General features: G+C 44.9%; 1 protein-coding gene and 1 long non-coding RNA gene across 5 annotated transcripts; one reads left to right on the forward strand and one right to left on the reverse strand.

The window, feature by feature from the left end:
* The first annotated feature begins 409,724 nt into the window (after nucleotides 1–409,724).
* Nucleotides 409,725–974,659, forward strand: PPP2R2B (protein phosphatase 2 regulatory subunit Bbeta). 4 transcript variants are annotated; one of them, XM_073575251.1, is made up of 10 exons: nucleotides 409,725–409,749; nucleotides 409,832–409,909; nucleotides 862,442–862,539; nucleotides 869,192–869,357; nucleotides 883,617–883,729; nucleotides 919,733–919,910; nucleotides 920,248–920,412; nucleotides 960,105–960,274; nucleotides 971,115–971,206; nucleotides 973,973–974,659. In XM_073575251.1, the coding sequence occupies exons 1-10, from the start codon at nucleotides 409,740–409,742 to the stop codon at nucleotides 974,250–974,252; spliced, it is 1,350 nt and encodes a 449-aa protein (XP_073431352.1). In that variant the 5' UTR covers nucleotides 409,725–409,739; the 3' UTR covers nucleotides 974,253–974,659. The 4 variants fall into 4 exon arrangements, with proteins under 4 accessions (XP_073431352.1, XP_073431353.1, XP_073431351.1 ...); XM_073575252.1 differs by lacking the exons at nucleotides 409,725–409,749; nucleotides 409,832–409,909 and adding an exon at nucleotides 521,386–521,646; XM_073575250.1 differs by lacking the exons at nucleotides 409,725–409,749; nucleotides 409,832–409,909 and adding an exon at nucleotides 567,563–567,937.
* Nucleotides 974,660–1,036,475: 61,816 nt separating this feature from the next.
* LOC141089031 (uncharacterized) lies at nucleotides 1,036,476–1,036,977 on the reverse strand. The gene is made up of 3 exons (XR_012232151.1): nucleotides 1,036,753–1,036,977; nucleotides 1,036,620–1,036,678; nucleotides 1,036,476–1,036,536 (listed from the first exon to the last, which is right to left on the reverse strand). It is a non-coding gene; the product is annotated as an uncharacterized lncRNA (long non-coding RNA).
* Nucleotides 1,036,978–1,061,119: the final 24,142 nt, after the last annotated feature.

The following is a 1,061,119-nucleotide window of genomic DNA, read 5'->3' on the forward strand; positions in this document are numbered from 1 at the left end:
ACCCATGTTAAATATAGGGGAAAAATCGCATGCGCACGTATGCGTTTTTTTCCAGCGCTAAAAAACGCAAATGTGAAACCAGCCTAAGATCGCTGTTGTGCTACAAAGTGAAATTCCTCTTCATTTTCAACTAACAGGTTTTGATGAAAAATTGACTGATATTTAGAGCTCTCCATAATTCTCTCCAACTCCAGCTGCAAGAAAATAGTCACAAATGCTGCCTCCACCATGCTTCAATGCTGCCTCCACCATGCTTCCCTGTGGGTATAGTGTTCTTTTGGTGATACACATTGTTAACGATATGGTTGGTGCAAAGTTACATCTTGGTCTCATCACACAACACATTTTCCCTCATGATTTTGGCAGACTTGATGTAGGTTTTGGCAATAGATTGCCACGTTTGTGTTTTTTCTTTGTAAGAAAAGGCTTGCGACTTGCCAACCTACCCCACAGGCCATACTTATGAAGAATACATGAGATTGTTGTCACTTGCAGTACACAACCAGTACTTGCCAGAAATTTTTGTAGCTCCTTAAATGCTGCTGTAGACCTCTGGTAGTATAGCTCAAAAAACAAAATGCGCATAATATGGCATTACCCAGGCAATTAACATTGTAGATTGTATAGTATTGCTCACCTGGCTACAGGATTACCTGTGGGCACATGGTACAAATTTTTATAGTCTGCTGTTATATCTATATGTTTTGTATTACATCATATATCCATGGTATATATGATTATCATTTTTTCGTTAGTCTGATGGATTTTAATTATTTCCTAATAAAGGTTTATTTTGAAAGGGTTACAGTTTCTTGTAAGCTGCTAGTCTCTTCTCTTTGATACTATTGTGAGCACTCAGCTCACATACAGTTGAAACCAGAAGTTTACATACAGTTGTGCTCAAAAGTTTTTATATCCTGGCAGAATTTTTACTTTCTTGGCCTTTTTTCAGAGAATATGAATGATAACACCAAAACTTTTTCTTCACTCATGGTTAGTGGTTGTGTGAAGCCATTTATTGTCAAACCAATGTGTTTTCACGTTTTAAATCATAATGACAACCCAAAACATTCAAATGACCCTGATCAAAAGTTTACATACCCCATTTCTTAATACCGTATGATGAGGGAGCTATTGAGGGAGGGCTAAATTAACCCCTCACGGTTGACCAAGTGATTTCCAAATTAATCCACAGGGCGTTGCTAGCAACTGGGAATGACCAGACGGAGACGAATGCCTCTGTATGGAAGGATCAAGGCAGATCACTAACCCCGTTTATTATGTCACCTTTTTATAGTATTTTGCTTAAATATGCAAAGTACTCAGCTACCAATAGCATCGTCATGACACATTTACTTTATAAGCCAATAGTATTGCAAGAAAATCGGAATATGTTCCTAGCTACATGACGCAGAGAATAGAACAATAGCACATTCATCAGGGTCTCATATATCATATCTTGTTCAGACTGGGACAGTCTGGTTTCTTAACAACCGCAAACTTTCACCTAACTACAAAATTTAACTCGTAAGCAACAAAATGGCGTCACAAGCACTAAAATGGAGGTCTGGAGAACAAGATGTCCCGTACAACTGAATACTGTACTTCACAATCCCCCCTAGATAAATTTAGTTATCTAATATGCAGCATCAGAGGTGCTATCCCAAGCCATAAGCTCAAGGGGTACTGGTCTTCACATGGCTGATGCCATGTTATCAGTCATGGCTGTTGCAGCGCACCCATCTCCCCGTATGCTACAATTTACAAATAACAATTTTTGATGATGGTGGTGGAGATCTTTTGAAGGTAGCCATGCGCTTGGCTTCAACATCTTCATCAAGTAGCCTTTTGAGATCGGTATAGAGAAGAGCAGGGGCAACGATGACTTTGGTATCATCGCTAGCTATCCTAGTGCAGAATTTCCTAATACATACAGAAATACACCAAAGAACAAGTTTTAGTATCACATATACAACAAGGATACAGGCAGCAATATACATCAAGCTTTGTAAAATCCCAGTTATCCAGCCCCCAATTCCCTTAAATCAATTGGCTGGATTGAGAAAGGAGAAGGTGTCAGACCACCAACTGTCCTTATTATGATCATTGTCTTTATCATATTGATCTCTGAGCCTTTGAATATCTTCTAACTTTAACTTTAATTTCTACCAATAATAATACAGAAAATGTGGAAAACCAAAATATTTTGCCCCCTTTATTTGCTATTGGCTTGTTGGGTGATGAGGAGGACTTGATAGGGACCGTCATACAAGGGTTCTTGTCCATGCTTTCTGACATGCCTTTTCACAACTACCAAATCACCAGGCTTCAGATTATGACAGGTGTCGGTTTCTGATGAATCTGGAAGAGAAAAAGAAACTAGAGCATGGGTGTTAGCAAGATTTTTACTAAGCTGAAAAACATACAGTTGTGGCCAAAAGTATTGACACCCCTGCAATTCTGTCAGATAATACTCAGTTTCTTCCTGAAAATGATTGCAAACACAAATTCTTTGGTATTATTATCTTCATTTAATTTGTCTTAAATGAAAAAACACATAAGAGAGTGAAGCAAAAAGTAAAACATTGATCATTTCACACGAAACTCCAAAAATGGGCCAGATAAAAGTATTGGCACCCTCAGCCTAATACTTGGTTGCACAACCTTTAGCCAAAATAACTGCGACCAACCGCTTCCGGTAACCATCAATGAGTTTCTTACAATGCTCTGCTGGAATTTTAGACCATTCTTCTTTGGCAAATTGCTCCAGGTCCCTGATATTTGAAGGGTGTCTTCTCCAAACTGCCATTTTTAGATCTCTCCACAGGTATTCTATGGGATTCAGGTCTGGACTCATTGCTGGCCACCTTAGAAGTCTCCAGTGCTTTCTCTCAAACCATTTTCTAGTGCTTTTTGAAGTGTTTTGGGTCATTGTCCTGCTGGAAGACCCACGACCTCTGAGGGAGACCCAGCTTTCTCACACTGGGCCCTACATTATGCTGCAAAATTTGTTGGTAGTCTTCTGACTTCATAATGCCATGCACCCGGTCAAGCAGTCCAGTGCCAGAGGCAGCAAAGCAACCCCAAAACATCAGGGAACCTCCGCCATGTGTGACTGTAGGGACCATGTTCTTTTCTTTGAATGCCTCTTTTTTTCTCCTGTAAACTCTATGTTGATGCCTTTGCCCAAAAAGCTCTACTTTTTTTCTCATCTGACCAGAGAACATTCTTCCAAAACGTTTTAGGCTTTTCAGGTAAGTTTTGGCAAATTCCAGCATGACTTTTTTTATGTCTCGGGGTAAGAAGTGGGATCTTCCTGGGTCTCCTACCATACAGTCCCTTTTCATTCAGACGCCGACGGATAGTACGGGTTGACACTGTTGTACCCTCGGACTGCAGGGCAGCTTGAACTTGTTTGGATGTTAGTCGAGGTTTTTTATCCAACATCCGCACAATCTTGCGTTGAAATCTCTTGTCAATTTTTCTTTTCCCTCCACATCTAGGGAGGTTAGCCACAGTGCCATGGGCTTTAAACTTCTTGATGACACTGCGCACGGTAGACACAGGAACATTCAGGTCTTTGGAGATGGACTTGTAGCCTTGAGATTGCTCATGCTTCCTCACAATTTGGTTTCTCAAGTCCTCAGACAGTTCTTTGGTCTTCTTTCTTTTCTCCATGCTCAATGTGGTACACACAAGGACACAGGACAGAGGTTGAGTCAACTTTAATCCATGTCAACTGGCTGCAAGTGTGATTTAGTTATTGCCAACACCTGTTAGGTGCCACAGGTAAGTTACAGATGCTGTTAATTACACAAATTAGAGAAGCATCACATGATTTTTCAGACAGTGCCAATACTTTTGTCCACCCTCTTTTTTTATGTTTGGTGTGGAATTATATCCAATTTGGCTTTAGGACAATTCTTTTTGTGTTTTTTCATTTAAGACATTAGGCTGAGGGTGCCAATACTTTTGTCTGGCCCATTGTTGGAGTTTCGTGTGAAATGATCAATGTTTTACTTTTTGCTTCATTCTCTTATGTGTTTTTTCATTTAAGACAAATTAAATGAAGATAATAATACCAAAGAATTTGTGTTTGCAATCATTTTCAGGAAGAAACTGAGTATTATCTGACAAAATTGCAAGGGTGTCAATACTTTTGGCCACAACTGTATAATACTGCAAAAATAAGATTTTTCCGATTTAAAGTTACAGTGCAATGCGTGCTTCAATCTATTGTTGTCACTCTTGCACCCAGGCCCGGATTGGCAATAGAATCAACCGGGCATTTTCCCGCTGGGCCGCTGTCATGTGGGCCGCGGGCGGCAGCGCCCAATCATCTGGCCGCTTGCCAGCTGCTGCGGCCACTGTTGCTCCTGACGCTGGCCTTCTGCGGGCACGGTGGTGATAGTTTCAAGTCCCTCCTGCACTGCAGGGAGATAAGCCGCCACGCCCCCCCCCCACGCACCCCATCCTCGCCTTAGCATGAGACCCCCTCCCCCCGCAGCCACTCACAGCATTGCACTCGCTTGCCTGCTCGCTCTGTTCGCAGGACCTGTTATGAGGTCAAAGGAGGGGAGGAGTCAGGGGGTCACATGATCAGGAGCCTTTGTCCAGACCCCCGATCATGTCACCCCTGACTCCGCCCCTCCTGTGACCTCATCACATGTCCTGTGCGCTCAGCCTTGCCTCTACCGTCTGCAAGACTCTGCTTTGCTGTTGTCATGGTGCTGGTTGAGGTAAGTATGTGTGGGGTCAGGATTTACAGTGTGGATGTAGCAGAGCTGTGTGTGTATGAGGTGTACGGAGCGGAGCCGTGTGTGTACGAGGTGTACGGAGCGGAGCCGTGTGTGTACGAGGTGTACGGAGCGGAGCCGTGTGTGTACGAGGTGTACGGAGCGGAGCCGTGTGTGTACGAGGTGTACGGAGCGGAGCCGTGTGTGTACGAGGTGTACGGAGCGGAGCCGCGGGTGTACGAGGTGTACGGAGCGGAGCCGCGGGTGTACGAGGTGTACGGAGCCGAGCCGTGTGTACGAGGTGTACGGAGCGGAGCCGTGTGTACGAGGTGTACGGAGCGGAGCCGTGTGTACGAGGTGTACGGAGAGGAGCCGTGTGTACGAGGTGTACGGAGAGGAGCCGCGCGTGTACGAGGTGTACGGAGAGGAGCCGCGTGTGTACGAGGTGTACGGAGCGGAGCCGTGTGTACGAGGTGTACGGAGCGGAGCAGTGTGTACGAGGTGTACGGAGAGGAGCCGCGCATGTACGAGGTGTACGGAGAGGAGCCGCGCGTGTACGAGGTGTACGGAGAGGAGCCGCGCGTGTATGGAGTGGAGCCATATGTGTACAGAGTGGAGCCAAGTGTGTACAAAGCATACAAAGCGGGCTTTTCCCACGGACACAGGAGTACACGGCGGAGCCCCGAGGAGCATTTTAAAACACACATAACGTTCCACCTGAAGTGATGTGCTGGAAGCTGACCGGAAATGAGATAATTTCTTGAGGAGATTGTGACGGAACCAGGAATGCTTCAGATCCATCACCGTGTCCTCCTCCGACAGCGCAGACAGCAGGATCGCCTTGGAATCGGGGATGTCGGCCATGTGAGCGGATCATGATAGGTCCTGCACCGGGAGGCTCAGGTGGGTACTACAATGGGAGCCGGGCTGCTATAGTATCTTTGTAGAATCTTTCTTTATTTCTTTCTCTCTTTTTCTTTCTTTCTCTGTTCTTTCATTCTCTGTTCTGTCTATCCCTCATTTTCTTTCTCTCTCTGTTCTTTCTTTCTCTCTCTGTTCTTTCTTTCTCTCTCTAATCTTTCTTTCTTTCTCTCTCTGTTCTTTCTTCCCTCTCTTTCTCTCTGTTCTTTCTTTCTTTTCTTTACTTCTTTCTTTCTCTCTCTGTTCTTTCTCTGTCTCTCTCTGTTCTTTCTTTCCCCTTTCTTTCTCGCTCTCTCTGTTTTCTTTTTTTTCTCTCTCTCTCTGTTTTCTCTCTTCCTTTGTGCCAGTCAGTGTGCCCATAATGCCAGCCACTGTGCCCTCAATACCAGTCAGTGTGAGCAGCAGTGCTAAATGGGTGCGATTAGGTGTGGACATGGGTGTGACTAGTTGTGAAATGGGTGTGGCTGGGCGTGGCCAAAAATTTGCAGTCTTTGTCCATCTTTCCCTTCTTCAAAAGTTGGGAGGTATGATAGGGGCGGCTATGACCAGGGGGTCTGGTTGCCCAATAAAGAGCAGTTCTGCCAGGAATTCTGTAATCATGCATACAAAAGGGGACAGAGATTTGGGAGGAGTACTGTACCTAAAAGCAATAAATAGGACTGAGCTGAAATACTGGGCACAGCTGTGACTACATGTTATATAGTTGTGTTAATCTCCTCTCACTTCTTGTAAACTACAAGTGTACAAAGATATTATATAGTCACCATGTGACTAGTGGGCCTGTGTAACTTCAAATGCCAGGGCTGAATTTTAGTCCCAGTCCGGCCCTGCTTGCACCGTCTATTTGCACATTTATGTCTATCTGTGTGTTACTGGAACCTAGTATGATCTGAAGTCACCTTAAATCCCCTGTGCACAATGTACAGACATTAAATTTTCTTGACTTTGAGACAAACATTGTACATGTAGGCAGGTTCACAATGCCACCCAAATGTTGTAAGTACTTTAAATTGGTAGAAGAACAAGATTCCGTTACATATTTGTATGCCAGCTTTTTATAAGTATTCTTCCATTCCTAAATAACGGCGCATTGAATTTAATATTACATGTATAGATATGACTGTTAATATCTTTTATAAAATATACATAAAATGGTCATACATTAGCAGTTTATAGCAGAAGATGTTGTGAATTCTCTTGATCGGAGTTCTGAGCCGAAGCTCCCTCTGCTCCCTCTGGTGGTTACTGAGATTAGTGGAGCTGGCAAGGTGGACGGAAGATCCCCACCTGACGACGATAATTGGAAACCTGGGATTACTAGCTGGGTGCATATAATTGAGCTGGCTGCTCTTTGAGGTTGCTGGTGATTTCCTCCCTGTGCATTTGGAGTTCTTTTGTCCCCTGCCTGATCTGCATTGTTCAGCTAAGTGATTCTTTTGCTAATCCTTTGCATCTAATCTGGTTTTGCCTTTTTTTTGCTTTCTGCTTTGTTGCTAGGATTCAGCGTGCTCCCTGCTGAGGGCAGCGCTGGGCCCTGCTTCATATGTTGCAGCTTGTTCAGTCCCCTGTCATGTTAGTATCTTTTTGCTTTGCTTCCAGTTCATACCAGAGTGCTGATCTAGCGGGGGTGAGGTCATGTGACCTCAGGTTTTTTGTATATCAGAAGTGTTGGACTTTTTTAGGGTTTTGTGTGTGATTGCAGACAGTATCTTTTCTGTCCTGTCCTGTCTAGACAGCTTGCCCCCCCCGTTTGCTCAGTCTGTTCTCTGCCTGTGTTTGTGTCTCATCTTGTCTCACCGACAACATATGTTTGGGGGCTGTCTATTCCTTTGGGGATCTGCTCCAGGGCAGTTTAGATTTCACCTTTCTGTCTTTAGGCTTAGATAGTTCTCCGGCTGTGACGAAGCGTCTAGGGCATCGTAGGAACGCTCCATGGCTACTGCTAGTTATGTGGATAGGATCACGGGCCTGCAATCCGCTTAGTTACCAACCTCTCTGGTCCTCTGGTGGTTTAGCCTGTTCCTGCCATCCTCCTCCGTGACCCATTCATAACAGAATCACCAGCCTAACCGCAGACTCTAGGGTACTCAAAAGAAGGAAAGAATTGTAAAAAAAAATTTTAATATAGAGATGAGCGACTTTGCCTTTTTTAGGGTCAAGTCGGGTTTCATGAAACCCGACTTTCGCAAAAGTCGGGTTGAACGAAAATGGCCGACTATAGGGAAAAGTCAGAGGTCCAACTGAAACACGAAACTGTCATGATCTCAGTGCGGGTTTGACTCGCACACGTGGGGTTAATGTTTGGAACCAGTGCTGATGACTGGCATTTCTGGGGTTAAAGGTTGTGATCCCGATGCAGGCTTACCTGCACACCTGGGGCTATGATTGCGGCCTCTCCCTGGTTCTGGGGGAGGCTTCTTATAGCCTCAGGACGCTCCCATCCCTGTCAGTTATACTCTTGCCCTTGGCATTGTGTGGTGACCCCTGAGTGTGTTAGTGCTGTGTTCTGGTTACTTGATTCTCTGTATATGACTCGGTCTGTTCCCTGGATATCGCTTTGGATTCTGCCTGGTACCTCCTATGTCTGTTTGGTCTTGATCTCTGCTTGACCCTGATTATCCGCTCTGTCTCATCCCTGGTACTGTACTGTGATCCTGTGTATGACCTTTGGCTTTGTCTGACCTCCCGTCTGTTTGTCCCTCCTGTACTTCATTTGCCCATACTGTTGTGACCTCCATTTTGCCTGACTCTGAGTTGTTGTATGGTGTACTGTCATATCTGAAAGCAGGATGCTAAGCCACGCCCCCTTGCAGTCACATGACCATAGGTCCCGTTCAAGCTGGTTCATTTTCAGTGTCCGCAGGTCCCGTGCCTCTTTACTTTCCAGCGCTGACTGGACCCTGACACTAATAGTTGAAGCACGCCCGGTCACCTCTGCTGCCCTGCTCCCCAGGTAACTCTTAGCACTGCTTCTGTACTCAGGACACGCGCACTGGCTCTATGAGCAAGTGTAGTGCGGTGTCTCTGACAGAAACCCAATGCAAGTCAATGGGGAAGCAAAGTCGGCAGGGAGTGGGAGTGGCTTTAGGACAATTCTTTTTGTGTTTATTCATTTAAGACAAAATAAATGAAGATAATAATACCAAAGAATTTGTGTTTGTAATCATTTTCAGGAAGAAGCTGAGTATTATCTGACAGAATTGCAGGGGTGTCAATACTTTTGGCCACAACTGTGTATATATGGGGGAACTGGGTCAACCATACCATATATATCGGAGAACTGGGCCTATCATATTATATGTATATGGGGTATACTGAGGCCATCATACTATATGTATGGGGTGAACTGGGGCCATCATTCTATATGTGTGGGGGGAACTGGGGCCATCATACTATATATATGGGGAACTGGGGCCATCATACTTTATATATGGGGGAATTGGGGCCATCTTACTATATTTAGGGGAACTGGGGCATCATACTATATATGGGGGGAACTGGGGCCATCATACTATATATATGGGGGAATTGGGGCCATCTTACTATATATACGGTAACTGGGGCCATCCTACTATATATATGGGGGGGAACTGTGACCAACATACTAAGCCACAAAAGGTCATTGCTAAAGAAGGTGGCTTTTCACAGGGTGCTGTATCCAAGCATATTAATGGAAAGTTGAATGGAAGGAAAAAAGTGTGGTAGAAAAAAGGTGCACAAGCAACTGAGATAACCACAGCCTTGAAAGGATTGTTAAGAAAAGGCCATTTAAAAGTTTGGGGGGAGATTCACAAGGAGTGGACTGCTGTGGACACACAGACGTATCCAGGATATGGGCTACAAGTGTCTCATTCCTTGTGTCAAGCCACTCATGAACAATAGACAAGACGAGAAGTGCCTTCCCTGGGCCAAGGAGAAAAAGAACTGGACTGTTGCTCAGTGGTCCAAGGTGTTGATTTCACATGAAAGTAAATTTTGCATTTCATTTGAAAATCAAGGTCCCAGAGTCTGGAGGAAGAGTGGAGAGGCACACAATCCAAACTGCTTGAGGTCCAGTGTGAAGTTTCCACAATCAGTGATGCTTTGGGGAGCCATGCCGCCAGCTGGTGTAGGTCCACTTCATGCATCCCTGTGCCGACAAGGTTTTGGAGATGGAAATTTCATTCTCCAGCATAACTTGGCACCTGTCTACACTGCCAAAAGTACCAATACCTGGTTTAAAAACAACAGTATCACTGTGCTTGAATGGCCAGCAAACTCGCCTGACCTTAAACCCATAGAGAATCTAAAGGGTATTGTCAAGTGAAAGATGAGAGACACCAGACCCAACAATTCAGATGCAAAAGGAGCCCTGACCAAGTATTGAGTGCATTTAGTGAACATACATTTTAGTAGGCCAACATTTTGGATTTTAAGATAATTTTTCAAGCTGGTGTTATAAAGTATTCTAATTTACTGAGATAATGACTTTTGGGTTTTAATTGGCTGTAAGCCATAATCATCAACATTAACAGAAACAAACACTTGAAATAGATTGCTCTGTTTGTAATGACTCTATATAATATGTGTTTCACTGAAATTAATTAACCTTTTGATGATATTCTAATTTTGTGAGAAGCAACTATATATAGGGGTGTCGCGACTAGCGACCGCGTTCGCGGCCGAGCCGGCACCTCCACGTCGACCGACCACGCCGACGTGGGGCGAGCATCCCAGGTGGGAACGGAATGTGGACCCACTGGACCACAGGGGGGACCCTGGCATACCCAGACGAGGGAAGAGTAGAGACCGGGGTCTGTGGCAGCTGAGCATGTGGACGAGGAGGCAGAACGACACCGCACAACTTCAGGTATAGACAAAGTTTACTTGAACAAGACATGGTACAGAAACAAAATAGTTATGCAAGGCTCTCGGTTCTGCACATCAGGGAAGGGTACACGTCTCAGGATAACAGACGAAGGCAGGAGGACATCACGGGTTGATGCAGTCCAGGGTTGTCTGGCACGGGCATACTAGGGCGGCCTCTTCCTCAGGCCCCAGGCATAGCACAGGCTCAGCAGGAGAACATCAGACACCAACCTCAGACTGACTTCAGACAATGGCAGGGGTCATCATGGGTTGATGCAGTCCAGGGTCATCTGGCACGGGCATATCAGGACGGCCTCTTTCTCAGGCCTCAGGCATAGCACTGGCTCAGCAGGAGAACATCAGACACATACAGTGGGGAAAAAAAGTATTTAGTCAGTCAGCAATAGTGCAAGTTCCACCACTTAAAAAGATGAGAGGCGTCTGTAATTTACATCATAGGTAGACCTCAACTATGGGAGACAAACTGAGAAAAAAAAATCCAGAAAATCACATTGTCTGTTTTTTTTTATTTTATTTGCATATTATGGTGGAAAATAAGTATTTGGTCAGAAACAAGCAATCAAGATTTCTTGTTCTCACAGACCTGTAACTTCTTCTTTAAGAGTCTCCTCTTTCCTCCACTCATTACCTGTAGTAATGGCACCTGTTTAAACTTGTTATCAGTATAAAAAGACACCTGTGCACACCCTCAAACAGTCTGACTCCAAACTCCACTATGGTGAAGACCAAAGAGCTGTCAAAGGACACCAGAAACAAAATTGTAGCCCTGCACCAGGCTGGGAAGACTGAATCTGCAATAGCCAACCAGCTTGGAGTGAAGAAATCAACTGTGGGAGCAATAATTAGAAAATGGAAGACATACAAGACCACTGATAATCTCCCTCGATCTGGTGCTCCATGCAAAATCCCACCCCGTGGGGTCAGAATGATCACAAGAACGGTGAGCAAAAATCCCAGAACCACGCGGGGGGACCTAGTGAATGAACTGCAGAGAGCTGGGACCAATGTAACAAGGCCTACCATAAGTAACACACTACGCCACCATGGACTCAGATCCTGCAGTGCCAGACGTGTCCCACTGCTTAAGCCTGTACATGTCCGGGCCCGTCTGAAGTTTGCTAGAGAGCATTTGGATGATCCAGAGGAGTTTTGGGAGAATGTCCTATGGTCTGATGAAACCAAACTGGAACTGTTTGGTAGAAACACAACTTGTCGTGTTTGGAGGAAAAAGAATACTGAGTTGCATCCATCAAACACCATACCTACTGTAAAGCATGGTGGTGGAAACATCATGCTTTGGGGCTGTTTCTCTGCAAAGGGGCAAGGACGACTGATCCGGGTACATGAAAGAATGAATGGGGCCATGTATCGTGAGATTTTGAGTGCAAACCTCCTTCCATCAGCAAGGGCATTGAAGATGAAACGTGGCTGGGTCTTTCAACATGACAATGATCCAAAGCACACCGCCAGGGCAACGAAGGAGTGGCTTCGTAAGAAGCATTTCAAGGTCCTGGAGTGGCCTAGCCAGTCTCCAGATCTCAACCCTATAGAAAACCTTTGGAGGGAGTTGAAAGTCCGTATTGCCAAGCGAAAAGCCAAAAACATCACTGCTCTAGAGGAGATCTGCATGGAGGAATGGGCCAACATACCAACAACAGTGTGTGGCAACCTTGTGAAGACTTACAGAAAACGTTTGACCTCTGTCATTGCCAACAAAGGATATATCACAAAGTATTGAGATGAAATTTTGTTTCTGGCCAAATACTTATTTTCCACCATAATATGCAAATAAAATGAAAAAAAAACAGACAATGTGATTTTCTGGATTTTTTTTTCCTCAGTTTGTCTCCCATAGTTGAGGTCTATCTATGATGTAAATTACAGACGCCTCTCATCTTTTTAAGTGGTGGAACTTGCACTATTGCTGACTGACTAAATACTTTTTTTCCCCACTGTACCCAGGACAGATGTCAGACGATGGCAGGAGTCATCATGGGTTGATGCAGTCCAGGATCCTCTGGCACGGGCATACTAAGACGGCCTCTCTCTCAGGCCTCAGGCGTAGCACAGGCTCAGCAGGAGAACATCAAACACCGATCCGAGAAGGACGTCATCACTGGGTGGACCTCAGATAATTGGCGGAACATCGGGACACGGGCAGAACATCAGGAACACGGACTGGACATCAGGAACACGGACATCAGGCCACCAGGAACACGGACATCAGGCCACCAGGAACACGGACATCAGGCCACCAGGAACACGGACATCAGGCCACCAGGAACACGGACATCAGGACACAAGGAACACGGACATCAGGACACGAGGAACACGGACATCAGGACACCAGGAACATGGACTGGACATCAGGATACAGGCAGGGCATCAGGACTCGGATCTTAGATAGAGCATCAGCACACTGGCATCGGACTCCGGACATCTGGCAGCGACCGACAGGATCCGGACATCAGGCTGCGGGCATCATTTACGGACATCAGGCCGCAGTCATCAGGCTCCGGACCACTGGCAGCGATCGGAAGGCTCCGGACATCGGGCAGAGAAGCATAGGATCCGGCCATCTGGCAGAGGACATCAGGCACAGCACATCTGGAAGGGGTCGTCAGACACCGGACATCAGGCCGTGGTCATCAGGCTCCGGTCATCTGGCAGCGACCTAGAAAGGAACCCCAGCGGTCTGGTGCAATCCCTGCCGGGTTGGACTGGAACTGGCAGGGAATTGCACTGAATCCCCAGCTGAGCACAGAGTGGCAGAAACCCAGCGGACACACCGGACTCCTACTTCCTAGATGAACCCAGGTTAAATCACAGCAAGTCAGGTAGCAAAGAGTCACAGTCACTGGGCACAGGGTTCAAGACATGAAGGGACCTCAGGAACATCCCACAGAGGACACAGTTCAGACAGGGTCAGGTAAAGGAGCAGGTCCAGAATTCAGGGAACAAGACACAACATAGACAGGCCTGGATATGCAGCCTTCAGGAAGGGCGATCTTGGTATTACTGCCCCCAGAGCAGGCAAAGAAACAAGACACAATTCAGACAGAGTCAGGTGCAGGAACAAATTCAGGATCCAGGATTCAGGGAACAAGACACAGGTGCAAGGCAAGACTCCACACAAACACAGGGACCAGGATATTCTGCCTTCTGGGAGGGCGGACAAGGGCCAGGATATTCTGCCTCCTGGGAAGGCGGACAGGGCCGAGGGCCAGGATATTCTGCCTCCTGGCAGGTGGCAAAACACAGTTCACATGGGGACAAAGAGCACCAGCTCCCCCAGAACTGATCACAATCAGAGCAGGAGCTGAACACACATACTCACATCGCTAGGTTCAGGAACTCAATGCAAAGCTCTGGCGATGCCCCAAAGGGGGAGGGAACTTTATATACCAGCTGCCTCACAGTCATAGGCTGGAGCAGCAATTGTAGCACACACCCATTCCTCATAAAAGCAGGGGAGGTGTGGCCGCGCGCACCCTAAGCAAGGCCAAACAAATCAGCATTGCAGAGGACACCTGGCGAGAGCTGCAAGCCTGAACATACGTGGTAAGCCATACACAATGTAGAGGACCTATTAACCCACCGATAGCTTTCCACAGCAGCAGCCAGGGACTGCACCAGCGGGTGGTCTTGCAAAGCAGCGGAGCCACGCACGCATGTACGGCTACGCAGCGGGGCAGGGACCTGAGCAGCATCCATAACGGTAACAGGCAACAGTATCCCTGCTAGTTAGGAGGAGAGGAGCAAAGGGTTAATGCAGACATGCAGAGTAACGCCGGGGAAGCAAAGTACAAACACACTGGCGTTACAAGGAGGAACTGGGGCGATCATAATTTATATATGGGAAGAACTGGGGCCATCCTACTAGATATACGGAGGAACTAGGGCTATCCTACTATATATATGGGGAACTGGGGCCATCCTACTATATATATGGGGAACTGGGGCCATTCTACTATATATATGGGGGAACTGGGGCCATCATACTATACATATGGTGGGAACAGGGACTCTATCAATGTAGTAATCTAGATTCTGAAACCATATCTATGCTGTAAACTTGGTTCTGTTCCCGTATCTATATACCAGACCTAGTTGGTTCTGGTCTGATATCTCTGTAGCAAGTGTGATAAAACACTCCGGGATCGGCTTTGCTGGGGTCAAAGGTCACGAGCGTTCAGCATGAAACTCAGGCGCAGAGACGGGGTCTGGGTATAACTGACACTGGGTCAGGTTTATGAACGGTGAAAGCAATGCATAAAGAAAAAAAACATAAAACAAATCCTTGCCTGTCCGGCACTAACTAAACAATGGACAACCTAACTACCAACTGGCGGGCTTCTCCCGTCCAGCCAAACCACAGTTGCAGTAGGCACTGCTTTCACTCACGTGTGTCTCTCACACAGACAGGCTCTCTGTGTTCCCAGGCTGAGACACTCACACAACCACCTGGCATCCTTTTATATCCACCTCCCATTATTCATTAGCAAGCAGGTGCGATACTAACCAGACTAGGCCACATAGGAAAGGAATCTGGGCGAGATATACCTGCCCTCATCCACTATTCCCACATGATTATCACATAAGCTTGATTCTGCTCCCTTATCTCTGTAGTAAGCTCAGTTCTTCCACCATAGCTCTAGTAAGCTCAGTTCTGCTCCCATATCTCTCTAGTAAGCTTGGTTCTGCTCCCATTATCTCTCTAGTAAGCTTGGTTCTCGTACTCTATCGATGTAGTAATCTAGATTCAGGCACCATATATATGCTGTATGCTTGGTTCTGTTCCCGTATCTATGTAGTAGACCTAGTAAGCTCCGTTCTGCTCCCTTATCTCTGTAGTAAGCTTGGCTCTGCTCCCTTATCTCTGTTGTAAGTGTGGCACCACAGGAGTCTGGTAGCCACAAGGGCATTGCCTTCCTCACAGGGGATAATGTCAGGCCTGAAGCAAGGAGGGATCCCCTGGCCAGGTATACACAGCATGCAACACAGATCCTGCTCTAGGCCAGCAGGGGGAACTCTGAACCTGACTTGAGGGGAGCTGCTCTATCTGGTCAGGAGGAGGAAGTTAGTTAGAGTTTCAGTCAGTCAGTGCTGGGAACTGGACGAGTGAGAAGCTTGTCCCCAGACTAGAGTGCATTCTGAGTCAGAGAGGAAGATAAAAGTATAGGGAAGCTTGGGAAGAGGAGTTGTGACCACTAGAGTTGAGCGACTTTTGGTTTTTTAGGGTCGCGTTTCGTTTCGTGAAACCCGACTTTTCCAAAAGTCGGGTCGAGCAAGATCGTCCGATTATAGGGAAAAGTCGGGGTCGTCCCGAAACACGAAACCCAATGTAAGTCAATGGGGAATAAAAGTCGACAGGAAAGACACCAACAGTGCCCATTTGAATGCGAAAAGCATCAATTCTTCTTACTTAAGCTTGTCAACCTTAATTAACTTCATAATATAAGTTACGCACTGAAAAATGGGTGTTATTTGGCTTAAGTTGTGGGGGGGGAGGGCTGGCTGCAGGTTTTCAGGTGCCCTGGGCGAAAGAGCGCCCCTTTAACACATACCACAACTCATCATGCTCCGATACGGCAGATAAATAGCGGTATAGTACAATGAAAAATACCTCACTTTTTACATCTCATGACGAGGCCCATCTATTTCTCCATACAGAATCATTGGTCCCATATAATGTTTGAAACAGTATATGATGAGCTCCACATAATGCTACAGTATATGTTGGTCCCCATGGATGAAGCTCCACTGTCTTATGGGCCCAAATAATGCTCCAAACATAATGGGCCCCATTTCTAATGCTCTAGTGAATAATGGGCCCTGTAAATGCTGCTCCAGTGTCTGATGTCCACCTTTGGAATGTTCCAGTGTATGGTGGGCCCCATCTATCATTCTCCAGAGTATAGTGCTCCCCAAAAATTGCTGTCCCAACATTGAAAACAATCAAATAAGTCTCCTCGCTAGGGAATCCCTGTACTTGTCTGGACAGGTGCTGTAGCTTGCTTAACAGCTCGCCAGCCGTTCTCACGCCCAGTATGGATTGCACGTGATTGCACAAAGGTTAGAAAGGGTACCGTATCCCTGGATAACATGTATGGATAGCGTACACATTCAAAATATATGTCTATACAGCATGAGGCAGGCTCAGACGGTGTTAGGCCCAGTATGGATTGCACGTGATTGCACAAAGGTTAGAAAGGGTACCGTATCCCCGGATAACATGTATGGATAGCGTACACATTCAAAATATATGTCTATACAGCATGAGGCAGGCTCAGACGGTGTTAGGCCCAGTATGGATTGCACGTGATTGCACAAAGGTTAGAAAGGGTACCGTATCTCCGGATAACATGTATGGATAGCATACACATTCAAAATATATGTCTATACAGCATGAGGCAGGCTCAGACGGTGTTAGGCCCAGTATGGATTGCACGTCATTGCACAAAGGTTAGAAAGGGTACCGTATCCCCGGATAACATGTATGGATAGCGTACACATTCAAAATATATGTCTATAAAGCATGAGGCAGGCTCAGACGGTGTTAGGCCCAGTATGGATTGCAAGTCATTGCACAAAGGTTAGAAAGGGTACCGTATCCCTGGATAATATGTATGGATAGCGTACACATTCAAAATATATGTCTCAGGAGGCAGGCTCAGACGGTGTTAGGCCCAGTATGGATTGCACGTGATTGCACAAAGGTTAGAAAGGGTACCTTATCCCCGGATAACATGTATGGATAGCGTACACATTCAAAATATATGTCTATACAGCATGAGGCAGGCTCAGACGGTGTTAGGCCCAGTATGGATTGCACGTCATTGCACAAAGGTTAGAAAGGGTACCGTATCCCCGGATAACATGTATGGATAGCGTACACATTCAAAATATATGTCTATACAGCATGAGGCAGGCTCAGACGGTGTTAGGCCCAGTATGGATTGCACGTCATTGCACAAAGGTTAGAAAGGGTACCGTATCCCCGGATAACATGTATGGATAGCGTACACATTCAAAATATATGTCTATACAGCATGAGGCAGGCTCAGACGGTGTTAGGCCCAGTATGGATTGCACGTCATTGCACAAAGGTTAGAAAGGGTACGGTATCCCCGGATAACATGTATGGATAGCATACACATTCAAAATATATGTCTATACAGCATGAGGCAGGCTCAGACGGTGTTAGGCCCAGTATGGATTGCACGTCATTGCACAAAGGTTAGAAAGGGTACCGTATCCCCGGATAACATGTATGGATAGCGTACACATTCAAAATATATGTCTATACAGCATGAGGCAGGCTCAGACGGTGTTAGGCCCAGTATGGATTGCACGTCATTGCACAAAGGTTAGAAAGGGTACCGTATCCCCGGATAACATGTATGGATAGCGTACACATTCAAAATATATGTCTATACAGCATGAGGCAGGCTCAGACGGTGTTAGGCCCAGTATGGATTGCACGTCATTGCACAAAGGTTAGAAAGGGTACCGTATCCCCGGATAACATGTATGGATAGCGTACACATTCAAAATATATGTCTATACAGCATGAGGCAGGCTCAGACGGTGTTAGGCCCAGTATGGATTGCACGTCATTGCACAAAGGTTAGAAAGGGTACCGTATCCCCGGATAACATGTATGGATAGCGTACACATTCAAAACATATGTCTATACAGCATGAGGCAGGCTCAGACGGTGTTAGGCCCAGTATGGATTGCACGTCATTGCACAAAGGTTAGAAAGGGTACCGTATCCCCGGATAACATGTATGGATAGCGTACACATTCAAAATATATGTCTCAGGAGGCAGGCTCAGACGGTGTCAGGCACAATATGGATTTGACGGCCCAGATTACACAGCGGAGGAGCAGGGAGAGGTAAAGATTGCAAATGCTGGGGCCCTGCCCAAGCAAGGGGGGCCCACTCGTGGGCGTCGGTACTGGCACTGGGCCCCTCATAGTACAGCGGTGTGTCTGACGGCGGGTGTGCACCACCGCCGTCAGAGACACTTGATTGCACTATGAGGGACCCTGTGCCAGTGCCCGCGCCCAAGAGTCGGCCTACCCACCTGTCCAGGGCAACGGCACTCGCACGGTGTCGTGCGGTAGGTGGTGACCCCGGCCATGGGGGGTGAGGCAGCACAGTTAGGGAGTTTTAGAAAGTGGCATATGTTGATGTTGGACATTCAGCTGATGCAAAAGGCGAAATAGGTGAAGTACCAGGAAGAGGTGGACCAAAGCAAGCCATTTTTCTGTCACCCTATGTGTCATCAGGGGAAGGTGGGACAAAATCCTTGGAAACCCATGCGTGGTTCATTTTAATGAAGGTTAGATCATCCACATTTTGGGTTGACAGACGGGTCCTTTTTTCTGTAAGGATTGATCCAGCTGCACTGAAGACTCTTTCCGATAGCACACTTGCAGCTGGGCAAGCGAGCTCCTGTAAGGCATATTGGGCCAATTCAGGCCAGGTGTCCAGTTTAGCGGCCCAATAGTCAAAGGGGAATGACCTGTGTGGGAGAACATCGATATGGGAGGAAAAGTAGTTTGTAACCATAGTTGACAACTGCTGTCTCCTGTCACTTTCCATCGATGCAGTATTACCAGTTGTGTGAGCGGTATTTGAAAAATCAGTCCACAACATTGTCATGAAACCCCTGTCTCCAACGCCACTTCTGCTGTGTGCAACACGAACACCTCTGCCAAGCTGCCCCCGGCCCGTACGGCTCGTGTGAGAACCATCACCGCTGCTGTGTGCTGGGAATGCCTCAAGCAACCGATTTACCAAAGTTGCTTGTTTATTAGCCAATATTAGGTCAAGGTTCTCCTGTGGCATGATGTTTTGTAATTTGCCTTTATAGCGTGGATCCAGGATGCTGGCCAACCAGTAGTCGTCATCGTTCATCATTTTGGCAATGCGGGGGTCCCTTTTTAGGATCCGCAAGGCATAATCTGACATGTGGGCCAATGTTCCCGGTGTCAATGTTGCACTGTGAGTGCTGGGTGGAGGAGCACTTTCTGGCAAATCCTCATCCCTCAAGTCACGCACAAACCCTGTACCAGACCTTGCCACGCCAACATTTTCACTTGCCCCACGAGATGCATCCTCCTCCCCTTAGTAATCATCCCCATCATCCTCCTCCTCCTCCTCCTCCTCTTCTTCCTCCACTTCGTCCAGGAGAGGTCCCTGAGCAGACAATGGCTGAATGTCATCAAGGATTCCCTCCTCCTCTTCCTCCTCATCAACATTGGCTGCAGACGCCTGCTCCTTAAGGTGCGTCAAAGTTTGCATGAGCAGACGCATAAGTGGGATGCTCATGCTTAGGATGGCGTCGTCTACGCTTACCAGCCGTGTGCATTCCTCAAAACACTGAAGGACTTTACAAAGGTCTTTCAGCTTCGACCACGGCACGCCTGTCAACTCCATGTCTGCTCTCAAAGTGCCTGGCCGTGTATCATCCCACAAATGCATTATGGCCTGCCTCTGCTCGCACAGCCGCTCCACCATGTGCAGGGTGGAGTTCCACCTTGTTGCAATGTCGATAATGAGGCGGTGGTTGGGAAGGTGGAGCAATCGCTGCAGCTTCTGCATACGAACGGAGTGTACAGGCGACCGGCGGATGTGCGCGCACAGTCTTCGCACCTTCTGGAGCAGGGCTGTTAACTCCGGATAATTTTTGAGGAAGCACTGCACCACCAGGTTCAATGTGTGAGCCAAGCAAGGTATGTGGCTGAGTTTTGAAAGGGCTATGGCTGCCACAAAATTACGGCTGTTATCACTAACTACCTTGCCTGCCTCAAGATGTACACTGCCCAGCCATGACTCAGTTTGTCGCTTCAAGTACTCGGCCAGCACCTCGGCGGTGTGTCTGTCGCCCAAACACATCATCTGCAACACAGCTGCTCGATAGGGGGACACATCGTGTGCAACAGTGGCAGCTGCAGATGGAGTGCTCATACGACTGCGCTCTGTGGACGAGCTTTCGCTTCTGGAGGAGGAGGAGGAGGAGGAGGAGGGTCAAACGCCTACAGCCAACTGTTTCCTATACCGTGGGCTAGGCAGCACTGTCCCACCACCGCTGTCCCCTGTGGACCCTGCATCCACCACATTAACCCAGTGCGCAGTGATGGACACGTAACGGCCCTGGCCATGCCGACTGGACCATGCATCAGTTGTGAGGTGCACCTTTCCGCTCACTGACTGCTTGAGTGCATGGACAATGCGGTCTTTCACATGATGGTGGAGGGCTGGGATGGCTTTGCGAGAGAAGAAGTGGCGACTGGGTAGGTCATAGCGTGGTACTGCATAGGCCATGAGTTCTTCTATGTCATGTGCACCTTTCTCTGTGTCACCGTGTATGGTGGTATAGTGTGCGGGAAGGGGCACCTGAGTCTCATCAGGGTCAAAATCTGGCTCTGTACACTGCGAGGACAATGTAGTGCTCTGAGTGAATGTACCAGCAGAATCATCCATCAGCGGCTGTGCATCAGTGCACTCCATGTCAGATTCATCTTGGCCTGGGTAATTCACCATTTGACTTGATAATCCAGGCATGGTATGTGAAAACAGCTCCATGGAGTAATCAGTAGTATGGCCTGCGTCATCCTTCAATCTTGGTTGGGGTGAAGGACACAAGGAAAGGTGTGGTTCATGAACATGAGCCTCCAATGACGACTCAGTGCTTTTACTTTTTACAACTGAAGAAGAGGAGGCGATAGAGCTGGAGGCTGAGTCAGCAATGTAAGACAAAACTTTTTCCTGATGCTCTGCCTTTAAAAGCGGTTTGCCAACTCCTAGAAAACTAAGCGTTCGAGGCCTTATGTAGCCAGACGATGACGCAGGGTCAGCACCTCCTGCATTCGGTCCTATTTTGCTCTTGCCACTACCATCAGATCCACCACCAACACCATCATTACCAGCTGCCAACCCCCGCCCAATTCCACGGCCTCTTCCACCAGCCTTCCTCATTTTTGGTAGAAATGTAGACAAAATCCAACAAACTATATAGTAATGTAAAACAAGGTACAAGGTGTCTATAGGACAGGGGAGATTTAGAATTTCTGCACACACTTGTGGACAGTGGACACTTTTGGATTGTGTGAGGCCCACTGATATCTGAGCGCTATGTGACACGCTCGATGGCACAGCTGCCTGTGACCAAAGTGACGAGAGGATAATGGAGATTTTGAATCTCTGCGTACACTTTTGGACACTGGACACTTGTGGATTGTGTGAGGCCCACTGATATCTGAGCGCTATGTGACACGCTCGATGGCACAGCTGCCTGTGACCAAAGTGACGAGAGGATAATGGAGATTTTGAATCTCTGCGTACACTTTTGGACACTGGACACTTGTAGATTGTGTGAGGCCCACTGATATCTGAGCGCTATGTGACACGCTCGATGGCACAGCTGCCTGTGACCAAAGTGACGAGAGGATAATGGAGATTTTGAATCTCTGCGTACACTTTTGGACACTGGACACTTGTAGATTGTGTGAGGCCCACTGATATCTGAGCGCTATGTGACACGCTCGATGGCACAGCTGCCTGTGACCAAAGTGACGAGAGGATAATGGAGATTTTGAATCTCTGCGTACACTTTTGGACACTGGACACTTGTAGATTGTGTGAGGCCCACTGATATCTGAGCGCTATGTGACACGCTCGATGGCACAGCTGCCTGTGACCAAAGTGACGAGAGGATAATGGAGATTTTGAATCTCTGCGTACACTTTTGGACACTGGACACTTGTGGATTGTGTGAAGCCCACTGATATCTGAGCGCTATGTGACACGCTCGATGGCACAGCTGCCTGTGACCAAAGTGACGAGAGGATAATGGAGATTTTGAATCTCTGCGTACACTTTTGGACACTGGACACTTGTAGATTGTGTGAGGCCCACTGATATCTGAGCGCTATGTGACACGCTCGATGGCACAGCTGCCTGTGACCAAAGTGACGAGAGGATAATGGAGATTTTGAATCTCTGCGTACACTTTTGGACACTGGACACTTGTGGATTGTGTGAGGCCCACTGATATCTGAGCGCTATGTGACACGCTCGATGGCACAGCTGCCTGTGACCAAAGTGACGAGAGGATAATGGAGATTTTGAATCTCTGCGTACACTTTTGGACACTGGACACTTGTGGATTGTGTGAGGCCCACTGATATCTGAGCGCTATGTGACACGCTCGATGGCACAGCTGTGACAAAAGTGACTAGAGGATAAGGGAGATTGGATTGCTTTTAAAAAAGCAGTTTGCGGAGCAGTGGGTAAACAGCAATGCCAGCGTGTCAGGAAGCCTTAGAAGGCAGCCCAACAACCAACACCACTGATACACCACAATATAGCCTCCCCTTGCACTGCACACACAGTGACTTGTGTGTTGTGCAGGCCAAATCGCTAGCAGCAGAAGCAGTTCTTTTGTCTTCTTCCCTGCCTAACGCTCTCCCTACAGAATCAGCAGCAACCTCTCCCTATACTAAGATCGGCAGAAGTAAGATGGCGGTCGGCGTGCACGCCCGTTTATACCCCCTGTGACGCCCACCAAAGCAAGCCAATCACTTGCATGCCCTTCTGAAAGATGGTGGTGACCCGTGCATAGGTCATCACGTTGCCCACAGTGTCCGTGGATCCTGATTGGCTGAAAAAGAGCGCAAAACAAACTTTTTAAACGCGACTTTGGCGCGTAAGTCGCCGACCTCGTGGCCGACCTCATCCTAGGGGCGGGTTTCGTTTCATGAAACCCGACTTTGCCAAAAGTCGGCGACTTTTGAATTTTTTCGACCCTTTTCGCTCAACTCTAGTGACCACGCTCATCCCAGAGCTCAGTGCTAGAACTGGACACCAGAGTCTGTGGCTGCAGAGCACTACAGTCTCATCAGCTAAATCCGGAGGACAGATTGCAGGTCTTCTGGCCCCTATCACACACCTGAAGGCACAGCAGCAGGATAGAGCCCGGAGATGCCACGAGGAGCGACTCCTGTGAAAAGCTCAAGCTGCCTGTCACGCGAGTAACGTTTTCTAAAAGACAGTGAGAGGAACAGAGGACTGAGCTGAGCTTTAGGCAGCAAGGACCTCAAATAGAGCAGCGCAGTAAGGAGGCCTCCAAGCCACCTGGCTGAGTGGATCCTAAGTTGCTTCGGGCTGCCTGGACCTTCATTGACACCTGTAACCAGTGCTCCCATCGGCACCTCTATAAATTTAGTAAAGGTAAAGGAAATACAACCCTGATGTGTCCTCAGATTTGTTTGCTATACCATCTGCCCTGCACTACAACCACCATCATCTCATCACTTACACATACAATTACCCTGGGGCCTAGCTCTACCTGTGGAGAGCTGTAACAACTCTACTGCATCACCATCAGCCCCATCGGACTCTGAAGCTGGGTCGGCTAACACCTTATTTGCCGAATACCACAGGTAGCATCATGAACTAATTTCCTTTTAAATCATCCACTATAAACTTTATTGAACATTTTCATTGGATGCCCAGGGCCACGGACCAGGTCACCGCTATCGTGACACTTCCCCTTTAAGAACTGCCTGGTACCGAGTTCCCCACGGCCCTGGTGGGCGCTCCATAAGCTCAGTTCTGGACTGATATCTCTGTAGTAAGCTGGGTTCTGGTCTGATATCACTGTAGCAAGCTCGGTTCTGCTCCCTTATCTCTGTAGTAAGCTCGGTTCTTCCCCCATATCTCTATAGTAAGCTTGGTTCTGCTCCCATATCTCGGTAATAAGCTCGGGTCTGCTTCCATATGTCTGTAGTAAGCTCGGTTCTGCTCCCATATCTCTGCAGTAAGTCGGTTCTGCTCCCATAGCTCTGTAGTAAGCTCGGCTCTGCTCCCATAGCTCTGTAGTAAGCTTGTTTCTGCTCCCACAGATCCTTAGTAAGGTTTGTTATGTTCCCATATCACTCTAGTAAGCTTGGTTCTGCTCCCATATCTCTCTAGTAAGCTCGGTTCTGCTTCCATATCTCTGTAGTAAGCTCAGTTCTGCTTCCATAGCTCTTTTGTAAACTTGGTTCTGTTCTCATAGCTCTGTAGTAATCTCGGTTCTGCTTCCATAGCTCTGTTGCAAGCTTGGTTCTGCACCCTTATTTTTGTAGTAAGCTTGATTCTGCTCCCATAGAGCTGTAGTAAGCTTGGTGCTGTTCCCATATCACTCTAGTAAGCTCGGTTCTGCTCCCATATCTCTCTAGTAAGCTCTGTTCTGCGCCCATAGCTCTGTAGTAAGCTCAGTCCCACTCCTATATCTCTGTAGTAAGCTCGGTTCTGCTCCCATAGCTCTGTAGTAAGTTCGGTACTGCTCAAATAGCTCTGTAGTAAGCTCGGTTCTGCTCCCATATCCCTCTATTAAGCTTGATCCTGCTCCCATAGCTCTGTAATAAGCTCAGTTCTGCTCCTGTGGCGCCCCTGAGGCTCAGTCGCCACAGAGGTACTGCACCTTCTCCTTAGGTGTGGTGCCCCACCATCCAGGTAAGTTGGAGGCTCTTGACCACGCTCCAACACTCGCACCCCACACAATAGAGTAGTTCACCACAACCACATTGTGGCTCTTTGCTTAGAGAGAGGCAGAGCACCTTTGGTGGTTCCCTGCTTGGAACACTAGACGTGCTGGGAGGTGGGTGGAGTTCAGAATATATATATGAGTGGGATGGTTTAGAATGACAAATCAGTCTGACAGGAGGTCAGTGAGGAAGGAAGCCACTCGAGAGGAGTGGGGATCCCTGGAAGAAGGGATGGAAGAAGAAGTGCTGCAGCTGCCTCAGTGACCTGAGCCAGCTGGCACAGGAAAGGAAAGGAAAGGAAAGAAGGAGAAGGATGTTGACCTGAAGCCTGAGCTTCCATAGAAGGGAAAGGACAAGCACGGAATGTAGGAGTAAAAGGGAACACAGAGGACGTGGGTTAGAGGAAGAATCCTACCTAGAAGTTCTAAGTGCAAGGCCGGGGCCAAGTCCCCGAGGTTGTACGAACGCTAATGGTTCTGCAGCAGACACTGGTGGAGTAGTGGGCTGTAAATGCACTACTCCCATCTACGACTTGAGGGCACAACAGCAATAAGGATAGAGAGCCGGGACTTAGGAGTAGAGAGTCCCCGAAGCAGGCTACAGCTGTGTGCCATGCAAGTAGAGTTCTTGGGAACATCTGTCAGGAGGAACTCCAGTGTAACAGGGTAGTGGAGATCTTCACAATTAAAGGTGCTATAGAGGAGACGTTCAGGAAAGGCACATAAGTTGGCAGAGTGTGGAAGGGAGCTTTCCATCTTGCCTGGAGGTTGACTGAGTCCCTGACCCGGAGAACACGGCACAGAAGCGGGCACTACAGACTGTGAGTAAAGCTTTGGAACTACATGCCCTGGTGTCCTCTATTCCTTCCTGCGTCCATCTGCCTTACACTGCTACATCCCCTGCGCCAGACACTACATCACCTAAGTGTCTCCACATCTATACTGCTCTGGGACAACAGCGCTGCCTGTGGAGGGCTATACCATCATTGCTGCACCACACCATCTGTCCTGGAGGATCTGCATGCAGCGTCGGCTTAACGCCTCCCTTGCCGAACACCACAGGTGGCGTCACAAACTATTCATCTAACTACATTTCATTATTCACAACTTCTAATTTCTTGGGCGCCCAGGGCCACGGTCCGGGTTACCGTGCTGTGACACGTCCCACTGACACCGGCCCGGTACCGAGTACCCCGCAGCCCTGGGAGGGCAACCCAACTTGGCGTCACCAACAGGATGACGAGACCCGATGACATCGGGTTCTGTGCGGCCGGGATTTGTTGAACTTAAATCTTGTGACAATGTGCAGAAGACCCAGTTTGATAGACTGTGAAATGAACATTAAAAATGGCCGTTGGCGTGGAGAAGAAGGGAGTGAAGAGATGGGAGGTCCTAGGAAAAGACCGCGAAGAGTCTTGGGCCTTCCCTGCCTGAATTACTATGTAACAGCAACATGGCCCCCCCCTGAGGGGTTCGTATACTGGCTTGGTATGGAGGAGCTGGAAGAAGACACTGCACCCAGAAGGAGGGGCAGAAGCCAGTGGCAAGAAAGGGGCCGAGAGAGGAGGGAGAAGAACGCCAGAACGCCATGATGAAAAGAGAAGAGAAGACAGAAAAACGGGGGGAGGAGAAGTCACTCACCCCCAGGCCGCCCCTGCGAAGGCTGCGACCGCTGATACATCCTCTGCAGCGGCTGCCACCACCTTACAACCGATATTGCCATTCAGTGAGTCCCGTCCAGAGGAGATATATGAGGGCTCTGGAGCAGAACGGAGGGCATTGACCGCGTTTCCGTCTGGGCCGGGCGCTGTTGCACCAGCCTCCACCGATGACCCCGGCCGAGGCCGACCTTGCCCCTGCCCGGATTCAACTGCGGCCCATCCCATCATCAACTCTGAGAGTTGCGGCTGCCACCGTCCACTACCCGGTGCCGGGACCGGTACCTCGCCTGGAGGCACAAGGTACGATCACCGCCCCCGACCTGACCTTAGTCTTGGGAACGGAACCCACAGATAGGAATGGCCCAATTGACCTCCGCCAGCAGCCTCAGGCTGCAGTGCTGCCAGCCGAGGTCCCGATGGACACCAAAGAGTCTGACCCCGAGGAACCAGTGACAACGCCGGCTGAGTCTCCAACGGCAGCAGAAGAGCCATCGGAGGTGGCGGATATGCCGTCCCCGCAGGCAGTAGACATTTCAATGGCCCTTTCAATTACCCCGACCAGTCCCTATCTCTCCCTGTAGGAGGCAGAGTATATGCGACTATCAAGTAACCAGAAGGATGAAGACACCCAAAGTATTTCATCTGGTAGCAGTACCCAAGCAACAGCTTCCAGAACCCCAGGAGGGGACCAGCACTAAAATTTGCACTAACTCTCGTGACCCAGGAGGGTTTATTTGCACCGTTGTGCCTCTTGTTTTATTTTTGACCATCATGGTTAGCTTTTGCTTTCCCAGTGTTGCCCTGTGTTGTTGGCAGCCTTCATATTGAACTAGCGATCATGAACTTGGAGTGATCCAAAAACTTTTATTTGTAAATAGTTGCACCTCTTTAGGTGCCCTCTCTTGGTTTTACATATGGACACATTGCGAAGATTAAGTCTACCTCATTGGAGCATGACTCCAATCAAAGGGCACTGCAAGAGATCCCGGCTGGGAGCGGTGTCCAGCACTTACAAGAATTATTGTTGAAAGTTTTAACGTGAAGTATTTCATAATGTGTCTTATGATAGATTTTATATAGAATTAGGAATGTTTTGATACAGAGATGAGAGATTTGAATAAAGAATTGAAAAAGTATATGATGAACCAGGCATCACGGTTGTCACTTGAGAGAAGGTAGAAAATGTGCACTAGAGAGAGAAAAGAAATGTGTACTAGAGATGGAAAGATGAAGAATACGGAAGTGATAGTGAGTAACAGATAATAGCACTTTGAATTAAGTATGGTATGGAAAAATTGCACTTTTTGACTTAGAATTTTAGGTAGTTAATCAATAACTGTTTGCAACGTTCAAGAGCGAGTGCCTCTCATATTGGAAAGCTTAGTATAAGAAAAGTTTATTCAGCATTGCAAAAATTTGCATGTTCCTGTGCTGTCAACTTTGCTTACCTTGAAGCCCGCGGATGTGCTGTGTTTAACGGGGGGGTATGTGGTGCCCCTGAAGCTCAGTCGCCACAGAGGTACTGCACCTTCTACTAAAGACCATCCAGGTAAGTTGGAGGCTCCTGACCACACTCCAACACTCGCACCCCACACAATAGAGTAGTTCAGCACAACCACATTGCGGCTCTTTGCTTAGAGAGAGGCAGAGCACCTTTGGTGGTTTCCTGCTTGGAACACTAGACGTGCTGGGAGGTGGGTGTAGTTCAGAATATATATATGAGTGGGATGGTTTAGGATGACAAGTCAGTCTGACAGGAGGTCAGTGAGGAAGGAAGCCACTCGGGAGGAGTGGGGATCCCTGGAAGAAGGGATGGAAGAAGTGCTGCAGCTGCCTCAGTGACCTGAGCCAGATGGCACGGGAAAGGAAAGAAAAGAAGGAGAAGGACGTTGACCTGAAGCCTGAGCTTCCATAGAAGGGAAAGGACAAGCACGGAACGTAGGAGTAAAAGGGAACACAGAGGACGTGGGTTAGAGGAAGAACCCTGCCTAGAAGTTCTAAGCGAAAGGCCGGCTCCCGGTCCCCGAGGTTGTACGAACGCTAATGGTTCTGCAGCAGACACCAGTGGAGTAGTGGGCTGTAAATGCACTACTCCCATCTAAGACTTGAGGGTGTGGTGCCCCTGAGGCTTCAGTCGCCATAGAGGTACTGCACCTTCTCCTAAGGTGTAGTGCCCCACCATCCAGGTAAGGTGGGAACGCCTGACCACGCTCCACACCTGCATTCCACACACAGGATAGTTCAGTGGGGCCACCTAACAGCTTCAGGCTGGGGGTTAGCAGAGCACCTCTCGTGGAACCCTGCTTCGTAACACGATATAAAAGAGTGGGAAGAGTGAGAGTTATGGAGGAGTTGGTTGGTTAGTTGGAGAGAGAAGAGAGAAGATGGGTGTCTGAAGGACATGCTGCAGCAGGTCCCAGTGATCTGGGCTGCTGGCACGAGAAAGACAGAAAAAGAGATTGATAAGATTGATAACCTAACCTTCCATAAGAGAGATAGAACAGATCGGAATGAAGGAGAATAGAAGGACGGTGGGAAGCAGGTTGAAGAAAGATAGAGAACCCTTCCAGTCCAGAGAGCACAAAGGCCGGGGCCGGTCCCCAAGGTTGATTGGATCTTTATGTCCGGCAACAGACACTGGAGGAGTAGTGATCCGCTAACGCCTTGCTCCCATCATAGACTTGGGACACAACAGCAACTGAATAGAGAGCCGGGACGCAGTGAGGAGTCCCCGAAGCAGGCTACAGCTGTCTGTCATACAAGTAAAGACTAGGAACACCTAGAGAGAGGCATTCCAGGGTAACCAAGTGCTGGAGTGCTTCGCACCTAAAGGCGCATTGGACGAGTCGTTCAGTAAGGTACATGTTGGCGGAGTGTGGAAGGGAGAATCCTATCCTGCCTGTAGGTTGGCTGGAGCCCTGACCTGGAGAACACAGTACGGAGGCAGGCAGTGGAGTGAACTGCAAACAGTGAGTAAAGCTTTGGAACCACATACTCGGGTGTCCTCCAATTATTCCCGCACCACTACACCTGGGTACCAGCCTCCATACCATTCTGCGCCTCTCCTCATCCATTGCACCTACACTGCCCTGGGACTACAGCTCCACCTGTGGGGAGCTACACCATCTTTGCTGCACCACACCATCAGTCCCGGCGGATCTGCATGCAGCGTTGGCTCAACATCTTACTTGCCAAACACCACGGGTGGCGTCACGAACTATTCTAATAAACTTTAACACCATTAACATCACCGCCATTGATATTGGGCGCCCAGGGCCACGGACAGGGTCACCGCTGCTGTGACACATTCCCACCTTGACACCGGCCCGGTACCGAGTACCCCGCTGCCCTGGGTGTGCGAGGGCGACCCAATTTTGGCGTCACGAACAGGATGACGAGACCCGATGCCATCGGGTTCTGTGTGCCTTGGATTTACAACTTTTGAAAATGTGCAGAAGACCAAATTAAATAGACTGTAAAATGGACATTAGAAATGGCCACTGGTGCGGAGAAGAAGGGCGTGAAGAGATGGGAGGTCCTAAGAAAAGACCGCAAAGAGTCTTGGGCCATCCCTGCCTGAATTACTATGTGACCGATGCATGGCCCACCCCCCCGAGGGGTTCGTATACTGGCTTGGTATGGAGGCGCTGGAAGAAGACGCCGCCCCCAGAAGGAGGGGCAGATGAAGCCTCTGGCAAGCAGAAGGGCGGAGCAAGGAGAACGCCAGAATGCCATCATGAAAGCAGATGAGAAGACAGAAGAACAGGGAGGGGAGAAGTCACTCACCCCTAGGCCGCCTACGCGGAGGTTGCGACCGCTGATTCATCCTCAGCTGCGTCTGCCACCGCCTCACAACAGATATTGTCATTGGGGGAGCCCCGTCCGGAGGAGATACATGAAGGCTCTGGAACAGAATGGAGGACCGGGACCGTGTCTCTGCCTGGATCGGGCGCGGTGGCACCGGCCTCCACCGTCAACCCCAGCTGAGACCGGCCTGGTCCCGGCACGGATCCAACTGCGGCCTACTCCACCAGTCACTCCGGGAGTTGTGGCTGCTGCCATCTACCACCAGGAACCGGAGCCGGAACCGCGGCTGGAAACGCCAGGTATGATTGCTACCCCCGGTCTGACCCTGGTTTTGGGAGCGGAACCCACAGATAGGAACGGGCCCACTGACCTTCGCCGACGATCCCCGGCTGCAGTGCCTATAGGGGAGATGATCAAGTTGTTCCTGGCTGGCGGCCTCGGGCTGCGGCACCATCTCCTGAACTTCCTATGGAACTGGAGGGACCCATATCCCCGCAGACAGTAGAAATATCCATGGCCCTTTCCCTGGGCCCCACCAGTCCCTATCCCTCTGTATGGGAGATTGAGTATATGCGGCTAGCAAGTAGCCAACGGGACGAAGATACCACCTCTGAGAACAGTTCCAGTTCAGCTACCAGAACCCCAGGAGGGGACCACAATTGAAATAATTTACTAAATCTTGTTACCCAGGAGGGTTTGTTGCACCAGTTGTGCCTTTGCCTTTTTGTTCATCATGTTGCCCAGTTTTGATTGGCAGCGTTGTTTTTGAAATGGAACTGTGGAGATCATAGACACTGATTAATCCAAAAACTTTTATTGTAAATAGTTGCACCTCTTTAGGTGCCCTTTCTTGGTTTTACATATAAAGACACTTTGCGAAGATAATGTTTTTGCATGGACACTTTTCGAGGAATGATGTCTACCTCAAGGGACACAGCAAGAAAGCCCGGCTGGGAGCAATGTTCAGCACCTTTGTGTCACGCTGCTGCCACCGCAGCCTCCGCCAATACCTTCTCTTCTGCCGCAGTCTGCCCACTCTCTGGCGGCCTCCACACCGCGGTCCTGGCTGCCTCGGCCTTCTCCGCGCTCCTCCTTTCCCCGTCTCTTGTTCCCGGCGCCCGCTCCTGCCCGGTCTCCTGTGTCCCGTCAGGCGCGCGCCCCGGTCCAGCTTCCTGTTCCTCGGCGGGCGCGCGCGCACACTGTGGTCCGCAGCACGCACGCTCTCTACCCCTCCTGAGGCCACACGCTCTCCTCACCTTGCGCTGGGAGGGGTCATGACCCGGAAGTCCCTGCCACGACTCCCTATATCAGGCCGCCTCTTCCTGCTGGCGGTGCCTGATTATCACTTGTGCCCTGCTAAGTGATTCTGGCCCTTGTCTCTGTGTGCACCCCCGTTGCCTCCCTGCCTGTAGCTTACCTGTCTTCTCCACTGTCCTCTCTCCTAGGATCTGGAAGTCTGAGCTCGTGCTCCGGTCTGTCCTGGTCCCCTGGCTGAGTTCTCCAGTTCGAGCCTGCTTCCCTCCGTCTCGCCTGTGTTCCTGACCTGTCCGCCATCTGTATTCCTGTTTCTGGGGAGGTCCACCGCCAGCATCTCTGGCCCCTTGCCAGCTCTCCTGTATTCTCTCTGGGTACCAGCTGCCATGGTGATAGTTACCCGCGGGGCCTGCCCCAAACACTCCCTGTATAGGGGGTGGTCCACCTGGCCAGCTCGCCCGTGGGAGGTTCGTTGCCACGGTCCAGCGGGTCCACTCCAGGAGATCTACCTAAGTCTCAAATCACAGAATAATCAGGCCATGGATCCCGCTGGTACCCCGACCCAGAAGGAACTTTTGTTCCTCCGAGAAAATCAGGCGAGGATCATGTCATTCCTCAAATCTATGGAGTCCCGTCTTTCCTCTTTGCAAGCCTCCGATCCAGGGACTGCCTCTCAGATCTCCAGCCTCCAGCAGGAGCTTGCCCAGCAGCGCGACACCCAGGCCCACATTCTGAATTACATGGCCTCGGTGGATAAACCCCTACTAGCTCTCCAGACCGCTGCTGCTGCCCCTGTTCAGGCGGCAGTTCATTAGCTAATGCCAGCTGCATTTTGAGTTGACGCCCCTGCAGTATCCTACCGACCGGGCCAAGGTGGCCTTTGTGGTATCCCATTTGGAGGGTGAGACGCTGGCTTGGGTAAATCCCTTGTGGGAACGTGACGACCCGTTAGTCTCCCAGCTTGCGACCTTCTTAGAGACCTTTCGTAGAGTCTTCGATGAGCCCGGTCGCCTGGTCTCAGCCACCGAGTCCTTATTTAACCTCCGCCAGGGTGCTCTCTCTGTGGGGCAGTATGCCATCCAGTTCCGTACAGTGTCCTCCGAGCTTGGATGGAACAACGAGGCCCTAGTGGGGGCTTTTTGGCGCGGCTTGTCGGCTCGAATCAAAGACGAGTTGGCTGGGAGAGACACACCCACGTCTTTGGAGGACCTCATCTCTCTGGCAACGCGAATTGATCTGCGTTTCCAGGAGCGCTCCCGCGAAGCCGCCAGGGAGAGAAGGCCTTCTCGTTTTTCCCCTTCTCCACGCAGTCCTCCTCGCCCACGACCTACCACCGTGGCGTCAGCTTTGGAGCCCATGCAAGTGGACTGACTCAGACCAGCGGAGCTGCGTTGCCAGGAGAGACTTACACATGGTCTTTGTCTCTATTGTGGCAGCGCCTCCCATCTTCTGCGTTCCTGTCCAGTGAGGCCGGGAAACGCCTCAGCCTAGGACAGGTAAGAGAGGCCTCCCTAGGTGTCTGTGATACCTCTCTACCCTTGACCCTCTCTGTTTTGTTTGTCCTGGGATCCAAACGTTTTTCTGAGGTGGCCTATATTGACTCAGGGGCTGCAGGGAACTTCATCCAACTCGAGGTGGTAAAAAGATTGCAGATACCTGTCAGGTCCTTGGAGGTTCCCCAGCAGTTAGCTTCAGTCGACCGTGTTCCCCTGCGCGAGACCGTCACTTTGGTCACCGAAGCGGTGGAGTTACAGATCGGGGTCCTGCACTGTGAGAAGATAGCCTTCTTCGTGCTGCCGTCACTGTCCCACACCTTGCTTCTGGGTCTTCCATGGTTGAGGATACACAAAGCCGTCTTGGATTGGCGCTCTGGAGACATTCTTCGTTGGGGTCGTTTCTGCCAGACTAAATGTCTTCTTCCGGTACAACCTCTCATGACTTCGCTACCTGCCTTGGGTCCAGCGGATCTGCCCCCGGCCTACTGGGCCTTTGCTGACGTCTTTGACAAAAAGGAGGCAGAGACTCTTCCACCGCACTGGCCATATGATTGCCCGATCGAGTTTGTTCCAGGTTCAACTCTGCCCCAGGGGCGAATCTATCCTTTGAGTCCGCTCGAATCCCAAGCCATGACTGAGTACGTTCAGGAGAATTTGGCCAGGGGCTTTATCCGGAAGTCATCTTCACCTGCCGGAGCAGGTTTCTTTTTTGTCAAGAAGAAGGATGGGTCCCTTTGCCCGTGTATCGACTATCGGGGTCTTAATGAAATCACTATCAAGAACAAATAACCCCCTACCTCTCATCCCCGAGTTATTCGACCGGCTGCGAGGGGCGCGAATCTTTACCAAACTGGATCTCCGTGGAGCCTACAATCTCATCCGTATTCGCTCTGGAGATGAATGGAATACTGCTTTTAACACCAGGGATGGGCACTACGAGTATCTCGTCATGCCATTCGGTTTGTGCAACGCCCCCGCAGTCTTTCAGGAATTTGTAAATGACATTTTCCGAGACCTTCTGTACTCCTGTGTGGTCGTATATCTGGATGATATCCTCGTCTTCTCTCCCGATCTGCCCGCCCACAGGAGAGATGTCCGTCGAGTACTGTTACGCCTAAGGGAGAATCGCCTATATGCTAAGCTGGAGAAATGCGCCTTTGAACAGTCCACCCTTCCATTCCTAGGATACGTCATCTCCGACTCAGGCTTATGCATGGACCCGGAGAAAGTATCTGCCGTGCTTAACTGGCCGCGTCCCCATGGGGTAAAAGCCATTCAGCGATTTCTTGGCTTCGCAAATTACTACCGGCAGTTCATTCCTCATTTTTCCTCTTTGACTGGTCCTATCTCCTCTTTGATCCGTAAGGTAGCTAACCCGCACGCCTGGTCCCCTGAAGCCGAGAACGCCTTCTTGTCTCTGAAACACGCATTCGCCACGGCACCCGTGCTCCATCGCCCAGAAGCCAATAAACCTTTCATCCTCGAGGTGGATGCTTCCACAACTGGGGCCGGAGCAGTTCTGTCTCAAAAATCTCCCTCTGGTAGACTTGTTACGTGCGGTTTCTTTTCCAAGTCCTTCTCCACTTCGGAGCGAAACTATTCCATCGGAGACCGGGAACTGCTTGCCATCAAATTAGCTCTGGAGGAATGGAGGTACTTATTAGAGGGAGCCCTACATCCGTTTACAATCTACACGGACCATAAAAATCTGGCTTACCTTCAATCGGCACAGACTCAATCCTCGGCAGGCCAGGTGGTCTCTGTTCTTCGGCCGGTTCGATTTTGATCTGCACTTTCGTCCCGGCAACAAGAACCTCAAGGCTGACGCTTTGTCCAGGTCCTTCCTTTCTGCAGATTTGGAGGAGGAACCCACACATATCTCGATCCCTCCAGGCTCATCACGGTGGCACCTCTCTCTCTCGTCTCGCCGCCACGTGGTAAGACTTTCGTGGCAGAGAAGGACCGAAGACAGATCCTACACTGGGGGCATGCTTCCAAACTTGCTGGTCATGTCGGCCTTAAAAAAAACACTTGTCCTTGTCTCCCGCTACTACTGGTGGCCGACTCTTCCCCTGGATGTCCGAGATTTTGTCGCTTCCTGTCCGTCCTGTGCTAAAACCATGGTGCCTAGGCAGTTGCCTTCCGGTCTTCTGCATCCGCTTCCAGTTCCATTGTCCCCTTGGCAACACATTGCCATGGATTTCATTACCGATCTACCCAGGTCTGCAGATTGTACCGTCGTCCTTGTGGTGGTAGACAGATTCTCTAAGATGGCACATTTCATCTCTCTCCCCGGGTTACCTTCAGCACGAGACTTGGCAAAAGTTTTCGTTCACCACATCTTCCGTCTCCATGGACTACCCCAACATATTGTTTTTGACAGAGGAGTCCAATTTACCTCTCGATTTTGGAGAGCCCTATGCAAGTCGATGGATGTCACACTTGACTTCTCCTTATCTTACCATCCACAGTCCAATGGTCAAGCGGAGCCAACTAACCAGAATTTGGTGAACTATCTCCGGCACTTTTCTAATGCCCACCAGGACGACTGGTCAGACTTACTCCCGTGGGCAGAGTTCACCTATAATAACCACGTCAGCGAGTCTTCTGGCAAATCTCCTTTTTTTGTTGTCTACGGGCAGCATCCGGGTGTACCTCTACCGGTTCCCTCTGCCTCGGGTGTACTGGCGGCTGATCTGTCCGGGGATTTCTCCAGGATCTGGCAGGAGACAAAGGCCGCTCTCGAGTTAGCACGCGACAAGGTAAAGAGACACGCAGACAAAAGGCGCCTGGATTCCCTGCCATATCACCCTGGTGATAAAGTTTGGCTGTCCTCCAAGTTCATTCGTCTCAAGATCCCTTCACATAAACTGGGTCCCTGCTATATTGGACTCTTTGAGGTATTGGCTCGTATTAACGACGTCTCCTACAAACTGCGACTTCCCGCCTCACTCCGCATCCCCAGTGCTTTTCATGTCTCCCTTCTAAAACCGGTCATCCTCAATCGCTTCCAAACCTCTGCCACTCAGTCGCCGCCGCCTGTCTCCGCTGACAATGAGTTTGAGGTTAAAGACATTTTGACCATGAAGAAGCGAAGGGGGAGGACCTTTTTTCTGGTCGATTGGAAGGGCTTTGGTCCTGAGGAGAGGTCCTGGGAGCCTCGGGAGAATATTCAGGCTCCTCGAATTTTGGCTAAGTTTTTTCCACTCTGCGGAGGGGGGCGCGTAGGGAGGGGGGGTACTGTCACGCTGCTGCCGCCGCAGCCCCCACCGATACCTTCTCTTCTGCCGGCAGTCTGCCCACTATCTGGCGGCCTCCACGCCGCGGTCCCGGCTGCCTCGGCCTTCTCCGCGCTCCTCCTTTCCCCATCTCTTGTTCCCGGCACTCGCTCCTGCCTCGTCTCCTGTGTCCCGTCGGGCGCGCGCCCCGGTTCAGCTTCCTGTTCCTCGGCGGGCGTGCGCGCAAACACTGTGGTCAGGAGCACGCGTGCTCTCTACCCCTCCTGAGGCCACGCGCTCTCCTCACCTTGCGCTGGGAGGGGTCATGACCCGGAAGTCCCTGCCATGACTCCCTATATCAGGCGGCCTCTTCCTGCTGGCGGTGATTCTGGCCCTTGTCTCTGTATGCACCCCCGTTGCCTCCCTGCCTGTAGCTTACCCGTCTTCTCCACTGTCCTCTCTCCTAGGATCTGGAAGTCTGAGCTCGTGCTCCGGTCTGTCCTGGTCCCCTGGCTGAGTTCTCCAGTTCGTGCCTGCTTCCCTCCGTATCGCCTGTGTTCCTGACCTGTCCGCCATCCGTATTCTTGTTTCTGGGGAGGTCCTCCGCCAGCATCTCTGGCCCCTTGCCAGCTCTCCTGTATTCTCTCTGGGTACCAGCTGCCGTGGTGATAGTTACCCGCGGGCCTGCCCCAAACACTCCCTGTATAGGGGGTGGTCCACCTGGCCAGCTCGCCCGTGGGAGATTCGTTGCCATCGTCCAGCGGGTCCACTCCAGGAGATCTACCTAAGTCTCACATCACACTTTGCAAGAATCTTTGATTGTTTTATGATAACCTATTTGATAATGTTGTGTCTTGTGGAAAGTAAATGTCTTTTATAGAATATTTGATACAGGGAATTAGAAAAGTTTTGAGATAGAATGTGAGAATTGAATAAAGACTGAAGAATTGAAAGTGACAGGTGACAGGCCAAGTACAGATAGTCAGTGTCTTGCATCCAGTAGAAAGAGAGAGAAAGAATAATTGCACTTTGAACTATGAATTGCACTTAAGTAAATTTTTGATACTAAGATAGGAAGTTAAGCTGTTTGTAATGTTTAAGAAATGTGCCTCCTACATTAGGAAGATTAGATAAGTATTGTTGAATAGCATTTAAAAATTTTTGTGTGTTCCTGTATTGTACCTTTTGTTGTCTTACAACCCGCGGACGTGCTGTGTTAAACGGGGGGGGATGTGGCGCCCCTGAGGCTTCAGTCGCCACAGAGGTACTGCACCTTCTCTAAGGTGTAGTGCCCCACCATCCAGGTAAGGTGGGAACTCCTGACCTCCACACCTGCATTCCACACACAGGATAGTTCAATGGGGCCACCTAACAGCTTCAGGCTGGGGGTTAGCAGAGCACCCCTCGTGGAACCCTGCTTCATAACACGAGATGTGTTGGGAGGCAGGTGGAGTGAGATGATATAAAAGAGTGGGAAGAGTGAGAGTTAGGGAGGAGTTGGTTGGTTAGTTGGAGAGAGAAGAGAGAAGATGGGTGTCTGAAGGACGTGCTGCAGCAGGTCCCAGTGATCTGGGCTGCTGGCACGAGAAAAACAGAGAAAGAGATTGATAACCTAACCTTCCATAAGACAGATAGAACAGATCGGAACGAAGGAGAATAGAAGGACAGTGGGAAGCTGGTTGAAGAAAGATAGAGAACCCTTCCAGTCCAGAGAGCGCAAAGGCCGGGGCCTGGTCCCCGAGGTTGATTGGATCTTTATGTCCGGCAACAGACACCGGAGGAGTAGTGATCCGCTAACACCTTGCTTCCATCATAGACTTGGGACACTGTTATGAATGAGTCACCGTAGGAGGCAAAAATAGAAATGCTAGCTAAGTCCAGAAAACCAGAGAAGTTGGCAGCTATCGGATTGCAGACCCCTGAACCTATCAACACAACTAGCAGTAGCCGTGGGGGGTTCCTACAATGCCCTAGACCCCACGATCACAGCCGGAGGACTATAAAGCCTAAAGACAGAAAGGGAAATCTAAACTGCCCCAGAGCAGACCCCAAAGCATAAGGCAGCCCCCAACATATAATGACGGTGAAGCAAGAAGAAAGAACACTAAGGCTGTGTGCACACGATGCATTTTTTTAAGCGTTTCTGCAGCGTTTGAGCCGGCTCAGATGCTGCAGAAACGCTTAAAAGATGCATCAAATTAATTAGCATGCATTTTTGGCTTTTTGTGCCAATGCATGCGTTTTTAACCGCTCAGGAATCGCTTAGCGGCTAAAAACGCAGCATGCTCATTAATTTCCGCATTGCTGAGTGTTTTTAGCCATCCCCAATGATCCCAGAAATTGCGTGTCAAAAAAAGCGTCAAAAACGCGTCAAAATCGCGTCAAAAATCGCGCAAAAAACGCGCGATTTCTGGGAAGGGGATCCTTTTCCTGAGCGTTTAAAAATGCTAGCGTGGGCACATAGACTGACACAGACAGAAAGATAGACTGAGCAAAGACGGGGCCCAAGCTAACTAGATAGGAAAGGACAGGAAGGCTGCTGTCTGCAATCCGTGAAAAACCCTATGAAAATAAGAGCCAACAAACTGACAGTGAAAAAGGCCCTGAAGACGCTAGGCTTCAAAAAGCTATGTCAGTACTCAGGAATATTCTGAAGACAGAGCAACCGGCAAAAGGAGATTCAGCTCACCCCAGCAGGGAATGGCAGAATCCAGAAAAGCAAGGCAAACAAAAACAAACACAAATGCTAACAGGCAAAGCAGAAAACTTAGCTTTAGAGGAGCAGGAATCAGACTGGTCTCCTAGAAGTCCACAGAGAAATCACCCGCAGGGCAGAAGGGCATCGGCAGCCTTATATCCAGTCCGTGACTCCACTCAGCCAGTCATCATCATCAGGCTCAGGTGCCTGATAATCAGACTCATTACCTTCCTTTACCAGAATAGGGAGTTCACCAGACCTCAGTGACGAAGGGGAAAATGAACTCACAACAGCAACTGAATAGAGAGCCGGGACGCAGTGAGGAGTCCCCGAAGCAGGCTACAGCTGTCTGTCATACAAGCAAAGACTAGGAACACCTAGAGAGAGGCATTCCAGGGTAACTAAGTACTGGAGTGCTTCGCACCTAAAGGCGCATTGGAGGAGTCATTCAGTAAGGTACGTGTTGGCGGAGTGTGGAAGGGAGAATCCTATCCTGCCTGGAGGTTGGCTGGAGCCCTGACCTGGAGAACACAGTACGGAGGCAGGCAGTGGAGTGAACTGCAAACAGTGAGTAAAGCTTTGGAACCACATACTCGGGTGTCCTCCAGTTATTCCCGCACCACTACACCTGGGTACCAGCCTCCATACCATTCTGCGCCTCTCCTCATCCATTGCACCTACACTGCCCTGGGACTACAGCTCCACCTGTGGGGAGCTACACCATCTTTGCTGCACCACACCATCAGTCCCAGCGGATCTGCATGCAGCGTTGGCTCAACATCTTACTTGCCAAACACCACGGGTGGCATCACGAACTATTCTAATAAACTTTAACACCATTAACATTACCGCCATTGATATTGGGCACCCAGGGCCACGGTCCGGGTCACCGCTGATGTGACACATTCCCACCTTGACACTGGCCCGGTACCGAGTACCCCGCTGCCCTTGGTGTGCGAGGGTGACCAAAGGGCACAACAGCAATACAGATAGAGAGCCGGGACTTAGGAGTAGAGAGTCCACGAAGCAGGCTACAGCTGTCTGCCGTGCAAGTAGAGTTCTTGGGAACATCTGTCAGGAGGAACTCCAGTGTAACACGGTACTGGAGATCTTCACACTTAAAGGCGCTTTAGAGGAGACCTTCAGGAAAGGCATATAAGTTGGCGGAGTGTAGAAGGGAGCTTTCCATCTTGCCTGGAGGTTGACTGAGTCCCTGACCCGAAGGACACGGCACAGAAGCGGGCACTACAGACTGGGAGTAAAGCTTTGGAAGTACATGCCCTGGTGTCCTCCATTCCTTCCTGCGTCCGTCTGCCTGACACTGCTACATCCCCTGCGCCAGACAATACATCACCTAAGTGTCTCCACATCTACACCGCCCTGGGACAACAGCCCTGCCTGTGGAGGGCTATATCATCATTGCTGCACCACGCCATCTGTCCTGGAGGATCTGCATGCAGTGTTGGCTTAACACCTCCCTTGCCGAACACCACAGGTGGCGTCACGAACTATTCATCTAACTACATTTCACTATTCACATCTTCCTATTACTTGGGCGACCAGGGCCACGGTCTGGGTCACCACTGCTGTGACACGTCCCACTGACACCGGCCCGGTATCGAGTACCCCACGGCCCTGGGAGGGCGACCCACTCCCATATCTCTCTAGTAAGCTTGATTCTGCTCCCATAGCTCTGTAGTAGTCTCGGTTCTGCTCCTATAGCTTTGTATTAAGCTTGGTTCTGCTCCCTTATCTTTGTAGTAAGATCGGTTTTGCTCCCATATCTCAGTTCCCTTATCTACGTAGTAATAACATAGTGACATAGTTTTGAAGGCTGAAGGAAGAACTTATGTCCATCTAGTTCAGCCTATTTTTAGTGCAGCTGTTCTGCATTGTTGATCCTGGGGAAGGCAAAAAACCCACAGAGTAGAAGCCAATTTTCTCCATAGGGAAAAAATTCCTTCCCCTAAGCTGGGTCAATCATCTACCTATAATATTATGTTATTCATAACCTTGTATACTGTTACTCACAAGAAAAGCATCCATTCCTTTCTTAAATTCATTCAATGAGTTGGCCATCACCACTTCCTCAGGAAGAGAATTCCAGAGCCTCACTGCTCTTACCGTGAAGAACCCTCTTCTATGCTGGTGCAGAAATTGTCTTTCCTCCAAACGAAGAGAATGCCCCCTTGTTCTTGTCACAGTCCTTAGTACAAACAGTTCATTGGAGAGATCTCTGTATTGCCCTCTGATATACTTGTACATATATATTAGGTCTTCCCTAAGTCTTCTCTTTTCTAGAGTAAATAGACCTAATTTTGATAACCTTTCTGGGTATTGTAGTGAACCAACTCCATTTATCATTTTAGTAGCCCGCCTTTGAACACTTTCTAGTTCAGTAATGTCTTTCTTGAGCACCGACGTCCAAAATAGCACACAATACTCCAAGTGTGGTCTGACGAGAGATTTGTACAGAGGGAGAATTATGTTTTCATCTCTTGTCCCCAGACCTCTTCTAATGCATCCCATGACCCTATTTGCTTTGCTGGCAGCTGCCTGACACTGGGCACTCCAATTTAGCTTCTTATTGACTAAGATGCCTAAGTCTTTTTCCATGTCTTATTTCCCCAGCAGTTTTCCATTTAGTAAGTAATTATAGCATCTGTTTCTCCTTCCCATGTGCATAACCTTACACTTATCTGTGTTAAACCTCATTTGCCATTTTTCAGCTCAATTCTCCAATTTACTCAAATCTGTCTGTAGTTGCAAACTGTCCTCCTTTGTGTTAACTACCTTACATAGTTTTGTATCATCTGCAAATACTGATATTTTACTGTGTAAGCCATCCACTAGATCATTAATAAATATATTAAATAGTAGGGGGCCCAATACAGAACCCTGTGGTACCCCACTAGTAACCCTGGCCCAATCTGAGTATGCCCCATTAATAACCACTCTTTGTTTTCTATCACTAAGCCAGCCAGCTTAATCTTGGTTCCATTGTGTCTGTGTAGTCAGCTTTCTTATAATAATATTGCTTATTATAATATGTATTCGCTGTGTAGTGGTGATGGAAGTGGACATTGTGTAGCCATATTTTAAAGTAGCATGTTGATAATATTGGTCTTTGCATTGTGTATTTTTGGTTAGCAACATTGGTATACTGTAATTATGTATGTATAGATGATATTTTAAATGGCTTAGGGGAGTTATATGGGGAAATATGCACTTTGGGGCTTGGGCCCCTGATCTTATAGGACTCTAGCAATGCTCCTGGATTATAGTATGAGGTGTGTATGTGGTGTGTATATAGTATGGTGTGTGTTTGTGTATATAATATGCTATGCATTATTTTTCAACTGGCTAAAATGGTACCGAACCCCTTTTTTCTTTTATATAATACTAGCTGAAGAGCCCGGCGCTGCCCGGGCATAGTAACTAACTGTGGTTAGTTATAGCAAATTATAATTATCCTCCATCCCATAGTCTTGTGCCCATACACCCATCATACATATCCACGATCCCATAGGCCCGTGCCCATATACCCATCATACATATCCTCCATCCCACAGTCGAGTGCCCATATACCCATCACACATCCTCCATCCCATAGTCCCATGCCCATATACCCATCACACAACCTCCATCCCATAGTCCCATGCCCATATACCCATCACACAACCTCCATCCCATAGTCCCATGCCCATATGCCCATCATACATATTCACCATCCCATAGTAGAGTGCCCATAAACCCATCACACATCCTTCATATCATAGTCCCATGCCCATATACCCATCATACATATCCTCCATCCCATAGTCCCGTGCCCATATACCCATCATACATATCCGCCATCCCATAGTCCCGTGCCCATATACCCGTCATACATATCCGCCATCCCATAGTCCAGTGCCCATATACCAATCACACATCCTCCATCCCATAGTCCCTTGCCCATATACCCGTCATACATATCCTCCATCCCATAGTTCAGTGCCCATATACCCATCACACATCCTCCATCTCATACTCAACCATTATGACATCATAATGAGGGGCGGGGCTTAATACACACACACTTTTTCCCCATTATGTAGATAGGGGCAAAATTGTTTGGTGAATTGGAACGCGTGGGGCTGAAATTTCACCTCACAACATAGCCTAGGACACTCTCGGGGTCCAGACGTGTGACTGTGCCAAATTTTGTGGCTGTAGCTGCGACGGTGCGGATGCCAATCCTGGACATACACACATGCATACACACATACACACACTTGAGCTTTATATATTAGATGTGGCTTGTGTATATATTGTATGTGGAGTATATATAGCATGTGGTGTGTATACATAGTATGTGGCTTGTGTATGTGTTGTATGAGGTGGGTATGTGGCATGTATATAGTATGTGGCTTGTGTATATACAGTAATATGTGGTGTGTATACAGTATGTGGTGTGTGTATATAAAATGTGGCTTGTGTATATTGTATGTGGTGTGTGTATGTTATATGTGACTTGTTTGTGTATATAGTATGTGGTGTGTGTATAATATGTGGTGTGTATATAGTATATGGCTTGTGTGTATATAGTATGTGGTGTGTGTATATGGTATGGTGTGAGTATATAATGTGTGGCTTGTGTGTATATATGGTATGTTGTGTGTATATAGTATGTTATGTGTATATAGTATGTTGTGTGTATGTTATATGTGGCTTGTATGTGTATATAGTATGTGGTGTGTGTATAGTATGTGGTGTGTATATAGTATGGTGAGAGTATATAATGTGTGGATTGTGTGTGTATATATGGTATGTTGTGTGTATATAGTATGTTGTGTGTATGTTATATGTGGCTTGTATGTGTGTATATAGTATGTGGTGTGTGTATAGTATGTGGCTTGTGTGTAAATAGTATGTGGTGTGTGTATATAGTATGGTGAGAGTATATAATGTGTGGCGTGTGTGTATATATGGTATGTTGTGTGTATATAGTATGTTGTATGTATGTTATATGTGGCTTGTATGTGTGTATATAGTATGTGGTGTGTGTATAATATGTGGTGTGTATATAGTATATGGCGTGTGTATAGTATGTGGCTTGTTTGTATATAGTATGTGTATATAGTATGGTGTGAATATATAATGTGTGGCTTGTGTGTGTATATATGGTATGTTGTGTGTATATAGTATGTTGTGTGTATGTTATATGTGGCTTGTATGTGTGTATATAGTATATGATGTGTATATAGTATATGATGTGTGTGTATAGTATGTGGCTTGTATGTGTGTATATAGTATGTGGTGTGTGTATCTAGTATATGGTGTGTGTATATTGTATGTGGCTTGTTTGTGTGCAAATAGTATGTGGTGTGCTATAACATATGACGCTGCACAGTGTCCTGACAGGAGCACCTGTATAACCGTGGCTCTGGAATACCCTGTGACATATTTGAGAAAGATTCATTGAATCAATACATGAATACATGACTGATACCTATGGAAATAAATACAAATCATCTATTTTGCTTGAACTGAATTGAGTGTGCAGTGAATATTTCCAGGATAGAGGAGCAGCACCATGCAAAGGAGCAGTGAGGGACCTGCAGCCGCTAAGGCCGGACAGAGCCCTGACTTCAACCCCATCCAACACATTTGGGATGAACAAGAATGGAGATTGCTAGCCAGGACCACCCATCCAGCATCAATGTCTACTGTCACAAATGCGATCCTGATTGAAGGGGCAAAAATCCCCACAGACACCTCCAAAATCTTGGAGAAAAAGACAAACTCCACATTAATGCCTATGAATTTAGAGTAACATGTTATAAAATTCCGTATCCCTACACTTATGTGCATATGTATAATAACAATATAAGAAAAAAATTGGACTATACTCTTCTTTATACATGTGTTCATGTGTGTGCAGAGTGGGGGGGCGCAGGGGTGCTGTTTTCTATAATTTGCTGTATCACATTATTTACATATATCTATAAATCCTCCAATACTTTATTATATAGGATTATACTGGATCTGATTGTCTCCTGCAGACATTCTAGAATGTTGTGACATCACAGGATCGGCGCTATTGTCAGCCGCTCTACTGGAACTCCTTTGAGAGTTGCAGTTGTGGATGAGAGTGAGTATGCGCGTCTTATGCTCCTGCCCTGCCCTCATTATTCCCCATTTCCTAGCTATACAAATTTCTGATTTCTTGTGATAAGCTTCCCCTATTTCCCAATTCTCATGTCCCATACATTTTTAGAAAGAAAACCTTATATTTGTTAATTAGTTACAGTAATATTTACTGTTGATAAAGTTAGCATTTGAGATTAGGCTATTTATATGGAAACCTCTCTATTTGTCCTATTCAGGATTGTGCGATTGGTTCTAGGAGAAGAATGTGGAGCACAAACGAGAGACCGATCTATGTAAGTTCCAAATAAGAAAAGCCGTGGAATTCAGAATAGTGATAGTAATGCTGTCTCTATACGTGTATGTAATAATGAATTTCTGTTGTCTGATGTCCGTTCTTTATACACTTTCTTTTTTTGCATGGTATCCTGATGTATTAATAATATTTTGAGGTAGTTATGATTATGTGATTGCTGTTATGTATTTTTTTGTGGAGTTGTAGCAACCAAAAACCTGCAACGTTGGCATTTTGATTCTTTTTTATGCTTTACAGTTTCTACAGATTAACTGACCTAATTTTATATTTTCATAGGTCAGACTTTTCTGAACAGATTGATACCAAATATGTGTTTTCCTTTTATTATTCCCTTTCTTTAATATTAACTGGAGGAAAGGGGGTTGATTTGAATTTTTATCTTTTTACATTTTTAAAAACTTTTTTCTTTCATGGGTAGAGATGAGTGGACCCCTGGTTGTTTGGGTCCAGCAGGTTCGGCCGAACTGTTAAAAAACCCGGACCCCATTCACTTGAATGGGGAGCCCGAATATCCAGTGTCTGCCATGCACTACCACTACAAATGACAGCGTGAACCCACCGCTGAGATCGGCGGTACAAAGTTTACCTCCAGTCACTGGTGTCGGCTGATGAGACATCTGCTCCCATCAACCGATGCCAGCTGCTGCTAATAACATTGAGAGCAGGTGATGACTCATGCTCTCTAAATAAATAATTAAAAAAACAATGTGTGGCTTCCCCTGTATTTTTGATAACCTGCCAGGCAAAACTGACAGCTTGGGGCCCCAATGCTCAGCTGTCAGCTTCAGCAAGGCTGGGTATCAAGTATAGAGGGGTTCTCAGGGCTGGAAGGAAGACTGAGATCAGCTGCAGCCCGGACTTCCTCTTCATGTTCAATCTGTACGAAGGTGGGGACAATGATGCCAGCGCTGATTGGGCGCCGAGCACCACGTGTCACAACACGGCACCAGAGCTCTGGGGACCGCAAGTGCTGACACTGCTGGAACAGCACCAGCATGGGAGGGGAGTCTAAGCTTTATTATTTTATTGGGACCAAACATTTAGTTCAAGAAGGAATTGTCCAAGTAGTGGACAACTCTTTTAAAGAGTTAAATCTTTGTAGCATAATAACGTTTACTTATATATAGCGCTAGCATATTGTGCAGTGCTTTGCATACATTATCATCGCTGTCCCCAATGGAGCACACAATCTACTTTCCCTATCAGTATGGGGAGAACATACAAACTCCTTGCAGATATTGTCCTTGGTGGGATTTGAACCCCAGCGCTGCAAGGCTGCAGTGCCATGAAACACACACAACTCTTTGTTACATTACGGCAGATGTAGTAACGCAGCGATGCCAGTTTACCCCCATTTTTAAACCCAATAAATATGTACAGAATGGACGCAGCTCCAGAGATTCCTAATACACAACTAATGTATAAATATATTCCACATATCTTATAGTTGTCAGCCGATGCCGGGTCACATAGCAGGCGTGCTGTTTATGGACTGTATGAATGCTGCATGGGGCACGGACTGGCGCTCTGCTCATAGATTTATTAATACTAGCGCAGTCTATCTTGTGTGATAATGTCACATTCATTGTCTAGTGTAATGGAAGCCTATGAGTATGTGATGTACAGGACAATGTAAGAAGATGAAAGATTTCATAGACTTTTTACACTTCTCTGTTTTACTTTTACAGCCTGCAGTGATTGACATCCCATGTAAGTATCACATTCTTCTCACATGCATTTATAGCATTTATGCCTGGCCGTGTCCCCCAGCGCCCTGCTCCGGTCTGTGCAGTGTGGGGCTGAGGTTTTCTACAGCAGGCGCGATCTATTGCTGCCTGCCTATCGCGCCTGCTGAGCCGAGTGTCAGGCTGAATGGTGGAACAAGAAGCTGACGGTAAAATTATGATGATGGGGAAACAAAGCCAACACTCCCCAGGACTCACGGGTCGTGTGGCCCCCCGCTATTGATGTGACGCCCCTGCACTCCAGTAGGGACTGTATAGCCGAAACCTGGATGCTAGATCAGATATTGTGTAAGGAAGTCTCTGTACAATCACGTTGTAAAGGAAGGGCTCAGTCACATGTGTGTCTATGTACCAGGGGTGCTGCCAGTATTTTTCACTGGCCCTTATATTCTATGGAGCTGGTAACATGTCAGCTGTGGGGCGAATTGTGGATCACACTCACCCACTGACTGACTACTAGGAGAAACTTGGGAAACTTCCATCAGGTTTTGGTTTTCTTTTTGCATACAATAGAAAAGGATGAGATACTGATGGTAAAAAAATGGACACATGGACTAAAACTAGATGAAAATTGGAAGCAGCGCACTGATGAAAATTAGTTTGGGTTTGTGCAGATGAGAAAGACAACGACGTGTGAATACGACCCAAAAATAAGTCGTCCGCTGCAACTGTTATTAAATACTTCAATAAATCTAATTGTAAACTGTTGTTTCTTTTTCAGCTGAAGGTGTAAATCGCAGGTAAGAGTCTTTCTCATCATTGTACAGTGTGTGGGGCGCATGCGCCACCTCGGCTCCATCCTACAGGGGCATCTCAGGGCTGGAGGGTCCGGGGAACGCAGCCCCAGCAAACAGCAGCTTATTCCCTATACTGTGGATTGGGGATAAATAAGTGGGAACATCTATTTTAACAGCTCCCATCAATTACTAGTGTTACCATACCTTCTAGTTAACCCTTACCTAATCTATGCATGGATGTATTTCCTTGTACTATAGGATGGACTTGACAGGATTCCGTAAATTTACAACACTGAAGATAAAATATTTATGATATTTGTGATATACTGTAGGTCCTGAGGATAGCATATCAATATCTTGTAGCTTGAATGCGCTTTAAAATTGTTTGTTATATCCCAACTCTATAAAGGAAAACCGAGATATACTGCCAGCCGCAGCCCGAGATATACTGCCAGCCGCAGCCCGAGATATACTGCCAGCCGCAGCCCGAGATATACTGCCAGCCGCAGCCCGAGATATACTGCCAGCCGCAGCCCGAGATATACTGCCAGCCGCAGCCCGAGATATACTGCCAGCCGCAGCCCGAGATATACTGCCAGCCGCAGCCCGAGATATACTGCCAGCCGCAGCCCGAGATATACTGCCAGCCGCAGCCCGAGATATACTGCCAGCCGCAGCCCGAGATATACTGCCAGCCGCAGCCCGAGATATACTGCCAGCCGCAGCCCGAGATATACTGCCAGCCGCAGCCCGAGATATACTGCCAGCCGCAGCCCGAGATATACTGCCAGCCGCAGCCCGAGATATACTGCCAGCCGCAGCCCGAGATATACTGCCAGCCGCAGCCCGAGATATACTGCCAGCCGCAGCCCGAGATATACTGCCAGCCGCAGCCCGAGATATACTGCCAGCCGCAGCCCGAGATATACTGCCAGCCGCAGCCCGAGATATACTGCCAGCCGCAGCCCGAGATATACTGCCAGCCGCAGCCCGAGATATACTGCCAGCCGCAGCCCGAGATATACTGCCAGCCGCAGCCCGAGATATACTGCCAGCCGCAGCCCGAGATATACTGCCAGCCGCAGCCCGAGATATACTGCCAGCCGCAGCCCGAGATATACTGCCAGCCGCAGCCCGAGATATACTGCCAGCCGCAGCCCGAGATATACTGCCAGCCGCAGCCCGAGATATACTGCCAGCCGCAGCCCGAGATATACTGCCAGCCGCAGCCCGAGATATACTGCCAGCCGCAGCCCGAGATATACTGCCAGCCGCAGCCCGAGATATACTGCCAGCCGCAGCCCGAGATATACTGCCAGCCGCAGCCCGAGATATACTGCCAGCCGCAGCCCGAGATATACTGCCAGCCGCAGCCCGAGATATACTGCCAGCCGCAGCCCGAGATATACTGCCAGCCGCAGCCCGAGATATACTGCCAGCCGCAGCCCGAGATATACTGCCAGCCGCAGCCCGAGATATACTGCCAGCCGCAGCCCGAGATATACTGCCAGCCGCAGCCCGAGATATACTGCCAGCCGCAGCCCGAGATATACTGCCAGCCGCAGCCCGAGATATACTGCCAGCCGCAGCCCGAGATATACTGCCAGCCGCAGCCCGAGATATACTGCCAGCCGCAGCCCGAGATATACTGCCAGCCGCAGCCCGAGATATACTGCCAGCCGCAGCCCGAGATATACTGCCAGCCGCAGCCCGAGATATACTGCCAGCCGCAGCCCGAGATATACTGCCAGCCTGAAAAAATAACATTCTAATTTATTAATAAAGCTAGTTTCACCTCTATTGAATTTATGACACCCTGAATTTCACTTTATTGCCTGCACGGAGTTTGATTACATGCTGCTCCCCACACTAGGCAAATTGCTCTGCTTTTTTTCCCTAAACTCTCATCCAGCGCTGCCCTCTTCCCACGCACTACACAATCATTGGCTTTTAAGATTAGTGCTGGGGCAGATACTATCATTCATTCCAGCACTGAAACTGACTGAGTAGTGATCCTGTGCTTCCATCTGTGGCAGTTCAGCACCGATCACTACACCTCACACCACAATGGTGATAGCACTGTCACATGTCCTCTGTTACTCATGGGTGTAATGATTGCAATTACAGAGGGTGCAACCGGGTCCATACTGGAGGGGGACCCCCACGTCAGGTGTATGTGCATCCAAGTGTGTTGCAGCGTGGAGATAGCAACTGACATTGACGTGCATGGCAGGAACGTTATCCCATAAACATATGCTGAAGCAAAATGATGTTTAGTTACAACATAGATCAAGCTGCCAAACTTCTCTTCATGCCTCTGATACAGGTGAGGAGGGTCACATTGCGACCCCTGCAGTGGTGGGACAAGTTCTGATTTTTTTTTTTCAATCTGCTTGTCGTGGTACCCAGGGCATGTATTGTGACCCTAATCACTTTATTTCTGCTGCTATGTCATGTAGCAGCAGCTTACAATGATTTTATGCTGCACAACCTGTGCCATGGCCAAAATCATTGTGTAACCCAGAATCAGTATATAATGCAGTGTACTGTAAAGCCGAATAAAAAGATTTACAGGACTCCATGGGAATCCAGTTAGGGTCATGGAAAGTTACACATTTGGTCAAGATATAGTACACACCTGTATTACATGCCACATTCAGCCAGGATGCTTGTGTCAGAATAATCAAGTCTGTGTATTATACACTGATATATATATATGGACACATGTATGCAGCTGTTTTTCATATAGAAATGTAACCATATGAATATAGATTGATGTAGATACATGGCAAAAAAATATAAAAATATAGCAGCACTCCAGGCATGAGATCGTGAAATAAACTGTGGTCTTTATTCACCCAGATATGCTCGACATTTCAACTTTTCAAAACTGTGAACCTTTCTCAAGCCATCAACATTCACAGAGTATAAGCACAGTACATATAGGTTACACTCTATAATCAGTGATCAATCAATATACATCAGGAAAGAATAGTTGATATGTACAGGGCCGGCTCCAGGTTTTCATGGGCCCTGGGGAAATGGTCTCAGTGGGTCCCTTTAAGACATACCACGATACATCATGCACAGATACGGCAGAGAAATATAGGTATAGAACAATGCAAAAGATTTCACTTACTTCTTACATTACATGAGTTATAACTATTTAGCTCAGAAACCGGACAGTTTAGTCCTCTATACAGTATTATTATTTATTTATATAGCACCATTGATTCCATGGTGCTGTACATGAGAAGGGGTTACATACAAATTACAGATATCACTTACAGTAAACTAACAATGACAGACTGATACAGAGGGGAGAGGACCCTGCCCTATCGGGCTTACATGCTACAGGATGGTGGGGAAGGAGACAGTAGGTTGGTGGGTTGCAGCAGTTCCGGTGTTGGGCTCCAGTATTATGGGTTCCACATAGCTCTCCATACAGGATCGTGGGCCCCATATAATGCTCCAGTATATGATGGGCCCCATACAATGCTCCAGTATATATGAGTCCAATATATTGCGCCAAGCGTAAAAAAAATGAAATGCTCACCTCTCCTCGCTGGCCGCTGCTCTGCTCCAGACTCCTCAGCATTGCAGTCGTCCGGCTTTTTGCACTGTGACTGTTCAGAGAAGAGGTAGCACACTAGTCACATCATCGCACCATCTGACCTGAAACATCCCAGAGTGAGAAGATGTGGAAGACACTGCAGCGGAAGAACAGGGAGAGGCAAGTATTGCTAGTACTTGGGCCCTAAGCAAGCGGGGGGGCCAACTTGTGGGTGCTGGCACCGGTCCCCATAGCGTGCTGGTGTCCCCAATGGTGAGTGGGCCCCCCAGCCTGCTCAGGGCCCTGACACTTACCCAAGAGCTGACGCTGGCCCTGCATATGTATACAGTGCAATAATATCAATCTCCTCATGAGTCATTAAGCATATAACAATAATTGGATTTTCATCCTGTGCCAGTTCACAGGTATTGTGCATATAATATTAAAACCTTAATTGCTTGATAGAGATAATGTGATAACACAAGTGTTATAATTAATGATTGCTCATATAACTGCTGACGGTAGTAATATACATAGAATGTGCTCTAGGCTCAAATGTGATGTCAGTGATCCCAGCTACTCACTACACCAGGGGCCTAGAGGTGGAGGGGGCACGCCAACACCAACGACTATATCAGCTGGATGCAAGTCCTTGGAGCCACATTCTGCTGAAATGTTTTGTGGTGCAGGGGACCCGCTGGCTCCCTGAGCTGCAATACATGCCAGTGGCCTATCAGAGACTGGTAGCTGACGTCGGCGTGCCCGTGACTGGTGACACATGGCATCGACATCATGCACCATGGCGAGGATGCTGAAGTCAACTGCAGCGGCTGTAGAAGCGAACACCAGGCAGCATAGGGGGAAGACGAGTAGTATTTTTTTATGCATTGGAGAACAGAACACATTATCCCAGGAAGGGGCACACTATCCCAGGAATGGTCCCAGTATGGGGGACATTATCCCAGGAAGGGGCACACTATCCCAGGAATGGTCCCAGTATGGGGGACATTATCCCAGGAAGGGGCATCCCTGATTACGTACCATCCTCTTTAGTTATGTATGGGACAGTCCCCTATTATGTTGCGTCCTCTGTTTTTATGTACATTATTACAAAGTATTATGTCATCTTATATATAGCACCGTTCTTTACATATTGCTTTCTTGTTATTTTTGTTACTCACAGCGCTCTCTCTTTACTACAGTGTCCTCTCTTGTTAGATATAACATGACTGCTGATGGTGCAGCATCTCACCAGTTAATCATACTTTGCTATCAGAAAAGTAGCTTTACCAACTTCCATCAGCAATCACTTCAGTTTTTATATAACAAGAGTGGATACTATAATAAAACAGGATGCTCTAAATAACGAGATTACGATATGTAAGGGATGGTGCTGTACATAAGAGGGCATCATGTAATAGGGGACAGTAATATTCATATTGAGAGGAGACAAATATCTGTAGCTTGGTTGCCATAAACATAGAGGGGCCCAAACATTTTTTTTGCACAGGGGCCCCAAGCTATCAGTGTACACCCCGGCACTGACTGATTTGCACAAGCTCTCTTCTCTCCATCAAGTTGTGTGGCGCCATATTAGATCAGGGAGCTGCCCTCAATCTGTGCATGTCTACTGCACTCAGTTATATGTACCTGCCATATTGGAGTGGGGAATGCTCACACTCCGGCACAGGCTGTATAAGCTTGTAGATAATTTGAAGATTGCTCTGGTTTCTCAATAGTAAAATATAGGCAAAATAAGCAGAATTACAGATATATCTAGTATATAAAAAAGATGGTATGGGAGTAATAAATAATAGTATAGGAAGAAGAGCCACCTTGTTTGAACAGGGACCTATGTGAACAAAGGGCAATGGCCACATAGCAGATGGAAACTGCAAATACATTGAATCTATCCAGTCTGTTTCTGGTATAAGAAGAAATGGGTGCCATTCGTGGCAGACTGCTAGTTAGTATCCAGATGGTTGTCTGTATCTCTCACCCATTATATGTATTATAATTTAGTGCCGTCTACCAAATTGACAGACACCCATCTATGGGTCTCATCCCTCCAGTGTGACAAAGGATGGGCCATGTATATATGGAGGATACTGGGTCGATACTCTGAAGCTTGCTCTCGTTTGCAGTGTCAGTTTTGTATAGTGCTGCTTTCTTTAGAGGATACTTTAAGCGATATAGATCTATATTTCTATGAGTGCATAAATACTATTATATAAACCCACACAATGAAGGATTTCTTACTATCAGACATTAGGTAGCATTCACACAGGCAGGGCTGTCACCAGGAATTTTGGAGCCCCATATTCTACAGTCCCCTGCCCAGTCTTGGAAAAACTCCACTTCTGCATCACGTCCTCACCAATCACACATTAGTAGTTCCCATCGAACACCAGATCACATACAGCCATCGATTTTTTAAGCCCCACCACAAGGAAGACTCTTTTGATCGGGCCCTACTCTATTAAACATTTCTTAAAATATTCAATGCTCTTTAGGTACATTTTTAAAAATGACTAATACCACATACAAGGAACAAATTCTGTCATACCATGGCTGGACCACATATTACCACAATATAATGACCAAATAATATTACATACAAGGGATAAATACCACCACACCATGACCAGACCACATAGTGACCAGATACTACAATACCGATCATTAATTTAAAAAAACACAATACTAATATTACCATAAGGGCCATTATACCAAAGAGCTCTGTATATACAGTAGTGTTAGTATACAGGTAATACAGTGATCACCAGTGACATTATACACAGTCCCACTGTCTCGTCTTGGAAAAACTCCACTTCTGCATCATGTCCTCACCATTCACACTTTTAGGGTATGTTTCCATGGTCCGGAAACATTCACTATTTGCTGTGGATTGGACGCTGCGTACAGCTGCAGCATCCAAATGTTACAGCATATTGGAGGGGATTTTATGAAATCCCGTCTCCACTATGCGTGCAGGGCTGCATCCGGCGGCCCTGTGTATCTGGACATGCAGTGCGTCTTTCCTGACCGCAGCATGTCTATTTATCTTGTGGCGACACTCCGTCTCCGCAAGATACAGTCATGTGTTAAAGTTTGGGCACCCCTATTAATGTTAACCTTTTTTCTTTATAACAATTTTGGTTTTTGCAACAGCTATTTCAGTTTCATATATCTAATAACTGATGGACTCAGTTATATTTCTGGATTCAAATGAGGTTTATTGTTCTAACAGAAAATGTGCAATCTGCATTTAAACAAAATTTGACCTGTGCAAAGTATGGGCACCCTTATCATTTTCTTGATTTGAACACTCCTAACTACTTTTTGCTGACTTCCGGAAGCACTAAATTGGTTTTGCAACCTCATTGAGCTTTGAACTTTATAGCCAGGTGTATCAAATCATGAGAAAAGGTATTTAAGGTGGCCACTTGCAAGTAGTTCTCCCATTTGATTCTCCTATGAAGAGTGGCATCATGGGCTCCTCAAAACAACTGTCAAATGATCTGAAAACAAAGATTATTCAACATAGCTTTTCAGGGGAAGGATACAAAAAGTTGTCTCAGAGATTTAACCTGTCAGTTTCCACTGTGAGGAACATAGTAAGGAAGTGGAAGAACACAGGTACAGTTCTTGTTAAGCCCAGAAGTGGCAGGCCAAGAAAAATATCAGAAAGGCAGAGAAGAAGAATGGTGAGAACAGTCAAGGACAATCCACAGACCACCTCCAAAGACCTGCAGCATCATCTTGCTGCAGATGGTGTCACTGTGCATCGGTCAACAATACAGCCACTTTGCACAAGGAGAAGCTGTATGGGAGAGTGATGCAAAAGAAGCCGTTTCTGCAAGCACGCCACAAACACAGTCGCCTGAGGTATGCAGAAGCACATTTGGACAAGCCAGTTACATTTTGGAAGAAGGTCCTGTGGACTGATGAAACAAAGATTGAGTTGTTTGGTCATACAAAAAGGCGTTATGCATGGAGGCTAAAAAACACAGCATTCCAAGAAAACACTTGCTACCCACAGTAAAATTTGGTGGAGGTTCCATCATGCTTTGGGGCTGTGTGGGCAATGCTGACACTGGGAATCTTGTTAAAGTTGAGGGTCGCATGGATTCAACTCAGTATCAGCAGATTCTTGACAATAATGTGCAAGAATCAGTGACAAAGTTGAAGTTACGCAGGGGATGGATATTTCAGCAAGACAATGATCCAAAACACCTCTCCAAATCTACTCAGGCATTCATGCAGAGGAACAATTACAATGTTCTGGAATGGCCATCCCAGTCCCCAGACCTGAATATCATTGAACATCTGTGGGATGATTTGAAGCGGGCTGTCCATGCTCGGCGACCATCAAACTTAACTGGAATTGTTTTGTAAACAGGAATGGTCACAAATACCTTCATCCAGGAACTCATTAATAGCTACAGGAAGCGACTAGAGGCTGTTATTTTTGCAAAAGGAGGATCTACGAAATATTAATGTCACTTTTATGTTGAGGTGCCCATACTTTTGCACCGGTCAAATTTTGTTAAAATGCAGATTGCACATTTTCTGTACAATAAACCTCATTTGAATCCAGAAATATAACTGAGTCCATCAGTTATTAGATATATGAAACTGAATTAGCTGTTGCAAAAACCAAAATTGTTATAAAGAAAAAAGGTTAACATTAATAGGGGTGCCCAAACTTTAACATATGACTGTAAATAACCCTGTCTATGGATACGATGCGGTGATTCTGCATATGTTCAATGAACACATGCGGTATCAAGTCGCATACAAAGGGGGCGGCACTTTCTGCAGAGCATGTTTCCGCTTTGCCCAAAGTGCTGCCAGCATGCCCCGTGGAGACATACCTTATAACAGTTACCATCTAACACCATATCACATTCATAGCCAGCAGCTTTTGTTTTGGCCAAAAGATTTTTTTAAGCCGCCACCACAAACAGCAAGGTAAACTGTTTTGGCCGGACCCTACTCTAAACTATTAAACATTTCTTAAAATACCTAATAATCTTTTTAGGTATGTTTTATTTATTTTTCTGTAAGTATGTGACAAACATTTTTTAAAATTACTAATAATACCACATTCAAAGGACAAATACCATCACACTATGACTAAACCACGTAGTGACCGAATAATACCACATAAAAGGAACAAATACTGCATTACAATAGCCGAACCACATACAGTGCCTTGCGAAAGTATTCGGCCCCCTGGAACTTTTCAACCTTTTCCCACATATCATGCTTCAAAACATAAAGATACCAAATGTAAATTTTTGGTGAAGAATCAACAACAAGTGGGACACAATTGTGAAGTTGAACGAAAGTTATTGGTTATTTTTATTTTTTGTTAAGATTCAGAAACTGAAAAGTGGGGCGTGCAATATTATTCGGCCCCTTTAACTTAATACATTGTTGCGCCACCTTTTGCTGCGATTACAGCTGCAAGTTGCTTGGGGTATCAACCCCTGAAGAAGCGTTATGCTTCGAAACGCGTAGGGATTAAAGGGTTAACTTTTTTAACCTTGTGTGGTTATTGAATCTGTCTGGCAGCGCACTTAAAGTCCAAGAATTTATTCCTTATTGAGTTTTGGTACATCGAGAGACTGAAATTCTTGCCCATTCTTCCTTGGCAAACAGCTTGCGCTCAGTGAGCTTTGATGGAGATCGTTTGTGAACAGTAGTTTTCAGCTCTTTCCATAGATTCTCGATTGTTTTCAGGTCTCGATTTTGACATTCTAACACCTGGATACGTTTATTTGTAAACCTTTCCATTGTAGATTTTGCTTCATGTTTGGGATCATTGTCTTGTTGGAAGACAAATCTCCGTCACAGTCTCAGGTCTTTTCAGACTCCCAACAGGTTTTCTTCAAGAACGGTCCTGTATTTGGCTCCATCCATCTTCCCATCAAATTTAACCATCTTCCCTGTCCCTGCTGAAGAAAAGCAGGCCCAAACCATGATGCTACCACCACAAGCCATGATGCTGCCACCACCATGTTTGACGGTTAGGATGGTGTGTTCATGGTGATGAGCTGTGTTGCCTTTATGCCAAAATGTTCAATTTTGGTTTCATCTGACCAGAGCACCTTCTTCCACATGTTTGGTGTGTCTCCCAGGTGGCTTGTTGCCAACTTTAAATGACACTTTTTATGGATATCTTTGAGAAATGGCTCTCTTCTTGCCACTCCATAAAGGCTAGATTTGTGCAGTGTACGACTGATTGTTGTCCTATGGACAGACTGTCCCACCTCCGCTGTAGATCTCTGCAGTTCATCCAGAGTGATCATGGGACTCTTGGCTGCATCTCTGATCAGTCTTCTCCTTGTTTGAGATGAAAGTTTAGAGGGATAGCCAGGTCTTGGTAGATTTGCAGTGGTATGATACTCCTTCCATTTCAATATGATCGCTTGCACAGTGCTCCTTGGGATGTTTAACGTTTTGGAAATCATTTTGTATCCAAATCCAGGTTTAAACTCCTCCACAATAGTATCACAGACCTGCCTGTTGTGTTTCTTGGTCTTCATGATGCTCTCTGTGCTTCAAACAGAACCCAGAGATTATCACAGAGCAGGTGCAATTATACGGAGACTTGTTTACACACAGGTGGATTATATTTATCATCATTAATCATTTTAGGAGAACATTGGATCATTCAGGGATCCACAATGAACTTCTGGAGTGAGTTTGCTGCACTGAAAGTAAAGGGGCCTAATAATATTGCACACCCCACTTTTCAGTTTTTGAATTTCCCCAAAAATTTAAAATAACCAATAAATTTCATTCAATTTCACCATTGTGTCCCACTTGTTGTTGATTCTTCACCAAAAATGTATATTTGGTATCTTTATGTTTTAAGCATGATATGTGGGAAAAGTTCCAGGGGGCTGAATACTTTCACAAGGCACTGTAATGTCTGAATAATATTACATACAAGGGATAAATATCGCCACACCATGACCAGACCACAGTGACCGAATACTACAAAACTCATCATTAATTAAAAAAAAAAAAAAAACACAATACTAATATTACCATTATACACAGGAACTCTATACATAGTATGCAGTGTATAGTGTAAGTGTACAGTTAATACAGGGATCACTAGTGACATTATGCACAGGGGCTCTGAATATAGTATACAGTGTACAAGTAATACACTGATCACCAGTGACATTATACACAGGAGCTCTGTATATAGTGTTGGTGTGCAGGTAATGGTGATCAGCAGTGACATTATAAACAGGAGCTCTGTATGTTGTATGCAATACACTGACTCAGTGAAATTTGTTTTTGAAGTCCTTCAACTTCTCTTTTTCTTCTTCATCCAGTGCAGACTGACATCACTTCTTCCAGCCAGGACTCGTCTCTGCAGAAAATAAGCACACAGTGCTCAATAGCTGATCACTTCCATAGCACATTCCCCAACTTCTACACTACGCCAGATGAAAAAAGTAAAATCAACAGTGTCGCACTGCACAGTAACATAACATCCCACACTGAAAACAGGATCCTCAAAGATAAAATACATCACAGCATTAATAATATCCCTTAATTAACCCCTACAGTAATACTCTCCCACATCCTGGGCCCCACATGCTCTACTATCCCAGCCCCCATATGGCAGCTTTCAGTAGAATAAAAGATTCTTTTTACCTGGCCGCGGTCCAGCAGCATCCTCTTCCTCATTCATTTGAGGTGCCAGTGCATGGCAATGACATAACATGCTGACATCAGCTGCCGGCCTCTGATTGACTGGCAGCTTTAAACTATTGCCGTGCAGAAAGCTATAGCTGTGCATAGATTTTAACTTATTGTGTGTCCTCGGACATGCGTTCCATTACTGACCTGGCCGAATCCTGCCCCTGGAGCCCAGTAAGAAGTACACCGCCCCCCTCTTTGCTTCTGCTCACCATGCCCCATACACTAGTAAGGGCAGTAATGCTCTTATGGTGGCTCTGCACACAGGCACAGGTTTCTTGTGGAATAATGTGACATTTTTTCCACAGGTTGTACAGGACCAAAAAAACAAAACCATAAGCATAAATCCCTAGCCTTATCCAGGGGCTGACTACACAATATATACCCTGGCTACTCAGGCACAGCTGAGCTAGTCTCAGTTCGGTCAAACAAAACAGCTATTGTCCACAGTAACCAATGATACTTGCAGTTTGGTGCACACAGCCTGTGCAGTCTCTCTTCAGCTCCACTATCACCCACTCTGGTCAGCTTTTCCCAAGCAGATTGACTAATGTGAGTACCTAGCCCGATTATATGCAGACCAGCCAGGTGCTAATAATCAGAGCCTGCAGAGTTTGGGTTTAACCCTGTCCTATCTGGCTGTGATACAATACTCACTGTAAGTGAATACGGATCTATATCAGTCTTTATTCATATGGTTACATTATTCTTAGCTGCCTGTAAAACCTCACAATGCACTAAGCTGATACAGAAAAGCATAATATACACCTTAGCTGTAAAGCCGAAAAAACTGGTCAATGTAGGATATGGTGATAATAATGTAAACATTATTGATCAAGCAGTTGGAGTGCGGTAATCAAGAACAAGATGCAAAGCAGGTTCACATCCAGATTAAACAATAGTGTTACTATATGTATTTCTATGCAGCAGCTGCTCCGCTCCTGTGTGCCGGCGGCAGCGCCTGGTGTTGATGCGAGAGACTCGTGCGAGTTTCTCGCATCACACACGGTAGTGTTACCCCAGCCTAATAGTTATAGTTTATACTCAGCACATCCTTATTATAGGGGTTTTCCACCCAGTGAAAATGTTTAGTCACCAGTGCTGATTACTAAAAGAATGCAATCTTCAGATTGGACTTTATTAGGTGGTTCAAGCACTTGTCACACTTCAGTCTTTTGACGTCAGTCGAAATCCGCCCTTTTTTGAAAAAAACGGATCTTTTTTTAGCGGAATCCGTTTTTTTTCTCATAAACTTGCATTAAGGACGGATTGCAATGGATGGCCATCCATTGCATCCGTCATTTGACGGTTCCTTCGAAATTTCAGCATCCGTCGTCTGGATACAACGGACATAGTAACGTTTTTTGTCTGCGTTGAAAAGACGGATGGTGACGGATCCGTCGCAGTCCGTTGTCTGCTATAATGGATGACTATGGGCGGCAGATCCGTCGCCGTCCGTCACATGACGGAATCAAGTGATGGATTCCGTTTTTTAAACTGAGCATGCCCACAAGATTTTTCATTCATTTAATTTAACTCAAAAAGCCGTTCTGGCACAGCAAAATTGTCTCTCTCTCTCCTCCTTTAAATTCCAAAATCTGCAACTTCGACGGATCCGTCAAAAAAACAGATGCGGTGCTTCAGTTTTTAGCCAATCTTCACTGGATCCGTTTTTTCACACTTTGAAGGATTTTGACTGACGCCAAAAGACTGAAGTGTGAAAGAGGCCTTAAAGGGGTTGTCTAAATCCCCAAGTCTGCATTTACTCTTTGTCACTCTATATGACCGCAGACTTGTGAATCCTCACACTGTACACACTGCACACTTTGTGGATTCTTTGGTGTCAGAGCTAGGAATGACGGTCAGTTGGTCTCGTGACTGCGAGTAGTTAATATGCATACACCCGGCCCAGGTACAGACTGGGACTGAAATTCAGCCCTGGCATTTGAAATCATACAGGCCCATGCTGTTCATATCCCCAAGCACTAGATGGAATATATTACTAATATTCCCCTGGATGGAGCAAAGCAAGAATTACAACATGACCAATATTTCTAATGATACCCGTGGCCTGCTGGGATAAGCGATGGAGTCGGCGACTTTGTGCTCCGTCACAACTCTTAACAGTATGGGTGTCTTGAGAACACCAATTCTGTTTACAACGTAGCAGGCAATGTGGCCCATGACCAGACAGGCCATTCTGCTATTTGCTAGAATTGCCAGATGGCCAGTCCAGCTCTGACCCGGCCACATTCACACTTGCAATATACTTACTAGTGACATATAGCGTGAATGCAGACTCGTGGATTTAGACTAGATAACCCCTTTGAGAAAAATGGATGAGAATCTGGTTGGTAAAAGCATACTTACAGTCATGTGTCAACTGCTTGAGCTCCCAGTAAAGCTGAATCCAAACATTACTCTACTCAAGTCTCAGAATGATTATTTATCCTGCAGAGGGGTGATCAGTATTCCCTGACTAGACAACACGTCTAACTTGGGCTCTGTTACATGGACTAGATGGATGACTGTGATTATTCGTCCTTAAGGATGATCCCCAAGATCAGACAATAGAGCAGGTGGAGGCGTTGGTCTGCTCCTATCATCAAAATGTACCTTTCAGGTTATCCCTCAAGTACCCTCACTTGTCTTTCCTTCTTTTGAGGTCCATGCCGTCAGACTCTTCACCCCCTTCTCCATGCGAGTGGTGGTGGTATATCGTCCTCCCGGCCCCTCCCTTCAGTTCCTGGATCATTTTGCCACTTGGCTTCCACATTTTCTCTCCTGTGACATCCCTACCCTCATAATGGGAGATTTCAACATCCCCATTGCTCTTCCACTCTCCCCGTCTGCTACTCACCTTTTATCTCTAACCTCCTCATTTGGCCTTTTGCAGCTTACTAATTCTCCAACGCATGAAGATGGAAACTCCCTCGACTTGGTCTTCTCTCGGCTTTGTGCAGTGGATGATTTTGCAAACTCCCCTCTCCCGCTCTCTGACCACAACCTTCTTTCATTCTCTATTAAGAACCGCCAGGCTGCTCAGGTCACCCCCACTGTCCATATTTATAGAAACATACAGGCCATTAACACCCAGAAACTTATGAAGAACTTGCAGTCTTCATTGGCCCCTATCTCCTCCCTCTCATGTCCTGATTCTGCATTGAAGCATTACAATGAAACACTTCAAAGTGCCCTGGATGAATTTTCTCCTCCTATACCTAGAACACCACAACACAGATGGCGACAACCCTGGCACACCCTGCAAACACGTTTCCTGCAGCGGTGCTCCAGGTGCGCCGAAAGTCTGTGGAGAAAATCCAACCTACCCGAAGATTTCATCCATCATAAGTTTATGCTTCGAACATACAACACTGCCCTTCACCTCTCAAAACAAACCTACTTCAACACCCTCATCACTTCACTGTCCAATAACCCTAAAGGTCTCTTTGACACTTTTCATTCTCTACTCAACCCAAGAGTACAGGCCCCAACCACGGAGCTTCGAGCTGACGATCTGGCCAATTACTTCAATGAAGAAATTGACCAGATCCAATAGGAAATTATCTCCCAATCACCTCATACCATGCACTGTCCTCCCTCCCCCACTGCATCTAGCTCACTCTCTGATTTTGAACCAGTCACAGAAGAAGAAGTAAGCAGGCTCCTTGCATCTTCTCACCCAACCACTTGCACCAGTGACCCATTTCCGTCACATCTACTCCAGCCCCTTTCCCCTGCTGTCACCCCTCACCTAACTAAAATATTTAACCTCTCTCTCTCTTCTCTTATCTATCCCTCCTCATTTAAGCATGCCATCATACATCCACTAGTTAAAAAAACATCCCTTGACCAAAACTGTGCCGCTAACTATAGACCTGTTTCTAATCTTCCCTTCATCTCTAAACTCCTGGAACGCCTGGTCCACTCCCGTCTTATCCGCTATCTCTCAGAAAACTCTCTTCTCGACCCTCTCCAATCCGGTTTCCGCTCTTTACACTCTACTGAAACTTCCCTCACTAAAGTCTCTAATGATCTACTAACAGCTAAATCAAAGGGTCATTACTCCATGCTAATTCTCTTGGATTTCTCTGCAGCATTCAACACTGTGGATCATCTGCTTCTCCTCACTATGCTCCATTCCATTGGCCTCAAGGACACGTTCTCTCCTGGTTCTCCTCCTATCTCTCTGACCACTCCTTTACTGTATCTTTTGCTGGCTCCTCCTCCTCTCATCTTCCCCTTACTGTTGGGGTTCCTCAAGGATCAGTCCTAGGCCCCCTCCTCTTCTCTTTGTATACTGCCCCTAATGGTCAAACAATCAGTAGATTTGGTTTCCAGTACCATCTCTATGCTGACGACACCCAATTATACGCTTCTTCTCCTGACATCACGCCAGCCTTTCTAGAAAACACCAGCAATTTTCTAAATGCTGTGTATAACATCATGTCCTCACTATATCTGAAACTGAACCTGTCAAAGACTGAACTCCTTGTGTTTCCTCCCGCTACTAATGTACCTATACCCGACATTGCCATTTCCGTGTGTGGTTCTACTATTACTCCCCAGCAACATGCCCGCTGTCTTGGGGTCATACTTGACTCTGAGTTTTCCTTTGTCCCCCACATCCGATCACTGGCTCGCTCTTGTTATCTGCACCTCAAAAACATTTCAAGAATTCGACCCTTTCTTACTTTTGACTCTGCAAAAACTCTGACTGTTTCTCTTATTCATTCTCGTCTCGACTATTGTAACTCCCTTCTAATCGGTCTCCCTCTTACCAAACTCTCCCCCCCTCCAATCTGTCTTGAATGCTGCTGCCAGGATCATATTTCTCGCCAATCGTTACACCGATGCCTCTACCTTGTGCCAGTCATTACACTGGCTACCCATTCACTCCAGAATCCAGTACAAACTTATAACCCTCACCCACAAAGCTCTTCATGGCTCAGCATCACCCTACATCTCCTTCCTTGTTTCAGTATACCATCCTACCCGCGCCCTCCATTCTGCTCATGACCTGAGGTTAGCATCCTCAATAATCAGAACCTCCTACTCCCGTCTTCAAGACTATACACGTGCTGCGCCAATTCTTTGGAATGCACTTCCCTGGTCAATACGATTAGTCCCCAATCCCCACAATTTTAAGCGTGCCCTGAAAACTCATTTATTCAGACTGGCCTACCGCCTCAACACATTAACCTAATCTATCCCTATGTGGCACAGCCAAAAGTTTTTTTACCATAACCAGGTTCCCCGCATCATGTTCCCACATGCTTTATGCTTCCATTAGCCCTCTGCATCTGAACTGTTACACACTTATCATTATGGCTGGTCCATATGTGTCGCCCCTGAGGCTTCAGTCGCCACAGAGGTACTGCACCTTCTCCTAAGGTGTGGTACCCCACCATCCAGGTAGGGTGGGAACTCCCTTCCACATTCCCACACCTGCACCCCACACACAGGAGAGTTCAGCAGGGACCCATCCATGCTTTATGCTGGAAAGGTCATAGGGTGCCTTTTCTTGTTCCTGGCTTCGTAACACGAAAGGTGCTGGGGAGGCGGGTGGAGTTAGATATAAAAGAGAGGGAAGGTGTAGGATTTCAGGTCAGTCCGCAGAAGAAGGCAGGCAGAGTAGGAGAGAACAGCCACTCAGTGAAGAGTGGGGATCCCTGGAAGAAGGGATGGAGGAAGGAGTGCTGCAGCTGCCCCAGTGAACTGGGGCAGTGAAGGAAGAGAAGGAGAAAGAGATGTAGACTGGAGACTACAGATTCCATAAGAGAGATAGAACAGATCGGAACGAAGGAGAATAGAAGGATGGTGGGAAGCAGGTTGAGAAAGCGAGAGAACCCTTCCAGTCCAGAGCGCAAAGGCAGGGGCCCGGTCCCCGAGGTTGATTGGATCTTTATGTCCGGCAACAGACACCGGAGGAGTAGTGAGCCACCAATGCCTTACTCCCATCGCAGACTTGGGACACAACAGCACTTGGATAGTGAGCCGGGACGCAGAGCGGAGCCCCCCAAGCAGGCTACAGCTGTCTGTCATACAAGTAGAGACTAGGAACACCTAGAGAGAGGCATTCCAGGGTAACTAAGTACTGGAGTGCTTCGAACCTAAAGGCGCATTGGAGGAGTCGTTCAGTAAGGTACATATTGGCGGAGTGTGGAGAGGAGAATACTATCCTGCCTGGAGGTTGACTGGGGCCCTGACCTGAAGAACACAGTGCGGAGTCAGGCAGTTGTGTGAACTGCAAACAGTGAGTAAAGCTTTGGAACCGCATACTCTGGTGTCCTCCAGTTATTCCAGCACCGCTACACCTGGGTACCAGCATCTATACTATTCTGCGCCTCTCCTTATCCATTGCACCTACACTGCCCTGGGACTACAGCTCCACCTGTGGAGAGCTACACCATCTTTGCTGCACCACACCATCAGTCCCAGTGGATCTGCACGCAGCGTTGGCTTAACATCTTGCTTGCCAAACACCACAGGTGGCGTCACAAACTATTCCAATAAACTTTAACATCATTAACATCACCGCCATTGATATTGGTCGCCCAGGGCCACGGACCGGGTCACCGCTGCTGTGACACATTCCCCCTGACACCAGCCCGGTACCGAGTACCCCGCTGCCCTGGGTGTGAGGGGCGACCCACATACAATCAGGGTAACTGTTACCACCCACCTTTCGTGTCTCCCCTTTTTTCCTCATAGATTGTAAGCTTGCGAGCAGGGCCCTCATTCCCCTTGGTATCTGTTATGATCTATGTGATTATTGTTATGCTGTAATGTATATTGTCTGTACAAGTCCCCTCTGAAATGTAAAATGCTGCGGAATATGTCGACGCTATAGAAATAAAATTTATTATTATTATTATTATTATCTTTTTTCACCTTTGATCAGAAGCCTGTCTAACTGAAATATTATTGTGAAACCAGCATTCTTAAAAGGGGTTGTCAACATTTATCACAGTGTGTCACTCTATATGACTGCAGATTTGGGAATCCTCCCAGCAGGTGCAGCTGTCAGGATTTTACGGTGCTGAGACCAAGCGGCCATATGCGATACGCATATATCAGGCCACATTGTGAGACACATCTGGCCTCGTTCAATACAAGTACTGTATATTGAGTGAGGTTATGCAGACTGGTCAGAATATGGCTGTCCGCATGCATACCGCATATTAATAGTCAAGTGAACGCCTGTTCCCGCCGGCGATGGAGAATCCTCACAGCTTGTCTAGTCATTACATATATGATAATGCCCAGTATCAGAGAACGAGACAAGGCGGTGACCATGGTCCAAAAACGCCTTGTGCAAGGATTACCACTCCATATACTAATCTTAAAAAGGAGAAAACGGAGTAACGGATCCAAAATATATGCAAAAGTATAAATTTTATTAGTACTCACTAGAGTTGAGCGAAACGGGTCGAAAAAATTCAAAAGTCGCCGACTTTTGGCAAAGTCGGGTTTCATGAAACGAAACCCGACCCTAGGATGAGGTCGGCCACGAGGTCGGCGACTTACGCGCCAAAGTCGCGTTTCAAAAGTTTGTTTTGCGCTCTTTTTCAGCCAATCAGGATCCACGGACACTGTGGGCAACGTGATGACATAGGCACGGGTCACCACCATCTTTCAGAAGGGCATGCAAGTGATTGGCTTGCTTTGGTGGGCGTCACAGGGGGTATAAAAGGGCGTGCACGCCGACCGCCATCTTACTTCTGCCGATCTTAGTATAGGGAGAGGTTGCTGCTGATTCTGTAGGGAGAGCGTTAGGCAGGGAAGAAGACAAAAAAACTGCTTCTGCTGCTAGCGATTTGGCCTGCACAACACACCAGTCACTGTGTGTGCAGTGCAAGGGGAGGCTATATAGTGGTGGATCAGTGGTGTTGGTTGTTGGGCTGCCTTCTAAGGCTTCCTGACATTCCTGCATTGCTGTTTACCCACTGCTCCGCAAACTGCTTTTTTAAAAGCAATCCCAATTTTTTTTTTTGTCCTGCTGAGAAGAAAAAAAAACTGCTTCTGCTGCTAGCAATTTGGCCTGCACAACACACCAGTCACTGTGTGTGCAGTGCAAGGGGAGGCTATATAGTGGTGTATCAGTGGTGTTGGTTGTTGGGCTGCCTTCTAAGGCTTCCTGACATTCCTGCATTGCTGTTTACCCACTGTTCCGCAAACTGCTTTTTTAAAAGCAATCCAATCTCCCTTATCCTCTAGTCACTTTTGTCACAGCTGTGCCATCGAGCCTGTCACATAGCGCTCAGATATTCATTGGGCCTCACACAATCCAAAAGTGTCCAGTGTCCAAAAGTGTGTGCAGAGATTCAAAATCTCCCTTATCCTCTAGTCACTTTGGTCACAGCTGTGCCATCGAGCCTGTCACATAGCGCTCAGATATCAGTGGGCCTCACACAATCCAAAAGTGTCCAGTGTCCAAAAGTGTGTGCAGAGATTCAAAATCTCCCTTATCCTCTAGTCACTTTGGTCACAGCTGTGCCATCGAGCCTGTCACATAGCGCTCAGATATCAGTGGGCCTCACACAATCCAAAAGTGTCCAGTGTCCAAAAGTGTGTGCAGAGATTCAAAATCTCCCTTATCCTCTAGTCACTTTGGTCACAGCTGTGCCATCGAGCCTGTCACATAGCACTCAGATATTCATTGGTCCTCACACAATCCAAAAGTGTCCAGTGTCCAAAAGTGTGTGCAGAGATTCAAAATCTCCCTTATCCTCTAGTCACTTTGGTCACAGCTGTGCCATCGAGCCTGTCACATAGCGCTCAGATATTCATTGGGCCTCACACAATCCAAAAGTGTCCAAAAGTGTGTGCAGAGATTCAAAATCTCCCTTATCCTCTAGTCACTTTGGTCACAGCTGTGCCATCGAGCCTGTCACATAGCGCTCAGATATCAGTGGGCCTCACACAATCCAAAAGTGTCCAGTGTCCAAAAGTGTGTGCAGAGATTCAAAATCTCCCTTATCCTCTAGTCACTTTGGTCACAGCTGTGCCATCGAGCCTGTCACATAGCGCTCAGATATCAGTGGGCCTCACACAATCCAAAAGTGTCCAGTGTCCAAAAGTGTGTGCAGAGATTCAAAATCTCCCTTATCCTCTAGTCACTTTGGTCACAGCTGTGCCATCGAGCCTGTCACATAGCGCTCAGATATTCATTGGGCCTCACACAATCCAAAAGTGTCCAGTGTCCAAAAGTGTGTGCAGAGATTCAAAATCTCCCTTATCCTCTAGTCACTTTGGTCACAGCTGTGCCATCGAGCCTGTCACATAGCGCTCAGATATCAGTGGGCCTCACACAATCCAAAAGTGTCCAGTGTCCAAAAGTGTGTGCAGAGATTCAAAATCTCCCTTATCCTCTAGTAACTTTGGTCACAGCTGTGCCATCGAGCCTGTCACATAGCGTTCAGATATTCATTGGGCCTCACACAATCCAAAAGTGTCCAGTGTCCAAAAGTGTGTGCAGAGATTCAAAATCTCCCTTATCCTCTAGTCACTTTGGTCACAGCTGTGCCATCGAGCCTGTCACATAGCGCTCAGATATCAGTGGGCCTCACACAATCCAAAAGTGTCCAGTGTCCAAAAGTGTGTGCAGAGATTCAAAATCTCCCTTATCCTCTAGTCACTTTGGTCACAGCTGTGCCATCGAGCCTGTCACATAGCGCTCAGATATCAGTGGGCCTCACACAATCCAAAAGTGTCCAGTGTCCAAAAGTGTCTGCAGAAATTCAAAATCTCCCCTGTCCTATAGACACCTTGTACCTTGTTTTACATTACTATATAGTTTGTTGGATTTTGTCTACATTTCTACCAAAAATGAGGAAGGCTGGTGGAAGAGGCCGTGGAATTGGGCGGGGGTTGGCAGCTGGTAATGATGGTGTTGGTGGTGGATCTGATGGTAGTGGCAAGAGCAAAATAGGACCGAATTCAGGAGGTGCTGACCCTGCGTCATCGTCTGGCTACATAAGGCCTCGAACGCTTAGTTTTCTAGGAGTTGGCAAACCGCTTTTAAAGCCAGAGCATCAGGAAAAAGTTTTGTCTTACATTGCTGACTCAGCCTCCAGCTCTATCGCCTCCTCTTCTTCAGTAAAAGCACTGAGTCGTCATTGGAGGCTCATGTTCATGAACCACACCTTTCCTTGTGTCCTTCACCCCAACCAAGATTGAAGGATGACGCAGGCCATACTACTGATTACTCCATGGAGCTGTTTTCACATACCATGCCTGGATTATCAAGTGAAATGGTGAATTACCCAGGCCAAGATGAATCTGACATGGAGTGCACTGATGCACAGCCGCTGATGGATGATTCTGCTGGTACATTCACTCAGAGCACTACATTGTCCTCGCAGTGTACAGAGCCAGATTCTGACCCTGATGAGACTCAGGTGCCCCTTCCCGCACACTATACCACCATACACGGTGACACAGAGGAAGGTGCACATGACATAGAAGAGGAGGTGATGGATGACCCAGTTGTTGACCCAGATTGGCATCCATTGGGGGAAGAGGGTGCTGCTTCCAATAGCTCAGAGGAGGAGCATCCACAGCAGACATCGACATCGCAACAGCTGTTATCTGGCAGGCCCGGAGCACTCCAAATACAGGTTCCAAACATCAAAAGAGTTGCTGGACAGCTTGTCCAGAGGGTCAAAAGATCACAGCGTGCTAGGCCGCAAAATGTCTGCCAAAGTAGGAAGAGTGCAGTGTGGCACTTTTTTGATCAAAATCCTCATGATCAGGCCAAGGTTATCTATAAGAAGTGCGCAAAGACCTTTAGCCGAGGGAAAAATCTGAAAAATTTGAATACCAGTTGCATGCTTAGACATTTAACCAGCATGCACTTGCAAGCGTGGACACAACACCAAACCTCAAGTGCCACATGTGCAACTGATCACAACGAAGGTAGTCAGCAACGCTACATTGTTTCCCCCACTGTAAGCCCACCGGTTAGCACAGCAGCAAATGTTGAGGTGTCGTTGCAAGACCACAGCAGTCAGGGAATCCCACTGTTATATCAACGAAAGACTGATTCTAGGCCATCAGAAAGAACACCAACTCCATCACCATCATCAACCCTCTCTCAGTCCGCCCTGTCCACCGCTACTTCCACCATATGCAGCTCTCAAGTCCAGCTCACCCTCCCAGACACTATGAGTAGGTCAAGAAAGTACTCAGTCTCTCATCCGCGTACACTGGGTTTGAACGCCCACATTGCCAAACTAATCTCGTTTGAGATGATGCCCTTTCGGTTGGTGGAAAGCACAGCTTTCCGCGAACTCATGGCCTATGCAGTACCACGCTATGACCTACCCAGTCGCCACTTCTTCTCTCGCAAAGCCATCCCAGCCCTCCACCATCATGTGAAAGACCGCATTGTCCATGCACTCAAGCAGTCAGTGAGCGGAAAGGTGCACCTCACAACTGATGCATGGTCCAGTCGGCATGGCCAGGGCCATTACGTGTCCATCACGGCGCACTGGGTTAATGTGGTGGATGCAGGGTCCACAGGGGACAGCGGTGGTGGGACAGTGCTGCCTAGCCCACGGTATAGGAAACAGTTGGCTGTAGGCGTTCGACCCTCCTCCTCCTCCTCCTCCTCCAGAAGCGAAAGCTCGTCCACAGAGCGCAGTCGTACGAGCACTCCATCTGCAGCTGCCACTGTTGCACACGATGTGTCCCCCTATCGAGCAGCTAGTGGAAAGCGTCAGCAGGCTGTGTTGCAGATGATGTGTTTGGGCGACAGACACACCGCCAAGGTGCTGGCCGAGTACTTGAAGCGACAAACTGAGTCATGGCTGGGCAGTGTACATCTTGAGGCAGGCAAGGTAGTTAGTGATAACGGCCGTAATTTTGTGGCAGCCATAGCCCTTTCAAAACTCAGCCACATACCTTGCTTGGCTCACACCTTGAACCTGGTGGTGCAGTGCTTCCTCAAAAATTATCCGGAGTTAACAGCCCTGCTCCAAAAGGTGCAAAGACTGTGCGCGCACATCCGCCGGTCGCCTGTACACTCCGTTCGCATGCAGAAGCTGCAGCGATTGCTCCACCTTCCCAACCACCGCCTCATTATCGACATTGCAACAAGGTGGAACTCCACCCTGCACATGGTGGAGCGGCTGTGCGAGCAGAGGCAGGCCATAATGCATTTGTGGGAGGATACACGGCCAGGCACTTTGAGAGCAGACATGGAGTTGACAGGTGTGCAGTGGTCGAAGCTGAAAGACCTTTGTAAAGTCCTTCAGTGTTTTGAGGAATGCACACGGCTGGTAAGCGCAGACGACGCCATCCTAAGCATGAGCATCCCACTTATGCGTCTGCTCATGCAAACTTTGACGCACCTTAAGGAGCAGGCGTCTGCAGCCAATGTTGATGAGGAGGAAGAGGAGGAGGGAATCCTTGATGACATTCAGCCATTGTTTGCTCAGGGACCTCTCCTGGACGAGGTGGAGGAAGAAGAGGAGGAGGAGGATGATGATGGGGATGATTACTTAGGGGAGGAGGATGCATCTCGTGGGGCAAGCGAAAATGTTGGCGTGGCAAGGTCTGGTACAGGGTTTGTGCGTGACTGGAGGGATGTGGATTTGCCAGAAAGTGCTCCTCCACCCAGCACTCGCAGTGCATCATTGACACCGGGAACATTGGCCCACATGTCAGATTATGCCTTGCGGATCCTAAAAAGGGACCCCCGCATTGCCAAAATGATGAACGATGACGACTACTGGTTGGCCAGCATCCTGGATCCACGCTATAAAGGCAAATTACAAAACATCATGCCACAGGAGAACCTTGACCTAATATTGGCTAATAAACAAGCAACTCTGGTAAATCGGTGGCTTGAGGCATTCCCAGCACACAGCAGCGGTGATGGTTCTCACACGAGCCGTACGGGCCGGGGGCAGCTTGGCAGAGGTGTTCGTGGTGCACACAGCAGAAGTGGCGTTGGAGACAGGGGTTTCATGACAATGTTGTGGACTGATTTTTCAAATACCGCTCACACAACTGGTAATACTGCATCGATGGAAAGTGACAGGAGACAGCAGTTGTCAACTATGGTTACAAACTACTTTTCCTCCCATATCGATGTTCTCCCACACAGGTCATTCCCCTTTGACTATTGGGCCGCTAAACTGGACACCTGGCCTGAATTGGCCCAATATGCCTTACAGGAGCTCGCTTGCCCAGCTGCAAGTGTGCTATCGGAAAGAGTCTTCAGTGCAGCTGGATCAATCCTGACAGAAAAAAGGACCCGTCTGTCAACCCAAAATGTGGATGATCTAACCTTCATTAAAATGAAACACGCATGGGTTTCCAAGGATTTTGTCCCACCTTCCCCTGATGACACATAGGGTGACAGAAAAATGGCTTGCTTTGGTCGACCTCTTCCTGGTACTTCACCTATTTCGCCTTTTGCATCAGCTGAATGTCCAACATCAACATATGCCACTTTCTAAAACTCCCTAACTGTGCTGCCTCCCCCCCCATGGCCGGGGTCACCACCTACCGCACGACACCGTGCGAGTGCCGTTGCCCTGGACAGGTGGGTAGGCCGACTCTTGGGCGCGGGCACTGGCACAGGGTCCTTCATAGTGCAATCAAGTGTCTCTGACGGTGGTGGTGCACACCCGCCGTCAGACACACCGCTGTACTATGAGGGGCCCAGTGCCAGTACCGACGCCCACGAGTGGGCCCCCCTTACTTGGGCAGGGCCCCAGCATTTGCAATCTTTACCTCTCCCTGCTCCTCCGCTGTGTAATCTGGGCCGTCAAATCCATACTGTGCCTGACACCGTCTGAGCCTGCCTCCTGAGACATATATTTTGAATGTGTACACTATCCATACATGTTATCCGGGGATATGGCACCCTTTCTAACCTTTGTGCAATCACGTGCAATCCATACTGGGCCTAACACCGTCTGAGCCTGCCTCCTGAGACATATATTTTGAATGTGTACGCTATCCATACATGTTATCCGGGGATACGGTACCCTTTCTAACCTTTGTGCAATCACGTGCAATCCATACTGGGCCTAACACCGTCTGAGCCTGCCTCCTGAGACATATATTTTGAATGTGTACGCTATCCATACATGTTATCCGGGGATACGGTACCCTTTCTAACCTTTGTGCAATCACGTGCAATCCATACTGGGCCTAACACCGTCTGAGCCTGCCTCCTGAGACATATATTTTGAATGTGTACGCTATCCATACATGTTATCCGGGGATACGGTACCCTTTCTAACCTTTGTGCAATCACGTGCAATCGCAATCCATACTGGGCCTAACACCGTCTGAGCCTGCCTCCTGAGACATATATTTTGAATGTGTACGCTATCCATACATGTTTTCCGGGGATACGGTACCCTTTCTAACCTTTGTGCAATCACGTGCAATCCATACTGGGCCTAACACCGTCTGAGCCTGCCTCCTGAGACATATATTTTGAATGTGTACGCTATCCATACATGTTATCCGGGGATACGGTACCCTTTCTAACCTTTGTGCAATCACGTGCAATCCATACTGGGCCTAACACCGTCTGAGCCTGCCTCCTGAGACATATATTTTGAATGTGTACGCTATCCATACATGTTTTCCGGGGATACGGTACCCTTTCTAACCTTTGTGCAATCACGTGCAATCCATACTGGGCCTAACACCGTCTGAGCCTGCCTCCTGAGACATATATTTTGAATGTGTACGCTATCCATACATGTTATCCGGGGATACGGTACCCTTTCTAACCTTTGTGCAATCACGTGCAATCCATACTGGGCCTAACACCGTCTGAGCCTGCCTCCTGAGACATATATTTTGAATGTGTACGCTATCCATACATGTTATCCGGGGATACGGTACCCTTTCTAACCTTTGTGCAATCACGTGCAATCCATACTGGGCCTAACACCGTCTGAGCCTGCCTCCTGAGACATATATTTTGAATGTGTACGCTATCCATACATGTTATCCGGGGATACGGTACCCTTTCTAACCTTTGTGCAATCACGTGCAATCCATACTGGGCCTAACACCGTCTGAGCCTGCCTCCTGAGACATATATTTTGAATGTGTACGCTATCCATACATGTTATCCGGGGATACGGTACCCTTTCTAACCTTTGTGCAATCACGTGCAATCCATACTGGGCCTAACACCGTCTGAGCCTGCCTCCTGAGACATATATTTTGAATGTGTACGCTATCCATACATGTTATCCGGGGATACGGTACCCTTTCTAACCTTTGTGCAATCACGTGCAATCCATACTGGGCCTAACACCGTCTGAGCCTGCCTCCTGAGACATATATTTAGAATGTGTACGCTATCCATACATGTTATCCGGGGATACGGTACCCTTTCTAACCTTTGTGCAATCACGTGCAATCCATACTGGGCCTAACACCATCTGAGCCTGCCTCCTGAGATATATATTTTGAATGTGTACGCTATCCATACATGTTATCCGGGGATACGGTACCCTTTCTAACCTTTGTGCAATCACGTGCAATCCATACTGGGCCTAACACCGTCTTAGCCTGCCTCCTGAGACATATATTTTGAATGTGTACGCTATCCATACATGTTATCCGGGGATACGGTACCTTTTCTAACCTTTGTGCAATCACGTGCAATCCATACTGGGCCTAACACCGTCTGAGCCTGCCTCCTGAGACATATATTTTGAATGTGTACGCTATCCATACATGTTATCTGGGGATACGGTACCCTTTCTAACCTTTGTGCAATCACGTGCAATCCATACTGGGCCTAACACCGTCTGAGCCTGCCTCCTGAGACATATATTTTGAATGTGTACGCTATCCATACATGTTATCCGGGGATACGGTACCCTTTCTAACCTTTGTGCAATCACGTGCAATCCATACTGGGCCTAACACCGTCTGAGCCTGCCTCCTGAGACATATATTTTGAATGTGTACGCTATCCATACATGTTATCCGGGGATACGGTACCCTTTCTAACCTTTGTGCAATCACGTGCAATCCATACTGAGCCTAACACCGTCTGAGCCTGCCTCCTGAGACATATATTTTGAATGTGTACGCTATCCATACATGTTATCCGGGGATACGGTACCCTTTCTAACCTTTGTGCAATCACGTGCAATCCATACTGGGCCTAACACCGTCTGAGCCTGCCTCCTGAGACATATATTTTGAATGTGTACGCTATCCATACATGTTATCCGGGGATACGGTACCCTTTCTAACCTTTGTGCAATCACGTGCAATCCATACTGGGCCTAACACCGTCTGAGCCTGCCTCCTGAGACATATATTTTGAATGTGTACGCTATCCATACATGTTATCCGGGGATACGGTACCCTTTCTAACCTTTGAGCAATCACGTGCAATCCATACTGGGCCTAACACCGTCTGAGCCTGCCTCCTGAGACATATATTTTGAATGTGTACGCTATCCATACATGTTATCTGGGGATACGGTACCCTTTCTCACCTTTGTGCAATCACGTGTAATCCATACTGGGCGTGAGAACGGCTGGCGAGCTGTTAAGCAAGCTACAGCACCTGTGGTTTGCACACGTAAGTTTTTCATTTTTTCAGGAATGACGGTTAGGCCTAATTCCGGAACTGCGGTTGACCTGCACTTACTGGGAAATCATTGTTTGCGGGTAATAATTGTAATCAGTGATCCCCATCACTAACGTTGTTCAGCGGGTTATCTGCACCTGTAAGCGACAAACGCTGGCCTTTTCAGTGTAGCGCACATGCAGCCACGGACATGTAAGGGCATGACACACCAGTTATTGGCCAATCTCATGTGCCAGAGCCTCACGTGTCCCTCTAGTAAGCCGGACTCGGACCGCGGGGCATGACGGAGTCTCGTTCGTTAACGGAATTAAGCTTGCAATGTGTGCATCTGTTCTGTAGCTGGCATGGTTGAGGTTTCCCAGGTGGAGTCGAATTTAACCGTAGGCTCCACTCCTGGTGGTGCCCTTCTGGACATTCCTTTAAGGTTCAGCTTTGCAACCATACTGCCCACGTAAAACAAACACTTTTGCCTTCATGAACGCTGTTTGGAGGGTCATGACTCGTGGGAATAACGCCGCCCAATCAGTTAACCTGCTAGAGAGATCCTTCTTTGCTCCCAAGCATGACATCACACTCCCTAGGAAGAAGGTAATGCCACTGTGGCGACCGTACTCCTGGGGGCGACACAAGTGCACTGATGCCCAGCCACTGCTCGATGAATCTGCTGGTACATTGACCCAGACCACTACATTCCCCTCGCACGCTACACGACCTGAATCTGACCCTGATGAAACTCAGGTTACCCTTCCCATATACAGTTCCATCTTACACGGTGACAAAGAGGAAGCTGCAGATGAAAGTGCAGGTTCGGCCCACCCGCCATCAGACACACCACCGTACTATCAGGGGCCCTGTGCCAGTGCTGTCGCCAACGAGTGGGCCCCCCCTGCTTGCCCAGGATCACAGCACTTGCAAAGTTGAAATACTGTGCAGTGAGATGGAAGATGGGGACGACGAGGAATCCAGACAAGTACAGGGATTCCTTATCGAGGAGACTTATTTGATTGTTTTCAATGTTGGGACAGCAATTTTTGGGGAGCACTATACTCTGGAGAATGATAGATGGGGCCCACCATACACTGGAACATTCCAAAGGTGGACATCAGACACTGGAGCAGCATTTACAGGGCCCATTATACACTAGAGCATTAGAAATGGGGCCCATTATGTTTGGAGCATTATTTGGGCCCATAAGACAGTGGAGCTTCATCCATGGGGACCAACATATACTGTAGCATTATGTGGAGCTCATCATATACTGTTTCAAACATTATATGGGACCAATGATTCTGTATGGAGAAATAGATGGGCCTCGTCATGAGATGTAAAAAGTGAGGTATTTTTCATTGTACTATATCGCTATTTCTCTGCCGTATCGGAGCATGATGAGTTGTGGTATGTGTTAAAGGGGCGCTCTTTCGCCCAGGGCACATGAAAACCTGCAGCCAGCCCTCCCCCCCACAACTTTAGCCAAATAACCCCCATTTTTCAGTGCGTAACTTGTATTATGAAGTTAATTAAGGTTGACAAGCTTAAGTAAGAAGAATTGATGCTTTTGGCATTCAAATGGGCACTGTAGGTGTGTTTCCTGTCCTCCTCTCACTGCCGACTTTTATTCCCCATTGACTTACATTGGGTTTCGTGTTTCGGGATGACCCCGACTTTTCCCTATAATCGGACGACCTTGCTCGACCCGACTTTTGGAAAAGTCGGGTTTCACGAAACGAAACGCGACCATAAAAAACCAAAAGTCGCTCAACTCTATACACAACCCATCTGCCTAGAGAGATTCCTAAGTTGCTTCCAGGCTAGCCAGCTGCTGTGCCATCTGTAATCTGGACCCTGGACAGCATTTGCCAAGCAAAGTAAAGGTAAAGAAACTGCACCCTGTTGTGTCCTTGCCTTCTTCCTGCAAACTCTCCAGCACTGCTACATCTCTGTGCCAAACACTACACCCTCTTCCTCAACACCTACCCTCTTCATCTTCTCTGGCATGGCACTACAGCCCTGCCTGTAGAGGGCCACCCCATCTTTGCTGCACCCCACCATCTGTCCCAAAGGATCTGTCTGCAGCGTCGGCTTAACACCTTCATTGCCGAACACCACAAGTGGCGTCACAAATCATTCACTCATAAACTTTATTCCATCACTTCATCCCTTTTACATGGGTGCCCAGGGCCACGAACCGGTTCACCGCTGCTGTGACATTCCCCTCTGAGAGACCAGCCCGGTACCGAGTACCCAACAGCCCTGGGAGGGCGACCCACATGGCTGTTCCGCCATGCGCTAGTATAGGCTATACTTGCTATGTGTGAATGGTGATGGATGTATGATTCTGGTGACTGACTCATTTGAAACTCCTTCCCTCTGATATTACGCATGGTGATATGGTATTAGTTTAGCAGTCAGCGCCAATCAGAGGCAAGCCTTAAGCCACTGTGCACACCGCACCGCTACGCTAGCGTCCGACATCGTGCTTGCTATCTGGCTTTGTCGTCGAGCAGCAGTGTCCTACGTCGCGCTGCAGTTGCAGCCCTTCTTCGCGTTCGCAGCAGCGACGCCACACACACGGTAGGTCTAGAGGGACGCAGCTTCTCTGTCTTGGGTCCTGCTCCTGTGACCAGATACCGAGTGTGCATTTACCTGAAGCCTGTGTCACTAACAGGTTCAGCATTTTGTATGCTATCTGAAGCCTGTGTCAATAACAGGTTCAGTGTTTTGTATGTTTTTGTTGCGGCACCTCTGTGTGTGAACAGAGCCCGCTCTGCGCACTTCGGGTGACGTTGAACCCATGTGCATCATACCGCCATATTGCTCCTCTGTCATCACTCAGGTTGTTACACCTACTGCGCGGTGGACCCTGAGCAGCGAACGCACTTTATTATTTATTTTTATTTAGTGTGTTCCACCGTTCCTAACATTATACTAGCGCCAGGGTCTGGCTAGTGATGGCAGAACAGCAGCAACTCTTACAGTGTATTCGGCAGCTTGAGGGCCGGCTGGCCACACTTGAGAGGGCTCTCTCAGCTGCACAATCCACCGAAGCTGCTGTAAAGGCAATCACAGACGCAATTTCCCGTATGTCCACGTCCTCCCCCGCGCTGACAGTTACCCGCCTCCCGTTGCCCGATAAATTTTATGGCGATGGCGCCTCCTGTAGGGGTTTCATCAGCCAGTGCTCCATTCAGCTGGAATTACTGGCTGCGCGATTCCCTACGCAACGGGCCAAGGTGGGGTTTATTGTTTCCCTGCTGCCGGGCAAAGCGTTGGAGTGGGCTACGCCACTATGGAAGCGTGGTGACCCAGAAGTCCGGACCGCTGCTCACTTTCTAACAGCTATTAAGCAGGTCTTCCTCGGTCCACAGGTCACGCACGATACCTCTCTTCAGCTTCTTGCTTTGACTCAGGGTGCTCTCTCGGTTAGTCAGTATGCCGTCCGTTTTCGGACACTTGCTTCCGAGTTGGAGTGGTCCGATAAAGCCCTCATCTCTGTGTTTTGGAGAGGTTTGGTGGAGCACATTAAAGATGCTCTTTCCACTAGAGACATTCCTGCCAGTTTGGAAGAACTGATTGCCATTTCCACCCGCATTGACCTCTGTTTTTCGGAGCGCGGTATGGAGCGTGCTCAATCCAAACGGAAAGTTACTCCGGCTCCCAATTTTTTTGAGCCTCTGGAACTACCCGAGCCAGAGGTTCCACCCCCAGAGCCCATGGAGGTGTCTCGCACCGTTCTCCAGGCGTGTCTGGCACAAGACTCCAGTCGTGGTCTTATTTGTCAACACGCGGTGTCTCAGAACAACAGTGCCCCGCAAAGGCCAAATTCTGTACCGCCGGGTAAGGCCCTTGTTCCTCCCCACCTTCGGCCAAAGGTTCTTGCCTGGGCACACACATCCTGGAGAGGTGGTCACTGTGGCTATATGCAGACCACAAAACTCCTGGCAGGGTCTTACTGGTGGCCGCACAGGGCTCAGGATGTTAAAAAATATATTCTGGCCTGCGCCTTTTGTGCTCGGAATAGCTTCCTTAAGCGAAGATCGGAGACGCCTGCCGACACACGGTGGTGTTCCACTTTAACTTCCGCTCCCGCTGTCTCCCACGGGCCCCTTTTCAGACCTGGCGATCTTGCCACCCCTGAGGCCTTCCACATGTCCCGGGCCTCTCTGTCATCTACCGGGACATCAGACTTGCCTGCGGACAAGTCTGAGGCCTTATACCTCTTACGGGCACAAGTAGGTGGATCGTAAGGCTCAGGGAGGGGGTGCCCTAGGAGGGGGGTAATGTTAGGAGTCGGATTTCTGCGTTTACTCAGCATGGATACAGATCCTCACATTCTGCACTCTCCTCCTATTTTTCCACTGCAGAGGAGATTGCCTTGCAGCAAATCTCTCCTGAGGCTAAGTCCTTCTGTCCTCTTACTGGGCATGCTCATGGAACACATGGCTGTTCCGCCATGCGCTAGTATAGGCTATACTTGCTATGTGTGAATGGTGATGGATGTATGATTCTGGTGACTGACTCATTTGAAACCCCTTCCCTCTGATATTACGCATGGTGATAGGGTATTAGTTTAGCAGTCTGCGCCAGTCAGTGGCAAGCCTTAAGCTACTGTGCACACCGCACCGCTATGCTAGCTTCCGACATTGCGCTTGCTATCTGGCTTTGTCGTCGAGCGGCAGTGTCCTACGCTGTGCTGCAGTTGCAGCCCTTCTTGGCGGTCGCAGCAGCGACGCCACACACATGGTAGGTCTAGAAGGACGCAGCTTCTCTGTCTTGGGTCCTGCTCCTGTGACCAGATACCGTGTGTGCATTTTCCTGAAACCTGTGTCACTAACAGGTTCAGCGTTTTGTATGCTTTCTGAAGCCCGCTCTGCGCCCTCCAGGTGAAGTTGAACCCGTGTGCATCATACCGCCATATTGCTCCTCTGTCATCACTCAGCAGAGGTTGTTACACCTACTGCACGGACCCCGAGCGGCGAACACACTTTATTATTTATTTTTATTTAGTGCGCTCCGCCGTTCCTAACAGTGTCTGACCCGTGGTCCCAGAAAGACCTGCTTCAGAGAGGCTAGGAACTGCGAGGCTCCCCGAACCACGGGGTCAGCACGCTCCCACAGTGGGGTGGCCCACTCCAGAGCCCTGCCAGCCAGAAGGGACACGATGAATCCGACATTAGTCCGCTCAGAGGGAAATCACGCGGCCAGCAGCTCAAGCTGAATAGTATACTGGCTCACGAATCCCCTGCAGGAGGCACTATCGCCTGAGAACTTCTCGGGCAGCGGGAGGTGGGATAACATCGGTGCAGGGATGGACGTAGGAACATGGGAGACAGCCTCAGCGGCTGCCTGAACAGCAGCCGCAGTAACATCAGCAGGTGAGGTTGAACGCTCGAGAGCCGCCAACCTGCATACCCAATGTGCTGCAGGAGCTGCTGCTTATCCGCCATTACTAGCCAGACCCTGGCGCTAGTATAATGTTATTATAAAATAATAGTAGGCGCGTTCGCCGCCCGGGGTCCACTGTGCAGAGTTGGTATGCTGCTGCTAAGTAATGGCGGATGCTCAATATGGCAGTATAACACACGCGGGTTAAACATCACCCGGTGGGCGCTGGGCGAACTCTGTTACCTCACATAGCTGCACTAACGCTAATACACAAATGCCGAGCCTGTTCACACTCACAGCGTTCGGGTAGAAGACCGCTTGGTATATTGTTATGAATGAGTCACCGAAGGAGGAAAAAACAAAAATACAAGCTAAGTCCAGAAAACCGGAGAGGTTGGTAGCTATCGGATTGCAGACCCCTGATCCTATCCACAACAACTAACAGTAGCCATGGGGGGTTCCTACGATGCCCTAGACCCCTCGATCACAACCGGAGAACTAAATAGGCCTAAAGAAAGAAAGGGGAAATCTAAACTGCCCCAGAGCAGACCCCAAAGCAATAGGCAGCCCCCAACATATAATGACAGTGAAGCAAGATGAAAAGACTAACACAGATAGAAAGATAGCTGAGCAAATGATGGGGTCCAAGCTAACTAAAAAGGACAGGATAGAAAAGCTGCTGTCTGCAATCCGCAAAGAACCCTACCAAAAAATGTCCCAACCGTCTGATAGGAAAAACAGGCCCTGAAGTCGCTAGGACTTCAAAAAGACTATATCAGCACTCAGGTAAATTCTGAAGACAGAGCAAAGAGACAAACTGATCAGAGACAAAAATGGAACGCAGGACACCCCCGACCGGGGATGGCTGAACTCCAAAAAACAAGGTAAACAAAACAAAACTAATAAGTTCAATAGCAGAGCAAAAACTTATCTTTGGGAAGCAAGAATCAGACTGGTCTCCAAGATTCCAGCAGAGAAATCATCAGCGACTCAGAAGGGCGTTGGCTGCCTTATATCCAGTCAGAATTTTCTGTTACCCAGTCATCATCTACCAGATCAGGTGTTTGGTAATCAGCCTCACTACCTTCCTTCACCAGAAGAGGGAGTTCATCAGACATCGACGGTGAAGGGGAAAATGAACTCACAACAGTACCTCCCCCTTGAGGAGGGGTCAGCGAACCCTCATCCACGCCACCAGGGCGATCAGGATGGGCCCGCTGAAAGGCACGAACCAATCTTTCGGCATGAATATCGGATGCATGGACCCAAGAATTATCCACCTGGCCATAACCCTCCCATTTAACCAAATACTGGAGTCTCCGTCTAGCCAGGCGAGAATCCAGTATCTTCTCAACCTCATATTCCACATTACCTTCAACCAATACCGGGTCAGGAGGTGCCACCACAGGAACTACTGGCTCAACAAACCTCTTTAACAGAGACTTATGAAACACGTCATGGATCTTAAATGTAACAGGAAGAGCCAATCGAAAAGAGACTGGATTAAGAATCTCCAAAATCTTGTAAGGTCCAATAAATCTAGGTTTAAACTTTGGAGAAGCCACCTTCATAGCGATATTCTTTGATGACAACCAAAGCATATCACCCACCTTAAACTGGGGACCAATGGTCCTATGCCGGTTGGAAAACCGCTGGGCCTTTTCCTGGGAGAGAGACAACTTATCCACCACTTGGTCAAGATCTGGTGCATTCTCTCCACCACAGTGTCAACACCTGGGCAGGCAGAAGGCTCCACCTTCCCTGAAGAGAATCGAGGATGAAACCCAAAGTTACAAAAAAGGTGACATCAAAGTGGCAGAACTAGCTCTATTATTTAAAGCAAATTCGGCCAAGGGCAAAAATGAAACCCAATCATCCTGATCGGCAGAAATAAAACATCTCAAATACGACTCCAAAGTCTGGTTTGTTCTCTCCGTCTGCCCATTGGTCTGAGGGTGAAACGCAGTGGAGAAGGACAACTGAATTCCCAGCTTGGAACAGAAAGTCCTTCAAAATCTAGACACAAACTGAACTCCTCTGTCAGATACAATGTTCTCAGGAATCCCGTGCAAGCGAACCACCTGTTGCAAAAACAAGGGCACCAACTCTGAGGAAGATGGCAACTTAGGGAGTGGTACAAGATGGACCATCTTAGAGAATCTATCACAAATCACCCAAATAACAGTCATTCTCTGAGAGACAGGCATATCAGAGATAAAATCCATTGAAATATGGGTCCATGGCCTCCTGGGCACCAGCAAAGGCATCAACAACCCACTAGAGCGAGAACAAGGTTTAGACCGAGAGCAAGTCCCACAGGACTGCACAAAATTCCTGACATCACGAGACAAGGCGGGCCACCAAAAAGACCGACTCACCAAAACTCTAGTACCAAAAATACCTGGATGACCAACCAATGCAGAGCAATGAACTTCAGAGGAAAAAACAAAAATACAAGGTAAGTCCAGATAACCGGAGAGGTTGGTAGCTATCGGATTGCAGACCCCTGATCCTATCCACAACAACTAACAGTAGCCATGGGGGGTTCCTACGATGCCCTAGACCCCTCGATAACAGCCGGAGAATTAAATAGGCCTAAAGAAAGAAAGGGGAAATCTAAACTGCCCCAGAGCAGACCCCAAAGCAATAGGCAGCCCCCAACATATAATGACGGTGAAGCAAGATGAAAACACTAACACAGATAGAAAGATAGGCTGAGCAAACGATGGGGCCCAAGCTAACTAAAAAGGACAGGATAGAAAAGCTGCTGTCTGCAATCCGCAAAAAACCCTACCAAAAAATGTCCCAACCGTCTGATAGGAAAAACAGGCCCTGAAGTCACTAGGACTTCAAAAAGACTGTATCAGCACTCAGGTAAATTCTGAAGACAGAGCAAAGAGACAAAGTGATCAGAGACAAAAATGGAACTCAGGACACCCCCGACCGGGGATGGCTGAACTCCAAAAAACAAAGTAAGCAAAACAAAACTAATAAGTTCAATAGCAGAGCAAAAACTTATCTTTGGGAAGCAAGAATCAGACTGGTCTCCAAGAATCCAGCAGAGAAATCACCAGCGACTCAGAAGGGTGTCGGCTGCCATATATCTAGTCAGAATTTCCTGTTACCCAGTCATCATCTACCAGATCAGGTGTTTGGTAATCAGCCTCACTTCCTTCCTTCACCAGAAGAGTGAGTTCATCAGACATCGACGGTGAAGGGGAAAATGAACTCACAACAGTGTATGGTCACAGGATTCTGGCCCCAGGACATAGGACCATCATCCCTCTAGACCTACCGAGCATGTGGCGTTGCAGCTGTGAACGCCGCTAACAGAAACCGACTGCCGCGAAGCGACAATGCCTGCCGTGGTACGATGTGCCCTATGGCAGGCGACACCATCGCACGCTAGTGCTGGGAAGTGACGAGCACTTGTGTCCTATGGCTAGCCACTGGCTGACACTGACTCTGCAACTAATTCCCTAACCACATAAGTAATATCAAAGGGAGGGGAATTTTAATGAGTCATTCACCAGGTGCATGCATCCGTCATCATCCACACATATAGCAACTAGAGTCTATACTAGCGCATGGCTGAGCGGCCATGTGGACCTTTTATAGCCGTTCGCTTCTGGGACCTTCCTGATGCTCAAGATGGACCAATCGGAACAGGAAAAGGACCTGAGCATGTGACTCCCGATCCCCAATGGGAGATCGTCTCATGAGCATGCTCAGTGGGCCGAAGGAGGAACTTAGCCTCTGGAGGCTTTTGCTGCTGGCCAGGCTGCATTGCCATAACAGAACCAGAGGTGGCAGTAGCAACTGAACCCACAATGTTGGTGTGGGCTGAACGCCGGGATTGTGAAGTCTGCTGAGCAGACTCCACTGCGGCCGGAGAGGAATAGGAGACCAAAGGTGGCAAGGCTTGGGATTCCTGCTGTGCAGTGTTCGGAACCCGACGCCTAACAGTCAGTGACACCACAGCAGTGTTTAGATCTAGTTTTGCGTGTTGTAGATTTTTACTAGTAGCATCTGTTCTTTGCAGGATATCATTCCAGAAGGTGGTGTTACTACCAATTTCAAGCTGATGCATTTGTCTTAACAGTCCTTCTGCTTAACACCGTACACAGGTTTTTCTTCAAAGTCATCAGCAATCTGTTTAAGTACATCTTTAATCTGCTGATAGTCATGTTTAAGGGCCTTAAGGCCCCGTCACACACAGCGATCTCGCCAGCGACGCCACAGCTATCTTGCCAGCGAGATTGCGTGTACGCCAGTTTCCAATGTAAACAGCGGGTATCCAGGAGCCACGGGATTAGAAACCAGCATCCAGCATCGCTGGTCCTGGTCGCTGGAGGGGCTGTCTTGTGACAGCTCACCAGCGATCAGCCTAACGATGTCGCAGCGATCCCATCATGTCGGATCGGATCATTGGTGGGATCGCTGGGACATTGTTATGTGTAACGGGGCCATTAGTAGTGTCAGCTCTGCAGGAACAACGCTTTGTTGTGACACGTTTGAGAGTCAATGGTGTCGCTGAGTCAATATTTTTCAAAGCCTTAGTCAGGAGCTGATGCCGATGCGTTGAAACTGTGAAGAAGAGGAACAGCTTTTCAAGAAAGTAAAAATAATGTACAGTACTTGAGCAGCTTTCTACAGCATTTTTAACAACAAGATTTAAAGAGTGTGCCATACAAGGATGCAAGATTGTTCTTCTCTCTTACTTTGGCTTGCAGGCCGTTGTATTTGCCACTCATTGCAGATGCATTGTCATAACTTTGACTGTGGCAATTTCCCAGGTCTAGGTCATGTGTCTTCAAAAATTCCAACAAGGCATTGAACATGTCTTGAGCACCATAGCCTTTGCTTGCCATGAATGTTACAAAGCATTCCACAGGGCCATCTTTCTCCATATACCTCAATACAAGGGTTAGTTGGTCAACATGAGCTGCATCGGGTGTGGAATCCAAAGAAATGGAGTAGTATTTTGATTGGTTAACTCGAGAAATAATTTCTCTGAGGACTTGTTCACCCATTACATTGATAATTTCTTCCATAATTGTAGATGACAGGTAGTTTGTATGACCCTTGCCGCGATTGGCTTGAGTTTTGATATGCTGTGGAAGAAAGTCATCGTACTGGGCGATGAGCTCAAGAATGCCCAGAAAATTTCCATTTCTAGGTGATCCCACCTAAACTGATAAACTGAATAACATTTACTACTCGTTTCAACACTGACCTCCAATAATGCTCCCAAGACTCGACCTGTTGTGTTAGCTCCGTATCAATTCGCCCAATCGCTTTTAACCTCATATTGAAAGCAATTGTAGAGTTCAGATGTTCCGCTGACTGCTCATGACTTTTTATACGTTCTTGGGAATGTTTCCACATTAGACGAAAGCTGAGAAGACTCAGATGCTGTAATAAAGCACATCATCAATCTGCATGTGAAGCAATAAATGCGTCCTTTAGAGGGGGAGAAGCATAACCAATTCCTCATTATGACTTCTCCGTTATGATTTTGACAACGGAAAAGCCCAAGTGTGCACATTCTTGAAATATTGAGGTCCTTTCTAGGTTGCTGAACCGAGTGTGCAATGAACAAACTTTCATCACAGTGCTGGATTGTTGATACACCCCTTTTCAGCCAGTAATCTCCCATCTGTTCCGAAATAATGGATGGTCAAAGTCTAATGTCATCGCCCCCTGGTGGTCCCTCAACTTCACCTTCTTCATAAGATGTGCCACTATCAATCTCCTTTTCTTTGTGTTCTTCAGTTGTACACGTTACTACTTCAGCCTTTTCTTTGCCAGGATCAACAACCATTTCCACTGATGCATTGTCAGGTTGATCAGATTCTACTAAGTCATTACTCCTTTCCGACACTTGCCTTGAACAGTGAAGAACTTGTACAATTTTCTTGTCTTCGCTATCTCTTCTGTTGATTTCCTTGTTGCTTCTTTTGCCTTACGTCTTTTAGAAGCCCCAGACTCTCAAATTCTTGTGTGATGTCTGTGCCTATCTCCTTCACGATTGTCCATCATGATAATCCAAAAGTAACAAAATGACCTTGTCAACCCTTGAAGTCCTGAAAGGGAATTAAAGATGAAAATATGCACATATGTATGTATGCATATTGTAGTCTAACGGGTAAGGTTCCTCCTTGTGGAGAGTGACATAAAGAAGCAATTTGCATATGTATATTGTAGAAATTTGGGCTGTCTATATCAAACACTGCTGCTGGGCTCTATATGTCAGAGGCTGCTGCTGGGCTGTATATGTATGAAAGGCTTCTGGACCTGTATATACAGTATGGTACTGTGTAGGACAGGAGCTGCAAGAAAGATACACAGACAGACACACAGACAGACAGACACACACACACAGACATACAGAAATCATACTCATCCACTGCGACACTGTGAAGACTGAACCACTTCACCTCTGGATCTTCAGTGACTGAAGTTCCATTCCAGAGTGATGTCCTGCCACACTCCGCGGTGGAGAATCCTCTTCTCGTGCCGACATTGTGGCTCCGCCTCCTTCCTCGAAGGTAGCTGAACAAACTCTCATCTGATCTAATCCAAGGGAGCGATCATATAGCTGAATAGGTAGCACCTGGAAACTTGTGTTGGGATCGGAGAAGGCTGCGACATGCCATAAGCTAAGCACTAGGTACAGAGTACTAATGAAGTATGGTTAGCCAAGTCAGTGGATGCTGACGCAGGTCAGGTGCCATGACTCTGCCGCTCTGTGCCAGCCACTGAGATGTAGGACCGTAGCCAGGTCCCTACACTTTCAATAGTTTCTCTTTTGTTAACTGTTCCTTATCATTAGAAATGGTTCACAGCAAAGAGACGTGTATTTTACATGTTTTGGGATATTTATCCCTATATTGGTGGGAGGCCTCCACTTGGTGGGTGGCCCAGGGCCTGGGCCCATCGGGCCCCCCCAAAATCCGGGCCTGGGACAGGCACAACTTAGCGACATGACGGTGGAAACAATACCAGAATGTATGACTGGAAAGTATGACCAGAAAGTAGAAGGGGGGCATCTCCAGGAGAGGGGTCCAACACCTGTTTAAGTGGGGACTGCTGGTTCCAGGATGAAAGATTGAGTAGGGGTGACTCCCATTCAGACGGTGACGCAAGGGGAAAAGAGTGCAATAAAGTTGACCCGGGTACAAATGGCAAGTCTTCCTCCTGTCGCCAGAGACGTAAAGGGCGCAAAGAGACTGAAAAAGTTGCACACTTTGAGGATATAAATAAAGGAAAAGTAGGGACTTGTGCTTTTACTCAAAATGTGAGTACTCTTCCAGACACTGAAAAGGAAGATGACGTCTCATTGCCAGTAGTAACCGCTAGGGCTGAGTATGATGTTGTGCTGTAAGAAGCACTGACACAGTGGAATGACAGTGCTCCACAAGGTGAAGTCAGGACGAAGGAGCCAGCCAAGAAGATAGTATGGCTGACCTCTTCGGTGTCGGGACAATCAGCTAATGGTCGGTCAGTTGGTGGCACTGAAGGAGAAGAGAACCTGGAGAGTGCTGGTTAAGCGAGAATCTACGAAGGTCACGGAGACCTGTAGTAGACCCACATCTGTGGTGACAAAGGGGTGAGATGGCTGAGTATGGTGAAGCCTCCAGAGAACCTGATGCTGAAGAGCTGGAGAGTGTGGAGTTCTCTTAAGTTCTAGAGAGTAGAAAGGTACCTAAGGGTGACTGGGCAGAGCCTCAAGAGAGGTTGAAGGTGTCGAGTATGAAAGCTGCCAACTCCACGCAGCTGGATCAGGTGCGTCACCTGGAGTCCGAGCTCTCGGTAGTCAAGGCTCAGCTCAGAGAGAAGGATGCGCAGGAGCAGAAGCTGCTCCATACCCTCCACTCCACCGAGGAGAAGCTGTGCTCTGCTTGGCAGGAGAATGCAGAAAACGTGTCTCAGCTGGAAATGACCTACTGGAACAAAATGCAGGAGTTCCAGGACCTCGCCAAAGAGTTGTCTCGGGAGTAGGAAAAAGTGACAGATTTACAAGCCGAAGTAAAGCATTTGAAGGAACAAAAATCTGACAAAAACTCAGCTTTGGAGTCTGGGAGCAAGAACAGTGATTCTTCAGAGAGCCCAGCAGAGACCCTAGAGGCAGTCGAAGGTAATGGATGGAAGACCCAAGAGAAAGCTAAACCTGGTGATGAAGGAACAGATAGAACTCTCAAGCAGCAGAGTTTGGGTGGGCAAGCTGGCCCATCTGAAAATATAATTAAAGAAGTTATGGTGCGACACATGCTGGCCAAAAGAGAACAGGATCATGAAATAAAGATGCTTAAAGAGATGGTAAAAGAGCATGTCGAACGATAAAGGGTCCTGGGCACAGAGTGGATGAGCTGGAGAAGGAAGTCTCTGAGCTCAGAGGTCACCTGTCAAAGTGTCAAACCGTGAACAAGGCCACATTGGAAGATATGGAGGTGCTCAGAGAAGCATTAGGAGGACTTCTACAAGAGAAGGAGTTGGTGGTCGCAGACTTACAGCGGCAGTGCCAGAGTGGTAATGAGGCAAAGCTGTAAAGGCCCATCTTGGCAAAGGGTCTTGAAGAGGGTAAAGCTCAGGGAGAGTTTGCGCTAAGAGCTGGACAAGACAATCAGCCAGTCATGGCAGATGTCTTGATGGAAATGTCCTAGGCAAAACAGGAGCCGTCCGTCCGTGAAGAGAATAGCACTTTGAAATTCAAGTGAGTTGTTGAGGTACCCGAGGACCTGAGAGAGGCATGTGCCAGGCAGTCTGTGCTTGAAGAATTCAAGAAGGCTGTGGGGGCGTGTAAGGTGTACTGGCCCCCAGAAGCTAAACAGTTAGTGGTACTGTCCACAAATGATGTCACAGCGAGGAGAGTAGCTATCCTGAGTGGAGATGTGTGCGTGCAACGTGGATATTTCGATTGAGGAATGAAGACGCTGCTAGGCAGCTGGAGCATATGAGGAAAGCTCAGAGTCTTCTGCCTATTCCTATGGTGGAAAAAGTCATTGGAAGAAATGGTCGACCCATGCAAGAGATGGTGGATAAGTCTGGAGTGGTGAGATTAAGAATTCCAGGTGACCATGAAGACCAGAAACACAGAGAAAAGGGTATGATTCGATTCTTCGTCTTGGGTACGATGGAGAGTCTCGGAGCTATACTCTATTGGAGTATCGAATGGTGTATCTAAAGGAGATAGAGCAGTTAAGGCTCGAAAGATTGCTTCTTACAGGACAGCTTTGCCACATTGGTGGATGATGGCTGCCGCCTTCAACCCAAGGTAATGGGAACTGAAGGGGCCCTCCAAATAATGGAATTGCTGACAGCCAAAGACATCTAGAAAGAAGAAACCTTGGAAGTTCAGGAAGGAAAACAAGGATGCCAAGAATCTGAAAATGGCAGATCTACTCTCAGGGCAAAGCTGAAGGACCTGGACAATAGCCCCTGTAACATACTAGATGGGTCAGACTCAGACAGTAGGTTCGACTGTAAGTGAGTCTCGTGACTGCACCAACCGTTGGAAGCGGTCATGGAGAGAAAGGTCGGGTGAAGGTTATACTTGAGAAATGTGGTGACTAAAAAGGGTCTGGTGACACAGACAGACTGTGACTCAAGGGCTCAAGGGCTGAAGCTCAAAGCCTACATACGGACCTCTGGGGGCAGGGGAGGCCTAACAAATTGATGACTATGAAACGTAAGGCGACAAAGAATTTAGTGACTGATGGACTATGTTTTCGGGACTGAGAAGGCCCTCTCGACAGGTAGGGCATGGTGACATGCGTGACATGTCTCGAGGCCCCTGGTTTATGTCAAGTGTTCAACCCCACAAGTTTGAACAGAGGGGGGTATGTGAGACAGTGACTGGTGTTGTGGTGAATGGACGGTATGTGTTGCAGTGGAGAAGGTCCTCTGGGCTCTTAGCCTGTTGCTCTGGGACCTGTACTTCCATGAGACTTATTTAGCTTATAAGGCGTTGTGCTTACAGGGTTAGCCAGAGAGCTGGGCGGATCTGGCTAGTCACAGACCTCCAATCAAGGGGTGGGTCTCATACGTTATAATGAGACTGTGGTTTAGTCACATGGTCTCTGTGTTGGAAGGTCCTGCAAGAGGACTGGATTCCTGAATAGCACATGGTGAGGCTATGTACCTGCAGTCTGTGATGGCTAACTGCATTGGGGAAGCTACCGACCTTCGCCCTTCTGAGGGTCTGGAACTGTCGGGTTTGACCTGTTGAGCCAGTCATTGCCCGGGACAGGGATTCCAGTTAGGCAGCTTCCCTGGAAGCCAGGACTGACAAAAAGACAGCATGTGGAGCTGAGCTCCTGGAAGCTAACCTCAGACAAGGGGGTTGTAAGAATGGCAGGGAGGTATATCTGCTACATGAGCAGACTGGTGTCTTGTTATGTTCATGAATGTAACTAAACGGTCTGTAGTCTATCCGGTTTATGCCGTGTCTAAATAAACCGGATGGTCTGTTTAAGTGAGAAACCGTTCCTGTGTGCCTTAATCCTGTTGCCAAGTGAGTGACCCCAAACCATACAGTGAGCATTATCTTATGCCTCCACACAAAATATCCCCCCACACATAGTAACACCCACCCACACTAAATACTCCCCACTCACACTGTAATACCACCCCCCCACACACAGTAAATACCACACACACACAAACACAGTAATCTCACCTACTCCTCCAATTATTATTTATTTATATAGCACCATTGATTCCATGGTGCTGTTCATGAGAAGGAGTTACGTCAAAACACAAATATCACTTAGGCTGTGTTCACACGTAGCGGAACTCTCGCGGAAATTACCGTGAGAATTCCGGAATTCCATTCCGCTGGAAAATCGCATTTTAAATTCCCGCGATTTTCCCACAGAAAAACTAGCATTTTGCAAGCGTATTTAGCTTGCAGAATTGCTAGCGTTTTCCAAGCGATCTGTAGCATCGCTTGGAGAACTGATTGACAGGTTGGCCACACTCGTCAAACATAGTGTTTGATGAGTGTGACCAACTTTTTACTATTGAGGCTGCCTATGCGGCATCAATAGTAAAAGACAGAATGTAAAAAATAATAATAAAAAAAAAATATTGTTATTCTCACCTTCCGATGTCCCGCGCAGCCTTCCCGCCTCTCTCCACGCTCCTGGTCCCAGTAATCATTTGCGACAATTACCGCGATGACGTCCGTTCTCACGCGATCGTGACGTCTCGCGGTCATTCGCGATGATGTTGTGCGAATGACTGCGAGAACGGACGTCATCGCTCGCAAAGGCTTACTGGGACCGGGAGCGTGGAGAGAGGCGGGAAGGCTGCGCGGGATGTCGGAAGGTGAGAATAACAATATTTTTTATTTTAAATTCTATTTTTTACAGGGATATGGTACCCAAAGCCCGGAGGACAGTATCCTCTCCTCCGGACCGTGGTTGCCATCCGCTTATGTTCTGCTTACTTTTCGCATGGTGTGCACAGCCACATGCGGAAAGTAAGCAGAACAATGCATTCCTATGGGTGTGGGATCGCCGCGATTCCGCAAAATTAATGAGCATGCTGCGTTTTTTACCACGAAGCGATTCTGCAGCGGTAAAAACCGCAGCATTAGCACAGCATTGCGGAATCCCATAGGAATGCATGGGATGCTTATTTTTCACGTTTTCGCGGCAAAAACGCTTGGAAAATACCGCCGCGGAAACGCGAAAAAACGGTACGTGTGAACGAGGCCTCACAGAAGACAAAGAAACAATGACAGACTAGTACAGAGGGAAGAGGTCCCTGCCTCTTGCCTGATTACATTCTACAGGATTATGGGGAAGGAGACAGAAGGTTGGGGGTTGCAGTAGCTCCGATGGTGTTGATGTGGCAGCGTGGTCATTACAGGTTGTACGCTTTCTTGAAGAGATGGGTTTTCAAGTTCCACTTGAATGATCCAATTGTGGTGGCTAATCAGATGTGTTGGGGCACACAGTTCCAGAAGATGGGGGATATTCAGGAGAAGTCTTGGAAGCGATTGGGTGAGGAGTGAGTAAGCATGAAGGAGAGAAGGAGGTCTTGGGAGGACCAGAGATTACGTGAGGGAAGATATTGGGAGATTAGTTCGGAACAATACAGAGGAGAAAGGTTATGGATGGCTTTGTAGGTCAGTGTTAGTAGTTTGAACAGGATGTGCTCGGAAATTGGGTGCCAGTGAAGGGATTTGCAAAGGGGGGAAGCAGGGAAGTAGAGAGGACAGAGATGAATTAGTCTGGCAGCACTTTTAAGGACAGAATGGAGAGGTGCAAGAGGGTTGGAATGTAGGCCACAGAGAAGAATGTTGCAGTAGTCAAGGTGGGAGATGATTAGGGCATGCACAAGCATTTTAGTAGATTGAGGGTTGAGGAAAGAATGGAGTCTGGAAATATTTTTTAGCTAGAGGTGACAGGAGGTGGCGAGAGCATGGATGTGCAGTTTGAAGGACAGGGCGGAGTCAGGGGTTACTCCGAGGCAGCAGACTCCTGGTACAGGGGAAAGTGTGATATCACTTATTGTGATAGATAGATCCAATCTTAGGTGTCTTCAGCTCCACTAGCATGAAGCACTTACCACCATTGTGCCTCAGGGAGTGACATCATCAGCGTGATCACATGACCTGATCACGCAGCTAGAGTCGCTCTGAAAGATGCGAGTGCAATTGAATACTGGGAGCCGGCAAGCTGCAGCCTCTCTGTGCCGTCTGTCAACTTGAGGTGCAGGGGCAGAGCTTCACGGAGGAAGCCAGCAGCCCTCCGCACTTCAGCCATACACTAGTGTGAAACTAGCCTTAAACAAATACTTTTTTATGTACCCTTTGAATTTATGACAGCATTAAGTGTTGTTGGGTAGGAGTATTTCAGAATGACAAACCTAGAATTTGCAATCTTTGTTCACTCTGCCTTGCATAGCGCTCCAAATTTGTCAGATTGCAAGGGAATCACTTGTGTACAGCTCTCTTTAGGTCAACCCACAAATTTTCAATTCTATACAGGTCTGGGCTCTAACTGGGCTATTTTCAAAACTTTGGTCTTCTTAAGATCGCTGTTGTGCTACAAAGTGAAATTCCTCTTCATTTTCAACTAACAGGTTTTGATGAAAAATTGACTGATATTTAGAGCTCTCCATAATTCTCTCCAACTCCAGCTGCAAGAAAATAGTCACAAATGCTGCCTCCACCATGCTTCAATGCTGCCTCCACCATGCTTCCCTGTGGGTATAGTGTTCTTTTGGTGATACACATTGTTAACGATATGGTTGGTGCAAAGTTACATCTTGGTCTCATCACACAACACATTTTCCCTCATGATTTTGGCAGACTTGATGTAGGTTTTGGCAATAGATTGCCACGTTTGTGTTTTTTCTTTGTAAGAAAAGGCTTGCGACTTGCCAACCTACCCCACAGGCCATACTTATGAAGAATACATGAGATTGTTGTCACTTGCAGTACACAACCAGTACTTGCCAGAAATTTTTGTAGCTCCTTAAATGCTGCTGTAGACCTTTGGTAGTATAGCTCAAAAAACAAAATGCGCATAATATGGCATTACCCAGGCAATTAACATTGTAGATTGTATAGTATTGCTCACCTGGCTACAGGATTACCTGTGGGCACATGGTACAAATTTTTATAGTCTGCTGTTATATCTATATGTTTTGTATTACATCATATATCCATGGTATATATGATTATCATTTTTTCGTTAGTCTGATGGATTTTAATTATTTCCTAATAAAGGTTTATTTTGAAAGGGTTACAGTTTCTTGTAAGCTGCTAGTCTCTTCTCTTTGATACTATTGTGAGCACTCAGCTCACATACAGTTGAAACCAGAAGTTTACATACAGTTGTGCTCAAAAGTTTTTATATCCTGGCAGAATTTTTACTTTCTTGGCCTTTTTTCAGAGAATATGAATGATAACACCAAAACTTTTTCTTCACTCATGGTTAGTGGTTGTGTGAAGCCATTTATTGTCAAACCAATGTGTTTTCACGTTTTAAATCATAATGACAACCCAAAACATTCAAATGACCCTGATCAAAAGTTTACATACCCCATTTCTTAATACTGTATGATGAGGGAGCTATTGAGGGAGGGCTAAATTAACCCCTCACGGTTGACCAAGTGATTTCCAAATTAATCCACAGGGCGTTGCTAGCAACTGGGAATGACCAGACAGAGACGTATGCCTCTGTATGGGAGGATCAAGGCAGATCACTAACCCCGTTTATTATGTCACCTTTTTATAGTATTTTGCTTAAATATGCAAAGTACTCAGCTACCAATAGCATCGTCGTGACACATTTACTTTATAAGCCAATAGTATTGCAAGAAAATCGGAATATGTCCCTAGCTACGTGACGCAGAGAATAGAACAATAGCACATTCATCAGGGTCTCATATATCATATCTTGTTCAGACTGGGACAGTCTGGTTTCTTAACAACCGCAAACTTTCACCTAACTACAAAATTTAATTCGTAAGCAACAAAATGGCGTCGCAAGCACTAAAATGGAGGTCTGGAGAACAAGATGTCCCGTACAACTGAATACTGTACTTCACAATCCCCCCTAGATAAATTTAGTTAACTAATATGCAGCATCAGAGGTGCTATCCCAAGCCATAAGCTCAAGGGGTACTGGTCTTCACATGGCTGATGCCATGTTATCAGTCATGGCTGTTGCAGCGCACCCATCTCCCCGTATGCTACAATTTACAAATAACAATTTTTGATGATGGTGGTGGAGATCTTTTGAAGGTAGCCATGCGCTTGGCTTCAACATCTTCATCAAGTAGCCTTTTGAGATCGGTATAGAGAAGAGCAGGGGCAACGATGACTTTGGTATCATCGCTAGCTATCCTAGTGCAGAATTTCCTAATACATACAGAAATACACCAAAGAACAAGTTTTAGTATCACATATACAACAAGGATACAGGCAGCAATATACATCAAGCTTTGTAAAATCCCAGTTATCCAGCCCCCAATTCCCTTAAATCAATTGGCTGGATTGAGAAAGGAGAAGGTGTCAGACCACCAACTGTCCTTATTATGATCATTGTCTTTATCATATTGATCTCTGAGCCTTTGAATATCTTCTAACTTTAACTTTAATTTCTACCAATAATAATACAGAAAATGTGGAAAACCAAAACATTTTGCCCCCTTTATTTGCTATTGGCTTGTTGGGTGATGAGGAGGACTTGATAGGGACCGTCATACAAGGGTTCTTGTCCATGCTTTCTGACATGCCTTTTCACAACTACCAAATCACCAGGCTTCAGATTATGACAGGTGTCGGTTTCTGATGAATCTGGAAGAGAAAAAGAAACTAGAGCATGGGTGTTAGCAAGATTTTTACTAAGCTGAAAAACATACAGTTGTGGCCAAAAGTATTGACACCCCTGCAATTCTGTCAGATAATACTCAGTTTCTTCCTGAAAATGATTGCAAACACAAATTCTTTGGTATTATTATCTTCATTTAATTTGTCTTAAATGAAAAAACACATAAGAGAATGAAGCAAAAAGTAAAACATTGATCATTTCACACGAAACTCCAAAAATGGGCCAGACAAAAGTATTGGCACCCTCAGCCAAGAAACTGAGTATTATCTGACAAAATTGCAAGGGTGTCAATACTTTTGGCCACAACTGTATAATACTGCAAAAATAAGATTTTTCCAATTTAAAGTTACAGTGCAATGCATGCTTCAATCTATTGTTGTCACTCTTGCACCCAGGCCCGGATTGGCAATAGAATCAACCGGGCATTTTCCCGCTGGGCCGCTGTCACGTGGGCCGCGGGCGGCAGCGCCCGATCATCTGGCCGCTTGCCAGCTGCTGCGGCCACTGTTGCTCCTGACGCTGGCCCTCTGCGGGCACGGCGGTGATAGTTTCAAGTCCCTCCTGCACTGCAGGGAGATAAGCCGCCACGCCCCCCCCACGCACCCCATCCTCGCCTTAGCATGAGACCCCCTCCCCCGCAGCCACTCACAGCGTTGCACTCGCTTGCCTGCTCGCTCTGTTCGCAGGACCTGTGATGAGGTCACAGGAGGGGAGGAGTCAGGGGGTCACATGATCAGGAGCCTTTGTCCAGACCCCCGATCATGTCACCCCTGACTCCGCCCCTCCTGTGACCTCATCACATGTCCTGTGCGCTCAGCCTTGCCTCTACCGTCTGCAAGACTCTGCTTTGCTGTTGTCATGGTGCTGGTTGAGGTAAGTATGTGTGGGGTCAGGATTTACAGTGTGGATGTAGCAGAGCTGTGTGTGTATGAGGTGTACGGAGCGGAGCCGTGTGTGTACGAGGTGTACGGAGCGGAGCCGTGTGTGTACGAGGTGTACGGAGCGGAGCCGTGTGTGTACGAGGTGTACGGAGCGGAGCCGTGTGTGTACGAGGTGTACGGAGCGGAGCCGCGGGTGTACGAGGTGTACGGAGCGGAGCCGCGGGTGTACGAGGTGTACGGAGCGGAGCCGTGTGTACGAGGTGTACGGAGCGGAGCCGTGTGTAAGAGGTGTACGGAGAGGAGCCGTGTGTACGAGGTGTACGGAGAGGAGCCGTGTGTACGAGGTGTACGGAGAGGAGCCGCGCGTGTACGAGGTGTACGGAGCGGAGCCGTGTGTACGAGGTGTACGGAGCGGAGCCGTGTGTACGAGGTGTACGGAGAGGAGCCGCGCATGTACGAGGTGTACGGAGAGCGGAGCCAAGTGTGTACAAAGCATACAAAGCGGGCTTTTCCCACGGACACAGGAGTACACGGCGGAGCCCCAAGGAGCATTTTAAAACACACATATGACGTTCCACCTGAAGTGATGTGCTGGAAGCTGACCGGAAATGAGATAATTTCTTGAGGAGATTGTGACGGAACCAGGAATGCTTCAGATCCATCACCGTGTCCTCCTCCGACAGCGCAGACAGCAGGATCGCCTTGGAATCGGGGATGTCGGCCATGTGAGCAGATCATGATAGGTCCTGCACCGGGAGGCTCAGGTGGGTACTACAATGGGAGCCGGGCTGCTATAGTATCTTTGTAGAATCTTTCTTTATTTCTTTCTCTCTTTTTCTTTCTTTCTCTGTTCTTTCATTCTCTGTTCTGTCTATCCCTCATTTTCTTTCTCTCTGTTCTTTCTTTCTCTCTCTGTTCTTTCTTTCTCTCTCTAATCTTTCTTTCTTTCTCTCTCTGTTCTTTCTTCCCTCTCTTTCTCTCTGTTCTTTCTTTCTTTTCTTTACTTCTTTCTTTCTCTCTCTGTTCTTTCTCTGTCTCTCTCTGTTCTTTCTTTCCCCTTTCTTTCTCGCTCTCTCTGTTTTCTTTTTTCTCTCTCTCTCTGTTTTCTCTCTTCCTTTGTGCCAGTCAGTGTGCCCATAATGCCAGCCACTGTGCCCTCAGTACCAGTCAGTGTGATCAGCAGTGCTAAATGGGTGCGATTAGGTGTGGACATGGGTGTGACTAGTTGTGAAATGGGTGTGGCTGGGCGTGGCCAAAAATTTGCAGCCTTTGTCCATCTTTCCCTTCTTCAAAAGTTGGGAGGTATGATAGGGGCGGCTATGACCAGGGGGTCTGGTTGCCCAATAAAGAGCAGTTCTGCCAGGAATTCTGTAATCATGCATACAAAAGGGGACAGAGATTTGGGAGGAGTACTGTACCTAAAAGCAATAAATAGGACTGAGCTGAAATACTGGGCACAGCTGTGACTACATGTTATATAGTTGTGTTAATCTCCTCTCACTTCTTGTAAGCTACAAGTGTACAAAGATATTATATAGTCACCATGTGACTAGTGGGCCTGTGTAACTTCAAATGCCAGGGCTGAATTTTAGTCCCAGTCCGGCCCTGCTTGCACCGTCTATTTGCACATTTATGTCTATCTGTGTGTTACTGGAACCTAGTATGATCTGAAGTCACCTTAAATCCCCTGTGCACAATGTACAGACATTAAATTTTCTTGACTTTGAGACAAACATTGTGCATGTAGGCAGGTTCACAATGCCACCCAAATGTTGTAAGTACTTTAAATTGGTAGAAGAACAAGATTCCGTTACATATTTGTATGCCAGCTTTTTATAAGTATTCTTCCATTCCTAAATAACGGCGCATTGAATTTAATATTACATGTATAGATATGACTGTTAATATCTTTTATAAAATATACATAAAATGGTCATACATTAGCAGTTTATAGCAGAAGATGTTGTGAATTCTCTTGATCGGAGTTCTGAGCCGAAGCTCCCTCTGCTCCCTCTGGTGGTTACTGAGATTAGTGGAGCTGGCAAGGTGGACGGAAGATCCCCACCTGACGACGATAATTGGAAACCTGGGATTACTAGCTGGGTGCATATAATTGAGCTGGCTGCTCTTTGAGGTTGCTGGTGATTTCCTCCCTGTGCATTTGGAGTTCTTTTGTCCCCTGCCTGATCTGCATTGTTCAGCTAAGTGATTCTTTTGCTAATCCTTTGCATCTAATCTGGTTTTGCCTTTTTTTTGCTTTCTGCTTTGTTGCTAGGATTCAGCGTGCTCCCTGCTGAGGGCAGCGCTGGGCCCTGCTTCATATGTTGCAGCTTGTTCAGTCCCCTGTCATGTTAGTATCTTTTTGCTTTGCTTCCAGTTCATACCAGAGTGCTGATCTTGCGGGGGTGAGGTCATGTGACCTCAGGTTTTTTGTATATCAGAAGTGTTGGACTTTTTTAGGGTTTTGTGTGTGATTGCAGACAGTATCTTTTCTGTCCTGTCCTGTCTAGACAGCTTGCCCCCCCGTTTGCTCAGTCTGTTCTCTGCCTGTGTTTGTGTCTCATCTTGTCTCACCGACAACATATGTTTGGGGGCTGTCTATTCCTTTGGGGATCTGCTCCAGGGCAGTTTAGATTTCACCTTTCTGTCTTTAGGCTTAGATAGTTCTCCGGCTGTGACGAAGCGTCTAGGGCATCGTAGGAACGCTCCATGGCTACTGCTAGTTATGTGGATAGGATCACGGGCCTGCAATCCACTTAGTTACCAACCTCTCTGGTCCTCTTGTGGTTTAGCCTGTTCCTGCCATCCTCCTCAGTGACCCACTCATAACAGAATCACCAGCCTAACCGCAGACTCTAGGGTACTCAAAAGAAGGAAAGAATTGTAAAAAAAAATTTTAATATAGAGATGAGCGACTTTGCCTTTTTTAGGGTCAAGTCGGGTTTCATGAAACCCGACTTTCGCAAAAGTCGGGTTGAACGAAAACGGCCGACTATAGGGAAAAGTCAGAGGTCCAACTGAAACACGAAACTGTCATGATCTCAGTGCGGGTTTGACTCGCACACGTGGGGTTAATGTTTGGAACCAGTGCTGATGACTGGCATTTCTGGGGTTAAAGGTTGTGATCCCGATGCAGGCTTACCTGCACACCTGGGGCTATGATTGCGGCCTCTCCCTGGTTCTGGGGGAGGCTTCTTATAGCCTCAGGACGCTCCCATCACTGTCAGTTATACTCTTGCCCTTGGCATTGTGTGGTGACCCCTGAGTGTGTTAGTGCTGTGTTCTGGTTACTTGATTCTCTGTATATGACTCGGTCTGTTCCCTGGATATCGCTTTGGATTCTGCCTGGTACCTCCTATGTCTGTTTGGTCTTGATCTCTGCTTGACCCTGATTATCCGCTCTGTCTCATCCCTGGTACTGTACTGTGATCCTGTGTATGACCTTTGGCTTTGTCTGACCTCCCGTCTGTTTGTCCCTCCTGTACTTCATTTGCCCATACTGTTGTGACCTCCATTTTGCCTGACTCTGAGTTGTTGTATGGTGTACTGTCATATCTGAAAGCAGGACGCTAAGCCACGCCCCCTTGCAGTCACATGACCATAGGTCCCGTTCAAGCTTGTTCATTTTCAGTGTCCGCAGGTCCCGTGCCTCTTTACTTTCCAGCGCTGACTGGACCCTGACACTAATAGTTGAAGCACGCCCGGTCACCTCTGCTGCCCTGCTCCCCAGGTAACTCTTAGCACTGCTTCTGTACTCAGGACACGCGCACTGGCTCTATGAGCAAGTGTAGTGCGGTGTCTCTGACAGAAACCCAATGCAAGTCAATGGGGAAGCAAAGTCGGCAGGGAGTGGGAGTGGCTTTAGGACAATTCTTTTTGTGTTTATTCATTTAAGATAAAATAAATGAAGATAATAATACCAAAGAATTTGTGTTTGTAATCATTTTCAGGAAGAAGCTGAGTATTATCTGACAGAATTGCAGGGGTGTCAATACTTTTGGCCACAACTGTGTATATATGGGGGAACTGGGTCAACCATACCATATATATCGGAGAACTGGGCCTATCATATTATATGTATATGGGGTATACTGAGGCCATCATACTATATGTATGGGGTGAACTGGGGCCATCATTCTATATGTGTGGGGGGAACTGGGGCCATCATACTATATATATGGGGAACTGGGGCCATCATACTTTATATATGGGGGAATTGGGGCCATCTTACTATATTTAGGGGAACTGGGGCATCATACTATATATGGGGGGAACTGGGGCCATCATACTATATATATGGGGGAATTGGGGCCATCTTACTATATATACGGTAACTGGGGCCATCCTACTATATATATGGGGGGGAACTGTGACCAACATACTAAGCCACAAAAGGTCATTGCTAAAGAAGGTGGCTTTTCACAGGGTGCTGTATCCAAGCATATTAATGGAAAGTTGAATGGAAGGAAAAAGTGTGGTAGAAAAAAGGTGCACAAGCAACTGAGATAACCACAGCCTTGAAAGGATTGTTAAGAAAAGGCCATTTAAAAGTTTGGGGGGAGATTCACAAGGAGTGGACTGCTGTGGACACACAGACGTATCCAGGATATGGGCTCCAAGTGTCTCATTCCTTGTGTCAAGCCACTCATGAACAATAGACAAGACGAGAAGTGCCTTCCCTGGGCCAAGGAGAAAAAGAACTGGACTGTTGCTCAGTGGTCCAAGGTGTTGATTTCACATGAAAGTAAATTTTGCATTTCATTTGAAAATCAAGGTCCCAGAGTCTGGAGGAAGAGTGGAGAGGCACACAATCCAATCTGCTTGAGGTCCAGTGTGAAGTTTCCACAATCAGTGATGTTTTGGGGAGCCATGCCGCCAGCTGGTGTAGGTCCACTTCATGCATCCCTGTGCCGACAAGGTTTTGGAGATGGAAATTTCATTCTCCAGCATAACTTGGCACCTGTCTACACTGCCAAAAGTACCAATACCTGGTTTAAAAACAACAGTATCACTGTGCTTGAATGGCCAGCAAACTCGCCTGACCTTAAACCCATAGAGAATCTAAAGGGTATTGTCAAGTGAAAGATGAGAGACACCAGACCCAACAATTCAGATGCAAAAGGAGCCCTGACCAAGTATTGAGTGCATTTAGTGAACATACATTTTAGTAGGCCAACATTTTGGATTTTAAGATAATTTTTCAAGCTGGTGTTATAAAGTATTCTAATTTACTGAGATAATGACTTTTGGGTTTTAATTGGCTGTAAGCCATAATCATCAACATTAACAGAAACAAACACTTGAAATAGATTACTCTGTTTGTAATGACTCTATATAATATGTGTTTCACTGAAATTAATTAACCTTTTGATGATATTCTAATTTTGTGAGAAGCAACTATATATAGAAGGTGTCGCGACTAGCGACCGCGTTCGCGGCCGAGCCGGCACCTCCACGTCGACCGACCACGCCGACGTGGGGCGAGCATCCCAGGTGGGAACGGAATGTGGACCCACTGGACCACAGGGGGGACCCTGGCATACCCAGACGAGGGAAGAGTAGAGACCGGGGTCTGTGGCAGCTGAGCATGTGGACGAGGAGGCAGAACGACACCGCACAACTTCAGGTATAGACAAAGTTTACTTGAACAAGACATGGTACAGAAACAAAATAGTTATGCAAGGCTCTCGGTTCTGCACATCAGTGAAGGGTACACGTCTCAGGATAACAGACGAAGGCAGGAGGACATCACGGGTTGATGCAGTCCAGGGTTGTCTGGCACGGGCATACTAGGGCGGCCTCTTCCTCAGGCCCCAGGCATAGCACAGGCTCAGCAGGAGAACATCAGACACCAACCTCAGACTGACTTCAGACAATGGCAGGGGTCATCATGGGTTGATGCAGACCAGGGTCATCTGGCACGGGCATATCAGGACGGCCTCTTTCTCAGGCCTCAGGCATAGCACTGGCTCAGCAGGAGAACATCAGACACATACCCAGGACAGATGTCAGACGATGGCAGGAGTCATCATGGGTTGATGCAGTCCAGGATCCTCTGGCACGGGCATACTAGGACGGCCTCTCTCTCAGGCCTCAGGCATAGCACAGGCTCAGCAGGAGAACATCAAACACCGATCCGAGAAGGACGTCATCACTGGGTGGACCTCAGATAATTGGCGGAACATCGGGACACGGGCAGAACATCAAGAACACGGACTGGACATCAGGAACACGGACATCAGGCCACCAGGAACACGGACATCAGGCCACCAGGAACACGGACATCAGGCCACCAGGAACACGGACATCAGGACACAAGGAACACGGACATCAGGACACCAGGAACACGGACATCAGGACACCAGGAACATGGACTGGACATCAGGATACAGGCAGGGCATCAGGACTCGGATCTTAGATAGAGCATCAGCACACTGGCATCGGACTCCGGACATCTGGCAGCGACCGACAGGATCCGGACATCAGGCTGCGGGCATCATTTACGGACATCAGGCCGCAGTCATCAGGCTCCGGACCACTGGCAGCGATCGGAAGGCTCCGGACATCGGGCAGAGAAGCATAGGATCCGGCCATCTGGCAGAGGACATCAGGCACAGCACATCTGGAAGGGGTCGTCAGACACCGGACATCAGGCCGTGGTCATCAGGCTCCGGTCATCTGGCAGCGACCTAGAAAGGAACCCCAGCGGTCTGGTGCAATCCCTGCCGGGTTGGACTGGAACTGGCAGGGAATTGCACTGAATCCCCAGCTGAGCACAGAGTGGCAGAAACCCAGCGGACACACCGGACTCCTACTTCCTAGATGAACCCAGGTTAAATCACAGCAAGTCAGGTAGCAAAGAGTCACAGTCACTGGGCACAGGGTTCAAGACATGAAGGGACCTCAGGAACATCCCACAGAGGACACAGTTCAGACAGGGTCAGGTAAAGGAGCAGGTCCAGAATTCAGGGAACAAGACACAACATAGACAGGCCTGGATATGCAGCCTCCAGGAAGGGCGATCTTGGTATTACTGCCCCCAGAGCAGGCAAAGAAACAAGACACAATTCAGACAGAGTCAGGTGCAGGAACAAATTCAGGATCCAGGATTCAGGGAACAAGACACAGGTGCAAGGCAAGACTCCACACAAACACAGGGACCAGGATATTCTGCCTTCTGGGAGGGCGGACAAGGGCCAGGATATTCTGCCTCCTGGGAAGGCGGACAGGGCCGAGGGCCAGGATATTCTGCCTCCTGGCAGGTGGCAAAACACAGTTCACATGGGGACAAAGAGCACCAGCTCCCCCAGAACTGATCACAATCAGAGCAGGAGCTGAACACACATACTCACATCGCTAGGTTCAGGAACTCAATGCGAAGCTCTGGCGATGCCCCAAAGGGGGAGGGAACTTTATATACCAGCTGCCTCACAGTCATAGGCTGGAGCAGCAATTGTAGCACACACCCATTCCTCATAAAAGCAGGGGAGGTGTGGCCGCGCGCACCCTAAGCAAGGCCAAACAAATCAGCATTGCAGAGGACACCTGGCGAGAGCTGCAAGCCTGAACATACGTGGTAAGCCATACACAATGTAGAGGACCTATTAACCCACCGATAGCTTTCCACAGCAGCAGCCAGGGACTGCACCAGCGGGTGGTCTTGCAAAGCAGCGGAGCCACGCACGCATGTACGGCTACGCAGCGGGGCAGGGACCTGAGCAGCATCCATAACGGTAACAGGCAACAGGCAACAGTATCCCTGCTAGTTAGGAGGAGAGGAGCAAAGGGTTAATGCAGACATGCAGAGTAACGCCGGGGAAGCAAAGTACAAACACACTGGCGTTACAAGGAGGAACTGGGGCGATCATAATTTATATATGGGAAGAACTGGGGCCATCCTACTAGATATACGGAGGAACTAGGGCTATCCTACTATATATATGGGGAACTGGGGCCATCCTACTATATATATGGGGAACTGGGGCCATCCTACTATATATATGGGGGAACTGGGGCCATCCTACTATATATATGGGGGAACTGGGGCCATCATACTATACATATGGTGGGAACAGGGACTCTATCAATGTAGTAATCTAGATTCTGAAACCATATCTATGCTGTAAACTTGGTTCTGTTCCCGTATCTATATACCAGACCTAGTTGGTTCTGGTCTGATATCTCTGTAGCAAGTGTGATAAAACACTCCGGGATCGGCTTTGCTGGGGTCAAAGGTCACGTGCATTCAGCATGAAACTCAGGCGCAGAGACGGGGTCCGGGTATAACTGACACTGGGTCAGGTTTATTAACGGTGAAAGCAATGCATAAAGAAAAAAAACATAAAACAAATCCTTGCCTGTCCGGCACTAACTAAACAATGGACAACCTAACTACCAACTGGCGGGCTTCTCCCGTCCAGCCAAACCACAGTTGCAGTGGGCACTGCTTTCACTCACAGAGTGTCTCTCACACAGACAGGCTCTCTGTGTTCCCAGGCTGAGACACTCACACAACCACCTGGCATCCTTTTATATCCACCTCCCATTATTCATTAGCAAGCAGGTGCGATACTAACCAGACTAGGCCACATAGGAAAGGAATCTGGGCGAGATATACCTGCCCTCATCCACTATTCCCACATGATTATCACATAAGCTTGATTCTGCTCCCTTATCTCTGTAGTAAGCTCAGTTCTTCCACCATAGCTCTAGTAAGCTCAGTTCTGCTCCCATATCTCTCTAGTAAGCTTGGTTCTGCTCCCATTATCTCTCTAGTAAGCTTGGTTCTCGTACTCTATCGATGTAGTAATCTAGATTCAGGCACCATATATATGCTGTATGCTTGGTTCTGTTCCCGTATCTATGTAGTAGACCTAGTAAGCTCCGTTCTGCTCCCTTATCTCTGTAGTAAGCTTGGCTCAGCTCCCTTATCTCTGTTGTAAGTGTGGCACCACAGGAGTCCGGTAGCCACAAGGGCATTGCCTTCCTCACAGGGGATAATGTCAGGCCTGAAGCAAGGAGGGATCCCCTGGCCAGGTATACACAGCATGCAACACAGATCCTGCTCTAGGCCAGCAGGGGGAACTCTGAACCTGACTTGAGGGGAGCTGCTCTATCTGGTCAGGAGGAGGAAGTTAGAGTTTCAGTCAGTCAGTGCTGGGAACTGGACGAGTGAGAAGCTTGTCCCCAGACTAGAGTGCATTCTGAGTCAGAGAGGAAGATAAAAGTATAGGGAAGCTTGGGAAGAGGAGTTGTGACCACTAGAGTTGAGCGACTTTTGGTTTTTTAGGGTCGCGTTTCGTTTCGTGAAACCCGACTTTTCCAAAAGTCGGGTCGAGCAAGATCGTCCGATTATAGGGAAAAGTCGGGGTCGTCCCGAAACACGAAACCCAATGTAAGTCAATGGGGAATAAAAGTCGGCAGTGAGAGGAGGACAGGAAACACACCAACAGTGCCCATTTGAATGCCAAAAGCATCAATTCTTCTTACTTAAGCTTGTCAACCTTAATTAACTTCATAATATAAGTTACGCACTGAAAAATGGGTGTTATTTGGCTAAAGTTGTGGGGGGGGAGGGCTGGCTGCAGGTTTTCAGGTGCCCTGGGCGAAAGAGCGCCCCTTTAACACATACCACAACTCATCATGCTCCGATACGGCAGATAAATAGCGGTATAGTACAATGAAAAATACCTCACTTTTTACATCTCATGACGAGGCCCATCTATTTCTCCATACAGAATCATTGGTCCCATATAATGTTTGAAACAGTATATGATGAGCTCCACATAATGCTACAGTATATGTTGGTCCCCATGGATGAAGCTCCACTGTCTTATGGGCCCAAATAATGCTCCAAACATAATGGGCCCCATTTCTAATGCTCTAGTGTATAATGGGCCCTGTAAATGCTGCTCCAGTGTCTGATGTCCACCTTTGGAATGTTCCAGTGTATGGTGGGCCCCATCTATCATTCTCCAGAGTATAGTGCTCCCCAAAAATTGCTGTCCCAACATTGAAAACAATCAAATAAGTCTCCTCGCTAGGGAATCCCTGTACTTGTCTGGACAGGTGCTGTAGCTTGCTTAACAGCTCGCCAGCCGTTCTCACGCCCAGTATGGATTGCACGTCATTGCACAAAGGTTAGAAAGGGTACCGTATCCCCGGATAACATGTATGGATAGCGTACACATTCAAAATATATGTCTATACAGCATGAGGCAGGCTCAGACGGTGTTAGGCCCAGTATGGATTGCACGTCATTGCACAAAGGTTAGAAAGGGTACCGTATCCCTGGATAACATGTATGGATAGCGTACACATTCAAAATATATGTCTCAGGAGGCAGGCTCAGACGGTGTTAGGCCCAGTATGGATTGCACGTGATTGCACAAAGGTTAGAAAGGGTACCGTATCCCCGGATAACATGTATGGATAGCGTACACATTCAAAATATATGTCTATACAGCATGAGGCAGGCTCAGACGGTGTTAGGCCCAGTATGGATTGCACGTCATTGCACAAAGGTTAGAAAGGGTACGGTATCCCCGGATAACATGTATGGATAGCGTACACATTCAAAATATATGTCTATACAGCATGAGGCAGGCTCAGACGGTGTTAAGCCCAGTATGGATTGCACGTCATTGCACAAAGGTTAGAAAGAGTACCGTATCCCCGGATAACATGTATGGATAGCGTACACATTCAAAATATATGTCTATACAGCATGAGGCAGGCTCAGACGGTGTTAGGCCCAGTATGGATTGCACGTCATTGCACAAAGGTTAGAAAGGGTACCGTATCCCTGGATAACATGTATGGATAGCGTACACATTCAAAATATATGTCTATACAGCATGAGGCAGGCTCAGACGGTGTTAGGCCCAGTATGGATTGCACGTCATTGCACAAAGGTTAGAAAGGGTACCGTATCCCCGGATAACATGTATGGATAGCGTACACATTCAAAATATATGTCTCAGGAGGCAGGCTCAGACGGTGTCAGGCACAGTATGGATTTGATGGCCCAGATTACACAGCGGAGGAGCAGGGAGAGGTAAAGATTGCAAATGCTGGGGCCCTGCCCAAGCAAGGGGGGCCCACTCGTGGGCGTCGGTACTGGCACTGGGCCCCTCATAGTACAGCGGTGTGTCTGACGGCGGGTGTGCACCACCGCCGTAAGAAACACTTGATTGCACTATGAGGGACCCTGTGCCAGTGCCCGCGCCCAAGAGTCGGCCTACCCACCTGTCCAGGGCAACGGCACTCGCACGGTGTCGTGCGGTAGGTGGTGACCCCGGCCATGGGGGGGAGGCAGCACAGTTAGGGAGTTTTAGAAAGTGGCATATGTTGATGTTGGACATTCAGCTGATGCAAAAGGCGAAATAGGTGAAGTACCAGGAAGAGGTGGACCAAAGCAAGCCATTTTTCTGTCACCCTATGTGTCATCAGGGGAAGGTGGGACAAAATCCTTGGAAACCCATGCGTGGTTCATTTTAATGAAGGTTAGATCATCCACATTTTGGGTTGACAGACGGGTCCTTTTTTCTGTAAGGATTGATCCAGCTGCACTGAAGACTCTTTCCGATAGCACACTTGCAGCTGGGCAAGCGAGCTCCTGTAAGGCATATTGGGCCAATTCAGGCCAGGTGTCCAGTTTAGCGGCCCAATAGTCAAAGGGGAATGACCTGTGTGGGAGAACATCGATATGGGAGGAAAAGTAGTTTGTAACCATAGTTGACAACTGCTGTCTCCTGTCACTTTCCATCGATGCAGTATTACCAGTTGTGTGAGCGGTATTTGAAAAATCAGTCCACAACATTGTCATGAAACCCCTGTCTCCAACGCCACTTCTGCTGTGTGCACCACGAACACCTCTGCCAAGCTGCCCCCGGCCCGTACGGCTCGTGTGAGAACCATCACCGCTGCTGTGTGCTGGGAATGCCTCAAGCAACCGATTTACCAGAGTTGCTTGTTTATTAGCCAATATTAGGTCAAGGTTCTCCTGTGGCATGATGTTTTGTAATTTGCCTTTATAGCGTGGATCCAGGATGCTGGCCAACCAGTAGTCGTCATCGTTCATCATTTTGGCAATGCGGGGGTCCCTTTTTAGGATCCGCAAGGCATAATCTGACATGTGGGCCAATGTTCCCGGTGTCAATGATGCACTGCGAGTGCTGGGTGGAGGAGCACTTTCTGGCAAATCCACATCCCTCAAGTCACGCACAAACCCTGTACCAGACCTTGCCACGCCAACATTTTCACTTGCCCCACGAGATGCATCCTCCTCCCCTAAGTAATCATCCCCATCATCCTCCTCCTCCTCTTCTTCCTCCACTTCGTCCAGGAGAGGTCCCTGAGCAGACAATGGCTGAATGTCATCAAGGATTCCCTCCTCCTCTTCCTCCTCATCAACATTGGCTGCAGACGCCTGCTCCTTAAGGTGCGTCAAAGTTTGCATGAGCAGACGCATAAGTGGGATGCTCATGCTTAGGATGGCGTCGTCTGCGCTTACCAGCCGTGTGCATTCCTCAAAACACTGAAGGACTTTACAAAGGTCTTTCAGCTTCGACCACTGCACGCCTGTCAACTCCATGTCTGCTCTCAAAGTGCCTGGCCGTGTATCCTCCCACAAATGCATTATGGCCTGCCTCTGCTCGCACAGCCGCTCCACCATGTGCAGGGTGGAGTTCCACCTTGTTGCAATGTCGATAATGAGGCGGTGGTTGGGAAGGTGGAGCAATCGCTGCAGCTTCTGCATACGAACGGAGTGTACAGGCGACCGGCGTACACCTTCTGGAGCAGGGCTGTTAACTCCGGATGATTTTTGAGGAAGCACTGCACCACCAGGTTCAATGTGTGAGCCAAGCAAGGTATGTGGCTGAGTTTTGAAAGGGCTATGGCTGCCACAAAATTACGGCCGTTATCACTAACTACCTTGCCTGCCTCAAGATGTACACTGCCCAGCCATGACTCAGTTTGTCGCTTCAAGTACTCGGCCAGCACCTCGGCGGTGTGTCTGTCGCCCAAACACATCATCTGCAACACAGCCTGCTGACGCTTTCCACTAGCTGCTCGATAGGGGGACACATCGTGTGCAACAGTGGCAGCTGCAGATGGAGTGCTCGTACGACTGCGCTCTGTGGACGAGCTTTCGCTTCTGGAGGAGGAGGAGGAGGGTCGAACGCCTACAGCCAACTGTTTCCTATACCGTGGGCTAGGCAGCACTGTCCCACCACCGCTGTCCCCTGTGGACCCTGCATCCACCACATTAACCCAGTGCGCAGTGATGGACACGTAACGGCCCTGGCCATGCCGACTGGACCATGCATCAGTTGTGAGGTGCACCTTTCCGCTCACTGACTGCTTGAGTGCATGGACAATGCGGTCTTTCACATGATGGTGGAGGGCTGGGATGGCTTTGCGAGAGAAGAAGTGGCAACTGGGTAGGTCATAGCGTGGTACTGCATAGGCCATGAGTTCGCGGAAAGCTGTGCTTTCCACCAACCGAAAGGGCATCATCTCAAACGAGATTAGTTTGGCAATGTGGGCGTTCAAACCCAGTGTACGCGGATGAGAGACTGAGTACTTTCTTGACCTACTCATAGTGTCTGGGAGGGTGAGCTGGACTTGAGAGCTGCATATGGTGGAAGTAGCGGTGGACAGGGCGGACTGAGAGAGGGTTGATGATGGTGATGGAGTTGGTGTTCTTTCTGATGGCCTAGAATCAGTCTTTCGTTGATATAACAGTGGGATTCCCTGACTGCTGTGGCCTTGCAACGACACCTCAACATTTACTGCTGTGCTAACCGGTGGGCTTACAGTGGGGGAAACAATGTAGCGTTGCTGACTACCTTCATTGTGATCAGTTGCACATGTGGCACTTGAGGTTTGGTGTTGTGTCCACGCTTGCAAGTGCATGCTGGTTAAATGTCTAAGCATGCAACTGGTATTCAAATTTTTCAGATTTTTCCCTCGGCTAAAGGTCTTTGCGCACTTCTTACAGATAACCTTGGCCTGATCATGAGGATTTTGTTCAAAAAAGTGCCACACTGCACTCTTCCTACTTTGGCAGACATTTTGCGGCCTAGCACGCTGTGATCTTTTGACCCTCTGGACAAGCTATCCAGCAACTCTTTTGATGTTTGGAACCTGTCTTTGGAGTGCTCCGGGCCTGCCAGATAACAGCTGTTGCGATGTCGATGTCTGCTGTGGATGCTCCTCATCTGAGCTATTGGAAGCAGCACCCTCTTCCCCCAATGGATGCCAATCTGGGTCAACAACTGGGTCATCCATCACCTCCTCTTCTATGTCATGTGCACCTTTCTCTGTGTCACCGTGTATGGTGGTATAGTGTGCGGGAAGGGGCACCTGAGTCTCATCAGGGTCAAAATCTGGCTCTGTACACTGCGAGGACAATGTAGTGCTCTGAGTGAATGTACCAGCAGAATCATCCATCAGCGGCTGTGCATCAGTGCACTCCATGTCAGATTCATCTTGGCCTGGGTAATTCACCATTTGACTTGATAATCCAGGCATGGTATGTGAAAACAGCTCCATGGAGTAATCAGTAGTATGGCCTGCGTCATCCTTCAATCTTGGTTGGGGTGAAGGACACAAGGAAAGGTGTGGTTCATGAACATGAGCCTCCAATGACGACTCAGTGCTTTTACTTTTTACAACTGAAGAAGAGGAGGCGATAGAGCTGGAGGCTGAGTCAGCAATGTAAGACAAAACTTTTTCCTGATGCTCTGCCTTTAAAAGCGGTTTGCCAACTCCTAGAAAACTAAGCGTTCGAGGCCTTATGTAGCCAGACGATGACGCAGGGTCAGCACCTCCTGCATTCGGTCCTATTTTGCTCTTGCCACTACCATCAGATCCACCACCAACACCATCATTACCAGCTGCCAACCCCCGCCCAATTCCACGGCCTCTTCCACCAGCCTTCCTCATTTTTGGTAGAAATGTAGACAAAATCCAACAAACTATATAGTAATGTAAAACAAGGTACAAGGTGTCTATAGGACAGGGGAGATTTAGAATTTCTGCACACACTTGTGGACAGTGGACACTTTTGGATTGTGTGAGGCCCACTGATATCTGAGCGCTATGTGACACGCTCGATGGCACAGCTGCCTGTGACCAAAGTGACGAGAGGATAATGGAGATTTTGAATCTCTGCGTACACTTTTGGACACTGGACACTTGTAGATTGTGTGAGGCCCACTGATATCTGAGCGCTATGTGACACGCTCGATGGCACAGCTGCCTGTGACCAAAGTGACGAGAGGATAATGGAGATTTTGAATCTCTGCGTACACTTTTGGACACTGGACACTTGTAGATTGTGTGAGGCCCACTGATATCTGAGCGCTATGTGACACGCTCGATGGCACAGCTGCCTGTGACCAAAGTGACGAGAGGATAATGGAGATTTTGAATCTCTGCGTACACTTTTGGACACTGGACACTTGTGGATTGTGTGAGGCCCACTGATATCTGAGCACTATGTGACACGCTCGATGGCACAGCTGCCTGTGACCAAAGTGACGAGAGGATAATGGAGATTTTGAATCTCTGCGTACACTTTTGGACACTGGACACTTGTGGATTGTGTGAGGCCCACTGATATCTGAGCGCTATGTGACACGCTCGATGGCACAGCTGTGACAAAAGTGACTAGAGGATAAGGGAGATTGGATTGCTTTTAAAAAAGCAGTTTGCGGAGCAGTGGGTAAACAGCAATGCCAGCATGTCAGGAAGCCTTAGAAGGCAGCCCAACAACCAACACCACTGATACACCACAATATAGCCTCCCCTTGCACTGCACACACAGTGACTTGTGTGTTGTGCAGGCCAAATCGCTAGCAGTAGAAGCAGTTCTTTTGTCTTCTTCCCTGCCTAACGCTCTCCCTACAGAATCAGCAGCAACCTCTCCCTATACTAAGATCGGCAGAATTAATATGGCGGTCGGCGTGCACGCCCTTTTATACCCCCTGTGACGCCCACCAAAGCAAGCCAATCACTTGCATGCCCTTCTGAAAGATGGTGGTGACCCGTGCCTAGGTCATCACGTTGCCCACAGTGTCCGTGGATCCTGATTGGCTGAAAAAGAGCGCAAAACAAACTTTTGAAACGCGACTTTGGCGCATAAGTCGCCAACCTCGTGGCCGACCTCATCCTAGGGGCGGGTTTCGTTTCATGAAACCCGACTTTGCCAAAAGTCGGCGACTTTTGAATTTTTTCAACCCGTTTCGCTCAACTCTAGTGACCACGCTCATCCCAGAGCTCAGTGCTAGAACTGGACACCAGAGTCTGTGGCTGCAGAGCACTACAGTCTCATCAGCTAAATCCGGAGGACAGATTGCAGGTCTTCTGGCCCCTATCACACACCTGAAGGCACAGCAGCAGGATAGAGCCCGGAGATGCCACGAGGAGCGACTCCTGTGAAAAGCTCAAGCTGCCTGTCACGCGAGTAACGTTTTCTAAAAGACAGTGAGAGGAACAGAGGATTGAGCTGAGCTTTAGGCAGCAAGGACCTCAAATAGAGCAGCGCAGTAAGGAGGCCTCCAAGCCACCTGGCTGAGAGGATCCTAAGTTGCTTCGGGCTGCCTGGACCTTCATTGACACCTGTAACCAGTGCTCCCATCGGCACCTCTATAAATTTAGTAAAGGTAAAGGAAATACAACCCTGATGTGTCCTCAGATTTGTTTGCTATACCATCTGCCCTGCACTACAACCACCATCATCTCATCACTTACACATACAATTTCCCTGGGGCCTAGCTCTACCTGTGGAGAGCTGTAACAACTCTCCTGCATCACCATCAGCCCCATCGGACTCTGAAGCCGGGTCGGCTAACACCTTATTTGCCGAATACCACAGGTAGCATCATGAACTAATTTCCTTTTAAATCATCCACTATAAACTTTATTGAACATTTTCATTGGATGCCCAGGGCCACGGACCAGGTCACCGCTATCGTGACACTTCCCCTTTAAGAACTGCCTGGTACCGAGTTCCCCACGGCCCTGGTGGGCGCTCCATAAGCTCAGTTCTGGACTGATATCTCTGTAGTAAGCTGGGTTCTGGTCTGATATCACTGTAGCAAGCTCGGTTCTGCTCCCTTATCTCTGTAGTAAGCTCGGTTCTTCCCCCATATCTCTATAGTAAGCTTGGTTCTGCTCCCATATCTCGGTAATAAGCTCGGGTCTGCTTCCATATGTCTGTAGTAAGCTCGTTTCTGCTCCCATATCTCTGCAGTAAGTCGGTTCTGCTCCCATAGCTCTGTAGTAAGCTCGGCTCTGCTCCCATAGCTCTGTAGTAAGCTTGTTTCTGCTCCCACAGATCCTTAGTAAGGTTTGTTATGTTCCCATATCACTCTAGTAAGCTTGGTTCTGCTCCCATATCTCTCTAGTAAGCTCGGTTCTGCTTCCATATCTCTGTAGTAAGCTCAGTTCTGCTTCCATAGCTCTTTTGTAAACTTGGTTCTGTTCTCATAGCTCTGTAGTAATCTCGGTTCTGCTTCCATAGCTCTGTTGCAAGCTTGGTTCTGCACCCTTATTTTTGTAGTAAGCTTGATTCTGCTCCCATAGAGCTGTAGTAAGCTTGGTGCTGTTCCCATATCACTCTAGTAAGCTCGGTTCTGCTCCCATATCTCTCTAGTAAGCTCTGTTCTGCGCCCATAGCTCTGTAGTAAGCTCAGTCCCACTCCTATATCTCTGTAGTAAGCTCGGTTCTGCTCCCATAGCTCTGTAGTAAGTTCGGTACTGCTCCCATAGCTCTGTAGTAAGCTCGGTTCTGCTCCCATATCCCTCTATTAAGCTTGATCCTGCTCCCATAGCTCTGTAATAAGCTCAGTTCTGCTCCTGTGGCGCCCCTGAGGCTCAGTCGCCAAAGAGGTACTGCACCTTCTCCTTAGGTGTGGTGCCCCACCATCCAGGTAAGTTGGAGGCTCTTGACCACGCTCCAACACTCGCACCCCACACAATAGAGTAGTTCACCACAACCACATTGCGGCTCTTTGCTTAGAGAGAGGCAGAGCACCTTTGGTGGTTCCCTGCTTGGAACACTAGACGTGCTGGGAAGTGGGTGGAGTTCAGAATATATATATGAGTGGGATGGTTTAGAATGACAAATCAGTCTGACAGGAGGTCAGTGAGGAAGGAAGCCACTCGAGAGGAGTGGGGATCCCTGGAAGAAGGGATGGAAGAAGAAGTGCTGCAGCTTCCTCAGTGACCTGAGCCAGCTGGCACGGGAAAGGAAAGGAAAGGAAAGAAGGAGAAGGACGTTGACCTGAAGCCTGAGCTTCCATAGAAGGGAAAGGACAAGCACGGAATGTAGGAGTAAAAGGGAACACAGAGGACGTGGGTTAGAGGAAGAATCCTGCCTAGAAGTTCTAAGTGCAAGGCCGGGGCCAGGTCCCCGAGGTTGTACGAACGCTAATGGTTCTGCAGCAGACACTGGTGGAGTAGTGGGCTGTAAATGCACTACTCCCATCTACGACTTGAGGGCACAACAGCAATAAGGATAGAGAGCCGGGACTTAGGAGTAGAGAGTCCCCGAAGCAGGCTACAGCTGTGTGCCATGCAAGTAGAGTTCTTGGGAACATCTGTCAGGAGGAACTCCAGTGTAACAGGGTAGTGGAGATCTTCACAATTAAAGGTGCTATAGAGGAGACGTTCAGGAAAGGCACATAAGTTGGCAGAGTGTGGAAGGGAGCTTTCCATCTTGCCTGGAGGTTGACCGAGTCCCTGACCCGGAGAACACGGCACAGAAGCGGGCACTACAGACTGTGAGTAAAGCTTTGGAACTACATGCCCTGGTGTCCTCTATTCCTTCCTGCGTCCATCTGCCTGACACTGCTACATCCCCTGCGCCAGACACTACATCACCTAAGTGTCTCCACATCTATACTGCTCTGGGACAACAGCGCTGCCTGTGGAGGGCTATACCATCATTGCTGCACCACACCATCTGTCCTGGAGGATCTGCATGTAGCGTCGGCTTAACGCCTCCCTTGCCGAACACCACAGGTGGCGTCACAAACTATTCATCTAACTACATTTCATTATTCACAACTTCTAATTTCTTGGGCGCCCAGGGCCACGGTCCGGGTTACCGCTGCTGTGACACGTCCCACTGACACCGGCCCGGTACTGAGTACCCCACAGCCCTGGGAGGGCAACCCAACTTGGCGTCACCAACAGGATGACGAGACCCGATGCCATCGGATTCTGTGCGGCCGGGATTTGCTGGACTTAAATCTTGTGACAATGTGCAGAAGACCCAGTTTGATAGACTGTGAAATGAACATTAAAAATGGCCGTTGGCGTGGAGAAGAAGGGGGTGAAGAGATGGGAGGTCCTAGGAAAAGACCGCAAAGAGTCTTGGGCCTCCCCTGCCTGAATTACTATGTAACAGCAACATGGCCCCCCCCTGAGGGGTTCGTATACTGGCTTGGTATGGAGGAGCTGGAAGAAGACACTGCACCCAGAAGGAGGGGCAGAAGCCAGTGGCAAGAAAGGGGCCGAGAGATGAGGGAGAAGAACGCCAGAACGCCATGATGAAAAGAGAAGAGAAGACAGAAAAACGGGGGGAGGAGAAGTCACTCACCCCCAGGCAGCCCCTGCGAAGGCTGCAACCGCTGATACATCCTCTGCAGCAGCTGCCACCACCTTACAACCGATATTGCCATTCAGTGAGTCCCGTCCAGAGGAGATATATGAGGGCTCTGGAGCAGAACGGAGGGCATTGACCGCGTCTCCGTCTGGGCCGGGCGCTGTTGCACCAGCCTCCACTGATGACCCCGGCTGAGGCCGACCTTGCCCCTGCCCGGATTCAACTGCGGCCCATCCCATCATCAACTCTGAGAGTTGCGGCTGCCACTGTCCACTACCCGGTGCCGGGACCGGAACCTCGCCTGGAGGCACAAGGTACGATCACCGCCCCCGACCTGACCTTAGTCTTGGGAACGGAACCCACAGATAGGAATGGCCCAATAGACCTCCGCAGGCAGCCTCAGGCTGCAGTGCTGCCAGCCGAGGTCCCGATGGACACCAAAGAGTCTGACCCCGAGGAACCAGTGACAACGCCGGCTGAGTCTCCAACGGCAGCAGAAGAGCCATCGGAGGTGGCGGATATGCCGTCCCCGCAGGCAGTAGACATTTCTATGGCCCTTTGTCATGTCGGACGCTGTTCACACCACAGCATCCGGCAGGCAGAGGTAGTTCCACCTCCAGCCACTATAGCCTCAGTGGCGCCGGCCTGATCTTCAGGCTCTCGGGGGTTAATACTGCTGGAGACCAGGTTGGATGGTTAGTCACGCCCACGGTCTTTAAATAGTCATACTGGCATATGGGCGTCGCCGATTATAGCTTGTGTTTCATACCAAGTGGTTCCGGTCTGGAGTGGAGGTGTTCAAGAGAGAGAGATTCATATCTGGTGTCGTATGATCCGTCGTTATCCTTTCTCCTTCCCATATTTGTGTTTAGTTGTGCCCTGTTCACATTACTGTTTATTCCTGTGTGTGTGCGGCGCAGTGCAGTTTAAGTTCTCCCTGTCTGTCATTATTTGTGTGGGAGCTTTGGTGGTGACTTCTCACTGGGTGGAGGGTGGAGGGTTAAGTGCAGGGCTGAGCAGGAGATAAGGAAAGGTCGGAGGCTCAGGCATTTGCACCTTCAGCAAAAACCCTGGGTTGAGGGTCAGACAGGGTTTCCCCTAGTAAAGGGACACCACAGGGGCCCCGGGTATTTCAGCCTTAGTTGAACTAAGCCCCCGTGACATTATAATCGGCCCACATTTTTTCAGGAGTCCATGGATCCATTAGATTCCATAACCCGCCAGTTGGCGGCGCTGTCCATACAGGTCTCCGAGTTGAATGGGGCAGTTCAGCAGCAGGGCCTGGTAGTAGCAAAGGTGCAAACGACATCTGCAGGTATCGGTGCAGAGCCGAAGTTTCCGCTGCCAGAACGATTTTCAGGCGTTCGCAGCAAATTTGTCATATTTCGGGAGGCCTGCAAATTATACTTCCGCATGCGGCCAATATCCTCAGGTAATGAGGCCCAGCGAGTAGGGCTGGTGTTGTCATTACTGAGTGGTGACCCCCAAGCATGGGCATTTTCCTTACCACCTGACTCTGCTACATTTCATTCGGTCGATAATGTTTTTTCTGCCCTCGGGCTCATTTACGATGACCCTGACCGACTGGCTCTAGCGGAATCTAAAATCCGCGCCCTCCGCCAGGGGGAGCGCTTGGCAGAAGACTATTGTTCGGAATTTCGCCGCTGGGCTGTAGACACACAGTGGAATGACCCAGCACTGCGGAGCCAGTTTATTCATGGGGTATCAGGGAGGGTGAAACAAGCCCTCCTGATGTATGAGACTCCGGCATCATTGGAGTCTGCCATGAGTTTGGTGATACGTATTGATCGCCGTTTTCGTCAGGGGGCACAGGAGACGCTACCTCTGGGGGAAAACAGAGGTGCAGGTGTGGTTGAAGTAGATGAGTCCCATGAACCTATGCAGATTGCTGGCGTGGCACAGGTTCAGCCTCGCGCTCCGGGAGTCCGGAAGTCCGGAGCATGTTTCTACTGTGGTAAAGGAGGTCATTATGTTAACGTTTGCCCGGTACTACCTAAGAGGGTCACACCGGCGGAAAACTGTTAAGCTCAGAGGGTATGGAGGAGACTCAACTGAGCGTATGCATATCCTCCATGATGGTATCTCAATGTATGCTCCCTGCCAAGGTTATTGTCGCCGGCAGAGAGCTACCTATATCAGTGTTTGTGGATAGCGGTTCCGCCACCAATCTCATAGATGAGGAGTTTGCACACACCGCCGGGTTTAAGATTGAAAGACTTCCTCACCCCATACAGGTGGTGACCATTAATGCTGTTCCCCTCCCTCAAGGGGAGATTACTGAGTTTGTGGCAGAGGTGAAACTCCACATTGGGGTCCTACATTCTGAGTCGGTTACATGTAGGGTCCTCCGTAATCTCCCAGCTCAAATGGTCCTGGGTTTTCCATGGCTGTCCAGGCACAACCCGGTAATTGATTGGAAAACTCAGGACATAGTACAATGGAGTGGTTTCTGCCAAGACAATTGCTTGGCCACATGTGTGTCCGCCGTGACGCCCAGCCTGCCGGAGGCATTGCAGGATTTCGCGGATGTTTTCTCTGAGAAGGGTTGCTCAGAACTGCCTCCACATAGAGCCTATGACTGTGCTATTAGGTTAAAACCCGGGGCCAAATTACCTAAGGCCAGGATGTTTAATATTTCTGGTCCTGAGAGACAAGCTCTGAAAGACTACATCGCGGAGAGTCTGAGCAAAGGTCACATCCGGCCTTCATCCTCGCCTGTAGCCGCGGGGTTTTTCTTCATTAAGAAGAAAGATGGGGGGTTACGCCCGTGTCTGGATTTCCGAGAGTTAAACCAGATTACTATCCGTGATCCCTACCCAATGCCGTTGATCCCGGATTTGTTCAACCAGGTAGCGGGGGCAAAATGGTTTTCCAAGCTGGACCTCAGGGGGGCGTATAACCTCATAAGGGTCCGTCAGGGGGATGAGTGGAAGACGGCGTTTAACACTCCTGAGGGTCATTTTGAGAGTCTGGTTATGCCGTTTGGGTTGACCACCGCGCCTGCCGTTTTCCAACATTTTATTAATGATGTCTTTGCTCATGTCCTGGGGAGATTTGTGATTGTATACCTGGATGATATCCTCATTTATTCTAGCGATCGGGACACTCATTTAGAGCATGTCAGGCAGGTGTTACAGCTGCTCCGTGAGAATAAGCTCTATGCTAAGCTGGAAAAATGTTTATTTTTTGTCCAGGAGTTGCCCTTTTTGGGATATATTGTGTCCGCAGCTGGTTTTAAAATGGACACCGCTAAGGTGCAAGCGGTGTTGCAATGGGAGAGGCCGGAGAGTCTGAAAGCACTCCAGCGGTTCCTTGGGTTTGCGAATTATTATAGGAAATTTATAAAACACTTTTCGACTGTCGCCAAACCGCTCACGGACATGACAAAAAAGGGTGCCGATCTGGCGAACTGGCCTGAGGTGGCTATACGTGCATTTGAGCGTCTGAAGAATAGTTTTGCTTCAGCCCCCATTCTGGTGCAACCAGACGTGTCTAAACCTTTTGTGGTAGAGGTTGATGCGTCGGAGGTGGGAGTGGGGGCAGTACTGTCTCAAGGCTCGTCCTTGAGCGAGATGCATCCATGCGCCTACTTCTCCAAGAAGTTGTCGCCGGCCGAACGGAATTATGATATCGGCAACAGGGAGTTGTTGGCCATCAAACTGGCTTTTGAGGAATGGCGACACTTCTTGGAGGGGGCGGCTCACCAGGTCACAGTTATCACCGACCATAAGAATCTGCTCTACCTAGAGTCGGCCAAGCGTCTGTCTCCTAGGCAGGCTCGCTGGGCATTGTTTTTTACTCGTTTCAATTTTCTTGTGACGTACCGTCCCGGGGCTAAAAACACCAAGGCGGATGCTTTGTCTAGGTGTTTTCCGGGGGGAGAACCTCGGGAAGAGCCGGTACCCATCCTCCAGAAAGGGGTAGTGGTCTCGGCTCTCACGACTGAGGTAGAGGCGGAGATTGCCGAGGCCCAAGAGGAGGTACCACCAGCACTTCCCGCCAACAAATCATTTGTACCCCTGCATCTTCGGCCTAAGGTGTTGAAGGAACACCACGATTCGGTACTGGCTGGTCACCCAGGGGTGAAGGGCACCTTAGAGCTGGTATCGCGTCGGTTCTGGTGGCCCAAAATCCGGCAGGACGTGGTCTCGTACGTGGCAGCTTGCATCACGTGCGCTAGGGCTAAGTCACCCCGAACCCGTCCTGCTGGCACGCTACAGCCTCTGGGGGTACCCAATAGGCCATGGACAGAAATCTCCATGGATTTTATCACTGACTTGCCAGCCTCGGCAGGGAACACGGTCATCCTGGTGGTGGTTGACCGTTTTTCTAAGATGGCGCATTTTGTGGCGTTGTCCTCTTTGCCCAATGCTAAGACGTTGGCTCAGGTATTTGTGAAGGAGGTGGTCAGACTCCACGGAGTACCGTCTGACATAGTATCTGATAGGGGTACGCAATTTGTGGCGAGGTTTTGGAAAGCTTTTTGCTCAAGGTTGGGGATCAAGTTGTCACATTCATCGGCGTTTCATCCACAGTCTAATGGACAAACTGAGCGCATGAACCAAAATCTAGAACAGTATTTACGATGCTTTGTGTCCGACAACCAGGAGGAGTGGTCTACTTTCCTTCCTCTGGCCGAATTCGCATTAAATAATCACCGCCAAGAGTCATCAGGAGAGTCTCCATTCTTTTGTGTGTACGGTCAACATCCTCAGTTTTGTACCTTACGTCAGGGTGACTCCGGGGGTGTCCCGGAGGAGGATCAGCTAGGAGCCCAATTGTCATCAGTCTGGAGGCGGGTGAAACAGCGTTTGTTGAGCATGAGTGCCAGGTACAAACGGGTGGCTGACAGTAGACGCATGCCAGGTCCGGACCTGTGTGTGGGTGAATGGGTGTGGTTAGCTACTAAGAACATAAAACTCAAAATCCCTTCTTTAAAACTGGGTCCAAGGTTTATTGGGCCTTTTAGGATTTCTGCCATCATTAACCCAGTAGCTTATCGGTTGGAACTTCCCGCGGTGTACAAGATACACAACGTGTTTCACAGGGCTTTATTGAAAAAGGTGGTAGGCTTGGTGGACACGACGCCGATGCTACCTCCAGTCATGGTGGATGGCGAGTTAGAGTTCGAGGTCGCCAAGGTAGTGGACTCTCGAGTAGTACGCCGTACTCTTCAGTATTTGGTGCACTGGCGGGGGTATGGTCCAGAGGAGAGGTCTTGGGTTCCAGCCTCAGACATACATGCGGATCGGCTGGTCAGTTCTTTTCACCGTCGTCATCCGGACAAGCCGGGTCCTATGAGTCTTGAGGGCCCTGGGGTCCCTCGTAGAAGACGGGGTACTGTCATGTCGGACGCTGTTCACACCACAGCATCCGGCAGGCAGAGGTAGTTCCACCTCCAGCCACTATAGCCTCAGTGGCGCCGGCCTGATCTTCAGGCTCTCGGGGGTTAATACTGCTGGAGACCAGGTTGGATGGTTAGTCACGCCCACGGTCTTTAAATAGTCATACTGGCATATGGGCGTCGCCGATTATAGCTTGTGTTTCATACCAAGTGGTTCCGGTCTGGAGTGGAGGTGTTCAAGAGAGAGAGATTCATATCTGGTGTCGTATGATCCGTCGTTATCCTTTCTCCTTCCCATATTTGTGTTTAGTTGTGCCCTGTTCACATTACTGTTTATTCCTGTGTGTGTGCGGCGCAGTGCAGTTTAAGTTCTCCCTGTCTGTCATTATTTGTGTGGGAGCTTTGGTGGTGACTTCTCACTGGGTGGAGGGTGGAGGGTTAAGTGCAGGGCTGAGCAGGAGATAAGGAAAGGTCGGAGGCTCAGGCATTTGCACCTTCAGCAAAAACCCTGGGTTGAGGGTCAGACAGGGTTTCCCCTAGTAAAGGGACACCACAGGGGCCCCGGGTATTTCAGCCTTAGTTGAACTAAGCCCCCGTGACACCCTTTCAATTACCCCGACCAGTCCCTATCTCTCCCTGTAGGAGGCAGAGTATATGCGACTATCAAGTAACCAGCAGGATGAAGACACCCAAAGTATTTCATCTGGTAGCAGTACCCCAGCAACAGCTTCCAGAACCCCAGGAGGGGACCAGCACTAAAATTTGCACTAACTCTCGTGACCCAGGAGGGTTTATTTGCACCGTTGTGCCTCTTGTTTTATTTTTGACCATCATGGTTAGCTTTTGCTTTCCCAGTGTTGCCCTGTGTTGTTGGCAGCCTTCATATTGAACTAGCGATCATGAACTTGGAGTGATCCAAAAACTTTTATTTGTAAATAGTTGCACCTCTTTAGGTGCCCTCTCTTGGTTTTACATATGGACACATTGCGAAGATTAAGTCTACCTCATTGGAGCATGACTCCAATCAAAGGGCACTGCAAGAGATCCCGGCTGGGAGCGGTGTCCAGCACTTACAAGAATTATTGTTGAAAGTTTTAACGTGAAGTATTTCATAATGTGTCTTATGATAGCTTTTATATAGAATTAGGAATGTTTTGATACAGAGATGAGAGATTTGAATAAAGAATTGAAAAAGTATATGATGAACCAGGCATCACGGTTGTCACTTGAGAGAAGGTAGAAAATGTGCACTAGAGAGAGAAAAGAAATGTGTACTAGAGATGGAAAGATGAAGAATACTGAAGTGATAGTGAGTAACAGATAATAGCACTTTGAATTAAGTATGGTATGGAAAAATTGCACTTTTTGACTTAGAATTTTAGGTAGTTAATCAATAACTGTTTGCAACGTTCAAGAGCGAGTGCCTCTCATATTGGAAAGTTTAGTATAAGAAAAGTTTATAAAGCATTGCAAAAATTTGTATGTTCCTGTGCTGTCAACTTTGCTTACCTTGAAGCCCGCGGATGTGCTGTGTTTAACGGGGGGTATGTGGTGCCCCTGAAGCTCAGTCGCCACAGAGGTACTGCACCTTCTACTAAGGACCATCCAGGTAAGTTGGAGGCTCCTGACCACACTCCAACACTCGCACCCCACACAATAGAGTAGTTCAGCACAACCACATTGCGGCTCTTTGCTTAGAGAGAGGCAGAGCACCTTTGGTGGTTTCCTGCTTGGAACACTAGACATGCTGGGAGGTGGGTGTAGTTCAGAATATATATATGAGTGGGATGGTTTAGGATAAGTCAGTCTGACAGGAGGTCAGTGAGGAAGGAAGCCACTCGGGAGGAGTGGGGATCCCTGGAAGAAGGGATGGAAGAAGTGCTGCAGCTGCCTCAGTGACCTGAGCCAGCTGGCACGGGAAAGGAAAGAAAAGAAGGAGAAGGACGTTGACCTGAAGCCTGAGCTTCCATAGAAGGGAAAGGACAAGCACGGAACGTAGGAGTAAAAGGGAACACAGAGGACGTGGGTTAGAGGAAGAACCCTGCCTAGAAGTTCTAAGCGAAAGGCCGGCTCCCGGTCCCCGAGGTTGTACGAACGCTAATGGTTCTGCAGCAGACACCAGTGGAGTAGTGGGCTGTAAATGCACTACTCCCATCTAAGACTTGAGGGTGTGGCGCCCCTGAGGCTTCAGTCGCCATAGAGGTACTGCACCTTCTCCTAAGGTGTAGTGCCCCACCATCCAGGTAAGGTGGGAACGCCTGACCACGCTCCACACCTGCATTCCACACACAGGATAGTTCAGTGGGGCCACCTAACAGCTTCAGGCTGGGGGTTAGCAGAGCACCCCTCGTGGAACCCTGCTTCGTAACACGAGATGTGCTGGGAGGCGGGTGGAGTGAGATGATATAAAAGAGTGGGAAGAGTGAGAGTTATGGAGGAGTTTGTTGGTTAGTTGGAGAGAGAAGAGAGAAGATGGGTGTCTGAAGGACATGCTGCAGCAGGTCCCAGTGATCTGGGCTGCTGGCACGAGAAAGACAGAAAAAGAGATTGATAAGATTGATAACCTAACCTTCCATAAGAGAGATAGAACAGATCGGAATGAAGGAGAATAGAAGGACGGTGGGAAGCAGGTTTAAGAAAGATAGAGAACCCTTCCAGTCCAAAGAGCACAAAGGCCGGGTTCGGTCCCCAAGGTTGATTGGATCTTTATGTCTGGCAACAGACACCGGAGGAGTAGTAATCCGCTAACGCCTTGCTCCCATCATAGACTTGGGACACAACAGCAACTGAATAGAGAGCCGGGACGCAGTGAGGAGTCCCCGAAGCAGGCTACAGCTGTCTGTCATACAAGTAAAGACTAGGAACACCTAGAGAGAGGCATTCCAGGGTAACCAAGTGCTGGAGTGCTTCGCACCTAAAGGCGCATTGGACGAGTCGTTCAGTAAGGTACATGTTGGCGGAGTGTGGAAGGGAGAATCCTATCCTGCCTGGAGGTTGGCTGGAGCCCTGACCTGGAGAACACAGTACGGAGGCAGGCAGTGGAGTGAACTGCAAACAGTGAGTAAAGCTTTGGAACCGCATACTCGGGTGTCCTCCAATTATTCCCGCACCACTACACCTGGGTACCAGCCTCCATACCATTCTGCGCCTCTCCTCATCCATTGCACCTACACTGCCCTGGGACTACAGCTCCACCTGTGAGGAGCTACACCATCTTTGCTGCACCACACCATCAGTCCCGGCGGATCTGCATGCAGCGTTGGCTCAACATCTTACTTGCCAAACACCACGGGTGGCGTCACGAACTATTCTAATAAACTTTAACACCATTAACATCACCGCCATTGATATTGGGCGCCCAGGGCCACGGACCGGGTCACCGCTGCTGTGACACATTCCCACCTTGACACCGGCCCGGTACCGAGTACCCCGCTGCCCTGGGTGTGCGAGGGCGACCCAATTTTGGCGTCACGAACAGGATGACGAGACCCGATGCCATCGGGTTCTGTGTGCCTTGGATTTACAACTTTTGAAAATGTGCAGAAGACCAAATTAAATAGACTGTAAAATGGACATTAGAAATGGCCACTGGTGCGGAGAAGAAGGGCGTGAAGAGATGGGAAGTCCTAAGAAAAGACCGCAAAGAGTCTTGGGCCATCCCTGCCTGAATTACTATGTGACCGATGCATGGCCCACCCCCCCGAGGGGTTCGTATACTGGCTTGGTATGGAGGCGCTGGAAGAAGATGCCGCCCCCAGAAGGAGGGGCAGATGAAGCCTCTGGCGAGCAGAAGGGCGGAGCAAGGAGAATGCCAGAATGCCATCATGAAAGCAGATGAGAAGACAGAAGAACAGGGAGGGGAGAAGTCACTCGCCCCTAGGCCGCCTACGCGGAGGTTGCGACCGCTGATTCATCCTCAGCTGCGTCTGCCACCGCCTCACAACAGATATTGTCATTGGGGGAGCCCCGTCCGGAGGAGATACATGAAGGCTCTGGAACAGAATGGAGGACCGGGACCGTGTCTCTGCCTGGATCGGGCGCGGTGGCACCGGCCTCCACCGTCAACCCCAGCTGAGACCGGCCTGGTCCCGGCACGGATCCAACTGCGGCCTACTCCACCAGTCACTCCGGGAGTTGCGGCTGCTGCCATCTACCACCAGGAACCGGAGCCGGAACCGCGGCTGGAAACGCCAGGTATGATCGCTACCCCCGGTCTGACCCTGGTTTTGGGAGCGGAACCCACAGATAGGAACGGGCCCACTGACCTTCGCCGACGATCCCCGGCTGCAGTGCCTATAGGGGAGATGATCAAGTTGTTCCTGGCTGGCGGCCTCGGGCTGCGGCACCATCTCCTGAACTTCCTATGGAACTGGAGGGACCCATATCCCCGCAGACAGTAGAAATATCCATGGCCCTTTCCCTGGGCCCCACCAGTCCCTATCCCTCTGTATGGGAGATTGAGTATATGCGGCTAGCAAGTAGCCAACGGGACGAAGATACCACCTCTGAGAACAGTTCCAGTTCAGCTACCAGAACCCCAGGAGGGGACCACAATTGAAATAATTTACTAAATCTTGTTACCCAGGAGGGTTTGTTGCACCAGTTGTGCCTTTGCCTTTTTGTTCATCATGTTGCCCAGTTTTGATTGGCAGCGTTGTTTTTGAAATGGAACTGTGGAGATCATAGACACTGATTAATCCAAAAACTTTTATTGTAAATAGTTGCACCTCTTTAGGTGCCCTTTCTTGGTTTTACATATAAAGACACTTTGCGAAGATAAATGTTTTTGCATGGACACTTTTCGAGGAATGATGTCTACCTCAAGGGACACAGCAAGAAAGCCCGGCTGGGAGCAATGTTCAGCACCTTTGTGTCACGCTGCTGCCACCGCAGCCTCCGCCAATACCTTCTCTTCTGCCGCAGTCTGCCCACTCTCTGGCGGCCTCCACACCGCGGTCCCGGCTGCCTCGGCCTTCTCCGCGCTCCTCCTTTCCCCGTCTCTCGTTCCCGGCGCCCGCTCCTGCCCGGTCTCCTGTGTCCCGTCAGGCGCGCGCCCCGGTCCAGCTTCCTGTTCCTCGGCGGGCGCGCGCGCACACTGTGGTCCGCAGCACGCACGCTCTCTACCCCTCCTGAGGCCACACGCTCTCCTCACCTTGCGCTGGGAGGGGTCATGACCCGGAAGTCCCTGCCATGACTCCCTATATCAGGCCGCCTCTTCCTGCTGGCGGTGCCTGATTATCACTTGTGCCCTGCTAAGTGATTCTGGCCCTTGTCTCTGTGTGCACCCCCGTTGCCTCCCTGCCTGTAGCTTACCTGTCTTCTCCACTGTCCTCTCTCCTAGGATCTGGAAGTCTGAGCTCGTGCTCCGGTCTGTCCTGGTCCCCTGGCTGAGTTCTCCAGTTCGAGCCTGCTTCCCTCCGTCTCGCCTGTGTTCCTGACCTGTCCGCCATCTGTATTCCTGTTTCTGGGGAGGTCCACCGCCAGCATCTCTGGCCCCTTGCCAGCTCTCCTGTATTCTCTCTGGGTACCAGCTGCCGTGGTGATAGTTACCCGCGGGGCCTGCCCCAAACACTCCCTGTATAGGGGGTGGTCCACCTGGCCAGCTCGCCCGTGGGAGGTTCGTTGCCACGGTCCAGCGGGTCCACTCCAGGAGATCTACCTAAGTCTCAAATCACAGAATAATCAGGCCATGGATCCCGCTGGTACCCCGACCCAGAAGGAACTTTTGTTCCTCCGAGAAAATCAGGCGAGGATCATGTCATTCCTCAAATCTATGGAGTCCCGTCTTTCCTCTTTGCAAGCCTCCGATCCAGGGACTGCCTCTCAGATCTCCAGCCTCCAGCAGGAGCTTGCCCAGCAGCGCGACACCCAGGCCCACATTCTGAATTACATGGCCTCGGTGGATAAACCCCTACTAGCTCTCCAGACCGCTGCTGCTGCCCCTGTTCAGGCGGCAGTTCATTAGCCAATGCCAGCTGCATTTTGAGTTGACGCCCCTGCAGTATCCTACCGACCGGGCCAAGGTGGCCTTTGTGGTATCCCATTTGGAGGGTGAGACGCTGGCTTGGGTAAATCCCTTGTGGGAACGTGACGACCCGTTAGTCTCTCAGCTTGCGACCTTCTTAGAGACCTTTCGTAGAGTCTTCGATGAGCCCGGTCGCCTGGTCTCAGCCACCGAGTCCTTATTTAACCTCCGCCAGGGTGCTCTCTCTGTGGGGCAGTATGCCATCCAGTTCCGTACAGTGTCCTCCGAGCTTGGATGGAACAACGAGGCCCTAGTGGGGGCTTTTTGGCGCGGCTTGTCGGCTCGAATCAAAGACGAGTTGGCTGGGAGAGACACACCCACGTCTTTGGAGGACCTCATCTCTCTGGCAACGCGAATTGATCTGCGTTTCCAGGAGCGCTCCCGCGAAGCCGCCAGGGAGAGAAGGCCTTCTCGTTTTTCCCCTTCTCCACGCAGTCCTCCTCGCCCACGACCTACCACCGTGGCGTCAGCTTTGGAGCCCATGCAAGTGGACTGACTCAGACCAGCGGAGCTGCGTTGCCAGGAGAGACTTACACATGGTCTTTGTCTCTATTGTGGCAGCGCCTCCCATCTTCTGCGTTCCTGTCCAGTGAGGCCGGGAAACGCCTCAGCCTAGGACAGGTAAGAGAGGCCTCCCTAGGTGTCTGTGATACCTCTCTACCCTTGACCCTCTCTGTTTTGTTTGTCCTGGGATCCAAACATTTTTCTGAGGTGGCCTATATTGACTCAGGGGCTGCAGGGAACTTCATCCAACTCGAGGCGGTAAAAAGATTGCAGATACCTGTCAGGTCCTTGGAGGTTCCCCAGCAGTTAGCTTCAGTCGACCGTGTTCCCCTGCGCGAGACCGTCACTTTGGTCACCGAAGAGGTGGAGTTACAGATCGGGGTCCTGCACCGTGAGAAGATAGCCTTCTTCGTGCTGCCGTCACTGTCCCACACCTTGCTTCTGGGTTTTCCATGGTTGAGGATACACAAACCCGTCTTGGATTGGCGCTCTGGAGACATTCTTCGTTGGGGTCGTTTCTGCCAGACTAAATGTCTTCTTCCGGTACAACCTCTCATGACTTCGCTACCTGCCTTGGGTCCAGCGGATCTGCCCCCGGCCTACTGGGCCTTTGCTGACGTCTTTGACAAAAAGGAGGCAGAGACTCTTCCACCGCACTGGCCATATGATTGCCCGATCGAGTTTGTTCCAGGTTCAACTCCGCCCCAGGGGCGAATCTATCCTTTGAGTCCGCTCGAATCCCAAGCCATGACTGAGTACGTTCAGGAGAATTTGGCCAGGGGCTTTATCCGGAAGTCATCTTCACCTGCCGGAGCAGGTTTCTTTTTTGTCAAGAAGAAGGATGGGTCCCTTTGCCCGTGTATCGACTATCGGGGTCTTAATGAAATCACTATCAAGAACAAATAACCCCCTACCTCTCATCCCCGAGTTATTCGACCGGCTGCGAGGGGCGCGAATCTTTACCAAACTGGATCTCCGTGGAGCCTACAATCTCATCCGTATTCGCTCTGGAGATGAATGGAATACTGCTTTTAACACCAGGGATGGGCACTACGAGTATCTCGTCATGCCATTCGGTTTGTGCAACGCCCCCGCAGTCTTTCAGGAATTTGTAAATGACATTTTCCGAGACCTTCTGTACTCCTGTGTGGTCGTATATCTGGATGATATCCTCGTCTTCTCTCCCGATCTGCCCGCCCACAGGAGAGATGTCCGTCGAGTACTGTTACGCCTAAGGGAGAATCGCCTATATGCTAAGCTGGAGAAATGCGCCTTTGAACAGTCCACCCTTCCATTCCTAGGATACGTCATCTCCGACTCAGGCTTATGCATGGACCCGGAGAAAGTATCTGCCGTGCTTAACTGGCCGCGTCCCCATGGGGTAAAAGCCATTCAGCGATTTCTTGGCTTCGCAAATTACTACCGGCAGTTCATTCCTCATTTTTCCTCTTTGACTGGTCCTATCTCCTCTTTGATCCGTAAGGGAGCTAACCCGCACGCCTGGTCCCCTGAAGCCGAGAACGCCTTCTTGTCTCTGAAACACGCATTCGCCACGGCACCCGTGCTCCATCGCCCAGAAGCCAATAAACCTTTCATCCTCGAGGTGGATGCTTCCACAACTGGGGCCGGAGCAGTTCTGTCTCAAAAATCTCCCTCTGGTAGACTTGTTACGTGCGGTTTCTTTTCCAAGTCCTTCTCCACTTCGGAGCGAAACTATTCCATCGGAGACCGGGAACTGCTTGCCATCAAATTAGCTCTGGAGGAATGGAGGTACTTATTAGAGGGAGCCCTACATCCATTTACAATCTACACGGACCATAAAAATCTGGCTTACCTTCAATCGGCACAGACTCAAACCTCGGCAGGCCAGGTGGTCTCTGTTCTTCGGCCGATTCTATTTTGATCTGCACTTTCGTCCCGGCAACAAGAACCTCAAGGCTGACGCTTTGTCCAGGTCCTTCCTTTCTGCAGATTTGGAGGAGGAACCCACACATATCTCGATCCCTCCAGGCTCATCACGGTGGCACCTCTCTCTCTCGTCTCGCCGCCACGTGGTAAGACTTTCGTGGCAGAGAAGGACCGAAGACAGATCCTACACTGGGGGCATGCTTCCAAACTTGCTGGTCATGTCGGCCTTAAAAAAACACTTGTCCTTGTCTCCCGCTACTACTGGTGGCCGACTCTTCCCCTGGATGTCCGAGATTTTGTCGCTTCCTGTCCGTCCTGTGCTAAAACCATGGTGCCTAGGCAGTTGCCTTCCGGTCTTCTGCATCCGCTTCCAGTTCCATTGTCCCCTTGGCAACACATTGCCATGGATTTCATTATCGATCTACCCAGGTCTGCAGATTGTACCGTCGTACTTGTGGTGGTAGGCAGATTCTCTAAGATGGCACATTTCATCTCTCTCCCCGGGTTACCTTCAGCACGAGACTTGGCAAAAGTTTTCGTTCACCACATCTTCCGTCTCCATGGACTACCCCAACATATTGTTTTTGACAGAGGAGTCCAATTTACCTCTCGATTTTGGAGAGCCCTATGCAAGTTGATGGATGTCACACTTGACTTCTCCTCATCTTACCATCCACAGTCCAATGGTCAAGCGGAGCCGACTAACCAGAATTTGGTGAACTATCTCCGGCACTTTTCTAATGCCCACCAGGACGACTGGTCAGACTTACTCCCGTGGGCAGAGTTCACCTATAATAACCACGTCAGCGAGTCTTCTGGCAAATCTCCTTTTTTTGTTGTCTACGGGCAGCATCCGGGTGTACCTCTACTGGTTCCCTCTGCCTCGGGTGTACTGGCGACTGATCTGTCCGGGGATTTCTCCAGGATCTGGCAGGAGACAAAGGCCGCTCTCGAGTTAGCACGCGACAAGGTAAAGAGACACACAGACAAAAGGCGCCTGGATTCCCTGCCATATCACCCTGGTGATAAAGTTTGGCTGTCCTCCAAGTTCATTCGTCTCAAGATCCCTTCACATAAACTGGGTCCCTGCTATATTGGACCCTTTGAGGTATTGGCTCGTATTAACGACGTCTCCTACAAACTGCGACTTCCCGCCTCACTCCGCATCCCCAGTGCTTTTCATGTCTCCCTTCTAAAACCGGTCATCCTCAATCGCTTCCAAACCTCTGCCACTCAGTCGCCGCCGCCTGTCTCCGCTGACAATGAGTTTGAGGTTAAAGACATTTTGACCATGAAGAAGCGAAGGGGGAGGACCTTTTTTCTGGTCGATTGGAAGGGCTTTGGTCCTGAGGAGAGGTCCTGGGAGCCTCGGGAGAATATTCGGGCTCCTCGAATTTTGGCTAAGTTTTTTCCACTCTGCGGAGGGGGGCGCGTAGGGAGGGGGGGTACTGTCACGCTGCTGCCGCCGCAGCCCCCACCGATACCTTCTCTTCTGCCGGCAGTCTGCCCACTATCTGGCGGCCTCCACGCCGCGGTCCCGGCTGCCTCGGCCTTCTCCGCGCTCCTCCTTTCCCCGTCTCTTGTTCCCGGCACTCGCTCCTGCCTCGTCTCCTGTGTCCCGTCGGGCGCGCGCCCCGGTTCAGCTTCCTGTTCCTCGGCGGGCGTGCGCGCACACACTGTGGTCAGGAGCACGCGTGCTCTCTACCCCTCCTGAGGCTACGCGCTCTCCTCACCTTGCGCTGGGAGGGGTCATGACCCGAAAGTCCCTGCCATGACTCCCTATATCAGGCGGCCTCTTCCTGCTGGCGGTGATTCTGGCCCTTGTCTCTGTATGCACCCCCGTTGCCTCCCTGCCTGTAGCTTACCCGTCTTCTCCACTGTCCTCTCTCCTAGGATCTGGAAGTCTGAGCTCGTGCTCCGGTCTGTCCTGGTCCCCTGGCTGAGTTCTCCAGTTCGTGCCTGCTTCCCTCCGTATCGCCTGTGTTCCTGACCTGTCCGCCATCCGTATTCTTGTTTCTGGGGAGGTCCTCCGCCAGCATCTCTGGCCCCTTGCCAGCTCTCCTGTATTCTCTCTGGGTACCAGCTGCCGTGGTGATAGTTACCCGCGGGCCTGCCCCAAACACTCCCTGTATAGGGGGTGGTCCACCTGGCCAGCTCGCCCGTGGGAGATTCGTTGCCATCGTCCAGCGGGTCCACTCCAGGAGATCTACCTAAGTCTCACATCACACTTTGCAAGAATCTTTGATTGTTTTATGATAACCTATTTGATAATGTTGTGTCTTGTGGAAAGTAAATGTCTTTTATAGAATATTTGATACAGGGAATTAGAAAAGTTTTGAGATAGAATGTGAGAATTGAATAAAGACTGAAGAATTGAAAGTGACAGGTGACAGGCCAAGTACAGATAGTCAGTGTCTTGCATCCAGTAGAAAGAGAGAGAAAGAATAATTGCACTTTGAACTATGAATTGCACTTAAGTAAATTTTTGATACTAAGATAGGAAGTTAAGCTGTTTGTAATGTTTAAGAAATGTGCCTCCTACATTAGGAAGATTAGATAAGTATTGTTGAATAGCATTTAAAAATTTTTGTGTGTTCCTGTATTGTACCTTTTGTTGTCTTACAACCCGCGGACGTGCTGTGTTAAACGGGGGGGATGTGGCGCCCCTGAGGCTTCAGTCGCCACAGAGGTACTGCACCTTCTCTAAGGTGTAGTGCCCCACCATCCAGGTAAGGTGGGAACTCCTGACCTCCACACCTGCATTCCACACACAGGATAGTTCAATGGGGCCACCTAACAGCTTCAGGCTGGGGGTTAGCAGAGCACCCCTCGTGGAACCCTGCTTCATAACACGAGATGTGTTGGGAGGCGGGTGGAGTGAGATGATATAAAAGAGTGGGAAGAGTGAGAGTTAGGGAGGAGTTGGTTGGTTAGTTGGAGAGAGAAGAGAGAAGATGGGTGTCTGAAGGACGTGCTGCAGCAGGTCCCAGTGATCTGGGCTGCTGGCACGAGAAAAACAGAGAAAGAGATTGATAACCTAACCTTCCATAAGACAGATAGAACAGATCGGAACGAAGGAGAATAGAAGGACAGTGGGAAGCTGGTTGAAGAAAGATAGAGAACCCTTCCAGTCCAGAGAGCGCAAAGGCCGGGGCCCGGTCCCCGAGGTTGATTGGATCTTTATGTCCGGCAACAGACACCGGAGGAGTAGTGATCCGCTAACACCTTGCTTCCATCATAGACTTGGGACACTGTTATGAATGAGTCACCGTAGGAGGCAAAAATAGAAATGCTAGCTAAGTCCAGAAAACCAGAGAAGTTGGCAGCTATCGGATTGCAGACCCCTGAACCTATCAACACAACTAGCAGTAGCCGTGGGGGGTTCCTACAATGCCCTAGACCCCACGATCACAGCCGGAGGACTATAAAGCCTAAAGACAGAAAGGGAAATCTAAACTGCCCCAGAGCAGACCCCAAAGCATAAGGCAGCCCCCAACATATAATGACGGTGAAGCAAGAAGAAAGAACACTAAGGCTGTGTGCACACGATGCATTTTTTTAAGCGTTTCTGCAGCGTTTGAGCCGGCTCAGATGCTGCAGAAACGCTTAAAAGATGCATCAAATTAATTAGCATGCATTTTTTGGCTTTTTGTGCCAATGCATGCGTTTTTAACCGCTCAGGAATCGCTTAGCGGCTAAAAACGCAGCATGCTCATTAATTTCCGCATTGCTGAGCGTTTTTAGCCATCCCCAATGATCCCAGAAATTGCGTGTCAAAAAAAGCGTCAAAAACGCGTCAAAATCGCGTCAAAAATCGCGCAAAAAACGCGCGATTTCTGGGAAGGGGATCCTTTTCCTGAGCGTTTAAAAATGCTAGCGTGGGCACATAGCCTAAGGCCGGTTTCACATTAGCGCATTTTCAGCGCGCGCACGGCCGGGGGTAGCTCCGCCCCCGAGCCGGCTCTCTGCCCGGCGTGCCCGCCCCTTCCTTGTAGCGCCGCCTCCTAGCGGACAGCGGCGCCTGCGATCGGCGCACCCTATCTTTAGCATAGGGTGCGCCGATCGTGCGCAGGCCGTGCGCTAGTTGCGCTTTGACCTGCGCTGCGCACTTTTGACGGTGCGCCGTGCGCGCCAAAATCAAACTTTTCGGATTTTGGCGCGCACGGCGCACCGTCAAAAGTGCGCAGCGCAGGTCAAAGCGCAACTAGCGCACGGCCTGCGCACGATCGGCGCACCCTATACTAAAGATAGGGTGCGCCGATCGCAGGCGCCGCTGTCCGCTAGGAGGCGGCGCTACAAGGAAGGGGCGGGCACGCCGGGCAGAGAGCCGGCTCAGGGGCGGAGCTACCCCCGGCCGTGCGCGCGCTGAAAATGCGCTAATGTGAAACCGGCCTAACACAGACAGAAAGATAGACTGAGCAAAGACGGGGCCCAAGCTAACTAGATAGGAAAGGACAGGAAGGCTGCTGTCTGCAATCCGTGAAAAACCCTATGAAAATAAGAGCCAACAAACTGACAGTGAAAAAGGCCCTGAAGACGCTAGGCTTCAAAAAGCTATGTCAGTACTCAGGAATATTCTGAAGACAGAGCAACCGGCAAAAGGAGATTCAGCTCACCCCAGCAGGGAATGGCAGAATCCAGAAAAGCAAGGCAAACAAAAACAAACACAAATGCTAACAGGCAAAGCAGAAAACTTAGCTTTAGAGGAGCAGGAATCAGACTGGTCTCCTAGAAGTCCACAGAGAAATCACCCGCAGGGCAGAAGGGCGTCGGCAGCCTTATATCCAGTCCGTGACTCCACTCAGCCAGTCATCATCATCAGGCTCAGGTGCCTGATAATCAGACTCATTACCTTCCTTTACCAGAATAGGGAGTTCACCAGACCTCAGTGACGAAGGGGAAAATGAACTCACAACAGGACACAACAGCAACTGAATAGAGAGCCGGGACGCAGTGAGGAGTCCCCGAAGCAGGCTACAGCTGTCTGTCATACAAGCAAAGACTAGGAACACCTAGAGAGAGGCATTCCAGGGTAACTAAGTACTGGAGTGCTTCGCACCTAAAGGCGCATTGGAGGAGTCATTCAGTAAGGTACGTGTTGGCGGAGTGTGGAAGGGAGAATCCTATCCTGCCTGGAGGTTGGCTGGAGCCCTGACCTGGAGAACACAGTACGGAGGCAGGCAGTGGAGTGAACTGCAAACAGTGAGTAAAGCTTTGGAACCACATACTCGGGTGTCCTCCAGTTATTCCCGCACCACTACACCTGGGTACCAGCCTCCATACCATTCTGCGCCTCTCCTCATCCATTGCACCTACACTGCCCTGGGACTACAGCTCCACCTGTGGGGAGCTACACCATCTTTGCTGCACCACACCATCAGTCCCAGCGGATCTGCATGCAGCATTGGCTCAACATCTTACTTGCCAAACACCATGGGTGGCATCACGAACTATTCTAATAAACTTTAACACCATTAACATTAGCGCCATTGATATTGGGCACCCAGGGCCACGGACCGGGTCACCGCTGATGTGACACATTCCCACCTTGACACTGGCCCGGTACCGAGTACCCCGCTGCCCTTGGTGTGCGAGGGCGACCAAAGGGCACAACAGCAATACAGATAGAGAGCCGGGACTTAGGAGTAGAGAGTCCACGAAGCAGGCTACAGCTGTCTGCCGTGCAAGTAGAGTTCTTGGGAACATCTGTCAGGAGGAACTCCAGTGTAACACGGTACTGGAGATCTTCACACTTAAAGGCGCTTTAGAGGAGACCTTCAGGAAAGGCATATAAGTTGGCGGAGTGTAGAAGGGAGCTTTCCATCTTGCCTGGAGGTTGACTGAGTCCCTGACCCGAAGGACACGGCACAGAAGCGGGCACTACAGACTGTGAGTAAAGCTTTGGAAGTACATGCCCTGGTGTCCTCCATTCCTTCCTGCGTCCGTCTGCCTGACACTGCTACATCCCCTGCGCCAGACAATACATCACCTAAGTGTCTCCACATCTACACCGCCCTGGGACAACAGCCCTGCCTGTGGAGGGCTATATCATCATTGCTGCACCACGCCATCTGTCCTGGAGGATCTGCATGCAGTGTTGGCTTAACACCTCCCTTGCCGAACACCACAGGTGGCGTCACGAACTATTCATCTAACTACATTTCACTATTCACATCTTCCTATTACTTGGGCGACCAGGGCCACGGTCTGGGTCACCACTGCTGTGACACGTCCCACTGACACCGGCCCGGTACCGAGTACCCCACGGCCCTGGGAGGGCGACCCACTCCCATATCTCTCTAGTAAGCTTGATTCTGCTCCCATAGCTCTGTAGTAGTCTCGGTTCTGCTCCTATAGCTTTGTATTAAGCTTGGTTCTGCTCCCTTATCTTTGTAGTAAGATCGGTTTTGCTCCCATATCTCAGTTCCCTTATCTACGTAGTAATAACATAGTGACATAGTTTTGAAGGCTGAAGGAAGAACTTATGTCCATCTAGTTCAGCCTATTTTTAGTGCAGCTGTTCTGCATTGTTGATCCTGGGGAAGGCAAAAAACCCACAGAGTAGAAGCCAATTTTCTCCATAGGGAAAAAATTCCTTCCCCTAAGCTGGGTCAATCATCTACCTATAATATTATGTTATTCATAACCTTGTATACTGTTACTCACAAGAAAAGCATCCATTCCTTTCTTAAATTCATTCAATGAGTTTGCCATCACCACTTCCTCAGGAAGAGAATTCCAGAGCCTCACTGCTCTTACCGTGAAGAACCCTCTTCTACGCTGGTGCAGAAATTGTCTTTCCTCCAAACGAAGAGAATGCCCCCTTGTTCTTGTCACAGTCCTTAGTACAAACAGTTCATTGGAGAGATCTCTGTATTGCCCTCTGATATACTTGTACATATATATTAGGTCTTCCCTAAGTCTTCTCTTTTCTAGAGTAAATAGACCTAATTTTGATAACCTTTCTGGGTATTGTAGTGAACCAACTCCATTTATCATTTTAGTAGCCCGCCTTTGAACACTTTCTAGTTCAGTAATGTCTTTCTTGAGCACCGACGTCAAAAATAGCACACAATACTCCAAGTGTGGTCTGATGAGAGATTTGTACAGAGGGAGAATTATGTTTTCATTTCGTGTCCCCAGACCTCTTCTAATGCATCCCATGACCCTATTTGCTTTGCTGGCAGCTGCCTGACACTGGGCACTCCAATTTAGCTTCTTATTGACTAAGATGCCTAAGTCTTTTTCCATGTCTTATTTCCCCAGCAGTTTTCCATTTAGTAAGTAATTATAGCATCTGTTTCTCCTTCCCATGTGCATAACCTTACACTTATCTGTGTTAAACCTCATTTGCCATTTTTCAGCTCAATTCTCCAATTTACTCAAATCTGTCTGTAGTTGCAAACTGTCCTCCTTTGTGTTAACTACCTTACATAGTTTTGTATCATCTGCAAATACTGATATTTTACTGTGTAAGCCATCCACTAGATCATTAATAAATATATTAAATAGTAGGGGGCCCAATACAGAACCCTGTGGTACCCCACTAGTAACCCTGGCCCAATCTGAGTATGCCCCATTAATAACCACTCTTTGTTTTCTATCACTAAGCCAGCCAGCTTAATCTTGGTTCCATTGTGTCTGTGTAGTCAGCTTTCTTATAATAATATTGCTTATTATAATATGTATTCGCTGTGTAGTGGTGATGGTAGTGGACATTGTGTAGCCATATTTTAAAGTAGCATGTTGATAATATTGGTCTTTGCATTGTGTATTTTTGGTTAGCAACATTGGTATACTGTAATTATGTATGTATAGATGATATTTTAAATGGCTTAGGGGAGTTATATGGGGAAATATGCACTTTGGGGCTTGGGCCCCTGATCTTATAGGACTCTAGCAATGCTCCTGGTTTATAGTATGAGGTGTGTATGTGGTGTGTATATAGTATGGTGTGTGTGTGTGTATATAATATGCTATGCATTATTTTTCAACTGGCTAAAATGGTACCGAACCCCTTTTTTCTTTTATATAATACTAGCTGAAGAGCCCGGCGCTGCCCGGGCATAGTAACTAACTGTGGTTAGTTATAGCAAATTATAATTATCCTCCATCCCATAGTCTTGTGCCCATACACCCATCATACATATCCACGATCCCATAGGCCCGTGCCCATATACCCATCATACATATCCTCCATCCCACAGTCGAGTGCCCATATACCCATCACACATCCTCCATCCCATAGTCCCATGCCCATATACCCATCACACAACCTCCATCCCATAGTCCCATGCCCATATACCCATCACACAACCTCCATCCCATAGTCCCATGCCCATATGCTCATCATACATATTCACCATCCCATAGTAGAGTGCCCATAAACCCATCACACATCCTTCATATCATAGTCCCATGCCCATATACCCATCATACATATCCTCCATCCCATAGTCCCGTGCCCATATACCCATCATACATATCCGCCATCCCATAGTCCCGTGCCCATATACCCGTCATACATATCCGCCATCCCATAGTCCAGTGCCCATATACCAATCACACATCCTCCATCCCATAGTCCCTTGCCCATATACCCGTCATACATATCCTCCATCCCATAGTTCAGTGCCCATATACCCATCACACATCCTCCATCTCATACTCAACCATTATGACATCATAATGAGGGGCGGGGCTTAATACACACACACTTTTTCCCCATTATGTAGATAGGGGCAAAATTGTTTGGTGAATTGGAACGCGTGGGGCTGAAATTTCACCTCACAACATAGCCTAGGACACTCTCGGGGTCCAGACGTGTGACTGTGCTAAATTTTGTGGCTGTAGCTGCGACGGTGCGGATGCCAATCCTGTACATACACACATGCATACATACATACATACACACACTTGAGCTTTATATATTAGATGTGGCTTGTGTATATATTGTATGTGGAGTATATATAGCATGTGGTGTGTATACATAGTATGTGGCTTGTGTATGTGTTGTATGAGGTGGGTATGTGGCATGTATATAGTATGTGGCTTGTGTATATACAGTAATATGTGGTGTGTATACAGTATGTGGTGTGTGTATATAAAATGTGGCTTGTGTATATTGTATGTGGTGTGTGTATGTTATATGTGACTTGTTTGTGTATATAGTATGTGGTGTGTGTATAATATGTGGTGTGTATATAGTATATGGCTTGTGTGTATATAGTATGTGGTGTGTGTATATGGTATGTGGTGTGTGTATATGGTATGGTGTGAGTATATAATTGTTAAATATTAATAATTCGTTAAATATTTCTTATTACACCCAGTTCTGTAGAATGCTTTAGCTTACACGACATAGGCTATTTTTAAGCTTGGCTCATGGTAGAAAGACAGCTCCATATATGTAGAGACCACGTGCTTTAGGAGACGTATATAATTCATGGCTAACTGTAGAGGTCGCTCTTCTTCCCTCACCATCATGAGACACAGACGCAAGATGACAAGACATAACAGCTGGTATGTTACTTTACTACGAAGAAGCCGAACTGAGAGACAGACGCCATTTGCCATGTGAGATCCCGGAGAGAAAGAAGAATACACGTTGCTTTGCTATGAACTCTCACTTATTTTTATTCACCTGTTTTTCTGTAATAACCTTTCTTTGATGGAAGAATCCAAATAAACCACTATATTTTTATCTGGTAATTAGTCCTGAGTATTTTACAGGATAAGCATTATTTTACATTGGAGAGCCAGCCAGATCTGAATTTTTGTACTTTTTTTGCGGATTTCCCTCAACTTGCACACAAGGGGGATTGGACTTTGCTAACGTCAAATCATATGTGCAAGTTATCGGGAATTCCACTACTTACAAGAATCACACAGAACCTAGAAGTAAGAATTGCCAGATAGATTGAGAAGTACTACAAGTGCCAAAGTGCCAGACGTGCTGAAACCAAGACAAGAGCCCAGCGTTGTCTATCAAAGGAACAAGCTGAGAAATTTCAAGGTAAGAGAAATGGATGTAATTAATTCTTATGCTAAGCAGAGTAGATTGAAATTTAAGTCTGTAGACAATTCTAATTCAGAAGTTTTATGGTTAAGTTTATATGCCGAGTGTGAACTCGAGAATCAAAGGTTAGATTCTAAGTTTTTCAATAGAGAAAGAGAGAGATTAAAAAATATTCTACAGATGGTAGATATATTTCATAGATCTGTGTCAGAGAAATCTAAAAATGATTGTGTAGAGGATAGTGATATTCCCGAGATTCACTGTAATGTGGAGAAACAGTTACAAGTAGCAGCAGCCATGGAAGGTGACCTTGCAGACGTGGAACAAGATGGAGAAGTAGGAGGAGACTTCAGAACTGACGTAGAGGACGTACAAGGGAAAGACGTACCACTAAAAATAGACGACTCACAGGCCCAAATCCGAAGGCAAGTAAGAAAAACTTTGCTAACGATATGCGAAATAATTCCTGCATATGACAATACAATCCATGTTTGTAGAAACTCTGAGGTTTTTGAAAGTTGTGTTGATAAATTTGATTTATCTAACGAAGAGAAGAATCAGTTGTTCAAAATGTGGATCCCTGTAAATTTTGCTAGGAGATTGTCTTTAAAGTTATCTGGTGAAACATATGAGAATTTAACTGATAAAGACAGATTAAAAATTCTCATTTTTTGTTCATCAAATGAAAATCATCCAGATATTGATATTCTTCAAAAATTAAGGATTGGTCGGAAGGAATGTACCTACACATTCATGTCTATATATCACCGCTTGTATAGAACGGTCATGGAGAATGTCAAAACACAGTCCCTCATAAGGAGTTTTGTGAGCAAATTTTGGTTTTTAAATCCTGCATCTCGTGTTATTGCGTCACAAAAAGATTCATTGTTTGAATGTGCGCAATCCCTTGATTTTGCCAGAAAACATGAGAATCGTGAGAGGAAAGTAAATTGTGCTAATTTTGTAAAGACAGGCAGAGTAAAATCTTATCAGAAGCCGGTATTAGCAAAACCTTCTAAAATGAGTTTTCCCCAAATATATGAAGAACAAAGGAGATCACATGTTTGTTATAAGCCATATGGAATGATGCAAAAGAACACTGAAAAGACACAAATTGAATTAAGAAAAATGATGAGTTCTGATTTTCTTTCTGTAACCAAGATGGCCGAATTTAACAGACAGAAACAGGTGGTGAGTGACATCATGGCCTGTAAACTGAATACTCTGCTCCAAGAATCTATCAGCTTTAAAATGGCAAGAACCTTTCAGGATATTTTTTGCAGAGAAATAGGTATGGGTTTAGGAATTGGCTAGAAAAAGTAATTATATATATATATATATTTTGTGTAACAGTGTTATACAATTAGTGAGTTATATGTAATTATTTTATAGAGTATAATCCTGTAGTTTTATGGTTTGTGGATATATACATATTCATACAGTATATATAGAGTGTTTGTAGAAGTAGAAATAGTAGAACTGTATTTTTTAATGAAAATTAAAATCTACATCAGTAATAATACTTAGAATTATGAATATGATATTAACCTTATCTTTTATGTTTCCTTAGAATTTTCATTTCAAAGCAGGACTTAATCGGGAAAAATTCTCTTATAAGGATTTATGCCTTTATTTACACAGGAAGTTGCAATAATTGCATGATTTTATATATCTAACCCTTAAAAGGAAATAACTAATTGCATTTTTAAATATATGTTCTGGGTGTGTGCTTTACTGCATGGTTCGAATGACTACCACAGCATGTGGAATTTGTACCTTGTTCTAATAATAAGTATACCAGACCAGTATACTATGTCCCTGTTCCTTAGGGAAAGAATTTTTAAGGGGGTCTCAACTTTTGCAAACCAATGGAATTTTTTTTCCAGGCCTAAATGTCAAGTATAGCTATACACATATTTATGTCATGTGTATTTGGGGAATATTCAAAGAAATATTAAGAGACTAAATTGGAATAGTTTACAATGCATTGATAATTAGGATAATTTGGGTTAAAATACGTGTATTCATCACACCTTCGTATGTGAGGTATTTGGTTTAAACTTAAATATGTGACACAGTCTGAGTGACAGTGACTGAGTGTATGAGCAGCTGCTGAGCGAGTGATGTGATATGTTTGTGAGGCCTCAGGATTCTGAATGAGGGGAAAAAAAAAAAAAACCCCAAAGCTTTTATCTTTAGGAGAAATATGCAGATCAGTTAAATTATTAGAATATTAGGATATATAATGAAATATTATCTATACAACATATATTTCTATAGTAATTATTATTTCTTGATTTAGTTAATTGTGGATAAGTGCAATCGCACATCAAAATGGTTTATGAAGAAAATCTACATTTAAATTAATTTTTCCAAATGATAATTTTATGATATTCAAATTAATTTTGATGGTTACACATCTTCAGACAAATAATGGTATAAGCAAGTATAAATTCACATAATTTATACATGAATTATTTTTAATTTTGGTTTTGATAAATGAATTATTTCATGAAACAATATTTTTTGGTATTAAGGGGGAAAATATGTTTTTGATCCTGACTACATCATCACATTTGATTAATACCCTCTTCTTCACACATTTTAATAGGAAAAAATAGTAATAAGGTACAATGGTATAAGTATTGGGTATAATAACAAGTATTATGAAGAGTCATTTCTTTACACTAAGAGGAATATTATATGCAAAGTTGCATAATTTGAATATTTTGGTAACACAAGTTTATGACAATTATGAAATAATCCAGATCATGGAAATATTAAGGGTATATGTTACTGAAGACATAACTACTCTGCATCAACATAAAGGCCTTATTCTTATTTTTATTTTTATTCTTATTTTTCATTATTTTTAATTCTTTCACCAATATTTAGTAAAGTAATATCTACTGAGAATATTGCTTCATTAAATATAGCAATTATATGGTTCTATTACTAAGGAAAATGTTTCACTTCTGAGTTATATGCAACAATTCTTTTATTCATTCATTCGCTCACTCATATATTCTTATTTTGGTTCATGGCTTTACATTCCTACATATTATTAGTATAATAAATATATTCCTTATTAATAAAGATGAAAACACTGGTTACATAAAACACAGTGACACCTATGGGTTGAAAAAGGTAATTACACCTATGACATAAAAAAATGTTCTATCACATGAAAAAAATGGATAATAATGTATTATCACTTATTATTGGTTTATTATTTCAAATATTGAAATCCATATATGGTACAAATTCTGATAATAATTATATGGATATTACTGATTGCTATGGTACGCTTTGATATTATAGGATAGGATAATTACCAGATTTGGTATAGAATAGGGAATGAAGACTTCAAGCAAGATACTGAAATTACGTTAATAAAGACTTTTTATATTAAAATTGATTCTTATCAGTTGCAAGAAGAAGAATGCCGCGATCCAGAAGTCCCAGAAGGTAACAAAACTATGATTTCTGAGTATATACTGTGTTAATTACAAATGCAGTATTCACCACTGTCAATCACAAGTGCAGTATCCACCACTGACAGTCACAAGTGCAGTATCCACCACTGACAGTCACAAGTGCAGTATCCACCACTGACAGTCACAATTAAAGTGTCTAACCTGACAACCAGAGGACGATGATCCTATGATGCTGAGATGAACTGTGTTATCACATTCTTATCAAGTTCCAGAGGTTTTCAATCACCTGTAAAGCTTCGATGTAAGGCTGGTGAACAATAAGGTAATTGTCGGGAGGCTACAACCCTGACATATGTCCTGTGCATTAGGACAAGGACTGGTTATGGTGCTATGTTTAGCAAGGAAGAGTCATTTTAACCCTTGCTTTGCTGACCAAAGACGTCACACCTGTTCAAAGACCAGTGCCGATGGAGGATTCCAGAATATCCTAGGCGAGCCAATGTAAGCCCAGGTTTTTAAAGGTGACACTGCACAGATATTAAAGCTGCATTTCATCTATAGACTTTGTTTCTTATTAACATTTGAATTTATGGACTTTGATTTGATACACGACACGATTTCTACAACATCTATATGCTATAAGAAAACTGTATTTTTAAAAGAACCAAGAAGAAGACAGAAGACATCAAAATGAAGACCAGATGACATCAGATGATGATGACTGGACCTGAGATGCTTCAATTTAGACTTAGGGAAGTATAATTATACATATTTTATATGAATATTGTTTACGACTTACCATAACATGAATTCACATCAATTATGTCATTGAGTACTTATAACGGTAATCTGATATTATTATTATTATTATTATTATTGTTATTGATATTAAATTATTTTGTCAAAGAAGAAGAAAAGAAGAAAAAAGATCTTGTTATATTTGAGGGTTCCAATTAATATCTGTCTCCCTCAAAAGGGGGAATTGTTAAATATTAATAATTCGTTAAATATTTCTTATTACACCCAGTTCTGTAGAATGCTTTAGCTTACACGACATAGGCTATTTTTAAGCTTGGCTCATGGTAGAAAGACAGCTCCATATATGTAGAGACCACGTGCTTTAGGAGACGTATATAATTCATGGCTAACTGTAGAGGTCGCTCTTCTTCCCTCACCATCATGAGACACAGACGCAAGATGACAAGACATAACAGCTGGTATGTTACTTTACTACGAAGAAGCCGAACTGAGAGACAGACGCCATTTGCCATGTGAGATCCCGGAGAGAAAGAAGAATACACGTTGCTTTGCTATGAACTCTCACTTATTTTTATTCACCTGTTTTTCTGTAATAACCTTTCTTTGATGGAAGAATCCAAATAAACCACTATATTTTTATCTGGTAATTAGTCCTGAGTATTTTACAGGATAAGCATTATTTTACAATAATGTGTGGCTTGTGTGTGTATATATGGTATGTTGTGTGTATATAGTATGTTATGTGTATGTTATATGTGGCTTGTATGTGTATATAGTATGTGGTGTGTGTATAGTATGTGGCTTGTGTGTATATAGTATGTGGTGTGTATATAGTATGGTGAGAGTATATAATGTGTGGATTGTGTGTGTATATATGGTATGTTGTGTGTATATAGTATGTTGTGTGTATGTTATATGTGGCTTGTATGTGTGTATATAGTATGTGGTGTGTGTATAGTATGTGGCTTGTGTGTAAATAGTATGTGGTGTGTGTATATAGTATGGTGAGAGTATATAATGTGTGGCGTGTGTGTATATATGGTATGTTGTGTGTATGTTATATGTGGCTTGTATGTGTGTATATAGTATGTGGTGTGTGTATAATATGTGGTGTGTATATAGTATATGGCGTGTGTATAGTATGTGGCTTGTTTGTATATAGTATGTGTATATAGTATGGTGTGAATATATAATGTGTGGCTTGTGTGTGTATATATGGTATGTTGTGTGTATATAGTATGTTGTGTGTATGTTATATGTGGCTTGTATGTGTGTATATAGTATGTGGTGTGTATATAGTATATGATGTGTGTGTATAGTATGTGGCTTGTGTGTATATAGTATGTGGTGTGTGTATATAATGTGTGGCTTGTGTGTGTATATATGGTATATTGTGTGTATATAGTATGTTGTGCGTATGTTATATGTGGCTTGTATGTGTGTATATAGTATGTGGTGTGTGTATATAGTATATGGTGTGTGTATATTGTATGTGGCTTGTGTGTATATATGGTATGTTGTGTGTATATAGTATGTTGTGTGTATGTTATATGTGGCTTGTATGTGTGTATATAGTATGTGGTGTGTGTATAGTATGTGGCTTGTGTGTAAATAGTATGTGGTGTGTGTATATAGTATGGTGAGAGTATATAATGTGTGGCGTGTGTGTATATATGGTATGTTGTGTGTATATAGTATGTTGTGTGTATGTTATATGTGGCTTGTATGTGTGTATATAGTATGTGGTGTGTGTATAATATGTGGTGTGTATATAGTATATGGCGTGTGTATAGTATGTGGCTTGTTTGTATATAGTATGTGTATATAGTATGGTGTGAATATATAATGTGTGGCTTGTGTGTGTATATATGGTATGTTGTGTGTATGTTATATGTGGCTTGTATGTGTGTATATAGTATGTGGTGTGTATATAGTATATGATGTGTGTGTATAGTATGTGGCTTGTGTGTATATAGTATGTGGTGTGTGTATATAGTATGGTGTGAGTATATAATGTGTGGCTTGTGTGTGTATATATGGTATGTTGTGTGTATATAGTATGTTGTGCGTATGTTATATGTGGCTTGTATGTGTGTATATAGTATGTGGTGTGTGTATATAGTATATGGTGTGTGTATATTGTATGTGGCTTGTGTGTGTGCAAATAGTATGTGGTGTGCTATAACATATGACGCTGCACAGTGTCCTGACAGGAGCACCTGTATAACCGTGGCTCTGGAATACCCTGTGACATATTTGAGAAAGATTCATTGAATCAATACATGAATACATGACTGATACCTATGGAAATAAATACAAATCATCTATTTTGCTTGAACTGAATTGAGTGTGCAGTGAATATTTCCAGGATAGAGGAGCAGCACCATGCAAAGGAGCAGTGAAGGACCTGCAGCCGCTAAGGCCGGACAGAGCCCTGACTTCAACCCCATCCAACACATTTGGGATGAACAAGAATGGAGATTGCTAGCCAGGACCACCCATCCAGCATCAATGTCTGTCACAAATGCGATCCTGATTGAAGGGGCAAAAATCCCCACAGACACCTCCAAAATCTTGGAGAAAAAGACAAACTCCACATTAATGCCTATGAATTTAGAGTAACATGTTATAAAATTCCGTATCCCTACACTTATGTGCATATGTATAATAACAATATAAGAAAAAAATTGGACTATACTCTTCTTTATACATGTGTTCATGTGTGTGCAGAGTGGGGGGGCGCAGGGGTGCTGTTTTCTATAATTTGCTGTATCACATTATTTACATATATCTATAAATCCTCCAATACTTTATTATACAGGATTATACTGGATCTGATTGTCTCCTGCAGACATTCTAGAATGTTGTGACATCACAGGATCGGCGCTATTGTCAGCCGCTCTACTGGAACTCCTTTGAGAGTTGCAGTTGTGGATGAGAGTGAGTATGCGCGTCTTATGCTCCTGCCCTGCCCTCATTATTCCCCATTTCCTAGCTATACAAATTTCTGATTTCTTGTGATAAGCTTCCCCTATTTCCCAATTCTCATGTCCCATACATTTTTAGAAAGAAAACCTTATATTTGTTAATTAGTTACAGTAATATTTACTGTTGATAAAGTTAGCATTTGAGATTAGGCTATTTATATGGAAACCTCTCTATTTGTCCTATTCAGGATTGTGCGATTGGTTCTAGGAGAAGAATGTGGAGCACAAACGAGAGACCGATCTATGTAAGTTCCAAATAAGAAAAGCCGTGGAATTCAGAATAGTGATAGTAATGCTGTCTCTATACGTGTATGTAATAATGAATTTCTGTTGTCTGATGTCCGTTCTTTATACACTTTCTTTTTTTGCATGGTATCCTGATGTATTAATAATATTTTGAGGTAGTTATGATTATGTGATTGCTGTTATGTATTTTTTTGTGGAGTTGTAGCAACCAAAAACCTGCAACGTTGGCATTTTGATTCTTTTTTATGCTTTACAGTTTCTACAGATTAGGTCAGTTAATTTTATATTTTCATAGGTCAGACTTTTCTGAACAGATTGATACCAAATATGTGTTTTCCTTTTATTATTCCCTTTCTTTAATATTAACTGGAGGAAAGGGGGTTGATTTGAATTTTTATCTTTTTACATTTTTAAAAACTTTTTTCTTTCATGGGTAGAGATGAGTGGACCCCTGGTTGTTTGGGTCCAGCAGGTTCGGCCGAACTGTTAAAAAACCCGGACCCCATTCACTTGAATGGGGAGCCCGAATATCCAGTGTCTGCCATGCACTACCACTACAAATGACAGCGTGAACCCACCGCTGAGATCGGCGGTACAAAGTTTACCTCCAGTCACTGGTGTCGGCTGATGAGACATCTGCTCCCATCAACCGACGCCAGCTGCTGCTAATAACATTGAGAGCAGGTGATGACTCATGCTCTCTAAATAAATAATTAAAAAAACAATGTGTGGCTTCCCCTGTATTTTTGATAACCTGCCAGGCAAAACTGACAGCTTGGGGCCCCAATGCTCAACTGTCAGCTTCAGCAAGGCTGGGTATCAAGTATAGAGGGGTTCTCAGGGCTGGAAGGAAGACTGAGATCAGCTGCAGCCCGGACTTCCTCTTCATGTTCAATCTGTACGAAGGTGGGGACAATGATGCCAGCGCTGATTGGGCGCCGAGCACCACGTGTCACAACACGGCACCAGAGCTCTGGGGACCGCAAGTGCTGACACTGCTGGAACAGCACCAGCATGGGAGGGGAGTCTAAGCTTTATTATTTTATTGGGACCAAACATTTAGTTCAAGAAGGAATTGTCCAAGTAGTGGACAACTCTTTTAAAGAGTTAAATCTTTGTAGCATAATAACGTTTACTTATATATAGCGCTAGCATATTGTGCAGTGCTTTGCATACATTATCATCGCTGTCCCCAATGGAGCACACAATCTACTTTCCCTATCAGTATGGGGAGAACATACAAACTCCTTGCAGATATTGTCCTTGGTGGGATTTGAACCCCAGCGCTGCAAGGCTGCAGTGCCATGAAACACAGACAACTCTTTGTTACATTACGGCAGATGTAGTAACGCAGCGATGCCAGTTTACCCCCATTTTTAAACCCAATAAATATGTACAGAATGGACGCAGCTCCAGAGATTCCTAATACACAACTAATGTATAAATATATTCCACATATCTTATAGTTGTCAGCCGATGCCGGGTCACATAGCAGGCGTGCTGTTTATGGACTGTATGAATGCTGCATGGGGCACGGACTGGCGCTCTGCTCATAGATTTATTAATACTAGCGCAGTTTATCTTGTGTGATAATGTCACATTCATTGTCTAGTGTAATGGGTGTAATGGAAGCCTATGAGTATGTGATGTACAGGACAATGTAAGAAGATGAAAGATTTCATAGACTTTTTACACTTCTCTGTTTTACTTTTACAGCCTGCAGTGATTGACATCCCATGTAAGTATCACATTCTTCTCACATGCATTTATAGCATTTATGCCTGGCCGTGTCCCCCAGCGCCCTGCTCCGGTCTGTGCAGTGTGGGGCTGAGGTTTTCTACAGCAGGCGCGATCTATTGCTGCCTGCCTATCGCGCCTGCTGAGCCGAGTGTCAGGCTGAATGGTGGAACAAGAAGCTGATGGTAAAATTATGATGATGGGGAAACAAAGCCAACACTCCCCAGGACTCACGGGTCGTGTGGCCCCCCGCTATTGATGTGACGCCCCTGCACTCCAGTAGGGACTGTATAGCCGAAACCTGGATGCTAGATCAGATATTGTGTAAGGAAGTCTCTGTACAATCACGTTGTAAAGGAAGGGCTCAGTCACATGTGTGTCTATGTACCAGGGGTGCTGCCAGTATTTTTCACTGGCCCTTATAGTCTATGGAGCTGGTAACATGTCAGCTGTGGGGCGAATTGTGGATCACACTCACCCACTGACTGACTACTAGGAGAAACTTGGGAAACTTCCATCAGGTTTTGGTTTTCTTTTTGCATACAATAGAAAAGGATGAGATACTGATGGTAAAAAAAATGGACACATGGACTAAAACTAGATGAAAATTGGAAGCAGCGCACTGATGAAAATTAGTTTGGGTTTGTGCAGATGAGAAAAACAAAGACGTGTGAATGCGACCCAAAAATAAGTCGTCCGCTGCAACTGTTATTAAATACTTCAATAAATCTAATTGTAAACTGTTGTTTCTTTTTCAGCTGAAGGTGTAAATCGCAGGTAAGAGTCTTTCTCATCATTGTACAGTGTGTGGGGCGCATGCGCCACCTCGGCTCCATCCTACAGGGGCATCTCAGGGCTGGAGGGTCCGGGGAACGCAGCCCCAGCAAACAGCAGCTTATTCCCTATACTGTGGATTGGGGATAAATAAGTGGGAACATCTATTTTAACAGCTCCCATCAATTACTAGTGTTACCATACCTTCTAGTTAACCCTTACCTAATCTATGCATGGATGTATTTCCTTGTACTATAGGATGGACTTGACAGGATTCCGTAAATTTACAACACTGAAGATAAAATATTTATGATATTTGTGATATACTGTAGGTCCTGAGGATAGCATATCAATATCTTGTAGCTTGAATGCGCTTTAAAATTGTTTGTTATATCCCAACTCTATAAAGGAAAACCGAGACATACTGCCAGCCGCAGCCCGAGACATACTGCCAGCCGCAGCCCGAGACATACTGCCAGCCGCAGCCCGAGACATACTGCCAGCCGCAGCCCGAGACATACTGCCAGCCGCAGCCCGAGACATACTGCCAGCCGCAGCCCGAGACATACTGCCAGCCGCAGCCCGAGACATACTGCCAGCCGCAGCCCGAGACATACTGCCAGCCGCAGCCCGAGACATACTGCCAGCCGCAGCCCGAGACATACTGCCAGCCGCAGCCCGAGACATACTGCCAGCCGCAGCCCGAGACATACTGCCAGCCGCAGCCCGAGACATACTGCCAGCCGCAGCCCGAGACATACTGCCAGCCGCAGCCCGAGACATACTGCCAGCCGCAGCCCGAGACATACTGCCAGCCGCAGCCCGAGACATACTGCCAGCCGCAGCCCGAGACATACTGCCAGCCGCAGCCCGAGACATACTGCCAGCCGCAGCCCGAGACATACTGCCAGCCGCAGCCCGAGACATACTGCCAGCCGCAGCCCGAGACATACTGCCAGCCGCAGCCCGAGACATACTGCCAGCCGCAGCCCGAGACATACTGCCAGCCGCAGCCCGAGATATACTGCCAGCCGCAGCCCGAGATATACTGCCAGCCGCAGCCCGAGATATACTGCCAGCCGCAGCCCGAGATATACTGCCAGCCGCAGCCCGAGATATACTGCCAGCCGCAGCCCGAGATATACTGCCAGCCGCAGCCCGAGATATACTGCCAGCCGCAGCCCGAGATATACTGCCAGCCGCAGCCCGAGATATACTGCCAGCCGCAGCCCGAGATATACTGCCAGCCGCAGCCCGAGATATACTGCCAGCCGCAGCCCGAGATATACTGCCAGCCGCAGCCCGAGATATACTGCCAGCCGCAGCCCGAGATATACTGCCAGCCGCAGCCCGAGATATACTGCCAGCCGCAGCCCGAGATATACTGCCAGCCGCAGCCCGAGATATACTGCCAGCCGCAGCCCGAGATATACTGCCAGCCGCAGCCCGAGATATACTGCCAGCCGCAGCCCGAGATATACTGCCAGCCGCAGCCCGAGATATACTGCCAGCCGCAGCCCGAGATATACTGCCAGCCGCAGCCCGAGATATACTGCCAGCCGCAGCCCGAGATATACTGCCAGCCGCAGCCCGAGATATACTGCCAGCCGCAGCCCGAGATATACTGCCAGCCGCAGCCCGAGATATACTGCCAGCCTGAAAAAATAACATTCTAATTTATTAATAAAGCTAGTTTCACCTCTATTGAATTTATGACACCCTGAATTTCACTTTATTGCCTGCACGGAGTTTGATTACATGCTGCTCCCCACACTAGGCAAATTGCTCTGCTTTTTTTCCCTAAACTCTCATCCAGCGCTGCCCTCTTCCCACGCACTACACAATCATTGGCTTTTAAGATTAGTGCTGGGGCAGATACTATCATTCATTCCAGCACTGAAACTGACTGAGTAGTGATCCTGTGCTTCCATCTGTGGCAGTTCAGCACCGATCACTACACCTCACACCACAATGGTGATAGCACTGTCACATGTCCTCTGTTACTCATGGGTGTAATGATTGCAATTACAGAGGGTGCAACCGGGTCCATACTGAAGGGGGACCCCCACGTCAGGTGTATGTGCATCCAAGTGTGTTGCAGCGTGGAGATAGCAACTGACATTGACGTGCATGGCAGGAACGTTATCCCATAAACATATGCTGAAGCAAAATGATGTTTAGTTACAACATAGATCAAGCTGCCAAACTTCTCTTCATGCCTCTGATACAGGTGAGGAGGGTCACATTGCGACCCCTGCAGTGGTGGGACAAGTTCTGATTTTTTTTTTCAATCTGCTTGTCGTGGTACCCAGGGCATGTATTGTGACCCTAATCACTTTATTTCTGCTGCTATGTCATGTAGCAGCAGCTTACAATGATTTTATGCTGCACAACCTGTGCCATGGCCAAAATCATTGTGTAACCCAGAATCAGTATATAATGCAGTGTACTGTAAAGCCGAATAAAAAGATTTACAGGACTCCATGGGAATCCAGTTAGGGTCATGGAAAGTTACACATTTGGTCAAGATATAGTACACACCTGTATTACATGCCACATTCAGCCAGGATGCTTGTGTCAGAATAATCAAGTCTGTGTAGTATACACTGATATATATATATATGGACACATGTATGCAGCTGTTTTTCATATAGAAATGTAACCATATGAATATAGATTGATGTAGATACATGGCAAAAAAATATAAAAATATAGCAGCACTCCAGGCATGAGATCGTGAAATAAACTGTGGTCTTTATTCACCCAGATATGCGCGACATTTCAACTTTTCAAAACTGTGAACCTTTCTCAAGCCATCAACATTCACAGAGTATAAACACAGTACATATAGGTTACACTCTATAATCAGTGATCAATCAATATACATCAGGAAAGAATAGTTGATATGTACAGGGCCGGCTCCAGGTTTTCATGGGCCCTGGGGAAATGGTCTCAGTGGGTCCCTTTAAGACATACCACGATACATGATGCACAGATTCGGCAGAGAAATATAGGTATAGAACAATGCCAAAGATTTCACTTACTTCTTACATTACATGAGTAATAACTATTTAGCTCAGAAACCGGACAGTTTAGTCCTCTATACAGTATTATTATTTATTTATATAGCACCATTGATTCCATGGTGCTGTACATGAGAAGGGGTTACATACAAATTACAGATATCACTTACAGTAAACTAACAATGACAGACTGATACAGAGGGGAGAGGACCCTGCCCTTTCGGGCTTACATGCTACAGGATGGTGGGGAAGGAGACAGTAGGTTGGTGGGTTGCAGCAGTTCCGGTGTTGGGCTCCAGTATTATGGGTTCCACATAGCTCTCCATACAGGATCGTGGGCCCCATATAATGCTCCAGTATATGATGGGCCCCATACAATGCTCCAGTATATATGAGTCCAATATATTGCGCCAAGCGTAAAAAAAATGAAATGCTCACCTCTCCTCGCTGGCCGCTGCTCTGCTCCAGACTCCTCAGCATTGCAGTCGTCCGGCTTTTTGCACTGTGACTGTTCAGAGAAGAGGTAGCACACTAGTCACATCATCGCACCATCTGACCTGAAACATCCCAGAGTGAGAAGATGTGGAAGACACTGCAGCGGAAGAACAGGGAGAGGCAAGTATTGCTAGTACTTGGGCCCTAAGCAAGCGGGGGGGCCAACTTGTGGGTGCTGGCACCGGTCCCCATAGCGTGCTGGTGTCCCCAATGGTGAGTGGGCCCCCCAGCCTGCTCAGGGCCCTGACACTTACCCAAGAGCTGACGCTGGCCCTGCATATGTATACAGTGCAATAATATCAATCTCCTCATGAGTCATTAAGCATATAACAATAATTGGATTTTCATCCTGTGCCAGTTCACAGGTATTGTGCATATAATATTAAAACCTTAATTGCTTGATAGAGATAATGTGATAACACAAGTGTTATAATTAATGATTGCTCATATAACTGCTGACGGTAGTAATATACATAGAATGTGCTCTAGGCTCAAATGTGATGTCAGTGATCCCAGCTACTCACTACACCAGGGGCCTAGAGGTGGAGGGGGCACGCCAACACCAACGACTATATCAGCTGGATGCAAGTCCTTGGAGCCACATTCTGCTGAAATGTTTTGTGGTGCAGGGGACCCGCTGGCTCCCTGAGCTGCAATACATGCCAGTGGCCTATCAGAGACTGGTAGCTGACGTCGGCGTGCCCGTGACTGGTGACACATGGCATCGACATCATGCACCATGGCGAGGATGCTGAAGTCAACTGCAGCGGCTGTAGAAGCGAACACCAGGCAGCATAGGGGGAAGACGAGTAGTATTTTTTTATGCATTGGAGAACAGAACACATTATCCCAGGAAGGGGCACACTATCCCAGGAATGGTCCCAGTATGGGGGACATTATCCCAGGAAGGGGCACACTATCCCAGGAATGATCCCAGTATGGGGGACATTATCCCAGGAAGGGGCATCCCTGATTACGTACCATCCTCTTTAGTTATGTATGGGACAGTCCCCTATTATGTTGCGTCCTCTGTTTTTATGTACATTATTGTCCCATTATTACAAAGTATTATGTCATCTTATATATAGCACCGTTCTTTACATATTGCTTTCTTGTTATTTTTGTTACTCACAGCGCTCTCTCTTTACTACAGTGTCCTCTCTTGTTAGATATAACATGACTGCTGATGGTGCAGCATCTCACCAGTTAATCATACTTTGCTATCAGAAAAGTAGCTTTACCAACTTCCATCAGCAATCACTTCAGTTTTTATATAACAAGAGTGGATACTATAATAAAACAGGATGCTCTAAATAACAAGATTCCGATATGTAAGGGATGGTGCTGTACATAAGAGGGCATCATGTAATAGGGGACAGTAATATTCATATTGAGAGGAGACTAATATCTGTAGCTTGGTTGCCATAAACAGAGGGGCCCAAACATTTTTTTTGCACAGGGGCCCCAAGCTGTCAGTGTACACCCCGGCATTGACTGATTTGCACAAGCTCTCTTCTCTCCATCAAGTTGTGTGGCGCAATATTAGATCAGGGAGCTGCCCTCAATCTGTGCATGTCTACTGCACTCAGTTATATGTACCTGCCATATTGGAGTGGGGAATGCCCACACTCCCGCACAGGCTGTATAAGCTTGTAGATAATTTGAAGATTGCTCTGGTTTCTCAATAGTAAAATATAGACAGAATAAGCGGAATTACAGATATATCTAGTATATAAAAAAGATGGTATGGGAGTAATAAATAATAGTATAGGAAGAAGAGCCACCTTGTTTGAACAGGGACCTATGTGAACAAAGGGCAATGGCCACATAGCAGATGGAAACTGCAAATACATTGAATCTATCCAGTCTGTTTCTGGTATAAGAAGAAATGGGTGCCATTCGTGGCAGACTGCTAGTTAGTATCCAGATGGTTGTCTGTATCTCTCACCCATTATATGTATTATAATTTAGTGCCGTCTACCAAATTGACAGACACCCATCTATGGGTCTCATCCCTCCAGTGTGACAAAGGATGGGCCATGTATATATGGAGGATACTGGGTCGATACTCTGAAGCTTGCTCTCGTTTGCAGTGTCAGTTTTGTATAGTGCTGCTTTCTTTAGAGGATACTTTAAGCGATATAGATCTATATTTCTATGAGTGCATAAATACTATTATATAAACCCACACAATGAAGGATTTCTTACTATCAGACATTAGGTAGCATTCACACAGGCAGGGCTGTCACCAGGAATTTTGGAGCCCCATATTCTACAGTCCCCTGCCCAGTCTTGGAAAAACTCCACTTCTGCATCACGTCTTCACCAATCACACATTAGTAGTACCCATCGAACACCAGATCACATACAGCCATCGATTTTTTAAGCCCCACCACAAGGAAGACTCTTTTGATCGGGCCCTACTCTATTAAACATTTCTTAAAATATTCAATGCTCTTTAGGTACATTTTTAAAAATGACTAATACCACATACAAGGAACAAATTCTGTCATACCATGGCTGGACCACATATTACCACAATATAATGACCAAATAATATTACATACAAGGGATAAATACCACCACACCATGACCAGACCACATAGTGACCAGATACTACAATACTGATCATTAATTTAAAAAAACACAATACTAATATTACCATAAGGGCCATTATACCAAAGAGCTCTGTATATACAGTAGTGTTAGTATACAGGTAATACAGGGATCACCAGTGACATTATACACAGTCCCACTGTCTAGTCTTGGAAAAACTCCACTTCTGCATCATGTCCTCACCATTCACACTTTTAGGGTATGTTTCCATGGTCCGGAAACATTCACTATTTGCTGTGTATTGGACGCTGCGTACAGCTGCAGCATCCAAATGTTACAGCATATTGGAGGGGATTTTATGAAATCCTGTCTCCACTATGCGTGCAGGGCTGCATCCGGCGGCCCTGTGTATCTGGACATGCAGTGCGTCTTTCCTGACCGCAGCATGTCTATTTATCTTGTGGCGACACTCCGTCTCCGCAAGATACAGTCATGTGTTAAAGTTTGGGCACCCCTATTAATGTTAACCTTTTTTCTTTATAACAATTTTGGTTTTTGCAACAGCTATTTCAGTTTCATATATCTAATAACTGATGGACTCAGTTATATTTCTGGATTCAAATGAGGTTTATTGTTCTAACAGAAAATGTGCAATCTGCATTTAAACAAAATTTGACTGGTGCAAAAGTATGGGCACCCTTATTTTCTTGATTTGAACACTCCTAACTACTTTTTACTGACTTCCTGAAGCACTAAATTGGTTTTGTAACCTCATTGAGCTTTGAACTTCATAGCCAGGTGTATCAAATCATGAGAAAAGGTATTTAAGGTGGCCACTTGCAAGTAGTTCTCCTATGAAGAGTGGCATCATGGGCTCCTCAAAACAACTCTCAAATGATCTGAAAACAAAGATTATTCAACATAGCTTTTCAGGGGAAGGATACAAAAAGTTGTCTCAGAGATTTAACCTGTCAGTTTCCACTGTGAGGAACATAGTAAGGAAATGGAAGAACACAGGTACAGTTCTTGTTAAGCCCAGAAGTGGCAGGCCAAGAAAAATATCAGAAAGGCAGAGAAGAAGAATGGTGAGAACAGTCAAGGACAATCCACAGACCACCTCCAAAGACCTGCAGCATCATCTTGCTGCAGATGGTGTCACTGTGCATCGGTCAACAATACAGCCACTTTGCACAAGGAGAAGCTGTATGGGAGAGTGATGCAAAAGAAGCCGTTTCTGCAAGCACGCCACAAAGACAGTCGCCTGAGGTATGCAAAAGCACATTTGGACAAGCCAGTTACATTTTGGAAGAAGGTCCTGTGGACTGATGAAACAAAGATTGAGTTGTTTGGTCATACAAAAAGGCGTTATGCATGGAGGCTAAAAAACACAGCATTCCAAGAAAACACTTGCTACCCACAGTAAAATTTGGTGGAGGTTCCATCATGCTTTGGGGCTGTGTGGCCAATGCTGACACTGGGAATCTTGTTAAAGTTGAGGGTCGCATGGATTCAACTCAGTATCAGCAGATTCTTGACAATAATGTGCAAGAATCAGTGACAAAGTTGAAGTTACGCAGGGGATGGATATTTCAGCAAGACAATGATCCAAAACACCTCTCCAAATCTACTCAGGCATTCATGCAGAGGAACAATTACAATGTTCTGGAATGGCCATCCCAGTCCCCAGACCTGAATATCATTGAACATCTGTGGGATGATTTGAAGCGGGCTGTCCATGCTCGGCGACCATCAAACTTAACTGGAATTGTTTTGTAAACAGGAATGGTCACAAATACCTTCATCCAGAAACTCATTAATAGCTACAGGAAGCGACTAGAGGCTGTTATTTTTGCAAAAGGAGGATCTACGAAATATTAATGTCACTTTTATGTTGAGGTGCCCATACTTTTGCACCGGTCAAATTTTGTTAAAATGCAGATTGCACATTTTCTGTACAATAAACCTCATTTGAATCCAGAAATATAACTGAGTCCATCAGTTATTAGATATATGAAACTGAAATAGCTGTTGCAAAAACCAAAATTGTTATAAAGAAAAAAGGTTAACATTAATAGGGGTGCCCAAACTTTAACATATGACTGTAAATAACCCTGTCTATGGATACGATGCGGTGATTCTGCATATGTTCAATGAACACATGCGGTATCAAGTCGCATACAAAGGGGGGCGGCACTTTCTGCAGAGCATGTTTCCGCTTTGCCCAAAGTGCTGCCAGCATGCCCCGTGGAGACATACCTTATAACAGTTACCATCTAACACCATATCACATTCATAGCCAGCAGCTTATGTTTTGGCCAAAAGATTTTTTTAAGCCGCCACCACAAACAGCAAGGTAAACTGTTTTGGCCGGACCCTACTCTAAACTATTAAACATTTCTTAAAATACCTAATAATCTTTAGGTACGTTTTATTTATTTTTCTGTAAGTATGTGTCAAACATTTTTTAAAATTACTAATAATACCACATTCAAAGGACAAATACCATCACACTATGACTAAACCACGTAGTGACCGAATAATACCACATAAAAGGAACAAATACTGTATTACAATAGCCGAACCACATACAGTGCCTTGCGAAAGTATTCGGCCCCCTGGAACTTTTCAACCTTTTCCCACATATCATGCTTCAAAACATAAAGATACCAAATGTAAATTTTTGGTGAAGAATCAACAACAAGTGGGACACAATTGTGAAGTTGAACGAAAGTTATTGGTTATTTTTATTTTTTGTTAAGATTCAGAAACTGAAAAGTGGGGCGTGCAATATTATTCGGCCCCTTTAACTTAATACATTGTTGCGCCACCTTTTGCTGCGATTACAGCTGCAAGTTGCTTGGGGTATGTCTGTATCAGTATTGGTACATCGAGAGACTGAAATTCTTGCCCATTCTTCCTTGGCAAACAGCTTGCGCTCAGTGAGCTTTGATGGAGATCGTTTGTGAACAGTAGTTTTCAGCTCTTTCCATAGATTCTCGATTGTTTTCAGGTCTCGATTTTGACATTCTAACACCTGGATACGTTTATTTGAAAACCTTTCCATTGTAGATTTTGCTTCATGTTTGGGATCATTGTCTTGTTGGAAGACAAATCTCCGTCACAGTCTCAGGTCTTTTCAGACTCCCAACAGGTTTTCTTCAAGAATGGTCCTGTATTTGGCTCCATCCATCTTCCCATCAAATTTAACCATCTTCCCTGTCCCTGCTGAAGAAAAGCAGGCCCAAACCATGATGCTACCACCACAAGCCATGATGCTGCCACCACCATGTTTGACGGTTAGGATGGTGTGTTCATGGTGATGAGCTGTGTTGCCTTTATGCCAAAATGTTCAATTTTGGTTTCATCTGACCAGAGCACCTTCTTCCACATGTTTGGTGTGTCTCCCAGGTGGCTTGTTGCCAACTTTAAATGACACTTTTTATGGATATCTTTGAGAAATGGCTCTCTTCTTGCCACTCCATAAAGGCTAGATTTGTGCAGTGTACGACTGATTGTTGTCCTATGGACAGACTGTCCCACCTCCACTGTAGATCTCTGCAGTTCATCCAGAGTGATCATGGGACTCTTGGCTGCATCTCTGATCAGTCTTCTCCTTGTTTGAGATGAAAGTTTAGAGGGATAGCCGGGTCTTGGTAGATTTGCAGTGGTATGATACTCCTTCCATTTCAATATGATCGCTTGCACAGTGCTCCTTGGGATGTTTAACGTTTTGGAAATCATTTTGTATCCAAATCCAGCTTTAAACTTCTCCACAATAGTATCACGGACCTGCCTGTTGTGTTTCTTGGTCTTCATGATGCTCTCTGTGCTTCAAACAGAACCCTGAGATTATAACAGAGCAGGTGCATTTATACGGAGACTTGTTTACACACAGGTGGATTATATTTATCATCATTAATCATTTTAGGAGAACATTGGATCATTCAGGGATCCGCAATGAACTTCTGGAGTGAGTTTGCTGCACTGAAAGTAAAGGGGCCTAATAATATTGCACGCCCCACTTTTCAGTTTTTGAATTTCCCCAAAAATTTAAAATAACCAATAAATTTCATTCAATTTCACCATTGTGTCCCACTTGTTGTTGATTCTTCACCAAAAATGTATATTTGGTATCTTTGTTTTAAGCATGATATGTGGGAAAAGTTCCAGGGGGCTGAATACTTTCACAAGGCACTGTAATGTCCGAATAATATTATATACAAGGGATAAATATCGCCACACCATGACCAGACCACAGTGACCGAATACTACAAAACTCATCATTAATTAAAAAAAAAAAAAACACAATACTAATATTACCATTATACACAGGAACTCTATACATAGTATGCAGTGTATAGTGTAAGTGTACAGTTAATACAGGGATCACTAGTGACATTATGCACAGGGGCTCTGAACATAGTATACAGTGTACAAGTAATACACTGATCACCAGTGACATTATACACAGGAGCTCTGTATATAGTGTTGGTGTGCAGGTAATGGTGATCAGCAGTGACATTATAAACAGGAGCTCTGTATGTTGTATGCAATACACTGACTCAGTGAAATTTGTTTTTGAAGTCCTTCAACTTCTCTTTTTCTTCTTCATCCAGTGCAGACTGACATCACTTCTTTCAGCCAGGACTCGTCTCTGCAGAAAATAAGCACACAGTGCTCAATAGCTGATCACTTCCATAGCACATTCCCCAACTTCTACACTACGCCAGATGAAAAAAGTAAAATCAACAGTGTCACACTGCACAGTAACATAACATCCCACACTGAAAACAGGATCCTCAAAAATAAAATACATCACAGCATTAATAATATCCCTTAATTAACCCCTACAGTAATACTCTCCCACATCCTGGGCCCCACATGCTCTACTATCCCAGCCCCCATATGGCAGCTTTCAGTAGAATAAAAGATTCTTTTTACCTGGCCGCGGTCCAGCAGCATCCTCTTCCTCATTCATTTGATGCGCCAGTGCATGGCAATGACATAACATGCTGACATCAGCTGCCGGCCTCTGATTGACTGGCAGCTTTAAACTATTGCCGTGCAGAAAGCTATAGCTGTGCATAGATTTTAACTTATTGTGTGTCCTCGGACATGCGTTCCGTTACTGACCTGGCCGAATCCTGCCCCTGGAGCCCAGTAAGAAGAAGTACACCGCCCCCCTCTTTGCTTCTGCTCACTATGCCCCATACACTAGTAAGGGCAGTAATGCTCTTATGGTGGCTCTGCACACAGGCACAGGTTTCTTGTGGAATAATGTAACATTTTTTCCACAGGTTGTACAGGACCAAAAAAACAAAACCATAAGCATAAATCCCTAGCCTTATCCAGGGGCTGACTACACAATATATACCCTGGCTACTCAGGCACAGCTGAGCTAGTCTCAGTTCGGTCAAACAAAACAGCTATTGTCCACAGTAACCAGTGATACTTGCAGTTTGGTGCACACAGCCTGTGCAGTCTCTCTTCAGCTCCACTATCACCCACTCTGGTCAGCTTTTCCCAAGCAGATTGACTAATGTGAGTACCTAGCCCGATTATATGCAGACCAGCCAGGTGCTAATAATCAGAGCCTGCAGAGTTTGGGTTTAACCCTGTCCTATCTGGCTGTGCTACAATACTCACTGTAAGTGAATACGGATCTATATCAGTCTTTATTCATATGGTTACATTATTCTTAGCTGCCTGTAAAACCTCACAATGCACTAAGCTGATACAGAAAAGCATAATATACACCTTAGCTGTAAAGCCGAAAAAACTGGTCAATGTAGGATATGGTGATAATAATGTAAACATTATTGATCAAGCAGTTGGAGTGCGGTAATCAAGAACAAGATGCAAAGCAGGTTCACATCCAGATTAAACAATAGTGTTACTATATGTATTTCTATGCAGCAGCTGCTCCGCTCCTGTGTGCCGGCGGCAGCGCCTGGTGTTGATGCGAGAGACTCGTGCGAGTTTCTCGCATCACATACGGTAGTGTTATCCTGGCCTAATAGTTATAGTTTATACTCAGCACATTCTTATTATAGGGGTTTTCCACCCAGTGAAAATGTTTAGTCACCAGTGCTGATTACTAAAAGAATGCAATCTTCAGATTGGACTTTATTAGGTGGTTCAAGCACTTGTCACACTTCAGTCTTTTGACGTCAGTCGAAATCCGCCCTTTTTTGAAAAAAATGGATTTTTTTTAGCGGAATCCGTTTTTTTTCTCATAGACTTGCATTAAGGACGGATTGCATTGGATGGCCATCCATTGCATCCGTCATTTGACGGTTCCTTCGAAATTTCAGCATCCGTTGTCTGGATACAACGGACATAGTAACGTTTTTTGTCTGCGTTGAAAAGACGGATGTGACGGATCCGTCGCAGTCCGTTGTCTGCTATAATGGATGACTATGGGCGGCAGATCCGTCGCCGTCCGTCACATGACGGAATCAAGTGATGGATTCCGTTTTTTAAACTGAGCATGCCCACAAGATTTTTCATTCATTTAATTTAACTCAAAAAGCCGTTCTGGCACAGGAAAATTGTCTCTCTCTCTCCTCCTTTAAATTCCAAAATCTGCAACTTCGACGGATCCGTCAAAAAACAGATGCGGTGCTTCAGTTTTTAGCCAATCTTCACTGGATCCGTTTTTTCACACTTTGAAGGATTTTGACTGACGCCAAAAGACTGAAGTGTGAAAGAGGCCTTAAAGGGGTTGTCTAAATCCCCAAGTCTGCATTTACTCTTTGTCACTCTATATGACCGCAGACTTGTGAATCCTCACACTGTACACACTGCACACTTTGTGGATTCTTTGGTGTCAGAGCTAGGAATGACGGTCAGTTGGTCTCGTGACTGCGAGTAGTTAATATGCATACACCCGGCCCAGGTACAGACTGGGACTGAAATTCAGCCCTGGCATTTGAAATCATACAGGCCCATGCTGTTCATATCCCCAAGCACCAGATGGAATATATTACTAATATTCCCCTGGATGGAGCAAAGCAAGAATTACAACATGACCAATATTTCTAATGATACCCGTGGCCTGCTGGGATAAGCGATGGAGTCGGCGACTTTGTGCTCCGTCACAACTCTTAACAGTATGGGTGTCTTGAGAACACCAATTCTGTTTACAACGTAGCAGGCAATGTGGCCCATGACCAGACAGGCCATTCTGCTATTTGCTAGAATTGCCAGATGGCCAGTCCAGCTCTGACCCGGCCACATTCACACTTGCAATATACTTACTAGTGACATATAGCGTGAATGCAGACTCGTGGATTTAGACTAGATAACCCCTTTGAGAAAAATGGATGAGAATCTGGTTGGTAAAAGCATACTTACAGTCATGTGTCAACTGCTTGAGCTCCCAGTAAAGCTGAATCCAAACATTACTCTACTCAAGTCTCAGAATGATTATTTATCCTGCAGAGGGGTGATCAGTATTCCCTGACTAGACAACACGTCTAACTTGGGCTCTGTTACATGGACTAGATGGATGACTGTGATTATTCGTCCTTAAGGATGATCCCCAAGATCAGACAATAGAGCAGGTGGAGGCGTTGGTCTGCTCCTATCATCAAAATGTACCTTTCAGGTTATCCCTCAAGTACCCTCACTTGTCTTTCCTTCTTTTGAGGTCCATGCCGTCAGACTCTTCACCCCCTTCTCCATGTGAGTGGTGGTGGTATATCGTCCTCCCGGCCCCTCCCTTCAGTTCCTGGATCATTTTGCCACTTGGCTTCCACATTTTCTCTCCTGTGACATCCCTACCCTCATAATGGGAGATTTCAACATCCCCATTGCTCTTCCACTCTCCCCGTCTGCTACTCACCTTTTATCTCTAACCTCCTCATTTGGCCTTTTGCAGCTTACTAATTCTCCAACGCATGAAGACGGAAACTCCCTCGACTTGGTCTTCTCTCGGCTTTGTGCAGTGGATGATTTTGCAAACTCCCCTCTCCCGCTCTCTGACCACAACCTTCTTTCATTCTCTATCAAGAACCGCCAGGCTGCTCAGGTCACCCCCACTGTCCATATTTATAGAAACATACAGGCTATTAACACCCAGAAACTTATGAAGAACTTGCAGTCTTCATTGGCCCCTATCTCATCCCTCTCATGTCCTGATTCTGCATTGAAGCATTACAATGAAACACTTCAAAGTGCCCTGGATGAATTTTCTCCTCCTATACCTAGAACACCACAACACAGACGGCGACAACCCTGGCACACCCTGCAAACACGTTTCCTGCAGCGGTGCTCCAGGTGCGCCGAAAGTCTGTGGAGAAAATCCAACCTACCCGAAGATTTCATCCATCATAAGTTTATGCTTCGAACATACAACACTGCCCTTCACCTCTCAAAACAAACCTACTTCAACACCCAAATCACTTCACTGTCCAATAACCCTAAATGTCTCTTTGACACTTTTCATTCTCTACTCAACCCAAGAGTACAGGCCCCAACCACGGAGCTTCGAGCTGACGATCTGGCCAATTACTTCAATGAAGAAATTGACCAGATCCAACAGGAAATTATCTCCCAATCACCTCATACCATGCACTGTCCTCCCTCCCCCACTGCATCTAGCTCACTCTCTGATTTTGAACCAGTCACAGAAGAAGAAGTAAGCAGGCTCCTTGCATCTTCTCGCCCAACCACTTGCACCAGTGACCCATTTCCGTCACATCTACTCCAGCCCCTTTCCCCTGCTGTCACCCCTCACCTAACTAAAATATTTAACCTCTCTCTCTCTTCTCTTATCTTTCCCTCCTCATTTAAGCATGCCATCATACATCCACTAGTTAAAAAAACATCCCTTGACCAAAACTGTGCCGCTAACTATAGACCTGTTTCTAATCTTCCCTTCATCTCTAAACTCCTGGAACGCCTGGTCCACTCCCGTCTTATCCGCTATCTCTCAGAAAACTCTCTTCTCGACCCTCTCCAATCCGGTTTCCGCTCTTTACACTCTACTGAAACTTCCCTCACTAAAGTCTCTAATGATCTACTAACAGCTAAATCAAAGGGTCATTACTCCATGCTAATTCTCTTGGATCTCTCTGCAGCATTCAACACTGTGGATCATCAGCTTCTCCTCACTATGCTCCATTCCATTGGCCTCAAGGACACCGTTCTCTCCTGGTTCTCCTCCTATCTCTCTGACCACTCCTTTACTGTATCTTTTGCTGGCTCCTCCTCCTCTCATCTTCCCCTTACTGTTGGGGTTCCTCAAGGATCAGTCCTAGGCCCCCTCCTCTTCTCTTTGTATACTGCCCCTAATGGTCAAACAATCAGTAGATTTGGTTTCCAGTACCATCTCTATGCTGACGACACCCAATTATACGCTTCTTCTCCTGACATCACGCCAGCCTTTCTAGAAAACACCGGCAATTTTCTAAATGCTGTGTATAACATCATGTCCTCACTATATCTGAAACTGAACCTGTCAAAGACTGAACTCCTTGTGTTTCCTCCCGCTACTAATGTACCTATACCCGACATTGCCATTTCCGTGTGTGGTTCTACTATTACTCCCCAGCAACATGCCCGCTGTCTTGGGGTCATACTTGACTCTGAGTTTTCCTTTGTCCCCCACATCCGATCACTGGCTCGCTCTTGTTATCTGCACCTCAAAAACATTTCAAGAATTCGACCCTTTCTTACTTTTGACTCTGCAAAAACTCTGACTGTTTCTCTTATTCATTCTCGTCTCGACTATTGTAACTCCCTTCTAATCGGTCTCCCTCTTACCAAACTCTCCCCCCCTCCAATCTGTCTTGAATGCTGCTGCCAGGATCATATTTCTCGCCAATCGTTACACTGATGCCTCTACCTTGTGACAGTCATTACACTGGCTACCCATTCACTCCAGAATCCAGTACAAACTTATTACCCTCACCCACAAAGCTCTTCATGGCTCAGCATCACCCTACATCTCCTTCCTTGTTTCAGTATACCATCCTACCCGCGCCCTCCATTCTGCTCATGACCTGAGGTTAGCATCTTCAATAATCAGAACCTCCTACTCCCTTCTTCAAGACTATACACGTGCTGCGCCAATTCTTTGGAATGCACTTCCCTGGTCAATACGATTAGTCCCCAATCCCCACAATTTTAAGAGTGCCCTGAAAACTCATTTATTCAGACTGGCCTACCGCCTCAACACATTAACCTAATCTATCCCTATGTGGCACAGCCAAAAGTTTTTTACCATAACCAGGTTCCCCGCATCATGTTCCCACATGCTTTATGCTTCCATTAGCCCTCTGCATCTGAACTGTTACACACTTAACATTATGGCTGGTCCATATGTGGCGCCCCTGAGGCTTCAGTCGCCACAGAGGTACTGCACCTTCTCCTAAGGTGTGGTACCCCACAATCCAGGTAGGGTGGGAACTCCCTTCCACATTCCCACACCTGCACCCCACACACAGGATAGTTCAGCAGGGACCCATCCATGCTTTATGCTGGAAAGGTCATAGGGTGCCTTTTGTTGTTCCTGGCTTCGTAACACGAAAGGTGCTGGGGAGGCGAGTGGAGTTAGATATAAAAGAGAGGGAAGGTGTAGGATTTCAGGTCAGTCCGCAGAAGAAGGCAGGCAGAGTAGGAGAGAACAGCCACTCGGTGAAGAGTGGGGATCCCTGGAAGAAGGGATGGAGGAAGGAGTGCTGCAGCTGCCCCAGTGAACTGGGGCAGTGAAGGAAGAGAAGGAGAAAGAGATGTAGACTGGAGACTACAGATTCCATAAGAGAGATAGAACAGATCGGAACGAAGGAGAATAGAAGGATGGTGGGAAGCAGGTTGAGAAAGAGATAGAACCCTTCCAGTCCAGAGCGCAAAGGCAGGGGCCCGGTCCCCGAGGTTGATTGGATCTTTATGTCCGGCAACAGACACCGGAGGAGTAGTGAGCCATCAACGCCTTCCTCCCATCGCAGACTTGGGACACAAAAGCACTTGGATAGTGAGCCGGGACGCAGAGCGGAGCCCCCCAAGCAGGCTACAGCTGTCTGTCATACAAGTAGAGACTAGGAACACCTAGAGAGAGGCATTCCAGGGTAACTAAGTACTGGAGTGCTTCGAACCTAAAGGCGCATTGGAGGAGTCGTTCAGTAAGGTACATATTGGCGGAGTGTGGAGAGGAGAATACTATCCTGCCTGGAGGTTGATTGGGGCCCTGACCTGAAGAACACAGTGCGGAGGCAGGCAGTTGTGTGAACTGCAAACAGTGAGTAAAGCTTTGGAACCGCATACTCTGGTGTCCTCCAGTTATTCCAGCACCGCTACACCTGGGTACCAGCATCTATACTATTCTGCGCCTCTCCTTATCCATTGCACCTACACTGCCCTGGGACTACAGCTCCACCTGTGGAGAGCTACACCATCTTTGCTGCACCACACCATCAGTCCCAGTGGATCTGCATGCAGCGTTGGCTTAACATCTTGCTTGCCAGACACCACAGGTGGCGTCATGAACTATTCCAATAAACTTTAACATCATTAACATCACCGCCATTGATATTGGTCGCCCAGGGCCACGGACCGGGTCACCGCTGCTGTGATACATTCCCCCTGACACCAGCCCGGTACCGAGTACCCCGCTGCCCTGGGTGTGAGGGGTGACCCACATACAATCAGGGTAACTGTTACCACCCACCTTTCGTGTCTCCCCTTTTTTCCTCATAGATTGTAAGCTTGCGAGCAGGGCCCTCATTCCCCTTGGTATCTGTTATGATCTATGTGATTATTGTTATGCTGTAATGTATATTGTCTGTACAAGTCCCCTCTGAAATGTAAAATGCTGCGGAATATGTCGACGCTATAGAAATAAAATTTATTATTATTATTATTATTATCTTTTTTCACCTTTGATCAGAAGCCTGTCAAACTGAAATATTATTGTGAAACCAGCATTCTTAAAAGGGGTTGTCAACATTTATCACAGTGTGTCACTCTATATGACTGCAGATTTGGGAATCCTCCCAGCAGGTGCAGCTGTCAGGATTTTATGGTGCTGAGACCAAGCGGCCATATGCGATACGCATATATCAGGCCACATTGTGAGACACATCTGGCCTCGTTCAATACAAGTACTGTATATTGAGTGAGGTTATGCAGACTGGTCAGAATATGGCTGTCCGCATGCATACCGCATATTAATAGTCACGTGAACCCCTGTTCCCGCCGGCGATGGAGAATCCTCACAGCTTGTCTAGTCATATAGAGTGCAGACTTTGCCATAAGCCTGGACAACCCCGTTATGGGTATGTGCACATGGTCAGTAATTAGCAGCACTTTGGACACAGCAGATGTCCGCTGCATCCAAAGCGCCGCCGGCTATTGAACGCAGGTGATTCCGCCTGTGTCCAATACGTTGTACTGGTGAAATTTATCTTGCGGAGACTCGTGTCTACGCAAGATAAATAGACATGCTGCGGTCTGGAGAGACATGTGCATCTCTGCAGCCGTCTACGGACATATAGTGAACATGGGATTTCTTGAAATCCCATCCACTATGCTTTAACATCTGGATGCTGCGGCTGTACACAGCGTCCAAGCCGCAGTGTTTACTGATAGTGTGCACATACCCTAAAAAATAATTGTTCATAACTACCCTTCAGTATACAAGCAGTATTACTGTTTCACACTGTCCTCACGCGGCTCCATCACATACAGCATCCAAAAAAAGAATGGTGATCTTTGCAGGGGCTTATTGTGATATGACCTCTGGAAAATCAGTCTCTGTAGAAATCATAGCATCTCTTTGACAAATAAGCTCCTGGTGCAAAACTTGCTGGAGGACTGGCCACTTTAAGAAGGGGAAAATCTAATTATGATAACTCATATCCCCAGTCCCAGTAGGCAGCCTGCAGCCAGTTCTGGACCAGGGAAGGGAAAAGGCAAGGGAATCAGAACATATTTTCATGTAGGCCGGGGTCACACTTGCGAGAAACTCACACGAGACTCGCACCTCAATACCCGGCACTGCTCTGGACTGGAGTGTGCAGCTGCATGTTTTTCTATGCAGCTGAACGCTCTGGTCTGAAGCTCCGGTGGCAGTGCCTAGTATTGAGGTGCCAGTCTCGTGCGAGTTTCTCAGACTGTGTCGACCTAAAAGGAGGGGAAGGTAACCCCTTAACGCATTTCCTCAGCCCCTCTTAACCACTATTAATCAAACACTGAGATCGAATGATGGGTGAAATTTTTTCACAGCTTTATTAAACTTCTTTTATAAAATTTAACAACCTTTTGTAAACAGGCACTTAGCTTTCTTAAAACGCGCTAGCCGCTCAATGCCCTGCTCCATAGATGTAGGCAAGTCAGCCGGCAAGCCGTAGCTTCGTGCCATAACTTCTCCACCGCCGTGACTTGTAATAACTACGAATAAAAGAACGAAATAACATAACATCAGCAAATTTGTAACAAAAAGGGGAGGGAGGGTGGGAAAAGCACTTCCAGGACCGCAGTGAACGGAGGAAGAGGAAGGGCTGCTAACGTCCAAGGACTTTATATATGTAGGAAGGGGCTGTGCTAATCCCTTCTTCATCCCAATTGGCCCCCCCATACTTAAACCCCACCTCACTAAATCATCGAAGGGCAGCTGTCATGCCCGAACCAATCAGGGGTAAGGGGAGGGTAGGAAAGGCACACCCAGTCAGTGGCACTTTCCTTAATCAGATCAGTGCCCACCACAAGTATGACCCCGGCTGTATACTTGTTTCAGGGCTGGGAACACTCACCCAGACCCGAACTTAAATGGAAGCAGGCAGCAGCCGAGATCAGGCATCCAGGTAGGAGCTCCAGCTGTCCCTGATACGTCCTGGTGCTGCACTGCAGGGCTCGACTAACAGCAGGGTTGTAGTTAGAAAGTATGGGCTCCTTCCAGATCCTGACTACAACCATACATTCTAGCTGTCTCAGTATGGAATGCACTAGAGCAGGGGTGGGTAACCCGTTTCTTGGTGGGGGAAATTTGTACCATCATTCAGGGGCCACACAAAAATGACCACCTTGAAAATTACCCCGGTATATTTAGTCAAACAATCAATTGCGGTAACTCACCCTTAATGTGACGGCTGGAGCTGCTTCTCTTTGGTGCATTTGTAATGTTAGGTGGTATTGATCATGTTGCTTCTCACAGCTGCTTTTCCAGGTTTGTGACGGCCAGGAGCGTAGTCGACTTTTTGTCATAATAAGTTTTGTAAATCATGGGAGACGCCGAGACTACTGTATATACATCACATAGGTAACACTGAGACAACTGTATATACATCACATAGGAAACACTGTGACAGCTGTCTATACATCACATAGGAGATGCTGGGGCTGCTGTATATATCACATAGGAGACGCTGAGACAGCTGTACATGCATCACATAGGAGACGATGGGACTGCTGTATATACGTCACATAGGAGACGCTGGGACTGCTGTACATACATAACATTGAGACTGCTGCATCACAGGAACCTCTGGGGTCATAAAAATTACAGGAGGGACTGGGGGCATAGATGTCACAGGAGAGGCTGGGACATATTCATCACTGGGGAGGCTGGGAGGAATAGACATCACTGAGGGGCTATATACATCACTAGGAAGCATCGTCAGCCCTGGGGGTATATATGTCCCTGGGGAGAATATACATCACTGGTGGGGGCTACATACATCACAGATGGGGGGATATACAGCACTGGGGGGATATACAGCACTTCTGGGGTAAATGCAGCACTGGTGAATATACATATCAGTTGGGGGCACATAAAGCCCTGGGGAGGATTTACAGCACTGGGGGAGGGGGGATATACAGCACTGGGGGGTACAGGTATTGCCAGGCAGGCACATAAATTACCGGGTAGGGCTCATAGATCACCGGGGGGACAGAGATCACCTGGGGGGCACGAAGATCACAGGGGGCACAGAAATCACAGGGGGGTACAAAGATCACAGGAGGGCACATAGCTGGGGGGCACATAGCTGGGGGGGACAAAGATCACAGGGGGCACAGAGATCACATGGTAGCACAAATATCACAGGGGGTACATAGCAGGGGGGCACAGCGATCACAGGGGTCACAAAGCTGGGAGCCACTAAGATCACAGGGGTGTACATAGCTGGGGGGCACAGATCACAGGGGGCATATAGCTGGGGGAGCAGAGAGATCACATGGGGAACAGATCACAAGGGGGCACATAGCTGGGGGCACAGGGATCACAGGAGGACATTTAGCTATGGGACACAGAAATCACAGGGGGCACATAGCTGGGGCAACAGAGATCACAGGGGGCACATAGCTAGGGCCACAGACATCAGAGTGGGGCACATAGCTGGGGGCACAGAGATCACAGGTGTACATAGCTGGGAGGCACAGAGATCACAGGAGGACATATAGCTATGGGGGACAGAAATCACAGGGGGGCACATAGCTGGTGCCACAGAGATCAAGGGGGCACATAGCTGGGGCAACAGAGATTACAGGGTGGCATATAGCTAGGGCCACAGAGATCACAGGGGCTCATAGCTGGGAGCACAGAGATCACAGGGGGGCATATAGTTGGGGGACAGAGATCACATGGGTGCACAGAGATCATATTGGGGAACATAGCTGGGGGGCACATAGCTGGGGCCAGAGATCACAGAGGGGTGCATAGCTGGTGCCACAGAGATCACAGCGGCCATATAGCTGGGGGAGCAGAGAGATCACATGGGGAACAGATCACAGGGGGCACATAACTAGGGCCACAGAGATCACAGGGGGACAGAGATCACATGGGTGCACAGAGATCATATTGGGGAACATAGCTGAGGGGCACATAGCTGCACAGAAATCACAGGGGGAGCAGAGATCACAGGGGACACATAGCTGGGGGGCACAGGGATCACAGGGGTCCATATAGCTATGTGCACAGATCACAGGGGGGCACATAGCTGGGACCACAGAGATCATGGGGGGCACATTGCTGGGAGGCACAGATCACATGGGGGCATATAGTTGGAAGGGAACACAGATATCACATGGGGCACAAATCTGGGGGGCACATAGCTGGGGCTACAGAAATCGCAGGGTGGGCACATAGCTGGAGCCACAGAGATCACAGGGGGGACACATAGATCACTGGGCGGCACATAGCTGAGGGGCACAGATCACCAGCAGACAGGCACAGAGCTGCAAGCACAGATATCTCTCTGGCAGCAGCAGCTCCTCTTCCGGCACAGTAGCGACTAGAACGATTTTTTGAGGTAATGATGTCACCAGAAGGGGCGGGGACTAGAGCCATATTGATTAGAGTGGCTAAAATGAGGATCACAAAAATCAACTCTGGTCTAAACAGCTCTAGGCCCCGCCCCTTCCGGTGGCATAATTACCTCAAAAAATCAACTCCATTCTTGTTGCAACCCTTCTAGAACCACCGTGCCAGCAGATTTAAAGGGCCAGTGGCCGGAAAAACGGGTCGGTGGCCAGATTAGCGGCCAGTCGGTCGGCAAGATCAGTGGGCATTACCGGCCCGCACCCACTATGGATGGAAAACATCGTGGCCCAGAGGGAAAATGCCCGGTTGGGCAGATTATCAATCCTGGCCTGCGATTAATCTATTCACTATAATGAGGCAGCAGAGTTACTCTGGACTCCGTCTGGCCTCTGTTCAGTGGTATTCTTTTCAGAAGTGCACAAAACTGTGGCTGAGAGCACGTTTATGCAATCCTAAAAAGATGGACACCACTGGATCACAGGTCCTTCTATAGCACCCACAGTGCCTCCATCTGCCTCATTATAGGGAATCTTCCACCTGGGGTTCAATCCAGGGGCGGACACTGACAGCTTGGGGCCCCTGTGCAAGAAATGTGTCTGGGCCCTCTTCCTTTTTATGGTGACAAAGCTATATATATATATATATATATATACTGTATATATATATATATATATATATATTGCGCCACACACATACATGTATATATTACATAGTCTCCTTTATTATATATATTGCTGTCCCTTATTATGCAGTGCCCTCTCTTGTTATGTACAGCACCGTTCCCTGCATATTGTATTATATAGATCCCTGTTTTTTATTACATACCGTCTTGTTAGCTGTATAATGCAATGATGGCTAGGAAAGCTTCCTTTCTAATGGAGGAGATGGTGGACTAGTCGTCTGGTCACCGGCTCCTCCATCAACAGTCATTTTATATCTAAATGAGTGGGGACTATGTAATAAAAGAGGGCAATGTTAATTACAAAATTAACAAGAATACACTATGTAAGAGACAGCACTGTACATAACAGCAGAGGAAGCTATATAATAAGGGACGGCACCATATATAACTAGATAGGATGGTACGTAATAAGGGACGGTGTTATACATAATAAAAGAGGAAACTATATAACTAAGGATGGTGTTATACAGAATTAGTGAGTGCACTATATGCCAAGGGACTGTGTTATACATAATAAGTACATTTACTATATACTAAGGGACTGTGTTAGACATAATAAGCGATAATAATGTCGTACTCCACCTCCCCCTGTTCCTAAGGCCATTATAGGTCCCCCTTCCTCCCATCCCAATCCCCTACACCCCTCATTGTCCTCCTCTCCCCACATCCCATTATTGTCCTCTCTCCCACCCCATCATTGCCCTCTTTCCCACCTCCATCATTGCCTTCTCCCCCACCACTATTATTGCTTTCTCCCCTGCCACCCCATCATTTCCTTTTTCCACCTCCTCCATCATTGCCTTCTCCTCCACCACCCCCATCATTGCCTCCTTCCTCATCACTCCCATCATTGTCTTTTCCACTACCACCATCATTGCCTTCTCCCCCACCCCATCATTGCCCTTTCCACCACTTCCATCATTTTCTCATTCCCCACCATCCCCATCATTCCCCTCTCCATCACCCCCATCATGGCCTTATCACCATCACCTCCATCATGGCCTTTTTCCCATCACCTCCATCATGGCCTTCTCCCCATCACCTCCATCATGGCCTTTTCCCCATCTCCTCCATCATGGCCTTTTCTCCATCACCTCCATCATGGCCTTCTCCCCCTCACCTCCATCATGGCCTTCTCCCCATCAGCTCCATCATGGCCTTCTCCCCATCACCTCCATCATGGCCTTCTCTCCATCACCCCATCAAGGCCTTCTCCGCCTACACATACACATCGATCCACACACACACATACACACGACACATACATACATACACACACACATCCACTTCACACACATACTACATATTACATCATTGCCTTCTCCATCACTCCCCATCACTCCCATCATCACACTACATACATACACACACATACACAGTCACTCGCACACACACACAGCAGCAGTGACAGGCAGCACAGTACCTCACATGTCCGGTCTGCAGCATCACCGTCTTCTCCCTCCGGCTGCTTCCTGTGTCTCTAGCACAGCAGCCGCGCCGCACAATGATGACGTCATTCAGCCGTGCTGCTATCTGTGTCAGAGAGACACAGGAAGCTCTAGCGCCGGGCAGGAAGGATCTTTGCAGCTCCGCTCCTGCTGTTTTCTCAGGGGAATAAAACAGCAGGAAGCTTACACCGAGTCACAGCAGAGGAAGGATAACTCACATTCTCCAGAGCAGACTGTAACCTGGTGAGAGTTGTGATATCTCCTCTGAACTGCACCTGAACTTCAGTAAATGATAGACTTTTCTTGTATCCTGCCTTATTACTCTGTGCCCTTTACTTCCATCACAATCTCTGGGGGTCTGCCCTGGTTGGAGAGGGTTAAATATCTGCACTGCCATCACCGTCTACTCCCCCAGTAGTATTCTACAGTCGAACACTCCAACTGTTGTAACAAATCACTACATAAATTTTATTCCCATTCAATTCTACCTCTTTTACATGACCACCTGGGGCCACAGACCGGGTCACTGCCACTGTGACATATCCCTTTAAGATGACCGACCCAGCACCGAGTATCCCACGGCTCCTTGGGCACGTCATTTTGGCGTCACGAACAGGATTCGAACAGGATACCGTATGTGCCTAAAGTACTACAGGAGCAACGACCTGCATCAACCGAAGCGGTGAGTCGCACCCCTGCAAGGGTTAACTAGGGGGGAAGATGTCTAATCCCAGTGACACCCAGGGTGCAGCAGCTGCAGCTCCCATATTGCCTCTCACCATGCCTTTTTTAATGGGTGCGACATGGCTGCCACAGTACAATGGAGAATTGCACACCTTAAGTGACTTCAAGGGGAAGCTGCGCAGCATGTGTGAAATTTATCCTATGTCAGAGGAGCAGAAAGTCAGTATACTTACAAGTCAGCTCAGTGGCGTTGCTCAGAGAGAAGTTGAATCTTGGCCAGCTACTGATAAAAAGACTGTAAAAGACATTTTTGCTAAATTAAAGGATACTTTTGACACCCGTACTGCTTCAGAAATAAAGATGCGATTTTTCAGCTGCAGACAGAAACCACAGGACACTGTTGGAGACTATTCCTTAAACCTGCAGGAGTCGCTGCAGGCCATTAAACAAAGTGATCCAGACAGTGTAAGAGATGAGAACAAAATGCTGAAAGAACAGTTCATTGAAGGTCTTTTGTCTGATTCCAGTAAGGCACAACTGCGCTTGATGTCATTACAGAACCCTTTGTTCAGTTTAAAGACAGATCCATACATATCTTAAGACTTTCTACTTATGTCTGCACTGAGCCAGTTAAAGATCCAGCAGTTACGTACCTCCAGGGGGCAGTATCCTCACCCAAGGTGCCTGCAGTACGGCATGTGCAGACTCCAGCTGAAGATTCTATTGTAGATTTACGACTGCAAGTACAGGAACTGACTAAAAATATGTCTGTTCTATGTAAAACTGTTCAGACTCTCCAGACTTATCCCCCCACAGAGAGGATCCAGCTAGCATCAAGCCCGGTTGATCTCCCATGGCGATTGCCAAAGAGGATGCCGCAACATCAGTGGCAACTGACTTGCACCGGCAGGAGAACAGACCGATTTGACTCTTCTGGGAGCGTGGTAGTGGATGGTATCCCCTTCACCACCCTCGTGGACACTGGATCACAGGTTGATAGGGAGAGAGTTAAATTAACCCTTCATAGTTGAGCCAGTGATGTCCAAATTATTCCACAGAGTGTTGCTAGCAACTCAATTGACCAAACGGAGACGTGTCTCTGTATGGGACGATCCAAAGAGATCGGTAACCCGTTTATTGTAGTCACTTCTTTTATAATATTTTGCTTAATTATGCAAAGTTCTCAAATACCAATAACATCATTTCACTTTATAAGCCAATAATATTGCAAGAAGACCAGAAACTACATATATGTCCGCCATTGAAAGTAGTATAGTGGCATATTCTTCAGAGTAGTACACCCCCGGTTCCCTTATATTGCACCTGATAGGAACAGTCAGGTTTCATGACAGCCCATGCCAATTACAAAAAATTATCTTACAGCAAAAAAAATGGAGAAATGAAACCTTCAGAGAATGGATAAAACGAAACTTCAGCTTTGACTTTAGTTTTAACCCTTCACAATCCCCCTAGATACATTTTTTTTAACACATATGCAGCATCAGAGGTGCTATCCCAAGCTAACAGCTTGAGGGGTACTGGTCTTCACATGACTGATGCCGTGTTACCAGTCATGGCTGTCGCGGCGCACCCATGCCCCCTGTATGCTGCAATTCACGAATAACAATTTTTGATGACGGTGGTGGAGATCTTTTGTAGGTAGCCATGTGCTTGGCTTCAACATCTTCATCAAGTAGCCTTTTGAGATCGGTGCAGAGAAGAGCAGGGACAACGTCACCTTTGGTATCATCATTAGCTGTCTTGGTGCAGAATTTCCTAATACATACAGAAGTACACCAAAAAACAAGTTTTAGTATCACATATACAAAAAGGATACAGGCAGCAATGTGTAACAAGCTTTGTAAGATCCCAGCTATCCAGCCCCCATTTCCCTTAAACCAATTGGCTGGATTGAGAAAGGAGAAGGTGTCTGACCACCAACTGTCCTTAGTACGATCATTGTCTTTATTGTATTGATCTCTGCGTCTTCGAATGTCTTCTAACTTTAACTTTAACTTCATAGTACTGTTAGGATCTATATAATGACAGCAAGCGGGTCCAATGACCTGACACATACCACCTTGTGCTGCTGTTAAGTAGTCCAGCACTATAGTAAGTTGATTAGTGACTATAATAATTTGATTTTGGACAGCAACAGTAGTATTAAGTATGTCCAGTATATTCCAAATTTGATCATCTAGATAGTCTGTGGCCCTAACCAATTTATCTCGCATTTGTGTAATCATAGGGTAAATGAAAATGGAACTGACAATTTTATTGGCCACACTCATCTGCACTATATGTGGTCTCCCTGAAGGGCAGAGTGAATTGTCTGCAGCTCTTTTGTATAATGTATGTTTGGGTATAGCCTGTGTATCCAACTGTTTGTTTGGAATAACAAAGGTGGCCAGGGTCAAGCGACCCAGAGAACAAGTACCTCATACCCCTACTGGCAACCATTAATAAGCATTGTCTCCACATACCTAGAACATATCATCAGGTAAATCCCATAGGGCTTAATGTTGCAGCACCAATCTATGAACTAAGTCTATGAATGCAGATACATTCTGAAGCATACACCAAGCTGGAGATTGTCCTAAAGGACTACAATAGCCTACATCGGGATTTCCACAAGTGGGGGTTCCTAGTATATATTCAGAGGACTCATTACAAGATATATTGCCAGGAATACTGGCACAGGTTTCATTAGAACCCTGGGGAAACAAATTAGAAAATTTCCATGACGTATTATGCAACCTTCTTTCAACATTGGTTTGAAGGCATCAGTAGAGTGTGAAGTTACATTGAAGCTGACTTGTAAACCATATGTTGGAATTTGCCCTAGATTTGTTAGACTAGTCTTATTCTTAGGGACCCAAGCCCCTCCTTTGTAGGCCAAATATTGAAGTTGGGTATTGCTTCCTGAAAGGTTACCTTGTCACCAGGGGTATCCTACCCATCCCACAATAGGTATACCAACAGTTAAATTCCATAATTTAGCATTATCTGTGGCATTATTAGCGAGTGTGTCAGAACAGTTAGTCCAAGCAAATAACTCCTCAGGTGGAACAGGGATAGCCAAAAAGGGGATGCTCGTGGCTGACATTGGTGAATACATGCAGATCCAACAGTCTGCCAGAGACTGGGAATTGCCCAACAAATCTCTCAGTAATTTTTCATGATGTTGTATAAACTTATTCAAGGACATTGGGGAATTTAGGCTGTCCCATGCGGTTACCAATAATAATATTGAAAATGCGAAAGACCAGAACATTATGCCCCCTTATTTGCTATTGGCTTGTTTAACCAGCTTGCAGTGCGATGCGTGAATCCAAGTCGGTCTTCCTTCTAGTTTCACTGATGTAGGGGTGATGAGGAGGACTTGATATGGACCGTCATACAAGGGTTCTAGTCCATGCTTCCTGACATGTCTTTTCACGACTAACAAATCACCAGGCTTCAGGTTATGACAGGTGTCGGTTTCTGCTGAATCTGGAAGAGAAGAAGAAACTAGAGCATGGGTGTTAGCAAGATTTTTACTAAGCTGAATAACATATTGAACAGCACGGTCAGTCTCTTCTGATAACTGCTGAGGTTGGAAATTTGCAACTGGGGGCCTAGTACCAAATAATATCTCATATGGGGACAGGCCATGTTTTGCAATAGGGGTAGTACGAATATGGTATAGTACAATGGGTAGGAGCTCTGGCCATGGAGCCGTAGTCTCCTGCATCATTTTGGTCAATTGTCCCTTCAGTGTGCCATTCAACCTCTCAACTTTCCCACTGGATTGTGGGTGGTATGGAGTATGGAGGGCTACAGTGGATCCAAGCATTGTCAGAACTTCTTGGTACACATGAGAAGAAAAGGCTGGGCCTTGGTCACTTTCAACAACTTCTGGAACCCCATATCTGCATATGACTTCCATCACCGGTTTCTTTGCTGTGGTTTTTGCAGTCATGTTGGTAACAGGGAATGCTTACGGCCAACTGGAGAACATGTCAACAACAACCAAACAGTATTCATACCTTCCAGACTTAGGTAACGTGATATGGTCCACCTGGAGCCTTTGGAAAGGATAGTCAGGCTTAGCAAGATGCTTCGGGGGTACACGTTGAAGTTGACCGGGATTACAAGTTTGACAGATATTACAGGCACGGTTGAGCGCTGTCAAAACTGTGGAAATTCCCAGGGCCCAGTAGAATTTTCGCACCAGTGTGAGGGCCTGATTCTTTCCTCGATGTGTAGGTCCATGTGCCCATGTGGCAATAGCAGGGTACATCCGCTTAGGGAGACACACAAGTTGGTCCTTTTTCCAGAGACCATTATCCATTCGTGCCCCATCAGTCTTCCATTGCTTCACCTCTTCCTTTGGAGACATTCTCTGCATCGTCATTAAGCGGTCTCGCAGGGTCCGACAGAAAACTTCAGTCTGTTGTAGATCATCAGGTTCTCGTAGGGTCACTGCTTCTTGTAACTGTTTACGCTGAGAGCGTGTGGTCACCATAGTTGGTATGGTTGGTTCAACGGGTAAAAGAGCGTCGGCTTTTGCTTGCATATCTGCAAATGCGTTGCCAACAGTCTGTGGATGTTCCTAGGACCATGCGCCTTAACTTTGATAATAGCCACCTGAGTAGGTAATTTAATCGAGTCCATGAGGTTTTTAACAGCTTCAGCAGCATTTTTAACTTGGGTTCCGGCAGTAGTACTAAACCCTCGATTGGCCTATAAAGCCCCAAAATCGCGAGCAATACCAAATGCATACTGTGAGTCCGTATATATATTAGCCCGTCTGTTCTTGGCCAAAGTACATGCAGTAGACAGAGCCTGGAGTTCTGCTTCTTGTGCTGACTGTGAAGGTGGGAGTGCAGCTGCGTGCACTACAGTGTCCTCTGTGGTAACAGCGTATCCCGTGTGGAATCGATCAAACTCGTCAGCATATCTTGGTGATGCTCTGACCACTGGGTCGAGGCGGGCCGAATAATAGCCCACTGGTCGTTGCCTGCTGCCATGTGATTGTGTAAGTACCCCTGCTGCGTGTCCTTCATTCTCAGACACATACAAATGGAACGGTCGAGTATAGTCCGGGATACCCAAGGCAGGGGCGGAAGCAATAAGCCGCTTCAACTCAGAGAAGGCATGATGAAGGCTTTCCATGCAAACCGGTGATCTTTCCTTGTAGTTCATTATGCCGTCTTTCAAGGCATTTAAAGGGGGTGCATTATGTGGGATGCATCCGGTATCCACTGACGACAATAAGTGCACAGTCCAAGAAAGCGCTGGAGTTCAGTTTCATCTTTTGGGAAAGGAAGGGAGTTGACAGCTATTTTTCTTTCTTCTGTGCGGTGTCTGACACCCTGAAGGAGACAGTGACCCAAGAATATCACTTGACCAAGGCAGAACTGAAGTTTCGAGGCTGAAACCCGACAGTTCAGTGCTGCCAGATGCTTGAGGAGGCTAACAGTGGCAGCAATGGCTTCCTGCTCCGTCCGTGCACACAACAAAAGATCATCCACATACTGAAGCAGCATAACTTGAGGGTGACCTAACTGCCAGGGCAAGAGACACTCGCTCATGTTTTTTGCAAACTGGTTGGAACTGTTTTGGGCCCCTTGTGGCATAACTGTCCATGTTAACTGTCGTCCCTGAAAACTGAATGCAAACAGAAACTAGCAATCTGGGTTTAACGGAATGCTAAAGAAGGCATTGGCAAGGTCAATGACTGTAAACCAAGCAGCATCCTGGGGTATTTGGGACAAAAGAGTATGTGGATTAGGCACCACTGGAGTTTCCAGAATAGTAGCTGCATTAACTGCCCGTAGATCTTGCATCAGCCGGTACACAGGGGGCTGGCCAGGTGGGGTCTTTTTCTTAACGGGAAACAAGGGCGTATTACATGGAGAAAAACAGGGTACCAGAGCACCATTATCAAGTAACGTTTGTATTTGTTCCTGAAGGCCCCGCTCCTGATCTTGTTTCAAAGGATATTGATGGACTTTGGGAAAAGGGGCACCAGGTTTGAGAAATACTTTTACTGGTTCTACGGGCATTTTCCCTATATCATTTGGACCTTTTGACCAAAGTTTAGATGGTATCTCTGAGAGGTATGGGGTGAGTTGTTGATCCTCAGGCAATATTGGGGGTGGATCTGGGCCTATCAGGGCCATCATAACTGTGGTAAGGGCATGCAAAATACAGATTTCCTCACTGCCTTCATCTGCATAGGGGTTATGTAACCTAAGAACCATCTGACCATCATCTTGGAATTGTATTCTGGAGCGGAACTGTGATAATAAATCTACCCCCAGTAAATTTACTGGACATGTGGGAGAGATCATGAACTGAGCAGTAACCTTGGGGAAGGGTCCCACAGGGATGGATTTTGTAAGAGTATGTTTATTGGGTCTGCCATCTACTCCAATTAAAACAAGCTCTTGATCTGAGAATTGAATAGGGATATCCGTAGGTACATCTGATGATTTGATTATAGAATTGGCCGCCCTAGTGTCTACCATGAACTTAACAAGGGTGTCCCCTACAGGGAGCGTGACGGATGAGCATGCCCCAGGTTTGGTGGAGGACATTGTGATGGAAGACCCTGGTTGGCCAACCCTTCAGTATGGACAATTATCAGGATTTTGGGGCTGTACATAACCGGGGTATCCTCTAGGGTTCCCAGTATTTAGATTACGATTGGAAGAGAGAACTTGAGGGTAGCATCTATCAGCGGGAGTGTGACAGTCCCTCTGAAAGTGACCAAGTCGGCTGCATCGCCAGCATTGTATACGAGAATTGGCACAGCGGATCTGGGGAGGAAGGTTCCTATTCATAGGATTAGCAGAGATATTGGAGTAGGGAGCTGAAGTCTGAGGGGGGGCCAGAGTTTGCTGTGTGCTCCAGTGATAAGGAACCAGCTGTGTACTCGCAGCCGCGCTGGGCACAATGGTGGGGGCTGCTGTTATTGGAGGAACTGGAGCTGCTGCAGCTGCAGCTGCAGGCTTATTTTTGTTTCCCTGCCGCTGCAGAATGGGTTAAATTCTTCTGAAAACTTTTTACTACTTTCAAAGCATCATCCGGAGTGGAATTCTCAACATCAGGTCTAACTGACATTATCGCCTCTTGCAATTCGGGTTTAAGGCCGGACATCAAAGCTGCCACAAAAAGATGTGTATGGGCTTTATTATACAGTGAGAATCCCAGATCTCTAAATACTACCATAAGACGCCCATAGAACTTCTCGGCAGTCTCCCCCTTGTCCTGTGTGACATCTGTGAGAGAGGTAGCTTGGTCCGCCAATCTATCTTGTGCCCAGACCTTTAAAGCATTGCAGAAATCAACACCATTCTCATAGGTTCCCCCATCCAGATCCACATTATACATTATGCCACCCTCAATAATTGGAAAATACCCCTCCCCAGCTTTTACTCAAAGTATGTGCAATAGATCTCTTCGGGGAGTAGAATAAATCTCTCGATTTGATGCCATTTGCCTGTAGAAAGCCATGGGGGAAGTCTCTGGAACGGGTAATTGATTGCAAAGAGTGTCTATTTGTGATGGGGTGAAGGGAGTATACTTTGACCTGTCAGGAGTCGTTTCCACATTTTCTTCTTTAAATTCATATATTACTGACAACTCGGAGGGAGGAGGTAGCGGCAGTACGGGCACAAGAGGCATCTGCTGTGGGAGCGGGGCAGGAGGCTCTGTTACAGTTAGAGATTGTATTGCCTGATGGGCCGTTAGGCGGCTGTCGAGGACAAATCGGACCTCCTCCAATTTTATGGGGTTTCCCTGTATGCACCGTTCTATTGCTGATACTATGACCATGGCAGCATCCTTCCTGGGATATTGAAAAATACCGGCAGAGATTAATGGTATAGCCACTGTACGTTGAGGCATCGTATCGGGGGGAGAGAGGAGGCATACAGGATTGCGTTCTGGACAGCCTCAGTAAGCAATTGTTGGGACCTAGGAATATTGATAGGGTCATATCAATGTCCCACTGCATTTATTACATATTGACACGGCAGCTGTCCTGCTCTGGTTGCTGTGCCCTGTCCTGTTTCTACCTGGCCATACACTTGTATATACGAATCAGATTCTTCCTGTATCATGGGTCCGCCTTTCTGTGAATTTTTTGCGGCCAGTCCTCCAGCATGGCGGAGTTGATTGAGGAACGGAGTCTGACCAGTGGAATCAGCCACTGCATTATTCAGGGCAAATTCTGCCCACCGTAGTAAGGATGCCCAGTCATCCTGCCTGGCCGAGACAAAATGTCGCAGGTATGTGACCAGAGTTTGGTTAGCTTTCTCAACCAACCCGTTCATCTTGGGATGATAAGCGGAGGACAAATTTAGCTCAATACTGAGTAGACTGCAGAGCTCCCTCCGAAACTGAGACGCAAATTGGGGACCTCGGTCACTAACTATCTTGTCCGGCATACCGTGCAAACGAAATACGTGCTTAATGAACAGCGCAGTGAGACCACGGGCAGAAGGCAGCTGCACGAGTGGCACCAGATGCACCATTTTAGAAAAATGATCGGTGACCACCCAGATGACCGTGCTGCCACTGGATTTGGGGAGGCCGACCACAAAATCCATGCCAACCATCTCCCAGGGTCTGTCTGCCACCGGCAAAGGGTAACAATAACCCAGCCAGCCTCTGCCTAGAGGACCTGTTCCGAGCACAAAAGACTCATGCCTGAATGTATTCTCTCATGTCCCGAGCCATATGCGGCCACCAATAAGTCCTTGCCAGAAGTTCCGTGGTCCGCTTATCACCAAAGTGACCACCCACCCTGGACGTGTTTGCCCACGCGAGAATCTCTGGCTGCAGGCGGGGAGGAACAAAGGTCTTGCCCGGTGGCACTGACTCGAGGGCAACCCGAGCCACGGTCCTCAGACTCTCAGAGGGGACGATTAGCCGAAGCTCAGCCTCCTCCACTGACACTACCGAGCGAGAGAGAGAGCATCAGCCAGGACGTTCTTCTCACCGGACAGATAGTGCAAGGTAAAATGGAAGTGGGAGAAGAAGAGCGACCACCTAGCTTGTCGAGAGTTCAAGCGCTGGGCTGTTTGTAAATAGACCAGGAGATGTCTCCACTCGGAAAAGGCCAACTTCATTGCCAGCAGCTCCCTGTCCCCAATGGAGTAGTTTCTCTCCGCCGGTGAGAAGGTCTTTGAGAAGAAGCAGAGATGCTTCCGACCTTGAAAAGGACTGCTCCTGCACCGACAGACGAGGCATCCACCTCTAGGATAAAGGGTTTATCCACATCGGGACAGGGGAGGATAGGAGCGCCAGCAAAATGGGTCTTAAAAGACGAGAAGCCCGCGGAGACCTGTTCTGACCAAACCTTGGGATTGGCTCCCTTTTTGGTGAGGGTGACCAAAGGAGCTACCAGTGTGGAGAAGTGGGGAATGAACTGACGGTAGTAATTAACGAACCTCAAAAAGCACTGCACCGCTTTAAGGGAATGGGGTTCCTGCCATTCCATTACCGCCTGCAATTTGGCAGGATCCATAGCCAACCCCTGGGCCGAGATGATATAGCCCAGGAAAGGTAAAGACTCCTGCTCAAACTGACACTTCTCCAACTTGGCGAAGAGAGAATTCGCCCGCAAGCGGTCGAAGACCTTTCAGACGTCTCTCCGGTGAGAAGCCAAATCTGGAGAGAAGATGAGGATGTCATCCAGATAGAGCACCACCGAGGTGGAGAGCATATTGCAAAAGACATCATTTACGAAGTCCTGGAAGACAGCTGGGGCGTTACAGAGGCTGAAGGGCATGACCAGATACTCATAATGGCCATCCCTGGTATTAAAGGCTGTCTTCTGCTCGTCCCCTTCGCGTATGCGGATCAGGTTGTAAGCCCCTCGTAGGTCTAGCTTAGTGAAGACCCGGGCCCCACGCAACCTGTCGAACAACTCAGAGATCAGGGGAAGAGGATATTTGTTTTTGACGGTTATGGCATTGAGACCTCTGTAATCAACGCACAGGCGCAGCTCTCCACTCTTCTGTACGAAGAAGAATCCCACCCCCGCTGGTGACACCGACTTCCTAATAAACCCCCTTGCCAGGTTCTCACTGATGTACTGGGACATGGCCTCCATCTCCAGAAGGGACAGAGGATATACGCGACCTCGAGGGGTTCTGCGCCTGGCAAGAGGTCTATAGGACAGTCGTAGGGGCGATGGGGCGGAAGGGTCTCAGCGGACTTTTTCAAGAACATGTCCGCGCATTGCTGGTAGTGACTTGGGAGTGCGGAGAGATCCATGAGGGCATCGGTGGAGGCTATCTGAATGCGGTCCTTCACACACCTATCCTCACAGGACTTGCTCCAACCCAGTATTCTCCCCAAGGACCACTCTATATGGGGAGAGTGGCAACGCAACCAGGGAACTCCTAGGAGGACCTGGTTAATGCCCTCGGCGATAATAAGGAGCGACACGGTCTCGTGTAGGGACAGAGGCAGTGAGAGTTTTAATGGAGTAATTGATGGGTAATTTGCAAGGGTAATGTCGAAACGTTCACCACCCTGATGGTGACCAGCTGAGGTAGCATAACCAATGGGACTGCGTGCTCCAGAATCTACGCAAACCTCCACCGCCAGAGGAGAGGAGCCGAACTCCAACACCCCCTTAAAGGTTAGCTTGGAGGAAAACAGTGTGGTGTCTCGTAACCCTCTTACTGTTGCCACTAGACGCGGACATCTCTGAACGCTGTGGGCACCTATTGGCAAGGTGACCAGACTGTCGGCAGTGAGCGTGGGCTATGGAGGTTCGATCTGGGCAGAACTTAGAGCCCGTGTGAGGCACCTCCCTAACTGCCGACAACTCGAACGCTCGATCGGGAGGCTCCAGAGGTTTGGAGAAAGTTGGAGCCAACCTAAACCTCTGTCTGGACTGGGAGCGCTCCAACCCTCGCTCGAAGAAGCGGAGATTAATATGGTTGGAGATGGTAATGAGCTCCTCCAGAGTGCCGGGAACCTCCCGAGTGGCCACAGCATCCTTAACGTGGTCAGCCAAACCCCTCCAAAAAATTGGGGTATTGTCTGACCATTCCAGCTCGGAAGCCAGTGTCCGAAACCAAATGGCATACTTATTGACCAGGAATGAACCCTGTGTCAAGGCCAACAGTTGGAGCGCGGTATCGCGTGTGTTAGGAGTCGGATTTCTGTGTTTACTCAGCAGAGATCCAAATCCTCACATTCTGCACTCTCCTGTTTTTCCACTGCAGAAGAGATTGCAGAGGAGATTGCCTTGCAGCAAATCCCTCCTGAGGCTGTCCTTCTGTCCTCTTACTGGGCATGCTCATGGGATGATCTCCTATTGGAGAGCGGGAGTCATGTGCTCAGGTCCCGCTCCAGTTCTCATTGGTCCATCTCAGAGATCTGGAAGCGTGCAGAAGGTCCCGCTTGCTATAAAAGGCGCGCATGTGTGGCGCCCCCAGGAGTATGGTCGCCACAGTGGCATTACCTTCCTCCTAGGGAGGGTGATGTCATGCATGGAAGCCATAAAGGATCTCTCTTGCAGTTAATCACAACACACAACACAGTTCTCATTCCAGGCCAGCAGAGGGAGCTCTGAACCCAAAACTGGGGGAAGAGCTGCTCTCTGAGGGCCAGGAAGGGGAAATTAGGAGTTCGTGTGAGGAGAGCAACGTGTGTGGACGTGAGGAGAAGAGCTGGGGGATTGAGCAGAGAGTTCAGGCTCATTCCCAGCTGTAGTGCATGATTTGGAGCCCGGTATCCATGGCTGTACGGACACTGGTGGTCCTGCAACAGAAATCGGAGGAATAGGAAGCTGTAAATGCTCCATTCGCACATAAGACTCAGAGGCACAACAGCGATGTGTGAGCCAGAAGAGAAAGGCTACAGCTGTCTGCCATACGAGGGCGTTCTAAAGAGAAATAAGCAAGTGGAACTTCAGTGTAACACAGTACTGCAAGTACCTTAAAACTAAGCGCTAGGAAGGAGACTACACAACCCATCTGCCTAGAGAGATTCCTAAGTTGCTTCCAGGCTAGCCAGCTCCTGTGCCATCTGTAATCTGGACCCTGGACTGCATTTGCCAAGCAAAGTAAAGGTAAAGAAACTGCACCCTGTTGTGTCCTTGATTTCTTCCTTCAAACTCTCCAGCACTGCTACATCTCTGTACCAAACACTACACCCTCTTCCTCAACATCTACCCTCTTCATCTACTCTGCCCTGGGACTACAGCACTGCCTGTGGAGGGCCACCCCATCATTGCTGCACCCCACCATCTGTCCCAAAGGATCTGTCTGCAGCGTCGGCTTAACACCTTCATTGCCGAACACCACAGGTGGCATCACAAATCATTCACTCATAAACTTTATTCCATCACTTCATCCCTTTTACATGGGTGCCCAGGGCCATGGACCAGGTCACCGCTGCTGTGAAATTCCCCTCTGAGAGACCGGCCCGGTACCGAGTACCCCACAGCCCTGGGAGGGCGACCCATTTTGGCATCATGAACAGGATTTATGGAGCCCGGTGTCTCCGGGTCCTGTGTGCCAGAGACTGTGTTTTGTGCCATAGACTATTTGTGCAATTGCCGCCATTACCCCGCTGCTTGGCGTGCACAGGAAGCAAAAGGGGCGGGCCATCGTGGGCAGAGCCAGCCGAAAAGCGCAAAACAGTGAAGTGCGGCGCGGGAAGAGGCCAGCGCGCGAGAAGTGAGAAGCCGAGGCCTGCAGTCCCGGCGTCCCCCGATCCTCCAGCCTGCAGAATGGCAGCCAGTAAGCAAGCAAAACTCAGGGCCTGGCAAACATTAACTAGGGGGGAAGAGAATGTCTGAAGCGAGAGCAGACGCAGCGGCGGACGCCACTGCAAACCCCACAGTGCCACAAGCTGCAGGGCCCAGCGCAGCTGCGACTCCCATAGCGCCGCTGCATCCAGCAGCCAGCACTGCCTCCACAGCGCCACAAGAACCAGCGCCCACTGCAGAGGTCTCCATAATGCCACTGTCCATGCCGTATATACCGGGAGCAGCCTGGCTACTGCAGTACTCAGGGGAGTCACATACCCTGATTGAATTTAAAGAGAGACTGTGCAGTTTGTATGAAAGCCAGAAATTGAACATCCTTATTGGGCAGCTGACTGGTGCAGCGCAAAGGGAAGTAAAAGCCTGGCAGGACACTGATAAAGAGACTGTTAAAAAGATCCTTGCTAAGCTAAGAAGCACCTTTGACACCCGCCCTGCAGCTGAAATAAAGATGAGATTCTTTGGGTGTAAGCAGAGAGCGCAGGACAGTATACGGGACTATGCCCTTAACCTGCAGGAGGCACTGCGAGCCATCAAGCAGATTGATCCAGACAGTGTGAAAGATGGAGACAGACTGCTAAAGAAGCAATTTATTGAGGGCCTCCTATCCAGTACCCACAGAGCACAGCTGCGCATTATAGCCCTACAAAACCCTGACCTAGACTTTGCAGACTTCAAGGACAAGGCTATCCGGGTGCTGCATGAACCAATTGTCAGCCGTACAGTGCCCCCTAGGTGCCCAGCGATCACATACCACTAAGAAGCTGCATCTTTACCTCCCAGCCCTGTGGAGGCTGATGCACAGACTGTGGACAAAGACCCATCTGCCGAACTGCGTCTTCAGGTCCAGGAGCTGACCAAAAGTATGGCTGCATTTGTCAAAACTGTGCAGTCCCTGCAGGTGTCATCCAAGGAGAAGATCCAGCTGGCCTCCAGTCCAGAGGATGTCCCGTGGCTACGGAAGAAGAGGATCCCACCACGCCGAGGGAGAGACAATGATCGCTATGACCTGGATGGATATCCCAACTGTCGTCGCTGCTACAAGGCAGACCACATCGCAAGATTCTGCTACCCTGGGGCAGAGGGCCAACCCACAGGAGTAGGACCACAAGGCCCAAAGAACTGGCGAGCCAAGTATGTCGGAGGGCGACCGGTCCTCCCAGTGGTGATTGGCGGCATCCCCATGAAGGCTTTGCTGGACACTGGCTCTCAGGTGACAACTATGCCATATATCCTTTACAAGCGATATTGGGCTGACTCTGAACTTACTCGCGACCCAAGTGATGAACTGACAGTAGTTGCCAGCAATGGTAAGTCTTTGCCGCAAGTAGGATGTAAAGAGATTACCATTAAAGTAGGGTGAGTAGAGTTAAAATCTCAAGGTCTGATAGTTGTAGACATTGATCGACGAGAATGTAACCTAATGAGGACCTTAGGTACTAATGTGATTGAAAATTGTCTTGCCGAGGTTATTGTTTTGTTGCAACAGGTGGCTGAGACTGCTGGTTCCAGTGAACAACGAGTCCTGCAGAAGGAGATCAAGGCCCTGATGCAAAGACAGCAGGTAGAACTCTCTGGCGGAGAAATTGGCAGCGTCAGAGTGAGTGATTCTTTCGCCATTGCGATACCCCCCAGATGTGAAATGTTAATTTGGTGTCGAGCAGCCATAGGCCTCAGAGGAAAAGATTACCAAGCATTGGTAGAGCCAGTGTACTTTGATAGCCGGCCCACTGTCCTGACAGGCAGAGGTGTAGTTGATGTCCGCAAAGGGAGAGTACCTGTACGCCTCTTGAATTGTGGGGAGGAGGAGGCCACAATACCTCGGTATGCCAGTTGCTAAGCTGCTTACTGTCTGTAACAACGCAATACAGGCAGCAGAGCCCTTGGTCTCATCTGACCAGCCCTTGGTCTCATCCGACCAGGTGGAGGACAATGGCTCTGTAAAGTAGCTAGAGGAGTGGTGTCAACAGCTGCATGTGGGAACTGACTCCATCCCTTCATACCAAAAGTGTGGGGTTTACCGAGTGACTCAGGAGTATGAGCGGGTATTCAGTAAACACCCACTAGATTTTGGGCAGGCAAAAGGGGTTCAACATCATATCCCCACTGGAGATCATCCACCCATTAAAGAAAGGTACCGGCCTATACCCCTAACACAATATCAATGTGCCAAAAGTATGTTGCGGGAAATGAAGGAGGCTGGGGTGCTCAGAGACAGTTGTAGCCCCTGGGCAGCCCCAATAGTCTTTGTGAAAAAGAAAGATGGTACCATGAGAATGTGTGTTGATTACTGAAAAATTAACAGCATTACACATAAGGATGCCTACCCATTACCCAGAATTGAGGAGTCACTGCACTTAAAACTGCTAACTATTTTTCCACCATAGATCTCACTAGTGGGTATTGGCAGGTTCCCGTGGCAGAGGCAGACAAGGAGATGTCATTTATGAGCTATTTTAGGTGGGCTGGTTTAAGGGCATAAAGATTAAAAATGTTAAAAAACGTTCAAAAGTTTCGGTAAATTTCCGATATTTTCAGAAATAAATGCAAGTTATATCGAACAAATGTTACCACTATCATAAAGTACAATATGTCAGGAAAAACAAATCTCAATAGCTGAGATACATTGAAGCATTCCTGAGTTATTACCTCGAAGTGACACTGGTTAGAATTGTAAAAATTGGCCCAGTCACAAAGGCAAATAAAGGCTCTTGCACGAAAGGGTTAATGTATCCTTCTCCTGAAGGTGGGATGTCACTTTATTTTTCTGAAGATACAAGGGGATATTTCTAAAGGAAAGAGCCCTGGATTGAAAGTATCTGACCTCTTCATGTATTGATACTGCTGCCCCGAGGAATTTTTAGTACTGTAAATGCATCGGTACTTGATATTAGGCATCCTTGAAATCTTTGACTGCCATGTAACACCTCGGATAGAGGACTTAGTATGCTGTTCTTACTGATGACATCTTGAAAGTTGAGATTTTCAGTTATTTATTTAATGCTTTTAAATGTATTATTGTCCTGAATGAATTGTTTGTTTGTTTTTATCATGAATGAAGAGGAGTAGAACCCCTTCTTTCTTTCTTCTGGTAGAATTTTTATCAATACCTGATTGTTTACCTATGACCTCTGTCTCTAGTGCTAGTTGTTCCTGCAGGGATGCTTGTGGAGATGTCCTGACTGCATTTCTCTCCTGCAGATGAGTATGAAAATTCAGTTTTAAACCTGACTATTAGGGCTCATACTCACTTGCGAGAGACTCACATGATTCTGGTGCGAGTCTCTCGCCTGAAAACCTGGCACCATAGCGATATCGCTATGTAAAACCCCTTTTACACTCTTACTTTGACGCAAAAGATCTATCCGATAACAGGGGGATCTTCTGGCTTTCTTTTTTCCCCTAAACTTCCTATCTTCTCAGTGGGATAGCGATTTTAGGGTATTCTGTACCTCTGTCCTGATTAGGGCTCTTAATCTTGTTGCAAATTTGGGGGATTCCTTAGAGTCTGTTCTATGTAAGATTAACATAACCTTTTCGGCCATGTTCTGGCCAATCCCTGTCCCCAGAGGGCACACTCTCTGAGGTTGGAATTAGCCATACACTTTCTAGGGATCTCCTATCTCCCCGCTCCAAGAAAGAGAAAAGACAGAAGAAACAAAAGAGCTCCCATTAACATGATGGACTTTCCCGAGGATCACTCACCACTCAGAAGATATTTAGAATTGAGAGTCCTCAGTGGTTGATACCTTTTAATGGCTAACTGAAAAGATGTAATATACAGCAATTAGTGAAATTTAAAACTTAACTTTTACTAATATAATAAAAGATTAGAACAACATGTGTGTCACCAAGATTCATATAAATGGTCGATTAAGTGAGGATACCTGATAATACAACAAAGAATCAGGTCCCAAAACGACCCATACAAGGATATTTGTTACCGAAGTGCAACTAGACAACAAATCATAGGATATGGCCTTAATAGTTCATTGTACACGCCATAACCAAAAAACCTTCACATATATATAAATGCAGTTATTGAAAGCCCATAATAATGGCTATACATATATACAATATGAATGAGATCATTGAAGCAATGAAAAAATTAGAACAATCTCACCCAAGAGTTGAAAGAAAGACGGGAGTCTTCAGGGGTCACACCGTGACCGAGTTCCCTGGAAGGAGAAATAGGGAGGACAATACCCTGTCAGTCCCTATGGGGCTAGCAGTCATCTAATCCCCAGAACTCCCGCCCTGACAAGGGCAGTCCACAACTAACCCTATTGCACATGCCCTGCACTTTCCGTAAAACGGGGGGTGTCTTAGTCCCAGCGCGTTTCGTCCAAGCGAACTCCTCAGAGGACTAGCTTGTCATAAAGTGCCATAGTGCTAAAGCTGAAGAGACAGTTGTAACCTTCTACTCTCAATGCTATCTGCAGAGAGTGAAGGGAAAAGGGCATATTTATAAGAATACACTTCATGTGTAATCACCAAAATGATTAAAATATGTCACTATAATCATTTCAGCTGTGGTTCATGATAATATCAAAGGAATCTCCCAGTATCATACCTGTTTGCTGCCAGTTTCAAAAAAACGCGCCATTAACATGGTGGTCTGCGATGCATGTCATAGGTGTGCGCCACTCACTAGAATGCACGGCATTTCCAGCAGCGTACACGCTAAAAGATGCCGACCTGCGCATCAACGTTGTCAACACGCCATACACGTAAATATGCCCTTTTCCCTTCACTCTGTGCAGATAGCATTGAGAGTAGAAGGTTACAACTGTCTCTTCAGCTTTAGCACTATGGCACTTTATGACAAGCTAGTCCCCTGAGGAGATCGCTTGGACAAAACGCGTTGTGACTAAGACACCCCCCTTTTTAGGGAAAGTGCAGGGCATGTGCAATAGGGTTAGCTGTGGACTGCCCTTGTCAGGGCGGGAGTTCTGGGGATTAGATGACTGCTAGCCCCATAGGGACTGACAGGGTATTGTCCTCTGTTGTGAGTTCATTTTCCCCTTCGTCACTGAGGTCTGGTGAACTCCCTATTCTTGTGAGGGAAGGTAGTGAGCCTGATTATCAGGCACCTGAGCCTAAAGATGATGATTGGCTGAGTGGAGTCACTGACTGGATATAAGGCTGCCGACGCCCTTCTGCCCTGCGGGTGATTTCTCTGTGGACTTCTAGGACACCAGTCTGATTCCTGCTCCTCTAAAGCTAAGTTTGCTGCCTTGCCTTTTTGCATTTGTGTTTTGCTTTTTGCCTTGCTTTGCTGATTCTGCCATTCCCGGCTGGGGTGAGCTGAATCTCCTTTTGCCTGTTGCTCTGTCTTCAGAATATTCCTGAGTACTGACATAGTCTTTTTGAAGCCTAGCGTCTTCAGGGCCTTTTTCACTGTCAGTCGGTTGGCTCTTATTTTCATAGGGTTTTTCACAGATTGCAGACAGCAGCCTTCCTGTCCTTTCCTATCTAGTTAGCTTGGGCCCCGTCTTTGCTCAATCTATCTTTCTGTCTGTGTTGTGTTCTTTCTACTTGCTTCACCGTCATTATTTGTGGGGGGCTGCCTTTTGCTTTGGGGTCTGCTCTGTGGCAGTTTAGATTTCCCTTTCTGTCTTTAGGCTATCTAGTTCTCCGGCTGTGATCGAGGGGTCTAGGGCATCGTAGGAACCCCCCACGGCTACTGCTAGTTGTATTGATAGGTTCAGGGGTCTGCAATCCGATAGCTGCCAACCTCTCTGGTTTTCTGGACTTAGCTTGCATTTCTGTTTTTGCCTCCTGCGGTGACTCAATCATAACAGAATCACCCGCCATACCGCAGATCCTAGGGTACTCAATTGCAGGAAAGAATTGTGTTTAAAAAAAAAAAAAAAAAAAAAAAAGGTGTGTATATTCTTTCCTCTATATCTCTGAGGCCGCAGGGGGAATTTTTTTTTTCTCTCAATGGAGATAAAGCAATTATCTGATCATGTGGAGCAGCTCGCTGCGGAAGTGCGGGGAATTTCCGCCTACCTTGCTCGTTCGCATGCTGTTGAACCAAAGATCCCTATACCTGATTTATTTTTTGGGGATCGATCTAAATTTTTGAGTTTCAAAAATAATTGTAAATTATTTTTTGCCTTGAAGCCTAACTCGTCAGGGAGCTCTGCGCAGCAGGTTAAAATTGTCATCTCTTTGCTGCGTGGCGATCCCCAGGATTGGACGTTTTCTTTGAAACCAGATGATCCTATTCTGACTAATGTGAACGCATTCTTTCAAGCCTTGGGGTTGTTATATGACGAACCTAATGCTATTGATCAGGGTGAAAAGACCCTGTTGGCATTGAACCAGGGTCGAGATTCTGCAGAGTTGTACTGTCAAAAGTTCCGAAAGTGGGCGGTCCTTACTACCTGGAATGATAATGCCTTGGCTGCTCTCTTTCGGAAGGGTTTGTCAGAAGCTGTAAAAGATACTATGGTGGGATTTCCTGTTCCCTCTGGTCTGGACGATTCTATGGCATTAACCATCCAGGTTGATCGGCGTTTATGTGAATGCAGGATTGCACGAGAGGTGTTGCCACCGGTTGAACAGATGTCTGAACCTATGCAATGTGATAGAGTTTTGTCTAAGGCGCAACGTCAGGAGTTCAGAAGGCGTAATAAGCTGTGTTTTTTCTGTGGAGATGCCTCGCATATTATTTCTGTTTGTCCTAAACGAGAGAAACGCTTTGCATACACGTTTTCTGTTGGTGGTGTTCAACCTAAGTTTCTTCTGGCAATTACTCTGATCTGCTCCCTCTCCACATTTTCCGCCAAGGCTTTTGTGGATTCGGGAGCAGCGCTAAACCTAATGGACTTGGATTTTGCTAAACGTTGTGGATTTCCGATGACACCTCTGCAGACGCCTATCCCTTTGAGGGGGATTGATGCTACTCCTTTGGCGAAAAATAAACCTCAGTTTTGGACCCAGGTGGTCATGCGGGTCGCCCCAGACCATCAAGAAAATTGCAGATTTTTGGTGTTGCATGGTCTGCATGATGCCATTGTTCTGGGGTTTCCCTGGTTGAAAATTCATAATCCAGTTTTGGATTGGAAATCTGTGTCTGTGGTGAGTTGGGGTTGTCGGTGTGCCTTTAGTGAGGCTCCGGATTTTTCCACCTCTCCTCAGTCGCATGATGTTCCTGACTATTTGGCGGACTTTTATGATGTATTTAGTGAGAATGAGTCTGCGTCCTAGCCTCCTCATAGGAGTTATGACTGTGCAATTGAACTGAGCCCGGGGTGTAAATTTCCCAAGGGTCGGCTCTTCAATTTATCTGTACCCGAGCATGAGGCTATGCGGTCCTATATTAAGGAGGCGTTGGAGAAGGGTCATATTAGACCATCCTCTTCACCCTTAGGTGCCGGGTTTTTTTTTTGTGGCCAAAAAGGATGGTTCTTTAAGGCCTTGTATTGATTATCGTGCCCTCAACAAAATTACTATTAAATATCAGTATCCGTTACCCCTGATTTCGGATCTATTCTCTAGAGTTAGAGGTGCTTGCTGGTTTACCAAGCTTGACCTCAGGGGGGCATATAATCTTATTCGCATTAAGCAGGGGGATGAATGGAAGACGGCGTTTAATACCCCGGAGGGACATTTTGAGTACCTGGTGATGCCTTTTGGGCTCACTAATGCCCCTTCGGTCTTCCAGTGCTTCATGAACGATATTTTCCGAGACTTTGTCGATAAATTTTTGATTATCTATCTGGATGATATTTTGATCTTCTCCAAGGATTGGGATTCTCATGTGGAACATATTCGGACTGTGTTCCGAATCTTGAGGGAGAATTCCCTGTATGTCAAAGGATCGAAATGCCTTTTTGGAGTACAGAGGATTTCATTTTTGGGATTTATTTTGTCTCCGTCAACTATTGAAATGGATCCAGCCAAGGTACAGGCCATTTATGATTGGGTTCAGCCCACTTCTTTGAAGGCCCTCCAGAAGTTTTTGGGTTTTGCTAATTTTTATCGGAAATTTATAGCAAAATTTTCTAGTATTGCCAAGCCATTGACTGATCTGACTAAGAAGGGTGCTGATGTGTTGAATTTGTCTCCGGAGGCTGTTGCTTCCTTTCAGGAGCTGAAGCGGAGATTTACCTCCGTCCCGGTTTTGCGGCAACCTGATGTCTCACTCCCATTCCAGGTAGAGGTGGATGCTTCTGAGATTGGTGCAGGAGCTGTTTTGTCCCAAAAGGATCCTGTAACATCTAAAATGAATCCCTGTGCTTTCTTTTCCCGAAAGTTCTCTCCATCTGAACGTAACTATGATGTGGGGAATCGGGAACTGTTGGCCATGAAATGGGCATTTGAGGAGTGGAGACATTGTTTGGAGGGAGCTAAACATCAAGTTGTGGTCCTCACTGACCAAAAGAATTTGATTTACCTAGAGTCGGCTAAACGCTTGAACCCTAGACAGGCTAGGTGGGCCTTGTTTTTTTACACGTTTTGATTTTGTGGTCTCTTTTCTTCCTGGAACTAAGAATGTCAAGGCAGATGCCCTCTCTAGGAGCTTCTTTGCTGATTCTCCTGTGGTGACCAAGCCTGCTACCATCTTAGGTGAAGGGGTAGTTCTTTCTGCCATCTCGCCCGATTTGAGACTTGCTCTGCAAGAGTTCCAGGAGGACAAACCTGAGCGTTGTCCCAGTGGAAAGTTGTATGTTCCTGACCAGTGGAAGAAGAGAGTGATGTCTGAAGTTCATTGCTCTGCATTGGCTGGTCATCCAGGTATTTTTGGTACTAGAGATCTGGTGAGTCGCTCTTTTTGGTGGCCCACCTTGTCTCATGATGTCAGGAATTTTGTGCAGTCCTGTGGGACTTGCTCCCGGTCTAAATCTTGTTCTCGCTCTAGTGGGTTGTTGATGCCTTTGCCGGTCCCCAGGAGGCCATGGACCCATATTTCAATGGATTTCATCTCTGATATGCCGGTCTCTCAAAGAATGACTGTTATTTGGGTGATTTGTGATAGGTTCTCTAAGGTGGTTCATCTTGTACCACTCCCTAAGTTGCCGTCTTCCTCTGAGTTGGTGCCCCTGTTTTTGCAACAGGTGGTTCGCTTGCATGGGATTCCTGAGAACATTGTATCTGACAGAGGAGTTCAGTTTGTGTCTAGATTTTGGAGGACTTTCTGTTCCAAGCTGGGAATTCAGTTGTCCTTCTCCTCTGCTTTTCACCCTCAGACCAATGGGCAGACAGAGAGAACAAACCAGACCTTGGAGTCGTATTTGAGATGTTTTATTTCCACTGATCAGGATGATTGGGTTTCATTTTTGCCCTTGGCCGAATTTGCTTTAAATAATAGAGCTAGTTCTGCCACTTTGATGTCACCTTTTTTTTGTAACTTTGGGTTTCATCCTCGATTTTCTTCAGGGCAGGTGGAGCCTTCTGCCTGCCCAAGTGTTGACACTGTGGTGGAGAGAATGCACCAGATCTGGGACCAAGTGGTGGATAAGTTATCTCTCTCCCAGGAAAAGGCCCAGCGGTTTTCCAATTGACATAGGACCATTGGTCCCCACTTTAAGATTGGTGATATGGTGTGGTTATCATCAAAAAATATTGCTATGAAGGTGGCTTCTCCTAAGTTTAAGCCTAGATTTATTGGACCTTACAAGATTTTGGAGATTATTAATCCGGTCTCTTTTCGTTTGGCTCTTCCTGTCACATTTAAAATCCATAATGTGTTCCAAAAGTCCTTGTTGAAGAGGTTTGTTGAACCAGTTGTTCCTGGGGTGGCACCTCCGGACCCTGTATTGGTTGAAGCTAACATGGAATATGAGGTAGAGAAAATACTGGATTCCCGTCTGGCTAGACGGAGACTCCAGTATTTGGTTAAGTGGAAGGGTTATGGTCAGGAGGACAATTCCTGGGTCTCTGCCTCTGATATTCATGCCAAAAGATTGGTGCGTGCCTTTCATCGGGCTCACCCTGATCGCCCTGGTGGCGTGGTTGAGGGTTCGGTGACCCCTCCTCAAGGGGGAGGTACTGTTGTGAGTTCATTTTCCCCTTCATCACTGAGGTCTGGTGAACTCCCTATTCTTGTGAGGGAAGGTAGTGAGCCTGATTATCAGGCACCTGAGCCTAAAGATGATGATTGGCTGAGTGGAGTCACTGACTGGATATAAGGCTGCCGACGCCCTTCTGCCCTGCGGGTGATTTCTCTGTGGACTTCTAGGACACCAGTCTGATTCCTGCTCCTCTAAAGCTAAGTTTGCTGCCTTGCCTTTTTGCATTTGTGTTTTGCTTTTTGCCTTGCTTTGCTGATTCTGCCATTCCCGGCTGGGGTGAGCTGAATCTCCTTTTGCCTGTTGCTCTGTCTTCAGAATATTCCTGAGTACTGACATAGTCTTTTTGAAGCCTATACGTCTTCAGGGCCTTTTTCACTGTCAGTCGGTTGGCTCTTATTTTCATAGGGTTTTTCACGGATTGCAGACAGCAGCCTTCCTGTCCTTTCCTATCTAGTTAGCTTGGGCCCCGTCTTTGCTCAGTCTATCTTTCTGTCTGTGTTGTGTTCTTTCTTCTTGCTTCACCGTCATTATTTGTGGGGGGCTGCCTTTTGCTTTGGGGTCTGCTCTGGGGCAGTTTAGATTTCCCTTTCTGTCTTTAGGCTATCTAGTTCTCCGGCTGTGATCGAGGGGTCTAGGGCATCGTAGGACCCCCCACGGCTACTGCTAGTTGTGTTGATAGGTTCAGGGGTCTGCAATCCGATAGCTGCCAACCTCTCTGGTTTTCTGGACTTAGCTTGCATTTCTGTTTTTGCCTCCTGCGGTGACTCAATCATAACAGTCCTCCCTATTTCTCCATCCAGGGAACTCGGTCACGGTGTGACCCCTGAAGACTCCCATCTTTCTTTCAACTCTTGGGTGAGATTGTTCTAATTTTTGCGTTGCTGCAATTATCTCATTCATATTGTATATATGTATAGCCATTATTATGGGCTTTCAATAACTGCATTTATATATATGTGAAGGTTTTTTGGTTATGGCGTGTATAATGAACTATTAAGGCCATATCCTATGATTTGTTGACTAGTTGCACTTAGGTAACAAATATCCTTGTATGGGTCGTTTTGGGACCTGATTCTTTGTTGTATTATCAGGTATCCTCACTTAATCGACCATTTTTATGAATCTTGGTGACACACATGTTGTTCTAATCTTTTATTATATTAGTAAAAGTTAAGTTTTAAATTTCTCTTATTGCTGTATATTACATTATGTTTATTTTTCTTTGGTGAATTCAGCACATGTCAATCACCGACAGAGTGCTTATTGCTTTATATTCTAACTGAAAAGATGGTAATACATTGCAAGCTTTCGGGACTACTCAGGTCTCTTCATCAGGCTAGAGTAATACAACGTTAGTCCAGCCTGATGAAGAGACCTGAGTAGTCTCGAAAGCTTGCAATGTGTTACCATCTTTTCAGTTAGCCATTAAAAGGTATCAACCACTGAGGACTCTCAATTCTAAATATTTTTCTATCTACTGGCTAACACGGTACAAAGATATATATCTTTCCACTCAAAAGATATTAAGGGTACCAGATCAAGGAAGCAGGAACACATCCAAAAAAATCTCCTCTGTAGACTGCGGATTCCTCCACTGTACTAGAGCTATGTTGACTCAATCTGGAGTTCTCGACATCTCGCAAACCACCTGGGTGACCACCAATGCTGTTGCCCCGTCAACCTGCATGTGGCTGCTGGAGTGCCCGCTTCTTCCTGTGAGGTTGACTCAGATGTCGTGGTCGCTGCCTCCTGTACTATTCCGGCTGCGGCAGCAGCATTGGATGCTGCTCCTGTGGCCGCTGTGCCTCCATGGTGACATGAGTCCAGCCTGACCGTCAGTCAACCTTTACATAGGTCTTGGGACCACTGGCCAGCATGTACTTCCCAGCTTCCGGTGCCCACGCCCAAAAGTAGGGGTCATGTGTCACCAGTGCCTTCCATTGGGGTGCGACTTCTGGGGTCGTGCTTCGGACATGTGCATAACCAGGATGTGCGGCCACTGGGCACCAGTCATGAACAAAATGCAGGTTCTGCCGCTCATGCTCGCTCGTTGAAGAGACCCACGTGGGCCCACTGCAGTGCTTCCAGCTACCCTGATGTCGGCCACAGTAGAAACACTCTCCTGCCAGGAACTGACTGGCCCAGGCCTGGGAATAGGTAATTTTCCACCTTCTGTCTTCTTTCCGCCGTTTTTTCAGCAAGGTTTCCCGTCAAGGACAGGAAGCCAACTGATTTGACGAGAGGTATTCCCCTTTTTTATCATGAAAGGTTTCCTGTTATGAATGGGTCACCAAGGAGAAAAAAGCAAAACAAGCTAAGTCACAGAAACCAGAGAGGTTGGTAACTATGCAGATTGCAGATCCCTGATCCTACCACACAACTAGCAGCAGCCGTGGAGTGTACCTACGATGTTCCTAGACGCTTCGTCACAGCCGGAGGACTAAATAAGCCTGAAGCATGAAAAGGGGAAAACTAACTGCCCCAGAGCAGACCCCAAAGGAATAGATAGCCCCCACACATGTATTGATGGTGAAACAAGATGAAGGCACAAACACAGGCAGGAAAATAGGCTGAGCAAACGATGGGGCCCAAACTAACTAGAGAGGAAAGGAAAGGAAAGACACTGTCTGCAACCTGCAAAAAAACCCTACAAAAATAATGTCCAACACTTCTGATAGCAAAATTAACCCTGAAGTCACTAGACTTCTCCCATTATAACAGCACTCTGAAATATTCTGAGACAGAGCAAAAAGAGACCAAACTAGTAAGGGACAAAAAGCAAATTGGCAAAATACTGATAAATAAGAGTGGAAATTCAGCACAGCCCCCAGCAGGGGCTGGCTGACACACCAAAAAACTGAATAGACCAACAAAATCAAGTGTGAACATTAGCAGAAAAACTTAGCTTTAGATGACTGGAACAGAGCTGAAAACCAAGAGCTGACAAGCCAGAAGGAATCACCAGCAACTGAATAGGGTGTCGGCTGTCTTAAATCCAATCTCAGACTCCTTTGATCTAATCGTCATCCTCATTCTCAGGTGGCAGATCTCCACCGATCAAATCAGCCTCTCTACCTCCTGTTACCACCAGAGGGAGTCTGGAAGGAGAACTCACAACTGGTGAACCAGAGAATGAACTCACAACAGTTTCCTGTCCTTGAAGGGTGGATCCATTTTGTTGTTTGTACTGTCATGGGTGACAGAAAAATAGAACATTTTGGTATCAACTCCACTCAACGTGTTTGAAGGAAGAAGAAGGATGAGTACATCTCCAAGAACACCATGCCAACCATGAAACATGGTGGGGGAAACATCATACTTTTGGGGTGCTTTTCTGCAAAAGGTACATAATGAGTGCACCGTATTGAAGGGAGGATGAATGGGGTCATTCATTGTGAGATTTTGGCCAACAACCTCCTTCCCTCAGTAAGAGCATTGAAGATGAGCTGTGGCTGGGTCTTCAAGCATGACAATGACCTGAAGCACACAGCCAGGGCAACTAAGGAGTGGCTCCAAAAGAAGCATTTCAAGGTCTTGGATTAGCCTAGCCAGTTTCCACACCTGAACCCAATAGAAAATCTTTGGAGGATGCTGAAACTCAATGTTGCCCAGAGACAGCCCCGAAACCTGAAAGATCTAGAGATGATCTCTATGGTGGTGTGGGCCAAATTCCTGCTGCAGTGTGTGCAAACTAGGTCAAGAACTACAATAAACTTCTGACCTCTGCAATTGCAGACAATGGTTTCTGTACCAAATATGAAGTTATTTTTCTCCATTGTATCAAATACTTATTTCATGCAATAAAATGCAAATTAATTATATTCAAATCATACAATGTGATTTTCTAGATTTTTTTAGATTCTGTCTCTCACAGTTGAAGTGTACCTATGCTAAAAATTAGAGGCCTCTCCATTCTTGGTAGGTGTTAAAACTTGCAAAATCGGCAGTGTATCAAATACCGTATACACTCGTGTATAAGCCGAGATTTTCAGCCCATTTTTTGGGCTGAAATTACCCCTCTCAGCTTATATGCGAGTCATATACCGGGGGTCAGATCATAATTTCCCCCCTGGCGCATCTCTGCAGCCCCCCTGCTTGTCCCACGGTCTCCCTTCCTTCCTTCAGCGGTCACATGGTACCACTCATTAAAGTCATGAATATGCACATATTTATGACTTTAATGAGTGGTACCACGTGACAGCTGAAGGAAGGAAGGGAGACTGTGGGAGAAGCGAGGCTGCAGAGATGCACCAGGAGGGGTAAGTATATGCGATATTCACCTGTCCCTGGTCCATCGCTGCTCGCCGCTGTCCTCCGCGTCCTCTGTCAGTGACATTCAGGCAGCAGAGGGTGCGATGACGTGGCTAGTGCGTGCCGCGCCCTCTGCTGCCTGAACTTCACTGACAACGATGGACCGGGGACCGGTGAATATCTCAGGTGCTGGGTCTTGAGCCAGCGGCGACACCAGCACCTGGCCCCCAGCGATAAGAGGGGAGTATGTCTTTTTTTTAATTTGCAGCAGCAGCATATGGGGGCATAATATATGGAGCATCTTATGAGGCAGCATAAGGGGCATAACCTATGGAGCATCTTATGGGGGCAGCATATGGGGGCATAATATATGGAGCATCATATGGGGGCAGCATATGGGGGAATAATATATGGATCATCTTATGGGGGAAGCATATGGGGCATAATATATGGAGCATTTTACGGAGCATCTTATGGAGCATCTTATGGGGGCATAATCTATGGAGCATCTTATGGGGAAGCATATGGGGCATAATCTATGGAGCATCTTATGGGGCCATAACCTTTATGGAGCAGCATATGGGACATATTCTATGTATTTTAATATGGAGTATCTTATGGGGCCATTATTAACCTTTGTGCAGCATTATATGGGGCTCCTGATTCAATATGGATTTTCAAAAACATTTAACCTACTGATGTCTTAATTAATTTTACATTTACTGGTATCTATTTTTATTTTTTAAATTTACCAGTAGCTGCTGCATTTTCCACCCTAGGCTTATTCGTGAGTCAATAAGTTTTCCCAGTTTTTTATTGCAAAATTAGGGGGTCTGCTTATACACGAATATATACGTTATCTATCTATCTATCTATCTATCTATCTATCTATCTATCTATCTATCTATCTGTGTGTGTGTTTTGAGGAATATTTCCTTTGAAAATGATGTGTAAATGACAGAGAATTGCTGTATGTAAAAGCTCTTGTTAAAATCACATTTCAATTGGATAGCAATTGCACTGCATTTGGATTTTCCCAGTTTTTTGTAGCAAAATTAGGGGGGTAGCCTTATACTCGGGTCGGCTTATACTTGAGTAAATACGGTACTTATTTTCCCCACTGTAGCTTACTGGAGCTATGAAGAGATAAACCTTATAAAAAAAGAGATACTTAAATGTATGTATTCCCTATTAATGGCAGTAGATGGAGCTGTTGGATTTAGCTGAATATTTTTTGTGCCTTTATGATTTTTTAACAATTAATGCATATTCTTACAGGAAAGATATATATATCTAAATAGAAAAATATTTCGAACTGACAGTCCTCAGTGGTTGATACCTTTTCAGTTAGCCAATAAAACATATCAACCCCTGACGACTCTCAATTCTAAATATTTTGCATATTCTTACATATTGGTACTGAAGAATAGGTTTGTTATATGCCATTTTGAATCCTGGATATTATAAGCAGATTTTAAATAACTGGCATACTGACAAAGTTGCAGTTTCTCTAAAGTATCCTCTGTTGGAATTTGAAATGCCATTCAACAAATCTCCGTAAAGGTTACATATACTTTAACCCCTTAAGTCCCAAGGGTGGTTTGCACGTCCATGACCGGGCCAATTTTTACAATTCTGACCACTGTCCCTTTATGAGGTTATAACTCTGAAACGCTTCCATGGATCCCGGTGATTCTGACATTGTTTTCTCGTGACATATTGTACTTCATGTTAGTGGTAAAATTTCATTGATATAACTTGCGTTTATTTGTGAAAACAACGGAAATTTGGCAAAAATTTCGCAATTTTCCAAATTTGAATTTTTATGCCCTTAAATCACAGAGATACGGCACACAAAAAACTTAATAAATAACATTTCCCACATGTTTACTTTACATCAGCACAATTTTGGAGCCAAAATTTTTTTTTGTTAGGAAGTTATAAGGGTTAAAAATTGACCAGCGATTTCTCATTTTTGCAACACCATTTTATTTTTATGGACCACATCACATTTGAAGCCACTTTGAGGGGTCTATATGATAGAAAATACCCAAAAGTGACACCATTCTAAAATCTGCACCCCTTAAGGTGCTCAAAACCACATTCAAGAAGTTTATTAACCCTTTCGGTGCGTCACAGGAATATTTTGAATATTTGAAAAAAATTAACATTTAACTTTTTTTCACAAAAAAAATACTTCAGGTTCAGTTTTTTTTATTTTTACCAAGGGTAACAGGAGAAATTGGACTGCAAAAGTTATTGTGCAATTTGTCCTGAGTACGCTGATACCTGATATGTGGGGGGGAACCACTGTTTTGGCGCATGGAAGACCTCAGAAGGGAAGGAGCGCCGTTTGACTTTTTCAATGCAAAATAGGCTGGAATTCGGGTTGGACGCCATGGAGAGCCCCAGATGTACCTAAACAGTGGAAACCCCCCACAAGTGACCCCATTTTGGAAACTAGACCCCCCAAGGAACTTATCTAGATATGTGGTGAGAATTTTGAATCCACAAGGGCTTCACAGAAGTTTATAACGTACAGCAGTACAATTAAAAAATCATATTTTTTTCCACAAAAATGATCTTTTCACCCCAATTTTTATTTTTCCAAGGGTAACAGGACCCTAAAAGTTATTGTGCAATTTGTCCTGAGTACGCTGATACCCCATATGTGGGTGTAAATGACTACTTGGGCGCATGGCAGAGCTCGGAAGGGAAGCAGCGCCATTTGACGTTTTTGGCTGGAATTGAGATCGAACATCATGTCGCGTTTGGAAAGCTCCTGATATACCAAAACAGTAGAAACCTCCCACAAATGACCCCATTTGGAAACTAGACTCCCCAAGGAACTTATCTAGATGTGTGGTGAGCACTTTGAACCCCCAAGGGCTTCACAGAAGTTTATAACGCCCGGGCGTGAAAATAAAAAACATGATCTTTTAGTTACCAATTTTTTTATTTTCCCAAGGGTACAAGGAGAATTTGGACCCGAAAAGTTGTTGTCCAATTTGTCCTGAGTACGCTGATACCCCATATGTGGGAGAAAACTACTGTATGGGCACACGTCGGGGCTCAGAAGGGAAGTAGTGACGTTTTGGAATGCAGCCTTTGATGGAATGGTCTGCGGGTGTCATGTTGCTTTTGGGGAGCCCCTGATGTACCTAAACAGTGGAAACCCCCCACAAGTGACCCCATTTTGGAAACTAGACCCCCCTTTGAACCCCCCAGTGCTTCACAGAAGTTTATAACGACCGGGTGTGAAAATAAAAATATCGTATTTTTTCAACAAGCATCATCTTTTAGTACCCATTTTTTTTATTTTCCCAAGGGTAACAGGAGAAATTGGACCCCAAAAGTTGTTGTCCAATTTGTCCTGAGTACGCTGACACCCCATATGTGGGAGAAAACTACTGTATGGGCACACGTCGGGGCTCAGAAGGGAAGTAGTGACGTTTTGGAATGCAGACTTTGATGGAATGGTCTGCAGGTGTCATGTTGCTTTTGAAGAGCCCCTAATGTACCTAAACAGTGGAAACCCCCCACAAATGACCCGATTTTGGAAACTAGACCCCCTAAGGAACTTATCTAGATGTGTGGTGAGCACTTTGAACCCCCAAGGGCTTCACAGAAGTTTATAATGCCCAGGCATGAAAATAAAAAAATTGTATTTTTTCCACAAACATGATCAATTAGTCTCCATTTTTTTTATTTTCCCAAGGGTAACAGGAGAAATTGGACCCCAAAAGTTGTTGTCCAATTTGTCCTGAGTACGCTGATACCTCATATGTGGGAGAAAACTACTGTATGGGCACATGTCGGGGCTCGGAAGGGAAGTAGTGACGTTTTGGAATGCAGACTTTGATGGATTGGTCTGCGGGTGTCATGTGCGTTTGGAGAGCCCCTGATGTACCTAAACTATTAAAACTCCCCACAAGTGACCCCATTTTGGAAACTAGACCCCCCACGGAACTTATCTAGATGTGTGGTGAGCACTTTGAACCCCCAAGTGCTTCACAGAAGTTTATAACGCCTTGGCGTGAAAATAAAAAAATCATTTTTTTCCACAAAAATTATATTTTTGCCCCCAATTTTTTGTTTTCCTAAGGGTAACAGGAGAAATTGGACCCCAAAAGTTGTTTTGCAATTTGTCATGAGTATGCTGATACCCTATATGTGGAGGTAAAACACTGTTTGGGTGCATGGCAGAGCTTGGAAGGGAAGGAGCACCATTTGACTTTTTCAATGCAGAATTGGCTGGAATTGAGATCAGACGCCATGTTGCATTTGGAGAGCACCTGATGTGCCCAAACAGTGGAAACCCCCCAATTATAAATCCAACCCTAACCCCAACACACCCCTAACGCTAATCTCAGCCCTAACCCTAACCCTAGCCCTAACCCTAACCCTAACCCTAACCCTAGCCCTAACCCTAACGGGAAAATGGAAATAAATACATTTTTTTTATTTTATTATTTTTCCCTAACTAAGGGGGTGATAACGGGGGGTTTGATTTACTATTTATGGTGGGTTTTTATGTTTGGCAGCTGTCGCACGCTAAAAGACGTTTTTTATTGTAAAAATAGTTTTTGCATCACCACATATTGAGAGCTATAATTTTTCTGTATTTTGACCCACCGAGTCATGTGAGGTCTTATTTTTTGCGGGACGAGTTGACGTTTTTATTGGTACCATTTTCGGGCACGTGACATTTTTTGATCGCTTTTTATGCTGATTTTTGGGACGCAGAATGAACTAAAACCAGCGTTTCATGAATTTCTTTTGGGGGGGTGCGTTTACACCGTTCCGCGTGCGGTAAAATTGATAAAGCGGTTTTATTCTTTGGGTCAGTACGGTTACGGATACCTCATTTAGGTCTTTTTTTATGTTTTGTCAGTCTTATGCACTGAAAACTATTTTATATAAAAAATAATTATTTTTGCATCGCTTTATTCTGCGAGCTATAACTTTTTTATTTTTTTGCGGATGATGCTGTATGGTGGCTCGTTTTTTGCGGGACAAGCTGACATTTTCAGCGGAACCATGGATATTTATGTGAGTCTTTTTGATCGCGCGGTATTGCACTTTTTGTTCGGTGGTATGATAATAAATCATTATTTTTTGCTTCGTTTTTTATTTTTATTTTTTAAGGGGTTTGTTAAAGGGGTTAACTAATGGGACAGTTTTATAGGGCGGGTCGTTACGGACGCAGCGATACCAAATATGTGTACTTCTATTGTTTTTTTGTTTTTTTTTCTAAAAAAGGATTTATTGGGGAATATTTTTTTTTTACTAATTTATTTAGCGATTTTTTTAAAATTATTTTTACACTTTTTTTTTTTTTAAACTTTATTACATTGTCCCAGGTGGGACATCACTCTCCTGTGACAGATCGCTGATCAGCGATCTGTCACAGGCACTGCTGCAGACTTCCTCATGCCTACGCTTTGCAGGCAGTGAGGAAGTCAGCTCCCTACAGGCCCCCGAAGGTCCCCGTCGCCATCTTGGATCCGGGGGCCTGTAGGGAAAGAGCCCCCTGCAGCAGCACTGCACATTGCGCTGCCGTGGGGGGCTCAGGGAAGCACGGAGGGAGCCCCCTCCCTGCCGATGTTTCCCTTTAACCCCCGATACACCACGATCGTGTTTGATCGCGGTGTACAAGGGGTTAACGTGTCGGGGCGGTCCGTGACCGCCCCTGACACATTGTGCCGGGTGTCAGCTGTGATAATCAGCTGACACCCGGTCGCGATCAGCGGCGCTCACCACGTGGGCGCCGCTGATCGCTATGACGTACTATCCCGTCCCTGGGAATTAAGTCCCAGGGCACATGGACGGGATAGTACGTCTGCTGGCAGAAAGGGGGATAAAGGGGGTTATCTAGCAGGAGTGTAACGTTCGTGGTTTCAGAGGGTGCGACCTCAATCAGGCCCATGCGGGAAAAGGGCCCGGGGATGCCTAGTTCATCTGGATGTGTGTTCGAGGATGCACATTCAGTTGAAATGCATTAAAGGTGCAGAGACCCTCCGGGTACCTGTGCTTCAATACAAGCAGCCAGCCAACCAGAGGCTAACAGCTGATGTCAGCGTTCCAGTAGCTGGTGCCGTATGGAAGTGACGACAGCCGCCGGCTACAGAAGAGGATACCGTGCTGCACTGGAGCAGGAGAAGGTGAGTAGAACTGTTTTTTTATGCTTTAAAGAACAGTGGAAGAATGGAGGACATATACCAGGATGGGGCACATATATATCAGGATGTGGCCAGGATGAAGGACATATTACCAGGATTGCTTACATATAAACAAGGATTGGGAATATATATACCACGGAGGCCCAGGATGGGGGGGGGAAATATACCAGGATGGACCCAGGTTAGGGAACATAGAGTATATACCAATATACAGTGCCTGGATAGGTCCCCAGGATGGGGAACATATTTACCTGGCTTGAGAACATATATATCAGGATGGGGTCATGAAGCGGGGACATGTATACCACAATGGGGACATTACTGCATAATGCTGAAGGGGGGACACATATTTCCTTATTGGATTTAGAATGTTATAAGGGCCAATACATCTGACCAACATGCTGGGAGGCCCAGGTCCAAATTTTGCCCCAGGATCCATTGCGCTCTATGCCACTGTTATTTAGTCTATTTTATTTTTCCCTAATAGGCCTAAGAACTAACAGCCGGATAGTTGCTATCTACCTGTGTGCTGTGCCCGGTGACAATCTATACCGGCCCTGGGCAGTCACATACCACTCCTGTAATCGATTCTGCTGCTTCCAGTGACATCAAGTAGACAGAGCAGCTGCTTTTCTTCTGCTCTGCTGATGGACCATGGCGTGACTGCTGATGTCATACTAATGGACAGTCAGCACCCCCGCTGTCTAACTAAGGGGAGCTGGATGTCAAGTAGCATGTTATCAGCAGTCACGCCTAGTTGTCAGAGCAGGTCTAAACAGAAGCAGCTACTACTGTATGTTGATGTGAAGCAGCAGAATCGCCAGGAGTGGTCTGTGATCTCTGAGCTGGCGTTAGTCAGATCTTAGCCACGTGAGAAAATAAAATAGTCTCGGATAAGACCTTTATGGTAATGCTCAGCTATTACAGATTTGTTGCAGGCTCTAGGTGTGGACTTCACACAAAGTATCAGGGAAAATTTATACAACTGACTTGGACCAAACTCAAACATGTCTCCTAGATTTGGTGTGGACCACTCTGTCCTGAAAAATGCATAGCCATGAGAATAGTCATTAGGCCGGAGTCACACTGCCGTATGTTCTCTCATGCGAGATAATCGGGAATATTATGCAAATGTCACGTTGATCAAAGTCTGTCAGAGTTTGATCCAAGGGTCATTTTAGTGTGATTCTCACGGATTCAAGAATCGCAGAAAAGGTGCAGAGAAGATGGAGAACTTTATTCCACCATCCTCTCTGTGCCCGTTCACCAGACTGCACTCTGATGACATCTGAGTACAGTTCGATGTTTTTACATGCACCCATAGACTTGTATTTATGCACGTGATCCACTTATCGGATGCACTCACAGCATGCTGCCATTGTTTTCTCACGCAAAAACGGCATGAGAATACAATCACAGATAGCACTGCCCCATAGAATAACATTGGCCGAGAGCTGTGTGATAAAACATCGGATGGTGGGTCGCCCTCCCAGGGCTGTGGGGTACTCGGTACCGGACCGGTCTCTCAGATGGGAATGTCACAGCAGCGGTGACCTGGTCCGTGGCCCTGGACACCCAAGTAAAAAGGAGATTGAATGGTGAAATGTAGTGGAAATGAATAGTTCGTGACGCCACCTGTGGTGTTCGGCAAGGGAGGTGTTAAGCCGACGCTGCATGCAGATCCTCTGGGACTGATGGTATGGCGCAGCAAAGATGTTATAGCTCCCCACAGGTAGAGCTGTAGTCCCAGGGCAGTGTAGATGTAGAGGCCAAGGGAAGGCATAGGTGAGGCAATGTCGAGCACCAAGATGTAGCAGTGCCGGGTGTGTTGGCGCAGGAATAAGTGGAGGACACCAGAGCATGTAGTTCCAAAGCTTTACTCACAGTCTGTTGTGCAAACAGGTGCCTGCCTCCGTGCCGTGTCCTCCGGGTCAGGGACTCAGTCAACCTCCAGGCCAGATGGAATACTCCTTTCCAACACTCCGCCAACATGTGCCTTTCTGAACGTCTCCTCTATAGTGCCTTTAGATGAAGTACTCCTAGTACTGAGTTACACTGGAGTTCCTCCTGTCCGATGTTCCTATGAACCCACCTTTCATGTCACTCATAATCCGTTCAAATCTATTGAGAAACAATCTGAAATCATTTTGAGGCTGTGTGCACATGATGCATTTTTTTAAGCGTTTCCGCAGCGTTTGAGCCGGCTCAGACGCTGCAGAAACGCTTAAAAGATGCATCAAATTAATTAGCATGCGTTTTTGGCTTTCTGTGCCAATGCATGCGTTTTTAACCACTCAGGAATCGCTTAGCGGCTAAAAACGCAGCATGCTCGTTAATTTCCGCATTGCTGAGCGTTTTTAGCCATCCCCAATGATCCCAGAAATCGCGTGTCAAAAAAACGCGTCAAAATCGCGCAAAAAACGCGCGGAAAAAGACGCGCAATTTCTGGGAAGGGGATCCTTTTCCAGAGCGTTTAAAAACGCTAGCGTGTGCACATAGCCTGAGGGTTCTGCCCAGGAGTTCACATACCGCATACCTGACCGCTGTTCTAGGACAATGGTGGATCCTCGCAGCGCACAGTGCGTGACCTGGGAGGATTCACAAGTCTGCAGTCACACATACCGGACAACCCCAGGTCCAGCACTGGGTACACATCTTTATTTAGGTGTTTATTATACTTTCTATTAGGATCTGTTCATTATTTTGACATATAAGGCAGACTCAGGCTCTATTAGTGTTTGTCAGGTTATCACCACACCAGTTATGGCCTTTTGGCTTTTTAAAATATTTTTAGTGCATGCCTTGGATTATATGTAAATAAACATTGAGTTTCTATTGGTGATCCCCCTTATTGCATACTTTTTTCCCCTTATTGTCGTTAGCATTCCATACAGTCTAACAGCCATTACACGCCTCCACATGTTATGATGGCCCCTACACAACCCTCCACACGGTATGACGACTGTGTGGCGCCCCTGAGGGTTCAGTCACCACGGAGGTACTGCACCCAGAGGTGTGATATCCCACGACCAGGTAAGATGGAGACACCTGACCATATTCCACACCTTCATCCCACACACATGTAGAACAGCAGAGCACCCTCTATGGCCCATGCTTGGAACACAAAGGATGCTGGGAGGTGAGCGGAATGTAGGAATAGAGAGGGAGAATTGCAGGATGTGAGGAGAGTTCTCTCAGAGGTGTAGGGAGGAGGACCCCACAGAGTGTCCGGGCCGGAACCAAGGGGACCGCCATCTGAGTTCCTAAGGAAACAGTACCCGGCGAACAGAGGAGGAGAGTGGACTGTTGAAATTGACAGGACAGCAAGGGGAGAGGAGAGTATAAAAGGGACACGGAGCGCAGAGGAGTCAGTTGGTGATACGTCAGACACGGAGCAGGAGACGGAGGGAGAGTGAGAGAACGGGAAGGACACTGACAGTTCAGAGAAGAGACCAGCAGCAGAGGGTAGATATGCAGTGGCCCTCAGGAAGGAGGCGCCGAGCTTACCGACAGGGGACTGCCTCTTCACCCCAATCCCGGGTTACGATCTGCCCCCGATCATCCTCGGCCATTACCGCTGAGCTCGAGCCCTCCGCGACCTGTCCACTCCCTCTCCCGGCTGCTGCCATTCCCATTCAGCCCGTGGTTGCGGCCTGCCCGCTGCCACACACGGACGCTGCCGTTTCACTTCAGCCCGTGGTTGCAGCCTGTCTATCACCGCTCACAGCAACCTTCACCCCGCTGCAGTCGTCAGTTGGGGCCTGTTCCTCGTCAACAGAGACACTCTGCACACATCCCCAGGCTGTGCACGTGGCCAGTAAACTGCCACTCTTGAGCACTGCGACAAAACCCTGCTTGGGGACAGGAGTCCCATTGAACTCGCTAACAAGCGCAACCCCGCTGTTACAACAGGGGGTTACTTCATCTCAGGACTCCATCAGGGCCTGCTGTGCCTCAACTCCTCCTGGGCGCTGGAAGGCCCGAAGACTACTCCAAATCTTCAGCAGCTGGGCCCAGCGGCTGTGACGCCAAGGCAGCCTCATCAAAGATGCCACAGCAGCCTCATCATAGACGCCAAAGCAGCTTCACCAGCAATGCAGCTTCCACAGAGACGCCGAGGGACATCAGGACTGTTAAGTGACATTAAAGAGTATAAGGACCCGTAGACGGTCATACCGTGGTCCCATAGTAACCGGCCTCGGCCGGGTTAGTCGTGTTCTTTTCAAATAGCATTTGATTGTACTGAGTCCCTGCGAGGACAACTGTTGTTATCCCTTTTTGGTTGCTTAGTATAGCCCTAGCGGCTTTAAATGATAAAAGTTTGCTTTTCAAAGTTCAACCAGTCTCGCGTCTCGTCACTGCATCATGAGAACCTGCTGTTACCTACAGAGGGAGGGAAGGAGACAGGACGTGTCTGGAGCAGCTCTTGTCAATAGGAGCTTCTGGACAGATTGGCTTGCAGGAAAGCTCCCTGAATGGGAAAGGGGTTCTTCCAGAGGCACGGGTGAAGCGTGCTCCCTGTGGGTCTCATTCCACGCTGATGGACGTCAGGTGGAGGAAGAAACCAGTTCACAAAAGGGTCTCAGCCCCTAGCCTAGTGGAGTGTACATCAAACTCAACTAGCAAGCTGACAGTTGTGGTCACTTTATGGGCCACAGCAAATCTACCACAGTTACTCTCAACAGAAAGGCAGCTGTGTATGATCAAAGAAGCGGATTGTAACCGTTGTCTGACTAGATTCGCAGCTGCTGGCCTGGAGCACTAACTGTGAAGTGCTGGAAAGGAGGGAAAGTGGAAAGCAGCATTGTGGAGATGGCCAGGGAAGGTACATACTGACAGGGAGTGCTGGAAGGGTGTACTTCATTTTACCTGGAAGTTGACTGGGCCCCTCACCTGAAGAACACAGCACTGAGGCAGGCATCTGTGCACACCAGACTTGTGAGTAAAATATTGGAACTGCATGCAACTGTATCATCTACCTTCTTTCTGCGTCACCAACCCAGCACTGCAACATCCTTTATTCCATACTACATCATCATCTCTAAATTCCTCTCAACTGCCCTGGGACTACAACTCTGCCTGTGGAGAGCTTTACCAACTCTGCTGCATCTTACCATCTCTCCCAGAGGATCTGCACTGCAGCACTGGTCACCTCTGACCAGATACCACAGGTGGCGTCACGAACTTATACACACAAACTTTATTCCTATTCAATCCCCTTAATTTTACATGAACGCTTGGGGCCACGGACCAGGTCACTGCCATAAGTGACACATCCCTTTAAGACACCAGCCCAGTACCGAGTAACCCACGGCCCCTGGGACGCCTCATTTTGGCATCATGAACAGGATGACGAAGCCCGGTGTCACCGGATCATGTGTGCTGAAGATTTGATCGATTTGAGAACTGAAAAGCCTAAAATGTGCAAAAGAACGGATTTAATAGACTGTGAATTGAACTGTGAAAATGTCCGCCAGAGCGATGCAGTGAGGCGTGTCACCGTGGGTGACACTCAGGAAAAGGCACGAAACATCATGAATCTCCCTTGCCTGTATTTCTATGCAACGGCGTCATGGCCGACGCCCAGAGGGGTCCGGATCTTATCCTGGTATGGTGGCAAAGGCAAAAGACACCACCCCCAAGGGGAGGAGAGAAGCTCCGCAGCAGGAAAAAGAGCAAGGAAGAAGCCACAACACCAGGCAGCCATCATGGAGAGTGTAAGGAAGCCTGAAGAGCGTGATGAAGAAAAACACCCTTCGCCCGGCTCCATGGTATCAGGCTCCGGCCCCTTGGAGGAATTAGACCTGGCACAGCTGGATCAGGAGATTGCCCAGCTGAACCAGTGCTTGCGGAAGAGGCAGGCTCTGCTAGAGCAAAAGAAACAGCAAGCCCAGGAGGAGTCCGCCATCGGGGTACCATCACCACCGGTACTTGCTGCCACTGTCCAGGTATCACCGCTGGAATCCGCCGCTGTTGCCCAGGCATCGCCACCGCCGGCCTCTGAGAGCTGTACCCCGATATCTCCTGTACTGGACCCTGCGGTCACACCAGTGTCCCTGCCGCCAGAGTCCGTGGAGGAATATCGCGGTCCTGAAAAAACAGGTACATCTGTCGTCACAGGAACATGGGAGGTCCTGTTAGGCCCCATCGGGTTACCACCTACCCTGAAGTCCAGCCAGGAGGTGATGGATGTCGCCTGGGACTGGAAGATAACACCCGGGGGAACATTAGAACCTGTCCCCATACCGCAGTCACCTCCCGCAGACAGCAACAAGTGGGAAATCCCCGCTGGGAATACACCGGAGGCAGGTGCAATGGGATTTCCATTATCTGCAGGCGAGATCTGTCGCAGACAGATTCTACAATTTGCTAAAGACCAACTCACAGGCCCCATAGTAGCCACATGGTCTGGTCTGGTACCCACTGCTTTGGGACTGTTTTTCAGCAACTGTAACTGTGTCTATAGTCAAAGAAGGGGGAATTATGAAAAGATCCAAATATCAGTTGATTTGGCAACAAAACCTAAAATTCTTGTGCTAAAAAGCTGAATAGAAAGATGAATTTCACCTTTCAGCATGATAGTGTCCATAAGCATACCTCCAAGTTAACAAAAAATGGCTTCGCCAGAACAAGATCAGAGTTGTGGAATGGCCCAGCCAAACCCAGATCTGAATCCGATTAATAGTCTGTGGGTGACCTGAAGAGGGCGCTGTACTCAGGAGATGCCTTCACAATATCACAGATTTGGAGCACTAATGCATAGAATTGTGGAGGAAGATTGCCAATTCTAGATGTGCCATGCTGATAGACAGCTACCCAAAAAGAGTTAACGCAATCATATATTCAAAGTGTATTTCAGTGAAGTGTTAGTTTAAGGGTTTGTATATTTCTTCACATATATTATTTTAATTTCTTCCTTTTCCATCTGAAAAGATTTCAGCTTCTTTTGCAGTGGATTTAAAAGTAAAAAAAAAAGTTCTAAAATGATTCTTCTTGCTATGATTTTTTTTAGCATGATAAAAACCTGGCATTTTATCAGGGGTGTGTAGACTTTTTATATCCACTATAAGTCCTGTTTTACCTTATTTAATCTAAGTAAATTTAATTCTATAAAACTCAGAGAAAAGACACTGTCATCTGCTCATGGTAGTTTATTTCATGCCGGTGCCCAGCTGGTGAGTTGGTGACAGGTTATGAAGTTCTGAATTTCTTGTGTGTAACTTGATCAGGAGAAAAGTGGTCATCGGTGACAGCAGTAACGGGTTGTTCTTGATTCTGCTACATCCGTCTTCTGTAATAATAACGGTGTCTACGTTTATGACCTAGGAGAAGCCAATGTATAAATATAAAGTTGCCCATTGCCACAAATTTCATGTTGAGCATTATAATGGAGGTTATACTGTTTAGTAGAGTTGAGCGAAACGGGTCGAAAAAATTCAAAAGTCGCCGACTTTTGGCAAAGTCGGGTTTCATGAAACGAAACCCGACCCTAGGATGAGGTCGGCCACGAGGTCGGCGACTTACGCGCCAAAGTCGCGTTTCAAAAGTTTGTTTTGCGCTCTTTTTCAGCCAATCAGGATCCACGGACACTGTGGGCAACGTGATGACCTAGGCACGGGTCACCACCATCTTTCAGAAGTGCATGCAAGTGATTGGCTTGCTTTGGTGGGCGTCACAGGGGGTATAAAAGGGCGTGCACGCCGACCGCCATCTTACTTCTGCCGATCTTAGTATAGGGAGAGGTTGCTGCTGATTCTGTAGGGAGAGTGTTAGGCAGGGAAGAAGACAAAAAAACTGCTTCTGCTGCTAGCGATTTGGCCTGCACAACACACAAGTCACTGTGTGTGCAGTGCAAGGGGAGGCTATATTGTGGTGTATCAGTGGTGTTGGTTGTTGGGCTGCCTTTTAAGGCTTCCTGACACGCTGGCATTGCTGTTTACCCACTGCTCCGCAAACTGCTTTTTTAAAAGCAATCCAATCTCCCTTATCCTCTAGTCACTTTTGTCACAGCTGTGCCATCGAGCCTGTCACATAGCGCTCAGATATCAGTGGGCCTCACACAATCCACAAGTGTCCAGTGTCCAAAAGTGTGCGCAGAGATTCAAAATCTCCATTATCCTCTCGTCACTTTGGTCACAGGCAGCTGTGCCATCGGGCGTGTCACATAGCGCTCAGATATCAGTGGGCCTCACACAATCCACAAGTGTCCAGTGTCCAAAAGTGTGCGCAGAGATTCAAAATCTCCATTATCCTCTCGTCACTTTGGTCACAGGCAGCTGTGCCATCGAGCGTGTCACATAGCGCTCAGATATCAGTGGGCCTCACACAATCCACAAGTGTCCAGTGTCCAAAAGTGTGCGCAGAGATTCAAAATCTCCATTATCCTCTCGTCACTTTGGTCACAGGCAGCTGTGCCATCGAGCGTGTCACATAGCGCTCAGATATCAGTGGGCCTCACACAATCCACAAGTGTCCAGTGTCCAAAAGTGTGCGCAGAGATTCAAAATCTCCATTATCCTCTCGTCACTTTGGTCACAGGCAGCTGTGCCATCGAGCCTGTCACATAGCGCTCAGATATCAGTGGGCCTCACACAATCCAGAAGTGTCCACTGTCCACAAGTGTGTGCAGAAATTCTAAATCTCCCCTGTCCTATAGACACCTTGTACCTTGTTTTACATTACTATATAGTTTGTTGGATTTTGTCTACATTTCTACCAAAAATGAGGAAGGCTGGTGGAAGAGGCCGTGGAATTGGGCGGGGGTTGGCAGCTGGTAATGATGGTGTTGGTGATGGATCTGATGGTAGTGGCAAGAGCAAAATAGGACCGAATGCAGGAGGTGCTGACCCTGCGTCATCGTCTGGCTACATAAGGCCTCGAACGCTTAGTTTTCTAGGAGTTGGCAAACCGCTTTTAAAGGCAGAGCATCAGGAAAAAGTTTTGTCTTACATTGCTGACTCAGCCTCCAGCTCTATCTCCTCCTCTTCTTCAGTTGTAAAAAGTAAAAGCACTGAGTCGTCATTGGAGGCTCATGTTCATGAACCACACCTTTCCTTGTGTCCTTCACCCCAACCAAGATTGAAGGATGACGCAGGCCATACTACTGATTACTCCATGGAGCTGTTTTCACATACCATGCCTGGATTATCAAGTGAAATGGTGAATTACCCAGGCCAAGATGAATCTGACATGGAGTGCACTGATGCACAGCCGCTGATGGATGATTCTGCTGGTACATTCACTCAGAGCACTACATTGTCCTCGCAGTGTACAGAGCCAGATTTTGACCCTGATGAGACTCAGGTGCCCCTTCCCGCACACTATACCACCATACACGGTGACACAGAGAAAGGTGCACATGACATAGAAGAGGAGGTGATGGATGACCCAGTTGTTGACCCAGATTGGCATCCATTGGGGGAAGAGGGTGCTGCTTCCAATAGCTCAAATGAGGAGCATCCACAGCAGACATCGACATCGCACCAGCTGTTATCTGGCAGGCCCGGAGCACTCCAAAGACAGGTTCCAAACATCAAAAGAGTTGCTGGACAGCTTGTCCAGAGGGTCAAAAGATCACAGCGTGCTAGGCCGCAAAATGTCTGCCAAAGTAGGAAGAGTGCAGTGTGGCACTTTTTTGAACAAAATCCTCATGATCAGGCCAAGGTTATCTGTAAGAAGTGCGCAAAGACCTTTAGCCGAGGGAAAAATCTGAAAAATTTGAATACCAGTTGCATGCTTAGACATTTAACCAGCATGCACTTGCAAGCGTGGACACAACACCAAACCTCAAGTGCCACATGTGCAACTGATCACAACGAAGGTAGTCAGCAACGCTACATTGTTTCCCCCACTGTAAGCCCACCGGTTAGCACAGCAGCAAATGTTGAGGTGTCGTTGCAAGACCACAGCAGTCAGGGAATCCCACTGTTATATCAACGAAAGACTGATTCTAGGCCATCAGAAAGAACACAAACTCCATCACCATCATCAACCCTCTCTCAGTCCGCCCTGTCCACCGCTACTTCCACCATATGCAGCTCTCAAGTCCAGCTCACCCTCCCAGACACCATGAGTAGGTCAAGAAAGTACTCAGTCTCTCATCCGCGTACACTGGGTTTGAACGCCCACATTGCCAAACTAATCTCGTTTGAGATGATGCCCTTTCGGTTGGTGGAAAGAACAGCTTTCCGCGAACTCATGGCCTATGCAGTACCACGCTATGACCTACCCAGTCGCCACTTCTTCTCTCGCAAAGCCATCCCAGCCCTCCACCATCATGTGAAAGCCCGCATTGTCCATGCACTCAAGCAGTCAGTGAGCGGAAAGGTGCACCTCACAACTGATGCATGGTCCAGTCGGCATGGCCAGGGCCGTTACGTGTCCATCACTGCGCACTGGGTTAATGTGGTGGATGCAGGGTCCACAGGGGACAGCGGTGGTGGGACAGTGCTGCCTAGCCCACGGTATAGGAAACAGTTGGCTGTAGGAGTTCCACCCTCCTCCTCCTCCTCCTCCAGAAGCGAAAGCTCGTCCACAGAGCGCAGTCGTACGAGCACTCCATCTGCAGCTGCCACTGTTGCACACGATGTGTCCCCATATCGAGCAGCTAGTGGAAAGCGTCAGCAGGCTGTGTTGCAGATGATGTGTTTGGGCGACAGACACACCGCCAAGGTGCTGGCCGAGTACTTGAAGCGACAAACTGAGTCATGGCTGGGCAGTGTACATCTTGAGGCAGGCAAGGTAGTTAGTGATAACGGCCGTAATTTTGTGGCAGCCATAGCCCTTTCAAAACTCAGCCACATACCTTGCTTGGCTCACACCTTGAACCTGGTGGTGCAGTGCTTCCTCAAAAATTATCCGGAGTTAACAGCCCTGCTCCAGAAGGTGCGAAGACTGTGCGCGCACATCCGCCGGTCGCCTGTACACTCCGTTCGTATGCAGAAGCTGCAGCGATTGCTCCACCTTCCCAACCACCGCCTCATTATCGACATTGCAACAAGGTGGAACTCCACCCTGCACATGGTGGAGCGGCTGTGCGAGCAGAGGCAGGTCATAATGCATTTGTGGGAGGATACAAGGCCAGGCACTTTGAGAGCAGACATGGAGTTGACAGGCGTGCAGTGGTCGAAGCTGAAAGACCTTTGTAAAGTCCTTCAGTGTTTTGAGGAATGCACACGGCTGGTAAGCGCAGACGACGCCATCCTAAGCATGAGCATCCCACTTATGCGTCTGCTCATGCAAACTTTGACGCACCTTAAGGAGCAGGCGTCTGCAGCCAATGTTAATGAGGAGGAAGAGGAGGAGGGAATCCTTGATGACATTCAGCCATTGTCTGCTCAGGGACCTCTCCTGGACGAGGTGGAGGAAGAAGAGGAGGAGGAGGAGGATGATGGGGATGATTACTTAGGGGAGGAGGATGCATCTCGTGGGGCAAGTGAAAATGTTGGCGTGGCAAGGTCTGGTACAGGGTTTGTGCGTGACTGGAGGGATGTGGATTTGCCAGAAAGTGCTCCTCCACCCAGCACTCGCAGTGCATCATTGACACCGGGAACATTGGCCCACATGTCAGATTATGCCTTGCGGATCCTAAAAAGGGACCCCCGCATTGCCAAAATGATGAACGATGACGACTACTGGTTGGCCAGCATCCTGGATCCACGCTATAAAGGCAAATTACAAAACATCATGCCACAGGAGAACCTTGACCTAATATTGGCTAATAAACAAGCAACTCTGGTAAATCGGTTGCTTGAGGCATTCCCAGCACACAGCAGCGGTGATGGTTCTCACACGAGCTGTACGGGCCGGGGCAGCTTGGCAGAGGTGTTCGTGGTGCACACAGCAGAAGTGGCGTTGGAGACAGGGGTTTCATGACAATGTTGTGGACTGATTTTTCAAATACCGCTCACACAACTGGTAATACTGCATCGATGGAAAGTGACAGGAGACAGCAGTTGTCAGCTATGGTTACAAACTACTTTTCCTCCCATATCGATTTTCTCCCACACAGGTCATTCCCCTTTGACTATTGGGCCACTAAACTGGACACCTGGCCTGAATTGGCCCAATATGCCTTACAGGAGCTCGCTTGCCCAGCTGCAAGTGTGCTATCGGAAAGAGTCTTCCGTGCAGCTGGATCAATCCTGACAGAAAAAAGGACCCATCTGTCAACCCAAAATGTGGATGATCTAACCTTCATTAAAATGAACCACGCATGGGTTTCCAAGGATTTTGTCCCACCTTCCCCTGATGACACATAGGGTGACAGAAAAATGGCTTGCTTTGGTCCACCTCTTCCTGGTACTTCACTTATTTCGCCTTTTGCATCAGCTGAATGTCCAACATCAACATATGCCACTTTCTAAAACTCCCTAACTGTGCTGCCTCCCCCCCCATGGCCGGGGTCACCACCTACCGCACGACACCGTGCGAGTGCCGTTGCCCTGGACAGGTGGGTAGGCCGACTCTTGGGCGCGGGCACTGGCACAGGGTCCCTCATAGTGCAATCAAGTGTCTCTGACGGCGGTGGTGCACACCCGCCGTCAGACACACCGCTGTACTATGAGGGGCCCAGTGCCAGTACCGACGCCCACGAATGGGCCCCCCTTGCTTGGGCAGGGCCCCAGCATTTGCAATCTTTACCTCTCCCTGCTCCTCCGCTGTGTAATCTGGGCCGTCAAATCCATACTGTGCCTGACACCGTCTGAGCCTGCCTCCTGAGACATATATTTTGAATGTGTACGCTATCCATACATGTTATCCAGGGATACGGTACCCTTTCTAACCTTTGTGCAATCACGTGCAATCCATACTGGGCCTGACACCGTCTGAGCCTGCCTCCTGAGACATATATTTTGAATGTGTACGCTATCCATACATGTTATCCGGGGATACGGTACCCTTTCTAACCTTTGTGCAATCACGTGCAATCCATACTGGGCCTAACACCGTCTGAGCCTGCCTCCTGAGACATATTTTGAATGTGTACGCTATCCATACATGTTATCCGGGGATACGGTACCCTTTCTAACCTTTGTGCAATCACGTGCAATCCATACTGGGCCTGACACCATCTGAGCCTGCCTCCTGAGACATATATTTTGAATGTGTACGCTATCCATACATGTTATCCGGGGATACGGTACCCTTTCTAACCTTTGTGCAATCACGTGCAATCCATACTGGGCCTGACACCGTCTGAGCCTGCCTCCTGAGACATATATTTTGAATGTGTACGCTATCCATACATGTTATCCAGGGATACGGTACCCTTTCTAACCTTTGTGCAATCACGTGCAATCCATACTGGGCCTAACACCGTCTGAGCCTGCCTCCTGAGACATATATTTTGAATGTGTACGCTATCCATACATGTTATCCAGGGATACGGTACCCTTTCTAACCTTTGTGCAATCACGTGCAATCCATACTGGGCGTGAGAATGGCTGGCGAGCTGTTAAGCAAGCTACAGCACCTGTCCAGACAAGTACAGGGATTCCCTAGCGAGGAGACTTATTTGATTGTTTTCAATGTTGGGACAGCAATTTTTGGGGAGCACTATACTCTGGAGAATGATAGATGGGGCCCACCATACACTGGAACATTCCAAAGGTGGACATCAGACACTGGAGCAGCATTTACAGGGCCCATTATACACTAGAGCATTAGAAATGGGGCCCATTATGTTTGGAGCATTATTTGGGCCCATAAGACAGTGGAGCTTCATCCATGGGGACCAACATATACTGTAGCATTATGTGGAGCTCATCATATACTGTTTCAAACATTATATGGGACCAATGATTCTGTATGGAGAAATAGATGGGCCTCGTCATGAGATGTAAAAAGTGAGGTATTTTTCATTGTACTATACCGCTATTTATCTGCCGTATCGGAGCATGATGAGTTGTGGTATGTGTTAAAGGGGCGCTCTTTCGCCCAGGGCACATGAAAACCTGCAGCCAGCCCTCCCCCCCCACAACTTTAGCCAAATAACCCCCATTTTTCAGTGCGTAACTTGTATTATGAAGTTAATTAAGGTTGACAAGCTTAAGTAAGAAGAATTGATGCTTTTGGCATTCAAATGGGCACTGTAGGTGTGTTTTCTGTCCTCCTCTCACTGCCGACTTTTATTCCCCATTGACTTACATTGGGTTTCGTGTTTCGGGACGACCCCGACTTTTCCCTATAATCGGACGATCTTGCTCGACCCGACTTTTGGAAAAGTCGGGTTTCACGAAACGAAACGCGACCCTAAAAAACCAAAAGTCGCTCAACTCTACTGTTTAGTGTAGGCTCAATAACATTTACCCATTTTATGGGATCTGTAAGTCCTTCTTCTGGGTTTGGAGGACTTTCTGCCTTTCTTGTGAGAAGCCATGATGTCTTGATGGTACAAGGCGGGTTGCTAATAACTTGTGAGCTCCAGTAGAATGTTCTACACTCTGAGGCTATTATTACACACAGAACGCTCTCTCAATGTCTAGTAGCTGTGAGGTCACACGATGCAACAATGATGGCCTGGCTGGGAATATGGTGGTGGGTATGGTTCATTAACAGAATAGCTCAAGTAGAAAGAATGATTTTATATATATACATATATATAAAAAAATAGGCAGCACACCAAATTAAATGTGAAAAAAGTGGATACTTTACTGATCCTCAGGTGGCAACGTTTCAACGGTGACCCGTCTTTATCAAGCTTGATAAAGGCGGGTCACCGTTGAAACGTTGCCACCTGAGAATCAGTAAAGTATCCACTTTTTTCACATTTAACCCCTTACCTACAAATGACGTAATATTCCGTCCATGTGACCATGGACCTAATTACCATGGACGGAATATTACGTCATCGCGATCAGCAGCGCCCACGTGGTGAGCGCCGCTGATCGCGGCCGACTGTCAGCTAATTATCATAGCTGACACCCGGCACAATGTGTCAGGGGCGGTCACGGACCGCCCCCGACATGTTAACCCCTTGCACACCGCGATCAAACACGATCGTGGTGTACCGGGGGTTAGAGGGAAGCATCGGCAGGGAGGGGGCTCCCTCCGTGCTTCCCTGAGCCCCCCACGGCAGCGCAATGTGCAGCGCTGCTGCGGGGGACTCCTTTCCTGCAGGTCCCCGGATACAATATGGCGACGGGGACCTCCGGGGGCCTGCAGGAAGCTGGCTTCCTCAGTGCCTGCAAAGCGCAGGCATGAGGAAGCCTGTGCGGTGCCTGTGACAGATCGCTGATCTGTCACAGTGATCTGTGATGTGACAGATCAGCGATCTGTCACAGGACAGTGATGTCCCCCCTGGGACATTGTAATAAAGTTAAAAAAAAATTTTAAAAAAGTGTAAAAATAATTAAAAAAAAATCGCCAAATAAATTAAAAAAAAAAAAAAAAAATATTCCCCAATAAATTCATTTTTTGGAAATAAAAAAAAAAAAAACAATAAAAGTACACATATTTGGTATCGCTGCGTCCGTAACGACCCGCCCTATAAAACTGTCCCAATAGTTAACCCCTTAAGCGAACCCCTTAACAAAATAAAAATAAAAAACGAAGCAAAAAATGATTTATTATCATACCGCCGAACAAAAAGTGCAATAACGCGCGATCAAAAAGACGCATATAAATATCCATGGTACCACTGAAAACATCATCTTGTCCCGCAAAAAACGAGCTGCCATACAGCATCATCAGCGAAAATATATAAAAGTTATAGCTCGCAGAATAAAGTGATGCAAAAATAATTATTTTTTATATAAAATTGTTTTCATTGCATAAAAGCGCCAAAACATAAAAAAAGACCTATATGAGGTGTCACTGTAACCGTACTGACGCGAAGAATAAAACTGCCTTATAAATTTTACCGCACCCGGAACGGCGTAAACGCACCACCCAAAAGAAATTCATTAAACGCTGGTTTTTGTAAATTCTGTGTCCCAAAAAACGAAATAAAAAGCGATCAAAAAATGTCACATGCCCGAACATGATACCAATAAAAGCGTCAACTCGTCCCGCAAAAAATAAGACCTCACATGACTCGGTGGGTCAAAATATGGAAAAATTACAGCTCTCAATATGTGGTGATGCAAAAACTATTTTTACAATAAAAAGCGTCTTTTAGCGTGCGACAGCTGTCAAACATAAAAACCGCCATAAATAGTAAATCAAACCCCCCGTTATCACCCCCTTAGTTAGGGAAAAATAATAAAATTAAAAAAATGTATTTATTTCCATTTTCCCATTAGGGTTAGGGCTAGGGTTAGGGTTAGGGCTAGGGTTAGGGCTAGGGTTAGGGCTAGGGTTAGGGTTAGGGCTAGGGTTAGGGTTAGGGCTAGGGTTAGGGTTAGGGTTAGGGTTAGGGCTAGGGTTAGGGTTAGGGCTAGGGCTAGGGTTAGGGTTAGAATTGGGGTTTTCCACTATTTGCGCACATCAGGTGCTCTCCAAACGCAACATGGCATCTGATCTCAATTCCAGCCAATTCTGCGTTGAAAAAGTCAAATGGTGCTCCTTCCCTTCCAAGCTCTGCCATGCACCCAAACAGTGTTTTACCCCCTCATATGGGGTATCAGCCTACTCAGGACAATTTGCAAAACAACTTTTGGGGTCCTATTTCTCCTGTTGCCCTTAGGAAAATAAAAATTTTGGGGCAAAAATATCATTTTTGTGGAAAAAAATTTTTTGGTTATTTTCATGCCTGGGCGTTATAAACTTCTGTGAAGCACTTGGGGGTTCAAAGTTCTCACCACACATCTAGATAAGTTCCTTGGGGGGTCTAGTTTCCAAAATGGGGTCATTTGTGGGGGGTTTCCACTGTTTTGGTACATCAGGGGCTTTCCAAACGTGACATGGTGTCTGATCTCAATTCCAGCCAAAAAAGTCAAATGGCGCTGCTTGCCTTCCGAGCTCTGCCATCTGCCCAAATAGTCATTTACACCCACATATGGGGTATCAGCGTACTCAGGACAAATTGCACAATAACTTTTAGGTCCTGTTATCCTTGGGAAAATAAAAATTGGGGGTGAAAAGATCATTTTGTGGAAAAAATATGATTTTTTAATTGTACCGCTGTACATTATAAACTTCTGTGAAGCCCTTGTGGGTTCAAAGTTCTCACCACATATCTAGATAAGTTCCTTAGGGGGTCTAGTTTCAAAAATGGGGTCACTTGTGGGGGGTTTCCACTGTTTAGGTACATCAGGGGCTCTCCAAACGCGACATGGCGTCCGATCAGAATTCCAGCCAATTTTGCATTGAAAAAGTCAAACGGCGCTCCTTCCCTTCTGAGCTCTGCCATGCGCCGAAACAGTGGTTCCCCCCCACATATCAGGTATCAGCGTGCTCAGGACAAATTGCACAATAATTTTTGCAGTCCAATTTCTCCTGTTGCACTTGGCAAAATAAAAAAAATTGAACCTGAAGTAATTTTTTTTGTGAAAAAAAGTTAAATGTTAATTTTTTTAAATATTCAAAAAATTCCTGTGACGCACCTGAAGGGTTAATAAACTCCTTGAATGTGGTTTTAAGCACCTTAAGGGGTGCAGTTTTTAGAATGGTGTCACTTTTGGGTATTTTCTATCATATAGACCCCTCAAAGTGGCTTCAAATGTGATGTGGTCCGTAAAAATAAAATGGTGTTGCAAAAATGAGAGATCGCTGGTCAACTTTTAACCCTTATAACTTCCTAACAAAAAAAAACTTGGTTCCAAAATTGTGCTGATGTAAAGTAAACATGTGGCAAATGTTACTTATTAACTTTTTTGTGTGCCATATCTCTGTGATTTAAGGGCATAAAAATTCAAAGTTGGAAAATTGCGGAATTTTCAAAATTTTCGCCAAATTTCCGTTTTTCTCATAAATAAACGCAAGTTATATGAATGAAATTTTACCACTAGCATGAAGTACAATATGTCACGAGAAAACAATGTCAGAATCACCGGGATCCACGGAAGCGTTTCAGAGTTATGACCTCATAAAGGGACAGTGGTCAGAATTGTAAAAATTGGCCCGGTAGTTAACGTGCAAACCACCCTTGGTAGTGAAGGGGTTAATTTGGAGTGCTGCCTAATTTTTTATTTTTATTAACTCGGCTGTTTTGACACTGCTGAATAGGTTTTGCACCAATTGGATAATTTTGGTAGTGCTGCCCTTTTTATTATATATATAAATATATATATATATAGTATAAACATATGTGTGTGTGTAGACACACACACATATACAGGTGCTTCAATACAAAATGTGAAACTCATATATTATAGAGTCATTACAAACAGTGATCTATTTCAAGTGATTATTTCTGTTAATATTGATGATTTTGGCTTACAGCCAAAGAAAACCCAAAAGTCATTATCTCAGTAAATTAGAATATTTTATAACACCAGCTTGAAAAATTATTTTAAAATCTGAAATGTTGGTCTACTGAAATGTATGTTCAGTAAATGCACTCAATGCTTGGTCGGGGCTCCTTTGGCATCAATTACTGCATCAATGCAGCGTGGCATGGAGGCGATCAGCCTGTGGCACTGCTGAGGTGTTATGGAAGCCCAGGTTGCTCTGATAGCAGCCTTCAGCTCGTCTGCATTGTTGGGTCTGGTGTCTCTCATCTTCCTCTTGAGCCCATACATTCTCTATGGGGTTAAGGTCAGGTGAGTTTGCTGGCCTATCAAGCACAGTGATACTGTTGTTTTCAAACCAGGTATTGGTACTTTTGGCAGTGTGGACATGTGCCAATTCCTGCTGGAGAATGAAATTTCCATCTCCAAAAAGCTTGTCAGCAGAGAGAAGCATGAAGTGATCTAAAATTTCCTGGTAGACGGCTGGTCTTGGAAAAACACAGTGGATCTACACCAGCAGATGACATGGCTCCCCAAACCATCACTGATTGTGGAAATTTCACACTAGACCACAAGCAGCTTGGATTGTGTGTCTCTCCAATTTTCCTCCAGACTATGGGACCTTGATTTCCACATAAAATGCAAAATTTACTTTCATGTGAAAAGAACACCTTGGACCATTGAGAAACAGTCCAGTTCTTTTTCTCCTTGTCCCAGGTAAGACGCTTCTGGCATTGCCTATTGGTCATGAGTGGCTTGAAACAAGGAATGCGACACTTGTAGCCCATGTCCTGAATATGTCTGTGTGTGGTGGCTCTTGAAGCAATGACTCCAGCAGCATTTCACTCCTTGTGAATCTCCCCCAAATTTTTGAATGGCCCTTTCTTAACAATCCTTTCAAGGCTGCGGTTATCCCAATTGCTTGTGCACCTTTTTCTACCACACTTTTTCCTTCCACTGAACTTTCCATTAATATGCTTGGATACAGCACTCTGTGAACAGCCAGCTACTTTAGCAGTGAATTCGTGCGGCTTACCCTCCTTGTGGAGTGTGTTAATGACTGCCTTCTGGACATCTGTCAAGTCAGCAGTCTTCCCCATGATTGTGGAGCCTACTGGAACAGACGAAGGGACCTTTCTACACGACTAGGAAGCCTTTGCAGGTGTTTTTTTGTTAATTGTTTTAATTTTCTGAGATAATGACGTTTGGATTTTCATTGGCTGTAAGCCATAATCATTAACATAAACAGAAATAAACAGTTGAAATAGAGGACCCTGTAATGACTCTATAATACATGAGATTCACTTTTTGTATTGAAGAAATGAAATAAATTAACTTTTTGATGATGTTCTAATTTTGTGAGAAGCACCTGTATTTATTTATTTATATATATATATATATATATATATATATATATATATACACACATAAATATACACAAGTATATATATATATATTACATACAGTATATGTGAGGATTATCAACTCCACTCAACGTGTTTAAAGGAATAAGAAGGATGAGTACATTTCCAAGAACACCATGCCAACCATGGAGGGGGAAACATCATTTTTTTGGGTGTTTTTCTGCAAAAGGTACAGAATGAGTGCACCGTATTGAAGGGAGGATGAATGGGGTTATTTATATGCTGCATGTATACAAACTCAAACTAAGCTCAATTTTTGAGTTTTTTTTCTTTGTGTTTTTGCATTCTGTGCAAGCTGGGGTGTGGCCTCCCTCTTCTGAGCAGGAAATTGTATTTAAAGGTTTCCCCTGACTGGTGACCATTGTTTGGGACCCGGTCCTTTTGTCTCCCATTATTCACACTCTCAGGTCAACTTTGACACATGATAAGGTTTTCAATATTAGATAGTGTAGGACCACTCTGACCACAGAGTCACCTTGTCGATGGTGGGACGACTTTTATGCTATATTTGATCAAATGCAGTATTACTAAGAACACTGTATTACTTAAATGCACTTTTGCTTTTTAATTATTTAATTACAGCAGGGTTTTTCTCATTTTGTCTTTTGTAGGCTTTGTATTGCTTTATGGCCAATGTGAACATGCGTTTACATGCTGCATGTATACCAACTCAAACCAAGCTCAATTTTTCTGTTTTTGTCTATGCAAAATAAAAGTGTCTGATATGCTGTCTGATTTTTTTTTTAGTGGCTATGCCGTTTAGCGATCAGGTTAATTATTTTTTTTATTGACTGGGCGATTCTGAACGCGGCGATATCAAAACATATGTAGGTTTGTTTTTTCTATTGTTTTATTTTAATTGGGGCGAAAGGGGTGTGATTTGAAATTTTGTTTTTTTGTATTTTTGCAATATCTTCAAACACTTTTTTTTACTTTTGGCATGCTTCAATAGCCTCCATAGGAGGCTAGAATCTGCCATAGCGCGATCGCCTCTGCTACATAGAGGTGAAGCTCAGATCACCTCTACAGTATGCAGCAAAATTACAGGCTTGCTATGTGCACCGACCACAGTGTGGAGCTCATAGAAATCTGCTATCAACAACCATAGAGGTCTCGAGGAGACCTCTGGTTGTGATGGCAATGCAGTGATGACCCCCGATCACGTGTCGGGGGTCATCACTGCGCATATTTCCAGACCGACATCCGAAAGTGCATTTAAATTCCCGCTGTCAGAGTTTGACAGCAGCATTTAACTACTTAATTGGCGCAGGCGGATCGCGATTCCGCTAGTGCCTATTGCATATGTCAGCTATTAAAAACAGCTGACATGTCGTGGCTTTGAGGAGCCCGTCTCAAAGCGGGGGATACTGCCAGCTGATATACTATTTTGTCAGCTGGCAGTAAGGGGATAAGAAACAACAGTTTATAGTCTACATTATGATGTCCGAGACACAGTGGCGTAGCTACAAAGTTATGGCCTCCGGTGCGAACTTTCAAATGGGGCCCCCCAAGCCAAAATACACACACATCTCCGCTCCGCACACCTCGTACACATGCGGCTCTGCTCTGTCCACCTTGTACACATACAGCTCCGCTCCGTACACTTCGTACACACGAGGCTCCGCTCTGTCCACCTTGTACAAACATGGCTCCGCTCACCTCGTACACGCGCAGCTCTGCTCCGTACACCCCATACACACACGGCTCTGCTCCGTACACCTCGTATACACGTGGCTCCGCTTCATACACACATGGCTCTGCTTACCTCATACACCTCGTACACATGGCTCCGCTCTGTACAGCTCGTACACACGCAGCTCTACTCTGTCCATCTTGTACACACACGGCTCCGCTTACCTCGTACACACACGGCTCCACTCACCTCGTACACACACGGCTCCGCTCACCTCGTACACACACGGCTCCGCTCAACTCGTACACACGGCTCCACTCACCTCGTACACACACGGCTCCGCTCACCTCGTACACACACGGCTCTGCTCACCTCGTACACACACGGCTCTGCTCACCTCGTACACACACGGCTCCACTTACCTCGCACACACATGGCTCTGCTACATCCACCCTGTAAACCCCTCCTGACCCCACACAGAAACTTACCCTCATCCAGCCAGCACCATGACAACCAGCACAACAGAGTCCTGCATACATCGAGGCCCCTGATCATGTGACCCCTGACTCCTCCCCTCCTGTCACCTCATCACAGGTCCTGTGCCGCAGAACAGTCATGTCATCAGGCCAATTGCAGCCTGGCTGACAATCAAATAATGGAGCTGCACAGCCAATGAGCGGCTGCAGCTCTGCGATCAGGCCCCTAAGGACTCCGGGTCCTGTCGCAGCTGCGACCTCTGCGACTGGTGTAGTCCTGCCCCTGCTGAGACAATATATACATGTGCATCCATATCCGTAGCGAAAGCAATTGTTCTAAAGTGTTTTGCAGACGACTTTTGTTTATAATCCATGTCAGATGTGTTTCGAATAAGATTCCAGCAATAGTCATCCAGCATTGACGTACTCCACTTTCCCTGGTACCTTTTCTCCATCAGCACAATATCTTGGTGAAATCTTTCACCGTGTTCATCGCTAATGGCACCAAGATTGGGTGGAAAAAAGTCCAAGTGAGAATGTAGAAAATGCATTTTTAGTGACAATGCATTTCATCAAATGATATGCTGTAAGCATGTTGTCCACGAGTTGTTCAAAATTTGGTGCCTTACTGTTGCCAAGGAAGTTGAAGGTCACATCTCCTGGGTTCTACCCCTGGCCTGGAGAGGGAAACAGAGGTGGCACCCCTTGCATTCGAGGGGCTGAGGAAACAGGGGCAGGATGAGTCTTACCCCTCTTCAGGTGCTGTGGGCGGCCTGCATGCTTTCAGAGGCCCGGTTATTGGCATAGTCATTTGCCAGCTGTAGCAGCTGCTCCTTTTGGTTTCCGGTCACGGAGGTACTGTTGGAGGTCCTCTGGTCAGTTTCACAAGAATTGCTACTTGACAAACACTTATGGTGAGCTCCGGACCCTTGGTCCAGTGCTCTGCAGCTCTCATAAGGGCCCGAATGTGGTTGGCTCACGTGTGCTTGTGGCCTTTCTGCAGGCTCCTGACCTTCCTGCGGTAAGACTTCTGGGTGAGGTTGAGCTGCTGGATCAGGGTACGTTTGATGCTCTCATAGTCCTGTTCCACCCCAGCAGGTAAGTCCCCAAAAACTCCCAGAGACTTGCCCCTCAAACGGGGGGTCAGGTACTTGGCCCGTTGATCCGAGGCCAGATGGTGCTGTCGGCAGGACCGCTCAAAGGCTCGCAGAAAGGAGTCCGGGTCTCCATCCTTCTCCAGCAAGGGGAAGACCTCGGCTCGGACCTTGGCTGTCTTGGGTTCTGGAGGTGCTGTGGTGGGCGGTAGGAGACCCTGCCGAGCCAACTCCACTTGATGATGTTGCTCTGCAGCTTGATGGCGTTCCACCGCCTCGTGCTCCCGCTCTGCTTGGCGTTATGCCGCTTTCAGAAGGGCTGCAGAAGCTTCCTCATGCCCCGCCTTGAGACCCGTTAGGGCAGTTTGAAATAGGGCATCTGACCTGAGCTGTCCAGGGAGAAGGGCAGTAGGAGGGTATTCTCCTGCAGGATAGTGCACTAGCAGCGAGACACTTGGGGAGCCCAGGTGGGACTCCCTTGTTCACCCCTTCTTTGGAACCAGTACAATCATTCTCCGCATTACGGGCTAACTCCGTTGCCACCATTCTTGTCTGGCTTTGAGTGCTTGCAGCAACTCGTTTCAGCCCTCTGTCCCCGACACAGCAGCAACCCGAGCACCCACACACCTAGAGTACTTTGCACTCGGACTGTCTAGTGCTGAGCTGATCTTAAGACCCCAGCAGCAAAAGCTCCTGTTGGTAGTCCTTAGTGTCTGGGAGTAGGGATCCCACGCACACTATTATCTCGATCTCATCGCGCTGCCACCAATCTGTCAGGGATCTCACAGGGGAGAGGGGCATCAACTTCGCTCTCCAAGGGGGAGGGGAGAGAAGGACCCGCAGGGATCAGCTGTCTGGTACCACCACTTGCTCCAAGTCAGTCAGGGAACTGCACTGAGGGCAAATATTCACTGGAAAGGCTTCCCTTTTAGGTTTGAATTAGAGTGGCGCTCCCAGTAAAGGGGGATATGTATCATGAGTCCTCACTAAAACAATACTGTATTCTGCCACTGGTTCCTCGTTCGACATAAGCCCCATCCGACAACAAGCTTATATCGGGTCAGAAACTAACACGGGTAGCGTACAATTGACCAACCGATCATGCGGACGAGGGGATTCGTGAATTGAGATAAAAGAACAACCCAAGATTAATTTTATATTTAATCATCGAAATGGCACACTAGAGTTATACAGATATACAGTTGTGGCCAAAAGTATTGACACCCCTGCAATTTTGTCAGATAATAATCAGTTTCTTCCTGAAAATGATTGCAAACACAAATTCTTTGTTATTATTATCTTCATTTAATTTGTCTTAAACGAAAAAAACACAAAAAGAATTGTCCTAAAGCCAAATTGAATATAATTCTACACCAAATATAAAAAAGAGGGTGGACAAAAGTATTGGCACTGTTCGAAAAATCATGTGATGCTTCTCTAATTTGTGTAATTAACAGCACCTGTAACTTACCTGTGGCACCTAACAGGTGTTGGCAATAACTAAATCACACTTGCAACCAGTTGACATGGATTAAAGTTGACTCAACCTCTGTCCTGTGTCCTTGTGTGTATCACATTGAGCATGGAGAAAAGAAGACCAAAGAACGGTCTGAGGACTTGAGAAACCAAATTGTGAGGAAGCATGAGCAATTTCAAGGCTACAAGTCCATCTCCAAAGACCTGAATGTTCCTGTGTCTACCGTGCGCAGTGTCATCAAGAAGTTTAAAGCCCATGGCACTGTGGCTAACCTCCCTAGATGTGGACGGAAAAGAATAGTTGACAAGAGATTTCAGCGCAAGATTGTGCGGATGTTGGATAAAGAACCTCAACTAACATCCAAACAAGTTCAAGCTGCCCTGCAGTCCGAGGGTACAACAGTGTCAACCCATACTATCCGTCGGCGTCTGAATGAATAGGAACTGTATGGTAGGAGACCCAGGAAGACCCCACTTCTTACCCCGAGACATAAAAAAGCCAGGCTGGAGTTTGCCAAAACTTACCTGAAAAAGCCTAAAATGTTTTGGAAGAATGTTCTCTGGTCAGATGAGACAAAAATAGAGCTTTTTGGGCAAAGGCATCAACATAGAGTTTACAGGAGAAAAAAAGAGGCCTTCAAAGAAAAAAACACGGTCGCTACAGTCAAACATGGCGGAGGTTCCCTGGTGTTTTGGGGTTGCTTTGCTGCCTCTGGCACTGGACTGCTTTACCGTGTGCATGGCATTATGAAGTCTGAAGACTACCAACAAATTTTGCTGCATAATGTAGGCCCCAGTGTGAGAAAGCTGGGTCTCCCTCAGAGGTCATGGGTCTTCCAGCAGGACAATGACCCAAAACACACTTCAAAAAGCACTAGAAAATGGTTTGAGAGAAAGCACTGGAGACTTCTAAGGTGGCCAGCAATGAGTCCAGACCTGAATCCCATAGAACACCTGTGGAGAGATCTAAAAATGGCAGTTTGGAGAAGGCACCCTTCTAATATCAGGGACCTGGAGCAGTTTGCCAAAGAAGAATGGTCTAAAATTCCAGCAGAGCATTGTAAGAAACTCATTGATGGTTACCGGAAGCGGTTGGTCGCAGTTATTTTGGCTAAAGGTTGTGCAACCAAGTATTAGGCTGAGGTGCCAATACTTTTGTCTGGCCCATTTTTGGAGTTTTGTGTGATATGATCAATGTTTTGCTTTTTGCTTCCTTCTCTTTTGTGTTTTTTCATCTAAGACAAATTAAATGAAGATAATAATACCAAAGAATTTGTGATTGCAATCATTTTTTCAGGAAGAAACTGAGTATTATCTGACAAAATTGCAGGGGTGTCAATACTTTTGGCCACAACTGTATATTTACAAGAACAATATACAGGTATACAGTCACAAGTGTAGTACAAGGATAGGGTATAATTAGGCTGCAATTACTGTACTATGTAGCATGTGACCACAGGGAGGTACTGATGGATCACAGGTCCAAATCTTAGTTACGTGGTTCCCTTAGCCGCGTCTGATATTGGGTCATCTGCCAGTTAAAAAACTAAATCCAAAATGAGGGACTGCCTTATATCTCCTAGTTTGTTCCCTCCCACACTCTTCTGCCACCCCTGGGCTGGGCTGCCTCCCTCCACCCATGTCTGAGAATAAGATTTTCTGTGCAGAATCATGGATGACCCATAACTTTGTGACCAAAAGTCTGAATGGGTTGGTTGTGCGCCACTGGGTTCCACTGGATTTTATCTCCACATAGAGTTCAAATATGCCTACCGTATGTAATTTCTCTTAGCTATGCTTTATATCTCCATAATGCAGGGTTCTGAAGGTGGCTAAATAATATGGACGCGTGGGGAAAGGAATGCCGATTCCGATAATGTGCTCGTCTAAGCTCAGAGATATTGCATTCTGTTATTATAGGTCATTTTCCAGATTCAATACCTCAGAGCCTGCTGTGACTTGTTGCACCACAGGTTTTTCATTTGCTTCAGTCAGATAAAAGAGCCAGCTGGCTGCAAAAAAAGTTTGCACTCTTATGTTAAGAGCTTCAAAGAGTTTCTTCCTAGCTCTTTTAATTAAAGCAAAACATTGCATTGCCTTTTATGGCCTGGGGGGACGCAAGGGTGGGGGCACATTCCAGGAGTGGAGGAAATGTCCTATAATCCAAAAATGGATTGCCCCTCATCAGTGTGGAGTAGGAAACTGGCCAGTAGGAGCAATGCCTAGTAGAAGACTGTGAAAAATGAGGATGAATGAACTCATGGAGATCAACATCCAACACTGCGCATATTGCCCCTCATCAGTGTGGAGTAGGAAACTGGCCAGTTGAGGGTCAATACCCTGAAGCAGCTGTCTGTGGATGGATACCATGTTTTGGCATAGGTGGTTTCCTTCATTGGAGACTGCCCTTCCCGTGGTTGTTCCTTCCCGGGGAAAGACATGGCTAGTCATTGCTTGCGTTGAGAAACATGTGATGGTGTCTGCGCGGCTTGTGTTTTGCATGTTTTTACTTATTTCCCATAAGGGATGGGGGCATTGCTCTAGAATCACTGCGTTGAGAAACATGTGATGGTGTCTCCGCAGTGTTGGATTTTGATCTCCATGAGTTCATTCATCCTCATTTTTCACAGTCTTCTACTAGGCATTGCTCCTTCCGGCCAGTTTCCTACTCCACACTGATGAGGGGCAATACCCCTAAACAGCTGTCTGTGGATAGATGCCATGTTTTGGCATAGGTGGTTTCCTTCATTGGAGACTGCCCTTCCCGTGGTTGTTCCTTCCCGGGGAAAGACCTGGATAGTCATTGCTTGTGTTGAGAAACATGTGATGGTGTCTCCGCGGCTTGTGTTTTGCATGTTTTTTAAAATGTGTGGCCCAAAACTGGACACAGTATTCCAGATGAGGTCTGATCAAAGAGGAGTAGAGGGCAATAATGACGTCACGTGATCTAGGCTGTATGCTTCTGTTAATACATCCTAGAATTGCATTTGCCTTTTTTGCTGCTGCATCACACTGTTGACTCTTATTAAGACTGTGATCTATTAGTATACCCAAGTATTTTTCACATGTGCTGTTGCTTAGCCCTATTCCTCCCATTCTGTAAATGTTTTTTTCATTTTTATTGCTCAGATGTAGTACTTTGCATTTGTCCCTGTTAAAAACCATTCTGTTAGTTGCTGCCCACTGCTCCAGATTATTTATATCTTTTTGAATCCTCTCTCTTCTCTAGTATTAGCTATCCCTCCTAGCTTTGTGTCATCAGCAAATTTAATCAGTTTACCCTCAATTCCTTCATCTATATAATTGATAAAGATGTTGAACAATACAGGGTCCAGGACAGAGCCCTGTGGTACCCCACTTGAGACATTCTTCCAACTGGATGTGCAGCCATTTATGACCACTCTTTGGGTCCAATCACTAAGCCAGTTATGAATCCACCTAACAGTTGCCTTGTCCATTAAATACTTAGTCATTTTTTCAATAAGGATTGTGTGAGATACTTTGTCAAATGCTTTGCTGAAGTCAAGATATATTATATCTACAGCATTTCCCTGATCCACCCAGTCAGTAATTCTGTCATAGAAGGAAATTAAGTTAGTCTGACATGACTTATTAGTTACTAACCCATGCTGACTGTTTAATCGCTTCATTCTTATCTAAGTACTTACATACATGTCATTTAATAATTTGTTCAAATATCTTTCCTGGTATAGAAGTCAGACTCACCGGCCTAAAGTTGCCTGGGTCCACTTTCTTCCCCTTTTTGAAGATAGGAGCACCATTTGCTCTTCTCCAGTCTTCTGGGACTTTTGTTCTCCAAGAATTTTCAAAGATTAAGGAGAATGGTTCAAAAATTTATTCTGCTATCTCCTTCAGTACTCTGGGGTGTAATTCATCTGGACCTGGAGACTTGAATTCATTTAGGTTAGCTAAGTGTTTCCTCACTATCTTTCTGTTTATAGATATCCTGGATTCTTCTATTATCTTAATAGGACAGTGAAGAACAGTTGATGTAACATTTCCTTTCTGAGAGAAAACAGATGCAAAATAGGAATTTAAAAGTTCGGCCTTCTCAATATCCTGTCTTGCCATTTCATCATTTTCATCCTGTAAAAATCCTATAGCATCTGTGACTTTTCTTTTACTTTTGACATATCCCCAAAATCCTTTTTTATTGCTTTTGACTTCTTTTGCAAGCCTCAATTCATTGTCAGCTTTAGATAATCTGATTCGTGCTCTGCAGGTTTTGCAGACAACATTATATTCTTCTTTAGATATGCCTCCCTCTTTCCATTTTATAAACATTTCTTTCTTCCTTTTTAGCATGTGCTTAAGTTCTGTGTTTATCCATCCTGGTTTCCTTAAATGCTTTCTATTCTTTCCTCTTTTAGGAATTGTTAACAAATGTGCTTTGAGAATTTCATTTTTCAAGATTTCTCATCCTTCCTGGACATTTTTGTCCTTAAGGATATCCAGCATTTGGATCCCTCCAATTCTCTTTCTGAATCCCTTAAAATCTGCCTTTCTGAAATCTAATCTTGATGTCTGAGTCTTCACAGGTCTTCCTCCTCTAGTTATCCAAAATTCTAAAATAGCATAGTTGTTACCTCTTAGGGTTCCATCCACTTTTACCTCCTTAACCATTTCCTCCCTGTTTATAAGGATTAGATCCAAGGTAGCAGATCCCCTTGTTTTCGCCCCTACCTTTTGGAAGATAAAGTTGTCAGCAAGAGAGGATAAGAATTTCCTTGACCTGTTAGTTTTTCCTGAGACAGATTCCCAACAAATGTCTAGATAGTTGAAATCTCCCATGAGAACTATGTCATATTTTTTGGAGAACTTGGCCATTTGATGCATAAAGAGTTCATCCATATCTTCAGCTTGGACAGGCGGCCTGTAGTAAATGCCTACAATGGTGTCCTTTCCATTGTTCTGTCCTTGTATTCTTACCCAAACAGTTTACACAGAACTCCCAGTCTCTGAAGCTTGGATCTCTGTGCAGACATATGCATTTCTAGCATACAATGTGACACCTCCTCCTCTTTAATCAAGTCTGTTTCTTGCAAATAAGTTGCATACTTCTAGCCTTGTATTCGAATCATGTGTACTGTCCCACCAAGTTTCAGTGATTCCAATGACATCATATTCCTTTTCCTGTATTAGTAGTTCCAATTCTCCTTGTTTGTTGCCCATGCTTTGTGCATTAGTATAGAAACATTTTAGTTTGTGATTGGTTTCTCTTTCTCCAATATTTTTATTTAGATTTTTTTGTCTTTGTTCTTTCCTCCCACTTCTGATAGCAGAATACCCAATAGCATTTGTCAGGTGTAAGGCTATTTCTGGCCTTTTGCTTCCCTTCCCACATTGTTCTAATTTAAAGCTCTCCTGATGAGTGTAGCAAGGCAACTTCCAAATACATGTTTTCCAGTCTTCGTAAGGTGCACCCCATCTCTAGCAAGTAGTCCATCGTATAGGTAATTCACTCCGTGATCCAGAAATCCAAATCTTTGCTGACGGCACCATCAACATAGCCAGTTGTTCACCTGCAGAATCTTATTCCACCTCCTTGTTCCATGGCCATCCACTTGGAGGATGGAAGAGAAGACCACCTGCGTTCCCCGGTCTTTCATTTTCTTACCTAAGTTTTCAAAGTCACTGCAGTTGGTTTCCAGGTTGTTTCTTGCTGTGTCATTTGTCCGCACATGTATTAGCAGGAATGGGTAGTCATCTGTAGGTCTGAAGAATCCTGATATCCTGTCAGACACATCTTTAATTTATGCACCTGGAATACAGCACATTTCTCTTGAGGTTATATCCAGTCTGCAGATAGCGGCCTCTGTTCCTCTCAACAGGGAATCCCCCATGACCACCACTCTCCGCTTCTTCACAACATTTTTCTTTCTTCATCCAGGAGGACTCTGAAGGCGTACAAGGTTGTTATTTGTGGGCAAAGTCTTATCCTGATGTGTTTCTTCATCGTTCTCCTGCGTAAGAGCCTGGTACTGGTTCCTGAGCAGTATGGGTGCTGACTGCCTCCTTATCCTCCTGCTTCTCTGGGTCACATGTTTCCATTCCTCTGGTTCTTCAGGTGCACTTCGAATTTCTTCTCTTTCTGTAACATGAAGAGATAATTCTGCTCTGTCTAAGAACTCCACCTTCCTTAATGATCTTCAATGTAGCTAACCTCTCTTCAAGATTTTGCAACTTTTCCTCCAACAGGGACACAAGCTTGCATTTGTGGCATGTGAAGTTTGGCTTTTCCACTGGTAAGTCTGTGAACATGTAGCAAGAAATGCAGCTCATCAAATGGCTCCTGGCCTCTTCCATATTGTTATTGTTAAAGAGATTTCAAAGTGATGAAAAATGTGCCACAATTTGGCGCGCGGTTTTCCGATTTCCTCCTTTCAGCTGCAATGGCCAAAATCCAGTGATCTTTGAGCTCGCGGAGACTCTTCACTTATCCCAGAAGGCACTGGGAATATGCAAATTCTCTCCTCAGTGACTGATGAATTTGTGTCTGGGGCGAAACAGGCTGAAGGAAATGTCATTATGGCAAGGTCAGGCCAGGAAGGAACTGGGGAGCAGTCTAAGACAGTCCCATCCGGGCGTGTAATGCACAGAAGCGGCACCCAGAAAGGGAAAGACAAGGAAGCAAGCAAATGTCATGATGTACCAACTGTGGATGTAATGTGTGAAGTACTAAGTAAAGAAAATGTTAAAGTTAACTCGTACTGTGTCTCCATTGCTGGGGGTTGCCTAGTAGAGGGACCGCTATGGCCTGGGAAGTGCCCGGATGAAGCTGACTCTGGAGATGCAGGTATGCAGAAGAGTACTGTTTTCTGTAGTGGAAGGACTGGACACAGATGTTACAGTAATACAGGTCATGACTACAGTCCTGTCCCTCCCTACATCAGGACGGGAAGAGAGGAATGAAGAGACACGGGCACAGGCAGCAAAACACATCAGGACAAATCAGGGTATAACCAGAGTAAGCTACTCACACCGTAGGCAGAAAATATAACTGACAATGCCTGCAGAATGCAGTGCAGAGAAATAGCTGACCTGACATCAGAATGAGGCAGAGGAAAGTTAACTCCTGAAGTGACCAGACCAGGAAAAACCCGGTCTGGATCATGACAGCTGGTGACCACATTCACTAAGAAAACCACTGGTAACACATCACGCCATATAGCCTTAAAATTCTGCAGTGCCCGCAAGGTCCCCCTGCTAAAGAAGGCACATGTGCAGGTCCATCTGAAGTTTTCCAATGAACACCTGGATGATTCTATAAGTGATTGGGAGAAGGTGCTGTGTTCAGATGAGATAATCACTTAGATCTTTGGCATTAACTCAACAAGACGTGTTTGGAGGAAGACAAATGCTGCCTATGACACAAAGAACACCATCCCCACTGTCAAGCATGGAGGTGGAAACATTATGTTTTGGGGGTGTATCTCTGCTAAGAGCACAGGACTACTTCACAGCATCAATGGGAGAAGGGATGGAGCCATGTGCCATAAAATCCTGAGTGACAACCTCCTTCCCTTTGCCAGAACATTAAAAATGGGTCGTGACTGTGTCTTCCAGCAAGATGATGACACAAAGCATACAGCCAAGGCAATAAAGGAGTGGCTCAAAAAGAAGCACATTAAAGTTATGGAGTGGCCTAGCCAGTCTCCAGACCTTAATCCCATAGAAAACTTATGGAGGGAGTTGAAGCTCTGAGATACCAAGTGACAGCCTCAAAATCTTTAAGATTTAGAGATGATCTGAATAGAGGAGTGGACCAAAATTCCTCCTAACATGTGCACAAACCTCATCATCAACTGCAAAAAAAGTCTGACTGCTGTGCTTGCCAACAAGGGTTTTGCCACCATTATGTCTTGTTTGCCAAAGTATCAAATACTTATTTCTTACTGCAAAATGCAAATAAATTTATATCATTTAAACAATGTGATTTTCTGGATTTTATTTTTGATCTTCTATCTCTCAATGTTAAAATTAACCTACCCTTAAAATTATAGACTGTTCATGTCTTTGTCAGTGGGCAAACTTACAAAATCGGCAAGTGATCAAATACTTATTTCCCCCACTGTATGTATGTATGTGTGTGTTTTGACGAATATCTCCTTTGAAAACGATGTGTAAATGACATAGAGAATTGCTGAATGTAAAAGCTCATGTAAAATTCGCATTACAATCGGATAGCAATTGCAATGCACTCGGATGTAAATCGAATGCCAGATGTGGAAATCACATTGTACTCGCATGTCACTCGTCCGTTTTTTAGGTCCAGATATCAAAACTTTTTTTTCTCGCATATGGGTATGAGCCCTAATAATACTGACCAAGGTTCCCAGGTCATTTTCACAAAACAATGAATGCTGTAAAAACAAAACCCAAAAAACAAGGTCAGAATATCATGTTTTTCACCATTTTATCACACTTGAATTATTTCCTTTGTATTTCAGTAGATGATATGGTAAAATGAACGGCGTCATTCAATAGTACATATCTCAAATGGCTTTGTTGATGGAAAAATAGTTATGACTTTTGTTAAAAGAGGAGGAAAAAAAAACAAAAGTGTTATATGTGTTTTTTTCATAAATGGATTGGGAATAGTAACAGTGATTTGGATTAGCAGCTTTTTTTTATTTATTTTTGTCCTGGTTTTTATTTATTCTTTGTGTATGTTTTTATTTTCAATTTATTTCACATAGTATGTGGATCATAAAGTCATAAAAGACATTTGGGGGCATTTCAACATCTAAATATTTTTTTAACCTGATTTTCCCTGTATCTGTGGTTTGTGTATTAGACACAGTAACCAGAGAAAATCGCCCTCCTGACGGCACAGCAGAGGTGACTGGGTCTCTAAAGACCACTTAGCTCCCGCTTCTTCCCTACACCCAGCGATCACATGGCTATTGGGTCCGGAAGTAAAAGTGATTGGTGCACGGTGCTTGTTTAGCCCTGTGTATGAAGCGATTGGACAGAAGAAGCAGTAATAACCTGTGTCTGTGTTCTCTGTGAGGAGTCTGACTGTGTCCCTACAATTAACCAAAACAAACAGCAAATGTCATTGCAGAGAAGAACGCCAACCGCCCAGATATTTGTCATCAACAGATGGTCTGGAACTGGTAAAACCTTTTCCACCTTTCTAAAAAAAACATTTAAGGAAAAAAAACAGATTTGGAAAGTCTGATTTATCAAAATATAAAATTATTTATCCTATATAGTATATGCTGTAGAACTAAAAAGTCACACTGTACCCCTAAATGGTACCAATAAAAACTACAGTGTGACTGTCAACAAAAACAGCCCTCAGGGTCCCTGAGAATGGCGACACCAATCAGACAGGTTTTTTATATTCAATTGATTTGAAATCCCAGTTAAAGAAAAACTATATAAAAGAATGTTTTCTCTGTCTGGTTACTGATTATCCAGAAATTGTGAGAAATGGTTTGAAAGCAACAGAGGAGGTAACTAAACTATACCAAAAATGAGGAGAATTCAATATTTCATACATATACTGTCTAATATATATATATAGTTAATCTTTTTACTTGAGCAATTCTGTTAATGAACCACACCCACCACCATATTCCCAACCAGTCCCCTAGCCAACATCATACGTGTGACCTCACAGCTACTAGACAATGAGAGAGCGTTCTATGTGTAATAATAGCCTCAGAGTGTAGAACATTCTACTGGAGCTCACAAGTTATAAGCAACCCGCCTTGTACCATCAAGACATCATGGCTTCTCACAAGAAAGGCAGAAGGTCCTCCTATCCCAGACGGAGAAGGACTCACAGACCCCATAAAATGGGTAAATGTTATTGAGCCTACACTAAACAGTATAACCTCCATTATAATGCTCAACATGTAATTTGTGGCAATGGGCAACTTTGTATTTATACATTGGCTTCTCCTAGGTCATAAACGTAGACACCATTATTATTACAGAAGATGGATGTAGCAGAATCAAGAACAACCCGTTACTGCTGTCACCGATGACCACTTTTCTCCTGATCAAGTTACACACAAGAAATTCAGAACTTCATAACCTGTCACCAACTGGGCACTGGCATGAAAGAAACTATCATGAGCAGATGGCAGTGTCTTTTCTCTTAGTCTTATAGAACTAAAATTATTTAGATTAAATAAGGTAAAATAGGACTTATAGTGGATATATAAAGTCTACACATCCCTGATAAAATGCCAGGTTTTTATTATGTTTTGATCCAATCTTATTTATTGGTGTTTAAACATAACAAGCAAAAACTGACATAAAAAATATCAGTGCTACAACATTAGCACATAACATGACAGAAGAAGACATAAGCATTAACATACAGTAAATGTCTTGCATTAAAACAGGAAAGAAAAAAACAAAAAAAACTCAGGCTTATCTCCCGGAATGATAGTGTAATAAGTCTCTTGCCATCAGATGTATTTCAAAGGTAGGACACAAACCCCACACACTAAAACAGTAGAACCAGTTTTCAAACGTATGTTATACATCACATGACCTCGACACATTTGAATACCGGCTTTGCAGCCAGGGATCCCATATGCGCTGAGTCTTCTTTTTTGCAGAGGCTGTTTGTGTAAGGGCTAATTCATGCTCACAGTGAAAGTTAATTTTTCAACTACTTCTGTAATGGTCGGAACTGCATCACATTTCCATTTAGCCGCCACTAGCAATCTAACTGCTATCAGTAGGTGAGATAAGGCCCCCCTAATCATATGCGGAAATTCCTCTGTTCCAAAATGTAAGACTACCAGGCTAGGAGACAGCGTCTGGCCTACCCTAAGGACTTCTAGTATTAATCTGGCAATGTCCTTCCATATATTATTCAGAGCTGGACAGTCCCACCACATGTGTTCTAGTGTCCCCTGAAGCCCACATATCCTCCAACATAATGGGGATTGGTCCGGGCTAAAGTGAGCGACTTGTACCAGAAACTTATACCAACGAAGGTGAATTTTTTTCAATTGTTCAAGATGGTTAAGACATGATGAGACCCGTAACACCTCTCCCAGACCATCTCTCCAAGCCCCGGTCTCCAGGGATATACCCAGAGAGACATATAAGGAAGTTGTAGATCCACATCAGGATCATTCAGAGCCTTGTATAGGATGGACACTCCTTTTGGACCAGATTCTGGTATTAAGAAATATCCATTAGCTCTGCGATCTATTTTGGAGTTAAAAAAGGGTGATTCTGGTGAAGTGGACAAAAGATGGCGTATCTGTAAGTATTGATAGAAATATCTGCTTATACATGGGTGTTTGGATGCTAAGTGATCAAAGCACAGAATCCCTGAGCTCCCCATCAAGTCCTGAAGGTTCCTAATCCCCACCATTATCCAGACATGTAAGTCTATATATGGAATATGTACCTCAAGAGCTCTCAGAGACACAATACTTAGGGGGATTTTAATTAGGGACGGGCTAATTTCCTCCAATACTGTAATGCGGCTACCATTGTTGGCAAACCTGGTGTATACTGGCTAATCTTAATAGCTTCAGCTTCCAAAACTAGGCGAGGAGAGTTCCTTTTAGCATAGAATATTTCAATTTGAAGCCATCTGTGGTCCCTGTCCATATGCCTGCAGTCTCTGAGTCCAGATATAACAGATGCTCTGTGATATGCCAAGAGGTTCGGCATGCCCATCCCTCCAAGATCATTTGGATAATATAATAGTTTATTCGCTATCCTTGGCTGTTTATGTGCCCAGATATAATGATTGGCCATTCGTTAAAGCATCAGGATAATCCTATTAGGGATTTTAAAAGGGATGCACCTAAGAAATAGATAATTTTGGGAAGTATTATCATTTTAAAGATATTGATTCTCGCTACCCATGAGGTCATAATATTATGAAGTTTATCTAACTCTGATTTAACAGTTTTAGCTAGATTAGAGAAGCTATTATCCACTACATTTTGGGAGCTTGTTAGTGTAATTCCTAAGTATGGGATACCGTCTAGCATCCACTTAAAGGGGAATCTATTCTCAAAAGATCTTCGCAGTGCATCTGGGACTGGAACTGGATATATCAAGGATTTCGTAGGGTTTAGTTTGTAATATGATATTTTACCAAATTCCTCCAGCACAGACATGACAGCTGAGAACGATGGCCCAATATTCACACACGAGATTACGACATCGTCCGCATAAAGTCCCACTTTATGTGTTACCGGACCCACTTTGATCCCTGAGATATTGGAATCTAATCTTATGCGCTCAGCCAACGGTTCCATACATAGTGCAAATATAATGGGGGATAGGGGGCAGCCTTGTTGTGTTCCGTTTGTTATTCGGAAAATTCCAGACAAGAAACCCGACGACAGTACCCTAGCACAGGGAGTCAAATACATTGAACTAATTGCTGAAAAGATGGGACCCACAAAGCCAAATTTAATCAAGACAGCCCGTAAATATCCCCAGTGCACCCTGTCAAACTCTTTTTCAGCATCCAATGACAGGAATGCACTGGGGACACCAGAAAGCTCCGCCACCCTTATCAAATCCAGCATTCTCCTTGTACCATCTTTTGCTTCGCGTCCAGCCACAAACCCTACCTGGTCCGGAGAGATCAGTGATGGAATAATCGATTTCAAACATGACGCCAGAATCTTTGTGAATAGCTTGACATCACAGTTCAAAAGTGCTATAGGTCTAAAAATGCCTGGGACCGTGGGGGACTTCCCCTGGTTTAGGGAGGGTAGTGATCGTAGCCTCCAACCCGGGCGTAGACACTTTGCCTGTTTCTCTCCACGCTGTAAATAGACATAATAGAAAAGGAATCAAATCTTGTTGAAAACATTGGTAATAGACATTTGAGAATCCATCCGGACCAGGGGCCCCATATCTTTTAGTATTGTTTATAGTGAATTAAACTTCTTCCTCAGTGAAAGGAGCATTCAAAAGCGTTAATTGATCTGGGGAAATATGGGGCAGATTGATTGATTGAAGATATTGTCTATCTTTTGTTGATCAGGTTGCGGAGTTGATGTATCGTCTTTTAAATTATAAAGATGGGTATAGTATTTGGAAAATCCTTCTACAATTTCAATCGGATTTCTAACAAGCCGTCCCTCAGAATCCACTAAATATTTCACTCTAGATTTCACTTCCCTATGGCGAACTCTACGAGCTAGCAGGGCACCCGCCCTATCACCTGTGGCATATAATTTAGTTCTAAATTTCTTTAGATTATGGGCATATATAGACAGGAAAGTTTCACGTAATTTAAATCTAATCTGGAAAATTTCTTTTGAAACAGCAAGAGAAGGATTAGACTTATTTGTGGACTCTAAATGGTGTAAGCGGGATATAAGGTCATATCTGCTTTTTTCCCTTTTACGTTTTAAAAAGGACGCCTGTTGTAGTAAAATTCCCCTAATCACCGCTTTGTGAGCGGCCCATAGAGTCTCATCAGTGATCTCTTTGGAGTCGTTTGTCTGGAAATGGTGCTTCAGTTCAGATTTAACCTTTGCAACTATCCCATCATTCAGTAATAACAACTCATTCAATCGCCACTGGAGGCTGAGCTAACCTGATGAGAGAGTGCTAGTTGTAGAGAAATAGGCGCGTGGTCAGACCTTGTGATTTGGCGTATGTCTGCAGATATACACCTCGGGAGGACAGCACTGTCTATCAAGAAATGATCTATCCTGCTGTATGTACGATGTCGGAAGGAATAGAATGTATAGTCCCTTTCACTCGCATGGGAGTATCTCCAGAAATCATGATAGTGATATTCATGTGCTAGCAATCTTATCTCCCTCCGACTTCGCTTTTTTCCTTGTGAACAATCCAAATTTCTATCCATAGGGAGATTAAAATCCCCACATACTATTTTCCCCCCTTGTTCCATTTCGGAAATTTTTTTGAAAACTTTCCTCAGAAAAGAATATTGTCCCTTATTAGGAGCATAAACAGCCGTTATAGTGTGAGGTTCACCATTAAGGGTGCATACAAGAATCAGAAATCTACCCGCCGGGTCTGCATATCTCTGCATGCATTTAAAGGCCACTGTATGCTTCACCATAATACACCCCCCGCCTTCTTATTAGAGTTATTGGAGAAAAACATGTGGGAAATGAGGATGTGAACCCTACAATTATCTTTCTCTAGCAAATGTGTCTCCTGCAGACAAACGATGTCAACCCGAGATTTCCTTACTTCCCTCCACAGCATGGATCGTTTACCAGGGTGTTTAGCCCTTTAACATTTAACGATAAGCGCTGCACACTCAAGATTGTAAACGTGGGTGAAATACTTTTTCATAAATGTATATATTGATTTTGCCTTAGAGGGGTATATACCGGCTGTCACAAAATTTTATCCTATAGGTATATATTCCATCACACTTAGGCTACCAAAGTAGACGCGCCTGAAAAACAAAAAAAACATAGACAAATAAAAAGAGAAAAAAGGAAAAAATTGTAACACATAACCATGAACCGGAATCCTGGTGGACACCAGGTAATGACCGACATAGGTCGGATGTGGCGCAGAATCAAAATCTGCAAAGGGCAAGGTCAAACAGTCACAGTCCAGGAGTCCAAACAGGGAAAGGACCCGTCAGCGAGCTCCGGTCATCCCGACCACGACCCTTCCCTCATTTCAAGCCAGAGTCCAGTCTGGAACAATTCTTTTCTCCCCTGCAGACGGCTGTCTAGGTGGCAGTGGAATCTTCCAACTTGTCAGCTTATCTTCTGCTTGTTTAGGAGATGAACATGTCACCGTGTGACCTCCATACATGATGATCAATTTTACAGGATTAAATCCCCATTTATACTTAATGTTGCCATCTCTGAGGGTCTTGCATATATGAGCGTATTCCCGTCTTTTAGCCAAGGTTGCTGCTGATAGATCTGGGAATACCTGCAGATTGTTTAGTTCAGTAGGTAATTCAGGAGGTTTCCTCACCTGCTGTATAAAAGTGTGGGGAGGAGGACTCCCAGACAGTGAAGGGGCAGGTGCCCAGGGGACCGCCATCAGGGTTCCTGAGGGAACGATGCTGGGAGGACAGTAAAAGAAAAGACTTGACTTAAGTTGTCAGGGAAACAGGGGGCGTGTCAAGCTTAACAGGAGCAGGGGGCGCGCTGAAGTGGCAGTTGAGAGAGAGCCAGACAACAGACAAGAAGTTGGGTGAGACAGAGAGGACCGAGGGAGCGGACGGTGTGTTGTGGAGAGACCGACAGGGCCCTGTGAAAGGAAAGCTGTGGACTTAACGACTAGTGACATGTGAGAGCCTTGCACCGGCGGCCGCTCCCGCTGTTTCCCTCCCTGCTGTGACAAGTCCACGACCTCCACTGACCGCCGCAACTAGAGACCATTCCTTTATAGCGGTCAGGACACTGCCCCCCGCCTTCTCCCACAGCTGCGGCCCTGTCATCACCGGCCCCAGGGGGCGCCACCTCACTACAGGTGGCAGTAGGGGCCCCCGTCTGGTTTGCTAAGGAACCCTGAGCAGAGGTTGGGGAATGGTTATATTTAGAGACTGCGTCATGACTCTTCCGTGAGACGAGAGTCGCAAGGGGACGCCTGTTGCGCGCATTGGCACAGTTTCTTCAGGGCCTGTTGCACCCCACTGTCATCGTTTCTTCAGGGCCTGTTGCGCCCCACTGTCATCGTTTTCTTCAGAGCCTGTTGCGCCCCACCATCATCATTTTCTTCAGGGCCTGTTGCGCCCCACCGTCATCGTTTCTTCAGGGCCTGTTGCGCCCCACCATCATCGTTTCCTTCAGGGCCTGTTGCGCCCCACCGTCATCGTTTCTTCAGGGCCTGTTGCACCCCACCATCATCGTTTTCTTCAGGGCCTGTTGCGCCCCACCTTCATCATTTTCTTCAGGGCCTGTTGTGCCCCACCGTCATCGTTTCTTCAGGGCCTGTTGTGCCCCACCGTCATCGTTTTCTTCAGGGCCTGCTGCGCCCCACCATCTTCGTTTTCTTCAGGGCCCGTTGCGCCCCACCGTCATCATTTTCTTCAGGGCCTGTTGCGCCCCACCATCATCGTTTCTTCAGGGCCTGTTGCAACCCACCGGCATTGCTTTTTCAAGGGTCTGTCGAGCCTAGTTTCACCCCGGAATATCGAGGCGTCAAGGCAGCCACATCAGCGATCTCTAAGTGGCCACGCCTGTGATCCGGACAGACCCCCGGAAAGATAAGTGTACTATATGAGATAAGGACCCCCCAGTTTGGTCATACTTGGCCTATAGCAACCGGGCAAACCGGGTTAATCGCATGCACCATAAGAAAAGTGTTGTTAGGGTTGTTGAGTCCCTGCGTGGACTGATTGTTGTTTACATTTGTTGTTAGCTCAATATAGCCCCGCGGCTACAGTTTTATAAAAGTTTATTCCACAAACCACACTGTCTCGTGTCTCGTCACTGCATCCTGTGAGCCTGCTAGGACCCTACAAATGAATCCTTAGTAGAGAAGAAATGGATATAAGGTGTCTCTAGGCAGAGCATGATCTATGTGCCTTGGTTTTGGAATTCTGTGAATCCTGTCAATCAGGAGATCCCTTGGAGACAGTGTGGGAAGTACAGCTTGCATAAAATAATGCATGAAGGGGGCTAGGTCTTTATCAGCTACCTCTTCTGGTATACATCGCATACAAATGTTATTTCTCCTGGATCTGTCTTCCAGGTCGTGCAATTTGTCAAGCACATGAACTAGTTCCCCCTTAAGTGCCTCATTTTCATCCACCAGGGCATTAATGGAAGTAGCATATTCCATCATTTTGTTTTCAACAAGTGAAGTACGATCTCCCAGGGAGCGTATGTCCCCTCTTATTTCTTTTAACATGGAGTGTATGTCCTCTTTTAGGGAGGAACGGATGGAGGCAAAGCATTCCCTCATATCCCCTTTAGTCATTGGGGTAGAGCTGCTATGCCTGTCCCCCTCTGCGTTCATACCGCTTCCAGAGCCTTGTGAGGACACTGTGGACCCGGAGGGGGATGTAGCCGCCATCTTCCCTGAAGCATGTGCAGTCTGTCCCTTAGGAAAGAAATCTGGCAGCCGCGGCGGGGAGCTTCTTTTCTGCGTCCTACCGTGTGTCATCATGAACCCCGATATGTGAGGCAGCCGGCAGTTACTTTTTTGAAGGTCGGGTGCACCGTGGAGAGCTGATATGTGCTGCTTTCGGTCGGTAGATGCTGGAGCTCTGGCTCTAAGCAGCCATCACAGTCTGCATGCAGGCCACGACCCCGGCTTTTATCATGTTAAAAAAAATCATAGCAAGAAGAATCATTTTAGAACTTTTTTTTACTTTTAAGGTTGTCTGTAATTTGTACAAATCCACTGCAAAAGAAGCTGAAATCTTTTCAGATGGAAGAAGAAAAAATTAAAATAATATGGGTGAAGAAATATACAAATCCTTAAACTAACACTTCACTGAAATACACTTTGAATATATGATTGTGTTGAGTCTTTTTGGGTAGTTGTCTATCAGCATGGCACATCTAGAATTGGCAATCTTCCTCCACAATTCTATGCAGTAGTGCTCCAAATCTGTGATATTGTGAAGGCATCTCCTGAGTACAGCGCCCTCTTCAGGTCACCCACAGATTATTAAGCGGATTCAGATCTGGGTTTGGGTGGGCCATTCCACAACTCTGATCTTGTTCTGGCGAAGCCATTTTTTGTTAATTTGGAGGTATGCTTATGGACACTATCATGCTGAAAGGTGAAATTCATCTAATTATGGCAGAGGAGCCATCAGCTCCATCTTCCATCATTCTCCCTGTGCATTTGAGCTCTGACATTAAGAGCAGACCTTCAGAATACGCGCTGCAGAGACCGGAGCAGTGGGGAACGAGGAGACCTAAGTACTTTTAGTTTATTATATTTTAAATCTCTGGAGGCCGTTATACTGTTTGGAGATCTCTGTATGGGCCCTAACTGATTGTAGGGCTATGTGGGGGCCATTATACAGTTTGCAGGGCTATGTGGAGTCCATTATACAGTTTGCAGGGCTATGTGGAGGCGATTATACAGTTTTCAGGGCTATATGTGGGCCATTATACAGTTTGCAGGGCTATGTGAGGGCCATTATACAGTTTGCAGGGCTATATGTGGGCCATTATACAGTTTGCAGGGCTATATGTGGGCCATTATACAGTTTGCAGGGCTATGTGAGGGCCATTATACAGTTTGCAGGGCTATATGTGGGCCATTATACAGTTTGCAGGGCTATATGTGGGCCATTATACAGTTTGCAGTACTCTGTGGGGACCATTATACAGTTTGCAGGGCTATGTGGGGGGCACTATACTATTTGGGGGGCTAAAGGGGCCATTATACTGTGTGCGAGCCATTAGACAATGTAAAGGGTTCTGTTGCAGTCGTCATACTGTGTGGAGGGTTGTGTAGGGTCATCATAAAGTGTGGAGGTGTGTAATTGCTGTTAAACTGTATGGAAAGCTAAAGACAATAAGGGGTAAAAAAGTATGAAAAGAGCAGGATCACCAATAGAAACTCAATGTATATATACATATAAGACAAGGCACACTCTAAAAATATTTAACAAAGCCAAAAGGCTATAACTAGTGATAACCAGACAAACCCTAATAGAGCCTGAGTCTGCCTTATATGTCAAAATAATGAACAGATGCTAATAACAAGTATAATAAGCACCTAAATAAAGATGTGTACCCAGTGCTGGACCTGGGGTTGTCCGGTATGTGTGACTGCAGACTTGTGAATCCTCCCAGGTCATGCACTGTGAGGATCCACCATTGTCCTAGAACAGCGGTCAGGTATGCGGTATGTGAACTCCTGGGCAGAACCCTCAAAATGATTTCATATTGTTTCTCAATAGATTTGTACAGATTATGAGTGACATGAAAGGTGGAAAAAGTTCTGAAATTATTCTTTTTAGTATGATTTTTTACAGGACAAAAACCTGGCATTTTACTAAGGGTGTGTAGACTTTTTATATCCACCCGAAATCCAACACATTTTTTTCTTCAAACCTCAGTTCTTTTGCCAATATTGTATACTATTCACTAAACATACTGTATGTTTATATTAACTATTGGAAACTATAAGCTTTGGTGGAGACATCCAGGGAAATAATAATTCTTCTGTTTTGAAGATGAGAACCATTCATCTATATTTAGAAAAAAGGAACCTGAGAAAATCTACAATATAAATGTAAAATAAATTTCTAATAAAATCTATCAAAGAATCTCTGCAGTATATTTGACCTCATGTTTCACATTTGATTTTTTATTATCTTTTTAAATCAGTGATGTAAAATACGACAGCGGTGCAAAAATGAAATGTGTGTGCCAAAGTGAAGTTTGTACCAGAAAGAGGCCAAGTGAAGGATAAACTCTCCGTGGCTCGTCTACGGCTAGTACTAGGAAGAGCAGAGGCTAGCACAAGATCCACTCCGTTGTATTGAGCTTCCAGTGTGAGCCCACTATCTGGCATTCATTCATTAGTCATTGTCACAGCTGATGTATAGTTTAGTCGCTCGCTTGTGCTTCACAGCAGTGTATTATAAATAGTGTTCTTACCTTCAGTACTTTTCTGCAGAACCCAGTCACGGATAAAAAATTATTTAATTCCACCATGGAAATCTACAGTTAATCCTTCGCCTTAGGCCTGTTTCACACATCAGTTTTTCACCATCAGTCAAAATCCGCCAAAATTTGAAAATGGCGATCCGCTGTTCGCTTCAAGAGGGACTTCAACAAGGAGATGCAGGCCCCGAGTGGATCGAGAGGATGCAGGAGCACCCAGTATAAACAATACCGAGCCCTGTCGTTCCTCCGGTCGACGATGGTGAGCAGAAGGTAAATATTCCACACACCATTTCTGTAGTACAAATGTTTATATGTTTAACCAATTTTTTTTTTCAGCAATGTTAAATGAAATCAATATATTAATATATTTTTTTTCTCTTTTTTAGCACCGTCTGCAGCAATCGGGAGCCTGCTTCTGAGTTGCATCCCTCTGGAGAGATCCCTTCGGAGACCGCCACCGGTGACCACATCGAGGTATCCGACCCCTCTGTACCTACCCTCTTGTCTCGTCCCTCTATCCCCTCCACCAGCACTGGAGCAGCAGGGCAGACTTCATCACATGAAGCTGCAGGTGACGATTTATAGTACCCTTTACCCCACCCCTCTGACACTGCCGCAACATCTCGACCAACTTTTGGTTCTGGACGGCAGCGTCTGAGAGGTCTGGAAAGGATGACCTTGTCTGACTGTTTGAGTCTGAACTCAACCGTCCAGAATGCTTTCCACGTTTTTGGGCAACAGTTAGCTTCTGGGTTGAACATGATAAATCAAAGTATCATGGAACTCAGAAGCTACATGGAACGGATGAATGCAGAGTCAAACCAGATGCCGAGACATATTTTTTTCATTCAGTTGTCCGGCAAATGGAAGGTTTAAATACTCACCAGCAGATGCATGTGATGCAAGCCTGTCACAATGCTCTAGTGGCTGCAGTGTCCGAAGCATCCCATTCTACCCATGCACCTATTCCATCACCTCATTCCACCGTCCATCCTCCCTCTGTCCATCCTCCCTCTGTCCATCCTTCCACCGTCCATCCTTCCACCACCATCCATCCTCCTACCACATCCATCCTCCTACCACTCCTTCTCCTTTCGCTAGTTCCCCATTCCATTCTTCCCAGTACCTTCCTTCCCCATTGTATTATACCCCAATGCCCTCACCATACCCACCCCCACACATACCTTCAATGTTCCCACAAACCTCCTCTGTCCATCAACTCCCGTCCCAACCTCATGTTTTCAACCCCCCTTCCACTTCTGATCCTCACCAACTCCGTTCCCAGTCCTCCACCCCCACCTCGATGTGGTCAACCCTGTTAACCCCTCGGATGATATCTCCACCCAACAATACAGGCATCTGCAATTTGCTAAATATTAAAACAGTTTCTAAAACATTAAAATAAGTTTTGCAAAAAATAAAAAAAGTATATAATTTTGAAAAACAAAAATAAACATGTGCTTGTTTCAAAACAATTTTATTGTGTAGTTTACTTTTTCTCTTTAGTTCTTGGTAAAGGTTGAAAGTACACCGGTGGTGTAAAATAACACAACACTTGGCAACATTTCAAAGTACACCGGTGATGTACAGGTAAAAAACACAACACTTGGTAACATTTCAAAGTACACCGGTGGTGTACAGGTAAAAAAAACACAACACTGTTATTACCCACTATGAAAGAAAAAAGGAAAAATTACAAAAGTTTTTAACCAAAAAAGGAACCTTGTTAAAAAAAAAATTATACCTTGCCATCTTGCCAGTCAACTCTTCCTTCTGGTGACAGAAAATAATCCGCAAATGTGTCCCTCATTCTTGACACTGACAGAGTACTCCAAACACTTGTCTGCTGATAATCCCACAAGGTGGTTTCACAAACATTTTCTTCCATGGAAACAGGTTCCTTTGAAAGTACAAAATTCTGCAGGATTACACATGCTTTCACCACCTCATCCACAGTATCCGTTTTCATTTTTATGGCCATTAACAGCACTCTCCATTTGGCAGTTAAAATCCCAAAAGCGCACTCCACCACTCTTCGTTCTCTTGTCAAGCGATAGTTAAAGATTTTTTTGATGTGTGTCAATCCATGACTTCCATAGGGCTTGAGAAGATGTTTGGAGAGTTGAAATGCGTCGTCACCAACACACACAAATGGCATTGGTGGGCCTGTTGTTCCAGGGAGTGGTCTTGGAGGTGGGAATTCAAAATTGTCTCCATACAAATGACGGCCCATTGCGGACATCTTGAACACCTGCGAATCGTTGGATCGACCATACGCACCAATGTCGACCGCAATAAATTTGCATTTTGAGTCTGCAATGGCCATCAATACAATGGAGAAGAATTTCTTGTAGTTGAAAAATTCTGATCCAGATCCAATGGGTTTCACAATCCGTATATGCTTCCCATCAACTGCACCAACACAATTTGGAAACTAGCAAATTTCTTGAAAGTTGGCCGCAATCTCCAGCCACCTTTCCTGTGTTGGCTCTGGGATGTACTCCTCGTGTAGACAATCCCACAATGCCCGGCAGGTCTGTTGGACAATTCCAGATATTTTCGTATCCCAAGCCGTAACTGGCAATGGAGGGAGGTGAAGGATTCTCCAGTTGCCAGGAATCTGTTAAAAAAAGAGGAAAAAGTAAAATTAATACAAACTACAAGCAATAACATGACAATAAAAGTCTGCAGAATCAGAAAACTTAAAAAAAATACATAACTTACCGAAGGGTCACCATCAAACGCTCCGCTGGTGATATAGAAAACCGCATGTAGGGTGTCCCTTCTCCGGATTTGCGCTACGACACGCTCCACCAACATCTCAAACAAGTCCTGTCTCATGTGCACATAATTAAAGAACTTGTCTAGATTATCCCTCAATTCCAGATACAGTGTAGAAAACACGCCACGGGTAAATCTCTGTGCATTAATCGGATGAATCTACTGCCGTCGTCTCCTCAGACGCAGGATTCGCAGTCTTCTTTTCTCCCTCTGTAGAGCAATAATTGCCAGCCGATTGCAGTGAAGATCAAAGTCCACACAGAAGCTGTCAATACTCGCACTAACTCCTTCCATCGCTGCCACTAGTTCTAAAACCTTTCAAAGATATTGTTTTACAACATCATAGATATAGTTTTCCCTAGTCTCCAGTATCCAATCACATTTGGGAGCATTTTCCAAGAGCCAATCATATTTGGGAGCATCCCATTTGGAGGCTGTGTAAAAACGGATCCGTCAGAAAACGGACCCAATGGATAGCAAAAACGGATGCCAGCGGATGGAATGGATCCTGTTTTTGACGGATCCATATAGAAATCCGTTTAGCGGATCCGTCAAAAAACGGATCCGTACCATCCGCTTGCATCCGTTTTTGCACAATTTTAGCGGATCCGCCATTTTCACTTTTTCACGGATTTTGACTGATGGTGAAAAACTGATGTGTGAAACAGGCCTTAGGCCTCTTTCACACTTCCATTTTTTACAATCAGTCAAAATCCGCCAGGTTTTGAAAAAAACGGATCCGCAATTTTTTTTTGCGGATCCGTTTTTTTCCCCATTGACTTTCATTATAGGCGGATCTTGATGGATTGCCGTCCGTTGCATCCGTTTTTGTGCGGATCCACCATAATGTTGCTGTCCGTCAACATCCTCAAAGATTTCCAAAGGGAGCTTGCAACGTTTCTCTCTCTCTCTCTCTCTCTCTCTCCCAGCGGTTCCTTTAAATTTCCTCATTTTGCGAATCCGTCATAAAACGGATCCTGTGGCATCCGTTCACATCAGTTAAGAACGGATCCGCTTGTCCGCCTTTTTGGCGGATTTTAACTGACACAAAAAACTGAAGTGTGAAAGAGGCCTTAGACGTAAGCTTTTCACATACGTGTTCTGTGTTTTTAACAGATATAACTTGCACCTATTATGACTATCAGGGCTCGCTCACACTGGCGTATAACATGGCTGAGTGCTATCTGATGTTTTATCACACAGCCCTCGGCCAATGTTATTCTATGGGGCAGTGCTATGGGGCAGCGATTGTTTTCTCATGCCTTTTCCACATGAGAACACAATAGCAGCATGCAGTGATTGCATCCGATAAGTGGATCATGCGCATAAATACAAGTCTATAGGTGCATGTAAAAACCTCGGACTGCGCTCAGATGTCATCAGGGTGCAGTTCGTTGAAGCATAGCATTCTAAATCCTATAAGGAAATACGTGTTGCCCTCCTTCAGCATTATGCAGTAATGTCACCATTGTGGTATACATGTCCCTCTTCCTGGCCCCATCCTGATATACAGTATATGTTCCCAATCCAGGTAAATATGTTCCCCATCCTGGACCTATCCAGGTATATACTATATGTTCCCTAACCTGGGTCCATCCTGGTATATTTCCCCCCATCCTGGTATATATGTTCCCAATCCTCGTATAAATGCAACCAATCCTGGTATACACTCACTGGCCACTTTATTAGGTACACCATGCTAGTAACGGGTTGGACCCCCTTTTGCCTTCAGAACTGCCTCAATTCTTCGTGGCAGAGATTCAACAAGGTGCTGGAAGCATTCCTCAGAGATTTTGGACCATATTGACATGATGGCATCACACAGTTGGCGCAGATTTGTCGGCTGCACATCCCTGATGCGAATCTCCCGTTCCACCACATCCCAAAGATGCTCTATTGGATTGAGATCTGGTGACTGAGGAGGCCATTTGAGTACAGTGAACTCATTGTCATGTTCAAGAAACCAATCTGAGATGATTCGAGCTTTATGACATGGCGCATTATCCTGCTGAAAGTAGCCATCAGATGTTGGGTACATTGTAGTCATAAAGGGATGGACATGGTCAGCAACAATACTCAGGTAGGCTGTGGCGTTGCAACGATGCTCAATTGGTACCAAGGGGCCCAAAGAGTGCCAAGAAAAAATTCCCCACACCATGACACCACCACCACCAGCCTGAACCGTTGATACAAGGCAGGATGGATCCATGCTTTCATGTTGTTTACGCCAAATTCTGACCCTACCATCCGAATGTCGCAGCAGAAATCGAGACTCATCAGACCAGGCAACGTTTTTCCAATCTTCTACTGTCCAATTTCGATGAGCTTGTGCAAATTGTAGCCTCAGTTTCCTGTTCTTAGCTGAGAGGAGTGGTACCCAGTGTGGTCTTCTGCTGCTGTAGCCCATCTGCCTCAAAGTTCGACGCACTGTGCGTTCAGAGATGCTCTTCTGCCTACCTTGGTTGTAACGGGTGGCAATTTGAGTCACTGTTGCCTTTCTATCAGCTCGAACCAGTCTGCCCATTCTCCTCTGACCTCTGGCATCAACAAGGCATTTCCGGCCACAGAACTGCCGCTCACTGGATTTTTTTTCTTTTTCGGACCATTCTCTGTAAACCCTAGAGATGGTTGTGCGTGAAAATCCCAGTAGATCAGCAGTTTCTGAAATACTCAGACCAGCCCTTCTGGCACCAACAATCATGCCACGTTCAAAGGCACTCAAATCACCTTTCTTCCCCATACTGATGCTCGGTTTGAACTGCAGGAGATTGTCTTGACCATGTCTACATGCCTAAATGCACTGAGTTGCCGCCATGTGATTGGCTGATTAGAAATTAAGTCTTAACACACAGTTGGACAGGTGTACCTAATAAAGTGGCCAGTGAGTGTATGTCCCTCATCCTGGTATATACAGTGCCTTGCGAAATTATTCTGCCCCCTGGAACTTTTCAACCTTTTCCCACATATCATGCTTCAAACATAAAGATACCAAATGTAAATTTTTGGTGAAGAATCAACAACAAGTGGGGCACAATTGTGAAGTTGAACGAAATTTATTGGTTATTTTAAATTTTTGTGGAAATTCAAAAACTGAAAAGTGGGACGTGCAACATTATTCGGCCCCTTTAACTTAATACTTTGTTGCGCCACCTTTTGCTGCGATTACAGATACAAGTCACTTGAGGTATGTCTCTATCAGTTTTGTACATCGAGAGATTGAAATTCTTGCCCAGTCTTCCTTGGCAAACAGTTCAAGCTCAGTGGGGTTGGATGGAGATCGTTTGTGAACAGTAGTTTTCAGCTCTTTCCATGGATTATTGATTGGATTCAGGTCTGGACTTTAACTTGGCCATTCTAACACCTGGATACGTTTTTTTGTGAACCATTCCATTGTAGATTTTGCTTTAAGTTTGGGATCATTGTCAAGTTGGAAGACAAATCTCCGTCCCTGTCTCAGGTCTTTTGCAGACTCCAACAGGTTTTCTTCAAGAATGGTCCTGTATTTGGCTCCATCCATTTCATCCATTTTCCCATCAATTTTAACCATCTTCCCTGTCCCTGCTTTAGAAAAGCAGGCCCAAACCATGATGATGCCACCACCATGTTTGATAGTAGGGATGGTGTGTTCAGGGTGATGAGCTGTGTTGCCTTTAAGCCAAACATATTGTTTGGCATTGTTGCCAAAAAGTTCGATTTTGGTTTCATCTGACCAGCACACCTTCTTCCACATGTTTGGTGTGTCTCCCAGGTGGCTTGTTGCAAAATTTAAACAACACTTTTTATGGATATCTTTGCGAAATGGCTTTCTTCTTGCCAATCTTCCATAAAGGCCAGATTTGTGCAGTGTACCACTGATTGTTGTCCTATGGACAGACTATCCCACCTCAGCTGTAGATCTCTTCAGTTCATCCAGAGTGATCATGGGCCTCTTGGCTACATCTCTGATCAGTCTTCTTGTTTGAGATGAAAGTTTAGAGGGATGGCCGGGTCTTGGTAGATTTGCAGTGGTATGATACTCCTTCCATTTCAATATGATCGCTTGCACAGTGCTCCTTGGGATGTTTAAAGTTTTGGAAATCATTTTGTATCCAAATCCGGCTTTAAACTTCTCCACAACAGTATCACGGACCTGCTTGTTGTGTTCCTTGGTGTTCATGATGCTCTCCGTGCTTCAAACAGAACCCTGAGACTATCGCAGAGCAGGTGCATTTATACGGAGACTTGATTACACACAGGTGGATTATATTTATCATCATTAGTCATTTAGGACAACATTGGATCATTCAGAGATCCACAATGAACTTCTGGAGTGAGTTTGCTGCACTGAAAGTAAAGGGGCCGAATAATATTGCACGCCCCACTTTTCAGTTTTTGACTTTCCACAAAAATTAAAAATAACCAAGTTTCATTCAACTTCACGATTGTGTTCCACTTGTTGATTCTTCACCAAAAATTTACATTTGGTATCTTTATGTTTGAAGCATGATATGTGGGAAAAGGTTGAAAAGTTCCAGGGGGCCGAATACTTTCGCAAGGCACTGTATGTCCTCCATTCTTCCACTGTTCTACTCACCTTCTCCTGCTCCAACGCAGCATGGTATCCTCTTCTGTAGCCGGCGGCTGACGTCACTTCCATACGGCCCCAAACACGATTGCGGTGTAACGGGGGTTAAAGGGAAGCATCAGCAGGGCGGGGGCTCCCTCCGTGCATCCCTGAGCCCCCACAGCAGTGCAATGTGCAGCGCTGCTGCGGGGGGCTCCTTCCCTGCAGGTCCGTGGATCCAATATGGCGACGGGGACCTTCGGGGGGCCTGCAGGGAGCTGGCTTCCTCATGCCTGCAAAGCGCAGGCAAGGAGGAAGCCTGCAGCACTGCCTGTGACAGATCGCTGATCTGTCACAGCGATCTGTGATGTGACAGATCAGCGATCTGTCACAGGACAGTGATGACTCACCTGGGACAATGTAATAAAGCTAAAAAAAAGTGTAAAAATTTTTTTTTTTTAAATCGCTAAATAAATTTAAAAAAAAAATATTCCCTAATAAATTCATTTTTTGGAAATAAAAAAAAAAACAATAAAAGTACACATATTTGGTATCGCCGCGTCCGTAACGACCCGCCCTATAAAACTGTCCCATTAGTTAACCCCTTTAGCGAACCCCTTAAAAAATAAAAATTAAAAACGAAGCAAAAAATAATAATTTATTATCATACCGCCGAACAAAAAGTGCAATAACGCACGATCAAAATGACGCATATAAATATCCATGGTACCACTGAAAACGTCATCTGGTCCCGCAAAAAAACAGCTGCCACACAGCATCATCAGTAAAAAAAATAAAAAAGTTATAGCTTACAGAATAAAGCGATGCAAAAATAATTATTTTTTTTATATAAAATTGTTTTCATTGCATAAAAGCGCCAAAACATTAAAAAATGAAATAAATGAGGTATCGCTGTAACCGTACTGACCCGAAGAATAAAACCGCTTTATCAATTTTACTGCACGCGGAACGGTGTAAACGCACCCCCCCAAAAGAAATTCATGAAATGCTGTTTTTTGTTCATTCTGCTTCCCAAAAATCAGAATAAAAAGTGATCAAAAGATGTCATGTGCCCGAAAATGGTACCAATAAAAGCGTCAACTCGTCCCGCAAAAAATAAGACCTCACATGACTCAGTGGGTCAAAATACAGAAAAATTATAGCTCTCAATATGTGGTGATGCAAAAACCATTTTTACAACAAAAAGCGTCTTTTAGCATGTGACAGCTGCCAAATATTAAAACCGCCATAAATAGTAAATCAAACCCCCCATTATCACCCCCTTAGTTAGGGAAAAATAATAAAATTAAAAAAATGTATTTATTTCCATTTTCCCATTAGGGTTAGGGTTAGGGCTAGGGCTAGGGTTAGGGCTAGGGTTAGGGTTAGGGTTAGGGTTAGGGCTAGGGTTAGGGTTAGGGCTAGAGCTGAGATTAGGGTTAGGGGTGTGTTGGGGTTAGGGTTGGAGTTAGAATTGGGGGGTTTCCACTGTTTGGGCACATCAGGTGCTCTCCAAATGCAACATGGCATCTGATCTCAATTCCAGCCAATTCTGAGTTGAAAAAGTCAAATGGTGCTCCTTCCCTTCCAAGCTCTGCCATGCACCCAAACAGTGTTTTACCCCCACATATGGGGTATCAGCCTACTCAGGACAAATTGCAAAACAACTTTTGGGGTCCAATTTCTCCTGTTACCCTTAGGAAAATAAAAAATTGGGGGCAAAAATATCATTTTTGTGGAAAAAAATATAATTTTTTTATTTTCACGCCTGGGCGTTATAAACTTCTGTGAAACACTGGGGGGTTCAAAGTTCTCACCACATATCTAGATAAGTTCCTTGTAGAGTTGAGCGATACCGTCCGATACTTCAAAGTATCGGATCGGAATGGATCGGCCGATCTTTAAAAAAAGTATCGGTATCGCCGATTCCGATACCGGAAGTCCCATTCAAGTCTATGGGACTTCCGGTATCGGAATAAGAAAAACCCTGTTTTTGCCTTGTACAGCCTCTCTGGGGTCTGTACGGGCCTTTCGGGGGGCTGTGCCGGCCTGCCAGGGGGTCTGTGCAGGCTCCGGTGGTCTGTACCGGCCTGCTGGGGGGCTGTGCCGGCCTGCCGGTGGTCTGTGCAGGCTCCGGTGGGCTGTGCCGGCCTGCCGGGGGGCTGTGCCGGCCTGCCGGTGGTCTGTGCAGGCTCCGGGGGGCTGTGCCGGCCTGCCGGGGGGCTGTGCCGGCCTGCCGGTGGTCTGTGCAGGCTCCGGGGGGCTGTGCCGGCCTGCTGGGGGGCTGTGCCGGCCTGCCGGTGGTCTGTGCAGGCTTCGGGGGTCTGTGCAGGCATCGTCCGATGGGACTACAAGTCCCATCGGGCGATGCCTGCTACCATGACAGTGATTGACACATTAGCCAATGATGGGACAGTAGTAGTCCCATCATCCGGCTAATGTGTTGAATGTAAAAAAAAAAAAAAATTACATGCTACATACATGCTACATACATGCAACATGCATACTACATACATGCTACATTCATACTACATACTACATACATGCTACATTCATACTACATAAATACTACATACATACTACATATATACTACATGCATGCTACATACATACAACATGCATACTACATACATGCTACATTCATACTACATAAATACTACATGCAACATACATACTACATATATACTACATACATACTACATATATACTACATGCATGCTACATACATACTGCATGCTACATACATACTACATGCTACATACATACCACATATACTACATACATACTACATGCATGCTACATACATACCACATACATACTACATACATACTACATACATACTACATGCATGCTACATGCATGCTACATGCTACATACATAACACATACATACTACATGCATGCTACATACATACTACATGCTACATACATACCACATACATACTACATATATACTACATGCATGCTACATACATACTGCATGCTACATGCATGCTACATACATACTACATACATACTACATGCTACATACATACTACATGCATGCTACATACATACTACATACATACTACATGCTACATACATACTACATGCATGCTACATACATACTACATGCTACATACATACTACATGCATGCTACATACATACTACATACATACTACATGCTACATACATACTACATATATACTACATGCATGCTACATACATACTGCATGCTACATGCATGCTACATACATACTACATACATACTACATGCTACATACATACCACATATATACTACATACATACTACATACAATACATTCATACAATACATACATAGACATACAGTACATATAACATAGAGTAACATACTTACCAATACTTGTCACATTGTTCCCGAAGCCATTGTCTTTTCCGGAATAAATATTAACATAACAAACCACAAAAATACTCACCCATGATCCGAAGCAGTCCACGTGGGAATTTCCCACGCAGCAATGGCATAAAGTGAGACTAGGGACTTTTTTTTTTTTAAGTGGCGGAGGAATGCAGTGCGGAAGGATACCTACCTTCCGTCATTGGATTCCTGCAGCCTGTAGAGAACGGCAGCAACAGCTGATGCTGCAGTTCTCTACCCAAGATCGTCGTGGGACACACTCGTGGACTGCTTCGGATCGTGGGTGAGTATTTTTGTGGTTTGTTATGTTAATATTTATTCCGGAAAAGACAATGGCTTCGGGGAACAATGTGACAAGTATTGGTAAGTATGTTACTCTATGTTATATGTACTGTATGTCTATGTATGTATTGTATGAATGTATTGTATGTATGTAGTATATATGTGGTATGTATGTAGCATGTAGTATGTATGTAGTATGTATGTAGCATGCATGTAGCATGCAGTATGTATGTAGCATGCATGTAGTATATATGTAGTATGTATGTAGCATGCATGTAGTATATATGTAGTATGTATGTAGCATGTAGCATGTATGTAGTATGTATGTAGTATGTATGTGGTATGTATGTGGCATGTAGTATGTATGTAGCATGCATGTAGTATATATGTAGTATGTATGTAACATGTAGTATGTATGTAGTATGTATGTAGTATGTATGTGGTATGTATGTGGCATGTAGTATGTATGTAGCATGCATGTAGCATGCATGTAGTATGTATGTAGTATGTATGTAGCATGCATGTAGTATGTATGTCGTATGTATGTAGTATGTATGTAGTATATATGTAGTATGTATGTAGCATGTATGTAGTATGTATGTGGTATGTATGTAGCATGTAGTATGTATGTAGCATGCATGTAGTATATATGTAGTATGTATGTAGTATGTAGTATGTATGTAGTATGTATGTGGTATGTATGTAGCATGCAGTATGTATGTAGCATGTATGTAGTATATATGTAGTATGTATGTAGTATATATGTAGTATGTATGTAGCATGTAGTATGTATGTAGCATGCATGTAGCATGCATGTAGTATGTATGTAGCATGCAGTATGTATGTAGCATGTATGTAGTATATATGTAGTATGTATGTAGTATATATGTAGTATGTACACTCACTGGCCACTTTATTAGGTACACCTGTCCAACTGTGTGTTAAGACTTAATTTCTAATCAGCCAATCACATGGCGGCAACTCAGTGCATTTAGGCATGTAGACATGGTCAAGACAATCTCCTGCAGTTCAAACCGAGCATCAGTATGGGGAAGAAAGGTGATTTGAGTGCCTTTGAACGTGGCATGATTGTTGGTGCCAGAAGGGCTGGTCTGAGTATTTCAGAAACTGCTGATCTACTGGGATTTTCACGCACAACCATCTCTAGGGTTTACAGAGAATGGTCCGAAAAAGAAAAAAAATCCAGTGAGCGGCAGTTCTGTGGCCGGAAATGCCTTGTTGATGCCAGAGGTCAGAGGAGAATGGGCAGACTGGTTCGAGCTGATAGAAAGGCAACAGTGACTCAAATTGCCACCCGTTACAACCAAGGTAGGCAGAAGAGCATCTCTGAACGCACAGTGCGTCGAACTTTGAGGCAGATGGGCTACAGCAGCAGAAGACCACACTGGGTACCACTCCTCTCAGCTAAGAACAGGAAACTGAGGCTACAATTTGCACAAGCTCATCGAAATTGGACAGTAGAAGATTGGAAAAACGTTGCCTGGTCTGATGAGTCTCGATTTCTGCTGCGACATTCGGATGGTAGGGTCAGAATTTGGCGTAAACAACATGAAAGCATGGATCCATCCTGCCTTGTATCAACGGTTCAGGCTGGTGGTGGTGGTGTCATGGTGTGGGGAATTTTTTCTTGGCACTCTTTGGGCCCCTTGGTACCAATTGAGCATCGTTGCAACGCCACAGCCTACCTGAGTATTGTTGCTGACCATGTCCATCCCTTTATGACCACAATGTACCCAACATCTGATGGCTACTTTCAGCAGGATAATGCGCCATGTCATAAAGCTCGAATCATCTCAGATTGGTTTCTTGAACATGACAATGAGTTCACTGTACTCAAATGGCCTCCTCAGTCACCAGATCTCAATCCAATAGAGCATCTTTGGGATGTGGTGGAACGGGAGATTCGCATCAGGGATGTGCAGCCGACAAATCTGCGCCAACTGTGTGATGCCATCATGTCAATATGGTCCAAAATCTCTGAGGAATGCTTCCAGCACCTTGTTGAATCTCTGCCACGAAGAATTGAGGCAGTTCTGAAGGCAAAAGGGGGTCCAACCCGTTACTAGCATGGTGTACCTAATAAAGTGGCCAGTGAGTGTATGTAGCATGTAGTATGTATGTAGTATGTATGTAGCATGCATGTAGTATATATGTAGTATGTATGTAGCATGTAGTATGTATGTAGCATGCATGTAGTATATATGTAGTATGTATGTAGCATGTAGTATGTATGTAGCATGTAGTATGTATGTAGCATGCATGTAGTATATATGTAGTATGTATGTAGCATGTAGTATGTATGTAGCATGCATGTAGTATATATGTAGCATGTATGTAGCATGTAGTATGTATGTAGCATGTAGTATGTATGTAGCATGCATGTAGTATGTATGTAGTATTTTTTTTTTTTTTTAACATTTAACACATTAGCCGGATGATGGGACTACTACTGTCCCATCATTGGCTAATGTGTCAATCACTGTCATGGTAGCAGGCATCGCCAGATGGGACTTGTAGTCCCATCGGACGATGCTTGCACAGACCCCCGGACATCAGCACAGCCCCCCGGCAGGCCGGCACAACCCCCCGGCAGGCCGGTACAGACCCCCACAAGGTGCACAGACCACCGGCAGGCCGGCACAGCCCCCCGGCAGGCCGGTACAGACCCCCACAGGGTGCACAGACCACCGGCAGGCCGGCACAGCCCCCCGGCAGGCCGGTACAGACCCCGGGCAGTCCACACAGCCCCCCGGCAGGCCGGCAGAGACCCCCGGAAGGCCCGAAATGACGGCGCATCATGATGCGCACACACCGCGCATCATGATGACGTCAGGCTGTCAATCAACTTTGAACTTCCGATTCCGATGCCGAATTCCGATATTGAAAAAATATCGGAAGTCGGTATCGGAATTCCGATACAGCAAGTATCGGCCGATACCCGATACTTGCGGTATCGGAATGCTCAACACTAGTTCCTTGGGGGGTCTAGTTTCCAAAATGGGGTCACTTATGGGGGGTTTCCACTGTTTAGGTACATCAGGGACTCTCCAAACGTGACACGGCATCCAATCTGAATTCCAGCCAATTTTGCATTGAAAAAGTCAAACGGTGCTCCCTCCCTTCTGAGCTCTGCCATGCACCGAAACAGTGGTTCCCCCCATATGTCAGGTATCAGCGTACTCAAGACAAATTGCACAATAACTTTTGCAGTCCAATTTCTCCTGTTACCCTTGGTAAAATGAAAAAAATTGAACCTGAAGTATTTTTTTTGTGAAAAAAGTTAAATGTTCATTTTTTTTAAATATTCAAAAAATTCCTATGAAGCACCTGAAGGGTTAATAAACTTCTTGATTGTGGTTTTGAGCACCTTAAGGGGTACAGTTTTTAGAATGGTGTCAATTTTGGGTATTTGCTATCATATAGACCCCTCAAAGTGGCTTCAAATGTGATGTGGTCCGTAAAAATAAAATGGCGTTGCAAAAATGAGAAATCGCTGGTCAACTTTTAACCCTTATAATTTCCTAACAAAAAAAATTTTGGTTCCAAAATTGTGCTGATGTAAAGTAAACATGTGGGAAATGTTACTTATTTAGTTTTTTGTGTGCCATATCTCTGTGATTTAAGGGCATAAAAATTCAAAGTTGGAAAATTGCGAAATTTTCAACATTTTCGCCAAATTTCTGTTTTTTTCACAAATAAACACAAGTTATTTGAATGAAATTTTACCACTAACATGAAGTACAATATGTCATGAGAAAACTGAGATCCATGGAAGCGTTTCAGAGTTACTCCTCATAAAAGGACAGTGGTCAGAATTGTAAAAATTGGCCCGGGAGTTAACGTGCAAACCACCCTTGGTAGTGAAGGGGTTAATGCATTTCAACTGAATGTGCATTCACAAACACACATCCAGATGAACTAGGCATCGGCGTTCCCTTTTCCCGCACGGGTCCGATTGCGGTCGCACCCTCTGCAACCGCGATCGTCACACCCCTGCTAGATAACCCCCTTTAAAGTATATATAACCTTTACGGAGATTTGTTGAGTGGCATTTCAAATTCCAACAGATGATACTTTAGAAAAACTGCAAAATTGTCAGTATATCAGTTATTTAAAATCTGCTTATAGTATTCAGGATTCAAAATGGCATATAACAAACCTATTCTTCAGTACCAATATGTAAGAATATGTAAAATATTTAGAATTGAGAGTCGTCAGGGGTTGATACCTTTTATTGGCTAACTGAAAAGGTATCAACCACAGAGGAGTCTCAATTCTTAATATTTTTCTATCTACTGGCTATCCCAGTACAAAGATATATATCCGTCCTGTAAGAATATGCATTAATTGTTAAGAGGCACAAAAATTATTTATCTAAATCCAACAGCTCCATCTACTGCCATTAATAAGGAATGCATACATTTATATATCTCTTTTCTTATAAGGTTTTCTTATAAGATTTATCAAGAATGAAGAGGCCTGTAACTTTTAGCGTAGGTACACTTCAGCTGAGAGAGACAGAATCTAGAAAAATCTAGAAAATCACATTGTATGATTTGAACATAATTAATTTGCATTATATTGCATGAAATAAGTATTTGATACAATAGAAAAACATAACTTAATAGTTGGTACAGAAAGCATTGTTTGCAATTGCAGAGGTAAGACGTTTATTGTAGTTCTTGACCAAGTTTGCACATACTGCAGCAGGGATTTTGGCCCACTCCGCCACAGAGATCTTCTCTAGATCTTTCAGGCTTCGGGGCTGTCTCTGGGCAACATTGAGTTTCAGCTCCCTCCAAAGATTTTCTATTGGGTTCAGGTCTGTAAACTGGAGCCACTACTTAATTACCCTGGCTGTGTGTTTCAGGTCATTGTCATGCTTGAACATGAAAGACACCAGCCCTAGATCATGACAAAATTCATGTATATTGACTCAAAAACATATAACCAAAAATACGGAGAAAAATGAGTTATCATACACTATGAAAATGGGTATATTTTTGTACAAAAGTTCATTACACCAATGGTAAAACAAACAATAAAATATTATTTAATCTATTAATGGGTATGGATATAAATGATTCACAAGAATGGTGGCCGCAGACTATGAGCAAAACAAAATAGCAGGACAGAGCATAGGGTAAATATAACGAGACAATGGTATCAAAAAAGGAGTAACCGGTAAAAAATACCAAACAGCTGATCTTATCAGAGGGAAACAGCTCGGGTTACCAACCCTATAATAATGAGCTGAGTGGATTTACTCAGATAACAGACACCACTGTGATATCAGTAATAAGCATATGTGCAAAGTCTGCTACATAGATAAATAGAAATAAAGGGGTTAATTACCCATAGGTACTGTAGTTGCTGCCCGTGCTATGGCCACGTTGCCCAACGCACGTTTCGCGAGCTGTGTTGTCACTTCTTTGGGGGGCGTGCGAGGAAGAGGCCTGCGAGGGCCCCACCCTGGAATGGGAGGAGCCCAGAAACAGAGTGCCTGGCGGAGAAAAATCTCTCACCTGTGTCGAAGGAACCTAGGAGGCCACCGAGATTTGGGCCTCAATGTCAGGAGCCAGAGCGTCTCTCCTCTTCACAGGCATCAGTGAACATGCCAGTGGGGCCTTGACCAAGAAGACGTGCCGTGCTGGAGTCACAAGAGGAAGAACAGTTCCAGCTACATCAGGAATCCGTGCACGAACTTTGGCGGGAGGTGGAACCTTTGTCTCCGGAGCTAGTTCCACGACAGCGGGGACCGGAAGTGGTTGCCACCTCCGAGTAGATGAGGCTGGAAGAACAGGCCGTGCCGGAACCAACGCGTCTGGAAGCTGTTCCTGTCGGACCGCCGGAGATGGAACACAAGTGCACCCCGGCAACAAGAACCAGCAGTGACCACGAGTTGACAGTGCCCACCCGACTGGAGGAGGACATCGCTGCCATGTCCGAGAGTGCTGCTGACATCCGTGAAAATGACGAAGAAGAGTCGGAAGAAACCCCGGCCTCCCACATGAGGCAGTACCTGCAGGAGATGGGGGCCAGCCTGAGCAGGACACCGAGGGCAAATAGTCACCGGAAAGGATTCCTTATACAGTGGGGCAAAAAAGTATTTAGTCAGTCAGCAATAGTGCAAGTTCCACCACTTAAAAAGATGAGAGGCGTCTGTAATTTACATCATAGGTAGACCTCAACTATGGGAGACAAGCTGAGAAAAAAAAATCCAGAAAATCACATTGTCTGGTTTTTTTTCATTTTATTTGCATATTATGGTGGAAAATAAGTATTTGGTCAGAAACAAGCAATCAAGATTTCTGGCTCTCACAGACCTGTAACTTCTTCTTTAAGAGTCTCCTCTTTCCTCCACTCATTACCTGTAGTAATGGCACCTGTTTAAACTTGTTATCAGTATAAAAAGACACCTGAGCACACCCTCAACAGTCTGACTCCAAACTCCACTATGGTGAAGACCAAAGAGCTGTCAAAGGACACCAGAAACAAAATTGTAGCCCTGCACCAGGCTGGGAAGACTGAATCTGCAATAGCCAACCAGCTTGGAGTGAAGAAATCAATTGTGGGAGCAATAATTAGAAAATGGAAGACATACAAGACCACTGATAATCTCCCTCGATCTGGTGCTCCACGCAAAATCCCACCCCGTGGGGTCAGAATGATCACAAGAACGGTGAGCAAAAATCCCAGAACCACGTGGGGGGACCTAGTGAATGAACTGCAGAGAGCTTCGACCAATGTAACAAGGCCTACCATAAGTAACACACTACGCCACCATGGACTCAGATTCTGCAGTGCCAGACGTGTCCCACTGCTTAAGCCTGTACATGTCCGGGCCTGTCTGAAGTTTGCTAGAGAGCATTTGGATGATCCAGAGGAGTTTTGGGAGAATGTCCTATGGTCTGATGAAACCAAACTGGAACTGTTTGGTAGAAACACAACTTGTCGTGTTTGGAGGAAAAAGAATACTGAGTTGCATCCATCAAACACCATACCTACTGTAAAGCATGGTGGTGGAAACATCATGCTTTGGGGCTGTTTCTCTGCAAAGGGGCCAGGACGACTGATCCGGGTACATGAAAGAATGAATGGGGCCATGTATCGTGAGATTTTGAGTGCAAACCTCCTTCCATCAGCAAGGGCATTGATGATGAAACGTGGCTGGGTCTTTCAACATGACAATGATCCAAAGCACACCGCCAGGGCAACGAAGGAGTGGCTTCGTAAGAAGCATTTCAAGGTCCTGGAGTGGCCTAGCCAGTCTCCAGATCTCAACCCTATAGAAAACCTTTGGAGGGAGTTGAAAGTCCGTGTTGCCAAGCGAAAAGCCAAAAACATCACTGCTCTAGAGGAGATCTGCATGGAGGAATGGGCCAACATACCAACAACAGTGTGTGGCAACCTTGTGAAGACTTACAGAAAACGTTTGACCTCTGTCATTGCCAACAAAGGATATATCACAAAGTATTGAGATGAAATTTTGTTTCTGACCAAATACTTATTTTCCACCAAAATATGCAAATAAAATGAAAAAAAAACAGACAATGTGATTTTCTGGATTTTTTTTTCTCAGTTTGTCTCCCATAGTTGAGGTCTACCTATGATGTAAATTACAGACGCCTCTCATCTTTTTAAGTGGTGGAACTTGCACTATTGCTGACTGACTAAATACTTTTTTGCCCCACTGTAGGTTTGAGTTAGTGAAGAGGGATATGTTTCACGAGTCCAGGCTGGGGATATGTTTTTAAACATCCCGGCCGTCACTGCCTGAATTCCTTAATCAAACAATACGGTATTCTGCCACCAGTTCTTCATTTGACATAAGCCCCATCCGACAACAGGCTTATATCGGTCCGAAATTAACCCGGGTAGCGTACAATTGACCAACCGAGCGTGCAGACATGGGGATTTGTGAATCAAGATAAAAGATTAACCCAAGATTAATTTTATATTTAATCATAGAATTATACAGATATATATTTACAAGAACAATATACAGGTATACAGTCACAAGTGTAGTACAAGGATAGGGTATAGTTAGGTTGCAATTACCATGTTATGTAGCATGTGACCACAGGAAGGCGCTGATGGATCACAGGTCCAAATCTTAGCTATGTGGTTCCCTTAGCCGCGTCTGATATTGGGTTCTCCTGCCAGTAAAAAAACTAAGTCCAAAATGAGGGACTGCCTTATATCTCCTAGGCTGTTCCCTTCCATAATCTTCTGCCACCCCTGGGCTGGGCTGCCTCCCTCCTCCCATGTCTGAGAATAAGATTTTCTGTCCAGAATCGGGGATAGCCCATAACTTTGCGACCGAAGCTCTGAATGGGTTGGTTGTGCCGCCTTTGGGTTCTGCTGGATTTTATCTGCGCATAGAGCCCAAATATGCCTACTGAGTGCAGAGCAAAGAAATGCAGTGCGCAGGGCCTCTCTGACCTTTACTGACACCTGCGCACTGCAGTACTTTCCTCTGCCCTTAACAGCGAAGATAAGTAAGCCTGCGCAGGAGAGCAATGTCGGGGAGCCATGAAGCAAGCAGGAGGGCGGCGATCATAAGAAAATGGGAGGTTCCGAACCAGGACCTACAACACCCATTGAACCAGACCGCCCCCTGAGTGAGTATAATAAAACTTATTTTTCTTCTCTTGCAGGTCAGATAGGAAACTTACCTACAGCATTATAGAATGCTGTAGATAAGCCCTGAAAGGCAGTGGCCGTAACTCAGATCGGCCAAGCCTGATGACAGGTTTGCTTTAAATGCTATGATTTAAAAAAAAAAAAAAAACCTGGCCTCCTCCACCCCTTAATAGTCAGCCATCACATACCTCATTTCCCCATCACCCACAACATCTCTATGAGTTGTTATGGAGGAGGGGGAAAAGTGTAACTATAGTCACTGGTAGTCACCGGTAAATATAACTATTTTACATAGCTAAGCAATATAGCTTTAAATGCTATGATTTAAAAAAAAAAAATGGCCTCCTCCACCACTAAATAGCCAGCCATCACACACCTCATTTCCCTGTCACCCAAAACATCTCTATGAGTTGTTATGGAGGAGGGGGAAGAATGTAACTAGAGTCACCGGTAAATATAATTATTTTACATAGCAAAGTAATATAGCTTTAAATGCTACAATTTAAAAAAAAAACTAGGCTCCTCCACCCCTAAATAGCCAGCCATCACACACCTCATCTCTCCATCACTCACAACATCTCTATGAGTTGTTAAGGAGGAGGGGGAAAAGTGTAACTATAGTCACCGATAGTCACCGGTAAATATATTTATTTTACATAGCAAAGCAATATAGCTTTAAATGCTATGATTTAAAAAAAAATGGCCTCCTCCACCCCTAAATAGCCAGCCAACACACGCCTTATTTCCCCGTCACCCACAACTAGTGATGAGCGAACGTGCTCGCCACTACTCGTTGCTCGCCCGAGTATCATGGTATTCGGTGTATTCGGCGAGCACCGAGCATTTCCAGGATTACTCGGCAGGAACTTGGGTCTCCACCCAACTTTTTTGGCAGTCTTTAGAGAAGTGACACCTGATTGCTCATATGCTCTTAGCATACTTGTGGTCATATGCCGACTAACTTCTCTTCTTCCCGCAAAGTTTTACCATTAGTATTCAGAGAAGCAGGAAGACTAGGTAGTTGTAGATGTGATCACAAATATGAAAATCATATGTGATTTATCATGTGATGATCAAGCAGCCTGTTCTCCCCGGCACCGGTTGAAAGTGGTTCCAGACTGCTCCTACCGGCTACACACGAACAGGCAGCTCTTCCTCTTCCAGGCTGCTCTGCCAACTACTCACCAATGACTGACATGGTAATCCGCCCATTTAGGGTCCCTACAGGTGTAGGGAAAGTGACCTGATGGACGGACTTGTCTGTAGGGAGGAGGGACGCTTGGTGCACTATAGATGGACATTTGTCATAATAGAAGGGAAACAGCTGGGGAAAATGGAATATGAGTGCAGCACCTAAGTTTGAACAAAGATGGCAGGGGGGAGCGTGAGAACAGGACTTTACAGCAGCTTAGGGCTACGAAAATGCTTAGTCATGGGGGGCAGGGAGATAGGAACCCAGGAGGGGATTTCCCGAGAAGGGAGATAAATAGGACAGGAGAGGATTCCAGAGGGTTCCAGTCCCAGGAGGAGCTCAGGAGGAGAAGAGACAGTGAAGGAGAGTGAACAGCAGTGGAGAGCTCGACCAGGGGACTGAGGAGAAAAGAAGTCAGGGGGGTGGTCCTGACACCAAGAACCGCAGAACAGACGAGGTCCCGGGGGTACCAAATTGACAACGACCTCGGACTGGTGAAGCGCTGGCTGTAGATAGGCCTAGGGCAGCCCCAGTGAAAGAGCCACGAGGAACATCACTACGATAGAAGGAAGGTGCAGGTATCCGGACCTGAATACGGAGAGCTATAAAGGTGCTGCGGTGTATTGCTACAGTCGTCAGGAGGACGGCCAATAAACTCGGACCTGTTGTACCCGAAAATCTGCCTCCTTCTCGTCTCTGTGTCGTCTGCTCATGGTAAGCAGTGAACCACCCCCCAATCTGGGCCCCTACCACATTTGGAGTAGTAGGCAGGATCGCCGCCGCCAATACGCCAACTTCAGCGGCCAGCCTGCGTCAGAAGAAACCAAAAGGACTCGAGTTGCTTTACTTGTGTATTACAAATTTGATACTTTGTTCCGGATCATTGGCTGTCATCAGAGGATCCAGGGCGGTACAAAAACTGGACTGTGGATTGCTGATTTTCCTCAGGCGGATCCGGAACGGAAAAAGAAGAAAAACATTTTTTTGCAAGATGGTGCCCGAGTGGAATACAAATTGGGACTGTGTTTAGAGCCAGCAAAAGAAAACCCAAAAGAGACTCTGTGCCCCTGCAATGCTGGTGACCTGCGAGCAGGAAGGGGTTGGCGCTGAAGTGGATTACCCGGGGCGGCCGCTGGAGGAACTGTTGTCGGCCGTCCCTGCAGAACTATCCGGCCTGGAGGCTGGTCCTGCCGAAGGGCGGGATAAAGAGCAGCGGCGGACGCCAGATTACGGGAGCGGGAGCTGAGGAGGAACAGTGGAGGCCAGCGACACCCCAGACCGACCTCTGGGAGAGTGGAAGAACAGCCTGCAGAAAGCTGCGGCGCCGGGAAAGGTGAGAGTACCTCCGGCACAGTCGGTGGGGCTGCAGGCAGGTCCCGCCCCTACGTCCCGAGCACGAGACCGGTCCCAGGATCCCAACACCAGCCCTCGGCCTCCCCGCTCGGCTTCCCGCTCTCCAGTGTCCCCGGCTCCGGATGACTCTGCGGCCCTCGCCGGGCCGACCGACGCCTCGGCCAACGATCCCAAGCCGCCCCGCTCGGCAGCGCCATGTCCCGCGTCACCGGCGCAGAACCCACCTATAGCCACTCCTGCAGCGCTCCATCCTCCAGCGGCGGTCTATCCATCGAGACCTGCCGCCACTTCAATCCTGTCCCGTAACGCCGTGGCGGCCGGGCCGCCAGGCTCCGCGGCCTACCCTTTGACCTCCGTGGCAGCCGCTACTTCATCCCCGGCTGCGGCCGCCTCTAGTCCGCTTGCGGCGTCGGCCGTGGCCTACCCAGCAGCACCCGCGGCCGCCACTGCCTCGCTCATGGTTCCAGTGGTGGTCTGCTCACCGTACCCGTGGCCGCCTCTGCTGCACTCCATACCGTGGCTGCGGCCTGCCCATCAAGGTCCGCAGCCACGCCGGCCCCACTCCAGATCGTGGCTTCTGCCGGGTCGCCGGGCTCCGCTGCCTCTGCGGAGCCGTCTGCCGTCTCCACTAGCAGGCCCCAGCTTCTCCGCTCCGCTTCTCGCAGGTCCACAACCCCGGCCCCCTGCCTGCGGTTGGATCTGCAGGAGCTTGGGGCCGGATGGAGAGAAGCCAACGCATCACCGGAGATGAGAGCGTCTATGCCACCACCGATGGTGGACTGCTGGGCCCCTGTGCTGTCCCCCAGCGGGGACATGGGACCTAAGGCTGCTGTCACTGAACATCCGTGCTGGGCACCCCCAGGGGTCACTGGGACCTGTGGAGAAGGTGCCAATCCCTGTGCAGGGGCGACTGAGGCCGGCTCTGCCCCTTAGACTTTTGTGCTATTTAACGATGCTGTGGTGGCGGAGTTCCCATTGGCACGTGCCAGGGCCTGGTCCCCAAGCAGAGAAATGGCGCGGAATGTGTGCCACGGAACCACCTTCGGCCCCTTCTACCCCTTTTGATGCATCTCTCAGGAGGGAGATGACTCCTGAAAAAAAGAACAGTCGGGGCCCAGGAGCAGTCGAGACATCCCCGGAGCGCCACGGCTGTGGAGTTCCTTGCTATTGGCGGAACATCGGCCGTCAGGAGATGGCCCGGTCTACCGGGATTTCGGTGCACCTCTGTGCAGCCTACAGGACAGTTTCACGTCCAAGATAAGGAAAAATGTTTTTGTTTGTTGTTTTCTCCTGATACAGGGGGGAAGCATACGGGAAAGTGCTCATGTTAATGGAAGGGGGAGTACTCACGTTTTGTTTTTGAAAAGTTGTGTTTAAAGAAAAAGTTTAAAAAAAGAAAAAAGGGGTTACTTATGCTAGTATTAAAATATGGTTAACCGTATATACGGTATACAAAAGTTGGTTTGATATGTAACATATATGAAAACATGCAACAGGTCCCAGGTACGAGGTGTGTTGAAGACGCCGACCATAACTTTTTTAAATTAAAGGACAAAGAGACGAAGGGTATTGAACCAGACAGTGGTCCTTCAGTCAGGTCCCCATTACCATGGACACCCGAGAAATATAGGCAAGCGCTGACTATGACCAGGTAGGCGTAAGGCCCCGGTCATGGCGTTCCGGACAGTTGAGGGTGACAGAAGGGGAGAGTAGTGGGAGGTACACACCGTAGGGTAGTCCGGGTGGACCTAGCCAACCTGAAAGAAGTTGTCATGTGGCGTGCGAGCCGTCGGGTAGCTGTAGGCTGCTCAGAGCATGGTGATCCCGGTTTGGTTCGGCCCCCCGCATAGGGCGGGTTTGGCCCAACAACCGGTCCGACAACAGACAGTAGACAAGCTTCAGGTTGACGAAGGTAGGGATTACGATTGGCGAGGACGAAAATAGACAAAGGAAGGATGAGTGTAGGGAAGGTGACCTGACGGACGGACTGGTCTGTAGGGAGGAGGGACGGTTGGTGCACTATAGATGGACGCTTGTCATAATAAAAGGGAAACAGCTGGGGAAAATGGAATAGGAGTGCAGTACCTAAAGATGGCAGGGGGGAGCGTGAGAACAGGACTTTACAGCAGCTTAGGGCTACAAAAACGCTTAGTCATGGGGGCGGGGAGATAGGAACCCAGGAGGGGATTTCCCGAGGAGGGAGATAAATAGGACAGGAGAGGATTCCAGAGGGTTCCAGTCCCAGGAGGAGCTCAGAAGGAGAAGAGACAGTGAAGGAGAGCGAACAGCAGTGGAGAGCTTAGGGCAGCCCCAGTGAAAGAGCCGTGAGGAACGTCACTACGACAGAAGGAAGGTGCAGGTACCCGAGCCTGAAAATGGAGAGCTGTAAAGGTGCTGTGGTGTATTGCTACGGTCGTCAAGAGGACGGCCAATAAACTCGGACCTGTTGTATCCGAAAATCTGCCTCCGTCTTGTCTCTGTGTCGTCTGTTCACAGTACGCAGTGGACCACCCCACACTCTGGGCCCCTACCACACAGGAAACAAGAAAAACAGTTAAATCTGTATAAAAGAAGACTATCATCTCTCTTTGGCATAGGCCTAGGAAACAAACTCGATATTTAGGAACCAGATGATGTAAAATAGGTTGGAGAAGAACATAAGATACAGCAGTCACCATCCATACACGTACAACAAAAAAGAAAGCAAAGCTGGCAATCACCTAACAGAATAAAGCAAATTAACTTGTGTATTACTGCCTTGACTGGAGTGGAAAAAAAACACAAAGTTACTGCAGCACACCAAGACTCGTGTAAGGTAATAATCTGTAATGATTTCAGTAGCAAAACTTATCATTTTGAGGCTCTTAGCAGTTTGCACACATTTAGATTAAACTATTTGCTTCCCCTAAACTCAATATAATCAGCATTAAAAATGCAACAAAAAATAAAAATACAGATTAATATATGCTCTAAACCATGTTTATGTAAACCATTCATTATCTGTAACAATGCAGAGAGCAAAATGCAGTTTCTGAAATGATTACATTATATGACCAAGCTGAATATGACTGCAAAGTACCGTACGGTATATGCGAATTATTGGGTGAACACCATGATTGACTGGACTATGCATTATGCATGTACTACCTTGCTCATACTTCAGACTAAGATAACTCAGTTTGGCTTGAGATGCCAAATTTGATCCAGTATTGTCTTATCTGTATCTGTGAACAGTGAAGAAGATGCTTCTTTAAGCAGCCCAAATCATTTAACTGTGCAAACTATGCGAAATTTGAGAAAATTGTATTGCAGTAATGTGTCAAGATTGTGTTAGAGGTTTGGAGAAGTTTGACCTTCAGAATTATTTGTCACATAATAGATAGAATAATGTGGGGCACACATACAAAGAAAATGATGAGTGATTACAGTGATTTTTAGGTGGGAGGTTAATGTTATAACATATACATAAATGCTGCAATACTGTACATAATAAATAAAAGCTCTATACTATATTGTACATTTTAAAGTATTTCAACTGATGGGGTCTAAGCTGCAAAATTGCTAGTGAATGAGACAATTCTGCTGTAATTCTTAAATATTTTGTACAACGGAGGCCAAACATGCAGGTTAGTAAAGCGTTACGGCCAACTGCTGAAAGTTGTACTTCCTAATCCAAGCTGCTTATCATTGGATATTTATGTAAAAATGTTATCTAACAATGACACAATCTCTAAAAATTGTTCTTTCTGAAGCCAAGATGTGAACAGAGCATTTATTCTGCTTGGGCAGCACGGTGGCTCAGTGGTTAGCCCTGCAGCGCTGGAGTCCTGGGTTCAAATCCCACCAAGGACAACATCTGCAAGGAGTTTGTATGTTCTCCCCGTGTTTGCGTGGGTTTCCTCCCACACTCCAAAGACATACTGAAAGGGAATTTAGATTGTGAGCCCCATCGGGGACAGTGACGAAAATGTGTGCAAACTGTAAAGTGCTGCGGAATATGTTAGCGCTATATAAAAAAATAAAGATTATTAAAAAAATAAAGATTCTGCTTCTAAATTCCAACCCTTTTCAGAAAACTTTTTTTTTGCAATAAATTTCACAACCTTTTCTAACTTTGTCCTTGGTCCAGCATTGTGGTAGAGGGATTAAGGTTTTGGATTTGTTCAGCAATTACAGGAGCAGGAAAATTGCAGTTGTCATGATCCAGCCTGGATCTGACAGGTTAAATGTACAAAATGAGTTTTTTTTCCTTTGGCAAGGTGCCAAAGTGGGTTGATTGCCCCCGGTGGCCATTAGAATTATTACACGTGGTGTCGTTCATTCTAAGTTGCCCCTGTGTTGGTGAGTGGTATCGCACTTTAGTTCTTTGGTTAAGTGCACGTAATTATAAATCAGGTGTGAGGCTCTATAAAAGAGTGTCAGGTGTGTTCAATCACTGTTGGTGATATTGTGAGTTCGTCGTTTGGGAAGCCAGCCTGGGTGATGAGGGAGCTGAGCAAGAGTCCTGGGCAGCCCAGCCAGAGGGGTTGAGTCAGCTATGGAGTCTGCATGGAGTGCTGGCAGGGATTGGTGGAGTCCAATGATGGGGTCTGCAGGAAGGGCTGGCATGGCGTAGTGGAGTGGCAACTATGGTGAGAGTTGCACTCAGCATGCTGGACTTGGTTGCTGAAAACTGGACTCAAGCATGCTGGACTTATTGGCAGAAATGTTGGACTCAAGCATGCTGGACTTTTTGGCAGAAGTTGGACTCATCTTTGGGACTCTGTTTACTGGGCAGCTGCAACTGGTGGTGGACTCTGCTCAAAGGCTGCACTGTGGTGATGGATCCGGTTATGGTGATGGATCCGGGTGGAGGAGAAGATGCACGCAGGTGGTGGGCTCTGTTGCTAGGAGCGTACGCAACAGAGCAAAGCTAAGTGGTGTTTCCCCTGTTTTGTCATATTTCCTCATGTGTGTTTAGTGCAGTGGTGGGATTAGTTTCCGCACCGACCAATTCCCTAGGGAGGGTTTAGGTGCAGGGCGAGCTAGGGTTTTTAGGTTCCTGTACGTCGCCCGGTGAGGAACCGGCATAGGGAACGTTAGGAGTGCAAGGACACTGGCTCAGGGGAGTACAGGAGGTCTCCACGTCTCTATTCCCTATCGCAGGGCCCACCATTGTTATTGTTCACCAGGTTTCCCCTTTATTATTTAAATTTGCCTTACTGGAGGCGGAGTTTCCAGACTTTTGTATATATACGTGTATTAACTAAATTCGCCAGTTGGAGGCGGCGTATCCAGCTGCACGTTTTATTATTTAAATTCGCCCTACTGGAGGCGGTGTATCCAGGGACACACGTGACCGTGACAGCAGTGAAGAGTGACAGCCATTTACTTTTTTTAATAAATTGACAGTATGCGTTAGAATAAGACACTTTGTAATACAGTGGGGCAAAAAAGTATTTAGTCAGTCAGCAATAGTGCAAGTTCCACCACTTAAAAAGATGAGAGGCGTCTGTAATTTACATCATAGGTAGACCTCAACTATGGGAGACAAACTGAGAAAAAAAAATCCAGAAAATCACATTGTCTGTTTTTTTTTCATTTTATTTGCATATTATGGTGGAAAATAAGTATTTGGTCAGAAACAAAATTTCATCTCAATACTTTGTGATATATCCTTTGTTGGCAATGACAGAGGTCAAACATTTTCTGTAAGTCTTCACAAGGTTGCCACACACTGTTGTTGGTATGTTGGCCCATTCCTCCATGCAGATCTCCTCTAGAGCAGTGATGTTTTTGGCTTTTCGCTTGGCAACACGGACTTTCAACTCCCTCCAAAGGTTTTCTATAGGGTTGAGATCTGGAGACTGGCTAGGCCACTCCAGGACCTTGAAATGCTTCTTACGAAGCCACTCCTTCGTTGCCCTGGCGGTGTGCTTTGGATCATTGTCATGTTGAAAGACCCAGCCACGTTTCATCATCAATGCCCTTGCTGATGGAAGGAGGTTTGCACTCAAAATCTCACGATACATGGCCCCATTCATTCTTTCATGTACCCGGATCAGTCGTCCTGGCCCCTTTGCAGAGAAACAGACCCGAAGCATGATGTTTCTACCACCATGCTTTACAGTAGGTATGGTGTTTGATGGATGCAACTCAGTATTCTTTTTCCTCCAAACACGACAAGTTGTGTTTCTACCAAACAGTTCCAGTTTGGTTTCATCAGACCATAGGACATTCTCCCAAAACTCCTCTGGATCATCCAAATGCTCTCTAGCAAACTTCAGATGGGCCCGGACATGTACAGGCTTAAGCAGTGGGACACGTCTGGCACTGCAGGATCTGAGTCCATGGTGGCGTAGTGTGTTACTTATGGTAGGCCTTGTTACATTGGTCCCAGCTCTCTGCAGTTCATTCACTAGGTCCCCCCACGTGGTTCTGGGATTTTTGCTCACCGTTCTTGTGATCATTCTGACCCCACGGGGTGGGATTTTGCGTGGAGCACCAGATCGAGGGAGATTATCAGTGGTCTTGTATGTCTTCCATTTTCTAATTATTGCTCCCACAGTTGATTTCTTCACTCCAAGCTGGTTGGCTATTGCAGATTCAGTCTTCCCAGCCTGGTGCAGGGCTACAATTTTGTTTCTGGTGTCCTTTGACAGCTCTTTGGTCTTCACCATAGTGGAGTTTGGAGTCAGACTGTTTGAGGGTGTGCACAGGTGTCTTTTTATACTGATAACAAGTTTAAATAGGTGCCATTACTACAGGTAATGAGTGGAGGAAAGAGGAGACTCTTAAAGAAGAAGTTACAGGTCTGTGAGAGCCAGAAATCTTGATTGCTTGTTTCTGACCAAATACTTATTTTCCACCATAATATACAAATAAAATGAAAAAAAAAACAGACAATGTGATTTTCTGGATTTTTTGTTTTCAGTTTGTCTCCCATAGTTGAGGTCTACCTATGATGTAAATTACAGACGCCTCTCATCTTTTTAAGTGGAGGAACTTGCACTATTGCTGACTGACTAAATACTTTTTTGCCCCACTGTATATTATTAAAGAAATCTGCTTCCTTCTCCAAATAACAGATCATTTATTCTCAAAATTCTCAATCCACAGTTAAAATCTGTCTTCAGATAAAATAGATTTTCCCAATAATGAAATAGAAGATGGCAATTATGCACATAGGCCCTTATTAATCAAAGCAATTTTTCCAGAATTCTGGCATAAATTGCGTTGAAAAGTTGCAAAATTTTTAAGCAACTTTTGGTGTTTTAAACTCTGCCAAACAAAAGACAGGAGCTGGGCTAGCAACAGCGATTTAGATTGACAGTGGCATTTTTAGCTATTATATTTATCTTTTAATTGCTATTTTTATTTATTTCATTTTTCATTTTATATATTGTCCCTCCACCCCCATAAAACTGTAAAAAGGCCAATATTTAAATATTTGTATTCTGCCTCTTGGCTGCATAGTAGATCTGTCTAGTTTTCCTATGGTGTAACAGTCTGACATCTGAACCCCATTCCCGCAGCTACACAAAGCGATACATTACTCGAAACATGCGTTGAAATCAATGAGTCCCCATTCCCCTACCTGCTAGTGGTGGACTCAATTTATTCATTGTGTGACTTATACAGGAAATTGGTAACTCAGGATCTCATTTAGCGGTATCAGACTACTGGGGTCTAAATACAACCAGGCTAACCAGGGATTGAAGCTTGAAGAGGACAGTTTGCATATTCCAGATGCCTTCTGGGAAAAGCGAAGAGTCCCACTCAGCAAGAAGATTGTTGGGTACTGTTGGGACCAGCTGCTTGGAAAGCATCGCCAAACCAAGCGCCTTACGGCGCACTAATTTTTGCCTCTAGGACATTATTGCAAGAAAACTTGGCTGATTGAGTAGATTACACAAGAAGGAAAACACACAGCAGATTACACAAGAAGGTTACACACAATAGATTGCACAAGAAGGAAGACACACAGCAAGTCAGCAGGATCTAGGAACAACATGGCAGATGTGACAACCTACATGGTGAGCTGCAACATGGGCTACATGTTCACAGATCGACCAGAAGAAGAATCTAACTTCACCTGCCAGAACTGTAGACTACTGGCCCTTTTAGAAGAAAAGGTGCTGGGTCTGGAAGAAAGATTTTCAACTTTGAAACTCATGAAAGAAAATGAAGACTTCCTAGACAGAACAGAAGCCTCTCTACAGGTCACAGAAGGTGAACAAAGTGCCAGAGAACCTCCAAAAGCAGATGAGTGGAAGCATGTGACCAAAAGAAGAAAGAAGACCATGGAGACATCACCAACCCCACAACTTAGAAACCGATACCAAGGCCTTGTGGAGGACGGAGATGGCACACCTAAGGATGAGGCACTACTACCAAGCAAAGAAGAAAAGGGCACACAGCAACACCCAGAAGAGACAACAAAAAGTACAGCCAAGAAGCGAAGAAAAGTGGTAGTGGAGGGAGACTCACTACTGAGAGGCACAGAAGCAGTCATCTGCACACCAGACATAACCGCAAGAGACGTATGTTGCCTTCCAGGTGCGAAGGTCAAGGGTGTGACTGATAGGATACCAGAGCTCATCAGTTCCAAGGACATCCACCCATTTCTTCTAACACATGTTGGCACCAATGACACAGCAAGCAAGGACAATCTGCAAGGACTTTGAAGAGTTGGGGAAGAAAGTAAAGGAACTGGATGCAGAGGTAGTTTTTTTATTCAATCCTTCCAGTAGACGGGCATGGCACCAGGAAATGGAAAAGGATACTTGATGCAAACATCTGGCTAAGATGTTGATACAGTCAACAAGGATTTGGATTCCTGGGCTACAGTGTGAATTACCTGTACGACGGACTCCTCGCCAGAGACGGACTACACCTTAACAAATCTGGGAAACACACATTCGCCAGAAGACTCGCTACACTCATCAGGAAGGTGTTAAACTAGAAGAAGAGGGGACGGGAAGAAAAACATTAGACTTGAACATGAAGCCAGAAAACATACTGAAGAAGGATATGAGGTGCGGCAAAGAAGATCCAAGATAAAATACTCAGAAGGGAGGTAAGAAAATTTCTAAAATAAACCACAGGGAGGAGATTGGAACAAAGCAAAATCCTCTAAACTGCATGCTGGCAAGCGCCAGAAGCCTGACAACCAAGATGGAAGAACTAGAAGCAGAAATATCTTCAGGAAACTATGACATAGTCAGAATAACCGAGACATGGTTAGATGAAAGCTATGACTGGGCAGTTATCTTACAGGGTTACAGTCTGTTAGAAAGAATCGTAAAAATTGGAAAGGAGGAGGGGTTTGTCTGTATGTAAAGTCTTGTCTAAAATCCACTATAAGGGAGGATATTAGCGAAGGGAATGAGGATGTCGAGTCCATATGGGTCGAAATACATGGAGGGAAAAATAGTAACAAAATTCTTATTGGGGTCTGTTACAAAACCCCTAAATATAACAGAAATCATGCAAAGTCTACTACTAAGGCAGATAGATAGATGAAGCTGCAACCCATAATGAGGTCCTTGTTATGCAGGACTTTACCAGGATATTAACTGGGAAATAAAGACCTGCGAAACCCATAAAGGCAACAGGTTTCTGCTAATAACCAAGAAAAATTATCTTTCACAATTGGTGCAGAATCTAACGAGAGGAGCAGCACTTTTAGACCTAATACTATCTGACAGACCTGACAGAATTACAAATCTGCAGGTCGTCGGACATCTAGGAAATAGTGACCACAATATTGTACAGTTTCACTTGTCTTTCGCTAGGGGGACTTGTCAGGGAGTCACAAAAACACTAAACTTTAGGAAGGCAAAGTTTGATCAGCTTAGAGATGCCCTTAATCTGGTTGACTGGTACAATGTCCTCAGAAATAAGAATACAGATAATAAATGGGAAATGTTTAAGAACATCCTAAATAGGCACTGTAAGCGGTTTTTACCTTGTAGGAAAAAAAGGACAAAAAATAGGAAAAAAACAAAGGTAAACAAATTAGTAAAAGTGGCAATTAACAGTAAAAAGAAAGCATTTAAACTACTAAAGCAGGATGGCACCGTTGAAGCTCTAAAAAACTATAGGGAGAAAAATTCTTTATCTAAAAAAATAATTAAAGATGCCAAAAAGGAAACAGAGAAGCATATTGCAAAGGAGAATAAAACTAATCCCAAACTGTTATTCAACTATATCAATAGTAAAAGAATCATGTGAAAGTGTAGGCTTCTTAAAAAATTGTGAGGATAGAATAGTTGTAGATGACGAGGAAAAAGCTGACATATTAAACACCTTCTTCTCCACGGTATTCACGGTGGAAATTGAAATACTAGGTGAAATACTGAGAGACAAAGAAAACACTATATTAAGGGTCACCAATCTAACCCAAGAAGAGGTGCGAAACCGGCTAAATAAGATTAAAGGAGATAAATCTCTGGGTCCAGATGGCATACACCCACGAGTACTAAGAGAACTAAGTAATGTAATAGACAAACCACTATTTCTTATATTTAGGGACTCCATAGTGACAGGGTCTGTTCCACAGGACTGGCGCATAGCAAATGTGGTACCAATATTCACAAAGGACTCTAAAAGTGAACCTGGAAATTATAGGCCAGTAAATCTATCCTCTATTGTTGGTAAAATATTTGAAGGGTTTCTGAGGGATGTTATTCTGGATTATCTCAATGAGAATAAATGTTTAACTCCATATCAGCATGGGTTTATGAGGATTCGCTCCTGTCAAACCAATCTAATCAGTTTTTATGAAGAGGTAAGCTATAGACTGGACCAAGGTGAGTCATTGGAAGTGGTATATCTTGATTTTTCCAAAGCGTTTTATACCGTGCCACACAAGAGGTTGGTACACAAAATGAGAATGCTGAGTCTGGGGGAAAATGTGTAAATGGGTAAGCAACTGGCTTAGTGATAGAAAGCAAAAAAGATGGTATATAGCAGCATTCTATAAGTCAAGAGTCAATAAAGCCTATAAATTCAAATCATGTTTGATGTCTATCAGGACACTTACGTGGATCAGTCGCTCATGAATTAAATGCAATGGGGGTGTGGAAACTACATATACGACCAAAAGATCAAAAAGATATAGCAAAAAATTCTTTATTGAATAATCAGCACAGAAAACCGGGTTCATGGGGAATGTGTGCAAAACAGGCAAAAAGTGCAACCGTGCAAAAAAACCAAGACACGACCAAAGTTAGTATTATGTATAACTAGATTGTAAAATATAATAGTCACCGTATTGATAATTGGATATATATGAGGGAAAAATACCTTACCTATCTAGGTAAAAATATTGTATAGATAATGGGCTACCAGGATATTGTAATGTTTCACTAAACAGAATTGCACAAAAATATGCCAAAATATAGTATAACTGTTGCTTAAAATTAGGCCCCACAGAAAACCTTACATTAATATTTGAATCACTTTATCTCCTAGTTATGTGTCCACAATAGCCCACATCCACTGCAATGTGCCCCTATGATAATATTAAAACAGACATGTGACTGACAAATAAGCTTACATCATACAGAGAGCACCATATTAGGCACTACCTCAGAGCCGGTGGCACTGCGTGTGGGGGTCCAGGTCAGCACCAAATGCATAGAGATGCACCACGAACTCAGCGAACAATGGATCACAGGAATGACAATAATTCAAATTCTCATTGAGTGTATGTGGATGAACTGTATTAAGGGTCCATATCCAACGCGTTTCTAATTGCGCCAAATGTTGCGAAATCTTACTTCCTTGGATCCCTACATCAATCATATCAATTCCTTTGAAACTTAAGCCATTACTATCACAATTGTGATGTAGTTTAACGTGCCTAGGTAAAGTTTTGAGAGAGGATGCATTGTCCTCTTTAGCCACTGCCTGTATTCCTAGCATGTGTTCTCTGACCCTGACCTTCAATTGACGGGTGGTCAGCCCTACATATATTAGTGAACAGGGGCAGGAGGCATAATAAATGATGTACATGTAATAGATTTGAGTATTTTAAATAGTTTTGTCCCTGATAAGTCTACAAATGTATCATCTTTCACGATATTAGTACATACCACACAGTGGCCACAGGCCATGCATCCACCTCTCTTTTTATACATTATATTGTCCAAAAACGTTTTAGGGGGGTCCCCCACGTAGTGGCTCCGCACCAGATAGTCACGCAAATTTTTAGCCCTCCGATAGGTAATTAATGGTTTGTCCGGTATTAATTTCGCAATCATTGGATCAGTGTTTAGAATTGGCCAAGAATTGTCCAATGCATGTCGTACCTGCTTAGATCTAGAATTAAAGTTAGTCACAAACCTAACCTCGTCTGATTTTTCAACATTACTACCCATTCTGTAGAGAAGGGAATTCCTATTACTGTGTTTGCCTTGAGGTAGGCTTTTTTGATCATACAGTGACTATATCCCCGTTCACTGAAGCGGCTCTTGAGTGTAAGGTTCAATGTATCGGCTGTACTATACACAAAATTAAAAAAAGAATAGCCGAACATTCAAAAAATATTGAACTAAAAACGCAGCTTACTCTGGAGCAGCAAAATATTTTGAAAGAAATCTTCAAGGTAATACCAAGTCTTGCTTTTTATGGTTTGGAGAAGGTGAATGCTCCCATTCAAGGTGGAGCTAGACATAAATTGTTGAATATACATGAAGCTTTTTGATCTTAAAATTAGACACAAAATTTCCTAGCGGTATGAATTTCAGAAATGATCTGTATTACATTTATTGAATTATTGAATTTAGTGATTCATGTTGTATGTTACTCTCTCTCTTGTGTTGCCACTTTTTGTAATCAATTGTTTGTGCATTTTGATTGGTCTAATGTTATTATATTACCCATGTGCATCTGTTTTTAATATACCTATTACTAAGGGTGCTTTCAGCGCACCAGAAACGGGTCAGGTTGCTTTCACATTTTAATATGGCTCAATAGCCGGATAAAGTTTTTTGCACTTTTATACACATGTTGGTGTGCCGATTTTTCTTCTTTTTCTGGATTCTGGCTGTGCTCACCAGCGAAATATGCACCCACCTGTGCTGTATTGGACCCAGCCCATTGTGGTTTTCATGTGGATACATCGAAAGCTCCCAGCCTCTTTCTCCTGGTTCTTATAAATGGTATATTCTCTAACTGGGTCACTGTGACCAGTGGGGTACCGCAGGGGTTGGTGTTGGGACCTATTCTCTTCAACATATTTATTATCGATTTGGTAGAAGGTTTACACAGTAAAATATTGATATTTGCAAATGATACAAAACTATGTAAAGCAGTCAGTACAGGAGAAGATAGTATTCTGCTACAGATGGATCTGGATAAGTTGGAAACTTGGGCCGAAAGGTGGCAGATGCGGTTTAACAATGATAAATGTAAGGTTATACACATGGGAAGTAGGAATCAATATCACCATTACACTCTGAATGGGAATCCACTGGGTAAATCTGACATGGAGAAGGACTTGAGGATCCTAGTTAATGATAAACTTACCTGGAGCAGCCACTGCCAGGCAACAGTTGCCAAGGCAAACAGGATCATGGGGTGCATTAATAGAGGTCTGGGTACACATGATGAGAGCATTATACTGCCTCTGTACAAATCCTGGTTAGACCACACATGGAGTACTGTGTACAGTTTTGGCCACCGGTGCTCAGGAACTAAAGCAAGTACAAAGGAGGGCAAGTTAATAAAGGGGATGGGGGAGCTATAATACCCAGAGAGATTAGCAAAATTAGGATTACTTAGTCTAGAAAAAAGGCGACTTTAGGGGAGATCTCATAACCATGTATAAGTATATAAGGGGACAATACAAATATCTCTTAGAGGATCTGTTTATACCAAGGAAGGTGACAGTCACAAGGGGGCATTCTCTGCATCTGGAGGACTGAAGGTTTTTCCACCAACACAGAAGAGGATTCTTTACTGTTAGGGCAGTAGGAATCTAGAATTCCTTGCCTGAGGAGGTGGTGATGGCAAACTCAGTCGAGGAGTTCAAGAGAGGCCTGGATGTCTTCCTGGAGTGTAACAATATTGTATCTTACAGTTATTAGGTTCTTTAGAAGGACGTAGATCTGGGGATTTATTCTGACGGAATATAGGCTGAACTGGATGGACAAATGTCTTTTTTCGGCCTTGCTAACTATGTTACTATGTTACAAATGCGCATCACAATTTTCAGATTTATATTTTTTAAATAATTAGAAAATCATGTATCATTTCCTTTACACTTAAATACTTTCTACTCTGTGTTCACTTCAGCGCTTATTTTTTTACCGCTGGAGCTGTGCTTTAAAGGTAAGTCCCCTGCTCAAAGTCATATACTCATTCTCCAGCATCTTCACAGTTTTTATGTGCTGCTCCTGTCCTGCAGCGCCATTTTGGGAGCGCAGCTTCCGACTAGCCGGCACAAGCTTTCAATGCAAGTCTATGACAGCCAGAAAGAGGCTTTCATAGATTTATTGATTGGTGACCTCCAGCTTGCATCACAAAACAATGGAGCAGCCAGCAAGTCACAAGCTGCAGGAGAAGGATGGCAGCGGCCACGAAAACAGATAAAGATGCCGGAAGGTGCGTATCAGAGAGGAGGCAAGGGACTTGCATTTTCAGCACCACTCCAGTGGTTAAATAAATGAAAAGCTGTAGTGGTTCTTTAGCCTTGTAAGTATAACGTAAAAAATTTGGAAAAGTATATGGGGTGTGAATACTTTTACAAAGCACTGTACCCCCTGGCTCAGCAATATTTGAGAAATGCTTTCTCTCCCAGGGTCAAGAGAAAATGTGTTGTCATGTGACTGCTGCAGCACATCAATGGTCACTGATCAGCTGCAATCCTTCAGTATTCCATCAAGAAGAATAGTGAAGGCTGCATCCAATCAGTGATCACATAACAATGTTCTGTGATGACTGGGAGACACAGTATTGACATTGCCGGAATAGCGCCATTTCAAGAAATGAGTATATGTATCTTTATTTTATCTGGGTTGTCCAATAATGGAAAGCCCTTTTAAGGGGAACTTGTCATCAGAAAAAATGCTATTAACCTGCAGATATTGAGTTATCCTGTGCCTGCACATAATTACTCAGCGGGTAAAAAATTAACTTTATTCTTCTAGACAGCGTTTCGGTTTCAGTCGCGGGGAAGGCGCCAGCACAGGTTCACTCATCACTCTGAGAATACAGAGCGACAGCTGCAACCGCTCCCCCGGCCCTGACTGACTGCCAGCCCTAATGCAGAGGGAGTGTCAGTGATGGTCGGAGGAGTGGTTACAGCAGTTGCTCTGTATACTCCGGTTGGCGAACTAACCAGAGCCAAAACATACGTAATACAACTATATTCCACTAAGAATCCAAAATTATCAATTCTAGATAATGAACTATCCTTTATGGTCTTTAGCCTGTGCCTTAAGATTGTCGTCCCGAAACCAAGAAACACTCTGGTGAATGAAATACGTAAAACTCATAATGTGAACAATACTGATGTAGCATTCCCACCATAGTGCTTAAGTCTAACGCATTCTTCTCCGACATTGTTAGACGAAACCTATGGTACATATTTTAAGGGAGGATGATATTATTCATTCCATCTTAAAGAAGGTCATTAGAATTTTCACCTGTAAGGCACCCACCATAGGCAGACGCTTATCACCTAGCCCGTACAATCCCTATCTGAATGCCAGCCATCCTGGCAATTGATTATCTGTTAATGGTTTCCACAAATGTGGACATGTCCACATGTTATGAGAACATACACATTCATCAACAATGACAATAGTAAAACCTTTAATATAAACAGTTTTTCAGATACTTACTCTGACCACGAAATTTACATAATTGAATTCAAACTAAAATACATTGATTCTACTATCAGAAAACAAATCCAGAATAAGAGAAGATTTAAATGACATCCTTCATCCATCTAATACAGGTGCTTCAACAAAAATTAAGTTTATCATCTAAAAGTTAATTTCAGTTCTTCAATACGAAAAATTGAAAATCATTATTTACAGAGTGATGTATTTCAAGTGTTTATTTCTGTTAATGTTGATGATTATGGCTTACAGCCAATGATAACCCAAAAGTCATTATCTCAGTAAATTAGAATAATTAACAAAGCCTTCCTAAGCATTTAAAAAGATCCCTTAGTCTGTTTCAGTAGGCTCCACAATCATGGGGAAGACTGCTGACTTCACAGATGTCTGGAAGGCAGTCATTGACACACTCCACAAGGAGGGTAAGCCGCAAGAAGCCATTGCTAAAGAAGATGGCTGTTCAGAGTGCTGAATCCAAGCATATTAATGGAAAGTTGAGTGGAACGAAAAAGTGTGGTAGAAAAAGCAACCAAAAAAATGCAGCCTTTTAAGAATTGCTGAAAAAAGGCCATTCAAAAATTTGGGGGATATTCACAAGGAGTGGACTGCTGCTGGAGTCATTGCTTCAAGAGCCACCACACACAGACGTATCCAGGACATGGGTTACAAGTGTTGCATTCCTTGTGTCAAGCCACTCATGACCAATACACAATGCCAGAAGCGTCTTACCTGGGCCAAGTAGAAAAAGAACTTTACTGTTGCTCAGTAGTTCAAGGTGTTGTTTTCAGATGAAAGTAAATTTTGCATTTCATTTGGAAATCAAGGACCCAGAGTCTGGAGGAAGCGAGTAGAGGCCACAATCCAAGCTGCTTGAGGTCTAGTGTGAAGTTTCCACAATCGGTGATGGTTTGGGGAGCCATGTCATCTGCTGATATAGAACCACTGTGCTTTATCAAGACCAAGGTCAACACAGCCGTCTACCAGGAAACTTTAGAGCACTTCATGCTTCCCTCTGCCAACAAGCTTTTTGAAGATGGAAATTTAATTTTCCAGCAGGAATTGGCACCTGTCCACACTGCCAAAGGTACCAATATCTGGTTTTAAAACAACAGTATCACTATGCTTGATTGGCCATCAATCTCGCCTGACGTTGTCAAGAGGATGATGAGAGATATCAGACCCAACAATGCAGATGCTATTAAAGCAACCTGGACTTTTATAACAGCTCAGCAGTGCCACAGGCTGATCGCCTCCTAGCCACGCCGCACTGATGCAGCAATTAATGCAAAAGGAGCCCCGGCCAAGTATTGAGTGCATTTACTTAACATACTGTCACGAGTGCTTCGGAGGTGACAGGCTATCATCCTACATCAGGCCTCAGAAGGTCTGAGCACCTGTCCATACAGACTGCTCCCTGAACCATCTGCCTCTAGGACCCAGCATTGACCTCCTTCTGCCCTGAGAAGTTTGAATCTATTTAGTTAGTGGCTCAGCTCTGACCCACTGCGGGTAATAGCTTCATTTCCACTTCTGCTTGCTAGAGTGTTGGACCTTTTCAGAGTGCTCCAGTTTGGTGTCTGGAATCCCTCTTCTGGTATCGTATCTGGCGATTCAGCTAAGTGTTCCACTGTTTGTCTCACCTTACCGTCTTTAGTTTAGCAGAGACTGCCTAGCGCGCATCTCCCCTCGTTCCCTATTCAGGACTAGGCCCCAGGGAGATTTAGGGTTCCAGGTTCCGGCTCGGCGATTGGTGAGGAACCAATATAGGGACTCAGTAGGAGTTCTAGGGAGAGATTAGATTTAGCCTAGGGGTCTCCAAATCCCTTCCTTAGTGTCTGGGCCCCCTTCCCCATTTTCCTTTATGTTATACTTGGCTTTCCCTCACCATGTGTGACATTTACAGTACATCCCAGTAGGCCAACATTTTGGATTTAAAAATCATTCTAATTTACTGAGATAATGACTTTTGGGTTTTCATTGGCTGTAAGCCATAATCATCAACATTACCAGAAATAAACATTTGAAATAGATCACTCTGTTTGTAATGACTCTATATAATATATGAATTTCTATTTTTGTATTGAAGAACTGAAATAAATTAACTTTTTGATGATATTCTAATTTTGTGAGAAGCACCTGTTTTTGTGAATAAGTCCTGGTTTCACAAACGTGCAGCTTAACTAATTAATCACATTTAAGTCTCCGGCATTTTTTCAGTAGTCATTCAAACCAAGTCTAATAGCGCACGTAGCACTCAAAACCCATGTGATTTTTGCCATGATAACCACACCCCCCCTTCCACCTCGAGATTGTCATTGTGTTTTCTTCCTTGTGTTCGATTTTAAGCTTTTTAAAATGAAACTCATTTCATACGTACCTTGGATTGGAAGCTGGAATTTTTTTAATTTTTTTCCTGGATTCATCGCACACTGGGCAGTAGTGTTGATCGCCGCCTTCCATGCCGATTGAACTGACTGAAGGGTGAGCTGGCATTTTCTCTTTTTCACTTATTCTCAGAGCGGTGACTGAACCACCACCGGCACCGCCCTATGACTGAAACCAAATGCTGCCAGGGGCAGGCATTTCTCCCCACAGCGTTTGCTGCATGCAGATGAGTAATGCTATTGAACTGTAGATTAACCCCATACAGTCATGCTCAATGTTATTGGCACCCATGACGTTTAAGTACATAACCTGGAATATCTCCTGAAAAAAAATAATCAAGTGGAATAGCTTTTTTGTATAGAGCACTCATGTTAAAGAAAAAAGAGCAAATGATAAACAATAACTTAAAACAAAAAACAATGGGAGGGAAAAATAGAAAATGAATGGTGGAGAGGAGCTGCTGATCTGTCGTCCACCATGTAACGTTTCCAATGTACACAGATGCCTTCTTTCTGACATTATTGTATGTGTACAGTACGATCGGCGTCTTCTTTGATTCAGCAATGGCCTGTACAGGGGAGGTCGGCTCATTAGGTTTCCCATTGTGTTGAGATGAGCCAAGAGATGCAACTGCCAAGACATTATCATACAAATCTACCTGCTCAGCAGCAAAATCAGTTTCATCTCTCTTGGCGGTGGCGGCCTGGGTCTCTCCCACCTGCATGAACTCTTCATTGGAACCGGTGAGCTCGGGATTGTGGGAACTGTGGAGTTCCATTCTCAGTGCGGAGAGACGTGCTGTGCTTCCTGGTCTGGTCACATGGGCCCAAGATCCAGTCACGTGATGCCACTTCACAGGATGTGACGTCACATCAGGTCCTGTCCTGTTCCCATACACATTCATGTCACCAAGTCAAACTTTTCTCATTGTATTCAGCTCAGTGAACATTTTCATGTGAATTATTCAAAATGAGATCAGAAGTTTTGTTTTTTAAAATAAAAAATAATCACCCTGTACCCAGATATAAAGCCTATAAATTATAACTGCATTGGAAGCTATATTAAAGGGACATTACATGTGAAAAAAAATGTTTAGATGCGCTATAAGTCTAAATATTAATTAAACACTTGTGTTGTGAGTTCATTTTCTGGTCTACCAGTTGTGAGTTCTCCTTCCAGGCTCCCTCTGGTGGTAACAGGAGGTAGTGAGGCTGATTTAATCAGTGGAGATCTGCCACCTGATAAGGAGGATGACGATTGGACCTCAGGAATCTCAGACTGGATTTAAGACAGCCGACGCCCTATTCTGGTGCTGGTGATTCCTTCTAGCTTGTCAGGTCTTGGTTCTCAGCTCTGTTCCAGTCAGCTCAAGCTAAGTTTTTCTGCTAATGTTCACACTTGATTTTGTTGGTCTATTCAGTTTTTTGTGTGGTCAGCCAGCCCCGGCTGGGGCCGTGCTGAATTTCCACTCTTATTTATCTGTATTTGCCAGTTTGCTTTTTGTCCCTTATTGGATTGGCCTCTTTTTGCTCTGTCTCAGAATATTTCAGAGTGCTGATATAGTGGGAGAAGTCTAGTGACTTCAGGGTTAATTTTGTTATCAGAAGTGTCGGACAATATTTTTGTAGGGTTTTTGGCAGATTGCAGACAGTGTCTTTCCTTTCCTATCCTTTCTAATTAGTTTGGGCCCCGTCTTTTGCTCAGCCTAGTTTCCTACCTGTGTTTGTGTTTTCATCTTGTTTCACCGTCAATACATGTGTGGGGGCTGTCTTTCCTTTGGGGTCTGCTCTGGGGCAGTTAGTTTTCCCCTTTTCTTGCTTTAGGCTTATTTAGTCCTCCGGCTGTGACGAAGCGTCTAGGTTCATCGTAGGAACGCTCCACGGCTGCTGCTAGTGGTGTGGTTAGGATCAGGGATCTGCAATCTGCATAGTTACCAACCTCTCTGGTTTTCTGTGACTTAACTTGTTTTGTTTTTTCCTCCTCAGTAACCCATTCATAACACACTTGTCTTTATACTTGAATTACCAAAGATGCCTCGATCTTTAGATATCACCAGCTGCCCTGAGTCTTGCTATCTCCACCTCTGTCTTCAGGATAGCAGATATTCCTGTGTTGGCATACCATCAGAGCTGTGCGTTACGGGGCTGGCTGATTCACTAATTCCAGCAGTCAGGCGAGTACTCTTCTTTGTAATGACCGGTGCCTGCTCCATAAGAGTCACATCACCTGGCATGGCAAAAAAATGAACTTTTCCTTTTTTCTTGTTTTAGTAAAGAGTTAAAACCAGTTAGGTGTTAATGAAAGCAAAAAGTTTGAAATTTAAGCCATATGCTTGAGTGAGTAACTCAACAAACTGAAACGTAAGCTTTCACAAAATGCATTCGTTCCTTAGTCAGATATAATAAAGGTCATTATGCCTAAGGAAGAAATCTATTCTATTTAAAAATTTTAATTTCAATGTGTTAAAGAAGTAAATTAGTTCTAAAACTTTTTTCAATTTCTTTTACACCTTCCACAGACAGCAGTGCCCTGGTTTGGACTGGCCCACTGGGGAGCTGGTGAATCTCTAGGTGGGTCCCTGAACTAAAGCTTCTGGCATACTTTGCCAGTAAACTCTAGCCTAACGAAAAGGACAAAACCTGTTGATAATATCTTGATTTCTGGTTTAAAGTCACCACAAAGGGCTGCTCTACTTCCTTCATAGGTCCTACTTTCTATGAAGTCCCCTTCACACGTCCACTTTTATTGTCCGATTTTTAAGTACTGTTAAAACGCATGCATGTGTGAGGGAGGGCCAGGGCCGTAGTCATGGCCGAGGACACCGGTGCATTTGTGCCCTGGCCTCCTATCACATGGAAATAGTGTCCATCACTCTGCATACATGTGGCTCCATCTTGTGCGCTGTCAGGGTCCTCTCTGTTTTGCTGAAGGCTCCCTATAGACGGTTCCGCATAAATAGAGACACAGTCCATTTCAACTTTCAAATGAACAACTTTACTGGTTTCTTTACGCAGCACATCCATATTCTTCCCAGCATTAACAACAGGTTTCACATTACATATTTCTTCCTCTTTCCCTGCACTTCTCTTTCTGTCACACAGCACATACCCCGGTCAGACTGTATTGTACGGTTCCTCAGCATCCTCCCTCTGCTACGGTTAGATGCTTCCTAGTCACATGGTGAGCGACCAGCCCTTCTGTATTCTCTCCTGCGGTGATGCAGCGTCCTCCCAGTCCAAACTCACTGCATCTGGGGGTTCTCTCAGCCATTTTGCCCCGGATCTGAGGGCATCAGCCCATGCGATAAGTTGCCACATTATGGAGCCACCTGTGTCCCCATACTGCCACTGTTTCTGTCTTAAGCTTCTGTTATAGGATTGCTGTGGTCCGCTGCTGTTCTGGCCTGGAGCTGCGGATGGCTGGGCTTCTCCCTTAACAAACATTTTATGGTCACTGCTATCATTCTGGGCTCTATAGCAGGCGGATTGTGCACCCTGGCCCAACTGACTACTTTGAGGAAGTCCTCCCTCTCTTAGCTGCAGCTGACCCCTACTATGTTTAACTGCTTTCTAACTGGTTTCACTATACTATATTACATCTACTATACTGCCCCATCTAGTGGCCAGAAATGGGTTCTACGGGTACTACACTTTCCCTATTAACAGGTACACAAAATAGCAAATACTGTATATACATTACATTATGTACATAGCAGCATTGTTATAACACTAAGGAAGGGAGTGAGGTATTACACAGTCCCGGTACACCCGTTACACATGCACAGCCAGTCTTTCCATAGTTGTGCACATGTTTTTTCACACAGACCATGTGTCCATGTGAAAAACCTGCAGGCATGTCCTTTTTTTCTGGCAGCACATAGGAATTGCTTGCCTCACAATTGCACACTGATGACATCTGTGTGACACGTACCCGAATGAAATGCTCCGGCGGCTGGGAAAAGCAGTACAGTTAGTGCTATTCCCAGGCGCCGGGTGCTGACTACAACTGTCATAATCCTCGCCTGCTTTCCCTGCAATCAGCGAGATCAGGTGACGCTGATGACAGTAATTGTGAGCACCCGCCACCTGGGAATAGTGACACTCTCCAAATGTTACAAAAGAAATTATTTTATTTTTCATTTCATACAGTGAATCCAAATGCATCTTCATAAGGGAGAGTTTCAGGCTGTGTAAGAGTAGTTATACACCCCAATGGTTGCCCAACTCCTATACTACGCCAGATGAAGAAAAGTGACAGTGTCACCCTGCACAGTAACACGACTCCCCCCCACACTTAAAACAGTATCCTCAAAAATAAAATACATCATAGAAGTAATAATATCTCTTAATTAGCCCCCAGAGTAAAAATGTTTTACATCCTGCTCCCATACGTACTACATTCTGTACCCGACGTGTCTCATTCCTGGCCCCATGTCTCTCCACACTGCCCCCATGTCTTTCCATAATGCTACCATACTGCGGCTTTACAAAAAAAGAGTTTCTCCTTACCTGGCCGAGGTCAAGCGGTGTCTCGATTCATCTGAGGTGTGGATGTGCCACCAGATGGCACTCTGACGTCAGCTGCTGGCCTGTAACTGGCTGATGGCGTTTAACTGTTGCCGGGAAAGAAGCCTTCTCATATGGCAATATAGATTTTAACTGAACGTGAGTCAGAGGAGGCATGTTCAGTCAATGAACCAGCAGAATCCTACTGCTGGGGCCCAGTGAGCAGAAGAGGGTCCCGGCCCCCTCTGCTCACCGGACCCCAACCCAATACGCAAGTAAGGGAAGTAATGCTCTGATGATGGCCCTGCTCATCAATAAGATCCATAGAATCCCTTTCTCTTGATCAGGCATATATATGTGTACTTGAAACAGACACTAATCACCTATAATGTGGACTGATGATACGATTTACTTGTTGAAACCAAACATTTAATATTAATTTAGAGTACATCTATGTATTTATCAGGTTCAAGGTGAACCTATGCTTTATTTGTGCTATGCAGCTTACTAATAATGTGTTAGTCCTTTCCTTGTGATAAAAGTGGTGAAAAAAGCTTCAGGTCTGCAATCATAACACAAATCATGGACTATGTAGTAAGGTAATGCTACTATTAGATGCTCTGGGTGTGTTATATTTGCAAGATTTCATGAAAAGCAGATTTGATTTATGGCTTTAAATGTTGCCTAACTCCAATAAAGTATCAGGAATAAACAAGGATGAACAATAGATAAATCCAAGGAGCTCTGAAGTCTTGCAAATTATCAGACATCATGGTCAGTTTAAGGATGGGTCACTGTGACCAAGAACCAGAAGAAAGTCTATCTGAACATAGCAAATCTTATTCCTTGACAGACTTCTAATTCTAAACTTATTTTGAAAAAAAAAGGTAAAATTCATTAATAACCAAGTGCAGGAAGCCCCGAATGCCTGTGTTTTTCCACTGATATGCAACATATATTCTGTATGTGCCTGGGAAGATAATGTGGAGTAAATGGTCAACAGTATAAATATTTAGGGTTCTGGATAATGTTTCTGTCAGTAGCATTGATTCAGCAGTTCAGTGTGGGGTTAATGCCATTAATAGACTCCAGATCTTCTGCATAGAATGAAAATTAAATGGAATATTCAACATTTTTTAAAAAAACGTTTGGTCTTTGTTTACATGTCTTAAGAATGTGTCTGCAGCCAATCCATGGCCTCAACAATCACATGCCGTACTACTGATATCTCTGTGGCTCAGTGGTCTGTACTGTCGCATGGTAGTACTGGGGTCCGGTTTCAGATCCCACCAAGGACAACATCCGCAAGGAGTTTGTATGTTCTCCGTATGTTTGTGGGGAGTTTTCACCCACTCTCCAATGTCATACTGATAGGGAATTTAGATTGCGAGCCTTATATAAGAATAATGCCAATAACACGTAACTGATAAGCCCACTCATTAGCTGTAGTGCAGTCACATGCTGACCAACAGACACCAGGTTAACCTCAGGATTGATAGGTGAAGGGGTGCCACTTATTGCTTTTCATGATAGGTTGGATAGTTGGTAACTTGCTGATCACTGTGAGGCAGACCAACAAGATGTCCCATGAATATCAGACCAGAAATGCATCATCCATTGTCTATGGGACTGCTAAAGATAACTAGGCACCATACTTTGCTATCTCCACCAGACCTACAGAAAAAGATGGAGCAATGGAGGGCTTACGAATATTGAATCTGCTGTATGATAGTGGTTTAAGGAGTAAAAAATTGTTGAGTCACCATTTCTTTGTTGTCAGGACACTTACAGAAGACCATCCTGTTTTGCAGGGATGTACTAGACAAGGCAGTTCTCCAGGTAGGACATCCACAAGAATATTCTGAATCAATAATAGGGAGAATTTCAGGGCAATAATTAAAAAGAACTTGTCACCAGTTTTTTTTTGCCTTTTAAACCATACCCATCACCTTGAAAGTCATGTTAATGAGGTTCCTATAAACTCTTTTTTTGGCGAACGGACAGTATATGGATTAATCCATTGCCAAAAGGTTATGGGCCCAGAGACACAAAGACCCAGAAACCCAAATAGCCAGAGAAAAACCCAGCGTACTAAGAAGAAGAAGAAAAGATGGCCACCACCAGCAACTCTGAACTTCAAAGATAACAGATTGCTTTCAAGACTAGGGACACAGAACATGTGCTTTACTGGGATCTTTCTGCCTTGCACTGGGGATACTTGACAATTAATGTAACTATCTCATATTCCCTCTGAGTTTCTTTACTGATCATTAGTCAAGAACACTTTCTCTGACTTACTTTGGTCTATGTTAGAGAAAAAGCTTCTGTATCTCGTGATTCACATGACTTGTTGCCCCAGAGACTAAACATCATGTATGCTTTGTTGTACCTGCATTACCAGTAAAGCAGCTTCAGTTCTTGAAGTGTCATTTTTCAGTAATGGCACTTTTAACCCTTTACTTTTTCAGCTGATTCATTCTAGCTTTCCAGACTCTGTAGTCAGCCTTTAGGTAACCTGATTTCTTGTAGACCAAACACTCATGTGCATCCTTCAAATGACTTATTTTTGGGTAGATCTTTGGTTTTTAAAGCGGATTCTGCTTTGGATACCACACTGCTGCTTACACTTTCTACCTTTCACTTATACTTTCTTACAAGCTTTATCTGACATACTCCAATGTAAGCTCATAATCTGGGCGTGCATCTAGTACGGTTACAAGTGTGTCATAGCTTTCTGGTAGATTACTTCGTAGTAGTGCAGAAACATGGAAATCCTCTAGATCGTCCCCAAAGTTCTGCAGGTGCTCCACAATTTCTAATGTACTTCTTATGTAATCCTGCATATTTTCGATCTTATTTAGCTTAGACTGATACAGCTTCTTCATTAACCCCTTAGTGACAGTGCCAATTTGGTACTTAATGACCAAGCCAATTTTTAAAATTTTGACCACTGTCAGTTTATGAGGTTATAACTCCGGAACCCTTCAACAAATCCTGCTGATTCTGAGAATTTTTTTTTTCGTTAGGACGTTATAAGTTTTAAGCTGACCAGCGATTTCTTATTTTTCCAGCAAAATTTACAAAACCATTTTTTTAGGGACCACCTCACATTTGAAGTGAGTTTGGGGGGTCAATATAAGAGAAAATACCCAAAAGTGACACAATTCTAAAAACTGCACCCCTCAGCATGCACAAAACCACATTCAAGAAGTGCTTCATGAGAACTAGAGCAATGTGGAATGTAAGGTAGCACTGTCATTCGGGTAGGGGATACTCGCTTGGCAGCCAAATAATCAGATCCAGCACGGGTTTTCCATAAAACAATCACAGTCCATGTGGTTTATTCATGCCTCATAAACCATCAAAGCAATAGAAAACAGCATAGCGTCCATGACAGAGTTTCACTCTGTTAGCCCTGTGATCACACAGGTTATGCAATGTTCCATACGCAGGCTCTTCGGCATCACAGTTATATCCCCTGTCAGGGTTACCGTCTCATGGCTGCTTCAGCTCACCGCAGACGTCCATTCCCTCCAGAGAACTCTCAGGCACGTGCAGCCATTAAACACAGCGTTCACTTGCTGTCAGGAAGACAGCCCCATCTCTCTCAGACAGGACCTTCCAAAACGGCCCAACCAGGTCCAAGCATTCACTTCATGTGACCTACCCTGGCCACCTTATATGGTCCGTAGCCACGCCCACCGGGTCACATGGCTATGACCTCATCACAGGTCCTTCAACCACTCATACACGTTCTTAAACCCACCCCTGGGTGGGTTTGTAGGTAACTGGTTCCGCCCATCTCAGCAGCTACCTAGAGACTTCCCAAACACATTGAAACAGCACCTCAGCAGTATCACTGCTGATCAACACACACACAAGTTTCCATCCCAAGGCCACCCCCCTTGCAATATATAACGGTCATTCAGTATTCTGCCACTCATCCTTTCTTCCTTGGACATCCACACAGTGCCCCCTAGCGGACACAGTGGTCACTACACCACATACCTCCCCCTCTGTTCAAACTTGTGGGGTTGAACACAACATAACCCCAGGATCTTGAGACCGGGCACTCACTACACCTTTCCCCACAGGTCGAGAGAACCGTCTCCATCTGTCATACGGCCTCATCCCTACATTAGGCCTCCCCCGGCAGCGGTCAGAATATCGGTCGTTGTCTTTGACCCTCCAGTCACGGTCTGTCTGCGTCGCCAGACACTGTTTAGTCACCATACTCTCTCTATCTAAGCGTCTTGTAACAAATGGTACCCCACCACGTCTAAGTTTGCTTTTCAGTGCATTAACCTCACGGTTCATTGCACCTGCTGTCTCTGTAGCATCCTCCAGTTCACACTGTAATCTACAGTGCAACGTATTGGCACGTTGAGCCTCTTTCTCTGCTTCTTCCACCTGGCGTTTCAGCAGTTTCAGACGCATATTATTTCCCTTCGCCAGGTCTTTGTACTGCTCAGAACTACGCCTTTCATCATCCATTTGCCTTAGTACAACCTTCAGTTTTTCTCCATACGATGGTCTTGTTTGCTTGCAGACTGTCGCACTTTTGTTTCCGCATCAAGCTGTTCCTCGAGTTGTGCAACCTTTGCTTCTAACTCCTTATTCTGGCAAACTAATTGCTGACAGGCACTCTCATTCTTCTGAGCATTACTACATTCTGTATTCAGATCAGCATTCATCTGGTCAACCTGAAGTGTGGCCTTTCTCAGCCTGTCATTGGCTAATTCAACGTTGCCTTGTTCTTCCTCAACTTTTTCTTCAAGCTGAGCAATGCGAGACTCTAAATGCCTCTTTTCTTCCACAGCCAGAGCATCTTTATCACTGTTATTGGCAATTACATCAACCAGTTCATCTCTTTCCTGCTGTGCTTGCCTTTTAGTACACTTTGCAGCAGCAAGCTCCTTCTGCATATGGATCATCTAGGCTTCCATACTCTCCAGTTTCTTCTTGTCTTCATACTGTTCCTCATTCGGGCATGGCCGCTGTGAGTTTTTGTCCCACTTCTTCTCCCGTAGAAGACCCCTTACAGTTCCTGTGAGTACTCCTACCTCTTCTCTGAGGGACTCATTCAGACCTTCCCACGATGCCAGGTGATCTTTGAGCTCGAAGACTTCTTTCTCTAGCTCTTCTAGTCTGTGCTCCCTTTCTCTCTCAGAGCCACAGTCACCCCTAGAGTCTGAGTCACGCCAATCATCCAAGAGAACCCTCCAGTTACCCTCTGACCATGTGTCCACTCCAGTCATCTCATCTCCCAGCCCACCATCTGTCATGTCAGGAGACGTCAGGTCCGTAAGTTGGGCAGATGTACCCCTTCTTCCGATCACTTCTACAACTGACCTGTCCACTTTAGCAGGCATCACCGTCACAATGTCTGCTAACTCAACAGTAGGAACGTCTCCAACCTCCTGCCATATATCATCAAACACGACAAAGTCCTGGCACCTCTCAAAGGTATGCACTAAGTTTGGTGGCATACTACCACCTTGGCACTCCCCCTTTGTCATCTCAATTATGACTCTGTCCACCGTATAATTCACAACGACCCCATGGTCGCAGCGAAACTTGACGTTTTTCTCGGTCAGAGATAAAACGAGAGGAGTTTCTGTCAGAGTCACCTGACTCTTTGAGTCCAGCCTACCAGAGACTCCTTCCCAGTGCAGCATCATGGTACACAACTGTGTCCCATCGTTATCTGGAAAATACATGCCGCACTCCTCAAAAGACATACACACACACTGCGGTTCCCCAGACATGTCCAATGAGGTACCCAGTGCTGCCCCTTTTGATAATTCGGCCCCTTTCTGGACCACCATCCCGATTTGGGCAACCGCCTCTCTCTGGGACTCCACCCCTTTTGGGTTACCACCCCGATTTGGGTCACTGCCCCCTTTTGGGATTTTCCCATGTCCTTTCTACAGGTCTTCTTAGACCACAGTTCACAAAACACAGTTTATGTCTCCTTTACGATACCAAACAAGTCCTTGTTGGCACCACCACAGCTCCTGCTGTCACCGATCTCCGACACAACCGGCTATCGTTCACACACAGCTGCTGCTGTCACCTTCGTAACCCCGCCGAGTTACAGGAAGCCGCTTGTCCCCTTCGTAACCCCGCCGAGTTACAGCAAGCCGCTTGTCATTTTCGTAACCACGCCGAGTTACAGCAAGCCGCTTGTCACCTTCTTAACTCTCCTGAGCCACCACAAGCTGAGTTGAGAAGCGAGAAAAAAAAACACCACACAAAACTCACGTGTCCTGTCTGTGTGCTATTCAGGACATTCTGTCTCTGCCTCAGACCGTCCAACACACAGGGCGCATCGGGTGCTATTCAGGGAGCCGACCCTCCTCCCAGGGTTTCCCAACACACCAGCCTCACCAGGTCCAGGGGCTCAGCGGGTGCTCTTCAGGACATCCATCTCCTCCTGAGACTGCCCAACATTTACGCCTCACCAGGTCCAAGGTCATACCACGTGCTCCAGGGATCCGATTCTTCTCCCAGAACCTCCCTCCAGGTACGCAGTCTTTCCCTCTGACCCAGGTCAGTACAACACAAACACCTGTCCGTTACCTGTGTCGGCCACACAGGTCCTTGGGTACCTCATATCTGCAGAGGCACCCTAGCAATCACCAGTCTCTTTCTCTGACCCCAGTCAGTACAACACGGCTTTCACGACCGTCACCTGCTGGCTGTGCAGGTTCTCGGACCCCTCTACCGCAGAGGTGTGCTATAAGTCTCTACCACTGACCTGCTGTCAGTATATCACACGGCTTTCACAACCGTCAGTCCTCCTGGCTCAGCATTGCCAGCACTGCACCATGTGCTTTTGGAAACTGTTGCCCTTAGCAACCGAACTTTGCAGTCCTCTTCCGTTGCTCCTAGCAACAAGGCTACAACACTGCCCATAGCATTCTCCACCAATTGTAAGGTAGTGCTGTCATTCGGGTAGGAGATACTCGCTTGGCAGCCAAATAATCAGATCCAGCACGGGTTTTCCATAAAACAATCACAGTCCATGCGGTTTATTCATGCCTCATAAACCATCAAAGCAATAGAAAACAGCATAGCGTCCATGACAGAGTTTCACTCTGTTAGCCCTGTGATCACACAGGTTATGCAATGTTCCATACACAGGCTTTTTGGCCTCACAGTTATATCCCCTGTCATGGCTGCTTCAGCTCACCGCAGACGTCCATTCCCTCCAGGGAACTCTCAGGCACATGCAGCCATTAAACACAGCGTTCACTTGCTGTCAGGAAGACAGCCCCATCTCTCTCAGACGGGACCATCCAAAACGAACCAACCAGGTCCAAGCATTCACTTCATGTGGCCTACCCTGGCCACCTTATATGGTCTGTAGCCACGCCTACCCGGTCACATGGCTATGACCTCATCACAGGTCCTTCAACCACTCATACACATTTTACAATAGCGTTCTTAAACACACCCCTGGGCGGGTTTGTAGGTAACTGGTTCCGCCCATCTCACCAGCTACCTAGAGACTTCCCAAACACATTGAAACAGCACCTCAGCAGTATCACTGCTGACCAACACACACACAAGCCTCCATCCCAAGGCCACCCCCCTTGACATACATATTGGTCATTTGGTATTCTGCCACTCATCCTCTCTCCTGGGACATCCACACAGCGAACACAGTGGCCACTACACCACAGGAAGGAAAAAATGAACATTTTACTTTTTTCACAAAAAAATTTACTTTGGAACCGATTTTTTTTATTTTCCCAAGGGTATCAGGAGAAAATGGACAACAAAATTTGTTGTGCAATTTCTCCTGAGTACACTGATACTGCATATGTGGGGAAAAGCCACTGTTTGAGTGCATGGCTGGGCTCAGCAAGGAGGGAGCACCATTTGACTTTTTGAATGCAAAATTGTCTGGAATCAAGAGTGGCACCATGTCGCGTTGGGTGACCTCTGATGTACCTATACAGTGAAAACCCCCCAATTCTAACTCCAGCCCTTACCCCAACACACCCCTAACTCTAAACACAAATCTAAAACTAAATACCCCTAACGCTAATCCCAAGCATAACCACAACTCTAATCCTAGACCAACCCTAACTTTAGCCCCAACTCTAACTTTAGCCCAACCCTAGATTTAGCCCAACCCAAACATTAGCCCAACCCTCTTTAGCCCAACTCTAACACTAAAGTAAAAATGAAAATAAATACTAAAATTTATATTATATTATTTTTAGCTAACTAAGGGGGTAATAAACTGGGGGTTTGATCAAAATGAACCAATAGGAAAAATTTTCTATTGTTGCCAGGTGCCGGCCGGCAGATCTCGGCAGGCGCACCGCGCATGCGCCCACCATGTTCTCCTGGAAGAAGATGCTGGTGGCCCGGGGGCTTTCACGGGGGGGTTGCAGGGAAAAAAAACATCGGGTGACCCTTTTTCACTCTCTACTCTGATGTGCGATCACATCAAAAGAGAGAAATTAAACGGGAAATCTGACTTTTTTTTTACGGTTGCCTTATAGTGTTAATAACCAACCCGAATCATGTTCTCTGGGGTCTCAGCTACCCCCAGTAGCTGAGACCCGGAGAAATTCCGACTCTGGGGGCGCTATACCCTTTTTCCTCAGCGCCGTTAAAAAGCAGCGCTGTGGTTTAAATACCTTAACTGCCGCCGTTAAAAGGCGTATTGGCTGTCATTAAGGGGTTAAATAGAGCTTATTGCAGAGATTTATACTTTCATGCACTTTCTGTAGCTGTTCCTACATTTATTTTGCAGTTTCAAAATTACTTACAAGCACAATCTCATTTTCTGTGCTGAAGGAGACTGTGCTTTGTTTTCTTTGATACTTCACTACTCAGTCTTCTGTTAGTGGGTCAGGTCTAGACTCCTGTATGTATTTCCACATAACTTCTCTCATCATAAGCATCTTTACCTGAAATTTCCAGAAATCGGCACTGTGAACGGCTGGACAGTGCAGAGATTAATCCGCTGCCAACACCTTTATGTTCTAATAGGTGCCACTACATACCCCAGAAAAAGTGCTTTGTATATGACCCGCACTGCATATAAATTAAGTGATCTGGTCTGATGGCCGTATGCAGATTGTGATCAGCACCACCCGATCCCTTCAAATGTCATCTCTTCTATTTGAATGAAAGTCATCCACAAATATCTCAAGGTCTCGCACCTGTTCAGTGGAATGAGAGACTGGTAGTGCGAAGTCATGCAATGCTAAAGGACTGGCTTGCTTGTACGTCACCAGCTCCTTGGCTGCTCAATAGGACAGAAGCGCGCTTGTGCAGATTTCTGATGCCACGTCGCAGGCACAAGACTTTGAGAACCGTGTAGATGAGAGATGTTATCCGTTTCCAGTGGCTCAGTGGTTAGCACTGCAGCCCTGGGGTCCTGGGTTTGAATCCCACCAAGGACAACATCTGCAAGGAGTTTGTATGTTCTCCCCGTGTTTGCGTGGGTTTCCTCCAGTTTCCTCCCACATTCCAAAGACATACTGATAGGGAGTTTAGATTGTGAGCCATATCAGGGACATTGATGATAATGTGTGCAAACTGTAAAGCACTGTGGAATGTGTTAGTGCTATATAAAAATAAAGATTATTATTATTATTATTTCCATCCAAATAGAAGAGGCGGCAATTGAAGGTTAAAATATATAAACAGAAACAGATGAAATTTGTTGTTAGGTTCTATATGCTTCTAGATATGTTGTGTATAATATTGGATGCAGTTCAAAGAAAAATGCAGGAGAGATTGACAAAACAATGGACTTCTGCAGAATTCATTGCTACAAATCTTTTGAAAATTTTGATCAATGAAAGCAATGAGTTCATGTATTTCATTGGGAACAGTATTATGTAAACTGATTCATTCTCTACAAACAGCAGATGCAGGAAGGAATGATACAGTACATACTTTACTCCCCATGCTTTAGGCTGGGAGCCAGATTGTTGTCATGAATACTTAATTTCAAATATTTTAAGTACTTTCTAATCAAAGATCATTAAACAAAGTCCCTTCAGGCTCTGGTGAGGGAGTTTTACGAAGGTACTGAAATCTAGCCAGTATTATTTTATAACTTATGAATAATAGATATGCAGATGCCTATATTCAGTTAATAGGATATTAAGAATCAGATGAGGAAAGGATATCCAAGAACGGTTATGAAAATACAGGGATATTTTTAACTGGGGGCCACCATTCTGACTTACTTTACTCTAGTGTCTGGTTGTGATCCAACAAATACTAGCACTCACTAATGAACCTGTTCTACACTTGGGTGGCGACCATTTTTATTTCCTACATTTCCAGAGCCTTTTTTCTTTAAGACAGTGTGAATTCCCATATACAGTGTCTTCAATAAAATGCCACCGGAAATCGCAGTATGCACACGTGCTGGCGATTATGGCAGCTAAATAGGAAAGGGTTCTTTACAGTTAGAGCAGTCAGAATGTGGAAAGCCCTACCATAAGAGGTAGTAATGGCAGATACTAACAGCTTTTAAAAATGAGCTGGATGATTTTCTCAGTACACATAACATTGTGGGTTATAGTTAATTTAGTGGCAAAATGTACCATTGATAGAGAAAGGTTGAACTTGATGAATCTAGGTCTTTTTTTCAACCTATGTAACTATACTATGTAACTATGTATTGGTCCACATATCGGTGGTTATGTGGACATTGCCACTGATGATATTGCACGTGCACACCTGATTTGGTCTGAAACATGGTTGTGCATGACACTGATGGCCCGCCTGGAAAAGTAGCGGTGGCTGGGAACAACATACTCCGGGCCAGCCACCGCCATCAGTTTTTTTTTGTTTTTTTATTAAACTGTCCATTTCCACCAGCTAGAATGACAGCATTTCAAAGAGCAGTAATTTGGAAATACTGTCATTCAGGACCATGGAATCTTCAGGATTTGGGGGATGGAAAGCTTAACACTTCCATGGGATGTTGTGGAGATGCTTGGTGACATTGGTGGTGGTGGTCAGGGCTGCCACTAGGAATTTGGGGGCCCCATACTGGCAAAATTTTGGGGCCCCTGTGAGACTCCACCCCAGCCCACATCCACCCTTCAAACTGTCCACAGCCCCACTGCGCTCTCTTGAAAAAACTCCACTTCTCACCAATCACACATTAACAGTTCCCATCACCAGATCACACATATAACCTTTGTTTCGGCCAAAAGATTTTTAAAGCCGCCACCACGACACGGTAGACTCTTTTGGCCGGGCCCTACTCTACTCTAACCTATTAAAAATTTGTTAAAATATGCAATACAATTTAGGTATATTTTTAAATTATTAACGTGACCAATAATATCACATACAAGGGACAAATACCACCGTACCATGAACAGACATCATATTAACACCATATAGTGACCTATAATACCACATACAAAGAACAAATACCGCCACACCATGTGCAGACCACATATTAAAACCAAAGTGACTGAATAATATCACTTACAAGGGACAAATACCGCCACACCATGACCAGACCACATATTACCACCACATGGTGACCAATAATACCACATACAAGGAACAATTACTACCACACCATGGCCAGACAACATATTACCACCATTTTGTGACTGAATATTACAATACTGATCAGTAATAAAAAAAAGCACAATACTAATATCACCATATGTGCCATTATACACAGGAGATCTGTACTTAGTATGCAGTGTCAGTATAAAGGTAATACAGTGATCACTGGTGACGTTGTACATAGGACCGCTGTATATAGTATACAGTTTATAGTATCAGTGTATAGGTAACACATTGACTCACCAGTGACCCCTCCAGGTGAAGTCTTTCATCTTCATCCAGCACAGGTCAATGTCACTTCTTCCAGCCAGGACTCGTCTCTGCAGGAAATAACACAGTTATCTAGAGCACCGCTTGCAGAACACATTACTTATTTTTTTCCCAACTTCTACACTACACCAAATGAAGAAAAAAAGGCAACATAGTATCACTCTGCACAGTAACAGGATTGCCTCCCAATTTAAAACAGTATACTCAAAAAATAAAATAAATACATCACTGCAGTAATAATATCCCTTAGTTAGCCCCTATGGTAATAATATCCCCCATCCTGGCCCTCGTGTGTCTCATTCCTGGCTCCAGCCATATGTTCTCTCATCCTGCCCTCATGAGTATCCATTCTGCCCCATAAGATCTCCCCATCATGCCCCATCTGTCCAATGATCCTGCCACAACTGTCCCATTATCCTGCCCCATCTGTCCCATGATCCTGCCCCATGAACCTGCACCTTCTGTCTCCATCCTGCCCCATGATCCTGTCCGATCTGTCTCCATCCTGCCCTCATGAGTATCCATTCTGCCCCATTATCTCCCCATCATGCCCCATCTGTCCCATGATCCTGCCACAAGAGTCCTATTATCCTGCCACATCTGTCCCATGATCCTGCCCCATGAACCTGCACCATCTGTCTCCATGCTGCCCCATGACCCTGTCCGATCTGTCTCCATCCTGCCCGATCTGTCTCCATCCTGCCCCATATGTCTCCATCCCGCACCATGTCTCCAATCATGCCCCATGTGTCTCCGTTCTGTCCCGTTTCTCTCCAATCATGCCTCCTGTGTCTCTAATCCTGCCCCCTGTGCCTCCAATAATGCCCTCTGTGTCTCCAATCATGCCCCCTGTGTCTCCAGTCATGCCCCCTGTGTCTCCAATCCTGCCCCTTGTGTCTCCATTCTGCCATCTGTGTCTCCAATTATGCCCCCTATGTCTCCATTCTGCCTCCTGTGTCTTCAGTCATGCCCCCTGTGTCTCCATTCTGCCCCCTGTGTCTCCAATCCTGCCCCCTGTTTCCAATCATGCCCCGTGTCTCCATTCTGCCCCCTGTGTCTCCAATCATGCCCCCTGTGTCTTCAATCCTGCCTCCTGTGTCTCCAATCATGCCCCCTGTGTCCCCATTCTGCCCCCTGTGTCTCCAATCATGCCCCCTGTGTCTCCAATCCTGCCCCCTGTGTCTCCAATCATGCCTCCATATCTTTCATCCTGCCTCCTGTGTCCATTCTGACCATCTCTATTCTGCCCTTGGCAGGATGGACACTTGTCTCCATCCTGCCGGCTTACCGCTTTCAATTTTAAAAAAAACCTTTCTCCTTACCTTGCCGCGCTCCTGCAGCGAGCGATCTTCCCTCCAGGCTGACGTCAGCTGCCAGCCTCCTATTGGCTGGTGGCTTTAACTATTGCCACGCGAGCCCAGATGGCAATAGAGTGTAACTGAACTCTGCGTTTTGGATGCAGGGTTCAGTTACCGCACAGGCAAAATCCTGCCGCTGGGGCAGGATGAGCAGAAGAGACGAAGCCCGATGCGGGCCCCCTCTGCTGACTGGGTCCCATTTGCCAGTCAGGGCAGTAATGCCCTGATGGTGGCCCTGCTCACAGTCTAGCAGTTTGTCCTATCTTCCATACTCCACACTCCCTCAGCACAGCAGCCAGCCCTCAGTCCCCCAGTTGTGGTAACATAAAAAAAGTTTCCTCTGACACATGCCAAAGTTAAGAGCTTGAATCTGGTGGCTGTGGGGGCAGGCGGTCACGGGGCTGCTCCACAAGTCTTTGAATTCTCAAGGCTTTCAGGACAAACCTCTGTATTTAACACTTCCTCCACTACTCTCTAGGGTCTCCACCTGTGCCCTCAAGCTCTCCCTTAATCTGACATGCATTCCAACAGTGCAGATAGGATCCCCCTCACCTCTGTACTGCCAGCCAAATGACTGAGAAATGGCTGTGTCCACTGAACCTGGAGTCAGGGAAGGCCATGTGCGATAAGTGTGCAAACCTGGTAGTGGCCCTACGCCAGGGCATCCTCATACACGTGCCTTGCATGGCTCACATTGTCAACCTGGTGGTACGTCAATTTCTCCACCACTCCCCGGCCTGGATGCACAGCAGCAGAAAGCATGGTCGCTGTGTGCTCACTTCCAACGATTGCACCCTGTAGGTCATTAAATTGCATCAGTACAGAGGACTTTTTGGCCTACCGGTTAACCGTTTAACACAGTATGGACATGGTGTAAATCACACTTGGTGAGTGGGCACAGATTAAAGACCTTTGCACCCTTTTGCACAGTTTTGAAATGGCTACTAAGATGGTTAGTGCTGATGATGAAGTCATCAGCATCACTATTCTGGTCATCTACACACAGGAGCACACTTTGAATAGTCTGCATGAGGAAGTGGTGGACACAGAGGAAGAGGTGAAAGCAGAGGAGGATCCAGAAAGTATAACAATCTCAAATTTGCGTAATGTCGTTGCACAGGCGAATGCCATGGGAGGGTAAATTACAGCGATTCAGGGAGGCTCACAGTACCAAATAAACTGTTAGTGAAAGTGCAGGAGCCGATGAACAAATAGTGGAGGATGATGTGACGGATGCACAACAGCCAGGAGATGAAGAGGATAATGATCCACTCTCTGTTGTCCGTGGTTGGCAGAAGGGGATGTAGAAAGCAACCTTGAGTGTTACCCTGCCACCAACACAGCATGGACCTGGACCTCATGGAAGTGCCCGACACATAAGCGCCTTCTTGCTGCACTATCTTCAACATGATGCCTGTATTATTAGGGTTAGAAATAGTGTTGACTACTGGGTTGCCACTCTGTTAAATCCACGGTATAAAAGTGAATTTAGTCAGATGCTTCCCCTGTAAAGTGATGGACGCATGCTGGAGAATTGAAACAACAAAAACATCATCAACAGCAGTGTAAGTGGCTTAAGCAATTTCTGAGAGTCATTTCACACATTTTTTAGACCAGCTCGTGCACCAGCAGAACAGAGTACAAGTCTGACATGATGTGAACCACTGGAGAGGATGGTGCAGGAGTATTTGGAGCTCAATATCATTGCCATTGGGGGGGTTGGAATCTTTTGCATTTTGATCTTAAAAAATGAAAGAGTGTCCTGAGCTCGCCTGTCACGCCTTGGAGGTTTTGTCATGTCATGCAGCCAGCATTCTCTCAGAACGTGTCTTTAGCGCTGTTGGTGGTGTCCTGATGGATAAGCGCATCAATCGGTCCCCTCAAAGTGTAGACTGTCTAACTTTCATCAAAATTTCTCCAATGACTTTTACATCCCAGTCGCAAACTGGGCAGACTAGGTGATGGTGTCATTTTTAGTGTCATGCATTGGTCTCACGTTATTGCTGTCTGTGCCATCTTTGTGTTGTCTTCTGTGCCTGCTGTTGCTACTGCTGCTGATGTTACAAACAATTTTTTGAAATATGGAGACTCCAAAGTAGGGTCTCCATCTGGTGGGTTGCCTGTGTAAGTATGGCTCCCACACAGGCAGACCTGTACTTAAATTCAGTCAACTACCTGTGCTACTTTCCTTACATTTTTCCACCAATATTACTGTATCAAACGGATGTTTTTCCCATCTGAAAGTGGCTGAAATAAAAAAATTGGAGATGTTGCATGATGTATCAAGTCACCCAGCTAAGGCAGCTTGCACTGCTCCCTTAACCACCAGATCCTCATTGAAACTTTAATTCCAAGCTTTAAATGCTGGACCAGACCCTGATACCTCATGCATGACTAATGGCTGACTGATGCTGTGCAATTTGCAAATTTCTACTGTGGGTCAATTTATGCCACTTTACATGATGTCTGCCCTAAATTTAGCAGTTTGAGAAGCTTTTTGTCATCCCTTAAGGTGTTGTGAATACATTTGATTTGGCCTCCCATTGAAACTAATGGGGTTCATGTACGTTCGTCGAATAGTCTAAACGTTCGGCAAATCAGACCTAACCGAACCCTGAAAGGTTCGCTCATCTCTTGTAATAGTGAAAAAGCATGCAGCTTGTGCCACAACACAAATTGTGGCCCGACTGCTGTTTTTGAATAACCCCTTAGCAATTCTTTCAGAACCAAATTACCCTGCACAGTACTAACTACAGTACATTACTACATGATTGCCTGTAGGTATTTTTAATGGGTCTCTGGTAATTTATAAAACTTGACATCATTTACAGAATGCATCGTTCATTGTGCAGATAATTATTGTGTACTTGGAACTACTCTCATTTTTCTCACCTCTGCTGAAGCCTGGTAAAATGCCAAGTGTTGTGGAGAGTTAAAGTTTCTCCATTCCAGTGACAGGAAACTGATCGTGTTTGCTACACGAATCTATCTGAAGGAAATTAATGAACAGAGAAAAGCCACATTTCACAGCTATGAATCTGAACTTTCTGGCACCGAGCTATTAATCACCGTACAGTACAATTACATCATGGCATTAGCTGCTATCTGAGAAAAACAGATGCAAATGAAAGAGGCGATATGTGTATTAATCTGATACTAAAGCATTTCAGGTACCATGAACTATGAAAATAACACTCCATTTCATATTATCTTCTGTAACTGCTGTGGTAATGATACACAAAGCGCTGCTGTAAGAAGAAGGACATACTGCCCATATTCTCCACTCTAAGATGCATGTATTGTCACCATGTTTCAATATGTAATGTGAATGGACACATTAAATCAGTTAATTTTGCCTGCTTTGATGAATTTCTGAGTACTAAACACTGTAAAATATATGAATTAGTCCATGGAAAAAAGCAACAGCAAGGTTTAGAATTTACAAGTCAATAATCCCTGACTATATGCCTGTCATATCTTATTCATACTGCAGCACCTCACTGTAGATGAATTGCAGATAAGAGCAGTATTATTGTAGAATATAGAAGGGATTTGAACCAGCCCTGAAAAGATTTTTTCATGTACGTGGCAGCAACAAACTTTGGAGGAACGCAAGTAACACTGCCAGCTTTGTTGAATGTCTGAGAACAGAACACTGTAAAAAAAACATGAATAGGTCAATGCGTCCATGGATGGATAAAACAGCAAGGTTCAGAATTTATAAGGAAATAATCCCTGACTAGATGCATGTCATACGCTATACCTACTGCCACACCTCACCGTAGACGAAGTGCAGATAAGAGCGGTATTATTATAACAGAATAGAATGTATTTGAATTAGCCAGGAAAAAATTATTAGTTTAATGTAGCATCATCAAGGACTGTTATTTTACCAACCCTGCTGAAGAATATATTGGAACGTCTCGCATCTACTCAGCCTGATAGGGAAGAGGTCAGGATTTTCTGTGCTTACTGTACAAACTCTCCTGTCTCAGCTGTGAAATCTTGTATGCACTGTGACAACTCCCTATGTGATGACCACCTGACAGCACACAACAATGCACTGAATCATACACTATACTAATAGAACACACAAGCTCTTTTGGTTTAAAAAAAATGTTTCCTCAACTAGAGGTTGAATCCTCAGAAAAGCATTTTTTCTCCATTATTAAGGAGAGCGTATCCTAGACTGGTAATGGGCTGAAAAACATTGCGTGGTGACATCGCACACCAAATGGTGAGCTGGAACTTGCAAGCGCTACTGCAGCACTGCCGGGGCGGCAGCCACTGTAGTTGACTTGCATAAATGGGCACACGCACAGAGTACTTTCACAAGTGGGTGTCTTTTCAGAAACCGCTGAACCACTTAGTTGAGAGCGTGGGCCAGGTATGGTACATGTGCGAAGTTGCCAAGCTTCAAAGCTGCCACCAAGTTATGACTATTGTCACATATGACCATGCCTGGTTGTTGGTTCAGGGGCAAGAGCCACAGATCAGTCTGGTCCATTAGACCATTCAATAACTCTGCAGAAGTGTGTGGTTTGTCACCTAAGCAGATTAGCTTCAGCCAAGGCAGTGTTGCAGTGTTTCCAGCTTGTGAATGATGTTGACGGTTCTGAGATGGAGAGTGAGGAGGAGGAGGTGCGGGAAATGCTGTAGAAGGTTGGGGCCACCCTGATTGAAGCAAGGCACGCAAACCTCTGTGTAAATAGCATGTGTTCCATCACAGGGTCAAGCTTTATCCCGGCTTCCACAATTTTCACCCAGTGGGCAGTCAGGGAAATGTAGCATTCCCGACCACAAGCACTTGTCCATGTGTCTGTGGTTAAATGGACCTTGCCAATCATAGCATTTGTCAGGGCATGGCTGATGTTATGGGACAGGTGCTTGCTTGAAGCGGGGATAGCACATCGGGAAAAATAGTGGCGGCTGGGGACCAAGTACAGAGGGAAGGTCGCTGTCATGAGGTTATCTAAAGGTTCCATCTCCACATGCCTAAAAAGCAACATTCCCAGGGCAAATAGTATGAAAAAGTGGCTATTTAGTATAGTAGACTGTGGGCGGCTGCGTATTTACGATTGTGCTCCAAGCACTGGGGTAGGTACAATAACGTGGTTTGCTGACAGTGACTGCAAGTGTGCAACGACAAGTGCAGGGTGGGAGGTATGTTCACCTAAATCATGGACAGGGGATTAGCATGCACGTTGAACAGGGGAATAGGCAGTGGTGTAACCTAATAACACAGTAATAAATATACACTCACTGTACCAATGTTTATAAAAATAAGAATTAAAAAAGTGAAATAAATCTATTAAAAAAATGAATGGCAGACCATTCGGTGATTTTGAGCAAAAAAAGAGGAAGTACTGGATCAATGGTCAATCAATGAAAAAAATATTGGGACAAATGGAGAGGTAATCAGATTTGAAATTTCTTTATTATCAATAATTCAAAATTATATATTTACACTGCAAGCATAAAAAGAGCTGCACAAAAAACACAGAAAAGAATTTTTCTGTGTAAGAGATAACACATGTAATCTAAAAAACCCACAGATAAAATGACATGATAACCAAGTAGAATAAATCACAGCAAATAATTTCTGAACATATGAGTCCCACGCCAAAAAATACATATGTCCACAAAATGAAAGTGCTCAGTACCAACCTTACAACAGATGTAAAAATATTATCATAATAATCATAAGTTACAAAATATATATATATATATATATATACTGTATATGTGCTTCCAACAAAGTATAAATCAATCTTTTTATAAATGACTGCACAATAAAGTGCAGAATGCCACGTGCAAAAAAAGCAAAAAGAAATTACTATGATTAATTAATTACAACCACATAAAGTGCACTTTGCATAAATATTGTAATATAAAAACATGAAGTGCAAGATAAATATGAATATGTGCTAAATAAAAGTACAAGCAAAAAAAATTTTTTATCTCAAGGCTTACATATATATCAACTGCATAGCAAATGCTATATACAGTGCCTACAAGTAGTATTCAACCCCCTGCAGATTTAGCAGGTTTGATAAGATGCAAATAAGTTAGAGCCTTCAAACTTCACACAAGAGCAGGATTTATTAACAGATGCATAAATCTTACAAACCAAAAAGTTATGTTGCTCAGTTAAATTTTAATAAATTTTAAACATAAAAGTGTGGGTCAATTATTATTCAACCCCTAGGTTTAATATTTTGTGGAATAACCCTTGTTTGCAATTACAGCTAATAATCGTCTTTTATAAGACCTGATCAGGCCGGCACAGGTCTCTGGAGTTATCTTGGCCCACTCCTCCATGCAGATCTTCTCCAAGTTATCTAGGTTCTTTGGGTGTCTCATGTGGACTTTAATCTTGAGCTCCTTCCACAAGTTTTCAATTGGGTTAAGGTCAGGAGACTGACTAGGCCACTCCAACACCTTGATTTTTTGCCTCTTGAACCAGGCCTTGGTTTTGTTGGCTGTGTGCTTTGGGTCGTTGTCTTGTTGGAAGATGAAATGACGACCCATCTTAAGATCCTTGATGGAGGAGCGGAGGTTCTTGACCAAAATCTCCAGGTAGGCCGTGCTATCCATCTTCCCATGGATGCGGACCAGATGGCCAGGCCCCTTGGCTGAGAAACAGCCCCACAGCATGATGCTGCCACCACCATGCTTGACTGTAGGGATGGTATTCTTGGGGTCGTATGCAGTGCCATCCAGTCTCCAAACGTCACGTGTGTGGTTGGCACCAAAGATCTCGATCTTGGTCTCATCAGACCAGAGAACCTTGAACCAGTCTGTCTCAGAGTCCTCCAAGTGATCATGAGCAAACTGTAGACGAGCCTTGACATGACGCTTTGAAAGTAAAGGTACCTTACGGGCTCGTCTGGAATGGAGACCATTGCGGTGGAGTACGTTACTTATGGTATTGACTGAAACCAATGTCCCCACTGCCATGAGATCTTCCCGGAGCTCCTTCCTTGTTGTCCTTGGGTTAGCCTTGACTCTTCGGACAAGCCTGGCCTCGGCACGGGAGGAAACTTTCAAAGGCTGTCCAGGCCGTGGAAGGCTAACAGTAGTTCCATAAGCCTTCCACTTCCGGATGATGCTTCCAACAGTGGAGACAGGTAGGCCCAACTCCTTGGAAAGGGTTTTGTACCCCTTGCCAGCCTTGTGACCCTCCACGATCTTGTCTCTGATGGCCTTGGAATGCTCCTTTGTCTTTCCTATGTTGACCATGTATGAGTGCTGTTCACAAGTTTGGGGAGGGTCTTAAATAGTCAGAAAAGGCTGGAAAAAGAGATAATTAATCCAATCATGTGAAGCTCATTGTTCTTTGTGCCTGAAATACTTCTTAATACTTTAGGGAACCAAACAGAATTTTGGTGGTTTGAGGGGTTGAATAATAAATGACCCTCTGAATAAACTTTTCACAATTTAAAAAAAAATTAAACAAAGAAATAACATTCTTTTTTGCTGCAGTGCATTTCACACTTCCAGGCTGATCTACAGTCCAAATGTCACAATGCCAAGTTAATGCCGAATGTGTAAACCTGCTAAATCTGCAGGGGGTTGAATACTACTTGTAGGCACTGTATAAAAAACACTTAATAAGTTATTTATAGAAGCACTTTATATATGTTTGCCTTATAAAAACGTACCGTGCAAAGAAATACCTAATTAAAGTGCTAATTAAAAAAAGTGCAAAGTTGTTCTGTACATATAAAAAGAGGGGGGGGGGGTTGGGACTTAAATAAATCAAAATGTAACCACCGTGATGGAAAGTATCAAGGCTTCCATAAATTAGAAGGATATCATATCTCTTAATAGGGCCCAGATCCAAAGAGAGTCACTCAATTCTAAATCAGCATTACCTGGTTACAGGGCCAGAAAATAAATGGTGCAGCACGCAACCCGATGCGCGTTTCAGAAGTTCTCCTTCGTCAGGGGGCAAGGCCCACAAACCTCGGTGTAAATAGCATGTGTTCCGTCACAGGGTCAGACTGTATCCCGGCTTCCACAATTTTCACCCAGTGAGCAGTCAGGGAAATGTAGCATTCCCAACCACAAGCACTTGTCCATGTGTCTGTGGTTAAATTGACCTTGCCAATCATAGCATTTGTCAGGGCATGGCTGATTTTATGGGACAGGTGTTTTCTTAAAGCGGGGATAGCACATTGGGAAAAATAGTGGGGACCAAGTACAGAGGGAAGGCCACTGTCATGAGGTTGCCTAAAGGTTCCGTCTCCACAAGCCTAAAAAGCAACATTCCCAGGGCAAGTAGTAAGGAAAAATGGCTGTTTAGTATTGTAGACTATGGGCGGCTGTGTATTTATGCTGTGGTAGGGACAATGACGTGGTTTGCTGACAGTGACTGCAAGTGTGCAACGACAAGTGCAGGGTGGGAGGTATGTTCGCCTAAATCATGGACAGGAGATTGGCATGCATGTTGAATAGAGGAATAGGCAGTGGTGTAACCTGCAGACACTGTTTCTGAACCATGGCGTTCAGCCCAAGTGGTTGGTTGCTTTGTTTGCATGTGCATGAGAATGCTGGTGATGGTGAGGCTGAGAGTTTCGCTGCCCTGCTGATGCTGGCATTGCAGATGTTGCAAATGTCCTTTTTTGGATTAACTGCACCATCTTTAAAAGAGCACCAGACTTTGGAAAAACCTGACCCCTGGATTGGCAATGTCACCCGTGTTGCTGCTCTGGGGAACAGTTACCCGCTTTGTGTCTCTGGCCACCTCACTGCCTCTTCCTGCCTGTTGCGCTGCTGCAGATTCCGCTGCCTGTGTTCAGCTGGCCTCACTCTGCATGTTACCTTCTCAGGTTGGGTCAGTGACTTCAAGGTCCAAAACCTCGACTTTCTCACTTTGGTCCTCCACCTGACATGCTGACGTAGCAACACCACTTGTTGCCAATTGTGTCTCATCATTCAGTTCTTGTGACAGTAATTGCATATTCCCATTGTCTCTTCCTGTGAGTGTGACTGCTGAAATATTAGGTTATCGCTACATGTCCTGCTTGAAACTGGCAGGGCAAGAGGCCAGAATCTATAAGTGGAAATGTGAACAGCTCTTCAGAGTGCTCAAGTGCAGGATCTCTGGTCTCCAGGCACTCAGCAGGTGGGAAGAAGGAAGATCAGGGTGAGGATTATGTGGTCCAGGATCAGAGCTACTGAGAATGGACCTGTGTGGAAGACAGAGTGGTGCTGGCAAAGTGACTGGAAGCATTATCTGTAATGATGAGTGAGCACTAAAATGCTCAGGTGCTCGTTGCTCGGGTCGAGTAAATTGGAATGATCGGGTGCTCGATTTGAGCAACGAGCCCAATGTAAGTCTATGGGAAACTCGAGTATTTTTCCGGTGGCCCCCCCGGCGGTCTGCAGAGGGACTTGAAATTGATGGAAACAGTGCTCAAATGATACAGGAACAGCATGGGGAAGACCCCTGGAAGCATTTCTGACTCCCAGGTCACTGCTGTGAACCATGTTGTCAGAGTCTTACGCCACTTTTACAGACTCACAATAAAACATACAAAAACAAGACCAAAATGGATTTTCCTGGGAAATATGTTAAGGAACATCCTTTCCAGGGTAATGACTTGTATATAACGCAAAATAAATAACCAAAAACAAAAATGTTCCTCCACACCTTGGGCTATGTTAACACTTTGTGTTTTTGATGCTTTTTTGAACTTTAGGATCGCTTTCAATCAAGACATTTACTGGGAAATGTCATTTTAACATTTTATAACCTTATCTGGCCATGTGGTGTGTGACACATCAACAGACACATCCTGTTTCATTTATGAAGGAGGATCTCTGAAAGATACAAAGCCTATTTTTATAGGGCCATCAGGTGGCCTTTACTATTCTTAAGGGTCTAGCAATCGACCCTCACTATTCTTAGAGAGCCATCAGATGGCCATGATTTGTTGTTCCCATTATTAAACAGTGGGTCTCCTATACTGTTATTGCTTATGCAGTCAGTGGCAGGGCTGCACAAAACTTGGACGCACCCTTATACCTCTTAGAAGAGACGTACAGGAGGGCCACCTGAAAACAAGTTTCCCATTATTAGGAAGTGGGTCTCCCATACTGTTTGCCTATGCAGTAAATACAAGGGCTGCTAAAAATTTGGAGGCACTCCAATGCCCCTTTGAAGAGACAGAGAGGAGGGCCTCATGAAAAAATGTTCCCATTATTAGGAAGTGGGTCTCCCATAGTGTTTGCCAATGGAGTGAATGCAAGGGCTGACAAAAATTTGGGGTCACTCCAATGCCCCTTGGAAGAAACATGGAGGAGGGCCTCATAAAAAAATGTTCCCATTAGAAAGGAGTGGGTCTCCTATACTTGTAATGCCCATGTACTAAGTGTATGGGCAGACAAACATTTACCGCTGGGGGGTATACATGAACATACTGTATAACAAATTGTTTTTACAAGCATCATAAACACTCTTTAAAAAAATTATGTGGGTGTTGCATCACGGACCACGGTCACCCTGATGATATGGTGGTGGAGGATGAGTCGAAGGAGGAGGACAACAACAAATAGCCAAAATCAGCAAGTGTACACCCATGTGTGGGTGTGAAGAGGTGCATGGGAATAGACATCCCAAAGGATTTGAGTTTATGTTAAATGGCTATCAATCAGTGGTGTTGAGAAGTCTGGCCCAATCCAGCCCTTGTTCATTTTTATAAGAGTCAGCCTGTCAGCATTTTCAGTTGATAGGCAGATGCGCTTATCAGTTATAATTCCACCAGCGGCACTAAAAGCCCGCTCTGACAAAATCCTAGCAGCAGCGCAGGCCAGGACCTCCAAGGCGTAGAGAGCCAGTTCATGCCACGCGTCCAGTTTGGATACTCAATAATTATAAGGCACAGAGAAATCATGGAGGACATTGGTACGGTCAGCAAGGTACTCCATCAGCATCTTCCCAAACTTTGCTCTCCATGTGAGAGAACCCCGCGCCTCAGGGTCAGTGCGATGGGAGATGTCTCAGAAAACGCTCCCAGAATTTGCCAGTGTTCCCCTGCCTCTGCTGGATTGGAAATGTGTCTCTCTCACCTGTACTCCTTGGTTGTCCAATGAACTGTGAGCTCTGCTGCCAGCATTTACAGATGGGAATTTTTTTAATAATTCCGCAACAAAGGCCTTTTGGCACTGCACTATTTTAGTAGACCTGTCCGCCTCGGGAATAAGAGATAGAAAGTTCTCCTTGTAGCGTAGGTCTGGAAGTGTCATCAACAAGTAATGACTGTCACCCAAAATTTTGTGAATGCGAGGGTCAGGCAGTGTAACATAAACTGAGTTATGCGTCCAAGACTGCTAACAGGCAAGACTTCTGTGTCCTCACCAAGGGGACGACTAACCATGCTCTCCTCCTCCTCCCTGTCCTCAGGCCATCCACGCTGAACAGACGGTATGACAGTTGTGCAGGTAGTACTGTCTATAGCGCACGAAACTATCTCCTGTTCTTCCTCCTCCTCCTCTTCCTCATTGTCACGCAATCCACATTGGGATGAGATGGGCTGTGTGTAATCACCCTGTATAGTTCCTTGCTCCATCTCATCATGCTCTGCCTGCAATGCATCCTCTTTGATTGTGAGCAGAGAGCCTTTCAGAACACAGAGAAGCGGGATGGTAACGCTAATTATGGCATCATCGCCGATCAGCATCTTGGTGGAGTCCTCAAAGTTTTGGAGAATGGTAAATATGTCTGACATCCATGTCAACTCCTGAGGTCTTATTTGTGGAGTATGAACTGAATACTGATGGTCTTATTGATGCGGGTAGTCAACAACTGGCCTTTCCTGCTAACAAATCCTTCACATCTGCATTGTAGATGTCACGCCGCCTGTCACGCCGCTCTCACCTGGGGGCGGGACCTCGGTCCCGACGTCACCTCTTCCAGAGCCGCGGCCACTCCGGGAGGTCCCGTCGGGTGCACACGCGCACCTTTCGTACTTAGGTTCTTGTTTGCACCATGTTCTTTGTGCGCACGTGTGCGCTTCTCAACTCTGTCTCCAGGCCTGTCCTCCCTATGGTATTGGAGGACTTGACCCAGAAGTCCTAGTGATCATGTGCTATATCAGGCTACCTCTTCCTATGGGAGGTGCATGATTATTGTTGTGCTTGTACTTTGTCTTTGATCCTGTACTCTGCCTTGTGCTGAGTTGTGTCTCCTGGCACATGCTCTGATCCTGTACTCTGCCTTGTGCTCAGTTGTACCTCCTGGCACACACTCTGATCCTGTACTCTGTTCCTGTACTCTGTTGCACCTCCTGGCACACCTGCTGCCTAACTCTGTACTCTGACGTGCTCCTTTGCACACGTCCTGCTTTACTTGCATCCGGGCGTGATAGTCGGTGCACGCCATATGTGCTCTTGTGCTTGCACTATCCTGTATCTAGCGCACACCCGTGTACACGCCTTGTGTTCTCCAGCATTCTCTGTGTCTCCGCACACTCGCCCTGTACAGTCCTGCACCCGGCGTGTCCCTGTGTCCACGCTTTGCACGTTCCTGCAGACACACTCACTCGTGTCTCCTGTGAGCCAGCCACCTGGTGCCAGCAGTCATGGTACTTTACCCCCTTGGGCTTGCCCCTGATACTCCCTGTATAGGGGGTGGTCCTCACTAGGTCAGCTCGCCCTGGGAGGGTTGGTGCCATGACCCAGAAGGTCCACTCCAGGAGTCGTCACAGTAGAGATCCAATGCTTGGGGACATCACACACCAGTCGGTGAGCTGAATGCTGCAAACGCTGCTGAAGCACGGCAAGGGTGGTGGAAGCTGTAGCTGACTTTCTAAAATGGGCACACAGGCAGTGTACTTTGACAAGCAGATCTGACAGTTCCGGGTAGGTTTTGAGAAACCGCTGAACCACAAGGTTAAGCACATGGGCTAGACATGGTACGTGTGTGAGCTCACCTTGCCTCAGAGCCGCCACCAGGTTCCAGCCATTGTCACGCACGACCATGCCTGGCTGTAGGTTCAGCGGTGTCAGACATAGATCTGTCTGCTCTTTCAGAGCTGTCCACATCTCTTCAGCATTGTGCGGTTTGTCACCTAAGCATATTAGCTTCAGCACGGCCTGTTGCCGCTTGGCTGAGGCAGTGCTGCCGCGCTTCCAGCTTGTGACTCATGTGGTCATTTCGGAAATGGAGGCTGAAGAGGTGGAGGTGCAGGAGCTGTAGACTGTGGGGGCAACCCTGATTGACCTAGGGCCTGCAATCCTCGGTGTCGGGAGAATGTGTTCCATCTCAAGGTCCGACTGTGTCCTGACTTCCACTATGTTAACCCAGTGTGCCGTCAGCGAGATGTAGTGTCCCTGCCCATAAGAACTTGTCCACGTGTCCAGAGTTAGGTGGACTTTCCCAGTAACTGCATTGTTGAGGGCATGGCTAATGTTGTGGGACATGTGTTTGTATAATGCGGGGACAGCACAGCGGGAAAAACAGTGACGGCTGGGGACCGAGTACCATGGGGTGGCTGCCTCCATCAGGTAGCGGAAAGGTTCCATCTCCATGAGCCTAAAAGGCAACATTTCGAGTGCAAGCAGTGGCGAAATGTGGGAACTTAGTAGTGTGGCCTGTGGGGCGTTGGCTGCGTATTTGCGCTTACATTCCAAGGACTTTGGTATGGCAAACCACACTTTTAAATAGCTGGCCTGTAGGTTAGCTTTTTTAACAGCAAACTGGTGTCAGTAACTTCGCTAACACATTGCAATAAAATTTAAATGGAGGTCAGAAATGGCAGAATTTTGAGCGCACTTATATGTGATCTGTGTGATGGACAACAAACCACAATTGTAAATAGCTGGCCTGTAGGCAGTAGCGTAGCTACGGGTGGGTCCCCTCAGAGTGCGGGGCCCGGGGCCACCGCCCCATCTGACCCCCCGGTAGCTACGCTACTGCCTACAGGTCAGCTATTTAAAATTGTGGTTTGTTGTCCATCATACAGATCACATATAAGTGCGCTCAAAATTCTGCCATTTCTGGCCTCCATTTAAATTTTGTTGCAGTGTGTTAGCGAAGTTACTGACACGCCGATACAGTTACATTGTGTGGAGAAGCATTTATAATCGATCTCCCTGCATTGCCGCCCGGCCGCTATGGGCCCCTGGGCAGGCGGGGGGGCCCGGTGCCAGTAGTGGGCCCCCACCTGTCATTAATCGCCGGTTCAGCTGTATCGGCATCCAGCCGATACAGCTGACCGCAGTGATGAGAGAAGGAGCGATCGCTCCTTCTCCCATCATCCCCCTCTCACTGACAGCTGGAGCGATTATGTCACTGCCCGGCGCCCGCTGTCAGGAGATGAGCGGGAGCAGTGAGCAGCGCAGGAGCCAGGAGCAAGAGAGGTGAGTATTGGATTTATTTTTTTTATGGGGGTGTATTATACTACAGTCTGCCTATAGGGGGGGCTGCATTATACTACAGTCTGCCTATAGTGGATGGGGGGGCTGCCTTATTCTACATTCTGCCTATAGGGGGGCTGCATTCTAGTATGTATAGAGTGAGAGGGCTTTTTACTGTGTATAGGGGAGCTGTACAGATGGGGAGACTCAGTACATTATTAAATGTAAGGTGGGCACTTATTGTTATAGGGGAACTTAGGCAACTGTGACTGTGAAACGGGGCACACAGAGGGGATTATTACATTCTAGGGTAATGTGGGCACTGTTTTCTAGGGCACTTGCACCCGGCATTGCTATATTATAGAGGGATGCTTTAGAATTTAGAGGGTACATAGACCCACACAATAGGTGAAGTAATAGGGAAGTAATAGGGACACATACAGCAGCAGTGGCTCAGGATTGGGGTATCAGCAGGATGAGGGGTTTGTGCAGGTTGGGGATACATGGTGATGGGGCTGGAATATGAGAAGTGAAACGTGTCTTTGTTGTTTTCTCTGTTGCCGAGTCCTGGCTGGAGAAGTTGTCATTGTCAGTCTGGGACAGATGGTAAAGACGTGAAAAGTGAACGATTCTATCAGAAAGAACGATCAGCGGTAAGTCAGCAACTATAACTGTGCAGAAATCACTTATATGTTTTGTAGGACTGGTATTTACCACTGACCATATGGCGGTAATATCCATGTTGGTCTTTATATAGTGATTATTTTCAGTAACAGCGCAAATGTGGCGCCCCCAGGAGTATGGCCGCCACAGTGACTTTGCCTTCCTCCAGGAAGGGTAATGCCCGGCTTGGAAGCAGTGAAGGGTCTCTCTCGCAGTTAACCTATACATGCAACACAGTTCCACTCCTGGCCAGCAGGGGGGACTCTGAACCGGAATTGAGGGGAGGAGTGCTCTCTGAGGTCCAAGAGGAAGGAGTAGTCAGTTAGTGTGAGGAGGTCCACATGTGCAGACATGTGGAGAGAAGCTGGAGGTTGAGCTGAGGAAAGAGAGCTCCCTCACAGTGTGAGCGCATGAGCTGGAGCCTGGTCTCCATGGTTGTATGGATACTAACGGTCCTGCAACAGATACCAGAGGAGTAGGAGGCTGTAAATGCCCTAATCCCATCTAAGACTTGGAGGCACAACATAAGAAGGAGACTGCACAGCCCATCTGCTGAGAGAGAATCCCTGAGCTGCTTCCAGGCTAGCCTGCTCCAGTACCATCTGTAATCAGGACCCTGGACTGCATTTATCAAGTAAAGGTACAGAAATTGCACCCCGCTGTGTCTTTGTCTGCTTCCTACCCTTCCGGCACTGCTACATCCCCATGCCAACCACATCTACACTGCCCTGGGACTACAGCTTCACCTGTGGGAAGCTTTCACATCTTGGCTGCACCATACCATCAGTCCCAGTGGATCTGCATGCAGCGTCTGCTTAACATCTCACTTGCCGAACACCACGGGTGGCGTCATGAACTATTCCATTAACTACATTCCACTCTTTCAATTCCCCCATTACTTGGGCGCCCAGGGCCACGTACCGGGTCACCGCTGCTGTGACACATCCCGCTGACACCGGCCCGGTACCGAGTACCCCACAGTCCTGTGTGCCATGGACTGTGTTTGTGTAAAAGACTGTGTGTGAAATTGGTGCCAATTGCCGCCATTGCCGCGCTGCTTGGCGCGCGCTGGAACCAAAAGAGGCGGGCCTTCGTGGGCGGAGCCTGCCACAGAGCGCAAAGAAGTGAAGTGCCGCGCGGGAAGAGAGGACAGCGCGCGAGAAGGGGAGGAGCTGAGGCCTACAGCCTAGAGCGTCGGGCCGCGGCCGCCGATGAGCTCACACAACCCCCATCGTTAACTAAGGGGCAAGAGAATGTCTGTGCCGAGCAACAATGCAGCGGCGAACGCCGTCGCCAACCCTGCAGCGCCGCAAGGAGTAGCGCCCGCCGCAGCGGTCCCCATAATGCCGCTGTCTATGCCCTACCTCCCGGGAGCGGCCTGGCTACTGCAGTACTCGGGTGAGTCACATACCCTGAGTGAATTTAAAGAGAGACTGTGCAGTTTGTTTAAAGTATACCCTGTGTCTGAAAGCCAGAAAGTGAACATCCTTATTGGACAGCTAACGAGTGCAGCACAGAGAGAGGTGAAAGCCTGGCAGGACACTGACAAAGAGACTGTTAAAAAGATTCTAGCTAAGCTGAGAAGCACCTTTGACACCCGCACTGCAGCTGAAATCAAGATGTAACCAGAGAATGCAGGACAGTATCAGAGATTATGCTCTTAACCTGCAAGAGGCGCTGCGAGCAGTTAAGCAAGTTGATCCTGACAGTGTGAAGGAGTAAGATAAACTGTTAAAGGAGCAGTTCATTGAAGGACTCCTATCCAGTACCCACAGAGGACAGTTGCTGATTTTAAGGACAGGGCTATTCGGGTACTGCAGGAATCAACTGACAGCCGTCCAGCTCCCCCTAGGCACTCAGCGATCACCTACCATCAGGAAGCAACATCTTTTCCTTCCATCCCTATGGAGGCTGACGAACAGACTCTGGATAAAGATCCTACAGAAGTGCTGCGTCTTCAGATCCAGGAGTTGACCAAAGGGATGGCTGCACTTGCCAAAACCATGCAGTCCCTGCAGCTGTCCTCCAAAGAAAACATCCAGCTTGCTTCCAGTCCAGAGGATGTCCCGTGGCTCCGGAGGAGGAGAACCCCGCCACTCCGAGGAAGGAACAACGGTCGCTATGACCAGGATGGACGTCCCATCTGTCGTCGCTGCTACAAGACAGGTCATCTTGCAAGATTTTGTCCTTTAAACGAGCAACCCCTGGGGCAGAGGGCCAACCCCCAGGAGTAGGACCACAAGGCCAAAAGGAACTGGCAAGCCAAGTATGTGGGAGACTGATCCTTCCAGTGGTGATTGACGGCATCCCCATTAACGCTTTGCTGGACACTGGCTCCCATGTGACCACTATACCCTATATCCTCTACAGTACAAGCGGTATTGGGCTGATTCCGAACTCACCCGTGGCCCCACTGATGAACTAACAGTAGTTGCCAGTAATGGCCAGTCTTTGCCGCAGATAGGATGTAAAGAAATTACTGTTAAAGTGGGGAGGGTGGAGTTAAAATCTCAAGGTCTGATAGTTGTGGATATTGATCGACGAGAATGTAATCCCATGATGACTCTTGGTACAAATGTAATTGAAAATTGTCTTTCCGAGGTTATTGTCTTGTTGCAACAGATGGCTGAGACTGCTGGTTCCAGTGAACAACGAGTCCTGCAGAAGGAGATCAAGGCCCTGATGCAAAGACAACAGGTAGAACTCTCTGGCGGAGAAATTGGTAGTGTCAGAGTGAGTGATGCTTTCCCCATTGCAATACCCCCCAGATGTGAAATGTTGATTTGGTGTCTGGCAGCCATAGGCCTCAGAGGGAAGGATTACCAGGCATTGGTAGAACCAGTATATTCTGATAGCAGGCCCACTGTCCTGACAGCCAGAGGGGTGGTTGATGTACATAAAGGGAGAGTACCTGTACGCCTTTTGAATTGTGGGGAGGAGGAGGTCACAATACCTCGGTACGCCACAGTTGCTAAGCTGCTCACTGTTAATAACAACTCTTTGCAGGCAGCAGAGCCCTTGGTCTCATCTGATCAGGTGGAGGACAATGGCTCTGTGAAACAGATGGAGGAGTGGTGCCAGCAACTGCAGGTGGGGACTGACCCTACACCTTCATACCAGAAAAATGGGGTTTACAGAGTGACACAAGAATATGAGCGGGTATTCAGTAAACACCCACTAGATTTTGGGCAGGCAAAAGGGGTTCAACATCTTATCCCCACTGGAGATCATCCACCCACTAAAGAAAGGTACCAGCCTATACCCTCAACACAATACCAATGTGCTAAAGGTATGTTGAGAGAGATGAAGGAAGCTGGGGTTATCAGAGACAGTTGTAGCCCCCTGGGCAGCTCCAATAGTTTTTGTAAAGAAAAAGGATGGTACCATGAGAATGTGTGTTGATTACAGGAAAATTAACAGCATTACACATAAAGATGCCTACCCATTACCCAGAATTGAAGAGTCATTAGCTGCACTTAAAACTGCTAACTACTTTTCCACCTTAGATCTCACCAGTGGGTATTGGCAGGTTCCCGTGGCAGAGGCAGACAAGGAGAAAACAGCATTTACCACTCCAATGGGACTCTGTGAGTTCAATTATATGCCATTTGGGCTCTGCAATGCCCCAGGAACATTTCAACGGCTGATGGAGTGCTGCCTGGGACACATGAACTTTGAGACAGTCCTGTTGTACCTTGATGATGTCAAACCATTTGTGTTGTATGCGGATGCCAGCAACGTGGGACTGGGAGCAGTACTGTCGCAGGTACAGAATGGCAAAGAAAGAGTGATCTCCTACGCCAGCAGGAAGCTTCGTCCCACTGAAAGGAACCCAGACAACTACAGTTCCTTCAAGCTGGAGTTCCTCGCCATAGTCTGGGCTGTGACTGAAAGGTTCAAGCATTACCTAGCTTCAGCCAGGTTTACCATCTTCACGGACAACAACCTGTTGACTCACTTGGACACTGCAAAACTAGGTGAACTGGAACAGCGATGGATGGCTCGGCTGTCTAACTATGAGTTTACCATCAAGTACCGGGCAGGGCACAAGAATGCCAATGCTGATGCGCTGTCCAGAATGCCTAATCTGCCAGATGCAGGAGAAGACCCTGAGGCTCTTGAAGAAATAGAGTTGCCTCCCTTCCACCGGCCACTTGCGGCCCAACGTGCTCAAGGAGTGAGAAACAGACAGTCTGGCTTGAAAGAGGTCACCCTAAACCCATTGCCCCATCATGACTGGGCAGATAAAGGGAACACTTAAACAACAGAATATAACTCCAAGTAAATCAAACTTCTGTGAAATCAAACTGTCCACTTATGAAGCAACACTGATTGACAATCAATTTCACATGCTGTTGTGCAAATGGAATAGACAACAGATGGAAATTATTGGCAATTATCAAGACACACTCAATAAAGGAGTGGTTCTGCAGGTGGGGAACACAGACCACATCTCAGTACCAATGCTTTCTGGCTGTTGTTTTGGTCACTTTTGAATGTTGGTTGTGCTTTCACACTCGTGGTAGCATGAGACGCACTCTACAACCCACACAAGTGGCTCAGGTAGTACAGCTCATCCAGGATGGCACATCAATGCGAGCTGTGGCAAGAAGGTTTGCTGTGTCTGTCAGCGTAGTGTCCAGAGGCTGGAGGCGCTACCAGGAGACAGGCCAGTACACTAGGAGATGTGGAGGGGGCCGTGGGAGGGAAACAACCTAGCAGCAGGACCGCTACCTCAGACTTTGTGCAAGGAGGAACAGGAGGAGCACTGCCAGAGCCCTGAAAAATGACATCCAGCATGTCACAAATGTGCATTTGTCTGCACAAGCGGTTAGAAACTGACTCCATGAAGATGGTCTGAGTGCCCAACGTCCATAGATGAGGGTTGTGCTCACAGCCCAACACCATGCAGGATGCTTGGCATTTGCCACAGAACACCAGGAATGGCAAATTTGCCACTGGCGCCCTGTGCTCTTCACAGATGAAAGCAGGTTCACACTGAACACATGTGACAGATATGACAGAGTCTAGATACGCCGTGGAGAGCAATCTGCTGCCTGAAACACCCTTCAGCATGACTGGTTTGGTAGAGGGTCAGTAATGGTGTGCGGTGGCATTTCTTTGGAGGGCCGCACAGCCCTCCATGTGCTCGCCAGTGGTAGCCTGACTGCCATTAGGTATCGAGTTGAGATCCTCAGACCCCTTGTGAGACCATATGCTGGTGCAGTTGGCCCTGGGTTCCTCTTAATGCAGGACAATGCCAGACCTCATGTGGCTGGAGTGTGTCAGCAGTTCCTGCAAGATGAAGGCATTGAAGCTATGGACTGGCCCGTCCATTCCCCAGACCTGAATCTGATTGAGCACATCTGGGACAACATGTCTCGCTCCATCCACCAACGTCACCTTGCACCACAGACTGTCCAGGAGTTGGCGGATGCTTTAGTCCAGGTCTGCGAGGAGATCCCTCATGACAACATCCGCCGACTCATCAGGAGCATGCCCAGGTGTCATAGGCAGGTCAAACAGGCACGTGGAGGCCACACACACTACTGAGCATCATTTTCTTGTCTTGAGGCATTTCCACTGAAGTTGGCTCAGCCTGTAATTTGATTTTCCACTTTGATTTTGAGTATCCTTCCAAATCCAGACCTCCATGGGATATTAATTTTGATTTACATTGATCATTTTTATGTTTTCTTGTTCTCACTGCATGCCGCTATGTAATGAATAAAGATTTGCAGCTGCGATATTTCATTCAGTGATCTCTACGATTTGGTATCTTAGTGTTCCCTACTGCCTGATTCCGGAGTAGCCTGTGACAAACATGGCGGTCCCAGGTTTGATATAGAACTGATGATGCTGTGCGGTCAGCCAATTACTGTAATGCAACAACCAACATGGCTGCGGTATTACAGTGTGTAGCAGACAATCCCTTCATGTTTATTGGCTCTCTTAAGAGCGCCAAACATGCAGGGTGGGGACCTGAGCTCCCGCCGAGCAACCCTGGAAATGCTCGGCAAGCTTCGAGCATCTCGAGCAGTGAGATGCTCGGGCGAGGACTGATTAGTGGTGAGCATGCTCGCTCATCACTAATTATCTGCTATCCAAAATGACAATCTTTTCAACCCTATAAATTTAGTAGCATTCTAAGGGTACCGTTACACCTAGCGATGCACCAGCGATCCCGACCAGCGATATGACGCGGTCAGGATCACTGGTGCATCGCTAGGTGGTCGCTAGTGAGCTGCCACACAGGCAGATCTCACCAGCAACATCGCAGGGGTCGGGGATCGCTACTTACCTGTCAGACGCGGCGATCCTGCGTCCTCCCGCCCGGCTCCATGCTCGTCACTCGTCTCTCCGCAGGAAGCCCAGCAGGAAGTGGCCGAAGAGAAGTGGTCCAGGAGCTTCTCGCGCGATCAGCGATAACCAGCGGGGGACCCGGTCGGAGGTAAGTATCACATGCAGCGATATCGCTAGCAATATCGCTATAACGTCACGAAATCGGTGACTTTACTGCGATATTGCTAGCGATATCGCAGTGTGTAACGGGGGCTTTAGGGGTGCTCTCGTGTGGGGGAAAGCACACGTCCTACAGCAAAGTATAACTGCAGCTAAGTATCCAGAAGCTGCAGTTAATTCAATGGCCGGGAATTAACATCCATCTCCTCTCCTCTCGTCACACAGGTATAACACTGCTCATTGTCTACCATCTGCTGCATTATCATCCTGCAACATTTTTTAATGGTATAACACTGCTCGCCGTCTATCATCTGCTGCATTATTATCCTGCAACATTTTTAATGGTATAACACTGCTCGCTGTGTATCATCTGCTGCATTATCATCCTGCAACATTTTTAATGGCATATAACAGTGCCTGCTGAATCTTTGCTATAATTCATTTTTTGCATTGTACTCAACACTCACTGCTGTATATCCATGGTTGGGGTCATTATGGATATTATCTGCTGAAAGCAGGGCCTTCATATAGATGTAACCAGGCCCAGTGTCTTTGATGATCTATCCACCCCTGGTGTGTTGGTCAGCTCCTAATTTATCCCAAACCTGCTCCCGTGATCCTTCTCACCTGATCCTCTACTCAGTCCTATAAATTTAGTAGCATTCTAAAGGGTGCACGAGTGTGGGGGCAAGCACGCGTCCTTCAGTAAAGTATAACTGCACCTAAGTATCCAGAAGCTGCAGTTAATTCAATGGCAGTAAGTCACAGCAGGAGTCAGGACCCCACACTATGTATCTATCTCTTTTGGGTATGTCTGCCAAGTAAGCACTTCTTATTACTTGGACCTAGCTTTTTTTTAACCCATCTTACTCCTTCACCATGTTTCCATATGTCCTTACAGTGTTTGCTCCACTAATCGTCACTCTCCTTCGCTACCCCCAAACCCCAACCCCCTCTAACCAAATAATCATCTCCCCTTCACTCTTGCCTCCCCACCTAAACTCCTCTGCTGACCTGCTCCTCAAACTCAGATCTCTCCTAATAAAACATAAAACAAGCCAGCCTCTCTCCATCTCCCACCTGCTCTCCCTCTCTCTCTGCTTCTCCTCACTGTTGGCAACATATCTCCCAATCCTGGACCCCCACAGATCACACCTCCCATTAATTCCCCCTCCTACCACTCCCTGTCTAATATGAACTACTGCAATCTGTCCAACTTAAAACCCATGCCCCGACACCCACCTTCCTGCTCCCTCTCTCTGGAGCACTCTGGAATTCCCGCTCCATGTGCAATAAGCTTCATGTGATTCATGACCTCTTTCTCTCTTGCAATCTTGCCTTCCTTCTCCTCGCAGAAACATGGCTGATAGCCTCCGACACCACCTCCCCTGCTGCGCTGTGTTACTGTGGCCTCCACTTCACCCATTCTCCTCACCCCGGAAACAGGCATGGTGGAGGAATGGGTTTTCACCTTTATACTAATTGCATCTTTAACCTAATCCCACCTCTACCCTCCCTTATCGTCCTCTTTTTTGAAGTCCACTCTGTCTGCATCTAAACTCCCTGCAACCTCCACGACACAGACAGTGCCACTGCTTTCTAAAATGCCACTCTCACATCAGCTATTGACACGGTCGCCCCTCTGATTCTTGGCAGCGTGCAACGTATCAATAGACAACCCTGGCATGGTAACATCATTAAAAAGCACCAGCAAGTGTCCAGAGATGCAGAGCGATATTGGAAGAAAGCAAATTTGCAAGATGATTTCACTGCACTCAAACAAGCAACACTCGCTTTCAAATCTGTCCTCACCTCTGCTAAACAGGCCTACTTTACAACCCTCATATCTTCCCTATCCTACAACTCCAAACAGTTATTCAAAACTTTTAACTCCCTCCTCTGCCCTCCACTGCCCCATCCAACCTCCCTCCTCTCTGTTGAGGACTTTGCCACACACTTCAAAAATAAGATCGACCAAACAAGGCAAGTCTTTATTGTTCAACCAGCACAACCCCTTTGTATTCCAGACCAAGGCCTCCCCCATAACCTCCCAGTGAGATATGGGAAAATGATATAATTTTGATTTCTGATGGAATTCCCCATCAAGATAAAGTTTGGACCAAAAATACTTGCTTCAGACCACTCAGCCCCCCTCCCTTGGCATGCATTCCCCAAGATCATAAAAATCAATGCAATGTTTTTCTGCTCTTTGAAGCTTGGTGACCACCAATTAGCACCAGGGTGTGAACTCATGTGCAAATTGATTCTTTTGTCTGACTCGAGCACATGGAAACATTGTGGCACAACAAGTCACAGCAAGGCTCTGAGGTATTGAATCTGGAAAATGACCTATAATAACAGAATGCAATGTCTCTGAACCTAGCCGATCACATTCTCGGAAGCGGCATAACTTTCTCCCACACATCTGTGTCTGGCACCCACCTGTAGCACTCTGCTTTATGGAGTTATGAAGCACACTACCAGGGATTACATACGGTAGGCATATTTAGTCTCTATGCACAGATAAAATCCAGTGGCATTGCTGCCATTCCATTCAGAGCGTCAGACGGAAAGCTATGAGCCTCCATGGTTCTGGACAGAAAATCATACTTTCAGATATGGGAGGAGAGAGGCCGAACAAGCCCGGGGCTGGGCACAAAGTGTGGGAGAGGACAGTCTAGGAGATAAGAGACAGCTGCTCATTTTGAACTTAGTTTTTCTACTGGCAGGAGATTCCGTTACCAGACGCAGCCAGGAAAATCATGTAACTAAGATTTGGACCTTTGATCCATCAGCGCCTCTCTGTGGTCACATGCTACATAACATGGTGGCTGCAACCTATCTATACCCTATCCTTGTACTACATCCTTGACTGCATACTTGTATATTGTTCTGTATGTATATATATATATATATATATATATTTCTAGTGTGCCTTTTTTCGGCAATTAAATATAAAATTAATCTTGGGCTGCTCTTTTAGCTCGATACACGAATCCTCACGTCCGCATGCTTGGTTGGTTATATTACATGCTACCCATAGTAGTAGCATTTGTTAGAAGGCCTGGGCAGGTAAACATCTCTGACTTTTTGTTCTGCTTTTGAATTTTTGGAGGATTCTCAAGTCCTCTTTTTGTGCTATTTCTGTATATTATACGGTACCCGGGTTGATTTCTGACAGACGGAGCTGTTGTAGGACGGGGCTTATGTCGAACGAGCAACTGGCGGCAGTGTACTGTGCTAGTGAGGAGCCCTGACATTGATGGCCATGAGGTTTACATATATATCCCCAGCCTGGACTGGTGATGTATATCTCCCCTCACTGGGAGCGCCTCAATAGCTCGTACATATAAGGGAAGCCTTTCTGGCGACTATTTGCCCTTGGTGTAGTTCCCTGACTGACCTGGGGCAAGTGGTGGCTCCAGAGAGCCGATTTGGGTCCTTCTCTCCCCTCTCCTGAGGTGTGCAATCCATCACACTCCCTCTCCAACATCACTGAAGGGGAGCTTAATTGTGTCTTCTCCAAATCACACCTCACTACTTGTGCACTAGACCCCATCCCATCCCACCTAATCTCCAACCTCACCATCACACTTATTCCATCCCTAACCCATCTCTTCAACCTATCACTAACTTCTGGTACCTTCCCTTCTGCTTTCAAATATGTCACAATCACGCCTATCCTTAAAAAACAGCCCTTGACCCAACCGCTATGTCCAGCTATCTCCCAATATCGCTGCTCCCATTCGCTTCCAAACTCCTGGAGCAGCACGTCTACGTTGAACTTTCCTCCCACCTATCATCTAACTTGCTCTTTGACAATCTACAATATGGCTTCCGTGCCCATCATTCCACTAAGACTGCCCTGACAAAAATTACTAACGACCTACCTACAGCCAAAACTAACCGACAATACTCTATACTCCTCCTTCTAGACCTGTTGTCTGCTTACGACACAGTTGACCACTGCCTCCTACTACAGATCCTCTCTTCCTTTGGCATCAAAGACATCGCCCTATCCTGGATCTCCTCATACCTTTCCAAACGCACATTCAGCATCTCCTACTCCCACACTACCTCCTCATCTCACCCTCTCTCTGTTGGAGTCCGCCAGGGCTCTGTTCTAGGACCTCTACTCTTCTCAATCAATACACTTGGCCTGGGACAACTCGTAAAGTCCCATGGATTCCAGTACTACCCTTAGGCTGATGACACTCAGATCTACCTCTCTGGGCCAGACGTCACCTCCCTGCTGTCCAGAATCCCAGAGTGTCTATCAGCCACATCCTCCTTCTCCTCTCGCTTCTCAAACTCCATGTGGATAAATCTGAACTCATCATCTTTCCTCCATCTCACAGATCTTCCTTACCTGATCTATCTATCACAATAAATAATATCACGCTTTCCCCCATACCAAAAGTCCGCTGCCTCGGAGTAACCCTTGACTCTGCCCTGTCCTTCAAGCCACATATCCAAGTTCTTTCCACCTCCTGCTGCATCCAACTCAAAAATATTTCCAGAATCTGTCCTTTCCTCAACCCTCAATCTACTAAAATGTTTGTGCATGCCCACATCATCACCCTCCTCGACTACTGCAACATCCTCCTCTGTAGCCTCCCTGCTAACACTCTCGCACCTCTCCAGTCCATCCTTAACTCTGCTGCCCGACGAATTTATCTCTCTCTTCGTTACTCCTCCGCTTCTCCCCTCTGCAAATCTCTTCACTGGCTCCCATTCCCGCAGCGTATCCAGTTCAAATTACTAATACTGACCTACAAGGCCATCCATAACCTGTCTCCTCCATATATCTCTGAACTAATCTCCTGATATCTCTCCTCACATAATCTCCAGTTCTCCCAAGACCTCCTTCTCTCCTCCACACTTATTCGATCCTCACTTAATCGCCTCCAAGACTTCTTCTGAATATCCCCCATCCTCTGAAATTCTGTGCCCCAACACGTCCGACTATCAACCACATTCGGATCCTTCAGGCTGAACCTGAAAACCCACCTCTTCAAGAAAGCTTATTAACTGCAATGACCCCGCTGCCTCCTCACCACTACCGGAGCTAACGCCTCACCAACACTGGAGCTACTGCAATCCCCCAACCTACTGTCTCCTTCCCCACCATCCTGTAGAATGTAAGCCCACAAGGGCAGGGTCCTCTCCCATCTCTATCAGTCTGTCATTGTTAGTTTGTTTACTGTAAATGATATCTTTAACTTGTATGTAACCCCTTCTCATCAACAGCACCATGGAATAAATGGTGCTGTCTAAATAAATAATAATAGCCTATGCAAAAGAAAATCAAGATAAAGACATCCAGCCCATAAACGGCAGCACTTCCCAGGACTCACATCCAAAGATGATATTCCATATTTTTTTATTTCATAGGTTAAAAAAGAGATAGTATCTCTTTTTTAACCTATGAAATAAAAAAATATAGAATATCAACTTTGGATGTGAGTCCTGGGAAGCGCTCCCGTTTATGGGCTGGATGTCTTTATCTTGATTTACTCATCCTGTGTGAGCCTGAACCTAGCTCTTTCACTTGGATCCACCCGAGGCAAGCTGCAAGCCCTGTCTTCTGAGATGTATCCCAAAAGGAAGGATTTTTGAGGATACATAATCCAAAGCTATATTAGTCTTCTATCAGGTGAGTGCATAAAATTGTGCACCCTTTAAAGACTACAATATTGTGTTTACGCACTTAGGGCGCCGCGAATTGTCTGTTCTTCTCTCCCAAACAGGGGTTTTTTTGCACTATGCAAAAGAAAGGAGACAGGGAGCGCACATGAAAAGGACCTGGTTGTCCAGAAGGCTATGTATCTGTTTGGACCAAAGGGACACTCACCTCTTGGGGTTGTGCACCCCTGCATAACCCTAGTTTGAGCGTGGACGTGGAGGCTGATGCCAAGACCCTGGATAAAGATCCAACAGAGAAGCTGCGTCTTCAGGTCCAGGAGCTGACCAAAGGAATAGCTGCACTCATCAGAACTGTGCAGTCCCTGCAGGATTCCTCCAAAGAAAAGGTCCAGCTTGCTTCCAGTCCAGAGGATGTCCCATGGCTCCGGAGGAGGAGAGGAGAACCCCGCCACTTCGAGGAAGGAACAACGATCGCTATGACCAGGACGGACGTCCCATTTGTCGGCGCTGCTACAAGGCAGGTCATCTGGCCAGGTACTGTCCTTTAAACGGGCAACCCCTGGAGCAAAGGACCAACCCCCAGGAGTAGGTTCAGCAGGCCCAAAGAACTGGAGAGCCAAGTATGTGGGAGGGAGACCAATCCTTCCTGTGGTGATTGACAGCATCCCCATGAACGCTTTGCTGGACACTGGCTCCCAGGTGACCACTAAGCCGTATATTTTGTACAAGAGATACTGGGCTGATTCTGAACTCACCCATGGCCCAACTGATGAACTAACAGTAGTTGCTAGTAATGGTCATACCTTGCCACTAGAGTTGAGTGACTTTTGGTTTTTTAGGGTCGCGTTTCGTTTCGTGAAACCCGACTTTTCCAAAAGTCGGGTCGAGCAAGATCGTCCGATTATAGGGAAAAGTCGGGGTCGTCCCGAAACACGAAACCCAATGTAAGTCAATGGGGAAAAAAAGTCGGCAGTGAGAGGAGGACAGGAAACACACCTACAGTGCCCATTTGAATGCCAAAAGCATCAATTCTTCTTACTTAAGCTTGTCAACCTTAATTAACTTCATAATACAAGTTACGCACTGAAAAATGGGGGTTATTTGGCTAAATTTGTGGGGGGGGAGGGCTGGCTGCAGGTTTTCATGTGCCCTGGGCGAAAGAGCGCCCCTTTAACACATACCACAACTCATCATGCTCCGATACGGCAGAGAAATAGTGGTATAGTACAATGAAAAATACCTCACTTTTTACATCTCATGACGAGGCCCATCTATTTCTCCATACAAAATCATTGGTCCCATATAATGTTTGAAACAGTATATGATGAGCTCCACATAATGCTACAGTATAAGTTGGTCCCCATGGATGAAGCTCCACTGTCTTATGGGCCCAAATAATGCTCCAAACATAATGGGCCCCATTTCTAATGCTCTAGTGTATAATGGGCCCTGTAAATGCTGCTCCAGTGTCTGATGTCCACCTTTGGAATGTTCCAGTGTATGGTGGGCCCCATCTATCATTCTCCAGAGTATAGTGCTCCCCAAAAATTGCTGTCCCAACATAGAAAACAATCAAATAAGTCTCCTCGCTAGGGAATCCCTGTACTTGTCTGGACAGGTGCTGTAGCTTGCTTAACAGCTCGCCAGCCGTTCTCACGCCCAGTATGGATTGCACGTGATTGCACAAAGGTTAGAAAGGGTACCGTATCCATGGATAACATGTATGGATAGCGTACACATTCAAAATATATGTCTATACAGCATGAGGCAGGCTCAGACGGTGTTAGGCCCAGTATGGATTGCACGTCATTGCACAAAGGTTAGAAGGGGTACCGTATCCCCGGATAACATGTATGGATAGCGTACACATTCAAAATATATGTCTATACAGCATGAGGCAGGCTCAGACGGTGTTAGGCCCAGTATGGATTGCACGTCATTGCACAAAGGTTAGAAAGGGTACCGTATCCCCGGATAACATGTATGGATAGCGTACACATTCAAAATATATGTCTATACAGCATGAGGCAGGCTCAGACGGTGTTAGGCCCAGTATGGATTGCACGTCATTGCACAAAGGTTAGAAGGGGTACCGTATCCCCGGATAACATGTATGGATAGCGTACACATTCAAAATATATGTCTATACAGCATGAGGCAGGCACAGACGGTGTTAGGCCCAGTATGGATTGCACGTCATTGCACAAAGGTTAGAAGGGGTACCGTATCCCCGGATAACATGTATGGATAGCGTACACATTCAAAATATATGTCTATACAGCATGAGGCAGGCTCAGACGGTGTTAGGCCCAGTATGGATTGCACGTCATTGCACAAAGGTTAGAAGGGGTACCGTATCCCCGGATAACATGTATGGATAGCGTACACATTCAAAATATATGTCTATACAGCATGAGGCAGGCTCAGACGGTGTTAGGCCCAGTATGGATTGCACGTGATTGCACAAAGGTTAGAAAGGGTACCGTATCCCTGGATAACATGTATGGATAGCGTACACATTCAAAATATATGTCTATACAGCATGAGGCAGGCTCAGACGGTGTTAGGCCCAGTATGGATTGCACATCATTGCACAAAGGTTAGAAGGGGTACCGTATCCCCGGATAACATGTATGGATAGCGTACACATTCAAAATATATGTCTATACAGCATGAGGCAGGCTCAGACGGTGTTAGGCCCAGTATGGATTGCACATCATTGCACAAAGGTTAGAAAGGGTACCGTATCCCCGGATAACATGTATGGATAGCGTACACATTCAAAATATATGTCTATACAGCATGAGGCAGGCTCAGACGGTGTTATGCCCAGTATGGATTGCACGTCATTGCACAAAGGTTAGAAGGGGTACCGTATCCCCGGATAACATGTATGGATAGCGTACACATTCAAAATATATGTCTATACAGCATGAGGCATGCTCAGACGGTGTTAGGCCCAGTATGGATTGCACGTCATTGCACAAAGGTTAGAAGGGGTACCGTATCCCCGGATAACATGTATGGATAGCGTACACATTCAAAATATATGTCTATACAGCATGAGGCAGGCTCAGACGGTGTTAGGCCCAGTATGGATTGCACGTCATTGCACAAAGGTTAGAAGGGGTACCGTATCCCCGGATAACATGTATGGATAGCGTACACATTCAAAATATATGTCTATACAGCATGAGGCAGGCTCAGATGGTGTTAGGCCCAGTATGGATTGCACGTCATTGCACAAAGGTTAGAAAGGGTACCGTATCCCCGGATAACATGTATGGATAGCGTACACATTCAAAATATACAGTATGTCTATACAGCATGAGGCAGGCTCAGACGGTGTTAGGCCCAGTATGGATTGCACGTCATTGCACAAAGGTTAGAAGGGGTACCGTATCCCCGGATAACATGTATGGATAGCGTACACATTCAAAATATATGTCTATACAGCATGAGGCAGGCACAGACGGTGTTAGGCCCAGTATGGATTGCACGTCATTGCACAAAGGTTAGAAGGGGTACCGTATCCCCGGATAACATGTATGGATAGCGTACACATTCAAAATATATGTCTATACAGCATGAGGCAGGCTCAGACGGTGTTAGGCCCAGTATGGATTGCACGTCATTGCACAAAGGTTAGAAGGGGTACCGTATCCCCGGATAACATGTATGGATAGCGTACACATTCAAAATATATGTCTATACAGCATGAGGCAGGCTCAGACGGTGTTAGGCCCAGTATGGATTGCACGTGATTGCACAAAGGTTAGAAAGGGTACCGTATCCCTGAATAACATGTATGGATAGCGTACACATTCAAAATATATGTCTATACAGCATGAGGCAGGCTCAGACGGTGTTAGGCCCAGTATGGATTGCACATCATTGCACAAAGGTTAGAAGGGGTACCGTATCCCCGGATAACATGTATGGATAGCGTACACATTCAAAATATATGTCTATACAGCATGAGGCAGGCTCAGACGGTGTTAGGCCCAGTATGGATTGCACGTCATTGCACAAAGGTTAGAAGGGGTACCGTATCCCCGGATAACATGTATGGATAGGGTACACATTCAAAATATATGTCTATACAGCATGAGGCAGGCTCAGACGGTGTTAGGCCCAGTATGGATTGCACGTCATTGCACAAAGGTTAGAAAGGGTACCGTATCCCCGGATAACATGTATGGATAGCGTACACATTCAAAATATATGTCTATACAGCATGAGGCAGGCTCAGACGGTGTTAGGCCCAGTATGGATTGCACGTCATTGCACAAAGGTTAGAAGGGGTACCGTATCCCCGGATAACATGTATGGATAGCGTACACATTCAAAATATATGTCTATACAGCATGAGGCAGGCTCAGACGGTGTTAGGCCCAGTATGGATTGCACGTCATTGCACAAAGGTTAGAAGGGGTACCGTATCACCGGATAACATGTATGGATAGCGTACACATTCAAAATATATGTCTATACAGCATGAGGCAGGCTCAGACGGTGTTAGGCCCAGTATGGATAGCAAGTCATTGCACAAAGGTTAGAAGGGGTACCGTATCCCCGGATAACATGTATGGCTAGCGTACACATTCAAAATATATGTCTATACAGCATGAGGCAGGCTCAGACGGTGTTAGGCCCAGTATGGATTGCACGTCATTGCACAAAGGTTAGAAGGGGTACCGTATCCCCGGATAACATGTATGGATAGCGTACACATTCAAAATATATGTCTATACAGCATGAGGCAGGCTCAGACGGTGTTAGGCCCAGTATGGATTGCAAGTCATTGCACAAAGGTTAGAAAGGGTACCGTATCCCCGGATAACATGTATGGATAGCGTACACATTCAAAATATATGTCTATACAGCATGAGGCAGGCTCAGATGGTGTTAGGCCCAGTATGGATTGCACGTCATTGCACAAAGGTTAGAAGGGGTACCGTATCCCCGGATAACATGTATGGATAGCGTACACATTCAAAATATATGTCTATACAGCATGAGGCAGGCTCAGACGGTGTTAGGCCCAGTATGGATTGCACGTCATTGCACAAAGGTTAGAAGGGGTACCGTATCCCCGGATAACATGTATGGATAGCGTACACATTCAAAATATATGTCTATACAGCATGAGGCAGGCTCAGACGGTGTTAGGCCCAGTATGGATTGCACGTCATTGCACAAAGGTTAGAAGGGGTACCGTATCCCCGGATAACATGTATGGATAGCGTACACATTCAAAATATATGTCTATACAGCATGAGGCAGGCTCAGACGGTGTTAGGCCCAGTATGGATTGCACGTGATTGCACAAAGGTTAGAAAGGGTACCGTATCCCTGGATAACATGTATGGATAGCGTACACATTCAAAATATATGTCTATACAGCATGAGGCAGGCTCAGACGGTGTTAGGCCCAGTATGGATTGCACATCATTGCACAAAGGTTAGAAGGGGTACCGTATCCCCGGATAACATGTATGGATAGCGTACACATTCAAAATATATGTCTATACAGCATGAGGCAGGCTCAGACGGTGTTAGGCCCAGTATGGATTGCACATCATTGCACAAAGGTTAGAAAGGGTACCGTATCCCCGGATAACATGTATGGATAGCGTACACATTCAAAATATATGTCTATACAGCATGAGGCAGGCTCAGACGGTGTTATGCCCAGTATGGATTGCACGTCATTGCACAAAGGTTAGAAGGGGTACCGTATCCCCGGATAACATGTATGGATAGCGTACACATTCAAAATATATGTCTATACAGCATGAGGCATGCTCAGACGGTGTTAGGCCCAGTATGGATTGCACGTCATTGCACAAAGGTTAGAAGGGGTACCGTATCCCCGGATAACATGTATGGATAGCGTACACATTCAAAATATATGTCTATACAGCATGAGGCAGGCTCAGACGGTGTTAGGCCCAGTATGGATTGCACGTCATTGCACAAAGGTTAGAAGGGGTACCGTATCCCCGGATAACATGTATGGATAGCGTACACATTCAAAATATATGTCTATACAGCATGAGGCAGGCTCAGATGGTGTTAGGCCCAGTATGGATTGCACGTCATTGCACAAAGGTTAGAAAGGGTACCGTATCCCCGGATAACATGTATGGATAGCGTACACATTCAAAATATACACTCACTGGCCACTTTATTAGGTACACCATGCTAGTAAGGGGTTGGACCCCCTTTTGCCTTCAGAACTGCCTCAATTCTTCGTGGCAGAGATTCAACAAGGTGCTGGAAGCATTCCTCAGAGATTTTGGACCATATTGACATGATGGCATCACACAGTTGGCGCAGATTTGTCGGCTGCACATCCCTGATGCGAATCTCCCGTTCCACCACATCCCAAAGATGCTCTATTGGATTGAGATCTGGTGACTGAGGAGGCCATTTGAGTACAGTAAACTCATTGTCATGTTCACGAAACCAATCTGAGATGATTCGAGCTTTATGACATGGCGCATTATCCTGCTGAAAGTAGCCATCAGATGTTGGGTACATTGTGGTCATAAAGGGATGGACATGGTCAGCAACAATACTCAGGTAGGCTGTGGCGTTGCAACGATGCTCAATTGGTACCAAGGGGCCCAAAGAGTGCCCAGAAAAAATTCCCCACACCATGACACCACCACCACCAGCCTGAACCGTTGATACAAGGCAGGATGGATCCATGCTTTCATGTTGTTTACGCCAAATTCTGACCCTACCATCCGAATGTCGCAGCAGAAATCGAGACTCATCAGACCAGGCAACGTTTTTCCAATCTTCTACTGTCCAATTTCGATGAGCTTGTGCAAATTTTAGCCTCAGTTTCCTGTTCTTAGCTGAGAGGAGTGGTACCCAGTGTGGTCTTCTGCTGCTGTAGCCCATCTGCCTCAAAGTTCGACGCACTGTGCGTTCAGAGATGCTCTTCTGCCTACCTTGGTTGTAACGGGTGGCAATTTGAGTCACTGTTGCCTTTCTATCAGCTCGAACCAGTCTGCCCATTCTCCTCTGACCTCTGGCATCAACATGGCATTTCCGGCCACAGAACTGCCGCTCACTGGATTTTTTTTCTTTTTCGGACCATTCTCTGTAAACCCTAGAGATGGTTGTGCGTGAAAATCCCAGTAGATCAGCAGTTTCTGAAATTCTCAGACCAGCCCTTCTGGCACCAACAATCATGCCACGTTCAAAGGCACTCAAATCACCTTTCTTCCCCATACTGATGCTCGGTTTGAACTGCAGGAGATTGTCTTGACCATGTCTACATGCCTAAATGCACTGAGTTGCCGCCATGTGATTGGCTGATTAGAAATTAAGTCTTAACACACAGTTGGACAGGTGTACCTAATAAAGTGGCCAGTGAGTGTATGTCTATACAGCATGAGGCAGGCTCAGACGGTGTTAGGCCCAGTATGGATTGCACAACATTGCACAAAGGTTAGAAGGGGTACCGTATCCCCGGATAACATGTATGGATAGCGTACACATTCAAAATATATGTCTATACAGCATGAGGCAGGCACAGACGGTGTTAGGCCCAGTATGGATTGCACGTCATTGCACAAAGGTTAGAAGGGGTACCGTATCCCCGGATAACATGTATGGATAGCGTACACATTCAAAATATATGTCTATACAGCATGAGGCAGGCTCAGACGGTGTTAGGCCCAGTATGGATTGCACGTCATTGCACAAAGGTTAGAAGGGGTACCGTATCCCCGGATAACATGTATGGATAGCGTACACATTCAAAATATATGTCTATACAGCATGAGGCAGGCTCAGACGGTGTTAGGCCCAGTATGGATTGCACGTGATTGCACAAAGGTTAGAAAGGGTACCGTATCCCTGAATAACATGTATGGATAGCGTACACATTCAAAATATATGTCTATACAGCATGAGGCAGGCTCAGACGGTGTTAGGCCCAGTATGGATTGCACATCATTGCACAAAGGTTAGAAGGGGTACCGTATCCCCGGATAACATGTATGGATAGCGTACACATTCAAAATATATGTCTATATAGCATGAGGCAGGCTCAGACGGTGTTAGGCCCAGTATGGATTGCACGTCATTGCACAAAGGTTAGAAAGGGTACCGTATCCCCGGATAACATGTATGGATAGCGTACACATTCAAAATATATGTCTATACAGCATGAGGCAGGCTCAGACGGTGTTATGCCCAGTATGGATTGCACGTCATTGCACAAAGGTTAGAAGGGGTACCGTATCCCCGGATAACATGTATGGATAGCGTACACATTCAAAATATATGTCTATACAGCATGAGGCATGCTCAGACGGTGTTAGGCCCAGTATGGATTGCACGTCATTGCACAAAGGTTAGAAGGGGTACCGTATCCCCGGATAACATGTATGGATAGCGTACACATTCAAAATATATGTCTATACAGCATGAGGCAGGCTCAGACGGTGTTAGGCCCAGTATGGATTGCACGTCATTGCACAAAGGTTAGAAGGGGTACCGTATCCCCGGATAACATGTATGGATAGGGTACACATTCAAAATATATGTCTATACAGCATGAGGCAGGCTCAGACGGTGTTAGGCCCAGTATGGATTGCACGTCATTGCACAAAGGTTAGAAAGGGTACCGTATCCCCGGATAACATGTATGGATAGCGTACACATTCAAAATATATGTCTATACAGCATGAGGCAGGCTCAGACGGTGTTAGGCCCAGTATGGATTGCACGTCATTGCACAAAGGTTAGAAGGGGTACCGTATCCCCGGATAACATGTATGGATAGCGTACACATTCAAAATATATGTCTATACAGCATGAGGCAGGCTCAGACGGTGTTAGGCCCAGTATGGATTGCACGTCATTGCACAAAGGTTAGAAGGGGTACCGTATCACCGGATAACATGTATGGATAGCGTACACATTCAAAATATATGTCTATACAGCATGAGGCAGGCTCAGACGGTGTTAGGCCCAGTATGGATAGCAAGTCATTGCACAAAGGTTAGAAGGGGTACCGTATCCCCGGATAACATGTATGGCTAGCGTACACATTCAAAATATATGTCTATACAGCATGAGGCAGGCTCAGACGGTGTTAGGCCCAGTATGGATTGCACGTCATTGCACAAAGGTTAGAAGGGGTACCGTATCCCCGGATAACATGTATGGATAGCGTACACATTCAAAATATATGTCTATACAGCATGAGGCAGGCTCAGACGGTGTTAGGCCCAGTATGGATTGCACGTCATTGCACAAAGGTTAGAAAGGGTACCGTATCCCCGGATAACATGTATGGATAGCGTACACATTCAAAATATATGTCTATACAGCATGAGGCAGGCTCAGATGGTGTTAGGCCCAGTATGGATTGCACGTCATTGCACAAAGGTTAGAAGGGGTACCGTATCCCCGGATAACATGTATGGATAGCGTACACATTCAAAATATATGTCTATACAGCATGAGGCAGGCTCAGACGGTGTTAGGCCCAGTATGGATTGCACGTCATTGCACAAAGGTTAGAAGGGGTACCGTATCCCCGGATAACATGTATGGATAGCGTACACATTCAAAATATATGTCTATACAGCATGAGGCAGGCTCAGACGGTGTTAGGCCCAGTATGGATTGCACGTGATTGCACAAAGGTTAGAAAGGGTACCGTATCCCTGGATAACATGTATGGATAGCTTACACATTCAAAATATATGTCTATACAGCATGAGGCAGGCTCAGACGGTGTTAGGCCCAGTATGGATTGCACGTCATTGCACAAAGGTTAGAAAGGGAACCGTATCCCCGGATAACATGTATGGATAGCGTACACATTCAAAATATATGTCTATACAGCATGAGGCAGGCTCAGACGGTGTTAGGCCCAGTATGGATTGCACGTCATTGCACAAAGGTTAGAAGGGGTACCGTATCCCCGGATAACATGTATGGATAGCGTACACATTCAAAATATATGTCTATACAGCATGAGGCAGGCTCAGACGGTGTTAGGCCCAGTATGGATTGCACGTCATTGCACAAAGGTTAGAAGGGGTACCGTATCCCCGGATAACATGTATGGATAGCGTACACATTCAAAATATATGTCTATACAGCATGAGGCAGGCTCAGACGGTGTTAGGCCCAGTATGGATTGCACGTCATTGCACAAAGGTTAGAAGGGGTACCGTATCCCCGGATAACATGTATGGATAGCGTACACATTCAAAATATATGTCTATACAGCATGAGGCAGGCTCAGACGGTGTTAGGCCCAGTATGGATTGCACGTCATTGCACAAAGGTTAGAAGGGGTACCGTATCCCCGGATAACATGTATGGATAGCGTACACATTCAAAATATATGTCTATACAGCATGAGGCAGGCTCAGACGGTGTTAGGCACAGTATGGATTGCACGTCATTGCACAAAGGTTAGAAGGGGTACCGTATCCCCGGATAACATGTATGGATAGCGTACACATTCAAAATATATGTCTATACAGCATGAGGCAGGCTCAGACGGTGTTAGGCCCAGTATGGATTGCACGTCATTGCACAAAGGTTAGAAAGGGTACCGTATCCCCGGATAACATGTATGGATAGCGTACACATTCAAAATATATGTCTATACAGCATGAGGCAGGCTCACACGGTGTTAGGCCCAGTATGGATTGCACGTCATTGCACAAAGGTTAGAAGGGGTACCGTATCCCCGGATAACATGTATGGATAGCGTACACATTCAAAATATATGTCTATACAGCATGAGGCAGGCTCAGACGGTGTTAGGCCCAGTATGGATTGCACGTGATTGCACAAAGGTTAGAAAGGGTACCGTATCCCTGGATAACATGTATGGATACCGTACACATTCAAAATATATGTCTATACAGCATGAGGCAGGCTCAGACGGTGTTAGGCCCAGTATGGATTGCACGTCATTGCACAAAGGTTAGAAGGGATACCGTATCCCTGGATAACATGTATGGATAGCGTACACATTCAAAATATATGTCTATACAGCATGAGGAAGGCTCAGACGGTGTTAGGCCCAGTATGGATTGCACGTCATTGCACAAAGGTGAGAAAGGGTACCGTATCCCCGGATAACATGTATGGATAGCGTACACATTCAAAATATATGTCTATACAGCATGAGGCAGGCTCAGACGTTGTTAGGCCCAGTATGGATTGCACGTCATTGCACAAAGGTTAGAAGGGGTACCGTATCCCCGGATAACATGTATGGATAGCGTACACATTCAAAATATATGTCTATACAGCATGAGGCAGGCTCAGACGGTGTTAGGCCCAGTATGGATTGCACGTGATTGCACAAAGGTTAGAAAGGGTACCGTATCCATGGATAACATGTATGGATAGCGTACACATTCAAAATATATGTCTATACAGCATGAGGCAGGCTCAGACGGTGTTATGCGCAGTATGGATTGCACGTCATTGCACAAAGGTTAGAAGGGGTACCGTATCCCTGGATAACATGTATGGATAGCGTACACATTCAAAATATATGTCTATACAGCATGAGGCAGGCTCAGACGGTGTTAGGCCCAGTATGGATTGCACGTCATTGCACAAAGGTTAGAAGGGGTACCGTATCCCCGGATAACATGTATGGATAGCGTACACATTCAAAATATATGTCTATACAGCATGAGGCAGGCTCAGACGGTGTTAGGCCCAGTATGGATTGCACGTCATTGCACAAAGGTTAGAAGGGATACCGTATCCCCGGATAACATGTATGGATAGCGTACACATTCAAAATATATGTCTATACAGCATGAGGCAGGCTCAGACGGTGTTAGGCCCAGTATGGATTGCACGTCATTGCACAAAGGTTAGAAAGGGTACCGTATCCCTGGATAACATGTATGGATAGCGTACACATTCAAAATATATGTCTCAGGAGGCAGGCTCAGACGGTGTCAGGCACAGTATGGATTTGACGGCCCAGATTACACAGCGGAGGAGCAGGGAGAGGTAAAGATTGCAAATGCTGGGGCCCTGGCCAAGCAAGGGGGGCCCACTCGTGGGCGTCAGTACTGGCACTGGGCCCCTCATAGTACAGCGGTGTGTCTGACCGCGGGTGTGCACCACCACCGTCAGAGACACTTGATTGCACTATGAGGGACCCTGTGCCAGTGCCCGCGCCCAAGAGTCGGCCTACCCACCTGTCCAGGGCAACGGCACTCGCACGGTGTCGTGCGGTAGGTGGTGACCCCGGCCATGGGGGGGGAGGCAGCACAGTTAGGGAGTTTTAGAAAGTGGCATATGTTGATGTTGGACATTCAGCTGATGCAAAAGGCGAAATAGGTGAAGTACCAGGAAGAGGTGGACCAAAGCAAGCCATTTTTCTGTCACCCTATGTGTCATCAGGGGAAGGTGGGACAAAATCCTTGGAAACCCATGCGTGGTTCATTTTAATGAAGGTTAGATCATCCACATTTTGGGTTGACAGACGGGTCCTTTTTTCTGTCAGGATTGATCCAGCTGCACTGAAGACTCTTTCCGATAGCACACTTGCAGCTGGGCAAGCGAGCTCCTGTAAGGCATATTGTGCCAATTCAGGCCAGGTGTCCAGTTTAGCGACCCAATAGTCAAAGGGGAATGACCTGTGTGGGAGAACATCGATATGGGAGGAAAAGTAGTTTGTAACCATAGTTGACAACTGCTGTCTCCTGTCACTTTCCATCGATGCAGTATTACCAGTTGTGTGAGCGGTATTTGAAAAATCAGTCCACAACATTGTCATGAAACCCCTGTCTCCAACGCCACTTCTGCTGTGTGCACCACGAACACCTCTGCCAAGCTGCCCCCGGCCCGTACGGCTCGTGTGAGAACCATCACCGCTGCTGTGTGCTGGGAATGCCTCATGCAACCGATTTACCAGAGTTGCTTGTTTATTAGCCAATATTAGGTCAAGGTTCTCCTGTGGCATGATGTTTTGTAATTTGCCTTTATAGCGTGGATCCAGGATGCTGGCCAACCAGTAGTCATCATCGTTCATCATTTTGGCAATGCGGGGGTCCCTTTTTAGGATCCGCAAGGCATAATCTGACATGTGGGCCAATGTTCCCGGTGTCAATAATGCACTGCGAGTGCTGGGTGGAGGAGCACTTTCTGGCAAATCCACATCCCTCCAGTCACGCACAAACCCTGTACCAGACCTTGCCACGCCAACATTTTCACTTGCCCCACGAGATGCATCCTCCTCCCCTAAGTAATCATCCCCATCATCCTCCTCCTCCTCCTCCTCTTCTTCATCCACCTCGTCCAGGAGAGGTCCCTGAGCAGACAATGGCTGAATGTCATCAAGGATTCCCTCCTCCTCTTCCTCCTCATCAACATTGGCTGCAGACGCCTGCTCCTTAAGGTGCGTCAAAGTTTGCATGAGCAGACGCATAAGTGGGATGCTCATGCTTAGGATGGCGTCGTCTGCGCTTACCAGCCGTGTGCATTCCTCAAAACACTGAAGGACTTTACAAAGGTCTTTCAGCTTCGACCACTGCACGCCTGTCAACTCCATGTCTGCTCTCAAAGTGCCTGGCCGTGTATCCTCCCACAAATGCATTATGGCCTGCCTCTGCTCGCACAGCCGCTCCACCATGTGCAGGGTGGAGTTCCACCTTGTTGCAATGTCGATAATGAGGCGGTGGTTGGGTTGGTGGAGCAATCGCTGCAGCTTCTGCATACGAACGGAGTGTACAGGCGACCGGCGGATGTGCGCGCACAGTCTTCGCACCTTCTGGAGCAGGGCTGTTAACTCCGGATAATTTTTGAGGAAGCACTGCACCACCAGGTTCAAGGTGTGAGCCAAGCAAGGTATGTGGCTGAGTTTTGAAAGGGCTATGGCTGCCACAAAATTACGGCCGTTATCACTAACTACCTTGCCTGCCTCAAGATGTACACTGCCCAGCCATGACTCAGTTTGTCGCTTCAAGTACTCGGCCAGCACCTCGGCGGTGTGTCTGTCGCCCAAACACATCATCTGCAACACAGCCTGCTGACGCTTTCCACTAGCTGCTCGATAGGGGGACACATCGTGTGCAACAGTGGCAGCTGCAGATGGAGTGCTCGTACGACTGCGCTCTGTGGACGAGCTGTCGCTTCTGGAGGAGGAGGAGGAGGAGGAGGGTCGAACGCCTACAGCCAACTGTTTCCTATACCGTGGGCTAGGCAGCACTGTCCCACCACCGCTGTCCCCTGTGGACCCTGCATCCACCACATTAACCCAGTGCGCAGTGATGGACACGTAACGGCCCTGGCCATGCCGACTGGACCATGCATCAGTTGTGAGGTGCACCTTTCCGCTCACTGACTGCTTGAGTGCATGGACAATGCGGTCTTTCACATGATGGTGGAGGGCTGGGATGGCTTTGTGAGAGAAGAAGTGGCGACTGGGTAGGTCATAGCGTGGTACTGCATAGGCCATGAGTTCGCGGAAAGCTGTGCTTTCCACCAACCGAAAGGGCATCATCTCAAACGAGATTAGTTTGGCAATGTGGGCGTTCAAACCCAGTGTACGCGGATGAGAGACTGAGTACTTTCTTGACCTACTCATAGTGTCTGGGAGGGTGAGCTGGACTTGAGAGCTGCATATGGTGGAAGTAGCGGTGGACAGGGCGGACTGAGAGAGGGTTGATGATGGTGATGGAGTTGTTGTTCTTTCTGATGGCCTAGAATCAGTCTTTCGTTGATATAACAGTGGGATTCCCTGACTGCTGTGGCCTTGCAACGACACCTCAACATTTGCTGCTGTGCTAACCGGTGGGCTTACAGTGGGGGAAACAATGTAGCGTTGCTGACTACCTTCGTTGTGATCAGTTGCACATGTGGCACTTGAGGTTTGGTGTTGTGTCCACGCTTGCAAGTGCATGCTGGTTAAATGTCTAAGCATGCAACTGGTATTCAAATTTTTCAGATTTTTCCCTCGGCTAAAGGTCTTTGCGCACTTCTTACAGATAACCTTGGCCTGATCATGAGGATTTTGTTCAAAAAACTGCCACACTGCACTCTTCCTACTTTGGCAGACATTTTGCGGCCTAGCACGCTGTGATCTTTTGACCCTCTGGACAAGCTGTCCAGCAACTCTTTTGATGTTTGGAACCTGTCTTTGGAGTGCTCCGGGCCTGCCAGATAACAGCTGTTGCGATGTCGATGTCTGCTGTGGATGCTCCTCATCTGAGCTATTGGAAGCAGCACCCTCTTCCCCCAATGGATGCCAATCTGGGTCAACAACTGGGTCATCCATCACCTCCTCTTCTATGTCATGTGCACCTTTCTCTGTGTCACCGTGTATGGTGGTATAGTGTGCGGGAAGGGGCACCTGAGTCTCATCAGGGTCAAAATCTGGCTCTGTACACTGCGAGGACAATGTAGTGCTCTGAGTGAATGTACCAGCAGAATCATCCATCAGCGGCTGTGCATCAGTGCACTCCATGTCAGATTCATCTTGGCCTGGGTAATTCACCATTTCACTTGATAATCCAGGCATGGTATGTGAAAACAGCTCCATGGAGTAATCAGTAGTATGGCCTGCGTCATCCTTCAATCTTGGTTGGGGTGAAGGACACAAGGAAAGGTGTGGTTCATGAACATGAGCCTCCAATGACGACTCAGTGCTTTTACTTTTTACAACTGAAGAAGAGGAGGCGATAGAGCTGGAGGCTGAGTCAGCAATGTAAGACAAAACTTTTTCCTGATGCTCTGCCTTTAAAAGCGGTTTGCCAACTCCTAGAAAACTAAGCGTTCGAGTCCTTATGTAGCCAGACGATGACGCAGGGTCAGCACCTCCTGCATTCGGTCCTATTTTGCTCTTGCCACTACCATCAGATCCACCACCAACACCATCATTACCAGCTGCCAACCCCCGCCCAATTCCACGGCCTCTTCCACCAGCCTTCCTCATTTTTGGTAGAAATGTAGACAAAATCCAACAAACTATATAGTAATGTAAAACAAGGTACAAGGTGTCTATAGGACAGGGGAGTTTTAGAATTTCTGCACACACTTGTGGACAGTGGACACTTGTGGATTGTGTGCGGCCCACTGATATCTGAGCGCTATGTGACACGCTCGATGGCACAGGTGACTGTGAGCAAAGTGACGAGAGGATAATGGAGATTTTGAATCTCTGCGTACACTTGTGGACAGTGGACACTTGTGAATTGTGTGCGGCCCACTGATATCTGAGCGCTATGTGACACGCTCGATGGCACAGCTGCCTGTGACCAAAGTGACGAGAGGATAATGGAGATTTTGAATCTCTGCGTACACTTTTAGACACTGGACACTTGTGGATTGTGTGCGGCCCACTGATATCTGAGCGCTATGTGACACGCTCGATGGCACAGCTGCCTGTGACCAAAGTGACGAGAGGATAATGGAGATTTTGAATCTCTGCGCACACTTGTGGACAGTGGACACTTGTGGATTGTGTGCGGCCCACTGATATCTGAGCGCTATGTGACACGCTCGATGGCACAGCTGCCTGTGACCAAAGTGACGAGAGGATAATGGAGATTTTGAATCTCTGCGTACACTTTTGGACACTGGACACTTGTGTATTGTGTGCGGCCCACTGATATCTGAGCGCTATGTGACACGCTCGATGGCACAGCTGCCTGTGACCAAAGTGACGAGAGGATAATGGAGATTTTGAATCTCTGCGTACACTTTTGGACAGTGGACACTTGTGGATTGTGTGCGGCCCACTGATATCTGAGCGCTATGTGACACGCTCGATGGCACAGCTGCCTGTGACCAAAGTGACGAGAGGATAATGGAGATTTTGAATCTCTGCATACACTTTTGGACAGTGGACACTTGTGGATTGTGTGCGGCCCACTGATATCTGAGCGCTATGTGACACGCTCGATGGCACAGCTGCCTGTGACCAAAGTGACGAGAGGATAATGGAGATTTTGAATCTCTGCGTACACTTGTGGACAGTGGACACTTGTGGATTGTGTGCGGCCCACTGATATCTGAGCGCTATGTGTCACGCTCGATGGCACAGCTGCCTGTGACCAAAGTGACGAGAGGATAATGGAGATTTTGAATCTCTGCGTACACTTGTGGACAGTGGACACTTGTGGATTGTGTGCGGCCCACTGATATCTGAGCGCTATGTGACACGCTCGATGGCACAGCTGCCTGTGACCAAAGTGACGAGAGGATAATGGAGATTTTGAATCTCTGCGTACACTTTTGGACACTGGACACTTGTGGATTGTGTGCGGCCCACTGATATCTGAGCGCTATGTGACACGCTCGATGGCACAGCTGCCTGTGACCAAAGTGACGAGAGGATAATGGAGATTTTGAATCTCTGCGTACACTTGTGGACAGTGGACACTTGTGGATTGTGTGCGGCCCACTGATATCTGAGCGCTATGTGACACGCTCGATGGCACAGCTGCCTGTGACCAAAGTGACGAGAGGATAATGGAGATTTTGAATCTCTGCGTACACTTTTGGACAGTGGACACTTGTGGATTGTGTGCGGCCCACTGATATCTGAGCGCTATGTGACACGCTCGATGGCACAGCTGCCTGTGACCAAAGTGACGAGAGGATAATGGAGATTTTGAATCTCTGCGTACACTTGTGGACAGTGGACACTTGTGGATTGTGTGCGGCCCACTGATATCTGAGCGCTATGTGACACGCTCGATGGCACAGCTGCCTGTGACCAAAGTGACGAGAGGATAATGGAGATTTTGAATCTCTGCGTACACTTTTGGACACTGGACACTTGTGGATTGTGTGCGGCCCACTGATATCTGAGCGCTATGTGACACGCTCGATGGCACAGCTGCCTGTGACCAAAGTGACGAGAGGATAATGGAGATTTTGAATCTCTGCGTACACTTTTGGACACTGGACACTTGTGGATTGTGTGCGGCCCACTGATATCTGAGCGCTATGTGACACGCTCGATGGCACAGCTGCCTGTGACCAAAGTGACGAGAGGATAATGGAGATTTTGAATCTCTGCGTACACTTGTGGACAGTGGACACTTGTGGATTGTGTGCGGCCCACTGATATCTGTGCGCTATGTGACACGCTCGATGGCACAGCTGCCTGTGACCAAAGTGACGAGGGGATAATGGAGATTTTGAATCTCTGCGTACACTTTTGGACAGTGGACACTTGTGGATTGTGTGCGGCCCACTGATATCTGAGCGCTATGTGACACGCTCGATGGCACAGCTGCCTGTGACCAAAGTGACGAGAGGATAATGGAGATTTTGAATCTCTGCGTACACTTGTGGACAGTGGACACTTGTGGATTGTGTGCGGCCCACTGATATCTGAGCGCTATGTGTCACGCTCGATGGCACAGCTGCCTGTGACCAAAGTGATAATGGAGATTTTGAATCTCTGCGTACACTTTTGGACACTGGACACTTGTGGATTGTGTGCGGCCCACTGATATCTGAGCGCTATGTGACACGCTCGATGGCACAGCTGCCTGTGACCAAAGTGACGAGAGGATAATGGAGATTTTGAATCTCTGCGTACACTTGTGGACACTTTTGGATTGTGTGCGGCCCACTGATATCTGAGCGCTATGTGACACGCTCGATGGCACAGCTGCCTGTGACCAAAGTGACGAGAGGATAATGGAGATTTTGAATCTCTGCGTACACTTTTGGACACTGGACACTTGTGGATTGTGTGAGGCCCACTGATATCTGAGCGCTATGTGACACGCTCGATGGCACAGCTGCCTGTGACCAAAGTGACGAGAGGATAATGGAGATTTTGAATCTCTGCGTACACTTGTGGACAGTGGACACTTGTGGATTGTGTGCGGCCCACTGATATCTGAGCGCTATGTGACACGCTCGATGGCACAGCTGCCTGTGACCAAAGTGACGAGAGGATAATGGAGATTTTGAATCTCTGCGTACACTTTTGGACACTGGACACTTGTGGATTGTGTGCGGCCCACTGATATCTGAGCGCTATGTGACACGCTCGATGGCACAGCTGCCTGTGACCAAAGTGACGAGAGGATAATGGAGATTTTGAATCTCTGCGTACACTTGTGGACAGTGGACACTTGTGGATTGTGTGCGGCCCACTGATATCTGAGTGCTATGTGACACGCTCGATGGCACAGCTGCCTGTGACCAAAGTGACGAGAGGATAATGGAGATTTTGAATCTCTGCGTACACTTTTGGACACTGGACACTTGTGGATTGTGTGCGGCCCACTGATATCTGAGCGCTATGTGACACGCTCGATGGCACAGCTGCCTGTGACCAAAGTGACGAGAGGATAATGGAGATTTTGAATCTCTGCGTACACTTTTGGACACTGGACACTTGTGGATTGTGTGCGGCCCACTGATATCTGAGCGCTATGTGACACTCTCGATGGCACAGCTGCCTGTGACCAAAGTGACGAGAGGATAAGGGAGATTGGATTGCTTTTAAAAAAGCAGTTTGCGGAGCAGTGGGTAAACAGCAATGCCAGCGTGTCAGGAAGCCTTAAAAGGCAGCCCAACAACCAACACCACTGATACACCACAATATAGCCTCCCCTTGCACTGCACACACAGTGACTTGTGTGTTGTGCAGGCCAAATCGCTAGCAGCAGAAGCAGTTTTTTTGTCTTCTTCCCTGCCTAACGCTCTCCCTACAGAATCAGCAGCAACCTCTCCCTATACTAAGATCGGCAGAAGTAAGATGGCGGTCGGCGTGCACGCCCTTTTATACCCCCTGTGACGCCCACCAAAGCAAGCCAATCACTTGCATGCCCTTCTGAAAGATGGTGGTGACCCGTGCCTATGTCATCACGTTGCCCACAGTGTCCGTGGATCCTGATTGGCTGAAAAAGAGCGCAAAACAAACTTTTGAAACGCGACTTTGGCGCGTAAGTCGCCGACCTCGTGGCCGACCTCATCCTAGGGTCGGGTTTCGTTTAATGAAACCCGACTTTGCCAAAAGTCGGCGACTTTTGAATTTTTTCGACCCGTTTCGCTCAACTCTACTTGCCACAGATTGGATGCAAGGAAATTACTGTTAAAGTGGGGCAGGTAGAGTTAAAATCACAAGGACTGATAATTGTTGATATTGATCGACGTGAATGTAATCCCATGATGACTCTTGGTACAAATGTAATTGAAAACTGTCTGTCCAAGGTTATTGTCTTGTTGCAACAGGTGGCTGAGACTGCTGGTTCCGGTGAACAAAGGGTCCTACAGAAGGAGATCCGAGCCCTGATGCAAAGGCAACAGGTAGAACTCTCTGGTGGAGAGTTTGTCAGCATCAGAGTGAGTGATGCTTTTCCCATTGTAATACCCCCCAGATGTGAAATGTTGGTTTGGTGTCAGGCAGCCATAGGGCTCAGATGGCGGGATTACCAGGCATTGGTAGAGCCAGTATATTCAGAGAGCAGGCCCACTGTCCTGACAGCCAGAGGGGTGGTTGATGTACGAAAGGGGAGAGTACCTGTACGCCTTTTGAATTGTGGGGAGGAGGAAGCCACAATACCTCGGTACGCCACAGTTGCTAAGCTGCTCACTGTTAATAACAACTCATTGCAGGCAGCAGAGCCTTTGGTCTCATCCGATCCGGTGGAGGACAATGGCCCTGTGAAGCAGCTAGAAGAGTGGTGCCAGCAACTGCAGGTGGGAACTGACTCTACACCTTCATACCAGAGAAATGGGGTCTGCAGAGTGACACAAGAGTATGAGCGGGTATTCAGCAAACACCCACTAGATTTTGGACAGGCAAAAGGGGTTCAACATCATATCCCCATGGGAGACCATCCACCCATAAAAGAGGTCCGGCCCCCAACACAGTACCAATGTGCTAAGAGTATGCTGAAAGAGATGAAGGAAGCTGGGGTTATCAGGGACAGTTGTAGCCCATGGGCAGCTCCCATAGTTTTTATAAAGAAAAAGGATGGTACTATGAGAATGTGTGTTGATTACAGGAAAATTAACAGTATCACACATAAAGATGCCTACCCATTGCCTAGAATTGAAGAGTCATTAGCTGCACTTAAAACTGCTAACTACTTTTCCACCTTGGATCTCACCAGTGGGTATTGGCGGGATCCCGTGGCAGAGGCAGACAAGGAGAAAACCGCATTTACCACTCCAATGGGTCTCTGTGAGTTCAATTATATGCCATTTGGACTCTGCACTGCTCCAGGAACATTTCAACGGCTGATGGAGTGTTGCCTGGGAAACATGAACTTTGAGACAGTCCTGTTGTACCTGGATGATGTCATTGTTTTCTCCAAGACCTATGAAGAACATCTGGAACACCTGGCTGAAGTATTTGAAGCTTTGTCCAATTTTGGCCTGAAGGTGAAGCCTTCCAAATGCCACCTCCTGGAGCCTAAGGTACAGTACCTTGGTCATGTGGTCAGTGCAGAAGGTGTGGCACCAGATCCTGACAAGGTCACGGTCATCCAGGACTGGACGAAGCCCAGCAACCTCCATGAGGTACACCAATTCCTTGGACTGGTAGGCTACTACCGGAGATTGATCAAAGGCTTTACTGAAATAGCCACCCCGATGCAAAACCTTCTCATGGGGCAGTCCAAGAAAGGCAAGCAGAAGAATTCCACATTTGAATGGACTGAAGAGTTGGAGAGGTCTTTCACCAGATTGAAGATGGCTCTCACAGGTGACGAAGTTCTGGCCAACCCAGATTATGACAAACCCTTTGTGCTGTACATGGATGCCAGCAACGTGGGATTAGGAGCAGTACTGTCGCAGGTACAGAATTGAGAAGAGAGAGTGATCTCCTACGCCAGCAGGAAGCTGCGTCCCACTGAGGAGAACCCTGATAATTACAGTTCTTTCAAGCTAGCGTTCCTTGCCATAGTCTGGGCTGTCACCGAAAGGTTCAAGCATTACCTAGCTTCGGCCAAATTTACAATCTTCACGGACAACAATCCGTTGACCCACTTGGATATTGCCAAGCTAGGAGCACTGGAGCAGCGATGGATGGCTCGGTTATCCAATTATGAGTTTACCATCAAGTACCGGGCAGGGCACAAGAATGCCAATGCTGATGCGCTATCCAGGATGCCTAATCTGCCAGATGCAGGAGAAGACCCTGAGGCTCTCGAAGAGGTAGAATTGCCTCCCTTCCACCGGCCACTGGCAGCCCAACGTGCTCAAGGAGTGAGAAACAGGCGGCCTGGCTTGAAGGAAGTCACTCTGAATCCGTTGCCCCATCATGATTGGGCAGAAGCGCAAGATAATGACCCTGCAGTCTGCCTGGTGAAAGAGCTGCTGACACAAGGTGACTCACGCCCAGAGTTGAATGCTCCTGAAGAAACTCATCAGTTGTGGAAGGAAAGAGGTCAGCTGTTCATTTATGAAGGGAAGCTGTGTCGGAGGAGTATCAATGCCCGCACACATGAGCTGGTCTGGCAGGTGGTGGTCCCAAAGAGAGATGCATCAATGGTCCTAGGAGCATACCACAATGGAGCTGGACACTTTGGATGGAAGAAGTTGGAAACATTGCTCCGATAGAGGTTCTACTGGACTGGCATGTGGAAGGCCATTGAGAGGTGGTGCTGGGAGTGTGGACAGTGTAACCTGCGCAGAAAGGATCGAGACAGCCAGAGAGCTCCCTTACAGCCAATCCTCACCAAACAGCCACTGGAGTTGGTAGCCCTGGACCAAGTGAAGCTGGTTCCAAGCCGGTCAGGCTACCTCTATGCCCTTACCATTGTGGACCACTATTCAAGATTCCTGGTGGTTGTGCCCGTCAAAGATCTAACGGCCAGGACAGCGGCCAGAGCATTCCAACAGCACGTCTGTAGACCACATTGTTATCCTGAGAGGGTGCAGACAGACCAAGGTCCAGCTTTCGAGACAGAAGTGTTCCATGAATTTTGCAACTTATATGGGTGTAAGAAGATCCGGACAACACCTTATCACCCACAGACCAACGGCATGTGCGAGAAGATGAACCAGGTAGTGATTGATTTACTGAAGACATTGCCCTTGGAGGAGAGAAATCTGTGGCCAGAAAAGTTGCCCGATCTGGTGGACCTCTACAACTATATCCCAGTGAACTCTACCAACTGTACTCCAGCGTACCTGATGAGAGCAAGGCCTGGTAAGCTGCCTATTGACTTGGACATGGGAGTCCTGACGCCTGAAGTAACGTCATCAGATTCTGACTGGGACAAGGAGAGGCAGCAGCAGTACAGAAGGGTACAGGAGTGTGTGGAGAAGAGTCTGGCTCAGGCAAGGCAGAAGCAGGAGAGACTTTATAACCAAAATGCACCTGTTGTTCCTTTTTCGCTGGGAGAACAAGTTCTCAAGAGAAAAAGAAGACTGCATAAGCTGGATGATCAATGGGAAGAGGAACCTTACACCATTCTGCCCTCGAATTTTGATAATGCCAAAGTATGCCTTGTTAGCAAAGATGGAGGAGAGACCTCAGCAGCGGTATCCAGGGATCACTTGAAGTTATGCCCTGACCAGTTGAAAGAAAAAGCGGGAGGATCAGATAACGTCCCACCTACAGAGGAAGAAAAGACAGTCAGTACCGTGCTGGGAGAGTTCCCTGCGAATTGGACTAGAGTTAATGATGCAATCGTGGTGCCAGTGTTCTTATTCCCCCAAGTGGTAGCACCGGAAGACGGGACTCAAGAAAATCCTGAGAATTAGGAAAATCAGGCAGCAGTTGCCACACCAGCAGTGAGCCAGAGAACCCTCGCCCTGCCAGTGGTGAACCTGTTATGCTCCTGGTGAATCTAAGCGTCGGTAGGAGAATGCTACCTAGTTTGCCTACACTAGGGTTACGCAGATCCACTCGCACCACACAAGGCATACTACCAGTTAGATATCGCATATAGCAAAATAAATGTGGAAATTATTGAAATTTTGTAAATATGTAACTGTTTTTCAAGTTTTGTGCCTACAAGTAACCTGTAAGAGTTCCCTTTGAGTTACCAGTTAGTTGAATGGACACTGAGCCACAGGACTTGTGTGTGGTCAAAAACTTTTACCATTTGCCCACGAATGGACCATGGACATTGATGCTGGACTTATCATCATAGGACCATTTTTGAGCTCTTGGTTTTTGTACATTTTTCTCTTTTTCAAATCTTGTACAATTATTGTTGTTTAAATGTTTATATGTTGTTTTTCATGTTTTTGTTCAGTCCAGGAGTGCTGGCTTGCACTAGGGGGGAATGTGGCGCCCCCAGGGGTATGGTCGCCACACTGGCATTGCCTTCCTCCAGGGGAGGGTAATGCCAGGCTTGAAAGCAGTGATGGGTCTCTCCATCAGTTAACCTAATGCATGCAACACAGTCCCACTCCGGGCCAGCAGGGGGAACTCTGAACCAGGATTCTGGAAAGGAGTGTCCTCTGAGGGCCAGGAGGAAGAAGGGTCAGATAGTCTGCGGAGGGTGAAGTGTGCAGACGGGAGGTGCGAAGCTGAGAGGTTGAGCTGCAGAAGGCGAGCTCCCTCAGCTTGAGAGCGCACAGAACTGGAGCCTGGTCTCCACAGTGGTACGGATACTAATGGTCCTATCACAGATACCAAAGGAGTAGGAGGCTGTAAATGCCCTGCTCTCACCAAAGACTTGGGGCACAACAGCAATTGAATAGAGAGCCAGGACTCAGGAGAGGAGTCCCCGAGAGAGGCTACAGCTGTCTGTCATACAAGTAAAGTTCTAGGAACATCTGAAGAGAGGCATTTCAGAGTAACTAAGTACTGGAGTGCTTCACACTACAAAGCGCTAGGAAGGAGACTGCACAGCCCTTCTACTGAGAGAGAATCCTGATCTGCTTCCAGGCTAACCTGCTCCAATACCATCTGTAATCAGGACTCTGGACTGCATATACTCAGTAAAGGTACAGAAACTACAACCGCTGTGTCTTGCCTGTTCCCTACAGTTTCGGCACTGCTACATCCTGTGCCAGCTACATCTACACTTCCCTGGGACTACAGCTCCACCTGTGGGGAGCTTTACCATCTAAGCTGCACATACCATCAGTCCCAGCGGATCTGTATGCAGCGTTGGCCTAACACCATATTTGCCAAACACCACGGGTGGCGTCACGAACTATTATACCATTAACTACATCTCCCCATTGCTTGGGCGCCCAGGGCCACGGACCGGGTCACCGCTGCTGTGACACATCCCCCTGACACCGGCCCGGTACCGAGTACCCCACAGCCCTGGGAGGGCGACCCATTAATGTGGTTGAATCCCTGGCTAATATGCAGCTACAACTCTGTCCCTCTTTCACCAGCACCTCTTCCTTCTCTGCCTGTTTCCTGGGTACAGTGTGACAAGCATAGCATCACTGGTCTAATATATACCTGATAACACTATGCGGCCAACCAATCACAGTAATGCCACAACCAAGATGGCTACAGCATTATGGTGACTGGCAGGTAATCCCCACATGTTCAGTGGCTGTCTAAAAAGTGCCAAACATGTGGGGCAGGGACTCAAGCTCCTGCTCGAACATTAAAAATAATACTCGTCGAGTAACGAGCATCCCATGGACACTGTTGCTGAGCAGTGATGAGTGAGTGTATTCGTCACTACTCGATACTCACTCGGGCATCAGTTTCTGGAAAACACCCATGGAGTGAAAACAGTCACTACACCTGTAGATAAATAGCAAATGGGTAAAATTTCCAAAATAGGTTCACTTGAGGGGGGATTCTGCTCTTCTATCACTTAGGGCTCTATATATGGAGTCCGCAAACTATTCTAGGAAAATCTGCGCTCGAGGAGGCAAATAGCACTCTGGCCCCCACGGAGGTACTGAGCACTATTTCACTGCCCATTGGCATAAAATTCTGTGACACACCTGTGGTGTCAATATGATCACTGCACGCCTAGATGAATTTATTGAGAGGTTTAATGTGCAAACTGGGGCCACTTTTGGACGAGTTCTGCTTTTTTGGCACCTCAGGGACTCTACTAATGTGACCAGGCACCCTGAAACAATTCCAGCAAAATCTGAACTCCAATACGACTCTTCTCTTCTGAGCTTTGGCCTGTGCCTCAAAAGTAGTTTTCGATTACATATCTGTGTACTCAGGAGAAAACAAACAAATTTTGTGATCCATTTAATTCCCCTAGCCTTGTGAAAATGAAAAATTGGGGCTAAAACATTGTTGTAGTAAAAATATATTTTTTTCATTTTCATAAATCAACATTTTACAATCCTGTTTAGGACCTTGTGGTTCAAGGTGCTCAACATACATCTAGCTAAATTCCTTGAAGAGTCTAGTTTAAAAAATGGGGTCACTTGTGGGGGCTTTCCACTTTTTAGGCACATCGGGGGGCTCACCAAACGTGACATGACACCCACGGAATCTGCGCTCTTTTCTGAGCCCTGCCATTTCCCTAAACAGTAGTACACATATTGGGTACAAACGTGCTCAGAATATATTCCACAACAAATTGTGAGGTCCATTTTTCCTTTTACCCTTTTTAAAAAAAAAGGTTTAAATTAGAATTTTTGTAAAATGTTAATTCTTTTCCTTCCACATTGCTTCAGCTCCAATGAAGCACCTAAAGGTATAATAAACTTCTTGAATGTGGTTTTGATCGGCTTGAGGGGTGCAGTTTTTAGAATGGTGTCACTTTTGTTCTTTTTTCTGTCATATAGAACCCTCAAATGTGACGTGGTTTGTGAATGGTTTTGTGAATTTTGATGAAAAAGGAGAAATCGCTGGTCAAATTTTAACCCTTCTAACTTCCTACCAAAAAAAATTAAGTTCCAAAAATTGTGCTGATGTAAAGTAGACATGTGGGAAATGTTATTTATTAACAATTTTGTGTGACATAACTGATTTAAAGGGATAAAAATTAAGTTGGAAAATTGCAACATTTTCGTCAAGATTAATTTTTCTTTTCACAAATAAAACACAAATTATATCAAAGAAATGCTACCACTTTTACAGTATGTCAGGAAAAAAAAAATATCAGAATCACTGGGATCTGTTGAAGCGTTCCAGAGTTATTACCTCATAATGTGACAATGGTCAGAATAGTAAAATTTGGTCTGGTCATGAAGGTGAAAAATGGCTTGGGGTGAAGGGGTTAAATAATGTTCAGGTGTACAGGGTGGGCCATTTATATGGATACACCTAAATAAAATGGGAATTGTTATTGTCCCAGATTGGCATGCTGAATTTGCATAATGGGCAAAACAAAAATTGGAACAGGACCCTCAGTTTACACAGAACATTATGTTCAGTGATGAGGCAAATTTTTTGGGTGGGCCATTTATATGGATACACCTAAATAAAATGGGAATGGTGACAGTTTTCTTGCGTAGGGTGTCTTACATTGAAATCTGCTGCAATGACCCGGTTACTGCGTTCACCAGACATCATCACAATTTCTATCCGCTCCTCACATGTTAACCTCTGTGACATGTCAATGGCTGCAAACAAGGAGAAACTTGTAAATAACTCATGAAAGAAAAAAGATATGTTAAAACTAAGGACACCATTGTTTTTCTTGTGAAATTCTCAATAAGTTTGATGTGTCACATGACCCTCTTCTCATTGAAAAAAATAAAGTTGGATCCAAAATGGCCGATTTCAAAAGGGCCACCATGGTCAACACCCATCTTGAAAAGTTTCCCCCCTCCCATATACTAATGTGCCACAAACAGGAAGTTGATATCACCAACCATTCCCATTTTATTTAGGTGTATCCATATAAATGGCCCACCTTGTAGCTTGCAGGCAGCTATGAATGGAGAATATGACCCCACCCTGTCTCTGGCAGACAACCCACTCTGTACTGATGCACTGCTGAGCTGGCTGTCAGTGCAGTGTGTGGTTACATTATTAATATTCCCCATTGTGGCTCATACATTATTAATTTATGGAGCCACAAATGGGACGCTTAATTGTATCTACATAGAAAAGGTGGTCATGGTGTCGCTGTATTTTTCTACGAATTGTTATTTAGTATTTATATATTAATTGTGGTATAATTTACTTTTTCGGTAACAATATGGTGATATAGCTGCATGACTACTATTTAGAAGTATCTAGAAAATTATCTTACTGCCATGATTTCTAGGAGTTTCATATATTTTATCTGTAGGCTTTTTTTTAAATGGGACAGAAAACTAGTATGTTTTTAGAGGATCTACAGGAGCCTGTGCATCTGACCAACATGCTTGTGGAAGCCCAGGTTCAAGTTTTGAAACTGGGTCCATCAAACTGTAGTTATTGTGGACCACAATCCATATATGGAAGGGGTCCTGGACTGGGGATAGGTTGGCCCTCTCCCTGCCTGGGATTTTCCCTCCTTCCCCCTTGTTCATCTCTAGGTCCCCAGTGTGTGTTACTGTGTTTGGCATGTGCAGGGTTAATCCAGCTTGTATCTTCAGGGTGTTTGGTAGGAGTGTTTGTTATTTGCAGAGGCTGCTTCAGGGCTCCTGCATTTACTCCTACTTCTCCTACCTCTCTTCTCTTTTTGTATGGTAATTCGGCCCAGCAGCAATAAAAACCCCACTCCATGCTTTTCTTCTTCGGTACCCGCTGTATAGGAGCTTGTATAGCATCACACCAGCGGTAAAAAATGGCCGACCCAAATATTCCGAGAACAATAAGAGAGGGCATGCAGTCTAAAGGGGACAGCTTTCTTACCCTGCTGTTGTCGGGTCTTGCCTCTCCGTTGGTGCTGCCTGCTCCTTCCCTTAAAGAGGCACAGGATTGTTCGAGTAGCCGGCGGTCGGCGCAGTGCTTTCACCCACTGAGGAAGCCGCCCCAGTCCCCCTGAGCAAGATAGACAGAGTGCCTGCCATTTGGCAATGCCTAAGCCAAGTAAGGCCCCCAACCTTATATCCCCCGTGCTCGGCAGTGCACGCGTTTTAGCCCCACCCACTTTTTCCTCTGCGCCATTTTCAAATCTTGCAGCCTTGGGAAGCAGCAGCAGCATTAGTGACACCAAACAGCTGCTATGGAAAACAAAAATAGCTCCTCCTCAGCTGGGGAACCATTAACCCCTCCAGCTACGCAGGAGGGTTTGATTGTCCCTGTTCAGCCCTCGACTAATATAAACAGCTTATCTTTCTTTGATGCTAGAGCATCCCACTCACCCTCCTAATACCAAGTTACCTCAAACAATCACAACCAATCTCTTGCCACTTAGCAGTCAAAGGGACAATGCCAGATCCCTGTCCCGGTCTCATTCCCAGGGCTCTGCTGTGCGTGAGGGAATCAGAGCCTCTAGTTGCAAATGGCATAGTTCCAGGCATTCTAGAGCTTTAAGTTTCAGTAGGATGTCTCGCCGCTCCAGATCCTCGTGGTGGCATGCTCCCTTGGTGAGCACCGGTAGTTCATCAGGTTCAAGCTTGTCAGATCACAGTTATAAGAGATGGGAGCCTTCAATATCGTCCAGTCAGCAGTGCCTTGGGGAAGACCAGTCCTGCGTGGTCCAAGAAACATTATCAGGTTCCACACCTTTTCCATCTGCAAACAGTGAGTTCAACTTTGCATGGGCTTGGGGAACAAGCTATCAGGTACTGATTTGTTAGGGGCCATAAATAGATTTGTAAATCAATTACAGCAAAAGATCCCCATCCCAGGTCAGGAAAAATAGTCAACCTGAGAAGCCTGGTGCTGGCTTTCATAAACAAGCTAATTTTAGTGGCATCAGCCCTTTAGGGACTCACCTTGAAGAGGACACCAAGAAGAAAATCTGGGATAACCATTACATGGATATCTGGTCCCTAATCTCTGAAGATCAGCACACGGTTGATAAAGAGCGCAAGTTTTCTGCAGAAGCATCTTTTGACAGGCCTTCCAAGGTGTCAAAAACTATGAGCAATTGGCTCCAAGCCTTCACAGTGCTCAGATGCGTTATGGGCCAACAGAACCCTGAACGCTGGTCAGAATTATTTATATATACAGTATATGTACTATTTGCAATGCTTTTAAATCTCATGGCAGCAGTGCCTGTTTCAGATACGATGAAGAACTTAGGAGGCACCTGTCATTACAACTTGATGTCAGGTCTGAGGCCTAGGCCACAGATATTTGGCTTAGATTGATGATGTCACAAATGAACCCCCCCTTTCAAATCACCAGCCACTGCCTCCTCTTCCATCTCTCAGGGGGCGATGGCCATACACCGTCCAATAGCATGCTTTTAATGAAGGCCACTTAAACTTCTACAGCCTCTGAAAATATAGACACAAATGTTCAGTTTGCGAAGCCAGAACCTGGCAGTTCTTTGCTCCAAAGCAGGTAAGCCACTCAAGAAGCCAACAAGTTCAAACGAAGGTAAGGACACCGGTGAGCGTGGTCGTGAAATTGCTGTGGCAAGACCAGTACCGTATTAGAGACGTTTTTTTCATACCCTTTTTCTTTACCTGTGAGCAGTATCTAGTGAAACATCTGAAATCTGTTAGGGAAAATCTGGAGGTTGCTAGAGAATAAAATTTTGAAAGAAGTCGAATTGGGTAGAATTATTCAGCTTTCCCCTTCTTCAAATTTGAGAGTATCTCCCCTATGGATTATTCCGAAAACGGAATCGAATAAATATTGTTTATTTCATCACCTTTACTATCCTAAGGGTACATCAGTGATTAATGGCATTTCTAAGGATGATGCATCTGTATCCTATGTATCTTTTGATAGCTCTGTGGACTTGATCAGGAAAGCAGACCAAGGAGCCCTTATGGCAAAATCAGACAGAGTCGGTCGGCATTTCGCCTGCTTCCTGTGAACCCTAATTGTAATCACCTGTTAGGCTGTTTAGATGGACTTTTCTATTATGACACATGTCTGCCTGTGATCAGTTTGTGGGATGCAGTAACGGACAGTAGGCAGAGCAAGGGTTAATGTTACTTTTACTTGAACAGGGGAATACTCCACACAGGGAGAAGTTAGAGATAGGGATATGGCAGATGATATAAACACAATAGGCTTGCAGGGTGAGGTAACAATTTGTAATAAGTATAGCAACTGTTCATGAAGGGTTAATTTATCAGTCCGACGGCTTCCTGACTGCCGAGTCCTAGATTCAAACTGTGGCGCCAACGCAGTTAGCGGGTGATGAGTCCCTTGTCATCCTGAAGGTGTTGATGATCCGGTTCCCGGCGGTGACGGTGAGTCCTAGAAGTCTTTTTTGGGGTCCTTGGACCAGGATTTGTTGTGAGAAGTGCAGTGCAGTCTCTAATACTGCCAGAGCTTAACGTAGCTCGACAGAGCCAACGGACACATGTCAGGTCTCTGGTCACAGTCTCTATACCTGGCCGTGTATGGGAGGGCCAGGACCATAGTCGTGACCTGTATTCTGGTGGCAGCTGCGCCCAACCCTTCCCCTATGTCACGCGGCGGCTGCCGCGCGCTCCTCTCTCTGCCTCCTCCCGGCCGCAGCTTACCCTTCCTCCGGCATCCTGCTTCCCTCTGCGCCGGCGTCCGCGGTCTTCTCCACGGTCCTCCCCGGCTCCTCTTCTCCGTCCGGCGGTCCCCTTCGTCCGGTCTTCCGGACCGCGCCGGGTGCACGCCCCTGCCCCTCCTGCTCGGCGGGCGCGCGCACATACTGTGCCTGGGCACGTGCGCGCCTCCCCCTCCTCCTCCTACTGAGGACGCGCGCCTGCTCTCCCTCCTTTAGGTCACGACCCGGAAGTCCTCCTACCAGTCCCTATATCTGGCCGCCTCTTCCTGCCAGCGGTGCCTGAGTATCACTGTTCTTTCCTAGTGATTCTGGCCGTCCTCTTTGCACGCCTTCTCGCCCTGTCCCCTGTCCATCCGTTGCTCGTTCACCTCTCCATTTTCCTCTCTCCTAGGTCCTGTGTCTCCCAGCCGTGCCCGCCTATCCTGTGTCTCCCAGCCGTGCCCGCCTATCCTGTGTCTTCCAGCCGTGCCCGCCTATCCTGTGTCTCCCAGCCGTGCCCGCCTATCCTGTGTCTCCCAGCCGTGCCCGCCTATCCTGTGTCTCCTAGCCGTGCCGCCAGTTCTGTGTCTCCCAGGCCGTATCCACCTGTCTCGTGTCTCTAAGCCGTGGCTGTCTGTCCTGTGGTTCCCAGCCGGTACCGTCAGTCCTGTATCCCCAACGCGGCTCTAGCAGTCTGTCTGTCGTTACCTCCCAGGGTACCAGCTGCCGTGGTAATAGTTACCCGCGGGCTTGCCCCAAACGCTCCCTGTATAGGGGGTGGTCCACCTGGTCAGCTCGCCCCCGGGAGGTTCGTTGCCACGGTCTAGCGGGTCCACCCCAGGTGTACCTTACACCCTACATGAAACAATACTATGCTCCTTGGCATACCTGCATCTTTAAATACATCTTCACCTGGGCACTTCCCAGGCCATAACGGTCCCTTTTCTAGGTGACTCACATCAAGGGAGACACAGTCCGAGACAACTTTAACACTTTCTTTACTTAAGATTTCGCACGTTACATCCACAGTTGGTACATCATCACATTTACTTGTTTCCTGATCTTTCCCTTGCTTACCGTCACTTCTGTGCAGTACATGCCCGGACAGGACCATACTAGACTGTTTCCCAGTTCCTTCCAAGTCTGACCTCACTACAATGACATTTCCTTCAGCCTGTTTCACTCCAGACATGAATTCATCAATCATCTACGGTTAAGCATCCGGCCCATCTGTACCGATCTCGTCACAGTGCAAATTCCCTTCATCTCCTTAGTCCAGCCAACTTCTGCCTTAAAAGCATTGGCCCAGGCGGTAAGACACCACATCTTCCTTTTCCTGTTCTGACCCACTGCTAAGACCTGCAGTGGCTGTGGGTAACGTGGGCAATAAGACTTAACGTTACGTGACTGCCAAGCTGTCCGGGCCTATAGCCCATGTGCACTCTTGGGCACCCTGGCCCCGTCTGACTAAACCGTTCTTCAGCACTAACCTTAACTCTGAGCAGCCCCTCCTACAATTAACCCTCTTTGAACCTCCCATCAGTTCCCACTAGTATGCCCCCCACCTAGTGGCCCACAATATAATTACAACTACCCAACCTATGGGCAACTATATACTAAAAGTGCCCTCCTCTAATGTCCCTAGAAAGGTGCACTAACTTTCCCTGACTATACATATGCAAAAGACACATAATATACATGCAATATTATCATACAGGAACATGAGGCAATATATACAGTTCTCAATATAATGGCAACACATTTAAGTGGCAATACCATGAGTAATGAGCAGTAATACATAATTATCAGTTTAGCAGTACTGCAGGCAATAATCAAAAAAACACATCTGTAAACATTAAGAACTGACATAGGGAAGGGAGGCATGAGGGGCATAATACCTTACCATCCTACAGCTGCAGGGACTCTAAGCTTTCCCCCGGACAACAAAGGTGACAGCCCTGACAGTTCCAAAGCAGATGGAAGAGAGGTACCCCCAGTCCGGTCCTTCTTCTCACATGCCCATGGGGTACTCCATTTCCTGTCACTATTTTGAGGTGTTTAGCAGCTCTATAGAATGGGTGGTTTGTAAGGGGACGAGCTCTATGGACATCATCCATTACTTAGACTATTTTTATTTGTTACCTCGAATGTGGAGAACTGTTGCAGTTTTCCCCTCAACTCCTTACATTTTAGTATGCAATCCTTTGGGGTCCCCCTTCACTCTGAAAAAGCCGTGTGTCCCACCACCGAATTGTCCTTCTTAGTTATCGTATTAGACTGACGAGATGGTTTTCAGATTACCGAAAGAAAAGCTAGATAAGCTGTTGCATATGATTTTAGGTTTTTGAGCCGTCAAGGATGTGACGCTTAAACAAATTAAATCTCTGCTCGGGCTTTTAGTTTTTGCCTGTCAGGTCATGCCCATGGGCAGAGTTTTTGCCCAGTGATTGTCTTTGGCGACCGGGGCATTTCTAAGCCTGAGCATTGTTTTGGGCAGAGAAAATTCATTCAGGAGGATTTGAATGTTTGGAAAATTGTTTCTTCTTAGCTACAATGGTCATACTGTTGTCAAGCTAACGAAGAGTCTAATGTCGAACTGGAGTTATTTAATTGACTGCGCTGTCTCGCTAATTTTGGAGGATTTTTTTGATCGAGTGGTGTGCAGATTCTTGGCCGGAGCCTTAATAATAATAATAATAATAATAATAATAACAATTTTTATATAGCACTAACATATTCCACAGCGCTTTACAGTTTGCACACATTATCATCACTGTCCCCGATGGGGCTCACAATCTAAATTCTCTATCAGTATGTCTTTGGAATGTGAGAGGAAACCGGAGTACCCTGAGGAAACCCACGCAAACACGGGGAGAACATTCAAACTCCTTGCAGATGTTGTCCTTGGTGGGATTCGAACCCAGGACTCCAGCGCTGCAATGCTATCCACTGAGCCAACGTGCTGCCCATTAGCTCCGGTTTGTACAGCAACATCTCCCTCCTTGAACTATTTCCCATTGTGGTGGCTGTAGAGCTCTGGGGCCCCAGGCTCGCAAACCTGAAGGTGTGTTTCTACACAGACAATTATGGTGTAGTAAGCTGTAGAAACAATCTCACATCATGCCAATTTTATCACTGCTCAGGTATTTGGTTCTTTGTTGCCTTCAATTTAACATTTGGTTTAGATCACGACATGTTCCAGGAGTTAAGAATGTCTGTGCTGATGCTGTGTCACATTTTCGTTGGACGGATTTCTGGGAGCTCATGCTGTAAGTAGTCAGGGAAGGCATCCTGTGCCCCCCTGGGGCTGTGGGAGGTATAGACGAGCAGATGATGTCCTTGATTAGGTCCTCTTTGGCCCCTGCAACATAGAACAACTATGGTAAGGCATGGGATGAATTGTGCCTTTTCATTGGTGACAATTTGTGAAAGAGTTTTCTTCCCTTCTAGGCAAGATGGTTCAATATTTTTAACACTTTAGGGACAAAGGTGTTTCTGCTACGGTAGTGCAGAAAAAATTAGTGAGTTTAAGTTTTCATTTTCATCTGTGGGGCATTGTAGACCTCACTAAGACTTTCCTCATTCACCAAGAGCTGAAAGGATGGAAAAAGGAGTTAGTCAGAAGGGAATATCGGCGTCTCATTATTCATTCATTGTTGGGCCACTTTATCTCTGCGACCCATATTGTATGCAAGGACAAAATACAAGGCAGCTTTATACGACGCAGACTTTTCATTTCGCTTGTTGCGCTCGCAAAAGAAAAGTTGGGGGTGAGATGACGTTATCAGTAATGAGTCCAACAGGTTACGATCTCATCATTCTAAAAAGTCGTTGGTTTTTTGATCCGATTAAAACAGGTTGAAGGGTTTGTATGCCCCATCCGTATGGTTCTTTATTATTTGTTCTTCTGTCCGGTGCATAAGAATTTTTTTAAATCATTCCAACAGCAGTCCCCTGACCCATTTTCATTTTAGTCCACTCTTAAGTGCTGCCTAGCTTCGATGGGTGTTTCCCCAATGAGTTTGGCACTCATTCATTTAGAATTGGCGCGGCTACAGAAGCGTCTAGGGCAGGCCTATAAAATGAGAATATTCACAGGATCGGACGTTGGAAATCTGACTGTTTTGCAAGTTATATTCACCCTGAACTAACATTTATCTTTTAGGTTCTCAGAGGCCACCGGTTTGTTTTTGGGGCCATTCCTATGTCTTTTGGGCAGCACAGAGGGCCAAATGTAGACCCAGTGAAAAAAATCTAGGATTCCGGAATATCAAAGTAATGTGAAGAGGAATACGTGGCTTGACATGGTTCCAGGTTTTACCTGAGGCTCTGGAGCTCAGTAAGATATCTGGTTCTCCAGTAGTATTGATTATACATGCCAGGGGCAACGACTTCTGTTTTCTAAAAATGGCTGAACTCATGAGATTGATGTTGCCAGATCTGGATCATATAGCTGGTTTCTGCCCTGAAAATTTTAGGCTGTTCTAAAATCATTCCACGGATCACTTGACAAGGAGCCAGGTATGCTCTAACAGTAGAGAGGGCATGCAGAACAGTCAATTGATGTGTTTCAGGCTTTGTTAGGTCTAGGGTGGGTGTTGTCATTCGGCACAAACAGCTGGAAGGGTACAATCGGTGCCTGATGAAGTTCACCTAAATGACATAGGCCTGGATATATTTCTTTCCAGCCTTCAGGACAGAGTCGAGCAAGTTCTATTTTTTGTTAAGTGCGAGTCAAGGATCAGTGTAGGTTTAATCAAGCCCCTGCATGACTGTAAAATTACATGGTTTTGAGCTTTATATGAACTGAAGACGGAATTGCCCACCAGGAGCTCACTGGTGTATACCATTTCAGCTCGATGATGGTTTAAGAAAATAAACATGGTTTCGTTAATATCATCTTAAACCTGTGGCCGACTCCGTCCATCAAAAATTATTTCATTGCCAGTGTATTTTTCTATAGGGGGGAGTGTATGTTTATGGGGTTTATGTTTCTATATCAACAGTCCGGCACTGCTGGAGATAATGCTACATGATCTCTGCTGAAGGAGGTCCACAGTGGAGATGCTATGTTGGAATGTAGTCTAAGGGTCCCGTTACATTTAGCGATGCACCAGCGATCCTGACAACGATACGACCCGGTCGGCGGTCGCGACTTACCTGTCAGACGCGGCGATGAAGACGTCCTCCCGCCCGCGTCCACGCGTCACTCGTCAGCGCTAGCAGGAAGCCCAGCAGGAAGCGGCCGACGAGAAACGGCCCAGGACGTTCTCGCACGATCAACGATAGCCAGCGGGGGAGCCAGTCGGAGGTAAGTGTCACATATAGCGATATCGCTAGCAATATCGCTGCTGCGTCATAAAATCGGTGACGCTTTAGCAATATTGCTAGTGATATCGCTATGTGTGAAGCCCCCTTAAGAGTAGAAATGTTAGAAACTTTTAGCGAACTCATTTTTTCTCACAAGAACACTAAAATGTGTATTTTTTCATGGATTTTATCACTAAAATATTCTCTAGTTTCCTATATATTCACTGCTCATTTAATTTGAAGTGTTTTTACTCTTTACATGTTTATTACATCCTTTACTTGTTTTGATTGTTGTTACTATGAAGAATTGTGAAGCATATTGGCTATAATATATATATTTATATATATGTATATACAGTATATATGTATACATGTATACACATATATATATACATACATGCATACACAGTGGGTATGGAAAGTATTCAGACCCATTTAAATTTTAAATTCAAAAGGGTGCTTCTACTCAATACTGAGCAAAGGGTCTGAATACTTATGACCATGTGATATTTCAGTTTTTCTTTTTAATAAATTTGCAAAAATTTCTACATTTTAGCTTTTTTTCAGTAAAGATAGGGTGCAGAGTGTACATTAATTAGAAAAAAATGAACTTTTTTCAACTTACAAAATGGCTACAATGAAGCAAAGAGTGAAAAATTTTAAGGGGTCTGAAAACTTTCCGTACCCACTGTGTATATATATATATATATATATATATATATATACAGTGGGGCAAAAAAGTATTTAGTCAGTCAGCAATAGTGCAAGTTCCACCACTTAAAAAGATGAGAGGCGTCTGTAATTTACATCATAGGTAGACCTCAACTATGGGAGACAAACTGAGAAAAAAAAATCCAGAAAATCACATTGTCTGTTTTTTTTTCATTTTATTTGCATATTATGGTGGAAAATAAGTATTTGGTCAGAAACAAAATTTCATCTCAATACTTTGTGATATATCCTTTGTTGGCAATGACAGAGGTCAAACGTTTTCTGTAAGTCTTCACAAGGTTGCCACACACTGTTGTTGGTATGTTGGCCCATTCCTCCATGCAGATCTCCTCTAGAGCAGTGTTGTTTTTGGCTTTTCGCTTGGCAACACGGACTTTCAACTCCCTCCAAAGGTTTTCTATAGGGTTGAGATCTGGAGACTGGCTAGGCCACTCCAGGACCTTGAAATGCTTCTTACGAAGCCACTCCTTCGTTGCCCTGGCAGTGTGCTTTGGATCATTGTCATGTTGAAAGACCCAGCCACGTTTCATCTTCAATGCCCTTGCTGATGGAAGGAGGTTTGCACTCAAAATCTCACGATACATGGCCCCATTCATTCTTTCATGTACCCGGATCAGTCGTCCTGGCCCCTTTGCAGAGAAACAGCCCCAAAGCATGATGTTTCCACCACCATGCTTTACAGTAGGTATGGTGTTTGATGGATGCAACTCAGTATTCTTTTTCCTCCAAACACGACAAGTTGTGTTTCTACCAAACAGTTCCAGTTTGGTTTCATCAGACCATAGGACATTCTCCCAAAACTCCTCTGGATCATCCAAATGCTCTCTAGCAAACTTCAGACGGGCCCGGACATGTACAGGCGTAAGCAGTGGGACACGTCTGGCACTGCAGGATCTGAGTCCATGGTGGCGTAGTGTGTTACTTATGGTAGGCCTTGTTACATTGGTCCCAGCTCTCTGCAGTTCATTCACTAGGTCCCCCCGCGTGGTTCTGGGATTTTTGCTCACCGTTCTTGTGATCATTCTGACCCCACGGGGTGGGATTTTGCGTGGAGCACCAGATCGAGGGAGATTATCAGTGGTCTTATATGTCTTCCATTTTCTAATTATTGCTCCCACAGTTGATTTCTTCACTCCAAGCTGGTTGGCTATTGCAGATTCAGTCTTCCCAGCCTGGTGCAGGGCTACAATTTTGTTTCTGGTGTCCTTTGACAGCTCTTTGGTCTTCACCATAGTGGAGTTTGGAGTCAGACTGTTTGAGGGTGTGCACAGGTGTCTTTTTATACTGATAACAAGTTTAAACAGGTGCCATTACTACAGGTAATGCGTGGAGGAAAGAGGAGACTCTTAAAGAAGAAGTTACAGGTCTGTGAGAGCCAGAAATCTTGATTGCTTGTTTCTGACCAAATACTTATTTTCCACCATAATATGCAAATAAAATGAAAAAAAAACAGACAATGTGATTTTCTGGATTTTTTTTTCTCAGTTTGTCTCCCATAGTTGAGGTCTACCTATGATGTAAATTACAGACGCCTCTCATCTTTTTAAGTGGTGGAACTTGCACTATTGCTGACTGACTAAATACTTTTTTGCCCCACTGTATATATATATATATATAGTGCCTTGCGAAAGTATTCGGCCCCCTGGAACTTTTCAGCCTTTTCCTACAAATCATGCTTCAAACATAAAGATACCAAATGTACATTTTTGGTGAAGAATCAACAACAAGTGGAACACAATTGTGAAGTTGAACCAAATTTATTGGTTATTTTACATTTTTGTGGAAAGTCAAAAACTGAAAAGTGGGGCGTACAATATTATTCAGCCCCTTTACTTTCAGTACAGCAAACTCACTCCAGAAGTTCATTGTGGATCTCTGAATGATCCAATGTTGTCCTAAATGACTAATGATGATAAATATAATCCACCTGTGTGTAATCAAGTCTCCGTATAAATGCACCTGCTCTGTGATAGTCTCAGGGTTCTGTTTGATGCACAGAGAGCATCATGAAGACCAAGGAACACAACAGGCAGGTCCGTGATACTGTTGTGGAGAAATTTAAAGCTGGATTTGGATACAAAATGATTTCCAAAACTTTAAACATCCCAAGGAGCACTGTGCAAGTGATCATATTGAAATGGAAGGAGTGTCGTACCACTGCAAATCTACCAAGACCCGACCATCCCTCTAAACATTCATCTCAAACAAGGAAAAGACTGATCAGAGATGCAGCCAAGAGGCCCATGATTACTCTGGATGAACTGCAGAGATCTACAGCTGAGGTGGGACAGTCTGTCCACAGGACAATAATCAGTCGTACACTGCACAAATCTAGCCTTTATGGAAGAGTGGCAAGAAGAAAGCCATTTCTCAAAGATATCCATAAAAAGTGTTGTTTAAAGTTTGCAAAAAGCCACCTGAGAGACACACCAAAACATGTGGAAGAAGGTGCTCTAGTCAGGTGAAACCAAAATCTAACTTTTATGTCAACAATGCCAAATGATATGCTTGGCATAAAGGCAACACAGCTCATCACCGTGAACACACCATCCCCACTGTCAAACATGGTGGTGGCAGCATCATGGATTGGGCCTGCTTTTCTTCCGCAGGGACAGGGGAGATGGTTAAAATTGATGGGAAAATGGATGGAGCCAAATACAGGACCTGTTGGCGTCTGCAAAAGACCTGAGACTGGGATGGAGATTTGTCTTCCAAACATAAAGCAAAATCTACAATGAAATGGTTCACAAATAAACGTATCCAGGTGTTAGAATGTCCAAGTCAAAGTCCAGACCTGAATCCAATCGAGAATCTGTGGAAAGAGCTGATAACTGCTGTTCACAAACGATCTCCATCAAACCACACTGAGCTCGAGCTGTTTGCCAAGGAAGAATGGGCAAAAATTTCAGTCTCTCGATGTACAAAACTGATAGAGATACCCCAAGTGGCTTGCAGCTGTAATCACAGCAAAAAGTGGCACAACAAAGTATTAAGTTAAAGGGGCCGAATAATATTGCACGCCCCACTTTTCAGTTTTTGAATTTCCACAAAAATTTAAAATAACCAATAAATTTCTTTCAACTTCACAATTGTGTCCCACTTGTTGTTGATTCTTCCCCAAAAATTTACAGTTGGTATCTTTATGTTTGAAGAATGATATGTGGGAAAAGGTTAAAAAGTTCCAGGGTGCCGAATACTTTCGCAAGGCACTGTACATATATATATATTGTGATAAAACACTCCGGGATCGGCTTTGCTGGGGTCAAAGGTCACGTGCGTTCCGCATGAAACTCAGGCGCAGAGCTGGGATTCGGGTGTAACTGACCCTGGGTCAGGTTTATTAATAGTGAAAGCAATGCAAAAGGAAATAAAACATAAAACAAATCCTTGCCTGTCCGGCACTAACTAAACAATGGACAACCTGACTACCAACTGGCGGGCTTCTCCCGTCCAGCCAAACCATAGTTGCAGTGGGCACTGCTTTCACTCACATGTGTGTCTCTCACACAGACAAGCTCTCTGTGTTCCCAGGCTGAGACACTCACACAACCACCTTGCATCCTTTTATATCCACCTCCCATTATCCATTAGTAAGCAGGTGCGATACTGACCAGACTAGGCCACATAGGAAAGGAATCTGGGCGAGATATACCTGCCCTCATCCACTATTCCCACATGATTCTCACATATCCCCCCCCTCTGCTCAGACCACTCCGGTCGAGCAATGACACCCGCCAAACAGTGCACTCGGGACAGGGCATCTGCATTCCCCATCTGTACCCCTGGGCGGTGCTCCACCGTAAAAGTGTAGGCCTGCAGGGCAAGGAACCACCGGGTCACCCGGCTATTCCGTTCCTTGTTCAAGTGCATCCACTTGAGAGGGGCATGGTCAGTGATCAGCCTGAACTTTCGGCCCACCAGGTAATATTTGAGGGCCTCTAGAGCCCACTTAATGGCTAGGCACTCTTTTTCCACGACTGCATACCTTTGCTCGTGTTTATTCAGCTTCCTGCTGAGATAGAGGACTGGGTGTTCCACTCCGTCCCTCACTTGTGAGAGTACGGCCCCGATACCGTATCAGAGGCATCCGTGTGTACCACAAACTCGCTGCGGAAGTCCGGAGTCACCAGTACGGGCTGAGAGCAAAGTGCCCGTTTTAGGCCATGGAAGGCTTCTTCAGCCGCTAAACTCCATTTAATCATGACGGAGTCTTTCCCTTTTGTAAGATCCGTCAGGGGGGTAGCGATGGCTGCAAAATTGGGTATGAACCGGCGATAATAGCCGGCGATCCCCAGGATCAACACCCTATCTCCGGGTGCAAACGTACGGATCTTGGCGCCCCTATCATAGATTCTTTTTTGGGCTCCTTGGGCCTGTATCATGTGTTCTTTTACGATAGGCATAACAGCCGCAATACGCTCCTGCATTTGTGTGACGTGATCTATCACTGTTTTAAACGGAGTGACCTGACCCTCCCAGGTTTCTTTTGCAACGTCTAATAGTCCGCGAGGACGTCGGGCGTACAATAACTCGAAAGGCGAGAATCCCGTGGAAGACTGGGGTACTTCCCTGATGGCAAAAAGCCTATACGGAAGTAAATAGTCCCAGTTCTTCCCATCCTTGTCTATCACCTTTCTCAGCATCTGCTTCAGAGTTTTATTGAACCGTTCGACCAACCCGTCTGTTTGAGGGTGATACACGGATGTGCGTAACGGTTCGATTTGTAACAACCGGCAGAGCTCCTTCATTACCCTGGACATAAAGGGGGTCCCCTGGTCAGTGAGTATCTGTTTCGGTATACCGACCCGACTAAACACATGCACCAGTTCCTTGGCAATCGTCTTGGTGGCCGTGTTACGCAAAGGGATGGCCTCTGGGTAATGAGTGGCATAATCCAAGATGACCAGGATATGTTGGTGTCCACGTGCAGACCGTGGAAGGGGCCCAACTAAATCCATCCCAATCCTCTCAAACGGGACTTCAATAATAGGTAGGGGTACCAAAGGGCTACAGAATCGGGGCTTAGGTGCAGAGGCTTGGCAGTCAGGACAAGACTCACAATATACACGAATATCGTGATGCATGCCTGGCCAAACAAAACAGTGTAATATGTAATATGTGTAATATCCTTTTGGTGGTTTTCTGGTGACCTCCCATCACATGTCCGTGGGCCAGGTCCAGCACCTGCCGCCGGTAGGGTTTTGGCACGACTAATAGTTGCACCGTATCTTCCCCCTTTTTCTCTATCTGATAGAGTAAATCATTCTCCAGAACCATGTAAGGATATGCCAGCCTAGAGCCAGGTTCTACGGGTACCCCATTTATCACTTTTACATTTGTTCTAGCCTGAGAAAGGGTAGGATCCTTTATTTGCTCGCTTTGGAAGTCATCTTTCTGAACTTCTAAATCCGGCAAACGGGGAGGTGGACGGCTGTCGGCCTCCTCCTCTTCCCCGGTCTCCTCCGTATCACCCGCCATGACTGAAAACGGGAACTGTAGGTCATTTCCAGCAGACTCTTCCCCCGAGTCTTCCGGGGAGACCTCTTCCAGGGGTTCGGGACCCACACGCGCCCTGGGAGAAGAATCATGTACACTATTACCCGAGGGCATCAACTGATTCTCCCACAATTGCCAGAAGTGGGGAAAATCCCGGCCCAGGATAACATCATGCAATAACGCCGGGACGAGTCCCACTTTATGTTGCACAGACCCATAGGAAGTAGTAATGCATATGACCGCGGTGAGGTACGAACAGGTGTCTCCATGCACACACGTTACAGAAAATTTGTCTGATGGTCCAGTCGGGGCTGACACCAGACTGGCCTTCACCAGAGTCACCACACTTCCCGAGTCTAACAATGCCACCACATTTTTGCCATCAACAGTTAAATCACACAAATGTTTTTCCACATCTTTTTGACCGGCATTCACACTCACTACCCGTGCAACCATAGACATGCGGTTTTTAGAGTCTGTGACATCGCACTGCATGGGTTCAGTAGTGAACGGACAGTTCGCAGCAATATGTCCCATCTCTTGGCAGCGGAAACACCTAACAGGCCCCTTGCTTAGACCATAGTTCGTTACTCTCGGCCTCGCAGTGCGGGCAGTCCCGTTTTCCTCCCCCACTGTCTTAGGGATTTTTCCATCTCCCCTATTCCCTGGAACAGTCTTACCGGTTCCCCATGGAGATGATGAAGAACGAGGTGGGGTAGCGTCGTCTCGGAGTCCTTCCGCCACGGAGTAACGTTCAACCAGATCCACCAGTTGATCTGCCGTCGTAGGATTTCCATGGCTTACCCACTTCCTCAGGGCTGGCGGTAGAGCTCTCAGGTACTTGTCCATGAGGACTCTCTGGATTATCTCTGGCGCTGTCAGCACCTCGGGTTGTAGCCACTTCTTCGTCACGTGGATCAGGTCGAACATCTGTGACCGCGGTGGTTTATCCGGCTGATAAGTCCATTGATGCACTCTCTGTGCACGGACAGCGGTCGTCACTACCAGCCGGGCCAAGATCTCGGATTTCAATTTGTCAAAGTCCTGCGCAGCTTCAGGTTCCAAGTCATAATACGCCTTTTGGGCCTCACCGGAAAGAAACGGGGCAATCAGGCCGGCCCATCGTGCCTTCGGCCATTCTTCTCGCACCGCCGTCCGTTCAAACGTGGTCAGGTATGCCTCGACGTCATCTTCGGTCGTCATCTTCTGCCAGTACCGACTCACATGAATCACTCTCGACTTGGCTTCCAGGTTAACCTCCTGTAGGCTTGCCAGGCGCTGCGCCACCTGCTGGAGAAGCGAACGATCGGTAGCTGTCATGTCCACCAACTCCTTCAGCTGGGCCATCATCACCCGATTTGCTTCTTGCTGGACGGCGGTGGACTGTACCAGCGCTTTCACCACGTCCTCCATGCTCATGCTTGCAACGTGATGCCCGCGTTCTCCACCACAATGTGATAAAACACTCCGGGATCGGCTTTGCTGGGGTCAAAGGTCACGTGCGTTCCGCATGAAACTCAGGCGCAGAGCTGGGATTCGGGTGTAACTGACCCTGGGTCAGGTTTATTAATAGTGAAAGCAATGCAAAAGGAAATAAAACATAAAACAAATCCTTGCCTGTCCGGCACTAACTAAACAATGGACAACCTGACTACCAACTGGCGGGCTTCTCCCGTCCAGCCAAACCACAGTTGCAGTGGGCACTGCTTTCACTCACGTGTGTGTCTCTCACACAGACAAGCTCTCTGTGTTCCCAGGCTGAGACACTCACACAACCACCTTGCATCCTTTTATATCCACCTCCCATTATCCATTAGTAAGCAGGTGCGATACTGACCAGACTAGGCCACATAGGAAAGGAATCTGGGCGAGATATACCTGCCCTCATCCACTATTCCCACATGATTCTCACTATATATATATATATATACACACTGCTCAAAAAAATTAAGGGAGCACTTGAACAACAGAATATAAATCCAAGTAAATCAGACTTCTGTGAAATCAAACTGTCCACTTAGTAAGCAACTCTGATTGGCAATCAATTTCACATGCTGTTGTGCAAGTGGAATAGACAACAGATGGAAATTATTGGCAATTATCAAGACACACTCAATAAAGGAGTGGTTCTGTAGGTGGGGACCACAGGCCACATTTCAGTACCAATGCTTTCTGACTGATGTTTTGGTCACTTTTGAATGTTGGTTGTGCTTTCACACTCATGGTAGCATGAGACGGACTCTACAACCCACACAAGTGGCTCAGGTAGTGCAGCTCATCCAGGATGGCACATCAATGCGAGCTGTGGCCAGAAGGTTTGCTGTGTCTGTCAGCGTAGTGTCCAGAGGCTGGAGGCGCTACCAGGAGACAGGCCAGTACACCAGGAGACATGAAGGGGGCCATAGGAGGGAAACAACACAGCAGCAGGACCACTACCTCTCCTTTGTGCAAGGATTAGCAGGAGGAGCACTGCCAGAGCCCTGCCAAATGACCTCCAGCATGTCACAAATGTGCATGTGTCTGAACAAACGGTTATCCATGAGGATTGTCTGAGGGCCCGACGTCCACAGATGGGGGTTGTGCTCACAGCCCAACACCGTTAAGGACGCTTGGCATTTGCCACAGAACACCAGGATTGGCAAATTCGCTACTGGTGCCCTGTGCTCTTCACAGATGAAAGCAGGTTCACACTGAGCACATGTGACAGATGTGACAGAGTCTGGAGACGCCATGGAGAGCGATCTGCTGCCTACAACATCCTTCAGCATGACCGGTTTGGCAGTGGGTCAGTAAAGGTGTTGGGTGGCATTTCTTTGGAGGGCCGCACAGCCCTCCATATGCTCGCCAGAAGTAGCCTGACTGCCATTAGATACCGAGATGAGTTCCTCAGACCAGGGCCGGTGTTAGGGGCACGCAGACCAGGCAGCTATCTAGGGCCCCCGCTCCCCCAGGGGCCCCCAGCTAGCAGCACATCACGCTGCCGCTATGGGGCCCTTGTGAGGCAGGGGGGCCCACCTGACCCCAGCACCGACTGCCCCCGCTGCCGCCAGCCCCCAGCACCGACTCCCCCAGCCACTGCAATGATGGAGGAGAGAGCGTCAGCTGACGCTCCCTCTCCCATCATTCCCCACTCTGCCTCTGACATAGTGGGTACGCGATGACGTCATCGCACTCTCACTGTGTGCCAGGCAGAGCAGGAGACAGAAGTCAGGAGCAGCCAGAAGCCGGAAGCAGCCAAAAGCCGGGAGAAGCCAGAAGCCGAGAGCAGCCAGCAGTGCGGGCACGAGGAGAAGGTGAGGAGTGTGTTTTTTTTTGTTTGTTTGTTTTTAAATATATCAGTGTGAGTACTGGACTGTGGGGTAATTCTCGGGGGGTGCTATATACCATGGTGGGGCTGTGCTGCTATATACCATGGTGGGATGTGCTGCTATATACCATGGTCGGCTGTGCTGCTATATACCATGGTGGGCTGTGTTGCTATATACCATGGTGGGCTGTGTTGCTATATACCATGGTGGGCTGTGTTGCTATATACCATGGTGGGCTGTGCTGCTATATACCATGGTGGGCTGTGCTGCTCTATACCAGGGGGGGTACATTTTACATTATATTCTATGGGGGAGACTGTTATATAATATGGGGGCTACATTATATTCTATGGGGAGGTGGGCTGTTTTATATTCTATTTGGGGCTACATTATATTCTATTGGGGGGGCTGTATTATATTATATTATATATTATATTCTATGTGGGGTGATTGCATCATACCATATGAGCAGGCTACATTATACTATATGAGGAGGCTACATTGTATTCTATGTGGGGCTGCATTATATTTTATGGGGGCTTCATTATATTTTATGAGGGGGCTACATTATATTCTGTGGGGGCTGCATTCTACTATATGAGGAGGGCTACATTGTATTCTATGGAGGGGCTACATTATACTATATGAGGGGGGCTGCATTATATTCTATGGGGGGTTACATTATATTCTGTGGAGTGGCTGCATTATACTTTGTGGGGTAGCTGCATTATTCTCTAAGGGGTGGCTGCATTATACTATAAAGGGGGCTGCATTATAGTCTATGGGGGGTTACATTATACTCTGTGGAGTGGCTGCATTATACTCTGTGGGGTGGCTGCATTATGCTCTATGGGGTGGCTGCATTATACTGTATCGAGGACTATGGGGAATACATTATATGAAGAACTATGGGATGCATTATACTATGGGAAGTGAATTGTACTACATGGATGACTATGGCGGTGCATTATACTATGGAGCACTATGAGGAGTGTATTATACTATTTGGAGGACTGTGAGGAGTGTATTATACAATTTGGAGGACTATGGGCCACATTATATGGAGGACTATTGGGTTTAAACTGTAGATGTGCTTTTGATAACATGATACTGTATGGTGATCCATTAGTGATTGTTCTGTCTCTATCAGTCTTCCTCAGATGGTGGATCGAGGCCGGGAAACAAGTGTTGAACAATTTCAATATTGTCGATCACACTCATTTAGTGACCTGAACTCAGCGCATGTAAATACAACCGAAATGCTTCTGTATGATGTGCAATATGTTAGCATTTGGGGCCCCATTTTAAACTTTGCCTAGGGCCCCACTTTGCCTAAAACCGGCCCTGCCTCAGACCCCTTGTGAGACCATATGCTGGTGCGGTTGGCCCTGGGTTCCTCCTAATGCAGGACAATGCCTGACCTCTTGTGGCTGGAGTGTGTCAGCAGTTCCTGCAAGATGAAGGCATTGAAGCTATGGAGTGGCCCGCCTGTTCCCCAGACCTGAATCCAATTGAGCACATCTGGGACATCATATCTCGCTCCTTCCACCAACGTCACATTGCACCACAGACTGTCCAGGAGTTGGCACCTGCTCCCCCCTCCCTGGCTTCCTCTACACAAGAAGAAATGCAAAACCAAAGGAAAAAAACAATGTATGCATATACCCTAATAAAAATAAATAAGTAAAAAAGCAAGTGCATTAAATAACATAGGGTACTTAGTAAACACTATTTTGATCAAAAAAGTATAAAGCTGTCCCACCACGACAAGGTGTACCCATTTGAGACAGTAACTACACTAACGGTTAAAACCTACCTAGTGTGAATAGTAGCAGAGTCTCTGGGTCCCAAACGGACACCCAGCTTCAGAGGGACTAAATAAACTACACAGCTCAGTAGAATGGAGGCCACACCCTATTTGTACTGAATACAAAAATGCTGAAGAAAAAACAAAAAAACTGAACTGAAGTAGAATTGAATGACATGCATGATGTAAAAGCATGTTCACATTGGCCATAAAAGCAAGCAAAACCAAAGGAAAAAAACAATGTATGCATATACCCTAATAAAAATAAATAAGTAAAAAAGCAAGTGCATTAAATAACATAGGGTACTTAGTAAACACTATTTTGATCAAAAAAGTATAAAGCTGTCCCACCACGACAAGGTGTACCCATTTGAGACAGTAACTACACTAACGGTTAAAACCTACCTAGTGTGAATAGTAGCAGAGTCTCTGGGTCCCAAACGGACACCCAGCTTCAGAGGGACTAAATAAACTACACAGCTCAGTAGAATGGAGGCCACACCCTATTTGTACTGAATACAAAAATGCTGAAGAAAAAACAAAAAAACTGAACTGAAGTAGAATTGAATGACATGCATGATGTAAAAGCATGTTCACATTGGCCATAAAAGCAAGCAAAACCAAAGGAAAAAAACAATGTATGCATATACCCTAATAAAAATAAATAAGTAAAAAAGCAAGTGCATTAAATAACATAGGGTACTTAGTAAACACTATTTTGATCAAAAAAGTATAAAGCTGTCCCACCACGACAAGGTGTACCCATTTGAGACAGTAACTACACTAACGGTTAAAACCTACCTAGTGTGAATAGTAGTAGAGTCTCTGGGTCCCAAACGGACACCCAGCTTCAGAGGGACTAAATAAACTACACAGCTCAGTAGAATGGAGGCCACACCCTATTTGTACTGAATACAAAAATGCTGAAGAAAAAACAAAAAAACTGAACTGAAGTAGAATTGAATGACATGCATGATGTAAAAGCATGTTCACATTGGCCATAAAAGCAAGCAAAACCAAAGGAAAAAAACAATGTATGCATATACCCTAATAAAAATAAATAAGTAAAAAAGCAAGTGCATTAAATAACATAGGGTACTTAGTAAACACTATTTTGATCAAAAAAGTATAAAGCTGTCCCACCACGACAAGGTGTACCCATTTGAGACAGTAACTACACTAACGGTTAAAACCTACCTAGTGTGAATAGTAGCAGAGTCTCTGGGTCCCAAACGGACACCCAGCTTCAGAGGGACTAAATAAACTACACAGCTCAGTAGAATGGAGGCCACACCCTATTTGTACTGAATACAAAAATGCTGAAGAAAAAACAAAAAAACTGAACTGAAGTAGAATTGAATGACATGCATGATGTAAAAGCATGTTCACATTGGCCATAAAAGCAAGCAAAACCAAAGGAAAAAAACAATGTATGCAGACTGTCCAGGAGTTGGCACCTGCTTCCCCCTCCCTGGCTTCCTCTACACAAGAAGAAATGCGTAGAGCAAGACAGGGAGGGGGGAGCAGTTGAATAAGCCCCGCCCAGCGGACCGGACAGCGGCAGTTTACATACATCTGAACCGATATAAAAAAGGTATTTATGCATGAAAGGTGCGGGGTCAGGGGGAAGCAAAAGTACTAAGAGAATCCTTATGTGACACACAATTGAATGATATCATTATATGATATCTCAAAAAAGGGGTGACAGATTCCCTTTAAAGAATTTTAATTGGTACAATTTCATATTACTGAAAGTATATTAACTGCTAGAATTTTCCTGATTAATTTACTCATGCTGCAAGATGATTCTACAATTGAGACTAATGAGTCTGACATTTTAGAAGCAAAATAAGCTAAAATATTCTCTATAAAATGTGTGCTTCGAGCTACAGATATAAGAACTCTTAAAATGCGTCCAATACTAGACAAAAGATATGGATTCTTTTTGATCTTTTGTACTGGACCCTCTGTAGCATCGAGACGGTCAGCGTTTCTATAGACTGCTACGCAAGATACTCTCCAGACACTGGATATAAATGCAAGGAACCAAATTACACAGTTAAATGTAACTTTGCCTTTAGAACCATAGGTGAAAGATCTATTTACCCCTTCCCACAGGGATCAACGTTAGATTTTGTCCCCTTCTTTTTCACATTTTTTTCCGTTGACTTGGCCAGGGGAGGGCTTGTTTTTTGTATAATAATTTGTAGGTTTTAAATTACATTATTAATTTTACCATATACAGTCATGGCCGAAAGTGTTGGCACTCTTGATATTGTTCCAGAAAATAAAGTATTTCTCCCAGAAAACTATTGCAATTACACATGTTTATTACCTTTGTGTGTATTGGAACAACACAAAAGAAAGAAAAAAAAGGCAAATTGGACAATTTCACACAAAACCCCAAAATTGGGCAGGACAAAACTGATGGCACCCTCAAATTAATATTTGGTTGAATACCCTTTGGAATAAAAACCTGCAATTGCCTCCTATAACCATCAAAAAGCTTCTTACACCTCTTAACTGGAATTTTGGATCACGTTTGAAAACTTTTCTGGGTCTCATATTTGAAGGGTGACTTCTCCCAACAGCAGTTTTAAGATCTCTTCAATGATGTTTAATGGGATTTAGATCCAGACTTATCACTGGCAACTAGAAATGAGCGAACTTGTTCGGAAAACGTTCGCCAATCTCAAATTCATCACGAACATAGAACATTCAGATTTTTGTTCGGTTTCATAAGTAATTGTTCTCAAAGTTGGAAAAATTCAGGTGTAGGGGGATAGGCTTGGTGTCTGATGTGTACTTGGGTTAGGTGTTAATGTGAATGAAACCTCAACTGAACAAACACTGTCTTGTCCTATCCAACGACCACTGACAACATCTGTTATTGGACGGGCTACTCTACTCCCTTTCTCTGGCAGCCGTACACCTTGTAGATGAGGCTCAGAAAGAACAAGTACTCCAATGGATGGCAAGCACTGTATCTACCAGGCGGAAAGGCAGCATTTCCGTAGCCAACAGATTGGAGATGTTGGAATTCAACCAATTCAACCTCTTAGCTTTGTCATGAGTATGAGGAAACAATCTTTTACTTGACCACAACTGTGGAACTGTGGGTTGGCTGCAGTTCTGAGAGAGGGTGGAGTATGGTGAACCAGAAAAACTGCTGGACCGTGAGAGGAGTGCAGGCGGAGATGATTGATAAAGTTGTGGTGTGCTCGTTCTCTGAGATCGGTCAAAGATAGCAGGCATGTCCGCTTCCGTTAAATCTGACAACAGGCTCTCAGTCAATATGACTGGAGGGGGCAAAGAACCCAAGGTTCTGCGGTCGAAGACAAGCATCTCAATAGCTGGCACGGTAACAGAGGAGGAAGAAGCAGCATATGTGATTGATGGGGGGGCTGATGGTTGTTGAGGTCCGCTGGTCTGCTTTTTTGTGCAGTGAGATTCCCACAGTAATGCATGTTTCTTGATCATGTGAAGGTTCATACATGTAGTAGTCAAATTATTGCACTTTTTACCTTCGACTCAGTTTTTTTTGCAAAGTTGGCAGATTACGCGAGTTGGCTCATCCTTTGCAGTGTCAATAAAAAGCCCAGGCTAGGCAACCCTTGCCACCCCTGCGAGCTGCAGATCCACGGACACTGCTGGTCACAGCCACAGCTGTGGCTGAGGATGCATTGCTCGTTGTGGCTGCATCACTACGTGTCTGCAACATACAGCGCAACGTAACCTTCTCGTCTTACCCCTTAGATGATCTACTTAGCTGTGTGGCTCTATGTTCACGCCAAACTGGGATCTAAACACCTCCTCATCTTCATCCTATGTGTTATCACATTCCTTTCCCTTGGAGTCACCCTCCTCCTCTTCCTGCCCTGACAGCACAGTACAGTCCGCGTGAGCCTCAGATATCTGAGTCTCATCATGATCACCTCCCCCTCATGGGTTAACGTCTGATGACGAAGGTCAGGATTAGAGTTAAGCTAATTTGTTCGAATTCGGTTCCGAATGCAATTAGCATTGAATATCATTTTTGCAATGTTCATCAAACACAGCCAAAAGTCATTAGATTCAATGGGAGTAGACATTACCGAATATGTTTGGAATCAATCATCAAACATACATTTGGCATGAATAGGGAACCACTATGGCATGAATATAGCAAATTCAGATTCGGGGACCAAATCCGATCAAATTCGCTCAACTCTAGTCAGGATGCTTGCAGCGCCAGTGCCCGGTCCCGCTTCCCCGCAGGTGTCCCGCCAGAATCCTCACTCCCGGTCTGCTCCCCGCTTACTGGCCTCCATCCCTGGGTCCACGGGCTTCCCTCCTGCTGCTGTTTCCTGGCACGTGGTTGGCAGGTCTCCGGGCATGGCTCTGAGAGCGCGCGTGCACTCCCGGTCTCTTAAAGAGACAGCGCTCCTTTTTCAAAATATGGTCAGAACCAATGACTGAATAGTTTATACTATTTCTGGCTCCTCTGTCCAAGAGGAGGTGCCTGAGCAACAAGTGTTTCCTGTTGCTGTCTCAGGTTCCTCGTGCTGTCTTGCCAGCGCTCGAAAGTGTACCGCCAGTATCCTGTCAGTATCCTGCTAATCCTGTTTGTCTCCTCAGAGTGCTTGCCGTGTTTCTCTACATCACCTAGGATGATGCCATATATCCCTGCACCAGCTCCTACCCGCTCCTGCTCATTACCTGTTTCTGCTGCTTGCCATCTGCCGAGTTCACACCGCTACTTGCAATACCTGTCCGTCCACCTGTGCCGCTGGATCAGCTTCCACGTGTCCGGGGTCTAACTGGAGGTAGCACCTGCATCCTTTGGGTATTCCAATCTGACCCTGTTCAAGGGGTCCTACTATGGGTGTCTGGGGTTTGCATAGTCATGACCCCTTCTGAGCCCCATGGTCCGTGGTTCCGCAAAATTGCAATTAACAAATGTACAATATCTGTGCCTCCATTTCCATTCGTTACAATGCTGTTTGGACCCTAGTTTGTCCTGCCCTGGATTCAAGCTAAAAAAAATTTGGTCATCGATGCAGATTTCCTCCTTTTGACTCTGTGAAGCTTTTGAGTACACATCTGATGAATATAGCATAGCATGTGTGAACAGCTCTGTGGTTCTGTACAGTCAGTTGCATGGTTGGATGGTTGGGATGCGGGGGGAAGCAAGGGGAATTTGGGGGCCACCTCTGTGAACTGTACTGGGTGTGATGTTGAGGTGGAGGAATAGGAGAGACCACTTGAAGCTGTGCTTGCCATCCACTCAAGCACATGCTCTTTCTGGGCCTCATCAACAAGGCGTACCACTGTGTGTCTGTCAAAGAAAGGTAGTGGAGTAGCCCGTCCAGTAACAGAAGTTGTCAGTTGTCTTTGCATAGTACGTGACGTTGGTTCACTAGTGCTTTTGCAGACATTACCACCTACCCCACGTACATCTTGGACACCAAGGCTAATTCCCCTTCCACCACGGCCTCACTTTTTCCTAGTCATGTTTCTCAGATAGAGTGGTAGGAGCACAGTATTTGAAACAAATTAGATTTTAAACTCTGCACCACCTCTGCAAACAGCTGAATTTCAGTGATAGTAATTTCCAAGGTGAAATATGGCATGCTGTATTGTGTTAGTCACAGAAGAAAGAATTATTTCATAGAATCATAGAGTTGGAAGGGACCTCCTGGGCCATCTAGTCCAACCCCCTGCTCAAAGCAGGATTCGCTAAATCATCCCAGACAGATGTCTGTCCAGCCTCTGTTTGAAGACTTCTATTGAAGGAGAACTCACCACTTCTCGTGGCAGCCTGTTCCACTCATTGATCACTCTAACTGTCAAAAAGTTTTTTCTAATATCTAATCTGTGTCTCCTCCCATTCAGTTTCATTCCATTGCTTCTAGTCTTTCCTTGTGCAAATGAGAGTAAAGATGATCCTTCTACAATGTGACAGCCCTTGAGGTATTTGTAGACAGCTATTAAGTCTCCTCTCAGTTTTCTCTTTTGCAAGCTAAACATTCCCAAATCCTGCAACCTTTCCTCATAAGACAGGGTTTGCAGACCGGTCACCATTCTGGTCGCTATTTTCTGAACTTGCTCCAGTTTGTTGATGTCTTTTTTAAAATGTGGTGCCCAAAACTGGAAACAGTATTCCAGATGAGGTCTGACCAAAGAGGAGTATTTGAGTGTGGATGAGACCTGTATGACAAAGAAGATATGCTACAAACAATTTGAAAGTCATATGTCCCATACTGTATGACATTAGGAACAGAAGGTTTTTTTGGTGGCCTCTGGATCAGGCCTCTACAGCTTAATTTTAGCCCAACAAAATGACAGTGTGATATGGAGAGTTATCTAACAATTTACAACTGACAAATTATGCTTTTTTTAAGGTGCCTTAGGTCTGCAAACAGTTTCATATCATCCCAGCACAAAATGACAAGGTTGGATAAAGCTGTCTGTTTCACATTTCGCTAATGAAAAAATATTATTTAGAACACTATACTCGTGCATGGAGCACAATAGAAGCAATGCATAACACACTTGTAGGACATGTGCCCTGCTGGCTTTGTCTGTGGACCTCAGTAAGGGCAAAAAAAAAATTCTGGAAGGTAAATTTAACAGCCACACTGGACACTAGCTAGCTACACTATCTGACTGATATACAACTGCCTAGATAACTAGCTAAAATCTTGCTGCTAACAGTGCCAGTGTCGGGAGTAGCCTTCTCTGCGCTTAGTGTCCGCTATTTATATGGAGATGGACATGTGATTTCAGCAACCAATGACACAAGTCGTTGTGCCAGGACATTGTGGGTGTTTCCTGCGCCTTAATTGACTAGGCACAATGTGCACACAAAGTTAGGAGGAAAAAATGACTGTTTACAAGAACGCCACGCCTTTGAGTTCTGCAAACCCTTCCCCTCATCAAACACGTGCCAAACGCTCATGATACACCACCATTATCATTGCTAAAGTGCTGGAAATACTTTTATGGCAACGCAAATATTTTCCTGCACTTTTACCGATTTTTACCAATTTTATATCACGAATCCAAATGTGCCGAATTTGTTCGGCGATAGTTTTCTGAACAAACTCGATCATCACTATTGTTAACATCTTCTCCCAGAATGGCTGAACATAAACCCAAGGAGATCGGTTGGTTCAGACTAGAGATGAGCGACTTTACCTTTTTTAGGGTCGAGTCAGGTTTCATGAAACCCGAGTTTCTCAAAAGTCGAGTCGAACGAAATCGGCCGACTATAGTGAAAAGTCGGGGGTCCGACTGAAACACGAAACCCAATACAAGTCAATGGGGAAGCCAAGTCGGCAGGGAGTGGAGGACAGTAAACACACCTACAGTGCCCATTTGAATGCCAAAAACATCAATTCTTATTACTGAAGCTTGTCAACCTTAATTTACTTTATAATAATAGTTACGCATTGAAAACTGGGGGTTATTTGGCTAAAGTTGTGGGGGGGGTAGGGCTGGCTCCAGGTTTTTGTGTGCCCCGGGCCAAAGAGTGTCAGAGCGCCCCTTTAACAAATACCACAATTCATGATGCTCCGATACGGCACAGAAATATAGGTATAGTACAATGAGAAATACTTCACTTCTTACATGACATGACTGAAATCTATTTTAAATTCTACAATAGCTCCAAAAACGGACAGTATATTACTCCATACAGTATTATGGCCGCCACATGGTGCGCCATACAGAATAGTAAGCCCCATATATTTCTCCATACAGAATAATTGGTCCCATATAATGTTCCATACAGTATATGATGAGCTCCACATAATGCTACAGTATATGTTGGTCCCCATGGATGATGTTCCACTGTCTTATGGGCCCAAATAATGCTCCATACATAATGGGCCCCATTTCTAATGCTCCAGTGTATAATGGGCCCCATAGATGCTGCTCCTGTGTCTGATGTCCCCATTTGGATTGCTCCAGTATATGTTGGTCTCCATGGATGATGCTCCAGTGTGTTATGGGCCCAAATAATGCTCCATATATAATGGGCCCCAATTCTAATGCTCCAGTGTATAATGGGCCCCATAGATGCTGCTCCTGTGTCTGATGTCCCCCATTTGGAATGCTCCAGTATATGATGGTATGATGGGCCTCATGGATGATGCTCCAGTGTCTTATGGGCCAAAATAATGCTCCATATATAATGTGCCCCATTTAGAATGAACCCAGGCATGGTATGTGAAAAGAGCTCTATGGAGTAATCTGAAGTGTGGGCTGCCGCATCCTTCTCTTTTGGTGGGGGTGAAGGACACAAGGAAAGGTGTTTTTCCTGACCAGAACCCTGTACTGATGACTCAGTGCTTGCAGGTTTTGAAAGTTCAGAAGAGGAGGCAATAGAGCTGGTGGCTGTTTCGGTAATGTAAGCCAAAACCTGTTCCTGATGCTCCGGCTTTGAAAGCGGTTTTCCTACTCCCAGAAAAGGGAACCTTACAGGCCTTCTTGTGCCAGACGATGAAGCAGGCTCAACACCTCCTGCCTTAGCTGCTATTGTGCTTTTGGCATAACCAGCAGATGCACCACCCCCACCATCAGTACCAGCAGCCCCCCCGCCCACGTTCGCGGCCTCTTCCACCATACTTCCTCATGTTTGTGGAAATGTAACAAAAATACCAGCAGATATATGGTACTGTATGAGGAGCATACAGCTGTATAAGATGTAGGTAAAAATTCAAATCTCCGTATATATTTCCTTAGTCACAGATGCTCTCCCAGTATGTATTTGACCGTAATCCAACCAGCAGATATACGGTACTGTATCAGAAGCGGACAGCTCTATACGGTGTATGTATGGAAAAATGAAAATCTCTGTCTATTTTTTTATGGAGTCACACCCAGATAGCATGTATTTGTCCGTGATACCAGCCGGTACACGGTAGTGTGTGAGGAGTGTACAGCTCTATACGGTGTATGTATGGAAAATTTTAAATCTCCATCTATTTTTTATGGAGTCACACACACGCTGTCTCTGTATAGATTTGACCATAAGACAAACGCCAGATATACGATACTGTTTGACAAGCGGACAGCTCTATACGATGTATGTATGGAAAATTTTAAATCTCCGTCTATTTTTTGATGGAGTCAACAGCAGATATACAATACTGTTAGAGAAGTGGACAGCTCTATACGGTGTATGGAAAAATGGAAATGTCCGTCTATGTATTTACGCACTCACACACACACGCGCTGTCTCTGTATAGATTGGACCATAATCCAAACAGTAGATATACGATACTGTTTGAGAAGCGGACAGCTGTATATGGTGTATGTATGGAAAATTTTAAATCTCCATCTGTTTTTTTACGGAGTCAAACACAGATAGCATGTATTTGTCCGTGATACTAGCTGGTACACGGTAGTGTGTGAGGAGCGTACAGCTCTATACGATGTATGTATGGAAATTTTTAAATCTCCGTCTATTTTTTTACGGAGTCACACACACACGCTGTCTCTGTATAGATTTGACCGTATTCAAACAGCAGATATACGATACTGTTTGACAAGCGGACAGCTCTATATGGTGTATGTATGGAAAATTTTAAATCTCCATCTAATTTTTAAGGAGTCACACACACGCTGTCTCTGTATAGATTTGACCGTGATCAAACAGCAGATATACGATACTGTTTGACAAGCGGACAGCTCTATACTGTGTATGTATGGAAAATTTTAAATCTCCATCTATTTTTTTACGGAGTCACACACACACGCTGTCTCTGTATAGATTTGACCATCATCAAACAGCAGATATACAATACTGTTTGACAAGCGGACAGCTCTATACTGGATATGGAAAAATTGAAATGTCTGTATATGTATTTACAGAGTCTCAAACACGCTGTCTCTGTATAGATTTGACTGCAATACAAACAGTAGATATATGAAACTGTTGGAGAAGAGGACAGCTCTATACGGTGTATGTATGGAAAATTTTAAATCTCCGTCTATTTTTTTATGGAGTCACACACAGATAGCATGTATATGTCCGTGATACCAGCCAGTACACGGTAGTGTGTGAGGAGTGTACACCTCTATACGGTTTGTGAATAAATGAACGCTCTGTAACTGCAGAAAATCAGAATAAATGTTTTTTTGCTTTTCAAAAAGCAGACTGCACAGCAGTGTGCACACAGCAATGCAGCTATCTGGTAGCCTAATAAGGCAGCCTAATAACCACAAGCGCTGCTGCACACACAAAAATCCTCCTCTGTCACTGCACACTAACTGTACAGTTGAAATCGCTATCAGAAGAAGCACAGTTTTTTTTTCTTTGTTGCCTAATGCTCTCCCTATTGAGAATCAGCACCATTAACCTCTCCCTATGCTAAGATCGGCAGAAGTAAAATGGCGGTCGGTGGTCAGTGCTTTTATAGCCACTGTGACGCCACACAAAGCAAGCCAATCACATGAATGCCCTTCTCCAAGATGGTGGTGGCCGCTGCCGATGTCATCGCGTTGCCCACAGTGTGCGTCCTTGATGATTGACTGAGAAAAGGCGCTGGAAGCATCATGGGAAACGCGACTTTGGTGCGCGGGTTGGCGACCTCATAGTCGACCTCACGCTATGGTCGGGTTTCGATCGGCGAAACCCGACTTTAGCGAAAGTCGGCGACTTATCAATTTGACCGACCCGTTTCGCTCAACTCTAGATCAGACTATCTCCAGCTGAAAAGTCTCATAGCCTTACTGGCAGATTCTGTATTGTGGTGAACAGGTTAATTATCGCACAAATTGTTCCAAACTGAAGGCTATGAGGAAAAAACGAGAAAGGAGGTATCACCATAGGATTAACTTTTTACTCCACTAAAGATAAATTAAAGATAACTTTTTACCGAACGTTATCGAATTTTTCCAATTTTATAAAATTTTACTCATGTTTCCGATTACAAATACAAATGAGCAATATTCGTGCTGAATTTATGTTTTGCGATTGTTTTCTGAACAAATTCACTCATCACTCGTTAGGAGGTGGTGGTCCCAGAGAGGTGGAACGAGAGGAGAATGAGAAAGGGATAACAATATCTCAAATTTCCAGACTGTCGCTTACAGTGATCAGAGGGGACTGATGGTACCAGACACACTATTAGTGAAAATGCAGGAGCTGAGGAACAAATGGGGGATGGGGTGATGAACGCGCAACTGTCAGGAGATTTAGAGTATAATGATCCCCTCTCCGTTGTCCGTGGTTGGCGGGAGGGGAGTAAATTTAGCCAGATGTTTCCCCCCTGGAAAGGGATATGTGCATGTTGGAGTATCAAAACATGCTTGTAGACAATCTTAAGAATGGGTTTCCCCAAGACAATAGTGAGGCATACAGTGTGCATCCCAGTTCTAGATGTCCAACCCAGAGATCAACAAGGCGTCATCGCAAAAACAGCAGCAGCAGCATAAGTGGCATAAGCAATTTTTGTGAGTCATTTCATAAATGTTTTAGACCAGCCAGTGCACCAGCAGAACAGAGTACAAGTCTGACACATTGGGAATGACTGGAGAGGATGGTGCAGGAGTATCTGGAGCTCAATTTCAATGTCATAAGGCGGGGTAGGACCTTTTTGCATGCATTTTAATCTTCAAACATGGAAGACTGGCCTGAGATCACCTGTCACGCCTTGGAGATTTTGTCATGCCCGGCAGCCAGCGTTATCTCAGCATGTGTCTTCAGCCCTGCTAGTGGTGTCCTGACGGATCAGCACATCCAGCTGTCACCTGAAAGTGTAGACCACCTAACTTTCATCAAAATTAACAAATCATGGATTTCTAATGACTTTTGTACCCCAGTCGCAGACTAGGCAGACTAGGCAATGGTGTCATTTTTAGTGTCATGCATTGATCTCAGGTTATTGCAGTCTGTCCCATCTTTGTGGTGTCTTCTACACCTGCTGTTGCTACTGCTGCTGATGTTACAAACAATTTTATGAACTGTGGAGACTCCCAAGTTGGGTATTCATCTGGTGGGTAGCCTGTGTAAGTAGGGCTCCCAGACAGGCTACCCTGTACTTACCTTCAGTCAACTCCCTGTGTTACTTTCCTTATATTTTTCTAGCAATATTACTGTAGAAAACTGATGTTTATGCCATCTGAGTGCGGCTGGAAAAATACAAATTGGAGGTGTTGCATGAGGGATCAGGTCTGCCAGCTAAGAAGGCTTACTATGCTCCCTTAACAACAAGGTCCTCATTGAAACTTTAATTCCATGCTGTAAATGCTTGGCCAGACTCTGATACCTCATGCATGGCCCATGGCTGAATACTGCTGTGCAATTTGCAAATTTCTACTATGGGTTAATTGATGCCAATCTTCATGGTGTATGTCCCTAATTATAGCTGTTTGAGAAGCTTTTTATCACACCTTAAGGTGTTGTGTTTACGTTTGGTTTGGCCTCCAATTGAATTTAATAGGGTTCGGGTACATTCGACGACCGTCTAAACATTCGGCAAATCAAAATCGATGCTAGAAAGGTTTGCTCATCTCTACTGGCAACTTCAGAACTCTCCATCCATTTCTGAGTGCTTATTGAAGTATGTTTGAGGTCATTGTCATGCTGAAAGACTCATGACCTAGCGATGCAAATAAAGCTTTCTGACACTGGGCACTACATTGCAACTCAAAATCCTTCAGTAATCTTCAGATTTCTTGATGCCATATACACAGTCAAGGCAGAAAAACAACCCCAAGACATCTTTGAAACTCCACCATATTTGAATGAATGTACTTTGTTTGTAGGCCTCATTCCACTTTTGGTAAACAGTACAATGATATGCTTTACCAAAAAGCTCCATTTGGTCTCATCTGTCCACAAGACATTTTTCTAAAAGGATTTTTTTGCAGTATGTACATATATTCATTACTAGCTGAAGAGCCCGGCATTGCCTGGGCATAGTAACCAACTGTGGTTAGTTAAAACAAATTATAATGATTATATTGCACATAAAAACATTTCACATCATATATTCAACACTTCAGATTTGCAACACAAATTAACTAAACGATTGCCCAAGCATTGATAGTATTTTATTTTCAACTCCTTCAAGATTTTTGGTTTTTCCCTTCAGTGCAAAGGTGAACAGATTTTTGGCAGTTCCAACTCTTGAACAGACCACGTAAAGTTGACCATGAGAAAAGCATGGAGACTGCAAATCAATCCCTACTACGTTCAAGGACTGTCCCTGAGCAATGTTAATGGACATTGCAAATACCAGTTGAACTGGAAACTGGAGGCGTTTAAAATAAAAAAACAAATCAGATGGAATGAGTGGAATTCTTGAAACGAAAATGTCCTCTCCTTTGGCACATACTGTTTCTGAGCTGTGTATCTAATCCTGTCCTGTGTGATAATGTCTGCTGAGCTGTGTGCCTAATCCTCTTCTTTGTGATACTTTCTGCTGAGCTGTGTATTTAATCCTATCGTGTGTTACTGACTGCTGAGCCATGTGTCTAATCCTCTTCTGTGTGATACTGTCTGCTGAGCCATGTGTCTAATCCTCTCCTGTGTGATACTGTCTGCTGAGCCATGTGTCTAATCCTCTCCTGTGTGATACTGACTGCTGAGCCATGTGTCTAATCCTCTCCTGTGTGATACTGACTGCTGAGCAGTGTATCTAATCCTATCCTGTGTGATACCATCTGCTGAGCCGTGTATCTAACCCTATCCTGTGTGATACTGACTGCTGAGCCGTGTACCTAATCCTATCATGTGTGTTACTGACTGCTCAGCCGTGTATCTAATCCTATCCTGTGTAATACTGACTGCTGAGCCGTGTATCTAATCCTATCCTGTGTGATGCTGACTGCTAAGCCGTGTATCTAATAATATTCTGTGTGATACTGTGTGCTGAGCTGTGTATCTAATCCTATCCTGTGTGATACTGTCTGCTGAGCCATGTATCTCTTCCTATCCTGTGTGATATTGACTGCTGGGCTGTGTATCTAATCCTATCCTGTGTGATACTGACTGCTGAGCCATGTGTCTAATCCTCTCCTGTGTGATACTGACTGCTGAGCTGTGTATCTAATCCTATCCTGTGTGATACTGACTGCTGAGCAGTGTATCTAATCCTATCCTGTGTGATACCGTCTGTTGAGCCGTGTATCTAATCCTATCCTATGTGATACTGACTGCTGAGCAGTTTATCTAATCCTCTCCTGTGTGATACTTTCTGCTGAGCTGTGTATTTAATGCTATCCTGTGTGATACTGACTGTTGAGCAGTGTATCTAATCTTATACTGTGTGATACCATCTGCTGAGCCATGTATCTAACCCTATCCTGTGTGATACTGACTGCTGAGCCGTGTATCTAATACTATTCTGTGTGATACTGTGTGCTGAGCTGTGTATCCAATCCTATCCTGTGTGATACTGATTGCTGAGCTGTGTATCTAATCCTATCCTGTGTGATACCGTCTGTTGAGCCGTGTATCTAATCCTATCCTGTGTGATACTGACTGCTGAGCCAAGTACCTAATCCCATCATGTGTGTTACTGACTGCTCAGTCGTGTATCTAATCCTCTCCTGTGTGATACTGACTGCTGAGCCGTGTATCTAATCCTATCCTGTGTGATACTGACTGCTGAGCAGTGTATCTAATCCTATCCTGTGTGATACTGACTTCTGAGCTGTGTATCTAATCCTATCCTGTGTGATACTGACTGCTGAGCTGTGTATCTAATCCTATCCTGTGTGAAACTGGGCTCCCCCTGCAGTCTGTGTCAGAGGGTGGCCTATGTTGGCTCGGTAATAAATTGTGTTATTTCCAGCTTTACAGAAGGACGATAACACCATAGAAATGATAAGAATAATAGGCCAAATTGTTTGGTGAATTAGAACGCGCTGGGTGCAGATGCCAATTCCGGACATACACACATACATACATACATACACTTTTTCCTCATTAGGTACCTAGGGGTAAAATTGTTTGGTGAATTGGAATGCACGGGGTGAAAATTTCACCTCACAACATAGCCTATGATGCTCTCGGGGTCCAGACGTGTGACTGTGCAAAATTTTGTGGCTGTAGCTGCGACGGTGCAGATGCCAATCCCAGATATACACACATACATACTGTACATACAAAAATACACACGCACACATTGAGCTTTATATATTAGACTAGCTGAAGAGCACGGCGTTGCCTGGGCATAGTAACCAACTGTGGTAAGTTATAACAAATTATAATGATTATGTGGCACATAAAAACATTTCACATCATATATTCAACACTACAGATTTGCAACACAAATTAACTAAACAATTGCCCAAGTATTGATAGTATTTTATTTTCAACTCATTCAAGATTTTTGGTTTTTCCTTTTGGTGCAAAGGTGAACAGATTTTTGGCAGTTCCAACTCTTGAACAGACCACGTAAAGGTGACCATGATAAAAGCATGGAGATTGCAAATCAATCCCTACTACATTCAAGGACTGTCCCTGAGCAATGTTAATGGACATTGCAAATAGCAGTTGAACTGGAAACTGGTGGCGTTTAAAATCAAATAAACAAATCAGATGGAATGAGTGGAATTCTTGGAATGAAAATGTCCTCTCATTTGGCACATCCTGTTTCTGAGCTGTGTATCTAACCCTGTCCTGTGTGATAATGTCTGCTGAGCTGTGTACCTAATCCTCTCCTGTGTGATACTTTCTGCTGAGCTGTGTATTTAATGCTATCCTGTGTGATACTGACTGTTGAGCAGTGTATCTAATCTTATACTGTGTGATACCATCTGCTGAGCCATGTATCTAACCCTATCCTGTGTGATACTGACTGCTGAGCCGTGTATCTAATACTATTCTGTGTGATACTGTGTGCTGAGCTGTGTATCCAATCCTATCCTGTGTGATACTGATTGCTGAGCTGTGTATCTAATCCTATCCTGTGTGATACCGTCTGTTGAGCCGTGTATCTAATCCTATCCTGTGTGATACTGACTGCTGAGCCAAGTACCTAATCCCATCATGTGTGTTACTGACTGCTCAGTCGTGTATCTAATCCTCTCCTGTGTGATACTGACTGCTGAGCCGTGTATCTAATCCTATCCTGTGTGATACTGACTGCTGAGCAGTGTATCTAATCCTATCCTGTGTGATACTGACTTCTGAGCTGTGTATCTAATCCTATCCTGTGTGATACTGACTGCTGAGCTGTGTATCTAATCCTATCCTGTGTGAAACTGGGCTCCCCCTGCAGTCTGTGTCAGAGGGTGGCCTGTGTTGGCTCGGTAATAAATTGTGTTATTTCCAGCTTTACAGAAGGACGATAACACCATAGAAATGATAAGAATAATAGGCCAAATTGTTTGGTGAATTAGAACGCGCTGGGTGCAGATGCCAATTCCGGACATACACACATACATACATACATACACTTTTTCCTCATTAGGTACCTAGGGGTAAAATTGTTTGGTGAATTGGAATGCACGGGGTGAAAATTTCACCTCACAACATAGCCTATGACGCTCTCGGGGTCCAGACGTGTGACTGTGCAAAATTTTGTGGCTGTAGCTGCGACGGTGCAGATGCCAATCCCAGACATACACACATACATACTGTACATACAAAAATACACACGCACACATTGAGCTTTATATATTAGACTAGCTGAAGAGCACGGCGTTGCCTGGGCATAGTAACCAACTGTGGTAAGTTATAACAAATTATAATGATTATGTGGCACATAAAAACATTTCACATCATATATTCAACACTACAGATTTGCAACACAAATTAACTAAACAATTGCCCAAGTATTGATAGTATTTTATTTTCAACTCATTCAAGATTTTTGGTTTTTCCTTTTGGTGCAAAGGTGAACAGATTTTTGGCAGTTCCAACTCTTGAACAGACCACGTAAAGGTGACCATGATAAAAGCATGGAGATTGCAAATCAATCCCTACTACATTCAAGGACTGTCCCTGAGCAATGTTAATGGACATTGCAAATAGCAGTTGAACTGGAAACTGGTGGCGTTTAAAATCAAATAAACAAATCAGATGGAATGAGTGGAATTCTTGGAATGAAAATGTCCTCTCCTTTGGCACATCCTGTTTCTGAGCTGTGTATCTAACCCTGTCCTGTGTGATAATGTCTGCTGAGCTGTGTACCTAATCCTCTCCTGTGTGATACTTTCTGCTGAGCTGTGTATTTAATGCTATCCTGTGTGATACTGACTGTTGAGCAGTGTATCTAATCTTATACTGTGTGATACCATCTGCTGAGCCATGTATCTAACCCTATCCTGTGTGATACTGACTGCTGAGCCGTGTATCTAATACTATTCTGTGTGATACTGTGTGCTGAGCTGTGTATCCAATCCTATCCTGTGTGATACTGATTGCTGAGCTGTGTATCTAATCCTATCCTGTGTGATACTGACTGCTGAGCCGTATATCTAGTCCTATCCTGTGTGATACTGACTGCTGAGCAGTGTATCTAATCCTATCCTGTGTGATACCGTCTGCTGAGCCGTGTATCTAACCCTATCCTGTGTGATACTGACTGCTGAGCCGTGTACCTAATCCTATCATGTGTGTTACTGACTGCTCAGCCGTGTATCTAATCCTATCCTGTGTGATACTGGGCTCCCCCTGCAGTCTGTGTCAGAGGGTGGTCTGTGTTGGCACGGTAATAAATTGTGCTATTTCCAGCTTTACAGAAGGATGATAACACCATAGAAATGATAAGAATAATAGGCAAAATTGTTTGTTGAATTGGAACGCGCGGTGTTAAAATTTCACCTCACAATATAGCCTATGACGCTCTCGGGGTCCTGACGTGTGACTGTGCAAAATTTTGTGGCTGTAGCTGCGACGGTGCAGATGCCAATCCCGGACATACACACATACATTCATACATACACACACACACACACACACACACACATTGAACTTTATATATTAGATGTAAATAAGTGTGCGGGTCATTGAGGGATCAGTGACCTGTCAGCATTCTGCATTATGAATAACTAATCAGAGAACCACATTAAGACCCCCCACAGGCTACCCTGGGGCACGAGAATCTCATAAATTCTAAACTGAAAATAAAGATTAAACAACAACTACAAGACAGATTTCATCAACCAAGGTATCATTTTAATCAGTATAACGGATCCGACCTGACACTATCTGTAGGTTACTATGCACAATCCTGCTGACAGGTTAACTTTAAGTGTTTTTGCCAGAAATCTAGCATTAAACAGTTTGAAATTACTCTAACTTTTTGTGCAACTTTATGCCAGCTTCAAACTTGATAAAACTTCCCGTGATGAAGCCATCACTTTGAGTGGCGATACGCATCGTGTTGGAGTCGCGCTATTGTCATCTACCTATTGTGACAAAGTCACCGGTAAAGTACTGGAGGGGAGATGTGTCACTTCGTTTAATGGCACCAGTGATATAAAACCAGAGTATTTTCCTCCAGCACACTAAAGTGTTGTGAGGCTTAAGCTAAAGATCTATAAATGGGCTGGTTTTATATGGACATTCATAGAGCGGATGGGAGAATGTCCACCTTATCTCCATCCACATAGTCAGCAACACTGTACTGACAGGACCTGTGTGATGTGACAGTCATGTGAGGAGTCACATTTTCTGGGCTTAAATAACTGGGCTCCATAGGCAGTCTTGGTGCTGAGTACCTGGATGGGAGGGACTCCAGTGTTTGTTTATGTGGTGTTTGCTAAAGGACATTGTTAACCCTGAGTGGGATGAGCCCAACTAATGCAAGGACTGTATGTAGTACTAACGTATTGTTTTGCTGTTTTGCCCAGAAGGCCGTGTTTATTTTGTGCTTAAAACTTGATTTATGTTGTATCTGATAAATAAGTACATCTTTGAGGCCGTGACTACCTCCGTGTGCAGCCAAGTGAGCCGATCTACTACACTATTGATACAAGTCTCCAACAGACTTAATATTTTTTTCCATTCACTCCTTTTATCTGTGCCAGCAGCGTTTATCATGACTATATGAACTTTGAAATTTGGATGTATTATTCCTGTGTGAATTTCTTTTGCAGGTTGCCACTTACACTCCCTGACAGAAGTTATGTCGCTTATCCATGTTATGTAAATAAAAGCTTATAACCTCACGTTAAATTCATCCATTGGTTGTGTAAATTATTCTTTTGAAAGCTGAAACCCTCCGAAATGTTGCTTAGGTTAAGAAAATAAATTGGCATCAATGCAGAATTATTGATCATTAATGGACACAGAATGGTCAGATTTTGGCAAGACAAAAGTTTTGTTGCCTGGTCATATAATGCACCCAATCCTAGTTTACATCCTCACCTGTGCTCAGTAAATGATCGGTTAATTAGTGGGTGTGTATAAAAGAAACCCAGCACCCTAGACCTTCACTTGAGCTGCAACTTGAGCTCTGACAACATGCCAAAAATCCACCCTGCGACCAAAGCCTGGATTATCAAGAGGCTGAAGACCAGATCCACTGCAGAGGTGGCTGGCATCTTTAATGTGTCTCAGTGTCAAGTACAAAGAATTAAAAAAATTCGAAGAGACTGGAGATGTGTTTGACAAGCTCCGGTCCAGCAGACGCTGCAAGACAACTGCTCAGGAGGAACGTTTGTTGGTTAGAAAATCCAAAGCAAGCCCCTCTTCCACTGCAGCAGAGCTCCAACAGGCCTGGTCACCTCAAGTCCCTGTGTCAACTAGAACAATTTGTAAGATTCTGTATCGAAATGGCCTCCATGGTCGAATGTATGCCCAGAAACCAGCACTAAACAAAAGGCAAATAAAAAACCGTGTGGCATTTGCAAAGTCCCACAGCCTGCTAAAACAGATGGACGCTGGAAAAGTGGCAGAAGGTGGATTTCTCTGATGAATCTTCAGTAGAATTACACCACAGCCACCGCAAATACTGCAGGAGACCTACTGGAACCCGTATGGATCCAAAATACACCCAGAAAACAGTTAAATTTGGTGGTGGAAAAATCATGGTCTGGGGTTACATTCAGTATGGGGGGGTGTGAAACATTTGCAAGGTGGAAGGCAATATCAATAACTAAAATATCAAGAAGTATTAGCTACCTCTTATATTCCAAATCATAAAAGGGGTCAAATTCTGCAGCAGGATGGTGCTCCATCTCATATATCCATCTTTACAACAAAGTTCCTCCAGGCAAAAAAGATCATGGTGCTCAAGGACTGGCCAGCCCAGTCACCAGACATGAACATCATTGAGCATGTTTGAGGTAGGATGAAAGAGGAAGCTTGGAATACAAAACCAAAGGATCTAGCTGAACTCTGGGGGGTGTGTAAGACTGCATTCTTTGCTATTCCTGAAGACTTCATTAATAAATTGTATGAATCATTGTTGAACTGCATGGATGCAGTCCTTCAAGCTCATGGAAGTCACACAAAATATTAAATATGACTCTAATGGCACCATAACTTCATTCACCAATGTTATGCAACATATATTTATATTTTAAGTTAATTATTTGTTTGAATATCACATTACTTTCTGTTGGCGACAAAACTTTTGTCTTGCCAAAATCTGACCATTCTGTGTCCATTAAATTATCAATATTTCTGCATTGATGCCAATTTATTTTCTTAACCTAAATCACATTTCAGAGGGTTTCAGCTTTCAAAAGAATAATTTATACAACCAATGGATGAATTTAACATCAGGTTATAAGCTTTTACTTACATAACATGGATAAGCGACATAACTTCTGTCAGGGAGCGTAGGATCTCTCATACCACATGTATTTAGTTCATTGTACATGTATTTTATTGTCTTATTGTGGCTGCACTTAACACATATTAAAGTAACATGGTTGTGAGTTTTTTGATAGCATATGCTCCCAAAGTGCAGATATTATATGCCCCCTTGATATTGCATTAATACTTGATCCAGATTACATGTCACTTCTAATTATTTACTGTACCTATAGGTTTTTGTACTATAAATATGCAATTTCAGTAGATGAATTGGTTTGTAACCTTTTTAATATCTAGCAGATTTAGGATTGGACCAGTAACATTACAATATTGTGGTCCGGTTGATTTGTTTAGCTACTTATGGGTTTTTTTCGTTGTTTTTAATGTCTTGTTTGGCATGTGCTGTAATAAATAATTTATTTTTAGCTGGTGATCCCAGATCGCACACATAGTATGAATGTTTTCTGTGAGAGGAGGAACCCTGCTTATTGTGAGGTGGTGCTCTCTTTCTTTCTGTAGTTTAAGCTAGCTGCAACACCATTTTAAACATTTGGCAGAGCTAAATGGAGTGGGAGTTTGATAGACAACGACAACCAGACAACAGAGTTTAGTCAATGGACTCAAGTCCGAGGGGTTTCCTCATATGTAGTTTGTAGCTCTATGATGCAGGTTTGATAATCTTTGCTTATCCTGAAGCTTCCATACTTTGGTCCTGATTCATCAAAGCAATGTTGCCATATTTCTGGTGTAAATTGCTTTGAAAAATAGCAAAATTTTGAATTGTGCAAACATTTTGCAACTTTTGACATTTTCATGCCAACTTCTCCCAGCTATGACAAAATGGGCTGAGCTAGAAGGAACTGGAGCATCATTGAGGGGGGCACAGTGGAGACGTGATGCTATGGCATTACTTATGCCAGAAATCTTACTTTCAGGGACTGGCGTAATATTGCTGGCGCGTCATACAGAGGCTTTCACAGCTCTTCAGACTCTCCGGATTCACTAATAGATGTGCACCTCTTCATAAATCGGAAGTGTCTGACTCCTCCTCCTTATCAAGACCAACAAGAAAATTTGAAATCTTTATGAATTGAGGTTTTAATCACAGTAATCTCTAGATGTGTGGTTTCCAACCAGTGGCTCTTCAGGTGCTGCAATTGTTACCAGGGAATCAGCAATTTGCAAATGACAATTGCTCTAGGTATTAGTCCAAACATAATGTTAGTGTGCTCATGAAATTTCTCATCCAATTTTATCTCTACTTCATACTCTCTATTTTAGGACTTCTATTTCTCTCCCTCCTCTATAATCCCTACAGTCCATCTGATGCTCTACATATATCAGCAGCCTAAAACCCATCTTGGTAGGCATAATTTATCACAACTTTCATTTTACACTGTAGCCCATTTATCATGTCCGCATGCATACACCTGCAGACCATTACCCATCCTCCATGTGGAGAAGTCTCTCGCATGCCTTTTATACTTACAGAATATTATGGTAAGTGCTTTGTCTAATATTTTCATTTCAGTTATTCTCCCTCCCTCTCCCTGCCTTGTAAATGCTGTGATCGATATCAATAGTAGCATTTCAGGGGCGTAACTGCTGGTAACGGCGCAAGCACTTCTTCTTGCAGTGAGAGCCGGGTGTAATCTGTCACACCCGGCGGCAATCATGCACTCAACACCTGTGCGTGCAAAATTCACACCCGACGGCGATCGTGCACTCAACTCCTGTGTGTGTAAAGTCGACTCGACGTATCCATACGTCCTTCCCAACAAGGACATGTGGCTACATCTAAGGTCAGGAAGGGGTTAAAGGTTAGAATAGTTTTTTTGTTTTGCCTGATAGCCATTTGATTAATTATATAGAATGGATTTCATACTTTGGCTATTGTGTTTAATGCTGGATGCCCATCTGTTTTGAGTATTTCACAATGCAAATGTATACCTAATCTGTATTAATTCATCACTTCTGTATTAGGTTTGCTTAGATAAATGCTAATAAAGAAAACTTAGGCCTTCGGCTGTTTTGAGTTTATTTTTAGTGTACTGTGCATTTTCTCTACCGCATTAGATTAGTATTCTATGACATATTTTCAGAAGCGCACTGTGACTACAGGCCTTCATACTTCTCTGTGATGCTTTCACTGATGTGCAGGGGACTGACTCCAATTGAACCAGACCTAAATGAAGCTAACATTGTGCTCAGGCAGCATACAAAAAAAAGCCAACAGATAGGGAATAGATACACTCAGATCCTAGCAGGAAAGCTACTCTCCAGAGAACTGGCAAATCGTACATGAAGCATGCTAACCGGTAAGTATTGGATGGTTTGCTGTATATATTCTGCTACATACTTTACGCTACCTTTTTAGATCATGGTGTTTTTTTTTACTAGGATTTGAGAACTTTACTCAGGAGACGTTGTGGTGCTTCTCACAGGTTAAAGGGACGTGGGACCTTGGGGATGCAGAAGGTAAATTAATTCATTACTAGACGTAAAATGAAAACTAATAAGAATTTAAAATGCCCATCTTATGTTACTGTAATTTATATTTTGTTCTGTAGGTACAATGTCAGAAATGACTATTTTACAAAGAGTGATCTTAAATTGGATATTAGGTGCTTTAGAAACGTTTTAGGAACTCAGAAATTAAGGGGCTAGTTCTAAGCTTTATAGATAGCTGGTGGTGCTAGATAAGCATTGCTGTATCAATATTGGGGCATTTTTATCAAGACTGTTAAGCTATGTTTACCCGTGACTTTTTGCAGCATTCTTTTCTGCATTCTGGCAGGAAAAAATGCTGTCTGAAATACACATGCACTTGACACATTTAATGTGCATATGTGATACTTACATGTGTTTTGATGCATTCTTATGCTTTTCATTCATTCATTTTAATGAGCCAAATGCACTGCAAAGTTTCTGCAAGAATTAACATGCTGCGTCTTGGCAGAAACATAGCAGGTCTCAAAACTCGCAATGTGAAAATTAGATGTCATAAATCTCATTGATCACACTGCGACTGTAAAACCAGTGTTTTACGCACCAAATACACTGCAGAAAAAGCGCCATGTGTGAACATACCCTTAGGCAGCAGTATAATATGCACCAGTTTATCACAGAGGTACATGCGGTTTGATCAATTACGGCAGTTTTAAATTGACGTCTAATTTATACCACCTATAGGCCTACTTTGTCGCACAAATTTGCACACTTTCTGCACATAGCTTTGTTTCTTAAATTACGGTATGCCTCTTTCTGCTAAACCCGACTCCTTTTCAAAGAGATTTCATCTTGTTGAGTAAGGCTCAGAATATGGCTAAATTACATAATAAATATGGTGTAAGTCATTTAATAGTTTTTTTTGTGCTTTTTAAATCCCCCATTGTATTTTTTCAATATTTTACATGTAATGTATATTTTTAGTTTCTGAGCCTTTATTTTCCTTTTTTTTCTGTAATATACTCAGTACTCAATACTGCATACTCCGTATTCTTATCCAACTACTAACCCTGAGGCATGGAATTCTTTTAATTTAGTTAAACAAGCATTTGGACAAGCATTTTTGTCCAAACATTTTTGTAGTGTGTCACTTACCTCTTTCAGACCTTTAAGTAGTAAATATTCTAAATAATATTATAAATTGTTTATGAATATGTGAGAGTAGTATCACACTGTACTACTCCAAAAATATACAGATTTGCAGTTGCATTACTTAAAGCTAATGGGTGCAAATGTAACATTTTCAATAGGGCTTTAACCCCTTCACGACCTTGGGCTTTTCAGTTTCCGTTTTTTTTTGCTCCACGTCTTCCCAGAGCCATAAATATTTTTATTTTTTCATCACTATGACCATATAAGGCCTTGCTTTTTGCAGGACGAGTTGTACGTTTGAACCACATTATTGGTTTTATTATATCATGTACTGGAAAACAGTAAAAAATAAAATTCAAAGTGCCGTGAAATTGCAAAATAAGTGTAATTCCACACTTGCGTTTTGGGCTATATTTAACCATGTTCACTAAATGCTAAACCTGACCTGCCATTATGATTTCATATGTGCCAAACATGTCCAGGTTGTTTTTTGTTTCAGTGGTAAAAAAAAAAAAAAAAAAGTTTACAAAAAAAAGGCGCCATTTTCTGAGACCCGTAACGTCTTAATTTCTTGGGATCTGGGGTTGGGTGAGAGCTTATTTTTTGTTTGCCGAGTTGACATTTTTATTGATACCATTTTGGGGTAGATGCGATGTTTTGATCGTCTGTTCTTGCATTTTATTGCAATGTTGCCACAAGCATTTTTGCTCAAACTCTGCAAAAATCGGTCACAGTTCGGTAAATCATCGCATTTCCACTAATGCATTTGCTGTTACTTTGGCTAGGATATCAGTGCTATATGATGAATGGGAGGGATGTGTTTGATGAAGTGAGGGGTGTGTAGAAATTAGAGGAGTGTGTGAAGAGATTAGAAGAGCGGCACACTCTTTTTTTTTCCTTGAACTTTATGTTCAATCAGAGCGCATCCACAACTTCATGACACAAGGTCTTCTGTGATTGGCTGCTGAAGTCACATGTCCTTGGCCATATATAAAAAGTGGATATCTTGGTTTGCTGGTGTCATTGTCTCAGTGTCACAGTGTAGAGAGGTCGTTCATGCGCTAGAGATGGTGCTGAAAAGAGCTTGTCAGTTAAATAGATAGGATCTTGTCCTGTGTGAAATCGATGTTCCAGCCTCCAACTAGATTGCACAAAAACTGTGTGGTAGTCTCCGGAGGCCCCATTTGCTACTCCCAAATCATTTGTGATAAAACTGTTTCAATGACAAATCAGAAGGCCATATTTCTACTTAAAAATCTTTAGTCCTAATATTGGGGTGCAGCCACGAGGCCCAATTAGCTACATCTGTCATTGGATGGGCTACTCTACACACTTTCTTTGGCAACCGCACTGTGGCACACCTTGTAGATGAGGCTCAGAAAGTGCATGTGCTCCAGTGGATGGCAAGCTCTGCATCAAGTGTCCTCTCCTCTGTTTCCTCCACCTCAACATCAAACAGTACAATCCTCAGAGGTGGCACCCCAATTACCTTTGTTTCCTCCATGTCACAAATTTCCAAATGCCCAACTGAGTGTGGGCAACCACAGATGGGTCATTATGCAGAGCTGTTCACACATTCTATTCCATGGGCATCATAGGTCTGCTCTGAGGAATCACAGAATCCAGAGGAGGATAGCATCTGCACCATTGCCTAAAATTTTTTCATGTTGGATCTGAGGCCGGACGAAGCAGGGTTCGAGCGCAATCCAGACAATTGTCATCAGACGTTAACCACTGAGGGTAAAGGTGATTTTGATGAGACTCAGATACCATAAGGTTGTAGATCCCACATGGTGTGAACACAGAGGTACACAACTGAGTAGCTCAGCAGAGGACAAGAAGGAAGACAAGGAGATTACGTTGCAGTTTCCCATGCAAACCCTAAGTGATGTTACAATGACAAGCACTGTATCCTCAGCCCCAACTCTGGCAGCGGCCAACACTAGTCGTGAATGTGCAATTTGCAGGGGTCGCAAGGGTTGCCAAGCCTGGGCCTTTTTTGAAACTGCAAAGGATGACCCAACACACATTATCTGTCAAGTTTGCAGCAAAAAGCTAAGATCAAAGAATTGCAATAATTTAACAATTACATGCATGAACCAGCACATGCGCGACCAACATGCCTTAGTGTGGGAATCTCACTGTGCTAAAATGAGGACTAACGGGCCTCGCCAAACACTGGCGTTTGTATCAACCCCATATGCTGCTTCTTCCTCCTACATCACCATGCCTCCTCACAGGTCTCCGGCCAAATAAACTTCACTTGTTTACCCCCTACAGTCGGGGTGAGTGAGAGCCCGTCAACTGTTTCCGAAGTGGCCATGATTGCTGCTTTTGTGTAAAGTAGTACAACACATCTTTCTCAATCCACCATAACATCTCTGCCTGCACCCCACTCACAGTCCAGCAGTTTGTCCTGTTCTCATTACTCCACCCTCTCTCAGCACAGCAGATAGCCATAGGTCCCGCAGCTGTGGTCACGTACATCAATGTTTCCTCCTATACATGCCAAAGCTAAGAGCTTGAATTCCACCAACTTCAATCTGTTGGCCACAGAAATGCTGCCTTTCCAATTAGTGGATACAGACGGTTTCAGAAAGTTGATGGCCATTGCAGACCCCAGTACCAGTTTCTCAATCTCCATTACTTCTCTAAGAAAGCTGTGTCTGCGCTACACCAGCAAGTCACTGACAACATCACTGTGGTGTAATGACCACTTTGTCCGCTAGGGGGCACTGTGTGGATGTCCCGAGAGGATGAGTGGCAGAATCCTGAAGGACCGTTATGTATCTCAAGGTGGGTGGCCTTGAGATGGAGACTGATGTGTGTGTTGATCAGCAGTGATACTGCTGACGTGTTGTGTCAATGTGTCAGGGAGAAGTCTCCAGGTAGCTGGGGAGACAGGAGGGCTGACGGTTGTGAAAGCCGTGTGATGTGCTGCTGACCGGAGTCAGAGAAAGAGACTGGTGATTGCTAGGGTGCATCTGCAGATAAGAGGCACCTGAGGACCTGTGTGACCGACACAGGTAATGGACAGGTGTTCGTGTGGTACTGACCTGGGTCGGTGAGTAAGACGGTGTACCTGGAGGGTTCAGTGAGGAAAGGTCCTGGAGGGTCAGTGTTGGGAGATTCTAGGAGAAAGAATCGGATCCCGGGAGCACGTGGTGTGACCTTGGACCTGGTGAGGCGCGAGTGTTGGGCAGTCTCAGGCGGAGACAGATGTCCTGAAGAGCATCCGCCGAGCCCCTGGACCTGGTCAGGCCGGTGTGTGGGGAGGAGGGTCGCTCCCTGAATCGCACCGGGTGCACCCTGTGTGTTGGACGGTCTCAGGCGGAGACGGAACGTCCTGAATAGCACACAGCCAGGACACGTGAGTTTTTGTGTGGTGTGTTTTTTTTTCTTTTCTCAACTCAGCCTGCGGTTTCTCAGTGGGAGTCAAGAAGGTGACAAGCGGCTTCCTGTAACTCAGCGGGGTTACGAAGGGGACAAGCGGCTTCTGGTAACTCGGCGGGGTTACGAAGGTGACACCAGCAGCTGTGTGTGAACGGCAGCTGGTGGTGTCAAAGATCGGTGACAGCAGGAGCTGTGGTGGTGCTAATAAGGACTTGTGTGGTATCGTAAGAGATTTAAGCTGTGTGGTGTGAACTGTGGTCTGACCAGTATAGCAGACATGGTGAAATCCCAAAAGGGGGCGGTGGCCCAAATCGGGGTGGTAGCCCAAAAGGGGGTGTAGTCCCAAAATGGGGTGGTAACCCAAAAAGAGGTGGAGTCCCAGAGGGGGGCGGTGACCCAGATTGGGGTGGTAGCCCAAAAGGTGGTGGAGTCCCAGAGGGGGCAGTGACCCAAATCGAGGTGGTCCCGAAAGGGGCCGGTGTGTCAAAAGAGGAACAGCAGTGCTCGTGTAGTGTTTTCAGAATGTGGGTTATACTTTCCGGAGCATGACGAACTGCAAGTGTGTACTGTGATACTGCACCGGGGAGGAATCTCGGGACGGTTGGACTCAGAGTCAGGTGACTCTGTTAGGAACTCCTCTCACTTTCTGTCTGACTGAGAAAATGGCCCAGGTTCGCTGTAAACATGGGGTCACTGTGAGCTATGCGCTAGACAGAGTGCTGTTTGAGGGGCCCGGAGGCAGTGAGTGCCAAGGTGGCGGGATACCCCCTGACTTAGTCTATGCCTTGGAGAAGGACCGGGACTTTGTTGTGTTTGATGACCTATGGTACGAGGGTGGAGACGTTTCTACTGTTGGGCTAACAGATATTAAGACGGTGACGGCTCCTGATGTGGAGAGGTCAGAGGTAGAAGTGACCGGAAAAATGGGTATGTCTGCCCAACGGACGGACCTGGCGTCTCGTGACAGGACTGATGTTGACCTGGTTGATAAGATGGCTGAAGTATTCACACGGTTAGAGGGTAACTGGAGGGATTGCTCGGCAGGTCGGGGTGGCTCAGACTCTGGGGGTGACTGTGGCTCTGAGAGGGAAAGAGAGCACAGACTAGAGGAGCTAGAGAAAGAAGTCTCTGAGCTCAAAGGTCACATGGTAACATGGCAAGGACTGAATAAGGCCCTCAGAGAAGAGGTGGAAGAACATGTCAAACGAGAAGGCGTCCTGAGACAAAGGGCCGAGCACAGGGTCGAGGAGCTCGAGAAAGAAGTCTTGGAGCTCAGAGGTCACCTGTCCACCTGGCAAAGTGTGAACAAGACCCTCAGGGAAGAGATGGAAGAACTCAAAGAAACTGTAAGAGATCTTCAGCAGGAGAGGAAGTTGGACGAAGACTTACCGCGGGTGAGCTTGAGTGACAACAAGACGGAACTGCCAGTACCAATCGAGGCAAAGGGTCATGAAGAGGTAAACTCTTGTGAAGTTGGTGAGCTAAGGACTGAAGAAGACAGTCACCCGGTCGGGTCAACTGTACTGAGGGAAGTGTACGTGGTAAAGCCAGAGTCTTCTGGCCTGGAAGACAGCCAGACCACTACCTTCAAATCTGTAATCGAGGTACCCGAAGACATGCAAGAAGCCTGTGCGGAGGAAGGTGTGCATGAGGCTTTCAAAGAAGCGGTCAAGGCGTGTAAGGTGCACTGGGCACCTGAGACTCGGCAGTTGGTGATGATATCAGCCAGGGAAGATACAGCAAACCGGGTAGCTGTCCTGAAAGAGATGCATTTACAATGTCTCCACGCCAAACAGCTGGTCAGGTGGAGTAATATGAAGGCTGCTCGATGCCTAGAGTTAGCGAAGGAGGCTATGGATCGGCTGGGTTTGCAGAAAGATGTGGTTCCGGTACCCGAAGCTCTGATTGGGAGAATCATTGGAAGATCCGGGAAGGTAATGCAAGACTTTGTGAATATCTCCGGTATGGTGAGGGTGAGGATGCCTCCTGATGATGAATACCAGGTATCCAGTGAAGTGGGTAGGATTCCCATCATGGTGGTTGGCTCAGTGGAAAGCCTGAGAAATTTTCGGATGCTCTTGGAGTATCGAGTGGGGTACCTGCAAGAGATTAAGCAGTTGAGGCTGGACCATCGGCGAATCAATAAAGAGGTACTGAACACTAGGTGGCGGCCGCCTTCAACCCAAGATGTAAGGACCCGAACGGTTCCTCCAAGAAGTGACATGGCAGATGGCCGAAGAATGTCAGCAAGTGGTAGTTCGACTGGCAGGATGACGTTGAGAGACCGAAGTTCCTGTGAGACGCTGAATGAGTCATACTCAAGTCAGACAGTAGGCTTGACTAAGACTTATGATGGCACCAACCGAGGGAGCTGGTCGCGGAATGGAACAGACAGGGAGAGGACTGTGGTGACTAAACACTGTCTGATGACGCAGACAGACTGTGATTGGAGGGCCAAAGATCAGGGCCAATATTCTAACCGCTGGGGGAGGGGGAGGCCTAATGTAGGAATGAGGCAGTATGACAGATGGAGACGGTTCTCTCAACCTGGGGGGCAAGGTGTAGTGCGTGGGGTTATGCTGTGTGTTCAACCCCACAGGTTTGAACAGAGGGGGGAGGTATGTGGTGTAATGACCACTGTGTCCGCTAGGGGGCGCTATGTGGATGTCCCAAGAGAGAGGATGAGTGGCAGAATCCTGAAGGACCGTTATGTATCTCAAGGTGGGTGGCCTTGAGATGGAGACTGATGTGTGTGTTGATCAGCAGTGATACTGCTGACGTGTTGTGTCAATGTGTCAGGGAGAAGTCTCCAGGTAGCTGGGGAGACGGGCGGAACCAGTTACCTACAAACCCACCCAGGGGGTGTGTTTGAGAACATTGTGGCAAAGTGTGTGTTAATGGTTCAAGGACCTGTGATGAGGTCATAGCCATGTGACCCGGTGGGCGTGGCTACGGACCATATAAGGTGGCCAGGGTAGGTCACATGTGGCGAATGCAGGGACCTGGTTGGTCCGTTTTGGAAGGTCCCGTGAGAGAGATGGGGCTGCCTGCGAACAGCATGTGAAGTGGCTGTGTGTAATGGCTGCCAGCATCTGAGAGTTCCCAGGAGAGGGAATGAATGTCTGCAGTCTGGAGAATCCTGAGGAGTTATTACTGTGAGGCTAAGAGAGCCTGTGTGCTGGACACTGCACACCCTGTGTGACCACAGGGTTTACAGAGGGAAACTCTGTCATGGACGCTATGCTGTTAAGTGAATTTTATGCTGCTTGCTTTGGTTTATGCTGCTGAATAAACCGCATGGAGTTATGGTTTTATGGAAAACCTGTGCCGGATCTGTTTTTTTGTGGCTGCAAGTGAGTATCCCCTACCCGAATGACAGCGCTACATCACATCATCTGTTCCCTAAAAAAATCTGTCTGCCAGAGTGCATTTCACCACTGACATCTGGATAAGCAAACATGGGCAGAGGCGTTTCATTTCATTGATGGGCACTGGTGGCTGGGCTCCATAAGTCTTTGGACCCCAAGGCTTCCGGGACAAAGCTTTGTATCTAACACTTCCTCCACTGCTTCTGCCTCCTCCACCTCCTCTAGGACCTCCACATGTGCCCTCCACCTTTCCCTTAATCTGACATGCATTCCAATGGTGCAGATAGAATTCCCCCATCTCCGTATTGCATATGCATGGCTCACCACAATCAGACAGTGTTAAAATTAATATGCCTTGGAGATTGCAGTCACACAGCTCAAGACTTGAGGACAGCTATCCAGGGTGAATTAGAGCAATAGCTTTCTCCACTGAATCTGGAGCCAGGGAAGGCCATGTGTAATCCTGATAGTAGTCCTATGCCAGGGCAACCACCTCACTCATGAGCTTTGTATGACTTATGTCCTCAACCTGGTGGTACAGTAATTTCTCCGCCACTATCCCGGCCTGAATGGACTGCTGCAGAAAGCACAACCACTGTGTGCTCAATTTCACCAATCGCACCCTGCAGGTCATCCACTTGTTTTGCTACAGAGGTCTTTCAGCCTAACAGTTAACCATTTGATTAGCGATGTTCCGATAGGGTGGAATTCCACTCTGCACATGTTGCAGCTACTGTGGCAGCAGCGATGAGCCCTGGTGCAGTATATCCTTTTGCATAGCCTGGACCAACGCAGTAGGGCAGTGGTGCAAATCACGCTTGCAGACTGGACACAGATGAAGGACCTCTACACCCTTTTGCACAGTTTTGAAATGGCTACTAAGATTGCTAGCGCTGACGATGCCATCATCAGCATCACTATTCCGGTCATCTACATGTTGGAGCACACCTTGAATAGTCTGCGTGAAGAGCTGGTGGTCCAAGAGGAAGAGGTGGAAGCAGAGGAGGATTCGGAAGGTATAACAATATCTTAAGTTTCTGGACTGTCGTCGCAAAGGTGGGTGCCATGGGAGGGTGGCTTACAGCGATCAAGGGGGGGTTCATGGTACCAGACAAACTGTTTGTGAAGATGCAGGAGCCAAGGATCAAATGAAGGAGGATGAGGTGATGGACATGCAACAGACAGGAGATTAAGAGGATATAGATCCCTCTGTGTTGTCCGTGGTTAACGGGAGGGGACTTTGAGTGTTACCCCACCATCAACACACCATGGACTTGGACCTCATGGAAGTGCCCAACACATGAGCTCCTTCTTGCTGCCCTATCTTCAACATATTGCTCATATTCTTAGGGTTAGAAATAGTGCTGACTACTGGGTTGCCACTCTCTTAGATCCACATTACAAAAGTAAATTTAGCCAGATTCTTCCCCCCTGGAAAGGGATGCATGCATGATGGAGTATCAAAACACACTTGTAGACAAGAATGGTTTTCCCCCAAGACAGCGGTGAGGCACACAGTGCATCAAAGCATCATCACAAAAAATTTGCAGCAGTGTAAGTGGCATAAGCAATTTCTGTGAGTCGTTTCACATTTTTTAGACCAGCCTGTGCACCAGAAGAGAAGAGTACAAGTCTGACACAATGTGAATGACTGGAGGATTGTGCAGGAGTATTTGGAGCTCAATATCAATGCCATCAGGGGGATTGGACTCTTTTGCATTTTGGTCTTCAAAAATGGAAGAGTGGCCTGAGCTCACTTGTCACACCTTGGAGGTTTTGTCATGCGTGGTAGTGTCATGATCCAGGTTGGATGATGACAGTTAAAAGCACATGTAACCTTTTTTTCCTTAAGCTGTGTGCTTAAGTTTGGTTTTGCCCCCGGTGGCCATTAGGATTATTACACAGTGGTGTCTTTTGTTCTAGTTTGCCCCCGGTGGTGGTTAGCGTTATTATTAGCGTAGACAGCCTATCTTTCATCAAAATGAATAAATTATGGATCTCCAATGACTTTTGCACCTCAGTCGCAAAACTGGGCAGACTACGCGATGGTGTAATTTTTGCTGCCATGCATTGATCTTGTGTTATTGCAGTCTGTGCCATCTTTGTGGTGTCTCCAGTGCCTGCTGTTGCTACTGCTGATGTTCCAAATTTTCTGAAATGGGGAGACTCTAAGTTAGGTCTTCATCTGGTGGGTTGTAAGTAGTGCTGCCAGACAGGTAGGCCTACACTTACAGTACTTTCAGTCAACTACCTGTGGCTGGAATAAAATAATAAAATTGGAGGTTTTACATGAGGTATCAGGTCTCCAGCTGAGAATGCTTAAACTGCTCCCTGTTGTGAACTCATATTCTGGTCTACCAGTTGTGAGTTCTCCTTCCGGGCTCCCTCTGGTGGTAACAGGAGGTAGTGAGGTTGATTTAATTAGTAGAGATCTGCCACCTGATGATGAGGATAACAATTGGATCTCTGGAATCTCAGACTGGATTTAAGACAGCCGACGCCCTATTCTGGTGCTGGTGATTCCTTCTGGCTTTTCAGGTCTTTGTTTTAAGCTCTGTTCCAGTCATCTCAGGCTAAGTGTTTCTGCTAATGTTCACACTTGGTTTTGTTGGTCTATTCAGTTTTTTTGTGTGGTCAGCCAGCCCCGGCTGGGGCTATGCTGAATTTCCACTCTTATTTATCTGTATTTGCCAATTTGCCTTTTGTCCCTTATTAGATTGGCCTCTTTTTTGCTCTGTCTCAGAATATTTCAGAGTGCTGATATAGTGGGAGAAGTCTAGTGACTTCAGGGTTAATTTTGTTATCAGAAATGTTGGACATTATTTTTGTAGGGTTTTTGGCAGATTGCGGACAGTGTCTTTCCTTTCCTATCCTTTCTAGTTAGTTTGGGCCCCATCATTTGCTCAGCCTATTTTCTTGCCTGTGTTTGTGTTTTCATCTTGTTTCACCGTCAATACATGTGTGGGGGCTGTCTATTCCTTTGGGGTCTGCTCTGGGGCAGTTAGTTTTCCCCTTTTCTTGCTTTAGGTTTATTTAGTCCTCCGGCTGTGACGAGGCATCTAGATTTATCGTAGGAACGCTCCACAGCTGCTGCTAGTTGTGTGGTTAGGATCAGGGGTCTGCAATCTGCATAGTTACCAACCTCTCTGGTTTTCTGTGACTTAGCTTGCTTAGTTTTCCTCCTCGGTGACCCATTCATAACAGCTCCCTTAACCACCAGGTCCTCATTGACACTTCAATTCCAAGCTGTAAATGCTGGCTCAAACTTTGCTTCATGCATGGCCCATGCCTGACATTATAAATGTCTACTGTGGGTCAATTGATGCCACTTTTCATGGTGACTGCCTCTAATTTGAGCTTTTTAGGCAGATTTTTGCCCCTCCTGAAGGTATCGTCTATGCATTTGGTTATGCCTTTTTTATTAAATTTAATGAGGTTTGGATATGTTTGATGAACCGTTCGGTGAACTGTTTGGCTAACATCAGTCCGTTAACTGAATTCAAGTGAAAGGTTCACTTATCTCTAGATATGACGGCATGTTTGAAGGAGGAAAAGATACCGAATTAAAAAGAAATGTGTCTGGGTCCCCTCCTTTTATGGCAACAAAGCTGCATATATTATACAGTTGTGGCCAAAAGTATTGACACCCCTGCAATTTTGTCAGATAATACTCAGTTTCTTCCTGAAAATGATTGCAAACACAAATTCTTTGGTATTATTATCTTCATTTAATTTGTCTTAAATGAAAAAACACAAAAAGAATTGTCCTAAAGCAAAACTGGATATAATTCCACACCAAACATAAAAAAGAGGGTGGACAAAAGTATTGGCACTGTTCGAAAAATTATGTGATGCTTCTCTAATTTGTGTAATTAACAGCACCTGTAACTTACCTGTGGCACCTAACAGGTGTTGGCAATAACTAAATCACACTTGCAGCCAGTTGCCATGGATTAAAGTTGACTCAACCTCTGTCCTGTGTCCTTGTGTGTACCACATTGAGCATGGAGAAAAGAAAGAAGGCCAAATAACTGTCTGAGGACTTGAGAAACCAAATTGTGAGGAAGCATGAGCAATCTCAAGGCTACAAGTCCATCTCCAAAGCCCTGAATGTTCCTGTGTCTACCGTGCGCAGTGTCATCAAGAAGTTTAAAGCCCATGGCACTGTGGCTAACCTCCCTAGATGTGGACGCAAAAGAAAAATTGACAAGAGATTTCAACGCAAGATTGTGCGGATGTTGGATAAAGAACCTCGACTAACATCCAAACAAGTTCAAGCTGCCCTGCAGTCCAACGGTACAGCAGTGTCAACCCGTACTATCCGTCGGCGTCTGAATGAAAAGGGACTATATGGTAGGAGACCCAGGAAGACCCCACTTCTTACCCCGAGACATAAAAAAGCCAGGCTGGAGTTTGGCAAAACTTACCTGAAAAAGCCTAAAACGTTTTGGAAGAATGTTCTCTGGTCAGATGAGACAAAAGTAGAGCTTTTTGGGCAAAGGCATCAACATAGAGTTTACAGGAGAAAAAAAGAGGCATTCAAAGAAAAAAACACGGTCCCTACAGTCAAACATGGCAGAGGTTCCCTGGTGTTTTGGGGTTGCTTTGCTGCCTCTGGCACTGGACTGCTTGACCGTTTGCATGGCATTATGAAGTCTGAAGACTACCAACAAATTTTGCAGCATAATGTAGGGCCCAGTGTGAGAAAGCTGGGTCTCCTTCAGAGGTCATGGGTCTTCTAGCAGGGCAATGACCCAAAACACACTTCAAAAAACACTAGAAAATGGTTTGAGAGAAAGCACTGGAGACTTCTAAGGTGGCCAGCAATGAGTCCAGACCTGAATCCCATAGAACACCTGTGGAGAGATCTAAAAATGGCAGTTTGGAGAAGGCACCCTTCTAATATCAGGGACCTGGAGCAGTTTGCCAAAGAAGAATGGTCTAAAATTCCAGCAGAGCATTGTAAGAAACTCATTGATGGTTACCGGAAGCGGTTGGTCGCAGTTATTTTGGCTAAAGGTTGTGCAACCAAGTATTAGGCTGAGGGTGCCAATACTTTTGTCTGACCCATTTTTGGAGTTTTGTGTGAAATGATCAATGTTTTGCTTTTTGCTTCATTCTCTTTTGTGTTTTTTCATTTAACCCTCCGTCAGGAACAATATTCGCACTAACTCGTAATGGAACAATGTGCCTGTCAAGCGCAGGCTAGAAAAATGCCTAGAATATCTAATTTTCTCAATTTCAGTGATCTAAAAGTGATCAGAGACCTTCATAGGGATGTAATAAAAGAGACTACACATTATCAGGTGCAAAACAAACCCATTTACTCAACATAAAAGCAATAACTTTGATATACACAAATTTCAAAACTCCTGAGAAGTACACTTTCATTTGTAAGAAAATCTGCCTTATTTATATGAAATATCCACAAAACCTTTCTCTATCCATTCATAAAACAAGCTAAATAAACAATAGTAATGACTAAAAACATTACATACCAACCTTATAAAGTGTGATGTGTTCGGGACCAATGAGCCTGAGAAGCCAGCACAGCTATATCTTCCTTCCTGAAGCTCTGCAGACCAACTGTGGTATCAGGTTTCACACAGCAGCTAGAGCCAGGAAACTATCTAGAGGGAGGGGGTTTCCTGAAAATCTGGTGAGAAGGGAGAAATGAAAGTAGAAGAGCTGCACCTGTCAGATCCATTGTTCCTGACGGAGGGTTAAGACAAATTAAATGAAGATAATAATACCAAAGAATTTGTGTTTGCAATCATTTTCAGGAAGAAACTGAGTATTATCTGACAAAATAACAGGGGTGTCAATACTTTTGGCCACAACTGTAGGTGAATGATACGTGACGCCACCTGTGGTTTCTGATCAGATTGACCAGCGCTGCAGTGTCGCTTCTCTGGGACAGATGTTGTGGTGCAGCTAAGATGTAGAAGCCCTGCACAGGTAGGGCCGTAGTCGCAGGGCAGATGAAAGAGTTGGTAGATGGTGTGCAGTGCAGGATGTAGCAGAGCCGTGCGCCAGGTGCAGGAGAAAGATGACAGACACAGTCTAGCAGTTCCTTTACCTGTACTTGGTAAGTGCCATCCAGGACCCAGAGTACAGATGGAGAAGGAGTTGGTCAGCCTGGAAGCAAATTAGGAATTCTCTCTCTGCAGATAGGTAGTGTGGCCTCCGTTCTAGCGCTTATCTGAAGTACTCGCAGTACTGAGTTCACTGAAGTTCCCCCTGTTGACTCTCTTTTGGAACTTTCTCGTATGGCAGGCAGCCATAGCCTTTTCCTTCTGGCTCACACATGTCGCTGCTGGGGCCTCCAAGCCTTAGTTGGGAACAGAGCATTTACAGCTGCCACTTCCTCCGGTTTCTGCTGCAGGACCGTCAGTGTGCCTACAAACTCAGAGACTGGAATCCGGACCATGCGCTCCAGCTAGAAGTGAGCCTTAACTCTGCTCATCCTCCAGCTCCCCTTCTCACAGTCCACACACTTCCCCTTCCCTTCACAGACTGCCCTAACTTCCCTACTCCCGACCACAGAGAGCAGCTCCTCAGCAGTCAGGTTCCGAGCTCTCCCTGCTGGCCTGGAGTGGGAACTGTGTTGTGTGTTGGTTTAACTGCTAGAGAGATCCTTCGTTGCTCCCAAGCATGACATCACACTCCCTAGGAGGAAGGTAATGCCACTGTGGCGACCGTACTCCTGGGGGCGCCATAAGTGCACTGATGCCCAGCCACTGCTAGATGATTCTGCTGGTACATTGACCCAGACCACTACATTCCACTCGCACTCTACACAGCCAGAATCTGACCCTGATGAAACTCAGGTTCCCCTTCCCGCATACTATACCACCTTACACGGTGACAAAGAGGAAGGTGCAGATGAAAGTGTAGGTTCCTTGAGCAGGTGGGGGGGCATACTCATGGGTGATGGCACTGGCACAGGGCCCCTCATAGTACGCAAAAGTGTCTCTGCGGGAGAGCCCACCCGCCGTCAGACACACCGCCGTACTATGAGGGGCCCTGTGCCAGTGCCGTCGCCAACGAGTGGGCCCCCCGCTTGATCAGGATCACAGCACTTGCAAAGTTGAAATACTTACCTCTCCTTGCTCCACCGCCGTGACGTCTTCCGCGTTTCCTGACAGTGACATTCTGGTCAGAGAGCGCGATGACATCACGTCTGTACGCCCTCTGCCTAAACAGTCCAAGTGCAGAGAGATAGAAGATGGGGACGATGAGGAGTCCAGAGTACAGGGATTCCCTAGTGAGGAGACTTATTTAAAGGTTGGGAGCAATTTTTGGGGAGCACTATACTCTGGAGAATGATCTATGGGGCCCACCATACACTGGAGCATTCCAAATGGGGGACATCAGACACTGGAGCAGCATTTACTGGGCCCATTATACACTGGAGCACTAGAAATGGGGCCCATTATATATGGAGCATTATTTGGGCCCATAAGACAGTGGAGCTTCATCCATGGGGAACAACATATACTGTATCATTGTGTAGAGCTCATCATTTACTGTATCGAACATTATATGGGACCAATGATTCTGTATGGAGAAATATATGGGCCTCATTACTCTGTATGGTGCACTATGCGGTGGCCATAATACTATATGGAGTAATATACTGTCCGTTTTTGGAGCTATTGGAGAATTTAAAATGGATATCAGTCATGAGATGTAAGAAGTGAAGTATTTTTCATTGTACTGTACCGCTATTTCTCTACCGTATCAGAGGATCATGAATTGTGGCATGTGTTAAAGGAGCCCAGTGACACTCTTTGGCCCTGGACCCATGAAAATCTGGAGCCAGCCCTACCTCCTCCACAACTTTAGCCAAATAACCCCCAATTTTCAATGCCTAACTATTATTATAAAGTAAATTAAGGTTGACAAGCTTAAGGCCTCTTTCACACTTCAGTTTTTTGTGTCAGTTACAATCCTCCAAAAAGGTGGAGAAGCGGATCCATTCTTAACTGATGTGAACGGATGCCACAGGATCCGTCGGATCCGCAAAATGAGGAAATTTAACGGAACCGCTGGCGAGAGAGAGAGAGAGAATTGTTTTTTTGTCCGGCACCCAGACAGAATTACGGGTTAAATCTGTGTCTGGAGGATCCGCCGGCCAAAAAAACGTTGCAAGCTCCGTTTGGAAATCTTTGAGGATGTTAACGGACAGCAACATTATGGCGGATCCTCACAAAAATGGATGCAACGGACGGCAATCCGTCAAAATCCGCCGATAATGAAAGTCAATGGGGAAAAAAACAGATCCGCAAAAAAAAATTGCGGATCCGTTTTTTTCAAAACCTGGCGGATTTTGACTGATTGTAAAAAATGGAAGTGTGAAAGAGGCCTAAGTAATAAGAATTTATGTTTTTGGCATTAAAATAGGCACTGTAGGTGTGTTTCCTGTCCTCCACTCACTTCCGACCTTGGTTCCCCTTTGACTTGCATTGGGTTTCGTGTTTCAGTCGGCCTTCGACTTTTCACGATAATCGGTCGATTGCGTTCGACCCGACTTTTGCAAAAGTCGGGTTTCATGAAACCCGACTCGACCCGAAAAAAGGCAAAGTCACTGTAGTATGTACCTGGTTTTCATGGGTCGCTTTAAATAAGGTTGTTTATGAAATTCTAATAAAAGGTTTTCACGGTTTTATTTATTTTCAGGCTCTATTCACACATCAGTATTTTTATCAGTATTTGAATGCCAAAACCAATAATGTCTCCAAAACACAGAATCAGTGTTTCGGTTATAGTTTTTCTCTGTAAATTCCACTCCGTGTTTTAGCTTGCATACACTGATGCAAGATACTAACCAAATACTAACGTGTGAATAATATAGGAGTTTACAACCTGCTCCTAGTTTTTGCAACTTTTGTTTCAGTAAGGCTTCCTTCTCCCAACGAGCCTTTTGTTCGTTTTTGATGTTGCATATTTTCTGCACCATTTCTACATCCACTAAGATAGGTTACTTGAATTTTTAATAAAACACGCAGTATAAATACTCATCAAAAACTCATTGTAGGAACGTAGGAAGACATGCATCAAGTATGAGTTCTGTATCTTCAGGGTGCAGTTGTCTTCACTACCTCTCATGTATTAGCATAGTTTCTTTCATAGACTGCTTTCCCACTCTACAGCCATGTGAGAGCTTCTACCTTACGGGCCTGTAGTCAATAATGCTGACGATTTCTGGCATTGATTTTATGGGACAGTGCACGAGATAAGCAGCAAATTTGCATGAGGATAGACCACATTGTCATGTAATAGGGTGAATCCTAGGCAATATCTATGGAAATAAGTAGGAACTCACTTACTTTGAATAAAGAGGGTTTTTTTCTGCTGTTCAGCCACAAATCAGCACAGAAATCAGATAGGTCATACACCGAGAGCAGCAACAGAGTCAAATTACATTTAGCGATGCACCAGCGATCCCGACCACGATATGACCCGGTCAGGATCGCTGGTGCATCGCTAAATAGTCGCTAGTGAGCTGCCAAACAGGCAGATCTCACTAGCGATGCAGCAGTGGTCGGTGGTCGTACTCACCTGTCAGACGTGGCGAGTGTGACCGTCTTCCTCCTGCTTCCATGGCTCGCTCGTCGGCGCCAACAGGAAGCCGACAACGAGAAATGGACCAGGCCGATCTCGCGCGATCAGCGACAGCCAGCGGGGGGAGCCGGTCGGAGGTAAGTATCACATGTAGCGATATCGCTGCTGCCCTTAAGTGCAGTTTATTTTTGATATAACATACTGCGAATAGGAACAAAGTCTTTCATTCTCTACTAACACTAAGTTACGCAATATTCAAACTAATGCTAAGTGGAGAAATAAAAATGTTTTTGTAATGGTATTGCTTCTTTAATACGTAGAATATTTTTGCAGAATATTGCTGGCTCGCAGCATGGATATTATTATATAATAAAACATTTCTCACACTAATGATGCATGAGTGATGAGACATTTGGGAAAACATAAAAGCCCTTTTGTGATCCCAGGAACTTGCAAATTTGCATTGATGAAAGAGAATAGAATAAAATGCTACAAAGGGCTAAAAGGTTTTAGAATATTTCATCATCTGACTAGCTGAAAATGCTGCTGCTTAAACAAAATATTCATTCTGTCACACAATGCAAACCTTGATGTAACAAATATTTTAAGAAAATAGATTTACATTTTCTATATTTTTAAGACATTTCTTCATAATTCCAGTAGTTAGTAACATTGTCTGCAGTGTAAGATATACATATAAGGTACTAATAGGAACAAAGTACCAGGAAACATAGGCTTAACATTGTTGTCCACCACTAAGAGATGCAGACCACATGGCTGTTGTGGGACCTTTAAGTAGTGGGGTACAAGTGTTGAATGGCACTGCCCCTGCCCAGCATCTCAATTTCAACAGTATGAGTATGCATCCTCAGGATGCAGATGATTTTGAAAATAATGGTGGAACAAGGAGCAACCGGCTCCCTGCCCCACCATTCAGCCTGTACATCTCAGCCCAGAAGGAACGAGGGCATGCCAAGATCATTTCTACTTCACAGAGCAGAACATCACATTGGCGGACAGAGGCTTATTGAGCAGTTTTCTTCTTTTGTCTTTAATTGTGGGGAGAAACGCTGGCTCAAATTGAGTGGGATGCTGGGAGAGCCATCATAGTCTGTGGAAAATACTGTGCGGGCCATCATACGGTGTGAGGTGCTATGGAAACCATGATATTCTGTGGGGTTTTTTGGGGGCCATCATTCTGTGTGGGGCGATGTGGAGAACAACATACTGTGTTAAAGACTGTTGAGGGATATCATACTGGATAAGTGACTATGGAGTCAATCATACTGCGTGGGTGAGTTGTGGGGTAATCATACTATATGGCAGGGCTGTAGATGCCATCATACTGTGTGGGGACTGAAGGGGTCATCCTAATAATTGTCTGGAGCATCTTTGGGGGCCATCATACTGTGTGGAGGGATGTTGGGGCATTATAGTGTGGGGAACTGTGGAGGTATCAGACTTTGTTGGGGTCACGACACCATGTGCTCTGGGGGCCATCGTACTATATGGGAGCAATGGGGTCCATTATACAATGTGGAACACTATGAAGACCATTATATTGTGTGTGTGGAGGAGATCTGGAGGCCATCAGGATGTGTTGTGAGCTGTATTGGGTCATCATAATGTGTGGGGAGCAGTCATACTGTTTGGAGAGCTATGAAGCCATCATACTGTATGGACGCTCTGTGAAACATCATAATGTGTGTGGGTGCCTATATGGGCCATCCTACTTTGTGTGGGTTGTAAAGGCATTGTACTTGTCTATGGTGTGGATGTGAATGAATCATTTATTGTGGGGGTATACCATACTGTGTGTTGAGGACAGTGAAGGCATCATACTCTGTCAAGGGCCATGGAGGCCATGATATTCTGCGTGGGGAATGTGGGTGCCATCTGTCAGGGTGTATGGTCATTGAAAGGCTGGAAGTACTTAAAATGACTGGCTTTCCCGTACAGGCTTTGTGCTAGCCATCCATGTAGCAGATTTCAGGAGAACTATGACTATGATCTTTTATACTCCTTATACAGGAATCTGGACTTAAGCAGGGACTTCTGTGTGAGTTCATGACTGGGGGTTAGTGTGATGGACAAAACTGTGGGAGAGAGCATTGGCTTTAAAACTTTTAGTACCAGGTCTAAATGTAACCACTAACCACAAATCAAACCTAGAGAAGAATAAAGACATTCTAGGTTCCTTACAGTTTAGTCTTTTGGCTGATTCAAGATGTGTATGTTTTGTTGTCTATATTAACAATGACTGTTTAGCACCTTCTAGAAAGTGGCACCATTCCTCCAAGGCCCTTTGATTGCCAACAATTCACAATTACCATAATAACATACCACCCGTCTTGATTAATCAGACCCAAAGCTTTCACTAAAGAACAATGCAAAAAAAAAAATCAATAAAAGGTATAATATTGCATATAAAAGATTTTTGTAACATTCAGGCTCGTAATTGCCACTAGGCACCAGTGGTCCAGATCCTAGGGTGGCGGGTTGCCAGGGGCAGCACCAGGATCAAAATAAAAAAAAAATAAAATTTAAGACACAGTTTCTCCTCCAATCTAACAAAAATGGAGTCTTTCTGGAGGAGGGAGCGGGTATGATGCACTCATTTGTATTCGTGTCTTAAGACATGAATAGAAATGACCCCATGTGAGCCAACACTTCTGGGGTCAGTGGAGCCTCAATCAGCTCCCTGACCCCATGTACTGTGGCACGCACTCCCTGCTGATGTCAAGGCTGTGCAATGAGGAGACCTCATCACACTGCGAACATCAGTGCAGAGTGCCGCACAGGAAGACAAGTTAGAGCCTGGAGCATATAAGATCCAGCAGGGTATTTTGTGCTGCATGTTGAACATGGGGGTGTCAGGAGAGGACTTCATATTGAGCACAAGGGGAAGAGGAATTGTGCTATATGGAGAACATGGAGATGTCAGGGGAAGACTTCATATTGAGAAATGGGGAGAGGGGTAGCACGGTGGCTGAGTGGTGTTAGGAACGACGGAAAGCACTAAATAAAAATAAATAATAAAGTGCGTTCGCCGCTCGGGGTCCACCATGCAGTAGGTGTTACACCGCTGCTAGGTAATGGCAGAGGAGCAATATAGCGGTATGATGCGCACAGGTTCAACTTCACCCGGAGTGTGCAGAGCGGGCTCTGTTCACACACAGAGGTGCCGCAACAAAAACATACAAAATGATGAACCTGTTAGAGACAAAGGCCTCAGGTAAATGCACAAACGGTATCTGGTCAAAGGAGCAGGACCCAAGACAGAGGAGCTGCGTCCCTCTAGACCTACCGTGTGTGCGGCGTCCCTTCTGCAATCGCCAAGAAGGGCTGCAACTGCAGCGCGGCGTAGGATACTGCCACTCGACGACAAAGCCAGAAAGCAAGCACAATGTCGGACGCTAGCGTAGCGGTGTGCACAGTGGCTTAAGGCTTGCCACTGACTGGCGCTGACTGCTAAACTAATTCCCTATCCACATGCGTAAGATCAGAGGGAAGGGGTTTTATAATGACTCAGTCACCAGAACCATACATCCATCACCATTCACACATAGCAAGTATAGTCTATACTAGCGCATGGCCAAACGGTCATGCGCACTTTTTATAGCCGTGCGGGACCTTCCAGATCTCCGAGATGGACCAATGAGATCTGGAGCATGACCTGGGCACATGACTCCCAATCTCCAATGGGAGATCGTCTCGTGAGCATGCCCAGTAGGAGCACAGAGGAACTTCGTCTCTGGAGCGGTCTGGTGCAAAGTAATCTTCTCTGCAGTAGATAGACAGCAGGAGACCGCGGAATGTGAGGCTCTGGATTCCTGCAGAGCAGACGCAGAAACCTGTCGCCTAACATTACCCCCCTCCTAGGGCCCCCTCCTCTCTGAGCCTTCCAATCCACCACCCTGTGCCCATCAGAGGCATAGGCCTCAGACTCGTCCGGAGGCAAGTTTGATGTCCCGGTAGGTGACACGGAAAACCGGGACACGTGGAAGGTATCAGAGGTGACAAGATCGCCAGGTTTAAGAAGGGACACGTGGGAGACAACAGGCGCGGCAAAACCGCCCAGAGCATAAGTTGAAATGGAATGCCGCGGTGTGACGGCGGATGTCTCCACTCTCTGCTTTAGGAGGCTAACCTAAGCACATGAGGCGCATGCCTGAATATATTTTTTAATGTCCCGAGCCATGTGCGGCCATCAATACGACCCCGCCAGGAGTTTTGTGGTCTGCATGTAGCCACAGTGACCACCCACCCTGGACGCGTGTGCCCACGCGAGGACCTTCGGCCGAAGGTGGGGAGAGACAAAGGTCTTGCCCGGCAACACAGAGTTTGGCCATTGCGGGACACGGTTGTCCTGAGAAACAGCGCGTTGACAATGGTAACCGCAAATGGAGTTTTGCGCCGGACACGCCTCGAGAACGGTGCGAGACACCTCCATGGGCTCTGGGAGTGGAGTCTCTGGCTCGGGTGGTTCCAGAGGCTCAAAAAAGTTGGGAGCCGAGGTAACCTTCCGTTTGGATTGCGCACGCTCCAGATCAATGAGGGTGGAAATGGCAATCAGCTCTTCCAAACTTGCAGGAACCTCTCTGGTAGAGAGAGCATCCTTAACATGCTCCGCCAAACCTCTCCAAAACACAGGGATGAGGGCTTTATCAGACCACTCCAGCTCGGAAGCCAGTGTCCGAAAACGAACGGCATTCTGACTAACCGAGAGGGATCCCCGAGTCAAAGCGAGTAGCTGAAGAGAGGTGGTGTGCGTGACCCGTGGTCCCAGGAAGACCTGCTTAATAGCTGTTAGAAACTGAGCAGCGGTCCGAACCTCTGGGTCACCACGCTCCCATAGTGGCGTAGCCCACTCCAACGCCTTGCCCGACAGAAGGGAAACAATAAACCTCACCTTGGCCCATTCCGTAGGGAATCACGCAGCCAGTAACTCCAGCTGGATAGAGTACTGGCTGACGAAACCCCTACAGGAGGAGCCATCGCCAGAAAATTTATCGGGCAACGGGAGGCGGGTAACTGTCGGCGCGTGGGAGGACGTTGACATACGTGAAACTGCCTCTGCGATTGCCTGTACAGCAGCCTCCGAAGACTTCGCCGCTGCGATAACACTCTCAAGAGTAGCCAACCGGCCCTCTAGCTGGTGAATGCACTGAAGGAGTTGCTGCTGATCTGCCATTACTAGCCAGACCCTGACGCTAGTATAATGTTAGGAACGGCGGAACGCACTAAATAAAAATAAATAATAAAGTGCGTTCGCCGCTCGGGGTTCACCATGCAGTAGGTGTTACACCGCTGCAAGGTAATGACAGAGGAGCAATATGGGGGTATGATGCGCACGGGTTCAACTTCACCTGGAGTGCGCAGAGCTGGCTCTGTTCACACACAGAGTTGCCGCAACAAAAACATACAAAATGCTGAATCTGTTAGAGACACAGGCCTCAGGTAAATGCACACATGGTATCTGGTCAAAGGAGCAGGACCCAAGACAGAGGAGCTGCGTCCCTCTAGACCTACCGTGTGTGCGGCGTCGCTTCTGCGAACGCCAAGAAGGGCTGCAACTGCAGCGCGGTGTAGGACACTGCCACTCGGCGACAAAGCCAGAAAGCAATCGCAATGTCGGACACTAGTGTAGCGGTGCGGTGTGCACAGTGGCTTAAGGCTTGCCACTGACCGGCGCTGACTGCTAAACTAATTCCCTATCCACATGCGTAATATCAGAGGGAGAGGGTTTTATAATGAGTCAGTCACCAGAACCATATATCCGTCACCATTCACACATAGCAAGTATAGTCTATACTAGCGCATGGCCGAACGGTCATGCGCGCTTTTTATAGCCGTGCAGGACCTTCCAGATCTCCGAGATGGACCAATGAAAACTGGAGCAGGACCTGGGCACATGACTCCCGATCTCCAATGGGAGATCGTCTCGTGAGCATGCCCAGTAGAAGCACAGAGGAACTTACTCTCTGGAACAGTCTGCTGCAAAGTAATCTTCTCTGCAATAGATAGACAGCAGGAGACCGCGGAATGTGAGGCTCTGGATTCCTGCAGAGCAGATGCAGAAACCTGACGCCTAACAAGTGGTTAGCACTGCAGCCTTGCAGCGCTAGGGTCCTGGGTTCAAATCCACCAAGGACAACATCTGTAAGGAGTTTGTATGTTCTCCCAGTGTTTGCGTGGGTTTCCTCTGGGTACTCCGGTTTCCTCCCAAATTCCAAATACATACTGATAGAGAATTTAGATTGTGAGCCCCATTGGGGACAGTGATGATAATGTCTGTAAAACGCTGCGGAATAAGATAGCGCTATATAAACAAAGCACAATACTCATAATAATAATGAGAGGGGTTGATTGTGCTGTATGAAGAACATGGGAATGTCATTGAAGGACTCCATATTGAGAACATGGGGGTATTGTGTTGTATGGGGGATGGGGACTTGGATTCTTCCTTAAAATGCCAATTATTCTGCATACACATTTATATAGGGAACCTTTCTATTTGCATATTAAAACCATTCCCAAGTTATAATAGATAGAGGTCCTTTGGTGAGTGTAACTTTGCCTTTCTGTGCTTGTGCCCTGACACTAGAGGAGCACAGTAGCACTACAAGTGTCAGTGTGAAGGGACACAATATGAGTCTGCAGCGGGTTCTGATGGCTGGTTGCTGCATGATTTTGGCTGCGGACTCAATGAGGTGGAAGTGCATTGAAGTGAGCAGACAGCACATCACAACGCCTTGTTCCCCTCCTCACTGAAGCCACTCGCTCACTACTTCCAAGTGCACAGAGTAGCAGCTTCAAACAGGCAGGATCACAATGCACCCACAGCCACGTAATGTGAACACCCAAACTAAAACTTGGATCGTGCTGCTGTGCTCCTTTAGTGTGGGAGCGCAAATACAGACAGGTGAACTGATGTTAGACTGTGCTAGCTCTTAACAACAAATCACTATCAAGACAAGGGACTGGCTTTAAAGGGAACCTGTCACCAGGTCTTCCCCTATAAAGTACAGCCAGCACCAATAAGCCCTCTGTTACATTATGCTAGTATGCTGTTTGTATGTCCTTAATCCCCTTTGAAAGCACAAAAAAACAGGGATTAGACCTACTGGTAATGTTTCCAGGAGTCCATCCTTACAGCAAGAAGGAAGGCTTATCCTTCTTATTCTTTCAGGGACAGAAAACATACAAAAGGTTAAAAGGTTCCCACACCCACCTCTCTAAGTGCATTTTCCAAGTACAACACCAGAATTGATGCAACTTATGCTTTACTAACTTCCCATACAACGTTAAATCACATTCATAATTGAAAATCATAAGGAAGAGAACTAACCATGCTGTCAGGAAGGACTCCTGGAAACACTACCAGTAGGTTTAATCCCCGTTTTCCAGGACATCCCTCCTGATAGCACCATGGAGAATATTAATGTACTACATTCTAGGGTGGGATTACTGCCTGGAGAACCTTCCTTCCAAAAGCAGTTTGTTAGCCTGACAATACGTCCAATTTATAATGTTTCCAAAAGATATTCATGCTTGCCCAAGTCGCTGCCCTTCAAATTTCTTCTACTGAGGTTCCTGCTCTTTAAGCCCAGAAGATGGAGACTGCTCTAGTCTAGTGGGTTTTAAGTCCCTCGGAGGGTGGAATCTTCTCTGACTTTTTAGGCTAGAGTTATTTTTGACTTGATCCACCTTGCTGTAGTGGGCTTGGAAGCTTTTTTACCCTTATTCCTGCCCCCATATTGAACAAATAGGTTTGTATTCTGTCTCCAATCCCGTGTGGCCTCTATGTAACTAATGACAGCCTGACTTACATCTAAGGAATGGAGGAGGTGCTCTTGTTGGTTCCTAGGGTGTTGACAAAAGTAGGGCAAGACTACTTCCTGATTTATGTTCTGGGTAGAGACTACTTTGGGCAAAAAAGCTGGATCAAATCTAAGGTTTATTCAGTCCTCCAAGAAATAAAGATACAAATCCTGGACCGACAGGGCTCGTATCACACCCACTCATTTGGCGGAGGTGATGGCTACTAAAAATGCTGTTTTAAACTTTAGTTATGAAATGCTTATATCCTTTGCGGGCACATAGGGGAGTTTACATAGGGCATTAAGGACTAAATTTAAGTCCCTAGGGGGTATTGATCGTCTTATAGTGGGCCTTAGCCACTGTATTGCTCTAGTAAACCAGGCCACCCACAGCTGATATTTGCACTTTTAGTGTCTTTCCTTTTATTAATAAAGGATACAGCCTGCCTTGAAAATCCTTTTAATAGGGTATCCCATTCTTTGAGAGTTGATTCGTCTCCTATATCACCATACAAAGGTTTTTGAATAAGTAAACCTTTTGGGATACAGTCAAAGGCCAAATATCTCTCTAGAGTGACTACCTCCCATAGATTCCTCATCTCTTTTAGTAATAATTGTTCTAATCGTTTTAACGATTCTTTAACCATGTGTATATTTCTTTCACTGATATTACTGGGTGTCCTTTGCTGTCCCATATTCAAAAATGTTTGGATGTAATTGATACGGTCCTTTCTATCTTCCCATAGGTCACACATGGTGAGAGTTTTTATTTGTTAATAGTAATCAATCAGTATTGAGACTACACAGCTGCCAGCTAATAGGTGTGGTAGGTCAGAGAAATCAAAAAGGTATAGTATAGTGGCACTATTGCATATACAGTGAATTAACTGCAAGTAGAATCCCAAACCACATAGGAATAAATATAAATTAAAAGAATAAATACAGTATACTTGCGCTATAGTGATGGTTGTGCATTTATTTAAAGGGGTATTCACATATTTTATAGCGCATTCTTTTTATATATACTTTATGTGGTTTTTACTCTAGTTTTGTCTACTAGACCTTATATCTACTTTTGCCTACCCACACCATGCTTATGAAAGCCACCTACTCTCTAACAGGCATTTAATATCAATCAGTGTTGTACTTATACATCCTTGAGTCATAGCGCAAGTATACTGTATTTATTTATTCTTTACCTTTTAAAACAAGTAATTTAATGTCCATGATGCTATGGCCGGGGATACAAAAATGTTTTGCCACAGGTAGATTCCATTCTTTTTTCTCTTATTGTGTGGCGATGAGATTTCATCCTTGTTCTCAGTTTTTGCCCGGTCTCCCCCACATAACCTACTATAGGCACATAGTTTTAAGGAATAACCACCACTTTTAATTGTGCATTTATTTAAAGGGGTATTCACATATTTTAGAGCGCATTCTTTTTATATATACTTTATGTGGTTTTTACTCTAGTTTTGTCTACTAGACCTTATATCTACTTTTGCCTACCCACACCACGCTTATGAAAGCCACCTACTCTCTAACAGGTATTTAATATCAATCAGTGTTGTACTTATACATCCTTGAGTCATAGCGCAAGTTTTCTGTATTTATTTATTCTTTACCTTTTAAAACAAGTAATTTAATGTCCATGATGCTATGGCCGGGGATACAAAAATGTTTTGCCACAGGTAGATTCCATTCTTTTTTCTCTTATTGTGTGGCGATGAGATTTCATCCTTGTTCTCAGTTTTTGCCCGGTCTCCCCCACATACAGACCCCCAGTTGGACATTTAGTAGAAATAATTAAGTACACCACATTAGAATCCAGGAATCTGACAAGGACATTCTCCTCATCCATGAGAACCATGGTCTCTTGGGCCAAAACGGAGCAGTGAGGATGACTTCTGATCTTTCCTCCCAAATCTTCCTCAGAACTGCCGGGATCAACATCAACGGGGGAAATGCGTAAGTCAGTCGGAAAGCATTAGGAATCTGTAGTGCATCCACTGCGTACGGCTTTTTTCTTGGGTTTATTGAGCAGATTTTTGTCTTCCTGTTCTTTCTGTTGGCAAACAAGTCTATTTATGGCTGCCCCCAAAGATTCACAATCTACTGAAAAATTAACGGATTCAGTTCCCATTCCCCCTGTTTCATGGTTGTTCGGCTGAGGAAATCTGCTTTTTCATTTTCCTTTCCTTTTATGAGTAGGGCAGATAGCTGTAGATGATGTTCCTCCATGACCTGGAAAATTGTACGAGCTAGCTGCATTAAGGGCAGGCATTTTGTGCCCCCCCCCGTTGGTTGATATAGGCAACTGAAGCTTAATTGTCTGACATTATGCGAACATAATAATAATAATAATAATAATCTTTATTTTTTTATATAGCGCTAACATATTCCGCAGCGCTTTACAGTTTGCACACATTATCATCACTATCCCCGATGGGGCTCACAATCTAAATTCCCTATTAGTATGTCTTTAGAAAATGTTTTTCTTCTACTGTAAATGGGGAAGAATCTCTATTACTGCTTCTTTATTGCCAGCAGCTCCTTGTAGTTTGAAGAATGACAACCTTCTGCCTCTGACCAGACCCCCTGGACTATGCAGTCCCTGAGATGCATGCCCCATCCTTCTGCGCTTGCATCCATCACGATCACGTTAGCCGGTAGAACCATGGAATTCCCCATGACAGATTCCTTCGATCCTGCCACCAGGTCTTGGAGTCTATCACTTCCTAGGAGAGCATAATTGTGAAGGACGACAGAGATGTTGCTCCAGGAATGTGCCCCCACCTTGACATTTCCCCTGGGCCATAAAAAGCCATGCAATGTTTATCTAAATTAAAAACCAAGACCAAACCCTTTGAAGCTCGGTGACCACCAATTAGCATCAGGATGTGACCTCTCCTGCAGCTACAGGCAAACTGATTCAAGCACATAGAAACACTGTCGTACAACAAGTCACAGCAGGCTCTGAGGTATTGAATCTGGAAAAAGGCCTATAATAACAAAATGCAATATCTCTGAGCCTAGCCAAGCACATTATCTGAATTGGCATTCCTTTCCCCACAGGCCCATATTATTTAGCCACCTCCAGAACCCTTCATTAGGGAGTCCTAAAGCTTAACTACCAGGAATTACATATGGTAGGCATTTTTTATCTCTATGCGCAGATAAAATCTAGCAGAATCCAGTGGCATCGCTGCCATTTCATTCAGAGCTTCGGGCGGAAAGCTATGAGCCTCCACAATTCTGGACAGAAAATCATACTTTCAGATATGGGAGGAGAGAGGCTGCACAAGCCCAGGGGTGGGCACAAGGTGTGGGAGGGAACAGCCTAGGAGATAAGAGACAGCTGTTCATTTTGAGCTTAGTTTTATAATGGCCAGAGGATACGTTAGCTGACGCAGCCAGGAAAACCTGTAACTAAGATTTGGACCTGTTATCCATCAGCGCCTCCCTGCAGTCGCATGCTACATAACATGGTAATTGCAACCCATCTATACCCTATCCTTGTACTACACTTGTGACTGTATGCCTGTATATTGTTATTGTAAATATATACCTGTATATTTCTAGTGCACCTTTTCGGCGATTAAATATAAAATTAATTTTGTGCTGCTCTTTTATCTTGATTCATGAATCCCCACATCCGCACGCTCAGTTGGTCAACTGTACGCTACCCAGGTTGGTTTCTGACCCAATATAAGCCTGTTGTTGGACAGGGCTTATGTCGAACGAGGAACTGGTGGCAGAATACCATATTGTTTCAGTGATGGCCGGGAGGTTTAAATATATATCCCCAGTCTGGACTGGTGATATATATCCCACCTCACTGGATGGGCCTCACTAAGTCGTACCTTTAAGGGAAGCCTTTCCGGTGACTATTTGCCCTCGGTGCAGTTCCCTGACTGACCTGGAGCAAGTGGTGGTGCAAGAGGGCCGATCCCTACAGGTCCTTCTCTCACCTCCCCCCGAGGTGAGCGATGTGGACGGCCCCCTTCCTCTGTGAGATCTCTCACAATATTCTTCCCCTCTCGGTGCCCAGCAAGCTTCCCTTCTTCCCTCTGGGACATCCTGCTGTAAGGCCTTGGAATGACTCTGGGCCCACTGTACTGCTGGAATGCACAACGTCATTGATCCTAGTAGGTACGTACAGTAGCTTTCCTCAGGGACATGATCGGACTAGTCAATGCTGCTGATACCAGGGCTATAATTCTGTCTTTCTTCTCCTCTGGCAGGAGACAGACCTGCCGAACACCAAGGTAGCAACAGAAAAAAAAGATCCCTAAAACTTCACTTTTAATCAATATATAAAAACTGGACAATCCCAGTTCATATGGACTAGGGTAATAAACAACACCAGACACAGAATAATAAATACTCCGGGCCACTAAACTCACCCTAATAGGCACTGGTAGTCCCTGCCTGGCCGCGGAGGTTGGCACCCTAATTGTAGACGATAGTGGCGCCCCCGCTCAACGTCGGTGACCCTAATACACCCTAAAAAACACTAGTCCACGGCGAGGATACACAGAAAAACACAACCACACAATAAACACCCGAAAAAAAACCCTGGTAAAAAATACTGATATATAGCAGCTTTTGTTAACTTATCTCGTAATGAAAAAGGCTTATGCTGCAAAAAGGGATAGACCAGATATACCCCCCAAAAAAAGGGGAAAAAAAGAAAAAACGTTTATACAGTAAAAAAGTGCAGCCACAATAATGCACAAAGCACTTCAGGTTAAATAACCACAAAAAATTGTATCCACCAGATGGAAATTAGTGGCAGAAAAATAATATATATAGAACGCTTAGTGGACATAATAGTCCTACATATAGACAATAGCGTTGTAAGATTGATACTTATCAGCCATCCAAAAATATGAGGCCCAGCCAAACAATAGGTCTATCAGCGTTATAAGATTATTAATACTTATCAGCCATCAGGAGATATGAGGCCCAGCCCGACGCGTTTCCCCCTCCTAGATACCGAGGGTTCATCAGGGGCCAAGAAGAAAAGGGGATTCCATCACCCCGGCCGAAAGATCAGTGCAATGTGCGGCGTAGTATTAATAATCTTATAACGCTGATAGACCTATTGTTTGGCTGGGCCTCATATTTTTGGATGGCTGATAAGTATCAATCTTACAACGCTATTGTCTATATGTAGGACTATTATGTCCACTAAGCGTTCTATATATATTATTTTTATGCCACTAATTTCCATCTGGTGGATACAATTTTTTGTGGTTATTTAACCTGAAGTGCTTTGTGCATTATTGTGGCTGCACTTTTTTACTGTATAAACGTTTTTTTCCCCTTTTTTTGGGGGGTATATCTGGTCTATCCCTTTTTGCAGCATAAGCCTTTTTCATTACGAGATAAGTTAACAAAAGCTGCTATATATCAGTATTTTTTACCAGGGTTTTTTTTCGGGTGTTTATTGTGTGGTTGTGTTTTTCTGTATATCCTCGCCGTGGACTAGGGTTTTTTAGGGTGTATTAGGGTCACCGACGTTGAGCGGGGGCGCCACTATCGTCTACAATTAGGGTGCCAACCTCTGCGGCCAGGCAGGGACTACCAGGGCCTATTAGGGCGAGTTTAGTGGCCCGGAGTATTTATTATTCTGTGTCTGGTGTTGTTTATTACCCTAGTCCATATGAACTGGGATTGTCCAGTTTTTATATATTGATTAAAAGTGAAGTTTTAGGGATCTTTTTTTTCTGTTGCTACCTTGGTGTTCGGTTTGTCTTTTGATCCCCAAAAAATTTTTTGGAGGTTTTTTTTTTTAGGAGACAGACCTGCCTCTCTGACTCCAAAATAAGCCCTATGAAGGATTGAACCTTCAGGGGCTGCAGCCTCGACTCCTCCATATTTATCATCCAACCGAGTCTTGACATAGTGGCTTGGATGTGCCTTAGGCTGGTTTCACATTAGCGCTTTTTAAGCGCAAGCACGGCCGGGGGTAGCTCCGCCCCCGAGCCGGCTCTCTGCCCGGCATGCCCGCCCCTTGCTTGTAGCGCCGCCTCCTAGCGCACAGCGGCGCCTGCGATCGGCGCACCCTATCTTTAGCATAGGGTGCGCAGATCGTGCGCAGGCCGTGCGCTAGTTGCGCTTTGACCTGCGCTGCGCACTTTTGACGGTGCGCCGTGCGCGCCAAAATCCGAAAAGTTTGATTTTGGCGCGCACGGCGCACCGTCAAAAGTGCGCAGCGCAGGTCAAAGCGCAACTAGCGCACGGCCTGCGCACGATCTGCGCACCCTATGCTAAAGATAGGGTGCGCCGATCGCAGGCGCCGCTGTGCGCTAGGAGGCGGCGCTACAAGCAAGGGGCGGGCACGCCGGGCAGAGAGCCGGCTCGGGGGCGGAGCTACCCCCGGCCGTGCGTGCGCTTAAAAAGCGCTAATGTGAAACCAGCCTTAGTTGAAAACTGCAGTCGTATTCTGTTCTGACAATCACTAAAAAATCGTCCAGATATGGCACTATTAACACATTCCTTTCCTGCAAATGTGCAGTCACCTCCAGAATTATTTTGGTGACGACTCTTGGGGCCACCGACAGACCAAAGGGCAGAGCCCTGTACTGGAAATGTCTGAGTTATCTTTCTATATACAATGTTATTCTCAGGTACTGCTGGTCGTCCTGATGGATGGGGACATGGAAGTATGCATCCTTCAAGTCAAAGACGCTCATGTAGCAGCCTGGGAACAATATCTTTATTGCCAATTTTATTGACTCCATCTTGAATGGTCTGTAGACCAGGAAATTGTTGAGACCTCTTAGGTTGATAATTGTCCTGAATGACTGGTCAGGCTTCCTTATCAGAAACAGGGGAGAATAAAAACCCCTCCCCTGCTCCTGAACAGGCACCTCTACCAGTACTCTCTTTTGAAGTACAAGTTACACTTCTGCCTCTAAGGCCTGTTATTCCTTCTAGAATCTGGGGGACAAGATCCTGAAGCTGTGCCTGGGAGTAGATGTGAACTCTAGTCTCAGCCCTGATCTTATTATACTGAGTACCTAAGCATTGGCTGAGATTTCCCCCCAGGAAGGTTGGAAGTGAGACAACCTTCCTCCTACCCGGGACAGCCCATCACTGGGAGGATTTTCTGCTCCTTGCCAAGGAACCCTCAAACCTGAAATCCTTGCTCCTTGGTTTCTTGTCCTTCCAGTCGCCCTGTTCCTTGGAGGGTCTATTCCTGCTATACCTTCTCCTACGAAAGAAGCTTTTGAATTGAGGATGGGAGACACTGGGAAAGCCGTTTTTCTTATCTGCTGCCTTGTTTAGCATATTAGCCAGGGTTTGACCGAAAATATATTTCCCTTCACATGGGATAGAGCATAGCCTAGTCTTGGACTGGGCATCTCCCGGCCAGCTTTTGAGCCTTAAGGCTCTGCGGGCAGCACTGGACAGGTTTGCCGATCTGGCTGCTAATCTAACAGAATCGGCCGAGGCGTCAGCCAAAAAGGAAGCTGCTCCCTGCAACAGCGGAAGGTCCTCCAGGATCTTTTCTCTTGGGGCGTTGTCTCGAAGATGATCATCAAGCTGCTGTAGCCACACCATCATTGACCTGGCCGTGCAGGTTGCCGCTGTTGCCGGTTTTAATGAGCCTGCCGATGATTCCCAGGCTTGTTTTAGGAAGAATTCTGTTTTCTTATCCAAGGGATCCCTGATAGTCACTAGGTCCTCAAAGGGCAACATAGATCTTTTGACTGACTTTGCGACTGCGACGTCGATCCTTGGGGTCTTCTCCCATATGTCCGCCTCTTCGTCATCAAAAGGATATTTCCTTTTTGAAGAAGATGGTAGTGGACCTTTCCTTTCCGGTCTCTTCCACTCTCTAGTAATGAGCATTTTGATTTTCTTGTTAACTGGAAAGGAACGCCTCTTCCTCTGCTCCAGGTCACTGAACATAATGTCCTGGACCGTTCTGGTAGTCTTGGGATCAGAAATGCTCATAGTGGACCTTATTGCCCTAACCAGCCTGTCAGTATCCTCAGCTGGGAAGCAGGGTCTACCCCCCGGTGTCCTCATCAGAGGAGGAAGAGGAGGATGAATACATCAGGTCTGAATCCTCCCCCTTAAATGCTACTGATCTTTCAGACTGACTCTAATAATAGTACTTCTGGCTTCCCCTCTGCTCTTTGCCCCATCAGGTGTTTTACGAACTCCTGGACCTCCGATCTAATGATGGCCTTCGAGAACCATAGCGAACCCGGGGATTTCTTCCAAGACAGTCTGTTGCATGCAACCTGGGAAGAGCCTCTTACTATAAGTGCACAGTAAATCCCCCTTGCACAGGGCACATGCCCAATGGTTCTGCTTTGAACTACATTTCAGGGGCCTTTCCTAGTAAAGGAATATAGAGAAAGGGGACCTGTTTTAATACAGAGCACTTTCACGTAGATCACTCACTATTCAGCTCATCCATCTACGGTACCAGAGATGGAGACTGAGCTGGTTCCGGAGAATGTCTCACCCTGGAGGTGGGCTTGTGACCTGCCTTGCTTTTCAGGCTGGTCCTGCTGCTTGTATGACTGGCATCACTGCGTCCTTGCTGATGCTGCTGGTGGCACTGAAATGGCTCCTGTGTTGACTGCAAGATGGTGGTGGTGGTGGTAGCTGCTGCTTCTGTGGTGGCGTCGACTAACTCTGCTGTTTTGCTGCTGCAGTTCATCCATGATCCAGATTGCTGCAGGAAATGCCACCATCTTTCTGGACACCTCCTCTTACATACCGGATAACCCAGCCCTCCTCTGGTTCCGTCTACCGAAGTTCAAATTCAGTGAGCTGTGTGCAAGGATCTCCGTAGCCCTGTGCATGTGCAGTCCCGGATGGCCGATGTAGTTCCCGGTGAGCTACGTCATCGGAACTCGCCGGATATCATCCTGCATCTCGCGTGTGCGCAGACCCGTGTGTCCTCACTTTCTGGTGCACTCAGCCCCAGGACATGCCAGCTCCATCCAATGTCCCCCGCCACGTGCTCAGACACGGAAGCGAGTCCCGACGCACATTGCTGGGATGCTCCTCTATCCCCCAGCACACGCAGACCCAGGACCTCACGTCGGCTAGAGACATTAAACCAAGAGGTCCAAGCCTGTACGACGCTGTACCAACCACCCAGTTGGTGTTACCTCATCTGTGGACGGCATCCCTCGCACCTGGACAGCCTCCCAGGTAAGTTAAGCACTGCTTCCTTCTGCAGGTTCCCACGAGGACAGCAACCGAAATTGATGCGGAGGAGAGGTACCGCCTTTTTATTCAGTAGGTTTCCTGTCCTGGTGGGCGGATACCCTCTCTCAGATGGTGCTGTCATGGGAGAAGGGTAAAATCATGTCATGGAAGGAGGAGCTTTAGACGCTGTAAATGCAAGTAAAATTAATTTACCTCATTTCAGGTCCACTCGCACTGGGAGTGACACAGAGCGACGGGCTGAGTTTCACATGGACGTCTCTGCTGTCTCTCAAAAAGAATCGTAGTCTCAGTGATTGGAAAAGTCCATGTTTTTGGGAAATTCCAACAAACAGAAAGGACTCAGTCGCAAACGCTCACACTGACACAGACAGAGGCAGATCCCCGAGCACATAGTGACACAGAGACTGTTACTAGGGCCAGACTAAAGGAGCCTTCATATATAAGAAGGCTCCTAAAGCGGCACCTAAATAAATGTATATCTCTCATTATACATGAAGATCCCATTATGAGAAACAAAAGAAAGTCTGGTTAGTGATGACAGTGATGTTAAAGGGGCAGCAGCATTTTTTCAGCTTGACTCAGATGAGGACTACTTACCTAACTTAACCCTTCATAGACACCGCAGACTGGACAATATGATTCCTCCCTTACAGACACCAAATTTAATGGATAAGGACATATCTCATGCTAATTCAATTTGACAAAAAAGGAAATCTGACAGCATCTGAAAAATATTTATCTGAATTATTCACCTCTTCAATCCAACAACTGAACATTAATATTAATAAAAGGTTTGATAACCTGCAAATTTACTTTGAAGAAATGAATCAAAAAATAATTGCTACTGATAAGTGGATGCTGTTTCCTTAAAACAGAACTCTCTGGAAAAAGACTATACAACTCTTAAAGAAAAAATAAAATTTCTAAGAGCTAAATTTAATGATTAAGAAGATTGCAATAGGCGCAATAACTTAAAATTCAGAAGAATATCAGAAAGTGTCTCCCCTTCGGATCTTGTCCTGTATATTAAGGATCTACTCCACAAAACCCTCCCGTTTTCTAATAATTTGGACTTGAAAATTGACAGAGCCCACAGGCTCCAGAAACCCCAGTTCCTACCCAAAAACATCCAGAGAGAAGTCATCATATGACTCCACTTTTTCCATACTAAAGATTGTTTACTTGATTATCTCAGGAAATACAAGAATCTGCCTTCTCCACGTGAAACATGTATGCAGACTTTTCAAGGGAGACATTAAGAGCTAGGAAATCCTTTGTGGAACTCACTACAATTCTCAGACATAAGAACATCCAATATAAATGTGGTTTTCCTACAAAATTAATCGTTTTCATCAATAAAAAATCGCATGTGATTCAAGATCCAACAGAAGCCCAGAAATTTCTAAAGGAACATAACATTTCAGAGAAAGAAAAGAAACCTACAGCGGATGAAGATGAAGAGATGCAACCCTGGATTACAGAATTTAATGGGCTTCTAAGAAGATTATTATAGTATCTTTTGTTCATTATTGATGTCTTCTGACTTATCTTATAGGTTATTTTACAGGACTAATAACAACCAAGAGCATTTTTTGTATTTGGTGCCAATCTTTATTATTTCCAATTTATTTAGGTATGTGATGATTTTCTCCCAGAACTATGCACTTTAATATCCTCACATATAAATTTGGTTATCTTCTGTATGCACTGATCTGGTAACATGGGGTTTTCATGTACCCTTTATTGGTGGTATTAGGTTAACTGCTGCCCTTGGATGTGAGGCTATGCGCACACGCTGCAGTTATGGCTGCGGATCCGCTGCGGTTTTGGCCGCTGTGGATCTGCAGCAGTTCTGCAGACAGTGTACAGTAGCATGTAAATCTATGGGGTTTACAATCTGCTGTGCACATGCTGTGGATTTTTAACTGCGGAAAAGCTGCGGTTTTGAGTCCGCAGAAAGAAATGACATGTCAATTCTTTTCTGCGGATTCTGCTGCGGTTTACCATCTCCTCCATTGTAGAGGTGATAAACCGCAGGGGAAAACCGAAGGCCAATCCGCAGGTAAAACCGCAGGTCATTTTACCTGCGGTTCCGCAGATACATATCCACAGAACAATCCGCAGCGTGTGCACATAGCCTAAGGGTTACCTTTTCATAACCATTTGTGTATTTTAAATGTGTTTAAAACCTTTCTTTTTTGTGGTTTTGTGTGTACCCATGAAATAAAATCTGATATTTTGTATGGTGATCCCTGCATTTTTGTATGCCTCTTTGCTCTTGGTTGTTATTGGTTTAATTATAGGCATACTGCAGGTGGATCCCTGCATAATATTTATGATGGTGCCCTCTGTTTTTCCAATTTAAACTTATTTTATAGGACTCAAATGCACAGTTGGCTGAACTTTTTGCCCCTTTTTCTAAGATGATTTACATGGGAATTTTGTCTTGTTTGTTCCCAGACCGTGTTACCAGATCATCTGGGAAGAATTTGTGTATGGTTGTGTTTTGGTTATGTTTTTGTTGCATTATAGTGTTTTTATCCTTGTATTTGTTATTTAATGATACTTGTGGATCACCCTCGCACCCAGGGCAGCGGGGTACTCGGTACCGGGCCCGTTGGTTTCAATGGGAGATGTCACGGCAGCTGTGACCCGGTCCGTGGCCCTGGGCGTCCATTGTAAAAGGGGAAGATGTTGAATGTGTGGATGATGATTAAAGTTTATTAGTGAATGATTCGTGACGCCACCTGTGGTGTTCGGCAATGAAGATGTTAAGCCGACGCTGCATACAGATCCTCTGGGACTCCTCTCTATACAATGTAAAGGATGACTCTTCTACTCCACATCCTAACTGTAATGAAATCAACCAATTCCTCACTAATATTAGTCTTTCCCAACTCAATTTAGAAAAATTTAATCAGCTAAACTCTCCATTTACCACAGATTAAAAAAATTTAACAATCCATAAGTTAAAGGAAAAAAAGTCACCGGGCCCAGATGGGTTACCTCATTAATATTATAAAATATTTACAAAAAAAGAAAAACGGATGGCACTCACCGGTTGAAAACTTCTTTATTCCAATACTTTAAAACATCGGCATAGGGAGGATGGGAGCAGGAGTGGAAAGGACAACAGCTGTTTCGCGCTGCAGTAACGCTTCTACTGGTCACACAGGTGTTGTTCACACTCCTTGAAGTATGCTGCCACATCCTCCCTGCCCGCTCGTAAGCCATTTGTATCTGGAGCAACTTCTGACTCCATCAGCAAAGATATTTTGTCCACACAGTGCTGCAAAATGCAAAGTTTCAGGTACACCACACACGTGCTGGATATATAAAACAGTCCAAAATAGCTCCAACAAAGTGTTAATCCGCACAGCGGGGAAGCCCATTCATTGCACAAGTAATTGTGTAAGCTGGTACTGCAAACATGCGTACCACGGGAAGTGCTCCATAAACCGGGGTGCCACTCCAAAGGAATTAGCCACAATGGATACAAAAAAGAAAAACGGATGGCACTCACAGGTTAAAAACTTCTTTATTCCAATACTTTAAAACATCGGCATAGGGAGGATGGGAGCAGGAGTGGAAAGGACGACTGTCGTTTCGCACTGCAGTAGCGCTTATACTGGTCACACAGGTGAGTGGGACTAACCTCACCTCTTAACAGAGGGAGGTAGCTAAACCCCACCCCCGGTGCTTAAACACATGTGCAGCAGCTATCCATAACAATTAAAATGGATTTGAAAAACAAATAAAAACAAAACACAAATACAATAAAACAGGCTTATTACAAAAAAATAGACATGTCCAATCTTTCATTCAAACCTGCGGATTCTTGCGCTCGAGTGCGCATAATCCATATGGCCTCTCTTTTTAATAGAAGCTTATGCAGATCTCCTCCTTGTGCTGGAAGAGACACCCTTTCTAGGCCAGCAAAAGAAAGCACCTCTGGGTTTCCTCCATGAAATTCCCTAACACGTTTAATCAAACGTGGAACACCCTTACCTGTACCAATCGAGTTGTAATGCTCTCTAAACCTCACGTACAGGGGGCGAATGGTCTTGCCGATATAAAAAGACTTACAACGACATATAACCACATAAACCACATGGGTCATTTTACACGTGAGGTTTAGAGAGCATTACAACTTCTATTAAAAAGAGAGGCCATATGGATTATGCGCACTCGAGCACAAGAATCCGCTGGTTTGAATGAAAGATTGGACATGTCTATTTTTTTGTAATAAGCCGGTTTTATTGTATTTGTGTATTGTTTTCATTTGTTTTTCAAATCCATTTTAATTGTTATGGATAGCTGCTGCACATGTGTTTAAGCACCGGGGATGGGGTTTAGCTACGTCCCTCTGTTTAGAGGTGAGGTTAGTCCCACTCACCTGTGTGACCAGTAGAAGCGCTACTGCAGCGCGAAATGGCTGTCGTCCTTTCCACTCCTGCTCCCATCCTCCCTATGCCGATGTTTTAAAGTATTGGAATAAAGAAGTTTTTAACCGGTGAGTGCCATCCGTTTTCCTTTTTTTGTATCCATTGTGGCTAATTTCTTTGGAGTGGCACCTCGGTTTATGGAGCACTTCCTGCGGTACGCATGTTTGCAGTACCAGCTCACACAATTACTTGTGCAATGAATGGGCTTCCCCGCTGTGCGGATTAACACTGTGGGAGCGATTATAAAATATTTAGTCAACATCTCTCATCTCCATTAACTTCCATGTTCAACCATGCAGTCAAGAAGACTTATTTTCCCGAAGAATCTCTACAAGCCACTAGAGTGATTCAAAAACAATGCAGCAATCCCTCATCAGTTGAGCTATAGGCCTATCTCATTGCTAAATTCAGATATAAAAATCTATGCTAAAGCAATTGCCCAGAGACTGCTAAAAGTTCTCCAGGGACTTACACATTCAGACCAGGTTGACTTTGTTAAGGAAAGGCAGGCTTCAGATAGCAAATTCAAATTTCTTCTTGTTCTATCACCCATAGAGGAGTGAAGAGCCCCCTCAATTCTATTATAACTGGATGCCGAAAAGGCGTTTGAACGTATAAACTGGAACTACAAATTTGCCACCCTTGAAAAATTTGGGTTTAAAGGGCAAATTCTAAGAGCCATCTCTGCTTTATACTCCTTCTCATTGGCAAAAGTATCTGTTAACACTAATTTCTCTAATTACTTCTCCATAAGTAAGGGTACTCGGCAAGCGTGCCCATTATCCTCATTACGCTTTACCTTGAAAATGAAGCCTTTTGCTGAATCTATTAGGTCTAATCATTTAATAAGAGGTATTGTTGCAAATTCTAGACAGCATAAAATAGGACTCTTTGTGGATGATACACTAATTACACTTTCAGATCCTATAAATTCATTACAAGCAGTTTCCTCAGTGATTAAGTCCTTTTCCTTGGTTTCTTCTTAAATAAATATAAAGAAATCAAAAATACTGGGTTTTTCATAGATTCCAGCCTAAGGAAATTGCTGAAAAAGGAATTTTCTTACTCATGGGAGAAATTTTGCATTCCTTAATTGGGGATAAAAATTACTAATCAAATATTAGATGAAAATCTACGTAATATTCAGAAATCCATACAAGATGACCTTGACAGCTTTGATAAATCCAATATATCTTGGTTAGGCAGGATTATTCTTTTTAAGATGATGATCCTTCCTAAGCTCCAATATTAAGATCCAAGATTAATAAACTGCATAAACAATTATCCAATTTTATATGGCAATTTAAACCCATGAGGATCTCAAAACTTTCGCTGTTTAAACTTAAGAAAAATCGTGAAATCGGCCTACCTAATATTTATACCTACCATACTTCTAATATCATTCTTCAAAGTAGATACTGGTTCCTTGAATCCAGCAAACCTGGCTGGACAGAACTTGAGAAAGCGTCTAATAATAATTCCTGTTTATCATCATTGCTAATATACTATTTATTGGATCCATCTCTTCCTTTACCTAATCACTCTTTGATTAACTCTACTATCTCAGTATGGAAAACGCTATATAGTATCTTAAAAACTAATAAATGTAACATTAATCCCAACAAACTTCCTATCTCAATTTTTCATACAACACTACCAAATTTGCCATGTAAAAAATGGGAAAATGTGGAATTATAGACTGCTCTTCACTTATAACGGGGCCTAAATTAGACTTGATTATAAACTTTCAGTCATTAAAAACCTTTACAATCTTCCTGACGAAGAACTCTATAATTTTCTAGAGTTAAGGAAATATATTAGAAATAAATTCTCTTTACCTTTGACCCTTTCAAGAGAAATTGTTACTCTTTTAGAGTTTCCTATGAATGACTCAATTTTGAATATGAATAATATCTATTCAATTTTTAACTCTGATGTCTCATTTGAAAAACTGAATTATATGTGGAGATGGGAAAAAGATCTAAATAATAATTTCCTCCTAGATAAATGGGAAAAGTGGTGGAACAAGCATACAAATCTTCTATTAGCGCAAACCTACCTGAAAATTATTTAAAAATTTTGACTAGGTGGTTCTACACTCCCCCAAGACCTAAAAACGCATTTTCTGATCAATCCAATTTATCCTGGAGGAATAGTGTTCAAAGAGGTATTCTTCTTCACATATTCTGGGAATGCCCCAAACTTTCGATACTTAGGAAAGATGCGTCTTTACTATTAAATAAAATAAATGAGTCTCCAGTCAAAATTTCTCCCCAATTGGCTCTCCTTTTTCTGGAAGCTGAGGACCTCCCTCAAAAAATTAGACAAGATTCTTTACATATTTTTTCTGTCATAAAAGCTTGTATTGCATTAAAGTGGAAATTGATTGATATTCGCTCTATTTCTGACAATTGATATTATGTTCTCTCATAATTCTTTTGAAATGTCCTTAGCTTTAAGGAATAACTCTCAACCTAAATATAATTCCAAATGGTCTTAATTTTTTCTCCAAGCAAGAAAAACCTCTTTATGTGATGTCTTATTACTTTGCCAGAATACTTTTAATCTATACATTATTTTTGGTTGGTTTTGCACTTGGTATGTTAATTGTTGTGGTGCAACTATGTTAAGATGATCTTCATTTCCCTTCATTTTCCTTCTCTCTGCTTTCTCCCTAACCCCTTTCCTCTTTTCCTTTGTTTGGTTGTCTTCCTTTCCCTTCATTGCTTTCCTGACCCATAATCCCCTATACCAAGGGTCCCCAACCTGTAGCTTGGGAGCCACATGTGGCTTGCATTCCCATAAATTGTGGATTGGGGCTGTCTTCCAGCTTGGTGCATTAGCTCCAGGTCTAGCAAACAGGTATGAAGAGTACATCTCAAAATGGTGAATTTTTTGAGTAGCCCTGCACAGAAGAGCAGATCTGGATGCACATATACTGGTCTTAGGGGTTTAGAGATGTTTTAGGTATGGTACACTGGAGGATGGTACTACCTGTTCTTGAAGCTGGATGTGACAGTGTATTGGGAGTCCTTGATGGGAGAATACTGAATGGGGATATTGTGGGAACCTCTGGATCTCAGTGTACTGCTTTGGAGTGATTTCTGTGGAAAAGCTTTGGTTATCATTATACCTGTAATGGGGGCTTTGGTTGACACTACTTTGAAGGGGGTGGGAGCTGGATGTGGCTCGCGCCCCTCTCTCAGTGATGAATGTTGCTCACGACCCTCTCTCTAAGCTGAATGTGGCTCTCAAGGTCAGAAACGTTGGGGACCATTGCCCTATACTGTAAAAATCCCCTAATAAAAAGAATTTTGAGAAAGACATTTGAAAGCAGGAGAATGAGGTGAATATTCCTAAGAGAAAGAAATTATTGACTGAGAATGTGATGTCACATACCACTGTTGTGCAAGTTGAAAGAATAAAACTGTAACAACATCTAGAAAGAGACATTTGAAAGAGTACGATGAGGTGAATATCCCTAAGAGAAATAAATAAAAGTCGTGTTTTCTGCAAATATTAAGCTAAACTGTATAAGCCTGGTATTATTTTAGTAGTGGCTACGTCCTTTATTTAATGCAGTCTAATTGTCACTTTGGGGTGACAGACACCCTTTCAGTAAGTTTAAAATTCATTTTACCCAACAAATTAACATTTTTCTCGTGCATCAGGTGATTGACTGCCTGTTTTGATATATTGATAACCAGTTTCCCACTATCAGCTGAAGTGACTGGGGTTGTCTTGTCTAAAACTACAAAACTGCAGTCACTAACTGAAAGTGTAAGTGACTGCTGACTTGTGAAACATCACATCACACACTGCTTGCTGTGAGGATTCTCCAGTGTTAGCATTGGGAACGGCAGTCATGTGACTGCAAGTAAGTGATTTCTATACTTCCAGCCACAATACGACTATGCAAGTAAATTGAGTGATGCTGTACCCATCTAGTTGGATTGTGGCCGGGAGTATGTATATTGCATAAATGCTGTTCCCAATGCTGACACCGGAGAATCCTCACAGCAAGCAGTGCGTACGCTGGGAGGATTAACAGCTCTGTTACTGCAGATTTGTGGTTTTAGCCCAACAACCCCTTTAATGCTCCTTAAAGGATTTTTTCAAGCTGAAAAGTTACCCCCTATCTAAAGGTGGTTGGACCCCCAACGTTTCTGAAAACTGAAGCAGAGGTCAATAATCACTATTGCTCCATTCATTCTCAATGGTAGTGCCGTAGATTACTGAGCACAGCCCTCTGCTGAGCTTTGACGTTCCCATTAGAATGAATGGAGGAGTAGTGCGGATGCCCCTGCTCCATTCAGCTGAGGCTCTTCAGATCCCAGTTCACGGGATCGATAGGAAACACAGCGCTTGGAAACTCAGTGATTGGAAAATAATTCCCTATCCTGTGGATAGGGAATACCTTTCAAATTTAGGAGATCTGCTTTAAAGAGTATCTAAACTATTTGAATATTTTTTATGTTTTACACCCATTCTGAACAGATCGGTGGGTCACCCAGTTCAGAGGCCCCCACCAGTCGCTAAACAAAGACCTCCTAGAAAACCACAGCTCAGGAGACAGGAGAGCATGCGCACAGCATAGAATGGATCAAGTAAGTAGATATTCATAGTCCTGTTTCCTGAGCTGTGCACTTCTAAGAGGTTTTGGAGCAATAGGTGGGGGTCTCAGGTTCTAATTCATGATGCCTCTTCTCCACACTGAGACAACTTCGGACACACCAATCTGCTGAGAATTAATGGAGCAAAAACTTAAGATAGCTTATAAAAATTTAATTTTGCTTTTAATTGTCAAAAAAAGCTCCTGCCAAGCAGTACTGTGGTTCCTGTACGGTGCACAGTCTGATGATGTCTGGTAAGAAAAACTTCATGTATCTCCTTATCATTGTTAAGGGCATACTGGAAGTTGTAGGTTAATGCGATATAATTGTATTTGGGGCTGACATAACTCTACAATTGATTGCTGTACTAAACGTGGCAATGTATTCATGTAGTGATGGAAGTTCTGATGATGTATTACTATACTGTTGGTGGTTGTGGTGATGTATTACTGCAGTGGTTCTGGTGGTGTATTACTGTATTGATGATGGTTCTGGTGATTTACTTCATTGATGGCTGTTCTGGTGATGTATTACCATATTGACTTTGGTTCTGTGCGCACATACCCTATGGGTATGTTCAGATGGTCAGTAAACTTTGCAGGTTAGACGCTGCATACTTCTGCACAGTCCAACCAGCAGCATCCAGATATTACAGTATAGTGGATGGGATTTCAAGAAATCCCATGCACACAATGCATCCTGTTATGATTGAGTCACCGTAGGAGGCAAAAATAGAAATGCTAGCTAAGTCCAGAAAACCAGAGAAGTTGGCAGCTATCGGATTGCAGACCCCTGAACCTATCAACACAACTAGCAGTCGCCGTGGGGGGCTCCTACGAAGCCCTAGGCCCCTCGATCACAGCCGGAGGACTACATGTCATGATCTGACAGTTTTAAACTTGACAAAGTGAATTTTTTTTACTTTGTCAAGTGCAAAGTGTGACGTGATTGCCCCCGGTGGCCATTAGAATTATCACACGTGGTGTCTTTCATTCTAAGTTGCCCGGTGGTGGGGAGTGGAATCGCACCTTAGTGTTAGGTTTAATTGGTAATTATAAATCAGGTGTTAGGCTCTATAAATGAGTCTCAGGGTATGCAATCATTGTTGGTGATAGTTGTTCATTTGCAACCAACCTTGGTGGTGGAAGGAGCTGGAGAGATTGCTCAGCTCAATCTGAGTCCTGGTGTGGAAGGAGTCACAGAAGGGAGTTCTTTGCAGCGCTGACTGAACTTGGTGGCAGCTATTCAGGAGGAAGGCTGCAGTCGGTTGCTGGACTCTGTGCTGGAGCATTTGCACAGAGAGAGCTAAGTTTTCTATTTCCCCTGTTTGTGACTTTCCTTATGTGTGATCTAGTGCAGTGGTGGGATTAGTCTCCGCACTGACCCATTCCCTAGTGAGGGTTTAGGGTCAGGGTGAGCAAGGGCGTTAAGGTACGCGTGCGGCGACAGGTTCGGAGCCTGTATAGGGATTGTAAGGAGTGCAGGGACGCTGCCTCAGGGGAGCTCAGGAGGTCTCCATGTCCCTATTCCCTATTACAGGGCCCACCACTGTAATTGTTCCTGTGTTTCCCCTTATTGTTTAAATTCGCCAGCTGAAGGCAGGGTATCCAGTTTTACGTGTACTTTAAATTCGCCAGCTGGAGGCGGTGTATCCGGCTGCACGTCCCGGTATTATTTAAATTCGCCCTGCTGGAGGCGCTGTATCCAGGGTCACGTGTGTCCTAAATTTGCCCTGCTGGAGGCGCTGTGTCCAGTCACACGTTGACCGTTACACTACATAGCCTAAAGACAGAAAGAGAAACGTAAACTGCCCCAGAGCAGACCCCAAAGTAAAAGGCAGCCCCCCACATATAATGACGGTGAAGCAAGAAGAAAGAACAAAACACAGACAGAAAGATAGACTGAGCAAAGATGGGGCCCACGCTAGCTTAGATAGGAAAGGACAGGAAGGCTGCTGTCTGCAATCCGTGAAAAACCCTATGAAAATAAGAGCCAACCAACTGACAGTAAAAAAGGCCCTGAAGACGCTAGGCTTCAAAAAAGCTATGTCAGTACTCAGGAATATTCTGAAGACAGAGCAACAGGCAAAAGGAGATTCAGCTCACCCCAGCAGGGAATGGCAGAATCCAGAAAAGCAAGGAAAACAAAACACTAATGCAAAAAGGCAAAGCAGAAATCTTAGCTTTAGATGAGCAGGAATCAGACTGGTTTCCTAGAAGTCCACAGAGAAATCACCCGCAGGCCAGAAGGGCGTCGGCAGCCTTATATCCAGTCATTAACTCCACTCAGACAATCATCATCATCAGCCCCAGGTGTTTGACAATCAGGCTCACTACCTTTCTTCACCAGAAGAGGGAGTTCCTCGGGCCTCGGTAGTGAAGGGGAAAATGAACTCACAACAGTACCTCCCCCTTGAGGAGGGGTCACCGAACCCTCAACCACGCCACTAGGGCGATCACGGTGAGCCCGATGAAAGGCACGCACCAATCTTTTGGCATGAATATCAGAGGCAGAGACCCAGGAATTATCCTCCTGACCATAACCCTTCCACTTAACCAAATACTGGAGTCTCCGTCTAGCCAGACGGGAATCCAGCACTTTCTCTACCTCATATTCCATGTTACCTTCAACCAATACAGGGTCTGGAGGTGCAACCCCCGGAACAACAGGTTCAACAAACCTCTTCAACAAAGATTTATGGAACACATTATGGATTTTAAATGTGACAGGAAGAGCCAAACGAAAAGAGACCGGAATAATAATCTCAAAAATCTTGTAAGGTCCAATAAATCTAGGCTTAAACTTAGGAGAAGCCACCTTCATAGCAATATTTTTTGATGATAACCACACCATATCACCAACCTTAAATTGGGGACTGTTCCCCAATTTAAGGTTGGTGATATGGTCCTATGTCGGTTATGGTCCTATGTCGGTTGGAAAACCGCTGGGCCTTTTCCTGGGAGAGAGATAACTTATCCACCACTTGGTCCCAGATCTGGTGCATTCTCTCCACCATAGTGTCAACCCCTGGGCAGGCAGAGGGCTCCACCTGCCCTGAAGAAAATCGAGGATGAAACCCAAAGTTACAAAAAAAAGGTGACATCAAAGTGGCAGAACTAGCTCTATTATTTAAAGCAAATTCGGCCAAGGGCAAAAATGAAACCCAATCATCCTGATCAGCAGAAATAAAACATCTCAAATATGACTCCAAGGTCTGGTTTGTTCTCTCTGTCTGCCCATTGGTCTGAGGGTGAAAAGCAGAGGAGAAGGACAACTGAATTCCCAGCTTGGAACAGAAAGTTCTCCAAAATCTAGACACAAACTGGACTCCTCTGTCAGATACAATGTTCTCAGGAATCCCGTGCAAGCGAACCACCTGTTGTAAAAACAGGGGCACCAATTCAGAGGAAGACGGCAACTTAGGGAGTGGTACAATTTGAACCATCTTAGAGAACCTATCACAAATCACCCAAATAACAGTCATCCTTTGAGAGACAGGCATATCAGAGATGAAATCCATTGAAATATGGGTCCATGGCCTCTTGGGGACAGGCAAAGGCATCAACAACCCACTAGAGCGAGAACACGATTTAGACCGGGAGCACGTCCCACAGGACTGCACAAAATTCCTGACATCACGAGACAAGGAGGGCCACCAAAAAGACCGACTCACAAGATCTCTAGTACCAAAAATACCTGGATGACCAGCCAAAGCAGAGCAATGAACTTCAGACATCACTCTCTTCTTCCACTGGTCAGGAACATACAACCTTCCACTGGGACAACGCTCAGGTTTGTCCTCCTGGAACTCTTCCAGAGCACGTCTCAAATCGGGCGAGATGGCAGAAAGAACTACCCCTTCACCTAAGATGGTAGCAGGCTTGGTCACCACAGGAGAATCAGCAAAGAAGCTCCTAGAGAGGGCGTCAGCCTTGACATTCTTAGTTCCAGGAAGAAAAGAAACCACAAAATCAAAACGTGTAAAAAACAAGGCCCACCTAGCCTGTCTAGGGTTCAAGTGCTTAGCCGACTCTAGGTAAATCAAATTCTTGTGGTCAGTGAGGACCACGACTTGATGCTTAGCTCCCTCCAACCAATGTCTCCACTCCTCAAATGCCCATTTCATGGCTAACAGTTCCCGATTCCCCACATCATAGTTACGTTCAGATGGAGAGAACTTTCGGGAAAAGAAAGCACAGGGATTCATTTTAGATGTTACAGGATCCTTTCGGGACAAAACAGCTCCTGCACCAATCTCAGATGCATCCACCTCTACCTGGAACGGAAGCGAGACATCAGGTTGCCGCAAAACCGGGGCGGAGGTGAATCTTCGCTTCAGCTCCTGAAAGGAAGAAACAGCCTCCGGAGACCAATTTAACACATCAGCACCCTTCTTAGTCAAATCAGTCAATGGCTTGGCAATACTAGAAAATTTTGCTATAAATTTCCGATAAAAATTAGCAAAACCCAAAAACTTCTGGAGGGCCTTCAAAGAAGTGGGCTGAACCCAATCGTAAATGGCCTGTACCTTGGCCGGGTCCATTTCAATAGTTGACGGGGACAAAATAAATCCCAAAAAAGAAATCCTCTGTACTCCAAAAAGGCATTTAGATCCTTTGACATACAGGGAATTCTCCCTCAAGATCCGGAACACAGTCCGAATATGTTCCACATGAGAATCCCAATCCTTGGAGAAGATCAAAATATCATCCAGATAGATAATCAAAAATTTATCGACAAAATCTCGGAAAATATCGTTCATGAAGCACTGGAAGACAGAAGGGGCATTAGTGAGCCCAAAAGGCATCACCAGGTACTCAAAATGTCCCTCCGGAGTATTAAACGCCGTCTTCCATTCATCCCCATGCTTAATGCGAATAAGATTATACGCCCCCCTGAGGTCAAGCTTGGTAAACCAGCAAGCACCTTTAACTCTGGAGAATAGATCAGAAATCAGGGGTAACGGATACTGATATTTAACAGTAATTTTGTTGAGAGCACGATAATCAATACAAGGTCTTAATGATCCATCCTTTTTGGCTACAAAAAAAAAACGGCACCTAAGGGTGACGAGGATGGTCTAATATGACCCTTCTCCAACGCCTCCTTAATATAGGATCGCATAGCCTCGTGCTCGGGTACAGATAAATTGAAGAGCCGACCCTTGGGAAATTTACACGCCGGGCTCAGTTCAATAGCACAGTCATAACTCCTATGAGGAGGCAGAGACGCAGACTCATTCTCACTAAATACATCATAAAAGTCCGCCAAATAATCAGGAACATCGTGCGACTGAGGAGAGGTGGAAAACACCGGAGCCTCACTAAAGGCACACTGACAACCCCAACTCACCACAGACACAGATTTCCAATCCAAAACTGGATTACGAATTTGTAACCAGGGAAACCCCAGAACAATAGTATCATGCAGATTATGTAACACCAAAAACCTGCAATTTTCTTGATGGTCTGGGGCGACCCGCATTACCACCTGGGTCCAAAACTGAGGTTTATTTTTAGCCAAAGGAGTAGCATCAATCCCCCTCAAAGGGATAGGCGTCTGCAGAGGTGTCATCGGAAATCCACAACGTTTAGCAAAATCCAAGTCCATTAGGTTTAGAGCTGCTCCCGAATCCACAAAAGCCTTGGCGGAAAATGTGGACAGGGAGCAGATCAGAGTAATAGCCAGAAGAAACTTAGGTTGAACACCACCAACAGAAAACGTGTGTGCAAAGCGTTTCTCGCGTTTAGGACAGACAGAAATAATATGCGAGGCATCTCCACAGAAAAACCACAACTTATTACGCCTTCTGAACTCCTGACGCTGCTCTCTGGAAAAAACTCTATCACATTGCATAGGTTCAGACATCTGTTCAACAGGTGGCAACACCTCTCGTGCAGCTCTGCGTTCGCGTAAACGCCGATCAAACTGAATGGCTAAAGACATAGAATCGTCAAGACCAGAGGGAACAGGAGATCCCACCATAGTATCTTTTACGGCTTCTGACAACCCCTTCCGAAAGAGAGCAGCCAAGGCATTATCATTCCAGGTAGTAAGTACTGCCCACTTTCGGAATTTTTGACAGTACAATTCTGCAGAATCACGACCCTGGTTCAATGCCAGCAGGGTCTTTTCAGCCTGATCAATGGCATTAGGATCGTCATACAACAACCCCAAGGCCTGAAAAAATGCGTTCACATTAGTCAGAATAGGATCATCTGGTTTCAAAGAAAACGCCCAATCCTGGGGATCGCCACGCAGCAAAGAGATGACAATTTTAACCTGCTGCGCGGAGCTCCCTGACGAGTTAGGCATCAAGGCAAAAAATAATTTACAATTATTTTTGAAATTCAAAAATTTAGACCGATCCCCAAAAAATACATCAGGTGTAGGAATCTTTGGTTCAGCAGCATGTGAATGAGCAAGGTAGGCGGAAATTCCCCGCACTTCCGCAGCGAGCTGCTCCACACGATCAGACAATTGCTTTATCTCCATTGAGAGAAAAAAAAATTCCCCCTACGGCCTCAGAGATATAGAGGAAAAAATATACACTTTTTTTTTTTTTTTTTAACAATTCTTTCCTGCTATTGAGTACCCTAGAATCTGCGGTATGGCGGGTGATTCTGTTATGATTGAGTCACCGTAGGAGGCAAAAATAGAAATGCTAGCTAAGTCCAGAAAACCAGAGAAGTTGGCAGCTATCAGATTGCAGACCCCTGAACCTATCAACACAACTAGCAGTCGCCGTGGGGGGCTCCTACGAAGCCCTAGGCCCCTCGATCACAGCCGGAGGACTACATAGCCTAAAGACAGAAAGGGAAACCTAAACTGCCCCAGAGCAGACCCCAAAGTAAAAGGCAGCCCCCCACATATAATGACGGTGAAGCAAGAAGAAAGAACAAAACACAGACAGAAAGATAGACTGAGCAAAGATGGGGCCCACGCTAGCTTAGATAGGAAAGGACAGGAAGGCTGCTGTCTGCAATCTGTGAAAAACCCTATGAAAATAAGAGCCAACAAACTGACAGTAAAAAAGGCCCTGAAGACGCTAGGCTTCAAAAAAGCTATGTCAGTACTCAGGAATATTCTGAAGACAGAGCAACAGGCAAAAGGAGATTCAGCTCACCCCAGCAGGGAATGGCAGAATCCAGAAAAGCAAGAAAAACAAAACACTAATGCAAAAAGGCAAAGCAGAAATCTTAGCTATAGATGAGCAGGAATCAGACTGGTTTCCTAGAAGTCCACAGAGAAATCACCCGCAGGCCAGAAGGGCGTCAGCAGCCTTATATCCAGTCATTAACTCCACTCAGACAATCATCATCATCAGCCCCAGGTGTTTGACAATCAGGCTCACTACCTTTCTTCACCAGAAGAGGGAGTTCCTCGGGCCTCGGTAGTGAAGGGGAAAATGAACTCACAACAGCATCCAGAGATGCCCGAGGAGATGGACATGCGAAGACTGCAGCATGTCCGTCTCCAAAATTTTCACCTATGCAATGTATCGGACGGGGTGAATCTGCACAGGTCAGTCAACACATGTGGATTAACCTGCATTCAATTGCCAGCAGCGCTTTGGATGCAGGGAACATGCGCTGCATCAAAAAGAGCTACCAGTTCCGGATTGTCTGCACATACCCTAAAGGGCCTGTTACACATAGCGATATTGCTAGCAATATCGCTGTAACGTCACTGGTTTTGTGACGTAGCAGCGATATTGCTAGCGATATCGCTATGTGTGATACTTACCTCCGACCAGCTCCCCCGCTGATTATCGCTGATCGCGCGAGAACGTCCTGAACCATTTCTCACCGGGCGCTTCCTGTGGCGCCGACGAGCGACGCGTGGACGCGGGAGGGAGGACGTCAGGATCGCCTCGTCTGACAGGTAAGTAGCGACCCCCGACCGCTGCTATGTCGCTGGTGAGATCTGCCTGTTTGGCAGCTTACTAGCGACCACTTAGCAATGCACCAGCGATCCATATCGTTGTTGGGATCGCTGGTACCCTTAGTCTGACTGATCAGTAGGGGGCGTGACCACTTAAAGTGCATAGGGCAGCATGAATGCCAAATACGGCCATGATCATAGTAGGAGGGCTTCTTTGAAAAAACTAAAAGTTCTGTGAAAGCCAGAATTCTTGATGGTTGGTAGGTGATAAAATACTGATTTCATGCAATAAAATGCAATCTATTTAAAAATCATACAATGTGATTTTCTGGTTTTTATTTTTAGATTCTGTCCTCTCACAGATGAAGTGTACCTACGATAAAAATTACAAACCACATTATTCTTTGTAGGTGGGAAAACTTGCAAAATCGGTAGTGCATCAATTACTTATTTTCCTCACTGGAGAGCCAGTGCTACTGGAAATTATTTAGCACAGCATTCAACAGTACAAAAGTTCTTGTCATGATGACAGCTGTCTGAAAAATATATCCACGCATCTTGGCTCAGTCAAATTGTACATCATAGGGAACCATTTTTATATATACTTGTAAAATAAGACACTAATCGTAAAATTGTTATAATTAGATTAGACTACTATTTTAAATTACTTGACCTCCTATTAATGGCTAGCTAATGATGTCAGTTCTGTGCTATGTATTTTAAGAGGTTAAGTCAGTTCTCCTGACTTTCTTGTTTTAGCAAATGAATGTATTCCTCATGGCATAGCAATTCTGGGGTACCTCTTCTTAGAACTCTGTGTTGTGCCAGTTCTCTGTAATGGTGGTTTTACAAGGGCAGACTTCATAACATAACAAGTAACAGCGCTCTTTTAAGGCCCTTTCACATGGACCAATGCAGTTTTGTCAAAGGAGTGTGACTCTACACAGTCAGAAAATATAAGCACCGATCGGACACTGTTAGAGCATGTAGGTACACATCCTCGAAATGGTAACACCCAGCTGTCAATTTATTCAGAATATTCTCATAGGAATTGCACAGAAACGGCACAGCACAGAGTTCTAAGATAAGATGCTTCTGACATTTTGTTTCAAGGGGAATATATTTACTAAAACTGGCATCAAGAGTCTCAGCACCATGAGTGGTTGTGTTCCTCAATTAAAACACATTTAGAATTATCTTGCACTCAAACCAACCTATCACAACATCCATCTATTAACACTTCATTCTTCAGTGACCTAACCCTTCCAGTAGCTAAAACTACGTGCTCAAGTGTGATATTAGTAAGAATTAGAATTTATTATTTATTGATCTTGAAATGCAAAGTTTAAATAAACTTTCAGTTTTCATCTGTACTGTTCAAAATGTCTCAATTTGGAATCTAGTTGTTAGCTTCTTCACAAAAAAAAATTCCCTTTAACCAGAGAAATATCTAGGCATTCCTTCCTTAAGTGCTAATGTGTAGTTTCGTACCATTCTTTGCGATCAAAAACTTAATTGGTAAATTTAATTTCAACACTCTTTTCATCAATTAATCATAGTCAAATAGAAGAAACTTTGTAATATATCTTATCATGGAAACATCCTTTTTCCTTCATTTGTAAGGCATTTCTCTGAACTTATCATTCACTTTGAAAAATAGCTAAATTCTGTGCTGCTGAAAACAAGACTGAGTGCCTATTCAGTGAGGCATCACATTACAGCTGCCTATCAAAGCTTGCAAATATCCTTTTCACAGAGAAAGAGAGTTGGGACTGAAGTTCCACCTGTTAGAAGCAGCAATCCTAAGTCAATATCAACTCATAGTAACATAGTATCATAGTTAGGCCGAAAAAAGACATTAGTCCATCCAGTTCAGCCTATAAAATTCTGTCAGAATAAATCCCCAGATCTACGTCCTTCTAAAGAATCTAACAATAACTGTAAGATACAATATTGTTACACTCCAGGAAGACATCCATGCCTTTCTTGAACCCTTCGACTGAGTTCGCCATCACCACCTCCTCAAGCAGGGAATTCCAGATTCTCACTGCCCTAACAGTAAAGAATCCTCTTCTATGTTTGTGGAAAAACCTTTTCTCCTCCCGACGCAGAGAATGCCCCCTTGTGACCGTCACTTTCCTTGGTATAAACAGATCCTCGAAGAGATATTTGTATTGTCCCCTTATATACTTATACATGGTTATCAGATCGCCCCTCATTCGTCTTTTTTCTAGACTAAATAATCCTAGTTTTGTTAATCTCTCTGGGTATTGTAGTTCCCCCATCCCCTTTATTAATTTTGTTGCACTCCTTTGTACCCGCTCTAGTTCCATTATATCCTTCCTGAGCACCGGTGCCCAAAACTGTACACAGTACTCCATGTGCGGTCTAACCAGAGATTTGTACAGAGGCAGTATAATGCTCTCATCATGTGTATCCAGACCTCTTTTAATGCACCCCATGATCCTGTTTGCCTTGGCAGCTGCTGCCTGGCACTGGCTGCTCCAGGTAAGTTTATCATTAACTAGGATCCCCAAGTCCTTCTCCATGTCAGATTTACCCAGTGGTTTTCAGTGGGTATTTTCAGTATGTAATGGTGATATTGAGTCCTTCTTCCCATGCTATAACTTTACATTTATCATTGTTAAACTGCATCTGCCACCTTTCAGCCCAAGTTCCCAACTTATCCAGATCCATCTGTAGCAGAATACTATCTTCTCTTGTATTGACTGCTTTACATAGTTTTGTATCATCTTCAAATATCGATATTTTACTGTGCAAACCTTCCACCAGATCGTTAATAAATATGTTGAAGAGAATAGGTCCCAACACCGACCCCTGCGGGGCCCCACTGGTCACAGCGACCCAGTTACAGAATATATCATTTATAACCACCCTCTGCTTTCTATCACTAAGCCAGTTACTTACCCATTTACACACATTTTCCCCCAGACCCAGCATTCTCATTTTGTGTACCAACCTCTTGTGTGGCACGGTATCAAACGTTTTGGAAAAATCAAGATATACCACATCCAATGACTCACCTTGGCCCTGTCTATAGCTTACCTTTTCATAAAAACTGATTAGATTGGTTTGACAGGAGCGATTCCTCATAAACCCATGCTGATATAGCGTTAAAAAGTTATTCTCATTGAGATAATCCAGAATAACATCCCTCAGAAACCCTTCAAATATTTTACCAACAATAGAGGTTAGACTTACTGGCCTATAATTTCCAGGTCCACTTTTAGAGCCCTTTTTGAATATTGGTGCCATATTTGCTATGCGCCAGTCCTGTGGAACAGACCCCGTCGCTATAGAGTCTCTAAATATAAGAAATAATGGTTTGTCTATTACATTACTTAGTTCTCTTAGTACTCGTGGGTGTATACCATCCGGACCCGGTGATTTATCTATTTTAATCTTATTTAGCTGGTTTTGCACCTCTTCTTGGGTTAGATTGGTGACCCTTAATATAGGGGTTTTTTTGTCTCTCGGCATTTCACCTAGCATTTCATTTTCCACCGTGAATACCGTGGAGAAGAAGGTGTTTAATATATTAGCTTTTTCCTCATCTACAACCATACTTTCCTCACAATTTTTTAATGGGCCTACACTTTCACTTTTGATTCTTTTACTATTGATATAGTTGAAGAACAGCTTGGGATTAGTTTTACTCTCCTTAGCAATGTGCTTCTCTGTTTCCTTTTTGGCAGCTTTAATTATTTTTTTAGATAAAGAATTTTTCTCCTTATAGTTTTTTAGAGCTTCAACGGTGTCATCCCGCTTTAAATGTTTTCTTTTTACTGTTAATTGCCCCTCTTACTTTTTTGATTAGCCATATTGGGTTTTTCCTATTTCTTGTCCTTTTATTTCCACAAGGTATAAACCGCTTACAGTGCCTATTAAGGATGTTCTTAAACATTTCCCATTTATTTTCTGGGAAATTGTCCCAGTCAACCAGATTAAAGGCATCTCTAAGCTGGTCAAACTTTGCCTTCATAAAGTTCAGTGTTTTTGTGACTACCTGACATGTCCCCCTAGCGAAAGACAAGTGAAACTGTACAATATTGTGGTCGCTATTTCCTAGATGCCCAACAACCTGCAGATATGTTATTCTGTCAGGTCTGTTAGATAGTATTAGGTCTAAAAGTGCTGCTCCTCTGGTTGGATTCTGCACCAATTGTGAAAGATAATTATTCTTGGCTATTGTAACGAATGGAAGCGGAGGCAGAGATGGTGAAGTTCACATTCGTTTTTATTTTTTAAGTGGAACCTCGGGACCACGGTCCGGGGGGCTTCGAAGGGGGCGTGACTAGTGAGCCCCAGCCACCCGTAGTAAAGCCCCTCAGGCAGGGCCAGAATGGTATACCCGGAGGACACAGGTGCTACCTCCAGTTAGACCCCGAACACGTGGCAGCTGTCCCAGCGGGACCAAAAGGGATAACAAAAGTTACAGCAGAGTCCGTAATGCGCTGGGTCCTGGATCCGCTTAGTTGGTAAGGAGTCGGTTCCAGTGACCTTCACACAGTCCTTGGACTCGGATGGCTGTAGGCGGAACAGGATGGCTTAGGCCCAGATGGTTGCTGATATAACCAGGTAACACAGGATACTGTTATGCTGTGGAAACAGAGAGCATTAGTCAATGCACAGAGACTGCAGATGCAGCACAGACAGGTTAGCATGAGAACCGGATGTAGCAATGATAGATACTCATTGCTCCGGTGCTCTCCCTATGGAGGAGAGACCAGAAATAGCAGCCAGTGCGCTGCCATTGGTTGATTGCATTTTTTTAATAATGCACGCCGCCCCTTTAAGAAGGCAAGAGAGTGGGTGGGCGTGCCCTAATAGCCTTAGCTACAGATCTCCTCACAGGACGCCAGGGGGAGGAGGCAGGAGGGAAGACAGAACGCTGAGCAGCAGCATGAGAGGCTCGAGGTGAGTGCCCAGAACGGAGAGCAGCACCAGGCCTGGAAGCAGAGCCAGGATGGGGGCCAGGTGTATCAGCGGCAGACCTGGGCGCAGCGCCAGGACGGGGACAGTATCCCCCTCTTTACACCCCCTCTTCTTCAAGCCTGTGTAGAACCATTTAAGGAGAAGAGGAGCCTGGATGTCCTCCCTAGGCTCCCAAGATCTCTCCTCAGGACCAAAAACCTTCCAGTCCACCAGGTAGTAGGTCTTACCCCTTACTTTTTTTATGGCCAGGATATGTTTTACCTCAAAAACATCATCCTCCGAGACAGGGTCAGGAGTGGTACCCGGATCCTTAAAGAAGGGACTCAAAACTACTGGTTTGAGGAGAGAAACATGAAAGGAGTTAGGCACACGTAGGAAAGTGGGCAACTTCAGCTTGTACGAGACTGGATTGATCTGTCTCAAGATCTCAAATCGTCCGATGAACCGGGGACCCAATTTGTAGGATGGCATCTTTAACCGGATGCACTTAGAAGAGAGCCATACCTTGTCTCCGGGATGAAAGATTGGCGCATCCAAACGTCTCTTGTCCACATGCCTTTTCATACGCTGGGAGGCTTTCTCCAGAGCAGTTTTGGTATCCCTCCAGACCTTAGAAAAATCTTCGGAGAAAGTATCGGCAGCTGGAACGCCAGATGATCCGGAGATGAGAAGAGATATTCCGGGTTGCAATCCGAAGACAATCTGAAAGGGAGACTTTCCAGAAGATTCACTTACTTGATTGTTGTAAGAAAATTCGGCCCAGGACAGTAAGTCTACCCAGTCGTCATGATGGGCGTTGACAAAGTGACGCAGGAATCCAGCCAGGATTTGATTTGTCCTCTCTACTTGTCCATTGGACTGGGGATGGTATGCTGAGGAAAAATCCAGTTCAATTCTTACCAGTTTACAAACTGCTCTCCAGAATCTTGAGGTGAACTGGACTCTTCTGTCGAACACGATGTGGAGAGGGAAACCATGAAGACGGAAGATGTGCCGGATGAACAGGTCCGCCAACTCAGGAGCAGTCGGAAGACCGGGTAGTGGAATGAAGTGAGCCATTTTAGAGAAGCGATCCACCACTACCCACACCACAGAACAGCCAGATGAGATCGGGAGATCTGTGATGAAGTCCATTGCGATATGTTGCCAGGGAGCAGACGGAATTGGAAGAGGCTGAAGCCTACCTGCGGGTAGATGCTTGGCCATCTTGTTACGAGCACAGGAAGGACAGGCTGTGACGTACTCCAGAATGTCCTTAGCCATGGCAGGCCACCAGTAGTACAAGGAGATGAGTTGCAGAGTCTTTCTCTGGCCGGCATGACCAGCCAACTTGGACGAGTGACCCCACCGAAGGACACGAGTACGCTCAGAAGCTGACACGAAAGTCTTCCCGGGAGGCAGCCGGGCAAGATCAGTAGAAGCGACTGCGACTAACCTTGAGGGTTCAATGATGTGCTGCGGTTCTTCTTCTTGATCAGTAGGTAGAAAGGCTCTGGAAAGTGCATCTGCTTTGACATTTTTGTCAGCTGGGCGAAAATGAAGAACAAAGTTAAAACGAGCAAAAAACATCAAGCCCAGCGGGCTTGACGAGGATTCAGCCTTTGGGCAGTTTGGAGGTAAGCAAGGTTTTTGTGATTGGTGTATACGACTACCTGATGAAGAGCTCCTTCTAGAAGATGCATCCACTCCTGCAGAGCCAATTTGATAGCCAACAATTCCCGATCTCCAACAGAATAATTCCTCTCTGCGGAAGAAAAAACCTTGGAAAAAAAACCACAGGAATGCATTCGCCTGGAGGACGATTTCTGGGTTAGTATGGCTCCCGCACCTACTGAAGAGGCATCGGCCTCAAGAAAAAGTTGTTCATTGTAGTTAGGACGATGAAGGACAGGTGCGTCAGCAAAGGCCTTTTTGAGAGAAACAAAGGCCTCCTCAGCCTCAGGAGGCCAATCCTTCGGATTTGTACCTTTCCGGGTTAGAGCTGAGATGGGCGCCACTCGGGTGAAGTTGGGAATGAATTGCCTGTAGTAGTTGGCGAAGCACAGGAATCGCTGTATGGCCTTCAACCCAGACGGATGAGGCCACTTGAGTACAGCCGATAACTTCTCTGGATCCATTTTTAATCCTGTGGAGGAAACAATGTAACCGAGGAAAGGCAAAGAGGATTGTTCAAAGAGGTACTTTTCAAACTTGGCGTACAGTCTGTTCTCCCTGAGCCTCTGTAAGACCAGGCGCACTTGTCTGTGATGCGAGACCAAGTCAGTAGAAAAAATCAGAATGTCGTCTAGGTAGACAACAACACAGGTGTAAAGCAGATCCCTGAAAATGTCATTGACGAACTCTTGGAAAACAGCGGGAGCATTGCTTAGACCAAACGGCATTACCAGGTACTCGTAGTGGCAATCACGGGTGTTGAAGGCTGTTTTCCATTCGTCTCCATCTCTGATTCGGATCAAATTGTAAGCCCCTCTGAGATACAGCTTGGTGAAGATCCTGACCCCTCAGAGACGGTCAAACAGTTCTGAAATTAGAGGTAAAGGGTACTTGCTTTTTACCGTGATCTGGTTCAGTCCTCGGTAGTCGATACAGGGCCGCAGGGATCTGTCCTTTTTCTTCACGAAGAAGAAGCCTGCTCCTGCTGGTGACGATGATTTTCGGACAAACCCTCTGGCCAAGTTCTCCTGTATGTAGTCTGACATAGCCTGAGTTTCTGCCTGGAAAAGAGGGTAAACCCTCCCACGGGGAGGAGATGTTCCAGGAAGAAGGTCTATTGGACAGTCATACGACCTGTGGTGGGGAAGTTTTTCAGCCTCCTTTTTCCCGAAGACATCTGAGAAGGACCAGTAAGCGGATGGTAATCCAGGCAGGGTAGCAGGTTGGACCAGGGGTGAAGCTGGTTCAATCCAGGTTAAACAAAGGTCCGAGCAGGAATCTCCCCAATGTAGAATTTCGCCTGTTCTCCAATTAAGGACTGGTTCATGTTTCTGAAACCAAGGCAAACCTAGAAGCAAGGGGTGAGACAAACCAGGGTACACATAAAAATGGATTCTTTCAGAATGCATAAGACCTACCCAGAGTTCCACTGGCTCAGTCTGGAACTGGACGGGTTCGGTCAGAGGCTGGCCATCGACAGCGGTTACCCGCAACGGGTTGGGAAGAGCCTGAACTGGTAAGTGGTAGCGATCCACAAGCGTCTGCTGGATAAAGCTTCTGGTTGCTCCGGAGTCCAACAGACAGAGTCCAGAAAATTTTATTGCTCCGCAGGTCAGAGACTGAGATTTGCAACGAAGGAAAGGAACGTTCTCTACCTAGGGTGGCCTCTCCTACCGAGCCTAGGCACAGGAGTTTTCCGACTTCTTTGGACAGGAGCGGATCAGGTGTTCGGAACTACCACAGTACAGACAGCTTCCGTTTTTGCGACGTGCATCCTGGCGGCGGCTGGCCAGACTTACTCGATCTACCTCCATAGCTTCTGGAGAAGAGGATGAGGTAGATGTCTTGGAAGAATTAGAGTCCAGGTGGTAGGACCTCCTGTCACGTTTAATCTCCATGGAACGCTCCTGAAAACGCAGGTCAATCCGGGTCGCCAAGGAAATCAGGTCATCCAAGATGGTAGGCCTGTCCCGTCCCACCAGCTCATCCTTAATTTTTCCAGATAGGCCCTTCCAGAAGGTAGCCAACAAGGCCTCATTGTTCCAGGATAACTCAGATGAGAGGGTGCGGAACTGAACAGCATACTGAGCCACCATGAGGGTTCCTTGGCGTAAGCGAAGCAGGGCAGAAGCAGTCGACGTGACCCGGCCAGGTTCATCAAAGTTCCTGCGAAAAGTTTCTAGGAAAGATTGAAGATCATTAACCAGCGGGTCTCCTCTATCCCATAACGGATTCAGCCAGGCGAGAGCCTCTCCTGCTAGATGTGACATAATGAAGCCCACTGGGCACGGTCAGAAGCAAACATATGCCAAGATTTCAAAGTGTAGGGTACACTGAGAAAACCCCGACACTGAGTGGGATCACCATGGAAGCAGGTAGGAGCCGCCAGGCGGGGGCCCTAACTGGTCATGACAGCAGGTACCTGGGTATTCCTAGGTGAATCAGAAGCAGCCGGGTTCTGCAGAGAATCCATGCGGTTGGACAGGTTACGTAGATACATCGTGATCTTATCCTGTTGATCTCTTAAACGGGTCACCTCTTGGCACAACTCCATCGGAGGCCTCTGGGGTCCAGCGGATTCCATGGCCGGAGCAATCTGTAACGAATGGAAGCGGAGGCAGAGATGGTGAAGTTCACATTTGTTTTTATTTTTTAAGTGGAACCTTGGGACCACGGTCCGGGGGGCTCCGAAGGGGCGTGACTAGTGAGCCCCAGGCACCCATAATAAAACCCCTCAGGCAGGGCCAGAATGGAATACCCAGAGGACACGGGTGCTACCTCCAGTTAGACCACGAACACGTGGCAGCTGTCCCAGCGGGACCAAAAGGGATAACAAAAGTTACAGCAGAGTCTGTAATGCGCTGGGTCCTGGATCCGGTTAGTTGGTAAGGAGTCGGTTCCAGTGACCTTCACACAGTCCTTTTACTCAGATGGCTGTAGGCGGAACGGGATGGCTTAGGCCCAGATGGTTGCTGATATAACCAGGTAACACAGGATACTGATATGCTGTAGAAACAGAGAGCATTAGACAATGCACAGAGACTGCAGATGCAGCACAGACAGGTTAGCATGAGAACCGGATGTAGCAATGATAGATACTCGTTGCTCCGGTGCTCTCCCTATGGAGGAGAGACCAGAAATAGCAGCCAGTGCGCTGCCATTGGTTGATTGCATTTTTTTAATAATGCACGCCACCCCTTTAAGAAGGCAAGAGAGTGGGCGGGCAGGCCCTAATAGCCTTAGCTACAGATCTCCTCACAGGACGCCAGGGGGAGGAGGTAGGAGGGAGGACAGAGCGCTGAGCAGCAGCATGAGAGGCTCGAGGTGAGTGCTCAGAACGGAGAGCAGCGGCAGGCCTGGACGCAGCGCCAGGACGGGGGCCAGGTGTATCTGCGGCAGACCTGAGCGCAGCGCCAGGATGGGGACCGGGTGTAACAGCTATTAGCAGAAACCTGTTGCCTTTATGGGTTTCGCAGGTCTCTGTTTCCCAGTCTATATCCGGGTAGTTAAAGTCCTCCATAACAAAGACCTCATTATGGGTTGCAGCTTCATCTATCTGCCTTGGTAGTAAACTTTCCATGATTTCGGTTATATTTGGGGGTTTGTAACAGACCCCAAAGAGAATTTTGTTACTATTTTTCCCTCCATGTATTTCGACCCATATGGACTCGAAATCCTCATTCCCTTCGCTAATATCTTCTCTTAAAGTGGACTTTAGACAAGACTTTAAATAAAGACAAACCCCTCCTCCACTCCAATTTTTACAATCCTTTCTAAACAGACTGTAACCCTGTAAGTTAACTGCCCAGTCATAGCTTTCATCTAACCATGTCTCGGTTATTCCCACTATGCCATAGTTACCTGTAGATATTTCTGCTTCTAGTTCTTCCATCTTGTTTGTCAGGCTTCTGGCATTTGCGAGCATGCATTTTAGAGAATATTGCTTTGTTCCAATCTCCTCCCTGTTGATTGTTTTATAAATTTTCTTACCTCCCTTCTGAGTATGTTGTCTTGGATCTTCTTTGCCACACCTCATATCATTCATCAGTATAATATCTGGTTTCATGTTCGTGTCTAACGTTTTTCTTCCCATCCCCTCTTCTTCTAGTTTAACGCTCTCCTGATGAGTGTAGCGAGTCTTCTGGCGAATGCGTGTTTTCCAGGTTTGTTGAGGTGCAGTCCGTCTTTGGCGAGGAGTCCATCGTACAGGTAATTCACACCGTGGTCCACGAATCCGAATCCTTGTTGTCTGCACCATCGTCTTAGCCAATTGTTCGCATCAAGGATCCTGTTCCATCTCCTGGTGCCATGCCCATCTACTGGAAGGATAGAAGAAAAAACTACCTGTGCATCCAGTTCCTTTACTTTCTTCCCCAACTCTTCAAAGTCCTTGCAGATTGTTGGTAGGTCCTTCCTTGCCGAGTCATTGGTGCCAACATGTATCAGAAGAAATGGGTGGACGTCCTTGGAACTGATGAGCTTTGGTATCCTATCGGTCATATCCTTGATCTTCGCACCTAGGAAGCAGCATACTTCTCTTGCAGTTATGTCCAGTCTGCAGATGGCTGCTTCTGTGCATCTCAGTAGAGAGTCTCCCACCACTACCACTCTTCTTCGCTTCTTGGCGGTACTTTTTGTTGTCACTTCTGGGTGTTGCTGTGTGCCCTTTTCTTCTTTGCTTGCTGGTTGTGCCTCATCCTTAGGTGTACCATTGTCATCCTCCGCAAAGCCTTGGTATCGGTTTGTCAGTTGTGTGGTTGGTGATGTCTCTATGGTCTTCTTGCTTCTTTTGGTCACATGCTTCCACTCGTCTGCTTTTGGAGGTTCTCTGACACTTTCTTCACCTTCTGTGACCAGTAGAGATGCTTCTGTTCTGTCTAGGAAGTCTTCATTTTCTTTGAGTTTCAAAGTTGCTATTCTTTTTTCCAGACCACGCACCTTTTCTTCTAAAAGGGCCACTAATCTACACTTCTGGCAGGTGAAGTTGGATTCTTCTTATGGTCGATCTGTGAACATGTAGCACATGCTGCAGCTCACTATGTAGGTTCTCACATCTGCCATGTTGCTCCTAGATCCTGCTGACTTGCTGCATGTCTTACTTCTTGTGTAATCTACTCAATCAGGCAAGCTTTCTTGCAATAATGTCCTAGAGGTCCTAGAGGTTACGGCGCGCGGTTCGACGATGCTTTCCAAGCAGCTAGTCCAGGCTGTATCCAACGATCCTCTTGCTTAGGGAGACTCTTCGCTTTTCCCAGAAGGCACCTGCAATATGCAAATTATCTTCCTCGAGCTTCAATCCCTGGTTCGGCGATGTTTTCCAAGCAGCTGGTCCCGGCTGTATCCAACGATCCTCTTGCTTAGGGAGACTCTTCGCTTTTCCCAGAAGGCACCAGGAATATGCAAATTATCTTCCTCAAGCTTCAATCCCTGGTTCCAACCAACTCTTGTTACATAATTTCATTTATACAGTGGCATGTTATTGTGGACAGTTAAGTAAGTTGAAGATGAAATTATCCCTAAAAGGATTAAAGTTAAATAAGACACATTTCCTTTGTATTTTAGGGAAATAAAATATATTGCAATTTTTTTTTTCATTTTAAAAATTACTAAAGGAAAATGGGACGATGCAAAATGTGTCATCTTTAACTTTAGGCCTTTTATAGATCATTTTCATCAACTTGCGTAACTGTCCACAATAACAGTAAGTTTTGACCAAGGGTACCCAAACTGCGATGAGGTCATAGTCATGTGATCTCACCAGTGGGCGTGGCTAGGGACCATATAAGGTGACCAGGGTAGGTCACATGGGAGTGGGTGCCTGGATCAGATTGGTTCGTGTGGAAGGTCCTGGAAGGCCGACGTGCTGGAAGGTGTGCTGCCTTCCTGAAGTGCACACGCAGAGGCTGCTGACCGGGTGAGGCCTGTGTATTTTGGCCTGTGTGTGTGGAACAGTCCCCAGGAGGGAATGGACACCCTGAATAAGAAGCAACTAAGAGGTAACCCCAGACAGGGGAAAATAACTGGAAGGCTATAGAGCCTGATTGCTGGACAAAGCACAGCCTGTGTGACCACAGGGCTAAGAGAGCGGAGCTCTACATGAACATTCTTATGTTTTGGTATAAAACTGTTACTGTTTCTTTCATGCTTCCATGGTTTATGCCACCTAACAATAAACCGTATGGACGTTGTTGTGGAAAACCCGATGCCGGACCCTGTTAATCTGCTACCAAGTGAGTGTATCCCAATACACTCAGTGAGCGCTACCTTACACACTGTACAGCCAAATAAGATCCTCTATTTGCTGACATATCTTTTTAGGTTTATACCCCTTATCAGTGTAAAGCAGGATAATTGGTTGGCCAGTTGAGAAGCCTTTGACAGAGAGACCAAGATAAAGTTTCTCCTTGTTGAAAGTACCAAAAAAATATTTGAAAGGTTAACCTTTCAAATGTTTTTTTGAATTTTTGGGAATTTTTTCCTTATGTGCGCTGTTCCTTGTTGAAAGTACCAAGATTAGATATGTAGACTAAAGGTCCCATTACATTTAGCGATGCATCAGCGATCCCGACAACGATACGACCCGGTCAGGATCGCTGGTGCATCGCTAACTGGTCGCAAGTGAGCTGCCAAACAGGCAGATCTCACCAGCGACGCAGCTATGCTCGGCGGTCGTTACTTACCTGTCAGACGGCAGCGATGATGACGTCTTCTGCCTGCATCCATGCGTCGCTCGTTGGCGCCAGCGGGACTCCAGCGAGAAGAAAACGGCCCAGGACGTTCTCGCGCGATCAGCGATATCCAGCGGGGGGGGGGGGGGGCGGTCGGAGGTAAGTGTCACATATAGCGATATCGCTGTTGCATCACAAGGCACTTTATAGGTCATGCAATGCAGGAATTAGCAACACTAAAAGTCAACATCGAGCCAATGAAGGGGTTGCCCTCACTTGACAACAACTTAGTAACTGACCAAATGCCACATGTAAAAGAAACAAAAATACATGTTCACATTCCAAATCAGTAAGGTTCCAACACTGCTGGCAGTGTCTCCTAGTGGTTATGTGACACTATTATGTCATGTGACTGGTGTAGCCAATCAGTAGCCACTGATCAGCTTCAGTTTTCAACATTTTGTCAAAGCGGACATCTGCATTGATGGAATATTGAAAGGCTGCTGTGATATACAGCACTGATATAACTCAAAAAACGTGAGTTCAGGAGGTATTAGAATATTTTTCTTTTATTTGGGTCACTTTGGTAGGTCAGAAGGGATGGTCCAGTAGTGGATAACTGCTTTTAAAAGATCTTGCCATATGACTTAGGATATCCAACCAACTCATGACTAGAGTTGAGAGAAACGGGTCGAAAAAATTCAAAAGTCGCCGACTTTTGGCAAAGTCGGGTTTCATGAAACGAAACCCGACCCTAGGATGAGGTCGGCCACGAGGTCGGCGACTTACGCGCCAAAGTCGCGTTTCAAAAGTTTGTTTTGCGCTCTTTTTCAGCCAATCAGGATCCACGGACACTGTGGGCAACGTGATGACATAGGCAGGGGTCACCACCATCTTTCAGAAGGGCATGCAAGTGATTGGCTTGCTTTGGTGGGCGTCACAGGGGGTATAAAAGGGCGTGCACGCCGACCGCCATCTTACTTCTGCCGATCTCAGTATAGGGAGAGGTTGCTGCTGATTCTGTAGGGAGAGCGTTAGGCAGGGAAGAAGACAAAAAAACTGCTTCTGCTGCTAGCGATTTGGCCTGCACAACACACCAGTCACTGTGTGTGCAGTGCAAGGGGAGGCTATATAGTGGTGTATCAGTGGTGTTGGTTGTTGGGCTGCCTTCTAAGGCTTCCTGACATTTCTGCATTGCTGTTTACCCACTGCTCCGCAAACTGCTTTTTTAAAAGCAATCCCAATTTTTTTTTTTTATCCTGCTGAGAACAAAAAAAAACTGCTTCTGCTGCTAGCAATTTGGCCTGCACAACACACCAGTCACTGTGTGTGCAGTGCAAGGGGAGGCTATATTGTGGTGTATCAGTGGTGTTGGTTGTTGGGCTGCCTTTTAAGGCTTCCTGACAGGCTGGCATTGCTGTTTACCCACTGCTCCATAAACTGCTTTTTTAAAAGCAATCCAATCTCCCTTATCCTCTAGTCACTTTTGTCACAGCTGTGCCATCGAGCCTGTCACATAGCGCTCAGATATTCATTGTGCCTCACACAATCCAAAAGTGTCCAGTGTCCAAAAGTGTGTGCAGAGATTCAAAATCTCCCTTATCTTCTAGTCACTTTGGTCACAGCTGTACCATCGAGCCTGTCACATAGCGCTCAGATATCAGTGGGCCTCATACAATCCAAAAGTGTCCAGTGTCCAAAAGTGTGTGCAGAGATTCAAAATCTCCCTTATCCTCTAGTCACTTTGGTCACAGCTGTGCCATCGAGCCTGTCACATAGCGCTCAGATATTCATTGGGCCTCACACAATCCAAAAGTGTCCAGAGTCTAAAAGTGTGTGCAGAGATTCAAAATCTCCCTTATCCTCTAGTCACTTTGGTCACAGCTGTGCCATCGAGCCTTTGAAATAGCGCTCAGATATCAGTGGGCCTCACACAATCCAAAAGTGTCCAGTGTCCAAAAGTGTGTGCAGAGATTCAAAATCTCCCTTATCCTCTAGTCACTTTGGTCACAGCTGTGCCATCATGCCTGTCACATAGCGCTCAGATATTCATTGGGCCTCACACAATCCAAAAGTGTCCAGTGTCTAAAAGTGTGTGCAGAGATTCAAAATCTCCCTTATCCTCTAGTCACTTTGGTCACAGCTGTGCCATCGAGCCTGTCACATAGCGCTCAGATATCAGTGGGCCTCACACAATCCAAAAGTGTCCAGTGTCCAAAAGTGTGTGCAGAGATTCAAAATCTCCCTTATCCTCTAGTCACTTTGGTCACAGCTGTGCCATCGAGCCTGTCACATAGCGCTCAGATATTCATTGGGCCTCACACAATCCAAAAGTGTCCAGTGTCCAAAAGTGTGTGCAGAGATTCAAAATCTCCCTTATCCTCTAGTCACTTTGGTCACAGCTGTGCCATCGAGCCTGTCACATAGCGCTCAGATATTCATTGGGCCTCACACAATCCAAAAGTGTCCAGTGTCTAAAAGTGTGTGCAGAGATTCAAAATCTCCCTTATCCTCTAGTCACTTTGGTCACAGCTGTGCCATCGAGCCTGTCACATAGCGCTCAGATATTCATTGGGCCTCACACAATCCAAAAGTGTCCAGTGTCTAAAAGTGTGTGCAGAGATTCAAAATCTCCCTTATCCTCTAGTCACTTTGGTCACAGCTGTGCCATCGAGCCTGTCACATAGCGCTCAGATATCAGTGGGCCTCACACAATCCAAAAGTGTCCAGTGTCCAAAAGTGTGTGCAGAGATTCAAAATCTCCCTTATCCTCTAGTCACTTTGGTCACAGCTGTGCCATCGAGCCTGTCACATAGCGCTCAGATATTCATTGGGCCTCACACAATCCAAAAGTGTCCAGTGTCCAAAAGTGTGTGCAGAGATACAAAATCTCCCTTATCCTCTAGTCACTTTGGTCACAGCTGTGCCATCGAGCCTGTCACATAGCGCTCAGATATTCATTGGGCCTCACACAATCCAAAAGTGTCCAGTGTCCAAAAGTGTGTGCAGAGATTCAAAATCTCCCTTATCCTCTAGTCACTTTGGTCACAGCTGTGCCATCGAGCCTGTCACATAGCGCTCAGATATTCATTGGGCCTCACACAATCCAAAAATGTCCAGTGTCCAAAAGTGTGTGCAGAGATTCAAAATCTCCCTTATCCTCTAGTCACTTTGGTCACAGCTGTGCCATCGAGCCTGTCACATAGCGCTCAGCTATTCATTGGGCCTCACACAATCCAAAAGTGTCCAGTGTCCAAAAGTGTGTGCAGAGATTCAAAATCTCCCTTATCCTCTAGTCACTTTGGTCACAGCTGTGCCATCGAGCCTGTCACATAGCGCTCAGATATTCATTGGGCCTCACACAATCCAAAAGTGTCCAGTGTCCAAAAGTGTGTGCAGAGATTCAAAATCTCCCTTATCCTCTAGTCACTTTGGTCACAGCTGTGCCATCGAGCCTGTCACATAGCGCTCAGATATTCATTGGGCCTCACACAATCCAAAAGTGTCCAGTGTCCAAAAGTGTGTGCAGAGATTCAAAATCTCCCTTATCCTCTAGTCACTTTGGTCACAGCTGTGCCATCGAGCCTGTGACATAGCGCTCAGATATCAGTGGGCCTCACACAATCCAAAAGTGTCCAGTGTCCACAAGTGTTTGCAGAAATTCAAAATCTCCCCTGTCCTATAGACACCTTGTACCTTGTTTTACATTACTATATAGTTTGTTGGATTTTGTCTACATTTCTACCAAAAATGAGGAAGGCTGGTGGAAGAGGCCGTGGAATTGGGCGGGGGTTGGCAGCTGGTAATGATGGTGTTGGTGGTGGATCTGATGGTAGTGGCAAGAGCAAAATAGGACCGAATGCAGGAGGTGCTGAGCCTGCGTCATCGTCTGGCTACATAAGGCCTCGAACGCTTAGTTTTCTAGGAGTTGGCAAACCGCTTTTAAAGCCAGAGCATCAGGAAAAAGTTTTGTCTTACATTGCTGACTCAGCCTCCAGCTCTATCGCCTCCTCTTCTTCAGTTGTAAAAAGTAAAAGCACTGAGTCATCATTGGAGGCTCATGTTCATGAACCACACCTTTCCTTGTGTCCTTCACCCCAACCAAGATTGAAGGATGACGCAGGCCATACTACTGATTACTCCATGGAGCTGTTTTCACATACCATGCCTGGATTATCAAGTGAAATGGTGAATTACCCAGGCCAAGATGAATCTGACATGGAGTGCACTGATGCACAGCCGCTGATGGATGATTCTGCTGGTACATTCACTCAGAGCACTACATTGTCCTCGCAGTGTACAGAGCCAGATTCTGACCCTGATGAGACTCAGGTGCCCCTTCCCGCACACTATACCACCATACACGGTGACACAGAGGAAGGTGCACATGACATAGAAGAGGAGGTGATGGATGACCCAGTTGTTGACCCAGATTGGCATCCATTGGGGGAAGAGGGTGCTGCTTCCAATAGCTCAGATGAGGAGCATCCACAGCAGACATCGACATCGCAACAGCTGTTATCTGGCAGGCCCGGAGCACTCCAAAGACAGGTTCCAAACATCAAAAGAGTTGCTGGACAGCTTGTCCAGAGGGTCAAAAGATCACAGCGTGCTAGGCCGCAAAATGTCTGCCAAAGTAGGAAGAGTGCAGTGTGGCACTTTTTTGAACAAAATCCTCATGATCAGGCCAAGGTTATCTGTAAGAAGTGCGCAAAGACCTTTAGCCGAGGGAAAAATCTGAAAAATTTGAATACCAGTTGCATGCTTAGACATTTAACCAGCATGCACTTGCAAGCGTGGACACAACACCAAACCTCAAGTGCCACATGTGTAACTGATCACAACGAAGGTAGTCAGCAACGCTACATTGTTTCCCCCACTGTAAGCCCACCGGTTAGCACAGCAGCAAATGTTGAGGTGTCGTTGCAAGGCCACAGCAGTCAGGGAATCCCACTGTTATATCAACGAAAGACTGATTCTAGGCCATCAGAAAGAACACCAACTCCATCACCATCATCAACCCTCTCTCAGTCCGCCCTGTCCACCGCTACTTCCACCATATGCAGCTCTCAAGTCCAGCTCACCCTCCCAGACACTATGAGTAGGTCAAGAAAGTACTCAGTCTCTCATCCGCGTACACTGGGTTTGAACGCCCACATTGCCAAACTAATCTCGTTTGAGATGATGCCCTTTCGGTTGGTGGAAAGCACAGCTTTCCGCGAACTCATGGCCTATGCAGTACCACGCTATGACCTACCCAGTCGCCACTTCTTCTCTCGCAAAGCCATCCCAGCCCTCCACCATCATGTGAAAGACCGCATTGTCCATGCACTCAAGCAGTCAGTGAGCGGAAAGGTGCACCTCACAACTGATGCATGGTCCAGTCGGCATGGCCAGGGCCGTTACGTGTCCATCAGTGCGCACTGGGTTAATGTGGTGGATGCAGGGTCCACAGGGGACAGCGGTGGTGGGACAGTGCTGCCTAGCCCACGGTATAGGAAACAGTTGGCTGTAGGCGTTCGACCCTCCTCCTCCTCCTCCTCCAGAAGCGAAAGCTCGTCCACAGAGCACAGTCGTACGAGCACTCCATCTGCAGCTGCCACTGTTGCACACGATGTGTCCCCCTATCGAGCAGCTAGTGGAAAGCGTCAGCAGGCTGTGTTGCAGATGATGTGTTTGGGCAACAGACACACCGCCGAGGTGCTGGCCGAGTACTTGAAGCGACAAACTGAGTCATGGCTGGGCAGTGTACATCTTGAGGCAGGCAAGGTAGTTAGTGATAACGGCCGTAATTTTGTGGCAGCCATAGCCCTTTCAAAACTCAGCCACATACCTTGCTTAGCTCACGCCTTGAACCTGGTGGTGCAGTGCTTCCTCAAAAATTATCCGGAGTTAACAGCCCTGCTCCAGAAGGTGCGAAGACTGTGCGCGCACATCCGCCGGTCGCCTGTACACTCCGTTCGTATGCAGAAGCTGCAGCGATTGCTCCACCTTCCCAACCACCGCCTCATTATCGACATTGCAACAAGGTGGAACTCCACCCTGCACATGGTGGAGCAGCTGTGCGAGCAGAGGCAGGCCATAATGCATTTGTGGGAGGATACACGGCCAGGCACTTTGAGAGCAGACATGGAGTTGACAGGTGTGCAGTGGTCGAAGCTGAAAGACCTCTGTAAAGTCCTTCAGTGTTTTGAGGAATGCACACGGCTGGTAAGCGCAGACGACGCCATCCTAAGCATGAGCATCCCACTTATGCGTCTGCTCATGCAAACTTTGACGCACCTTAGGGAGCAGGCGTCTGCAGCCAATGTTGATGAGGAGGAAGAGGAGGAGGGAATCCTTGATGACATTCAGCCATTGTCTGCTCAGGGACCTCTCCTGGACGAGGTGGAGGAAGAAGAGGAGGAGGAGGATGATGATGGGGATGATTACTTAGGGGAGGAGGATGCATCTCGTGGGGCAAGTGAAAATGTTGGCGTGGCAAGGTCTGGTACAGGGTTTGTGCGTGACTGGAGGGATGTGGATTTGCCAGAAAGTGCTCCTCCACCCAGCACTCGCAGTGCATCATTGACACCAGGAACATTGGCCCACATGTCAGATTATGCCTTGCAGATCCTAAAAAGGGACCCCCGCATTGCCAAAATGATGAACGATGACGACTACTGGTTGGCCAGCATCCTGGATCCACGCTATAAAGGCAAATTACAAAACATCATGCCACAGGAGAACCTTGACCTAATATTGGCTAATAAACAAGCAACTCTGGTAAATCGGTTGCTTGAGGCATTCCCAGCACACAGCAGCGGTGATGGTTCTCACACGAGCCGTACGGGCCGGGGGCAGATTGGCAGAGGTGTTCGTGGTGCACACAGCAGAAGTGGCGTTGGAGACAGGGGTTTCATGACAATGTTGTGGACTGATTTTTAAAGTACCGCTCACACAACTGGTAATACTGCATCGATGGAAAGTGACAGGAGACAGTTGTTGTCAACTATGGTTACAAACTACTTTTCCTCCCATATCGATGTTCTCCCACACAGGTCATTCCCCTTTGACTATTGGGCCGCTAAACTGGACACCTGGCCTGAATTGGCCCAATATGCCTTACAGGAGCTCGCTTGCCCAGCTGCAAGTGTGCTATCGGAAAGAGTCTTCAGTGCAGCTGGATCAATCCTGACAGAAAAAAGGACCTGTCTGTCAACCCAAAATGTGGATGATCTAACCTTCATTAAAATGAACCATGCATGGGTTTCCAAGGATTTTGTCCCACCTTCCCCTGATGACACATAGGGTGACAGAAAAATGGCTTGCTTTGGTCCACCTCTTCCTGGGACTTCACCTATTTCGCCTTTTGCATCAGCTGAATGTCCAACATCAATATATGCCACTTTCTAAAACTCCCTAACTGTGCTGCCTCCCCCCCATGGCCGGGGTCACCACCTAGCGCACGACACCGTGTGAGTGCCGTTGCCCTGGACAGGTGGGTAGGCCGACTCTTGGGCGCGGGCACTGAGACAGGGTCCCTCATAGTGCAATCAAGTGTCTCTGACGGTGGTGGTGCACACCCGCCGTCAGACACACCGCTGTACTATGAGGGGCCCAGTGCCAGTACCGACGCCCACGAGTGGACCCCCTTGCTTGGGCAGGGCCCCAGCATTTGCAATCTTTACCTCTCCCTGCTCCTCCGCTGTGTAATCTGGGCCATCAAATCCATACTGTGCCTGACACCGTCTGAGCCTGCCTCCTGATGTATAGACATATATTTTGAATGTGTACGCTATCCATACATGTTATCTGGGGAAACGGTACCCTTTCTAACCTTTGTGCAATCACGTGCAATCCATACTGGGCCTAACACCGTCTGAGCCTGCCTCCTGAGACATATATTTTGAATGTGTACGCTATCCATACATGTTATCTGGGGATACGGTACCCTTTCTAACCTTTGTGCAATCACGTGCAATCCATACTGGGCCTGACACCGTCTGAGCCTGCCTCCTGATGTATAGACATATATTTTGAATGTGTACGCTATCCATACATGTTATCCGGGGATACGGTACCCTTTCTAACCTTTGTGCAATCACGTGCAATCCATACTGGGCCTGACACCGTCTGAGCCTGCCTCCTGAGACATATATTTTGAATGTGTATGCTATCCATACATGTTATCCAGGGATACGGTACCCTTTCTAACCTTTGTGCAATCACGTGCAATCCATACTGGGCCTAACACCGTCTGAGCCTGCCTCCTGATGTATAGACATATATTTTGAATGTGTACGCTATCCATACATGTTATCCGGGGATACGGTACCCTTTCTAACCTTTGTGCAATCACGTGCAATCCATACTGGGCCTGACACCGTCTGAGCCTGCCTCCTGAGACATATATTTTGAATGTGTACGCTATCCATACATGTTATCTGGGGATACGGTACCCTTTCTAACCTTTGTGCAATCACGTGCAATCCATACTGGGCCTGACACCGTCTGAGCCTGCCTCCTGATGTATAGACATATATTTTGAATGTGTACGCTATCCATACATGTTATCCGGGGATACGGTACCCTTTCTAACCTTTGTGCAATCACGTGCAATCCATACTGGGCCTGACACCGTCTGAGCCTGCCTCCTGAGACATATAATTTGAATGTGTACGCTATCCATACATGTTATCCAGGGATACGGTACCCTTTCTAACCTTTGTGCAATCACGTGCAATCCATACTGGGCCTAACACCATCTGAGCCTGCCTCCTGATGTATAGACATATATTTTGAATGTGTACGCTATCCATACATGTTATCCGGGGATACGGTACCCTTTCTAACCTTTGTGCAATCACGTGCAATCCATACTGGGCCTGACAGCGTCTGAGCCTGCCTCCTGATGTATAGACATATATTTTGAATGTGTACGCTATCCATACATGTTATCCGGGGATACGGTACCCTTTCTAACCTTTGTGCAATCACGTGCAATCCATACTGGGCCTGACACCGTCTGAGCCTGCCTCCTGAGACATATATTTTGAATGTGTACGCTATCCATACATGTTATCTGGGGATACGGTACCCTTTCTCACCTTTGTGCAATCACGTGTAATCCATACTGGGCGTGAGAACGGCTGGCGAGCTGTTAAGCAAGCTACAGCACCTGTGGTTTGCACACGTAAGTTTTTCATTTTTTCAGGAATGACGGTTAGGCCTAATTCCGGAACTGCGGTTGACCTGCACTTACTGGGAAATCATTGTTCGCGGGTAATAATTGTAATCAGTGATCCCCATCACTAACGTTGTTCAGCGGGTTATCTGCACATGTAAGCGACAAACGCTGGCCTTTTCAGTGTAGCGCACATGCAGCCACGGACATGTAAGGGCATGACACACCAGTTATTGGCCAATCTCATGTGCCAGAGCCTCACGTGTCCCTCTAGTAAGCCGGACTCGGACCTCGGGGCATGACGGAGTCTTGTTCGTTAACGGAATTAAGCTTGCAATGTGTGCATCTGTTCTGTAGCTGGCATGGTTGAGGTTTCCCAGGTGGAGTCGAATTTAACCGTAGGCTCCACTCCTGGTGGTGCCCTTCTGGACATTCCTTTAAGGTTCAGCTTTGCAACCATACTGCCCACGTAAAACAAACACTTTGCCTTCATGAACGCTGTTTGGAGGGTCATGACTCGTGGGAATAACGCCGCCCAATCAGTTAACCTGCTAGAGAGATCCTTCGTTGCTCCCAAGCATGACATCACACTCCCTAGGAAGAAGGTAATGCCACTGTGGCGACCGTACTCCTGGGGGCGACACAAGTGCACTGATGCCCAGCCACTGCTCGATGAATCTGCTGGTACATTGACCCAGACCACTACATTCCCCTCGCACGCTACCCGGCCTGAATCTGACCCTTATGAAACTCAGGTTACCCTTCCCATATACAGTTCCATCTTACACGGTGACAAAGAGGAAGCTGCAGATGAAAGTGCAGGTTCGGCCCACCCGCCATCAGACACACCACCGTACTATCAGGGGCCCTGTGCCAGTGCCGTCGCCAACGAGTGGGCCCCCCCTGCTTGCCCAGGATCACAGCACTTGCAAAGTTGAAATACTGTGCAGTGAGATGGAAGATGGGGACGACGAGGAGTCTAGACTAGTACAGGGATTCCCTAGCGAGGAGACTTATTTGATTGTTTTCAATGTTGGGACAGCAATTTTTGGGGAGCACTATACTCTGGAGAATGATAGATGGGGCCCACCATACACTGGAACATTCCAAAGGTGGACATCAGACACTGGAGAAGCATTTACAGGGCCCATTATAAACTAGAGCATTAGAAATGGGGCCCATTATGTTTGGAGCATTATTTGGGCCCATAAGACAGTGGAGCTTCATCCATGGGGACCAACATATACTGTAGCATTATGTGGAGCTCATCATATACTGTTTCAAACATTATATGGGACCAATGATTCTGTATGGAGAAATAGATGGGCCTCATCATGAGATGTAAAAAGTGAGGTATTTTTCATTGTACTATACCGCTATTTCTCTGCCGTATCGGAGCATGATGAGTTGTGGTATGTGTTAAAGGGGCGCTCTTTCGCTCAGGGCACATGAAACCTGGAGCCAGCCCTCCCCCCCCCCACCACTTTAGCCAAATAACCCCCATTTTTCAGTGCGTAACTTGTATTATGAAGTTAATTAAGGTTGACAAGCTTAAGTAAGAAGAATTGATGCTTTTGGCATTCAAATGGGCACTGTAGGTGTGTTTCCTGTCCTCCTCTCACTGCCGACTTTTATTCCCCATTGACTTACATTGGGTTTCGTGTTTCGGGACGACCCCGACTTTTCCCTATAATCGGACGATCTTGCTCGACCCGACTTTTAGAAAAGTCGGGTTTCACGAAACGAAACTCGACCCTAAAAAACCAAAAGTCGCTCAACTCTAGTCATGACCTTAATTTGCAGATGTATGCTTTGGATGTTTCTTCCCCTCATCAGTGCAAAGCAGTATAACTGGTTGATTGGGTGAGACTTATTTGACAGGGAGGCCAAAGGATGTTTTTCTTTGTGGAAATCCCCAACTTGGCATAGAGAGAGTATAATCCATGTAATTATCACCTAATAAGGTGATCTGGCAAGGCGATTTAATGGTCAATATTGAATTTTAAGATTGCTACTTCCGACAGGTGACATTACTCTCCTCTTCTGTGAAAAGACTTAATCTCCCAGGGGATCATTTCATGGCCGATATCTCTCTATACAACATTTAACCAAAAATTAGGAGTGCAAACAACCTAATATATAATCAATGATGTGGACAAAAAAACCACTATACAACCAAAAAGAGCCACATATCCAAAAAATACTGACACTATTGCAAGGTAATATAATCAATATATATATTTTATTTTGTTAAGGACACCATATAGGACACATTAAAACCACAATACAAGACAAGACATAATAAAAAAGCTAAAAAGGGGAGCAGGCCAGCACATATATTTTATATAAAGATATAGTAATAATCAAATCTAATATAGTATATCTAGAAATATATCCCAACTCTATTGATCATTAAATACATAAGAATAAAGTGCAGTGCATATATAAAATAGTTATTAACCAATAAAGTGCCTGAAGTAAATGATTAAATCCATAATTTGAATAGAAATAAATGGAAAATTCCAAGTACTAACCAGGATTCATCATGTATGTGCCGTCACTGCCATCCCACACTCCAACGCGCGTTTCACACGTTGCTTCCTCAGGGAGTGAAAATATACAACATGCCTCACTAGCTATCACTACCTACATTTAGTTTACCATCCTCGCAAAAGCTCAGAATCTACTTTTCTCTGTATTCAATTGTCAAGCTTTATGTTGTTCTCCCCTCCTTTCCGAAGATAATAACGTTATTTTTCATCAATATAACTATATTCAGGCTTTTTTTTTCTTTGCCAGAATAGTTTTATTTTTAATGGCACAATTAAATTTACAATATAATATGCTGGAAAAAACTAAAAGGTAAATACTTTGGGGTTTCGAATAGAGACATAGCCATATTTAAATAATAACTTAAAAAGTTTTCCCAGAAGCCTAAAGGTATTTCCATGAAATACATATGCAAATTGCATCTTCAGAGAAAAAGAGGACTTGAACTCTCTTTCAATGGTTCCATATTATATACAAGTGTCTGTGGGGTACAACCAGTGCAATGCTTTCATTAAAGTAGTTGTGCCAAATCGTAACTTATGAACTTTTTGCAAGATAGGTAAGAAGTTACTGTGAGGTACTGAGAGACTGGGAACCTCCGGAAGTGAACCCTCAGGACCGAGACGACGAACCTCCCACGGGCAAGCTGGCCAGGTGTACCACCCCCTTTACAGGGAGCGTTAGGGGCAGACCCAAGGGAGACTATCGCCGCGGGAGCTGATACCTGGGAACAGCCGGGAGCAAATGCAGGCAGGAACGTGCAGGCGACCAGATGGGAGATGGCGACAGCTGCAGGGATGGCTGCTGAAACCGTGGAGACAGAAGGGGATGGCAATGGCGGACGGCAGGAACAGGTACAGGACGAGACACAGGAGCAGGAAGACGGAGGCAGGAACGGACTGGATCTGGAAGGGAACACAGGAAGGTCACAAACAGGGAAGCTTAGCGGAGGACCAGGAGAGGTACTCTGCGCAGAGACAGGAGGAACACAGGAGAGCGTGGACCCGATACCACAAATGAAAGTCAGGCAGAGGGCATAGGGTGAGGCTGCCTGATATAGGGTACGCTGTGGGACTTCCGGGTCAGGTGTAGCAGTGCCGTGGGACCAGGGGATAGGGCGCCAGGTCTAGGGGGTGTACCTAGCAACGCGCCTGCGTACCTGTGAGGGAGCAGCAGCAGGTCGCAGGACAGATGATTGACAGGTGCCAGCAGAGGGGGCGGGCCGAGAGGACCAGAAGCGCCGGAGAGTACCGGGCGGTGTAGAGGCACGGGTGGCCGCGGGGGCCAATGGCGCCGCAAGAAGAGGAGCCTTGGCCGAGGTGGAGGGAGTGGCGGTGACATAGACCGGCCCGGGAGAGCGGCGGTCAGGGCAGCGGCCACAGAAGCCGCAGAGCTTTCGAGAGCCGGGGAGGTGAGCGTGCCAGCCGGGGAGGTGAGCGTGACAGTTACTAATTGTTGGATGTTTCACTTCTGGAACCCCTCAATCATAACAATAGGGTTCTCTTGATTAACTAGAGCAATGTTGAATCCTGAGCACTTCTGTTCCATTATAAACCTATGGGATCTAGCTGTAGTAGCAATTAGAGTTGAGCGAAACGGGTCGAAAAAATTCAAAAGTCGCCGACTTTTGGCAAAGTCGGGTTTCATGAAACGAAACCCGACCCTAGGATGAGGTCGGCCACGAGGTCGGCGACTTACACGCCAAAGTCGCGTTTCAAAAGTTTGTTTTGCGCTCTTTTTCAGCCAATCAGGATCCACGGACACTGTGGGCAACGTGATGACATAGGCAGGGGTCACCACCATCTTTCAGAAGGGCATGCAAGTGATTGGCTTGCTTTGGTGGGCGTCACAGGGGGTATAAAAGGGCGTGCACGCCGACCGCCATCTTACTTCTGCCGATCTCAGTATAGGGAGAGGTTGCTGCTGATTCTGTAGGGAGAGCGTTAGGCAGGGAAGAAGACAAAAAAACTGCTTCTGCTGCTAGCGATTTGGCCTGCACAACACACCAGTCACTGTGTGTGCAGTGCAAGGGGAGGCTATATAGTGGTGTATCAGTGGTGTTGGTTGTTGGGCTGCCTTCTAAGGCTTCCTGACATTCCTGCATTGCTGTTTACCCACTGCTCCGCAAACTGCTTTTTTAAAAGCAATCCCAATTTTTTTTTTTGTCCTGCTGAGAAGAAAAAAAAACTGCTTCTGCTGCTAGCAATTTGGCCTGCACAACACACCAGTCACTGTGTGCGCAGTGCAAGGGGAGGCTATATTGTGGTGTATCAGTGATGTTGGTTGTTGGGCTGCCTTTTAAGGCTTCCTGACAGGCTGGCATTGCTGTTTACCCACTGCTCCGCAAACTGCTTTTTTAAAAGCAATCCAATCTCCCTTATCCTCTAGTCACATTTGTCACAGCTGTGCCATCGAGCCTGTCACATAGCGCTCAGATATTCATTGGGCCTCACACAATCCAAAAGTGTCCAGTGTCCAAAAGTGTGTGCAGAGATTCAAAATCTCCCTTATCCTCTAGTCACTTTGGTCACAGCTGTGCCATCGAGCCTGTCACATAGCACTCAGATATTCATTGGGCCTCACACAATCCAAAAGTGTCCAGTGTCCAAAAGTGTGTGCAGAGATTCAAAATCTCCCTTATCCTCTAGTCACTTTGGTCACAGCTGTGCCATCGAGCCTGTCACATAGCGCTCAGATATTCATTGGGCCTCACACAATCCAAAAGTGTCCAGTGTCTAAAAGTGTGTGCAGAGATTCAAAATCTCCCTTATCCTCTAGTCACTTTGGTCACAGCTGTGCCATCGAGCCTTTGACATAGCGCTCAGATATCAGTGGGCCTCACACAATCCAAAAGTGTCCAGTGTCCAAAAGTGTGTGCAGAGATTCAAAATCTCCCTTATCCTCTAGTCACTTTGGTCACAGCTGTGCCATCAAGCCTGTCACATAGCGCTCAGATATTCATTGGGCCTCACACAATCCAAAAGTGTCCAGAGTCTAAAAGTGTGTGCAGAGATTCAAAATCTCCCTTATCCTCTAGTCACTTTGGTCACAGCTGTGCCATCGAGCCTGTCACATAGCGCTCAGATATCAGTGGGCCTCACACAATCCAAAAGTGTCCAGTGTCCAAAAGTGTGTGCAGAGATTCAAAATCTCCCTTATCCTCTAGTCACTTTGGTCACAGCTGTGCCATCGAGCCTGTCACATAGCGCTCAGATATTCATTGGGCCTCACACAATCCAAAAGTGTCCAGTGTCCAAAAGTGTGTGCAGAGATTCAAAATCTCCCTTATCCTCTAGTCACTTTGGTCACAGCTGTGCCATCGAGCCTGTCACATAGCGCTCAGATATTCATTGGGCCTCACACAATCCAAAAGTGTCCAGTGTCTAAAAGTGTGTGCAGAGATTCAAAATCTCCCTTATCCTCTAGTCACTTTGGTCACAGCTGTGCCATCGAGCCTGTGACATAGCGCTCAGATATCAGTGGGCCTCACACAATCCAAAAGTGTCCAGTGTCCAAAAGTGTGTGCAGAGATTCAAAATCTCCCTTATCCTCTAGTCACTTTGGTCACAGCTGTGCCATCGAGCCTGTCACATAGCGCTCAGATATTCATTGGGCCTCACACAATCCAAAAGTGTCCAGTGTCCAAAAGTGTGTGCAGAGATTCAAAATCTCCCTTATCCTCTAGTCACTTTGGTCATAGCTGTGCCATCAAGCCTGTCACATAGCGCTCAGATATTCATTGGGCCTCACACAATCCAAAAGTGTCCAGTGTCCAAAAGTGTGTGCAGAGATTCAAAATCTCCCTTATCCTCTAGTCACTTTGGTCACAGCTGTGCCATCGAGCCTGTCACATAGCGCTCAGATATTCATTGGGCCTCACACAATCCAAAAGTGTCCATTGTCCAAAAGTGTGTGCAGAGATTCAAAATCTCCCTTATCCTCTAGTCACTTTGGTCACAGCTGTGCCATCGAGCCTGTCACATAGCGCTCAGATATTCATTGGGCCTCACACAATCCAAAAGTGTCCAGTGTCCAAAAGTGTGTGCAGAGATTCAAAATCTCCCTTATCCTCTAGTCACTTTGGTCACAGCTGTGCCATCGAGCCTGTCACATAGCGCTCAGATATTCATTGGGCCTCACACAATCCAAAAGTAACTCTGGTAAATCGGTTGCTTGAGGCATTCCCAGCACACAGCAGAGGTGATGGTTCTCAGACGAGCCGTACGGGCCGGGGGCAGCTTGGCAGAGGTGTTCGTGGTGCACACAGCAGAAGTGGCGTTGGAGACAGGGGTTTCATGACAATGTTGTGGACTGATTTTTCAAGTACCGCTCACACAACTGGTAATACTGCATCGATAGAAAGTGACAGGAGACAGCAGTTGTCAACTATGGTTACAAACTACTTTTCCTCCCATATCGATGTTCTCCCACACAGGTCATTCCCCTTTGACTATTGGGCCGCTAAACTGGACACCTGGCCTGAATTGGCCCAATATGCCTTACAGGAGCTCGCTTGCCCAGCTGCAAATGTGCTATCGGAAAGAGTCTTCAGTGCAGCTGGATCAATCCTGACAGAAAAAAGGACCCGTCAGTCAACCCAAAATGTGGATGATCTAACCTTCATTAAAATGAACCATGCATGGGTTTCCAAGGATTTTGTCCCACCTTCCCCTGATGACACATAGGGTGACAGAAAAATGGCTTGCTTTGGTCCACATCTTCCTGGGACTTCACCTATTTCGCCTTTTGCATCAGCTGAATGTCCAACATCAACATATGCCACTTTCTAAAACTCCCTAACTGTGCTGCCTCCCCCCCCATGGCCGGGGTCACCACCTAGCGCACGACACCGTGCGAGTGCCGTTGCCCTGGACAGGTGGGTAGGCCGACTCTTGGGCGCGGGCACTGGCACAGGGTCCCTCATAGTGCAATCAAGTGTCTCTGACGGTGGTGGTGCACACCCGCCGTCAGACACACCGCTGTACTATGAGGGGCCCAGTGCCAGTACCGACGCCCACGAGTGGGCCCCCCTTGCTTGGGCAGGGCCCCAGCATTTGCAATCTTTACCTCTCCCTGCTCCTCCGCTGTGTAATCTGGGCCATCAAATCCATACTGTGCCTGACACCGTCTGAGCCTGCCTCCTGATGTATAGACATATATTTTGAATGTGTACGCTATCCATACATGTTATCCGGGGATACGGTACCCTTTCTAACCTTTGTGCAATCACGTGCAATCCATACTGGGCCTGACACCATCTGAGCCTGCCTCCTGAGACATATATTTTGAATGTGTACGCTATCCATACATGTTATCCAGGGATACGGTACCCTTTCTAACCTTTGTGCAATCACGTGCAATCCATACTGGGCCTAACACCGTCTGAGCCTGCCTCCTGATGTATAGACATATATTTTGAATGTGTACGCTATCCATACATGTTATCCGGGGATACGGTACCCTTTCTAACCTTTGTGCAATCACGTGCAATCCATACTGGGCCTGACAGCGTCTGAGCCTGCCTCCTGATGTATAGACATATATTTTGAATGTGTACGCTATCCATACATGTTATCCGGGGATACGGTACTCTTTCTAACCTTTGTGCAATCACGTGCAATCCATACTGGGCCTGACAGCGTCTGAGCCTGCCTCCTGAGACATATATTTTGAATGTGTACGCTATCCATACATGTTATCTGGGGATACGGTACCCTTTCTCACCTTTGTGCAATCACGTGTAATCCATACTGGGCGTGAGAATGGTTGGCGAGCTGTTAAGCAAGCTACAGCACCTGTGGTTTGCACACTTAAGTTTTTCATTTTTTCAGGAATGACGGTTAGGCCTAATTCCGGAACTGCGGTTGACCTGCGCTTACTGGGAAATCATTCGCGGGTAATAATTGTAATCAGTGATCCCCATCACTAACGTTGTTCAGCGGGTTATCTGCACATGTAAGCGACAAACGCTGGCCTTTTCAGTGTAGCGCACATGCAGCCACGGACATGTAAGGGCATGACACACCAGTTATTGGCCAATCTCATGTGCCAGAGCCTCACGTGTCCCTCTAGTAAGCCGGACTCGGACCGCGGGGCATGACGGAGTCTCGTTCGTTAACGGAATTAAGCTTGCAATGTGTGCATCTGTTCTGTAGCTGGCATGGTTGAGGTTTCCCAGGTGGAGTCGAATTTAACCGTAGGCTCCACTCCTGGTGGTGCCCTTCTGGACATTCCTTTAAGGTTCAGCTTTGCAACCATACTGCCCACGTAAAACAAACACTTTGCCTTCATGAACGCTGTCTGGAGGGTCATGACTCGTGGGAATAACGCCGCCCAATCAGTTAACCTGCTAGAGAGATCCTTCGTTGCTCCCAAGCATGACATCACACTCCCTAGGAAGAAGGTAATGCCACTGTGGCGACCGTACTCCTGGGGGCGAGACAAGTGCACTGATGCCCAGCCACTGCTCGATGAATCTGCTGGTACATTGACCCAGACCACTACATTCCCCTCGCACGCTACCCTACCTGAATCTGACCCTGATGAAACTCAGGTTACCCTTCCCATATACAGTTCCATCTTACACGGTGACAAAGAGGAAGCTGCAGATGAAAGTGCAGGTTCGGCCCACCCGCCATCAGACACACCACCGTACTATCAGGGGCCCTGTGCCAGTGCCGTCGCCAACGAGTGGGCCCCCCCTGCTTGCCCAGGATCACAGCACTTTCAAAGTTGAAATACTGTGCAGTGAGATGGAAGATGGGGACGACGAGGAGTCTAGACTAGTACAGGGATTCCCTAGCGATGAGACTTATTTGATTGTTTTCAATGTTGGGACAGCAATTTTTGGGGAGCACTATACTCTGGAGAATGATAGATGGGGCCCACCATACACTGGAACATTCCAAAGGTGGACATCAGACACTGGAGCAGCATTTACAGGGCCCATTATAAACTAGAGCATTAGAAATGGGGCCCATTATGTTTGGAGCATTATTTGGGCCCATAAGACAGTGGAGCTTCATCCATGGGGACCAACATATACTGTAGCATTATGTGGAGCTCATCATATACTGTTTCAAACATTATATGGGACCAATGATTCTGTATGGAGAAATAGATGGGCCTCATCATGAGATGTAAAAAGTGAGGTATTTTTCATTGTACTATACCGCTATTTCTCTGCCGTATCGGAGCATGATGAGTTGTGGTATGTGTTAAAGGGGCGCTCTTTCGCTCAGGGCACATGAAAACCTGGAGCCAGCCCTCCCCCCCCCCACAACTTTAGCCAAATAACCCCCATTTTTCAGTGCGTAACTTGTATTATGAAGTTAATTAAGGTTGACAAGCTTAAGTAAGAAGAATTGATGCTTTTGGCATTCAAATGGGCACTGTAGGTGTGTTTCCTGTCCTCCTCTCACTGCCGACTTTTATTCCCCATTGACTTACATTGGGTTTTGTGTTTCGGGACGACCCCGACTTTTCCCTATAATCGGACGATCTTGCTCGACCCGACTTTTAGAAAAGTCGGGTTTCACGAAACGAAACTCGACCCTAAAAAACCAAAAGTCGCTCAACTCTAGTCATGACCTTAATTTGCAGATGTATGCTTTGGATGTTTTTTCCCCTCATCAGTGCAAAGCAGTATAACTGGTTGATTGGGTGAGACTTATTTGACAGGGAGGCCAAAGGATGTTTTTCTTTGTGGAAATCCCCAACTTGGCATAGAGAGAGTATAATCCATGTAATTATCACCTAATAAGGTGATCTGGCAAGGCGATTTAATGGTCAATATTGAATTTTAAGATTGCTACTTCCGACAGGTGACATTACTCTCCTCTTCTGTGAAAAGACTTAATCTCCCAGGGGATCATTTCATGGCCGATATCTCTCTATACAACATTTAACCAAAAATTAGGAGTACAAACAACCTAATATATAATCAATGATGTGGACAAAAAAACCACTATACAACCAAAAAGAGCCACATATCCAAAAAATACTGACACTATTGCAAGGTAATATAATGAATATATATATTTTATTTTGTTAAGGACACCATATAGGACACATTAAAACCACAATACAAGACAAGACATAATAAAAAAGCAAAAAAGGGGAGCAGGCCAGCACATATATTTTATATAAAGATATAGTAATAATCAAATCTAATATAGTATATCTAGAAATATATCCCAACTCTATTGATCATTAAATACATAAGAATAAAGTGCAGTGCATATATAAAATAGTTATTAACCAATAAAGTGCCTGAAGTAAATGATTAAATCCATAATTTGAATAGAAATAAATGGAAAATTCCAAGTACTAACCAGGATTCATCATGTATCTGCCGTCACTGCCATCCCACACTCCAACGCGAGTTTCACACGTTGCTTCCTCAGGGAGTGAAAATATACAACATGCCTCACTAGCTATCACTACCTACATTTAGTTTACCATCCTCGCAAAAGCTCAGAATCTACTTTTCTCTGTATTCAATTGTCAAGCTTTATGTTGTTCTCCCCTCCTTTCCGAAGATAATAACGTTATTTTTCATCAATATAACTATATTCAGGCTTTTTTTTTCTTTGCAAGAAAAGTTTTATTTTTAATGGCACAATTAAATTTACAATATAATATGCTAGAAAAAACTAAAAGGTAAATACTTTGGGGTTTCGAATAGAGACATAGCCATATTTAAATAATAACTTAAAAAGTTTTCCCAGAAGCCTAAAGGTATTTCCATGAAATACATATGCAAATTGCATCTTCAGAGAAAAAGAGGACTTGAACTCTCTTTCAATGGTTCCATATTATATACAAGTGTCTGTGGGGTACAACCAGTGCAATGCTTTCATTAAAGTAGTTGTGCCAAATCGTACCTTATGAACTTTTTGCAAGATAGGTAAGAAGTTACTGTGAGGTACTGAGAGACTGGGAACCTCCGGAAGTGAACCCTCAGGACCGCGACGACGAACCTCCCACGGGCAAGCTGGCCAGGTGTACCACCCCCTTTACAGGGAGCGTTAGGGGCAGACCCAAGGGAGACTATCGCCGCGGGAGCTGATACCTGGGAACAGCCGGGAGCAAATGCAGGCAGGAACGTGCAGGCGACCAGATGGGAGATGGCGACAGCTGCAGGGATGGCTGCTGAAACCGTGGAGACAGAAGGGGATGGCAATGGCGGACGGCAGGAACAGGTACAGGACGAGACACAGGAGCAGGAAGACGGAGGCAGGAACGGACTGGATCTGGAAGGGAACACAGGAAGGTCACAAACAGGGAAGCTTAGCGGAGGACCAGGAGAGGTACTCTGCGCAGAGACAGGAGGAACACAGGAGAGCGTGGACCCGATACCACAAATGAAAGTCAGGCAGAGGGCATAGGGTGAGGCTGCCTGATATAGGGTACGCTGTGGGACTTCCGGGTCAGGTGCAGCAGTGCCGTGGGACCAGGGGATAGGGCGCCAGGTCTAGGGGGCGTACCAGCAAAGCGCCTGTGTACCTGTGAGGGAGCAGCAGCAGGTCGCAGGACAGATGATTGACAGGTGCCAGCAGAGGGGGCGGGCCGAGAGGACCAGAAGCGCCGGAGAGTACCGGGCGGTGTAGAGGCACGGGTGGCCGCGGGGGCCAATGGCGCCGCAAGAAGAGGAGCCTTGGCCGAGGTGGAGGGAGTGGCGGTGACAAAGACCGACCCGGGAGAGCGGCGGTCAGGGCAGCGGCCACAGAAGCCGCAGAGCGGTTGAGAGCCGGGGAGGTGAGCGTGCCAGCCGGGGAGGTGAGCGTGACAGTTACTAATTGTTGGATGTTTCACTTCTGGAACCCCTCAATCATAACAATAGGGTTCTCTTGTTTAACTAGAGCAATGTTGAATCCTGAGCACTTCTGTTCCATTATAAACCTATGGGATCTAGCTGTAGTAGCAATTAGAGTTGAGCGAAACGGGTCGAAAAAATTCAAAAGTCGCTGACTTTTGGCAAAGTCGGGTTTCATGAAACGAAACCCGACCCTAGGATGAGGTCGGCCACGAGGTCGGCGACTTACGCGCCAAAGTCGCGCTTCAAAAGTTTGTTTTGCGCTCTTTTTCAGCCAATCAGGATCCACGGACACTGTGGGCAACGTGATGACATAGGCAGGGGTCACCACCATCTTTCAGAAGGGCATGTAAGTGATTGGCTTGCTTTGGTGGGCGTCACAGGGGGTATAAAAGGGCGTGCACGCCGACCGCCATCTTACTTCTGCCGATCTCAGTATAGGGAGAGGTTGCTGCTGATTCTGTAGGGAGAGCGTTAGGCAGGGAAGAAGACAAAAAAACTGCTTCTGCTGCTAGCGATTTGGCCTGCACAACACACCAGTCACTGTGTGTGCAGTGCAAGGGGAGGCTATATAGTGGTGTATCAGTGGTGTTGGTTGTTGGGCTGCCTTCTACGGCTTCCTGACATTCCTGCATTGCTGTTTACCCACTGCTCCGCAAACTGCTTTTTTAAAAGCAATCCCAATTTTTTTTTTTTGTCCTGCTGAGAAGAAAAAAAAACTGCTTCTGCAGCTAGCAATTTGGCCTGCACAACACACCAGTCACTGTGTGTGCAGTGCAAGGGGAGGCTATATTGTGGTGTATCAGTGGTGTTGGTTGTTGGGCTGCCTTTTAAGGCTTCCTGACAGGCTGGCATTGCTGTTTACCCACTGCTCCGCAAACTGCTTTTTTAAAAGCAATCCAATCTCCCTTATCCTCTAGTCACTTTTGTCACAGCTGTGCCATCGAGCCTGTCACATAGCGCTCAGATATTCATTGGGCCTCACACAATCCAAAAGTGTCCAGTGTCCAAAAGTGTGTGCAGAGATTCAAAATCTCCCTTATCCTCTAGTCACTTTGGTCACAGCTGTGCCATCGAGCCTGTCACATAGCGCTCAGATATTCATTGGGCCTCACACAATCCAAAAGTGTCCAGTGTCCAAAAGTGTGTGCAGAGATTCAAAATCTCCCTTATCCTCTAGTCACTTTGGTCACAGCTGTGCCATCGAGCCTGTCACATAGCGCTCAGATATTCATTGGGCCTCACACAATCCAAAAGTGTCCAGTGTCTAAAAGTGTGTGCAGAGATTCAAAATCTCCCTTATCCTCTAGTCAATTTGGTCACAGCTGTGCCATCGAGCCTTTGACATAGCGCTCAGATATCAGTGGGCCTCACACAATCCAAAAGTGTCCAGTGTCCAAAAGTGTGTGCAGAGATTCAAAATCTCCCTTATCCTCTAGTCACTTTGGTCACAGCTGTGCCATCGAGCCTGTCACATAGCGCTCAGATATTCATTGGGCCTCACACAATCCAAAAGTGTCCAGTGTCCAAAAGTGTGTGCAGAGATTCAAAATCTCCCTTATCCTCTAGTCACTTTGGTCACAGCTGTGCCATCGAGCCTGTCACATAGCGCTCAGATATTCATTGGGCCTCACACAATCCAAAAGTGTCCAGTGTCTAAAAGTGTGTGCAGAGATTCAAAATCTCCCTTATCCTCTAGTCACTTTGGTCACAGCTGTGCCATCGAGCCTGTGACATAGCGCTCAGATATCAGTGGGCCTCACACAATCCAAAAGTGTCCAGTGTCCAAAAGTGTGTGCAGAGATTCAAAATCTCCCTTATCCTCTAGTCACTTTGGTCACAGCTGTGCCATCGAGCCTGTCACATAGCGCTCAGATATTCATTGGGCCTCACACAATCCAAAAGTGTCCAGTGTCCAAAAGTGTGTGCAGAGATTCAAAATCTCCCTTATCCTCTAGTCACTTTGGTCACAGCTGTGCCATCGAGCCTGTCACATAGCGCTCAGATATTCATTGGGCCTCACACAATCCAAAAGTGTCCAGTGTCCAAAAGTGTGTGCAGAGATTCAAAATCTCCCTTATCCTCTAGTCACTTTGGTCACAGCTGTGCCATCGAGCCTGTCACATAGCGCTCAGATATTCATTGGGCCTCACACAATCCAAAAGTGTCCAGTGTCCAAAAGTGTGTGCAGAGATTCAAAATCTCCCTTATCCTCTAGTCACTTTGGTCACAGCTGTGCCATCGAGCCTGTGACATAGCGCTCAGATATCAGTGGGCCTCACACAATCCAAAAGTGTCCAGTGTCCACAAGTGTCTGCAGAAATTCAAAATCTCCCCTGTCCTATAGACACCTTGTACCTTGTTTTACATTACTATATAGTTTGTTGGATTTTGTCTACATTTCTACCAAAAATGAGGAAGGCTGGTGGAAGAGGCCGTGGAATTGGGCGGGGGTTGGCAGCTGGTAATGATGGTGTTGGTGGTGGATCTGATGGTAGTGGCAAGAGCAAAATAGGACCGAATGCAGGAGGTGCTGAGCCTGCGTCATCGTCTGGCTACATAAGGCCTCGAACGCTTAGTTTTCTAGGAGTTGGCAAACCGCTTTTAAAGCCAGAGCATCAGGAAAAAGTTTTGTCTTACATTGCTGACTCAGCCTCCAGCTCTATCGCCTCCTCTTCTTCAGTTGTAAAAAGTAAAAGCACTGAGTCGTCATTGGAGGCTCATGTTCATGAACCACACCTTTCCTTGTGTCCTTCACCCCAACCAAGATTGAAGGATGACGCAGGCCATACTACTGATTCCTCCATGGAGCTGTTTTCACATACCATGCCTGGATTATCAAGTGATATGGTGAATTACCCAGGCCAAGACATTTAACCAGCATGCACTTGCAAGCGTGGACACAACACCAAACCTCAAGTGCCACATGTGCAACTGATCACAACGAAGGTAGTCAGCAACGCTACATTGTTTCCCCCACTGTAAGCCCACCGGTTAGCACAGCAGCAAATGTTGAGGTGTCGTTGCAAGGCCACAGCAGTCAGGGAATCCCACTGTTATATCAACGAAAGACTGATTCTAGGCCATCAGAAAGAACACCAACTCCATCACCATCATCAACCCTCTCTCAGTCCGCCCTGTCCACCGCTACTTCCACCATATGCAGCTCTCAAGTCCAGCTCACCCTCCCAGACACTATGAGTAGGTCAAGAAAGTACTCAGTCTCTCATCCGCGTACACTGGGTTTGAACGCCCACATTGCCAAACTAATCTCGTTTGAGATGATGCCCTTTCGGTTGGTGGAAAGCACAGCTTTCCGCGAACTCATGGCCTATGCAGTACCACGCTATGACCTACCCAGTCGCCACTTCTTCTCTCGCAAAGCCATCCCAGCCCTCCACCATCATGTGAAAGACCGCATTGTCCATGCACTCAAGCAGTCAGTGAGCGGAAAGGTGCACCTCACAACAGATGCATGGTCCAGTCGGCATGGCCAGGGCCGTTACGTGTCCATCACTGCGCACTGGGTTAATGTGGTGGATGCAGGGTCCACAGGGGACAGCGGTGGTGGGACAGTGCTGCCTAGCCCACGGAATAGGAAACAGTTGGCTGTAGGCGTTCGACCCTCCTCCTCCTCCTCCTCCTCCAGAAGCGAAAGCTCGTCCACAGAGCGCAGTCGTACGAGCACTCCATCTGCAGCTGCCACTGTTGCACACGATGAGTCCCCCTATCGAGCAGCTAGTGGAAAGTGTCAGCAGGCTGTGTTGCAGATGATGTGTTTGGGCAACAGACACACCGCCGAGGTGCTGGCCGAGTACTTGAAGCGACAAACTGAGTCATGGCTGGGCAGTGTACATCTTGAGGCAGGCAAGGTAGTTAGTGATAACGGCCGTAATTTTGTGGCAGCCATAGCCCTTTCAAAACTCAGCCACATACCTTGCTTGGCTCACGCCTTGAACCTGGTGGTGCAGTGCTTCCTCAAAAATTATCCGGAGTTAACAGCCCTGCTCCAGAAGGTGCGAAGACTGTGCGCGCACATCCGCCGGTCGCCTGTACACTCCGTTCGTATGCAGAAGCTGCAGCGATTGCTCCACCTTCCCAACCACCGCCTCATTATCGACATTGCAACAAGGTGGAACTCCACCCTGCACATGGTGGAGCGGCTGTGCGAGCAGAGGCAGGCCATAATGCATTTGTGGGAGGATACACGGCCAGGCACTTTGAGAGCAGACATGGAGTTGACAGGTGTGCAGTGGTCGAAGCTGAAAGACCTCTGTAAAGTCCTTCAGTGTTTTGAGGAATGCACACGGCTGGTAAGCGCAGACGACGCCATCCTAAGCATGAGCATCCCACTTATGCGTCTGCTCATGCAAACTTTGACGCACCTTAAGGAGCAGGCGTCTGCAGCCAATGTTGATGAGGAGGAAGAGGAGGAGGGAATCCTTGATGACATTCAGCCATTGTCTGCTCAGGGACCTCTCCTGGACGAGGTGGAGGAAGAAGAGGAGGAGGAGGATGATGATGCGGATGATTACTTAGGGGAGGAGGATGCATCTCGTGGGGCAAGTGAAAATGTTGGCGTGGCAAGGTCTGGTACAGGGTTTGTGCGTGACTGGAGGGATGTGGATTTGCCAGAAAGTGCTCCTCCACCCAGCACTCGCAGTGCATCATTGACACCGGGAACATTGGCCCACATGTCAGATTATGCCTTGCAGATCCTAAAAAGGGACCCCCGCATTGCCAAAATGATGAACGATGATGACTACTGGTTGGCCAGCATCCTGGATCCACGCTGCAAAGGCAACTTACAAAACATCATGCCACAGGAGAACCTTGACCTAATATTGGCTAATAAACAAGCAACTCTGGTAAATCGGTTGCTTGAGGCATTCCCAGCACACAGCAGCGGTGATGGTTCTCACACGAGCCGTACGGGCCGGGGGCAGCTTGGCAGAGGTGTTTGTGGTGCACACAGCAGAAGTGGCGTTGGAGACAGGGGTTTCATGACAATGTTGTGGACTGATTTTTCAAGTACCGCTCACACAACTGGTAATACTGCATCGATGGAAAGTGACAGGAGACAGCAGTTGTCAACTATGGTTACAAACTACTTTTCCTCCCATATCGATGTTCTCCCACACAGGTCATTCCCCTTTGACTATTGGGCCGCTAAACTGGACACCTGGCCTGAATTGGCCCAATATGCCTTACAGGAGCTCGCTTGCCCAGCTGCAAGTGTGCTATCGGAAAGAGTCTTCAGTGCAGCTGGATCAATCCTGACAGAAAAAAGGACCCATCTGTCAACCCAAAATGTGGATGATCTAACCTTCATTAAAATGAACCATGCATGGGTTTCCAAGGATTTTGTCTCACCTTCCCCTGATGACACATAGGGTGACAGAAAAATGGCTTGCTTTGGTCCACCTCTTCCCGGGACTTCACCTATTTCGCCTTTTGCATCAGCTGAAAGTCCAACATCAACATATGCCACTTTCTAAAACTCCCTAACTGTGCTGCCTCCCCCCCCATGGCCGGGGTCACCACCTAGTGCACGACACCGTGCGAGTGCCGTTGCCCTGGACAGGTGGGTAGGCCGACTCTTGGGCGCGGGCACTGGCACAGGGTCCCTCATAGTGCAATCAAGTGTCTCTGATGGTGGTGGTGCACACCCGCCGTCAGACACACCGCTGTACTATGAGGGGCCCAGTGCCAGTACCGACGCCCACGAGTGGGCCCCCCTTTCTTGGGCAGGGCCCCAGCATTTGCAATCTTTACCTCTCCCTGCTCCTCCACTGTGTAATCTGGGCCGTCAAATCCATACTGTGCCTGACACCGTCTGAGCCTGCCTCCTGATGTATAGACATATATTTTGAATGTGTACGCTATCCATAGATGTTATCCGGGGAAACGGTACCCTTTCTAACCTTTGTGCAATCACATGCAATCCATACTGGGCCTAACACCGTCTGAGCCTGCCTCCTGAGACATATATTTTGAATGTGTACGCTATCCATACATGTTATCTGGGGATACGGTACCCTTTCTAACCTTTGTGCAATCACGTGCAATCCATACTGGGCCTGACACCGTCTGAGCCTGCCTCCTGATGTATAGACATATATTTTGAATGTGTACGCTATCCATACATGTTATCCGGGGATACGGTACCCTTTCTAACCTTTGTGCAATCACGTGCAATCCATACTGGGCCTGACACCGTCTGAGCCTGCCTCCTGAGACATATATTTTGAATGTGTACGCTATCCATACATGTTATCCATGGATACGGTACCCTTTCTAACCTTTGTGCAATCACGTGCAATCCATACTGGGCCTAACACCGTCTGAGCCTGCCTCCTGATGTATAGACATATATTTTGAATGTGTACGCTATCCATACATGTTATCCGGGGATACGGTACCCTTTCTAACCTTTGTGCAATCACGTGCAATCCATACTGGGCCTGACACCGTCTGAGCCTGCCTCCTGATGTATAGACATATATTTTGAATGTGTACGCTATCCATACATGTTATCCGGGGATACGGTACCCTTTCTAACCTTTGTGCAATCACGTGCAATCCATACTGGGCCTGACACTGTCTGAGCCTGCCTCCTGAGACATATATTTTGAATGTGTACGCTATCCATACATGTTATCTGGGGATACGGTACCCTTTCTCACCTTTGTGCAATCACGTGTAATCCATACTGGGCGTGAGAACGGCTGGCGAGCTGTTAAGCAAGCTACAGCACCTGTGGTTTGCACACGTAAGTTTTTCATTTTTTCAGGAATGACGGTTAGGCCTAATTCCGGAACTGCGGTTGACCTGCACTTACTGGGAAATCATTGTTCGCGGGTAATAATTGTAATCAGTGATCCCCATCACTAACGTTGTTCAGCGGGTTATCTGCACCTGTAAGCGACAAACGCTGGCCTTTTTAGTGTAGCGCACATGCAGCCACGGACATGTAAGGGCATGACACACCAGTTATTGGCCAATCTCATGTGCCAGAGCCTCACGTGTCCCTCTAGTAAGCCGGACTTGGACCGCGGGGCATGACGGAGTCTCGTTCGTTAACGGAATTAAGCTTGCAATGTGTGCATCTGTTCTGTAGCTGGCATGGTTGAGGTTTCCCAGGTGGAGTCGAATTTAACCGTAGGCTCCACTCCTGGTGGTGCCCTTCTGGACATTCCTTTAAGGTTCAGCTTTGCAACCATACTGCCCACGTAAAACAAACACTTTGCCTTCATGAACGCTGTTTGGAGGGTCATGACTCGTGGGAATAACGCCGCCCAATCAGTTAACCTGCTAGAGAGATCCTTCGTTGCTCCCAAGCATGACATCACACTCCCTAGGAAGAAGGTAATGCCACTGTGGCGACCGTACTCCTGGGGGCGACACAAGTGCACTGATGCCCAGCCACTGCTCGATGAATCTGCTGGTACATTGACCCAGACCACTACATTCCCCTCGCACGTTACCCGGCCTGAATCTGACCCTGATGAAACTCAGGTTACCCTTCCCATATACAGTTCCATCTTACACGGTGACAAAGAGGAAGCTGCAGATGAAAGTGCAGGTTCGGCCCACCCGCCATCAGACACACCACCGTACTATCAGGGGCCCTGTGCCAGTGCCGTCGCCAACGAGTGGGCCCCCCCTGCTTGCCCAGGATCACAGCACTTGCAAAGTTGAAATACTGTGCAGTGAGATGGAAGATGGGGACGACGAGGAGTCTAGACTAGTACAGGGATTCCCTAGCGAGGAGACTTATTTGATTGTTTTCAATGTTGGGACAGCAATTTTTGGGGAGCACTATACTCTGGAGAATGATAGATGGGGCCCACCATACACTGGAACATTCCAAAGGGGGACATCAGACACTGGAGCAGCATTTACAGGGCCCATTATACACTAGAGCATTAGAAATGGGGCCCATTATGTTTGGAGCATTATTTGGGCCCATAAGACAGTGGAGCTTCATCCATGGGGACCAACATATACTGTAGCATTATGTGGAGCTCATCATATACTGTTTCAAACATTATATGGGACCAATGATTCTGTATGGAGAAATAGATGGGCCTCGTCATGAGATGTAAAAAGTGAGGTATTTTTCATTGTACTATACCGCTATTTCTCTGCCGTATCGGAGCATGATGAGTTGTGGTATTATGTGTTAAAGAGGCGCTCTTTCGCTCAGGGCACATGAAAACCTGGAGCCAGCCCTCCCCCCCCACAACTTTAGCCAAATAACCCCCATTTTTCAGTGCGTAACTTGTATTATGAAGTTAATTAAGGTTGACAAGCTTAAGAAGAATTGATGCTTTTGGCATTCAAATGGGCACTGTAGGTGTGTTTCCTGTCCTCCTCTCACTGCCAACTTTTATTCCCCATTGACTTACATTGGGTTTCGTGTTTCGGGACGACCCCGACTTTTCCCTATAATCGGACGATCTTGCTCGACCCGACTTTTGGAAAAGTCGGGTTTCACGAAACGAAACTCGACCCTAAAAAACCAAAAGTCGCTCAACTCTAGTAGCAATAACTTAAAATTTTCAACCCAAATTCTCTAAAATTACATTGAAAGTCCAAAGGTCATTCAAGTAATATACACATGAAATATATATTCTCGATGTCTAGTGGAAATAATTTTTTTCACATTAGGACAGTATCTCAGATAAAACCCATTTGGCAGTAGACAAGAGCTATGGATGGAAGATAAGTGAAGAGACAAGGTCTGTTGTGGACAGAGCAGAGTAGTGTATATGACTATTTTGGTGCTGCTTATACAGTAAACTAAATTGCTCAGTGCTCACGGGCCTTAGGTGCCAATATTCAGCCATTCTTTGTTCACACACTTAAAACAGTAACAGTTATTAGATGTAGGAGATCCCACGTAAATACTATCAGCCTGTTATCTTTCAATAGATATTCCAGTCACTTGTCTGTGCACAGGTCGCACCTTGTCAGAGATATCATAAGTTAATGCTTTCTGCATGGTGGTCCATAGGAGGGCATTGTAAGTTAATTTTATGATATGTATAAATCTGTAAAAGTGGCCTCTTCTATCTCTATCTTCTAGTTATAGAAAAGGATTAATAGAGAACAATTGGTATGACAATAAAGCCTCACTCAGACATCAGTTTTTTGAGTACGAGTTTCGTCCATGTTTTTCATAAGTCAATGGGTCCGTCAAGGGCAGAGGTTTAAAGGATTAAAGCCTAGTTTATACCATATCTTTTATCATATCTTTTATCACAAACTATTACATCAATTTACTCCGCCCCTGCTCTATACCATGATGCCTGCAGATTGGCCTGTATTTTCATGGTGATAGGTTCCCTTTAACCCCATTACCCCAAGGGTGGTTTCCATGTTAATGACCAGGCCTATTTTTACAATTCTGACCACTGTCCCTTTATGAGGTAATAACTCTGGAATGCTTTAACAGATCCCGGTGATTCTGACATTGTTTTCTCATGACATATTATACTGTACTTCAGGATAGTGGTACATTTTCTTTGATATGACTTGTATTTATTTGTGAAAAAAACAGAAATTTGGCAAAAAATTTTGAAAATTTCACAATTTTCCAATTTGAATTTTCATGACCTTAAATCACAGAGATATGTCACATAAAATACTTAATAATTAACATTTCCCACATGTCTACTTTACATCTGCACAATTTTGGAACCAATTTTTTTTTGTTAGAAAGTTAGAAGGGTTAAAAGATAAACAGCAATTTCTCATTTTTACAACATTTTTTTTTTATGGACCACATCACATTTGAAGTCGCTTTGAGGGGTCTATATGATAGAAAATACCCAAAAGTGACACCATTCTAAACACTGTACCCCTCAAGGTGCTCAAAACCACATTCAAGAAGTTTATTAACCCTTCAGGTGCTTCACAGGAATTTTCAGAATGTTTTAAAAAAATGAACATTTAACTTTTTGGCTGGAATTGAGACCGGACGCCATGTCGCATTTGGAGAGCCCCTGATGTGCCTTAACAGTGGAAACCCCCCACAAGTGACACCATTTTGGAAAGCAGACCTCCTAAGGAACTTATCTAGATGTGTGGTGAGCACTTTGAACCCACAAGTGCTTCACAGAAGTTTATAATGTAGAGCAGCAAAAATAAAAAATCATATTTTTGTCACAAAAATGATCTTTTGCCCCCAATTTTTTATTTTCCCAAGGGTAACAGGATAAATTGGACCCCAAATTGTTGTGCAATTTGTCCTGAGTATGCTGATACCCCATATGTGGGGAAAAACCACTGTTTGGGTGCATGGCAGAGCTCGGAAGGGAAGGAGAACCGTTTGACTTTTTCAACACAGAATTGGCTGGAATTGAGATCAGATGCATGTCTTGTTTGGAGAGCCTCTGATGTGCCTAAACAGTGTAAACCCCCAATTTTAACTCCAACTCTAACCCCAACGCACCCCTACCCCTAATCCCAACCCTAACCATAACCCTAACCACAAACCTAACCCTAACACACCCCTAACCCTAATCCCAACCCTAATTCTAATCCCAACCCTAAACCTAATCCTAACTTTAGCCCCAACTCTAACCCTAACTTTAGTCCCAACCCTAACCCTATGTTGTGAATTCACTTTCTTGCCTACCTCTGGCTACTGGGGAAGGTAGTGGAGATGGTTATATTAACAGAGGGGTCGCGAGTTCTCTTTCCGGGCTCCCTCTGGTGGTTACACGAGGTAGTGGAGCTGATCTAATTAACAGAGGCCTGCCACCTGATAATGAGGAGGACGATTGGACATTGGGAGTTTCTGACTGGATTTAAGACAGCCGACTCCCTCTGTCCCTGCTGGTGATTTTTTCCTGCCTCCTGACGTCTTAGTTTCCAGCTCAGTCTCTGCATGCTCCAGCTAAGTGTTCTTTTGCTATTGTTCACATTTGATTTGGTTTTGTCTGTTTCAGTTTTGTGTGGTCAGCCAGCCCCGGCTGGGGCTGTGCTGAGTTTCCATCCTTATGTTACTGTTTGTGCCAGTTTGTTTTTGTCCCTTATTAGATTGGCCTCTCTTTGCTCTGCTTTCAGAATATACCAGAGTGCTTATATAGTGGGCGAAGTCTAGTGACTTCAGTATTTTGTCTATCAGACGTGTTGGGCATTTTTTGCAGGGTTTTTTGCATGATTGCAGACAGTGTCTTTCCTTTCCTGTCCTGTCTGGTTAGTTTAGCCCCCATCGTTTGCTCAGCCAATTTTTCTACCTGCGTTTGTGTTTTCATCTTGTCTCACCAACAATATATGTTTGTGGGCTATCTATTCCTTTGGGGTCTGCTCTGGGGCAGTTTAGATTTCCCCTTTCTTGCTTTAGGCTTATTTAGTTCTCCGGCTGTGTCAAGGCGTCTAGAATCATCGTAGGTACGCTCCACGGCTAATGCTAGTTGTGTGGATAGGATCAGGGGTCTGCAATCCGCTTGGTTACCAACCTCTCTGGTTTTCTGTGGCTTAGCTTGGTCTTGCTTTCCTCCTCGGTGACCCAATCAAAACACCCTAACTTTAGCCCCAACCCTAACCCCAACCTCAACCCTAACCCTGATGGGAAAATGAAAATAAATAAAAAAAATTAATTTATTATTTTTCCCTAACTAAGGGGGTGATAAAGAGAGGTTTGATTTACTATTTATAGCGGGTTTTTATGTTTAGCATCTGTCACACACTAAAAGATGCTTTTTATTGCAAAAAATAGTTTTTGCATGACCACATTTTAAGAGCTATAATTTTTCTATATTTTGTCCCACAGTGTCATGTGATGTCTTGTTTTTTACGGGAAGAGTTAACATTTTTATTGGTACCATTTTTGGACACATGACATTTTTTGATCACTTTTTATTCCGATTTTTGTGAGGCAGAATGAACAAAGACCAGCAATTCATGAATTTCTTTTGGGGGGACGTTTATACTGTTCCACGTGTGGTAAAATTGATAAAGCAGTTTTATTCTTGGGGTTAGCACGATTATAGCGATACCTCATTTATATTTTTATGTTTTGGTGCTTTTATACAATAAAAACTATTTTATATAAAAAATAATTACTTTTGCATCACTTTATTCTGAGAGCTATAACTTTTTTTATTTTTCCGGTGATGGAGCTATGTGTGGCTTGATTTTTTGCAGGACAAGATGACATTTTGGTACCATGTTTATTTATATCCATCTTTTTGATCACGTGTTATTCCACTTTTTGTTCGGTGGTATGATCATTAACCCCTTCACCCCCAAGGGTGGTTTGCACGTTCATGACCGGGCCAATTTTTACAATTCTGACAACTGTACCTTTATGAGGTCATAACTCTGGAATACTTCCATGGATCCCGGTGATTCTGACATTGTTTTCTCGTGACACATTGTACTTCATGTTAGTGTTAAAATTTCATTCAAATAACTTGCGTTTATTTGTGAGAAAAACGGAAATTTGGCGAAAATTTTGAAAATTTTGCAATTTTCCAAATTTGAATTTTTATGCCCTTAAATCACAGAGATATGGCACCCAAAAAACTTGATAACTAACATTTCCCACATGTTTACTTTACATCAGCACAATTTTGGAACCAAAATTTTTTTTTGTTAGGAAGTTATAAGGGTTAAAAGTTGACCAGCGATTTCTCATTTTTACAACACCATTTTATTTTTCCGGACCACATCACATTTGAAGCCACTTTGAGGGGTCTATATGATAGAAAATACCCAAAAGTGACACCATTCTAAAAACTGCTCCCCTTAAGGTGCTCAAAACCACATTCAAGAAGTTTATTAACCCTTTAGGTGCGTCACAGGAATTTTTTGAATATTTAAAAAAAAATGAACATCTAACTTTTTTTCACAAAAAAAATACTTCAGGTTCAATTTTTTTTATTTTACCAAGGGTAACAGGAGAAATTGGACTGCAAAAGTTATTGTGCAATTTGTCCTGAGTACGCTGATACCTGATATGTGGGGGGGAACGACTGTTTCGGCGCATGGCAGAGCTCAGAATGGAAGGAGCGCCGTTTGACTTTTTCAATGCAAAATTGTCTGGAATTCAGATCGGACGCCATGTCACGTTTGGAGAGTCCCTGATGTACCTAAACAGTGGAAACCCCCTACAAGTGACCCCATTTTGGAAACTAGACCCCCCCAAGGAACTTATCTAGATATGTGCTGAGAACTTTGAACCCACAAGGGCTTTACAGAAGTTTATAACGTACAGCGGTACAATTAAAAAAATCATATTTTTTCCACAAAAATGATCTTTTCACCCCAATTTTTATTTTCCCAAGGGTAACAGGACCCTAAAAGTTATTGTGCAATTTGTCCTGAGTACGCTGATACCCCACATGTGGGGGTAAACCACTATTTGGGCGCATGGCAGAGCTCGGAAGGGAAGCAGCGCCATTTGACGTTTTTGGCTGGAATTGAGATCGGACACGATGTCGCGATTGGAAAACCCCTGATGTACCTAAACAGTGGAAACTCCCCCAAATGACACCATTTTGTAAACTAGACCCCCCAAGGAACTTATCTAGATGTGTGGTGAGCAATTTGAACCCCCCCAGTGCTTCACAGAAGTTTATAACGCCCGGGCGTGAAAATAAAAAATTCGTATTTTTTCCACAAACATGATCTTTTAGTCACCATTTTTTTATTTTCCCAAGGGTACCAGGAGAAATTGGACCCCAAAAGTTGTTGTCCAATTTGTCCTGAGTATGCTGATACCCCATATGTGGGAGAAAACTACTGTATGGGCACACGTCGGGGCTCGGAAGGGAAGTAGTGACGTTTTGGAATGCAGACTTTGATGGAATGGTCTGCGGGTGTCATGTGCGTTTGGAGAGCCCCTGATGTACCTAAACTATTGAAACTCCCCACAAGTGACCCCATTTTGGACACTAGACCCCCCACGGAACTTATCTAGATGTGTGGTGAGCACTTTGAACCCCCAAGTGCTTCACAGAAGTTTATAACGCTCGGACGTGAAAATAAAAAAATCATCTTTTTCCACAAAAATGATATTTTTGCCCCCAATTTTTTATTTTCCTAAGGGTAACAGGAGAAATTGGACCCCAAAAATTGTTTTGCAATTTGTCCTGAGTAGGCTCATACCCTACATGTGGGGGTAAAACACTGTTTGGGCGCATGTCAGAGCTTGGAAGGGAAGGAGCACCATTTGACTTTTTCAACTCAGAATTGGCTGGAATTGAAATCAGACGCCATGTTGCATTTGGAGAGCCCCTGATGTGCCCAAACAGTGGAAACCCCCAATTCTAACTCCAACCCGAACCCCAACACACCCCTAACCCTAATCTCAGCCCTAACCCTAACCCTAGCCCTAACCCTAGCCCTAACCCTAGCCCTAGCCCTAACCCTAACCCTAACCCTACCGTAACCCTAACCCTAACCCTAACCGTAATGGAAAAATGGAAATAAATACATTTTTTTTATTTTATTATTTTTCCCTAACTAAGGGGGTGATAACGGGGGGTTTGATTTACTATTTATGGTGGTTTTTATGTTTGGCGGCTGTCGCATGCTAAAAGACGCTTTTTATTGTAAAAATAGTTTTTGCATCACCACATATTGAGAGCTATAATTATTCCGTATTTTGACCCACTGAGTCATGTGAGGTTTTAATTTTTGCGGGACGAGTTGACGTTTTCATTGGTACCATTTTCGGGCACGTGACATTTTTTGATAGCTTTTTATTCCGATTTTTGGGACGCAGAATGAACAAAAACCAGCGTTTCATGAATTTCTTTTGGGGGGAGGTGCGTTTACACCGTTCCGCGTGCGGTAAAATTGATAAAGCAGTTTTATTCTTTGGGTCAGTATGGTTACAGCGATACCTCATTTAGGTCGTTTTTTTATGTTTTGTCGGTTTTATGCAATGAAAACTATTTTATATAAAAAATAATTATTTTTGCATCGCTTTATTCTGCGAGCTATAACTTTTTTATTTTTTCGCTGATGATGCTGTGTGGCGGCTCGTTTTTTGCGGGACAAGATGACGTTTTCAGCGATACCATGGATATTTATATGCGTCTTTTTGATCGCGCGTTATTACACTTTATGTTTGGCGGTATGATAATAAATCATTATTTTTTGCTTCGTTTTTTATTTTTATTTTTTAAGGGGTTCGCTAAAGGGGTTAACTAATGGGACAGTTTTATAGGGCGGGTCGTTACGGATGCGGCGATACCTAATATGTGTACTTTTATTGTTTTTTTTATTTTCAAAAAATGGATTTATTTGGGGGAATATTTTTTTTTTTGTAATTTATTTGGCGATTTTTTTAAAATTATTTTAACACTTTTTTTTAATTTTTTTTTACTTTATTAAATGGTCCCAGGTGGGACATCACTGTTCTGTGACAGATCGCTGATCTGTCACATCACAGATCACTGTGACAGATCAGCGATCTGTCACAGGCAGTGCACAAGGCTTCCTCATGCCTGCGCTTTGCAGGCACTGAGGAAGCCAGCTTCCTGCAGGCCCCCGAAGGCCCCCGTCGCCATCTTGGATTCGGGGGCCTGCAGGAAAGGAGCCCCCGGCAGCAGCGCTGCACATTGCGCTGCCGTGGGGGGCTCAGGGAAGCACGGAGGGAGCCCCCTCCCTGCCGATGCTTCCCTTTAACCCCCGGTACACCGCGATCATGTTTGATCGCGGCGTGCAAGGGGTTAACGTGTCGGGGCGGTCCGTGACCGCCCCTGACACATTGTGCCGGGTGTCAGCTGTGATAATCAGCTGACACCCGGCCGCGATCAGCGGCGCTCACCATGTGGGCGCCGCTGATTGCGGTAGACGTACTATCCCGTCCATGGGCATAGGGGCCCGGGTCCCATGGACGGGATAGTACGTCTGATGTTAGGAAGAGGTTAAGCATTGTTTTTTGCCTTGTCTATTTTTTAATGGTGTTCACTAAAGGAGTTAACTAGTGGGATAGTTTTATAGGTCGGGTCGTTACGGACGTTGCGATACTAAATATGTGTACTTTTATTGTTCAGATTTTTTTTATTAAAATATTTATTGATGGAATAAATATTGATTTTTATTATTATTTTTTAAAAATATTTTTACAATTGTTTTTAAAAAAATTTCTTTAATTCTTACTTTTACACTTTGTCCCACTATGGGACAATTTTTTGCAGGCTGATCACTTATATTGTATGCAGATCTCCATGCAATATAAGTTGTCAGCGTTGCACTCTGTGCACACTGACCTCAGAGACTTCCTGGCATGTACTGCACATGACAGGAAGTCTCTCAGCTCTGGTAACCCGGATGTCATCATGACAACATCAGGTTACCATGGGAGCGATCGTGACCCCGCGTCATGCCGTGGGGCCTCCAATCGCTGCGTTCCTGTTTGATCGCAGTGTTTTGGGTGTTAAAGTGTCGGGAGCGGTCCATGACCGCTCCTGGCACTTAGTGCAGGGTGTCAGTTGTGAGAATCAGCTGACACCCGGCCGTGATCAGCGGCGCTCCCCCCATGAGCGAAGCTGATCACCTATGACGTACTATTCCGTCCATGGGAATTAAGTCCCATGGACGGAATAATATGTCTGAGGTCAGAGAGGGGTTAAAGGGAAGCTTTCAGCTGAAAATGGCCTATTTTTAAATCAAGCATTTGTGCTACATGTATTCTTTTAAAAATGTTGGCAGTGTTTTATGGGGGGGTGTTTACATATCACAGCCTTTTTTAAAAAAGCCACTTGGGCTTTTTTAGACTCTAACTTCCCAATGTTTCAGGAAACAATACATGTACACAGATCCTGACCCTATCTTTGATATTGATGTGTCTAATGAGACTGTATAAAGATCATTGTGAAGGGAGGGGGAGCAGGGTCAGCTGTGACATTGCCTATTATCATTGGCGGACCCTGTGATATCAGCTGTATAGAGGTGTTACCAGTCACTGTAATACTGCCTCTAGTAGTATGGAACCGTGCTAAAAACTTTTACTGAAAAAATTGCAAGATTACAAATTTATTTTTATAATAAAGATCATAGTATAAAAAATGACCTTTTTTTAAAGTGCATGTAACACAATAAAACTGATTTAAACAATAGGTAATTTTCTGATGATACATTCCCTTTAATCAGGTTTAGCTTTCTGACAGATTATTTCAGTATTTCCCAATATAGAAGACATTTCCTGAACTTCTGACAAAACAAGCACAGCTCCTGCTGGCAGCCACCACTACCAAGAGCGTGCTGCGTATGTGTTTATATTTCTTTTGTAGACTTTAGTGAAATCTTAGAGAGATATGCAATAAGCTCCTGTTGTTGTCCCTCAGCCAGAGACGTGAAAAAGTGGCCCCTATTCTTGTAAAACTAGCACAACTAAGTATTTAATATTTACCCATTTCTTTGAATAGCCACCTTGTCTATCTATATTTTCCCTGCAGTGGCTACAACTTCCCTGATTATTAAAATCTTATCATTGAATATTTCAATAACTAGACTGCTTTATATATAAAGAAGGCACTATATTGACGCTGATTATGTAGGGGACTCAAATTGCATTTTTTATGTGGGACATTCTACTTGAAGTATTGTTTATATGGGGGCACCCTACGAGGGCAAAATGTGGGACGTTCTGCTGGCAGTATTTTTTAGGGGGAACTGTAATGGGAGCAATCTACTATGACTCCATATTTGGGATACTGCTGGCAGTATTATTTACCAGGGGGCACTCTACTAGGGCTGTATATATAAGGGTATGTGCCCACGATCAGTAACTGCTGCTGGTTTGACGCTGCATACTTATGCAGCGTCAAACCAACAGCGAACAGATGTTACAGCATCGTGAATGGGATTTCAGGAAATCTCATGTCCACTATGCGTACACAGTCACCTGTGGATCACCCGTGGACAAAGACATGTGACACTTTTCAGACCACAGCACATCAATTTCTCTTTCGGAGACACCAGTCTCCACAATAGAAATTACATCAATAAAATGTATTGGATGTGGTAACTCCGCGGATTCACCTGTGTTCAATAAACGGCAGTGCTGCTAGTTCTGGATCGTGTGTGCACTTCTTGCAGTATTATTTACCAGGGGGCAGTTTGCTGGCACTATTCATGGGGTCTGATGGCACTGCTATTTGTCATGAAGAAACGTGGTCTTAAACTGGAAACAGTACAAAGATTTACATACAAAAAACATTCCTGTAGCTTTCCAAGCCTCATCTGAACCTGAATAAAATTCTTTAAAAAAAATCAAGTAAATTTAAAGGGGTCATCTAATCTTATAGAAGAAAAATTGCAAAGTGCTGGAAAAAACATCTCTGCAATTTACCTTTTATTAAAAATAATCTATGTTCTCAAGAAAGGAAGCATTTTTAATTCTATACTTTTTTTGTAGGTTACCGGTCACCTCTGCAGTCAGAGGTGACCAGTCTTCAAGGCAAGCGCAGAACTTCAAAGCTCTTTTATATAGCTCTTGCAAATGTTGCTTTGAAGCTGACCAGATCTGGAGTACACTGTCCCTTGGCAATATCACCAGAAAACCCATTTATTAATAGTATTATAAAATCAACACCTTGAAAGAATGCATCTTCCCTTGACTATGAAAATCAAAGGAAATCTGTCACCTATTTTTTGGACTATCAGCTGCCGACACCGCCATCAGGGATTTATCTACAGTATTCTGTAATGCTGTAGATAAGCCCCCGATGTAACCTGAAAGATAAGAAAAATGAGTTATATTATATTCACCCAGGGGCAGTCCGGGTCCAGTTTTGCTCCGATGGGTGTCGGGGTCCTGTCCGACTCCTCCCATCTTTCCCGGCGCCTGCGCACTGCAGGGCTCTGCTCTGCCCTCAACAGGACAGAGCAGTGCGCCTGCGCAGGAGCCACGATGGGAAGCAAAGAAGAGGACATCACCAATAGAAGATGGGAGGCGCCGGACCGGACCGCGACACCCATTGGACCAAGACTGGACCAGGAACGCCCATGGGTGAGTATAATATAACTCATTTTTCTTATCTTTCAGATTACAGAATGCTGTAGATAACCCCTGATGGCGGTGCCGGCAGCTGATAGTCCAAAAAATAGGTGACAGATTCCCTTTAAGTAAATTTGGGCCAAATATGGATGGACTTTTAGCATTGTCTAGAAATAATTTGATTTGATGCATCCTTTTTCCTTTCTCATATTTGCACAATATGTTATGTGGTACTTGATCCATGTTTGTAACGCATATATGGTAAAAACAATAATGTCTTGATAAGTGCTGCATTACATTACAATGAGGAACACTAGTCCTAATGTCTTTTACTTATAATAGTACAACTGTAAATACCATTCACAAATGTATGTATATGTCCCCCGAGGCATTCTTTTGAAATTGGAGATACACTATCTGAGATAAATTATGTACCAAGGGAGCATATTTCTTTCTGTGATCCTTTTAAATAGCTAAACAGACAGCTTTTCCTTAGAGTGAACCGTGTTCAAGCCGCATCCTTCAAATAATAACATTATAGACATTCAGCAGTTGTTGCACTGGATTATTGGACTTCAATAATGAGCAGAAGACTTTCTTTTGGTAATTTTGTTGTTGGTGTATATGGTCCTGAATATGACAAATGCCGAGCTAACCAACTTCACTCATGTTGACCAGTTCACTATGTTTATTCGTACTGAAAAGGAGTTATAATAACAAGCAACGACACATGTCAGATAACATAATTTTGATTAGTGAACTAGATCTTGTTTTGAAGCCCATAGAGAAACCTGGTTATGGATGTTCATTAGATGAAGTCATTTGAATTACTCAGTAAAACTAAATAAGTTTTTCTTTGTAATAAAACAATTTACACCTTAGCAAATTTACAGAAATAGCGAATTGCCAATGAATTTTGGAATCACTGCCTTAATTAATGTGATTGGATTGGAAAATAAGAATTTATTTCTGAGTGAAAATACAGGTAATCAGCATTTATTTGGCAATTGTTTTAATATCATTAAAGAAGACCTTTCATGATGTATTGTGAAAAGCAAAGTAGAATAATAGGTTTTTTTTTACTTTTTATTTTATTTCGCCTCTCCTTTGCAGAGATATTAGCAAACAAAATACCTGGCATTTAAACAGTTTGTTTTTTTAAGTGCAAGTAGGCATTACCAGAGGAATTTCACTGGGGGCATGTACTTGTGACTCTTTCGGAGACTGACCAATCATCACCAGGAAGTAACACACTCGAGAAAGAAGAACACGCTCTACAATAGCATTGACAAACAGTCTGGAGTATGATGAAACATGCTGGAGCACAGCTGACCTAAGTGTGCTTAACTGACAGCTTCCAGAAGTGTTGGTAATGAGACTCAACTTGCCTCACTGCCCTCCCAAACTGACTGTCATAGATGAGAGCTGAAACATGCCAGTTATGCACACTCAGGAGGGTTGTGCTCCAGCACAACTCATTACTCTGTAGTGAAGAGAGCAGGCTGTTTGGTATAGAATTCTTCTTTTCCCAGTATGCAAATTGCCTTTTCAGAGAGGAAAGGGAATAGAACTCTAGTGCCACCAATTGGAAGTAGCAATCCTTTAACGAGCCTTGCCATATGACTTAGGATAAAAGTCAAACCATAATTTCAATTTACAGACAATGTGTTTCGGCGTGCTGCCACGCATCAGTGCAAAGTGTGAGATCTGGTTTGGATAGGTGAGAGGCATCCAACAGGGATCCAGTAAAATCTCTCTGGTAATGCCCACTTAGCTTTAAAAAAATTAGCTGTTCGGGTGCAAAAATTTTGATTGAAAGTATCTCCACAACAGAGAGGCTAAAATGAAAACAAACACAGACATTTTATTCTGCTCTGCAGTGCATGTTACTTCAGTTCAACATGAAAATCATCTATAAACAAATTCACTAAACTTACAGTATATTTTAGTGTTAGATGCTGAAATCATTGGTCCACTATTAATGTATAACCTGATTTTACTAGAACAGAATCTGTTAACTGGGATAGAGGAGACTGAGCATTCAGCAAAGCCTACAACTCTTTGCAGAGGTACTAGAAAACTAACTCTTCTACCTCAACTATTTGATCAACGTTGTATGGCTTGCTGGCCAAACGCGAGCTCTGTTGTTTTCAATGTCTTAAGCAGGTACAGAAGAAGCTGAAGACTCACAGTGTTTCATGTACTGCAGTAAATGTAAGGACATGGAATGCAAAAAAATGCATTCTCTTTAGTAAAGACTGTTATTGCACTGGGTGGTTCATTAGTAACATAGTAACATAGTTAGCAAGGCCGAAAAAGGACATTTGTCCATCCAGTTCAGCCTATATTCCATCAGAATAAATCCCCAGATCTACGTCCTTCTAAAGAACCTAATAACTGTAAGATACAAGATTGTTACGCTCCAGGAAGACATTTGTGGCGCCCCTGAGGCTCAGTCGCCACAGAGGTACTGCACCTCCTCCTGACGTGTGGTACCCCACCATCCAGGTAAGATGGAGAAACCTGACCACACTCCAACACCTGCACCCCACACCACAAAGTAGTGTAGCAAAGGACCTTCGGCGGCTCCCTGCTTGGAGTATAGCAAAGCACCCATTGGTGGCTCCCTGCTTGGAACACGAAACGTGCTGGGAGGTGGGTGGAGTTAGTTTATATTACAGAGAGCGGGAAGAGTTGAGGATTGAGAAGTCAGTTGGTTAGAGAGTTGGAGAGAGGAAGATCCCCGGAGAGAGGGATAGATGGACGGAAGTGCTGCAGCAGATCCCAGTGACCTGGGTCTGCTGGCAAAGGAAAGGAAGAGAGAGCAACATAGAATGAAAGCCTGATTCTCCATAGAAAGAAAGGATTAGTACGGAACGTGAGGAGTAAAAGAGAACAGAGGACGTGGTTTAGAGGAGAACCCTTCCTAGAAGTTCTAAGTGCAAGGCCGGGGCCCGGTCCCCAAGGTTGTATGGATACTAATGATCCTGCAGCAGACACCAGAGGAGTAGAAGTTAACAATAATTTATTTCCCACACAAGACTTGGGGGCACAACAGCAACTGGATAGTGAGCCGGGACTAGGAAGCAAGGAGTCCCTGAAGCAGGCTACAGCTGTCTGCCGTACAAGTAGATTTCATAGGAACATCTGACAGGAGGAACTCCAGTGTAACTCAGTACTAGGAGTACTTCATTCAAAGGCGCTATAAGAGGAGACGTTCAGAAAGGCACATGTTGGCGGAGTGTTGGAAAGGAGTATTCCATCTGGCCTGGAGGTTGACTGAGTCCCTGATCCGGAGGACACGGCACGGAGGCAGGCACCTGGGACTACAGCTCCACCTGTGGGGAGCTATAACATCTTTGCTGCGCCATACCACCAGTCCCAGAGGATCTGCATGCAGCGTCGGCTTAACACCTCCCTTGCCGAACACCACAGGTGGCGTCACGAACTATTCATCTAATCACCTATATTCCACCATTCAATCTCCCTTTTACTTGGGCGCCCAGGGCCACGGACCGGGTCACCGCTGCTGTGACATTCCCATCTGAGAGACCGGCCCGGTACCGAGTACCCCACAGCCCTGGCAGGGCGACCCACATTCAGGCCTCTCTTGAACCCCTCGACTGAGTTTGCCATTGCCACCTCCTCAGGCAAGGAATTTCAGATTCTCACTGCCTTAACAGTAAAGAATCTTCTTCTATGCTGGTGGAAAAACCTTCTCACCTCCAGACGCAGAGTATGCCTCCTTGTGACCGTCACCTTCCTTGTTATAAACAGATCCTCAGAGAGATATTTGTATTGTCCCCTTATATACTTATACATGGTTATTAGATCACCCTTCAGTCATCTTTTTGATAGACTAAATAATCCTAATTTTGTTAATTTCTCTGGGTATTGTAGTTCCCCCATCCCCTTTATTAATTTTGCTGCCCTCCTTTATACTCGCTCTAGTTTCATTATATCCTTCCTGAGCACCGGTGCCCAAAACTGTACACTGTACTCCATGTGTGGTCTAACCAGGGATTTGTACAGAGGCAGTATAATGCTCTCATCATGTGTATCCAGACCTCTTTTAATGCACCCCATGATCCTGTTTGCCTTGGCAGCCACTGCCTGGCACTGGCTGCTCCAGGTAAGTTTATCATTAATTAGGATCCCCAAGTCCTTCTCCATGTCAGATTTACCCAGTGGTTTCCCGATCAGTGTGTAATGGTGATCTTGATTCCTTCTTCCCATGTGTATATCAATGTTAAACCGCATCTGCCACCTTTCGGCCCAAGTTTCCAACTTATCCAGATCCATCCATTCTACCACTGCTATTAAAGGGGTGTCTTTCCAAAAAACATTTGTGTCTTATCAAACAAGTGATAACTGCTAAATTGGATAGGGTCCAACTGCTGGGACAAGCGATAATTGCTGAAACAGAAAACCTGGGTCCCCTATATTTGACAACCACATGCCAATGGTTAGGAGTTTAATAGAATGGCAGTGGAGCATGCAACTTGCAGCTCCATTTAAAGCTTATGGCATGAATGGAAACAGGTGAATGCAGATGACTTGCTCACATGCTCTACAGACAATCCATTCAAATTACTTCTAGGCTTGAACATGCATCTAGGGAGAAAAGGCGACAATTTACACCAAAAAGAGAGTACTTTTACTATCAATTTATTGAAAAACACCTCAGTTAAAATACAAAATACATCACAATAATGTTATAAAGGTAAAAATGGCAACTAAAATTCAATACAATGCTGTGCAAAGAATTAATGTAAAAAAATCACAGTACGAATAAGAAGTAAGCATTCATTGAACATAGTGCACCATGACCAATCATGTTTTTAGGCTAGGCCTGCACAGAGGCTATGATATGAAGATCTCAAAATCGGATTGCAGTATTGCAATTAATGCTTGTGAATGTTGCTATTTTTTCAACTTGAGAAAGCATGGAGTACTGAACAAGCGAAATACAGGTTGGGGTTGTTAAATTTCTGTGTGAGTTTCCCATCTGCCTATTTACTTGGGTAACATGCCTTTTCATATATTGCCTTTGCAGTATCTCTCAATTTGGGTTGCAATTCAAGCCTGACTCCAGAAGCCAATTTTGAGTGTGCCTCTCCTTATACCTTTAATCCACATATACTATAGACTTATTAGTATGGGACGTGGTCACTATGCAATTAGAGGCACTCCTCTGAACTGATTATATCTACATGTCATATCTTACCCTTCTATCTAAGTATTTATTCTAACATTTTATAACCACAAGTTTATATACTATTGGGTATCACTACTGCATTTCCTTAATTACACTTTTTATATGTCCTGTTACTGTTTATTTTTTCATTATAAAGTATGCATGCACCTTTTAAACATAGACTGCCTTTCTTCTTTTTTTTGCTATTTTACTGTGTGTACCGTGATGTGAAAAATATAGGTAGCAGATTTCAAGTCATGAGCAGTTTTTTTCAATTTTAGTTACTTTGAGTGCCTATTGTGTGTCAGAGATCCTAATGACTCACAACTAAGTCACAACCTACTTTGCTACTTCAATTCTACAGTCTTTTCAAACATATCCAGCCATCAGATTTTTTTCCCTTTAGTGTGGCAGTGAAACATTGGAGGGAAAATGCTGCGAGACTGGATCCCATAGTTTGCTCAGGTATCATTGACAGAGGTTGCGCTGCGCCACACCCTTCAAGGAGTGTTTTCCGACAGGCTCATCGGTTTTTCCAACACAAATACTCGTGATGAAACTCCTGATGCTGTTTTGACATCAACTGAAAAACAAAAAACTGATGTAGCTGGATGACATAGGATTATTAGAAAACCAAATAAATTAGCAAGGCTTCCCCTCTAAGTCATCGTAAATTTTGCTGTTCTATAGTCAATTTATTGTTTTGTCGCTTTCAATTAATCTCTTTTCATACCATTGTGTAAGCCACTTTACACATATTAAGTTATTTATTCTACGGTTTCATTAGAAAACAAACAGATGCAGATTAGTAACACTAGTATGAGACAATACTATATTTCTAGTGCTCGCTTCTCGATAACATGGGGTTTCCTGTAAGGAAGAAGGGATTCTTAGCAATCCCATGACCTGCACTTGATGTGGGAAGCAGCAGGCTTGTTCCCTGTGTGTGGATGTGAGTGTTTACAAGCAGGACTGACTTAGTCAGCAAATACTGCTCTACAGAGCTTCAGCCAATGAAGAGCCTCCCCAGGCTGCTTGAGAGCTTCAGAGTTGGAGCAGTAATGGGAGGCTGAGCTGCTGCTGCTGCTGCTGCTGCTGCTGCTTCTGCTGCTGCTGATGGCACAAGGATGGAGTCTGGCTCCAGAAGATCTTTGGGCTCTCCTGCCATGCAGGAGACATGACTGGACACTGGATCTGCAGCCCCTGAATGAGAGCAGGGTCCTCATGGATTGAGCTGCTTGTGCTTGCCCCTTCATGTGAAGATGAAATGCTTTTCTCGATACCTGCCTTACATCTTCAGACCTCCTAACACCATCCTGTCCTCCAGCTGCCATACAGAAGGTACAGGTCATGAAAGGGTGCCTATGTGGGTGGGTGGCTGTGAGGAAAAGTGGGATGGGAGGAAGCTTGACTTCCCAAACATCTTTGCTGACATTGCTGTTCTGCTGTCAGATGACAGCCATTGCTGCCAGCATCCTATCTGAGGAGTAGTCCTTGCAGCTATTAGGCATATGTGCTTGTCTTTGGAAATAATAGCAATTGACTGTTTGAACCTGAACTTGTGTCCCAAGACATTGTGTTATGTGTGCAGGATATAGTCACAGAGTCTGCAGATGCTTTGTCCTCCTCCAGGCTCATCACACCGCAATCAAGTTTACTTTAGAGGTTTCTGTATGGGGGGCTGCTCTGGTGTCTGCTTCATGGGGTCACATTGGGTCGCTGTTTTATATTTCCAGAAGTCCATGTGGAAATAGATTTGTGCTTTATAAATGCAAAATATATTCTAGGGAACTTTAAAAGGTACTCCAGGCAGAAATTAATATATGAATATTTGGTTGGACTAAGGATAAGTTGTATAATGATGTGAAGATCCTGAAATTGTCTCCAAGATACAGTGAGCTTCCACGTGAATCAGTGTCATCACTAAATATACCTGCATTATGTATAACGGGGTTATGGCATTATTGCGAGCGCTGACGGGTAGGCAAGGGTATCAGGGCATCTCTAAATAAAATCTGTCTTTGTGACCCCACACTCGTATTAATAGGGTTCTGCCTTTGCTCAGAAATTGACTTTCCTATATGCTGGCATTATTGCTACTTCTATTAGTTATCCCCCAGAACACAGTTTTCATCCATTCTGTTGGCTTCTGTTTTATTATTGTAAAGTAAATCTATGACTAATAATCCAGCAAAATTTGCTCAGAAAACAGGAAATGTAGGAGGCAGCTCAATGTCGGAAACTCAGTGATTCCTACACTTTGCCAAAGTTAAATGGCATTCATTTCAGAATCACATGTTTGAATAGAAATATGGAATATATTTACTGCAAAGTTGCCAAAATAGTCTTTTAAATTGGTATGAAAGGGAGCCTGTCACCAGAAAAAACACTATTAACCTGCAGATATGGGGTTAATCTGCAGGTTAATAGCGTTAGTGGCCTGTCTGCCAATTGCGGCAGGGAGAAAATGAGCTTTATTCTCCCCGGTTCCAGTTTCAGCGCAGGCGCCAGTTCAGTCACCGCTCTGAGTATGCAGAGCGGCAGCTGTAACACGCCTTCGACCCTGACTGACAGCCCAAATGTAGAGTCAGTGTCAGTCATGGTTGGGGGTGCAGTTATAGCCACGGCCATGTATAATTAGAGCTGTGGCTGAACCCACGTCACACCCATGATTGAAACCAAATGCTGGCAGGGGGAATAGAGTTCAATTTCTCATCGCAGCGTTCGGGAAAGTGCAGGTCCGAGCAAATTAGTAATGCTATTAACCTGCAGATTAACCCCATATCTGAAAGTTAATAGCGCTTCTTCTGGTGACGGGTTCCCTTTAAGTTCTCACCTGAGTCTATGACTCCTATTCATAGGTTCTCCAGATCTCTGGAGTAATTTGCTCTTTATTAGTGGCTTTAGCACCATTTTTAAAGTCGTCTTTCTTTTTTAACTCTTTACAACAACTTTGCTTATCCAGATTTTTTTTTTTTTTTTATAGATTCATGAAATGCAACTTTTATCAAATGCATCTCACTCCACTCCCTGCTTGGAGTAAGATTTCTGGAGGAGTTTAAAATTTGGCACATTTTTGGACAAAAGAATATGACTATTTAATGGATTAGCCACTAATGGTGCAAAAAGGTTGAAAGAAAACCATTAAAAGGCAAAAATAAAAACTAATTTGGATTTTTTTTAACCAAATTCATAAACTGTGTTCGGCATTTTGAAGAATTTGGTGCAAAAAAATCGTCATTGAATACCCCAAGACAAAAAAAGCAAAGCAATTTCAATAAATTGCAAATGATAAATCAGGTCCAGAGACGTAACCAACGTAGTTACAGAGGTTGCGACCGCGCCTATGGGGGTGAGCGGTCCGCTGCCACCAGCAGAAATTTCAGCTGGATGTGCGTACTCTACCACAGTATGATGCATCGACAAGGCCCATACAGTATGATGCCCCTGCTGTGACTCCACATAGTATAATGCCCTGCAGCCACCCCACGATTTATATCACCAGTCATCGCACACACAGTAGGATGATCCACAGCCTCCCACACAATATTATGGTCCTCACACAGTATGAAGAACCACCAAGCCCCATCGCTAATATGCTGACCCCCACAGTCACACAGCACAATATAATGGCCTCCACAACCCTCAACTAATTATCATGCCCCCACACACAGTATGATGCCCCCCGTAACCGTTCCCACAGAATAATGGCCTGACAGCTCCACACACAGTATGATATCCCCACAGCCCACCCCACACAGTATAATGTTCTTATACAGTATGATTCCCCCAACGCTCTTCACGCAGTTTGATGGTCCCACAGCTTTCCCTCACAAGTAGTGACTGAGAAAATAAAAAAATTACCTAGCTCCTCCCCCCAATGCGCCAGGCACAATCATCTAGCCTGCTGTCCTGAGACACCGACATACCGATTACTGTCTGTTCCACCGATATCTTCAAATGTATCTTCATCTTTATAGTATGTGCACACAACATGTTCTAGACATGCGCATTCCAGTCGAGTGTTTCACAAGGAAGACACTTCAGGGATCACCGTTGTTTTTATTCTATTTTTTTATTACTGAAGTGTCTTACATCTTTTCAGTCATTTTCTGAGACATCTTTGCCATCTGCATGTTTAAGAAACTTGTATTAACTAGTGAACCTCCTGAAGAATAGATTTATTTTAACAGTTTTGTGATCCTTTGGAAACTGGAAGTGATTCAAAGAAACGCAAAAAACTGACTTTATGCACAGAATATGCATACTCAATTGAAAGAGAGGTTTTGAACACATACCGTTCAGATTCAGATAATGTTAAAAGTGAGTGGTGGGAATTGGATTTGGTGCCATTCGGCCCCGGCCCATCCAATCCACAGGCCCCATGGAGACTGCTTAGTCTGCCACTATTAGAAGTACATCACTGCATTGCACTGGGAAACCGAAGGATTCTCCGGTGGGCCCAGGCACTGACACCTGCTGGCATATTGGCCAGCAGCTGTCTAGGGCCCCCACTGCTCCAGGGGCCCCCCAGCCCCGATCTATTATGGTAGATCGGCTCACTCGGCTGCACAAGGAGGTAGACACGGAAACTCTGCAGCTTGATTGATGTGCTTGGTTTATTAGGCACGGCATAAACCAAGAGTTAAAGGGAATCTGTCACCCCTTTTTTGAGATATCATATAATCATATCATTCAATTGTGTGTCACCTAATGATTCTCTTAGTACTTTTGCTTCCCCCTGACCCCGCACCTTTCATGCATAAATACCTTTTTTTATCGGTTCAGATGTATGTAAACTGCCACGGTCCGGTCCGATGGGCGGGGCTTATTCAACAGCTCCCCCCCTCCCTGTCTTGCTCTACACAAGAAGAAATGCATAGAGCAAGACGGGGGGGGGAGCAGGTGAATAAGCCCCGCCCAGCGGACCGGACAGCGACAGTTTACATGCATCTGAACCGATATAAAAAAGGTATTTATGCATGAAAGGTGCGGGGTCAGGGGGAAACAAAAGTACTAAGAGAATCCTTATGTGACACACAATTGAATGAAATCATTATGTGATATCTCAAAAAAGGGGTGACAGATTCCCTTTAAGCACAAAGTAAACACAGCCCTCTGGGCAAAATAGCAAAATAAGAAAAAACAGTTACTCAAGGTATAGTCCTTGTAGTAGCAGGGCAGCACGCTCAAGGTTAGCACAATCCATGGATCAGGCATAAATCACAGCGCAAAACCAATTCTCTGCTGTGTTCCTCTCCAGATCCACACCCCTACTGCCTTGGGAAGCCAAGTACTCCTATATCATGTGAATGATGGCATGATGGTAACATCATCACAAGTCCTGTGTTGACTCTGCTGGTGGAGATAAGGTGGACTTTCTCCCACCTGCACTATGAATGTCACCCAAAAAAAACAGCAAATAATATAATTTAACTTTACCCTCGCAACACTAAAGGCCCTTTTACATTTAGTGATGCACCAGCGATCCCGACCACGATACGACTCGGTCAGGATCGCTGGTGCATCGCTAAATGATCGCTAGTGAGCTGCCACACAGGTAGATCTCACAGCAATGCAGCAGCGATACAGCGGACGATACTTACCTTTCAGACGCGGCGATCCTGTCGTCCTCCCGCCCGCCTCCAAACGTCGCTCGCCGGCGCCGCAGGAAGCGCCTGACGAGAAATGGAGCCGGCCGATCTCGTGCGATCAGCGACAGACAGCGGGGGAGGTAAGTATCACATGTAGCGATATCGCTAGCAATATCGCTATAACGTCACAAAATCGGTGACGTAATAGCGATATTGCTAGCGATATCGCTATGTGTAAAACCCCCTTTACTGTGCTGGAGGAAATAAAACTCTGGATTTTATATCACTGACACCATTAGGCGTAGTGAAACATACCCCTCAGCACATTACCAGTGACTTTGTCACAATTATACACACTGTACATTGTTTGCTGTATATCTATACATGAGCTGCATATGTATATAAACATTGCAGGCTATACACATATATACTAGTGATGAGCGAGTATACTCGTTGCTCAGGTTTTCCCGAGCATGTTTGGGTGTCCTCTGAGTATTTTGGCGTTATTGGAGATTTAGTTTGTGTTGAAGCAGCTGCATGATTTGCAGCTGCTAGACAGCCTGCATACATGTGGGGATTCCCTAACATACAGGCAATCCCCACATGTATTCAGCCTGTCCAGCAGCCGCAAATCATGCAGCTGTATCGACACAAACTAAATCTCTGAGCACGCCAAAATACTCGGAGGACACCGGAGCATGCGCGGGAAAACCCGAGCAACGAGTATACTCGCTCATCACTAATATATACATATTATTTATACAAATAACTTATTTAATTAATATGTAACCTTCTTTATCCATCCAAAATCTCTAACTTTTCTCCATATTTTTTGATGCGAGAAGCTTCATTCTGAAAGTTTATGTTGCTCACGTGCCAGAAGGATAACTGGGCCCATAGTACAAACACTTTCCAGAGGACTATTTGTTTACCTTCCTGTTTACATAAGCAGCTTTTCCTACAGTTTTCTGTATTTAATAAGCAGATTTTATACAGTTGCTGGGTGCAATAAGCAGCTTTTTGACACATGATATTGTGGCACTTCCTTTAATCACAAAGCTGTTTTTTATCATCTGCATGATTTCCTAGAGGACACATAGTTTTCTAGTAATTGTTCATATATTGGCATGTCGGGAACAATGCTGGAATAAAAATTTTATTTCACAAGTCTTTTTTCCTTTACGTGTACCATAACCAACTTCAGGGCCCCACATTTCTCCTATATGCAAATGTGACAATATCCTCAAATTTATGTGACAATGAACTGGGTAATTTGTCAAATGGATAAAATGCTGCCATTGTCTGTACATAATGATTCAAGTGTATTGTGCCAAGTACCGCTCAAATAAAAGGGTGGTGGCCCACCGGAGGATTCTCCTGTTCTCCTGTGGGCCAGTCCAAGCCTCATGGTGCACATATTGTATATAAATCTGATCTCAGGAACTGTAGCTTCAGGATCGTGATGAGTTTATACACACATACGTCCTTATATCTATAGGTGAGCTTTATGGGTTTACACATATTGACATCCTGTAGTGTCTCCATGAGATGATTGTTTTTTTTGTTTCAATATTTAATTGTATTTTTCAACATATGGTACAAAAATGGAAATAAGTAGCATATGATGATGCTGTTGCCTAGATGAAATAAAATAAGCCAAATCTGCTTTTTTAATGGACGGAAATTACTGAACATTATTTATGAATACATCTTAATGTGTGACTACTTCTTAAGGGGAGTTAACACCTTGAAACCCAGTATGCAGTATATGTAGATATAGTCCTTATACACAGTTGATTAACTTTAAATACATTGTATAACTTACCTTTTACTAAATTTCCTGCTTGCTTTACAGCTGAGAGCTGCATTTGCAGCTCGTTGGTATTGGAAACTAACTAAAAACTTGGCTCAGCTCACAATTCAGTTGCACAGCTTTCTTATTGGGGCTTGAATATTTATTGAATCTTCGAAAATAAATATATTGGGGACTTTCTTTTCACTATTTGGCACATAACATTAACCAGCACACATGTCCAGTTGATAAGATTAGAGAAAGATAATGATTCCGTTTCCATTAATGTAATTCATTCTCTGCACATTGAGACAGATAACTCTAATTATATTCATACTGCACAATGTGCGTGAAATAAAAACTGTTATTTTATATTTTATACTGAGCTTCTGCAATCAAAAAATGTGTACGTCATTGTACAATATGCGTAAAAAATGTTGTTAGAATTTCAAGAACAGAAACAGGAATTTGTTGAGATGATTGGATGAAGGGAGCAGAACACGGCTCTGGAGCCGAGACAGGATTTGACAATAGGAAATAGCAATTGTTAGTGATCTCACGGAAGACATGTGCGAATGATCATGAGACACTTTCTACTTAATATGTTGTATATACATTTCTATTATAGTAACTGTGTACTTGTGCTAATATGGACGTATGATGCTCTTTTATCCTTCTACTGGTGAGATAGATAAGAGGGGATGGTGATGAAGCAGGAATACAGCAGACTCATAACGCAAGCAGGGCAGCATGTTGTAATGGGGTGAAAGATTTGCTTTGAATGTAATTTTATAAAAAGGATTCCGAAAACTGGCTGAGCAAGGAAAGCGAAAAACTGTGACAGGGATGTAGTGCTAAAATTAGGGTCCCATGGGATCGACTCCCACTTATAACAAAGTACCATATTTTTCGGATTATAAGATGCACTGTGTTCCCAAAAATTTTGGGGGGAAATGGGGGTGCGTCTTATAATACAATATACTTTACCCAGTAGCGTTGCTACATGCCACAGGCTGGATGAGGAGGTGTCCAGTGCAGCTGCCGATGCCCGGCGGTGCCACGGGGGTGTCCTGCGCTGTGGGGTGTTGGACGATGCTGCCCAGTGGTGCTCATTCTGGTCTCCGTTGTCGCCCCTGGTAGTTCCATGGGTTTCCTGCGCGGTGGACTCCGGAAAAATGGCCGCCAGGGGCGGCGAATGCGCAGGTGGAGATCTCAGCCCCGAGATCTCGGGAGATGAGATCTTATCTCCCGAGATCTCTTTGGAGTAATAAACAGTTGCCTGGATTCCCTCACAGATTGCAGCTGACAACAGGGGGCAGCCTCTGGACATATGTATCACTGTAAATAAGTTTTTGGCAGGTGTTGAAAAAAGCTGTAACATAACAGTGTTTGTTACTGGGAAGCTGCAGCGGCACTCCACACATTGGAGCACCCCTCATCCCAGCCTGCAGCATCACCCCACTCCTGCCTCCTCCAGCAGCGACCATGGGACCCCTCTTCAGCGCAGCCACCAACCCCAGGAAGCAATATGATGCATGGATTAAAAGAAGCACCATCATTTTATTTAAAAAAATTCCTATTTTTTTCCTCAAAATTTGGGGTGCATCTTATAATCCGAAAAATACGGTAATGGTAATAAGGTATCACATTATTGGATGGAAATGCTGTTTAAGGAAACTGACAGCTATTATTATTATCAAACATTCACTAGAATGTAATATGTGCACAGTTAGATCCATCAGAGTAACATTTGTTTGCTCTTCTCTGTATAAGACACTTTTCTATGATGTCCTCATAGATCACATGGAATATTTAGCTAAACCTCACACAACTATTCTACATCCAATCATTAAACTAAAAGCTGGCTCAGCCAAAGTTTAAAAATAACTATGTACCATACATTGAGCCTCGGAGACAGATGTGCGTAAATGCTCAAGTAAGCAGTCTTTCTTCGTTTAGATGGGAAGTGTGTGTAGAATACCAGCCTCTAATAGGTTGCTGAGAAAGAATATGTGCAAAGATCTAATGTTATCTATACAGGTGCCTTCATTACATCATACAGTATGTGACCCTGGGACATGGATTCTGGAGAGAGGCATGCTTGTGTAGTTGATTTATGATACAAGAAAAGGCAGCATACCTGAGCAAGACAATTATTAATGATGTTGGTGACATATTAGAAATATAAGCTTTTCAATTTGACTCAGTAATTAGTACATAGTACACTGTAATATCATCATTTTCAGCTTTAAACACACAGACTAAAAATGTAAGGAATTTGTTTCACTCTAATTTTCGGAATAAGCCATTTGTTTTTGCCCAGCAGTATTCTCCACTATATGCTGTACACTGTATTACTGTAATTTCCAGTTATCTCGTACTAGCTGCTATGTTGTTCTCTCACAATGACTACATCCCTACAGCTATGGGTCTGTTCTAAAGATCTAGCAATGTCCTGATCAGTGTCTCCCTCGTTCCCGTTTGGATAGTCTCTGTCTAATTTCACGGGTCAGACAATAGCTCTGATGACTTCCAAGGCTTGAAGATGCATTTTTTGTTTTCAAGGGTTGTAGACATATAGGTGGTAACAGACTGGATAGGTTTTTTTTTCCTTCTGATAAAGGTGTACCTTGGGCTCTGTTGATGGGGCATAAATGCTACTTGTCACGCTGATTGACTGCCGACTCCTCACAGTTATGCAGCAGAGTCAACTATCAATCTGTATTCACGCCTCATCAAAAGAGCAGAAGAGAAGCCGCACCTCTGACAGTGTGACATCAGTGGAAGGCAATGAATCCCCGGCAGGTGCAGTCTGTGACTACTTTGTGCAGTCAGAGATCGGTGCCGGGCAGAACAAGCAGGTAGTTAGCCACTACCTTCCTGTTAGTTCTTAAGGCCCCTTTACATTTAGCGATGCACCAGCGATCCCGACAACGATACGACCCGGTCAGGATCGCTGGTGCATCGCTAAATGGTCACTAGTGAGCTGCCAAACAGGCAGATCTCGCAGCGATTACAGCAGCAGCAGCAATACAGCGGCCATTACTTACCTTTCAGACGCGGCGATCCTGACGTCCTCCCGTTCGCGTCCAGGCGTCGCTCGTCGGCATCAGCAGGAAGCTCAGCAGGAAGCGCCCGATGAGAAATGGAGCTGCGCGATCAACGACAGACAGCGAGGGAGCCGGTCAGAGGTATCACACATAGCGATATCGCTAGCGATATCGCTGCTGCGTCACCAAATCGGTGATGCTTTAGCTATATTGCTAGCGATATCGCTATGTGTAAAACCCCCTTTACACCTATAGTATCAAAAATAAGTAGCCTGAATAACCCCTGTTAAACCACTTATACTAGTTGTATGTCTGTAATAAGAACCCACACCCCTTAAGAGCTACAGGTGGTATAATATGAAAAAAAATTGTTTTAGTTTTGTTTTGATTTTGCTTAAAGGGTCATTTCCATCATTATAGATGGATATTGCTAGATATTGCTTGTAAAAGAAGCACTTCTGCAATTTACTGTTTAACAACATTTTAAGCCATTCTTGAGATATTAACACTTTTTTTTGTATATAACTTCCTTACTAGGTAACCGACCACCACTGCTGTCTATTTCTGTGGCTGAATTTACACAGTGCTTACAAGCTCTTTTCTCTTGAGCTTGTAAATGCTACTTTAAAGCTTTCCAGGATCGCTGCAGTGAGATGTTGCCTCCTAATCCTGCCCAACTTCAGTGCAGTTCTTATCATCTAAACAGCAGGCATGGTCAATCTCCAAGGCCACAAGCTGTATACAATAGAAAAGTGTTAAGATCTTAACAATAACTGCAAATTGGAATAAGCAGTAAAGAGTTAAAGTGTTTGTTTTTACATTATTCATCTATAAAGATATGGATAACTCTTTAATGTGTTAACTTATAGAAAATTAGACAAACATTCTGAAGACGCATAAAATTTATTTTGGTGTATCCTGCACTTTTTTTTAGGTTTGTATCAGATTTTCTTTCGCTCTCTTTGTGACAAAAGTTTGGGCTGAAATTTGTATGCAAGTATGGTGTACATTGGTACCCTATTCTCAAACTAGAATTGCAAAACAGGTATGCTTGACAATTATATTTTTAGGGGTGCATTTGATTTTTATATATATCTAATAAACAATGCTAAAAAAGAGCCACAAACTGCGGCATTTTACAACAAAATGTTCTTCTTTTGTGGTTCCCTCACCAGAAAAACAAATCCCCTGTACATAGATAACTTTATAGGTCTTGATGAATGATTCTGGCCCTTTTGGGGTGTGTATATACAGTACATTTAGCAGCTGGTATATGTAGGATCTGCTATGTGAAATGTCTTTAACCTGTAGATTAGAACACCAGTTTAGATCTACATATGTTGTGCAGTATTATAAGTGAGGGTGTTAATTAGCTCCTGCTGTTCCTGATTATTCTATAGAGAATATGTGGATGTCAGATCTTTGTGACGACCTCATTACACTGTTTTGCTTGTTATTGGCATCTTAAAACCAAGTTTCACTGTTTGAGCTGTACGATTTCTAGAAAATCTTTTTCAGATATGCAGTTGGAGATTTCTGAAGTGTTAGATGGTGATTTGTAATTTTGAGAGCCATACTGGTCAGCCATAGTAGAGAGTAGTCCCAAAAGTGCCACTGTTTCACTGTAGGCCCAATTTATCCATGTATTATGTTGACAATCCACTGATTTCAGTATAAGGCCACGTTCACACATTGATTATTTGGTGAGTTTTTTTACCTCAGAACTTGTAAGCTAAAACCAGGAGTGGGTGATAAATCCAGAAGTGGTGACGTGTTTCTGTTATACTTTTCCTCTGATTGTTCCATTCCTCGTTTTACTGAGGTAAAAAACTGACCAAAAACTCAATGTGTGCATGTGGCCTAATTCTTTATTTGCCATGCTGCAGAAAAACTGAAAACATTGCCAGGTTCTCCCACTCAGCGCAATAGTCACCACCAGAATGTGACCAGGGCCCGTTCCAGGTTTTTGTGGGCCCCGGCGAAAGAGTCTCAGTGGGCCCCTTTAACATATAACACGTTTCATGATGCACGGTTAAAAAATATAGGTATAGTACAATTTATTTTATTTGTTTTACTCATTTATATAGCGCTATTAATTCCACAGTGCTTTACAGACAGTATTGGCACTGTCCCTGATGGGGCTCACAATCAAAGAAATACTGATAGAGAATTTAGGAGTGTGGGAGTAAACCAGAGAACCCGGAGGAAACCCACGCAAACACGGGGAGAACATACAAACTCCTTGTAGATGTTGTCCTTGATGGGATACAATGTCAAAGATTTCACTTACTTCTTACATTACATGAGTGATATGTATTGTAAATTCTACAATAGCTCAGAAACCGGCGAATCCTCGAAGTGCACAGTGTCACTGCAGACTTATCATTTTAGACAGAACAGTATAGTCATCCATATACTATTATGGGCAACACATAGCTCTCCATACAGTATTATAGGTACCACATAGTCCTCCAAACAGAATTTTTTGCACCACATAGCCCTCCATACAGTATTATGGGCACCTCATAATATAATTATAATATAATATGCCACATATATCATTATATAATGGCCACATATATTACTCTGTACAGTATAATGGCATATATTGCTCCATACAGTATAATTGGCCCCATATATTGATCCATACAGTATAATGGGCCCCTTATATTGCTCCATACAGTATATAATGGCCCCATATATTGCTCCATACAGTATAATGGGCCCCATATAATGCTCCAAACAGTATAATGGACCCCATACATTGCTCCATACAGTTTAGCCTCGCCATATAATGCTCCATACAGTATAATGGATCCCATATATTGCTCTATTCAGTATAATGGGCCCCATATATTGCTCCATACAGTATATAATGGGCTCATATAATGTTCCATATAGTGTATAATGGATCATATATTGCTCCAGACAGTATAATGGCTCCATACAGTTTATAATGGACCCCATATATTGCTCCATACAGTATATAATGGGCCCATATAATGGTCCATGCAGTATACTGTATAATGGCTCATATATTGTTCCATACAGTATAATGAGCCCCATATATTTTTCCATACTGTATAATGACTCCATATATTGCTCACCAGCCTCCACAGACTCACAAGCCCCATAACTTGCCAGTGTCCCCAACAACAAGTGGGTCCTCCCATTCGTCTAGGATCCCAACACTTGCCCAGGTGTGCTTGTTGATGGCTTCGGCCCTGAATGTGACATGGGCTCAGATAAGGCCTTGGCACTCTTTTTCATATTCCCAACATAGAGCCGTAAAATTCTCCTGCAGCCACCACTAGGAGGAGCTCAAAACAGATTATACTGTCCATGGAGTTCAATACTGGCTGTATATATCTCCAAGAAGCTCCTAGTGGTGGCTGCAGGTAAGCAGTTTTTTTGTACTTTGGAGAAATTTGAGAGTTCCATCTGGAAATTTAACAGTGCATTTATAAAAACTGCCTGGTATTGCTGCATTGTCTGCTCTATCATTCCCGGTGATTTCATGACATTGTTATATCATGTAAGTGCTGCAGCCAATCAGTGGCCATTGATCAGCTGCAGCCTTCATATTACCATCAGATGGCACTGTTCCTTCTGATGGAACCATAAACTGATTGACTGGACACTGTTTGTCCAGTAGCGGACAACCCCTTTAAAGGGTTGTCGGCCTGTCACTGCCTTTCGTGGTCAAGACGGATAAAATTGCTTTAAGATTCTAAAACACCATATTTGAGGGTTATGAAAACAATCGAGCACGGTTGCACTATGCGGTTTGTGTAACTCTTATAGAAATGAATGGGAATGAAAGGAAATAGCATAGCACAGTGAACTTATAATGGTCGTCAGAGAGCACAGGTTCAAAATGGCTACCTTGGACAGACTTGGCATAAGCTGCTCCATCTGGCAGATTCCAGAAAAAAACCCAGCATTCATCCTTTAATCCCTGTACAGGGCTGTACAGGGATCTGGTCTTACAATGGGGGCCACTGAATTGATACCACGGAATGGCTACTGGCCGGAGTAACAAACCAGAGACAAGAGAGGTTGTGTTGCAGAGTCAATACCGAGAAGTCACGTCAGGGCCAAAATCAGGAGACAAGTGGATGGTTCAAATTCAACCCAGAGTCAGAACACTGGAAATACAAAACAGTCCACAAGAGTCAAGTAACAGAGAGCCTAGATCTACAGTAGTTTAACTAATAATTGGCAGCTAGAGCCTGTCTGCGGGGGTTTATTTGGAAGGATGCCCTGGTCATGACTCCCAGCAGGGAGATACCGTAACTACTTATCCGCTGACTGCAGCAAAACACAAATATATAGGAAAGGGTAAACTAGTCTCAATAAGCTATGTGATAAATACCCAAACGCTGTCGGCATCTAGCAGTAATCATGTTGCGGTACCCCCTAGTGACCAGGGAAGGTGTTGAAGCAGTAAGTTCAGGCACAGATATGACAGAACTGTTATGAATGAGTCACCATAGGAGACAAAAACAGAAATACTAGCTAAGTCCAGAAAACCAGAGAAGTTGGCAGCTATCGGATTGCAGACCCCTGAACCTATCAACAACAACTAGCAGTAGCCGTGGGGGGTTCCTACGGTGCCCTAGACCCCTCGATCACAGCCGGAGAACTACATAGCCTAAAGACAGAAAGGGAAATCTAAACTGCCCCAGAGCAGACCCCAAAGCAATAGGCAGCCCCCAACATATAATGACGGTGAAGCAAGATGAAAAAACACTCACACAGATAGAAAGATAGGCTGAGCAAATGATGGGGCCCAAGCTAACTAGATAGGACAGGATAGAAAAGCTGCTGTCTGTAATCCGCCAAAACCCTATCAAAACAAGAGCCAACAGCTGATAGGGAAAAAAGCCCTGAAGACGCTAGGCTTCAAAAAGACTATATCAGTACTCAGGTATTTTCTGAAGACAGAGCAAAAAGGAATTCAGCTCACCCCAGCAGGGAATGGCAGAAATCAAGGAAAACAATGCAAAACAAAACCAAAACACAAATGCAAAAAGTAGAGCAGAAAACTTAGCTTTTGAGGAGCAGGAATCAGACTGGTCTCCTAGAATCCCTCAGAGAGATCACCAGCAAGGCAGAAGGGCGTCGGCTGCCTTATATCCAGTCAGTAATTCCCGTCACCCAGTCATCATCATCCTGCCCAGGTGCTTGGTAATCAGCCTCACTACCTTCCTTCACCAGAAGAGGGAGTTCATCAGACCTCAATGGTGAAGGGGAAAATGAACTCACAACACAGAACTATTCTATTTTCCCAGTGAAACCACAGCATATATTGCTTTGCTAGGCTGATTAATTAATTTTTATGTGAGTTACGTAAGCATAACCCCTCCTCTGGTGACCTTGACCTGGAACTAGTTATTTCCATCTCAGAGATGGTAACAACCCATTCATAGAAAACTAAACCCTTAAATGAAAACTAATAAATGGATCCTTGGCCAAATCAATTTACTTCAAGTGCGAGACCACACTGATGAGACAACCCAGCATTGTACTTATTGACTAAGCTTGTAGTTTAGCTTAGGCTTGGAATAATTAAAGGTAAAATAAGGACAAAGTGCAACAAGTAGATGGACACTCACAAAAATCATGACATGCCTAAAAAAACAAAATGTAGACAGCAATTTCTGGTGAAAAGCTTTTGAGAATTGTCGCCAAGAAGCAAAACTAGCAAGACAGCACGTAATGAGAATGGTGAATACTTCTTCCAGTCTTACGTTAGACAAAATATTGATTCTGTCAGGCATAGAAGATTGCGACTTTCAGCAGCAAATTCATCAGTATTAGGATGGTTCTATGACAATGGAACTTTCTGACTTGCTGTGATTCTGGAAATGGCATTAAATTATGAAAGACACATTACTTATTAAATCTGCCACTGCACCTGCAGCAATGATGTTCCTAACTACCTATATGACCACTGCAGCTAATCACTGGCCTCATGAGGGGTGGCAAGTAAATGACAGTAGCATATATATGGATAGTTGAGGATATTAATACGGCAGTGCCTGTTTGTGATAATGTCACCTACTATCCACGTTATTGTTTCAGCCTATCACTGGTCTGAACAATACACAGATGAGAACAATGATTGGCTGAAGCGGTCACGTGGGTAGATGGAGACTGCAGCAAAGACTGATAAACTAAAGCACTGTAGGAGCTTTGGAGCAGTTTAATTTTTTAATTAGCCGCTTTTTTTCATTCAACATATTGCCTGTTGCCATCTTCTGTGAATAGCGTATTGCACTAAATCATCATACAATAGAGTATGCAATTAATTCCTATTTTTCAGCTGATTTTTTTAATCTATTCTATTATTTGTAAAAACTGTTTTTCAGTGATTCCTTTGTATCTCCGTTCATACTGTACCCACACACACAAATGATATACCATTTGAAAGGTAAACTTGCCCCCTTCAGGAAGAAAATAGCCAAACAAACCAGACATCCACGATTTGATCACAAAATACAGTTTAAACATTAATTTTCATAAACCTTCAGAAAGACACAATGACCTGCAGGTGGCACCTCAACCAGAAAACATTTTTTGGCCTCTACTTATTAAAGCAATTTATTGTATTACCAATCTACATATTTAAATACCTGTCTGTGTTCATCAGCTAATAAAATACATTTACATTTGACCTGCTTGCTTTTTCTGAAATTGCCTGCGCCCCTGACGACCAATGTGCGAAAATTTCGCACAGGCCAAGCTAGTCAGAAATCAGAAAATATTGCAAACAGGTTCCATACATATATGTAAATATCACAATAAATTTTATATAAGTACTTATTACAGAGATGCTGTATGAACACATTACAATGTATATAACAACATATTACACACCCTGTAAGGCTCATCTGGTGAGGTGGATTCTCTAAGCCTCAGGTCTGGAAGGGCACATCTCGGGCATTGATGCAGCAAGCAGAAAGGCACATGGGAATCAAGGATTTGGAACATTCAGGAATCTTGAAAACTGCAGGACCGATGGAGTGGATCCCAGCAAGGATTGAAGAAAGGTAAAGCATGGTATGCACAGAAGGCAGAGCACACCACACATAGAGGTGTAGAGATTCACTTTCAAGACACATGTGTGTGTCTTACTGGGCCTCAATTAGACTTAGGGAGATGATGTCACTGATCCCTCTTGGGCAACTTGCAACATGGAGCACAACAGAGGGCAGTGGACCCAAGGGAAAGAAGCAGAGGCCAGGATACTCAGGACAGGTGTGTAACACAAACGTGAACACATCAAAACAAATATAACTACATGTTACATACAAAACTACACACACTTATTTACATATCAAAAAATATATATGTAACAGGGGCCAGGGAGGTAGTCGTGGCTGATGGTGGTTGCTCTATCACCCCCTGGTCACCCGCCACATACACACGATATCCCCTTTGTAGCATACCATTCTTCCCGCTTTCGGATCCATCAGGGTCCCCTCTGATCTGCTAAAGGATCTCCTTCAGATGGTTTGTTACAAAGAGAGTCAGAGTCCAGTTCCAACTTAAATGTTTTTACTAGGTTCCAATTTCAGCACGTCCAGCTCAGCCACAGAAGCAACATAGGGTCCATCACAGAGTACATTCTTTTCTTTCCCCGTGCTTTCCCTCACTTTCTCCGGAATGTTCCAGGGTCGTACCAACTCGTCTGGGACTGCAGCATTCCTTCTGGCCAGCCTCACTAGCTTCAGGAGTTCCCTTGTCTGTTTTGCTCCAGACAAAAGGGCATCTGCCCACATAGTTAGCTGCCACATATTGGAACTGCCCTGTATTCCTTCACTGATGTGACCTTCGAACCACAGGCCCTGGACGACTGGGCTACTTGCTTAACGTTACGCTGCCAACTGCCCTGTCCAGACTCCCAGGCTCTACTGACTAAAATATGATAAACTAACTGACTTACCCACAGTTGGCCCCTCATATGTTAACCATTTCCTAACCTATTCTATGTGTGCTAATGTGTCCTCATCTAGTGGGCTAACTTCATCACTACACTTTCCCAGCACATGTACATTGTATTACACATAACCACGTATATACATATATATCAGACATATTACCAGCCACAATCATGACGTGCTTAAGATGGTGGGGCATAAACCAGTCTCTGTACCCCTTACAAATACATATTATTATTATTTATTTATATAGCGCCATTAATTCCATGGTGCTGTACATGAGAAGGGGGGTTACATACAAAGTTATAGCTATCGTTAACAGTAAACAAGTTTCCACAACAAATGTACAATGACTGGTACAGAGGGGAGATGACCCTGTCCTTGCGGACTTACATTCTACGGCATAGCGGGGAAGAGACAGAAGGTCGGGGTGCAGCAGCTCTGGTGGTGATGAGGCGGCAGCTCAGGCGGTGGTGAGGCGGCAGAATTGTTATTGCAGTCTGTAAGCTTTCCTGAAAAGATGGGGTTTCAGGTTCCGTTTGAAGGATCCGGGTGTGGTGGATAATTGGACGTGTTGAGGCATGGAATTCCAGAGGATAGGGGATATTTGGGTGAAATCTTGGAGGCGGTTGTGTGAGGAACGAATAAGTGTGGAGGAAAGTAGGAGGTCTTGGGAGGATTGAAGAGTACGTGTGGGAAGGTATTGGGAGATTAGTTCAGAGATATAGGGAGGGCAAAGGTTGTGGATGGCTTTGTAGGTCAGTGTTAGTAGTTTGAACTGGATTTGTTGGGGAATTGGGAGCCAATGGAGGGATTTGCAGAGGGGAGAGACAGGGGAGTAGCGAGGAGAGAGGTGGATTAGTCGGGCAGCAGAATTGAGGACAGACTGGAGTGGTGCAAGAGAGTTAGCAGTATATACATACACATATACACACCTAATAATACTGAAGATTTACAGGTCTGTGTTTTAGAGCACTTTTAAAAGAGCAGTATGTATCATGTCACAGCAGCCTTGGATGTTGAAATTCACTGCAGGAAAGGGAGGAAGCTGCATGCTCTCAATCTTTCCTGCGGATAAGAAACACAGGATATTTAGGGGTACAGCTCATAGAAGGCATCACAAGAAGAAACTTAGAACAGTCTGCATAATGCTAGGGACAAGAGGACATTGCCTCTACTCTTTAGTATGAACTATGAACATAAAACTGGTGTCTAAGCAGTGTCACAATAGGAAGTAAGTGAAATGGGATGAAAATCAATTAGCTGCCATTCTAATTACAACTTTACACGTCAATGGCTTAACATGTTATATACAATAGTGAATATTGTATTTGCTTTTAAAATCGTCAGACTGACTGTATGAGCCTCTTATTGAAATATCCTCCCCTTGCTGTTCAAATGAGTTGGTCATTTTATCAGAATTATACAGTCATTCTGACATGGATTGACAAATGAAGTACACCTCATAGGGTGAAAGAGACCTATTTAATAATGAAGTTTGTGTAATGAAGTTTATTGACAGATCAGCTTTAAATCCGATTTTTTTCCCCAGAAAGCCACACATAAATGAGCTTGAATTTTGGAGTCAAATGATCCACTCATCACCATAAATTTGCCAACATCTTCCTCTTTCCTTCCCACCGACTGCCATAAAATTTGGTTTCCCAGAAACTAAGGATGTCCGCCCATATTCCCTAATGCCCTGTGCATCATACAATATCCCCAAACGCCCACTTTTTATCAGTGATTCCATATATCTCACATCTTTTATATATGGGAAACCTGGTGTTATTTGTTGAGTTTCCTATAGCACCAACATAGGACATTAAAGAGATTCGGTCAGCAGGTTTTTGCTACCTCAACTGAGAGCAGCATGAAGTAGGCAATGAGACCCTGAATCCAAGGATGTATCACTTAGATTACAGGGTGCAGCGGTTCTGACACAATCAGAGTTTTTAGATTTAGTAATGCAGCAGAGCTGAGAAAGCTAACCCCGCCCTCACCAGGTTCTGCATGTACAATGTCTATAGACTGTAAGCTGTTTATCACAGGAGGGGGTGGAATTGGACCAGGAGGCAGTGCCAGCTAGTGACAGCAATAATAAGCTCACTGGTGCTAAAGCAATCATTGCAGTCAAATAAAAGCACAGAGCTTGATAAGAGAGGCATTGTTATAATAGAATCGTAGAGTTGGAAGGGACCTCCTGGGCCTTCTGGTCTAACCTCCTGCTCAAAGCAAGATTCGCTAAATCATCCCAGACAGATATCTGTCCAGCCTCTGTTTGAAGACTTCTATTGGAGGAGAACTCACCACTTCTCGTGGCAGCCTGTTCCACTCATTGATCACTCTAACTGTCAAAAAGTTTTTTCTAATATCTAATCTGCATCTCCTTCCATTCAGTTTCATCCCATGTTGAAATCTGTGTTTTAACCCCTACGTTATGCTGTCTTCAGATTACATAGCAAAAACCTGCTGACAGATTCTCTTTAAGTTCTACACAGTGCCTATTCAGTGCAGGTCACAACATGTCCTCCCAAGGAAGAGACACAGTTTGTAACCACTCTCTCCTTTGGCCTAGAGATGAGGATCTTCAACAAAAAATCCCCCTCTATAAACTCAGAATTCTCGAATGGGGATATGAAAATATGTGTAACCCCTATAAATCAAGAAGTGTCCTATAAATTGATTGCAACTTTTTAATAATGTTTAGCAAGAGAAATGAACATTCATACACGATGTTTATTGGTATGTGTATGTCAATACGGAAATTGAGTATGAGGATGATTTCTCTTCATTGCAGAGTAATGATGGAGCCTGGAGCCGCTCTACTGACAATATCAGGAACATAAATAATTGTCCTTCTTATGGGTAATGAATTTAGAAACAATGATCACATGAAAAATAAATCATCTTTCTTAAAAGCAGGCTAGTTTTAACTACTTGTTGTGTTGGGGACTCAATCTTCTGTTCCTATTTTGTCTATTAATCATGCTGCCATGTATTCATTTCTCTGCGTGATATCACTAATGAATTGCCCCATCTGCTTATTAATAATTAATATTAACAGAAATCCATGACTCTCGGTACATGCTGAAATCACGCCACTAATTACTGCCTGTTGCCTGTCAAGAACATAATGACATGACTTACATCGTTTTTGTGGTGCGTTAATAAAGCCAGAAAAAAAATACAGTGTTGTGTACCATAATATTCGGTAAATCTGGAACATAAAGGTCAGGGAATATACTGTACATTGGTCTGCAGTAACACTTATACACTTATAAATGCTCTTAAAGGGAATGTGTCATCAGAAAAAGACATTGTTTAAGTCAGGTTTTTCTGTTAAATATATTGGTTAATCCGTACGGGAACTGATTTTTCTGTGCTGCCTTAGACTTGAATAGGCGAGTTTCATCTAAAATACAGAGAAGAAAAGTGCATGCTACCATTTTTTCACTCGGACATTCACTCAATTGGAAAAAAACTCATCTGAATAGCCAAACTGATCCTAGTGCTATCCTTAAAGGGGATATTCGTGACTTTAAAAATAGGCATGTAGGTGCTAACAGAGGCAACTACCTGCCATTTGTACCTGCCGCTGGTCATTTACCGCTCCTGCCAGAGATTCAGCTGCTCCCTGTGTACAGAGCAGCAGGTTATCTCACTGTTGACAGGGTGGGATTACTGGTGCCCTGCTGATTGACAGCCGGCTTCATCCAATTAGGCAATGGAAGACGGTTCTCAATCAGCATGAAACCAGTAGTCCTGCCCTGTCAACACGAAGAGAAACTGCTGCTCTGTTAACAGGGAGTAGCTGAATCTGTGGCAGGAGCAGTCAGTGACCGACGCCGGGTACAATAGACAGGTTGTTGCCTTTGTTAGCACCTACATGCCTTTTTTTTCTAAAGTCCCGGATATCTTCTTTAAGAGGTCAGTTTTCTTCATAGTTATGTGCATATAGGACAAAGCTGGACCTCTGTAAAGACATCTTATGAATTTTATTTTACACCGTTATTATTGTTCTTGGTGGTATAAGGCATGCATGCAGTTACTCAGCCATGGAAATCCATGCTATGAATCTACAGGCTTTGTGCTAATATTTTTGCAATGGGAGGTTTGGAGCGCTGCAGTAATTGATTCGTCAAAGAATTGGAGACTTATGCAATATACGTCTCAGCAGTCGCCAATGCCACTCTGTAACTTTATTAGGTCTGCTACTTCATGGGTCTGAGGTCTTCTGGTTTCTAAATGCTTTCACTTGTTAATATTACCGCTCAGTTGATCATGGAATATTTAGAAGCGAAGAAGTTTGACACACTGGCATCCTAACACAGGACCATGCTCGATTCACTTAGCTCTTTAAAATTATAAATTCTGTCTCAAATGATATTAAAGACAGACTGAATGGCTAGGGGCAGTATTTTATAAATATGTGGCAATGGGACTGGATAACAAAACTGAATTCAATGACTAAAAGGGGTATTCAAATGTTTTTTTTTTCAAAACCTGTATATATTTCCCTTTGATGAACCTATGTTAAAGGAGAATCTGACAGTAGACATTGTTAGCAAGTGTCAATACTTTTGGCCACAACTGTATATAGGAGATAGTAGTGGCTAACAGTCCACAGCTGAAAGCCTTAACTCATGAAAGCTTCCATGAGCTCTCACCTGAGCCAATTAACCCCTGCACTGCTAAAAGAAATTTATACCGTTTAATAAAAAGGTGAAGTGCTTATAATCAGTTCAGGAGTAGGAGAAATCAGACGCTGCAGTCTTCTGGCTCCTCTCTGTCGCAGTAAACCAGCTACTGTACTTTGGGGCTTTCTGTAAGCCAGTCAAGTTCTTCCACTACAAATTCACCCAATGATGCCTTTATGTACTGATTCACAGTCAAACTGTTCCCATCATTATCCAGCTATCTTCATCTCCTGCTCCCTTGCCTACTGCTCCACAGGACATTTTGTGATGATTGGAAAGAATAGTCACAATCTTGGTTCCCAAAATAAAAAATCGAATCATTCACATCATACGATTCTTCAATTTTACCTCAGTTTACTTGCATATAGACTTGTCCTAGGGGCAAATGTACACAGTTGAGTGTGAACAGGAGCTCTCCAGAGTCACATGGAGTCCCTATTGCTCCATGTTATAGAGCAGTAAGTTATTCATGTGCTGCTATAAGGTAAGTACCTACAGCATAGCTCCCAACCATCTTATATTAGGTGGGTCTATCCTGATTTGAGGGCTCAGTCCCTGCGACTTCCACTCACTTCCATGGACCCAGGGGAACTATAGGCCGGTGAATCTGACTTCTGTACCAGGAAAGATCTTTGAACAAATTATTAAACAACATGTATGTATGTACCTGGATAAGAATTAAGTTATTAACCAGAGTCAGCATGTGTTTGTACCTAAAAAGTCATGTCAGACTGTCGAGGTAGCTATTTTGGGAGGGCTAAATTAACCCTTCACGACTGAGCCAGTGATTTCCAAATTATTCCAGTGTTGCTAGCAACCCAAATGACCACACGGAGACTGGGGTCTCTGTACGGGAGGATCGAGGCAGATCACTAAGCCCCTTTATTTTAGTCACATCTTTTATAATCTTTTGCTTAATTATGCAAGGTTCTCAAGTACCAATAGCATCATTTCACTTTATAAGCCAATAATATTGCAAGAAAACCGGAAACTACATATATGTCTGTACCTAAATAGCGTAGAAAGTAGTATAATGGCATATTCTTCAGAGTTTTACACCCCCGCCTCCTTTATCTTATACAGATGGGAACAGTCTGGTTTCATGACAGCCCATGCCAATTATAAAAATTTATCTTACAGCTACAAAAACGGAGAAACGAAACCTTACAGAGAATGGATAAAACGAAACTTCAACTCTGATTTTAGTATTAACCCTTCACATTCCCCCCTAGATAAAAATTTTTTAACACTTATGCAGCATCAGAGGTGCAATCCCAAGCTAACAGCTTGAGGGGTACTGGTCTTCACATGACTGATGCAGTGTTACCAGTCATGGCTGTTGCGGCGCACCCGTCCCCCCTGTATACTGCAGTTCACGAATAACAATTTTTGATGACGGTGGTGGGGATCTTTTGTAGGTAGGCATGTGCTTGGCTTCAACATCTTCATCAAGTAGCCTTTTGAGATCGGTGCAGAGCAGGGGCAACGACACCTTTGGTATCATCATTAGCTGTCTTAGTGCAGAATTTCCTAATACATACAGAAATACACCAAAGAACAAGTTTTAGTGTCACATATACAACAAGGATACAGGCAGCAATGTGTAACAAGCTTTGTAAGATCCCAGCTATCCAGCCCCCAATTCCCTTAAACCAATTGGCTGGATTGAGAAAGGAGAAGGTGTCTGACCACCAACTGTCCTTATTACAATCATTGTCTTTATTGTATTGATCTCTGAGTCTTTGAATATCTTCTAACTTTAACTTTTACCAATAATAATATGGAAAATGCGAAAAACCAAAACATTATGTCCCTTCATTTGCTATTGGCTCGTTGGGTGATGAGGAGAACTTGATAGAGACCGTCATACGAGGGTTCTAGTCCGTGCTTCCTGACATGCCTCTTCACGACTACCAAATCACCAGGCTTCAGGTTATGACAAGTGCCGGTTTCTGCTGAATCTGGAAAAGAAAAGGAAACTAGAACATAGGTGTTAGCAAGATTTTTACTAAGTAGAATAACATATTGAACAACACGGTCAGTCTTTTCTGCTAACTGCTGAGGCTGGAAATTTGCAACTGGGGGCCTAGTACCAAACAATATCTCATATGGGGACAGGCCATGTTTTACAGTAGGGGTAGTACGAATGTGGTATAACACAATAGGTAGGAGCTCTGGCCATGGAGCCGTAGTCTCCTGCATCATTTTGGTCAGTTGTCCCCTCAGTGTGCCGTTCAGCCTCTCAACTTTCCCACTGGATTGTGGGTGGTACGGAGTATGGAGGGCTACAGTGGATCCAAGCATTGTCAGAACTTCTTGGTACAAATGAGAAGAAAAGGCCGGGCCTTGATCACTTTCAACAACTTCTGGAACCTCATATCTGCATATAACTTCCATCACCAGTTTCGTCGCTGTGGTCTTTGCAGTCATGTTGGTAGCAGGGAATGCTTCCGGCCAACTGGAGAACCGGAGCCCAGTAGAATTTTTGCACCAGTGCGAGGGCCTGATTCTTTCCTCGATGTGTAGGCCCATGTGGCAATAGCAGGGTACATCCGCTTAGGGAGACACACAAGTCGCTGCTTTTTCCAGAGACCATTATCCATACGTGCCCCATCAGTCTTCCATTGTTTCACCTCTTCCTTTGGAGACATTCTCTGCATTGTCATTAAGGGGTCTTGCAGGGTATGACAGAAAACTTCAGTCTGTTGTAGATCATCAGGTTCTTGTAGGGTCAATGCTTCTTGTAACTGTTTACGCTGAGAGAGTGTGGTCACCATAGTTGGTATGATTGGTTCAACGGGTAAGAGAGCGGCAGCTTTTGCTTGCATATCCGCAAATGTGTTGCCAACAGTCTGTGGACTGTTCCTAGGACCGTGCGCCTTAACTTTGATAATAGCCACCTGAGTAGGTAATTTGATTGAGTCCATGAGGGTTTTAACAGCTTCAGCATTTTTCACTGGGGTCCCGGCAGCAGTAATAAACCCTCAATTGGCCCATAGAGCCCAAAATCGTGAGCAATACCAAATGCAGACCGTGAGTCCGTGTATATATTAGCCCGTCTGTTCTTGGCCGAAATACATGCAGTAGACAGAGCCTGGAGTTCTGCTTCTTCTTTTGGGAAAGGAAGGGAGCTGACAGCTATTTTTCTTTCTTCTGTGAGGTGTCTGACACCCTGAAGGAGATAGTGACCCAAGAATATCACTTGACCAAGGCAGAACTGAAGTCTCTAGGCCGAAACCCGACAGTTCAGTGCTGCCAGATGCTTTAAGGAGGCTAACAATGGCAACAATGGCAAAAGACACCTGCTCATATTTTTTTTGCAAACTGGTTGGGACTGTTTTGTGCCCCTTGTGACATAACTGTCCGTATTAACTGTCGTCCCTGCTAAGTGAATGCAAATAAAAACCAGCAATCTGGGTGTAACGGAATGCTAAAAAAGGCATTGGTAAGATCGATGACTGTAAACCAAGCAGCATCCTGGGGTATTTGGGACAAAAGAGTATGTGGATTAGGCACCAGGTTTGAGAAACATTTACTGGTTCTACAGGCATTTTCCCTATATCATTTGGCCCTTTTGACCAGATTTTAGATAGTATCTCTGAAAGGTATGGGGTGAGTCATTGATCCTCAGGCAATATTGGGGTGGATCTGAGCCTATCAGGGCCATCATAACTGTAGGAAGGGCATGCAAAATACAGATTTCCTCACTGCCTTCATCTACATAGGGATTATATAACAAAAAAAAACCATCTGACCATCATCTTGGAATTGTATTCTGGAGCGGAACTGTGATAATAAATCTACCCCTAGTAAATTTACTGGACATATGAGTGAGATTACAAACTGAGCAGTAACGAGAATTAGCAAGGAGGGGCTAAGGAGCAGGGTTCCCACTAGCTGAAGTCGAGGAAGGGGGGGCGAGAGTTTGCTGTGTGGGCTGAAGGGCACACTGTGTGCTCGCAGCTACGGTGGGGGCTAGAGGCTGCTGTTTGCTCTTTTTTTTTTCTCTCTCTCCTGAACAGAGCAGGTTAAAGTCTGAAAACTTTTTTTTTTTCCTCTGGAGCTGGTAAATGGAAGGGGTGGCTACTCATAACCACTAGCAATAACGGGGACTAAGGCTAGCGGTGGATGATAATAGGTGCCGTTAGCAGAGGTGGGGGCTGCAACTCTCGGTCTTCTTGTGCCACAATTATAACACCTCTCTCCACTGAGGATTAGTAACTACACATACAGCACAGATCCACCCGGCAGGATCATAGGGTGGGGGCATACTGAGTTTCGGTAGTCCAGGATACATTGATGCCTTAGGGTTAAGGGATTTCCTGGGGAGGGACCTTATCATCTAGCAGGGAAACTTCTTGTTTCAAATCATCACTTTTAACTATCCGACTGCCTGACACATTGTCTGGATCTTAGTTCCTTCTTTAATCAATCACATTCTCATACCACAGTCACTTTCTTGAACCACAAATCATCCCATCCCTGTCATAATAGACAATTTTTCCTTCTTCAACATAACAGTAACAGAAACAATCAGAATTCACTTGCTGTTCAATGTCCACATAACCTTCATTATACAATTCATGTGCCAAGCCACGGAATACCTCAGCTCCTTTAAGTAATCCATCATCAGTCAACCTTTTAACTCCTTCATCCCATAGTGTAGGCTGCAACCTCCCGCTCTTAGGAAATCCCAGAATCGAAAATATTTTTCCTGCATTCCTGACACATTTCTTTCTTCGTCTTTGAATCATAAGACTAACAGTATCTGATCCTTCACACAATTCCAAACTTTTCTTTTTTCTTCCACAAAAACATAATTCTCTCCTTTAGAGCTAAATACCCTGACAAGTTGTGCACAATACTGGAGCAGCCGTCTCCGTTTGTTCCACAGGGTCAACCCCCTCTGGGAAGCCCAAAATTCGCGGTACTCAGTGAAATGAGGAGGGTGTCTCAGACTATCCCTCCGGACACCACTGGTTATATATATCTATCTATATATATACCTGAGTTATGTATCCTACCCATCTTCGATCACATGACCACGCCTGATAACTAACAATGATCAGGAATTCAGGATATTTTGACTATAAAGAGAGTCACAATCACTGGTCAATCCGGGGTGTCCCGTCCCTTATGAGGTACGGTTCGAGCACTGGGCCCCCAACGGGACTACACCTCTATATGATTCCACCCATGAATCACCCCACCAGGGGACAAACCTCAGATCCTCTTTGCAGCAACAAGCACAGGAAAACCACACCAACGGCCAGTCTGAACAGTATAACTGCCAACTTACCGTGGTCGTGGGGGGTGATCAGTCCCAATTTTCCAGCACCCGTGTCCGCTCTGAGGGTCCTTTGTCTTGTTGTCCTCCGGGGGCAGAGGCGTCCCTGTCCGGGGGCCCCACGTTGCGCGCCACTGTCGAGGTAGCTATTTTGGGAGGGCTAAATTAACCCTTCACGGCTGAGCCAGTGATTTCCAAATTATTCCAGTGTTGCTAGCAACCCAAATGACCACACGGAGACTGGGGTCTCTGTACGGGAGGATCGAGGCAGATCACTAAGCCCCTTTATTTTAGTCACATCTTTTATAATCTTTTGCTTAATTATGCAAGGTTCTCAAGTACCAATAGCATCATTTCACTTTATAAGCCAATATTATTGCAAGAAAACCGGAAACTACATATATGTCTGTACCTAAATAGCGTAGAAAGTAGTATAATGGCATATTCTTCAGAGTTTTACACCCCCGCCTCCTTTATCTTATACAGATGGGAACAGTCTGGTTTCATGACAGCCCATGCCAATTATAAAAATTTATCTTACAGCTACAAAAACGGAGAAACGAAACCTTACAGAGAATGGATAAAACAAAACTTCAACTCTGATTTTAGTATTAACCCTGTACCTGGATAAGAATTAAGTTATTAACCAGAGTCAGCATGTGTTTGTACCTAATAAGTCATGTCAGACTAACTTAATTTCCTTCTATGACAGAATCACTGACTGGGTGGATCAGAGAAATGCTGTAGATATAGTATACACTATATTGACTTCAGCAAAGCATTTGACAAAGTATCTCACACCATGCTTATTGAAAAAATGACTAAGTATGGAATGGACAAGGCAACTGTTAAGTGGATTCATACCTGGCTTAGTGGTTGGACCCAAAGAGTGGTCGTAAATGGCTGCACATCCAGTTGGAAGAATGTCTCAACTGGGGTACCACAGGGATATGTTCTGGGTCCTGTCTTGGTCAACATCTTTATCAATGATTTAGATGAAAGAATTGAGGGTACACTGATTACATTTGATGACACAAAGGCTAAAGGGGGTTTTACACATAGCGATATTGCTAGCGATATCGCTATAACGTCACTGTGTGTGAAAGGTGAGTATCGTGCGCTGCGTCGCTGCTGCATCGCTGTGAGGTCTGCCTGTGTGACAGCTCACTAGCGATCATTTAGCGATGCACCAGCGATCCTGAGCGGGTGCATCGCTAAATGTAAAAGGGTCTTTACAAGGTAATACGAACTGTGGTAGTAAAAACAAACAAACATACAAATAAACTTACACATTCAACAGAGCAATGCATCGTGGAGTGGAGGATGTGGTTAAACCAAAGTAGTGTGAGGGATAGCTAATACTAGAGAAGAGAGAGAGGATTCAAAAAGGTATAAATAAACTGGAGCAGTGGGCAGCAACTAACAGAATGGTTTTTAACAGGGAAAAATGCAAAGTACACCTACACTAGCAGATTACATGTGTTCCATAGACCATCATTGATTGTGGATACTTTACAGATACTTTACACTAGACCTTGGAAATCAAGGTCCCAGAGTCTGGAGGAAGAGTGGAAAGGCACACAATCCAAACTGCTTGAGGTTTAGTGTGAAGTTTCCACAATCAGTGATGGCTTGTGGAGCTATGTCATCTGCTGGTATAGGTACACTATGTTTTATCAAGACTGAAGTCAGAGCAGCCGTCTACCAGGAAATTTTAGGGTGCTTCTGTTACGGGCTGGCAGAACGCACCAAATACTAAAGGTATAAGGTGCGTTCGCAGCCCGGGATCCACCATGCAGAGATGATAACTGCAGCTCGATAATGGCGGACGGTATATGGCAGTACAATAGAGGAACACACGGGGTTATCTCCACCTAATGTGTACAGAGGCGGACTCTGTTACCTCACAGAGCCGCCCGACCACCAAACACAAATGCCATAGCCTGTTTATGCTCACAGAGCTCGGCAATGTGAGCACTGGTGTATAGACACAGAACTCTACCCCTGAGACACTGGGTTCTAGAGTCCCTCTAGTCACACTAGCTCTCAGCATCGCAACTGTGGTGCCTGGAAGAAACAAATTAATAAATAAAGCGCACTACGTGCGAACTGCACCGCTCGAGGAAAGAATTGTAAAAAAAAAAAAAAGTGTGTATATTTTTTCCTCTATATCTCTGAGGCCGTAGGGGGAATTTTTTTTTCTCTCAATGGAGATAAAGCAATTGTCTGATTGTGTGGAGCAGCTCGCTGCGGAAGTGTGGGGAATTTCCGCCTACCTTGCTCATTCACGTGCTGCTGAACCAAAGATTCCTACACCTGATGTATTTTTTGGGGATCGGTCTAAATTTTTGAATTTCAAAAATAATTGTAAATTATTTTTTGCCTTGAAGCCTAACTCGTCAGGGAGCTCCGCGCAGCAGGTTAAAATTGTCATCTCTTTGCTGCATGGCAATCCCCAGGATTGGGCGTTTTTTTTTAAACCAGATGATCCTATTCTGACTAATGTGAATGCATTTTTTCAAGCCTTAGGGTTGTTGTATGACGAACCTAATGCCATTGATCAGGCTGAAAAGACCCTGCTGGCATTGAACCAGGGTCGAGATTCTGCAGAATTGTACTGTCAAAAATTCCGAAAGTGGGCGGTACTTACTACCTGGAATGATAATGCCTTGGCTGCTCTCTTTCGGAAGGGTTTGTCAGAAGCCGTAAAAGATACTATGGTGGGATTTCCTGTTCCCTTTGGTCTTGATGATTCTATGTCATTAGCCATTCAGGTTGATCGGCGTTTGCGCGAACGCAAAACTGCACGAGAGGTGTTGCCACCTGTTGAACAAATGTCTGAACCTATGCAATGTGATAGAGTTTTGTCCAGAGAGCAGCGTCAGGAGTTCAGAAGGCGTAATAAGTTGTGTTTTTTCTGTGGAGATGCCTCGCATATTATTTCTGTCTGTCCTAAACGAGAGAAACGCTTTGCACACACGTTTTCTGTTGGTGGTGTTCAACCTAAGTTTCTTCTGGCTATTACTCTGATCTGCTCCCTGTCCACATTTTCCGACAAGGTTTTTGTGGATTCGGGAGCAGCCCTAAACCTAATGGACTTGGATTTTGCTAAACGTTGTGGATTTCTGATGACACCTCTGCAGACGCCTATCCCTTTGAGGGGGATTGATGCTACTCCTTTGGCGAAAAATAAACCTCAGTTTTGGACCCAGATGGTAATGCGGGCCGCCCCAGACCATCAAGAAAATTGCAGATTTTTGGTGTTGCATAATCTGCATGATACCATTGTTCTGGGGTTTCCCTGGTTACAAATTCATAATCCAGTTTTGGATTGGAAATCTGTGTCTGTGGTGAGTTGGGGTTGTCGGTGTGCCTTTTGTGAGACTCCGGTGTTTTCTACCTCTCCTCAGTCGCATGATGTTCCTGATTATTTGGCGGACTTTTATGATGTATTTAGTGAGAATGAGTCTGCGTCTCTGCCTCCTCATAGGAGTTATGACTGTGCAATTGAACTGAGCCCGGGGTGTAAATTTCCCAAGGGTCGGCTCTTCAATTTATCTGTACCCGAGCACGAGGCTATGCGATCCTATATTAAGGAGGCGTTGGAGAAGGGTCACATTAGACCATCCTCGTCACCCTTAGGTGCCGTTTTATTTTTTGTAGCCAAAAAGGATGGATCATTAATACCTTGTATTGATTATCGTGCCCTCAACAAAATTACTGTTAAATATCACTATCCGTTACCCCTGATTTCGGATCTATTTTCTAGAGTTAAAGGTGCTTGCTGGTTTACCAAGCTTGACCTCAGGGGGGCGTATAATCTTATTCGCATTAAGCATGGGGATGAATGGAAGACGGCGTTTAATACTCCGGAGGGACATTTTGAGTACCTCGTGATGCCTTTTGGGCTCACTAATGCCCCTTCTGTCTTCCAGTGCTTCATGAACGATATTTTCCGAGATTTTGTGGATAAATTTTTGATTATCTATCTGGATGATATTTTGATCTTCTCCAAGGATTGGGTTTCTCATGTGGAACATATTCGGACTGTGTTCCGGATCTTGAGGGAGAATTCCCTGTATGTCAAAGGATCTAAATGCCTTTTTGGAGTACAGAGGATTTCTTTTTTGGGATTTATTTTGTCCCCGTCAACTATTGAAATGGACCCGGCCAAGGTACAGGCCATTTACGATTGGGTTCAGCCCACTTCTTTGAAGGCCCTCCAGAAGTTTTTGGGTTTTGCTAATTTTTATCGGAAATTTATAGCAAAATTTTCTAGTATTGCCAAGCCATTGACTGATTTGACTAAGAAGGGTGCTGATGTGTTAAATTGGTCTCCGGAGGCTGTTTCTTCCTTTCAGGAGCTGAAGCGAAGATTCACCTCCGCCCCGGTTTTGCGGCAACCTGATGTCTCACTTCCGTTCCAGGTAGAGGTGGATGCTTCTGAGATTGGTGCAGGAGCTGTTTTGTCCCAAAAGGATCCTGTAACATCTAAAATGAATCCCTGTGCCTTCTTTTCCCGAAAGTTCTCTCCATCTGAACGTAACTATGTTGTGGGGAATCGGGAACTGTTGGCCATGAAATGGGCATTTGAGGAGTGGAGACATTGGTTGGAGGGAGCTAAACATCAAGTCGTGGTCCTCACTGACCACAAGAATTTGATTTACCTAGAGTCGGCTAAGCACTTGAACCCTAGACAGGCTAGGTGGGCCTTGTTTTTTACACGTTTTGATTTTGTGGTTTCTTTTCTTCCTGGAACTAAGAATGTCAAGGCAGACGCCCTCTCTAGGAGCTTCTTTGCTGATTCTCCTGTGGTGACCAAGCCTGCTACCATCTTAGGCGAAGGGGTAGTTCTTTCTGCCATCTCGCCCGATTTGAGACGTGCTCTGGAGGAGTTCCAGGAGGACAAACCTGAGCGTTGTCCCAGTGGAAAGTTGTATGTTCCTGACCAGTGGAAGAAGAGAGTGATGTCTGAAGTTCATTGCTCTGCTTTGGCTGGTCATCCAGGACCAAGTGGTGGATAAGTTATCTCTCTCCCAGGAAAAGGCCCAGCGGTTTTCCAACCGACATAGGACCATCGGTCCCCAGTTTAAGGTTGGTGATATGGTGTGGTTATCATCAAAAATATTGCTATGAAGGTGGCTTCTCCTAAGTTTAAGCCTAGATTTATTGGACCTTACAAGATTTTGGAGATTATTAATCCGGTCTCTTTTCGTTTGGCTCTTCCTGTCACTTTTAAAATCCATAATGTGTTCCATAAGTCTTTGTTGAAGAGGTTTGTTGAACCTGTTGTTCCGGGGGTGGCACCTCCAGACCCTGTATTGGCCGAAGGTAACATGGAATATGAGGTAGAGAAAATACTGGATTCCCGTCTGGCTAGATGGAGACTCCAGTATTTGGTTAAGTGGAAGGGTTATGGTCAGGAGGATAATTCCTGGGTCTCTGCCTCTGATATTCATGCCAAAAGATTGGTGCGTGCCTTTCATCGGGCTCACCCTGATCGCCCCGGTGGCGTGGTTGAGGGTTCGGTGACCCCTCCTCAAGGGGGAGGTACTGTTGTGAGTTAATTTTCCCCTTCACTACTGAGGCCCGATGAACTCCCTCTTCTGGTAAAGAAAGGTAGTGAGCCTGATTATCAAGCACCTGAGCCTAATGATGATGACTGGCTGAGTGGAGTGACTGACTGGATATAAGGCCGCCGATGCCCTTCTGCCCTGCGGGTGATTTCTCTGTGGGATCCATGGAGACCAGTCTGAATTCCTGCTCTTCTAAAGCTAAATTTTCTGCTCTGCCTTTTGCATTTGTGCTTTGACTTTGTTTTGCTTTGTTTTTCTGGATTTCTGCCATTCCCTGCTGGGGTGAGCTGAATTCCTTTAGCTCTGTCTTCAGAAAGTACCTGAGTGCTGATATAGCTTTTGAAGCCTAGCTGCTTCAGGGTCTTTTTCCATATCAGCCTGTTGGTTTATGTCTTTGATAGGGTTTTGGCAGATTGCAGACAGCAACCTTCCTTTCCTGTCCTGTTTAGTTAGTTTGGGCCCCATCGTTTGCTCAGCCTATCTTTCTGTCTGTGTGAGTGTTTTTTCATCTTGCTTCACCGTCATTATATGTTGGGGGCTGCCTTTTACTTTGGGGTCTGCTCTGGGGCAGTTTAGATTTCCCTTTCTGTCTTTATGCTATATAGATCTCCGGCTGTGATCGAGGGGTCTAGGGCACCGTAGGAACCCCCCACGGCTACTGCTAGTTGTGTTGATAGGTTCAGGGGTCTGCAATCTGATAGTTGCCAACTTCTCTGGTTTTCTGGACGTAGCTTCTATTTTTGTGTCTGCCTCCTACGGTGACTCTTTCATAACACGTCTGCTTGCTGCTGACTCAAGCATGGTGTTATAGCAGAGTCTGAAGGCGCACCCAGATGCTTAGCATCAGCCTGGGCAAGACGCCGGGACCGATGTCTCTGCTGAGCAGGAATCTCTGTGGCCGCAGAGGAATGGGAAACCGCAGAGGAAATGGCTTGAGATTCCCCCTGCGCAGTGGGGAAACTTCACGCCTAATAACTTCATGCTTCCCTCTGCAGGCAAGCTTTTTACCAATACCTGGTATAAAAACAACACTATCACTGTGCTTGATTGGCCAGCAAATTCACCTGACCTTAACCCCATAGAGAATCTAGGGTGTATTGTCAAGAGGAAGATGAGAGACACCAGACCCAACAATGCAGACAGCTGAAGGCTGCTATCAAAGCAACCTGGGCTTCCATAACACCTCAGCAGTGCCACAGGCTGATCGCTTCCATGCCAAGCAACATGGATGCAGTAATTGATGCCTAAAGACCCCGACCAAGTATTGAGTGCATTTACTGAATATACATTTCAGTAGGCCAACATTTCGGATTTTAAAATCATTTTCTCAAGCTGGTGTTTTAAAGTATTCTAATTTACTGAGATAATGACTTTTGGGTTTTCATTGTCTGTAAGCCATAATCATCAACATTAACAGAAATAAACACTTGAAATAGATCACTCTGTTTGTAATGATTCTATATAATATATGAGTTTCACTTTTTGTATTGAAGAACGGAAATAAATTAACTTTTTGATGATATTCTAATTTTGTAAGATGCAAATGTATTTATTGGGAAGTATGCCTGACATATATGCTGTATTACTTGACAGAGGATGTGATTAGGTTTTCACATACTAATTGACTTGTATTGGGCGGTGGACATATAATAGTCTGATCAAAGTAGTACATGCTGCACTTTTTGACACACAGACCATCGATTTGTTTGTAGAAACATTCATGTGAACGTCCTCTTTGACTTACAATAGTCAGTGTGCTGTTGGCATGCTACCATTTTGTATACGGACAGCACATGGATAGGTTATATGATTGTCTGAGCAAGCCCTTACAATACAGTAAATAAACTGAGAAATTTTAATAAAAATGATTTCAGTATACTGGTGCCTTTTTAATATTGCACAGTGTGGGTAAGGCCAGATGATGCGGTCATGATGTGGCCAATGTGGTCAGAAAAAATACATGTAGTTGACTTCATGCTTTTGCATAAGCAAACGTGCATTGACGTATTTTTGACGTATTTTTTCAGGTTTTTTTTTCATTAAGTGTTTTCATGCTCAAAAAAATGCAGTGTCTTACAGTTCCAGCAAAGTGTATGAGATTCCTAAAATTCTCCCGGCCACTGTGCTGTTTTATTATGCTGCAGAAACTGACCTGCAGGTGCGATTTTTAAATCCGCAGCATCTCAGAGCCTGGAGTAACATTTGTGGAGTAAGGTACGCCACAGCATGCCATGAATTTAAAGAGTGGTCATGCTCAAGCCCCTTGCACCCCAGTCCTACTCAAGTTCCACCCACTTTAGCACACCAGGCCTAAACTGTTGTAAAAACAACTAAAGTTTCAACGTATTTGTGCAACTCCACATTGCACAAAATTTGGCAAAGTTTCAAAGTATTTTACGCTAAAGGCATAATTGCTTTAATGAATCAGGGTCAAAATCCACAAGCATAAAAAAGCAATAAAAATATGCATGTTAAAAAAGTGACCTTAATTACCGTAGCTAATAGGTGTGGAAATTCTGCAAAAGATATGCAGCATTAAAAACGCACCAAATACTCATCGTGGGAACTTAACCTGGAGCCATGTTCCCATGTAGCATGTAAACATTGCATTATTTCTGCTGTGTTGTTTTGCAGAAAATCAGCTCCATTTAACAGTTCAAACAAAGTGGGTGTGATTTCATGAAAAGTCATTTTCAGGCTATGTGCCCACGTAGCGTTTTAATCCGGACACTGAAAACCGGACTCATTCACAGAAATCGCGCATTTTTTTCAGCGTGATTTTACCGCGATTTCATCGCGATTATGTTCGCAATTTTGCCGCGATTTTCACGTGCGATAATCAAGCACTTTCCAAGCGATTTGAAGTATCGTTTGGAAAGTGATTGACAGGTTGGTCACACTCGTCAAACATAGTGTTTGACAAGTGTGAGCAGCTTTTTACTATTGAGGCCATCTATGTGGCATCAATAGTAAAAGATAGAATGTAAAAAATAATACAAAAATAAAAAATCAGGGTATATTTACCTTCCGACGTCCCGCGCTGCCATCCCGGGCCTCAGCGTTCCCAGTAATGCCTTGCGAGACCTGTGATGACGTTAGTCTCGCATTGCTATAGCGATCTCACGAGACCGCTAGAGTCACATGAGACTACGTCATCACAGGACCTTGCCGCAAGGCATTACTGGGAACGCTGAGGCCCGGGAATGCAGCGCGGGACGTCGGAAGGTAAATATACCCTGATTTTTTATTTTTTATTCTTTTTTTACAGGGGTATGGTACCCAGGGCCTGGAGGACAGTCTCCTCTCCTCCACATCGTGGGTACCAACCGCACATGAGACGCTTAACTTCGCGCATGGTGGGCATAGCCACATGCGGGAAGTAAGCGATTCTCATGCATTCCTATGGGTGCGGAATCGGGGCAATTCTTTGCAATTCCGCACAAAAGAATGAGCATTCTGCGATTTTTTCCGCGATGCGATTCCGCCGCGGAAATAAGCGCAGCGTTAGCACAGCATGTGCGGAATGCCATAGGAATGCATGGGGTGCGTTCTGTACAAGATTTTTAAACGTTTTCGCAGCGTTTTCGCTCCGAAAATCGTGGCAAAAACACTTAAAAATCGCATCGTGGGCACACAGCCTCACTGCGTTTTTGGCGCACATTTTCTATGTAGAATTCTATGGGGAGTACAAAAAAATTGTGCAGAATCTCAGCATTTTTGCAGTAAAAAAAAAAAAATAATCAGAGCTAGAGTTGAGCGACTTTTGGTTTTTTAGGGTCGAGTTTCGTTTCGTGAAACCCGACTTTTCCAAAAGTCGGGTCGAGCAAGATCGTCCGATTATAGGGAAAAGTCGGGGTCGTCCCGAAACACGAAACCCAATGTAAGTCAATGGGGAATAAAAGTCGGCAGTGAGAGGAGGACAGGAAACACACCTACAGTGCCCATTTGAATGCCAAAAGCATCAATTCTTCTTACTTAAGCTTGTCAACCTTAATTAACTTCATAATACAAGTTACACACTGAAAAATGGGGGTTATTTGGCTAAAGTTGTGGGGGGAGAGGGCTGGCTCCAGGTTTTCATGTGCCCTGGGCGAAAGAGCGCCCCTTTAACACATACCACAACTCATCATGCTCCGATACGGCAGAGAAATAGCGGTATAGTACAATGAAAAATACCTCACTTTTTACATCTCATGACGAGGCCCATCTATTTCTCCATACAGAATCATTGGTCCCATATAATGTTTGAAACATAATGCTACAGTATATGTTGGTCCCCATGGATGAAGCTCCACTGTGTTATGGGCCCAAATAATGCTCCAAACATAATGGGCCCCATTTCTAATGCTCTAGTGTATAATGGGCCCTGTAAATGCTGCTCCAGTGTCTGATGTCCACCTTTGGAATGTTCCAGTGTATGGTGGGCCCCATCTATCATTCTCCAGAGTATAGTGCTCCCCAAAAATTGCTGTCCCAACATTGAAAACAATCAAATAAGTCTCCTCGCTAGGGAATCCCTGTACTAGTCTGGACTCCTCGTCGTCCCCATCTTCCATCTCACTGCACAGTATTTCAACCTTGCAAGTGCTGTGATCCTGAGCAAGCAGGGGGGGCCCACTCGTTGGTGACGGCACTGGCACAGGGCCCCTGATAGTACGGTGGTGTGTCTGATGGCGGGTGGGCCGAACCTGCACTTTCATCTGCAGCTTCCTCTTTGTCACCGTGTAAGATGGAACTGTATATGGGAAGGGTAACCTGAGTTTCATCAGGGTCAGATTCAGGCCGTGTAGCGTGCGAGGGGAATGTAGTGGTCTGGGTCAATGTACCAGCAGATTCATCGAGCAGTGGCTGGGCATCAGTGCACTTGTGTCACCCCCAGGAGTACGGTCGCCACAGTGGCATTACCTTCCTCCTAGGGAGTGTGATGTCATGCTTGGGAGCAACGAACGATCTCTCTAGCAGGTTAACTGATTGGGCGGCGTTATTCCCACGAGTCATGACCCTCCAAACAGTGTACATGAAGGCAAAGTGTTTGTTTTACGTGGGCAGTATGGTTGCAAAGCTGAACCTTAAAGGAATGTCCAGAAGGGCACCACCAGGAGTGGAGCCTACGGCGTAATTTGACTCAACACGGGCAACCTCAACCATGCCAGCTACAGAAAAGATACACACATTGCAAGCTTAATTCCGTTAACGAACGAGACTCCGTCATGCCCCGCGGTCCGAGTCCGGGTTACTAGAGGGACACGTGAGGCTCTGGCACATGAGATTGGCCAATAACTGGTGTGTCATGCCCTTACATGTCCGTGGCTGCATGTGCGCTACACTGAAAAGGCCAGCGTTTGTCGCTTACAGGTGCAGATAACCCGCTGAACAACGTTAGTGATGGGGATCGCTGATTACAATTATTACCCGCGAACAATGATTTCCCAGTAAGTGCAGGTCAACCGCAGTTCCGGAATTAGGCCTAACCGTCATTCCTGAAAAAATGAAAAACTTACGTGTGCAAACCACAGGTGCTGTAGCTTGCCTAACAGCTCGCCAGCCATTCTCACGCCCAGTATGGATTACACGTGATTGCACAAAGGTGAGAAAGGGTACCGTATCCCCAGATAACATGTATGAATAGCATAGTGTACACATTCAAAATATATGTCTATACATCAGGAGGCAGGCTCAGACGGTGTTAGGCCCAGTATGGATTGCACGTGATTGCACAAAGGTTAGAAAGGGTACCGTATCCCTGGATAACATGTATGGATAGCATAGTGTACACATTCAAAATATATGTCTATACATCAGGAGGCAGGCTCAGACGGTGTTAGGCCCAGTATGGATTGCACGTGATTGCACAAAGGTTAGAAAGGGTACCGTATCCCCAGATAACATGTATGGATAGCGTACACATTCAAAATATATGTCTATACATCAGGAGGCAGGCTCAAACGGTGTCAGGCACAGTATGGATTTGACGGCCCAGACTACACAGCGGAGGAGCAGGGAGAGGTAAAGATTGCAAATGCTGGGGCCCTGCCCAAGCAAGGGGGGCCCACTCGTGGGCGTCGGTACTGGCACTGGGCCCCTCATAGTACGGCGGTGTGTCTGACGGCGGGTGTGCACCACCACCGTCAGAGACACTTGATTGCACTATGAGGGACCCTGTGCCAGTGCCCGCACCCAAGAGTCGGCCTACCCACCTGTCCAGGGCAACGGCACTCGCACGGTGTCATGCGCTAGGTGGTGACCCCGGCCATGGGGGAGGAGGCAGCACAGTTAGGGAGTTTTAGAAAGTGGCATGTTGATGTTGGACATTCAGCTGATGCAAAAGGTGAAATAGGTCAAGTCCCAGGAAGAGGTGGACCAAAGCAAGCTATTTTTCTGTCACCCTATGTGTCATCAGGGGAAGGTGGGACAAAATCCTTGGAAACCCATGCGTGGTTCATTTTAATGAAGGTTAGATCATCCACATTTTGGGTTGACAGACGGGTCCTTTTTTCTGTCAGGATTGATCCAGCTGCACTGAAGACTCTTTCCGATAGCACACTTGCAGCTGGGCAAGCGAGCTCCTGTAAGGCATATTGTGCCAATTCAGGCCAGGTGTCCAGTTTAGCGGCCCAATAGTCAAAGGGGAATGACCTGTGTGGGAGAACATCGATATGGGAGGAAAAGTAGTTTGTAACCATAGTTGACAACTGCTGTCTCCTGTCACTTTCCATCGATGCAGTATTACCAGTTGTGTGAGCGGTACTTGAAAAATCAGTCCACAACATTGTCATGAAACCCCTGTCTCCAACGCCACTTCTGCTGTGTGCACCACGAACACCTCTGCCAAGCTGACCCCGGCCCGTACGGCTCGTGTGAGAACCATCACCGCTGCTGTGTGCTGGGAATGCCTCAAGCAACCGATTTACCAGAGTTGCTTGTTTATTAGCCAATATTAGGTCAAGGTTCTCCTGTGGCATGATGTTTTGTAATTTGCCTTTATAGCGTGGATCCAGGATGCTGGCCAACCAGTAGTCGTCATCGTTCATCATTTTGGCAATGCGGGGGTCCCTTTTTAGGATCTGCAAGGCATAATCTGACATGTGGGCCAATGTTCCCGGTGTCAATGATGCACTGCGAGTGCTGGTTGGAGGAGCACTTTCTGGCAAATCCACTTCCCTCCAGTCACGCACAAACCCTGTACCAGAACTTACCACGCCAACATTTTCACTTGCCCCACGAGATGCATCCTCCTCCCCTAAGTAATCATCCCCATCATCCTCCTCCTCCTCCTCCTCTTCTTCCTCCACCTCGTCCAGGAGAGGTCCCTGAGCAGACAATGGCTGAATGTCATCAAGGATTCCCTCCTCCTCTTCCTCCTCATCAACATTGGCTGCAGAAGCCTGCTCCTTAAGGTGCGTCAAAGTTTGCATGAGCAGACGCATAAGTGGGATGCTCATGCTTAGGATGGCGTCGTCTGCGCTTACCAGCCGTGTGCATTCCTCAAAACACTGAAGGACTTTACAGAGGTCTTTCAGCTTCGACCACTGCACACCTGTCAACTCCATGTCTGCTCTCAAAGTGCCTGGCCGTGTATCCTCCCACAAATGCATTATGGCCTGCCTCTGCTCGCACAGCCGCTCCACCATGTGCAGGGTGGAGTTCCACCTTGTTGCAATGTCGATAATGAGGCGGTGGTTGGGAAGGTGGAGCAATCGCTGCAGCTTCTGCATACGAACGGAGTGTACAGGCGACCGGCGGATGTGCGCGCACAGTCTTCGCACCTTCTGGAGCAGGGCTGTTAACTCCGGATAATTTTTGAGGAAGCACTGCACCACCAGGTTCAAGGTGTGAGCCAAGCAAGGTATGTGGCTGAGTTTTGAAAGGGCTATGGCTGCCACAAAATTACGGCCGTTATCACTAACTACCTTGCCTGCCTCAAGATGTACACTGCCCAGCCATGACTCAGTTTGTCGCTTCAAGTACTCGGCCAGCACCTCGGCGGTGTGTCTGTCGCCCAAACACATCATCTGCAACACAGCCTGCTGACGCTTTCCACTAGCTGCTCGATAGGGGGACACATCATGTGCAACAGTGGCAGCTGCAGATGGAGTGCTCGTACGACTGCGCTCTGTGGACGAGCTTTCGCTTCTGGAGGAGGAGGAGGAGGAGGGTCGAACGCCTACAGCCAACTGTTTCCTATACCGTGGGCTAGGCAGCACTGTCCCACCACCGCTGTCCCCTGTGGACCCTGCATCCACCACATTAACCCAGTGCGCAGTGATGGACACGTAACGGCCCTGGCCATGCCGACTGGACCATGCATCAGTTGTAAGGTGCACCTTTCCGCTCACTGACTGCTTGAGTGCATGGACAATGCGGTCTTTCACATGATGGTGGAGGGCTGGGATGGCTTTGCGAGAGAAGAAGTGGCGACTGGGTAGGTCATAGCGTGGTACTGCATAGGCCATGAGTTCGCGGAAAGCTGTGCTTTCCACCAACCGAAAGGGCATCATCTCAAACGAGATTAGTTTGGCAATGTGGGCGTTAAAACCCAGTGTACGCGGATGAGAGACTGAGTACTTTCTTGACCTACTCATAGTGTCTGGGAGGGTGAGCTGGACTTGAGAGCTGCATATGGTGGAAGTAGCGGTGGACAGGGCGGACTGAGAGAGGGTTGATGATGGTGATGGAGTTGTTGTTCTTTCTGATGGCCTAGAATCAGTCTTTCATTGATATAACAGTGGGATTCCCTGACTGCTGTGGCCTTGCAACGACACCTCAACATTTGCTGCTGTGCTAAACGGTGGGCTTACAGTGAGGGAAACAATGTAGCGTTGCTGACTACCTTCGTTGTGATCAGTTGCACATGTGGCACTTGAGGTTTGGTGTTGTGTCCACGCTTGCAAGTGCATGCTGGTTAAATGTCTAAGCATGCAACTGGTATTCAAATTTTTCAGATTTTTCCCTCGGCTAAAGGTCTTTGCGCACTTCTTACAGATAACCTTGGCCTGATCATGAGGATTTTGTTCAAAAAAGTGCCACAATGCACTCTTCCTACTTTGGCAGACATTTTGCGGCCTAGCACGCTGTGATCTTTTGACCCTCTGGCAAGCTGTCCAGCAACTATTTTGATGTTTGGAACCTGTCTTTGGAGTGCTCCGGGCCTGCCAGATAACAGCTGTTGCGATGTCGATGTCTGCTGTGGATGCTCCTCATCTGAGCTATTGGAAGCAGCACCCTCTTCCCCCAATGGATGCCAATCTGGGTCAACAACTGGGTCATCCATCACCTCCTCTTTTATGTCATGTGCACCTTCCTCTGTGTCACCGTGTATGGTGGTATAGTGTGCGGGAAGGGGCACCTGAGTCTCATCAGGGTCAGAATCTGGCTCTGTACACTGCGAGGACAATGTAGTGCTCTGAGTGAATGTACCAGAAGAATCATCCATCAGCGGCTGTGCATCAGTGCACTCCATGTCAGATTCATCTTGGCCTGGGTAATTCACCATTTCACTTGATAATCCAGGCATGGTATGTGAAAACAGCTCCATGGAGTAATCAGTAGTATGGCCTGCGTCATCCTTCAATCTTGGTTGGGGTGAAGGACACAAGGAAAGGTGTGGTTCATGAACATGAGCCTCCAATGACGACTCAGTGCTTTTACTTTTTACAACTGAAGAAGAGGAGGCGATAGAGCTGGAGGCTGAGTCAGCAATGTAAGACAAAACTTTTTCCTGATGCTCTGGCTTTAAAAGCGGTTTGCCAACTCCTAGAAAACTAAGCCTTCGAAGCCTTATGGAGCCAGACGATGACGCAGCCTCAACACCTCCTGCATTCGGTCCTATTTTGCTCTTGCTCAGATCCACCACCAACACCATCATTACCAGCTGCCAACCCCCGCCCAATTCCACGGCCTCTTCCACCAGCCTTCCTCATTTTTGGTAGAAATGTAGAAAAAATCCAACAAACTATATAGTAATGTAAAACAAGGTACAAGGTGTCTATAGGACAGGGGAGATTTTGAATTTCTGCACACACTAGTGGACACTAGACACTTTTGGATTGTGTGAGGCCCACTTAATATCTGAGCGCTATGTCACAGGCTCGATGGCACAGCTGTGACCAAAGTGACTAGAGGATAAGGGAGATTTTGAATTTCTGCTCACACTAGTGGACAATGGACACTTTTGGATTGTGTGAGGGCCACTGAATACCTGAGCGCTATGTCACAGGCTCGATGGCACAGCTGTGACAAAAGTGACTAGAGGATAAGGGAGATTTTGAATTTCTGCAGACACTTGTGGACACTGGACACTTTTGGATTGTGTGAGGCCCACTGAATATCTGAGCGCTATGTCACAGGCTCGATGGCACAGCTGTGACCAAAGTGACTAGAGGATAAGGGAGATTTTGATTTTCTGCTCACACTAGTGGACAATGGACACTTTTGGATTGTGTGAGGCCCACTGAATATCTGAGCGCTATGTCACAGGCTCGATGGCACAGCAGTGACCAAAGTGACTAGAGGATAAGGGAGATTTTGAATTTCTGCTCACACTAGTGGACAATGGACACTTTTGGATTGTGTGAGGCCCACTGAATATCTGAGCGCTATGTCACAGGCTCGATGGCACAGCAGTGACCAAAGTGACTAGAGGATAAGTGAGATTTTGAATTTCTGCACACACTAGTGGACACTGGACACTTTTGGATTGTGTGAGGCCCACTTAATATCTGAGCGCTATGTCACAGGCTCGATGGCACAGCTGTGACCAAAGTGACTAGAGGATAAGGGAGATTTTGAATTTCTGTTCACACTAGTGAACAATGGACACTTTTGGATTGTGTGAGGCTCACTGAATATCTGAGCGCTATGTCACAGGCTCGATGGCACAGCTGTGACAAAAGTGACTAGAGGATAAGGGAGATTTTGAATTTCTGCAGACACTTGTGGACACTGGACACTTTTGGATTGTGTGAGGCCCACTGAATATATGAGCGCTATGTCACAGGCTTGATGGCACAGCTGTGACCAAAGTGACTAGAGGATAAGTGAGATTTTGAATTTCTGCACACACTAGTGGACACTGGACACTTTTGGATTGTGTGAGGCCCACTTAATATCTGAGCGCTATGTCACAGGCTCGATGGCACAGCTGTGACCAAAGTGACTAGAGGATAAGGGAGATTTTGAATTTCTGCAGACACTTGTGGACACTGGACACTTTTGGATTGTGTGAGGCCCACTGAATATCTGAGCGCTATGTCACAGGCTCGATGGCACAGCTGTGACCAAAGTGACTAGAGGATAAGGGAGATTTTGAATTTCTGCTCACACTAGTGGACAATGGACACTTTTGGATTGTGTGAGCCCACTGAATATCTGAGCGCTATGTCACAGGCTCGATGGCACAGCTGTGACAAAAGTGACTAGAGGATAAGGGAGATTTTGAATTTCTGCAGACACTTGTGGACACTGGACACTTTTGGATTGTGTGAGGCCCACTGAATATCTGAGCGCTATGTCACAGGCTCGATGGCACAGCTGTGACCAAAGTGACTAGAGGATAAGGGGGATTTTGATTTTCTGCTCACACTAGTGGACAATGGACACTTTTGGATTGTGTGAGGCCCACTGAATATCTGAGCGCTATGTCACAGGCTCGATGGCACAGCAGTGACCAAAGTGACTAGAGGATAAGGGAGATTTTGAATTTCTGCTCACACTAGTGGACAATGGACACTTTTGGATTGTGTGAGGCCCACTGAATATCTGAGCGCTATGTCACAGGCTCGATGGCACAGCAGTGACCAAAGTGACTAGAGGATAAGGGAGATTTTGAATTTCTGATCACACTAGTGGACAATGGACACTTTTGGATTGTGTGAGGCCCACTGAATATCTGAGCACTATGTCACAGGCTCGATGGCACAGCTGTGACAAAAGTGACTAGAGGATAAGGGAGATTTTGAATTTCTGCAGACACTTGTGGACACTGGACACTTTTGGATTGTGTGAGGCCCACTGAATATCACAGCGCTATGTCACAGGCAGAAATTGGCAAGTGTATCACAAGCTACAAGGTGTATGTAGAATTGGGCAGAATAGGAATCTCCCTAGAGTGCAGGTCTGTAAGAACGGAACATGTCCTCGACTTATTCTCACAGAGTGACACACTGATAGCTTCACTGTGGCTGTGATAACAGCCGTTACACGGTACTGTGTGAGGAGTGTACACCGCTGTATGGTATGAAAAAAAAAATGCACGCTCAGTACCTCAGCAGGACAAAAAAAAAAAATTGGGATTGCTTTTAAAAAAGCTGTTTGCAGAGCAGTGGGTAAACAGCAATGCAGCTGTCAGGAAGCCTTAGAAGGCAGCCCAACAACCAACACCACTGATACACCACAATATAGCCTCCCCTTGCACTGCACACACAGTGACTGGTGTGTTGTACAGGCAAAATCGCTAGCAGCAGAAGCAGTTTTTTTTTCTTCTTCCCTGCCTAACGCTCTCCCAACAGAATCAGCAGCCACCTCTCCCTATGCTAAGATCGGCAGAAGTAAGATGGCGGTCGGCGTGCACACCCTTTTATACCCCCTGTGACGCCCACCAAAGCAAGCCAATCACTTGCATGCCCTTCTGAAAGATGGTGGTGACCCGTGCCTATGTCATCACGTTGCCCACAGTGTCCGTGGATCCTGATTGGCTGAAAAAGAGCGCAAAACAAGCTTTTGAAACGCGACTTTGGCGCGTAAGTCGCCGACCTCGTGGCCGACCTCATCCTAGGGTCGGGTTTCGTTTCATGAAACCCGACTTTGCCAAAAGTCGGTGACTTTTGAAATTTTTCGACCCGTTTCGCTCAACTCTAATCAGAGCTATTGCATATTTTGGTGTGGACACTTGGAGAAAAGACACAGCAGGAAAAAAAAAATGAAGTGTCTATGATATGTGGGAACATGGTCTAATAGTCCAATTCAATAAATATGGAACACTGTGAAAAACTGCATGTGGTAAAAAAAAAAACTAAAACATATACACTCAACCACATATGATCTCTTTTCACCATGTCACTAGTACGTCACAACTGCGCTGTTTGGATTTTCCGTGATATTGCATGTGGTCCCTTTTCAAGAGAAGTATGGTGCTTTATACTAGTACATTGTCCAGTCATCGATACTAACTCCAGATCTTTCTTAAGACCCATCCTGAACTCCAGGTCTTTCTTAAACCCATCCTGAACTCCAGGTCTTTCTTTAAACCCATCCTGAACTCCAGGTCTTTCTTTAGACCCATCCTGAACTCCAGGTCTTTCTTTAGACCCATCCTGTACTCCAGGTCTTTCTTTAAACCCATCCTGAACTCCAGGTCTTTCTTTAGACCCATCATGATACAAGTGTCTTCATAGGAAGCTAAATGACTTTCGCTTACCCACCTGAGCAGTGCTCAGGAATTCCTTATTTTATCAATTGGAAACACAGCAAGTACATGGCGTTTTAGTTTGGTGTTCATCGTTCTAAACTTACATTTTCGATTGGAAGACATCGATACTGCTGTAGATAAACACATCATTGCGGCTTTGCTTCTGTAAATCAGTCATGATTCCAGAATTTAGAGGGAATTTTTTCGTTTCTGAAGATGTTGAGGAGTGCAATGGTTCCTTTGTTATCAGGAAAAAGAAAAAAATGCTTCGGTATCCTACAGGTAAAACACCTTCTGTGGGGTTATGAGTGGGCCGATGGATATTTGCTTGATCTGCTTCAATGGGTTTATGTTTTTGGAATGTTCTAAATGCGAAACTGCAAATAAAGGGGTTTTCTGAGCTCTTTGAAACTTCTCACCTATGCCTGTGATGGATCATACCATACTGATTGCTCCAGGACCATGTGCTGAGACCCGCCATGATCCTGAGCATTGAGCTATGCAGAGCCCTACCCGAATAGCATGAAGGTTGAGTATAGACCATTAGTTGTCTACAGGACTGCCAGAGATGTGTAATATACAGTACTTGGATATTTTCAGTTGTATCATAGGGAATTAATGGAGTTGAGGTGCACATGCTTGATAGGGGATAACTTTCAAACTTAGAAAAACTTATTTTAAATGGTAGCTTATTGCTTGCTCTAAATGACATACTAGGGCACTCAAAGGATCACATTTCCTGAATCTGCAATCTTTTAAATCCAGCTCAATAGACTATAATGGGTAGATGTTCTATCCATGAAAAAGAGTGTGAATGACTCCTAAGGAGGAAATATCTAAGTTCGTTTTGCTTGTGACTGTTGCCTTTAATTGTGCCAAATTTACTAAAGTGTTTGATAAATTTGCTTTTTTAACATGTAATACTACTTTCTTGAGTTGTTATCCACTAAGGGAGTGAGAATTGCCACTTTTATTGAATAAAAAAAAAGTTGTAATCTACCAAAAATAGTTAGCGCTGCTTGAAGTTGCAAAGAATCTGACATTTTTGTGTAAAAAAAAAAAAAAAAAAAAAAAAAAAAAATAGCGGACTGCAAAATGTATTATTTTGATGAATGCCTCCCAATAAGAGGCTATTGACGTGAATTGCACCAATTATTTTTTTTTTTTTTAAATCTCCTTCTCTCTCAGCCCAAGAATCTGCGTCAATTCCGCTGGACAAAGTATAGGAATCCGCAGGGAAAACTGCATGCGTTTTACCCTGTGGTTTCTGCCAAGCGATGCGGATTTTTCTGCAGAAAAAATCCGCAGCTTGTGCACACACCCTAAAGGTATGTGCATAAGTTGCGGATTGGTGTGCGGATTTTACAGCGCAGAATCCGCAGGTCAAAATCCCAGCGGATTTGTTGCGGATTTGCATGCGTCTTTACACCTGCAGATTTCTATAATGGAATGTGTCCAAAAATGCTGCGGAATCCGCACAAGAATTGAGATGCTGCAGAAAATAAACCACTACGTTTCCGCGCGTTTTTTTTCCGCAGCATGTGCACAGCAGTTTTTATTTTCCATAGGATAACATTGTGCTGTACATTACTAGCAGATCTGCAGCGGATCCGCAGGAGCAAATCCGCTGTGGATCCGCACACCAATCCGCAACGTGTTCACATACCCTTAACCTGACATCTCCTTTATAGACTGGCCTCCCATTTTTTTATGTAACTTGCCACACTGTTATAGTCATAAACTGCATTTTTTACACAGCATCAACCAATACACTAAATATTCCTTATGATAATTTAGCCTGAATGGAAAAAAAATATAAAATTATACTAGGCCTAGCCTGCTAGGGTATTTGAGAGTTCCATAAGAAGTTTTGTAATGTGGTATTTTTTTATTTTGGACCACCTATTGAGTCTGGTATGTCAATTTTGTAGTAATTGTTTTCCAGCTAAATTAATGTGTGACAGTATTTTTGAGGTAAGATTTGAGAATAAATTGCCCTGTGTACATAAGAATAAATATCTGGCCATTATTACTTGTATCCTGCATATTTCACCAGTTTTCCCCTCTAATTTTCATTGCTCTCTGAGAGACTAGGTAGAGAAAAGCTGCAATCATGTCTGCCACACATTGTTTTGGATTCCTGCTGCCCTTTTATTTTTTTTCTCCTCTGTTTGCAGCCACAGAAGCCTAGGTAGGGAAGACAACATTCAGCAGTGTAGCTGTGATTCAACCTCTGGGACAATATAAATTGCTGCTGCAAGGATCTGTTTAATGCTGTGCCAGTGCCTCTACCTGCTTCTAATTCTCCATGGGTTTTTAACCCCTTCCCGACCTGTGATGCAGGGTATGCGTCATGAAAACTTGTGACTTCCCGACCTGCGACGCAATGCATGCATCATGGCGGGATCACATTCCTGCGGGTCAAGTGACCGGGGTCAATGAAATGTCACCCGACCTGCAGGTACAGGATGACATGTACTTGACCCCAGGTATGGTGGCTTTGCCCCCCCCCCCCCGTGACTACGATCGCTCTGGTTGGCTGTTCTCACTTTTAACTAATCAGAGCAATTGTAACATTTCACCAATGAAACTTAGGGCAATATTACAATCCAGCCATGGCCGATGCTTCAATATCATCGGCCATGGCTGGAGACTGCGATCTGCTGTCGTCATTGACTGACTGCTGCGATCTGCTGCAGCCATCGGCTGACGGCCGCGATCTGCCGCTGCCGTCAGTATTTCCTACCCGCCGTCTGATATTCCCCCCCCCCCCCCCCCCCGTACCTTCCGATGTCGCTTCCAGTGTCCCTCCATCTCCAGGCCTTCCCCCATGGGTGCCGCCATCTTCCGGTTAAATGGCGGGCACCCGGCAGATTCCATTCATTCATTCCAGGTACATTTTGATCACTGTGTAAGGCTAGTTTCACACTAGCACATCTCCCACGCAGCGCACGGCACCGCTAAGCCCCGCCCCCTGCCCACCCCATCCTGCCATCTCCTACTTTCGCACACGGCTGCATGCGATCTGCGCACCCTATCTTTTAGAATAGGGTGCACAGACCGTGCACTAGTAGGATTTTTGCTTGCGCTGTGCACTTCTGAAGGTGCGCTGGTGTGTGCCGAACACACCATGTTGCATTTTGGTGCGCTCAGCGCACCTTCAAAAGTGCGCAGCGCACGGTCTGCGCACTCTATTCTAAAGATAGGGTGCGCAGATCGCATGCAGCCATGTGCAATAGTAGGAGGAGATGACCGGATGGGGCGAGGCTTAGCGTCGCCGTGCGGAAGATACGCTAGTGTGAAACTAGCCTTAGAATCTATTACAGTGATCAAAATAAAAAAAAACTCCCCATTTTATCACCCCTTTAGGGAAAAATAATAAAAGAAAAAATTGTACTTATTTTCATTTTTCGCTTAGAATTAGGGTTAGGGATGGAAATAGGGTTAGGGGTGTGTTGGGGTTGGGATTGGGTTAGGGGTATGTTGCGGTTAGGGTTGGAGTTAGAATTGAGGGGTTTCCACTGTTTAAGCACATCAGTGGCTCTCCAAACGCGACATGGCGTCACTATTAATTCCAGACAATTTTGTGTTCAAAAAGTCAAATGATGCTCCCTCCCTTCCGATCCCCGATGTGTGCCCAAACAGTGGTTTACCCCAACATATGGTCCAATTTCTCCTGTTAACCTTGAGAAAATAAATTGTGGGCTAAAAAATCATTTTTGTGGAAAAAAGATTTTTTTTTTTTTTATTTTCACGGCTCTGCTCTATAAACTTTAGTAAAACACTTGGGTGTTCAAAGTTCTCACAACACATCTAGATAAGTTCCTTGGAGGGTCTAGTTTCCAAAATGGGGTCACTTGTGGGGGAGCGCCAATGTTTAGGCACACAGGGGCTCTCCATACACGACATGGTGTCCACTAACGATTGGAGCTAATTTTCCATTCAAAAAGTCAAATGGTGCTCCTTCCCTTCCAAACCCTGCCGTGTGCCCGAACAGTGGTTTATGACCACATATGAGGTATCGTGTACTCAGGAGAAAATGCTCAACAAATTTTAGGATCCATTTTATCCCGTTGCCCATGTGAAAATGAAAAAATTGCTAAAAGAACATTTTTGTTGGAAAAACTAATGTCCATTTTTTTCCTTCCACGTTACTTTAGTTCCTGTGAAGTACCTGAAGGGTTAATAATCTTGAATGTAGTTTTGAGTAGCTTGCGGGGTGCAGTTTTTAGAATGGTGTCACTTTTGGGTATTTTTGGCCACATAGATCCCTCAAAGTGACTTCAAATGTGAGGTGGTCCCTAGAAAAAAAAAAAAGAAAAAAAAAGTTTTAAATTTTGTTGTAAAACTGAGATCACTGGTCATCTTTTAACCCTTATAACTTCCTAATAAAAAAAAAATTTGTTTCCAAGATTGTGCTGATGTAAAGTAGATGTGGGAAATGTAATTTAGTAACTATTTTGTGTCACATAACTCTCTGGTTTAAACAGAATAAAAATTCAATTTGAAAATTGCGAAATTTTACAAATTTTCGCCAAATATGTGTTTTGTTTTTCACAAATAAATGCAAAAACTATTGACCTAAATTTACCACTAACATGTAGCCCAATATGTCACGAAAAAACAATCTCAGAATCGCTAGGATCTGTTGAAGCGTTCCTGAATTATTACCTCATAAAGGGACACTGGCCAGAATTGCAAAACATGGCCAGGTCATTAAGGCCAAAATAGGCTGGATCGTGAAGGGGTTAATAGTTGTACTCCGATACTTCATTGAACTGGTTTGCTTTGGCCAAGATGGATTTTAACTGTTTTTCAATGTGAGTTCAGGATGGAAGGAAGTAGCAGGACAGGTTAGGAAAGGGTAGATTATAATATATTTGCCTATACTATTGACTTATTCAAAGATTATAAAGTTAGTGTTTGGATGTCTTTCTTGAAAAATGTAATATTACAGATTATGGATACCAGATTCTGTGATGGGAAATTGATCCAGGGAACTTGTCTGATTGCTATATGTGGGCTTGGTAAGAAATTTTTCGCCTAAGGGCACAATCAGATGTCTGTATTACCTGTGCGAGGATCGCATCGCAATCCTCGGACTGGCCTCAGCTGACCTGAATTCAGCGCTACAGCAAGTATTTCTATGAAGCTGTTGTGCTCAGGTCAGAAGAGCGGGCAACCAGTCCAAGGATTGCGTTGTGCGACTAATATGGCCGTCTGCTCCCTAACATGGGGAATTTATCATCTGGCCCTTGGGGGTTTTTGTCTTCTGGTCAACATACCGTATTCGGCTAAAGGTGGAACTCAATGTACTTATGTCTACGTTTTAAAGACTATGGATTATTAAAACTGTGATCATTGGATAATTTTGAGTACTGTTTTCTGTATATTGGTTGGATTCTGTCTTTCCGCCCCAAAAAATGTATGACTAAACTGACAGGTGTTACGATTTCCATTGTCAAAGAGCACGTCCCTGCATTCTAACTCTGCCAGCATGGATTGGGCATAGTGTGGATACACTCCTAACGGCTTCTGCCAACTGGCGTTAAAATTGGATGGGTGCTATCTGTCGTCTTCACGGATAGCAGTTGTTCTATGGGACCATGCACAAGCCCGATTAACGTTTGTTTATTTTTCCTCGCAGCATGCCCGAGTTTGATCTGATGTTTGGATCACACTCATTCAAGTCTATGGGTGTGTGGAAATCATCAGAGACTGAGTGCAGTCCGATTTCTACGCACTTATTGAATGGAGAAGATGGAGAATTTTTTTTTTCTCCATCACGCTGTGCTCCCTCTGTGCAAAACGCCGCTGATCAGATTGATCAATCTGCCCTATTCTCTCCTATGAGAGAACCTATGGCCACCTGTACCTAGCCCAACACCTAGTTCTTATATTATGAATACGTTTTCAGGAGGGATAACAGAGGAATTACATAAAGCAGAGTTGTAAGATTTTGAATAGTTGAATATTATTTTTTTGGAGGGTATACAAGCATTTACAAAACTTGTGACAGATCTGCTTGAAACAGAAGTGGCTGTTGTAATAGACAGAAAATATATTATTTTTTTTGCTCGTCTTTGTGCCCAGCACGCAGGAAGGACCTGTGACACATCAGTAATGGCTTGCTGTTTTGCCTCCTTGTGACTTCGCCCCTATAGCACACACCATATAATGTTATGATCTCATTGCTGTCACGTTAATGTATCTCCTATGTGCCGCTAATCTGTGGTCTGTGGCTAGTAAGTGATCTCTCCAGAAATTCCTTCAGTTGCTTCTTGACAGATGCTCGGCTCTCGCTGCTCATGTTCCTTTGGGCGTTTTATGAAGCATATGTCTGAGGAAAAAAGTAATCAGCAAAGTGGTACGGATGCCTTTTGGAAATGGAAATATCTTCCAGTACTTCTCACCATGTGTGAACTACTTTAATATACTGGAACAGAATTTCTTTGAGTCCGAATTAAATATATAATACGGGGGGGTTTAGGTCACTTTAAGGCAGCGTTCAAATGCAATGGTGATACTGTGGCATCCCTGTGTTTCAGCATTTATACGGTTTCACTGCACAGTAATTTAATCTTGCAGGTGAAACAGCTCATTCCCTGTAAAATTAAGTAACGCCACATGCACATGGTCAGTATTTGGTCAGTTTTTTACCTCAGTATGTGTGAGCTAAAACCAGGAGTGGAACAATCAGAGGAAAAGTATAATAGAAACACGTCACCACTTCTGTATTCTTCACCCACTCCTGGTTTTGGCTATAAATACTGAGGTAAAATACTGACCTAATACTGATAGTGTGAGCGTGGCCTAATTCTTCAGGGAAACGGTGGAAAAACTGCAGCAGCATAAGGCGGGTGGCGTGTGAACACAGCCTAATACGAGCACCTTACACTGCAATGACTAATAAAAACACGTGTTTAAATGTTATCGTTTTCATATATACGGTGCCCAGAGGCGGCGGTCTACCACATAGACCTAAATTCTAGTTCAGTCTGCTGGTGGTCTACAGATGTTATTTCTTTGGCAAACCAGAAAAATATCTTAGAAGTAGCTGCTTCTTGCTAGCACTGGACTCATGAGGTGGTCTTTCAGAAAAGGATTTCTGGTGGGGACCCAAACAGGTATGTCATTCCAGTTTAAATATACAAAGTAGCATTTTAAAAAAAAAAAAAAAAAAAAAAAAAAAAAAAAAAACCAATTTTAATTGCAAGTTTAAATTGAATGGTGGCGCAAAGCAATGTGTTTTTAGTCTAGTGCTGCCTGTGTGGAAAACACGGCACATGGGCCCAATGTTGGTTAATGTGAGGTATTTTTTAATGTGGGCCTCAGGTCTTTGTGAACAAAATCTTTCCCGCTGGTCTAATCTAATATAGTCTGTTAGCGGCCGGGCAGTCAGTGGGTGCCTGTCTCCTGAACCTCTTGGTGGATGATCAGGATTGTCATGGTGTGGGGTTTTTTTTTTTTTTGGTTTTTTTTTTTTTAAGCACCCTCAATTTTAGGATGCTGTACATGCACACACGCTTTTTCTCATGTACAGCATCCTGGTAGCTAAGATCCCATAGATTTTCCAACTCTGAGGGGCGCTACAGCTTTATTCCCAATCGCCGTTTTAAAACGGCAGCGAGGGAATTGGTACCTTTTTAACTTCCATTTTAATGCGTAGCAGCAGTCGTTAAGGGGTTAAAGGAAAAACAACTTTCCCCTTTTCCCATGATGGCACCTCCAGAGAGTTTATCCACCCATTAAGGACAGGAAACCTACTGAATAAAAGGGTGATAACTCTCCACATCAGTTTTAGTTTCCTGTCCTTGAGGGAACCAAGAAGTGCGTGGTACGGGTTTGGACTCGCCCAGGTCTGGAGGGTGTCCAAAAAAGTGACTTCTAAAAATGTCAAATTTTCACCTTGGGTCAAATAAAAATGTGCTTGGTGTTTCTTTTAACATTTTTATTAAGATGCCAATACAGTTGCATCTGAAATTACAATGAGTCGCACATCCGCTGCTTCAAGATAGGGAAGGGATTACACTGTGCATCAAAATAAAGAAAAACTTATCACAACTTTTTTTTTTTAATATACAAGTAGTGTTCTGCCTACCCCAGTCTTATAAGACACAGCAGCTTCTCTTCCAAGGCAGACTTAAATTGTTTTTCCTATGCAAAGGTTCCTACATTAATCTTGTTAGTCGACCTGGGAATAGACCAAGCTTTTTCTAGGAAACAAACAATAGTGAGTTGCCACTGACGCATAGTCGCGTGGTCTCCTGCTATGGCTTGTATGTGTGAAGGCACTGAGAAAAATAAGCAAAATATTTAAAAATCTGACTCATGCATAAAGATGGCGTGTTTAATATTGGAGAATGTCACCAAGCATGTCGCAGCTGCACTGATGAGGACAAAGATCTTTTTGAGATGGCTGAAAGTGCGATTCTGAATTGTAAAATGTGATAATTGTAATTATGCAGATTATAGGAAGCCGCTGCTGCTCCAGTCATTCTAAGAATTCTGTATATACTGTAGTGGTGCCAAAATGCCCTCTCGCACTATTGTTCCTCAGATTTCTTGTTTGTTTTTTTTGTAATTTTACATATTAATTTTCTAACTCGACAATATAGAAAATAGAAATGCATGCAACTTACATAAATGTTTTTCTAGTCCTTGTGTGGTGTTCAAAACATAGATCCTATATATCATATCATCAACAGGAATAATATCCTAATGATGCATAGCCAAAAACGTACAATAGGAACGTATTTAATTTGCACAAGGTGTTTGGCATTAAAGGGGTTATGCCACCATTACATACTTCTCAACACCAAGCAGGAAAAGTGAGGAATTTTTGCAAAGCGCAGAATTCATAGACATGCTAATGTTAAGCAAATTATGAAAATAAAATACTTAAATGTTTTAAATATCAAGTGTAAGCACCACATGCAGAATGATTGTCTGGGGAATGTTAGGGCACATACATATTCAAAATCCACTGCTGGCAGCTCCATTTCCAATTGCTGACCAATGATGTCCTCGATGAGAGACAAATCCAAATTGTCAGGCCATGGTCGCACAATTATACCAGACAGAATGCACAAAGCAGCACGAACAACATGTGGTTTAATATGTTTGAAAAATTGCTCCTGGTTGGCGGAATTAGGAGTAGTCCAGGCAGCCAAGGAGGTGGGGCCCCCTCCCCAATGTGACCGATGTATCACGTCACATGATCCCCTTTAATAGCTCATGTGAGTAACACACGGGTGGTCTGATGCACATCTGTAGATAGAAAATGACAGCTACATGCACACTTTTTCCCTTGTGTAAAGCACTATACATAACGGTGCTTTATATAATAGTGCAGGGGTGGTGTCACATAGTGTGACTGTTGTGGAGGGCCAAACCAATATTCTGAAATTAATTCTGCTCCGTATTAATATTAACATGTTCACCTTTTTTAATATTGATTGTATTACTTAATTTCGAGCAGAATTAAGTATGCTGATATCCCCTATATAGTATGAGACCTCTCAATCAACCTATGGGGCCCTTATACATGTAAACCATAACATATTATTTATTTATTTATTTTTATCTATTCTATTTATTTCTAAACACTGTTTTTTGGTGATACTTTGTATCTCCATTCATATTGCTCCCACACACACAAATGATACACCATTTGAAAGGTAAACTTGCCTCCTTCAGCAAGAAAATAGCCAAACAATCCACAGATCCCTGATTTAATCACAAAATACAGTTTAAACATTCATTTTCATAAACCTGGAAAAATGACCTGCATGTGGCACCACATTACCCCAAAGCACACAACCACAAAGCTGCTTACAGACATCACAAACAAATCTGTGTTCTGCTCCGGTGTTTAAAGACCCTTTTTAGTCAGATGTTTATTACTAAATGACCATAAGGGCAGTTTCACATCTACTATATAATTGTCTAATTCTGTCTGTCATGGAAATCCCACCTCGCTGATTGGTCGCAGCCTGTCGTGACCAATCAGCGACTGTTGCTTAGTCGTCGTGGCAACACGGCCGCATTGCTTATTGGACAGGCACATTACAGCCGTTAAAGGTATCACTGCTGCGTTGCTCATTACACAAGCACAGTCCTGTACATATTCTGGAGTATAATACATTAGGTAATTTGGTAACAGTAGAACAGTGACTGCAGCTCTAGGTGTAACTTGAGTACAATACATTAGGTGACAGCAGAAAAGTGAATGCAGCTCTGGGTGTGTTTATTTAACCCTTTATTTACTGTAGGATTAGTAATGGATAGGTGTCTTATTGACACCTCTCCATTCCTAATCCGGGTTTAATGTCACCTTATAATAGAAAGGTGGCATTAACCCCTTATTACCCCACTTGCCACAGCTACAGGGCAAGTGGGAAGAATTGGGCAAAGCTCCAGATTAGGTGCATCTAATAGATGCGCCTTTTCTGGGCAGCTGGGGGCTGCTGTTTTTTAGGCTGTGGTGAGACAAGATCAATGGTCTCTTACCAGCCTGGGAATATCAGCCCTCAGCTGTCGGCTTTAGTCAGGTTGGTTGTAAAAAATAGGGGGGACCCCACGCCAGTTTTTTTAGATTATTTATTTAAATAATTTAAAAAAACAGCATGGGGACCCCTCTATTCTTCACAACCAACCTTGCTGAAGCTGACGGCTGCAGCCCCCAGCTGTAAGTTTTGTCTGGTTGGTACAGAAAATGAGAGGGACCCCACATCGGGTTTTCATTCATTCTTCTCTCCTGCCGGCAGAGCAGGAGAGCAGAATGTCAGCCACGCTTAGCACAAGCCGCTGGGAACAGCGGCTTACAGTAGCGCTTCTTCCCGGCAGCTGTCCATGAAGACGGAGGACAGTGTGCACTATTCTCCATGTGCAGCACATGTTGCGGGCCGTGTGTCCGTGTTAAAACGGAGACGTTAGCGTATTTTACACACAGACACACGGTCCGTGAAAACACGCTGACATCTGCATAGACCCATTCATTTGACATGTGAAAGAGGCCTAATAAGTGTTTTAAATAGTTTATTTTACATCAAGTTTATACAAAGACTTTATATATAAACAGTGCTGACCTTTATTTTTCAACACTTCTACAATTCGCTCTGGAATGCTGACTAGCAGCTTCTTAGGATTTGGCTAATTTAATCAGTGCTTGCTTTTATGGTGATTTTCACATTTTCATTGGTCCGCCTGCTGTTTGGGGATTGGCCACAGGATCTCTATTAAATTGTTACTTTGATAGTTTTCCTAACCATTGACCCAAAACGTCAGTGTTTCTTCACAGAGCCACATAGTTACCACTTTTTTCATGTGACGTGTTGCACAATCATGCTGGAAAAACATTGTTCACCAAATTGCTCCTGCATTTTTGAGAGAATTTGCTCTTGCAGAATGTTTAGATGGCCATGAATAAAGAATGACAGTGTTCCTAGGCAAAATTGTGTGAATGGTCAGGGTATGCCTTAGGCTAGGTACCTATTGCGTTAATGGCATCTGTTTAACGCATCCGTTACTAAGCGGCACTAATGCGATGTAACAGATGCGTTAACTCACCCATTGCCAGCAATTATAGTAACGCATGTCAAACTTGGCATGCGTTAGCGATGTTCCGTCACTTTGTGACGCACCCTTGAACACGGTCTAACGCACAGCGAACGGATGCATTTGCTGTGCATAGACCTCCATTGCTAACGTATGCCGACGCAAGGATACCTTGCGTTAGCGTGAGTGACAAATAGTCAGTTTTGCCCATCAGCGTTAGCGCATCCGTTTAGCGGATATGCTAAACAGATGCCACTAACGCAGTGGGAACCTAGCCTTGCTGTTAGCATACATACAAAGAGCCAGAAGACAGACAATATTACTAATATCTTACCACTCCTCTCATCACTTATGAAGAGTGCACGGTAACAGTATGACAAATTTTGTCATGTTTAAAGATAGAAAATTGTGCCAAAACAAACTATGGTAATCTAAGCCTGTTAATGGCAGGCATCCATTTCATTTTCTGGCTCCAAGGCAGCCTAAGATTTTCTATTTGTATGGAGAGTGGTATGCCTCTTTATATTTGGTGCATTTTTACCCCAACATATTCAGTTTAAGGGCTAATTCATATAAGCATATTTTTGATCTATGTGCACAATGGATAGTACGTGGACCAATTGCTGCCAATGTCCATGGGTGTTGGTTTGAATGGAAATAATTGCAGAATGCTCTATTCTTGTCCATTTTATGGGCAAAATTGTGTATACTATACTATAGAAGATGGCTCCTGCACCAAGATAGGCACATGGAGCAGTCTGCGTGTTGCAGATGTGGCTAGCCCATTTTGTATCACAGCTGTCTAAACCCAGCACAGAAGCACCAGTCTTAAATAAATCTGCCTAGTACCTACTGATAAAAATATATATAACCATCTTTTTTTGTGTGGGTGTACATAAAAATTTGTAGCACAAGGTAAGGAATTACACATGCACAGTCTTATTATCACCAAAATATGGCCACCTATTTGTAATGAAAAAAAGAAACTCTTCCTAGAGGGTTAAAAAGGAGCCCAATGAGACGATCTCTATTTTTGTTGCTGCCCCTAAACAACCCACAGTAATGGCATTAACTAAAATTGGTGGTGGTAATGGAACTTGAATACTTTATAAGTATTCTCTCTTGATTGTAAGTTGAGATGCATTTATTCTCCAGTGTTTTGGAGCTTTCAGCAAGTTATTGATTAGTATTCAGAGTACACTAATGCTTCATTACTGTACATAAGGACGGGTCCTCCATCAGCAGAGAATGTTAGCTTGAAATGTTCTATTAAAAGGGATTGTCTTGACTGACTTAGTCAAGTGTATATATAGACATGTTGGAGCTCCAAGGGACACACTTTTGGCCCAACACTGTATTAAGTCTTATTGAGCTCACTGTTAATACAGCACCTTGAAAAGCTATGCACACCCCATGAACTCTTCCACATTTTTTCACATTACACCCACAAACGTAAATGTTTGTCTGGATTTTTTGTGGTGTACCAACACAATTTAGCAATTACTTGTAAAGTTTAAAGGAAATGACACATGGTTTTCTAACAATGTTAAAAAATCTAAATCCCAGTGTTTTCAGGGATATTTTTTTTATATATAAAAAAAAATTATATTTTACCTAACCCTGCTTTACTCTTCTCCACAACTTTATTCCCTGACCTGTCTGGTGTTCTTGATTTTCATCATTCTGTTTGATCGCTAATGTTCTCAAACAAACCTCTGAGGCCTTCACAGAACAGCTAAAGTTATACTGGGAGAATTATGATTACTCAAAATTTCATATAGGGGGATCAGAGTAAATTATGCTGAAGACAGGTGCATGTCACTATTTTAAGATTAATTATCAAATTAAAAAGTGTTTTGTTTCACACTTCACAAATACTTGCTACTTTGTGTTATGGCTCTTTCACATGTCCTGGTATTTGCGGTACCAGAGATGTGTCCTTGTGTGTAATGCTTGTGGCAACCGTGTGCCGCATCAGTACCACATGTACCGGCGCCTGGGAAGCAACACTACTGTAAGCGCTGTTACCCGGCGTCGGTAGAATGAGGAGAGGTGTCTTCAGCACCTGGCGCTGGGGAACCGTGCTAACAGTACCACTACTTCCAGGTACTGTTACATGTCACACTTATGCCACTTGCATGTCATACTTGTGCATGTGTGTGGGACATTTTGCGGCCCGTGCTGCTGTGTAAAAAAAAAAAAAAAAAAAAAAAAAAAAAAAAAACTGTCAGTGTGTTTTGGCCATGGACACACTGGCTGTGGAAAGACATGTGCAGACTCATTCACTTGAATAGGTCTACGTGTGTGAAAACTGTCACCTCATGTACCTGACATACTGACGTCTGAAAGAACCCTTAGTACATCACATAAAATACCAATAAAATGCATGTATTTGTGGATGTAATGTGCAAAAGTTTGAGGTATGAATACTTTTTCGAGGCACTCTACTTGGGGAATCTTTTTCAGCATATATGATAAGCAGAGGCAAATATTGATAGGTGAACACTGCCATCGCCTCCTCCACTGCCAGAAAGTACATATCCTGTATACCTGTGAATGGGGACCATATGGCTCCAAAGTACAGAGCCAAATGATCATTCCATACATATACCTTCATACATATGGAGCATACAACATTCTAGTAGGACAAAAATATAAAACAAAGGAAAGAGCGATCTTTGTGACAATTTGCATTGTATACCTCGTTGTTTTTAACCTGTATTTTACAATTAATATTGTATAATAAAGTAATTATTTATATTATTTTGGACTATATGACCAGTTTTTGTGATCTTTCCTTTGTTTCATCTTTCATTTCCCAACTGTCCTTTCTAAATTACTTTTGGTCCTATTCTCTGGTTTTAAAGGTATTTATATTTTACTAATTATATAAATGTATTGTGTTCTATATATTTTACATTTTGATACCTTTTTTTACCATTGATCCTTTTGTTTTAATTTTTCATTTGAGACAAAAATATGCAGATGCATTCAACAGTTTACCTATATAGCCATCAAAAGCATTTCTGCAGCCCATGAGGCTGCAGTCACACATCCAAGGGACACTTCTTGGTAGTGTCTGGTTTATTTTTCCCTCGGATACTTAGAGTAAAAGGGATGTATTAACACATCTGTTAACATCACAGATCTAAGAAAGTGATCCATGAAACTTGGAGCATGACCTATTTTGATCCAATTACAGATCAAATTCTGCCATTAAAGTCTATGGGAATTTGTAAAAAATGATGACGAACAGAAGACCTACTATTTTACATCAGTGTTAAATCCATAACTGATTCATTACAAGTCTACCTGCTCCAGTGGGTACAAAAATGGAGGTAACATCGAGGGGGGAGATGTTGTATATTGTGAGAACGAAGCCGCCAGGTGCACTGTATCTGGACCCTGGTAAGATTGATATGATTTTGAAAAGTAGGGGAAAGGATGGCACCCTCCCTCCTCTTTTAGTTTTGTTGCTGGGCACTTGCTTGGAAAGCACATGGAACAAGTTGCAGCTTATAAACACAAAATAGACGGAAATCCTTTCAATGCTGTGAAAAGGAAAGAGACCAGGCTACCACATTAGAACAGCTATTCCTGTTTTCATTTTTTTTTTTTTTTTTTTTTTTTACCATTAGACAGTGATAAATGTTTGATACATTAGTGATACAAATGTTTCTGAAGAAAGCATTGAACCCCTATTGTTTTGGTTTTTTTTCCCTGCATTTTTAGAAGTCCCATTATGATGCTGATTTAAAGTGTCTCTCCTCGTAGTATCAGCAAACTGCAGTTATAATCAGGACGAATATGGGGGAAGCTTTCTTAGTTTGTAATCGAAAATAAAATACAGGAAGCAAGAGTGCAAATAGAAGGGTTTTGGTCTACTGCGCTCCTGTCTGAACTGGTGTACAGGGAGTGGGGCAACATTGCATTAAAAGAATACCCAGTTACATGTACGTATGGCATCCCTACCAATTCTGAGAATGAAAGGGCTACAGTGCTGATATGGTGTATATCACGGTCTTCCCCTGCACAAGAGCTCTTGGAGCACTCTATGTCAAAGAAGCACTTGGGGGAGTTCGCAGAAGTGGTTTCTTAATTCTCAAGATCAATGGGGTATGAGGTATGAACTCGCTGAAAAGGAATCTGACATGCTGCTGATTCAATATGGACATTCAAAAACATTTAACCTACTGATGTCTCAATTTTACTTTTACTGGTATCTATTTTTACTTTTGAAATTTACCAGTAGCTGCTGCTTTTTCCACCCTAGGCTTATACATGAGTCAATAAGTTTTCCCTGTTTCTTGTGGCAAAATTAGGGGGGGTCGGCTTACACTCGGGTCAGCTTATACACAAGTATATATGGTAACTCATAAAGCTGATCAGTGAGGATGTATGTTGTCAGAATGGTGACCTCATATTGAGGCGATATCGGTAGGTCCCAGATAACCCCATTCAGTGAAATACTTGGATTAAAATCTGATAATCTGTGGTACGTTATTACTCTGTGGAATTTATCCTAGGCGTTTGAAGGGGGGGATGTGGCGAGAGCACGTTCATGTTTATTTGCTGTGGGCTGGAACGGAGTTCTGATTGGGCCATCACCCGTCTTCTAAGCTGTCGTGGTGAAGTACTTTTTTCAACCACTATTTTGCTTCAGAAGCCCTTGTTACCTCCCTGTCCATGGGACTGGTTTTGGCTACAAACAAGACAAAAGACCTTGGTTCTGGGCTAACAGGTTCAACTTTACTGGATGATTCATTTACACATGACTGCAGCATACAGATTAAGACAGTTTCTCTTTTTTTGTGATGTTCACTTGGTTTTGCGATCCATCAGTCCTTGTCTCCGTCCTGTCCTGAGACCCACCATCTTCACCTAACGTGGGACCAAGCTGACATCTTCCTCATCATGGAGACCAAGGCATGACTCTCTATCTCTTCCAAACTTTGTGTTCAAGACTGTTGCGGTGTCCAGATGTGGCTGGAAATGTTCCCTCCTTTTTCTAGGAAATTTATACTGACCTGACCCGTTCTCTTCTGCTGCAGTTTGGCTACGCTAGAACCTGCTTAACTCTTTAGCTTTGCACTCCACTCAGAACTTGCACCTGAATTCTGGACTCTGACTAGACTCTCACTCTCTGTGAGAGAACCTTTTCTATAAAACATCATCTAACCTCTCCCAAACTGTGGGCTAATTTCAACTCTATTAACTATCTGTTTCTGTGTATGATAAAAACAATATCCCTAAGCTGATAATGGTTCTCCTAGTGAACAGACCTCCTGCTTTCCCAGGGACAGCCTTAGGCATAGCCGATGGGAGAACTGAACACACAACACTGGCCATAGGGATAACACATAACATTACTTTTATCACACACATATAAACATTAATACATTAAAACTACAAACATCATAACATCCCCCCAACTCCTTGCTGCCACAACGTCTTAATAATCCCAGCCTCCCCCCTGCAGTTGCTGACTGAAATAAATGACATGCCTCTTATTTCTGCCCCAGGTGTTTTGTTTTTTGGGGGATTTTATGCATGTGAGGATGGGGGTTGCAAAAAACCCATTAAAGTACTTTGTATGCAAATTTCATGAAGGTTATAGCACCAAATCTGAATAGAAATCCACTGGAAATGTGGCACATGTGAACGTGTTTTATTTTGGTTTTAGACCTAGTAAAAGTCAAGTGTTTCAAAGGATTGATATACTATGAGGGGTACTTCCTAGTTACCAATTTGATCTGTGTGTGGCTGATGCACAGATCCAAAGGGTAGGGTTGTAGGGAGTGACATGCTAAGCCTGGCATTCCAGTATGAGGAGGCTTTTAAGCCTTGCAATGCTCTTCTGAGAAATTTAAATATGCTAATTGCCTCTTCAGAGAGGAAGATTACTAGAACTCTAGGGCCACCTATTGGAAATAGCAATCCTAAAAGTCAATATACAGTCACAGGGCATCTCCCACACTGCCTACTATAACCCTTTCTCATTAAGTCTTCTGGCCACTGACCAAGTAACCATGACAAATGAAAGTGTGAACTTTTCCCTAATCGCAAAGTACTTATGCCTCTACTCAACAGGATCTGCTTAGAACCTTTATTAAAAATACAGGTCTCCTGTCTATTGTCCATATAGCATGGATAATGGTAATCTGTGTAAATTGCTGTGCTCAGGAAATCATTGAAAGAGGTAATGAAAATTTTAAATGCTTTTTATAACTTTATAGCCATTCAATGCAGCCTCTGGCAATGTGCCCAGTAACTTGAGATGATGTATAAAAGATCTGAGAGGCGCTTCTAATTCTTTGTGAATAAACGTTCTTTTAGATGTCTCACATGGGTCAGATTACGTTGTATTGATTTTTCAAAATGTGAGGCTTACAGAGAACATTTTTTTTTTTTTCTATTCACTAAGGTATCGTGCACACATTGAGTATCTGAGGTTTTTTACCGCCAGTGTTTGTAAGCCAAAACCAGAGTGGAACAGTCAGGCCGGAGTCACACTAGCGAGAAAAACGGATGAGTGCTATGCGATAAAAAAAATCACATTGCACTCGTCCCAATGTTAATCTATGGGGCTGCTCCCATCATCCTATTTTTTTTTTTTTTTTTTCCTCTCGCCAGTTTTAAATGGGCTTAGTAAATCGCAGCATGCTGCGATTGTCACCGATTCTTGGCCAAGACTCTCCAATGCAAGTCTATGGATGCGAGGAAAAAAAACAGATTACACATGGACCACAAGTGTGACTTACGAGAAATACACACTGGTGTCCTTTAACAAAAGCCGGCAATTAGTTTTGCAATATAGTAAAATCACACTGACATGTTTAATAAGTAATAGATATATACACATAGAATACATATATACATGTCATTGAGAGATATATATCTGAATGTATGTATGTGTGTATCACCAACCAATCACGAAGCATCCGAGTAGGATGCGGATGTAGAGCGGGGCTGAGGACTGATACAGCTACAGCAGGACAGTGCATGGAGAGCGGGGCTGTGGAGGAAGACTGTTTTCAGGACAGGGGCCTCCCAGCCCTGTCCTGGCTCAGTCGGCACTTCCCATCGCCAACCGTGCTATCCACCCTCTCCCCTGCAGCTTCCCGGCCTAAATTTAGTCCCCGGCTTCTACTGCGGCCTACTACAGCGCTAGGCCATGCCCCCCGCAGGCTGCCCAATCACACGCTGCAGCTCCGCTCTAGCTCCGCCCACTCCGGCCGAACAATCTGTGCAGCTCTTTCTCCTGGTCCCGGCGTCACCGCGTGTGGTGCATTGAGAGCGGAGCTGACGCTGTGGAAGGGGAGAGCGTAATGGCAGGTGGAGAGCGGGACCCACAGTTGGGTACTATGCCTGGGCAGCGCTGGGCCTTTCAGCTAGTGTGTATGTATATATATATATATGTGTGTGTGTGTGTGTGTGTGTGTATATATGTATATGTGTATATATATATATTCCCCCCTCTCTGCTTATACATGAGTCATATGCGCCAGGGGTCGGAGTGGGGGTGTCGGATAATACTTACCCCCCCCTTGACGAAGCCACTTAGGGTGCCGACACGCGGCGGGTCCTAGCTCTGCCTGGTTTTACTCCACATGGGTTCCCTTTTGTAGATATTTATGCCTTTTTTCCTGGGTGGCTATGTTAGCCCATTCTTCTTTTTTTTTTTTTTTTTTTTTTTTTTTTTCTTTTCTACACATGTGCTGTCTGCTCTACCACATTGTTTATTCATAGTGCCTAGTTCTTGATACTGTGGACTCTGCTTAATTATACTTTGCAGGCTGGCCATTTAAGCCTATGTCTAAAACTTTGTGCACTATATATGGGGGTGGTAGCCATCCTTGGTAATATGTTTACATTCTGATTGCACTCCATGTGTGCTCTGCTGTGCAGTGATTTCTAACCATTACTATGGGTATTATAAGGGGCCCTTAATCAATTTTCTATGTGCTTATATTTATTCAGAAATCAAACTGTTTTTTGTATGGGCACTGAATGTACCTTATACACTCAGTATTTAATGGTATGCTGTTTATATGATCTTAGGGTTTCTATTTAAGTTATTATATTGTGGAGTAATTGCTTCAGGCAGTTGGCTTTATTATAAGCCTTGTATTGTCTGCATATATGTCACATGTGTGACTATTTTAATGTGTTTTTGTTTTGTGCCTTTCTCTCTGTGTTCAATAAAAATGAATTGATTTTATGCTAGTCCATGGCTCGGGGTGATCCCCTTTTGTGGTCTATCCCTTTCACTTCTTTATACCCCCCCCCCCCCCGAGACGTCTCTGCAGCCCCCCGCTTCTTTTTTTTTTTTTTTTTTTTTTTTTTTGTTAAAAACTGATTTTCATTACATTAAAAGAATTTTTAATGTCTTTTTTTTTTTTAACCCTTTACTATTCTAGGGTTAATAATGGATAGGTGTCTTATTGACACCTCGCCATTATTTACCCGGCTTAATGTCACATTTCAATAGCAAGGGTGGCTGGGGGCAGATTTTTTTTAGCCAGGGAAGGACCAAAAACAATGGTCCCTCTCTAGGCTATTAAAATCTGCCCTCACTCGCTGGCTTTACCTCGCTGGTGGAGAAATTACAGCGGGAGCCCACGTAATTTTTTTTTTTTCCAACGAATTTACCCATTAAATTAACACCTGTCCAAAATTTTACACATATGCCCTAATCTAGTTATTAGTCAAACATATAAAAAACTAAATTAAATGCTTTACTGTATGTAAACAATGTGTCATTTCATGTCAAGTTTTGTATTGATTTTACAGAAGCTGGCAATTGACTTAGCGGCTATTATGCTATGTAGAACTCTATGAAAAAATATATTTTTTTTTGTGTTTTAACCTGTCATTGGGCTCCATTATATGTCCATTTTTGCAAGCCGGCGAGAAAATCTCATCATACAAATGTCACACGGATGCTTAGATGCAAGAAAATCGCATCCTCGCATTCCAGTCGGATGACATACAGATCACTGTTTATGAAACATTTCTGCGATTCTGGTCCATTAAAAACGGACTAATATTTTTTTTTTATTTTTTTTTTTATGGGTTGTGTGAGACTCTGGCCTCAGACAAAAAGTATAATAGAAACGCGTGACCACTTCTGCATCTTTCACCCACTCCTGGTTTTGGCCTACAAATGCTGTTGTTCAATATTTGGTCTGTATTGTGCATGTAAGGCCGGAGTCACACTGGCGAGGAATACGGGAGAGTGAGAGGCGCAAAAAGCACGCATTAGACACGGACCAATTATTCTCTATGGGGTACCTCGCACCAGCCGTATATTTCTCCTCAGTATCCTACGCTCCGTGCCACTCGCAGCATGCTGCGATTGTCAGCATACTACGGCCGTAGTACGCCAATGCAAGTCTATGGGTGCGCAAAAAATACGGATTACACACGGACCAAACATGTGACTTGCGAGAAATACGCACCAGGTGTCTTTTAGCAAAGCCGGCAATTCAGTGCGCTATACAGTAAACTCACACTGACAGGTTTAAGAAAGAAAGAATAGATATAGACACATAGAATGAATATATATATATATATATCTCAATCATACGGATTACATACGGATGCTGACATGCGCAAAATACGCGACCACACCTTGATTACGGATGACATACGGAGCACTATTTAGGGGTCTGTCATCCGTATTACGCATGTAAAATACTGACCGTATTTTCTCCCTCACACATGACAGCACCACGGAGAGAGGGGGTCCGCCCATCAAGGACAGGAACCTACAGACAAAAGAGCGGCACCTCTCCTCCGCCCAGTTGGGTTCCTGTCCTTGACGGGTGAACCACGGCAGCAGGAGCTCAGCGCTTACCGGAAGGTGAAGATCCGGGACCGTCCCGTCCGCGGTCAGACAGCGGGGAGGCCCCTGTCGCGGCGGGGTCGGTTGCCGAAGCCGCCACCGCTGCAGCTGAGGGGCTGTCCAGGGTGAGCGGGCGGGGAGGACCGGGCCGCCGCTCCGGGAGGAGTAGGGGCCAGGGGACGCCGCCGGTATAGGGGCAGCGCCGGGTATAGAGGTGTACTAAGATGGCACTGCCCCGGAAGTAGAAGGAGGAACTTCCGGGTCCCCGCGGTCGGCACATGCGCAGTGCGCACTCCCCGGGGGAAGCAGCGGTGCAGGCCGGGAAGACAGGTGACGCCAGGGCGGCTTATTCAAATTTGGAATGCTGAAGCAGCCTCAGGGCTGGAAGCGTTCAGGCGCGATGGATAGCGACCAGCATGAGGAGCTACAGCAGCCTAAGCAGCAGCAGCAACATAGCCAGCACCGCCAAAAGGATAAAGACGGATGGGGGAGCCGGTCCAGTAGCCACTCCACGCAACATTCAACTGCAAGGAGCAACTCGCCTGCCGTGGATCGCCCAGTGAGGGATTTGGATCCACTTCCAGAACCGGTACCTGCAACCGCGCATGAGGGGTAAGTGGATCTTCGTGAATGTTCCCCATTGTAATAGACTTCTTTCCCTTATCAGGGAAAGAAGAAAGAAAAAACCAAGAACAGGGAATGCCCCACCTGTAGGAAGCCATTACCAACGCCCTGGGAGAAAAAATTGTGTGACTCCTGTATACAGGAGGTCCTCGGCGGTGAAACCCCGGATCATGCCGCATAAGGGCGGTAATCCGCGCAGAAATTCAGAGTGCCCTTTCATCCAAAAAACGGGAAAGGGAAGGAAGGGGGACGTGGTAATAGAGTCCCAATCAGAGAGCTTATCGTCAGGGGAAGTCTCCTCCCATACTGTAAATACCGACTCGTCATCCTCCGAAGAGGAGACGGAAGGTCGTCATTGTTTCCCCCTGGACGAAGTGGATGCCTTAGTAAAGGCGGTAAGATCCACTATGGGGATGGAAGACCCCCGGACTGATAGATCAGTCCAGGACATTATGTTCGGGGGACTGGGTCAAAAGAAACGGAGGGTATTTCCGTTAAACAAGAACGTCCAAGGCCTCATAGATAAAGAATGCGAAAAACCGGATAGGAAAAGCTCTACAGTTCCTTCCATCAAAAGAAAGTACCCATTTGATGAGGAGGCATCCACATCGTGGGATAAGGCCCCCAAACTAGACGTGGCGGTAGCCAAAGCTTCGAGAAGGTTTGCTCTCCCCTTTGAAGATATGGGTACCCTGAAAGACCCGTTAGATAAAAAAGCGGATACCCTACTTAAGGGCACCTGGGAATCAGCAGGGGGAAACATCAGGCCGGCGGTAGCGGCAACCTGCACCTCCAGAGCTCTTATGGTATGGATAGACCAATTGGAGAGACAGATAAGGGAAGGGGTTCCCAGAGATAAAATCCTGGAATCCATGCCAATGATAAGAGGGGCGGCAGCCTTCCTGGCCGACTCTTCGGCTGATTCGATAAGATTGTCATCTAAAACGGCAGCCCTGTCGAATGCAGCTAGAAGAGCTTTATGGTTAAAATGTTGGCCTGGGGATCTCCAGACAAAAATGAGGTTATGCGCCATTCCCTGTGAAGGAAAATTCCTCTTCGGGGAAACCTTGGATGACATCCTCGAAAAGGCAGGCGACAAAAAGAAAGGCTTCCCAAACCAAGGACCAGTGAGCGCCACAGGCTTTAAACGGTCCTTTCGGAACAAAAAGTTCTTACAGAGGAGACCCCCGAGAGACCAAAAAATGGGAAGACAGAAGAAGGGACAGGGGGTTCATCTTCGGTAACTCGTCCCGGGATAAAAAACCCGCCAAGTGACTGTGGGCCCAGGGTGGGAGGGAGACTGTTTTTTCCTCCCAGCCTGGGAGAAAATATCCAACAATCCCTGGCTGATAAATCTTGTAAGATCAGGATTAAGGATAAACTTTTATTCTCTCCCGCCGCAAAAATATATAATTACCCCGATAAGGTCGTCAAAAAACGAACAAGACGCCCTCGAATAGGAGGTCCTGAGTATGTTGGACAAAAAAGTCCTACAGGAAGTTCCCCCACAGGAGAGAGGCAGGGGGTTCTACTCGCCTCTCTTCCTGGTAACCAAACCAGACGGCACCTTCCGCACCATCATAAATTTAAAAAGACTGAATTGCTATATCAAGAACGAAAAATTCAAGATGGAATCGATCAAATCGACCATCAAAATTCTCTTTCCGCAATGCTTTATGGTGGTCTTAGACCTCAGCGATGCCTACTACCATGTCCCCATTCACAAAGAATCCAGGCAATACCTCAGGCTAGCAGTCTCGATAGCAGGAGAAATAAGAGAATTCCAATACAAGGCCCTGCCATTTGGGATCTCAGTGGCTCCACGGGTCTTTACGAAATTGGTGGCAGAGATGATGGCTCACATAAGAGAACAGGATGTTCTGATAGTGCCTTATTTGGACGACTTTTTAATAGCGAGCAACTCAGGCCAGAAATGCACAGAACAGAGGGACAGAGTGATGAGCACTCTAAAAAACCTCGGGTGGCTTCTGAACCTGAAAAAGTCAAGGCTGGAGCCAAGGAGAGTCCAGGAGTTCCTAGGCCTGACACTGGATTCAAACATCCAAGTGTGTTACTTGCCAGATCACAAAAAGGACAGAATTATCCATATGGTACAAAAAGCGAGGCAAAACCCTTCTATGACACTAAGACGAGCAATGTCCCTGTTAGGGTCCCTCTCTGCATGCTTGCCGGCGGTCCAGTGGGCACAAATACACATGAGGGATCTGCAGTGGGATATCCTGACCAACCAGCGGGCCTTAGGAGACCACTTGGAACATCATATTACGCTAGTTTCAAAAACTATTCATTCCCTAGCCTGGTGGGAGGACAAAAACAACTTGTCCAAAGGGATCCCCTGGGAGGCCAAGATCACACATGTAATTACCACCGACGCCAGTCCTGTGGGATGGGGAGCACACATGGGCATCAGTGTGGCTCAAGGGGGATGGAGAAGTCAAGAACTAAAAGCCTCCTCGAATCAAAAAGAACTGCTAGCAGTAAATTATGCCTTGAGTCACTTTTTGCCAGCATTAAAGGGCCATCATGTCCGGGTATTCTCGGACAACCGAGTAACAGTGGCCTATATAAACCACCAGGGGGGAACCAGGTCCAGAACGCTAATGGAGGCATCCTCCGAGATATTCAGGTTAGCCGAGGAAAACGTACTGTCCCTATCGGCGCTACACATACGGGGAGTAGAGAACCAGACAGCAGACTTTCTGAGCCGTACCCAACTACATCAAGGGGAGTGGGCTCTAAATCAGTCCGTTTTTCAGAAGATTGTGGAAATGTGGGGAACCCCAGACATAGACTTATTTGCAGACCACAAAAACAAAAAAGTGGAAGCATTCTGTTCTCTAAATCCCAAGGGGAATCCTCAGACCCTGGACGCATTTATGCTCCCATGGACACGGGGACTACTGTATGCCTTCCCACCGACCTTTCTCCTCCCGGCGGTGATGAGGAAAGTCAGGGAAGAGGGGGCTCGGGTAATACTTATAGCCCCTTTCTGGCCAAAAAGAACATGGTTTTCATGACTCAGAATAATGTCAGTAACCGACCCCTGGGTTCTACCAGATCTCCCTGACCTTCTATCGCAGGGTCCTGTGCTACACCCCCAAGCAGTGAACCTCCATTTAACAGCATGGAATTTGAAAGGTCACTGCTGAGGGGGAAAGGATTTTCAGAAAATCTAATTTCCACGTTACAAAAAAGTAGAAAACCAATTACAATCAAAGCCTATGGTAGAACCTGGAGGAAATTCCTATCTAGTTCGGGGGCAAAGGTTCAGGATGGAATACAAATGGATAAAATCCTGGAATTCCTCCAAAGGGGGTTAGAACAGGGACTAGCGACTAACACACTGAGGGTACAGGTAGCGGCCCTAGGCGCCCTCTATAATCAGGAGGTGGCAAGCGACCCTTGGGTATCACGGTTTATGAGGGCCGCAGCCAGGTCTAGACCAATAGCTACCCAGAAAGTACCATCATGGGATCTGAACTTAGTGTTGTCAGCCCTAACAGGACCCCCATTCGAGCCTATTCAATCAGCTCCACTAAAGACCCTATCATTAAAAACGATATTGCTAGTGGCCCTAACATCGGCTCGCAGAGTGAGTGACATACAAGCCTTATCGGCATTACCCCCATTCATTAAAATTATGGAGGATAAAATTATATTGAAACCTGACCCTGCATATTTGCCCAAGGTAGCAACACACTTCCATAGATCACAGGAGGTAGTCCTTCCTTCCTTCTGCCCAAACCCTACGAATAGAGGAGAGGAGAAATTTCACACATTAGATGTGAAGAGGTGCTTAGTGCACTACCTAGAGGCCACCAAGGGATGTAGGAAGGAAGGATCGATCTTTGTGTGTTTCCAGGGACCTCGTAAGGGGCTCGGGGCGTCCAAAAGTACCCTGGCAAGATGGATAAGGGATGCGATTGCCCTGGCATACTCATGCAGCGGGAATACCGTCCCGGAGGGTCTAAAAGCCCACTCTACGAGAGCAATGGCGACCTCATGGGCAGAAAGATCAGAGGTATCAATAGAACAGATCTGTAAGGCGGCCACCTGGTCAACACCTTCTACCTTTTTCAAACACTATCGCCTAGATCTAGCCTCTGCGTCTGACCTGACCTTCGGGAGAAGGGTCCTTCAGGCGGTGGTCCCTCCCTAAACTACCAATCTCTGAAATTCTCTCCGTGGTGCTGTCATGGGTGAGGGAGAATAGCTTAGTTACTCACCGATAACGGTGTTTCTCGGAACCCATGACAGCACCCGCTTAATTCCCCCCCTTTTTTCACGTGTGCGGTGAGCACGATTTAATGTGTGCAGAGTGTGTTCTTAGACACGAGACTTCTCTATAAGTATACAAATTGTAATGTTATGTATATACTTTTGTTAACTAACCGGGAGACCCTCTGATGCTCTGTAACCAACTGGGGGCGGAGGAGAGGTGCCGCTCTCTTGTCTGTAGGTTCCTGTCCTAAAACGTTTTGGAAGAATGTTCTCTGGTTAGATGAGACAAAAGTAGAGCTTTTTGGGAAAAGGCATCAACATAGAGTTTACAGGAAAAAAAAAAAAGAGGCATTCAAAGACAAGAACACGGTCCTTACAGTCAAACATGGTGGAGGTTCCCTGATGTTTGACCTTGTGCATGGCATTATGAAGTCTGAAGACTACCAACAAATTTTGCAGCATAATGTAGGGCCCAGTGTGAGAAAGCTAGGTCTCCCTCAGAGGTCATGGGTCTTCCAGCAGGACAATGACCCAAAACTCACTTCAAAAAGCACTAGAAAATGGTTTGAGAGAAAGCACTGGAGACTTCTAAGGTGGCCAGCAATGAGTCCAGACCTGAATCCCATAGAACACCTGTGGAGAGATCTCAAAATGGCAGTTTGGAGAAGGCACCCTTCAAATATCAGGGACCAGGAGCAGTTTGCCAAAGAAGAATGGTCTAAAATTCCAGCAGAGCATTGTAAGAAACTCATTGATGGTTACCGGAAGAGGTTGTTCGCAGTTATTTTGGCTAAAGGTTGTGCAATCAAGTATTAGGCTGAGGGTGCCAATACTTTTGTCTGGCCCATTTTTGGAGTTTTGTGTGAAATGAGCAATGATTTGCTTTTTGCTTCATTCTCTTCTGTGTTTTTTCCTTGGAAGCAAATTAAATGAAGATAATACCAAAGAATTTGTGATTGCAATCATTTTCAGGAAGAAACAGAGTATTATCTGACAGAATTGCAGGGGTGTCAATACTTTTGGCCAACATTGTATATTGACATAATACTTGCGCAGACCCAAGCAGAGCTGCTTTCTGCAGTTGACTAGTGAAGGCTCTGTCAGCAATGAGTTGTACGAAAGTGCTTCCCATAGTTTTTGAGGATGGCACCCAGTGTGCCAATGACTGCTTGTACCACACTGGTTTGTGGCATAGTCTTTGACTTTCATGTTTTGATGTTTTCAGCCTTTTCTACAACCCTGCTATCTCCAGGTATTACTGTCAATGATGCGCACACTTTTTTTTTTTTTTTTTTTTATGGCTAAGTATTTTTATTTACTTGTTCAGATTTGACTTCTTTCCAATATATGCTACCACCAGTTCTTCTTAGAGGGCAGCTGGTGATTTCTCACAAATGGTTCATTTAATCCCTTTTGCTGCAATGTTATGTTGCTGTTTTGTAGGCAGTGTGGTTGTGTGGCTTTTTTTTTTTTTTTTTATTTATTTTTACATGAACTGTGCACATAGAACATAGAATGCTAGAGTTGGAAGGGACCTCCTGGGCCATCTGGTCCTACCCCCTGCTCAAAGCAAGATTCATTAAATCATCCCAGACAGATGTCTGTCCACACTTTGAAGACTACTATTGAAGGAGAACTCGACAAGTCTCGTGGCAGCCTGTTCCACTCATTGATCGCTCTAAAGGCACCGTCACACTAAGCGATCTCGCTAGCGAGATCACTAACTTTGTGACACATCAGCGATCTCGCCAGCGAGATCGCTGTGTGCGACGGGGATCAGCGACCAGCCCCCCTGCCGGTTATCACTGATCGGGCTCGAGCGGCCTTGGACGTTTTTCAATCGCTGGGCTCCCGCTGCCCAGCGCGCATCGCTGCGTGTGGCAGCGAGAGACCAGCGATCAGTGACGCTGGTTACTAATGTAAATGTCTGGTATCCAGGAGTCACGTGGCTCCTAGATACCCAATGTTTACCTTGGAAACCAGCGTGTACGCCGGTTTCCAAGGTAAACAGCGGTGTTATGAATAAGTCACCGAGGAGGAAAAAGCAAGCTAAGCCCAGAAAACTGGAGAGGTTGGTAACTAGCAGATTGCAGACCCCTGATCCTATCCACAACAACTAGCAGTAGCCGTGGAGCGTGCCTACGGTGGTTCTAGATGCCTCGTCACGGCCGGAGAACTAAATAAGCCTAAAGAAAGAAAAGGGAAATCTAAACTGCCCCAGAGCAGACCCCAAAGCAATAGACAGCCCCCAACATGTATTGTCGGTGAAACAAGATGAAAACACAGACACAGGTAGAAAGATAGGCTGAGCAAATGATGGGGCCCTCGCTAACTAGAAAGGACAAGAAAGAAAAGCTGCTGTCTGCAATCACGCAAAAAACCCTGCCAAAAAGAATGTCCAACACGTCTGATAGAAAAAGGCCCTGAAGTCGCTAGACTTCAAATCACTATATCAGCACTCGGGTATATTCTGAAGACAGAGCAAAAGAGCATGGGCACCTGTGATTTTGACGCCACGTTAGTTCTCAGGATTATTTACTTATCTCCACCACACTGCCCTGCAAGCCAGCATGACAGGCTGCAGTACACTCCCAGTGCTCGTTACTGACACACCCCCTCTGGGTCTCCCAGCGTCAGAAGCACATGATGACGTGTCTAGTACACGCCCACCTACTTCCGGTGGCGCGCTCCTAATTCGGCTTCATTACTTACAGGGATATATAACCCTGTCACTCCCACACATCACAGCACCTTGGATTCGCGGCGGATACCGCGTCCACACTCTGCATACTACCACGGTAAGATCTATATGCATCATACAATCAGATTAGTGGCTGCATGTCACATCACTTTAGTATGACTCCAGCGCTGTCTATTTGTCTCTAACAGTGGGACGGCTACATGTGCCTCCTCATAGGACTGGTATGTACCTTAGGCTACACAACCATCTTATCACTCACAAAGTTATTCTTATGACTACAGCACTTTTCATCCTCCCTTAGATCCATTTCACAGAGCCCAGTCACTAAGAATCTCACAGTGCAATATATCGGTATGTGCTTTTTTCAGCCTTGATCTTGCTTTTCATGATTGTTGCGTCTTCTGTGTCAAGACCTAGTATGTGCTATAATGTTACCGATGTCCCAGCATATTTTCAATTATCTATTTGAAATACCCATATATTATTGTATATACTTTCTTTGTATTATTTTATTAGTTTCATCTTTATTTATATTTCACAGTACATTAATGAAGGTCCTAGACCGAAACGTCTGTGTATGTATGTACTGTTATCTATTAAAAATCACCTTTCTGCATCAGAGCTCTTGGTGTGTGCCAAGTTCTTACATATATCAGAGCAAAAGAGATCAACTGATCAGAGACAAAATGGGGATTCAGCCCAGTCCCAGCCAGGGCTGGCTGAACACAAAAACTAAGTAAACCAAAAAACCTCAAATGAACAATAGCAGAGAAAACTTAGCTTTAGGAAGGAGGAACCAAACTGGAAACCAGGAGCCACAGTCAGGAAAAATCACCAGCAAGAAACTAGGGAGTCGGCTGCCTTAAATCCAATCAGAAACTCCTGATGTCCAATCGCCGTCCTCTTCCTCAGGTGGCCGGTCTCTGCCATTTAGATCAGCTTCATTACCTCCCTTCACCAACAGAGGGAGTCCAGATAGAGAACTCACTACTCCTCTGTCAGCACAGCCAGCTCCAAAACCCTCACCAGAAGCCAGAAGCAAACCCGAAAATGAGCTCACAACACCAATCCATCCGGCCACGTATCTCTCCAAGATCATGGCGGAAGCAGTGATTTTCATCTGGCGCCAGGGGATAGGCATTATCCCATATCTGGACGACTTCCTCTTCTCTATACCATCTATATCATGTCAGAAGATGGACGTAGGAAAGACCCCAGGGATATTAAGATCCCTGGGTTGTATACCGAACCTGGTCTATCCCTCCACGAAAAGGAAGCTTCTGGGAGTTCTCTCGGACTCAAGGGGGAAGGCATCCTTCCTACCTATGGTTTGTCAGGTCGACCTTGTTTACCAAGAACCTGGTTCAGGACTAGCGGGCACTGACTCTCAGTCAATGTATGCTCTAGGATCTCGGACCACATGCACCCAGGCGGTTTCTTGGGCTCAGGCCCACACCCAAATTCTACAAAGCCACGTGCTTTTACATTCCAGGATCTGCCTGGCCTACATGGCCTCAAATTCCATTGTCCTGAAGGATTCCCCCTCCCTGGTCAGGTTAAACCGGCCCTGAGGTGGTGGTTGAACTACTGAAATCTTCAGAAGGAGTCAGCCGGATTCAGCTTCCCCTGAAAACACTCCGCTCAGATGCCAGTCAACGAGGCTGGGGCGCAGTAGTAGAGAGATCCTATTTTCAGGGGCGATGGCTACTGAGCATCAGCACCAGTTCCTCAATTCTGAGAGAACTGAAGGCGGTAGGGAAAGCACTAAAAGACGTCATCGCTAATCCAAAATCACCACGTCTGCGTCTATTCGGACAACATGACCACAGTGGCCTATCTCCAGCCAAGGGGGTACGAGGTACGCTGGCCTGGAGGCAATAGCAGCAAGGATCTTCTCCTGGTCAGTGTGTCTGAAAGGATCAGACAACACCCAGGCAGATTTCCTTAGTCGAGAAGATGTTCATCCGGAGGAGTGGCGCCTCGACCAGATGGTTTTCATGTCCCTACCCTCAAGATGGGGCGGAGGTGGACCTAGTCGCCAACAGGCAAAATGTGAAGACAGGGGTATTCGTCTCCCTCAACCACATGGACGGAGTGCAAGGAATAGGTGCCCTTCACCCAATGGTGGGATTCCAACCTCACATATACCTGCCCATCCATACCGATGCGAGCAAAAAATATCTCAGGAAATCCCAGACGGACCGAGTTCCCACAATACTAATCGCCCCGCTGTGGCCCGGAAGAAGTGGTACAGTGCCCTACCTGCCATGGCCCAGGAAGGTCCTGGCTTCTGCCCCAAAAAGGGTGACCTCCTTCACCAAGGCCCTCTGCTACACCCGGATGTCGGCAATGGGAACCTGGCAGCATGGTTATTGGGGCCGAATTCCCAAGAGCCAAATGGCTCTCAGATAGGGTAATCCAAACCCTTCAGGAAAGCCAAAAACCAATAACCAAGGCCATCTATGCCAAGGTCTGGGATAGGTTTATGCCCTGGTGCTCTCCAGGCACCTCTGATCCCTTCCATCTCAGTGCAGCACAGACCTTAGACATTTACAAAAGGTCTGGAACCGAGCCTTATCACCCAGCACGCTAAAGGTATAAGTATCAGCTCTTAGCACCTTTTTTGATCTTGACCTGGCCAGCCACCGCTGGATCCTACGGTTTATGGCTTCGGCAGGCAGGATTCGTCCTATACTCCGCAGTCAGGGGCCTCCTTGGGATCTCAACACCATGCTCAAACCTAAGATCCATTTGAGCCTCTAGATTCCTTGACCATGGAAACCTGACCCTTTAACCGTCCTCTTAGTCGCAATTACTGCGGCTAGACGTATAGGAGAATTGCAGGCCCTGTCAATTCAAGAAGCTTGCCTTGCAATCATTACAGATAATATCTTGAGATTAGATCACGCCTTTCTACTCAAAATTTCATAGGGATCAGGACATTGTACTGTCCTCATTCGGCCCAAGCTCTTCCAACCCTAAGGAAGAGACCTTCCACACTCTCGACATTTGCAGAGTGGTCCTGTCTACCGACAATAGAGTGAAGCCTAGCGGATTCACCAGAATTTATTCATCCAGTTCTTAGGACCAAATAAGGCAAGAAGGCGTCAAAGAACACGATCGCGAATTGGATCACACAATCTATCTGCCTGACTTACGCATCACAGAAGCTGGCTCCACCCACCTCACTGAGGGCACATTCTACCCATGCGATAGCAACATCATGAGCAAAAAAGGGGAATGCTTCGTCAGAGCGGATATGCAGAACTGCCCCTGATCGTCCATCCACACGTTCACCAGGCGTTACAGGCTAAATTTCAATGGGGATTTAACATTGGCAGACGAGTGCTGCAGGCCGTGATTTCCCCCCTAGAGAAATTAGCTGTTGGTATTACTCCGATGTAGCTGTCATGGAAGGTGACTAGAGAAAATAGAATTAGACTTACCGGTAATTCGATTTCTAGGAACCTTCCACGACAGCACTAATTTCCCTCCCTATCTGATATTCTTATTGGATGATTCCTGCACTTTAGTGGTAACTATTTATACTGGTGTCCAGGAAAACACTGGTAGTTGCAGGGAGGGGTATTTAACCTCTTCCTGTTCCTGTCCCCTATTAGGGCGGGGAAGACATCCTCCGATGTAGCTGTCGTGGAAGGTTCCTAGAAACCAAATTACCGGTAAGTCTAATTCTATTTTTCCTGTCTTCATAACAAGTAGCAAGTAGTACATCGTATAGGTAATTCACTCCGTGATCCAGAAATCCAAATCCTTGCTGACGGCACTATCGACTTAACCAGTTGTTCACCTGCAGAATCTTATTCCACCTCCTTGTTTCATGGCCATCCACTGGAAGGATGGAAGAGAGGACCACCTGCGCTCCCAGTTCTTTCACTTTCTTACCTAAGTTTTCAAAGTCACTGCAGATGGTTTCCAGGTCGTTTCTTGCTGTCATTTGTCCCCACATGTATTAGCAGGAATGGGTAGCCATCTGTAGGTCTGAAGAGTCCTGATATCCTGTCACACATCTTTAATTTTTGCACCTGAAAGACAGCACATTTCTCTTGAGGTTATATCCAGTCTGCAGATGGCGTCCTCTGTTCCTCTCATCAGGGAATCCCCCATGACCACCACTCTCCGTTTCTTCACAACATTTTTCTTTCTCTATCCAGGAGGACTCTGAAGGCGTACAAGGTTGTTGTTTGTGGGCAATGTCTTATCCTGATGTATTTCTTTAACGTTCTTCTGCGTAAGAGCCTGGTACTGGTTCCTGAGCAATATGGGTGCTGACTGCCTCCCGATCCTCCTGCTTCTCTGGGTCACATGCTTCCATTGTTCTGTTTCTTCAGGTGCACTTCTAATTTCTTCTTTCTGTAACAGGAGGAGATAATTCTGATCTGTCTAAGAACTCTTCACCTTCCATAATTATTTTCATTGTAGCTAACCTGTCTTCTAGAATTTGCAACTTTTCCTCCAAAAATCTGCGCTTGGCATAATCCGAAGACTTTTCCCTCCTGGCTTTTGTGTTAGGCTGGTTTCACACTTGCGTTTTTTTGCGCTGCGTTTTTGAGCATAAATGCGCATGCATTTTTTTCCCTATACTTAACATGGGTGCGCACAGTCATGCGTTTGTACGGGTTTATATGCACATGCGTTTTTTTCTAGAGGGCGCCCGGGCGCACAAAATGCATCCTGTTGCATTTTTTTTGTGCGCCCGACCTGTCTCAAAATGCATGCGCACGAAATTCACCCAAAAACAGTTTATGGGTGCGCTTACGTGTGCATGGTCATGCACATGTCAGCGCAATCAAAGCATGTTTTTTTTTTTAAAAAAAAACCATGTGCAAAAAACAAGAATATGCATAAAAACGCATGATGCGGTTTTTATGTGCGTTTGCACTGCGCACGCAGCGCAAAAAAAACGCAAGTGTGAAAGTAGCCTTATTCGTTCGACTGTAGATACTATTAGCCGATTTGTTTTTTCTTCTAAGTACCTTTTGTAAGCCATAGCCATGTTTTTTCCTGGTCAATTAGCCCAATGATCTTGTCAACAAATTCTTCATGCAACATCATTAGTTTTGTTTCAAGTTGTATATTGTTTCTATTGTATGTTTCCGGTAGTCTAAATTTGTCTATTGGACTTACAGTAAAGGCCCCGTCACACACACAGCAATCTCGCTAGCGAGATCGCTGATTTTGTGACGCCACAGCGATCTCGCCAGCGAGATCGCTGTGTGTGACGGGGATCAGCGACCGGCCCCCCTGCCGGGTATCGCTGATCGTGCTCGATCGGCCAGGGCCATTTTTTTGATCGCTGGCCAGCACGCTGCGTGTGGCAGCGAGAGACCAGCGATCAGTGACGCTGGTTTCTAATGTAAACATCGGGTATCCAGGAGCCGCGGCTCCTGGATACCCAATGTTTACGTTAGAAACCAGCTTGCTCGCTGGTCCTGATCGCTGGAGGGGCTAACTATGCTGGGACATCGCTATGTGTAACAGGGGATTAAGTCTGTTTTTCACTGTAATCAGAGCGTTTTTTTTGTCTGTTCTTGAAATATTTCAGCAGTGTATGCTTTTCTGTACCAACTGTTTGACTTGTAGAAGTCCTCAGCCAACAGGATTTCTGGCATTTACAATCTATGAACATCACTAAGTATGTAAAGCTTGGTGAATAGTTAATATCAACCTTCTGATTCAAGCTGATGATTTTTTTTTTTTCTTACTTGCTGGGCCTGTTTTTAAAATGGAGAAAGAGGTGGACAGTGTCCTGCTCACACAAACGGCTTCATGATTTACTTAGTAAAAATCATATCTTCTTAAAAAATGGAGGTTATTTTTATTTTATTACTTACTGCTTGTTGTCTGTTATTAGTCACTCCTGTATTTTAGCAGCAGTGATCAAACATGTGCATTACTTAGCAACTTTTTCCAATAGCATATGTAAGCACTGCTCTGAAGCTGGCCGGTTTGTTTGAGCGCATAGTTGGCTACCAATTCTAGTCAGCTTCTGTGCAACTGCTTCTACTAGTAGAGAGAGAGAGCATTAGTTCAGTTCAGTGCTGGTGTTATGCCTCTGCTCTGAGCTGTAAATCAAGCAAATGAGGGAGCAGTGAGCTTCTAAAAACCAGACAACAGCCTTTTAAGGCTGTCAGATGGCCATATTGCATGCAAATCACATAGTTCGGACTGGCCATGGACTCTCCTGACCTAAGTGTGACTGCATATATTTCTATGCAGTTGTCACACTCTGGTCAGAAGTGCCAACAACCAGTCTGAGGATTTTAATGTGGCCATCTTGACCACCCTAAGGCTACACAGTGACGCTGATCCTTAGACCACTATAGCCTGACCAAAGATATCAGAAGCCTAGGAGGTTTAGATATTTTTAAGACCAAAAGTGAATCTGTCAGAAGGATCAACCCTCCTAAGCCTTCCTTATGGAGTGAGTAGGTCCTAGGAAGCTGAATAAAATGTTACCGTGATGCATGCAATTTGATAATAGACCTTTTGGTAATAATTCTAAGCGGTATGTGTGGCGCAAGCCAGGCACTGCTCATCACCTGCCCAATACAATCCCAACAGTGAAACATGGTGGTGGTGGTGGCAGCATCATGCTATGGGGGTGTTTTTCAGCAGGAACAGGTTGACTGGTTGCAATTGAAGAAAACATGAATGCAGCCAAGTACAGAGATATATCCTGGATGAAAACCTCTTTCATAGTGCTCTGTACCTCAGACTTGGCTGAAGGTTCACCTTCCAACAAGACAATGACCCTAAGCACACAGCTAAAATAACAAAGGAGTGGCTTCAGAACAACTCTGTGACCGTTCTTGACTGGCCCAGCCAGAGCCCTGACCTAAACCCAATTGAGCATCTCTGGATGAACCAGAAAATGGCTGTCCACAAACGTTCACCATCCAACCAGACGGAACTGGGGAGGATCTGCAAGGAAGAATGGCAGAGGATCCCCAAATCCAGGTGTGAAAAACTTGTTGCATCATTCCCAAGAAGACTCATGGCTGTACTAGCTCAAAAGGGTGCGTCTACTCAATACTGAGCAAAGGGTCTGAATACTTATGACCATGTGATATTTTGGTTTTGCTGTTTTAATAAATTTGCAAAAAGTCTACATTTCTGTGTGTGTTTTTTTTTTTTTTTTGTTTTTTTTTCCCCCCCCCCCCAGTCAAGATGGGGTGCAGAGTGTACATTGAGGAAAAAATTAACCTTTTTGAATTTACCAAATGGCTGCAATGAAACGGAGTGAAAAATTTAAAGGGGTCTGAATGTTTTCCGTACCCACTGTATATCAGCAATGTCCTGATGACTAGAAGTGACCGGCTGCAGGGAGAATATAATTTAATTTTCCACAGGATTTAAGCATGATTTACTTGTAGATTGCCCCTGCATATCTGCAGATAAATTGCTGTTCTGAATATGACCGGTTCTCTTTTAACATTGACTGTACTAGGAATAGAAAACAAAATATTGTACACAACTATAGACAGTTATAGAAATTATATTACTTGGGCACAAACACTTATCTATGCTGCAGATATGATTTTAGGTGCTGTAGGCCCAATTCATTATTGCATGTACAGGACTGTATAGTCTGTGTTTTTTTTTTTTTTTTGTTTTTTTTTGTTTGACTTGTTTTTTTTTTTTTTGTTTTTGTTTTTTTTTTTTTTGTTTGCCATGGGCAAGTTTTCTGTTTCTCTAGATTTTTGTGGCTGTTAAATTGCGACTTTTATTTACTACTAGCTGAAAACCCTGGCGCTGCCCGGGCATAGTAGCTAACTACGGTTAGTTATAACAAATTAATATATACAGTATATCTATATCTGATTGTATAGCCCCTCCCTCTCCGCATAGCCACATTCACTATAATATCCCACATCACCCAGTCAGCCAGAGCCACTGGACTACTACGCCCTAATATCCCGCATCATCCCATCAACCAGAGCCACTGGACTACTACCCCTAATATCCCACATCATCCCATCAGCCTGGGGTCAGAACCAGAGCCCTGAGTGGAATTGCCCTAGCTTCCATACCGGGGATCCCTTTAAGAGAACCTGGGGTCAGTACCAGAGCATTTGAAGGCAACTGCCCTGACTTCCATACCGGGGGATCCCTTTATGAGGGGCCTGGGGTCAGAACCAGAGTGCTTAGTGGAATTGCCCTAACTTCCATACCAATGGTCCCTTTAAGAGACCCTGGGGTCAGAACCACAGCGCTGAGTGTAACGGTCCTAACTTCCATACCGGGGATCCCTTTGAGAGGCCTGGGGTCAAAACCAAAGCACTGGATGATTTGCTCTGACTTCCATACCAATGATCCCTTTTAATAGAAGTCTGGGGTCAGAATCAGAGTGCTGAGGGATTTGCCCTAACTTCCATACCGGAGATCCCTTTTTAGAGGGAAGATGTGCCTATGTACCTATGGGATGGAGGATGTGTGATGCATATATGGGCACGGGAGGGGGTGATTCACTTCTGTCATGTGCCCTCTGCTCCTTTCTGGGGGCAGACAATGGCTGGGAGCTTATGTTCCCGGGGATGCTAGATTTCTCCCACCCTGTCAGTGCCTGCTGAGGTGTTGTGGAGTGGGAAAACTGTTGCTCATAGCAACCAATCACAGCTCAGCTTCTTTTAAACAGCTCTGTGGAAATGAAAGATGCTTAGTGATTGGTTGCTATGAGCAACAGTTTTCCTTGCAATCAATCACTAAGCATCTTTAATTTCCCCAGAGCTGTTTAAAAGAAGCTGAGCTGTGATTGGTTGAGATTAGCAACAGTTTTCCTGGCAACCAATCACAGCTCAGCTTCTTTTAAACAGCTCTGGTGAAATGAAAGATGCTTCGTGATTGGATGGTGATACACACATACATTCAATAACATATATATATATATATATATATATATATATATATATATATATATATATATATATATATATATGAACCTCATAAATAGAGTACAGTATAAAATTAATTGGTGAGCACATCAGAATTGGAAATCGGTGAAACTGGTATGTAACCTGGCCTAAATTAAAAAAAAAAAAAAACCCTAAGCATAAATAGGAACTTTATTAAACTCTATCAACGTGAACTTAAATCCAAAAAACATGTGCAAACAAAATAATAAATATATATATATATATATATATATATATTGTGTGTGTGTGTATATATATATATATATATACACAGTCATGGCCAAAAGTATTGACACCCCTGCAATTCTGTCAGATAATATTCAGTTTCTTCCTGAAAATGATTGCAAACACAAATTCTTTGGTATTATTATCTTCATTTAATTTGTCTTAAATGAAAAAACGCAAAAGAGAATGAAGCAAAACATTGATCATTTTACACAAAACTCCAAAAATGGGCCGGACAAAAGTATTGGCACCCTCAGCCTAATACTTGGTTGCACAACCTTTAGCCAAAATAACTGCGACCAACCGCTTCCGGTAACCATCAATGAGTTTCTTACAATGCTCTGCTGGAATTTTAGACCATTCTTCTTTGACAAACTGCTCCAGGTCCCTGATATTAGAAGGGTGCCTTCTCCAAACTGCCATTTTGAGATCTCTCCACAGGTGTTCTATGGGATTCAGGTCTGGACTCATTGCTGGCCACCTTAGAAGTCTCCAGTGCTTTCTCTCAAACCATTTTCTAGTGCTTTTTGAAGTGTGTTTTGGGTTATTGTCCTGCTGGAAGACCCATGACCTCTGAGGTAGACCCAGCTTTCTCACACTGGGCCCTAAATTATGCTGCAAAATTTGTTGGTAGTCTTCTGACTTCATAATGCCATGCACACGGTCAAGCAGTCCAGTGCCAGAGGCAGCAAAGCAACCCCAAAACATCAGGGAACCTCCGCCATGTTTGACTGTAGGGACCATGTACTTTTCTTTGAATGCCTCTTTTTTTCTCCTGTAAACTCTATGTTGATGCTTTTGCCCTAAAAGCTCTACTTTTGTCTCATCTGACCAAAGAACATTCTTCCAAAATGTTTTAGGCTTTTTCAGGTAAGTTTTGGCAAACTCCAGCCTGGCTTTTGTGTATGTGTGTGTGTGTGTGTGTGTGTGTGTGTGTGTGTGTGTGTGTGTGTATATATATATATATATACACACAGTGGGGCAAAAAAGTATTTAGTCAGTCAGCAATAGTGCAAGTTCCACCACTTAAAAAGATGAGAGGCGTCTGTAATTTACATCATAGGTAGACCTCAACTATGGGAGACAAACTGAGAAAAAAAAATCCAGAAAATCACATTGTCTGGTTTTTTTTTTCATTTTATTTGCATATTATGGTGGAAAATAAGTATTTGGTCAGAAACAAGCAATCAAGATTTCTGGCTCTCACAGACCTGTAACTTCTTTAAGAGTCTCCTCTTTCCTCCACTCATTACCTGTAGTAATGGCACCTGTTTAAACTTGTTATCAGTATAAAAAGACACCTGTGCACACCCTCAAACAGTCTGACTCCACTATGGTGAAGACCAAAGAGCTGTCAAAGGACACCAGAAACAAAATTGTAGCCCTGCACCAGGCTGGGAAGACTGAATCTGCAATAGCCAACCAGCTTGGAGTGAAGAAATCAACTGTGGGAGCAATAATTAGAAAATGGAAGACATACAAGACCACTGATAATCTCCCTCGATCTGGTGCTCCACGCAAAATCCCACCCCGTGGGGTCAGAATGATCACAAGAACGGTGAGCAAAAATCCCAGAACCACGCGGGGGGGACCTAGTGAATGAACTGCAGAGAGCTGGGACCAATGTAACAAGGCCTACCATAAGTAACACACTACGCCACCATGGACTCAGATCCTGCAGTGCCAGACGTGTCCCACTGCTTAAGCCTGTACATGTCCGGGCCCGTCTGAAGTTTGCTAGAGAGCATTTGGATGATCCAGAGGAGTTTTGGGAGAATGTCCTATGGTCTGATGAAACCAAACTGGAACTGTTTGGTAGAAACACAACTTGTCGTGTTTGGAGGAAAAAGAATACTGAGTTGCATCCATCAAACACCATACCTACTGTAAAGCATGGTGGTGGAAACATCATGCTTTGGGGCTGTTTCTCTGCAAAGGGGCCAGGACGACTGATCCGGGTACATGAAAGAATGAATGGGGCCATGTATCGTGAGATTTTGAGTGCAAACCTTCCATCAGCAAGGGCATTGATGATGAAACGTGGCTGGGTCTTTCAACATGACAATGATCCAAAGCACACCGCCAGGGCAACGAAGGAGTGGCTTCGTAAGAAGCATTTCAAGGTCCTGGAGTGGCCTAGCCAGTCTCCAGATCTCAACCCTATAGAAAACCTTTGGAGGGAGTTGAAAGTCCGTGTTGCCAAGCGAAAAGCCAAAAACATCACTGCTCTAGAGGAGATCTGCATGGAGGAATGGGCCAACATACCAACAACAGTGTGTGGCAACCTTTTGAAGACTTACAGAAAACGTTTGACCTCTGTCATTGCCAACAAAGGATATATCACAAAGTATTGAGATGAAATTTTGTTTCTGACCAAATACTTATTTTCCACCATAATATGCAAATAAAATGGAAAAAAAAAAACAGACAATGTGATTTTCTGGATTTTTTTTTTCTCAGTTTGTCTCCCATAGTTGAGGTCTACCTATGATGTAAATTACAGACGCCTCTCATCTTTTTAAGTGGTGGAACTTGCACTATTGCTGACTGGCTAAATACTTTTATATATATATATATATATATATATATATATATATATATATATATATATATATATATATATATTATAAAAATTTCTGAAGAGCCCGACGTTGCCTGGGCATAGTAACCAACTGTGGTTAGTTATAACAAATTATAATGATTATATTGCACATAAAAACATTTCACATCATATATTCAACACTACAGACTTGCAACACAAGTTAACTAAACGATCACCCAAGTATTGATAGTATTTTATTTTCAACTCATTCAAGAGTCTTTTGATAAGCAACATGTGTATCTATGTATCTAACCCTATCCTGTGTGATAATGTCTGCTGAGGTGTGTATCTAATGCTATCCTGTGTTACTGACTGCTCAGCCGTGTATCTAATCCTATCCTGTGTTATACTGACTGCTGAGTTGTGTATCTAATCCTATCCTGTGTGATACTGACTGCTGAGCTGTGTATCTAATCCTATCCTGTGATACTGGGCTCCCCCTGCAGTCTGTGTCAGAGGGTGGTCTGTGTTGGCACGGTAATAAATTATTTCCAGCTTTACAGAAGGACGATAACACCATAGAAATAAGAATAGGCAAAATTGTTTGGTGAATTGGAACGCGCGGGGTTAAAATTTTGCCTCCCAACATAGCCTGAGACGCTCTCGGGGGTCCAGACGTGTGACTTTGCAAAATTTTGTGGCTGTAGCTGCGACGGTGCAGATGCCAATCACAGACAGACAGACAGAATATAATTTTTTTTGTTTTACTGTAGTACACAAACTTTCTAAGTAGTTTTCTTACAATGTTTCCTACAATTTTGATGTTGTAGAATACATTTAACACATTTGCATACTTTTTGCTGTGCTGCTGCTCACATAGATCTGAAAACGTCTGTCATACAGTTGTAAATTGAAAGCTGACAGCATTTGTTCTCTATTCTGTAGTTTTCTCCTCAAAAAATTGCATCGCTTTTTTCCTGTGTGCAATCCATTTTCGTATGGACAATACATGGACCCATAGTTTAGAGGAAATTTGTCAGCAGGATTTGACACCCCTAAACCATTTTATATCCATATAGCAATTCAGCAATACTTTTGCATGGCCAGTCCATTTCTTTAATTACTAATCGGCATTTGAATTGATATTCAAATGAGACTGAAGGACTATGGTAGATATTAAAGCCTGTCATTCAGCTCTATTCTGATAAGAGTTTGAGCCGAGTGTTCCCTTACTGTGAGCCGATTTTCTCGCAGCAGAGAATCGTATCACAGGTGTGGTGGAGAAGATGAAGAGCTTAATTTCTCCATTGTTTCTGTCTGCGCAGTCCGATCTGCGCAAACGATTGTAAAAATAAAATTGCATCGTTATCCATAAATCAAAGGCAGACGCATGCCAAAATAAATGGTGCATATGGGTCCTTTGTTTTTTAATAGTCATAAGTCCTTCCTATATGTCTATTAAAGAAGCACTACCATCAAAATTATCCCCTTTATATATAGCAATCACATTGTCAATGTGTACTTACAATTGCTCATTTTGCCCTTCTACTCGGATAATTCCCTTTTCTATTAGCTCTGACATCACGTGATTAACTGACTAGCTGAATCCTACTAAGCTCTATGTAGAAACAGGAGGTCAGTTTTTCCTGTATGAGTCATTTAATAAACATTTTTATCCTGTTTAAAATATTTTAATCACCAAATTTTATTTTTTCCATGCTTGGTGATGAGTGCCGAGACTTGTGCCCGCCTCTCACCTCTTCTAGTAATCCCCTCTCAGGATCTGTGGAACAGAATCCAATTAATCCCTGTCACTGTGAACTGTGTGCAGTAATCCTATGTGTTGTGTTACCAGTATTTAATAACTGCGGTTGCAATACAAAGACGCTGGTTTTAAAACAAGAGAAATACCATATTAAGAACCAACCACTCTAGAAATTGCTGGTTATTAATGGGAACCTGTCAGATTAAACATAGCATCTGATCTTCCAGCAGAATATTATTGAACAATGCAATATCAGGAAGCCTTAGATCTCCGTTCTTTGCTTATGGGTCTGGTGGGTGGTCCTGCTTGGATAGAATTATCATTACTGAGCTTTCATACAAACATGGCTAATGCTAAGTTGGACCGCCCATCGGACTCCTAAGCAATGAAGAAGCATTGTTTGAAATAATGTGTACATAATCTATTGACATTGTGGCAACTTTTTTTTTGTGCGGTTTTCGTAATTGGGAGCAAGGCTGCCATAAAAGGCCTGTGAGGAGAAGTTAAAAGAATTTGCTTTCTTACCCGCACTGCTATTGCAGCATGACTTATAAGGAAGGCACTCGGTGAACCACATTTTTCTTCTTACTGCAGTATCTAGCAACAGCTAAAATGGTAACGTTCCGCTCTGTTCACGGTTTACATCCAGCCTTGACAACGGGTGATGAGTAGGGGTTTTGGGTATTGGACATAAGTCTTGAGGATGTGTTATCAATAGGACCAGTGTCGGACTGGGGTTACAAGGGCCCACCAGTTACACTGCCTTTGGGGGCCCACTCTTCACCTGTATACAAATATTACACGACCCTGGTTAAAAAATGTACCTATATCGCTATAGAATAATAAACTGGGTAGTTTGGTTAATGAATGATGAGATGCTGTTTTTTCTTAGTGAATCAAGTGAATTATGCCAAGTACTGCCCATACAGTAAGGTTGGGGGCCCTGATTTACACAGGAGCCCACCGGGGAATTCCCCTGTTCCCCTATGGGCCAGTCCGAGCCTGAATAGGACAGTAGTGAACAACCTGTTTCGATTTGACTTCTTTCATGAGTGAGTTCCTCCTGTAACAGAATATTTCTTGTTCCTTTAATAATTGCCTCTGGTTAATTTCTAAACATGGCATATACACAATAGGAAATGAAAAACATTAGCCAATGGCCCTGGTAGTATGGTAAAATCAATCACTTCTTCCCCAACTGCTGAACTGGCAAATATTTTGATTGAAGAATTTTTATTTAATGTCAGCTGGTTGTTTTTATTAACTCAAATTTTTGTTACCTTCTGGGGGAATAAAACACACATTGTTCAGGGTTTTAATACAGCATGCCATCTGAAGACATAAATGGGTCCATACTGTACCTACAGACTTTAGATGGATGGACACGGCCTCCAGGTTTTGGGGTATTAGCAACAGATCTGTTGCCCATGGTAATTTTAAAGCTTAATATAATAGGAAGTTACTATTGAAGGACATATTAAGACTTCTACATGTGCCAAACTTCTATTGGTGTGCCTCCATTAACACTCAGGTCACCTAGTGCTGTGCCTTATGTGTGACTTGTGCTGCCATCTCCATTTTAAGTAGGCATGGAAATGGATGTAACTGCCAGTAAATGAGCAATGCGATGTGTATAATTTTTTTTTTCTACAGATTGTGCAAGTATAACAATAGCCTATTTAAAATATTCCCTCATTTCTAGATCTACGACCCAACTTTAATTGTACTGTAGTAATTCCCTTTTAATTTAACGCCCTGCAATCCCTTTCAATGAAATTGAGCCCTGGCTGCACTTCTTAATCTCACCACTAGATGGTAGTGTTCACTAGTGCTTTAATGTTATGATTTGCTGCAGACACTAAAATGTATTCCTTTAACGCTTCCAATTTGGGCTCTGTATTTCTTTACATTTGCATGGATCTGTTAAAATACTCAGTTTGTAGTAATTCAGTGTCAATGATTGGAATGTTTGACTGGTTTAGGAAAAACTCTCCTGGTCCCGTAGATACCAAGGGCACAATTAATAACGACCGGAGCTATGCACGCCGGTCTTAGCGATGAGACAATTAATGGATAAGGTGCATCTTAAAAGGGCTCTGTGCCTACACCAGAGGTATACTGCAGTCATGCACTGGAATACATTTGTGGTTACTTTTAGACCACTAGAGCTGCGTTAATTTTTATTAAAAAGACAGGCTTAGCCACGGCCCATCACTTTAGGAGAAGCATGTCAGGATTGGTGTGAAAATGCCATGTTGCAATATTTTAAGGCTTGAACGCCTTAATATACAACCCCTTCTGTGAGCTGCAATGCAGCCAGGTGCAGGATCTCTGACCCCAGGCTGAGTTGAGCGTATGAAAAATAATTAATCTCCGAAAACCCTATTGGAGCCTATGTGACTATAACTGACTCTGAATAATCATCAAACATTAAACCAATAGTAAAAAATAAATTTGATACTTCACTGATCATAAAATTTAAATCTACAAAGTACAAAGGAATCCCCAATCCAGACTAAGACCCCAATAAAAGGGGGGGGGGGGGAGTTAGTGACATAACCTATAATTAAAGACCTATGTAAATCAAATTTGCAGTTGTCAAATAACAGCAACAGACTAGTAACTCTTCTCAAAGCAGTAAATTAATGAACCTTAAACCGTATAGTCATAATTAGATGGACAGCATGGTTATATTCTAGCCCGAACAGTCAGTGTGTGACATGTCATCAAAGCATGTTTTTAAAGAGTGGTTTTGCCTGACATGTGGCTGATTGGTATAACCCCTCTTCTGTGAACACCGCAGTGCATGTCAAAAGGTGATTTTTTTTTTTATTTTTTTTTTTATCTTGAATGGAGTGAAAGGGGGGTGATTTGAACTTATTTTTTTAATTTTCTTTTTACTTTTTGCATGCTTCAATAATGTCCATGGGAGACAAGAAGCTGCACTTGTCCTGTCGACTGTTACATACAGGCGATGATCAGATTACCTGTATGTAGCAGAATTGCTCACTTGCTATGAGCGCCGACCACTTCGGCAGTGACAACCATAGAGGTCTGCTGGAGATCTGTTTGTCGTGCCAACCCATTGGTGACCCATGATCACTTGGCGAGGTCTTCGATGTGCGAGATTCCGGGAGCGATTGCCTGAAGTGCGAGTTAAATGCTGCTGTCAGCATTTGACAAGGCATTTAACTGGTTAACAGCTGTGGGTGGATCGCGATTCCACATGCGGCTGTTAGAAGCACATGTTGGCTGTTCAAAACGGCTGACGTGTCAGGAAAGATGTGGGCTCAGTTCTGGAGCCCACATCAAAGGGAGGGAGTCCGACATCGGGCGTAAATGATAAAGGGGTTACATTTTTTTATGCCTAAAAGCTAGAGAATTGTGCAAAACACATGCAACTTTTTGCTTTTTTTCATGTTCATTTCGGGCAGCTCTGTCAAGAGGAAGAGGTGGGGCCTGGAGAGGGCCATGATAACGCCCACCTGTCAAAGGAATCAATAGTGACATTTGTCACTCCAGAAATGTTGTTCTAGTCTGACTAAAGTACGGTAACATTTCTGGTGAGATGTACACCACTGAAACTATGCTCAATTCATCAAAACTGGCGTAGAAAATGATAGAAGCCCCAATTCAATAAGATGATCTGTGAAAAATAAGATTTCCTGATCTTGCCTATTTACTTATGTCCGTCAATGTGCTATTCCTTATTTACCCACAGAACATGGAGCGAAAAAGTGTCTGTCTGAGCGAAGCCACACATTTATTTTACAATAACTAAATCGGGGGGTACATAAATTAAGGGTTCCCAATTTAGGTCCCTTCTCCCCAGCCATCCAAAAAAAATTAAATATTCTATGCGGTCACAGAAGTGCATATCTCACAAGTTTGCAGCTTTTACAAAATAATTTTGTTCCCATTGAAGCCCCTTAGTGTTCCCATGCACTAAGATATCACCCCCATAAAGTATGAAGACAAGTCCGCCGAACACAGTATAATTGCCCCACAGTGACCCCCCAACACAGTATGAAGGACCCCAGTCGTTTACTGTATAATGGCCCACATAGCCCACCAAACAGTGTAATGACCCCCCGCACTGTGTGATCACACCAATTGGTACAATGTGCTCGTTTATTTAAAGAAAAATACTCGACTTTCCTTTCCTTTCCCCCACTACTCTGGTCTCTACAGCGTGTGTTTTGAAGCTTCGTACAGTAGTGTGTAGTGACGTCAGAGAGAATGATGGAGGAAGGAGATGACTTTGTCCTGTTAAATCACTGCTTTACACTGTACCTGCATCCAGGATGTAGATACAGTTGAAATTGAGATGCCAGGCGGGGGCCCCCTCAACTCAAGGGCCCAATAGCAACCACACCGTCTGCCACTATTAGTGGCGCACCGCTGCACTGAATGCACTTCGGTTTATGTTCTTCTCATTTTGGCATAAAAGTTTTTGCAATGCTTTTTAGTTAATTCTTGCAACAACTAATGAAAAATCAAATCAAAATTGCACATGGTAAACCAGATCAAAATAAATAACTCCAGGTGAAGTTCAGGGTATTGTCAGACAGCGCATTCCTAACATAATCAATTTAGTGGTAACAAAACTGTGCTGTGGTCATGAAACCCACACACACAACTTTAAGGCCACAAAGCATATGGTGTAAACCATGCTTGTTTAGTTGACTGCATGCAATTTTTGCATAGCTTTTTAATTACCGCATCACAAGTGCACTACTTGGCCTTCCCTTTGTAACTGTAATCTCACTGAATCGTAGATTGCCAAATCGCAAGATCTCACAATTAGTTTATCACAAAATTGGGCTGGCCCACTACTAGGTCTTCTAGTGGGATCAAGAACACCATAATCGGTTCCAAAGGCCTAGAAAAAGAAAATTTGGAGACTGTCACTCGCTGTAAGGCTAGGATCAGGTGAATTTATTTCAGTCCAAGTATGGAGTGAAGGGCCTGAACGATTTACCTATTAGAGCTGATGACCTTTTTCCTGTGTGCACAATAACAGGATAAGTTATGACGTTATGAAAACTGGACATGCACACATTGTGTAGACTCTGGCTCAAAGTCCTAGTTTGAGTCGAGAAAATTTTTCAAAATTCGGTTCAGATTACAATCGGCAACGAATATTGTGTTTGCAATATTCGCCAAACGTCATTGGAGTCAATGGGAGTAGAAATGACCGGATATGTTCAAAATCGATCGTCAAATATAAATAGGGTACCAATATGGCAAATTCAGATTCGGCGACCAATTCCAACATATTCTCTCAACTCTAGTCCTGGTCTGAGACTGCTGCTCTGCCATGCAGGCTTTTACCACAAAGCAGTTTTTACAGATATACTGTTTTTTTTTCAATAGAGACAGGGAATGAAAAATAGCAGTTCAGTTTATTTTCTTTCCTATTTTAGTTAGCAGAGTCAATTTTGTATCCAATTGATTTCTATCCCATTTTTTTTCTGTGCTTTATGTCCTTAGGCAAGATGAAAATATGAATATTCTAATCGTTCTGCAAGCTCATGCTGTTTCATTGTAGTAGTGCAAGGTCAGACAAGCACATAAATCATGTTTCCCATTTTCCCATGAACATAGCACTACCTTTTTTTTATTTTTTTTTCCTCAAGGGCATGTCCATGACATCGTATAGTAAGCTTGATTATTTTAAAGAAATAAACTTTTTATGAAATTCCTTTTTTGTTTCTAGGAAGATGCTAAAAATGTTAGGGTAGGTAGATCTAGTGAATATGTGCACGTCATATTTTCTTTGATTATGACAATTCCCAGAATCTCCGTAGGTGAAACGAGGGTGCATAAAATGACTCCTCAAACCAAGCACAGATGGATCATTGATGTGACCAAACAGTTTAGTGCACACTTCCTGCTTTATTTCTCTCTCACCCATGACCGCACCATGGAGAGAGGGGATCTGCCTTTCAGGGACAGGAACCTACAGATAAAATGGCGGCACCTCTCCTCCGCCCCCAGATGGGTTCCTGTCCCTGATGGGTGACATACAGATGAACGTACCTGGAAGATCCGGGACCGACCCGTCCGGGCATTGACAGCGGGGAGGCCCCTGTCACGGCAGGTGGGGCGCCTGAAGCTGCCGGGGCCGAGAGTCTGCAGGGGGGATAGGACTGAGCCGCCGCTCTGGAAGAGAGTCAGGGGCTGGTGGAGACCCGGGGCACACGCGTGGGCAGCGCCAGGTACAGAGGAAATGGATGACTACTTCTGGGTCGGCGCATGCGCGGTGTGCGCAGCCCAGGATAGAGCGGTGCAGCATGGGAGAGGATGTGATATCACACACCGGGAAATTCAAATCGGAAGCGCTGAAAATACTCCTGGCTGGAAGCGTCCTGTGCGTTATGGAGAGGACAGCGACCAGCAGCAGTAGCACCACCATCCCCGGCAGAAGGAGCGAGACAGGCGTGACCGCCGTTCCAGCAAGCCACTCCACGCAGCACAGCAGGTCGGCTGCAAAAGGAGCAAGTCACCATCCTTGGATCAGCCTATGTAGGACTTGATTCCACCTCCCGAACCGGTACCTGCAACCAGTGATCTTCGATAGTGTTCTCCATTGTAATAGGCTTCTTTTCCCTTATTAGGAAAAGAAGGGGAAAAGGAAGAACAGGAACTGCCCCACTTGTAGCAGAGCCTTAACAGTGTCTTGGGATAAGAAGCTCTGCGAATCATGCATACAGGAGGTGCTTTGTGAGGAAATCCCGGATTTCGCCTCTGACCTGAGAGCTGTGATCAGATTGAAGGTTCAGAGTGCCCTTACATCCCTAAAACAGGGGGGAAGACACACTAGTAAAAGCAGTAAGGTCTACCATGGGTGTGTTGGACCCTTGCCCTGATAGTTCAGTCCAGGTCATAATGTTCGGGGCACTGGGCCTAAAGAACCACAGGGTGTTCCCACTAAACGAGGGCCTGATCAAAAAGAATGGGAGAATCCGGACAGGAAAAACTCCACGGTCCCTTCCCTTAAGAGAAAATATCCCTTCGACGAAGAGGCGTCCTCATCTTGGGACAAGGCCCTGAAACTCGATGTAACTGTCACCAAGGCCTCAAAGTTTGCCCTCCCCTTTGAGGACATGGGTACTCTTAAAGACACCTTAGACAAAAAGGCCGATACCTTCCTCATTGGCGCTTGAGAATCAGCAGGAGGAAATCTTAGGCCGGCCATAGCGGCAACATGTACCTCCCAGATCCCTTATGGTATGGGTGGATCAACTCAAGAAACAGCTGAGGGAAGGTACACCAAGGGAGAAGATTCTGGAATCTATCCCAGTAATAAGGGGAGCTGCGACCTTCTTGGACTCATCGGCCAACTCAGTACGGTTGTCATCCAAAGCGGCAGCACTGTCTAACTCAGCCCGAAGAACATTATGGCTCAAATGCTGGTCAGGAGACTTACAAACTAAAATGAAGCTGTGCTCAATCCTCTGTGAAGGGAAGTTCCTATTTGGTGAGACGCTAGATGATATCCTACAGAAGGCAAGGGGATAAGCAGAGGGTTCCAAACCTGGGGTCTGCAGCGTTTAAGAGGTCCTTTCGGAACAAAATGTTCTTTCAGAGAAGGCCACCGAGGGAACAGAAGTGGGATGAGGGAAGGAGATGGAGGGTTCCTCTTCGGTAACTCTTCCTGAGACAAGAAGCCCTCTAAGTGACAGTCTGCCTAGAGTGGGGGGGGAGATTAACCCTTTTCCTTCCAGCCTGGAGGAAAATCTCAAACAGCCCTTGGATATTAACTCTGATCGAGTCGGGCCAAAGGATAGACTTTTTCTCTCCCACCTAAAAAATACGTGGTGACTCCACTAATCCTCTACACGAGAGAAAAAAAACTTTAGAATGCGAGGTCCTAAGTTTATTAAAAAAAAGGAGTCCTCCAGGAGGTTCCCCTTCAGGAGACAGGCAGAGGGTTCCACTCCCCTCCTCTCCTTTTTTTTTTTTTTTTTTTTTTTTTTTTTTTTTTTTTTTTTTCTAGTGACCAAACCGAACGGCACCTTCAGAACAATCCTAAATCTAAGGAAAATAAACGGATACATCAAAAATCAAAGATTCAAAATGGAGTCGATCAAGTCCACCATCAAAATCCTGTTCCCGAACTGCTTCATGATGGTATTACACCTCAGCGACGCGTACTATCACGTCCCCATTCAGAAAGACTCCCGGAAATACCTCAGACTAGCTGTCTCTATAGATGGCGAGATAAGGGAATTCCAATACAGGGCCTTGCCGTTGGGAATATCTATAGCCCCACGGGTATTCACAAGACTAGTGGCAGAAATGATGGCCCACCTAAGGGAGCAGGACAAATTGATAATCCCATATCTGGACGACTTCTTAATAACAATCGACTCGGCCCAAAAATGCAAGAAACAGAGGGACCGGGTGATGGACACTCTACAAAACCTTGGCTGGCTTCAAAATTTGAAAAAATCAAGGTTGGAGCCCAGCAAAGTACAGGAGTTCATAGGACTAATGCTGGACTCAAACAAGCAAGAGTGCTGCCTCCCAGACCGCAAAAAAAGAGAAAATGGTGCAAATAGTGGCAAGAGCAATACAGAATCCCTCCATGACACTAAGAAAGGCAATGTCACTGCTGGGGTCCCTCTACACCTGCCTGCTGGTGGTCCAATGGGCAGAGCTACATACAAGGGATCTTCAATGGAATGTATTAGCCAACCAGTTAGCATTAGGAGGCCACTTAGAGGGTCGCATAACCCCAGATTCCAAAACTATTCATTCCCTAGCCTGGTGGGGAAACAAAGACAACCTATCCAAAAGGGATCCCCCTGGGTGATAAAAATAGCACACATAATTACCACCGATGCCAGTCCCATGGGTTGAGGGGCACACATGGACAGCAAGGTGACTCAGGGGGGATGGGGAGGTCAGGAACTAAAAGCCTCCTCAAACCAGAAGGAACTTTTGGCAGTAGGCTACGCCTTAGCACACTTCCTAACCTTGCTGCAGGGTCATCGTGTCTGCATATTTTCCGACAATCGAGTGACGGTAGCCTATATAAATCATCAGGGGGGAAACAGGTCCTGAGCCCTAATGAATACTTCCTCCAAAATCCTCAGTCTAGCAGAGTCTACGATCTCTCTGCATTAAACATTCGGGGGACAGAACCAGAGAGCAGACTTTCTGAGTTGCACCCAAATGCGGCAGGGAGAATGGGTCCTAAAGCAGTCCATTTTTAGACGGATTGTAGAGATGTGGGGAACCCCAGACATAGATCTATTTGCCGACTTCAAAAACAAAAAAGTGGAAACATTCTGTTCCCTAGACACCAGGGGGAATCCTCGGGCTCTGGACGCCTTTATGCTTCCATGGACACAGTGCCTGACACATATGCCTTTCCCCCGATCATTTTCATTCCGGCAGTCATAAGGAAAGTCAGAGAGGAGGACGGAACGAGAATATTAATAGCCCCTTTTTGGCCCAAAAGAACTAGGTTCTCCTGGCTGAGAATGCTCTCGGTCACCGACCCTTGGATCCTACTGGATCTTCCGGACCTACTGTCTCAGGGACCGGTGTTACACCCACGGGCAGTGAACCTCAATTTAACAGCATGGAATTTGAAAGGGCATTGATAAGGTAAAGGGGGTTCTCGGCTAACCTAATTACTACACTACAAAAGAGTAGGAAACCGGTTACGACAAGAGCCTATGGGAAAACTTGGAAAAAAATTCTGTCCACCTCTGGGGTAAGAGTCCAGGATGGGGTCTAGATGGATAACATTCTTGAATTTCTACAGAGAGGCCTAGAGCAGGGGCTGGCGGTTAATACATTAAAAGTAAAAGCAGCAGCTTTAGGTGCCCTTTATAACCATGATGTGGCAGGCAACCCTTGGGTAGCACGATTTATTAAGGCAGCAACCAGGTCTAGGCCAATAGTTAGCCGGAAGTTACCTTCGTGGGACCTGAATCTTGTACTATCCGCACTAACAGGTTTCCCGTTTGAACCTATTCAGTCAGCACCCCTAAAAATCTTGTCATTAAAAACTGTTTCTGGTGGTGCTAACATCGGCTTGTAGAGTGAGCGATATTCAAGCTCTCAGCAGTGCCACCATTTACAAAAATTGTAGAAGATGGGCCAGGTCAGGTTTCATGATGACTATCTACCTAAAGTGGCATCACATTTTCATAGGTCCCAAGAGGTAGGCTGGCCTTCCTTCCTTCTGCCCATATGCTAGGAATAGGGGAGAGGAGAGAATTCACACCCTAGATGTGAAGAGGTGCCTATTTCAGTACTTGGAGGCCACCAAAGGATGTAGGAAGGAAGGCTCTGTGTGTTTCCAGGGACCCCAGAAGAGACTCAAAGCATCTAAGAGTACCCTGGCAAGGTGGATAAGGGATGCGATTGCCCTGGCCTATTCATCCAGTGGGAATACCATCCCGGAAGGGTTGAGAACCCATTCCACAAGAGCAATGGTGACCTCATCGGCTGAGAGATCTGAGGTATCGATAGAACAGATCTGTAAGGCGGCCAGCTGGTCATCACCTTCAACGTTTTTCAGACACTATTGATTAGATCTAGCCTGTACGTCTGACCTGTCCTTCAGGCTGTGGTCCCTCCCTAAGCTACCAGTCTCTGTAATTCTCTCCGTGGTGCTGTCATGGGTCAGAGAGAATAACTTAGTTACTTACCAATAACTGTGTTTCTCGGAACCTATGACGACACCCGCTTATTCCCTTCCTTCACATGTGTGGTGAGCACGTTTTACTGTTTGTAGAGTTTTTTCGTTTAGGCACTGTGCTTCTTGATGGTAAGCAATATTATGTTATGTATGTATTTGTTTAACCTGGAGACCCTCTGATGCTCTGTAACCATCTGGGGGCGGAGGAGAGGTGCCGCCCTTTTTATCTGTAGGTTCCTCTTCCCTGAAGGGCGGATCCCCTCTCTCCGTGGTGCTGTCATGGGTTCCGAGAAACACCGTGATCGGTAAGTAACTGTTTTTCCATCTCTGCTCTCTCTTCCTTGATTGCCAACTTTTCCCTTTACGGGAGCTAAATGAGGGGAAATAAATACAAGTAGGTGAGATGGTGCACTGATCTGCTTGGTGATGCCAAGAGTATATTTTGTGCCTAGTTTAAACAGTTATTTTGTGCTGATAGACTTCCTTTAACCCCTTCACGACCAATGTCGCCACATAGGCGTCATGAAACCTGGTACAAATCTGACCAGTGACGCCTATGTGGCGTCATGACTTTAAAGCCCCCCTGCGGGTCGGGTGACCTAGGTCACTGAAAAGTCACCCGACCCGCAGATACAGGGGGCTTTGTTCTTCAGCATAGGGGGCGTGGCTTCGCCCCCACGTGACTACGATCGCTCTGATTGGCTGTTTCACTTTTAACAGCCAATCAGAGCGATAGTAATATTTCATCAATGAAAATTGATGAAATATTACAATCCAGACATGTCCGACGCTGCTGTAGCATCGGACGTGGCTGGTGACAGTGATCCAACCCCCCCACCCGTTAACGGGGGCGATCTGCCCCCCACCACTGAATGACAGCGGCGATGTGCCACCGCTGTCATCATCTCCCCCCCGCCTTCCCTCCGCTCCCCCCCCGGCTTCCGATTGCCCCCCCTCCCACCTCTCGGTACTCAGTGCCGTTATGGCTCCCGGTGTCCCGCGGTCCCGGACCATGGGCGCCGCCATATTGGAAAATGGCGGGCGCAGTGCACCCGCCGGCTCCAATTTCCATTCATTTATTTTGATCACTTTCACAGTGATCAAAATAGAATGAAATGTAAATAAACCCCCCGCTTGTCACCCCCATAGGCAGGATCAACTGATAAAAAAAATTTATTTTTATTTTTCCATTAGGGTTGGAAAGAGGGTTAGGGTTGGAATTGGGGTTAGAGATGTGGTTAGGGGTGTGTTGGGGTTAGGGTTGAAGTTAGAATTGAGGGGTTTCCACTGTTTAGGCACATCAGGGGGTCTCCAAACGCGACATGGTGCAACCATTGATTCCAGCCAATTTTGCGTTCAAAAAGTTAAATGGTGCTCCCTCCCTTCCAAGCCCCGACGTGTGCCCAAACAGTGGTTTACCCCAACATATGGGGTATCAGTGTACTCAGGAAAAATTGCACAACAACTTTGGGGGTCTAATTTCTCCTGGTACCCTTGGGAAAATAAAAAATTGGGGGCTAAAAAAATATTTTTGTGGAAAAAAATTTTTTTTATTTTCACGTCTCTGCGTTATAAACTTCTGTGAAGCACTAGGAGGTTCAAAGTGCTCAACAGACATCTAGATAAGTTCCTTGGGAGGTCTAGCTTCCAAAATGGGGTCACTTGTGGGGGGTTTCTATTGTTTAGGCACATCAGGGGCTCTGCAAACGTAACGACGACCGCAGACCATTCCATCAAAGTCTGCATTTCAAAACATCACTACTTCCATTCCGAGCCCTTATGTGTGCCCAAACAATGGTTCCCCCCACATATGGGGCACCAGCGTACTCAGGACAAACTGTACAACAACTTTTGGGGTCCAATATATCCTGCTACCACTGTGAAAATAAAAAATTGCTGGCTGAAAATCTTTTTTTTTTGAGGGGAAAAAAATATTTTTTATTTTCACGGCTCTGCGTTATAAACTTCTGTGACGCGCTTGGGGATTCAAGGTACTCACCACACATCTAGATAAGTTCCTTGGGGGGTCTAGTTTCCAAAATGGGGTCACTTGTGGGGGGTTCCACAGTTTAGGTACATCAGGGGCTCTGCAAATGTTACATTCCATCAAAGTCAGCATTTCATAATGTCACTACTTCCCTTCCGAGCCCCGACGTGTACCCAAACAGTGGTCCCCACCCACATATGGGGTACCAGCGTACTCAGGACAAACTGGACAACAACTCTTGGGGTCTAACTTATCCTGGTACCCTTGTGAAAATAAAAAATTGCGCACTAAAAAATAATTTTTGGAGGAAAAAAAAATATTTTTTATTTTCATGGCTCTGCGTTATAAACTTTTGTGAAGCACTTGGGGGTTCAAAGTGCTCACTACACATCTAGGTAAGTTCCTTAGGGGGTCTAGTTTCCAAAATGGTGTCACTTGTGGGGGAGCTCCAATGTTTAGATACACAGGAGCTCTCCAAACGCGACAAGGTGTCCGATAACAATTGGAGCTAATTTTCCATTCAAAAAGTCAAATGGTGCTCCTCCCCTTCCGGACCCTGCCGTGCGCTCAAACAGTGGTTTATGACCACACATGAGGTATCGGTGTACTCAGGAGAAATTTTTTAACAAATTTTAGGATCCATTTTATCCTGTTGCCCATGTGAAAATGAAAAAACTGAGGCTAAAATAAAATTTTTGTTAAAGTTTTTTTTTTTTTTTTTTTTTTTTTTTTTTTTTTTACAGATCAATTTGTGAAGTACCTGGGGGTTCAAAGTGAACACTATCCATCTAGATAAGTTCCTTGGGGGGTCTAGTTTCCAAAATGGGGTCACTTGTGGAGGAGCTCCAATGTTTATGCACACAGGGGCTCTCCAAACATGACATGGCAACCGCTAAATATTCCAGGATATTTTCCACTCAAAAAGTCAAATGGTGCTCCTTCCCTTCTGAGCCCTGCCGTGCGCCCAAACAGTGGTTTATGACCACATATGAGGTATCTGGGTACTCAGGAGAAATTGCCCAACAATTTTTAGGATCCATTTTATCCTGTTGCCCATGTGAAAATGAAAAAATTGATGCTAAATGAAAATTTTTGTTGGAAAAATTAAAATGTCCATTTTTTCTTTCCACATTGCTTTAGTTCCTGTGAAACACCTGAAGGGTTAATAATCTTCTTGAATGTAGTTTTGAGTAGCTTGAGGGGTGCAGTTTTTAGAATGTCACTTTTGGGTATTTTCTGCCACATAGACCCCTCAAAGTGACTTCAAATGTGAGGTGGTCCCTAAAAAAAAAAAAAATGGCTTTGTAAATTTTATTGTAAAAATGAGAAATCGCTGGTCAACTTTAACCCTTATAACTTCCTAACAAAAAAATATTTTTTGTTTCCAAAATTGTGCTGATGTAAAGTAGACATGTGGGAAATGTTATTTAGTCACATAACTCTCTGGTTTAACAGAAAAAAAATTCAAAATTTGAAAATTGCGAAATTTTCTAAATTTTTCCCCAGATTTCTGATTTTTTTTTCACAAACACAAAAATCATCGACCTAAATTTACTACTAACATGAAGCCCAATATGTCAGGAAAAAACAATCTCAGAATTGCTAGGATCCGCTGAAGCGTTCCTGAGTTATTACCTCATAAAGGGACACTGGTCAGAATTGCAAAAAATGGCCTGGTCATTAAGGTCAAAATAGGCTTGGTCATGAAGTGGTTAAACAGCATGATGCTACCACCATGCTTCACTATAGGGATGGTGCTGTGCATTTTTTTTTTTTTTTTTTTTTGCTAGTTCAGCTATGGTTTTGTCACAACAAAGAATTTTCCTTTTTTCATATTTTTCAAATACTTTAAAAGGAACCTGTCAAGCATTAATCCCTCTCCCTCTCAGATCCTTCAGATGACTGTGTAGTCCTTTAAAAAAAAAATAAGAATCCCTTTATTACCCTAAACTGCTGCTTGAGGGTGAGAAATCATGTTTTGAAATTATTTGGAAATATATTGGGTGGTGGTGATGCACTTCTGAATGATAAATAGTGAGATGCTACTTTTTGTCTGTACGTTCAAATGTATTGGGATAACTTCCGCTTATGTTGAAGGGTACGTTGTTTACACCTCCACAGAATTCGCCTGCTCCCCTGTGGGCCAGCCTAAGCATGCCTGCAGGAGATGTGTACTTGTTGGGTTAAAAAAAAAAAACTGCTTTCAAAATGTGTGAAAGTCAAATAATCTTTAAAAAAAATTATTAATCTTATGCGGTTTACATTCCTGTGCCACAATCTCTTTTTTTCTCTTCAGGCTGCATCTTTCTGAAACCTGACTGTGTGGTAAATTGCTGCAAAAGTTTTTCTTGCTGTCCGTTAAGTTACCCTTAGCCTGTCACTGCTATTATTAATCTCCAAACCATGAATTACTAGTGTGCTTGTAACCATAGTTCACAGCCAATCTGGTCATGATGAACTACAGTGAAAATCCACATAATCAACCTGCGCTTCTGATGAGATCAGCAGATATCCAGACTAATAGTAAATCGGCCATCAGTAATATAGAGTAGCAGTGAAATGTTACATACTACGAAAGCTGCATTTATTTGTTGTAGACATGACCTCAATGCTGCCGCCTGTATGCCGTCATCAGAGCAGTGGGGGGGAGACACCGATGGTCTTGGGGAGGATAAATAAGAAATAATTGTATTATATTTAACATGGCCATGATGAATTTGTTTAAGTTGAAAGGAGAAAACCCCTCCTACCTTGTATTGTAGTAAACAAGAGTGTTGAGCGAATTTGTTCAGTTCCCCGCTTATTCGGCAAGCTATAGCGCTTGCCGAATAAGCTACTGCGGGAACCTGGATACTTGGAGTGCGCCAGCCGCATGTGTCACGGCTATAACACAGCACATGCATAGAGAGCCTATGTGTTGGGCTCTCCATGCATGTGCTGTGACAATGACACAGCCGCGACACATGCAGCTGCGGCACCAATCAGCTGGCGGGATCCCGGAAGCCAGGTTCCCGCTGTAGCTTATCTGGTAAGGGCTATAGCTTGACAAATAAGCGGGGAAGCGAAGATGTTCGCTTAACTCAAGTAAACAATACTCAAAAGCCAGCCATAGTGCAAAATGACCATTCATGTGGCGCTTGGTACATCTGTAGTATAATCACTTTTACTATAGAAGGTAGCACCTAAATATAAAATCACTGACCTCTCCAGCAATTGGTGTCCCAGAAACACATGTACAGGTTAAAGAAAAAACATAATTAGATGATGCCAATGACATAGGTGATGCAGTCTATGCCCAAATGGTGTGTGTAATACAGGTGCTTCTCACAAAATTATAATAGCATCAAAAAGTTAGTTTATTTCAGTTCTTCAATACAAAAGGTGAAACTCATATTATATAGTCATTACAGAGATTGATCTATGGGCTCTGGGTTTGAGACCTTAAACTGAACATACAGCACATGGTGTAAGAAAGCACCAGATTGTAGTCAGCTTCACCTCAAAGAATGCTATATGACAAATTTGATGGTCCTAAGGTTAAATTGGGGCCACAAATTAGTCTAATATGTCCAGTGAATGTTGTCTTCTCCGTAAATCACAATGTTTATCCTGACAAGGCGAAAAAGTGCCCTATTTTTACATGCCTGTCCTGGAATTTCTGGATTGTTGGTACCCTGGTTCCTCAAGTCCCACCAAGCATTGCTTCTTCTATCGTACAAAAATCTAAGTGCCCTAAACCAAGTCTGCCTCTCTGTTATACTTTTATTCAGATCAACAGACAGGAAACCAAGAGCAGAGCATCAAAAGCCTACTTCCTGTGATCCATCCCTGCATCTCTGCTTGTAGAGTTGGATTACGCTTTACAACAGGCATGTTAGAAAGTAGAAAATAGTTACAGGAACAATTGCGCTGTGTGTATGTATGTATGTGTGTGTGTGTATATATATATATATATATATGTGTATATATATATATACTTATTAAATAAATATTTATTTATTATGTGTATATATAATATACAATAATATACACACAGTTGGGTCTATATATTTGGACAGAGACAACAACATTTTTCTAATTTTGGTTCTAGACATTATGACAATGAATTTTAAACAAAACCATTCAGATGCAGTTGAAGTTCAGACTTTCAGCTTTCATTTGATGGTATCCACATTAAAATTGGAAGAAGAGTTTAGGAGTTTCGGCTCCTTAACATGTGCCACCCTGTTTTTAAAGGGACCAAAAGTATTTGAACAGATTAAATAATTGTTAATCAAATGTTTATTTCTAGTACTTGGTTGAAAATCCTTTCTTGGCAATGACTGCCTGAAGTCTTGAACTCATGGACATCACCAGACGCTGTGTTTCCTCCTATTTGATGCTCTGCCAGGCCTTCACTGCGGTGGTTTTCAGTTGCTGTTTGTTTGTGGACCTTTCTGTCTGAAGTTTAGTCTTTAACAAGTGAAATGCATGCTCAATTGGGTTGAGATCGGGTGACTGACTTGGCCATTCAAGAATATTCCACTTCTTTGCTTTAATAAACTCCTGGGTTGCTTTGGTTGTCGTTTCATCCTACAGATGGACAATGACCCAAAACAAAGCCAATCAGTTTGGCTGCATTTGGCTTGATCTGAGCACACAGTATCGCTCTGAATACCTCAGAATTCATTTGGCTTCTTCTGTCCCGTGTCACAGTGTCACATTATCAATAAACACTAGTGACCCAGTGCCACTGGCAGCCATGCATGCCCAAGCCATCACACTGCCTCCGCCGTGTTTTACAGATGATGTGGTATGCTTTGGATCATGAGCTGTACCATGCCTTCGCCATACTATTCTCTTTCCATCATTCTGGTAGAGGTTGATCTTGGTTTCATCTGTCCAAAGAATGTTCTTCCAGAACTGTGCTGGCTTTTTTAGATGTTTTTTAGCGAAGTCCAGTCTAGCCTTTTTATTCTTGATGCTTATGAGTGGCTTGGACCGTGCAGTGAACCCTCTGTATTTACTTTCATGCAGTCTTCTCTTTATGGTAGATTTGGATACTGATATGCCTACCTCCTGGAGAGTGTTGTTAACTTGCTTGGCTGTTGTGAAGGGGTTTCTCTTCACCATGGAGATTATTCTGCGATCATCCACCATTGTTGTCTTCCGTGAGCGCCCAGGTCTTTTTGCATTGGTGAGTACACCAGTGCTTTGTTTCTCAGGATGTACCAAACTGTAGATTTTGCCACTCCTAATGTAGCAATTTCTCAGATGGGTTTTTTCTGTTTTTGCAGCTTAAGAATGGCTTGTTTCACCTGCATGGAGAGCTCCTTTGACAGCTTGTTTCCTTCACAGCAAAACCTTCCAAATGCAAGCACCACACCTCAAATCAACTCCAGGCCTTTTATCTGCCTAATTGAGAATGACATAATGAAGGAATTGCCCACACCTGTCCATGAGAGAGCCTTGGAGTCAATTGTCCAATTACTTTTGGTCCCTTTAAAAACAGGGCGGCACCTGTTAAGGAGCTGAAACTCCTAATTCCTTCATCCAATTTTAATGTGGATACCCTCAAATGAAAGCTGAGAGTCTGAACTTCAACTGCATCTGAATTTTTGTTTAAAATTCATTGTGGTAATGTCTAGAACCAAAATTAGAAAAATGTTGTCTCTGTCCAAATATATATGGACCTAACTGTGTGTGTGTGTATATAATATAAAAATTTTTAGCTAAAAACAGATGTATGACACTGATATACGGATGGAAAACTGATGGCAATACAGATTGGAAAATTTAAAGTTTGGTTGGAAAAAAAAAAACAATTTTTCGTCTGCTCAACTGGCGCCTATCTATTTATTCCCATCTTGTACATATGACACACCTTATGAATTTGGCATTAAAAATGTGTGATTGATGGGGGATCACCTAAATCAACATGGGTACCTGTTCCCAATGGAAAAAAATTATATATGTATTTATATATATATATATACATTACACAAAGATCTAAGTGATAGCAGAGGCATGGGCACATTAATTTTAGATGACATATCTTTTAAGTAGGCAATATAAACAGTGTAGACACGTGACAGTGACGAATCTCTAGCTTGTATCCAATTTCCCAATTGATTGTGATGCATTGTATAGAGATGCTGATATTCTAGTAAAGCGGCAAGACATCATTTATAAGCTGAATTCCTCCATTAATGTGAAAAACAAGAAGTTTTTCCTTTTAATCAAAAGGCTGCAGGACATGCTGCTTATTAATATCAAAGCTACGTTCGTGTGCAGAGACTCGACGGACCTGGACTTTGATGCATTTTAATACCATTCTTTATGGCAAAGTTTGCCTTTTTGTACACTGCTGAACGGAAATTAGGTCCCCAGTGCTTCTCATTAGAATTTCAACCACACTGGAAGGAATCTGAGAACTGACTAAGCATTGTTCTGGAAGTGTGCTCTTGGCCCCCTTGGCAGTACAGAGGTTAATGGAATGTACATTAGTTTTGATTTTTTTTTTTGGTGGGTGATTGGGGATATAACTTCTCACAGCTATTATGATTCTTACTACCAACTTTAAGTGCTAGTCTTTCTTCTCTGCCTTTCTTGTTTCAGGTAGTAAGTATCTCTTCATATAGATGAGCATCATTGCTGCCACGATCCCCTGTGGCCTAATTTTGAATATATTCATATCTGTTTAATGTCTCATTATTAGCAAGCCTTTTAACTTTTGAAGATCTGCTTATTACCGCTTGCATTTACCTAGATTTTACAACTATGGAATTATTTTCTAGTTAGAAGTATAATTATATCTATTGGTCTTTCTCCATTTTAATTAGTTCATGCTTGTAAATTGACAAATATCTAACAATAACAAGTTATGATGGACTGGTACCAGTCTTTATAAATGAAGAGCTCTTGTTTGGTTGTTTAATTTATTTAAATTAAATCCATCACTAGGTTTTTGCTACCCCATCTCGGAGGAACATGATGTGGGGTTAGAGAGCCTGACTCCAGTGGTGTCACTTACTAGGCTGCTTGCTGCAGTTTTAATAAAATCACAGTATTATCTGCTGCATATTCCCTAGTTCTCTGAATGCTAAGCACTGTATTGGAAGCTTTCTGCCTATGCAGAGTACACAAAGCTGGCAACCAGTGTTGGGGGACAGAGTTGTAAAGAGCTCATGAATATGGAGGACTTTGAAGTCAGGTTGCGGAATGCAGTTAAAGAAGGCAGAGCAAGGTTTGATAAATTTAAGTTTTAAATTTAATAGGGGGTTAACTCCTCGCAGGGAGATAAATGGTTAAATGAGGGTTAAACACTTCAATGGCAAGCAATAGGCAGTTAATGAGCAATAAACATAACGGCAGTTCTTTAAATCTCTTATCGTGTCAGAGGCTTCCCAGCCCACAACTGAAGCTTTAAAGGCAGTGGCGCCAACAACGGCTGGAGCGGTGCTGTTCCAGTGGGGTCCTGCAAACAACGGTCCGTCTTCTGGCGGCAGCGGTCGATCTCCGGCACCTTTTGCTGAGCCCCTAGTCCATAAGTTGGGCAGCCAAAGCAAACGGGGTCACAGCACTGACAGATTTCCAACGTGAACTGGCAAGGTAGGCCGCAAATGTCTGTCCAGTACTTGGCTTTCTCTAAGCTGCACGTGCGCTGTACTCTGTCATGGAGCTCACGTGTCTCTGTGCAGCTGCCGTCACCTGAATGGCTGCTCTGCACGACTCTGCTTGGTTTGGGCTGCTCTGCGCGTCCACCGATACCAGTAAATCTCACGCAGTAAGTCTCACACAGCTGTCTCAGATCTGTGCTCTACGGCCGGGAGCTTTTCCCAACCAACTCTTGCTCGGAGTACTCTGACCAACACGGGTGCTGCTGCGCGTCTATCAGTCTTGTGAAACCCCTCAGGATCCTACCTCCGCACCAGCACCGCACTCTGCACAGCCAGGCATGGGGTGCTCTGCACAAACACTGTCTCACTGGCGCGCCCGCTGAAGTTCTGCTGGAGCACGGCTCTGCACTGACTCTCTCGTTGCCGAGTGCACCACACATCTGCCTCTGCTCTCTCTGCCGGCGGGGAACTGACTTTCTTCGCACGCTTTCTCCTCACTGCCTGGTTTAGCCACACCCCCTCTTCCTGGGTCATGGAGCCTTTCCTGTCCCCTATTCTTTCCCTTAGGCAACATGGGACGCAGCCTCAGCAGTTCCAGTCCAGACCCAGCATGATGCAGACACCTGCAGCCAGGTCTACCTCCTTACAACTACATGGCACAGGTTTACTAGTTCTCTAGTAATAATCTTTCAGTCATTTAATTAAAACTACACTAAGCAGCCCAGTAAGGTACAACATGCTAGAATTGGGATGCTGGATTACCTTTAAAATTATAGGCATATATATTTCTAGGGGTCCTGAGTTTATACAAAGGCATTACAGGTTTTCTCACTTCATATGAAACCAGTTGAAATCTAATTCTATTACACACCTTATTACAAAGATATTTTGCATTAAATATACCCAAATACATTGACATATTAAGGCACCATACCGTTCCGCCGTGTACATAAAGCATTGCTCATAAATGGCTACTTTATTAAAACCATGGTAGGCATTCATGTTCTCTTGGCATCATAGATGAACGTGGTGATCCACCGAGATTTTGATTATCTAATCAATGGGTGCTATGTTCTGTGACTTAGTTGTCGAGTCCAAGTTTATGGAGACATTTGACTTCCTAAAGGGGTATTGCCAAAAAAAAACAAAAAAAACCTAGCTTATCACAGGTCTAATCCCCAGCTATCCTGAGATTAGGACTCTGGCACCCTGAGAACAATGCTCTGCAGCTCCATTTTGAATAAAGTGGGGGTGCACATGCCTGACCTCAACTTCATTCAGTGTATGAGACTGCTAGAGAAAGCAGAGCCGTACTTGATTTTCTCTGGCAGTCCCATGGTCAATGAATGGAGTGGAGGCCGAGCATGTGTAAGGTTACAGAAGCGGTCCTGAACCTCCAAACATGTCCCGGTTTAGTGTGTATAATTGTATATGTATTTTTTTTTTGACTCGCAGTGTTGTGTATAAAATATGCTATGTTGATATGTATATGATTAGGGAACTTGTAGTTTACATGTTTGGTCACTAGATGGGGGACATTATTTGTGCTTAGTGTAGGACAAGAGTTAATTCATGTAAATGGTTTACTGTAGGAGAGGTTAACTGGGTGTAAGGCAGGAATAGTTCCTGGGTAGAGGCAGTCAGGGCTAGGTAGACCGAAGTGCTTGGGTGGGCTAAATGCCTGAGCTACTCAACACCCTGCAACGTTTGACGAGCCCATCCATCCAGATTCAGTGGGCTGACTTGGCTACATATACAGCAGCAGCTACAGGAGCTTGGGAAACAGTAGAAGTCACAGCAGCACAGCAGGGCAGGTCACTCACCATGTGGCAAGTCATTGCTTGGGCTGATGCCCTCAGAACTGGGGCAAAACGGCTGAGAGAACACCCGTATTTAGTGAGGCTGGCCAGGGAGAATGCTGAGGAGCCATTGGAAATGATCCGACCCAGGAACGTGCAGTTTGAATGAGAGGAGTGCAGAGAGATAAAGTAACGTGTAACATACAAGCTGTCGCTAATGTTGTAACAAATCTGGATGTGCTGCAAAATCATGAAATTTAAGTTTTACGTCTTGAGTTGCACCTGGACTGTGTCTGTTTATTCAGAAGCGGCCGGAGGTGACCATAAAGAGTGGAGAATGGACCCTGGCGACGCAGGGGACAGAGAGGATTTAATCAGCCATCATGTATCTCTAACAGCTGATGGTGGAGCAGAGCTCCACCCATGGTGTTTAACCGGTTAAATCCCGCTGTCAGATTGACAGCAGCATTTAACACGTATCTGCAGGGGGGTACGTGATTCCACTAGCCCATCGACGCGCCGATGACTGTTATTACGCTACTGTAAAAGGCAGTGATTAAAGGAGATTGTGATTTTTAGCTATACGTGGTGATGCTCCTGCACCACTGTGCATAGCACAAGTGAGCAAATGAAAGTTCAAATCATCCGCTTTTTGACCCATTAAAAATAAAAATACACATTTGTGAGGAAAGTAAGCGGACATTGAAGTGTGCTTTTTATGTATTGGAAGGCAGGTGCACACAAGGCCTGACTAACTCTGCCACGACTACTGCTCTGGCTGACCTCTAAACTTGCGCACTTCTTCCAAGATGAAGATGCAGATCCACCCCCCCCCCAATCTCAAAATCTCAGAATAAAGTGCTTGAGGTTGCCCCTCCACCTACCGCCACACAATTGGCAAGTTACACCCCATCCTAAAGATGTGGGAAAACTTTTTTTTGTGTTTTTTTTGTTTTTTTTCAGTAATATTTAAAGGCTCCAGTGCAGATTCTGTCATATATCAGAAACATTAGAGCAGACTAGAATGCCCATTGTAAATATTAACAGAACCATAAGAATTGTTTTAGTTTTTTTTTTTTTTTTTGTTAAATGATGAGGAATCTTTTTTTTGTTACATGCATTTAAAGAGTCCTTTTACCCACTCTAAAAGGTGGTCTCTTGTCTCATTAAAGCAACTAAACATCAAAACAATTGTTCCTTCTACTCAAATGGTCTAGGTTCCCATTATAAACCGAAGCAGATCATTTTTAAGTCAGTGACCATTTTGGAGGAGATCGCCCTATGTGTGGAACATAAATCAAACGAAAAACCAATTGTATATAAAATCAAAGTCCTGCACTATACACATAAAATCCTCCTAAAAAAAAAAATTGTGCAACAAAAAGACTTGTGGTATTATAGAGTAAATTTTATTTTATTGTACAAAGAATATTTTTAAATTTTATAAAAGCTGAATAAAGAGCACATTAGTGCAAAAACCCAGGAAAATAAAAAAAATTATATATATATATATATATATATATATATATATATATATATATATATATATATATATATATTCAGCACATATACATGTTCAGCAGATATTTCATATATTAAATATTATGTACACATAAAGGGCATATCAGATAACCAGCATAATTGCAATCAGTGAAAAATCATCCTAAAAAAATGTGAAAGGTGTACAAAATAAGTATTACAAAATAAGTAAATACTAACAATCCATATATAATCATACATATATTGTGCAAAATATACAAAGTGCATCAATATAAAAAGTGCCAGGTGCTCAATACAAATGCAACTTAGATAAAATCCAAAACATATGAATGGTGACTAACAAACTAGATACAGCAAAGCCCTGCAGTGCTTATAAAGTGCTATTGGTGCTGAGATTACTAATGGGGCTGAATCAGATAAAATCCAAAACATAAGAATAGTAGCTGCCGGACTGAACACAAAGCCCTGCAGTGCTTGTAAGGTGCTGAGGATACGGATAGTGCCACTACAGACCAACCTAGCGGTTTTACTACCCCAAAGCTTATATACTGCACGCTTTCAGTGGCAAGAAAAGTAAATATATTAAAACAAACTAACAGGGTTTTTACATACCAGTGTGTGTGCTCAATTCCCTACGCACGTTTCGGCTGATTGCCTTCTTCCGGGGGCGTGTACCCTGTTAGTTTGTATATGTTCTGAAAATATATATATATATATATATATATATATATATATATATATATATATATATATATATATATATATATATATATATATATATATACACGTTCCTGGGTTTTTGCACTAATGTGTCTTTTATTCTGCTCTTATACATTTTTTAAAAATATTCTTTGTACAATAAAATAAAATTTACTCTATAATACCATAAGTCTTTTTTATTGCACAATTTTTTTTAGGAGGATCTTATGTGTGGAACATGTAAAAGTATGGCTGGAGGCACTTCCCATGACGGTAACCTACCAGACCTATGGCGCTTATATGAATTTGACATTTTTTTTTACATTTGGCTAATAAGTAATCATTACTTGCTCGTTATATGATGCACTAAATGTTATTTGGTCATATAGATGGACATAAAGGAAATAAAGACATTGATCCAATAGGCCCCTCAAGTAATGTAAAAGCAGCATCTTCAGCTGATGGTACGTCATACCGCAGATAGAAATGATGAATTTGTCTCTTCTTTCTAGCCCTCAATCTGGTAAAATAGATTGCACTTTGATTCATGTGAATGCCTAACCCCCGGGCATTATTTAATCTAGTTAACCGAACACATGCATTTGTCTTGTTTTCTTACTACTAAGCTCATGGATTTGTGATTTTGGTAATTACACTTAGTGCATTAATAGGATGTGAAACCTTTTTAATAATTCACACTAATCCTGGTTTGTTTGTTCCCTTTACAAAATTTTGCATTCAAAGTGTGTTAGGAAATTGTGCGCACATCTGGAGAGGGAAGGAGCGGTCTATTACACCAGTGAATGATCTACAGTAATGTGCATCTAATGTAGCTGCGGCGGTGGGACACCTGTTCTAGGAAACGGATACCATGAGCTTGTCCATTGATGTACAATACAGATTCACCTAAAAAAAAAAATCACTAAATAAAGCCCACATCTCCTGGAACTGTAAAGTGAATTTGAAAATCTGATTACTCAGATGAGCAGTGGGAATAAAGTAAGAGCAGAACCTGGATTCTTATTTGACCTGGTGACTGGTCCTCTTTCAGGGGTAAACGTATAGATGCAGTTTTGGGGAGCTCTACACAATGGCTAGATTATAGCTAAATTTATTTATTGTGAAGGTTGATAGTCTGCCACTGGGAGCCTTTTTAAATTAAAGCATTTAAAGGGAATCTGTCACCCTTTTGTTGGCCTATGAGCTGCCGCCACTGACATCAGGGGCTTATCTACAGCATTCTGTAATGCTGTAGATAAGCCCCCGATGTAACCTGAAAGATAAGAAAAAAGAGTTAGATTATACTCACCCGGGGGGCGGTCCAGTCTGATGGGTGTCGCGGTCCGGTGCCTCCCATCTTCATATGATGCTGTCCTCTTCTTCCCTTCCTGTCGTAGCTCCGGCGCAGGTGCACTGCTCTGCCTTGTCCTGCAGTGCGCAGGCATCGGGAGAGATCAGAGCGGTCCGGCGCCTGCGCACTGCAGTATTCTGCTCTGCCCTCAACAGGGCAGAGCAGTGCGCCTGCGCCGGAGCCACGACAGGAAGGGAAGAGGAGGACGGCATCATATGAAGATGGGAGGCGCCGGACTGGCACACCCATCGGACCGCCTCCCGGGTGAGTATAATCTAACTTTTTTTTTTCTTATCTTTCATGTTACATCAGGGGCTTATCTACAGCATTACAGAATGCTGTAGATAAGCCCCTGATGTTGATGCCGGCAGCTCATAGGCCAAAAAAAGGGTGACAGATGCTCTTTAACGGGGTGGTCCAACACAAAGTAATTTTACTCAATTATTTAACAGATCATCCCTATCTGTTTAGATTATGGAATTAAGCTATTTGGTAATATACCCAAATTAAAAACTCCCTACTATTGCCTTACTATATTCAAACACCTCGTCATCGGGTGGCAGCGGCTGTGGTAATAGTGTCTGCGTGATGCACGCTGTGTGATGTTCATAATGACAGCGTGTGCTCTGCTGCCGGTTCAGATTAGCAATAACGACCCGGCGCCAGAGCGAATGGTTAGTGTGAGATGCCTGTAATACCAATTGTGCAGAGACTAGCGCTGTCCTCTCAACTGACGACACGAGTCTCTGCACGGTGGGTGTTTGTCTTACAACACACTATTATTTACAATATACATAGATATGGATTAAGGATGAAAATTACTTTGTATGTCGGGCCACTCCTTTAATGGACAGGATGATCCTGATAATGGCCCTCCGGTGTGTTCATGGCTGGATTAGAATTGCCATATAGAGCCCCAATATTCTGGTTGTGTCCACTGTATAAATGTACTCCAGTATTCAAAAAAGTAACTTTTAGTTTTTAAATATTTCAATTTATTTAGTCTGCGTAATAAAAAATATATAGTGTGTGTATAGATGTATGTTATGCATATGCATGTTGTACAACAGATAACAGGTAGAAATGATGTGTAATTAGCAAGACAACCCCTATATAGAAAGGAGTGGTTCTTCAGGTAGTGACCACATGCGTTTTTTGCTTTCATCCTTTTTGGCGGGTGTGAAAAAAATGACTAAACTTTTGCATTTTTTTATTGCTGTCACCCTAAGGGGTACGTACAATAATGTAATACAGGTGTCTGAATGCAATAAACAAAGCTTACGAAGTGGGGAAAAAGAAGGGCTTGACATAATTCAATTTATATACAGCAGTAACTTTAAACAATTAGTGTTAGTAACTATGCATATCAGCTGTAGCAAGAATAACTAAGATTAGAATAACCAAGAAAATCTTTCACTATTGAACATTAATGCATTAATGTTTTCACAAAAGGTGGTGCACCGAGTCATGGGAGTCACCACATAAGTGCTCTCTAAACCTCTGGCCCTAGCTGGGGTCACCAGGTTTTCCCACTAGACCACAAGTCTGTTTCTGACATAGTCTGTCAAAGCTTGTTGAGCCTCCCACAAACCAATCGGCCCCCTCTCAACCTGTAATTCTAAACCCAGCCGAACCCTGTAACCGGAGACGGTAGCTGGAAGTAACCAGTTCACTCGCTCTGTTTCCCTGCATTGGCCGGCGGGCTTCACCTGTTGCTGTCTCCTCATGGATCTTCTCAGCTTGACAGTGAACAGAAGTTTCTTATGCTCGGGGAGGAGAGGACTGGGCCTTAGCTCTCGTCAGGTGACGTTGGGCCTCGGAGGCTTTGACCAGTGCAGGATGCAGATCTGGCTCTGACCAGCATGTGTGGTACTTGAAGGTCTCTGCGGGTAATCTGTACCTTGCCAGGCGGTAATCGGCACCTGGGTGGTGCAGACGTCCCGCTGAGGCCTGTTACGCTTGTCTCAGCGGTGTGTCTGCAGCATTTCTGCTCCCCACTCTTCCCTGGTGCCTAATTTCCTAATTTGGTGGGCAGGGCTTTTTTGTATCAGGGGAGACCTTCCTGTGGGTCACCTGATAAAGTCCAACACACAAAGTTGTTCCCCTTGGAAATCTTCCTGCACAATTTGGTTGCGCTTGATTTCAGATGGCAGTCTTTTCTCATTAATGGCACATCATGCAAGAGTTCTTAAGAGGTATCACGACTTCTTATTACAGTTGCTCAGGTAGTGTAGCTTATCAGAAGCAAGTGTACAGGCTCCTAGATTTTGTTGACACCGCACTGATCCAGAAACCAATATCACAGTATACACATCTGTATGTGGAAAAAAAATGTCAAACCTTACACAAACCCTGAATGCCTGCTCTTTAAAAATACATGTGTACTGCGAAATTTGTTTCTGGATCACTGCGGTGTCAACAAAATATAACTGTCTTCTTTATTATGTATATTACCGTCCCTTATTATACAATACTCTTATGTACAGCTGCTTCCCTTATATATTGTATTATATAGCCACCTTTTTATTACATATTGTCCACGTTTGTTAGATGTATAATGCAATGGCGGTTGGAGAAAGGGAAAGCTTCTTTCCTAATGGAGGCGATGATGGACTGATCTGGTCATCGGCCGCTCAATCAGCGGTCATTTTATATCAGAGAGGACTATGTAATAAGAGGTCGCTGTGAATAACAAGAATGTACACTATGTAAGAGATGGTGCAGTACATAACAGCAGAGGAAGCTATATAATAAGGGACGGCACCATATATAACTAATAAAGGATGGCATGTAATAATGGACATTGTTATCTAATATATAAAGCTCAAAGTGTGTGTGTGTGTGTGTGTGTGTGTGTGTGTGTGTATGTCCGGGATAGGCATCCGCACCGTCGCAGCTACAGCCACAAAATTTGGCACAGTCACACGTCTGGACCCCGAGAGCGTCCTAAGCTATGTTGTGAGGCGAAATTTTAACCCTGCGCGTTCCAATTCACCAAACAATTTTGCCCCCATCTACATACTGGGGAAAAAGTGTGTGCGCGTCATGCCCCGCCCCTCATCATGATGTCATAATGCCCCTATTTGCATACTGGGGAAGCAGTGTGTGCATATCAAACCCCGCCCCTCATTATGATGTCACAATGGTTGCCATGGCGACGCTGATGTCATCATAGGTTGCAAGCCCTGCCGCCGCTCATTATGATGTCATAATGGTTGACTATGAGATGGAGGATGTGTGATGGGTATATGGGCACTGGACTATGGGATGGGGGATATGTATGACGGGTATATGGGCTCGGGACTATGGTATGGCGGATGTGTATGACGGGTATATGGGCACTGGACTATGGGATGGAGGATATGTATGACGGGTATATGGGCACGGGACTACGGGATGGAGGATATGTATGACGGGTATATGGGCACGGGACTATGGTATGGAGGATATGCATGATGGGTATATGGGCACGGGACTATGGTATGGAGGATATGTATGACGGGTATATGGGCACGGGACTATGGGATGGAGGATATGTATGATGGGTATATGGGCACGGGACTGTGGGATGGAGGATATGTATAACGAGTATATGGGCACGGGACTATGGGATGGAGGATATGTATGACGGGTATATGGGCACGTGACTATGGGATGGAGGCTATGTATGACGGGTATATGGGCACTCGACTATGGGATGGAGGATGTGTGATGGGTATATGGGCACTCGACTATGGGATGGAGGATGTATGATGGGTATATGGGCATGGGACTATGGGATGGAGGATGGGTATATGGGCACTCGACTATGGGATGGAGGATATGTATGATGGGTATATGGGCACGGGCCTATGGGATCGTGGATGTGTGATGGGTATATGGGCACGGGACTATGGGATGGAGGATTATTATAATTTGTTATAACTAACCACAGTTAGTTACTATGCCCGGGCAGCGCCGGGCTCTTCAGCTAGTACATTATAAAAGGGAAACTATTTAACTAAGGATGACACTATACATAAGTACATTATATACTAAGGGACTGTTATACTTAATAAGGCTACTTTCCTGGGTCTGTGTGCAGTGTCGGTGTGCTGCCCGCTTTTACAGATGCTTAAGCATGTCTTATTCTGATCTTCAAAATCTAATCAGAACAGGACATTCTCTGACCCTCACGAATCTCATTCTCAGAGCTGTGATTTTCATTGCAGTGCAAATGGATCGATTAAAACTGTACAAGTCCGTGTGCCATCAGATAAAAAATCTGCCATCAAACGAATGTGATAATGTGGCCTAAGGGATTTTATGGATAACAATATCACTCCAAGTCTTAAGGTACTGTCACACTTAGCGATGTACCATCGATCCCGACCAGCGATATGACGCGGTCAGGATCGCTGGTACATCGCTAAGTGGTCGCTAGTGAGCTGCCACACAGGCAGATCTCACTAGCGACATCGCTGGGGACGGGGGTCGCTACTTACCTGTCACACCAGGCGATCCTGCGTCCTCCCGCCCGGCTCCACGCTTGTCGCTCGTTGTCACAGCAGGAAGCGCCGCAGGAAGCTGACGATGAGAAACGGTCCAGCCTGTTCTCACGCGATCAGCGATAACCGGCGGGGGAGCGGGTTGTAGGGAAGAATCAGACATAGCGATATCGCTATAACGTCACAAGTTATAGCGATATTGCTAGCGATATCTCTTAGTGTGACATGCCCTATACAGAACAGATCCAGAATAATATTTACATCTAGGCAATTAGGCGGCACGGTGGCTCAGTGGTTAGCGCTGCAGCCTTGCAGCGCTGGGATCCTGGGTTCGAATCCCACCAAGGACAACATCTGTAAGGAGTTTGTATGTTCTCCCCGTGTTTGCGTGGGTTTCCTCCGGGTACTCCGGTTTCCTCCCACACTCTAAAGACATACTGATGGGGCTCACAATCTAAATTCCCTATCGGGGACAGTGATGATAATATGTGCAAATTGTAAAGCGCTGCGGAATATGTTAGCGCTATATAAAAATAAAGATTATTATTTATTATTAATTAGCACTGACCTCTCGACTGATAAGTCGCCAACTTCCAGTCACAACTCCTTTTGTCATGATCGTCGCAACCCTGAAAATAACAAGGTCACACATCCGCCCAGATTAGATATAGTCCCCACCATTAATATGCTATTAGCCATGCACCAATCAAAATATAAAGTGATAGGCAGCACTGTCACCTCCCCGTCCCCCATTAACTATAATCACCGCTGCCCAATAATACTCTCCCCAATTATCTGTAAGGTTATGTGCACATGGAAAATATGCAAGGTTTTATAGAACAAGCAAAGTGAATGAGATTCCTGAAATCTCCTGTACATGTTGGCTATTTTTTTCCTTGCAGATTAAAATCTGCATAATGTCAATTCTTGCAGTGTATTTCAACCATACTAATGAGTGGGGGGAAATCTGCAACAAAATTCATGTCAAAAACGTGGCAAAAATTTTATTTTATACAGCGTTCTTCCAGCCAACACATTAGGATATGCATCAGAATTTTCTCCTGCAAATGCTCCCTGTCCAGTGTCCCCATCATTCATTGTAAGTACTTAAAATGAATATGGGGGTGGGAGAAGACATCAGGTACTGAACAAACTCTTCCACCTCCCCAATTCATTACAAGTCCCTGACTGCGTCTTCTCCCACCTTTCAAGTCATCATAAATTGTCCTATCCACCTTATCGCCTCCTCTTCCACTCCCCTTTAAATGTTAAGTCCCTCATGGGGTCAACCCCTGTTTCACAATTGATTATGACACTATCAGGGACTTGGCACCCTCTCCACCACCCAACTCATTTTACATCCATATCGAACGTCCTCCTCCCTCTGTTCATAAGTCCACTTAACTCCCATCCCAATCCTCCACTCCACTCATTGTCCTCTCCACCACCACCCCTCATTGTACTGGACCTCTCCCAAGTGTATTGGTTAAATAAAAAAAAAAAATGCTCACATCTCTGTCCTTTCCCCCACAGCATCGTCATAGCCGGCAACTTTATCTGACACAGGCACATGTTGTGTTCTGATGTCATCAAGCCGCCTGTGTAAGAGAGAAAGCAGCCGATAGGAAGCGGAGAAATGGTTCCTGCAGCTCAGCTGCCATTTTCTCCTTTAGGCAGCGGAGCTGCAGCGATCTCTCCCAGCCACCCCACAAGAGGCAATCTGGCCATGGGCTCGGAAACAGGCCAGATTGCCTTCATTATTAGCTGACCTGCAAGGGCCCCCTCCACTTTTGGGCCCTGTTGCAGCTACATCGCGGTATGTCTGCATCTGGATGGCATGTCAACATGTGTGACCACTGTAATAGTCACATGTAGACTCCATAAATTATCAATGTCCAAAATAGAGACTGGCAAATAACAAAGAGCACTGCCGTTTGTGTGCCAGGGGATCAGGAAGTATTGTGTGGATTTTGCTTATATGCATTCTTGGATATTGTTGCAATTATTCTAGGCAAAATCGGCAACATTATAATTTGATTGCAGACAGTGGCGGATTAAGTGGACTATGGGCCCGGGGCTGTTCATAAAACCTGGGCCCCTGTACCCCCTTCCCACCTGAGCGCTGCGGTCCCCGTGCGGGAATTGACAGCCGTACGGACCGCAACACTTGGTTTGCTGCGGGTCCATACGGAAAACCCGCCACCATTCCACCATGTGAAGCCCCCACTCATCCCCCCTTCATCCTGTGAAGCCCCCACTCACCCCCTTCATCCTGTACAACCCCAGTCACCCCCCGTCATCATATACAGCCCCCAGTCACCCCCCCGTCATCATATACAGCCCCCAGTCACCCCCCGTCATCATATACAGCCCCCAGTCACACCCCCCTTCTTCATATACAGCCCCCAGTCACACCCCCCTTCTTCATATACAGCCCCCAGTCACACCCCCCTTCTTCATATACAGCCCCCAGTCACACCCCCCTTCTTCATATACAGCCCCCAGTCACACCCCCCTTCATCATATACAGCCCCCAGTCACACCCCCCTTCATCATATACAGCCCCCAGTCACCCCCCTTCATCATATACAGCCCCCAGTCACCTCCCCTTCATCATATACAGCCCCCAGTCACCCCCCCTTCATCATATACAGCCCCCAGTCACCCCCCCTTCATTGTGTACAGCCCCCACTCACCCCCTCCCCCATTTAATTCATTTTATAAATAAAAAAAAATAAAAAAGTTCCCCATACTTACCTCACAGCCGGCTCGCGCCTCTGCTTGCAGCATCCTCCGGGACATGTCGGCGCGTGCACGATGACGTCATCGCGCACGCCCGACATCTGACCCGGAAGTATAGCCGGAGGGAGCCGGAGCTGAGCAGCCGTCAAGGTGACGGCCGTGCACAGCTCCCGGCCCCTCATAGAATGTGACGCGGGCGGCTGTCTGCTGCCGGCGGCGTCACAGGCAGCACAGGGCACGGCCGGCCTTGTACAGGTGCTGGGGGAGCGGTCCGGGTGGCATTTGCCCCTCTGCCACCCGGCCCAGCCCGCCCCTGCCCCTGCCCCTGGGCCCCCAAAAAACCTTGGGCCCGGGGCGACCGCCCCATCCGCCCCTATTAGGATCCGCCATTGATTGCAGATATTGACTTTCCAATTGAAGTCTGTAGGAAAAATCTGACGCATCCACACGTCCTTGTTGACTCTGTAACAGAAGAGAACATGCTGAGGTTTTAAAAGCCTGCACTGCAGGTGAACTTCCATTCTGGAAAACTATGTAGCATGGTAATGACACTTTAGAATCTCATCTACTCTTTTGCGCCCATACTCCAACTACAGAATTTTTATTTTCTATGTCCAAATCTGCTCTGAAAAAAACCCTAAGCCTTTCCGTCTTGTCTGGATGTATACGAAGTGAGTCAGATAAAAGATGTGGTTCACTGTTTAATACTTTTTATTTGGTCTTCTTGGCAGAGGTGATGCGTTGTTTGTAGTTTGTTTTATTTTTCCTTCACCGTGATAGAAAATAAAATGAAATTTTGTCAACAGTTGTCATTTAAAAAAAAAAAAAAAAAAAAACCATGCCGGGGAGATGTCAGGAACATTTTTCATCTTGGCTTCACTTATTACAATGCTCTTTCAGCTAAAACTACATCTATTTGCAATAGACCCTGATTTTATTAAACAATAGAGAGGTTGGCCATTATTTATAGATGTGTGCAGTCAAGTAATCGCAATGTAACAGTTTTTAATTTTTTATTAGATTAAAATTCAGGAGTTGTCCAGTCATGGGTCACTGGCTTCGTCTAAATGTCAGACGGCTATTGCTTTGTCATTATTGTGCATGATACATTATTTATTATGTTAATGCTTCAAGCCATAAAGCATTGATCATGGACATTTAAAAGTGTATTTTAATCTTTGCCTAGAAAAGCAGATTGTGTTTCGCAAAGCAGATATAGCAAATATGAAAAGCAATGCATAATATTGATTTGCCTCCTAAATGCTGTATCATTCTCTGTCCTAGAGCAGTTGGATATTTGCAGGGCTTTCATAGAGTTAGTAGGGGGAGAGGTAATGCAGGTTATAGGAATACAATTGTAATAACGCATAATCACAAGTGTAGTTTGCGGTTCATTACAGGGTGGGGGGCCAAAACACATCTGAGTGGGCCCCTAATAATATTTACAAATACAATGATACCCAATTATAGTGGGTAAAGTGGACACCTCCGCAGATAACAATGCTGTCACTGTAAAAAACAAAACAACAAAACACTATACAAAGACCAGCACCAATATCCCTGCCATATTGTGATTGTATAGTGGTAGATGGCAGTTCAGTAGACCATACATCGATTATAGAACAGTTATAGTGAATTAACTGCGTAACTTCAACTTCGTCACTGATTCTTGCACATTGTCAAGAATCTGCTAATACTGAGTTGAATACATGTGACCCTCAACTTTAACAAGATTCCCGGTGCCGGCATTGGCCACACAGCCCCAAAGCATGATGGAACCTCCACCAAATTTTACTCTGGGTAGCAAGTGATTTTCTTGGAATGCTGTGTTTTTTTAGCCTCCATGCATAACGCCTTTTTGTATGACCAAACAACTCAATCTTTGTTTCATCAGTCCACAGGACCTTCTTCCAAAATGTAACTGGCTTGTCCAAATGTGCTTTTGCATACCTCAGGCGACTGTTTGTGGCGTGCTTGCAGAAACGGCTTCTTTCGCATCACTCTCCCATACAGCTTCTGCTTGTGCAAAGTGCGCTGTATTGTTGACCGATGCACAGTGACACCATCTGCAGCAAGATGATGCTGCAGGTCTTTGGAGGTGGTCTGTGGATTGTCCTTGACTGTTCTCACCATTCTTCTTCTCTGCCTTTCTGATATTTTTCTTGGCCTGCCACTTCTGGGCTTAACAAGAACTGTACCTGTGTTCTTCCATTTCCTTACTATGTTCCTCACAGTGGAAACTGACAGGTTAAATCTCTGAGACAACTTTTTGTATCCTTCCCCTGAAAAGCTATGTTGAATAATCTTTGTTTTCAGATCATTTGAGAGTTGTTTTGAGGAGCCCATGATGCCACTATTTATAGGAGAATCAAATAGGAGAACTACTTGCAAGTGGCCACCTTAAATACCTTTTCTCATGATTTGATACACCTGGCTATGAAGTTCAAAGCTCAATGAGGTTACAAAACCAATTTAGTGCTTCAGGAAGTCAGTAAAAAGTAGTTAGGAGTGTTCAAATCAAGAAAATAAGGGTGCCCATACTTTTGCACCGGTCAAATTTTGTTTAAATGCAGATTGCACATTTTCTGTTAGTACAATAAACCTCATTTGAAATCAGAAATCTAACGGAGTTCATCAGTTATTAGATATATGAAACTGAAATAGCTGTTGCAAAAACCAAAATTGTTATAAAGAAAAAAGGTTAACATTAATAGGGGTGCCCAAACTTTAACATATGACTGTAAAATAGGGGACCCCCCAAAAAAAGTAGGGTCCCCCTATAATAATTAGCAAAGGCTATGCAGACAGATGTGAGCTGTTAATAGGCTAGTAAGGTGCCATGGATATATGGCGCCCCCAGGAGTAATGTCGCCACAGTGGCTTTGCCTTCCTCCAGGGAGGGTAATGCCAGGCTTGGAGGCAATGACTGGTCTCTCTCGCAGTCAATCTATGCATGCAACACAGTTCCACTCCAGGCCAGCAGGGGGAGCTCTGAACCAGAATTCAGGGGAGGAGTGCTCTCTGAGGGCCAAGGGGAGGGAGTAGTTAGTGAGTCTGCGGAGGGTGAAAAGTGCAGATGTGTGGAAGGAGCGCTGAGAGAGAGCTGAGAGGAAGAACTCATCTCCCGTGAGAGCGCATGAACTGGAGCCTGGTCTCCACAGCTGTATGGACACTGATGGTCCTACAGCAGACACCAGAGGAGTAGAAGGCTGTAAATGCAATACTCCCATCTAAGACTTGAGGGCACAACAGCAACACTGATAGTGAGCTGGGACTTCGAAGTGAGGAGTCCCTGGAACAGGCTACAGCTGTTTGTCGTACAAGTAGAGTTCTTGGGAACATCTGACAGGAGGAACTTCAGTGTAACTCGGTACTGGAGATCCCTCAAATAAGCGCTAAGAAGGAGACTGCACAGCCCATCTGCTGAGAGAGAATCCCTGAGTTGCTTCCAGGCTAGCCTGCTCTGGTAATCAGGACCCTGGACTGCATTTTATAGAATCGTAGAGTTGGAAGGGACCACCTGGGCCATCTGGTCCAACCCCCTGCTCAAAGCAGGATTCGCTAAATCATCCCAGTCAGATGTCTGTCCAGCCTCTGTTTGAAGACTTCCATTGAAGGAGAACTCACCACTTCTCGTGGCAGCCTGTTCCACTCACTGATCACTCTAACTGTCAAAAAGTTTTTTCTAATATCTAATCTGTGTCTCCTCCCATTCAGTTTCATCCCATTGCTTCTAGTCTTTCCTTGTGCAAATGAGAATAAAGTTGATCCTTCTACAATGTGACAGCCCTTTAGATATTTGTAGACAGCTATTAAGTCTCCTCTCAGTCTTCTCTTTTGCAAACTAAACATTCCCAAATCCTGCAACCTTTCCTCATAAGACAGGGTTTGCAGACCGGTCACCATTCTGGTCGCTCTTTTCTGAACTTGCTCTAGTTTGTTGATGTCTTTTTTAAAATGTGGTGCCCAAAACTGGACACAATATTCCAGATGAGGTCTGACCAAAGAGGAGTAGAGGGAAATAATGACTTCACGTGATCTAGACTGTATGCTTCTGTTAATACATCCTAGAATTGCATTTGCCTTTTTTGCTGCTGCATCACACTGTTGACTCATATTCAGTCTGTGATCTATTAGTATACCCAAGTCTTTTTCACATGTGCTGTCACTTAGCCCTATTCCTCCCATTCTATATATGCTTTTTTCATTTTTATTGCCCAGATGTAGTACTTTGCATTTCTCCCTGTTAAAAACCATTCTGTTAGTTGCTGCCCACTTCTCCAGTTTATTTAAATCTTTTTGAATCCTCTCTCTCTCTTCTCTAGTATTAGCTATCCCTCCTAGCTTTGTGTCATCAGCAAATTTAATCAGTTTACCCTCAATTCCTTCATCTAAATCATTGATAAAGATGTTGAACAATACAGGGCCCAGGACAGAGCCCTGTGGTACCCCACTTGAGACATTCTTCCAACTGGATGTGCAGCCATTTACGACCACTCTTTGGGTCCGATCACTAAGCCAGTTATGAATCCACCTAACAGTTGCCTTGTCCATTCCATACTTAGTCATTTTTTCAATAAGGATTGTATGAGAGACTTTGTCAAATGCTTTGCTGAAGTCAAGATATACTATATCTACAGCATTTCCTTGATCCACCCAATCAGTGATACCGTCATAGAAGGAAATTAAGTTAGTCTGACATGACTTATTAGTTAGAAACCCATGCTGACTCTGTTTAATCACTTCATTCTTATCCAGGTATTGACATACATGTTGTTTAATAATTTGTTCAAAGATCTTTCCTGGTATAGAAGTCAGACTCACCGGCCTATAGTTGCCTGGGTCCACCTTCTTCCCCTTTTTGAAGATAGGAACAACATTTGCTCTTCTCCAGTCTTCTGGCACTTCTCCTGTTCTCCAAGAATTTTCAAAGATTATGGAGAGGGGTTCAAAAATTTCTTCTGCTATCTCCTTCAGTACTCTGGGGTGTAATTCATCTGGACCTGGAGACTTGAATTCATTTAGGTTAGCTAAGTGTTTCCTCACTATCTTTCTGTTTATAGATATCCTGGATTCTTCTATTCCCTTAATAGGACAGTGAATAACAGTTGATGTTGCATTTCCTTTCTGAGAGAAAACAGATGCAAAATAGGAATTTAAAAGTTCAGCCTTCTCAACATCCTGTCTTACCATTTCATCATTTTCATCCTGTAAAAATCCTATAGCATCTTTGACTTTTCTTTTACTTTTGACATATCCCCAAAATCCTTTATTATTGCTTTTGACATCTCTTGCAAGCCTCAGTTCATTTTCAGCTTTAGATAATCTGATTTGTGCCCTGCTGGTTCTGCAGACAGCATTATATTCTTCTTTAGATATGCCTCCCTCTTTCCATTTTATAAACATTTTTTTCTTCCTTTTTAGCATGTGCTTAAGTTCTGTGTTCATCCATCCTGGTTTCCTTTCGTTTTCGTTTTAATGTTTTATTTATTGAAATCTGTAAGTTACATCCGAAAGAAAGCAATCAACAAAGTAGCTTACAAAATTATTATATAAGGCCGGTTTCACATTAGCGCATTTTATGCGCACGCACGGCCGGGGGTAGCTCCGCCCCCGAGCCGGCTCTCTTCCCGGCGTGCCCGCCCCTTCCTTGTAGCGCCGCCTCCTAGCGGACAGCGGCGCCTGCGATCGGCGCACCCTATCTTTAGCATAGGGTGCGCCGATCGTGCGCAGGTCGTGCGCTAGTTGCGCTTTGACCTGCGCTGCGCACTTATGACGGTGCGCCGTGCGCGCCAAAATCCGAAAAGTTCGATTTTGGCGCGCACGGCGCACCGTCAAAAGTGCGCAGCGCAGGTCAAAGCGCAACTAGCGCACGGCCTGCGCACGATCGGCGCACCCTATGCTAAAGATAGGGTGCGCCGATCGCAGGCGCCGCTGTCCGCTAGGAGGCGGCGCTACAAGGAAGGGGCGGGCACGCCGGGAAGAGAGCCGGCTCGGGGGCGGAGCTACCCCCGGCCGTGCGCGCGCAGAAAATGCGCTAATGTGAAACCGGCCTGACCCACAAATTCCACTTTTCGGGAGTTAAACAGATGGTTTGAAATATCAATTCATGGCAAAAACTATTGATATATAGAGGTTTAAGGACAACAACAGCCTTAAAGGAACTTCCAGTAGCAAGATTATCTGGGTTCAAATCTGGGTTCTTCCCATCCATACGCCCCTGCTACATCACATATGCCATGATTTCAAACAAAGATGAAGAACAAAAAAGAAGAAAAGAGAAAAAAAAAAAAAAAAAAAAAAAAACAGTATAGGGAGTAAAGGGACAGGAGGTCAAGTAATTAGAGGGAGAAGTTGGGAGATAGGGGTGGAATATAGGGGAAGTAAGGGGAGGGGGGGGGAGAGGGGAACACTAGGCAACAAGGGTCTCGTCCACTCTGATAAAGCAGAGCAAGGAGGCCACTATAGCCTTATCAACTTCTACTAATGGATCTGAATCGGGTCCATGGGTGCCATACTCTTTCAAAAGCTGAAAGTGAGCCATTCACCAAGGCAGCCAGTTTGGCTACTTGATATAGCATATCTACCTTCTCTTGCAATTGGGATATAGATGGAGTGGTAGTTGTCTTCCAGTTCATAGGTATCAAAAGTTTCGCTGCTGAAAGAATGTGTTGAGTCAACAGAGCAGTATTCTTATGTCCAGTCGGTGACAGAAAATTTAAGAGCACTATCTCCGGTGTCAATGTAAGCTTTTTGCCCACAATTTCCCCGATATAATCCTCTACTAGTTGCCAGAACTGCAGCAGGGGTGGACAGGACCACCACATATGTAAGTATGTTCCCTCCGAGTCACAGCATCTCCAGCATCTAGTAGAAGACCCCGTCTGCCAATAAGTGTTCTGCTGTGGTGTAATATACCATCTGGCGACTATTTTAAAGGAATTCTCTTGTGCTCTAACGCATTGTGATGGGCCATGAGAAGAATTATAAATGTGTGATATTTGATTTGGGGTAAACTTGTATCCCAAATCCTTTTCCCAATGTGTTATATAGGCTCTTTTGAGGCAACAGTCAGTTATATTTAAAACCTGGTAAATAGACGACATTATCTTTTTGGGTTTATCCTTTGTTGCACAGAGAGTCTCAAATGCAGTCAGTGGGCGGGTAACGTCTGCTCCTAAAAGATACTGTGCCAAGGAGTCTCTTATAGAGCCGAATTGTATAAAGGTCAAGTTGGAAAGCCCTGGTTGCTTCTTCAGTTCCTGAAAGGAGGGGAGTGCCCCGTCCGTTAAGAGTTCATCAACCGCTACATTTGCCAGGGAACCGGGTTTGATTAGATCATTGTCTCGGGAATAAGATGCGTGTGGCATTATATCTGCCAACTTGAGTAAGGGGGACAAAGGGGGAACTAGAGTTTTCACCAATCCCTTCCATAATTTTAAGGTAGCTTTGGTGTGTATATTAGGTAAATTTTTGTTTATGTTTTTACAAGGATATGCCAAAAGGATGGATCTCAGGGGATAAGGTGCTAGGGCTTCCTCCACCTCAATCCACTGCTTATTGTTAGGAGACCGCAACAGGTCTACCACTCTGGTAAGCATTGTCGCTTGGTAGTACCTTACTATGTCTGGTGCACCCATCCCACCCCTCGATTTGTTTAATGTTAATGTCCTGTATGCTAATCGGGGCTTTTGCTTTTTCCAAACATATCTGCGGAATAATGTATTAATTTTAATAAGATACGATTTGGGGATGGTTATAGGGAGCATTTGGAAGATATATATGAACTTGGGTAAGATTAGGCTCTTCAGTAAATTTTTCCTTCCCATCCACGACACATACGAGTCCCTCCATGATTCATCCTGGTTTCCTTAAATGCTTCCTATTCTTCCCTCTTTTCGGAATTGTTAACTGTGCTTTGAGAATTTCATTTTTCAAGATTTCCCATCCTTCCTGGACATTTTTGTCTTTAAGGATATCCAGCCATTGGATCCCTCCAATTCTCTTTCTGAATCCCTTAAAATCTGTCTTTCTGAAATCTAACCTTGACGTCTGAGTCTTCACAGGTCTTCCACCTCTAGTAATCCAAAATTCTAAAATAGCATGGTCGCTACCTCCTAGGGTCCCAGCCACTTTTACCTCCTCAACCATTTCCTCCCTGTTTATAAGGATTAGATCCAAGGTAGCAGTTCCCCTTGTTTTCTCCCTTACCTTTTGGAAGATAAAGTTGTCAGCAAGAGAGGATAAGAATTTCCTTGACCTGTTAGCTTTGCCTGAGAGAGATTCCCAACAAATGTCTGGATAGTTGAAATCTCCCATGACAACTATGTCATATTTTTTGGAGAACTTGGCCATCTGATGCATAAAGAGTTCATCTATATCTTCGGCTTGCACAGGCGGCCTGTAGTAAGTGCCTACAATGGTGTCCTTTCCATTGTTCTGTCCTTGTATTCTTACCCAAACAGTTTCCACAGAACTCCCAGTCTCTGAAGCTTCAATCTCTGTGCAGATATACGCGTTTCGAACATACAATGCGACACCCCCTCCTCGTTTATCAAGTCTGTTTCTTGCAAATAAGTTGTATCCTTCTAGTCTTGTATTCCAATCATGTGTATTGTCCCACCAAGTTTCAGTGATTCCAATTACATCATATTTCTGTTCCTGTGTTAGTAGTTCCAATTCTCCTTGTTTGTTGCCCATGCTTTGTGCATTAGTATAGAAACATTTTAGTTTGTGATTGGTTTCTCTTTCTCCAATATTTTTATTAATTAGATTCTTTCGTCTTTGTTCTTCCTTTCCACTTCTAATAGCAGAGTTCTCAATAGCATTTGTCAGGTGTATGGCTTTTTCTGGTCTTTTGCTTCCCTTCCCATGTTCTAGTTTAAAGCTCTCCTTACAAGTGTAGCAAGGCGACTTCCAAATACATGCTTTCCAGTCTTCGTAAGGTGCACCCCATCTCTAGCAAGTAGTCCATCGTATAAGTAGTTCACTCCGTGATCCAGAAATCCAAATCGTTGCTGACGGCACCATCGACGTAGCCAGTTGTTCACCTGCAGAATCTTATTCCACCTCCTTGTTCCATGGCCATCCACTGGGAGGATGGAAGAGAAGACCACCTGCACTCCCAGTTCTTTCACTTTCTTGCCTAAGTCTTCAAAGTCTCTGCAGATGATTTCCAGGTCGTTTCTTGCGGTGTCATTTGTCCCCACATGTAGTAGCAGGAATGGGTAGTCATCTGTAGGTCTGAAGAGTCCTGATATCCTGTCAGACACATCTTTAATTTTTGCACCTGGAAGACAGCATATTTCTCTTGTAGTTATATCCGGTCTGCAGATAGCGGCCTCTGTTCCTCTCAGCAGGGAATCCCCCATGACCACCACTCTCCGTTTCTTCTTCACAACATTTTTCTTTCTCCATCCAGGAGGACTCTGAGGGCGTACAAGGTTGCTGTTTGTTGGCAAAGTCTTATCCTGATGTATTTCTTCATCGTTTTCCTGCGTGAGAGCCTGGTACTGGTTCCTGAGCAGTATGGGTGCTGACTGCCTCCTGATCCTCCTGCTTCTCTGGGTCACATGTCTCCATTCCTCTGTTTCTTCAGGTGCACTTCGAATTTCTTCTCTTTCTGTAACATGAAGAGATAATTCTGCTCTGTCCAAGAACTCTTCACCTTCCTTAATGATCTTCAACGTAGCTAACCTCTCTTCGAGATTTTGCAACTTTTCCTCCAACAGGGACACAAGCTTGCATTTGTGGCATGTGAAGTTTGGCTTTTCCACTGGTAAATCTGTGAACATGTAGCAAGAAATGCAGCTCACCAAATGGCTCCTGGCCTCTTCCATCTTGAGATTTCTTAAAAACGATGAAAGATGAGCCAAGTTTACCAAGTAAAGGTACAGAAATTGCACCCCGCTGTGTCTTGTCTGCTTCCTACCTTTCTGGCACTGCTACATCCCCGTGCCAACCACATCTACACTGCGTGGGACTATAGCTTCACCTGTGGGGAGCTTTTACATCTTTGCTGCACCATACCATCAGTCCCAGCGGATCTGCATGCAGCGTCGGCTTAACACCTCCCTTGCCGAGCACCACAGGTGGCGTCACGAACTATTCATCTAACTACATTCCACCATTCACATTTTCCTATAACTTGGGCGCCCAGGGCCACGGTCCGGGTCACTGCTGCTGTGACACATCCCACTAATACCAACCCAGTACCGAGTATCCCACAGCCCTGGGAGGGCGACCCAACTTGCCGTCACGAACAGGATAACGGAGCCCGGTACCCCCGGGTCCTGTGTGCCATAGACTGTGTTTGTGTAAAATACTGCCATACCATTGCAGCGCTGCTTGGCGCGTGCGGGAAACAAGAGGCGGGCCTTCGTGGGTGGAGCCCCTCCGAGGGCGTGAAGCAGTGAAGTCCTGCTCGGAAAGAGGAAAAAGCACGCGAGAAGTGGGAGGAGCTGAGGCCTACAGCCCGGAGCATCGGGCCTGCGAAGCGGCTGCTGGTAAGCTCACACAACCCCCGGCCCTGGCTAACGTTAACTAGGGGGGGAGAGGATGTCTGCGCCCCACAGTAATGCAGCGGCTGACTCCGCCGCTCACCCCTCAGTGCCGCAAGGAATAGCGCCCACCGCAGCGGTCCCCATAATGCCGCTGTCTATGCCCTACCTTCAGGGAGCAGCCTGGCTACCGCAGTACTCGGGTGAGTCGCATACCCTGAGTGAATTCAAAGAGAGACTGTGTAGTTTGTTTAAAGTATACCCTCTGTCTGAAAGCCAGAAAGTGAATATCCTGATTGGACTGCTAACGGATGCAGCACAGAGAAGTGAAAGCCTGGCAGGACACTGATAGACTGTTGCAAAGATCCTGGCCAAGCTGAGAAGCACCTTTGACACCCACCTGCTGCTGAAATCAAGATGAGGTTCTTTGGCTGTAAACAGAAGGCGCAGGACAGTATAAGGGACTATGCTCTCAACCTGCAGGAGGCGCTGCAAGCAGTTAAGCAAGTTGATCCTGACAGTGTGAAGGCGGAAGATAAACTGTTAAAGGAGCAGTTCATTGAAGGACTTCTATCCAGTACACACAGAGGACAGTTGCGCATCATAACCCTGCAAGACCCTGATCTGGACTTTGCTGATTTTAAGTACAGGGCTATACGGGTACTGCAGGAACCCACTGACAGCCGTCCAGCGCCCCTGAGGCGCCCAGTGATCACCTACCACCAGGAAGCAACGTCTTTCCCTTCCATCCCTGTGGAGGCTGATGCACAGACTCTGGATAAAGATCCAACTGAAGAGCTGCGTCTTCAGGTCCAGAAGTTGACCAAAGGAATGGCTGCACTTACTAAAACTATGCAGTCTCTGCAAGTGTCCTCCAAGGAAAAGATCCAGCTGGCTTCCAGTCCAGAGGATGTCCCGTGGCTCCGGAAGAGGAGAGCTCCGCCACTCCGAGGGAGTCACAACGATCGCTATGACCAGGACAGACGTCCCATCTGTCGTCGCTGTTATAAGGCAGGTCATCTTGCAAGATTCTGTCCTTTAAACGAGCAACCCCTGGGGCAGAGGGCCAACCCCCAGGAATAGGATCCGCAGGCCCAAAGAACTGGAGAGCCAAGTATGTTGGAGGGAGACCAATCCTTCCTGTGGTGATTGACTGTATCCCCATAAAAGCTCTGCTGGACACTGGCTCCCAGGTGACCACTATGCCGTACATTCTTTACAAGAGGTATTGGGCTGATTCTGAACTTACCCGTGGCCCAACTGATGAACTGACAGTAGTTGCCAGTAATGGTCAGTCTTTGCCGCAGATTGGATGTAAAGAGATTACTGTTAAAGTGGGTCGGGTAGACCTAAAATCTCAAGGTCTGATAGTTGTGGATATTGATCGACGTGAATGTAATCCCATGATGACTCTTGGTACAAATGTAATTGAAAATTGTCTTTCCGAGATTGTCTTGTTGCAACAGGTGGCTGAGACTGATGGTTCCAGTGAACGAGTCCTGCAGAAGGAGATCAGAGCCCTGATGCAAAGACAGGTAGAACTCTCTGGCAGAGAAATTGGCAGTGTCAGAGTGAGTGATCCCTTCCCCATTGCAATACCCCCCAGGTGTGAAATGTTGATTTGGTGTCGGGCAGCTATAGGTCTCAGAGGGAGAGATTACCAGGCATTGGTAGAACCAGTATACTCCGATAGCAGGCCCACTGTCCTGACAGCCAGAGGGGTGGTTGATGTACGAAAAGGGAGAATGCCTCTACGCCTCTTGAAATTGTGGGGAGTAGGCCACAATACCTCGGTATGCCACAGTTGCTAAGCTGCTCACTGCTAATAACTCATTGCAGGCAGCAGAGCCCTTGGGTCTCATCCGACCAGGTGGAGGACAATGGCTCTGTGAAGCAGCCGGAGGAGTAGTGTCAGCAACTGCATGTGGGAACTGACTCTACACCCTCATACCAGAAAAATGGGGTTTACAGAGTGACACAAGAATATGAGCGGGTATTCAGCAAACACCCACTAGATTTTGGGCAGGCAAAAGGGGTTCAACATCATATCCCCACTGGAGATCATCCACCTATTAAAGAAAGGTACCCGGCCTATACCCCCAACACAATACCAATGTGCTAACAGTTTGAGAGAGATGAAGGAAGCTGGGGTTATCAGAGACAGTTGTAGCCCATGGGCAGCTCCCATAGTTTTTGTAAAGAAAAAGGATGGTACCATGAGAATGTGTGTTGATTACAGGAAAATTAACAGCATTACACATAAAGATGCCTAAGCATTACCTAGAATTGAGGAATCATTAGCTGCACTTAAAACTGCTAACTACTTTTCCACCTTGGATCTCACTAGTGGGTATTGGCAGGTTCCTGTGGCAGAGGCAGACAAGGAAAAAACAGCATTTACCACTCCAATGGGTCTCTGTGAGTTCAACTATATGCCATTCGGGCTCTACACCGCTCCAGGAACATTTCAACGGCTGATGGAATGCTGCCTGGGACACATGAACTTTGAGACGGTCCTGTTGTACCTGGATGATGTCATTGTTTTCTCCAAAACCTATGAAAATCATCTGGAACACCTGGCTGAAGTGTTTGAAGCTTTGTCCAATTTTGGCCTGAAGGTGAAGCCTTCCAAATGCCACCTCCTGAAGCCCAAGGTACAGTACCTCGGTCATGTGGTCAGTGCAGAAGGTGTGGCACCAGATCCTGACAAGGTCAGAGTCATCCGGGACTGGCCGAAGCCCAGCAACCTTCATGAAGTACACCAATTCCTTGGACTGGTAGGCTACTACCGAAGATTCATCAAAGGCTTTACTGAAATGGCCCCCCCTATGCAAAATCTTCTGGTGGGGCAGTCCAAGAAGACCAAACAGAAAAATTTCACCTCTGAATGGACTGAGGAGTTGGAGAGATCCTTCACTCGGCTGAAGATGGCTCTCACAGGTGACGAAGTTCTGGCCTACCCAGATTATGACAAACCCTTTGTGCTGTACACTGACGCCAGCAATGTGGGACTAGGAGCAGTACTGTTGCAGGCACAGAATGGAAAAGAAAGAGTGATCTCCTACGCCAGCAGGAAGCTGCGTTCCACTGAAAGGAACCCTGACAACTACAGTTCTTTCAAGCTGGAGTTCCTTGCCATAGTCTGGGCTGTCACCGAAAGGTTCAAACATTACCTAGCCTTCGCCAAGTTTACTATCTTCAAGGACATCAATCCGTTGACTCACTTGGAAACTGCAAAACTAGGTGCACTGGAGCAGCGATGGATGGCTCGGCTATCTAACTATGAATTCACCATCAAGTACCGAGCAGGGCACAAGAATGCCAATGCTGACGTGCTGTCCAGGATGCCTAATCTGCCTGATGCAGGAGAAGACCCTGAGGCTCTTGAAGAAATAGAGCTACCTCCCTTCCACCGGCCAATTACGGCCCAACGTGCCCAAGCAGTGAGAAACTGACGGTCTGGCTTGAAGGAGGTCACCCTGAATCCATTGCCCCATCACGACTGGGCAGAAACGCAAGATAGTGACCCTGCGGTCCGCCTGGTGAAGGAGCTACTGTCACAAGCTGACTCACGTCCAGGGTTGGATGCTCCTGAGGAAACCCAGCAGTTGTGGAAGGAGAGAGGCCGGCTGTTCATCTATGAAAGAAAGCTGTGTCGGAGGAGTATCAATGCCCGTACTCCTGAGCTGGTCTGGCAGGTGGTGGTCCCGAAGAGAGTGGTCCTAGAAGCATACCACAATGGAGCTGGACACTTCGGATGGAAGAAGTTGGAAGCTTTGCTCCGAGAGAGATTCTATTGGGCTGGTATGAGGAAAGCCATTGAAAAGTAGTGCCGAGAATGTGGACAATGTAACCTGCGCAGAAAGGATCGAAACAGCCAGAGAGCTCCTCTGCAGTCAATTGTAACCAAACAGCCACTCGAGTTGGTCGCCCTGGACCATGTGAAGCTGGTCCCAAGCTGTTCAGGATACATCTATGCTCTTGCCATCGTGGACCACTACTCAAGATTCCTGGTAGTTGTGCCTGTCAAAGATCAAACAGCCAGGACAGCAGCCAGAGCATTCCAACAGCACTTCTGTAGACCACATGGATATCCTGAAAGATTGCTTACAGATCAAGGTCCAGCTTTCGAGGCAGAAGTGTTCCAGGAATTCTGTAACTTGTATGGTTGTAAGAAGATCCGGACAACACCGTACTACCCACAGACCAATGGCATGTGTGAGAAGATGAACCAGGTAGTGATTATGGGTCACCCCACGCTTCACCCAGGGCTGTGGGGTACTCGGTACCGGGCCGGTGTCGGGGGATGATGTGTCACAGCAGCGGTGACCCGCTCCGTGGCCCTGGGCCCCAATATCAATGGCGGTGATGTTTGTAATGTAGTTTATAAGGAAAGTTCATGACGCCACCTGTGGTGTTTGGCAAGTAAGATGGTAGCCAACGCTGCGTGCAGGTCCTCTGGGGCTGATGGTGTGTCGCAGCTTTAGATATGGTGTAGCTCCCCACAGTTGAAGCTGTAACCCCAGGGCACGGGGATGGTTGGCACGGGGATGTAGCCGTGCCGACAGGGTAGGAAGCAGACACGACACAGCGGGGTGCAATTTCTGTACCTTTACTTGATAACTGCAGTCCAGGGTCCTGATTACAGATGGTATTGGAGCAGGCTAGCCTGGAAGCAACTCAGGGATTCTCTTTCAAAGACTGGCTGTGCAGTCTCCTTCCTAGCGCTTGTGTAGTGTGAAGCACTCCAGTACTCAGTTACTCTGAAGTTCCTCCTGTCAGATGTTCCAAGAACTCCACTTGCACGGCAGACAGCTGTAGCCTCTCTGGGACTCCTCTCTCTCTGAATCCCCAGCTCTATCGGTTCTGCTGTTGTGCCTCAAGTCTTAGATGGGAGCAGGGCATTTACAGCCTCCTACTCCTCGGGTATCTGTGGCAGGACCGTTAGTATCTGTACCACTGTGGAGACCCAACTCCAGTTCTCTGCGCTTTCAAGCTGAGGGAGCTCGCCTTCTCCAGCTCAACCTCCAGCTTCGCATTCCACGTCTGCACACTTCACCCTCCGCAGACTGACTAACTCCTACTTCCTCCTGGCCCACAGAGAGCCCTCCTCCCCACAATCCTGGGTCATAGCTCCCCCTGCTGGCCAGGAGTAGAACTGTGTTGCATGTATGGATTGACTGTGAGAGAGACCCATCATTGCCTCCAAGCCTGGCATTACCCTCCCCTGGAGGAAGGCAAAGCCAGTGTGGCGACCATACTCCTGGGGGCGCCACAATTGACCTACTGAAGACTTTGCCCTTGGAAGAGAGAAATCTGTGGCCAGAGAAGTTGCCAGATCTGGTAGACCTCTACAACCATATTCTAGTGAATTCCACCAACTGTACCCCAGCCTACTTAATGAGAGCAAGACCTGTTAAACTGCCTATTGATTTGGACGTGGGAGTCCTTACGCCTGAAGTAACGTCACCAGATGCTGACTGGGATACAGAAAGACAACAGTACAAAAGAGTTCAAGAATGCGTGGAAAAGAGTCTAGCTCAGGCAAGACAAAAGCAGGAGAAGCTTTACAATCAAAATGCACCTGCCGTTCCCTTGTCGCTGGGAGAACAAGTCTTAAAAAGGAAAAGAAGATTGCACAAATTGGATGATCAATGGGAAGCTGAACCTTATACCATTCTGCCCTCAAACTTTGATAATGCCAAGGTATGCCTTATTAGCAAAGATGGAGGAGAAACCTCAGCAGCAATATCAAGAGATCACCTGAAACTATGTCCTGACCTGTTGAAGGAAAGAGTGGAAGAACCAGTCAACATCCAACCCATAGAGGAAGAAGAGAAGGTCAGCACAATACTTGAAGAATTCCCTGCGAATTGGACTAAAGTAAATGATGCTATAGTGGTGCCAGTGTTGACATTTCCCCAATTGGTAGCACAGGAAGAAGTGATTCCAGAAAACCCTGAAGAAGATAAGGAAAATCAGGCAGCAGATGCTACACCAGCAGTGGAGACAGAGAATCATCGCCCTGCCAGTAGTGAATCTGACATGCCCATGGTGACTCTAAGAACACGTAGACATGTACCACCCAGTAGTTAGAACCAGACAATCAGTAAGGGCCATCACAACACCAGTGTTACGCAGATCTACTCGTATCACCCAAGGTATACCACCCATTAGATTACGCATATAAAGAAATATGACTGTTAAAATGTATGTATATATGTAACTGTCTAAGCTTTTATACCTACAGGTAACCTGTAAGAATTTCCTTTAAATTTTCCAGTTTTTTCCCTTGTTTATGGGCATTGGACCACAGGACTGCATGTGGTTAAATACTTTCCTTGTAAATAGTTCACCATTTGCCCAGGAATGGACTATGGACATTGATGCTTGGACTTATCATCATAGGACCATTTTTGAAGCACTTGGTTTTTGTAACTTTTTCATTTTTAAATCTTGTACAATTATTATTGTTTAACTGTTGATATGTTTTTTCATGTTTTGTTCAGCCCAGGAGTGCTGACTTGCACTAGGGGGGAATGTGGTGCCCCCAGGAGTAAGGTCGCCACAGTAGCTTTGCCTTCCTCCAGGGAGGGTAATGCCAGGCTTGGAGGCAATGACTGGTCTCTCTCGCAGTCAATCTATGCATGCTACACAGTTCCACTCCAGGCCAGCAGGGGGAGCTCTGAACCAGAATTCAGAGGAGTGCTCTCTGAGAGCCAAGGGGAGGGAGTAGTTAGTGAGTCTGCGGAGGGTGAAATGTGGAAGGAGCGCTGAGATAGAGCTGAGAGGAAGAGCTCATCTCCCATGAGAGCGCATGACCTGGAGCCTGGTCTTCACGGCTGTATGGACACTGATGGTCCTACAGCAGACACCAGAGGAGTAGAAGGCTGTAAATGTAATACTCCCACTGATAGTGAGCCGGGACTTCGAAGTGAGGAGTCCCTGGAACAGGCTACAGCTGTTTGTCGTACAAGTAGAGTTCTTGGGAACATCTGACAGGAGGAACTTCAGTGTAACTCGGTACTAGAGATCCCTCAAATAAGCGCTAAGGAGACTGCACAGCCCATCTGCTGAGAGAGAATCCCTGAGTTGCTTCCAGGCTAGCCTGCTCTGGTACCATCTGTAATCGGGACCCTGGACTGCATTTACCAAGTAAAGGTACAGGAATTGCACCCCGCTGTCTTGTCTGCTTCCGATCTTTCCAGCACCGCTACATCCCCGTGCCAACCACATCTACACTGCCCTGGGACTATAGCTTCACCTGTGGGGAGCTTTTACATCTTTGCTGCACCATACCATCAGTCCCAGCGGATCTGCATGCAGCGTCGGCTTAACACCTCCCTTGCCGAGCACCACAGGTGGCGTCACGAACTATTCATCTAACTACATTCCACCATTCACATTTTCCTATTACTTGGGCGCCCAGGGCCACGGTTCGGGTCACTGGTGCCGTGACACATCCCACTAATACCGGCCCGGTACCGAGTATCCCACAGCCCTGGGAGGGCGACCCAACTATAGTCGTCACCCCCCACCCCCATTCCAGGCTAAAAACATTAGCTCTAAGCCGCTCCAGAAAAGGCCAATTCTGGCACTTAGCCTCGCTCTTCCCACTTGCCCTGGTGCAGTGGCAAGTGGGGTAATAGATGGGGGGTTGATTTCACCTTTGTATTGTCAGGTGACATCAAGCCCACAGGTTGGTAACAGTGAGACATGAAAAGAAAACAAGGCACTGATGGAAAAATAGCAGTGCACAAGTAGGATAACCAAATCTGTCAACTGTAACGTAGAAATGCTTGGCACTCGTTTAAGTGTGTTCAAAGGAAATTTAGTAAGCGTAATAAATCCAGAAAAATAAATGTTTCAGTCAACAAGGCCTTCATCAGTCGTCTGGATAGAGGAAAACGGTGTCTAGTAGTGGACACCACAGACCTTCACCTGACACTACTAGACACTGATTTACTCTATCCAGACAATTGATCTTGACTAAAAACGTCTCGTTTTTCTGGATTTAAGGGGGTTTTACACATAGCAATATCGCTATAACGTCACAGATTTTGTGACGTTATAGCGATATCGCTATGTGTGATACTTACCTCCGACCGGCTCCCCCGCTGTCTGTCGCTGATCGCGTGAGATCGGCCGGCTCCATTTCTCGTCGGGCGCTTCCTGTGGTGCCGACGAGCGACGTGTGGAGGCGGGCGGGAGGACGTCAGGATTGCCGCGTCTGAAAGGCAAGTATCGTCCGCTGTATCGCTGTGAGATCTGCCTGTGTGGCAGCTCACTAGCGATCATTTAGCAATGCACCAGCGATCCTGACCGGGTCGTATCGTGGTCGGGATCGGTGGTGCATCGCTAAATGTAAAAGGGCCTTTACAATGCTTAATAAAGTGCGCGCTGCCCGAGAACCGACATCAGGCTATTGCGCCTGCGTGTTGCAGAGGCCTCAGATCCTGACCCGCAGTGTGTTATGATGTATTCACACTGTGGGGCTGGGGCCTCCGCAACACACAGGCGCAATGGCCTGATGTCGGTTCTTGGGCAGCACGGACTGTGCATGCCTGAGAACTCTTGTCACAGCACAGGTGCCGGCATTCAAAACAGGAGGATGCAGCGACGCACAGGGGCATCATGATGGACAGATGGTGGGCAGCACCAAGACACTGGACAGGCATGATGGACGGATGGTAGGCGGCTGATACAGGGGGACACGTTACAGGTATGAGGAGCTATTTATAAAAGTCGATATTTCAGCGTTACTAAGGGTCAGAAAAAGAAGAGCCACCTTCACAGAATGCAGCCTTAGTGCTACTGAAGGTGGCTCTTTAACTGAAAAATGCATCTGGGGGTGACAGGTTTCCTTAAAAGGATTTTATTCTTGGTGTGTGTTTTTATACAATATGACTATTGGGTTAATAATGGGGGCATCTTATTGATGCCTCTCAATTTCCAACCTCTGGGCTTGATATCACCTGACAGTACAAAGGTAACATCAACCAGGCACAGTGGGAAGAGCGAGGTTAAGTGTCAGAATTGTTGCATCTTAAAGATGCGCCTTTTCTGTGGCGGCTTAGAGCTGATGTTTTTAGCCTGGAGTAGGCCTATATCCATGGTCCCTTCCTAGGCTATTACTATCAGCTCGCAACTGTCTGCATAGCCTTTGCTGGATATTATTGGGGGACTGTGTGTTTTTTTTTTTGGGGGGGGATGGTCCCCCATTTTAACCCCTTAACCCCTGGAGGTATCTTCGCTTTTGCGTTTTCATTTTTTGCTCCTCTTCTTCCCAGACCCGTAACTTTATTTTTCTGTCAATATGGTCGTGTGAGGGCTTGTTTTTTGTGGGACGAGTTGTACTTTTGAATGACACCATTGGTTTTACCATGTTATGTACTAGAAAACAGGAAAAAAATTCCAAGTGCGGTGAAATTGCAAAACAAAAGTGAAATGCCACACTTGTTTTTTTTGTTTGGCTTTTTTTTACTTGGTTCACTAAATGCTAAAACTGACCTGCCATTATGATTCTCCAGGTAATGAACTTGGCACTCAAAATAGTGAAAAAGAAAGTTCCATTTACTGGCATCCAGACAAAAAAAAAATCACTGAATGTTTTGGGTCCAACACTTATACCTTCATCAGAGAATTCTTAAGAATGCTGGTTCAGAGAAGTATAACAGAGTGCTTTTACTAAGCGTGTAGATTGGTTATATGAAATTGCCTGAATGCTGTGCAGGGGAACATAATTAAAGTGGCGCATCTGTGGGTGACGACATTCGTCGCTCTGGAGTTAATGGCCCCTTTAGCGTGCGGTATGTACCGTTGGTTGTAGAGGAATGGGGTGAAAGGGAGGTGATTTGAACTTTTATATTTTTTATCTTTAAAAACATTTTTCTTTAACTTTTGGCATGCTTATAACCATGCTGCCATAACCCGATAGTCTCTGCTACATACAGGTGATGATCAGTTCGCCTCTGTGGTACTGTAGAATTAGTCACTTGCTATGAACGCCGGCACTGACAACCATAGAGGTCTCCAGGAGACCTCTGGTTGTCATGCCAACACACCGGTGACCCGCGATCATGTGACGCGGGGCACCAGTGGACGGATTGCCGGCGTGATTGCCGGAAGCGCTTGTTAAATGCCGCTGTCAAAATTTTACAGCGGCATTTAACGGGTTAATAGCGGGTGGATCGCGATTCCACCAGCGGCTTTTGCAGGCACATGTCAGCTGTTCAAAACAGGGAGGGAGTCCGACATCGATGTACTATTACCCGATGTCTGAAAGGGATTAATAACCAGGAAAGGCTAAATATACAGATGTGAGCTGATATAGCCTCGATAGTTCCATGGGTATTACCGCCTTTCGAGGCTATAAACATCCCCCCCCAATCTCTGATTTCCCTCTTCTGGTTGGAAAAATTATGTGGGAGCCGATACCATTTTCTTTTTTTTTTTTTTTAATTTATTTTGAAAAGTAATCATTTTATCAATTAATTGGCAGTAGCGGGTCAGCTTGACAGCCTGCTGTGAGAACGGCCAAATCCCACTTCAGAGGGTGACTGATTGATTGAAACTATCTGGGAGACTCCTCTGACTTTTAGACTGTGCACACGCTGCAGATTCTGCTGCGGATTTGGCCTCTGCGGATTTGCAGCAGTTCTGCAGACAGTGTACAGTACAATGTAAGTCTATGTGATTTACAATCTGCTGTGCACATGCTGCGGTTTTTCAACTGCGGAAAAGCTGCAGCTTTGAATCCACAGAAAGAATTGACATGTCAATTCTTCGGATTCCGCTGCGGTTTGTCACCTATTCCATTTTCCAGGTGTCAAACTACAGGGGAAAACCGCTGGCCAATCTGCAGGTAAAACCGCATGTCATTTTAGCTGCGGATCCACAGATACAAATCCTCGGGTGAATCCACAGCGTGTGCACATAGCCTTAGGGTATATTTAAACGGTCAGGATTTGCTGCGGATTGGACGCTTCCGTACAGCTGCAGCGGCCACATGTTACAGCTTAAGCCCCTTTCACATATCAGTTTTTTACCATCAGTCACAATCTGTCGAATTTTGAAAAAAAAACAGATCCAGCGACTGCCGCTGGATCCGTTTTTTCTCATAGACTTGTATTAGCGGCAGATTGCAACGGATGGCCGCAGGTTTCATCCGTCGTTCGACGGATCCGTCGGAAATTTTGTCCGTCGGACGAGACAACTGACATAGGCACATTTTTTGTCCACGTTGAAAAATTGGACAGCGACTGATCAGATTTTTGCTAGAACGGAAGCCTATGGGTGGCGGATCCGCCACTGTCTGACAAATGACGGAATCTGGCGACGGATTCCGCTTTTTTAACTGCGCGTGCGCTGACACTGTGTGCCTGTATGGTGCAGGGGCCTGCGTGTGTGTCCCTACAAGTCCCATCGGGCTATGCCTGCTACAGTGACAGTGATTGACATATTAACCAATGATGGGACAGTAGTAGCCCCATCATCTGGCTAATGTGTTGAATGTAAAAAAAAAAACATGCACACATATATAGTCCATACTCACCATCTACACCTAATCCCCGAAGCCCTCGATCACCTGTAAAAACAACAACAAAAAAAATATACTCCCTGTGACGACGTAATCCAATTAATACGATTGTCCCACGAAGATCTCCCGTGGAGAGCAGTCACATCAGCTGATGTGTTCACTCTCCAGGGGCTCCAGTGATACAATGACGGAGATAATCTTCCGCATTGTATCATTCCGCCGCCGACAGGTCACCGGAGTTCATCTGTCACTTTGCGGCACTACAGTGTGAGAATTTTCTCACGATGTAGTGCCGTAAAGCGAGAGGCTTATCTCCGATGACACACTGCTGGAGGGTTATCTCCGGTCAGTGTGTCATCGGAGGCCTATAGAAAGGTCACATCTGCTGATGTGACAGCTCTATAGGGGAGATCGTCATGGGACAATTGTTAATGGGATTACGTCGGACAGGGAGTATATTGTTTTGTTTTTTTTATTTTTTTTTTTTGCAGGTGATCGATGGCTTCGAATGGATAGATGTACAATAAAAATTTTGAAACAATGTGTTTTATTTAATTAAAAAACTTTATTCTTATTTTTTTAACACTTAATAAATTAATAATGGATAGGAGTCTTTTTTTTTTTTACACCTCTCCATTATTAACCGGGCTTAATGTCACCATCCAATAGCAAGGTGACATTAACCACTTATTACCCCATATGCCACCGCTACACGGCAGTGGGAAGAGAGGGGCTAAGTGCCAGAATTGGCGCATCCTAGAGATGTGCCATTTCTGGGGCGGCTGCGGGCTGGTATTTGTAGCCGGGGGGGCAATATCCATGGCCTTCCTAGGCTATGAATATAAGCTCGCAGCTGTCTGCGTAGACTTTCTGGCTATAAAATATAGGGGCACCCCACGTACGTCATTTTTTGGGGGTCCCCCTATTTTAATAGCCAGTAAAGGCTATGCAGACAGCTGAGGGCTGATATTCATAGCCTCAGGGGCAGGCAGACCAGGCAGCTGCCTAGGGCCCCGCTCCCCCAGGGGCCCCCCCAGCTAGCGGCACATCACGCAGCCGCTATGGGGCCCCTGTGAGCCGACTCCCCCCGCCGCATTGAACTATACCGGTGACTGCTGGTACAGTTCAAAGCAATGATGGAGGAGAGAGCATCAGCTGACTCTCCCTCTCCCATCATTCCCCGCTTTGCCTCTGACACAGCGGGTGCACGATGACATCATCACGCACTCACTGTGTACCAGGCAGAGCAGGAGACAGGAGCTGGGAGCAGCGCGGGGCACGAGGAGAGGTGAGAAGGTTTTTTTTTTTTGTTTTTTTTTTTTGTTTTTTTTTTAATTTCCGTGTAAGTACTGGACTGTGGGGTCATTCGGGGGGGGCGGCTATATACTGTGCTGGGCTGTATGCCGGGCTGTATACCATGTGGTGCTGGGCTATATACCATGATGGGCTATATATACCATGCTGGGCTATTTACCTTGTGGTGCTGGGCTATATACCATGGTGGGGCTGTGCTATATACTGTGTGCGGCTGTGGTATATGCCGTGTGGGGCTGTGCTATATACCATGAGGGGTACATTTTATTCTGTGGAGGAGGCTGTGTTATATAATATGGGGGGCTACATTATATTCTATGGGGAGGTGGGCTGTATTATATTCTATTTGGGGCTACATTACATTATTTTCTTTGGGGAGGTGACTGCATCATACTCTGAGGGGGCTACATTATACTATGAGGAGGCTACATTGTATTCTATGGGGGGCTGCACTATATTCTATGGGGGGCTATATTATATTGTATGGGGGCTTTATTATATTCTATGGGGGCTGCATTATACTATGAGAAGGGCTACACTGTATTCTATGGAAGGGCTACATTATACTATATAAGGGGCTGCATTATACTCTGAGGGGGTTGCCATATATTCTATGGAGGGGCTGCATTATATTCTAAGGGGGGGTTACATTATTTTCTGTGGAGTGGCTGCATTATACTATAAGAGGGGGGGCTGCATTATATTCTATGGGGGTTACATTATATTATATGGCGGGGCTGCATTATATTCTGTGGGGTGGCTGCTTTATTCTATACTAGCTGAAGAGCCCTGCGCTGCCTGGGCATAGTAACTAACTGTGGTTAGTTATAGCAAATTATAATTATCCTCCATCCCATAGTCCCGTGCCCATATACCCATCATACATATCCACGATCCCATAGGCCCGTGCCCATATACCCATCAAACATATCCTCCATCCCATAGTTTAGTGCCCATATACCCATCACACATCCTTCATCTCATAGTCCCATGCCCATATACCCATCATACATATCCTCCATCCCATAGTCCCGTGCCCATATACCCGTCATACATATCCTCCATCCCATAGTCGAGTGCCCATATACCCATCACACATCCTCCATTCCATAGTCAACCATTATGACGTCATAATGAGGAACGGGGCTTGATACACACACACTTTTTCCCCATTATGTAAATAGGGGCAAAATTGTTTGGTGAATTGGAACGCGCGGGGTTAAAATTTTGCCTCACAACATAGCCTAGGACACTCTCGAGGTCCAGACGTGTGACTGTGCCAAATTTTGTGGCTGTAGCTGCGACGTGCGGATGCCAATCCCGGACATACATACACACATGCATACATACACACACTTGAGCTTTATATATTAGATGTGGGCTGCATTATACTGTATCAAGGAATATGGGGAATACATTGTATGAAGAACTATGGTGTGCATTATACTATGGGAAGTGAATTGTACTACATGGATGACTATGGCGGTGCATTATACCATATGGAGCACTGTTAAACTATATGGAGGACCGAGCAGTGTATTTTAATATATGGAGGACTATGGGGAGTGTATTTTACTATATGGAGAACTGAGTGTATTTTAATGGAGGGCTATGGGGAGTGTATTATACTATATTGAGGACTATGGGGAGTGTATTATACTATATGGAAGATTGAGGAGTGTATTATACAATTTGGAGGACTATGGGGAGTGTATTATACAATATGGAGGACTATGGGGAGTGTATTATACAATATGGAGGACTATGGGGAGTGTATTATGCAATATGGAGGACTATGGGGACTGTATTATACTATATGGAGGACTATGGGGAGTGTATTATGCAATATGGAGGCCTGAGGAGTGTATTATACAATATGGAGGGCTATGAGGAGTGTATTATATTATATGGAGGACTATGGGGTTCATTATATTATATGGAGGACTATGGGGTGTAAACTGTAGATGTGCTGCTGATAACATGATACTGTATGGTGATCTGTTAGTGATCCATTATTGATCGTTCTGTCCCCATCTTTCTTAGCCGGTGGAAAGAGGCCAGGAAACAAGTGTTGAACGATTTCAATATTGTCGATCACACTCACTTAGCGTCCTGAACTCAGTGCATGTAAATACAATCGAAATGCTTCTGTGTGATGTGCAATGTGTTAGCATTTGGGGTCCAATTTTAAACTTTGCCTAGGGCCCCACTCTGCCTAAAACTGGCCCTGTGTAGGGAGGAGGGCCCCTGTTAGTGTCCGGGCCGGAACCAAGGGGACCGCCATTTAGATTCCTAAGGAAACAGTACCCGGGGAACGAAGGAGGAGAGTGGACAGCAAGGGGAGGGGCGAGTATAAAAGGGACAGGGAGTGTGCAGGGGAGTCAGTTGCTGGAGAGGCAGACACGGAGCAAGAAACTGTGGGAGTTTGAGAGAGCCAGAGTAACAGACGGTGACCAGAGAGGAGATCATCGGCAGAGGGGAGACTTACAGTGGCCTGTGGAGATTAAGCGCCGAACTACTAACAAAAGACTATCGCTTCACTCCGATCCGGGGTCACTTCCCGCCCACAGTCGTTCGCAGCTGTTACCGCTGTGCTCCAGCCTGTTGCGGCTGGTCCGCCGCCGCTCCACTCCAGCCTGCGGCTGTGGCCTGCCTGCTGCCGCATTCCAGCCCGCGGCTGTGGCCCCCAAAGACTGACAGATTCTCAGCAGCTGGGCCTAGCGAATGCGACACCAAAGCAGCCTCATCAGAGATGCCGAGGGACGCCAGGACGGATAAGTGACACTATAAGAAATAAGGACCCGTAGTCGGCCATATCGTGGCCCTATGGTAACCGGCCTTTGCCGGATTAGTCGTGTTCCTTTCTAAAGTGTTTGTCCTCGCAGGGACTCTGCACAATCGCTGTTGTTGTTTTTGGTTGCTTAGCATAGCCCTAGAGGCTTAAATTCATAAAAGTACTTAGCCAAAGTTCAATTCAGTCTCGCGTCTCGTCACTGCATCCTGCGTACCTGCTGTTACCTACACCTGCATAACCTCAGAAGGGGCCACGGGTATTACCCCCTTCCCAGGCTACAAATGTTGGCCCCCATCATTCCCCCTCTGGCGCAGAAAATTGCCTGGGAGCCCACGCCATTTTTTTTTCTTAAATAAAACATTGTTCATTAATAAACATCGGCCTTGTTATTTATCTATATCTATCCATAGATATATACATAGGTAAAATACATAGACCGATATAGCCATAGATAGATGTATCTTTTGATATATCTATGGATTTTACCTATCTGTGGGCGTTTTTAAAAATGGATCCGTTCAAAAACGGTTAAAAAAGCTATCTGCGATGGATCCGATGGATTGTGACTGACGTAAAAAAACTGTGTGAAAGGGGCCTTAGTGGAGGGGATTTTATGAAATCCCATCTCCACTGTGCGTGCAGAGACGCCTCAGGCATCCCTGCGTCTACGCACATGCGTCGCATCTTTCTAGACCGCAGCATGTCTATTTATCCTGTGGAGACGCACGGTGTCCGCAAGATAAATAGCACTGTTCTATGAATAGGATGTGGTGATTCCGCACGGCTCGGTGAACAAATGCGGAATCACCGCACGTACAACGGGGCGGAGCATTGCAGATAATACCTTATCTGGGCACACTCGCTCATCACTAGTTTTTTACCTCAGTATTTGTAGAATAAAACCAGGAGTGGAACAATCAGAGGAAAAGTATAATGGAGACACGTCACCACTTCTGGATTCATCACCCACTCCTGGTTTTGGCTTACACATACTGAGGTAAAATACTGCCGTGACCGTGGCCTTCCAGTGCAGCATTGGGAATTGGCGGCTCTGTACTGTGCATGGGACTGAACACTTTCTTTACATTTGGTCCATGACTCTCCACATGTCAAGAGACTGGCACATGCTAGTGCGCTGACAGATGGGGGGGCACTGCTTACATTCGGGGCCTATACCCTGTTGGCCCCGACATCCCCCAGGGCGCATTTCCCGGAGTTTCCTCTCAGTGAGTCCAAACACAGATGTGACGGCTGCTGTGCGTGCTGGTACTCCGCGCAGGAGCGGCAGGGCTCGCTGCAGTCTGCGTTCTGCTCTGGGTGCAGAGTAGACTCCGCCCACAGCCTCCTGCAGAGCACTCTGTGAGCTCACTAAGGTTTGGGGCTGCTACTACTCCCCACAGCCTCCTACTTGGCGCCACTTCACCAGCACTACAGCGCCGCCGACTGCACCCCTCCCTCTGCCGCACACGGCTAGTAGTCGGGGAGAGGCGGGGCCCGCTGTGCACACACTGTATGCACCATGACGGCTGTGGCGGCCTGTGCCCCATCATGGCCGCTCTCCTGATCGCCTGGGTTGGGGCTGAGGACGGCGTGCGTGACCGAGATCCATCCGTCTACAAGAAAAGCAAGTGCATTTCTCGTGCTTCCTCAGTGGTGCGCTGTATTGTGCATATATAGTGTGTGATACTGTGCATCATGTATACTCGGTGTGTCTAGGAGGATACATTCTATCCAATGGGTGGAACTTGAAGCTCTTGGGCCCCATTTCCAGAGCTCCAACAGGGCCCCCAATGAGATCCAAGTATTTCTTAGTAATTGTTTCCATATGGGCTAAAGCCCGCTCTTCGGGCCATCCTCGGGGGCGAGTGCAGCCCCTGCACCTATTTAGTTTTGCCTCTGATTCTACTGCATATTTGTGTGAAGCGTTCATATGATTATGTTCAGTATGTAATCAGTACTGTCATGCGGAGGTCTGTACACTTTTGGCCTGTAATCTCTGATGCATATAATCTTTTTGTTCTGTGGGTCCGGATAATGCAACAGCTGCCGCCAGTCCAGAAATGCAATTTATAATAGCAGCATACAGGTGAGAGCGAAATCACGCCTGGATGCAGTAGCAGACATAGAAGTCACAGGGCCCTACAGCAAAAGTTCTAATTGCACACCCCCAGCCCACCAAAAAAACAAATAAATTGCATGGTATTGAGGGCCACCACAGCACACTATTCAGTATGAGGGAGCCCACTCAATATATAGTCATCCATAGACTCTCACAAAGTGTTATGGCCTGCATCACCCACTCCAATCAGTATATCTTCTTCAACCTCCCCTTCAAGAATACTTCCCCTGCACGTACTGACAAAAACACAGTTAAGGCCTGTTTCACACTTCCGTTTGTCACCATCAGTCAAAATCCGCCATTTTGCTTGGCGGAGCCGTTTTTTTCCCATTGAGTTGCATTACCGGCGGATCTTGACGGATGGCCATCCGTTGTATCCGTTTTTTTGCGGATCCGCCAAATTTTTGCCGTCCGCTGAGATCGAACAGAGCCTGTAAGGTTTTTTTTTTTTTGCCCTGCGGATCCGCAGTTTACCTTTTTAACCTTGAATCTTTTGTGTCTGCTGGAAGAAAATTCTTTCCCCCTCTCTCCCTCACCCCCTCTCTCCCTCACCGCCCTCTTTCTCTCGCCCGCCCTCTTTCTCTCGCCCGCCCTCTTTCTCTCGCCCGCCCTCTTTCTCTCGCCCGCCCTCTTTCTCTCGCCCGCCCCCTCTCTCTCGCCCGCCCCCTCTCTCTCGCCCGCCCCCTCTCTCTCGCCCTAGGCGCGGTTCCTTTAAATTTTTACCTTCGGCGGATCCGTACATCCGCCAATCCGCTCACCCCCGTTTCTGTCAGTCCGCCTGTGGATCCGTTTTCCGCTATTTTGGCTGATTTTGACTGACACAAAAAACTGAAGTGTGAAACAGGCCTAAGGGTATGTATCCACGGTCAGGATTGTCAGCGCTTTGAACACAGCGGATATCCCGCTCCGTCCAAAACGCTGCTGGATCACTCCCAGGGCAAGTGGGATTCTGTCACTCGGTACCAGACCGGTATCTAAAAGGGGAAGTGTCGTGGCGGCAGTGACCCGGTCTGTGGCCCTGGGTGTCCATGTAAAATAGGTGGAATGAAGCTGAATAAAGTTTATAGGTAGATAGTTCGTGACGCCACCTGCGGTAAGTGGTCAGAAGGGGGACCTGCGCTACAGTGCAGATCCTCTGGGACAGATGGTGTGGTGCAGCAGAGGTGTAATGGCACTCCACAGGCTGAGCTGTAGTCCCAGGGCAGTTGTAGAATAGATGTTGAGGTAGATGGTGTAGTGTTAGGCACAGAGATGTAGCACTGCTGAGTAGGCTGACGCAGGAAGAAGGCAGAGACACAGCTGAATGCAGTTCCAAAGCTTTAGGCTATGTACCCACGTATGCAGAAAATTCCTGACTAAAAACCGGACTCCTTCCTAGGAAACGCGCGGGGTTTTTTCCGCGCGATTTTTGCGCGTTATGAGTGTTTTTTCCGGAGCATCCTCCTGCTCATAGAGTATAGTTAGAAATGCAGATTTTTCCACAAAATTAATGAGCATGCTGTGTTTACCCTGATGCGTTTTTTTCGCAGAAAAAAACTCATCAATATGCACAAAAAGTGCGGAATTCATCAACATGAATGGGATGCTTCTAAGCGGTTTTTAAGCGTTTTTGCTGGTAAAAACGCTTAAACGTGAAACGCTTACGTGTGCACACACCCTTACTCACGTTTCTGGCATAAACGGGTGCCCGCTTTAGTGCTGTGTCTTCCAGGTGAAGGGCTCAGTTAACTCCCATTTATGATTTACACTCAAGTTCCTCTTTCTTGCTGTTACTTAGAACTCCACTCGCTTGACAGGCAGCTGTAGCCTACTTCGGGGACTCCGTCAATCATGTCCCGGCTCTCACACGTTGCTGCTGTCGCTGAGTCCTAGGTGGGAATAAAGTGGTCACAACTTCTATTCCTCCGGTTTCTGCTGTAGGAACATTAGTATCACACACAGCCTCGGATACCACCACCCGGCCTTTGGTGCATTTAACTTAGAGAAGGGCTCTGCTCTAGCCCTAGGCCCCAGTCTCTCTCCTCACGTTCCGTTCTTATCTATCTTCCTTCTGAACTGATCTTTTCTTTTCTCTCCTTCCTTGCCCGCAGCTCCAGCTCACCGGAGGCTGCTGCAAACACGTCCTCTCTCCATCCCCCTCCGGAGATTAGTGATGTCGGTTGCGAACGATTCGACACAGAGCCGGCTCCCCGCGGTGAATGATGGGAGCTGGCACCCCAGTGAGAGCCATTAAAATCCTTGAATGGCTCTCACTGGGCCTAAAATCCCGGTGTTCTGCAGACTTAACTCCGCCCACTAAGCAATCTAATTGGTTTCTAGTGAGTGGGCGGGGTTTATGCGGTAGGTGGGCGGAGTTTAGGACGCCATAACACATATACAATAGGGATCCAAAAGGAGTCGAAAAAGAGCCGGCTCTTTTTGGTGAGCGGAGCCGTGAGAGCTGGATCACCAAAAAGAGCCGGACTGCCCATCACTACCGGAGATCTTCTATCTTCCTTTCCCTCTCTGGGGATTCTGACCTAACCTCCTGTCAGCTTTCCCCTCTTAGTGCAATCTAAGCTCCACCCAGCACCCTTCATGAACCAAAGCAGCTGCCATAAAGGGTGCTCTGCTGTTCTAAGGTGTCAGTGCTGGATGTAGGGGCTGGAGTCTGGTCAGGTGTTGGCATCTTACCTGAGGAGTGGGATACCGCACCGCAGGAGGAGGTGCAGTACCCCTGTGGCGACTGAACCCACAGGGGCGCCATACTTCCCCGTTTTGTATGCTCGGTGATTTCGCATGTGTTCATTGAACCATGCGGAATCACCGCATCCTATTCATAGACTGTGTTTATCTTGCAGAGACAGAGCATCTCCGCATCGTAAACAGACATGCTGTGGTCTATAAAGATGTGCCGCATGTTCGATTTACGCTGGTCTGCCGCCTGTGTTTGCACGCATAGTGGAGACGGGATTTCATAAAATCCCCTCGACTATGCTGTAGCATCTGGCCGCTGCAGATTGCACGCTGTGGCTGTACGTAGCATCCAATCTGCAGCAAATCCTGACTGGAAACATACCCTAACTCACCTTGCCCCGTTCCCCCAGTTCGCTGCTCCAGTCTGTACAGTAAGTACCGAGTCACCACACTGCAGGTGCAATGTAGTGACATCATCGTGCCTGGATTGCAGGGAGCCTCAGATTCACCAGTGCTGGATGAATGGTGGATCATAGCGTTCGACTCCCTGGTTCATTATTCTATTCAGCCTTGTTTTTGTCCTGAGGATGTGGATACAGCTGAAATAGTGATCACAAAGTGTGGGGGGGGAGTGGTGACGGACCCTCTCCGACTTACAGCCCCATAGCAGTAACATGGGTTGCTGCTATGGACAGTATCCCCCAGCCTGGCTGCCTTACTAGCAGCAGCTACAAGGAGAGTAGCATATGTGCCAGGGAGTGTTTATAGTAATAGTGCGGCAGTATAAGGAGCAATGACTGTGTAGCAGCGCTCCGCACTGCCTGTATGACTATAAGCAGGTAGGATATTGGTTCCTTTTTCTCCCTGTAGCTTCTGCTCCAGTACAGGATTTCAGCTGGATGGTTTAAACTGTTTACCTGCAGACTACCACTGTTTCTGCGTGTAAGTAGTGTGCTTCAGGGTAGTGGTATTTTACATCTCTGCCAATCATGACTAAGGCTTCTTTCAGGGTGTGTGCACACGCTGCGAATTCTGCTGCGGATCCGCAGCAGTTTTTGCTGCGGTGTACAGTACCATAATATCCTATGGATATTAAAAACCGCAGTGCCGACGGTGCGGATTTTTCAGCGCGGTTTTCCTGCGGTTTCAAAACCGCAGAAAGAATTGACATGTCAATTCTTTCTGCGGATTCCGCTGCGGTTTGCCATCTCCTCCATTGAGGAGATGAAAAACCGCAGGTAAAACCGCAGGTCTTTTGACCTGCAGATTTACCTGCGGATTTTACAAAATCCGCGCAGCCAAATCCGCAGCGTGTGCACTTACTGTGTTTTTGCGGGCCGTTTTTGCGGCCCCCAATGGATTTCTTTGGGGCCGCAAAATTGGCCCGCAAAAATTCCATGGTGTGCCGTATGGCCGTGAGGGCCGTAATTGCGGCCGTGATAAAATCTTTTTCCCGGAGTACGGACACTACCCCCACTGAAACTGAAGTTTGTTTTTGCGGGGCACCGTCACTCCCGTTTCTTTGCAGAACGGCTTTTTTTTTTTCCAATACTATTTACATAGTATTGGAAAAATGAAAAACGGCGATCCGCAAGCTTTTTTGCGATCCGTTATTGCAGCAGACCATAAAAATTGTGGCAAAAGTGGGCCGCAATAACGGGCCACAAAAACCGCGGTAAGTGTAAAAGTAGCCTAATCTAGGAATAACAGCATCCGGCCACAGGAGGTGGGACTACAAACGCAGCTGAGCGTGGTTGAGCAATGCTGCTTCCATACCTTTAAAAATGATTGGGTGTTAAAGAAACCGCATCGCACAGATCTGCTTCAGGTGTTTTTCTTATTCCTATTTTCACAGCAACTCCACTTCTAGTGACTGGTGTGGGACACCCTCACCTCCATCCTTAGCTGTACCCTGCTGCTAATATTTAGTGAGTTGTATTAAATTAGTGAAATACAGAGAGTGCAGTCCCTCACATTGACGTTCCCAGCTGTCAGTAAGGCCTAATGTGTTCATGTGCGTTGGCACTAGTCTGATGAGGGCCAGAACCAGTGTACAGACATGGCTTAAGGGGTTTTCCAACCATCTGAAAATTCCACACAGAAAAGGCTGTGTTTTAAGAAAAAGGAAGAGATCAGGCTGTCTTTATCACTAGAATCAGTCACATTCCACAGGGACCAGAAGTGATTATGGTAATTAGTTAAAAAAAAAAAAAAGTAACGAACACTTCTCCCTTTACAATTTAGTAAATGGGTTAAAAATCCCTTAAACAGAACCTGTCAGCAGGATTGGGCTCAGTAACCTACAGACATTGTCAGGTCGTCGCCATTATACTGATTACAATGATACCTTGATTGATGAAATCCGTCTTGTGGCTGTTATTTAATCTTTTCAGTTTTGAGTTAGATATGCTCGTGTTTCGGGGAGGTCTGTGAGGGGTCTTCATGTGGTACCCTGACAAGGTATTCAAATTATAGCAAAAAAACTTGGCTTTTTCATCAAACCGCCATACAAAAAGTGGAATAACCGCAATCAAAAATTCAAATGTAAAGAAAGGTGCTATCGATCAAAAGTCATCTTATCCTGCAAAAAACATGCCGCCCTACAGCTCCATCAGCAGAGAAATATATTATAGCTCTCAGAATATAATGATGCAAAAACAATTTTTTCTATAAAATTTCTGTATAAGAGCCAAAACATTGAAAAACCATATAAGCGGAACATGGCGTCCGCTATTGATTCCAGGAAATTTTACATTCAAAAATTCAAATGACTCTCCTTCACCTTCCGAGCCCTGCTGTGCACCTAAACAGTAGTTTTCTCCCTCATATATGGGGTATCGGCGTACTCTGGAGAAATTGCACAACAAATTGTATGGTGCAATTTCTCCTGTTACCCTTATGAAAAAGCAAAATTGGAGGTTAAAAAAATTTTTTGTGAGGAAAATGTGATTACGGTATTTTTTTTATTTTATTTTCACGGCTCAACATTATAAACTTCTGTGAAGCAACCTGAAGGTTCAATGTGCGCACCATAAATCTAGTTCAGTTCCCTGAGGGGTTTAGTTTCCAAAATGGGGTCACTTGTGGAGGATTTTCACTGTTTAGGCATATCAGGGGCTCTCCAAACGTGACATAGCGTCTAATTGTTCCAGCAAATTTTGCATTCAAAAAGTGTTCCTTTCCTTCCGAGCTCTGCCGTGCACCCAAACAGTGGTTTTCCCCCAAAAATGGGGTATCTGCATGCTCAGGGGAAATGGCACAGCAAATTTTTGGGTCCATTTTTTCTTATTACCCTTGTGAAAAAAAAATGGGTTTAAAAGTAAACTTTTTGTGAATAAAATTAAATGTTCATTTTTTTTTTCCCACATTCCAGAAATTCCTGTGAAGCACCTGATGGGTTAATAAACTTCTTAAGTGTGATCTTGTGCAGATTTTAGAATGGTGTCAGTTTTGGATATTTTCTGTCATGAAAATCTCTTAAAGTCACTTCAAATGTGAGGCGGTCCCTAAAAGGGAAAAAAAATTTTTTTGGGGGGGATTAAGGAGAAATCGCTGGTCAACTTTTAACCCTTATAATTTCCTAAGGAAAAAAATTGTGCTGATGTAAAGTAAACATGTGGGAAATGTTAGTTATTACAGTAACTAACTACTTTGTGTGGCTCCACTCTCTGATTTAAGGGCAGAAGAATTCAAAGTTTAAATATAGGTAAATTTTGAAAATTTTCGCCAAATTTCCATTTTTTCCACAAATTAACACAAGTTATATAGACGAAATTTCACCAGTACTGTGAAGTACAATATGTCATGAAAAATAATCTCAGAATCACCGGGATCCATGGAAGCGTTCCAGAGTTATTACCTCATAAAGTGACAGTGGCTAGAATTGTAAAAATTGGCCCGGTCATTAAGGTGAATCCAATCTGGGGGTGGAAGGGTTAAGGTAATTCAATTGACACTTAACCCCTTCCCGACCTTTGACACAGGGTATGCATCATGAGTCGGTGCCAATCCGACCTGTGACGCATATGCTGTGTAATGGGGATATCGTTCCTGCGAGTCGGGTGACCGGGGTCACTGAAAGGTCACCCAACCCGCAGGCACAGGACCCTTTGTGCTTCACCCCAGGGGGGGTGGCTTAGCGCGCCCCCCGTGGCTACGATCACTCTGATTGGCTGGTTCACTTTTAACAGCCAATCAGAGCGATAGTAATATTTCACCAATGAAACTTGGAGAAATATTACAATCCAGTCATGGCCGATGCTGCAAAAGCATCAGCCATACAAAACCTACAAAAGACAAAATGAAAATAACCCTGCTATATAATTAAATAAATAAAAGCAAAAGTGCATTTAAGGCTGAGTGCACACGTACTTTTTTTGCCATGCGGATTTTTCCACGCAGAATTGAAGAAATCCGCAGGTCAAATGACCTTCATTTTTCCTGCGGATTTCTTCCATTTTTAATGCGGTTTTCTTGCGGTTTTTGTGCGGTTTTCCCCCGTGGATTTGGAGACAGGGGAGGTGGAAAACCACACAAAAGAAGTGACATGCTGCGGATTTTGTACCGCAGGAAAACCGCGCGGAAAAATCTGCAGCGTCTGCACAGCGGTTTTTTTTTTACATTGATTTACATGCTACTGTAAATCACACTGCGAATCCGCAGCGTTTCTGCGCGGTAAAATCCACTGCGCATCCGCAGGAATTCTGCATCGTGTGCACACAGCCTAAATCATACAGAGTTCTTAGTAATACTGTATTTGATCAAACATAGCATACAAGCCATCCCACCATCGACAAGGTGACTGTGGTCGGGGCGGTCCTACACGGTCTAGTATTAATAACCTTATGTGTCAAAGTTGACGTCTGTGTGAATAAGGACAGACAAGGACCGGGTTCCAACCAGTCAGCATCAGCCATGGTCCGCATCAGCCATGGCTGGAGACCGAGAGCCGACCCCCCCCCACGACTCCACCACCGACTTACGGCGGCAATCTGCCGCCGCCGTTAACATCTGTTCCCCCCCATCTTCCGATTTCCCCCCCCCCCAGTGCCTCCTATGTCCCTCTGGCCGTCCCAGTGTCCAGCCGTCTCGGATCATGGGTGCCGCCATCTTAGAAAATGGCAGGCGCATACGCAGTGCGCCAGCCACGCTGCAGATTTATTCATTAATTTTGATCACTGTGATAAACTCTCACAGTGATCAAAATAAAAAAAAAAAAATAGTAAATCACCCCCCCCCCCTTTATCACCCCCATAGGTAGGCACAGATAATAAAATAAAGAAAATATTTTTATTTTTCCATTAGGGTTGGAATTGGGGTTAGGGTTGGAATTGGGGTTAAGATTAGGGTTAGGTTTTTGGTTAGAGTTGGGGTTAGGGTTGGGGTTAGGGGTGTGTTGGGGTTAGGGCTGGAGTTAGAATTGAGGGGTTTCCACTGTTTAGGCACATCACGGGGTCTCCAAACTCGACATGGCGCCACCATTCCAGCCAATTTTGCTTTCAAAAAGTCAAACAGTGCTCCCTCCATTTCGAGCCCTGACGTGTGCCCAAACAGTGGTTTACCTCCACATATGGGGTATCTTTGTACTCAGGACAAACTGCACAACAACTTTTGTGGTCCAATTTCTCCTGTTAGCCTTGTGAAACTAAAAAATAGCGGGCTAAAAAAATCATTTTTTAGGAATTTTTTTTTTTTCTATTTTCACTGCTCTGCGTTATAAACTTCTGTGAAGCACTTGGGGGTTCAAAGTGCTCACCACACATCTAGAAAAGTTCCTTGGGTGGTCTAGTTTCCAAAATGGGGTCACTTGTGGGGGAACTCCAATGTTTGGGCACACAGGGTCTCTCCAAGCTCCACAAGATGTCGGCGAACGATTAGAGCTAATTTTCCATTCAAAAAGTCAAATGGCGCTCCTTCTCTTCCGGGCCCTGCCATGCGCCCAAACAGTGGTTTATGACCATATATGAGGTATCGGTCTACTCAGGAGAAATTGCCCAACAAATTTTAGTATCCATTTTATCCTGTTACCCATGTGAAAATCAAAAAATTGATGCTGATTGTTGGAAAAATTTAAAATGTCCATTTTTTCCTTCCTCGTTGCTTTAGTTCCTGTGAAGCACCTGAAGGGTTAATAAACTTCTTGAATGTGGTCTTGAGTACCTTGAGGGGTGCAGTTTTTATAATGGGGTCAGTTTTGGGTATTTTCTGCCATATAGACTCCTCAAAGTGACTTCAAATGTGAGGTGGTCACTAAAAAAAAAAAAAAAAAAAATGGTTTTGTAAATTTTGTAGTAAAAATGAGAAATTGCTGGTAAACTTTTAATCCTTAAAACAAAAAAAAATTATTTTGTGTCGCATAACTCTCTGGTTTAACAGAATAAAAAATTTGAAAATTGCGAAATTTTCAAAATTTTTGCCAAATTTCCGTTTTTTCACAAATGCAAAAATTATCGACCTAAATTTACCACTAACATGAAGCCCAATATGTCACAAAAAAAAAACATTCTCAGAATCGCTAGGATCCGTTGAAGTGTTCCAGAGTTATTACCTCATAAAGGGACACTGGTCAGAATTGCAAAAAATGGCCAGGTCATTAAGGTTAAAATAGGCTGGGTCATGAATGGGTTAAAAACACTTCTTTCCAGGTCACCACCTGACAGCACGCTGGAGGACGTCCTTCTTATCCACAGTGGGACAGGAAACCACGAGAGTTCAAAAGGACCCTCACCACCCTTCAGTGTTTTTCCTGTCCCACTGCGGATAGGAACGACGAGAGCGATCCGACCGTTCCGAGCAGATGGTGAGGATCAGGGGGCCCAGCCTTTCCCTTCCCACCTCAAGAATTCTGCAGGCTGAGACCCACCTGACGGTCCCTCAGTAGACCCAGTGTAGCGCTTCTCCTGGGAGACGGAGTCGCTTCCCACTGAAGGGGGCTCTCGACTCCAGGCGTTGCCTCTGATGTCCCTCTGCCGGGCCGCCTCTACAGAACCTGCATCTCGTAAGCTGTCTCGGAACCATATCACCGCCGCAGGGCATCCCCGCAGGCCAGAGGCGGCATCGGATCCGGGCCACAGCCAGGTGAAGCGGGCAGATCGTGTCTGGCTCGGGGTGGCCACGCCTCTCCGGGTGGCGGCGTCGCAGGCCCCAGCGCCACTTCCGGGTCGCCGGGTCCACGTCACTTCCATTTTTTTTACGGCTGGCCGGATTGCGACCCGGGCGGCCGCGTCACTTCCAGGGGGCGGGCTCGGACGATTGCAATACTTCCGGGTAGCGGTTCAGTCACCGCCGATTTCAAACTGAACCGTGCGCTCCCGGAGCTTGGAAGCTGACTGGCGGCGTCTCCTCCAGGAGGCTCTCGGAGCAGGTCGGACATCGCGGCGTGCCAATCCAGGTGCGCTGACCAGCGGCAGGTGGAGCGGCAGTCCCAGACAGCCATTCCTACAAAAACATGGAGGATCAGGCTAAAACTGAGACGGGGCCAGAGAGCCAGGGTCACGTGAGTACCTCACAAAAGGTTACTGCAGGACCCTAAGTAGGCAGATCCCACAGGACACATATTCTATGTATTCCAGGGGACCCCAGCGGAGAAGGAGTCTTGGAGGAAGGAGAAAAAGTGCCCATTCTGTGCCAAAGAACTAAAGGACACATGGCAAAAGCCCTTATGTGACGCATGCACCAGACGCATAGTGGGGGATGAGCAAGCCACTATCATGTCTAACATGAGATCCATTATAAGGGAGGAGGTGCAGGCTTCAGTATCAGGCCTGAGATGCCCCCAGACTCCTCAGCCGATTCCCCAGGTATCCGGTAAAAGGCCAAGGGAGTCGGACTCCTCGTCGGAGGAGGACCCGTCCGAATCCGGGCTAGACGAGGAGGAGATGAGAGAACCCACAGAGAAGGGGAAGAGATCTCTTTTCGTTCGGGGATACAGACGTACTGCTGGGTGCAGTAAGATACACTATGCAGATCGAGGAACCCCCAGAGACTCTATCGGTACAGGACGAGATGTTTGGGGGGCTGCGGTCGCAGACCTCGCTGGTCTTCCCAGTGAATACGCATATACGAGCGATGATCTTGGAGGAATGGGAAGAGGCGGAGAAGAGACTCACTGTCCCTAGAGACTTTAAACTTCGCCTACCAGTTGACCCAGAAGAGGTCAAGGTCTGGGAGGAAATCCCAAAAATAGATATCCCGGTTGCAAAAGTGTCTAAAAAGACAGCCATTCCCTTTGAGGACTCTTCTAATCTGAAAGAGCCCATGGACCGGAAGGTAGGCGGCCTCTTAAAGAGAGCCTGGGAAAGTTTGGCCGCGGTCATACGGGCTAATATAGCGGCAACGTCTGTAGCACGTTCAATGCGCCTGTGGGTAGATGACTTAGAGGAGCACCTTACAGATAGAACCCCAAAGGAGACTATTCTAAAATCCCTTCCCTTTTTAAAATTAGCCACTGGGTTTTTAGCTGACGCTTCAGCGGAGACCGTCAGATTTACGGCCAGGAATCAATCCCTGACCAACACGGCCATTAGAGCCATCTGACTAAAGAGCTGGTCGGGGGATATACAATCCAAGAATAAGCTCTGCTCAATCTTTTTCTGGAGGCAAGGTCTTTGGGCCTTTGCTTGACTATATTTTAGAAAAAGCCTCTGATGAGAAAAAAGGGTTACCGGAAGAGAGACGCAAAAAATATCAGCCCTTTCGTACACCCCGTTTTAACCAAAGGACGGACTACAGAGGGAAAGGGAAAACTGGAAGATGGAGCTGCCCCAAAGGGGGAGAGCAGGGGTAGAAATAGAGACTCCATCTTCTCCGGGTCAAACTCCTGAAGAAAATGACGCCACCAGAGTAGGGGGGGGCGATTGCTCGGGTTCCTAGGAGAGTGGCAGCAAATTTCCAGCAGCCCCTGGGTGCTACAGGTGATCTCTCAGGGGTACAGGATAGAGTTCGACTCCCTCCCTCCAAGCCGATTCCTGGTAACCAGCTCCCACCTCCATTCTGCCTCCCCCATGTGGTTGGACATTCAGGACCTCCTGGCGACGGCCGCAGTCATCCCAGTACCCGCTCGAGAGGAAGGCAGAGGGCGCTACTCAAGCCTTTTCTCGATAAGCCGTCAGGAGAGTCCAGAACTATAATAAATCTCAAACCCCTAAACAGGTGGCTAAGATACAAAAGGTTCAAGATGGAATCCATAAAATCCACGATTCCTCTCCTAGGGAAGGGGGTGGTAATGTGTACTCTAGATTTAAAGAGTGCATATTACCATGTTCCCATCCATCCAGACCATCAGAGGTATCTCAGGTTTGCAGTCAGGAAAGAGGGCAAGATCTATCATCAGTTTCGCTGCCTCCCCTTTGGTCTAGCATCAGCCCCGAGAGTCTTTACGAAACTGATGGTAGAGGTAGTGGCCTACCTAAGAATCAGAAATATCACGGTGGTCCCTTACCTAGACGATTTCCTCATCATAGCAGATTCAGTGCCCAGCTCAGACTCGACTGTCAGTCTTTGATTTCCACGCTGCCGAGCTTGGGTTGGATTATAAACTGGCAAAAATCAGATCTAATACCCAAGCCAAGGATAAAATTCCTGGGAGTAATGCTAGACTCAGAAGAAAGAATGTCTTACCTTCCAGGAAAACAGACCAGTTCGCAAAACAACGGGTCTCTATCAGGGAGGCCATGAAAATTCTAGGCCTGATGACGTCCTGTATTCCCTGCGTCAGATGGAGCCAGTTCCACTCTCGAGATCTACAACGGGCAGTTCTATCTTCCTGGGACAGAAGACAAATCTCGTTAGACAAGAAGATCCGATTGTCTCACCGAGTCAGGAATTCCCTGGTGTGGTTCACCGTTCCGAAAAATCTACGCACCGGTGTCTCATGGATCCAGTCCCCGGAGGTCATAGTCACCACAGACGCAAGCCAGCAAGGTTGGGGCGGACACGTCCAAGGAAGATACTACCAGGGACGATGGGGTCGGGAGGACAGCAAGGAGTCCTCCAACATCAGGGAGCTTCATGCGGTATGGAAGGTACTATTGTCCGCCCAGTCACTGGTGAGAAACAAGCACGTCAAGGTACTGTCAGACAATACCACGACAGTAGCTTTCCTTCGTCACCAAGGCGGTCCAAAACACCCAGGACTGCAATGCCTAGCTGAACAGATCTTCAGGTGGGCAGAAAATAACACCCTCTCGATCTCAGCAGTGCACCTAGAGGGCGACAAAAACCAGGTGTCAGACTTCCTCAGCAGGAGAAGAGTACTCGCAACGGAATGGGAGCTGAACGACGAGGTATTCAACAACCTATGCAGCGAGTGGGGAACACCGGAAATAGACCTATTCGCAGTCAAGCAGAACACAAAGGTCAGTACCTTCTACTCTCTGAACCCTCTGGGGAACCCAGCAGGAATTGACGCCCTATCACAATCATGGAGCAAGGGCCTGTTATACGCCTTCCCGCCTCTCGCCCTCATACCGCGGACTCTCAGGAAAATCAACGAAGACGAAGCCAGAGTCATACTAATAGTGCCATTCTGGCCGAAGAGGAGTTGGTTCCCCTTGCTCAGGAAGATGGCAGAGGAAGAACCCATTCTTCTACCAGAAAGAAGGGACCTCCTCCAACAGGGTCCGGTTTGGCGCCAGAAGCACTCAAATTGTCGGCCTGGATCCTGAGCGGCAGGTCTTAAGATCAAGGGGCCTGTCAGACGACGTCATCTCTACCCTGCAGGCGAGTAGGAAACCTGTAACCGCCGCAATATATAACAAGATCTGGAAGAGATTCTGCAGCTTCTGTGGAGAGATGACAGTTGAGACTGACCACCCCAACATCCCAAAGATTCTGGACTTCTTACAGGCAGGGTTCAAAAAGGGCCTTAGACCCAGTACGCTAAGAGTACAGATCGTAGCCCTTAGCGTGTTCTACGACTGCGCCCTATCAGCACACCCCTGGATAGCCCGTTTCTCCAGGGCTGTTCAGAGGCTGAAACCCTTAATAAGGAAGTCTGTTCCCCCCTGGGACCTTAACCTAGTCTTCAATGCACTATGTAAACACCCATTCCAGCTAGTGGCAGATATAGGGATTGGTAATCTCTCGATCAGAACGGCATTTCTGGTAGCGATCACGTCAGCAAAGAGGCTAGGAGAACTTCAGGCCCTGTCTATCCAGGACCGTTATCTACAGGTGTTTAACGCTAGATTAATCTTAAGACTTGACCCGGCTTTTCTTCCAAAAGTTGTCTCAGATTCAAATATGAATCAAGAGGTGGTACTCCCTTCATTCTGTCAGTTCCCTAAGAATAAAAAAGAGAGCGCCTACCATAACCTAGATGTCAGGGAGTCAGTACTCAGGTACCTAGACACAACCAGGCCTTGGAGAAAAGATGATAATCTCTTCGTTCAATACAGAGGTCTGAATAAAGGGAGGAAAGCATCTAAATCCACAATCGCAAGATGGATTAAATCCACAATTAGTCTAGTCTATAGGACACGGGCAGAATCCCCCAGGGAACCTTAAAGCCCACTCAACTAGGGCCATGGCCACGTCATGGGCATAGAGGGGGGGAGCCTCGGCAGAACAGATCTGCAGGGCCGCGTCCTGGTCTAGTCTCAGTACCTTCTCTAGACACTATAAACTAGATGTGGTATCCGCACAATTGGCATTTGGCAGAAAGGTACTCCACGCAGTAGTCCCACCCTAGGACCAGTCTCCTTTGTTACTACTCCAGCGTGCTGTCAGGTGGTGACCTGGAAAACGGTAATTAGACCTACCAGTAATTGTGTTTCCAGGAATCCATCCTGAATGCACTGTTAGTTCCCTCCCTATGATATTCATCCGTACTATTGTAATGTAATATGTGTATGTGGAAATTTTGTTAAATAAAAATCTTCTTGCATCCATCCAGACGTGTTTACTTTGAGAAATCACTGAAGGGTGGTGAGGGGACGGTCCTTTTGAACTCTCGTGGTTTCCTGTCCCACTGTGGATAAGGACGTCCTCCAGCGTGCTGTCAGGATAGATTCCTGGAAACACAATTACCGGTATGTCTAATTACTGTTTTTAGGAACACCTTTTCACAATAATGGAGGGTAAACAGACTGTTGATCGATTTGAATAAGGAAATTGCTTATTTGTCAGGAAGTTTTTTTGCTTTGCTCAAAACTTATGTTTTCAGCAGCATGTCATCCTGTGTAAACAAGACACATGCTGCCGAGAATAATGGCTGCCTAGGTGCACTGAGCAATCAGTTAATATCTATTCTAGATAATTCAGTGTGCATTTTAAAAGGAGGCTTTCCAAGAATTACCGTATTTTCCGCTTTGTAAGACGCACTTTTTTCCCCCAAAATTGAGGGGAAAAAGGGGGTGCGTCTTACAAAGAGGATATACATTTGCGCTGCCACTGAGGGTACTTGCCGCGGCACTCTGTGCCCTGATGCTGCCGCTGCGCTGTCCGCCACCGCCGCGCTCCTGTCCCCCGGTGGTTTTCCGCCCCACCGCCGCCGCCGCGCTCTGTCCCGTTCAGCGTGGGGGGGTCTCTGTCGCTCCATGCCTGCTTTCTTCCTGGAAAATGGCCGCCGCGCATGCGCAGACGGACATCTCGGCACTGAAATCTCGGGAGATGAGATTTCAGCGCTGAAATCTCATCTCCCGAGATTTCAGTGCCGAGATGTCCGTCTGCGCATGCGCGGCGGCCATTTTCCAGGAAGAAAGCAGGCATGGAGCGACAGAGACCCCCCCACGCTGAACGGGACAGAGCGCGGCGGCGGTGGGGCGGAAGAAACCACTGGGGGACAGGAGCGCGGCGGAAGAAACCACCGGGGAACAGGAGCGCGGCGGTGGCGGACAGCGCAGCGGCAGCATCAGGGCACAGAGTGCCACGGCAAGTACCCTCAGAACGGGACAGAGCGCGGCGATGGCGGCAAACACCGGGGGATAGGAGCGTGGCGGTAAGAACCGGGGGAGAGCGCGGCGGTGGTGGCAAGCACTGGGGGACAGAGTGCAGCGGTGGTGGCAAGCAGGCACCGGGGGACAGAGCGTGGCGGTGGTGGCAAGCATCAGGGGACAGAGGGCGGCGGCAGTAACAGACACCGGCAGTGGCACGCTGCACATCAAAACACCCCCTCATCCCAGCAGCAATGTTCCACTCCGGCCTCCTCCATCACCACCCCTGGTAAGCAATAAGACGCATGGATTATAAGATGCACCACCATTTTATTAAAAATAAAGTTTTTTTCCTATTTTTCTCCTCAAAATTTGGGGTGCGTCTTATAATCCGGAGCGTCTTATAAAGCGAAAAATACGGTAAATGAAATGGCCCTTGTCACGTAATGCAAACATCAGTCAGTCCTGGTCCTGTGTCAGGATGGAGTCTCCATCCATCTTTCAACTGTCACAAGACTGCGCTCCTGGAGAGGTGTCTGAAGAAATAAACTTTTTTTTTTTTTTTTTTTTTTTGGCTGACTGAGGCTGGAGAAAAAATCCTTTGTGCTCAGTCTTCCGTGCTTAGTCAGCCAATGAGAAGATTTTATTTTTTTTTTTTGCTTTTGGACATTTTTCCAACAGCTCTTGGATGTGTGGTTAGCGCTTCTGACAGTTGAGACACAGGTCTTGGGAGCAATTTTTCTTCAGACTGCAGCTCGTCTTGACACGTGACTAGGATGGTCTGCCTTTTGAAATGTGACTGAGGGCATTTTATTACATTTTTGGAGAACCCATTTAAATTAAGCATGTAAATAGACTATCAAATGACTACCAATCGGTGAATATTTATCAGTCGGCGGTCATTTAATGCTACAGAATCTGGTACTGTGAACCCATCTTTGGAGTGAAAGAAACCTTTGTTATACCAATAGGGCCACAATAAGCATCTATAGGATATACAGTAGCTTCCTCTAGCTGTTTGGGGTGCATGCAAGTTGGTGGTAGGGTCTTGCCCTTTTCAATTACTTGGAATAACACTTGTAATTAAAATGCTCATATGGAAATTCCTAAATCTTTTTAATTCTCCATCAATAAACGTAGGAAGGAGCCTTTTTCAATCTGTGTATAGCAAAGGGGCTGTGTGCAGACTACCTGAGAATCACAGTGCATTTTAACAGACGCAGATTTTCTAAATAGGATTTTGTTAATTCAGTGTTGTAATGGTAGTAGTCATATATTTGAAAGTGCAGTTTATATTAATTGGTCAAACATTGGTGCAATATGCAGGTTTAAAATGTTAAATGATACAGTAGATACTATTTCTGGCTACTAGAAATAAAGGCACGCATGCAGCACCTTACTGATTGTGTATTTTGTCACGTGGCCCTTGCGTCACTTTTATTAAATAGATAAGAGTCTTACCACAAATAGGATTTACTGGCTTAAGAACCTCAGCCATATGTCTGCTTAAAAACTGTAACGGGAAGGCCGCTATTTCTGTCCTCAGACGTCAAGAGAAATACAACAAGTTGTGTGCATCAGACAGGGGTGTGTGTGTGTATTATACAGCACCGTGCAAAAGTTTTAGGCAGGTGTATAGTAAATGCTGCAATATTTTATTTTTGCTACGGGGCTAAGATTTTATAGGCATACTACTGCTTGCCTGGTCTGCCAGAACAAACCGGGCCTGCTGGCAATTCTGTGGCTTCATTTTACCTTGCTTCAGTAACGCAGCTCTGCCTCTTCCAGTCTGCTGTGTTGATGGGATGTCCCTCCCTGACAACATGCTTATTTGATAACCGCTTCTCTACAGTTAGGCATTGGGGAGACTGCGGTCAATCAGCATGACATCAGCTGAGATGCCTTGTCAACAGCAGAAGAGAAGAAGCTGTTCTGTTGTGGTAAACACATTTTTTGGAGTCCTAGCTCATGTAAAGGGGCACTATGACTATAGAAGCATGGCCATGAATTGGTACCTGTAGCTGTGCGACACAAGGTGAGGGAGAGACCTTTCTGGCCAGAGGAGTCGTCCCAGTGCCTAAGGAGTCTCCCATGAAAGACTATAATTGAATGAGAAGCCCCATGGGATTAAGGTGGGAGTGTGATGGAGGTGGTGTCCCAAGGGAGAGTAAAGGGGGCTTCAAACATAGCGATATCGCTAAAGCGTCACCGATTTTGTGACGTTATAGTGATATTGCTAGTGATATCGCTACATGTGACACTTGCCTCCGACCGGCTCCCCCGCTGGCTATCGCTGATCGCGCGAAAACGACCTGGGCCGTTTCTCGGCGGCAGCTTCCTGCTGGGCTTCCTGCTGGTGCCAACGAGCGACGCGTGCGGAGGACGTCATCATCGCTGCGTCTGACAGGTAAGTAACGACCGCTGCTGCATCGCTGGTGAGATCTGCCTGTTTGGCAGCTCACTAGCGACCATTTAGCGATGCACCAGTGTTCCTGACCGGGTCGTATCGTTGTCGGGATCGCTGGTGCATCGCTAAATGTAACGGGGCCCTTAGGATTTATAAAGGGATTTCTTACACTGCTCCCCCATGATTGTACTGGGAAACCCCCCCCTTATCCCTATCCTGATATGCATGACCCCCTCATCCCTATCCTGGTGTGCGTGGGGGGGGGCATCAGAAAAGCATTAAAAATAATAAACCTATGTGCCTTTCCTGTGCTCCCTCAGTGTCTTGTTCCAAATGCATATTCAAAAAGAACACCTTTTATGGTGTCCTCTATAGCACATTTTTTATTCTTGTCTGTTTAAATATTCTAACTATGTCAAAGATTTCTGTAAGATTTTGATAAAAACTCCTATGTTTCTCCTTTTTGAATGTCATTCATGGAGCGGTATATAAGTAGCAAAGTGATTTTCACTTTGCGAACTTGGCAATCAATATGAGTCTGGGTTTTTCTGCATTGACTATTGTTCGGAATGCAGCAGCGGCCAGGCAATCACGTGTGCCCGTTACTAAAGGGAATGAATGTTGGGAGTGGAGAGCAGTGAATATTGATTCCCTCAAGTAGCGGGCACATGTGATCACCCGTCCGCTGCAGTAAGCTGGCAGCTGTGGCTACTGTGCCTGCTATTAAAGAGAAACGAATATAAGCCGGGGGGGGGGGGCTTTTTCAGCATAAAAAAGTGCTGAAAAACTCAAATTACACTTGAGTATATATGGTAGTTTTAAAAACAAAGCTACTCCAGTGTGGGTTTTTTTTTTCCTCCAGCGCTCGAGTGCTCCTGTTACATTAGTAAGTTTCCAGACCCTAGTATTATACTCAGTAGCTGCTGTCTTCAGCTCTTTCCGGTGCCACTCCGGTCCCAATGATCATGTGTTAATTATCACAAGCTCTCAATGCAAGTCTGAGATCCTCTCTTTGGCTCCTATAGACTTGCATTGAGTTGTAATTCTGGCTCACTCTGCAAATACTGGAGTGATCCGGCATGCCACAACAAGCAGATGATGACCGGAGCTGGTATGTATGAGACTTAAGGTACTGTCACACTAAGCGATATCGCTAGCAATTTCGCTATAACTTGTGACGTTATAGCGATATTGCTAGTGACATCGCTGTGTCTGATAATTACCTACGACCCGCTCCCCCGCTGGTTATCGCTGATCGCGCGAGAACGTCCTGGACTGTTTCTCGTCGTCGGCTTCCTGCGGCGCTTCCTGTGGAGAGTCGAGCGACGAGCGTGGAGCCGGCGAGAGGACGCAGGATCGCCTGGTGTGACAGGTAAGTAGCGACCCCCGTCCCCAGCGATGTCGCTGGTGAGATCTGCCTGTGTGGCAGCTCACTAGCGACCACTTAGCGATGCACCAGCGATCCTGACCGCGTCATATTGCTGGTCGGGATCGCTGGTACATCGCTAAGTGTTACAGTACCTTAAGAACTTAGATGAGTGGCAGCATTCCAGCAGTAACATAAAAGAAAGAAGAAAAGTTGGCGTGTTACTTTTAAAGGGGTGTCCACCACTAAGACACCTCTTCTTAATCTCAATGTTTGCTCTTGTTAAAAAAACCCACCTATATTCGCCCCCTTTGCCGGTGCTTTTTGTTCCTGGGGCTGCTGTTTGAGGTTGTTTGGTCATGTGAGATGTTGGTGGAATGGTGCTGGCACAGGAGGGGAAGCTAGGTGTTTTTTATTTCAACAGGGGCAAACATTCAGATTGATAAAGGGTTGCCCCAGTAGTGGATAATCCCTTTTAAGGCTATGTGCCCACGTTGGCGTTTTCAGATGCTCAGGAAACTGATCCCCTTCCCAGAAAATGCGTATCTTTTTTTCCACGCGTTTTTTGACGCACGTTTTTTTGGGAACCTTGGGGAAGGCTAAAAACACTCAGCTATGCGGAAATTAATGAGCATGCTGCGTTTTTAGCCGCTAAGCGATTCCTGAGCGTTTAAAAACGCATGCATTGGCACAGAAAGCGAAAAACGCATGCAAATTAATTTTAAGCTTCTTTTAAGCGTTTCTGCAGCGTCTGAGCCGGCACAAATGCTGTGGAAACGCTTAAAACGCAACGTGGGCACACAGCCTAAGCGTCATTCACACATGTATTGTATAAAAGACCATGAGTGTGTAAAGATTTTGATGGCATGCTAAATGTTTTTTAGGTAGTTTGTTTTTTTTGTTTAAGTCATGTAAAGCCTAATTAACACTATATACCCAAATGTATACTATTAAATAAATGAATGTTGATTCTGGGTGAACCCCTTCAGCAATGTAGGTCCTTTATGCTGAGAATTGGTGGCAGTCAGCAGGGCTGTGGAGTCGGTATTAAATGGACAGACAATATATAATAAATTGGTACAGCAGTACAATGCAGGATGTGCTGTAAATATTTTCATAATTTAGGAAAGTTATGAAATGTCCTATAAATGTCTGCGTTGTTCCTGATCTAAAGATCTCGACTTAAAGTTTTGATGAATCTGTGCTGCATTTTATGTACATACATGCTCAGTAGTGACCAGTGCTGTGGAGTCGTAGTGGAGATGAATCTGTGCTGCACTTTCTGGACATGCTCAGTAGTGACCAGTGCTGTGGAGTCATAGTGGAGATGAATCTGTGCTGCACTTTATGTACATGCTCAGTAGTGACCAGTGCTGTGGGGTCGTAGATGAGATGAATCTGTGCTGCACTTTATGTACATGCTCAGTAGTGACCAGTGCTGTGGAGTCATAGATGAGATGAATCTGTGCTGCCCTTTATGTACATGCTCAGTAGTGAGGCAGTGCTGTGGAGTTGTAGCTGAGATGAATCTGTGCTGCACTTTGTGTACATGCTCAGTAGTGACCAGTGCTGTGGGGTCGTAGATGAGATGAATCTGTGCTGCACTTTGTGTACATGCTCAGTAGTGACCAGTGCTGTGGGGTTGTAGAGGAGATGAATCTGTGCTGCATTTTATGTACATGCTCAGTAGTGACCAGTGCTGTGGAGTCCTAGATGAGATGAATCTGTGCTGCACTTTATGTACATGCTCAGTAGTGACCAGTGCTGTGGAGTCATAGTGAAGATGAATCTGTGCTGCACTTTATGTACATGCTCAGTAGTGACCAGTGCTGTGGGGTCATAGATGAGATGAATCTGTGCTGCCCTTTATGTACATGCTCAGTAGTGACCAGTGCTGTGGAGTCCTAGATGAGATGAATCTGTGCTGCACTTTATGTACATGCTCAGTAGTGACCAGTGCTGCGGAGTCCTAGATGAGATGAATCTGTGTTGCACTTTATGTACATGCTCAGTAGTGACCAGTGCTGTGGGGTCGTAGATGAGATGAATCTGTGCTGCATTTTATGTACATGCTCAGTAGTGACCAGTGCTGTGGAGTCCTAGATGAGATGAATCTGTGCTGCACTTTATGTACATGCTCAGTAGTGACCAGTGCTGTGGGGTCATAGATGAGATGAATCTGTGCTGCCCTTTATGTACATGCTCAGTAGTGACCAGTGCTGTGGAGTCATAGATGAGATGAATCTGTGCTGCACTTTATGTACATGCTCAGTAGTGACCAGTGCTGTGGGGTCGTAGATGAGATGAATCTGTGCTGTACTTTATGTACATGCTCAGTAGTGACCAGTGCTGTGGGGTCGTATAGGAGATGAATCTGTGCTGCACTTTATGTACATGCTCAGTAGTGACCAGGGCTGTGGGGTCGGCATCCAAGAAATTGAGGAGTCGGAGGTTGGCTTACCGACTCCGCAGCCTTGACAGTCAGAGCAACTAGACCCCCATTATATAATCTGATTGATACAAAATCTGGGACAAATTTCTTCTGAAATCAGTGGAATTTGAGCTGGTTGTCTCTCCTCATTCTGCTTTAGGATATATAATATTGCAGTTTTCAACAATTTTCCTGTATTTCAAAGTCACTATGAAAAAATGTCCCCCTTTCTCATCTGTTCTCTATTTAGTTCTGAAGGTACTGTCTTTGGATGTGCAGTAGTACATTTCGTTATGAAGCTGCTGGGGCATGGCTAGTAAAATGACTTAATGTATTTCTATTGAATTGCGTCTGGGAACGAGAATCCGTGCATGTGATACTATCAGTGTGCTGAATCAGAAACTCTGCCGGCAGCCTTTGTTATAATGTAAATAAATGAAAGCGACCTTAGATCTCATTTCTAGAATATTCACTTAGGATCTGATTTGCTCTATGCCGCATTCAGATGGAAGCTGGTATCTGCAGTCAGGCTAGCTGAGACCTAATGTATTATGATGATGGGTATAATTTCAAGTGAAATGAGACCACCAGCACACCTAATGTATGGTAATAAATGACTTTGTGCAGGAGAATGACTTTCTGTCTGTACTCATTGAATTTCAATATTCTGTACTGACTGAATTATCATGGTATTGGTACGCTTAACTATTCATGCTGGCAAATCATTAACGTGGGGTAGTGTTAAAGGGAACCTGTCACTATGAAAATGCAATCCAATCTGCAGGCATCCTGTTAGGCCTGTTTCACACTTCCGTTTTTTCAAATCCGTCAAAATCCGTTGTTTTCCGTAAAAAAAACGGATCCGCCATTTTTTGCAGGATCCGTTTTTTTTGTCCCATAGACTTCCATTACGGTTACCGCGGATCCGTCAAAAAACGGATCCGTTTTTAAAAAAACGGATCCGTTTGCATCAGTTTCCGTCAAAAAAACGGAAACGGATCCGTTTGGCGGACACAAAAACGGAAGTGTGAAACAGGCCTTATAGAACAGGTGGATCTGGGCAGATTGATGTATAGTTTTTGTTAGGAAAGATTCAGTTGAACTAACGTGTGCATTAATGCTTTTTAAACCTCTTCTCTTTCTGGTATTTTTGGTCCAGTGGGCGATCCTAGCAGTGATTGTATAAATATGCTAATAGAGAGAACAGTCATTCATCAGCTCACCCACCGGGCTGGAAAATCCCAGTGTGCCTTTTACATTGTGACGGTGTCTTTTTAAGGGAGGCATGGTAACCGTATTCAGTGCAGCCATATACTGTATAACCAAAAAATCCTAATGAACGTCCAGTATTCCCAGCATTAGAGATTGTGGCTTTTGCCAATATGACAGTAGATGCTGGTTTTCCTCATTCAGCCACAGTCTCTATGTTCAGAATGGTTTATTTTGCAGAACTTAGGCTGGTAATGGTTCCATACAAATGTATAATTTTACCTCCCACAGCAGCTTCTGCCCTCTCTGTCCACAAGTCATGCCCCCCTAAAGCTCCGTCTGCTTTTGTATTGATTTACCTCGGCTGTGACTAGATTTGGCAGCCACTGTAGATAAAAGGCACCTGCGCTACTCTGATAATCATGCCAGATTACTGTTAGGTTACAACTGCTACATTGGGCACATGTAGGACAAAATGACCAGTTTCCTGATCAGACCCCCATTTCATGTTTTTTTTTTTTTTTCTTTTTTGCCTTTTAATGTTTGTGTAGTGCTATGCGCCACAATAGACATTCCCTTTGTGCATAAACGGCTATGTTCTGCTTAATCTGCAGAGTTTAATCTCTGGTTTTATTCTGTTTATTGTATCGAGTCGGTTTGTTTCCTTTGACCCGCTATCTCGGCCTCGCCTGCCTGACTTTCCAGCCCTGGTTTCATTGATTCTGTGAGCAACACGCGCTTCACAGTTTGGTCTTAATGAACTGAATTCATTGACAGAACCATCGTTTATTTTAATTGGGTAGAAAGATTTCTTTCAATTTACTGTAGCTTTTTCTGCATTCCATAGCATTTCAGCTTTTTTTAAGTATAAAACATCGTAAGGATGAACCTGAGAAGAGGCTGAAAAAATATCAGAAAATGTTCTATTATAACAGAATAATAGCTGTTTGTAACAGGGGTTATTGGTTGGCCTGGGGGTTGTTGTGTATACGTAAAAACCCTTAGCAAAAGAATCTCTGTAATGATGCACCCCGTTACATATAAACAGATATAATGGGCCTTGATGGTAAAATGGTTGCCCATTCTTTCTCGAAGAAGGCAATATAGGGCGGCACGGTGGCTCAGTGGTTAGCGCTGCAGCCTTGCAGCGCTGGGGTCCTGGGTTCGAATCCCACCAAGGACAACATCTGCAAGGAGTTTGTATGTTCTCCCCGTGTTTGCGTGGGTTTCCTCCGGGTACTCCGGTTTCCTCCCACATTCTAAAGACATACTAATAGGAATTTAGATTGTGAGCCCCATCGGGGACAGTGATGATAATGTGTGTGCAAACTGTAAAGCGCTGCGGAATATGTTAGCGCTATATAAAAATAAAGATTTATTATTATTATTATTATTATTATTATTATTAAGGCAACAAACTTGGTGGTTTCAACAGTCTCACATAAGGCAGCACTGACAAAGACGTGTAGTTAATAATTGTAACAACGCACTGATAAGTGCAAAATTTTACTAGATACATGATATGAAATTCCTAACTGTCTTTGTCAGTCCAGCCTAATGTGAGACTGTTGAAACCAAGTTTGTGTGTATATATTGTATATCCCCCTACAGAAGGCGGCTTCCTTAAGCCTTAATGTACAGCAATATAATAGTGAGTGCTTATTTGCCCCACTCCCAGCTATCTAATCTTGATGGCTTTTGTCTGCCATAAGCTTCACCTGGGCCTGTCTGTACAATGAGTATGTTGGATCTCTACGGGTGGGACAATAGTGGCATATATCCTGAGATTCTACAGAGGACTAGAGGATGCCGACTGTCCTGACCCCCAGCCATTTCCCCAGCAACTGCAGTAAATGATCTCTAAGGTCACAGTGAAAAACGCTCACCCTATACTACTGATAACCTCATGCGTCTACCAGTGAGCCCTTGTGTAAGGCTGCAGGATTCGCACAGTAAACTATACCAATACTACATTGCTGAATAAAGTGCCATTTGTCATGCAAAGACTACATAATAAGAGCACAATACTACCCAACAGAATTACATTCCTGGTGTAAGAAGTTTGGCCAAATGATCACTTTGCTATGCCACAATGTACATCTAATGCCATGTCACATACTTTAAGTAACTGCTGTGGATGATCCCATTGTGTGTATCTAAATCATGGGGCAAATTTCTTTATGGCAAGCATAGCCAAATAGCAAGCTTTATGGTCGGAATTTTTTTCTATAGATTTGTAGTAGACTATTGAAACAAAAATGCTCTAGCCCCAAAAAGGCTGCTAAAACATCCATAGTTTTTAGAGGTGCTGGCCAGGACTTTTTTTTTTTAGGATCTGTCATCAATATCACTGCTGATCAGCTGTTTCCACTGCCGGCTGCAGCTAGATGTGATCACCTGCAGAGCAAAACTCCATCAGCTGTATAATGGCTTCGGCCGGGTACTGCACATTTGCCCCTATTGATTTGGAATAGGGACTGATGTGCAGTACCTCACTGTTGCCACTATACAGTTGACGGAGCTCTTTAGTTCAGCTCTGCAGCTGATAACATCCGGTTGCTCTGGTACCGGGAACATCTGATTGGCAGGAGTGCTAGGTGTTGCAGTCCCAGTGATCGGACATTGATAACCTATCCTAAGGATGGATCATCAATACCAGTCCCAAACAACCCCCTTAAGATAAAATGTATTTGAAATATAGATCGCCATTCAATCGAGCATGGTAGGAATTTTATTTTGTTTGTACAATTCCTTATTAAATTACTCTTGGACCTCTATGGGTAACCTATTATAACTCAAAGCCATGATCAATAGGTCTGTATCCATGAGACCTTATAGTTGAAATGAATTGTTGAACTAGCTTTCCTTAAAAAAACCCCATAAATATTCAGTATGTTATTCTTGGGGATAAATCAATGCACCCATATTTGCATGTATACATTGCCAACATCCTCTAATGAGCAGTAATGGGCAATAGATCAATAATGGGAATAATGAGAAACACAAAGAACTTTGTTTGAAATGGATTAAATCTCGTCTACTAATCTGTTAATCTGGTAAACATTAAACATTACATCAATGGCAATTTATTCTTTATTTTACCTTCTCAAACACTGCATTAATATTTTATATGCACAGTACTGGCATATGCATAATTGGTGTCAGTGATTTGTACCACCTGCTGCTGTCTGCTTGCCAGCGCCATCATGCTGCATTTTTATATCGCTGCTTTTACATGCAAGCAAATGTTTTCATTGTGTTTACTCTTTCAGCCTAGTTTAATGGTTCAGTAAGTGCAGATGTCCACTTGTGCAGAACCTGAGACCTGACAGGTACTAAATTCCCACAGGTTTACAATCGGCAAAATGATGAAGACCATGCAGATGGACTTATTTACATCACCTCTTCTATGGCTCCCACTTATAGGGGTTGTCCAATATCTAGTATAGTAGATCCCCTTACAAAATCAATATAACAGATACTCCTGTGCCAGCTCCGCTTCAACCAAGGCACGCATGATATGTCATATGAGTTCTGAAGACAAGTGTCATAGGAGATCTGGTGCTAAGCTGGCAGGTGAGTAGCTGCTGTTGTTATTTTATAAGGAGGATTACTTTTATGGTATTTAAAAATGGGTTTATCAGGTACGGAACAAACTCTTTAAAGGGAATCTGTGAATAGGATAAGCCGTTTGTCCAGGTCTTGGGTCATAGGAAATTAAATAGAATACCTTGATATTTGCAGTTCAATGTCTTTTCCCAGATAATCATTTTCTTAAGTCTTAACAGCTCATTTACATATCTGCTGGACACATCTCCCAGATAATACGTCTCCAGAGCTTATTTTAAATGAAAGCTGACCTTGCCAGTGTGATGTGTAATGGCTGACACTTTGCTCCCATAGTCACACACAGTTCTGCAGTGAGATCAGAACAAGCACAGTACAGCAGAAGTGAACTTTGTCTAATTACAAACACATTTGCAGCAGCTGTCCGTTCATAGTACTTGATCTTCATTCTCTCAGGCAGCCATTGTGTGTATTTTAGTTGGGGGGAGCACAACAGAGCTGACATCACTGAGAAGACAGGTGGAAATGTTTGTAATGAAACATCATTCAACTCTGTTGTACTGTTAACCCTGCTAAACTGTTAGTTTTGATATTGCTGCAGAACTGTGTGGTTGTGTGTGATTATGAGCACAGACTGTCATTACATATCACATTGGTAAGCTCTGGAGGCAGATTCTTAGGGAGATCTGTGTTTGGCCAATAGATTGTAACAGCTGTTACATATAAGAAAAACATGGCTTTCTCTGGACTATATAATAGATACTTTTTTTTTTTTATTTTATTCAACTCTCTAAGACATTAATCCAATGTAGACAGCTTAGGAGGGTTGATCTGACAGATTCCCTGTAAAGAAGAATTTGCTTCCTAAATGTATAGTAGTTTTTATTAACATGCTTACCAGCACCACTTCCGCAACTTTAACCACCTAAATACTGTGATTGCTTGCTATCGCAGCATTTAGCAGGCATTCAGAGGGAGAGCTCTGCACTCTAATCAGTGCCATTGCAGCTGCCCAATTGTTGCCATGGTGACCCCATGTCATAATGACGACATCCGGGTCACCAGGCTACGGCAAGCCTCCCAGTCCATGCACAGTCTGAGGCTTGTCAGTACTGCACTGACCGTTATAATCCATTGCAATGCTGGTGCCATCAGTAAAAGTGGGACAAGGTAAAAAAAAAAAAAAAAAAATTTAATTTAAAAAAAAAAAAAAAAATCAGAGCAATAATATATTGTATAGATTTCTATTTTTATGTAAAAAAGACAAAACAAACACGTTTGGTATCGTGTGCGGGACAACCTGACCCATTAAACTGTCCAACCGTTTTTTAGTGTGCTGCTCAACGTGAAAAAAAAATGAAATCTGGTATCGCTGTAACTGCACCGATCAGAAGAATAAAGTTGTCTAATTGCTTATATTACACAAGGAATGGGCTAAAAAATAAATATCAATTCTTCACATGCCGTTGATTTTTTTTTTTTTTTTTTTCTTTTCGTTCTGTCTCCCGAAGATTGCAGTAAGGCTCGGCTCACATTTATCCTGCACTCTGCTCTGAGCACTTACACCGGTGTTTCCATGGAAATTTCTGAAATATGTGATTCAGACGGAACCCCCGGCGGAAGATTCCCTATAATGAGGCAGAGGAAGGCATTGTAGATGCTGTCTGGCCTATGATGCAGTGGTGTCCGCCTTCCTAGGTGTGCTTAAAAATGCGATCCGCCCCAGTTTTGTGCACTTCTGAAAAAGACAACGCTGAACATAGGCCAGACAGAGTCCAGAGTAACTCTGCTGCCTCATTATAGTGAATGGATCCCTCATGGGTTTTGTCTGAATCGCATCTCTGAGACTTAGATGTAAATCTCTATGTAAGTGCTCAGTGGTAGGGTACCAAATAAGTGATCCAAAATGTTATGTAAAATTTTTCCAATAAAAGCTTCAACTCAATCCACAAAAAAAGCAAGTCCCCACTCAGATCTGTCAATGGGAATGTAAGAGGCTTTCACGTTACTGGTAACACAAAGGCTCTGGAAAAGCGCTATAGCTCTGACCCCCCCCCCCCCCCCAAAGAAATCCAGTGAATTTTATGCTCCCAAATCCAGATGCCTCATTCCTTCTGAGCCCCACAGTTTGTCTAAACCACATTTAGTTTTCACATGTTTGGCAATTCTGTAGTGATGAGAGAGTGCCTAGTTTACAGGTGCGTGTCTCCAGAAGCATGAGCTGGGCATAACGTACTGGCCACTACAATGTACTAGTCACTACAATGGTAGTTGGCAATTTACTCAGTAACATCCACTGCTTCTTGTTTCTGTAAAACGCCCATGGAGTCAAAATTGTCACTATACCTGTAGATAAATTCCCAAAGGAGTATAATTTCCAAAATGGAGTCACTTGCGGGGGGTTCTGCTCTTTTAGCACGTAGGGGCTCTTAGTATGGAGTACACATACTGTTGTAAGAAAATCTGTGCTCCAGGATGTAAATAGCTCTCCGTCCATCCTGAGTCTCTCCGTATGGCTATGCAGTACTGTACAGCCACATATGGGATATTTCTACATTCAGCAGAAATTTTGGGACACATTTTGGCGCCATTTTTACCCATTTCTCCTTGTGAAAAAGTAAAATCTGGGGCGAAAACATTTTTGTAGTAATTTTTTTTCTTCACTGCCCAATGGTAGAAAATTCTGTGACACACCTGTGGTGTCAAAGCAATCTTGCTTTGTGTGACATGTACCTCCGACCGGCCCCCCCGCTGGATATCGCTGATTGTGCTCGAATGTCCTGGGCCATTTTTTCCTTGTTGGCGTCCCGCTGGCGCCGACTAGCGTTGCATGGAGCAAAGGAAGTCGTCGTCATCGCTGCGGTGTGACAGGTAAGAGTGACCGCCGACGGATCGCTTATCGCTGCTGCATCGCTGGTGAGATCTGCCTGTTTAGCAGCTCACTAGCGACCATTTAGCGATGCACCAGCGATCCTGACCAGGTCTTATCATTGTCGGGATCGCTGGTGCATCGCTAAATGTAACGGGACCCTAACTCTTGCGGTACAAGTTAAAATATATGAAATTCCACCTCCTTATATGACCTTAGCAATAAGGTTATGTTGGGAGTTTTCACAAACCAGAATGGTACCACCCATTGTTACCCTCTAGACCAGAGTTTCCAAAATCCAGTCCTCCCAACATGTCATGTTTTCATGATTTCCTTGCTTCCATCACTGGTTCAAGACTATCAAGGCATAAGGAATTCTCATCTGTGGAACACTATGGAAATCCTGAAAACATGACCTGTGGAGGGGCCATGAGGACTGGAGTTTGGGAAATACTTCTCTAGACTATGTAAATAAGTACTGTTATCATCAGTGAAAACCTCCGGTAGTCCTCTCGGATTATACTTTTTTTTTTTTTTTTTTTTTTTTTTTTTTCCTTAGCTTTTTCTCCGTTTTGGCCCAGACCGCCATGACCATTCACAACTTGTCTTAGTTTGACTATGTTCACACTTCTTTTTTCTGCATCTTTTTTTTTTTTTTTTTTTTTCTGCAGCTAAAACCTACAATCTTAGTAGTCTAAAAAGCTTCTTACAGAAAGCAGGTTTTGCTACATTTTTGCTGCAAATTCTCATTGTGACTACAGTACATGTTTAATAAAGTTTGTTTCATTCACCCATAAAGCAGCTGCTTTTTACAGCATTTTTGCACATTTGCATTGCTTTGTACTTGAAAAACGCTGAAAGAACTGACATGCAGTGGTTTTTTTTTTCCCAACTCTGTCACAAAGCAATGCAATTATGTGCATGAGATTTCTGAAATCTCCGCTTTTACTGGCACTGCAAAAAGCAGCTATTTAATGTAAATATTTTTTTAAATGCAGTGGGTGAACATCTGTCGTCAGCTCTAAACTTTCTGAACCTTTTTTTTTTTCTTTCTATTTCTAAACTAAACAAATTCCTCATAGTGCCCCATTGCAATTAAGTACAGTATACAAGAAAGTCCTCTGTAAAAATAATTGCAACAAACTTCAGTGCAGGTAGAACAATAACGCCTGAAATAAAGCAATAACCAAAGACACGGCAGGAAAGAAAAGCGCAATAGGGTCTTATCCGATGGAGATTTCAAGATGTACAGAAGATGTTTCCAAAATTATAGCATAAAAACTCATCCGAGTTTACCAGCTGCCGCAGATCCACTTGGTCAAACTAGTGACGGAATCAGGATATTCAATTTAGGAATTTTGTAGCGATCATCCGCGCTGCCGTAACAATGAATGTCCAGGCGTATTGAAGATAAAAGATGATGGTTTATGCTCAACGTGTTTCAGTCACTAGAACTACTATAAGCTGTCCTGAAGTCCTAGTGACTTTGAAACGCGTTGACAATAAACCATCTTTTATCTTCAGTACGCCTGGACGTTTTTACAGCAGCACGGACGATGGCCACAAAATTCCTAAATTGAATATCCGAACATAAAACAAAGCATATTCTGTGAGGCTCTTGTGAAATTTAGCATCTTTTAGTGGCATACGGTAATTGTTTAATAGTGGGTAGAGCCAAACTACTCTCCTTTACGCCTGTCTGCATTTATACCCCAACGTATCAATGTTATGTGAATTTGGATACACTGCCTCTAGAGCAAAACTGCACAACCTTTAGTGGTTCAGCCGCCACATTTTCATGTTTATTCACTCCCAAGGGCCACAATAACATTTTATACGAGTGTTACCATCTGTGACATTTAAAATCATCTGCTATAAATGCATGATGGCAGGTAGACCATAACCTACACCGATGGGGAATATTCGGGATCCGCTCTTCTCCCAGTTAGAACTTAAAAGCGAGGAAGGCTTGACTTAATGTAAATGCCATAAACTACAATATATAGGCATAGATGGCCACCTGCATAATTCATATACGTGTTTCGGAAAAGTGGTCCTCGGAGAACCAGTCTCAAAATTTAGGGGAGATACTGATGACTAACATGCCAGCCCTCTTATAGTTCTTATGGAAACTGCTTCTTCTCACAATAGTTCTCTGACCAGATGGTTGGGGGGCCGCACACAGTGGATAGTGGGCCACATTGGGGCCCTATAGAGGTTCTAGACAACACTTTGCTGTTACGATGTGCTTTGTTCTGAGATTGACGAGTGTTATGTATGAGATGAATCCATAACCTGTGATTTAGTTCTCATCTTGTTGAAGTACAGTTTGCGTTTCTAATTTTTGTATACGGTATAAACCTATATAAACCCTCTAAAAAAAAAAAAAAAAAAAAAAAAAAAAAAAAGGTTCAGACATCTGAGAACCGATTGATTGTAAAATATTATTTAATCACTATAAATGGTTGGATAATGTGTTAGATCCATTATCCTCTATGTATTATCCTCATTGCCGCGTTTAACAACTTGACAGACAAGCGAAAAGATGTTTCTAAAATGAGCTTGCAGTTATTTATGGTAGCTATGGCTGCCCAAAACTCTGTTGCCATGGTGACAAGGCTGCGAGTCTGTCCTCCTGCATTGAGCACTTATAGAACCATCTTTATGCCATATGGCAGTTCTGGGCGGGTGTTTTGTGGAATCCTCAGAGACTTGGAATTATCTTGTTAATGTCGCTCACATATTAACAATAATTAAATTTTAATTTTTATTAAACTATAAAAGTCTGTACATACACAGTGTGCAGACTAAATGACAGGTACCTTATTTTCATTATTTGTGTTCTGCACAATAAAATGGGTTACAGTCTGATTTATATAGTGTATTAAGCTACGAGCCTAAGGCTATGTGCACACGTATGCAGGAATTTCTGCATAAAAACCGGACTCCCTTCCCAGAAAATGCGCGTTTTGGCGCAAAACGCGCATTTTGTATGCGTTTTTTCCGCACGTTTCCAGACCCATAGAAAATAGCTAGAAACGCGGAATTTTCTGTGAAATTAATGAGCATGCTGCGTTTTTTTACTGCAAAGCGTTTTTTTCGCGGTAAACGCATCAATATGTACAAAGTGCAAAATGCATAGAAATGAACGGGAAGCTTATTTTAAGCGCTTTTTGAGCGGATTTTTTGGCAAATCCGCGAAAAAACCTCTACGTGTGAACACAGCCTTAGAGGTTTTCTCATGAACAAAGTACATGGGAATATGACTATTCTTAAATTTAGAAGTAATAGATACACAATTGGCATAAAACAGGCCTCAATGCTTTATTGAGGATATTGAAATAAATTAAATATCTGAATAAATCAGTTAAATCATAATATAACAGCTCAGCCCTTAACCCCTTAACGATTGCCGATATGCTTTTAACAGCACTGAGAAATAAGGGTTGGTGCCCCCCAGCCATGGAAAAACAAACGTGATCAGGGCCGTGTTTTTACGGTCCCCTGTCACGTGATTGCCGTTCACTAAATAACAGCGATCACAAAAAAAGTGAGATTAATATTTCTCTCTCATCTGATATGATCTTACGTATCAGAAAAGAGAGACATGGGGTCCCCTGATTCCCACCGGTACTTCGCCATCCCTGGGCCCTCCTGATCTGTCCACTGCATCATCTTCCTAGAAAAAAAAATGGTGGGTGCATGCACAGTGCGACCGCCAATAATAGCCATCCGGTACTCTGCAACAATAGGAAATTTTTCTTATTTGTTCCTTTTGATTACTGTGATAGACCCCATCAGAGTGATTGGAATAAAAAAATAGTAAATGAAATGGGTCACACTCTTAGTGGGATACAAATTTTTTTTTTTTTTCCATTTTTTGCAGTTGGGGCTGGGGTTTGAGTTAGAATTTCTTTTCAAAATTAAAAAAAAAAATGGTTAGTTTTGAGCGCAAGTGCTTGCTACTCAAGTTTGCATCAGGTGCTCGGGTATGCACTGAGGATCCTCACTTTTTTTTTTTTTTGTGTGTGGTGTCTTAACAGCCACGAAACGTGGGGTAGGGACTTGAGAATGTCACTCAAGCACCCGCGATATTCGGTGCATATCCGAGCACCCGATGTAAACTGTAGTAGTGAGCACTTGCGCTTATCACTAATGATGACATATTCAATATGACGACCTAATGTTGTCAAATTCTGCATTGTTACCTGTAGGTTCAAAATTCTCACTATACCCTTGGATAAAATCCTTGAGTGTGATTTCAAAAATGGTGTCACTTGTGGGGGATTTCCACTGTTGAGGCACATTAGGCGCTCGTCAAACGTGACATGGTGCCTGCTGTTGATTCCAGCCAGTTTTGCGTTGAAAAAGAAAAATTGCGCTCCTTCCCTTCTGAGCTCTGCCATGCGTCCAAACAGTGGTTTACCCCCACATATGGGGTATCTGCATCCTCAAAAGAAATTGCACAACACATTTTGTTGTCCATTTTCTCTTGTGTATTATGTACGTCATATGCAGTCTTTTTGCCTGTCTTGCGAGCCCACATCTTTGGCTGTGATAATCAGCCATCGTTTGCCTCTAAGGCCTCTTTCACACTTCAGTTTTTTGTGTCAGTTAAAATCCGTCAAAAGGACGGATAGCGCATCCGTTTTAGTACAGATGACAACGGATGCCACCCGTCCGTTTTTTTAACGGATCCGCCAAATGAAGAATGTTAAAGGAATCGCAGCCTGGAAAAGGAGAGAGAGAGAGAGAGAGAGAGATCCGCCGGCCAAAAAAAGTTGCAAGCTCCGTTTGGAAGTCTTTGAGGATGTTGACGGACAGCAACATTTTGGCGGATCCGCACAAAAACGGATGCAACGGACGGCAATCCGTCAAGATCCGCCAATAATGAAAGTCAATGGGGAAAAAAACGGATCCGCAAAGAAAAATGGCGGATCCGTTTTTTTTCCAAATCGGCGGATCTTGACTGTCAAAAACGGAAGTGTGAAAGAGGCCTAACAGACACTGGTGATTCGGAGCACAGACCACGGCTATTAAGCTGTTAAATACCGCTGTCAGTCTGTGATGTAAGAAAGTGATATAAATCGCTCTGTAGTACTGGGTGCTCAGATAGGACACCACTCCAAACATTCATGTACAAGAGGAATCCGGCACTCCAAATCTGCAATGAAAGGAACATAACTTGCTGTACTTGGAATACCAATCTAAAGTAAATATTACGTTTTGGTCTAACAAGAAGACCTTCATCATAGGGTTTGCTGAATGATGAGGAAAATAAGCAGAGAAGTGGGCGATGGCATAAAGAAAGCGTGATTCAGCCCTCTGAGGGGTATCGCCGAGTTCTTGAAAATCTGATATATAAAAAATATAAAATTAATCTGATCACTACATTGCTGTAATGAGAAAAAAAATGCCAGAATATCACAAAACAAATGAATAAAGGCAATCAAAACTTCATATCTACCCCACAAATGGTGTCCCTGAAAACACCAGCTCAGGGTGCAAAAAATAAACCCTCACACAGCCCCATATACTTTATCTAATTTTATTGAACACACTGGGGGCACAGTTTCTTAAAGGCCGGACAGCAGCCACTGTTTCCCCTATACCCAGCCATCTACACATACTATTAAGCAGGGCTGTGGTAAATAAAATGTACTTTGTTTGTGGGACAACCCCATTGAAGACCAGTCTGTCTGATAATTTCACTACAGTTAAAGGATTATTCCCATTTTCAAGATCCTATCACAATAAACAGTAGGTATACCATAATAATAAGAAATGCCTCCAATTAGAAAAGTAATTAAAAAAATCCCAGAAAAAGGAGTTAAAACTAGGTGATAAAAATAATAAAAGGTATACTCCAATAAGACTGGTAAACAAAAAATATTCTTTATTTTTTGTTTACAATTAGAAAAGTAGTGTAGTTCTTCTGATTAGCTTTGTTGCTTACCATGTGCTGGACATTGCAGTAGCTTACATATTCATGGTTACGACCACTCGTATAGTAACTTAATTGTTTGTGATTGTAACCATGGATACCTAAGATACTGTAATGCCCTATACATGGGGTAAGCAATATAGCGAATCAGAAGACATGCTACATTTCTAACTGGATGTATGTGCTAATATTACACCTACCACATATTGGGATAGGATCTTGAAATGGAATACCTGCTAGGGATTCAGAAGAGGTATGAGTGGTGGACGACTCCATTAATGGTAAGGTGTTCTAATTTTTCTGTTCTAGGGGATGAAAGTGACGCTAAAGATCAGACCACGTTTCTGCATGGTCAGACACGGCCATTACACAGCACACAGCAGGGGCACATTTATAAGATTATCTCAGCACAGGAACTTTTTATTTACACACATCCAATAGTGGAGATTATTATTCTTCCAAGATCTGTTGATTAAAATTGACTTTGTTCGTGGCTTAACCCTATTAATGAAGCGGACAGACTTTAGCTCCTTTTCGTCAGTATCTGCCTTTTTCAGACTGAGACAATAATGTTCATTTTACTTTTTTTTTTTATTTTTTTTTTTTAAAAGCCCTTTTCAGAAAGGTATACGATGATGAAAATGAAGTCAGACATCACAAAGTGATTCAGTCTGCTTCGTTAGTCAGTGGTCCCATTGGTGGATACGCCTGAATCTCACTCTTCACTCTGAAGCCTCAGTGGAGCCACTGACAAGTGACAAAATAACGTGATGTGAACAGTGTCTAAATCGTTTGGACTTCAGTTTAATGTAAGGCAACACCAATAATTTGGATTGGTCTCAAGTTAAACATGAAAGTCAGGGAACTTGGGGACAACAGTTCGTCGTGTTTGTGCTGGGAGAAAGGAGATGAGCATGAAATGTAATCTGTAAATGGGTTGTGGAAATGCCTGTCCAGGCCACAGGCAGCAAAGACTCTACAGAACGTCTAATCCATACAGGACATGTAATACGTAATTAAATTTAGCAGTAAAATAAATGAACCTGGATAACATGATGTTGTAGCTGCCTTCAGTCACTTTCCTCCCCCCTCCTCTTCTTACATGCCACTACCATTAAGCATATGAGGGGCTTATGTCTGCATTGCCTTTGAAGTGTATCCTGTACATGACAATCAGTGTAATGGAAGGGCTGCAAGGCGGCTGAACTACGTACAAGTATATGAAAGGAAACCTGAGGATGCCGGACTAGTGACCCTGACTTTGCATATACTCATCTGAGGTCTTCCTTATTAAATGGATCAAGCAGCAATACTGTAGAAACTCATTAATCTGTTTAGATGGGTTCCTCCATAATCTTCCAAGTAAACCTATTTGGCCCTGATTCATCAAGACTAGTGTATTTTTACAGCGTGGGGTGTAGTGCAAGGATTCTGATTTATTAAGAGGCGCGCGCTGGAGTAAAGGCCCCGTTACACACGATATTGTGAACGATATCGTTGCAACGTCACCACTTTGGTGACGTTGCAGCGATGTCGAAACGACATTGTTGCGTGTGACATGTAGCAACGATCAGTTGGCTGATCGTTAATCGCTGCCTAATGGTCTGGGCCATAAATCTATCATTGGTCTCCCGCTGGGCAGCACACATCGCTGCGTGTGACAGCGAGAGACCAACGATCAGCGAGCTCCCAACGCCATACAGCAGACGCTGGGAGCTGGTATCCAGGGTAAACAGCGGGTAACTAAGCGCCGGGCGGCGCTTAGATACCCGCCTGCTCACTGGTCCTGATCGGGTATCCAGGGAAAACAGTGGGTTACTAAGCACCGCGCGGCGCTTAGATACCCGCTGTTTACCCTGGATACCAGCGTTCTCGCTGGTCCTGATCGCTGGTGGGTCTGCCTATGTGACAGCTCACCAGCGATAAGCTATGTCCCAGCGATCCCTTCCACGTCGTATCGTTGGTGGGATCGCTGGAACATTGAAGCGTGTAACGGGGCCCTAAGAGTTGTGGTGTGTAAGATACTGTAAGCTACTGCTTATCATGAATTCGAGAAGCGGGAGGGTCGCCACATCCCTATTGTGTCCCAGCTCCGCCCACTTTGACCTGGTTGGGTGAAAGTAATGTGAAAGCACAAAGCTTTTAGTTTTGCCTTGGGTTGTGCAAAATCTTTGACTTTTTAAAGCTGTTTTCAGGCATAGATACTTTGATGAATCGGAGATCCATGATCCAAAGATCCATGATGATGGTAAAGTTAGATCACCAGACTTTATTAACCGTTTTGACCTGCCTTCCCAAATGTTCTGTACTTCTAAGTTTTGTTTATAGAAAGCAACAAAATGATAGAGGTTTTAGTAATTTGTCATCTGTTAAAATACTTCTGCATGTGAAGCATTACCATGGTTTCAGTAATTACGGTATATATCAATTATGCTTATTTATCATGTTCAAGGTAGAGCAAATTCTGGCTATACAAATTATGGTAGATTCATGTTAACCAAATGCTTGTTCAGCCAACTTCTCACAAGCATACTCATTCTGACCACTGCTATGTAAGGCCCCCTTCACACGTCCGTTTTTTTTTATGTCCGTATGAGGTCCGGTTTTTAAGTACACCAGGTACGGACATACGCACGTTACAATCCCATTGTATTCAATGGTGGTGCCCACATGTCAGGTTTTTCACATGGACAGTGTGTAAAATCCCCAAACGTGTCCTTTTTAAACATAACATGGACGAAATGCATTCTGCATACATGTAGACTGATGACACGTGGATGACATCCATATGTCATCAGTGTGACACGTACTGGCGCCTGGGAAAAGTGGTACAGTTAGTGCTGTTCCAAAGCTGCCAGGTGCTGAGTGCAGCTCTCATCATTGTCACCTGGTCTCCCTCTGATCAGCGAGACCAAGTGAGTCTGTTGGGCTGATAATCTGTTAAGGGGCCAATAGTCATACATGTTACCAGGCAATTAATGTCTTCTCACAACTGTTTGCTTAGCCTTTACTGGTTATAATAGGCAAGACCCCCCCCCCCGAAAAAAAAAATAAATGATGTGGCAGTAATTAACCAGCAAAGGCTAAAAAAAGACAGCTGCTGGCTGACTAAGGACTAAGGACATCAGCCCTCAGACCCCCCCTAGAAATGGCACTTCCATAAGATGCACCTATTTTGACGCTTGACCTCGCTCCTCTCACTTGCCCTTGTGCAGTGTAAAGTGGGGTTGATGGGTGCGCCGCTTTAGGGGCAGCTGATGACTGATGTTCTTAGTCAGCCTGCAGCTGTCTTGTTTAGCCTTTGCTGGTTAGTAATAATAGGGGGGACCCCATGTCATTTATTTATTTATTTTTTTTTTAAAGGGTTTTGGAGTGTGTCCTGTAATAAGAGCTGATATTAATATCCTGGGAACCTTTATGGCTATTGGCCTATTCACAAAATATTAACATCGGCTCTCAGCTATGGGCTTTCCTTCAGATGGTTATGAAATTTACAGGGGACTCCACACCATTTATGTAATTTATTGAAGAAAAATACAAGTCCAGAAAAATAGGCTCTGATTTGAAATCGCCTATTTTTTTCAAAATCTATCCTATGCACATCATTAATACAATTACTCTGTAATTTCTATGCTGCATTTCATTCCATACATGTCAAACTAACATTACACAGACACTGGGATGTCACATTGATTACACATTGATTTCACACACACATGGATTTCACCAGTACTGTTTTTTCCAGGACAGTAATCACCAGGACGTGTGAAGGAGGCCTAATAGGTAGAGAAGAGTAAGGCGGTGTCAGACACCTATGACAATGGCTTATTCAGCCTGACTAAATCAGAATCAGACATGTTGAAATCCAACTGCCTGATCGCTTTCTTCCCCGGCATATACAGTGCCTTGCAAAAGTATTCGGCTCCCTGGAACTTTTCAACGTCTTCCCACATATCATACTTCAAACATAAAGATACCAAATGTAAATTTTTGGTGTAGAATCAACAACAAGTGGGACACAATTGTGAAGTTGAACGAAAATTATTGGTTATTTTAAATTTTTATGGAAATTCAAAAACTGAAAAGTGGGGCGTGTAATATTATTCGGCCCCTTTAACTTTAATACTTTGTTGCGCCACCTTTTGCTACAATTACAGATGCAAATCGCTTGGGGTATGTCTCTATCAGTTTTGTACATCGAGAGACTGAAATTCTTGCCCATTCTTCCTTGGCAAACAGTTCGAGCTCCGTGAGGTTTGATGGAGATCATTTGTGAACAGCAGTTTTCAGCTCTTTTCACAGATTCTCTATTGGATTCAGGTCTGGGCTTTGACTTGGCCATTCTAACACCTGTGATACGTTTATTTGTGAACCATTCCATTGTAGATTTTGCTTTGTTTGGGATCATTGTCTTGTTGGAAGACAAATCTCGGTCCCAGTCTCAGGTCCAACAGGTTTTCTTCAAGAATGGGCCTGTATTTGGCTCCATCCATCTTCCCATTAATTTTAACCATCTTCCCTATCCCTGCTGAAGAAAAGCAGGCCCAAACCATGATGCTGCCACCACCATGTTTGACGGTGGGGATGGTGTGTTCAGGGTGATGAGCTGTGTTGCCTTTACGCCAAACATCGTTTGGCATTGTTGCCAAAAAGTTTGATTTTGGTTTCATCTGACCAGAGCACCTTCTTCCACTTGTTTGGTGTGTCTCCAAGGTGGCTTGTTGCAAACCTTAAACAACACTTTTTTTTGGATATCTTTGAGAAATGGCTTTCTTCTTGCCACTCTTCCATAAAGGCCAGATTTGTGCAGTGTACGACTGATTGTTGTCCTATGGACAGACTGTCCCACCTCCGCTGTAGATCTCTGCAGTTCATCCAGAGTGATCATGGGCCTCTTGGCTGCATCAATGATCAGTCTTCTCCTTGTTTGAGATGAAAGTTTAGAGGGACGGCCGGGTCTTGGTATATTTGCAGTGGTATTATACGCCTTCCATTTCAATATGATCGCCTGCACAGTGCTCCTTGGGATGTTTAAAGTTTTGGAAATCATTTTGTATCCAAATCCAGCTTTAAACTTTTCCACAACATTATCACGGACCTGACTGTTGTGTTCCTTGGTCTTCATGATGCTCTCTGTGCTTCAAACAGAACCCTGAGACTATCACAGAGCAGGTGCATTTATATGGAGACTTGATTACACACAGGTGGATTATATTTATCATCATTAGTCATTTAGGACAACATTTGATCATTCAGAGATCCACAATGAACTTCTGGAGTGAGTTTGCTGCACCTGCACTGAAAGTAAAGGGGCCGAATAATATTGCACGCCCCACTTTTCAGTTTTTGAATTTCCACAAAAATTTGAAATAACCAATAAATTTCGTTCAACTTCACAATTGTGTTCCATTTGTTGATTCTTCACCAAAAATTTACATTTGGTATCTTTGTTTGAAGCATGATATGTGGGAAAAGGTTGAAAAGTTCCAGGGTGCCGAATATTTTCGCAACGCACTGTACTTCCAGGGGAATTCTTGAGGCCCTCATAGTTGTTAGATGTTTGATCTGGCTGAAATTAGTGAATTTAGCTGACCTTTGTCTGGACATTTTAAGACCACTTTCACACATTAGTAGTCAGTATTTTGCATCATTATTTGTAGGAGTGAAACCTATAGAGGGAAACTATGAATGAAAGATTCACATTTCTCATTTTGTTGTCTGGCCAGAGGAAACACTGTTCTCCCTAGGGAAAAAATGCGAGGTATAAAACCAATCATGTGATACTGTTAAGAGACTGCAGGGGGAGACGGGGCTGACGGCAGAGCAGTGGCGCTGCTTCAGAAGGTAAATATAGATTATTATTTAATACACCTGCCTTAGGCCATCCCTAAGGGGGTTGTCCAAAAATGGTCTGATTTTATGAAAAAAATGTTCTTAGCCTTTTGTGGGGAACCTTACACCTTCATTAGGATATTATGAATTTCCATTCCCTGGTGGACATTTGCAGTAGGTAGTTACCTACTCCATATAAGTGTGGAGTTATTTTTAAAGCAGTGTTTTTTTTTTTTTTGTTTGTTTTTTTAGGTTTTGTGCGTACGTTGCGGATTTGAGTTTCCGTAGCATTTGTTCCGTCCAGAAATGCTCCAAAAATGCAATGGATTACTTAAGCAATGTTAATGGCATTCCTGAATTGTTGTGCACATGCAGCGGAAATTTCCATCCTTATTTGCAGAGTTTTTTATTTTCCGCAGCATGTCAATTCTTTTTTGCTGATATGCAGCGTTTCTGCACCCATTGACTTCCATTGAGTCAGTCATATCTGCAGCAAAAATGCAGGTGTAAAAAGGTTTGCGGATTTGCTGCCAAAAACGCTATGATTTGTCCAAGGGAAAGTATGTCAGAAGGAGGAGTGTGTGGGCGGCTGTGTGCATCTGTCTGTGTGTACTCAGGCGTCGTCTGATGGGACTACTACTCCCATCCGGCGATGTCTGCTGTCACATATAACAGACAGCATGAGCTGATGATGGGAGAATAGTCTCATCACCTGGCACCTATAAATTGTAAAAAAAAAAAAAAAATCAAACAATTGACATAATCACATACAATATACATACTTGCTGAACATCTAATCCCCGACGCACATGTCTCCTGCATGCAATCAAAAATAAAAAAACAACATATGTTCCCTGTCTGCCGTAGTCCATTTAATACCAAGTGTCTCATGTCTATTTCACTCAGCTCCCGGCGATACACTGCGGCAGCGATCACCTCCTGTCACTTTATCACTGAGCCACCGAGAGTTCACCTGAGTACATCAGCTGATTGATCAACACCGCTGCGTGGAAAAGTTCTCACGCAGCGGTGCTGCAAGTGAGAGCGCCAGAGCTGGTGAACTCCGGTGAATTCTCAAGGCGGCTCAGTGATACACTGACAGGGCGTAATCGTTCCCGCAGTATATTGCCGGAGGTCTGGTAGAGCAGTCACATCTCCCGATGTGACTGTTCTACACATGAGATCCCCGTGGGACACTCTGATTACCTGGACTATGTCGGACAGGATAGTATTATATGTTAGTTTATTTTTGTAGGAGATCGAGGGCTTTGGTGGAATTAAGCGTTCATTAAGTATGGTTAATTAAGATTCAATAAAGGAGTCTGTGTGTGATTATTTCAAATGAAGGACTTTATTCTGATTGTCTGTGTTTATTTACCATATAACTATAGGACTAGAAATGGATAGGGGTCTTATAGACTCCTCACCATTACTAACCTGTGGGCTTGCATTGTCAGGTGACATCAACCCCACAAATATTAACCTCACTTGCCTCCACTAAAGGGCAAGTGGGAAGAGCGAGGCTAAGTGCCAGAATTATTATTTTATTTATATAGCGCTGTTAATTCCATGGTGCTGTACATGAGAAGGGGTTACATATAAAGTTATAGATATCGTTTACAGTTAAGAAATTTACACTGACAGACTGGTACAGAGGGGAGAGGACCCTGTCCTTGCGGACTTACATTCTATGGGATAATGGGGAAGAGACAGAAGGTCGGGAGTACAGCAGCTCTGGTGGTGGGGAGGCGGCAGCTCGGGTGGTGGTGAGGTGGCAAAATGGTTATTGTAGGCTGTAAGCTTTCCTGAAGAGATGGGTATTCAGGTTCCATCTGAAGGATCCGAGAATGGTGGAAAATCGTACGGGTTGAGGCGTGAAATTCCAGAGGATGGGGGATATTCAGGAGAAATCTTGGAGGCGGTTGTGAGGAACGAATAAGTGTGGAGGAGAGTAGGAGGTCTTGGGAGGATTGAAGAATTACGTGAGGCCAAGATGTTGGGAGATTAGTTCAGAGATATAGGGAGGGGACAGGATTTGTTGGGGAATTGGGAGCCAGTGGAGTGATTTGCAGAGGGGAGAAACAGGGTAGTAGCAAGGAGGAGAGGTGGATTACTCGGGCAGCAGAGTTGAGGACAGACTGGAGTGGTGCAAGAGAGTTGGCGGGGAGGCCACAGAGGAGGGTGTTGCAGTAATCAAGGTGGGAGATGAGGGCATGCACAAGAGTTTTAGTAGATTGAGGGCTGAGGAAGGGACGGATTATGGAAATATTTTTGCTTTGGAGGCGACATTTTGGGGCGGCTGAGAGCAGATGATTTTAGCCTGGGGGGTGCCAATATATACATGGCCCTTTCCCAGGCTATTAATATCAGCCCGCAATTGTCTGAATAGCCTTTGCTGGTTCCTTTTTTTTTTTTTTTGGGGGGGGGGACCCAACATCTTTCTTTTTTCTGGGGATTTCCCCTGTAAACTAGCCAGTAAACAGCTGTGAGCTGATATTAATCAAGCCTGGGAACCTTTATGGCTATTGGCTCCTTCCCAGAAAATTAACATCAGCCCTCAGTCTTTGGCTTTTCCTCTGCTGGTTATGAAAATTCTTTGGGAGTCCACTCAATTTTTAAATTATTATTTTTTTTAAATAAACATTGTGTTTCACTCAGATTTTGTGTATCTTTGAGTCGCCTATAAATCCGCATCAAAAACTCATAAAGACGTGGATGTTTCACTGCTTTTTCTACCAAGAGATGCAGAATCTGTTCAGAAAATTCCAGCAGGAAATCTGCAACGTGCGCACATGGCCTAATAGTCTGTGCTATATATGTGCAGAACCGCCTGCAATTTTAATTTTTTTCTAATGCTGAAACATGGTCTATTGAACACTGCCCCATAGTCAAGAGCTGAATGCAAATAATTTTGAGGCAGCACATCAAAATGTGTTGGTGTTGTAGGAAAGCAGGATAGGTCCTGGATAGTAGTTGTGTTGGCAATGTAAGGCCTATTTCACATTGGCGTCTTTGTGCGCTGCTTTTGTGGCGAATCCATGCGCATGCATCATCCGCCCTATCTTTAACATGAAGGGCCCATGGACATGCGTATGTATGCGTTCGCATACGTTTTCGAAAGCATGCGTTGTCCGGGGCGCGGCCAACGCAACATGTTGCATTTTTATGGCGCCAAAGTTCTGTCAAACGCATGCGCACGGAATGCGTCAAACTAATGAGTCTATGGGAACGCATATGTGCGCAAGCACATGCGTTCGCGTGAGCATGCGTTGTCTGAGTAAACCAATCCAGGAACTTGTTTAAAGCCACCCACAAGAAAAAATATATAAAAATAGGGGGTGGGAATAGCTAGTTCACTTCTCTACAGACAAGCAAGCTGCAAGTGGAGACCAGGATACTTCCGTTCTTCATGACAAGCAAAAGCAAGAAACAAGCAGACATCCAAATCCAGATTGCGGTACAAACTGTCCATCCAAAGATCGATCTTGACGCAGGATACAGAAGCAAAATAGGAGGATTTCATTTCTGCAAGGGTATATATACAAAAATTATCATGGAATTTCTTCTGGAATTTTTTTTTTCCAATCGAACACATGCACATAAAAACGCAAACACATGCAAAAACGCATGCAAACGCAAGCATTTTTAAGAGCATGCGTTAAGTGCATGCGTCTAAAAAAGTGTGCTTTTACATGTGTTTTTGCATGCGTTGTTGGGTGTGCACGAAACGCTGCGCACTTAGACTCTAATGTGAACCTAGCCTAAGCTGTACCAGTAGCACTTGGTTACTGAGGTTTTAATGCGAATGGAGTTTTAGTTAGTCAAAAACCACGGACCCAAATAACTTGTCTGGGAAAAGTCGATCCTATGAACCACGCCGGGTTTTATAGGCTATTAACAGTAGCTGGGTTAGATCAGAGTGGATTGTGATCAGAAATTCTGATTAGTATGATCTTCAAAGAAGTGTGTGCTGGAGCCAGAAGTGTTTGGTGAACACGTTTAATACAAGTGTGAGCTGCTGCTGGGAATACTGAGATTTGTGAGGCTGGTAGATTTGTTTCTTTCTGCCTGAAGAAAAGGACTATTTATCCATTGTTAAAGAAGGAAAAAGCTGTTTTCTTTTTGGAGCTGTAATGTTTGACAATAACATACATGCTGTTTTCATATAAAACCCTGTGCCACGTGTATCCAAGCAGCTACCCAAAAGCGTGAACGTCTACAGCATATAAAACGTTAAAAGGGCCTGTAGTCATTACTGCTTCCTTGTAATGATCTAAGCACTAAAATAGATACAAAAATGTCATTTTCATTTGTTGGATACCCACTGATCTTACATTACGTCTCTTTTGCCTATGCTTTTTTTTTTTTCCCAGGAGGTTTATAGATCTTTGAGTAGGAAAATTTCTTTAGGAGATAAATTTAGGAATGTTCCTAGTCAAAATGCTTTCTTTGTCTAGTCTTTTATACATAGAGGCTAGTAAAGTAAAATGTAATCAGAGAGTCGTTGCCCATGTGCTGTTTTAATCTAATTATTTTTTAGTAGAAAAGTTAATTATAATTATGAAGCGTAATTTTTTTTTGTTCCTTGGTGCTGTAATATTGCGTTAGCGCTCGAGGTTCGTCATTTGTTTTATTCATTTCTTTGTGGCACTGCTTTCTACATTATGCCAGGCTCAGTCTGATAATCTGTGTGAAATGTTGTGATATCACAAAACTCCTCGAGGTGTTCTCTAACCGGTGTAATTTACAAAGACGTCCCCAGGGATAGAAATTAGTCTCAGACTAGGACTTTACTAGTAATTGCATTTGTAAGCATTTGCTACCCTATCCATCTCTCTCAAAATTCACCAATTATGTGGTTTCGGTATTTTCCAGTCCATTGGGTTGGCTAAAATGTAATTCTAATTTCAAACAGACAGATTCTTGAATGCTCTCAGCATTAAGTATGCAATGGAGAATACTGCCGACAGAAACCATTTTGTTCTGTTTATCTCTTGAGGGAAGAGGAAAATTCCTTATTGTTAAACTTGCGTGTTATGGAGATTTGCAGCTGCGGATTGTTCTGTGTGATTAGGTCAGGTGACAATGGCTTGTGGTACAAATAGCTGAGCAATGCTATTGCTATAGTCACCTGTCATACAGCATATAGAAGGGACACAACTGCATATCTATTCAGACTATCCTTTGGAACGGCAAGTAGAATAAAGACTGAATCTAGATTTTTAAAACTGATTGTATAATGCAGCAATGCACAACAATCAAGGGTCTTCTCTTTCACCAAAATGACTATATAAAAAATTCCTTTACTTTACAACTTGTTGTATTGTGTTTTTTTTTTTTTTTTTTTTTTTTTTTGTGCTTTTTTTTTTTAATTCATAAAGGAACCCATTATATGCCTAGTTTTGACCTGGGGGTGGTACACATCCTTTTATATTTTTTAGAATCCTAATTAGGAAGAATTTTATAAGAATATAAATGTGTATATACTCAGTAGGATGTAAGTCACGTACATTGTAATTTACAGTAAAGTTAAGTTTGCATGTCACAGATTTGTGTTGTGTATCCTTCCATTACAAATTGCGGAAGAAAAACCTACTCATGAAAATGAAAGGCATGGTGTACATTACTAAACTGTAGCAGGCTCATTATTAGGCCGGGGTCACACGTGCAAGAAACTGGCACGAGTCTCGGGTCTTAATACCCGGCACTGCCGCCGGCACTCGGGACCGGAGTGTGTGGCTGCATAGAAATACATGCATCCGCACACTCCAGTCCCGAGTGGCGATGGCAGTGCCGGGTATTAAGACGCGAGACTCGTGCCAGTTTCTCGCAAGTCTGACTGTGGCCTAATGCAGATTTTTAATGCGGATTTCAACCTACTCTGAGTTTTGTAATGAAATCCAACGACACGTGGGCATAGCCTAACAGTGGCTAGTCTCACCTGTTTAACCTTTTATCCTCTTCATGACATACTCCGTACCTGTACGGCAATGCGGTAAATTCTCCTTTTCTATTTACAGTCACCAGGCTGCTTCGCGTGATGGGAGTTTAAATGGCTGCTATCCCCTTAAAAGGGTGCATTTAAAATGGGAATCACTGCCATCTTTTCCACAGAATGGGCGTGCAGAGAGGTTGTGTAGATCCTCTGGGTACCTGAGAGAGAGGAATATCATTGGTGGCCAGTATGATTTTCCTACGATGTGCTGGCTGCTGTCTGTCTGATCTGTGTGCAACAGCAGTTCCCAAATCCCTTTTCCAGCTAATAGTTTTCGTGGGGTAGCTTTATAGGTGTAGTGAATCTCTTCGTAAATCTTTTTTTTTTTTTTTTTTTTAAATATACGAACTTTTTATTTTTTCTTCTAAGTATTTCTTAATTTTTTTCATCCTTACTTTTCTCTCTACTTTCTGTTGTAAATTCAATAATAAATAGTACCCTTTACACGTTCCACACAATACATGTGTAAAAGCACAACTTAACAAACAAACCTCCCAGTGTCCTAAAGGGAATCTGTCACCCATATTTCGTGATATCATGTAAAGATATCACCCAATTGCGTGTCCCATATCACCCATTGCACGGTCCGGTCCGATAGGCGTAGCTTAGTCGCCTCCCCCCCCCCCCCCCTCGGCTTGCTGCACGTAATCTTCATCTGTGAGTAGCACAGATAATGTTGGTTTCCGTGCTTGCGCATTGTAAAGGCCACCGGCACCTGCGCAGTATGCTTTGCCCACAGTTGGGCAAAGCATACTGCGCAGGTGCCGGTGGCATTTGCAATGCGCAAGTGCGGAAACCAACGTTATCTGTGCTATTCACAGTTGAAGATTACGTGCAGCAAGCCGAGGGAGGGGGAAGAATGCGACTAAGCCACGCCCACTGGACCGCGGCGATTTGCATACATCCCCAACAAGATTATAAAGGTATTTATGCCTCAAAGGTGCGGGGTCGGGAGAGTCAAAAGCTCTACCGTATTTTCCGGCGTATAAGACGACTTTTTAACCCCTGAAAATCTGCTTAAAAGTCGGGGGTCGTCTTATACACCGGGTGTCTTATACGATGAGTGCATATGGGGGGAGTGGTCTCGATTGAACAAGGGAGGGTATAAGTGGTGTTATCCCCCTTTTACCTCATTGGTGGCAGCGGTGCGGCGGCTCCTCCAGCAGTGTGGTGGCTCTGTGCTCGGGGTCAGCGGCGGCTCCTCTTTGTTCAGCGTGGGGGTGCTGTGCTGGGCGACGGCTGTGGAGGCTCTCTGTCCAGCGTCGGGGCTCCTCCGGCATTTCCCCAAAGCCCGGAGGCCCAGGCAGCTCCATTGCTGCGATGTGGTGGCCTCCAGGAAAATGGCCGCCAGAGCCCATGCATGCTCAGATTCAGATCTCGGGAGACGAGATCTGAATCTGAGCATACACTGGCTCCGGCGGCCATTTTCAGGGAGGCCACCGCATCGCAGCAATGGAGCTGCCTGGGCCTCCGGGCTTTGGGGAAATGCCGGAGGAGCCCCGACTCTGGACAGAGAACTTCCGCAGCCGCCCCCCAGCACAGCGCCCCCACGCTGGACAAAGAGGAGCCGCTGATCCCCAGCACAGTGCCGCCACAGTGCAGATGGAATAGCCGCCGATCCCCAGCACAGAGACCCGCAGACAGCACCGCTGCCACCAATGAGGTAAAAGGGGGATGATAACTCCACGTACACCCTCCCTTTGTCATCGGGACCACTCCCCCGCACCCGGCATATAAGATGACACATGGCATATAAGAAGACCCCTGACTTTTAAGAAAATCTACTATTTTAGCTGGAAAAGTTGGGGGGTCGTCTTATAAGCCGGAAAATACGGTAATAGAATCCTTATTGGACGTGCAAATGGGTGATATCTTTACATGATATCACGAAATATGGGTGACAGATTCCCTTTAAAGAATAAAATAAAAATAGCTCATTTGTCAAGACGACTGTTTACCAGAGGCGGCATATGCTTTCCTTGCCTCCGACACGGATTCAGGCAGTGAGGAAGATCCCACATTCCTCTTTCTACTCACCCGCTTCATCCATCGTCTATATAAAATTCTGTCAGTAGTTAACTTCATTATGAAACTTGCTGAGGCGTACAACCCCCAAAGAGACATCTTTTTATAGACGAACCTCTGGTTCATTTCAGAGGGAGGCTAAAATTCTGACAATACTTGCTCAGTACCAGGATAAGGAATTAACTCTGCAAGAATATCTCGGGGTACACCCACAGATTTGGGGTCTACAAAGGTGGGACACCTAGATTTACCCCCCCTGAATGCCCACCAGTCCTGGGGTTGAGTGAATCAATTGTGAGGGAATTACTGCACCCACTGGTGGATTAGTGTCATCACCTTTTACGTAGATAATTTTTACACCAGCATACCAATCTTCACGAACCTCTCTGCCAGAGGTACGAGGGTAAGGAATCAAGTGGAATTATCTATTATACAGCCCCAAATATGTCTTTATCAAAAACTAGCTGCTGGCCCGTTTCTAAAGCAATAGAATATGGCCAGCAGCAGATTAAAATAAAAAATGTGATATACTTACCATCCGACAGCCCCCGGACTCTGTCCCTCCTCTCCACGCTGCCGGCATCTTCCGTTCCCAGTAATGCTTTGCTCCAAAGACCGCTGCTGACATCCTAGTACTGGGAATGGAAGATGCCGGCAGCGTGGACAGATTCTGGGGGCCGTCGGAAGGGGAGTAGATCACTATTTATTTTAATTCTATTTTTTACACGTTTATAGTACCGAGGGTCCGAAGGAGTCTTCTCCTCCGGACCCTGGGTACCGGCTAGCGCCGGGCATCTCCGGCTGCATCGCCGCCGGCGCCCGGAGATGACCCGCGGCAACCGTCGGGAGATCAGCGGCTAGCGCCACTGATCTCCCGACGGCATGGTAGCTGTGGCGTGCTTCCTGCTATTTGCAGACTGCGCCTGCGCACTGCACCTGTTGCTGATTGGTTGCGGCCTGGCAATATATATAGCAGTCCCAATGCTGTGGTTTTTTTTTTTTTTGTTAAGGTATGGGGTCCCCCTCATTTTTGACAATCAGCCTTCCTAAAGCAGACAGCTGGTGGCTGGTATTCTCAGGCTGGTAATGGACAAAAAATAGCAGCCCGCAGCTGATCAGAGAAGGCACATCTATTAGATGCGCCAATTCTGGAGTTTTGCCCAGCTTTTCCCACTTGTCCTGCAGCTTTGGCAAGTAGGGTTCATATTTATGGGATGGATCTCACCTTTGTATTGTCTGGTGACCTCAAGCCCATGGCCTAGTAATGGAAAATTGTCTGAGGCTATGTGCCCACGTAGCGTTTTATTCCGGACACTAAAAACCGGACTCCTTCCCAGAAATCGCACGTTTTTTTCAGCGCGATTTCACCGCGATTTTACCGCGATTATGATCGCGATTTTGCCGCGATTTTCGCGTGCGATATTCAAGCACTTTCCAAGCGATTTGAAGCATCGCTTGGAAAGTGATTAACAGGTTGGTCACACTCGTCAAACATAGTGTTTGACAAGTGTGACCAGGTTTTTACTATTGATGCCGCCTATGCACAAAATAAAAAAGCCAATGTCTTTGAAATTGTATGGGGAAGTAAAAATAAAAAAGCATCAGGAATAAAATAAGCACAAAATCTGGCCACTTTGGACATAACAGGCCTTCTTTTTAATATAAAAGAAGCAATTATAAAAATTAACTTTTTAACCCCTTAGCGACATGCGCCGTACTAGTACTGCTCTGCGGGAGATACAATTGTGCACCTTGCAGCAATGCCCCGTGTTGGGACAGGTGAATATCTCAGGTGCCGGGGTCCTGAGCCAGCGGTGACACCGACACCTGGCCCCCAGCGACTAGAGGTGAGTGTCATTTTTTCATTTTTTTTTTTTCTCCTTATTTGCAGCAGCATATTGGGCATAGTCTATGGAGCATCTTATGGGGCAAAATCTATGGTGCATTTTATGGGGGCATAATCTGTGGAGCATCTTATGGGGGCATAATCTGTGGAGCATCTTATGGGGGCATAATCTGTGGAGCATCTTATGGGGGCATAATTTGTGGAGCATCTTATGGGGGCATAATTTGTGGAGCATCTTATGGGGGCATAATTTGTGGAGCATCTTATGGGGGCATAATTTGTGGAGCATCTTATGGGGGCATAGTTTGTGGAGCATCTTATGGGGGCATAATTTGTGGAGCATCTTATGGGGGCATAATTTGTGGAGCATCTTATGGGGGCATAATTTGTGGAGCATCTTATGGGGGCATAATTTGTGGAGCATCTTATGGGGGCATAATTTGTGGAGCATCTTATGGGGGCATAATCTGTGGAGCATCTTATGGGGCCATAACCGTTATGGAGCAGCATACGGGGCCATAACCGTTTTGGAGCAGCATACGGGGCCATAACCGTTATGGAGCAGCATATGGGGCATTTTATTCTATGGAGCATTTTATGGGGGCATTTTTAACCTTTGTGCAGCATTATATGGGGTGTATTTTGTGTGGAGCATTATATGGGGCTCCTGATTCAATGTGGATATTCAAAAACATTTAACATAACTGATGTCTCAATTAATTTTACTTTTTATTGGTATCTATTTTTATTTTTGAAATTTACCAGTAGCTACTGCATTTTCCACTCTAGGCTTATACGCAAGTCAATAAGTTTTCCCAGTTTTTTATGGCAAAATTAGGGGGGGGTCGGCTTATACTCGGGTCGGCTTAAACACGAGTATATACAGTACTTTAAAAAAAAAAAAAAAAAAAAAAAAAAAAGTACACATTTGGTATCGCCACATTCGTAACTAGGGCTGTGGAGTCTGAGCTCATTTTGGTGGAGTCAGAGTTGGAGTCGGTATAAAATGGACCGACTCCTAAAATATATAATAAATAGGTTACAGTAGTTCAGTGCAGAATGTGCTGAATATTTTTTCTTAGGAATTTGGGAAAGTTATGAAGTGTCCTATAAATGACTGTTCTATTTCTGATCTAAGGCTACATTCACACACAGCGTTTTTCCTGCGTTTTGAGGATATGTTTTTCAGTTGCAAAAGCAGATCAGCTTTTTAAAAAACCGAATCACCTGAAAGGTTTTTGAGCTCATAGCTAATGTTTTCAATAGCAAAAGCAGATTAGAAATCTGCTCTATCTATATCTCCATTTATCCATATCTGTCTATCCATATCATATCTGTACCAAAAAGAATGAAAAGCACCAGTCAGGTACACCTCATAGCAGCCCAAAGGGATGCCCAGGACAGGCATTGCTCGTCTTAAGTAGCACATCAAAATCAATTGATAGTTGGAATATATAGACTGCATTCATCACCACATCTTTCTTAAGGTGCAGCCTTTATTTTCAAGTGTAGGGGGTGTGCAGTATGAGGTTCTGCAGCAGCTGAGGTGTGCAGTATGAAATTCTGCTGAACAGTACGAAGTCCTGCCCCCCCCCAGGTTTGATCCTGGCTACGCCCATAGTGTGAATGTAGCCTGAGGATCTAGGCTTTATCTTAGCCGAGAGAAGTCATAGCGTGTGTGTGTATATATGTATGTATGTATGTGTGTGTGTATATATATATATATATATACACAGCACAGACCAAAAGTTTGGACACACCTCAATCAAAGCGTTTTTTTCATTTTCATGACTATGAAAATTGTAGATTCACTCTGAAGGCATCAAAACTATGAATTAACACATGTGGAAATATATAAATAACAGAAAAGTGTGAAGCAACTGAAAATACTGTATGTCTTATATTCTAGGTTCTTCAAAGTAGACGCCTTTTCCTTGATTACTGCTTTGCACACTCTTGGCATTCTCTTGATGAGCTTCAAGAGGTAGTCACCGGAAATGGTTTTCACTTCACAGGTGTGCCCTGTCAGGTTTAATAAGTGGGATTTCTTGCCTTATAAATGGGGTTGGGACCATCAGATGTGTTGTGCAGAAGTCTGGTGGATACACAGCTGTTAGTCCTACTGAATAGACTGTTAGTATTATGGCAAGAAAAAAAGCAGCTGAGTAAAGAAAAACGAGTGGCCATCATTACTTTAAGAAATGAAGGTCAGTCAGTCCGAAAAATTGGGAAAACTTTGAAAGTGTCCCCAAGTGCAGTGGCAAAAACCATCAAGCGCTAGAAAGAAACTGGCTCACATGAGGACCGCCAAAGGAAAGGAAGACCGAGTCACCTCTGCTGCGGAGGATAAGTTCATCCTAGTCACCAGCCTCAGAAATCGCAGGTTAACAGCAGCTCAGATTAGAGACCAGGGCAATGCCACACAGAGTTCTAGCAGCAGACATATCTCTACAACAACTGTTAAGAGGAGTCTTTGTTCGGCAGGCCTTCATGGTAAAATAGCTGCTAGGAAGCCACTGCTAAGGACAGGCAACAAGCAGAAGAGATTTGTTTGGGCTAAAGAACACAAGGAATGGACATTAGACCAGTGGAAATCAGTGCTTTGGTCTGATGAGTCCAAATTTGAGATCTTTGGTTCCAACCACCATGTGTTTGTGCGATGCAGAAAAGGTGAATGGATGGACTCTACATGCCTGATCCCACCGTGAAGCATGGAGGAGGAGGAGGCTGCGGGCTGTGAGAATTCGCTGGAAGCGATGGGCACTTGACCGCAAACTGGTGATTTGCATACCTTCGGTTACGTGCCAACTAGATATGCGCAGCTTCGGTCAATGCAAGAGCATTGAGTGAGACCAGAAGTATGCAAGTTGCATGCTTGCGGTCACATGACCACCCCATTCCTGCACCATACAATTCTCACAGCAGACAGTGTGCATGAAGTGAGGATTCACAAGTCTGCAGTCACACATAGTTACTGCAGACTTGTAACCTAAGGCTGGATAACCCCTTTTAAAGGTAAAACCAGAATCATCTGCTAACACACTGGTGCATGCCTTGAAGACATGGCTTCAGTCTGAGCTGCTTGACTAGTTGAGGGAGACATGGAATATGGTGTGCATGATGAACGGCAATCTGTCACCCCCTAGGACGTATATGACCTATTAATATGTGCATTCGGGTAAAAGTGTCACACTAGTCCTACCTGTTGGCCTCATATTAATGGTCTTGTTGTGGAGAAATGGTATATTCTATCTTTATGCTAATGATTTTCACCAGGCTCCGGGGCGTGCGGTACTGTAAGAAATCCCTGCCTCCTTCATTGTAATACTACCCACCTTCCATGCACGTCAGGGAGGTGGGTACCTTTTACGCTCATATTAATAGGTCATATATTATGTCCCATGGGGGGGGGGAATTCCCTTTAAGGCACGATTCATTCATTTTGGTTCGGTCTTTAAACCATAGCGGTCCTGTGCCACTGCAGTATTTTTTTCACTGTTTCTTTGCAGTCACTTAAAGGGGTTGTCCACTACTAAAGCAACCCTTTCTTAAAAGCTATATTCTCCCTTTTTAAAAAATAAGATACACACTTTCCATACAGTGCCATTCCATTGATGTCAGGTTTTATGACCCACATGTGCCATCGATTGTTTGCAGTGCTCATGTGGCATATCAGCTGCCACTAAAGGGCTGCAGTGCTTACACCTCCCCTGAACGTACAAGATTAAATGGGTTTTGAGCTGCTGTGCACTCATTTCCTTTGGGTTAAAGAGGTAGTCCTGGGAGATTAAAAAATTAAATAAAAAAACTTGTACTGTTCCTGCACTTATGCAATATGAAGATGAGATAGTCCGTGCACTTTAATTATCTTTATAATCCTTGTAATTGGGTGTGACAGGATCTGCTCCTGACTGATTACCCCCCCGTCTTGTTTGGGTCTTTACGTCACACACTATCTCCCGACTGCAAGGAACAACCAGTTTCCTTATTTATAGCAGGGGGCAAGGCCTGTTGCGGCTGTTCCTATCTGCCTCCCCCTGATATCTGTCTCTGTTCAATCCGATAATAGGAGCGTGGCCTGTGGCGACTGCTCTTTGCTGCCTGACCCCTGATCTGTCTCTCATCACTATAATAGGGGTGTGGCCTGTGGCGGCTGCTCCTTGCTGCCCGACCCCTGATCTGTCTCTCTTCAATATAATAGGGGTGTGTGTTGTGAGTTCATTTTCCCCTTCACTACTGAGGCCCAAGGAACTCCCTCTTCTAGTGAAGAAAGGTAGTGAGCCTGATTGTCAAACACCTGGGGCTGATGATGATGACTGGCTGAGTGGAGTTAATGACTGGATATAAGGCTGCCGACGCCCTTCTGGCCTGCGGGTGATTTCTCTGTGGACTTCTAGGAAACCAGTCTGATTCCTGCTCATCTAAAGTTAAGATTTCTGCTTTGCCTTTTTGCATTAGTGTTTTTTTTCCCTTGCTTTTCTGGATTCTGCCATTCCCTGCTGGGGTGAGCTGAATCTCCTTTTGCCTGTTGCTCTGTCTTCAGAATATTCCTGAGTACTGACATAGCTTTTTTGAAGCCTAGCGTCTTCAGGGCCTTTTTTACTGTCAGTTGGTTGGCTCTTATTTTCATAGGGTTTTTCACGGATTGCAGACAGCAGCCTTCCTGTCCTATCTAAGCTAGCGTGGGCCCCATCTTTGCTCAGTCTATCTTTCTGTCTGTGTTTTGTTCTTTCTTCTTGCTTCACCGTCATATGTGGGGGGCTGCCTTTTGCTTTGAGGTCTGCTCTGGGGCAGTTTAGATTTCCCTTTCTGTCTTTAGGCTATGTAGTCCTCCGGCTGTGATCGAGGGGCCTAGGGCATCGTAGGAGCCCCCCACGGCTACTGCTAGTTGTGTTGATAGGTTCAGGGGTCTGCAATCCGATAGCTGCCAACTTCTCTGGTTTTCTGGACTTAGCTAGCATTTCTATTTTTGCCTCCTACGGTGACTCAATCATAACAGGTGTGGCCTGTGGCGGCTGCTCCTTGCTGCCCTACCCCTATCTGTCTCTCATCTCTATAATAGGGGTGTGACCTGTGGAGGCTGCTCCTTGCTGCCCGACACCTATCTGTCTCTCATCACTATAATAGGGGTGTGGCCTGTGGTGGCTGCTCCTTGCTGCCCGGCCCCTGATCTGTCTCTTCAATATAATAGAGGTGTGGCCTGTGGCGGCTGCTCCTTGCTGCCCGACCCCTGATCTGTCTTCAATATAATAGGGGTGTGGCCTGTGGTGGCTGCTCCTTGCTACCCAACCCCTGATCTGTCTCTCATCACTATAGTAGGGGTGTGGCCTGTGGCGGCTGCTCCTTGCTGCCCGACCCCTGATCTGTCTTCAATATAATAGGGGTGTGGCCTGTGGTGGCTGCTCCTTGCTGCCCAACCCCTGATCTGTCTCTCATCACTATAGTAGGGGTGTGGCCTGTGGCGGCTGCTCCTTGCTGCCCGACCCCTGAACTGTCTCTCTTCAATATAATAGGGGTGTGACCTGTGGCGGCTGCTCCTTGCTGCCCTATCTGTCTCTCATCACTATAATAGGGCTGTGACCCGTGGAGGCTGCTCCTTGCTGCCCGACCCCTATCTGTCTCTCATCACTATAATAGGGGTGTGGCCTGTGGCGGCTGCTCCTTGCTGCCCGCCCCCTGGTGTCTCTAGTCAGTCACATTATTGATATGAATCCTGTGCTGCATTGAACAGGGGGTTGGACACGTTGACCCTTGAGGTCCCTTCCAATTCTAACATTCTGTGATGTCGTCTTTATGTTGTGAGTGCAGGAACAGTATAACTTTTTTTTTTATCTCCCCGGAGTACCCCTTAATCCAAAGGAAATGTGTGCACAGCAGCTCAATACCCATCAATGTTTGGCTGCAGGGCTCCTGTGACATAATGTCACAGGAGTTTAGGAGGTGAGTATAAGGTAGTTGGCAAGGGCGAGTATAGCATTAAGGAGTTTTTCTAGTCGTGGACAATGCCTTTAAATTTGCAGGGAAGCAGCTGTTTTTTAGTTGCGTAACTCGTGGGGACGTTTTGGTTTACTGTCTGTGTGGTCTTTCTAGTGAAATTGAGGTTTCCCTGCAAGATCGTGATTTTCAGGGAAAACTGATGAGACCACAGCGGCACACAGCTGTTGAGATTTTCAGCTGCCTTTTGACCTCTGTGTGTGAACGCAGCCTAAAACATGCTATTGAAGTTATGAAAAGCTTGATTTAAAATAGAAAATTGTCAGCTTCCCTTTTTCTAATGATCTGTTTTGTTCCAGCGTATGTAGTGTAAGATAATGAGCCTGTTATATGGTACGAGATGTGAAACTTGGAGCACGGAGAGTGACGTTTGGCAGATAAGGGACGTCTGGATGTCGGGTCACTGAACTCAGACTGCATTGGAAAGATATCTCCAATATGTCAGCCGATCAATAAAATCAATCTTTTTCATTACAATTTTCTTTCATTACAACTGAGCGACGTTCATATTGATTTTTCATTGGAATGTCATGTCTACAGCACAGTGGTGTGGGGGAGAGCCGTTCTCCTGTGACACGCACAACATGCCCGGGTCTGGTATTTGTAAGGGAAGGCATTGTTGCTTCAGCTGGGCCGTCTGCTATTTCTTTACCGCAAGTAGCTGCCGGTATTATTTTAATGTATTTATTAGCACTTCTTTTTCTCTACTCTTTCCTGAGCTCTCCTGAATGCTGTATCATAAAATGAATTACCATTTTGTAGAATGGATCGTAAGAGATTAGATTTCCTTTCAAGCCTATTGGCTACTGCTAGGCAACAAAATTGCATCCTTAGCGCGATGCTGTCAGAATTCTGGCATGAAATACCTTTTTAAAAAGGCACAACATTTTGGAACAACAAAGTGTTGGTTTATAAATATTGCAATTTTTGGCGTTTTCACACTAGTTTCGACCACTCTTTCTAAAGTGGGCATAGCTAGGACAGGAACTTGGGAATGCCCCCCGTCGAACTCATGATCACTACTGGTGTACCTTACACCAGAAATCTTGACTGTAGTAAGATTTCAAGCGAGCGCACTGAGTCGTACGCCACTTGTGAGATGTGCCTGAATCATAAAGGCACCACTCCATTTTTCTTTTTATTTCCGTGCTGGAGTAGTGCCACTGATTTAAGTTCCATGATCCTAATATTGTACTCTCCAGCTGTTGTCTTCAGCTCTTCCCAGCGCCACTTTGGTCCTGATCCCCCTTTTTGTGACCACAACTTCTGACGGACCCAAAGTAACAGGTAACGGTCAGAAGTTTCGTTCTGGCTCTCATAGACTTGCAATGAGTTGTGACTCCGAATCACAGAGCAAACACTGGAGCGAGCCAGAAGGTCATACAACGAGCATACGACCGGAGTGGCGCTGATTTCAGATGAAGACTGTGGCTGATGGGTATAAGACCAGTGTCAGGGAACTTAGATTAGTGACACCACTTAACCCCTTCCTGACATGAGACGTACTATCCCGTCCACGGTACCCGGGCCCGTATGACCGGGGACGGGATAGTACGTCTACCGCGATCAGCGGCGCCCACGTGGTGAGCGCCGCTGATCGCGGCCGGGTGTCAGCTGATTATCACAGCTGACACCTGGCACAATGTGTCAGGGGCGGTCACGGACCGCCCCCGACACATTAACCCCTTGCACACCGCGATCAAACGCGATCGCGGTGTACCGGGAGTTAAAGGGAAGCATCGGCAGGGAGGGGGCTCCCTCCGTGCTTCCCTGAGCCCCCCACGGCAGCGCAATGTGCAGCGCTGCTGCGGGGGACTCCTATCCTCCAGGCCCCCGAATCCAAGATGGCGACGGGGGCCTTCGGGGGCCTGGGGAAGCTGGCTTCCTCAGTGCCTGCAAAGCGCAGGCATGAGGAAGCCTTGTGCACTGCCTGTGACAGATTGCTGATCTGTCACAGTGATCTGTGATGTGACAGATCAGCGATCTGTAACAGGACAGTGATGTCCCACCTGGGACTATGTAATAAAGTAAAAAAAAATTAAAAAAAAAGTGTAAAAATAAATTAAAAAAAATCGCCAAATAAATTAGTAAAAAAAAAAAAAAAATATTCCCCAATAAATTCATTTTTTTAAAATAATTAAAAAAAAAAAACAATAAATGTACACATATTAGGTATCGCCGCGTCCGTAACGACCTGCCCTATAAAACTGTCCCATTAGTTAACCCCTTTAGCGAACCCCTTAAAAAATAAAAATAAAAAACGAAGCAAAAAATAATGATTTATTATCATACCGCCAAACAAAAAGTGCAATAACGCGAGATCAAAAAGACGCATATAAATATCCATGGTACCGCTGAAAACGTCATCTTGTCCCGCAAAAAACAAGCCGCCACACAGCATCATCAGCAAAAAAATAAAAAAGTTATAACTCGCAGAATAAAGCGATGCAAAAATAATTATTTTTTATATAAAATAGTTTTCATTGCATAAAACCGACAAAAACATAAAAAAACGACCTAAATGAGGTATCGCTGTAACCGTACTGACCCGAAGAATAAAAGCGCTTTATCAATTTTACCGCACGCGGAACGGTGTAAACGCACCCCCCCCAAAAGAAATTCATGAAACGCTGGTTTTTGTTCATTCTGCGTCCCAAAAATCGGAATAAAAAGCGATCAAAAAATGTCACGTGCCCGAAAATGGTACCAATAAAAACGTCAACTCGTCCCGCAAAAAATAAGACCTCACATGACTCGGTGGGTCAAAATACAGAAAAATTATAGCTCTCAATATGTGGTGATGCAAAAACTATTTTTACAATAAAAAGCGTCTTTTAGCGTGCGACAGCCGCCAAACATAAAAACCGCCATAAATAGTAAATCAAACCCCCCGTTATCACCCCTTTAGTTAGGGAAAAATAATAAAATAAAAAAAATGTATTTATTTCCATTTTTCCATTAGGGTTAGGGCTAGGGTTAGGGCTAGGGGTGTGTTGGGGTAGGGTTAGGGCTAGGGTTAGGGCTAGGGTTAGGGGCGTGTTGGGGTTCGGGTTGGAGTTAGAATTGGGGGTTTCCACTGTTTGGGCACATCAGGGGCTCTCCAAATGCAACATGGCGTCTGATCTCAATTCCAGCCAATTCTGAGTTGAAAAAGTCAAATGGTGCTCCTTCCCTTCCAAGCTCTGCTATGCGCCCAAACAGTGTTTTACCCCCTCATGTAGGGTATCAGCCTACTCAAGACAAATTGCAAAACAATTTTTGGGGTCCAATTTCTCCTGTTACCCTTAGGAAAATAAAAAATTGGGGGCAAAAATATCATTTTTGTGGAAAAAAAATGATTTTTTTATTTTCACGTCCGAGTGTTATAAACTTCTGTGAAGCACTTGGGGGTTCAAAGTGCTCACCACACATCTAGATAAGTTCCGTGGGGGGTCTAGTGTCCAAAATGGGGTCACTTGTGGGGAGTTTCAATAGTTTAGGTACATCAGGGGCTCTCCAAACGCACATGACAACCGCAGACCATTCCATCAAAGTCTGCGTTCCAAAACGTCACTGCTTCCCTTCCGAGCCCCGACGTGTGTCCATACAGTAGTTTTCTCCCACATATGGGGTGTCAGCGTACTCAGGACAAATTGGACAACAACTTTTGGGGTCCAATTTCTCCTGGTACCCTTGGGAAAATAAAAAAAATGGTGACTAAAAGATCATGTTTGTGGAAAAAATACGAATTTTTTATTTTCACGCCCGGGCGTTGTAAACTTCTGTGAAGCACTGGGGGGGTCAAAGTGCTCACCACACATCTAGATAAGTTCCTTGGGGGGTCTAGTTTACAAAATGGTGTCATTTGTGGGGGGTTTCCACTGTTTAGGTACATTAGGGGCTCTCCAAAGGCAACATGACACCCGCAGACCATTCCATCAAAGTCTGCATTCCAAAACGTCACTACTTCCCTTCCGAGCCCTGACGTGTGCCCATACAGTAGTTTTCTCCAACATATGGGGTAGCAGCGTACTCAGGACAAATTGGACAACAACTTTTGGGGTCCAATTTCTCCTGGTACCCTTGGGAAAATAAAAAAATGGTGACTAAAAGATCATGTTTGTGGAAAAAATACGAATTTTTTATTTTCACGCCCGGGCGTTGTAAACTTCTGTGAAGCACTGGGGGGGTCAAAGTGCTCACCACACATCTAGATAAGTTCCTTAGGGGGTCTAGTTTCCAAAATGGTGTCATTTGTGGGGGGTTCCACTGTTTTGGTACATCAGGAGTTTTCCAAACGCGACATGGTGTCCGATCTCAATTCCAGCCAAAAACGTCAAATGGCGCTGCTTCCCTTCCGAGCTCTGCCATGCCCCCAAATAGTGGTTTACCCCCACATGTGGGGTATCAGCGTACTCAGGACAAATTGCACAATAACTTTTAGGGTCCTGTTACCCTTGGAAAAATAAGAATTGAGGGTGAAAAGATCATTTTTGTGAAAAAAATATGATTTTTTAATTGTATGGCTTTATGTTATAAACTTCTGTGAAGCCCATGGGGGTTCAAAGTTCTCACCACACATCTAGATAAGTTCCTTAGGGTGTCTAGTTTCCAAAATGGTGTCATTTGTGGGGGGTTTCCACTGTTTTGGTACATCAGGGGTTTTCCAAACGCGACATGGTGTCCGATCTCAATTCCAGCCAAAAACGTCAAATGGCGCTGCTTCCCTTCCGAGCTCTGCCATGCGCCCAAATAGTGGTTTACCCCCACATGTGGGGTATCAGCGTACTCAGGACAAATTGCACAATAACTTTTAGGGTCCTGTTACCCTTGGAAAAATAAGAATTGAGGGTGAAAAGATCATTTTTGTTTAAAAAATATGATTTTTTAATTGTATAGCTTTATGTTATAAACTTCTGTGAAGCCCATGGGGGTTCAAAGTTCTCACCACACATCTAGATAAGTTCCTTGGGGCGTCTAGTTTCCAAAATGGGGTCACTTGTAGGGGGTTTCCACTGTTTAGGTACATCAGGGACTCTCCAAACGTGACATGGCGTCCAATCTGAATTCCAGCCAATTTTGCATTGAAAAAGTCAAACGGCGCTCCTTCCATTCTGAGCTCTGCCATGCGCCGAAACAGTCGTTCCCCCCCACATATCAGGTATCTGCGTACTCAGGACAAATTGCACAATAACTTTTGCAGTTCAATTTCTCCTGTTACCCTTGGTAAAATAAAAAAAATTGAACCTGAAGTATTTTTTTTATGAAAAAAAGTTAGATGTTCATTTTTTTTTAAATATTCAAAAAAATTCCTGTGATGCACCTAAAGGGTTAATAAACTTCTTGAATGTGGTTTTGAGCACCTTAAGGGGTGCAGTTTTTAGAATGGTGTCACTTTTGTGTATTTTCTATCATATAGACCCCTCAAAGTGGCTTCAAATGTGATGTGGTCCTAAAAATAAAATGGTGTTGTAAAAATGAGAAATCGCTGGTCAACTTTTAACCCTTATAACTTCCTAACAAAAAAAAATTTTGGTTCCAAAATTGTGCTGATGTAAAGTAAACATGTGGGAAATGTTAGTTATCAAGTTTTTTGTGTGCCTTATCTCTGTGATTTAAGGGCATAAAAATTCAAAGTTGGAAAATTGCGAAATTTTCAAAATTTTCGCCAAATTTCCGTTTTTCTCACAAATAAACGCAAGTTATTTGAATGAAATTTTACCACTAACATGAATTACAATATGTCACGAGAAAACAATGTCAGAATCACCGGGATCCATGGAAGCGTTCGAGAGTTATGACCTCATAAAGGTACAGTGGTCAGAATTGTAAAAATTGGCCCGGTCATGAACGTGCAAACCACCCTTGGGGGTGAAGGGGTTAAGCTGTAAAATAAAAAAAAAATACTGGAGGGCTGCTTTAAGGGGCATGCACCTCTAAATTATCAGGAGCCTCTTGCTTCACCTCGCCCATCATTGAGACTTGCATGTACCACTCCAGTCTTAAAGAATCAGGCCCTGTATGTCTGTTACTTTAGGAGCTTTATCACCTCATATAAGTGGAAGATGGGTAAAGGATGGGTTCCTTGTCTCCTACATGGAGTCTAAATTTAAGTAGTATCTGCTTATAATGTAAACCTGCAGAAATATATAGGCAACATTAATGGAGAAAATGTATTTAAAAAAAAAAAAAAAGAAACTGAAACGGGATCTACAGCAATAGAAACAAAATTAAATGTCATAGTAATAAAAATACTATTTAAATAGCAAATCGCACTAAAATTAAATTCAGCTCCTTCGTGACAGAAACCTGTCTTAGTATATTAATAGGTTAAGTTTAGGCTTAAGTGCCAGTGAGCATGTGCAGTAGGAGCTCCACTGCTGTGTCCTGGAGATAAGTTATACCACATACTGTCATCTCCTGGTCACCGCAGTGGAACTCCTACTGCACATGCTCACTGGCATCTCTCAACATTCTAGGACAGGTTTGCTTCAGAGTAGCAAATCGTCTTTTTCATGTACTACAAGGATTAGCTCCCTACACAAAGCAAGTCCGATTAGCTAATTAAAAGTATGTGACTTTTTCCCTGCCCCGGAGAACCTCTTAAAACGGAATCTGTCCCAGTTGACTTAAACTGAAAGGAGAAAGAGACGAGAGAAGCGCTCCCAGTGTACCACCACTGACAACAGGTGGTGAGTCAAAGGGTTGGCCATGATGGCTTGTATGCGGGAAAAACTCCCTGGAAAATGGTGCGGTCACCAATATGATGGAGGACACCACACCCTGTCTTCCTTCAACAGTTAGACTTAACAGATTCCAGCACTGTCGCTTGTCAATATGGTGTACTTTCCACAAAACACTTTGATGTGCACGAAGATTGTTTGTTTTCTGACCTGAACTCAACAGACATGAGACTGTTGAGTCTGGGTTGGGAGACCCACTGCCAGTCCATACATGGACTGCATTTCACGGTCGTCTGATTTTAGGCTAAGGCTGGAAACAGACTAGCGTATAAGCATCTGATACGAGATGACGACCCTCTGCTCCTGCTCTGCTACGAGTGTGAGTGGAGTGTCATGCTACTGTGCTCTGATCCCCTCACATCAGAGAATTGCAGCACAGGTGCGGAAGAGATGGAGAAAATTTCTCAATCTGCTCCATTGCTGGCGTCTGCAGGAATCGCACTGCACTCGGGCAACATCCGAGTGCGGTGCGAGGTTTCACTCGCATACATAGACTTGTGATTTGTGTGGGTGTGAGAGATCCGATTCTTGCAGCCGTCCCCAGCATAAGAAAATAATTGCAGATAGCTGCCCCGTAGAATAACAGTGGGCCGAATGCTATCCGATTTATTTTCCTTAAGTGACACACCGCTGATATTGGAGGCTCAGTTTCTCCTTCATGCTGCTATCAGATAAGGCAGCAGATAACTAATGGCAAAAACCATTAACAATTTGTAACTATAAACTGTATAGTGATGCGTGTGGCTCCTCCATGCACAAATGGTTATATTCAAGTGTGCAGTATCAGATTTCCAGCATACTGTATAATGCATCATGTGTCCTGATGGAAAAGCTCAATCTTACATCACTCCTCCCTTGCAGTAATCATACATATACAGTACAGACCAAAAGTTTGGACACACCTTCTCATTCAAAGCGTTTTCTATTTTCAGGACTATGATAATTGTAGATTCACTCTGAAGGCATCAAAACTATGAATTTACACATGTGGAATTATATAATAAAAAGTGTGAAACAACTGAAAATATGTCTTATATTCTAAGTTCTTCAAAGTAGCCACCTTTTGCTTTGATTACTGCTTTGCACACTCTTGGCATTCTCTTGGTGAGCTTCAAGAGGTAGTCACCGGAAATGGTTTTCACTTCACAGGTGTGCCCTGTCAGGTTTAATGAGTGGAATTTCTTGCCTTATAAATGAGGTTGGGATCATCAGTTGTGTTGTGCAGAAGTCTGGTGGATACACAGCTGATAGTCCTACTGAATAGACTGTTAGAATTTGTGGTCATCATTACTTTAAGAAATGAAGGTCAGTCAGTCCAAAAAATTGGGAAAACTTTGAAAGTGTCCCCAAGTGCAGTGTCAAAAACCATCAAGCGCTACAAAGAAACTGGCTCACATGAGGACCGCCAAAGGAAAGGAAGACCAAGAGTCACCTCTGCTGTGGAGGATAAGTTCATCCGAGTCACCATCCTCAGAAATCGCTGGTTAACGGCACCTCAGATTAGAGACCAGGTCAATGCCACACAGAGTTCTAGCAGCAGACACATCTCTACAACAACTGTTAAGAGGAGACTTTTTGCAGCAGGCCTTCATGGTAAAATAGCTGCTAGGAAACCACTGCTAAGGACAGGCAACAATCAGAAGAGACTTGTTTGGGCTAAAGAACACAAGGAATGGACATTAGACCAGTGGAAATCTGTGCTTTGGTCTGATGAGTCCAAATTTGAGATCTTTGGTTCCAACCACCGTGTCTTTGTGCGACGCAGAAAAGGTGGAACGGATGGACTCTACATGCCTGATCCCACCGTGAAGCATGGAGGAGGAGGTGTGATGGTGTGGGGGTGCTTTGCTGGTGACACTGTTGGGGATTTATTCAAAATTGAAAGCATACTGAACCAGCATAGCTACCACAGCATCTTGCAGCGGCATGCTATTCCATCCGGTTTGTGTTTAGTTGGACCATCATTTATTTTTCAACAGGACAATGACCCCAAACACACCACCAGACTGTGTAAGGGCTATTTGACCAAGAAGGGGAGTGATGGGGTGCTACGCCAGATGACCTGGCCTCCACAGTCACCAGACCTGAACCCAATCGAGATGGTTTGGGGTGAGTTGGACCGCAGAGTGAAGGCAAAAGGGCCAACAAGTGCTAAGCATCTCTGGGAACTCCTTCAAGACTGTTGGAAGACCATTTCCAGTGACTACCTCTTGAAGCTCATCATGAGAATGCCAAGAGTGTGCAAAGCAGCAATCAAAGCAAAAGGTGGCTACTTTGAAGAACCTAGAATAGAAGACATATTTTCAGTTTCACACGTTTTTGTTAATTATATAATTCCACATCTGTTATTTCATAGTTTTGATGCCTTCAGAGTGAATCTACAGTTTTCATAGTCATGAAAATAAAGAAAACTCTTTGAATGAGGTGTGTCCAAACTTTTGGTCTGTACTGTATTTTGTGAGAATTCAGCTAATAAATATATATATTTTCTTGCCCTTTTATTTGACGTTTAAATTTGTTGGATGGAGCTGTGTGAGCACTTTTTTTTTTTTTGGCCAGGTAAGCCGTTTTTATTTATACCTCTTGCAAAAAGATAGGTTTTGTTACTGCATTTTTTTGCGGCATTGGAGAGACCAAAAAAATCAAGTTTTGGCATTTTTTTTTTAATCTTCATGGTATATACTGATCCGGTTAACTAACTTGAGATTTTTCAAGATCAGACTTTATGGATGTGGTGACGCCACTTTTTTTTTAACATCATAATTTTTAATGAGAAGGTGGGGGGAGGGTAGTGATTTAACATTTGTATGCTTTTTTTCACTATACAGTGGGGGAAATAAGTATTTGATCCCGTGCTGAATTTGTAAGATTTCCCACTGACAAAGTCATGAACAGTCTATAATTTAAAGGGTAGGTTAATTTTAACATTGAGCGATAGCTGTCTTACATAGTCACCTTTTATAAAAGACTCCTGTCTCTCCGCCAGGACATTAACCCCTTTCTGACATCAGACGTACTATCCCGTCCATGGGACCCGGGCCCCTATGCCCATGGACGGGATAGTACGACTACCGCGATCAGTGGCGCCCACGTGGTGAGCGCCGCTGATCGCGGCCAGGTGTCAGCTGATTATCACAGCTGACACCCGGCACAATGTGTCAGGGGCGGTCACGGACCTCCCCCGACACGTTAACCCCTTGCACACCGCGATCAAACACGATCGTGGTGTACCGGGGGTTAAAGGGAAGCATCGGCAGGGAGGGGGCTCCCTCCGTGCTTCCCTGAGCCCCCCACGGCAGCGCAATGTGCAGCGCTGCTGCGGGGGGCTCCTTTCCTGCAGGCCCCCGAATCCAAGATGGCGACGGGGGCCTTCGGGGGCCTGCAGGAAGCTGGCTTCCTCAGTGCCTGCAAAGCGCAGGCAAGAGGAAGTCTTCTTCAATGCCTGTGACAGATTGCTGATCTGTCACAGTGATCTGTGATGTGACAGATCAGCGATCTGTCACAGGACAGTGATGTCCCACCTGGGACTATTTAATAAAGTTAAAAAAAAAAATAAAAAGTGTTAAAATTTAAAAAAAATCGCCAAATAAATTAGAAAAAAAAAAAATATTCCCCCAAATAAATCCATTTTTGGAAATAAAAAAAAAAACAATAAAAGTACACATATTGGGTATAGCTGCGTCCGTAACGACCCGCCCTATAAAACTGTCCCATTAGTTAACCCCTTTAGCGAACCCCTTAAAAAATAAAAAAAGAAGCAAAAAATGATTTATCATACCGCCAAACAAAAAGTGTAATAACGCGCGATCAAAAAGACGCATATAAATATCCATGGTACCGCTGAAAACGTCATCTTGTTCCGCAAAAAACGAGCCGCCACACAGCATCATCAGCGAAAAAATAAAAAAGTTATAGCTCGCAGAATAAAGCGATGCAAAAATAATTTTTTATATAAAATAGTTTTTATTGCATAAAACCGACAAAACATAAAAAAACGACCTAAATGAGGTATCGCTGTAACCGTACTGACCCGAAGAATAAAACCGCTTTATCAATTTTACCGCACGTGGAACGGTGTAAACGCACCCCCCCCAAAAGAAATTCATGAAACGCTGGTTTTTGTTCATTCTGCGTCCCAAAAATCGGAATAAAAAGCGATCAAAAAATGTCACGTGCCCGAATATGGTACCAATAAAAACAACAACTCGTCCAGCCAAAAATAAGACCTCACGTGACTCGGTGGGTCAAAATACGGAAAAATTATAGCTCTCAATATGTGGTGATGCAAAAACTATTTTTACAATAAAAAGCGTCTTTTAGCATGCGACAGCTTCCAAACATAAAAACCGCCATAAATAGTAAATCAAACCCCCCGTTATCACCCCCTTAGTAAAAAAAAATAATAAAATAAAAAAAAATGTATTTATTTCCATTTTTCCGTTAGGGTTAGGGTTAGGGCTGAGATTAGGGTTAGGGGTGTGTTGGGGTTCGGGTTGGAGTTAGAATTGGGGGTTTCCACTGTTTGAGCACATCAGGGGCTCTCCAAATGCAACATTGCGTCTGATCTCAATTCCAGCCAATTCTGAGTTGAAAAAGTCAAATGGTGCTCCTTCCCTTCCAAGCTCTGCCATGCACCCAAACAGTGTTTTACCCCCACATGTAGGGTATCAGCCTACTCAGGACAAGTTGCCAAACAATTTTTGGGGTCCAATTTCTCCTGTTACCCTTAGGAAAATAAAAAATTGGCGGCAAAAATATCATTTTTGTGGAAAAAAATGATTTTTTTATTTTCACGTCTGAGTGTTATAAACTTCTGTGAGGCACTTGGGGGTTCAAAGTGCTCACCACACATCTAGATAAGTTCCATGGGGGGTCTAGTGTCCAAAATGGGGTCACTTTTGGGGAGTTTCAATAGTTTAGGTACATCAGGGGCTCTCCAAACGCACATGACACCCGCAGACCATTCCATCAAAGTCTGCATTCCAAAACGACACTGCTTCCCTTCCAAGCCCCGACGTGTGTCCATACAGTAGTTTTCTCCCACATATGGGGTGTCGGCGTACTCATGACAAATTGGACAACAACTTTTGGGGTCCAATTTCTCCTGTTACCCTTGGGAAAATGAAAAAATTGGGGACTAATTGATCATGTTTGTGGAAAAAATATGATTTTTTTATTTTCATGCCCGGGCATTATAAACTTCTGTGAAGCCCTTGGGGGTTCAAAGTGCTCACCACACATCTAGATAAGTTCCTTAGGGGGTCTAGTTTCCAAAATGGGGTCATTTGTGGGGGGTTTCCACTGTTTAGGTACATTAGGGGCTCTCCAAACGTGACATGGCGTCTGATCTGAATTCCAGCCAATTTTGCATTGAAAAAGTCAAACGGCGCTCCTTCCATTCTGAGCTCTGCCATGCGCCGAAACAGTCATTCCCCCCCACATATCAGGTATCAGCGTACTCAGGATAAATTGCACAATAACTTTTGCAGTCCAATTTCTCCTGTTACCCTTGGTAAAATAAAAAAAATTGAACCTGAAGTATTTTTTTTGTGAAAAAAAGTTAGATGTTCATTTTTTTTTTTTAAATATTCAAAAAAATTCCTGTGACGCACCTAAAGGGTGAATAAACTTCGTCAATGTGGTTTTGAGCACCTTAAGGTGTGCAGTTTTTAGAATGGTGTCACTTTTGGGTATTTTCTATCATATAGACCCCTCAAAGTGGCTTCAAATGTGATGTGGTCCTAAAAATAAAATGGTGCTGTAAAAATGAGAAATCGCTGGTCAACTTTTAACCCTTATAACTTCCCAACAAAAAAAAATTTTGGTTCCAAAATTGTGCTGATGTAAAGTAATCATGTGGGAAATGTTACTTATCAAGTTTTTTGTGTGCCGTATCTCTGTGATTTAAGGGCATAAAAATTCAAAGTTGGAAAATTGCGAAATTTTCAAAATTTTTGCCAAATTTCCATTTTTTTCACAAATAAACGCAAGTTATTTGAATGAAATTTTACCACTAACATGAAGTACAATATGTCACGAGAAAACAATGTCAGAATCACCGGGATCCATGGAAGCGTTCCAGGGTTAAGACCTCATAAAGGTACAGTGGTCAGAATTGTAAAAATTGGCCCAGTCATGAACGTGCTAACCACCCTTAGGGGTGCAGGGGTTAAAAATGGGTCGTGACTGGGTCTTCCAGCAAGACGATGACACAAAAGATACAGTCAAGGCAACAAAGGAGGGGCTCAAAAAGGTCATGGAGTGGCCTAGCCAGTCTCCAGACCTCAATCCCATAGAAATCTTATGGTGAAATCTTTAATGCAAATAACGAGTTGATTAGGAGCGTCTAACTGGTCTGTAGGAGCCAGAACTCTTAATGGTTGGTAGGGGAACAAATACTTTTTTTCACTGCAAAATGCAACTAAATGTATATAATTTATACAATGTGATTTTCTGGATTTTATATTTGATATTCTACCTCTCAATGTTAAAATTAACCTACCCGTAAAATTATACTATTCATGTCTTTGTCAGTGGGCAAACTCTCAATCAGCAAGGGATCAAATACTTATTTCCCCCACTGTATATGGACTTGAAGCTGCAATAATCCGTTTCCTTTCAAAGTGCAAAAGAAGGTTTCAATGAAGCCCTGTAATAGCAGACAGTGTCCTTGGAAAATCCATGGCTGTCATAGCGGCCCCTTGACACAAGGGGACTGCTGGGCTTGTGGGCATTTTAAGTGGTTAACAGCAGTGGGTGGATTTAGAGGCAGGATCTGGCTGTGTATCGCAGGCAGGGGTGCCTACTTTGACTTTATTTTCTCGCACCAGCTTATCAAAAACTCAAACTTTTTTTTTTTCATGGACACATTGTAAAATCATAATCGTTATGAACACAACTGATACGTATCTACAGCCAATAACTCTGGTTGTACTTCTCATTTTACAGTGAATGCAGCTGGGTTCTGAATTAGGTCATAATTAGTCATAATAATCTGTACAAATTTCACCTTCAAAAGAAATCATGGGTGCCTTGCATTTTTTTTTTTTTTTTTTACAGACAAGTCAATAAAGGGCCCTATTTTTAGACTATCCTGCAATTTCTGAATGTTGCCAACCCTGATCACAGCCATTATCTGCAGTGAATGGGGCAGTTTTGGAGTAGGTTATACTGCAAGCCACATTGGCTACATGCACACGAGTGTGAGGAGTCGGTGTGCTCTTAGTAATATATTAAAGTATCAAATAAAATCAGAGGACAAAATAATAAGCCTGTGTGCACACGCTGTGGAATCTGCTGCGGATACGCAGCGGTTTTGGCTCTGCGGGTCCGCAGCAGATTTTGCTGCGTTGTACAGTACCTTTTATTTTCTATGTAAAAAAAAAAAAAAAAAATGCTGTGCACATGCTGCGGATTTTTCCACGCGGTTTTGCTGCGGTTTACAATCCGCAGCATGTCAATTCTTTTGTGCAGAAACACTGCAGTTTCACACCTCATCCATTGTGATGTGGATTTATCTGCGGTTTTCACTTCAAAATCCACAGATCCAAAAAACTATGTGTGCACATAGCCTTAGAGATCCTGCCAGTTGATTAATGCTGCCTGAAACATGGGAGCCGTAAAGTGGAGACAGGCTTCAAAAATGCAGCCATGTATATTCCAATCTGAAATGATTGTGCAGAGATTTAGAGAAAATCTACTTTGAGAAGGCAGCCAGGGATGATGTGACTAGGAGGAGTCCAGAAGGCATGTCCCTAAAGGCTTCTTCCTGCCCTGCTCCCCTTGCCTGACAGTTCTCCACCCTTACATACACAAGGAGAGACCTGTCAGTCAAGGGAAGTGGGGAGGAGAGTAACTGCCTGGGATCTATTTTGGTCTAGTTATCAGGGCTGCGGAGTCTGTAAGCCAAACCTCCGACTCCTCATTTTCCATGACACCAACTCCGACTCCACCAAAATGGGCTCTGACTCCATGACTCCAACTCTACAGCCCTGCTTATCCAAGTCACGTTGTCCCTGGACACCTCTTCAAAGTATGGTTTCTCTGAAACCTACTTGGATGCAATTAAGGATTCCTTCTCTGATTTCACGATGCCTCAGGTTTGGCCAACATGAATCAGGTGATAGGATCCCTTTAAAGCAAAAATTCAGACTTTAATGTGGTGTTTGGAGATGAAACTACGCTAAGGTTGATGGAAAAAGATGGTGCACTCCAGCACACTGTTCATCAAGGCTGGATTGTACAAACAACATCAAATTCATTAAAGGGAATCTGTCACCCTTTTTTTGGCCTTTCACCTGCAGGCATAGACATCGGGGGCTTATCTACAGCATTTTGTAATGCTGTAGATAAGCCCCCGATGTAACCTGAAAGAGAAGAAAAACACGTTATATTATACTCACGGAGGTGGGCCGTCCCGGTCCGATGGGTGTCGCTGTCCCGTCCAGCGCCTCCCTTCTTCATGCGATGACGTCCTTTTCTCCCGTCCTGTAATGGCTTCGGCGCACTGCTCTGCCCTGTTGAGGGCAGAGCAGAATTCTGCAGTGCGCAGGCGCCGGACCTCTCCTGACACCTGCGCACTGCAGGACTCTGCTCTGCCCTCAACAGGGCAGAGCAGTGCGCCTGCGCCGGAGCCATTACAGGACGGGAGAAGAGGACGTCATCGCATGAAGAAGGGAGGCACCGGACCGCCCACCTTCGTGAGTATAATATAACGTGTTTTTCTTCTCTTTCAGGTTACATTGGAGGCTTATCTACAGCATTACAGAATGCTGTAGATAAGCCCCCAATGTCTATGCCGGCAGCTAATAGGGGAAAAAAAGGTGACCGATTCCCTTTAATGAATTTTGGGCAACTTTCAGCTGCTGTGCGCCACCGAATTAGCTGTACTCTAGTCAGAGACTGGCATACATCACGGTCCGAATTTATGGCTTTTTTGTAACACAAATCATGATGATTTTGCAGAGTTGCACTTGTTTACACCCACTACTGGCTGAGCTGTGCTTGCTTTACAAGTGTCAGTGGAGCTGGCTGGGACAGTTGTTAAAAAAACAAACAAAAAAAAAATCTAGTCTGACCCTTTTTTGCACAAATATGAGATGCACAAGACTGAGGAACAGACCGGCCAGTCCATAACATCAATGCCTTCGTTATGCAAGAACTACTGAGAAACACTTCAGCCACATGAGGCATAGCACTGTCATGCATCAGAAGGAACCCAGGGCCCAGTGTACCTATATATGGTCTCAGAATGGGTCTGAGGATCTCTTCCAGGTACCTAATGGCAGACGGGATACCTCTGGCTAGCACATGGAGGGCTATGCAGTCTTCCAAAGAAATGCCTCCCCATGCAATTATTGACCCACTGCCAAATCGGTCATGCTGAAGGGAGTTGCAGAAAGTTCTCCACGGCATCTCCAGACTGTCACGTCTGTCACGTGCTCAGTGTGAACCTGCTCTCATCTGTGAAGAGCACAGGGTGCCAAGTTTGAATCTGCCAACATGGTGTGCTCTGGCAGTGTCAATCTGGCACTGCTTCTCTTTGCACAAAGGAGGAGGTAGTGGACCAGCTGCTTGGCTGTTGCCCTCCTATGGCCCCCCTTCACGTCTCAGAGTGTACTTGCCTGTCTCCTGATATCTGCTCCATGCTCTGGACACTACGTTGACACACAGCTTCTTGCCACAGCTCACATTGATGTGCCATCCTGTATGAGCTGCACTACCTGAGCAACTTCTCTGGGTTGTAGATGCTGCCTCATGCTACTATACAAACCTCTAGGGATGAGCGCAATGACAAAATGCAAAAGTGACCAAAACAACCTAAATAGATGAGAACAAAGAAATGGTCTGTGGTCACTCCCTGTAGAACTACTCCGTTTTGGGGTCTTGCTAATTGCCCATCATTTCTACCTGTTGTATGTTCCATTTGCACAACAGCAGGAAAAATTCATTCACAATCAATGTTTGTACATAACTTGACTGGTTGGTTCATTTCACAGAGGATTGATTGACATATATTTATATTCACCCTTCACCTACCTGGAACTTCACTAGTTTTTTAGAGGGTTTGCATCAGTTGATGTTGAGAACATGCCTACAACTGTGAACATATCTTTTTCTGTTGTGAAGCAAACAACCAATAACTGAATACTTCAGTGTTAAGAACTAGTCACTCTCCTAAAGAGTCAGTACTTTGTAGTGCCACATTTTACGACCATTACAGCTGCAAGTAGTTTTGGGAAAGTCTCTGAGCTTTCCACATCTTGCCACTGAGATTTTTGCCCATTGCTCAAGGCAAAACTGCACCAGTGTCTTCAAATTAGATGGTTTCCTCTGGTGAACATTAATCTTTAAGTCTGACTACAGATTCTCAATTGGATTAGGGTTTGGGCTTTAATTAGGCCACTCCAAAACATTTACTAGTTTCCCCACTCGAGTGTTGCTTTATCAGCATGCTTTGTCATTTTCTTCAGTTGAACCTCCGTTCCAGTCTGAAATCAGTGACAGACTGAAACAAGTTTTGCTCAAGAATATCCCTGTATTTCACACCATCCATCTCCCTCTTGACTCAGACCATTTTTCTTGTCCCTGCTGCCAAAAAACTTCCCCACAGGATGATGCCACCACATATTACTGTGGGGATGGTGTTCTTGGGAAGATGAGCAGTGTTGGTTTGTGCCAGACATAGCGTTTAGCTTCGTGGCCAAAAATTTCAATGTTTGTCGCCTCTGACCACAGCACCTTCCTCCATACGTTTGGGGAGTCTCCCACATGTCTTTTGGCAAACTCAAAACAAGCCTTACAATTTGTTGGTGTGTAAGTAAAGGCTTTTTTTCTGCCCACTCTTCCATAACGGCCACCTCTATGGAGTGTAATGCTTATTGCGGCCGTATGGACAGATACTCCAGTCTCTGCTTGGGAACTCTGCAGTTCCCTCAGGGGTCACCTTTGGTCTCTGTGCTGAATCTCTGATTCTTCTGTCCTTGCCTGGGATGAGAGTTTTAGTGGACTGCCTTCTTTGGCAGGTTTGTTGTGGTACCATGTTCTTTACATTTGATGGGGGGGGGTTGAATCATCAGAGATTGGGAATTTTTTTATTTCTATAACCCAGCTATGACTTGTACTTCTCAACAACTTTGTCCCTGACTTGTTTGGAGATCTCCTTGGTGTTGTATGGTTAGTGGTGCTTACTGCTGTTGCAACCTGTGTGGCCTTGCAGAGAAGGTAACGTGTATACGGACAGTGACACTGGGATTGCACACAGGTGGACTACATTTCAGAAGCATCTGACATACAAGGTTCTGGTGAAGCCATTACCTTTTTAGGTGCTCCATAGCAAAAGGGGTGCTTACAGATGCCCATGCCAATTTCTAGTTATTTGATCCCATGAATGTAATTTCTCCACTTCCAGGCGCACAATTTGTCTCTGGCGCATTCTTTAACCCCTCCCTCCCTGACACTGCCATTTTGGGGTCTGTGATGTGACTTTATGAAAGCTGAAGAATCTTCTCCAGCTTGTGGCACCTGTAGTCCCCTTTTCCAGGGAGTGCAGCTGATGTGTGTAGAGGAGACTGATGGGCTGCACTCCGGGGGCCATACAAGATATTGTCTGTCCGTAACTATTGGCTAAGCGTCAAGTTGTGACCCGTCCACCCCCCAGCACGGATTGTGGTGAATGGTGGACGCCGGTGGCCCTGGCAGTGAGCAGCAGCCCCCACACTGCAGCAGTGCTGGCCGATGGGGGGGAGAGGAGCAGGCTGTGCTGACGCAGAGCACAAGCTGTAGAGGAGGAGCCTGCGCCCAATGCAGCATCTGCCTCCAGCCAGGCGGCACCAGCATCTCCCGGCGCAGCCAGGTGCACGGAAGGGAGCGACTCTGCGCCATCCGGCTGCCACCGTGATCGGGCCGGGCAGCAGTGGGCGCGGTGACCTGTTGGGCCTGCGGGAGGGGGGCGCACCCCCCACACTGGGCAGTGGCATGGCGTGCCCCGGGCAGCTCCCTCTCCTCCTCTGCTAGAGGCTGCTGGAAGGATCATGGCTACTGCCCCCATTCTGTCTGCCGTTCAGAAAAGTCAAGAGGCTGTCAATGGAGGAGGACATTGATACCCGCAAGATTAACAACAGTTTCCTGCGCGATCACAGCTATGCAACAGAAGGTGAGTGGGCGCCCCAATAGTGCACCTTCCGCCTACACAGGCCTCCCCTCATTGATTAGAATGCAGCGCTGGAAGCTGTGCCAGCCATTGGGGCATTATAGCCCTGCAGGAGCCCCTCATATAGCGGACCCCACGGGAATATAACCTGCTAGGGCAGACTGCAGCAGCCATAAGTGACTTGCACACTCCCATTCATTAATAGGATTGAAGGTAGAGGTGCTCGGACTGTCCTTAATGTTGCTTCAAGTTTACAAGTCTCCTGCTACGGTGGAGGTCTGACAGACCATAGATGGTCCACTACCTCCATCCGACAGGTCCATCCTGAGGAGGACATACACTGGGTGATCACTTGCCATGAACCTTGTGTGTGACTGGTCAGCCAACTGGAAGCCATCCTTCTAGAACGATGACTGAAAAGTGATGAGATAATTGAGACATTTCACCTTCATATCTATTAGTGATTTATTTTCCTTTGGTGTTATATTGCAGAAGGTTTTCACTATTCTGTGTAGGTGGGGTCTTCACGTGAGTCTATTTTTGTGGGTGGTGTCTTAGGTCTGGTAATGGGCTTTGTTCATGAAGTAAGTACAGAATGGGTTAATGTCAGGGAGGCATGTTGTGAATCGTGAGCCATACTATTTTTTTTTTTTTTTTTTATGGAAAACCTAAAAGAATTGGTTGTATTTTACCAATCCAACCATTTCTATCAAGGATACCTTCAGGCTGCACAGTGTTCCTAGGCCAGTTGTATACCTTCTGCATGGTGTGACTACCTCTTAAGATAAGGAAGCCATGGGATGGGAGACTACAGCTTTTGGCCAAGAGGGGTCTGTGGTGTTTTGCCTAAAACTGCAGGTGTATGTAATCCCTCTATACTTGTTTCCTCTTAATGACAGTAAATGGTCATCATATCTATTGTCCCTTTGGTTGCCTCTGGAAATGGCTCCTCTTATAGCTTCCAGCTTCTGGTTGCTTCAAGAAGGGTCTGCTGGTTTTAATAAGCTCAATCCTTAATGACCAGATGCATTAATCTAACGGAGGCAGTAGTTGTCCCTTTCATTAGCCTTTTCCCTAAATGTCATTCACTGGAGATAATTTATTTCTAGAATTTCAGGATATTACTTCTAGCCTGGGTCTTTCCCAGGGTGTGGTGGACAAATGAATGCCAGGACTGCCATCCACTACTCCATTCCACCACTAGCTTTAGAGTCTTCCTGTAGACCTATAACCATTGCTGCTGTACATAGTCACAGTGTACACCTTCAGCTGGTCAATTTTTTTGTAACTTATTTTAATAATTATTCAATAAACTTTGGAATTTTATCTTCATTCATGGTCTTGTTTGCACTATTTTTTTGTATATGATCCATAATTGTATTTCTGTGCTTGACCCCTTGTCCTTTATTGTCCCATTTGGGTATACTTTAGGTTGCCTTTTGTGTTCAATTTAGGTATAACTTAACCATCTATTTCCATTGGTATGGTCACCAGCTAGTCAATGATCAGGTGGTGGACCCTCACACAACTGCTCCGCAAACGTGTGTCCACCTGTCACCTGGCCAGACACACTTCCTATCTTCTGAGATTATTCTGCCACAGTTCAAAGATTGAAATTTCAGGCCTTGTCCATTAGTTAGATAGGAAAAATTGCAGTTTGTTTTTTTTTAATCCTTTTTTGACGTTCGTAATAAGAGCCTTATATTGACAGTGTAAATCTATAGGGGTTCAGTGTAACGATTGCTCTTTGCACATGGGTGTGGTTGTGATGCAAAAAAGCATCTAGTGCTAATTTTTGTTCTGTCATGTAGTACATGGCAATGCTCAGCTGACTATTATAAATCTGTTAGTTTTCTGCTCTCCTTGGAGGTTGAGCGAGCCAGTAACCACTGCAGCATGCCCTGACTACAGTAATGGGTGCCCGGGGACCAGAGTGGCATGTAGTGCGAGGAATGCTGCCGTCTTCATCATATTGGCATCCATTTGTCTTGTCGGTGTAAGACAACAGGGTCTGGCTAATTTACTCATCAATACAATATTTGCCTGGAAGTCTATATAATCGGGAGGAACTGCAGTCCTCTCTAATATGCAGATGGAGGATGCAAGCATTCTACCTGCACTAGTCTCATTGTATATGAGCAGCATGAAGGGAACTGTCAGGAAAAATAGACCAACTATATTCTCTATATTTCTCATGCGTTTTGTGTATTACTTCATCTCTTTGTGTCGAAGTCAGCAGGAAGCCACGTGTTGGCAAGATAAATCTGAATGATGCAGGCTCACACCCATGCTGTTTGTACTATCACTTTTCCACTCACCGTTTCACTAAAGCTAATTAGTAAAAGTAACGTGTCCAGAGGATTCATGTAATATTTCAGTCTCTCATATGTGATGGAAAGCAGTTCTATCCAGGATCAGTGTCCTCTGTAAGGCAACAGGAGATCTCATTCCAAGAATGGTCACGTTATGGATGGGTTAGAGAAATGGTCTTTGTCACGTCTGGTGCATACAGCGTGTCTTGATAACCATTACATGTGTACTTTTTACGGCCATATTTGGGCTGCAAACATCCCAGACCATTAGTCTTCTACTCTGACCTTGTGATGGCCGATTAACAGTGATTATTCTTTAGATTTTCATTGAGCATCTCCTTTAGAATCAATCAGGAAATCACTTGTTAACAAATGCCCTTGAGTCGTTATTTTCTCACAAGACTTTAAGGCGGTGAATCTGGCTAATTATCTATGGACAAGCTATGGCGCACCTAGCTGCTGCTATGGTGCCTGAAATTGAGGGGGTGCCCCTTTGGATGCAAGAACATTGCATCTTTTTGTAGGGTGCAACACTTTGCTCATCTATGTACCCCACCACTTTTGCACTATTCTCGGTGTGGAAATTAGAGGTTTACTCGACTTGGAAATTTATGTCCTGTCCTGAAATTAGGTTATCAATAACAGATCGGTGGAGGTTCTACACCTAGAACTCCTACTGATTTAATTATGTGCAGGTGTGGTAGTGGTTGGATGTGGACAGTGTGTATGGAGCTGTGCTGTTCCAGCTCCATACATTGTACTGGTCATTCTCTGGTTAGTTCCTTCTCTCTTCAGTTGTAGCTGAGCTGGAGTCAGCACTGGTTAACATCAGAACTATCCGATTTTGGTTTACATATGGATGGAACGGCAAATGGCTCATGTGGTGGTTCCTGGTGTCTATTATTGGTGACCTAAACCCTGGGCAACCCCCTTAGGTTGACATTCCAGCAGAGCTTGTCAGGTAACCCTTGTTCTGGGAGATAAATGATTTCATTGACCGACCTTTGATGGACTAGGACAAAAATGCACCTGCTGATCCTGTCGTAAACGATTACAAAAGTGTCAACCTATTGTAAGGTGTGATAAGAAAGAACAATTTTATGGAGAATGTGTCAATGTTTAGGACTTGTCCATGTCCTCCATCTTCTATCCCTTTTATAAGGCTATAGGAATTGTCATGTGAATTTTGTCCAAACTAAAGCCTTGTATGTGTCATTACTGTGGTGGTTATTGCTCCAGAGAGCGGACAGGCTGGCACGGTGTATTATCACGCGCGGTGAAGGCTTCATTGCATGTAACTACATCAGACCTGTAGCGTTTGTGGTCCCGTGATGGGGGGGTCTTCCATGTAAAATTCCAGACTGCTTCTCTTCTGAGTGCATTGTGGAACTTTGTCCTCTGCGGGTAGGAAGTGCGTGCCAGCTGTCTGGGTTCAGCAACTTGTTGGCCTAGAGGGTTTCTCTCCGAGGACATTGTAATATAATGCAAATTCCCTATTGATCCAGAGTCCTTCATTTTGGCTACAATGGAATTTTCATTAATGAACATCCCCTGAATGGTCACATTGGATCAAAACAATTATCCCTGGCCAGGAGCTAATTACTGTTGCCTTTAGCTGGCACGCACGGCTTATTTGAATAATAGATTTGGTGCAGGGTTTTGCTCGTCGATTCTCCGTACTTAAATGCTGTGGACAGAAATCATAGACTCCTATAAAATCAGTTTGGCATGTGGAACGTTCCATTGTCACAAGCTAATTTAGATTGCTTTTTTTGTGGAGTATTACATAAACCACTTAAAGCGTACCCATCTCTCTACTTTTCAGTAAAATCTGCCATGTTATACTCATTAATTACATTGCACATTGTAATTGGGGTCACCTTTTTAATTCGACTGCTTCACTTGCCTGCCATGGTTTGCTAACCTATAGATAACGGTGGCAAGTGATTGCCACTCGGGCAAGGAAAGTAAGAATTTGTGATCCAGTAAGTTTAAAGGCGCTGTCAGACGGCCGTATAACACGGACAACGATTATATCGCAATGCTCGGACTGGCCGGCGGCTCTCCTTACCCAAGCATGACCGCTTCATTTATTTCTATGCAACTGTCACGCTCTGGTCAGGAGAGCTGTCGGCCAGTCCGAGCATTGAGATGTGATCGTTGTCCGTGTTTTATGGCTGCCTGACTGAGCCCTAACTTGAAGAACCCCTCTATCACCCATCCACAGGATAAGTGATTTATTATCCCAACAGCTCAGACTCGCACCCACTTTGTAGTTTGGAAGATCGCCATCTTGTCAAGCCCAAATGATGCCCATTGACTTCACTGGGTGCCATTTAATATTTCTTTTTCCCTGCTGCCACATAGAATTCTAAATACATCTAGGATAGTGGCTGGATAGCATGACCTCTACAAGGGTTGCCTAAGCTAGCCAACCTCATCAGGACAAGGGCTCCTATTTGCTCATTTCCTATATTCTCCCATTGGCAGTGAAATTGTGTAGAGTTTCACTGTTGCTGTAGAAATGAGGTTCTCCATTTCACATTTACACCACATCCTTTGTTCTTTGAAGTTTTGTCTTGTTTTGTTTTAAGTGGCCGCTGTGTTATGTTTCAGACTTGACCCTCTCTTATTCTTCCACCCTCGGTAATTCATGCGCCATCATTTCCGTAGCAGCTGAACTGCGCTCTTCGTAGCCTACGTCCTTGATGCTTTTCTAGTCTGACAGCTTTTTTTTTTTTTTATACAAGTAGATATGTGTGAAGTTTTCTCATTATAAAAGATAAAAGTTGTCAAGGGTCAGTTTACGCATGTAATGTAGAATTTGTTCATTGCGAGATTGCCAGTAAAATGCCTTTCTCTGGGAAAATGTTGTCTCTCGTATCACAATTTATGCTGGGGTGTAATGTTAGGACTATGCTGCAGTTATAGTTTGGCGCATGTGCAGAACCACCATCAAGGCATGGTATGTGCAAGCTAGTTTTTGCATAGACTACAATTTAGGTGGCCAGTAGTGATGAGCGAGTATACTCGTTGCTCGGGTCTTCCCGAGCATGCACGGGTGTCCTCCGAGTATTTTGCAGTGCTCGGAGATTTAGTTTGTGTCGTCTCTGCTGCATGATTTACAGCTGCTAGACAGCCTGAATACATGTGGGGATTCCCTAACATACAGGCATTCCTCACATGTATTCAGGCTGTCTAGCGGCTGCAAATCATGCAGCAGAGACGACACAAACTAAATCTCCGAGCACTGCAAAATACTCAGATCACCTTAGCAACGAGTATACTCGCTCATCACTAGTGGTCAGTTTTGATGCAATTACATAAATGACAGAGTGAACGCCTTCTACACAATTATATGTCAAAATAACCGAGACCATTTAAAACATTCCAAATGGCATAAATCAATAGTTCAAGCCAATATAAAAAACTTTGTAATATATTTATCAGAGAAATGTGCTTTTTTTTTTTTTATTTATCAGAGAAATGTGCTTTTATTTTTTTTATTTTTTTTTACCTCTTCTAAACCAGTTCTCCGTGATTCTGCCTCCTAAATGCTGCGTCTGCAATGAAAAAGCTCATTCTTCTTAGTCAAAGCTGGAAGGACTGCCACACAGTGAGGCGTTACAGTATAATCAGAGGCGTAGCTAGGGTTTTGGTTCGGGGGGGCAACATTTGAGTGGTCCCCTATTCGGGTAACCTTGATTACAAGTGGGTGAAGCACACTATTGTTGGAGGACAACCTCAGCAGATGACCATGTTAATGAAAATCATCTCTATACAAAGGCAAACACTAGTATTACTGCCATATGGTGACCATACAGTGGTAGATACCAGTTCTGCAGAACAAGTAATAGATTACAGTACACTTACAGATGGTGACTTACAAATGACGTTCTTCCTGAAGTAGTTGTCGCTTTTCACGTCTTTTCCACCTGGCCCAGACCGACATGACAATGTCTCCAGCCAGGACTCTGCAGAGATTACAACAAAGACAAATCTGACTTCTCACATCCCCAGCACCGTACCCATCTATTCCCAATTCCCAACCTGCACAAATTCCCTATCCTGCTGATACCCCAATACTGAACAGCTGCTGTCGTATGTGTCCCTATTACTGCACCTGCTGTGGTTCTCTGTGCCCTCTAGAGCAGGGTTCCCCAACTCCAGTCCTCAAGGCCCACCAACAGATCATTGAGGACTGGAGTTGGAGAACCCTGCTCTAGATGGTAAAATAACCCTCCAGACTATATTAATAATGTCTTGTGCATATGCCCATTAGAATGTAATAATGCCCTCTGTGTGCCCCTTTGACAGTCACAATAACCTGAGTTCCCCTATAACAAGTGCCCACTTAACATTTAATACTGTCCCGAGTCTCCCCCCTTAACAGCTCTCCTATATACAGTATGATGCTCTCCTGTACACTGTATATTAACCCTTTACTAGTCCCCAAACTGTTTGATGGCCCCAACAGTATGATGGCCCACTAAATAGACTCCATATTAGTATAATGCACCAGATAGTCCTCAATATAGTATAATGCACCCCCATAGCCCTTCATAAAGTTTAGTGCCCTCCCCATAGGCCTCCATAGAGTATAATGCCCTCATAGGCCTCCATACAGTATAAGGCAGTCCCCATCAATGGCGGATCTTAATAGGGGCGGATGGGGCGGTCGCCCCGGGCCCAAGGTTTTTTGGGGGCCCAGGGCACTGGCGTAGCGTGGTCGGGGGGGCGGTCCGCCCCAGGCGGCATGTGTGTGGGGGCGGCGCGGCAGCAGCAATTCCACCCTGCAGTGCAGTGCAGCGGCGGGCAGGGAGCGATGCGATCACGGCAGCTCCGCTGCCTGCAAGAGTGAATAGCAGGAGCGGAGCGGCAAGGGTCCGTCCTGCTTCCTGCCCGGAGGCCGCGCTTCCTGTTTCACACAGAGGAGCGCTTCTGAATGACGTCATCATTCAGCGGCCGCTGCTGTGTGAGGGAGGAAGCTCGGGCGATGCTGCGGACAGGTGAGAGGAGAGAGGTGGTGTCTTGTGTGTATGTATGTATGTCTGTGTGTGTGTATGTCTGTGTGTATGATGGAGCAGGCAATGATGGGAGTGATGGTCTAGAAGGCAGTGATGGGGTGAAGGAGCAGACAATGATGGGGTGATGGAGCAGGCAATGATGGGGGTGATGGAGCAGGCAGTGATGGGGTGATGGAGCAGGCAATGAGGGGAGTGATGGGGTGATGGAGCAGGCAATGATGGGGGTGATGGAGCAGGCAATGAGGGGAGTGATGGGGTGATGGAGCAGGCAATGAGGGGAGTGATGGGGTGATGGAGCAGGCAATGATGGGGTGATGGAGCAGGCAATGATGGGGTGATGGAGCAGGCAATGATGGGGGTGATGGAGCAGACAATGATGGGGTGATGGAGCAGGCAGTGATGGGGTGATGGAGCGTGATTTTGTGCGTATTGGCCGTAGGCCTACAGCTTATGTGCAACGTCTTTTTAGGCCATGTCCACATGTGGTGGAATGGTGGAGGGTTTTCCGTATGGACCCGCAGCAAACCAAGTGCTGCGGTCCGTACGGCTGTCAATTCCCGCACGGGGACCGCAGCGCTCAGGTGGGAAGGGGGGTACAGGGGCCCAGGTTTTATGAACAGCCCCGGGCCCATAGTCCACTTAATCCGCCACTGGTCCCCATAAGTCTCTATATAATGGAATGCACTCCACTCCCCATAGGCCTCTATATAGTATTATGTACTCTCCATAGCCCTCCATACAGTATAAAGCAGTACCCATAAAAAATACAATAATCACCTCTCCTCCTCGTTCCCCCTACTCTGGTCTCTGCGGCGATCACTCTAAGCGTCAATACAAATCAGCACAGTGGACGCCATACAATGACTGCATCGTGTCCTCTGCATTAAAACGTCAGGCACAGAGGGGAAATGATGGGAGAGGGGGAGTCAGTTGGCGCTCTATCTCTCACCATTGCATTCAAGTATATTGGCATCCAGGATGCCAACACAGTTGAACTTGCTATGACGTATGTGGGGGGCCCGGAGCTTGCTAAGCCCCCCCAGCTCACGGGCCTCATAATGGCAGGGGGGCTGTGCAGGGAAGATTGTCTGTGCTGGGGAGTTTTACTGTATAGAGGCACTGTGCATTCTGAAACAGTTGAAAGAATTGTAGCTCCGCACCCTCTGCCCCCCCCCCCCCCACCTGGTAGCTACGCTACTGGGACAACCCCTTTAAATACTGTACAGTAAAGCTCGGTGTGGGGGCTTGTTATGCTAACAGGTGCCTGGGGCTTACTATAAGACCTAAGCTGTAAATATAAGCCCCCAGCTCCCTATCTCCACCCTCCCCAGACAGGAACTATGACATGAGAATCGGATTGCATATAATTTAGCAATACAAAGCCCCCAGTGCTACCCCCACTGCCCCAATTCGCCCCCACCTCCACTTTCCCCTTATTTAGCCACTCACAGTAACATCATATACTTGAATTTATTTAAAAAAGAATGTGCGTGGCCGTTTGCCTGGCTAGCTTTCCCAAGAAATGTTTGCTTGTATTGCCCAGAACCTACGTCCTGAGGTTATGTTCTGAAGCATTACTGTTCTGTGAGGCCCTCCACCATCTGCATGTAGTCTGGTCACACGTGTATTCCATCTGTTGCACATAGGGAATGGTGTGCTATGTGCTAATCTCTGCACCAGCCATAGTTTGCCAAACTCTGAGAGTCCTAACTCCCATAGCACAGAAAAGACTATTTCAGCTTCTGGCATATACTACAATATCAAGAGCTAAATTCATATTTTAAACTGTAAACGTATGACAGGTGGGAGCCCTAAAAATGGATCCAGCGCCTATGAGATATTTACGGCACATACATTCAATAAGCAGCAATTGTCTCTGAAGTTAGCTTGTCAGATAAAACCAACCCAATGGGTCTCACTATTAGCAATGTGGCCCTCGGACCACCCCGGTTTAGCGTTTAAGAGTATTAAATCTGAGACTCGTTATTTCATTTCCCACATTTTTAAAGTTAATGCATTAGAAAATGTCGTTCTGCCCCCAAGGTCATAGTTGTGAAGCCCCTGCAGCATTTTGTCGGACACCTGCCATTCCCTCCTTTGCTAGGGCATATACATGGGTGGTGGTGATGGCTGTCTTTATAATGTATCCTTTGCTCTATATATGGTAGTACAGGCTCACTAATTTACTGACATGTCATTGTCATAACTGGGAAGATAGATTAATGGAGTAATTAATTAATTTTGATGGACTGTTTTGAGGAAACGTTGTAACTTGTGGTTTCCACAATGTCACTGATTCCATATATATCATTGCCGTATATAGATCGGCTGCATTTTCATGCTGCATTCATTTGTCGGGGGCAAGAAGCGATAACAGTACAGGAATTAAACTTGATTAGGCGCACAACCTGATGCGGGACTCTGTATATGTTTAGGGCTAAAGAAAAATGAGAAATTTTGATAGCTGAACATGATGGCTCCCCGGTGAGAGAAGAATGGGAAACCATTAAATACACAGGCGCTTCGGGGAGTATACACATAAAGAAGTGGCTGTTGGCTTCTCACTGTTTTTTAATGAAGGTGTCTCATGCATATTGAGGGACTGCGTGTACGTTGGATTTCTAAGCGGTGATATTTTTAGCCCCATTGTGCTATCAAGTCATAGTGTAATTGCTTTGATAATTGTAAGCGATAATGGCTCTCTAAGCTCCGAGTGGCCAGACTTTGCAAAAAAATAATCTACGCTTGTTTCATTTTACTAATTCTGATGTAATAACGCCTGCCTCCCTATAGTGTGCAACCCAGTAGCCCCGAGGATTAACATTATTATTTTCGAAGGAAGTGCAAACTACACATTACATAACCATGTATGTTGTAAGTAGATAAATGACTTCTGTTGGCGTAAGTTGGTTGTCCACTACTTGGACAGTCCCTTCTAAATCCCTTTGTGAAATAACCGCCTATATTGGCCTTCGGTGTAGGTGCCGTTCCAATAATGTTGGCACCTGGTCTCACGGGGGCTCCGTGACCAGCAGCAGCCCACCCCTTCACTTTTGCCTCTTTCATACGAAACTAGTCCAGAAGAAATGAGAGCTGCTGCTGCTTTCGGACTTCCTCTCGATCATTTTTTTTTTTTTTTTTTTTTGTTCGAAGTCAGCGCTGCTGATGTGGCATAATGTCACGCGAGCCCTGGGAGACTGGGCATCCACATAGCTGGCACGCCGCCCGCATAAGAGGGGGGGTTTTGACTTTCTTTTTTCATATTTTACATCTGAGAAATATTAGTGCTTGAGACGGGTTGTCTGAGGAGCTGACAACCACTTTAATGGCTGAAGACACCTTTTGCAACAGTCTTTTTGATTTCTTTTAACCTTGCAGTCTCCTGCTCCTATGCCAACCTGTGTGACTCCGTAATACACTGGTTTTTTTTGTAGCTGTTACTATGATCTTAAAATCATGTTTTCTAATGGGGTTTCTGGAACCCTAGTCATGTGCAGGTGAAAAATCCCTTATGGAATTCTGGCACCAGAGTGGATATAAGTAGCTAGCTACATATATGGGATAAATTCCACATTGAAAAGCCAAGAACTAGCCCCATTAAATCTCCATCAGAAAGCCAAGTGTCTGCTTCTGATTTCTCCCATAGAAATACACATTGCAATTTACTGAGAGACTGCTGGCTTACCTTTCTTAGGGTATCTAAAAGATGGGGGGATGGTAGGAGTTGGACAGTAAGGCTGTGTTCACACACAGCGTTTTTTTAGCGGTTTTTACCGCGGTTTTCACTATAAAACCGCTAAAAATAAGCTGCACAGTCATTTCTATGCATTTTGCACTTTTTGTGCACATTGATGCGTTTTTTACCGCGAAAAAAACGCATCGCGGTAAACGCAGCATGCTCATTAATTTTGCGGATTTTTCTGCGGTTTTGGCTTCTCCCATGCGTTTAGAAACCGCTGCGGTAAAAAACGCATCAAAAACGCGCAAAAACTGCTGCGGAAAAATAGGTGCGGTTTCTGGGAAGGGATTCAGGTTTTTGTGCAGAAATTTTCGCAACTTGTGCACTTGGCCTAAAGGGCATTTTTGTAGTCTGTAATCTTGAGTTCCAGCTATAGACTCTGAACAGCAGAACCTTTTTTTATTTTTTTTATTTTTTTAATTTGAAAACTTGCTTAGTGAGTTAATGCACTGAATCAATAAAAATAACAGATTTGGACCTATTTTAAAGAGAACCTGTCACAAAGTCAAATGTGGCCAGTTTTTGGTCTTGTCACTCATTCCGGTCCCATGAGTATTCCAATTTTTGTTTCATTAAATTCCGCCATACATATGTGTCGTCTCTTATTTGGAGCTTATGTTTGTGGTTTATAAAAGGGGGCATGGCTTCCTGGGTAATAATGCACAGCAGTGTAAAGACTTTCTCACAGAGAATCCTAAGGGCACCACCTCTGACTAAAGACCATAAAAATAAGGCCGGGGTCACACTGGCGAGGAATACGGACGAGTGAGAGGCGCTAAAAGCACGCATTACACACGGACCAATGATTCTCTATGGGGTACCTCGCACCAGCCGTATATTTCTCATCCGTATTCTACGGTTCGTGCCACTCGCAGCATGCTGCGATTGTCAGCGTGCTACGCCCCGTAATACGCCAATGCAAGTCTATGGGTGCGCAAAAAATACAGATTACACACGGACCACACGTGTGACTTGTGAGAAATACGCACCAGGTGTCTTTTAGCAAAGGAGGCAATTCAGTGCGCGATACAGTAAACTCACACTGACAGGTTTAAGAAAGAAACAAAAGAATAGATATATACACACAGAATATATATATATATATATATATATATATATATATATATATATATATATATATATATATATATATATATACATACAGTGCCTACAAGTAGTATTCAACCCCCTGCAGATTTAGCAGGTTTGATAAGATGCAAATAAGTTAGAGCCTTCAAACTTCACACAAGAGCAGGATTTATTAACAGATGCATAAATCTTACAAACCAAAAAGTTATGTTGCTCAGTTAAATTTTAATAAATTTTAAACATACAAGTGTGGGTCAATTATTATTCAACCCCTAGGTTTAATATTTTGTGGAATAACCCTTGTTTGCAATTACAGCTAATAATCGTCTTTTATAAGACCTGATCAGGCCGGCACAGGTCTCTGGAGTTATCTTGGCCCACTCCTCCATGCAGATCTTCTCCAAGTTATCTAGGTTCTTTGGGTGTCTCATGTGGACTTTAATCTTGAGCTCCTTCCACAAGTTTTCAATTGGGTTAAGGTCAGGAGACTGACTAGGCCACTCCAACACCTTGATTTTTTGCCTCTTGAACGAGGCCTTGGTTTTCTTGGCTGTGTGCTTTGGGTCGTTGTCTTGTTGAAAGATGAAATGACGACCCATCTTAAGATCCTTGATGGAGGAGCGGAGGTTCTTGGCCAAAATCTCCAGGTAGGCCGTGCTATCCATCTTCCCATGGATGCGGACCAGATGGCCAGGCCCCTTGGCTGAGAAACAGCCCCACAGCATGATGCTGCCACCACCATGCTTGACTGTAGAGATGGTATTCTTGGGGTCGTATGCAGTGCCATCCAGTCTCCAAACGTCACGTGTGTGGTTGGCACCAAAGATCTCGATCTTGGTCTCATCAGACCAGAGAACCTTGAACCAGTCTGTCTCAGAGTCCTCCAAGTGATCATGAGCAAACTGTAGACGAGCCTTGACATGACGCTTTGAAAGTAAAGGTACCTTACGGGCTCGTCTGGAACGGAGACCATTGCGGTGGAGTACGTTACTTATGGTATTGACTGAAACCAATGTCCCCACTGCCATGAGATCTTCCCGGAGCTCCTTCCTTGTTGTCCTTGGGTTAGCCTTGACTCTTCGGACAAGCCTGGCCTCGGCACGGGAGGAAACTTTCAAAGGCTGTCCAGGCCGTGGAAGGCTAACAGTTCCATAAGCCTTCCACTTCCGGATGATGCTCCCAACAGTGGAGACAGGTAGGCCCAACTCCTTGGAAAGGGTTTTGTACCCCTTGCCAGCCTTGTGACCCTCCACGATCTTGTCTCTGATGGCCTTGGAATGCTCCTTTTGTCTTTCCCATGTTGACCATGTATGAGTGCTGTTCACAAGTTTGGGGAGGGTCTTAAATAGTCAGAAAAGGCTGGAAAAAGAGATAATTAATCCAAACATGTGAAGCTCATTGTTCTTTGTGCCTGAAATACTTCTTAATACTTTAGGGGAACCAAACAGAATTCTGGTGGTTTGAGGGGTTGAATAATAAATGACCCTCTGAATAAACTTTTCACAATTTAAAAAAAAATTAAACAAAGAAATAACACTCTTTTTTGCTGCAGTGCATTTCACACTTCCAGGCTGATCTACAGTCCAAATGTCACAATGCCAAGTTAATTCCGAATGTGTAAACCTGCTAAATCTGCATGGGGTTGAATACTACTTGTAGGCAATATATATATATATATATATATATATATATATATATATATATATATATATATATATATATATATATATTATGCATTCTATGTGTCTATATCTATTCTTTGGTTTCTGTTAGAAACTCTGTCATAGGGCTCCATTATAAGTCCATTTTGCAAGCCTGCGAGAAAATCTCGCCATACGGATTACATACGGATGCAGACATTCGCAAAATACGCGACCACACCTTGATTACGGATGACATACGGAGCACTGTTTAGGGACCATTCATCCGTATTACGCACGTAAAATACTGGCCGTATTTTGCGTCAGTTAGTGTGACCCCGGCCTAACTGTTAAATACAAAGGCCCATATCTCTGGAACCACATGGCGGATTTAAAAAAAAAAAAAAAAAAAAAAAAAAAAAAAAACCTGAATACTCCAAGGGAGCAGCATGAATAAAATAAAAGCAAAAACTGGTTACTTTAAAAAAGACTTGGAACCGAGTTAGAAGATGATATTTGGGACTTTCGGAAAAAGACATGTAGGTGCTAACAGATGCAACTCCCTTCCTGTTGTACCCGGCGTCGGTCACTGACTGCTCCTGCCAGAGATCAGTTGCTCTCAATCAATAGAGCAGCAGTTTCTCTTCCTTTTGACAGGGCGGACTACTGGTGTCATGCTGATTGACAACCGTCTTCCACTGCCTAATTGGGGGAAGCTGACCTCAATCAGCATGACACCAGTAATCCCACCCTGTCAACAGGAAGACAAACTGCTGCTCTGTACACAGGGAGCAGCTGAATCTCTGGCAGGAGCGGTAAATGACACTCCGGGCATGATATACAGGTAGCTACCTCTGTTAGCATGTTGTGTATTTTCTTTCTTTTTTCTGAAGTCCTGGATATCCACTTTAAGTATAATGACCATTGTTCAAAATTCATATATCGTTTGCAGGGTAGTCATGCGCCGTGCTTTCTTTATAAACCGCTGTACTTTTTTTTTTTTTTTTTTTTTACTTTTACTGTACACTAATTGACCAGGAAAGCTCTGGCTTACCATTAACTTACTATGCAGATCACTTTCTCACCATCTGAAAAGTGTGAATGGACCAGTTAACTGTGCTTTGGGGTAACTGAAAAGGATTATACTCGGTGTGGTGGTCCGTTATTTATTCCTGTATACCTTAGACCTAGGAAGTCCGGGATTTTTATTTGATGTAAAGAGTTTGCTTGTTATCATGTGAAGCAGGGTGACAGACGTGTAGATGATCCTGTGCATCCATTTCAGTGTGACTTTTACTGCTGTTTGATTCCTCATATTACAGAGAAGGTGTCAATGGTAATGTGAACCCTCCCCCATTGAGATGCACGCCAGCTTTCAGGACCATGGACAGCGGAGCATTGTTTTGCATTCCCTGTGCTCAAGGTTTGTTTTGTGCTGCTTGCAGTTACATCTTTCACACACCGTTTTTTTGCCATCATTCACATTCTGTCGTTTTGTGAAAAAAAAAAAACAGATCCTGCAAATGATGCTGCTGGATCCATTTTTTTCTCATAGACTTGTATTAGCGACAGATTGTGATGGATGGCCACACGATTCATCAGTCTTTCGACGGATCCGTCGTAAATTCTGTGTCCGTCGGCTGGATACAATGGACATAGGAACGTTTTTTGTGTACGTCGAAAAGTCTGACAGCGACGGATCCAGCGCCATCCGTCGTTGGCTAATATGGAAGGCTATGGGCACAGGATCTGTCGCTGTCCGTCAAATGACGGATCCGTCACTGGATTCCTTTTTTTTTTTTTTTTTTTTTTGCAACTGAGCATGCCCGGAATCATTTCTATTCCTTTAATTTAACCCCAAAAGCCATTCTGGCACATAAACATATCTCTCTCTCTGTAACACGAAAATGAAACCTTAGGAATTTTACTCTCATCCATTTCCAATCATGAGCTTTCCTCTTGTGGTTGATCACATATCATTGTGTTCATATCTGCTTAATATGATTAAATTGATAAATTTGGTAAAAAGAACTGACACATCTTGTGTTCCAAAAAGATCTACATATTTAATAATGTTCTGTGATGCGGAGACAGAGGGGATTGCTGTGCCCAGAACTGGTGGGCTATGCCATATAAATATTTCGGCTGATACTCCTGTAAACTCGCATCAGACTGCGCGGTTATCTTCCTGCCATAATCTGTCTGATTCCCTGTCCTCGGGGCGCAAACCTTTGATTCATTCCATGCAATTTCAGTTCCGTGTTGCTCCTGCCCCGGTTTAGGACATCGTATTGGCAGCAGTTGTTTTTCTACACAATTGTGGAATGAAAATGAAGTGCAGTCAGTCTCTCGCCTTAGGCCACAATGTAAGTGTTTCCCAAGCTATTTCAAGATAGTTAACTGCTGTGCCAATAAATTTTGCAGCAAGACCTTGTAATTGTTCTGCAGAAGAAAGAATCGTAAAACTGAGCATGTGACATTCTGACTTAATCTGTCATTATTTTTTTTTTTTCTTCTGAATTCTTGCTTACTATATCTGTACTGGGCTTTTTATTAGATCGCTGTTTTCAAAGCAAGCAATATTGTTGGTGTTTTTAGCTTCCCTAGCTCTCGGGCTCATTTTAGCTCTTTCTTGCTGTCATTCTCTCTGAATTCTGTCCTTTCTTGCTTTTTGTCCTGCATTATCCATTTTTTATCTTATGAGTTAAATTAAACTTGTGCTATAAAAGGGCTGTCTTCATATGAGTCTAAACTCCTATTTTCTCTAATACAGATTCTCATCACACTGCTAAATAATTCCAATAGAGACTGCCTGCAGCTGCCGAATTTAGGAACCGACTGCACACAATTTGTTGGTGGGTTCCATAAATGATATATAGCTATGCTCTTCAGGAAGTGTCTTTATAGTAGTTATGTAGGACTATTACTTTTTTCACTATGGGCCAAAGAACTAACAGGCAGGTAGTTACTAACTACCTGCCTGTTATGCCTCGTGCCAATGTCTGCTGCCACAGATCAGACATGTCAGCTTCCACTGTCATCCTGTCAATGGAGTAGAGGCTTCTCATTCACTCTGCTAGGGCGCTACTGCCGACTCCCCACTGCCTAACTGTGGGGAGCAGCCTGTCAATTGGTATTTCAGCAGAGCAGCCTGGAAGACGAAGAGGGGCTCTGTTGACATGGAGCCACTGACTCGCCAGCAGGAGCAGTCGGTGACAGCTCTGAGCTGGTGCCAGTTAGAACAGGCAGGTAGTTGCCTGTTTTAGCCTGTTTATTTGCATAGTATAAAAAATGGTCCTGGGCAACCCCTTATGTGATTCTTGCATGAAGACATCCAATGTGTTAAATTATAAAATTCCAACAGCAGAACATGTGACACAATACAAAACTGTTCCGCCCCAATAAAAGTCTATACTCGCCTCCCGTGCTGTCGGCACTCGCTCTCCCTGGGGTTTGATGCGGTGTTGTGACACGTGACGCCGGCTCCCAATCTGTTCTGGCATCACCGTCTCCACCTTCGTAGCTGAACATGAAGAGGAAGTCAGGGCTACAGCTGATCCCTGGTTTCCTCTTCATGTTCAATTTGTCCCAAGTTGGAGACAGTCACTCCAGCACTGATGGAGCGCCGGACATCACCTGTCATTCCCCAACATCACAGCCCCGGGAACGCGAGTTGCTGATACCGTTGGAACGGCACTGGCATGATAGGCAAGTATAGGCTTTATTATTTTATCGGAACTGAACATTTAGTTTAAGGAGTTGTCCTAGTAGTGGACAACCCCTTTACCATTTTCAGAAAATAATACCTTTGGCCAAGTGATTTCCTAGAAATAATCTGTCATATGCATTTTTTATATATGTTTTATATACGGCATATTATTGCTTGCAATAGTGACTGGTAACATATTGCCTACAGTTCTTTGTTCTGTAGAATCCAGTCTTGTGAACTTGCCAGCCGATGTGATGTGTAGCCAGCTGTCATGATGGGTATTTCAGTGCTGGTTTACATCCACTCCATTATCCATTAGTTCTCCTCCTCCACCACCATTGTGTATTTTATGCTTATGTGGCTTTTCTTGCAGTCTCCCCATGATTGATAGGATTGGCACTTATTTTGATGTAGTCACAAAGCAGAGCTGTGAAAATGGAAAGTTTTCTATCAGGCAGTAGGAGCAGCCAATTTTCACCTCTAGTACGCGTTGCATGTCATTGATGAACCACGGCATGCAGGAATGGACTGTAAATCTGATTTGTTGTCATGTGTTTGGGAGTCTTTGATATTAAAGGGCAGTTTTTATTTAGAAAATGGTTCTAAATCATTGCACTTTTCATTTTCAGTCTTATTTTTGTGTACCTTGAATGGACAACAGTGTCATTTGTCCTATTAATGCAACTTTCAGAACTGGAGAGGTCATTGTAGTAGATAAGTGTCCCTTATGTGCCTTTGATGACCACCTTGTTATCGGCCAGCATTCACATTGCAGGTTCCATAATAAACACATCTAGTAAGTGTACCCTATGCGTTCAAATGTCTCGCTGGGAAGCCCACCATGCAAGGGGTTTGATTGACCATGCCGATAACATATGGCTCCTTTATTCACTCCCCAAAGGCCGCTAATCATGTAAGCAATAAATGACCCAATCAGAATAACCCTGTGACAGACGTGATTTTACTTTTCCCTATAATTGTGTAACATCATGATCGTTTAATCGCTCAGTCAAACGTCACTCGCTGTCCTCACACTGGCGTAAGCAAGCAATTTCCATTGCATCATCAATGAGCAAGGAACAGTAAGGGTATCAAAAAATGAAAAGGCAGAAAACACAGCACCAATCTGCTGCCACATGTGCACCTGGTAATAGGGAAGTGGCTGTTCGTCGCTGTATATTTGGGCCCACAGACGTGCTGGGATAGGCGCAAAATGGCTGTTGTCTTCCTTCACTTCCCCGCTCCCCCTGCATGTTAAAGGATTGTCCCACCACATGGAATTAGAAATCCTATGCCCACTATTTGTGCGGAGACGGATATGTGGCACATCTGATATGTGTGTGTAACACGTGCAGTCATATACTCATCAGTTGCCATCTTCTGCATTTTTAGCGACGCTTTGGTACTACGTTACAGCAGGAAGAACTTACCGAATCACACAGGGTCTGCTGTTGTCAGTGTAAGGCTATGTGCCCACGTTGAGGAAATGCTGCGGAATTGTCTGCAGCATTTCCGCAACTCCCCACCGTGGGTAAAATGCATGCGGAATTCGCATGCGTTTTCCGGCAAAGCACAAGCGTGTTGCAAGCATTTTTAGCTTGCAGAATGCTAGCGCTTTTCCAAGTGATTTGAATCATCGCTTGGAAAAATGATTGACAGGTTGGTCACACTTGTGAAGCAGTTACTGTGACTTCATTTAGCACCTGCCGATATCACACATAGTAAAAGAGCTGCTGAAAACTGCACAAGATAGCAACCAGTGAGTATGTCACTACACTCCTTAATCATACCCATGATTGCTACCAAAGGGAGAAGTAAAAAAATATCAGCTGTCATCTTTTAGGGTTATCGGCTCCTCTAATGGGGCTTTCAGACAACGTTGACTCTGTCACCATAATGCATTTTTGGGTGCAATTTTTGAAACTCTGACTAGGTAAAAGAACCTTGCTGTAATCGCAACGTGTGAACACGGCCTAAGGGCTGAAATGAAGGGGCAGCATGCATGCCCTACTGCCGCTATACAGTAGCCAACCTCTTCTCTATAGCAGTTGCCTGAAAGAAGGTAAAATAAGGATCCCTGATTAGATCATTAGGGCCCACCATAATGCTACTGTAAATGTGGTTACAAGTTAGGCTAGTTTCACATTAGCGTTTTTTTGCGCAGCGCATCGGGCGCATAAAAAACGCAAAGAAAAACGCAAAACAAACGCGCGTTTTTTTAACGTCATGCGCACGCTGATGTGAAAAAAAAACGCAGCGTTGTTTGCGTTTTACATGCGTTTTTTGCATGCGTTGGCGTTTTTTATGCGCATGCGTTTTTAAGTGTGACGTTTTTTCCATTGTCTAGAGAACATTCTAGACTTGTTTCACTCAAAAACGCATGCGTAAAAAAACGCAACCGTGCGCAAGACCATGCGCACGCATGCGTTACCATAGACTTCAATGTGTTGTTTTTGCGCATTCCGTGCGCAAGCGTGCGCATGCGTTTTTTTGCCGAGACAGGGCGCACCAAAAAATCCAACATGTTGCGTCTGGCGCACCTGGCGCAAAAGACAAAAAAACGCATGCGCACGAAAACGCAAGTGTGCGCAAAAACATGCGCACGTCCTGTTAAACATAGGTGCGCAGTGCGCATGCGCACGGGTGCGCACGATGCGCTGCGCACAAAAGCGCAAATGTGAAACCAGCCTTAAATGTATTTGATAGGAAAACCTCTTTCATCCCCCAAATTTACTTTGCAAGATTTCCAATTAAATCCATGGAAGTACTCTCAAGTCAATTGTGGAACTGAAATTAATATGCACCCGCCTTTTTATTAAGCGATAAAGCCTCAAATGTAAAGGTATGTTCACACCTCACAGGTTTCCAGTACAATATGCTTGTTTTGGTCACTTTTTTACAATTATTTTTGACCCATTCATTTGAAAAAATTCTGAAAGAATGGATGTGTCCTAGCGAAAGTGCTCAAAATACACAAAAAAGGCTTGGTGAGCATACGTTTTTAGAAAAAGAAAACACTTATTTCACTCGCCAAAACACTACGTAAAATAAGCAGCAGAAATGCCAAATATGTATTATTTTGTCCCATCTGCTTTAGCAATCCATAACGTAGATTAAATGCATTTGAAAGTCTATTATTTGCTTCATTTTAAGGTATTAAAAATGTTCTCCTCAGAAACTGCCTGGAGCCATTTTAAGTAAAATAATATTGGTGCTGCTTTTTTTTTGCTCATTCTTTGTTGCATTAGTGAGGGCTTTTCCCATTAGACCCATCTTGGCACTGTCCGTATATTAAGAAAGCCTTTTTGCATTCTGTTGCCTTAAGGATTTTGAAAGATTCATAAAAATTCATAGAACACCGACTTTAAATGACTCGGCAGTGCAGCCTTTCCGATTTCCCTAGCGTTGTCCAGAAGCTGTAACACAACACAAAGGGCTCTAGTGATATGCTGCCGGCTTCTGCCGTGTTTTCTAAGTACGTCATACACTAACACAGTCTGTCCTTTGCTCAAAGTGAGCTTCACCTATAGCACAGATTTTTAACACTTCAATACTATGCTATTGTAATCTGAAACATTGGACCAGGAAATGTTTAAAGGGGTTGTCCGGGCTTTTCACATAATCTCAGTACATATCTGGGCTGCAGAATTATGACAATAAGTAATTTACTTTCCGTCACTAGTTTGCACGGTTTTTTAGATATTCTGAACAGAACGTCCAAGGTGGGGTGTGTTATGGCATTGAAATGAGAACTAGTCGTAACCTCCTACTCTACTCCAAACCTGCCCTCTATAGCAACAACCCCACCCTCCATAGCAACAGGCCCTCCCCGTCCACATGAAGAAGCCCTCATCACACAGTAACAAATCCTCCCCCTCTAGCAGCCTCACTGCAGAGAGCAGACCACCCAGCTGCTCCTCCCCCAGACATGAAAACACATAAAGAAAAAAAGTATATGCACACAAATAGGGATCACCACAAGGATATGATAATCAAAAAGTATCAATTTTATTAATGGACACAACAAACAGACACTTTGTTTAAAAACAATTAAAAAGTCTGAACAACCAGACACTGATAACAAAACAAAGACAATGGGTCATTTTGATAAATAGTTAAATACTATGGGTCCCAAGGCCAACCATTCAGTATAGTACCAGGTATCTGCTAGTTACCATAACCTAGGGTCTATCAAATCAATTGTAATGACAATCATGACCTTGGATCAAAAATACCATATTATCAATAACTACTATGGTTACATAGAGATTCTACATATGCCATGTGCACTCAATATCACGGCGCCCATATTTAATAGCACAATCGTCCTTGCTGGAAGCACCATAGGGATATAGAGAAGATCGTATGTCACATCAGTACATCCAAGCGCAGGCACCAAAACTTAATGCGCTAAAAGCGCTACCATAAGATGACGCATAGTGTGAATACAGCCACAATTTAATGTGTCAACAAGTGGTCTAGACATTGGCACAACATGACAGTAATAATAAACTTTATTCACTCAATATTACGGCGCCCATATTTAATAGCACAATCGTCCTTGCTGAAAGCACCATAGGGATATAGGGAAGGTCATATATCACATCAGTACATTCAAGCACAGGTACCAAAGCTTAATGCGCTAAAGGCGCTACCATAAGATGACGCATAGTGTGAATACAGCCACAATTTAATGTGTCAGAGTGGTCTAGACACTGGCACAACATGACAGTAATAATAAACTTTATCTGTGCACTATATCCCTATGGTGCTTCCAGCAAGGACGATTGTGCTATTAAATATGGGCGCCGTGATTTTGAGTGCACAGATAAAGTCGCATTTTTCATCGGCCTGAGGTCTCCTTGAGAGGAAGGATCCTTCCTGGGCGCCCGCACACTGCTTGAGAATTTTTTTTTTTTTTTTTTTTTTTTTTCCTTGCCGCTGCAGGCGCCTGTGTGTTGGAGATCATTGTGCTTGCTCACCTTTACTGATTCAGTACTGAGTAGAGGAGGAAGTGCTGAACTCTTGGCAAAACATTTGGGCGCGTGCGCAGTGGAAATAGATGCTTAGTAAGGGCAACTCCATGGTACTTCCGCCAGTTAATACAGGCACCTGCGCACTGATGGGAGCAGGACGCTGCCTCATTAAACTCAGAACTGATCCACCTTTTTTTTCCCCCCACTTGAAACTCAGCTGGTAAGAGTGATTACTAATTGGATAGGTATATAAAGGATCTCAACAGAACATTGCACTGACCTTGAGAAAGACACATCACTGTGTCGATACGCGTGGGTTTGGGGGTCCCATGTAACCCACCCGGTAGCTTGTTCATCCTCAGAAACCAGGTGATATCATGCTAGGGAAAGGGACTTGTTAATGTATGTTTATTTGTGTTGGCAACATAAGTATTCAATTTTCTATTCATGGCATATGTAGAATTTCTATGTAACCATAGTAGTTATTGATAATATGGTATTTTTGATCCAAGGTCATGATTGTCATTACAATTGATTTGATAGACCCTAGGTTATGGTAATTAGCAGATACCTGGCATTATACTGAATGGTTGGCCTTGGGACCCATAGTATTTAACTATTTATCAAAATGACCCATTGTCTTTGTTTTATCATCAGTGTCTGGTTGTTCAGACTTTTTAATTGTTTTTAAACAAAGTGTCTGTTTGTTGTGTCCATTAATAAAATTGATACTTTTTGATTATCATATCCTTGTGGTTATCCCTATTTGTGTGCATATACTTTTTTTCTTTGTGTTTTCATGTCAATCCATTTATATGCACTAGGTGATCCCACCTAAATTGACATTGTGGATGGTGCCCGTTTATTCTATAGCTTGTCCTCCCCCAGACACACGCTGAACAGTGATCTATGGAAAGTGAGACTAGTGAGGAGGGAAAATTGTCCTGTATTCTGAGCCACTCCATGATTACAATACATAACTCATCAGTAATTCCTTCCCTCAGGCTGCTGGCAGCAGTGAGAACAGTCTGTGTGATGGCCAGTGATGGGGGTCTGCAGCTTCTAATCTGCACAGGGGATGGCAGTCACTGATGTAATCTGTTGTGTGACAAAGCCTCTGCTGTGTGAATGAGACAGCTCTGTGTCACTGATGTCTTCACACAGCAGCAGATTTGGTGCAGTGTATGTGTGAGCACTGTGTCTCTAATGACACACATACTGATGGAAGCAGCCTGTCCCAGAATACAAGACGGTGTCTGGGGGAGGAGCAGCTGCTCTCTGCACTGAGGCTGCTAGAGAGGGAGGATTTGTTACTGTGTGATGAGGGCTTCTCAATGTGGACGTGGAGGGCCTGTAGCTATGGAGGGTGAGGTTGTAGCTATGGAGGGTGGGGTTGTTGCTATAGAGAGCAGGTTTGGAGTAGAGTAGGAGGTTACGACTAGTTCTCATTTCAATGCCATAACCCCCCCCCATGGACGTTCTGTTCAGAATATCTAGAAAACCGTGAAAACTAGTGACAGAAAGTAAATTACTTATTGTCATAATTCTGCAGCCCAGATATGTACTGAGATTATGTGAAAAGCCCAGACAACCCCTTTAAGTGTTAGGTTCGTCTGAATTCTGCAGGACCATTTTTGGAAGGACCCCTAATATATACAGTAGCATATGAATTGCTGATAGAATAATGTACACTGTCATGTTCTTATAGACTGAAAAGTGCAGTCAGAAACTTTTAGGTACGGATGGAGCTGTTGTGTTGACGTATCTTCACCAAAGATCCACCCCCCCCAATACATTTATCAAGATTATCTTTTATTCAGTGTATGACATTTACACCATGTATGTGCCTGGATTGAGCTTTAGTGGTTTCAACACTTTGCAGAAAACCTTTTTAAAACTCCATATTAAAAGTTTTCCGTTTTGCACCTTTTTTTTTTTCTTAAAAGCACATATGTTGGGCAAAAATAATTCTTTTCAATTGGTCTTCATGGAAAGATGTGTATGGTTTATTCTAGCTGCAGACTGACTTATCCGAGGATCAGTTAGTCAGCCCGTCATGGTCTTGCTGAAGAATTTTTAATGTCATAACTTTCTTTTTCGAAGCTCTTCAATGATTTATGACCACAGATCACATCAAAGTTGATTGGGCAGGAAACAAAGGGCCTGTAAAAGCCAGGCTGTGCAACATATAGAAAATACACTTGCAAAAAATAGATTTTTAGCCCCAAATGCATACATTTCAGAAAAATGTCCCCCACAAACCTCTTTTAAAATGAAAATTTACATGTGAACCTATACATATACTTATAAACATGTCTCTTTTACTATAAGGACTTCTATGCAGATGCATGACACAGTAATAGGCCAGGTAAAGTATGTGAAATGAATCTCTTTAATAAAGCAAATGGCTACAGAAATGCTCAGCAGACTGCTGCTCTCTTCCCATTCTCACCGACTGCGTAGACTATCTATTTTGCTACTCTCCAGTCTGAGAGAGAAACCTTTGACTCAGTTCTATGCCCCTTTTAATGACCTTATGCTGCCCTCTGTTTCTGCTGCTTCTCCTGCCAATGTGTGATGTAGGAGCTCCAGCTGCGCTGAACTCTTAGGTCACTTGACTTCATTTGTGATGACATTGGAAAGTTGGAGACACTCCTGTGATAAAACAGGCAGAGAAATATGTTGCCTGTGATTTACTCTGTTTTGTTTACGCTTTTATCATTAGTGATTTTTGCTTCCTGCCCAGGAGCTGTGGCCAGGACCTGTGCTATGTGCATAACACACCCCGGAACCTCTGTACAGTCTGACACTGCAAATAACAGTACATGGCAAGGATGCATTATATGATTGTCTCAGCAAAGGAGCATGTTTTTACACCTCTGATTGTGATACTTTTATAACATTTATCCGAAGATCTGTTAATTAAAAATGTACTTTATTCATGTCTCAACCCCTTTAAGAGCTAAAAATGCTCCAAGTATCAGGGTTCTATTGTAGAGACATCAAGCTCTCTTAAATAATTTCTTAAAGTGAAGTCAAAATTATTGGGGGGCAGATTTTCACGTTAATTAGAATGAGCCATGTTTTCTTAAAACCCATACAATTAAATGAACCCTTTAAAGCTAAATATTTTTTTTTTCTTCAGTTAGAAAGCAAGAACGCAAATTTAATAACCCAGAAAGGTTTACCTTGTTCAATGTCTGCCCAGATGTTGAATGATATGCACCTGATCTTGGCATCTGGTCTCCCGGCTGCTTTTGGGATGAGGCTTCAAGTTTATGTTCTGCAGCAAGCCTGACAATTTTTCCCCAAGTGATGTGTACTTACAATACATCTGGAAGACTGTCTCTTAATTGCAAGGCATTGCTTGAATGGCGGAAGTTGTCTCAAAGTTATCAAAATCTATGGGGCATGATAGTAATTAAAGGATTTATTGTCTGCACAGAAGAGATTTCGGTAAGGCTGTGTTCACATGTGGCCTTTTTGCTGCGTTTTTCAGGATCCCAAAGGTCCGCTTTGCTTCCACCACAGAAGCATGAACAGGTCACTAATGCAATACATATGAAACCGTAAAACCATTTTTGGAAAATGGGAGAGGTGAATTGGTCGGGAATAGTTTACCTAAGAGGTGGGCAGAGCAATGAGCTTGTAGGACACTGTTTACTTTAGTACTTTGGAACGTATGTGCTTTCAAGCAGGAATTTGACCTCAGCTAGCTTAAGGTGTGCAATTCTAAATTTGAAATCCATGTGCTGTCCATTACATTGCAGACATTTAATGACATGTATGAATTCTGTCTACGACTTGGACCAAGCTCTTGACTTCCTTCCTTTTTATATCTTTATTCTCATATAAAGGGGATGTGAATAGGGCCTTATAATGTAAGGTGTGCATGTTAATGTTTTACCCATAAAAGAAAAAAACAGAACTCTTACATACAATTTAATCATGTGAATGAGGCCTTAGAACAATAGCAAGTTTAGATGCCTATATGTAAATGCTAGATGACAATCCAGCAAATGAATGGACTTTTAGCAACTTGACATAAATGTGCAGAGGTTTAACCCCTTAACCTGTGATGTACATTTTCATTACAGGCCACAATATGAGAATGTGGTTCAGGCTCAGTAGCTGAGCCTGCTCGATATCGGGAAGATGCTTACTTTGTTTGAGACGGCATCTGCCTGTTACAGCAGTGACCGAAGCTTGCCCCGATTACTGTGATTTAACCATTCTAAATGGCGCTGTCAATTACTGAGCTCGGCATTTACTTGGCTAGCACTTTATCTATAGGCCCCCTGTGACGCTGGAGACCTGCTAGGTTACCATGGCTGCTAAGGACCTGCTGAAGGTGTCATGGTAGCAGTCTTGGTCTTCCAATGAAGGAATGGTTCAGCATGAGCTGTATAAGAGAACATCAGTTTCAATATACGCTGCTATGCTGCTGTAGTATTGCATTATATAGTTAGAACGATAAAATGCTTGCCGGTTCCCTTTTTAAAAAAAAAAAATTTGAAAAAGCATAAAAGTTTACTATTGTCACTTCTGGAAAAGTCCAATCTATCAACATGTAAAATTTTATACCGTGGGGTAAACATAAAAGGGAGGAAAAATGTAAACCCCCAAATTACCGTATTTTTCGATTAAGACGCACCCCAAATTTTGAGGGGAAAAATAGGAATTTTTTTTTTTTTTTAATAAAATGGTGGTGGTTCTTATAATCCATGCGTCTCATTGCTTACCGGGGGTGGTGGCTGCAGTGAAGCGGGGTTCCAGAGTCGCTGCTGGAGGAGGCAAGAGTGGGGTGATGCTGCAGGCTGGGATGAAGGGGTGTCTGATGTGCAGTGCGACGTTCCAGGTGGGCGGCGCTGCGGGCATGTCCGGCGGTGCTGCGGGTGTGTCCAGTGCTGCTGTGGGGGATGGGGCTCTGCCGACATTTTGTGAAAGGCCAGAGCCCCCCACCGTTCCGTGGTTTCCTGTCCGGTGGACTTCGGGAAAATGGCTGCCAGGGGCGGCGCATGCGCAGATGGAGATCTCTGCATCAAGATCTCGGGAGATGAGATTTCAGCACTGAAATCTCATATCCTGAGATCTTGATGCCGAGATCTCCATCTGCGCAAGCGCCGCTCCCCAATTGTAATTTTCCCGGGGAGCGGGGAACTATTGGGCCCGCAAAAACACGGCAAGTGTAAAAGAAGCCTTAGGCTATGTGCACACGGTGCGGATTCGGCTGCAGATCCGCAGCGGATTTGGCACTGCGGTTTCGCAGCAGAACTGCATGTGATGTACAGTAGCATTAAAGGCTATGTAAAACAAAATCTGCAGTGCACATGCTGCGTTTTTTCCCGCTCAGATTTGGTGCAGAATGAAAACTGCAGCATGTCACTACTTTTGTGCGGTTTTGCTTCAGTTTTCCACCTGCTCCATTCTAGAAATCCGCAGGTGGAAAACGCACAAAACATGCAGTAAAACCGCACTAAATCCACAGGAATAATGCAGGTCATTTGACCTGAGGATTTGGTAAATTCTGTGCGGAAAATTCCAAAGCAGAATACGCACCGTGTGCACATAGCCTTAGATGCATAGTCTTAGACTGGAGCATTCAGTCTACAATGACAGAGCCGCTAAGTTCAATGATTGTCTGCAGTGCTGTTGAGGTGATGTCTGTTTGACATCTAATAACAGACGCCGGGAGCAGTGGCAAAGTCTCAGTGCTCGACCCAAGGAGGGTGAGTAACAGGTACCGACTGGGTTTGAAATTCAGCCCTGGCATTTGAAATCACACAAGCCCATGCTGTCACTGTCCCCACGCACCAGATGGGATATATTACTAATGTTAACCTGGATGGAGGAAAGCAAGATTTACTACAAGACCAATATGTCTAATGATACCTGTGGCCTACTGGGGTAAGTGACAGAGTCAGCGACTTTGTGCTCCGTCACAAGTCTTAACAGAATCAGTGTTCTCAAGACACCCATACTGTTGACATCGTAGCAGACAAGGCAGCTCACCACCAGATAGACCCTTCTGGCAATAGCCAGATGACCAGTCTGGCCCTAGTTAGTAATGTGTAATTTGTTTTTATTATAGCAAACTACACACAAAAATCAGTATTTTCTGAAAGGGCAGCTAAGTTATAAATGTTAAAGTGAAGGATTCATCTGTGTAACTTGTTGAAAACGAGACTAACTCAAAGATCGGAATCTCTGCCATTAGTCTGCTTTTCTTGACCGCATGCCTGCAGGAGAATGTTGGCTACCATTACCCAACCAGTAATGTGAATACCACCATATCATGTGCTTGCAAACTGGATAACCTAGCTATGGGCTAATTCACACATCTGTGCAAATCAGGCTGAGACTGGACTGCAATGCGTGGACTGGCCGTGGGTCTCCTGACCCAACCGTGACTACTTCATATGTTTCTCTGAAGGTGTCACGCTCTGGTCAGGACACCCGCGGCCAGGCTATGTATTACGGTTCGATCTCTGATCGATTTGTGCGAATGTGAGTTGTGTGAATGCGCTCTAAATCTGTATAGATGACCACAAAGGTGGAAAGGAGTCCATGGGGTTTCAGGGTTTTTTCTTTTCGTGAAATGGTCTTTAAATTTGGGACTTGCCATTAGTTTGCAAGCCATGTTGCAGATTTGAAGAACCATCAAGGCTGCTCACGTTGTGTATTTGTTACATAGGTGGCATTATGCTGAATAAGAAGCTTATGATAAGCAAATTATGGAGTGAAGTCTGCAACAAACGAGCCTTTTTACTTCTGGAGAAGGGACACTTCCTCTTCAGCTCGTGTTAGAAGGTTTAGACAAAGCAAGTGGCTTAATAACGATTAGACTCTGATGTTGGAATACATTAATCTTCTGTGGGAAGTGAAGAAGTGGTGCTATAGCGATGGCGTTGTTTTTCTTGCTCCCTCTAGCTACCAGGGGTGGTTTATAGGCTTTTCTTCATTTGATGTTTTATTTGATCTTGCACCAATGTAAACTGTAGTAATTAATGCAGAGCTTCCAAAATTACAAAGACTGCAGAATATAAATGTACTGTATCTAGTCCCGTGCCATTTGCGCTTAGCTAGACTGTGTTAAGGGTACAGCAAATGGATGTATACCTTAAATGCAGGATTATCCTTCATGTTGAGCGTTCAAAGCTGTAATAAGTTTTCCATAGTGGCGATGTATATGGGACATAAGACAAACCTGAACTACCTCTTCCTCATCAAAGTCTGGAGGGGTATTTAAAGATCTCCATCCCATTGTACTTGCTAAGATGCATTCCAATTTATTAAAAAAAACAAAAAACCACACAACCCGTTAACAATGGTAACAAGTGAAATGGAGAAACAAATCTAGAAAGTCACCTGGATTGCGTGCTACTGCTCCATGATCTTCAGCTTGAATATGTCCTATACAATAATATGCTTTGGCTATGAAGGGGTGGTGTTGTTAATTTGACTTCTCCCCTTTCACACTTTATTTAGCACAATTTGCTGCATCTTTATTACGTGATTGCTGGATGTCGCCTACCCTTCACAGTGCACTGCATTCCTTAATTCCGAGCCTTTTCCCTTACAGCCATATTTTCCGCTCTACAATTTTTTATGTTCGCAATTGACAGTTAAAATAGGGCTAAATGGTGCAAGGTAGTGCAGAAATGACTTGCTGATTTGGGAAGTTCTGTAACAGAAGTCAGACGTACGGACATTAGAGACCATTAAAAGGAAACTGTCACCAGGTTTTTGCCACTAATCTGAAAGCGGCATAATGTAGTGACCCTGATTTCAGGGACATATCACTTTCTGAGCTGCTTGCTGTAGTTTTGATCTCCTGCTGATCAAACGGTGATTTTGTCGGCTTGAGGACTAGTAAACCTGTTTGTGGAGCTCTGACCCCCAGAGTCAATCATTGGTGTGGGTAAGGTTGTACAGAGCTCAGATTTGAATAGGATCTATGCCTCTACATCATGCTGCGGTGTTGGTCACCCTGGTCATCCATAAGAATTTATGGAACAAACAACGAAACCAGAAACCCCCCAGCTAAAATGAAAATTCTTCATTAATCATTAATTCTCAAGGAACTAAACTTTGTGTATGTGTATAGCAGGGCTGTGGAGTCGGTAAGCCAAACCTGCGACTTCGACGCCTCAATTTCCCTTACACAAACTCGGACTCCACGACTCCGACATATTGCTTATATTTAAGTGAAAAATTTATTGTAGTACAATGTGAATATCAGACATTTAATCATTTTTATGATACAATAATCAAGATATTTTGATAGAACATAATATATATTTGTTGGAATACAACTTTAGAACACAAAAAACTGTAATAAATTGTAAATATGTAATACACTATGTAATATCGATTATTTATATATATATATATATATATATTTATATATATATATATATATATATATATATATATACTGTATATATATATATATTTTTAAGGCTAGAGAACAACCTTTCTACACTAACTTGGGTTGGAGGCAAAGCTGTAACCACATGGGCAACATCTCTAACAATTTCCGGGTATAAAGGAATTGCCTCATGCACAGGCAGTTTTGATGAACGGTTGAATTTTTTTTTGAGAGCAAGTGAAACATTTTGCTGAAATATGGTCAATCTGCTTGCTATAGGAGACAGAGTGAAATCTTTTTCCTTGCGGCAACGCTTTGCCTGCTCCATGTCATCCAAATACTTGTCAGACTCCTCATCTGATGAGGATGAAGATATGGCAGTAGTAGCACTGTCAGAACCCAAGTCCTCTTGTGCCTGGCAGTCCTCCTGTAGGCCACTCATCCTAACTGCTACCTCAGTCAGACCTTTTCCTTTAGTAAGCTGTTGATCATCAAGCAGTATACGATGACTCGGGTCCACATAAACAGCTATTGGAAAATAAAATTTTTCTGGCAGCTGTGTCTCTCTCCGTTTCATTGAAGCAGATATTCCATCTGCGATTAAACCTCCTTTTTGGGACAGGCCAAATAGCAAGTTCTTCCACTCCCTTATGAAAATGCCAGGAGTTAAAACCTCAGTTTGTAATTTTTTTAGTCACGGTAAATGGGTGATTAAGCAATTCCTTCAATTCAGCCACCTGTGTCCATTGACCTACATTTAGGGTTACCTGAGGGTTCGCCATATCTATAAGAAACGGTTTTTAGTTCAAGCAATCGCTCAATCATTAAATAAGTGCTGCCCCACCGAGTGGCTTGACCGACAATTGCCCCTTTCCCAGCACGTCTATTCAAGATGGAATCAATTTTAGGGGTTCTTGCGGCAATAACCAATTTCCTCACTTTCTAATCAGATTTCCAGCATGTCCCTCTTGCAGACTACCTCTTATTGCCAGCTACAGCATGTGCACAACTTTCTCACTTTCTCCAGCTCGGGACCCAGGAATCGGATCCTGTGCAGGGCAGGCACCCCTCCCCCTCCTCTCTTTGAAGACAGCAGAAGACAGGACAGAGGAGGGGAGATTGCCCCCTGCAGACTGGAGCCAGTGCAGGACGGGAGCACTGCAGCATACAAGCGAGTTTTGATGGGTGCGTGCCCCTGCTTCTAGGGGGGGCACCTGCCCCTCGTTGGCTACGGCCATGATTCACACACAGCGTTTTTGCGGATCCATTTTTTTTCAGTAAAATGCAGTGACTCTGGGCATCCCCAGCAAAGTCAATGGGTTTCTAGATATGACATTCAGACACATTGTTTTGTGAAGATCCGATTTTGGGCTGAATGAGCATGTCAGTTTGTGCGGCGTTTTTCCAATCTGCTTTTGAAAACATTATCTATGAGCTCAAAAACCTTTCAGGTCATGGGTTTTTTAAAAAGCTGATCTGCTTTTGCAGCTTAAAACGTATCCTCAAAAAACTCAGCAAAAACGCTGTGTGTGAATGTAGCCTTAGATCAGGAATAGAACAGCCATTTATAGGACATTTCATAACTTTCCCAAATTCCTATGAAAAATATTCAGCACATTCTGCACTGAACTACTGTACCCAATTTATTATATATTTTAGAAGTCGGAGTCGGTCCATTTTATACCGACTCAGACTCCACCAAAATGAGCACCGACTGACTCCACGACTCTGACTCCACAGCTCTGGTGTATAGTCCTCCTGGATACATGGCCAAAAAGGTTGCTCAAGACATAGAAGGAAGAATAATCAACCACTTGTACCAACAGATGTGACATCAGCATAATGTCTGAGCATTGCAGGATGGAATGCACGCCATTATATCTATCCCTTTCGTCATGAGCGCAGGCGGAATTGATGTCTGCAATGTGGCCGGGCGTTCCGAGCTGGAACGCACGCCGCAGTACCGACTGAACACCTGTAGGCTGCATTTGCGCATTTCCGCTTTTGTCATTTCCTGTATGGGGCGTTTAAATAGGAGCTCTGTGTTTGCCACCTTTAAGCACTTTATGGCATCCACATTACTGATTTATTTTTCATTCCATCAAATGTATCCTACTAGTGGGTCTGTCAATTTGATCCCTTGATGAACCTCATGGGTTGGAGGGGAAATACGTTGGAAAGGTTTCTTAATTTTGATGGATATGGGGCTTTATATCAGATAAATATTGTGGTTATTCCATTCTTTGAAATCTGTATACATTTAATACTGTGGCAATTCTAATTTGAACACCATGCATCATTTGACATTATTAACCTGAATCCATTTGTGCTTTCTCTTTACTTGGTGCCATATTGATTGACCTTTTTGTATCAGCACTTCTGGCAGTATATACTTGTACTGGGAATTGTTAATATTTTAAGGTAACCTCTATGTCCCAATTGATTTTCTTTCATTCCTGAGAATTGTCCCATCTTGAGGATTATTAAATAAATTTCATATTTAGGGACAGCTCAGGTCAGTCTTGGAGGCTCATGGGTGCAATTGTCAAAGTTCTGGGTTGACAACCATGAGCACAATTGTCGCAATTCTAGGGTGCCAAATATATAGCCCTATAAGTGGTTGATAATTCCTCCTTCTGTGTCTTGAGCAACTTTTTAAACTTTTTGGCCATGTAGCCAGGATGACTATGCAAAGCCAAAAGGTGTGGTTACCTTCAAATTAAAGATTAATCAAGAATTTTAATTTGTGATTTTATTTTTTTCTGGTTTTGATTCTTGTTATACTGTGTCCCCTCCCCCCATAATTTCTATGTATACCCTTTTTAGTTTTCTCTTGAACTTATGGAACCACCATATTCTTGTAGGCCTCAGGGATTGAGCGAATAATTCAGTTTAACTGCAAACTACCTCCCAGAAAAAGTTACGCACGTATAGTTCTACATTCGTCAGTGCGTAAAGTCCCCGTATAACTGACTAATATTGGTTGAACGCACTGATAACTGTGTGCTCAGCTGACAGTGTCAACACATATGGGGGCCTTCCTAATCGCCAACAGATGTTTTTGAGGGAAAGCGGTCCTGCATGTCCCGTTTCCTGCATGTCCCGTTTCCTGCATGTCCCGTTTCCTGCTACCGATCCTTTTTTTTTTTTTCTATGCAGGATAAGTCACTACCAGAGGAGCCTGGCAGTGGCTCGCTTGTAGGGAACAAAGGAGCAGAGAGGGTGCCCTCCTGTGTATGGAGGAGTTGGGAGAGCGCTTCTAGCTGCTGTTTATTGAGCTTTGGGCCCCAAAGTGTATTACATAAAGACTAAAGAGTGGAAAATCCTTATAAAGTCATTTTGTTGTAAATTTGTGGTCTGTGAAGCTGTTGAATTTCTAGTTTGCCAATAAAAAAAATAAATTGTACATTTATAGTCTGTAAATCCAGCCTTTTCATGGCAAGGTTAATTTAATATAGAAAACCCATCATTTATGTACTATTGAGTCAGCCATCTCACTTGTTACTATTCAGTTTCTGTAAGCTGTACTATGTGTATTCCAGTGACACGATAACATGGTAATCTTGCACCACTCCATGTATAATCTTCCTGGCCGCTCTTTGCATAATAACCTCCTGTCCAGTGATGAAATGGCCATCATTGTTATGGTTCCCACACCAGAATCTCTATTGCAAAATTGGCTTTACCTTTCAAAAAATTGTTTTTTTTGTTGTAAGCTCGATTCTAATAATTGCAAAATGAATGGGGACCCGTGGCCTGATGTATGTATAGCCGTTCGTTCCTTCACTGTTCATTTAATTTCCCTTGGAAACCATATGAAAGGGGTGAAGTCATTACACAGACCCTCCTTGTAGACGCATTCACCCATTATTCTTGGAGTGTTATGTTTTTGTTTCTAGAAATGACCCTTGATGTTCACAGGTCCCCATGTCTATAGACGACAGGCTTGTAGTTTTACCCTTCTATAGTGTAGATGCAGGCATTTACATAAGGGGTATAGGGAAGTAGGAGAAGACCCTTCATTCTCTCCTGCCATACAGTCTGTTAATCTATAGTGTGGGATGAGGATCCGTCCAGAGTGGATTATAGAAGGACAGTGCTCATTTTTTATAGTTTCCACTTGTTTTTTTGTTACTTATGCTTTTCAAGGAAGAATAAGTACAAGACCACAATTATTATATATAAGGTGCTGTGGAATGAATGGCACTATATAAGGGAGTACAATAATTATATATCAAACATTAATAGTTTTGTAATAGATCATATCTTCCATCCTTGGAACTGAGAAAGATAAAGAAAAAAAGTATCCTTTTTAAGTTTGATATATTATGAATATATTTTTTCTTCTTAAAAATCCTAAAGCACAGTGCACACAAATATTTCAGTCTAAAAAGCATGCATTTCTCTTATAATAATTTCTTAGTAAAAGTTATGTGGCTCTTTATCTTAGTCTCCAAATTCCATTTGAAAATCAACTTTTATTCTGAATTTATAACCAAAAAGATGCAGTATTTCTAAACTAACCCTTGTGCAATCTAGGTACAATAGATTGTGTACTTGTTGTTTTGGGTTTTCTGTTTGACATGTTATGCCCCCTTATATGTGCTGCTAATCTCAGGACCCATAACCCCACTGATGGTACAAAATAAATAGCGCTGACGTTGCTGAAACGCTGAGCTCCTGCATACTGAAACTTGGTATATGGGCTCTATAGTGTCTGGTTCTGTACATCACCCTGTGCATGGGATACATGCAGGAGATGAGCGCAACTGCAGAGCCCATACATCACCCTGTGCATGGGATGCATGCAGGAGATGAGCGCAACTGCAGAGCCCATACACCACCCTGTGCACGGGATGCATGCAGGAGATGAGTGAGACTGCAGAGCCCATACACCACCCTGTGCACAGGATGCATGCAGGAGATGAGCGAGACTGCAGAGCCCATACACCACCCTGTGCACGGGATGCATGCAGGAGATGAGTGAGACTACAGAGCCCATACACCACCCTGTACACGGGATGCATGCAGGAGTTGAGCGCAACTGCAGAGCCCATACACCACCCTATGCACTGGATGCATGCAGGAGATGAGTGAGACTGCAGAGCCCATACACCACCCGGTGCATGGGATGCATGCAGGAGATGAGTGAGACTACAGAGCCCATACACCACCCTGTGCACAGAATGCATGCTTTAGATGAGCGAGACTGCAGAGCCCATACACCACCCTGTGCACGGGAAGCATGCTTTAGATGAGTGAGACTACAGAGCCCATACACCCCCCTGTGCACAGGATGCATGCTTTAGATGAGCGAGACTGCAGAGCCCATACACCACCCTGTGCACGGGATTCATGCAGGAGATGAGTGAGACTGCAGAGCCCATACACCACCCTGTGCACAGGATGCATGCTTTAGATGAGCGAGACTGCAGAGCCCATACACCACCTGGTGCATGGGATTCATGCAGGAGATGAGCGAGACTGCAGAGCCCATACACCACCCTGTGCACGGGATGCATGCAGGAGATGAGCGAGACTGCGGAGCCCATACACCAACCTGTGCATGGGATGCATGCAGGAGATGAGCGAGACTGCAGAGCCCATACACCACCCTGTGCATGGGATGCATGCAGGAGATGAGTGAGACTGCAGAGCCCATACACCACCCTGTGCATGGGATGCATGCAGGAGATGAGCGAGACTGCAGAACCCATACACCACCTTGTGCACGGGATGCATGCAGGAGATGAGAGAGACTGTGGCACCCATACACCACCCTGTGCATGGATAAAATGAGCAGATATTAGCAGAGCTCTTCAGACTTTCACTGATCAACAGGCATATGTAAAGGGGCATAAAAAAATAGCATATAAAATTCTTTACAGTGCCCAAAACCTGTAAGGTGCCAACCAGCAATGTTAGACATTGTATTGTTGTTTTTAATTCCAACGTCCTTCCTCCTTTTTAGACGCCTCTTTGCAGTACCTACATATAAAATGACCATTTAAATATGTTTGCATGGTTCTGGTCAGCAAAAGTCAAGAATAGATTTGCATTCTTATAGCTGTAAAGCTGGTTGCAGTGACTCATTTTATTTCCTAACGCCGTTATTGGCGGTTTGTTAGTGACTACTTCTGATGTTGGTTGATGTTATCGAGCAAGGTAACAAGCTGCTCGTGAGCTGTTTCACAGGTGAAATGGGTCATGAATGCATATATTTGTAGTATGCATTCACGTTGTCATGGACAGCTGACGTGCCGCACACGTGCGAACCAATAAATGGCTTCCCCAGTATTCGTGACCCTGGTTGTAGGCATGTAATATGCACAGTAGCGCTGCACCCACTGTATGTTTTTCATTACTACATATACTGATTAGCCCCGTTATTACCAGGCTTATTTTCTATTGGTTAATGAGCCTTCATTTGAAGAAGAAAATGAGTGCAGTCTTTCATCCATTCTTGAATGGCTAATGATGAGTGTCATGGTGAAATGAAGCATTAATGTTGATAGGACCAAGGAAATCATTGAATACGGATCATTGAATTTCTCCTTTTTAGATTTAATGGCCTATGGTCAGTTAATCCTAGCTAGAAATTATTTGGGGTTCCCCTGATACCCCAGCTTTGCAATAAAATTCAGCGCTTACCGAGGAGCAGATATAAAACTTTATGAAAGTCACCTTTTTGTTTAATGCATTTTTGCTATTTTTCTTGCTTCAGCACTTTTTATGGAAACTAATTACTGCACGTTCAGTACTTTCTATTTTTAATACTTCTTTAATGTAGAAAGTTCTACAGTAAAATCTATAAAAGCGTCTTTTACATTTTATTAAAATCTATGGCGTGACCAACCTAGACAGGCAAATTTGTGGAAATGGTCGTAGAAATTCTGGCTACAAATGGTAAAACGGGTAAAGAGTCCGATTGTTTAAATGTTGATTTCTCACATTTAAATTTAAGTTTTATGTGCGAAAACTGCAACTTGATATCAGAGATGTTTTATGTTTTAATATTCCCATTTTTTTTTCTTGACCATTTACCTGCTGTCCCACAGTTCTTTGGTATCTGGAGAAGATCTGAGTTGTGACGTACCAGAGTGTAAATGTAGGGTTATAACGTGCTGTGAAGTTCTTTCAGATGTAGAAGGCGCTATTACTTTTGGTTGAAGCTAGTTGTAGACAAGGATCAGGAAATGATGAACATTAGATTAAAAGCTCATAAAGTGATAAAGCTTTTACCTATTATAGTTTATTGGGTTAATTCTCATGTCTCAGGTGAAAGTCACCAATTCATGTCTATAGGACCATGAAAAAAATTTGGACAGTGCTGAAATGTCAGACATGCGCTGTATGATTTTCCCTGAGTGTGCTAGAAGCTTGACAATCCTCAATTTACCTTATATACTCCTAGTATAAGCCAACCCTAGTAGAAGCCTAGGCACCTTATTTTACCACAAAAAACTGGGATAACGTATTGACTCAAGTATAAGCTTGGGTGTGCATGGCCCACTCATCCCGGGTCCGGGTGTGCATGGCCCACTCATCCCGGGTCCGGGTGTGCATGGCCCACTCATCCCGGGTCCTGGTGTGCATGGCCCACTCATCCCGGGTCCTGGTGTGCATGGCCCACTCATCCCGGGTCCTGGTGTGCATGGCCCACTCATCCCGGGTCCTGGTGTGCATGGCCCACTCATCCCGGGTCCTGGTGTGCATGGCCCACTCATCCCGGGTCCTGGTGTGCATGGCCCACTCATCCCGGGTCCTGGTGTGCATGGCCCACTCATCCCGGGTCCTGGTGTGCATGGCCCACTCATCCCGGGTCCTGGTGTGCATTGCTCCCATTAAAAAACATAAACCATTATACTTACCTTCCTGCGCTTCCTTGCAGCGTTTTGTTCGGCTTTATGCTTGTAAGCAGCACATGGCAGGGACATCATGCGCTGTTTTCAAGCAGTGCACAACTGCCGGAATACTCACTGCTCTCCATGCTGGGACTATGTGTGTGGAGGGCCGTGAGTATTCATTGCTATTTAGTAGTGCACACAGTGGCAGCCACTGGCTTCCAGCAGTGGCCGGGCCATCACGGGTGCCTGCTACTTAAGGGAATGAATATTCACTGCCCTCCACTCCCATGGGAGCAGAGAGAAGTGAATATTCATTTCTCTTAAGTGCCGGGCACTCGTGATCGCCAGGCCTCTGCTGGAAGCTATCGGCAGCAACTGACATTGCGCGCTATTACACAGGAATATTCACTGCCAGCAGTGAATATTCATTTCTCTCAGTGGCACAGGCTTTAGCTGAAGCTGCTGGCTCCTGCCTCCTGTGAACTGCTGCTCCCCCACTGCCCATCCTCCATCTTCTGGACCCACCCTAAGTGTAAGCCGAGGGGGCGTTTTCAGCACAAAAAAGTGCTGAAAAACTTTGCTTATACTCGAGTATATACGGCATTTGTTTTTGTTTACTGAAAACTGACGAAACTGAAATTTACACCAAACACTGATGAAATTCTTCTCCAAAACCTGGTTGGCAATTGGTCCGACTCCTCTCTTCTTGCGTTGCCGTCCTCCTCTGCTTTGTGAGGATGACGTGTTATGTTAGCCACACAGTTTTCCCCATCGCGCCCCTGTGCAGGTGCACTGCTCTGTCCTGCCGAGGGCAGAGGAAAGTACTGCAGTGCACATGCACTTTGGCCTTTCCCCGCAACAAACAGGGCAGAGACAAGTGCATGAGCGCAATGGGGAAAGTTGTGTGGCAGACATAGGACCCGTCATTCACAAAGAGCAGATGAGGGCGGCGATCCAGAGAGGAGGTACCAGAGCTAGACCAGTAATGCCTATCTGACCGGACCACCCAGTAGGTGAGTGTAATAAAAGGTGTGATTTTTTTTTTTTTGTTTATGCCTTGCAGGGCTAATTGGAGTCATATACACAGCATTTTAGGGGGCTGTCACATGAGGCTGAATGAAAGGTGGTGGAAGTAGGTTGTATGTGAAAAACCTGGTGACAGGTTCCCTTTAATGTGAAAAAAATAAAGAAAAATATCTGTCTTTTAGGCATTTTTTTTTTTTTACACAAAAATACTATCTACTGTATGTGTACCAAAAGTCCTACTGCTTTTTAATGGCGAAATGCATGAAAAAGTAGTTATGAAAAGTATATGATCTGTTGTGTATTGGGCGTCATTCACACGTCCATGTTTAAACATGTATGTGAAAAAATGGTCCAGGTCTCCTCAATTTGTATGGTCCAATGCTTCCTTCCACAATGATTCTCTGCTGGACTCCTTAAGGTATGTGCACACATAGTTTTATTTTTGTCTCTGCGGATTTTGTAGAGAAAACCGCAGGAAATCCGCAGGACAAAGTGCTGCGGTTTTTCTGCGGTTTATCTGCGGTTTTGCCCTGCGGTTTTACACCTCATAATGGATGAGGTGTAAAACTGCAGCGTTTCTGCACCAAACAATTGACATGCTGCGTTTTGAAAACCGCAGCAAAACCGCGCGGAAAAAAACGTAGCATGTGCACAGCTTTTTTTTATTTCCATAGGAAATAAAGGTACTGTACAACGCAGCAGAATCTGCTGCGTTTCTGCAGAGCCAAAAACGCTGCGGAAACGCAGCAGAAACAGCAAAGTGTGCACATACCCTTATTGTTGTGTGCATTTGGCCAGAATGTGTGTCTGGGAATGATGTCTGGTGCTGTCCACAGCCTAGTGGTGCTGAATCATTGTGTTACAACGACCCATCAGTGAAAATGCTATAAAGGGCAGAAATGATTGCAGCAGCATTTTTCATAATAAAAGTGTGGCGGCCGTAGGATCAGGATGGCAATGTTATGGGGTATGTTTTTTTTTTTCCCTTCCCCATGACCGCACCGCAGACATGAGAGGATGGTATCGCCCCAGGAAACCTGTAGCAGAGACATAAGAAGGGAGCGGCACCTCTCTCCTCAGTTTGGTTTCCTGTTTCCCGAAGGCGGATGCCTTGGGCAGAGTTCATACCTCCGGAGGGATCCCCCTCTGATGATAGCCGGCCAGGAGGCCGAGGTCTGCGGCGAGTGAAGGGCAGCGGGGCGCGGTGGCGCACGCCTGTCAGCCCGGCTTGGTGGGCGCTGCAGTGGTGCTCCTCGTGAGACTCCCCGGCGGCCGCTCCTGTGGGAGGCTGGGCCGGGGGAGGCGTGGCTACCACGACGCTGGCGCCGACTGAGTGGGGACGACTTCCGGGTCGCACCGGAAGTAACGTCGCACGCCGGGGGAGCGGTGTACTGGGCACTTCCGGGAGGGAGCAGTCCCAGAGGCGCGCACCGCTCCACCATAAAAAAAGTAGGGCACGAGGTGCCACCGAACCCTGAGAGGCTGTGTAGTAGGCTCCGGGGGCAGCAGAGCCAGACCAGCAGCCAGGCGGCAAAAGGCTTCAGATGAATCCTGAAGGCAAGATGCGCGCACAGGAGGAAGAACCACAGGCTACCGGGGTACCCAGAGGGTCCGGGTGAGTGCCTTTGTAAGGCAACACATTATACTAACGACTACCCTATGTCATGTCTCTCTTAGGGAAAGGCCACATCAAAACAAAAGAATAAGGAGTGTGCATTACGCAAAAAGGTCCTAGCAAAACTTGAGAAGCAACTGTCGCTCATGCATTAAAAAGACAGTGGCTGAAGAGTCACCATCCCTACTTCAGAGCATTAAAGCTATGATCCGGGATCAAGTAAAGACAACAGTCAAAGATGAGTTGAAGGAGCAGACTACACTTAGCTCTGACGTAACCCCAGCTTCACCCTCACCCCCACCTCCTCCTCTTCCTCCTACAGAAATAACTGCCAACAGAGTCTGAGGAAGAACAAGGAGAGATAGGGCCCTCGGACTCAGACCTAGACTCCTCGGACGAGGAAAAGGGTCGTCCTTGTTTTCTATCCGAGGACATTGGGAAGTTACTAAAACTTGTAAGGTCCACAATGGGATTTGAAACACCTAAAGAGCCAATGTCAATTCAAGATGCTATATTTAGTAGTCTTGAGGGAAAAAAACAAAAGGTTTTTCCCTTTCATGATAACCTGTTAAATCTAATTAAGAGGGAATGGAGAAAACCCAACAAAAAGATGTCCATACCGCAGGCGCTCAAACGTAAATACCTGTTTGATGAGGAGGTATGTGATACAGTTGTGGCCAACAGTATTGACACCCCTGCAATTCTGTCATATAATACTCAGTTTCTTCCTGAAAATGATTGCAAACACAAATTCTTTGGTATTATCTTACACCAAACATAAAAAGAGGGTGGACAAAAGTATTGGCACTGTTCGAAAAATCATGTGATGCTTCTCTAATTTGTGTAATTAACAGCACCTGTAACTTACCTGTGGAACCTAACAGGTGTTGGCAATAACTAAATCTCACTTGCAGCCAGTTGACATGGATTAAAGTTGACTCAACCTCTGTCCTGTGTCCTTTTGTGTACCACATTGGTCTTCTTTCTTTTCTCCATGCTCAAAGAACTGTCTGAGGACTTGAGAAACCAAATTGTGAGGAAGCATGAGCATTCTCAAGGCTACAAGTCCATCTCCAAAGACCTGAATTTTCCTGTGTCTACCGTGCGCAGTGTCATCAAGAAGTTTAAAGCCCATGGCACTGTGGCTAACCTCCCTAGATGTGGACGGAAAAGAAAAATTGACAAGAGATTTCAACGCAAGATTGTGCGGATGTTGGATAAAGAAACTCGACTACCATCCAAACAAGTTCAAGCTGCCCTGCAGTCCGAGGGTATAACAGTGTCAACCCGTACTATCCGTCGGCATCTCAATGAAAAGGGACTGTATGGTAGGAGACCCTGGAAGACCCTACTTCTTACCCCGAGACATAAAAAAGCAAGGCTGGAGTTTGCCAAAACTTACCTGAAAAAGCCTGAAACGTTTTGGAAGAATGTTCTCTGGTCAGATGAGACAAAAGTAGAGCTTTTTGGGCAAAGGCATCAACATAGAGTTTACAGGAGAAAAAAAGAGGCATTCAAAGAAAAGAACACGTTCCCTACAGTCAAACATGTCGGAGGTTCCCTGATGTTTTGGGGTTGCTTTGCTGCCTCTGGCACTGAACTGCTTGACCGTGTGCATGGCATTATGAAGTCAGACTACCAACAAATTTTGCAGCATAATGTAGGGCTCAGTGTGAGAAAGCTGGGTCTCCCTCAGAGGTCATGGGTCTTCCAGCAGGACAATCACCCAAAACACACTTCAAAAAGCACTAGAAAATGGTTTGAGAAAGCACTGGAGACTTCTAAGGTGGCCAGCAATGAGTCCAGACCTGAATCCCGTAGAATACCTGTGGAGAGATCTAAAAATGGCAGTTTGGAGAAGGCACCCTTCAAATATCAGGGACCTGGAGCAGTTTGCCAAAGAATGGTCTAAATTTCCAGCAGAGCATTGTAAGAAACTCATTGATGGATACTGGAAGTGGTTGGTCGCAGTTATTTTGGCTAAAGGTTGTGCAGCCAAGTATTAGGCTGAGAGTGCCAATACTTTTGTCTAGCCCATTTTTGGAGTTTTGTGTGAAATGATCAATGTTTTGCTTTTTGCTTCATTCCCATTTTGTGTTTTTTCATTTAAGACAAATTAAATGAAGATGATAATACCAAAGAATTTGTGTTTGCAATCATTTTCAGGAAGAAACAGAGTATTATTTGACAGAATTGCAGGGGTGTCAATACTTTTGGCCACAACTGTAAATGGGAAAAAGCTCCCAGACTAGATGCCGCCATTGCTAGTACCTCCAGGGGGATAGCATTGCCATTTGAGGACATGGGCGCCTTAAAAGATCCCCTTGACAAGAAAGCTGATGCATTTCTAAAATTTGCTTGGGAGGCATCGGCTTGGTCATTTAAACCAGGGGTAGCCGCCACTTGTACAGCACGTGCCATGGTCAACTGGTTGGACGAATTAAGTGAGCAAATAAAAAATAAATGCCCAAGGGAGACACTGCTGGAAGCAATACCTTCCCTACAGAAGGCAGCGGGATTCCTGGCGGATGCCTCAGTAGATTCCGTCCGAGGTGCCGCCCGTGCATGCGCCCTTTCGAATTCAGGCCGCAGAGCACTTCGGTTAAAAAACTGGTCAGCAGACTAACAGTCAAAAGTCAAACTCTGCGCCGTCCCTTGTGAGGGTCAATACCTGTTTGGGAAAGCATTGGATGAAATTTTAGAAAAAGCATCAGATAAGAAGGAACGATTTCCACCCCCCTTCCCTAGGCGTCTGTGGACTGAAGCTTGCTCGTCCTTTCGTGGAGCAGGGAATAGAGGGAACCGAGGGCGGCCAGACGATAGAGCCACGCGGGACAGACCCTGGAGGGAAAGGAAAGAGAGGATTCCTCTTTAGTAAAACCACCCCGAGACCCGATACTAAGCAATGACGCCAGGGCGGTTGTGGGAAGGCTTCGGTTCTTTGTCCATCAATGGGTAGCATTGCCCGCCTCAAAGTGAGTAACCGACCTGTTAGCCGGGGCCTACGACTAAGTTTTCTAAGCTTTCCACCTCAACGAGTAAAAGTGACCCGGGTAGCCAAAAATCAGGCCACGCTGGAAAAGGAGATTCATCTCCTGATACAAAAAGAGGTACTAATAAAATGTACCGTATCATCAAGTAGGGAAGGGGTTTTACAGCACTCTGTTCCTCACGCCAAAACCAGATGGGTCACTAAGAACAATATTCAATCTCAAAGCCCTGAACCAATACATCAGAACAGAAAAATTCAAAATGGAGACCTTGGGATCAGCAATGAAGCTACTCGACCCGGGCTGCTACATGGCAGTAATAGATCTTACCGATGCCAATTACCATGTGCCAATTTGGGGGGAACATCAGCAATATCTAAGATTGGTAGTAGAGATCGCTCAAGTCCCCACCCATCTCCAGTATCAGTGCCTACCCTTCGGGGTATCAGTAGCCCCTCGTATATTTACGAAAATCATCGGGGAAGTAGCGTCCTTTATAAGAAGGGAAAACATTCTGTTGGTACCCTATTTAGGCGATTTCCTCGTCATAGCAAACAGCAAGCAAAGTTGCGAGAATGCAGTCATGGAGGTTCTGGAAATATTAACTAGGTTAGGCTGGATGATCAATCTAAAAAAGTCCAGATTAACTCCAGTTCAGTCACAAGAATTCCTTGGAATTCAGTTGGACTCATTAAAGCAGCAATGCATTCTTCCAGAAAGGAAAGTCGGGGCTATCCAACAAAAAATACAACGGTTACAATCCGGTCGAGCCATATCAATAAGAGAGGCAATGTCGCTCCTGGGCACAAGCCCACACGAGAGAACTACAGTGGCAGATCCTATCCGAGCAGGAGAGAAGGCCTTACAATTTAAATCGGGAGATCATTCTCTCACCTCAGGTGCAGGAGTCCTTAAAATGGTGCCTGAGCACCGAAAATTTAAACAAATCAGTGCCCTGGACTACTCAAAACACGGTGGTACTAACCACGGATGCAAGTCCTTGTGGTTGGGGGGCACACATAGAGAAACGAACCCTACAGGGCCAGTGGGAACCCGTAATGAGGGATGCATCCTCAAATCTAAAAGAACTGGCGGCTGTAATGCGAGCCCCTCTCCTAGTAAAACAAGAAGTTCAAGGGAGGCATGTCACAATATTATCCGCCAACAACACGGTCATAGCATACATAAACAGACAAGGGGGTACAAGGTTGGGAACCCTTATGGCCGAGGCCAGGGAATTATTCGTGGGCGGAAAACAATCTTCTGTCCTTGTCGGGTACACATTTAAAGGGGGCAGACAATTATCTGGCCGATTATTTAAGCCGTCATGTATTACACCAAGGAGAATGGTCCCTAAATTAAAAGATGTTTGGGGAAATCTGCGCTGCCTGGGGCACACCGGAGGTACACCTGTTTGCGACAAGAGAAAATTGAAAAGTGAACAGGTTCTACTCCCTAAGTCCAAGAGAACGGCCAGAAGGGGTGGATTCGCTACTACACCGCTGGAAATGTCATCTGGCCTATGCGTTCCCCCCTGTTTCCATTGATTCCAGTAGTCTTAAAGATCCGACAAGGCAAAGCTCGAGTAATCCTGGTAGCACCCTTCTGGCCGAAAAGGGCATGGTTCACATGGCTCAGCGCATGTCTATCTCTGACCCATGGATCCTCCCAGTTACCTCGACCCTGCTATACCAGGGCCCAGTAGAACGTCCCCGAGTTCACAGGCTGCATATCACTGCATGGAACTTGAGAGGGGACTCCTTCTAGCAAAGGGTTTCTCAGTTCCGTTAGTAACTACCCTGCTCGCTAGCAGGAAGGAGGTAACTTCACGTAAATACCAAAAAATTTGGGAAAAATGCTTAGTTCATGGGCTGACAATGGGCTGGGACAGCCCAGAAAGTACCAATAAAAGAGATCCTAGAATTCCTCCAGAAAGGATTAGAAAAAGGACTGTCCACAAGCACCTTAAAGGTGCAGGTATCTGCCCTGGGTGTGTTTGATCAAAAATTGACTGACCACCCATGGATCTATAGGTTCATTCGGGCCTCCTTTACATCCAGGCCCTCAAAATTACCAACTAAGGTAGCTCCCTGGGATCTAAATTTAGTGTTAAGGGCACTGACATCGTCTCCATTTGAGCCTATTGCTTCCATCTCAGTAAAGGCGCTAACTTTAAAAACAGTACTCCTGGTGGCCCTGACTTCAGCTTGATGTGTCTGCGAACTGCAGGCTATATCTAAATCCCCCATATACCACCTTTTTGGATGATAGTGATCATAAAAACTGATCCGGCCTTCCTACCAAAGGTTAATTCCAAATTCCACAGGGAGCAGGAGATAATTTTGCCCTCATGGAGGGGGGCTCCATATATTCTCCCCTGCTGGCACACATTGTCCCCCCTCCACATATTCCCCCCTGCTGGCACACATGGCCCCCATCCCTATATTTCCCCCCTGCTGGCAAGCACATGCTAAAATAAACAGTTAACTCACCTACTGATGATCGCTCCTGCTCCCAGGTCCCCCGTGGCTTACCCGTGTCTGTGCTGAGTCTGCTGTCATCCTCCTCCTGCAGGGCGCACGCAGCTGCTGCTCATTCTGGCAGCTCATTGTTGCTACAGGACCTTCCATGATGTGACCAATAGGAGCTGCTCAGCTGCGGTCATGTGACTTGCAGTGCACACTGGGAGTCATGTGACCGCAGGTCCTATTGGTCACATCATGCAAAGTCCTGAAGCGATGAGCTGCCAGAATGAGCAGCAGCTGCGTGCGCCCTGCAGGAGGAGGATGACAGCAGACTCGACACAGAAAAGCCACGGGGGAGCAGGGAGCAGGAGTGATCATCAGAAAGTGTCTATAGTGACTGGTGGTGAGTGCAGGCACATGTAATATGCACCGTTCCCCTGTCTACCAACTCGGCACCGAGGTGCTGGACAGCGGGTGCAGTGAATATTACATCAGGCTAATGAGCAGGAGCACAGGACCTCCCGCTGTCTCTGCATCCCCCATCCAGCCCACCCCAGCCCCCTGACTCCATGCCAGAGCCGCCCCCCCCACTATAGCACAGCAGCACACAGATTTGCTTTATAAGACGCACCCCCCACTTCCCCCAAAATTTGGGGGAACCGATGTGTGTCTTATAAAGCGAAAAATATGGTACTTGGTTGATTGGCGGGTTGAAGCTTCCTTATGGGCTATCTATGTCCTTTTGTGACTTTATCATTTTTATTTTTTGCTGTATATTAGAAAAAAGATACTTGTTTTATCTATGGTGATCCCTGGGTTTATAGCATTTCTCTTTTCAGTTGATTGTCTTTTACATGTTACAGACTGATTCCAATTATTGGGGCTTAGTGATGAGCGAACGTGCACTTTTAAGGTGTTATCCGAGCATTCTCATGTGCTAGCCGAGTGTCTTGGGCATGCTTGGCAAATATGTCTGCGTCTCCTCGGCTGCATGTCTTATGGCTGTTAGACAGCCGCAGCACATTCAGGGATTGCCTTACAGATAGTGCCTGTATCCGCTGCTGCTGTTGAAACAGCCACCAGAGAATCAGATGCGGGGACTCTAACATATTATTCGAGCACACCGAAGTCACTCGGGTAGCACATGAGCATGCTCAGATAACTCCTTATGTCCTGTGTCCATCTTGGGCATAAATAGATTATTGGGAACCTGTCACTTGATTCATGCTACCCAAACCATGAGCAGCATGAATCGGAGCCTGGCTGTGTAAACTCAGTCAGGTGTATTTTTCTCTGAAATTCTTGGGCGTTTCAGATAAAATATTGTTAGAAAACTTGGCCTTGGACCACAGTCAGAGATGTGATTAGTTCAGCACCACCGGTTTTTCCCGGCAACATTGCAAGTGATTGCCAATATGGAAGATGTGTGGGTCACCTGAATAAGTGCTGGAAAATCAAGCAATGAGATTAGTCTGATGCCACTCCCCGGCCTGATATACTAATGGATACGCTCCGAAGTTTCAGAGTAAATGTAGAGAAAACTATACCTGGCTCAAATTGTGCAGCCAGGAACTGAATCGTGCTGTCCGTGGTTTGGGCAGTGTGAATCCAGTGACAGATTCCCTTTTAAATGAGTGGTAGAATATGCAAGGCACCAAATGTGGATATTAAGTGTATAGTGTGGTGTTGGGTGATGCGGTAGCATAATCGGATTGTAAGCTTGCGATTAAGCTAGTGCTTGACACAGCAGGCAACATTATTGGAACATGTTTAAAAGGCAGGGAATGGTACTGCCGAGCACACTGAAAGTACATACCGTACTAACCTATGACTGGTTTTTATTTTCCATAGATGATAGAAAAAGATTTTACCACCGCCTTCATTTACATTCATAAAAGGGGTATTTTCAGGTTTGATATTTATCCCATATTCTTTGGCTAGGGGATAACGTTCCGATCACTGGAGGTGTGACAGCACTCTCACTTGAAGACCTCGTGCTTGCTGAAGATGGGGCCGATCATGCGCTCTTCCGTTCTATTCACTGTTATGGGAGTACTGAAGATGAGCCGAGTGCAGTGCTCTCATGTGTCTGGCGTTAACAATGGCACCCTTGGATTCGCGGTGGATACTGCGTCCATTTGTTATATAGAACCACGTGGGACGGCCGCAGGTGCCTCCTTGCAGTATTGGTGTCTCCCTTAAAGCCCAGTCACTAAGAGCTCACAGTACAACTTATTGTACATTGATGAAGGTCCTAGACCGAAACGTCTGTATGTATGTACTGCAATTCATTAAAACCACCTTTCTGCATCAGAATCTTTTTGGTGTCTGCCAAGTCTATATTAATTGAAGTTCACGGATTGGGATCCGACTTGTGCACCACCTTCGGTTACCAGGGTTGTGCCAACGGTTTTGTTCTAATAACTCTTGTGCCTGGCAGTCCTGTAGGCCACTCATCCTAACTGCTACCTCAGTCAGAGCTTGTTTTCCTTTAGTAAGCTGTTGATCATCAAGCAGTAAACAATGACTTGGGTCCACATAAACAGCTGCCAGAAAATTTTTATTTTCCAATAGCTGTGTCTCTCTCCGTTTCATTGAAGCAGAAATGCCATCTGCGATTAAACCTCCTCTTTGGGACAGGCAAAATAGCAAGTTTTTCCACTCCCTTATGAAAATGCCAGGAGTTAAATCCTCAGCTTGTAATTTTTTTAGTCACAGTAAATGGGCGATTAAGCAATTCCTTCAATTCAGCCACCTGTGTCCATTGACTTTCATTTAGGGTTACCTGAGGGTTCGCCATATCTATAAGAAACGGTTTTTAGTTCAAGCAATCGCTCAATCATTAAATAAGTGCTGCCCCACCGAGTGGCTTGACCGACAATTGCCCCTTTCCCTGCACGTCTCTTCAAGATGGAATCAATTTTAGGGGTTCTTGCGGCAATAACCAATTTCCTCACTTTTCCAACCATATTTCCAGCATGTCCCTCTTGCAGACTATCTCTTATTGCCAGTTGCAGCCTGTGCACAACGCAGCGCATGTGATGAATATGAAAGTGTTTTGAAGCACCTTCAACAAGATCATCTATTTCTACAGTATAATTTTGCTGTTCTGTTGTAATATCTGTTTGTTCCTCAGTTACATGAACAGCACTGTGGCCTTCCATCTCAAACATACTGAATCCTAAATTTTCTTCTAGCTGTTGTTCATTACACTCATTCATCAGTTTAATTGTACTTATCATGTTTGAAGCATTGTCCGTTACATAGCAAGAATCTGTTCTTTTTTGAGTTTGTAATCTTGCAGAACTTTTTCCACTAAGGCCTGGAGAAACTGGCTGCTGTGATGAGCTTTAGTATCTTTTACTGCCAGTGTCTTCGTAACAATTTGTTGTCACAAACATATCGAACATTGATGGCAAAATAGTTCACTCTGTGACGTGTGCAGGCATCCATTTTAAGAAACCTGAAACGTCTTTTGAGAGTCTTTTTAAGATCTTCCTTTTACAGAGAGCACATAATAATCACCTGCAATATTAGCATTAGTTACCGTCCTGTGACAGAGATGAGCAGTAGTACTTTCACTTTCTCCAGCTCGGGGGTCCAGGAATCGGATCCTGCGCAGGGCAGGCACGCCTCCCCCTCCTCTCTCTGGTGAAGACAGCAGAAGACAGGACAGAGGAGGGGAGATTGCCCCCTGCAGTCTGGAGCCGGTGCAGGACGGGAGCACTGCAGCATACAAGTGAGTTTTGATAGGTGCGTGCCTCTGCTTCTATGGGGGGACAGCTGCCCCTCGCTGGCTACGGCCATGATTCTCATGCAGCCTTTTTGCAGATCTGTTTTTTGCAGTGACTCTGGGCATCCCAGCAAAGTCAGTGGGTCAGCCATAGACCTGAATGGCCAAGTCTCTTCAGAATATGGGGAAGACTAGTGTATGCTGACATTTCATTCTTGGAAAAGTCATGTGAACAGTTATATTGAATAACATTTGTCCTAGTGATGTCGGTTTTTTATTTTTGTCTGTCAGTACCCGGACCAAAAATCAAGTGTGAATAGTGAATATAGCCTATAAGTTCCATCCTTGAAAAATGTTTTTAGTCCAGGTATTTGCTTACTATCACAAAATGTGGTCACCCATTTATTTCCCAGATCACTCCCCACCCCCCAGTCCTGTAGCTGCATCCATTATTTATGAGTATATGCTATTGATGGATCTGCCAGGATCCTATACATTTTACTAGCTGGAAGATTTATAATGTGGACCTAAAAATGCATGCTTCATTATCTAGAGAAGGGGGATTTTTCCTTTGACAAAGTATAGAAAATGTGGTTCTTTATGTACTTGTATGTGGCTATAAGTTTTATAATGGCGCTAAACATATACAGTATGCCTGATGCGTTCTATAGAAAGCAATAAAATCCCAAGTCGTATGTTCTCCACTATATATTCCTCGCCGCAGTCGCCATTGTGTTGGATGGGATCGCATTATATTAACTGTTAATCTTTGAAGGACTGAGATTGCTTTTTTTTTCTGATTAGCAAAACTATTTTTGTTTCCCACAGAAGTAAATTTAAGAACAAATCTTATTAACTCTACTCCAATCCTGCAGTTAGCATCTGCTGTGCCATAAATTGTGTTTATTGCCCCTGGTACATAAAAATCATTGCAAGTAATCACACAGAACATAATCTCCAGAGAGCACATGTAGCGACTCGTATACACAAGGAAGGGAATGGAAAAGGTCTTCTCCAAGCTGACATTTCAGTAGGTTGCTCAGGCATCCAGTAATTATCAGTACTGATGGCATGTATTGCGGCCTAATCATAAATACTATAAATATTGCTTAGGATCGCTTCACAGGCGCTTATGTGCTACAGTTTGTAGCTGCTCCATCTTTCCAATAATGTGCTTTATAGTTCACTGCAAAGGGGAGAAATCAGAACCTGAAAAATAACACAAATGTAGCGAAAAATGCCTGTTTCACGCACTCATACTTAACATGTATACTACATACATATACAGGAATACTCATGTTTAGCATGTATTCTATATACATAACACAACTGTGTGTGCACGCTTGCGTTTTGTGTATAATAGAAAATACATAGATATATATTTGTGTGTCCGAATGCTTGGCGTGTCAAGAGGTACTGTCTCCAAAGTAATGACTGCGTTTGAAAGAGAAGGAAAAACGTCCGCAGCAAAGCACAGGTCCGTCTGAAAGTCGAAGTTGACAGAGAGGCCGTCGGACTCTAAAGCGAATTGTGAGAGAGGATCGCAAGACCAAGGCTCCGAAAATCACTGCTGAGCTCAATGAACAGCTACAGAACCCAGTTTCAACGAAAACTGTTCGTCGGGAGCTGCACAAATCTGGATTCCACGGAAGAGCTGCAATTCGAAAACCGCTGCTCTCAATGACAAATGTTTCCAAGCGTTTAGAGTGGTGTAGAAACCTCCAGAATTGGTCCCTCGAGCAGTGGAAACGTGATATTCTCAGATGATTCATCATTTACCCTATTTCCAACCTCCGGCCAAGTGTACGTTTGGAGACAGCTGAAAGAAGCATTCCAACCAGACTGCCTTCTCCCAACCGTAAAACATGGCGGAGGTTCTGTGATGATCTGGGGTGCTATTTCATGGAGATCCGCCGGGCCAATGATACCCCTTCATGGAAGAATTAACAGGCACAGCCGAGATTATTTAGGCATTTATTCGGTCGTCCATGACAGCACCACCTGAGAGAGGGGATCCGCCCTTCAGGAACAGGAAACCTACAGATACAAAAGGGCGGCACCTCTCCCACGCATCAGTTGGTTTCCTGTTCCTATAGGACGGGACTTCCTACAGATGGTCCATCATGGAGTCGTCGAGGGATTCCCAGGCCGGCTGACCGACCCAGGTAGCGGGGGGGTCTCCTACCTCGGTCAAGCTCGGGTCCCTGGATGCGCCACGGTGGGGCCGGGTAGGTCACCACGACAGTGGTTGGAGCAGGCGGAGCAGAGGGTCCGGTGGACAGCCGTCTCCATAGGGCCGGCACAAGGTACGTATGACCCCTGGAACCCCTCCTGTTGCATCCCCCCGGTCTCCGCTTGCTCCTCTCTCTCTCTCTCTCTCCGGGGGCTGGCTGTCACGCCTGTGCGGCGGGCGCAGGTCGGCGCATGTGGGGGCGGCAGGCATTCCGGAGCCGGGGGCGCCGTGCCGGCTCCTTTCCGCGCGCTCCCGCGGTCTTGATCGCGCGGCGGAAGTGACGCAGCGGAAGGGGCGGGGCCGGGAACGCCGAAACCGGAAGTCGGGTGCCGGCCGGCTTTCCGGGATGCGCCGCCGGTGCTCGGCGGTCTGGGGCGGCGCGCGGTACCCGGGGGGGGTGGACGGGGCATGTGGGGGGGGGGGGGGAGTCGCGGGGGGGAGGACCCGGGGGAGGAGGTGCCGCGCCAGAGCCCTGCTGACCCGGACACTGTGGGAGGCATTAAAAGCAGGAGGTGACGCTGCTGGGGTGCTTCTGAAGGCCCAGCAATGGATTCGACAGAAGCCCCCACAGAGCAGCAGGACGAGGTGCAGGAGCGCCCAGAGAAACAGGCCACAGTGAATTCACAGGCGAGTGGCCAGCAGAAGAGGAAACGGACGGGCGAACAAAGCCACAGAAGTTCCTCCAGGCTAAAGGACCCTCCTGCCTCCCTCCGTGACCCGGTACCTGCCTCATCTGCATGGGTAAGAGATCTCCGTGAATGTACCCTGATGCAGTGTTTTATTTTTGTTCTTTCGCAGGCAAGGAAAGCTACGGGGAAGCAGAAGCACAGGGAATGTGCCCTCTGTAATTGCCCTTTGCCAGACGGCCACCCTAAAAAGTTGTGTCAGCCATGCGTGCGACAAACGGTAGGGGTTGGATAGGGGTACCCTAGGGGTAGATTGACAGGCCCTTACACTCTTCCCCGTCCATACAGGTGGCGGAAGAAACACCGGACTTCACCACAAGCCTGAGGGAGATAATCAGGACAGAAATGAAGGCCCTATCTAGAAAAGACTCCTCTAAGGGAAGAGATGTTAACCTCTCTGGTTCAGAGTCCTCGGCCGCACCTGGAATCGATATCTCCTCAGATTCCCCGGCCTCCACTTCATCATCTTCAGAGGAAGACTCGAGCCGTTTCTGCTTTCCCTTAGACCAGATGGATAAGTTGGTTAAAGCAGTAAGGTCCACTATGGGGGTAGCAGACACAAAACCGGAGCTTTCAGCACAGGACGTGATGTTCGGAGGCCTAGATCCCAGAAAGAGCAGATCCTTCCCGTTGAATGATAAAGTCCAGAACCTAATAAATAGAGAATGGAAAAAGCCTGAAAAAAGAGGTTCTTTGCCACCTGCCTTCAAACGAAGGTACCCGTTTGATGACCCAGTGGTAACCAAATGGGACAAGGCCCCTAAGCTGGACGCGGCAGTGGCCAAAGCCTCCAAAAAGTCCTCCATACCTTTCGATGACATGGCCTCCTTAAAAGACCCGCTAGATAAAAAAGCGGATTCTTTTCTGAAAGGAACATGGGAGATGTCAGCGGGTGCATTGAGACCAGCGGTAGCGGCCACATGTACAGCCAGATCCTTGATGGTCTGGCTGGATCAGCTGGATTCCCAATTGAAGGATGGAACCTCGAGAGCATACATTCGAAATGCCTTACCAGTTATCCAAAGTGCTGCTGCTTTTCTGGCTGATGCGTCAGCAGATTCTGCGAGGATGGCGGCCAGGACCGCAGGTTTATCCAACGCAGCTCGAAGGGCTCTCTGGTTAAAATGCTGGCCAGGAGACATCCAGGCCAGATCTCGACTCTGTTCCATTCCTTGTGAGGGCGAATACCTGTTTGCGCCCGTCCTGGATGAACTTTTAGAAAAGGCCGGGGACGATAAAAAGAAGTTCCCCAGCCTGCCGAACCCCTCTTTTAGACGCCCCTTTACCAGGAAAGGATATTTCCGTAGGAGGCCGTCCAGGGATCAGGGCAGATGGGACGACAAAAGGAGAGGTACTGGATTCATGTTTGGAGGAGGGGGGCGCCAGGAAGGTCCAGCACGGGACACTAAAAAGCCGCCCCAATGACTAGTTGCTCCGGTAGGGGGTAGACTAGCTGCCTTCTACCCGGCCTGGGCATTAATCTCTAATAGCAACTGGATACTGGGGGTGGTAACTGCGGGCCTACGACTAGAATTCTCCCGGGTTCCCCAAGATCGTTTTAAGGTCACTCCTCTCAGGTCATCCTCATCAGAACAGTCTGCCCTGGAAGCTGAAGTTCGGGATCTTTGCCATAAAAAGGTCCTAACTAAAGTTCCAGAGGAAGAAAGGGGGAAAGGTTTCTACTCCCCTTTGTTCCTGGTCCGCAAGCCAGACAGTTCCTTTAGGACCATAATAAATCTTAAATCCCTCAATGAATTCCTGGTCACACGTCCATTTAAGATGGAAACAATTAATTCAACAATAAAATTACTGTTTCAAAACTGCTTCATGGTGGTGTTAGATTTGAAAGATGCCTACTACCATATACCCATTCATGCAGATCATCAGAGTTTTCTCAGAGTGGCAGTGCAGTTAGATGGGTCAGTTCAACATTTCCAGTATGCGGCCCTCCCCTTTGGGGTAGCAGTCGCTCCCCGTGTGTTTACTAAAGTAGTAGCGGAAGTTATGGCCCATCTACGTGAATCAGACATTTTAGTAGTTCCCTACTTAGATGACTTCTTGATTGTAGGGAAAACGGCTAACCATTGTTTGCAACAGCTACAAAGGGCAAGGTCTGCCCTAGAACGGTTAGGATGGCTGCTTAACATTAAAAAATCTCGGTTACAGCCGATGAGAATCCAACAATTCTTGGGCCTCATCCTAGATTCCGTAAAACAGAAATGCCGTCTGCCCCCAGAGAAGCTGGTTCGCCTACACTATCAGGTCCTGAACGCTTCCAATAACCCGACCATGTCCCTCAGGAAAGCCATGTCCCTTCTAGGTTCACTTTCCTCCTGTATCCCGGCGGTCCAGTGGGCCCAGTTTCATTCAAGAACTCTACAGGGCGAGGTCTTAAGGCATCAAAAAATGCTTGGGGGTTACTTAGAGGGCCAGCTAACCTTGTCCCGAAACACAAGGGAGTCCCTAGAATGGTGGCTAGATGAGAATAATTTATCCAGAGGGGTTCCCTGGGAATATGACATATCCCGCATAATCACCACGGATGCTAGCCCTTCCGGTTGGGGGGCTCATATGGGGGAAATTCTGGTCCAGGGCCTATGGGAACATCATCAGATAGAGATGTCATCCAATTTGAAAGAATTGACAGCAGTAGAGCTGGCGGCTAAAGAACTGCTTGTGTATCTACAGGGCCATCATGTGCGAGTGTTCTCCGACAATCTGGTCACCGTAGCGTATATCAACCACCAAGGCGGGACCCGTTCCAAATCCCTGATGAATGTAGCAGAACGGCTGTTCCAGCTAGCAGAGCAGCATTTCCTATCATTAACAGCTCTACATATAAAGGGGAAAGAAAACACCATGGCAGATTTCCTGAGCCGCAATCTCTTAAGGCAAGGAGAATGGTCCCTAAAAAACTCTATCTTCGACCTGATTGTACAGAAGTGGGGACTGCCAGAGATAGATCTCTTCGCCACCAAAGAAAACAGGAAAGTAAGACCGTTTTGCTCACTAAATCCCAGAGAAGACCCCCTGGCGGTAGACTCCTTGCTGATAAAGTGGGATTTCGGGCTATCCTATGCCTTCCCTCCCCTATCGCTATTACCTCTAGTGGTGAGGAAAATCAGGAGAGACAGAGCGAAAGTTATAGTGATCGCTCCGTTTTGGCCCAGGAGGGCTTGGTTCTCATGCCTCAGGACCATGTCAGTGTCCGATCCTTGGGTCCTGCCGGAGATCCCGGATCTCCTATCCCAGGGCCCAGTCTTTCATCCTCAGGTGGCTGGCCTACATCTGACGGCGTGGAGTTTGAACGGACACTGCTGAAAGATAAAGGCTTCTCCCCAGACCTGGTTGACACTCTACTTAAAAGTAGAAAGATCACTACTACCAAGATCTATGTCAGAATTTGGAAGAGATTCCTAAAGAACTCTAGAGTAGTCGCTGGGGGTTCGGCTCCTATAAATCAAATCTTAGAATTTCTTCAGAAAGGTCTAGAAATGGGGCTCTCCACTAGTACCCTCAAAGTACAAGTTTCAGCCTTGGGGGCCCTCTTTAGCTGCAACATCGCGGGTAATTACTGGATCAGTAGATTCATCAAGGCAGCAGGTAGATCCAGGCCAGTGGTGAAGGATAGATTCATGCCATGGGACCTGAACCTAGTCCTCACAGCCATGACAGAAGCTCCATTCGAACCCATCTCATCAGCCTCTATAAAAAACCTGTCCCTCAAGGTAGCCTTCCTGGTAGCTCTAACCTCAGCTCGTAGAGTAAGCGACATCCAGGCATTATCTAGGCGTCCTCCTTATTTACAGTTTAAGGACGATAGGGTAATACTCAGACCTGACCCGGCGTACTTACCGAAGGTAGTTTCTAGCTTTCATAGAACACAGGAAATAGTCCTTCCATCCTTCCTCCCTAATCCAGCTAATGAGAAGGAAGAGAAATTACACACCTTAGACGTTAGAGAATGCCTTAAAGAATATCTAGCGGTTTCTGACCCCTGGAAAAAGGAGAATGCCCTATTTATCTCCCATCAAGGTCCCAGGAAAGGCTGTAGAGTGTCAAAAAATACACTAGCTAGGTGGATTAGAGAGGCTATTTCAATTGCATACACCTCAAAGGGCAGACCGGCACCTGCAAAAGTGAGGGCGCATTCCACCAGAGCCATGGCGTCCTCGTGGGCCGAGAGATCAGAAGTTTCCATTGACCAGATATGTAAGGCGGCTACTTGGTCCTCTCCGAGCACCTTTTATAATCATTATAGGCTAGACTTGGGTGCTTCCACACACCTCTCTTTTGGTATAAGGGTACTGCAGGCTGTAGTCCCTCCCTAAAATAGTTATTACTCTCTGTAAATCTCTCAGGTGGTGCTGTCATGGACGACCGAATAAAGTCTTAGTTACTCACCGGTTAACGGTATTTTTCGGAGTCCATGACAGCACCCGTATATTCCCTCCCTTTAGTTTAAATTTGGGTGTTCACTTCTTCCTCTTGTATGTACACCGGTAAAGAATAGTTGTGTAAAGTACTGTATATAAATTATGCTATTAACCATTGTGGTCCTCTTGTGCTCTGTAATCCAACTGATGCGTGGGAGAGGTGCCGCCCTTTTGTATCTGTAGGTTTCCTGTTCCTGAAGGGCGGATCCCCTCTCTCAGGTGGTGCTGTCATGGACTCCGAAAAATACCGTTAACCGGTGAGTAACTAAGACTTTTTGGCGACCAAGTGCATCCTATGGTTCAAGCACTGTTCCCACCAATTCATACAGCTAGAATCGTTAAAGCATGGCACGAGGAACATTCTAATGAAGTTGAGCATCTCATCTGGCCCCCACAATCCCCAGACCTCAACATTGAGCATTTATGGTCGATTTTAGAGATTTAAGTTAGACGTCGATTTCCGTCGCCATTGTCGCTCAAAGAACTGGAGGGTGTTTTAACTGAAGAATGGGCTACAATTACTTTGGAAACAATTCACACCTTGTATGAATCCATACCTCGGATCATTGAGGCTGTAATCGCCTCAGAAGATGGACCTACACCATATTTAACTAACTTGTTGGGTGTTTCCATTATTTTGTCCAACCCCTGTGTGTGTGTATATGTATGTGTGTGTGTATGTGTGTGTGTATGTATATGTGTGTATGTATATATATATATATATGTGTATATATATATATATATGTATGTGCATATGTATATTGTGTGCGTATGTGTTAATATGTATATATTAATGGATGTGTAATGTGTGTATGTATATTAATGTATACATGTGTGCCTGTATGTGTGTAAAATATATAGTACGTACAGTCACAGACCAAAAGTTTGGACACCCCTCATTCAAAGCGCTTTCTTTATTTTCATGACTATGAAAATTTGTAGATTCACTCTGAAGGCATCAAAACTATGAATTAACACATGTGGAATTATATAATTAACAAAAAAAAGTGTGAACCAACTGAAAATATGTCTTATATTCTAGGTTCTTCAAAGTAGCCACCTTTTGCTTTGATTACTGCTTTGCACACTCTTGGCATTCTCATGATGAGCTTCAAGAGGTAGTCACCGGAAATGGTCTTCCAACAGTCTTGAAGGAGTTCCCAGAGATGCTTAGCACTTGTTGGCCCTTTTGCCTTCACTCTGCGGTCCAGCTCACCCCAAACCATCTCGATTGGGTTCAGGTCTGTTGACTGTGGAGGCCAGGTCATCTGGCATAGCACCCCATCACTCTCCCTCTTGGTCAAATAGTCCTTACACAGCCTGGAGGTGTGTTTGGGGTCATTGTCCTGTTGAAAAATAAATGATGGTCCAACTAAACGCAAACCGGATGGAATAGCATGCCGCTGCAAGATGCTGTGGTAGCCATGCTGGTTCAGTATGCCTTCAATTTTGAAAAAATCCCCAACAGTGTCACCAGCAAAGAACCCCCACACTCACACCTCCTCCTCAATGCTTCACGGTGGGAACCAGGCATGTAGAGTCCATCCGTTCACCTTTTCTGCGTTGCTCAAAGACACGGTGGTTGGAACCAAAGATCTCAGATTTGGACTCATCAGACCGGAGCACAGATTTCCACTGGTCTAATGTCCATTCCTTGTGTTCTTTAGCCCAAACAAGTCTCTTCTGCTTGTTGCCTGTCCTTAGCAGTGGTTTCCTAGCAGCTATTTTACCATGAAGGCCTGCCGCACAAAGTCTCCTCTTAACAGTTGTTGCAGAGATGTGTCTGCTGCTAGAACTCTGTGTGTCATTGACCTGGTCTCTAATCGGAGCTGCTGTTAACCTGCGATTTCTGAGGCTGGTGACTCGGATGAACTTATCCTCTGCAGCAGAGGTGACTCTTGGTCTTCCTTTCCTGGGGCGGTCCTCATGTGAGCCAGTTTCTTTGTAGCACTTGATTGTTTTTGCCACTGCACTTGGGGACACTTTCAAAGTTTTCCCAATTTTTCGGACTGACTGACCTTCATTTCTTAAAGTAATGATGGCCACTCGTTTTTCTTTATTTAGCTGCATTTTTCTTGCCATAATACAAATTCTAACAGTCTATTCAGTAGGACTATCAGCTATGCATTGACCAGACTTCTTCTGCACAACACAACTGATGGTCCCAACCCCATTTATAATGCAAGAAATCCCACTGATTAAACCTGACAGGACACACCTGTGAAGTGAAGTAAACCATTTCCGGTGACTACCTCTTGAAGCTCATCAAGAGAATGCCAAGTGTGTGCAAAGCAGTAATCAAATGGTGGCTACTTTGAAGAACCTAGAATATAAGACATACAGTATTTTAAGTTGTTTCACACTTTTTTGTTAATTATATAATTTCACATATGTTAATTCATAGTTTTGATGCCTTCAGAGTGAATCTACAATTTTTATAGTCATGAAAATAAAGAAAACTCTTTGAATGAGAAGGTGTCCAAACTTTTGGTCTGTACTGTACATACACACGCGTTTGTGTTAGTATATTCAATGGGGTGTATAGTAAAAATTTCCCCTCACGCACTTCCTGTGGACTGAGGGCAATGAAACTTGGCAGTTATTAGTCCTTCTCTGCATACTGTAGGTACCACCTAGGGACACAGTTCTCCCATCTCTTTAAGCAACTGTAAGCACCTCGCTTGTAGAAGTCAAAAGGTGGTTCCAAAAGTAACTTAATTGTTGGAATGAGGTGTAAGTCTGATGGTGTGAGGTTGAGTGAATAGGGGGGATGTGGTATAATTTCAAAGCCATAGGCACATGCTTCCATTTGGGCTACATGTGAGTTGTAAACTGCCTTCTGCGAGACAGTGCACCAGACACCTTTCGTGAGCATCCACGTCTCTTGGTTTTGATGGCCTTCCACAATGTATGCAGCAGTGAAGCATAGTATGCCCCAGTGATCATGGTACTCTTTGCTAGGAAATCCATCAATACTACTCCGTGCTGGGCCCAAAATATTGTGAGCATGACCTTGCCTGCTGAAGGTTGGGCATGTGCCTTCTTTGGATGTGGTGAGTCATGATGCTTCCATTGCATCAACTGGACTTTAGTCTCAGGATCATTGTGATGGACCCAGCTTTCATCCTGTGTGATCATTCTGTTGAAAAAGTCCTCCAGGTCTCCATGGCACATTGTCAATAGAGCCTGAGAGCATTCGAGTCGTTCCTGCTTCTGGAAAGGTGTGAGTAGCCGGGGAACCCAGCGAGTGGATACCTTATGCATGTGAAGATGGTCTTGCATGATTCTTTCCATGGACCCCACACTAAGTTTGACATTTTGAGCTAGGTGGCGAATGGTTACACTGCGATTTTCCAAAATGGTGACCTCCACTTGCTGGATGGTGTATTCATCGATGATAGAGTGAGGTGATACTGGAATTGGAGCTGTTTGCACTGAAGTCCGACCACATTTGAATTGACAATGCCAGTTCTTGACTACATCATATGATGGGGAATCATCACCATAAACCTCTTTCATCTCATTGAACGTCTCCTTTGGTGTGTGGCCTTTCTCAAGTAAAGGAACTTGATGACTGCTCTGTATTCCACTGGGTTCATTATCAAGCCTCACACCACTTCAGCACCTGTAAAATAAAGTCAAGACTGCTGTTGGTTCTGGTTGCAAATTGACACAACTTATATAGACATATCATTACACATGTGAAGTTTCAGCATCCTGTGATAAATAGATGTATGTCTGTGTATACATACTGTGGTTGCAGTTTGCACGGAAAACGATTTGGGATAATTCCACATATGTGAAGAAAGTAGCTGTTTGTTTCTCCAGCGATCAGTCCAATGGTAGGATAAAATATAACTTTTATTTATCCATTAAAAGGTTCCAGGTTTCTCCAAAAGCAATTTTGCATATAGTCAGTCTCTTTTGGATGACCTGTTTCAACACTGTGTCTTCAGGACCTGGAGGAAGACATATGTAGTGTCGAAACTTGTTGACCTGCGCCGAACGCAACATGTTGCATTTTGGTGCGGTCGCCGCACCGTCAAAATAACCCAGGATTAAAGATGTGTCTGACAGGATATCAGGACTCTTCAGACCTACAGATGACTACCCATTCCTGCTATTACAAGTGGGGACAAATGACAAAGCAAGAAATGACCTGGAAATCATCTGCAGTGACTTTGAAAACTTAGGTAAAAAGGTGAAAGAACTGGGAGTGCAGGTGGTCTTCTCTTTCATCCTCCCAGTGGAAGGCCATGGAACAAGGAGGTGGAACAAGATTCTGCAGGTGAACAACTGGCTACGTCGATGGTGCCGTCAGCAAGGATTTGGATTTATGGATCACGGAGTGAATTACCTATACGATGGACTACTTGCTAGAGATGGGGTGCGCCTTACGAAGACTGGAAAACATGTATTTGGAAGTCGCCTTGCTACACATCAGGAGAGCTTTAAACTAGAACAATGTGGGAAGGGAAACAAAAGGCCAGAAAAAGCCATACACCTGACAAATGCTAACTCTATTAGAAGTAGAAAGGAAGAACAAAGAAAAAAAGACAAAAGAATCTAAATAATAAAAATATTGGAGAAAAAGAAACCAATCACAAACTAAAATGTTTCTATACTAATGCACAAAGCATGGGCAACAAACAAGGAGAATTGGAACTACTAACAAAGGAAAAGAAATATGATGTAATTGGAATCACTGACACTTGGTGGGACAATACACATGATTGGAATACAAGCCTAGAAGGATACAACTCATTTGCTAGAAACAGACTTGATAAACGAGGAGGAGGTGTCGCATTGTATGTTAGAAACGTGTATATCTGCACAGAGATTGAAGCTTCAGAGACTGGGAGTTCTGTGGAAACTGTTTGGGTAAGAATACAAGGCAGAACAATGGAAAGGACACCATTGTAGGCATTTACTACAGGCCGCCTGTGCAAGCTGAAGACATGGATGATCTCTTTATGTATCAAATGGCCAAGTTCTCCAAAAAATGACATAGTTGTCATGGGAGATTTCTACTATCATGACATTTGTTGGGACTCTCTCTCAGGCAAAACTAACAATTCAAGGAAATTCTTATCCTCTCTTGCTGACAACTTTATCTTCCATAAGGTAGCGGAGAAAACAAGAGAATCTGCTACCTTGGATCTAATCCTTATAAACAGGGAGGAAATGGTTGAGAAGGTAAAAGTGGCTGGGACCCTAGGACGTAGCGACCATGCTATTTTAGAATTTTGGATAACTAGAGGAGGAAGACCTGTCAAGACTCAGATGTCAAGGTTAGATTTCAGAAAGGCAGATTTTGATGGACTCAGAAAGAGAATTGGAGGGATCCGATGGCTGGATATCCTTAAGGACAAAATGTCCAGGAGGGATGGGAAATCTTGAAAAATGAAATTCTCAAAGCACAATTGCTAACAATTCTGAAAAGAGGGAAGAATAGGAAGCATTTAAGGAAACCAGGATGGATGAACACAGAACTTTAAGCACATGCTAAAAAGGAAGAAAGAAATGTTTATAAAATGGAAAGAGGGAGGCATATCTAAAGCTGACAATAAATTGAGGCTTACAAGAGACTTCAAAAGCAATAGTAAAGGATTTTGGAGATATGTCAAAAGTAAAAGAAAAGTCAAAGATGCTATAGGATTTTTACAGGATGAAAATGATGAAATGGTAAGACAGGATGTTGAGAAGGCCGAACTTTTAAATTCCTATTTTGCATCTGTTTTCTCTCAGAAAGGAAATGTAACATCAACCGTTCTTCACTGTCCTATTAAGGGAATAGAAAAATCCAGGATATCTATAAACAGAAATATAGTGAGGAAACACTTGGCTAGCCTAAATGAATTCAAGTCTCCAGGTCCAGATGAATTACACCCCAGAGTACTGAAGGAGATAGAAGAAATTTTTGAACCCCTCTCCATGATCTTTGAAAAATCTTGGAGAACAGGAGAAGTCCCAGACTGGAGAAGAGCAAATGTTGTTCCTATCTTCAAAAAGGGGACGAAGGTGGACCCAGGCAACTATAGATCGGTGAGTCTGACTTCTATACCAGGAAAGATCTTTGAACAAATTATTAAACAACATGTATGTAAGTACCTAGATAAGAATGAAGTGATTAAACAGAGTCAGCATGTGTATGTAACTAATAAGTCATGTCAGACTAACTTAATTTCCTTCTATGACAGAATCACTGATTGGGTGCATCAGGGAAATGCTTTAGATATAGTATATCTTGACTTCAGCAAAGCATCTGACAAAGTATCTCACACAATCCTTATTGAAAAAATGGCTAAGTATGGAATGGACAAGGCAACTGTTAGGTGGATTCATAACTGGCTTCGTGATCGGACCCAAATAGTGGTCGTAAATGGCTGCACATTCGGTTAGAAGAACGTCTCAAGTGGGGTACCACAGGGCTCTGTCCTGGGCCCTGTATTGTTCAACATCTTTATCAACGATTTAGGTGATGGAATTGAGGCTAAACTGATTAAATTTGCTGATGACACAAAGCTTGGAGGGATAGCTAATACTAGAGAAGAGAGAGAGAGGATTCAAAAAGATATAAATAAACTGGAGCAGTGGGCAGCAACTAACAGAATGGTTTTTAAAAGGGAAAAATGCAAAGTGCTACACCTGGGCAATAAAAATGAAAAAAGCATATACAGAATGGGAGGAATAGGGCTAAGCAACAGCACATGTGAAAAAGACTTGGGTATACTAATAGATCACAGACTGAATGAGTCAACAGTGTGATGCAGCTGCAAAAAAGGCAAATGCAATTCTAGGGTGTGTTAACAGAAGCATACAGTCTAGATCACGTGAGGTCATTATTGCCCTCTACTCCTCTTTGGTCAGATCTCATCTGGAATACTGTGTCCAGTTTTGGGCGCCACATTTTAAAGACATCAACAAACTGGAGCAAGTTCAGAAATGAGCGACCAGATTGGTGACCAGTCTGCAAACCCTGCAAACCCTGTCTTATGAGGAAAGGTTGCAGAAGAGAAGACTGAGAGGAGACTTAATAGCTGTCTACTAAATATCTCAAGGGCTGTCACATTGTAGAAGGATCATCTTTATTCTCATTTGCACAAGGAAAGACAAGGAGCAATGGGATGAAACTGAATGGGAGGAGACACAGATTAGATATTAGAAAAAACTTTTTGACAGTGATCAATGAGTGGATTAGGCTGCCACGAGAGGTGGTGAGTTCTCCTTCAATAGAAGTCTTCAGAGGCTGGACAAACATCTGTCTGGGATGATTTAGCGAATCCTGCTTTGAGCAGGGGGTTGGACCATATGGCCCAGTAGGTCTCTTCCAACTCTAAGATTCTATGATTCTATAATGGGGTACGCACGCCGAGGTATGCTGAACGGACGGGAGAAGGTGCGACCGTGGGCGGAGTTTCGCAAAGGAAGTCCGCAGTCCTCTGTACCTTGGCCATACGCTAGTGTGAAACTAGTCTTATTCGATTATAACTTGTGTTTCTGTAAAAATATCGAAATATTTGAAAATGTAGCAGTTTTAAAACTTTCCATTTTTATCCTTAAACTAGTTATGCTGTAAAAAAATGTATTAACTATTCCCTTATGTCTACATTTGCATAATTTTTGAAGTTATATAGGTTAAAAGTTAATCGGCCATTTCTCATTTTTCCAGCAAAATTTGCAAAACCATTTTTTAGGGACACTATTTTCAATTGAGTACACAGATACCCCGTATGTGGGGGTGGTGGTGGTGGGGGACTACTGTTTAGGCACATGTCAGGACTCTGAAGGGAAGCAGCGCAGTTTGACCTTTTTGAACCCCAAAATGGCAAGATTCGAGCGAGGACTTCATGTCTCATTTTCAAGAGCCCCTGATGTGCCTAAACTGTGAAACTCCCAACAGCTTACCCCATTTTAGAAACTAGACCCCCTAAAGGAATTTATCTAGATGTGGAATTGAGCACCTTGAACCCCCAGCTGCTTCACAGAAGCTTAGAACATAGAGCCGTGAAATTAAAATTTCTTTTCCCCTGACAAAAATGTTCTTTAGCACCAAATGTATTTTCACAAGGAGAGCAGGAGGAAATGTACCCCAAACTTTGTTGTGTAATTTCTCCTGAGTACGCCGATACCACATATGTGGAGGAATACTACTTTTTAGGCACAGTGCAAAGCTCAGAAGTGAAGAGGCGCCACATTTGAGTTCAGATTTTGATGGAATGTTTTGAGGGTGCCATGACACATTGACGGAGCCCCTGAATTTTATACCTTTTGAGCAGTGCAAAAAAATTACGTTTTTACCACAAAAATTTAGTTTTAACCCCAGATTTTAAATTTGCATATGGGAAAGTGGGTAAAAATGGCAGCAATGTGTGTTCCACTATTTCTGCTGAATCTATAAATACCCCATATGTGGCTGTACAGTACTGATTAGCCATAAGGAGAGCAGGGCTGTGGAGTCGGAGTTAGTTTTGGTCGGAGTCGGTAGAAATGTACCGACTCCGACTCCAGCTTTAAAAAAAAAAGTATTAATATTTCATAATTGAACTTTCATATGGATTTTATAAATGTTACTCAAATATATATATGTTCTATCAAACTATGAACAACAGTGATAAGCAATTCTGCTGGAGATAGACATTTCTTACTTCTTGTGTGTCACTGTTCTCCACTGCCCTTATCTAATCTTATACTTGGTTAACCTCATGCTGCCCCAACCCCCCTACTTACAATGTATGAAACTGAAAGTGAAAATGTGTTGCAAATTCTTAGTAGTAAAGCTCCTCCTCTAGACTAGATCATACTAGGTGTGCGTCTTCCAAGCATCTCACAGCTGCCTGCTACTCAGAAGAGGAAGACTGTAAGAAGTATTATCCTTTCAACAAACTTTGCATCAGTTAACTGTGAGTACATGAGGAATAATAACAGTATTACTGACCACTATATCAGTTGTACGACCTGGCATTAATTTTGTACAATTGTTTTTAGGAAAAACAATTGTCATTTGGATTGTGAATGCAGGATTAAAAACCTGAGAATGTCAAAGAAGCATCACATTAAATCAGCTGTATTTGAACATTTCACCATCACTCAAGATAGAAAACATTGTCTGTCAGTGTATGACAAATGATCCAGACGAAAACAAATGCTGTGAAGCCAAGATGAGTGCATATTCAGGCAAAGATAAAAATGCTCCTACCAGAGCTTCTAATCTAAAGAGACATTTACAGCGCTTTCATCCAGAAGTACTGAAAGCAGTGGATGAGAAAGACTGCATCCAAACCAATGAACCAGTGCCCAGCTCTTCCAGCCAAACAAAGGAGCAGAGAACTTTGCAGTCATCAGTTGCAAGATATTTTGTCAGTGACAAAGTTACTGTGACAATGACAGTAGATACATTTAAAAAACAGATCATAGAGCTTGTTGTAAAGGATAGTGTGCCTATTTCATTATTTTCACGACCAGCTTTTATGTGTCTGAATGGGGAAATGGCCCGCAAGCTTGGGGTTTCTCTGGGAGAGAGAGTATTAGAAAATTAGTAATCGAAGAAGCTTTTAAACAAAAGGAAGAACTTAAAAAAACTCTCAAGGGACGCTTTCTGTTTCTTAAAATGGATGCCTGCACACGTCACAGAGTGAACTATTTTGCCATCAATGTCCGATTTGTTTGTGACAAAAATGAAATAGTTACCAAGACATTGGCAGTAAAAGACACCAAAGCTCATCACACGAGTGAGTTTCTCCAGGTCTTGGTGGAAAAGGTTCTGCAAGACTATGAACTTAAAAAAGAGCAAGTTCTTTCTGTCGTAACTGACAATGCTTCAAATATGATAAGTACTATTAAGCTAATGAATGAGAGTAATGATGGTGACCAGCAGCTAGAAGAACATTCTGGGTCCACAGACACAGAAATGTTTGAAATAGAGGAACACAGTATTGTAACTGAGGAGCAAACTGAAGTTGCTTCAGATGAACAGCAACATGATAGTTTAGATGATCTTGTTGATACTGTGTCAATATGTTCTTTCATTCATCATATGCGCTGTGTTGTGCATACGCTACAGCTGGCTATAAGAGACAGTCTGCAAGAAGGACATGCTGCTGCACTGATTGGCAAGGTGAGAAAATTGGCTACTGTTGCCAGAACCCCTAAAGTTGACTCAATTTTGAAGAGACGTGCTGGAGAAGGGGCAATTATTGATCAAGCCACACGATGGGGCAGTACTTACTTACTGATTCAGCACTTGGTTGAACTGAAAACCTTTCTTGTAGACATGGCTAACCCTCAACTGACGCTAAATGAAAGTCAGTGGAATCAGGTGACTGAGCTGGAAAAATTGCTAGAGCACCCATTTACAGTGACTAAAAAATTACAAGCAGAGGACTTAACTCCAGGTATTTTCTTAAAGGAGTGGAAGAAGCTGATGTTTCGCCTGTCCCAAAGAGGAGGGTTAATTGCAAGTGGCATTGCTACATCAATGAAACGGAGAGAGGAGCTACTATTACAAAATAACATTCTTTTGGCAGCTGTTTATGTAGACCCAATGCATCAGATTCTTCTAGATGATCAACAGCTAAGTAAAGGAAAAGAAGCTCTGTTTGAAATAGCAGTAAGGATGAAAGGGTTGCAGAACAGTCAGGAGGAACAAGAAGAATTTGGTCGTCCTGCCACATCTTCACCCTCATCATCAACTGATGAAGAATTTAATTTCGAAAAATATTTGGATCACAAGGACCGTGCAAAGCGTTCCCGCATAGAAGAAGAGTCATCCCCATCAAGGAACACAGCCAGTACATTTCAGCAGAATTTTTCATGTGCACTAAAAGAAATTGAGAAATCTGACCGTTCATCAAAAATAACAGTGCAACAAGCGATTCCTCTGTATCCTGACATTGTCAGAGATGTTGCCCGAGTGGTTACTGCTTTGCCACCAACACAAGTTAGAGTAGAGAGGTTGTTCTCTGCTCTCAAAATAATTAGATCAGATTTGAGGGCATCCATGAAGGAGGATCTGACAGAGGCAATACTTTTTCTGAGGACAAATTTATAGATTTCTTCTTATTAACTGCATAAAAGTGTTTATTGCATATTTACTTACAGTTTAGAAAAGTTTATAAAAGTTATTTGCTATATTCTAATTGTATTCTAATAAATGTAGTTTTTGCTCTAAGTGGTCTGATTACTTATATGATGGTGAGAAACTGAATAAGCACGATGTTTAATATTTTACAACAGTAAATTTGTTGTTATGAATTGGCCATTTATGAAGGAGTCTGAGTCGGAGCCTGATAAAATCCAGGAGTCGGAGTCGCAACTGTGGCTTACCGACTCCACAGCCCTGAAGGAGCGACTCAGGAGGGAGAGAGCTATATTTGCCTCCTGGAGTGTAGGTTTTCCTAGAATAGTTTGTGGACTCCATATACAGTGCCCTTAATTGCTGGAAGAGCAGAATCCCACTAAAGTGACCCCATTTTGGAAATTATACCTCTTTGGGAATGTATCTACAGGTGTAGTGACTATTTGACTTCATTGGTATTCTTCAGAAAAAAGCAGCATATGATCATGCCAAGGGAAAATTCCAAATCTACTATTACAGTACCCGTACGTTGTAGTGCCAGCCCATGCTTCTGTAGACATTGACCTGTCAATTAGCCGGGCTCTCATTGCTACAGAAATGCCAAACGTGGACGTTAATTGTGGTTTAGACACACTGTGGGGCTCAGAAGGGAAGGGGCATTTGGATTTGGGAGCGGAGAATTTGCATAATTTCTTTAGAGGGAGGAACCATTTCACTTTTCCAGAGTTTTTGTACTACCAGTAACGTGGAAGCCCCTACTGTATATTTCCGTTAATAGATGATGGACCTGAGTGGGGACTTGCTTTTTTTTTTGTGAATTGCATTGAAGCTTTTGTTGCTCTGTGCATCATCTAACAAGCTTGCTAGAGGCTGGTGATGCGAATGTCGTCTTGATTATTTCAGGTCACCATGGCAACGATCGGGCCCTCGCAATGACGTTGAGCTGCCTTCCTCTTCTTGCCTTTTAAATGCTGCTATTGATATCAATCACGGGTACCACTCCTGGCAGTAAGAGACGGGTGTCAGCTGTCATGTAAGCTGAACACCAGGCAGCGATCACCTGCACACAACTCCTGTACGCCGGGCAATTGCCATGACTTTTATATATACTTCATTGGTCATAATGTTCTTCCCTTCCATGACGTATATATACATACAGCTCTGGTAAAAATGAAGAGACCACTGCAAAATGTTCAGTTTGTCTGATTTTTCTCTTTATAGGTATATTTTTGAGCAAAATGTAAATTGCTCTTTTATTCTATAAACTACCTGTAACATGTCTTTGAATTTCCAAACAATAAATTGTATTTTTTTTTTTTTTTTCAGAAAATGAGAAATGATCAAAATAATAAAAAAATGTGCTTACAGACCTCAAATAATTCTAAGAAAACAAGTTCATAATCATTTAGAAACAATACTAATGTTTTAACTTGGGAAGAGATCAGAAATCAATATTTTGTGGAATAACCATGATTTTTGATCACAGCTATCATGTGTCTTGGTATGCTTTCCACCAGTCTTTCACACTGCTTTTAGGTGACCTTATGCTACTCCTGGTACAACAATTTAAGCAGTTCTTTGATGGCTTGTGACTATCCATCTTCCTCATAATCACATTACAGAAGTTCAGGTCTGGAGATTGGGCTGGCCATTACAGGGATTTGATGTGGGGTGGACCTTCATTCACACATTGACCTAGCTGTGTGGCATGGCGCATTGTACTGCTGATAAAACCAGTCTTCAGAGTTGGGGAACATTGCCTGAGCTAAAGCGATCAACTGTTTTTCCAGGATAACCTTGTATGCGGCTTGATTCATACGTCCTTCGCAAAGATTAACCTGCCCAATTCCAGCCTTGCTGAAGCATCACCAGATCATTACTGATCCTCCACCAAATTTCATAGTGGGTGCAAGACACTGTGGCTTGTACACCTCTTCAGGTTAACGTCTTAACCATTAGATGACCAGGTATTGGGCAAAGCTGAAAATTAGACTCATCAGAGATTACCTTACTCCAGTCCTCTATGGTCCGATCCTTATGGTCTTTGGCAAACTTCAGCCTGGCTCTCCTTTTGCTTCTCATTGATAAAAGGCTTTTTTCTAGATTTACATGACTTGAGCTCTGCCCTGTTCTTGCCGTGCTCTTCACACCAGCTGCCATTTACCATTCCTTTTGTAGGTCACTTGATGTCATCCTGCGGTTGCTGAGTGACATTTGAATAAGATGGTTGTAATCCCGGTCAGTGGAGAGTTGTTTTTGCCCTCTGCCGGTCTGTAGCTTCGTTGTCCTCAGAGTCTGCTGCTTGACCTTTTTGTAATGGACTTCTGTTTTAGAAAGGATGGCGGCAACATGACGCTGACTGTATCCCTCTGCTAGTAAAGCCAGAATTGAGCCCGTCTTTTCCTCACTCAAGACTTTTCTTTTCAACTCCTTTGGCGTGACTAAAAGTCACTTTTTCATTCCTATTACTTTTGGGATATTACTAGCACTTGTTTTGCCATGCAGCTTGTCCTATTGCAAGAGGATTGTGAAACACCACTGCAGGGTTTTTTTTTACTTTCCTTCGTTAAATAAGATTTGGTTCAGGTGATCACCTAATCAGAAGCACATTAAGTAGAATGAGATGTACTCTGGTTGGAATTCAACTGACACCGGAATTGAATGGCTGTCAGACATGTAGAGAAGCTGATTTTTATAAAACTGTGCAGTGGTCTCTTAAATTTTGCCAGAGCTGTACTTTAAATATCTGGAAGTGGTTAACCCTTAGGCTATGTGCGCAAGAGTGTTGGCAGGAAAAATGCTGCTCACAATTTGCTCCTATTTGCAGCATTTTTGGATGGGTGAAAATGCTGGAAAAACTCCAGAATAAATTGAAATGCTGCAGATTTTGTTTAAAAAAAAAAAAAAAAAACACAACACTTTTGAAGGTTCAAATATGATAAAAATAAGGCATCATGTGCGTGAGATTTCAGAAATCTTTCACTTTGCTGGTGCTGTAAAATGCTGCAAAAAGCAATGTGTAATAAAGCCCCCAAGTAATTTATAACATATTACGGTACTCAATTTTGGATGGTTTCTAAAATGTCTGTAGATCGTTGTCATCCTTGCGTATATTTTTTTGCAGTTTGGATTGTGTATGGATGACGAATGAGGAAAAAAAAATTGCCCAAGTTTTTTGGATGAAACTAACAATTACGGTATTTTTATACGGTCGTGTAAATGAGCCCTTAGACAACATTGGACACCACCTTATGTTCAGCACTGTATATGGAGTTTAATTCCTAAGGAATTAGTTGGCATTGTAATCAATTTTAGCAGCAAAGTGGATCTTTATCTACACATAGCGAACATTTCCTGTGTTTCCAAAAAAAAAAAAAAAAAAAAGCAAATCTGCAACAGTATCCATATGTCAGATGTGGTTTTGTAGTGAAATCCACCCCATCTGCTTGTCTCATGGATTTTGTAGATTTTTCTGTTGAGCTGCACCTTCATCAGGTGTAGGAATACACTATTGATAACTTCCATATTTGGTTGAAGTACAATAGTTAAATGATTATCTTTTATTTATTTTTTTTGCTACTTTCAAGTGATTCCAATGATGGCTATTTTTTCTTCTTAAGCCATCATAAGTGTGTATTAATGTCAAATGTTTGGGTCATAAAAGGATATCCTAACCACCTGATTGCAGGTAACTCACTCTCCCTTTGTCTGGCTCTACTATTTGTATGGATACACACATAAATCCATTAGAATATTTAGTCAGAAGATTAAAAGGCTGGTTAAATTCATCGCTGCCTCTCATTAATCACTTCCCATAAACAGAGAGAGCATAGATTTCTTTGACCACGTGATATCTTCTGGAAAAGTGATTAAGTATTTGTACTGGTAACAGCCAGTCTCTGTCCGGTGCAGATCTACGGGTCCTAAATGGCACGGGCTACACCAAGATGACGCTGACTATCTTTGTATTCATATTGGTTTTTCTTTGAGCAACAGATTATTTTTTACACCCATTAATTGTCTTGGGGTTAACCATATTATTCTCCAGACAGGCTATGAACAAGCTGTGACATTTGCTACTAGGAAGTTGTCTGTAAAACCCAATGCAAAAATATAAGGCTGGTCATGAGTTGTGTGTTCATGAATGGATTAATATAATATTGATTGATGACTACTTCTTGTCTCTGTAAAATATTGATCTAGTGCAGAGTATTCGCACTTCAGATGTGATTGTGTGAATTGCTTTCCTGAGTGTTTGGGTCACAATTCATTTATTTGTCTACAACGAGGAGTATTACTCCAGGTATGTAGAGCACTGTAATGGTAATTTCACAGTTGGGCTATGTGCCCACGCTGCAGAAATGCTGCGGAAAAGTCTGCAACTCCCTGCCGTGGGTAAAACGCATGCGGTTTCCCGCAAAACACAAGCGTTATGCAAGCGTTTTTCGCTTGCAGAATGCATGCGCTTTTCCAAGCGATTTGAAGCATCGCTTGGAAAAGTGACAGGTTGGTCACACTTGTCAAGCATAGTGCTTGACAAGTGTGACCAACTTTTTACTAGTGATGCTGCCTATGCAGCGAGGATCCGGCTGTCAATCAGAATGACCTTGGATGTCCCGCCCAGTCTACAGAGCGGACTGTAAAAGAAGTCACCGCTCTGTAGCTGTGACTTCAGCAGAGGCTTCTGAATCCCCCGCTCCATCTTCACTTTACATAGTATATATTTTGGTTTTGCGCGACATAGACAAATTTATATTTCATTTCACCAGTTTGATCATCCATGAATGCCTTAGTGTACTTTTATACATGCAAATCTGAACAATTTCTGTCCCTTCAGACTAAAGCCCATCATAGATTTTTAGAACTTTTGTTTGACATCTGTTTTGGTTGGCTCTTCCCAAGTATGGAACGAGCGTTCTTGTGTTCTCTGGGAGGGCGTGTCTAGTGGAGTCTTTTGGCATTCCAAAATCAAGCATGCCCAGTCGACTCCTTCCCCAACAATCAGCTGGCCAGCACCCGCTTACACATCAGACTGGCATGTGTAAATGGCCATTTCATTTGACTGAAATTTGTCTCATCTGACTGAATTAACCTGAAGTGCCTAAAAATTGGTCTTGTCAAATACAATGACTGCGTCATGGAAATTGGTATCTTTCATATGTCTGAAAGACAATTGCTCTATTAGGAGAATTGCCTGCAGGTCCGCTACTTGCTTTGATTATCGGCTGTTTAATGGCCAATTTACACAGGCGGACCTGCTACAGATGGACAAAAAAAACAGTACCAGTTCTGTACAGCGGACGATGCGCTGCTGAGAACAGTGATCTTTAGTGCGGTCCACCTGAAGAACAAACTTTTTTTGCTGATTAATTGGGTGATCAGCAGCTTGTTTGGAATGCTTGATTATTGCGAGATGACTATTCTTTGGCACAATCATTCACTATAACTGTGAAGTGTAAATGGCCACTTAGTCCTGATATAACCCCTTCCTATTCCTATCGTAACAGATGAGGAAAATATCTGTTGGGTTAAATGGTTAGTCTAATTTCATAATCTGTAATACTTGGTCTCATCCATCTGCAGTCTGTGTAAACCCAACTAAGTCTTTATTCAGATGGGTAAATGTTATGGACTTTAATGCCGAAACTGACTGCGGGTCTGCCGCCCAAACCTAGTCTGCTTGACAGTCCGAACCACGATTGTCTAAACCCTGAAAATTTGGTCCTGCACAATCATACCTGAATGAGGCCTAAATCATATTAAACTGAAGGATATTATTTGTATGCCTCTAATGCTTTCAGTCGAGCCTGTAATATCAGAAAACTTTTCTATTAAGAGACGGCAGATGTTTTGTGTAGAGCTATGCATACTAATGGCGCTTTCTGGAAAAAATAAAACTTCATTAATTTTGTTTGTATGGTAAAGAACCTGCTGCCTCCCCCAGGGAGGTGTGGAATATGGAGCGTGCAGTAAGGATAAAAAGGCGAGAACATGGTAGCATGCTTTTTATGGCTGTGAAAATGTGTAAGGCTCCATTCACATCTGCATTGGAGATTCTGGTTCTGGAAAAAATGCCAGACAAAATAGCATTGCATGGTTTACTATTTTTTCTGATAAAATAACAAACCAGACAGGGCGTGGCCTAGCTCACTAGCATGTGAGACTTAGAAATAGGGAGCTCCTGAGAAAAACCTCCCAACTCGACTATTTCATGCCATTCTGCCTGGATACCTTTTAGGAAGGACCCCTGACCCTATTAGGATCATTTTGAGACCAAAAATGACATTTTTGGACCTCCTGGAGCATAGAAATCATCTGAGGCCTTCCATGCCACTGGGCCGCAAAGCCTCGGACTAAATTACCACCGTGCAGCCACCCGGACTTCCAGGGCTGCAGCCTCCCTGCTTCCAGAGCCTCAATCAACACTCCACAACCCCTCTGGACCTGCTCCTAGCTCAACCACACTAGCGACGCTAGTCAGGACCCTCAACCTGCAAGTGGGAATCAGCATTTTATTTGTAAGGCCTACCCAGCCTTCCCCTCTGGTTGCGTGATCCAGGACACAGATGCGTTTCCCTTGAGACCCCGGTCCAGACGTTGCGGCCTGCAAAAAGAAGCTCACCACGGGAGATCGTAGGGGCTGTGAGTATTACACGACATATCGCCCTGACCTCCTCCCCTTAGCTTATATAGACTTTCTGGAGAGCCATAAATCCGCTTAGAATCGGTGCTCTTTATCAGCAGGGACGCGAGATCGCATCTGCATTCTCAGTTGATCAATCCTATCAAACTGATAAACGGTGACGCTGCAAAGTCTCTGAACTCACCTCAGTCTCCAATTCCATCACACTTGCGACCTCTCCTGAGCGTCTTCCATTGGAGTCGCAGCTGTGATCCCGGCAGAACGCATCCTGAGATAAATAATATCGCCCACTGCGACCCCTCTGCTCACCCTCGTTTGGAGCCACAACAGACATATCTGCCAACTTTATCATCCTTTTGAGATCGCTTGTGAAGTTTTTGCGGTTCAGCATCTAAGTGGATCCTCCTACAGCATCATGAGCGGCGTTAAAACCAGGGGGAAAAATTTAACCTCGCCCTTAAATAAAGCTCAAAACCCCCTGAAATCATTTAACAACCGGCATCATTCAAGGGACCAAGTCAATGCTCAGAGCCCCATTAGATCTAGATCTCCTCCGAGAGACCTCTATCACCAAGTGGATCGAGGTAGAAAAGTTACATTTGTACCAGAAGTCCAATTACAAGAAAGCATTTACTCCTCCATAAACGCCAAACGGAGAATGCCAGGAACTTATGGTGAAAAATACTTAAATACGGCAGGGATATCCGAGTCTGAGGAAGAATCTAGTGACCACTCCCCAAACACAACTCCGGCCAAAAGCAGGTCCAAGATGCAAACACTTGGGTCTAATTTGAATCTCGACATTCCTCCTCCGAAATCACAAACCTCTGATAACATGGAGGTCCTATTCAATAAGTCATGTACCCTACTTGACAAAAAAAATCAAAGTCAGACTTGACCTGCAGTTTCAAGAATTCCGCGAGACAGTGGAGAAAAAATTGGTAAACCAGGAGGAGAGGATACATAAGCTCGAGCAGAGATCGTCAGAATACTCAGTGGACCTGGAATACCTATCTTCGGAAATACATAAACTCAGGACCAAGATGGCGGATCTCGAAGATAGAAGCCGCAGAAATAATCTAAAAATTAGAGGAATCCCGGAGAGCATTTCCCAAGATGAACTTTCGGGCCATATTCAGGAAATCTTTAAGCAGGCCATCCCTGATCTAACACCATCTGACCTAATCATCAACAGAGCCCATAGGCTACCCCGTCCTCCTAAGCTCCCCATAGAGGCCTCTAGAGATACCATTCTCAGGCTGCACTTTTATCAAACTAAAGAGGAGATTTTGAACTATCTGAAATCCAACAAAACTTTCCTGTATCCACACAAGGATCTTAAAGTGTTTCCTGACCTCTCCAAGGAGACTCTGGACCTACGCTGATCATTGAAAAGCATAACATCTGCACTAAAGGAGAAAGGCATCCTCTACAAATGGGGATTCCCTGTGAAGCTGCTGGTTTTCTACAGAGGGAGGACAATACCTCTGTTCCTACCTGAAGGAGCAGACTTCCTCAGGTCTATTAAAGAAGCTCAACCTAACCACGGCAAATGACTTAGGCCTTTGCCATGGAAGATTACCTTGTTTTAACAGGCAGCTATGGCCTGATTAACCTCGTATTGGAGGGTTTTTCTTTTTTTTCCCGTCCACATTCTGGACCCCGTTATAAGGAGGTAGTTTTGTAATTGAACTACTTGAACAATTTATTGTGTTAACCTTTTCGTTGCAGCTTAATTCAAATTTGACGACAAGTTAACTAATGGTTTGGTAGTAAAGTTCTATAAGTTTTGTTGTTGCTAGTTCAACCCTCTCCTTGAGCATCCAGCGTAACTCCGCTGCAGACTAACCTTAGTCACACCGCATTGTAACTATGAGCTTCAAAGTGGCATCGTACAATGTCAGGGGCTTGAACAGCCCAAGAAAGAGGCATATCCTCTGGAAGGAACTCATAGATTCTCGTGTAGATATTGCCTGCATCCAGGAATCAAAATTCCTATACGAGAATCACCCCTACTTTAATCATCCGCATATCTTCGAGTCCTGTAACTCGAAAAAGAAAGCTGGAGTACTGACAATGATTGGGAATTCTATCCCCTTCGAAGCCTTGGAGGGACACAAGGACGAGGGGGGGTAGATTCCATATCTTGGTGTGCATACTGAATGATCAGGTCTGTACACTGGTCAATATATATGCTCCTAGCCGAGATGTGTCATTCCTCAACAAAGTCATGAAAAAGGTGTCTATTGTGAAAAGAGGTGATTTATTCCTTTTAGGTGACTTCAACATCATTCCCAACAATATTATTGACTCTTCAAGCTCAAGACCTAATTCTGATAACCTCAATGCATGGTTAGATAAAAATGAGTTACTGGATGCTTTCAGGTGTTTTAATTCTACATCGAGAGAATATTCACATTTCTCTGAGGTACATCAATCCGCATCCAGGATTGATTTGATCGTTACAAATGTATTTTCTCTCACTAGATTTAAGGAAATCTCCATTGGAAACAGAACCATTTCTGACCACGCTCCGGTTTTTGGCAAACTTTTATTGGGTCCTCTCTTGAAGAATGCCAAACTCTGGAAGTGTAGTGCAAACATTTTCCATAATCCAATCCGCAAGACCGTCATCCAGGAAGCTTTAGACAACTTCTTTAGAGAGAATAGACCTGAAGTGACAAACCCATTCGCTAATTGGTGTGCTCACAAGGCAGTTGTGAGAGGCGTCATTATTAGCATTATGTCTAAATTAAAGAAAGATTAGGGAAAAAATTAGCGCCACTCCTATCAATTCGAAAACTTGAAAGTACCATTGTGAACCTTGCCTCACCATCTCCCACCCTAAACTTAGAACTTACTAAACTAAGACACGAACTCAGGACTCAGCTGAACTCCCCCTATGAAGCAATAGTAAAATCTTCTAAGTATAACTATTAGACGTCACTCAATAAACCCACGAGGTACATGTCCAACCGAATCAAAAACAAAAGAATTTATAATAAAATTAATAGAATTAACTCGATTAATGGTAGCTCTAAACTTTCGCATCCCAGGAAATAGCAAATGAATTTGCGCACTTCTACGCCAAGCTGTATAACTTGAACCCTGACCCTAAACCACTTTCCCAAAACCTAGAAAAAATTGATAACTATCAACAATAAATTTGCCTTCTTTATCTTCCGATGATTTAGTATTCTTGTCAGCCCCGTTTACTTCTATTGAAATTGAAGACACCATCAAGAAACTTAATCTCCACAAATCCCCAGGTACCGATGGGTTAACCAATGCCTATTACAAAGCCTTCAACAATTCTCTCTCCCCTCACCTTACCGAGGTGTTCAATTATGCCTCAGGAAAGGCGTGTTTCCATCCGAAATGCTGATGGCTTCGATCACTGTCATCCCCAAAATGAAAGGGGATCCTGAAGCCATAGAGAACTTCCACCCTATTTCGTTAATTAACACAGACCTCAAGCTGTATTCTAAGTTTATAGCGAATTAAGGTACTGTCACACTAAGCGATATCGCTAGCAATATAGCTATAACTTGTGACATAGCGATATCGCTGTCTGATACTTACCTACGACCCGCTGCTGATCGCGCGAGAACGTCCAGGACTGTTTCTCGTCGTCAGCTTCCTGCGGCGCTTCCTGTGGAGAGACGAGCGTGGAGCCGGGCGGGAGGATGCAGGATCGCCTAGTGTGACAGGTAAGTAGCGACCCCCGTCCCCAGCGATGTCGCTGGTGAGATCTGCCTGTGTGGCAGCTCACTAGCGACCACTTAGCGATGTACCAGCGATCCTGACCGCGTCATATCGCTGGTTGGGATCGCTGGTGCATCGCTAAGTGTGACAGTACCTTTAGTCTGATAATTCCTAAACTGATCAGCAATGATCAGATGGGCTTTACAAAAGGGAGACAACCAGCGGATGCAACAAGGCGAGTCATCAATACCATAAAATGGGCTAACTCATCAAAAACACCCATGGCTCTGTTGTCACTCGATGCCGAGAAGGCATTCGACAGACTTAGTTGGTGATTTCTCAAACAGACACTCAAAAAATTTGCGTTCGATGATAATTTGATATCCTTCATCATGGCCCTATATTCAGACCCAAGAGCCAGTGTAATTTGCAACAACCATGTCTCAGAGCCATTTGCCATAGCGAATGGCACTAGACAAGGATGCCCCCTCTCCCCCATTCTATTTAATTTAGCTATGGAACCTCTGGCCGAACAAATCAGGAAAAACCCCAAAATAGTAGGATTAAACACCTTAAATCGTCATCATAAGATAAGTCTTTTTGCTGATGATGTAATCCTAACTTTAACCAAACCCAAAATCTCCATCCCTGAGACTCAAAGAAATTAACAAATTCTCATCATTAAAAACACGTGACATGCACAAGTGTGAACAAGTCGGTAAGACAACGTTCACACCACCCACTAACTGAGACACAACAAGAAAACAGATTTGCAAAAATACTCTGCAGTAAATTATATGACAGTAATCAGCAAGTGCTGGATAACAAATACAGGGTATCTAGTTGATACGTTTTTTGCAAAAAAAAATGTACACCAAGCTGCTTCACCGCATTAAGGTAACCCGTATTGAAGCAGTCCCTATCTAATGTATTTAACACCTGAACATCTGAACAGTGTCTAAAATGAACAGGATTCGGACCTTGCCTAGCATGGTTTGAGACCCCCACCCCTCTCGTGTGGCATGCACAAAAGAGCTGTCTTGCACCACAAGCCCATACTAAGAAGCGCCTGTCCGAATCCTGTTCATTTTAGACACTGTTCAGATGTTCAGGTTTTAAATACCGTATATACTCGTGTATAAGCCGAGATTTTCAGCCCATTTTTTGGGGCTGAAAGTCCCCCTCGCGGCTTTTACGCGAGTCATATACCGGGGGATCGGAGGGGGAGCTGGGGTGTCAGATCATACTCGCCCTTCTCTGCAACTCCCCTGCTTGTTCCATGTTGTCGGCGCTGCTCTTCCTGCTTCAGCTGTCAAATGGAACCCACTCTTTAAATATGCGCATATTTAATGAGCGGGTACCACGTGACCGCTGAACCAGGAAGAGAGCAGCGCCGACAACATGGAACAAGCAGAGGAGCTGCAGAGACAAGCGCCAGGACCCGGTGAGTATGAAGGGGGGGTTGGGAGGCATATTCACCTGTCCCTGCACTCTGCTGTCTTGCATCCTCTGCAGTGACATTCAGGTCAGAGAGCGCTATCGCGCTCTCTGCCTGCACAGTCACTGCAGAGCGCAACGCTGATGAGCAGGGGGCAGCGACTGAGGGGAGTATACAGTTTTTTGGGTTTTTTTGTAAGAGAGGCAGCGGCAGCAGCAACATGATGGGGCCACACACTGCATCATATCTGGGGCCACATACTGTGCATCATATCTGGGGCCACTCACTGTGCATCATATCTGCGGCCACTCACTGTGCATCATATCTGGGGCCACTCACTGTGCATCATATCTGGGGCCACTCACTGTGCATCATATCTGGGGCCACTCACTGTGCATCATATCTGGGGCCACTCACTGTGCATCATATCTGGGGCCACTCACTGTGCATCATATCTGGGGCCATTCACTGTGCATCATAACTGGGGCCATTCACTGTGCATCATAACTGGGGCCATTCACTGTGCATCATAACTGGGGCCACTCACTGTGCATCATAACTGGGGCCACTCACTGTGCATCATAACTGGGGCCACTCACTGTGCACCCTCGGCTTATACACGAGTCAATAAGTTTTCCCAGTTTTTGTGGCAAAATTAGGGGGGTCGGCTTATACTCGGGTCGACTTATACTCGAGTATATACGGTACATTAGGTAGGGATGCTGTGTTGGGAGAAAGACTTAAACTCCTCCTTCACTGTAGAAGACTGGGAGCACGCTCTTTCTTTATCATATCACTCTGTGCTCTCCATGTCATTGCAGGAGACCCATTTTAAGGTTGTATCTCGTTGGTACTATACCCCCAATAGACTTGCCCATATTGGGACTACGAACTCGCCTCTATGCTGGAGGGACTGCGGTCAGAAGGGAGACATCCTACATGTTTTCTGGAGTTGCCCAATGGTTAATTCCTTGTGGTCGCAGATCTCCTCCTGCATTATTAGCAAACTTACAGGAAAAACCACAACCCTCACACCTCACTCGGCCCTACTTTCCCTTAATCTAGAGGAATTGGACCCTGCCTTAAAAGATATAGTCATCCATGTTTGTCTTGTGGTAAAAAATTCCATTGCATTCCATTGGAAGAACAGTTTCCTTCCCAAAGTTGATGATCTCTTACAGTTGATCACTCAGCACAGATCTCATGAGTTGCATTTCGCATTGGCTAATGACCAATTCAGTAACTTCTACAAGAAATGGCCTAAATGGGACCAAACTTTCCCTACTCCTATTACTTGAATGAATCCTTTAACACTTAGTAATCTCGCTAAAAGCTGTTTTAGTTTTGCCTCTGACTTAACTGATCTTGTATCTACTATTTGACATAGGGTTAGATCTGTAATGACACTCATTATGCTCATTTGTGTGTTATGTTCTTTATTGCTATTATTCTATTGTATAATCTTGTATTCTACGTGTTTAGGCGTTGGCAAGATACGTTTGTAAAATGACATCATTAATGTTTTGCATTTGCTTTACATGTTGTCAACTTGCAATTTCCTTACTTCCCCTTATCTTTCCTTCTCATCCCCATCCCCCCCCCCTTTTTTTTCTTTCCCTCTCCCCATTGTTTAAAAGAATAAAATCTTTGGGAAAGAAAATAGCAAACCAGACAAATCTTTATTATTGTCAATGTTGGCGCAGTTGGTGTCCATCAATGACGGATCAGAACAAAGTATGAAAAAGTAGTGGACAACCTCTTTAAATGTAAGTAATGGCTTTGTTCCTCAAGATGCTCTGTCATCAGTTGTGTTTAGCCCACTAACTACAGAGGCTCTGCTTCTCAACACCTGGGATAAGGAATGACAGAAGTGCAAAATATCAGTGTGGGTGCTACCCCCATTGACTGTATATACACGGCTTTTCATTTGAGGGCCTTTCAAAATTTCCTTCCGCGCGTATGCTCTTTAGACTTGGTTCACACCAACGTTAGGAATTCCCTTATTCGATTCCATATTGTATCATGAACACAAGCCTCTCCAGGCAAAAAACAATTGACTCATATGGGGGTCTGTCGGGTTTCCTATGGACCCATACCATCCAGCAAAAAGCACAGAAAAAGTGTGGAGGATCAAACACAGATGTGAACCTAGCCCAAGTGTAATTTGTCAAGTAATTTGATTTAAAGAGAAGCTTTCTATGGATTATTTAAATTTAAACTTAAAACCATCTCCAAATGCCGCTGCTTCACTGATTCTGGAAGTGCTACTTTTTCTTATGTGCCCCTCTGTACAAAATGTATGCCCCTTGGTAATGGTGACATTTTCCATTCAACCAACTGGGTGTGTACCACAGAAATTAAAGGAAATTTGCATCATTACCGGGGGATCATAATTTTGGAATGGAGGGGCTCAGAAGAAAAAAACTGTTCTAGAATCAGTGAAGCAGCAGCATTTGGGTGAGTTACTCAGTTTAAATTGAAAAATTCCATCACAGATCTTCTTTAAAACAATGAAAGTGCTAATGCAGAGTGATTGTCTTCACACTTTGCGGAAGATCCTTGATGTCTGCCCACCCCTTTAATAAAAACAGGACATTTTTGTTGATGTTGGTATGCTGAAATATTGGAATTGCACAAAATATGACAAATGGCTTACAAAACTGCTGTGATCTGGCTTATACAAATCCATTAGACTGGTTTCTGGTAGGAAAGATGTGTTTTAGGCCGAAGAGTAGCTGTAGGATGGTGATTGACCCATGGTTAATAATATCTTATAATGTGATATAATCATATTGTATACTTGTCAGTCATATGACCTTTGCCCCGTCACACATAGCGACGCACCAGCGATCCAGACAACAATATGACCTTGTTGTGGATCGCTGGTGAGCTGCCAAACAGGCAGATCTCACCAGCGATCAGGACCAGCGACGACGCAGATAACAAGCGCGCGTCGCTTAGTTACCCGCTGTGTACCTTAGATACCAGCGTGCAGGTGCTGCGAGCTGGTATCCAAGGTAAACAGCGGGTTTCTAAGCGCTGCATGGCGCTTAGAAACCCGCTGTTTACCTTGGAAACCAGCGCCAGCATGCTGGTATATTATTAAATATATTATACTTGCACTGCATTTTAGGATTTCTTTAGGTATGGCTCTCTTGCGGTAGTGGTACAGGTATCAATGTAGCTAATCACATTTCTATTTGCTTTAAATGGATTTCTCCAGTTTGTCCATTGGGTTGGTGATAACCTCCAGATTGCTAGGTGTCCGAACTCAGGTGCACTCGCCAATCCTGAGAACTGGGACTTTAAGAACCTCGTGTGAATGGATTGATGGTTGATCTTGCACACCACAAGATGGCCATGCTCTATGCTCTGCTTGTCTTCGGCACTTTCATAAAAATGATCCACCCCCCCAGTTCACATAGGGCCCTTCAGAGCCCAGATTCACTGGATCAGTGGGTGGCCCAGAGGTTGGATCCACTGCGGAGATCACCTTTCCAGGGGTTAGGGAATACTTTCATACTTGAGAATACCCCCTTTAAGTGTGGACAGCATTTTTCACCTTGCTGTTCTTTCATTCCCATTTGGAAAAATTGCCATCAGTAGCTATCCTGAAAATTTTTCTTGCAAGCAAAATGTACAATGGGGCCAATGTCCTAATATAAAAACTATCAGAAGTTTGTGGAATTAAATGGACTTTCTCTTTGGGGTTTGGACTCCTTTTCGCTATAGGGTTTTATAGAAAAGGTGACAATTTTTTCCCTTTTGACATTGTGTAGTTAAAATCTTGGCATTTTTCTTCTGTTTTCTTTCCTGTCTTGTATGGTTTACAAACGGCCTTATATACTCTACGGCTGAGAGTGTGATGGATATCTATGCAGAAAAGCTGTCTTATTGTAGTGTAACAGACTTCAACACTGAGTGACCCGTGACCTCCCATTTCAATCACTTGGCGCAGATTTATCACCCATGGCCATAAAAAATGGTCATTGATTTGACTGGATATTTTCTCTACATTTGAAATCATCTTCTTTATTGTGGCCTTGCTTTTTCTAAGATGTCTGAGATTTTGTGTAGCCTTGTTCTGAAACTAGATGAAACTTTATTTTCTGCCTGTAAGATGAACTACCGTAATAATGCAAACTGGGCTTTACAAAAAAGTCCTCATTGTGCTTATGATTTTGGACCGGTGCAGGCTGGCCTATCAAGGTTTGCATAATGTGAAAATGACGTTGAAATAAAGAAAGCTGCTTTCCCATTACTCTAAATGCAACCTGAATATTTGAGCGTGGCATAGACTAAAGACCCAATTTTGTGACCTTAAAGTGGAAGCTTCCACTCCAGCCCTATGGTTCACCTATCTACCCTGGTGTGCTGTTCCTTTCTTCTGTTTCGTGTGATCAGGTCTTTGGAAGTCATTGGATTAGACCAGGGGTCCCCAGCCTGTAGCTCGGGAGCCACATGTGTGTCGCGGTCCACTGAATTGTGACTCGCGACTGTCTGCCAGCTTGGTGCATTAGGTCCAGGTGTAGCAAACAGGTATGAAGAGCACATCTCAAAATGGTGAATTTTGTGAGTAGCCCTGCACTGAAGTGCAGATGTGTATGCACATTTACTGGTCTTAGGGGTTTAGAGATGTTTTAGGTATGGTACACTGGAGGATGATACTACATGTTAGAGGGGGCTGTTGAAGCTGGATGCGACAGTGTGTTGGGAGTCCTTGATGGGAGAATACTGAATGGGGGTATTGTGGGAACCCTTGGATCTCAGTGTACTGCTTTGGAGTGATTTCTGTGGAAAAGCTTTGGTTATCATTATACCTGTAATGGGGGCTTTGGTTGACACTACTTTGAAGGGGGTGGTATACTGGATGTGGCTCGCGCCCTTCTCTCAGTGCTGAATGAGGCTCGTGCCCCTCAGTGCTGAATGAGGCTCGTGCCCCTCAGTGCTGAATGTGGCTCGCGACCCTCTCAGTGCTGAATGTGGCTCGCGACCCTCTCTCAGTGCTGAATGTGGCTTGCGACCCTCTCTCTGTGCTGAATGTGGCTCGCGACCCTCTCTCAGTGCTGAATGTGGCTCGCGACCCTCTCTGTGCTGAATGTGGCTCGCGACCCTCTCTCAGTGCTGAATGTGGCTCGCGACCCTCTCTCAGTGCTGAATGTGGCTCGCGACCCTCTCTCAGTGCTGAATGTGGCTCGCGACCCTCTCTCAGTGCTGAATGTGGCTCGCGACCCTCTCTCAGTGCTGAATGTGGCTCGCGACCCTCTCTCAGTGCTGAATGTGGCTCGCGACCCTCTCTCGGTGCTGAATGTGGCTCGCGACCCTCTCTCGGTGCTGAATGTGGCTCGCGACCCTCTCTCGGTGCTGAATGTGGCTCGCGACCCTCTCTCAGTGCTGAATGTGGCTCGCGACCCTCTCTCAGTGCTGAATGTGGCTCGCGACCCTCTCTCAGTGCTGAATGTGGCTCGCGACCCTCTCTCAGTGCTGAATGTGGCTCGCGACCCTCTCTCAGTGCTGAATGTGGCTCGCGACCCTCTCTCAGTGCTGAATGTGGCTCGCGACCCTCTCTCAGTGCTGAATGTGGCTCGCGACCCTCTCTCAGTGCTGAATGTGGCTCGCGACCCTCTCTCAGTGCTGAATGTGGCTCGCGACCCTCTCTCAGTGCTGAATGTGGCTCGCGACCCTCTCTCAGTGCTGAATGTGGCTCGCGACCCTCTCTCAGTGCTGAATGTGGCTCGCGACCCTCTCTGTGCTGAATGTGGCTCGCGACCCTCTCTGTGCTGAATGTGGCTCGCGACCCTCTCTGTGCTGAATGTGGCTCGCGACCCTCTCTCTGTGCTGAATGTGGCTCGCGACCCTCTCTCTGTGCTGAATGTGGCTCGCGACCCTCTCTCTGTGCTGAATGTGGCTCGCGACCCTCTCTCTGTGCTGAATGTGGCTCGCGACCCTCTCTCTGTGCTGAATGTGGCTCGCGACCCTCTCTCTGTGCTGAATGTGGCTCGCGACCCTCTTTTTTGAATTGGTCACCGAGGAGAAAAAAACAAAACAAGCTAAGTCACAGAAAGCCAGAGAGGTTGGTAACTATGCAGATCCCTGATCCTAACCACACAACTAGCAGCAGCCGTGGAGCGTACCTACGATGATCCTAGACGCTTCATCACAGCCGGAGAACTACATAAGCCTGAAGCAAGGAAAGGGGAAAACTGCCCCAGAGCAGATCCCAAAGGAAAGACAGCCCTCACACATGTATTGACGGTGAAACAAGATGAAAGCACAAACACAGGCAGGAAAATAGGCTGAGCAAACGATGGGGCCCAAACTAACTAGAAAGGATAGGAAAGGAAAGACACTGTCTGCAATCTGCAAAAAACCCTACAAAAATAATGTCCAACACTTCTGATCGCAAAATTAACCCTGAAGTCACTAAACTTCTCCCACTATATCAGCACTCTGAAATATTCTGAGACAGAGCAAAAAGAGGCCAATCTAATAAGGGACAAAAAGCAAATTGGCAAATACAGGTAAATAAGAGTGGAAATTCAGCACAGCCCCAGCCGGGGCTGGCTCACCACACAAACAAAAACTGAATAGACCAACAAAATCAAGTGTGAACATTAGCAGAAAAACTTAACTTTAGATGACTGGAACAGAGCTGAAAACCAAGACCTGACAAGTCAGAAGGAATCACCAGCACCAGAATAGGGAGTCGGCTGTCTTAAATCCAGTCTGAGATTCCTGAGGTCCAATTGTCATCCTCATTATAAGGTGGCAGATCTCTACTGATTAAATCAGCCTCACTACCTCCTGTTACCACCAGAGGGAGCCTGGCAGGAGAACTCACAACTACTGGACCAGAAAATGAACTCTCAACACCTCTCTCTGTGCTGAATGTGGCTCGCGACCCTCTCTCTGTGCTGAATGTGGCTCGCGACCCTCTCTCTGTGCTGAATGTGGCTCGCGACCCTCTCTCTGTGCTGAATGTGGCTCGCAACGTCAGAAAGGTTGGGGACCACTGCTTTAGACTGTCTAAAGTTTACACCAATAAGTAGTTAGTTAGCAAGGCCGAAAAATAAACTTGTCCATCCAGTTCAGCCTATACTTGGCAAGAACCTTAAAACAGGTCAAAGGCCAGTGATTGACTGCAGCGGTCAAATGACTGATCTCTGGCCGATTGAAGTGGTGATTGTACACTTTTTGAAAAAAACAAATTCCATGCTCTTGACTAAATTGCTATAAGTATCACAAAACCATTCTAATGGTTTCTTAAACATTTAGCGGTCAAGTGTTTAAGTGATGAAATAATTAGGCCTATAATTCAATCAATTTGTATTAACTTTCAAAGCAAACCTTTTCTTTTTTGGATGCATAATTTGTTTTAATTTCTGATCTCTAAGATGGGAGAATAGAAAGTGTCAGAACAATCAGGAAGGATCCTGGCCCACCATCAAACAGCTCTAATTTACTTGTCAAGCACCATACTAAAAAGATTAAAAAAAAAATAAGTGTGAAGGAAGGGATGCGCCTTTCTACCATACACAATGTGCACTGTCAAGCTGTCATTTCAGCAGCCATGAAGATGTTGTGAATTCTCCAAGTATGCTTCCTTCCATTTCCATAGCGCTATTCTGAAAGGAATACATTAATAGCAATTACCTCTGCCATTCATTTGCTTCTGACATTTTAAAATTGCATTAGGTGAATCATGGTCCTGATACAATGTCTCGTGCGTTGAGCCTTGATGATTGCAGCTTTTTGATAAATGTGCATCTTTCATGACACTAATGGATTGCTTTCTCTATTGGGAAAACCATATTTGTTGCAATAAACCGGCTATTTGTGATGGCCGTGGTCATTGCCCGTTGCTGTATTGGGCTTAGGAAGGACAATTTCGCTAATCAAACCTGTGGTGTGGCTGTACAGGACATAGAATAATAATGATGATAAAAATGCTACCTACCATGTAGTAATTTGTTGCTGAGTTAATAAATTTTGAAGTTGCATGCAAATTAGCCTGGAAGTGCATTAGGGGTGTGTCGAATGTGCTTGAAGAGCATTGATGCCCCCGCTGGCTAATTGGCATTTAACTTCAAAGTGGAGATTTTGATCAGAATTCCTGATATGTCATTGCTGATTACAGTCTCGGAAGCCAAATGCCAATTATCACAAGGGGCCGTGCCATTGCCCGCCCCAATATATTCAACACACCCGATTGCATCCCATATGCTTTTGTGTGCTAATGGGCAGTTGTTAAAGCTGCTAGGCTTTGTTATAAAGGTTTAGATCAGACCTCAGAAATACCGGACTGAATGAGGGGGCCCTTACCGATCTTGGGAACACTTAGGTCTTATTCCCGCTTCTGCTGAAAAGTTGGCTGTACTTGTCTGTCTGTAATAAAATGAAATGAATGAACTCTTAAAGAAATTAAAGGGGTTTTCTGGGATTGAACAACACTTGTCCGAAAGGAGGGGATTTTGAAAATGAAGAAGCAACCATTGCTTGTCCATCTAATCTTTTGTGGTCCCCAAAATGTTGCAGTGATGAATTCCCGTGCATCATATACATGCATCATTTCAGCTCGTCGTTGGCGTAGCAGTCATGTCCTGTACACACAAACATCACAGTTGAGACCAGTCATTGGCTATGTGAATGTTGTATGGCATGGGATTACTACAGGATCTGTGGGAATCCCTGGATTGGTGGGGGGTTTTTGGGGTAGAAATGGTGACTTGCTTATTTAATAGCATCCCCAGAAAAATTGCAAACTCCGTAATGAGACTGCTAGTTTTAATTAGATTGGCCAGGGAATCTGTCGCTAGATATTTGCTATACCATCGGTATGAGAGCAGCATGATCTAGGTGCAGAGACCCGGATTCCAGCAATATAACACTTAATGGGCTGTTTTTCTACAGTTTTAATAATAAAATCTATCTAGTATTTTTCAGAATGCGAAGCTCTTTATAACCCCGCCCACACCTCTGATTGGCAGCTTTGTGTACACTCTGCATAGGCATAAAGCTGCCAATCACTGGCGTCTGTGTGGTTATATAGAGCTCATGAATATGGATGACTACAAGGTGTTAGGCCAAATAGTCCTTTAGTGATCATCTCTTGCTGATAAACCAGTGATTTTTATCAAAACTACAGCAGCCAAGTAAGTGTCAAAACACTGGAATCTGGGTCTCTGTCTCTACATTATGCTGCTCTCTAATAAAGGGGTAAAAACCTTGTGACCATTCTCTCTTTTAGTGAATGAGAGATAAGTGACGTTCTCGACAGCGGCCATTAAGCAATGATCGGGGTTGTTGTGTGCTGCCCCAAACTATGCTGTAGCTGAAAACTGGTTTGAGAAGGGCTAGAACGGCATGTGGGGGGTGCTAAGTGTTGGACCTCCACCGGTCTCATATTGATGACCCCCTATCCTACGGATAGGAGATCCATAAGTTAGGCCCTGAGTAGCCCATATAACTACTTCTGCAGGTGTTCTGACTTGAGTGCTAGCAAAGTGCTCTGGTTCTGCAAAATGACAGATTTTTCTCCTCTCTCAAGGATGAGACACCCATTAGGATTGCAGCGTGCCAGCGTTCTGGCTATAGTAATGTTCAGCTAGCCATTTTTTAATGCCGCTGATGATTTGTAATGAGATCCTAGTTTCTGTGGCATCTGCTGGTAGTATGAATACTAATACAGTACTGTGCCTCTATCACTTACTGCATAGCGCAGTGTCGTACAAAACGAATCCGCACGGCTTGGCTAACGGCATTGCTGGGTAGGCAGAAGACAATCTGCCTGATAAGCATCAGCCTATGGGTCACGGCTGCACACTCAGCAACCTGTCAGACAAAATGCTGACAATTAAGACACAGTGCTGTCTTTAATAATGTCCCATATTCACAGCTGCTGCTTCATTCTCCCATTGATGATCTATACCACTTAGTGGTAATTGTGCCATCTTACCTAGTGCAGTGATTTCCGACACCATGGAACAGCTGTTACCTTTCCCTCAAAGTGAGAGAGATTAGTTTTGGATGGCATCTCGAGGCTCTGGCACTTCCAGCCATAATTAACGTGCCGCTGCTTTCCCACAGGTGTAAAATCTAATAGCTTTTTATAAGAATTCATGGATGGCCCAGTCATATTTCCCAATAATTTAGAACCTTATTAGTAGTGGATTCCATCCCGGAATCTAGTGTAATTATTGGGCAGCACATTGAAGGGCCTTGGCATTTATTGGTTTCACGGATATGTGCAAGAAAATTGAGGATTTCTACTCTAGCACTATATAAACCTTGAGAGGCAAGAAAAGTCTATTCCTTTCCTTACCAATCATTTTCTTACTGTTATAAATCGAAAACCTTTCTTCTGCTGCCCTTCATTTACACAACATACACAAAATCAGAGATTTTTGCAATCCTTGTAAGGATGCTTTCACATTGCAACTTTCGCTACGTCCAGTGGTCCCGTCGGGGTTTACATCCGAACCCCCCACAATCCGTTATTCTGGCGTATGCTCCAACTGAGCCATTGACTGTTATGGTGCAGACTCCGTCAACGTGTGCTTTCAGACATCCAGACACAGTCTACTACATCTGGGGCTCCCCCTCCAGTAGGCGTATACGCCCAAAAATTAAATGCTTAAATTATATTCAATATAATATGGTGGTCTTTAGCACATGACGTGGAGACATCATCGATCAACTAAGTGGTGGACCCTGTTGCCTGTGATTGACTGCAGCGGTCAGGTAATTTGGAACAGTGCGTTATTAGTAATCATCCACTAACACGTTGCTACAGTCAATCACAGCCTGCAAGGTCCGTTGACTGATGCAACGATTTTATTTCCACTTCCTCTGCCAGAGAAGACTACAGAGCATCCTGTTATGAATGAGTCACCGAAGGAGGAAAAAACAAAAATACAAGCTAAGTCCAGAAAACCGGAGAGGTTGGTAGCTATCGGATTGCAGACCCCGATCCTATTCACCACAACTAACAGTAGCCCTGGGGGGTTCCTACGGTGCCCTACACCCCTCGATCACAGCCGGAGAACTAAATAAGCCTAAGGAAAGGGGAAATCTAAACTGCCCCAGAGCAGACCCCAAAGCAATAGACAGCCCCCATCATGTATTGTCGGTGAAAAGCAGATGAAAACACAAACACAGACTGAAAGACAGGTTGAGCAAACGATGGGGCCCAACTACCTAAATAGGAAAGGACAGAAAAGATGCTGGCTGCAATCCGCAAAAAACCCTTCCAAAAATGTCCCAACCGTCTGATGGGGAAAAAGGCCCTGAAGTCGCTAGACTTCAAAATCACTATATCAGCACTCGGGTATATTCTGAAAACAGAGCAAAGAGAGAAACTGATCAGAGACAAAAATGGAGCTCAGCCCGTCCCAACAAAGGCAGGCTGAACACAAAACAAGAAGCAAACAGACAAAATCTCATGGGAAAAAAGAGAGCAAAAACTTAGCTTTCAGTAGACAGGACTAACTGGTTGCAAGAGCTCAGAGCAGAAAGGATCAGCAGCACCCCTGTAGGGCATCGGCTGCCTTATATCCACTCAGTGATTCTGGGTGTCCAATCAGGCTCCATCTGTTCAGATGACAGGTTCTTCTCAACCCAATCAATTTCACTACCCCTCTTCACCAGCAGAGGAAGTTCATCAGACATCAACGGTGAAGGGGAAAATGAACTCTCAACAGCATCCTGTGCTTGATCAACGTAGGAGACTGAGTATTAGGCCACGTTCACACATTCAGTATTTGGCCAGTATTTTAATTCTGTATTTTGTAAGCCAAAACCAGGAGTGGAACGATGAGAGGAAAAGTAGAATAAAACATCACCGTTTGTGTATTTTACAAATACATATGTAAAATATTGACCTAATACTGAACTTGTGAACATGGCCTTAGTGTTAATTTTTTTCAAAGCCAATCCTTGAGGTCCCTCATGTCCCCCCTCCCTATATCCTTTTATCAACCATTTGTCCTGAAGAGCTGGGAGATGGCAATCACACCTGTCTTTATGCAAAATGGCAGTGACACAGCTATGTGAAGCAGATTAAAAAATGCAAGGATCCCTCTTGATGGTTAGGTGACTAAAGATGTGTATTGACCCCACACAGACACAGTAAAAGTATTGTTAGGGCTTGGAGTGGATCAAAGAAGATATGGCACCCTTACACATAGCTGTGGTCTCTCCAGTACAAAGAGACAGCAGGCAGTACGTCTCCGGGAGAAAATATGGAATATCGGAATTTCTATCCATCTGATATTAAAGAGACATACATTGTCGGCACAGGCATAACTAGGCAATCGTACACGTGGTCTCATAATTTTAACCCCCACCAAAAGCCCCTAAAGCCATAGGGGCCATATAACCACCAGTAGTTAGGCCATGTTTGGTCTCTAAGCGTAGCTAGAAAAGATATCAGTCTCGACCTTCTATTATCGCTCTGATAATTTATTACATTAATTGGGATTTCCTAAAATTATGAAGGGCTGAGTCCAGCCCACAACCGGGACCTTGTGAGGTCATCATAGAGGGGTGTGTGGGTGGGACTCGGGGTCTGATAAAATATTCTCAATTGTCATCCGTGTTCGTACGAGAGTTGCATATCCTGTGTATGTAGGGACCCCGTCTTGACGGCCAAATAGAAGCGCTCTCCTTCGGCTAAACTGAATCGTCTCTGTGATCGGTGAAGTAAATTCTTTTATTTTGTGTAACTGTTTTATGCTGTTTTGTCCCCTTGGCAAAATCTTTTGTTTATTTTTAATAAACACTGCCTCCCTTGGGATTAAATATAAAATTTAATAGTTCTGTTCACCACGCCTTGAAGCCATAAGCTACCGTTAATGGTGTCTAATCGACCGAAACAAATTAGGGTGGCGGTGAGTAGTCTGGGGTTGTCAGTTGGCTGTGATCATACTGGGGTGTGTACACGTATTCCATGTGTTGGAATCCCGAGGTGTATATGCCGTACACTCAACGTTAATTTTCTGATAGCCGGCCTACTGACCTGTTGTGACTGGGCCTTGCAGCGCTGGGGTCCTGGGTTCAAATCCCATCAAGGACAACATCTGCAAGGAGTTTGGATGTTCTCCTTGTGTTTGCGTGGGTTTCCTCCGGGTACTCTCGTTTCCTCCCACATTCCAAAGACATACTGATAGGGAATTTACATTGTGAGCCCCATTGGGGACAGTGATGATGATGTCTGTAAATCGCTGTGGAATTAATGGCGCTATATAAATGAGTAAAATAAATAAAATGTGATGTCATGTTGCGGCATTGCACATAATCAATACCTATATACGTACTTGTCCTCTCTGTGGTCTATGGATGAGTGAGTGAACTTGATGTTCCCTCCATTTGCTGTCCCCTTGTGTATTTCTCCTTGAAGGAGAGGTAATTGGACTGAAATATGGGGCTATAGATTTCTCCTGCTCGCTTAACCGTCCAACCTTTCCAGGAATGAGTGTGTTTGTTTAATGAGGGGACACTTTTATCCCCCATAGGTATTTAAATCAATTGCTTAATACACACTTAAAATGAGTGGAAACCGTGTCACTCTTGATGAGCCAATATGGGCACCCGTGCAGATCTGTTTTGTCTGCTTATCTAGGGGTTACCATTATTTTGGGGTTACATTCCCAGAAGAAACGCACGTGCGTGATACCAGAATCTAAGTACAGATTGTAGGTAAGTCCTCTAGTATGTGGGGAGTGATTTTAGCCCCTGTTGTTCTTTTATTAAGGGTACATTTTTGTTTAACAACAGGAGGCATTGGTAAAATGCAATAGCTATTATCGTAAAAAGTGGAAACATTTTGTTGTTCAAGTCAAAGGCACACTCTTATTAAAGAGGAGCAGACTAAAGGCCCCGTCTCACTAAGCGACTTACCAGCGATCCCGACACCGATATCAAGGTGTCAGGATCGCTGGTAAATCGCTATGTGATCGCTGGTGAGCTGTCACACAGACAGCTTCACCAGCGATCAGCACAGCGATGCCGAGCGCCCGGCATCGCTGGCCGTCCTGTAAAAAATAGAATCAAAATAAAAAATATAGTTATTCTCACCATCCGATGTCCCGTTCAGCCATCCCGCCTCTCTCCACGCTCGGGTCCCAGTGATCCTTTGCACGAATGACCGCGAGATGTCACGGTCTCGCGGGATAACAAAGTCTCGCGGTCATTCGTGCAAAGGATCACTGGGACCGGAGCGTGGAGAGAGGCAGGATGGCTGAACGGGACGTCGGAAGGTGAGAATAACTATATTTTTTATTTTTTTTATTTTTTACACCTGATCGCTGGTCTCCCGCCTGTCACACGCAGCGATGCGTGCTGGCCAGCGGGAGACCAGCGACCAAAGAAATGTCCAGAGATTTCTTGCAGCGATCAGCGATACCGGCAGGGGGGCTGCTCGCTGATCGCTGTCACACATAGCGATCTCGCTGGTGAGATCGCTGTTACGTCACAAAAGTTGTGACTCAGCAGCGATCTCGCTACCGAGATCGCTTAGTGAGACGGGGCCTTAAGTGTAATATCAGTAGGCAGGTTTTCAGAAAGTACATGTTGGGGTCCAATCTTGAGATAAGCTCTCGAAATCCATGGGTGGTATAAAGGCCCCTGTGCACATTAGACTGATGTAGGCTGAACCTACCCCTTTCAGTCAATGGTCTATTTGTCTGATTTTGGACTGCCGAGCGCTTTGTTTTCCCGGGAGATAACGTACCAGTCGATCTGTTAATCGGTGGCTTTCTCATACAGAACAAAGACGCGCCGAGCGAGCATTCCGGTGTATGGTAAAGTATCGTCTGAGATGGCTGCCCATCGATCAGGCCACGGTCATCACGTTCAGTATTTTGAGCAGATTTTTCTGCTGCAAAAACCAGAGTTGGCAGGAAAAAAAACTGCATTAAAAAGCATGCTTTTGCTTGCATCACATATTATAATGCTGTGTGCACTATGAAAATTGATATTCTTTTGTATATTAAACCTAGTTATGCAAAAATATTAATGAGGCAATGTCATTGCCTCTTTTGAACTACTTGTTTCTGCGCCTCCGACCCACACTTGCCGTAGAGGGGTAGTAACCTGGACCTGTAACTTGTGCATCATATATCAATGTGCCACTTAATGCCACCATGAATGCTCCTCATGTACAGTGACAAATCGTTGTTGGTGCTCATGAAGCATTACCTGGGCATGCGTGATGTTACTGTAAATCCATATTTATCTCCGGGAGTGCTTGGTTTAGTGCTCAGGAGAATCGTTTCATGGTTTACGACAGGTCTTGCTGTGCTTAATGCGGCAGAACTGTTTTCCCCACTTATTTCTTAGTGGAAGTAAGTAATCAATATCAATCAATATTGTGTGGTTTCTGTGTGATTTTTTTTTTTTTTTTTCCTTCTTTGTCAGCTCATTTATTTGGAAGCAGTGTAACTTGGTGATCATTTTGCAGGTCCTGTCTGACTTCTAAGAGCCCATTCCCCTCTCCTGGACCTGATGTCTGTTCTTGCAGTCGTCTGTCTCTCCATTTTAGCTGCACTCTTTATTTCTATCAGACCTCACTGAGACGTGATGATAAACTTTTTTTTTTTTTAACTGTAAATGCATTGGCGTAGTGAAGTGGTTGCACATTTGCAGAAAATTGCTTCATGTCCTTAATGTGCATCACTTACTACTGGAATTTCCCCCATCTGTAGTATTATAAAGATGATATCTGAAGAGCTCTCAGTAGTTGATTGTTAATTAGCTGAACATTACCCAGTATTTGCTTGTATACGACTCCCCTGGGTCTCTGCATTGTAGAAAACTCCTTTTTCTCATATGAAGATCTTTCCGTCCTTTTTGCTGTTTCCAGCGTCCAGTATTACCACCCGCTCCCCACTCTGGTATAATAAAGCGTGATCCACTCTGCTGAGAATTATATTAGATTCTCTTGAATTTGATTGCGGACAACCATTCTACCTGCGTCCTTTCTAAATTATGGGATTTTCTAAAATGGGTTCTTTTCTGCAACACAACTGTATCACACTGGAACCCGAAGCTGCAGAAAAGAAATCCCACTAATATCGCTAGAAATGTAGTCTAGAAAGGAATCCAAATTCCTACGATATCTAAGGCAACCCATGCGCATTTTCACAGATCTGTAGGTCTGCAGACAAAATACTTTTAGGGGTGGTGATTCCTACTTCCTACTTCTGATCTATTTTAAAACCCTAAATTTCAAGGATTTTTAACTCTTCAAATTCTACCCCTGAACATCCATAAATTGCCATGATTGTACCATTGGCATAAATCTGCCCTGGTTGTCATATCTCTGAAAATCAAGACTGTTGGAAAGTACACAAGTTAGAAGGTCCCGTGAGATGTGAACCACTGATTTTCAAGAATTATAAGGCCAATAGATTTTCTTTTGATGATTCTTGTGTTTTGGAAACTGTCGTAAAAATTGCATGAAGTGGTCACAAGGCTAACCTGTATATGATCCTTCATTCTGATGACCCATGGGGAGCCCAGCACACACCTAACTCATGTTAGAACTTAAAGGAGTTGTATGGCCTTAGGGTACAAATCTGCAGTCACTTTGTGACTGCAGACTTGTGAATCCTCACAACAGGCGTGCTGCACGGATTCTCCATTGTCAGGAGTGAGCAATTTGCATACTTCCGGCAACATTCCAACTTGTCATATGCAGACTAGACCGGACGTCACTGCATGTGTGCAAACCACATACTGTACATGTACTGTGTATAAGCCGAGTTTTTCAGCACATTTTTTTTTTTTGTGCTGAAACCCCCCCCCCCCCCCCCCCCCCGGCTTATAAACGAGTCAGTTGTCCCAGAGAAGTCGGCAGTGCAGCAGCGGATCACAGGAGGCAGTTGCCAGCGGCTGTAACTGTGCCCGCTGCTAAAGAGAAATGAATATTCAGTTCTCTTATAGCGCGCACAGTGACACCCGCAGCCACCGGCTTCCAGAAGGCATCCTACTCACATTCCTGCCCGCCCTCGCTGCATCTTGTTGGTTCCGGCGCCAGCAGCATTTCCGGCCGAGCGATCACGTAGCCATGCTCATTGAGGTAATGAATATGCACGCCTCTCCACTCCCATAAGCGTGGATTGAATATTCATTACCTTAATGAGCGAGGTCATGTGATCGCTTGGCAGGAAGAGCTGCTGAAGCCAGAATGAGATGCATCCAGGGCGCGCAGGAAGGTAAGTAGGATGTTTTTGTTTTTTTTTTTTAATAGGAAACATGCATACAAGGACAGATGGGGGGCCATGCATACAAGGATGGGACGGGGAGCCATGCATACAAGGACAGGGACTGGGGAGCAATGCATACAAGGATGGGGAATAAGGAGGAAAGCATACCAGAACAGGGATGAGGGGACAATGCACACCGGCCTTATACTCAAGTCAATAAGCTTACCCAGTTTTCCGTGGTAAAATCGGGTGCCTCGGCTTATACTTGGGTCGGCTTATACTCGAGTGTATACGGTACTTACCTTCACACTCCCATCACCAGTACCGCCACCACAAGTCTGCAGTCATATCCTGAGGCCAGACAACCCCTTTTAAAGGCTTGTAACTTGCCATATATGTGATGTTTTTTTTCCCTTTGATTTAAATGTCTGTTCTCCTAAATTTGGAGCTATTTTTCTTGTGTTACCGTGTATCTGTTCCTCAGATATGGACTCCTCAGTATTTAAACCTAGTCTTTGTAGCCAAATGGGCTTGATCCTCCACCCTTTTTGAGGACTAGTTGGCCAAAAAGACTAGATTTATTCAGGGGGGAAGAAGTTATGTGTCTGGGATGGAAAGGTGCAGGGACAAAATAAAAAGGGCAAATTAAGGAGAATTTACACCAGGTAAAATTCCGAACTTCTGGCAAATGTCCGTTCTTCTGTAAGATCTACTACACGTCTCCTGGATGTGCCTTATTTGGGAACATTATTTACCCATAGTTGGCCGTTCTCCTTCTATATTGGTAACACTATGGGCATTACCTTCAGTATAGTAGTCTAGGCATGGCCATGAGTTGGGTGACCGCTTGGATGGATATGTTGCAGACATTGCTCATGGTGTATTTGACTGTTTTTACACACTGCCAAACCCATGCCCAGTGACCGTGTTGATAATCCTGCCCCAGTTTGTCTGCGGTAAGGAAGGGAAAATTAATTTTCAATTTCTTCCTCGTAGATGCCACTGACACACTTTGAGAAGCGTGGTGGAGCCAGATCCTTAGAGGGCCGGTCACTATGGCAACACCAGAAATTGTGCTGCGCTCCACAGGCAAGCAGGCCTCCGTTCTCTGCTTTGGTTGCTAGGCCCTCCAGCAATTCAGGGGTTAAGACTCTCTGGAGATCATTAGATAAAAATAAACATTTCTGTTCCTGTCAGAAGATTTTCTCAGCAGAAATAAGTGGTCAATGTTATGAATTTTATCATATGCTGCCTGTATGGAGGTATTCCACTTTTCCTCACCCTAGAGATAACGGATGTTTGCTGCTGCTTTTATGTAGCGTATCCAAATTTAGTTCCTGTCTTTAAAAATATTAACAAGGGCTTATACAGATTTTAAAAGGGAATCTTTGATTTTTTTTATTTCACCTGAGTACTTCCTCCCAATGCTGTTGCTTTGCTGATTCTGGAATATTTTGGGTTTTCCTCTGTGCCCCTCCATTAAAGGTCAGATCAGCTGTCATATGCAGGGATAGGTGCTGGCTCAGCGTCGGAGCCCGCATTAAAGGCAGGGACACGACCTTTAACGTAACCATACCGCAAAGGTTGTGAACGGATTAAAGGGGTTATCCGGTGTAAAACAAGTATGCAGTCACTCTATGCGCTGTGAGGATTCGCTGGTGTCCGCTCCAGGAACAAGTCGTCTACAAGCATGCTATATTGGTGGTCTGTTTTATATTTTAAAATACTTAGAATTAGACCACCTTGCCAAATTGAGGCCGAGATGCCTTAATTGACCATGACATGTCAGTTCCACATAAAGGCTGGTTCACACGTCTGACATTCACTAAAGGCCCCGTCACACACAGCGACTCACCAGCGATCCCGACAACGATATCAACGTGTCAGGATCGCTGGTGAGCTGTCAAACAGACAGCTTCACCAGCGATCAGCACCAGCGACGCCGAGTGCGCGGTGTCGCTGTGCACGTTAATTACCAGCGCGCTGATGCAGGGAGCTGGTAACTAAGGTACACATCGGGTATCTAAGGGACGTGCGTCACTTAGAAACCCGATGTGTACCTTAGTTACCAGCTCCCTGCATCAGCCTGCTGGTAACTAAGGTACACATCGGGTATCTAAGGGACGCACGTGTACGTTAGTTACCAGCTGATCGCTGGTCTCCCGCCTGTCACGCAGCGATGTGTGATGGCCAGCGGGAGACCAGCGATCAAAGAAATGTCCAGGGCTTTCCAAGAGCCGGTCGCTGATCGCTGTCACACACCGCGATCTCGCTGGTGAGACCGCTGTTGTCACAAAACTTGACTCAGCAGCGATCTCGCTGTGTGTGACGGGGCCTTAAGTACAGACTGCAATGTCCAGTCTGGCCGCAGGTCCCCAGCCTCACATTCAGCCGTCTCCTAGGCGTACATGAGGTTTGTGGAGTTTGGATCAGTGGCCAGACTGGACATCATGGTCACACCATACCATGTCCGATACCACTAGCCCAATTCAGTTGGTTCCTTTTAATTATATTCTAGTACATGTGACCCTAATGCCCATTTGACCCTTGTAACCAGCGCTATCCAGCTTGTTTGATAGGAATTGAAAAGGTACTCCCATCTCATGCATATATTTTATATCTACACAATGTACCACAAATTTATACTAGATGCTGATTCCACTAATGGGACCAGCATTAATATTAAAAATGGGGCTTTGGTGTGATAGTCGACATTTCTGTATAAATTCTGACCACACTCCCACCGGCTGTAACGCTGGTCAGTGCCCCCATGGGGCTCTATTGGTGGAATCTGCTATACACTTATGCCGTGTCCTTTCAGAGATGGAAATACGCCTTAAAGCTCTTCTTTTAGCTCATTGAAGAAGAAACAGGTTTAAATAAAAATTGGAAGGAATAAACTCTTCTCTGCCATAAGATTAATACTTACTAGGTACCACATCTGTAGTGGGGGCAAAGTGCACGATGCAGGAATACACATCATCCCTAAACACTACTGCCATAGTGGATTTTTGCCATTGCAGCTGGTAAATCCGCCAGCCTGCACATAGTGAAATATTATGCGCACTGTGTAACCCTTTTCACGCTACATTTGTTTGTTCTTCATGCCATTTGGTGGCAGGCAGCAGCAGATGGGAAATACTTAATTTAGACAGATTTAAAATGCCATAGTGAAGAGATCGCCCATCTGAAAGCACCTAGCTGCCCGTGAGTTGTTGGAGGGTTACAAATCTACTGTCCTTGGTTTACCATTTATATGAAAAGTCTTATTACAGACTGTAACCGTAGTCCCACGTGACTTTAAAATAAAAATAAAAATGCTGTAGCTTTTGTTGTAGGACATAAATACTAAATCTTGCACTTGAGCTTCTAGAGATCTCCGTTGCTCTGGCGCAGTGTGCTGAATGCACAATCACACATTATACCAGCATAACTTCTATCTACACCAAAGGCTGAAATTACAGTCAAAGTAGCGTAGAAATTGTGATTTGTGGATTTCCACAGCTTTTTTTTTTTTTTAGCAGTGCGTGTTGAAATTTGGAAACCTATCATCCCCTTGCTTGGCGTTTTACAATACTGTCTATACTGTCTATCTTCCCCCGGAAACGTGCTGTTCTGCTCAGCTTTCACCTTTGCCCTGAGCATTTCTGTAAAATTGCGTGTCTTATGTAGGTAAGAAAATAATTTACCACTTCAATTAAGTCTTGGTGCAGAGCTAGTATTTTCTTATAAATGGGGAATGTATATATGCAGTAGCTTGTTGCCTGTTGAGATGATGCCTCTGTAAGAGGAAATAGGACAAGCAAATCGCCTCTCAAAAAATTGGAAAGAAAAACCTATTATGAGCGGTATTACAGCATGGTGTGTTTTTTGCATCGGTTTTCCAAAATTGTGCAGAAATACGCAAATTATTCACAAAACCTGAAGGGAATCCTGATGACACCACAATGAATGAGAATCCTGAAATGTCAGGCACACGCTGATTATTTGTGTCCTGCACATACAAGTATGCATGTCAATTCTTCAAGTGTTTTTTTTCACTTGTTGACTTCAATGAAGTCCATTAAAAACAGTTCTAAAAAATTATTGGGAATGGCGTGTTTTCCCTTCACCCATGACAGCACACCTGAGAGATGGATCTGCCTTCCCAGGACAGGAACCTACTGAGATATAAGGGGTGGCACCTCTCCCCCGCTTCAGTTGGGTTCCTGTCCTGGAAGGAATCCCACTGTCGGCGGTGCCTGTCATGGGCGAAGAAGGAAAAAAAAAAAGACCCCGTCCCGGCACGGGAAGAACAGGTGCCTTACCTGTTGTGCCAGCCGTCGGGTGCTGGAGGCACAGTCCCCAGTGTCCCCCTGGGCTCCGGATTCGTGTGGGCGCAGGTGGGATCCCGGTGGCTCCTGGAAGCCCCTCTACCGCGCTGCCCTCCCCTCTCGCGCGCCCGCATCTTGATCCCCGAGGCGTCAGGCAGGGGAGAGACACGGGCGTCTTCCGGCCGCTGACGTCAGCAGAAGGCGACGGTGTCATGGTGCCAGGTGCGACGCCGGCTTTCTGAAGTGGTCGGCCGGCGGTCGCAGGGGGGAGGGGATGGAGACACCCACCAGGACGGAGGCCGCATTTAAACGAGGACCAGCGGCAGGGCAGACGGTGCAAAATGGAGTCAGAGCAGGAGAGGTCCTTGTCTCTGCCTCCCTCACAACCTTCCGGCCGCAACATGGAAGCCGGTCAAGCAGCAGCCACCCCAGCCGCAGGTCGGGAGATTCGTCAAGGTCCAGAGAGCACAGGTCTCGTGCTCCGACGCAGCCTCTAAGTCCGGTACCCTTGATTACGGGTGGTGAGTGATCTTCGTGAATGCTAGCATTTATGTTAATAGGGATTCTGTTGTATGTTTGACCCCGTAGGAAAAGCCCAAAAAAGCGGGAAGTAAGAAGAATAATAGGGACTGTGCCTTATGTAAAACGGCCCTAGCAAGAGACTGGCAGAAAGACCTCTGCGCCAGTTGCATTCAGCGGACAATGGCCGAGGAAGCGCCTAGTTTCGCAGCTAACCTGATATCGGCCCTTAGGTCAGAAATGGAGGGTTCAATTAAGACCCTACTGAAAAAAGGGAGGAAAGGTAGAAAGAATCCCTAGTTCTCCCTCAAATTCCTCATCGGCCTCGTCTCAAACAGAACAGGCGTCCTCCTCCGACTCCTCAGACAGTGACACGGGGGGGGTAAGCCATGTTTCCCTGTAGAGGACACGGATGCTCTCCTAAAGGCCATTAGAACAACAATGGGCCTACAGGAAGAGAAAGCAGCTAAAACCCTAGAGGACGTTATGTTTGGGGGGCTTCAAGAGAGAAAAAAATGGACCTTTCCAGTGAACGAAAAGATCCAAGCGCTTATTGGGAGAGAATGGAGGAAACCCGAAAGATCCCTCCACCTCTAAAAGACGATACCCCTTTGAGCACAAAGATGCGGAAATATGGGACAAGGTCCCAAAAATAGACGCAGCAGTATCCAGGTCTTCTAAAAAATCGGCCCTGCCCCTGGAAGACTCAGGGGTTCTTAGGGACCCGCTGGACAAGAAAGCGGATTCATATTTAAGGCATGCATGGGAAGCGACAGCAGGAGGATTAAAGCCAGCGATAGCAGGCACCTGCACGGCACGCTCCCTGATGATCTGGCTGCAGCAGTTTGAAGAGAAGCTAGCATCAAAAGTCCCAAGAGAGAAGATATTAGCAGATATGTATCTCTTGCATGGAGCAGCAGCTTTTTTGGCAGATACCTCGGCGGATTCTATGAGATTAACGGCTAGGGCAGCAGGATTATTAAATGCTGCCAGACATGCGTTATGGCTTAAAGGCTGTCCAGGTGACCTGCAGTCTAAAGCTAAACTGTGCTCTCTCCCCTGTGATGGTCGATTCTTATTTGGGAAGAACTTAGACGATATCCTGGAGAAGGCAAGCGATAGGAAAAAAGGCTTCCCCAGGTTCCCGACAGAACAGAGAAGACAGCCCTTTCGGAGGGGAAGATTCAATAGGGGGCGTCCTCCGGCCGACAAGAGAAGATGGGAGGAAAAAAGAGCCGGGGTTTATGTTTGGTGGGGGCACCTCCACCTCAAAGAAATCGCCACAGTGATGCCAGTATTCCAGTGGGGGGGAGATTGGCACTCTTTTCCCAGGCCTGGAAAAAGATCTCCTCCAATACCTGGATCCTGGGCATCTTAAGAGAAGGCCTGAGAATCCCCTTTGTCCGCCAGCCAAAAAGCGTGTTTGTCATTACCCCTATCAGAAAGGCGACTGAGGAACAGTTGGCCTTGGAAGCAGAGATCCTGAACCTGATAGACAAGCAGGTCCTTTACAGAGTCCCAGACACACAGAAGGGAAGAGGGTTCTATTCCCCCCTCTTTCTGATAAAGAAACCGGATCAATCGTTCAGGACAATTATAAACATCAGAGGGCTCAATCGGTGGATAAGGAATCAGACTTTCAAGATGGAGTCAGTGGCTACGGCCATAAAGCTACTACATCAAGATTGTTTTATGACCGTAGTCGATTTGAAGGATGCGTATTATCACATCCCTATATATCCAGATTACCAAAAATACTTGAGTGTAGCTGTTTATATCCAAGGCGTACTGAGGCATTTCCAATTCAGAGCTCTTCCATTTGGCATATCTATAGTCCCGAGGATTTTCACCAAAGTCATAGCGGAGATAACGGCCTTCCTCCGGATTCACGATACGGTCACAGTACCCTACTTGGACGATTTCCTTATAGTGGGCAGCTCAGAGAACCACTGCACGGCGCAGTTGAACCGTGTGACCGACACATTACAAGAACTAGGGTGGATAATAAATTTCAAAAAGTCAAAACTATGACCCCTAAAAAAAACAGACCTTCCTGGGATTTATCCTGGATTCAGAACAGCAGGCGTGTCTGCTTCCGGATACCAAAGTAGAGAAGGTACAGAACATGGCTTTGGCTGCCCGAAACCAACCGCATATGACATTGAGAAATGCGATGTCTCTACTAGGTACCCTGACGTCCTGCATTCCGGCGGTCAGGTGGGCTCAGTTTCACACCTATCAGTGCAAAGATCGCTAAGAGGGCGTTTAGAAGGAAGGCTGGAGCTTTCCTTAGAGACCAGAGACTCTCAACTGGTGGCTGGACAGTACAAACTTGGCCTCAGGAATATCTTGGGACAAACAGGCGACAGACGTGATTCTAACAGACGCAAGCTCCTCGGGGTGGGGGGCACACCTAAGGGTCACGTAGGTCAGGGTTCCTGGACGCCTCAAGAAATGGAGGCATCTTCCAACCTGAGAGAACTATGGGCAGTGAACAAAACCCTAAGCCACTTCATTCTGCTACTCAGGGGTCGCAATGTCCGCATCATGTCGGACAACAAAGTAACGGTGGTGTACATCAACTACCAAAGGGGGACAAGATCACACTCCCTAATGAAGGCAGCAGATGACATTTTTTGCAGAGCGGAGCAACACCTACACTCCTTAACAGCCTTACACATAAAAGGTTCAGAAAACATAGAGGCCGATTTCCTGAGCCGCAATACCCTGAGCAAGGAGAATGGGCTCTAAATCGGTCTGTTTTTCAAAAAATAATGCAGCTTTGGGGGAAGCCAGTGATAGACCTCTTTGCCAACAAGCACAACAGGCAAACAAAGATTTTGCTCACTAAACCCGAGGGAAAATCCATGGGCAGTGGACTCATTGCACATTCAGTGGAACTTCAGGCTAGCTTATGCGTCCCCCCCCCCCCCCAGTGGCTCTGATCCCAACAGTTGTCAAGAAGGTCAGGAATGATCAAGCCAGGGTGATTCTAATAGCCACATTTTGGCCAAAAAGGCCCTGGTTTTCTCTACTGCTAAGAATGTCCATCTCCGATCCATGGGTTCTGCCAGAAATCCCGGACCTACTAGCGCAAGGCCCAATATTCCACGCTCAGGTCAAAGGATTCCATCTGACGGCGTGGAATTTGAAAGGTCGCTTTTAATGGATAGAGGGTTCTCCCCCGGATTGGGGTAGTGGCATATCAACCAGGGACAGGAATAGGAATAGGCTGGACAAACTGATTAGAAGGGCCAGCTCTGTCCTGGGATGCCCCCTTGATCAAGTTCAGGAAGTAGGCGACAAGAGGATACTGGCCAAGGTGAGCTACATGGTGCAGAATGATTCCCATCCCATGCATGAGACCGTGACAAAGATGGGCAGTACTGTTAGTGACCGGCTACTTCATCCTAAATGTGAGAGGGAGCGCTATCGAAAGTCCTTCCTTCTTGCTGCAGTTAGGCTGTATAACCAGCACTGTCCAAAACGGAGAACGACCCAAACAGTGAACTGATAGACCCAAAGTTGTGATAGTCCGATTATATCTTTTTTTATTTTTTCCGTATATGTACCTACCTACTGTCAATGTAATGCCTTTATGCATCTGTATCTGTACTTGTTCCTGCCTTGCTGCTGTAGTGCTCTGAATTTCCCCATGGTGGGACGATTAAAGGATTATCTTATCTTATCTTATCTTACACGGCTCAGAAACAGGATGTGCCAAAGGAGAGGACATTTTCATTCCAAGAATTCCACTCACTACATCTGATTTTGTTTTTTGATTTTAAACGCCTCCAGTTTCCAGTTCAACTGCTATTTGCAATGTCCGTTAACAATACTCAGGGACAGTCCTTGAAAGTAGTAGGGATCGATTTGCAATCTCCATGCTTTTCTCATGGTGATCTTTACGTGGTCTGTTCAAGAGTTGGAACTGCCAAAAATCTGTTCATCTTTGCACTGAAAGGAAAAGCCAGAAAAATCTTGAATGAGTTGAAAATAAAATACTATCAATACTTGGGTAATTGTTTAGTTAATTTGTGTTGCAAATCTGTAGTGTTGAATATATGATGTGAAATGTTTTATGTGCAATATAATCATTATAATTTGTAATAACTAACCACAGTTGGTTACTATGCCCAGGCAATGCCGGGCTCTTCAGCTAGTATAATATAAAATTGCACCCTCCGGACCGTATTAACAGCTTTTTATGATTAAATAAATACAAAAAAATAGCATGGGGTCCCTTCTTTTTTGATAACCAGCAAAGGTAAAGCAGACATCTTTAAGCTGAAATGATCATGCTGGGAATATCCATGGTTATTGACACCTTCCCAGCCTCAAATTACCAGTGTCGCAGCCACCCCATAAGTAGTGGTAACGGGGCTCGGAGTTTGTCAGCTGTGAATTGTCCAAAAACACAGCTGGCTTCAAGGCTTGGTGTTGCTAATGGAGAGGTATCTATCCATCAGACACCCCCATTACCAACCCAATGAGCAAAGGCTGCCCCCCCCCCCCCAAAAGAAAGATAAATCTTTACATGTAAACAGACACTCGTTCACACTATTTGCTGAGCTGTAATAACTGAACGCAAACTATAAACAAAGGTGAAAAAAAATCCTTAATTTACGGTCTCCTACTACAACCCATTTAGAGCCCCTTTGCGGCCTATTTTTCTTTAACTTTTTTTTTAAATGCTTGTAGAAATCATTATAAGCATTTTCACAGTGTTTTTGGTGGCGATTATTGTTGCCCTGTTAACAGGCTTGTAGAAATAAGCCATACTTGGAGCAAGCTGTGAGTACAAATTGCAAAATTGCTTTGTGAATTGTTAGCTACAAGGAACGGAGTCTTTTTTTTGTTTTTTTTTTTTTTGTTTATGGGGCTGCTTTTATTAACGCGTTTCACCTTTCGCTCCTCCATCTGCAGTGTTATTTTTTCCAAGTACCAGTCATCATTAAGTTTTTTTGAAGGGGAAGAACCATAAATATTGTACTAAATTCACTTTGTGTCTTTATTTCAAATGATGAAAATTCATTTTAATCTGTTATCGTCGCAGTTTGGAAAAGCACAGCTTCTGTTGTAAGAGCAGTCCCAGAATCTCTCTGCTTGGTGACAAACCATTCATAAGGAGAGCTGTATTATTTGCATCACAAAGCCCACTTGCCAGGCTGCAGATTGGCGCGTCACCACTACACACAACGCCAATATGTTCCTCTAACCATTAGAATAGCTGCTTAATTGGTAAAGTAGGATTTATTTGCCCTGAGAACCAAGATTTTTAGTCTCATTCGTGTGGAAAACGCTTTTGTTTTGATGGCCCCGTTACATATAGCGATGCACCAGCGATCCCGACAACGATACGACCCGGTCAGGATCGCTGGTGCATCGCTAAATGATCGCTAGTGAGCTGCCACACAGGCAGATCTCACAGCAATGCAGCGACGCAGCAGCGGTCGTTACTTACCTTTTAGACGCGGCGATCCTGACGTCCTCCCGCCTGCGTCCACACGTCGCTCGTCAGTCAGATGAAAATGTCTCTATTCAAAGGGATGTTTCAGTAATAAGTGTGGAAAGGGAGATCGGAAAACTTTTAAAAGAAGCACCAATTATCATGTACCGTATGTGGTACTGTATGTATAACTTGTAAATGTGGATTCTGCCCCATCTGAGAGTAACCTCATTTAAAAGCTGAGACCCTGATTCCAGTGATGCTTCACTTACTAGGCTGCTTCCTGCAGTTTGAAGAACTCACTGTTTGATCTGCTGCAGATCTACTAGTTTATTTGTGTTGATGAGCTCTGTATAACCTTCCCACAGTAGTGATTAGCAGCATTGGTGTACACTGTGCATAGGCAGAAAGCTTCCAATCAAAGGTGTGGTTGGGGTTAACCTGCGCTCATGATTATGGCTGGCTACATGGCAGCAGCTTTACTAGTCCTTTAGCGATGATTTGCTGTTAAAACAGTGACTTGTATCAAAATTACAGCCAGCAGCCCAGTAAGTAACGCATCACTGGAATCTGGATCTCTGCCACTACATTACAGTGCTCTCAGATTAGGTAGCAAGAATCCTGGTAACTTATTCCTCTTAATTGCCCGTATATAAGAATAAGCCTAATACAGGTTTAATTAATCTCTAGTGCAAAACTGCAACACAGTGTAGAATTTCCTAAATGTGACTATTCTGGTATATACATTTACTAAGGGCTTTATACACCACTTTCCTCATGCATAAGTCTCCATGTTCATACACGTATTTTTGTATGCAATTTTCAACTTTGTTTTTTATTTTAAAGGGAAGCAGGGTTTAGCATGAGGGGATGTGGTCAGCCATGGTCGGATTAAAACCTATGGCTGCTGATAGGACAAAGATGTGCAAATGCATTATAGGGGCCTGCGTCTGTTAATAATTTAGCTACACGTTGGGGCTTGTTCAGATGAGCACGGCGTACATCTGACTACTGTCTACAAAACAGCGGAACGACAGGACACTAGCTAGTGTAAGTCAGCGGGGTAGTTCTCGGGTGGGTATGAGCGCACACATGGGAGTTCGGGTTCTGATACCGGAGACATTTCCAAACCCATTGAAAATGTTGGGATCCCTATTTTTCTTTCTCGCTGTATACTTGTCAACTGTACAGCATCTGTTTCATACAACAGACATAGATGTATCCAAGTATGTTCCCCAAATATGTCTGTCAGTAGGATCACCCCTCCTAAGCGGCCTACATGGGCATGTAGGTCATAGCAGGCTGAATATAGTCATATCTTGAGATCAGTCGTCCAATGTCTTATTCCATAGAAATCCACCGTTTGCTTATAATATGTAAATGAGATGTTAAGATCTATGGGCCGGACACAAACTCGGGAGCTGGAGGTAGATTCTCGGAGATCAATGCCCGGACCATAGATCTCAACAGCTCATTAAAAATTGGGATATTTCTGGAAAAAAACCTTGGATTGCAGATATCAAGGTATTGTTTTATTCAACTTTCTGTGACCTGCATGTAGAAGGCTTAAAGGGGGTGATGCTAATGACTGATTCCCTTTAAAGGCATTTTACCGCCGTTGTATATAATAGCGGATCACGTGTAAAATAGATCTGTGCAGTCTGGCCACTTGCATATCAGTAATCTATAGAATGTAGGGGTCATGGCACTAGGCAGATAGTGTCTACAAATTTGGATTTTCTTCTCTGTAAATTGCCTGTGCAGGGTCAGGAGCCGGGCTTCAGTTTAGGGACGTGCCATTATTGGGAGTGCTTAGGATTGCTGTATAGTGACATTGGTTGTAAATAATTTTCTATAGTCATTTAGCAAGTGGCTGTAGTGGAGTCTCTTTTCTAGTTACGATATGTTACATGGCAGCACCTCCTCCATCTGACTTCTCCTCTCCCAGCCTGGCTCTGCTATGTACCCTATGTGTCCTGTTTGTCACACTGTTTCTACACAACTTCTTTTGTGCTCGTCTTTTAGTTGATTGCTGATATTGAGCCTTTTTTTGTTATTGAATTTTCAATCTTTTTCAATCTTTTTTTTCTGCTATGCGTTCTGTGTTGTTCCATCACACAGTGCCAGCTATTGATGTTTGTTGGCATGGGGTTTATTGTCCTCCTGTATCTGTTTTTGTAATTTCCAAGAAAAATGGTTCAATTTCAAAGTAAAATAATTTGAGAGAATTTTATTCATAAAGTATTGTATTATTGTGATTTGGTGATGTTGGCCTGTTTCAGATGAAAATGAAGGATATGTCGTTCTATCCTTGTCTAGTGGAGCAGAGAACGAGAGATGCACATTTTATGTCCACTTTCTATAAACATGGGGTGTGTATATATACATAGGTTTGTGTTTAATAAATATGTAAATAGTTTATAATAAAGATATCCCAACCAGTAATCCAATGGTTTCCAGCAATAGAATAAAAAAAGGAAAACCGCACAAAAAGCTGAAAAAGGAGGACTTTATTGCCCAATGGCGTGGATATATCGAAGCGTCTCCACGCCATTGGGTAATAAAGTCCATCTTGTTCATCTTTTTGTGCGGTTTTCCTTTTTTTAATATATATATATATATATTTGTGTATGTACAGTACAGACCAAAAGTTTGGACACAGCTTCTCATTCAAAGAGTTTTCTTTATTTTCACGACTATGAAAACTGTAGCTTCACTCTGAATGCATCAAAACTATGAATTAACACATGTGGAATTATGTAATTAACAAAAAAAGTGTGAACCAACTGAAAATACTGTATGTCTTATATTCTAGGTTCTTCAAAGTAACCACCTTTTGCTTTGATTACTGCTTTGCACACACTTGGCATTCTCTTGATGAGCTTCAAGAGGTAATCACCGGAAATGGTTTTCACTTCACAGGTGTGCCCTGTCAGGTTTAAGGCTGTGTGCACACGCTGCGGATTCCGCTGCGGATTAATCCGCACGGATTTTGCAAAAACCGCAGATAATCCGCAGGTCCAAAGACCTGCGGATTATCTGCAGTTTTGCCTGCGGTTTGGTCCTGCGGATTCACTATCTCCACAATGGTGGAGATAGGAACCCGCAGCGGTTTCCGCAGAAAGAATTGACATGCAATTCTTTCTGCGGATTCAAAACCGCAGCAAATCCGCGCGGTTTTTTCCGCAGCGTCGGCACAGCGTTTTTTGTTTTTCCATTCAAATGAATGGTACTGTACACCGCAGCTAAAACTGCTGCGTGTCCGCAGCGGCCAAAACCGCTGCGGAAACGCAGCGGAATCCGCAGCATGTGCACACAGCCTAATAGGTGGGATTTCTTGCCTTATAAATGGGGTTGGGACCATCAGTTGTGTTGTGCAGAAGTCTGGTGGATACACAGCTGATAGTCCTACTGAATAGACTGTTAGAATTTGTATTATGGCAAGAAAAAAAGCAGCTAAGTAAAGAAAAACGAGTGGCCATCAAAGAACACAAGGAATGGACATTAGACCAGTGGAAATCTGTGCTTTGGTCTGATGAGTCCAAATTTGAGATCTTTGGTTCCAACCACCGAGTCTTTATGTGACACAGAAAAGGTGAACGGATGGACTCTACATGTCTGGTTCCCACCGTGAAGCATGGAGGAGGAGGTGTGATGGTGTGGGGGTGCTTTGCTGGTGACACTGTTGGGGATTTATTCAAAATTGAAGGCATACTGAACCAGCATGGCTACCACAGCATCTTGCAGCGGCATGCTATTCCATCCGGTTTGTGTTTAGGTGGACCATCATTTATTTTTCAACAGGACATTGACCCCAAACACACATCCAGGCTGTGTAAGGGCTATTTGACCAAGAAGGAGAGTGATGGGGTGCTACGCCAGATGACCTGGCCTACACAGTCACCAGACCTGAACCCAATCGAGATGGTTTGGGGTGAGCTGGACCGCAGAGTGAAGGCAAAAGGGCCAACAAGTGCTAAGCATCTCTGGGAACTCCTTCAAGACTGTTGGAAGACCATGTCCGGTGACTACCTCTTGAAGCTCATCAAGAGAATGCCAAGAGTGTGCAAAGCAGTAATCAAAGCAAAAGGTGGCTACTTTGAAGAACCTAGAATATAAGACATATTTTCAGTTGTTTCACACTTTTTTTGTTAATTATATAATTCCACATGTTAATTCATAGTTTTGATGCCTTCAGAGTGAATCTACAATTTTCATAGTCATGAAACTAAAGAAAACTCTTTGAATGAGAAGCTGTGTCCAAACTTTTGGTCTGTACTGTACGTATGTGCATCACTTGTTGTACTTGTGTGTTATATTTGGAGAAAAGGAGTCTTTTTACTTAAATTGTAAATTTTAATTTGCTTCATGCTTTTTGGCCTTATGCTCACATATGCCTCCCATAGCGGTCCTTAGAGCCTCTGTGTACTTTTTTTTTTTTTTTTTTATATAATGCTGTTGTATGTACCTTATCAAACCCCATCACTTCCGTGCCCTCACTTTTCTGGTCCTCTGGCAGCCTCAGACATTAGTGCTATGGCCAGTCAGTGTCAATGTGCCTCTATGGCCACCGTTTGCTGCTGCAGCAGTTACATATCATGTAATACTTAAAATAAATTTGTAGTTAAAATATAAATACATAGCCAACACCACCTTAATTTGCGTGATGCATTTTTTAAAATGTTTTAACCCCTTTTTTGGCAACCAAGGTGCCCTTCGCCAGCAGACTCTAATGGGCACGTCCTCGTAACCTGAATTTCTGGCTCTCACCTTTAAGCCTTTCTTTGTGCCAATCATGTAGAAATTTCCAAGCTATGTCAGCTCCATTAAATGCAGAGTCCCACGTCAGGAATCCTTTCACCTACTACAATTGACTCCTCGCCCAGTTGTGCCCAGGAAGTCGGAGTTAATACAGCCCTTTCTGCGGTTGTCAGCGCCATCAGTCTTTTCTGCTTGGCTACAGAGCATTGTTCCCATTTGCACATGGCAGTGATGCTCATCAAAATACTAATTGCCCAGGAGTTAACCTCTGACGTATATGAAGGAATAGTCTCAATTAGGCTAATCAGAAATTATTTGCCTATCCTTTTGACTGTGCTATTTAAGGAGTATAGTGACAGCTACTGCTGTGATTGCTTTTAGGGAGCAAGGGAAGAACACCTCTTGGCTCCCGTAAGCCTCTTACATAAAGCTGTGTAAGCAGTAATGTGATTGAATTTGTTCAGTGTGATTGCAGTTTTGTAGTGCAGAACTAGCCATGGCTTTGTCATTTTGTTTTTTTCCCCCTTGATGTTCATGAATTCTTAACATTTCTGCTTTTTCATATTTAAATGGGTTGTCTAGTTTAGAAAACGTTTTTTTCAGATGCTCGATTAGTGAATGCCTACTTTGATAACAGTACGGATCTGGTGATTCCCCCATTAATTATTAGCCAAAGGGAAGAGCGGCTACAAAGAGCATTTCTTGTTCAGGGGGAAATGGCACATTCGTGCTTTACAGAAAAACAAAATCAACAGATTTAAATTGGCAGTGTGCGTTACTTTATATTCCCTGCGATGGCACTGTATTGTATGCTTGCTGCCTGATTCCAAAACAGAATATTACTATGAGACCCTTTAAAGAAAGGCAGAATGAGGCCGACTTTACACTATTGTATTATGAGCACATTTCTGCACTTCTGACGGTAGATGTGTTGAAAACTTGCTGCCAGATTCCCAACGCTGTATTGAAAAACTTGCTTCCAGATTTCCAGCATTGTATTAAAAAACTTGCTGCCAGATTTCCAGCGCTGTATTGAAAAACTTCCTGCCAGATTCCCAACGCTGTATTGAAAAACTTGCTGCCAGATTTCCAGCGTTGTATTAAAAAAACTTGCTGCCAGATTTCCAGGTGTTTGCAGTAGAAAAATGTGCTGCAAATATCATTGTGTTAGCAGGAAAAAAAAGTGACATAAAATGTAAGCTTTTTTTTTTTTAAAATACGTATTTGATGATTTCTTTTTTTTTTTACTTTTTTTTTTCCATATCCGTAAGTATATGTGAAAACTGACACATAAATGCTGAAAGAATTGACATGCTGCATATTTTTAAGGGGAAAATATGATACTAGGAAATCCTTCAGGTTTTGGGACTTTTGCGCAGAGAACGCGACAAAACAGTTACGTGTGCACAGAACCTTACAGAAACAAACTCCATTGTGACTGCAGGTCTGATCACCAAACCAATAAATCCTAGATTCTCATGGTAATTCTGCTGGGGCGATCCGGCCAGGATTGTCCATGAGGGGTTGTCTTCAGTCAATTCGTGAACGTTACCTTGTCCCCATGAATGTGGTTTGCTGCCAAGGTATTGGTAATTCTGGAAGTTGGTGAAGCTTTACATGTTATCCGGTGATGACGTTTCCTTGTCATTTCTTCCGGGTGCCAAACCGCACTCACTGCCTCGGTGCTGACTGTGCATAGGACGACGCGCTCTGTCGAACTCTCTCTGAATAAATATGTAAATGCTGACAAGACCATTTTTTAGAATAGGAACCTATTGTGTAGTCTCCATGACATCAGGTTTTCATAACCTTTTTAATAAACCATCAAGCCCCTGTGTTGGCTGATTCAGCATGCTCTACCTAATGACGGCTGGGCTTGGTGAGACTATACATTCATGTGATAACACCACGGGTCCGTGGCGGCTAACTGTTTAATATTGTGATTTTCTCAATTTTATTTGCTAAACCTAAAAGCGTATGTGCTCCGCAAAATCCACAGCAGATTGTATAGTGGAAATGGTGTGCGTTCGCTGCATATGTTAGACTTTGATAGAAATCCATTGTATCCACAGCATACATTTACATTGTCGTCATTGCAGATTTTCTGTTTGGGTTATGTGTTTTCCATTTCTTTCTTTGCATCGGTTTTCAGGTTAAATGTCCGTTTTCCTTTGTGGAGGACCTACAGCGTTTCTCTGGGGTCTACGGACACCATTCAGGATAGTCTAGCTTGGGGAAAAATGACCTTTTAATTTCATTTGACAGAAGATATGAAATGTGGAGGAGCAGAACCGTTCAGTCATCCATAATAAAACTCCTTTTGTCTCTTTTTTTTTTTTTTTCCCCAGCTGACATTATCTCGACAGTTGAATTCAACAGCACAGGAGAATTGCTGGCGACAGGAGACAAGGGGGGCCGTGTTGTAATATTTCAGCGGGAGCAGGAGGTAAGGGCTGGAGACCACCAAATTAATTTTATTTTATTCCCTCATTACAGGCTTCATGCTGCGTCCTAATTTTTATGTCTCACTCCTTGCCCAGGTTATCAATAACCAAAACCACACATGACATATGAGCCCGGGACACCGCCGGCTTCCTGCAGCGTGGGGGGCTCGTTTCGAATGGCTTTTCTTATTCACTCTGCAGTGCCAAAGATTTAAAGTGACAGTGACTGTCTTTTTTTTTTTTTTTATTTTTGCAATCCCTTTTCTTTGTTATAAATTATTTATAACACCTCCGCAGAAATGGACTATAGAAGATCCAATTTTGCTTTCATCTGATAAATTCGCAAAGGCTGTAGCCTTGGCCGTCCTTTTATTTTAGAAATGATCTTGGTGCAGGTGGACTTTTAGGCTATGTTCACAAGTTGCGTTTTTGCTGCAGTTTCTTTTTATGCAATTTTTCAGCTTCGCTTCACAGTACCAGCAGAGTGTGAGATTTCAGAAATCTTATGCACGCACCTTGGGTTTTTTTTCCAGACTTATTCGTCAAAGCGTTGCGTTATTGCAAAATGCAGCATGTTAGTTTTTTTTCAGCGTTTTTTCACCCATTGAAAGCAATGGGTAGTGCAAAAAATGCTGCGAAAAAATGCAGGTATCAGCTTTTGCTTTTTTTTTTTTTTTTTTTTTTTTGCCAATACCTGATGAATTTGAATACATTTATTTTTCTTTGTGCCCTAGATTTTGTCAGCATGCACAAGAGAAAAAAATGTACCCTGACAACTGCTTTTTGTAAGCCTTTTAAAAGCAGCTTAAGCTTTACATTTATTAAAAAAAAACAAAAAAACATAGGTTTAGATCCCATTTAAGGCTACGTTGGCAGATTATATATATATATATATATATATATATATATATATATATATATATATATATATATATAAAATATTTAATGGTAGTGTTACAGGTCCAATAACTAAGTCCTTGCCGTTGTGTAAACGAGTCTAAAGTTGGCCCATCAACGTGGTAATTTGAGCCTGCTGCTTATGATCACCATGCAGATCACAAAAGAGCCGTGCTTGGCAAGAGGAGACCAAGAGACCAATCTTAATTTCTGGCTGCGATACCAAAATAAAGATCTTTGATCCAGCTAGGGGCAAACAGATCATTGGGGCAACCTGTGGAGTCGTGAGGGGGCCTCTTCCACCACCAAAGCATTCTCATGAGCTTTTGGGCCACAAAGGGCCAATATACTGTTTTTCTGTCTGTGCCCACCAGTGGATTCAGGGATGAAGATGAGCATATTTTACTACATGACTCATTTTGACACCGGATTGACATTGAGTGTAAAAACCAACTCCAATTGGTTATCTATATCGCTGGATCAATCCTCTTTATTTCGGTAGTCAAGCCTAAAATCCTAATACTACCAATTGGCATCAATGTAATGTGAAACCAGCTTTATTGAGCCGCAGATGTAAAAATGTATGCAACTTGCACATTCATTATGTCTTTATTTAGAATCAAAAAAATTTCAGGCTCTTTTCAATACTTCGCATTCTCAACCAGTTCAGTTAGTGGTTAATTCTCAGTTTACAGCTGGTGATATAGTAATGTATAGGTACAGAAATATAGAGTAAACCTGTAATTTAAGTTTTTATTTTTAGGTCTGTGTTAATTTGTGAAAATCTAAATGGCTCCTTTTGTAACTGATTAATTAGCATTGCGCAGAAACAACCCCAAAAATACGTATGTGACAGTGTAATCTCCCCTGTAATTTTGCAGTTGCTTATTAGCTGTCTTAATTAGTTAGCAAGCAACATTACAAATAAGCTGATGTGAAAATGGCATAGTAAATATACTGTTTGCTCCATTACAATGTAGTTTTTGCTGAAATGTTGCTCCTTTACACTTTTTTTTTTATATACAGTCAGAAGTTTTTTACACTCATTCATGCAATGTTTTTTATTCTTATTGGAATTTTCACAATGTAGATTTAGACTGAATTCACCAAAAAAGCAAAGCATTACACATGGAAACAAGAAGTAAGAAACAAACCACAATGTGTTGTACCTTAGATTCCTCGATGTGTCCCCCTTTTAGGCCAGAGTCACACTACAGCGAGATACGGCCGAGTCTCGTAGGTTAAAACCAAGGCATCTGGCATCGACACTCCGGAGCGGAGCGTGCAGCTCCATGTATTGCAGTGCAGCTGCACGCTCCGCTCCGGAGTGCCGGCGTCAGAGCTTGGTTTTAACCCCCGAGACTCGGCCGTATCTCGCTGTGTGTGATCCCGGCCTTACTGTGATAAGTTATACATACCCTCTGCATTCCGTCAAGCAGTTTCATCAAGTAGTCACCAGGAATGGCTTCCAATGAACAGGTATGCCCCCTGAAGAATCGCTGGATTTAAAGATTATAGGGAATATTAGTTGTGACTTTCATAGGCTTTTTTGGTACACTGTTGCGTACAAAGCTGTGCTCTAGTCCATAACGGTTTTAAGTCCAATTATGGCAAAAACCAATCAACTACGTCAAGAAAATTAACATTCCATTCTAATCATAAGACATGAAGGCTAGCCAGTGCGGAAAAGTCCTAGAACCTTGAAAGTAGCCTTAAAGGGAACCTGTCAGAAGGTTTGGCCGATATAAGATGCGGCCAACTGCCTTTCAGGGCTTATCTACAGCATTCTATAATGCTGTAGATAAGCCCCCGATAAGACATGCAAGATGAGAAAAATAAGTTCCATTATACTCTGGTGAGGGCAGTCCAGTCCGATGGGTGTCGCAGGTCCGGGTCCGGCGCCTCCCATCTTCTTATGATCGCCGCCCTCCTGCTTTCTTCATCGCTCCCCTGCATCGCGCTCCTGCACAGGCGTACTTATCCACGATGTTGACGGCTGACCAAAGTACTGCAGTGCGCAGCCTCTGGGAAAGGTCAGAGAGACACAGCGCCTGCGCATTGCAGTACTTTACCCTGCCCTCAACAGGGCAGAGAAGTACACCAGCTCAGGAGCGCGATGTCGGGGAGCCATGAAGCAACAGGAGGGCGGCATCGCAAGAAGATGGGAGGCACCGACCTGGACCTGCGACACCCATCGGACCGCCAACAAGTACTCTGTACCTCTAGAAAAGCCTTTCCATGTGAGTACCTGATGAAGATGCTTGAGAGCATGCCAAGGATGTGTAACTCATTCATCAGAGTGAAAGGGGGGGGTGCTTTAAGAAATCTAAATATTATGTTTAGATTCACATGTCTATACACCTTGTTTCCACATATATTCCTTCATGGTAGAGCTGCCATCAGTCTGAATATACATGTTCAATAAGAACTTTGCATGAACATGTGTGTCAATACACTTGACTGATCTACACAGGAAAAATCTTTTTTTTTTCTTCTCATAATTTACAGTTCCTCTTTAAAGACTAATACATCAAATAGAAAATACCGTATATAATTGCATATAAGCCAAGATATTCAGCCCATTTTTTTCAGCTGAAAGTCCCCCTCTCGGCTTATACGCGAGTCATATACTCCAGGGGGTTGGCGGGGGAGGGGGAGCGGGGGTGTCAGATCATACTGGTGCGTCTCTGCAGCCCCCCTGCTTGTCCCACGGTCTCCCTACCTTCCTTCAGCAGTCACATGGTACCATTCATTAACGTCATGAATATGCGCATATTCATGCCTTTAATGAGCGGTACCATGTGACTGCTGAAGGAAGGCGCCTGAGACCGGGAGAAGCAGGGGGACTGAAGAGACCACGCCAGGAGGGGGTAAGTATATGCAGTATTCAACTATCCCCGTTCCATCGCTGCTGTCTGCCGCGTCCTCTCAGTGACATTCAGCCAGCAGAGGGCGCGATGACGTGGTTAGTGTGCGCTGCACCCTCTGCTTCCTGAACGTCACTGACAAAGGACGCGGCAGACAACGGTGAGAAGTGATGGACTCGGGACAGATGAATATCTCAGGTGCCGGGTCCTGAGCCAGTGGTGACACCAGCACCTGTCCTCCATAGCACCCTGGTGTCGCTGCCTGCAAAGGCCCCCAGCGACGAGAGGTGAGTATGTTGTTTTTTGTTTTTTTTATTTGCAGCCGCAGGGGCATAATCTATGGAGCATCTTATGGGGGCATAATCTATGGAGCATCTTATGGGGGCATAATCTATGGAGCATCTTATGGGGGCATAATCTATGGAGCATCTTATGGGGGCATAATCTATGGAGCATCTTATGGGGGCATAATCTATGGAGCATCTTATGGGGGCATAATCTATGGAGCATTTTATGGTGCACCATATGGGGGCATAATCTATGGAGCATCTTATGGAGCCATAATATATGGAGCATCTTATGGGGCAGCATATGGGGGCATAATCTATGGAGCATCTTATGGGGCCATAACCTTTATGGAGCAGCATATGGGGCATATCCTATGGAGCATCTTATTAACCTTTGTGCAGCATTATATGGGGTGTATTTTGTATGGAGCATCTTACGGGGCCATCATGAACTGTATGGAGCATTATATGGGGCTCCTGCTTCAATATGGATATTCAAAAACATTTAACCTACTGATGTCTCTCAATTAATTTTACTTTTATTGGTATCTATTATTTTTGAAATTTTCCAGTAGCTGCTGCATTTTCCACCCTAGGCTTATACGCAAGTCAATAAGTTTTCCCAGTTTTTTTTGTGACAAAATTAGGGGGGTTGGCTTATACTCGGGTCGACTTAAGGTACTGTCACACTTAGCGATGTACCAGCGATCCCGACCAGCGATATGACGCGGTCTGGATCGCTGGTACATCACTAAGTGGTCGCTAGTGAGCTGCCACACAGGCAGATCTCACTAGCGACATCGCTGGGGACGGGGATCGCTACTTACCTGTCACACCAGGCGATCCTGAGTCCTCCCGCCCGGCTCCACGCGTCGCTCGTCCTCACAGCAGGAAGCGCCACAGGAAGCTGACGACGAGAAACAGTCCTGAACGTTCTCGCGCGATCAGCGATAACCAGCGGGGGAGCGGGTCGTAGGTAAGTATCAGACACAGAGATATCGCTAGCAATATCGCTGCTACGTCACTAGTTATAGCGATATTGCTAGCGATATCTCTTAGTGTGACATGCTCTTTATACACGAGTATATACGGTACCTATCTAAATACCAAATCTGATGGCACATTTCATTTCATGGCTAGGAATACCGGTCTATAAATGGTTGTTAGATGTGACCAGGATTGCGGAAAAAGCCGTGGTACTAAATTGAAGTGAATGGAATTTAAGGAAATGGCAAGCACAGTACGCTACATGGCTTTGGTAACTTTCAAGGGAGTTCCAGAATCACAGATGATTTACAGCACAGCCTGGTATTTCCTTCTCCGCTATAAATGATTGAGATGAGAATACTACTTTCAAAATGTAAAGAAAGTCAAGATGTAAATTTGCCTATAAACAGAACTATGGCAACCAGAATCTAGCATGGAAACAGAACACTGACTTCTTTAAAGCAAACCTGTCATCAGGTTTGGTCGATATAAGATGCGGCCACTGCCTTTCTATAATGCTGTAGAGGAGCCCCCGGTCCGACCTGAAAGATAAGAAAAATAAGTTTTATTGCACTCACCCAGGGGGGCAGTCTGGTCCGATGGGTGTCGCATGTCTGGGTCTGGTGCCTCCCATTTTCTTGTGATGCCGCCCTCCTGTTGCTTCATCGCTGCCCGGCATCGTGCTCATTGCCGGGGAGCCATGAAGCAAACAGTTGGCAGTATCGCAAGAAATGGGAGGCACCGGGCCAAGACCTGTGATGCCCATCGGTCCGGACCGCCCCCGGGTGAGTATAATAAAACATATTTTTCTTATCTTTCAGGTCGGACTGGGGGCTTATCTACAGCATTATATAATGCTGTAGATAAGCCCTGAAAGGCGGTGGCCGCATCATATAGCGGCCAAAAGTGCTGACAGGTTCCTTTTAACAACTAGAAAAAATCTCCAGTTAAAGTCAAACTGTAATCTAAACCAGATCTGACCAGAGGCTCAGTCTTCCTGATCAGTAACTTCCATCTTTGCTCCTCCTTTTCTCTCTCCTGATATTTTAAACTGGAGCAGATCATGGTAGTAAGAATGTGCCCACATCACTTTTTGCCTATGTCTAGCCAATATTCCTAAAAGTATACTAAAAATAGGGTAGAGAGCACTGCTCTAAAGGTGACCAATGTCAGACCCGGTTTGTATCACGGTTTTTGGCCCCTTTTAGTACACCATTAAATAGATCTTGTCACCATGAAAATGCAGCCCAATCTGCAGGCACCATGTTATGGAGCTGATTAAACCTCTACTCTTTCTGGGACTCTTGGTCCAGTGGGCGGTTCTAGTAGTGACTTTCTATAAGTGCACATACAGAGGCTTTGACCGCCCACTGGACCAAGAATTTAAGAGCAGAGGCTTAAATGATTAACCACCTGTTATACGGAGCTTTTTTTTTCACAAAACTATAGATTGGTCTGCTCAGCTACCCCTGCTCTATAACATGGTGCCTGCGTATTCTACTGCGTCGCGCTAATATAGCGGTCTAATAAAAATGTTAAGATTACCTCCACAGTTATCATTTCATCCTGCCTGAAAAACCATTTCTATAAAAGAAACCTGTTCTCTTCCATGACAGAGCAAGAACCAACCTCACAGAAGAGGCGAGTATAATGTTTACAGCACTTTCCAGAGCCACGAGCCAGAATTCGATTACTTGAAAAGTTTAGAGATAGAAGAGAAAATAAACAAGATAAGATGGCTTCCTCAGCAGAATGCCGCTTATTTCCTGCTATCTACTAACGGTAAGTGCGAGTGCCTGTCTGCAAGCTACATCCCTGATTGACCTGGTCATCTTCCTGATTTTTAATTGAATCCAGTCCAGATCTCATACTAATAAAATTGGTGGTCTTCCAAGACTTTGATATTTAAGGCATTCGTTTCTCAAGTCACATTCATTTGTATTACATGGAGTTGGCATTTGTTGCTCAAAGCTTTCCCTGGGTCCATACGTCTCAGGATTGTGGTTGGTCTAAGTGTGATTTAAAAGCATTTTTAGTAAAAGAACTCATTTGGAAAACTGAAGGACTTATTCCACTGTTACTGATTGGGCCGTGCCGTACTATTATAACAACAAAAGAATACAGCAGCATTCCATAAACGTTCAGATGTATGCAAACATTCAGTGTTTGCATACATCTTGGTGCTTACAGAGTGCTGCTGTATTCTTTTATTTGTATAGTATGCAGTCATGGCAGCTCGCACCTGTTTATACTTTATTCTGTTCAGAGGTGCTCATCAGTTTTTATTTTTATAACAATCTACATAATGCTTAGTATCTTGTCAAAGTTGATAATTAATTTAAAGAGTTTAAGTAACCTACTTTTATTGTAGTACAGATGACACTCCTTTCCTTCACAACTAGTCTAGAGCAAGGGGATTTTTGATCACTTTCTGCAAAGCTTTTTCTAAGGTGCTTTATAAGATATGCATTACGAAGGGCAGCACACTGGCTCGGTGGTTTGCACTGTTGCCTTGCAGCGCTGGAGTCCTGGGTTTAAATCCAACCACGAACAACATCTGCAAGGAGTTTGCATGTTCTCCCCGTGTTTGCGTGGGTTTCTTTCGGGTACTCCGGTTTTCTCCCACGCTCTTAACACATACTGACAGTGCTGATAATGTCTGTAAAGCTCTCTGGCTTTATTTGCGCTATATAAGTGAGTAAAATAATAAAATGGAGTGACAACTTCTGCTCCAAGAATGATATTAACGGGGAACTGCCTTACCTCTGCACATTCTAGTGTAAAGGGATTCTGACAATGATACATAGTCATGGCCGAAAGTGTTGGCGCCTTTGAAATTGTTCCAGAAAATGAAGTATTCCACCGAAAAAAATAAATTATTGCAATTACACATGTTCATTACATTTGCGTGTTTTGGAAGTACAAAAAAAAAAAAAAAACGGAAAAGAAAATGCAAATTGGACATAATTTCACATACAACCCCCAAAAAGGGCTGGACAAAATTGTCACCTTTTTAACCTGGTAACAGGTGTGGGCAATATGAAAATCACACCTGAAACAAGATAAAGGGAGATGTTGACTCAATCTTTGCATTGTGTCTGTGTGTGCTATATTAAGCAAGAACAGAAAGAGAAGAAAACTGTCTGAGGACTTGAGAACTACAATTGTTGAACAATATCAACAATCTCAAGGTTACAAGTCCATCTCCAGAGATCTTGATGTTCCTTTGTCCATAGTGCACAACATAATCAAGAATTTTACAACCCATTGCACTGTAACGTATCTCCCTAATCGTGGATGGCAGTGAAAAATTGGTGAAAGGTTGCAACACAGGATAGTCCAGATGGTGGATAAGCAGCCCAAATCAAGCTCCAAAGCAATTCAACTTGTCCTGCATGCTCACAGTTTGCGCTGACACTGATACACTATCTGTAAACATTTGAATGAAACGAAACACTATGGCAGGAGACACAGGAGAACTCCCCTGCTACAGAGACCTAAAATGCTAGACTGCAGTTTGCGAAAATGTATGTGAGTAAGCCAAAATCCTTCTGGGAAAGTGTCTTGTGGACAAATGAGACTAAAGGTACTGTCACACTTAGCGATGCACCAGCGATCCCGACCAGCGATATGACCCGGTCAGGATCGCTGGAGCATCGCTGAGTGGTCGCTAGTGAGCTGCCACACAGGCAAATCTCACCAGCGACATCCCAGGGGTCGGGGATCGCTACTTACCTGTCAGAGGAGGCGATCCTGACGTCCTCCCGCCCGTGTCCACGTGTCGCTCGTCTCCACAGCAGGAAGCTGACGACGAGAAACGGTCCAGGACGTTCTCCCGCGATAAGCGATAACCAGCGGGGGAGTGTTCAGAGTTAAGTTTTAGACATAGCGATATTGCTAGCAATATCGCTATAATGTCACAAAAACTAATGATGTTATAGCGATATTGCTACCGATATCGCTTAGTGTGACAGGCCATTATTCTACTGTTTACCGAAAACGGAATGAGGCCTACAAAGAAAAAAAACACAGTACCTACAGTCAAATATGGTGGAGGTTCCAAGATGTTTTGTGGTTGTTTTGCTGCATCTGCCACTGGGTGCCTTAATTGTGTGCAAGGCATCATGAGATCTGAAGATTTCCAAAGGATTTTGGGTCATAGTGTAGTGCCCAGTGTCAGATAGCTGGCTTTGCATCCTAGACAATGGTCTTTCAGCAGGGCAATGACCCCAAATATACTTCTAGAAGCATCCAGAAGTAGATGGAATGAAAGTGCTGGAGGTTCTGAAAAGGCCAGAAGCGGGTTCTGATCTAAATCTCATTGAACACCTGTGGAGATATCTTAAAATTGCTGTTGGGAGAAGGTGCCTTCACATGTGAGAGAACTGTAATGGTTTGCAAAAGAGTGATCTTATATTTCAGTTGAGAAGTATAAGGGTATGTGCACACATTGCGGATTTTAATGCAGATCTACAGCGGTTTTTGCCGTGCGGATTTCCATCATAGTTTTGAACATAGTAATATAGTTTTGAAGGCTGAAGGAAGAACTTATGTCCATCTAGTTCAGCCTATTTTTAGTGTAGCTGTTCTGCATTGTTGATCCTGGGGAAGGCAAAAAACCCACAGAGTAGAAGCCAATTTTCTCCATAGGGAAAAAAATTCCTTGCCCTAAGCTGGGTCAATCATCTACCTATAATATTATGTTATTCATAACCTTCTATACAGTTACAAGAAAAGCATCCATTTCCTGCAGAAAAATCCGCGCAGCATGTCAATTCTTTTTGCGGTTCTCTCTCTCTCTCGGGAGAGAATGTACATATCCAAAATCCACACAACAAAAACGCATTACAATCCGCAGGAAATCTGCATGAAATCGGCAATCGTTTTCACCTGCGGCTTCTGCAAAGAGATGTGGATTTTGTGCAGAAAATTCCGCAGACTAATCTGCAGCGTGTGCACATACCCTTAGAAACTTGATGTTTGCATAAAGCAACTGATTGCAGTTATGTATGCCAAAGGGTGTGCAACCAAATATTAAGTTGAGGGCGAACAATTTTGTCCTTCCCGATTTATGGGTTTTGTATGAGATTATGTCCAATTTTCCTTTTTTTTTTTTTTTTTTTCTTTCTTTGTGGCGTTCCAATACATACAAAGGAAATAAACATGTACAACAAAACGTATGCAATTGCAATAATTTTCTGGGAGAAATACTTCATTTTCTGGAACAATGTCAAGGGTGCCAACGCTTTCGGCCATGGCTATGCTGCCCAATCTGTAAGAGATTTTCGTGTGTGTGTATAGGAACAGACCTATCTGTCATTGGCACTGGTGTGGAAAGTAGCCGCCTGTTCAGAGGGTCCACGGCACCTTTTAGGCCACGTTCAGTATTTGGTCAGTATTTTAACTCCGTATTAGTAAGCCAAGACCAGGATTGGATGAAAAATGCAGAAATGGTGCATTTGTTATACTATTCCTCTGATTGTTCCTCTCTGGGTTTTTGCTTACAATTACTGATGTAAAATGCTGAACATGTGCACATGGCCTTAAAGTATGCTTTTCTAAACGCTGGAGTGCTTGAGTGTCAAACATACTTGGCTGAAATCATACAGCTTTAGTGAGATGCATGCTGTCCGTGGATCAGTTGTCAGGTTCGCTTTAAAGGCCATGGAAAATTAATACATCAAACTTTTTTTTTTTTTTCCCAGTAGTAGCTGCACATACATAAAACTTTTCACATGTCATAGTGATATGTCTAATGTTTTGTTTGCATGGGGGTCCATGTGCTGTGAGAGGGCCTGAATTCACTCTGTAGATAGATGGGATTTACCATACATACTGTATTTCCATGAGCCTTTCTTTAGCTGATCTAGTCTCCGCTTCTTCCACTGTTGAAGTCTCTACACCCAGAACCCCTATGACATGGCAAATGTATTTTTGGCTTTTTAGAATTTTAGTGTAACCAGTGTACAGATATTCTGCTAATTTCCCTTTTTATGCATTTTATCACTAATAATCAAGTTGGGAACATTAAGTTGTTCAATGAAAAGGGTTTAAGTAATTGAGTATACGTGTAGTACAATGTGACAGAATGTACTTCCCAGCTGCTCATCAGCACTGCAAGCAAGGTACAGACATTGCTTACAAATGCAAGGCTTCTGCTAACGTCATTCTTAGAGGCTGTAAGATTCATTAGCAGTATGCAGACTGTATTACGCAGTGGCTTTATACTGTTGATTTGTCTGCAGTGCAGCATCCAGAAATGTTGTTTCCAGGAGTCCATCATACTATAATCAGAAAGACTTGGTTATTAAAGGGAACTTGTCAGCTGATTCATACTGCCTGACACACAGGCAGCATGGATCTGAGGCCACCTCTGTTATCATTCACTCTACAGCCCCAAGGTTTCAGGGGGGAAAAAAATTTAACTTAACGACCGCCGATATGCATTAAAAAAAAGTGTGCCCGCTGTTACAATAATTCTCTCTTCTGACATGATATACATGTTAGAGGAGAGAGAAATAATGCCCCCCGAACTTCCCTTTTACCTCCAACATCCCCGACCCTTCATGTCGCTTTCCTGAAAAAAATGGCAGATGCATTGTCAGTGCGCCCGCCGAGATCTGCCGGCTGGTACGTGGCAACAATTGGAAATTTTAGGGTGATGGACCCTTTCACAGTGTTCAAAAGGAAAAAAAAAAAAAGTAAATTCCCCTTCGTCACCCCCTTAGTTAGATTTAAAAAAAATAAAATTATAATTTTTATTATTTTTTTCCTTTCTTTACTGTTGGGGTTAGGGTGTTGGTTGGGGTTAAATCTGTTTTTATTTTATTTTTTTTCAAAAGTTAAAAAAAAAAAAAAGTCAATGACTACTAGTATTGAGGGGGCAAGTGCTCACTATAGTGTGTATCAGGTGCTCAGGAATGCACGGAGTATCGCAGATACCCGCATGTTTGGTTTTTGAGTGTCTAACAGCCTCAATACATACGGGGCAGGGACTTGAGCATGTCGCTAGAGCACCCACGATACTCGGTGCATACTCGGGCATCCTATGCAAACTGCAGTAGCGAGCACTTGTGCTAAACACTAATGATGATGTATTCAGTATGACGACCTAATGTTATCAAATTCTGTGTCACACTTGTGGGTTCAAAATGCTCACTATACCTCTGGATAAAATCTTTGAGGGGTGTAGTTTCCAAACTGGTGTCACTTGTGGGGGGTTCCATGGTTTAGGCACAACAGGGGCTCTTCAAAAACATGGCATCTGCTAATTATTCCTGCAAATTTTACATTCAAAAATTCTCAAATTGCACTGCTTCCCTTGCAAGCCCTACCGTGCTCCAGAACAGTAGATTTTGCTCACAAATGGGGTATCTGCGTGTTCAGGAGAAATTGCACAACAGATTTTCTCCTGTTGCCCTTGTGAAAATAGAAAAAATTGGATCTAAAGAAAAATTTTTTATGAAAAATAAAATTAAATATTCATTTTTTTCCTTCCACATTGCTTCAACTCTTAAGAAGCACCTGAAGTGTTAATGAACTTCTTAAATGTGGTTTTGAACACCTTGAGGGGTGCCGTTTTTTGAGTGGTGTCACTTTTAGGTATTTTCTGTCATGTGGATCCCGCAAGTGTCACTTCAAATGTGATGTGGTCCCTTTAAAAAAAAAAAAAAATGGTTTTGTTAATTTTATTGGAAAAACTAGAAATCGCTGATCAACTTTGAACCCTTCTAAGTTCCTAAAAAAACAAAAACATTTCTTTCAAATATTGTGCTGATGTAAAGTAGACATGTCAGAAATTGTATTTATTGACTGTTTTGTGTGATATGACTTGATTTGAGAGCATAAAAATTGAAAGGTTGAAATGTGTGAAATTTTCACCAAATTTCCATTTTTTTCACAAACGCACGTCCTATTGAAATGTTACCACAATCATGAAGTACAATATGTCAAGAAAAAAGTCCCCAAATCAGTGGGATCCATTGAAGCTTTCCAGAGTTATAACCACATGAAGTGACAGTGGTCAGAATTGTAAAATTTGGCTTGATCATTAGCATCAAAATTGGTTTGGTCACTAAAGGACTAGTCTGAGGCAGGTCACCGCCAGCTTTTCCAAGCCTTGCTGTCTTTAGATTAACAGGTCTCTCCATATACATACACATATGGAGAGGACTGTCAGTCTAGAAGAGGGCTGGGACAGGCTTTGTGGGTTAATTTCTTAGTTTCCCCAGTGTCTGCGTCACTAGACAATTTTTTTTTTTGAAGCGACTTATTTTTAGACCGTCTGAATTGTTGGTTCCACACCAGGTATTCACTTCAAAGGGTTTCTCAGAATTTTTGATGAGCAGCTCTTTGTCACTATACAATGTACACTGCTGTATTTTGGATGGGGTTATACACAGTTCAACATCTGACATCTGCAGCAGAGAAAACTCACTATCATAACTGCAGCACCCAGTTAGCAAAGTGATGTGTTGCTGGAATTGGGGTCTCTGTCCAAGCACAGCTGCTACAAAAAGTAAGGTTCTGGGCCTGGCGATTAATATAGGGCTGCAGCACTTGCAGAAGCACCCTGGTCTCTTTATTGTTGAAACGTAGTTCCTGAGGGGCCATAAGTTTTATAGAACTGAAAAACCTCTTTATTGGTGTTTTTGAAAGCTCTGAAAATGTCCAACAATCAGATACCGTAACAGAACCTATACTTGCCCAGTACATCCCCCCACCAGCCTCACTCTGTATTCTCATCCATAAGCTGATGGAGAGATGTTATCTTTTGGTCATTATGGAAAAAATCTAGTACATTGTGTCCTACTTTACATCTTGATCAGATCTTTCCCTTCTATGAAACCTATGCTTCTGTATGACGATAATCCACTTAAAACGTTAGAATGTCTTCATCATAAGTTAGCAGGTAGTCAATTGATAATTTTAATACCATTTGTAGACTCCTTAAATATGTTGAGTGGGAAAACACATTGTGAACGTATAAAGATTAATTACATGGTGTAATGTTTTGTTAATTGAGTTTTAAAATAGTTTTTGATTAACAAGGATATTAGCTCCACAATTGGGATGACATTTTCCGTGCCAGCAGGAAAATAAAATGATGATTTTTTTTTTTTTTTAAATGTACAATGTGATTTCATTAGTGCCAACTCTGTTCATGGGCCAGGAGACAAACAAATTGAAGATGTAAGAATGTAGAAAAAAAGTTGTGTATTTAGTGATCTTGGCCAACTTGAATATTTCCAGCTCCGTGTGATTACAAGAATAGAACATGCAATCACACTGTTTGATTACATCATGGTGAATAGCTAAACTTATTTTACAATACCTACCGTAGTTTTTGGACTAGAAGACGCACTTTTTTCCTCCCAAAATATTGAGAAAAATGGGGGTGCGTCTTATGGTCTGGATGTACCGGCTGTGGTGGGGAGATGGAGCGAGCAGCAGGTCAGAGGCAGGAGCTGCGGCTAACTCCTGTGCCAACGGCTAAAGAGAAATGAATATTCACTGTATTCCACTCCCATGGGCATGGAGGGCAATGAATATTCATTTCTTTTTGGCACCCTGATATGATTGGCCCCATCCCGTTCCTAGTATGATTGGCCCCATCCCAGTCCTGGTATGATTAGTCCCATCCTTTTCTTGGTATGATTGGACCCATCCCATTCCTGATATGCCTGACCCCATCAGAAAAGATTAAAAAAAAACAAACCATTACGCTTGCCCTTCGTCTGCTCCCTCGCAGTGTCCTGTTCCATTGCCGGCAGCTTCTTAACGCATGTAAGCAGCGCATGGCAGGGACGTCATGCGCAGCTCACAAGCAGAGCACAGCTGCCAGAATACTCACCGGGACTGTTCATCCCAGAGAGCAGTGAGTATTCATTGCTCTTCAGTACTGTGCACAGTGACAGCCACCAGCTTCCTGCAGCTGCCGTCGGTCACATGTACCGATGCTTAAGATAAATTTATATTCTGAGTATTCATTTCTCTTAAAGGGAATCTGTCACCCTTTTTTTGGACTATGAGTTGCCGGCATTGACATCAGGGGCATTCTGTAATGCTGTAGATAAGCCCCCGAAGTAACCTGAAAGATAAGAAAAACACGTTAGATTATACTCACTGGAGGGGGTGGTCCGGTGCCTCCCATCTTCATATGATGCCGTCCTCTTCTTTCCTTCCTGTAGTGGCGCACTGCTCTGCCCTATTGAGGGCAGAGCAGAGTCCTGCAGTGTGCAGGCATCGGAAGAGGTCTGGCGCCTGCGCACTGCAGTATTCTGCTCTGCCCTCAGTAGGGCAGAGCAGTGCGCCTGTGCCGGAGCCACTGCAGGAAGGAAAGAAGAGGACGGCATCGTATGAAGATGGGAGGCGCCGGACCATACCGCGACACCCATCGGACCGGTCCGCCCCCTCCGGTGAGTATAATCTAACGTGTTTTTCTTATCTTTCAGGTTACATCGGGGGCTTACCTACAGCATTACAGAATGCTGTAGATAAGCCCCTGATGTCAATGACGGCAGCTCATAGTCCAAAAAAAGGGTGACATATTTCCTTAGTATCGGCATACCAGGATAAGGATGGGGCCAGTCATAACAGGATAAGGATGGGGACCCTGCATACCAGTATAGGGAATCATTCCTGCGATCATTCCTGCCAGGATAAGGATGAAGGGCACCATTCCTACCAGGATAGGGATGAGGGTAGCCATGCATACCAGGATAGGGATGAGTGGCTATATGTATCAGGACGGCGATGAGGGGACCATATTTACCAGGATAGGAGATATTAAGTACAGAATTGACCACATTTTTTGCTTCAGTTTTTTTTCCTAATTCCTCCTCTAAAACTTAGGTGCACCTTATGGTCTGGTGCTTCTTATAGTCCGAAAAATACGGTATGTACTTTTCTTTTTGTATCTTGAAGTACCCACTCCTGCTTTTTCTTCTTCACCACTGGAGTGGTGCTTTGAACGCAAGTCCCCAGTCATATACTTGCGCTCGGTGTCTTCAGTTTTTTTGGCGCTGGTCCAGTCCCACGGAGCCATCTTATGAGTGCAGCCTTCAACTGGCTGGAACTCAGACTTGCATCGAAAGCTTGTGGCATAGCTTCTGACAGCCTGAACGAGGCTCTCATAGACTTACATTGATTAGTGAACGCTACTGTGCTCCATGAAACACTGGAGTTGCCGGCTGGTCACAAACTAATACATTTTTTTTCCTTTCAATGGAAGGAGGTTTGTTAGATGAAAATGGCCAGCTGGATAAAAATGGCCTCATCCTCGATTACCATATTATTAGATAACTGGTGGTGTCACCACCAGGGGTAATATGGAAGTGTACACTTTGTTTTTTCCATGTATTTTTATTTTTCTCCTTTTCTTAAAATCACTACTGCCACTTGTTTCTCTTGCCGTCTACAGTGAACTTTTGCAAAAGTCTGCATACATAGGAGCTGATTTGCTAACTTAAGTCAACATTTTAAGGCCAAATTTATCACAGTGGTTCTATGCTATTTCATAAATTTACTGCATTTTTTGCCCTCTCTCTGTAAATTTTACACTACCTAATGTGCCAGAAATGTGTGCCCAAATTTTGTCACAATTTTGGCTCACAGTTAAGCACTTGAAGCCACAGGTTTTTCACATGACGCTCTATTTATCCTTTGTGTTTTTATTCATTTATTTTTTGTGGACAATCGCATATTTTCAAAATCCAACGTGTACTACATATGTCTCTCTCCCCCCCCCCCCCCCTCCAGTGGTTTCTCTTATCGTTCGATAATGGCTGAAAACATGAATGTATAAAGTATCACAATAAAAAAACTCCCAATTATCGTGAAGAAATTATTTTCAAGAATTTGTGTGCCTCTTTTTATAAGCGTTTAAAAAAATCTCTGAAAAAATGGTCATTTTAGAATAAAATGAATGTCACTTCATCACTTGGCCACAGAAGCCAATCGCCATGTGCAGTTAACACGTCACTAAGGTCAGTACTGTGTTTGGGGTTATCATTAAACCCTTCATGCCGGTGCCCATTTTCGTTTTTGGGTTTGTTTTTTACTCCCCTTCTTCCCAGAGCCATAACTTTTTTATTTTTCAGTCAATGTGGCCATGTGAGGGCTTGTTTTTTGCAGGACAAGTTGTACTTTTGAACGACATCATTGGTTTTGCCATATCGTGTACTCAAAACCGGGAAAAAAAAAATCCAAGTGTGGGGAAATTGCAAAAAAAGTAGTGCAATCCCACTTTTTTCACCATGTTCACTAAATTCTAAAACTGACCTGCTATTATGGTTCTCCAGGTCATTACAAGTTCATAGACACCAAACATGTCTAGGTTCATTTTTATGTAAGTGGTGAAAAAAAAATTCAAACTTTGTTTAAAAAACAAAAAACTGCGCCATTTTCCGGTACACATGGCGCCTACATTTTTTCATGATCTGGGGTCAGGTGAGGGCTTATTTTTTGCGTGCCGAGCTGACGTTTTTAATTATACCATTTTGGTGCAGATACGTTCTTTTGATTGCCAAGGCGACCAAAAAAACGTAATTCTGTCGCTTTGAATTTTTTTCTCGCTACGCCGTTTAGCGATCAGGTTAATCATTTTTTTTTATTGATCGGACGATTCTGAATGTGGCGATACCAAATATGTCTGCTTGATTTTTTTTATTTTTTTTTATTATTTTTATTATTATTATTTTGAATGGGGCAAAAGGGGGGTGAGTTGAACTTTTATTTTATTTCATCAAAGGGGGAGATGCGACATGCACAGTACTAGTACGGCGCTTGTCATAAAGGAGTTAATGTAGCCTTTAAGATTTTTTTTTGCACATTCTACTACAAAGAATCTAAAAGTGAGTAAAAAAAAAAAATGGAACTCTGTTTGTAATGCTTTTATATTTTGCGATTGACAAAAACATGTCCATAAGTTATGAGAAAGGGATTCCCCTGCCCCACTTTTTTAGGACTCTTTTACACATCTTGATATTTCTGGTACTGGTAAAAAACATAACTGAGATATGTATCCATGTGTTTAAATACTTGTGGCATGCATGTGGCAACAGTGTGCCGTATCCATATCACACGTACTGACGCCTCGGAATCAGCAGTACTGTTTGCGCTGTCCCACAGTGCCGTGTGCTGAAGACAGCTCTCATTGTCCCCTGCTTTGCCAGAGATCAGCGCAAGCAGGAGTCAATGCTGAGAATCGTATTCAACTGATAATGGCAAGAGCAGGCGGCAGCTGATGGGAGTATTCATCATCCGGCGCATGCTTTATAAATTAATAATATAATAAAAAAGGCACAGGCTCTCCTGTAGTTTTGATAACCAGCCAAGCTACAGCAGACAACTGGGGCTGGTATTCTCAGGCTGGTAAGGGGCCACGGATATTGGCCCTGCCAAGCCCAAAAATAGCCCGCAGCCGCCCCAGAAAAGGCACATCTTTTCCATGCGCAAATTCTGGCACTTTGCCTGATTCTTTCAACTTGCCCTGTGGCGGTGGTAACTGGGTTTCATATTTGTGGGGTTGATTTCACCTTTGTATTGCCCGGTGACATCAAGCCCATGAGTTAGTAATGGAGAAGGGTCTATAAAAGACACCTATCCATTAATTAATCCTAAATCTAATCCTATAATTGTGATATATTGTAAATAAGCATACAGCAAGTATAAAGTCCTTTATTTGAAATAAAAACAAAACACACTGTTCCATTTTTATTTAAGTGTTTTTTTATTTCTAGTAAAGGACTTCATACTTGCTGTCTGTTTATTTACAATTTAATTATAGCATTAGTAATGGATAGGTGTCTTTTATAGACCCTTCTCCATTACTAACCCGTGGGCTTGATGTTACCCCACAAATTTGAAACCCACTTGCTACCGACACAGGGCAAGTTGGAAGAGCAGGGCAAAGAGCCAGAATTGGCGCATCTAATAGTAATAGATGGGCTTATCTGGAGCGGCTGCTATTTTTAGGCTGAGGGGCTGGCAATATACATGACCCCTTACCAGCCTGAGAATACCAGCCCCCAGCTGTCTGACTTTGCTTGGCTGGTTGTCAAAAATGAAGGGGGGACCCCACGCAATTTTTTACAGTATTTAAATAAAAAAAGATCTGTGTGGGGACCCCTCTATTCTTAATAACCAACCTTGCTAAAGCTGACAGCTGAGGGTTGCAGCCTGCAGCTGACAGTTCTGCCTTTCTGGTTATCAAAAGTACAATGGAACCCACGCCAATTTTTTATTTTATTTATAGTGCAGGCGCCGGCTTATAAACTCCCATTAACTGCTGCTGGCTCTTGCTTTTATTAGCGGCAGCAGGCGTAGGCTGATGGTAGTAGTGCTGCAGCAAAAAATTGGACATGTAAGTGTGTTTTGCCCATGGACACATGGTCCATAGAAACACACTGACATGCAAAGAGCCATTCACTTGGATGGGTCTGTGTGTAAGTGTCTCCGGTACGTGTGAAAACTCACCACACGTACCGGAAACGCTGACATCTGAAAGAGCCCTTAAAGGGAATCTGTCACCCATATTTAGTGATATCATGTAAAGATATCACTAAATTGTGCATCCCATAAGGATTCTAGTAGGGCTTTTGACTCCCCTCGACCCCGCACCTTTGAGGCATAAATAACTTTTTAGCTTGTTGGGGATGCATGCAAATCGCCACGGTCTGGTCCGATGGGCGTGACTTAGTGGTCTTCTCTCCACCCCCCCACCTCCTTGGCTTGCTTCACTTAATCTTCGTCTGTGAATACCACAGACGCTGTTGGTTTCCGCGCTTGTGCAGTGTAAAGGCCCCCGGCTCCTGCGCAGTATGCTTTTCCCAACTGTGGGCGAAGCATAAAATCGCTACTGCGCAAGCGACTGTATTTTCCAGCGCGGTCTATGCCCCAGAAGTGTGTCCTTCATGTGAAGACTTCCGGGGCATAGACCGCGCTGGAAAATACCGGTGCTTGCGCAGTAGCGATTTTATGCATCGCCCACAGTTGGGCAAAGCATACTGCGCAGGCGCCGGGGGCCTTTGCATTGAGCAAGCGCGGAAACCAACAGCGTCTGTGGTATTCCCAGACGAAGATTACGTGAAGCAAGCCGAGGAGGTGGAGGGGGGAGAAGACTACTAAGCCACGCCCATCGGACCAGACAGTGGCGATTTGCATGAATCCCCAACAAGCTTAAAAAGATATTTGTGCCTCAAAGGTGCTGGGTCGGGGGGGGGGGGGGGAGAGAGTCAAAAGCCCTACTAGAATCCTTATTGGAGTCACAATTTAGTGATATCTTTACATGATGTCACTAAATATGGGTGACAGATTCCCTTTTAAGTAGAGCAGTGATATAGCATGTATGTTGAAGCGTCATTCAAAGTCCATGGGACTGACTGTGATGGCCAAGTATTGCTCTTAGAAGGGGTTACAAAGAATTCTTATGGAACTGGGGTGGTATGCAGCTACTATTCCTGACTTTGCTAGATGACTGAAGCCCCTCCCTGACTAGTCGCAATGGAAATGAGCTTTGTATTAGTCTTCGGAATACCTTTTCTACTAATAAACGCATGACATGTCGACTCGGCGCAATAATGAAGAGCCTCATAAAAAAATTTTTTTAATTTTCTTGTTCAAAATATTGAACATGGCATCAAAAAAAGAAGACATTGGCCGGTGGCAGGCTTCTGATTGGTGTATTAGATCACCACATGAAATGCCGTTGTCTGCCTTTGTGTTCATTAATCACAAAATGCTAGAAGCCTTTCCCAACAGACTAACATTTGTGCTTTCATGGAGGTTCAGCAGCACCAGGGGAAGTGCTGTCATATAAATTTAATTTATAGTGTATCGTCCAATGTCTAAAACAGTAGATTAATTTATGTCCTCTATGGAAACGGATGACCATAGTAGGGTTCATCATGGGTAAACAGGCTGTCACTGGGAGATCTCATCATAAAGGTTCCCATATCTACGTTGTTCCTCCTCCTAGTTATTTGTCCTCCCATGAACAGAGACAGCTTCTTTAATTTTTATCTTGTTTCTTCTATACAGACAAAACAGTAAAGCTATGGAAAGTCAGTGAACGAGACAAGAGACCGGAGGGTTATAACCTGAAGGATGAAGAAGGAAGGATACGTGACCCATGCACAATAACCTCATTACGAGTAAGAACGTTAATATTAATTTAACCCTTGAAGGTTACAAAATGTAAATTTCTTTTTTGCTGATAATTTTGTCTGGTACAGATTGGACTCTTTAACAGCTGCAGGCCTTTGTGCAGAAATCTAAAGGGAGTCTTTTACATGAGCAGTTTGATATCTTTCCTCAGATCTTTGCTATAATATGCATTTACTCTAGTTTTAATGTGTCCTGTAGGGCGGTATACATTTAAAGACCAGGCTTCTTTCTATGGGTGTACAGTTTTGCTTTTATACTCTATATAGCAGCATCCTGTCCATCACCCTGTCAGTCTCTTTATTTTCGTTTTTTGTTAGGCTATGCTTGCACTAGTCCACTATAAAGTTGTATCAGTGATGTTCATGATTAGATTGTTCTCAGGGAGTCTTTCCCTTGTATTATAGTCCAGCACCAATACTTGGTCCAAAGAATACTAAACAGTCCTTTCTATCCCCATACATAGTTCAGTATTGCAGCATGAATGTAATGTCTGCTCCCGGTAGTTACAAGTTTTAAGCACCACTTTAGCACTGTTTTTTCCAGCACTGGAGTGGGGCTTCTAACCTGAAGTCCCTTTTCCCATATCACCCTCTGGCGTCTTCACCTTGCTTGTTTCATGAAACAATGGAGCAGCCAGCTGATCACAAACTTGCTTGAGACAGATGCGGGCATCGGGGATAGAAGACGACGGTGACAGGTAAGTATGAGACCAAGTTCTGGGACCTTATATTTAAAGCACCACTCCAGCAGTAAAATAAAAAAAAACGCTGCTGTGCTGTTTTGATGAAGGTTTTGTCATCCAAAAAGTAGAAATAGATCCAAAAAGGCGGTGGGGGGGGGAGGTTTAGGTCAAGAATTCATAAAAGAATAAAACTACAAAAATAGAACCTTTTAGGAAATTGTGGGTACAAAATACGGAAATATGTGCATGGTTCAAAACTCCTGCGGTCTTGTGTGTTTCAGATAGGATCTAAAAAGCATATGACCACAGGAGTTTGTAGCCCTGTTCATAGTCCCCATTTTTTAACCACAATTTAGTAACTGTTATATATTATGGTTTGTATTTTTGTATTGAATACCTTGGCTTGTTTGTGGCCATTTTTAAAGAGCAATTGAAACCTGAAGAAAAGCATAATTTAGTCTGTTGAAGGTTTGGCCTGGTAACATCAAGGTTTAGCGTGTATGCTTGGGAAGCTCCAGACATGCTCTGTTCTTTTGATAGTAAAGCTTTGTAGTTTGAGGATGGCTGTATTAACTAGTGAAGGAGGGGAACCTGCAATACTTAAATCCCCACTAATTGACATTATTTCCCCTGTCTACTGCATGCATTTTAAAAACTCTAGACTTGCTTCATGGATTGGCGCTTCCTGTGTCCCCTGCAGGTCCCATCACATAAACAATTTCATATGATCGCTGCAGATAATTGCTAACTGCTTATTGCTGCAACTTTCACAGTTATGTCCAAGCAGAAGAAAAGTGTGAAGGCTGCACTTAAAGGATCTTTCACTGGAAAATTTTAACTGCTTTACCTTAAATGGTTCCGTTCCACTGATTCTAGAATAGTTTGTTTTTTTTTGTTTTTTTTCTGTGCCTCTCTATTCCAAAGTTATGCCCCCCTCGAGAAGCTTCATGGTATAAGTCCAGTGGGTTGAAGGGGAAAATATGCATCCCTATTACCAGAGAACGTGATTTTGGTACGGAGTTGTGCAGAAGACAAAAAACTATGCCAGGTTCAGTGGACCAGCTGCAATTAAAGGAGCAAATTAAAAGAAGACCTTTTAATGTTTTTTTTGTTTTTTTTTTTAATTTATGCAGTACACTAATTGGGATTGTCCTCTTAGAATAATAGTGTACAGCCGTGTAAAGCCCCCGTCATACATAGCGACACACCAGCGATCCCGGCAATGATATGACCTTGTCAGGATCGCTGGTGTGTCGCTACATGATTGCTGGTGAGCTGCCAAACAGGCAGATCTCACCAGCGATCAGGACAGCGACTACGCGGGTAACAAGAGTGCGCCGCTTAGTTACCCGCTGTGTACCTTGGATACCAGCGTGCTGGCGCTGGGAGTTGGTATCCAAGGTAAGCAGCGGGTTTCTAAGCACCTCGCTGATCAGCTCCGCGCTCTGGCTCGCTGATCGATGGTCTCCCGCTGCCACACGCAGCGATGCGTGCTGGCCAGCAGGAGACCAACGATCAAAAAAATGTCCAGGGCATTCAAGCACGATCAGCGATACCTGGCGGGGGCGGTCGCTGATACATGTCACACACAGTGAGATCGCTGTTGTGTCACAAAACTTGTGACTCGGCAGCGATCTCGCTGTGTGTGTCGGGGGCTTTAGGCCTCTTTCACACATCAGGTTTTCGCCGTCAGGCGCGATCCGGCGCTTTTGACAGAAACCGGATCCGGCGAAATGCAATGCTGGATCCGTTTTCCCCCCCATTGACTTGCATTTGCGCCGGATGGCCATGCGTTTCATCCGGTTTTCGCCGGATCCGGCAATGTGTCGCGATCCGGCGTCTGGAAAAAACGGTGACTGTAACGTTTTTTGTCTCCGTCGAAAAAGCCGGACACGCCGGATCCGGCGCGTCCGGCTTTTTCACACAATGAAAGCCTATGAGCGCCGCAATGCGCCGGATCCGGCGAAAGCCGGATCCGGTTTTTTGGTCTGAGCATGCTCAGTAGCTCTGCCCACAAGACATATATAAAAGCAAGACAGTGGGACCCACAGCCACACCCAACATGCCGCCCAAGACAGCAACCAGGCGCAGGAGACCACTGCAGCACCATCCGCACCACCACCACCCCAAATGGAGCAGCAAATAGAACATGCTGAAGAGGGGAGGCCAGCAGCAGATGAGAGACGGTAATTATCAAATCCCCCATTCCTCCAAACTAGGGCTATTGAATATCAAGATATTCATTGGCCCTTTGTTTCTCTTTATTCAACAGCCGCCCAAGAGATGCAGCAGCAGCAGCACTGGCTTCACTGGCAGCAGCTGTAACACCACCCACAGCCATGGAGTCTGGCCAGCAAGAGGACAGCACATCTTCTGGGAGCCCTCCCTCGCATCGTCAGCGTTTGACGGTAAGTTTTTATTTCCAAAATCCATCTTCTCTGTAATATGTCTATTCATTGCCTTTTATTTCAAAACAGGAATCACAAGATGAAGAGGAGCTCCCAGAAGAAGAAGGAAGGGGTGGACAGACACTTGGAGTGGGCTCACAATTCGTAAGTTTTTTGCATCAAACGCAGAAACACAACATCACACTACACACAACACATAGAAAACAATGTTCTGCAGACCACACACAGCAAACAAATGCCTACATCCAAAGACATAACTTTTTTTGTTTTCTTCTCTTGTCTTCCCAATCTGGTGCTTGGCCAAGAGGTCCTCGCAGTGCCTCCCAGGGTCGTCGGCGACAGCAACGCGGCGGTCACCAGCGTGTAAGTATAAATATTTTTGCTTTGTTTTTTTGCACTTTTTATTTCATTTCTTTTGTGGAGGCTAATTATGTTATTTTTGTCTTTTTCTTTAACAGCCTTCACAGCGTGCTCCCGACTCTGACGGTGAGGATGGAGGGATTGATGTGGACCGCCTCATCGATCTCGTCAGAGAAAGGGAGCCGCTCTGGAATATGGCTGACCGCCGCCACGCTGACCTGATTGTTACCCGACGACTCTGGGAGGAAATCTGTTCGCTCCTTGTGGGCCGCTGGGAGGACCTCGAAGCTCGGGCCCAGATTAAAGAGCGTAAGTATATACAGTACCGGTTGCTTGATGTAAACCAGTGTTTCCCGAACTCCAGTCCTCGTGGTCCCCACGGATCATGTGTTCAGGATTTCTATTTACTATAGAAATCATGAAAACATGACCCCTGGGGACCATGAGGACTGGAGTTTGGGGAACACTGATGTTGTATACTAACCACTCCTTTCTTGTTTCATGGAACAGAATTGTGAATCGGTGGCGGTCTGTGAGGGATCGTTTCAAGAAGGAGTTCAATAAAGAGATGCGGGCCCCGAGTGGATCTGGAGGACGCAGGAGCAAGTACAAGTACGCAGAAGCCCTGTCGTTCCTCCGGGAAACAATGTTCACCAGAAGGTAAATATTACACACCACATGTGAAAAAAAATGTTATATGTAAAAAAATTTTTCAGCCAGGGCCATACCATGTCAGTATTTTAATTGTTTTTTTTTCCTCTTTATTCCACAGCACGGTGAGCAGCACTCGGGAGCCGGCACGATTGGACCCTTCTGAGGCGATCCCTGAGGAGACCGGCACCGAGGGACACTTCGACCGCCCCGGTACATCTGCACCTTCCCAGCCTTCCCACACATTCGACCCATCTGTCCCATCCACCAGCACAGGAGCATCGTGGCCGCCTACATTACATGAAGCTGCTGGTGAGGAGATCGCTTTCCCTTTACCCCACCCTTCTGCCCCTGCCACCTCTAGTACACCTGCGGGTACTGGGCGGCAGCGGCAGAGGGGTCAGGAAAAGACTTATGCGCCAGAGTTCTTGCATCTGAATGCATCTTTCCAGAACTGTCTCAAAGTCTTGTCAGAGCAAATATCCGCAGGCTATCAGCAGATCAACTCCAGCATTCTGGAGGTGAAGACACTTCTGCAAACCATGCATTCAGAAGCAAGATCTTCGCCAAACCACACCTTTTTCAGGTCTGTTGTGGAGCGCATGGAAACGCTCTCTCCTGCCCAGCAGATGCATGTAATGCATTCATGCCACGCTGCTCTCCAGCAAGTTACCTCCCAACCTCCTCCTCCTCCCACCACAGTAGTTCCTCCACCTGCACCCCCTCCAGCCACTTTCCATCCTCCCCCTCCTATTACATCTACACCCCCTCCAGCCACTTTCCATCCTCCCCCTCCTATTACATCTACACCCCCTCCAGCCACTTTCCATCCTCCCCCTCCTATTACATACCATCCACCTCCAGCCACTTTCCATCCTCCCCCTCCTATTACATACCATCCACCTCCCCAGCACCATCCACCTCCCCAGCACCATCCACCTCCCCAGCACCATCCACCTCCCCAGCACCATCCACCTCCCCAGCACCATCCACCTCCCCAGCACCATCCACCTCCCCAGCACCATCCACCTCCCCAGCACCTGCAAACTCCCCAGTACCAGCAACCTCCCCAGTACCAGACATCTCCCCACTTCCAGCAACCTGCCCCGTACCAGACATCTCCCCACTTCCAGCAACCTGCCCCGTACCAGACATCTCCCCACTTCCAGCAACCTGCCCCGTACCAAACTCCTTCCCCATACAACTTGCCATCAACATCATCTGCTCCTACAGTCCCTGCCCAACCCTCCACTCCACCACCCACCACCTCTTCTGCTTCCCACATGTCCACCCATTCTGTAGTTTTTTCCACACCTTCACCTCTAACTGTTCCTTCCCCACCACGATCCCAGTCCTCTCTCCACACTCCCAGTGTCGAAGTGTCCCGCATCCCCTACAGCAGTATTTCCACCACACACTACACAGAATTATAATGTGTGTATTTAAATAAAAATGACCAGTTTTATGGTTTCAGTTTTATAGTTTCAAAGTTTTATTAAACAAGTTTATTAAAATTTTAAAAAAGTTTACTAAAAAAAACATTTTTCAATAAAAGTTAAATTATTTTACACTGGTTGTCTGTCATTTCTTTCTGCGGCGAAAAAGGTTAAATACAAGGTATTTAAAAGGTGAAATGGTATTCAAAACTAGGTATATAACTGTGGGTAAATTTTAGCTTTTTGCCACAGTTGTGTTCCTGGTTGTGTTTGAAGCAAAGTATTTCACCTAAAAAGTTGTGTTTATTGTTGGTGATTTCCTAACAATGTACACAACTTTTGTTAAAAGGTGAAATACTTTGCATAAAACACAACCAGGTACACACCTGTGGCCTAAAGCTAAAAATAGAGACCATGACAAGATAGCCAACTTTGGTTGGCAAAGGTATATACTGTTGGTCCAGAAGGTACACAAGTTTGGTTAGGGCACAAATCTTTCACACTCTGTCATCCTGCCAGTGTACTCTGCCTTGAGGTGACATAAAGTATAGTGCAAAATTGTCCCTCATTACTGAAACTGTCACAGAACTTCTAGTGGTAATGTCATGGTAATCTTGCAAGGTGGTTTCTTCAGAGGTGTCCTCAATGGAAATGGGTTCCTTGCAGATAACAAAATTGTGGAGTACCAGGCACGCTTTGATCACCTCGTCCACAGTTTCTGTCTTGAGGTTGATCGCAGTCAATAGGACCCGCCATTTGGCTGTCAGAATACCAAAGGTACATTCAACCATTCTTCTTGCTCTTGTGAGGCGGTAATTAAAAATGCGTTTTGGTCTTGTCAATCCTCTGCTAGAGTACGGTTTCAAAAGGTGTTCTGACAGCTGGAAGGCTTCATCCCCTACACAGACAAATGGCATAGGTGGACCAGATGTTTGCGGCAGCGGTCTAGGTGGTGGGAACTGGAAGGTGTTTCCATACAGTTTACGCCCCATGGCAGACAGTTTGAAAACTTGAGAGTCATTGGAGCGGCCATAGGCCCCAATATCAACCGCAATAAATTTGTATTCCGCGTCAGCGATGGCCATGAGGACAATTGAAAAATATTTCTTGTAATTGAAATATTCAGATCCCGATCCAGCTGGCTTTACAATGCGGATATGTTTCCCGTCCACAGCGCCCAAGCAGTTTGGAAACTGACATATCTGTTGAAACTTGTCAGCAATTTCAATCCACCTCTCTGTTGTGGGCTCTGGTAAAAACTCTTCAGCTAAGGAGTCCCACAGTGCACGGCATGTGTACTTCACAATTCCAGATATGGTGGAAATCCCGAGTCTGTACTGGAAATGCAGTGACGAAAGGGATTCTCCAGTTGCAAGAAATCTGTGGGGAATTAAAAAACAATAAATTAGTTTTAAATCACAGCATTACATACCAAAACTGACCTATAACACTTGGAGATACAAATTACCACCAACAAGATTGCAGTGAAAGTGTGCTCTGATGCGATCACATCCAATAAATGTGGCTTACCTTAAAGTCACCATCAGACGCTCTGCGGGTGAAACAGAGAAGCGGCAATAGGTGTCCGCTTTTCTTATGAGGTGTGCAATGCGCTCCACCAAGTAATCAAAATTCTCCATTTTCATCCTAACATATCCAAAAAATGTATCCGGGTTTCGTCGAAGGTCCATGCATAGTGTAGAATAGACCCCACGCGTCATTCTCTTGGCTGTGATGGGGTGGATCCACAAACGTCGTCTACGATGCCTGATGCGCTGCTGTCTCGCTCTCTCCTTCTCCAGAACAATCACCCTCAAACGATTCGCCTCCGCTGTAAAATCCGCCAAATTCTTCAAAATATTTCCAATCACAACATCCATCTTCGCCAGTAACTTGCTCTTCTCTCCAACCTGCACTTTCTCCTCTACAACCTGTCAAAGAAGGGCTGTAGGAACACGCTATATATAGTTTTCCAGTAGCCAATCCCGTTCGGAAGGCCACAAGGGTCAATTTTAAAAACCGGATCCGGCGTAATCCGTCGAAAAAACTGATAGAAAAACGGATGAACCGGATGAGACGGATCCGGTTTTGTCTGTCCAGAAAAAGACGGATCCGGCAGAAAACCGGATCCGTCACATCCGGTTTTCAGAAACATTTGCCGGATCCGGCGTTTCGGCACGACGCCGGATCGCGCCTGACGCCGAAAACCTGAAGTGTGAAAGTAGCCTAACTCTTTCAGTTTACGGCATAATAGCCTGCGGGTGGCAGATGTCTAAAAGTGACATCTATCACAGGCCTATATTTAATATATACCATAGGAGTTTTTTTCCATCGTGTATGGTAAGGGGAGGCAAAAAAAAATGTGACATGAGAAGGGTCTTGTTGGTTGATTCCTCTCCCATGGCAAGCAGTATAAAACAATTACCTCAGCAGTAGTAGATCAGGGAAGAAGAAGAAGAAAGAAACCAAAGAGGATAAATAATATAGAAAGGGACACTTTGTAATTTAAAATCTATTGATCTGTAGTTTCATCCCCAAGTATTACGAACGAAGAGGACTTGATTAACAAATACGAAGAGGAATAATTATTTAGTACTTGATTACACTAGAACTGTGCTGCTTTAACAGTGCATTGATCTTGCATTGTATTCCTCCAATTTACATAAAGAATTTAAAAAATCCTTGTTTCGGTAGTCTGTGTAGACCTTAGCCAAAAGCAAACACTGTAGGTCTAAGTAAAAGTAACCTCTTGACAGCATTGCCATGCCCTGTCACATCTCTACTAGTCAGTGTAGACGACCAACCTTGTACTCGAACACTATATATATACACTGCCAGAAAAAGGAATAAAAAACACATGAAAGGCCAGAAAGAGGTCATGGAGGAAAAAGCAGTGAGCTGTTTTCCATGCATTCAAATTCACCGAAGGGTTGGATATCATCTTGGATGCGTTCCACATAACAGATGTGACTACTGAGCCTGAGCTGCTGGAATGAGCCAAATGTGATGAAGCTCATCTTGCCTGTCCTGCCTGTATTCCCCAGGGTGACAGCTTGCTGAGAGATCCCGCTAAGTCACACATCCACAGAACGCCGCTTAGACATGCACAGCACAGGACGCCCCTCACTCTGCGTGTTCCTAAAAGCTGCTCCAGTCTTTGGGTGTCATATGGTAAATTGTAATTTAGATCAACTGCTGCTAATTAATAATTCTGGTGGAAGGATTGAAGAAAATTCTTAAATGTTTCTAAAGAAACCTAAAGAAGTAGGTTACTAAAGATGGATAAACTTTGTGGGGTGGTGGATGGCAGGTTAATGGCATGGGAGCCTAGATGCCAGCAGAGGAAAAAGTGAACACCGTGCCTTGACCAGAATCTTTACATTCAAGGCTAGGGCAGCCCCCAAAATCTTTGCATCAACTGGCGTAAAGCAAGGATTGCCTTGCTACATACATTAAGATTCATGGACAAATGTAAAATCGATTAATGGAGGATTGAATTAATCACACATCAGACCATTAAATGTCTTTCATAGATCTATATCTCTTTCTGGCATACAGGTAGAATCCAGCACGCACCCTAAAATTAAATTAACATGAGGTTTTTTTCAAGATGGTTTGGAGTGGGTCTGCTTCAAAAGTCTCCTTAAATAAAAAAAAAAATAAGCACTGAAAAACTGCTCAAAATAATTTTCCACTTAATTTCTATGTAAAAATGGCTTTCATATGTTCAGGCATATTTGAGTGCCTTTTACCGCTTCAGATTTCAACTGACTAAAAGTCAAAACCTCCAAGCGGTTAAAATAAGAGTGCAGACCATTCTGTAGGCACTTTTTGCTTCGAAGACGCTCCATACTTTACAAGTAAAGTTTAGTTCATTGTTTAATGGACTTTTAAAATAAAAATAAATGAAAATCACCCTAAACATGTTGCAAAAACCACTCAAATACTGCCCCAAAAGAAAACTTAATACAATGGTAACAAAAAAAAAGCTTATAAAAAACACGTCTCAGAGGAGAAAAAAAACCCCAGTGATTCCTGAAGCTGTTTCCACTTGAAATACTTGTTGGTTTCACCCACCTGAAAAACTGTTTTATTCGCCCAGGTGGCTGAACTTAGTGATTTCTTGTAAACCAAACAATGATTGTATATATATGAGGGCCTCCTGATTCTTCTTTGAGCATAAGCCATGTTTAAATTTCAACAAACAAAAATGAATGACTGACTATCATACAAATAGTCATACCATTCATTAGCAAACTATTAACTATGAATTCATAGAGAGGTCCATAAGAGGAATTTCAAACCAATAGGAGTCAATATAAAATCATTAATACAGCCAAATGCCCTAGTGTACAAAATAGCCTTGAAGAAGCGGACGGGCGAAACACATGTCTGACTGTGGCAGGCACATATTACACCCCTGATTAATACATTATGGGTAAGATCTCTTTTTTTACATTAAATTGCCATTTGGTAGTTGTAGTGACTTTTCATGCACCAGCACTTTTCACTTCAGTTCTTGGCCAGCATCTTCAGATATAAACCTAGCATGTTTGCACAATAGGACATTTGCATATACTAATGATCTAAAATTGTGGGTGGTGTACCTCTTTATATGGCTACTATTTAATTTTTTTGCGCTTTATGGTAGCAAATTGATGGTTTTACAATGTGGCTAATGTCTTCATTTTTGTGGTGGTCTTGAGACTAGTGATTTTTTTGTTATCTTATTGTTCCTACCAGTGTAACTCAATAGGTGTATCGACAACGCCAAATGTTCACAAAAGCCAGATTTTCATACATTTCTGGATATATCAAGATTTTCTATGCATAGAATTACTTGCATCTGCCGTAAAACTGCAGAGATCTTCACTTCAGTGTTCCACGGGAATCTCAGGAGGATCAACCCTTTTAAGCAGTCTATATGTTCATGCAGCTTTACCTTCTCTGCAATCCGACGTCTCATTCCAGAGAAAGCCATGTTTTTCTTTATATGTAAACTAGCTGAAGAGCCCGGCGCTGCCCGGGCATAGTAGCTAACTATGGTTAGTTATAACAAATTATAATTATCCTCCATCCCTTAGGCCCGTGCCCATATACCCATCATACATATCCACCATCCCATAGGCCCGTGCCCATATACCCATCATACATATCCTCCATCCCATAGTCCCGTGCCCATATACCCATCATACATATCCTCCATCCCATAGTCGAGTGCCCATATACCCATCACACATCCTCCATCCCATAGTCCCATGTCCATATACCCACCATACATATTCGCCATCCCATAGTCCCATGCCCATATACCCACCATACATATTCGCCATCCCATAGTCGAGTGCCCATATACCCATCACACATCCTCCATCCCTTAGTCCCATGCCCATATACCCATCATACATATCCTCCATCCCATAGTCCCGTGCCCATATACCCATCATACATATCTGCCATCCCATAGTCCCATGCCCATATACCCGTCATACATATCCTCCATACCATAGTCCAGTGTCCATATACCCATCACACATCCTCCATCCCATAGTCCCATGCCCATATACCCACCATACATATTCGCCATCCCATAGTCCCATGCCCATATACCCACCATACATATTCGCCATCCCATAGTCGAGTGCCCATATACCCATCACACATCCTCCATCCCTTAGTCCCATGCCCATATACCCATCATACATATCCTCCATCCCATAGTCCCGTGCCCATATACCCATCATACATATCTGCCATCCCATAGTCCCATGCCCATATACCCGTCATACATATCCTCCATACCATAGTCCAGTGTCCATATACCCATCACACATCCTCCATCCCATAGTCCCGTGCCCATATACCCATCATACATATCCTCCATCCCATAGTCCAGTGCCGATATACCCATCACACATCCTCCAACCATTGACAAAATGAGGGGCGGGGCTTGATACACACACCCTTTTTCCCCATTATGTAGATAGGGGCAAAATTGTTTGATGAATTGGAATGCGCGGGGTTAAAATTTCGCCCCACAACATAGCCTAGGACATCCTCAGGGTCCAGACGCGTGACTGCCAAATTTTGTGGCTGTAGCTGCGACGGTGTGGATGCCAATCCCGGACATACATACATACATACATACATACATACATACATACATACATACATACATACATACATACATACATACACTCACACTCACACTCACACTCACACTCACACTCACACTTGAGCTTGAGCTTTATACATTAGATGAGCTGTTCCAGGCTATGGGCCGGACATGGATCTTCTTGAGACATTTTCCTTCAGAGCTTATCTTAAGGGGCATAACCAGGGCATAACCAGCGTGATATGTAGGTCAGGAGAGCAGACTTTGTCATTACATGTCTCACTGTCCTCTTCCTATGACCTGCATGCTCTTATAGATGGCTTCAGAGGGTCTGTCTTACTGACATATTCACTTTTAACATCTTATTACGGTATTTATAAGAGAGCATTTTTTTTTGTTGGTTATGTGTGTACAACAAATATGAACCTAGCACTCAACTTAAAGGTATTTGTAAGGCGGTTTATTGTAGTACACGAAAAAAGACGTTTCGGTCAATGTGACCTTCTTCAGTTACGTGTGGTATATAGATTGTGTAGAGCTTATAGGCATCTATCAGAAAGGACGATGGTGCTTTAGGCATTGAGGAGAATGATCTCTCTAAGGTAATGAGCTTGTCAGTATATAGGAGAGGGGCAAACGTGCCTCCAGATGCGGTGTCCACCGGCCTTACAAATACCTTTAAGTTGAGTGCTAGGTTCATATTTGTTGCTTGAACGGTTTGGGAACCTAACCTTAGCACCATCTTGAGTTGTGCTCACGGTGTTCTTTCTATACGTGGTTATGTGTGTACAGTCGCGTTTTAGCTACTGTGGGAGGGGCTTAAATGAGTTTTCTCTTTTTGATAAGGGGACCCCAAACAATTTTTGTAGCGTAAACTACTATAAACAGTACCTGCTCTGTTCTGTGTTTTGGCTGCAGATGGGATGCCACGTTAACACACTTCACCATTGCAACCAATCAGTGAGCTCTTCAGCTTGTTCAATCTATATCAGGAGAACTGCTGAGCTCAGTGATTGTCTGCAGCGTAATTTCACCGCTGCATTCAAAAAACAGAGGCCAGATCTACAGAGGGGAGCTGGCACTGGAGCAGTGGTGTGCATTCCACCCATCTGGACCCCTTATTATTTCAGGAATGCAAGATACAACATTTGGAACCCTATTATGGTAAGGAAGGAAATGTGCTCCTGATGCTTTCCAGACAAATGCCACAAGCGGTTTGTGTGTGGAACTTGGTCACATTACAGAAGGGAAGTACAGGGCACAATTTCTTTAAAATACAGATGGAGAACCGTTAAAACCTTTGACGGTTCTTTCTAAGAAAATTGAAATTACTCAGTAAGAAAGTAGGCAATGCCCTTGTGGAAAATGTAATTGCAGAGGAGACGTTCCTAGAAGACAGCAGACGCCTGGCCTTGTGAGAATGAGGACAGTCTCTGAAAATGCCTGCTGTTCCTGGTGACCTCAGGAGTGTTGGATGTCCTCACACAACAGCCTGGCAGGTGGTTCCTGTCTTTTGTGTGTGAAAGACATGATGTTATCTCATGACGGGGATTATTATTGGAAGCCTGACCTTTTAATGTCTCTTGTGTAATACAGTTCAGCATCACATGGAATGGTGACGGTCAAAAACATTACATTATTACACGATCAGCATAATGTCTTCAGCGCTGTCAGTGAAAATGATTTTCTTCTATAGGATCCTGCTGAGGACAGTGGGGAAATGAGCCTGAAGCATTGTAGGTCATAACAATAGTTTTCCATTTTGAGATGTATAATTTCATCGAACAATATAGTGAATTCATTTTGTTTTATTTCATACCCCTTTATTTTTTACATTATTCTAAGGCTATATTCACAATAATTGATATTAATAGGCTCTGTGTACGACAATACTTGTATACGTCCGGCCTGTGTATGTATGTGTATATATAATATATATGTGTGTGTTTGTATATGTATGTATATATGTGTGTGTATGTATATGTGTGTGTGTGTGTATATATATATATATATATATATATATATATATATATATATATATATATATAATATATTTTATTTCTTTTTGTGTGCATATGTGCATGATTGTGTGTGCACATATATATGATACTTTAAGTTATTTTTTTTTTATAGTCACAGTTGCATTGAGTGGAATTTGGCATTGGAACGTGTCTCTGGCACCTGCTCTAAACATGGTGTGAAAACTTGCAGACTGAGCATTATTCTGTGTCTTCACAGCATATTCTGCATTTATCATTTAGTGTTATGTTTCTCTCCTGCCATGTGTCCCATCCATGAAAATGATAAAGCTTCATACATTTTTGCATTATGGCAAATAAAATACTTGTAGTGTTTTACCTCTGGCAGTAAAGTAATCCAGATTTCTGTCTGACTCTTCTTGGCAACATAGACACAATTACGGTAACTTTGTATCCCCTCTGTTTAGTTTGGTGTTTTCTGACTATGGGAAATGTAAAAATTATCAGAAGCCCATTCAACAAGTTTAATATTTTACAAAAGATCAGACTGAGAGGCATTACTATATAATGCCAATGTGACGTTCTAAATCTACCCCAGTAGAAATGCTGCCTTAAAGGGGCCTTTAAAAATTATCATTAAGGCACCAATACAAGATCATTTGACCAACAACTTGTCTCTTTTGACTACTCTCACATAGGAATACTCGGCTGAGCTGTTCTGTGTCCTCAGTCAGGGAGGCTCAAAAGATCGGCCCTTGGAATTCCAAAATGGCAATCTTTCTCTCCCTTATTTCTCAGGGAAGAGTTGGGAGGTCCCCATATACATTAGACAGCCATTGGCTGGTTTAGCGGACTTAAGTCTGTGTAAGGCTAGGTTCAGATTTGCGAATGTCAGAGCTGCGGAGGGTTGCGCAGTTCCTCCGTGAAGCTCCGCCCACTGCTGCACCTCCTCCGTTCAGCTTCGCCTACGTCTGCATGCGGCCTGCGTACCCATCTTTAACATTGGGTACGCAGGCCATGCGGATGCGTCGTTTTGACGCGACGAAAGCAACATGTTGTATTTTGTTGCGGTCGTCGCAGCATCAAAACGACGCATGCGGATGAAGAGTGTGCTTGCCATGTTTTGCAGCATAAGATGCTTATGAAAAAACAGTGTCCGTGTATTACCTGAAGTCTCTTTAGGGAGCATCATGGACTCAAATGGCGTCAGTGCCCCCAATGGTGCACCGAGAAGGAAGCTCCGCAATTGCAGAAATTCCAGCCAGGACAGCGGCGTCGTATGACCAGGGCCTCGTAGCCCCTGCATGTCTGAGAGCCCCATAGCTACCTGACCCAGCCCCACCCCGTCAAGTCGTGACCAGCACAAATACATAGATCTATTCATTGCTGGGGGAAAGGCCGGATTGTCAAAAAGGGGACTCAATCTGCTCAATCGGGAGGTCAGGCATAATTTCACATAGGATCTGTCCCAAAACCTCAGAACAATCTGTGTGAGTGGTGCAAAACTCGACACAGGTGGGCGTCTGATCCCCCCCCCCCAGCCAAGGCAGTCAGTACAGAGAAGAGGGTGATAAAAGTTTCTCCAAGAGCACCCACTGTTTATCAGCATCACCGAACCTCCAGTCGACAATCCTAGAGAGCAGGACCGCCTGATAATAACGTTTAAAATCAGGAAGGCCTACCCCCCCTTTAGTCTTGGGTCTCGCTAGTATCGAGAACCGAGTCCGCGGTTTCCCAGTTCCCCAGATAAAGCAATTGATAGCTAATTGCAGGCGCCTGAAAAAATAATCCGGCACCTGCACTGGAGCAGTCTGGAAAAGATAGAGAAATTGGGGTAAAATTTCCATCTTGATCACTCACACCCGTCCAAACCAAGATAGCTGAGGTCTACTATATCGTTTAGAAGGTCTGAGATAGTTCTCCGCAGGAGCAGGGACATAGTTCAGAGCATATGTTGCGTTAATGTCAGCAGGTATTAAGACTCCTAAATATTTCAAGGCGTCAGTCTTCCACTTAAAAGAAAAGGACGCCTGGAGCTGGGAAACCAGATCGTCAGGTAGAGAGACACTAAGGGCCTCCGTCTTGGAGTAGTTGACTTTAAAATTTGAGACCTCTCCGAACCTACGGAACTCTCGGATGAGTACAGGAAAGGCCACAGTCGGGTTGGTAATGTAGAACAGCAAGTCATCCGCATATAGGGATATCTTAAACTCATGTTGGCCAATCTGCAGACCCTCAATATCAGGTGTCTTCCGCAATGCCGCTGCCAGATGTTCCATCGCAAGAATATAAAGTAAGGGGGAGAGGGGGCAACCCTGCCGGGTCCCGTTCCTTATGTCAATGGGTGGGGAGAGGGTGCCATTCACTCTGAGACGGGCCGTAGGTTTATGGTATAGAGCAAAAATCCTCTCCAGCATGTTAGGACCCACTCCCAGTTGCTTCAGGGACGCACGTAGGAAGAGCCAGCCTAGGCCATCGAACGCCTTCTCAGCGTCAAGAGATAATAAGAATGCTGGTACCTTTCCTGTGCGCATGTACGAAGTCAGAAGCAACGTCTTCACCGTGTTATCCCTGGCCTCCCTGTGTGGTACAAAGCCCGCTTGATCATTATGTATGGACCCAGGGAGAACAGGGTTCCGTCTACCAGCTAACACTTTCGCCAACACCTTCACATCCACATTAATAAGGGATATGAGCCTATAGCTTGTACATAATAGGGGGTCTTTTCCCAGTTTAGGAATCACGGTGATTGTAGCCATCAGCGTTTGGGGGGCAAAGGGACAACTGGCCGAGATGGAATTAAACAGTTTGGTCATAAAGGGTACCAGGGAATTTGCATACAACTTATAAAAGGCGGCGGAGAATCCGTCCGGGCCAGGGCATTTACCAATAGCTAAGGATTTTATTGTGCCTAAAACCTCCTGTTCCAAAAGAGGGTTCTCCATGGCCTCAGACTCCTCTGCCGACATGGGCAGGTGCTCAGTATCTCTGATGTAATCGTCCACCCGTGCTTGAAACTCGGGAGGAGACATATCAGACAACGGGCCGCTTAAATTAGAGAGAGTGAGTCATAATATGCTCTGAGTCCACAATCTCCCGAGGAAAATGGACCAGTTCACCCGTAGCAGACCTCATGGCAGGAATATAAGTAGTGGGGACACAGGGATGTAAAAACCTTGCCAGGGTTCTCCCAGGTTTATCAGAATACTTGTACAGAAATTTGTGGAAGCGATCCCTCTGTCGTGCTAATGTCGTGTCCAACAAGTTACTCAATTCACAGCATGCTCGGATAAGATCAGTCAGCACCCCGGCGTCTCTAGTCCGTTTATGATCAAACACCAGAGCCTGGACACGAGACAGAAAACCCACTATATTAGTCTCCCTCTCTTCAGTCGGGCCCCCTGTTGTATAAATACTCCCCGTATGACTACTTTCAAAGCTTCCCATTGATACGGAATAGCCGTGGGGTCATGTTTGTGAAAATCTAGAAAGTCCGAGATTGCTGTACGCACGGCCTCCCGAAATGTTAGATCTCCAAGGAGACCAGGGTTTAAAGACCAGGTCCATTCTCTTGGAGCGAGACTCTGCAGCCGCAGGGAGAGCAGAACCGGAGCATGATCCGACCACAACATCGTGTCGATGTCAGATTTTGGGTTAAAAGACAGGAGCCCATGGCTAATCAAAAAATAATCCGGTCTACTGTAGGAATTATGTACTGTGGAAAAGTAGGTATAATCCCGGGCAGTGGGGTGTAGTAACCTCCAAACATCCACCAACCTTGAGTCCGTCAGGGCCCGACGTAGGCTCTCCAGCTGTGGGGGGGGGCACCGCTGACCTGCCTGAAGAAGAATCCACAGCGCGGTCCAGCACCATATTGAAGTCCCCTCCCATAATCACATAACCCTCCGCAAAGGCCGAAAGGTCCCGTATGTACTTTCTGCGCGTCCGGACCTGGTCTTGATTGGGGAGATAAATGTTAGCTATGGTGAGCAGATCATGGGCAATTTTAAGCTTCAAAAACACATATCAACCATCAGAATCTGTCTTAGAGGCGACCACCTGAGCCTATAGAGACTTATGCAATGCTGACTCCTTTAGACTTGGAGTCAGGATTACTTTCATGGAACCACTGTGTGTAATATTTATGGTTAAGCGTAGGGGTTCTGTCTGATCGGAAAGGCGTCTCCTGTAGCAAGAGTATATCAACCCGTTGCTTATGCATACCATATAAAACCTTCGATTGCTTTTCGGGGTCATTAAACCCTCTAACATTAAGTGAGCAGAGTTGTAGGGATGCCATACGATCTGTCGGGCCTACGGGTGGTACAATCGGGTCGGAGAGGAGTAGAAGGGGCAGAGAGTGGGAAAAGAGAGAAACAGAAAAAGTATAGCACAAAGGAGAAAGAGTAGTTCAGCCGGAAGACAGGGTTCCAACCAAAGAGAAAAACAGAGACCAAAAGGCCACTAGGCCTTAGGTGTAAGGGCAAAATCAGAGAAAACTCTGGGAAGTAGTGTCAAAGACACACCCTATGGGGGATGAGATTGGGCAAAGAGCAAGCAGCCAAAACCCCTCAGCAAAGAAGAAAAAGGGAAAATCCAAACTCTACCCTATAGGTCCGTATACCTGTCAACATAAGCATTATTAACAAACATAATAGGACGGGTTATGGGCCAGATACATTTACAAAGGTGGACACAGTCGGAACGAGCCTCCGGAGGGGCATCACCGAGAGCTAAATTTAGGAGAGAGAGTAGCGTTAGTCAACCTAGGATAGTATTAGCGAAATCATATAGTAATACAACAGTTAAGCACATCTTGTGGGGCGCCCATTGAAGTAGGAAAATATGCATAAACAGTGCAAAATAAACTTTGCTGGGAGCTCTACTCGAGTCCCAGATAGTCAGAGAGGAATGAAATCGCTACTTGACATACGACTCCAGTCCCCCTGTAACAGTCAAGCTTAAGCAAAGTTACGACCAGGCTCCTCATGGAAGTCCGGCGACCTGCATGGACAATGCGGGCAGCAAAATAGAGAAAAGAGGCAACAGAGGACACATGATCTGGGATAGATGATCCGGTATCGTCAGTCTGGGTGACTGAGCCACGTCGACGGCGGGAGCCCCGTTTCCTCTTTCTCATAGACCCAGCAGGAGGTCCTCCATCGCGGCGCAGTCCCCATAAATCAGACGCAGTGAGGCGAGGCCAGTCACCCAATGTGACCATGGGTAAGCTCAGTGCAGCGGTGAAGTTCTGGAGATCTGATGGGGATCTCAAAGTTATCAAACCCTTGTCACTGTATAATTGCAATTGAAATGGGTAGCTCCATCTGTAGGGGATCCTATTTTCCCGCAACAAAACCAAGAGGGGACGTAGAGCCCTCCGTTTGGCCAGGGTAAAGCGTGAGAGATCAGCTAGGAGAAGGATATCGGATCCATTAAAGTCTATAACATCGTGATCCCTCGCCTTACGCATTATGTCATCTTTAGTTTGGAAGTAGTGAATCCTGCAAATGACGTCTCTCGTCTTAGATGTATCGGGGTTCCTTGGGCCTAGCAAGCGGTGGGCTCTATCAATTTCAATGTGTTCAGTGGATGATCTCCCCAGGAGCGAATTGAAAATGCCATGGAGGGCCGAGGAGAGGTCACATGGGGCCACGGACTCAGGGATTCCACGGAGCCTGATGTTGTTCCTCCGATTTCCTGTTCTCAGAGTCCTCCAACATATCTAGGACCACATTGAAAGACTCCACGAGTGGAGGTCCAGAAGTTGTTGCTGACTCTGCAATTGTGAGGAAAGCGACTCCACCTTAGCCTCAATGCAGAGACGGTGGTTAGATGGGACACGTCCTCCTTAAGGGACCTCATTTCACCCCCTGCAGACCGCCACCAGGCGCTGTATATAGCCCTCCATATCAGCCTTGGTGGGGATGGCACTCAGTTGTGCTTTCAGCTCTGAGGCATTTATAGGGTCATCGGGGCCCACAGATCCAAAAGGAGCCTGTGTAGGGGGGCCATGGGTTGCAGTAGTGGCGGGGACACTGTCCTGGGGCACCAGGCAGGGAGAAGCCCCTCTCTCATGTCTCTCTGGTAGTAGTGAAAGATCCGCTCCTGTTATCTGAGCCTGGGAAGGATGCGGTACAGGAGGAGACTTGTCCTCAGCCGACTCAGTCTGTGGTGTGGCCTGGTCAGGGGTGAGGGGCAGGATGCAGCTCTCACCCCTCTCCCATGTTCTGTGCTTGGCTCCCTCCTGCCGTCTTCTGCAGTGAGCGGCCAGTCCCTGGTGCAGCAGTCACCCATCCTCCATCTAGTGCCCTCTCCGCTGTGGCCCCATTCCTCTGCGCGCCCGCGATCCCAGGCGATGAGCGCCCATGTGCATGTGGCTGTATAGTGGAGGTGCCTCCTCCCGCCGCCATTGCCGAGGACGCCGCTCTCCTTCCCGCGCTTCCAGGAGCCGACATATATCTGGTGATTCCAGCGCCCCCGGTGCCCTTCATATCAGCGGTTGAGTGGAGCTAAAGATAGCTATTAATCACTGCAGGGGCTTCAGGCACGCCGGAGCTCAGAAGAGATGCGGCCTCACAGCTCCATGTCCAAGCCACGCCCCCCTGATTTTCCATTTGTTAATCAGTTTGAACATTGCTGACTGGCATTATCAATTCCATTGATATCTTTTTGTATCCCTTTCCTTCTTTAAGGGGTAAGGTTTCGTCTTGTGGAAAGTGACATACAAGCTCCGGCTTGTCAAGGAAAGGAGGCTTATTTGCCGTACAATGCTCTTCTGGGAAATTTAATATGCAAATTTCCTCTTCAGAGACAGAGGACTTGAACTCTATAGCACCATCTATTGGTAGTAGTGATCCTACTTGTAGGATCGCAACTACCAATAGATGGCGCTATAGAGTTCAAGGCCTCTCTCTGAAGAGGCAATTTTCCTGCTTTATACATTTCAACTACCTTTTCCCAATCCATAAATGTCAGTGGCTGGATAAAAGACGCAAGAGTCTTTCTGGATCCCAGAAACTCACTCAACTTTTATGCACACACACTGATTACAAGCAAACAGGTCACAGGTGAGGATGTTACCTTTAGTAACAATTCAAACCCATTTGTGTCAACTTCTGCGCATGTTATAAGGCCGAAATCACCAGGGTATGTGAACTTTTGATCAGGGTCATTTGGATGTTTTGGGTTGTCATTATAATTTATAAAGAGAAAACACAGTAGTTTGACAATAAATTGCTTCACCCAACCACTAACCATGAGTGGAGAAAGTTTATCATTCATATTCTCTGAAAAAAGGTCATGAAAGCAAAAATTGTGCCAGGGTATGTAAAATTTTGAGCACAACTGTAGTTAAAAATTGGTTTAGTTGTATATCTTTCTTAGACTTTTTTTCTTTTAACACAACATCGCAGTCTCAGAAACCTCGGGTTTTATAGCTTTGCCATCTCCTGTGTGTCTGGAGCAGAGGTCTATTAAGCACAATATAAACTGTGATGCTGTATCTACCTGTCTAGATATAGATCAGTGTGTCGATAAATCTACAACTTTACATAGGCATAATCTATTTTCCATGCTCTGTAGGTTAAATTAATGCAAATATTTGGTTGTGCAATGACCCAGCTACATGTTCACGTCTACAGAATGTACCTGGCTGCATTTCTCACTATGGGTTGGTTTCCCGTCGTCACAGCTGTCAAATGACATGGACCAAAGTGCTGTGTTATAAGACCATCTACAATCATCAACGTCAAAGTGACAAAACAACTGGATATTTTATAGATTAGGTCTGAGGATGAAAGTCTTCCATCATGGGATCATTTTAGGATTGTGATTTTGTATTTTTTTTGACTATGGTTTTATGTTTGCCATGTTGCATTAAGGTATTGTATGAGGCTAAAGTAAAGGGTTTGATTTTCCCCCTTACCAATCCCTGTAAACCATTATATTATTGTCCATGGGCTCGATCTGATAAGTATAATTTCCACAACAGGCACCAATTTTGTGAAGGAAGCTTGCCAAAATATATTGGTGATGACCCAGTATTATCTTGCTTAATCTCTGGTTGTTGGTAATGCAAAATTCCTAGTTCTTGGCGTTGAGCGGAAATAGTATCCATTTGTATTATTTTTTTAAATCTACTGGCTAACCCGGTACAAATATATAATTTTCCTCTAGATTTAAGCTATAATTCAGACCAGTTTCTATAAATCTGTTGTCCCATGGTAGACCATGACCCTTCTGCTAATCCTGCATTGTTTATTTTTTTTAAAAACGGCAGGAGCGGCATGGGCCAAAATTTTCAGTTTTTTTTATCTGAAAGATGGCTGACGCAACTATAGGGGCCTTAGAAAATTAAAAAGAAAGCCGAACATATGCATAACTGCAGATGGCTCTGATGAGCTCCTCATTAAAGGGTTGCTCCTCTACCTTTTACACTGAGAAACAATCTTAAAACTAGATTCACATGTTCCGTAACAGGAGTTTCTCACATGGATCCTTGACTTCACAATTCACAGATTTATCTTGATAAAGGCCCGAATGGCCACAACGTTGGCTTGTTTGTTTTTCTGTGACCACATGAATCTTTTTTTTTTTAATAAATCTCATGCTTATTTGACTTGCTATTTTTGTGTGCCAAAGTGTTTTTTGGATACAGTTGAGACAGACGTCTTACTTCAGAACCATTTATTGCTAACAGTTGAGCACAAACATACTCCCTACTGTCCTAGTAGGCCATCAATATCTGAATAATGCAGGTGTAGCAGCTGGACTTGTGAGCAGCCAGATGTTAGCAGCTATGGACCTGAACAGTTTTAACTATGTAGCTTCTACTTCTGGGTTCTGTAGATCCATTGCTATTCATTCATATATCGGTAGATGTGCAGCACCTGACCCCAGCCACTACACATTTGACGAAGCTACGCTGTTCAGATCCGCAACTCCTAACATCTGGCTGGCACCAATATCAGCTGATATGTAGGGATAGGTCATCAGTATAAAAGTAGTGGAGCAGCCCTTTAACCATCGGCTGCCAATAGAGAACCTTTAGATTTAGACCTGCTGCATCTTTAGGTAGAACCACATTGAGGTTTTACTGATTGCATTTTGGTGGGCCACTGGGGAGGCGCCAGATGTTGCAGAAGGCCCAGCTGGGGCATGAGGTCCCACTGGCAGCAGATAATGATGTCACGGTAGCTGAAGAGGGTCACTGGACCCCTCAACGCTTCCTTCGTGTCCACAACAATTGTCAATAGCGGGAGGTGGCACTTGTGGATAGTATAGAACGCCCGGAAGCTCTCCTGAAAGCGGTGGTGTCTGGGTGCCGGTTTTGGAGCAAGCAGCCAGACACGCAGGTGATCATGTAAACAACACGATTTTTATTGAAAGAGGTAACTGGGTGCAGTCTCTCTCTTAAAGGCAAAGTTCACAGTATATTGTGCATATGAAAGTAAAGGTTTCTCTCATCATGAGACAAGCAAAGTTATGGTCTCTCAGGGCAGCTGGAGCAGAGTTCTCTTCACTTGCTATTAGAGAAAGTGCTATGCGCAGTCCATGAAATATTACACTGATGAAGGGACCTTCACAGATTGTCTCTCTGTGGAAACGCACTAAAATGTAGAAGTACTCAGTTTTGAGCCTACTGTTCTCTATTGCAGGGGGTAGGTTAAACAAAGTCTGTGGCGCGTCAGCCACGTGGATCTGGTCCTGGCTAGAAGCACACAGGATAACCAGCATGCAGGAGAGCACATGTACAGTGTTATCTCTTCTGAATAGATGAGGCTTCACTCTTTTGTGGAGGAGATTATATGGAGAAAGATGTCCCTTCAGCATGGACTCGCATGGAAAACTATACTGGGAGCAATAGTGTTTGCTCCCTCGGGCAGCTTGAACCGCCCAGAAATGGAAGTTACCTCAGGAAGTGTAAGAGTCCTGAGCTGGGCGTTACCTCAGGAAGTCTGTGTGAGCCCTGAGCTGGGAGGCTCCTCCCAGCTGTCTATATGGCACCTTGTTATGAGAATAATCTCTTATTTTTCATATACACACTAGCCTGTAGATGGCTGCAAAACACACTTATGAATCGCTATACAATATAATGTACTACATTTTCTAACTCGCAGTGCCCAAACTAATTCTTTCACACTGGAACAAATCTACTGCCACACGACAACTGCCTCATTCAACAGCAGTAGAACTGGTACCGGGATACCACAGCATCACTTGGCACTTAAGAATAATTGCTGACTCTTGCATCACCTGCAGAATCTAGCTTTGCTTTTCTGCTACTTTTTTTTATTAGTTGTTGCATATGAACAGCACATATATTTGTCCTTTATCACCACAGATATTTTTTATGACTTTGAAGTTATTTGTACCATGTAAAGAAAAGGGCGACAATGCTCTCTGCACTAGTCGTAGAATATCTGTGATGACAAAAACTTTAACCAAGAATTAATCTTGTACTCCTGTAATTAGTAGTTATGAAGTGAGCTCTGTCAGAAAGCAATTGTCCTACAAAGAAATCAATGTAGCAATTATAAATTTCCAGCGCATAGCTTGGTACTAATTAGATGTAGGAGAGAACCACTAGTCCATAAAAATGGAAAAACCCTCCAAGGTACATTGTGTCCACTATGAGTTTTCTGAATACTGAGGGGGTGGATGCAGAAGGAGACGGGAGACGCACAAGATCAAGTATTCTTGACTTCTTTTCTCTGTAGCTTTGTTCAATTTTGTAAGAATTAATCTTTATTCTTAGACCAGTGTCATACAGAGACCTGTAAACATACCTTTCATACTAGATTATAAGGTAACTTTTAATTCAATTTATGGAGAAATATATTGACGCGGAAGTAAATAACCTTAGGCAATATATTTTCTGTTGGCCAATGTTTTGTCATTGGGTCTAACGAATCACCACTAGAGGTAAAAACTTCCTAATGGAGGAAACATTAAAACAACTTAGGAGTTTTTGTTGTTTTATACGTTATGCTTCCCTAGAGATAACAGAACCAAATGTGTCTGATCACCACTCATTTAAGCCTTTTGTGAAATGTACATTTAGCATGTAGACCAGGAAAGTTGGCTTAACTTGTCCAAGTTACATGAGACCACATTTCTTGCCAGTAGGTGGTGTTGTACCACAAAAATGGCACAGAATAGGGTATTCTATGCAAAGCTCTTCTAGATATAGTCCCCACAACATGGGATAAGGTCTAAACTCTGTTTATTTAATAAAATACATGTTTCTGCATTATTCCGATGCTTTCTTCAGGCGAGAACACATGCGTGATGCAAAAAATGTAGCCTATGGTTATTAAATAAAACTTGATTTTTGGACTTGCCCTACGTTGCCGGGCAAATTCTGCCTGTTTTTTTTTTTTTATTATTTATTTATTTATTTTTTTTAAGAATCATGTTTTTATTTTTTTTAGAATTTGTACATATGGCTTGATGTATGGAATACATCGGAGAGATCTATTTACAATAAGGGCAGGCAATAAACATGAAGTGAACACAGGACAACAGTGCTACATGAACCCTTTCACGGTCAGGGGCGATCTAAAATCGTACTCTTCTGGTGGCCAAGACATTTTACACGCTTCTGATGATTTTAATTAATCTTTGAAAGATTCATCCCCCACTTCAACATATTGTCCAAAAATAGACATTTTGACTTTTTTTAACCAGCTCCTAATGTGGTTTAGTGCAGAAAATAAGAAAATTATATATAAAGTAACTTTGCATCAAACAGTAAATTATTCTCTTAGCATACATGTATCTAATAATACAGTTTTATGGTTACACAACTAGAGACTGGTGAGAATATTCAATTTTAACTACTGATGTGGAAAAATGACTGCCATTAATCTTATTCTTCTCTCGTTCAAGGGGATTTAATTATTATTTTTTGTTTCCAAAGTATTTGCTTTAGAAAAATGAATCATTTTTGATAAGTGACACCATGTCTTTTTACCTGAACCTTGTGAAATGTCAAAGAAAATATTTTGCCAATACAGAGTTGTTGGAATTTAATAACTAGAGATTTTATTTAGAAAGTCCTACATAACAGTAAAGTTTTTACCATATTAAGTTATTAAATAAGATATATTATTTTTCTTAATTTATCCCTGATGGCAGTCTTTTGGCCTGTGTTTTGCATAAAACCATTGATCTACAAGAGATGGTGGGTGAGCGAAGGATCAGACAGCACTCAAACATCTTTGTTTCATGAGTTGTCAGACCAGGGTTAGCGTTTGTGTATGGGGGGAGTAATAAGATACAGTGAGTAAAATAAGTATTTGATGCACTGCTGATTTTGCAAGTTTTCCCACCTACAAACAATGGAGAGGTCTGTAATTTTTATCGTAAGTACACTTCAACTGCGAGAGGCAAAATCTAAAAAAAAAAAACAAAAAAAAAAAAACTCCAGAAAATCACAAATCACATTGTATGTTTTTTTGCATGAAAAAGGTATGATACAGTAGAAAAACAGAACTTAATATTTGGTATAGAAACATTTGTTTGCAATTAGACGTTAACTGTAGTTCTTGACCAAGTTTGCACACACTGCAGCAGGAATTTTGAACTACTCCACACAGAGCCCCAGAACCAGAAAGATCTGGAGAAGATGTCACTGGGCAACATTGAGTTTCAGCTCCCTCCAAAGATTTCTTATTTGGTTCAAACCTGAGACTGCCTAGGCCACTCCAGGACCTTGAAATGCTTATTATGGAGCCACTCCTTAGTTGCCCTGGCTGTGTCTCAGGTCATTGTCATGTTGGAAGACCCAGCCACATCCCATCTTCAATGCTTTTATTGAGGGAAGGAGGTTGTTGGCCAAAATCTCACAATACAGGAACCCATCCATCCTTCTCCCTTAAATATTGTATAGTCGTCCTGTCCCCTTTGCAGAAAAGCACCTCCAAATTATGATTCCCCCCGCCATGCTTCACCGTTGGGACGTTGTTCTTGGGGTTGTACTCCTCTTTCTTCCAAACCAAGGTCAGTGGAGTTGATAACTAAAAGTTTTATTTTGGTCTCATCTGACCACAAAACCTTCTCCCATGTCTCCTCTGGATCATCCAGATTGTCATTGGAAAACTTCAAATGGGCCTGGGTATGCGCTGGCATAAGCAGAGGGACCTTGCGTGCCTTTCAGGATTTTTATCTATGAATGTGTAGTGTGTTACTAATGGTGATGTTTGAGACTGTCATCCCATCTCTCTTCAGGTCATTGACCAGGTTCCTTCGTGTCCTTCTGGGCTGATTCCTGACCTTTCTCAGAATCCTCCTTACCCTATGAGATCTTGCATGGTGCCCCACACCAAGGAAGATTGACAGTCCTCTGGTGTTTCTTCCATTTTCTAATAATGCCTTCTCACCAAGGTGCTTGCCCTTTGTCCTATAGCCCATCCCAGCCTTGTTGTGCATGTCTACAATTTTATCCCTGGTATCCTTAGACAGCTGTTTGGTCCTGACTATGGTGGAGATGTTGGAGAGTGATGAGTGCGTGGACAGGTGTCTCTTATACAGGTAATGAGTTCAAATAGGTGCGATTAATACAGGTAATGAGTGCAGAGTAGGAGGGCTTCTTAAAGAAAAAGTAACAAGTCTGTGAGAGCCAGAATTCTTGCTGGTTGGTAGGTGATCAAATACTTATTTCATGTAATAAAATGCAATTTAATTATTTAAAAATCATACAATGTGACTTTCTGGTTTTTACTTTTAGATTGTCTCATAGTTGAAGTGTACTTACATTAAAAATTTGGCAAGTTCTCCCCTCTACAAATACTTGTTTTCACCACACTAGCACTTTGCTTAATGAATGTGTACCGTATATGCAGTGCTCAGAATAAATGATTCGACACCCCAATTTGAAAACTAAGATTTTTAGTCATTATCTCACTGAACATGAGAACAATTTCCAAGGTTTTGACAAGGATGAGTTTTATAGAAATGTTTTTAACCCATAACATGGAAGTAAGAAATTCATGTTATTAATATTACAAAATCTTTAATTTTACTTAAATTAGTTCATGCACAAATGAATTCACCCCACATCAAAAACTACTTCCTCTGGTATTTAGTATGACCTCCATGATTTTGAAGGATAGCAGCAAGCCTTCCTAGGTATGGAATGAACAAGTTGTTGACATACTGCAACATTTATCTTTTTCTGTTCTTCAAGAATGACCTCTCTTAATGGCTGGATGGAGAGCAATGTTCAGCTTGTCTCTTCGGAAGCCCTCGTAGGCGGTCGATTAGGTTCAGATCAGGAGACATACTTGGCCACTGAATCTTTCACCTTGTTCTTCTTCAGAAATGCAACAGTGGCCTTATTAGTGTGTTTTTGATCATTGTCATGTTGGAAAAGTGCACGTCTACCAAGGGCACGGGGTGATGGTAGCATATTATCTTTTTTTATATAGACCAGTACAACTGTGAATTCATGATACCATCAATGAAATGTAGCTTCTCGACGTCAGGAACACTCATCCATCCCCTGCTATCACCATAATTTGCTGTAGGCTCCATACATTTTACCAAATTAATTTTTCTAAATGCATGGTGCCTACCATGAAACATGGTGGGCAGGATCCTCTTGTTGAGCACCATGGGTGCTCCCTGTGTTGGGAAGCTACATTTCATTGATGGCATTTTAGCTACTTGTTATCGATGCTGTCGTGAATTCAAAGATCTACTGCTCTATATTGAAAGAGAAGATACCATCACTCCGCACCTTGGTAGACTTGCACCTTTTCAATTTGACAATGACTCAAAACACAAACCTAAGGCCACTTTTGCATTTTTTAAGAAAAACCGGGTGAAAGTGTTTGTGTTCAAATATGTCTCCTGATCTGAACCCAACCGAAACGCCTAGGAGGAAGCCTGAAGAGACAAATTGAGCATTGATTGCTCTTCATCCCATATCCAGGCTCTATAAACAATGAATATCATTTTGATATACCACCTTAGCCAAAAGTTAGTTTTGTAGATGATCATAGTAGCCCAAAACTCATGTCCCTGCTACTTTCTAAATGGATATGGCTTGGTTGTAGGGCCCAGAATTTCAAGTCCACTTTCAAGGGATGTATGAAGAATGTAGCACCATAGTTTTTAATTGAGATCTTTCCATTGAATATCCAAGAACCATGTATTTGAATGTACAGTATCACAAATCAGCTAAGTGGTCCATGAAATATAATATTTTCTAATGTGCAAATCTTACTGTTAAATTTGACAATTTTTTTAAATACTAAAACTGACAAGCTTTATTACTTTTTTAATTTATTTTATTACTGTTATTGGTGTAACTGTGTACTTGATTTGTGCATATATTCCCCATAAAACAGCTTGTTACCGCTTCCAAGGTAATGAGCGGTAGAAAAGAAAGGGCTAAATGGCACACTGATGGGATCACTAACTGCACACTCGCTTTGAAATATTCTTTTTACATTCCAATTAAATCCTGCCATTACAGAGAATCCAATATCACTGGATTTCTTCTGGAAAATAAGGACTAATTGAATTTGTTAGTAGCTTATTTTCTTTTGACAGCTTCTTAATGTTTTTGATGTGATGAGTTAAACTTGGTTACCCCTATATAATTGCTCTGTAATGCCTCACACTTGCCTGGATGTTTAGAAATAAGGAACAGCCTTGGCATCTCTTCTCCTTATAGGAAAATTCTAGCTGCACAAAACGAAAAATGTGAGAGACTAGCTCTTCAGTGGCTTATAGAAAAAAACAGCTGTTCCCCTAGGAATGGGTTTTGATTCTTTCTACACTGCGTGCATCAAGCCTTTTTTTTTTTTTTTTTTTTTTTTGCTGTGCTTTGAAACGTAAAAGTGAACTTCCACGTCGAGCTGCTTCACAGGAACTTAAATTTAACCACCCTCTTGGGAAAAAAAAATATATACAGTATATATTGTGCGCTGAAGTTAAAAGTTAAAGGGACTCTGTCAGCAGTTTTTTGCCGTTTAGCACAAGAGCAGCAAAATGTAGGGGCAGAGACCCTTATTTCAGGAATGTCGCTTAGCAGATTGTTGTAGTTTCATTACAACCAGTCTTTTATCAGCAGGAGAGTATCACTGCAGGACTAGTTGTTTTGTGTCAGAGAGTCCAGCTAATTGTGTAACCCCACCACTGATTAGAAGCTTGCTGCCAATGTGCGGTGTGCGCAAGCGGCTGCCAGTGTGCGCAGGCAGCTACAATGTGCGTTATGCCCAGGCAACTGCCAATGTGTGTTATGCCCAGGCGGCTGCCAATGTGCCGTGTTGTTGGAATCCATCTCTCACGCCCTACATCATGCTGCTCTTATTCCAAGGAAAAATATGCTGGCTGCCAATGTGCGGTGTGCCCAGGCGGCTGCCAATGTGCGGTGTTGTTGGAATCAGTCTCTCACGCCCTACATCATGCTGCTCTTATTCCAAGCAAAAATATGCTGACTGATTCCCTTTGAATAATTTTTAAATTACCGTAGATAGCATTTCTTACCTTGTACTGATCCTGAGTTATGGTTACAATCTAGTCCTTCTTTCACAATTTTACAGGCTTCATAGGTGAAATGTAAAGTATTTTAATGCTTGTAAAGCTAATTATCCCACTGCATTATATATATATTAACTTCACTAAAACCTCTGGACGGTCTGTTTGCCAGCTTTTTGAATGTTTCTAATAGAAAACATTGTTTTTCGGCTACAGTACAAGCTGTAACCCAGTGGGGTCTTCTGAAACGGTAATATCCGTAGAATAAGCAATCAATAGTTGATTGATGAGGGTGGGAATCATGGCAACCCTAGTGATCACCTAAAAGAAGGATCCAGCCTTTATTTAGGCACAGCACTGTACATATAGATGTGATTCTGCTCCTGGTACTGCAGCTCAGTCCTTCCCCATTGATTTAAGACTTTTTTGTCATTGGTACACCCCCATCAAATATAGGCCATCCATAATAGCCTCTGAAAATCTTTATTTAGGGGAAATTCTAATTATAAGCACTTACAGCATAAGACCTCTGGTATCCCCATAGATTTCCTGTAGGGGTCGCTAGCCAAAATGAACATCACTTGTGGATGACAGTACTCTGACAGATCCCACCATTTTCTGATATGAAAAGACCATTTAGGACTTGTGTATGAAAATGATGGTCTTGGTGTCCACAGCAAAAAATCATGGTCCATGGTTCAATTGACAGTTAATTAAGTCTGGCCAACAATTGGCTACGAGATTAGTTTTATTCATAATACCCTTTCTTTCTTCTACAGCAGGTAGCACCTATTCCTTGATAACAGGGCTATCTGGATACAGAATCCAATTCTATTTTTAAAGATTGATGGTCTTATGCCATCTGGACAATCCCTGACAACCTTGCCTTAATAAGTGTATGGCATCGCAGCGATCATTATCATCAGCCACAATGTCTCCCATACAGATTTTACTAAATATTTAATTGAAGTTCCTCCATGTAGGCTACAAACGCACAATAATTGTCCCTACCTGAATTCCTATGCTTTGCTCAGTGTTAGCGGTGCACTAAACTGTATAATTATTCCGTACCATACCCCACAAATCCTGTTTTTAATACCCTCTAATGTGAGCGATGGATAATTACGTTCAGTTGTTACAAGTATCTGCACAGATTTCTTGTTAATCATGCAAATGGCTTCATCTATTCGGGATTTTATGATCAAGAAAACAGATTACTGAAATGAGTAGGTTTCTGTGATAGATTTTATGCCGCAGCGAAGATACTTCTAGAATATGTGGAAGGATTTAGGTGATTGAGCATGGGTTCTTGTTTCTAGAAATCCTAAAAGTAACACAATGATAGATTTCAGAATTTGATGCAGTCCGAGGCCTGGAAAGACTGAAATAACCCTTTGATCTGTTTGCTCTGTAGCGATGTGTATAGCCATACATTATTCACAACAGCTATTTGGCATGAATGGGCCGCACGTTCCAATTCTGGAGCCTGAAAGCCGTGTGCTTCCTTGAAATTAAAATTCCCTTTGAGCTGTCGGTTGCCATGGTTAACACCGCCGTTGTAGTCCTAGGAAATGGGGGCATGAAATCCCTTTGAATGGTTGTTAGGAAATCAGCATAAATCACATACCTTCAGATATGGGCTTTCATATACTGCTTTGGCTGTGAGTCAGACGTTCAGCTGACTGCTGTGACCATGGGATTTCCAGTAAGCACTTTTAGTCAGCTGGAAACGCGATGGAGTAAAGTCATTTCTTAGCTGACATGCTTGATTTTCACGAGGAAGCCCACAATGGCTGAATGGAGGTAGACTGGTCTTTCTTTAGGACTATTCCAAGTGCCTGTAAAATACTTCCGACATCTGGTTGTGTATATAATATATGCATATGTGTATGTAATTTATACAGGATATAATATTTGAATAGTTGCATCAATTCGTTGGTGAGCGTAAAATTTCAGCTAGACTAGACACATTAATTTAGACAAAAGTTGGCCAAACCTACCAATAAGACCTTTTTCACATTTCCGTTTTTTGAAGTCAGTCGAAGTCTGCCAAAGATTAAAAAAAGATCCATTTCCGTTAGAGAACAAACGGATGCCATGGATCCGTTCTTGTTCGGATCTGCTGCAGCCGTCAAAGGCATGAAATTTAAAGGAACCGCTTTCTGGATAAGGGGAGAGAGAATCCATCTCCTCCGCCCGGGAAATGCTACAATTCAAACGGATCCGTCCAAAAACGGATGCAACGGATGACCGTCAGTCAAAATACACCGCTAATGCAAGTCTATGGGGGAAAAAACAGATCCACCAAAAAAGGGGCGGATGCGTTTTTTCTAAAACTGGCGGATTTTGACTGAGGTCAAAAAACTGAAGTGTGAAACAGGCCTAACGGGATCGTCCGACAGTGTGTGTATGGGGTCCTCACAACACTCTTCCCTGACAGATGATGTTGGGTGAGATGAGGGACGTTGCTTTCCAGCACTTCTTAATGTTCAGGAGATGAGCTCTCTGGCAGACGCTTTGTCCACTCTCCCCTTTTGAAAACCATGAACATTTGGCAGAGCCAACCATTTGTGTATGGTGTAGTTGTGAGAGTTGGCTGACAGCTGCCTAATGTGGAAGGGGTCCTTTATTATCCACCAGCGGAAGAAAAGGATATTGGGAACCTGTAGTTATATTCCAATATTGAGGCATACTTTTCGCTACCAAAGGATCCCAGGAAATTGTCCTCTGGGATTAGAAGATAAAACCTTCAACAGCAAGCCGGCGATTTTCTTGCATTAAAAGGAACCTGACAGCAGGTTTTGGACCCCCAAATGAGCTCACTTGTATTGGGTTGCTGTAATGCTGATTAAATCTGTACCTTTTGCTTTTCAGTCCTTTATATGAAAAGTGGAAAAGTGATTACTCAGGAAAATAATAATGTTATGATGTAGAGAGAGGATATTTCTATTATATGGGATCATAAGTTAAGTGGTACATTTCCTCAAGTATATCTTTCCTGTTGGGGAGATATATGTGTGTATATATGTATAAATATAAGAGTGTGTAGAGTGAGAGATGCAAGACACTGAAATATGACATGGTCTGCCTTTTATTATTGTATTAGGCTGGTTTCACATTTGCGGTTGTGTCCGCAGTGTTTCTGACGCATACATCCGCATGCATCGTGTTTTCCTATCCTTAACTTTGTGGACGCAGGTATATGCGTTTGTATGCGTTCGACCGTGTTTGCTTACACATGCGTCGTTTTGGCTTTGGCGGGGCAGCTAACGCAACATGTAGCAATTTTGGAGGTGGCACAAATGCATGCTGACGCTTGCAGAAGGAATGCGTCTAAATAATGCATTACAGTCTATGGGAACGCATGCGTATGCAAGCACATGCGTGCGCTTTGCGTTTGCATACGCCAGAATTTACATAAGACACGCCCATTGGGCGTGGCTTGTGTACATTCAAAGATTTACTGGGAAAATAGCACTTGGCAATCGTCCGCAAACGCATGCATGCGGTTGCGGACTATACGCTGCATACTCAACTGCAAATGTGAACCTAGTCATTTGTTTTTCATTGTTTGTGTGTTACTGAAGGTCTGGTGATGAGACAGAAATGTTAATATAATTGTTTTCTTGTACCAATAAATATTACCTTATCTACATTTGAGTGCCAAGATTTCTGTACCGTTAACCTGCCTGAGTGACCTGCCTCGTCTTTGTAGGTCTCACACAGGCGCAGTCATTCCCTGTGTCCAGCTCTCAAAATGTCAATAGGATTAATGCCTGCGCATGCACCATCCTAGTGAATGGCTGTGCCTGCCCTAGAGCTCCAACTGAGGAGGTCACTTAGAAAAGAGGGTGGTGGTGGAGGGTGAGGAATAAGGGAGAAAGCTTGGAGAGCTGAAAGGGTCGGGCCAAGCCCCCTGTGCCCTGATGGCTCATTTACATAAACTGGAAAAGCGGTTTACTCTAAAATGGAATAAAAGATTGGAAAAACCTAAGGTATGGAGTTAATATACATTATAGCGACCTAACAGATGAGATCAGTTGGGATACTAATTTCTTAATTTTTTTACAATTTTTTTTTTTGTCTATTCTGTGTGGTTATGTCAGGAATCTTTTAATATTCCAATTTTACATGTAAATATAGAACCTGGTGACTTAATGGTGTCTGTTTAAAATTCACTACATGATGCAAGGTTGAATGGAGCATTGACCGCAGAAGAGAACATTCCCACTATGCTGCTGGATGTGCTCCCAGCATTCTGCCTTAACGGCTGACCTGGAATAACCAAACGGATTGGATCACTGCTTGAATTGTGCGAATGCAGAAAGGTATACAGAGGAGAGCGTATGTGGAAATCTGTACAAAAGTATTCCGAATGTTTCCTGATACTGATCATAAATTAGAGCAAGTGCTAAGATTCCTGCTGATTGATGCCAAAATCACCTCTACACCTGCACATAATAGTATATATTTTTTTTCCGTCTTTTAAAGTTCTGGCAGATTTCTGTGCCGAGATAACTTGGCAATGTAGATAACAGCCGCTAAGCCCAATGATTGGCTGCAGTTGTGTTGAGGTGATGTCGCTACTTCAACCTATTGAGAAAGACCGGAGGCAGCAGGGGAAGCTACCTAACTCTCAGATTGTTACTTTCACCCAGTGTTACCTAGGAAGTAAAAAACATTGTTCTTTGAAAACTCCTGTTAAGGGAAGTGTTGCCATATTTCTGTATTTCCCGATTGGAAGCGTCCGGTTCATATAAGCAGTATTATTAAACAATTGACGTATGTGGTATGCCATCAGCACCATCCAGTAGACATTTGTAGTTCATGTGTAATGGCCTCTAATAAAGTGGTTTACGTGTGGTCCATAAATAAATATGCCATATTTAATCTGTGATTTTATTACATGCGATTTGCAGTGTTGATTGTAATGAATTCCGTACGTGCCGCGATGTGGCCTTTTTGCTAGCAGTGCAATGGCTCATTGCCCTCTGTGAAGATGCATTACATGGAGAGCGCTGAAGCACCCTAATAAAACCAAATGGGCTCTTTCTATGCCTGCCTTTCCTCTGTTGAATGATTCTCCTCTGTCTTTATAGCACGCTGTACTATCGCGTTCCTCAACACTTTACATCTGGTTCGGCATGAAGCCTCAATGTAGATCATCTCGAGAGGCATAACAATGGGCTTGTGAAAAAAGAAAGCGATTCCCTTTAAGCGCAAAGCTTCCTGTACATTTCGCCCTGTTTCTTCTGTCACCAGCTTTTTTCCACCTAAATTGAGAGCAGGGTAATTTTAGAGACAAAGACCCTGATTCCAAAGATGTCACTTATTGGCCTGCTTGCTGTAATTTTGACAATCACCTGATAAACAGTGGTTATATCAGTAGAGCACTAGTAAACCTGCTGCCATGTAGTCCTCCAAATTCATGACTCTATATCCCTGTCCTCACTGCAGAGTACCTGTATACTGCCTATGCACAGCTGTCAGTAAGTGATATGGGCAGGGTTATACAGAGCGCAACGCAGGATAAATCTAAATTTTATCAAATACTTCCCCCTACATAGCAAAAACCTGGTGTCAGATTCCCTTTAGGGGCCACCATAATATCAATATTTGGAGGGCTTGGGATGGGTATAAAGAAGTCAGTTACTTGACTATAACTACTTTTTGGTGTTAATTCTTGGCTGACTGGTGTAGTCTTCAGAAATTCAGCATTGGCTATATGGAGGAAGCCGGTATGTTGCGTTTTGGGTATGCTTCGGACGTTTTGCGTTAGAGCTAGTCAACAGCAGTTACAGTGTAATCCCATTGTGAAAGGTTTGTGTTTTCTGCTTCTCATTGTACTGTCTATGTTTGTCATTTCAGGTCCCGGTATTAAGGCCCACGGATCTGATGGTGGAGGCTACCACGAGAAGAGTGTTTTCCAATGCACACACATATCACATTAACTCAATATCTGTGAACAGCGATTACGAAACGTACATGTCAGCAGACGACCTACGAATCAATCTGTGGAACCTGGAGATAACAGACCGAAGTTTTAGTATCCTTTGGCTGTGATCGGCTATTCTAAACCAAGGAGACGTCTCCTTAAAGAGTTATGCTATGTATTTGTTGCAGGGTTAGGTAATTTCAGGAATGTATGGCAGTTACAATATACCATTCATTGTCATTTCCACTAATCATCAAAGACCTGGAAATACTCAGTCTGCATCTTTGGATACTTGTGTTCACTATTGGGTGGAAATCCTGACTGCTTTGGGAATTACTGTTCTTTTGATACAACCAGCCTGTTTTCTTTTTTGTATCCCTTTTAGTCTGTTTTTACCAGATCTGGAATTGATGTATGTGCGGTATACCCTTAACTCATCAACAACCAGATATTGTGGACATTAAACCAACCAACATGGAAGAGCTTGTTGAAGTCATTACAGCCGCTGAGTTCCATCCGCATCACTGCAATACATTTGTATACAGCAGCAGTAAAGGGACAATACGACTGTGTGACATGCGCTCTGCTGCTCTGTGTGACAAGCATTCAAAGTGTGAGTTGTAATACAATATAAAGTGTTTAAAAAGTAAATATAACCCAAAAAAATGGAAAACTTATAGTAAAAAACAAACTTATACGACTCAAAGGGCGCACTAGATGTAGATGTTGGGAACGTTTCCCAACACATATGCTGAATGTGAGATCCAAATATGAGAATATTACTGAATCCAAGGATTAAAGGGGCTGTCCAGGACTAAACAAGTAATAGACCCATCACTACTGTAGGTGGGGGATTTGACACCTGTTACCCCCACAGATAAGCTGTTATCTGCTGAGGCAGTTACTGCATATAAGCAATGATTGGAGCGGAACACTGCAGCTCCGTGTTCTGTTTAGGGGCTACTGCTGGGTAACTATATCTTATAACCCCTTTTAAAGAAAAGCTCTCATCAAAGGTTTTATTCTCTTAATGTGCTGGAATCATCATCATTAGAAGGCACTGTTTACTTACAATTGCTCACTCTGCCTTTCTACCCTGTGAATTACTTTCTCTCTATGAAGAAACAGGAAGTCACTTATCCCAGCATTTATATTTTCCCTTTTCAACTCCTGACCCAGCTGCTCTGCCTACCAAGAACTTTTGCAGTGACTCATGACTCGTACAAAGAAAACTGACCACCTGTTTCTACATAGAGCTTTGAAGGATTCAGCTAGTCAGTTTTTACTCACATGATGTCATAGATCTAATAGAAAAGAGAGGAATTAGCTAGTAGAATGGCAAAATGAGCAATTGTAAGTTCACAGTGCTATGTAATATGATGATTGCAATATATTAACCCCTTTCTGCCATGAGACGTACTATCCCGTCCATGTGCCCTGGGACTTATTTCCCAGGGACGGGATAGTACGTCATAGCGATCAACGGCGTGGTGAGTGCCGCTGATCGCGGCCGGGTGTCAGCTGATTGTGCTGGGTGTCAGCTGTGATAATGTGTCAGGGGCGGTCACGGACCGCCCCCGACACGTTAACCCCTTGTACACCGCGATCAAACACGATCGCGGTATACCGGGGGTTAAAGGGAAGCATCGGCAGGGAGGGGGCTCCCTCCGTGCTTCCCTGAGACCCCCGCAGCAGCGCAATGTGCAGCGCTGCTGCGGGGGGCTCTTTCCCTACAGTCCCCAGGATCCAAGATGGCGACGGAGACCTTCGGGGGCCTGTAGGGAGCTGACTTCCTCACTGCCTGCAAAGCGCAGGCATGAGGAAGTCTGCGTCTATGCCTGTGACAGATCGCTGATCTGTCAGTGATCTGTGATGTGACAGATCAGCGATCTGTCACAGGACAGTGATGTCCCAACTGGGACAATATAATGAAGTTAAAAAAAAAAGTGTAAAAATAATTAAAAAAAAAAATTCCCCAATAAATTCATTTTTTGAAAATAAAAACAATAAAAGTACACATATTTGGTATCGCCGCGTCCGTAACGACCTGCCCTATAAAACTGTCCCATTAGTTAACCCCTTTAGCGAACCCCTTAAAAAATAAAAATAAACGAAGCAGAAAATAATGATTTATCATTCCGCCGAACAAAAAGACGCATATAAATATGGTACATGGTACCGCTGAAAACGTCAGCTTGTCCCGCAAAAAAATAAAAGTTATTGCTCGCAGAATAAAGCGATGCAAAAATAATAATTTTTTTTATATAAAATAGTTTTCATTGCATAAAACCGACAAAACAAAACATAAAAAAGACCTAAATGAGGTATCGCTTTAACCGTACTGACCCGAAGAATAAAGCCGCGTTATCAATTTTACCGCACGTGGAACGGTGTAAACGCACCCCCCAAAAGAAAATCATGAAACGCTTGTTTTTGTTCATTCTGCGTCCCAAAAATCGGAATAAAAAGAGATTAAAAAATGTCACGTGCCCGAAAATGGTACCAATACCAAACATAAAAACCGCCATAAATAGTAAATCAAACCCCTCGCTATCACCCCCTTAGTTAGGGAAAAATAATAAAATTAAAAGAAAATTTATTTATTTCCATTTTCCCATTAGGGCTAGGGCTGAGATTAGGGTTAGGGGTGTGTTGGGGTTAGGGTTGGAGTTAGAATTGGGGGGTTTCCACTGTTTGGGCACATCAGGTGCTCTCCAAATGCAACATGGCGTCTGATCTCAATTCCAGCCAATTCTGCATTGAAAAAGTCAAATGGTGCTCCTTCCCTTCCAAGCTCTGCCATGCACCCAAACAGTGTTATACCCCCACATATAGGGTATCAGCTTACTCAGGACAAATTGCAAAATAACTTTTGGGGTCCAATTTCTCCTGTTACCCTTAAAAAAAAAAAATTGGGGCAAAAATATCATTTTTGTGGAAAAAATGATTTTTTTATTTTCACGCCCAGGCGTTATAAACTTCTATGAAGCACTTGGGGGTTCAAAGTGCTCACCACACATCTAGATAAGTTCCGTGGTGGGTCTAGTTTCCAAAATGGGGTCACTTGTGGGGAGTTTCAATAGTTTAGGTACATCAGGGGCTCTCCAAGCGCACATGACACCCGCAGACCATTCCATCAAAGTCTGCATTCCAAAACGTCATTACTTCCCTTCCAAGCCCCGACGTGTGCCCATACAGTAGTTTTCTCCCACATATGAGGTATCAGCGTACTCATGACAAATTGGACAACAACTTTTGGGGTCCATTTTCTCCTGTTACCCTTGGGAAAATAAAAAAATTGGAGACTAATTGATTGTGTTTGTGGAAAAAATATGATTTTTTTTATTTTCATGCCCGGGCATTATAAACTTCTGTGAAGCCCTTGGGGGTTCAAAGTGCTCACCACACATCTAGGTAAGTTCCATGGGGGGTCTAGTTTCCAAAATGGGGTCATTTGTGGGGGGTTTCCACTGTTTAGGTACATTAGGGGCTCTCCAAAGGCAACATGACACCTGCAGACCATTCCATCAAAGTCTGCATTCCAAAACGTCACTACTTCCCTTCCGAGCCCCGACGTGTGCCCATACAGTAGTTTTCTCCCACATATGAGGTATCATTGTACTCAGGACATATTGGACAACAACTTTTGGGGTCCAATTTCTCCTTGTACCCTTGGGAAAATAAAAAAAATTGGTGACTAAAAGATCATGTTTGTGGAAAATATACGATTTTTTTTTATTTTCACGCCCGGGCGTTATCAACTTCTGTGAAGCACTGGGGGGTTCAAAGTGCTCACCACACATCTAGATAAGTTCCTTGGGGGGTCTAGTTTCCAAATGGTGTCATTTGTGGGGGGGTTTCTACGGTTTTGGTACATCAGGGGCTTTCCAAACGCGACATGGTGTCCGATCTCAATTCCAGCCAAAAACGTCAAATGGCGCTGCTTCCCTTCCGAGCTCTGCCATGCGCCCAAATAGTCATTTACACCCACATATGGGGTACCTACGTACTCAGGACAAATTGCACAATAACTTTTAGGGTCCTGTTACCCTTGGGAAAATAAAAATTGGGGGTGAAAAGATCATTTTTGTGGAAAAAATATGATTTTTTTAATTGTACCGCTGTACGTTATAAACTTCTGTGAAGCCCTTGTGGGTTCAAAGTTCTCACCACATATCTAGATAAGTTCCTTGGGGGGTCTAGTTTCCAAAATGGGGTCACTTGTAGGGGGTTTCCACTGTTTAGGTACGTCAGGGGCTCTTCAAACGCGACATGGCGTCCGATCTGTATTCCAACCAATTTTGCATTGAAAAAGTCAAATTGCGCTCCCTCCCTTCTGAGGTCTGCCATGCGCCGAAACAGTGGTTCCCCCCCACATATCAGGTATCAGCGTACTCAGGACAAATTGCACAATAACTTTTGCAGTCCAATTTCTCCTGTTACCCTTGGTAAAATAAAAAAAATTGAACCTGAAGTATTTTTTTTCGTGAAAAAAGTTAAATGTTCATTTTTCTTTTTAAATATGCAGAAAATTCCTGTGACGCACCTAAAGGGTTACTAAACTTCTTGAATGTGGTTTTGAGCACCATGAGGGGTGCAGTTTTCAGAATGGTGTCACTTTTGGGTATTTTCTATCATATAGACCCCGTAAAGTGACTTCAAATGTGATGTGGTCCGTAAAAATAAAATGGTGTTGCAAAAATGAGAAATCGCTGGTCAATTTTTAACCCTTATAACTTCCTAAGAAAAAAAAATTTTGTTTCCAAAATTGTGCTGATGTAAAGTAAACATGTGGGAAATGTTACTTATCAAGTTTTTTGTGTGCCGTATCTCTGTGATTTAAGGGCATAAAAATTCAAAGTTGGAAAATTGCGAAATTTTCTAAATTTTTGCCAAATTTCCGTTTTTTTTCACAAACGCAAGTTATATGAATGAAAATTTTACCACTAACATGAATATGTCACGAGAAAACAATGTCCGAATCACCGGGATCCATGGAAGCGTTTCAGAGTTATGACCTCATAAAGGGACAGTGGTCAGAATTGTAAAAATTGGCCCGGTCATGAACGTGCAAACCACCCTTGGGGCTTAAGGGGTTAAAGGGATAAGCATTTTGATGGGAGGAGTGCATCTTTATCTGATAAATTGTAAGAGCTGTAAATTTTATTTACCCAACGTATAATAAAGAACCACAAAGAGTATAAATATGAACCTTTCCTTTAGGTTTTTTGTTCTTATAGTGTATTTTTAAGTGTGTGCCTTAGGTTTCCTGAAGTTCAGGTTGCAATGTAAAACCTAAAATAACTGCTCCCAATAGTGACAACTGTGAGCATATCTTGAAGTCTAATTTCCAAACGGGGGCAGTTTAGCTAAAAAAAAAAATATATATACATACATACAGCTCTGACAAAAATTAAGAGACCACTGAAAAATGTTAAGTTTGTCTGATTTTTCTCTTCATAGGTATATTTTTGAGTAAAATGTAAATTGCTCTTTTATTCTATAAACCACTGACACGTCTTCGAATTTCCAAGCACTAAATTTTGTTTTTATTTTCAGAAAATGAGAAATGGTCACGATAACAAAAAAAACAGTATTTGCAGACATCAAATAATGCTAAAAAAAAAAAGTTCAAAATCATTTAGAAACAACAATACTAATGTTTTAACTCGGGAAGAGTTCAGAAAGAAATATTTTGTGGAGTAACCATGATTTTTAATCACAGCTTTCATGTGTCTTGGCATGCATTCCATCAGTCTTTCACACTGCTTTTGGGTGACCTTATGCCACTCCTGGTACAAACATTTTAAGCAGTTCTTTGTTTGATGGCTTGTGACTATCCATCTTCCTCTTGATTACATTCCAGAGGTTTTCAATGGGGTTTAGGTCTGGAGATTGGGCTGGCCATGACAGGGATTTGATGTGGTGGTACTTCATCCATATATTGATTGACCTACCTGTGTGGCATGGCACATTCTCCTGCTGGAAAAAACAGTCCTCAGAGTTGGGGACCATTGCCTGACCAGAAGGAATCAGTGGTTTTTCCAGGATAACCTTGTATGTGTGTGGCTTGATTCATACGTCTTTCGCAAAGATTAACCTGCCCAAATCCAGCCTTGCTGAAGCATCCCCAGATCATCACCGATCCTCCACCAAATTTCACAGTGGGTGCAAGACACTGTGGCTTGTACGCCTCTCCAGGTCTCCGTCTTAACCATTAGACGACCAGGTGTTGGGCAAAGCTGAAAATTGGACTCATTAGAGAAGATTAGATAACTCCAATCTTTATGGTCTTTGGCAAACTTCAGCCTGCCTCTACTTTGCTTTTCATTGATAGGCTTTTTTTTCTACTTTTACATGAATTGAGCCCTGCCTGTTACGAACTGTTCTTGCCATGCACTTCACCCCAGCTGCCATTTGCCATTCCTTTTTGTAGGTCACTTGATGTCATCCTGCAGTTGCTGAGTGACATTCGAATAAAATGACGGTCATCCCGGTCAGTGGAGAGTCCTCTGTCTGTCTGTAGCTTTGTTGTCCCCAATGTGTGCTGCTTGACCTTGTTGTAATGGACTGCCGTCTTAGAAATGTCTAAGGATGGAGGCAACATGACGCTCACTGTACCCCTCTGCTAGTAAAGCCAGAATCGAGCCCTTCTTTTCCTCACTCAGGTGTTTTTTCTTTTTCAACTCCTTTAGCATGGTTAAGGTATTTTTTCATTCCTATTACTTTTGAGATATTATTAGCACTTGTTTTGCCATCTAGCTTGTCCTATTACAAGAGGATTGTGAACACCACAGCCGGGTTTTTTATACAGGGTGGGCCATATATATGGTTACACCTAAATAAAATGGGAATGGTTGGTGATATCAGCTTCCTGTTTGTGGCACATTAGTATATGGGAGGGGGGAAACTTGTCAAGATGGGTAGCGACCATGGCGGCCATTTTGAAGTTTGCTTTTTTTGATCCAACTTTTTTCCAATGGGAAGAGGGTCATGTGACACATCACTCATTGAGAATTTCACAAGAAAAACAATGGTGTGCTTGGTTTTAACGTAACTTTATTCTGTCATGAGTTATTAACAAGTTTGACAACTTATAAAATGTGTTAAAGTGCTGCCCATTGTGTTGGATTGTCAATGCAACCCTCTTCTCTCACTCCTGACACACTGATAACCACACCGCAGAAGAAATGCTAGCACAGGCTTCCAGTATCCGTTGTTTCAGATGCTGCACATCTTATCTTCACAGCATGGACAATTGCCTTCAGATGACCCCAAAGTTAAGTCTCAGGGGGTCAGATCGGGAGACCATGGTGGCCATTCAACTGGCCCACGACGACCAATCCACTTTCCAGGAAACTGTTCATTTAGGAATGCTCTTCAAGATGGTGTACCACCACATTCATGGGTGTCAGGTCCGAAATGGATATATACATCTCTATCAACAGAAAAATAAGTTATAGCTCTCACAATAAAGCTATGCAAAAATGTTTGGGTAAAAGTGCCAAAACATAAAAAAAAATAATTTAAATGTGGTATTGCTGTAATCGTACTGACCTGAAGAATAAAGCTGTCGTATAAATTTTACCACGCACGGAACAGTATAATAAAAACCCAACAAAACAAAAATCCTGAATTGCTGGTTTTTGTTTCCCAAAAATTGGAATAGAAAGCGATCAAAAAATGTAATTTGCACAAAACTTGGGGATCCAGCTTTAAGCATAAAAGTATATAAAGTCTTTATTCAATCATTCATTTTCCTTCATCTTTATCTTCATCCGCCTTCTCCAACCACATCTATGTTGATGTACTACAACAACGCCGTAAATAATTTTAAATGATTTGAATAAGACCTTTTTATATACTTTTACGCTTGAAGCTGGATCCCCAACTTTTGTGCAAGCTATATATATTTCTGGCCTAGACGAGATCCCGTGCTTCTCTAATGGAATCCAAGTGGAGTTTACCTAAGGGTGAGCTGATTTTTGTTTCCTCATTTCAGTATTGCCTGAAATTGGTACCAATAAAAGTGTCAGCTCGTCCTGCGAAAAAACAAGCCATTAATCATGCCTGTCAGCCGAAATATAGAAAAATGATAGCTCTCAAAGTATGGCAATGCAAAAACTAGTTTTTGTGTAAAAGGCGTATTTTAGCATGTGACTTGACAGAAGCCAAAAATAAAAAGCTATATAAATCTGGTATCTCTGTAATCGTACCCACCCGAAGAATAGTCATGTATTCACCGTACAAGGAACGGCGTAAAAAATAAATTCTTCACCTTGTATTTTTTTTTTTTTCATTCTGCCTCCCAAAAATCACAGTAAAGTAAGGCTCACATTTGTCCTCTGCTCTACACTGAGCGCTTATACTGGGGTTTCCATGTAAATCTTTGAAATGTGATACATGGAGGCACTGGACGCTGTCTGACCTGTGATGCTCCATCACCGTCTATTTAGGCCTGCATAAAAGTGTGTTCCACCACAGTTTTGTGCACCTTTGATAAGGAAACCGCCGAACAGAGGCCAAACAGAGACCAGAGTACCTTTGCTGCCTTATCATAATAAATGGATCCCTTTGGGGGGTTTATTTTGAATTACGGTACTTAGAGATTTAGATGGAAACCCCGATATATGTACTCAGTGTAGAGTGTCGGATAAATGTTAGACCTGAGTGGTAGGAGGCTTCCAACCTACTGGTAGTACAAAGGCCTTGGAAAAGCAAAATGGCTCCTTGCGCCCCCCCCCCCAAAAAAAAAGGAAAGAGAAATCCAGCAAATTCTGCACTCCCAAGTCCAAATGCTCTCTCCCTTCTAAGCCCCCCAGTGTGCTTAAACCACATTTAGCGTCAACATGTTTGTCGTTTCTGTAGTGATGAGAGCCTGCCTAATTTGTGTCTCCAGAAGCATGAGCTGGCCATAACGTACTGGGCACTACAATGGCTCAACATCCACTACTGCATGTTTCTGGTAAACACCCATGGAGTCAAAATTGTCACTAAGTGTAGATAAATTCCCAATGTGGTATAATTTCCAAAATGGGGTCACTCGAGGGGAGATTCTGCTCTTCTAGCAATTAGGGGCTCGGTTTATGGAGTCTGCAAACTATTCTAGGAAAATGTGCGCTCCAGAAGGCAAATGGCGCTCAAAGTCTGTACAGCCACATATGGGGTATTTCTACATTCAGCAAATATTGTTTGACAATTTTTGGTACCATTTTTGCCCATTTCCCAGTGTGAAAATATATAATCTGTTTTTAAAACTTTTGGCAGAAAAATGGCATTTTTTTTCTTCACTGCCCAATGGTATAAACTTCTGTGACCCACCTACGGTGTCAATATGATTACTCCTCTCCCTTGTTGAATTCATTGAGGTGTGGAGTTTGTAAAATGGGGGTATTCTGCTGTTCTGGCACGCCAGGGGCTCTAAAAATGTGACGTGGCACCCTCAAACTAGTCCTAAAAAAAAATCTGAACTCCAATATGGCGTTTTTTCCCTTTGAGCTTTGCACTGTCCTTCAAAAGTAGTTTTCAACCACCTAATGGGGTATCTGCGTACTCAGGAGAAATGGTACAACAAATTTTGGGGTCCATTTTATCCTTGTGAAAATGAAAAAATTGGGGTCTGAAACAGCATTTTTGTGGGAAAAATATATATTTTTCATTTTCACAGATCAGCGTTGTAAACTTCTGTGAATCACCTGTGGGTTCAAGGTGCTCACCATACATCTAGATAAATTTACAAAATGGGGTCACTTGTGAGGGGATTACACTGTTAGGCACATCAGGGGCGCTCCAAACATGACATGGTGTCCGCTAATTGTTCCAGCAAATTTTGCAGTGATTTTCCCCCACATATGTGGTATCTGCATGCTCAGGAGAAATTGGTGTTTTTTTTCCTGTTACCCTTGCAAAAATAAAGGGAGGGGTTTAAAGTAAAAAATTTGTAAAAAAAAAAAGTTAAATGCTAACCCCTTCCCGACCAATGACACAGCGTATGGGTCACGAAAGTCGGTTGCCAATCCAACCAATGACGCATATGCTGTGTCATGAGTTTAAAGTCCCCCTGCGGGTCGGGTGACCGGGGTCAATGAAAAGTCATCTGACCCGCAGATACAGGGCGCTTTGTACTTCACCACAGAGGGCGTGACTTCGCCCCCACGTGGCTACGATCGCTCTGATTGGCTGTTAAAAGTGAACCCGCCAATCAGAGCGATAGTAATATTTCATCAATGAAATATTACTATCCAGCCATGGCCGATGCTGCAATAGCATCGGACATGGCTGGAGATCGTGATCCTACCCCCCACCTGGCTGGCAGCGGCGATGTACCGCCGCAATAATCTGCTCCCCCCTCCGCTTCCCCCTGCCTTCCGATCGCCCCCTATAGCCCCCCCCGGTGTCCCGCTGTCTTCTCTCCATGGGCGCCGCCATCTTACAAAATGGCGGGCGCATGCACAGTGCGCCCGCGAGTCTGCCAGCCGGCGGATTCATTCATTTTACAGGTACACTTTGATCACTGTGATAAACTATGAGGCTGAGTTCACACGTGGCGTTTTTTTCGCGTTTCAGCGGCGGTTTTAGCCGCGCAATTTTGCCGTGAAAAATAAGCATTCCATGGACTTCTATGGGATTCCGCAATGCTGTGCTAATGCTGCGGTTTTTACCGCTGCGGAATTGCTTCGTGGTAAAAAACCGCCGCATGCTCATTAATTTTGCAGAATCGCGGCGATACCGCACCAATAGGAATGCATTGTTCTGCTTACTTTCCGCATGTGGCTGTGCACACCATGCGAAAAGTAAGCAGAACATTTGCGGATGGTACCCACAGTCCGGAGGAGAGGAGACTGTCCTCCGGGCTTTGGGTACCATATCCCTGTAAAAAATAGAATTTAAAATAAAAAATATTGTTATTCTCCCCTTCCGACATCCCACGCAGCCTTCCCGCCTCTCTCCACGCTCCCGGTCCCAGTTAGCCTTTGCAAGCGATGACGTCCATTCTCGCGGGATCGCGAAGTCTCGCGGTCATTCGCACAACGTCATCGCGAATGACCGCGAGACATCGCAATCCCGCGAGAACAGACGTCATTGCGGTAATTGTTGCAAAGGATTACTGGAACCGGGAGCGTGGAGAGAGGCGGGAAGGCTGCGCGGGACGTCGGAAGGTGAGAATAACAATATTTTTTTTCTATTATTTTTTACATTCTATCTTACTATTGAGGCCGCATAGGCGGCCTCAATAGTAAAAAGTTGGTCACACTCGTCAAACACTGTTTGACGAGTGTGACCAACCTGTCAATCTGTTCTCCAAGCGATGCTCCAGATCACTTGGAAAGCGCTAGCAATTCTGCAAGCTAATTAGGCTTGCAAAATGCTAGTTTTTCCGCGGGAAAATCGCTGGAATTTAAAATGCGATTTTCCCACGGAATGGAATTCCGGAATTCTCACCGTAATTTCTGCAAGAGTTCCGCTACGTGTGAACCCAGCCTCATAGTGATCAAAATACAAGAAAAAGTAAATAAAGCCCCCCTTTATCACCCCCATAACTAGGGACACATAATAAAATAAAGGAAAAATAAAAATAAATATATTTTCTTTAGGGTTGCAATTAGGGTTAGGGTTGCAGTTGGGGTTGCAGTTGGGGTTGCGGGTGGGGTTGCGGGTGGGGTTGCGGGTGGGGTTGCGGGTGGGGTTAGAGGTGGGGTTAGAGTTGGGGTTAGAGTTGGGGTTAGGGGTGTGGTTAGAGTTGGGGTTAGGGGTGTGGTTAGAGTTGGGGTTAGGGGTGAGTTAGAATTGAGAGGGTTTCCACTATTTAGGCACACCAGGTGGTCTCCAAACGTGACATGGCGCCACCATTGATTCCAGCCAATTTTGCGTCCAAAAAGTCAAATAGTGCTCCCTCCCTTCATAGTCCCGACATGTATCCAAACAGAGGTTTACCGCCACATATGGTGTATCTGCATACTCAGGAATAATTGCACAACAACTTTGGGGGTCTAATTTCTCCTGATACCCTTGGGAAAATAAAAAATTGGGGGCTAAAATATATTTGTGGAAAGAAAAATGATTTTTTATTTTCACGGCTCTGCGTTATAAACTTCTGTGAAGCACTTGGGGGTTCAAAGAACTCACCACACATCTAGATAAGCTCCTTAGGGGGTCTAGTTTCCAAAATGGTGTCACTTGTGGGGGGTTTCCACTGTTTAGGCACATCAGGGGCTCTGCAAGCGCAACATGGTGTCCGATCTTAATTCCAGCCAATTCTGCGTTGAAAAAGTCAAACTGCGCTCTTTCCCTTCCGAGCTCTACCGTGCACACAAAGAGGTTTACCCCCACATATGGGGTATCAGCCTACTCAGGACAAATTGCACAACAACTTTTGGGGTCCAATTCCTTTTGCTACCCTTGGTAAAATAAAAAATTGGGGGCAAAAATCATTTTTGTGAAAAAAAAATGATTTTATTTTTACGGCTCTACGTTATAAACGTCTGTGAAGCACTTGGAGGTTCAAAGTGCTCACCACACATCTAGATAAGCTCCTTGGGGGGTCTAGCTTTCAAAATGGGTCACTTGTGGGGGGTTTCTACTGTTTAGGCACATTAGGGGCTTTGCAAATGTAACATGACACCCGCAGACCATTCCATCAAGTCGGCATTTCAAAACGTCACTACTTCCCTTCCGAGCCCCGACGTGTGCCCAAACAGTGGTTCCCCCGCACATATGGGGTACCAGCGTACTCGGGACAAACTGGACAACAACTTTTGGGGTCCAATTTTTCCTGTTACATTTGTGAAAATAAAAAATCGCGGGCTAAATCATTTTTTGAGGAAAAAATTATTTTTTATTTTCACGGCTCTGCGTTATAAACTTTTGTGAAACACTTTGGGGGTTCAAAGAGCTCAGAAAATATCTAGATAAGTTCCATAGGGGGTCTAGTTTTCAAAATGGTGTCACTTGTGGGGGGTTACCACTGTTTAGGCACATCAGAGGCTCTGCAAATGTAACATGACTCCCACAGACCATTCCATTAAGTCGACATTTCAAAACGTCACTACTTCCCTTCCGAGCCCCGACGTGTGCCCAACCAGTGATTCCTCCACACATATGGGGTACCAGCGTACTCTTGACAAACTGGACAAAAACAAACTGAAAAAAAACTGGATAAAAATTTTTAGGGTCCAATTTTTCCTTTTACCCTTGTAAAAATAAAAGATTGCTGGCTAAAAAATAATTTTTTGAGGGGAAAAAAATTATTTTTTATTTTCACTGCTTGGGGTTATAAACTTATATGAAGCCCTTGGGGTTCAAAGTGCTCACCACACATCTAGGTAAGTTCCTTGGGGGGTCTAGTTTCCAAAATGGGGTCACTTGTGGGGGTACTTGTTTAGGCATACAGGGGCTCTCCAAACACTACATGGTGTCCGCTAACGATTGGAGCTAATTTTCCATTCAAAAGTCAAATGGCACTCCTTCCCTTCTGGGCCCTGCCGTGCGCCCAAACAGTGGTTTATGACCACATATGAGGTATCGCTGTACTCAGGAGAAATTGCCCAACAAACATTTTATCCTGTTACCCATGTGAAAATGAAGAAATTGAGGCTAAAAGAAAATTTTTGTGAAAAAGTACTTTTTTTTTTTTTTTTTTTACGGATCAATTTGTGAAGCACCTGAGGGTTCAAAGTGCTAACTATGCATCTGGATAAGTTCCTTGGGGGGGGGGGTCTAGTTTCCAAAATGGGGTCCCTTGTGGGGTAGCTCCAATGTTTAGGCTCACAGGGGCCTTCCAAATGCGACATGGCAACCCCTAACGATTGTAGCTAATTTTCCATTCAAAAAGTCAAATGGCGCTCCTTCCCTTCCGGGCCCTGCCGTGCCGTGTGGTTTATGATCACATATGAGATATCGATGTACTCAGGAGAAATTGCCCAACAAATTTTAGGATCCATTTTATCCTGTAGCCCATGTGAAAATGAAAAAATTGATGCTAAAAAAAATAAAATAAAATTTTTGTTGGAAAAATTGAAATGTCCATTTTTTCCTTCCATGTTGCTTTAGTTCCTGTGAAGCACCTGAAGGGTTAATAATCTTCTTGATTGTAGTTTTGAGTACCATGAGGGGTGCAGTTTTTAGAATGGTGTCACTTTTGGATATTTTCTGCCATGTAGACCCCTCAAAGTGACTTCAAATGTGAGGTGGTCCCTATAAAAATTGTTTTTTGTAAATTTTGTTATAAAAATGAGATCGCTGGTCAACTTTTAACCCTTATAACTTCCTAACAAAAAAAAATTTGTTTCCAAAATTGTGCTGATGTTAAAGTAGACATGTGGGAAATGTTATTTATTAACTATTTTGTGTCACATAACGCTCTGGTTTAACAGAATAAAAATTCAAAATTTAAAAATTGTGAAATTTTCAACATTTTTTCCAAATTTCTGTTTTTAACAAATAAGCGCAAAAATTATCGACCTAAATTTACCACTATCATGAAGCCCAATATGAGAATCGCTAGGATGCGTTCAAGCGTTCCTGAGTTATTACCTCATAAAGGGACACTGGTCAGAATTGCAAAAAATGGCCTGGTTATTTAGGTCAAAATAGGCTTGGTTATGAAGGGGTTAATTTTATTTTTCCACATTACATTAATTCCTGTGAAGCACCTGAAGGGTTAATAAACTTCTCGAATGTGGTTTTGAGCACCTTGAGGGGTTTAAGTTTTTAGAATAGTGTCACTTTTGTGTCATTTTTGGGTATTTTCTGTCATATAGGCCCCTCAAAGTCACACTTAAATGTAATGTTGTCCCTAAAAAAAAAAAAAATGGTTTTGTAAAATTTTTTTAAAAAATGAGAAATCGCTGGTCAACTTAACCCTTCTAACTTCTGTGTGACGTAATTTTTATGCCCTTAAATCAGAGTTTAGTGAAAATTTAGCAATTTTCAAACTTAACTTCATCTGGTGACAGGTTCTCGTTAAAGCATATTCCAGAAAGCATGTAGTCCTTACTTCCTTGCTTATTCTTTTCCATTAAATGGAAATCTGCTATTTTACATTTTCTTCCTATCATGAGAAGATCATTACACTGTTTTGTAAAATGTGAAAAGCGTGACAGTCAGCTGAGGAAAGTGTCCTTTAATTAACGTAAAGGAAAGGATACAACTGTACAATAGGCATTAGATGGTTCAGTGAAGCATTCGGCACAAGCAAATGCCCTTAACCTCCTCAGTGTGTGACCTGAGAATTGTAATTAGACTGGAGGAGACGCTCTTAGAATTGCCACTTAACCATGAAAAAATACTTTTAATGCTGAATACTATTTCTCACAATGTAACTAAACACTAAAACTGACACAAAAGAGCTAATTTGTGATGTAAAAGAGCCGTAATTACATTGGTAGTCAATTTAAGTTCTTTTACTAGATGCCGCAGGATTAGGCCCCATTGTGAGCAGTACATGTGAAACAAGGGAATTTCCATAGTAGCAGACCTGGTTTTGTGCATGTATGAACTTTTGATCAGTTATTGGACACTACAAATTTCCTGCAATGGAGTCTGGACACATTGGGGAGATGTAAACCTAGCGTATAATAATAACCTTTATTTATATAGCGCGAACATATTCTGCAGCACTTTACAGTTTAACAGTTCATACACAAGCCATAATTAACATCATTAACAATAATACAATAATTAAAGCAAAATAAGATGACCCTGCTGCTCGTGAGAGCTTCCAATCTACAATGAGGTGGGGGGAGACAAAGTGCAGGGGCTTATTTATAATGATGGTCCAGCCATCTTGAAGGAGTGGGGGATGGATAAATGCTGCATGACGTAGTCAGCAGCCATTATTTGTGGTGCTATTGGGTGTGGTGGAGTTTGATGGAGGGTTATTCTCAGATAGTGAACGGGTTATACACACACACACACACACTTCGATTAGGGAATGTGATAGGCCTCCCTAAACAGATGTGTTTTTAGGGAGTGCCTAAAACTGTGTAAATTTGTGGATAATCCTAACTTCTTGGGGTAGAGCATTCCCTAGGATTGGAGCAATCCGGGAGAAATCTTGGAGCCCAGAGAGGGAGGTACTGATTACTGCAAAGGTTAGTTGAAAGTTGCTTGCAGAGTGTAACGAGCGGGTAGGCCAATAAACAGCAGCACAGTGGCTCAGTGGTTAGCACTGGAGCCTTGGAGCGCTGGAGTCCTGGGTTCAAATCCCACCAAGGACAACATCTGCAAGGAGTGTTTGTATGTTCTCCCTGTGTTTGCATGGGTTTACTCTGGGCACTCCGGTTTCCTCCCACATTCCAAAGACATACTGATGGGGCTCACAATCTAAATTCCCTATCGGGGACAATGATGACAATGTGTGCAAACTGTAAAGTGCTGTGGAATATGTTGGCGCTATATAAATAAAGATTGTTATTATTAAACAGAAATAAGGGAGGAGATGTAGGGATATGTGCCGCACTGTGGAGAGCTTTGTGGTGAGAACAAGCAGTTTTAAATGGATCCTATAATGAATGGGCAGCCAGTGTAATGACTGGCACAGAGCAGATGCGTCCGAGTACTGATTAGCCAGATGAACCACCCTGGCTGCTGCATTAAGAATGGACTGGAGATGGTAAAGTCGAGTGAGAGGGAGTGGATCAGGGCAACAGTGGGGGTCTTTGTTGTTTCCAAGGTGAGAAAGGGGTGGCTTGTAGAGATGTTCTTTAGCTAAGTGCGGGCAAGAGATTGTATATGGGAGGTGAGGGAAAGATTGGTGTCAAACATAACACCCCGACAGTGCTCCTGCTGCCGGGGCAGCGTTATGGTGTCACCCACAGAGAGGGAGATGTCAGATTTAGAGAGGTTAGGAGACAGCGGGAGCAGAAGTTACGTTTTGGAAAGGTTGAGAATTAAGATAAAGAGCAGATGCGATATTGGAGATTGCAGACACAGTCACTGGTGATCTGTAGTACAGTGTCTGTAAGGTCTGAGGATGATGTCTCCTTGTGTCATCAGCATAAAGATGGTACTGAAAGCCAAATCTGCTAATGGTCCATCCAATTTGGGTCGTGTAGAGAGAGAAGGAGGCCAGAGACTGAGCCGTGAGGGACCTCAACAGTGAGAGGAAGAGGAGATGATGTGGAGCCAGCGAACGATATACTGAAGGAGCGGACCGAAAGATAGGAAGAGAACCAGCAAAGAGCAGTGTACTTTATGCCTATTGATTGGAGCATTGAGAGTAGGATAATGATGGTCAACTGTGTCAAAAGTTGCAGAGAGTGGAGACCTTTACATTTTGCTGACAGAAGGTTGTTGGTCACTTTGAGTGTGGTTTCTGTAGAATGTAGGGGTGGAAGCCGGATTGTGATGGATCTAGGAGAGCGTGAGTGGAAAGGTAACGAGTAAGGCGGGAGTAGACCAGGCGCTCCAAGAGTTTAGAGATTAAGGGGTGATTAGAGACTGGTCGGTAGTTAGTTATTGGTAGAGTTGAGCGAATTTATTAGGATTCGGTTGCTGAATCTAGATTTTCCATATTCGTGCCATATGGGTACCCTATTCTTGCCTAATGTATGTTTGATCAGTTCCGAACATATTCGGTAATTTCTACTCCCATTGACTCTGACGTTCGGCTGTGTTCGACAACTATTGCAAAAACAATATTCACTGCCGATTATATTCGAAACCAAATTCGAACAAATACGCTCAACTCTAGTTATTGGTGCAGAATGGGTCGAGAGGGTTTTTTTTATTTTATAACAATGGGGTAATGATAGAATGTTTGAAGGAGGGGGGGGATACCAGAAGAGAGGGAGAGATTGAAGATTGAAAGTTAGGCGGGTAGATGACGACTGGAGAAGATATGAGGGAATGAGGTCGGTAGCGCATGTATATAGTCGGACGAGAAGAAGAGAGGAGTCTGCAGACTTCTTCTGTGATGGGACAATGAGGGCTAGCCATGGCCCGGTTTATATAGGAGATTGCAGTGGCTAACAGTGCACAGGTGAGTGCCTTAATGCAGGAAAGCTTCCAGGAGCTTTCTACTGAGCAGATCAACCCCTGCACTGCTTAAAGAAACTTACATTGTTTAATATGCAGGTGAAGTGCTTCTAATCAGTGCAGGAGTAGGAGAAAAGACGCTGCGGTCTTCTGACTTCTCTCTGTCGCTGTAAACCCGTAACAATGGGAGTATGAGAGCTTTCCACACAGACCTAGGGAAACAGAAGTGATCTCAACTTTAGGCAGCTCCTGCATCGGTCCACGATGAAGACAAATGTACAGGAGTGCATATAGGCCTAGCCATGTCTACAGTTTGTGGACTGATCTGAGAATGGCAATATACTTCTAAACACACCTTTTGGCTGAGTGCACATAGTGTTTGTGCCTACTGTGGCCTGGGGTTTTATGGATGTTGTGGCATCCAACCACTAAAATAATATACTTTATACTACAGTCTGCTGTTTTCTCCTAGACAGTTGGATTAATTTTATCCACCCAGATTCTTCGCTACAAGTGACTTTAATTTTATTCCCTCCAGAAAATCTGGTACTCACATAGTATTAGTGCACATGTGCCTACATTTTCTCCACATTGACCCTAATCTGCCAGAAGGATGCCCAAACACTACATAATATAAAATATTACTCTATGAACTATATAGACCGTTTCAACTTGGATCATGCAGTCTTTTATAGCTGCTAAATGATTACTTTCACTGAGAGGAAGTGCAATTCTCCTAGTGTGCAGTTGTTGGGTTGTGGGAGCTTTCATCTTAATAGCTGATTCTTAAAGGGCTTGATGCATTTCAGGAAATGAACCTTCCCGCATGCAGGTTAATATAAAGAAACAAATTGTGCCATACCCAACTTCCATGGGTCCTCCTGTGAGTTACACCACTGTTCCCAGTGTTTGGCTTTGGCGTCTGCTGCGCTGACATCGCGCTAACAGCACGACAGCCAATCGTGGCTATTAAGGGGATGATCGTCTACATTGGCAGAACCGCTTAGCTCACTGACTACTGTGCTATCGACTTTGATGTTTGTGCCACAGCAAATGCCAGACACCGGAAATAATGGCTGACTTGGGAAGGTGAGTACATTAAAATAATGCCTACCCTTGAAATCCAGATTGGCATGATGTTTAGTCTCTGATACTTATTCCCACCTAGGATGATGTTGGGTGCAATTTTTATTGACTACACATATCCCCCTCAATCACAATCCTTATAAATGTGCACTAGAGCGATTAAATGGTTAGGTGCAATATACTATATTGAACATTTGGAGTTTATAGTCATGTCTTGTGCAAAATCATTCACTTTTTTTGCTTCCTTTTTCAATTTTTTTGGTTTATAATTCCATTCTCCTATGATGAGAGAGGATCATCCATCCAGCAAAGAAGAGTTCAGCTTGACCTCTCCCTTGACATTTTTGATTGATTTTTCTTTTTCCTTGTCTCCTTCCTGAGTTCAGCGACTTTGAGTCAATTTCTGTTCAGTGACGAGCAGGGCTCCATCGAGGCAGTTCATCAGCGTTGAAAATGAAAAGTTACATTGACTTTTATGGATGAATTGTCAGACAGTGGGGGAAATTTAATAACTTTAGACTTTAATCAAAATGCAGAACTGGGAATGACAAAAGAGAAGTAGACTCTGTACAAATAAACAAGACTTTCCTGGTAGATGGAATATGAAATGTGGAATAATCTTCTGTCCCTTTCAATTCGTTTCCCAAGTGGTCTTAGAGTGAATATGGTTTTGAAGTAGTTCCAGCATGACATATATCCTGAGGATTGTTCGGGAGCTTTCTGGGCAGCAAATGTTTGCTTTTTTCCCCATTTCATCTAAATTTAGAATGCCACTTAAACTTTTTTTTATCCGCATTTCACAGTTTAAATTTATGTGTAAAGGGTAAGAAACTTTCCATATTTTTAAATACTTTCTCACTTGTCAAAATGCAAAAGGAGCATCTAAAATAAAGCAGAGAGCTCTATGCTCGGGAAGTTCCCGCTCATTGTGTAAACATTGTGGCATTGTTTCGAAGAAAGACATTACTGGCAGCTCTTTGCAAATCTTAAAGCTGGCGCAATCCTATGTCGTTGCTGCTTTGCTGAGCATCCGCTGTGGCCCAATGAACCTAGGCACTGTACGCCCAACTTCATTGCGCATTATCAGGGAGGCAGAAAGTCATGGCGTGCATGCTTGAGCTTTGGAAGGAGCCAGCTGTCTGGCTGTTACATCGGTTTTTTCAGATGAAATCACTCATGCACACAGGGGTGCGCTTACACAATGTTTTTGTGAAATAAATGAACCCCCTCCCCTGACCAGTCACTCATTGATTTACATAAAGTGAGCACATGGTAGTTTAGTTTTACCATTGTTTAGCAACTGCTAAGCAACAAAAAGGGATTTTTTTTTTTTTAGATTGCAGTAAAACAATGCAATACACACATGATGACCGTTTTTAAGGGGGCTAGGACATGCTTTCAGGTTCCTTTTTAATGGGGTTGTCGGAAGGCCTGTGGAATCGGTGAGCCAAACCTTCGACTCCTCAAATTCCCTGATTCTGACCCCACAGCACTGCCTCACTACTGAGCATATACATAAAGTGCAGCACAGATTCATCTCACCTACGACTCCACCGCACTGGTCACTACTGAGCATGTACATAAAGGGCAGCACAGATTCGTCTCATCTATGACTCCACAGCACTGGTCACTATTGAGCATGTACATAAAGGGCAGCACAGATTCATCTCATCTACGACTCCACAGCACTGGTCACTACTGAGCATGTACATAAAGGGCAGCACAGATTCATCTCATCTACGACTCCACAGCACTGCCTCACTACTGAGCATGTACATAAAGTGCAGCACAGATTCATCTCATCTATGACTCCACAGCACTGGTCAGTACGGAGCATGTACATAAAGTGCAGCACAGATTCATCTCACCTACGACTCCACCGCACTGGTCACTATTGAGCATGTACATAAAGGGCAGCACAGATTCATCTCATCTACGACTCCACAGCACTGGTCACTACTGAGCATGTACATAAAGTGCAGCACAGATTCATCTCATCTACGACCCCATAGCACTGCCTCACTACTGAGCATGTACATAAAGTGCAGCACAGATTCATCTCATCTACGACCCCACAGCACTGGTCACTACTGAGCATGTACATAAAGGGCAGCACAGATTCATCTCATCTATGACCCCACAGCACTGGTCACTACTGAGCATGTACATAAAGGGCAGCACAGATTCATCTCATCTACGACCCCACAGCACTGGTCACTACTGAGCATGTACATAAAGGGCAGCACAGATTCATCTCCGCTATGACTCCACAGCCCTGCCTCACTACAGAGCATATACATAATGTGCAGCACAGATTCATGTCATCTCCGACCCCCACAGCACTGGTCACTACTGAGCATGTACATAAAGGGCAGCACAGATTCATCGCAACTAAAACCCATTTCATAACTTTCCTAAATTTACAGCACATCCAGCATTGTACTGCTGTTCCTAATTATGTATTTTAGGAGTCTGAGTCAGTCCATTTCATTCTGACTCCACCAAAATGCACACAGACTACGGACTCCACAGCCCTGGTTGTCGGGGCTAAAGGTGCTCTTGCTGGTTGGATTTTATGAAAAGAAACTAAATCTTAATCTCCTTCTGTGTCCCCCTTGGATTCAATGTAAGCAACTGCTGCTTGGTCTGCGCTGGTGCTGGAAGCGGTGTCACTGTTCTATGAGCAACAAGACCAGTATGACTGCTGATAGGCTGCAGCAGCCAGGTGACTACTTAGGTGCAAGTGATTGGATGTATCTCTGATAATGCACATTCAAGTCTCCTAAAGAATGGGCTGATCATTACTTTTAGTGGTTCACTGCTGTTGAAGTCTGAAGTTGTTAAAGAAGTTACAAAAGACAGAACATTTGTACAGGAAATCATTTTGACGTTTCTGTGCTGCATGTGTACTTTTTGGCGTTTTTTTTAAACACATTTTGAGGGTGGTTCTGGGCAGAAACTACCTGAGGTGTTGTGTGCACAAACATTCTTATCTTATAAGAAACCTTTGCTTCAAGCACCTACTGGGCTGATTTTTTTTTTTTTTTTTTACTCTGTCCATAAGAAAATATGTAAAATCTGTCTTCGGTGAAGACAGATTTTCACATTACTGGGATAGTACATGACAGTTGCTGCTCATAAAGTTTTATGCAAATGGGAGTTGTTGGAGTCAATTTCACCTGAAAATAAGCACAGCACAAGAGCCAGCAGTTTTAGGACCCTAGGTGGAGGCTATTTAGCTTATATATGTAAATGGGGGAAAGTTGGGGACCTTGGTTCAAATCCCACCAAGGATAACAAGAAGTTTGTGTAGATATAGCACGGCTGCCTTCCCATCCTTACCATACAAAATCGTAAACCAGTCACCTGAAGGTTCTCCTGTTGTCCACACCACCAGCTGTGCTATCTGTTCTACCATATATTTTTTTTTTTTTTTTTTTTTTTAATGGAAACCCTTAAAACACAAACTCTCCTTATAAGCATAGCTTTATGATAATACATGTAGTATGGCACATTTATTAATCGTGCAGCATCATGTGAACAAGCCAAAAAGGAAGTGTGTTTGAATTAAAATTGCTCAATCTTTTTGTTGGCCAGGGAAGAGTCAGGCGGCCTACAATTTACATCAGATGGTCAGCCGGTTCTGCCATCTTTACTTTTTTTTTTTTTTTTCTTGTAAGAGACTTGAGAGCAGTGGGATGGTCTGAGTGTGTATTTATCGTAATCAGTTTAGGACTGGGGTGGCAAGGGCCCCCCAATAACCAACTCCAGGGCCCCACTTTTCAACTACATGTAAATGTGGCCTTATCCTCAATCACAAATTTATATGGCAATGGACTGGGTAGATCGTTGAATGAATAGGATGCCGCCTTTTATCTGTACATAGTGATTCAAGTGTTCAAGTATGCACTCGTATACAAATACTGCTCATATAAAAGGATGGTGGCCCACTCTTGCACAGGGGCCCACCTAAAGATTCTCCTGTGGGCCGGTCCAAGCCTGATCGTAATCGTGTTTTTTTTCACTCATTTCCTTTTTGTTAATTCAATGAAGCAACTGCAATGATCATTCTCTACTGGCCAGTATCTCTCCACCGAGAACCACATTTATGACAAGTACTAACTACCTATGATAAAGGCAGGAAGGGTTAAAAATGACAAGCCTTCCTTGATATTGTTTTTCGCTACAATTTTAACCCCTTTCTGACATCTTGACATAATCCTTCCCTGAGCCTTATTGACCAGTCATCGCGAATGCACACTGGCTGTGTGCTGGCGATCGCCGCCAGGTGTCAGCTGATTCTGACAGCTGACACCCAACACTAATTGCCAGGAGCTGTCACGCATCGCTCCTGGCACTTTAACCCCCTAAATACTGCAATTTAACATGATCGCAGCATTCCAGGAGCTGGCAGATGAATGACAGCCCGCCTTTAGATCAGAGACTCCATGGTGTGACGCGGGGTCCCAGTCGTTGCCATCGTCAACCTATGTTGTCATGACGACATCCGGGTTACCAGAGCTAGTGCATGATCAGCAACTTTCTCTTAGTGCAGAGCTGACAGTTTTTACAGCACAAGGATGCTGCTGCATTCCCATTCTGTACAAGCGATCAGCCTGCAAAAAATGATAGTCCCATTTTTGTATGAAAAAAAAAAAAATAAAAGTACACATTTGGCATCGCCACATCCGCAACGACCTGACTGATAACTGTCCTACTAGTTAACCCCTTTAGTGAACATCATAAAAAAATTAAGCAGTTTTTTGCCTTTTTTATCATATCACCAAGTAAAAAATGGAATAAAACTCGATCAAAAAGATGGCTATAAATAAACATGGTACCACTGAAAACACCATCTTTTCCTGCAAAACACAAGATGCCATACAGCTCCGTCAGCAGAAAAATGTCATAGCTCTCAGAATAAAGCGATGCAAAAATAATTTTTTTCTATAAAAGTTTTTGTGCAAAAACGCAGAAATATAAAAATAAGTGGTATCAATGTAATTGTACTGACCCGAAGACTTAAACGTCAACTCGTCCCGCAAAAAAAAAAGCCCTCACATGACTCTTTGGGCCAAAATATGGAAAAATTATAGCTCTCAAAATGTGATGCAAAAACTATTTTTTGCGATAAAAAGCGTCTTTTAGGCTGTGCCCATGTAGCGATTTTTAAGCGTTTTTGCCGCGATTTTCGGCGCGAAAACGTTTAAAAGTCATGTACACAACACACCCAATGCATTCCTATGGCATTCCGCACATACTGTGCTAATGCTGCGATTTTTTCCGCGGCGGAATCGCATCGCGGAAAAAATCGCAGCATGGTCATTCTTTTGTGCGGAATCGCAAAGAATTGCCGCGATTCCGCACCCATAGGAATGCATGAGAATCACTTACTTCCCGCATGTGGCCATGCCCACCATGCGGGAAGTTAAGCGTCTCATGTGCGGTTGGTACCCACGGTGTGGAGGAGAGGAGACTGTCCTCCAGGCCCTGGGTACCATACCCCTGTAAAAAAAAGAATAAAAAATCGGGGTATATTTACCTTCCGGCGTCCTGCGCTGCATTCCCGGGCCTCAGCGTTCCCAGTAATGCCTTGCGGCACGGTCCAGTGATGACGTAGTCTCGTGTGACTCTAGCGGTCTCGCGAGATCGCTATGGCAACGCGAGACTACGTCATCACAGGTCTCGCAAGGCATTACTGGGAACGCTGTGGCCAGGGAATGCAGCGCGGGACGCCGGAAGGTAAATATACACCTATTTTTTTTTTAGCATTTTAACATTCTGTCTTTTACTATTGATGCCGCATAGGCGGCCTCAATAGTAAAAACCTGGTCACACTTGTCAAACACTATGTTTGACGAGTGTGACCAACCTGTCAATCACTTTCCAAGCAATGCTTCAAATCGCTTGGAGAGTGCTTGAATATCGCATACGAAAATCGCGGCATAATCGCGATGAAATCGCGCGGAAAAAACGTGCGATTTCTGGGAAGGAGTCCGGTTTTTGGTGTGCGTTTTAACACGCACCGTGGGCACATAGCCTTAGTGTGTGACAGCAGCCAAACATAATAATCTAATATATAAAGCTCAAGGGTATGTATGTGTGTGTGTGTGTGTGTGTGTGTCCGGGATTGGCATCCGCACCGTCGCAGCTACAGCCACAAAATTTGGCACAGTCACATGTCTGGACCCCGAGAGTGTCCTAGGCTATGTTGTGAGGCGAAATTTTAACCCCGCGCGTTCCAATTCAAACAATTTTGCCCCTATCTACATAATGGGGAAAAAGTGTGTAAAACCCCGCCCCTCACTATGATATCATAATGGTTGCCATGGCGACGCTGATGTCGTCATAGGTTGCAAGCCCCGCCGCTCATTATGATGTCATAACGGTTGACTATGGGATGGAGGATATGGGCATGGGACTATGAGACGAAGGATGTGTGATGGGTATATGGGCACTCGACTATGGGATGGCGAATATGTATGATGGGTATATGGGCATGGGACTATGGGAAGGAGGATGTGTGATGGGTATATGAGCATGGGACTATGGGATGGAGGATGTGTGATGGGTATATGGGCACTCGACTATGGGATGGAGGATATGTATGATGGGTATATGGGCACGGGCCTATGGGATCGTGGATATGTATGATGGGTATATGGGCACGGGACTATGGGATGGAGGATAATTATAATTTGCTATAACTAACCACAGTTAGTTACTATGCCCGGGCAGCGCCGGGCTATTCAGCTAGGCTCAATGTGTGTATGTATGTATGTATGTATGTATGTATGTATGTGTGTGTGTGTGTGTGTGTGTGTGTGTGTGTGTGTGTGTGTGTGTATGTCCGGGATTGGCATCCGCACCGTCGCAGCTACAGCCACAAAATTTGGCACAGTCACACGTCTGGACCCCGAGAGTGTCCTAAGCTATGTTGTGAGGCGAAATCTTAACCCCGCGCGTTCCAATTCACCAAACAATTTTGCCCTTATCTACATAATGGGGGGAAAAAGTGTGTATCAAGCCCCGCCCCTTATGTTGTCATAATGGTTGACTATGGGATGGAGGATGTGTGATGGGTATATGGGCACTGGACTATGGGATGGAGGATATGTATGACGGGTATATGGGCACGGGACTATGGGATGGAGGATGTGTGATGGGTATATGGGAACGGGACTATGGGATGGAGGATGTGTGATGGGTATATGGGCACTGGACTATGGGATGGAGGATATGTATGACGGGTATATGGGCACGGGACTATGGGATGGAGGATGTGTGATGGGTATATGGGCACGGGACTATGGGATGGAGGATGTGTGATGGGTATATGGGCACGGGACTATGGGATGGCGGATATGTATGATGGGTATATGGGCACGGGACTATGGGATGGAGGATATGTATGATGGGTATATGGGCATGGGACTATGAGATGAAGGATGTGTAATGGGTATATGGGCACTCAACTATGGGATGGCGAATATGTATGGGTGTATGGGCATGGGACTATGGGATGGAGAATATGTATGATGGGTATATGGGCATGGGACTATGGGATGGAGGATGTGTGATGGGTATATGGGCACTCGACTATGGGATGGAGGATATGTATGATGGGTATATGGGCACGGGCCTATGGGATCGTGGATATGTATGATGGGTATATGGGCACGGGACTATGGGATGGAGGATAATTATAATTTGCTATAACTAACCACAGTTAGTTACTATGCCCGGGCAGCGTCGGGCTATTCAGCTAGGCTCAATGTGTGTATGTATGTAAGTATGTGTGTATGTCCGGGATTGGCATCCGCACCGTCGCAGCTACAGCCACAAAATTTGGCACAGTCACACGTCTGGACCCCGAGAGTGTCCTAAGCTATGTTGTGAGGCGAAATTTTAACCCCGCGCGTTCCAATTCACCAAACAATTTTGCCCTTATCTACATAATGGGGGAAAAAGTGTGTGTATCAAGCCCCGCCCCTTATATTGTCATAATGGTTGACTATGGGATGGAGGATGTGTGATGGGTATATGGGCACTGGACTATGGGATGGAGGATATGTATGACAGGTATATGGGCACGGGACTATGGGATGGAGGATATGTATGATGGGTATATGGGCATGGGACTATGAGATGAAGGATGTGTAATGGGTATATGGGCACTGGACTATGGGATGGAGGATGTGTGATGGGTATATGGGCACGGGACTATGGGATGGAGGATATGTATGATGGGTATATGGGCATGGGACTATGAGATGAAGGATGTGTAATGGGTATATGGGCACTCGACTATGGGATGGCGAATATGTATGATGGGTATATGGGCATGGGACTATGGGATGGAGAATATGATGGGTATATGGGCATGGGACTATGGGATGGAGGATGTGTGATGGGTATATGGGCACTGGACTATGGGATGGAGGATAATTGTAATTTGTTATAACTAACCACAGTTAGTTACTATGCCCGGGCAGCGCCGGGCTCTTAGAGCTAGTCTAATATAAATCTGGTATCGCTGTAATCGCAGAAGAATAGTCACCTAATCACGTATATCGCACGAGGAACTGTGTGAACAATAAATAAAACCAATTCTTCATCTGCTATTGATTTTTTTTTTTTTTTTTTCATTATGTTGCCCAAAGATCGCAGTATGGCTCGTCTCAAATTTATCCTGGGTTCTACGCTGAGCACTTGCACCAGGGTTTCTGTGTAAGTCTCTGAAATCCGTGATTCCGACAGAACCCCCGGTTGTAAATTCCCTATAATGAGGCAGATGGAGGCACTATGGATGCCATCTGACATGTGACCCGATGGTGTCCGTCCTTTTAGGATTGCATAAAAGTGCTGTCGGCCACAGTTTTGTGCACTTCTGAAAAGGACACCGCTGAGCAGAGGCCAGACAGAGACCAGAGTAACTCTGCTGCCTCTTTATAGTAAATGGATCCTTCGGGGTTTTGTCAGAATCGCGTAACTGAGAGATTTAGATGGAAACCCCAAAGTAAGTGCTCAGCGTAGAGCACCGGATAATTGTGATCCCTAACATGTAAATTGTTCTCAATAAAAGCTTCAACTTAATCCACAAAAAAAGCAAGGCTCTAGTGAGGTCTGTAATCTGTTAATGGACAACAATTTGTATGGTGCAATTTCTCCTGTTACCCTTATGAAAATTTAAAATTTGGGGCCAAAATAACATTTGTGTGTGGAAAAGGTGTTTGTTTGTTTTTTTATTTATCTTTTTTTCAAAGTTGGAAAACTGAGACATTTACAAAATTTTTAACAAATTTTACGTTTTTTTTCACAAATAAATGCCATAAGTCAAACCGAAAATTTTTTACCACCATCATGAAGTACAATGTCACAAAAAAATGATCCCACAATCACCGGGATCTGTTGACGCGTTTGAGTTATTACCTCAGTGACAGTGGTCATAATTGTAAAAATAGGCCTGGTCATTAACGTGCAAACCATCTTCTAAGTGTTAGCCACTTCAGTTCATTTAGGAAAAACATGGTTTGAGGTATAGAAAATAGAAAAAAAGATATTCAGCAGTTGTCTTGAAACTGGTAAAAATGGATGAATGAGTAAGGGTACCGTTACACCTAGCGATGCACCAGCGATCCCGACTAGCGATATGACGCAGTCAGGATCGCTGGTGCATCGCTAGGTGGTCGCTAGTGAGCTGCCACTCAGGCAGGTCTCACCAGCGACATCGTTGGGGACGGAGACGCTACTTACCTGTCAGACGGGGCGATCCTGCGTCCTCCCACCCGGCTCCACGCGTCGCTCGTCGTCACAGCAGGAAGCGCCGCAGGAAGTGACCGACGAGGAATGGTCCAGCAGCTTCTCGCGCGATCAGCGATAACCAGCGGGGGAGCCGGTCGGAGGTAAGTATCACACATAGCGATATCGCTGCAACGTCACAAAATCGGTGACTTTACAGCTATATTGCTAGCGATATCGCAGTGTGTTATGGGGGCATTAATCTACCTCAAAATCTTCCAAGATCTACTGCTTATTGTCCCCACTTAAATCAAGAATTAGAATGCCAAGCCAGCAAGGCTGGCTCCGGGTTTTCATGGGCTCCTGGCGAAAGAGTATCAGCGGATCCCTTTAACTTTTACCACTGATAAGAAATATAGGTTTAGTACAATGCCAAAGATTTCACTTCTTACATTAAATGAGTGATGAGCTCTTGTAAATTCTGCAAATTCTCAGGAACAGGCAAATCCTCACAGCGCAAAGTACTGTACGACTGCTGGGGGGAATCAAGTCTGCAGTCACACAGTGACTAATTTTCATTTTAGTCCGAACAGTATATTCCTCTATGAAGTATTACATACAGTAATATGGCACCACCTATTGCTCCATACAGAATGGGTCCCACATATTGCTCCATATAGTATATAATGGTCCCCTTATAATGTTCCATACAGAATAATGAATCCCATATAATGCTCCATACCATATAATGGGACCCATTTGTTGCTCCATATAGTATATAATGGGCCCCATATAGTGCTCCATACAGAATAATGGGCCCCAGGTAATGCTCCGTACAGTATAGTGGGACCCATATGTTGCTCCATACAGTATATAATGGTAAATAGTATGTAATGGCCCCATATAATGCTCCATACAGTATATAATAGCCCCATATATTGCTCCATACAGTATATAATGGCCCCATAAACTGCTCCCTACAGTATATAATGGCCCCATATACTTCTCCATACAGAATAATGGGCCTATGTCACAGTGATGGCGAACCTTTCTGAGACCGAGTGCCAAAACTGCAACCTAAAACCCAATCATTTATGACGAAGTGCCACCCTGGCAATTTTGTGTGATGAAAAATGTGTAGTGGTCGTCTCAAGGTACTGGAGCGCTGTCCTCATTCAAAGTGAATGAGCACTACTCAGCCGTGACCCTCATAAGCGCTGCACAGGAGGAGGGTCCGCAGCTGTCATCTCGCTTCCCTGTACAGCGCTTGCCATCCCTAAACTCTCATTATCAATTCTATTTTGGAAACAATTCATTGATTGTAAACTTACCTTTGCAGTCTTCTCCTCTTTTAAGCGGGGGGCTTCAAGCTCTTGCGTGCTTATCACACAGTGACACTGAACCACTCACACTGCCATTTCCAGACACTGCAGTTGGATTGATCTTTATGGAAAGAAAATGTAGAATATTAGATGATAGATTTTAGCATAGAATGCAAGCAGATTCCACGCTGAAATCCACTGCTACATTTCACAGTATGATTATCTCTAATCTCTAGCCACAGTCACACAAATATGATAACACTTACTGTATCTGGCTGCTGCTGACTTCCGAATCCTGGCATGGAGATGGCTGGCTTGGGAAGATGGCTGGCTTGTGGATAGCACCTGGCAAGAATGGCAGGCTAGGAGGCTTCACTGTGATCTGAAAAAGTATAAATATTTGCTGCGGCTCCACATTTGACAAAAAATATATTCTAGAAAATCGCTGGTGGTCCAGGTGCTGAGATTGCTAACAACCGCCAAACTAGTAACAGGTACACACTTTCTTTTAATTACTGTGCTCACCACCTGCCCAATTAGAATGGTCCCACAGCCACTAGTTATGTTCCCATCCTGATCGCCTTCTTGTAGTAATATGCCCCATCATTGTCCCCTTCTTTTAATAATGTGCCCCGTCATGGTCCCCTTCTTGTAATGTCCCATCATGATCCCATTCATGCAGAAATATGCCCCATCATGATCCCCTTAACCCCTTCACCCCCAAGGGTGGTTTGCACGTTCATGACCGGGCCAATTTTTACAATTCTGACCACTGTACCTTTATGAGGTCATAACTCTGGAACGCTTCCATTGATCCCGGTGATTCTGACATTGTTTTCTCGTGACATATTGTACTTCATGTTAGTGGTAAAATTTCATTCAAATAACTTGCGTTTATTTGTGAAAAAAATGGAAATTTGGCAAAAATTTTGAAAATTTCGCAATTTTCCAACTTTGAATTTTTATGCCCTTAAATCACAGAGATACGGCACACAAAAAACTTGATAAGTAACATTTCCCACATGTTTACTTTACATCAGCACAATTTTGGAACCAAAATTTTTTTTTTGTTAGGAAGTTATAAGGGTTAAAAGTTGACCAGCGATTTCTCATTTTTACAACACCATTTTATTTTTAGGACCACATCACATTTGAAGCCACTTTGAGGGGTCTATATAATAGAAAATACCCAAAATTGACACCATTCTAAAAACTGAACCCCTTAAGGTGCTCAAAACCACATTCAAGAAGTTTATTAACCCATTAGGTGCGTCACAGGAATTTTTTTGAATATTTAAAAAGAAATGAACATCTAACTTTTTTTCACAAAAAAAATACTTCAGGTTCAATTTTTTTTATTTTACCAATGGTAACAGGAGAAATTGGACTGCAAAAGTTATTGTGCAATTTATCCTGAGTATGCTGATACCTGATTTGTGGGGGGGAACGACTGTTTCGGCGCATGGCAGAGCTCAGAATGGAAGGAGCGCCGTTTGACTTTTTCAATGCAAAATTGGCTGGAATTCAGATCGGACGCCATGTCACGTTTGGAGAGTCCCTGATGTACCTAAACAGTGGAAACCCCCTACAAGTGACCCCATTTTGGAAACTAGACCCCCCAAGGAACTTATCTAGATATGTGGTGAGCACTTTGAACCCACAAGGGCTTTACAGAAGTTTATAACGTACAGCGGTACAATTAAAAAATCATATTTTTTCCACAAAAATGATCTTTTCACCCCAATTTTTATTTTCCCAAGGGTAACAGGACCCTAAAAGTTATTGTGCAATTTGTCCTGAGTACGCTGATACCCCACATGTGGGGGTAAACCACTATTTGGGCGCATGGCAGAGCTCGGAAGGGAAGCAGTGCCATTTTGACGTTTTTGGCTGGAATTGAGATCGGACACCATGTCGCGTTTGGAAAACCCCTGATGTACCAAAACAGTGGAAACCCCCCACAAATGACACCATTTTGGAAACTAGACCCCCTAAGGAACTTATCTAGATGTGTGGTGAGAACTTTGAACCCCCATGGGCTTCACAGAAGTTTATAACATAAAGCCATACAATTAAAAAATCATATTTTTTCCACAAAAATGATCCTTTCACCCTCAATTCTTATTTTTCCAAGGGTAACAGGACCGTAAAAGTTATTGTGCAATTTGTTCTGAGTACGCTGATACCCCACATGTGGGGGTAAACCACTATTTGGGCGCATGGCAGAGCTCGGAAGGGAAGCAGCGCCATTTGACGTTTTTGGCTGGAATTGAGATCGGACACCATGTCGCGTTTGGAAAACTCCTGATGTACCAAAACAGTGGAAACCCCCCACAAATGACACCATTTTGGAAACTAGACCCCCTAAGGAACTTATCTAGATGTGTGGTGAGCACTTTGACCCCCCAGTGCTTCACAGAAGTTTATAATGCCCGGGCGTGAAAATAAATAATTCGTATTTTTTCCACAAACATGATCTTTTAGTCACCATTTTTTTTATTTTCCCAAGGGTACCAGGAGAAATTGGACCCTAAAAGTTGTTGTCCAATTTGTCCTGAGTATGCTGATACCCCATATGTGGGAGAAAACTACTGTATGGGCATACGTCGGGGCTCGGAAGGGAAGTAGTGACGTTTTGGAATGCAGACTTTGATGGAATGGTCTGCGGGTGTCATGTTGCCTTTGGAGAGTCCCTAATGTACCTAAACAGTGGAAACCCCCCACAAATGACCCCATTTTGAAAACTAGACCCACTAAGGAACTTATCTAGATGTGTGGTGAGCACTTTGAACCCCCAAGTGCTTCACAGAAGTTTATAACACTCGGACGTGAAAATAAAAAAATCATTTTTTTCCACAAAAATGATATTTTTGCCCCCAATTTTTTATTTTCCTAAGGGTAATAGGAGAAATTGGACCCCAAAAATTGTTTTGCAATTTGTCCTGAGTAGGCTGATACCCTACATGTGGGGGTAAAACACTGTGTGGGCGCATGGCAGAGCTTGGAAGGGAAGGAGCACCATTTGACTTTTTCAACTCAGAATTGGCTGGAATTGAGATCAGACGCCATGTTGCATTTGGAGAGCCCCTGATGTGCCCAAACAGTGGAAACCCCCAATTATAACTCCAACCCTAACCCCAACACACCCCTAACCCTAATCTGAGCCCTAACCCTAGCCCTAACCCTAAGGCTGTGTGCACACGCTGCGGTTCCGCAGCGGTTTTGGCTGCTGCGGACTCGCAGCAGTTTCTGCTGCGGTGTACAGTACCATGATTCCCTATGGGAATCAAAAACCGCAGTGCAGACGGTGCGGAATTTTCCGTGCGGATTATCTGCGGTTTTCAATCCGCAGAAAGAATTGACATGTCAATTCTTTCTGCGGATTCTCCTGCGGTTTGCCATCTCCTCTATTGATGAGATGAAAAACCGCAGGACAAAACCGCAGAGCAATCCGCAGGTAAAACCGCAGGTCTTTTGACCTGCGGCTTCACCTGCGGATTTTACAAAATCCGCGCGGATGAATCCGCACCTAATCCGCAGCGTGTGCACACAGCCTTACCCTAACGGGAAAATGGAGATAAATACTTTTTTTTTAGTTTTATTATTTTTCCCTAACTAAGGGGGTGATAACGGGGGGTTTGACTTACTATTTATGGCGGTTTTTATGTTTGGCGGCTGTCAGACGCTAAAAGACGCTTTTTATTGTAAAATAGTTTTTGCATCACCACATTTTGAGAGCTATAATTTTTCCGTATTTTGACCCACTGAGTCATGTGAGGTCTTATTTTTTGCGGGACGAGTTGACATTTTTATTGGTACCATTTTCGGGCACGCGACATTTTTTTATCGCTTTTTATTCCTATTTTTGGGACGCAGAATGAACAAAAACCAGCGTTTCATGAATTTCTTTTGGGGGGGTGCATTTACACTGTTCCGCGTGCGGTAAAATTGATAAAGCGGTTTTATTCTTCGGGTCAGTACGGTTACAGCGATACCTCATTTAGGTCGTTTTTTTATGTTTTTGTCGGTTTTATGCAATGAAAACTATTTTATATAAAAAATAATTATTTTTGCATCGCTTTATTCTGTGAGCTATAACTTTTTTTATTTTTTCGCTGATGATGCTGTGTGGCGGCTCGTTTTTTGCGGGACAAGATGACGTTTTCAGCGGTACCATGGATATTTATATGCGTCTTTTTGATCGCGCGTTATTACACTTTTTGTTTGGCGGTATGATAATAAATCATTATTTTTTGCTTCGTTTTTTATTTTTTAAGGGGTTCGCTAAAAGGGTTAACTAATGGGACAGTTTTATAGGGCGGGTCATTACGGACGCGGCGATACCTAATATGTGTACTTTTATTGTTTTTTTTTTTATTATTTCCAAAAAATGGATTTATTGAGGGAATATTTTTTTTTTTTTCTAATTTATTTGGCGATTTTTTTTTAATTTATTTTTACATTTTTTTTTTAATTTTTTTTTTACTTTATTACATAGTCCCAGGTGGGACATCACTGTCCTGTGACAGATCGCTGATCTGTCACATCACAGATCACTGTGACAGATCAGCAATCTGTCACAGGCATTGAAGAAGACTTCCTCTTGCCTGCGCTTTGCAGGCACTGAGGAAGACAGCTTCCTCAGGTCCCCGAAGGCCCCCGTCGCCATCTTGGATTCGGGGGCCTGGAGGATAGGAGCCCCCCGCAGCAGCGCTGCACATTGCGCTGCCGTGGGGGGCTCAGGGAAGCACGGAGGGAGCCCTCCTCCCTGCCGATGCTTCCCTTTAACTCCCGGTACACCGCGATCATGTTTGATCGCGGTGTGCAAGGGGTTAACGTGTCGGGGGCGGTCCGTGACCGCCCCTGACACATAGTGCCGGGTGTCAGCTGTGATAATCAGCTGACACCCGGCCGCGATCAGCGGCGCTCACCACGTGGGCGCCGCTGATCGCGGTAGACGTACTATCCCGTCCACGGTCATACGGGCCCGGGTACCGTGGACGGGATAGTACGTCGGATGTCAGGAAGGGGTTAATGCTTCATGTAGAAATATGTTCCATCATGATCCCCTTCATGTAGAAATATGCCCCATCACGATCCCCTTCATGCAGAAATATGCCCCATCACGATCCCCTTCATGCAGAAATATGCCCCATCACGATCCCCTTCATGCAGAAATATGCCCCATCATGATCCCCTTCATGCTGAAATATGCCCCATCATGATCCCCTTCATGCTGAAATATGCCCCATCATGATCCCATTCATGCAGAAATATGCCCCATCATGATCCCCTTCATGCGGAAATATGCCCCATCATGATCCCCTTCATGCAGAAATATGCCCCATCATGATCCCCTTCATGTAGAAATGTAGAAATTGCCCATTCCACCACCTCCATCATTGCCCACTCCCCCACCACCATCATTTCCTCCTCCCCATCGCCCACTCCCCCACCACCATCGTGACCCTCTCCCCATCACTCCCATCATTGGCCCTCTCCCCATCACTCCCATGATTGGCCCTCTCCCCATCACTCCCATCATTGGCCCTCCTCCCCATCATTGACACACAAACACCCACACACCACAGCCGCTTCACTGGCACACACACCACAGCAGCTTCACTGGCACAGCGGCCACACTCGCCTCTCTGCTCGCCGGCATCTTCCTTTCTCTCACTGGCACAGCGGCCGCGGAGCTGAATGATGTCATCTAGCCGCAGCGCAGCTCAATGTGTGAGGCAGGAAGCTGCAGCTCGGAGCTCTGGAACAAGGATGAAGCAATGCTGCGTGCCAGCTGTGAGGGCTCTGCGTGCCCTCTCTGGCACGCGTGCCATAGGTTCGCCATCGCTGGCCTATATAATGCTACTTACAGTATAATGGGCCTATATATTGCTACATACATTAACAAAATATTCAAATACTCACCTCTCCTTGTTCCCCACTGCTGCGATCGCCTCAGCGTCTTCTGACTTTCTGCATGGCGAAAGGTGTGTTGTAGTGACGTCATTGTGCCCCCTGTTCGAAGACATCAGAGTCAAGACACTGATGAGACAGGAGCAGCGTCGTACCGGGGGGGATGAGTATTTGAGAGGGGATGGCCCAGTGCTGGCATCGGGCTCCGCCGACTCACGGGCCCCGGGCCCCATAGCGTGCTGGTGTCCCTGACGGTGAGTGGGCCCTCCCGTTCGTCCAGGGCTCCGACACTTGGCTGGGTGGTGATGCTGGCCCTGGGCAAAGGTTGATATAAAAGAGGAAGCCTTAGACTAATAACTATTTTAAACGAAGATTCTAGATAAGTGAAGTGTTCATAATTTGGATTCAGGCAGAATTTTAATGAAAACCTTTCTATTCACCGGAAACATGTCCCAGTAGGATTGTCTTATGAGTTTACATAGATCTGACCTTTGCTCAGTGCGCCCCACGCTGTCAAAGCTAGTTGAGTGATTGGCCTTTATTAGTGATGATAGAACTAAGCAATGCCTGTTTCCATGGTTACCTGATAAAGGCATTGAATAGACCTACAAGTGGGGGACCGCATGTGGTTGTTTGCTACCACACAATTTAGACATCCCTTCAATTAGCCTCATTATCATTTTGTGAGGACTTTATTGTACACCTAGTTGTTCGGGCTTTGTTCACAATGTCACTTTTCCAATGGATGGCCTAGCTGCTCATCAATGCACTGAAAGCTTTTTGTACAGGTTGAGAGGGTTTTGAGTCTTTGTATGCATTAAAGTATTATAAAATTGTATAATTTAAGTAAATCATGTATCTTTCCACATTTTATTTCCTGTATGGAGTAGCCAGAGATTTAATCTTCCAATCAATTGGGCAACACCAAGATTCTTGTAAAATACTGCAAAAATGTATAGTGTATATATTGTGTGTGTATATATGTGTGTGTGTGTGTGTATGTATATATATATATATATATATATATATATATATATATATATATATATATATATATAATTATATACAGTGTGTGTGTATGTATATATGTGTGTATATATATATATATATATATATATATATATATATATATATACACACACTCTCTCTCTCCCACACACTCACACACTGTCACACACTCTCTCACACACACACACTCACACACACTCTCTCACACTCACACACACTCTCTCACACACACACAAACTCTCTCACACACACTCACACAGTGGGTGCGGAAAGTATTCAGACCCCCTTTCAATTTTTCACTCTGTTTCATTGCAGCCATTTGGTAAATTCAAAAAGTTCATTTTTTTTTTCTCATTAATGTACACTCTGCACCCCATCTTGGCTGGAAAGAAAAACAGAAAAGCAGAATTTTTTGCAAATTTATTAAAGATAAACAAAAATATCACATGGTCATAAGTATTCAGACCCTTTGCTCGGACTCTCATATTTAAGTCACATGCTGTCCATTTCCTTTTGATCATCTTTGAGATGGTTCTGCTCCTTCATTGGAGTCCAGCTGTGTTTAATTAAACTGATAGGACTTGATTTGTAAAGGTGCACACCTGTCTGTATAAGACCTCACAGCTCAGAGTGCATGTCAGACCTAATGAGAATCATGAGGTCAAAGGAAATGGCCAAGGAGCTCAGAGACAAAATTGTGGCAAGGCACAGATCTGGCCAAGGTTACAAAAGAAATTCTGCATTACTCAATGTTCCTAAGAGGACAGTGGCCTCCATAATCCGTAAATGGAAGAAGTTTGGGATCACCAGAAGTCTTCCTAGACCTGGCCGTTCAGCCAAACTGAGCAATCGTGGGAGAAGAGCCTTTGTGAGAGAGCTAAAGAAGAACTCCAAGATCACTGTGGCTGAGCTCCGGAGATGCAGTAGGGCGATGGGATAAAGTTCCACAAAGTCCACTCTCACTGCAGCCCTCCACCAGTCGGGCCTTTATGGCAGAGTGGCCCGACGGAAGCCTCTCCTCATTGCAAGACATATGAAAGCCCGCATAGTTTGCTAAAAAAAACACATGAAGTACTCCCAGATTATGAGAAATAAGATTTTCTGGTTTGATGAGACGAAGATAGACCTTTTTGGTGATTAATTTTAAGCGGTATATGTGGAGAAAACCAGGCACTGCTCATCACCTGCCCGATACAATCCCAACAGTGAAATATGGTGGTAGCAGCATCGTGCTATGGGGGTGTTTTTCAGCTGCAGGGACAGGACGACTGGTTGCCATTGAAGGAAATATGAATGATGCCAAGTACACAGATATCCTGGGTGAAAACCTCTTCCACAGTGCTCTAGAACTCAGACTTGGCCAAAGGTTCACCTTCCAACAAGACTATGACCCTAAGCACACTGCTAAAATAATAAAGGAGTGTCTTCAGAACTGTGACCATTCTTGACTGGCTCAGCCAGAGCTCTGACCTAAACCCAATTGAGCATCTCTGTAGAGACCTGAAAATGGCTGTCCACCAACGCTCACCATCCAACCTGATGGAACTGGAGAGGATCTGCAAGGAAGAATGGCAGAGGATCCCCAAATCCAGGTGTGAAAAACTTGCTGCATCATTCACAAGAAGACTCATGGCTGTACTAGCTCAAAAGGGTGCTTCTACTCAATACTGAGCAAAGGGGCTGAATACTTATGACCATGTGATATTTTGTTTTTTCTTTTTTAATAAATTTGCAAAAATGTCTACATTTGTTTTTTTCAGTCAAGATGGGGTGCAGAGTGTACATTAATGACAAAAAAAAATTATCTTTTTGAATTTACCAAATGGCTGCAATGAAACAGTGAAAAATTTAATGTGGTCTGAATACTTTCAGTACCCACTGTATACCGTATTTACTTGAGTATAAGCACATATTTTTTGCTGAAAAAGCCTCCCTCGAGTGAGGGTCCCAGAAGACGGATGGGGAGCGTCAGTTGCGGAGCAGCAGATCACAGGAGACAGGAGCCTCCACTTTAAAAACTACAAAAGAGATTATGGACCAATGCAAAAGCTTGCGCACCCCAGACATTTGTGTTCTCAGAAAACTTTGACCAAGGTTACAGACCTTAATTAGCCTGAACTGAGAGTGCAATACTAAGAGGGAAAGGTTATGGAGTTACAGAAATTACAGCATCATTCTCAGAATTACACACCTTGACATTCTATCAATGAGATTATTAATGATTGAGGTATTTTCTGCCATATTGAATGCACTTGGGCATGCAAATAAAAATGTCACTCCATAATCCCATGACTAGTACCGGTGTGGTGTTCCCTCGTGAAGGCCTCCTTATCTTATTGCTTTTGTGGACTCCAGATCAATCTAAAGCCATCATTTCATCCAAGACAAAAATTACGGAATGCTGAAGATGATCGACCTCTTTCTTGGCCTTCTCTTGCTGCCTTCCAACCTTCGGTGTCCATTTGGAGACTGTGGATAATGCCATAAGGCCTTCACAAGGGAACATCACATCGGTGTTACTCTTGGGGTTATGATATGGGGTGGAATAATATATGGTATTTATACCCCTCTAGTCTTCATTCCAGGTGCACTAACCACTTTGCATCACATTGACTTGAACTGGAACCAGAATTACTTTCTCCAAACTGCAATAAACCATTTGCCAACACCGCACCACCAGGCCGCATGTTGCTCATGCTACTGTGAGCAGCATATCTGGCCTAAACATACCAAGGCTTGCGGTGGCTTCAAATTAGTCTCCCATCAAGCACATCTAGGAGGATATCATTAGTCCGCAATTGCAAAGATGCTTTTAGCAGCAGATCTTGATTATTTGCATGCCCAAGTGCTTTCAGTATGGCAGAACATTCTTCTTACAACCATTAATAACCTGATTGATAGCAGCCAAGGAGGGCATTTTTGATTGTGGCACTCTTTCGCGCTACTGACTAAATCAAGATGGTTTTTGAAAATTTTCATACTCTTTGCGTATCATTTCTTATCTTTAACACGTCTATCAATCATGCGATGTTCATAAATCAATTACTTTTCCTTCTTCATGTTAGTTCCAATGTTCAGGTGTGGGTGTGTGCCTGCCACATTTCCTCCAACTCTTAGGCTCCTTCACTATAGTTAGTTGGTCTCTGAGTCTGGCTATCTCAGACTGATATAATGACTTAAGATTCTGCATTATAGGCTGTATTATATTAATATATTCTGTTTTATTAATTTATGACATTTCCTTTTATGATTTCAGTATTTGAAGAGCCAGAAGATCCCAGCAACAGGTCATTTTTCTCAGAGATCATCTCTTCCATTTCGGATGTAAAGTTTAATCATAGTGGTCGGTATATAATGACAAGAGACTACCTTACAGTCAAAGTCTGGGACCTCAACATGGAGAACAGACCAATAGAGACCTACCAGGTAAAAAGTTTTGCCAAACTGTTTTTTCTTTTTTATATACCGTATATGCTCTTAGGTGGAAGGATGTATAATACAACATATTGTGAAATTGCGCAACTAACTAAAACTGTTTTACTCATGGTGATATTTTATGTTTTCTTTGATAGGCAGAGCTGTAGAAAAGTCATTTTGCCATAAATAAGGAATTTATTTTACTTGATGTAAATGCCTCTTGTCTCCTGAATCTTGTTTTGTTTTATTTTTTGTCCAGCACGTCTCCATTTCTCTGGCCTCCTTTTCCTTGTAACGCTAGTCATTTTAGACAACTAGATGTGGTGCTGAAGACACGCAGTGAGAAGACGAGGACCACACACAGTTGGCTAAGAAGACTAGATTTACATTCAGGTGCGAGATAGCCATATCTCAATGGACAGATACAGGAGCAAAAGAGCAATAATGCAAGATAAAGGGAAATGGCGCCATTTACACCAAGTCAACAAAATATATATTTCAAAGCAAGGTGACACGTCCTCTTTAAGTTTGTCTATGCCCCTGACCTGTTTAGAAATAATATAATAGATGTTATTCCTAGACAAAGGGGTTGTCTCAAGTTTATAAATGGGTAAAATTGGAAAGTGCTTGTAAAATAACAATTGTGCGAATTATACCTTATTAAAAATTCTTTCCGTTCTGATGGCTTTTTAACGTTGGTGTACAGCTCATTACCCAAGATACTAGCCACCTTGCAGTCCCAGATAGGCCTGTTACGTAGGCAATGAGCACGTGGCATGAGCAGTCTATGCTTTACCGCAAGTTACTGCTGCTCTTATGCTCAGTTAGGCCTCTTTCACACTTCAGTTTTTTGCATCAGTTCAAATTCGCCAAAAAGTCAGACAAGCGGATCCGTTCTCAACTGATGTGAACGGATGCCACAGGATCCGTTTAGAGAGAGAGAGAATGAATTAATTTCGGGTTAAATGAGTGTCTGGAGGATCCGCCAGAGAAAAAAACGTTGCAAGCTCCGTTTTGAAATCTTTGAGGATGGTGACGGACAGCAACTTTTGGCGGATCCTCAAAAAAAACCGGATGCAACGGACAGCAATCCGTCACAATCCGCCATTAATGGAAGTCAATGGGGAAAAAAAACGGATCCTCATAAGAAAATTGAGGATCCGTTTTTTTCAAAACCTGGCGGATTGTGACTGATTGTAAAAAACTGAAGTGTGAAAGAGGCCTTACCTGTCTCCCATGCATAAGTAATGCTGCCTCTACTAGGGCCTTAAAGGCACAGTTCAGACCAGAGTCTCAACCATACGGCGGGTTGAGCCTCTGTTCAGAAGCACACTGCACCCAGAAAAGCAGGGGGCCGAAAGTGGTTCCGTCCTTAATATTCATCTCGAGACAGCCCCTTAACCCTTTCACGACCTTTGACGCCACGTAGGAGTCATGAAAAGTCGTGCCAAAACAACCCATGATGCCTATGTGGCGTCATGAATTGATTGCCCCCCTGCGGGGTCGGGTGACCGGGGTCACTGGAAGGTCACCCGACCCGCACACAGAGGACACCTTATAGTTAACCACGGGGGTGTGGCTTAGCCCCCACGTGCCTACGATTGCTCTGATTGGCAGTTTCACTATTAACAGCCAATCAGAGCGATCGTAATATTGTAATATTTCATCAATGAAATTTGATGAAATATTACAAATCCAGCCATGGCCGATACTGAAATAGCATCGGGCATGGCTGGAGACACTGAACCGACTACCCCCCCCCGCACTGACTGACAGCGCCGATCTGACGGCGCCGATCGGCAGCTGTTGTCAAATTCGGCTCCCCCCGCCTTCCCTCCAGTCCCCCCCGCCTTCCGATCACCCCCTCTCACCCTGCACGGTGGCTCCGAAGTCCTTCTGGCCGTCCCGGTTTGCCGCTGTCCCGGATGATGGGCGCTGCCATCTTGGAAAATGGCAGGCGCATGCGCAGTGCGCCCGCCGGGAATCTGCAACCTGCAGATTCATTCATTTATTTTGATCACTTTCACAGTGATCAAAATAAAAAAAAAAAAATTAAATCACCACTCCCTCTTATCACCTCCATAGGTAGAGACATAAAATAAAGAAAATATTTTTATTTTTCCGTTAGGGTTGGAATTAGGTTTAGGGTTAGAAATAGGGTTATAATTAGGGTTAGGGTTGGAATTACGGTTGGGGTTGAAATTACGGTTAGGCTTGTGGTTAGGGTTAGAGTTGGGATTAGGGTTAGGGGTGTGGTTAGGGTTATGATTAGGGTTGGTATTAGGGTAAGGAGTGTGTTAGGGTTGGAGATAGAATTGAGGGGTTTCCACTGTTTAGGCACATCACGGGGTCTCCAAACGCGACATGGCGCCACCATTTATTCCAGCCAATTTTGCATTCAAAAAGTTAGTGCTCCCTCCAATTCAAGACCCGACGTGCGCCCAAACAGTGGTTTCCCCCACATATGGGGTATCAGCTCACTCAGGAAAAATTGCACAACAAATTTGGGGGTCCAAATTTATTCTATTACACTTGGGAAAATAAAAAATTGGGTGCTAAAAATCATTTTTTGAGGGAGAAAATTTTTTTTTTATTTTCACGGCTCTGCTTTATAAACTTTTGTGAAGCACTTGGGGCTCACCGCACATCTAGATTAGTTCCTTGGGTGCTCCAGTTTCCAAAATGGGGTCACTTGTGGGGGGTTTCCACTGGTTAGGTACATCAGGGGCTCTGCAAACGTAACATGACACCCGCAGACCATTCCATCAAGTCGGCATTTCAAAACGTCACTACTTCCCTTCCGAGCCCCAAAGTGTGCCCGAACAGTGGTTCCCCCCCCCCACATATGGGGTATCCGCCTACTCAGGACAAACTGGACAGCAACTTTTGGGGTCCAAATTTATCCTGTTACCCTTGTAAAAAATAAAAAATAGTGGGATAAAAATCATTTTTTGAGGAAAAAAAATATATTTTTATTTTCCCGGCTCTGCGTTATAAACTTCTGTGAAGCACCTGGGGGTTCAAAGTGCTCACTATGCATCTAGATAAGTTCCTTAGGGGGTCTAGTTTCCAAAATGTGGTCATTTGTGGGGGAGCTCCAAAGTTTAGGCACACAGGGGCTCTCCAAACACGACATGGTGTCCGCTAACGATTGGAGCTAATTTTCCATTCAAAAAGTCAAATGAAGCTCCTTCCCTTCTGGGCCCTGCCGTGCACCCAAACAGTGGTTCCCACCCACATATGGGGTACCAGCATACTCAGGACAAACTGGACAACAACTTTTGGGGACCAATTTAACCTGTTACCATTGTGAAAATAAAAAATAGCGGGATAAAAAATCATTTTTGAGCAAAAAAAAGATTTTTTATTTTCACTGCTCTGCGTTATAAACTTCTGTGAAGCACTTGGGGGTTCAAAGTGCTCACCACACATCTAGAGAAGTTCCTTCGGGGGTCTAGTTTCCAAAATGGGGTCACTTGTGGGGGAGTTACAATGTTTAGGCACACAGGGGCTCTCCAAACGCGACATGGTGTCCGCTAACGATTGGAGCTAATTTTCCAATCAAAAAGTCAAATGGCGCTCCTTCCCTTCCGAACCCTGCCGTGCGCCCAAACAGTGGTTTATGAGCACATATGAGGTATCGGTGTACTCAGGAGAAATTGCCCAACAAAATTTAGGATCCATTTTATCCTATTACCCATGTGAAAATGAAAAAATTGATGCTAAAAATAGGTATTAGACCTACCGGTAATAATGTTTCCAGGAGTCCATCCTGACAGCACCCTAGAGGACGTCGTCCTTCTTACAGGGACAGGAAAGCACACGAGAGGTTAAAAAGTCCCGTCCCACCCCCTTTCCCTCAGTGATTTAACAAGTACCACAGCCTGGATAATGCAATAACACTTTAATGATACAATCATATTACAGCATATGACATAACATTACATAACATAACAGGGAGGGAACTACCCGTGCTGTCAGGATGGACTCCTGGAAACATCATTACCGGTAGGTCTAATACCTATTTTCCAGGACGTCCACCTGACAGCACCCTGGAGAGTACCAAAGCACCTCAGGATGGGATTACCGCCTGGAGAACCTTTCTCCCAAATGCAGTATGTTGACCTGATAGCACGTCAAGCTTGTAGTGCTTGCAGAATGTATTAAGACTGGCCCAGGTTGCTGCTCTACAGATCTGATCAACCGAGGCGCCCGCTCACTGTGCACAAGAGGCCGATACTGCCCTTGTAGAGTGGGCCTTTAACGTATCTGGCGGGTTCGTGCCTTCGGATTGGTAGGCATCTGAAATTACTGAGGTAATCCATCTTGCGATGGATGCCTTAGAGGCTTTTTTCCCCTTGTTCTTACCCCCCAAAAAGGATGAACAGATTTTGAGTCAATTCGCCAACTGTTGGTGGCCTCAAGGTAGTTTATAACTGCCCGTCTCACGTCTGAGTGGGGACGCTGTTCCTTTCCATTACGGGGATTGTAACAGAAGGATGGTAACACTACTTCCTGGTTTATATTTTGGTAAGAGGCTACCTTTGGGATAAATGCCAGATCTAATCTCAGGATTATATGGTCTTCTCTAATCTGAAGATATGGATCCTTGGTGTACAGGACCTGGAGTTCCCCAATTCTCTTGGCCGTGGTAATGGCTACAAGGAAGGCCGTTTTCCGAGTGAGAGTTGAGATGGTCATACTTTCACTGGGAACATAGGGGTCCCTACATAGGGATCTGAGGACCAGGTTAAGGTTCCAAGGCGGGGTTAGCTGCCTAATCCTGGGGCGAAGACGTTGCGTGGCACATATGAATCTTATTACCCAAGGATGAGAGGCTAGCGGATAATCAAAGAAGGAGCTCAAGGCAGAAATCTGGACCTTTAAGGTGCTGGGTTTAAGGCCCTTATTATACCCCGACTGTAGGAAATCTAGGACACTAGGGAGGTCAGGGGTACCTGCCACGAGGTCAGACCTGCCACCGTCCAGACATAATCTCTTCCATATTTTCCTGTAGATTGCGGATGTAACCGGTTTCCTGCTGGCCAGTAGGGTAGATATGACCTGATCTGATAAGCCCTTTGCCTTCAGGATGTCCCTTTCAGGATCCAAGTCGAGAGGTGGAATCTTGCTGGATCTGGGTGACGGATCGGGCCCTGGTGGATGACATCTTCCTTCAGAGGTAGCTCGACTGGGCTTTCCACTGCCATGGCCCCTAGCAGGGGAAACCATATTCTTCTCGGCCAGTATGGGACTATCATTATCACCTTCACGCGGTCCTCACGGATCTTCCTGAGTACCGCCGGTATGAGCGCCACTGGTGGGAATGCGTACGAGAGGGGTTCTTCCCAAACGTGACTCAGGGCGTCTACACCATCTGGGTGGTCCGCCGGGTTCAGGGAGTACAATCTGGAGACCTTTGAGTTTTTGCAATTTGCGAATAGGTCTATTCTGGGGGTCCCCCAACGCTGACAGAGCTGATGGAAGATCTCTTCGTTCACCTCCCACTCTGTCGGGCAGACCTGCTGTCTGCTTAGGTAGTTCGCTACCACGTTTTGGGAACCCTCCAGGTGGATTGCCGTTATTGAGAGGACAGTTCCCTCTGCCCATACAAATATTTGTTCTGCTAGTGCCTGGAGTGAATGATGCCTGGGGCCCCCCTGGTGCTTCAGGAATGAAACCGCTGTTATGTTGTCGGACAATATACCATCGTGTCGGTTCTTCACTACCGACCGGTTCCGTCGCATGGCTTCCCAGACCGCATAGAGTTGCCTGAAGTTGGAGGATCTGTCTCTGTCTACTGGCCATTCTCCCTGGAAAATCTTGCCTCCTATGTGGGCTCCCCATCCCCACGTACTGGCGTCTGTGGTGACTACCACGTATGGAGAAGTTGTCCATAGCAAGCCCACCTTCAGGTTCCTGGGCTGTGTCCACCACTGTAGCGACCTTTTCACTGGTCCTGGCAGCGTTATGGGCTTGTCGAGTGAAGCCTGACGCCTGTCCCATCTTACGCGGATTTCCCTCTGTAAGGGTCTCAAATTGAACTGGGCCCATCTGACGCATGGTATGCAAGTCGTCATTAGGCCCAGAGCCTCCATTGCCCCTCTTATGGAGGAGCGATGCTCGAGGAGGTCCTTGGCTCTGAATAGTCCTCTGCTTCTTTCGTGGTAGTAGGGATATCCTGCTTCCTGAATCTAGGAGAACTCCCAGGAAGATCTTTCTGCTTTCTAGTCTCAGGTCTGACTACTTCTCGTTGATCACCCAGCCGATGAGCTCCAATATTGTAACTGTTCGACTTCTGTCGCTAATGAGCTTTTCTTCGGATCCTGCCACCAGAAGGAAGTCGTCTAAGTATGGTACAATGACGATACCCTGATTTCTCAGGTAGGCCACTACCTCCGCCACCAGCTTTGTGAATATTCGGGGGGCTGAAGCCAGCCCAAATGGAAGGCATTGGAACTGGAAGTGGCAGGTTCGCGTCATTAGACTGACTGTGAATCTTAGCAGTCTCTGGGATGAGGGATGGATCGGGACCTGATAGTACGCACTCTTCAGGTCGAGGGTACACATGACGGCATCCCTGTCTATTAGATGTATTGCCAACCGTATTGATTCCATCCGAAACCTCTTGTACGTGACCCGGGCATTCAGAGGGTTTAGGTTTATAATAGTTCGGGCCTCGCCGGATGGTTTTGAAATGGAGAACAGGGAGGAATAGTGACCCTTTCCCCTCTCTGACCGAGGAACTGCGACTATAACCTCTGATCTGAACATGTCGTGTAGATCCGTCCACATGGCGGAGTCCATCGGGACTACAGTGGGGGCGATATATCTGTCGGGGGGAGGGGAGCAGCATTCTATGCTGTAACCTTCTGCAATAGTCCTGAGGACCCACTGATTGTGGGTAACCCGGGCCAACCTTACTGCGAAGTGGCAAAGTCTTCCCCCGATACTCCTGGCATCATTGCCTCCTAGATCTGGAGGTTGACGCAAAAAGTGAGCCCTTGCTTCACCCACTCTGGCTGTGGGAGCTTCTATAGGAGCCCCTGTTGGACCTTCCCTGGCTCCTAAAATCGGTCTGTCTCCTAAAGAAGGGCACTCTCCGAAAGGGCTGCGGACGCTTGGGCTTTTTGTCTGGGAAACCCTTATTTTTGTCGGACACAAGCTCTAAAATGCTGTCTAGGGCTGGTCCAAACACCCTTGCGCCTGAAAAGGGGATGGAGCATAGCTTCGCCTTTGAAGCGTTATCCCCCGACCAAGATTTAAGCCAGACCGCCCTCCGAGCCGCATTAGACAGGGAGCTGTTCCTGGCTGCGAACCTTACTGATTCGGCTGACGTATCTGACAGGAACGCCGTGGCCGATTTCATCAGAGAAAGGGATGCCAGGATCTCGGATCTAGGGGTTTTGTTGGTTAGGTGCTCTTCCAACTGCCCTATCCATAAGAACATGGATCTGGCCACCGAGGTGGCTGCTATGTTAGCTCTAATGAGGGCTGCCGCGGTCTCCCATGTTGTCTATAATAGAACATCAGCCATCCTATCCATCAGGTCATGGAGAACTGATGAGTCCTCAAACGGAATGGTGTTTTTTTTTTTTTTGGTGACCTTAGCTACGGGAACGTCGATCTTGGGAATCTCCTCCCACAATCGTGTTTCCTCAGGGTCAAAAGGTAGTCGGCTCTTAGTCGCGGGACAACACGAGTCGACGTTCCGCCTCCTTCCACTCATCTAGGACCATCGTCTTAATGTGTTCACTTACAGGGAACACAGTCTGTCTCCGAGCCACCAGTCCCCCAGACATCAGGTCCTGTCTGGATTGCGGCTTAGGAACTTCTTCGATCTGCATAGTGTTCCTTACCGCCTGGTCCAGCTCGTCGGTGTCCTCTAGCCTGAACAGGTACTTCTGCCCTGGTCCCGTCTGTCGGCCGGGATCTCTCCGTCTTCCACAGGATCCGAGTCACGGAAGTCTGACCTCTCGATAGTATATAAAGACGTTTGGCACAACTTCTAAAGTGGTGGTGCACAAGTAGGATCCCAATCCGTATACTTATATAAATTAACTTGGCACATACACGTGAATGATTGCAAGTGAAAAAAGGGGGTGTTTAATAAGATGCAGTACATACAGTAAACGTTTCAGTCACAGCGACCTTCGTCAATGTACTAAATAATGTACTGACTGCACTTGTGTATAGGGCAACCTGTTCATAGAAAATAATGCCAGAGCATGGAGGGTTAGTTGTCTGCTGAATTAAAGAGCCGGTAGTGGTAGCGTGGAACAGGTAATGGCCTGGACACGGTTTTCACTGCTTATCTCCCGTGCCCGACAACTAACCCTCAATGCTCTGGCATTATTTTCTATGAACAGGTTGCCCTATACACAAGTGCAGTCAGTACATTATTTAGTACATTGACGAAGGTCGCTGTCACCGAAACGTTTATGTACTGCATCTTATTAAACACTCCCTTTTTTCACTTGCAATTATTCACGTGTATGTGCCAAGTTAATTTATACATGACCCCTCGATAGAGCTTGCTTCAGAGACTGGCTCTGCCTCCCACCTCGGCCGTTTGCGGCTTGGCCCCGGACTGGGGGACTGCTGCCGTGCGAGGCTGGATCTGGACTTCCTCCCGAATCAGGGATGGCATCTCCACTAGGAGGGATGACTGCTCGTCTCTTACGACCCTTGATGTGCAGGGTCCACAGAGGGTTTTGATATGGGTGTCTGGCAGCTTTATCCTGCATACAGGGCATCTGACCGACTTAGATGTGGCTTTGGCCGGGTCCTTATTCACTGTCGGGGGGGGGGGGCTGCTGGGGTTCCCTTCTACTATTGATATAAGATAGGGGACAGTCGGGTCAGTCGTCCTGGGCTACGGGGATGGCTGTGGGGGAAGGCGGACTGCGCCAGGCACACTTACCCCTCCATCTGACGGAGCCTCTGGGTCCATTACCGCTGAATCTGCCGGGTAACTGAGCTGCTGGAATGCGCGCTGTTTCAAATCCGGCGCGTGACGTCACCGGCAGTGCCGCGCGTCTTCTCGCGATAGCCCAGGAATCGCCCTGGCCACTTCCGTTTCCTTTCCCGGACGCTAGGCCATGCCTGCGCCTCTGAGGGCGCTCTGTGGCGCCGGCGCCCGTACCACCAGCCGCCTGCGGGGGCCCGGCTTTCGACTGCCGCGGCGGCCGCGGACTGGAGCCGAGAGCCTCCCACCGGGAGGAGCGGCTCCCTCCAGGGGCGTCTTCCTGCTCCTGGCCTTTGGGGCAGAGGGACTCCCCACCGGAGAGTTTCGGCCCCGGGCTTCCTTGACAGGGGGAAGGATTGGACTGGCCGTACGATCCCCCTGAGCCCTCCGGTAAGTTCCTGAGCAATCCTCTCACGTATCCCTCCATGCAGGGACAGGAAAGACAATGAGGGAAAGGGGGTGGGACGGGACCTTTTAACCTCTCGTGTGCTTTCCTGTCCCTTTAAGGAGGAGGAGGACGTCCTCCAGGGTGCTGTCGGGTGGACGTCCTGGAAAGAAAATTTATGTTGGAAAAATTAAAATGTCCATTTTTTTCCCTCAACGTTGCTTTAGTTCCTGTGAAGCACCTGAAGGGTTGTTAATCTTCTTGAATGTAGTTTTGAGTAGCTTGAGGGGTGCAGTTTTTAGAATGGTGTCGCTTTTGGGTATTTTCTGCCATATAAGACCCCTCAAAGTGACTTCAAATGTGAGGTGGTCCCTTAAAAAAAAAAATGGTTTTATAAATTTTGTTGTAAAAATGAGAAATCGCTGGTCAACTTTTAACCCTTACAGCTTCCTAACAAAAAAAAGTTGCTTCCAAAATTCTACTGATGTAAAGTAGACATGTGGGAAATGTTATTTATTAACTATTTTGTGATCACTCTCTGGTTTAACAGAATAAAAATTCAAAATTTGAAAATTGCGAAATTTTCAAAATTTTCGCCAAATTTCCTTTTTTTCACAAATAAATACAAAAATTATCGCCCTAAATTTACCACTAACATGAAGCCCAATATGTCACGAAATAAGATTCTCGGAATCGCTAGGATACGTTGAAGCGTTCCTGAGTTATTACCTCATAAAGGGACACTGGTCAGAATTGCAAAAAATGGCCAGGTCATTAAGGTCAAAATAGGCTGGGTCATGAAGGGGTTAAAGGGGTTGTCCAGGTTTTGGGTTTAAATCCGCGCTCACGCTATATGACTTCAGACTTGTGAATTCTGACAGTGTGCGCTGTTAAGGTTCTCAAGTGCCAGCTGCGGGAGTAGAAGTATGCTATTTGCATACATGTGGTCACTTGCCGACTAGACATTCTCGGGAATTAGAATTCTGACTATATAACCTGTCAAGGCCTCTTTACTTTTTTGGCAGATCATGTAGATATATCATAAATACATGAGATGGTAGCCTCCCTGTCATAAATGGGTATTATCTTCTCATTCTGGATGTGAGAAAGCAAGTTTACATTAGTGAAGCCTTAGATATACTGCACAGGTGGAGTGTGTAATTCCAACATTGTCTGTATTAGTGGCAAATAGCCCCATTACTTACTGTATCATTTACTTTTCTAATTGAACAGGAAGCGATGGGTATGTTGGGTATTCTTTTTGAGGCCTTGCTTCCAAATTGTCATACTTACCTTTTGTCAGAGATGGCTGTTTTTTTCCTGCACAAACAATGCAATATCAGGGTGTGTTGCTATGTACTGTATATCTAGCTGGCAAATTAGTATGACAAGAAACAAATGTCTTGGCAGTGTGTGATATACTAGAGAAATGATTTGCAATTAAGCTGTCAACAGCGTTTTTGAATGATTTGAGCTGTCTTCTGTTTCTATTTCAGGTCCATGATTACCTCCGCAGCAAACTATGTTCACTTTACGAGAATGACTGCATTTTTGACAAATTTGAATGTGTATGGAATGGTTCAGACAGGTAAGGACACAGCGTCCTGGACGCTGCATGTTAAATAACTACGTGTTGGATAATATATATATATATATATATATATATATATATATATATATATATATATATATATATATATATATATATATATATATATGTATATATATATATATATATAATATTTTCTGTGTATGTACAGTACAGACCAAAAGTTTGGACACCTTCTCATTCAAAGAGTTTTCTTTATTTTCATGACTATGAAAATTGTAGATTCACTCTGAAGGTATCAAAACTATGAATTGACACATGTGGAATTATATAATTAACAAAAAAGTGTGAAACAACTGAAAATATGTCTTCTATTCTAGGTTCTTCAAAGTTAGCCACCTTTTGCTTTGATTACTGCTTTGCATACTCTTGGCATTCTCTTGCTGAGCTTCAAGAGGTAGTCACTGGAAATGGTTTTCACTTCACAAGTGTGCCATGTCAGGTTTAATAAGTGGAATTTCTTGCCTTATAAATGGGGTTGGGACCATCAGTTGTGTTGTGCAGAAGTCTGGTGGATGCATAGCTGATAGTCCTACGGAATAGACTGTTAGAATTTGTATTATGGCAAGAAAAAAGCAGCTAAGTAAAGAAAAACGAGTGGCCATCATTACTTTAAGAAATGAAGGTCAGTCAGTCTGAAAAATTGGGAAAACTTTGAAAGTGTCCCCAAGCGCAGTGGCAAAAACCATCAAGCGCTACAAAGAAACTGGCTCACATGAGGACCGCCCCAGGAAAGGAAGACCAAGAGTCACGTCTGCTGCAGAGGATAAGTTCATCCGAGTCACCATCCTCAGAAATCGCAGGTTAACAACAGCTCAGATTAGAGACCAGGTCAATGCCACACAGAGTTCTAGCAGCAAACACATCTCTACAACAACTGTTAAGAGGAGACTTTGTGCAGTAGGCCTTCATGGTAAAATAGCTGCTAGGAAACCACTGCTAAGGACAGGCAACAAGCAGAAGAGACTTGTTTGGGCTAAAGAACACAAGGAATGGACATTAGACCAGTGGAAATCTGTGCTTTGGTCTGATGAGTCCAAATTTGAGATCTTTGGTTCCAACCACCGTGTCTTTGTGCGACGCAGAAAAGGTGAACGGATGGACTCTACATGCCTGGTTCCCACCGTGAAGCATGGAGGAGGAGGTGTGATGGTGTGGGGGTGCTTTGCTGGTGACACTGTTGGGGATTTATTCAAAATTGAAGGCATACTGAACCAGCATGGCTACCACAGCATCTTGCAGCGGTATGCTATTCCATCCGGTTTGCGTTTAGTTGGACCATCATTTATTTTTCAACAGGACAATGACCCCAAACACACATCCAGGCTGTGTAAGGGCTATTTGACCAAGAAGAAGAGTGATGGGGTGCTACGCCAGATGACCTGGCCTCCAGTCACCAGACCTGAACCCAATCGAGATGGTTTGGGGTGAGCTGGACCGCAGAGTGAAGGCAAAAGGGCCAACAAGTGCTAAGCATCTCTGGGAACTCCTTCAAGACTGTTGGAAGACCATTTCCGGTGATTACCTCTTGAAGCTCATCAAGAGAATGCCAAGAGTGTGCAAAGCGGTAATCAAAGCAATAGGTGGCTACTTTGAAGAACCTAGAATATAAGGCTGTGTTCACACACAGCGTTTTTTTCGCGTTTTTTTTCACGCATTTGCCAAAAAATCCACGGGAAAAGCGTGAAAAAGAAGCTTCCCATTCATTTCTATGCATTTTGCATTTTTTATGCACATTGATGCGTTGTTTACCGCGAAAAAACCACATTGCGGTAAAAAATGCAGCATGCTCATTAATTTCGCATTTTTTTCCGCGTTTCTGGCTTTTTCCATGTGTCTAGAAACCGCGCGGAAAAAAACGCAAAAAAAAACACAAATCGCGGTAGACGCGCAAAATAAAACGTGGTTTCTGGGAAGGGAGTCCTGTTTTTCAGCAGAAAATTTCTGCTACGTATGCACCTGGCTTCAGGCATATTTTCAGTTGTTTCTCACTTTTTTTGTTAATTATATAATTCCACATGTGTTATTTCATAGTTTTGATGCCTTCAGAATGAATCTACAATTTTTATAGTCCTGAAAATAAAGAAAACTCTTTGAATGAGAAGGTGTGTCCAAACTTTTGGTCTGCACTGTATATGTGTGTATGTATATAAATCTGTGTGTGTATATGCATACATGCATATAGATCTACTGTATCTATGTAACATGGCATTTTAACTGTTTTGGTTTTAAGGTATCAAAGGGATTTTTCTATTCCATAGTTTAAATCCCTTGAATATGTCAAAAATTATGGAACTGGGTCACCTCCATATCCCTGTTTTTCTGGAACATCAAATTTTACATACATTAGTAAAAGAAAAAAGTGTTTCTTTTGCATAAGTCATTACCAGAAACATGGGTGTATGTAAAAGAGGTACCATAAGGTCACAACCTCCTCCTATTGTTCTTGGTAATGTCCTTCACAAATGAATGATTGGATGCTAGCGTTTTTTGTTATCAGCAATACAATTTCATGACTCTAGTCAATATCCGTATTTTACTTTATGAAATTGTATTTTTTTTTTTCATCAGTGTGCCAAAGTAGTGGAATAGACACCCTTAAAAACCATTTTGATTTCAGCTTACATAGTCGATCTTTAAAATGTTTCTACCTGTTTGTTTTTTTATTTCATTTATGGTTTTGTTTCTTGTATTATGTTGGTTTTTGCCATATAATTCAGCAGCCATTGTAATATTGTCTTCCAGTGTCATAATGACTGGCTCGTACAATAACTTCTTCAGAATGTTTGATCGCAACACCAAACGTGATGTCACATTGGAAGCCTCCAGAGAAAACAGCAAGCCAAGAGCAATTCTCAAACCTCGCAAAGTCTGCGTAGGAGGCAAACGCAGAAAAGATGAAATTAGCGTGGACAGCCTGGACTTTAGCAAAAAAATTCTCCACACTGCTTGGCACCCTTCAGAAAACATCATAGCAGTGGCAGCCACAAATAACCTGTATATATTTCAGGACAAGGTTAACTAGAACATTATTAAAGTTATACTAGGTTCCATGTGTTCTAAGGCTTTTTCATATTGATTTCTCTCTTCCCATTTTCTAATATATTATTTGTTTTTGTTTACCTTTATTTCATTTATCAAGTTCTTCCTCTGCTGAGATATAGAATAAATAAACTGGCTTCCCAAATCCTAATTTTACCAGTTCAGTCAGTTGATGTTCATATTTTTTTTTTCTCATTTTTGTTTTTTCTTTGTGCTCTCAACCTTTCTTGCAGCATGGTTCTCAAACATACTCTCTGGGAGTGTATTTTTGGCCTCTCGTGCAGCATGAATGGTATAAGCGAGGAACTTTGGACAAAACAAATGTTGGGCATATATAATACTACTTTTTAATTGATAATTCAATTTTTAATAAAAGTTGATCGTTACAAATACGTGTTTGTCCTTATTTTTATACATTGAATAAGGCATTTTAGATTGGGTTGTTGGAATGGGTCCCTGTAAACAGTAACCAAGCCTAGTAATCCTGGTTTAGTTTAGCGTGGCTGTGACATTTATTATGCTTTAACTGTAGCTCCATCATATTCCGTAACGCTTATTGATGTAATCATCTTTGTTCCCATTGAGGCTCACAATCTAAATTCCCTATCAGTGTGTCTTTGGAGTGGGGGAGGAAATCTGAGTACCCAAAGTAAACTGGCACAAATAAATGAGAACCTACAGAAACAATTGCAGTTTTGTCCTTGGTGGGATTTGAACCCAGGACCCCTGAGAATCAAGGCTACTGTGCTACTTGAGCCACCGTGCTGCCATAGGACAATATATTCATAGAATTAAACTGCACCAATAATCTGTTGACCAAGCTCGAAGGTCATTGGCCCTTATTGCCACAGCAAGCTTTTACCTATAAGTATTCACCGTCCCCATATTAAAGAGAATCTGTCAGTTGTCTCAACTCTCCTAAGCCATCTACATAGTCATAGGAAGTTGAATGAAATTACACCTTGATATCTGCAATCTGATGTCTTATTGCACAGAAATTCACCTTTTTCATATTTGTAAATGAGCTGTTAAAATCTGTGGGCCGGACGCTGATCTGCATGAGAATCTGCCTCTAGAGCTTATTTTAAATAAAATGGGGCATTAACAATTGTTAGCCATGTCCTGGCTGACAGAGCTCTGCAGAGATCAGCACTAACACAGTACAGCAGAAGTGAACTTTGTTTCATTACACACATTTGCAGCAGCGCTTGTCCTCTCATAGTGCTCTCAACTCTGCTGCAGAGTGGTGCCTCATTCCAACCAACAGAGTACAGCAGAGTTGAACCTTGTCTCATTGGAAATACATTTGTAGTGATATCAGCTCTGCTGTACTGCCCCTCCCCCTACACTGCTGACTGAATGTGAGGGCAAAGCTGAAGCGGTAAGGGAGGACGCCTGCAGTGCAAATGTGTTAGTACAACAGAAGCGAACTTTAATTAGTGTTAGCTTGATTCTCCTGCTGATACACAGCCTTGCTGTGAGATCAAAGTGCTAAATAAGCTCTGGAGGCAGATTCTCATGCAGATTGGTGTCCTTCCCATAGATCTTAAAATCTCATGTACATATAAGGAAAATGTGGATTTCTATGGAATGACATCAGATCATATATTAAGATATCATTTTATTCATATTTCTGTGACCTCAATGCCCATATAGATGGCTTAGAATCCTAAAAATTAAATTGAAACAAATTGGAGACTCTGTAATCATGGCTGCAGCAGCTCTCCACACTGACACTAGTAGAGCAGGGTCCTAAGTTGTGATGTCTGATTCATGTGCCCAAGGAGTCATAGGGAAAAAACTGTTCTGATAAACCTCTTCTTGCTAATATAATATATACAGATTACTTAGGGATTAAGTCCATTTTTAAGAAAAGTAGGTGGCGATCCAGGTGTATTTTGCATTGGACCTATTGGGAGTGATAATCTTAAGGGTTAATGTGTAAATATTAATGCGCAAAAGGCCTCCAGCTTGTGTTGTATATTAATTCTGTGAAGTGAAGCCTCCACTGGGAAGTATATTTATTGAAGACATGATTGTCTCATTATATAGGATGTCCTGTTGCATCAACATTGAGTATGAATAGCAGTCCATTTGCATTACCCTATATGCAATGCCCTAATATGAAAGCCAAGGTTTAAGTTCCAGGCAAATTTTCTCTTGGTTGATTGCCTGGCAGACGCCACTACTCATTTATGATAGTTCTCACTGAACCGTTGGGTAATGCATTGGCAGGCCTTAGCCTAGCTTCTTGTGTAAAAGAGCAAAAACATCTGATAATGATATCTTCAAATTTGGAAACGTGGATTAAGGCTCTGTGCACACACTGCGGATTCAGCAGTTTTAGCTGCGGTGTACAGTACCATTCAGATGAATGGTAACCAAAAACCACTATGTAGACAGTGCGGATTTATCCGCGCGGTTTTCCTGTGGTTTTGAAACCGCAGAAAGAATTGACATGTCAATTCTTTCCGCGGAATCCACAGTGGTTTCCTATCTCCACCATTGTGGAGATGGTGAAACCGCAGGCTAAACCGCAGGTCTTTTGACCTGCGGTTTTATCTGCGGTTTTTGCAAAATCCGCGCGGATGAATCCGCAGCGGATTCCACAGCGTCTGCACACACCCTAACGATGCCTGGTATTAAGAGGGTAGTATTAGAACCATTTCCACAATCTCTCAAATGCTGTAAGGTGTCGACACTGGACTTGTGTTCCTAGATCTTACTGATATGTTAGCAGTATGTAGAACGAAAATATTGCTGATTTCAGGTTTCAGCACTCATATTGTGGAGTAAACGGTTTTACTTCGGGGATATCACAATATGGAGGATTAGACAAAGAGCGAAGATGTCATGCAATACAATCCTGAAAGCAACTACATGCACATAAACTATAGCAGTTAAGGAGAATTATTAGGCAATTTGTTCTTTAGTTTTATTTTTGAACAACTCCAGTGCTGTCGGATAATCCAAAAGGTTAATAAATTTTAATACTTGAGAAGGTAAAAGTGAGGTTTTGTCTTTGGAGCGTATGTGTGCATAATTATTAGGCAACTATAAGTGTGCAGAATTATTATGCAACTAAGTGAAAAATGTAAATTTTCCAATTGGTTTTATTTATATCTGTTAAAGTAAGACTAACTGAAAAATCTTGATGTACAAAAATACATTTGACATTTAAAATCTAAAAAAAAAAAAAATCTGTGACCAATGTAGCACCCTTCTTTTCAATAACAGTCTTAAGGCTTCTATCTTATTCAATTGACGATCAACTTTTTTGGGCAGCACCCACCACAGCCTCCCAGATGCTGTTCAGAGAGGTGTACTATTTTCCTTTGCCAGAAATCTCTTGTTTAAGAAGGGCACACAGATTCTCACTAAGGTATAGTTCATGTGAGGGAGGGGGCTATTTGAGTATTTTACCTCAGTTTGGGTAAGCCAAAACCAGGAGTGGAACTGTCAAATGGAAAGTATAATACTCGTAGAAACAAGTCACCACTTCTGCAGTTGTTGCCACCTCTTGGCTTTGGCTTACAAATACTGAGGTAAAAACACACCAAATACACAACGTGTGAACGTGGCTTAAAGTCTTTACTGGCAGCCAAGCAGTGGAGTACTTCTATGCATGTGATGGACCATTGCTGTGCATAAAAAATTGCAATTTTCTTGAAAGACATAGACTCTTTCCTGTGCACCACTGCTTGAAGAAAATGGGAAAAGACAAGTAGGCTCATCTATGGGAAGATCCATCTCACGGAAGACTTGCAGTACCAAAAAGCTAGCAGAGACTGCTTGAAGAAAATGAAATGTCTTCTAAAAACTGGCAGTACATTTGAGAGTTGAATTTTGAGTCTAACTTCAAAATGAAAAGGTCCAACTAGCTCATCTTTAAAAATACCAGCCCATAGCAGTACCCCATCCCCATCTTGTTGGTGTCTGAGTTGAAGTGGAAGGCTGTGCTTGTTACTGATACAACCACTGGCCCATCCATCTGCTGTATCAAGAGTCTAATCAGTCCATAAAACCTTTGAAAAATCTGTCTTCGGATATTTCTTGGCCCATTCTTGCAATGTTCGCTTACCGTATGTTTCTTGTTCAGCTGTGGTTGAGTTTCAGCCTTCCTTACCTTGGTGGGGTTTCTGAGCACTGAGTACCTTGTACTTCTGGGCAGTCTGGGAGGTCGCAGTTCTGTAGTATGTCAGCACTGAAGGATAATGAGATCATGGTCTCAACATTTTATTCTTAAATCTTTGGCAGTTGATCTGCGTCTTTTTATTCCTCATCACTTCTTTTTTGCAACAGTTATGACTATTTGCAACAAAACTTTTAATCTGTAATCACGTCCCAGTAAGAGTGCTGCATCCTTCTGTAAGACCTAAACTTTTACCTTTTTTAGCCCATTTTGGCTGAGGAAAACAAGATGCCTAATAAGTGTGCACACTTTGATAAAGTGCATTGGTTCCTTATGACACACCCTCATTACACAAATCTACATCACCTGATCTTCAGCCAATAAGCTCTCAAGTTTGTTTAGCTTGGAGTTGAAAAATATGCTCAAAATACTCACTTGCCTAATTAAATTGTGCACACAGTGTATAATTTGTCCAGAGTTTTCATGAGGAACGGTCAGGCCAATCTGCAGTGACAGACGGGCTGATATTTCTAAATGCATAGATGGCAACACCTGCCACCGTGAAGAGCAGGATAGGTTGTGTCCTGTGTGTTCTTCGAGGACTCCAAACAGCCGAATGGCACAATTTTTGTTTGTGGCATTTTAAATTAGGTGTATCCACCTGTTGCTGTAATATGCCCTTATGTAGGTCAGCTTGTTAAGAAGACTTATTTGAGTTAACAGCCACATGAAAAAATAGCCTTACATGATTATGAAAGGGGTTGTCCAATATTAGGACCACCTCATCCAAAATACTATATTCCCCCTTTTAAAATAAAAATGTCCTATATTCCCCTTCGATGTCTGTGCCAGGTCTTCCAAGTAGAGATTCGGCATGTGTACTTGAACACCTACTGTTCGGGCACTGACACCGAACACATTATTTAAATAATTTAAAAAAAACAGCGTGGGGACCCCTCTATTCTTGATAACTAGCCTTGCTGAAGCTGACCGCTGAGGGTTGCAGCCCCCAACTGTGAGTTTTGTCTGGCTGGTTAGCAAAAGTACAGGGGAACCCACTCCGTTTTTTTCTGGTTTAATTATTTACAGCGCAGGAGCTGCTAATAACTACCCACACTTGCATATGGCTGGTCTGCGTATTGGCTGCGTACGTCCTCCCTTAAGCTCCGCCTACTTCCGCATGCGTCCTGCGTACCTATGTTTAACATTGGGTGTTGCAGGGACATGCGTTGTATGCGGATGTGTCTGCATGCGGCGTCTTGACGTGCCTGCCGACCGCACAGGAACGCAATATATTGCCTTTCTGTGCATTCGGTGGGCATGTCCAAACGCCGCATGCGGACGCATCCGCATACAACGCATGTCCCTGCATACCCAATGTTAAAGATAGGTACACAGGTCAATGCAGGATGCATGCGGAAGTAGGCGGAGCTTAAGGAAGGAAGTACACAGCCGTACGCAGGCCAGCCATACGCAAGTGTGAACTTGGCCTTATCCTGTGGTTTGAACACTGCAAACCCAATTGCACTATTTCTAACCCTAAGAATACAGGCATCGTGTTGAAGATAGTGCAGAAAGAAGGAGCTCGTGTCAGGTACTTCCATGAATTCCAAGTCTGTGGTGTGTTGGTGGTGGGGCAACACTCAAGGTTGCTTCCTCCATTCCCTCCACCAACCACAGACAACAGAGAACAAATATTTATCCTCTACATCTCCTAACTGTTGCGCATCCATCATCTCATCATCCTCCATGTGTTCCTCAGCTCCTGCATCTTCACTTACAGTTTGGTATCATGAGCCCCCCTTGATCGCTGTAAGCCACCGTCCCATGGCACCCGCCTCTACAGCAACCGCTTGGAAATTTGAGATATTGTTATCCCTTCCACCTCTGCTTTCACCTCTACCACCGGGACCATCACCTCATGCAGACTATTCAGAGTGTGCACCAGCATGTAGATGACTGGAATAGTGATGTTGATGATGGCATTGTCAGCACTAACCACCTTAGTAGCCATTTCAAAACTGCAGAAGGGTGCAGAGGTCCTTCACCTGTGTCCACTCCACAAGCGTCATTTTCACCACGTCCGGTCTGCGTTGGCTCAGGCTATGCAAAAGGACATGTTGCACCAAGGCTCATCGCTGTGTCCACCTCCGCTGCAATATGTGCAAAGTGTAATTCCACAGTGTCGGAACATCGCTTATCAAATGGTTAACCGGTAGGCCTAAACACCTCCGTAGCGATGTAAATCGATGACCTGCAAGGTGCGAACGTCAAACATGAGCCATACAAGGCACGTATGTGAGGTTTCCATGGCATAGGGCCACCACCAGGTTTGCACAGCTATAGCACACAGCCTTCCTGGCTCCAGGTTTAGTGGAGACAGCCATTGCTCTAACTCTTGAGCCGTGTGACTGTGATCTTCAAGCTATATTAATTTGAACACTGATTGCACTGAGCCCTGGCTGTGCAGTTTGGAAGTGTGTAAAAGACTATATGCACTGTTACAATACATATCTGATTAAGGGAGGGGTTGAGGGCAAAGATAGTGGCCTTAGAGGAGGTGGAGGATGCTGAAGCAGTGGAGGAACTTGGGTACAGAGGTTTCTCCCGCAAGCCTTGAGGGTTTGAAGACTTGTGGAGCAGCCCCTTGACCACCTGCCCCCACAGCCACCAGTCACCCAGTGCCCAGTCAGTGAGATGTAATGCCCCTGCCCATATTTACTTGTCCAGTGTCAGTGGTGAAGTGCACCCTGGCACATAGATTTTTTTTCAGGAAACGGGGGGTGATGTTGGGGACATGCTGGTGTAGCGCAGCCACAGTTTTCACTGAGAAGTAATAGCGACTGGACAACTGGTACTCTGGGACTGCGACGGCCATCAAATTTCTGAAACCGTCTATCCACCAGGTGGAAAGCCAGCATTTCCGTGGTCAACAGATTGGAGATGGTGGAGCTCAAGCTCTTAGCTTTGCCATGTGCAGGACCAAAGGCTGGCTGCTGTGCTGAGAGAGGGTGGAGTACGGAGAACAGGACAAACTACTGGACTGTGAGTGCAGGTGGAGATGGTATGGTGGATTGAGAAAGATGTATTGTGCTAGGTGACACACAAGCTGCAGTCATATCTACTTCCTTAACAGCTGACTGGCTCTCACTCACCCTGACTGTGGTGGGTTAACAATTGTTGTTTCTGTGGCCGAAGATTTGTGTGAGAAGACTTGGTGATGGAGGAGGAAGCAGCAGCAGATGGGATTGATTGGACTGCTGGTGGTTGAGGTCCGCATTTTAACGCAGTGAGATTCCCACAATAAGGCATGTTGATTCCGCACGTGCCAGTTCAAGCATATACTTGTCAAATTACTGGAATTTTTGCCTCTGCTGAATTTTTTTTTTCTTTTTTTTTCACAAATTTGATGTGTTGGGCCATCCTTTGCCATCTCAAAAAAGTCCCAGACTTGGCAACCCTTTCCGCCTATGTGATCTGCACACTCGCAACCCTTGCTGGCCACAGCCAGAGTTGGGGCTGAGGATACAGTGCTTGTCATGGTTGCATCACTTCGTGTCTGTGTGGAAAGCAGCAACATAACCTCCTCATCTTCCTCCACCACCTCTGCTGAGCTACTCAACTGCATAACTCTGGGTTCATACCAAATGGGATCTACAATCTTATAGTCATCCTCCTTGTCTTCTTGCCCTGACCCCATACTACAGTCCACATGTGCCTCTGGTATCTGAGTATCACCTCCCTCCTTGGTGGTTAACATTTGGCACGACCCCGGATCCAACATGAAAAAAATTGTCATCAGTGCAGATATTTTCCTCCTTTTGGATTCTGTGATTTTTCAGAGCAGACCTCTGATGCTCATTTAATGGATTGTGTGAACAGCTCTGTAGAATGGCTCATCTGAGATTCCCGACAGTCAGTTGGGCGATTGGAAATGTTTGACACAGGGGGAAACAAGGGTGCTTGGGGTTCCATCTCTGAAGATTGTACTGTGTATGATGTTAAGATGTAGGAAAAGGAGGAGAGGTCACTTGATGCAGCGCTTGCCATCCACTGTAGCACATGCTCTTTCTGAGCCTCATCTATAAGGCTTACCACTGTGCGGCTGCCAAAGAGAGTCGAGTAGCCCGGTCAGTAACAGATGTCAGTGGTCTTTGGATAGAATGATGTGGTGTTTGTTCAGTTGAGCTTTCATTCACATTAACACCTCTTCCACCACGACCTCGCTTTTTCCCACTCATGTTGCAAGTAGCCTTCCCCTCTTGTAACCTGCTGTTTTACACACTTAAGCCCACAGCTGAAAGATAGTGTGCCAGAGCAACACTGTTAAACCTAATGATTTTTAAGTGGAAATCTGGCCTTCTGATTTGTCACTGAAACACAGTTTTAGCACAAATGATTTAAAGTAGTTAATGGAGTTTCCGGAGTCTGCCACACAATTCATACTTCAATGCTGGAAGGTTGATTTCACACAGGACTGAATCCTCTCTATTTATCTGACAAGTTCACTCTCAGCAGCAGCACTAGCGCAGGAGCGACCTCTGAACTGTAACACAGACAATGGCGCCAGCAAAACAAGATGTCTGCTTTTTATATGGCTAGGGACATGTGACTTTGGCAGCCAATCACAGAATACCTTGTGTCATGACGTTGTGGATGGTTTCTGCTCCCTGATTGGCTGCCGGAATCAACACACATAAAGTTAAATGGAACTATTCGAACAAATTTTATATTCAAAATGTCAAATGGCGCTCCTTCCTTTCCAAGCCCTGCCATGCACCCAAACAATGGTTTTCCCCCACATATGGAGTATCTGCGTACTCAGGAGAATTTGCACAACAAATGGTATGCAATTTCTCCTGTTATCCTTATGAAAATGCAAAATTTGGACCTAAAATAACCATGTTTGTAGGAAGAATTTGATTTTTTTTTTCACAGCTAAACATTATAAGCTTCAGTGAAGCACCTGAGGTTTCAAAGTGCTCAATACACATCTATATAATTTCCCTGAGGGGTCTAATTTCCAAAATGATGTCACTTGTGAGATGTTTCCACTGTTTAGGCACATCAAGGGCTTTCCAAACACGACATGGCATCCGCTAATTGTTCCAGCAAATTTTACATTCAAAAAGTCAAATGGCACTCCTTCCCTTCCAAGCCCTGCCGTGCACCCAAACAGTTCTTTTTCCCCATATATGGGTTATCGGCATGCTCAGGAGAAATTGCATAACAAATTGTATGGTCAATTTTCTCCTGTTACCCTTGTTAATTTAAAAAAAAAAGTCTAAAGGAAAATTTTTGTGAAAAAAGTTAACCCCTTTTCCAATATCGGGCATAATAGTATGCCGACGTTGGACACCCTCCCTTTTATGTGGGCTCGGGCGGTGAGCCCACATCTTTTCTGGCACATGTCAGCTGTTTTTGAAGCGCTGACGTGCTGCTAACAGCCTCGGGAGGAATCCCATTCCTCCCCCCGGCTGTTAACCCATTGAATGCCGCTGTCAAACTCTTGACAGTGACATTTAACACGCGCTTCTGGCAAGTGAGTCAGAAATCCGCCCATCGTGACCCCTGTCATGTAATTGGGGTCACCGATGGGTTGGCTTGACAACCAGAGGTCTCCTGCAGACCTCCATGGTTGTCACTGCCGGATTGCTATGAGCATGAGCGCTGCCCATTGGTCGCCGCTCATAGCAAGTGAGTAGTTCTGCTACATACAGGCAATCTGATCATCGCCTTTATGTAGCAGTGCTGATCGGGTTATGGCAGCGTCTAGTCTCCCATGGAGACTATTGAAGCATGCCAAAAGTAAAAAGTTTTTAAAAATACAAAAAAGTATAAAAGTTCAAATCGCAACCCTTTCGCCCTTTACAAAGTAAAACGAAAAAAATCAATTACACACATATTTGATATTGTCACGTTCAGAATCACCCAATCAATAAAAACAATTAACCTGATCACTAAACAGCATAGGGAGAAAAAAGTCAAAACACCAGAATTACGTTTTTTTGGTCGCCACGACATTGTATTAAAATGCAATAATGGGAGATCAAAAGATCGTATCTGCACAAAAATGGTATAATTAAAAACGTCAGCTCGGCGCGCAAAAAATTAGCCCTCACCTGACCCGAGATCATGAAGAATGGAGACGCGACTGGTATCAGAAAAAATATATATATTTATTTAAGTGTGGAATTTTTTTTCCTCCACTTAGATAAGAAGATAACCTATACTTGTTTGGTGTCCATGAACTCGTAATGACCTGGAGAATCATAATGGCAGGTCAGTTTTAGCATTTAGTGAATATAGTAAAAAAGCAAAATAAAAAATAACTGTGGGATTGCACTTTTTCTGCAATTTCACCGCACTTGAATTTTGTTCCCGTTTTCCAGTGCATGATATGTTAAAACCAATGGTGTCATTCGAAAGTACAACTCGTCCCTCAAAAGACAAGCCCTCACATGGCCATATTGATGGAAAAAGAAAAAAGTTATGGCTCTGGGAATAAGGGGAGCAAAAAACGAAAATACCTCCAGTCATGAAGGAGTTAAATGTTTATTTTTTCCTTCCACACTCCATTATTTCCTGTGTTGCACCTGAAATGTTAATAAACATCTTGAATATGGTTTGGATTACCCTGAGGGGTGCAGTTTTTAGAATATCAGTTTTTGGTATTTTGTCATATAGGCCCCTCAAAGTCACTTCGTGTGAGATGATCCCTAAAAAAAAATGGTTTTACAAATTTTGTTGGAAAATTGAGAAATCGCTGGTCAACTTTTTAATCCTTATAAACTTCCTAACAAAAAAAAAGTTTTAAAAATTGTGCTGATGTAAAGTAGACATGTGGGAAATATTTCTTAACTATTTTGTGTGACATGACTCTGATTTAAGGGCATAAAAATAAAAAGTTTGAATATTGCAATATTTTCAAAATTTTTGCAAAAATTCTGATTTTTTCACAAATATAAATGTAAGTCGCATCAAAGAAATTTTACCACTAGCATGAAGTCCAATATGTCACGAAAAAAAACAATCTCCGAATCAGTGGGGTCCGTTGAAGCAGAGTTACAACCTCATAAAATGACAGTGGTCAGAATTGAAAAAAAAGGCCTGATCAAGACGGTGAAAACAGGCTGTGGGGTGAAAGTGTAAATTGGTTAACATTTTTAGAAATTTTCCAGGAGCCCACAGAGTTGACTAATTCTTTCACCCTAATTTATGCTTCATCTTTACAAATCCCAATGATGTAAGAAGATGACACTACTATGTTTCCGCTACTTGTTACATGAAAAGTTTATCATTAGTATCCTTTATAATACAACATTTGAGAGAAAGGAAACATGAGTGCATATAATATCAGAAATTGGAACATAAAATACATGACTGTGCTATCCCTTTGTTCTTGGTGGTTTATTGCTTAGCTGCATCTAAAAACAAACTGGTCAATAAACAGAATTTATTGCCCCTTTTTATTCACAGATCCTTATAAGAATTTGGCCAGGCAAGCTGGCACCTTTTTATTTCTCCTAAGAAAGCGCAATTTATGACCTGAATTTTGTACATTGTGTATGTTATACACAGCCATACACCAGGGACAATACTTGCCTAGCCGCTAGAGCAGGCAGCACGCATACTTACCCTATTCGACCATGTATGCTGCCATTAAATACTTTGTATTCCTTCGACATGGGAATTTTGAAAGGATAAGGCATTGGTGCAGACTTATCAATAATGTCCCTGGGAAATCAATTTGAGCAATGACTTCACGTTTCAAAAGATAAATATGTCTAAATATGACACTGTCATAAACCAGGATGAGACCTTTAACAAGTCATGTGAATTAGTCTCGCAGATCCCCCCTACTTTTGATTGCTCTCTTCTGTAGTCAGTTTCTCAAATATGTCTATCGAGGACTCTCCTAGGTAATTCTAGAGAGTCTTTTGAGGACCTTTCTAGGATATGTATGGAGATAGTCACTATTAATTTGAAGGCTTTCTAAGGATAAGGGCACATTTTTTGGAGTTTTTGATATTTTTTAGGGGTCAAAATTAATGTTTTTAGTGGAAACTGTTTCAGGATCTTTCAGTTTTTTTAAGCATTTTGGAAGTCGAGTTTTTTTTTGCAGCCTTTTTATTGGACAGTGCCTAATTTGGTGATGATTTCATGACTTAACTTATCAAAGAAAAAGAAAAAAAATTATAATTTTTTGCAGCACATTTATCATATTACATCTAAAACTAAGGGACATTTTTATGCTTCCTCCTAAGCTTCAACTTCAATTTTACATTAACGTTACTGCGATCATCTCTTAACATTAATTACACATGATCATGTAATTGCAGAAAAATCAAAGTAAAAACTAATTTACAGCAACCTAAGGTCATTCCTTTTATCTACATTTATAGAAGTATAATTAGGAATCATGGGGCGCAACACTGAAACTTTAAATTGGGGCTTGCTCCATCATGTAAATTTTGCAGCATCAAGTTGAAGTCATTAAAGGGATCCTGTCACCAGTTTTGTCAAGTGTCAACTAAAACTATTATCTTTATCAGCACCTGTGCTGCATTCCATAGATGGCGCATGCGCACTTATATTTTCATCTCTGCCCGCTGTAGGGCAGAGCACAGTGCGCAGGTGCGAGACAGCGATTTCTCTGCCCAGGTGTGAGATTTCGCCTGGCTATGTGGATGACTAAGGAGGCGTTATCCACATTGATCAAAGCCGGAGGACGGCGAGCAGCAGCCTGAAAGCCATTAAGGACGCCTATCGGATCGGACCAGCATGATTAACATCCAGCGCCGCAGAACTTCAAAAGGTTTTTTGGGGGTATACAGGGTGAGTCAGGGAGTTATATAACCATTTATGGAATGCAGCACAGGCACTGATTAACCCTAGAACGCATACCTGGGGCCTCGCAGGCCTGCCAGGTTACTTGTTTTCTATTTTCTGTAAAAGTACTCTAGTTAGAATTTTGAAACTCTAGGTAATCCTCAGGTATATAGTTGTTAGTAATTTCCAGTTATTCATATATTTTTATGTTACAGACATTTCGGTATAACAACCTTTTTTTGGGACTACCCCATATTCACGCACCTGGGGCCTTTTAGGCCTGTACTAGGTTTACATGTGATACTCAGTCTTTTTGTCTGTATTGTTGCTGGGGAAGAACTTTTATGACTCTGCTATTGCTGGGAAGAGTGTGGGTTCTGCATGACAACATGGTCATGTGATCTTGGAAGGGAGGCTCCCTCACAAAGTCATGTGTCTCTGACCTCATCGCAGGTCTTTTTGTCCTAATTGCTGGAGAGACTTTGGAGGAAGAAGTCAGTTTTCTTTTGTCTGGAAATAGAAACTTTCTGAGCTCCAAAACCAGAGGCTTCTACTGCACTACAAGAAAGTGATCTGTTGGAGGTAAGAGGAGGGGGGCTGCACTTTACCTGCTTTATATCGCTTGGTGTGCTGGGACCCTAGCAAAGAGTCTTATCACATACTGTTTACAGTGCACAAGCCTGATTGTAATCTTTTTTTTTTTTTTCTTTTTAGTTTACTGACATCTAAAATTACAATGGCACAGTCTACTTCCAGGGGATTGACTGACCATGAAATCGAGGTGATTGTTTTCAATAGTGATGAAGAAAGTGAAATTTCTTTGTCTGATGAAGAGTACATGCCACCAGCTAATGTATCAACTTCATCGTCCAGCGATTCTTCAGATGATGAAGAAGTAGTGGATCCAGCAGAACGTTCAAATAGAACATCTAAAACGAATATGCATCCTTACTTTGCAATAAACTTTGAAAAGTATTTTTATTTGAGCTATTCCATGATAATTGTAAACAGGCCTAAAAGGCCCCGGGTGCGTGAATGTGTAGATTTCTATGGGTATGTGTTCTAGGGTTAAGATGATAGTTTTAGTTGACACATGACAAAACTGGTGACGGCTTCCCTTTAAGTCCACACAACAATACTTTTATTAGGTGCCATGTTGCATGCTCACTAGCCCCAAATCTTGAAAGATTTCCACTGCAATCAGATAAGTAATGAATAATGTACTTTATGACATGTTAAGATATTACCATTGACAGTGAATTATATTCAACTTTTCGATCAGCAAGAGAATTTTGTCATAAGCATGTGTGGTATAAAGTGTGGTAACAGGAGGAGGTACTATCAGATCAAGTCAAAGCCATGTCTCCATTTCAGGAAAGACTGGATTGTAGATTGTTTCTTTTTGCTCTGAAATAAACTATTTCACGTCCTATGGCTGCATATTATGATTTACATAAGTACCAAACACAAATCACCATAAAGCCTGAAAATACAGAGATTAGGTGGTAAAGTTTCTTGATAAGGATATATCAGCATGGTGCCATTTTATTTTTAAGATGCCTAACCATATCCCTACTGGAGACAGAACAACTTTGGATGAGCACTTTTTACAACCTACTAATTAATTGCAACTTGTACAACTTGAAGCCTTTCTCTGTCCACTGTTTTTATAAGCTATTTACAGTGGGGAAAAAGTATTTAGTCAGCCACCAATTGTGCAAATTCTCCCACTTAAAAAGATGAGAGGCCTGTAATTGACATCATACAGTGGATACAGAAAGTATCCAGAGGACATAAAATTTTTCACTCTTTGTTTTATTGTAGCCATTTGGTAAATTCAAATAAGTTCAATTTTTTTTGTCATTACTGTTTACTCTGCATCCCATCTTGACTGAAAAAAAAACAGAAATGTAGAAATTTTTGCAAATTTATTAAAACAGAAAAACTGATATCACATGGTCATAAGTATTTAGACCCTTTTCTCAGTATTGAGTAGAAGCACCATTTTGAGCTAGTACAGTCATGAGTCTACTTGGGAATAATGCAACAAGTTTTTCACACCTGGATTTGGGGATCCTATGCCATTCTTCCTTGCAGATCCTCTCCAGCTCCATCAGGTTGGATGGTGAACGTTGGTGAACAGCCATTTTCAGGTCTCTCCAGAGATGCTCAATTTGGTTTAGGTCAGGGCTATGACTGAACCAGTCAAGAATGGTCACAGTTGTTCAGAAGCCACTCCTTTGTTTTTAGCTGTGTGCTTAGGGTCATTGTCTTGTTGGAAGGTAAACCTTCGGTCAAGTCTGAGATCCAGAGCACTCTGAAAGAGGTTTTCATCCAGGATATCTCTGTACTTGGCCGCATTCATGTTTTCTTCAATTGCAACCAGTCATTCTGTCCCTGCAGCTGAAAAACACTCCCATACCATGATGCTGCCACCACCATGTTTCACTGTTGGGATTGTGTTGGGCAGGTGATGAGCAGTGACTGCCTTTCTACACACACACCGCTTAGACTTATCACAAAAAAGTTCCATCTTTGACTCATCAGACCAGAGAATCTTATTTCTCATAGTCTGGGAGTCCTTCATGTGTTTTTTTTAGCAAACTATGCGGACTTTCGTATGTCTTGCACTGAGGATAGGCTTCTGTCGGGCCACTCTGCCATAAAGACACGACTGGTGGAGGGCTGCAGTTATAGTTGACTTTGTGTATCTTTCTCCCATCTCCCTACTGCATCTGTGGAGCTCAGCCACAGTGATCTTGGGGTTCTTCTTTAACTCTCTCACCAAGACTCTTCTCCCACGATTGCTCAGTTTGGCTGGACGGACAGGATTAGGAAGATTTCTGGTGGTCCCAAACTTCTTCCATTCAAGGATTATGGAGACCACTGTGCTCTTAGGAACCTTGAGTACTGCAGACATTGTTTTGTAAGCTTGGCCAGATCTTTGCCTTGCCACAATTCTGTCTCTGAGCTCCTTGGCCAGTTCCTTTGACCTCATGATTCTCATTTTGTCTAACATACACTGTGAGCTGTGAGGTCTTGTATAGACAGGTGTGTGCCTTTCCAAATCAAATCCTATCAGTTTAATTAAATACAGCTGTACTCCAATGAATGAGTAGAACCATCTCAAGGATTATCACCAAGGAAATTGACAGCATGTGACTTAAATATGAGTGTCTGAGCAATTATGACCATGAGATACTGTAATTTTCTTTTCTAATAAATTTTCAAAAATGTCTATATTTCTGTTTTTTCAGTCAAGATGGGGTGCAGAGTGTACATTAATGAGAAAAAAAGAACTTTTTTTTAATCTACCAAATGGCTGCAATGAAACAAAGAGTGAAAAATGTTGCCAAATCAGACTAGGTGATTTTCTGGGTTTGTTTTCACATTTTGACTCTCATAGTTGTGGTCTACCTATGATGTCAATTACAGGCCTCTCTCATCTTTTTAAGTGGGAGAACTTGTACAATTGGTGGCTGACTAAATATTTTTTCCCCACTGTACATAAGGGAAGGAAAATGGGAAGATGGAGCAAATTGTTAAGTGGACAATGCCACCAAGTGCGTTTGTAAGGGCACGGGTGATGTTTCTGGACATGTGGTGGTACAAGGCAGGAATGCTACACAGGGAGAAAAAGTGGCAGCTGGGGACCGAGTACTACGGGATGGCTCCTGCCATGAGTCGACTTAAATCCTCCTTGTCTACTAGCCTAAATAGCAACATTTTCATGGCAAGCAGCCTGGAAATGTTCCCGTTTAACATTTGGGTCTGTGAGTGTGTGGCTGGGAACTTTCTTTTTTGTCCCAAGTCCTGAGGTAGGGACAGATAAACACAGGGCTGGGATAATGATTTGGAAGTGCCTGATTGTTTTGTCAGAATGTGCAAGGATAGGTGCATCTGCCCCAGTATTTTGGACAAGGAGGGACTTGTAATCACCTAATGTAATACCACGGCCGCCGGGGGGGTAGTTTCTGCGGCTGCTCCAGTACTCACTGTGCTGGAGGCTGTTTCCTCTCCGGTATGCAGTCCACTTTGGAGACCCAAATGACTGCAGACCGAGGCTGGAAACAACTTAAACAACTCAGCTTTATTCTCTTCAGGGCACAGCACGTCCACAATGGCTACAGGACTCTTTACTCGGTAACAGCAATACATCTTCATCTACAGCAGTACGTCACTTCTTCCTTCATTTCACATGTATGAACTACACAGACAAGCTGACTTGTCACATGGAGCACGATGAACACGGAATACTTCCCTTCTTCAAGAGCCCGACTTCAGCCCACGAAGGTACCGGACTTATCCGTTACAGCTCACCCCTTTACGGCACTGTTGCTCCTGTTCGTGTCCTAGGTTCGCAGCTCACTAGACTCTCCACAAAGCTCCTGTACTCCAGCTGCTACTACCACAGGGGGCTCTCCCATGGACCTCCCTGACTTGCAATACTCCAGACATGGGCTGGACTCTATTGACTGGCTTGGGTTGTCATTTCAGCTCTTCCTTGCTAGCTGACTTGACAACTGAGACTCCTTCTGTCTCCTTAGTCCTGCAGTCCCCAGTCTCTAACTGCAGGACCTCCAGTACCACTACGTACTGGCTACTGCTGTAGGCATTCGCTGTGTTCCACTTCTGTCCAGTATGGCTACCCCCAGCTTAAGTGACTTATGGAGGGAAAACTATCTCCTTTTCTGTCTCTTACTAGCCACTCCTCTCAGGTTCCCTCCTAACAGTCTTCTCATTAGTTGAGCTCAGTGCCCCCATCTAGTGGCCCTTTTCTAGTACTACAACTAAGTAATGTTGTGTGGAGGCAAACACACACACAACATACCTAAAACACACAAATAATACACGATAATGTTACTATTTACAGGGCGAAGCCCTTGACCTCCTTACACTAGCACAGGAGACGAGGCAGTGGTGTCACCCTACACTGTGTGGTGGACACAGGTGTTTGGCCCACCGAGTCACGTGTGTTGTGAGTTCATTTTCCCCTTCATTACTGAGGCCCGAGGAACTCCCTCTTCTGGTAAAGAAAGGTAGTGAGCCTGATTATCAAACACCTGAGGCTGATGATGATGACTGGCTGAGTGGAGTTACTGACTGGATATAAGGCTGCCGACGCCCTTCTGCCCTGCGGGTGATTTCTCTGTGGGATCCTTGGAGACCAGTCTGAATTCCTGCTCCTCTAAAGCTAAGTTTGCTGCTCGGCCTTTTGCTTTGGTGCTTTGACTTTGTTTTGCTTTGTTTTTCTGGATTTCTGCCATTCCCTGCTGGAGTGTGCTGAATTCCTTTAGCTCTGTCTTCTGAAAATACCTGAGTGCTGATTTAGTTTTTGAAGCCTAGCTGCTTCAGGGCCTTTTTCATATCAGCTTGTTGGCTTATGTCTTTGATAGGGTTTTGGCAGATTGCAGACAGCAGCCTTCCTGTCCTTTCCTATCTAGGTAGTTTTGGGCCCCGTCTTTGCTCAGTCTATCTTTCTGTCTGTGTTGGTGTTTCCATCTTGCTTCACCGTCATTATATGTTGGGGGCTGCCTATTGCTTTGGGGTCTGCTCTGGGGCAGTTCAGATTTCCCCTTTCTTTCTTTAGGCTTATTTAATTCTCCGGCTGTGATCGAGGGGTCTAGGGCATCGTAGGAACCCCCCACGGCTACTGCTAGTTGTGTTGATAGGTTCAGGGGTCTGCAATCTGATAGTTGCCAACTTCTCTGGTTTTCTGGACTTAGCTTGTATTTTTGCTTTTGCCTCCTACGGTGACTCATTCATAACACATGTGCTTAGATGACATGTTCCTGATAATGCTGGTGCTGGTTAAATTCTTAGTGGCTAGGCCCCTTCTGATCTTTGCATGGCACAAGTTGCAAATGGCCATTTTGTTTGTCTCAGAATTCTCTTTAAAAAAGTCCCACTGAGGAACACCTAACTCTTTGATGGAGACATTCAGGAGTGTCAGTGCTCTGCGCAACAGTTGCCGGCCTTCTCCCTCTGGTCTCCCCACTGCCTCTTCCTGTCTGTTTCGGTGCTGTCAATCTCTCCCCCTCAGCGCTTCTGGCCTCGCTCTGCATGCCAGCTTCCCAGCTTGGTCGATGACTTCATCATCTACCATGTCGTCTTCCACCACCACACCCTCATCCTCTTGATTTCATGACTTAACAACAAGACTTAATGTCAACTGTGTCTCATCATTATCTTCCTCCTTATCCAAAATTTGCCAATCTCCACTGTCATGTTCTTCTGGCCATGGCTGCTCTAAGGTTTGTGCATCACTAAACAGCATGTCCTCCTGTTCGTCTTGGAGCATGCAGGTTGAGAGTCCACAGTCAAGAAATGATGTTGTAAAGAGCTCCACGGAGTATCCCAGTGTGGGATCACTAGTCTCCTGGGACTCAGCATGGCATAAGAAAGAAGGATCAGGATAAGGATTAAGTGATCCAGGCTTTAGGCTGGTGAGACTAGGCCTTGTGGAAGACTGTGCGGTGCTGCCAAGCCTACTGGAAGCATTATCTGCTATCTAACCGACCACCTGTTCACACTGCTTTAGCTTTGAAAGTGGTGTACCATGCCTCCCTGCAAAGTGGGACAAGAACCAATGTATTATGGATGTTGTCATACCTGCCCCACGTCCTCGGCATCTGTGTGCACCATCATCAGCACTTCCACGTCCCTCAACGCACACTTTATGCATTTTATATTTGCTAGGTCTCTTGAAACCAAGTTTATTTTTAATAAAAGAAAAAAATTGGTGACCTGCAGCAATTAAAGCAGTTTTGGGGAGTTTCCTCCATCGTAATGTAACAGAAAGAATGCAAAAATGCATGGATGACAATCAAATTCAATCCAGAAAAATATTTCAATGCTTTTTATCAGTTTTAGAGATCACAGAAATGTTCACAGACCATGTAACACTATATGGCTGAAAAATGGAAGCCTTCAAAATTTTTAAAACCTTTTTATCAGTTTCAGTGATCACAGAAATGTTCACAGACCACGTAGCACTGTATGTCTGAGAAAAGGAAGCCTACAAAATTTTTAGACACTTTTGATCACTTTTAGAGATCACAGAAATGTTCACAGACCACGTAACACTGTATGGTTGAGAAATGGAAGCCTAAAAAGTTCTTAAAAGATTTTTATCAATTTTGGAGATCACAGAAATGTTCACAGACCATGTAACACTATATGGCTGAGAAATGGAAGCCTTCAAAATTTTTAAAAACTTTTTATCAGTTTCAGTGATCACAGAAATGTTCACAGACCACGTAGCACTGTATGTCTGAGAAATGGAAGCCTACAAAATTTTTAGACACTTTTGATCACTTTTAGAGATCACAGAAATGTTCACAGACCACGTAACACTGTAGGACTGAGAAATGGAAGCCTACAAAATTTTTAAAAGCTTTTGTTCACTTGTAAATATCCCAGAAATGTTCACAGACCACGCAACACTGTTTGTCTGGTAAATGGCAGTCTACAACATTTTTAAAAGAATTTTAGCAGTTTTAGAGATCACAGATATGTTCACAGACCATGTAACACTGTATGGCTGAGAAATGGAAGCCTACAAATTTTAAAAGCTTTTATTCATTTTTCGAGGTCACAGAAATGTACTCCACACTACAGAATAGTGCATGGCTGAGAAATGTAGCCCAGGAAAATGTTTCAACTATTTTTGGGTGTGTTATATAACACAAAAAAGAACCTCAAAGCATGATGGATCAAAATATATTGAATTTTTCCATCCCCCACAAAAAAATCTGCAGGTATATATTTGCCAACGAGCTACACAGGCCTAATCCCTGTCAACAGACTGGATTCTGTCACTCTCCCTGCTCCTGTGACTCTCTGCTTACTCCCTAGGTAAAATGCAGATTGTATGTGCGGCAAACAATTAGACCTTAGAAGGGCTGTTTCAACACAAGTATCAACATTCAAGGCATCTGATTCATTATACTATACACACAGGTGTAGACAAGCACTCTCTCCAACACGAAGTGTCACAGAGCTGTGCATTGGCGTCAGTGTGCCGTGCTGAGTGGCATCTGTCCTTTTATAATCCCTGATTAATTCAGACAGCTAATCTCTGTAATGCCACAAACAAGATGGCTATGGCATTACAGTGACTCACAGGCAATCCCCGTATGCTTATTGGCTGCATAACAGTTGCCAAAGATGCATGGCGGAGAATCGAGTTTTACATCGAGAACATCCGATCACTGTAATACTCGAGTCGCAACCTAGCACCTATCACCAAGCATGTTCGCTCATCCCTAGTTGCCATACAATTATGATGTCATACTATGTAGGGTTTGGTGGCAGTTCACAACAATGTAGACATATGGGTCCCAAAAGGAGCTGCATGCATGAAAATAAGGGTTTTTTTTTAATGAACAGCATTTGCTAAGTTGTTTATTTTTTTATGCATTGGAGCAATGAAAGAAAGGTGAAAAGATTGGATATTGGAAATTTATATTCCTTGGATTCAAGAGGAATCTTTCTCCTAACATTTCAAAGGTTAACTTACTGGACGTTATGAGCCACACATTTGATGTTAAAAAAATCCGATTCTGAAGAAGCCAGCTGTCATTCTTGTAAAATAAGGACCCTCAAAGCCAAGGTTTTAGAGCTCAAGATAAAGACAGACATTAGTCATCTAGAAATCAATCACATGCACTCACATAAAGATGTTTAAGGTTTCAACTGCGTTATGAAAGAAACATAGATTTCAGTCTCTACTCTTCAATCTACAGGCACTAAATACAAGTCAGCAGAAAGCATTTCGACTTCAAAAAGTTATATCTTTTCAATACAACCTCAATATTGCATCGCATTACTTTGTGTGGCAATGTAGTGGGATAAAACACATCTAAAGAATTGTCCAGAAGAAACAGGAGCATTCACAGTGATAAACGTTTTCCTACTATCATATGCTTATGTTAATAATATATTACCTATCTCACTCATTAAAAGAAACCAACATTTCATTATAAAAATAACAAAAGGTTATTTGTACTGAAGGATGAAGTGTCACTTTTAATTCCACATAATGTATGAATTGGAAAAATACAGGGTCTGAGCCCCTCAATATAAGAATGAAACTCCAAGAGACAGGCAGATTTCTCACGAGCTTCACTGTATGTGCATAGAACGCACATGGGCCTCCTGGCCCAAAATCCACAGTCTCTTGCCTTGACTATAAAAATCACTGAATAATTGTGCTGCCTTCCTCATTAAAGTGTTATCTGAGAACACAAGATACATGAGCACTACGCTACCTAATTGAAGACTGAACTAATCTGCAGAAATTTGAAGGGTTTTCCCACCCATTCCTAAACATATGCTCTCACTTTATGATGTGCAGGGTTTTACTTTTGGGAACCCCCCATTTCCAAGAATAAAGGGAATGCAGTGATCCTATGCACATGGGTTCTCCAGCCAGGCATTGTACAAGTAAATGGAGTTAATGCAGTTTACTGCATAGCTGCTTGGCCAAGGAAAATGTAGAAGATAACTATCTCACTCTTTGATTGGTGGGGGTCCCAGAGACCAGAACGTTATCATTCATAAAAAGTGATGTATATCCTAGCATTATGTCATCACTTTATAAAGCAGGGCAGCTCTCTTAAACATTAGCATTTATTTTTCTTAGCTTTAAGTCTGTTTAGCTTTGCTCTACATAGTATTGGTGCCAATTTTATCAAAATATTGCACAATGTTTGATATATCAAGCACAAAGTTTTCCGAAAGGTATAAGTGAAGCTGGTGAGGCGGGTATGCTTAGACCTGGCAGTTTTTTACAAAACCTAGCAGCATTATATGAAGGTCTTCTGTTTCACCATATATCTATAAAACCAAATAGTTCTCTTTGGAATAAATCTAAAAAAAACAACAAGAACACAAAGTATGGCAGAAGCTAAGGAAAAATTAGAAACAGCTACAGACGGTGTACATGTGGAAAGACTGTGGACTTTGTTCAAAGTCTTTGTGTGGAAATTCTCGTTGTGTAGGTTGGAAATTGTCTCTGAGGCTGAAGTCCTCAAATCAAAAGATTTTCTTGTCAGTTTTGTGTGTCCCGAGAGATTCACACGTTCTGATGCATTTCAACAAGCTGTTTTGGACAATTGGATTTGTGGATTGATTTCTAGCTTTGTCTTCCGTTCAAGGAAAGTAAGAGGGTAAAGGTCTCGTATCAACCAGTAAGATAAATTGTTACGTCAAACCCACAGCTGCCGACCTACATCTAGCAAGTACCTCGTTTAGAGACCAAGAGAATTTATTGCCCCAAGTAAAAGTTAGAGCAAACAGGAAAAATGGTTAAAAAACAAACCTTAAAAACCCTGTTATTGTAGATAGCTACAAACAATACATTAGAATTGTTATAATGGTTTTCTTTTACTTGATTTTGCTCCACCGCATAGGTAATAAATGGTAGATGAGCGGCTGTATAACTGCTGAGGTGTTGAGGAACTGTATGGAGTAGAGGATGAGATTATGCAATCCATACAGCTCTAAAGATGGTAGGAGAATTGCCCAGTTACAATGCTTTTATAGTCTAGTGATCAGTGGGGATACTGGTACCCAAAACTGCTATCCAGACCATGCATAGTGAGGTTATGGGGAGGACTATCGTCTAACCATGAAAGTAGTTGCTGCGGACATGGGGGATGCCAGGGAATTTGTGTATTCCTTCACATCTTTTTATAAGAATATTTAGAATTGAGAGTCCTCAGTGGTTGATACCTTTTAATGGCTAACTGAAAAGATGGTAACACATTAAAAGCTTTTGGGACTACTCAGGTCCCTTCATCAGGCATATAGACTAATGCAAAATATGAAGAATTCTTCAGATGTTGTATTAGTGTAGCCTGATGATGAGTCCTGAGTAGTCTCGAAAGCTTTTAATGTGTTACCATCTTTTCAGACTCTCAATTCTAAATATTCTTCTATCTACTGGCTAACACGGTACAAAGATCTACATCTTTCATGCATCTTTTTATACAAATTTGTTGAATAAGTTCATAAGTATTTTGGATATAAACTAATGCAAAAGCAACATAGATGGTCTTATCCTTAGGACCAAGAGAAAAATGTAGAAAGTGTAGGAAAAAAATAATAGTTTATTAAAAAAGCAAGAGCATGAATTAAAAAAACAACAACTAAACATTGAATATAGTCAAACATAGCACCCTCTATCATGTCAGGGACATCAGTAAACTGGATAAACCTTTTAATTCTGGTGATATTACATTATATAGGAACAAATACGAATTGTACATTGTAGCTCCATATGCAATGTTTATATGACGGGAAAGTAACTGTGATGTCATTCAGTCTCTTTATGTCACATCATGGATCTAGTGTTTTGCTGTCAGAATATTGTATAGTTTGCTTTACTCTACTTTTGAGAAAGAAAAATCTGCCAATTTACGCCAATCTTGCCACATCGCAATTGTAACAACAGTATGCTCAAACTGACAGGTTTGCGGTCACTTTGTTGTCCATGCGTGGAAAGGACACCACCCTGACTTAGTCTATGTACCAAGGCACATAACTCATTTTCCATTGAAAAAAAAATAGCCTGGATCATTCTGGTTGTTAAATGGAGCAAACTAATGTATGTAATATCGGCAGCTCTTGCCTCCATCCATCCATAATTTGTAGACGTGACTGGTCAGTTTTTAACAGCAGTCATCTGAACTCAGCCTTAGTTAGAGGTGTCCTTCAACATCTCAATATACTACAATGGCGGAAACTGCCGTGTATGCACTTACTATTAGCATAGTCATATAGCACATATGTTATTCATTAAATGTTATGTTATTAAAATATTTTATCAGTTATTCATTAAAAATGATGTGTGTGACCGTAAATCTTTCTTTCCAAAATTGGAATTATTTTTAATGGCTACTTATTGTTACTGCTGAGGAAACTAATATACTGATATAACACTGCAGTAAAGATAACAGATAGGTTACACATAGAATAAAAAGTCAAGAAAAGCCATTATAAAAGAAACTGATAAAGCAAATAATGTGGAAGATATCGGCACAAACTGCTTCCGCTTCAATTGCTACATGTTTTGTGGTTTATTTCCATTTGAATGGGTTAAATCAAGCAAAGAAGCATCAAAATCAATATTTAATTATTATCTAAAATATGCGTAGTCATTGCTCTAATAGCATCTGATATAATGTAGAGCACACAACAAATGCAGGTCACCACTTAGAATAATAATTCCTGTCACTGGAAATGACCCTGTTATTGGCGATCTTTAAAGCAGCTTCTGTAAGTGCCTCAGATGTGATGATGTTCTGTGCCGCATCATCGGGCACAGTATTAATGGTCATCTACGTGCCGGTCCATATCCCGCAATGTATTCCAATAGTACGATGCCCCATTTATTGCCAAACACATGCATTAACTGACCCCGCAATTAGGATTCTTGTTAACAACATTACATTTATGGTATATATTGCTGTTCTGATTCCCAAAAGAAATAGCCTATTCTCTGTATCGTCGGCCCTCGTATGCAGGTAATAAAATTTTATTGGTGTGACATTTGCTAAAAAGATCTAATAATTTGGTTTATAGACGCACATGAAAATTCTGAAATGAAATGAATAGAAACGCGCTCAGTACCATGGACAGGCAAATTAAAAGTGATCTAATAATAATAATTATAATAATTATAACCTTTATATAAATGTGCTGCAAAATATGCTGGCACTTTATAAGTCAGACAAAGCAATAAACCTTTAAAAAGAGAAAAAAAAATACGAATAAAGCAGCGAAGAGTAGAAAGGACCCTGCCATTGTACACAATATAATGGAAGGGAGAGAGGCAAAGTGCTTATTGTGTTCAGCCGAGCAACTACTTATATGCACAATGGGAAAATGTAATTAAAGGGAACCTTTCAGCTTCCCTAAGACCCCCCAAACTGCCACCATCTCGTTATTGAACCCTTTATGAACTTTTTACAAAGCCGCTTTTTGTGGCTTATAGATTTTTGAATCTCCATAAAATCAGTTTTTATAACTGGACTTGTGATATGCTAATTAGTGGGTGACTAGTCATGGGGGCATTGGTTTCCCCAGATGGTTTCCCACTATTCATGTTATTATGCCCTTGTGGGCGTGAGTTACATGATTAACAAGTGCGGCATCACCGCAGGCTGGTTGCAAATCTTGCACATGACATTCTACCTCCCTGGCAATGCAGAGTGCAGCCAGATACATGGCCGCTATATGTGCACTTTGCATGCCCAGAGAGGCAAGATTGACAGAGGACTCAACCAGCCATTATCGCCAACTCTTTAAAACTCGTGCTCCTGTCTGAGTACTTCATACTACTGCCTCGCATGCACAGTGCACCAATAAATCCGGAGAGTGTACAGCTGGCTCTGCTGTGCATTGTCAGGGGGGGGGGCAGAATGCCGCACATGTGTACGAGATTTGCAAACAGTCGGCGTTAATGTCACTTTTGCAAATCATGTCACTCACGATTTCAGAGACATGCTAACCTGATTAGTGGGCTAATTCATCTGGAGAGAGCAATGACCCCATGACTAGTCACCCACTAATTAGCAAATCTTAAGCCCAGTTATAAAACTGATTTCATGGAGCCATGAAAAAGGGCTTTGGAAGTACATAAAGGGCTCAATAAAGACGTGGTGGTTTGGGGAGCCAAGGGAAGCTGATATATTCCCTTTAATGCTGTATTCAATGGGGATTCATGGGTAGAATTATTTTATGCAAAAAAGTCACCATACTGTGTTCCTAGGCAAGACTGCACCATCAGACTACCACCAGCACTAGCATAAATATAAAAAAGTCAACAGGGTGCCCCTGTAAAGAGTGTTTCAAGTGGCTTCAATAGTGACACTCGCAACCAACAGGTACGTTCAGTAATACAAGAAGTCAGAGTTCTTTTGGACAGTCAGACTCTCCAAGATTCTGCAACAAGCCCCTATCTCCTTCGTCTAAAATGATACATGTTCTCTAATTTTAGACACAAACTCTCAGGTCACTGTACTGGGCACTTGCTTACTTATGGCAGTTCCTCTTTCTTCACTATCAAGGTTGTGCTTCACAAAGAAGATGAAACTCATGAAATATATAATCAAGAAATACAGTATTTTACCATAATGGTCCATGTGAAACAAGAACTGGAGACCCGATCAGAACCATTTCTAAATATCTGGGGAGCTTTCCACTCCTTAGATGCTAAATGCCCACTCTTTTTTTTTTTTTTAAATCAGATATTTTCATTCAACAAATAAATCAAATACAAGTTACACCAATAAGCATACAATTAGGCTTTTATAAAATTTTTGGTTTCTGTATCACCCCAACCACTCACACCCCCCGAAAAAAACACCCCACCCCCTCATTAGACATCAATAACATTGACCAACTCTCTCCGGGAACAAAAAAAAATGAATTGCTGTATACACCCTCCCTGTACTATATAGCTGGATCAGGGCACCCAAAAACCTTTATGCACCTCCAATCCTTCCAAACCGTCCACACACTTACGCCATCTGCAATCAAGATGCCCAAATTTGTACAAACTTATCCGATGCATTCCTTCTCTGATATATACCCTCTTCCAAAGACACTATATAATCCACTTGGCGAATATATTCCGTTCTAGAGGGTGGTTCAGGCCTCACACAACATCTGGCGATTACTTTCCTGGCCAAGAACAGCAGCCTGGCCACCGCCACCTTCATTGAAATAGTAGTAACAATTTCGTCAACATATTCCAAACTCGCAAACCAACTGTGCCCTAGTCACTACGCATCCATACCTTCCCTCAATCATACAAATCACCACAATCCAAACAGCTTACAACCGCAGACATTCCCACAACATAAGCAAAATAGCCGCGTCTTCGTTCATGCATCTCGGACATTCAGAAGAGCTTCTCACACCAACCCTATAGAAAAACTCATGTGATCTGTAAGCTCTATCAAGGGAAAATAATTGTGCGCTAAGTGCCCACTCTACACAGTAGTGTTAACAAAGTGTCAGCAGGTTGAGGTGTTACAACCTTTGAACAGTAAAATGGCTAATGAGTACATCATTAGTGGTCTAGTTTGGTGAACTGGCCAGAATCACTGTAGTTTAGATTTATTTGTTTAAATAGATCCATAGATCCAGAATGTGCTGCGGAATAAGGTTTTAAATTTATAGGGACCAGAGTTTCTAAATCCCCTTGTTCCTCCACATAGCCAGCAGTAAATTATGCAATCCTAGCTACTTAAGGCCACCTTTCCTTAGTACACTGCACCATTAGGCAGCTATTTATGTACCCATACAGTTGCTCCCCTGGTTCACATTAAAGTAATGGAGTTATATAAAGATATGTGTTCAATTTATTCTAGTAGTACCTATCTGTATAAAAGCTTACCAAACCACAACACTATTCTTCTTGTGCTTGCCTATTTTGACTCAACAACTAGACCGTATTTGTGAGGCTACTGAGACTCTCATTGGGTATGTTGGTATTGAACCAGTGCTCACATAAAAAAAAAACTGTCATAGTGTCTACTCAGCAGAAGAGGCATATATGAAGATTTCAGATGGGGTTTATTGTCATACGGAAATACTTGTAAAAATACAAAACAGCAAGTGAAAATTTGATTATTTGTCAGCGCTCAACAGAAAATGACTGACGATGATAGGACCAATTTATAACAGCTTTTACACCAATATTCTGGTGTAAAAAACTTTTAAAAAGCTGCATAATTTTGCCAAAACTTGAGGTTGTGTTAAACGTTAGTGACTTTTCGCAGTCTCATTAGTTTTCGCCCAGCTCTGACAAAGTGGGCAGTGCTGGGATATGATGGGGGTGTGGTGGCCGCCACTCATTTCATGATGAGTGGTGGTGTTTGCTATGCCACAAATCTTTATCCAACAGAGCCTGGAGTAGAATTTGTGGTGAGGAGCACATAGAGTTGAACACCACTTGTCTGATGCTCTGGATATATGAAGAGGCTTATGTCTCTTAATGAGTCAGGAGCACTTGACACCAGCTACCTCCTCATCAAGACGGGTAGGAATTATGCAGTTGTGATGAATAGGGACCGGTGGGAACTAAATAAAAATAATGCTTGACACAGGAAGAAGAAAATGACCGACAACATCAGACCCTGACTGCCAAAAATAGATCGGACAAACGTACAAATGCACCTAGAGTTTCACAGCAGTACAACTGCAATAATACAGTAAATATAAATAGAGATGTGCGTACCTTTCAAGGTTCGGTTCAGTTCGGCGAACAGCTTGATGTTCACCAAACAGCTCATCAAACACACCCGAGCCCCACTGAATTCAAAGGGAAGCAAAACCAAACTCATAGTCAACACCTTCAGTGGGGCCAAAAGGCTGCCAAAACAGCTCAAATTAGGGGCAGACACCATGAAAAGTGGCATCAATTTACCCAGAGTACAAATAGTATAATTGCACAGCATGGATGCATGGAACACGGCTTGGACCAGCATTACTAGCTTCAACATAGATCAGTAACAGGTGGATGAGTAATAGGTGGATGAGTGACAAGTGTAGGCCTGGTGCTATGAGAGCCCTGCCAAATTCAGGCAACACACATGAAGGAAACCCAAATTGGAGTCCAAGCATTTCCAAAGATTAGGGGCAGACACCAGGAAAAGTGGCATCAATTGACCAACAGTAGACATTTGAGAATGGCACAGCAGCAGTCAGCCATGGGCCATTCATGAGACAGGGTTTGGACCAGCATTTAGAGCTTTGCATTTAAGTTTAAATTAAGATGAGGTGGGTGAGAGACTGGTGTAGGCCTGCTTTACTGGGAGCCCTGAAAATTCATGCAACAGCTCAAACTGCTTTTCTGCTCAGTCACACTCAGGTGGCACAAATATCAGCTTCGTAGAATATTGTTAGAAACATTTAAGGATAGCAACACAGGTAGCTGACTGAAAGTAAGTACAGGTTTGCAGGTCTGAGAGCCCTACTGCTACAGGCAACACACATGAAGGACACTCAACTTGGACTCCAAACATTTTAAAAACATTAAGGGCAGACACTCTAAAGTGGCATCAATTTCCCTAATGTAGAAATAGTATAATGGGACTCTGACACACCTTTCACTACAGGCAAAGCACCAGACTCAACTTGGAGTCTCCACATATCAAAAATTATTGCTACGAGCCACTAAAGTGGCATCAATTTCCCCAGAGTAGAAATAGTATAAGTACACTGCATTTTGACAACTTCTGTTACTGGACGGGCTACTCGACTCCCTTTCTTTGGCAGCCGCACAGCGGTATTATTATTATTATTTATTGTTATAGCGTCATTTATTCTATGGTGCTTTCCATGTGAAAAGGGGTATACATAATAAAAACAAGTACAATAATCTTAAACAACACAAGTCACTGACTGGTACAGGAGGAGAGAGGACCCTGCCCATGAGGGCTCACAGTCTACAAGGGATGGGTGAGGATACAATAGGTGCGGGTAAAGCTGGTTGTGCAGCGGTATGGTGGAACGATGGTTACTGTAGATTGTAGGTTTGTCGGAAGAGATGGTTCTTCAGGTTTCTTTTGAAGGTTTCCATGGTAAGTGATAGTATGATATGTTGGGGTAGAGAGTTGCAGAGTCGAGGGGATGCATGGAACAAATCTTCTATGCGATTGTGGGAAGAGAAGATAAGAGGGGAGTAGAGAAGGAGATCTTGTGAGGATTGGAGGTTGCTTGCAGATAAGTACCAGGAGACGAGGTCACAGATGTATGGAAGAGATAGATTGTGGATGGTTTGTAGTTAGGATTTCTCCCTCACCCATGACAGCACCACGGAGAGAGGGGTTCCGCCCATCAAGGACAGGAACCTACAGACAAAAGAGCGGCACCTCTCCTCCGCCCCAGTTGGGTTCCTGTCCTTGACGGGTGAACCACGGCAGCAGGAGCGCAGCGCTTACCGGAAGGTGAAGATCCGGGACCGTCCCGTCCGCGGTCAGACAGCGGGGAGGCCCCTGTCGCAGTGGGGTCGGTTGCCGAAGCTGCCACCGCTGCAGCTGAGGGGCTGTCCAGTGTGAGCGGGCGGGGAGGACCGGGCCGCCGCTCCGGGAGGAGTAGGGGCCGGGGGACGCCGGTATAGGGGCAGCGCCGGGTACAGAGGTGTACCAAGATGGCGCTGCCCCGGAAGTAGAAGGAGGAACTTCCGGGTCCCCGCGGTCGGCACATGCGCAGTGCGCACTCCCCGGGGGAGGCAGCGGTGCAGGCTGGGAAGACAGGTGATGCCAGGGCGGCTAATTCAAATTTGGAACGCTGAAGCAGCCTCAGGGCTGGAAGCGTTCAGGCGTGATGGATAGCGACCAGCATGAGGAGCTACAGCAGCCTAAGCAGCAGCAGCAGCAACATAGGCAGCATCACCAGCACCGCCAAAAGGATAGAGACGGACGGGGGAGCCGGTCCAGTAGCCACTCCACGCAGCATTCAACTGCAAGGAGCAAGTCACCTGCAGTGGATCGCCCAGTGAGGGATTTGGATCCACTTCCAGAACCGGTACCTGCAACCGCGCATGGGGGGTAAGTGGATCTTCGTGAATGTTCCCCATTGTAATAGACTTCTTTCCCTTATCAGGGAAAGAAGAGAGAAAAAACCAAGAACAGGGAATGCCCCACCTGTAGGAAACCATTACCAACGCCCTGGGAGAAAAAATTGTGTGACTCCTGTATACAGGAGGTCCTCGGCGGTGAAACCCCGGATCATGCCGCAGACCTAAGGGCGGTAATCCGCGCAGAAATTCAGAGTGCCCTTTCATCCAAAAAACGGGAAAGGAAAGTAAGGAAGGGGGATGTGGTAATAGAGTCCCAATCAGAGAGCTTATCGTCAGGGGAAGTCACCTCCCATACTGTAAATACCGACTCGTCATCCTCCGAAGAGGAGACGGAAGGTCGTCATTGTTTCCCCCTGGACGAAGTGGATGCCTTAGTAAAGGCGGTAAGATCCACTATGGGGGTGGAAGACCCCCGGACTGATAGATCAGTCCAGGACATTATGTTCGGAGGAATGGGTCAAAAGAAACGGAGGGTATTTCCGTTAAATAAGAACGTCCAAGGCCTCATAGATAAAGAATGGGAAAAACCGGATAGGAAAAACTCTACGGTTCCTTCCATCAAAAGAAAGTACCCATTTGATGAGGAGGCATCCACATCGTGGGATAAGGCCCCCAAACTAGACGTGGCGGTAGCCAAAGCTTCAAGAAGTTTTGCACTCCCCTTTGAAGATATGGGTACCCTGAAAGACCCGTTAGATAAAAAAGCGGATACCCTACTTAAGGGCACCTGGGAATCAGCAGGGGGAAACATCAGGCCGGCGGTAGCGGCAACCTGTACCTCCAGAGCTCTTATGGTATGGATAGACCAATTGGAGAGACAGATAAGGGAAGGGGTTCCCAGAGATAAAATCCTGGAATCCATGCCAATGATAAGAGGGGCGGCAGCCTTCCTGGCCGACTCTTCGGCTGATTCGATAAGATTGTCATCCAAAACGGCAGCCTTGTTGAATGCAGCTAGAAGAGCTTTATGGTTAAAATGTTGGCCTGGGGATCTCCAGACAAAATTGAAGTTATGCGCCATTCCCTGTGAAGGAAAATTCCTCTTCGGGGAAACCTTGGATGACATCCTCGAAAAGGCAGGCGACAAAAATAAAGGCTTCCCAAACCTAGGACCAGTGAGCGCCACAGGCTTTAAACGGTCCTTTCGGAACAAAAAGTTCTTTCAGAGGAGACCCCCGAGAGACCAAAAATGGGAAGACAGAAGAAGGGACAGGGGGTTCATCTTCGGTAACTCGTCCCGGGATAAAAAACCCGCCAAGTGACTGTGGGCCCAGGGTGGGAGGGAGACTAAGTTTTTTCCTCCCAGCCTGGGAGAAAATATCCAACAATCCCTGGCTGATAAATCTTGTAAGATCAGGATTAAGGATAAACTTTTATTCTCTCCCGCCGCAAAAATATATAATTACCCCGATAAGGTCGTCAAAAAACGAACAGGACGCCCTCGAAAAGGAGGTCCTGAGTATGTTGGACAAAAAAGTCCAACAGGAGGTTCCCCCACAGGAGAGAGGCAGGGGGTTCTACTCGCCTCTCTTCCTGGTAACCAAACCAGACGGCACCTTCCGCACCATCGTAAATTTAAAAAGACTGAATTGCTATATCAAGAACGAAAAATTCAAGATGGAATCGATCAAATCGACCATCAAAATTCTCTTTCCGCAATGCTTTATGGTGGTCTTAGACCTCAGCGATGCCTACTACCATGTCCCCATTCACAAAGAATCCAGGCAATACCTCAGGCTAGCAGTCTCGATAGCAGGAGAAATAAGAGAATTCCAATACAAGGCCCTGCCATTTGGGCTCTCAGTGGCTCCACGGGTCTTTACGAAATTGGTGGCAGAGATGATGGCTCACATAAGAGAACAGGATGTTCTGATAGTGCCTTATTTGGACGACTTTTTAATAGCGAGCAACTCAGGCCAGAAATGCACAGAACAGAGGGACAGAGTGATGAGCACTCTAAAAAACCTCGGGTGGCTTCTGAACCTGAAAAAGTCAAGGCTGGAACCAAGGAGAGTCCAGGAGTTCCTAGGCCTGACACTGGATTCAAATATCCAAGTGTGTTACTTGCCAGATCACAAAAGGGACAGAATTATTCATATGGTACAAAAAGCGAGGCAAAACCCTTCTATGACACTAAGACGAGCAATGTCCCTGTTAGGGTCCCTCTCTGCATGCTTGCCGGCGGTCCAGTGGGCACAAATACACATGAGGGATCTGCAGTGGGATATCCTGACCAACCAGCGGGCCTTAGGAGACCACTTGGAACATCATATTACGCTAGTTTCAAAAACTATTCATTCCCTAGCCTGGTGGGAGGACAAAAACAACTTGTCCAAAGGGATCCCCTGGGAGGCCAAGATCACACATGTAATTACCACCGACGCCAGTCCTGTGGGATGGGGAGCACACATGGGCATCAGTGTGGCTCAAGGGGGATGGAGAAGTCAAGAACTAAAAGCTTCCTCGAATCAAAAAGAACTGCTAGCAGTAAATTATGCCTTGAGTCACTTTTTGCCAGCATTAAAGGGCCATCATGTCCGGATATTCTCGGATAACCGAGTAACAGTGGCCTATATAAACCACCAGGGGGGAACCAGGTCCAGAACGCTAATGGAGGCATCCTCCGAGATATTCAGGTTAGCCGAGGAAAACTTACTGTCCCTATCGGCGCTACACATACGGGGAGTAGAGAACCAGACAGCAGACTTTCTGAGCCGTACCCAACTACATCAAGGGGAGTGGGCTCTAAATCAGTCCGTTTTTCAGAAGATTGTGGAAATGTGGGGAACCCCAGACATAGACTTATTTGCAGACCACAAAAACAAAAAAGTGGAAGCATTCTGTTCTCTAAATCCCAAGGGGAATCCTCAGACCCTGGACGCATTTATGCTCCCATGGACACAGGGACTACTGTATGCCTTCCCACCGACCATTCTCCTCCCGGCGGTGATAAGGAAAGTCAGGGAAGAGGGGGCTCGGGTAATACTTATAGCCCCTTTCTGGCCAAAAAGAACATGGTTTTCATGGCTCAGAATAATGTCAGTAACCGACCCCTGTTTTCTACCAGATCTCCCCGACCTTCTATCGCAGGGTCCTGTGCTACACCCCCAAGCAGTGAACCTCCATTTAACAGCATGGAATTTGAAAGGTCACTGCTGAGGGGGAAAGGATTTTCAGAAAATCTAATTTCCACGTTACAAAAAAGTAGAAAACCAATTACAATCAAAGCCTATGGTAGAACCTGGAGGAAATTCCTATCCAGTTCGGGGGCAAAGGTTCAGGATGGAAAACAAATGGATAAAATCCTGGAATTCCTCCAAAGGGGGTTAGAACAGGGACTAGCGACTAACACACTGAGGGTACAGGTAGCGGCCCTAGGCGCCCTCTATAATCAGGAGGTGGCAAGCGACCCTTGGGTATCACGGTTTATGAGGGCCGCAGCCAGGTCTAGACCAATAGCTACCCAGAAAGTACCATCATAGGATCTGAACTTAGTGTTGTCAGCCCTAACAGGACCCCCATTCGAGCCTATCCAGTCAGCTCCACTAAAGACCCTATCATTAAAAACGATACTGCTAGTGGCCCTAACATCGGCTCGCAGAGTGAGTGACATTCAAGCCTTATCGGCATTACCCCCATTCATTAAAATTATGGAGGATAGAATTATATTGAAACCTGACCCTGCATATTTGCCCAAGGTAGCAACACACTTCCATAGATCACAGGAGGTAGTCCTTCCTTCCTTCTGCCCAAACCCTACGAATAGAGGAGAGGAGAAATTTCACACATTAGATGTGAAGAGGTGCTTAGTGCACTACCTAGAGGCCACCAAGGGATGTAGGAAGGAAGGATCGCTCTTTGTGTGTTTCCAGGGACCTCGAAAGGGGCTCGGGGCATCCAAAAGTACCCTGGCAAGGTGGATAAGGGATGCGATTGCCCTGGCATACTCATGCAGCGGGAATACCATCCTGGAGGGTCTAAAAGCCCACTCTACGAGAGCAATGGCGACCTCATGGGCAGAAAGATCAGAGGTATCAATAGAACAGATCTGTAAGGCGGCCACCTGGTCAACACCTTCTACCTTTTTCAAACACTATCGCCTAGATCTAGCCTCTGCGTCTGACCTGACCTTCGGGAGAAGGGTCCTTCAGGCGGTGGTCCCTCCCTAAGCTACCAATTTCTGAAATTCTCTCCGTGGTGCTGTCATGGGTGAGGGAGAATAGCTTAGTTACTCACCGATAACGGTGTTTCTCGGAACCCATGACAGCACCCGCTTAATTCCCCCCCTTTTTTCATGTGTGCGGTGAGCACGATTTAATGTGTGTAGAGTGTGTTCTTAGACACGAGGCTTCTCTATAAGTATACAAATTATAATGTTATGTATATACTTTTGTTGTTAACTAACCGGGAGACCCTCTGATGCTCTGTAACCAACTGGGGGCGGAGGAGAGGTGCCGCTCTTTTGTCTGTAGGTTCCTGTCCTTGATGGGCGGACCCCCTCTCTCCGTGGTGCTGTCATGGGTTCCGAGAAACACCGTTATCGGTGAGTAACTAAGCTATTTGAACTGAAGTCTCTGGGTAATGGGAATCCAGTAAAGGGATTGACATAGAGGAGAAGCCAGGGAATAGCGGTGGGATAGGTGGATTAGTCGGGCAGCAGAGTTTAGGATAGATTGGAGGGGTGTGAGACTGTTAGAAGGGAGGACACAAAGAAGGAGGTTGCAGTAGTCGAGGTGGGAGATGATGAGTGCATGGACTAGGGTTTTTGCAGATTCTTGATTAAGGAATGTACGGATCCAGGAAATATTTTTGATTCATAGTGGTAGGAAGTGGAAAAGGCATGGATATGTGTTCTGAAGGGGAGATCAGAGTCCAGGGTTTCCCCGAAGCAGCAATCTTGTGGGACGCCCTAATCTATGCCTTGTAGATGAGGGCCAAAAAAGCATGTGCTCCAGTGGATGTCAAGCGCTGCATCAAGTGGCCTCTCCTCCTTAACATCACACACAGTCCAGTCCTCAGAGGTAGCACCCCAATTATCTTTGTTTCCCCTCGTGTCACAACTCTCCAACCGCTTAACTGACTGTGGGGAACCACACATGGGTGAGTTTGCAGAGCTGTTCACACCTTATATTCCATGGGCATCAGAGGTCTTCTCCAAAGATTCACAGACTCAAGAGGAGGAAAGCATCTGTACTGATGCTCAAAATTTTTTCAGTTGGATCCGGGGCCGTACAAAGTAGGGTCCTAGCAGATTCTCGACCCTCATCACAAGATGTTAACGCCCGGGGGTGTAGGTGATCCTGATGAGACTCAGATACCTGAGGTGAATGCGGACTGTAATGTGCTGTCAGGGCAGGAAGAGGAGGAGGGTGACTCTCAGGGCAAGGAGGGGGAGAACAGAGAGGATGATGATAAGGTTGTAGATCCCACTTGATGTGAATCTTGAGGCACACAGCTGAGTAGCTCAGGAGAGGTGGAGGAGGAGGAAGACAAGGAGGTTATGTAGCAGCTTACTGCACAGACATGGAGTGACACAAACATAACAAGCACTGCATCTTCAGCCACAATTTTGGCTGTGGCCAGCAGCGGTTGCTGGTCTGCAGTTTGAATGGGTGGCAAGGGTTGCCTATCCTGGGCCTTTTTTGAGACAGAAAAGGATGACCCAACTCACGTTATCTGCAAACTTTGCAAAAAAAGACTCAGTAGAGGAAAAATTTGACTACTACATGTATGAACCAGCACATGCGCGATCAACATGAATTAGTCTGTGAATCTCACTGTGCTAAAATGCAGCCTAGTGAGATGACCAACCACAAGCCACCCCATCAACTGCATCTGCTGCTTCTTTTTCCTCCATCTTCGTGGCAAGTGTACTCACACAGGTCTCTGACCACAGAACCTCCATTTGTTGACCCGCTGCAGTCGAGTGAGTGAGAGCCCATCAGCTATTATGGAAGAGAACATGCCTGCTGTTTTTGACAGATCTCAGACACCAAGAACATCACATCTTTCTGAATCCACCATAACATCTCCACCTGTACTTCATTCATAGTCCAGCAGTTTGTCGTGTTCACCATACTCAACTATCTCTCTCAGCACAGCAGCCAGCCCTGGGTCCCACAGTTGTGGCCACATAAAAGATTGTTTTCTCCTATACATGGCAAAGCAAAGAGCTTGGCCTTCACCATCTCCAATCTATTGACCATGGACATGCTGCTTTTCTGCCTGGTGTATACATATGCTTTCTGAAATCTGATGGCTATCGCAGTCACCCAATACCAGTTGCCCAGTCGCCATTACTTCTATACGAAAGATGTGCCTGTGCTACACCAACATATCGCAGACAACATCACCTGTTCCTTGAAAAAAATCTGTCTGCCAGGGTGCATTTCACCACAGACACCTGCACAAGCAAGCATGGCTAGGGGTATTACATCTTGGTATCTGGGCACTGAGTAACTCTGGTGGCTGTGGGAGCAGGTGAGGAAGGGTCTTCTCCATAAGTCTTTTTATCCCCAAGGCTTTCAGGGTGCTTGAGCATGGAGAACTAAACCACTACACACCAGAGGATGGAGAATTAAACTACTAGACAATAGGGGTTGGAGAACTAAACTAAACACCTAGGGTTGGAGAACTAAAACACTGTACACCAAGGGATGGAGAACTAAACCAATACACACCAAGGGATGGTGAAATAAACCACTAGACACCAAGGTGTCACTAGACACCAAGTCTTGGAATCCCCAAGGCTTGCAGGTCAAATCTCTGTATCTGACAGTTCCTCCACTGTTCTTGCCTCCTCCACCTCCTCTAGGGCCTCCACCTGTGCCCTAAACCTCTTCCTTAATGAGACATGCATTCCAACAGTGCAGAGAAAATTCCCCGACCTCTGTACTGCACAGCCAGGGCTCACCGCAATCAGGCTGTGTTAAAATTAATATGCCTTTGAGATCGATATCACACAGCTCAAGAGTTATGTACAGCTATCCAGGCCGAGTTTGAGCAATGGTTGTCTCCACTGAACCTGGAGGCAGGGAAGGGAGTGTGCGGCAATGGTGCAAACCTGGTGGCGGCCCTACGCCGTGGCAACATTACACATGTGTCTTGCATGGTTCATGTCCTCAACCTGGTGGTACAGCAATTTCTCCACCACTATCCCAGCTTGCTTGTGCTGCTGAAGAAAGCATGGTCACTGTGTGCTCACTTCCGCCATTCGCACCCTGCGGGTTATCGACCTACATTGCTACAGCGGTCTTTCAGGCTACCAGTTAACCAGTTGCTGGGCAATGTCCCGACACGTGAAAATCCACTCGGCACATGTTGGAGTGACTGTGGCAGCAATGATGAGCTCTGGTACAGTATGTCATTTTGCATAGCCTGGGCCAACGCAGTATGGATGTAGTGCAAATAACGCTTGCAAAGTGGACAAATATGAAGCACCTCTGCACCCTTATGCACAGTTTCGAAATGGCTACTAAGATGGTTAGTGCTGATGATGCTGTCATCAGCATCACTATTCTGGTCATCTACATGAGGGAGCTCACTTTGAATTGTCTGCGGGAGGAGGTCATGTTCCCAGAGGAAAAGGTGGAAGCAGAGGAGGATGCGGAAGGGATAGCAGCATCTCTAAATTCTGGACTGTCCACATAAAAGCCAGCCCATTCTAGCAAATTAGCTTAACCCCTCACTGCACTTAGTGTGCTGGAGGAAAACTCTGGATTTTATATCACTGGCGCCATTAAGCATAGTGAAACATATCTCCCCTTCAGCACGTTACCAGTGCCGAGGAACAAATGGACTTGGACCTCATGTAAGTGCCCGACACATCAGTCCCTTCTTAATGCACTATCTGCAACATGATGCCCATATTGTTAGGATAAGAAATAGTGGTGACTACTGGGTTGCCACTCTGTTAGATCGACAGTACGAGAGTACATTTTGCCAGATGCTTCCCACTTCGCAAGTGACGCGCATTCTGGAGTATCGAAAAACACTTGTAGACAATCTTAAGAGTAGTTTTCCCCAAGACAGCAGTGAGGCACACAGTGTGCAACTCAGTTCTAGACATTCAACCCTGGGAACGTCAAGGCGTCATTGCAGAAACATTAGCAGTAGCAGCAGCAGTGTAAGTGGCAGAAACAATTTCTCTAAGTCGTTTGACACATTTTTTTAGACCAGTGGAGGAGTGGCCTGAGCTCACCTGTCACGCCTTGGATATTTTGTCATGCCCGGCAGCCAGCGTTCTCACAGAGCGTGTCTTCAGTCCTGCTGGTGGTGTCCTGACAGATAAGCGCATCCGGCTGTCCCCTTGAAGTGTAGACTGCCTAACTTTCATCAATACTCATGGATCTTCAATGACTTTTGTACCCCAGTCACAGACTGGGCAGACCAGGTGATGTTTACAACAAAATGTATCATACCTAAAGTTGATCACCACATTGCACAAAAAAACAGACAATGGGCAACTCACAATATAAATCAAGCCTACAATGAACAATAGAGTTAAATGCCCGAAAGTTCCAATTATTACAAAAGAGATCACCAATCACACAAGAAATGCAAAAAATGAATATTATTTACAAACAACATCATGTATAAAGATACAAAAGTAGATCCAAATGAGTATATATATGGTTTTTAACCAGTGGCGGATTATAATGAAGTCAATCTGGGTGGTAGCCCAGGGCCCAGTGGTGTGGGGGGCCCACCGGCCCAGGGTAAATTGCCCCATTATAATCCGCCACCATAGCGCCACGCCCTCCCATGTATCGACCCCATTCTCGCACTCCCAGACAGACCAACGGCCACTGCAGCCCCTCACTTATAAATCTCTGCTCTGTGTGCACAGGACCTGTGATGAGGTCACAGGAGGGGAGGAGTCAGGGGTCACATGATCAAGGGTCTCGGTCGGATACCCCTGATCATGTGACCCCTGACTCCTCCCCTCCTGTGACTTCATCACAGGTCCTGTGCGCACAGTGAGCCCTTGATGTATGCAGGACTCTGCTGTGCAAGTTGTCATCGTGCTGAATGAGGGAAGTATATGTGGGGTCAGGAGGGGTTTACAGGGTGGATGTAGCTGTGTGTGTGTATATGAGGTGTAAGGAGTGGAGCCGTGTGTGTACGAGGTGTATGGAGTGGAGCGTGTGTGTACGAGGTGTACGGAGTAGAGCCGTGTGTGTATGAGGTGTACGGAGCGGAGCCGTGTGTGTACGAGGTGTACGGAGCAGAGCCGTGTGTGTACGAGGTGTACGGAGCAGAGCCCTGTGTGTACGAGGTGTATGGAGCAAAGCCGCATGTGTACAAAGTTTACAGAGCGTGGCCGTTTGTGTACAAGGTGTACGGAGCAGAGCCGCATGTGTACGAGGTTTACGGAGCAGAGCCATGTGTGTACTGAGTGGAGCCGTGTGTGCGAGGTGTACGAAGCGGAGCCATGTGTGTACGAGGCATACAAAGCGGAACCATGTGTGTATGAGGTGTGTAGAGCCATGCGTGTACAAGGTGTATGATGGGGAGCATTCATACCTCCCAACCGTCCCAGATTTTGAGTCGGCCCCACTGCCCCGACCGGGAGCTTACTTTTCCCGCAGACACAGGAGTACACGGTGGAGCTCCGGGGAGCACTTGAAAACTCGCACGTGACGTTCCATTTCGGGAGGAGATTGTGACGGAACCATGGAGGCACTTCAGGGAATGCTTCAGATCATCACCATGTCCTCCTCTGACAGCACGGACAGCGGGATCGCCTTGAACTCGGGAATGTTGGCCATGTGAGTGGATCATGATATGTCCTGCAAAAGGAGGCTCAGGTCGCACTACAATGGGAGCCAGGCTGGCACTACAATGGGAGCCAGGCTGGTATAGTATTTTTATAGAATCTCTCTCTCTCTGTTTCTTTCTCTCTCTGTCTCTGTTCTTTCTCTCTGTTCTTTCTTTCCCCTTCTCTCTATCTCTAATCTTTCTTTCTCTCTCTGTTCTTCCTTTCTTTCTCTCTGTTCTCTCTTTTTCTCTCTCTGTTCTCTTTCTTTCCCCTCTTTCTTTCTCTCTGTTCATTCTTTCTTTCCTCTTTCTTTCTTTCTTTCTCGCTCCCTCTCTGTTCTTTATTTCCCCTCTTTCTTTTTCTCTCTCTCTGTTCTTTTTTTGTCCCCTCTTTCTTTCCCCCTCTGTTCGTTCTTTCTTTCTCTCTCTTTACTCTTTCTTTCCCCTCTTTCTATCTCTCTGTTCTTTTTTCTTTCCCCTTTCTTTCTTTCTATGTTCTTTCTTTCCCCTCTTTCTTTCTCTCTCTTCTTTCTTTTTTTCTCTCTCCTTTCTTTCTCTCTCCTTTCTTTCTCTCTCTCTGTTTTCTTTTTTCTATCTCTCTGTTCTTTCTTTCTTTTCCTCAGTACCAGTCAGTGTGCCCACAGTACCAGCCACTGTGCCCACAATGCCAGCCACTGTGCCCATAATGCCAGCCACTGTGCCCTCAATACCAGTCAGTGTGATCAGCAGTGCTAAATGGATGTGGTTGGGTCGTGGACATGTGTGTGACTAGTTGTGAAATGGGTGTGGTCGGTAACCAATCATCATAGTGGAAGTTGTCTGCTTCCATCAACTTTGTTATATGTGGGCAGTGGGCACCTCTAGTTAGGTGGGCACGAGATGGCGGGTCTTGTCACCTCTGCCTCACACATAAGTTACTATGCGGTGTACTTTATTCCTGCCACATTTCTTTCTTGACCTACTGAGAGAAATGTTTTGACCAGTTGAAAGTTATACAACCTGGATTGTGCATGTGTGTGCTGCCCGCATGTAGTAATATGTGTGTGTATATATATATATATATATATATATATATATATATACACAGTATATATATATGTATATATTTACTTCGACCCATATATAAACCCTGCCCCTCTGACCACCATCCACTTTCCCATGCTCCTGTTCCAATCCTGAGGTCTTTTTTGTCCCCCTTTGGTCCTCCACATTTTGAACATCTGGGACATGTGTTGTGAGTTCATTCTCTGGTTCAGCAGTTGTGAGCTCTCCTTCCAGACTCCCTCGGGTGGTAACAGGAGGTAGTGGGGCTGATTTATTCAGTGGAGATCTTCCACCTGATAATGAGGATGACGATTGGACCTCAGGAATCTCAGACTGGATTTAAGACAGCCGACGCCCTATCCTGTTGCTGGTGATTCCTTCTGGCTTGTCAGCTCTTGGTTTTCAGCTCTGTTCCAGTCATCTAAAGCTAAGTTTTTTCTGCTAATGTTCACACTTGATTTTGTTGGTCTATTCAGTTTTTTGTGTGGTCAGCCAGCCCCGGCTGGGGGCTGCGCTGAATTTCCACTCTTATTTATCTGTATTTGCCAATTTGCTTTTTGTCCCTTACTAGTTTGGCCTCTTTTTTGCTCTGTCTCAGAATATTTCAGAGTGCTGATATAGTGGGAGAAGTCTAGTGACTTCAGGGTTAATTTTGCTATCAGAAGTGTTGGATATTATTTTTGTAGGGTGTTTTGCAGGTTAGAAGACCAAAAAACAAGGTGTAAATCCCATATATATAAAAATACAATACTTTATTGGAAAAGGTAATACACTGTTCAGTCCTTCAGTTCAATCATAAGATGATTCCAGCAGAAATCTTAATGTGGACGACGAATGTGATTTATTATGCCCGATGTACCTGTGAACTTATTTATATAGGTCTTACCTCAAGGGAACTACGTGTAAGAACGAGAGAACACGTGAGGGATATTTTGGCAGGACGTGAAGTAGATGATGTGAGCAGTTTAAAAACTATCCCACGTCACTTTAGGGTAAAACATAATTGTAACCCAAAGGATTTGAGGATTTGCGGGATAGATTGTATTCATCTAGGAACTCGAGGTGGTGATGTTAAGCGGGCATTGGCACGTAGGGAATGCCAATGGATCTCAACCCTCGATACAATGATGCCAGTTGGTTTGAATGAGCAACTTAGTTTTGTTCCTTTTCTGTGAACCTCTGGCGTTGTTTCTTGGTTTTAAATTTATTTTAATTTTCTGTGTGTCTTATTTTATTGTAATATTTCTCTTTTTTCTTTTTAGTATTTTTCTGCTTTTTAGATACTGCACATTAAGATTTCTGCTGGAATCATCTTATGATTGAACTGAAGGACTGAACAGTGGACCTTGTCTCAAGTCACAATTATATCATTATCAGTCTGTTGCCACTTTATATAATAAATTGTATCTATCACTATTTAGGTGGTTTTTCACTTAATGTATTATGTTTCTATATATTTCACACCTCACTATTGTGCTACTATTTGCACTACAATGTATACTATATATATATATTTTCACAGTGCATACATTTTTTCCACTATATATCATGCTGATATAGTGGCAGAAGTCTAGTGACTTCAGGGTTAATTTTGCTATCAGAAGTGTTGGACATTATTTTTGTAGGGTTTTTTGCAGGTTGCAGACAGTGTCTTTCCTTTCTAGTTAGTTTTGGGCCCCATCGTTTGCTCAGCCTATTTTGCTGCCTGTGTTTGTGCTTTCATCTTGTTTCACTGTCAATACATGTGTGGGGGCTGTCTTTCCTTTGGGGTCTGCTCTGGGGCAGTTAGTTTTCCCCTTTCATGCTTCAGGCTTATGTAGTCCTCCGGCTGTGACGAAGCGTCTAGGAACATCGTAGGTACGCTCCATGGCTGCTGCTAGTTGTGTGGTAGGATCAGGGATCTGCAATCTGTTATGCTTGTTATGCTTTTTTTTCTCCTCGGTGACCCATTCATAACAGAATCACCAGCCATACCGCAGATTCTAGGGTATTCAAAAGCAGGAAAAAGTTGTTAAAAAAAAAAAAAAAAAGTGTCAGAATTTTTTTTTTTTATATTTTTTCCTCTTTTTCTCTGGGGCCGTAGGAGGATTTTTTTTTTTTCTAATGGAGATTAAGCAATTGTCTGATCGTGTGGAGCAGCTTGCTGCTGAAGTGCAGGGAATTTCCACCTACCTCATTCAGTCACATGCTGCTGAACCTAAGATCCCTACTCCTGATTTGTTTTCTGGGGATCGGTCTAAATTTCTGAATTTTAAGAATAATTGTAAAATTATTTCTGGCCTTGAAGCCTAATTCATCGGGGAGCTCTGTGCAGCAGGTTAAAATTGTCATCTCCTTGCTGCGCGGTGATCCCCATTATTTTGCTTCTTCTCTGACACCTGAAAATCCTATTCTGACTAATGTGGATGCATTTTTTCAAGCCTTGGGGTTGTTGTATGATGAACCTAATGCTGTTGATCAAGCTGAGAAAACCCTGTTTGCATTGAACCAGGGTCAGGATTCTGCAGAGTTATACTGTAAAAAATTCCGAAAGTGGGCGGTCCTTACTACATGGAATGATAGCGCATTGGCAGCTCTCTTTCGGAAGGGTTTATCAGAGACCGTAAAAGATGTTATGGTGGGATTTCCTGTTCCCTCTGGTCTGGATGATTCTATGTCATTAGCCATTCAAGTTGATCGACGTTTACGTGAACGTAAAACTACACGGGAGGCGCTGCCACCTTTTGAACAAATGTCTGAACCTGTGCAATGTTATTTTCACTAAAAGGTTGAAACAAAAGCGCAATAGGGTCTTATCCGGGTAAAATGTTCAAATACTGAAAGTATTAGACTCACCTTCTCAAAGATAAAATAAAGCCTGTATAGTAAGTCAGCCTGCTGCACGTCCAACGGTCCACAGCGGAACCGTACCACAATTCAATAAGGAATAAATTCTTGGACTTTGAGTGCGCTGCCAGACAGATTCAATAACCACACAAGGTTAAAAAAGTTAACCCTTTAATCCCTACGCGTTTCGAAGCATAACGCTTCTTCTTCAGGGGTTGATACATGACTACAGAGAGCTGTCATCACATTTATACATACAGGATTCAAATTTGGCGCCCTCAGAGACACGAGGAGCGCCGCAAAGGTCAAAGATCAAAGTGATTCAAGCGTCAAGAGTTCATAAAGGTTAAACATTCCATAAAGGTTAATTAGGGAATGTTTAACCTTTATGAACTCTTGACGCTTGAATCACTTTGATCTTTGACCTTTGCGGCGCTCCTCGTGTCTCTGAGGGCGCCAAATTTGAATCCTGTATGTATAAATGTGATGACAGCTCTCTGTAGTCATGTATCAACCCCTGAAGAAGAAGCGTTATGCTTCGAAACGCGTAGGGATTAAAGGGTTAACTTTTTTAACCTTGTGTGGTTATTGAATCTGTCTGGCAGCGCACTCAAAGTCCAAGAATTTATTCCTTATTGAATTGAACCTGTGCAATGTGATAGGGTTTTGTCTAGGGCGCAACGTCAGGAGTTTGGAAGGCGTAATAAGCTGTGTTTTTTCTGTGGAAATGTCTCTCATACTATTTCTGTCTGCCCTAAACGAGAGAAAAGTTTTGCACACACATTTGCTGTGGGCAGTGTACAACCTAAGTTGCTTTTGGCAATTACTCTGATCTGCTCCTTATCCAAGTTTTCCACGAAGGCTTGTGGATTCAGAAGCAGCGTTGAATCTGATGGATTTGGACTTTGCTAAACGATGTGATTTTTTCATGACGCCTCTGCGGACGCCTATTCCTTTGAGGGGTATTAATGCTACTCCTTTGGCAGAGAATAAACCTCAGTTTTGGACCCAGGTGACAATGCGAGTTGCCCCAGACCACCAAGAAAATTGTAAATTTTTGGTGCTGCATAATTTGCATGATACTATTGTTCTGGGTTTTCCTTGGTTGCAAACTCATAATCCAGTTTTGGATTGGAAATCTGGGTCTGTGGTGAGTTTGGGTTGTCAGTGTGTTCTTAGGGATGCTCCTGTTTTCTCTACCTCTCCTCAGTCTAATGATATTCCTGGTTATCTAGCCGATTTTTCTGATGTATTTAGTGAGAGCAAGTCTGCGTCTTTGCCTCCTCATAGGAGTTATGACTGTGCAATTGAGTTGATGCCTGGGTGTAAATTTCCCAAGGGTCGGCTTTTCAACTTATCAGTACCCGAACATGATGCTATGCGATCCTATATTAAGGAGTCATTGGAGAAGGGTCATAATAGACCATCCTCGTCACCTTTAGGTGCTGGGTTTTTTTGTGGCCAAGAAAGATGGTTCATTAAGATCGTGTATTGATTATCGTTCCCTTAACAAGATGACGGTTAAATATCAGTACCCGTTACCTCTGATGTCTGATTTATTCTCCAGAGTTAAGAGTGCCTGCTGGTTTACTAAGCTTGACCTCAGGGGGGTGTATAATCTTATTTGCATCAAGCACGGGGATGAATGGAAGACGGCGTTTAATACTCCGGAGGGACATTTTGAGTACCTGGTGATGCCTTTTGGGCTCACTAATGCCCCTTCTGTCTTCCAGTCCTTTATGAATGATATTTTCCGTGACTTTGTGGATAAGTTTTTGATAATCTATCAGGATGATATTTTGATCTTTTCTAGTAATTGGGATTCTCCTGTGGAACACGTCCGGACTGTGTTCCGGATTTTGAGGGAGAATTCCCTGTTTGTTAAGGGATCGAAATGCCTCTTTGGTGTACAGAGGATTTCATTTTTGGGATTTATCTTATCTCCATCGACTATTGAAATGGACCTGGCCAAGGTACAGGCCATTTATGATTGGGTTCAGCCTACTTCTTTGAAGGCCCTCCAGAAGTTTTTGGGTTTTGCTAATTTCTATCGTAAATTTATAGGTAATTTTTCTGGTATTGTCAAACCACTGACTGATCTGACCAAGAAGGGCGCTGATGTGCTGAATTGGTCTCCTGAGACTGTCTCAGCATTTCAGGAGCTTAAGCAGAGATTTACTTCAGCTCCAGTTTTACGGCAAGCTGATGTCTCACTTCCATTTCAGGTGGAGGTAAATGCTTCTGAGATTGGTGCAGGAGCTGTTTTGTCCCAAAAAGACCCTGTGACTTCTAAGATGAATCCCTGTGCCTTCTTTTCTCGAAAGTTCTCCCCATCTGAACGCAACTATGACATGGGGAATCGGGAATTGTTGGCCATGATATGGGCATTTGAGAAGTGGAGACATTGGTTGGAGGGAGCTAGACATCAAGTTGTGGTCCTCACCGATCGCAAGAATTTGATTTATCTGGAGTCGGCCAAACGCTTGAATCCTAGACAGGCTAGATGGGCCTTGTTTTTCACGCGTTTTAATTTTGTGGTCTCTTTTCTTCCGGGCACTAAGGATGTTAAGGCAGAAGCCCTTTCTAGGAGTTTCTTTGCCGATTCTCTTAGTGTGACCAAGCCTACTACCATCCTAGGTGAGGGGATAGTTCTTTCTGCCATTTCGCCCAATTTGAGACGTGCCCTGGAGGAATTTCAGGAGGATAAACCTGAGCATTGCCCTATGGGAAAATTGTATGTTCCTGACCAGTGGAGAAAGAATGTGATGTCTGAAATTCATTGTTCCGCGTTGGCTGGTCATCCAGGTATTTTTGTAGTACCAGAGATTTGGTGAGTCGGTCCTTTTGGTGGCCTGCCTTATCTCGTGATGTCAGGAATTTTGTACAGTGCTGTGGGACTTGTTCTCAGTCTAAACCCTGTTCTCGTTCTAGTGGGTTGCTGATGCCCTTGCCGGTGCCCAAGAGGCCATGGAACAATATCTCAATGGATTTTATTTCTGATCTTCCTGTCTCTCAGAGAATGACTGTTATCTGGGTGATTTGTGATAGATTTTCGAAGATGGTCCATCTTGTACCACTCCCAAAGTTGCCATCTTCCGCTGAGCTGGTGCCCTTGTTTTTACAATAGGTGGTTCGGTTACATGGGATTCCTGAGAACATTGTGTCCGACAGAGGAGTCCAGTTTGTTTCAAGATTCTGGAAAGCCTTTTGTTCCAGTCTGGGAATTCAGGTATCCTTCTCCTCTGCGTTTCATCCCCAAACCAATGGACAGACTGAGAGAACAAACCAGACCTTGGAGTCTTATTTGAGATGTTTTATATCTGCTGATCAGGATGATTGGGTCTCGTTTTTGCCCTTGGCTGAATTCGCACTGAACAATAGAGCTAGTTCTGCCACTTTGATGTCACCCTTTTTCTGTAATTTTGGGTTTCATCCTCGATTCTCTTCAGGGCAAGTGGAATCTTCATCCTGCCCAGGTGTGGACACAGTGGTTAAGAGAATGCAGCAGATATGGGACCAAGTGGTGGATAAGTTGCACTCTCTCAGGAAAAGGCCCAGCGATTTTCTAACCGGCATAGGACCATTGGTCCCCGGTTTAAAGTGGGTGATATGGTTTGGTTGTCGTCTAAGAATATTCCTATGAAGGTTGCATCTCCTAATGTAAGCCAAGATTTATTGGACCTTATAAGATTTTGGAGATTCTTAATCCTGTTTCGTTTCGATTGGCTCTTCCAGTTACGTTCAAGATACATAACGTATTTCACAAATCTCTGTTGAAGAGGTTTGTTGAGCCAGTGGTTCCTATGGCAGCACCTCCTGACCCTGTGTTGGTTGAAGGCAATGTGGAATATGAGGTAGAGAAAATATTGGATTCTTGTTTGGTTAGACGGAGACTCCGGTATTTGGTCAAATGGAAGGGTTATGGTCAGGAGGATATTTCTTGGGTCTCTGCCTCTGATATTCATGCCAATAAATTGGTTCGTGCTTTTCACCGGGCCCATCCTGATCGGCCTGGTGGCGTGGATGAGGGTTCGGTGACCCCTCCTCAAGGGGGGGTACTGTTGTGAGTTCATTCTCTGGTTCACCAGTTGTGAGTTCTCCTTCCAGACTCCCTCTGGTGGTAACAGGAGGTAGTGGGGCTGATTTAATCAGTGGAGATCTTCCACCTGATAATGAGGATGACGATTGGACCTCAGGAATCTCAGACTGGATTTAAGACAGCCGACGCCCTATCCTGTTGCTGGTGATTCCTTCTGGCTTGTCAGCTCTTGGCTTTCAGCTCTGTTCCAGTCATCTAAAGCTAAGTTTTTTCTGCTAATGATCACACTTGATTTTGTTGGTCTATTCAGTTTTTTGTGTGGTCTTCCACTCTTATTTATCTGTATTTGCCAATTTGCTTTTTGTCCCTTACTAGTTTGGCCTCTTTTTTGCTCTGTCTCTGAATATTTCAGAATGCTGATATAGTGGGAGACGTCTAGTGACTTCAGGGTTAATTTTGCTATCAGAAGTGTTGGACATTATTTTTGTAGGGTTTTTTGCAGGTTGCAGACAGTGTCTTTCCTATCCTTTCCTTTCTAGTTAGTTTGGGCCCCATTGTTTGCTTAGCCTATTTTCCTGCCTGTGTTTGTGCTTTCATCTTGTTTCACTGTCAATACATGTGTGGGGGCTGTCTTTCCTTTGGGGTCTGCTCTGGGGCAGTTAGTTTTCACCTTTCATGCTTCAGGCTTATGTAGTCCTCCGGTTGTGACGAAGCCTCTAGGAACATCGTAGGTACGCTCCACGGCTGCTGCTAGTTGTGTGGTAGGATCAGGGATCTGCAATCTGCATAGTTACCAACCTCTCTGGCTTTCTGTGACATAGCTTGTTTTGCTTTTTTTCTCCTCGGTGACCCATTCATAACAGACATGACTAACATTGCGCAATGTGCGCTTGTTCATCGCCAGATGCAGCGTCGTGTTCAGTGTGTGAGGTGACGGCGACTTGTCTGTGGCGTTAACCCCTCTGCTGCCATGTTGGGCACAGCCTGTGACGAGTAGCGACTCTTCCTGTGTATCCGGCCACAGGCTGCACACCGGAGGCTGCTTCTTCTATCTGGGGAAGTTCATGAAGCAGAAGCCTCTGTGTGACTCATGTGAAGTAACTTGTCTGACAGGTCATGGGTCCAGGTGATTGCAGACTATTAGCGCGCCAGAGCAGGGAAAGTATCAATGGCTACACTGATGTGCACCGGGACCGAACGGTTGCCTTCCAGGACACTGCAGGTATGCCTCCACCCCGCATGCGCGCAATGCTGCAGACATTCTGTGTAAGAGCACCAGAGTGGGCAATATTTAGATTAAACAAAATACAGGTATAGTGTTGAGCATTCCGATACTGCAAATATCGGGTATCGGCCGATATTCGCTGTATCGGAATTCCGATACAGAGTACCGATATTTTTACAATATCGAATACCGGAATCGGAAGTTCCCATAATGCAATGAGCCAGTTGTGTTAGCCATGTTAACTAATGGCATGGCTGTGATTGGCTGTTGAAATTATGTCATCATGATGCGCGGTCTGTGCGGGCCTGCCGGGGGTCTGTGCGGGCCTGCCGGGGGGACTGTGCGGGCCTGCCGGGGGTTGTGTGTGTGTGTGCAGGCATCGTCCGATGGGACTACAAGTCCCATCGGGCTATGCCTGCTACAATGACAGTGATTGACACATTAGCCAATGATGGGACAGTAGTAGTCCCATCATCCGGCTCATGTGTTGAATGTAAAAGAAAAAAAAAAAATACATACTACAAACATACTACATACATGCTACATATATACTACATTCATACAGCATACATACATACTACATAATACATACATACTACATTCATACAACATACATACATACTACATACTACATATATACTACATTCATACAACATACATACATACATACATACTACATACTACATACATACTACATATATACTACATTCATACAGCATACATACATACTACATAATACATACATAACAACACTAGAGAAAAATGAGTATGCGGTGAAAAGAGATGAAATTAATATAAATGTTTATTGTACATACAAAATACACAGAAAGTATCGCAAAGTAAAGTAACTATAGTGCACCAAGGAACATGCAGGCAAACAGAAAGGGCCACCCCTCTGACAACATAACCCTAAATTAATAAGCGCTCCAGTCAAATGACCAAAGAGGATAAAGCATGTAAGGCTATCTAGTAAAGAATGTATGCCGAAAATTAGCAACTCAGCGTACTCCTTTTTCTCTGGTGTTGTCATAATCTACTGGAGTTGGTGAAGTTTTTTTGCTGGGAGGCTCGCCAGGTGGCGATGCTCTCCCGTGCATCATTATGCAACTGATTCTATTTTTAATAATACATACATATATACTACATTCATACAACATACATATATTCATACTACATACTACATATATACTACATTCATACAGCATACATACATACTACATACAACATAAATACTACATACATACTACATACAATACATTCATACATTCATACAATACATACATATAGACATACAGTACATATAACAGAGTACATACTCACCATCACTTGTCACTTTGATCCCCGAAGCCAGTGTCATCTCACTGTAAAAAATATTAAAATAACAAACAACCGATATACTCCCGGATCCGCAGAAATCCACGAGTGTCCCACGACGATCTCCTGCAGTGCATCACTGAGAGGTTACTATAGTTCACTGGTCTCACTTTATGGCAAAAGCTGCGTGGGAACTTTCTCACACAGCAATGCCAAAAGTGAGACTAGGGACTATTTTTTTACAGTGGCGGAGGAATACAGTGCGGAAGGATACCTACCTCCCGTCATTGTATTCCTGGGCCCCTAGAGAGCGGTCGCATCAGCTGATGCTGCTGTTCTCCATGGGAGATCGTCGTGGGACTCTCGTGGATTTCTGCGGATCAGGGAGTATATCAGTTGTTTGTTATTTTAATATTTTTTACAGATGACACTGGCTTCGGGGATCAAAGTGAAAAGTGATGGTGACTATGTACTCTATGTTATATGTACTGTATATCTATATGTATGTATTGTATGAATGTATGAATGTATTGTATATAGTATGTATGTTGTATGTCTGTAGCATGTTTTATGTATGTTGTATGTATGTAGCATATATGTAGTATGTATGTAGTATGTATTTATGTATGTTGTATGAATGTAGTATAAATGTAGTATGTATGTAGTATGTATGTATGTTGTATGAATGTTGTATATATGAAGTATGTAGGTAGTATGTATGTATGTATGCTGCATGAATGTTGTATATACAGTATGAAGTATGTATGTAGTATGTATGTTGTATGAATGTATATATGTAGTATGTATGTAGTATGCATGTTTTTTTCTACATTCAACACATTAGCCGTATGATGGGACTACTACTGTCCCATCATTGGCTAATATGTCAATCACTGTCATTGTAGCAGCCATCGCCCGATGGGACTTGTAGTCCCATCGGACGATGCCTACACAAACACACAACCCCCCGGCAGGCCCGCATAGACCCCCGGCAGCCCGTACAGACCCCCCGGCAGGCCCGCACAGACCCCCGGCAGGCCCGCACAGAACCCCGGCAGGCCCGCACAGAACCCCGGCAGGCCCGCACAGAACCCCGGCAGGCCCGCACAGAACCCCGGCAGACCCGCACAGAACCCCGGCAGACCCGCACAGACCCCCGGCAGCCCGCACAGACCCCCGGCAGGCCCGCACAGACCCCCGGCAGGCCCGCACAGACCCTGCCCGTACACACAGACACGCACAGTGTCTGCCCACGCACCGCCCACACTCTTCCTCCCTCCCGAACTGGATGTGTAAGGAAAGAAAGGGTTTATTTTCATTCCGATATTTGTGCCCCATTGACTTGCATTGGGCTTCCGGTATCGGAATCGGCGATACCCGATACTTTTTGGGTATCGGTCCAATCCGATCCGATATTTCACGATATCGGATGGTATCGCTCAACACTATACAGGTATAATCCATATATGTACAAAAACTGCAACACATCATGGTCACATAAAAAACATTATATAACATGACACATACCATGCTAAAAAGGCGTACTCGTGATTATTCAAATCGAAGTTGAGTTACAGAGAACTTCCCTCATCCTTTCTCCCAATTCATAACTCTTGTCGCTCATTAGATGGTGACACGATTATACCACCAGGGATCAGAATATAAAAAGATCATATATCCTCAGAAAGATAACTATGTAAACAAACAAAAAACATAAAAATTAAAAAATGCACAGAGCACAAAGATTAAAAACAACCAGAGACTGGGATAATAATTATAATATTTAGAGGAATGGTGTAAAAGATAACTGCTCATTAAGGCCATGAGGGGACATTGTGCCAAGTGTAACGATCCAACGCCACTTAAGCTCTGCCAAGGCTCGTTTGAAATTTCCACCTCTGGCACCACAGTGGACCCGGTCTATACCACATACCGATAACCCAGCCAGGTTCGAGCCATGGCACAGCCTGAAGTGCCTAGGGATCGTTTTTAAACTAGTAATGTCAGTAGATTCCTTAGCTGCCACAATGTCCCTTACATGTTCCCGAGTTCTGGTGCGAACTCCCGTGACGTAAGGACCACGTAAACTAAGTTACATGGGCACACCACATAATATGTGACATATCTCGTACTGCATGAGATATAGGATAGAATTTGATATTCCCTACTACCATCAGATGACATAAATGAGGTAGCCCATGAGATGTTTCCACAGGCACGACATGAGCTGCACGGAAAGCACCCCCATCTTTGTTGTTGTGCACCAAAGAAATCCTTTGGAGGAGCTGCCACGTAATGTCTCCTAACTAATAGATCTCACAAATTATTCCCCCTTTGGGCCATCATGAGTGGGTAATCTGGCATGACTTGATTCAGGGATGAATCAGTTTTAAGAACTGGCCAATGCCTCTGTAAGATCTGGCGCATGCCAAACCATTGGTCATTGAACGTAGCAATGAACCTGAGAGATGAATGCTTCTTAGCAATACGACCAGATCCACAGAGGAGGTGGTTGCGGGGAGTCCCCCCGGGAACGGCAATAACCCCTTTTAATGCACCTGTTACTATATCCTCGTTCACGGAATCTGGAGCTGAGGTCACAGGCCTGACCCTCAAAAGCCTCATCCATAGAGAACACCCTCCTCATTCTCAGAAATTGTCCTGTTGGTACAGCCTGTATGGTGGATGGGGTATGGGCAGAAGTGGTATGCAATAGTGCATTCACCGCGGTCTCCTCACGAAAGACAAAAGTCTGAATTCTGCCCTCCCTATCCACTATAATTTTTACATCCAGAAGGTCAATTGATCTTATGAGTAAGTTTGATGTTCAACTCATTATTATTGAGCTCACGGATGAAGTTCAGAAAGTCAGTCTCGGGACCCTGCCAAATAATAAAAATATCATCTATAAATCTATACCAGCACTGCGCATGGGACGCAGCCGGTACACCGACACCGAAAACCCCTCTCTCCCAAAAGCCTAAAAAGAGGTTTGCGTATGACGGTGCAAGGCCACGCCCATCGCAGTGCCACGCTGCTGCAAAAAAAACGATCTTTGAATATAAAAAAAATTATGTGTTAATAAAAAATTGTAGCAGCTTCAGAATTAGTGAACAAAGTGCAGTTTCACTGCTTCCAGACCATTCACATGCCCAATACTAGTATAGAGTGATTCCACGTCTATTGTAGCCAAGTGCATATCTGGATCAATGACCAAGCCATCAATTTTCCTAAGGACGTCTGTGGTGTCTCTGACATAGGAGGGCAATGCCTCAACAAGAGGCTGTAGATAGTAATCTATAAATTTGCAGATAGGATCGCACAGCCCTCAAATGCCAGAGACAATCGGACGTGTTGGGGGTGTCAAAGAGTTTTTATTTATTTTGGGCAATAAGTAGAATGTAGGAATTACTGGATTCTCAACCATGAGGCCATCAAAGATTTTTTTAGGGATCTCACCCTGTGTTAATGCTTCATTCAATATCTCAAACAGTTGACCCAAGAACTTCTGCACCGGATTACTAGACAACTGAATATATGCCTCACGGTCCCTCAACTGTTGGAATGCCTCCCTTTCATACATCAACTATGGCCAAATGACCACGCTCCCCCTCTTCTCCACTGGCTTAATGACTATATCTCTCAAGCCACTTAATTCCTTCAAAGCATCACGTTGTGCGCTAGTAAGGTTAGTTCCACTCGTATTTCTAGGAGTTTTTTAAAATCCTCCAGGACTAATTTATTCAAAATATCCACTTGTGGGCAAATGGAAAAGGAGGGACACTTGGTCGATCTGGGATGTTGCAGTTTTTAGTGTGCTGCATTGAACTTGCGTTATTGCAGTCTGTGACACCTTTGTCTTGATTTCTGTGCTTGCTGCTGCTACTGTTGTTGATATTACTAACAATTTTTTGAAATGTGGAGACTCCAAGTTGTGTCTCCGTCTGGTGGGTTGACTGTAGTTGAAGGGGTGTCAGAGCCCCGTTTTACTATTTCCTCTCTGGGAAAATTGTTGCCACTTTAGTGTTGTCTGCCCCTAATTTTTGGAAATGTTTTGACTCCAAGTTGGGTCTCCTGTTATGATTGAGTCACCGTAGGAGGCAAAAATAGAAATGCTAGCTAAGTCCAGAAAACCAGAGAAGTTGGCAGCTATCGGATTGCAGACCCCTGAACCTATCAACACAACTAGCAGTAGCCGTGGGGGGCTCCTACGATGCCCTAGGCCCCTCGATCACAGCCGGAGGACTACATAGCCTAAAGCCAGAAAGGGAAATCTAAACTGCCCCAGAGCAGACCCCAAAGCAAAAGGCAGCCCCCCACATATAATGACAGTGAAGCAAGAAGAAAGAACAAAACACAGACAGAAAGATAGACTGAGCAAAGATGGGGCCCACGCTAGCTTAGATAGGAAAGGACAGGAAGGCTGCTGTCTGCAATCCGTGAAAAACCCTATGAAAATAAGAGCCAACCAACTGACAGTAAAAAAGGCCCTGAAGACGCTAGGCTTCAAAAAAGCTATGTCAGTACTCAGGAATATTCTGAAGACAGAGCAACAGGCAAAAGGAGATTCAGCTCACCCCAGCAGGGAATGGCAGAATCCAGAAAAGCAAGGAAAACAAAACACTAATGCAAAAAGGCAAAGCAGAAATCTTAGCTTTAGACGAGCAGGAATCAGACTGGTTTCCTAGAAGTCCACAGAGAAATCACCCGCAGGCCAGAAGGGCGTCGGCAGCCTTATATACAGTCATCAACTCCACTCAGCCAGTCATCATCATCAGCCCCAGGTGTTTGACAATCAGGCTCACTACCTTTCTTCACCAGAAGAGGGAGTTCCCCGGGCCTCAGTAGTGAAGGGGAAAATGAACTCACAACAGTCTCCTTCTTTTGTGTTGCCTGAATTTGGCAGGGCTCTCATAGCATCAGGCCTACACCTGACAGTCATCCTCCTGTTACTGAATAATGTTTAAACTAGAAAAGCTAGTCCAAACCCTTCCCATGCATCCATGCTGCACATTTGTACTATTTGTACTCTGGGTCAGTTGGGCGGTTGGAGAGCTGTGACACAAGGGGAAACGAGGGTAATTGGGGTGCCATCTCTCGGGACTGTGCTGTGTGTTATGTTAAGGTGGAAGAAGAGGCTACTTGATGCAGCGCTTGCCATCCACTCGAGCACATGCTCTTTATGACTCTGTGTATTGCTGTGCGTCTGCAAAAGAAAGGTAGTCGAGTAGCCCGTCCACTAACAGAAGTTGTCAGTTGTCTTTGGATAGGAGGAGCCGGAGTTGCTCAGCCGAGCTTTCAGTAACATTACCACCTACCCCACGTACACCTCGAAAACCAAGCCTATTCCCTCTTCTACCACAAACTCGCTTTTTCCCTACTCATGTTGGATGTACCTTTTCCCTTTTTTAAACAGCTGTTTCACAATCCTAGGCCCACACCTGTCAGTCACCTGTCAGTAAATTAACAATCTGTATTTATTTGCGATGATAATGTGGCTGGACCACAAAATTAGCACAAAATATATGCAGTGGGTACGGAAAGTATTCAGACCCCTTTAAATTTTTCACTCTTTGAATCATTGCAGCTATTTATGGTAAATTCAAAAAAGTTCATTTTTTTCTCATTAATGTACACTCTGCACCCCATCTTGACTGAAAAAACCCCCAGAAATGTTGAAATGTTCGCACATTTATTAAAAAAGAAAAACTGAAATATCACATGGTCATAAGTATTCAGACCCTTTTTTCAGTATTGAGTAGAAGCACCCTTTTGAGCTAGTACAACCATGAGTCTTCTTGGGAATGATGCATCAAGTTTTTCACACTTGAGTTTGGGGATCTTCTGCCTTTCTTCCTTGCAGATCCTCTCCAGTTCCGTCAGGTTGGATGGTGAACATTGGTGGACAACCATTTTCAGGTCTTTCTAGAGATGCTCAATTGGGTTTAGGTCAGAGCTCTGGCTGGGCCAGTCAAGAATGGTCACAGAGTTGATCTGAAGCAACTCCTTTGTTATTTTAGCTGTGTGCTTAGGGTCATTGTCTTGTTGGAGGATGAACCTTTGGCCAAGTCTGAGGTCCAGAGTACTCTGGAAGAGGTTTTCATACAGGATATCTCTGTACTTGGCCGCATTTCCTTCAATGGCAACAAGTCGAACTGTCCCTGCAGCTGAAAAACCCCCGCTCAGCATAATGCTGCCATCATATTTCACTGTTTTGATTGTATTGGGCAGGTGATGAGCAGTACCTGGCTTTCTCCACACATACCGAGTAGAATTATCACCAAAAAGGTCTATCTTCATCTCATCAGACCAGAGAATCTTATTTCTCATAGTCTGGGAGTCCGCCATGTGTTTTTTTTTAGCAAACTCTATGTGGGCTATCATATGTCTGGCACTGAGGAGAGGCTTCCTTCGGGCTATTCTGTCATAAGGCCAGACTGGTGGAGGGATGCAGTGATAGTTGACTTTGTGGAACTTTCTCCCATCTCCCAACTGCATCTGTGGAGCTCAGCCACAGCGATCCTGGGGTTCTTCTTTAACTCTCTCACCAAGGCTCTTCTCCCATGATTGCTCAGTTTGGCTGGATGGCCAGGTCTAGAAAGACTTCTGGTGGTCCCAAACTTCTTCTATCTAAGGATTATGAAGGTCACTGTGCTCTTAGGAGCTTTGAGTACTGCAGAAATTCTTTTTTAACCTTGGCCATATCTGTGCCCTGCCATAATTCTATCTCTGAGCTCCTTGGCCAGTTCCTTTGACCTCATGATTCTCATTTGGTCTGACATACTGTGAGGTCTTATATAGACAGGTGTGTGCCTTTCCAAATAAATTCCTATCAGTTTAATTAAGCACAGCTGTACTCCAATGAAGGAATAGAACCATCTCAAGAAGGATCACAAGGAAATGGACAGCGTATGACTTAACTATGAGTGTCTTAGCAAAGGGTCTGAATAATTATGACCATGTGATATTTTGGTTTTTCTTTTTAATAAATTTGCAAAAATTTCTACATTTCTGTTTTTTTCCATCAAGATGGGGTGCAGAGTGTATATTAATGAGAAAAATGAACATTTTGAATTTACCAAATGGCTGCAATGAAACAAAGAGTGAAAAATTTAAAGGGGTCTGAATACTTTCTGTACCCACTGTAGATGCTGAAATGTGGACTCCTGGATGGTCAACACAATTAACACTAAAAAGGACTTAGATGCTGAAATGTTTAGTGCTGGCTGTACCACACAATTTGTACAAAGGATTTAGATTCTGAAATGTGGACTCCTGGCTGGACCACAGTATTAGCACAAAGAATTTAGATTAGGAAATGTGGCCTCCCGCCTGCACCACAGTATAAGCCAAAAGACCTTGATTAGGAAATGTGGCCTTCTGCCTGTGTAAGAAGATGGACCGGACCAAGGGTACCTCTCTTGCGCTAGGTCCGGAACTGTCAGGGCTGTCACCATGGTTGCCTGGGGGAAAGATTTCCAACCCGGACCGACCTTTGCACTCAACAGCAGGGGGTGGGAAAGGGAGAGGAGACTTGGCGGGAAGACAGAGCGCACAGGAGAGGAAGGTTGGTGCTCCGTCCCTTGAACATCGTGATAACGCAGGCCTGCTCTGTAGATTCACCGAGTCCGGTGACACTGTGTACAGCAATCTGCCGTGTGCCCATTGCCTCCAGTGACGGAAAGTTGCAGACTATCTGGGCTGTTAGTTGCTGCGCACTTGCCTCCTAAGACTGACCTGGTGACTCAGATAGAGTTGTGTAAGTCCTCACCCGCCTGCTACGTTCGAGCTGAGTCATGCTCCTGCGGTAACACAGACCGCTCTGCATTCTGTATGATGAATCGTGGATCAAGGAACCCGCTTAGGACAACGAAGACCCACCGCCAATACCGGGAACAGGACCTGCTACTTCTTCAGGACGACATCGGAGACAGCACGCTGTTATGAATGGGTCACCGAGGAGAAAAAAGCAAAACAAGCTAAGTCACAGAAAACCAGAGAGGTTGGTATCTATGCAGATTGCAGATCTCTGATCCTACCACACAACCAGCAGCAGCCGTGGAGCGTACCTACGATGTTCCTAGACGCTTCGTCACAGTCGGAGGACTACATAAGCCTGAAGCATGAAAAGGGTAAACTAACTGCCCCAGAGCAGACCCCAAAGGAAAGACAGCCCCCACACATGTATTGACGTTGAAACAAGATGAAAGCACAAACACAGGCAGGAAAATAGGCTGAGCAAACTATGGGGCCCAAACTAACTAGAAAGGAAAGGAAAGGAAAGGAAAGACACTGTCTGCAACCTGCAAAAAACCCTACAAAAATAATGTCCAACGCTTCTGATAGCAAAATTAACCCTGAAGTCACTAGACGTCTCCCACTATATCAGCACTCTGAAATATTCTGAGACAGAGCAAAAAAGAGGCCAAACTAGTAAGGGACAAAAAGCAAATTGGCAAATACAGATAAATAAGAGTGGAAATTCAGCGCAGCCCCCAGCCGGGGCTGGCTGACCACACAAAAAACTGAATAGACCAACAAAATCAAGTGTGAACATTAGCAGAAAAAACTTAGCTTTAGATGACTGGAACAGAGCTGAAAACCAAGAGCTGAAAAGCCAGAAGGAATCACCAGCAACAGGATAGGGCGTCGGCTGTCTTAAATCCAGTCTGAGATTCCTGAGGTCCAATCGTCATCCTCATCAGGTGGAAGATCTCCACTGAATAAATCAGCCTCACTACCTCCTGTTACCACCAGAGGGAGTCTGGAAGGAGAACTCACAACTGGTGAACCAGAGAATGAACTCACAACAGCACGCGCCACTTGCGTGGGCGCCACCGTTGGAACCTACAGCTCTGTAGCCAAGAAGCCGGCGGACTGATAAGTTAACCCTTTCATGAACAGTTGCTTTACCTCATATCTCTCCTTCCACTCATACCGTGCTAATATCACCTCCCTTACCCCACTGCTCAACCCATTATCTCCCTGCGTGGAGTATACCTCTGTTAATAAATCTGTTACCTCTTTCTCTGCCTCCTGTCTGTCACTGCATCCCGCAACATGGTCACACTTGCACCACAATATTAGTGCAAACGATTTTGATTAGGAGATGTGGCCTCTGGCCTGCACTACAGTATTAGCCCAAACAATTTTGACTAGGAAATGTGACCTTCTGCCTGCACCACAATATTAGCACAAATAATTTAGATTAGGAAATCTCTAAATATAAACCCTGACACATAAGACATGACACTCACCATGTAAAGTCTTTTACTTTCACAATTAAATGAAAATATTATAACAATGTCTTTAAAGAAAGTTCAGAAGTAGATCTTGGGACCTGAAATACAAAAGGGGAAATCTTAACACTTCAGTATACAAAAACTTTTACGACAATTTTATACTTCAAACTTTTTTCTGTTCTGTCATGACTGTGACTCAATTCCCAAAGCAAGGTCTATAAAGGCATGATTGAATGAGATAGGAGTAGAGTTGAGTGAATTTGTTCGGATTTGGTCGCCAATATGAATTTGCCATATTCTTGCCTGGTTCTTCACTAGAGCCCCTGATGGTGTGGTTAGACTTGAACCTAAGTGGACACCAGGTGTAAATCCAGGACAGACCCACGGAGCCACGACAGCTGACCCCCAAGGGGTCATGAAATTGGGACTAGCCATACACTGGTTAGCAGGATGTACATGACAAGTAGACAGATGTGGAATCAGGCTCAAGTAGGACTGGTAGAGGAACATGGAACATCACAGGCACAGGTTTATTGGTGCAGGCACAGGTGTATCTAGGTTTTCTGGCACCGGGGGCAATAATTAAGTTTGGCACACACCCCCAAGCACATATGTGATTTACACACTTAATCACATTCCGATAAGCTGCTTTTCTAATTCTCTCAATGTTCAGTGAAAAATTGAGAGAAGCAGGAAGAGAAGCTAGTTCTTACATGACCTTAAGATTGAAAATCACATATGAGTGAAGTGGCCATGTGATGACTGCTGGAACCAGCAAGGACAGCTGAATCCTGACAGTGATTATATTACATACTGTTAGGATTCCATGCTATATACTTAAGGGGCTTGTTCAGGCTTGCAATGAAAGTTTGCAGTCACTCTACAGTATGTAAGAAAAACTTGGCACTCAACTTCTGAATAGATGCAGTTGTATTTAATGCAGCCAAATTAAACAACAAAAACTATTTCGGCCTCATGTGGCCTTCATCAGTTAGCTATGGATAAAAGATATATACAAAACATGTAAATATGCACCCATAGACATAATAGTGCATAAAACGAAAGTATATACAAGAAGCCTCAGAATCATGGGGCTATGGTCAAAACATAGAAAAATACATGAGCATAAGCTGGAAACTTCATTGAAAAATGCACAAAAATATGTGAGGTGGACAGAAGGAGGTAATAACTACTTACCTGACTGCTCAGAAATAGGAAAAGATCTTGTTTAATGAAACAGGTAGGGGATTATATCCCTAAGATAAAGGAAAGGCCGGTGATTAGAGAAGACTAGTCCATGCAAAAAAAAAGGCAGAGAACGTATAATATGTGGGCATACCATATAAATGAGGCCGCTGGTAAGTAGCAATATATGTGGGCGCAATGCTGTACACCATCCTAGTGGGAGAAAACGCTGTATAAATATGAATGGAGAAAGCTGGGGATAGAAGTCACCAGTGTAATCTGCTCACCTTACAGATGTCTAAGGATTGTGCGCGTGCTGCCTGCAGTGACACGGTATCCACGTTCGTCGGCCGTGCAGGAGTGAGCCGAAGGGAAGTTAAAAAAGGGAAGGGGCGGGAATAGAGAGCTGCAAGAGCCTGTAAGTGTCTAGAGGAAGTGGATGACTGATTGACATGCGTTCCACTTGTGCTGCAGCGGCCATATTGGAGCCTGTGAAAGTGAAACTAAGGAATCATATGGACTAGTGCAGAGAGATGGTGAATCAGATGCTGAGTGGAACAGAGGTGGAAGTTGCTGGATGACACAGAAACGTGGGAAGCAGTCCAGAAAGAAGATAATTCAATACAAGCGACTCTGTAATGAAAATAAAGATGTGTTAGTGGTACATAATATATTATATTTCGAAGTCACAAAAAGCGATGTCAAATGTAAATATAGCAAACGTTACAGGCAACCATATGAATGGAACGTAAATGCCTAAATGAAAGATAACAGATCATAATCACGGTTCAGACCCCGTGGAGTCAGTGTGTCTAGCGTATGTATCCAATAAGCCTCGCGTTGTTTCAGTAATCTGATGCGGTCACCCCCTCTTCTGGGTTGCGAGACATGGTCGATGACCTGGAAACGTAGCTGTGAAATTTTATGGTCCATAGTGGAAAAATGATGGGGAAAGGGAAGTAACAAATTCTTACACCTGATTGTAGATTTACTGTATGTTTAGAAGTTCTATCTTTCACAGGCTGAGTAGTTTCCCCAATGTACATAAGACCATAAGGGCACTTAATTAAATAGACACAAATGATGTGTCGCAAGTGGAGAAATCCTTAATTTTTGTAGGGTTTTCCTGAGTGGGGGTAATGTATGGTATCCCCTTTAATGACATTGCTGCACTGATTGCAGCGGAGGCAGGGAAAGGTGCCCCTTCTGGGTGTAAGTAGAAACTGCTGTGAAGTGGAGGGGGTGCCCTGATTGAAGTCTGCTGAGACCATTTTGTCTTTCAGGTTAGGGGCCCTCTTAAAACAAGGGAGAAAGGGTTCACGGAACTCTGGAACGTCGGGGTAGGCTTTACTGACTAAGTGCCAATGTTGGCGTATGGTCCTATGTAGTTTGTACACAAAAGGATGAAAGGTGTGTACAAGTGGTATGCGTGTACCCGTGGACCAACGACTGGTAGTGTGAGATGCTGTAGGGGTTGACAAAGTTTTGACCATAGCCCCATGATTCTGAGGCTTCTTGTATATACTTTCATTTTATGCACTATTATGTCTATGGATGTATATTTACATGTTTTGTATATATCTTTTATCCATAGCTAACTGATGAAGGCCACATGAGGCCGAAACGTTTTGTTGTTTAATTTGGTTGCATTAAATACAACTGCATCTGTTCAGAAGTTGAGTGCAAAGTTTTTCTTACTTTACACAAGGTGTGGGACCCTACTTGTGCACCTCTCCAAGTAGTGCATACGCAGGGGTGGATTAAGGGTAGCCAGGGCCCGGGGCAGTTCAGACTCTGTGGGCCCCCCTCGTCACGTGACGGAGGTCACGAATCGTAGAGCCACACTCTACATAGAGAATAATGGGGCCTCCAGCACCGACCTCCACCCGCAGAGCCACACTCTACATAGAGAATAATGGGGCCTCCAGCACCGACCTCCACCCGCAGAGCCGCACTCTACATAGAGAATAATGGGGCCTCCAGCACCGACCTCCACCCGCAGAGCCGCACTCCACATAGAGAATAATGGAGCCTCCAGCACCGACCTCCACCCGCAGAGCCGCACTCCACATAGAGAATAATGGAGCCTCCAGCACCGACCTCCACCTGCAGAGCCCCACTCCACATAGAGAATAATGGAGCCTCCAGCACCGACCTCCACCCGCAGAGCCGCACTCCACATAGAGGATAATGGAGCCTCCAGCACCGACCTCCACCCGCAGAGCCCCACTCCACATAGAGAATAATGGAGCCTCCAGCACCGACCTCCACCCGCAGAGCCACACTCCACATAGAGAATAATGGAGCCTCCAGCACCGACCTCCACCCGCACTCCACATAGAGAATAATGGAGCCTCCAGCACCGACCTCCACCCGCAGAGCCGCACTCCACATAGAGAATAATGGAGCCTCCAGCACCGACCTCCACCAGCAGAGCCGCACTCCACATAGAGAATAATGGGGCCTCCAGCACCGACCTCCACCCGCACTCCACATAGAGAATAATGGAGCCTCCAGCACTGACCTCCACCCGCAGAGCCACACTCCACATAGAGAATAATGGGGCCTCCAGCACCGACCTCCACCCGCACTCCACAAAGAGAATAATGGAGCCTCCAGCACTGACCTCCACCCGCAGAGCCACACTCCACATAGAGAATAATGGGGCCTCCAGCACCGACCTCCACCCGCAGAGCCGCACTCCACATAGAGAATAATGGAGCCTCCGGCACCGACCTCCACCCGCACTCCACATAGAGAATAATGGAGCCTCCAGCACTGACCTCCACCCGCAGAGCCACACTCCACATAGAGAATAATGGAGCCTCCAGCACCGACCTCCACCCGCAGAGCCGCACTCCACATACATGGCTGCTTTCTGTGCTCTGTGCTGTGCACACAGGACCTGTGATGAGGAGACAGGGGTCACATGATCGGGGGCCCTGACACCTTCCCTCCTGTGAGCTCATCACAAGCCTTTGCACGCTACCAGCAGCATCAGCGTTCACGCTACTTGTAGATGCTGCTGGTAGCAGAGCACATAATGCCGCCCCCACGGTCACTCACTTTTAGGTGGGGAGAAGATGGAGTGCCATTGCAGCAGCCAGCAGGAATGTGGTGGGGGCCCCCTTAGAAGCTCTTGTGGTGGGGGCCCCGGGGCTGAAGCCCCGCCTGCCCTGCCTATAATCCGGCCCTGCGCGGTGGCGGATTATAATGGGGCAATTTACTGGCCTGGGCTGTGGGCCCCTTAACCCCACTGGGCCCGGGGCAACTGCCCAAATTGACCTCATTATAATCCGCCACTGTGCATACGGTGTTCTCTTTTTACTCTACAGTATGTAACTGCAGGCTTTTGAATTCTCTCAGCGCATGCACTGCACACGCTTAGGATTCTTCCTTGCACAAGTATGCGATTTGTATACTTCTGGTCATGTTGCGATTAGATGTGTCCGGCCTAGCTCAATTCATTTTCATTGAGTGAAGCCACACATGTCTAGTCGGCACGTAACCGCATGTATGCAAATCGAAGATACTTTCAAATAATTTTATTAGTTTTTTAGAAATAAACAGGGTAGGGAAAGGAAGGTAGGAAGGGAGGGAAGGGAGTGGGGAATAAACAACCTTGTACAGGGACGGAAAAAAAATTTAAAAACTAGAGAACCCACAAACAGGCATAGAATAACATATATCGAATAACAACATAAAAGAAAAAAAAAATCGACAATCTTTATTATGGGGTAACATTCTTGGAAGGAGATACAGCATCCCAGTACTAAAGTGCCCAGGTTTAAACTTCAAAATATAGTGCCTCTTGTTAAGTCTATTTGATATGAAATTTATTGTTCCAGGTCTTCCATTTTTTTGAGTATTTGTGAATGTGATTGTTGTTAATCGCAAATCTGCGTTCTAAATCACTGTGTTGGCCTATCTTGTCAAGTATGTCTGAAAACTTGGGAACCTCTGCTTTCTTCCACCATTGTGCTAACATGGTCTTGGTCACTAAGAGGATGTGTATGATAATGTGTCTTACCGAATCATCAAATTGTTCCATGTCTAATGAAAGAAGTGCTCTTTCGGGTGTAATTGTGAAGTCCTTATCAATGAGGTTAATGTGCTGTGTGACTTGAAGCCAGAGGTTTTTGATTTTTGAACAACCCCAGAAAATATGGTAGAGGTTCCCTTGGTGTCCACAATCTCTCCAGCACAAGGAAGATAGCTCTGTGTTAAAATGCGATAACCTCGTCGGGGTATAGTACCACCTATTTAACAATTTGAAATAACACTCATGAAGACCCAATGATATGTTGGAATTGTAAGTGTTTTTGATGGCATCGTTCCAGTTCTAGAGACGGATATCAGCACCAAAATCGGACTCCCATCTCTTCATGTATATGTTTTTGTGGCTCGTTAGGTCCTTGACGACAGATCTATACAAATTACGCAGACTCCAGAGGTTTTTATTTTTAAGGTTGCACAACAGTGAAGTTAGCATTTCATAATTCAAAGTCTTCCCTTTTATGAATTTCCAAATTCTGTCTTTCAACATGGTGTAAAAGACTAGCTCAGATGACGGTAAATTATATTTAACCCTGATCTCACCGAATTTCAGGAACTCCACTCCACTAAAAACATCCCCCGATACCGGAGGTTTGGGGGAAATCTGGAATTAAAAGGATGCAAATCGAAGATACGAAAGAATCCTGACAGTGTGCAGGGTGCACTGTTAGAATTCAGAAATCTGCATACTCATCACAAACTTGGACAACCCCTATAATGCTCTTAACATAAATATAAGTATGAGAATTAGTCAGTAACACAAATAACATTTACATCCAGGTACCTGATAGATGATGTTGTCTCTGATTGGAGTCGTTCTCTTTCTTTTCTTCTTCATCTTGTCCAGATTCCATGAAAACTTTTCTCATCCACAGCTTGTCTCTGCAGACTTCCATCTTCTCCGCTCTTCTGCAGCACATCCCCACATGGTGCCCCTAAAAATCGTATTGTCATTATAATAATCTTGAATAAAAATATCTGCTCTATGCTGAGTCTCTGAATAAATAATTGCCCATCACTATATTCCCTGCAGAAAATGTGACACCCACACTATCCTTCTTATGGTACATGCTCTCCACACTGCCCTCTCCTTTTCATAGAGGACCCCCTCTTCACACTGTCCTCTCACACTAAGTCCCCCTATAGGACCTATACTGTGCCCCCTCACCACACTTCCCCTGTTTAGCATAGTGTCCCTTCCTGGCTGTGCCCTTACACTGCATGACACTCCCCACTACTCAATCTCTATTCTGTGCCCACTCACACTTTTCTCCCCCATACTGTCTCATCACATGTTTCACCCATCCCCCTTGCTCCCCATGCTCTGTCCGCATACATTTTCCCCTTGTTCCTCATATTCTATCCTCACCCACCCCCCATTTATTATACTGTATCCATGCCCATCCCTCCATTCACCATACTGTGTCCACACTCATCACCCAATTACCACACTATCTGCACTCACCGGACACTCACAATATTATGTCCGCACCCCCCACTCATTATACTGTGTCCTCACCCATACCCCCACTCACCATACTGTGTTTACACCCACCCCCACTCACCATACTGTGTCTGCACCCATCCCCATATACTGTTTCCTCACACATGCCCTCCATCTCTTCCTTGCTCTTCACATTGTCTTCAAATTTCTCCCTCTTCTTTTTTTGTGTCTGCACATGTCCTCCATTTTTCTCCAAACTTGTGTCCTCAAATCTTCCCAGTCACACGAAATCTCCCCCACCCACACAGAAAATCTCCCCACACACACAGTGCATTTCCCCCTCCCTAAATTTCCCCCGTTAGATTTAATATTTGGTGTCTTCAGCTCGACTAGTGTGGAGCACTTACCACCAATGTTCTTTGCACTTTTGTGCACTGACGAGTGACGTCAGCAGCATGATCACATGCCTAACAAATAGGCAATCCATGCATGCGTTTTGGCTGTTGAACAGCTGCATGACACACAGCCTCGGGGACTCAGGCTTATTTTCCAAGCATGCCGAAATCACTCGGTTAGCCCACGAGCATGGAATAACGCCTTATCCCAGCACATTCCCTCATCACTAGTGGGAACCTTTCACAGACGAGAGGAAGCAATTATACCTGCAAAGAGGGGACCAACATCAGATTAATGCCTATGGCTTTAGAATAAGATGCCATAAAGCTGCTGTAGGTGCATAATGAGTACATAGATTATATCAAAAGTCCTTAAGCTGAGTACTCATGTAGGTGTGCATGTGTAAACAAGTTGTGGGATGCAGTGACGCAAGGAAGGCAGAGCAAGGGTTAACAATTTATTTAACAATAAAGGTACTCCTTGCAGGGAGATAAACAGTTAAATTGGAGATGAAGAGAGAAAAATGGCAAAGTAGTAGCAGTTCACTTAAAAAACTTATCGTGTCCTCGGTTTCCTCAGCCGCAGATGATCTGTTGAGAGTTGTAGTTCCAGCAACGGCTGGCAAAATATCCTCAGATAGGACTCCACAACTCACGGTCCAACTTCTGGTGGCAACGGGCTGTCTCCAGTTTTACCCGTTGAGCCCCTAGTCCATAAACACGCGCAGCCAACTTCAAGGGTGCTGCAAAAAGCTCGGTATCAAGTGAGATCTCTGGTGTACTGGTCAGTGAGGGGGACTGCAGCACGGGGTCCTGTACACGGACCCATGCTTAGCTGAGCCCACCGCCCTGTCTTTGCTCACAGTCCCAGTGTAGTGCTCGTAGGATGTCGGCCGCAGTCCGTCGCTGCACTGATGCCTGGAGCCTGAAGCACACTGTGCACGCACCTGCTCTGTCTCAGTCTCTGCTGGCAGGAAATTCATGGCCGCTGCGCGCACTTTTTTTCTTTAACACGCCCCTCTTCCCAGGTGATCGGGTCCATCCGATCCCCTATTCCTTCCCCCCGGGAAACATGGGATGCAGCCTCAACAGTTCCGGACCTGGCCTGGTACAGGTAACCGCAGCCCAGTCTTCTTCATTACACGTGAATCACGTGTGTTATATTAGTGTTTTTCACAGATAGATCACTTACCCATTATAATCTATGAGTCAGTTCACATGTCTGTATTTTTTTGCTGCCAAAAAAAATCAAGGAGACAAGTCCATTTTTCATCCAGTCCAGGGATCAAAATCACCTACATAAATCTATTAGTCTGTGACTAATCAGTGACAACAGACATCTGTGTACTGCCCACTTTAACATTGCAAACATTTTTTTGACGTATGAGAAAAGTCACTGACATCCGAATGGCTTTAATGACAAATTCCCCCCCTGCTTTGTCAACTTTATCCTTTACATTTTCATCATTGAAAGTCCCTGGGTGTCAGCTGTCACGTGGATGGGGATTCTGAGCTGCTGCCTTTATGATTTGTAGTTACTTTGACCTAAAGGATTTTCATATAACAGTTTTTTGTAGAAAGCAATAAGAAGAACCATACTCACTAGGTCCCTATGGGGCCTAACAAATAATATCCACGTCCCCATCCCTATGTGGTCTCCTGGATCACTTATGGGGATGTGTGTCACTTTGCCTCGGGGTGCACACAGTAATGATCAGCGTATCTTCTATTTTAAGAAGAACATTTGTGGCATCTGATGGAGGAAAGCTTTATTTCTTTCCCTGTTTTATGTTTTATTATTTTTAAGCTGTAACAGAGAAGTGTAACGCACTGGCCTCTGCAGATCGCCCCGGTATTATTCCCAAATGCCTGGGTTTCTTAATCCCTGCAGTCTCCCTACATTAAGTCTCCTGAGAACGTTCTTGGAATCAGCGGCTGAATCATTCCTCATCAGGAAGGAACAATAAGACCTGACAATGACGGCATGGGATTGGGCACGCTGAGTATAGTATGTGCAATTGTAGCTTCCGGCTGGAGAAATCTCTGCCGCTGCTGTCAACAACCAACCAAATCATACTATACCCCGTAGTGACAAACACGGCCTCATTAACCAGCTTCTTATCAATAAGGATTTGCCACAAAGCCATATTCGCACATGTTTCGGCGGTGTGCTTTGTAATTTAGCCAGGCTGAATGAGGTATTCCACATAATGTGGTAATTAAATAAACCTGGCACATTAAAGACATTCTTATTTCATACAGCTTAGTTCATTTCATTAGTGTCAATTATGCCACGACACATAAAATAGAGGAGCGAATATGCCGGTGGGTGATACAAATACGTGTTCTATTGCATACTCTCTGAGCCTGTGCCTCTGTCGTGTCTGTGCAATATGTTACACGTTCTCTTTTTTTGGCAGGATTGATCCCATCAGGTGATAGAAGCCAAGGTCACCGTTGATCTAGTATGGTTTCTAGACAGCAGGATGGTAAATCACACAGGGAGCCGCATTATCTGCTCCCGACATGTCACATTTGGGGTTTCTGTAGATTTTAGTCCAGGTTTATGGTGTCGGTAACCTCTTCTGGAAATTACTGCTTTTATGTTACATGTCTGGCGACACATTATCTTACATTTTTCAGATTCCGTTCACACAGTGAGCTTTTGATGTAACCGATTTTCTGCAGCATTTCTACACCTATTAGCTAAAACATGTTACTTGTGTTTCTTTTATTGTTTTTATGTGTTTTTATCTCATTTTTTACATTGCGTCTTTTTGGTCTATTTTTGGTATGTTGTGGTTATTAGAGAAATTTGCTTCTTTCACCTCCTGGATTGATCTTTCACTCTCAATTCATGGATAAAATTTGGAAAATGTGTATTCAGTGAAGATAGATTTCCCTATTACTGAGATAGGAAATTACAGTTGGTGCTTTAACCCCTTTGCGCCATGCTAGTATGGTGGAGGCCACTTCCCTCACTTTGATGTGGGCTCCAACGCTGAGCCCACATCTTTCCCGGGACGTGTCAGCTGACATGTGCCCGGAATAGCTGCGGGTGGAATCACGATCCACCGGCGGCTTTTAACTAGTTAAATGCCGCTGTCAAACTCTGACAGCGGCATTTAACGTGCGCTTACAGCCATCAGGCCGGAAATCCTCCCACTAATGACCCCTGTCATATGATCGTGGGTCACCGGTGCATTGGCATGACAACCAGAGGTCTCCTGGAGACCTTTATGGCTATCAGTGCCAGATTGCTATGAGCATCGCCCGGAGGTTGGTGCTCATAGCAAGTGAGTAATTCTACTACATATAGCTGATCTGGTTATGGCAGCTTCTAGCCTCCCATGGAGACTATTGAAGCATGCCAAAAGTAAAAAAAAAGTTTTTTAAAAAATATAAAAAAATGTAAAAGTTCAAATCACCCCCCTTTCACACCATTCAAAATAAAACAATAAAAAAATTTGGTATCACCGCGTTCAGAATCTATCAATAAAAAAAAGGATTAACCTGATCGCTAAACAAGGTAGTGAGAAAAAAGTCAAAGTGCCAGAATTACGTTTAAATGCAATAAAGGGGCGATCAAAAGACTGTGCCTGCACCCACCAAAATGGTATCAATAAAAACATGAGGTTGGCATGCAAAAAAATAAGGACTCACCCAACCCAAGATCACGAAAAATGGAGACACTACAAGTCTCGGAAAATGGTGCAATTTTTTTTAAACAAACTTTAGATTTTTTTTTTCACCCTTTAAATAAAAAATGAACCTAGATATGTTTGGTGTCATAATGGCAGGTCAGTTTTAGCATTTGGTAAAAAAAAATCCAAAAAAAGTTGTGGAATTGCACTTTTTTGCAATTTTACCACACTTGGAATTTTTTTTCCCATTTTTGAGTACATGATATGATAAAACCAATGGTGGCCTTCACATGGCCATATTGATGGAAAAATAAAAAAGTTATGGCTCTGGGAAGAAGGGGAGGGAAAAACAGAAATGCAAAAAATGAAAATGGGCATGGTCTCTAAGGGGTTAATATTCTATGAGGGGGAAGAGCTAGAGACTGACACTGACATTCTTCTACAAGTTCTCCTGAAATGACAGATACAGTTCACCATAGAATTTTATGAGCACCAACTCCTATCTCACTAATGGAAAAATCTGTATTCGCTAAAGACAGATTTTACCCATTACTTGAAAATTTTGAAAATAACTTGTATAGCACAGGAGGAGAAAGAAGCTGATGTCTCTGATGATATAAAGTTGCTTATTTTCATGTGCACTATTGATTTATGAAAAAAAAAAGATGTAAAAGACATTAGTTCTTTCAGTAGGCTGAGATTTATTAGTTGAAACCCTTGCAATTTTTTAGTTCCAGTGGAACGATTGATGGAATTTGAATTTGTAATTTCCGGTTTCACAGACCGTTCTCTTATTGGAGCACCCAGCTCGGCTTTCCTGACCTGAGCTAATTGGTCTAGGAGGTCATGCTGGGTCTTCTGAAGGGAGAATGGTCTGTTTTTCATGCATGTGTGAAACCAACCTAAGGGCTCGCTCACACTTGCAATGCAATTGGACGAGTGCAATCTTATATAAAGTCGGATTGCACTCGACCCAATGTTAAATTATAGGGCAGCTCACATCTGCGATTATACTCTCACGCTGATTCGGCATGCGAAAACAATCACAGCATGCTGCGATTGCATAAGGCTAGTTTCACACTAGCGTTTATGAGCGCAGCGACGGCCTGCGCACGGCGGCCGCTAAGCCCCGCCCCTGCCGCGCCCCGCCGGTAGCTCCGCCCACCGGCGGATGATGCTGCATGCGCCCTGCGTCCCCTATCTTTATCACAGGGGGCGCAGGCCGTGCGCAGTATGCGTATGGCGGCGCATGCGCCTTTTTGACGGTGCGCCGACGCAACCAAACTGCAGCAGGTTGCGTTTGGCGCAGGTCGGCGCACCGTCAAAAGGACGCATGCGCCGCCAAACGCATACTGTGCACGGCCTGCGCCCCCTGTGATAAAGATAGGGGACGCAGGGCGCATGCAGCGTCATGCGCCGGTGGGCGGGGCTACCGGCGGGGCGCGGCAGGGGGCGGGGCTTAGCGGCCGCCGTGCGCAGGCCGTCGCTGCGCTCATAAACGCTAGTGTGAAACTAGCCTCAGACAAATGGATCATACGCATTCATACAAGTCTATGGGTGTGCGTGAAACATCGCACTGCACTTGGTTATCACCCAAGCGCTGTGCGATTCCTGCGGACGCCGACAATGGAGGAAATAGAGTAATTACTTTCGCCGTCTCCTCCGCACTTGTACTACAGTTCTCGCATGCAAGAGGATCAGAGCACAAAGCACTGACACTGAGCTTGCGCTCGCAGAGCTGGAGTTGAGTGTCATTAGCATCTCGCATTGGCTGCCATAGGCTAATGTGACTCTGGTCTAACTCAAAACAACACAAACACTACAATCTAGAATGAATTTGAGAAGTGTAAATATCAGTTCCATAATCTAATGTTATTATCTTTACTGCAGCAAAAATCATTGCAGGAACAACAGGGGATTATACACTATTTTATGATGGTTTATTGACTGAACAACATTTACAGCTTATAGGCTGCCTACAGAGGGCTATAAATTTCTGACTGATTCATATGAGACTTACAGAGCTTCCTACTACAGCCCTGATCTACTTTTTAATTACTACAGCTGTTAAAAGGCAACCATTTATATATATGGGGACCCAGTAATATTTCACCACAAAGAACATTTAAAGGGAATCTGTCACCACATTTGACCTATCTAGTCTATTAATATGGGTATACAGGATATAGAATGCTGAAAACAGTCCTTCCTGTGTGTCTCATATCAAATGTCTTGTTGCTGATAAATAATCTTTTAGCATTTTTTATAAATGACCTCTTCCAGGCTCATGGGGGGATGCTGTCTGGAAGATAACTCTGTCTCCAGAGCTTGTTTTATATGAAGGGGGAATTACCAGTGTGATGTGACATGGTTACCAGTCTTACCATTGAGATGTGTGATGGCTACTCTCTGTTCTCCTGATCCCACTGCAGAGCTGTGTGCCATTATAACTGACACATCTGGTTATAACTGACACATAGGCAGGATGTGGGCTGAGGTGGTCAAAATGAATGTGCTTCCTTTGTCACATGACCGCGATGACGCGGCTGTAACACCTGACCTTGCCGGGACTTAAACCCGGAAGCGCCACAGACACGCGGATCCTCGAATACAGCACACAATCATAGCAACGGTAGTCGCAAGCAGCAGACGCGCTGTTTTCCTATATGCCTTTCTTGCAGCATCCAGGCGTCTATTCCATAGCCACCCTTGAAGAAATCTAGTGTATCTCTTTGAACCAGAACCGTTCTAAAGACTATTCTGATGAAGGTCCAGTGACGGACCAAAAGTGTTCAATAGTAATTTTTGTCTGGATGCAAAAATAAATGGGACATTCTTTTTTCACAAATTGAGTGCCAAGTTTATTACTAATATTTGTACGACGGGCTGGATGCTATGATAGTAGCAAAACCTAAAAAAATTATATAAATCTGGTATCGCTCTAATCGTACTGAGACAAAAAATAAAGCCAACAAATCACTTCTACTGCACAGTGAGCGGCTTAAAAAAATTATAAAATCAATTGTCAAATTGCTGTTGATTTGTTCATTCTGTCTCCCAAAGATCAAAATAAGGCATACTTCACATAAATCCTGCGCTCTACTTTCAGAGCCTCACCGGGGTTTCTGTGTAAATCTCTGAATTACATAATTCAAATGGAATCCCTGACTGGAGATTCCCCATAATAAGGCAGATGGAGTCATGTTGAGCTTTATTTGGCCTATGATCTGGTGGTGTTGGTCTTTTCAGTGGTGCACAAAAGTTTGGTCAACCAAAGTTTTGCACACGATCTTATCCAATCCCCTGTGGGTTTAAAATGCTCACTACAGTCGTAGACGAGAGTTGTAGTTTACAAAATTTTGTAACTTGGATGGGGTTTCTGCTTTTTTGTCATCCAGGAGATCTCCTAATTTGACATGATGATGTGGCATCCGCAATCTATTCTAGCAAAAATTGTGATCCAAAAGTCAAATAGTGCTCCTTCCCTTCTGAACTCTTCTGCTTGCCCAAATAGTAGTTTCTAGCCACATATGGGATGTCGGCTTACTTAGGAGAAATTTTACAGCAAATTGTTTAGTCCATTTTCTCTTGTTACTCTTGTGAAAATTAAAATTTGGGTGTAAAGCAACAATTTCATGGAAAAAAAATTAAAAATTTTCACGGCCCACAAATTGTGCAGTCCAGTTATTCTTGTTATCATTGTGAAAATGAAAAATTTGGGGCAATGCTGCAGTAAAAAAAGTATAATTTTTCATCTCTTCCAGATTGCTTTAATTCCTATGAAGTACCTAAAGGGTTAGCAAACTTTCTGAGTGCGGTTTTGAATATGTGTTTTTTGAAAAGTGGGGCATGCAATATTATTCGGCCCCTTTAACTTAATACTTTGTTGCGCTACCTTTTGCTGAGATTACAGCTGCAAGTCGTTTGGGGTTTGTCTCAATCAGTTTTGTACATCGAGAGACTGAAATACTTGCCCATTCTTCCTTGGCAAACAGCTTGAGGAGATTTGATGGAGATCCTTTGTGAACAGCAGTTTTCAGCTCTTTCCACAGATTCTCGATTGGATTCAGGTCTGGACTTTGACTTGGCCATTTTAACACCTGGATACATTTATTTGTGAACCATTCCATTGTAGATTTTGCTTTATGTTTGGGATCATTGTCTTGTTGGAAGACAAATCTCCGTCCCAGTCTCGGGTCTTTTGCAGACTCCAACAGATTTTCTTCAAGAATGGTCCTGTATTTGGCTCCATCCATCTTCCCATCATTTTTAACCATCTTCCCTGTCACTGCTGAAGAAAAGCAGGTCCAAACCATGATGCTGCCACCACCATGTTTGACAGTGGGGATGGTGTGTTCAGAGTGATGAGCTGTGTTGCCAAAAAGTTCGATTTTTGGTTTAATCTGACCAGAGCACCTTCTTCCACATGTTTGGTGTGTCTCCCAGGTGGCTTGTTGCAAACTTTAAACAACACTTTTTATGGATATCTTTGAGAAATGGCTTTCTTCTTGCCATTCTCCCATAAAGGCCAGATTTGTGCAGTGTACGACTGATTATTGTCCTATGGACAGACTGTCTCACCTCAGCTGTAGATCTCTGCAGTTCATCCAGAGTGATCATGGGCCTCTTGGCTGCATCTCTGGTCTTCTCCTTGTTTGAGATGAAAGTTTAGAGGGATGGCCTGGTCTTGGTAGATTTGCAGTGGTATGATACTCCTTCCATTTCAGTATGATCGCTTGCACAGTGCTCTTTGGGATGTTTAAAGTTTTGGAAATCATTTTGTATCCAAATCCGGCTTTAAACTTCTCCACAACAGTATAACGGACCTGACTGTTGTGTTCCTTGGTCTTCATGATGCTCTCTGTGCATCAAACAGAACCCTGAGACTATCACAGAGCAGGTGCATTTATACGGAGACTTGATTACACACAGGTGGATTATATTTATCATCATTAGTCATTTAGGACAACATTGGATCATTCAGAGATCCACAATGAACTTCTGGAGTGAGTTTGCTGCACTGAAAGTAAAGGGGCCGAATAATATTGCACGCCCCACTTTTCAGTTTTTTACTTTCCACAAAAATGTAAAATAACCAATAACTTTCGTTCAACTTCACAATTGTGTCCTACTTGTTGCTGATTCTTCACCAAAAATTTACATTTGGTATCTTTATGTTTTGAAGCATGATATGTGGGAAAAGGTTGAAAAGTTCCAGGGGGCCGAATACTTTCTCAAGGCATTGTATGTTTTAATTGTTGTAACTGTGTGCCAATAAAGTTTTTTTTGACATTTTCTATTGAATTTTAGTGTGCATATCATACAGTAGTGCTTTGTTGTTCTGGTCCATGTATCCTGAAAAAAAAAATTGCGATCCTAGAATCACTATGTTGAAGCATTCAAGATTTGAAAAATATGGCCCAGTCAGGAAAGTGAAACGTGGCTTTGGTGATCTGTGTTTTGGTGTCCTTTTTTTTCTTATTAGCTTCTATGAGGAGGCTGAAAAAAAACGTAAAAACGCTACTTCAAATCTGCACCAAAAACACATAATAATTTGTAAAGGGCAGGCAGTTAAAAAATGCAAATTAATGCGGAGTGCCATTGCTTATTTTCATGTAGACACCTGCAGAAATAAACAACGCTGAAAAAAGCAGCATTTTTCACATGGGAACTAAGACCATTTGTTTTGCTTTAACTATAGGTGCAGGTTCCATATGAAGTTGTATAATCACTGTGTGAGCTATTGATCTCATTGTTACAGTTGTGGAACCAGCCTGAAAAAATGTGTGCTCTGTGACATGATGAAGTATCGTATTTAGCTATTAGAGTATAGAGTATAGAGTATAGAGTATAGAGTAGAGCTATTAGAGTAATAGAATCAGCACCAAATCCCCTCATACCATGCACTGTCCTCCCTCCCCCACTGCATCTAACTCACTCTCTGATTTTGAACCAGTCACAGAAGAAGAAGTAAGCAGGCTCCTTGCATCTTCTCGCCCAACTACTTGCACCAGTGACCCATTTCCGTCACATCTCCTCCAGTCCCTTTCCCCTGCTGTCACCCCTCACCTAACTAAAATATTTAACCTCTCTCTCTCTTCTGGTATTTTTCCCTCCTCATTTAAGCATGTCATCATACATCCACTACTTAAAAAACCATCCCTCGACCAAAACTGTGCCGCTAACTATAGACCTGTCTCTAATCTTCCCTTCATCTCTAAACTCCTGGAACGCCTGGTCCACTCCCGTCTTATCCGCTATCTCTCAGAAAACTCTGTTCTCGACCCTCTCCAATCCGGTTTCCGCTCTTTACACTCCACTGAAACTGCCCTCACTAAAGTCTCTAATGATCTGCTAACAGCTAAATCAAATGGTCATTACTCCATGCTAATTCTCTTGGATCTCTCTGCAGCATTCGACACTGTGGATCATCAGCTCCTCCTCACTATGCTCCATTCCATTGGCCTCAAGGACACCGTTCTCTCCTGGTTCTCCTCCTATCTCTCCGACCGCTCCTTTACTGTTTCTTTTGCCGGTTCCTCCTCCTCTCACCTTCCCCTTACTGTTGGGGTTCCTCAAGGATCGGTTCTAGGCCCCCTCCTCTTCTCCTTGTACACTGCCCCTATTGGTCAAACAATCAGTAGATTTGGTTTCCAGTACCATCTCTATGCTGATGACACCCAATTATACGCTTCTTCTCCTGACATCACGCCAGCCTTTCTAGAAAACACTGGCGATTGTCTAAACGCTGTGTCTAATATCATGTCCTCACTATATCTGAAACTGAACCTGTCAAAGACTGAACTCCTTGTGTTTCCTCCCGCTACTAATGTACCTACACCCGACATTGCCATTTCCGTCTGTGGTTCCACTATTACTCCCCAGCAACATGCCCGCTGTCTTGGGGTCATACTTGATTCCGAGCTTTCCTTTGCCCCCCACATTCGATCACTGGCTCGCTCTTGTCATCTGCACCTCAAAAACATTTCTAGAATTCGACCTTTTCTTACTTTTGACTCTGCAAAAACTCTTACTGTTTCTCTTATTCATTCTCGTCTCGACTATTGTAACTCTCTTCTAAACGGTCTCCCTCTTACAAAACTCTCCCCTCTCCAATCTGTCTTGAATGCTGCAGCCAGGATCATATTCCTCACCAATCGTTACACCGATGCCTCTACCTTGTGCCAGTCATTACACTGGCTACCCATCCACTCCAGAATTCAGTATAAACTTATTACCCTCACCCACAAAGCCCTCCATGGCTCAGCACCACCCTACATCTCCTCCCTTGTTTCAGTATACCACCCTACCCGCGCCCTCCGTTCTGCTGATGACCTGAGGTTAGTATCCTCAATAGTCAGAACCTCCCACTCCCGTCTCCAAGACTTTACACGTGCCGCGCCAATTCTTTGGAATGCACTTCCCAGGTCAATACGATTAGTCCCCAATCCCCACAATTTTAAGCGTGTCCTGAAAACGCATTTATTCAGACTGGCCTATCGCCTCAACACATTAACCTAACCTATCCCTGTGTGGCAGAGCCAAAAGTTTTACCATAACCAGGTTCCCAGCATCATGTTCCCACATGCTTTATGCATCCATTAGCCCTCTGTGTCTGTACTGTTACACACTTAACATTATGGCTGGTCCATACAATCAGGGCAACTGTTACCACCCACCTTTCGTGTCTACCTCTTTCCTCATAGACTGTAAGCTTGCGAGCAGGGCCCTCACTCCTCTTGGTATTTGTTATAATCTACTGTATGTGATTATTGTTATGCTGTAATGTCTATTGTCTGTACAAATCCCCTCTGAAATGTAAAGTGCTGCGGAATATGTCGGCGCTATAAAAATAAAATTTATTATTATTATTATTATTAAAGGACTGTGGTCATTAATGGATGCACATGAATGCAACAATACACTGACAGGCTGTGACACTGAAAGAGGAACTGTCACCAGATCAAAAGTGTTTTATTCTTATTTTGTTCCTGCTGCTCCCCTGGGTATTCAGTTTATTTGGAAGCTTTTTTTCTAAATCCGCCATACAGAGATATGGGACTTTTTATTCTCTTCTTCTTTTTATGATCTTTACAATTGGGTGTGACTTACAGAGTAATGATGCAAAGACACTTCTCAGAGACCTTAGATTACTGAAGGTAAACTAATCAAATTTGCAGACAATGCAAAGTTAGGAAGGATTGCTAATAGTAAAGAAGACAGAGAAAGGATTCAGAAGGATCTAGATAGAATGGTATTTAACAGAGAGAAATGCAAGATTCTACATCTGGGCAAGAAAATCAAAATTACATCTACAGAATGGGAGGAATAGAACTAAACAACAGCATGTGTGGTAAAGACTTGGGTATACTAATAGATCACAGACTGCACAGACGTCCACAGCATAATGCAGCAGCAAAAAAGGCAAATACAGTTCTAGGATGTACTAAGAGAAGCATAGAGTCTAGATCACGTGACGTAATTATCCCCCTCTACTCCTCCTTGGTCTGGCCTCATCTGGAATACTGGAGCTGCCAGCAGTGTACCACATGTGGGGTAACAAAGAGTAAGAGTGCATCTGTGTGTATAGTAGTAATGCAGCATTATATTTGGGCTATGTGATCTTGAAGCCATTGGGAACATAGCCGGATCATTCATATGACCTTTATGTGTTACTGAACTTTGTCATGCATTGATTACACACCAGTATAAGCATTTGCACTTTATATATTTACATATACTTGAATCATCTACTCTCCTTGCCCTGCTCTATTTAACTCTTTCTTGATACATGTTTATTATTGTATATATAAATATATGCCTTGTTATATTCAATAAAGCTTATGAATTTTATTCTTGGACGATTCGTTCCATGTTTTTTTCGGTAGTTATTCTCATCTGGAATGCTGTGTCCAGTTATGGGCACCAAATTTTAAAAAAGATATTGAAAAACTGGAGCAAGTTCTGAGAAGAATGACTAGGATGGTGTGAGCAGACTGCAAAGTATGTCCTACGAGGAGCGGCTGAAGGATGTGGGACTGTTTAGCTTGCAAAAAAGAAGGCTAAGAGGAGACTTAATAGCTGTCTATAAATATCTAGTGTACAGGTGTAGTAATCGCAGGTACGCAGGATGCAGTGACAAGATGGGATGAACTTTAAGATGTAATTTTTATATAACTATAGATGCCTATAGGGGCTATCTCGAGCAACCAAACAAGCTAACAGCAGTTGTCCTCGCAGGGATCAAAACAAGAATACACTGGTGACACAAACACGACTAACCCGGCAAAGACCAGTCACTATAGGGCAGCGGTATGGCCGACTACGGGTCCAGAATGTTAACTACAACGTGTCACTTATCCTCTCCGACGTCCAGCAGAGCGATGGTCGATGATGCTTCGGCGTATCAGCCGCTGGACCCAGCCGACGAGGATTTGGAGGAGACTTCGGGCGTTCCTATGCCCTGGCGATGTGGGGGCACAGCAGGCTCCTGGAGAGTTGCTCTGCGTCGCACCTCCCGGCGGAGGTGGGACGTGGTTGCCCGGGGTCCGGACGGCGTAGGCCGCAGCCGTGGGCTGGAGCTGAGCTGCGGGGGCCGCAGGCGGCAGCAGACAGGCCACAAGTGCGGGCTGGAGTGGAGTGGCGGCGTCAGCGGACGGGCCACACCTGCGGGCTGTAGTCGGGCGGTGGCTGCCGCGTGCGGGAGCGGACGGGTCACACCCGCAGGGTGGAGTTGGGTGTTGGCTGCCACAGGCGGGAGCGGTAAGGCCCCACCCATGGGGTGGAGTCGGGCGTTGGCTGCCGTGGCCGGAAGCTGTTGGGCTGCACCCGCGGGGTGGAGTCGGGCGTCGGTTGCCGCGGGCGGAGCCGGGCGGAGTCTCTCCGTTGGACGGCTCAGTGCCATCTCCCTTCTGTTAGAGGTGAGTTTCCCTTCAGTCTCTCCCGTGGCTGCTCTGCTCTCCTTGCTCTGATTCTGGCTCTTGCTCTCTGGCGCCCTCTAGCTTCCTTGCTTCTCCTCTCCTGCTGCGTCGACTGACACCTGCTGGCGTCCTCAGCCCCTTTTATAGTAGCTCCTCCCCCAACCTTTCTAGAAGTCTCTGCTGTCCATCTCCTAATTGTGTCCCCCGGAAGCAGTCTCCCTAGGAACCTTGGTGACGGCCCCCTTGGTTCCGGCCCGGATACACAGTGGGGACTCCTCCTCCTACAGAGGGATCATCCTTATTCTCATTCTCACATGGAAACACGAGAAGCAATGGAATGAAACTGAAAGGGAGAAGATACAGATTAGATTGCCACAAGAGGTGGTGAATTCTCCTTCAATGGAAGTCTTCAAACAGAGGCTGGACAGACATCTGTCTCAGGGTGTGTGCACACGCTGCGGATTCTGCTGCGGTTCCGCAGTGGATTTGGCCGCTGCGGGTCCGCAGCAGTTTTTGCTGCGGTGTACAGTACCATTATTCCCTATGGGAATAAAAAACCGCAGTGAAGGCGGTGCAGATTTTTCCGTGCGGTTTTCCTGCGGTTTTGAAACTGCAGAAAGAATTGACATGTCAATTCTTTCTGCGGATTCCTATCTCCACCATTGTGGAGATGGTGAAACCACAGGGCAAAACCGCAGAGCAATCCGCAGGTAAAACCGCAGGTCTTTTGACCTGCAGATTTACCTGTGGATTTTACAAAATCCGCGCTGCCAAATCCGCACTCCATTCCGCAGCAAGTGCACGTAGCCTCAGATGGTTTTGTGAATCCTGCATTGAGCCGGGGGTTGGACAGATTACCCTGGAGATCGATTATACGACTGGTGTCATACTTGCGAGTGCGATGCAAAAAACTCACGCGAGTCTCTCCCATCAATACCCAGCACTGCCACCGGCACTCGGGACTCGAGTGTGCGGCTGCATACATTTCTATGCAGCCGCACACTCCAGTCCGAGTGCCGGCGGCAGTGCCCCGGGTATTGATGCGTTAATTTTCAACCTATTCTTCCCCATCCTATTAGTGTATGGCATAGTAGTTTGTCTTGTGTCTGCTTTAACCAGTCTGGTGTTAGCCACTATCTTCTTTCAGTAAGCCCCTATTCACACATCACATTTTCACATAACCCTTCCTTATTTTTGTTTTACCATATAGCACACAAATTCAGTATAGTTTTAGGGTCTCTGAACTGCAAAAAAAAGCAAGCAAAAAACAAAGGCATGGCAAAATTTGATTCCATTTGCAGTTCCTACTTGCCCATTCAAGTGAATTGGGCAACTACAGAAACCTCAGCCTTGTACAAGAAAAATGGATGACACGTGGATGGTAAAAACAAACACAAGGACCAAAAGAGGATGGAAATCTAACTTCGCAAGCTGATGAAATTGGTCCATTTTTGCATTTGTGAAAAGGAAAACTGGTGTGTGAATTTGTTCAAAATATTAGTATATTGTGTCATAACCCTGTATGTATACTACTGTAGGTTATATTTTATATGTAACACGGTGGCTCAGTGGATAGCACTGCAGCCTTGCAACGCTGGGGTCCTGAGTTCAAATCCCACCAAGGACAACATCTGCAAGGAGTTTGGATGTTCCCCTGTGCTGTGGAATTACTGGCGCTATATAAGTGAGTAATATAAATATGTAGTGCTAGCGAATGTTCGGCCATTCTCCATATTCCTCATGCTGTAGTCACATTTGATCAGCCTGGCTATTATTTTGCCTCCAATGATTTTAGTAGATTAGTATCTTCCTTACACATAAGGTCTCGGGAGTCTTTATAATAATAGATTAATGAAATTTACCTTTTAGATTTCATGTTTCTAACATTTCCGAATTGGGGACTGTTAATAAGTAATAATGACCTTATCCTTATTCACACAGTGACTTTCGATTTTTAATCTGGATCATATTCATTTGGCAATAAGTGATAAAATAACCAATTTGTGCAGCGTAGCAATAATTGTCCATACGTTAAAGACTCCAGGGCATCGGCCTTGATATCTGCCCACCTGGTGGGTCAATATGGTCAATACAGCTGGTGTCACAGTAACAATAAACCTGGCTGGTGACATTTATTCAAGACTAAAGCAATTTTTGTTCAGATTTTTGTTCAATAGTAAAACAAAATCTTATACTTAAAGTATAAAAAGGCATAAATGTACAGTATGTCATAGCTGATGCTTAAATTTGATGTTGGAGTCTCAGCTGCATGAGTTCTTCGATAATGGCTTTATGATAATTATATCCCTAGTGTTTATCAACTTTGTGCAGGACTTGTGTGCAAGAAGTCTGTAAAGAAGCTTTTAAAAGTCCAATGATTATGCTGCTATATGTGTTATGCTGCTAGTGCTATTTTTGCATTGAACATAATATTTGTTCATTATTTTATGATAATCAATAAAAGTTATTTTTTAAGTGATCAAGATTTTCTGTGGATCCTGCTGGAATTCACCTGTTTTCTGATAATGGGTGAAAAACACTGAAAAAAACGCTGAAAGTGACATGCTCCATTATTAAAAAAAACATGCAAAGAACAAAATAATGATGAAAAAAAAAAACCAGTGTGTGTGCATGAGATTCCTGAAATCTCACAGACTTTGCTGGTACTGTAAAACACAGCTGAAAATTTGCATTAAAAACGCATAAAACCCCCCTGAAAAAACGCCTAATTTGAACTTAGGCTGGTTTCACACTTGCGTTTTTTGGCGCTGTTTTTTAGCGCAAAAAAAGCATGCGTTTTTCCCCATATCTTTTACATGGGTGCGCATACACATGCCTTTGTACGCGTTTGTATGCGCATGCGTTTTTTTGTAGTGTGCACTCGGGCGCACAAAATACATCCTGTTGCATTTTTTGTGCGTCCGATTTGCCCCAAAAAAACGCATGTGCACGCAATGCGTTTTTTTTACAGCAAAACACCCATTAAAGTCTATGGGTGCACATATGTGCGCATTGTAATGTGCACGTATGCGCAAAAAACCGCACCAAAACCCGCAAAAAACGCACACAAACGCATAATGCTTTTTTTTATGCGTTTGTGTGCGCAAAAAACGCACAGCAAAAAAACGCAGGTGTGAAAGTAGCTTTAGCCTTACACAGTTTTACATGGAACATGGCACTTTTTCAGACTTTTCAGCATTCTTGGAAATTCCTGAGGGTACGAGCCCATGATCCGGAGTTGCGGCGAGTTTGATGCTGCATATTTATGCACAGATGTTACAGCAAAGTGGATGGGAATTCAAGAAATTTCAGGCCCACTATGCATCCACGAACGCCTGCAGATCACCCGCGGAGACTGACATGCAGTGTGTCTCTCCAGAACGTAGCATGTCAGTTACATCAATTAGACTGTATTGAACATAGTAGATCCGCACGGTTCAGTGAACAAATGTGGATTTACCTGCTTTCAATAGAAGGCAGTGCTTTGGATACAGCGAACATGCACTGCGACCGAAGCGCTGCTAGTTCTAGATCATGGGAAGGCTCCTGAAAATAGGAGACCTCCCAGGTGAATTGGTAAGTATCCTTTGATTCACCTTAACCCCTTCCTGACATACCACGATTGCGGGGGCTTATGCTGAGCACCACCACGATCGGGTGCAAGTGTCAGCTCTGTGTGAGAGCTGACACCCTGCAGCAACGCCCACGATTGGTGCTAGCACCGATCATGGGCGTTTAACCTCTCTGATACCACTGTCAATAGGGACAGTGGCATCAAGGAGATCGCACAGGGAGGGGGCTCCGTGTGCTTCCATAAGCACAATGCAGTGCGATAAGATTGTATTTATGGTCTCAATGGAGACTCCCAGCCGTGGGGTCCTTCAGGGAAGGTGGCCTGTGAGCACTTGCTAAGAGCAGGAGCTGACACCCCTCCTTCACTGCCTGACAGACGCTGCTCCAATGCTCTGCAGTGCAGAAGCAATGCAGAGTATCAGGTCAGTGATCTGGCACAGTACAGTGATGTCTCATTCTGGGACAATGTAAGAAAGTAAAAAGAAAATTATTAGAAAGTGTAAATAAATATATATATCTAATATATACCTACCTTGTAATGTCTTCACATCCTGTTCTGTCCAGATGTATCCGGATCCCAGAATTCCAAGCGGCGGAAGTTCCCCGACCGCCATATTGGGACACCCAAATGATGGGTGTCTCAATATGGAAACTGCTTTTGGCACCAGCCTCTTGTGCGGTACCACCAGTGGAACACCGTCCCACAACACACACACACACACACTGTGTACGCCATACGCACCATACACGCACACTGTATACGCAATACACCTACTGTATGTGCCGCACGCACCACGCATACACACACTGTATACGCCATATGCACCACACACACACACACACACACTGTATACGCCATACGCACACACAGTATACGCCATATGCACCATACACACACACTCTGTATATGCCGCACGCACCACACACACACACACTGTATACACCGTATGCAGCCTCTTGCGTGTTACCACCATCGGAACACCATTGCGAACATGCCGCTGCCGGGATCAGCCCGAATGATTCATTGTCCGCCACCATCTTTGTACAGGAGGAGCAGATGCGCAGTTTTAATTTGACCATTGCTATCTGTCTGCACAAAGATGGCAGCGATCTGATTTACTGCACCTGTGTGAATTCCATGCAGGCGCAGTGAATCATTTGGCTGATCCCGGCAGCAGATGCACGACATGTCTACAAGAAGAGGAAGCCGATCACATTAAAGGGGTTTATCCATGAACGAAAGTTCATTTTAAACATTATCTGTGTCTTACCGCGTACGGAGCATACCACATCTCCTGGGCAGGGGAGGAAGCAAAAGACAATACTGACATTACAGCAGGGGATCACAGAGGATTCATTTTTTGAGGTAAAATATCTCACAGTCTGTTTTTAAACAATATTTTACCTCACAAAATGTATCTCCTGCTGTAATGTCAGTATTGTCTTTTGCTTCCTCCCCTGCCCAGGAGCTGTGATATGCTCCGTACACGGTCAGACACAGACAATTTTTAAAATGAACTTTCGTTCGTGGGAAAAACCCTTTAAAAAGCAAATATCAATGCCAACATGGCTCCTCCTAAAAGTACACCAATGACAATGAAAGGAAAGTTGTTATGAATGAG

This window comes from Dendrobates tinctorius, unplaced genomic scaffold (assembly GCF_039654945.1).
Source record: "Dendrobates tinctorius isolate UK_male_01 unplaced genomic scaffold, ASM3965494v1 ptg000043l, whole genome shotgun sequence".
In the NCBI taxonomy this organism is placed as follows: domain Eukaryota; kingdom Metazoa; phylum Chordata; class Amphibia; order Anura; family Dendrobatidae; genus Dendrobates; species Dendrobates tinctorius.

Coding starts and splice junctions, on each gene's coding strand:
- PPP2R2B (XM_073575250.1), top strand. CDS start 567,832: ATGATTCCAGAATTTAGAGGGAATTTTTTCGTTTCTGAAGATGTTGAG. Junction 883,730..919,732: donor GCACAATAACCTCATTACGA/GTAAGAACGTTA, acceptor TTGTCATTTCAG/GTCCCGGTATTAAGGCCCAC. Junction 971,207..973,972: donor GTATGGAATGGTTCAGACAG/GTAAGGACACAG, acceptor ATTGTCTTCCAG/TGTCATAATGACTGGCTCGT.